The sequence below is a fragment of the Stenella coeruleoalba genome, assembly GCF_951394435.1.
Source record: "Stenella coeruleoalba genome assembly, chromosome: 11".
Lineage (NCBI taxonomy): Eukaryota > Metazoa > Chordata > Mammalia > Artiodactyla > Delphinidae > Stenella > Stenella coeruleoalba.
Genome location: NC_137157.1, coordinates 45,524,791 through 46,590,020, shown reverse-complemented (window position 1 = coordinate 46,590,020; position 1,065,230 = coordinate 45,524,791). Strand labels below are relative to the sequence as shown.

The following is a 1,065,230-nucleotide window of genomic DNA, read 5'->3' as shown; positions in this document are numbered from 1 at the left end:
TACAACAAATTTTAATTAAGGACTGAAAATTTATTTAAATTCTTACAGTATATAAACCATTTAACTGGTCTTTTCCTTTTTGCCACTGAACTGGGGACACAGTAGGTGCTTGGTAAATACATGTTGATTGAATGGTATAAATTGATAATTTTAATTTGAAAATAAAATGCACAGATTAAAGCAGTTGGCTTTGAAATAACTTTTTTGCTGTAGTTCCATTTTCAAGAGAATCTTTTTTAAGTATTTTCAATTAATTTTCAAAACTTTCAAATTTTTCCCACTCTACCCTTTCTAACCGATCCTTCCTCTGAATCCTCCTTCATTCCAAAACCATAGATCTTCCATTCTTTGGCATCTGAGCATGGCTGCACTTACTTTAACTTAAATTTGGTTAATAGCATCAATTTTGCAAAAAAGTTGCTGAAAACCTAAATGTGCATGTGTGTAAAGAAAGGGAATGTCTGTCTTTAACGTTCTCTCTTAACCATGGTTTGTGTAGTTAACAAAGAAGATATAGGAATGCTTAGTAACTGGTTCTGTTAAAACAAGTCTCTGGAAAAATAAGATAAGCCAGACATAATTGTCTTTAAAACCTAGATCCTAATGGCATGTCACAAGGTTTTCTCCTTGCTGCTAGTGTTACCGATGAATTATATCATACCATGAATAAATGACAGATCTAGGAGATGAAGCAAATAAACACATTAAAAGTCAAAATTGGAATCTAAATCTAACCCAGTAATTTTTTTTTTTAAGTTACATCAAATAGGACATATTGCACCAGGATAATTACTTAGTTTTACACTTCGTTTTCTTAAAGGATGGTGGAATATACCATGGCTTAAGAGTGGTTCATATGTAGATCAATGTAAATTGTGATTTTATTGCCAAAAATACTGAAGTAATCTTCAACTACATTAACAAAAGTAGTGCTCAGAACAAGGTAGGAAGTCTGCTGTGTTTTAAGAGCTGCCATGACTGGGGAAGGCAGAAGAGAATGTGGGATGCCTTCTAGCTACCAAGCAACATACTAAGTGTTTCACATGCATTAATACATCTGTCTTCAGCATAGCATCATGAGGTAGGTTTTTGAGTATCCCCAAAATATCATTAAAAAAAAAAAAAACAGGAAGAAGGAATGTTTAGCATTAGAGAATGAACTTTGGAAACAGTATCTGTCTTCAAGTATCAAACTCAAGAGCTGTCAGTGAAAGACATATTTCATTTGTGTAACTGAAGGGCAGAACTATGACCCGTAAGAAAGATTTCAGCACAATATTAAAATGTAACTGAGGTAATTGAGATTTTGAAATGAGTTGGTTTGTAAGGCATTAAATTCAACCTCATCCAACAGCCGAGGAGAGGGGCTGGACAGTGTTCTGTATATAAGGTAAGGAGTTGAACTGGGTGACCTCAAGAGTTCCTGTCATTGATTGAAAAAATGTTTAAGTGGGATTACTGTATTTCAGCAAACCTATTTGCCAACAATTTTAAGGTACACCATTATTTTGTATATAAGGAAAAAAAGTTCAATTGAAGTACGAGAAATCACCAACTACAAAATGCATAGCAATTTCAAAGATGTCATGCATGGGAAGAATTGAGTTGATGAGATGTAGCCTTTGAAGAAGAGACAGTGGACAACTAAGGAGAGACATAACAGCTGTCTTCAAATATAAGAAGGTCTTAGATGAAGAAGAGGGCAAGTCTCAAACCAGAAGGTGGAAGTTGAGACATTTTGGTTCTCTATTTTAAGATGCTATCCCACGGTATTAAATGCTTCATGAAGTGAGGATTCCATCAACAAAAAACGTTCAAGCAGAAACTAGATGACTATCACTTGCTATTCAGAGGACTGAGAATAACGTTGGATTTGATAACTTCAGCTCTTTTAAGATGTTGATACTCTTCTTCACCTGAAGTTGAATAAGGTGTCGTCATCAGGGCTAAAAATGATATACTTAAAACACTGACCTAGTCTAAAATGTGCTCTTCTCTGAGTCATAGGTAAGGTTTACTTTAAATTACTGCAATATCTTTGGAAAGGAATTTAATCAAAAAAGAGTTATGACAACTTCCCTCAACTTTTTTTTTTTTAATTTTGGAATAGGAACATGAAACATTAAAGCACAACAAATAGTAAAGTATATGTATGTGTATATTCACCAGATTTATGTATGTAGTTTTACATTCAAAGGAGTGAAGAGAGAGTTATTAAATTTTGAGGTGAATTTCAGCCTGAAATTATACATTGCATTAGTGTGCAATCTCCTGTTTTTTGCCACAGTAGTGATCACAAAAATTAGATTAAGCAATAATCCTCTTATTCATAAAGCTGATCATTAAATTTGATTATAAAAAGCTCAGTTTGGATTTAAACCACTTCAGGAGCTCACCAGAGTCAAAGTTAGCCTCTAGTTAGGTAATTCTCAATGCATAAGAATCAACTGCAAAATATTAAAATACATATTTTAGGCCTCATGTTTACATACTCTGATTTTTGAATGTCTAGGGAGAGGCCAAGAATACAAAATTTGGTTAAGTATCACAAGTCATTTCTGAAGTTAGTGAACTACCAATTACACTTAAACTATACTTTGCCTACTGTGTAAGTATTAACTAGAATAAAATAAAATTCTGGTGAAACCCAACGAAGTTGATCTTGGGACAATGCATTCCTGTATATCGGGGGTATTTTTATTTTATTTTATTTTATTTTGCAGTACTCGGGCCTCTCACTGTTGTGGCCTCTCCCGTTGCGAAGCACAGGCTCCGGACGCGCAGGCTCAGCGGCCATGGCTCACGGGCCCAGCTGCTCCGCGGCATGTGGGATCTTCCCGGACCAGGGCACGAACCCGTGTCGCCTGCATTGGCAGGCAGACTCAACCACTGCGCCACCAGGGAAGCCCTATCGGGGACATTTTTACTTGATACTTTACTGTATCAACCAGTGTTCTAGTGCAGAAACTACATTATTACAGTAGCATTTATTAGAGCAGAATATGAGGAGAGCTAAATCCATTTCCAAGTATAACACAACAAAGATGCTTTTTTTTTCCCCCCTCAAATCTTAGCTATTTCCTAGGGATATTTTTGCTAGATTTCCACTTCAATTTGTATGCATAAGAACTGCTAAGGGCAGCTTGTGCATTATCAACTCTGTGTCCATCAACTGAAACTTTTTTTAAATCCAGTCATCCTGTTGTATAAATACTACGACCTGACAAAATTTTAATGATATGTTTATCATAAGAATTCAATATTCAGTTTAAAAAGCTAAATATTTTCAGTTGTCTGCCACAGTTTTCCCTCGGTCATTTAAATGACTTTTTTAAAAAAATTTTTTTATTTTTGGCTGCATTGGGTCTTCGTTGCTACGCGCGGGCTTTCTCTAGTTGTGTCGAGCGGGTGCTACTCTTCATTGCGGTGCGCGGCCTTCTCATTGCGGCTGCTTCTCTTGTTGCGGAGCACAGGCTCTAGGCTCACGGACTTCAGTAGTTGTGGCTCGCGGGCTCTAGAGCACAGACTCAGTAGTTGTGGTGCAGGGGCTTAGTTGCTCCGAGGCATGTGGGATCTTCCTGGACCAGGGCTTGAACCCATGTCCCCTGCATTGGCAGGCGGATTCTTAACCACTGTGCCACCAGGGAAGTCCCTAAATGAATGACTTCTTGAAAATGCACAATGATGATAGTCTTCATTGTCATAATTTCCTGTCTCTGCTGAAAACCCAAATTATTGCATAGTCTAATAGCTTATGACCACCACTTGACACTTGCCAAAATACTTTAGCTAATAACCTACTTACCTTCTCTATAGCAAAACTAAGTTTTCATTTCCAAGGCCTGATAGGCTTTTACCACACCACAAATATATTTCAACATTTTTGTTAGAGAGGGTGAAATAAAACGCCCTATGCCCCAAGTGGTAGTTCCTTTAAGCAACAATTGAGGATACTAGCTGAGGAAAACAAACAGAAATTTTCACTATGAATCAGAGCTAGTCTCATTAATTTTCATAAGCATATCCTGAAACATAATGTTCTGCTAACATGCATTTGTATTTAGCCTATGTAACGTTTTGACCACATAATTTAATTTTTAAAACTTTTAACAAGTGATGTTTTTCTTCCAAACTAATCTATTCTCTAGTATATACTGAAGATAATTTTAGGAATAACACATGAGAGTTCTTTAAACATTTTGGAAGAAATGCGTCAAATTTCAAGAGTGTTATGATGTCAACAAGTGGCTGGGTGAACTTGATTATTTCTAGGACCAGCTCAATGGATACTCATTTTTAATGAAAAAACTTTGAAATTGATGATTATTCAAAAATATACAGCTCAATGAGGAAAAAAATACATGCAGGAATGACATAAATAGTTTCATCCTTTTATAAAAATAAAGATTTGGGGCAGCCAGAATGCTTTGAAGCTACCTTTAAATCTGTTACATACTGAACATTTATTTTAAGATGTAGTTTTAATTACCATATGTAACAGTTGCATGAAAAATAGTCTGTCTTTAGAGAAAATTTGAGCTGTTAAATATTTCTCCTCTTAGGAGTCAGACATGTTTGATTTTTTATTTTCAATGTTTTAAGTAATTTATTATCTTCAAATGGTTAATATTCTTGAAATATAAAACAAGTTATGTCCCTTTATTGAGTGAAAATTATATACCTGTTTTTAAAAATTATTTTTTTCAGCTTATTCTAAATGATTTAATATTTGAATATTAAATTAGTTGACTTGCACATCACTTTTTGGAATCCCAATTCTGTCTGATAAATGTGAGCCCAAATCATTTTGCAATGGTAATGTTAATTAGTGAACAACAAAATCCACCATCCTAGAAGTGTTTGTAGACTAGATAACATGGAAAAGAAAGGTGCAGACTCTAGTTTTAGAGAATGTTTCCAACTTCAAATTGTCTATTTTTCTTAGCATTTTGGGGTAAGGATATGACCGTAGTTTTCTACACCATATCAAAAGAGAATACTGAAGAAATTTAAGATGAGCATAAGAAGAAAGGGCCTAAGGACATGACAGTTATCTTCCCACACCTGAAGTTTGTAAGGCATATTATCATTTGTAAGGCAGACTATCTTTAACCTGTGTAACACCAGAGGGCAGAATAAGGATATTTACATGGATGTTATGGCAAGGCAGATTTCAATTTACAAGAAAGTAAATTGTACATCATACATTTTTAAAAGGTCCAAAAATCAGATGAGTAGCATTAGGAGTTAATGAATTTTTCTTTCTTTTTTTTAATAAATTTATTTTTGGCTGCATTGGGTCTTCATTGCTGTACGTGGGCTTTTTCTAGTTGTGGAGAGCAGGGGCTACTCTTCCTTGCAGTGCGCGGGCTTCTCCTTGCAATGGCTTCTTTTGTTGCGGAGCACGGGCTCTAGGTGCGTGGGCTTCAGTAGTTGTGGCATGAGGGCTCAGTAGTTGTGGCTCGTGGGCTCTCGAGCACAGGCTCAGCAGTTGTGGCGCACAGGCTTGCTTGCTCCGCGGCATGTGGGATCTTCCCAGACCAGGAATCGAAGCTGTGTCCCCTGCATTGGCAGGCGGATTCTTAACCACTGCACCACCAGGGAAGTCCCAGGAGTTAATGAATTTTTCATCACTGGAAGTGTCCAAGCAAAAGCAAGGAAACTGTTATTAAAAGGATTAGGTGATTCCGTGCATTAAGAGGATGGGCTTTTCTTCTACCCTAGAACTATTTAATGACTTGTGTTAACATGTAGTTGTTCCCTGTGTTTACTTCTACTTTGAATAGCTTGAATTTCTAACAAGGCTCTCTGAAACCTAAATACTACACTTAATCTCCCTCTCCTGCATAAAACAGTACTACTTACATTTGCTATGCATCTAAAAAAGAGCTATTTTCAACACAAGTGTTTCAGAGTAAAATTAAACAGGAGGATCAGATTAAATCATCAGCTCCTTGATTCTCTACCCACTGCCCCCCCCTCATAGTCAGGTTTCACAATATGGATGTTGATCAAGCCTAACCATACTTGAATGTAAGTATATAAGCACATTTTAAATCTGCTTGTATTACCTACATTTCTTTTTATTAAATACAGAAATTCCTTAGAGATGGCATAGTACAGTAGAAAAAGAATGGGTCTTGTAATCTGCCATAGTCAATACATGCGCAGTCTCAGAAAGTTACTTAATCTTGTTCTTCATCTCACGGTAAGATTAAATTAGAGCATTTGCTTACAGTAGGTGTTCAGTAGGCGTCGGTCCATTTCTCCAAAGACAAACACTCTCCCTTTTAGTCACTGTACTAGGAGGTGCTCTCCATATTTGGGAATTATTAAAAGACTCTTTAACAGAACTAGGTGCCGTTAGAGAGTAATACCCAAGTTTTTGAAGAACATGGGAAGAACAAAATCAACTTGGAATAAAAATCATGAAATGTTAAAACTATCTTCTAGTCCAAAACCTTTTGTATGGGGAGGAGGAAACAATCTAAGAACATCAGTTATAAACTATTTACTCAATGTTGAGACCAGAATTTCTTAGCTTCTTGCTTTCCAATTTCAAAGCTGATTTCCCTTTTACTACATATGTGTATATATACCTCCCATAGAAGTTCACTTCCATTAACATGATAGACAGGTGGCAAGAATTTAGGAAATCCAGCCAGCACTTCCAGTACAGTATTATGAATTTACTAATATGAAGTGATTATCTGTGCTTTTTGTTTTTCTTTTGCAATTGCAAAGATAAAGGCTGTATGCAAACAAATTTGAACTTTGAAAAAATATTTTTTAATAATCATTCTTTACTACTTCAAACAAAATGCAAAGTCTTTGGAAGCTCTCCTGCTTAATATGTAGCTAGGTAATATTTAAGATCCCTTCCTGCTGTAATATGATTATAAATATTAGAAATAGGAAGTAGTGTCCTCAATAATTATATGCTCAATATAATAGGTAAAGTTTATGGATAAGAAAAAATAAATGTAATTAGAAAAGATAGTGGCCACATAGGAAATTTATTTCAAATGTAAAATTCTAATGCTAATAACAAATATTTAACATTCACAATGAAGCATGGCAAGAAAGTTAATATCAGCAAGCTGGAAACGATCTAGTACAACTGTAAGCATTTTTTAATTTACGACCAAATGAAAAGGAAACTTAATTTTCTGTGACAATAACAAAATCTAAAGTTATATAAGATAAATGGAAAGGATAAATTTTTTCTATATATTTTTGTTGTTGGATCACTCATGCTTTCATTCATATTTATTCTTACCTAGTTATTCTAGTTGCAAATGTCTAAAACCTATCCAGCATGTGAATTTTAATGAGAAAAGGTGATGATACAGTATTCATTTTCTCCCCTATATATTTTAGCTATCCAAGTGTACAGTAGCAGTTTGTTATTGAAAAATTTCACAATGTACCAATTTTTAAAACCATGTATAAACATTTTCCCAACATATTCCAAATTCCCTTCTATTCCTAGGATACCAAAGCCCTACTTATGATCATTCTTTTCAGAATCTTTCAATAAAAGTATATATACATATGAAATTGTATATTGCAACTTTAACATCAGTCACAGAACTTCTTGAAGAATAGTGATCATAAGAACAAACTATAAATAACAATGGTTTTAATGTCCTTGTTTAGATAGATTTTATTTTTCTTTTAAAAAGAACTTCATCAAGGCTTGGCCATGATTCTCCTGAAAACATTGTTGCAGACAATGAAGTACATCAAATAAGTCAGTCTGGTTCTAAGTATTGCAGTTTTAATCTTAATTTTAACTGGTGGACAACTATGCAAAGAAAGGACTCGCTTTTCTTTTTCTTTTTTTCCTGTGCCTCTGCCCTCCACGGGAAACAAGATGCTCAGTGACCTCAGAGCTTAGCATCTCTGACGTCCCAGGGGGTCTTACTACTATTCTAACTTAAGAGAGTCAATGGTGACCTGTTTTCAGAAACTGAGGAGCTGACATACCCAACCTTCCTTGGAAATGTGAAAAGGCAGCCTCACCTCAAATAAATGAAACTGATAACAAACCCAGTGTTCCATTAAGGATAAAACAGAAATTTGGAAAGTCTTTTGATATGTTTGACTTTCAATGAGAAACACATGAAATAATGAAAGGTTCAGAAGAGAAGCAAGCTAATTTAAAAATAGGAAATAAGAGGAGAAAAGTAAATGTTTAAAGAACAGAAGGCTAGATGGCAACAGTTTCTTCAAATACTTTTAGAATAATTATAAAGAAGGACAGTGACTAAATGCAGAACTTGAAAAAATGGATTTAAAAGCCTTTAAGAATTTAAGTTAAATTAAGACAGAATTTTCTGATGTTTGTTCTCTAGATTTACTTGGAAGACCATCTTGCTTCAGTTTTGAGGCAAAGGGTTCATTCACAGAACTCTTTGAGCTCTGGGATCATAGAAAAATGAATCATATTCATTAAATTATTTTTAGACACCCCATCCCTGTGTTTTATGAACGCTATAGGAATTAATTCTGCCTCAAGGTCAAGTTGCTCAGCATATCAGAGCTATGAGATCTTATAAGATAATAGGATCTTATTTGCTCACCACTGCCTCAGATGTTAGATTGGCTTTAGCCTTCTTGAAAAGGAAGATAATTATAACCTGCCGTAGGAAAAAGATTCACGCTGAAAATCTGTGATCTTAGGTTAAGCTGCTTCAACTATTAAACTCACTTTTCCTTTCAGGTAGTGTGTGTAACCACTAACAATGGTCTTTATGCCAACAGAAAGGGAAGAAAATAATTTAATTCCTAGGTAAAGAAGGAAAGAAATCTAGTCTCTCAAAACTTGAAAGGTATTAAAGTACAAAGTTGTCTTCTCCAAACCCTGCACCTTCTTAATTTATTCAGAAAAACACTTAGGGTCTTCCTGTAATTAAACTTGCTTTACCCCTTGCTTGGAAATACTGTTACCTGCCACATCAAGGAGTACTTCAAAGTAGCAGATCGGGACTTCAGCTGAAAAGTACTACACCAGTAAAGTAACATTTGAAATCCAAGAAAGAGAAGTCAAGAATTCCATGACTTGGTGTTTCCATATTCATCAGGAACATAACTGAATTTAATTAAGAGTATATTCATTTGGGACTTGCAAGTCAAGAAAAATATATCTTTATATATTTTGCAAAGTGAACATTCTGACTTCAAAATGTAGGTCGAAATAGTTCTCCAAGTTTCATATTTTGATAGAAGTGTGGTTTGGAGAAAGATCATCTTAACTTTTTTTTTAAAGGTCACGAAAAGTATAGAGGCTGAAGGTATGCGCGGGCGAGGTGGGGAGGTGGGTGTGGAGGGAAGAATTAAGAGAGCAGGACGCAGCTCTAGGAACGGTACCTGTCCCAAAGTGAGTCTGAACGCCGCTATCGCCTTGCACAGCGCTCCTGGAAAGCTCATCTACAAATTCCGGGATGGGCCAAGGGTGGCAAGACTCCTAAGGAGGGAGACAGAACAGAGAAGATCCTGTTCTCGGGAGGCCGGGAGCGAGGGGACGGTCCTGATGGGGAGAGTGGTGTCTCCTTCCAGGGCTGCAAGCCTCTGCACCTGTTTCCTCGGGTCCCTACCCAGTCAGCCCCAGCCGTAGGGCAAATTGAGTTGGGGTCGACCCGGCAGCCGGAGACCTAAGTTGCCGCGAGGTCCACCCAGGACCCAGGAAGCGACTTTCCCGGGTCTTGCCCGTCGCAGGTTCCTGCCCCCACGTGCGTTGCCTCCACTGCAAACTCCGTCTGACTCAGCCTGTTTGACTCCTCTCCTGCTGCCCTCCGGGCCGGGCTGGGGCCGGGGGAGCGCCGGCTGCGCCGGGGCAGTGGGCAGCGCCGGGACCCTGAGGCCCGACCGTTACAGCGCTCGCTGGCGGGGAGGGGGCGGTAGCGGGTCACGCCTCCCGCCCCGCCGCGTGCGCTCTCGCCCCAAGCGTGGCAACTGGCGCCAGGGTTTCCCCGGGGGCGCCCCCCAGCGCAAGCCGCTCGCCCGGGGGTTTCCAACCTAGTCTTGCTGGTCCCGGCGGCCCGTTTCCCCGGGAGAGCCCGCCGCCTGGCCGCTAGCTCACTCTCCCCGCTGGCTGACCAATCCCCGTTTGGAGTTCAAAATTCCCGCCGCTTCACTTGCGCTACACCCTCTCCCTCGTTTGTTTTTTTGTTTTGTGTTTTAAACTTTCACTCCGGTTAAATTATATTGACCCTAAGCTTTATCTCGGATGTCCCTCCAAAGGGATTTAACGAGAATCCCGAGCGCCAGCCGCCGCTATCCCCGGGGCTCGCCCGCCCCTCGCCCACGGGAAACGCCCCGGGGCGGGGCGGGAGGACTCAAGTCGGCGGCGGGTGGGGCCGGGCGGAGCTGCCTCCCTCGCGGGGGAGCCCCCGGGCTCGCCTCAGCCCTGCGGCTCCTGCCCTCGGGGCAGCTGCCCGGCGAGTCCGTGGAGCAGCGGCAGGCGGGCGATGGAGACTGGGAGACACTGGGCGAGAGGAGGCGGGGTGGGGGAGGCGGGGAAAGCGCGGGGGCGGAGGCTGGCAGGGGGCGCTGGAGGCAGGAGCCGCCCGAGCGCTCCGAGCGCCCGAGGGTGCAGGAGGCTTTGAAACCGGGGCAGCGCCGCGAGCCTCCGGGGCCCGGGCGGCGGCTGGGCGGGGAGGTTGGGGGGGCGCTGCCGCCGCCGGGGGCGTCGCCGGCCTCAGCCCCTTTGTTCTCGCGCGCTCCCCCTGGCCGCCCACTCCCCTGCTGTCGCGCGGCGGCGGCTCCTCCCGCCCGAGGCAGTCGGGCTCTGCGCCGGGGGCGGGAGGGGGCGGGGGGAGCGTGCCTGCCGCCGGGAGTGGGGGGCGATGGCGAAGCTCCGGGTGGCTTACGAGTACACGGAAGCCGAGGACAAGAGCATCCGGCTCGGCTTGTTTCTCATCATCTCCGGCGTCGTGTCGCTCTTTATCTTCGGTTTCTGCTGGCTCAGTCCCGCGCTGCAGGATCTGCAAGCCACGGCGGCCAACTGCACGGTGCTGTCGGTGCAGCAGATCGGCGAGGTGTTCGAGTGCACCTTCACCTGTGGCGCCGATTGCAGGGGCACCTCGCAGTACCCCTGCGTCCAGGTCTACGTGAACAACTCCGAGTCCAACTCCAGGGCGCTACTGCACAGCGACGAGCACCAGCTCCTGACCAACCCCAAGGTAAGGACGCCCCGTGAGGGATGCCTCGCTCCTGCGGAGATCTTGAGGTTTGGGGGGAGCATCAGTGTTAGACCCTTCGCGGGGTGGCTCGGAGTATGCTCGCATTACCAGGAGGCGACGAGGCTTCGCAGGCTATACTCAAACCAGGAGTAAATACATCGGGGAGCCCCGGGTCCCCCGGTCCTTCAGGCGGGTTTGTGCACGGCGACCCGTGCGTGGTGCCCGGAGGCTTTCTTTACACACCTGTTTTGCCTGGTCCCAGATTTTGAGGCCTTGGCCCAGCTTAGGTTAGGGCCCTAGAGGGTTGACTTTGGAGAAATGCAAGGAGCCGAAAGTTAACTTTTCCTCCGGTTAAAGCCAGTGCGTCGCGGGGATACACCTACTCCGGCGCATGGTCAAGGTCCGAGCTCCCACTGGCCGCGTCCAGAACTCGTCTTGGGAGGTGCAGCGAGTCTTTTAGCCCCTTGAAAGGTGTTAGAGGTTTCCTTGCCTTTTAACTCTTGACAGACGTTTTTAACTTGTGGTCCAAAGATGAACTTTCGTGGGTCGACAAACGACGTGAAATCAAACGCGAGATTCTGCGTAGATCCATTTTGGGCGGGTACGGCGGACTCCTAGTTTTCATGAAATAGATTGTCAGAAGGGTCTAGAGGCAGCCTAGTGACTCCTAGGCTCTGTGTGCCTAGAAACAATTGGGAGCCACCTGGGAAACGGTAAAACTTTCTGAAAATAGAAAACCGTCCGTGAAATGTACCGAATATTCCTTCCTTTGCAACTTTTTTAGTTCTCACAAGCAAAAACGAGAAAACCTGGTTAAGACTCGAGGGATGGAGAGCAGAGAGAGGGACGCTCAGAAAACTGTTCCCAGTGGAGAAAAAAACTTATAAAAAGCAGTGTCCTCAGTCTGTGAACTAATTGAGCTTTGTAGTGCACCTGATTTTGCAAGAAGGCTTTTCTTTCGTTTTTTCTTTCTTCTCTTGGCCTTTTTTGCTCTTCTTGTTGCTTAACTATCAAAGTAAAGATGTGTATCTTCTTTAAAGTTACCGGCATTTTCCCTCTTTGTGAGAGCAGTGCTTGAAGATCAAGCAAGAAAGCTGTCCATAAGGGAATGAGTCTTGTGTACACAGGAACAACTTTAAGTGTGACAGGATATAATTATATCAATCCAAAAAAAGAATTCTATCTCAATAGTTTACAAGTATTTAAAATAAGCTTATCATTTCTCTACAGTAAACCTCTTGTTCTTGTCTCCTAAACAGTAAAATCTTGAATTGGGGAAATTTTAAAAAGGGAATTCCTTTAAAGAAAAATATATGGCTTCTCTTAAAAAAGATGCTCTTGCTGACAAAGGAAGAGGACCTTAAAAATGAAGATAATATATAAGCAGTAAATATAGAAGTACAGAATTTAGATAGAGTATAATGTTCAAAGTCTTGAAGAAGCAATAATGTTTCAAAGACAAATGTTGTAAATTAATCTGCTCAACGCTCAGGAATTTCAAAACAAATTGCAGGGTTTTAGAAACATCACTTTTTTCAGGATTAAATCATTAATATAAAAGAAAGGTGTCAAAAAGAAATAGTGATTTAGAAATTATATGGTAGTTCATCATTTAAAAGGTGTTGTTATAATTGGTGAAACATTGCTAATTAGTTTAAGATTGTGGTTCAGGCACTAATAAATTACATACATGTTTTTCAGTCAGTGGTTAATATCTAATCAAGACATTGAGAAGGTAGAATTTACTGCATAAAGGCTGTTTCACAATTTCCAGGTAATTTTGAAGGATCTGACAAAAAAAATAAATTGGGATTTAGGACATAGATTTTTAAATCACTTGGAAGGAGTGGTAATGCTTTATATGTAATCCTAGGATTTGATATTTCTCTCTTTTTGTTGCAAATAATCAGTTTTCTTCCAGTGCCAGTTTGGATCCTGGCAACAATCGTTTTGAAGAAGTATCTGAACAAAATAAGATTTTATAAAATAAAGTATACAAGAAATGACAGAACTGCAGAAAGATATGTTAATGTTACAGAAAATGATGAACAACATCCCATTCAATTTAGTCAAGGTTTCCTCGGCCAAAGCAGTATATGTCTCTTTATCCAAATTATGATTGCATCGTACCATTTATAGAACATAAGTATGTTCTTTTGCAGTCACTTTTTGACTTTTGAGCAATGAAGTGCTCAATTTGGAAATTCTTGTAAGCAATTAGTGATGGAAAAATTCAACTCAACCAAAATATTGTGCCAGAGTCCAGTATGTAAGCAGAATGTTTCCACAGTGCCTTTGCAATTAGGCAATACCCACGGCCCGTTGCTGTTGCATCTCGGCTACCCAGACCTTAGCTTTTTATTGAAGGCCTGGGTGCCCCACCCATTCTCTTTGTAGAATGTCTAGATTCCCTACAGTGTCATGGATCCTAATCACCTTCAACTTTCTCTTCTTCATGGCCCACTACCACAAGAAGCCATTTGGGAAATCTCTTTTTAGAAAAAGAGAACAAGGACTTTCTCCCCTCCCTTGAGTTTGCTGCATTAGATACAGTAAAAAGCAGGGAAGGGGAAAGAATATTGCACATATCTAACATCTTAAGCCATAGACTACTAAAGAAGACAGTGTGAATAAATTTGACCTTTGACTAATAATTTCTTTAAAATATCTTTAAGTCCTATTCAACTTACGTTTTGAGTCATATCCTTGTTTCTAAAGCAATCACTGTATTCAGCCATGTAATATAGTACTCAAGTCAGTTATCCTAATTATCCAGTCAAGTCCTAATTATCCACAGGGCAAGGATCTGCTCTTTGAATTGACCGTAGCAAAATCTAAATTTGGGGTCAGCTTCCTCTGGCTACTGTTCTCATCACTGCCTTATCTCTTTGTGACTAGCAGGTGTGTGTGCTAAGAGGTTTTGTTCTCATCCATGGCCATACATTAGAATCACTGGGGGAACTTTAAAAAGAAATTCTGGGGGGGGGCATCCCTGGTGGCGCAGTAGTTGAGAGTCCGCCTGCCGATGCAGGGGACATGGGTTCGTGCCCAGGTCCGGGAAGATTCCACGTGCCACGGAGCGGCTAGGCCTGTGAGCCATGGCCACTGAGCCTGTGCGTCCGGAGCCTGTGCTCCGCAATGGGAGAGGCCACAACAGTGAGAGACCCGCGTACCGCAAAAATAAATAAATAAATAAATAATAAATAAATAAATTCTGGGGAGTTCCCTGGCAATCCAGTGGTTAGGACTCCATGCTTTCACTGCCGAGGGCCCGGTTCAATCCCTGGTCAGGGAACTAAGATTCCGCAAGCTGCGTGGCACGGCCAAAAAAACAAAAAAAAGATAAAAAGAAATTCTGATGCCTGGGTCCAGCCTTCACAGATTCAGACTTGGTCTTGGGTGGGTCCTGGGCATTGATGTTTTTTAAAAAGTTCTACAAGTAATTCTAGTCTGTAGACAGAGTAAAAATAAACACTGGCTTAGAAAATGTCCTCATCTGTTGTGCAAGAAAAGTAAAATAAGAACTGAAAGGGTTCATTGTGATTAATATTTGTGTGTTTGGGTTAAAAGATGTTGCTGATGCTACTGAATCTAGGGAGTTGGTGTGAAAGGGGGGACTCAAATTCTGAAGGAAAAGAAGAGAATCATTTAAAATTAGTTTAATGTAAATGAAACGAACTTACGCAGTTCCAAACATTTAAAATTGGTTTAATGTAAATGAAATGAGCTTGTGCAGTTCCAAACATTTGCTTTTGCCTCGTTGATTACATTGGATTGCAAAGAAAAGATGAATTTTTAAAAACAGCCTCTTGTATATGGAACAAGAGAGAGCAGGTGATTAGAGGCAATATGTTTTATTTTTGAGTTTTTTTCTTTCTCTGATATGAAAAACCTAGAAAGAGAGGACAAACGTCTATTTCTAAGAAACCAGTACTACTGTAAAAGTAAGAGAAACGCATTCAAGAGAATAAAAACTTAGGCAAGAACTAGAAAAGCTTCAGGCTTTAAGTATATACCCTGAAATTGGGTGTAATGAACTACAGGGAATTGTGGCTTAGTTACCTTCTTGGTATCCTACACATCCATACTAGAGTGCCTCTCCCCCCAGCACACACACACTTCCTGTGTAGATGGTGTGGTCCGCTGGGGTTCATTTATGAACTCCATCCTTGAATTAAATGTGCAATACTTTGTGCTCTAGGGAGGTCCATCACATCAAAACTAAGTAATAAAAGGCTCATCTGAATTGTGACAGCTTGTCTATAGTCTTTATTTCTTCATGAAAAAGTGGCTTACTATGGTTGTTTTTCCTCTGGTGACGATATGAAGTAATACTGGGGATGTATATAAAATTTAATTCCACAAATACTTCTTCAGCATCTATTATGATCAGAGAACTGGGCAAAAAACAGGACATACAAAGATGAGTTCATTCATTTAACAAATATTTATTAAGTGCCACTTTGTGCTGTGTGTGTGTGTGTTTCCAGGTTCTAGGACTGGAATAGAGATCAGGCTGGAACCCAGGGCACAAAGATCAGAGCCCTGGGGGTAAGACAGGAGAGTAAGTTGGGGCCAGTAATGCAAAGGTCCTTGACAGATAGGATGGGTTTGGTGGACATTGGGAAGCCATGGTAGGAAGAGTAATGCCCCCTACCAAGGATGTCCACACCCTAACCCCCAGAACCTGTGAATATCTTATGTTACACAGCAGAGGGGAATTAAGTTTGCAGATGAGTGAAGTTTGCTAATCAGCTGACCTTAAGATAGGGAGATATCCTGGTGGGCCAAGTATAATCACAAGGGTCCTTAAATGTGGAGGAGGAGGTCAGAGGGATGCAATTTGAGGAAGGCTCAACTGACTGTTGCCAGCTTTGAATACAGAAGGAGGACACAAGCCAAAGAATGCAGGCAGTCCCCTTTTCCAAGGGAGTGAGAAAAGGCAAGAAAATGGATTCTTTCTTAGAGCCTTCAGAAAGGAATATAGCCCAGCTGGTGTCTTGATATTAGTTCAGTGAGACCCATTTTGGAATTCTGACCTTCAGAATTGTAAGATAATACATTTGTGTTGTTTTGAGCCACTACATTTATGCTCTAACAGCAATAGGAAACTAATACAGAAGTCAAGGAAGGCTTTTGAGTAGGTGACTAATATGATAAGATATTTGAAAACTTGGTCAGATAATATCCACTTATATTATGGCTCTTTAGAAACAATCTAATCTGCAGGCTGCTAGGATTTTCCTGTCTGAGATTACTTATCATAATCCTTCCCTGACATCCATTTGTGGATGCTTTTATGAAGTTCCCAATTATTTGTAAGAACTCCCAAAATTATGTATCTCAAACTCTAATCAGAAACTTTTTACTTTTATAAGAGAGATTTGTGATGTTACAATATATTTCAGTCAAAGTTTGGAGGAAAAATGCATACATTTTATCACACACTTGCCTCAGAATTATAAAGATTTTTACAAGTTGTCAATTTTGTTTATCTAAAATGTTTTTGCTACTCATTTATGAATGAAGATGTCAAGTTTTATTTACCTTGGGTTTAAAATTTTTTTTCCCATCTTTAGCAGAATTTCATATTGAGTTCCTAGATAAACAGTACATTTATATTACAATTATCATAAATATTCGCAGTAAAATACTGAACAGAATGGTTTTTAATATTACATATGTTTCTTACCATTCCTCATGCTGTGCCTGTGGTATTCTCTAGGTCACATAAATCAATGTGTAAAAATTTGTACTTTCGAGTTTTAGTAATACCCTCTTTTCTTTTAAAATAAACACTTATAAAATTGAAAACTGGAATTCCCTGGTGGTCCAGTGGTTAGGACTCGGTGCTTCCACTGCAGGAGGCACAGGTTCAGTCCCTGGTCGGGGAACTAAGATCCCACAAGCCATGTGGCATGGCCAAAAGAAAAGGTGGAGGGAACTATGTGCTTATTAAATTATTTAAATTTATGATCATTTTTGTAAATACACTAATCAGACAAACTTGTTTCATGTATTTGCTTGGTTGAGTAGCAGAGTCCAGCAGATTGGGTCACTAGAAGTTCTCTGTATACCGAAGCACATGTGAAGAAATATCCATTCATCTAAATTCTTCTGTGCCATTCATCTAACTGATGCAGTAGACCAAATGGACTTTGAAACCTTATCCAATGTCCAATTTACTAGTTGTAATCTAACAATATTGCAGTAGCATATATTGACGTTGTATCTCATTAGCAGAAACTAAATCCTAGAAAATTACATTCTAAATCCTAGGAGTTTAATCCAGTTTTTCCTGTGTAATAAATATATTTATACAATTGTCTTTATCGACACAACTTTATTTAAGATAGTTCTTAAGAATGGAAAACCAGACAATAATACTGCTTAGTGAGAGTAAGATCTATTCTGATTATAATTACCTCTGTTTCCTCTGTTACAAGGAGAAAAATGGCAAAAGAAAATCATCTTTATCTCTCTAACACCAGCTTCTATTCTGGAATCTTTTGTTTCTATCAATAGTATCATTATTCTCTGGTATTAATACATTATCAATTTTCACTGCCACTATCCTGGTCAAAGATATTATCATTTGCTTTGATTATTATAGTATCTCTTTACTAATTTCCTTATATCTAGTCAATTTCTTCCTCCAAACCAATGGTTCTCAAAGTGTGAGCCGTGGAGGAGAAGCATCAGCATCATCTGTGAACTTGTTAGAAATGCACATTCTCAAGTCCCATCCTAGACCCATTGAATCAGAAATTTCACCCTAATTTCTGATTTAGTGGTTCTGTGTTGAATTCAAGAATTTATACAGTAAAAAAGTATATAACTACCAAGCTAATAAGTGGGGAAAATGAAATAATATAAAGCAAGCCATTTTTTAAAAATGCAGTAAAAGAAAGTAAAAAGAATGTAGACAGGTAGAATAAATTAAAAAAAAAAGGTAGTAGATTTAAACCCAAATTTATAATTATATTAAATATAAATGGACTAATTCTTCCAATTAAAAGGTAGAGATCATAGACTGGAAAACATACAAACATCAACCCCCCAAAAAAATGAAGAAAGAAAAGCTGGAGTACTTGTATTATATGAAATACAGTAGACTTTGAAGCAAAAAAATGTTACTAGAGATAAAAAGGGACATTTCATAATTATAAAAGTTAATTCAACAAAATATAACAATTGTATATTGGGAGGTACCTAAAAATACAACCTTGAAATACATAAAAACAAAAAAATTAAAGCAGAAATATCTCAAGGGAGAAATATACAAGTCTATCATGATGAGAGATTTTTAACACACCTCTGTTTGTAACTGATAAGCAATCAGACAAAAGCAATATCAATGCACATCCAGCAGATTTGAATAACATGTTTAACAACTGACCCAACTGACATATATAAAATAGTATATCCAGTAGCAGCAGAGTGCACATCGTTTCAAGTGCCCGCATAACATTTCCCCAAACTGATCACATTCTGGGCCATAAAGAAAGCCTTCACAAATTTCATAGCAGTGAAATAATAAAGATTTTATCCTCAGTGAAATTAAGCTAGAAATGATTAAATTTTACTGAGAGACATAGAAGATGTGGGAAATTCATTAGGGAAAGAGTGACCTTATGAATAAATGGTGCTTGAGCAATTAGCTCTACGTAAAAAAGAAATAAAATGTGATACATGGGGCTTCCCTGGTGGCGCAGTGGTTGAGAGTCCGCCTGCCGATGCAGGGGACATGAGTTCGTGCCCCGGTCTGGGAGGATCCCACATGCTGCGGAGCGGCTGGGCCCGTGAGCCATGGCCGCTGAGCCTGTGCGTCCGGAGCCTGTGCTCCGCAACAGGAGAGGCCACAACAGTGAGAGGCCCGTGTACTGCAAAAAAAAAAAAAAAAAAAATGTGATACATACTTCACACCCATAACAACAAATTCCAAACGGAATAAAACCTAAATGTGAAAAGAAAACTATAAAACTTCCAGCAGTTGGAATAGGAAAATATCTTTATGACATAGGCCTAAGAAATATTTTCTCAAATAAGGCTTAAGGAACAAATCATAAAAGGAAAAGATTGATACATTTGAACATGTTAAAACAATAATTTCCATATGACTAAAATTATTGTAAACAAAGTAAAAATGTAAACCACAGACTAGTAGAAGATAATGGTAAAACAAGTAATCAGCAAAGGACTATCTAGCATTTGTGAAAATGTCTACAAATCATTAAGAAAATGACATATGACATAATGGGAAAATCAGTGAAGGTTATGTACAGTCAATTCATGAAAAAACTCAAATGGTCAATAAATGTGAAACAATGCTGTATTCCAGTAATCTCAGGGAAATTCAAATGACAACAATAATGGAATACCATTTCACACCCATCAGATTGGCAAAACTTAATGTTTCATAAGACCAGGTGTTGGTGAGGTTTTGAGAAAATGTTAAATCCTACTGATTGCTGGAAAATTGGTTCAACCACTCAGAAAAATAATCAAACATATCAATAGTATGTGTAACTGAAGTTGTGCATACCTGACAACCACTGTGACAATCAAGTGAAGTGACAACAATTTCACTTCAAGGAGTTTACCCTAATAAAACTATAACATGTATTCAAGGAAGTATATATGAGGATTTTCATTGCAGAACTGTTTGTAGTAGTGAAAAAGTAGAAACAATCTAATTGAATTTATTCGGATATTGGATGGGGTACTTTATTTATTTTTCTTTTAAAGAGACAGCCTTTATTTTAAGGATTTTTACATTGAAGACTTCAAAAAGTGGTAGGTTTTTAGAACTTATTGACCTGTATTTAAAAGGAACTGTTGACAGAATTTTACCAGAAATAATCTGAACAAGTGGGAAAATACAGTTAATACTACTGAAACCTACTAAAATAATTCCAGGACATATGGTTTATCTGACATAACGATACCTCTAAATACTGCCACTGATATGAAACTGACTGCTTCTTACTTTTCTAAACACACAGTGGTATAATTAACAATATTCAATCACCTCTGTTCTTTCCTGAATATATAAAAATTAAAATACCAATTAAAAAACTATTCTTCTTGGACTTCCCTGGTGGCGCAGTGGTTGAGAGTCCGCCTGCCGATGCAGGGGATGCGGGTTCGTGCCCCGGTCCGGGAGGATCCCACGTGCCGCGGAGCGGCTGGGCCCGTGGGCCATGGCCGCTGAGCCTGCGCGTCCGGAGCCTGTGCTCCGCAACGGGAGAGGCCGCAGCGGTGAGAGGCCCGCGTACCAAAAAAAAAAAAACAAACTATTCTTCTCTTTAAATGTTTCTTACAGATACAATTTAAATATTTTCATTCAATAGTGGTGTGGTTTAAGAGATTTTTCATTCACAAGTCAAACAATCCACCCAAAGGGAACTGATAGTCTGTAGGTTCATTGTGCAAATAAAGAGTTTCGGAATGAAGCAACTGACTTTTCTAAAGTACAAAACATAAAATTCTTAGAAGATACATTCAATAAGCTCTACTAAGCAGCTGGCCACAGAACTAGAACATTTGATAATTTTCCTGGTGAATTCAATGGAGTTCCAGATGTTTCCAAACTCAACTTGAACTCTCATCTTCAGCTTTGTATTTTGCTTTTCCAGTTTTGCTAATAACACAAACATGATTCAAATCCCTGAAGTATTCATTATAGTCAAGGGCATATCCTACAACAAACTTGTCTGGAATTTCAAGTCTAACAAAGTCTGGTCTATATCCAACACTTCGAGGGATCCTTTTCACCAGCAAGCTTGCAACCTTGACCATCTTTGGATTATGCTGCTTGACCAAGGAAAGCAAGGTTTGCATTGTTTAGTGTCAATTATATCTTCAACAATCAAGACATTCTTTCCAGTTAAGGTTGAGAGATCATCTCCACCAATTACTTTTATGTCACCTGTTGACAGGTGACATAAAGATAAAATCTACATTTTATCTACATAAATTTTATCTACATAAATCTTTATCTACATAAAGATAAAATCTACAGTCATAGGTATAGATCTATCACTATTTCTGTTTCAGTGCTTTGATGTAATCCAGCAGATCAGCAAAGAATTTATAGCCCCCCTTGAGCACACAGAGGGCCACGATGTGAGAGCCTTCCATCTCCTTCATCACATCTTGAGCCAGCCGTTCGGTCCAGTCCATAATTAGTCCGTGAGGAATAAACACCTTTTCCAAATCCTCAGCATAATGATTAGGTATACAACATAAATCTAGGTCATAACCTGGTGCATCATCACTAATCACAACGCTGGGGCTGCGAGTCACCATAACGGAACTGGCTGGCGCGGGCTGATGGCAATCTGCTCTTTTTTTAAATTAATTTTTATTGGAGTATAGTTGATTTACAATGTTGTATTAGTTTCTGCTGTACAGCAAAGTGTGGGCTACTTTAATAGGAACCTCGTAACAGTAACCTAAACAAAGGAACTACTAGGTTTTTTTCTTTTGTAAATGTATGAGCTTGTAAGCAGTCTGTGGGGCTGTGCCATTCTGATCTGGAAGGTCATTCAAACACCCAGTTTCTTACTGTCTTGTTGCTCTAACTGTCCCTTAACATGGTTTTCCTAACTTCATCACGTCTGCCTTTTAGGCAGTGAGAAGAGTGAAAGAGAAAAATAAAAGGCAGGCAGCTTCCTTTAAAATATATATATATATTTCAAATATTGTAATATTTGCCCTTTTAACGTGTACAGGGTTTTGGTATATTCACAGAGTTGTGCAACCATCATTGCTAATTCCAGAATATTTCCATTCCTCCCAAAAGAAATCTCATGCACATTACTATGCACTCCCAATTCCTCCAGCTTGGTCATGGTATATAATCCTTTTTATATGTTCCAAGATTTAGTTTAACAGCATTTTGTTGAAGATTTTTGCATCTATATTCATAAGGTATATTGTTGTGTAGTTTTCTTGTGATATCTTTGTCTGCTTTTGGTATCATAATAACAGAATAAGCTGGGATGTATTACCTCTTCTTCTTTTTTTGGCAGAAGAGTTTATGATTTTGCACCGTGGTCAAGTGGGATTTATTTTAGGAATGCAAGGTTGGCTAAACATAATAAAATCAATGTAATACAACATATTAATAGAATAAATGACAAAAATCACATGCATGTATATGCAGGAGAAACGTTTGACAAAATCCTTCCTTGACTTAAAAAATCAACAAACTAGGGACAGAAGGGAACTTTGTCAACCTGTTAAAGGGAAACTATGAAAAACCCACAATCTATATCATACTTAATGATGAGAGACTGAAAGTTTTCCCCTAAGATCAGGAACAAGACAAGGATGTCCACTCCTGCCACTCACGTTCGATATTGTACTGTAGGTTTTAGTCAGGACAATTAGGCAAGAAAAAGAAACAAAAGACAGCCAGATTGGAAAGGAAGAAATAAAAGTATCTCTATTCACAAATCACATGATCTTGTATATAGAAACTCCTGGAGAATCCCCTAAAAAAAAAAAAAAAAAGCTATTGGACCTAGTAAATTCAGCAAGATTGCAGGATACAAAGTCAATATACAAAAATCAATTATATTTTTGTACACTAGCAATGAACAATCCAAAAGTAAAATTAAGAACACAATTCTATTTACAGTAGCATCAAAATAATCAAATACTTAGGAATACATTTGACAAATTTAACAAAAGAATGTAAGACTTGTACCCTGAAAACTACAAAACACTATTGAAAGAAATTAAAGAAAAACTAATTAAAGATAACCTTTGTTCATAGATTGGAAGACTGAATATTGTAATATGATGGCAACACTCCCCAAATTGATCTATAGATTCATTACAATTCCTATCAAAAACTCAGCTGGATTTTCTTTGTCAGAAGTTGACCAGCTAATCCTGAAATTCAGATGAAAGTACAAGGGACCCAGGATAACCAAAACAATCTTGAAAAAGGAGAACAAAATTGGAAAACTCACACTTTCCAATTTTAAAACTTACTAGAAAGCTATAGTAACCAGGACTGTGTGGTACTGGCATAAGGAATAGATTCCAAATCTATGGAGTAGAGTTGAGAGTCCAGAAATAAATGTATACATTTATAAGTAATTGATTTTGACAAGGGTGTCAAGAGCATTCAACAGAAAAAAAAAGTCATTTTAACCAGTGGTGCTGGAACAACTGTTTATACACATGCAAAGGAGTGAAGTTGGACTTCTACTTCACACCATATACAAAAATTAATTCAAATTGATGAGAGACCTAAATATAAGAGCTAAAACTATAAAGCTCTTAGAAGAGAGCATAGGTGTACATCTTTATACCTTTGAATTAGGCACAATTTCTTAACATGACACAAAAAGCATAAGTAATCAAAGGAAAAATAGGTAATTGGACATAATCAAAATTTTAAAATGTTTGTGCTTTGAAGAATACCATCAAGAAAGTGAAAAGACAAACACAGAATGAGAGGAAATATTTGCACATCTGATAAGGGTTGAATATCCAGGATATATAAAGAACCTTTACAACTCAATAACAATAATAACAAAAAGACAAATTACCCAATTTATAAATAGGCAAAAGTTGGGAACAGATATTTTTCCAAAGAAGGTATACAAACGGCCAACAAGCACATGAAAAATTTGTTCAACATCATTAGTCATTAGAGAAATGCAAATCAAAACCACAATAAGAGGGCTTCCCTGGTGGCACAGTGGTTGAGAGTCTGCCTGCCGATGCAGGGGACACGGGTTCGTGCCCCGGTCCGGGAAGATCCCACATGCTGCCGGAGCCTGTGCTCCGCAACGGGAGAGGCCACAACAGTGAGAGGCCCGCGTACCGCAAAAAAAAAAAAAAAAACCACAATAAGATACCACTTTCAACCCACTAGAAGACTATTAAAAAATAAAAGACAATAACAAGTTTTGGTGAGGGTGTGGAGAAATTAGAATCCTCATACATTGTTGGTAAGAATGTAAAAGATTTGCAGCTGCTTTGGAAAACAGTTGACTGTTCCTCAAAAAGTTAAACAGAATTACATATGACCCAGCAACTCCATTCCTAGGTATATACCCAAAAGAAATGAAAACACATGTCCACACAAAAACTTGTACATGACTATTTGTAGTAGCATTATTTATAACAACCAAAATGTGGAAATAAATCAAACGTTCATCAACTGACAAATGGACAAACAAAATGTGCTATATCCATGCAAGGAATTCTATTTGGCTATAAGAAGGAATGAAGTGTTGATACATGCTACAACATGATTGAAAACGTGCCAAGTGTGAGAAGTCAGCCACAGAAGATCACATATTATACAATTCCATTTACATGAAATGTCTAGAGTAGGGAAATCTATAGGATGATTGGGAATGATAGCTAAAGGGTACATATATGGTGTTTTCTTGGGGTGATAAAAACATTCTAAAATTGATTGTGGCGGTGGTACACCTCTGTGAATCCACTTAAAAACATTGAATTATACACTTTAAAGGGGTGAATTGAATGGCATGTCAGTTATATTTCAGTAAAGCTCTTACCAAAAAATAATGTTGATGGGAGATTTACTTTGCAAATTTGGCATTTCAAATAACTTGTAAAGAGGTTAAAACTTCCCTACTATTTGGAAAAATATGTACTTTAAAATATTAATTTTCCAAATAAAATTTATTTGCAAAATACTCAAAAATTATTTAGAAAATTTTTAGTTAAAATAAAATTATAATTTTGATGGAACACATTTTGAATGTACAAAAATAAACTATGAAAGTACTAAAAATATAGATGAATATTTACATAATTTGGGCAGTGGGCAAAGCCTTTCTAAGGCTAACAAGAGCAAAAATCATAAAAGAATACACTCATTTATTTAATGACATAGTAAGAAAAAACTTAACTTATATTTTTTAAAGAACATTAAAATTGAAAGAAAAATGACAAATTTGGGAGAATATTTGCACCATGGTAGAGCAATAATTCAAAACTCATTATGTGAAGCTGTCTTAGCAATAAATGATCATCTCTTCTGTATAAGACTAGGTGTGATGGTTAATTTTCTGTGTCAATTTGACTGGAGCTAAGGGATGCCCAGATAGCTGGTAAAACATTATTTCTGTAATGAGAGAAATCCCAGAAATGTTACTTTAAAATAAATGCTCTTTGGAGCACACAGGGCACGACTAGAGAATACAGCTGAGAGGATCAGTGTGTTGGAGATGAAGGTACCGACTTGAGAAAACCATAGTGTGTTGTACTTGTATACCTGCCTCACCCATACCAGTTTACGTTGCCACAGTACTGAAGGAATAGAAAGCCTCTTCTATGGTTCGTGTTCCAGGCACCACCTTAGGTTTCACTAATTGTGTTCATGGCAGAGGTACACACATAGCAGACCTTTAGAAGCTGCCTGGTAGAGTGGGAAAGGCTGCAGTTTTGAAATCGAGGTACCTACACCTGAATCTAGGTGTGCACCTCTGGGCCGGTCACTCAACCTTTTTTCTTAAACAATCCCTCAATTTTCTTTTTCTTTTTCTTTTTTTAAAAAATTTATTTATTTTATTTTTGGCTGCGTTGGGTCTTCGTTGCTGCGAGCGGGCTTTCTCTAGTTGCGCCGAGCAGGGGCTACTCTTCTTTGTGGTGCGCGGGCTTCTCATCGCGGTGGCTTCTCTTGTTGTGGAGCATGGGCTCTAGGCTCACGGGCTTCAGTAGTTGTGGCACGTGGGCTCAGTAGTTGTGGCTCACGGGCTTAGTTGCTCTGCGGCATGTGGGATCTTCCTGGACCAGGGCTCGAACCCATGTCCCCTGCATTGGCAGGCAGATTCCCAACCACTGCGCCACCAGGTAAGCCCCCAATCACTCAACCTCTTGATCCTCAGTTTCCTCACAGACTGAGGATTATTGATAATACAGGTTATAGATAATATATGGATAAATATGATCCAAGAAGGTATAATTGATTAATACTTGTGGAATAAATAAACCTTGGCATTTGCATTTTTAAATAATTACTGAGGCATCAAGTAGGGAAAATTTCACGGGCAAGGAAAGAGTTTAGGGACTTTGTCACAAACTTTGTAATATCGAGACAACAGCTTAGTTTCTGGTATCTCAATATTTCCAACTCTCCATTCCTTAATCTTCATAGCTGGTAGGAAAATATCTACTTGTACAAATCTTCTGCAGGTTGCATTATTTTAAAATACCTGTAGAATCATTAATTCAACAGATGTTTATGGAGGACCTGCATGTGGCAGACACACTATTCTAGGTTCTGGGGATGCAGTGGTAAAAGAAATCCCTGCTGGGTTGGAGCTTACTTTCTGTGTAGTTGTCGGAGAGCTTTACACAGTACTGGGTGTGTGTGTGTGTGTGTGAGCATGTGCATGCATTTACTGCTTAGTTCTGAGGTGACATCCACCTCCTCCATCCATTGGGCTTTCTTTCTCCCATGCCCATGTGAAGTACTGAATGTCTGTTTTCTTCTGGTTGATGTCAAGCACCTTGCCCTTCAGTGTTTTTCAACAGATACTTATTTGATTTTGCAGAGCCGCTAGGTGGAAAACTAACAACACAAATTTATGGCATTAAAATTTTGCAGAGCTTCAAAATTTCCATTGGAGGGAGTTCCCTGGTTGCCTAGTGGTTAGGATTCTGGACTTTCGCTGCCATGGCCCCAGTTCAATCCCTGGTCAGGGAGCTGAGATTGAGATCCCACAAGGCAAGCAGCATGGCAAAAAATTTAAAAAATAAATTCCCACTGGAGATTTATTGAGCATGTTCAGGGAATGCAGAATATTTTTTCAGAAAGATAAGTTCAGATATGAATACTCAGCAAGTTTAGTTACCAAAGAAATGCTCTCCAAAAACACAAAATTAGAAACAAGAATGAGGGAATAACTGTAAATATAGGAAAAGTTAAAATAATTTCAAGTGAATACTTTGATCAAATACAATGCCAGTAAATTTGAAACCATAGGACGATATGGTAATTCTCTAGGATAATACAAACTTCGAAACTAAAACAATCTAATAGTGATTAAAAAAAAAAATAGACGAATTACCATAGAGGAAATGGAGAAAGTTCTCAATAGAACTACTATTGGGACTCCTCCGTCCCAATCCCTTTTGGCATCCAGAAACAACTATATTTAACTATTTTTGTCTTCTGTTTTTCCTAGTAGTTACCACCATGTTTCTAAACAGTAAGCTCTGTGATGTATATATTTTATTTTTTTGATTTTTGTTTGTTTTTATTGGAGTATAGTTGCGTTACACTGCTGTGTCAGTTTGATATATATATTTTAGACACAATTGCCTGCCTATGATTGAATCTGAGGATTTAGCTTTCTTACACCATCCCATTCCATCTCATTTTCCCCCCTTCATCCTTTAAATATCATGATTTTTGGCTAAATTAGCATTGAGTGCTTAACTTATTTTTACTATGTATTGTTCGGGGTTTTTGGTTTGTTTTTTTGCGGTACGCGGGCCTCTCACTGTTGTGGCCTCTCCTGTTGTGGAGCACAGTCTCCGGACGTGCAGGCTCAGCGGCCATGGCTCACGGGCCCAGCCGCTCCGTGGCATGTGGGATCTTCCTGGACCGGGGCACGAACCCGTGTCCCCTGGATCGGCAGGCGGACTCTCAACCACTGCGCCACCATGGAAGCCCGTATTGTTCGTTTTTATTGCAACTTTTTATGTTCTTTGAGCTGATAATCATCCCCTTATAATATTTTCTTACTTCCTTGTATACCTTTCTCTTACTTTAACAAAATTCTCCCACAGAATTGTAAAACTCCTTTGCACACCGTTTTTCATATACTTATTCATTATACGTAACTGTTTCATTCTACTTCTTTCTCTTTTAAAAAAACTTACCTGGCATAACTTTTCTGAACTCCTTTAGCCTATTGCCGCAAACCGAACTGGTTGCACCTTAGGCCTGCTCTGTCTCTCCTCTGTTAGGTACTCTGTTTCCTTGACCCCATGCCTTCTGCTTTATACCTTTGCTTTGGTGGAGTGCATCCTCAAGTAGCTTCCTGAGAAAGGGTGCATGGGAAGTATACCTTTTGGATCTTATGTATTGTTCAGAGTTCTGTTTCTGAGGCTTTAACGTACTCTAATCTGTTTACTCAAAGTGCAATTTATTATTTGTTATCTAGTGCCCATAAATCAGTGTAGGTCTATACCTCCAACGTCATGCCTTTCAAGAGAAATAAACAATCAGGAGTTCTGCTCAAAGATATGCTCAAACTGAGCTCAAATTTTTTCATCCATCAAAACTGGTCATAGGCTTCAGGTACTCCCTAGCACACTGCAGAGTACTCCTGGAGGTATGTATGTCTTGGTATGAGAAAAACAAGCCCACATTAACAACTGCACATTAAGACAAGTTGGGGAAAGCCGCAGTACAAAAGAGAAGGTGCGTTGGGAATGCGAGCCATTTTCTCGTGAATCTTATTTGCCTGCAGGACCTGCTTTAGCCCTGAAAACCCCACCTATATGTCTCAGTGGGTCAAATAGCCCAGTATACAATGGATAACGTGGTGACTGGGTGTCGCATGTTCAGGCATTCGGTAACAAACCAAGGGTTTCTCAAAAGGAGGTTAGTGATTTGTCAAAGGAAGCATGAGTTTGATTTATGCTATCAGAGCTCTCTACAGGCTCCATCTATCCCTCCAATCTGGCACAGACACCTTGGATACCATTGGAGGCCCTGGGCCACGGAAGTCAATCAAGAGAGCTTTCTGTAGCCTGGAGTGCCTGGAGCGGGTTCTCCTGCTCTGCCTGCCACTGAAAGCTGGCAGGTAAATGGGTTACTCAGTAAGGGGTCAGAGGAGCAATCCCAAATGTGGGGAAATGTTTCCTCCAAAGTATAAAGGATCCATCAAGCATTGTGCCTCTTTTTTAGTTGTAAGGAATGAAAGGTACAGCAATCTGTCTTTCACTTTGAAGGGGATATCCAGAAATCCCCTGTGCCACTCCCACCCTCTGGCACACCTGTACTTTACCAAGGAATCTAGGGCAGTTTGTACTCCCTGATTTCTGATCAGCATGATCTCCTCGATGTACAGACGGTATGATGTTCTGTGGGAGGGCGACGGGTCAAGGTCCCTGCACACTAGAGCATGACGTCCAGAGAGAGTTGAGGTCGACCTGGGTAAGACAGTAGTCTACACCGTCTCTGCCAGAGAAAAGCAAACTCTCTCTGGTGCTCTCTGTCAAGGATGGAGAAGATAGCATTTGTCAGATCAGTCACCATAGAATAGGCTCTGGAGGTAAGTTTAATTGCTCCAATAAAGAGACTGTATCTGAAACAGCAACTGAAGGTAGTTACCACCGATTCATTTAACAATACAGTCATTCTCCAAGACTTGTATGTCTTCTTCAAGAGCCAAATAGGCAAGTTAAACATTAATGTGGTAGGAATCCCCACTCCTGTAATCTCTGTGACTTCCCTAGGGATGCAGTAGTGGTTTACTATTTGGGGAGGAAGGAGGTAGGTTCAGTCATCCACCATAATAGCCTATCTCCATGGGTAAAGGAAGTCAGGGTAGAAATTACAACCAGTGTACGACCAGACCAAGCATGTATATTGCATCTGTAGATTTAGAATATCAACCACAGGAGAGTTCATGGACTCACTGGACCCTTTTTTAAAAAAAAATTTATTTATTTAATTTATTTATTTTTGGCTGCGTTGGGACTTTATTACTGCGTGTGGACTTTCACTATTTGCAGCAAGTGGGGGCTACTCTTCGTTGCGGTGCGCAGGCTTCTCACTGCAGTGGCTTTTCTTGTTGCGGAGCACGGGCTCTAGAGGCGCGGGCTTCAGTAGTTGTGGCACACAGGCTCAGTAGTTGTGGCTCGTGGCTCTGGAGCGCAGGCTCAGTAGTTGTGGCTCACGGGCTTAGTTACTCCGCGGCATGTGAGATCTTCCTGGAGCAGGGCTTGAATCCGTGTCCCCTGCATTGGCAGGCGGATTCTTAACCACTGCGACACCGGGGAAGCCCCACTGGACCCATTGTGACATCAACTTAGGTCAAAACTCCGTTTTCCCCTGACCCCATGAGCTCACATTCCGAGCACAGTCATACTTAGTGTCCCCAGGGATTAGGATTAGCACAGAGCCAGTGTCCAATAATACTGTAAATGGCTGCCCTTTCCCCACTGCACAGCTACTCTTGTAAATGTTTGCATGTTCTCTTGGGAAAGGGTAGGAGAAGACTTTTAGTAGGCATTACTTGAGGTGCTGCCGCAGGTCTTTTTCAAGAATAAGTAGCCTTGCCTTCATTCAAGGAGCTTTAGGTCTGGGGAGTGGGTAAGGAGTCTTGTCTTACATCATGATGACTCATTGGACTCCACTTCATCAAACCTCAGGTTTTTTCTGGTATGTAGATCAAGTTGAACCTTAAAGGTTTTCCACATTTTTAGTCCTGGGGTCCTATGATCTCTTAGTCGCTGTCAAAAGTTATCATTGATGGATGAAATCATTTTTATTATGCTCACAAATTCTGTGGGTCATAAATACAGACAGGGCACTCTGGGGACCGTTTATCTCTGCCCTATGATGTCTGAGGTCGTTGTAGAATGCTCGGAGGCTGGAGGCTAGAATCATCTGAAGGCTCATTTACTCTCATATCAGAGAGTTGATGTTGGCTGTTGACGGGGGGGCCTTGGTTCCTCTCCACACAGGCCTTTCCATGTGATCTCTCTGCATGGGCTACTTTGGGCTTCCTTACAGCATAGTGTCAGAATTCCAAGGGCACACATTCCCAAGAGAGAGATTCAAGCAGAAGCTATGTCCTCTTTTCTGATTCAGCCTTAGAAGTCACATAGCATCACATACTCTGTAATCACAGTCTCATCCATGTTCTAGGGAAGGGAAACCCACACCTCTGAATAGAGGAGTGTCAATGTCACGTTGTAAGAGCATGTAAAATAGGATGGATATTGGTGCAGCCATCTTTGGAAAATACATTCTGCCACAAATAGGAAGCATCAATTTTTCATCACCCCCATCTATCAATCCTGGTTTTAGGGACTTATGGACAGGGCTTGTTGGTTTCATTCATGCGGAAATGATGTTGTAATATTTCATTAAATATATATATATATATATATATATATACACACACACATATATACACATTATGAGCCTATCTGAAGGCATGCATGAGCATTTAAGATGTTTTGTTTCATTTCTGTGTTCTGTGTGGTTGTAAGAGGATTGGCCATCTCCTCAAGGATTTTAAATTATCATCATAAGCCATTGAACAAATTTTTACATGTGCTGCCATGCTTAATAACTATTGAGCTTCTTCCAGATTAAAACTTCTAGTTTGGGTCTGACTTCTGTTCAGATTCGACCTCTATTTTGGGCAAAGACACCGTATTTTTATTTTCCAACTCTAGAGCTGAATGAACTATTTTCTCTTGAAAGTGGAATGTTGTTGCAAACTTTTCTCAGTTTTAATAATATCACCAACTTTAGCAGTCTACTTGAATCCAGAAGTTAAATGAATAATGTTACATTACAAAAGTGCAGATGTAATACCAACACATAGTAATACATTCTAACGAAAGGAGCGTTGGGGGTGGGTGGGAATACTCTGCTGGAGGTATGAGCAGCTTTTCACAGGGGCATGCAAGGACAGAGGAACAATTCTTCATGAGTAGTAGTTCAGATAATTTGGGCATTTTCCAATGCCATCTCCCATGCCCCTCTCCTTCAAGCACATTAGATGATTCAGTCTTTCTGGAACATCCATCACATTCCATTTCTTCCTCTTGGACTGTCACCTTCCCAACCCATTCTCTGAGAAGCAAACTCCTGTTCATCCGTAAGGACACGATCATGTCACCTCTTTTGTGAAGCCTTCTCTTATTCCACCCCTACCCTCCTGAAGCCGAAATGTTCGCTTCCTCTTTTGCAATCACAAAGCACTTTGTGCATATGCTACTATTACTGCACTACATGCTCCCGGGAGGGAAGGAAGAAGAGGGGTCGGGAGTAACATCTAATCTTTGTATCCTGTACTCAGCAATCGAGAATGCTTTATTGGGGCTTCCCTGGTGGCACAGTGGTTAAGAATTCACCTGCCAATGCAGAGGACATGGGTTTGAGCCCTTGTCCGGGAAGATCCCACATGCCACGGAGCAGCTAAGCCCGTGAGCCACAACTACTGAGCCTGTGTGCCTAGAGCCCGTGCTCTGCAACAAGAGAAGACACCGCAATGAGGAGCCCGCGAACCGCAACAAAGAGTAGCCCCTGCTTGCCGCAACTAGAGAAAGCCCGCGCACAGCAACGGAGAGCCAACACACAGCCAAAAATAAAATAAATAACTAAATGCAGGTTCCTAGTCCTACTGAATCAGTCTCAGGAGGGTGGGTCTTTTTGACACAGTCAGTGGTCTGTGGACCATACTTTGATGAACACTGTTTTAGTCTGGGCACCTCTCTGTACCTGCCCGGCCTGCTCTCTCTGAAGAGCTAATTTAGCATCTCCTTAGTTATTAATTTAGCATCTCCTAACTATTCTTTTTTTTTTTTGCTGTACGTGGGCCTCTCACTGCTGTGGCTTCTCCCGTTGCGGAGCACAAGCTCTGGACGCACAGGCTCAGCGGCCATGGCTCACGGGCCCAGCCGCTCCGCGGCATGCGGGACCCTCCCGGACCGGGGCACGAACCCGTGTCCCCTGAATCGGCAGGCGGACTCTCAACCACTGCACCACCAGGGAAGCCCCTAACTATTCTTAGTTAGCCTTACTTTTCACATTTTCTAAGCCATGTATTTGACCTTCAAATTCTTCCATAAGAGTATTTCCATTTAGCTTTCAGATATGGGTGTACATTCTGGAACCACCTGCCCGAGAATTTTTCAGCCGACATATAATTTCATGTTTGTTCAATTAACCTACATTCATAAGGAATGTGTGTGTGTGTGTGTGTGTGTGTGTGTGTGTGCATGCATGTTTGCACACAATTAATGAAGTCATGAGGCATGTGAAATAGTGTGTGGTTTATAAATGATTCAGTTATACTTTTTATTCCACAGTGCTTTTCTTTTTTTTCTTTTTCTTTCTTTTTGGCCATGCGGCTTGCAGGATCTTAGTTCCCCAACCAGGGATTAAATCCGGGCCCCGGCAGTGAAAGTGCCAAATCCTAACCACTAGACCCCCAGGGAACTCCCCTTTTTTCTTTTTCTTCTTTTAGTGCTTTTCTGATTGTATGTATATATTGTCAGAAATGTCATTAATATTATAAATCATAGCTGACACAGAGATGTCTTACAGGATTTCAGAAAATGGAGGATTATGGTATAAAATGTAATCAAACCTGTGTTCCAGTAGATAATGTTTTAAGAATTCATTTTCTAACCAATAATTTACTTTGGAAAGTATCGGATCCACTAAACCCATTCCAGTTTTATATCTTTCAATACTATTCTCCCTAACCAAGTCAAGTCAAGGAAGAAACTGGAATCAAAAAGTTTCTTCAGTTCTCTTTCTTAGGTAATGCCTATCATAGAATCCGGCCCCCAGTGTTTAAATAGACCACGTGTCTTGTGCAATGGTTTTTTTTAAATGACTCAGTAAAGGAAGAAAGTGAATTTTGCCTACTCTGCCCACATGATTGAAACGCAATCCTCAAGACACATCACAAAGAACCCACTCAAGAAGTGTTCTATTAAAATGTAAATTCATCGTGGTAGGCTGAAAAAGAATACTGTTACAAATCTTGATAAACCCTAAACTGAGATAATGGAAAATAAGTGATAATACATATGCAGTCAAATATTCCACATCAAGTGATGATAGTTTTTCCCTTAATAAACTCACTAGAAGTCTTTATGTTAATATACTCAGAATAGCCCACTGGATCCCCTCAACTTCCTTCATGAATGCAAAGGTCAAATTTTCTTTCTAAAAGGTAGGCACTAAACAAATATATTTTTTCACATGCTTCTTTTTCTCCTGACTTTTTAAAGAAAGTGATTTCATGCAAGTTTAGGCCGCAAATGACACAGCCTCTAGTGAAGGTTATTTGGGCGATGATGATATTAGAAGTTGGGAAATGCTGCCTTTGCAAATGAAAAAAAAGAAAGGTCAGAACTGTATGAAAAAGTTTCTCCAAGGGAATGCCCATTGTCCTCCATGACCAAACACATTGTGTCTATAAATTCACCTAAGTGAAATTACATCTGTGGCACCAAAAACCAGCCCTGAAGCCAAATTGAGACAGAAGGGAACAAGCAAGGACTTAACAATGCATTTCTCTGGGAGTATATTGGAAAAACAAAGGGCTGCAACAGACTGCCTCAGCCCACCAGTCCTCAGGAAAACGACACCAATTCCATTCCCAAAGAAACGTTATACTATTTCTCCAAGAGAAGGGTGCAGAAGTCGGGACACCTCCCTTACCTCCAAACCAGGGGGCTCCAAAGAGAGAAAACTGGGACGCCCTAAAGGGAGGTAGTGTGGTGCAGTGGTTAAGAATCCTCTGCAGTTGGAATCCCAGCTATTCCATTTGCCATTGTAACCTAAGGAAAGTTTCTTAAACCCCTCTGTCCCTCAGTTTCCCCATCTGTAAAAAGGGGGTGATTATAATATTTGCTAATTTGAATTAAATGAGATTTGGATTAATGAGATGCTTGACATATAGTGAATAAATGTTAACCACATGATGATAGTAATGATGATGATGATGATATGACATACATTGTTATTTGTGCCCCTCCCCCAAAGGAGAGAGATTCATGAAGGAGCATTTTGGTGCATGGAAAACCATCAGACTTGAACAACCTAGAAAGGAAAGTTTCTATGACTGATTTTCGAATTCTTTTTTTCTAGAACACTGCTTTGAATTTTCATTTATAGCTTATTTTAAAATTCTAACAATCTACACTGATCCACTAAGTAAAATTGAGAAGGAATCTAGGGAGAATCTGAGTTAGGCTTCACAGAAATTTTAAAGACCGACTAAACGGCCAACCATGGTATAACAAAATAAACAGTAATGATTTTTAAGAGCCTAAAGTTTAGCCTTTTAACAAGTTTCCTTTCAAAACGATGTGAGCTTTAGAAGTTGCTGGAGTATTGTAAGCTCATTTAATCTATGATACTCTTTGGAAAGAATGCAGTCCATGGAAAAAATACTTGAATTTTGATCACAGGTTATTTTCCCCAACGTGAAAGAGTACTTTGCTTCCAAAAATCCATCCATACCAGCTCAAAGTTTCCTAAAGGCAGGAAACATTTCTTTTATCCCACATAAAATCACAACATACAAATCACTAATACAAAACTTTACACACTCAGTGAAAGTTTTTGTTTGACTTTTTCAGAAACATGTAAGTGTGATTCTCCTGGTCAGATCATAGAGTGTCATTCAGTAGAGACGTTTCTTTTAAATCCATTTCTTCCTTCCACCCCCACCAAAACTGAATAGTAAAGAATTCAGGCTGAGTTAACTTGCAAAATTGTAAAATCTGCTTTAATTACATTTGGTTATTCGTTGTTATTCCCTAAAATGTCTAGTATACCTCTTGTGTTGAGTATGCCCACTGCAAAAAGAGCTCTGATGAATTTTTTGGGTTTCATACCTCACGGCTTCTGCCTCCAAATCTAGAAATTTCTCCTTTCTACAAAGAGCATAGTGATTTGCTGCCTACTCTCACTTTACAAACTAGTTGACCATGATATAGAAAAAGAATTTTTAACAGAAGGAAAGGAAGTGTCCAGCACATTATAGGAAATAAACAATAGGAAAATCAGAGGCCCCTTTTGAACATTTTCCTAATGCAAAATACAGGTCCCCAAGTAAAGACCTGCTACACTTGTCCTTCTTGCTGGCTGGAATGGTGGCTTCATCAATCTTCCCAGCCATCTCTCCAGTGGGCAGGATCTCTTTCGGGAAAAACACTGCAACAGTGTTTGTAGTCCTGCCTTCTTCTGGGTCCTTTCTTGCTTGTATCTCCAAGAAGAGAATCATAGAGATGTAGAGATCGAAATTATTTTGGAGATTTAACAGATTAGAAAAAATGAAATCCAGAAAAAGAAAGTGATTTACTCAAGTCTAAACATGTAACAAATAATAGGACTGGAGCCCTATCTAATGGTCTCCATTGCTTCTAAGCCTAACTATTGCTTTGAAGAACTCAGAATTCATAATTTCACAGAACTTTTTAGCTTTATACTGTTGTTATTAGTAGAAGTGAAACTATATATGCAGAAGATAATGTGCAGTGATTCAAGCATTGAGACGATATTTGCATAACATGTTGTGAGTTCGTTACATATAACAAAAATAAACAAATTTACTAAAATTTAAAATGTTCATATATATTTTTTTAAATGTTTAACCACTGAAAATAGTCTCACCGTCTTGAATAAGATGTATCTAAGTGTGTTATTATTTTTATTTATTTATTTATTTTTTGCGGTACGCGGGCCCCTCACTGTTGTGGCCTCTCCCGTTGCGGAGCACAGGCCCCGGACGCGCAGGCTCAGAGGCCATGGCTCACGGGCCTAGCTTCTCTGCGGCATGTGGGATCTTCCCCGACCGGGGCACGAGCACGTGTCCGCTGCATCGGCAGGCGGACTCTCAACCACTGCGCCACCAGGGAAACCCCTAAGTGTGTTATTATTAATTAATTTTACCAACATTTTTGAAATTTCACTGTAATCAAGTATAGTCCTAAGTTTAAAGACAGAAGAGAAAAAAATAGCCCTTGTCCCAACGTGCCAACAAATTGAAGAGGCTGACATAAAACAGACGAGTATGATACTGTGTGATTCCATGTGGCAGATTTGGGAGCAAGCGCTTCTGTATGTCTGCATCCCAGGCTCAAGTGAGGACGAGGACAGGGCAGGGACCTGATGGAGAGCTTTATACATCGTACTAAAAAGTTTGTATTTTACTAGAAAATAGTGATAAGGCATTGACAAATTATATGCTCTAAAATAATGCAACTCAAATTATACTCTAGAGCTAATGGATTTTTTCCTGCTTCTTAATAATGAACACCTTTGTAAAAACATCTGAGAGTAAAATGGGATGAATCACCAGACTCTAGTTCTAGCTGTAGAGCTAACAGAAATCTCAGTTTCCTCATCTGTAGGTTGGGCATCAGTAGAGGATTGTTGTAGGAAGTACAGGAAGTCAGGCCTCTTAAGCACTTATTACAGTGTCTTGCATAGTAAACACTCAACAACTGTAAACTGACATCATCTTCATCTTGATCATCATCATGATGAAAAACTGAAATGGAGAAAATGGATTAGAACGCTAAGGGTTAATTTTAACATCTAAGGTTAAGAGCAATTTTCTAATTCTGCTGAGTCTATATTGCTTAGAGTAATAAAGTCCCTTCTGAGAGAACTACTTTGTCAGAGGCATGGCTAGAAAAGGACATCAGTTAGCAAAATGCATTGATCCTATGCTTGAGAGGAAATTTTCTGTTGATTTTGTTGTCCAAGAAAATGTAAGAAAAGAAAACTGGAGTTTCAGCAGTTGAGAGCAGTATCTGTGGAGAGCTATGTGCTTGATTTGTTAGTTAAAAGTGGAAGAAGAAAATATCAAGGTCTATTAGAGATTGGGGATAAAAATTAAGTTTTGTGTTCCCCCCCTTTGTTGATTGGCAGGCCCTCAAAGACAGAGTATGTTATGCTTTAAATTCACTAATAAATTGTAACTAATTGTTTATAAAGTATCTTTATACTGTAATGACTGAAAGTTATTTTTGGCTGTACTTTTGTTATCGGAATACTTTCTGTAATTGCGCCAAATTCAAAACTTGAAATATAGTTTCGGAATTTCAGTTTGGTTAAATTAACAATTAAATAGGTCAGAATTAGATTTACCATCAGCATAATGCCATCTGTCTATTAAAAAGGACTATATTTCAATATTCTATAGAATAATAGGTTTACTTTCTGTGTTCTGTTTTGTTAGTGCTCCTATATCCCTCCCTGTAAGAGAGAAAATCAGAAGAACTTGGAAAGTGTCATGAATTGGCAACAGTACTGGAAAGATGAGATTGGTTCCCAGCCATTTACTTGCTATTTTAATCAATTTCAAAGGTAAGCCAATATTTACATGTGCATATTAAAGTTGTTTGTAGCCTCTGTAGTTTATTATATTAGTAAATCATAGAGTGGGCTCATTTGGCAAAATATACAACGTGGAGATAGTCTCAACTCTTTCTAGCATGTAGCTAGGGAAGCCCCTTCTTATTCTACAGGTTGGGTGGCATGTAAAGAATCTGCCAGCCAAAAAAAAGAGAGAACCTGTATCATAGAGTTTACCCTCTGCATACACTAAGAAAGTGCCTTTAGGTAGGAACGTTGTATACTAGGAATGTTCCCTGAGAATTATAGATTAATGCACACAAACTGAACAATGTGCAGCTGTATCAGCATTTTGGGCTACATCAAATCTGATCTTTCTTTTTCCTTTCCGTTCTGACCAAGTATCCATAAAATGAGTTCACACCATTATAACTTTACTTGTCTTAGAGAGAACTCAACTTATGCCGTATAGCAATGAATACTTCAGTTCCCGACCAGATTAACCACAGTAATTTGCTCATCAAACATTTATTGCGTATTGAGTATTCTCAACTCCTTGCTGTACATCTCCACTTGGGAGTTCCAAAGTTAGGTCAGACTTTCTCTTCCTCCCATAGTTCCCTCTCTTAGTGAATGGCACGATCGTCCCCTCGTTTGCAGAGTCCAGAAACTTTGAGTAATTCTTAACTCATTTTCTCCTTTACACTCTATAACCTGTATTCACCATCCTGTTGATTTTACCCCTATATTAACTCTTCTCTGCCTTCCCTCTGCCACTGTTTTAGTTCAGATTCATATTATTTCTCAGCCCTATTAACACAATAGTCTTCTAACCAGTCCTTCTACCTCTGCCCTGCACCCCCCTCCAAGACATTCTCCACGTTGCTGCCAAGGTGATCTTTCTAAAACATGAGTCTGATCAGGTTACTCCTCATAGTTTTCAGAGTAAAGTCCAAACACCTTGGCATGGCCTATGTATGTATCTGTTGTTGTGTAACAAGCCACCCCAAATCTAGTGGCCTACTGCGACGGTGATTTATTATTTCTTAGATCCTGTGGGTTGGCTGGGAAGTTCATCTGCTGGTTCTTCACATGATGGCTGGACTAGCTGCGTGGTCCACGAGGGCACGGACCCTCCCTCACATGCCCAGCACTTGGTGCTGGCTCAGCTGAGGCATCTCTGTTCTCCACCTGGCCTCTCATCTGCCACCAGGCTAGATTGCCTTCCTTCCAATATGGCAGCCTCAGGACAGTGTTTAAAGAGAGCCAGGCCTTGGCTCTGGAACTCACGTCACATCCCTTTTGACATGTTCTATTGGTCGAAGCAAGTCATGAAGCCAGCCAGATTCATGGGGATTGAAATAGACTCTGCTTCTTTTTTTTTTTTTTTTTTTTTTTGCGGTACGCGGGCCTCTCACTGTTGTGGCCTCTCCCATTGCGGAGCACAGGCTCCGGACGCGCAGGCTCAGCGGCCATGGCTCACGGGCCCAGCCACTCCACAGCACGTGGGATCTTCCCGGACCGGGGCACGAACCCATGTCCCCTGCATCGGCAGGCGGACTCTCAACCACTGTGCCACCAGGGAAGCCCAGACTCTGCTTCTTGATAGAAGAAGTGGCAACGGTTTTGTGGCCATATTTAATCTAGTTCACAGCATACAGGCCTCCTCAAGTTCTTGCCCCAGACTCCCTCCTCTCCAGCTTCATCTCCATACTCGTATTATTTGCAGTAGCCATTCTGAACTATAGGAAGTTCTATGAATATCTTACGCTTTTATATCTATGCCTATTTATTTGTCTCTCCTGCTTCTTGACTGCCTTGCTGAAGACTCTCCTCTGATTATCACCTTCTCTGGACTGCTTTCCTTGATCTTCAAGTTTGGTTTATTTGTATATCAGTTAGGATACCATCTGCTTCAGGTCAACAGAAAACTGACTCAAAATAGCACAAACAGTTAGGAAATTTATTATTTCACACATCCAAAAATGCACAGGTGGACCAATAGTAGGGTAGTTTGATACAATGACTTGACAGTGTCATCAAGAATGCCGCTCCTTTCTAGATCTCAGTTTTACCTCCCGGTGGCTCCCCTCATGGTTACAGTATGGTTGCTGTGGTTCCAGATGTCACAGCCAGGCACAGCAGTGTCCAAAGGCAGAAAGAAACCTATCTCTCCTGGTATATTTTTCTTAAGATTAGGAAACCTTTTCCCAACTTCCCACAACCAGCCTCCCCTCAGGTGTCCTTGCCTACACCTAAACCAATCACAAGAAAGAGCAATTAGAATCTACCTCTGAGATGGGGATAAGGCAGTGTCTCCTAAATCATGTGGAGGAAGGTTGTACAGAAGGGGGCAGAATTTGTGGAACGACCAAAAGTGCCAGCTATAAGGTGTATCTCCCATGTTGTGTATAGAGCTCTTTCTCAGAGGTTTGCAACCCTCACTATCGTAACTATACCAGAAGAGCTTTTAAAAAAACGCATCGCAGACCAATTAAATTAGAATTCTTGGTGGTTGAACCTAGGCATTAGCATTCTTTTAAATTGATTAAAAAATTGATTCCAGGGATTCTAATATACGACCAGGATCGAGAGCCACTGCTCTATCCTCTCACCTGTCACCCTCTACTGGAATTTTTTGTATGCCCATCTTCCCAACCAGACTGTCTACTGGTTAATGGTGTGGGCTATATCTTCTTTGGCTTTGAATCCCTAGCACTTCACACAGTGCCTGGTTCTCAGTTTAAAAATGTTTGGTGAATGAATGTATCAATGAATGCAATGTGTCAGAATAATAAGGCAGGTTCTTTGCTTCCAAGGAATTAGACTTATTGGGAGAAACAGATGCTTATGCAAATATAAGTATGACTTCGTCAGCTAGAAATGAAAGGGAGGAAGACCTTGAAGATGGGGTGGCTGCGATAAAGAAACCAAGCTTGACAATGTAAGGTACATTAGGTAATAGGTTATATAATAAGGAGTGGTGAATCTGTAAGCTGGAAAGGTAGCTTGGGGTTAGATTTCTAAAGGGTCAAAAATGCCAAACTAAGGAGATGGTCTTTGTCATATGGGCAATGAAAATTTGTGAAAAGTTTTTTTTTTTTTTTTTGAACCAAAGACTGACATGAATAGATCTCTGATTTAGAAAGTAATTGGTGTGAGAGTTGAATGTGTACTGGAGAGGAGAGATGGGCTAAAGGCAGGAGCTCCAGCTCAGAGATGGGAGGAAATAAGGAGAGTACTGAGCGCAAAACATAACATTTTTGAGTGGCTACCGTGGGCCAACCATTGTGAATAACATTTTGGTTAGATCACCAAATTTCTTATAATAGTTCTAAATTCTGGCCCCACTTGACAAGTGAGAAAACTGAGTCTTAAAGACTCCATCTGAAGTCTTTAAGTGAAAAAAACCCAGAATCCAGCTAGTCTGATTCCCAAAGCTCCTTCTATTAACCATCTTCTTGTCCCGTTAAAGCAGTTTGAGGGCCTAGGCGAGAGTAGGGGTAATGGAAGTAGCTCACGGAGGGGTACATCAGAAAGACATTTGGAATTACAATCACCAGAACTTGATGACCACGTGATGAGGAAAAGGGAGGTACCACATTTGACTGAGCGTGAGGAGAGTCTAGCTCTGACGGTTGAATTTGGGGCTCTTGTAAGATATCCAAAAGAAAGAGGTAGAAGTACCTCTTTTAGTTCAGAAGCAAGAGGTCAGGGTCAGTGTTATGCGAGTCTGGGAATCACTGGCACACAAGCTGTAGCTGAAGCAAGGAGAAAGAATGCATACTGGAGTGAGGAGAGAAATGCTGACAGGATCGTGGGATCCTCTGTGTTGACGGTATGAGGGGAAGAGATGGAGAAAGAGTGGCCAGATGTGGAGAGGAAAGTGAAAAGACTTGGAAGGGGGAGTGTTTTAAGGGGAAAGGGGTAATCAAGACAGACTACTGGGAAGTCATCAGCTGTGGCAATTAGGAGCGTGTGCGTGATCTTTGTGAACACGGTTTAGGTACTGTCTTAAAGCACAGGGTTTGAAATCATTTTGTATTAGCCTGAGGTGAGACTGTGAAGGCTTTACGAAGTGCAGACTCCTTTTTCAAGAAGTTTGCCATGACTGGAAAAAGAATTTGGGGGAGGAGATGAGTAACTGAGAGGGAAACAGGAATGGATACAGAGAAATGAGACAGGTATGGACTAAAACTGCTGAGGAAGAAGGAAACATTGACCACAGATAGTAAATAAGGCAAAAAGGGAGCCCTGAAGAAAACAAGATAAGAGGAAATAAAAAGGTTAAGCGGGGATATGTTTTTCTGTGAGGTGGGAGCACAGCAACAGGAAATAGGCACCAGCAGTCAAGACAGTTTGATACTGAACCCATCACTGTCTGAACCAGGTGAACCTTTAAGCTTCCAAGCGCTGGACCAGAAGCTGGTTTCCGAGCATCCGTGACCTTAGCTTGCAGGTGGAAGCAGACAGGTGCCCCCTCCCATGGGCTGTCCTGCCCTGCCCAGCTGCTGGTCATTTCTTAACTTCCCCTCACTCCCCACTCAGGCACCGAGTTCTCTAAAGGCTGGCAACCCCATTTGGCCTCCTGTTAGGGCGTGAGCTCTGACTACCTTCAGAGCCCAACCAAGCAGGACCATTCCCTGGAATAGTGAGAACTCTCTGAAAAGAGCTCACCCTGCATGATGTATCAATTGTATTAACTTTAGTAGCAGTACATTTAACCCCCCATTCCTCGTTCAGAACGGATAGCCATTCCTTATCCATCATCTATCCATCATTCCTTATCCATCAGTCCCGTTTGCAGACTGTCGGGGTGTAGATAGAAGTGGGGGTGGTCTGTCACAACTCAGAAGCACTCAAGACATAATTTTTAAGTGACTTTGGGAAAACAGAACTTTGGAGTTTTGGCTCTTTCACTGTGACATTTGCAAGAGGAAACAAGCATGCTGGTTGTAGGTGTGAAAAATGGCAGCTCCTTGGTGCCATCTACTCTTAGTACACTTTTTACTACTGCTAAATATGAAATAAAAATAGACTTACTGTAGAGACTCCCAGATGCTCTTGATCAGATGGACTTTATATTTAAAGTAACCTTTAGATTTCACTCAAATTCGGGAAATTAGGGAGAAGAGGTACCAAGAAGTTTCCATTTTCAAGAAAAGGGTGTTATTTTAAAAATCTAAGACAAAGACGATGGAAGTCTTAGCTTTCCATTGTTGAAGCCTTATTTAGGTGAGGTATACTCAGGACTAGAATCTGCGGTGGCCAGAGCAGCCACCAGCAGCCATGCCTGCCATGGCAGGACAGTCCCCATGCAGTCGCTCCCTCCTTCTGCACCAAGGAGCACCAAGGAGGTGCTGCTGGCGTGACGTCACGTCCAGGGCTCAGTGGAAGCTGTCCCGGCTGTTCATGATCTTCCCCTACAACCTTTGGGCTCGTCTCCTTCAACCTCGAGGCTCACAATCTCCATACAAAGTGTAGATTTTTATTTTACACTTTTTGCTAAGGTCACACGTTAGGTAAGGCCACACTTACCCTCCCTATACCATTCTTTTCTCTTCTTAGCCTTTTCTTGGCTTATCCTTCCTCAGCAAAACCTGTGTGATGCCCCCTTACCAAGTTTGTTTTGAAAGCCCCATTCCATTGCTAGAAAGTGTCTCTGTAGTCTCAGTCTGTCCATACAATTCTCCTCCCTCATCTTTGCCTTCACCAGCTTCCCCTTGAAGAGGGTGTGTCCCTGGAAAATGGTTACTCATTCCTTGGGTATGTTACTCTGACCTACCTATGCCTCCATTCCCTTTGTAGAGGGAGAAATAATAAGGTTACTGTGAGGTTATCAATGAGATGACATGTGCTTACCTGTACTAATTCCTATAAAAGTTTTTGCTATTATTATTTTTATTACTCTTTTTTTAAACATCTTTATTGGAGTATAATTGCTGTACATTGTTGTGTTAGTTTCTGCTGTATAACAAAGTGAATCAGCTACACATATATCCCCATACCCCTCCCTCTTGCATCTCCCTCCCACCCTCCCTATCCCACCCGTCTAGGTGGTCACAAAGCACCAATCTGATCTCCCTGTGCTATGCAGCTGCTTCCCACTAGCTATCAATTTTACATTTGGTAGTGTATATATGTCCATGCCACTCTCTCACTTCGTCCCAGCTTACCCTTCCCCCTCCCCCGTCCTCAAGTCCATTCTCTATGTCTGCATCGTTATTTCTGTCCTACCCCTAGGTTCATCAAACCATATTTTCTTTTTTTTCCTTAATTCCATATATATGTGTTAGCATACGGTATTTGTTTTTCTCTTTCTGACTTACTTCACTCTGTATGACAGACTCTAGGTCCATCCACCTCACTACAAATAACTCAGTTTCGTTTCTTTTTATGGCCGAGTAATATTCCATTGTATATATGTGCCACATCTTCTTTATCCATTCATCTGTCAATGGACACTTAGGTTGCTTCCATGTCCTGGCTATTGTAAATAGTGCTGCAATGAACATTGTGGTACATGACTCTTTTTGAGTTATGGTTTTCTCAGGGTATATGCTCAGTAGTGGGATTGCTGGGTCATATGGTAGTTCTGTTGTTAGTTTTTTAAGGAACCTCCATACTGTTCTCCATAGTGGCTGTATCAATTTACATTCCCACCAACAGTGTAGGAGGGTTCCCTTTTCTCCACATCCTCTACAGCATTTATTGTTTGTAGATTTTTTTTTTTTTTTTTTTTTTTTTGCGGTACGCGGGCCTCTCACTGTTGTGGCCTCTCCCATTGCAGAGCACAGGCTCTGGACACGCAGGCTCAGCAGCCATGGCTCATGGGCCCAGCCGCTCTGCAGCACGTGGGATCTTCCCAGACCAGGGCACGAACCCGTGTCCCTTGCATCGGCAGGCGGACTCTCAACAACTGCGCCACCAGGGAAGCCCTGTTTGTAGATTTTTTGATGCTGGCCATTCTGACCGGTGTGAGGTGATACCTCATTGTAGTTTTGATTTGCATTTCTCTAAAGATTAGTGATGTTGAGCATTCTTTCATGTGTCTGTTGGCGATCTCTATGTCTTCTTTGGAGAAATGTCTCTTTAGGTCTTCTACCCATTTTTGCATTGGGTTGTTTGTTTTCTTGATATTGAGCTGCTTGAGCGGCTTGTATATTTTGGAGATTAATCCTTTGTCAGTTGCTTCATTTGCAAATATTTCCTCCCATTCTGAGGGTTGTCTTTTCGCCTTATGTTTTCCTTTGCTGTGCAAAAGCTTTTAAGTTTCATTGGGTCCCATTTGTTTATTTTTATTTCCATTTCTCTAGGAGATGGGCCAAAAAGGATCTTGCTGTGATTTATGTCATAGAGTGTTCTGCCTATGTTTTCCTCTAAGAGTGTTATAGTTTCTGGCCTTACATTTAGGACTTTAATCCATTATGAGTTTATTTTTGTGTATGGTGTTAGGGAGTGTTCTAATTTCATTCTTTTCCACCTAGCTGTCCCGTTTTCCCAGCACCACGTATTGAAGAGGCTGTCTTTTCTCCATTGTATATTCTTGCCTCCTTTATCAAAGATAGGGTGACCATATGTGCATGGGTTTATTTCTGGGCTTTCTATCCTGTTCCATTAATCTGTATTTCTGTTTTTCTGCCAGTACCATACTGTCTGGATCCTGTAGCTTTGTAGTGTAGTCTGAAGTCAGGGACCCTGATTCCTCCAGCTCCGTTTTTCTTTCTCAAGATTGCTTTGGCTATTCGGGATCTTTTGTGTTTCCATACAAATTGTGAAATTTTTTGTTCTAGTTCTGTGAAAAATGCCATTGGTAGTTTGATAGGGATTGCACTGAATCTGTAGATTGCTTTGGGTAGTAGAGTCATTTTCACAATGTTTATTATTCCATTCCAAGAACATGGTATATCTCTCCATCTGTTTGTATCATCTTTAATTTCTTTCATCAGTGTCTTATAGTTTTCTGCATGCAGGTCTTTTGTCTCCTTAGGTAGGTTTATTCCTAGGTATTTTATTCTTTTTGTTTCAGTGGTAAATGGGAGTGTTTCCTTCATTTCTCTTTCAGATTTTTCATCATTAGTGTATATGCATGATTTCTGTGCATTAATTTTGTACCTGCTACTTTACCAAATTCATTGATTAGCTCTAGTAGTTTTCTGGTAGCATCTTTAGGATTCTCTATGTATAGTATCATGTCATCTGCAAACAGTGACAGTTTTACTTCTTCTTTTCCAATTTGTATTTCTTTTTCTTCTCTGATTGCTGTTGCTAAAACTTCCAAAACTATGTTGAATAATAGGGGTGAATGTGGTGAACTTTGTCTTATTCCTGATCTTAGTGGAAATGGTTTCAGTTTTTCACCATTGAGAACGATGTTGGCTGTGGGTTTGTTGTATATGGCCTTTATTATGTTGAGGTAAATTCCCTCTATGCCTACTTTCTGGAGAGATTTTATCATAAATGGGTGTTGAATTTTGTCAAAAGCTTTTTCTGCATCTATTGAGATGATCATATGGTTTTTATCCTTCAATTTGTTAATGTGGTGTTTCACTTTGATTGATTTGCGTATATTGAAAACTCCTTGCATTCCTGGGATAAACCCCACTTGATCATGGTGTATGATCCTTTTAATGTGCTGTTGGATTCTGTTTGCTAGTATTTTGTTTAGGATTTTTGCATCTATGTTCATCAGTGATATTGGCCTATAGTTTTCTTTCTTTGTGACATCTTTTCTGGTTTTGTTATCAGGGCAATGGAAGCCTCATAGAATGAGTTTGGGAGTGTTCCTCCCTCTGCTATATTTTGGAAGAGTTTGAGAAGGATAGGTGTTAGCTCCTCTCTAACTGTTTGATAGAATTCTCCTGTGAAGCCATCTGGCCCTGGGCTTTTGTTTGTTGGAAGATTTTTAATCACAGTTTAAATTTCAGTGCTTGTGATTGGTCTGTTTATATTTTCTATTTCTTCCTGGTTCAGTCTCAGAAGGTTGTGCATTTCTAAGAATTTGTCCATTTCTTCCAGGTTGTCCATTTTATTGGCATATAGTTGCTAGTAGTAATCGCTCATGACCCTTTGTATTTCTGCTGTGTCAGTTGTTACTTCTCCTTTTTCATTTCTAGTTCTATTGATTTGAGTCTTCTCCCTTTTTTTCTTGATGAGTCTGGCTAATGGTTTATCAATTTTGTTTATCTTCTCAAAGAACCAGCTTTTAGTTTTATTGATGTTTGCTGTCATTTCCTTCATTTCTTTTTCATTTATTTCTGATCTTTATGATTTCTTTCCTTCTGCTAACTTTGAGGTTTTTTTGTTCTTCTTTCTCTAATTGCTTTAGGTGTAAGGTTAGGTTGTTTATTTGAGATGTTTCTTGTTTCTTGAGGTAGGATTGTACTGCTATAAACTTCCCTCTTAGAACTGCTTTTGCTGCATCCCATAGGTTTTGGGTCGTCGCGTTTTCATTGTCATTTGTTTCCAGGTATTTTTTGATTTCCTCTTTGATTTCTTCACTGACCTCTTGGTTATTTAGTAGCATATTGTTTAGCCTACATGTATTTGTATTTTTTACAGTTTTTTTTTCCTGTAATTGATATCTAGTCTCATAGCGTTGTGGTCGGAAAAGATACTTGATATGATTTCAATTTTCTTAAATTTACCAAGGCTTGATTTGTGACCCAAGATATGATCTATCCTGGAGAATGTTTCATGAGCACTTGAGAAGAAAGGGTATTCTGTTGTTTTTGGATGGAATGTCCTATAAATATCAATTAAATCCATCTTGTTTAATGTGTCATTTAAAGCTTGTGTTTCCTTATTTACTTTCATTTTGGTTGATCTATCCATTGATGAAAGTGGGGTGTTAAAGTCCCCTACTATGATTGTGTTACTGTCTATTTCCCCTTTTATGGCTGTTAGCATTTGCCTTATGTATTGAGGTGCTCGTATGTTGGGTGCATAAGTATTTACAATTGTTATATCTTCTTCTTGGCTTGATCCCTTGATCATTATGTAGTGTCCTTCTTTGTTTCTTGTAATAGTCTTTATTTTAAAGTCTATTTTGTCTGATATGAGAATTGCTACTCCAGCTTTCTTTTGATTTCCATTTGCATGGAATATCTTTTCCATCCCCTCACTTTCAGTCTGTATGTGTCCCTAGGTCTGAAGTGGGTCTCTTGTAGACAGCATATATACAGGTCTTGTTTTTGTGTCCATTCAGCCAGTCTATGTCTTTTGGTTGGAGCATTTAATCCATTTACATTTAAGGTAATTATCGATTTGTATGTTCCTATTACCATTTTCTTAATTGTTTTGGGTTTGTTATTGTAGGTCTTTTCCTTCTCTTGTGTTTCCTGCCTAGAGAAGTTCCTTTAGCATTTGTTGTAAAGCTGGTTTGCTTGTGCTGAATTCTCTTAGCTTTTGCTTGTCTGTAAACGTTTTAATTTCTCCGTCAGATCTGAATGAGATCCTTGCTGGGTAGAGTAATCTTGGTTGTAGGTTTTTCCCTTTCATCACTTTAAATATGTCCTGCCACTCCCTTCTGGCTTGCAGAGTTTCTGCTGAAAGATCAGCTGTTAACCTTATGGGGATTACCTTGTTTGTTATTTGTTGCTTTTCCCTTGCTGCTTTCAATATTTTTTCTTTGTATTTAATATTTGATAGTTTGAGTAATATGTGTCTTGATGCGTTTCTCCTTGGATTTATCCTGTATGGGACTGTCTGTGCTTCCTGGACTTTCCCATGTTAGGGAAGTTTTCCACTATAATCTCTTCAGATATTTTCTCAGTCCCTTTCTTTTTCTCTTCTTCTTCTGGGACCCCTATAATTCGAATGTTGGTGCATTTAATGTTGTCCCAGAGGCCTCTGTGACTGTCCTCAATTCCTTTCATTCTTTTTTCTTTATTCTGCTCTGTGGTAGTTATTTCCACAGTTTTATCTTCCAGGTCACTTATCCGTTCTTCTGCCTCAGTTATTCTGCTATTGATTCCTTCTAGAGAATTTTTAATTTCATCTGTTGTGTTGTTCATCATTGTATGTTTGCTCTTTAGTTCTTCTAGGTCCTTGTTAAACATTTCTTGTATTTTCTCCATTCTATTCCCAAGATTTTGGATCATCTTTACTATCATTACTCTGAATTCTTTTTCAGGTAGACTGCCTATTTCCTCTTCATTTGTTTGGCCTGGTGAGTTTTTACCTTGCTCCTTCATCTGCTATGTATTTTTCTGTCTTTTCATTTTGCTTAACTTACTGTGTTTGGGGTCTCCTTTTCTCAGGCTGCACGTTCGTAGTTCCCGTTGTCTTTGGTGTCTGCCCTCAGTGGGTACGGTTGGTTCAGTGGGTTGTGTAGGCTTCGTGGTGGAGGGGACTGTGTTCTGGTGGATGAGGCTGGCTCTTGTCTTTCTGTTGGGCAGGACCATGTCCGGTGGTGTGTTTTGGGGTGTTTGTGAACTTATTATGATTTTTGGCAGCCTCTCTGCTAATGGGTGGGGTTGTGTTTCTGTCTTGCTAGTTTTTTGGCACTGGGTGTCCAGCACTAGTGCTTGCTGGTTGTTGAGTGGATCTGGGTCTTAGCGTTGAGATGGAGCTCTCTGGGAGAGCTCTTACTGATTGATATTATGTGGGGCTGGGAGGTCTCTGGTGGACCAGTGTCCTCAACTTGGCTCTCCCACCTCGGAGACTCATGCCTGACATCAGGCCAGAGCAGCAAGACCCTGTCAGCCACACGGCCAGGTACGTGGGGAATTTCTTGCCTTTTGGGAAGTCTGAGGTCTTCTGCCAGCATTCAGTAGGTGTTCTGTAGGAGTTGTTGCACATGTAGATGTATCTCCGATGTATTTGTGGGGAGGAAGGTGATCTCCACATATTACTCCTCTGTCATCTTGAAGGTCTGTCTAGGAGTAATTTTAATAGTAAGACTTGTAAAGCATCTGTAGGTTGAACTCTTACCTGAAGATGAGCAAGACGTCCTGATATCACAGCTTCTGATGTCAATGGAGATCCCTTCCATGTTTCCCTTAATCTATTCCAAACCACATAGCTGGCAAGATGTCTTTCCGATTCAATTTCCCCTTGATAAATGGATTATTTCACTGGAAAAAATGAGTTGTTGTGATCCTGCTTGCCTGATGCCAACAGAGTGTCTCGCTCAACCCGCCGCGTCCCTGGTGGCTGAGGAGGGAGGGACAGGGACGCGCACCAGAGACACGGGTGGGGTCCACGCAGGGTGGTGGGCTCTGGGCTCCAGGCTCCAGGGTGGAGGCGGGGACGGGGGTGACAGCAGCACCTCCTCCACTCAGATGTCTGCCTATTTTTATTACTGTTAATAAGATTTGCCTCAAAGGCCACTGTGTAACCTCTCACCTTTTCAGGTATAATCAGTCACTTCCTCTTCTGAGCTCCTACAGGGCTAGGGTTGCTTTTTTCACACTGTTGTAGAGTTGGTTGAATATGTATCTTTCTCCTTTTATAGATTATGAATTCCTTAATGCAGCAACTATGTGGCAGTAGGCATCTGTGTTTACATCTACCACTTACTAACTATGTGACCTAGGGGAAATTGTGGAACTTCTTGCTCTTGGTTTCCTCATCTATACGATGAGGATAATGTTATCTGTCTTAAGGGTTTTGTTTGTTTGTTTGTTTTGTTTTGGAAAGGATCATATCTGCATAAGAATGAGTACTTAGTAAATGTATGTGCTTTTCTTTCCTTGCTCTGTAAATTTCTAACAACTGGGGTAGAAAAACTAATCAATGAATAGCCCTGTTATTCACTGATTGGAGGCTGAATAAATAATAGAGATTTGATTGATGAGCAAAGCAGTGGAACACACAAAAATAACAAAAAAGAATGGATTCTATTGTGAAATAAAATAAATACATTGTACTTCTGACACTGAACAGTTATATCCTAATTTTTAAGTTCCTTCAGAGTATGTGGGTCCTATAGTATATATTTTCAACTTAAATTTGCCCTTAGCATTTTAGAGAAAGATGAACATAATGGCCCCAGCTAAAGCTGAGTAGAATGCTCTTTAGAACACAGTTTGAAAGCCATTAAAATAGAAGGTTAAAAGCAATCAATCAGAAAAGGAACTCTCACTTACTTAGGGCTTAGTTTTCATATCTACAAAATTTGATAGATTGATAGATTAAATGATCTCTAAGGGTCCTCTAAGTTCTCAAGTTTTACGATTTTGTGATTCCCTGATTCTGAAGGCTTGTACAATTACAACAGCTTAAGACACTAGATCAAATCCTAATGTTGAGAGAGAAAGAAGATTAGCAAAGAACCAAATGGTTAACAGTCTGGAGCCATTTAGTGGAGGAGCAGACAGTCCTCCTACCTCAACAGTAACTGAGTTTCATAATGATGACACTGAGTCATCAAAAAAGTTAAATTTGGTTCAATGTACTCTCCTTAAAAGGCAAGGAAATGTGTAATGCATTTTTAGAAAGATGTTGCCAATTATATTTTAATATTTGTATTAGTTTTTATTCAACTTGAAAGGTTAAACTTCAGTTATTTGGAAAATTCACTTATGTGAATACCTAGCTCCTCTCCTTGAAATAAATAATACTGTTTTAGGGGCTGCAGAAGCTTCCTACCACAAATATATTATCAGTCTTCTGTCATGTGTTATCCTTTTCAGTGTCCTAGATTTCATCCATAAAATTACCACCATTTCAGTCATTTACTCTTTCATTTATTCAACAAGCATTTATTAATCACCTGTCTTATACCAAACAACAGTGATCAAAGATCAAAGATAATAAGACTTGGTTTCTGTCTTCAAGGAACTCACTGACTACTATGAAAGACCAACATGTAAATAAACAATTGGAATGTAACTTAGTAAGTGCCATAATTACACACACACACACACACACACACACACACACACACACACACACAGTATAGTGCCTGGACCTACTTGAATGGAGATAAGGAGTGGAGAGAGAAAAGCCTTGATAGAGAAAAGTTTGAGCTGTTGTTGTTGCTTTGTTTTGTTTTGTTTTAATGAGTAGGAATTTCCCAGATAAATGAAGGCTAGGGAAGGGGATTTCAGGGAAAATAAGGCATTAATATTTGGAATGTTATAGGCAACTGAAAGAAATGTAAGGAGCTACGTATTCTTGGAGAGTGCATTTAGGGGAAAAGTGATAGATGAACCGGCAGAGGTTGAATGAGATAATACTGTGCTCTTATGGCATGCTAAGGTTTTAGACTTTATTCAGTGTGCACTGGAGTAGCAAGTCACATTTGTACTTGAGGGAGACCAATCTTGTGGCTGCATGGAAGACAGACTGGATATAAGCCAAAAATTGAGGAAGGTTAAACAGATTGAAAAGTATCACATCAGTCTAAACAAGGGATGAAAAGAGCTTGGGCAAAGGCAGAATTAGTGGAGAAGGGAAGGAGGGAATGGACATGAGATTGTACAGAAGTGAGATTAAGCATGTAAGTGAGATTGTACTTACATGTTTATATACATGTCTCTGAATATATTTGTAACCAATACAGTGAAAAATGGTCAATTGTAATTGATTTTGGCTATGTCTTTGCATTTGTTTTCGACTTATGAAGCTCTAAAACCAGATATCTTTTAATATACTTATAGGTTGAATTTAATTGTTCCATTGGCTTCTAAGCTTTACTTTTTTTTTTTTTTTTTTTCTTTTTGGCGGTACGCGGGCCTCTCACTGTTGTGGCCTCTCCCGTTGCGGAGCACAGGCTCCGGACGCGCAGGCTCAGTGGCCATGGCTCACGGGCCCAGCCGCTCCGCGGCATGTGGGATCTTCCCGGACCGGGGCACGAACCCGTGTCCCCTGCATCAGCAGGCGGACTCTCAACCACTGCGCCACCAGGGAAGCCCTAAGCTTTCCTTTTATTTTTTTATAAGACAAATTACTAAAGAAAAAAACCTCATCTTTACTTGCAGACCTCTTAGGATACAAATGGAGGAAAATGTGCATATAAATATGGGAAGTTATATTTTGAATAAATTCCATAGGGAAATTTTATTGACCTTTGAATGAATTACTAAATACTAGACTTGTTATTTGATAAAAATTTAAGTTTTAATAGAGCTTATTACTTTTGTTTTCTGTTTACTCTGAAAAATATTTCTTATAATCTTTCATTAAATAAGAGACTGGTTCTATAGTTGATTTTTAAAGGAATATATTGGTTTTCTTTTTAGGCATTAAGTCCAATGATATATCTTGAGTCTTAAAAAAGAAAACAGTGAATCTGGAATCTTACCAAAATTGAGTCTTTTCTGTATACATTTGTGTCTGGTTCCATATTAAGAGAGATTACATCAGAATTGAAAGCTCTCGCTGGTCTCAAAACCTGTACTTTAAAAAAAAAAAAAAAAAAAAGCAGCGATGGCTGTGCCCTCTCCAGTATGCTATAGAATATGTGTGGAATTCACTTCAGTGTTCTTTCAAAGTCTGACACCAAAATGGCTGTACATTACTTAGGATGTAAATTTGAGAGTCTGTTTTCTGATGGTTATTCAAAGTGTTTTTATGCTTGCAAATTCACCTTCTAACAGCTTTCATCATTGTGGCAGTAAAGTTAAGAATTTGATGTTATTAAATCACTTTTCACTTAGGATAGTTTATGTAGCTATTAAACAAAGCTGCGAGGGTATTTGGGAGGAAAACTACAGGAGCTGTAGGACAAGTAGGTCACAGAGTGCAGCACCGTCAGATGGTGGAATGCAGGACAGGGCTGTGCGTCAGGAGACTTGAGTTCTATCCATAGCTCTCTTCCTGACTTGGTGTATGACCTTGGTCTACTTTCTGAAGAGCTCTTGCCTCAGTTTCATCTTGGATAAAATGGGGCCAGAATTAGCCTCTAACACATGTAGAGGGTATCAAATCTGGGAGACATCTTCTAGTCATTTATTCCAACCTGAAGTGAATCCCTGCCACTTTTTTTTTTAATAAATTTATTTATTTTATTTATTTATTTTTGGCTGCGTTGGGTCTTCGTTGCTGCTCGTGGGCTTTCTCTAGTTGCGGCGAGCGGGGGCTACTCTTCATTGCAGTGCGCGGGCTTCTCATTGCGGTGGCTTCTCTTGTTGTGGAGCACGGTCTCTAGGCACGTGGGCTCAGTAGTTGTGGCTTGTGGGCTCTAGAGCGCAGCCTCAGTAGTTGTGGTGCACGGGCTTAGTTGCTCCGCGGCATGTGAGATCTTCCCAGCAGGGCTCGAACCCGTGTCCCCTGCATTGGCAGGCGGATTCTTAACCACTGCACCACCAGGGAAATCCCCTGCCACTTTTTTTTTTTTTTTTTTTTTTTTTTTTTTGCGGTACGCGGGCCTCTCACTGTTGTGGCCTCTCCCGTTGCGGGGCACAGGCTCCGGACGCGCCGGCTCAGCGGCCATGGCTCACAGGCCCAGGCGCTCCGCGGCATGTGGGATCTTCCCGGACCGGGGCACGAACCCGTGTCTCCTGCATCGGCAGGCAGACTCTCAACCACTGCGCCACCAGGGAAGCCCTCCTGCCACGGTTTTTGAAAGTATCTTCCATCCTCTACTTTAACAACTTTGGTGACAATGGATGTCATTTCTCCTGAAGCATCCTACTCCATTTCCAAACATTTTTGGTTGTCAGTAATTCATCTGAGGAAATACCTAGAATAGGCACATTCATAGAGATGGAGGTAGATTAGAGGTTATCAGGGACTGGGGGAAGAGGGAAAGGGGAGTCATTGCTTAATGGTTACATAGCTTCCATTTGGGGTGATGGAAAAGTTTTGGAAACATAATGGTGCTGGTTGCACAACATTGTCAATTTAATTAACGCCACTAAATTGTATACTTAAAATGGCAAATTTTATTGTGTGTGTGTGTGTGTGTACATATATATATATATTTTTTTTAACCACAATAAAAATAGAAAAGCTTCATCTTGGTTAGCCCTATGGTCTCAATAGGAAGGTAGACCATATTATCTGAATTTTACAGAAGAACAAACAGCCTTTAAGGTCACATGACCAGGGAGGAGCAGAGTAAGTATCTGAACCCAAGTCCTTGACCCTCAAACCAAAGGTGTCCTCCAGTCCACTGCTGCCATTGCAGCTGGGAATAGACTTGTTCTCACTGCTTGTGATGCTCTTCTTCTTCTTTTTTTTAAATTTACTTACTTATTTTGGCTGCACCAGGTCTTAGTTGCAGCACGTGGGATCTTCGTTACAGCATGTGGACTTCTTAGTTGCGGCACGTGGACTCTTAGTTCTGGCATGTGAACTCCTCGTTGCAGCATGCATGTGGGATCTAGTTCTGAGATCAAGGGTCGAACCCGGGCCCCCTGCATTAGGAGCGTGGAGTCTTAGCCACTGGACCACCAGGGAAGTCCCTATACATGGTACTCTTGAAGTCTGCCCCTCTCCCCATTTCTAACATTTCACTGTGAGAATGATGTTCTGGATTTAAATGAAAGAATTTAAAATTTATCCCTATATAAATACATACTGTTACTTTTTTAGTGATTGTTCCATTCTCATGATTACTTTGAATCTTGATTCTGGCACGCATCATATTTGTTATTTTTTCCGTTGTATAATGTTATCCTAATTGCAAGTCAAAATGACTTTAATCTCCTTATCTAAATTATTGATAAAAATCCTGGAAAGGACTGATTCATAGGCAGAGACTTGACTGTTTCCCTGGTAATCTTCCTCTGGCCTTATCCAATAATAACCAATGCCTTCATACCATGCTTACTCTGTTCCAGAAACAGTGCTTTATACATTGAATCTCATTGAATCTGCACAATATCCTTGCAAGGCATTATTGTCATAATTCTCATTTTATACATGAGGGAATGAAGCACAGAGAGGTTAAACAAGTTGCACAGATCACACAGCTGACAAGTAGCATAAGCAGGATTCAAACCTGTGCATTCTGCCTCCATAGCCCAGGCTCTCAAGCACTCTGCTTGTACTGCTGCTGACATCAGCCAGGATTCCAGGCCGTACTGGAATCGGATAACATCAGGGACTCTATGAAATCTGATCAATGAGATTGCAGCTATAACATTCTGTAATTGTACCATTGGTGGCAAAATAATCTGAAATGACAGATGAAGGGACTTGTGCATTTGTATGTGCTATGTCTTTTCCCAAGAAACTTGGACTCTATAATCCTGTTCTTTCATGTTTGCTCAAAAGATATTTCCTTTTTATTTCCCCAGGCACACAGAAGTACTTCTCTTGTATTGCCTCTTCATTTGTACAAATGCATTTTGAAATGTATCTCAACAGTAAACAAACAACAAACATTTACAGAGCACCTGGGGCAAGTGCCTGGCATTGTGCCGGGTGATGGGAATACAAATAGGAGCAGACAGTGTTCTGCCTGCAAGCTTACCCAGCTGGCTGGTGAGAACCAACACACGAGCACCGCCCTGGTGCCTGCCACACTGTAGGTGCTGCAAGTGTTGTTGAATGGCTGAATGGAAGGGAACTGAGTACCAAGAAAGTCTTTTAAAATACTCAGATGTGCACCTGCAAACTGTTTTTGAGCTTTAGATTAAGAGAGGACTGGTTGTGACCATTTCACTTGGTGAAACTGTAGGATTCCCCACCCTATATCTGTGTGATTCAGTCAGCTTCGGCCACATTGTGCTGGGATAACAACCTGAAAATCTCAGTAGCTCATAACAATGAGAGTTTATTTCCTGCTTACCGTACCTGTCTGTCTTGGGTCATGTGCAGCTCTGCCCTGTGCCTTTATCACTGTGGGACTCTGGTTAAAGGAGTGGCCCCTCTCTGGGACATCAATATTAGTCTCGTATCAGAGGAAAACAGATTTCCCTAGGAATACTTGTGCCAAAATTTTTTTAGTGATTTTCAAACTCTTCATCATGTTTAGTCCAACAGTCTGGTGGCTATGTATGTGTATTTTCTTGAATTTTGAATATCACATGCTACCAGGGTAAAGTTAAGTTACTGGCACAGCCAAGAGAAGCTTTATGATTGACTGATGGGGTCTTTTTAATTACTCAAGTTTAAAAAATTCTATTATTGTACCATAAGTCATCACTTTCATTGTTATGCACATTTCTCTATAAAACTTTTGTTCTCCAAACATATACATATAAGCAATTTATCAGTTAGGAAAAGAGCTTGACAATTAATTTAGCTAATTTTACCGGGCTGAAGTACTTCAATATTCGCTCAGTGTACTTTTACCAAGAGAAATAACTACATTACAGACTATAACAAAACAGAACGTAAAGCTATTATTCATGTACTCTTCACTGTATAATTTAGGGGTTAGGTTGAAGGGTTCATTGCTAGCCTTGATAGAAATGCTAACCTGTTTCTATCTTCCTACATGGAGCAGCAAAATATGTATACTCTGCTAATTATTTAATTAAAAAAATAACTGCTTGGTGAGTAATACATTTTAATGAGATGCGTTTTTAACAATTGGGAAATGTCTAGAATGACAAAATTATGTTAGAAGTAGCCCTGTTTCCTTCGAGCTTTCATAATAATCAAAAAGCTATGCAATTCACTTTTTCCCCACCCAGGATACATTTTCAGATCCTCTCTTCAGAGCTGCCAAAATAATGGAGCCATGCTGATGGGAGAGGTATAGATAGGAGAAGAAATTGTGGTGACTGGCTGATTTTTCTTCATTGAGGATCTAATCACAGGGAATTGAACTTCACCTAATCAGACATTAATAGTGATTTCCTGAGATTAAGTTGTGGAACGAGCTAAGGATCTTTTTCAGAGGTCTGGAAAGACTAGAATGTCTCTCACCTGCTTGGGCACTTTGGTATTGGCTTTACCAGGTGCTGGCAGCATTTCCTAGCATGCCAGGTCCGAAACAGTGCCATGGATAGGAACAGCAGTGTTGGAAGGCTTCTCGGGGAGGTAAAGCACCCAAGCAGGGCTGGGGCAGGTGAGTCGAAGGAACAGGAACCATCAGTGGCAGTAGTTACACGCACATGGGTTGGTTGGACAGGCTAGAGATCGATTTTTAAATAACCAAGCAGGAAGGGAAGAAAAGAAATGTTGTAATGACAAAAAGCATAGTAAACACGATTGCTTTCTCTTGGAAATTATCTGAAAATAGTTGGCACAGTCGGTGAAAACACAAGCAAATACACATGACTGTTTATGCAACTGCATCTATGGTATTTACGATCCCAAACAAATACATGTGGCCCCTCAAAGAACGCCCATGAAGTCTAGGATCCTGCCCCCACTCCCACCTCCCCTGCCCCCCCAGATCTGCTTAACTGAAACTCTGTGTTTGCTGGATTTTCATTCCTTTCTTATTCCACTGACATTTACTGAGCTCTAATTTTGAGCTTAGCACAGTGTCATGCTCAACAAATCCAGGCTTTGTTGAGTTGGGCAGACCCACTGAGATCACTGTTCTTTGTGGGGGGGCATTTGCATTCGAACCATGGGTGGGTGGGTAAGCCCTCATTGCTCTGCCCCTCCTTCAATTTTGCTAGTTAAGGAACTCCTGTCATCTTGATTTTATGTAAAAAATCATGGGGGAAATGTTTCTTCACTTCCCTTTAAATGCCACATTCCAACCGTATACAATATGCCTAGCATTGTTCAGATGGTAAGAAGATACATTGACATTTGGGGGGATTCCTTACCCGCCTCATTTCCTTGAGAACCAAATTCTGAAGCTCTTGCCAGCCTTACAAATGCCCAATGGAATCCCTGCTCATATGCATATTTCGGGTGCATCAGTATGTTTGTCATCTTCTCCCTGGAAACGGTTTCTCACACCCACGTTGCAAGTGTGTGATCTGTGATTATATCTCCTGCTACTTTTCCATGTCCTCTTTGCCTGGAGGGAGGGATGAGAACATGATTCAGCTTAGGGAAATGATACAAAATGTGGCTATTAAAGTGATCTTTCAAAAGAGTCCTTTTCTATGTGTGCAGTTACTATGCTGGGTGCATCCCAGGTCTTCCTTCACCTGAAACAATGGAGTAGGTTTGAATCATGGGATCTCAGAATCACAATATTAGACAACTTGGAAGACACCAGCTCAACTGTAAGCCTGTGGCTACCATCTTATTTAATTTCAAAGGGGAACCTCTACCCTGTTTGTGGAAATTTTGAGAAAAAGGCACTTAATAACTTCTCTCAGTGATTATTTTTTTCAGGGTTTGCAGCCTTTTCTGTAAAGAGAGCTTCTCCTTCTGCTTTGGTATTGGCTTCACAAAGTGACTCAGGGACCCCATTATCTTATCTTAATCAGCAAGGGGAATATTGGGATGTCCTGGTTAATCAGTACTGTTGTTTTCCGTCCCTCCCAGCCCCTGGCTTGTTAGGAAGTTCCGTTTGCATCACTGAATTCTCAGACATGCTAGATCACAGCAAGCATCTTTTGATGTTTAAGAATTAGTTCCTCTAAGGAACTGAAAAGCCAAAGGGCATTTTGAGCATTAGCATCATAAACCAACATTTCTAATTTCTGAGGCTGTTTCTCCAGGAGTTAGCATTGCTGAGGTGGAAGACGGGCTCTGAGAGACTTCCTTTGGGAACATAATGGCCCACCCTTAAATGTCCACATTTCTGGTTAAGATCTGATTTAATATGAGATTAAATCATTAAATATGAGAGAAAGAATGGTATGGAAGCATGCACATTTGTGAATAGTAGAAGGGGTTGGATAGAAATTATAAAACTTATTTTTTTTATAAACTAGAGGTAAAAGGATCAGAAATCAACAGTATTAAAATGACACTATCAAACTATACACTTACTACCTCTGAATTTCCCTGTGTAGAAATTCTACCTCAGTTTTTAAATTTAGAGTTTTAAAAAGATTTTTGAAGGAAAGATAAAGGGGAAAACAGTTCAGGAAGGTCAAATTCATGATGTGGTGTAAGCTTGTGGTTAAAATTAATATGGAGAATTACTAGTGCCATATCGTTTTGTGAAAGATGGAGTAAAGAACAATCAAGAATCTTTGGACACATTTGATAAGGCGTAAAGTTGAAAAGGAAATAGCAAAGATGTATTACGAAGACAAAAGAAATTTTATAGAAAATAAGGAGACAGTTCCTTAGGATTAGAATGGAGGATTGTTTTAAAATTTTCGGAGTTCTGTTAATGATGTGGTTAGGAGCAGTGGGTATTGGGGGATGTGGTGGAACTCTAAGTAGGAGAAAGCACAATGTAGGAAAGTGGTGTGGATGAAGGGAAGAGAACTGTTTTGTATTACCTTCAGGCAGGTGTGTTTGTACGTAAATGCCTTTGTCATAAAAGAGCAAAAATTGAAAAAAGAATGAAAAAGTAAATATTTTTTATAACTCAAGTTAGGACATTAGAAAAGAGTTTATTTTCTAGTTTTTTGGGGGTTTTTTTAGTTGCTTTTGTTGATGATTTAATTCTGAATGACTGACTGGGGAAAGGGATAGAAAACTTGCGTTAGTAAGGAACTGATTATAGGATAGCGGCACGTGGCAGTGTGGTTGTCTAAATAATGGTTCCCAAAGATGTCCACATTCTAATCCCCATGTATTTTTAGTACCTTACCTTGTTACCTTATGTTACCTTGTATGGCAAAAAGGACTTTGCAGATGTGTTTAAGGATCTTGAGATGAAAGGCTTATCCTGGATTATCTGGGTAGGCCCTCAATGTATGGGTCTAAAGAGGGAGATAGTAGATCTGAGGAGTAGCATAAGATATGACAATGGAAGCAAGAGATTGGAATGATTCAGAGAAGGGGCCAGGAACCAAGGAATGCAGAGAACCTCTAGAAGCTGGAAAAGGCAAGGAAACAGATTCTCCCCTACAGCCTCTAATAGGAACAACCCTGCTAACACCTTCATTTTAGCACAGTGTATCAGAGTTCAGACTTCTAACCTGCACAACAATAAGAGAATAAATTTGCATTGTTTTATGCTGTTAAATTTGTTAGAGCAGCAATAGGAAACATACTGGTAGTAATTTGTAGATAGTATTAAGTGTAATTATCTTTTACAATGAATGTCTATGAGCCTTTCTTCAATTCTAAGCTTTAAAATTGCCACACATTTCTAAAGATTACAGTTCTGTGTTGTTCCGTTCTATGGATTGGCAAATTCAATTCTCCAAGTTTGGAAACGTGAATATGTACTTGGTTTGAGGCTTTAATGGAAAATCTCAGTTCAATCTCCTTCTTGTGTGTCTCCTTTATTCCTCAAACAAAACACTTCTCTTCTGGTAACCAAGTGTGTGTGGGTTTTTCCCCACACCAAGCAGTTCTCCACGATACCATCTAGGTGTCCTACAATTTAACTCAATTCTGACACTATATACCTGGAGATAGGGCTCAAGTCCACAGGTTAAGGGTTTTGTCTCATAAGATTGCTCCCACCCCACTTCAGATCCCAACTACAAGCAGTAGGTCCCCAGGTTACCCACAATTTCTGTCTGACTTGGCTACAGATGGGAGGTTCTCATGACCCCCTCCTCAGGTTTGATTTGCTGGAGTGGCTCACAGAACTCAGGGAAATACTTACTTGGGTTTACCAGGCCGTATCTCGTTGTGGTTTTGGTTTGCATTTCCCTGATGATTAGTGATATTGAGCATCTTTTCATGTGCCTGTTGGCCATCTGTGTGTCATCTTTGGAAAAATGTCTATTCAAGTCCTCTGCCCATTTTTAAATCAGGCTGTTTGTTCTTTTGATGTTGAGTTATATGAGTTCTTTGTATATTTTGGATATTAACCCCTTGTCAGATGTACTATTAACAAATATCTTCTCCCATTCAGTAGGCTGTCTTTTGTTTTGTTGTGCAAAAGCTTTTTAGTTTGACGTAGTCCCATTTGGTTAGTTTTGCTTTCGTTTCCCTTGCCTGAGTATCCAAACAAAGTACTGCTAAGGTCGATGTCAAAGAGCGTACTGCCTATGTTTTCTTCTAGGAGTTTTAAGGTTTCGGGTCTTACATTTAAGTCTTTCATACATTTTAAGTTCATTTTTGTATATGGTGTGGGAGAGTTGCCTTTTTGCCATTTTAATTACAGTGTCTCTCAGTGTGGACTTCTTTGGATTCATCTTGTTCAGGACTCTCTGTGCTTCCTGGACTTGGATATCTGTTTCCTTTGATAGGTTAAGGACGTTTTCAGCTATTATTTCTTCAAATAAGTGCTCTGCCCCTTTCTCTCTCTCTTCTCCTTCTGGGACCCCTATAATGCAAATGTTAGTATGCTTGATGTTGTCTCAGAAGTCCCTTAAACTAGCCTCATTTTTTAAAATCCTTTTTTCTTTTTTCTGTTCAGCTTGGGTGATTTTTACTACTCTGTCTTCCAGGTCACTGATCTGTTCCTCTGCATCATCTACTGCTGATTCCTTCTAGTGTATGTTTTCTTTCAGCTATTGTATTCTTCAGCTTTGTTTGGTTCTTTATGTTTTCTAACCCTTTGTTAAAACTCTCGCTGTGTTCATCCATTCTTCTCTTGAGTTTATTGATCTCATGATCATTACCTTTAACTCCTTATTTGGTAGCTTGCTTTTGCCCCTTTTTAAAGTTTTTTTTTTTCTGAGGTTATGTCTTGTTCCTGCATTTGGAACATATTCCTCTGTTGCCTCATTTTACCTAATTCTCTGTGTCTATGTCTATGCATTAGGTAGGTTAGTTGTTTCCTGATCTTGGAAAAATGGTATTATGTAAGAGACATCCTATGAGGTCCAATAGCACACTCCCCTCTTGTCACTGGAGCTGTTTACTCTATGGGTGCCCTCTATGTGGGCTGCATGCACCCTTCTGTTGTGACAGGCCAACTACTGTGGATGTACTGGTAGGTGGGCCTAGCCCCAGCACAATTGGCTGCCAGACCCTGCCTTTGTAAGATGGCTGTTAGCCTGCCCAGGAGGACCCAGGGCTTGTGCTGGCCTGCTGGTGGGCACGTACTCCCCCAGCACTAATAGGCTAGAGAGAGGACTCCAGAATGGCACTTGCCAGCACCAATGTCCTCATGGTAGAACAAACCCCCCAAAATGGCTCCTGCCAGTGTCTGTGTCCCCAGGGGGAGTCCCAGTTACCTCCTTCCTCTCCAGGAGGCTCTCCATGACCAACAAATGGGTTTTCCCAGGCTGCATTCAAATTACTGCATCTTTGTTGGCACTCAGAGCAAATGATATTTCATGTGCACCCTTTAAGCACAGAGTCTATGTTTGCTGTGTTGCACCAACTCTCCTGTACTCAAGTCCCGCTGGTCTTCAATGCGAGACATTCTGGAGGCTTGTCTTCTCAGTGCAGGACCCCCAAGCTGGGGAGCTCAATGTGGTGCTCAGACCTCTCACTCTTTGGGAAGAACCTCTGCAACTGTGATTATCTTCCTGTTTGTGGGTCATCTACCTGAGGGTAAGGATTTTGACTATACATCATCTCCATCCCTCCTACCCATCTTGTGTTTCCTTCTTTTTTTTCTTTTTAATTTTATTTATTTATTGGCTGCTTTGGGTCTTCGTTGCTGCACGTGGGCTTTCTCTAGTTGCAGCAAGCATGAGCTACTCTTCGTTGCAGTGAGCAGGCTTCTCATTGCGGTGGCTTCTTTTGTTGTGGAGCACAGGCTCTAGGCATGCGGGCTTCAGCAGTTGTGGCACACGGGCTCAGTAAGTTGTGGCTCGTGGGCTCTAGAGCGCAAGCTCAGTAGTTGTGGCCCATGGGCTTAGTTGCTCTGTGGCATGTGGGGTCTTCCCGGACTAGGAATTGAACCCGTGTCTCTTGCATTGGCAGGCGAATTCTTAACCACTGTGCCACCAGGGAAGTCCCATGGTTCCTTCTTTATATCTTTAGTTATGGAAAAAGTTTTATGCTAGTCTTTAAGTTGTTCTCATAGATTGTTGCTCTGTAAATAGTTGTAATTTTGGTGTTCTTTTGGGAGGAGGTGAGTTCAGGTTCTTCCTACTCCACCATCTTGACTACTGACACTACCTTGCTCTTCTTTTATTAAAGAAAAGAATGGAGTATCTTTTCATATGAATATTAGCTATTTGTTTTTATTTTTGCCTATGGGTCTTTGTGGAGTTTTTTGGGCTATACAAAAATGTATACATTTCTATAATTGGATCATCCATATTTTCTTAATAGTTTCTACATTTCATGTCTTAGAAATTAGGGTTGCTAAATTTAGCAAACTAAAATACAAGAAACCCAGTTAAACTTTAATTTCTGATAAACAATGAATAATTTCTTAGTATAAGTAAGTCCAGTATAATATTTGAGACATACTTATATCAAAAAAACCCATTACAGAGACCTTTTTTTTTCTCATTCCAAGGTTTTTTTTTTTTTTTTTTTTTTTTTGCGGTACGCGGGCCTCCCACTGTTGTGGCCTCTCCCTTTGCGGAGCACGGGCTCCGGACGCGCAGGCTCAACGGCCATGGCTCATGGGCCTAGCCGCTTCGCGGCATGTGGGATCTTCCCGGACCGGGGCAAGAACCCGTGTCGCCTGCATCAGCAGGCAGACTCTCAACCACTGCGCCACCAGGGAAGACCCCCAAGGTTATTTTTAAACATTCAGTTGTTCTTCTAGAACATTCACAGTTTGTTTTTTACAATTAAGTTTCTGATCCATCTGGATTTTTTCCTTTTTTTTCTTTGGTGGAAAGAATAAGATGGGGAATGAATGCTTTTCCCCCAAATGATCAGTATTGTCCCAGCACAATTTATTGAACAACGCATCTTTCCCACTGATTTAAAATGGTATTAGATTTTCACTTTAAAAACTAAGTAGGGTACACAAGGTGAGAACTATTATGGAATAATCTGTCTCAAATAGAATGTAGATGTCTTCTTTTCTCTAGTTTATTTCTGTTTAAACCTTAAATTTAAACATTTTGCCCAGAACACACTTACAACCCTATGTGAAATAAGTAACTTACCTGGTAACTCAGAGACCCACAAACCAAATTACCCTGAAGAACAGCTTTTCTTAAGAAAAACTCAGAGGAATTGCTGGGTCAAAACAGTCATCCACTTTACAAAATCCTCCTCTTCTTTGATGCCGCCAGGGAGCTGAAAGTCATGCTCTCCAGCAGTCACAGTCACGGATACAGGTGACTCTTCCTGAGCAGCTCACAGAGGTGGGTGGAAGAGGAAAGGATTTCATGCAAATTTAATGCAGTCTTAGGTCTGCCTTAGAGACTATCTAGATAGTTTAAAATTTTTTTCCATTTTTTTAATGGAACAAAAACAGGATTTATAATTATGCCAAGCCAAATCTAGGATAAAATTGTTTCATTGATCTGCCTTTTTTAAAGACAAAAAGTCATAAGCATACTCCTGGTTTTCAGGTCTTGGCAATAATCCCTCTTTTTTTCCTGAAAACTCAGGAGAGAGTTTCTCAGGCAGGGATTATCCATAATGGGCCCATTACCTCAGGGTTCTTAGACTCAGGCTGGGGAAGCAGACAGATGTATAGAAAATAATTACTACACAGTGTGGATAAGAACTTAAAAGAAGTTTTTTACTCTGGGAGCACAAAGCTGCCATGGTTTTCCCAGGCCTCTGCTTTAGAAGAGCTGGGTTGAGACAGCTGCTTGTCTGGGCTGCATCTGTAGAGACAACCGTCCTAATCAGTAGGAAAATGTTTGCTAAATAAGCCCAACCACTATAATAATTTAATGTTGTTAAATGATGGCTTGGGATAAATTTAGGGGATATTTGTGTTCCTAGCCAAGGGACTAGTGTTATTGATTTTTTTCCCTTGCTTGTCTCTATCCGAGGTGCATATGTTAGAATTGAAAGTACAGTTGACCCTTAAACAACACATGTTTGAACTGCACAGGTCCACTTATACATGGGCTTTTCTTCATTAAATACGATGGTACCATAGTATTGAGGTTGATTGAATCCATGGATGCAGAACCTGGGATACGAATGGCTAACTGTAAAGTTATATGCAGATTTTTGACTGTGTGGAGATCGGTCCGGTCCCCCTAACCCCCAGCTTGTTCGGGGGCAACTGTAATCGTTAGCTTGTTAAACCTATTCTGTTTCTTAACACTGTTACACTGTTAGCCACTGTTATGGCTACAAGGGGCAAAGGAGGCTGAGGGGAATGAGGATATCTATACCAAAAGGAACTTTAATTTGATCAAAAGAATTTCCTATCACTTCAGCCTGGCAGTCTTAGACTGAAGAAGACATTTGTAGGAGATATGTTACTGCCAACATTTTAAAATCATTTTCTGAGTTGTGAGCCCCAAATTTGTAATGACAGTCATCAACATTACCACTCCTTATGGAATATTGAATACTCACTATTAGGCAGCCATCTGCCTACACACCTCGCATGCATTATCTCATTTACTCCTCAGGAGAACCCTATAACGTAGGTATTATTATCCCCATTTTACAGATGAAAGGTTAGGACTCAGGGATTAAATACTTTTCTTTAGATCATGTAGTTAGCAAATTGTAAAGCCCATATTTAAACCCAGGTTCATCTAACTCAAGTTCATGTTCTGAAATACTGTCCTACCATTCCAAGACTTAGAACTTTCCATCAGGGTGGACTTAAAGTATAATCTTTCCTATTTATAATTAATTTAACCCTTTATTGCTCCAAATATCATACCTGCCGGTTTTGCTCAATGCAAATTTCTCTTTCTGGAAACTGCAAGTTTGGGGCTCGATTTAATTTCCTCCACGAAGAACAGGCAAGCTTGAGGAACAACTCTTATACAATTAAACATTACTACTCTGAGTTCACCTAATTGGAGAAAACAGTTAAGAAAATGTAAGGATGTTTATAACATTTATAGACCTATAATCAGCCTTTCATCCACAGATATGAGCCATCTATGGAGCAAAGCCATGGTGTTGATAGAGTACCTCCCAAGCTTTTAAAAGCCCTTATCACAATATCATTGTTGGAGTCACGTGGACAGAAATGGGCTCACCATAGAGCAAATCACCATAAAGAATACTGCAAAGGGTCTCTGTGTTCTGGTCCCTGGTTCCTGCTGTAATTTATAGAAATAACTTGATAACTAGATTAGCTGTTAGGTGCCTTCCTGTGATCCTATAAGAAGGTAAACATTCTTTTCTCCTCTCTTGGCAAGTTCTTATGATTGCTTCAAACAGCAACTAAACAGACACATTAGTTAATTACTCTCAGTAAGGACAGCTCAGTTATGCCAAAACCAAATTCAATGTTTTTATCAGCTAATCTTCAGCATCTGTCGGTAGAAGAAAAATCTTTTAAAAACCGTGACAGTAGATCCAATCAGTTTCTTCATGGGGTGCATTTTAATTCAGTCTCCTTCTAGAAAGTGCGTAGCATAGAGTCTTGCTGAAAACTTTCAAGAGCTGTCTGAAGCCCGACGCCAGGCAGACAAAATTATCTGCGTGAGGTATCATTTTGTCACTTCCACATCAGAATCTAACCTGACAGAAGACTCTCCTTTCAACAAATAACAGAGACTGCTCCTCAGTGATTTTAGTCTTGAACCATTTGCTCTTCAGTTATTGTGAAAAACTGGGCTGATACATTTGATATTTAAAAAGCATTGTTGGTAGGGTTGCGGGCATGAGTGACAGAGAGGGATTACAAGGGAGTACAAAGAAACTTTTGCGGTGATGGACATGTTTACCGTCTTCATTATGATGATGGTTTCACAAGTGTATCCATGTGTCAAACTCATCAAATGGTATACTTTAAGTGCATGCAGTTTGTTGTATATCAATTGTAGCTCAGTAAAGCTGGGAAAAAAATAAAAAGCATTGTTTAGGTCAGGTATTCCCAGATGTGAGTAATCGTCAGCCTTGCCTGAAAACTTATTTAAAACCTCAATATAACTGAGACCTTGGAATCAGTATTTGAAAACCCCTCACATGGTTTCATTAACCAGCTTTGTAAAACTGCTGTTAAGGGCCTTTAAATGTGTTATACAGATTGCTTTATGTAAACACACATACAACCTAATTTATGGCGTTTAGCCCTAGCAACAAGTTCGATCTGGTGAATTGGCATGCGTCCCGTTTTTGATATGGCAGCTGTGTAACTCATCTCTGTTCTTTTTTTCCTTGGGCACTGGGATGCTCAGAGGTAAGTTGCACTTATGCTTAAGGTAGGAGCTTTTCTTAGCCTGGGATTTCTATATTATCCCCATCCTAATTACATTGTACTTATTCTTTACCGTCAGTTTAAGGATTTTATTGTACTTAAGTTTTCTGTTTTTATTTTTATCTATTTCAGATTCTTTTTAAAAGTAGGTCATGTTACAAATAATAAACAAGATTTAGAGCAGGACTAGACAGCACCTATTCAGAAGGTTCAGAGGATGAAATCATTACCTTTTTTATGTCATTTGGCTCTACTGCTATACTAGAGGCCTGGCATATTGGACTGATATTATGCCTGCAGAATTATTTTATGATTGTGATAATGACGAGGCATTTATAGACTTTAAAATGAGATTTCATCAAAACACATAAGTGCAATTTCTGGTAATGATACAGCATATTCTTTCTCATAGAAATATGGGTAAAGCTTGACAATTAAAAAACTTTCCAGTGTTTATTGTATACCTGATGTGTAAATGTACATAATTGACACACGTCTTTTCTAAAAGTGTTTAATGAGTGCTCTAAAGATGGACAGAATTTTGCAAGATGAAATAAATTAGAAATGTGTGAAGAAAATAGACAAAGCATGAGGGGTCTGGTTGGCCCAAAAAAGTCATTATAGTCTTGCTAGAGATGGGCCAAAATTTTTACTTTCTAGCATGAAAAGGAAATTTCTCTGCTCAGATAAGAAGTACCTGTGATAATAAATCTAGAAAGATTTCTGTTTCCTATAGGATCTTTGAAGGAGATCATCTTGTCTTTTGATGGGTACAATTACCATCATGCGATACTGATAAATTATAATGCAGTTCAGATTTTTACACGAACTGGTTAAGATGAGTTTAAGAAATTTTCCAGTCCATTAAAAAAATAGGTCGCCATTTCCTCTCCCTGTTAGCCATCAGAACAAGCATTGTGAGGTAGAAGAAATCTCCTTTGGTGAGACAAAGTTAAAGGGAATCTATTTTTTATATTGAGGATGATACACACCAAATCTTTGTCTTCTTGTCTGGTATAGCTAGGTCTGCTGCTAGCCTATGGGGTGCCTTTTTACCAATTAGGACAAAGCCCCCCCCGCCGGGCAAATCTAGCATTGAGGTCTGTATTTCCACCCACTATCCCTGTTCCCATTACCAGCCCCCCTGCTGCCCTCCTGTCTTATCCCAGGGCACTTTCATGCAGTGCACATTTTTTTTAACTACTTGAATTTTTCACAGTGCTTACTAAACTTTATTATGTTTTAGAGTCACCCAAGAGCTTCTCAAAAATGCGGATTTCTGGATACCACAACCTCCAATTCTGATATAGTGAACTAGGGGTTGAAACCCAGGAGGTTGCATTACAGCAAACAGCAGAGGTGATTCAAATTTGAGAAAAGCTGGCTGAGGAGTAAATAGTACAGGTTTAAAAATCATACTCATAGGGTTTCAGATCATTATTTTAAGTTGTGTAATCTTGGGAAAACTAATCTCTCTTTGCCTCAGTTCCTTTGATTATAAAATGACAAACATTCTTCCAGCACAGGGTTATTTTAAGGATCAAGAGAGATTAAATGTCCTACCAGAGTACCTGGAGGGTGGTAAGCACTTAAAAATGCTGGCTACTGTTATCACAGTATACTTTCTTTTTTTAAAATAAATTTATTTATTTTATTTATTTATTTTTGGCTACGTTGGGTCTTCGTTGCTGTGTGCAGGGTTTCTCTAGTTGCAGCAAGCATGGGCTACTCTTCGTTGCAGTGCATAGGCTTCTCATTGCAGTGGCTTCTCTTGTTGTGGACCAGGGGCTCTAGGTGCGTGGGCTTCAGTAGTTGTGGCACGCGGGCTCAGTAGTTGTGGCTCGCAGGCTCTAGAGTGCAGGCTCAGTAGTTGTGGTGCATGGGCTTAGTTGCTCTGCGGCATGTGGGATCTTCCCGGACCAGGGGTCGAACCCGTGTCCCCAGCATTGACAGGCAGATTCTTAACCACTGCGCCACCAGGGAAGTCCACAATATACTTTCAAAGCTCAACTCAGGGTAAGTCCAACCCTTAGGAAAGTATTTTTAAGGGAACCCACAGACAGCACTTACTCTTGTTTTATGATGTTTGTACGCATCCCTCCTCAGGGCTTAAAAGTGTTTCTACACAACCCCAAGCAGATCTCTTGCTTACTTCTTTGAAGTCCTCAGATACAAAGTAATCATCCTTTTTTGTTTGTTTGTTTGTTGCTTATTGCCTACATCCTCATCACCATCCTGATTTTAATACATACTATTCAGATCTCATCAGGCCATTTATCTTAGTTTGCCAAATGCTGCAAACAGTGATTCTTTTTGTAAAAGTTTCTCTTTAGTCCCACCATTATGGAATTATGGAAAACTGCATTCTAAGTCTAAACCCCTTTGGAAATAATTTTTGCTAACGCATGTGAAATCTGTCTGGTAAAATTGCAGGAAGCTGAGGCGGAGGTGGGGTGTTCCCTTCAATTATGGCACTAAAGTCCCAGTTTGAAAGAGCCAGATTTTAATTATATCACAAGGACAATTTAGAGATTATCTCAGTAAATCCTATGACTGAATGATGGACTTAAGCATTACTCTGCAGAGAAATAAGTTTTTCCTATAGGGGAGGAAAAACTGTTTTTCCTTCTACCCCTCTTACGTTCATTGCCCTGGGCCCTGTAAATTAGATTGACAGAAGACTGATTAACAAGAGAAAAACAGAGCAGTTTATTAACATGTGCACTGTGCATACACATGAGAGCGCTCAGTGATGAGCAACTCAAAGAGGTGGTTAGAACTTGGGCTTAGGCCATCTTTTTTTTTAAAAAAAGCAATAGATTGTTAGAGAAGTGACAAGATGAAGGAAAAGGACCTTGAGTTTCTAGGGCAGCATATTGTAGGAAGGTAAATATATGCGGAACTAATGGAAGGTAAGTGCTGAGTTAATAAAGTTTGTTTTTCCTCTGGTGCCATCTCTGGGCTATTAGGGTATAGAGTTGTCGCCAGTGATTAACTTCTGTCCTTCCAGGAAGAGAAAGGAGGAGAACTATCTTTACAAATTTATGTCCTGCTTTTAGGCAAATAGGGAAAGTGTGAAGAGCTCTCTTTGAAGCTGCTTCTTCTCAGTTGCCTTCAGTTCAAACTAACCCCTATGCCAAAGTGGCATATTCTGTACCCTTCATTCCCATCGAAGGAGACTGTGGGGCATCTTAGAACCGTATGAAATGGAAACAGACACTAGTTATTTTTAAAGAAACCATGTACACTTTTATATAATATTTTTACCTCAAAGAAGGCTTTTGAAGCGATTACAAATTCAACATGGCTAACTCAAGTGAATGATGTTGTTTTGTCATTTGAAACATTAAAATCGAATTTTGCCCCAAGGGCTTTTTTGAGTGTGGAATGCTAAGCAGTTTCTAAATAAAACAAATATCTGGGTCCACCATTTTCCAGTTATTATTTTCTCTCCTCCTTTCACTCATATTCTTTTTTAGTAAATGTTCTTCGAACTGTGTTTCAGAAAATATGTATAATGGTTCCAACCACCCTCATCTGTGGCTATTTTCCTGGCTCAGTTGTACAATACGGTAGTGCCCCCTTCTCTGCAGATGGGGGATATGTTCCAAGACCCCCAGTGGATGGATGCTTCAAACCATGAATAGTACCGAACTCTATATATACTATGATTTTTCCTATACATACATACCTGTGACAAACTTTAATTTATAAATTAGGCACAGTAAGAGGATATGTGAATTGCCAGGATCACTACTCTTGTGCTTTGGGGTCAATATTAAGTAAAATAAGGGTGACTTGAACACAAGCACTGCAATATCATGACGGTGGATCTGATAACCATGACAGCTACTACGTGACTAACGGACAGGATACGCTGGACAAAGGGATGATTCACATCCTGGGTAGGACGGAGCAGACAACAACAGATTCCATCATGATGCTCAAAATGGCACACAATTTAAAACTGATGAATTGTTTACTTCTGGAATTTTCCGTTTAATATTTTCAGACCTCAGTTGACTCGAGGTAACTGAAACCACGGAAAGCAAAACCACAGATAAGGGGAGGGACTACTGTATTGTGGTAAAGGATTCAGCTTCAATAATAGTGACTGGAGAAGAAAGGTAGAAGAAGATGCTCACTGAAGCATTTTACTAGAAAATTAGCTGTAAAACACGTTAGTGTAGAAATCACATGCAAATTCATTAAAATAGTGTTAAAAATTCAAGGTCCCCTCTGCCAACCCCCCCCCTTTTTTTAAACCATTTTAACCACATATAAGTATATAGTCTGTGGTATTAAGTACATTCACATTATTGTACACTCTCACCCTTTGATGAAGAATCTAGTTCATCTTTGTACAAATCAATTCTGCAGGAGTAGAACAATCCAAGAAAGAAGGGGAGGGAGGAGAGGGGAAAGAAAAGTAAGAAGGAAGGTAGGTAGGAATAAAGGTAAGAAGGAAGGGAGGGAGGAAAGTCACGCCGAGAAGCTTTCACCTTCCCTTGCACATGTAGGTAGAGGGTCTGACAGCAGTGAGCTCTCGTAGCTGGAAAAAGAACCATGGCAGTGCTGCAGGTGGGATTTCAAAGACTGGAAAATATGACTAGAACTGTATTGTGCCCTGACTATTTTTGGACCCAGGCCTCTGCTTTTTCACATTCAAGGCTTGAAGTCTGTTGAAATTTTGCATGGCTAACAAGGCTGCAATTGGGATGGTTTCCCCTTCGCTAGTAGCAAGCCGTTACTTAGCACCATCTATGTGCAGAATAAACAGGCAATGACAAAGTCAAGGGTCTTACAGAAGCAAAGGATACGCACATTAATATATATCACAAATGAATGGTAGCACAAGTTTTGAAGACAATGTGTTGCTATAGGAATTCATAAAAAGGAGTAACTTCTGCAAGCTAGGATGATTTTTGCTTAATTGTTACAGTGACTCTGCATTCACTTAGTTCAAATTTTAACTGAAATCAAATGTCAATAAAAATCTCACTTTATGTGCAGGATTTGAAATGATATTATGCACAAAAAAGGGCAAGGATTACGTAATTTCAAAGCCAGTCTGCAAAACCGTTTTTATTAATGCTACATGATGGCTGCATTACAGGTAGAAGAGACATATCCAACATTCTTTGTCAGTCTCCTGGGAAAATAGGTCTTGAATTATGAGAGCTGTGGTTAGTGAGAGCGCCTCAGGAATGCATTCCGCTGTTAAATGCCCTGCTCTTGTACTCTAAAGCCTCTGATGTTCTTGAGGGCAATTGGACTGACTATTCCGCATTATTTTATTTTCTGGTGGAAGCATTGCTACTCTAGCATAATGGAACAGACTTTCCTGTGGCTGAAATGGAAATATCTTGCAAAATGTAAACCTCTTGTATGAAAGCTAAATTCCCAGGATCTCTCTCTAGTGGCCAAAGATGACAGATCATGGCTTGTGGAATGTATCTCATCTTCACTTCCCGTGAATGAATGAGACCAATGTTGGAATTGCAAATAGAAGCCCCACATTGATAAGATTGAGATATATTGCTAAGACTTTGCAAAATATATCAAGAAAGTGGTCAGTGGTTTAAAATGATGGCTAACCCTACCCAGAAGCATGGAAGAATGCATTAAATCCAACCATTCACTAGTCTGTTCATTATTAAAAACCTTCACAGAGTGAAGCTGAGTCGACCTGGAGACTACACCATAGGTCTTTCTGTCTAAATTCAAATAGTGACTTTAACTATTTTTGTAAATTAAGATCATTTGGCAGGTACATGAAAAAATGCTCAACGTCACTAATCATCAGGGAAATGCAAATCAAAACCGCAATGAGATATAACCTCATGCCTGTCAGAATGGCTATTATCAAAAAGACAAAAATAGTGTTGGTGAAGATGTGGAGAAAAGGGAACCTCTGTGCACTGTTGCGGGGAATGTAAATTGGTACAGCCACTATGGAAACAGTATGAAGCTTCCTCAAAAAATTAAAATTAGAATTACCATATGATCCAACAATTTCACTTCTGGGTATTTATCTGAAGAAAATGAAGACACTAATTTGAAAAGATATATGTACCCACATGTTTATTGCAGCATTACTTACAATAGCCAAGACATGACAACAACCTGTGTCCAACAATGGATGAATGGCTAAAGAAAATGTGATTTTACATATAAATTATATATTATATATATAATGGAATATTATTCAACCATAAAAAAGAACAAAATCTTGCCATTTGGGACAACATGGATGGACCTTGAGGGTATTATGCTAAGTGAAATAAGTCAGATAGAGAAAGACAAATGTCATATGATTTCACTTAGATGTGTCATATGATTTTACTTACATGTGGAATCACATATAAATATATAAATACATTTAAACAACAACAAACAACTGGGCTTATAGATACAGAGATTGGATTGGTGGTTGCCAGAAGTGGAGGGTTGGAGAAGTGGGCAGAATGGGTGAAAGGGGTAAAAAACAAAACAAAACATCATTTGGGTTTGGATTTATTTGACAGTGCCAACCCGAAAGCAATTTTCAGACTGATTCAGCAGACATTAAAAGATGCGTGAGAAAGTGGAATATGTTAAGCAACTTAGAATGGAGGAAAATAATAGTGTAAGAGATTGCTATACTTTTGACATTTTACACGTAATTCACATTATAAATAATATGCATCAATTACTTGATTCAAGACCTCAGAACTTTTCATAATGGATTTGAAGCACAAAGTACAGTATTTATAGTCAGCGTGAAGTCTTTGCTTTCAATGATGGTTATGACCTTTGGGCCAGAAAGCAAGTTGAGCTCCGCGCTGTGAAGAGTTATGTCATGCCAAGGCAGTTGACCACTCTTTCTTTCCTATTCTCCGCTGTCTTGCAGACCAGATGATGTGCTCCTGCATCGCACGCATGATGAGATTGTCCTCCTGCATTGCTTCCTCTGGCCCCTGGTGACATTTGTGGTGGGCGTTCTCATTGTGGTCCTGACCATCTGTGCCAAGAGCCTGGCAGTCAAGGCAGAAGCCATGAAGAAGCGCAAGTTCTCTTAAAGGGGAGTCGCCTTATGGGAAGCAAAGCACAGAAGCTGCACTCATCTGCACACATCTACCTGCAGAGCCTGCTTCCTGGCGCAGGAGATGGAAGGGGCTGTGAGAGGTCTCTGAGAGGCTCCCCCTCAATGATAGCAGAAACAGGCACAACCGGAAGGCTTGGAACCTCATAGATTGTTTTCCATGTGTTGTAGCGATGGCTAAAGGGTCAAGCTGAAAGGAGTATCTGTTTCAGAAAATCCAATAGAAGTTAATTTTCTTCGGGAAGTAATAGTATATAATTGTACAGTGTAGAATACAAACCATTATGATTTATGCTACTTAAAAATATTAAAAGAGAGTTGTCTGTGTTCTTTTCTATTTTCTTTTTTTATGCTTAGAACACCAGGGTTTTAAAAAAGGGTCTTACGGGTTTCATTTGATTTTGCTAGATTAAACTTTTACTTGGAGACAGGAATTCCTGCACAAGTCTTGACCTCACAATGTAATCCCCAGTTTCCACTATTAAAGAGTACCTTTTGACTCCTGCTTGAAAAAGGAAAACTGCACTGTTAACTCAGACTCCAGTCACTCCTGTGACTCTCCAGCAAGGAACCCTCAAAGATTGGGAAAACATTCTCCCCACTCGCCTTTGTTTTTCACCAGATTATTTCTTAAGAGAGGGAGATGATTCTGAACAAGGCCTGTCCTAGCTCTAAGAGGACTGTGCCTCTTTTGTTCGTCTGTTCAGGTTATTTTTCATGGATTTTATCTCTGTGCGGTAGAATGTACACGATGTGAAGGACACTTTTCAGCTTAGTTAAATGCTATTTTCATTTCTTTTTTCTTTTAGGTCAGAAAAAAAATAGTCAAAATCAGTTAAACATTTAATTATATTTTCTTTGTCCTTCCTTGGATGTTTTCAGTATTAAAACGAAAATATTGCTGCAGTTGTTTCATTTGCTTGGACACACCTGGAGATGCAAGCCAGCTCACATCACTCTGCTGATGAGCTCTCTGTGCCTTTATCAAAAATTCACTGAGGAGACCATACTTCTTTGCATCTGTTCATAAACTCAGATTGCAAATATCAATCACAGGTCTCAGTGAATATCAAACCTACCCTATTTATTTACCATGTGGAATCAAACCTTTGTTTAGATGAGATGTACATTTTTGGTCAAGGAAAAACTGACAACATAATCTCTTTTTTGCTTTCTTCTAATATCCTTCAGACATGCTTCTATTAGAATAAAGGCAAACTGGAATTTAAGGGCAAGCTTCCCTCAGTTATTTGTGCAGCATTCCAAGAAAGATACGTATTAGTGGAATGATGATTTCCTGATTTTAATCCACATACCAGTGTTTTCTTAATTCTAGAACGCAAGTAATTGAGTGAGCCATTGTCTTCTGTGGAAGACTAGGGTGTTGGGTGATATTTTTATTCCAATTCAAGTGTTACAGATTTCACTGTGAAAAAGGCCTTGAACACACTATTTATGACATCCTTTGAGGCAGCTACAGTGCCTTGACTTCAATCCCAGTTTTCTGTTGCAGCATCCCTGTTGTCTTAGCAACACAGTGAACCATTCTGAAGCACAGAGTAACACGAAACTGGGAATCAGAGAAAGTCACCTTTGCATCACAATGTGAGAGATAAAGTCTACTTTATCCATTTTTATCTTAACCCAATAATCTGTGATGAAGTGATTACAGGGAGTAGATAAAAATAGTGCATCAACGTTTGTGTTGGTAAAAAGGGAAGGTGATATATATTGATGAGTTTTTATTTACCAGTTTTTTACTTATCCATTTATATTAACTAAATGCTTCCATTTAGGCTCAAAGAGTATACCTGATTATATTCTGTAGGCTGATTTTTTGGAAAAAAGAAGAAGCATGCTGAATGACTGAGGTCACATATAGTTTTAAGGTCTTCCTTGCTTGTAGCCAGTTAAATTTGAGGTTCTTTATTATACTTATCATTAAAGATAGAATTTGAAGGAACAAGAAGACATTTTTAAGATCATAGATGGTAAAGAAGTTTAACTTCTTAATATTTTAATTTTCTTTTTTATATAAGCAAGGAAATGGTATAAGCTGCTAGAACAGAAACCCCAAAATATGATGACTCATGTAAGACAGGAGTTGATTTCTTTCTCATAGAGCAATCCAGAGGTAGTTGAGAAGTCCAGGACAGGGAGGGTAGCCTCTGTTTCATAAGGTAATCAAGGGATCCAGAATCTGTCTACCTTGTTGTCCTCTCATTACCAAATGTGTTATTCTCCCCATAGTCAAAGCTGGCTCAAAGAAACACAGCCAATTTGTAGCCTGTGAAAAGAGAGGAGTTTGGGAGCTAGCTATTTCCTTTTAAGGAAGCTCCACCCATCACTGTACTCAGAGTCCATTCGTGAATACTGACTACATAACTATACCTGGCTTCAAGGACTGCTGGAACATGTTATCTCCAGCTAGATGGACATATGTCCTACTAAAACTCTGGGGGAAAAAAAAAAAAGGAGAGAGTGAATACTACAGTAAAAGACAGGAATGATGGGCAGCTGTCCATGGCCGGTGCCATGATGAACATCTGAGCAGGGATGACAAAGATCTCTTGCCCTGGCAGGATATACAGTCCTTGGTAAGACTTTGCTCTCTGGGAGGAACTCCCTTGACCACTGCCTTCTGTGGCCTCTAATTGACTTCCAGGAAATTCTTGCTCTTCAGATCACGTAGCCACGTTCGAAACTTTTGGGAGGCGTCACAGCTTTTGCAGGCCCCTGCCTGCTGGTGGAGATTTGTAGACCTAGATTTCTTTAGAGACTGAACAAATGTAGATTTTTATAGTTTATAGGATTGTTGTTAATTGACTGTTGTACGGAGTCTGACTCCATTTTCGATGTTTGACTGATAACAGCTTTCCCTTTCTGCTCCCCATTCCCTTTCCCCTTCTGTTCCACATCTGGGCAAGCTGATTAGAGAGCCTGGGTACCCCCTGCTTTGGACTGGCTGGGAAGTTCAAACCACACAAGCCCTGGCCTGCTCGCAGGAAACCTCTCCCTGCCCCACACCCTAAGAAGAATAAAAGCCAAGCGAGTCAAGTCATTTTTGGATCTCCTCGGGAACTGCCCCACTCTCCCAGAAAGTGTCATTCATTATGTGAATAATAAACCTTTTCATACCCTCTTGATGTGTGTGTGGTTATTAGTCTCAACACCCAAACCAAATTTTGGGTAACGGGGTCCGTCTGGCCTCTGAGGGGTGCTTACAACATTGGTGATAAAATTTCATCAAAACATGGTTTTTGGTCTTTTTGCTTTCAGTTTTGTTAGTTCAGATGAAAGTATTCGCAGCCAAAGGGCTACTCTCATTATATCTGTAATTCTTAAGGTAGCAGCATCTTATTTACTGTGTCTGTGCTTGGCCTGTATCTCCAGCCCTTAATCGAGTGGCAGCCGCTTTGAAGCCTTCTAGAAAAGTGGGTTTAAGTAAGAATGCGGTGCCCTTTAGCTGGTCTTTTCTGCTCAACTGACTTCCATTGTCCAGCCAGTAGTACTTAATGGAGACTTTTGAGAAAAACTGCATAATAATCTGCTGTTTGGAGTATAGAAGCCGTAGGGCTACAGGATATAGGCCCAGCTCTTGTAACAAAGCTGAGTTACCTAGTTGTAACTAGTTTTTCTTGTTTCACTATTTTTCACGGTTCTTCACTATAAAAAACATCATAGCTCTGCTTTTCTCTAACTACTTTCCCCATAGCTACATGTCTGCCTTTCAAGTTGCTAGTGCCAGTTTTACCTAATGGTTAGTCAAAGCATAACAAGGGTCTCTAGTTTTCCATCTTGCAGTATCTATTTCCTTGCTGCCTGGCAACAATGCAAAGCCACATATTTTAGACTTTTGTTATGATGGGGATATAATTGACATTGCCTTTTTCTGAATGGTCTCATCTGATGATCTCAGCTGGTGATTCCCAGATCTATTATCTCCTGCCCTTACCTGTTTTGAGCTCTGAATGTATTTGCAATAGCTCTGATGCATTCTTTTTTTTTTTTTTAACATCTTTATTGGAGCATAATTGCCTCACAATGGTGTGCTAGTTTCTGCTCTACAACAAAGCGAATCAGTTATACATACACACATGCCCCCACATCTCTTCCCTCTTGCATCTCCCTCCCTCCCACCGTCCCTATCCCACCCCTCCAGGTGGTCACAAACCACCTAGCTGATCTCCCTGTGCTATGCGGCTACTTCCCACCAGCCATCCATTTTACGTTTGGTAGTGTATACAGTCCATGCCACCCTCCCACTCCGTCACAGCTCACCGTTTCCCCTCTCCACATCCCCAAGTCCATGCTCTAGCAGGTCTGTGTCTTCACTCCCGTCTGATGCATTTTTAGGTCTCTTTCTCAAGTGTGGTGATGGGCAGACAATGCAATGACGATAAGTAATGGGACAAAATATTACCAAACAACATGGATAAGGAACCGTTTACCTGGCTCAGATAATTTGTCCTTTTGAAAAATTACTGAAATATATCAATCCATTATAACAACATTTTCCTAATATCTCAACATTCCTGATACCTGCTGTGCAGTTCAGAGGCACTGTACTCTCCATGGTCCTGTCCCATGGCTTGGGCCTCTCCTTTCACCATATTTGTAAATCTGGTTCTTATTCATCAGGTCTGAGCTTAAATATCGACTTTTCCTAGAAGCCTTCACTAAATCCTATACAAGTAGATTTCTCCTGTCATCCTCTTCCTCTTCATCCTTCTTTCTTTCTTCCTTTGTAGTACCTACTGCTGCTTATACTTACTTGTTTACTTGTCTATTATTTATCTCTCTCATTAGATGATAAGATCCGTAAGAACAATGTTGATGGAATTTTTTCCCCACAACTGGCATAGTGCCTGACACATTAAGGTGCTAAATAAATGGATAAATTCTCCCCAGATGCATTATGTCCTTTGTACATACTGTTTCCACGTCCTTTCCAACAAGAAACTAATTGATCTTTTTATCCATAATGTCCACAATAATAATAACCCCCAATTAACTCTTATTAAGTGGTTTCCACGTGCATCTAAATGCCTTGTCAAACCGCTTTCTAAGTTCTTCACCAAAGCTGGGCAGAGTAAGACACTTAGCGTAGTACCCAGGGCATAATTAACCCTGGAAAAAATTAAAATTAATGAATAAACAAATATATATTGCAACTGTAGCCTTAAAATGAAAAAGTTATAAAACAGATAAGCTTATGTTTTTGTATTTAAATATCATATGCTATCCTTTAAACAAGTGAACCGTAGAATAATCATTCGACTGTTATCAAATTATTCTAAAAGTTAAGCAGCTTAATACAACAAACACTTATTTTCTCATATCGTTTCTGAAAGTTAGGAATCAGGAAGTAGCTTAACTGTAATTCTAAATTATTCTTGGTGAAATTTTGCCACTTAGAAAGATAAGTGCATGGGTTAGGGTTATAGTGGAATAAATGTAAGAAGCAGGGGTTCAGCAGAATGATAGTGGGGAACTTTTGATAAGACACAATTGTCCATTAGCCAGGCACCTTAGAACAAAAAGTGAGCAAAGTTCAGTTGTCTGCATTTTTTGATCAATGTGAAGAAGCTTCCAAAGAAGCTATTGGAGACTTCAGGAATAGACTTTTCAATAGCGTAGATAGCTTTCAAGAGTAGATACTGAAGCATATGTAACCCTTGCCCTTTCCTCACTTTCTGTGAATAATCTTAAGCCAGAAAAAGGGGATTTCACATGTAAACAAAGACTGAAATTGGAACTAGCCCCATTGCCAGCTCTTAACACCTCCTCAGGGAAAATTTTCAAAGAGCCCCGGAGACCTAAGACTTAGAATAAACCAGTATTCTTACATATAAAACTACTATGTGCTTCAAGGGAGGGAAACAAAGATGTCTGTAGATGTTGTAAACAGAAAAGATACTGGAAAAGCAACTGTGATAGTTAACAAGCTGAAGAAAGGAAAAATAAAGTGAGTGAATAATGAAGGTCCTCTGAGAGGGGGGAACCAAGTACCCCCTTAGCCCTTTACTCTTAAATTTCACAGGTTGAAATTTCTTTAAATATTAAATGGCAGTTATGCAAATGTTTTTTTGATAATGGACTGCAGGAGAGAAAAAAGCTTTCCTCAACACTATTAGGGTCCCTGGCTAGGTCTAAACATTAAACTGACAAAAGACAGATTAACAGGAGAAATGCATACAAATTTTTACATGTACCTGGGAGCCTTCACAGGAGAATGAAGACCTGAAGAAGTGACCAGAGCAGGAAGCTTTTATACCTTTTAGACAAAGAAACAATAAATTTGTGAAGAATTGACAAGATAAGGGGATTTGGGCTAGGGGTAGTAAATGGTAAAGAATAACTAGGAAGATAAGGGTTAGTTTAACAAGGCTGGTTGGTTCAGATTTCTCAGCCCCAAATGTCTTCCTTCTTCCTGGTACAGGGAGGGTACCTTTTACAAGGGAAATTTATCTCCTGCTTTTAGGGGACAAGGGCAAGTGAGGGGGGAGGTCATAGTGACCTTCTTGCTTCTGCTGTTTTCTCAAACTCCCTCAGCTTAAGATACTTAATATGCCAAGGTGCCATTCTGGGGGATAGCGTGTTCTGAACCCCATCAGCATGCTACAGTACCAACCTGAAACTCAGTGGGTGAGGGTATAGACTTGTTTAGGACCTCAGGATCATAAATAAAATAGCCATTCTTTACTTCCCTCCTGTGGTACTAAACCCAAATGCTATTTTATCATGGGGTTACATATTCTAGACTCATAAATCTGTGCTATGCTTTCTTTAATAGTTCCTTAGTTTAGATTGAAATGGTTAATCCCGCTCACCCTTTCCTGGAAAGCTGAGCAGTGTGCCTTGACAGTTATGCTTCAGTGATTTATTTAATGAGGTGCCCTCCTGCCTTTTTTTCATAAGACCCTGACTAAGACCTTATAGACCTTAACTTTCCTTGCAATTCTGTTCTTACCCAATATATGGATGACCTCTTGACCTTTTATTAGATTCTGAAGATGAGTTGAGCTCTCTCAATTAATTTCATTAATCTTCTCAATAGTTTTAACTCAAAAAGGACTTTAAGTTAGAAGGAATGTTATAATTTTGTCAAAATAAAATGTATCACCTATGACAAGATTTATCCCAAGGAGACCAGTCCATCACTTTGGACAGACTAAAAGCCATTCAAAAATTTTCCAGGCCAGTTATTCAGACTTAATTCAGAGTAAATTAAGAGGATTTCCTGGGTTTGATAGCTAGTGTAGGCAGTTTCCAACTGTTCTAAAATCACTAGGTCTCTTGGTGATTTAATCAAGTTATCAGTAATCAAAATCCTTCCTTGAGAACGTAAACAGGAGCTGACATTTTGTGATTTAAAATTAGCTTTTCAGATGCAAACTATTATATATAGATTGGATAAACAAGGTCTCACTGTATAGCACAGGGGACTGTATTCAATATCCTGTGATAAACCATAATGGAAAAGAATATGAAAAAGAATATATATATATATGTATAACTGAATGACTTTGCTGTACAGCAGAAATTAACACAACATTGTAAATCAACTATACTTCAATAAAATAAATTTTAAAAAATAAAATAAAACGAGCTTTTTAACATCTTTCTACTCTGGGTCAACTTAAGTATCTTAAGCCTTTCGACCGATTCATGCATAAACAATCTGGACGAACCCTCAGTGTTTTGACTCAGCTTCATGTTATTTATCAGAGAAAAGTTTGCTATGGCTTTTTTCTTGACCCTATGTTAAAAGTTCCACTTCCTGGTTGCAGGTTAATAGTCACTAAAGCTAAATTAGTGGAGGCTATTGCTAACTAGTAACTCCTTCAGACTTGCACCCTCATGATATACAGTCTTTGTTGCCTACTGAAAAGACACTCTATTTCTTAGCAGGTAGCCTTACCTCATGTAAAATTCTATTATTTTCTCCCTCACCCATTTCCTTCCCTGGTAGTAATACTTTAAATCCTGCTACTTTCCTTCTTTTACCGGAAGGAGTAACTCATGACTATCTAACCTCTGTCCAAGAACAGTCTATGCCCTGAACAAATATATTAGAAACTCATCTAGAAAACTCAGAGTTAACCTTGTTTGTTCACAGGTCATACCTTAAGATGAAAACATTAAGGGAGGTGGGATGAACTGGGAGATTGGGATTGACATATATACACTAATATGTATAAAACAGAGAACTAATAAGAACCTGCTGTATAGCACAAGGAACTCCACTTCCCTGTACAGTAGAAACTAACAACATTGTAAAACAACTATACCCCAATAAAAAAATTTTTTTAAATTAAATTACTAGGCTGGATATGTCAAAACAGGTCTCAACTTACTCCTAAAATAATGATCCTTTACTGGAGCCAAAGTCACCCAGAAGGCAGAACTCATTGTACTCACCAGGACTTGTCAACTGAGTAGACATAAAGACAGTTAATAGCAATGGTGGGAGGTGGAGAATGTTTTGGAAATAACAAAGGATCTTGATCTATATAGGAAAAAACAAACAAAAATGGTCAAAAGACTAAGAAACTCTAAAGTGTTCTAATGTTTCTTAAGGAGGTGGAATGCCATATAAAAAGGGATAATAGGAAGGTTGAAAGAAATGCCCTACCAGCTTATTATGTGAGACAGGCAACTCCTTCTAAGGATCCTGTTTCCATAATGCCCTGGAGGGCCAAACCTTTGGAGAAGTTCGAAGAATCTATTACAAAATACTAGGGATTGGCTCCAAAATCGGAAAAAAAGCTTACTTATTAAGGACAATAATCAAGATTTTTCTCATGACCTTCACCTTATTGATTCATTATCTTATGAATTTGGTTCAGTCCCAATAAATTCTGCACCTTAAAAGAGCTACCTTAAACCACTTGAATGCAGATTCCCCAATCCTACAAACACTCTTTCCTTACTTTCTCTTTTTGTGTGACTACCAAGACTTTGTCAAGGTGGTCTCCGTTGCTGCTGTAAATTTCATAAACTCACCTCTGTTTGCTCAACAGCTTTTTCTGGGATCTCCAACAAAATTCATTTTGTTGGAGTCATAAAGCATTATTTGGTTTCTTTAAAGCTTATTTACTATTATTAACCATATTGTCTAAATCTCTTTCTTGGAAGTGTGTAAAGACATTTTAAGAAGCGTATTTAGGGCTTCCCTGGTGGTGCAGTGGTTGAGAGTCCACCTGCCGATGCAGGGGACACGGGTTCGTGCCCCGGTCCGGGAAGATCCCACTTGCCGCGGAGCGGCTGGGTCCGTGAGCCATGGCCGCTGAGCCTGCGCGTCCGGAGCCTGTGCTCCACAATGGGAGAGGCCACAACAGTGAGAGGCCCACGTACCGCAAAAAAAAAAAAAAAAAAGCAGCGTATTTACTCTTCTGAGCCATTTAGTTAAGGTAATTGGTGAGCTCATGTGTGGAAGATAACATATGCAAAATGCTTCATGCTTAATAGAGTTCCTGGCCCAATATGTTCAGGTGTTCGGTGAATGTTAGCTAATTATAATCCCCTAACTCCCCAGTCCTTCCTTACCCAGATCTCCGAGCAGCCTGCAAAATTAAGCCTCCAGGTTAATTGTCTCTGATTATAGAGTTCCGATTATAGGTCATCACTGGTTTCTCTTGATTGGCAAGGATCATCTGTTCCCCCTCCCTCCCTCCCTCCCTCCCTCCCTCCCTCCTGGTGTTTTTTTTGTTTTTTTGTTTTTTGTTTTTGTTTTTTTTTTTGCAGTACGCGGGCCCCTCACTGCTGTGGCCTCTCCCGTTGCGGAGCACAGGCTCCGGACGCGCAGGCTCAGCGGCCATGGCTCACGGGCCCAGCCACTCCGCGGCATGTGGGATCCTCCCGGACCGGGGCACGAACCCGTGTCCCCTGCATCGGCAGGCGGACTCGCAACCACTGCGCCACCAGGGAAGCCCCCTCCTGGTGTTTTGACTCTGTTCCCTTTCTGACCCACCAGCGAGCTGAGGGAGGAATTCAGTTCTTTATATTTGCACTCCTTAGGCCCCCCTCAAGGTGACTTTTTCTTGGGGGGCACTGCCTGAGTGGAGGTCCTCCGTGCAGTGACATTTGATTTTAACAATGAAAAGTGAAAAATACTTTACCCCTGATATTTGAACAGATTTCCTTTTCTGCCACTTTTCCCAAATAAATGAACAAACCTAACAACTTCTCTAAAGCATTTTGGATGAGGTTGTGTCTAAACAAGGAAATCTTGATTAAGCTACAAAGTTAATGAAATTGGAATTCTAGAGGAAACCTCAGAACTTATTTTTAATTAAAGAGCTACAGTACCATGGACATAAAAGGTGATATAGGAAGGAGGATACCCGGGGAGGTTTCCATACTGTCCCATATATCAGAGACCAAGAGACACCAAAAGCACTGCAATATCCTCATTAGTTCTTTTTTTTTTTTTTCGCGGTACGCGGGCCTCTCACTGTTGTGGCCTCTCCCGTTGCAAAGCACAGGCTCCGGACGCGCAGGCTCAGCGGCCATGGCTCACGGGCCTAGCCGCTCCGCGGCATGTGGGATCCTCCTGGACCGGGGCACGAACCCGTGTCCCCTGCATCGGCAGGTGGACTCTCAACCACTGTGCCACCAGGGAAGCCCCTCATTAGTTCTTATATTTCTCCTTTCTGAGACAGCATACCCCTAAATGCCAACTCTATGTTATTATGAAATTCAAATCTACTCTGAAATTTAAAGAGGTAACAGATGAGATATAAATGTGTGAATAAAATTTCCAAGCCCCCCCAAAAAAAATGTTTAAAAGAAAAAAAGTCCTACCGAGAGGCTTACTTTGCCCTTTATAATTATTGGATGAAATGATGAGGCTGACAACTTCCCTCCCTCACGGGGTGAATGGGTTGCAATGTTTGTGTGGTTGGGCTGTAGCGTGGAAAGGTTTACTGATGGCAAGTGGCATGCTGGTAAGTGTTTGACACTCAGCCATGGCTGAGAGAGATGCCCCCATTCATAGCCGTTACAGATATCTGTGGTGTAAATCCACCCACTGTGGCTGATCGCAGAGCCATCAGTGTCACACCACTGAACTCGGAATTTGGCATAGCTGTGCAGTGGCACACCATTATAGTTTTTCACCCATACAGATCTAGTAGACAAAAATAACCTCAAGAGCAGAGATAATAGTAAAAGGTGGTAAAAGAATTAGGAAGTGATGAGTTTTGAGTATTTATTGCCTTTGTTTTTAATATGATTTATGAAGTTGCAAGTTTATGTAATTTAATTTTTAGTACTGGCTGTGTTTAACAGCTGGTTCAGAAATTGTAACATTTGGCTGTTGTGCACCACACCAAAGCACCACTGTGGGAGCTGAGTGTGTCCCTCTATCTCTGCTTTCCCAGTTGTGGTGTATTTGCAGTCCTTATTGGCCATGAGGGCTATTTCAAAGCCGAAGGCTCCGTGTTCCACCCACTTTTTCTTATAGGAGAGACTTTGTCTCTAATAAAAACATGTGGTCCCATTGAATCTCAGTTGCAGGCAACAGCTGATCTCTCTGGGTGGGGCAAAGGTGGCCAGGTGGACTTTCAAATGCACACTCTTCCAAAGGGGCATTATTACCTCCAGAATCTGAGAGTTGGCACGGGAAGGCAAGAAGGAAGCCTGAACCGTTACAGCTACAGTTAGGTGTTGGGACTATTATGGGATGATCTATGTAGGGACAGAGCAATGGCCCTTTTCTCAGAGTGATGTGGACCCGGCTGCTCAAATACATTAATGTTCCAATGCAAATGACTCATTTTGTAGGAACATTAAGTTCACAGCCAATTTGTCAATATAAGAAAACTACCACCTCATTTTTTTTTTAAACTCAAAAAGTAGTGTTTAAATTTTATGAGTTATAAATTCCATTTCGGCAAAAGACAAATTGAAACACACAAAGGTGGTATTGGAGCCTCCCTGGCACCGTGTTCAGCTTGGCCGCCATATTTTCCAGGATGGTTAGGGGACCTTAAACTGTCATCTGAGGATTGTTAAAGAAATTTTGGGTTTTCCTAGAGAAGACTAAAGGAAGACATGGTATCTACTTACAAATATTTGAAAAGCCGTCATGTAGAAGAAGAGATTAGAACTTGTTTTACAACTTATCATGGTAGGAGAAATAAGGGCTTTGTATTATAGAGACTCCAGCTTCAGTTTTGGCTTCATCACTTACTGCTTACATGACCTTGGACAAACTATATGAACTCTAAACCTCAGATCTGTTATCTGTAAAATGGGGTATATTAGTTTCCCATTGCTATTGTAACAAACTTTCATGAATTTAGTGGCTTAAAACAACCTAAATTTATTATCTTACAGTTCTGGAGGTCAGACTCCGAAATGGGTCTCACTGGGCTAAAATCAAAATGTCAGCTGGGCTGCATCCCTTCTGGAAACTCTAGGGAAGAATCCATGTTTTTTCTTTATCCAGCTTCTGGAGGCCATCCACATTCCTTGGCTTGTGGCCCTTTTCTTCCATCTTCAAAATCAGAAATGTTGCGCCGAGTTCTTCTCACACTGCTATCATCTCTCTGGTTCTGTTTCTCCTGCTTCCCACTTCCATTTATAAGAACTCTTGTGGTTACGCTGGGTCCACCCAAATAATCCAGGATAATCTCTCCATCCCAGAGTCAGCTGAGTAGCAGCTTCATTCCATCGGCAACTTTGATTCCCCTTTGCCGTGTAGCCTAACATATTCATATTCATATCTTTCCAGGTCCATTATTCTTTCTACCATATGAGGATAAAAATATCATGAGTGTGTATCTAAGATTCCATGCAGGTGAGAGATCATATGCATTTTGAGGCAAACCCAAACTAGTATCAAGTTCAAAATAAATCCAGGTTTAGGTAAGGAGAGACTTTATTTGAAAACACTACTGCAAATGATGGGTAGAGTGGAGAGGGATGGCTGTAATGGGAGAAGCAGACCGTTGCAAGAGGAGAAGTTCCATCCATCAGATTTGCAAGCATTTCCACTGTCAGGCAGCAAAAGGCTTTTCTTTTACAGAGGAATAAACAAGGTTAGAAAGAACTGTGTGTGGGGAAGTGGGCTGAGCTGGTGATGGTGTGACTAGATAGTTGATCAGGGAATGTTGTGCCCTGAGCTCAACCTGTTCTCAGGACAGCCGTTCTGGAGGGGTTGTTTGCTGGCTCAGCTATGAGTAGATTACTGATTTCTCTGAACCCATTTCCTCATTGTAAAATTGTGCAAATACAGAGCTTGTCAGCAGGCTTCTGTGAACCCAGATGGTCTCAAAATTCTGTGCTCTTCCAGAGAAAAGACCAATGATTACAAATGCAAACTCAGTCTTTACAAAGTCCGCTTTAAAGTTGAATCCTTTTAAAAAGCTGCAAATTTATTTTCTGAAATATGATTATCTATTTAATGACATGAAATCATCCTCAAAGAATTTAATGAAATAGCTTTCAAATTTTTGCTTCATTATTTTTTATAACACCAGAGCATAGTGTAAATGCTCTGATTTAGAAACTTTGTGAAGGGGACCCAGCAATCTGTGTTTTATTAATAAGTTCTCCAGGTAATTCTGATACACACCAAAGTTTGAGAACCGCTGGTAGATTGGTTGACACCCTCTCTGAAGCCAGATTGCCAGGGTTTGAATCCTGACTGCTGTTTATTGGCTGTGTTATTAGGGTTCATTTTCTCATCTCACAGGGTTTTGGAGAGGATTGAGTTAATTAAGTGTGTGAGAATGAAATGAATGATTCCCGGCACTTTGTTGAAATGTGTCTATTTCAATTATATAATTACTCCATTATTATTATTATCATCATAATATCTGGAATCAATCTCAAATTTGTTCACTTGGTGCCTTGGAGAACCTGTTCTAGGAACTATGAAGTCTCATAGAGAACACAGAACAAATTATTCCAACATAATATGGCATTATGCATGACAAATGAAAAATGTCTCTGTGGGTACAGAAGTAATGCTGGGGTGAAGCAGAGTTTGGGGAGACAAGTTAGCGAACTGGTGAGCAGTCAGATAACCAACAAGGACCTACTGTAAAAAAAATAAATTAAAAAATAAAGGGTCAATGGAGGGTCACTGCCATTTTTGAGACTTCCGGGTATAGGAAAAAAAAAGAAAAGGAAAAAAATTTGAAACATGTCTGAAGAGGGTTATAAAAATTGCTTAATTCACAAAATAATGAAAGGATTTCTTTAAAAATATTTCTTTATAAAACATTATAGGCAAATTGATCTGATAATGAGCCCGAGTTGAAAGTTATACGAAGCTTGTCTTCGTTTCTCATTCCCGTCTGCATCTCTGTGACTACATTTAACTTTACTTGTATGTAAATCAAAGGGCTATGTTTGTGACCCTTTGTGAGGGTGAAGCCTGGGCTAATGACCTTCCTGCCCCCTGTGCTGGGTCCTGGGTGTCAGAGAAGAGGTGAGAACGATTTCAGGGGGGAGAAAAAGGAATATACCAAAGCAAAAATGTACAGAACAGCAGCATATACCCTAGAAACCACAAGCGTTTGAGACAGTGAAGCATAAAGTGCAGGGAGAGGAGTGGCTACAGCTACAGCTGGGGAGGAAGGCACAGGCCAAGTCATCAAAGGCTTTCTATGGCCACCAAGGAGCCTGGACTGCATCTTGTGTATAATTGGGAGCCACTCGTCAATTTCAGGAGAGCCATGGTCAGTTTTGTATTTTAGATCAATCACTTGGGTGGCAGTGTGGAGGTGGGGGGGACTGGAGTGCCAGACAGAGGCACAGGGACCATACAGAGGACCTCTGCCTTTGCTGAGATGATGAGATGTGAACCCAGGCAGACGGTGATCTAGAGAAGGGTCGGCTAATTGAAGGTTAATAGAAACAGCAACACATACAGAAACTGCTGATGACTTCCTCTTTGGAGATATGGATGGAAAAGACAGCTCGTCCTTGAAACTTAATAAAGTCACACAGCTTTTAAGTGGGCCTAAATATACTGCTCTACCCCCAATCCTGTGGCAAGCTGTCCAGCCAAGTGTGTGCACAGCCTTGAGTGCTGAGGCCCTGGGAAGCTGCTCAGAGGTGGTGGGTCCAGGGAAACCCCAGTGGAGCCAGGAAGACCGCCCACTTCTTGGTCATTCGTCCCTTTGCTGAGCTCTGCTCATACCCTTTTGAGCATGCCATCCGTTTCCTGCTGGACCTCTGTCTGATGGACTGGTGCTATCTTTACCCAAGTGGAAGTGATGAGTGAGCGTTCTATCCCAAATTCCTTGTTCATGGCTAGGGCTTGGGGGACACAGTGGCAGTGGTACCTTTGAGGTCCTGACCTCCCTGTCCTTCATTCCGTCTCACTCTTCACAGCCTAAGTCATGCTTGCTTTCTTTGTCTTGCTTGTTCTAAACAGTGTTGCTGAGGCCCGTCCCTGTTCCTCTCCTTTCCCCGCTGGTTCAGCAGTCATCTGGGCCTGACCTTCATAGCCTCTAGTTATTAGGATCTCTGAGAGTTGGAAGCTGCCTTTTAGGGCCCATTTCTTCCACTTTATTTGGGGATTCCTCTCTGTGGTGACTTCCCTTTCTTTATGTCTCCCATCCTGTGTTGACATGCCACTTCTGCTCGGGACAACCACTGTCCCTTTCCCCTAAGAATTGACTGTCACCCTGAGAATTGTTTACCAGCATGTTTCTGGGCCCCAGAGGGAACAGATGGGATTACGTTTAGAGTAGATGACTCTGCTATCATGTTCAGTCCACAATGCTGGGGGGGACATAAACATCAAGGCTAATGGATTCATGGACCTTTTAGCAAAAGTGAACAGGGTCAGGCTGGAGGGAAGTGATTTGCAGCACATAAATGAGTCTGCAAAGCTGAACTGAAAGCTCAAAGTTGAATTTAATTCAAGCTATGGAGATTAATCAACCTTTTCTCCAACCTGTGGGATAGGAGGAAGTGGTTAAGAACACAGGCTTCAGAATTACTCTGTCCATGTTCAAAGTAAGGCTATGACATTTGCCAGCTCTATGACATTTGCCAGCTCTGTGACCTAGGGCCAGATACTCACTCTCTCTCTGTGCCTCAGTTTCTTCATTTGTAGAATGGAAATAATTATAGGCCCTGCCTTATTTAGTTTTGCAAGAATTAAATGATATAACACGGGTAAGGCTGTACAGAGTGCTACCTGGAACATAATAGTAATAGTTGCTAACATTTATTAAGTGCTTCTTATGCACTAGGGGTCAAAAATATTACACACTACTATTCCTCTTTGTCGTACGGGGTTCGACAGAGTTTCTTCTCAAAGAATTAGATTTGGCTGACAAGAAACTGCAAAGCAGAGAGGCTCCACGCAGAAAAGCATGCATCTGATCACATTGGGGGCTTGTTAAAAACACATTCCTGGGCTTCATCCCCACAGTTTCAGATTCAACAGGATTGTGAGGGTGTCAGTCTGAGAATTTGCATTTCTAACCAGGTCCCATTTGGGGACCAAACTTTGGGATACACTGGCGTAGAGGTTAAGAGGCCGCATTTTGAAGTCAGAAGGATTCAGATTGGAAACTGAGCTCTGGCATTGTATGGCCTTGGGCAAATTACTTTGTCTCTTTAGACTTCAGTTTCCTTGTCTCCAATATAAGTCTAAGAACTAGGCTGTGTGAAGAGTTAAATTAGATGATACTATAGTTAGCGCATAACATGCATTAACTATTATTCCTATTCTTCTGCTAAATTTTGGGCAATATCCTGGTCTTCTCTGTGCCTCTACTTTATTATCTATAAAGTAGAAACATTCACTAATCAGTAGTATATGGCAGATGAAGGCACTCAATAAGATAATAGCCTTGAGTCAAACTATTAGTGACCATTCTAGAGATTAAACATGCAGTCCCCTTCTGTAGCACTTTAAACAGGACTTGGAATGTCTTCCTCTTTTTTTTTTTTAATATTTATTTGTTTACTTATTTTTTGCTGTGTTGGGTCTTTGTTTTTGCGTGTGGGCTTTCTCTAGTTGTGACAACCTGGGGCTACTCTTCCCTGTGGCGCGCGGGCTTCTCATTGCGGTGGCTTCTCTTGTTGCAGAACACGGGCTCTAGGCGCGCCGGCTTCAGTAGTTGTGGCTCGTGGGCTCTAGAGCACAGGCTCAGTAGTTGTGGCGCATGAGCTTAGTTGCTCCATGGCATGTGGGACCTTCCCAGCCCAGGGATCGAACCCATGTCCCCTGCATTGGCAGGCAGATTCTTAACCACTGCGCCACCAGGGAAGTCCGGAGTGTCTTCCTCCTAAATGAGAAAATCCTCTGCTACTGCAAGGGGTCTAAGACTCCCAATAGAGCCTTCAGATTCTAGCTCTCACCTTTAATTTTACTCCCTCTTTGCCTTCTTCCTCATATTTTTCCACCAAAGCGGAATCATTCATTTTATTTCTCTTGGTCCTGGTTTGCCTTTATTTATTGCTGATGTGTTATCCTTTGCAGGTAGACAGTTGTTTCCTTCCCCAGCCATCTGTCATGAGTCGGGAAGGAACATCTACCTGAGTGAAGACTGCGTCAGGGTTCACTGGAAAGTTCTTTAGGAGTGAAATATGGCTTGAACATTTAGTTTATATCTCTTACAAATGGTATTTTCTTTTCTTTTATTTATTTATATTTTTTGCGGTATGCGGGCCTCTCACTGTTGTGGCCTCTCCCGTTGCGGAGCACAGGCTCCGGTCACGCAGGCTCAGTAGCCATGGCTCACGGGCCTAGCCGCTCCGTGGCACGTGGGATCTTTCCAGACCGGGGCACGAACCCGTGTCCCCTGCATCGGCAGGCGGACTCTCAACCACTGCGCCACCAGGGAAGCCCACAAATGGTATTTTCTCATTGAGGTTAGATTTAGGAATGTTCCCAGACTTCTGAACTTTTCCACTTTTAATGCCCTTTGTTTCTATAGTTGTATTGTCAGCTTTTTGGTTCTGATTTTTGTTCTTGTTTTTTACCTTATCTCCTCTGCAAGCCGTAAGACACAGAAACTTCTTAGCCACCAACAGCTTGCAGCAAGGTAGCAGAGACAGGAAACATATTTCATTGCTGGTTCTTTCTTAAAGACTGAAATAGATGCCAAGTTTCTTCCTGGGATCAAGAGCTCCAAAAGCAAAGAGAAAAGCAATTTAATATTAAGACACTTTACACAAAGGTTCTTGCATCATTACAATAAACCCCAGAAAAAAAGGCAAGCTTTACTTAGATCAACAATTCTTTAAAATAATAGTACAATTTTCCGTGGGAGATACTGGGTTAGGGAGATATTTTAGTGAGCATGGCCTTTGGTGAATGTTAACGCCTACACAGAACCATCCCTGCACGGTTTTTCTATGTTACTCAAGCTTGAATTTTACCAGTTAATTTTGTACACGTCTATTATGAATGCTCCTTTTATTGGCAACATTAAAAGCCTTGCCAATTCTTTCAAAATCTAGTGGCAGAACCTCTTCTGGGTTTTAGGTGTTTTGATTTAATTAGCCTTAATAAAAATGTTTTATAATAGTATTACGTTTAAAAAATCATGTTTTCTCCTTTTCTGTTCTATACTATTTCAGCTTTAAGATTGTGACGACTTTTGCTAAAGTATGGCTCTAAATTAACAGTCTGAAACTTGTTTAGCAAATGGATGTCTCCAGACATATGAGATGCAAAAAATGAAAGGAATAATCACACACAATGTTTCAAGTTCCACTGAAGGTTCTGTCTCAGTGTTGGAGATGGCTTCTGCATCCACTGGGTCTGAGAAGCTTTCTTCTTTGTCTATATTTACGTGTAGACAGGTCTTCCCTCACAAGTAATAGGAAAACAAGTTTCAATTCTAGCACTATCCTATTTTGCTGTGTCATTTTAAACTTAGGTCTTGGTTTCCATTATTGTCCATCCCTAAGGTGGCCCTTCCAGCTCTAACATTTTATGGTCGTGGAGGATGTTATCAGCAGAGTTACTAAGTGATTAGTTCATATCATAAGATTCTCTTTTTCTTTAAGAGTAAATTCCATCAAACAAACAGCTAATTTGGAAAAAAAAAAAAGGGTCACGCCTCATAGGGCAAATTATTTTGCTAACTTAATCTGAATCCAGAAACTGTTTTTCAAAAAAAAAGGATGGCTTTGATTTAATGGTTTTACATGTAAATCTATTGCACATTTTTAAAAAATAAAGATTTCTGTAAGTAAGTTGTAGAAAAATGAAATACTGGAGTTGTGAAGGACACTAATTTTTCAACTTAAATATGAAAAAGACAAAATAATAATTCTGGAAATAGACACAGCAGCTCTTAACTAAACGTCACACCACCCGCTTATATGTGAAGTGCCTCTGAAGGGCTCAGGGGACCCAGCTGTGGCAGCGCCTCTGCGAATACACCAGCACTGTTGGTGATAGATGACATTTTGGTTACTAATGAACTAAAGAACTGAAACCAAGAATTTAGTTGGAGAGAGATAACCAACTCAGCACTCACAGGAACAAAGGTTAAGACAACCATGTTCTTCATGATGATGTCCCAGAAGATTTTTCTCATTTAGAAGCAATCACTTCTGACCTTTTTCCTGAGCAGACAGATGACAGAAATGGATAAATGAGAAACAGGCAAATAGAAGACAGAACACTTTCCTTCAACAAACAGTTTTATTCCTGTACTAGTGAGAAGGTGTGTAAGACACTATATAGATTTTTTTGACCATAGTTACAAATATGAAAATATATTAAGCAAATACATAACTTAAATAGAAAGACGAAGGAAGTGCTTTCTTCAAATAGAGTTGGTTAGATGCACAATATTGTGGGGAGGTACTACCATAAGAAAAGCATAGAATCATCTACTGCCATTTTAAATAACCAGATTTGCAGAGAAAGCATACATGGTATCAAAAACGTAAAAGTGCTCTATTATAAAACATAATAAGCTCAGTTGCTAGATGTATTTACATTATTTATTTAAGCTTCACACAAATCAAGGAACAGCCAGAAGTGCCTCCATGGACAATAACGTTATTAGATATTGACTACCTAACATCCGAAGTATTGGGCCAGGTGGACATATATACACTACCAAATGTAAAACGGATGGCTAGTGGGAAGCAGCCGCATAGCACAGGGAGATCAGCTCGGTGCTTTGACCATCTGGAGGGGTGGGATAGGGAGGGTGGGAGGGAGACGCAAGAGGGAGGAGATATGGGGATATATGTATATGTATAGCTGATTCACTTTGTTATAAAGCAGAAACTAACACACCATTGTAAAGCAATTATACTCCAATAAAGATGTTAAAACAAAACAAAATAAAAAAAAACAAAGTATTGGGTCAGGAGCAATTTCCCCTCAAAAGAAGTGTATGTTGAATGTCTATGAGCTGTGCACTAATTTCTATAAGGCAGGAGTAGAAATGAGTTTAAAGACTTGGTTCTTGTCATCGCAGAGTTTATAAGCCTGATGGGTCCCACCTGGGAAACCAGAGATTAAGGACTCTTCAGGTAAGAATATTGGTGTACCTGGTTGTTAGTGTGGCTGAGATTAGGAGATTTCACGAAGGCCACTGTAGACTCTCCCAGTAGCTCACAGGGGAACACCACCCAACTCTAGGGCATACTCCTAAAGCCACAGTTGCATCTGCTCCTTTCTTGTTGGGATGCTTACCTGCTCACTCAGCTATGAAAACACAACATCTCAAACATAACAAAAAGCTTGCTCTTAGGATGAAGATAGTTTTTCTTAAAAGCAATTACTTAAGGCAGAAAGCAGCCATAACTAAACTCTCTTGTGAATATTCTAGAAGGAACATGTTACATTTGTCTGATATTATTCACCATTTTCAACAACTTATTTTGGTATCTTACATAAGATCATGTACAGTGGCATATAGGTTATAAAAATAATCTTTGGTAACTCTGTTAATAGATCTTTTTATTTCTATTACATAAACCTTTATTTTAAGAGCATTCACCAACAATTTTCTTATTTCATGAATGCAACTATATAGACAACCTTTAAAAAAATAAAATGCCTCATTTTTGTTGCATACATTTATTCCTAGGGAGCCTCCCTATAAGAAGAGTATTCTTTTAGTCAGAAATATTTCCATTGCTAGAAACATTTTTAGAACAGAACAGATTTTTGCTATTATCATGGCTGCATTAAATGTTACCCTGCATTTTAACTAAAATGGCCAAACATTTTCAAAGGCATCAGCCACTACAAGAATCTAAGCTAGTGTGTTCAGAATTCCAAACTCAGTTTCATCAAACACCTGGTCAATTCACAAAACTAAATGAATCAATTCAATTGCTTAATCAGCTAAATCATCTGGCCAGCATAGTCAAAGCGAACCACCCCCCCCCCCAAAGGATAATACGCCCTAATAGAAGCATTTGACATCTCCAAAGAACAGTCTGGACATACAGAAGGGATGGCATTTCCTCCTCCTGATGGTGTCTGCTTAGAGCCCCCTTTTCAAATATTTTTCCTTCTTTACATCATTTCACTCATTTTCTGCAGTCACGGTTTATAGATTTTTTTCCCTTGATGTGAAACAATCTTTGAATACTTGATATGATTTGAAATCTCAGGTTAAAAATACTCAGAACCTTAACAGCGCATTTGGGCTGATAACAGCCTTTTCCACTCTGTCTCTTCAGAAATGAGGTACTATTGAATCCTTGCTCACAGCCACTTTGGGGAGGATCAGCCATTCCTGCTTGCCACTGTGTCTTGATGATCAATTACTTTCATTTCTTCAGCGAAATGGAACCTGGAAAGTCCTTGAACTGCTACCTCAAACAAGCAGCTTATTACCTATTTCTTCTTCCCACCAGGGCAGGTTTGGTCTGGCTTACATGTGTGAACTAAAACTCTAGAGCACCCCAGAGTTGGGGCTCAGATTTTATCACTCACTGTCATCCAGATCTGGCAGGTTTATGATTCCAGGATTCCAACCTTAGAGACGCAGAAAGCTAAGTGAATGAGAATTTAGTATATATACGGCTGATAGCTTTCTTGCAAGAAGTAAGGAGAGTGTTTAAATACAAGAACCTAGATCCTGAGACACTAAGAGAATCAGAGTGTGAAGTACAACATGTGAAGTCTAATTTTGTATTGCTGGACATCTGCTTAGTGGTTTCATATTATTTTCACATGTCATGTTGGGCTTTCTTCCAAGATGTAATAAAATTAATTAAAGACCCTCCCAAATAAAACTGTCCCCAATATGCTGTGTGCTGTGGCCATTTTAGTGTTTAAAAGTGAAATCATCATCATCTCTTCTATAATGTGGAGCCTGAAAAGACTATGAAATACCAAAGGGTATGAGGAGATAAGATGAACAGAAAATAAAATCACCTTCTACTAGGAAAGCAAACACATTCAAAAGGGAGAAGGGGAAGAGTAGTGAAAAAGAGGGACTCAGAAGTGTTAAGGGCTGGTGAATTATTTAGGACAAGTATGTGCAGAGCCAGACAGGAAGATGAGCCTTAGAAAAATCTGATTCAAGAGCTGAAAAACTGGCTGCTATCCAGAGAAAACAGAATAATACGAAATTGATTTAATGAGTAGAGATTAAAGGAGTTAATTATAAAGAACTTGGATAAATAATTATTAAGATGCAAGACGGGACCCTTCTGACATTTGATAGCTCAATAACACTTTGAAGGCTTGATGATTAAAGTGTACCGCACAGGTGCACTGCCAGGATGCCCACCGCGACAGGAAACGGAGTGTTTACCAAGACATAACACATCATGGGATTAAATTAAAATACATCCAATTGAGCTGAATGTCAAGGAAACCTTTTTTTCCTCCTCCTAAATTTAATAAATAGATCAACTAGATTATGTATTTAGTCTTTGGTGGTGGTGGAAGGGAAGATAGTGAAATATTTGTTGCTAAGGAGATTTAAAATTAGACAGGTGGAGGGTAGGAATAAATATGTCCTGCATTAGACCAGAAGAACATACAGTTTTCCCTTGTCACGTCCATTTTTATGACTCCGATTCCACCCCAGATATGCCAGGGTATTTACTTTTACAGACGTGTAGGTTTTTTATGGTTTGAATTCTTGATTTGTTCAATTAATTGCTTTCTCTTTTTGGTCCAGCGATTTGCTAGAGAAGCAGCATCAGCTCTTGCCAGTGTGTGGTCCGCGGAAGGCTGCCGCTGCCCTGGTGCTCGGTAACCTCACTGCCTCACTGAGGCCCTCTTTCAGGCTTAACTGAAAATAGTAACAATAACCCCAGCATTATTACTGTGATGCTTTCTCTGTATTAAGTAGAAATGTGTAGTTTCTAGGACAGTGCCTAGCAAGTTGCAGGCACTAAAACTTTTCTGAATAAATGAAAAGCCAAAAATGAATTTCTTTCCATGTCTGAATGTGCTTTGTGCCCAGCGACGTTAGCTTAAAATTCTGTTTTTCTAAATTTCTTGCTTTTTCTTATTAATACAGGGAAAGTTATTCCTAACAGACACCACATCTCATAAATCTCCGACCTTTATTTTCTCCCTGGTGGTACCGCTGCCACACTCACATGTATGTTGTTCCTTTTCATTTCTAGAAGAGCCACCTGGTTTCCCGAAACAGGGTCAGAGACTAACACTGTCATTTCACAAGGGCATTGAGCACAATGATACTGTGAAAACTTGGAATCCTCTTCGCATTCATTCTTATAAAGTTTTTTCCTGTTTCTATAAACTTCAAAGAGCCCTGGAAATTTTTCCAGTTTGGGTGGAGCTTTACTTAACTATAAATAACTCTTTTAGGAATATTTAATGATTTTCCATTACTATGCCAAGGACACCCATTATATTACTTATGGGACTCTATAGTATATAGCAAAAATACACATTTTGAAAAGAAATGTACTCTTTCTGCAAATGAAGCTGTGAGATCAACAACCTTGATTTCTAATTCTTAAGTTTATTTCAGAGAAATTTGTAGTGAGAAAAAGGCAAACATTCCTGACTCATCTCTCAGGTAGCCATGAGGATAACCGTGCAGATGCCTGTCAAATTCTCTTCAGGAAGACCCTCGGAACTGGACCTTGGGGAGGGCAATGCCCACTTTCTGACTCACTGAAATTTGTTATAGTCAAAATAGGCACACACACTGAAGATCAACTTGGTAGAGTACGTAGTGCTTTTTATATTAAATGCAACTGAAGGTGTCCACCCTATATTGTGACCTCAATGATTTACTAAAAAAGGCTTTTGGAAAATTTTATACTAAGCACCACTGAATTTTTGTGTTTTTTAAATTAACGATATATGATGATTGAGGACATTTCTATAGATATTGATGTTAGGCCCTTTGATCAGGAGTATAATATGCCACCGCAATATTCTTTTAATGGGAAAACCAAGTATGACGGGTGCAATTTTGACTTTTCCAGGAATGCAGCCCCCAAGAAATGAGACAAAGACGAGCACGTGTCCCGTGGGCGACACACACATCCCAGTGTGGGATGCGGGTTCGCACAGCACACCGTGGATGCAGTGAAACAGTTTCCCATCACTATGGATGGCACTCTGCATGTTGACTAGGTTTCCAGTCAGGAGGGCAGATGGCATGCTTCTTCATATGGGGAATTCATCACTTCTGTTTGGGTCGTTCTCTCTCAGAACCCTCAGCCCTGCAGCCTGGACTTGCTCAGCAAGTTACGTGGCCCCTGAGCTGACCACGTTGGCTTGAACCTCAGGCAGGAGAAAGGGGAGAGACTAACGACCTGAGGAACAACCACCGATGTAACCTTTGGTGCTGCTTAATCGCGTCTCCCCGGTCCTTTCTTTTGATTGTTATGTTTGCCAAATCGCATTTGGATCATCTTTGGATCCCAAGATTCATGGGACGGCAGTGCAGCCAAGCCCGCTGTACTCCCTGCTCTGTCCAGCCCTGCCCTTCATCCTGTCCAGTAAGGATTAAAACGGGTAAAAACCACGGCCCCACCACAGCAAGCACCTGCGTACACTTTTTACCAGTCGTCCTGTGATACAGGTTGAATTAGTTTATGTAGAACAAGCCATGAACACTTTAGTGTGGAAAAATAGTATTATATAAAGCTTAATATTAAACATTATGAAAAAATACATATTTACAGAAGAAACTACAAAATACAACTATGTACAATAATATCTGTTACCTTTAAATTACATAAATTCTTTAAAATTCTCCAGATTAATAAATTATACATAGTATCAACAGAAATAGCTGGCACCTCTGTAGGGCATGAAGCAAGTTTTTAAAAAGAAATCACACAGTGAATAGTTTTGATCCAGGAGATCTCCGGGTGCATTCTCAATGCCTTGAATAACCCGCATCTGAAAGGAAGGACACCAGAATTAGAGGCTGTAGCAGGGTGTGTCACAGTTGTTTCTTCTGTGTATGAAAATGACAAATGGCAAAGACTCACAGAAACGACGGAAACTCAATATGGTTTAGGATGAGACCATCCCAGGTCATTGCATTCAGAACCATAGATTACTAGAATTGGAAAGGACTACTGATTGCAGTCTATCCCCTCTGGTTTTACAGGTGAGCCCACAGACCCAGAGAGGCACAGAAACTCACTCAGGGTTACACGGCTTGTGAATGCTAGTTAGTTCCAGAGCTGTTCCTGAATCCTAATTTTCAGATGCCTGAAGCGAACCATACCATAGTTAGCTTCTTTCAGGAGCACTCAGGATCACACTAAAAAAAGACTCTTAAACAAGTCAAAACAATACAAAGGAACCTCCAAGATCCTCCAGAGCCCCCTCCATCCTGGAGCTTCTTAAAGAATCTGCCATGCAAAAACCTCAGTTTACTATACAGATAAATTAGGGGGTAATTATTTACAAAACAAAAGGATTATCTGATTTACAAAGAACTCCCTTCAAGTAGCAGCCCTCTTATGTATGGGTGCTTTACAGGTTATTAACTATTTAACATACTGGCTAGATGGGTGGGTATAGAGGGTGCAGAGAACTAAATAAAACTGAAGAGCATTTAGAAATGGTGATAAAAGAGCTCTAAAATAATGTTTGTCTCCCCCCCACAAAAAATAAATCTATAGGTGGATATTGGTCCGTGTGGCAAGAAACTGAAACTTATGACAACAGCTACATGAGTGAACATCTTGAAGTGAGCACTCCAGCCCCAGTCAAGCCTTCAGATGACTGTAGCCCTGGCCAATGTCTTGACTGCAACCTCATGAGAGACCCTGGGCCAGATCCATTCAGCTAAGCCCCTCCCAAATTCCTGGTCTACAGAAACTATGAGATAATAAACATAGAGGTAAGCTGCTAAGTTTTGGTGTAATTTGTTAGCTGGTAATAAATAATACAATGTAACTTCAAATTTGCAATTAGCCAATGTGCTAAATTAGATCTTAATGATGGTCCTGAGTAGGAAAAGGCAGACCCTTCATGTGTCAATTAACTATTGTCTGATCAAAGCAGTGCCTTACAAAGTTTATACATATTTTTTACTGAATTTGTCATTTAAAAAATGTAACGTGCTTGTTCTAGGAAATTTAGAAGAAACATAAAATGGAAGAAAACTCATATATTATTTTACTGCTCAGAGAAATTTATTTAGTATTGTGGTATATTTCTTTCCAGTCTTTTCTTTTCCCCTTATGTGTTATTTTTGTTTGTTTTACGTTCTTCGTTTCTTACTTAACTTATTTATGAGAATATCTATACTATTATAATATCTTTAAAAATATCATTCTTAATGACTGCATCGTGTTCTACTCAGTGGACGCACTGTGGTGTACTTAGTCCTCCACTGTTAAACATTTAGATTTTTTCACTCAGACCTTTAACTATGAAAAGCTTCATACATAAAGCTTTTGCAGTACTTAGGGTGGCAGTAGAAATACTGGGTGAAAAGAACCTATTAAGGACCTTGATACATGTGGCCAAGTTCTTCTCCAAAGGGATTGTACAATTTGAACTCCCAGTTGCTATTTCAAAGCATCCTCCTTAGCACTGAGCCTTATCCCTTAGAAATGTTAAGCCGAGTCCTGAGTAGAGGGCACCCCAGGCCTCGGAAGAGATACCACGTGAAATCTGTGCTCCACTATGGGGGCTCTCCTCCCCACTCTGCCTCTCTTCCCTGTTGCCACTTTGTGAGGGCATTTCCCTCAAGCCTTTGGGCAGAAGAAGAGATGCGCGGTGCACGTTGGAAAAGCTTGAGGTTTTTAATGGTTTCCAGATCCACTGTATTTTGATAAATAAACATAAATTAGTGAAGTAAGCTCCTACCTCTGTGATACTCTGGATTCACATTTTCGTAGATTGGAAACAAGGGGTTTTCTTGTTCACTCCGTAGCTTCCTTGCTCTGAGAACATCTCTTACACACTGATGTAGGTATACATACTGACACTATGAAAAAGCAGAAGACATGTCAGAGGAAGGCAAATTTTCAAGCATAAGAAAGACACGGGGGGGCTTCCCTGGTGGCGCAGTGGTTAAGAATCCGCTTGCCAATGCAGGGTACATGGGTTCGAGCCCTGGTCCGGGAAAATCCCACATGCCGCGGAGCAACTAAGCCCGTGCGCCACAACTACTGAGCCTGCGTGCCTAGAGCCCATGCTCTGCAACAAGAGAAGCCACCACAATGGGAAGCCCGCGCACCACAATGAAGAGTAGCCCCCACTCACCACAACTAGAGAAAGCCCGTGTGCAGCAAGGAAGACCCAATGTAACCAAAAATAAATAAAATAAAATAAATTAAAAAAAAAAAAGTAAGACAAGGGAGTCTCACCAAACCTCAACAGTAATGGGATTCTATATGGTTAGCAAATTTCTTGATCATCCCTTCACTAATGGTCTCTAGTATGTAGAAGAGTGACTGCTTTCTATTACCACAGAGGATAGAATAATGATAATGGGTAGAGAGGTGGTGTTTATTCATGTTTTTTTCTGTACGTGCGTATTTAGAGTATGTTCTGTGAGGGCCTACAACTATGTCTGGCCACAGTAGGTCCTCCACAAATAGTTATTAAATGTACAAATGAATGCCAAAAACTGTGCAATGCATTTTACATAAATTATCTCCTTTGATTATTTTGACAGCCTCATAGAGCAGATATAATCATCCATGTGAGTGGAGACTCAGAGAAGTTAAGTAACTGCTTCAAGGTCACATAGCTGAGAAATGGGACCCTAGGATTTAATCCTGGGTGTGTGAGCCCAAACTTCATGTCTTTTTCACTACACCAGTTTTCTTAGATGAAACCTAATGTCATTGCATTGTTGAATGAGAAAATCATTTCACTGCATACTGTGCTATTTCATTCCCTTTTGAGGGGGAGTATGGTGAGAAAAAGGAGGTGTATACAATAGGTGTGTACATCTTGGTTCTCTCAGCATCTGAGTCTGACTCATGGAAGAATCTCAAATATGTTGGCTGACTGCAGAAAACCACAGAGGCTTACACAGTGAGGACAGACCCACCTGTCAGCTATCTGGAAGCTACTTTTTTTTTTTTTTTTTTGCTGTCCCTTTGGAGAAGGTTGTGCTCTCCTTTGTGCAGCTTTTCTTTATTTTGGGAAATGCTTAAATTCTTTACAAATAGAATGATATTTTTATGCATGGTCTGCCGATGATGGCTCTGCTTCAAGAGATGAGAATTCTTTTAGTTCAAATTTCTAAGGCTGCTTCGACACCTCTCCTTGGGTCAGAATTTGAGCGAAGAGTTAACCAGATGTAATGTTTAAAATGAGTTATAAAGAACAAGACAAAACTAAATTTCAGCCAAATTTTAAGCTATGAAATCTGGTCACATATCAGAGTTATTTTCATAAAAAGAGTCATGGACACTAATTCAGCACACTCTCATTTCGACCTGTATGAAAACAAGTCTATCCGGAATTTTTGAAGCAAGTATTGTAAGCAGAATCTAAATATAATTATGTGTTTGTGTGAGAAAGTGACAAATTTTGTGTTGCTTTGAAGCCTTATCAGACTCTCCTAGATTGGAAAAGCAATTTCTGTCTCCTCTGAATGTCTGTGTGGCCCATTTACCAGGGCATAGTGATATGGGTCTGGTCGTTGCTGACCTAAGTCACCACTTGGGTGCAGAAGCATCGCGCGTCTTGTCTGTGGTTTAGAAACTAACTACTTTGAAATAGAAACAAGTATAGAAGAGTCAGTGTTTTGGTGACCAAAAGGACACCACAAAGACCTCCACTGACAACAGAAGCTCAGCCATAGGCGGCCAAACTTGTGCATTGGGTCCCCTTCCTTACTACCAACCGAGCTGTCTAATAAGGGAATGAATGTCTGTGTAACCTTAGTGCTCAGCCTTGGGCTCCCTCAGTGACACAGCACTGCTCAGATGAGAGACCCTGGGCTCGCAGTCTGCCACCAGCTGGCCTAGATGGGGATCTCAGTTTCCCCATCTATAAAACGAGGAGAGCAAGGTCTCTTCTACAGCTAACATCTTTTGACTATTAATGGTTTGTATTAGACTTTGTATTGCTGTCAATTAGATGGATATTGAAAAACATTACTAGACACTATGTTTAAGGTGATCCATGTGGTCAGCTTTGGAGTATTATCAAGGTTTGAGACACAAAGGGAGACTATAAAATCTTACCTCATCAATGATCTTTAAAAGTGGACAAGTATTTATTTTTATGGGTTGACACTAGGCATTGCCCCTGGCTGCATGGTCATCTACTCATTGGACCTCATCATATAGGTCTGGTATAATCATTAGATTAGGATATTTCAAAGAAATCAATCAATCATAAGTGAGGCCTGTGTTAATATTAATAACTATTCTCTGCATTTCTGCTCAGAAACCGCGCTCACTTGTTATGAGTGTTTTATGACACCTTGATCTTGAAAATTCAAGAAGAGTACTCTCCTGAAAATGGTTTTTAGTATAGGCAATCATTTTTGTCATCTTGAAAACAATCTACCAAATTATAGACTGACACTTCCCTGTTTTCTCCCATCCAAAGTATAATTCATATTTTCAATTCTACTGGGATACTAAATGAGTTTGAGAACTTAGAGTTTGGCTGTGAATGAGCTCTCGTACCTCTATGCTACGTCTTATTAATAAATTCTTCAACAGTGATCCACCCTGGGCTTTGAAACCAGTTAAAATTCATTAATTTGCCTTGTCTTAAATATAAATTCTTCTTTTCCCTACAGAATACCCCTTTGAAAATGATTACTACTAAAACCTTCAGATTGTTAATGTGCTTCCCACTTTCTTCTTTTCTTGTGAATTCCTTTATTCCTTATTCACATTTCATCTCTCTTCTTTGTTCTTGGATCTTTAAATCTTAAAGGCAGTTACAATACTTGACCTAGTAATAATGGTAGTTCATGTTCTTCAGTCAAATACTGGGTCTATCCTACTGGTAAGGGCAATACATTGATGGTTTCTTTTGGAAAACATACAGTCAAATCGGAGTACAAGAAAGCATTAAACTTTAGAATCAAAATCTACCCTGAATTTCTCCCTGGCTTGTGCTTTATTAAAACTTTCCTTTATTATTATTATTTTTTTGTTGTGCTTCTCTCTCTCTCTCTCTTTTTTAAACATCTTTATTGGAGTATAATTGCTTTACAATGGTGTGTTAGTTTCTGCTGTACAACAAAGTGAATCAGCTATATGTATACCTATATCCCCATATCCCTTCCCTCTTGTGCCTCCCTCCCACCCTCCCTATCCCACCCCTCTAGGTGGTCACAAAGCACCGAGCTGATCTCCCTGTGCTATGCGGCTGCTTCCCACTAGCTATCTATTTTACATTTGGTAGTGTGTATATGTCCATGCCACTCTCCCACTTCGTCCCAGCTTACCTTTCCCCCTCCCCGTGTCCTCAAGTCCATTCTGTACGACTGTGTCTTTATTCCTGTTCTGCCCCTAGGTCCATAAGAACCATTTTTTTTTTAGATTCCATATATATGTGTTAGCATATAGTATTTGTTTTTCTCTTTCTGACTTACTTCACTCTGTATGACAGACTCTAGGTCCATCCACCTCACTACAAATAACTCAATTTCGTTTCTTTTTATGGCTGAGTAATATTCCATTGTATATATGTGCCACATCTTCCTTATCCATTCATCTGTCAATGGGCACTTAGGTTGCTTCCATGTCCTGACTGTTGTAAATAGTGCTGCAATGAACATTGTGGTACATGTCTCTTTTTGAATTATGGTTTTCTCAAGGTATATGCCCAGTAGTAGGATTGCTGGGTCATATGGCAGTTCTATTTTTAGTTTTTTAAGGAATCTCCATACTGTTCTCCATAGTGGCTGTATCAATTTACATTCCCACCAACAGTGCAAGAGGGTTCCCTTTTCTCCACACCCTCTCCGGCATTTATTGTTTGTAGACTTTTTGATAATGGCCATACTGACTGGTGTGAGGTGATACCTCATTGTCCCACTTTATTCTTAATGAAAAGTAGATAAAGTCTAATGTATGAACTTCACATCATAAAAGATCATTTTTCCTATGTCCAGCCAGCTGGTGAAGCCTTAGTTCCATTCAACTTCACCAATAGCTGTAGTACGAGATAATATTTATAGGATTGTACTTATAGCCTTTCATGGTCTCTGAATGCACAGTTTAGCAGAGGGGCAGGTATGTGGACAAATAACTATAGAGTGATAAACGTAAGACAGAACTGTTTATAAAGCTTCATACATGAGAAGAAGCCATCAGGTTCACTTTGGAGGGAGGAAAATATGGAGCTAGAGAGAAAAAGCGACATTTGTTAAGAATTTGAGCAAAGAAATAGGATATTCCAAATGATGTAAATAACACAAAAGTTCAAATATATTCTGAAAGCTGTGAGGAGTCTAGTGTAGTTAAAATGTAGGGTGCATAGGTCATGGGAAACTCCAGGACAATCCCCCAAATGAGCACTGAGTCCCATAACATCCCACTGTTTCCTCCTCGTGGGAAGCAGATGAGATAGATGGACAGTTACTATCACCTATTGTTCTTTAACAAGTTATTGCTCCGTCTGAGTGTCTCTCTCAGAGTCAGGCTGCAAACATGCCCCAAGCCAGGCTAAAAGAAGGAGGGACACACTCAGCAGCTAAAAGAAGGAGGGACACACTCGCAAACTCCCTGTCTAATGCCTCCTTGTTTAGAAACCTTTGCTCTTTAATATATTTATCAAAACTTGTGAAGCCCTGCACCCCTTTGTCTCTCAAATAACGTAGAATAAAGTTGAGGTTGACTCTCTCTGCGGACCCAGAAAAGTAATACAGGGGATGTCAGAATGTCCTTTTTCCTTTGCTGGAACCATCACCCACAAGGGCTCAGCTGTGGATCGCACCCCTTTGCACTCACTCTCAGAACCAAGTGAGCGGTGCCGGTTCGGAGCATCTAAGACTGTAGAAGGAGCCCACCTTCAGCAGAGCCTTCAAGCAAGACAGATAATATCTGGATATTGTTTGGGATTTTGTTTGATAAAGGAAAAGGAAAGAGAAAATTTCTATCTTATTGCAATCTTTATTCAGCATGATCAAAAGAATTGTTGATTCTGGCCCAGAGAGGGAAGCCTTCCTTAATTTTGACAGACCCTAAAACAGTGGGGATGGGTGTCGTTATGACGTGAAACTGGGGAAATAAGTTGGAACCAGGCTACGAAGAGCTTGAGCTTCATTTTAAAGCAATGAAGAGCTTTCCACGATTTTTATGCAGGGAGTTGACACAGCGAGAGAGCACTTTGGTGGTGGCAGTGGTGATGGAGCTGTTAGGGCAGAAGCTAGAGGCAGGAGAGCCACAAGGAGGCTACTGCGAAGGCCCGCTGGGAGTTAGTGAAGAGCTGGGCAAAGGCAGGGGTGAGAGACTAGAACAAGGAGAAAGATGCTTGGTAGAATGTACAGGGCTTAGTCACTGCTCGGATGTAACTATGGGAACTGCGGGAACAGAAGTCAGATCCCCAACCAGGGATCAAACCTGGGCCCCCTGCAATGGAAGCACGGAGTCCTAACCACTGGACCGCCAGGGAAGTCCCTGTTGTTTACGTTTTTAAAGAAAGATAATGAGTTCGGTTTTGAGGGTTTTGAGTTGGAGATGAGATGACTGTAAAGCTTCCTGGTGGAACTGCCCAGGAGGCAGGTACTCAGGTGAATGCTGGGGAAGGAGAATGAGATTTGGGAGATGTGAGCACCTACGTGGTTCCCAAAGCCACGGGAGTGGAGGACATCACAAAGAATGAAGATGGAGAGAAAGAAGAGCTGTGCCTTGAGGACAGACCCTTGGGAACTCGAACACTGAAAAGGCAGGCTGAAGAACAAGAACCATAGACTCCACAGAGGTTAGGAGGAGAAGGGGAAGAGAACAGGGGAAAGAGGAGTTATGTCCAAGGAGGAGGGAGAGCTTTGGCATATCGTGTTGCCCCTGCCCTGGAAGTTAGCCAGTGATATTTACAGTAGGGGGTGCCTGCTCTTTGCCAAAATGCATCTCCAGAGTTCTGAGCAGGTGTACAGAAGTGATACATGGCCCAAGAAGCTCTGACAATAACCAGGGAGCCTGAACCCCACCCCCCGCCACACACACACCCCTTGCGATTATTTATAATGTGATAATCTCCTCTTCTCCAAATTACAAATTAAGTATGGTTTGAGTTTGTGAAAATGAAAACAAATTAGTAATGGAACATTGATGCTGACTTTTTAGCAGCATAATTGTAGGATATTTGTTCATTCATTTAATAGATTAAAAAAATATTGAGGTTAGGGCAAAGGAAAACAAGTTCCTACCCTCTAGGAACTTGCAGTCTTATGGAAAAAGCTGAAGGAAAACAATTATGATATAGTGTGATATAATTCTACAACCCTTAATTAAAGAACAGAGCCAGACAGTGGTCACCAGTGGCTGCCAAAACCGTTAAGCGAAAGGCTGATGGGAAACGTTACAGTGGATGACCATTGTCATTTCATCAGCATGGAGAAGAGACACAGACAGGAACTGCCTCCTGATATGATGCAACAGGAAATACTCAGCACCACCCACGAAGCATGTGGTGGTAAAAAGGAACCCAGACTTCATGAAGTCTCTAGATCTAATGACCCACTGACAAAAATTATGGGAAATAGAGGAATACATTACCTTACGTTATGAAAAATGGAATACATTATGAGGAAGCAGTCAGTCACATTCAGAACGTGGGAAAATCTATGGAAAATGAACTGATTTCTTTAACAAATAAATGGCACAGAAAACAAATCAGAGGGAGGACTGTTATAGATGAAAAGAAATTTAAAAGAGACTTCAACCAAACGCAATGTATGGACTTTGGATTCTAACGCAAACTAAGTGTAAGAAGCAATTTTTGAGATAATTAGGGATATTTTAACACTGACTAGATATTAGATGATATTAAGGGATTATGATTAAAATTGTTAGGTGTGATAATGGTATTGTGGTCATGATTTTTAAAGAGTTCTTAACTGTAAAAAAATATATATATAACTGTAAAAATATATATGTAGTAAAAGATATAATATTATTAATAATGCATAATATATAAATATATAAAATATAAAAATATATTATATTAAATATATATGTTTTTAAATACACAGTATTAGTAGGATTTGCTTTAAAATATTCCAGTGAGGTCATGGGCTGGGGGAACAGTGTATGTGGGCTATAAATGCAAAAACAACACAGAATACTGATAACTGTAGAGACTGAGGTTGGGGTATGGACATTCATTATACTATTTTCCCTAGTTTCATGTATTTTTTAAAAATTTCATAATAAAATATTTAAAATTTTATTATGGAACTGGGGATAGAGGGTCCTGGGTGTGGGCCCTGCCTGTATGAGGCAATGACGACAGTGTTTTCCCAAACGTGTAACAGAATATGAGGATCTGCAGGATATTAATATGTGCTATACAACAAGGGGATCCAGGGGCTTCCCTGGTGGCACAGTGGTTGGGAATCTGCCTGCCAATGCAGGGGACACGGGTTCGAGCCCTGGTCCGGGAAGATCCCACATGCCACAGAGCAACTAAGCCCATGCACCACAACTACTGAGCCTGCGTTCTAGAGCCCGAGAGCCACAACTACTGAAGCCCGCGTGCCTAGACCCCATGCTCCGCAACAAGAGAGAAGCCACCGCCATGAGAAGCCCGTGCAACGCAACGAAGAGTAGCCCCTGCTCGCCGCAACTAGAGAAAGCCTGCGTGCAGCAACGAAGACCCAACGCAGCCCAAAACAAATATAAATAAATAAATAAATGAATTTATTTAAAAAAAAAAAGAACACCCCTCAAAGTGTGTCAAAGCAGTTTCAGCAATAGTGGGCTCAACCAAGCTCGAGGGGAGCCTTTGCTGCAGGACATCTCTGTTTTGTGGAGCATGGCCACCTGCACAGCTTTCATGTATCCTGCGACTCTAACAGGGGACATGGTAGCATGTAGAACTTTTCACCTTTTTGACCATAGGCAATTTTTTTTTTTTTAATAGAGGACTTTGCAGAGCTACTTGGGAAACACAAGGGCAAGAGAACTTGGGCCTGGTAAGGCAATGATACAGAGGAATGACAGGCTTGGTCTCTCTGGGGACACAGATTTGACTCTGAGGCTGTGGGGCAGGGCACGTGGGGCTTAGGGCTTGTGATTCTCTAGAACAGGGTTCAAGTCCCAGCTCAGCCACTTCATAACTGTGCAAAACCCTTTAGCCTCTCAACTTCAGTTTTCTAACCTGGAAATGGAAAATAATACTTCTCTCATCTGTTTTTTTTTTTTTTTTTTTTTTTTTGGTGAAAACTTAATGAGATAACATGTTCAGAAATGCCCTGCAAATGTCAAAGGACTGTATAAATGGAAGCATTTATCCTTCACAATTAATGTACACTCCTTGGTGTGGGGTTGCAGCTGGGGTGGGCTGAAGGAGAGAAGAGATTAGAATCTGTTTTCTCTTTACTAACTGAAGTTCTTGCGCTCAATCACCAGCCTATCTTAAAATGACCTTCATGATGAACTAGCTGACCTTTCCCCATGTTAATGCATTGATTAAGAAAAAAAAATCCATTTTTCTTCCTACCCACCTAAAGAAGATGGGCAACCAGTTCAGTAAAGATAAGAATATACATCATCCTCAAGGTCACTGAAATTTGTTTCAAAATAAAAAGTCCCAGAAAACATCAATATTCAATTCTCTTTCTTCTCCTAAAGAGTCATAGTTCTTTCCCCTTATCAGATTAAAACCCTGGACATTTTAGAGGAGGGAGACAGACAGGCTGGTCTGTGTCCTTCAGCCGAACTCTTACCTCAGTCTGGACCATGTGAACCCTGTGAAGTCTTAGGTCATGCACTGCTCCATAAATGTCCACAGAATCTTTGGAATCTAATTGCTGGAGGATTCGGTCCAATGCGATAAAGGTTCCAGTCCTACCCACACCGGCACTAGAAGAGAGCGTAAAGAAAGACTGAGCCTTTTTAATTAAACTGGCCTTTCCGGACTGCATCCAGAGACTCTAGCACCATCTTTCCTTTCCCTTCCAAGTTAGAGGAGACTATAGGAATACTTCTTTCTCTCAATGTGCTCTCTCAAAGAAATACAACCCAAGGCTCTGGCCTTCCATCTTTCCTCCTTCCTTCCTCCATCTTCCCACCCTGCCAGAGGTAAGGACTTGCTGTGTACCATTTCCATGCATGCTTTCATACTCTTCCTATATTCATGTAAATCCACACACAATATATTCTTTCAGTGTGTTTTCAAAATTTACTAAAATGGTAACATGTTTTATGTATTCTTTTGCCAACATTTCTATTGAATATATTTTTGAAATTTGTCTACATTGTTACATGTAGATCTAATTTCTTCTGTAGAGTTCATAAACCACCACTAATCCATTCCCTACTGATAGACAGTGAGATCATTTTTAGTTTTTCTCTATTACAAACTGTGTTGCAGTGAACATCATTGTGCACATGTGTGGGGATTTCTCAAGGGTTGATATGTAGAAGCAGAACTGCTGGATCACAGCAATATGAACACCTTCAGCTTTACCAGGGATTGTCACATTGCTCCCTAAAGTGATGGCGCAACCTGGGGATTTGGTGCACATATTTTAAGATAAAGAAGAACAGTTTTTCAGTGGTATTGGGTGAAAATGCCCACCATTCTTTAGAAAGCAGGAAGCTCTTGAGAACCTCACGTTCCTATTAAAAGCATCAGGGTTCCAATGACATATAAAAGCTGGGCTCCTAGGGTGCTGGGCAGATTTGGAGAAAATGAGTACATTTGACATTTCTCTTACTGTAGCAGTTCCCTGCTCTTTATTTATTAGTGCCATTCAGTTAGGGCTATCAGAGTATTTCTGCAAACATTAATTAGCTAAACACCAGGCTCCCCAGGGAGAAAGACAGTGACAGACTGCTTGTTAGCTTGATTTTATGGACGCACAGACTGAAGCAAAGACAAGTCAAGAGAGAACAGAAATTTAAGAGCAAAATTGGGTTGCCACATATGGCAAGTACCACTTGACTTGGCAGGGAGTCTAGAGCAGGGATCCTGAAGGCTGGTTAGGTTTTACACAGGTGGAGGAGAGAGAGAAGGCCATTCCAGGAGTAAGAATGGTAAGAGGCAAGGATGAGTGTGAGCTGTCTCCTCCCTGGCTACAGTGGGAGGGGAGTCTCTGGGCATTTGGTTAGGGGGGTGAGATGGGGCCTAATTATGGGGGACCTCGCAGTCACAGAAGAACTTTGCATTTGCTATAGTAGGAAAAAGAGCAAGAGGGAGAGAAAGATGGAGAGTGAGGGTGAGAGTGCAAAGGAATGAGGCTGGAGAGGAGTGGGTGGAAGAGGGTGGAAGAACATCCCCTGGGCCTCTGTAGACTGGTTGGGTAGACAAATCCTCCAGCCACTAGATTCTTCAGGCTTACACCCTTATTTCTACTCCTGGCTGCCACTTTGTTGGCTCCGGGGGGCGGAGTACCTGCAGTGCACCGCGGTGGGCCCGGCCCCCGGGGTCCTGTTGATGTAGTCCCTGACAGTTCTCACAAACTGGATCAGGGACTGGGTGGTCTCCGGGACTCCGTGGTCTGGCCACACCGTATAGTGAAAGTGGCGGATGAGTCTGTGCGCGTCCAGCTGTTCCTCCTGTAAGAGCAGAGCGACTAATAAGAGGAACGGCCCAAGGCAAACCTTCATATTTGACAACCGTGCCCATGCAGGGATTCCTATGAGCGAAACTACAGGAGGAGAAACCAGCAGACAATAGGACTGACGGGTGTTCTTCATCTGCCCAAGCTGTGTTATTAAACGAAGTCAAACAAACCAACATACGCTGCATATCCGAAACTCCCGGATGGTCCACTCGGGCAGCACAGACTCCGACAGCATCTGCAGGATGAGGTCCCCATAGTAGAGGGAATCCTGGTCCGCTGGCCAGTAATGGTCACACTTTACCTAGAGGAAGGCGGGCAGAAAAAAAAGTGAGTCCAGAAACGCGCCTCCCCCATGAACCTGTACTTTCCCTCCTCGAAATGTCTTCCTGAGTTGGAATCCAGGGTGAGCTGCTGAGGCAGTCTGACCATCTTTTTCGCATTAACCTGCTCATGGCCAGGGCTGAAGCTGGGCTGCTGCTCCAAGTGAAGGAGAGACACCGTTCAAGGAGCAACCCCCCACCCCCAACCTTCGGATTCATTTTCCTTTCAGGTTCAGTGTTCTATGGCTTTTGTTGAGTTTTTATTGAGTTCCTCAGCATTTCAATTCCACTAGCACATAAGCCATATCTTACAATTTCTCGGTTTTGTTTGTTTTTCTGAAGAAAGATCCAGTTGCGAAGAGGAAGGCATTGTCTCCCTGGCCCTTTTCTGTTTATATTTTGATATCGTTGTCCCAACCTGGGTCCAGTGCCATGTGATCTTTGAAAAGTCAGCACATTGAGCCAAGCTCACATTCACAGGTGGAGACAGGCGAAAGAAGACTGTGGACATATAATTACTGAGCACAGTTACTGGGCACTTCATGTAATCTCTCTTTCTAATCCTCAAAGTAACCATACAAAGTAGAGGATTATAAATGCCAGTACAAGAGGTTTGCTTAGTTTGCCCAGATAACTACCTTACTTTGTTTCTGCAGACACAGCCTAAAAGTCACTTCCCCTTCTTTCCTGAAAGTAGGCACAGCGCCAGTGACTCGGCCAGTTTATCTCTTCTCTCCATACAGCGGAGAATGGAGCAGACGAGAGGCCAGGTAATCCTTCTGTGTCATGGGTGCTTCTGATAATCCCAGTTGTCAAATGCAAACATCTTTGACTGAAACTTCAGACCCAGAATCAGAATTGGGCATCACCTGGGTTTACGATAGAGCCTTTTATAACCAAGTGGTTTTAATTCACTAACAGTGTTCTTACATGACCCCTACTTGGCTTTTATGGTCTATAACTTCTTTTTATTCTTTTTTTTTTTTTTTTGCTGTACGCGGGCCTCTCACTGTTGCGGCCTCTCCCGTTGCGGAGCACAGGCTACGGACACGCAGGCTCAGCGGCCATGGCTCACGGGCCCAGCCGCTCCGCGGCATGTGGGATCTTCCCGGACCAGGACACGAACCCGCGTCCCCTGCATCGGCAGGCGGACTCTCAACCACTGCGCCACCAGGGAAGCCCTGGTCTTTAACTTCTGATGGAGATGGGGAGTAGAATTACACCAGGTGGAGGAAAGCAAGGTTGGTATGTCAGGAAGACCGTTTACTCACTCGGCCCTTCTCCACACACTGGGTCACCATGACGATGTTGTGAACATTCTGTTCCCACGCCATTTTCCAGAAGTCATCCTTGGTGCCGGGAAGAGGTCCCTGAGTAGCGATGTATTCTCTCCTGAAGTTGTTGCCCTGCAATGAATTTACAATGTGGAGAGTCAGAAACAACAGGTCTCTTCACAACTCTAAACAAAGGGTTAGCTCTGTAGATTAGGTGAGATGTAAGTCTCTGCCAGGGCCCTGACTTGAGAAAAAAGATACTAACACGCGTCAAGCCTTGGAAGCAGGAAGGACAAAGGCCGGAACACTGAACTACTGTTAAGAGCCAAGTTGTTTTTTATTAGGTTGTGTTTATTCTTAAAGGCAGTGGAGGACTCAGGCAATAATTTAGATAACACTTCACCCTCAGTTATGAGTGTAAATATATATACTTGTGCGTACGTGCGCGCGCACGTGTGTGTGTGTGTGTGTGTGTGTGTGTATGGACTGTCTGAGGAACTAACATTGATCAGGCTCTTTCCCTATTTAACATAGAAGAGTTTTAGTCATTTCAGGTACTTGACTTTGGGTTGTTGGTAAGAGATACCATGCAAGGGAAACTTAAGGGAAGAGAACGCACTGTTTATTGAGCATCCACTCTATAACATGTTGTGGGTCAGGATTTTCACAGATCTTATTTAATTGTAACCACAACTCTATGAGCTAGGATATTTTCACCCACACATCCTGCACTCCAGCAGTGCGGAATTACTTGCAGATCCCAGTAAAAGCTCTTTCTCTCTTTGCCTCTCCTCAGGGCCTCTACGCTGTGTCACCTCTGCCGCCCCCATCCCCGCTCTACCCACTGCCTCTCGTCTGGTGAATCCTTATTTATCCTCCAAGTCTCAGCATGGTGCCTGCTCTGCTGAGCTTTCCTTTATCTTTCTTTCTGTTGGAGGATATTGTCCCAGAAGCTCCTGCAGCAACCTATAGCCTCTCGCTACTCAGAGAGTGGTCCTCAGACCAGTGGCACAGGGATCATCTGGGAACCTGTTAGAAATACGGAATCCCAGGTCCCACCCCTGTCCTGCTGAATCAGAAGCCGCATTTTTTTTTTTTTTTGGCCGTGACGTGCAGCATGTGGGATCTTAGTTCCCCAACCAGGGATCAAACCCGTGCCCCCTGCAGTGGAAGCACAGAGTCTTAACCACTGGACCGCCAGGGAAGTCCCGTCAGAAGCTTCATTTTAACAAGACCCGCAGATCATGTGGATATATGTTAATGTCGGAGAAGCACCATTCTAGCCTGTCAAGGGCATCGCCCACCTTGTCATTTCCTGATGCCACAACTCTGCTGAGAGTTCCCTGAGGGTTAGGATTCCATCTGACCCTCTCCTTGTACACAGCTCAGAGTCTGACTTACAGTTAGCACTTTACTATATAGTGTTTATGGAGTGAATGGAGGATTATTTGAGGTAAATATTATCCTCACTTTTTTTGGAAAAGGAAATGGAGGCCCAAAGAATTGACATAACTTGCCCGAGGTCCTAGAGTCAGCAAGGGGCAGAGATGGGATTCAAACAGGGTCTGTCTGACCTTAAAGCTTTTTTCCACCGTAGGTGCTGTAGGAAGCTGGCGAAATGCTAGCCAGAATCTGAGCCCAGAGGTTTGACACAACCTTTGAGTTGTGTCTGTGGTTTTCAAAAATCCACATAACTTTGAATCAGCTTCCCTAGCTAGGCAGCCTTAGCCGTGGAGGTCTAGCTTCCTCAGGGAGCTCTAATCTTGACTAAGGGCTGCAGAGCGAAAATGACCTTTGAAAATGCCTCCTGGGCTCATTATAATCATATGTGACTATAGCCATTTTGAAAACTGGGCCTTAGCAGTGATTGAATAGGACAGCCTGTGTTTTACGGCAATCAGACATATCTTTTTTTCTTTTTTTCTCTAAAACTGACATGTTTCCAGACCTAAGAACGGTGGGAGCATGCTGGAGGAGGGTTGTCTCCAGCATAGCCACCCGTCAAAGCTTCATCCCAGTTACCATGGCCCCGTGGTTGGTTCACTTACAGGGATGTAGCTGGCATTAATATAGTCAGAGCACGGGTCATCATCCACATGGGACAGCTTCACTCGAGAGGCATCATCTGCAAGGAAATTTATTGACAGAGATTTGTCAGCGAGTCATGGTGGTTCCCCTACTGTTTACAGAATGCTTGGTATTTGATGTGCGTGAGCTCTGACCCCCCTGACAGCCCCACAGGGGAGGTATTCTCATCTCCATTTTGCAGATGAGGCTTAGACAGGATCACTCACTTGCCTCTGGTGGCACAGGTGGCCCAGAAACACACAAGCAGACGAGCCAAATGCTCTCTGAAGCCCCCTCTGTGCTTTCCTTTGTAATACCATATCATTTGCCCGATGGAGTGGCCAGCTCCCTTTCACTGCTAGAATGAATACAATCCAGAAAAACTACCTTCTGTTGCTTCACCTAATTGGGTAAGGGTAACATATAAATATACGTACATACATAAATAAACAAACAAACAAAAATATATATAAAATTGCTAACTACAGACTTTAAGTAAACCCAGCTTGGCCCTTATTGTTAACCCTGTTACTGCTCTTAGGCCTCTATAAGGAGAAGCATTAGGACCACATGGTGAAGTGTCAACAGCATAAGAGGCCTCTCAGAGCCGGAATCTCAGCTGGTTGTTATCTCCCTGGAGGGAAGTGCAATAACATACAGGTCATTTCTTTTTAAAGACTTTCAGAGCCTCTGATCTCCCATATCCAGCTATACCATATTGCTTTGCCCCATTTTACTCGTGGAAAAGAGAAAAAATGGCTAGAGGAAGACAGTATTACAAATTTCAACACAAAACTTACAGGGCAATATATTGTTGTATCGATTTTTCCCTCTATTCTCTGGCAAGAGTGCAATGTCACATGATTGGTTTCGACCCACGTCTTTTAGGTCCTGTTAGGTCAAAAATAAGTTTGCAGGTGAAGAATGTGAGATAGAAAAGGGCAAATCAGACAGTCCCTGAGATACATAATCCTATAACCATATGTTACACTAGCTGCATTTGTGGAATGTCTCCTATCCAACCTCTGTGCATCAGCTCTGATCCCCACGAGAGCCCCACAGGAGGTAGTCTCATCTCCATTTTACAGATGAGGCTCAGACAGGATAATTCACTTGCCCCAGGTCACACAGGTGGCAAAGCTGGGAACTGAATCCAAAGCCTGGGCACTTTTCACCAAACCACATTGTCTCCCAGGCCAGCAAAAAGCCAGCTTAAATAACTGACAGCAATCTGTATAAAACAAACGCATGAAAGATGCTCAGCATCACTAATCATTAGAGAAATGCGAATCAAAACCACAATGAGGTATCAGCTCACAGCGGTCAGAATGGCCAGCATCAAAAAATCTACAAACGATAAATGCTGGAGAGGGTGTGGAGAAAAGGGAACCTCCTGCACTGTTGGTGGGAATGTAAATTGATACAGCCACTATGGAGAACAGTATGGAGGTTCTGTTCTGTTTTTTAGTTAAAAAACTAAAAATAGAATTACCATACGACCCAGCAATCCCACTACTAGGCATATACCCTGAGAAAACCATAATTCAAAAAGAGTCATGTACCACAATGTTCATTGCATCTCTATTTACAATAGCCAGACATGGAAGCAACCTAAATGCCCATCAACAGATGAATGGATAAAGAAGATGTGGCACATATATACAATGGAATATTACTCAGCCATAAAAAGAAACGAAATTGAGTTATTTGTAGTGAGGTGGATGGACCTAGAGTCTGTCATACAGAGTGAAGTAAGTCAGAAAGAGAAAAACAAATACCTACGCTAAAACGTATATATGGAATCTAAAAAAAAAAAAAGGTTCTGATGGACCTAGGGGCAGGACAGGAATAAAGACACAGATGTACAGAATGGACGTGAGGACATGGGGAGGGGGAAAGGTAAGCTGGGACGAAGTGAGAGAGTGGCATGGACACATATACACTACCAAATGTAAAATAGATAGCTAGTGGGAAGCAGCCGCATAGCACAGGGAGATCAGCTCGGTGCTTTGTGACCACCTAGAGGGGTGGGATAGGGAGGGTGGGAGGGAGGCACAAGAGGGAGGGGATATGGGGATATATGTATACATATAGCTGATTCACTTGGTTATACAGCAGAAACTAACACAACATTGTAAAGCAATTATACTCCAATAAAGATGTTAAAAAAAAAACAACTGACAGCATTGGTTTGCATTTGAAGTTTGTCAATTCTTTCTTACCATCTGGTCTGGGTAGTGCTTTGTCTGCTATACTATTCCAGAGATCAAAATGGCCTCTGAGACTAGGTGGTATATTGTGCAGGGAATGGATTCAGGCACAAAAGAATGCTCAGCTGAGACCTTAAGTGCCAACCTAACTCCTGAGCCCAATCAGCCTGTGATTCCACGGTGAAGGCTTGGAGGGAAATCCTGCTAAGGACCAGGGGTGCCAAAGCATCACTGCCTCTGAGCTGTACCTCGTATTCCTTGGATAGAAGGTAGTTGGAGTCGGCCTGCAGCTTCATGAAGTGTCCTTCAAACTGATTTACTTTTATGGGGCTATAGTTAAAAACATAATAGAAGGAAAAGAAAATTACTGAAGAACAGGGAAAATGCCATACCCAGCCCCAGTTACATTTCAAAAGCAGATAATACAGTAACTAATGAGTTCTCTCTCTTACCAAGAAGTCTTCCGGTTACTGTGAAGAAAAGCCAAAAGGAGAAAGATCTCATTAGCAAATGTCATGTAATACAGTCAACTCATCCTTCAATAAATGAAGTGAAGGAAAACGTGCTCACCCTTTCTGGCCCAGGTTCAAGTGGACAGACAGTGGTCGATCCCGACGAATACTCAGGCGGGCAGAGGGCCTTTCTCGACCATGGCTGAAACCCAAGGGAGAGGACTTATATTCTGATTATGAAATAATTTAAACAAATGTCTCCATTTATGGTAAGGCTGTGCATGTTGGTGCAAATATGGATTTTTCAGTACGTGTATACTTTACACTCAGCCAACATCCCTTTGAGGGAGGGAAAAGTGAGGGAGCACATAAAGAAGAAATAGATTTTTCCCACTCGGAAACCATCCTGCAATAGCTGGAGATTTGTCTTCTGGTTTTTGGCTACAGGTCATAATCACTTCCCACACTCTCAGTAAAGCTTTCTATAAACACACACACACACAGAGTAAACCTTAGAGGCAAGACACGACTGGAAGAGAGAGGACGTGCCAAAGAAAAGAAATTCCCTACGAGAAGAGGGCATGGCACTGGGGTCACATGCTGTTTAGTTCTTTTTCGTCCCTTCTTAAGTTAGCATGGCAGATATGAGCCACAAAATGGAGATGTCAACCATACTTTTCAGCATATTTCAGAAAAGTATTCGGGCACACAATTTGCAGACATCTCTGTCTTCGGGAGGTAACTGAACCACACACACGATTTTTTTTTCCTGTGCCAAAGGAGCTATTTCACATCCAAATGAGGCTACAGATGGCCCCTCAGTCATTTGGTGAGGGCAAGACTCAGCAGTGGTTATGTAGAGAGGCTGAAAAAAGTGAGTCATGGTTTTAGGGTTTGATTCTTGTTTTTCTGAACAAACAAAGGTGATTTAACCTGGAGAAATTAAATGATTTTCCCCTCCTTACTTTTCAGGCTAAAGAGCATTTTCAGTTGCATCTTTAAAATTGTGGACCCAATTGCCAAAGGGATCTTTGTACTCACCTGGCTTTCTGTCTGCAGATTAATAAGGCAACAACAGCTACCAGCATGCCAATTAAGAACAGACCAGCACTCACACCTTCAATAACTCCAAACAAAGGCTCTACAATAATCCAGAGGGCAACAACAAACCCAGGTGGGAAAATTAGTGTTAAAGAACCAGTAAGATAGCTATTGGAACCCTATCTCCCTAGGAACGTTATTACAGAAGGATTCAAACGATGGCCACACTAATGCATTTACTATCGAAAGGCTAGGCGGTACGCAGCTGAACAGATGAGACATTGGCTACTACCAAGTGACAGCAGGTTGGTCATTATACTTTTGGAGTCAATGGTGTTCAGCTTATAAAGGAATTTGGGACTTCATCTATGCTTGTATGTAAAGCTTTGGGGCACTTGAGATAAAGGCCAGCAGTTTGCCACCAAGGTAAAGATGCTATTTCACTTGTATGAAACGTGTTTTACAGCATCTGGGACATTGGCAAATCCAGTGAATGGCTCAGAATTATTTTAATGAAATGCCATTTTTATTATCTGGTTCGATACTGCCACTGGGAGTTTATGAACAGGTGGCCCATTTTAAAAACAGTCTATTGAAATATAATGCATATGCCATACTATTCACCAATTTAAACCGCGCAATTCAATTATTTTACATTCAATTTTATAACATTTTCATCACCCCCCTAAAAGAATCCCCAATGCCCCTTAGCAGTCATTCTTCATTCCCTCTCCCTAGACCCTGGCAACCACTAATCTACTTTGCCTTCATAGATTTGCCTATTCTGGACAATAAATTGAGTAATAAATATGTGCTTTGTTTGTGATTGGCTTCTTTCACTTAGCATGTTTTCAAGGTTCATCCATGTTGTGGCATGTATCAGTATTTCATTCCTTTTTATGCTGAATAATATTCCACTGTGTGGATATATCACATTTTGTTTATCCATTCAGCCATTGATGGACATTTGGGTTCTTTCTATTTTTTTGGTTATTATGAATAAAGCTGCTATGAATCTCCATATACGAGTTTTTATTTTAATTTCTCTTGGGTATACACTTAGGAGTGGAATTGCTGGGTCACAGGGTAACTCTAGGTTTAATATTTTGAGAAACTGCAAAACTGTTTTCCAAAGAAGTTACACCATTTTGTTGATACATTCTACAAGCAATGTATAAGGGTTCAGATTTCTCCATATCCTTACTAACGCTTGTTATTGTCTTTTTGATGATAGCCATTCTAGTGGGTGTGAAGTAGTATTTTATTGTGGTTATGATTTGCATTTCCCTAATGTCTAATGATGTTGAGCATCTTTCCATGTGCTTATCGGACATTTATGTATTGTCTTTGGCGAAATGTCTATTCACATCCTTTACCCATTTTTAAATTGTGTTGTCTTTTTATTATTGAGTTGTAAGTGTTCTGTATGTTCTGGATACTTGACCTTTATCAGATATATGATTTGCAAATAGTTTCTCCCATTCTGTGGGTTGTCTTTTCACTTTCTTTATGGTGTCCTTTGAAGCACAAGAGTTTTGAATTTTAATTAAGTCCCATTTACCTAGTTTGTTGTTGTTGCTGCTTGTGCTTTTGGTATCATAGCTAAGAAACCATTTCCTAAGTCGAGGTCACAAAGATTTACTCCTGTTTTCTTTTAAAAGTTTGATCATTTTAGCTCTTACATTTAGGTCTGTGGAGTAGTCCATTTCTGAAGTTGCATTTTAAGCCCTTGGATTTGTTTATTCAATGTGCTTTTCAAGACTTACCAAATCAACACAGTCATGTTTCTTTTACTGTGGTTAATATTCTTTTTCGGATATATGTTTACTATCTTCCTTTATTGGACTACATACAATTTTTGTTGTATAACAATAATTTAAATAGGGAAGAATTGTGTTTACAAATCCCTTACTTAACATTAAATTATAAGCAAACACATCTAAATCCTCCTGTGTTCTGATCCCTTTTTGGTTTGAAAAGTGGGAGATTATCCCTATATTTGGCATTAATAGATGGCAGTGTTTGTGAGGCTGAGTCATCTTTTGTCCTACAGCATGAGAGACTGTTTTAGCTACAAAGAAGAACTTCCTGAGACCAAGCATTGTGGAAGGCTGGGTACAGGGAAAGGCTGGGCAGATAATGGTATCAAAGAACAATGTGCAAAAAAATAAAGCCATTCTCAGCATGTTGGAAATATTCTGAATCCGAGCAGTGCAGAGGTTAAGAGGTCAGGCAGAAAGGGCCAGAATTGCAGCTCTGCTATCTTGGGCGAGTTACATAAACTCTTGGTATCTCAAATCCTCACCTTTAAAATGGGGATGATAATAGGATCTACCTCAAAAGGTGGTAGTGAGGATCAGGTATATTCTAAGCACAATGCTTAAAACTGCTACTCCACAGGATGAAAAGTAAAATTAGCGACTATTATTACTCAGGCTTTCCCTCTAACATAAATTTATGTAAAGCCAAGTTAACATTTTGTATCATGTAAAAGCAACGTATAATAAACAAAAGGAAAAAAGTCACCTGTAATCCCACTACTCTGAGATATTCATCATTAATACTCTGGTGTTTTTTCCTTCTAGTCTTTTTTTCCTATGCATTTCTATGTATATATTTCATATACACATTCCCACTAACGACTTGAAAGCCTTTTGTACCTACTTCTGTTTTGGCCTGTGCAAGCTCTTGATCTGAATGTTTTTTTAAAAAATTCATGTTTAATAGGAAAAAAAATCTGGTATTTCTTTCTACCTTCTTTACACGATTAATCCCCTTTCAGTCCATTCTGCTACAGAAGTTGTGAAATTCCTCTAATCCACATCAATCCATGATCATATAAAGATTAAAATCCAAGCAAAAATAAATGTTCCCCTTACCACCATCAGCCAAGTCCCCAGATCTCCCCACTAGAGGCTCTTGTAGGTGACATGGTGTTTGGCAGACTATGTAAAGTCGATGGAAAGGTTAGCCTTACCTGACTCAGTGGTGATGGGCAAAGAGAAAAATGTGTCTGAATAGAGTGGCTTTGTGAATTCCTTCAGGTCCTCATCAAATAGCTGGGTAAAAGCCCGAATGCTGATTCTGAAAAGAAAACCAATTTATTTAAGTACAAATTAGTGACTCACCGCAGTAGGGTCAAGGAGAAACAGGGTGGTCACCTGGTCAATATGTATGTAGGGTAGGGTATGAATTATGAAATCAGATAGCCCTGGGTTCGTGCATTCATGCATTCATTCATTTATTCATCAAATATTTATTGAGCCCCTACTGTGTGCCAGTACCTGTCCAGGAGCTGGATATACTGCAAAGAATAAGTCCCTATCACCTCGAGGTTTACATTCTTGAATGTAAAACTAAGCTTAGTAGGCTGAAGTCATAGGGCGATATGGGAACAAAAAATCACTTTCTAACATCTAGAGTATGAGCTGCCTCATAGGTAGTGAGCTTCCAGTCATTGAGGGTGTGTAAGCAGAGACTGGAGAACCAGCTCTCAGGGAATCTGTAGGACAGCAGCCCTGCACTAAGTTATAGATTGGCTTGGGTGACCTCTTCAGTATGTTCTATCCTGAAGTTTCCTAGACTATAGGTTTACTGAGAGTATGAGGATCAGTTTATATGGGAAAACTTTTTCTAGGGTTAATTTAAATTGTAGGAAAAGTAATGGACGATTCTTTTTTCCTTAAAAAAAAAATCTAGATTTGCTCAACCCAAAAGTATCTGGGCACATCCTGTAATAATGCTGAAGCAGTACCAACATTAGTACCAGCCAGGACAAATTGTTCCGACCTTTTGCCCTCTCCTTCTCACTCATGCCCAGGTCCAGGTATCATCTTCAAGCTGATACTCATCAATTTCCATCTCTAAAAAAACCTTCCAAGTCAAAAGTTGTACTTCCAGGAATAACAGACTGTTGATGGAGGTATTGTGCAATGTCCCCAAAGGGTAACAAGCAGTCAACACACATTAAGTGGGAGGGGAGGAGTTGGTGTGTGTTGCTAATGTATTATACCTTTGGACATTGAAAGGAGTCTCTCCCATGAAAAGAGTTTCTTTTACAACCCTCAGAATGGGAGAAAATATTTGCAAACGAAGGAACTGTCAAAGGATTAATCTCCAAAATGTACAAGCAGCTCATGCAGCTCAATATCAAAAAAACAAACAACCCCATCCAAAAATGGGCAGAAGACCTAAATAGACACTTCTCCAGAGAAGATATACAGATTGCCAACAAACACATGAAAGGATGCTCAACATCTCTAATCATTAGAGAAATGCAAATCAAAACTTCAGTGAGGTATCACCTCACACCAGTCTGAATGCCCATCATAAAAAAACCTACAAACAGGGCTTCCCTGGTGGTGCAGTGGTTAAGAATCCGCCTGCCAATGCAGGGGACACGGGTTTGAGCCCTGGTCCGGGAAGATCCCACGTGCCGCGGGGACTGGGCCCGTGAGCCACAACTGCTGAGCCTGCGCATCTGGAGCCTGCGCTCCGCAACGAGAGGCTGCGACGGTGAGAGGGCCGCGCACCGCGATGAAGAGTGGGCCCTGCTCGCCGCAACTAGAGAAAGCCCTCGCATAGAAACGAAGACCCAACACAGCCAAAAATAAATAAATAAATAAATAAATTTATTTAAAAAAAAAAAACAGAAAACCTACAAACAGTAAATGCTGGAGAGGGTGTGGAGAAAGGGAACCCTTTTGCACTGTTGGTGGGAATGTAAATTGATACAGCCACTATGGAGAACAGTATGGAGGTTCCTTAAAAAACTAAGAGTAGAACTACCATACGACACAGCAATCCACTACTGGGCATATACCCTGAGAAAACCATAATTCAAAAAGAGACATGTACCACAACGTTCATTGCAGCGCTATTTACAATAGCCAGGACATGGAAGCAACCTAAATGTCCATGAACAGATGAATGGATAAAGAAGATGTGGCACATATATACAATGGAATATTACTCAGCCATAAAAAGAAACGAAATTGAGTTATTTGTAGTGAGGTGGATGGACCTAGAGACTGTCCTACAGAGTGAAGTAAGTCAGAAAGAGAAAAAGAAATACTGTATGCTAACACATATATATGGAACTTAAAAAAAAAAAAGGTTCTGAAGAACCTAGGGGCAGGACAGGAATAAAGATGCAGACATAGAGAATGGACTTGAGAACACGGGGAGAGGGAATGGTAAGCTGGGACGAAGTGAGAGAGTGGCATGGACATATATACACTACCAAATGTAAAATAGATAGCTAGTGGGAAGCAGCCGCATAGCACAGGGAGATCAGCTTGGTGCTTTGTGACCACCTAGAGGGGTGGGATAGGGAGGGTGGGAGGGAGATGCAAGAGGGAGGAGATATGGGATGTATGTATATGTATAGCTGATTCACTTTGTTATGCAGCAGAATCTAACACACCATTGTAAAGCAATTATACTCCAATAAAGATGTTAAAAACAGTTTCTTTTATTTGTATAGTGATTTGTAAGTGTGAAGAACTTTTATAAATATGATTCTATTTGACCATCTCCAACCTCTCCAGTATAAGAAGGTTATGATATTATTTCACAGATTTGGAACCTGAAGCTTGGGGAGATTCCATTTCTCACTCAAGATCATAGAGAAAGCTGGTAAAAGAGAACCAAACTCAGGACTTTCTGACTCGTAGTCCAATTCTCTTTCTCTTATTTCCTCTTGGCTTAGTTTTGGTTTAACAGCAGTGACTTCTGTTGGAGGGGTGGCAAAAAGGGCCTGGGCTAGGAAGCATAGGGCTTGAGGTCTAGCTCTCACTGTCACTGATTAGGTGAATGGTCCCCAAAGTTCTTTATGCCTCAGTTTTCTCAACTGTGAAAATAAAAGCATTGGGTATAACAACCTTGACAGGTCCTGCTCTGGAATTCTGGGATTCGTAGGTGCAAACGCAAAGTACAAAATGGATGCAGATGAATAAGGTCCTTTAGGAACCCTGGAAGGAGATAATGACTTACTGTAGGCTTGGCTTAAAACTAGCAGGTCCACAGGAACTCTGCCCTTAAACCCTTCCAGTAATGGACACCACAACCACATCTCCTAACCCAGCAATTAGCACCTATTCAGAATCCTGTCCCATCCTATCTTCCTGCTTTTGTCTTCCCCACTACCCCTCTACACGACCCCCACTTTCAAATGGGAGTATTTGCTCTTCTCTAAACAATCTGTGTATTTCTGCCTCTGCACTGTGAATCTCCTCTTGCCTCTATCTCCATAGTTTCAAATTCTTCCCTACTTTTCAGCGCCCAGCCAAAATGATACCTCCTTCAAGAAGCCTTTTGAAACTTCATAGCATTTATTTACCTATACCCCTCTTATGTCCTTCAACATCTCTGCCCATATTTTACAGACATGTCTTCTGTTTATGTATATAAGATTATTTTAATGAACTGATATCTGATAGTAAGTTTTTCAACTTTAAATGTGTCCCAAATCAGAATTCTATAGCACAAAGTTACAGATCATGTGGTTCAATTTCCTTCATTTGAGGAAAATGAGGTCAAGAGAAGCTGAAACCTGATCGTGGTCACATTGCTATTCTATTTAGAATAGAAACAAAAACAGATCAGCACTTCCCCAACCACCAAACTGCTTCTCACCCATCATGATCCGCCCATTCTCCTCCCATATGGAACAACGCTAATTATATACCCGGATAGTAGGAACCCAACAATGAACGGAAACACATTATACATTCGTTGACATAATAAACTTGCGTATCAGCTAAACCTAGCATTTCTCATTTCTTTTCAGTCCTAATTTTTCTTTTTCCATGTTCCTTCCTGTCTACCTATTCTCTCTGAAGAAAAAGATGCCTGAGAGCATTGAGGGTCACCATGGTGATTATCGTCGTGAGACAGGCAGAATTCTGCCTGCACAGAGCCTGGGTTCAGCAGCTGCCACACGGGGGTCACTCAGCGTGCGGTTCTCTGTGCTCGTATCAAGCATCATCTGCCTGGCATGCTGTTCACAGGAGTGAACGAAATGTGGAGAAATAGAGGAAGCTGTGTCCTAGAAAACAAATTAGTGCGGCAGGAGGTGATTAAGCTATAATAAGAATGTGTAACCCTTCATAGAGCATCTTGGCTCATTTCCTTGTTTGTTCATAACACTTAATGGCATCTCTTTTGTGCCCGGTACTTGCCATATTGTTTTGTGACCGATGTCACGTCTGTCTCCCCTATTGGACTGTGAGCTCTTGAAGCCTAGTGAAGAGGGTAGGCTATTAAACAAAGGGCTAAAAACCACTGCTAACTGCAGGATTAGAGGGGTGTAGAGACTGGGTGCTGTGGAAATGTAGCTGAGGGCCCTACTGCCCAGCTGTGGGTTAACAGGGGTGGCGCGGGTTGGTTGCAGGTTGAGCTGGCCTTTAAAGTGTATGAAGCAATTCACCAGTCAGACGGGAGAGTGGAGGGCATCCCAAATAGAGTGAAAAGGATGTGCAAAGGCTCAGGGGTCTAAGAGAGCCAGATTTAAGGGAACTCAGAGGAACAGGGCAAGGCAAAAGGGCAGAGTGTACTTGGGGCAAATGGTGGGAGACAAAGCTGGCGGGGCAGGCAGGAGGGAGGAGGCGGGGGCTTTGTGTGCCCTGCTCTGGAATCTTCACTTGCTCCTGGAAATGAATGGGAACCACTGAAAGACCTTAATCTAGAAGGGACATGGCTAGGTTTGATCTGTCATCTACATGACTCCTCAGGACAGTCCTGTGATGTTTTGCAGATGAGGAAAGTGAGAATTAGAGACTGAAATGCCATTTACAAGGTTACACAGCTGAAAAGTGGCAGTGCTGGAACTCCACTTGCAGGGCCTCTTCCTAGGACCTTGGCTGCCGTGATGGACAGGAAGGAGTGTGCTGGGAGACTGGGGGCCTGGTCCACACGTGAACTCTCTCTAGCTTCTTGTTCTCTTTCTTTCTTTTTTTTTTTTTTTTGCAGTATGCGGGCCTCTCACTGTTGTGGCCTCTCCCGTTGTGGAGCACAGGCTCTGGACGCGCAGGCTCAGCGGCCATGGCTCACGGGCCTAGCCGCTCCGCGGCATGTGGGATCTTCCCAGACCGGGGCACGAACCCATGTCCCCTGCATCAGCAGGCGGACTCTCAACCACTGCGCCACCAGGGAAGCCCCTTGTTCTCTTTCTTAAACATAGTAATGAGTCATCTTCTCTCCTTCTCTTTCAAAAAGCAAACCAGAAAACAAACAAAAACAGCCTCAACTTTCCAACCCACAAAGAGAAAATAGCCCTTAGGAGACTTTTCCTCAAATTTCCTGGAGCCCAAGTGACCAAGGAGCTGAGGCAACTCTTGATTCTAATAGGAACTAAAGGATCCCGGCGTTCTGATCTCTTTTATATTTCTCCTTTGCTCTGTCTGAGATCTCATCTCCTCCAGGTAGGCTCCTATGGCCTTGTCCTCAAGCAAATATCACTAATAGGTTTGTGTGTGTTTACTTTGGAGGTGCCAATCTTGGCTGTGTGGCAGTAGCACTTTTGTGGTGAGTCCTGGGCAGAGGTAGCTATACAGAGTTCCTGCTCAAAGTGAGTCCTCTGTTTTAGGGCAACTGTTGGCCTGCCTTTGTTGATGCAAGGGAGGGGCTAAGAATGACATGATGCCGTGTCACTGTCTCCTTTTGGAGCTGGCAGAAAAGTTTCTGCTGAAATTCAGGGGTGATACTCAAAATATGCAAGTATTAATAAGACCTGGACACTGCCAACCAGAATGGACACTGGCCCATAGAGAACCTGACTGACTGCCATACTGGCTGGATATCAGCTCTGCCAACACCCAACAGAGAAGGCACATCCTCTGCAGAAGTATTAATCTTGGATGCCTGTGGCCTTATATCCAAGATGGAAGCCTAGGTTCTCTATCTCTTGGGGATCCTGGTTTGGGGGGCTGTGTATGCTTATACCTGCTTTCGGGGAGCATAGTGTAGATGAAGGGCACAGACAATTCCTACAGATGGAAGGGCCTGTTGGCTGTAGTAGTGCTCCCTGGGGCCAAACCAAAGAGCTGCTCCTTTTCATCTGCCATCTTACTGGGAGAAGAGGGTGCTTCCACTCATTCAGGGGCCTTTCCCTTCAAGGGTTCTATCTGGACCAAAGAGCACTTTCGTCTTTTATGCCTTAGAAGGTAAATTCCAGTCCTCACTAAAAGTGGAAGATAAAACCTCATATGTCTTGAGTCTCCCTGAACTCAATCTTTCTATTTGGACATTTTCACAATTGTTAACATGGTAAGTAAATTGTCTGATTCATACTAGAGAAGTTTTAGGAGAAAGGACAATCTATTAAGAACCTTCAATTCTTCACATAACGAATGGGAGCTTTTGCACCATGCGAAAGCCTTCTTTACACATTACCTGTGAATGCAGGCAGGAACACAACTTTTATAAATTACCTAGTAAAATGTAGAGCACTCTTGTAACGCAGGTTATTAATCTACAGGAGCTCGTGTGCATCAGAGGCCCAGATAGCTGAGCGCCCAGTGATGGAGCACGTCCCTTCTAGCAAAATGACGGTAACACATCTAACCTGTAGGCCGTGCGTGGCTTCAGCGGTCCGTCACAGAATTTTTGCTGATTGGGATCACATTTTCCACCCAGGCTCTCCATCTCTGCACCAAGCTTAATGTTAAAACTCTTAGAGTTGCTGTCAGGACTTTCCGCACATTTGCTGGCAAAATAATCAGTCTGGTACACCCGAATGGAGGCATTGTGCCTGTATTCCAGGTAGGAGGGCAGAGGGTGCTGCTGTTCTGGCTTCAGCTCATCACTGCCTGGAGGGAGAAAACCCACAGTGAAGCACTGACTTTCTTGTGACTTCAGTCATGTCTAACCAGGTTTCTGAGGTTACCTCCTCACCCACTATCTCTAGTCATCCCTGGAGTGCAGAACCTGTCATCTCAAAGGATGCTATGAAATTCTCCCAATGAAATTAATTTAATTCACTTTTTCTAAAATAAGCAAAAAATAAAAATAAATAGTGCATATACAAAATTTTATATATGCATATTCATCTACACCGACACACACACACACACACACACACACACACATCACACACACACATACACTATCATTTTTCTAGGAAAGAAAATACATGTGAACGAGAGGGTGGCTCATGTATCAAATGATAATGTGTCCGTAACTCCAGAAAGTTGGACACTCCCCACTGTGAGAGTCAAGCCACTCGAAAAGGTCTCTACCTTGCCAATAACCATTGTAGCTGAGCGAATAAGGAGATCCCTATGACCTGGGAAATGGGGAAGAGATAAGAGCAATCAGGTCTGAGGCCAGAGCAGTCGCCTCATAGGCACGCTCCCCGTGCCGTGCCCAGTCTGATAATTGCTCCGTGTCCTGCTCTGTTATCTTGAGTACAGCTTAATCCTGGCTTGAATTTGGTCCCTCATGCAGAACACTTCCCAGAACTCTTCCCCTGTCCACCCAGCCTGCTGTGTGTTTTGGCACTGCAAACTCGTTTTGATGTTGGCTGGAGGAAAGCATAATTAGGAAGGAAAATATTATAGAGATTGGATACCATTTACAGTGAACTTTAAGGAGTGGTACTGTGGGGCTTCTTTATGTCCTGGACTCAATCTCAATTTATTAAACTTTTATTGTTTAATAAAATTTGCTCAAAAATGAATGGATCTTAGAAATATTATCCTGTTGGCAGTAATTAAAAGGAAGGTTGCCTTTAGGAAGAGTATATATGCTCTAAATGACAGTTCTGTGAGATGGGTTGTTATCTTAGACCACCAGGGGGAGCACAGCCCATCTCCATGGACATCAATAATTGAAACCCACCTGGCTGGAGCACACGAGGCTGAATTCTGGGGTATTACTTTTTTTCAGCTACTGCCTTATATTCAGGTAGGAAAACACTGTCTTCAGGGCAGCCTACTTAAATTTAAAGTCTCTCTACAGTTAACCTATTTATCTCCAATTAGGATGTGTGAGGAAACTTGGAATGCAGCACTGACCCTTGAAATTATTGATTTAATTATGCATAACCAGCTCTAGTACAATTAAATAAAATGTAAAAATACACAGTGAGAACGAAATACTGTTTAGCTCCAACATTTGTCATGGCAGGTTTAAAACTTCCCACTGCCCACAAATGGGTTAAAATAGTCAAAATAGTCTGGGATGCATAAGAAACTCCAGTGCAGCACCTTAAACAATTTTGAAAAATATAAGACATGTAGAATATATTAATGTCATTCCAGACACAGACATTTGTTTTGGAGAAATAACACACAAGACCTCAGTGGCAAATACACATATGGACATGTGTGTCCCCAGATACAGCACTCCTGCAGATGATTTGATAAATGCTGATGTAATAAGCTCTAAAGATCATACCGGGTGGTTGTATGGAATGTTATTATAAGAATTACCTAGTATTTGCCTGATCCATAAGGATTGGGTAACACTGAATAATTTAGTGGACTAGATAATGAAACATATTATTGAAAATTCAGTAGAGAAAGGAGGAATGCTCTTCATGATCATTTTTTCCCCTCTTTTAAGCTTTTGAATATTTTTGTGAATTGGTGGGTGGTTTGGGAGTGTATGATTGGTGCAGGTATTGAGCCAGGAAATGGAGAAGGCAGATGAAGCATATAGCTGCTTAATGGCAGAACAAGGGAGCTGAACGGGACTGAATAAGTAGCAAAGACTGAATGAGTCAATACATGCCATGCACTTCCAACAGTGCCTGGCACATAGTACGGGCTCAAGAAATGATGGTTACTGTTATTACTGATGTAGTTGCTATTAATATTACTCACCCATTTAATAATTAAACCCAGCAGATAATAGGCTTTATTGCGGAAAGAACCTTTGAGCAGTTTTCTGTTACATCTCCCTGCATCCAGCAGAGAGAAAGTGAAATGACATAAAAATTCAGTTTTCTTCTTTTAAAAACTTGTCACAAAAGGAGCTCCCACAGTGACTTTTGGGAAAGTAATCCTGTGTCTTACAGCAGAGTTAATTCGTGATCACTTACCGTCAGCCTCTCTCACCACCACTGTGAAGTATTTCACAGCTCCATTGGTGTCGCTGAACCAGCTGCAGTTGAAAGTAAAGTTGATGGAAGATTTGCTAATTAGCACATCCTTTTTATTCACCCGAATATGTGGAGGTGGAGGAGGAGGGCCTGGAAGAAGGGTGGGGAGGGAACCAAGAAGGGTCACAACTATGCTTTTACGTATAAACTATCAGTGAAATGAAGATCTCTACTCACCTACATCAGACTGTGTGCGTGTGTGTGTAATGCTTGGAATCAAGAAAACCTCCTCCTCTCCTGAAGGGAAGCAGGCAGAGGAAGTGATTTGCCAGTAGCACATTAAACATAATGAAAGAGGCAGCTCCTCAGCAGGATTTCCTGGAGTTGTAGCATCAAACTGCTTAAAAGCTCCATTATGGCTCTAACTGTGTCAGGCAAAGAGATGTATTTAAATACTAACTCATTCAGGTTCTTTAAGATCATTTAACTTGTTTGCTGCCAGGATGCGTTACACAGAGAAGTGTTTCTACTTCCCAGAGCCTTTCAGATCCTCTTCAAGTGACAACAAGACACACTAATGTGGGTGAGCCATATGCACGTGAACAGGGGTGGTGGATACCACGGAGAAAGGCACACGCCCTGTGCCCGCCTCCGGGGACACTTACGGTCTATCATGGTGATGGTGCTGTCTTCGACCACCTCACTGCTCATGCCGGCTGACTGCACCTTGATGGACACCAGGTATCTCTTATGGGGCACTAGCATCATGATGTTAAGCAGAGATTTTTCTTTCTCCAACTTTCTGGAGAACTCAACTTCTTGAGTGTCCATTTTCCGGCACTCAATGCTGTACCCATCAAAGTCAGAATCGGGAGGGATCCAAGAACAGGCAATGGCCGTGGAGTTCTGAGGACGGCAATGCAGATTCTGTATCTTGTCTGGCTCTAAAAGAGACAGGAAGAGACACTTTTCACAACTCTGTGAGACATCCTTTTAGCTCCTTTGGCTCCAAGTAGCTCAGAGACCTAAACAAATAATTCTCAATCTTCATGTGAATTGTCTTTCATAGATGTCCAAGGGGATTTCTGCCTAGGAGACTCCACTTTGAGAAACACTAAACATTAAAATTCTGTCCCTTTAGAAAAATCACCGGGTACCATTGTGACTGGAAACACGTGGGCACTGAAATCAAGTGGCAGAAGTCAGATAGAAGGTGGGGCAGAGTAGCCGAGAGGTGCAGCTTGATCTGCCTGAATTCAAATTCTATTTGCCAGCGACCACTCGTGGGCAGGTGATTTAACATATCTGTGCCCTATCTGTAAAGTGGGGAAATGAAGAATACCTACTTCCTATGGTTACTGTAACGACTCAATGAGCTGAAACATGCACAGCCACCCAGCACAGTGGCTGGCGCGCTAACTGCTCAATAAATGTTAGTTCTTAAAATGAGGAAAGAAATGGCATTGCTGACGTTTTTACCTTCTGCATCTGGCTTCTGTCCCTGTCTTCCATTTTTCGCCTGCCCCTCCCTGCTCACACGCCATGCTCCAGGGACTGAACTGCTGTGATTCCCCACATATGCCAGACTCTTCCATCCCCCTGTTTCATCCCCCTGTGCTTATGGTCGTTCACTTTCCTCTGCCTGACAGAGTGCCTGACTCAGTAGGGACTTGAATGGCAGCTGATTTGTTCCTGTGAGTGACACAACCATGAGTCTGAAAGAAAAGCAGTCACGTGACCGTGCAAGTTAACAACCAAACCATGTAGGTTACCCCGTTATATATGCTCTTCTGGGAACTATGTGTAGACCTACTTGGCCCTCCCAGCGGCAGCACCTGTTGCTCTGGTTTGGAGCACGACCCCCCTTCCCCTGACACGTGCTTTGTTACAGGAGTCACTGTCCTCACCAAACACTCGGCATCTGCGTGCTACTGAGCGAATTCCTGTCTCATATCAAGGTCTATAAATGTAAGCTAAGTCACAGCAGGTTAGATGAGGATGATTTAGGAAAAAAAATCAAGCCGAGGATTTTTCAGGATAGAGGAAGAATTGGCCTTTGAGGCAGACAATAATTGTGTCTTTTCAAACATTAATTGCGTGTTAATCTTTTGAGCTCCCTTCAAACCAAGTCACAGCTGAGACCCAAAGACACCTCCTCTTTCAGCTTTGGAGAAATTCTTTGAAAACATCCTGCCTAATCCATAATTCTGATAATTTACACAAAGTATAATATGGAAATTTGCTTTGATCTCTTCCCTCAGTTCCTTGTCTCTCCTCCTTTTCACCTCTAAATCCTGCCTGTTTTCCAAGACTCAGGTTACATCTCCATTCACTAAGAAACAAGTACCTACTGTGTGCGATGTGCCCTTCTAGAGACTGTCAACAGTACAGAAGTGAATAAGATATTAGCTGTAACCTCTAGGAAGGGAGATGAGTCCAAACCAGTCATAATACAAGGTAGAAAAGAGAATGTACCAGAAGAAATGGGGAAGAGGATGCTGTGTGAAGTGACAGACAACTTTCTGCTTCCGGCGTTAGCGGTGGGCAGGAGTTAGCAAAGCCTTTCTCGCAGAGATGACACCTCGCCTAGATATTGGGAGAGGGGCATTTTAGGCAGAGAAAACCACGAACCTGGGCACCAAGGGTGGTGCTGGGAGGAGTGGGAAGGTGGCTGGTGGAGCAGTGCAAGCTGTTCAGCATGGCTGGAGTGTGTTTGTGAGAAATGGGGCACTGGAATGATTTTACATGAGAATTCTCAACTTCTGTTTTGTTTAATCCTCTGGTCTTCTGTTACCCACAGCCAAACCCAATCTGAACTAATGCAACCCTCACAGTTCATTCCGCCATTCCCCGTAAAACTCAGCATCGAGCCCCTCTTGGCGCCGGCTGCTTTCCTCTTGGGCACGCCCCATTTGGTAAATGCTTCTCTTAAATTCTAGCATCCAGGACCGAATACAATATTCCAGATGCGATCTGACCAGCCCAACCTCAACTGAGCTCTCGGATTCTAACACCTGTGATTCAATCACACAGCCCACAATATGCCACTGCAAACCCCTCTTGATCTGGCTATAAACTAAAACTCTTCGTTCTTTTTCACATATTTCTCTTGACACACACCTATCTGATCCCAAACTGCTCTTTGGATACAATATCCAAAGAGTTATAATTTTTGTAGCATGAATGTTTGTTGAATTAACAAAACAGCTACTGGCTTAAATTTCTAATTTTCAACTTCGTATTTTATCAATAACCAATAACTATTTGATCTGATCTCAGAAACTACATTTACTGGGTATTATTGAAAAATAAATATTTGGATTGAGGTTCCTATACCAAAAACTTCTGTTTCTTTGAGGTCTGTGGTATTTATCTCAAAATGCCTTGTGTGGGGGCTTCCCTGGTGGCGCGGTGGTTGAGAGTCCACCTGCCAATGCGGGGGACGCGGGTTCGTGCCCCCGGGAGGGTCCCACATGCCGTGGAGCGGCTGGGCCCGTGAGCCATGGCCACTGAGCTTGTGCGTCCGGAGCCTGTGCTCCGCAATGGGAGAGGCCACAACAGTGAGAGGCCTGCGTACTGCAAAAAAAAAAAAAAAAAAAAAAAAAAAAAAAAAAAAAAACCCTTGGGGAAGAAACTGATATGTACTTTATTGTTGAAGTATTTTCATCTTTAGAATTTACAGCAGTATGTCCTAACCAGTCCCTCTGTTTCTAGTTTGCCCCTTTCGATCTGTTCTCTGTTCCACCCCCATAGTGACTTTCTAAAATGCAAATTTGATTATATCTCGGCTGAAAATCCTTCAGTGGCTCCAATGGACTGAGGTTCAAAATCATCACCATGGCTCACAAGACATTGTATGACCTGTTTCTCCTAATCCTTACCTATTATCCTCTGGCCAACTAAACTCCTTTCTATTCTGCCTCCTGCCTGGTTTTGGAATCTTTTATTCTCTCTACCTGGAACATTCTTTACTTCTTTCTTCATCTCCACCCAGTGAGTCTTACTCTTTCCTTGGGTGTTTTTTTTTTTTTGCGGTACGTGGGCCTCTCACAGTCGTGGCCTCTCCCATTGCGGAGCACAGGCTCCGGACGCACAGGCCCAGTGGCCATGGCTCACGGGCCCAGCCACTCAGCGGCATGTGGGATCTTCCCGGACCGGGGCACGAACCCGTGTCCCCTGCATCGGCAGGCGGACTCTCAACCACTGTGCCACCAGGGAAGCCCTTTCCTTGGGTTTTGATTTGGATGTTTCTTCTTCTAGGAAGCTCCCTTTTATTGGGTCAGATGCCTTTACCCTGTGTTTCTCTAGTGCCAAATACTTCCTTCATCACACCCAAAATGTCTTGTTAATGATAGTACCTCCCACTCAACTGTAAGCTCCATGAGGGCAGAGATTATTTCTTGTTGTTAAAGTTGAATAAATGAACAAATCTATATAGAACTTCTGTCTGAATTCAAATCTAACCTATTTCAGGTAAAAATGTGGATTTAAACCAAGCCCCATTGGAATAAGATGTTGCAACACATACTTCCTCCCCACTTCATCTGAGAATCAAGACATGTCATACTTGTCCTCACAGATCCAAAAATTGGTTTGCTGTAGGTTTTCCAGGAATCACCACTGACAGTCTTGACACTGAACTGATAAGATCTCCCTGGACGAAGGCCATACACGATGCGTCCTTCTGATTTTCTGTTGCTGTAGGGGTTGAAGACTGTGACGGCATCTCTGGGGAACCACTGCAGCTCAAAGTCATCATAGTCTGTCCAGTCCGGTGGCCCTTTCCAGGTGATGGCCAACGATGTGTTCGCAACATCAGCAAATGACATAAGACTGGGAGGACTTGGGGCTGTATGTGTGAGCAAGTAAAAAATCATGCAATCACTTCTATGCCATAACATATATAAATAAGATAGCTGAGCGACATCAGACATACGTTTAACGTACTTCATAGGAAGAGGTAATATGATAACATAAGAACAAGAGCTTCCATTGACAGTGTTTACTACGTGTGAGACACTGTCCTCAAGTGTTTTATGTACATTTTCTTTAATTTTTATAACCAGAGAGTTTTTACCAGGGTGCTGTGGAGCATGAGCTTGCCCTGAATGGATTACAAGTATGAGAAGATATTTATTCCATCAGATTTGGGGATGTGAAGGCTAGAGTCCACAGACAGTTATATCCAATTGCAGAGAGCCTTGTTCATTGACCCCAGGGTGGTACACAGATACCAATGTTATCTGTGTGTGCCCAAGAAATAAGAAAATTTAGAAAGCACTGATCATAGTAACACAATGATGATGTATATGACTATCCCCATTTTACAGATAAGAAAGCTGAGGCTTAGAGATGCTCGGTGACTTGCCCAGCTTCACACAGGTAAGTGGTAGAGCTAAGCCAAGGACCTAGATCTTTTCACCCAAAGTCTGTCTCCTTCACCCATTCTATCACAGAGCCTTCTCAAGTTCAGGGGCTAGCACATGGTACATCATTACCGATTTTATTTCTTATTAATAAAACCGTAATTAAAACATGCCTGCGGAAGCTACTTCCCACCAACACTTGGCCATTGGCCACTGGGCTTCTTACCTGTTCTGCTCTCCCCCGTGACCTTGTTGCTGAGATCTCCACTATGAGTTATCACACACAGCGTGTATTTCCTTCCGGGAACGAGGCCATGGAAACGCCACTCCGTCAGGTCCTTGTCTTTCCAGTTTTCCTTCTTTGTGCCATTGGGGTTATAGAGAATCAGTTCATAAAAGTCGAAGTCCCCAGAGGCTGGACTCCAGCTGAACCAGAGACTGTCTGTCATGTTTCGATTGGATCCCTTGAGGTTACTCACAGAGGCTGGGACTTAAGAGAAGGACAACCTTTACTAAAAACAAGACAGATAGAAACAAAGGCATTTTGGCCCACAGGTGAAAACATGAGCTGTGTTGGGTGTACAGGTGAGTAGCGCTTATTGTAGAGTCAGATCTTGCTTCTACTTCAGGTCACTTGAGTTTAGGGGCATGTGGTCTAGAGACCTGGCACAAATTAAAATAAAACAAAGCACAAGAGGTGGTGACTTCTGTATGCTCGCTACATGTCTTCTGGTAAACATATAAAGTGAAATCTTCAGAAATGACTAAGACTGGTCAAATAGTTCATAACTTAGGATATAAAAAGCCCTGAAAGTTGTTCATAAAATGTTCCTGCCCCTTCCAGTCTGGCCCATCTCACTTGGGCCACCATCCCATAACATCCCTCTCTGGGCCTCTTTACTTCCTCTCCATCCTCTCTTAGGTTCTCAGTTCTCTCTCTCAGCCCTTTCTTCCCCCAAAATCTATACTGATGGAACCTCACTTGGGAAGTGAAGTGTTAACAGTCATTTCTACCATAGTATAAATTAGTCAGGCTGGCACTTGTCCCGTGGGTATGTAAGCTTCATGATTCTTTGGAGAGTGAAGACTGTTGCCCCTTGTTGGAGGAATTTTAAACATTAATGAGCAGATAAGGGAAGACGTGCCTAGGGCAGATGGCCCTGAAGATGGTAACATCTAGGAAATTCCACTCATGGCTTATCCACTGCTCTTTTTCATTCCCTCAGAAGACAAGCTGAGAACTCCTGCTGAGTGACTAAAATGAGCTCTTCCCATGGCTCCTCTCACCTTCGGGTCTCAGCTGAAAAGCCTTCTCTGTCTAAAGGGGTCTCTAAGTCTTGTCCTGCCGAGTCACGCTGTGTCATAACATAATGTTTATTTCCTTCAGAGGATTTAAGGCGTTCCAAAATCATCACCCTTTAAAATCTGCAGTCCCGTCCCCTCCTCCTCTCTGCTAGTGTAGAGCCCTGTGAGGTCAGGGGCCCTGTGAGTCTTGTTTACTCTCCTAGTGCAACAGTGAGCCCAGTGCCTGGCACACAAGAGCACTCAAAAACAACTGTCAATTAAGAATAAAAATTGGGGACTTCCCTAGTGGTCCAGTGGCTAAGGCTCAGCGCTCCCAATGCAGGGGGCCGGGGTTCCATCCCTGCTCAGGGGACTAGATCCCACATGCATGCTTCAACTCAAGAGATCACATGCCGCAACTAAGACCCGGCGCAGTCAAATAAATAAATAAATATTTTCAAAAAGAATAAAAATTGAATAGAAAAAATGAGATAATGGACTCAAATTATGGAGAAAGAGTAGATTCAGTTTCTTATTTGCAAAACCCAGAGATGTTTCTCTCTCTCATTTTCCTGGAACTCTTGTGTTCACTTCATCTAGTGCTGTGTTTCTGATTCACAGCAGTCTTTGCTTGTTGGCCCCATTTGTAGCTGCCCTTCTTTGGACCTGCTCTCCACTCCATCTATTTCCTGTAGAAAGCTGAAAGGCACAGCTTGAATTGAGCCCTGATGGGTTATAACCCTCGCGTAGCAGTTTGCTGGCAAGTAGAGGAGCCAGATTCATTTTTCTCACTAAACTCTATGAGGTAAGCACGTGTAGGAAACAAAGCAAAAACCAGTGCAAAAACTATTCTGATATATAATCAAAGGTCTGATTTAGGGTCAGAAATTTCATATAAAGGTCACAAATTTCATACAAAGCTACACCCTGGGTAGAACAGGAAACTAAGGACAAATCAAGGAAAAGCCAGTGAGTACTGTGACAATTTCCCTGCTATTCATTACAGCTTGGGTTCAGGTCTTACCTGTTCTACCGAATATGGAAGACTCATTAGACAGCTCCCCACTGTGAGTTACAATCACCATTTTGTACATTCGACCTTGTAGCAAGTTCTGGAAAGAGAAGCTCTGGACTTGCGGGCCAACTTGAGCTCGCTCCTGAAGAGTTCGATCTGGGTTGTACAGAAAGATGTTGTACCATTTGAGCTCCCCCTCTGAGGGGGTCCAGCTGAAGGACAGGTGTCTGGTGGCGTTCTCTGTGATCCTCAGGTTGGTGACAGCTGCTGGGACTAGAAAGGTTGAGGAGAAAGAGAATGAGACTGAGTTTTGGTACAGCCCACCCTGACCCAGCCCGGGGTTGGTGCCTAGATGGCCACACTCCCATCAAGCAGCTCAAAACACACCATCCCTGCCTTTAAGAATATTGACTACATGGAGACCCCAGAGCAAAGAAATCCGAATAATGTGAATTAGCGAGGCTGAAGCCGTTAATGTTAAAAAGCAAAACCACAAGAGAACAACAACAACAAAAAACCCCACTAATGGAAAACTATCTTTAAAGACATTTTTTGCATGTAAAATAAATGTTAGTCTGACCTGTGTGACTAAATGTTTTTCCAGTACTAGGAACTAGATCAGAGACCAGCAATCTATCTCTGAGTGCCCTCTGAGAGCTAAGAAATGACCATTGGAGGGAAGGGCAGTGGGAAGGAGAGACTAGGTATGAAAGAAAGGGAAAATCAGGCAGAAAAAGAAAACTAGATTCAGAGACATGGGAAAGAGAAGGAAGAGGAAAAGCCAAAACCATTTTTTAGAAAAGGTTTACATTAGGATTTTGGAACCTTTTTGGCCTTCCGTGCTACCTGCTGGCAAGGTGAAATGACCTGCTTCCAAACTGTTGGCACAGATGCTGTCTGATACCATGGAAGTCTTAAGATGCCAGTGGAAATAGAACAGGACATCTGTCTCCTCTCTCCTGGGTTCTCTTCTCCAAACACTTTCTCAGGCTCTTTTGCTTTTCCCCTCTCCTTACGCCAGATCCTTAAAAGTTGGTATTTCCCATGGTTTCAGCCTTTGTCTCCTTCATATTCTATAACATTAGCGAAACAGTCAGTCTCATTCACTTTATGGCTCGCTATGGCCTGCATGTTTGTGTCTCCACCCCTACCCTCCTGGAAATTCATGTTGAAGCCTAAAGGCCAAAATGATGGTTTCAGGGGGTAGCGAATGGAAGATGATTAGGCCATGAGGGTGGAGACCTCATGAGTGGGATCAGTGCCTTATAAAAGAGACCCCAGAGGGCTCTCTCATCCTTCCCACCATGTGAGGACACGGTGAGAAGATGCTCCCTGTGATCCAGAAAATGGGCCCTCACCAGACACCAAATCTGCTGGAGCCTTGACCTTGAACTTCCAGCCTCCAGAACTTCCAGCCTCCAGAAATCATGTCTGTTGTTTAAGCCACCCAGTTTACGGTATTCTCGTTATAGCATGCTGAACAGACTAAAACATGGATTTAACTAGAATTTTTGTCCAAATCTTTATCTCCAGCTCACTTTTCTGAGCTCAGGACCCCTATTATCAATAACCTATTGATCACCTCTCTCTGCAAGACATTCAGACATCACAAACTCAGTTCAGAACTGAGCCCTGTATCTTTTTCCTTGACACTCTCTCCTCCTGCTTCTCTTATCTCAGTTAATAGAATCATCTTCTGCCAGGTAGAAACTGTAGAATCTTCTTCTGTTCCTCCTTTTATACTCTACCCAGCCACCAAATGCCATCTTATCTAATGCAGGACTATTTCTTGACTATATCTACTATTCTTCATCAGGGCCCCTGCATTAGTTCTGCTTTGGACCCTTATCGTTTCTATGACTGCCATCATCTTAGGACCCCAGTTACCTCTCTGACCACCTCCCCTCACTTTGCCGTCACTCACTGTGCTCTACCAATAGTGGCCTCATTGCTGCTTCTCCAACGCCCCCAGCTCAGGTTCTTCGCCTTGCTGTTTGCTCTGCTTCGGGACGCTCTTCCCCAGATATCTACACGGTCCTCTTTCTGACTTCTTTCAGACCTTTACTCAAATGTCACCTTCTCAACAAAACCTTTCAGGACTGTACTATCTAAAATTGTTAGCGTCTAGCACTTGCTAACCCACTTCCTGCTTTAATTTTCTCCTCAGTATTTATTCCCATTTAACGTACTACATTTTTTACTTCTTTATTTTCTTCATTGCCTTTCTCCCCTACTAGAATATAGGCTTCATGACTATGAGGCTGTTTTATTCATTTCTGTGTATCCAGGATTTAGGACAGTGCCTGGCACACACCAGGTGATCAATAACAAGTTCATTTATGAGACTGTCTCCCCACCTTTGGTCTCTTCTCCATTCAATCTATCCCCCATCGCCATCTGATTTACCTTTTTTTTTTAATATTTATTTATTTTTTTAGAAGCATCCATTTTATTTATTAGCAACAACAATTATTATTTACATGCTTAGACTAGTTTATTTAGAATAATTCTGAAGTTGTGGGCCATTTTTTTTTTTAAGAAGATGTTGGGAATAGGAGTTTATTAATTAATTTATTTATTTTTGCTGTGTTGGGTCTTCGTTTCTGTGCGAGGGCTTTCTCTAGTTGTGGCAAGCGGGGGCCACTCTTCATCGCAGTGCACGGGCCTCTCACTATCGCGGCCTCTCTTGTTGCGGAGCACAGGCTCCAGATGCGCAGGCTCAGTAGTTGTGGCTCACGGGCTTAGTTGCTCCGCGGCATGTGGGATCCTCCCAGACCAGGGCTTGAACCCGTGTCCCCTGCATTAGCAGGCAGATTCTCAACCACTGCGCCACCAGGGAAGCCCCTACCTTTTTTTTTAAAAGTACAAATTTTTATTACAGAACGTTCACTCTCTGGCTGAAAAATTTTTATTGTCTCCTTTTATTTATTTTATAAGATGAAAAATAAATTCCTGAGGAAGGCACGCCAGGCACTATCTAATCTGGCCTGAACCTGCCTTTCCAGCCTCACGTCTCCACCATGTAACACACACTTCGGCCACCGCAAAATCTCCCCGCTCCTTCTCACACCTCCCTGTCTTGGCACATGGTCGTCTGTCTGCACTGGGTGTCCTTCTAGCTTTTCTCCACGTGGAGAATTGCTTCATCCTTCATGACAGTACTGAAAGGTCACTTTCAAGAAGACTTCCCAATTCCACCTGACTCCATGCTCCCCTTGATGCTGGACATCCCTCTCTCACAAACAACCCTTATCACAATGTGTTGACATTATTTGTCCATGTGTCTGTCTCCCCCAATTGTCAGTCACTTCTTCCAGGGCGAGAAGCATGCCTAACTTAGCTTTATGTCCCTATCGACATCAAACCCCTTTCAGACCTGGGTGCTTAATAAATAAATAATCAGTTAGACCAGTGGTGCTGTCTGAATAATGGCCCCCAAAGATGCCCATGTCCTAATCCCCGGAACCTGTGAATATGTTACCTTATGTGACAAAAGGGACTTTGCAGATGTGGTTAAGTTCAGGATCTTGAGATTATCCTGGATTGTCTGAATGGTGACCAGTGTGATCACAAGAGTCCTTAAAAGATGGAAGAGGGAGGCAAGAGAGCAGAGAAGGCGATATGGTGACAGACACAGCGGTTGGAGTGAGGCCACTGCTGCAAGGAATGTGAGTGGCCTCTAGAAGCTGAAAAGGGTGAGGAATGGCTTCTCCCCACGAGGTCTCTAGAAGAAACACAGTCCTTTTGCGACCTGACGCCTTGATTTTAGCCCCATAAAACCTATTTTCAGATTCTGATCTCCAGAACTATAAGATAATAAATCCGTGTTGTTTGAAGCTGCAAAGTTTGTGGCAATTTATTACAGCAGAAATAAGAAATGAATAGAGCCAGTTTTGATGCAAAATCTGAATTGGAGTGTGGTGGGCTGAAAGCTGTGTGAATAGGCCGACTGGCGGAAGTGGCAAATCACGGTGAATGTCCCTGCTGTGTCAAGAAATATATATCATCTCCCAGTGTTGCTTCATCCCTTTGGCCCTACAGTTCTTAAGGAATAGCAAGACAGGGAGGTGTTGTACGAAACAACAAGCTGTGCGAATTACCTGTCCGGCCTTCAGTCTGGGCTTCCTTGCTAAAGAGGCCTCCACTGACGGTTAGGATCTGTATCTTGTATTTCTTTCCTGGGGTTAGGTCTTCAAATTTGTGCTGCTTAGTCGTGGCTGCCTCTGATGTGTTACTTAGGAGGATCCCATTTTCACTTAGAAGCAGGATATCATATCTTTCTGCCACACCAACAGCTTTCTGCCAACTTACTATTAAGGAGTGACTGCTGTATGCATTGTCTGCAGTTATTCCCTGGACGGATGCTGGGACTGCAAAGAAAAGAGAGGCCAGTTCCATCACTTAGGGTTAAGTAACCAATTGAGAAAAACTTCCCTAAATCAACTGCAGATGGAAGATGATGCCTCATGGTTGCATCATTGACACTTTCCATGTGCCCTTAGGAGAAAGTATTTCTTGGCCTGAATTATCTGTATAACTGCTTAGATTCTCTTTTTTTTTCTTTCTCTGATTTAGACGGATCTTGAAGTCAAACAAGTAGAAAAACTAGTGGAAGTGACACTGATAAATATGCAGAGTGATGCATATCGATGTATCTAGAAAGTGGAAGAATGCTGAACAAATTTACATTCAATGAATACAGTTTGGATGACTGAATGGTGTTGCTTGTTTAGACTTTCATTCCCAAGATTAACTCAGGTCAAAGCTTTAAGCCTTGACCTAAGCAGTAGCATGTAACAGTGTTTGTGCTACAGCTCCTGATGTGAGAGGCCAGATAGTATTATTTGTTAATAATATTTTATGTCCTAAACTTATAGTTTTTCTCATTCTACATAATATCCTTAAGAGATCTCATCCACTCCCATGGTTTGAATTGTTAGCCATGTGGTGATGACTCCCAAATTTAAACTCTCAGTTCAGATCTCTCATCTATTTTTGCAAATGACATCCCTCTCTGGATGTTCCACAGACACCGCCCCCCCAACCCTCAAGATGCCCAGACTGAACTGCTCATCTCCCTCCCACCACCTCCTCATTGCCCTTTGTTGGTCCAAGTCTTGGTCCAAGTCTTGATCCAAGCCAGAAACTTGTCACACTCACCTTTCTACAGAATCAGACACGAGTCTTGTCATTCCTGTCTCCTAAATCTTACATCTCTTGGGTCTTTTCACTTCTCTCCTTCTCTTCCTCACTAGCCTAGGACACTATCATCTCTCACCCACAGTACTGCAAGTCTCTTGTTTCCTCACTTCCCACTGTTTCTAACTGTACACAGTGTCTGGCAGATTCTCATAGCATGCCATGCTGATGGCCCTTTAATCGCTATCCACAATTCTAAACCCTTTAACAAGGCATACAAGGCCCTTCGAAATTAGGTCCATCTACCTACTTGGCCACATGGCTCACATCGTTATTCTAGCATAAGTAGTGTATAGCTCCGCAAATGTGCCATGCTTTCTCTTCTGTCCAGGCCTTTGCTGTTCTGCTGGAACCAGATCAACACATACTTCACCAGGATAATTTCTTAGTATCTTTTAAAATGTTACCTCCTCCTGGAAGCCTTCCCTGACTCTTTTTGTTTGCTCCTGTAGTATCCTGACATTACTTTTATTTTAGCACTTATCATGCTATACTTTAGTTGCCTTTTACCTGACTCCACTATATCGTAAGCTTCTTTGGTCAGGGGCTCTATCTTGCTGCTGAATTCCCATTTTCTAACATAGTGCTTGACATATAGTTGAAGATATACGTATATGAAACAGACACAGAGAAGGGCACAGTACAGAGGCCCATGCCCCACAACTAAATAAGTGGTCATGAGAACGGAAGACATCTAGTACATATTGTATCACAGTAGAGAGAGCATGACGCTTGGAGCCAGACAGACCTAGATTTGAATTATAGCTCTAGGTCTTATTACATGTATCCTTGATAATGTTTTATAAACTTTCTAAGCCTTACTTTCCTCATCTATAAATTGAAGATAATGATCTCTACCTTGTAGTATGGTTAAAGATCATTTTAAATGCCTGGCATTTATAGTGGTGCTGATAGCTTATGTTTGTTTTGAAAGTACTATGTGAATAGTGATATTAATATAAATAAATAGATACATTATTAATTCATCACAAATGAAGTAGATGGCATAGGTGTGTTTTTCTTTAAAGAATTTTGAGACAGGGGTAAAACTTTGAAACACGCAGAGTTAGAGAATCAACTACTATATCCCTTAGCAAGTATAAAAATCTATTCACATGATTTCGTTTCTAATTACCTTTCATTTGTTTTTGAATCACTCTATTCAGAAACAAAAATGCAAAGAAAAAAAATATGAGAAAGGCTCTTGAAACCACATTGAATTGTACGAACTTAGTGGTTTTGAATTTGGGTATTTTCCATTTGTGAGTGGCCAAGCCCATCCATCGTCCCTTTATGGAGAACTATTTGGCCCTTCTCCAGGGGGACGCTTACCTGTACGCCCGAGCGCATCTACCTGGTTCTTCTGGGACCCGCTGACCGAGGTGATCACGATCCGGTACTGCTCCCCAGCCTCCAGCCTGTGGAACGTGTGCTCAGAGACAAGCTTGGGGACGGTCTGAGACTCAACCTTTTGATTCTGCCTGAACGCTGACACCGTGTAGGAATCCACGTCCCCTCCACCTGGAGTCCAGTTCACCGTCAGGCTATCTGTCGCCCCGTTGGGAGAAACGTGAATATTTTTGACAACACTAGGAACTAAAAAAGAGAATAAATTTAAAAACCATCACTTAGAGAATGAACTGTGGAAATTTTCAACTAAAAGTTTCGTGCTTCCTACCTTTTGGCATCTACTGAAAAAATACATATGAAAAATATTGGTATCGATCTACCATTTTTCTCTGACTTTTCTGCTTGAGCTGAAGTTGATGGGGGAAGTTTAGAGGGACATCAAGGCCAGTGAGTGGAAATGAAGAATGCCAGTTATATAGTGGGCGCTAACTAGATTGACTTGGTCCAAATCTTGGTTTTCTTATCTACTAGTTGTGGGACTATAGGCAAACTGCTTAACCCTTGTAAGTTTCAGTTTCCTTATCCGAGAAACAGCAATGATAATAATAGCGACCAGCCCACGAAATTGTTAGGACTGAACAAAATGTACATATAAAGTACTTGGCTGTGTGTCTAGTTCACAGTAAACTCTTAATAAATGTTAACTATTATAGCAACACTCCTAATAGAGTTCCAAAGAAGGACTATCCAACCAACCAATCAGGTTATTTATATTTAATCTGTAAGCCTCACAGGCAACAGCTATTTATATCAATTCAATGTTATTTTTCAGAAAGCTTTTTTTTCTCCCCCTACATCATACTTTAGTTTTGCTAAACCAGCTCGGACAACATTATTGTCACTATCAAGATAACCTTCTCCCTTCTTGCCACCCCCCAACCCCTTAGCCCTTTAAATCCTCAACCAAAACGCCTGGCTACCCAACATGCTAAATACACCACAGTATCTAGTCAGGTTCTAGAGCCAGATTTCCAATTACCTGTGAAGCCCTCAATGAAGGCTGACTGCTGTACATCTCCACTGATCGTCAAGACAAGCATTTTATACTGACGCCCTGGTGTGAGGGAGGTGAATCGATACTCAGTTGCGGTATTGACAAGGTGAAAAGGAGGAAATACTTTCATATCGTTGAAGAGCAGTTGGATCTCATACTGGTCGACGTCCCCATCAGCTCGTGTCCATGTCACCTGAAGGTCCTCAGTGCTCCTGTTGTGCAATGTGAGATCCTTAACAGCCTCCGGGACTATGAGAAGACATTTCAGGGAAGTGACTGATCAGAGTTTACTACACAATAATTTATGAATCACATTCACAGAACTGGCAAACATCTCCCTTTCCCGAATAAACCACTTCAGCTACTTCATGCATAATTAAACAAGAAAAATTGGAAGCAACTATTACAATTGTAATTTTTTTTCTGGCATAAATCTTACATGCTAAGTATTGGTAGAATATAATTGTAAAATGAGTTTTGATCTCAATCCTAGGATAAAACAAGACATCTAGAACTTTAAATGCCACAATGCAGGAGGACAGGGAAGAAAAATGAGAAACTTGGTGTTCCTGCTACCCCACTATGCTTGCTTTCATCTGCCAATAAATATTCTGTAATTACAGGCCATGGCTTGGCTGAACGATGTTGGCTCCAACTGAGACTAACTGGGAATGTAATTTACTGATCAGTAAGCAGAGAAAATTCAAGGTTCAGATAAATTATTTACTCGATGACCTTCAAGTCCCAACCAACTACCAAATTTTGCAATCTTTCCACTTACTTGTTCTTCCATTCCCTTGTTCACTGGCTTCATATTGTCCACTTTTTGTAGTAACAGTGACACTGTACAACCGTCCAGGGACTAGCTTAACAAATATACACTCGTTTTCAGACTTGGGAATGCTTTTCGTCTGAATGAAGTTGTTTTTGTTTTTAATGGTGACTTCATAGTGATCAAAGTCTCCAGTGGCATGTACCCAGGATACCTTTAAATAGTCGCTCCTGGCTGAGTTGCTGATACTAACTCCCTGGACCTTGTCAGGCACTGCAAAAGAGAACAGAAAACAGCTAGGGATTTAATGGTTCTGAGGGAGCAATTGATCACAGATGACAACACGGGACGATAAAGGAAAGTGAGTAGATTTTTACTGTGTGCATTTAAAAGAAAAATCTTAGACCTTCAGATCACAAATTTCTGGAGGGGAAAGACTGTTATCAGTTTAATCAGTTTGGACTGATTAAATGGATCTTTTTACAGACCTGATGAATTAATTCTAATCCTGTTCTTAGCCTACACAAAGTGTCATGTACAAAACGGAGCATTAAACATAATAACTGATGATTAATATGAATGATGGCAATGATATTAACAATTCCAGCATACCTTGGTGACTCAAGATATGACACTAAGTTACCAAGAAGAGTATACACAATCCAAAAGAAAAATGGAAGATGAGGAAACACATATGGTAACTAATACATGAAAAGATGTTCAACGTCGTTGGTGATCAAGGGAAATGCAAGTCAGGGCCGTGGCACAATACCATTTTACATCCATTTGGTTGGCAAAACTAAAAACTTGATAAAACCAAGTGTGAGAGAGGATGCCCATCTACAGGAGATTGGATGAATGAAATGGTATATAAACACAGTGAAATACTATACAGCAGTCACAATTTTTCTTAACTCAAAACACAAAAATATGGATTTCGCCCTTAATATCAAAACACAAAATATGGATGAATCTTATCAAGATAATACTAAGTGAAAAATCTTAGTCCCCAAAGATTACATACTGCATAAAAAATACCTTTTTTTGTATTAAAACAACTAAAATTTTAAAAATATAATTTTAGGATTACATAAATAATAAAACTGCAGGATGGAAGGCAAGAGAGAAAAATAAGAGTGAAGATGATGGTTACTTTGGGATGGACCAGTGAGGTGTGAAATACATGATCTGATATAGATTATTATCAAGTCCCTAGCTTTTATTTTGGCTAGTGGTTTCTCAAGTACATATTAAATTACTAAAAATTATTAACTAAATGTCTAAATTTCATTAAATGCCATAAAAACAAATAGCAGGGGCAACTGACGCACAGGATCCTGAACCAAGAATTATGATTAATCCAACTTTGTGCACCTGACATTCCCCATAAACATATAAACAAACGAACAAACCAATCTGTGCACCCATGGGTTTTTTCTCAGTTGATCAATCAATCAATCAGTGCTTGTTAACAGGAACACAGTAAAATAAGGCAATTCTGTATTTTGAGCATGATATTAAGCATATTCTAATTTTTCATTTGGGGCTGTATTTTAATTCAAAAGTAGGCCCTCGATTCATTACTATTTGGCTATAACTGGATTTTATAAATATTAATGAGAAGGAGCATTGAAAAGAAGTATGAACTCAATCAGATCCAGGGCCCTAAATTTCTATCTTAATACTAGCATGTTCTCTGGATTGGGTAGCCTCTGTCTGTGTCTGGTTTATGTTAAGGGATTTCTGCTCTGACCACATGCCATGCCTATGTCCAAGTTTTCTCTTCCACTTTCTTCCAAAGCATGAAATGACCCAGAAATTTCAATATTTTGGTATCTAAGCTACATTTTTCATGAAGCTTCTTAACACCTACAAGTTGCATTACTATCCTTTGTTGGCTTATGTGTGCTGGTTTTTGTACTGGAATATATCTCACCACAGATATGGAGCAAGGGCAGGTGTGCTTTTTTTCAAGATATTTATCTGGAACCAATCAGAGTGTTGCTAGAATTTAGTCATCACAGACTCGTACAGAAGAAATTCTGAAGTGACACTGTAAGTATGGGCTAAGAAAGGTCAACGATCCAGGCAATTTACTGAAGGCAAAGCAGGAAGAAAAACCAGACCGAATACCATGCTAAGTCAGTAAGGGGCTCTCCAGGTAGAACTGCGGGTAATTTGTGGGACTTGCCTTGCTGTATGGTGAGATGATGTGATACGGAATTAGAAATATTGACACTTTCACCCGAAATGTAGACGGCATTGAGACAATCAGCCAAAATCAACAAGGCAACAACTCAGACACGACTCTCCAGTTAAACTGACTTGTCAGGGGCAGTGGTTTGCCTTGATTAGTCACGTGCCAAATCCAAGTTCACGTTGGTAAAGCATCAAAAGGGTGCTTTGAATAAAGGATCACTCTTCTTGCATTTAAAATCAATCCTAGCACAAGGCCTTGCAATATGAAGGTCATGTGAATAGGAAACACTCATGAATTGACACCAAGGGGCAGCAAGGGGCTAGTGGCTGGATGACATATCCTTTAATTGCTGGCAATTTTTAGGCTCCAAATTAATCAACAGAAGACACTGACATAAGGCTGCTTTGTAAATAAAAATCAGATCTCAGTCAGTATCGCGCTTATCAGCACAATACGTAATAATTTGAGGGTAGGGACTATCTCTTTATATCCCTGACTAGTGCTTTCAGGGAGAGCATGACGTAGTGGAAACAGCCCTGGAGTTGGCTACTGCTCAACCGTGTGACCTTGGAGAAGCCACAGTTTCTCTCTGGGACTTTAACTCAAATGAGATGGGATTAGATCATTCTTTTTTTTTTTTTTTTTTGCGGTATGCGGACCTCTCACTGTTGTGGCCTCTCCCGTTGCGGAGCACAGGCTCCAGACGCGCAGGCTCAGCGGCCATGGCTCACGGGCCCAGCCACTCCGCGGCATGTGGGATCCTCCCGGACCGGGGCACGAACCCATGTTCCCTGCATTGGCAGGCGGACTCCCAACCACTGCGCCACCAGGGAAGCCCGGGATTAGATCATTCTAAGGACACTTTCAATGCTAGCATGCTGTAACAATGTAAATCAGTGGTTCTTAACTTTCTGAGGTCACAGAAACTATGAGAATCTGATAAAAGCCATTCACTCTCTTTCCAAAGAAATGCACATACCTGCCCCATCCCCAACAAGTTCACGGACAATTTGGGGGTTACTACTTTCCTAAGGTCTACCCACGAAGCACTGGGTGAAAAACCCTGATCTAGGTGATTTCTGATTATTCATTTACCAAACATTCATTACTCAATGAATGACTCTAGAGCCTACTAGGCTCCAGACCCTGTGCTGGGGCACTGGATGGTGTCAGTTGTCCCAGATTCTCATGGAAAAACTGACATTTTAAAATGCAAATATCAAACCATAGATCAGCAGGAAAGATTTGATAAAATATTAACCTCACCTTAAGCAGAAATCTCAGATGTAAACCCCAGGAAGCATAAGTATATTGGGAAAACAGTAGTTGTCTAAACTTAGCTCTTTCCAGCACATCGAAGACCAACCAGGCCTTCAAAGCCTTTGCTAAGAGTTTGCTCTTAGTCCCAGAATTATAAAGGTTCACATCTTCACCTTGTGTGAAAAAGGATGAACAGTGGTCTTGACCAACAGACATTTCAGGAAGGATTTCAGGACAGAGAGCTTTGTAGGCTCTGGAGTCATTCAGAACTGGGTTCAAATCCAGGATCTGAAGTGCACCGGCTGTTTAACAAGTTAAACAGTTGGACAAGTTACCCTGAGCCTTGGTTTTCACCCAGTGCTTCGTGGGTAGACTTTAGGAAAGCAGTAACCCCCAAATTGTCCGTGAACTTGTTGGGGATAGGGCAGGTATGTGCATTTCTTTGGAAAGAGAGTGAATGGTTTTCTCAGATTCTTATCAGAATCTGTAAAATGGGAATAATAACCACAACTACCTCAATAAGGACTTTATAAGGATTAAATAAGTGAACATCCATAGAGCCAGGGTCTAGCAACCCTAAACAGAAATACCTGTTACTGTATTTGAATATACTATGAATTCTAGCCACGAAAATGGTGTTCATCTTACTTTAAAGGTAACATCTACTCACATAAGGAACTTCTTGCGTGAAAATATGAAGACGCCATAATAATGTGATCTCAACGGTCTTTAATCCCCTCATTACAGAATTGCTGCAGATCTGTGATGCCCTGAACCACATAGCCGGCTGGCTCTCATAGAGCCTGAACCTCCTGAGATCCTCACCTGTCCGCTCTTGGCCGAAGGAGTGATTTTCATACTTGCCACTCCTCGTCGTTATGGTCACATTGTAGAGGCGACCCGGGGTGAGGGAGCTGAAGGAACATTCGCTGACAGACTTGGCAATCACGAGGGACTGAACCACCCTGCCATCGTGGGAGAGTGTCACCACGTAGTTATCCACGTCTCCAGGAGCAGGCAGCCAGGATATACTGAGGTAGTCATTGCGACCAGAGTTGTTCACCCTTACTCCACTCACACTGGAAGGGACTGGGATTTAACAGGGGGAGAAAATTTAAAAAAGAAAGGCACAGTCAAAAGTCTGAGTCATCTATTGCGGTGGGCAAAAACAGTGTGGACTCAGGAGATCTGATTACCTATGAGGTCAAGGAAGGGTGACGATTTCACTGTAGCTTCTGGAAGCTGAGAGTTCTTACATCATAAGATTAACCAAGATAAAAATCCAAGGAAGTCTTTTGGATGCCTCTTAAATACAAGGATGCTGCTACTGCATTTTTATGGTGTGGTTGTTTGTAAAGTATTTTAAGTGGAGGGTTTTTTATGTGAACGTGTCAGGAAGTCCCCTATGTAGGAAAGGGAACAGACATTAACTATCTAAATGAAAGAGCTTGAACCAAACCCATCAATAAAGAAAGGTTTTTGAGGGGAAAGGTGAAGAGTGCAATAGCTTTTCTAAAAGTCTTAGACATTGGGATAGCTTCGACCTTCTTGTGATTAATTTATTTATTCCTGGGGAGTCTAATCATTTACACAGGTGAAGGGGTTGTATTTCCCTTCGCAAAGCATTTCCTGCCCTCTAGTGGTGAGAAATAAACCTAAACGCCTATCCTGGAAGCAATAAGTCTGGAGACCGGACTTGAGGGCAGAAAGACATGCTGTGGCAATAATGGCCTTTCTGATGTCCACCATAATTATGTGCTTCTCTCAGTTGGGGTTTTAGCGTCACAAGCATTTACTAAGAACTAACTATTTTCCAAGTACACAAAAATGGAAAAGATGTGGATGACTGTAAAGAGTTCCCTGCCTAGAAGTACAGTCTGCAAATTAAGAATCATGGTATTGAATAATAGTTGTTCCATGTATTAGAAATAAATGCATGACAAATAGTACTGTCAGTAGTGAATATAAGAATAAAATATATAGTATATATGAACTGCGCTACTGTTTTCATCATTGGTTGACTGACTTCAGCTATATATTTTCATATAATTGTCAATATCCCTACATCACATATAACGGACGGGATTCGGCTAGATGACCTCTGAGAATCCTTCTCATCTAATATGCTCTGACTTTGCGGTTTAATCCCCAAAGTCTTCTGTGCATTTACAAGCACTTATCCATCACCAAAATTATAAACAGCACTCTACTAAATAATTCTGCTAATGCTGTTCCACGCATATGGACATTTCCCAGATATAACATTGAGCTTTTAGCCATTCTATTTATGTATTGATGCCTTCCGTCCTTTTTTTTCCCCTGTCCTTCTTTCGTCCATCAAACCATCTGTATATCCCTTGGTTGTTCTCAGAATAACTATGCTTGTTTTTCAAAACTGCTGGGAATATTTGCAACTATTAACATTTTATTAGAAAAGATATAATTATTAAAAGTTTCACCAAAAATATAAATTCATGTTTAAAAAAAGATATAATATTTTTTCTTTAGAATGAGCATTTTCTCAAGTTAGAATTAGATTTGTTAAGCACATCTGATATCTTCAATTTTAGATATTTTGCCACCTTATCTAAGCTGGGAGGGTTTATATATATGTTTCAACTCTGTGGAAATATAAGTGAATTATTTCAACCTTGACTAATACTTCAGTAATTTGAGTAGATGGTAATGATTATCTAGGTTTTAGCCATTGAATTTTTTTACAATCTACCATGTACAGAATTTACTAATTGAGGCACCTTTCAAAATCTCTAGTTATTGTGCTTCTATAGTAATATCCCATTTTTCTCTTTTCTCATGATAATGTCTGCACTCAATGTGTTTGAATAAAATAACTGATGTTTATATTTATTCATATCTTGTCCTCTCCTTAAGACTTTATTATCATTCTTCAAAGAATTTCTTGTCTCGTTTTTGCATACTTCTGTTATATAATGGTCAAATATTGATACCTCTGTTGTCATTAAAATATAGGTATAAAAATAATTACAAGTCCCACTTATCAAGTGATCTCAGATATCAAACTATTTTAGTATAGCACCATACGCTGGAGAGTCCTTGTGGTATTTTAAGTTGGGAATTAACCTGTGTGGCGGCATCTGATTACTTGCTCACAAAACCATTTCCTTTTCCTCTTGGACACACAGCTAGACTGTATTTCCCAGCCGCCCCTGCAGTTAGGTGTAGTCATACAACTGTGTTCCCGTTAATGGAATGTGGGTGGAAGTGATGTGTTTACTTCCAGCTTTAGTAGTCTTCCGCCTCCCCATAACCTCCATTCTCTGAAGAAATGGAGAGACCTCTGAGAACCTAGAGGAAGGAAGAACCACAGATGGTAGGAGCCTGGGTCCCTTAATTACTGCTTAGAGAAGAACCAACCAATAGAGTTGTCCCATCAGGAACACCCACATTGTACAGTTGTATAAGCAGGAAATAAGTCAGCCTAATCTGACTAATACAACTGCAAGTCACTGGGAGATGGATGCAAGATCCTTTTCAACTCCTCTCCTCAACTTGTTATTTCTCCTTCCCCACTCTGATACCCGGTGTTGGGGTGACTTACTGGGGATGGAAGAGAAAATGAAGGCTTAGATAGATAAGTGAATGGCAGAGCTAGGACCAGAATCTAGGCCTCTTGATTCCCCAACTAAGCTTTTCAGTCCCTCACCCCCAATTATGCTACATTGATGGATGGTGCCAAGAACCATTAAAAGAGAAGAAGGAAGGTATCAGGAAGAACACAGGCAACAGTATCAGTTGCCACAGAATGACAGAAATGGGCAGACATCAGTGAATTTCTACCTAGGCTATAAAATATCTTTTCAATGACTTAGTTGCTCTTTTGGGAGAATTAATGAAGTTAATGGTCCTTGGGTTCATTAAGCAGGTGAGATTCATGATTTTCAAAAGGATATATCTATGGATACCTGACGCTGATACTCAGAATCTGAGCATTGGAAATATAGAGGGAGGAGACTGACATCCAACTTAACATAATCATATGAAATTAAACGGGCAAAGTCACTGACCTGAATTCACTAATAATTATTAAAGCTTCTATTGGATTTATTTAATTGTATATCTTTCTAAGAAACTGGAACATACATTTTATATTGTTTGTTTATGTTCTTTCTTTGTGTTGTATAGAAAATTGTATTCCCTTCTCTGGTGCTGCACCTCTGCCTGACACATATGACCACATGACATTTATTTGATTACTTAGCTCTCTGCCCTATTCGACTATGAGCTCTTTAAGGTCAAGGAACATTGTTTAGGTGGCGTACAGTATTAAGCACTGTTTAATGTTGCTTGTGAAAATATATGGGATTGGGTAATTTTATTAGCTTAACTTTTTTTGTTTGTTTGTTTTTGGTTTTTTTTTGTTTTGTGGTACGCGGGCCTCTCACTGTTGTGGCCTCTCCCGTTGCGGAGCACAGGCTCCGGATGCGCAGGCTCAGTGGCCATGGCTCACGGGCCCAGCCGCTCCGCGGCATGTGGGATCTTCCCGGACCGGGGCACGAACCCGTGTCCCCTGCATCGGCAGGCAGACTCTCAACCACTGTGCCACCAGGGAAGCCCTATTAGCTTAACTTTTGACCATGGAAGTTGGAGATCATTTTTTTTTCTGTCTTGAAACCAAGAATATGAAAGAGAATGGAAGATACTTTTTTTAAAAAGTTCATGACTTGTTTACCTTAATCAGACATAAATATTTCAAAGAAAATCAGCTAGATGAAGGAATAAGCTTAGGTAGCAGATGACTATCATGTCATCGCAAAGGGTTTTCTAGGAGTTCTGACACATGTATTGGAGATTTTAGAAAATTTAGAATTCATTCTCTCCTACTCTCACCCATCATCCAATTTCCATTCCTGGGAGATCAACATGTACTGTCTGGATAGCACTGAAACTTGGCTTTTAGGAAGATCAGAGTTGGGTCTGTCTTTAGGATGTTTTAAAACACCTAGGATATACCCTGGAGGTTCCACGTGCTCAGATCGCCGTAGGTCACACTCTTCTTACCTGTCCTTCCCTCCACCACCACTTGTCGGGAAGAGATTCCTCCGCTTACTGTGGTTACCACCATGGAGTAGAGGCTGCCCGATTTGAGGGAGTGGAAGCTGTATCTGCTGGTCTCACTGGAGACACTTTCATTTTTGATGACCACGTTTTCATGGATCAGTAAGACTTGGTAGAAGTCTATGTCTCCCAATGCTTGGGTCCAGTTAGTGAAGAGACTGCTTGTTGTCCCTTGGTTGGCCACATGCAAACCGGTCACTTGGGCAGGCACTAAAACAGAGTAGACAGGGAAGAAAAAACAGATGATATTTCGTCACCCTAAGGAAGTGTAACAAAAATGAGTAAAAAATGGAGACAGTCTTGAAAATGCTAAAAAAATATATATTTTTTGATATAGACACTCAGCTTTATTTCCTGTGAAATATGGAGAACTATTCCCCTACAGAGACTCTACCATTCTGAAAAAGCTGCTTATATGGGAAATCAAAATTATTTCAGATCCAAGGATAAGATGATGCATGCCTATTACGTAGTCTTGATTTTTAAATTTTAAATAATAAAAGGCTGCTTATTATATGATATCACTTATATGTGAATTCTAAAAAAGAATACAAACGAACTTATTTACCAACAGAAACAGACTCACAGACATAGAAAGCAAACTTATGGTTACCAAAGGGGAAGGAGAGGGAGGGATAAATTAGGAGTATGGGATTGGCAGATACATAAAACGCTGCTATTTTTGAAGACTGCTTACTTAATGTTATTTTATCTGTCCCTACCCCGTGAGAACTCAAAGCCACATGATCTACTGGAGCTAATGGTTGTTATGGGGTGGTATTGGGAAATCCCTCTAACCTGATGATTAGATTGTAGTCTAGGAGACTGGTAATTCTTTATTGGCACATTCTCAAGAGGACTATTCTTACACATGAAAATGCTACAATGCTATATGTTATAGTGTTATATAATAATAATAATGGTAATGAAAATGATAACAACTGATTGCCTGTTATGTGCCAGTTATGGACTCTATGCTTTACAGATGTTATATTATTGGTTACTCATTCAAAACTCTATAGAGTTGATTTTTTAAATTCCCTTTACAGAGGAGGAAACCAAGGATCATAATGTAAGTAACTTAGCCTATACAACAGTGCGAACAAATTGTCATTCTGGCGTCCAAAGCCTGATTTGTCTCACCTGTGAGCCTGTGCCCTTTACCTAATTAACAACTACTGTGATTTTTAACCTGTCCATTGACAAATCTTTTACACAGATCTTGAAGTTGGCACTTGATCAACATACATCTCCTTTGTGCCTCTTCCCAGAATTATGATAATCAAAGGGAGTGGAACCTTGCACAACCCTTCTCAGAAATCACTGACTTGTGGATTTAGGTACAAACATACTTATTAAAATACATTACTGTACACGGATCAAAAGATTCAATTCCAATTCTAAATTTCATATGGAAAGCAAAGGAATTAATATGCCAAAACAGTTTTGAAAAAGAAGAATAAAGTTGGAGGACTAACATCATCTGATTTCAAAACTTCTAGAAAGCTACAGTAATGAAGACAGTGTGATACTGGCAAAAAAGTAGACACATAGACTGATGGAACAGACTTGAAGGTCCAGAAATAGACCAAACACATATATAATCGATTGATTTTTTTTTTTATAGAGATGCAAGGGCAATTCAGTGGAGAAGGGAGAGTCTTTTCAACAAATAGGACTGGAATTATTAGATGTGCATAAGCAAAGAAATAAACTTCCCCCCATAACTCACACATATATAAAAATTAACTCAAAATTGATTATACACCTAAATTTACAACCTAAAACTATGAAACTTCTAGGAGAAAATTTTGGTGACCTTGTGTTAGACAAAGGTTTCTTACGTATGACACCAAAAGCATGATTCATGAAAGAAAAAACTGGTAAATTGACATCAAAATTAAAAACTTATATTCTGCAAGATATACTAATAAATTAATGAAAAGACAAGCCAGGGAAGGAGATCAAGATGGTGGAGTAAGAGGACAGGGAGCTCACCTCCCTGTCACCAAAAATATATCTACATGTGGAGTAATTATCACTGAAAACTAATTGGTAACTGGCAAAAATACTCCTGTACAACCAAGACTGTAAGAAAGATACACACATAATAGGGTAGGAAGGGAACAGAAGTGATTGGGTCAGGACCTGTGCCCCTCAGAGGGGACTCAGAGGACAAGGAGATGACATTGGTGGACACTCAACCTGGGGAGTGAGCAGGTTAAACCAACTTTGGGCATCTCAGTCCTGGTGTCCTACATGAGGAGACAAGCCCCCTTAGCTGGTTGGAGAACTGCTGGGACAAAGAGAAGAGCTGAGGAAGTCTGGACTCCACTCATGAGGGGCACACACATGCTGGCTAACCCCCAAGGCAGAGCAGAGAAAGGTCTGCTCTAGTGGCTGCCGAGTTTCCCATGACCACCTGGCACACGTACCAGCCCAAGCCAAGCAAACATTCCGACCCCACTCACTTCATGCCACAATGTGGCACTGGAACTGGGGCAGCCACGGCTGGGGAAGAAACTTGACTGTGGGACCCAGAGGTGACAGGGAGCAGCTCCACCCCGGGGTGGAGGCTGGGTGGGGCAGCACGACTATACTTGGTGCTTACTCAAGCAGTGCCTCAGACTACCCAGATCTCTGACGGGGTGGCCACTCCACCACAGCTAACCTACGGATACACGTAGAGCTCACATGGGTCCCACCTGCCCTGTGGAGCATTTCCGTGACAGGGTGGGGGCAGCGGATGCAGGCAGTAGTGATCAGCTGGGAGAGACAAAGGGGACCTGCACCAGAGGCTGCACCTGAGTGGAGCCATAGACACCTACACGGGCAGCACATTGGAACTCTGTCTGCACACAGGCCCCACTTGCTTCAGCACTCCCCTCCTCTGGGGTAAAGGTCCCGGTGCTGGGAGAGGGAAAAACACACACTTAAAGTGAACAAAGTCAGCTCGAGACTGATCCTCAGGGTTTCTGCCCAGCAACTTGGGATCAGACCCCACCCCTGACAGGGCAATGATGGCCACTGAACAGACAGGAAGTCCCACCTCACACCTGGCACCAGCTCTAGCCCCTCCACCTCCAGCGCAACCTCTACCAAGGTGACAGCTGCCAGCTATCACCCTAAAACAACAACCTGAAGAAAGATGTAACTTGCATTCATGTCAAATCCAGCTCTCTCACCAAAGACACTGGGCGAACACAGCCCGTATAGGGAGGCTCCCACATAAGAACACCCCTTTAAGACCACAATAGGTAACTGTTTCACCTAAATTCATAGAGGCAGAGATAAGCAAAATGAAAAAGCAGAGGAACTACTCTTAATTGAGAGAGCAAACAAAACCCCCTAAAAAAATAAATAATGAAACAGAAATAAACAATTTACCAGGTAAAGGATTAAAAACATTGGTAATAAAAATGTTAACTGAATTAGGGAAAAGAATTTATCTAAACAGTGAACATTTTAACAAGGAACCAGAAGATATAAAAAAGATCCAATCAGAAATGAATAACTCAATAGCTGAACTAAAATAAACGTACTAGAAGGAATGAAGAGCAGACTAAGTGGTACATAAGTGATCTGGAAGATAGAATAATGTAAATCACCCAATCAGAATAGCAGAAAGAAAAACAAATTTTAAAAATGAAAGCAATTTAAGCGATCTCTGGGATAACATTAAGTGTACCACATTTGCATTATAGGGATCCCAGAGAAGAGAGAGAGAAGAGGACTGAAAATGTATTTGATGAAATTATGGCTGAAAACTTCCCAAACTTGAAGGAGGAAACAGATATCCAGGTTCAGGAAGTGCAGGGGGTCCCAAACAAGACAAACCCAAGTAAAGCCACACCACATATCATAATTAAAGTGGCAAAAGCTAAAGAGAGAATTCTAAAGGCAACAAGAGAAAAACAAAGAGTCATATACAGGGGAATCCCCATAAGGCTATCAGCTGATTTCTCTGCAGAAATATTCCAGGCCAGAAGGGAGTGGCATGATATATTCAAGTGCTGAAAGGGAAAAACCTGCAACCTAGGATACTCCACCCAGCAAGATTATCATTTAGAATAGAAGTAGAGATAAAGAACTTCTCAGACAAGTAAAAACTAAGAGTTCATCAATACTAAATCTACCCTAAAAGAAATGTTGAAGGGTCTTCTCTAAATAGAAAAGAAGTAAGAATCTAAATGAAAGGGAAAAATCTCACTAGGAAAGGCAAATATATAATAATGATGGAGGATCAACTACTTAAATAAGACAGTACATACGTTAAAAGACAAAAAATTGTAAAAACAACTATAATAACACTATACAGTTAAGGGATAAGCAGAAGATGTAAAATATGGCATCAAAACCACAAAACGTGGGGGAGGAGAGTAAAAAATGTAGGTCTTTTAGAATGTGTTTGAACTTAAATGACTACCAGTTTAAAACAAGTAGATATAATTGTAGGTCAGCATATGTGAATCCCATGATAACCACAAATCAAAAAGGATAAAATATCTAGGAATAAACTTAACCAAGGAGGTGAAGTATAAACTCTGAAAACTATAAAAACATTGATGAAATAAACTGAAGACGATACAAAGAAATGGAAAGACATTCCATGCTCTTGGATTGGAAGAATTAATATTGTTAAAATGGTCATACTACCCAAAGTAATCTATAGATTTAATCCTTATCAAAATACCCATGTCATTTTTCACAGAACTAGAACAAATAATCTTAAAATTCACATGGAATCACAAAAGACTGTGAATTGTCAAAGCAATCTTGAGAAAAAAGAACAAAGCTGGAACTATCATATGCCCAGACTTCAGATTATACTACAAAGCTACAGTAATCAAAACAGTATGATACTGACACAAAAACAGACACATAGATCAACGGAACAGGATAGAGAGCCTGGAAATAAACCCACACACCTATGGTTATTTAATCTATGGCAAAGGAGGCAAGAATACGCATTGGAGAAAAGACAGTCTTTTCAGCAAGTGGTGCGGGAAAACTGGACAGCTACATGTACAACAATGAGATTAGAACATTTCCTCACACCATATACAAAAATGAACTCAAAATTGATTAAAGACCCAAATGTAAGACTGGAAATCATAAAGCTCCTAGAACAGAACATAGGCAGAACACTCTTTGACATAAATCCTAGCAATATTGTTTTTGGATTTGTCTCCTAATGCAAAAGAAATAAAAGCAAAAATAAACAAATGAGACCTAATTAAACGTAAAAGCTTTTGCACAGCGAGGGAAATCACTGACAAAAAGCCAAACCTATAGAATGGGAAAAGATATTTGCAAACGATATGACTGACAAGGGGTTAATATCCAAAATATATAAACAGCTCGTATAACTCAGTATAAAAAACCAAACAACCCAATCAAAAAATGGGCAGAATACCTGAATTTTTTCCAAAGAAGACATACAGGGGGCTAACAGGCACATGAAAAGATTCTCAACATTGTTAGTTATTAGAGAAATGCAAATCAAAACCACAATGAGCTACCACCTCACAGCTGTCAGAATGGCTATCATCAAAAAGTCTACAGATAACAAATATTGGGAGGATGGGAAGAAAAGTGAACCCTCATGCACTGTTGGTGGGAATGTGAATTGGTGCGGCCACTATGGAAAACAGTATGGAGGTTCCTCAAAAAACTAAAAATAGGGCTTCCCTGGTGGCACAGTGGTTGAGAGTCTGCCTGCCGATGCAGGGGACACGGGTTCATGACCTGGTCTGGGAAGATCCCACATGCCGCGGAGCGGCTGGGCCCGTGGGCCATGGCCGCGGAGTCTGCGCATCCGGAGCCTGTGCTCCGCAACGGGAGAGGCCACAACGGTGAGAGGCCTGCATACCGCAAAAAAAAAAAACAAAAAAAACTAAAAATAGAACTCCCATATTACTCCCAGTAATTCCATTACTCCCAGTAATTCCACTCCTGGGTATATATCTGGAAAAAATGAAAACACTAATTTGAAAACATACATGCACCCCAATATTCATAGCAGCACTATTTACAATAGCCAAGATATGGAAGCAGCCCAAGTGCCCATCAACAGACGAATGGATAAAGAAAATGTGGTATAAGGACTTCCCTGGTGGTGCAGTGGTTAAGAATCCACCTGCCAGTGCAGGGGACACAGGTTCGATTCCTGGTCGGGGAAGATCCCGTATGCCACAGAGCAACTAAGCCCGTGCACCACAACTACTGAGCCTGCACTCTAGAGCCCACGAGCCACAACTACTGAGCCCGTGTGCTACAACTACTGAAGCTCGCACGCGTAGAGCCGTGCTCCACAACAAGAGAAGCCACCACAATGAGAAGCACATGCAGTGCAATGAAGAGTAGCTTCCACTCACTGCAACTACAGAAAGCCCAGGTGCAGCAATGAAGGCCCAAAGCAGCCAAAAATAAATAAGTAAAATAAATAAATTTATTTAAAAAATAAAAGACAATTTACCTTTGAAAATACTGTTAATGAATGCAGTCCAAGTCCATGCCATTGTTAAAAAACAACAAAAAAAAGAAAATGTGGTATATATACACAATGCAATATTACTCAGCCATGTAAAAGAATGAAATTCTGCCATTTGCAGCAATGTGGATGTACCTAGAGAATATTATGCTTAGTGAAATAAGTCAGACGGAGAAAGACAAATACTGTATGATATCACTTATATGTGGAATCTAAAAAATAATACAAATGAGTGTGTGTGCAAAACAGAAACAGACTCACAGATATAGAGGACAAACTAGTGGTTACCAAAGGGATGAGGAAAGGGTAGAGAGGTAAATTAGGGGTATGGGATTAAGAGATACAAACTACTACATATAAAATAGGTAAGCAACAAGGATATATTGTATAACATAGGGAATTATAGCCATTATCTTATAATAACTTTTAATGGAGTATATTCCATAGAAATGCTGAATCACAATGCTGTACACCTGAAACTAATATAATACTGTAAATCAACTATACTTCAATAAAATAAAAAGATAAGTCATAGACTGAGAGAAAACATTTCAACACAAATTTTTGACAAAGGACTTACTCTGGAATAAAAATTCTCAAAACTCAATGATAAGAAACAAAGAACCCTATTAAAAAATGGGCAAAACATTTGAAAATATAGAAGATAAGTGGATGGTAAATAAGCATATGAAAAAAATGCTTGAAACCATTAGTCACTGAGAAAAGGCAAATTAAAATCACATGAGATACCTCTACACATTTATTAGAATGGCTCAAACTTAAAAAACCAAACAAACTGAAAATACCAAGTGTTGCTGAGAATACGGAGGAACTGGAAATATCATACATTGCTGGTGGGAATGTAAAATTTTACAACCACTCTGGAAAGCAGCTTGGTAGTTCCTTACAAAGTTAAACGTTCACTTACCATATGACACAGCAATATGAGTGGTGGGAATAATGAAAATGATCTTAAGTCTAAAATAATGCCTTGGACTTTCATTGCTGGCACAAACCATGAAAATCCCCCCAATACACGCAACTGCACATGTTGGATAAAACATAAAAATGTAAATGCATGAATGAGTCGTCAAGAATGTAAGGAATTCTCAGAGACCTGTAAGAAAGTGACAGAGAGGTAACTGGATCACTGAAGCAGACTGTCACCATGAGGGCATCTTTCAAACATAAATTTAAGCTTTGATTTTATAGCTTTGCAAGAGCTATGAATAGGACTTTCCCAGGGTGAGGAACCTCATAGGTGACTCTGCAAAATGTTGGATCCTGAAACTTTATATTCTAAGCGTAAGTGAAATAAATATTTCCTCTCTATTCCCCATATACTGCAGCCTCCTTAATACTAGGTGGAGAAGAAAAAATTTCCACTGAGAATTCATAATGTCAGGACAACTTCAATGAGTTTGCAACCCAAATTCATAAAACCCTGGGTGATCAAAAAAACCGCAAGTTGACAATTTAGATTGAAATAGGTCTGGGTTGATAGAAATCCTGTGCACCTGAAAGAATCAAGTGAAAAGAAAATTCTTTCTGAAACCCACCTTCAAGAAAGGCCCCAAAGAATTCCCACAGAATAAAATCCCAAGGTATATGAGTTTAGAATAAAACATCACAAACATTTAAGGCAGGAAGCACCATGAGCAAAAGGCAGAAAACTCAGTAAACAACAGCACTGAACTCCTGAATATTTCAGATATTATACTGATCAGACAGAATGAAAATAAAAATCATTAATTTGCTTATAGCGATAAAGGAGGAGAATGGAAAGAGCAACAGAATACTAAACATATTTGGAAGAGAACAAAAGAATATGTTTAACAGTGAAGAACATAACAATTAAATTTTAAAACTCAGTGGGTGGATTTTAAAATAGATTAGATAGAATTAAAGAAAGATAGATTAGATAGAACTAATGAACTAAAACTAAGAGCTGAGGAAATTATCCAGACTATAGCCCAGAGATCAAATACATGGAAAACATGAAAAAAAAAATGTATACAATGCCCAGTACAGAACAGCCTTTAATGAACATTTATAAGTTGAATGTTAGACAATTCAGCAGACAGGATACTTTTAAAGCCTAAAATTTATAAAAAATGTTACCTGTTCTTCCTTTGGTTGAAGATGAATTTTTTAGGTCTCCACTAATACTGCTGACTGTAGCTATGTATTTTCGTCCAGGCACCAGGTCAGTAAAAGTGAATTCTTTGGCATCTTTGGGGAGCAACTTGTGGATGAGTAAAAGGTCTCTGTCGATTAGTGAAATGATGTATTTCTCCCATTCTGCTGCAGGGGTCTGCCACATGACACCCAGTGAGGTTTCATTAGCGTGTTTGACACGAAGCTGAAGGACGGCCAGGGGGACTGGGGAAAAAGCAATGGACATTCGGGTCATTGATCAACTTGGATACACTCCAGTATTCTTTAGAGATCTTTTCTCTTCCATCCACAGGAGTGTTCTAGTTGAGCATTTCTCTTCTGAATGCTTCTGAGCATTTAGGGAAAAAAAGCTAATCACAAAAAAACTTTGTTCGTGTAACATAACCAGAAATAAGGACCCAAAAGAATACTCTTGGAAAATACTTTACTGGGTCATTTATTTTTGATCATCGTCCAGCAGATATTAATATTTGGAAAATGAAGAGATAACTGGAAGACACAGAGGGCAAGCTAAAGATGTTTCTTGGTCCATTTCTTTGACGTTCTTCTAAGAACATTGCGTCAGTGTAGTTATTTCCTTATTATCAGGCAAGACTAAAAGAGAACATATTTGAATTTCACTCCAAGTATGCAGCATTCCATGTCACAGGGATTTTCATAGAAATGTTGAGTTTAGTAGGTCAACTCTCTTATTTGAAAGTTGAGGAAATGGACTCAGAGAGGTTGTGACTTGCCCAAGGAATTACAGTATAATGGTGACAGCAAGAATACCAAAACTCATGTCTCAGTAGCCTCCCTCTCCTCTGCCCTAGAATCTGAATATATTCCTCTCCACTTTAACAACTCTTCCTTGGTACCTGAAAATCCCCCATTAGTCAACAGTGGGTCACGGCAGTGGTTCTCTAACACTGATCACCAGCAAAATGTTATCAACTATCTACTTTGTGGGGAGGATTCTCTCAGATTGTTTCCTTCCTGTTCTTTTGGTGTTAGAAAGGTCTTTCTTTTAAAAAACAATGAACCTACTAGTGGAAGTGATTTCTAATACTCTAATTTGACAAAATTAAACATTACCAACCTATTTCAGTTTGTCAGTCTATAATGTCTCAAATACAGGGAACCCTGGGGTATGACATTGACGGTTACCTGGGTTACTTTGAAGAAGGACCGAATTAAGGTTCCATCAGTCATTAACACCTTGATATTTGCTTACCTGTCCTGCCATGGCAACGCTTAGAATTCTTCAGATTTCCGCTCTCAACAGTGACTTCGACCTCATACTGTCTTCCCGGTATGAGCCCCACATCACGTATGACGTAGTGTGTTTCCTCCTTTCCCACGGTGGTGTTGAGCAGCACCGAAGAATCATTCAAGAGCAGGATACGGTACTGCTCCCAGTCTCCAGCAGGGGGCGACCAGCTCACCACCAGGGACCTTGTAGAACCATTGCTGTTTGCCTCCAGGTCTCCAACTTCCTCTGGAACTAAACAGTGAAATGATGTCAAAAGGAGATACTAAAATCCAAAAGTAAGGATGCTCATTCACTTTTCATGGGCAACAGTAGATAAGAGACCTAATAGCTGCAATTCAAAACATTTCTATCGAATGGCCTTGAGGACGCAGGAAGGGGGAAGGGTAAGCTGGGACGAAGTGAGCGAGTGGCATGGACATATATACACTACCAAATGTAAACTAGATAGCTAGTGGGAAGCAGCCGCATAGCACAGGGAGATCAGCTCTGCTTTGTGTCCACCTAGAGGGGTGGGATAGGGAGGGAGTGAGGGAGACGCAAGAGGGAGGAGATATGGGTATATATGTATATGTATAGCTGATACACTTTGTTATACAGCAGAAACGAACACACCATTGTAAAGCAATTATACCCCAATAAAGATATTGAAAAACAAAACAAAACCCCCATTTCTATCCCCTCCTGATGTTTGTGAATTGCAAATGAGCATTCTGGAGCCATTGGACACTCGAGAAATGCATGTTAAAATCATTTTAGTAATATATCAGTAATGTGATCTTCTGTAACAGTGTTAATAACCTAGTGATACAAACGCTGTGTTTTTCTGATTGCATACCAGCCCTAGAGACAATACTGATGTTGCTTATAATGATGGTGACAGTGATGAATGTGGCATCTTTTAGAAGAGACCCTGGATGTGTGGTCACAAAACATGCCTCTCTTCCAACGGAAAAGATTAATCTTGCAATACAACTCTGATTTTATTATCCTTTGCTCAAAAACATTTAAGGTTTCTCCATTAACTACAGAATAAAACATCAAGTCCTTGGTGTGGTGTTTGTAGCCCTCCCAAATCAGACCCCATATCCTGCCAGTCTTCACTCTGACTACTCCCTGCAGCCCCCCTCCCTCGTTCCCCACTCTTGAATGCTGGCCTCCAGTTTCGCGTTCTGTAGACCTGTAAGTCTCCTGGTCTCTTCCGCCTCGGTGCCTTTGCTTGTGTTATTCCTTCCACCTCAAATGCCCTTCCCTCTTTTCCCTCTCAACTTGCCAAGAGCTTCATATTTTTAAAGTACCAGTTAAAGGCCATTTCCTCCCAGAAGTCTTTACTGATCTTCTGAAAGAGAGTTTGTTTCTCTTTTCTTTCTGACCATATATATGGCTCTTACTTGGGATCTCCAATAGCACAGACAATGGACTCTGGAATAGGACAGTCTGGTTTAAACCCCACCACTTATTGGCTGGATGACTATGGACATGTTATTTGACCTCTTCGAATTATCTATAAACTGGTGATAATATCAGGACCTCTCTTGTGATTTTGGTGAGAACTGAATGAAATAATGGTGTAAACTGTTTAGTCAGTGCCTGCTCCATGGAAATATCATTACCATTATTAAAATATAATATTTTTATTTTGTGTGTGTGTGTGTATTTTATTGTGTGTGTGTGTGTGTGTGTGTGTGTATTCTACATTTGTGTGATTAAAATGTAACTTCCTTAAAATCGAGGGTCGGCAAAGTAAATATTTCAGGCTTCTTGGGCCACATATGGTCTCTGCGTCATATTTTTCTTTCGTTTTCTTTCTTTTTTAAAAAACTCTTTAAAAATGTAAAAACCACCCTTAGTTTGGGGCTATACAAAAACAGGTCACAGGCCATATTTGGCTGAAGGGTGTAGTGTGCTGAACTCTGCCGTCTTAATAACTCTCAAAGCTCATAATATGGTAATTTACAGGAAGAAGGCACTGGATAAATGTTTGGTGACATAAATAAAATAATTTATGGGAAATATGGGTAAGTGCTAACTGGCCTTCATTATAAGAGTTGATCAGAAATGTTTTATTCATTAGTATCAATGCTAATTCATTTATGCTACTTAAGTGGTGTGACATGAAATAGCACAGGGCATCAATCCAAATACATTTGCTTAAATAATCAGACGAATGCAATTAACCCTCGCTTGACTCTGTATAGCGGGGCCTGGCCCATAGACACCCCGAGTCATGTAGACCATACTTCCCAGGTTGGGAAAGGGATTTTCCTTCTAACTTATCCTGTTCTAAGGTGGGTCAGAGAGTGATTTGAGCCAACTAAGGAATTTCTGGAGCCTTAGACTCACCTGTTCTGCCCACTGCCATCTTATGAGCAGACAATTCACCAGAGACACAGCTGATGGTGACTTGATAAAGTCGTCCAGGGGCTAAGTCTTTAAATTGAGTTTCAGTAATCTGGGGTGCTAATATTCTGGATTCTTTGATGGTCCCTTGGTGAGACAGTGTAATGTTATAGAAATCCACATTTCCAGAAGGTCTTTGCCACTTGACTTTTAAAGAGGTCAAAGTGCCATCATTTGTCACCTTCAGATTTGAGACTTCCATGGGGGCTAATTAGGAAGAAAGGGAAAGAGACTTTAACTCAGGATATCATACCACTCTTATGGCCAAATTTCGCCCTGTGTCTTAATCTCTACAAGTCACACTCCCTGCTCTGAAGAAAACAACTTCACAAGGTAAAAATAATACTGCAAAACCAAAGAAAGGTTGTCTGGCTAGTGGACAGAGGACAAACATGGCAGTCAGGAGCCTAGATTCTGCCTCAGACTTGGCCATTGGTTGGCTGGGCAACCCTGGGCAGCTCTGTCTATCTTACTAAGCCTAGGGGTCCTTACTGCCTCATGATGGCTTGATCAAAAAAAACTTAAAATGGTCTTTTCCAGTTCTGAAAATCTTTAAGTGGAATCCTCAAAGAATGTCATCTGCCTAATTTCTTCCTGTCTTTATGTATTTAATAATAGCAAGTACATAATAAATAGGTTGGTTGACTGATTGGCCATCATAAATTTTTTTGTGCTGAAAATAGTTTCTTTTTCATATTGAATCATGATAAAGTTAAAGCTTAGGAGTTGTGTCATTATTTCATCAGAGGAAAATGATTACAAAGGAGAGACACTTTGGTGAATATATTTTCTACCTTTTGCTTATGCTATAATTTTGGGCCTCACTAATGGCATAATATAAATTCACAATGTTTCATTAAAATAATGGGCGTGGCACATTGCTTTTGCATATGCCAGTTAGAAGTGCAATTTGCTCTTGATATACATAAATAATTCTTAAAATATATGGTCATTTTTGTTGGGAATATATATATATATATATATATCTTTGAGGTGTGATACGAAAGGTATGTAAATATATAGGTGTCCCCAAATATCTTTCCCACCAACCTATTATTTCAGGAACTCTCCTCCCTAGAGTAATGTCTAAGGCACTACATATTTTAGAGTTTCTCTTAAAATTACACAGCTTCCCAAAGGAGGGGATTTATTAACACATTAGACCCACCAGAAGCATTAGGATGCACTTGAATGTAAGCTCCATGAGGGGAAAGACTTTGTCTCTCTTGGACATTGTTATATCCACAATGTCTGGTATATAGTTTACACCTAATAAATATTGATTTAATGAACTAATGAATGAATAATATGTATATAAATGATTCATTAAAACTTAGCACAGATTAGTTTTCTGGCTATGTTAGGCTATGAGAACAGGTTCTATGGAATTGGGTCTCAGGAGATGTTTTGTTGGATAGAGGGTTTGGGCAATGGCTGTTTCTTTATACAAAGACCTAAGAGTAGGTCTTTGTATAGCACTGAGAAGAGTAATCCTGGTTCATTGTGAGTGATGTCACAAAGGCAGGGGATGATGCCTGTTTAAGCGAAGGAAGTAGGAATCCTTAACTAAAAAGAGAAGCTAAGATTATATCAGTGATTAACTCTGCTATTTCACAAGGTTGTCAAGGATGAGCCTAAACTTTAGAATGAAAGGGAATCCCTCTTTCTCTAAGTAGAAAAGTGGATACATATTAAGGTCTTCTACAACATATGCATTTCCATTTGTCCTATACTACCATTATCCAAATAATTTAATAAACCTTGTTTATTAAACATTTCCTTGATTTGCGTTTTATTCTTGTTCAGAATAGATAGGGAAACTTACTTGTCCTGGCTGGTTTCCATCTGTAGTTTTGCAGCCCTGCAGCCTCGGTAACAATGGTGACATTATAGAGGTGACCAGGTATCAGTCCATGAAAAGCATAGGAAGTAGTAGCTTTGTCCACGGCAAAACTATGAACTAGAATTCCTTTATCCATTAGTATCAGCTGGTATCTTTCCACGTTCCCAGAGCCACGTGACCAGGAAATCAGGAGAGAATTCGTTTTCGCTGAAATACCAATATCTTCCACTGGCGATGGCACTAGTGGGATACAATGCATTTCCAAACTGTCATTCATAATTTCCTTATAGAAGGTATAGACACATTTCATTTGAAACCACACATCCATTTATGCTTCTCTGTACATCTAACTTGTGTAATAACTAATGAAAATAGCACCCTTGAAATTTTATTGGAACCTGGATTAATGCTCTTTTCAAAGTCCACAGCCTAAAGCTACATCATAGTTTATCTGTCTCCCCCACTTAACAGGTATCAAGGTAGATTTTGTCAATGAAGTATGATGTGGCATAGCGGTAAAGGGAAAAGAGAAAGGAAAGAACTGTAGACGTTGAAAAATGGAAAGAGAGCAACAGAGCAGGAGAGAAAATAAGGGGAGAGTGAATGATAAGAAAGTAAGTTATGGAAGGAAATGGTAATGTGTCATTGATATCGGGATGTATGGGTGCAAGAAAAGACTGGTTCCAAACATAGGAATATTCAGGAAACACCATGACTTGATGTTAAGAGAAGAATATACAGGGGAGGGAAAACATTTAAAAAATAATTTTCATTTTGCACAAACTCAGAAAATGAGGCAGAAAATCCTGTTGCCTAACATTTGAGTTAGAAGGGCCATTAGGAAACATCTTCCTCATTTTGGAGAAAGTTCCAGTCCCAGAGAAGTTCCATGACTTGTTCAAAATCACCCAGCAAGCTAGCAGCACAACCCCATCTCCTTGTTTCCAGTCCAGTCTTTCCTCTGTATCAAACAGTATTTATTTGTCTCTCTGTCTATCTATCTACCGACCTACCTACCTATCTATTTATTGTTGATCTTGGGGCATTCTTACTCCCATTTCCTGAATGTAATATAATTTCAAAAGAATCATAGACTATTAAATACGCAACTATCCGTAAACAGGTCTTACCTGTTGATCCATTGGCATAAATTGTAGAGGAACGTTTATCCCCAGAAACAGCTGTGACGGCAATTTTGTATTTACTACCAGCAGTGAGGTTAAAAAATGTATATTCATTCTGTGAAGTTCTTTCTTGAATTTGGGCCCCCTGTGTCTTTTGGTTATCATCAAGTAACTGCACCTCATACCAGGTGACTTTCCCGGAAGAAGGAGCCCACCAGACATGCAAACTGGTGGAAGTACTTTTCTCTTTATTGACTTCCAACCTAGCAGGAGGTAAAGGATCTGCAGAGCAAAAAACAAAAAAGAGAAGGTGGCTTGAAGAATTTTGCAGATACACGCTTACCTTGCTGTAATCCAGATGCATTTTCCTTCAAAACTTTAAGAATCTGCAGCTCATGATACAAATGGGCATTTTATGCCACTCCTAAACTTACTATTTTACTTAAAAAAGAAATCCACCTTGGCTACTAGTCATATAAGCTCCTTTTTTTTTCTAATAAAACTTTTTTTTGTTACGACAGCTCTGAGCTTGGAAATCCAAGCAAGGTTATATTTTCTTTGGCTTGCAAGTTTTGCACTTTTCAAACATTCAAACATTGACAAACATCCAGGCTCTGCCTGGATAAATACTGAAAATCTCAACAGAAAATACAGATATTAAGAAATAATTTTAAAATGTGTATTTGTACTAAACTTTCCCCTTTTTAGGTTGTGGGGTTTGGGGGGGTTATGTATACAAAACTTTGGGCTGTTTTTAGATATCAGAAAACCACGAAAGATACAGACCTGATTATGAGCCTAGGCGAGGTGTGCTCACCAAAATGAATTCTCCCAACAACTGGGATTCCCTATGTCCCTAGATTTTCTAAACTTGAGTTCTGGGACATTTTGGAGCTGCCAGAGCTCCCAGAGCAGGTGGGTTAGTCCTGTACCTGGCTGTTTACTTAGTTTCAGTTCTCAAAGCCATGGGTCAATTTGAGAAGTCCTGTTTCCCATGTATTGAATCTTCACTGTAGAGCTTGAAATAGGATGAATAGCACGTCTCTAGGTTAGGAGCTAAATCTATAACATTTAGTGAGCAGATGATGCAGTGGGACCATCCGAGAAATAAGGCTCTCCCTACCCTGAATGTTGGGAGTAGAAACGTTGACATTTACATATGAGTAATTTTCAGAAGTCCTATGTGGTTCTTGGTCTAGAAAGTGAGATAAAGATAATGGAGACTAAATTTCAAGAGTCAGGTTAGATGTTTTAGTGACATGGCTATAGAGATCTCAGTTCTTTACCTCCTGGTAAATTATATCTTACTCATGAAAGAAATTGAGGAACTCTAGCATCTACTTAGAACAGTATATGTTTTAAGAAAGTCTTCACTTGTGACTAACATTAGTACAAATAGGAACAAGGTAATCTTATTCTATATTCAGAAGGCATAGTATAGCCAGACAGCTCAGTAGACTACGGGTCACCTATAGACTCCATACGTAGGCTAGATAAGGCCAAGCCAAGACAGAAACTTTGAGAGCCCAAAGCACAGGTGAGCTTAGAGGATCAGGTTGTGTGGTTTATATCCTAGAGCACAGGTTCACCTGAAGAGTGTAGGCTCTAGAGTCTGGTGGCCTGGGCTTGAATCCGGGTCTCCCACTTTGTAGCTGGGTAGCAATTCCTTAACCTCCTCGTGCCTCAGCAGTCTCCTCTATGCAATGCTGATAACAACGCTATCTTTTCAGTCGAATTGTTATGGAGATTAAGTTGAGTATTTTATCTAGAGCACTCAGAACAGCATCTGGCACACAGTGAGTGTTCAATGTTAGCTAGTATTAGTATTAGTATTCCGCCTATAATTGGGATGATCTTGTCATAGAGGCAGGGAGGTGAAGTGGCAGACAGCATGGGCTTTGGAGTCAGAACTCAATTCAAATTGCAGCTCCCTCATGTATCAGTAACTTGGGGAAGTTACTTAACCTTCTAAGCCTCCATTTCCCCCTCTGTCTGGGGAGTATAATAATAGTACTTATATTCTTGGATGTTTGGAGGAGTAACAAGATAGAGAGGAGACTTTACATGGTACACAGTGGGCACTCCGTCATATAAACTTATTCTGTCTACATGATCATAAAAAGAAACTTCCTCTGAATCACTGACAAAATGGAGGCAAAAATGGAATACCATTTTTTTGGAAACTAAACTGATAATAGCTTTAATTGCTTTCTTCTTCTTCTTCAAAAAAACACTTGGAAAAATCTTATCAGTTTATTCCCATGAACTAACATTCTAACCCTTAAGATAAAATAAAAAAAAAATTCCCAAGATGATTTTCATTTATGGGTTCTTGAGGAAAAACAGTACGGGTTTTTTTGTGTGTGTGTTTGTGTGTGTGTGTGTGTGTGTGCGGCAATATTATTTAAATTTTCTATCCTACATAACACTCTATAATTAAGGACGTCATCATAAAAGGAAAGGACATAATTTCCCCTCACAGCAAGTTTTCTTGTTACCATGCGATTCTAATAGCCAGAGAAACTCAAGAGCAACCTTGTCATAGCCAACTGAGGTGACACATTTTTGCGGAAGAGGCATTTTAAGGACAAGGATGAGAGGGACAGCTGCTTTCCAGTGATTGTTCAAAAGGGATCAATACTATCACTTACATGCACAACCCAGTCAGATAAAGGTTAAAGAAAATGATCTCATGATCGGTATAATCTAAACATATATAATCTGCAAAATATGATCTATAGAAAATGAATTTTAAGGTTGCGTGCCTAGAGGGTGAAGTTCAGAAATGCAGACTTTATCTAATCTCTCTGAGCCAGAAAACAAAACAGTCAATCCTTTGTACATCCGCTAGAACAAAGGAACAATGAGATTGGGAAGTGCCTGGGCTGCAAGAACCTGCACTGGAAACAAACACTTAAAACCCCATTTATGCTGTGATAAAGCCCTTTGCTGGCAGTGGTCCACTATTGCTATGCATGCGGCAGGAGTTCAGTAGTTTTCAGACTTTGTTTCAATCTAACTAAGCCCAAGGAAAACTCTGCTGTATTAAAAAAAAGTTTTCAATATTTTATTAGAAATAAATTAGATACTTCCATAAGGGTGCTATTTTCATCTAGCATCTATCTATCTATCTATTTATCTATCTACCTACCTATCTATCATCTACCTATCTAGATATCTAGATAGATATATGAAAGAGAGAGTTTTAATGCTATTTGAAAATTTAGTTATAGGTCTGTAATCTTCTGATCGTGTGACAGGTCATATGTAATTGGAAAACCCTACTTGACTTACATAATTTATGCTGACGGCTGGAGATATCAATGCACACGTGTGCATTTATAGCCTTTCTGGTTTTCCCACCCACTGCTCTCATACATACAGTAACCAGTGAAGTATTATAAGCTTTGAGAACTGTTGAAAACCATAAATCAATAATTTAATCTCAATCAATATATCAAAATTGATCATTAGCCATCAATTTAAGACCTCTTTGTTTGTATTTATTTCCAGAAGGATCTGGAATATTGAATGCCAAATGCAAAATTCCATAGCATTCAGCTGCTGTATTTCAATGAATCTACCAGTATCAGGAAGCCCCAGAATTTCATAAGTAGGTTTGCTGTCAACCCACTTTTTCTGATAAAGTTTAGCTAAATTCCTGAACCAAAATGGATTCTTCCTTTTCTCCCTTTTAAAAAAATCTGACTTAAGAAGAGGGAGACACGCATATATATAAAATGGAAGTAATTTTGCTTTAAAAATTCTTTTGTATGGTCATTAAAACATTATTATCTACTGCTATAGGAATTTGCAGAGTGTTTAGGATTCAAAATGATAGTATTTATTTTGGAAATAAACTTAGCCTTACAACAAGAGAGTAGGGAATCCATAAGTTAGTGCCAAAAACTTTTTTTGAAGTCATAATAGCACACAACATATCTGTGTAGGATCTGATCGTTTACAATGTGTTTTCTTAGTTGTAATAAGGGTCAGAGGCATTAAGTGACTCATTTACATCACATAGGTAACAAGTAATTCAGCTGAGCTTCTAACACTTGACTCCAAGTCGTGAGATCTTTTCTATCACACCTTAGTTGTCCCAGGGTGGAAAATGATGTCATGAGTCGCACAGTCAGTATAACAACAAAAAAACCAAACCAGATCTCTATGAAAAATAACAGACAAATTTACAGGACTTTCATTTGATGGTTTGGATAGTGTAGCATAGGTAAATGAATAACAACACTAATAATAGCTAAATCTAATCCTGCCGCCAGGAAAGTTCCATTGATTTTTTTAAAACGAATGTTTTTCTTCTCCGTTTCTTTTTTCCCCTTAATCTTACTGCCTTAGCCTGGTGTTCCGTCACCTTGTGTCTGGATTACTCTGAGTTTTCTGGGTGTCTGCCTTATTTTCTGTCTTTTTTCCACTATTGCCGAATAACCGCTTTGTATCGCTCCCATCTGCCATCCTCATCCCCTAGGGAGCACCAAGAACTTTTCATGAGATAAAGTCTAAGTTTCTCCATAGGAACTCAAGGTCTCCTCAACCAGGATATTATCCTCCACCCACCTCTCCAAAACACACCTTATCTTCCAGCACTAACTCCAGGACAAGAGATCAATTTTTTATGGATTACAGATTCAATTTCTGTACCTTTACAGGAATTAGGATACAATTCTAGTTAAAAGCAGGGTGGCTAGGAGACTGGAAGCTGCATTTATGTAGCACTCTCTATAAAATGGAGTGAACAGCAACTATTCCTATAAACTAATTGCTTATTTTCTCATGGAAACCAGGGTAAGGGTGGGGGAAAAGCCACAAACCATTCCTTGGTGCAGGTTTTTAAAAATGGGCAGAAGGAGAAAACAAGAAAGCAATTGCCCACAATCTGTAGTTAATTAAATAGATTTATAGAGATGTAATTTTCTTTTATTTTTGTAATTGTTGCTGTTTGACTATAGTCAGTTTTCTGACTTATAAGATGATATACTATATTATGCTAATATATCAGATTAACATGCATTTCATTTATCAACTTTATACACTTTTAAAAAGTTCAGGTAGCGAGGAACTTTCAAAGTTTTAACAGCATCGCAATTAAAGCAGCTTTGACAATCATTTGCATCATGATTAACACGAGTGAGGAATGCCATGTTATTTTATGGGTCATCATACTTGGCTTCTGAGAATCTACAGTTTACTCAGGCATTTAAGACATATGTGAAAAAGGTAAACACAAAGGTAACTTATCAGGGAGGCTGACTTTGACGTCAGACTAAACCTGGTTCAAATCTCAACACTATCACTTCAAACAGTGACTTTAGGCAAACTGCTTAACCTCCCCGAGGCTAAGTTTCCTCATCTGTAAAATGGGACTAACAATACTTACTTTACAGAGTTGTAAGTGTTAAGAGGTAATGGAGCCAAAGTGTTAAGTGCAGCCCTGGCACATGGTGGGGCCTCAGTAAATGGCAGTTGGTGTGAGTATTGCGGCTGTTCTTGCTGTTAAGGGTAACACAGGTCAGCACCAATGCTGAATATGCAAAAGGAGAATGATATCCAAGGGGAAGGTCTCAGAGGTGGGCTTGAAATGAACTTGAGCAAGTTGGAAGGTCAAGTAGGACGCAGAAATCAGCGAGAAGAGAGACCATTGCAGAATGAGAGAGCAGTTTAAGCAAAAGCACTGAAAAGCTCACTTCTGTCAAGTATCAGAGAACCACGTCAGCACGGAGGGGACAATGACAGCTGACAGAGACTTTAACACCCTCATGCCGTCATCCTTCAGCAGCCCTACTCCTCCTCTCTTTGATATTAACCATAGAGGTTTTCTTGGGAATCCCCTGGTGGTCCAGTAGTTAGGACTTGGAGTTCTCACTTATGGGGCCCTGGGTTCGATCCCTGGTCCAGGAACTAAGATCCTGCAAGTCACGTAGCGCAGCCAAACAAACAAACAAACAAGAACCACTTGAGGTTTTCTCAATATTATTTAAATGCTACATAAATGCAGTAGAAAGGGAAATCCTTTGGCCTCCTCTTCCAGACTGTTGCCTAGAAGCCGCTCTCATGTAGAAATTCATGAGTTGTCGCTTGATGTGTGCTGCCGAACCTGGACATCTAGATCCTAAGGAATTACTGTCAATGTTAGGTACGATACTGATATTGTCGTTATGTTAAAAATAATGCTTATCATTCAGAAATGCATACTGAAATATTTATAAATGAAATTAAATGATGACTTGGACTGTGTCAAAATGATATGCGGTGGGGGAGTGGGTGAGGATATAGATGAAACATGATTGTCTGTCAGTTGGTAACTGTTGAAGGTAGGTGATGAGTACATGCTCGTTCCTTATACTATTCTGTTTACTTTTTATGTATTTGAACTTTTCCATCTAGAGGAAGAAAAACAAAATCAAAACCCCAAATCCCTGGAAATCTGTATGTATACCTACCATGTTAATTTTAGTTGCATAGATTCATCTTTGTTTATACACATTCGTACATTTAGAATGGGTTTGACCTCTCCTACAAGGTCAGAAAGTCATCAGTATTATCCTTTATCCCCCAGGGGGATTCCAGGGAATTGGTGTCCAGGAATGGAAGGTGCAACAAATTTTCTTCCATTCTGTCTGGACAAATTAGATTTTATTTCTTGCTAATCTGTAGAATGCCAGGCCCACCTACAGAAGTCAGACAAATCGAAGAAGCTTCCAAACACACAAAAATTCAAGTGCAGAGAACTAGGTTGGTTGATTCCCTATACAGAGCTCAGCTTGATCTTAGAATTCCTGAAATAACTATACTGCAAATGGCTGATTCCTAAATACTGAAGTCCATCACCAGAAGTTCAACACAATCAAAATCAATATTATTTCAGCACACTAACACACATTTAATCATTATTCTACCGTTGTGTAGGCTAAGTAACTATAGATTTAAAGTATTTCATAATATATTTTTTTCTTTTTAAAAGTTGAATTGAAAAGTAACAACAAACTATCATATGTAATCTGAAAGAACAAAAACCAACTTAAAAATTATGTCCATTCTACAGAGTAGTGGAAAGAATTGGAGTTGGGGCCAGTAAATCTGGGTTCAAGGTCTAGGTCTACCATATATTATTAGCTCTATGGATTTGTGATTAGTTAATTCTTATGAATGTCAATCTCATCCCCAATCTGAAAGTAATAATAGGAAACTTACTACACACTTAGTATGTGACAAAAACTGTTCTAGAATTTATGTATGAATCAATTAAAACCTCAAAACGACCCTAGGAAGTGAGCATTCTCTTTATTATTGTCCCTATTTTATAGATTAAAAGAGGTGAGGAACTTGTTCAAGGCAACTTGGTTGGTAAGTGATGGAGGCCGCTGCTTTCAGAACTCAACTCTTAACCACCTGTGCCTTCATGATACTCCCTCCACAGGATTGCCATGTGGCTATAATTAAACAATATATGGTCAGTATAATATATATTTTATACTCTTACCTACTAAACAAGGTAGGTGAAAGTATTTTACATACTATAAAAGCACAAGACAAATATTAGAAAATATTATTTTCTTCCTGGGAAAGACAACAAATATTCCTAGGCATTACAGATTTAACCAGGCATAAAAAGGAATGGTACCAAAATCTTAATGCCAATGAATAATAGAAAAACGATGTCAACAGCTCTTAAACTTCAGTGTGCATTGATTGACTTTGATATTTGTTTAAAATCAGATACCCTAGGCTCCACTCTTTCTAAATTCATTATATATGAGGTAGAAGCCAAGAACATGCTTTTATAACAAATTCTGCAAGAGTGTTTAATGCCAGTAGCTTACAGACATTATTGAGAAATAATGGCCTGTGTTTAAAGCCATGTAAGTGTTATGGACTGAATTGCATCCCTCTAAAGTTCATATGTTGAAGCCTTAACCACCAATACTTCAAACTGTGACTGTATTTGGAGATAAGACCTCTAAAGAGGTAACTGAGTTAAAATGGGATCTTTAGGGTGGGCCCCAATCCAATATGACTGGTGTCCTAAGAAGATTAGACACAGACAACACAGATGGACGACCATGTGAGGACATAGTGAGGTGGTCATCTGCAAGCCAATCAGAGAAGCCTCAGAAGAAACATGCCGACAACTTGATCTGGGACTTCTAGCCTCCAGAATTGTGAGAAAATAAATTTGCTGTTTAAGCCACCCTATCTGTGGTGTTCTGTTACAGAAGCCCTGGTAAACTAATACAAGAAGCAACATTTTGAGGTGGAAATAATAGCTGATATGGTGATTTGGTAATTAAAGCTCTTAAAATTTTTTTAAATTAAAGACAGAGGAAGGAGCCATGTATAAAGAGCTAAATTTTTTTTTTTGCCTTTTGCTCTAGGCTGATTAATAAGTACCTGAAACTGACTAAGAAGTCATATGCCACTAAGGTATTCTTCCTGTAGGTAAAGTTCTCTATGACTAGACTTCTTCCCTGGGCTCCATAACTTACCCATAACCCAAGGAGAATAGATCGTATTTTTAAGTACATTCTCCCACTAAAATATTCATTTTATTTACTAATATTTGTCTGTTATCATCTACCTATTCATCCATAGACCCACCCATTCATCTCCCCATTCATTCATCCATCTACCCATCCAGTTAATATTTATTGAACACCTACCATGGGTTAGATGCCATTTTAGGTACTGAAAAACTACTTCTTATTGGTGGGAAGATAAAAATCCCCCCAAATTTCTAAATGAAAGCTCTACAGTTTCATTTAAACAAACTCAAATGTCCTTAGGATACATTCAGGTAAGGAAATAAAGGAAGTGGTCCAGGGGGATTCCAGTGAATTTGTATCTGAAAAGAGAGAAACCACAACTCAGCTCTAGAGAGTTCTAGGCAGCCTGGCCGAGTTTTGCCAGATCTTCCAGTATTTTAAGAGAATCCATACATCTGGTATTTATGTGAATTTTCTGCTCAATGCTGGTGAAATAATCTGAATTTTTCACAAACATTATGTGAGCCAAACAAAACACGTCTATTATTTAGACACCCAGACACCCCCAGGGGCCACTTTGCAGCCTCTGCTCTAGACTCTGAGGACACAGTGTTAACAAAAGTGTTGAGGTCTTCAATATCTGTTACCTTCATAATCTATTTCTGATGAATTCACAACTAAATAATTTGGCTTTCAATTTATTACAGTTGTTGCATTGACCATTTATGACGGAACACACCTGAGAGAGGCAGGGCAAGGTCTTCACCCAAGAAAGAAGTGGTAAAGCTCTGTCACCACTTTCATCCTGACCTTCTGTCACCTCTGTACAAGACTACAAGGGCAGAGACCATGCTTTGTTTGTCATCTTTATAAGCTCACCAATCACTGCCTGGTGTAACTCCCTGCAGTACCCATGCCTGATAAATGTTTGCTGGACTGAACTTGAATCCACATAGGTTTTTCAATTCTGATTTTAAATCTGGAGTGAAAACTGATTGGTGCTGAAATAGTTCTGATTTAGTTGAAATTTTTGATCTTTAAGGTCATGTCTACATTATGTTATTTTAGATAATTTACCAGGGTAAACAACCAGACAAATCACACTTGGAACGATACAGAATGATTACAGAGATAATCTAAGCAACTGTTGTATCTCCAGCCAAATCATGCCTTGCTCTCACTCTATTTTACTCTATACTGATAAGATAGGCATAATGGAATAAGAAAAGCACAACACATTTGAGTGACTTTTTTTGTTTGAAGTTATATCTCAGACTTAATATTATGCTACTAGTTGATCCTGCTTTAATAACAGTAAAATATGATTTCTGACACTCATCTTTGTAGCTTAGCAGTTAATATAGAGGAATACTAGTACTTTCTCTTAACTTAAAAGAAAACTCAGATATGTCCTTAAAATATAGAAAGCAAAAAAAAAAAAAAAAGTGCTGACAAAAAATAAATACCAACCAAAAATATTCTCCCTGAAACATTAAAAAAAAAATCTTAACTTAAAAAAGTTTATTTAAATAAAATTATTTTAAAAATATAGAGAGGGCTTCCCTGGTGGCGCAGTGGTTGAGAGTCCGCCTGCCGATGCAGGGGACACGGGTTCGTGCCCCGGTCCGGGAAGATCCCACATGCCGCGGAGTGGCTAGGCCCGTGAGCCATGGCCGCTGAGCCTGCGCGTCCGGAGCCTGTGCTCCGCAACGGGAGAGGCCGCAACAGTGAGAGGCCCGCGTACCGCCAAAAAAAAAAAAAAAAAAAAAAAAAAATACATATATATATATATATAGAGAGAGAGAGAGAGAGAGAGAGAGAGAGAGGGAGAGAGAAACTCAAGTAGGGTTATACCATCACACAAATAAGTATGAAAAAATTATTATTATACAAACATCACTTTTGGTCAAATTTCATTCTTCACATTTGGCATGGAGCTCATAAAATTTGTGGTGAAAAGTATATTTGTGGTACTGTAAAAAGTAACTCCTTAAGAAAAATGATAAGACACTGAACACTAACAATTGGGCATGCTAAGTCTTTTTTAAATTAAACATAGTCAATAAAATGCAAACATTTCTTACATTTCACAAATGTCTCTGGACTTGAAACACCTACATGCATAATTAAACTCAAAACATATTCTAACTAGTAACACCCACAGTGAGTCCTTTTTCATCAATGTTTTTTCCAAAAAAGTAAAACCTCTGGGTTAAATCAGTATATTCTGGCTTAATGTCTTCATCTTTTCTCCCAGAAGCTTCTGATGGCTCACCTGTTTTTAAACATCATTCTGCCCCATTCAATACAGACACCTTATCAAATGTAAAGAACACATGTGGAAGATCTATGTCATAAATTTCACATTATTAGCAATCTGAGTGTTCACATCTTCACATACCAAGAAACCAAGAACTTTATAACTAAAAACCCAGCCACTTAAACTCCTGAAAAATGTTCTAATTACGTGGTTGATTTCGGTCTCTCTTTGATTCCCTGTAAAAACACAACCACATTCTTAACAAGTGGTGTCTCTTTTCAATTCAAGTTCCTGCAAATCTCAGAAATTATCTAACATTCCTCTGAAGTAAGTCAAGTGATGTAATTGGGCATTCTTAATTAGTAAGAGAACAATTCATTGACTTATTACCAGGACCTAGTCACATTTCCTGACCTTACTGTAACTGCCCTGATAACGGACTGTTCTCTCACCTCTTCAAAGAACTATAGCTAAAGAAGTGATCTTTGTTCAGGTTGAATGTGAAAGAATAGCAAGGACGACACATTTCTAAATTTAACTTCTGGAATTTTTCAGTTAAATTTGACTTTCTCCATGAAAGTAAGGCTTCTCTATTGCAACAAATAAGTTAAAAGGAAGACTAATGAAGTCATAAAACATCGAAGTCATTAGAGAATTCCGAGCACATCTGAGGGTGGCTCTGGGGATTAATGAGGTAACATGCATTGCAGCCCCTACCTAAGTAGGCACTTGGTTGGAACCTGGACCTGAATGACCAAGTATAACACTCTCATTTTACAGATAAGAAAACTGAGGCAGGAAAGACAAACTCTTACCACATACGCATGGAAGGGTTTACCAAAAGTGAACAGAAAATGATTGACTTAAGGTGTAGAGTAACCAAAAGATGATCTGTGATATTAGCGTGGTTTTAGTTACACAAGTGATAAAAAATAACTTTCATACCCTCATCTCAAGGGACTTTTCTAATTTCCCCCTAAGAGTGACTCTATTCCTGATGACTTTATGTCCTGGTTCCAAAAATAAAACTAAGTCGAGGAAAGTCATATCCCTAATCATTGCACTTCCATTATTTATTCTAAAAACATTTACTTAAAATTATTCCAAGGCTTGACAATTTAATGCGATGGAAGCTCAAACCACATCACTTTAACAAATTCCCTCCACAGCCCACAGTTTCTCTTTGCTGCTCTCCCCGTTTAAGTGGCTAGTCCGCTGTTTTCAGCACTAAGGAAGTCTCTGAAAGTCAACCAAGCTGCTTCTGGCCAGATCTGAGGAGACTAGAAATCTTTGTCAATAGTTATCTTCACAGGTGTTTTTACCTTTATTATTATTATTATTTTGTATGCCTGGAACTCAAGTGAAACATCAGCTTGAAAAGGCAGGGCCCAGCCGGAAGTGGCCTGGCCGTCCAACCGCACCTGTCACTTTTTACCTGTTTGCAAGACCACAGTTTTCTCTTCTCCATCCAGAGACATAATACTGAAATTATAGATGGTTCCCGCTTGTAAATCCTTGGGGTTACATCCATAGGTGGTGGTGTCTATCCGCACGGGGTGGCAGCACGCGACCCCCGACGTGTCACTGCTGCAGATGAGGCTAAAGTTACAGGGTGACGCCAAAGTTCTCCACTGGAGAGACACGGACCGGCTGGAGACCCTGGACTCTGTCAGGGTGAAGTTGCATCTCACTGGCTCCCCCAGTCCAGTCTGAAAAGGAAGCAGAACAACAGCTGAAGCCCGCTGTCTAGACCTGCCCAGAGACGAGTCCGTAGCAAGCTGCCCAAACTGCTCCACTCACCCCTGGCCCCCAGCCTGAGCCCATCCATCCTTTGGCCCCCCAGCCAGAGAAGAGGCCCGCAGCCCAGGAGGGTGGCCACCTTCTCCCTAGCTGCTTTTTCTCCGGAGCAGCTGGAAAGAGAAGGTGGCTTGTTGCCTTTGACAGTGGCACGAGCTGTCAGTCTGGCTGGGGGCTCAGAAGAGGATGGCTCATTCTTCCCCAGGGAGAGGAAAAAATTCCGCCCGCGGGGACCTCTTCTCGGGCCCCTCACCTGCAGCAGGCTCAGCGCGGTCCACAGGGCCAGCCCGGCTCCATGGCTCCGCATGGCGCTCAGCGGTTCCCCCTGACTCGACCGCTGGGCTGGGACGCGGGGCGGCCCCGACGGCCTGCGGAGCGGGGACCACTTGTTGCGCGCGCTCAGCGCGCCCCGCGGGCGCAGAGCGCTGGCCTCCGGGCTGACGACGCGCGGGGGCCGCCGCCGCCGCCGCTGATGTTGCTGCCGCCCCGGGCCGGCTGCGGACGCGAGAGGCGGCGGGGGCCGGCAGCGCGCCGCCCTTCCCACGCTGCCATTCTGACCCGCGCTGCCTCGCCCCGAGCCCCGGCCGCGGACTTCCGCAATCAAAAGGCAATTTCCTCGTCTCCCGGCAAAGGAACAATGCGCCGGCGAGGGAGGGAGCCCCGAGGAGCCAACGCCTGAGGCTGCCAAGGGGGCCCGAGGCGGGCCAAGATGCCCCCGCCTCTCCCGCCGGGGGTCCCGGCCGGGTCTGCGGAGCTCTGCCTCCTTCTCCGCCTCCCCGCCCGACTTTCACTTTTTCCCAGTCCGTGGTCCTCAACACCACCGTCTCAGCCGCAATAAGACTTGCGCCCTCTCACTTTCCATCTCCGCACCCCGCCCCCTCCCTCCCTCCACACCCTGCGCCCGCCGCTCCCTATCTGCCTCATCTGCTTTCTCCAGGGCCTCTTTTCCCAGGATTAAACTTGACCACAGCAGATTTCTCTAGGTCGCCTCACTCTTTCCTGAAGCCTTTTATTAGAGTGCTTTTGCCCCTCTCACCTCAAAGCATTCATTTGTCCCAACGTGTATCCCCCTGACACCAACAAGAGAGAAAGACCCCGAAAGGATGGTGTCCATTGTCAACTTGACCTTCATTTTTTCCTGCTATTCACTTTCCCCTTTCTCTTGTGTAGAGGTCTGTGCCCTCCCTAAATCTTACGCACATGGTGCTAACCAAGAACAAGTATAATCACCACCAATCGTCCAGCCCACAAGCAAAGCAGTTTCATCACTGACCATCCAGTAGTTAAAGTCATTTCATCCATAACTGTCCAAGCAATATAAGAAAGCAATACGAGCTCTCGTTTGTGGAAAATACGCTTGACGGCTCAGCTTCCCACATATTACAAGAAAGTGAAATTCACTTAGTTTTTAGCACTAACTTTATGCTAACTTTTAGCAACTGCCTCAGTACCTGAGTGATCATGTATCTGAAAATGGATTTTAAAAGAGTTCCTGATAACCGAAGAACAAAAATGTTTAATTGGTCATAGGTGATAGTAGGAAAATATTGCAACAACCTTAATAATGTTTGACTGCTTTTCTTTGGGTGTCATCCCTGACAACTGCCGGAAGAGAGGAGATTTTTCAAAACAATATTTGAGCTACATCAATGGGAAGGATGGCATATTCTTTTCTTTTTCAAATAGATTATACATAAAGCTATATTATTGACTGTTATATCAAAGATACCTACGTGGAGGAAAAGCAGAAAAAAACGAAAAAGTGAAAATTATTTCAATTCTTTTAGAAAACTTGTGTTTTTTAAAAATTTTTTTAATGAAAAGATGAAGTTTCTACTCCTTCGAAGATTCTATGGGCTTTTAATCTGTAGCCAGACTAGAGATCTTAAATTTCTTTTTCAAGTTAGCAGACACTCAAAGAAGTTCAAACCTAAAACACGTGTGTATTTCTAGGAAAATGGAATCTTTCTTATTTCTCTGCCCAGGTCACTTGTCTTACCAAAGAACTTTTGCCCTCCATATTTTGCCCCCAACTTCAATGACTTTTCACAGCCTGGCATTCCTTCTGGCATCATCAGAGATACTCCTCTTCTCCCCCCCTTAGAGACTGCAATCCTACAGGCTGCCTCCAGCCTTTACAGGGGTCTTTTTCAGCTTTATTCCTTTTTCACATTACCGTTTTCTTTTCTGGCTATATTCAGAAGACAATGTGATTTCCTCGTCTGTAAAACTGCAATAATATCTACTCTAAATACTTCCCAGAGCTGTTATGAAGAATAAGATCACATATGTTAAAGCACCTTTGCAAACTTTAATGTGCTGTCCAATTGTCAGTTTGCCTAGTGATAGGTTGCATCCAAATCACACAGTTTGCTCTCTTTCAAATTCATCCATCACATAGGTCCCACTTACCTAACTTCTGCTGCCCATCCTTCTCTTTGTCAAAAACCAAAGAGGTTTTTACATTTTTCTCATAGATTGACCCTCAGATTTGAAACATTCCTTCCCAAATTTACTAAATATCCCTCTGTCCTTTGCAGAAATCTTCTATAAATCCTGTCTTTTTCAAGTTCTCCAAGGTTTCTCACATATTTTTTTAAACTACATGTTACCAACCTACTATACCTTGACAGTTAATTTTAAAATAGTATTTGATATCCAATACACTGTCTGACTGTAATGCAGTATACTGCCTTATAGTAGAGGCAACTGCAACAAAAAGGCAAAATGTGAAGAGGACTAATCAAACAAGGCAATAAGAAAATATGCTCATAACACTCTTCAGATGCTTCCAAATTCTGTTTTTAACAGTGACCTGCTAATAATAACCCTGGGAATAGGAATTAGAAAAAGAAGGAGCAATTTCTTCAAATACAATTATTTAATTTTTGATCTATCAGAGAGACATATACATTTAGAGTCTTGTGCTTTTTATCTATTTTGATACCAATGTATATGAAGAATTATAGCAATTTGTGAAGGAAAGGACTGGGAGTCAGAGATATTTCTTTCCCAAAGGTATATAACAGCTGGTTCTTTTTTTGGAGAATCTTAAGCCTCACAGCAAAGCTCCCAATTAATTAGTGGGTCCTAAATAACCTATAGGAATGAATATACTACGAAACAAGGAGAGAAAGTTTAAACTCAGGTTTTTACTGATTACATTTTAAAAGCTGATTTACCTTTTAAAAACACTTATATTAATATGAAAAATTAGAGAGACATGTAATAGATTCAAGGCAGTAAGAAACTGGGAAAAGCTGCCAAATAACATCTCTTCCTAGAGGAGTTTATTTGAAACTACTGTACAAAGTACAAATAAGATGATTCATTTTATTCTTTGTTCTCATCTTTGTTTGGAATTCCTCAACTTCTTTTGAACCTATTTATCCTGTGTAATGACACTACATTTGCTTTAGAAGTTACTGCATTCCAGGAATTTGGAATCAGCCTCTCTGTAACTTTTCAGGGGACAACCTCTTCTCTTTGCCACTAGGAAACCTTTCCCAGACTGCAGGGGAAGGGTGGGACTGCTTTTGGTTAGACATGAGTGCCTAATGTTAAACCGTTGGTTAAACAGCTGCCTTTTAAACAAATAGTCATAACAATTAATGAATAATTGTTCTAATTTATATATTCATTAATTATGATTTCATGGATGAAAGCATGGCTCTTATCATGTCATGAACATACATGTTGAATGATACAACCGATCATCAGGGGTTCCAGGGTCACATTTTGAGAGCTGTTACTTTACATCAGGGTTTGAGCTGGGTGCAGAGAAGGCTGGGGGCTGAAGGGAGAGTGGATTGGTAAAGTTGATTGGTTAATTCAAAATCCTCACTCATGACCTAAAACGCCTTTCATGACCTGGCCCCTGCTTACTCCATGCCTCTCTCCTGCTTGCCTCCTATGCTCCAGTGGCCTGGGTCTAATAATTCATTTACTCATTCATTCAGCAAATATTGACTGAGCACCTACCGTGTGCCAGGCCCTGGTTTAGGTTTTGGAGACACCCCCAAGAAGCTCACTCTTTCCTGCCCCAGGGCCTTTGTGCCTGCCATTTCCTTTTCTTGGACCACTCCTGCCCAGGAGGTCTGCTTATCTGTCTTTCTCCCAATCTTTAGGTCTCAGCTTAAACACATCTCCATGGGGCCAGGCCCTTTCTGACCTCATAGGGGAAAAGTGTGCTGTTATCAATCTCCATCTCAGCAACCCATTTATTTAATTCTGAACATTAGTGACACTTGGTAATAATCCAGTTATTTATATGTTTGTATACAGTCTGCCTTCCCTAGCCATATGGAGAATTCCTTTAGGTCAGAGTCTTTGTCTGTCTTGCTCTTCTTGCACAGAGTTTGGCATACAGTGGAGTTTCAACAAATATTTGTTGAGTGAGTAGATGAATGAATGAATGATTGAATGAGTGAAACTTTGTAGCTGCTCAATAAATATTATTATCTGAATAAACACTGTAAACAAGTCCTTCTAGACATATTCCTGCCAGATGCCTCAAATATCATCTTGAAAGGGAGGGAGGGATGGAGCAGAGGAATAAAAGAGGGAAGGGCAAAGGAATAAAAGAGAGGAAGAAGAGAAGATTGATTTTGAAGAGGAAGAGGTGGGAAAAGATGAATGGGAGGGAAGATGAAGGGAGGAAAAGGAGAAAGGGGAAGGAGGTAGTAACATTTAGGACAGTGGTTCTCAAAAGCTAGTATCAGCATCATCTGAGAACTTGCTAGAAACATAAAATCTAAGGGTCCTACTACAACCTGAGGAATTTGAAATGTTCTGTTGGAGCCAAATAATCTCTGTGTGTGCCTGTGTATGTGTGTGTGTGTGTGTGCGCGTGTGTGCCTGTGTATGTGTGTGTGTGTGTGTGTGTGTGTGTGTGTGTGTGTGTATTTAACAAGCCTTCCTGCTCTAGTTGGTGAAAAAGAGCTATCCAAATTCCAAACAAAAGCCTTAGATTGTCAATCCCCTACTCTAAACTCTGATCCAGTTGTCATTTTTTTTCTTTTTTTTTTTGCGGTATGCAGGCCTCTCACTGTTGTGGCCTCTCCCGTTGCGGTGCACAGGCTCCGGACGCGCAGGCTCAGCGGCCATGGCTCACGGGCCCAGCTGCTCCGCGGCATGTGGGATCTTCCCGGACCGGGGCACGAACCCGTGTCCCCTGCATCGGCAGGCGGACTCTCAACCACTGTGCCACCAGGGAAGCCCAACCCCCAGATATTTTTAAAAAGAAGAAAGCCTAGCAATTAGGGTATGTGTCAGTTAAAAACAATTACAAGATGGCAAAATCCTTTTCTCCGTTTCAATCTGAAACTGTTTCAATAATACATTACAGCAAAAGTGAATACGATTTTTAACCTGCAGCCGGTGTCATGCATTTAAAAAGAGATTTATTAAAATTTAAGGTAAGATAATTTTGATAAGCAATTTTTAAAAAAGGACTGTGACTTTTGTGTTTAGAGATACTGTTCTGGGATATGTATATTTCAAGGAATCTTTCTAGCTTCCTAGGTTGTAACCTTCCTAGGTCATAGCTCTCCTGGAAAATGGAAATCATACAGGCATTTGGGGGTGGTTTAATGAGGGGGCGGATAAAATGAGAAGGTGCATGTTATATTTATAGCACCTCCCTGGCTAAAGGATGATAGTATGTTAGATAGTATGATTATTAGTACTAATAATAGTAGATGAATAACAATAAATCATGGATTCTGAGCACCCAGCAATGCTAGAGAGAATGACAAAGTCCACGGACAAGAATGTCTTTCTGAGAACATCCAAATAATCATAAATTACCATTGCTGTCAATCCCATACTCAAGAGAAATTCCTCAAGAGATCAGCACAGAAGACATTTACCGGCTGCTCTGACTGTCGGCAGTGCCAGGATTTTTTTAAATCCTGGAAGGGAGGGGTGGGAGTGCTGGATGTGTCTCTAACAGCAGCTCCACCATCTCTCCCAGACACATCTCTAAGGTTTCTTGGTATTTTCTTTCTACATCAATTTTTTACCCTCTTCCCTTCCCCCACTTTTTTTTTTTTTTTAAATCTGGAGGAAATGAACTTTGCATAGCTCTTGTCAGAGCTTTGTAACTGTACACAGACGAATGACTTAAAACCAGATGTGACTGTAAACGAATCACTTTTTCAACCTCAAGCACTTCTGCTGCATCTTCATTCCCACTTTTCCGGTGTTACTACCCCACCCTCGGAAATGAGTCGGCCCACACACGAACGGAATCAAGGCGTTAATGCGGCCAGTGGGGCTGCCTGTATGGGCGTGACTGCTATACATTCTGGTTTCAGGAGCAAGGTCATGATTCTCGTGACTATCCAAGCCCTAGGATAGTAAATAAACAAAACATGGCTAACATTGGCTTTAAGGGAAAGGAGAGTAAAAACAAAAGAAATGATCACACATCTCATCTCCCTTAGACAGTGATGATTGGAGGGTAAAGATTCTGTCTTCTTTTTTTCTGTGTATCATGTTGTTAGAACATCATTTCACATGAATTCACTGGAGCTCGCAAACAGAGGGCTCCCTATTTGACCAGCACATACGCCTTTTCTGGCTTTTATAGTGTGATCTTAATATAGTTTTCTAAAAATGGAATAAGCAGGTAATGTTGAGAAAAACAGGAGATTTTAAAGGGGAAAAATATCTGGATTTTTCACTTTTCATTAAAAAAATTAAAAGGTGGAGGCATGCTGGGCCAGCATTCTGCCCACCTTGTCCACACAGCGCATCTCAGACTCCCCTGACTGTTGAAGCTGAGAGTGATCAAAGTGGAAGATCAAAGGATCTTACCATGTTTTTCAAAAATATAATGATAAAACCATCAGCTAGATTAGAAACCTCTTGATGGAAGGAGTCATGGCTCTTCGTTATCTCTCCCACATGTCCAGGTTGTGGAGACTCAATGTCTGTTCATCTATTGACAGTAAATATTCACAGCTCACCACTAAACAAGGACATGGCTAAGTACTGGGGAATCTTAAAAGCAATTGTATTCTTCAGTTGCTCCAATGCAGACCTGTAACCCTTAGCATCACAGAATCCAATAATACCTAGCACCTAAGCCTTAGGATAGGCTAGTGCACAAGCAGCCTCTGACTCCATGGAAGACCAAATCCTTCTAGAATAATCCAGAGGTCATTGGATTCAGGCCACCAAGGTCAAAACTCTTAGCAAAGCATCTACTGCGGTATCCTCTCCACAGCTTTGCTGTCCTGGGCTGGAAGTACAGCCTTGCACAAAGAGGAGCAAACAACAAATGTTCGCAGACACACAGATGAAGGGCAAGCACCTGGTAAAGCTACACTGGTGGTGTGTGTTCATTGGCCCAGATCTATTAGAGATCCAGATCAGAAGAGCTTTGATGAAAAAACAGGTACCTCCTGTGTACTTTCCAAATAAAAATCACCCTAGTGGTGATCTCATCTGGATTTTTTAGTAGGATTCTGTTGCCAGCTCCCCCAGAGGGTGGGAAGGATGAAAAGGATCTTCCCTTCAAAGACAGCCCCTGGAATTCATAGCATTTCCCCTTTCAGTGACTTTTCACTGTATTTCATAACTGGTTTTCAAAGCTGTTATTCTGTGAGTGGAATGAATACGTGGGCACAACCAATATGTAACTGGGGTAAATTACAGGGATTTAAAGTACTTAGCAATCTTTTCCAGAGTTTATTTATCTTATCTTCATACTTATCATCCAGCTCATTCACCAGTTCTGACCCTTGGATTTACTGCTCTTTCTTGCAAATTCATCATCATTTCTCACGGTGTTTGCTCTCCTCTCCCCCCATCCACCCCCTCTCTCCTCCTGGTCCTTGAAGAAGATGGACAGGTCTTTGTAAGTCTGAGCCACTGGTCTACCCCTAACTCAGGAGCATGCCTTGGATTCTACCCTATAAAAGCCCTCAAGCAAAATACTCTTTTTATTTTTTAAACTTTTTTGTTTGGAAATAATTTCAAACTTACAGATAAGCGGTGAAAATTATATGGAGTGCTACGACATATCCTTACCAAGACCCACTCATCTTTTTTCTTTGAGCATTCCCCCACATTTGCTTTATTATCATCTCTTTCTCCCTCTATATGATACTTTTACCTAAACCATTTCAGAGTGGGCTGCATATCTTCTGAATTAAGTTTGTAATCTCAGTAAAGATATCAAATTTAAGATATGCAAAATTGATACAATGCTTTAATCCACAATCCGTATTTCAACTTCGCCAGTTGACTCAAGCATGTCCCTTTAGCATTTTTTGTTGTTGTTGTTTTTTGTCTGTTAAGGAGCCCACCCAGGATCCTGTGTTATATTTAGTTGTCAAGTCTCTTAATCTTCCATAATCTGGAACAATTCATCAGCCTTTAAAAATGATTTTTATGACACTGACTTTTTTGAATGATACAGGTTAGTTATTTCTATGGTACGTGTTTTCCTCCATTTGCATTTGTCTGATGTTTCCTGATAATTAGATTCAAGTTATAGATACATCTCCAGCAGAACTGTTCCTCTTCTCTTGTGTTCAATGGTTTTTTCTAACAGGTTGACTATTCAATTATTCTCCAATGGATCATAAACATAATTGCACATTAGAATCAATGGGGAGATTTTTACACTCTGGTGCTGATGTCCTGTGTCAGTAAATTCTGATTCAGTAGGTCTGAGGGAGAATTTTGGAACCTGCATCTTCAAAAAGCTTCCCAGGTGATTCTGATGTATGTAAGACCAGGGCCGAGAGCCACAGACTTCCTATCTCAATTTGTACATCCTGATTTCTCCTTCGATCTCATTTCCCCTCCTTTGCTATGTTCTCTCCTCTCTGCATCAACCCTCATCTGGGCTTGACCTCATCTGCTGAGAGAAACCCATGTGCCAGAGAAATACTGGCAGGTTAAAGAGCCCATTTCAATGCACATATTCTGTTTGATGGTTGCATTTTATGGGCATATGATTTATATTGTGACAAAATATGAACCCAGTCTTTTGGTGCACAAAATGGAGCGTCAGGCAAATCCCCTATAACTAAAAGAAAATGAAAGAAAAGAAAAATCCTTGAGATTTTAAAGCCAGAGAGGGTCGAGCGAATTGTAAACCATATTATGCTGTTGGCACCTAGTAATCCATATTAGTGGGCCATCTGAGAGAACTGCAGCCCTTTGTCGGAATTAGACTTGAATGATGCTAATTATAAATTAGGGTCTTCAGGAACACATCCCTCCCGCAATATCGTTCCCGCTAGAATGGACTTCCTGTACTAGGGGCAGTCTCAGAAAAGTCTGTTTGTCTTTTATCCCATTCACTCTGGACAATCTAAGAACTACCCTTGGTCCTGAGGAATCATTAGGAGATGGTGTGGGGTGCTTTGTTTTGCTACATCTTTGTACTTCTCCTTCTAGGTGTTTGTCTCAGTGAAGGGGAATATTGTCCCATCTTTAGTTCTGGCCACAGAGCGGTGGTGGCAGAGAGACTCCCCTGTGTTTAAGTAGCACGATAAAGGGCTCTGGGGTGGGAGGAGGTGGAGGTGTTTTGCATTTGCCACCGCACTTATTTGGAGACTCACGTTGGTTTGTGATGTCTCTGAGGGCCAACTGGAAGGAAGCACAGAGCCGTTAAACTCAGACCAGCACCACAATGGCTATTCATGAACTGAGGAAATGTGGTCCGTCTCCCGGGCCCAGGCCAGGGCAGGGTGGGGAAGGGAAGAAGGGGGTGTGCCTTCAAACCAGATTGAGGGATGTTGAGTAGAATCAGAACCAGCCAGTAACATTTTTACTGCATGTTCAAGGCTTGATTCCTTTGAAAGCAGTTTCACATAATAACGCTGGTCCATCTGGTTCTTAGAACAACCCTGTGATGCAGGCAGGGTAGGGGTGATGAAACAACAACAGGAAGTTAGTATTGCTTGCGAACATTATTGAGTACTTATCGTGTATAGCCAAGGCACTAAGCACTTTTCTTAATCAGATTTTAATCCTCACAACTGTTTTATGTGGCAGATAGAGTACCTTAATTATCCTGATTTTAGAGAGGAAACAAGTATGACGAGTAACTAGTAGGTGACACCACTTGCATTTACACCAGCTTTCTTTGACGTGAGAGCCCTAGCTCTTTACCGCTTTATCAAACCGCCTCCCCCGAGGTCACATGGCTGAGAGGGGATCCAGACTGGACCTCTCTTGAGAGTCCACTGCTCAAATGATAAATGGAGGCTGCTCAGATTTTGATGCTAAACAAAATTCCAAGGCCTGGCTTCCCTCCCTTTGGAGGACACTTCTGCACATTTAACTCTTCCCCTTGTATCTCATGCTCAGGTCCCCAAAAGATTGACTTCCTGCTGCCTCCAGCCCTGACTGTCTCTCCTTGCCCATAGGGAATGGCTAATACATGCAGGGTACACTTCTCACACCTGCCTCTGGCCTGATCTACAACTGGGCTTGTGCACAAGCACACAGGATATCTCTGTGGATGTAGTATGCAGGGATGCCTGGCTGAGGGCGTGCACGGGTGCTGAAATCCAGCTGATGTTCCAATACAGAGTCTCGTGCATTCCCGGTGGAACCATGTGCCTGGAACCCCCTTTTTCTAGAACACAAAAAGCCTAGAGTCTAGCAGCAGTTCTCTATCTCCCCAGGCTCCACTCACCCACCCTGGGCCCCATTCCTTCAATGTTGTACACTCTGCAAAGTCACAGCAGGAGGCTGGAATTAGATACATTAATTTCTGCTACTTGATTATTTAGCTTTTATGTCACCACCCCCTCTTACCCCCTCATGACACATGCACAAAAGTGCCGTCAGTGGTGGGAAACTAAGGCGTTTAGAAGTCCATGGGACAGATATTGTGGGTGAAGGACAAGATTTATCTCGATCAGTGGTTCTGGAATTTAAAAGTACACCTCTGTGTGACTTAGAGGGCTTGTTAAAACACTGATTGCTGGGCCTTACAGCCAGAGTTTCTGATTCAGTTGGTCTAGGGTAGGGTCCAAGTGGTTGCATTTCTAACAAGTTCTGAATCTCGGTCCATACTTTGAGAACCACTGAGCTAGATATTTCCTGACTCATACTGTAGACAAGCTTCTTGTTCCACCAACTTTGTCCTTGTAAAGACACACACTGCCACATAATACTGTGATGGTAACAATAATAACAGTAGTAGCTAATGTTAATTAAACACTATTTTTCCAGGCAGTACTGTAGGCACATGATACATGTTGATTCATTTAATTCATGTCCAGGTTGAGAGAAGGAGAGTTTTGAAGCCATGTACTGGGTCAGGTTCACAACCTTCCAAACTGGCATAAGACAATGTGACGAAAGAGAAGGAAAAGGAAAAAGGTAGGGAAAATGCTGCTCCAAAGAGAGTCAACTTAGGACAACTTTGCAGTAGCATTAATGAGTGATGCTGGATTCCAAATCATGTCCTTTTGGCATTTACCTTCATTAATAAGAGCTCTGTGCAAGAGAACAAGGTGACTAGATGTGCAGGGTGTGTGTGTGTGTGTATGTGTACTCTCCTCCTTGCTCTGCTATTCTTTAATCATTTGACCTTGGGTGAGTCCTTGCCTCTTTAAGTTTAAACTAGGCATCTACAAAATAATAATCAATTAATAAATACTACGGTAGATTGTTTAATGACCACAGATTCCTCCCACCCAATATGTATGCCCCTTTTCAACGTGACTTTGCAGCTCTTCCCATCAAGAAGCGGGGTCTGTTTCTCCACCTTATGAATCTGGCCTGGTTCGTGATTCCGTTGACTGGTAGAATGTGGCAGAAGTAATGTGTGGTTACAGAGCCTAGGTCTCACTAGGCTTGTCGCTTCCATGTTTCCTCTCTTGCAAAGCTTTCTGAAACCATCACATAAAGAAGCTGGTATAGTCGAGTGGAGGATGAGAGGCCAGGTGGAGAACCAAGCCTGCAGCCACCATCAACTGCTAGCCATACAAGAGAGGCTACTGTGAAACTTCTAGCTCGACGCTGAATGCAACTGCAAGGGTGATCCCAGGTGAAACCAGCGGAGGAACGCCCTCGCTCCCTGCCCCAGCCAACAAAACCGTGAGAAAAATAAGCTGTCATTGTTTTAAACTACTAAGTTTTGGGGTAGTTTGTTACACAGTGATGGAAAATGCATACAAGTACCCACCTCCCAGAGTATATGAAGGTGCTTAGCATAGTTGCTGGCGCACAAATTTTAGCTATTATTTTTATCCCCTAGATTCTCTTCTTTGCAAATGGTGTATAGCATCTCTTCATGTTTCCTTCCTCATAACTCAAAAGAACTCTTGATGGAAGGGAAAACACAAATACATTCCACTTTCTCATTGAAAGTGTATTGTGATATCCCACCCTCCATTCCCAATCCTATGTTCCAATCCTAACTCACCCTTTGCTTGCGGATCGAGAACACTGCTCACCTCATAAATGTGAGCTAGTAGTAATGATATTGCCTTTCCAAGTAAAAGGTCTTAGTATTTCAGTTCTTTTTCTTTCTTCTCTCGATTTCTCTTTCAGGTCAAGTGTGCTAAATTCTACGTAGTGGCTACATATGTATGGGGACAAAAAGAATGACAGATAATCTAATAGTGTCAGTGATTAAAATAACAAGTAGGAACTAGTGTCTGTTTCTGGATGAAGACTGCATTTCAAAACATGTGTTGGAAATGTTCATCGATATATGTTCAGTATCTGTATGTGTGAGAATTATTACAGAGCTCTTATACTAAGTCTTTTATTCAGTCTTAACAGATTGCTGATCCTGTACTCAATGATTCTACGTGCTTCTGTAACGCCATCTTTATTATTTATTTTTCACATCCCCCACAATGTCTGGCAGATAGTAGGTGCTCAAAAAACAAGTATGGAATGTGTGATTGGATTGAAGTGATAAAATTCCCAAATTTCTTAAAAATACTAATTTTAGGTGAAAGTTTAAATCACTTCTAACTTTCCATCCTGTCCCATCTCAGCTCTTACACATCCCTCCCTCCCCACTCCCCCACCTCTTATTGGTTTAACTCCTATACTCCGTGAAGCTCAGTTCAGATATTCCCTCCTCCAGAAGACATTAACCTACTGCACACCTACTAAAACCTCCACACTAGTCAGGAACCTCTCTTTTGTATTGCACACAAGCCCGTGTAATCTCCATCTCCCTCAACACCTCAGCAGATGGTGAGTTCCTTCAGGGCAACAACTTGTCATTCATCTTTGTGTCCCAGTAAAAAATAGCAATAACAGCTATTCCTTCTTAAGTGCTTACTAAGGATCAGGTACTGCGGTAAGCGTTTTACAGGCATTGTCTCTCCTGGCCCTCACTACAGCCCTCAGAGTTGGAGGTTCATTTTATAGACGAGGAAACTGAGACTCGGTCACCAGCTAGTAAGAGGCGGTCAGACCTTTGACCTCAAAGCCCGAGTTCTTAACCACTCTGTTCTGACACTAGTTAAGTTGTCAGGAAATATTTGTTGGATGCATGAACATTTTCCAAAGTCACTAGACAGTCATCATTGCTTCCTTCTCCATTTTCTTTTACACTTTTTTTTTCCTTTTTGGTGGTGGGGGGCAGTTGAAGGGTGATTTAAGAGATGAAATGGGGGAAACTAGAAAGGAGAAAAAGGAACTGAATAATTAGCCCCTGAATGAAACTATATATATATATATATATATATATATATATATATATACACACACACACACACACACACACACACACACACACAGTATTAGATAATAGAAACATATTAAATACTAGATACACAACAACTTCGAATACTTAGGCAATATAAAAAAACATGGTTACTCAGCATGACCATCACACCTTAGCAGTAGATGGACATTGGCAGTAGATGTGTCATTTGTTACCCAAGTGTTCAACAGTTCCACCCACTTCTATATCACTTCAATCAACTCGATACCCTAGCACTCCATCCCATTCTCCCCATTCCATTTCACTCCCCTCTGCTTAATTTCACTCCACTCCATTCCATTCCATTTCACTCTCCAGTTCCACTCCATTTTGTTCCATTCCACTCTATACCTTTCTTTCCCTTTCCTTTCTACACACCTTTAGTAAGCATTAAGCATTATGTTCAGGTGCTGGAGCTACAAAGTTGAATAATTACAGTCCCTACCCTCCAAAAGCTCACATTCAGATTTTTCCTATCATCACCGATAACAGACCACTCCAACTCATGGCCCAACTACAGTAAGTCAATCTAAAATCCTCCCAAACCAGGAGCTAGCTGATAAAGAAAATAACTGACACACAAAGATTTTCTTTACACAAATCCAAGCGATTAAGTTGAACAATTTTATTCCTCTCTAATACTCTTCTAGGTGTTGAGGCAGAGTACCTTGCAAAATTACTTTTAAAGGACAGGGATTTTACCTCCCAAGTGACCCATTTTTACTTTTCAAAGTATTTAACTATAGCTGTTTATAACAGACTGTTAAAAAGTAAATGCTCGCACCAAATCAAATGATGATCTAGCAGGGTTGCCTCACCTAAGGCATGAGAGTCATGGAAAACTGTGGTTTTAGAAACTGCCTTTGGAAAGAGCATAGCTTTTATACATTCAGCTTCCAAGGACATAGTTAAGGTTTTGCCTGAGCTTCAAGAAAAAAATGGAACATGAGATCTTTGGCTGCAGTCATTCTGGTGCTCCATCTGGGAGCTCATGTAAACTTTAGAGTGAACTTCACTTTAGAAAAATACTAAAAATCAAAACCCAAAAATCCCTACAGAGTAGTTGCCACAGGCCAAGGCTGCAAACCCAGCTCTAGGGCTGGACCACGTGGGCTCTGTAACACGGTGCTGGGTCGGCCCCCGGGACTGGTATGCTGGCAACAGAGCTCTAGGGCTGGCTGTCCTTGACTCATTGCAGTGAGCCTGGACATGTCTGGGAGCTCTCTGTGTCTTTGTTTCACAATGGTCCGACTTGGGCAAAGATGGGGAAATATTCTTTTTGCTAAAAGACAATGCTTTAGTGTTCAGGCAGATATGTTTCTATTGTAGTTTTTATTCAGCATGTTTCTTATTTGACACAGTTTTTTTTTGTACTAGTATCTGTCTCTATGTGTATATCTGTAGGTATACTGATAAAAATTAGTACATATATACTGATATCACTACATGTATACTGGTATGTATCAGTACATATATATATATACACACACACACATCAGTACAGAAAAAATAGATATAAATTTTTTGTTTGTTTGTTTTGGCAGTACGCGGGCCTCTCACTGTTGTGGCCTCTCCTGCCGCAGAGCACAGGCTCCGGACGCGCAGGCTCAGCGGTCATGGCTCACGGGGCCCAGCCGCTCTGCGGCACGTGGGATCTTCCCGGACCGGGGCACGAACCCGTGTCCCCTGCATCGGCAGGCGGACTCTCAACCACTGTGCCACCAGGGAAGCCCTGGCTCTATTTGTTTTGTGATCAATAATGAGGTATGTGTTCACTAGTTGGGAGTCATGTGCAATATTCATTTCTGCACAATGCAAAAGAAACCAGAGCACTAAAATGCATGTCATATGCATAGTGTTGGGCTTTTACTCTCTAAATTATTTGGATTGCTTATTAGGAAACAGCTAAATATTGCCAAATGAAACCTTAGCTTCTAAAATTTGTTTTAATTACACTGTTACTGTCTAAAATGATAGCCTAAAACCCTGAGTGGAAAGCAAAACTGAAGAGATGAACATCTGAAATGGAAACACTATGTGAACAGACTCTATGGCTGTGTCATTGCTGCTTCTCAGCCATTTATCTGTCCTCTTGCGGATGCTGATGTGAAATTGCTATGAGACTCAGCTTATCCTCCTCCATGTTCACAAATCCATTATAGTGATTGCTGAATCTTCCATTGCTTTGTGACTCTCTCCCCTCCCTTATAAGCATAAACGATTGTGAAATATATCCAGGGGGACCTGCAAGGGACTGATTTCAAATTCTATTTCCTGGTTTTAGGTTATCGTAAGCCTATGAACCCTGACGTCGGTTCAGAAATGTGGCCAACCTACAGGAGTGCAGTTATAATTCTCTTCAGCTTATAAAGGTGTAGCAATTTTAATTCTATCCCAAAGATTTTCTCATTACACAGAATGCATTCATGTACAATTAGCACCCAGGACACAGAGTGCCTGATCTCCCGCTTGAGTAGCAGTATTTCCAGCAAAGCAAAACTTTTCAACCAATGGGCTTTCTGAGACCTTACCAAACCACACTCCATCCCCTCCCCTCTCCCCTTACCTCTTCAGTGGTGCTGGAGAAGGGTTGAGTAGTCCAGGGAACCCAAGATGTAGTTCCAGCCATCTGCAGATTGGGGTGTTGCCTCTGGCTGCTGTTTTGGCTGTAGTTTTCTGTAGTACTTCTGGTGAAGGTCTCTGTGGTATTACTAATAAGGTGTCCCGGGCTATATGGAAGTGCATTAAAAGTAGTGGGGATTTGGGGAGGAGTTGTGTTTCTAGTACTCCTTACTGAGACTTCTGCTCCCAGGCCAGCTGAGGTAAAGAAAGGACAGTTGCTAAAATTACCCTCATGTTTTAGGGATTCTTCACATAAAAGCAACTTTACTTAGAAAAAGACCGCTTTAACAATGGGCATGTAGATAGGCTTCAGTTATACGAAAAATAGAAGATACTTTGAGTATGACCATACTCATTTGCCCTGTCCATTTCACCCATCTATCAATTTTATCCATCTATCAATTTTACAGGGTGCAGGGAGAGTTGTGGAAACTGTGCTATCAGGGCTATAACTGTGCTATAAGCATACAAAGAGGCTCAAAATGGAAACGGTATTTTTTAACATTTAGCAAGATGTAAATATCAGCTGTTCTCTTAAATGTAAATAAAATAATCATTACCATTAAGCATCTTTTCCTTGAGATGTGGAGGGTTGTGCAGAGTACCCTGTATACAGTGTGGCCAAATTTTAGCAAATAAAAATATGTGATGCCCAGTTAAATTAGAATTTCACATGAATAACCAATAATTCAGTATATTTAATAACCTCCCCAATATACAACATTACATTATATTATATTGTATATTAGGAATATGCTTATGCAAAAAAATTGTCATTTATCTGAAATTCAAATGTAACTGAAAGTTGTATATTTTATCTGGCAATCCTACCTGCACATCTACCAGATCTAGGCTTTGATAAATGTTTAGACATTCTCCCTAGTTTCTGTTTGTTTTTATCTTCTTGAATCCTGTGCCAATATCACTTCCATTGTGCCTGGCAGACCAGATTCATTTATCCCTGGGGTGTCTTCTACGGGACAAACCCAACTGTACTATTAGCAATATGCCTTTGCAACAAATTCCAAGAAGCAGTCTTAATTCTGCAGTCTTAATTGGGTTAGGTGTTAGAATGTCCTTTTACATAGATATTGATCTATTGTTGGGATGTAAACATTTCTGTATGTGGAGATTAGTATTTTGGTCATTTTGAGCTTTGGCCAATGCCAATCCCCTGAGTTGACAGGGGATTTCAATTTTAGCTGTGACAATTTTAGCTCTCAGACCCTCAAAAAAAAAAAAAAAAAGATTTAATGATGAGGTGAGGACAGAGACAAGCTTCCAAATACCTAGCATGTAATTATATGTCTTAGCATGTCAACCTATGATTACTCTTCTTCACTAAGGAGCAGTTGGTAAGTTCTCATCCTCAGAACTATTTTTTTTTTAGTCAGCTTACAGAATTAATTCAATGGATGAAACAAGACTTCCCCCAAATTCGGTAAATGATCAAAACACTCTTGAAATTTCTTCTGCAAATAACATAGCTTATCGCCATTGCGTGTAGCTTTGGAATATCTTGTGGAAAAATTTTTACTCTTCTGTAATTGTCTTTAATTAACCTTCTAAATGTATTTTTAAAACCCTCCAAACCAAACAAGTCCATTTTCCATTTTAGGCCACCACTTTTTTTCCAAAGAAAGGACCTACAGAATATTCAGGTCCGGTACCCCTTCACTTTGTGCCTATGTTTTTAACTTTTGCTATTTAAGAAGCAGGAAGGAAACTTTAGTCTTAACATTCGATTTCCAAATTTCATGAATTTCAAAGCAGTGATCTGCAAACTTTGCTAGGCATCACATCACCTTTGGGGCTTGTTAGACAACTGAAGCCTAACCGCCCTACCACCCTCCACCCCCGAAATTGTGATTTAGTAGATCTGGTGTGGGAACCAGCGCCTGCATTTCTAATAAGTTTCTCAGGTGTAATATACATCCAAGTATATAATTTTATCCATATATACAATAAGAGGCAAAGCTGAATTCTAATCATTTCTTATGTGGACATTGAAGGATTGTAAAGTAGATGAGAGGAAAGAAAATCCATCATAGAAATATATAAGGTGATGAAAATAAGTTCATCTTTCCATTGCCTGAACTCTTTGTTGAAATGGGTGCTATGAAATTATACTAAAAATAGTAGATCTTTGGATGTTTTGGGTTCTATAATTCTTCTGATGTTCTTTGAAAAGGTATATACATTTTACAGTTCATGAAAGAACAAGATATATTTTGACAAATGCAAGGAAAAGTTCTTACACAATGGAACAATATGTTGAAGCTATTTTTAAAAAGCTTTATTGTACCATTGCCACTACATTGTTTCCACATTATACACAATTCCTCTTAGAACACAATTCAAAATAAGGCAGACCATCCTGGGTCCAATCTCAGAAGTTTTAGCACTTAATGTGTGAAAAATAAAGTTTAGCACTGATAGCTCACCTATAAGATGATTTGCAATGACTGCATCATATCAAGCCCATATTTCAAATACATTTCTTAAAAAAGCAATATGTATTTTAGTTTATTAATTCATCTATGATTGCCTCAGAAAAAATCAATAATAGAAATGGAATTTTTGTATGATGATGATAATAAAGACAAAACACAATTTGTTAGTTTCCCTCTTTTAAATGATACAAAAAACTTTCGAGCATATTGAAAGAAATAACTTGAATAAAGCTCATTTTGGAGATAGAACATTTTAACTATATTGATACTTTCCATTCTGTAGGAAGACACCAAATGTAATGTGCCCTTTAAAAATGGGAAAATAATCTGGAAAAGAGTTAGCAAATGAAACAGAAGATACCTTAGAAAAATGATGATTTGTGTATATATATCTATACATAAATATTTACATTTAATATATAAAATATTTTAAACAAGATTGGGATAGAATAAAGATAAAGTGAAAGGTCTGGGAATTATAATAGTCTAAATAATTATTAGAAATGGTAAAATGAATAATTAACATTTCAGAAAATGTAGCCAATGAAATAAAGGATACATTAAAAAATACACATGCCTAAAATTTGAAAAGGTGAGTAAGGAAGTGAAAAGTTGTTGAAAAGAGTACCAAAGATGGAGAATTTACAAACAACGGGAGACACAAAAATGAGAAGGCATACATAATCAGAGGTTAAATTTTTTTTTTTACAGACCTTAAAAAAGTTGCAAGATTAGAAAAAAGTAAAATTAATAAATGGAAATTGATACCAGGACATAGCATAGTAAAACATCAAAGCATAGCATAGTAAAAAAAGTAGGTTAAAAAAAATAAATGAAAGCTTAGCCAATCAAAGAAATACTTTTCAAAAGCCAATTACTACTCAACTACTGTACTATGGGTTGCCTTATGAAGATGTGCCTGGTTTATCCTAATGCCCCATGTTTTCTTTTGGGAAGGTACAAACACATACATTGGAAAAGGATAAGATGGTGGGGTAGAAGGATGGAGGGGGAAGAATGGCTTAAAAGTTCATGGCTACCGGCTGTGGGAGAGACATGCTGAGCCAGAGGCTACTTAAACAGGGTCAGGGCAAGGGCAGATGGAAAGTGGGTGAATAACTTGGTGTGTCCAGGGCTGGCTCATTCATTAGGCACATTGGAACATTGCCTAGGGCCCATGATTTTAGGGCCCATGAAATGATTTAATTTCTTTGAAAATAATTTTTCATAAAGAACTTTCACGGTCAAAGAAAATGTTAAAAATTTTTTTCACATATCATGAAAGAATGAGAATGTTAGGACACATGAAAATCTATTAACTTATTTTATTTTTCCCAGTGGAGAAAGGGACCCACAAAGATATAAGAGCACATATGAAAGTCATTTGTGGCCCTGGTTACAGGGCCCTGATAAGTTCATCGATGTGTCACAGGTTGAAAATCGTTGGGGGACTCTGGATACTGTGTTGATATTTTTTAATGATCGTATAAAGCATGTATTAATAATCATGACCAGATGATTTTCAATGATCATGTAAATAAATGGTTAATTGCAAGACCCATGTTGTTATAATGATGCTAGGAGAAAAACTCTAAAATGGCTGTGACAGTCAATTTGGTCAAAGTAGAATCTGTATATACAAAAGACACTTTCGGTTTTGCTTTGTTCATTTCCCATCAAGCTCCCTGTATTTACAAGCACTCCAACAATCCCTAAAGGAAATAAGTTACTAAAACCCTGTCTCCCAAGAGCATACATGATTGTTTACCTATTACAATGCTTATTCCCTCACCTGTATGAATACAATTAAACAATTACTTTAACCAACAGGTATATCAAGCCAGCCAACAGTATGATTTACTTCAGCAGTGAAATCTCTTTTAACGATTTTACTAACTCAGCTATATCAGGGATATTGAAAATATGTCTGCAAAAATTCGCCTGTCCTCAGATAAATATGAGAGCTGAATGAATGAATCTGTAGTAGACGCTGAATAAATGTTGACTGGTTGGCTGACATATACAATGTTTCTCTTCATACAATATGAAACATCTTAGTGAAAGTAACAATTTTAGACAACCATCCAGGTGTTTATACTTGTAGGGAGACTTGGCATTCCTTGGAATAGGTATCCAAAGACTAGAAGGAATTTTGTACTCTTCATCCAGAAGACCTAGAACTACATGAGCATAGTCTACCTGCCAATAGATCTGTGCTGGTGCTGTGGAAACTTTTCAAGTTTAGAATGCTTTTATTTCCCTCTCCTAAGGATTATTTGCTTAGATATGCTTGCAGATCAGTAATATCCTTTGAGTAGATTTCTCTGTTACCCATATAAAAGAGGGGGCCAATGAATGAGTTATTTTCCAGATCATGTAGGTCCATAAAACTTCAATGATTCGGCCACTGTAACCTTTGTTGTCTGCTTGTGGTGTCAAGACTATTTCCGGTTGGAATAGATGCAACTGTAACTTTTGATTTAAAAATTCTTCTTAACTTGGGAAGAAGAGAAAAGCAACAGTCATGACTTCAATAGCGGCATAAAGTAGTCCTTAGCTTTCCTTTATTGTTCCCAATAACTTTGATATTCAGCACCTTTTAGAAATTGAAACATTTACTAATTTAGACAGCATTTATTGACCAAGGGAACCAAGATTACCTTGAAAGGAGATGAAGATTTCTAAGTTATGATCCCTGTTAACAGGTTTATAGCACAGTAATTTAGTTTTTCTAACTCTTTTCCTTTTGCATCTCCTGTATATACAAAAGACTTGGTCATGGAAAAATGATCTTTTCAATTGAATTTCTAGTGAACTTTCCTAGAAATGTACAAGGACCCCCCAAACTGTAGACCAATATAATTTTCACTTTAGCTTATAAGGTTTTTGCTATGCAGGAAGCCCTTTACTTAGGAGTGCTGTGTTTTAAGAGCTTGTAAATTAGAGATTTGAGCCTCAGAATGCATTTTTACTACTAAAGTAATAATAATCCTTAAAAAAGTCAAATGTGTGATTATTTAAAATTGCTATACTGTTGAACAAAACACAATTTGGTTTTTCCTTATTGCATTATTGACCACTGCCTTGTGTGAATTTATAGAGACTGAGAAATTATACACAAAATATTTCTAAAAGTCATACTCTTAATACAGTGACTCTAAGGATGTAGCTATACAATATAACACCAAAATATAGGGAGGAAAAATTAGAATCTGTTAATCACTTGTTTTATTGACACCTTGCTAAAGGTAAGATGGTTTCCAGATAACTGGATATCTGGCAACTGATAGACAAAAGAATATATGTGGAGAATGAAATTTTGTAATTTTTAGCCAGATGTGTTGGCATTTTGGAGGCAATGCTTTTTATTATTACTCTTACTATTCAGAATAATAGCTATAAGCCTCTAATTTTTAAAAAATTGATCTTAAAAGTTTGATTTTTTATAAAAGAGTCTACCAGGTACACTTTTTTTTTTTTTTTTTTGGTCCAGGATGAAGATGTGTAGTATATTCTTTAAGGGTAAACTTGAAATTCAGAGGGAATGGCAAAAATCTCAATCCATCTTTTCTTTAATTTGGTATTCCACTATGTACTGGTGATCCTGGTTCTACACAATCTATATATTCTTTTTAATTAGATTCCCATTAATTAGGTCCCATTAAATTCTATTTGTCCATTAAAAGCTTGTTTTAAGAGGTTTTATTTATTTAGTTTTTAAGTCTTTATTGAATTTGTTACAATATTGCTTCTGTTTTATGTTTTGGTTTTTTGGCTGCAAGGCATGTGGGATCTTAGCTCCCCAACCAGGGATCGAACCTGCACCACCTGCATTGGAAGGCAAAGTGTCAACCACTGGACCACCAGGGAAGTCCCAAGGGGTTTTAAAGAAATATAAATTATATGAAAAATTTTAAATACAGGTCAATTTTACATTCTTCTCCTAATAAAAAATCATTGCAGTAGCGCTGATTATTTGAGGAAATCTGACCCTACTTAGTATAGGTCCTTCTCTCAAAAACCTTCACCTTAACTTTTGAATTGAATTTTAACCCACTTTGGAAGCCTATTCAATTCACCCTCCCTGTATAGAGGGACTCGAGTAAAGGAGAGGTAGAAGAAGAAAAAAGGTGTCTTATTGAGAATGAAGCATAGCTAAATTATGACAAAATCCAGTGGGCACTCAAAGGATTGTTTAAAAAATATCCAATTTAAGAATTATCTTTTAAATGAAAAAAAAAAAAAAACCCCACAGTTGCTTAATGTGACACACTGGCAAGAATATATATTGGAGGGAGGGGTATTTTTTTTTTTCCTACTTACACTCTATTGTAATTAATTATTTACCTATTTGCCTTCCCCATTATCCTAAGAAGCAAGACGTATTTAGTGATTCTCAACTTCGGCTGCACATTAGAATCACCTTGGAAGCATTTAAAAATTATAATGCCTGAGTTAGTTGGCCTAGAGGATGAAGCCTGGATACTAATACTGTTTCAAAGGTCCCATTGGGATTCTGATGTGAAGCTTGGGTTGAGAATCACTGGTGTAGAGTACTTCAGTTACTAGCACAAGCTCTGGCACCTAGTAGGTAATGGAGAAATATTACTTAGATACTTGAATGGCATCATGAATGTTTCCTCTATGAAACAAATATGAAATGTATGGTTCAGATTTTGACCTTCACAGGTATGCTTTTACTGAAGAACCTAATTTAAAAAATCACATCCTATGGATTAACAACATGCATATTTGTACTGCTTAAGAGTATAGTATTTAGTTATCAACTCTTTAAGAAAGGACATTTGGAATCATTCATCACAAACATCTGCATGCAATTTAATTTTTCACAATGGACTCTCTAGAAAATCAGTGAGTGTTCATGCTATGGGTCAACCAATATTCTGTGTGGATTGAGAAGAAAAATGTGTCTGTTAGCTTATAACCATGTTAAGGCAAAAGTATACATTGTACATATGCATATTCAAATATAAGATTTTTTTAAACTAGAATCATGCAAATTTTAGCTCTGCTTTTTCTAGAAGTCCATTTTTTTTCCAACACACATTATCAGGCATTTTTGGATATGGAATGTTCAGTGGTTAACTGTAACTGATATATTGTATCTACTTTCCTTTTGAAGTGAAGTCCATCACTGGGCATGTTTTGTATGAAGGTCAAAGGAGATAGTTTTTCCATGAATTATCTTCTATCTTAAATAACCCATATTTTTTCCATGAATTATCTTCTACCTTAAATAACCCATATCTACTGAATCCATATGTGCTTTTAAAAAGTTCTAATGAAAGAATATTCTTCTAAATAAGGTTTGATTAGGATTTGGGGAGGAATCTCACTTCTTGTGAGAAGAACTGAAATATTTACAATGTTTCTGTGTTGTTTAGGACAGGCCTAGTTAGATGAACTACAGGAAAGGAATTGTATGAACTGGTGCTATATGCTGTATACTCTCTGATAAAGTTGAATTTTCTAATTAACTTTTACATGTTTTTTATCTTACTCTCATATCAGAAATTTTATAAGAACAGGGACTCTTCTTGTATTGTAGAAGAGCCCATGCATTTAACTGGCACCTAATTAGATGTTTGTCTAATTTTTGAAGTGAATGAATGACAGATAACTGTTCAAAGATCAGTGTGGTGAAAAAAACTCATATAAGCCTCAAAAATCAACACCTAATAAAAAGATTTAAAGGTACAGTGGATGTTGATCCCCAGATGAGGTGAATCAAAATTATTTGGGGAACTTTTAAAAAAATATCAAGTATCATGCCCAAATATAGATTTCTTGGAATCAAATCTTGGAGATGATCACAGAGGAAGAAATGATGGCAATGATTCCCTCTACTGCGTCTCCCCACCAGATGATTCTGGATGTAGCCAATTGGGCAAGAGTCTGTGTAAGCATTTGGGAAGTACTATAAAATGGAACATGTACTGGTTGAAGACTCAAGAAACTTGGGTTCTAATCATACCTCTGCCACTTAATTATCTGGGACAAATCCCTTAACCTTGACAAATTTTAATCTTAATGAACGGCTTCATTTCTACAGAATTCCTCCAGTGACTTATACCTAATATGTAATAATTCTTTTATCCTTCATGACTTCCTAAAGCAAACCTCTAATAGAGGAGTAAATAAGCAATAAGATGATTCAATAAAATAGAAAATTAAGCCATATCCACAAATAAAAATTCCTAGTCTAGGACTGAACTGTATGTTGTACCAAAAATGTATGCACGTGTATACAAGTTTTTATATGTGTCCATCAGCTAGGTTATATCCATCAATGATCAACAAATTAGAAAACTCTGTGGCTGCACATTGGTTCTTACCATTCCAAAATATGCTATCTCCAAAAAATATCTACCCTTAAACATTAGTACAAGAGATTGTCAAAAGCATAATTTATTATCTTCCCAGTCTTAGCAAGCACCATTATGATGTTGTAATAGTTCCTCATAATCAGAGAATAGAAGTGTCTAAATCAGCAAAAATATTAATTTCCTGATCATTGGTTTTAGTCATTGCATATACATATGTACATAGAGCTACATACCCACATTTAGTAGTACTTAACCAAAGTGCTTAATGTCTGGAACAAAAGAGAAGCTCGAGAAATATTTGTTGAATTAACAAAAGAAGCAAGGAAAAAAGGAAGGAAGAATGAGAGATAGACAGAAAAAGCTGAGCTTATTTTAATGAAGATAATGAAGTTTTCCAAGTCAGTGGGTACCACGTGATCCATTTCCATTAGCTTATGAATCTTCCATAGGAATTTTGTTGGGGCATGTGGACTTCCCTTGAATGTGAAAAAACAAGACATTTAGCAGAAAAACTTTCAGAATCGATTCTGAAAGGAAGAGCTCACCTTTTTTAGAGCAGAGGCTTTCATTGACTGGTTTTCCCTCTTCGTTGACATCTATTTTCATCCAGCTGTGGAGGTACTTTCTGCCCTTCTTGACCACTACCCTGAAGCCTTGTTTCTTGAGAAAGAGAGAGGAATTTTTCACCTCAAGGAACCCTTCCGTCTCATAGCAAGTCCATCGAGGTGCCCGGGAGCAGGGGGCAAAGATGGCGGATCGGGAAGGGCCACCAGAAGAATCAGAGATGCCCAGGCACAGAGCAGATTTAACATGAAGGAGCTTTCCATCCTCAGTCCACATCCACTGCTGGTTCTGGCTGGTCCCATTGCACAAGTCCATGACCACTCTCTCATTTTTGAAAAGGCACTGTTGTTTCTGGACATGGACAATCTGAAACCCCTCTGGAAGATGAGAAGCTCATCAAGTACTACGTAGCAAATCATAAGGCCCACCAGGAAACAAAAACAACCCACCCGCAAATCAGCCAGGTCAAAATATGAGGTTTACTTATCTTTTGCAATTGCTATCATTTCAAGTGACTATTCCCAGATTCAACACATGTGATTTAAAATCCCAAAGCAGACAATGTCGAAATGTCACACTTAGCTCCCTTTCTTTTCCTTTCACATGGCTTAGGGAAGAAAATACACCCCCACTGAAATAATGAAAGGAAGCTTGGAAAAGAAACAAAACCATCCAAAGAGTATGGTGCGATATTTTAGCCCAAATAATTAAATATGTTAAAGTTATAAAAAACCCAGTTCCTGTTTTAACCATTTCACTCCTTCCACCTCACCTCCATCCCCCACTCTAAAAAAGCAACCCTTTTTCCAAACCTTAAATTACTATTGCAATAAGTGTTAGTATACAAATGGACTAGTTTGAACATAAGTTTTAAAAATTGGATATATTTATCCACAAATAAAATCTCTCATTCCTCTTAGCACACCCTCCTAGCTAATAGCAACCAAATGAAAGTATTAATTATCACAAACTAATTTTTTTATAATCCTAGGGAGAAGCATTTCTCTATTTTGTGACAGTATCTACAGTCTTCCTTCAAATGCTAATAGATTAAAAAAATCACCTCTTCTCCATGTAAGGAAACTAAATACCCAATTGTTAAACATCAGGATTAAAAAATGAGATATTCAGGCTCAAAAACCATTTTCAAGGTGCTTTTCCTTAATTTTCTCAGCTCGCCCATGAAATTATTCAGACGTTCCAAATAACAACTTCCAAATAAAACACACCACAGTTCCCCAACCCCCTTTAAATCATATTTCTTATATTTTCTTTCTTTAACACAAAGGAAACAAAACTAGAGCCTGACAGGGAAAAAGCATGGAGATGCCACAGACTGTTACATAATGATACATTCTTCCCCCCTCAGGGTTGCTTTACTCTCTGCTGTAAGGATGCCATTTCAGGAGCTGCCTGAGGCATTTGGAAGACACAAGAGAAGGCCATTTATTTTCTTTTGGAGAGAAATCTCAACTGTGTGGGCATGGCAGGCTCTTTTTATTCCCCCTCCTCATTGTCTTTGGCTAAACTGCCATGGAGACCCGGCTCCATTTCCGCCTTGTTTCAGACACTTTTCAAAGGACAGAGACTCCACTGCAGGCTGTTGGAGAAATGCCTCAGGAAACTGAGGCAGACCCACTCACCTGAGTTCCCGAAGATGAAGCAGGTAAGAATCGCCACGTAAAATTCAGCCTCCATTTTCCACTTAACGACTGTTCATGCTTCGCTTGGAGGAAAAAAAAAATCTCCCAGATAAGAGAAGCAAAGACTAGGAAGGAAATGTGCCTTCATGGTGGGGGGAAAAGTCAGTGACGAGCACTTCCTCCTATTGAATTGTTTGGGGGAAGTTTTACACCAGTTGTCCTTTTCTGTTTCCTTAGAAAGAAGGGATTATGATCGCCTCTCTTTTTTTATGTAGAAAATATTCCAGCCTTCAGGAGCAGAATAAAACTTGTAAGTTTTCTTCTACCATCCCTGTGGCACATGACTACTTAAGCTCAAGAAGGAAGAAAGGAATTGTAATCTTAGGTAACTGAATGTTCCTACATTACATCTCTTCAGGTGATGTGATTCTGCTGAACAAACAGAAATCGTGTAATTTATGAGAGTCTGCGACAAGTGATACAAAGACATAAACATGTACTGTTTGTATAGTGATAGCTGGGAGCCTATCGAGGAAAACCACATAATGATAGCACTTCTAGATCATTATCTCTCAAGTGTTGACAATACTACAGTTTGAAATAGCCATCTCCACTGGGGAGAGGCAAACTAAAATTAAACCCATCCCACTATCGACTTCAGGCTTTCCCCAAAAGATAATGGTCTCTCTTCAAATAGGAAAAAAGAAGTCCATGCCTTACTCAACATTTAGTATTAAGAGTAGTTTATTGGCAGTAGGAAACAAAGTCAACATTAAATGCATTAGCTGCATTAAAAATTCATATTTGAGCAGAACATCTAGTGTTTGCTGAGTGTAGTTTTTTTTTTTTTTAAGCTTTATTTGTCTCTTGAGGATTAAATCCTTTCAGAGATTTAAGGATATCCATGGCAGCATCCTTTTAAAGAACCTCTGGAAATGAGACAGGTTACATCATTCCCAAAGGCATCTGCCTTTTGCTGGGAGAGAGATTTCAGGTAGACAGCATATTCAAAAATTCTTTCTTAGTAAAAGAGAGACAAGTATTTAAAATTCTTAACACATCATAGTTGCTACAAATTTGTTTTTCCCTTTGAAAGTAAAATGACTCACAATGTAGAAATACAGTGGGTAGAATTCTGGAGCAGAAACCACCTCTATGCCCAATAGTAGAGAGTAAATACATATACACCCAATGACAATCATTGTGCTCTGTAATTGATTGGTACGAGGTACTGATAAATACACATTTAATAGATAATATTTTCAAGACACATTTCCATATAAAATAGTTACTGCTTCTGATTTTTTTTTTTCAAAAACAAGGACTTATTTGTTAAAAATCCATTTTCAATCACAACTTTAGCGGCAAGATTCTGGTAACTGAGAAAGGAATTAGCACTTAAAACAGGAACAGTTTAACAGCTGACAGTCCATTCACAAGACAGAGTTTTTGCAAACATAAAAGCATCTAAACACACAATAATAATTTCTTCAGCAGCTCTTCAAGTCGTCATCTGATGACATAAATTTCATACATATATTCTGTGTGGCAGGTAGTCAATACAGACAAAACAAAAGCCTCCTTAGCTGTGTGAGAAATCAATCATACCTCCATCAGCAAAGGACCTTCAAAATAATTTCGGGGATGCTTACAAATGCATTCATATACACAAGAGGCTGGCAATCTTGAATATGTTGCCATCTTCCACAATCCATGCCCCAGCTTGGCTTCACATCTTCTCTTTGCTTCCACTGCAGGAAGCTCCTTCCAGAAGCCTCAAGTGGGTAATTGACTAATCACCCCTAGAGAGCGATGGTCTGGTAAGTCTTCAGAGAATCACTGGACAGTTTCTGCCGCAAGTCTGCTCTCGTACAGGCACAGAGCGTGATGCACAAATTCATACTGCTCACTGGTTTGGACCATTCCACCCCTGCAAGGAAGAGATAATATAATAATTTATTGCTAACGTCCCACAGTCTCAAGAAACTCAGCGACCACACCCAAACGCAGGTGTTAGCCTAAAGACACACAGAACAGTTGGCCTGGTGATTCTCTTGTTACCTCTCTTACCTACGTCCAGATGACCCAACTGGTGAATTTAATATGCTAATGTATATAAAGGGATTAACACAGTGCCTAGTACACAGTAGGCATTTGATTAATTTTACCAACATATTGTCACTGGAGAGGCAGTACAGCCTCATGGTTAGGTACTTGGACTTTGGAACCAGACTGAGTTCAAATCCCTCCTATGCCAAATCTTAGTTGTGTGATCTTGGCCAAGTTCCTTAAAACCCTTTGTGTCTCAGTTCCCTCCTCTGTTAAAGTGGGAGAATAACAGCACCTGTTTCATGGGATTGTTTTGAGGGTTAAATAAATTCATGTATCTGGAGTGTTAGTATTACTTCTCGGGTGCCTTATCATTCATTTTATACAGATTTATGCACTTGGATTAAAATTGATTGATGTAGGTTTACTAAACACAACTCAACTGTGAAATGTTGCTCTTTCTACGGAGTAAAAAAACTACCTTGGAATGGTTTATTTGAGTATGTTATGTGGAAGCAACCTTTGGGGGTGGTGTGCCGAGTATCTAAACACAATAGCAGATGCTATGTATAAAATAGACAACCAATGAGAACATACTGTATAGCACGGGGAACTCTACTTAATGCACTGTGGTGACCTAAATGGGAAGGAAATCAAAAAACGAGGGGATGTATGTATACGTATAGCTGATTCACTTTGCTGTACAGTAGAAACTAACACAACATTGTAAAACAACTATATCCCAATAAAAATTAATGAAAAAAACCCACAATAGCAGGTAGGTCCTTATATGAGTTGGAAAGAGAATTGGTTCTTGCTTTATTCGCTTTGTCATTTTCATTATCATCCCTAGATACCTGATGGTTTTTTTTTTTTTTTTTGCGGTACGTGGGTCTCTCACTGTTGTGGCCTCTCCCGTTGCAGGGCACAGGCTCCAGACGCGCAGGCTCAGTGGCCAGGGATCACGGGCCCAGCCGCTCCACGGCACGTGGGATCTTCCCGGACCGGGGCACGAACCCGTGTCCCCTGCATCGGCAGGCGGACTCTAAACCACTGTGCCACCAGGGAAGCCCAATACCTTATGTTTCAGCTTAGTAGAAGGTATCTGACTTCATGAGAAGTAATGATGCTTCTCGTTATACTTTTATACATAAAATAGCTATATGGCATTTTGTTTTTTTGATAACGGTTCTTTTACGTGGCAAAGCTACTGATAGTTGTGTAAACGTTATATTTTTTCTGCTCACTGAATAACTACATCCCTATTAGTAACTATTTGAAGTCTTATCATCTTCATAACTCTACAACCAATGCTACAACCAATTTTAAACTTACGTTTTAGCTAGTTCTTCCTAGTGGCTGTTGTTACCATTCGAAATAATTATTTTGAGGCCTTTGAGCTCTTCAACTTAAAAAACGAAATATACTGCCTCACTGTAGTGTGATTTCTAGTTAATGGTAATAACTAAAACTGGGCTTGTACCTATGTTTACTTGCCCACCTCTATAAACACAAGCTCACAAGATACTAAAGCAGTAAGATTTCACCCTTTTAAACTAAGCAGTGATATTAAGTTAGTAACACTTCACCCTTCAAGACGACACTAAATTGGTCGACATAATGCCCAAATGATGTATTTGGCAAGAAATAAAAAGGTAAATATACGTTTTTTGTTGACTGCAACTTATTGGCAGAAATATTTCATCGGTCCTCTTCCCTAGAACTGCACATTTTGTTGTACTGAAGGCAACTTTCTGGCCAAAGTGTTCCTTGATCCTAAGTTGACAACAGGAATGGCCAACTGAGGATGTGGTGACTTTTCCTCTTCTTAGCTGATGACATCTGGGCACACCTAAAAACAGCAGGTGTCCGGAATATGCTGGCTTTGACTGTGAAGCTTGGGAGATCCAGCCACGGTAAATATTGAGGCGGCTCCAGGGAGCTGAGAGGTGCCTCCCTTCCTCTGGCATCCTCACAGCTCATTAGTCCCCCTCCTTGAGCTGCAGATGGTATGTGGAGCCTTATATGTGCTCCATCTCACGGACTCTGGTCTGTGAACTTCTTCCCACCATTTACTTCACACTGAGGCAAGATTTTCCCCTGATTGTATGTTCTGGTGAACACTGGTATTTACATGTCCAACGGGTGAATGAATGAAGGCACAGTCTAGGTTTTAATTACCATTTTACCCCAGATAGGTTAGCAGTGTATTTTAATGCTTGGAGGATACTTACTATGACATTCTGTTAACTAAGTCAATGTTGTTTCTGCCAGCGAAGTTGGAGAAGACGGGGAAATGAACTCATTAGTTGTAGGCTAGCAAAATTCTTGTGGGTCTCAAGGCTTAAGGAAGGTATAGGAAAAGTTAAGTTACTTCCCACTTGTTTTGAAAAATAAAAGGGAGAGCATTGACATCAGAGGGATCCTCTGAGATCATGTATTCCAACTGCCAACAAAATGTTGTCTTTCCAAAAGGGAGCAGTCTACATGGTAGATGGTCAGCTAGTTTCTGCTGGAGTGCTCAGGCTTTGCCAAGGTTGGCAGGGAAACTTCTGAAGACATCAGAACGAATCTGCCCCTCTCTAACTTTCACCCGCCCCATTGGTCCAACTGAAATAACCCCAAAAAACCTTAAGGTTCCTCTTATAGTCACACAATAGTCTCTAAATGCTGGAAAACAACCATCAAAGTCCCGTAATCTTTTCTTCTCTAGACTAAACATCCTGTGGTCACTCAATATTTCTATGCAGGCTGGTTTCCCTGTCACTCACCAATCTAGTCTCCCCTTTCTACAGGCTGTTTTTATCAAATATGACCTTCTTAGAGTGTTGTGTCTACTCCCAATGAGATCCAGTCAGTGGGAATATTTTCCCCCTTGAACTCCACGTTATAGACCAATGAGTTTGCATCTACAGGTGCCCTGGGTGGAAAGATCCCACAGTGCCTATCTAGTGCCTGGTGCTTTGCAAGCATTTTAGGATAGTAAGTGAAGCTTTGGGTTAATGAAAAAGTCCACAGGATTTTTTTGAATGTGAAAATTACAGCTCTCTTCCATCCTGTACTTATGCTACTGAGTTTTTTCAAACTAAATGCAGAACTTTTTGTTTATTCCTATTAACTTCAACTTGTTGGTTTCAGCACAAAGTTCTTATTTACTGATATCACTATTTCTACCATTCAGTATATTAGCCTCTATTTCTCACCCCCAGATTGGTGTCTCCCAGATAGTTAACAAGCATGCCTTATGTTTTTTTATCGGTCATTTATAAGGTAGTAGAGAAAGACAGGGCTAAGATAGGGTCTTTATTATAAGTAATTTGATATCGTGTGATGTACTGTCTAATCCCATTCCAAAATTATGTCTAACTAGGTTTTAGATCCTTTAAGAGCAGGCATGATGTTATAGTCTTTGCATATTTGCAAAAGTGAAAAGCACTTACTAGTCCTAAGTAAACACCTGTCAAGTAAGTTACCCAGGCCATGCTGTCTCACGTTATACGAAAACATATAAACTCCAGACTAAAAGAAGGCAAGGGACATCCCAGAATGCATTAACTGGAGGCTGACTCAAAATCAGGAACTCATTACACTCATCTTTTAAAATATTAAATTTCCAATTGAATATATTGGTATGTAGAATTCTCTGTTGATCTTTGTAAGAACTTGAATTCTAGGATTACCCTGCAGATTTTATTCTGTTATGGGACAAATACAGTCTTCTTTAGGCTGGCCAGAGTGAAAAATACTCAAGAAGCTAATATAGTGCCTATATACAAAATACATTTATGGAATAAATAAACAACGTGAGATTAATCATGAACCCTCAAGAGAGCCCTGTACTGATTCAGCCTCCAGGAGACCTCTGACTTGGACTGCAGGTACCTTTCAGGTCAGACAGGGCTCCATGAACTTGCTGAGGCCTGGATCTATAAGTTCCTAAGCAAGCTGGTCTTCGAAGGTAAGAAGCAGGGATGCTCTTTTTATTACTTTAAAAGGCATTATCCAACTCCCTTTTAAAGAGCAGGCACTAAATAGTCTTTGACCTCCAACAGCTCATAGTTTAAACTTGACCAAAGTTAAGATTTTAAAAGATTTCCATGGTGATCAAGATGCTGCTTCAGTGGAGAAAAGTTGTCATCAGTCGCTGACATCACCACCATTACCTAGTACATTATATTAAAGCATTGTCTTCTCATTGGAGAATCCTCTTTGGGCACAAGTCTTTTCCCAGGGGGTATAATGCATTAAGCTACAATATCTACTGCCAAACAGCAATCAGATTATCAAAAAAGGGTGAGGTCATATAAAAGCAGGGCAAGGCAACCCAGTTAGCTGTGAGAGTCACTGTGAGTTTAAAAAGGCACTTAGAATGCCAAAGCATCACGTTCATTACCAGTAGGGACCAAAGTGTGTTAAGAGGTTAAAAGGCACCATACACTGTTGTCAAGACAAATCCTGTCACTACCACTTACTAGCTGCTTTACCCTTATTACATAATCTTTGCAGTGCTGTTCTCTCATCTGCAACATGATGAGGTATTCAAAGAGTACCTGCCTCATAGCACTGTTGTGAACTATAAATGGAACAGTCCATTTAAACTGTTTATTAGCACATAGCTAAGCACGTGCAGGTACCATAGTGCTAACTGTTTTTATTACTATTACTCTTTGGTGCTATCTGGTCAAACAGGACTAGTTGGAAGGCTCTGGGATGAGTCCTCTGAGGACCTTGTAGAACTAAGAGCACACCTGGCAGAGGACAGCTCTGCCATATTGCTCAGGTTGGGCAAGCCAAGATGGAAAGATCCCAATATGTTTCTAAATATTAACCAGCCTAGAAGTCACCTACAGTGGAGGTAGATGACCTAGTGGCAAGAAGTGGACTTGGAGTCTGACAGAGTCAAGTTTGAATCCTTGCTTTTGAACCTATCAGCTATAGGATTTTGAACAAATCATTTGTTCCTCCCAGCTGGGTTTTCCTGACCTATAAAATGACATCAATGACAAACCTCATCAAGATTGTGAGGATTAAATGAGTCAGAGCCTATCAATGTCTAGCCAAAGGCTATTCACAGAATTCCCAGGAGCCCAGGGTTCTACAGTGGTGCCTGTAGTGGAGAAGGAGGGTGGGCCTTTAGGACTGGCTTCTAATCACAGTTTTGACCAGGGCAGCAGTTCTCCTTTTTACAGTTTTTCTTTTTCTTTCTCTCTTTCTTTCTTTCTTCCTTTCTTCCTTCCTTCTTTTCTTTTTTCTTTCTTTCTTTCTTTCTTTCTCTTTCTTTTTCTTTCTTTCTTTCTTTCTTTCTTTCTTTCTTTCTTTCTTTCTTTCTTTCTTTTTCTTTTCTTCCTTCCTTCCTTCCTTTCCTTCTTTCTTTTATTAATTATTGTTAATGGTTTTCCATATTGGTGTTTTGTAGAAGATTTTGTCTTCCCAATGTTTTGTTTCCTGTTGTTCACTAAAAAAAAGTTTAAAAACCACTGGCCTGGCAAACGGTGTTTATCTAATAAAGTTTCACTTTTTGCAAGGTTTAAATGAGATAATCCATAAAATGCTTAGCACAGTGGCATTTAGAGTACTAAATAAATGCCACGTGTTCTATTTCTTATTCTGTTGGTAAATGCTTAGTTAACATAAGCCCTTAGGGTGATCATGCATCTGGTCTGCTTGGGATAGTCCTGATTTACTCCTGTAAATGGTGTAATTTTTTTTTTTTTTTTTTTTTTTTTTGCGGTACACGGGCCTCTCACTGTTGTGGCCTCTCTTGTTGCAGAGCACAGGCTCCGGACACGCAGGTTCAGTGGCCATGGCTCACGGGCCCAGCCGCTCCGCGGCATGTGGGATCTTCCCGCACCAGGGCACGAACCCGTGTCCCCTGCATCGGCAGGTGGACTCTCAACCACTGCGCCACCAGGAAAGCCCAATGGTGTAATTATTAATAAAGCCCCATTTCACTCTCAGAAGTGTCTGGGTTTGGATGACATATTATTTGTTCACCCTAATTCTGCCCCATTTCATGCTTTGGAAGAAAGTCACTTCTTTTACTGCAGAAATGGTGTTGGGTGCAAGGCTCTGATTTCTTTGTGGCCACAGAATATGAACAGTGTGTATGGCCAGGCCAGAGAGGATTCAGATATACTGCCCTTCCAGAAATGCCAGATAGCACATGTCACCTTAGCCCCGTCGAACAAAAAAGTCAGTGTCTTCTCGGACGCTCTGCAGAAAAGCACATAGCTTTGTCAGCTGAGGGTAAACTCAGGTTACAAGAGAAAAAACTATATATTTTTTCACCTTCGCTACTGGGAGGGTGTGTTGAAAAAACCCCCTCCAGATGCCCAGGAGAGAGATTTGGTTTTTAACATGTTAAAATTGTGACCTTTTGTGACTATTAACTCACACGTACAAAGAGCAACAAGCCTTTCCTGCTGCACCGCCCAGAGCGTATCCGGTCTAATCAGTAGACAGAAGAAATGCTGCAGCGGTGACTCACTTCTGGGCTAACAATGGAACTTACGCTCCTTGGCTTTTTATTATTTTTGAATCTGGAATTCTTTTGGTAAAGTTTGGTACAGTAAATTTAGACCAAAGTTGTGGATGTTAATGTGCCTCATGGGTCTGATAGCTTGGGCATGAGTCAAACAAGGCTAACGTCTGGGGCTGAACTTGGGGTGTCTCAGACAGACATCTTCCCTGTGTCTATATACCATGTCATTTCAAGGACGAAGAACTTAAACATTTTGATTGTTTCTGACCAGGTGTTTTGAATATAGATACTTTTTTCTACAAAGTATTTGTAGGGCATAAAAGCCAACACAAGTCAAATGATAATTCAATGCACTAGCATACCTTGAGTTCCATTTTTTTTTTTTTCCTGAAAACTAGCCAATCTTCTTCTGAACACCCAGGTTAACACTCAATTGACTCCTAGCTGAGAAGAAGGAAAAGGTCGTCCTGACAACCACTTGGAAGATTCGGTTGGCATTATCTGTTTTACGAGAGGACGTCTTGTTGTGGTCTCAAGAACTGTGATGTCAAGTAAATCCAAACCAATTTCTAAGCTTTACCTTCAAGTGTTCTGAAAATAAGTAGACCAAAATGTTCAATCCCTGATCTTCAAATGAGATCGTTGAAATTCACTAATTAAGGGGATCTCTGGGATTAGTTGGGCTTGCAGAAGGATATGGCTAAATGTAAGACAAAGGTTGGTAAAAATTATACCAAGAGGTGAAAATGTTAGCTTTGGAATTATTTTAACCTAGTTTTGCTAATATGGACACATATTAGGAAACTGGTGGCATATGTATTCCTCTTCTTAGGTTGTTATAGTTAAAAAAAAAATCGTCAAACTAAAGTGATTAATCAAAACATTTAAACAATGATATGACGCACACTGGAAGCATTTTTTCTATCCTGTCTGGGAAGCCACAAGTAAGGTCTTTGGATGTCATTCCAATTTAAGGCCTCCAAGGTAAGGATGTACAAAGACAACTGCAGATTTCACTACTGACTCTCAAAAGGGTGGATTAGACAGATTGTTTCCTGTTTCTGGGGAAGGAAAAAAAAGAGGGAAAGAGGAGAAAAAAAAAGGCTTTGGGATCACAAATTATTTTATGTGTTTCACTTCCCAAATTCTGTTTTCAAGTTCTTCCAGAGTTCAGAGGTGTCGAGTGGGATGAAAAGAAATACAGTGAGGAAAAGATTGCCTGAGGTCAACCTACAATGGAACACGTTCTTTGCCTCCCTGCCTAGACGTCTTCTGGTGTCCCCACCTTGCTCCTTAGTCATTCTCCATATGCATGTGAGGCAGTCTCTGAGTATCCTGGGCCATTTTATTATTATGCATTATTATTATTACTTTTAAAGGGACAAGTGCATCTCTCAGACTCAATGTGTAAATGACCTTCATCACTATCTCACACCATGAAAACAGTATACACAAGCCTAAATGAATCTCTTGTAGCAGGCTCTAAATATGATGAAAGTGTTGGTTTAGCTTTAATAGCAACTGGAATTCTTAATTAGGTGGTATCGTCACAATAATTTAGTGATATTTAAGATGAGAAGATTTAAGCAAGCCATGGAAGGGCTAAATAATAAAACAGGATTCATTTATAAGCATTATGGGATTCAAAGTATAACCATCAGGCTGGGGTCCACGAAATATTTTACTCTTGTAAAGGGGTCCTCAGACCAGATGAGGTTGGAGGCTTCTGATATGCACCACTTCTCTTTCTCCATATGTAGACACAGAGGCTTAGAGTGACAAGTGGTCACACTGGAAATTAGGGTCAGAGCCAGGATTAGCACCAACATCCTCGACATCTGGTCCAGGAATCTCTGGCACCTCTTTCTCTAGTGGCTGCCTGCTCCCCACTCCCACCAGCTAGTGCTCTGTCCCAATTGCCTGCTACTACCTTCGTCTTTTAATTAAAAATGAATATCATGGCAATGAAGGAATGATCCATGAACACACTGCTAAATAAAACACCTGTGGGTGCCCTGCACTGAATCTGAACTCCTATTTGGAAAAAATAAATCCCATTTTAGTTCAAAATATGCTCAAAAGTATTATTAATAGGAGAATCACAGACTCATGAATCTGCAGTGAGAACTGTAGTATCTATTAATAGAAGTTGCCTGAAAGCCAATAAAAATAATGTCTTGCCAGGGAGTGAGGAATCCACTAAATGGTTCTGTCATTGTTGTTACACTGGAAACATCCATTCAGCATAACACACTCATCTCTAAACCAGACCATCTGAATTTATTGCTAAAATGCAGACTTGTGATCTGAGTACAAATTGCCCGTTTATGTTATGTTGAATAACAATGATCGAGCATTGTAATGTTTTCTTTCTTTCTTTCTTCCTTCTTTCTTTCTCTCTCTCTCTCTCTTTTTTTTTTTTTTTGATAAGGTCTTTGATCCTACTCAATGCTCAAACTGTTGATTATCAATCATGGAAGCCATTTCCAGTACCAAAACCACTTTCTTTTTCTTTGCTGTGAGCCAGGCTCTGGACTTCTCAGAGGAGGCACATAAAAGTGGTGGGGGGTAAACTATAAAAAAGATGCAATGTGCAGCCTTGGATCACTGGTGGGCAGAGGCCATTGCTAAGGAGGGTATGGGAGGATAGGAAAAATTCTATGGAGCTGGACCCTGCAGAGTACAAAATATTAGCCCTCTGATATATTGGCTCTGTCTTTTGTAGCCCTTATTATGCTCAGCTGGATGCTTCCAATTAGTCCCACCCTTTCCTTTCCCCTTTCTAATGGTCTCCACCCAGGCTCAAATTCCTATGCCATCTCTAGTCTTCTCTTTGCCACCAAACTTCTTGAAAGAATAGCTTATATTTATTATTTTACAACTTCTTTCCCTTCCTTTTAGATAGTGTCTGAGGAAAGTTTTGTGTGGTCAAATAAATGTGAAAGAGTCCTTCAAGGAAGTGTAATAGATTTCCATGCTGGGGGACACTTCAGATCCTTTAATGCTTTAATACTTTTTGTGAATATCCAAGTGGAGAGGGGTTCTAAGAAATATAGCATATAGCTTTTTCTCAAAATTAATTGAGAAGCTTTTAAATTTTATTTTATTATTATTTTTTTTTGCCTGAGTACAGGCTAAGAGAGTCTGACACTTAGCAGGTTCTCATAGTGTAATTAATCGTTAAAATGTGCCCTGAGAAACAGTCTGGAAAAATCTGTTAAGGAATCCAACTTGCTCCACCCAGGTGCCTGATGCATGTTCAGCAGTAGATGTTTAGTAAATGTTTGTTGAATGAATGACCGTATGCATGATTCAGGAGGACTGCTCTGAGCAGAGATCGTGGGTGACTGTTCCACAGGACACAGAATTCACACCCATCTACAAACATCCATCCTAAAACATCCCCCAACAGGGTCGACTGCATGGACTCGACATGCTCAGTCACACCAGCCCCATCTCCCTGTGCTGAGAAGGACCCCGTATTGGCTTCAAGCTTTGCTGTTGCCACCCTGAAACAGTTAATCATTTTTAAAAATGGGGCTCCACATTTTCGTTTTGCACTGGGCCCTGCAAATCAGGTAGCGGTCTTGCAGCTCTTCTGCCCTCACCTCCCCAATGCCCAGAGCTGTCTATCAGTCTCCTCAATGACAGGGCCTCTTCTGGAGCCCTCTCTTCAATTCCTCTTCATCAAGATCTCAGTTCTGAACGTCTTCCCGATGTGTGGAGTTACACACTCTCTAGCTAACATACCCTCTAGCTAAAATACCCTAACTGGAAAAGGATAGATCACCCTGTTTAAAGTGTTAATAGCCAGGAAGACATAAGGTATCACTCTCACCTCTCAACTGTAGGTTCAAGAAACTTGAAAAAGGAATGACTCTTTAAACCAAAGGTTGGCTCTCTAATAGTAGTCTTTTAAACATTCACTACACACAGATATTTTAGGCACCCTCCATAGATAGATATTTTGGGATGAGGCAAATTCTCCATGTTCCTCAAATTATATTTTTAAGGCAACTGCTGACAATATCACTTTATCTATTCATGAAACAGCTCTCCTTCATATTAACCATTGTTTTAAAAATTATAGTGTCATTGCATTTTTTTATTGGCAAAGAATGATCAAAGAGCTAAGTTTTTGTCTAGCAATTCTGCAATAAACATATTCCAAAAGATTTTTTACTTTTATCAAAAACAGTCGTACCTTTTGAGTTAGAAATCAGAAGTCCCAGATGCCAAAGAGGTCTATTTCACTAGTTTTCTCAGCTAGGTGACACTGGGCAAGTTACTTGCTATCTTGAATTCTTTGTTTCCTTATTTTAAAAAAGTGAGGCCAAGGAATATCTCTTTTCTGACTCTTGGGTTCATTTTGGGAGTTAAATGAGGCATGTGCTTTGAAGACCATGGTGCAGTGACCATGCTGTCAACAGTGCATTTTGGAATGTTTTGAAGACAAAATTGAAGGCAAGGACCGCCACAGAGACCAGAATTGGGTGCAAGGTTTGAAGAACTGATGAATAACAATAAGCTGCAAGAGCAGAAGGACAGGCATTTGGATTTTCTGAGGCCACTTTTCCCTTTACCGATATGAGTTAAAGCCATGGTCGACAGCAGCAGTCACCTACAAACTGGAATTCTGAAAGTGAAGTATGACAAGAAAAGAATGAAAAAATGAAGCAAGATGCAAGAAGGATGGAAAGAAGTTGGATGGAGACAAAGAAAGGAGGGAGTTTTCTGTTTTGCTTTTTATAATAACTAAGGAAGTGCACAACAGAAGGAAGAGACAAGAAAAAGAAAATCTGTTAATCCTGTGAAGGAAGGAAGGTAAAGGAAAGACTTTTCAAGGAAAGTTTCAAGGAGACGATCTGCTTCATAAACAACAGAAGCAGCAGCTCAGAATTTATGTAGAAGGGATCTTGATGAATGAATCAGTTAGAATGATATCAAGACACATATTGGCGGTAATTCAGATCCAGGGGGTAGGGAATCCATAGGCTTTAGATCAGCAGAGAAGTTGAATATGTTTTGAAAATCCTATCAGGAGTAAAAAGACAAGCCTTGTGGGAGACCTTGGTGGTGATGGAAGGCCAAGGCTAAAAATTTCTGCCCATTTGCTTTAGGAAGGAAGGAGCCGATAGAGGAGGCATTGTGATATGGTTTTAAAAATGTATTTGTAAAAAAAAAAATGTATTTGTGATTCTCTTCAAAGCTAGAGAACAATTTGGTAGACTTGACAGAGTAATGTGACCGGGAAGTGGAAACCAAGGTGGAGGTCAGGCTATAGAAGCCAGTGGGGGAGGAGGGAGATGGGAGGGTGAATAGACAAGATCTAAGAGTAACAAGAGCCCAAACAATGAGCAAACCAAGCCCCCCCTTTTTTTCAGGGTGTTGTTCCAAATAGGGTCAGAACAGGTGTTGGACATCAACTTGGAGTCTGTTTAGATCTATGTATTTGGCATTCATGGAGCTCTGGCTCTAGCTAATAGGAAAGTGGGTGCACGGACATGAACTGGAGTCCCTGGGGGATATGTGGGTCCCATGCAGGAGCCTTGTTTACGAAGCACAAAGCAGAAGAGATCAAGGTCACCACAGGAGCAACTCCAGACTGACTGGGTACTGTCCCTCACTCTCTGACATATGTCCCCTCTTCTTGGTGAAGGTAGGTCGCGGAGTCTGAAGTGAAGCAAATGGGTCCTGTTCCAGTTGGGGTGGGCAGTAGTGGATGGAAGGCAAGGGGGTTTCAGGAAACCAAGACAGCAATTATAAGAGGAGGGGGAGAGAGAATTGAAGCTGATCTTCTTATGCACAAAAAGTAGACATTTTTGGAAGTAGTTACATGAGGGGTATGGAAAGGCAGAAGTGGGGAGGGGGGTAGAGAGAGGGTAGGAAACCTAGACTAAATGTTCTACTCAGTACTCCACAGGTAGAATCTCCTCTTAATGTTACTGCAACCCTGTGGCGTATATGTTATTAGTTCCAATTTATAGATACATGTTCAGGTTCTTGCTATATTTATTGATAATAACTGTGGCTAACCTTGGTTGCATGCTTAAGCGCCAGCCACTTTACAGATTATCTCTTAATCCTTATAACAACATAAGAAGTAGATACTATTATTACTTCCATTTTCCAGATGAGAAAATCAAGGCATGGAGAAGTCTTATAATTTGCCCAAGGCCACACAACCAGGAAATGGTGGGAGCCAGGATGTAAAGCCAGGTAATAGATTTCCAGAGTCCATAATCTTAATCATCAAGGTAAACAGCTTCTAATAAGCCAAAGTTAAGAGGAAAATAGAGGGAAGATACACTGACAAAGACTTAGAAATCACTATTTAAAAGGAAACAAAGAACGATAGTGATGGGGAGGGAAAACCTCATCTGGAAAGGAGATTTGAATGTTTAGTTTTTAGAGACTGGAGAAACTTCACTGATGATTTTAATAATAATGAAGATGATAGTAACGAAGTGAACATTTATTGAAAGGCTTCCTGTGTGCCAGACTCTGTTCTGAGTGCTTTATATATATTTTCTCGTTGAATTTTCTGAACAATTCTTTTCTCTCTATTGAAATTCTAGGACCTAGTACCTAGTAGGGGCTCAACAAATATTTATTGCATGACTTAAAAATGTGACTTTTGTAGTTTTACTTTTAGGAAACTCTAGGTCACAGGGCTAAATTCCAGGAGGCTCAGATCCTGTGACTCTTGTTTTATTACCTCAGAGCATTTATCTCTGTCTGAAATTGTCCTGTTTATTTCTGTGCTGTCTATTATCTCTTCTCTTCTCTCTGTTAGCATCTAAACTCTAGGAGAGCAGAGCCACACTCATCTCTTTTAAGTACGTGCAGCATCCAGAAAAATGCCTTGCGTTTAGGAGATGATTCATAAATATTCGCTGTGCGAATGAAAGAAGAGAAACCATAGCTCAGCTCTCAGAACAACTCTTCATCCACGATAGCACAGCAAACTGCAGAGCTCATGTGCCCATATAGCATCTTCCTCTCTGTGCCTGCTCTCAATGACCACCTGTGCACGTTCTCGGTCACTGACTCAACTGTTCATTTCCCTAGGCTTAGTTGCGGAGCAAGGAAGAAAAGAAATAACTTGTTTGTTCTGTTTTCAGTGCATAAACAGACATCATCACAAAGGTGATCAAACCATCTATACATAAACATGACTCTTCCAACTCACACCCATTAGGATGGCCACTACAGAAAACAACACTAAACAAACAGAGTTGGAACCCCTGTACACTGTTGGTGGCACTGTAAATGGTGCAGCTGCTGTGGAAACCAATATGGTATTCCTTGAAAAGTTTAAAATATTACCATATGGTGCAGCCATCTCATTTCTGGGTATATACTCCAAAGAACCTCAAATAGCTATTTGTACATCCCTGTTCATAGCAGCATTATTCACAGCAGCCAAAAGGTGGCAGCAACCCAAGTGTCCATTGACACATGAATGGATAAACCAGATATGGTATATACGTACAATGGAATATTATTTAGCCTTAAAAAGGAAGGAAATTCTGACACGTGCTACGGTATGGATGAATCTTGAAGATAATTACGCTAAGTGAAAGAAGCCAGTAACACAAGGACAAATACTGCATGATTCCACTTACATGAGGCACCTAGAGTAGCCAAACTCATAGAGTGAGAAGGTGAATAGTAGTTGACAAGAAATGGGTACTTGTTGTTTAATGGGTACAGAGCTTTTCAAGATGAAAAGAGTTCTGGATTAGGTTGCAGGACAATGTGAATGTACTTAACACTCTGAACTGTACTCTTAAAAATGGTTAAGATGGTAAATTTTGTTATCTGCATTTTGTGCAATTAAAAAAGGAACAGTGGGAAAAAAAGACGATTCTTGGTATTATGACATATGCCTCCTTTTTAAGGATCAAGATCCTAAAGTGAATGGTTTACTTAAGTCACATGAAAATGCAAAGTCCCTATGGAGGAACAGAGGTGTGAGACTAAGAAGGAACAGCTACCACCATAAACAACCTGCAGCAAAGACAAGGAAGGGTTAAGCACAAGCTCTTGGCTTTGGACTCCTGAGGGTCAGTGTTGCAAATAGCAGTTTCTTCGATGGCTTTTTAATGTAATGTACATTCCTAAGCATTTTACACAAACCTCTACAGAGAGTTAGGACTTCAGAGCCTGTGGTGTTGACAAAGTCAGGCTGATCGGATTAGGTTGTGACAATGACGCTGCTCTGAAGTGTCTCTCACCCTCTGCCCCCGACACTCACCTGTCCACACGCAGCTGGCAGACGATGCTCAGCACGTCCACAACTCCTTCTTCTCTCAACTGTCGACAGCCGATGGATGTAGCAATAAAACACCCCGTCCTGCCTATCCCTGCACTGAGAAGAAAAGGTAACGCATTAAAAGGTGCAGGAAAAATAGCGAAGGTAAAATATATTCTTTTAAAAAGGTACTTTTAAAATTGGAAACAATTGCGATTAATAATAGTAATTACAGCAGCAACAGCTCTCATGTACTGAGTGTACAAACCCGGCCCTGTGCTGAGTGCTTTTTTTTTTTTTTTTTTTTTGCGGTACGTGGGCCCCTCACCGTTGCGGCGGAGCACAGGCTCCGGACGCGCAGGCTCAGCGGCCATGGCTCACGGGCCCAGCCGCTCCGCTGCACGCGGGATCCTCCCGGACCGGGGCACGAACCCGCGTCCCCCGCATCGGCAGGCGGACTCTCAACCACTGCGCCACCAGGGAAGCCCTGTGCTGAATGCTTTAACGGCAATTCTTCCCTTTAGGTCTAAGCAGTAGGATGAATGGGGTGGAGGGAGGTAGTAGGGGGGGAGAGAATAGTGAAAAAGGTACTAGTTGTTCTACAAAGAAGAATTAAGGCCTGAAATTAGGTAAGGTATGGGCAGTAGCAAGGAGGGGAAAGACTTATACACATCATAAATGTGAGTGTGGAGGAGTGGAGCTGAATGGTGAGAAAAGCAAGAAGTCCAAGGTGACTCGCCTGGAGGACTGGAAGAATGGCAGCGTTTGTCGAGAGGAAGGGGGAATTCTGGAATGAGGGCTGATTTGAGGGAGAGAGTGGGGACTTTGGTCTTGGATATACTGATGTGGAAGATGTTAGTGAATAACTGAAGATTCAATTCAGTTAAGGAGAGAGGATGTGGCTAGAAGCACATATTTCCAAGTTTTTTTTTTTTTTTTTTAATCAAGGTAACAGTTAAACAGACATACTACCTGTCATGGAAGGTTTACTCATGAATCTCCTTCAGACGGTAAGTCATCAACTTAACAAACAAGCTTTCTCTCTCGCTCTCTCTCTCTCTCAGCAATTTCAACCACAAATGTAAATTTCTCTCAGATCTACACTTAAATTCCCCAAGTTTCTCCTAAACTCTAGATTGGCATTCCACCTCCTAGCTGGCACTCTTGCTGTTGCTTTTTTACACTTGCTGCATTTCAATGTATCTAAATTCAGTGTATCTAAAACAGAATTAATTATCTTTTTCCTCAATGGCATTACCAGGCAGCCACAAGTTTTCCAGCCTAGAAATTTTGGAGCTATTTTCAACATCTCCCCCTCTCTCAACTCCCACATCCAATCTGTTACCAATTCTTATATTTTCCACCTCTGCGGAGCTGTTGTGATCCATGCTTTCCTTTCTATAAACTGTGCTCACGTTTTTGAAATCTTACTTTATGATTAGCAATGATCTCATTATGGTTTCCAAGGCTCAAGACTCTTCCTGGGCTAATTCATGATATACACAGCTGCTAGGTTCATCTTTCTAAAACAGGGACCGGATCATATTACGCGCTACTCAAAAACTGTAGATGGCTCCTAGTGGTCACAGCACAATGTCTAAGCACCCTTCCATGGTATTCAGGCCCTTACATAATATGACTGTGACGAACTTTCAAGCTTTTTGCTGTCAACTTTGTACCCTTTGCGTCATTGTTTTCATTTGAATCATTGCAAAAAACTCCTATTTTCTAATTTTTCTTTTTGTGTTAATGGATATTTCTCCAGTCAGAAATGCCCTCCCTACTACCTTTTAAAACCACAAATATTGGACCTCTTTTCAAGATCCTGTTCAACTTTATTCCAACTTTTAGAGGCTTTTTCAATCCTCATGGTTTGAATGAATAATTCCCCTCTTGGCACTCATGTAGCACTATTTCTCCTACATGGCATTTACTTCCTGTTGAATGTGGGTGCAGAGGAATTCAGAGGAGGAATGAGTCCCTTTTAGTTGAAGTGTCTATGGAGACTTTGTCTCAGTAAAGAGACAGGACTTGAACTATACCCTGTGAATGGCAGGCATTTGGGTTATCATGAAGGAGAGAGAATGTTCCATGGATGAGAATGGTAAAAGGAAAGAACTGCTGCAGAATAGAGTGACAATGAGTAGGCTAGTTTGGCTTAAAGAGAAAGTTACATTAGAGGAACAGTGGGAAATAAGACTGGGAAGGTACAGTGGAGCCTATAAGGATCTTAAATGGAAAGCTAAAAGGTTTGGACATCATCCGGTAAAAGAATGGTAGTCTTTTTTCTTCCTTTTTTTTTTTTTTAGAATTTGTTGAAAACAATGAGTTTTCACTCCCAGGAAATTCACCTAACTTCATGTATTCAAATCTGTTCAAGTCATTTCAAGTTCACTGGCCCTCATAGCTAATCCACAGATCCGAGGTTGAGAACTTCTGCTCTAGGGAATGGGAAGCCTTTGAGAAGTGTTGAGCGTAGACTCCATGTGATGAAAGAGGATTTTAGGCACCTCATCCAAGAGGAGTGCACAGAATAGGCTGTAGTAGGGGTGGAGCATGGGGAAGTGGGGTGTGTATGTGCAATTAGCCGACTTCTTCTAAAATACATGGGTGAGGTCATAAGGGCCTGAACTTGGGTGGTTGGGCAGGAAGTGATGATTACTGGAGAAGCTTTGAAGGGAAAGCCAATCTGGTGACTGATTAGATATGGAGGCTGGAATTGAGAGAAGGGCCAAAGATAACTGTCAACATTTGATGTTGAGTGCCTGGAAAAAAGATGGTCTCATTCTTAGAAATAGCAATCAGAAGGGGAGCTGGTTTCACAGGGGAAATGGTAAGTTCATTTTAGACATCCTGACTGTTTTATGATTTTGGGTGGGGGACACTTCCAGCCCTAAAGTATGGCCAGTTAGGTATTTTTCTTCAGCCCCAAGCTAAGTTTAGGATGAGGCCTAATGTTAGAAACTAGATAATGACACTTTGGATAAACAGACATGTAGTAAATTTTACCCTTAATTAAACCACAAAGGTTCAAAAGAAGGCTAAAATTATAATCTAAAATAATATATTTTATTTCTTAACAATATCAAAAACTATCTTGCAAGACTTAGGAGGGTCAATAAAGTAACACCAATTATTTGGAGAAAGTATGGAGACTAAATGGCCAGTTATATAAATAACCTTAAAATATATGCTTTAGTTTGGGCACACTAACGGGAAAACAGGGGGAAGAGGTATAATTTAAAGGAGAAGACCTTTAAGCTAGACGTTAGGGAAGGGAGCCACTGCGGACACCTGTCACTGTGTCGGCCCAGCCTCCAGTACCGCATGTTCTGGTAACAGCACTTTGTTCTCCTTTTGGCGAATTACCACTTGCCCACTTCCCATTTCATAAATTTATTTCCATCTGTTTTTCATGAGGTAACTTTTAGAATAGTTGACTGGTTTTCACCAAATTTGACATAATAATAAATGTTATCAAGATACAATCCTAGTAAAGTCCAGGGGCCATCTTGAAACAACAAAAGGCTGTTGATAATTAAAAAAACCATATGTCATTCCTAGCATACGTGAGACTGATGAGACTAATTGAATCCATCTACGTTTCAAGGTAGAGGACTGAGTGAATAAGTTCTCCTGTTCCCTGAGCTATTAATTAGAAGTGATATTTTCTCCACTGTGTGACTGTTCGCTGAAAATATGCTAATGATGTCACTTCATTTCTGTTAAGTATCATCTCGGTCAAGCCACAAGTATGAGGAAGTTAATCATTTTCAATACATATTTAATTTATCAGCCAAGTCAGAACCAGGAAGTAAAACCCAACTTCCACCTGCTCTATGACTTTACAAAGGACAGCTGCTTAGGCAGAAAGGACAGCTCATCCCTTACCTGCAGTGGACAATCACAGGCCCTCGGCCCATGGAGGCAAGTCTGTCTTCTTCCACATCCAGCATGAGCTGTAGAAGGGGCTGGGCACTGGCTGGAGTCTTGTGATCGGGCCATGAGGTGTACCAGTAATGCTTCACGTGTTGCGTGTGACTTCCTTGCTGAAAATAGGAACAGCCACCAGATGCTTCATTGTCCTGTGGAACTAAAAGTCACCCAAACCACAATACTGAATGCCTTCTATCACTCCCATCTTGCTGGCAACTGATTTCTAGGAGGAAAAAAAATCTAGGAGATTTTTGAAGAATACTCTTTCACCCTGAGAAAACTTTACTGCAACTATGCTGATGCCAAAGTTTGACAGCCTTGCTCTGTTAAATGATAAATATGTATTTAGTACATATGTTTAAGATATATTTAATATAGAAAACATACATATGCTAAATATATGTTTGTAATTTGTTATAATAAACATAATGGATGTTAGATGAAGATATAGCCAAGAAAGAATCAGGATATAGTGCATTTCCTGCTCTTTGAACATTCCTGAGACGTTATTATAAACATATTGACGAGTATAAGAACGCTTAATTCTATAGTCAGTCTCTAATAATTCTACACTCATCCCAAATTCCAGTTTTTCACAGCAGTGAGGAATTCCTGTAGTAAAGGAGCGACAAGGGGGGGTCACTAGATTAGAAATGCTTTGAGTGAGGGTCCATGCACATCACGTCAAAACCCAGTGGGGGGCCTGGTGTGGACGAGGCACTTGAGAACACTGTGTTGAACAGGTCTCAGTAAGTGCCTCGCGGCTCTGCATCTACCCTCTTCCTCTCTGCGGTGATTCTGTCCCAGTAATGAGGCTCTAGATAGAACTGGAATCTTTGGGATGATTGCTCTCCAGAAGTAAAAACAATACCATGGCAACATTCCTCAGCATCTGCTGCCCCAAATTTAAATAACTTTTCTATGACATAATGTGGTCCGGGAAAGTCCCCATAAATGACTGTGACTCCAGGTTTTGGGAGATCTCATCAACACTTCAGGCTTTTCTTGCCTCCCACAAGCGCAGATTTTCCCTTTCACAGTTTCCAGGCCTTACTTAAATCTGCTTAGACCAAAGGGACATTAAAAAAAGAAATCATGGTACAGTCTCTAGCACAAGCCTTTAGTTAAAGGCATTCAAAAGGTTAAATCAGAGACGTCATATTTATGCAGAGTAGAAGACCTGAGCCTCCCACTTAGTGAATTTCCTTAATTGCTGCTTTTATTAATTTAATAATTCCACATACTAATAGTAGCCGATAACAAAGAAATCTTAAGGGATTTGATTATAATATAATCAAGGGAGTGATTATAATTTCTCCTTGATCTTGACATTATTTAATTTATTTAAATTGAATCTGCAGTACTTATTAGGATAAATAATGTCAAAGTAGAAATGTAATCCTCCAACATTGTCTACTTTGTAGATAGCTACAGCTCCACAGTTTTACCTTTAAGACAAGATTTCGAACGGTGTAGTTATCACATTCATTTACATTGATAACCAGAACCTCGACTTTCCCATATATGCCTCTCTTTTCTGGCCAGTAAAGCACACATTTCTGGAGGAGGGGAAAGAAGAACAAATATTAAAGAAGCAAATATTAATGGTTTTCATTGGCCTTGGAGTAGTTTTTATTCAAGCATCTGAAAATTTTCTATTTAGTTAATCTAAAAAAATCAAGTATCAATTTTTACAGTTCTGTAAATGAGCTAAAACCACTGGACCATACATTTTAAATGGGTAAGTTTTACAGTATGTATAGTGTAGTATAAATTATATCTCAATGCTTTTTAAATAAAATATCAATTTTTACATATGTCTGCCCAACACTATTAATCCCACACCAAAAAATAATTAAGGCGAAATTTTCCAAATCCCCATAGAGAAATTAAGGACTAATTAAGAACTGAATTAAGAATTAGGAAACTAAGATCCAAATATTAGAGTTTATCCTGTGATGACTAGGATTAAAACGAATGTTTTCCCACAGTGACTGAGGCAAGTCACATTTCCTGCTTCATCAAAAAAAAGTCTCTAATTAGAGTATCTGTAATGTGTTAGGTGCCACAGTTTCCCTTGTATGTAAAGCAGATGTAATGACCATTAATACACCTAAGGTGTTATATTTTCTAGGACCAATGACCCTTTCGCCTACGGGATCCATTGAAATAAATGTAGAGCAAAATTATTTAAAAAATTTTTATGATGGATCCTCTTTGAAGGGTTTAATAGCAGTAATAATAATTATATGGCGAGCAATAAACTATAATGTGGTGGTTAAGGTGCAAGCTTTGGAGTCAGAGAGCCTGGGGCCAAATTTTGGTGCTACCATTTATCTGTGAACTCATAAACAGGACACTTAATCTCTCTGGACTCAGTTTCCTCAAGATTTAATACATGGAAAGCACTTGAGACAAAGCCAGGCATACAGTAGGCATTAAAAACATGATGTTATTATTATTATTGTTATTTTACAACTACTCAGTTATGGAATGGGTTTTTGATCTAAAGTGATTAGATTATTACTTAAATATGCATTAGACCATGCATTAAATACTATATTATTTTTATGATATCCAAGCTACATTATTTAAAAAACTACAAAATGATACTCAAGCATACATATAAGCTCATATTATTTATTATTTTGCCTTTTAAACAACTGCAAAAGAGCTATTAATTTCTTGCCACATATTTTAATGACTAAGAATGTAAAGTGTGAAAGTTGACATTTTATTTTCAGTGCCCAGGGAAGCAATTTAATTTTAGAAATATTGTTTAAATAGAATTCATGATTTTCTTTCAAACACACATGCATATTTATAGAGAAATTCTTTCACTTCTTGCCTTCAACAGGGACTTTGAGGTCCTCAGGACACTTGTTTCTTTACATCTATGTCAAAGGCACGTGACCAAACTTGAAAAAAATTAAGTACTTATAGATTTAAAAGAGTAGCAGCAAAAACATTACAGAATTACAGAACTAAAGGAAAAGACACATAAAGTATCAGAAACACACCTCTGGGGCTCTATCATGCTAAGTACCAAGTACTCTATGTGATAAAGCCACAAGGAAGTCACTTCACCTAGTGGAATCAGTGTTTTTCATCCACTACAATAAAAACACATTTGCATCCTCTACGTTCTGGTCCTTTTCCAAACAAAGTAAATCATTTTCACCTCTATTTACACGCCACCCCACACCCAAGACTGTCAAGCAATCAGGCTAAAGGCTTACTCTGGCTAATATAACATTAACATTAAAAAAAGAAATCTTTAGCACAGGGAACTATACTCAAAATCTTGTAATAACCTATAACGGAAAAGAATCTAAAAAAGAATTATACATATATATATGTATATATATATATGTATAACTGAATCACTTTGCTGTACACCTGAAACTAACACAGCATTGTAAATCAACTATATTTTAATAATTTTTTTAAAAAAGCAATCTTTTAAAAATACAGCAATTTCTTTCCCTCCTCATTTACAAGTTGCCAAATGTCTCAAATTCCCCCAGTTCGTTAAAGGTAATCATACTAACCAATTTGCCTGGTTTCTTTCAATGGAGCATCAATTATTTCGCTGCAAGACCCGAGCTATTTTGTGTCTTAAAACCCATGCCTCCTGGATGAATCCAAGAAGAGTGACAAAGAATCTTGAAAAAGGTACTGAACAAAGAAAGTGGCATTCAGTGGCCCAGCAGTCTGGCATACGTGGCCCCATTGTCCAAGATCACGTCTGAGGAGCAGGCCCCTCTTTGGGAAGGTGGCTCTTGAAACCGGTAAGAAAAGCTGCGAGGCAGGAGCTCTCAGCCTGCACCCTGACTCTTAACAATACAATCCAGGCTTGTGCACCTACTTGATAAATGGAAGCGCTGCTCGCTTCTCTCCCAAGCTTGCCGGGGCCCTCTTGAATGTTTTTCTTGACTCTTTACCAAAAATGAAATTGGCAGCGGGCTCCCAGTAGACAATGCAATGTGACTTGTTCATTCAAACAACCCTTAATTAGCATCCCATCTCCTTTCTGAGATACAATAGCTTATTTCTACACACCGAATACATTTTTTCCCCCTTTTAGGAGAACGTAGAAAAAGAGACCAGAGAAGTGTGGGTGCTTTTGAATATGAAGTGAGGGAGAGTGGCAAATGTAGTTGTTTCTAAGAGCACAAGTTCATGTTCAAATTATTTTTGTGAAGAGCTTTTTAGGGTTTCTTTATTGTGGTGCTAACAATGATATAAAAAAGGAAAATGCAAGGAAGGAAAATGCTCTCTTACAGATAATATTGTGAAGCCATAATAATTGTAGGTAATTCGAAATAGCACGCTATCTAGCAGTATGCAACCCCAAATCATCACTATTCTTCTGCTAGATGGGCTGATTCTTGCAGTAAAATTATCTATTAATTCCAAGAATTCATAATTTGGAGGACAAAGAGGTTTCTAGAAGGTCATGTGTCTCTTGTGCAAACAAGCAATTAGTGAATCCTAACTAAAGATTCTGGACATCAACCAATGTTTCATAATCAGTGGTTTACAGCAAAAGTAGAACGCAATGCAAAGCAAACTGATATTTTTATAATCTTTTTTCTTTGACCATCCCTCTCACACCCACATTAGGACTATTTGTGTATAAAGAAGGAACAGGTCTAGCTAGTATTTTAGTTGCCTGAAAAAAAAAATCTATTTTTAAGTTACTTTCTTTTTAAATTCCATGCACTTAAAATCAAAGAGATTTTGCTCTATGAGCTAAAGACTATCATCACATAGAAAGTGGCTCTAAATAAACAAAAAGAAGATACTCAGTTGCATTTGGATTACATTTGCATATAAGACAGAATGGGTCAGATTGTCTAAAATTATTATGGTTTTGGTTACTCTAATTCTTAGTGTTCCAATTAAATATTAGTAACATAGGTGCAGCAATTTAATATTAAATCACCTTCACCAACCTTATGTCACTGAATCCCTTCCACGATCATTTGTGTTAGGTAGAGCAGAGAGTAGATATTGTTGTTATTATTATTTTTTAATCATTTTACAGCTGAGAAAACTGAAGCTCAGGTGTTTTCATAAGGTTTTCTGGGACCATCCTCTTGGGGCTAGGACCCTCTGAGCAAATATCACTTTATACATTCAAGTTTCTGTCTTTGATTTCTGCACTAATAACCGACACTTCTTTTTACAGCAATAACCAATGCCCTCCCTTTCCCTCTATGAAATATGCTGATGCTCGTGGAACACTGAAAGCCCTCTGTCCGCTCTCTTACTAAGTCCAGCAAGTCTGTCACTATCTGCTGAGCTGTATGTTCAACAAGTGGTATTTATATCCGAACCTCTTAATGACAGTTGTACTTGTTATTAGAGCCCAGTAATTTAATGAAACTTTACATAAATCAATGAAACATGAGGGTGGAAAGAAAAAAAGAATTGTTCTATGAAATAATTGCATAAGTTAATTAGGTTTTCGCTGGGGAAAAAAAGTAAATCAGTAAAGAAAACTGTGGTCAAATCAGGTACAGGTGAGACCATCATAAAAGGGCAAAGTTTGGAAATATGGACAGGATTCTGCATTCATATTGCTTTACAAATTTTTCTATGTTCTCTCACATTTCAAAGAAACTTAAATGGGACATTTCAATGACATATAAAGGGCATGATTTACACAAACTATATGACCGAGAGCCAATATTAAAAATAAAAAAAGACAGTCCCATAATAAAATAATGAACAAATTTGAATATGAACAAATGTACCTGTTTTAAGACAAAGTAAAACATTAGAGTTTTTTTGTGTGTTTGAGTCTCCACTCTTTTTTTTTTTTTTTTTGGATTAACTGTGTCAAATAAGAAGGCTTCTAACTATAGTTAGAAGTAAAGCAGGCTACAGCAATTGAATAGAACCTAGCAGATTAAAAATTAAGGTGCCAAGTTATATTTGGAATGTAAGCATGTTTGAAAGGACAGGTGAGTAATTTTTCTTAGGGGCTGTCAGCCTCTGAATTTCTGGCTACTCTTAATTGCTTGGGTAGCATAACTGTCAAGCCCCTGGTCTTTCAGGAAATGAGCTTAGGCTGCTCGGCATTGCTGGGCAGTGCTAGGTCAGGGTGCTTCTCTAGATACCAAATATCTAATTCTGGTCCTCCAGGACGGCAGAATACCAGTCAGTGGGTCTCCACTGTCTTGCAAATTACCCTCCCTGACCTTGTTTGTACAGACACTCTGATTATGGGACTTTGCTCGTTTATTTTCATGCTTGGTACAAAATGTGAATCCTCTTGTCCACCCCACACTTCAAAGACTGACCTCTAACTTCAGCATGACTCCCCCATCACAGTTCCAATCCACACTTTCAAACTGTCCACTACTTTGTTTTTTTTTTTTTGTTTGTTTTGCTTTATTTTGGCCGTGTCGGGTCTTAGTTGCGGCATGCTGGATCTCCGTTGAGGTACGCGTGATCTTTCGCTGAGGCGCACAGACACTGCCTTGGGGTGCGCGGGCTTCTCTCTAGTTGAGGCGTGCAAGCTCAGTAGTTGTGGCTCGTGAGCTTAGTTGCCCCGCGGCACGTGAGATCTTAGTTCCCTGACCAGGGATCGAACCCACGTCCCCTGCATTGTAAGGAGGATTCTTTACCCCGGACCACCAGGGAGGTCCCCTTGTCCACTACTTTGAATGAGCAGATCTGACACTTTTTGTTTCTTTAAACCAAATCAAAATGCCTTGTTCATCTCCTCTTTCCTTCCTGGAGAGAACGGTTAGAGATTTTAATCTGGACTGTAAGCAATCCCGCACACTTTTCTCTGGCCACAATCACTGCTGGGACTGGAACTTTCTCCCTTCCCACCCTAAGTAGGGAGAAGATTTGAGGAGCGTGTATATAGTGGTGAGGAGTTGGGAGTCAGGTTGCTAGCCGTTTGCCCTTGGGCAGGTTGCTTAACCTCCCTGTGTCTCCGTGTCCTCTTTTAGTGGGATTTACAGATACGTTTATTGTAAAGATTGCTTTCTAAGCACATTGTTAGTGCTCAATAAATATTAGTTATTTGGAAGATCAAACAGCCCAGTTTCTAGACTTTCTATGTATATTTGGTGAACTTTCTAGATTATCTAACTTAAACTCTAATTTTTTTAGCTAACTTTAAATAGCTGAGAAGATGTATTTTCATTTCATTCATTTAGAATATAACATAGAATAATTAACATTTAATTACGAGTGTTTTATCAGAAAAATTTATTTTCTCTTCAAATGTACAGCTTAATGAGGTCTACTTTATTTTTAAGTATAAGTTATTTATATATTTAATAGCCAGTCATTCCCAACTGAATACCCATCAGATTTTATCATGAAACTTAAGGTCAACATGGGATATAATTAATACTTATATTGCAAAAAAACCCCCTACCTTTTCTGGATGTATTTAATTAAGTAAAGATATCTAGAGTAGCTGTGGCTTGACTCAATGAAGTCATTGCTTATCTTCTTTTGTATTCATAAAATTCTTACAGGCTGCCATTTATAAATTTTAAAATGACCTCCTTATCTCATTGCAAACTGTCTTCCATCTCTCTTACTCTACCATATGTTTGTTTTCTCCACCCCCCATAGCACCTAACATTTTGTACCTGTATACAATATTTTTAAATTTTGTTTCTTGTGTATTGTGTCTCCCCTTTTAGATTGTAACTCCATGAAAGGAGGGATCTTTGTCTGTTTTGTCAATAAAGATATAATCCAAGCACCTACACTGGTGCTTGACGGTTGACAGTTGATAAATATCTGTCAAATGAATGAATGAATGTGCACAAATACAGCATTGGATGTTTTATAAAGAGGAATGTACTGAATGTCTTCAAGGTTAGCTGGAGAATTCCAGATGCTAAAGATGTGGTACAGTTAGATATATTTCTGGAAAACATGTTTTTTCAAAAGTCCACAGCATTTAGCCAGGTCATTGGGAATACGTTTTTTCAAAAGTCCACATCATTTAGCCAGGTCATTTCACACCTAAAAATATACATTAATTAAATAATCAAAGATGTGGGTAAAAAGATTGGAAATGACTTAAATATCTCTTAATAAGGAAATGATTACATACGTTTTAGCATGCACACAATGAAATTCTAGCAGTCATTTAAAATCATGTTTTTGATGAGTTACTAATGACATGGAGAGCACTCATAATATAATGTTAAAAGCAGAATATACAATGAATACAGAACCCTCTTTTATTCTCTATATTCGTCAGCAAAATTTAACATTCCCGTCCTATCTCCCTTCACTCTCTACTGTGCCCAGACAACATCAAACGGCTCAACTCACGCACGCTATGTGGTGTTTTGTCTGCCTCTGTGTGCTGTTGCTTTGCCTGGTTTATGTTCCCTGGTGCACTTACTTACTCTGCAGCCCCTACTGAAAAACTGTAAGGCACCATATGAGCTGTATGGACAAAGAAATGTAATTAAAATAAATCCTTTCCATAATTTTACCAGAGAGAGAAAGGAAGGGAATGAAAACAGAGAATACTTAAAATACGATTTATTTATTTCACTTTCTGAGGTCAAACTGCTTGCAAAGTGTGAATAGGTCAATGGGCAAAATGGGGTTTGTAAGTATTTAAGTCACATAGCTGAATCCAGATGAAAAATGTAAATATTAAGAAAGAATACGGCTGTGTTAAATACTTGAGAGAAGTATTTTGTTAGGCCAAATGACCAAGTAATTCCCTCACTTCCTGAAGATAAATTCAGTGTCTTACTGCTCCCTGAAGCCAACAGTGGGTCCCTTGTCTTCTAATGTCTTGTACCCTTATTTGGCCCGTTTATTATGTTGGGGCAGTGATTAAGTACATGAGCTTTGGAATCAAATAAACCTGTACTAAAATTTGGACTCTATCACTCACTTACTTTGAGGCTGTAGGCAAATGGTTTAAGCTCTGAGCCTCAAGTTTCTCATCCATAATATAGGGATAGTAGATCGTGCTTTGTAGAGTTAGAGTGAAAATGCACAGAATTAACTGTGCTTACTACGTATATTTAATAAATGGCAGTCAGTAGAAAATATCTTCCACAGTATGTATACTATGACCAACATTCATACTGCTTCTCTTCTTTCCTAGGAGAAAGTCTGAGCTAGTCTGAGGACTTTGGAAATATGCAAATGATTCCTGTCCTGCTTAGATTGATCTAACTCCAGCTTTGCAGATTTTGGCCACTGTGCCTTCTCTAGTCAAGCAATAGTTCACCTTGAAAGTTTGAACACTGTGTTTCCAATGTTTTATTTCTTTCAAAAGGAATTCCCTTCTTGAGATTTATCTAAATGAAGAAATCAAATTGAAGAAATCAAATCAAATCAAATTTTATTGCTGGTAACAGCAATAAAAATCTCTTCTCCTTTCTTGCCATAGAAGATAACTGATTCTTCAGCTCTATTTTAAAACTTTTTTATTCTCATTTTATAAAGTAACTATGAGAATATTGGGATTATTGAATAAGAACTGGCAACTATTCACTTATTCCTTTATTTATGTATTAGAAAATAGAAAGGTTCATGAAAATATAAAGCCTGGGAATTTCTAAAGATAACTCCACCTTCACATATTTTTGGAGGAAATGATTTTTGTCTGTTCCAAACAATGACGCTTAACACAATTGAAAGTTGGCACATTTTTGGTAAACAGCATCTTCCTGGCAGTGTGAAGTCTACTGCCTATTTCTTTTGAGCCAGACTTCTCAGTATCATTTTGATCTGTAAAACATCAAAGTTTCCTCCATAGTATTGTATTTACATCTTTAGAGAATCTGGATGGCAAGGAATTTTTATTTTAATTTAATGGGTAATCAACAATAACAGAAGTCAAAATCTTTACTGCAATATTTGGAATTATGACTGGCCACGGGAAAGTACATGTAGCAAATTACACATAGAAAACATGTAACATAATCTATTTACTTTGATATTTCCAGAAGATATATCCCAGACATTTAAAAAGGCAAGAGGCTAAAAATGGTAAGAAAAAAATAATACCTCTTCAATTTCTGAATTATGCAGCCAAAGAGAAAAATAAAAACCTCAATCACCCTTTATGTGGCCATTATTATTATTATTACTTTTTGCGGTACGCGGGCCTCTCACTGTTGTGGCCTCTCCCGTTGCGGAGCACAGGCTCCGGACGCGCAGGCTCAGCGGCCATGGCTCATGGGCCCAGCCGCTCCCCGGCATGTGGGATCTTCCCGGACCGGGGCACGAACCCGTGTCCCCTACATCGGCAGGCGGACTCCCAACCACTGCATGTGGCCATTATTTTTTAAAAATTCTGGCTTTTCAAAAGATCTACTTGGCTCTCCTATGGAGAACGTGAATTCTGAGAATGGTACCAACAGGTTAACTCCAAGTATGATGCACTTGAAAAAGAAAGAACAAGATGGACTCTATTCCTCCGCACATTCAGAATGGAGATGTCTGAGCATCATCAGTAAATCAACTCAGTGTCACTTTGAAATACATATTTATCTCATACAGCAGTTCTTTTAGAATCACAACTTTGGTCTTGGGGACAGAAGGGAAGAATATAACTGTCTGTTGGGGCTTTGGCATATTTGCCAAGTGTTCAATCTATCTTTGTTGGACTTCTTTAAAATATGTCACATCCGACTCAACTTCTAGGGAATTCTTTCTCACTAACCATCAATCTTGGCTTCTTCTGTCCTGATGAAACCCTGATTCAAGAACAAGTTAAAGCACTATTGGTGTATTTCTGACTTTTTGTCTAAGGAAACAAATATATCACAAAATTTGAGGATTGAAATGCTCAAGACACCAAAATTATAATTTATCTTACACAGTTACTACAACCTATTTGCTAATCCTTGTTAGATATTGTTTCACATATGCTTTGCCAAATATTAATCCTTAATAAATATGTAAAAAGAAAGTAATGTTTTCTGTGGAAAATATAACTTGTTTCAAAACATTTACATACTTATATTTATGTAATTGCATACATCACAGTGCTTTTTCTATGTTGATTTTATAAGATTTTATTTTTAATAGAAGAAATAGAATTAATAAGGGTATGAATGTGCTTTGAGAAAACACATCGTGACAATCTATTCAGAAAATTGTAATTCAAACCAAAGTGGGCAGGAGTAGTACAGTCTATTCAGATCTAGGAAATGTTGCTAAATCCTGTGTGAGTTCTGGGTTGTCTGTGATTTTCTCTCGTTCCTCTGTGGGTATTATTCTACTGATTTTCGGCTATTGAGAAGTCAATTGTTAGTCACTCTGGTTGTTAAAATAGTCTCTGTAGTGTTTTTCAGTTCCACAGATGTGGCTAGTTGTGGATTTATTTTTACTTATCCAGCCTAGAATTTACTGTGCTTTTCAAATCTGAGAGCTCAAGTCTTTCACCAGTTTTGGAAAATCTTTAGCCATTATTTCCTCAAATATTACTTCTTTTTTTAATATTCTCCTTTTTCATCTTCTAAAATATCCATTAGACATATATTGGACATCTAAATACTGTCCTCTATATGTCTGAAACTCTCTTTCATATTTTTGGTCATTTTGATCTTCTAGGTAATTTCCTTAGTTCTATTTTTTAATCCAGTAATTATTTATTCAGCTGTGTCCAGCTTGCTAATAAAACTATCTCATGATGTTTCTTTTTTTCATTTTAATGTCTGTATAATATTTATTTCTAGGACTCTTTGGTTTGTTTTTAAATCTTCCTAGTCTTTTGTTGTTGTTGTTGTTTTTTTTTCTCGGTACACGGGCCTCTCACTGCTGTGGCCTCTCCCATTGCGGAGCATAGGCTCCGGATGCGCAGGCTCAGCGACCATGGCCCATGGGCCCAGCCGCTTCGCGGCATGTGGGATCTTCCCGGACCAGGGCACAAACCCGTGTCCCCTGCATCGGCAGGCGGACTCTCAACCACTGCACCACCAGGGAAGCCCTTCCTAGTCTTTTTTGATAGTAACTTGTTCTTTTGTCAAGTTTTTAAATTTTATATTTTGTGTGCTTAATTATAAAACAGCCTCTATTATTTCAATTTCTTGTGGGTCTATTTCCACTATTTGTGGCCTCTTCTGCTTTTTACTTATGTTGCTTATTTACATGTGTGTCTCAGAATTTTGACTTCTGAGCTTATGTTTGGCTGGGCTTTTTCTTTTGAAATTCTGTGTAGTGTATGCCGAGAGTACATGCATCCAGAAAGTTTTTGCCTTTGTTTTTGTAAAGTGCCACAAGAGCATTACCAATGCAGTATTACTTTTTATATTATTACTTAAATGAATATAAATTAGTTTATAAATGATTTATATAAATAAAAGAATCACTAATGTATATTAATCATTTAACACTTGGTGTTTCCGGGGTTTTGAATTCTGAATACTCAAGAGTACCTCTTTATTGATCCCACGAGAAGGCCAGACTTCGCTGGATTCATTTCCTCTTATAATCCTATTTTGGTAGGTAGGTTTATTTTTGTGGTTCACCCTTTCACTGAAGGCCTAGCCCTTGAAGGTGTTCACTTCATGGAAGGTCTCAGTTCCAAGTCCTGGTTCCTACAAGCCCAAGGCTTTGTCTCCAGTTCTTATATTGTCATTAAAACACAAGTAACCTGTAATTCTCTGGTTTTATGCCTTTTATTCAGTTTTTGACTGATTTACCTTTTTCCTCCCAAGCTCTGCTATGCATGCTGTATCATATTTCACCCAGTATGACTGGTTTTTCAGATTATGTAGTCTGCCATATTACATAAGTTCTATGTATGTATGTATGGGTGTATATACACAGACAGTACACCTTTAAAACTTGAAGAATATTTTCCTACCTTGAAGGTAAATTGTCGCAGATATTAAACAACTGTGCAGGAATTGTCAGTAGCTTATTATGTTGACAGATTGATAGTGGGTGAAACACCTGAGAATATTAGGTTATTTTTATTATGCCACCTCAGGCTTTCATATAAGATTCATAGAAATGCATTTATTTAGTAAGCATATAGTTAATGTAGTATAAAACTTCATCTACTGGCCAAAAAATGTACTTTTTTTTCAGGATAAATTTCAGAAAAAGATCCTTTATCTATTGCAGCAAAAATGGAAGAAAACAACAAACTTTAAAAAACTTTAAATTGCTGTTTGTGAGCCTGAATTTTCTTGATTAGCAGCAGAGTTATAGTATAATCAAAGGTTATAACTCACCAAAGGAGTATAAAGGAAAGTTCAGTTTTCTTAAATTCTGATTGCCCTGGTGAGGCCCTGGTATAGTAATTTTGACAAGCAAATAATCACAAATGCTGACTAAAATCAGACTGGAACTTATCTCAATAAGATGCCATGAGATGTTAAAGGAAAAAAAAAAGATGACATGAAATGTAAGCAGTGCCTAGGAAAGCACCCTTTAGGAATTACACAACTTTATTTTTATTTTATTTTATTTTTTTTTGTGGTACGTGGGCCTCTCACTGTTGTGACCTCTCCCGTTGCGGAGCACAGGCTCCGGACGCGCAGGCTCAGCGGCCATGGCTCACGGGCCCAGCCGTTCCGTGGCATGTGGGATCTTCCCGGACCAGGGCACAAACCCGTGTCCCCTGCATCGGCAGGCAGACTCCCAACCACTGCGCCACCAGGGAAGCCCTAATATGCTATATTTTTATGAAATTATGTTTTTTGTTTGTATCTCCCCAACTAGAAAGATAAAATCTACCAAGGGCAGGAATCTTTGTGTTTGTTTACTAATATATTGCCAGCAACTAAAATAGTATCTCAGTTAGTAGGTGCTCAAAAATTGTTTGGGATGTAAATGAACAATTTTTTACTTCCCTGCCTCTAAATCAGAATGATAATTCATGGCCCCTCATTTCCTTACAGAGATACATGGGTACAAATGTGATCCGTGTATGCCAAGTACATTGATTTAACTGAAAGAAAGTCGTCATTCATAGAACACCAATTACCGTTTTTTGGAAGCATTAAGTGGCCTAGCCTTTAAATGTCTTAATGTTTCCATCTTAAATCTGTTATTAAGTATACGGCAATTTTCCTTAAACAATCTCTCTTCTATAGCAACAGAAAAAATATAATGTTCCGTACTTGGGTAAAGGTCATACCTCATTTTTTTCCTTGAGTTTTGTGATCATAACAATCACAGGACTGTCTTCCTGCCAAACCATCTGCCAGAAATCATTCACGGTGTTGATCATGGGGCCCTGCGTGGCGATGAACGCTTTCTCTTTGCCACTGTAGCCCTAGTGTGAGAAAGGAGACAGAAATGTTGGCTTTGAAGTTCATGCCTTGCACTAAAAGTTTAGGTGAAAGATCTTCAAAACAAAATAGCTCTGATAATCCAAAAGCAACACAGACTTTTGCAGCTTTATTGATTCTAGCACCACAATTCTTGGGGTTGTTCTCCCAGCAAGTCAGGCACAGCATATGGTACTGAGGTTTCTAAATCTCAGTCCTCCCCAGAGCACCTCAGAGGGAGCACTATAGCCACAGACACACAGGAAAGGAAGACTTACTATAAATGACCCACTACCAAGGTTGATTATGACCAAGCAAGCAAAAAAAAGCAACAAACTTGCTAGTAACCAACTCTGAGGGAAAAAAAAAAACAACTAACAATTCTAAATAGTAAATTGACATGCTCATCAGAAAGAAATTTATTTACTTACCCTAATATAATTAGCATTAATGTAGGTGCTCAAAGAATTAGTTACATTTTTTGGTCTTAAACATACTCTGCTGAGGGGATCTAATGAAGAAAACAAGAAAGACTGTGTTAACCAGATTTACTCTTTTAAGTTTCTTAGAACATCAATAACCAGTACATAGCACACTTATATACTGACCATCTGGCATGTGTCAATGTTTTTTGTTGGTGTGGCTGTGCGTCTGTCTCTCTTTTTTTTTTTTAACATCTTTATTGGAGTATAATTGCTTTACAGTGGTGTGTTAGTTTCTGCTGTATAGTTGCAAATGAAGCAACTGACAAAGGATTAATCTCCAAAATATGTGTGTCTGTCTCTTGATCTGTTTTTATTGAGGGACATTTGAGACCATCTTTACCCCTTGTCCTGACACAGATCTCGTCCATAAGCCCAAGATGATGAGTTTCTACTTTACGCCATTTTTGGTGGGTTTCTGATTCTTGACCCCATTTCTCATTTACGCTCCTTTTCTTATTCTTTGCATTTGGAATTTGCACCATATCTCCCTACTCAAGTCTCTCTTCTGTCCTCCGCAACAGCAAACACTTGGTCCAGTCCAAATCTCCTCTCACTACTTGGAAGAAGCTGTCTTTACCATGTGTTTGTTCACTGACATCACAAATATCTGATATCGGATAGATTATTACAGTATTAAATTCTAAAATCACTTTCCATCAAGAAGAGTTGAAAGGCTCTTTGTGAACCACGGTGGTGATTTTTACCAACATTTACGTAAATAATCCCTTTGTGATTTCTTTAACCCAGTTACACTCTGAGCCTCTTGAAGGCCAGGATGGGGATTTTTCATGATCTGTGTAAGACCTGGTGTCTAGCACAGTGCTTATATATGTAATAGACATTCAGTAAATGTCTATTGCATTGATTTAAATGGCTCTTTCCAGTTTTTAAGAAGTCAGTTCTATGCATTCCTCTCTAGCAATTGTTCTGTTGCTCTTCTTCTCCCGACAGGTGAAGTCTGAGTGTGTATTTTGCCCACCTCCTCACCTACACTTCAATCCTTCTTGCGTACACTCCAATCTATCCTAACCCTAGTCTTATGCAGACACGGCTCTTGCTCTTGCCGCTGGTGACACTTTTGCTACTAAACCCAATGGTGGTATTTATTTTTTCACGTCCTCTGTGTAGAATTAAAAAACTGCAGATCATATATCTTTTTATGGAGTTTTCTCTTCCCTTGGATGCTGCGTCACAGCATTCTGGGTTTCCTGCTACCTATTCGATGGTCTCTTTTCAATCTTTTGCTTATTTCTTCTGCCTCCTTTAGTTTATTTATTTATTTATTGGCTGTGCTGCACGGCGTATGGGATCTTAGTTCCCCAACCAGGGATTGAACCCGTGCCCCCTACAGTGGAAGCGTGGAGTCCTAACCACTGGACCGCCAGGGAAGTCCCTCGTCTGCCTCCTTTAATGTTGCTGATTCTAGGATTCAACTTGACCCTCTTCTATGCTCACTTGACACTGCCTTGTTGGGTGATTGATTCAGCCCCATGATTTTGTACCCATATCCTGCAGACTCCCAAATACATATCTTACACCAGACTACTCTCCTCACTTATAGACCACATTTTACATTCTTTCATTTCCTTCTGGATGTACTACAGCTTTGTGAAACTTCACATGATCACGTGCTCCTGACAGCCCTGTGTTATTCTATGTTGCGTGGGCTACCACAGCTCCTGAGTCCATGTTTGAAAACTAGTTGGACTAGTCTCCATATTCATGTTCTGTCCATTTGGTTTTCTGAAACTCGCTAAGATTTATCTTGCCTCCCTCTTCCCAAGGCTTTCTTCTTAGGCTAGGACCTGAGCATCCCATCTGGTCTAACTGCCTTCAATCTTGTTCTTTACCCATCCATCCTTCTCATAGCTGGCAAGGCAGTCTTTGTAAAATAAAATCTGATCACATCATTCCCTTGCCTAAATGCCATCCATGGTTCCTAATTGTCCACAGCAGTATTTCCCAAACTGTTATCTGTAAATCATTTCTTTTATAACATACAGAATTAGGTCATATAACTTGTAAATTAGATCATCCTTAAAAAGGGGGTTCAGTAATCAAATAAATATGGAAAACACTGAATTCAGCAAACTTGAACAACAATCTTTTCACTGCAGAATTTCTCAGGGTCTATATTATGCTAATATACTCTGTGAATTTCCAAGAAGGTATTATTTATAAACTTATTTGCCCACTACATTCATTTTATTATGAATACTTATTGACAATTCGACAGTCCAGAGCAGCATTGCCCAATAGAACTTTCTGTGATAATGGAAATGTTCCTTATCTGTGTTGCCCAAAATTGTGACCACTAGCCATGTTGGCTATTGAGTACTTGAAATGTGGCTAGTACACACTGAGGAACTAAAGTTTTCATTTTATTTAATTTTAATTCATTTAAATTTACTTAGCCATATGTGGCTGGTGGTTGCTCTACTGGACAGTGCAGATCTAGGGGATGAAATCTCCTTAGTGGGTCCAACAAGTCTTTATCTTTTCCCACAGCCTCATCAGTAATCACTTTTCTACGTGTACATGCTCTAGTCATATGGGCCCAGGGAAATCTCTCAAATACTCCACGTTCTTGCAGAGACTATGTTTTTGCATGTATTGTTTCCCTGCCGTCTCTGCATGGTTAAAGTCTTCCTCATTTTTCAGAGAGCTCAGTTCAAGCAATACCTCCTTTCGGAAGCCCTCCCTTGTCCTCCTGGTGGAATTAGGCATTCCCTTCTTTGCTCAGGCTGCCTGAGTTTTATTTTAGAATTTAACATCTTGTATTTTAAGTGCTTAAATGTTTGCTTGCCCTCAATGGATTGTGATGAGCCCCTTGAGAGCAAGGGCTGTCTTTAATTAACGTTTGTATCCTTTGTGATTTCTATTTGGTATGTGGCTGAGAGAGTGTTTAACATTAGAATTAATTTCGATTAGAAAGAGTCAAAACAATGCTTTTTTTCAATTTTTTTCTTTTCATAGCAAAGGGGACAGGAAAACTTCCATTACTTTTCAGTATCCACTGATTATTAAAAGTTTCCACAAACGCCCTAAACCACTCAGACTTGAAAAGAGGCCCACTTCCTTCAGTTTTTATAATGCCTACGATATATATGATCTACTGGGAACTCAACCCGAAAATTGCTTAGAAGCAGGTGTCCTGTCACGCTTAATTAAGTTTATGTTGTAAATTGGTAATTTATAGTATTTCCAAGTATTCAGAGATTTCCAAATATTAAAACAAAAACAAAAACAAAAACAAGAATACAACATATGATGGAGTAGGGGAAAATAAATTTGGTTCCAACCAAAGCCTTTTTAGTGTTTTTAGTCTAATAAAAATGTCAAGGATTAAAAAAACAAAATTTTGTCATCATCAGTTATTATTTTCATCTTTATTGTTATAAGTTTATTCATGTGATACATTTTAAGTCCACATATTAGTCAAATTCACTATGATAATTTTTTTCAGAATTGGTATTTCTGAATTATATGTTAAATGCTTAGCATACCATTTATGATTCATCTGGGCAGTATCAATAATAACTACAAATATTACATTGAGCACTGATGACTTTTCCTCCCTGTCTTCTGCTCTTCCCTTTTTATTCAGTATTTCCTTCTTTCCTTCCTTTGCTTTCTTCCTCTTTCATTCCTTTTTCCCCTCCCTTTCTCCTTAGATCCCTTTCCTCCCTTCCCCCCTCCCTCCCTTCCCTTCCTCTCCTCTACCTTCTTCCCTCCTTCTTGTTTCTTTTTTCCTCTCAACAAATTATTGAACACATAAAGTTTTGGTGTATAGAACACATGAAATTTCCCCACTTTGATCTCTTTAAAATACCCTCTGGCAATCTTAAGTCTTCTTTTTAACAGACAAAATGGTACCTGGATTCTCAGTTGAAGATTTCCTCTCCAGGAGGAAATGTGTTTAAGGTTTGAAGTCAGAGAAGAAGCTATTAGATGAGGGAAAAGTGTATCACTCCCAGTGATGGGCAAAGGCAGGAATGAGAGGAATAGGATAGTTTTCAGAGATGAATTTAAGATAAGTGGGAAATGGAAGGAAAGCAGGGACTGGCCACACCTTCAAGATGATTGGGAATCATCTTCAAATTTGTTGGAAGAGAGAGAAGACTCTAGGCCTGTGTTGTCCATTATGGTAGCCACTAGCCACATGTAGGCAAATTTAAGTTAATTAAAATATAATAAAATTTAGAAGTCAGTTCCATGAGTGCACTAGCTATACTTCAAGTGCTCACTGCCACATGCAGCTAACGGCTATCACACTGGAGATACAGAATATTTCCTTCATTGTAGAGAATTTTAGTGGACAGTGCTGAATTTGGCAATGCAGTGATAGATTATGTGAAATTCACTTTTTAACATGCATGTGAACATTATAAGAGAAAACAGGGCTCTTCAATACTGTTTTTGAAACTGTAAACATTTCTCTCCAAGGTTAGTGTTCTTATTTTCTGGAATTGTTTCTGGGGTTAATGATGGATTCAGTTAGGTAGAGAAGGAAAGGAGAAACTAACATTAGCTGAGGGTTTACTATTAGTTGGAACTTTCCTAGCCATTTTTCATACATTTATTTGATTCTTTCAATAGCCTTACAGGGTAGTATCACTATTACTATTTTTAGGGACAAAGAAAGGATGGCACAGAAAGATTAAGTATCTTTCCATAAATTGTAAATGTTTTTGCCAGGATAGGAAATCAAGTCTAAACTCCAGTATTTTGCTGAGTCACACAACTCGTTGCTTTAATGAGTGGTTCACTTATTTGCATATTTACTCTGTTCTAGGCACTTTATACAGTGAAATGGAAAACATAATGTAAGTAGGAAACATTACTAGACTTTAAATTTTTAAATATAAAATGATGGTCCGAGTAAATAGGGTTTTAAATTTTGATTTATATTGTTTTATAGTTGTATTAATAAATTGGCTGCATGGAAAAAAATATACATAAAATTTCTTGTTATACTTCTTTGTTATACAAATAATTTCACATTGATATATGATCAGTTTTTTCCCATTGCTCTTGTGTTTAGGACATAGATAAATTTTTATCACAAATATTTGTTTATATTGTAAAGTAATTTGATATAAACTTGACCTAAGCACTTTAATCTACCACTTAAGAATGTTTTGAGCCAGGCTGACACTGTCCTTAGAAAAAAAGCTACAATTTAATTGGTTCTTGGCCATCCATATTTCTGCTGCAAAACATCCTCCAAATTATACAAACTCACTAATATGTACAAGCTGGAAGCTTTTAAACTTGAGAGTTTATTGTAGGCTAAAACAATAAAAACAACTGTAATATTTAAAATATTAATCATTTTAAGATTATTATTTTATGTAATGTTTCAAATTTACGCCATATTACAGTCTAAAATAAACCATAAAGAGCAGCTTTTCATATTCATTCCAGTCTTTTCTGATGATTTTCCAGCCAGTGATGTGGCTTGTCCAAGCTATATTTACTAGATTATATTCTGTGCAACAGGGGGTGGGTGGGGTATTCAGGCTATAGACATTTTCAACAGAAAATCTGTTATTTGCAACATCAGTTGTCAGCACAGGTGCCCTGGTTCAAGCGACCCACCCAGTTCTGGGAATGGAAAAGCTGACACAGGACTGTGAAGCAGTTGTCTGATAGCATCTGGCAGGAAACAGAGAAGGCTGAACTTTAAAATAGTCCTAATAATTTCCAAATCCTTCTGAGATTAGGTGGTTAAGTATAATACTTGCAATACATGTATATGCCCTAATTACTTATGGTTGGTAAATTTCAGATGAAAAGTCCTGAGAGAGAGAGTCGGGGGTGGCGGGCGGGGGTGGGGGGGGGGTGGGGGAGAGAGAGAGAGAGAGAGAGAGAGAGAGAGACCAGTTGTAACACACAGCACTTTCATCCCCTTCAGCCAATTATAGTTATAAAATATCTTTCAACAGTGACTATATCTTAGGTAAATAGGTTTAACTATACAGACCAATTAAAAATATGTTACAGTGGAGTAACTGTTACAATGTGTTTCCGAAACAACTCCAACAGAAGGGGAAGCCCAAGGACACTATTAACAGTAATTCTTGCTCTATTACTATAAATATGAAGAATTTGGTGTTTTATGAGTGAATTAATGAACTGAATTATGAATACTCTACTATTTCAATGTCAATACTCTAAAACAAATCTTCGTGGCTCCATCTTTCCAGAGCTATTGCCTTGAGATGTTTATGGATTTTTGCCCAAATCCCAGCTATATCTTTGTTTAGTGATTGACAATATTGCTTCTTCTCCAAAGTATTTTTGCCTTTCTAGGCAGAATTACTAAGTCCTCCTACACCGGTTAGGCAAGATCTCTATTCAGGCTCTTACACTGAACATAATTACTTATTTACATGTCTCTCCTCTGGTCTGTGACCTCCTTGATCTTATATGCTGCTCCTTATTCCTTACTGGTTCCGGGCATCTAGCTCACTGCTTGACATCGATAAATTTCATGGAGTTAAATTTAGTTTTAACATAGTCTAAAAGTGTTTCTCAAAGTGTGGTCCTGCTATCACCTGTATCAGAATCAGCTGGGTGTTTGCTAGAAGTACAGATTCCTGGGCCCAACAGAACCCACTTAAACAGAATCCCCAGGGTGGGGCACAGGACTGGATTTTTAACAAGGACTCTAGGTGATTGTTATGCACAATGAAGTCTTTTGGTAACAGCTTTTTTGAGATATAATTCATATACTATACAACTCACTCGTTTAAAATGTGCCATCACATAATTTATTTTTATTTGTTTAATCCACAGAGTTGTGCAACTATCAGTGGTGGAAAGCATGGGGGCAGATGTGTTTGGATTTGAATGTTGCTTCTTTACTATCTATAAGCCTCACTTTCCTCCTCTGTAAGAAAGGAACAATAATATCTTTCTGAGTTAGGATGAGAATAGCTAACATTGAGCACTTTATCATGTGCAAAGCACTGGGCTCTACAACAACCCTGTGAGGTGGCTACTACTACTCCCATTTCACAGATGAAGTTAAGACATTTACCCACGGCCATACAGGAAGTGGTGCAGCTGGATATGAACCCCAGCAGATTGGCTCTGGAGGCAGCCCTATAGCTACTAGACTCTTCTGTAAGGGTACAAGATAGTATATAGAATGTTTCTAGCAGGGATGGCATTTTAATTATCGCCCAAAAAAACTCATACCCTTTAGTAGTCATTTCTCATGCCTCTCACCACTAGGCAACAACTGTAGTTTCTATGTCTACAGATTTGCCTAACCGGACACTTCATATAAATGGCATTATGCAGTATGAGTTCATTTGTGATGGCTTCTTTAAAAAAAGAGGTACCTCATAAAAAAAAATACCTCATTACTTTAAAAAAAATTAATTAATTAATTTTATTTATTTTTTTGGCCGCATTGGGTCTTCATTGCTGCACGCGGGCTTTCTCTTGTTACGGCAACCGGGTCTACTCTTCGTTGTGGTGCACGGGCTTCTCTTTGCGGTGGCTTCTCTTGTTGTGGGGCATGGTCTCTAGGCACTCGGGCTTCAGTAGTTGTGGCACGAGGGCTCAGTATTTGTGGCTCTAGAGCACAAACTCAGTAGCTGTGGCACACGGGCTTAGTTGCTCCGCGGTATGTGGGATCTTCCCTGGACCAGGGCTCTAACCCGTGCCCGCTGCATTGGCAGGAGGATTCTTTTTTTTTTTTTTAGCATCTTTATTGGAATATAATTGCTTTACAATGGTGCGTTAGCTTCTGCTGTATAATAAAGTGAATCAGCTATACATATACATATATCCCCATATCCCCTCCTTCTTACGTCTCCCTCCCACCCCTCCTATCCTACCCCTCTTAGGTGGACACAAAGCACCGAGCTGATCTCCCTGTGCTATGCAGCTGCTTCCCGCTAGCTACCTATTTTACATTTGGTAGTGTATATATGTCCATGCCACTCTCTCACTTCGTCCCAGCTTACCCTTCCCCCTCCCCGTGTCCTCAAGTCCATTCTCTACATCTGCATCTTTATTCCCGTGGCAGGTGGATTCTTAACCACTGTGCCACCAGGGAAGTCCAGTACCTCATAACTTTTTATTGCTGAAAAATATTATGTTGTGTGAATATACTACATTTTATTTATCCATTCATCAGTTGATGGATATTGTCGTTATTTCTACTCTTTGGGCTATTACAGATAATACTGTTACAAATATTTGTGTACAGCTTTTGTGTGGATACATGTTTTTATTTCTCTTGGGCATATACCTAGGAGTAGAAAGTCTGAGTCATATAGTCAGTCTAGGTTTTACCTTTTGAGGAACTACCAGACTGTTTCCTCAGTAGTTGTACCATATTACATCCCTACCATCAAAGTATGAAGGTTCCAATTTCTCTACATCCTTGCCAACACTTTCTATTGTCTTTTAAATTATAATCATGTGGTTATGAAGTGTTATCTCACTTTGGTTTTGACTTCCCTGATGCCTAATTGTGTTGAGTATCTTTTCATATGCTCATTGGCCATTTGTATATCTTTTATGGAGAAATGTCTATTCAAGTCCCTTGCTCATTTTAAAATTGGGCTCTTTGTCTTTTTATAATTGCGTTATAAGAGTTCTTTATATATTATAGATACAAGTCTTTTATTAGATGTATAATTTATAAATATTTTCTCCCATTTTGTGTCATTATCATCTTTTTAGTTTCTTGATGGTGTCCTTCGAAGCACAAAACTTTGAAATTTTGTTCAAGTTCAATTTACCTATTTTTTTCTTTCGTTGCTTATACTTTTGGTGTCATATCTAAGAAATCATTGACTAATTCAAGGTCATGAGATTTACATCTGTTTTATGTGAAAAGTTTTATAGTTTTAGCTATTACAGTTAGGCCTCTGATCCACTTTGAATTAATTTTAGTATGCTGTGTGGGGCAGGGTCCAACTTCAGTTTTTTTTACATGTGGCTACTGAGTTGCTGCAGCATCACTTACTGAAAAGACTAGCTTTTCCCCACTGAATTGTTTGACACCCTTAGTGAAAGTCACTTGACCATAATGTGTGCCACAGTAAAGTTTTAGAACCATGTGTCTACTGAAATTATGAGCAGACCATTATTTTTTTTTTTTTTTTTTTTTTTTTTGCGATATGTGGGCCTCTCACTGTGGTGGCCTCTTCCGTTGCAGAGCACAGGCTCCGGACGCACAGGCTCAGCGGCCATGGCTCATGGGCCCAGCCGCTCCGCGGCATGTGGGATCTTCCCAGACCGGGGCACGAACCCGTGTCCCCTGCATTGGCAGGCGGACTCTCAACCACTGCGCCACCAGGGAAGCCCCCAGACCATTATTTTAAGAGTAATACAAGATAAAGTTATTAACCTTAGACCACTTTAATGATTATTAGTCTTTTTTTTTTTTTTTTGGCTGCACCACTTGCGGGATCTTAGTTCTCTGACCAGGGATTGAACCCGGGCCCTGGCAGTGAAAGCGCAGAGTCCTAACCACTGGACCGCCAGGGAATTCCACTTTAACAATTATTAGTCTTGAGATGTGTTTGCAATTCCAAATTTGGTGTGTATATGGAAGTTGTGAGGATGGGAAATGGTGAGGTAGGGGTGGATGGGGAAGGCTTGCGCTTTACAACGCAAACTATTTAATTCAAGAAACTTACTTGGCAAAATGGTCTTATAGCGGTTTTTAGTTCCATGACATGGAATGTCAATTTCTTTGGGATCCACAAAGTTCATTGGTATTTCCTGCAAAAATAAATGATATCAAATACTGTATTTAATGCTGTCACAAAGAAAATCTTCACGGGGGGCCATCTGATCCAGAGCTCTACTGGACTTCAAAGTCATTTATGAAACAACAGACTACCACCTCTGGTTGACCAACACCCTTCCCTTCATAAACACATCAGCTGCACCCTGACAAGCTGACTCCAAGAAACGGCTTTGTGTGTTAGAAAGTATTATTTGATATGTAGTTCTTAAAGAGACATAGAAAACTTTGGTTAGGTTTTAAGAATCCTGTTCTGACATAATTGCTGGAAATATATAAACAGGTAGCTGAAAAATTGCTTTTTCTTAAACAGTGTTTTCAGATTTCTTCCTATCTTTGTGTAGATTCAGTACCAAAATTTTTATTATGATAGATTCTCTTTTAACAATAATTGTGACTCTTTCAGGATTATGAAAACCTTCCTCCCCAAATGGTAAATATAAAGGGCATTTTTGCTAATTTAAGTGATGATGATATGATGCATTTTTTTGGATGAAGAAATGGTTTATAATTGTACTGTTCCATTTGTGGTTGTAAATGCAACATGTGTAGTGAAGGGCATTTAGGCACTGTCCTCTTGCACTTAACAAGAACACAAATATTTTTATTAAGTCAGAATATATGTCAAATGATGGAGGAGGGAACAATTAAAGCAGAAGTTGCTCTGTGTGTTAGAAAAGGTGGGCGTCTGATGCTGACTGGGACAAAGGAAACAAAAAGCCAACGTTTTCAAAAGGGTCTGAACAAATATTTAAGGAGTTGATTATACAAAATAGTATGTTTTCTAACTTAAAATTCTGCAAAGGATTGCTTAGATAAGGTCAATGTGCATTAAAATACCTTTTGTCCCTAGATCACATAAAATAATATTTTTGTTATCTACACTTTCTCCTACAGAAAATAGAACTTGACAGCTTAATATTCATTGAAATGAAAGAAATTATCTACAAATTTATTTAAATTGTCCTTGTTTTCAGTCAATCTGAAAATTCAAGAAAAGCCTGACTACTGTGAATTTAAGACTCGGTCCAGTGAGAGGAGTAGCTTACTTTTAAAATATTGTTTCCTAAGCTTGCATTATTTTAGGTATTTACGATATTTATTCCTACTCTCTGCTCCAACTAAATGTTGTAAGTTCTCAGTTCCAAGTTACCAAAATAAGCAAAATTGTTGAATGTTCAGTAGAAACCACATGTCATGCTTGGGAATTTCCAACAAGTTAGTCTGTTTTAGCAAAGCCGTGAATATCTTTATTCCTCCCCGATCTTTCCTGTTTTCTGACACACACTGACAATTTGTCATCTTCCAGCATTATCTCTCTCCTCGGCATTCCTTGCTGGCCTCATCTCTCAGGGAAGTAGACTGTGTTAAGGGCTTATCTCATAGAACAAAGAGCTATCTGTGGTTGTAGAAAAGAATACTAGGTGTACCCTTGGCCACTTCTGTGATCACTGACTGGTTCTTTTATTCCTCCCAGTTCTCCTTTTTTTCATACATAAAAGATGATATGCTATGAAGTCTAATTTTTAAAACAACATGCTTGTATTTTAATAATAGTTGATGAAGCTGATAGATCTAACCTATTGTTGTCTCTCATCATTAGGGTGGTTGCAAACACCTGAACTGACCCTGAAGTCGTCAACTTACTATACCCATCAGCTATGGCCTAAATGTACAACTGCTTTAAGATGCAAGGGGTTCTATAAAATGGATATTCCCCTTGGGCAACAATGAGACCTAAGAAGGTCTAGTCTGTCTCCATGCTCTCTAGATTGAAATGTGTGTTCATGCATCATCACCAGCAACACTGATGGGTCAGCATCATTTTTAGCTGAATGAAACTCACCCTCATTTTTAGCTCACATTGGGTCTTCCTCTTGTGTTCCTTATTTCATTAAATGACAATACATGCGCGCTGTTGCTCAAGTCTAAAAATGGGGGTGTCATCCCTGACTTTTCCTTGGCCGCCTTAGCCTATTAAGCCCACTTCTTGTAGGTGCCTATAGACCCTCCCAAATTTTTTTTTTTTTTTTTTTCAGTACGTGGGCCTCTCACTGTCGTGGCCTCTCCCGTTGCAGAGCACAGGTTCCGGACGCGCAGGCTCAGCGCCCATGGCTCACGGGCCCAGCCGCTCCGTGGCATGTGGGATCTTCCCAGACCAGGGCATGAACCCGTGTCCCCTGCATCGGCAGGCGGACTCTCAACCACTGCACCACCAGTGAAGCCCCCCTCCCAAATTTTCACTGCTACTATTTTAGTTTTGACCACCATCACAGCTCCACAGGATTATGTCTACAGTCTCCAAAATACCTCTTTCTAATGCTGACTCTACTGCAGATAGTGATCTTTTTAAAACACAAGATAAGTCCAAACCCTTAAATATGTATTAAGACTTGGATTTCTTTTATATCTGAAACTCATTTTCTGTCACTTCCCACCTTAATTTCAATGCTCCTGTCAAACTGCACAATTTAATTTCCTGAACAGTGACAGCAAGGCTGTTCCTTCATCCTGGAATGCTCAGCTCCTTCTTGTCACTTTGCCTGGCCAGCCCTTAAATACTCTGCTGCAATTCACATTCTAGTTTGAACACTTACCAATAGTTGATGAGATGCAGGGTGGATCTAAAATCCTTGCACTTAACCTTTTGAACTGTAACCATTTTACCGTAAGCTGCCTGAGTGGAAGACAGTGTCATTTTAGAATGTGCCTCTAGTGCCTAGTATATCAAAATACCTACTGAAGAGTGAATCATAAACAGCAGGCTCACCATGAATTCACTTTGGAGTAAATGTGAACTTGCCACGACGTCCCTGAGCTGTGACCTTGTGAGAATACGGCTGGCTGACTGCAGATACTCCATTGCTACCTTCTCCCGTGGGGTTGGTGTGGCCACAAAGGGTTCAACATTCCCCAAGCTACTCATGTCCAGGGTAAGAGATACGTTGGACCCTCGTCTACATTGGAGAAAAATGTTATTAGGTTTAAATACTGCATGAATTATTGTGAGCAGATCAGTTTGTCTTTCTGTACATACATATAATTCAGTGAGAACTATTACAGAAATAAGGACCCAATATCTTCTTTAATGGTACCATAATTGACTATAGCAACTACTCATAGTTTCTTAAGAAACGGACAGTTTTGTTGTTGGAAATAACTCTGAATTGAGAAAATGCACTATAGTTTATTAAGAGGTATAGTTGCTACAGAAATAATAACATGGCTAATAAATTAAGTGAAAAATTTAGGAAAAGTAAACACAGCATTTGAATTGAGGAATGAGATGTAACGCAAACCTACCTTATTTATCTGTATATCTGAGAGTCCAGTATATAAATTCTATATCCACCCTAATTCTTCTGATATCCATATACCATACCCATGATTTTATTGAACACAGGAAGCTCACAGGAGAAAATAATCTTTTTATTTTAGTTCAAATGATTGTCATTGAAATAGAACTTAAAAGTTTAAAATGTATATATTTTTATAACTTCTGATTTATCCCTAAAAGATAGGCTTTTCATCCTCCATTTATGTATGTATGTAATGTATATGTAGGTCTATGTGTGTAATTGCATATGCATGTATGTATTTATTTAATTCTGTGATAAACTTACCAGGGACCATAAAGACCACAGACCCTCGTACTAAATTACAATTGATTCTTCCTCTGTGATTTCCCTCCTCTTGTTGGGAGGCAAGGTGGTGTTCTTCCAACATATAAAGGCTCCTTGTGTCCTGAAAGAAGGTGTGAGTGCCTCTTACTAGTAATATTGGCTGTGTGGAACCAAGAATTAACTATAAAATAGCATATGCTGAGGGTCAAAGTCAGAAATTGTACTTAAAGAAATGTTAAATTTAAAGGGGCCTGAAGTGAGCATCAGGCGATCAAATATGGTGCCAACTGGTTGGTGTCCCAAGGTAATGGAGAACCGGCAAATACAGGTCAAAACAAATGTGAGTAGAGAGAATACAAGAAGATACCAGGCCCAGCATATTATTTCCTTGGAATGGTATTTTACATGTATGGAACACTACCTCAGGAAATACTGAAGTGGCTACAGCTTAATTTTAAGGAATGCAAAATTGTTAGAACATACAACAAAAACCCCAGTAAACAAAAACATATCAGTTCTTTCCTCCTATGAATCTGCTTCTGGTTGTAGCTTTGGTGTCATTCTATAGTTTGATATATAATGTTGTCATTTTTGTTAATTTCTAAATGGTTTGTAATTGTAGTTTTAATTCTTGCTTTAACTCAGTGGTAACTAAGTGTTTGCCCATTTATTGCCCTTATTAATGTCTAGTAAGAGTACATGGAAATCAGTGAATGGACTTCTAATTACTGGAATTTCTTGATTCTTTCTTTGAGACAAATACTATAAAAAATTTTCTAAATATTTCATACATACTTTTGCTGGCAGCTGCTTTGTTTATCTATCTATGTATCTATTGACACATATCTCTATATATCATATATAAGCACATATGTACATATATAGCACCTTATATATTATATTATGATATATCATTAAAGATATTATTCCAATTTATTTTTTTCCTTACTTTTTTCCTACTGGATTTCTCATAGCCTGAGATATGTATGTGATTCTTCCACAGTAACTGTTTTTGTTATTTTTCCTTATATTTCTAACAGCTTTTACTTTATATATTCAGCCATTACGTTATTTGATGAGATTCATAATTATATCTTCACTGTAAATTTTATCAATATCAAATACTTTCTCAATTTTATGTTTGGCCTCACATTTGACTTTTGCTTCCCAGTTTTATTGAGACCCAATTGACGTATGGCATTGTGTTAAGTTTAAGGTGTTTGACTTACATATATTATAAAATGATTATGCACTAAGTTCGGTTAACATTCATCACCTCATATAGATACCAAAAACAAAGTTTTTTCCTGTGATAAGAACTCTTAGGAACTACTCTCTTAACACTTTCAAATACTGTATACCACATAGCAGTGTTAACCACAGTCATCATGTTGTACATTACATCCGTAGTACATATTTATCTTATAACTGAAAGTTTGTACATTTTGACCACTTTCATCCAATTCATCCTCCCTCCACCCCTCACATCTGACTTAAAAAAAATTAATATTGACATTCCTGCTTTTTTTTTTCTTGGCATGTTCCTGAAAATCTTTTTCTAGTTTCTATTATTATTTTTAACTCTTTTGAATCACTGTACTAGGGATTAGGGGATAGCATTTTAGACACCCCATAAAATATCACCTACCTGATAAGAGGGACGGTTGCCCCCCACCATGTTTTCTTTTTGGTGGCTGCTGGTGGTGACCGACAGGGCTCCTTTCTTTCTGAGTAGGGGGGAAACAGCTGAGGAGGAGCAAAGGGTGGTTCTCCTTTCAGGCCAAGAATTTTAATCTTTTTTTTTTTTTTTTTTTGCGTTACGCGGACCTCTCACTGTTGTGGCCTCTCTCGTTGCGGAGCACAGGCTCCGGACGCGCAGGCTCAGCGGCCATGGCTCACGGGCCTAGCCGATCTGCGGCATGTGGGATCTTCCCGGACCAGGGCTCGAACCCGTGTCCCCTGCATCGGCAGGCGGACTCTCAACCATTGCACCACCAGGGAAGCCCTTTAATCTATTTTTAATGGGAAAGTGGTTTTTAAAGTTACTCAATCCAGTTCTTTTGGCCTTTAAATTGCAGAAATTCCTTCCTAATTCTGATAATAGTTTGCCTATTGGTCTTAGATTTTAGTGTATTTGTGAGAATTTGACTTTTGCTGGTTACCTAGATAGTTGAGTAAGGAGCTGGGAGAAGCAGCTTAGGGGACTGCTAATCAGATGCCATTTTAAACCACTATTCCATTCCGTCCTTTTTCAGCCCTAAAATACAAAAGTATGTACAAACCTGTGAACTGAGGGATACTCAGTGCTACAATGGTTTAGTAGAAAGTGAGGTCTCTTCCGTCCAGAGTGGTCAGAGCAGATGTATGAATGAGGATGAATTGAGTTGGGTCTTGAAGATAAAAGATAAATTTTGAGTAGATGGTTATTTCAGAGAGAGAGTCTGGCAGGAAAAAAAAAAAGTGTGGGAGCAGGAAATGATAAGGCATCTTTGAGAAATCTCATATCATCAGTTTGAGCTAGAGTTCAGTTGTGTAAAATGTATTTTGGAACCAGGGGGCAGGGTTATGTAGGAGAGTTGAAAGAGAAGCAAGAGTCATAGAAACAAGAGTATAAAAAGCCTCCTGAATCCAGAAAAGAGAGAATTCAGAGCATCAAGTTATATCAACCTCTGTTTTGGCTTCTCGCAGCATATTCTGCCCAAACCTGGAGGATTAAAAGCCTCTGGGATCCCTGTCTAAGGTCTTTTTGATCTTATGAGTAAATTTTCTAAGGATTCTGTGATAAACTGAGAGCCCTGGAAGCATTTTCATGCAAACTGACTTGGTCAGGAAGAACCACTTTTGTTTGTCAAGGGAAGGAAGAAGGAAACGAATATTATTTATTCAACATCTACTATTTGCCAAGCACTGTTCTAAGCACTTCCACATATGGTATCTCAATCTTCAGAGCATCCCTCTGAGGTATTATTTTCCCCCATTTCACAGGTGAAGAGATAACTAATAGGAACATGATAGCAGAATAAAGATTCAATCCAAGTTAGAACATAGAACCCAAGCTCCTTCTGCTTTGCCACCCAAAAGCAAGGGTAAGGTGGGCAGATTATGTTAGACTGTGCAGTGCCCTATGTAGAGTTGGGGTCAGTTGTTGGGGGGAAAGTTAGGATTACTGAATTATAATGTGGAGACAGTGCAGTATTCAAGGTACAAATTCAATCTTTACAGGCATACTTGTCTGGGCTCAAACCCTGCCTCTCTCATGTCATTGTGGTGGACCTTTGGTCTGGCTATTTAGCCTTGTTACATCTCAACTTCCTCCTCTTTTGTGAAATGAATAATTCAGTGTACCTACTTCAGAGGATTAGTACAAGGATTAACCAGATAGTTTAAGTAAACTGCTTTTAAATAAGATGCCTGGCTACTAATAAATTTGGGTCATAATGAATAAAGTCCTATATAACTCTCACCTTCTACTTCTCTAAGAGACCCATTTTAAGAGATCTTCACAAAAACTCGAAAATTCTTTACAATGAGATTAACGTTTTGAAATCAATGGATAGATTCTATAGCTTGTCACTAAAGAAAAACACATCCTTCTTGATAACCTCTTTCTCTTAAAATTTCTTTTTATTATGGCAAAGCCATCTTCTCTGAACCCTAAACAATTCCAGAACACTTCACCTCAATGCCTCAGACAATGTCTTAAAGTTTAATTATGGAGTCGAACTGGTACAGGCTGTTGACCTTACAGAAAACACTTTCCACAAAACAGCCCTTATCATGAGGGCTCTTTTATCCTGGCCATGAAATATTACCATATGATGTCATTAGCTTGGAAAAATCTCTGCTTTTGTTAATTCTTATTTTCAAGGAACAACCAATATCTAGGTTAACTGAAATATAGTGGAATTAGGAAACAGAATCAGTAGAATCTACTTAAAAAGGTGTACACTTCTTAGTCATGTCTTGGGTTGGAGAGAAGAGATTAAATACACATCCACATTTTTTTTTTTTTTTTTTTTTGCGGTACGCGGGCCTCTCACTGTTGTGGCCTCTCCCGTTGCAGAGCACAGGCTCCGGACACGCAGGCTCAGCAGCCATGGCTCACGGGCCCAGCCGCTCTGCGGCATGTGGGATCTTCCCGGACCGGGGCACGAACCCGCGTCCCCTGCATTGGCAGGCGGACTCTCAACCACTGCGCCACCAGGGAAGCCCCACATATATTTTAAAGTGTTAATTTTTCTGTTATAAAAGTAACACATGTTCATTGTAGAAAATTTTAAACTTAGGAGTTTCAGGGACTTCCCTGGTGGTGCAGTGGTTAAGAATCCGCCTGCCAATGCAGGGGACATGGATTCGAGCCCTGCTCAGGGACAATCCCACATGCCATGGACCAACTAAGCCCGTGCGCTACAACTACTGTGCCTGTGCTCTAGAGCCTGCGAGCCACAACTACTGAGCCTGCGTCCCACAACTACTGAAGCCCGTGCCCAGAGCCCGTGCTCCACAACAAGAGAAGCCACCGCAATGAGAAGCCCGTGCAAAGCAACGAAGAGTAGCCTCTGCTTGCTGCAACTAGAGAAAGCCTGCTCACAACAATGAAGACCCAATGCAGCCAAAAGTAAATAAATTAATTAATTAATAAAGCTTAGGAGTTTCAAAAAAGAAATTAAAACCACTCAGTCTCATAAACATCACTAACATTTAAATTGACGTTTCAAATTTGCGATTTTATAGGCAGTACTGGGAGTGATTTATTGTTTTAATTTTTATTTCTTTGGTTATAGATGAGGATAAACACTTTCAAATGACTATTGTTCATTTATTGGTCATTACCTTTGAGAACTGTCTGTTCATCCTCTTTCTTAATGTTTATATTGTGGCATTAATGTACTTATTATTGATTGCTATGATAAGTAAGATACTATTTTTCAGACCCTATTGCATATATACATCTTACTGTTACTTTAAAATACTAAGGATTTTTTTAAAGTATATTTACATTTAGTCAAACACATTAAATTCTACAAATTAAATATTAAACTAAAAAGGAAAAGGTATCAATCTTTTCTTTTGTGGTTTCTTGCATTGCTTTAAAATCCATAGAAATTCTTCTCCTGGAAGTTTAGATATTTTTTAAAAACTTAATCTTTTAATCGATTTATAATTTATTTGGGGGTATGGTAAAGGTAAGAATAACCTAGGTTTTGTTTTTTTTTTTCCCTAAATAGGTTATCCATGTTTCTAACACTATTTACTAAACAATCTAGAGAAGGGATGTGTTTTATAAATATGGGAATATTAGGTTTTTAACTAGCTATCCCTGACTAATGATCTGGAGGAGAAAAATACCACTTTACTGAACTAAGAGAACGTACTTCTTCTCCACAGTATCCATAAACCAAATGGTAAGAAGTGAGGTGAGAATCAGAAAGACATCTCAAGAAGAAGACAAAACCGATGTAAGAAATTAAGAGAAAATTTAAACTAAGGGATGGGAACAAAAAATCTAAAGGATTTAGAGAAAATAATCAACAAAAATAACAGAAGGAGATCTGGACCTTTAATAAAAATGGAATGCGGAAAACTAAGAACACAAAGTCTTATTAAAAACTTTGCTTCTTTTTTTGTTACGTAACTCTGGCAAACTGTTTAGAAATTTTTTATACCTTATGACTGCTGTTGGACAAAAGGGAACATAATGAAAAGCTTTATCACACTCCCACTGTAGCACCAATTTTTATTTATGCCAAAAAATAAATAAGAGGGAGGAAATTCAAAAGATACCAATGCAAACAATTGAAGGAAAAAGCAAATTCTTAAGGAAAGGTAAAAGGAATGCAATAAACAGCATGCTAATTACAATTAAGTAAAAAGGAAAACATGTATAAATATTATGGGCCAGGGCCACACATTCATTTCAGCAAGAGAATATAAACATCTGTTGAAATTGTTCAGTTTTTGCCTTGCTGTTCCTAATGACCAAGAGGTGAAAAGAAAATACAAGCTAAAAATACATGAACAGTTGAGTGCTGGAATATCTCAGAAACTAGGCATTTCTTTTCCTGGTAGTTGGGACAATATGCTGCAGTTCAGAAGCTGGATTTAGGCAGAAAGGCTACAGTTTCCAGCATTGTGACCATGGCTCTAATCCTCAGATATGGCTGCTTTTTGCGGTACCTTGGCCACCAAGAACAGTGAGACTTCAAGTGTGGCCCCTCATTTTGTGCCCAACAAAGAATGGAAATGGGAGTAAGAGAACAAAATGAAACTGATCCTTTTGCCTGGAGTCCAGAAAGATGTACTTCTGAAACTACTGAACTATGAAATTACATTTCAGTGGGAAAATGGTGGCAGCTGCTTATCTCGAAGTACTTGAAACGGGAATGGAAAAAGATGCATCTAAAAATTATAAGAATAATTTAGTACAGAATGAAGGTGAACAGTTCTCTGAGAGCTTTTCCAGTCTTATTTTTTTTGTTCTGTCAAAAATATGCATAATTTGTTCAGAGCTGTCTATCAGTATACACATCTAATCCTACATGATGAGAAGAAAGAAGTTTAATATTGAAGTCCTCTCTAGATCTGAAATGTTGTGAGTCTGAGACCTTCAGGCCAACAGTTCCTCCCTGTGCATTAAATCATAATGATCATGAACCTGATAATCTTGGCTTGATCGTAACGGTGTGCTTAAGACCCCTGCCCACCTACTTGATGTTTCTGAATTCGTTTTGCTCATTAAATTTGTCCACATATTAAGTTTTCTAGGAGATTTCTAATAAAGACAAAAGAAAAAGAAAAGAAAAAGAAGCTCTAACTCATTTGAATAACAAAAGAAAAAACATCGAAATACAGAGATGGAATTCCTTTACTATGCATAGATTGACTGGCCTCCACAGTTCTTTTTTTTTTTTTAAAGAATTTTTTTTCTTAATTAATTAATTTATTTAGGGCTGTGTTGGGTCTTCGTTTCTGTGCGAGGGCTTTCTCTAGTTGTGGCAAGCGGGGGCCACTCTTCATTGTGGTGCATGGGCCTCTCACTATCGCGGCCTCCCTTGTTGCAGAGCACAGGCTCCAGACGCGCAGGCTCAGTAGTTGTGGCTCACGGGCCTAGTTGCTCCGCGGCATGTGGGATTTTCCCAGACCAGGGCTTGAACCTGTGTCCCCTGCATTAGCAGGCAGATTTTCAACCACTGTGCCACCAGGGAAGCCCCTCCACAGTTCTTTGAAACTCCAGATTCTATGATTTTTACGTTCTAAGGGTAATGGAATTAATGAATGGTTTGCTGTTTCCTTCCATCTCTTTACCTTCAAATAAATTATGTATAGTGCTAACCCCTATCCTGGATCTCTTGAAAGATGAGAGGGCAAATTAAAAAAAGAGAAAAAAAAAAAAAGAGGAGGATATGGAGTGCTAAGTTAAATTGTGACAAATTCAAAGCTCTTGGAAAGTTAAATGGTGACATAAATGCAGTATTACTAATTTCTAGAAGCTGAAATAAATGAATAGGTATTGTGACCATCTATAATAAAATTTCCCAAAGGAAATCCTGTAGGGAAGACATGTATTAAGTATAAAAGATACCAGGCCCAGGCCCAGGAAGATGAAAAACAAATTTCACTCTAAAGTAAAAAGAAAAATCTTACAATGTAGAGAAAATTTTTGGTTTGATAAATGATTGATTTCCTTACTTGAAAGTACCTGTTTCACTAGGTAGAACATTCCTGACTCTTTTGAGTGATTAAATAAATATTTTTTAATTCATACAATGATATCTGACCTTTTATATATGTACAGCATGAGGTAAAATTTACTACACCCTTCTTTCATTATTTTAAAAAATAAAAATCAAAACAATCATTAAAAAAATAAATTGAACTTGTTACATTGTTCTTTGAGCATTGACCTTGGAATCTGAGTTTAAATCAATGCTCTGGGGCTTCCCTGGTGGCGCAGTGGTTGAGAGTCCACCTGCCAATGCAGGGGACACGGATTCGTGCCCTGGTCTGGGAAGATCCCACATGCCGTGGAGCGGCTGGGCCCGTGAGCCATGGCCGCGGAGCCTGTGTGTCCGGAGCCTGTGCTCTGCAACGGGAGAGGCCACAATAGCAAGAGGCCCGTGTACCGCAAAAAAAAAAAAAAAAAAAAAAAAAAAAAAAAAAAATCAATGCTCTGCACTTCACTAAGCTCTTTCAGCCTCAGACTCCTTAATCTGCAAATGGGGACAATAATAAAACTCACAGGATTTGTTCACATTTTAAAAGATAAAGAAGCAAAAATATATGCACATTTCTAGCCTAATAACTGGCATATAACATAATATGTGAATGATTATAGTAATTAATAATGATCATGTGATAATTCTTATTTCACTTCATGCACACATGGCTGTGTGGCAGCTATATGGCATATACTGATAAACATTTGAAGAAGGCAAGGTTAGGAAAGTTGGTTAGTGATGAAGAGTCAGTAGCAGTGTTACATATGCAAAGTCAGTGGTCACCTACGTTGGGACCATTTTTCATTCCTCAAGCCCTTAAAATTCTTACCTTAATAACTTTTTTCAGATTCAAAAATAATGCATAGTCACCATGAAAATTAAAAATATAGATACAAGAAAGAAAAATATCCTATAATACCAACACGAAGAGTAATTGCTAATAACATTTTAAGTGTCTGTCCTTCAAGTTTTAAACATGTATATATATGCATGACAAAAATCTAGATTTTTTAGTCTACATATTCTTTTATGGCTTGCTTTTTATTTAACTAAATATATCACAAATATATTTATTTGTGTCTTTGTGTCTTCAAATTTATTTACACACGAATTGCCAACACTATATAGCACTCCATTGGACGGATGTATCAGTCTGTATGTACCCTAGGTCTGAAGTGGGTTTCTTCTAGACAGCATATATACAGGTCTTCTTTTTGTATCCATTCAGCCAGTCTACGTCTTTTGGTTGGAGCATTTAATCCATTCACATTTAAGGTAATTATCGATATGTATGTTCCTATTACCATTTTCTTACTTGTTTTGGGTTTGTTATTGTAGGTCTTTTCCTTCTCTTGTGTTTCCTGCCTAGAGAAGTTCCTTTAGCATTTGCTGTAAAGCTGGTTTGGTGGTACTGAATTCTCTTAACTTTTGCTTGTCTGTAAAGGTTTTAATTTCTCCATCGAATCTGAATGAGATCCTTGCTGGGTAGAGTAATCTTGGTTGTAGGTTTTTCTCTTTTATCACTTTAAATATATCCTGCCACTCCCTTCTGGCTTGCAGAGTTTCTGCTGAAAGATCAGCTGTTAACTTTATGGGGATTCCCTTGTATGTTATTTGTTGTTTTTCCCTTGCTACTTTTAATATTTTTTCCTTGTACTTTATTTCTGATAGTTTGATTAATATGTGTCTTGGCGTGTTTCTCCTTGGATTTATCCTGTATGGGACTCTCTGTGCTTCCTGGACTTTACTAACTATTTCCTTACCCATATTAGCGAAGTTTTCAACTATAATCTCTTCAAATATTTTCTCAGACCCTTTCTTTTTCTCTTCTTCTTCTGGGACCCCTATAATTCGAATTTTGGTGTGTTTAATGTTGTCCCAGAGGTCTCTGAGACTGTCCTCAATTCTTTTTATTCTGTTTTCTTTATTCGGCTCTGCTGTAGTTATTTCCACTATTTTGTCTTCCAGGTCACTTATCCGTTCTTCTGCCTCAGTTTTTCTGCTACTGATTCCTTCTATAGAATTTTTAATTTCATTTATTGTGTTGTTCATGATTGTTTGTTTGCTGTTTAGTTCTTCTAGGTCCTTTTTAAACGTTTCGTGTATTTTCTCCATTCTATTTCCAAGATTTTGGATCATCTTTACTATAATTATTCTGGATTCTTTTTCAGGTAGACTGCTTATTTCCTCCTCATTTGTTATGTGTGGTGGGTTTTTACCTTGCTCCTTCATCTGCTGTGTGTTTCTCTGTCTTCTCATTTTGCTTATCTTACTGTGTTTGGGGTCTCCTTTGCACAGGCTGCACATTCATGGTTCCCGTTGTTTTTGGTGTCTGCCCTCAGTGGCTAAGGTTGGTTCAGTGGGTTGTGTAGCCTTCCTGGTGGAGGGGACTAGTGCCTGTGTTCTGGTGGATGAGGCTGGATCTTGTCTTTCTGGTGGGCAGGTCCATGTCTGGTAGTGTGTTTTGGGGTGTCTGGGACCTTATTATGATTTTAGGCAGCCTCTCTGCTAATGGGTATGGTTGTGTTGCTATCTTGCTTGTTGTTTGGCATAGGGTGTCCAGCACTGTAGCTTGCTGGTTGTTGAGTGGAGCTGGGTCTTGTCGTTGAGATGGAGATCTCTGGGAGATTTTTGCCATTTGATATTATGTGGAGCTGGGAGGTCTCTGGTGGACCAATGTCCTGAACTTGGCTGTCCGCGCTCAGAGGCACTGCCCTGACACCTGGCTGGAGCACTGAGAGCCTGTCATCCACACCACTCAGAATAAAAGGGAGAAAAAAAGAAAAAAAGAAAAAGATAAATTAAAATAAAATGAAAAAGTTATTAACATAAAAAACAAAAAATAAGTATTAAAAATTTTTTTGAATTAAAAAGAAAGAAAGAAGAGAACCACCAAACCAAAAAAAAAATCCACCAATGATAACAAGCACTGAAAACTATACTAAAACAAACAAACAAAACCGGACAGACAGAAGCCCAGGACAAATGGTAAAAGCAAAGCTATACAGACAAAATCACACACAGAAGCATATGCATACACACTCACAAAAAGAGAAAAAGGGGAAAAAAATATATATATCTTTGCTCCCAAAGTCCACCTCCTCAATTTGGGATGATTCGTTGTCTCTTCAGGTATTCCACAGATGCAGGGTACATCAAGTTGATTGTGGAGATTTAATCCGCTGCTTCTGAGGCTGCTGGGAGAGATTTCCCTTTCTCTTCTTTGTTCGCACAGCTGCTGGGATTCAGCTTTGGATTTGGCCCTGCCTCTGCATGTAGGTCGCCTGAGGGCATCTGGTCTTTGCTCAGACAGGACAGGGTTAAAGGAGCAGATGATTAGGGGGCTCTGGCTCACTCAGGCCATGGGGAGGGATGGGTACAGCAGAGGCCAGTGTGACACTGCACCAGCCTGAGGCAGGCCATGTGTTCTCCTGGGGAAGTTGTCCCTGGATCAAGGGACCCTGGCAGTGGTGGGCTGCACAGGCTCCAGGAAGGGGAGGTGTGGATAGTGACCTGTGCTCGCACACAGGCTTCTTGGTGGCTGCAGCAGCAGCCTTAGGGTCTCATGCCTGTCTCTGGGGTCTGCGCTGATAGCCACAGCTTGCACCCGTCTCTGGAGCTCCTTTAAGTGGCACCGTTAATTCCCTCTCCTTGCGCACCAGGAAACAAAGAGGCAAGAAAAAGTCTCTAGCCTGTTCGGCAGTTCCAGACTTTTCCCCGGACTCCCTCCCGGCTAGCTGTGGGGCACTAGCCTCCTTCAGGCTGTGTTCACGCAGCCAACCCCAGTCCTCTCTCTGGGATCCAACCTCCAAAGCCCGAGCCTCAGCTCCCAGCCCCAACCCATCCTGGCGGGTGAGCAGACAAGCTTCTTGGGCTGGTGAGTGCTGGTCGGCACCAATTGTCTGTGCGGGAATCTCTCCACTTTGCCCTCCGCACCTCTGTTGCTGCGCTCTCCTCTGTGGCTCCGAAGCTTCCCCCCTCCGCCACCCGCAGTCTCCGCCCACGAAGGGGCTTCCTAGTGTGTGGAAACCTTTCCTCCTTCACAGCTCTCTCCCAGTGGTGCAGGTCCTGTCCCTATTCTTTTGTCTCTGTTTTTTCTTTTTTCTTTTGCCCTACCCAGGTATGTGGGGGGTTTCTTGCCTTTTGGGAGGTCTGAGGTCTTCTGCCAGCATTCAGTAGGTGTTCAGTAGGAGTTGTTCTACATGTAGACGTATTTCTGGTGTATTTGTGGGGAGGAAGGTGATCTCTGAGTCTTACTCTTCCGCCATCTTGAAGCTCCTCCTCCACTTGCAGAGTTTCTGTTGAAAGATCAGCTGTTAACCTTATGGGGATTCCCTTGTATGTTATTTGTTGCTTTTCCCTTGCTGTTTTTAATATTTTTTCTTTGTATTTAATTTTTGATAGTTTGATTAATATGTGTCTCGGTGTGTTTCTCTTTGGGTTTATCCTGTATGGGACTCTCTGTGCTTCCTGGAGTTGATTGACTCTTTCCTTTCCCATGTTAGGGAAGTTTTTGACTATAATCTCTTCAAATATTTTCTCAGACCCTTTCTTTTTCTCTTCTTCTTCTGGGACCCCTATAATTCAAATGTTGGTGCATTTAATGTTGTCCTAGAGGTCTCTGAGGCAGAGGTCTCAATTCTTTTCATTCTTTTTTCTTTATTCTGCTCCCTGGCAAGTTATCTCCACTGTTTTATCTTCCAGCTCACTTATCCATTCTTCTGCCTCAGTAATTCTGCTATTGATTCCTTCTAGAGTATTTTTAATTTCAGTTATTGTGTTCATCACTGTTTGTTTGGTCTTTAGTTATTCTAGATACTTGTTAAATGTTTCTTGTATTTTCTCCATTCTGTTTCTGAGATTTTGGATTATCTTTACTTTATTACTCTGAGTTCTTTTTCAGGTAGGTTGCTTATTTCGTCTTCATTTATTGGTCTTGTAGGTTTTTACCTTGCTCCTTTGTCTGTAACATATTTTCTTGTCGTTTCTTTCTTTTTTTTTTTTTTTGATGGGTGGGGCTGTATTCCTGTCTTACTGGTTGTTTGTCCTGAGATGTCCAGCACTGTAATTTGCAGGCAGTTGGATAGAGCTGGGTCTTGGTGCTGAGATAAGGACCTCCAAGAGGCCTCACTCCAATTAATATTCTCTGGGGTCTGTGGTTCTCTGTTAGTCCAGCAGTTTGGACTCAGAGCTGCCACCTCAGGAGCTCAGGCCCAACCTCTGGCCTAGGAACCAAGATTCCGCAAGTGGTCTCTGGGGGTTCCTCCCATCCCCTTAGGTGTCCTTGGTCCCCCACCAGTGCCTGGTAGGTGCCCTAGTTGTGTGGAGACATGAATTCCATGTCCTCCTAGTTCGTCAACTTGACTCTGCCCTCCAATGGATGTGTCATAGTTTACTTAACTAATACCTTATTTTTGGACACTAAGTTGTTTTCAGTTTTTCACCATTATAGACAAGACTACAAATGAATATCCTTGAATCTAATGTTTGTATATTTCCATGATTATTTTTAGGTCAAGGGGTTTTAAAAACTAACTCAAAATCTCTGAGTTTGGATAAATCACTGGATACATGGAGAATGGAAGAAACATGAAGACTGACTCTTGGGGTTCACTGACATTGAATTAGCTTAGACCCTCTTCATCTCTTGTTCAGACTTTTGCAGTAGCTTCCTAGCAAACTTTCCTAACTCTAAAGTCTCCTAGTCCAACGCATTTTGTTCCAGATTTCACCAGAATGATGTTTGAGTACTGAAAAAATGATAATAAAACCCATGTATAGCTGCCCTTGGACATGAATTGCTTTCTCATCTATTCCCTATATATTTCCCCAGCCTCATCTCCTCTCACATCCTTATCTAGATCTGTGCTCCAGGCAGGCCAATCAACCTGCAACTCTGCTTTCTATGTCTGAAATGCACTTGCCCAAATGCTATGGTCTCTTCCCTCTGAATCCTCTTAACAATTTTTTTCCAAAATGTCTCTAGTAATATCATATTCACTAGAAATGATATATCTTAAAGTGTGAATTCCTTGAGGGCAAAGATTTTGACTTTAGTCTTCCCTCTGTATCTAGTCTTGAACACATGGAAAGCAACACTTTTGTCATATGCATGTATAAATAGTTGCAAATGAATTGGTTACGGTAATTCTATGTGTAATTACTGTGCTCCACTGGCTTTTCCAACCCTCTGAAAACAGGGGAAATGGGAAATCATGTTAGACAGGAGTTTGAAAATTTAAAATGGAGAGCCAAGCTTATCTAGGTACTGTAAATGTTACAGTGGGTATTTAGTTTGAGTCTTAATGAATATCAATGATGTCTGAGCATTAACATCCTAAAGTGCTATGGTGATTTCGTTTGTAAAAAAGAGAAAAAAAAGTAGTGCTTTGTCTTGTATCCAAGTATGATTAATTTTTTCTCTTTTTTTGGCATTTGGTATTGTTTTGACTGTCACTCATGGTGAGGAGGCTGTTTCCCTTTTAACAAAAGAACAAAATGACGGTAGCTCTAATTTTAGTTCCCAAGTTTACTTTTTCCAAGTTCATATGTTAAGAAAAAGATGATGCTGAGGAAACATTAATAAGTGTCAATGAATAAACCATTCTTTCTGAAATGAGAAATCTTTCTTTGAATTTTAGCTGATTTATATACAAACATACATACATACACACTCACACAATGATGTTTCCTAAGTAACACAATACAATTAATAACTCCCTGTCTCTTGAAGTAACCAATTACCAAAGAACCCTTTTAGTACTGAACATTACAACTCAATTAAATACATTCACTTACTTTCAAGACCAGAAATGACACACACGATTACAATGACCCATACAGCCCAGCTAAAATGCCAATCATCAAAAAATATACAACTTCTCAGATGCTTCAGTTTTTTTTAACAACATCTGGTGGTTCAGCCCAAGTTTTTTAAACCAAACTCTGCAATTCTTACAGAAATCTAGCTGCTTTTTAGTTTAAGACTACTTTTTAAGTTTTAACTAGCAATGAAGGCACAGTTTTATTCCTCAGTGGTACAACATGAAATATAGCTATAAAGCAACATAACTGATATTGCTAAGTCTGTATGTAAGAGAATTTAAGTGCAAAAATGTAGTAGAGCTGTAAGTATTTTCACCTCTGGCTGCAGCTAGAGTGAATGCTGATAGTACATCTCAGGAAAGAAACCTACATAGAAGATTCAAATATTTTGCTGCCTGTTACGGAATAGAATAATGACTAGGAAGTTATAGGGGTAGAGAATATTTATTTATCTTTAAGAGCACATTGCTTTATACCAAACCCTCGAAGTTCCTTTTAATCACTGGAGAAGAACATTCATAAAATTAAAATTTCACAAAGAAAAATTTCACATTTAATGGAAAGAATTAGATATTTTGAAAAAGTAATTCAATTTAATGTCTATCTGAAAGCTTCTAGAAGTCCTTCTCAGTTATTTGATGTGAGAAGCAGGTGTCTTAAGCCTTTAGCTGGAGTCCATCATGGTCTCCCTTTACCTAAAATGAACTCAGTCAAAATTATGAAAATCTACTGCCTCCAGAGCTTCCCCAGATGTTTATCCAAGAACAGTAATTTATTTAAATATACATTCCTGTGTTTGTTCAGTGTTCATTTAAAAGTGCACCACCCAGCAATGCCGTCGCGAGCCTTGGTCAGTTCAAATGCTTTAGGAATAAACCAGGATGATGGTGGCCAGCTAAAGTCATTGGCCTTTCACCTTGGAATTTCGGAGTAGGGAGTTGCTTCCTCTTGGCCAGTGAAGAGTAAATGATTTTGCTGGGTTACTTTGTGGCCATGGATTGTATCTAAAGTGCCATCAGTTCTCAGGTGGAAGGAAGGCCTCAATTACCTGGGAGAGTTGTGTTAGTGATAAACGAAGAGAGTGACACTTGATCATGAGGATTTCATTCTTGCCAATGTAAATACACAATCATGCTATCAGTCACGCCTACTACAAGGATAGATGTTTAAATATAAATTATTGAACAAAGTTGCTAATAGTTAAAACAAGCCTTCTCCCCCTCAAGTAACTGGGATTTGTTGATCTGATGCCATTCATAATAATTCATTTTTATTTCTGGGTCTTCTCTTATCCACTGTCAGATGAAATAAGTGCAAGATAACTCTGAAAATAGAATAGCCATTCACCCAAGGAGAGATATCATGCATACCAGACAAAGTAAAGAATTCTTACTTTGGATTCTGTGTTTTATTATCTATATTATGTTCAAGGAGCAGATGGACTGGTAAAAAATAAATATTTCTGGAATGCAAAATGCCATACACATTTTTAAGAGTGAACTGAAATTTGTCATGTAAAGGATACTTTTATACTTGTTGTAGGAAATACATCCCTTTCCTTTTCCATAAATAAAAATGTTCTAAATTATCACATTTCAACCAAATCAAATAAAGTGGAAAAAATGTCAGAAGCACCATCCAACTAATTTTCTAGAAATAGCCAACATTTTGCTATAAAATTAAAGTTATATATACTTCCCCCTTTGTTATTGAGGTGTAATTTACATACCATAAAGTTTTCTTTTTTAAAGTGTGCAATTCAACAGTTTTTAGTAGAGTTTATATGCTGTGTAAACAACACAATAATCAATTTTACAAGCTGACCCTTGAACAACATAGGAAAATCCATGTATTTATTGAAAAAAAAATCCATGTACAAGAGGACCTGTGCAGCTGAAATCTGTGTTGTTCAAGAGTCAACTGTATAACATTTTCCTCACCCCAAAAGGAACTCCCTACTCATTAGAGGTTACTCCCCATTCCTCCTTTTCCCAGTCCCTGGAAACCACTAATCTACTTTCTGTGTCTATGAATTTGCCTATTTTGGACATTTCATATAAATGGAACTTATGCATCTGACTTCTTTCACTTAGTTTAATGTTTTCAAGGTTCATCCATGTTGTAGTAGCTATCAGTACCTCACTCCTTTTTACGGCACAGTGTATTCTATTGTATGGCTATACCACATTTATTTATTCATTTATCAGTTGATGGACATTTGGATAGTTTCCACTTTGGGCTGTTATGAATAATGCTGCTAGGAACATTTGTGTACAAGTTTTTTTGTGTGTGGCCATGTGTTTTCATTTCTCCTGGGTATACATGTTGGAGTGGGATTGCTTGGTCATATGGTAGCTCTAGGTTTAACTTTATGAGAAACTGCGAAATGTTTTTCTAAAGTGGCTGACCATTTTACATTTCCACTAGCAATATATGAGGGCTCTAATTTCCCCACATCCTTGCCAATGCTTGCTATTGTCTATAGTTTTGATTGAGGCTATCCTAGTGGGTGTGAAGTGGTCTGTTATTTGGTTTTGATTGCATTTCCTTAATGACTAATGAGGTTGAGCATCTCCTTATGTGCTTACTGGTGACTTGTATACAGTGTCTTCTATGGAGAAATGTCTATTCAAACACTTTGCCCATTTTAAAACTGGGTTATTTGTTTTTTTTTATTTTTGAGTTGAAAAGTTATTTATACATTCTGGACGCTAGACCCTTATCAGATATAAGATTTGCCAATATTTTCTCCAATTTTGTGCATTGCCTTTTTATTTTCTTGAGCGTATCTGTGATGGTTAATTTTATATGTCAGCTTGACTGTGCCAGGGGATGGCCAGATATTTGGTCAGTCATCATTCTAGGTGTTCTGGGGTGAGACTAACATTTAAATCAGTTGACTGAGTAAAGCAGATTGCCTTCTTTCCCTCCATAATATAAGTGGGTCTCATCTAATCAGTGGAAGGCCTGAGTAAAACAAAAAGGCTGACTTCTCCTAATTAACAGAGAATTCTTCCTGCCTGACAGCCTTTGAACTAGGAAATCAATTTGTTCCTGCCTTTGGACTTGAACTGAAACACTGACTCTTCCTGGGTTGCAAATCTGCCAGCCTACACATACTGGAACCACATCAGCTCTCTGGGTCTCCAGCTTGCCTACTCACCCTACAGATCTTGGGACTTGCGAGCTTCCATAATCACGTGAGCCAATTCCTTATAATGAATCTCTTTACATACGTGTGTGTGTGTGTGTGTGTGTGTGTGTGTGTGTGTAAATACATCCTATCAGTTGTTTCTCTGGAGAACCCTGACTTACATACTCTCCTTTGAAGCACAAACATTTTTATTTTGATGAAGTCCAAGTTACCTATTTTTTCTTTGGTGGTTGTGTTTTTGGTGTCATAACTGAGAAATCATTGCCTAATCCAAGGTAATGAAGACTTACGCCTATGTTTTCTAGGAGTTTTACAGTTTTATCTCTTACATTTAGGTATTTGAGATGTAGTAAGGCAGAAAGATACATACTTTGGGGTATGATTTGTATAGAGTTTATGAAAAATTATACTATATATCGTTTATGTTTTATATATTATTTATGATATACACTATATATTATGCTATATATATGATACATATTTATCAAGTAAAAGTGTGACAATAGTTATGGGAACGATTAAACACCAAATGTAGAATAGTGATTGTCTTTGAGGGATAGGAAAGGGAATTAGATTAGTTAAAAGCAACCAGAGTTCCTATTGTATTTATAATAAAATGTTTTATTAATTAAGCTTGATGGTAGAAGCTTAGATTTCATAGTGTAATACTGTATATATTTGTAAATGAAATATATCATAATAAAAGAAGCCAGTGTAATATCAAGAATCACATGAGGGATGCTAATAAAGCTATGTCCGCGTAGCATAGATTGAAGTGTAGTTTTGTCACTGCTTGGTTATTCTTACATAGACACTCAAAGCTATATTCCTGGCCTTAAAGACTGTGTCTACTTACATTATCATTCAAATAATGTGGTTACTGTTCCACTCCCACTTCATTTTATCTTGAGTAGACATACCTATGCTATAAATATCTATTAATTCAAAGAAAGCAATAACTTATTTAATTTTTAAAACATTAACAATTATAAAATTAATATGTACTTACAGTAAAGTTTTCAAATAAAAAAATGGAAAAAAAAGTCCCTTCCCCCTTAGTTCCTCCCATCTCCTGATTTTCTGGTTCTACTTTTCAGAGCTCACCACTGTTCAGGTTCTTATGCACTCTTTCTGAAATTATCAGTGCATTTACAAAGAGAAACATGTGTATGTTTTTTAAAATATATTGGATCATAAAATTCCATACAGTTTTGCAACTATTTTTCCATTTTCCATTATATATTAGAAAGCTTATCTTATTAGAGTAGCAATGTAGATTTCATAAATAATAATATATACTGATGTACATGTGTTGATGAATATCTAATAATAGCTATTTACCTCCAATTCTTTTTGCTATTAAAAACAATGTTACAGGGCTTCCCTGGTGGCGCAGTGGTTAAGAATCTGCCTGCCAATGCAGGGGACACAGGTTCAAGCCCTGGTCTGGGAAGATCCCACATGCTGCGGAGCAACTAAGCCCATGCACCACAACTACTGAGCCAACGCTCTAGAGCCTGCGAACCACAACTACTGAGCCAATGTGCTACAACTACTGAAGCCTGCGCGCCTAGAGCCTGCACACTGCAACAAAGAGTAGCCCCTGCTCGCCACAACTAGAGAAAGCCCGTGCGCAACAGCAAAGACCCAATGCAGCCAAAAATAAATAAAATAAGTAAATTAAAAAACCCCAAAAACCAGTGAATTGTTTAAAAAAAACCCCAAAAGACAAAACAAAAAAACAATGTTACAATGGACACTCTTGAACTATATCTTTGTTTATTTGTGCAAATGTATTTGTAGGAACAATTATGAGAGATATAATTAATATAAGTTTCTGGTATATATCAAGTACAATGAAAGTAAATTATCTTTGTTACTTAAGAATTACAAAAAGCAACCTCTTTACAACTTTAATTTCCCCCTCCATCAGCTTCTAAGACTTTAAAACAGGATAGAGTCATTAGAATATTGGGATTATGGACACACTATAAAATACTTGGATTGATTTCACTATATCTGCACTCTATCTCCCATTTTCAGGTAGAATTATTAGTAATTTTCAATTTTTTCTATTGTTTACCCTTGTAAGTGAAAAAAAGTAGGTGCACATCCACTGAAGTTTATTTATTTGTAAATTATATGTGTGTGTGTGTACTGCAAATTATAAAACATTTACAAGGTTTGAAATAGGAAAGGGCAAGATAAAAACAAATTTTTTTAATACTTTTTTTACACCCCAAGGACCAGTCTGCACATTCCCTGGGGTGCACATACCCACTCTGAGGCCCTGCCTCAATTATCTAGACTTACATATGTGTGTGGTGGCTTCTTCCAACTGCTTTGGATATGTAAGAGCGTATGCACTTGAGATGCTGCAACAGAATATCTACCATATCAGCCATTATTCATGAAATAACTTTTTTTTTGGTTTATCATGGAAGCCACTTCAATCTGCCCTCTGGATAGGCAACTGGTAGTCACTAAGTTTTCACCATAAGAATTTGCCATCCAAATGACGGCTATAACTGTAAAGAAAAAATTAAGATGTTCTAAACTTAATATTTTCAGCAGCACTTCTCCAAGGCAGATGGCAGTGGAGAATATGTAAAAACAGGCTTTTAAACCACAGCTACAAGAATATTCCTTGTTTCTCTAACAAACTATTCTCCTTCAGATATTGTTTTATAAGTTAATTCATTATTTCTCTGCAACAGAGACCTCAACACAGAAATCCTAATATTTATCTAGACAACTCTTAACCTCTGAGATATTCAATAATGACATTTTAATTAGATGTCCAGGACATGTTTCTGTGAATGATGTGATAATGAACAAAGAAAATATGTATATTTATCACCTTTCAGAAAAAGGGAGAACGTAAGACTAGAATGACTTTAAATACCAACTAACTCTGTCATCTGAGCATGCTAAATGGTCCTCAGCTATACCAGTGACACTTCATTCTAAAAATGGTCATTTCTGATGATGAGTGAACTTAAGAAATATACAAATGAGTCTACTTACTAAATGACTGTTAACAAGGGATGACAAGGTGTAGGGTCACCAGATTTAGCAAATAAAAAAACACAGGGGGACTTCCCTGGTGGTGCAGTGGTTAAGAATCCACCTGCCAATGCAGGGGACATGGGTTTGAGCCCTGGTCCAGGAAGATCCCACATGCCATGGAGCAACTAAGCCCGTGCACCACAAATACTGAGACTGTGCTCTAGAGGCCGTGAGCCACAACTACTGAAGCCCACGTGCCACAACTACTGAAGCCTGCACACCTAGAGCCCGTGCTCCACAACAAGAGAAGCCACCACAATGAGAAGCCCGTGCACCGCAACGAAGAGTAGCCCCCGCTCGCTGCAACCAGAGAAAAGCCCGGGTGCAGCAATGAAGACCCAACGCAGCCAAAAATAAATAAATAAATAATAAATAAATAAAAACCTCGAGAATATTTAAAAAACAAAACACAGGATGCCCAGTTAGATTTGAAAAATAGCTCTAACTGCCACATTTTTGTAATTTAATGAAAAAAGCTGAATAGAGGACATTTAGGGTGTCCTGACAAAGTCAATACAAGACGCCAGAACAAAATCATTAAAATACAGGACATATATATATACACAGAACGCCTGCCAACACGACCAGGGTGGAACATAATCGACCTAATTTCAATTCCTTCTATGCATCTGTGCTTCTCTTCTACATGCGTCAGAGATTTGTAGACATGGAAAAGGAAATAAGAATTAAGTACCAGGAGATTTTCAAGACTGACTAGAAATAAATTGGTTCTTATATTTATCATGATGTTTTTCACTTATTCCAAAGAAAAAAAGTAGTATTTGCTTTTACTGGTGCACCAATTATAATATAAAATGTGATAATAATAACATAATACTTACAGCCTAACAATATAAAACTTTATATTCCTGTAATAATGCTTCTTGATTTCTGGTATGAATAGGGATCCATGCTAAGAAATGAAAAATAAAATCTTCTTTTAAAAAATCCCACACAGCGACAGTATTTGAAAGGTCTCTCAAATGATCTGATTCAGAACGAGTTTTAGAAAATCTGTTATTTTGATTTGAATATTATATTATTTTTATCAATAGTATTTGGAACTGCTTCTTGACTGCTGGACATTTGGAACTATAATGTACTAGAAGCCTTAACACTGGCAGTTATATTTCTAAGAAAGATTTATTTAAAAAAAAAAAAGACAAATGTCATGGTCCACTGCTTTATATACAAATATACACCCTTTTTGTGCCTTACCATTTTGGGTTGACTATCTGGTAGAATATTTTGAAAAGCTGAATGTTACATTAATTCTTTGTATTTCATGTGAAGAAAATTTATTCACTCCAAAAACAGTCTTCAACAATCTAAATATTTTGAGTTCGAATTTCAATATTATACGTAGATGAGGTGAAATATTTATAAAACATAAGAAATGCAATCATAATGGGGAATAGAAGAATACATAATTTTGTAGATTAAAACGTTTACAGCAGTTTGCATTTGTTTGAAATACTGTATAGAAACAATTTGAAGATAAGTCCTTTGAATTTTTTTTTTAAACCTTCATTTGTCTGAATTATCAATGCATGCATTTCCCACCAATAATTCTCCATGTCAGATGAGGACAGTCAGAACCGCAAATGATATAGAAATGAGACACTTAAGACAATCTGTTCCTGGAGTTCGGGTCCACACCTAACAAATTCCAAAAGTTCTTCAGACCTCAGCAAGTCAAAATACACTACGGAAATCGTTTGTGACAGGAACTCTTGGGCCAAGCTTTAAGTAATCAGTATCTGGTTAGGACAGGAATCACCCAGTATCCTGTGGAGGAAAACAGCTGACATGAGGGCCATTTCAGCTTTCCCTCTTATAATCATGCTTTCTAATGTACTGCCAATTTGCTCCTGGGCTGCCCTCGATAAGGCCTGTAGCATTACGGGAATCCAGGGTTCACGAATGCAAACTTCTCAAGGCTCCCACCCCCATCTTTTCCTGCAGATCATTTCTACAGTGAAATTGCGCTTTATCACAGAAATCCCTTTTATTTATTTATTATTTTTTTTTGCAGTACGCGGGCATCTCACTGTTGTGGCCTCTCCCGTTGCGGAGTACAGGCTCCGGACTCGCAGGCTCAGCGGCCATGGCTCACGGGCCCAGCCGCTCCGCGGCATGTGGGATCTTCCTGGACCGGGGCACGAACCCGTGTCCCCTGCATCGGCAGGCGGACTCTCAACCACTGCGCCACCAGGGAAGCCCCAGAAATCCCTTTTAAATGCAAATCCTAATGAATCTTATAAGACTCCCTGATTAAACTGCATCATTGTTTTGTTGGAGGTGGGTGGGGGGAAAGAAGGTAACACTTCCTTTCTTTTTCAAACTGAAAACTGCAAAGGCAGAAACACCCAAATTCTATTGCTTCCATATAACATAAACCTTTATCATCGCTAACAAAGAAGAAATAAAACCCCTTCTGATTAATACCAAACCAGAATCTTCTAAAGGCCATGAACATCGTAGCTGGGTAACCCTGTTGGGTACATTTGCTGTCTGAACAAATACAGGGACTGCCTTCTAAGGGTGATAAGGTACCCCTGGGAGGGAAGGCTTCTCAGACTCCCTGTGAGTTTTAGGATCGTTACGTGGTCCTCTCCTTCTTTGATTTGGCTTTAAATCTTAAAATGGCAACATATATTGTAAATCAACTATACTTCAATAAAATAAAAATGTGAAAAAAGGCAACATATTCCTCAAGCAGGATTTTTGAGGACAGAGAAACGATCTGCTTAAAGGTCCTTTGAACAAAAGCCAAGAGCTCAACCTGCTATTGACCCTGAATTTTCTTCTGTTTGTGGCACACAGGTGCCACCTAGGGGTGGAAAGCGGCACCACCGGCTCTTCTCCAAGTGGGATGGGTTTATGACCGCTAGAAGGAACAAATTATTTCGTTTTAGAATGTTTCTATTTCTCCACCGACAAAATTGAACACAGCCCAATCATGAATACAGAAAAGGCAAAAACAGAAGAATTACAGGATGCCTTGGGCATCAGGAGAGGCAGGAAACAGGGACGAGTGTGAGCTTTGGTCGTACACAGACATGGGCTCAATCCCATCTCTGCAGCTTGTGGGCTCTATGACGTTTATTGTGTCTGTGTCTCACTTAAAATTGAGACTATAAAATCTGCCTCTCTGCGATGGTTATCAGGAGCAAATGATACTACATAGTTGAAATGCATCTTGTACAGTTCCTGACACATAGCAGCTGCTCAACAAATCTTAGGTATTGGCAGAGCCATATCCAGGTTTTTCTCGTTTCTGGGACATTTTTCATATTGGTGTCGACACTAGACCATAATATTTTATCCTATATTTAAATATGCCAAATAAATGATCTCACTGCCCCCCACCCGCGTATCTTTGCCCCAGCAACTTTTTCTATCTGGGTTCAGATTAAAGTGCAGGTTGGGTTCTTCACTGTATAGGGTTTGCCTATACAGAAAGCCACCCCAGAACAGTAATGCTTTCTATTCTAAGCAAGCCAAGAGAAGTTTAGGTACTTAAAACACATGTTTTATGTAAACAAGATCATCCAGAAAAATACACTTGCCATAAGTTCCTGAAAGAAGTGCGTTTGCAGATATTTATCTATTGTTACCTCTATTGCTTGGATGCCCCACAAAAGCTCTTACTTATTCACACTACTGCCAAACGTCCTAAAGCTATCAGCTTAGTAGGTTAGAAATGATGCTAAAGAGCCAAAGGAACAGTTTTGATTACGATCAAAGTCAGTGCACATTGCACACAGGTATATTGCACACATTGCTATACCTGGACAGTCCACTGCTGTCCAGGTATAGACACTCCTCTATCCTGGCCTAACGTCTGATGAGGGGTACCCACCACTACTGTGGACAGCCACCTGCCTTGGGCACACTCCTTTCCACTGCTGATGGGGATGCAGGTGGAGAGAAGAGCAGGTGCACAGCAGATTGCTCCTGTTCAAATAGACTGTCATGCATATCAAAAGGGAACTGATATGAGCGCAAGAGGAGAGATTTGTAAGTGCTTTTCAAATGCATTTTAGGTTTGCTACAGGATTCTATTTGGGGTCACCACCAGATTTCTTATAGGGCCTTGGCAAATGCTTAAAAATACTTACTTAACGTCTTGAGTTTTCCTTCTACTTGGTTATTGGTAAAACCGGGATTATAGCTCTGCAAAATGGGTAGGATTCAAAACATTGCAAAATGCTGCTAGCCCTTCATCTTTATTTCACAGCCCTAGCCTCTCTATGGAAGATATTTTAGTGAAAAAGTACAACAAGTGGATCAAAATTCCTCCTACTAGTGCATCAAGGAAAGAAATCTTTGGGAGGGCAGTTGGATGATATTGAATTTGCAGGGTTAGCAAGGGCAGCGAACTCTCAACGAGCATGCTTACCAATTCTGTGGTGTCTCTGTGGCCTGAGTCAACCCCAATTTTAAATGTATCCAATTTTTGGTGTGGAAAATATTAGGAAAGAACAAACTAATGGAGTTTGTTCTCAAAATACAGGAGACATGGATGTATTTCCACCCTTTGGGAAACTTGCCCTGGTTATGGACCCACCACGGACACTTCCTCTCCCACCCACTTCTTTCCTGCTTCGTTACCACCACAACCCAGGGTACTTTTAGGTCTTGCGCCTAGGACTTGCAAACGCCTCGGGTGGATAAGAATGCTTTTCCTGTATAAGAACACAAGACATTTTAGGAACAGGAAAAGCCTATCCGGTCCAACATACCTGCCCTTTTTAGGTTTATCTTAATCTCACCTTCCTGCATTGTTACCTTCCTTCATCTTCCTACACAGAAAAAAAAAAGCATTTCTTGTCCATTTCTCATGATCTTTACTATCATTAGACCTGATAACATCAGACATCCATTTTAGTATCACTGTCTTTAAACTAATGATTTCTAAAAAACACTTTGCAAAGCAAGTAGAGAGGGGATAATTTTTCTTTCATAGAGTCATAAACCGTGAGTTTGAAAGAGGAGGCTGCATAGCAGCTTGGCTTCGAGGGATGGGAAGGTCATCTGGCTTGATTTTATGCTTAGCTTTTAATTTTGAGTTCTGGTACGTGTCATGTTCTGGGTACCAACATTTGCTTTCAGTGTGTTTAGTGATAAGGGGTATGTTTATGCAGAACAGGACTTACTATGGAGAAAATATGCAGGTGGCTAAAGTTAATCACAAACGGCAGAGACCTGTTAAAAAGCTTACCATTCTCTGAACCCTTCCTTGTCCCTGTTCCACATTTCATCTCTGGAATTTACAATAGGGTGAGGTAAGCCACTGACCATCATAAAAAAGGTGAAATATTTATTCAACAGATGTTTCATTACTCGAGAAAATTCACATTTTCAATTAAAAAGCCAAAAGATGGGCTTTCCACGCAAGCCCTTATAAGGGATCCTTGGCAGCATTTATTTTTAGTGCATACAAGTTTTCTGCACTGAATTTTTACTTTTTAACTGTGCAGGTCAACAAATCACTGAGAAGACACCAAAACTGTCTGCCAGATGTTGACCACTGATTAATGTGTCTTAAGGTCAGCCAAAAGGGAAGAAAATATGATGGGTGGAGCGTGAACAGCCAGCACAATCAACATCTGACCAACCAGGGTTTCCTGTCACCTTGGGAAAAAAATTGATTGGCACTGGTTTCCTGTGTACAAGTGAAAAACCAGTAGCAACTGCAGTAACAAGAATAAACTACAGATAAGAGACTTGGAAATTAAATCAAGTCATATCACCAAAACTTCAGCTTGAAACTGAGCAGAAAAGTCCTAAGATGACTTTTAAGGGCACTTTTTCCTTTGAAGTTATTTTATATTTAAAGTATATTGACTTCTAGTTTTGCCATTTCTGGCAGCCTCAAATCATTAAAAAGGACACAAGAATTATAACTTATGTTAGGGGTCATATATTTTGCCCAAGACTCAATATTTCCCATCATCCAAAAGATTACATTTTACTAGTGCACTGGAGTGAATTTTTGTTTCAGGTTTTACTCTATCTTGAATGATAGCTTTCAGGGGGCAGAGGAAATCTTTTCTACAAGGACAGTCCAAGTGTACAAGCAGATTAAATATTATGAGTATTATTTGTAATCTAACCGTTCAAAATCTGGAGTTATGGAAGGCAAAACAGAACCCAAATAGAACCAAAGCATCAACAACATTCACCTTTTTAGGTTTTTTCTTATCCCCTTTGCTCCTGTTGCCATCAGCATTAAACAGCATTCTTATTACAGTCATACGTGTTTGGTCCAGCACAGTTTTATTTGCCATCAGTGTGGGTTCTGAAATTTTATTTCTTATTTCCTTATTCATTCATTCACAAATACTTATTAAGCACAAATACTCCATATATCTAAATACACGGAGGCACATCTATAAGCTGAGGATATGACAAATTAAGCAGCATGGTTCATTTGCCTTTTATTTTTTAAGACACTGCAGTCAGAGACTCCAAAATGTTAGACAAGCATACAAAGGGATAGGGGCAAATTGTTGAGGACTAATGAAATAGGGAAGCAAAAATGTTTGCAAAATATATTATCTTTGAAAGACAGTTTAAGTTGAAAATTGTAAGAAATGGCCATTTTAGCGATGTTTTTTGGTAGTTAGTTCATATCTTCTTATTCTATTTTTCTAATTTCAGAATCACTCTCAAAATTCATTCATTCATTATATAAATATACACATATAAATTATAAAATACTCCTCATACTGTATTTTAGAATTCATGCTTCTTCTGCTATTACTACCAGGGTCGTGGTTAAGAGTGGATTATGGAACCAGACTAGCTGGGGTTCAATTTCAGGTTCTGCCCTTTAAGACTGTGTGATCTTGGGCAGTTTACTTCACTGGAATGTACATCAGTTTTCTCATCTGTAAAACGATGATACAACTAATACACTTACTTCATTAGATTATTGTGAAAATTAATTGAGATAACATACGTGAAACACTTAGAAGAGTACTTGGTACATAATAAATGCTATGTAACTCTTACCTGGCGTTTTTAATATTATTACTGCTACTACACTTCTATTGCTGTTGCTTCTGTTGCCAAGACTTTTTTCAACACAGCTGCTACAATTACCACAGCTTTCTCTGCAGTTACGGCAATTGTGGCTATGGACTCTCTTGTTATTGCTATTGCTGGCTTACCTTTGGTAGCTAACACTGCTGCTGCTACTGTTAGAACTATTGTTGCTGCTTTTTCTTGCTCCTGATGCTACCATTGCTGTCATGGTTATCAGCAATTACGAGAGGTGTGGTGTGTGTGTGTGTATGTGTATGTGTGTCTATGTAATTCTAGAGGGACATACACAAAATGTTAATGGTGGTTACCTCTGGTGGTGGGACTGACCGTGAAGTAATTTCTATATTTTTGTTTTGGCTTAAATATGCTTTCAACATTTCTGCAGGGTAAGAACATATTATTTGTATAGTTCATTAAAAATCAAAAAAAATTAATAAGGGCTAGAGATACACCGAGGTCTCATATTTACCAATATTTTATACTGCCTTATGGTCAATACTACCTTTCTGAGAAAGGAAGGGTGTCGAGGGTACTCTTCCCAGTGCACAGATGGCATCTTATATATCCTCCTATTATAACGTCAGCACGAAGAGACAGGGCTGGGAGACACGATTTATCTGCCATCTAACTACGCACTAAGATCACATAAGACATTTAGTCACTGACTTATTTTGTTATTTTTATCTCATGTCAAACCTTTCCTCATTTATCTTTATGTTTAAGAAGAGATATTTTTGATAAGAGAAGAGATCTTTTGTATATTTTAGCCTAACTGTTCCCAGGAGAATGCCCTTGGGTTGGCCCATAGCTCAGTTCTGAACAATTAACCTGACATTATCCAGAAAACAATCCCCTCAAGTTCTACTAAGAATAAATAAAGCACAATAGAGTAAAATTATCCACTAAATCTAGGAAAAGCAGCCATACTTTAGTCAGGAAATCTAAATCTTTTCTTTTCAATGAATTACATTCTTATGTTTCTGTCACTAAACCTTTAGTGGAAAAAATTCAGATTCCCCAGGTATTGATTTTGGAGCTGAATACTGGGGAAAAATGTACCAATAGCCAACTTGGGTGAGTTCGCATACACTGACAATTGTCCTTGCCGTACAGTACGAACAGTTTTAGTAGAACAGAGAAAATGGAGGAAAAGAATGGAAAAGCATTCAGAACAAGGTGACTTTTGTTTAGAATAATGACAAAGGAACACAATCTATTTACTATTTCCCTTACCAACTGTCCCGAAACTTTAAACGTCAAAGGGTTAAACATGTGACTCTGAGACAGATGAGCTGAATGATGACTTTATTTCTTGACTATTTGTCAAGTTCTAGGATGAATGGATTCACACTTCAGGACTCTAGCAAAACTCTGATTGAAGGCAAACTCAGTAAGTTTGTCTCTCTTTGCTAATGCAGGGCCTTTCTCGGGCCTAAGCCTGAATAAGAAAATCGTAGTTAAATAGTATTGCTTCCTATGTAGACTCCCATCAGAGATTGATCATTATGACAGGTGATGTTTTCAACATAACTTTTAGACACTGTCCAGGGGACCCAAGGTGAAACCCAGTAAAGAATGATGCCTCTCCCCCTCCCCTCCCCCCATCCTCCTCCTTCTTTTTTTAAGACTGCTTAATCTTTTTGTTTATATTTTAGTCAATTTAATTCAGGAATATTTCATCAAAAATTCAATTCAATGCGACAAATATCTATCATGTGCCTGTTGTAAGCAAGACATTCTCAGGCAAAAATCAGGCTTCAAATTTGGGTAGAAGTTTAATGCCCTAGAAATGTATGTACAACAGCTGACAGCTTGGGGTCTGGAGCCAGACCACCTGTATTCTTCCCATGGTTCTCAAGGCCAGCTAGGTGCTTTGAGCAAGTGACAAAACCTTTTGGGGCCATGGTTCCTGCTGTGAAACAGGGATAATAATAGTAGGATTGTTCTGTATTTGAATTATACATGTAAAGCATTTGGAACAGTGGCTGGAATGTAGGAAGTGCTCGATAAAATGTTAACTGTTATTACTATTATCATGGGATAGCTTGCATTTAAAAAGTAGGGTTCCTTCCTATTTATTTCCATTTCTTCCTTTCTATTTATTTTTTTCCAAAATTTTGGTATATATAGGGGAGAAGGTGGGGAAGAGATGGGGGTGGGGTGGGATCAGTTTTTGGTAGAAAGAATACGTATGTTAAAATTCCTACTAGTGTTAAAGATGTCACATATTATTGCTGTATATTTGATCATACATGGCTGGCTTCTGACTGCAATATAGTGGAAGAAGGAAACTTGAAATTGTCTCACAAATTCTTAAGGGCCCCATTGCTGGACGAGACTGAGTTCAGGGTCCTAGTCCTCATTTTTCCTCTCTCAAAAGATTAGAACACTCTGACACTCATTTTTGTTTGTTTGTTTTTTGCGGTACGCAGGCCTCTCACTGCTGTGGCCTCTCCCGTTGCGGAGCACAGGCTCTGGACGCGCAGGCTCAGCGGCCATGGCTCACAGGCCCAGCCGCTCTGCGGCATGTGGGATCTTTCCGGACCGGGGCACGAACCCGTGTCCCCTGCATTGGCAGGCGGACTCTCAACCACTGCGCCACCAGGGAAGCCTTCTGACACTTATTGATGTAAAAGTCCTCCGGGACAGAGATTTTTGCTGAAAATTTAAAAACGGAATTACTTTTGAGAAAAGATGATTGAAGACTTTAATTATAATGATAAGGTAAAATACCAACATTAGAATGGATTATAAGGATAAAAGAACAGAATAATTAACTTTTAAGCATAAATGATATATAACATATTAAAGTTAATCCATAAAGAATTATAAAAGAAAACTTCATAAAAGAACTTCTAAGAGAAATTATCAGACACCTTTTTTTACTGCAATCAGGTTTCCATGTGGCCAATGAAAAATGTATCTGAGAGTAAGCAACAGCTTTTCTAGGAATTATTTTTGGATTTATATTCATTGTAAACAGCCCTAGAAAAGTCTAAAAATGTCTCAGATACACTGAGGGGAATGATAGGTGGGTAGAACATAGTCTAGCCACTTCACTGCACCAGTAAAGAGGAACCAGACCCGAAGAGTCATAGAAAAGTTCTTCCAAACAGAGCAACTGGCATGAACACAAAAGTGCCAAGGTGTGAGAAAGACACATGTATCAGAACATAACGTGACCTGTGTTCACCCTCAGGTCTCTGACTCCACCTGAAGAGGTTTATCCCTATCTGAGGAAACAATTATATTGGTGGTCTTCAAACTCTTTTCAAAACTTGGGGCTCTAGGTTAAGAAAGAAAAGAAGACCTTTCCTGCAAAGCCAATATGCAGAACAAGTGTATGCAGAGCTGGGCTCACTGGGGAGCCTGAGGAGGGCCCAGGCCCCTCCAGCCCACCTCTCCACTAAGGTGCTATGGGACATAGTTGAAAACCACTGATTTAGGTCAAAATGTGGAATAACCTATAGCTAGCCACGAATCCAGCCACGATTCAATGAAGAACCCAATTCTGACAGATGGTTCCCATAGGATTTACAGCTTTTTGTGAACAAGTCATTTAACCTTGTCTCAGTTCTTTCATTAGTCAAACACTAAGGAGGGCATCTTCCGGCACCCACATCTTGTGATCCGAATAATTTTAGTAATAAATTCAGCTCCAGGAGCCCAGTGTTAAGTGAGCAGGTAAGAGCCATTGGGGGAGTGTGGGGCGAAAGTGAACTTGGGTTTAGACAATCATTGGGAAAGTTTCCAGGTTTGCAATTGATGAGATTTCAACTTCAGAGCTCTGCTTCCAATAAGGTGTGTGACCACTCTTCATGACAGAAGCTCTGCCACTAGCTGCATAATTACAGTAACATCCCCGGGATTTGGACCAGGACCGCTAAGATCGTGGTTCTCAAACGTGAGTGATTTAAATATGTAAATATATAGTAATTTAAGTATATTTGAGTATACACAGGCACTTAAATACATGTATGTAAATGTGCACATATTTGAATATATGCATTTAAATGTATATATTTTAAAATATATATGTGTGTGTTTATATTGATGTATATCTATCATGTATAGATCTATATCTATATCCATATCTGTTTCCTCAACTCTGCTCCAGAACTATTGAGGTAAAGATTTGAGTTTGACTCTAGAATATTTTCTATCTAGAAATTCTATCTAGATAGAAAAAAAAATTTTTTTTTCTATTTAGAATATTTAGAAATTTTACAAATATCTCTAGGGGAGGATGATATAAAATCAAGTTTGGGAACCCCTGCTCTAAGGTTCTTCTCAACTCTAAAATGTTGTATTTTTGAATTTTCAAGAAGCCCCTAGAGCTCTACTATACCACCACCTACTTCCAGACTGTCACCATGTCCACCACGACCACTGCCACCAACAGCAAGTGGGAATGAGGGAGGGGATTCAGTGTTTATTAAGGTCTAATGTGCCCCAGGCACCTTGATAGACAATATGAATACAAATGATGTAAGACATTATCCTTATCCCACGGAGCCTACGGTTTCATTTACTGAATTACACAGTTTAGTATTTTGAAGAATAATGTCTGGGGTCAAATAATCATGTTTAAGCCATGTTTTAATTATTTTACTTATTAATATTTTTAGGCTCTTGGCAATCTAATGCCGTTTGATTTTGTGCATACCCTCCCACCTCGGGGCTGGATGACACGTAACAAACGTATTTCAGCGAGACTCCTGACACCATATTCAAGATTTCATGAGACACCCTCCCCACCCTTGATTTCACTGGTATCACTGCAGAGGATGTACAGCCGAGCTTGGGAATTTCTGTCACACACAAGAGGAGCAGATTTTCACTTTCAGGGTATATTGTTGTTTCCGTGCTCCCCCTACAGGTCATATATGGAAGGATATTTAAATTAGAAATCTTTGGGTCACCACTTCTTAAAAAAGTATTTGCTGAGCATGTCCATCACGGCTCTCAAGGATTCAACATTTAATGCAGGAACCAAGTGCTCTAATAATATCTCTGTGCACATGCTTCCAAAATATCTACCAACCAAGCTCTTGGACTCAATCTGCCCAAATAACAAAATACATAAATTCTCCCCCAACATCTAGTATATGCATAATACTTTATTCCTTACATTCTTTGATTCTCACCCATTCAACTGGAAGGCAATTCACTCTACTCTGAACTGCTCCAGCACCTAAGCCCTTCCCTTATACAGATTTTGGCTAAAATAGGATTTTTTCCGATATATTTAACACTCCATGAATTATGAGGATGGAGTGGGCAATAGAACACTTTTATAAAGTTGAGATAATACACTGTAAAGGCTGGTTTAAAAAGTGAAATAAAACAGAGCAATGATGGCAAATCAAGCCTTTATCACCAAGGTCAAGATTATAAGGATCATCTGGAACAAGAAGGTGGCTGGAAGAGTCTTCCCTCTGCAAAATGTTCATGATTGTTTTTTTTAAAAAAAGAAGATGGATGTTTTAAAATGCCTAATAGGAAAGTAAAGGCAGGGATAAGGAGAGTCACCCATACAAAGCTCTACATAATGTTCAAAGATGAAGAAATCTTGCCTCTTCTGGAGAAACTTGAAATCTTGTTATCTGAGACCTCTGTCTAGATTTCTAAACCATTATTTTACAAATGTGGAACCATTCAGCTGCATGATGCTTCTTGCTCAAATGTCTTGATGCATATTTGTGCTGTAATAACAGGTTCAGGATAGACCCTCTTTAATTTTACAAGACTCTTCATTAACCAGGAGCAGACAGGCCTAAAAAACTTTTAAAAATTCATTGGTCACATTAAGTGGTTGGAGAAAGTAAGCACCCAGGAATGAAACAGGAAGTGAGCAGCTTCCCCTGCCCTGGGGCTTTCTAGAACTAAATGGACATTTCAGAGCTGAAACAGATGACTGAGGCTAACGTTGGATCATTTAACCAATATTTAAAGAACCCCAACAATATGTGTGGAACAAGGAAGTCAGAAAACAGATGAATGAGCTCTTAAGAGATTCAACGTGTGTGTGTGTGTGTGTGTGTGTGTGTGTGTGTGTGTGTGTGTAGGTATTCGTAGGGTCAGGAAAGGGAATTTAAGAATAGTACAGATCTGGAAAAGCTGCTTTGAGGAACGAGAAAGAGAGCTGACTGGAAAAAGACAGACTGTAAAAAGGATGCAGTATTGAGCGTCCATTAGAGACTAATGTGGCCAAGGATACACATTGGAGGTCTATTCCTTCAGGCTATACAGCAGGTCTTTGCTATACTTCTAACGTATTCACTCTCATAGATCCTTTAGCACTCAATCACTTTTACTCACATTATTGCTTAAGGTGGGTTTAAAAATTCCACTTTGTTTCTCAGAATCCTTAGGTAGACTAAGGATTCTCTCAGGAGAAGAATAGTCGCCTGGATAGAGATTTAGGAACAAGATGCTAACTTAAAATTAATTACTTTTTAAACCAGCCTTTAAAGCGTTTATCTCAACTTTAAAGGAGCCAAAATTCAACAGCAAATAAAACATAACAAGAGTAAAACTAATCAATCAGGAGACCATACTCAGAGCAGGAGAACGAAGGTTTTTAAGCTCCCCTTAGTGGCCTGTGGTGCAGCGTGCTATCGACGACAGGCAACAGGAGCAGCTCAGAGACCCTCGTGGTGGCTCGTGAGGCCAGGCAGCGCCAGAGACTTCTCTCTGTAGGGCAGTGGAGTGATGATGGGGATCATCTGCTCTTTCTTTTTTTTTTTTTTTAAAGCATTTCTTTCCATAAAATGAACCTAATTTTAAGAACTTGTTCCTTTTTTCATATTGAGACTTAACAAATATCTGTGGAACATGTACTATGTGTCAGGCATTGTGCTATAGACACCTCCTTGTGGGGAAATCAGATTCAAGAGGGAAAAGGTGGGAAATGAGAAGTGAGGCAGGCAGGCTTGGGAAAGGGAAGAATTATTGAGGCTTGTATTTAAACCTCTGACTTAGGAAAAAAATTGACTCCTAAATAAAATGATTCATATATTATAAGACATACTAGGCAATAATAATTTCATTTGACACACTGTCCTTAAAATTACTTGTGGATTTAATGAGACATGAAAGTGATTGGAAGCTAAGCAATTTTAGAAAGCACATCATATCTGAAAACGTTCACACCAATTTGTTATTTCTCAAGTTACAGCTCTTTCATCACTACGCTGAGACCTTTTTCTCTAGTATCTGCCAAAAGAGATCATGCTTCATCTGCCAGAGAGGACATTAAAGTCATTATGGATTGTTTTTTATTTTTTACAAAAACAAGAGCCAGCTTCCTCTTCCCTGTATGAGACTAGCTAATAACAGCTTCAACATGCGGTTCTCCACTAGAGGGCACTATTTCCACATAGTACTACAATTAGATGGGCTTCAACTGGGGCGGCTTCAGAACGTATGAGAACAGAGCCCTGACCTATGTTTAAATCACACCCAGATAATCATGGCTCATTGCTCAATGGAGATGACATTTTAATGTTTGTAATATACTTACAGGTGAAAACCAAACAAACCCATCAGTTGAAAAATAATTTTGCTAAAGTCACCTGCCATGGGTGATCTGTGATTTTTCAGTGTTTTGCTACAGAGTCATGTATCAACAGCTGGGAAAATCTGATGAGAACATAGTGGAGAAACAATGTTCAAGCAGTTCATTAAATGCAAAGAGTGGGACCTTGAGCTGTAGCTTCATGACACGTTTCAAATAACTCCAAAAGCGAACGTCTCTGCCTACAAGGTAAAAATCTCCTGACACAGTAACTGAGATTCAGAGCTGGTCTTTCCCCAAATAGGAAGCCAATACTCTGGGAATTGTCTGTGCCTGCCCTGATTAAAATGCTTCTACAGAAACGGCTATTCTACCTAATCCAGTCAACCTGTACATCAAGATCTGGAACATGGTCCCCTAGCAGAGACTTGAATTCTGACTTTAGAGAAAGATAAATATCATATGATATCGCTTATATGTGGCATCTAAAACAAAATGATACAAATGAACTTATTTACAGAACAGAAACAGACTCACAGACTTAGAGAAAAAACTTATGGTTACAGTGGGGGAAGGATGGTGGGGAGGGAGAGATTGGGAGTTTGAGATTGACATGTACACACTACTATATATAAAATGGATAACACAGGGAACTCTGCTCAATATTCTGTAATAACCTAAATGGGAATAGAATTTGAAAAAGAATAGATACATGTATATGTATAACTGAATCACTTTGCTATACACCTACCACAACAGTGTTAATCAACTATACTCCAATATAAAATAAAAAATTTTTAAAAAGCAGTGCATTTAGAAATCTCCACAGTAAAACTCTAATTTGATCACGGGAAGAGGAACTGGTGAACACGAACCTCAAACAATTATACCGCACAATCTCTTCTTTAGGGTGAGGACAAGAACTCTGTAGAAATGTTACCATCACGCAGCTAGGGGAAGCATATAACTCTCTCTAAAAATAGGTCATATGCTACAGAATGGCTCTAAGAGTTCCCAAAAGGTAACTGGAGTTTGCCCCTCATAGCGTGAGTGGACATGGAGACCACCTAGGAAAGCTGGAAGCCAGTGTCAGGATCAGGTTGCAAGTTCATGGATGTTGAAGGATGGGGGGCGATGGTGTGCTGAGAAGCCCTTTCTGCTTGAATCTCAGGACAAGGCAGCCTGTGTGATGGGTGGTCTGGTGGAAGATATAGTAGTAAGAGGACCCTATGGGACTTCTGTTACTCTGCCAGGGGCCACGAGTGAGAAATGAAGGAAGGTGGAGAGAGGAAAGGAGCTATTACAGTGATTGCTATTAGAGCTGCTTCCAGGTCCGCACTCTTGGGGCTTACTCACAAAGGCTCAAACATTTCAGTCTGCTTGGAGAGAAGCTAGGTCTGTGCTTGCCAATAAGTAATGACCAATTTTTACCTTTTTAGGCAGAACTTTGCTACATTTAACTCCTTAAAAATACATCTTGATTTCTGCTCTACTCTCCCTGGGTTGTATCCACTGTCATTTCTTTCATTTACCACTATTACCTTTTGTCTCATTTGCCATAAATTTTTAGGCAGATTTAAAACCTTTTGCCTCCATTTTTTCAATCCCAGTGTTTTTTTTTTAAATAATAAAAGAACCATTTAAAGTTTTTTCTAACCCTTCAGAACTCCAATCCACCTTTATAAAAATGGAATTGTGTCTATCCTACACATAAAGAAGAAAACAGCTTGGGGTACACCATTAATGCAGGGCTGGAGTATGTTTCCAATGCCTCCCCAAATCTGGACATCCCCATAAAAATATTTTATAAAGATATGATTATAAAATAAGAGAAGCTTAAAATGTTGTCATCTGTATCATCTAGGAGGAGGTAGGACAGAGTGGATATGTGCAGATTTCGGAGCCAGGCTGTCCAGATTTGAATCGTCAACTCCATCTTTATTTCTTTGTGACACTGTGCATGATATTCAATCTCTCTAGGTCTCTGTTAGCTCACCTGCAAGAAGGACATAAAAAAGGTACCTGCCTCAAGGGGTGTTGTGAAGAGTGGATGAGATAATATGTTAGCCTGGTGGTTGGCATGTGGTAGATGAGCAGTCAATTTGTTAGCTTTTATTATGTGTTCTCTCTTCCCACTCATGGGCAGCAGCTTGCTGGAGGAGCATGGACACGTGCCCTCCCTCGTCCCCTGTCCACTACACACACACAGCGACATGGGCTCAGTTATTATCCGGGCTGTTTGAACAATAGAGAGGCCTCCCTGCCACAATCCTTGAGAACAGTTTTCAACTTGAGTTTTCTGGGTTATTGCCTCATGTCTTCCTCTCCGCTTTCTTTACTATATCCATGTTTGCCGCCATCTTGGTCCTTTGTGTTGGAGTGGCACCTGGTCTCTAGAATAGGAGCAACCAGGTGCAAGAAAAGACTGAGACCAACAGTGAGCTTCTAGACTGGCCATGAAATGTTTAACTGCCTTGAGTATTTTAAAACTACCTCATAAAACTGAATTCTAGGGGAATTCCCTGGTGGTCCAGTGGTTAGGACTCCATGCTTTCACTGCCGAGGGCCCGGGTTCAATCCCTGTTTGGGGAACTAAGCTCCCACAGGACGCACAGCACAGCCAATACATACATATATACTTAAATAATAAAACTGAATTCTACTTGATTTAGAATCTGAGTGGTGGCGGTGGGATGAATTGGGAGATTGTGATTGACATATATACATTAATATGTACAAAATAGATAACTAATAAGAACCTGCTATATAAAAAAATAAATAAAATTAAATTTAAAAATTAAAAAAAAAAATCTGAAAAACATTCTGAAAGCCAAACGTGGAATTTGCTGAGAGGAATAACAGCATGACACAACATGATGTGCCTACTTACTAAACATATTGATCTGTAATGTATTTTTCACTTATTTTCCATAAAAGATGGGAATGTGCTCCCCCCCGCCCCCCAACAATATAGGACTAGTTAGGACTAGTTAGGACTAGTACAGCTTCTGGAGCCAGACTGCTTGGCTTCAAAGTCTATTTGTCAGCCTCACACCCCCGGTAATTTATTATTCTGTTATTTCAGCAATAACGTAAACTCTCTGAGCATTAGTTTCCTCACTGTAAGGAGGGGATAATAAGTCCCTTGTGAGGATTAAATGCGATAAGGCACGTAAAGGGTCACTACATCTTATTGAGTTGTTACTTTTAGTGATGTTACTTGGCGTTCAGTAGGATCGACTTCTGAATGGTTGTTTGCTACGTTATGATCCCCATACTGTCAGGCTGAGAAAACAAGCTGTGGTTGATAGACTGTGTTGCATGGTGTGGGTCATAGGTTTCGCTAGAACGAACGGTGTTTGTCTGAAGGACGCTATGTTGCAGGTGTATAACAGCCTGGAAAGATCAAGGAAACCTAGAATATAAACTTAGCTCTGTTATAACTAGTGTCGTAACCTGTGGTAAGTGTAGTAAAGCTGTTGGTGTCCCACCTAGATCACCTTTACCGGGCTGGTTCCCCTCCACTGTGGCTGGGAGTATTGGCCATGGATGGCACACAGCTGCCACTTCTCTGGAGAAATCACCCTTGGCTGTTGAGAGTGGCCTAGTCCAGAGGTGCCTGGGAAGTTATGCCTCCACCATCCCCAGGTGGCCTGACGTCAATGGCTGACTGACATGGGGTACAGATGCCCCGCCCACTGGCCACAAGGTGGAACAACTCATGCTCCATCTCTCCCTGTGTGATCAGCCTGAGGCCAGACGTCAGTAGAAATCACCTCTTTGCTTGGCTTCGTCTCCTCTGTTTTGCTTCCCTTACTTTCCTTTAGGCTTCTCCTGGAACCTTCCTCTCCAATCACTTGGGACAAGAATCCTCGTCTCAGGCTACTTTTGGGGAACCTCACCTAACACCTAAAAGAGGAGATTCTGGGTCTCAGTTTCACATGACAGAAAATGAGGGCGTTGAATCCATTTTTCACCAATGGGTCCATTTCGTGAATACAGATTTTAATTTCCCGAGTATTTTGTATGCTTTGTACCCTCATATTCAGTTGTATGCATTCTACACTCTTTCCCGTACTGATATATCCAAAGGGAGATCAGTTGAGGAACAGTTAAGTATATATCGCCTAAGTTAAAATTTTTGAGCGCTGAAATGTTTTTCTGCTAGGGAGAGCAGGGGACAGAGGTCAGGACATTGCCCCTTGCCTGGAGGAAATTACAGTAAACAGAGGCTTTGAGCTTAGGTTGCTTCCGCCACTGCAGACATCTTTCTGGCTGCGACAGAAATCTCCCAGGCTCCGCCAGGTTGAAACCCCTAAGAAAACCTTTCAACTCACATACCTGGGTGCTGTATCATCACTTGCACAGTATTTATGGACACCAAAACAAAGCATGTTATGGTACAGTGTAAAGAAAAGTTAGAGAATGATTGCTCATTGGGTACCAGCAACCCTTGGGGGCCTGGGGAGGCCTTGGTTATGATAGGAAGAAAACCTCCATTTATGCCATATTCCTCCTGGCACACTCACTGATTTCTGAGGCAAATTTAAGTCAGGAGTGAAACTGCCTTGTTATAATGAGGCCACCCCTCCTTTCTGGACGGTTCTCTAATTGTCTTTGCTTGCTTTTTACCTCCAATAAAAAATCAGATGAGAAAAATGAGGAAATAATGTGAATCCACCTGTTGATTTCCTTTCCATAAAATTGGCTATTAGTCATACAGTAGCCTAAAGGGGAAATCTGCAGAAACTCATATGTACAAGTTCTCTGTCTTCCTACGGAAGAAAATGTGTCGTTCTAGGGTCTGAATGTGATCTCTTGTTTACTGGGCATTTGGAAGCTGGCAAAAGCCAGCTATAAAAGTACAGTTCCCTTGAGAGTGACAAGTGAGGAATTTGAGGAGGACAGGAATGGGACAAAAGAACAAGGAACAGGAGCTAACTGTGGCCTCCTGCTATGCCAGCCATGTGACATTTGTTGTGTGGCTTAACTGTCACAAGAACTGTGCAGGGCATGTGCTATTCTTCTCATCACAGATGAACAAACAAGTTCCAAGTTATACATGGAGTAGGTGTGGAGCAGTCATCTGAACGTGTTTCCCAAATTCATGGACTCACTATGGGAAATAAGTTCATCTGTTAGATGAGAATAGATTTAATTTGGTATTAATAGTTATTAAATAACATTAAATGGCCCAATTTATAAACAGGCTGAGAAAACCTGTAAGTCAATTGACAGTTAAAAAATATTTATTATGTCAAATGGCAGGTTCAACTGTATCAATTCAGTTTAAAAAAAGTTTCCCTGTTCCTGAGTTCAAAAATATAACCGACCGAGTATAGGCTTGTGGAATGGAATCAGAGAATAAAAAACGAAAAGAGTACTAGATTTACGTTCCTCTTCCTTCTCAGAGGCACAATACCATTTTATATTGCTTGTTAATTCTATGGTACCCTTTGAAAAAAGGTGGAACAGATATTATCATACCTATTTTGTAGATTAGGAAAGCTATACCAAAAGGACTTAATTAACCTGTTGAGTCACTTATTTAGTAAATGTCAAGTAAGATTAGCACAGAGACTCAGCACTGTAGTTTATCATTAGGCTATTTGTTTTTATGGAATTTAAAAAAATAAATATATGAGATCCTCAGATGTAAAGGAGCATTAATGAATTAACTAACTCCATAATATTTTTCAAGTGTTTACAATGTATCAGGCTTACAGGAACCATGGAACACACAAGAATATCTTGAGCCTGTACCTGTCCTTAAGATTCTCACAAGCTGGTGAAGGGACGGGACAATCCATCAGAAACCAGTTTCAGTCCCTTTCTAAATTATTCTTTAATTAAAATCACTGCTAGAGGAGTGGTACATGTGAAAATTCAGAGGTGTTAAAAATCACCATGGGGGCTTCCCTGGTGGCGCAGTGGTTGGGAGTCCGCCTGCCGATGCAGGGAACACGGGTTCATGCCCCGGTCCGGGAAGATCCCACATGCCGCGGAGCGGCTGGAGCCGTGAGCCATGGCCGCTGAGCCTGCGTGTCCGGAGCCTGTGCTCCGCAACGGGAGAGGCCACAACAGTGAGAGGCCCGCGTACCACAAAAAAAAAAAAAAAAATTACCATGGGCTTCGGTAGGTGTCATGGACAAAGGTAGAAGGTATGTTTCGTGTTGGGATTTGGAGACTAGAGAGAGATATAAGAAGGCTGAAGAGGAACTAGGTGAACAAAGGTGTACATGTGGACAGGGACATGACACACTGAGAACAGACCGGAGGGTTTATTTGGGGGCAGAGTGGCAAACAGATTTGGAGAGAATGATCAGAGCCAGATGGTACAGGACCTCTGAGGCTCAGCAAGGTATTCTGTGCCTTATCCTATAGGCAAAGGGGAGCTATTGAGGATTTTTACACAGCAACAGAACATAATGCAAGTATTCCTATAGCGAGATAAATCTGAAGAGTGTATAGTATGAATTGAGGGAGAGAAAAGAATTAGGTCAGACAGAAAAGATGAAATAAAGTAATACATGTGAAATATCTAACACCATTAGTCCTGATGTCATTTTTATAATCATAAGACATAATAATTCAAATATAAAGCTAATGAGAGCTGGGTCCAGGGTGATGGTTACAAAGAGAGGAATTGATAATGAGAAAATCCAAGTAGCAAGAATCAGTATGACCTGGTGACTAGTTGGCAATAGGGAGAAATGAGGGGACTGCTCTGTCCCTCACCTTATAATTCTTTAATCTTCAGAACTTTCAGGGTATATCCTTTGTACTCAGTTAAGCATATGCCATAAGTCTCTATATTTTCTCTTATTTAATTTTAATTTAAAATTATGTTTTATTATCAATTATGTCAGAGTAATACATTCTCTCCATCAGGGATGACAGATTTATATGGCATGACCCAAAAGATTTTTGGGGACAAATGACTCATAATACAGCCTTTATGGTCTCATGGTGATTTTAATGAAGCCAGACTTTCATGCAATAAACAGAGGATTATTATTTCACTCCGGGATCAGGAGATGGAAGGCTGTAAAACACAAGGCTATTTTCAAAGCGCCATTAGAACATATAAACATAAATTAAGTTTTAAGGCTTAAAACTCTCAGGAAAGTTTTCTTACTATATGGAACACTGTATGTCTCTCATCTTTTATCACTCTTAAAACTCATCACTATGCCATCTTAGCAAGGGAATTATGATAGAAAAGCAGGGTGAAAATAGGGATGGTGGAATAAGCAAAGTGTTTCCCTACAACTACTGGCCGTTAACCTGAGAATTATTCACTATAACACTCATTCATTCATTTAAGCATTTATTTCCAGGAGCTCTTGCTTTTTAGGAATTATGTTCTATATGAAAGAGACAAAGAGACAATTCAATCATATATGTGCCCTAAAGAAGCTTAGAGTTTACAGGGTAAGATAGATTAATAAATGAAAATTTTACCTATACCTAAGAAGTTTATAAATACTGTATGCACACAAGGCTATGGGACTCGGGTAGAGAGGAATGGAGGAGACAGAGCTGAATCCATGTTGGTAGGTGGGCTACAGGAAGAAGGGAAGGAGGTAATGGCTTCCAAGAGAAAGTGATGCTTGAATTACCCTCTCCATATTCCTTGCCCATTGATCACTTCTACTGCTCACCCCAGGACCGCTTCTCTCCTTTCTGGGTAATCCAACCACAGCCTCTTCTTCTCTTACTACCTTTTACATGGTTGATTCCTAAAGGAGTACCTCCAGCTCAATCTACCTGTTTGCTAAAACTCTGAAGTTAAGGGGAGAAAGGAGTGTGTGTGTGTGTGCCTAAAGGTAACCACCCAAGAACCGGAAAAGTAATGTCTTGGAGGCCAAAGAAAGAGAGTTTCAAAGAGGAAGTAAGCATTAGGGTTGGATGTGAAAAGAAACAAAACGTGTGCTTTGACTTTGGTGGTTAGACCATTGATATACTTGGCAAGCATATGTGAGAGAAACAGTGGATGCAGGACTTGAAGAAGACCGATGAGGCACTAAATAAACTCTGCTCATTCAAGACACATCTGAACAAGGAAGAGAAGACAAGACCATAGGAGGAATTGGATTAAGGGAGTTTCTTTGATACCAGAGAGAACCATTTTCATGCTGAGGGTATAGCATTAGCAAAAAGGTTGCAGTTGAACATAGAGGAAGAAATTTGATGGAGTAGTCATCAGGGTTGGGAGGAAAGGACATGGAGCCCTTGTGGAAAGAAGAGCTTTTTCCTGCTCTGAGGCAGGAAGGAAGTGGGAGGTGATGGGTGGGGATGACCAGGGCATAGGGAATCCACTTAACACTGATCACACACTTACTCTCTACAGTCTCCCATGTGGACCAAAAGATGAGCAAGACACCATCCCTGTGCTCTCCTTTCTCAAACATTCACTTCATTTAAATGAATTAATGGATACTTAACCTTATGTTCCTTGTAATTCAAACATGCCCAGCAGTAGCCTATGAAGGGCAGGATGCTGGGAAGAGGTACTCCCCGAAGGACTGAACCACTGACTTTGCTCAGAATTGGTGGTGCATGATGATAATAAAAATTAGTCTGACTTTCAGTCAGTTTTATGATCATCTTTAAATCATCTGTAGAAAGTGACCCTCTTATCACTTTCATCTGAGCAGATCTTTTCTGCCACCCTGCCCTTGCTACACCACCAGTAGTCAGATGCCTGCTTCAAGGTTTCTCTTTGAAGCAAACATAAAGGCATGAAACTAATTTAGGTAACAAGAGTAAAAGAGCCTGAAGGAAGTGAAGAAGTCAAGTTTAACCCCTTCATATTACAGAAGAAGAAAAACGAGGCCCAGATAGGTGAGTGATTCATCTGAAGCCACTCAAACCAAAAATGGCAGAGCTGGGTCTGGAGTCCAGTTCTCCTGACTCCTAGTTGGCCTTAGGGAGAAAGTCCATCTTGTCTACTTTTCCAGACTGCAGCTGAGACAGCAATTTGGTGGCATCCAAGTAAGAGAATGGTCCATGTAGACTCATGGATTCATAAGGAAACCAAAAAGTCTTTTGGGGAAGGAGGTAGGAAGGATGACTTGATTGTTCTCCATTTCCCTTCCATTATGGAGTCAAAGTGTTCTCCTTTTATAGAACTTTGGAGATCACTGCAACAAATCCCTTTCTTTTCACTTCATTCATTATTCTTTGACAATACTTTCAAAGAAATTTGAATTACCCACTTGGTCTTTTGCAGTTCTTAAAGCCCCAAACTATATTTTCTGAAATGATATATGGGGTGTGCGTGTTTGTGTGTGTACGTGCATGTGATGGAAAATATAATAAAAATTTGTATACATGATCTAAAAACCTAAGGCAACAACAAGGACAGTGATAGAAAATGGAGATGCAGGAAAATAAGTGGAGAATGAACCTGGGAGAGTACCCTGAGAAGCTCTTAGTTCCCCACTACCCTGATGTGCAATGTTGGATATAATACCAATCATATTTTAAATATAAACATGAAGCTTCTTATTTTAAGACATACCATGGGAAAGCTTTGCCTAATATTTTGGGGAAGCAAAGAATTGCCCCTCATTTAAACATTTTGCATATTCTAGTTTTCCTATTTAAATTTGCTTTAAATGAGAATGTATCAGTGTAAGTACATCACAAAGGCAGGTAAGGCAACAAAGATAATGTCATGAAGCTTGAGATATTTACTGTTTGTTTTGCTCAAAGGAAGCAGAGGGAAAACTTTATAAAAATTAATTTGTGGTATATACTCCTTCTACCTTACTACAAAGAATGTGGTCTTTGGTGGGAAAGACTCTAAGTTTATTTCCAGTCTTTCTATCTACCAGAGTTTTGATGACGATTAAACAAGATTAAATGGTTATAGAAGTTGTCCTGTAGTTGATGAAGACTCGGCTTGGGTCTATACCAGCTTATGAAAATCAGATGTGACTAAAAGATTATTGATAACAGAGCAAGACTCTTTTAGGGGACAAGAAAGACTACTTCCTCCTGGTGTTTATTTGGTTAAGGTTAGGGTTCTACCCAATATGCCAATCATCTCTAGTTCTATCTTTTTCAGTTGGTGAATACTCTACAAAAAAAAAAAAAGTGAGGAGGGACCTTCAAGATGGCGGAGGAGTAGGACACGGAGATCACCTTCCTCCCTACAAATACAACAAAAATACATCTACATGTGGAACAACTCCTACAGAACACGTACTGAATGCTGGCAGAAGACCTCAGACTTCCCAAAAGGCAAGAAACTCCCCACGTACCTGAGTAGGGCAAAAGAAAAAAGAAAACACAGAGACAAAAGAATAGGGACAGGGCCTGCACCAGTGGGAGGGAGCCGTGAAGGAGGAAAGGTTTCCACACACTAGGAAGGCCCTTCACTGGTGGAGATGGGGGATGGCAGGGGGGAAGCTTTGGAGCCATGGAGGAGAGCGCAGCAACAGGGGTGCAGAGGGCAAAGAGGAGAGATTCCCGCACGGAGGATCAGTGCCGACCAGCACTCACCAGACTGAAAAGCTTGTCTGCTCACCCGCCGGGAGGAGTTGGGACTGGGAGCTGAGGCTCGGGTTTTGGAGGTCAGATCCCAGGGAGAGACCTGGGGTTGGCTGTGTGAACACAGCCTGAAGGGGGCTAGTGCACCATGGCTAGCCGGGAGGGAGTCCAGGAAAAAGTCTGGAACTGCCTAAGAGGCAAGGGACCATTGTTTCTGGGTGCGTGAGGAGAGGGGATTCAGAGCACCACCTAAATGAGCTCCAGAGACGGACATGAGCTGTGGCTATCAGCGTGGACACCAGAGACTAGCATGAGACGTTAAGGCTGCTGCTGCAGCCACCAAGAAGCCTGTGTGCAAGCACAGGTCACTATCCACACCTCCCCTCCCAGAAGCCTGTGCAGCCCACCACTGCCAGGGTCCCGTGATCCAGGGACAACTTTCCCAGGAGAACACACAGTGCACCTCAGGCTGTTGCAACATCACGCCAGCCTCTGCTGCCACAGGCTTGTTCTGCATTCTGTACACCTCCTTCTCCCCAGCTTGAGTGAGCCAGAGTCCCTGAATCAGCTGATACTTTAACCCCGTCCTGTCTTGGCGAAGAACAGACGCCCTCAGGCAACCCATGTACAGAGGTGGGGCCAAATCCAAAGCTGAACCCCAGGAGCTGTGCGAACAAAGACGAGAGGGGGAAATTTCTCCCAGCAGCCTCAGAAGCAGTGGATTAAATCTCCACAATAAACTTGATGTACCCTGCATCTGTGGAATACCTGAATAGACAACGAATTATCCCAAAATGGAGGCAGTGGACTTTGGGAGCAACTGTAGACTTGGGGTTTGTTTTCTGCATCTAATTTGTTTCTGGTTTTATGCTTGTTTTAGTTTAGTATTTAGAGCTTATTATCATTGGTAGATTTGTTTATTGATTTGGTTGCTCTCTTCCTTTTTTTAAAAACAAAATATATTTTTTCTTTTTTCTCTTTTTGTGAGTGTGTATGTTTATGCTTCTTTGTGACTTTGTCTGTATAGCTTTGCTTTTACCTTTTGTCCTAGGGTTGTATCTGCCCGTTTTGTTGTTGTTTTTTTAGTATAACTTTTAGCACTTGTTATCACTGGTGGATTTGTTTTTTGGTTTGGTTGCTCTCTTCTTTCTTTCTCTTTTTTTTATTATTTTTAACAATTAAAAATTTTTTTTGATTTTAATAACTTTCTTTTCTTTCTTTCCTTCCTCCCTTCCTCCCTCCCTCCCTCCCTCCCCCCCCCTTCTTTCTCTCTTTCTTTCTCTCTCTCCCTTTTCTTCTGAGCTGAGTGGCTGACAGGGTCTTGGTTCTCTGGCCGGGTGTCAGGCCTGAGCCTCTGAGGTGGGAGAACAGAGTTCAGGACATTGGTCCACCAGAGACCTCCCGGCCCCACGTAATATCAAACAGCAAAAGTTCTCCCAGATATCTCTGTCTCAATGCTAAGACCCAGCTCCACTGAAAAACCAGCAAGCTCCAATGCTGGACACCTCGTGCCAAACAACTAGCAAGACAGAAACACAACCCCACCCATTAGCAGAGAGGATGCCTAAAATCAAAATAAGGTCACAGACACCCCAAAACACACCACCAGACGTGGACCTGCCCACCAGAAAGACAAGATCCAGCCTCATCCACTAGAACACAGGCACCAGTCCCCTCCACCAGGAAGCCTACACAACCCACTGAACCAACCTTACCCACTAAGAGCAGACACCAAAAACAACGGGAACTAAAAAAGGTCTGAAGAACGTAAGAGCAGTAGAGGAATAAAGACACAGATGTAGAGTATGGCCTTGAGGACACCGGGAGGGGGAAAGGTAAGCTGGCATGAAGCGAGAGAGTGGCATGGACATATATACACTACCAAATGTAAAATAGATAGCTAGTGGGAAGCAGCCGCATAGCACAGGGAGATCAGCTGGGTGCTTTACGACCACCTAGAGGGGTGGGATAGGGAGGGTGGGAGGGAGGCACAAGAGGGAGGGGATATGGGGATATATGTATACGTATAGCTGATTCACTTTGTTATACAGCAGAAAATAACACACCATTATAAAGCAACTATACTCCAATAAAGATGTTAAAAAAAAAAAAAAAACATGTAGGGGGATCCCGTAAAAGCTCTTACCTCTCCTGAAGTCCTATGGGCTTCATTTTGAAAGGAGAAGGGCAGACAGAGGTGGTGGCTTTGATCTCAGGAGTGTATTGGCCTTGAGGGTCCACGACCACATTCAGTACCTTTGGAACCTGCTCAGGTTGGACCATACTGTTGGCTGTCTTGGCCTCAGACTGTGCTGGCTGTAATGCAATGGGTGATAGGTGGATCTCCTGATTTTTCTCTTTATCTTGTCTCAGGGAAAGCTGAAATTTTTCTTTTAATCTGTAAAGAATCTATAGAAGGAGATATAAAGGGTTCCTGTCACATTTTTTCATGTTCAACAACAAAGTATGATCTCCTCCATCCCAACCTAGAAGACAAACCAAAATAAGGTTTGATGATAATATAAGTAAGGAAAGCTTTCTGGGATGATTTCTCAGTTTTATGGTATTGAGGATTTTCCTCAAAAAGATATGCTATTTGTTTCTAGTTATGGAGGACAAACATATTAAATATATACCTACATGATCTACTCCTCAAATATAATTCAAAAGCAAATATGGCGAATTTTATAAAAGTGTCAGATGTCAGTTTGATCACATGTAAGCTCTTACTCAAAGTGACTGAAATGGAAAACTTATAGAAGGAATAGCCATGAAATGGGGGTTTGTGACATGTATAGAAACAGAGATTTGTATCCAGTACAACAAATACTTGAAAAAAATTAAATTTAGGATATGTGTCAAAGAATAATTTGGGCAACCAGCATTTCCTTTCTTATCCCTTGCTCCTTTAAATTTTTAATGCATGTAGAAAAACCGCAAAAGTATCATGTTCCTTCATTCTCAGAGCTCTTTCTGGAACGGCTAATTCAATCCAGAAAACTTTTAAACTTTTAAAAGAATTAGACTGACTTTGCTGGGACACTTCAGTGGACCAAGTTTGTCCTTCCTGTCCTCAGTCTTCCCTTTTTATCAGCCTTCCCCCCCCCCCCCCACACACCTTTCTCTCCTTTCTTTTAAAAATACTTATTAACTGTTATATTTTTATATATTTTTAATTTATTTTATTTTTTCAGTTTTATTAAGATATAATTGACATGTAACATTGTACACGTTTAAGATGTACCGTGTAATGATTTCATATTTTTTCTCTTTTTTTGATAATAACTCCTTTACTCCAGTTCCTACAGAGAGTAGATCTCCTTGTGTTTCTTCAAGTCTGTTCTCAGGGAGGTGATTTGATAAGTTATTCACATGAAGTGGTGACTCAACCTGTAATCTGCAATTATAGCACTGATGACAGCAGCATCGTAAAAAACCTTAGGCCAATCAAACTCCCCTGTTTAATTTCTGGAGTCCATTAGCTGAATGACTTATATTAGGGGAGAGGGCAGTCCTGGCACTTGTCAACCACATTTACTCTAACTAGACTTGAGGTTAATTTTTTCTTTCCAATTGCCTTTAAATTCTAGTCACCTCTATATTTGAAATCTATTGAAAATATATAAGATTGAAATATATATTTTTTCTTGTTAAAGGATGAACACTGATGATAATTTATTTCAGGAAAATTTTAGAAAATATTTGTCCAGTATTCTCAGAATATATTGGTAAAGAACAGTCTATTTGACAAAATATGATTATAAAAAAAAGAATCAGGATGAAATAAAAACACAACAATCTAAGATGAGAAGGTATCAGACTGAGATTAAGAAGAAAAGAATTCAAAGAACTGAAAACTCAGCAGCAGGGTGTAAATCTTCTTTTAAGCAATAAAGAACAGAGCTGACAATGCAGAAAATACAGTCAGTGGTGGATATGGCAAAGTTGAGGGACTGCCTGGAATTTATAGCAAAGGATAAACAAATGAAGATGAAAACAAGAGAAAAGACGGGATATGGATGTCAGAGAAGAGTCATGGTAAATAATAAACAAGAATAAATGAGAGGGAAGCAGGTCATTCAAAACTATTTTTCAGTGCCCACTTACGTTATGCCTTGTGTGAGGTACAGGGTATTCCGTTGTGAACAGAATAGAGTGTACCCTGTTCTTATGGAATTTAGGGATATGGAATGAAAAAAGTTCTTAGTGTTATTTTTTTTTAAGTGTGTCAATTGAAAGAGTAAATGTGAGAAGAAAATCGAGCAATTTTTGTGACTTGAGAAAAAACGAACATTACTGAGGATGCATGAACCCCGTACCTAGATAAATTGATGTTCATGTGAATAAAGCCAACAGAAAGAATTTCTCAGATACACAGCATCTCAGAAAATATATTACCTGTCTACTTTTCTTGAAAAATTTTACTCAAAATCATGAGAAATATGACTCAGAATAAAGAACTGAAGACGTAGAAATTGTAATATGAAAGGGAGCTCTGGAATTATTTAAACACAGAATGAAAATGAAATTTAATTATGTCTCAGTTCCAACATCTCAGGTTGTGGTAACAGTAAAGAAGTTTGAGGAAGGCAGAGAAATAAAAAATAGGGGTGAATGTATGTTAAGTGACTTTTTAGTTAGGGATACAGAGGGAATGGGAGTTAGAGCGGTCACTAGAGGTCCTTCTGACCTAATTATACATTAAAGAAATTGCAGTCTAGCTAAATAACGTTTAGCTGCTGGTCCAAAGTCAGCAGTTAGCCGTGGCAGAGCCAAACTCAAAGGCAGCTCTGCCTCACAGGCCTGATCACTTCCCACCCCTTAAATGCTCTCTTCGCCACACCACCCTTCTTAAAGATTGACTCTGAAATCACATTGGCTGCCGATGTGATTCTCACCACTGGGTTTCAACAGCACCAAATCTGACTATATCTTTTGTACATTGAAAGCTCTCTTTAAGGAAAAGGACTCTATGAACATATAAGGTGTAACTAGATATACATGTTAAAATATGAAGATGAATACCCTTACCCCGTGCATAATGCCTAAGGATGGGGAGGTTTTTTCCAACTTACTGCTTCTTTTCAGTTTCTATAACCCTCAAAAGGCAATTTGCCGCCATTCTGCACAAACAAAAACCACACTAGAACAATATCAATCAGATGACACATCTGTGTTAAGCTAAATACCTAATTACTAAAAAGATGAGGTAATTAGAATTTAAGGTGGGACAGCTTTTTATTTTTTTAATTGTAAGCAAGTTATTTTCCTGAATGAGAAAAACAGACATATCTGTAACTTTACAAAAATATATTTAATAGAAGATAATGCATATATTGTATATTCTAAGTTTTTCACATCTAACTATAATATGTAAATAAAACACTCACTTGCCTGTTTACATTTGGGTTTTGGAGAAGCATATTTCAAAAATGGAAATGAGAAAGCCAAGAAAATGTTGACCTTCTCCCTATTTCCGGACAGGTGACTTTTATGATGATGTTAGTGTAAAACTAGTTCAAGTCCAAAGTCCTTCTTTATCATTCGTGAGCTTATGTTCTTGATGGAGAACCTTTGCCACATATTTTACAGTCATCTGTTTACTTTATCTCTGTTTAGAGGTCAATTTTTTTTTTTTTTTTTGGGGGGTACGCGGGCCTCTCCCTGTTGTGGCCTCTCCTGTTGCGGAGCACAGGCTCCAGACGCGCAGGCTCAGTGGCCATGGCTCAGTGGCCATGGCTCCGCGGCATGTGGGATCTTCCTGGACCGGGGCACGAACCCGTGTCCCCTACATCGGCAGGGGGACTCTCAACCACTGCGCCACCAGGGAAGCCCTAGAGGTCAATTTTTAAATCTATATCTAGGTAGTACGTGTAAGAACTGATTTATACATCTTTAATTAGGGAAAAGCAGAACTTGGAGAATATACAGTGTTTCTAAGCAGAGAGATTTGGGCTGTCTGACAAAATGTGGAAAGAATTGGAGAGGTTGCTACTTGGCAATAGAGCAGTTGTCATGGAATTAAGCTCTAACCGAGTGTTTCTCAACCGGCAGGGATTTTGCCCTTCAGGGGACATTTGGCAACGTCTGGAGACCTTTTTTGGTTGTGGTACTGGGGTGTGTGCAGGGTGCTACTGGCATCTAGCGGGCAGAGGCTGGAGAAAATGCTAAGTACCCTACAATACACAGGACAGCCCCTTTCCCCCCTGACAGAATTAGCCAGTCCAAAGTGTCAGCAGTGCTGCTGTTGAGAAACTGGCATAAGGGACCTTAAAAATAATCTGGTATAATCTCTTCACTTCACATTTAAACCCAGAGCGGCTGAATAATTTATGGTAGGTTAGAAATGAAGTCTAGGATCTGGGCTTCCTGACTTATGCCCGTAACCATTCTACTCTACGGTGTCTTTTAAATCCCCACAGCTTTCTTCCCAACCTCTTTTCCAAAGCCTCTGGAAAAGTGATGTCAGAAATTTTTCTCTGCACAGATAAAGATCTGGAATATACCATATGCATGTTTCGCTATATGAATGCACTTTGTTTCCAAACTCAACCTAAAAGCTGCCATAGGAATGGCAAGTCTATATATATATATATATATATATATATTTTTTTTTTTTTTGCCGTACGCGGGCCTCTCACTGTTGTGGCCTCTCCCGCTGCGGAGCACAGGCTCCGGATGCGCAGGCTCAGCGGCCATGGCCCACGGGCCCAGCCGCTCCGCGGCATGTGGGATCTTCCCGGGTCGGGGCACGAACCCGTGTCCCCTGCATTGGCAGGCGGACTCTCAACCACTGTGCCGCCGGGGAAGCCCACAAGTCAATATTTTTGACTTTCCCTTTAAGAGCTTGTTGTTTCAATCTTGGGATGCAACAGAGTCACTTGGTAATTTGAAAAAAGAAAGAGAATGGAATATTGAATGAAAGGATCTGTAAAACTCAAAACTATAGCAGGAGAAAAAAATAATAGCAGGAAGAAGAGAACCAGAGAAACACAGTAATGAGAGGAAGCTAAAAAAAAAATCCTATAAAGTTATTTTGCAGCTTATAATTTTCATTTAAAAAATCTTATTAAGTGGTACACCTTAAATTTACACAGTGTTATATGTCAAATATATTTCAATAAAAAAACACATAGGTGGGTAACACACAAAACATCTGTTTGGATTAAAATATGTTCAAATCTCAAAATGATGCCACCAACTAACAGTCATAGCATTTGTCCTTTGCAGTAGTTTATAGTTAGTTCTGAAATAGTTCATTCATTCATTTCTTTTAGTTTAAATGTGAATCCATTGCTACTACGTTCCAGAAACAACATTGTGGATGCAAAGATAGCACACAATCCTCGCTTTTGGGAGTTCACTGGCCTCCAGAAGAGAAAGATGGGTAAAAATGATGTCCAGTACCAGATACTAGGTGCAAAAACAGAGATGTGTCAACAGCAGGTATGGTGTGGTACACACTTATCACCTCTGTCTGGGTTGAATGTCTCTGATTAACACAGGCATTCCCATTTATTCCTGGACCCCTTTGTGGCCAGAAACAGATGTTCACAAGATAGTGTGACAGGACTGGAAGAAACTAACAGTGTGACTCCTTTATACATGAGATGGCGCTAAAGAGCCCAGCCTTTTAATCCAGATAGACTTGGGTTCGAATGCCAATGCCTCCCCTCAGACACCCACACACATATACCCACCCACTGCTTGTTCTTGGTCAAGTCACTTATCTTCTCTGATTCTTGGTTTCCTCTTCAGTAAAATTAGGAAACTAAAATACATTAAGTGTTTATACATAGGGCCTATAATTAATAATACTGTATTGTATACTTAAAAGTTCGCTAAGAGGATAGATCTTACGTTACGTGCTCTTATCACAACACAAAATAATAATAATAAATAAAGAGGGCAGGAGGAAACTTTTGGAGGTGATATATATGTTCATGACATAGATTGTGGTGATGGTTTTATGGGTGTGTGCTTATCTCCAAACTCGAGTTGTTTACATTAAACATGTACAGCTTTTTGTATGTCAGTAAAGTGGTTTTAAAAATACATTGTTTAGTACCAGGCAGTAAATTTAGTACCAGTAAATGGCAGTAAATTTAGTACCAGTAAATGGCAGTAAATGGAAGAAAATAATCGTTATTATTGTTATTATTATTTTTCTTACTATCGAGAGGGTTGTATTTTGAGCTAAATGGTTTTTATTAACCAGAAAAAAATTGAAAATTAGTTTGAGACATGCCTACTTTGGTAAATGGTTCTGTAAACAAAGCGTTTCAGCTAGGAACCTAGTCCCATTTTCCTCAATCCCTAGGAATTATACATAACATATTAGAAAAGTATGGCTATTTATGTCCACCTTTGACATGCATTTTCTTTGTGATGCTTGGGCTGTAGTAGGTAGTCTGATAAAGAATTTCCTGCCTCAGCTACCAAGACCATGACTAGAGAAACTCTTTGGATGACACATGATTGGCTCTTCTATGGGTCTAACAAGCCAGAGCTTTTATTGACCCAAACGGCTTTTTTTTATGTGTTTTCTAAAATTGCTTTTCAGTAGCAATCTGGTTTATAGACAGCTCTACCTACATTCCATAAATACCTTTTCACTTGTTAATAAACCTCTAAGTGCACTGAAGATCTAATGTAGTTGATAAATGGTGTTCTTTCTATTATTTATTCCAACTTAGGGACTAATTCTTCTTAGTAATATATTCCTCCACCTAAAACAGACTGAATGGATTGGAAGTTGCCCACACATTTTTTCTTGGAAAATTGTATTTGTCTATTTGTTGCACCACCCACTCTACATTCACATTTGAGAGGTGCTAAATAAGTCACACATTTGAAAATGTCATGCATGTCTAATTTTATGCCTGGCAACACACATTTTTTCTTAAATTTTAAGGAAAGTAAATAATATGCCACATTTCAAAAAATTTGCCAAGGCTTATGTTATTGTTACAGAGCACATAATCCTCCATGACAGCAAGTCACCTATATAATTTCATAATAAAACCACATGCTTTTCATTTCTATGATATGAGAAAGGCTTGGACACAAATAATGGCATTCGATCTTTCATAAACATAATTAATGCCAGAGGGAAATTTCTGAGTGATATCTTTTCCTTTGCCATGGAATCAACAAAATTATAGGAAACAGAAACCAGAATATACTTGTTTGAAAATCACAAAAGTGATAGTATAACTATTACTGAGAGATCCAAGGAAAAACTTACTTTAAATCAAGATCAGTATCAAAAACATTTGAACAAGTACAAAGATAAGCTTATTTTAGAGAATCACATTTGACTAGTCCTTAAATGTGAACTGTTTACTTGTCAGTGGTTAAGCTGTATCAGATAAATATAACTTCATCTTAATCCTGTCTATCAGGTAGTATTTATTTTTCCATCAATATTAATTCCTTTCTGTACTACTGGTTCCCCTGTTATTTTATTTTATTTTTTTTTTGCAGTACGCGGGCCTTTCACTGTTGTGGAGCACAGGCTCCAGATGCACAGGCCCAGCGGTCGTGGCTCACGGGCCCAGCCGCTCCGCGGCATGTGGGATCTTCCCGGACCGGGGCACGAACCTGTGTCTCCTGCATCGGCAGGCAGACTCTCAAGCACTGCGCCACCAGGGAAGCCCCCCCTGTTATTTTTAAAGTGACTCTTTCACTTTAAAAAGTAAGAGAGTGTTTGAAATATATCATTCTACTACTTTTATTTATTCAAGAACTGTTGGAATACAAATCAAAATGGGTTTCTTCTCTCTCACTACTCGCCATCTCCAATGCATTCCTCTCCCAGGAAATGGAAGCACCACCCATCCAGGTAGTCAGTCAAATAATGTAGGAGTCACCCTTCATTTTTCTCTTTCTTCCTCCCAGAGAATCAGTACACAGCAAGTCCTGTCAGTTCCACCTGCAGATAAATCTCCATCCTTCACCCCTCTCCATCTACACCACCACCCTCTACTCTGGGCCGCCATCATATTTCTCATCAGGCTAATAGAGTAGCTGCCAGAAGGGTCCTCCTACTCCCACACTTCACCCCAAGCTCTGTCCCCAACCACTGGCCACCAACAGAGACCACAATCTTTTAAAATATACAAATCAGATCACATCAAAGCTCTGCCTAAAACACTCAGCTTACAGCCTTCTCCTGGAAACCAGCGAGGCCCAGCTGCCCCACCTGCCGTATCCTCTGCCAGGGAGCTCCTTCCCTACGTGTTTGTATGTCTCAGATGTCTCCGATTGCTCCACTACCTATTGCTTCAGCTCACTATCATCTCTTCATGGCCCTTAAGGCTTTTGAGTTTCTACAAAATTAATAAACTTTATTTTTTAAAAGCAGTTTTAGGTTTACAGAAAAACTGAGCAGAGAGCACAGAGTTCTCATATACCGCCTCTCCCATAGCTCCCTCAGCAGCGTTCCCTGTCATTAACGTCCTGCATTCGCATGGCGTACTTGTTACTCTTGAGCCTACACTGATATGCTATCATTAATGAAGTCTAGAATGTGGATTAGGGCTCACTCTCCGTGTTGTACATTCTATGGGTTTTGACAAATCCCTAATGTCATGCACGCACCATTACAGTATCATACAGAATAGTCTCACTGCCCTAAAAGTCCAACTATTCATCCCACAGCTTCTGGCAACCACTGATCTTTTTACTGTCTCTATAGTTTTGCCTCTGGCAGAATGTCATATACTCGGAATCACAGAATACGGTCACTACTTGATTTTTTTAAATGTTCATGTAATTACTGTCTGGGTACCCCTCTGGACTATAGGACTCATGAACACAGGGACCTCATCTGTCTTGTTCCTTCCTTTGTCCACAGGGCCAACAACAGGCTCACAGAGAGCCCTCTGCAGGAATTCCTGGATTGAATGAATGGATGAATCTACCTACCAGCCCAGTAGGGAGCGATCACCTTCACACTTCTGAAGCATTCCTTTCTCAGTCTGTTCTAGTAACTTTGGAGTAGCCTTATTTAGATTTTTGAATTTTACATGGATGTTTTGCAGACACTGGGAAAGGAAGAGTTAGTTGTTCCCTGGCCCCAGGTAGTTGAGGGTGTGGCTACTACAAGTCCTGTTACTACTTGCGATCAGTATGTCAGGCAGGAGTTCATCCAGTCATGGTGGATACAGGGGCGCTCCCTGAGCTGGAGATGCAGGATCTGGAGCATATCTAACAAGTGAACGGTTGCTCTGCTCTGTCTCTCTCAGCCCTCTAGGACTCACCAGCTGCTCCGGAATCTGCTTTCCCACTTTCCTCCTTGCCTTTGCTCTTCTGAATTGTAAGTATTTACTCCCTGAATAATCTCTATTTTTATCACTCTGTATCCCTTTCTATCCTCCCCTTCCTTCCAACGTTCCAAGCAGAAAAATACCCTAATTGTGACTTATGAGAGGGAGGACAACACTTGAGATTTCCTTTATTTAAAAAAGAAGAACCACATATTTTAAAACACAATGAACCATAACAAGGAACCACACCCTCTCTACCTAAAAAAGGCCCAGGGCTCTCTGCCAAAATTTCCATAAAACCTCCAACTTTCATTAAAATTCTTTACCCTTAATCTCCACTATTTAAGATATAAAAATCTTAAATTATTCTTTTGTTGATATTGTCACAATTTTTAGAAATCTTCTCTCTTAGTGCCTGGCCCATAGGAGATGCCTCTAAATTCATGATAATAGAAACTTCAGAGTGCATGGGAGCTTGCTACTTTCTGTATTTTAGATTCTAGGAAATATGCCCATCTTCACGCTATTCAAGGCCTTAATTGTTTTATATTCTTCAAGTTGAGACCCACTCAGCCTCTGTTTTCCAAACGGAGCCCTAACCTTTCTAACATAAACCTCTTCCAGGAGGAGGAGCAGAAATAAACAAAATCCATTAAGACACTTCGCAACACTGTTGCTTGTGGGAAGAATAATTAGCATGATGTCTTTGGGGGGGGGGGCTGTTAAAAACTAAGGAAGGAATGTTTTTAAAAATGTGCAAAATTAAAAAGAACATAGCACACAGGAAGAAAAGATATTAAAACCCATCTGCAAACTTCAAATATTTTAAGTTATATCACAGAATTTTCAAAAGAATAGGAAAATCTTATCATTCTATTAGAAAGGTAACTGTTAACTCATTCAGTACCAAAGAGCACTGCCTAGTCTAGTGTGTTTAGGTTTATTTGGGGTTCTGTGTTTTTAATATGAAATACACTTTTAAAGTCTTCATATCTATAATTTGTAATTTACAGAGCTATTTGCAGTGTATTCTTTCATACTTTTACGTTATTCATTCACCTAAAAAATTAGTTGATTAGGGATTGTTTAGCCCTTTAGCCGATAATCATCTCCTTTTCATGCCTGGAATTTCATATATTACTTTCAAGGCCCTTTAAAAATAAGAAAACCTTATTTTTACTCATTAAGAAGTAAGCTTGCCCCAAGACATATTTCTTTATAAAATTTTTCCCAAGTTGCACAAAGATAATATAAAAGAGGAAATAAAGCAAGTCCAAAGTGTACCCATGAGACTTAAATGGCTTTGAGGATTCCACTGACCTCGGTAAATCACTTTCTAAAACTTCGTTCTCAGGGTTGATCAAGTTACGAAAAGCCTCAGTGCAATTACAGCCTTATTCTGCAGGTCAGAATCCATAATTCCGTAGGTTTTCCTTTAGCTATCACTCTGCTGTCAGATGTGAAATATTTCCAACCTATCAGGGTCATAGTCTTGCTTCTGTTCTCAGTCTTTTCAACATTCTTTTGAATGGCAATATATCGAATAATATTAAGCAGTGGGCTCAGTAAAGGATAAAATATATAAAGAAGCAAACTTACCATCAAACACGTTACTATAATAACAAATATGCTGAGAAAAATGACAACAGCATAAAATCCTTCTTTGCTCCAGATTTTGTCCGCTTCATGCTGCCCTTGTAAAACATTTTTCTTTGAAAGCAAAACAGAAAGTCCGATGTTAAATGAGAGCTTGAGGAGACTGGCGTTCTTATCAGACACTAAACATATTTTTAGCTTGATTCCATTCAGTGTAGAACACACCTACATCCCCCGCTGCCAGAGCTGCTTCTCAATCTGATCTAAGACATTGGATTGCCGTTCTTATAGGTTAAGACGCTATTTTATCTCCTGTACAGGAGCAAGCATGCCCGACATGGCACATAGGGCCTTAGGCTTTGTGAGTGTCCCTCAGGGTCTCTCTTGGAAACTACCTGGTTCACAGGTGAGAGAGTTCTGTTCTTTTCTGTGCTGAGGAAATTGTTTATGAAGCTCTCCTTACTCTGCTTTCAGGCTCCTCCCATAACATCAACACCCTGCTTTATGTGCTGTAATACTGCTCTCTGCTTTTAAACAGAAGTGAAACAGGTGCAAACAAAATCTCATGATGCATCAATAAACAGAGCAACAATGTCGGCATCATTGCCTTTTTTTTGTTTTCTTTTATGAAATCTTTTTTTTTTAAATGCAGTCTATTTTGTCAAAATCTGATTAATGTACCACTTTAACCACATAAATTGTTAGGGTTTTATATTTTATTTAAAGCAACAGGGAACACCAGAATGTCCAGAATTATTTGGCACTATAAGGGAAAATAGTTTTACTTTAATTTATTTCTCTCTTTGTTTATTTACTTAGCTTACTATTTGAAGGGTGGAAGGGTAGAGAAAAAGCATGAATAACATGCGAATGAGTGGTTTAGTTTTATTTTACCCATTCTTTTTAAAAAAGCACATCTACTAAAATCACATCTTATAATAAGGCAATGAAATTTAATAATTCAGTGAAATTTATAGATTTATGGTTAAAGAAAATTGAGCTTGAAACCAAATGGTCCACAATTAGGAAAAAAATATAAAGGCTAAATCAAGTCAAATGCTCCCACTCATCTAAAATTACATTTTGTTGGAGTCTGCTTTTTCCCCTTTTGGTTGAGATGTCTCTATGATTAAGAAAGCCTTGAGAAGCATGATAGTGAATGATGAGAGGCCACATGGAGAGTGGCCCTGGAGAATGAGAGGTCGTCTTGTGCATTCCAGCGTCAGATGAATTCCCAGCTTAATGTAACCCCTGGGATGACTTCAGCCTATACTATGTGGAAAAGAAGAACCACCCAGCTGATCCTAGTCAACCTACAGCATCATGAGAAATAAACAGTAGTTGTCTCAAAAAGAAAAAAAAAAAAAGCCTTCAGCAAAACCTGTACTTGTAGGTGTCTGAACCTGGAAATCATTGTTGATTATTTTTCAAGACTTAAAAACAATAAAATGCATTCCACATTTGTAAACTAGACAAAAAGAAATATTTGCCTTGAAAAATATTTTATGAAAAGTTTTATCCTGAAACTCAAGCGAGTCTTGGTGGGGAGTTGAACAAAACAGAATGGAAAGGATCTCTGAGTTCAATTGTGGTTACAATAACTATGTGAGGAAGACTTCTATTGCTTGAAGTAGTTGAGTTTCCATTTCCTTTGCTTGTAAAATATAGATATGCTCACTGTAATATCTTGCCTTCTTTAAGACACAGACACATTTATAGATGCAAGAAATGATTTATGCATGTTTTTAAAATACATAAATGGTAAGTTGATGGAGAATCTGAAAATACTTGCTTGATGAAATGAGTAGAAACCAATATGTCCTGAAAAGGAAATCTTGGGGTCAAGTGACAACGTGTCTTTTACCCATTGACCTTAGCCAGATCATATTTTATTCCTATGTCTCTGTACACATAGCTGGAAACTAAGAGAAAACTCTTGTAGAAATCAAGTATAAATATGGAAATGAGTTTTTTTGCAGGCAAATAAATAGCATCTATTGCTTGCTATAAAAGCAAGCCACTTAAGCCTTCAAGTAGGTAGCATAAACTTGTCAAATTTAAGTGTGAGGATCTGAGCGTTAGTTCATGTAAAATTTGGATTAAAAAAGGAGTGGTTAGGTGGGTGGAAAGAGATTTTGTGTTCCTAACCTGATTTGGTTCCTTTCTTGTTTTTCCTACTATAGTTCCACACCTCCTGGAATACCAACAGGTTCCTTTCTGCTTAAGACAAATCTATTTTGTTTTCTCTTTTAACCAAAGCAGTAATGATGGAGGAATTAACCTCCCACCCCTCCATCCCCCGCCAGCACTTAGAAAGACACATGTTTTGAACTCCTAGAACTTAGCCACTGCACTTTCTTGGTAAATAGATTTCCTTCTGAGTCATGCTAGCCCTGCTGAGCACTACTATATTTGTACAGAGATCTAAAAACCTTGATAAGGGCAGGGTAATAAATGGAAAAGTTTGTGGTTAAGATCCCACAAGTCATAAGATTGTAATTCACAAGAATCTCCAATCTAACCTTTGTATAAGGTTAATGTGATGCCTTTCACATTTTTTTTCTTTTTTTTTTTTTGCGGTACGCGGGCCTCTCACTGTTGTGGCCTTTCCCGTTGTGGGGCACAGGCTCTGGACACACAGGCTCAGAGGCCATGGCTCACGGGCCCAACCGCTCCGCGGCATTTGGGATCTTCCCAGACCGGGGCACAAACCCGTGTGCCCTGCATCGGCAGGCGGACTCTCAACCACTGCGCCACCAAGGAAGCCCATTCCTTTTACATTTTGACAGGGGACTGAAGGTTCAATAATTCAGAGGCTCCATGGCTGGGTCAAACCAATGCGCTGTATCATCTTAACGTCTTATGTCACAACAATATCACTTTCCCTTTAGCTTTTTGGCAGTGAAAGAAGCTGCTGGGTTTTGTTTTGTTTGATTGTATAAAATTTGGGCAGTTTCCGGTACCGATAGCAATGGCTTCTCTATCTCCTGTTTAATAATTTGATACACTAGAGCTTTCTTTTCTTTTCTTTTTATTAAAACCAATTCTGACCCCAAATGCTGGGAGAGATGATACAGAGACTTTCAGAGCGACATCTCTTTAGAGAGATGGAGCACAAAGAATAAGAATAAAGTGGAAATGTTATAAATTAGCTGGTTAATTAATTGATTTAGGCAGATAAGTGAGTTGTATCCTACAACAATATGGTTTTGTTAGATAAATGCCAAACTTCCACTGTATCATGCACAAGGTAAACAATTCGGGCTGAGAGATCTGACCCATGTTAACATTGATTGCATTCCTCCTCGGCACTGTATGGCTAGGACTATATAATTCTTTAGACTGCTGGCTAATGTTTAAAGGAACAATCACTAAACTCGTGGATTATGATTATATTTATTTGGTATGATTTCTTTCTCTTTGTAAACATGCCATGAAAGTATCAGTCAATATATTGTCCTGTTATTTAAAGAAGGTAACTTCCTCCTTTGAAACATAAGACCTATGAAACTGTGGTAATTTGCAACTGAACAACAACAAAATCCTAAATCATTTTTTTTCCACTATCATTGCAAAATTACTGCTTCAATAGACATTTAAGTTTGTAAAAACATCTAAAAATAGAAACTAAAACAATGCATTTAATTTTATTTCCCTGAGATTTAACTTATTAGGCAAGAGGAAGTCTGGTTTTTAATTTTTAGGAGCATCTTATTATAAAATAATATTTGAGGTCCTCCAGTGTTCTAGGTACCATATATAAATATATAAAAGAAATAATGTCTTTGTCTCTCAAGAAACTTAAATTTGAAATAAAAATAGATGAATAAGTGAAAGGAAATCTCTATTTGGTAATTGTCTTTGTTTCCCAAGAGTCGTTTCTGATTTAAATAAAATCAAGCAAATAAAGAAATGGCAACAACAAAAAACACACCCTTCCCTAAAACTAATTAATAAAAGTGTAGGAAGAGATGCTTTGAGACAGCATTCACCTTGTTCTGTAATCCATGTAAAGGATGAAAACCCAAAATACCAATATTCCTTTTTTTGTTCTGGTAATAAACATGTTACCATAACAGAGCTATAATTTGGAGATAGAAATGTGAAAGAATGGGTTGAGGCATAAGCTGTTACTCCACATTTACCACAAATGATGAATAAAGAAGTGGGAAAACTCACAGAATACCTATCAGCTTAAACAACTATCAACAAATGCTTTTGCGGCGCCTCTGGGACTGTATGTGTCTGAAGCTCCCTCTGAGGGCCTGTGCACACTGCAGACGGCTCTCTCCTGTCTGCAGTTAGAGCTTCCGATCAGAGGGTACCGCTGGGCCCATTCTACAAGTGCCAGAACAAAACGCTCAAACAACACACCAGTCCCTGATGAAATGCTCCTTATATCCAATTAAAATACTTCCCAGTCTCCTGTAATATAATAGTTTCTAGATTCTAGATTGCCTAGATGTTTAGATTCCCAGAATTTTATAAGAAAATATCATATTTTGATCATCAAATACACTTTCATTATTCAAACGCAATACAGACCTATGGTCTATTGAGGGCTAATCGTTCTGTGACAGGCATTCAGGCTAAGCTCCTTGCCTTCACCAGTCTGAGGTGTGTTGGAGGACCCCCAAATACTTGAGTTGAATTAAGTTTTTGGTATGGTGAGCTTCTCTTGGTCTGCAAAGCTGGCTGACTCACTAAGCTGCCATACTCCTAAAGCCTTCAGAATGGCATTTAAACTCAGAATAAAGCAACAGGGCGAAATGCTTATTTTATTCACTGAAAGCTTATGGGAAGCAGAATAAATTAATCTAATGGTCTTTTAAAATTTTAAAGAAGAATTGTCCAGAGCAAGATGTGTGGAAGTCAGTCTGTGAGGGGCTTGAACTATGGGCATGGAGTTTGGTTTGATGTACAAAAGGGAGCCCCTTCAGAGTCACATGCAGGGAGGGCTGGGGAGGGGTCTGGGTGTTTAAGCTCATGTTGACCTTTGTCCTGGTCTCTCTGAAGCGTGAAGGGACCTCCTCTTTCTCAAAACTCCCAAGGCACAGTGCGGTTATGTTATCATAGCCCTGTATTTTCCTTATCTGCTTGTCTCTTGTTGCCTTATTAGAACTCATTGAAAGCAAAAATCTTATTTTATTTATGTGTGTGTTTGCTTATTCATTTATTTTTCTGACTTTGGACACCACCTAACCCAGCGCTTGGCTATTTGTACGCCTACTGTATGCCAGGCCCTGAATGAAGGCACTGAAGACACAGATAAAATGAAATGAAATGCTCTCAAGGAACGACGGTGCAGAGATGGACATGAAGGCCAACGTGGGGTATGGGGTTTTTGTATAAGCTCCATGAGAACACAAAGACAGCGCCCACATCTGTGGAGGTACAAGGGAAGGCTTCACTATACAGTAGACTGATCTTGAAACATGAAAGGTGCACAGATGGACCAACATACACACAGGCTTGGAGGGAAGAAATGGTGTGGGGTGTCCTGGTGCCTATTAAGTTTGGAATGGCTGAAGCATAAACTAAGAGAGTGTTGTTCAACAGTGATAAACTCAGCACACAAAGAACCATATACCACATTAAGAAATCCAGACTTGATTCTACAGGATTTAGGAAGCCAAAGAAGAGTCATGACATTAGGAGGGCATGGCCAGATTTGCTTTTAGAAAAGTTACTCTGGTGGCAAGAAAGAAAACACTGTGTGCATGTGTGGATGTGTGCATGTGCACGTGCGTGTGTGAGCTGGGGTTGGCAGCAGAGACAGCAAGGAGGGAAGCAACACTAAATGCAGGAAGACCAGTTGGAGGTTGTTATTACAGTCGTGGTTCAATGATGAAATACATTTTCATTCTGCAGTCAAATTACATTTGTTCAGTGCCTACGCTTTGTGAAGATTTCCATGTTTTTTTTTCTTTTTTTTTTTTTTTTTTGCGGTATGCGGGCCTCTCACTGTTGTGGCCTCTCCCGTTGCGGAGCACAGGCTCCAGACGCGCAGGCTCAGCAGCCATGGCTCACGCGCCCAGCCGCTCCGCGGCATGTGGGATCTTCCCGGACCGGGGCACGAACCCGTGTCCCCTGCATCGGCAGGCGGACTCCCAACCACTGCGCCACCAGGGAAGCCCTTCATGTATTTTTTTTAAATTTAAAAATTTTATTCATATTTCAAGTGTATAAGATAAGGACTCTACCCATTTTTCCTTTCCTTTCCTTTTCTTTTCCTTTCTCCCTTCCTTCTTTTTTTCCTTCCTTCCTTCCTTTCTTCCCTCCCTCCCTCCCTCCCTTACTTTTTTCCTTCCTTCCTTTCTTTTTCTATACTCATTTAGGATATGAAGAAACTGAGGCTCAGAGAGGTTGACACTATGTAAAGACAGACTTAATCTCACAGAGATTAAATCACCCAAGGTCACACACATTTTAAGTGCTGGCTTTGGGATCCAAGCTCAATCTTGTACCAAAGCTTTTTATACCATACCTGTGGCATTTGCTGTAATGAGAGGCAGTGTGCTTTACTGCAAAGGGAAATAGACTAGGAATAAGGTATCTAGATTTTAAATATTGCTTTATACCTCATTTGCTTTGTCACCTTGATGAAATCACTTAATTTCTACGGGCCTTACTTTCTGTATCTTTAAAATGTTCGCATGTGTTCCCTCAAGGTCTAATGCTTTGATTCTGTGAATTTAATTACATATGTTTGGGATGATGTTCATTCTAGCAAGTTTGGAGTGGGATGGAGTAGGTGAAGTAAAAAAGAGACTGGATTTATTCAGGAATGAGAGTATTGAAGTGGTGGGGGAAATCTGAAAAGTGCCGAATTTAGAAAGCACTATGAAGGAGATATTCATAGTTCTTAAGACTGGGTTCCTCAGCAAAAGAAAAATCACATTTCAAATTAATCCCAAGGTAGTGGAAAAAAGGGACCATTTTGACAATGAAGGCAATGAGGAGTAAACCCGTTGAGGAGGAAAGATTTGAGGGTGTTTTTGGGGACACCCAAAATTCAGTAAAATTCAGTAAAAGTAATCAATTGACAAATATACCTAAGTGGCTTTTCTTCTGGACAATTTGTTGGATAAGTCAAAATAAATTATAAGGCCATAAAGATTGGAGAAGAAAGTGTCAAAAAGGGAACTTTGACATGAAAATGAACTTCCTTAAGGAAGAAACATACGCAATGTGAAATCAGAGAATTTTGACCCTTAGGGAGATTTTTATATTATCAAATAACACACGATAAACAGCTTTCATCTCAAAGCCTCCTAGAATTGGGTCATGTCATGCTAACCGTGCAAATTTTTAAATGAAATATTCCATGAAACAGCCTACCTCGGGGGAGACTTCTGTAATTCCAAACTGGGATAAACTTTGATGCAAAACATTGATATTAAGTGAACGCAGCACTTCCTCAGACGGCAGAGCATCAGAAATTCCTGCTTTCCCGTTTATGGGAGACACAAATAGTTCAACACTGTTCTTCTTTCCCTAGTAAAAGCAGATCATTTGTATATGTTAATAGACATTTTAAACAACTTTGGGAAATATTTTTGACTTCCTTCTAGAAACATTAAAGAAAATCAGAGCTTTAGGATCCTAAAAGACATCTTGGAGATCACCTTTATTAGGTATTCCTGGTACACTTAATATTAGCAGCCCAAAGCCCGAAATCTTCAAATGGCCTTTCAATTAGTTGACACCTCTAGCTTTGTAATTTTATATTTCATTCGATGCTGGTTTATTTTCCATTCGGTATTGTAATTTTTGAGATATATTGTTCAGATGGTTCCTGAGTAATTGTGTTTAAAGAAGCCTTTTAAAATCAATTAAATGAATTAAGTAAAACCTGATGTAACAGTACAATTATTAGACATCACCACCCCATATATATATTTTTTATAACTTGTATTAATGTGAAGGCTGGACTAAGGAAGGTGATGCTGTCTTTGAAGTTGCTTCTCTGATCCTGTTCTTCACCTTAAATAAGTCACACTTTTAAGATCTATTGTTTGGTAGAAACAATGTTATGCAATGATATCATGTTACTTTCCTATTAGTATGACCTCATTACCTGAAACAGAGAGAGAGGATTTCTTACCTTAAATGGCTGATATGCCACATACCCATAAAAAACAAACACTACACAAAAATGACACTGCCTTTGATAGATTCTCTTTGACAACTTATACAAAGCACTTATAAAAGAAAATTGTTGTTAGTCTTTTCTTTTTGATACATGGAGTTCTCTCCTGCTAGAAAATTTTCTCTCTTTTTTTTTTTTTAGAAAGTTTTCTTTTAATGCAATTTATCAGAAGTTCAGCCACGTATAAAATGGAGTACTACTAGTCATCCAGGAAAAATGTTCCCGTGTTTGCAGTGAACAACAGACAATGACTAAATGTTGCATAATACTGATGTGAAACATGTTTATAATAATTTAAATAGTTTATGACCTAATAACAACAATAGTAGGAAGAGAGCACTTGTTTTGGGCTTGTCATGCTCCCATGTGCCTTAAATCTGTTATCTCCAGGACAGAGGTATTAAGTTATTTCATTTTGTAAATGAAGGGACATTAAGTAGCTTGCCTTAGGTCATAGAGCTGGGACACGGCCAAGTTGGAAATGGAGTAGAATTCTGTGTCTGTCTCCAAAGCACACGCTCTTAATCACCGTACTCTGCTGCCTCAGGTATCATCATAACTTAAACTATTATAAGAACTACTCTTAGAAATAGACATGCATAAATGCTATTAACATTCTCTGAGGATATGCATATCCCTCTCTGGGTGTGGCAAATCCCTCTTTTATCCTTTCAAAGAGCTATTATGCTCTTTAAATCTATATATGTAAAAGTATATCTAAGATATCTGAGTATATATATAAAATCTAGATCTAGATCTAAGACATCTATAATACCTCACTTCTCACTTGAGCACTGTGGATATAAATAACCTATTTCACTCTTTCATGATAATGGGAAATGCTGTATTTCTTCTATGCTATTGAGTTAAAAACTTTGTTTTTTTTGAAAGCTTATTTAGTCCCAGAAAATAGTTGACTCACAGAACAAAAGTTGTTATGGGGACGAAAACAATTCACCCTCCACACAGAAAAAAAGTGAAAAGAAACAAAAATTCTAAACCAAAATAAAAGCAAATTCTTCTCCATAGTGGGAAATGCAGGTGTTGATGCAGTATAAAACTGAACTCAAGCAGGAGCGTAAGGATTTAAGGCAAGGAGAACAAGAAGTCCTTGCTTAAGTTTCTAATGCAGGGGAAATTAAGAACAATTTTAAAACTGTTAAAATGATTCTAAAGTCCTTTTTCACGGGAACCTCGGATAATTAGCTTTTTACAAAGAGAAAGTCGTTAAGATTTGAATTTGCTTTTCTTTGCCCACACCCACCTTCAAGTGCAGATGGGAACATGTAGTTGAATGATGTCAAGGTCCCTAAATACTGAGGAGAAGGGGGAAAGAAAGGATGTGGGTGATAGATCGGTCTAAAGTGAGTCTTATACAAAAGGTCCTTTGGGCTTCCTTCATCCCCACCTCAGACACCCATCCAAGTTTTCTCTCGACTTTTTCAAGGCTATTCTTGCATTGTACTTGGACTGCTGTCCTTAAGCATGGTTCTTCTTTATTCTTTATTCAAAATCCTCTGCCTATGTGTTCACTATCCTTCATCCTGATATATATATATTTTTAAAGTTATTTATTTATTTATTTTTGGCTGCGTAGGGTCTTCGTTGCTGCGCGGGCTTTCTCTAGTTGCGGCGAGCGGGGGCTACTCTTCGTTGTGGTGTGCGGGCTTCTCATTGCGGTGGCTTCTCTTGTTGCGGAACACGGGCTCTAGGCACGCGGGCTTCAGTAGTTGTGGCGCACGGGCTTAGTTGCTCCGCAGCATGTGGGGATCTTCCTGGACAAGGGATTGAGCCCGTGTCCCCTGCATTGGCAGGCAGATTCTTAACCACTGCGCCATCAGGGAAGTCCCTCATCCTGATATACTTGAAGGGATTTTAATAGATGCTGTCTGGAGACAGTGCCTTACCTGATACAGAAGGTTTCCGTCTTAGGGAGAATATTTTGGGAGTAGTATCCGGTTGGTGAGACAAGTATTTTGGGCCCTTCTATTCATACCTACCAGGATAGCTAGTCTTGAACTACGAGAAGGTTGACAAACTTTTTCTGTAATGGGCCAGACAGCAAATATTTTAGCTTTTAATTTAGACAATCTGTTGCAACTACTCAACTCTGCCACTGTAGTGTGAAAGAAGCCTTAGACAATATGTAAACAGATAGGTGTGGTCTGTTACAATAAAACTTTCTTTACAAAAACAGGTGTCATGCCAGATTTGGCTCATGGACCATAAAACTATAGCATGGGTGTTCTTTATTATTGTTCATTATTCTTGAGTCCTGCAATAAAGATCAAAGCTTGTCATCTGGGAAAGCGAAATGTTGGCATCTTACAATGAGGCGATTGATGTGCACTTGCTGGGGCAAGAGTCCTAAAGCTGCGGCCACTCCTTGGCGGAATATCCGAAGCAAGGTTATGTTCAGCCTATTTACATCCACTTGCAGTGTCTGGAAAATAAAAAATTCAAATTATAGTAAATCTTTGATTTTGGACATTCAGTTCCTGACGGATGACTGACCACAACAATTCCTGTGACTTTGAGAAATTCACACTCATCGTGCTTTATTGCATTTTTAATGGAGATAAAAAAATTATAGGGACATTTTATGTGAAATTTTAAATGGTCTTACTTAAGAATATGGTATATTGTATAATAATGCAATTTGTCTAGTTATAATCAAGAATCACATGAATGATCAATTCATAAAGAATTTCACTGAAATGTGTGTTGGTTTATTTTGCTTTAAGTCCAGATGACAGAATGTAATATGCAGCCAAGTATATTTCAGTAATCCAAGCCAGAGGACATCTTTAATTTGTGTTCACACACAGCCACAGAGAGGAAGATGCTGTGTAAGTTCCGTAACACCAGACTTGGCAGTTTCTCTATATAGTGATTTGCTGCCAGTGCAAGGCAAAAGAATGAGCTGCAATAATGCATTTTCAAACTCTGGTAAAGAAGTCAATGGAAGTGATGATTAAATCTAAGGTAAACAATTCTTATTCCATCGCTTGGACAAACACTCTTAATTTTCAGGTTGTTTTGGAAAAGGACAAGTAAATATTTTTAAATTCCTAAAATATAAATCAAGTTATGCAATTAACACTACATCCTTAATTTAAGCCACGGGTGCTATGATTACATTTACAACATAAACTGGTTAACTATGTATTTCCAAAAATGCACCATAATCACTTGAAACAGATACTTTACAAGGTGGGGAAACCAAACCTTTATATGCATTTCTTATTTTATAATGCTTAATTTGCTAACTTGACCATAGTAGGTTATCAGTAACTGTTGGATGTCTGCAATATCATTTGTTCTATAAAGTGAGGCACACTTCTATGTACACACTTCTGTGATAAAGAGATTGGCTTACAAGTGTAACCTACTATAGTGTAAGAACTCTCAGAGGACCTTCTCCCAGTTTGCTGAAGAAGAAGAATACTCTTCCCATAATTTATAGTTTTGTTAAGAAATAATAAATCCTCTATAAAGTTGGTACAAAATAAGTGATTGGAAACTGGACCAAATACTTATTGCTACAGGAATCAGAGGGAGTTGAGGAGGTCAAAAGAGATATAATGGTTCCCAGTCAAAATGGCAGACCCAGCTAAAGCTCTAGACTGCTGCTGTACATTAGGATCTTTTAATACTTGCATAGGGGCAGGGGCCATAGAGCTTGGTCACGTTAGGCAGCTGGAACTGGACTCCTGGCAAAAAATTGAGATCCACAAAAGGGAAGAACTATTGAAAATTCTACCCAACACCCCAACTATAAGGTACAACTTGCTCCTGGGAGGGGAAGAGGAGAATTACGCTGGGAGTAGGTAGAAAAGTGACATTAACACCATCCATAATAATTTTTTTATTAACTAAAAGTCATCTAATGGTTCACAATTGTTTGCTATATAATCCTCTGTACTTTTCTCTAGTCTAAAAATGTTTCCAATATATAAAAACACATTTTCATGCAGAAAGTAAGACTTGAGCTCAATCCTGAAGGATGAGTAGGATATGGAAATGCAGGAATGAGAAAAACATTATACTTTTAAGCATGACTTATGTTTTATGGAAACATGCTTTATGGAAAATCCAAGAGATTAGAAAAACTAAATCCACCTGGTGGCTCCGAGAAACAGAGGTTTCCTTTTATGCAGCAGCTTACTTTCAGCTCTGTAAGGCTGTGGAAATTGCCAAGAGATCGGAGTTTCTTTGCAGAGATGGGTTCCTTGGTTTCTGCAAACACTGCTGAGGAACCACTGACTTCTGGCTCACCAGCAGTGTTTGTCAGGCAGGGTGAGCAGGGCAAGCACAGCCCTTGATTCCCACGGGCAGGATTTGGAGCCAATGGTCTATGCTGGGAACTGAGAGTCAAGGGGGTTGTGCACACACTTGAGAATTCAGTTCCCAGGGCCATGATTAACGAAGCTTGTAACTGTGGAAACAGTATTAAAGTCTAACTTCCTTAGATCGAAATGGTGTATGGAAGTGAAATGGGAACTCAAGATTTAAAATCACTCAAAATGGCAACTTTCCAAGAAGGTAGAACAGTGCATTTAAAACAGAAATTTAGACTCCCTAACTAAAATGAAGAAGTGAGTTGAAATAATTAGTTTAAAACTGCAATCATCTGGTTCATTGCATCAAACATTTGAATAATTTGCCTCAGTTCTCTGCTTGCCTGTGAAAAGCTGGATTGATTCCAGAGCACATACATGTATTTCTAACTATTCACCATAAAATAGTGATGCTAAAATACAGTACAAACAAAAAAATACATATTTGAGGGCCTAATACATGACAGACACTAGGTATGATCACAATTTGAGAAAAAGAAAGGATCCTAGACAAAACGAGAATTTTACTTCAGAGAAAATAAAATAAATATGACTTCCTATAATAAGAGGATATATGTTACCACCTTCCTCCTGGATAGATGCTAGAAATACATAGCTTCTTCTCATCCTATTAGATGAGATCATAACAACTATGATAGAATATAAATTTCCATGGCAATGACAGTGTCACAACTTCAAAGTTACCATATAACAGTACAAGATATATTTTAGTCTTATTCTAAACCCACTTGGTCATTTCTATTATTTAACATACAAATGACTGAAATTTTTAACTTTAAAAGGGATTATAATGCTCTTTCCAAAGGTAAATGCTAAGCCACTTCACAGTAATGAATAATGCAAATAGAGTTACTATCCAAAAACAAATGAGTATTTGTATTGATATTACAAATATATAAACACACAGAAAAAATAAACATAATGAAAATTCAAAGATTTCAGACTCCATCTGTATTTAAATTTATTGGACCTCTGCCTTGTAAAGAGATTCCTGAGTCAGTTCCTTTTATCTGGGGCCCATGTCCCCTCACCCACTTCTGCTTCCTCCCACAAAGGAAATACCACTGTGTAATATGACTTTCTTTCTTTGGTCACCAGACAGTCCACTAAAGTAGCTGAAGCCTATGAGCCTTAGATATAAATCAGCTTGAGGAAAATGATTAAAATGTAGTACTTGAATTTAGCCACCAGCATTATGTTTAAACTTTAAGTATGTGATTGGCTTTTAGCTATTTACATTTAAAGGACAGTTGAATTATTTTTGCCGGAGAGGGGGTCAGGTTTCAAATGTTAGTTACCTCTTGATGCTATAAGGTAGCCTGGTCTGTCGTCTGATCACCCCCAGTAAGAGTCAAGATCACACCCAGTGGCCCCATTAGGGAGAGGAAGGCCAAAAAGATGTCCTCAAAGTCCCTCAAAGAAGTCCAGTCTCGATTCCCCACAGCAACAAACAAACCCAGCTTCCTTCAGGACCAAGCCAGTCAGGAGGGATCCACTCATCTCCTTCTAACTTTAACGTGTGCTCATTGCTACTCGGGATCTCTAACGTTATTCTTGGCAAGGAGTCTCCCCTTTATGGCCAGCAGTTGGATTGTCAAGTGATCCCCAGGAATAAAAGCAAAAATTTCTCTGTCTCTGAACAAAGAAGAAAGCCCTGACCTATTGGAGGCATTTTACACCATCACCCAATCCCTTCTTATAACTCTCTGTGTTGTCCTCTACTATTACTTACATACTAATGATTTTTATTTCCATATTTCACGTTCCCACCTTTCTCAGAGTCCTACATCTGTTTCCCTCCACCTGAATGTTCCACTTATGCCTCAAACTCGGTATTACCCAAACTGAACTTATCTTTTTCCCCTCTCCTCATCCACAATCAAATTTACTTCTAATTCTATATTTAATATAATGTGATGAAGTACCATATTTTGAAATCATGTTGACTCACTCTTTTACCTTATCTTTCACCCTACCATCATAACATCCAATTAATTATCAAGTTCTGTCTATTCTACCCTCTAAAAATCTCTTGAATGTTGAATCCATCTTCTCTTCATCTGTATTTCCACCATCTTCGTTCAGGCCACTATCATGGCTATCTGGACTATTTGAATAGAATCTTCACGGGTTGCCAATCTTCTATGGTCTCTAATTCATTCCTCATATGGACCTGTGCAACATTCTGGCTCAATTAAGTCACTATTCTGCTTAAAATACTTTGAGGAAATCTCATTTTTTAATGAATGGTCCTAACTCCTTGGTTCACTGCCATTGTCCTGTCCTTCCAGTCTTACCTCCCAAACCTATCCACCATGTACATTATACTCCAGCTGTACCTAAGGTGTCTTAAACATGCCATGTCTTTTTGTATTGGGTCAGTGCGTATGTGGATCACTGGCTAAGCCTTCTTCCTTCTCTTTGGAGACTCAGGTCGAGCACCATTCTGTCAGATTTCCATGACCTCTCCTTCCCCCTCCTTTGCTTGCAGCTTTCAGTTCCATGTTGGACTTTACTTATTTTCTGTTTAAATTTTTATAATAAAAAATTCATATTTATTACAAAAAATATAAAGTACAGAAAGATACATAGTAGAAAAATGAAAGCATGCTTGTCTTCTCCTAACCTTTTATTCTAATCCTCAGAAACAACAAACCACAACAAACAATACTATTTCTTGTGTATTCTTCCAAATATTTTTGATGCATATAGAATGTAAAATAATATGTATTTATTATACATGTTTATTATTATTAAATACAAATAGGATTAAACTACACATGTTGTTCCATAAGTTGCTTTTTTCACTTAATATATAAGTCAGATATATTAACATATTTAATATATGAAATATATCTGAGATGCATTTCTGTATTCATAATATATACTGTTATTGAATATCATGTTTTGAGTCTCATCTAATAATTTCTTACTTTTAATAGTTTAGCTTATCCCATTGACTTTTATTATTTTAACAGATCTAAATGTGTTTTGTTATTTTATGTTATGCTATCTTTTAAAATTTGTTTTTATACCTCCTTAGTTTTCTGTCTTTTGCTAAGTGGTCTGGTGTTTTTTTGGTTGTTCTATATTTTTTTTTCTTCCTGTGCCTATAATCATAATGTTAAATATTGCATGATAATATATATTAAATCTTTATTTCTTGATATATAAACTTCAGAAAGTACTTATTAACTGCTGCTATGAAAAGTGAGAAAATGTACATCTCTTCCCACCAATTCTCATGATCACTTTCCAGTTTTTATAATTATCTTATTATTGTTGTCTTATTATATTTTATGGTGTTTATTATTATATTCTTTATAACAGAGACTACTCACCAAACCGACTGTCTCCTCCTGGAACCTTAGCCCGTTTATATCTTGGTGGAGCCATGTAATAGTGCTCACCAATTAGTGTAAATGAAAGTAAAGTGATATTTTCAGTCTGAGGTAGTCTTCTCCTCTCTCTCCTCTCTTCCCTCTGTCTGCAAGCTGGATGGTTCCAGGATGACCCTAAGCCTGTAATAAAATGGTGGCCCCATACAAAGGAAGATGCCTGGGACCCGAATCACTGCATGAAGCAGAGGCCCTGCCCAACGCTCCTCATTAAACAGTAACATGAGTTAAAAATAAACTTCTACTGCATTAAGTCACTAAACTATTAGGATCAGGTTTGCATTAGTTACACTGATGAATATATTCTGTAATTATAATTTTTAAAGTTCTATAGCATTAGTTACATATCCAAATAGTCATGATCACGATCAGCTCTTTTTTAGAAGGGTGTACCATTCCTGAATTCTTTATTTTGATGTATCCCTTATTTAGCTGGATGTCGTTATCAAAAAAGCTTCTTTCAAGCAGGGTTCGTGAGTGCTATGTTTCCTGAGGCACTTGAGAATGTATTTATGGTGGCTTTAACAATAAATGACAATAAATGACAACTTGGCTGAATATTAAATTCTTGATTCAATCTTTTTATTTTTTGCCTTTGAACTCTGCTGCTATTATTCCAATGCCTTCTGGCTTTGAAAATTGCTACAAAGAATACCCTGGCCTGAGGCTAGCCTGTCTTTTGGATAACTTGGTTTTTCTGCCTGCAATCTCACAAGAGCCTTTAAAGTTAAAAAACTTCACCAGGATATTTCCTTGGTTTGATAGTTTCTGCAATATAGTATGCTCTTGAAGTCTACATATACCAGATTCCTTATTTCAGAAGTATTTTCTCCTATTATATATTTGAATGATTTTTCTCCTAAATATTTTTTGGTTCATCTTTAAGGACACATTATGCAATTTTATATTCTTTCTCTTTAGCCACATTATGTACTTATTGTCTCTTACCACTTGTATATCTTTATTCAACTGAAATTTTCTCAGGTCTGCTCTATATCCTTGTATGTTTTCAGCAGACTCTGATCTAATTCTTTTGTTTCTAATGTGATTTTGATTCTATAATGTGTGTTTTATTATTACCTTCATTTATCTTCTGAGTTGTGCCAGTGTACTCTTTGTGATGCCCTCTTTTAACTGTTTCAGACAGGAAGTGACACAAGACTTTCGTTTATAGTTTCATGATCTTGTCTATCCATTTTAAAATCTATTTTTCCCAAAGAGTTCATCTCCCTTTCTCTTTTAACATCCTCCAATAACTTTCTATTACATTTAGAGTTAAATTCAATTACATGGCTTAGAGGGCCTTACTTTATCTGGCTTCTGTTCCTTCTGAATTTCATCTCCTATCTCCCTCTCAAGCCACTCCACACTTTTTCCAGTTCCTCAGACAAGCTGTGCTTATTTCCACCCCATGGCCTTGGCATCTGCCTGCCCGCTGGAGAGATGTTCAACACCACTGTATGGTGGGTCCTTCTGATCGTTCAGCTCTCAGTTTAAATGTCATCTCCTCAGAGAGGCCTTCCCAGCCTGGTCATTCCCTATCACATCACCCTGCTTTATTTTCCTCACATCATTTATCACTATCTAACAGTTTCTTGTTTATTTTTTTTGTTTATTGTATATCTCCCTTTACTAAAATGTGAGCTCCATTGGTGTGGCAACTTGCCATTCTGGTTCTCTGTTATATCTCCAGGACCTGGAACAATGCCTGGCATTTGGTAGGTATTGAATAAATCTTTGTGAAATGAAGGAGTACATAAATCATCATACTCAACGTTGTGTAGTTACTACATTTGACCTGTGAATGACATGTGTTTGAAAGGCGTGGGTCCATGTATACACAGATTTATTTCACTAAATATGTACTACAGCACTACCCAATGCAAGGACTGGTTGAATACAAGGATGCAGAACCTCGGATATGGAGGGCCGACTGTAAAGTTATACTCGGGTTTACGACTGCACGTGGGGTCAGCTCACCTAAGCCCCGCATTATCTGAGAGTCAAAAACTGTAATTGGAAGAATCTGAGTTCCATGATAGGGGTAGAAAGGGTTACAAAACCAGGGTTATAAGCTCTTGAGGAGGTTAATATTTGGTTAAGTAGTTCACTTGAAATGCCTAATCACTCAAAAAACATGAGTAGATTTAACACAATTTGTATTTGGCTTGTTATTAATATGCCTCTGATACTCTGACGACTACACAGTTCAGGAGGGAAAAAACAGTTTATTTCATCTAACCAATTCTTTGAAACTTGTTTCTAATAGGCAAAATCAATATAAGTTTTCTGAGTCGTGTGCTATATTGGTTGTCAACGGCACTCAAACTTAATCAGTGTAAGTGTCTATTTCTTGTGACTAATTTGAGAGTTTTAAAATTATCTTTCTAATTATAAAAATTAAATATGCTCATGATAGAAGATTTAGAAACCGCAAAGAATTAGGAAAAAGAAATAAATATTATGCATAATAGTTTATTCCGTCATCCTGAAATAAAGCTTGTGGTGCTTTTAGTGTTAGCTGTTTTCTGATATGTAGGTAATATAATGTAGAATGCATATATATATACCCATGTATATCTAATATATAGTCATACAAATATTTATCCATTTTAATGGGATGCCATAACTATCACATTTTTATGGCTTTTCTCTTTCCATGACGTTAGGAGGAAACACTTATTCCCCAACGCTGATGTTTTATTCTGTGCGGTGGCAGCTCAAATACAGTAATTGTCCTGGTGCCTTCCCTCCTCTGTCTCCTCAGGGGAGGGAAGTGACTTGTATAATTGGTGCATTTGGAATGAGATACTGGGGCATGTGTAGCTCTGTGCTTTCCTTTTGGGGTCTTCTTGCCTGTAAAGACACTAAAACCTAGTATTCTTTTTTTTTTTTTTTTTTTGCGGTACGCAGGCCTCTCACTGCTGTGGCCTCTCCCGTTGCAGAGCACAGGCTCCAGACGCGCAGGCTCAGCGGCCACGGCTCACGGGCCCAGCCGCTCTGCGGCATGTGGGATCTTCCCGGACCAGGGCACGAACCCGTGTCCCCTGCGTCGGCAGGCAGACTCTCAACCACTGCGCCACCAGGGAAGCCCAAAACCTAGTATCCTTATTGCAAGTAGTAAAGTAAGTTGCAAAGGCTCTGTCCCTTTAGGTGAGGCCACGGTTGGCCAGTACTCCTGTGACTGGTGGGTAAATTTGCCTAAGAAGGAGAGGCAGCCATAGAAGTATACTGTCATGCTCCTAAGTCACATCTCCAGCAGCTCTATCAGCAATAAAGTTATATTTCTTATCTCCCCAGGTCTGCTTCCTCTGTCTTTCTGAGTCAGGAGAAGAGGGATGCTATTTCTTATGCCCCTCAAACACCAACTCATGGTACCACAAAGTTAGACGTTACATTGCACTCTGTTGCCCAGACCCCTAAAAGGCAAAAGGCTCTAAATCTTTTCATGTTAGTTGACCTTGATTTCAGCGTGGATATTTACAGTGGCAGCAGGGTTAGAGGAAAATCAGGTGTATGGTGCCGTGGAGTCAGGAGCAGAGCTTGCAAAAGAAGTGTGTCAACAACTGCTAGATGCTGCTGAAGGTTAAGAAAAATGCAGACCAAGAAAAGGCTCTTGGATTTGTTGATGAGGACTAATTGGTGGCCTTCAAGTAGTGATTCTCAAAATGTGGTCCACAATCCACTGGAAGGCCAATTGAGTCTTTGTTGGAACTTATCTGAAAGTGTGGGATCATTGTGTGGATATACGGGTGCCTAGGGTACACTTCCACAGACTTTCTTTTGTCCCAAAGGGTCATTTAATGGGTTTTTTAGGGTTAGTACAATTTGATACTCATAAAATAAAATTAGTGTGTCATTAGTGTATATTGAGACTTTGAGGGGGTTAAGATGTGATTGTATACTGAAAAAATAGGCAGAACACCACGACCAATTTTTGCTGAGGACAAAGGAGAAAGATAAGATGGTAAGTAGATAGAAAAATCTTTTTCCCTCAGGTGGGAGGAACTTTGAGCTTTATACTATAGCAATAGTACTTCAGGTGACTTAAGCTTTCTTTTTAAGATCCTTACACTGTGATGAGCTACCCCTTTTAACACATGATATGCCGACACTAGTTTTGGTCAGAGTAATGTTTTGAGACGTTTTGAAAACAATTGCAATGCCAACTTCATGAGTTTCTCACATCCTGGGCTCTGTTGTAGTTATGGCCTGCTAAAGCAATCGATCAGCTTATCAGTTAAAACAATTTATGAAGGAGCTAAATGCATATTGGTAGTAAGTGAGAAAAAGTATCTAAATTTCTCATTTAGAAAGGAAAGACTTAGTGGACAAGGGAGATATTCAGGAGGTTCTTGAATTATGATCTCACACATTTAAAAGCTTTTGCCTACTCTGTTTTCTAATAGCTAGAGAGAATGTACATGACTTTAAATATTGTGTGTTTGGAAGTTGCAGGTAGGTGAGCAAATACCAAATAAGAAAACTTTGACACACTATAATGGTTAAGAGCATGGGTTAGTAAGACAGACTTGGATTTATCCTGGGCTGAGTGGCCTTGGTCAAATTATTAACTCTCCCTGGGCCTCAGTTTCTTTGTCTGTCAAATGGAGATGACAACTGCATCCCTTTCACAGGGATTTTGAGGATCACATAAGTTATCAGACACAAAACAGCTAAAACTGACAGATAAAAAGGGCTCCATAAACTTTGCTTAAAGATATGGATTTATCCTTCATTGATGTTAAAAACAACTAAATGATCTGCTTCTTTGGATACGCAGTACAAGGGGACATTGAGTTGCAACTTTGTTGATTAAATGAAGGTCTTATACTTATTTCCTGGAACAGTAATAATATTAATACACAAAGAAGTGGCCTGATTGGACATCCAGTGCTTACATTTACTGATTTAACAATCAAGGAGTTTTAGCCAAAAGTCAATTAGGAAATCTAGGTCAGAGGAAATGGTCAAAACAATTTGATTTTGCTAAAGTGATATAATTTTTGGAAGAATATATACCTGAGGTTTAAGTTTAAAATAGCATATTTTAAGAAGGGTTCTTTGATTCCAGAATCTCTACTTCCATTTACTCCCTACTCCATCCACCCTTTCTAACCATGGCTGTGTGAGCCATCAGATCAGATCCCAAATTGTACAGAAGACTCCTTATAGCTACTGAATCAAATTCATATTCATCATCCTTTTCTTTTTTTCTCTCTACTACAACAAATTAAATATTAATATTGAAACAGTCAAATTTAGTGACTTAGATTAGAAGCCCTATCCTACTCATTTGAAAAGCTTTTTATAAGCTATTTATTTCTTCATTTCATTAATCTCTCTTTTCTATTTTAATAGTACCTCTTAATTAGTGTTCCCTTTCACATCCTCTAATAACATTCTTGTAAGAAAATCTTTTCTTTTGCCTTTAAAGACTCCTATACTTTAGCAATTAAGTTAAGAACTTTTATACATTGTTCCGAAAACTTTAAATTCTATATAATTTTGAGTAAACCCCCATCCTTATCATTAGCTATTTTAAAAAATCATGAAATGGTTAAGGTCTTGACTTTTCCAAGTACAAATTCAATGGAGGAGATAAGGCTTCCAAAAATTAGAAAACACTTTATGTACTTTTATGATACTATCATTCCCATACTTTGTGATTTTGTATCCATTTACTCTTATAAAAATATTTTACTAAAAATATTTAATAAAATAAATATTTTAATAAACACATCTATGGATGAACTAGAGGAAAACAGAGGTTTAATATAAAGTTCTTTGGAGACAGGAGAAAATCATGATTTATCCACAAATAGATATTATCCTGAGTACAGTAAACAAATATAATAGCAAGTTACTGGCTTTTAACAGAGTTTTCAAGTCTCATTATTATATGTTCAAGTCAACAGAAATTTCCACATTCATCTCCCCTGATTATGTACTGAATATTATTTCTTCTCCATTATTCTTATTCCTGTGTTCTCTTTTGGTCTCCTCTAAATTGTTACTCTCTGCTTCCTTCAGCATCTCTCATGCTGGGGCAGACACAGTAACCAAAAGCTTGAGTGGAAAATGGCTGGAATCGAGGCCAGGCAGAAACTCTCTGGACAAAAGCCCAAAGCTCAGGCAAATGTTGCCTGAAAAACGAGGTTAGACAAATTCAGGTTTCTACAACCAGCCCTGTCAGGATGACGAAATTCTAATCACCACAGCTGTGACCGTTCCATTCATGCAGCTTTTCTGAAACGGAGGAGACATTTGACTATCGTATCCAATAAGAATTGAGACCAAACTGACTTCTAAGTGGCATTTAGGGATGCCTGGAAATAGATGTCCAAAGGCAAAATAATAATCCTTCAAGCACTTTGCTTCATAGTCAAAAAGTGATACTGTCCCAAGCCACCAAGTATATAAATACTACTTTAAAAAAATGAAGAAATTATCAATCGTTACAGGCTACTGGGTACTTTATTCCAGATGTGGGTAAAGTAGGGAGATGGCTCACTTTTATTTTCATGGGCTTGTATTCAATCAACAGGAATTTATTCTTTCGGGGAATTTTGACTTTTTCACATGCAAAATCTTGGACTGTGAGGTGGCAGGGAGACCACACAGGCTCTCAGACATCAGTCTGATCAAAAGGGTGGTTTGGAGTCTAACATCCCTGGAAGGACGTTATAAATTTACTTTCATTTCCATTCCCTCCATGATGTAGTTTATGTTTCACTTCAATGACTGTAATAGGATTCTGTTTTTCACTCTGCTGGTGAACCACCCAATTCCCCAAGAAACATGGTAAAATAAAACGAGGTTTATTGGCATGTGTTGGGGGATGCAAATAAAAACTCTATGATTTAGTGTCCTTTCAACTTTTATTCTCGGTAATCTTGATTTTTCTGTCACGGTGGGAATTAACCATTTTCTGCATAACTAAAAATGAATAGAGAGAACGTGGAATAAGTTTTAGTCAATGTTCTTGTGGTTTTTTTCATCTGCAGAATGAGATGCCAAAATAATAAGTGTATAATTTTCCACAATGTGTTATTTTTGTGATTAGCACTCCGAGAACCATCTCATTTCTGGAAAATAAAGATTCTGAGTGAGGTTGTCTGCTGCATAACTTTAATGCACAGCATGACTGTGCCGATTTCATCCTGTTATTACTTCTCGATCTTCCCAGTAATACTCTTTTTTTTCCTTTCAGCATAATTGGGGTCATGGTATTTATTAGGATTGCTATATCTCTGAGCTAATTATTAAACTGTTAAACAGAAGTACATGGATGGATCAGAAAAACAAAGGAGACTATATGAATCTTATTCCTCCTTGTTACAGCTAAATATAGAAATGGCTAATATCATATAACACAATCTAGCATCAACTATCAACTGAATAATTCACACCAGCAATTTAAAAAATAAATTTAAGACTGTGGAAGCTGTAGGGAAAGATATTTTGGTGTACAAAATTAAGAAGTCACATCTTCTTTAAGGCTTTAATTTCTATTAAATGACAGATTTAAACAGGTTAGTCCTCTTCATATTAAAAAGACATTAAAAGAAAAATCACTAAAAACTTCTTTTATTTCTCTTTAATCTAAAATCTTGCTGCTAAACCTTAAACCCCTCTTTGAAATTATTGCCAAGCCATTATTTGGCATTATTATCTCCTCATGTTTCACACTAGAGACATACAAAAAAAACCAAAAAACAAAAACCTGACAGCGCTATATTTTGTGGCAAATAGAGACTGACTTCTTGAATCCAATGATATATTTGGGGCATCTTGATGATTGTTTTCTGCAACATTGATTCAGACAGGAAGTTAATCCAATTTTATGATTAAGATGGATGGAAACACCAGATGCACTATTTTTTGACATTGTTATTCATCATCGCAGACCACAGATAAAATCAGAATAAGCCATAATTTTTTTTTTTTTTTTTTTTTTGTGGGACGCGGGCCTCTCACTGTTGTGGCCTCTCCCATTGCGGAGCACAGGCTCCAGACGCGCAGGCTCAGCGGCCATGGCTCACGGGCCCAGCCGCTCCGCGGCATGTGGGATCTTCCCGGACAGGGGCATGAACCCGTGTCCCCTGCATCGGCAGGCGGACTCTCAACCACTGCGCCACCAGGGAAGCCCATAATCCATAATTATGTACCAACACCAGAACCACTATATTATATTTAAACACTCAAACTAAATTCTTATTTTTAATGCTTGTACACCCAGAACTTCATACAATGCCTAAAACACAGTGGGAACTCAATACATATTTTTTGAAATAAACTTAAGTGAACTAAATAGTACTTTGTGAGGCTTTTCATCTGAGGATAGCACTTTCTGTACAGATTAACTAATGAATTCACACATAATTTTTAATGAGAGCCCTAATTCTTATGAGGACAGCCAAGCTTTCATAATAAGGGTCTTGGTTTACCGGTAGAAAACAACAAAGCTGAGGTCCCTGGTTGGGAATTAGATGGGGGATGTCTCCTGTCCCGCACTTACATTCATTGGTCCCCCACATACGATTACAATGGAAGATACTGACTAGTCTTTTAGTGAAGTCTACGTGCAAAGGCAGGGTCCCCAAGATGCGGTATGATAGAAAGTCTGGATTTAGTGACTAAGCCCATTGTTAGCTCCCCTTTCCTTTTCTAGTTATCATAAATGCAAGGGGTCATCTTTTCCCTAGTGTCAGTGTAGGGACTACACCAAGCAAAGCCAAGGAAATAGCTGCTCCACTCAATACCTTTTATGAAAATTTTCAGTTCTGTCCAAGTGAATGTATTTGTAATTCTATTCTCTTTAGGATGGATACAAAATTTTTTATAAGAAACTTCTTGTGATGGTGGTAAGGTCTTTACTGTTCAGAGATATTGAATAATTGCATAGCATTTAATTTTAATTTCAAACTTTGAGGCTAAAGCTGTTTCCCTGGATATCACAAAGATTCTCTGCTGACTTACACGCTCACAGGAACAGATACAGACAGAAATCGCAATATTCACCCTCTTAACCTAGCACTGTTAATGTCATGAAAGATTCTCTTACCTGTTTGGAAATTGACTGGATGTTGTGGTAAGTTCGACTTCCATTTGCTCTCCTTTTGTTATTTCCTCACCTTAGCAAGTTGGACTAATCGTAAAGCTTTCTAAGCTCACATGCTGAGATGAAGCCTCATTCAGTCACCTGGAGGTAACTGCCCGGTACTATTTCTAGAGACATTGCTGATCCCAGGCCTACTGCAGCAGCCTGTGCAGTCCCAAGAGGTACCCCAGGTGCTTGCTGTTTCAACAGTTTGTAAGAATTGAAACGCATGATTTTTTTTTTCATGGCCATTAGCAAAACAATAATATGAGCACTCTATGGGCTATAGACAAGGTGAGTTGCATGAAGAGTTTTTTTTTTTTGTCTTTTAAAAAAATATATGTTCACAAGATATTTTCATGATAAAGTTCTTCTAAAAGTTTCACTATTTCCTCCAAAATTTCCTACTCTGTGCTAGGGACTTTACAGATATCTCATTTCAACCCTCACCAGGACTTAGAGAGCAGGCATTATCATTAATCTATTAATTGATAGGGAAATTAAAGTGATTTAGGCAAAACTCAAGTAATGAATGTGGTGTTCAAATACAGGTTGGTCTGATTCCATAATTGATAATTTTTTCCACATTACACCATATGCACACCATTATGCTTTAACACAGAGGGATTTCAGATAAATGATTATTGTAATTATTATTAGTGAAATATTTGATTTAAAAAATAGGAGAGAATGAAGATAATTTCAAGATATGATCTCCGTCTTTAAGGAGCTATCAGTCTGTTAGAAAGAGCGTAGTTGAAACAGTATAGGGATTCCATAAACTATGGCCACCAAGATATGTGGCATAACATTAGCAAGGTTGGAATAAAACTTAATCATTTATACATTATGGGAGGCATGGGAAATTTTTTTTTAAGGCAATAGGGTACTGTCAAGAGTCTTAAAAATGTTCATGATCTTTGATCCAGTAATTCCCCACCTGAATATTTATCTTAAGGAAATGATTTCAATGAATAAAAAAATAAATAGGCACAAAGATTTTCTTTGCAGTATTATAGTAAAAAATCAGAAGCAACTTAAAGGAACATTGGTGCAAATGGATAAATATATTATGGTACATCAATGGCAGGTAATTATTGTATAATTCTCTCTCTCTTTCCTGCATCATTAGCTCACCCTCTCTATCATGTCTTTCTAATCTGCTTTCAAATGTGCTACAATATTTCTTATATTAAAACAAAAGTCAAACTGAAAGATCTCCTTGTCCAGCTATCACCGCTTTTCATTATTCTCCTTTCAAACAAAGGTCTAAAAAGAGTTGTCCGTATTCACTTCTTCCAGTTCCTCTATTCCACCTCCCTTCTCCCTATATTGGCTCCTGCTATATTAAACCAGGATTGTTGAATCCAGTGGTCAATTCTCAATCTCCATCTTGCTTTACCTATGAGCAGCCTTCGACACAGATAATTTGTTCTTCTTCCCTGATGTTCTTTCCTCACCTGGCTTCCAGGATGCTACATCTTCATCTTCCTGACCTCTCTATACTGGAGGGCTCAGTCCTTAATTCTTCATGTCTTCTTTTTCTTCTAAACCACAGTCTAAAATTAATCAGGACCTTGCCCTCAGAACTCAAGTCTTGTATACCCAGTTGCATACCTGACATATCCACTTAGATGGTTAACTTGAGCTTGTCGACACTGAGCTCTTGATTCCTACCCTACCCACCTCCACCCCAAATCTGTTCCTCCTTCAATTTTCTTCCTCTTCACAACTGGCAACTTCAATCTTACTTGTTAAGAAAAACAGGTGTTATTTTTGCCTCCTTTCTTTCTCTCATGCCCTACAATTGGTAACTCCAATTGAACAATATTCAGAAGACCACTTCTCACCACCTCCACCATTACCACCCTAACTCCTATCATCTCTCACTAGGGCTATGGCAATAGCCTCCTAACCAGTCTCCTTGTTTCCACTCTGACTTCTAGAGTTGATTTTCTGTGCAAAGCCAAAGTAATTTTAAACCATAAATTAGATCATGTCAGGACCTTCCTAAAACCACTCCAGACTGAAGACTCTTTTCCAGCAGAAAAGATCTTCTACATCTAAAGATATAAAGGAACCACAATGAGATGGGTAGGAAAGGTAGAGATGCGATATGGACCAATACCCGCATGGAAGTGACCCACAAAAGGAAGAAAAATCACAATTTCAGAGGCTCTCCTAAAGGATCGAGGGGTCCAAGCCCTACATCAGGCTCTCTAGCTTGGGGTTCTTGCACTGGTAAGACAAACCCCAAAATACTTGGATTTGAACACCAATGGGGCTTGCTTTCAAGACAGCTAGAGGGCTGTAGGAAACAGAGACACCATTCTTACAGGGCACACACAAAATCTCACACACTCTGAGACCCAGGACAGAAGCAGTAATTTGAAAGGAGCCTGGGTCAGACCTACTTGCTGATCTTGGAGAGCCTCCTGGAGAGGTGGGAAGCAACAGGGACTCACCCTGCAGGATAGATGCTGGCAGAAGTCATTTTGGGGAGCTCATTCCACCACAAGGACACATGCTGGCAAGCACCATTTTGGAATCCTCCCTATAGCTTATTATAGGGAGGGGGTCTGGCCCCTCCTGGGGTCTGGCCCCACCCACCAGCTGGTTGGCACCAATTCCGGCAGCCCCCAGGCAAAGGAGCTGGCCACATAGGAACACAGCCACACCCACCACCAGGTCAGCTGCCTTGGGTCCCTTTGAGCCCCCCAGTTGTCCCAGAACCCCACCTTGTCCCCCAGAGGGCCCAGGACTGGCTCCAACCACCAGCAGGTCAACACCAGCTCCAAGACCTCCACAGCTCTGCAGCCAGCTACACTGGGACCCAGTCCACCCATCAGCTGGCTGACACCAGCCCCAGTACCTCCCCCAGGCCCCGTCCCTGCCCACCAGCAGGCCAATACCAACTTCAAGATCCAGGCCCATGGCCAGCTGCTCTGTGACCAACACCACCCACGAGTGACCAGCAGCCTCTGCACAAGGCAGGGCCTGGCAACCAATCAGGCTGGGAGCCAGCATCAACTACCAGTGTGCCCACAGTAGTTGCCCTGCCACAGCAGAAGGGCCCATGCAGCCAACAGAGGGGGCACCCCAAGAACATATAGTTCTGATGACCACAATGGATTCCACTGCTGGACCCCATAGGATATCTCCTACATAAAGTCACTCATCCAAGATCAGGATATATAACTGCTTTACCTAATATATAGAAATAAACACAGAGAATTAGGCAAAATGAGGCAATAGAGGAATATGTTCCAAACGAAGGAACAAGATAAAACCCCAACAGGAAATCTAAGTAAAGTGGAGATAAGCAATCGACCCGATAAAGAGTTCAAGGTAATGATCAAAAAGATGTTCAATGAATTCAGGAGAAGAATGGATGAATGCAGTGAGAACTTTAACAAAGAGTTAGAAAATATAAAGAAGAACTAAACAGAGCTGAAAAATACAGTAACTGAAATAAAAAATACACTAGAAGGAATTAACAGTAGATTAGATGATACAGAGGTACAGATCAGGAAATGAAATCACTCAAGCTGTACAGAAAAAAGAAAAAAAGTAAAAAAAAAATGCGAACAGTTTAAGAGATCTGTGGGACAACATCAAGTACACTAACATTCACATTATAGGGGTCCCAGAAGGAGAAGAGAGAGATAAAGGGGCAGAGAACATATTTGAAGACAGTAGCTGAAAATTTCCCTTGCCTTGTAAAGGAAACCAACATCCAGGCCCAAGGAGCACTGAGAGTTCAAAACAAGATCAACCCAAAGAGGTCCACACCAAGACACATTGTAATTAACATGGCAAAAGTGAAAGATAAAGAGAGAATCTTAAAAGCAGCAAGAGAAGAGCAACTAGTAATGTACAAGGGAACTCCCATAAGGCTATCAGCTGACTTTTCAGCAGAAACTCTGCAGCCCAGAAGGGAGTGGCATGATATACTTAAAATGATGAAAGGAAAACATTTACAACCAAGAATACTGTATCTGCAAGGCTATTACTCAGATTTGAAGAAAACATAAAGAGTTTTACCAACAAGCAAAAGCTAAAAATGTTTAGCACCATGAAACCAACTTTATAAGAAACGGGACTTCTTTAAGAGGAAAAGAAAAGGCCACAAGTAGAAACATGAAACTTATAAAGGGACAAATCTCATTGCAAAAGGCAAATATATAGTAAATGTACTAGAACAACTACTTATAAAGCTAGTAGGAAGGTTAAAAGACAAAAGTAGTAAAATCATCTATATGTAAAATAAGTAGTTAAAAGGTACACAAAACAAAAATATGTAAAATATGTCAAAAACATTAAATGTGAAGTTGGGGGAGAGTAAAAAATGCAAGGTTGTTAAAATGCCTTCAAACTTAAGAGATCATCAACAAATAATCATATATAATTATAATTATTATGTTATATATAATTATATATAATATATAATTACATATAAACATCATGGTAACCACAAACCAAAAATTTATAATGATAGACACACCAAAAAGAGCAAAGAATCCAAGCATAATGCTAAAGATTGTAATCAATCACAAGGGAATAGAGCAAAAGAAGAAGAAAAGAACAAAAAAGAACTACAAAAACAATCCAAAAACAATGAACAAAATGGCAACATGTATATACCTATCAATAATTACTGTAAATGTAAATGGACTAAAGGCTCCAATCAAAAGACACAGATTTGATGAATGAATACAAAAACAAGACCCATCTGTATGCTGCCTACAAGAGACTCACTTCGATCTAAAGACACATACAGACTAAAAGTTAGGGGATAGAAAAAGTTATTCCATGCAAATGGAAATGAAAATAAAGCCAGAGTAGCAATATTTACAACAGACAAACTAGACTTTAAAACAAAGACTGTAACAAGAGACAAAGAAGGACATTACATAATGATAAAGGGATCGATCCAAGAAGATATAACAATTGTAAATATATATGTGTCCAACATAGGAGCACCTAAATACATAAAGTAAACATTAACAGACATAAAGAGACAGTAACACAATAATAGTAGGGGACTTTAACACCCCACTTACATCAATGAACAAATCATCTAGAGAGAAAATCAATAAGGAAATACTGTCCTTAAATGACACATTATAGCAGATTGCTTAGTAGACATATATAGAACATTCCATCCAAAAAGTAGCAGAACACACATTCTTCTCAAGCACATATGGAACATTCTCCAGGATAGGTCACATGCTAGGCCACAAAAAAAGTCTCAGTAAATTGAAGAAAACTGAAATCATATCAAGCATCTTTTCTGACCACAATACAATGAGACCGGAAATCAACTGCAAAAAAAAAAGTGCAAAAATGTGGAGGCTAAACAATATGCTACTAAACAATGAATCAATCACTGAAGAAATCAAAGAAGAAATTAAAAAATACCTGGGGACTAATGAAAACAAAAACACAATGATCCAAAATCTATGGATCACAAGCCTACCTCTGGAAACAAGAAAAGTCTCAAATAAGTGAAATAAAGACTAAAAAATCAATAGAAAAGATCAATGAAACTAAGAGCTAGTTCTTTGAAAAGATAAACAAAATTGATAAACCTTTGGCCAGACTCATCAAGAAAAAAAGAAAGAGGACCCAAATCAATAAAATCAGAAATGAGAAAGAAGTTACAACTGACACCACAGAAACACAAAGCATCATAAGAGATTACTATGAACAATTATATGCTAATAAAATTGACAACCTAGAAGAAATGGACAAAATCCTAGAAATATACAATCTCCCACGACTGAACTAGGAAGAAATAGAAAATATGAACAGACCAATTACCAGTAATGAAACTGAATCAGTAATAATAATAATAAAAAAACTCCCAACAAACAAAAGTCCAGGACCAGATGGCATCACTGGTGAATTCTACCAGCATTTAAAGAAGAGTTAACACCTACCCTTCTCAATCTATTAAAAAAAATATTCAGAAGAAGAAATGCTTCCAAATTCATTCTTCAAGGCCAGGATCACCCTGATACCAAAACCAGACAACAAAAAAGTAAATTATAGGCCAATATCATTGAAGAACATAGATGCAAAATTCTCAACAAAATATGAATATTACCAAACCAAATTCAACAATACATTAAAATACACTTTAATGGAAATACATTTCCCTTGATCAAGTGAAATTTATCCCAGAGATGCAAGGAGGGTTCAATATTCACATGGCAATGTGATACACCACATTAACAAACTGAAAAATAAAAGTTATATGATCATCTCAATAGATGCAGAGAAAGCATTTGACAAAATTCAACATCCATTTATGACAAAAACTCTCAACAAAATGGGTATAGAGAGAACATACCTCAGCATAATAAAGGCCATATATGACGAGTCCACAGCTAACATCATACTCAATGGTGAAAAGCTGAAATTATTTCGTCTAATATCTGGAACTAGACAATGACGTCCACTCTCACCACTTTCATTCAACATAATAGTATTGGAAGTCCTAGCCACAGCAATCAGATAAGAAAAAGAAAAAGAAATAATAATAATATATATGATAATATGTATGACAGAATATTACTCAGCCATAAAAATGAATGAAATCTTGCCATTTGTGACAACATGGACGGACATAGAGGGTATTATTCTAAATGAAGTAAGTCAGACAGAGAAAGACAAATACTGTATGTTTTACTTATATGTGGAATCTAAAAAACAAAATCAATGAACAAACACAACAAAACAGAAAGAGACTCATGTATACAGAGAACAAACAGGTGGTTGCCAGAGGGGAGGATGGTGGGGGCGATAAGAGAAATAGCTGAGGGAGATTAAGAGGTACAAACTTCCAGTTGCAAAAAGATGAGTCTCAGGTATGGAATGTACAGTGTGGGGAATGTAGTCAATAATTATACAATATATTTGTTTGGAGACAGACGGTAACTAGCCTTATCCTGGAGATCATTTTGCAATGTATAGAAATATTGAATCACCATATTGTGTACCAGGAGCTACCCTAGTGTTGTTGGTCAATTACACTTCAAAAACAAACAAACAAACCCATGGAAAAAGGGATCAAGTTTTTGGTTATCAGAGGTGGGGGCTTGGGGGAGGTAATCAAAAGGTGCAGCCAGTTATAAGTAGGTGCAGACTTCCTAGTACTTATAAATAAGTACTAGGGGTGTAATATACAACATGATAAATATAATTAACTGTGCTGTATGTTATATGAGAAAGTTGTTAAGAGTAAATCTTAGTTCTCATCACAAGGAAAACATAGTTTTTTCCAACTCTTTTATTTTGTATCTATAGGAGATGATAGATGTTCACTAAACTTGTGGTAATCATTTCATGATGTATGTGAGTCAAAAAGTCATACAGCACACCTTAAACTTATACAGTGCTGAATATCAATTACATCTCAAAAAAACTGGAAGGAAAAATTTAAAATAATAAAAAGTAAACCCCTCCAGAGTTCCTGCTTGATCTCCCTAACAGCATCCCTCCTCCCCATCCCACATCCACTTCTGACCCATCCCAGCCACCATCTTCCACTACTCTTTCTCTTATTTTACTCTTCACATCCTGATCTTCTTGCTGCTCTTCAAACACAGCAAACTCCCTCTCCCATCACAGCCTTTGCATTTACTATCTCACTGTTAGGAACCATATGCGGGGCTCACACCCTCATTTTACTCAGATCTCTACTCAAATACTACCTTTTCAAAGATGCCTTCCATAATCAGACAATTTTAAAATATCATCTTGTCTGTCACTGTCTGCCTCCTTACCCTGCCTGCTTTTTTTCCCTCAGCACTTTTCATCATTGATATATAATACTCTCTCCCTTCTAGGAAGTATTACTCAAGATAGCAGGGATATTGGCTATTTTGCTTCCTGATGATTCAGAGTCTAGACAATGACTAGCTTATGGCAGAAGCTCAATAAATATCTTTTGAATGAATGAATAAAGCAGATGCATAATTTAAGATTAGGTAAAATAAGCATAATGCAAAGTATGGTATGCTTTATAACTATATAAATATGTTAAGATTTGTAAAGTGGTACAAAGACATTAAAATAATTCTGAGTAATGGTTTTTGAATAAAATTTTACAATGTTGGGCTAATTTCCAAGATTTTTAAAATATAAAGTCACCATGTATATCTGGGAAATGATATCAGTCAACGGTTACAGAGAATGCAGTTGCTTTTTTTGAGAAATGACTAGCTTCAGCCACATATCTCAGAGGAAAATAACCACAGTGATTTCAGAGTTAATACCACTCATATACATTTGAACATTATCTCCTATTCAGTATAGCACACAAGATAAGTGCAGCAATTCAGAGTCAGAGGGTCTGGGTCTGAAGCGTAGCTCTTCCACTTAATAACTAGATGACTTTGCTGTACTTTCTTAACCACTATCAAGGTCAGTATTTTGTAAGACGATTTTTTAGAGCAGTTTTAGTTTCGTAGCAAAATTGAGTGGAAGGTACAAAGATTTCCCATATATCTCCTACAAACCCCCCCACATGCATAGCCTCCACCATTAACAACACCCCCCAGAAAGGTACACTGGTTACAACTGATGAACCTACATTACACATCATTATCATCTAAAGTCTATAGTTTACATTAGGGTTCACTCTTGGTGTTGTATATTCTATGGGTTTTGACAAATGAATAATGACATATATACACCATTACAGTATCACAGAATATTTTTACTGCTCTAAAAATCCTCTGTGCTTCATCTATTCATCCCTCCCTTATCCCTATCCCCTGGCAATCAATGAGCTTTTTACTGTCTCCATAGTTTTGCCTTTTCCAGAATGTCATATAGTTGGAATCATACAGTCTGTAGCCTTTTCAGATTGGCTTATTTCACTTAATAATATGAATTTAAATTTCCTCCGTGTCTCTTCATGGCTTGCTGGCTCATTTCTTTTTAGCACTGAGTGACACTCCATTGTCTGGATATACCCACATTTATTTATCCATTCACCTACTGAAGGATATCATGTTTGCTTCCAAGTTTTGGCAATTATGAATAAAGTTGCTATAAACATCCATATGCAGGTTTTTGTGTTCTGTGTCAGTTTTTTGTACATATCTTGGAGGTCTGCTAAGGGGATTAATTGAGATAAAGCTTCTAAGATGTTTATCATGTTGTCTGGAACCTAGTAAGCATTCACTAAATATTACCATTATTTGTTTTGCTATTTTAAAGCTCGGCAGATATTTTTGCCTTTATTTCACAGACAAGGAAACTAAAATTAAAAAAACCTAAATGACAAACAAAAAGTGGCAGAACCAGAGCTCATAACCAGGACTTCCTACTGTAACTTCAATTGTTCTGTTATGTCATGTGTCTATTCTGCAGGAAGCAAGCAGATGTAGACCCACTCTGCTTAGTATGGAAAATGATGCTTTGTCTCTTTGTGAACTTTCCTGTTATATCTCTTATTAAGATTATAATTTACCCTAGATTTTATACACCTACTAACTCCTATATCACAGGATAATCACATTTCCTTACTAATGAACTATTTAACAATGAAGAGATGAGAGAGGAGAGGGTGACTAATTCAGTGAGCTATGTTGTCTCTAGATCACTTCATAGGTACCAAAAGAAGATTCTGGAAGCATACATGGAAATTTAAAAATCCACATGTAATCACATTATTGAAAAATCTTTGTAGAAGATGTTGGTTGAGAAACTTAGTTGCCAAAAATATAGAACTAATATGAGAGGGACCACGGCTTGAAATAATGATATGTGCATCTGGGGATTCAGGAAAATCTGGCATAATTAGAAAACGGATAAGCTAGAAATAACCTTGTGTCTTTTCTATTTACATGAGAGCCTAAAAAGCTTCTTGGGGCAAAACCTCTAGTAGGGGAAATGGGGGTTGGGTCTCAAGAGAGGGATTTAAGGACAATGGACTTGGGTGAAATGGAAGAGGAGGAAAGAGGAATTTAGGTTTAGACTTGTTCCAGTACCCTGGGGAAATTAAGCCTGAAATAACAAAACATCATTTTGGGCACATACATAACCGAGGAACACACAAGAATGGCGGAAGCAAGGCAGTAGAGGAGTCCCCTTCCTTTGGTGTTACACAGAACACAGCTTCAGCCCACGGAGGGCCCATACAGTAGTCAGGTCACATGGGTCCTCAGTCAGGAGACTCGGGGCCTTGAGCATCAGCAGCAATCAGACAACAGTGTCCTTGGCACCATTATCAATGGCATTAGCATCAGTAGTGGAAGTTTCCATACAGACACAGGCAGATATCACCACTGCCAACAGCTATGGCTACTTGGAGACACAAGAGAACCCAGAGCAGGTGGCCCCAGGGAGCAAGGGCAGGAGACATCTGTTCTGAGTATGTCATGCAAAACTAGAAGAACTGTGCTTAAGAGAAAAAGGTAAATATCTTCTAGGGAGTCTCAGCAAATATGAAAGTTGAAGAAGAGAATTGAAGAAGATAGAGATGCAGTAACAGTATTTATGTGCATGAGGAGGTGGGCAGCAGGGAGAATGCCAATAATTTCTATTACAATGCAGGTCTTATCACCATGCTGGTAAGACTAGGGCAATATGGGTTGTTTTTTTTTTTAACTTTTATTGAAGTAAAGTTGATTTAAAATGCTGTGTTGACTTCTTCTGTACAGCAAAGTGACTCAGTTATACATATATACATATATATGTGTATATATATATTCTATTTCATATGTTTTCCCTTATGGTTTGTCACAGAATATTGAATATAGTTCCCTGTGCTATACAGTATGACCTTGTTGTTTATTCATCCTATATATAATAGTTTGCCTCTGCTAATCCCAAACTCCCAATCCTTCCCTCCCCTACCTGCCCCCCGCAAATATGGGTTTCTTTTGGCTTTTTTTTGGTTTGCCACATACTCCAACATTCTATTCTCTGTCACTTTTCAACTGCCTCACTCTTTTTCATCATTTGGATCTCAATTTAAATGATGCTTCCTTAGGGGTTCTTTTGTTACAATCCCCAATTTAAATTAAACTTCCTATTTCCCAAGCTGAAATTGTTTCTAAATATGATAACTATTATAAAGTACCACTCAAAGTCTCTAGAAAGTTCAAGCAAATAATCAGGATGTTGGAATAGCCTCCAACAGCATAATAAGGGGTGAGATAAATCTTCGATGATTTTCTAACAAACCATGAATGAAAATTTCATTCCAGAATAACATAAAATAAATCCACTGAATTGTGAGAATAAATTCATGTTTGTGATTAACTCATCAGAATTCTTCTGAGTATATTATTTGTCAATTTTGTATTACCATATGATAAAAATATAGCTGCATCATTTATTATCCATACACCTCATTAGAGTGTATATATCATTTATTTGTATTACATTAAACTAGAGAACTATATGAAAACCTCAAAGTTTATTATTTCCTTTACTCCAAATGCATTGACAACGTTTCATGATTTATTAACATCAGTAGAATCATTCTTGATATAAAAAGAAAACAAAAATCTGAAGTATTTCTGGTTATTAAATGTATTTTATTTGACGTACTTTCTTTACAGTGTTCAGTTTTTGAGTACTGCTGGCTGTCATGTATTTTGAGGAAGGCGATTGCTAAATAACAAATTTCCAAAAATATTTTATAGAGTCCTGTATATCCAAAATGTGTTCAGGACATTTTTAATAACAGATAATCTGTCTTTTGTTTCATTTGAACATCCTGACATAGGCACAATAAAAGTGAGTTTATTTGAACCTCACCAGAGTATACAGATTTTTTTACATGACAGTGTTCTCAGCCTTGTGAAAAAACATTGACTCTATGATTGTGAATTAGATATTATCAAGTGCCAATTTGTATCACTAAGGTAAAAATGGTATGTGATTTATAAATGTTTTGGTTTAATATAATCAGTAATTTTATCAGTGCTGAAGATAATCATAAAAACTAAGGAAAATTACGTGCAGAACAATAAATTTATTAGACTCTTGCCATGGATCTGGAAATGAATTACTGAGGCAGAAAACATGTCTCTTCCATTTGAGGATTCACACTGCTAGGGGATCATAATAGGCATTAAGTAAACTAAAAACTAAATTAGCTAAACACCACATAGGCTGGGTCTCCCCATTTTAAAAATCTAGTTTGATTTTTAAAAATGTTGACTAAGTTGTCTAATCAAGATCATAAAGAACATATAAAAATAAGCAATAACTTATCAAGGAGTATGAATACGTCAAGTCCCTCTCTTTGCTCTTTCCTACTCTTTATTTTTTCTCTGAGTCTGCTGCTTGTTTTGTTCCCCTGTCTTGGAGTGGATGTTTATTTGATTCACTCAATAAATATTTATTGAACTTCTAATATATGCCAAGCACTGGATACATTGAACATACAATGGTTATTAAGGCTCCATCTCTGCCCCCACAGTCCTTTCCTGCTCTGATCGAAGGCAAATCCCTCCACTTATGCTCCCATCCCCTGTCGTATTCTTGAGAATTTTGTTCCTCTTCTGTCTTCTGCATTATCAGTTCCTGTCTCAGTACCAGATTATTCCTATAAACATATAAATATGTACAAGCCATCTTGAAAGTTAAGCCTTCATAGAGTCCATATCTTTTTTTTTTAAGTTTTTAATACTTTTATTCAACAAACATGTAGACCTTAGTGTGGGCTGATACTGTTAGTGTTTTACAATGATCAGCCCTTTCAGTTCTTATGAGAACCTGCGACGTAGGTACTATTATTTTTCCTATTTGGCAGATGAGGGAGTTGAGGCAAACAGAGGGCACGTGATTTCTGTCCAAAGTCACAAATCTAATTAGTAAAAAATCTAGGATTCAAACCCAGGTTCCTGCTCCAGAATCCATGCTTGTGAGCCTTCTGCTTTGCTGCTTCTAGGGGACAGTTGGAATAGACATGATATAAACAAAGATTCAGTAAGGCGCCTAAGCATTATGAACCTGAATGTTTTCCTTTGAATCTTTAGCTTTTTATTAGCTAAGATGTAAAAATATCTGCAGAGCATTAAAGTCTGGCATTTGACATATTCCTATTTAAAAAGAAATTGAAACAATTTTCAATTAGTGAGGATATGCGGGAGGACTCTGCCCTCCATGTGCACTTGTTGGGACCAACCTTGCCTGGTCTGTGCACTGGGGACTGGAGACAGTCCGCTACCCACTAAGGGTCTCCAGGAGGAGCACATGCTTGGGACATGATGGGTCCTCAGGGCTGAATGAATAAACGCCACACCTTATCCTTCCATCCCACAAGGGGGGCTTGATTCAAGTACTGGGGGAAGACAGCTTAGTCCTGCTTCTAGTGGATCCCGAGATCCACCCTTCAGTCTCTCATGGGCCTTTCAACTTCAACCCTGCTTCACTGTACCCTTTCCTTCATGTGGCTTTTACCAGTTCCACCTTCCGGTTTCACCACGCCTTTATTGTCTTCTACTTTCTAATCATTTAGTTAACATATATCTTATTTAACTTATATCTATTGGGCAACTACCATGAACAGGCACTCCACTTACAGTTTCATTTTAACCCTCATAGAATTACAGAAAACTCCTAAGTCATCTCAGTTTATGTCATGTGCAAACAACTGTGTCAACCAAATATTCCACGAACTTTTATAAGAGGATTCATTAGTTTCCTATGGCTGCTATAACACATTACCACCCAGTTGGTGGCTTAAAACAACACCTCATCACCTCTCTTTCTCTTCTACTCAAATCTCCCTCAGCCTCTCTCGTTTAAGGACACTTATGATTATGCTTAAGGCCCCTCTGGATAATCCAGGATAACTTCTCCATCTCAAGATCCTTAATCTCATCTGCAAAGTTCCTTTGGTCATATAAAGGCTCATTCACAGGTTCCAGGATGCAGATATCTTTGGGGCCATTATTCAGCCTACCATAGATGCCCAAATAGACTTATTTATATTTCTAAGAGTAAGATATCCATTTTCGTGCTCAGTGGACAAACCAAAACCACAAAATGTCAACTGACGTTAAATCTACACACCCAAAAGATAAAGTCAATAACGTGTTTCCTCTTTTTAGCAAAACAGACAGTCTGAATGCAATTAAGAATCATCACAGTTGAATTATGTAAGGAGCCATTTTTTTCTTCAGTACCATTCCAAAGAAAGTTACAATATGACAGTGTGACCACAAGTCTCTATTTTTAACCTAAATTTTGGAATCATCCGAGCCATTATGAAACTTCAAACTTTCCCTCTGAAAAAAAAAAGTCTCTTGACCTTTGGTTATTTCTTAGAAAGTATGGTGGTTTTAGACATGTCCATAAACTTTAATGATCCTACCAGTAAGAGAAAACTTTTCTTCCTTTTTCTCTCCTAGAACTTCGGTGGACCTTTGTGACTACAACAACTAATGAAATACAGCAGAAGTGACATTCCATGACCTCCAAGACGAGGTAAGAAAAAGCCATGCAGATTCTGCCAGTTTTTCCTGCGAGGCTCACTTTCAAGCCCTGAGCTTTTCAGAGTGTAACTAACTGAAGCGCCACGTTTGAGGGATCTCGTGGAAAGATCACCGCACTGAAATGGAAAGAGATGCCTGAGGAGCGGCGGCATTCCCGCCCCAGCTGGCCAGTCCCCACCCCGAGCCCCAAGTCTTCACATCTTGTCTTCCAGATGTGATTCCATATCTTTCTCTACCGATTGTCCCATTTCTTTGTTCTGCATCACATAAAATACTTTCGAGGAAATCATCTGTAGTCTCTGCCTCATCCTTATCTCTGTTTCATTCTTCAAACACTCTCATCTAACACCGACCCCAACAATAGAAAGAAACCAGTCTTGTTAAGATCACCCGTGACCTCCATGTTGCCAGGTCCAATAGACATTTGTATATCCTAATCTAATTCTCAGCAGCTATTTGGCACAGTTGACTATTCTTTCCTTTCGAAACTTTCTTCTCTTATCCTCTGTGGCATCATACCCTCCCAGCTTTTCTTCGACTTCAGTTGTTTTCCTTCTCATTTCTTTTGCTGACTTTTCTTCCACCCAACTTCTAAATGCTGATGAACCTTATGGTTCCTTCCTGGACACTTTCTATTTTCTGTCTATACTCTTCCTTTAGGAAATATTATCCTGTCCCAGGCTTTGCACACTCCTTGTATGCTGATGTCTACCAAATGTCTATTTACTGCCCAGATCTTTCCCCTGAGTCCTGTAGACCCAGATATCTAACGGTTACCTGACATCTCCATCAGGGTGTCTAAAAGGAGTCTGAAATCTAATATGTATGAAATTGAGATTATGACTATTCTTAAACCTGTTATTCCTCAAACTTTCCCATTTTAGTAAATGGAACTATTAACCATCCAATTGCACAAGATAACAACCTGAAGCACCTACGAATCCTTTCTTTTCCACCACACCCACTCTATCCTCAAGATCTCTCAGTTCTGCCTCCAAATACAGAAGAAATCTTCCCATTTTGGTCTATCTCTACTGTCAGCACCAAGTTCAAACTGCCATTATCTATATCTTGGGATATGATATAACATCCCTGCTTCCATTCTTGTTCCTTTCCAATCCATTCTTCACATAATATCCAGAGATATTTTTAAAAACTGTAAATAAGATCACATATATTCCACGCAAAAACTCTTTAAGGCTTCCTTCCCATTGCTTTTAGAAGAAAGTCCTAATCTCTCACCCTGGCCTAAAAAGCCCTACATGTCTATGTCTCCAGCTCACGTCACTAACCTCATCTTCCTCTCTTTCCAATGCTCCTGCCACATTGGCATCCTTTTTCCTTTGCAAATGCTTTTACTGGCTGTTCCTTCTGCTCGTAATGTTGTTCTGCCAGATCTTGAAATTCTGCTTTACTCTCCTTCTTCAGGTCTGGCTCAAGTGTCCATCCTCATGGTGGCTACTCTCAGCATCTTATCTAAAGAAGCACCCCACTCCCACCCTCAACACAATCTCAGTAACCCGTGTGTTTCTTTCATAGGACTTATTCTGATCTCTAATGACCACAATTTTGTATTCACTCTATATATCTGTCTGAATGTTAGCAATTTGAGAAGTAAGCCACATTTGCTTTGTTCACCCCACTGCCCATCATATTTCCTGGTAAGTAGATGCTCAATAATGAGAGATGAATGAATATATAATATAATATATATCATAAAATATAAAGATTTAGGTTAAGATCCTGGATCTCTCACTAATTGTATGAGTTGGGTAGTCACTTTGTATCTCTGGAGTTCAGCTTTCTGAGGTTTAAATGGATAGAGTTGACTCTACAGTCTTAGACTGCCCATTGTGATGGTTAATTTTATGTGTCAATTTGATTGGGTCACAGAGTGCCCAGATATTTGGTTGACTGTTATCCTGGGTGTGTCTGTGAGGGTGTTTCTGGATGAGATTAACATGTGAATCAGTAGACTGGGTAAAGCAGATTGCTCTCCCCCACGTGGATGGACCTCATCCAATCCACCGAAATCCTGAATAGAACAGAAAGGCTGAGTAAGAGAGAATTTGCTCTGTCTGCTTATCTGCCTTCAAGCTGGGACATTGGTCCTCTCCTGCTTTAGGACTTGTACTTCGACTAGAACTTATACCATTGGCTTTCCTGGTTCTCAAACTCATTCTGGAACTATACCACTAACTCTTCTGGGTCTCAGCTTGCTGACTTCAGATCTTGGAACTTCCTAGCCTTCATAACCATGTGAGATAATTCCTTACAATAAATCTTTATACACACACACACACACACACCTCCTATTGATTCTGCTTTTCTGGAGAACCCAGACTAATACACCATCTAATAATACTGACATTCTATGATGAAAAACAGTTTTTTCAGATTTCTTGTGATTGAACTCTCCTTTCTCCCACATCCTCCTTGAACTTGTAGGAAGTTTTGTCTTTCATCCTATAGACATGAGGGTAAAACACAGATTGTGTAAGGGTGTAGCAGAGTAGATTGTGGTTGCCAAATTGAGAGATGATTTATCAGAAACCTGTAAGAGTCAGTTTGTTTTTAACCCACTTTGCTGAACAGAATGCTCATACAACTGAAATAACTGTCACCCTTTACTTTAGCTCTCTCGTCTGACAGCAAAGAAAAAATATTCGGTTACGTGGAATTCTCATTGAAATGAACTGAATGATAATAGTAAAACAATTATTGAATTACTCACAAAATACAAGCAGCACCAACTTAAAACAGCTGTCTTTGCAAACATAATTTGTTAAGTTGATACAATTTTATAAAGGGTAATATTTTCACAGATGTCCCTTCATGACTGATAAAATATTGTTTCATGTGCTCCATTAGGCAATGATGAGCAAATTATATTGAAGAGAGCTGTGTAGAAGAAGCCATATTTTATGAGATATTCATTGATGTATAGTTATAGGAATTAGGTATATGACCCAACGCTTAAATGGCTTTGCATACTAATGGCAATGACTGGGCAGTGAATTTGTAATTAGTTCCACATGCACTGTTATATGTTTTGCAAATATCTGTTAGATAATAGTTAAGGAGCAAGGCGTGTTTAAGTAATCGGATCTTAGAGATTATGTTGTTTTATCTCTCTCAATTTACAGATACATTTTACCAAACTCAGAGGAAAGTATTAGTTTTCCAACTGAGGTCACACAGCTATTGGGAGACCTGGAGCTCTTACCCAGGTTTTCAGATTTCCATGCCAGGAATCTTTTCTCTTTGCTTGCAACATTTGCAATTAGTGTCTATACTTTGAGATACATTTTCAATGCATGATTCTGTGAGAACATAATAAGTAACTGCTTTCAGTAATGAGTAAGTTTGTGCCAATACAGTGCCTCGGAAATTTCTTAGTTTACAAAAAAAAATTAGGCCTGAAATAGCAACATAAATGTAACTACATATGTCAAAATTACCTACTTCAACTCATGTGAATGAATGAGTATTTGGGTAAATTATTATCATGTAGATTTGGTTTATATTACATATCTACAAAGAGTAAAAGCCTAATGTAAGAAGGTTAAACTGTTAATTTTGTCTCCAAAAGCAAAATTTAGGAAGAATTATCTATCATATCTTATAAAAGTAAATTTTTGATTTGGGGTCATGCTGAAGTTTTGTCACTGAAGCACTATATGCCAAAGAGAATGGTCATGTTAATTTGCTGTCTTGTCCCTACAATTCCTCAGCACCCTGAAAATTTTATCACTTCAACACCTTCCGGCAAATGGAATTCAAGGACCTACTCTGGGCGTAGGCGGTTAGCAGCTTCAGATCACAGATATAAGAATAGTGAGGCAATAACGAAAAGAAGCATATTTTGAAGTTGTCAGGTCAATAGCAAGTCCGAATGTCCAGAATTGGATACTAAATATAAATGGAAACACCAAGAAAAAGAGTGTACGAGTTACAGTAGATAGAGGCCAACAGGCACTACTCTTCAAACATGTGAGGCTGGAAGCTCGTAGTGAGAAGATGTATGGAAGATTCACTGGACGACTAGATAGAGACTTTTAATACAATTCCTATGGACTCTAACGTGGGAATTCTGGGGTAGGCCAAGAAGACAATAATGTCCATGAAAAAACAGAATGGGAATCATGTGGAAGGAAAAAAAGGACAGGATAGTGTCTGAGTAAAGAGAGGTTTTTCTACCACTCCCTATCATCTATCAGAAGACAGAGCAGTTTCTTCTTTCTAAGTGTAATTAGGTCGTTTCTATGTATTTGACAAGGAAACATTATAGAACTGACAATCATTCTAGAGAAATATTTGTCATCCCTCTTCCCGACTGCTGATAAAACGGGTGTGTGTGTGTATACACTTACATGCATGGCAGGGACTAGGGTAAGAGGCACGTATGGTACAAAATGTAAGGAGGCTCTCACTGTCAGGGCTGAGTTGATGTCAAGCGTTTGGCGTTTTGGGGATTAGAAATGGGACTAGAATCAGAAAGTCTGCTTCATGACCCTTAGAGTGAGTGTCTCCTTACATTTTGTGCCTTCCGTGCCTCACTTCTCACTTGCCTGACCCTGGTCCTGGCCCTGTGTGTACGTGTGTGTGTATGTGTCCTAACTCCAAATTTGGGCCTTTAATCCATGGTAAGCTCTTTATAGTTAGGTGGGTTAGGGCTATTTTGTTTTAGCATTTGAAGATCGCTGATGCTAGCTACTTACAAAGCAAGTAAATTTACCTACATTTAATAACAATATTATATAACTATCTGTCTCTTTACAATGGAAGAAAGTTTACCCGAGGCCACATGGGAAGTTAACAACAGAAATGGGATTAGAATCAGTCTGCTTCTTGGTTCTTTGCTTCCACACCACCCACCACCTTCACATCCAAAGACAGACTGTTGACAGCCTTGAGGAATGTGTGAACACACTGAGAACCACAGGCCATTGCACTGGTGTTTGTAAAAACTGATGTTTCAAGATGATTGCTTTCACAAGAAGAAAGCTTTATTTTTTTTGTGTGTCATTGTGAAAAAATTAAAAATTAGTATAAAGAAAAAAATGAAGATCATTCATAGTTTCTCTAAAAGAAAGCAACTAATATTTTATAGTTCTCTCACAGGCTTATTTTCTCACACATAAACAAGATACGATATATTCTTTTTTTATTATTATTTTATATTCTTTTTAATTATAGCTCTTATGTTACCCTTTTGTTTTCACTTAATATGTCATTTTCTCAGTCAAAATATGGGTTTATTGTATCATTATATAGACTTTAAAAATGTATTTAATTAATCCTTATCGATGGACATTTATGTTGTTTCCATTTTATCCTGCAACATTCTTTGTGTGTTTCTTGAATTGCTTTCTTAGAATTGATTGAATTAAAGTAACTGGGTCAAACTCTATGATTTTTTTTGTAGGACTTCTGATAATTTTGCCAAATTGCCTTCCAGGGAAGGCACAGAATGTGCATTTCCACCAGTAGTTTACTAGTGTGGCGCTGGCTGCCTTTTCACAGTACTAATGCTTTTCTGTGTTTGAGATAAGCCCACTCATTTTAAATTTCTACTGCCACCCTGTGTCATTGGTTGTTCTTATTTCTAGAGCCATGAAACACTGAAATTGATTAATTCAGTCATTCATTCATTTTTCAAATATTTATTGTTCACATGGCAATTTTTAAATATGATAGAGGAAAATATGAATGAGATAGTCTTCACCCTCAAAAAAATATCTACATTTGACAAACAACATCAGTTAATCTGAGGCACTGGTTTAAAGAGTCATGGGCTCTTTAATCCTCAAAACAACTAAATGGGGTAGATACCATTATTGTTCCCATTGTATAGATGAGGAAACTGAGGTGCACTGCTCAAGATCACATAGCTTGTAAGTGGTGGAGTTGAGATTTCAGTTCTGGTAATTTGACTCTAGAGCCTATGCTCTTAACCACAATGTTACAACGTGTAATAGATATACATAAATAACTCTAATATTAGAAAAAATATGTAGTAAGATAGTGTGTAAGTTCTGGCCAGAAACAGAATGTGGGAATGTAATTGGGCTGAAGCAAAAAAATAACTTACATGGTAATAGATAGACCCTGATGCTGATGAGGTCCCTCCCCTAGCCAAGTGTATAAAAGACATTGAACCTGCAGTTCTGCCCTCCTCAGATCTGGTAGATTTCTTGCCCCCATAGGCTTGAATTGACCCACCAATTATACACATGAATCATGAGGGTTTAGGGAGAAACTGGGGAGCTACGTCTACTCATTTGCTTCCTAATCCTGTGTCTATCCTTGGCCCTGCTTGACTGCCTGCTTGGGAGCCATCTGAAATGAAAGCAGCTTTGAACTGAGTCTAAGTCATCATTCTTGCCAGTCTTTGCATCTGGGCTAGGAGTTTGGGTCTCTCCCACCCAATACAGGACGATAACAGTTAAAATACTATAATAGCTCAAACGAGGGACTAGATATAGTTAAGGTGATCAGAGATGATTCCACTACATCTCTTGATGGGACGGTCTTGATGGGCAGGACTTCAGTTTGGAAAGGGATGAGGAGAGCATTTCAGTAGAATCCACAGCAGGAGGCTATGGCTATAGAAAGAGAATGTTGTTTTGGGGCGGGGTGGGGGGGGTGATAAGAAACCCAGTTTGACCAAAGATATCATCATATACATAGGGTATAGTGGTAGGAAAGAATGCACTAGCAAAGCAGGTTAGGTCCAAATCATCAAGAGCCTTGACTGTCAGGCTATGCAGTTTGATTTTGTAGGTTCTGGGAAACCACTGAAAGTGAAACTATTTGGCTCAGCAATAAAAGTCCTCTCTAGGAGAATCTCAAAATCCCTTTGTAAATTCTTAGCATACTACTTCCCCACCAGCATTTATACATTCCCTTAGATCCACATATTTTTCTCAATCCCCAGACATGTCATGTCATTTTATACCCCCTCCCTTTCCTTTCCTTATTCTGTTCTGAATTGTTTTGTAGCCTACAACTCCTTTATCAAATTTTATTTATCCTAAAAGCCTCAGTCTAAGTGCTCTTTTCATGATATCCTTACCCCAAATCAGAAATTGTTCTTTTCTTCTCCTACCGCTGATTTCTTTTTGCCTTCTTTAGTTGGTCCATGTGGGGATATTACTGGGAGATTGACCCGACAGCAATTCTCAAGTCCCTTCTTTCTCCCTTGCCACTTCCCACAGGGGGATTGGTAAAACTGAGCGTTTATATCTGAGCCTTCCTTACAGCTAAGTGAGGCCAATGGCACAGCTCTGACATATAATCAGGACGCTTAGCAAGTAACCTTATGCTTCCTTATAAAAGAGTCAGGCACCAGAGGGGAGCTCTCTGTGTCTTCCTCATGCTTTGAACATTGACATGATGCTCGTAGATGGGGCAGCTATCTTGTAATCATGAGGTGGAAAGCACAAGGCCTGAGCACACGCCATGGAAGGCAAAGTGAAGGGATGGGACATTGTTGAACTACTGCATCTGATCAAGACTGCTTATCTATAGACTGCTTATCTATGTGAGAAATTAAAATGATTTCTTGCGTGAGCCTCTGTTAATCGAATTTTTTGTTTTTCGCTGCTGAAGGCATTCCTAATTGATACAGTTTACTTGTCCATCTTTACCACTAGATTATAAATTTTGGGTTCAATATATGTTAAATTCCTCAATGGAAAGTTTCAAATATCTTTATCTTTGTATTTACTTTATATTGTCCCAATCTTTAGTACAGACCCCCAGTAAGTGCTGAATTGATTGAATATGGTTTCATCTATCAATGTGATTAATTCAACTAACAGTGAGAGGGAGAAACTAAACATAATAACTAAATAAACACTGCTTAATATTGTACTTTCTTTAAAGATACTGTGAAACCCTTTTTTAGATTTTAACATTGTCCCTTATTAATATATTATTTAATCTGGGCAAAGAGGAGCTTAGAATGTTAGTGAGCCAATTTCCACCTTATTTAGATGAACTTTGGAATGGAAGGCATATTAGTAATTTGTTGTTGTAAGATATCACAAGGAAAAGATAAACAACTAGCAGCAGTCATGTAAATTCAGCTGGACTTTCCCAGTGATGTCATCACTTTTTACTGTTTATGGCTCCTTGTGTGCACTATTCCCCTATAAATACATCCAGGTAAGCATCTGCTACGTTCATTAAACCCTAAGAATCTGCTCTGAAGTTATTTTCAGATCCTGTCCCAATAAAAACATCATCTAAAATTAATAAACAATTGCTGTGGTTGCATGGGAGGATTTAAAGCACATACAGTCCCTAGAATTTATTTTGTAGCAGTTAGCAAATGTTAAGGGGTGGAACTGCCCAGTATATTTTCTAACTTTGAGTAATAATACTAAAAAAATTTAGTCATTAAGAATATAGACATAATATAATTACCATTACTTCCATAGAGGTCTTTTTCCTTATTTTCCAGGTATGTGCAAACATTAGTAGTAAAATTCATAAACGTCTTTTAGAATAATCATCTAACTTTTAAACAATTATTTGAGTATAAGTTTTAAAGGATAATCTTCTTGAATACTGACTTAGTTCAACAATGCTGCTCTTATATACAATAAATATGAAATCTATACCAAAAACTCATGCTGCCTGGAAATGCTTGCTGAGAAAACATTTCTCTGATCAATGTGTTTGGGACTTAAGTAGTTTCTCAACTAGAATGAGGATGTTGTGGGAAGACAAAGTACCTAGTATTTAAATAACAATGGAAATCTCAGTGCCATGCACGTTTTTTTCCCCTTAACAAATAGCATAATTGTGTGTCTGTCTTTCACAGAAAGACAAAAGCTCTCTGAGCCAATTAGCTTTAAGAACTTGTGGGTAAGAAAATCAAACCTAATTGAAATGCACTCCAGAAATTCTATGACTGCATATCCTGTCAGCATTAACTAGGATTATTCTCCTAAAGGGTAAAGCATGTTAGTGAATGTGCAATGAAGCATCTTACAAAAAGGCATTGTTCCCTTGAGTATCATTGTGATTTGTCAGGGACAGTGAGGACAGGGACATGAAGATTCACTGTAATAAAACCTCACGTCAATAAAAAATGAGACGAAAAGGGTGTCTTCAGTATAGATGTTAGGTATTTGCATTTGACGGACACAACTACGGTTTCGGAACCAATGCAAAACTGACAAGGAGAGGCTCTACTCTGAAATAATAATTTCATGGGACATTATTATGAACTGACAGGTGCCTACAAAATATGATATCCTCATCTTTATTTTGTTTGGATTTTATGCCAGAAGTTCAGTAAATATGTCCCCACATGTGAAATTCTTCAAGCAGCTTTAAAGGAAAAATGAAAACAGAGAGGACATATATATAGTCTGGCTGACTGAATAAGTTAAGGTATGCATTCTCTAATACACTTCTGTGGTTTTTTTTTTTGGGGGGGGGTGGAAATCTGCCTACAAAATGCTCAAAAGCAAATGTTTTGGCTGTTAAAGAAGTACCCCCAATTGAACAACATTGTTAGTTAGAGGTTGGCCTCCATGCAAAACACAGCAGAAATCTTGGCCTTTCAACCCAGGCCATCCTGTCTCCAGGCCACTTTCATTGTATATTTCCAGATAACTGAAGCAAATGTAGGTTGTGATGGATATTTCTGATTATTAATAACAACACCAGCATTTACGGAACCTTTGCATGCTCTAGTTCACTGGAATTTTCCAACACTCCTATTCAATAGGTTTCATTACCATGTCCACTCTGCCAAAGAGGAAACTGCAGAGGAAGAGCAGAGAGGCCAATGACGTGCCCAAGGTCAAATAGCTATAAACAGTGGACATTAAGGCCCAGCTCTGCTTCTAGAGCATTATCCATTATGTTGCCCTGTAGAGACTTTACCTGATTTTTCACCTGACTTGGCCTGATTCCAAAGCAGCAAATATAGCAACATTTTGATGGGTTCATTTAGCATTGACTAATATTTACATCAAGAGTTTCCTGTTTTAGACATTACTTCATTTTAGCTTTTCAGCTCACTTTATTTTAATCAGGATCCCCTTATAAGGCATGTTGTGCAGTTGGTAGGGCTCGTCAAGGTGACCTTTCTGCTATGTTTTAAGGATCGTTTAAAATTCTGCTTTTACTCTTCACCAGTTGACCTTTTTTGTCACCTTTTCTTCTATTCTTTTCCCCAATTAGGGAAGCCACAAAATCCCAAAGGTGTTACATTAGAAGAGTTAGCTCACAGTGTTGTGAAATGCTGTTCCAAATGCCAATATAATTGTACAAGAGCCCCTGGCAGTAGAGAGGGTGAAAGAAACACTCGAGTAATGCATGAAGCATTACCATGGGCACCCATGTTACCCCGCAAAAGGCAAGCTCTAGAGATGCACCAATGCAAATCATTCCAGAACACGAGATCTATCATGAAACATTAACATTGATATACTATCCCAGGCGGACTACTTGTGTAAGTGAGTGACTCTCTAAAGTGCTTCAAAGGAGAGGAGAAAGAAAAATCCATAGGCCCACTCCATTTAATCCTCCAAGGAATAGGTTTATTTTCTGCTGCCTGATCACCTCTAATAATATTGCAGCACTTTTAGAAAGGATGGATGTGATTTCCCTAACCCACATCTCCCATCCGAGAAACTGCACTAACAATTAACTATTAATGACAAGAAGAAAAGAAGCTTTCTTTCTCTTGGCAGTCTATCACATTGAGTGGGTAGCTTGAGAAGCAGTTTGGTGTGTGTATCTGTCCAAAGGATATTATCTTAGGGGTAAGAAAAGCACACTCTTCAGAAGGTGCCCTTCTCATGGGTAAAACTAGAGCTAAATGGTTTTCCCATTATTACTGCAGATGCATTTCCATTTTCATAGATGATGGACAGATTAAAAAATTCACTGAATAGAGTCAGCTATGAGAAAGTTGTACCACCTGCTTTCTGGATCTATAAAATCTATAAAATCAACACTTAATTTTTTTAAAAAATATTTTATTGAAGTATAGTTGACTTACAATGTTGTGTTAGTTTCTGCTGTACAGCAAAGGGATTCAATTATACATACATGAATCAACTCCTAGTTTAATTGCTTGATTATTTGGGTATTCTTTCTGAAAATCAATATTTGAGTACCATATTAATTTTAAATTTTAGAATCTGGGAGAAAGAATTTCAGCACACTCTCGACATAATATGCTGCACTTAAAACTTATTCAATTTATTTAAACTAAAACACACACCACACACACACACACACACACACACACAGATACACACACACAGAGTTCACCCATTTCTTCCACCCCACCTCCTGCCTCTGGCAACCTGTCTGTTCTCTGTATCTATAAGCTTAGTGTTTCTTTTCTTTTCTTCTTCTTTTTTTTTTTTTAGGTTTCATATATAAGAGAGGTTATAGAGTATTTTGTCATTCTTTGTCTGACTTATTTCACTTAGCATAATGCCCTTGAATTTCATCCATGTTGTTACAAATGGCAAGATTTCATTCTTGTTTATGGCTGAATAATATATTTGTCTATCGCAATTTCTTTACCCATGCAACCACTGATATTCACATAGGTCGTTTTCATGTCTTGGCTATTGTAAATAATGCTGCAATAAACATAGGGTGCATATATCTTTTCAAATTAGCGTTTTCGTTTTCTTTGGATAAATACTCAGAAGTGGAATTAGTGATCATATGGTAGTTCTATTTTTAATTTTTTGTGGAACCTCCATACGTATTTCATAGTGGCGGCACCAATTCGCATGAGGGTTCCCTTTTCTTCACATCCTCAGCAACACTTGTTATTTCTTGTCTTTTTGATAGCAGCCATTCTAACAGGTGTGAAGTAATATTGGGTGGGCCAAAAAGTGCCTTCGGTTTTTTAAGTAAAAAATAAAAGACACATTCTTCATTTTCACCAAGAACTTTATTGAACAACGTATTCACCCTTTTGTTCCACTACCTTCTGCCGTTTTTCAGGCAACTTCATAATTCCACCTTCCCAAAACTTTTTACCTTTTTGAGCAAACAACTGTTTCAGGTGCCTTTAACAGTCTTCCAGGAAACTGAAATATTTTCCATTAAGAGAATTTTGTAAAGACCTTAATAAATGGAAATCGAAGGTGCAATGTCTGGTGAATACGGAGGATGAATTAGAACTTCCCAGCCAAGCTGTAACAGTTTTTGCCTGGTCATCAAAGAAACATGCGGTCTTGCGTTATCCTGATAGAAGATTATCCGTTTTCTGTTGACTAATTCTGGACGCTTTCTGTCAAGTGCCTCTTTCAGTTGTTCTAAGTGGGAGCAGTACTTGTTGGAATTAATCGTTTAGTTTACTGGAAGGAGCTCATAATAGAGGACTCCCTTCCAATCCCACCATATACACAACATCACCTTCTTTGGATGAAGACCAGCCTTTGGTGTGCTTGGTGGTGGTTCATTTCACTTGCCCCACGATCTCTTCCATTCCACACTGTTGTACAGTATCCACTTTTCATTACCCATCACAATTTGTTTTAAAAACAGCACGTTTTCATTACATTTCAATAGAGAATCGCGTGAGAAAATATGGTCAAGAAGGTTTTTTTTGCTTAACTTATGTGGAACCCAAACATCAAAGCGATTCACATAACCAAGCTGGTGCAAATGATTTTCAATGCTTGATTGAGATATTTTGAGTATGTCGGCTGTCTCCTGCGTGTATAACGTTGATTGTTCTCAATTATTGTTTCGATTTGATCGCTATCAACTTCAACTCGTCTACCCAACTGTGGAGCATCGTCCAGTGAGAAATCTCCAGCACAAAACTTCAAAAACCACTTCTGACACATTCGATCAGTCACAGCACCTTCTCCATATACTGCACAAATCTTTTTGTGCGTTTCAGTTGAGTTTTTACCTTTCTTGAAATAATAAAGCATAATATGCCAAATATATTGCTTTTTTTCTTCCATCTTCAATTAAAATGTCTACACAAAAATTCACCAATTTTGATGTCTTTTTTAAAACGCACGCTGATATGACAGCTGTCACATACAATCTAACAAAATTGTTTTGAATGAAGTTAAAGACAACTCAGTGCTACTAGAGCCATCTTATGGAAAAAACTGAACCAATATTTCATTGTGGTTTTGATTTGCATTTCCCTGATGATTAATGATGTTGAGCATCTGTATGTCTTCTTTAGAAACATGTCTATTCAGATCTTCTGCACAGTTTTTAACTGGATTTTTTTTTTTTTTTTTTTTTTTTTTTGGCTATTGAGTTGTATGAGTTCTTTGTATATTGGATGTTAGGCCCTTGTCAGATATATGGTTTGTGGTTATTTCTTCCCATTCACTAGGTTGCCTCTTCGTTTTGCTGATGGTTTCCTTTGCTGTGCAGAAGCTTCTAAATTTGATGTAGTCCTACTTGTTTATTTTTGCTTTTGTTGCTTTTGCTTTTGGTGTCAGATTCAAAAAACTCATCTCCAAGACCTATGTCAAGGAGCTTACTGCCTATGTTTTCTTCTATGAGTTTAGGGTGTCAGGTCTTACAATCAAGTCTTTAATCCACTTGGAATTAATTTTTGTGTGTGGTGTAACAGTGGTCCAGTTTCATTATTTGGCATGTGGCTGTCCAATTTTCCCAACACCATTTATTGAAGAGACCATCCTTTCCCCATTGTATATTACTGGCTCCTTTGTTGTAAAATTAGTCGGTCATATATGTATGGGTTTAATTCTGGGCTCCCTATTCTATTCCACTGTGTCTGTTTTTATGCCAAGACCATGCTGTTTTAATAACTATAGTTTTGTAATATAGTTTGAAATCAGGGATTGTGATGCCTCCAGTTTGTTCTTCTTTCTCAAATTTATTTGGCTATTCAGGGTATTTTGTGGTTTCATACAAATTTTAGGATTGTTTCTTCTATTTCTGTGAAAACTATCATTGGAATTTCGATAGGGATTGCATTGAATCTGTATATTGTTTTGGGTAGTATGGACATTTTAACAATATTAATTTTTCCGATCCATGAGCATGGAGTATATTTCCATTTATTTTTGCCTTCTTCAATTTCTTTCACTAATGTCTTATAGTTTTCAATATACAGATTTTGCACCTCCTTGGTGAACTTTATTCATGGGTATTTTATGCATTTTGATGCAATTGTGAGTGGGACTGTTTTCTTAATTTCTCTTACTGATAGTTCATTACTAGTGCAAAGAAATGTAATAGATTTTTGTGTATTGATTTTGTATTCTGCAACTTTACTGAACTTGTTTACTAGTTCTAAGTTTTTTGATGGAGTCTTTAGGGTTTTCTATATATAATATCATGTCATCTGCAAATAGTGACAGTTTTACTTCTTCCTTTCCAATTTAGATGCTAGGATTTCCAATACCATATTGAATAAATGTGGTGAGAGTGGACTTCCTTGTCTTGTTTCTGATCTTAGAGATAAAGCTTTCAGCTTTCTACCATTGAGTATGATGTTATATGTGGGTTTATCATATATGACTTTTGATATGTTGAGGTGTGTTCCCTCTATACCTACCTTGTTGAGAGTTTTTATCATAAATAGATGTTGAACTTTGTCAAATGTTTTTCTGCATCTATTAAGATGATAATATTATTTCTATCCTTCATTTTCTTAATGTGGTGTATCACACTGATTGATTTGTAGATGTTGAGCAATCCTTGCGACCCTGGAATAAATCCCACTTGATTATGGTATGTGATCATTTTGGATGGTTTTCCAATCAGGGTTGAGAACCATTGCTTTTGCCAATCTCTCTTTTGCTATAATATGTGCTGCTTTAAATTTTTAAAATATGCATCAGAACTAAGCTTTTCATCTTTTTTTGCCCAAGCACAAAAATTTATCATCCTGTTTATGGCATTAGCTAATGATATACCATAACTCTGAGTCATTTTCCTTTCAGAATGCTGACATTCAAAGTATAAAACAAATCTTAGAATTAAATGAAGACTATACCCTCTTGACAAAGTCTTCTAGAATATGAAGGATAATTTCACCACTGACCTACGACAAGTCCTTTGGGAAACCTTCTGAAAACTCTGATTGTCTCAAAGCAAACATTTTACTTTCTTGCCAAAACAGAATTTAAACCTATTAGACATTTCCCTATCAAAATCCATTTCCTGTGTCATTCAACCTAACTGATTAAATTTTTAAATCCCATGGATATTTGGTTTCTTCAAATTTAAGAAGTCTGGAATTACATTTTTAGGCATCATGAAGTGACAGGGACTGATTTACCCTCTTGCCTGAAACAAATGCAGAACCGGACAAATATATGAAACGATGGTTTTCAGACACTGAACAACAGGTAGCACAGGACAGTGATCCCTGAGAGAAGAAACCACATGGGGAGAGTCTTACCAGTTCTCAGATTGCTGCCTGTAAAGACGAGAACCTGAATGAAGCCCAGAGCTGTCGCTGAGTTCAGAATTCAGGAAGGGGAAGGAGGCTAGATTTTGCAGGGTAGGGTACTAGGGAATAGAAGCTTCTGGGAAAGGAGATAGCTACCTAGAGAGGTTGTTCCAGAGATCAGTACAGGGTTCCCCTTGAATCTTCAGCTAAGTCTTGATTAGCACACAGATGGGACAAAGCTTCCTGAGGCAGAGGGAAAAACCACCAGAAAGGAATGGGAGAAATAGTCCTCAGAGCTCACACAGGGCTGGGAATAGCTCCTGTTTCCACCAGCCAGAGCATCAAAACCTTAAAATACACAGGGTACTGGTTAGAGTATTCACAATGGTGTTGCCTCAGTAGTGGGGCAAAATTAGTCCTAGGTCAAGGTCCACAAACTTTTCTTTTTTTTTTTTTTTGACATCTTTATTGGAGTATGATTGCTTTACAATGGTGTGTGAGTTTATGCTGTATAATAAAGTGAATCAGCTATACATATACATATATCCCCATATCTCCTCCCTCTTGCATCTCCCTCCCATCCTCCCTATTTCACCCCTCTAGGTCGTCACAAAGCACAGAGCTGATCTCCCTGTGCTATGTGGCTGCTTCCCACTAGCTATCTATTTTACATTTGGTAGTGTATGTATGTCCATGCCACTCTCTCACTTCATCCCAACTTACCCTTCCCCCTTTCCATGTCCTCAAGTCCATTCTCTACATCTGTGTCTTTATTCCTGTCCTGCCCCTAGGTTCTTCAGAACAATTTTGTTTTTTTTTAGATTCCATATATATGTGTTAGCATATGGTATTTATTTTTCTCTTTTTGACTTACTTCACTCTGTATGACAGATTCTAGGTCCACCATCACTACAAATAACTCAATTTTGTTTCTTTTTATGGCTGAGTAATATTCCATTGTATATATGTGCCACATCTTCTTTATCCATTCATCTGTCGATGGACACTTAGGTTGCTTCCATGTCCTGGCTATTGTAAATAGAGCTGCAATGAACATTGTGGTACATGACTCTTTTTGAATTATGGTTTTCTCAGGGTATATGCCCAGTAGTGGGATTGCTGGGTCATATGGTAGCTCTATTTTTAGTTTTTTAAGGAACCTCCATACTGTTCTCCATAGTGGCTGTAACAATTTACATTCCCACCAACAGTGCAAGAGGGTTCCCAGCTGTCACTGTTTGAAGATGTCATGATACTATACATAGAGAATCCTAAAGATGCTACCAGAAAACTACTAGAGCTAATCAATGAATTTGGTAAAGTAGCAGGATACAAAAGTAATGCACAGAAATCTCTTGCATTCCTATACACTAATGATGAAAAATCTGAAAGAGAAATTAAGGAAACACTCCCATTCACCACTTCAACAAAAAGAATAAAATACCTAGGAATAAACCTACCTAAGGAGACAAAAGAACTGTATGCAGAAAACTGTAAGACACTGATGAAAGAAATTAAAGATGATACAAACAGATGGAGAGATATACCATGTTCTTTGATTGGAAGGATCAACATTGGGGAAATGACTATACTACCCAGAGCAATCTACAGATTCAATGCAATCCCTATCAAACTACCAATGGCATTTTTCACAGAACTGGAACAAAAAATTTCACAATTTGTATGGAAACACAAAAGACCCCGAATAGCCAAAGCAATCTTGAGAAAGAAAAACGGAGCAGGAGGAATCAGGCTCCCAGACTTCAGACTATACTACAAAGCTACAGTAATCAAGACAATATGGTACTGGCAACAAAAAAAGAAATATAGATCAATGGAACAGGATAGAAAGCCCAGAGATAAATGCATTCACATATGGTCACCTTATCTTTGATAAAGGAGGCAAGAATATACAATGGAGAAAAGACAGCCTCTTCAATAAGTGGTACTGGGAAAACTGGACAGGTACATGTAAAAGAATGAAATTAGAACACTTCCTAACACCATACACAAAAATAAACTCAAAATGGATTAAAGATCTAAATATAAGGCCAGACACTATAAAACTCTTAGAGGAAAACATAGGAAGAACACTCTTTGACATAAATCACAGCAAGATCCTTTTTGACCCACCTCCTAGAGAAATGGAAATAAACACAAAAATAAACAAATGGGACCTAATGAAACTTAAAATCTTTTGCACATCAAAGGAAACCATAAACAAGACGAAAAGACAACCCTCAGAATGCGAGAAAATATTTGCAAATGAAGCAACTGACAAAGGATTAATCTCCAAAATACACAAGCAGCTCATGCAGCTCAATAACAAAAAAACAAACAACCCAATCCAAAAATGGGCAGAAGACCTAAATACACATTTCTCCAAAGAAGATAAACAGATTGCCAACAAACACATGAAAGGATGCTCAACATCACTAATCATTAGAGAAATGCAAATCAAAACTACAATGAGGTATCACCTCACACCAGTCAGAATGGCCATCATCAAAAAATCTACAAACAATAAATGCTGGAGAGGGTGTGCACAAACTTTTCTTATGAAAGTTCATATAGTAAATATTTTAGACTTTATAGACCAAGAGGCAAAAATCAAATATATTTTGTAAATATTTACATAACAAGAGAAAAAACTCCTCACCACACTCCCCCATTTGACTGAGATGGGCCATCCCATGCAGTAGGCATGTTTTATATCTAATTGCCATCTGCTGGAGACATTCTTAGGATGAAAGCACTAGCCTGAGAGGAAAGGTCAGTCTAGTGTGTAGTGTTATGGACTGAACATTTGTGCCCCTCCCCCCTCAAATTCATATGTTGAAACCTTAGCCCCCAGTGTGATAATTTTAGGAAGTGGAGCCTTTGGGAAGTAATTAGGTTTAGATATGGTCATGAAGGTGCAGTCCCCGTGAAGGAATTAGTGCCCTTATAACAAGAGATCAGAGAACTTGCTCTCTTTCTCTTGTGATGATACAGCATGAAGGCAGCCATTCTCAAAAGAATTCTCAGCAGGGACCAGGAACTGAATTGGCTGGCACCTCGATCTTGGACTTCCCAGCTTCCAGAACTGTAAGAAATAAATGTTTGTTGTTTAAACTACTCAGTCTATGGTATATTGTTATAGCAGTCCAAACTAAGACAGGTAGCCACCTTGGTCAGTTTCACTCTCTGTCCAGTGACACCCAGATACTGTTGTGCCTGGTTCTCCATGAGGCTGTCTTAACATGGGCAGCTTGCTGGAGGGGAGTGGCCTTGATAAGTTGCTGATTCCCTGACTGAGAGTCTACCACTTGATGCTTTGAGGTTGCCAACAGTGAGGCCTCCAACTTAAAAGTGGAGTCTCATGCCAGGTCTGAATAGCAGTGAGGCACGGCCACCAGCAAGGTGGCAGGCTTTGGGGGTGAAGAGGGATGTCCTAGTTTTGTCTTTGTGGTTCACAGTGTTTGAGTGGTGCCCTCAAGACATACAAAATCAGACAGTGGGCTGCATTTGGCTTGAAGATTATAGCTTGATGACTCTTGCCTTAGATTAAACATTGATCTGGTCCTACCTAACAATAAGTCTTGAAAAAATCAACAAAGTTTTGAGAGCAAGTATTGAAAGAATCAAACTTTTTATAAGTAACTTTACTACTTGGAAATTTAACAAAGAAACTTAACAAAGCTCAAAATATTTAAGAAATAAAAAATACCTAGCACCCAACAAGTTAGAAAATAGAAAATTTTCCAATAGAAAATTTGCAAAGTATGCAAAGAAGTGGGAAAATACAACCCATATTGCAGAGGAAAATTTAAAAAATAGAAAGAGATCCAGATGACACAGATGATAGAACTAGTAGACCAGGGCATTAAGAAAGTTATAACAACTATACTCCATATGCCCAATAAGGTAGAGGAAATCATGAACATTCTAAGGACAGATACTGAAGATATAAAAAAGACCCAAGTCTCACTTCTAGAGATAAAAATTACAGTGTCTAGGATAAAATATACAGAGGATGGGATTAAAAGCGGATTAGACCAGGCAGAAGAATAGATTAGTGGGTTTAAGGCCATAGCAATAGAAACTATACAAAATGCAACACACAGAGTAAAGATTGAAAAAAAATGAGTAGAGCCTCAGTTAGCTGTGCAACAAATTCAAGTGGTCTGATATTTATTTATTGGAGTCCCTGAAGGGAGGGGGCAGTCAGAAAAATATTCAAGGAAACAATGGATGAAAAATTTCCAAATTTAATGAAAATCATATAACCACATATGCAAAAAGTTCAATGAAACTAATGTAGAAGAAATGTAAGCAAAACTATAATATAGAACCTCATTCACAAAATGGTTTAAAAATGTCAGAAGCCAGATTGTCAAAACTGAGTTTGCCATGAACATAGGCATTTGAAGGAAATACAAATATATTAAACTATAGAGGGGGCAGATTTAGCATCATGAAAATTAAGACTTCAAAGAGAACATAGAACTTCTGGTAATTTGTATGTGCTAAGCAGTTCAGGTTGTTAATTCTGACCAAAATTATTGGTATTGAAGCTGGGAAAATGGTATCATTCATTAATCCACAAACATTCTTTCAACAAACACTTGAGCTCCTGTTTTTGCAGAAGCACATTAGGACACAAAAAAATGAACACTAGCCCTGACCTTAGAGATCTAATAATCTAGTTACCTTCCAAATGTTATGGCTGAAACAATTTTACAATTGTTTGACAGACACACAAGTAGATTTTAGCTGTCTCTTCCTCATTTCCTTATCATATATTGCACTGAACATGAAATTATTGCTAATTTAGAAGAAACGCTCTTTTCTCAAGTTATCTATAACTTCTTAACATGTGAAATCATTCTCTAGGTGCATGACGTGGGTGGTATTGCTTGTGATAAAAATAGTTTTCTGCTTAGTCACCTCTTTAATTTTTCATTCTTTATCTCTAGCACAAATGTTTTCTGAAGCTTCTTATCTAAAATTTTATGACAAGTAAAAATGTAATAGTCATGCCATAGAGCACAAATATTTACAAACAAGTAGAAAATGAATGAGCACACCCTAAGAAGAATGACCTTTATATGATATACAAATGTGAAAATGAATAAGCATTCCTCAAGAAAAATGACCTTTAAACAAATTTATATACTGTAGTAGTAGTCATCACCATAAAACGATAGCCAAGAATAGGTAATAAAGCAGAAAAGAGTTCAGCCTTGAAGTACTGAAAAGTATGGTACAAGGACTCACAAGGGGTCCAATGGAGTCCATTGGATCAACAAGATGATCTAATAGAGTCAAGAAAGAGATTATTAGAAATTTTATACTCATTTTTACTTGGTTTTTTAGAGTTTTCTTTTTTGGGTAAGTTGTATAATATACATAAAAAACTACTACACCAGTATATACTTATTATATAAATAAACCAGCATACATACATTAGGGAATATGATAATATTTTAAACTTATGTTTCAAAAAAATATTTGGAAACCACAGGTCTATACAAGTTATTTTTAAATATTATTAGAAACATCACCCTTTTTCATACAAATGCATATGTAAACCCCAAAAATAAAAAGGTAAGAATATACATATTTTAAAATACATTAAATTAAAAACTATTTTCCAACTTACAAGTTCTAACATTTGGTTTTTACAAAATCAATCAAGAAATCGATGAGGTTATTTGATCTGAAATGGATTATGGATAGTTGTAGCATTTTATCAGCCACAGCTTCTGGATTTATTTCTATGGATTTTGCAGAACTCATAGATAAGCAGCTATGAATGATCACAGTTTAACAGCTTATCTCATCCAGAACAGGGCTTTAGTAGATCCTCAATACTACTAGCACTGCTAAGTGGATGGATGAACAAATGAATAAATGCCAGAATGTCTTTCCGTTCAATAGAGATAGCAGGAGAAACCTTAACATCTACATAAAAATGAGTCCAGCAGGCAGCACATTTTAATGTGTTTGTGGGCTGCAATGTGTCAAAATTTAGCATATGTACTTGTCTTTTAAAATAGTTTAAAATTTCTTTTAGAAGCTTGAAGTATATGAAAAAAGCAAAAATGAAAGATTTGTAGACCTTCTGCCCTAGTTTTCCAAGGAAAGCAACAAAAAAACACTAATCTGAAGATTCCTTCCCCCTTCCTTCCTCCCTCCCTTCCTTCCTCCCATCCTTCCTTCCCTCCCTCCTTCCTTCCTTCCTTCCTTCCTTCCTTCTGTCCTCCTTACCTCCCTTCCTCCCTTCCTTTCATCTTTCTTTCTTTGCTATAAAGAACATTACAGGGCTATTTGGCAATGAATAGGATGTGTGTATTAGGTAATAGTATCAATGTTATTTTTCTGCTTTTAATAATTATTCTATGATTAAAAAAGAGAGTATTTTTGTTACTAGAGACCATATACTGAACTACTTAGGGTTAAAGAGCTCAACATGTTTGCAATATATTCTAAAATGGTTCCAAAAATTTTAATATATTTTAAGTTGATATCTACAACTTAAACTATCATGAATTACTTGCTCAAGAAATAACCATCAGACATCATTCTTCTATTATTTTGGTACACAGTGATGCTCAATAGGCTGAGAAAAGACTGAGAGGGGCTCCAAAGGAAATGCCAGTTCAGATGCCAGATTGATTTAAAGGAGGCCAGGCCTTTCATACAATACATATTCTCTAAGAAAGGAGATGGGTATATGTCAAGAGATAGATTCAAAGGATATATTTGATACACACACATATCTTGATCTATCTATCTATCTATCTAGAAAGAGAAAGGAGAGGGAAAGGGAGAGAGAAAGAGGGAGGAAAGAAAAGGAGGAGGGACAGAGAAAGAGAGAGAGAGAATGATAAAGCCAATGTAAAATGTTAACAAGAGGGGAAACTAAGTGAAAGGTATATGAGAGTACTATTCTCCTACTTTTCAGGAAATCTGAAATTATTTGTAAATAAAGTTACATTAGAAGATTGAAATTGATAACCTAGAAGGGACTGATACATAATGGGGCTGCTATGGTTTAAGATTTTGGAGTTTCTCTACTTACATCTTATAGTGATTGGAGTTATAGCTGCTTCATAGTTCTCATGTTGACCTGAAGGCCTGTTTCATTTTACCTTATGGAATACTTTACCAAGAATCTATATCGTCACCCCAAAAGTAACAGATATCAAATGAATATAAAATATTTGTATTGAAGATGTCTTCAGAAAAAAATAATAAGAAGAACAATAAAAATAATAAAAAATACCTCATTGATCCGTAAAACAAAGACCAATTTTAGATTAGTTGCCTATTTTCCACTTTTGAACGTGAGACATGATAGGGCTTTATCCAAGCTTGTAACTTGATTTAACTCTACAAACATATATTGAGAAAGATCCCATTTATGTAGTGAATACACAAGTGAAAAAGCATGAACCCTGACTTCAAGGAGATCACAGTCTTCCACAGAAAAGGAAGAATGAAACAGGATAAAGAGTAAGTAGGAAAAATTTGGCACTGGCCAACACTTCTTCCTTCCTTCCTTCTTCCCTCTCTCTCTCCCTTTCTTTTTCTTTCTTTCCTTCTCTCTCTCTCTCTCTTTCTTTCTTTCTTTTCTGTTTAGAAGAAAAGTTTCATTCTTTGACCAAAGAACAGAGAGGTGTGAGCTTAAGCTCTACAGCACAGGCTCTCTGCTCTCCCAGACAGGCTTGGGGACAGGCCATGGGCTGGGCTGCTTTATAGGGTTTTCTTCAGCAGGAAGGGGTTTGGCCACAGCTGTGCCAATAATGCTCCAGATCTGGGAGCCAGGGCAGCGTCTCTGCACACAGCCCACCTCACTGCGCCACCTTGAATCACAGTGTTGTGTGCAGTGCTTCTGCAGGCCCACGGAGCTGAGGTGTCTGCACAGCTGTTTAGCACCAGGAACTCTGGTCTCAAGGGCCAGGTGCAAGGCCTCTGAACATGGCACCTTATGAGCAAGTGAAACTGGATGTGGTTAGTAGTGTAGGCTCTGCAGTCAAAATGCCTGGATCCAAATCCTGAATCTTCAGCTTATAGCTGTGACCTGAGACCAAATCCTTAACATTTTGGGGCTTTCCCTTCTTCACCTATAAAATAGGGACACACATACTACCTACAGGTAATAGTTGTTTAGAGAATAAATGAGCTGACATATAAAAATGCTTAGAACTGGACCTGATACATAATAAATAATAGAAATTAGCTCTTATTACTAATGCATACAACAGTCTTATGAATACTACTATTATGTCCATTGGAGGACATAGAAGCTGAGGTAAGAAAAGTTGGAAAATCATCCAAGTTTAAAGAACCGATAAATGGTAGAGTTGTAATTCAATACTAGGCAGTCTTATTTATGATCTGTAATTTACTCGGCAGAGGAACTGGGTGGGGCAGCAAGGGTGCTGGAGAGAGGATTATCTAAGATAAGACAAATAAATGCTAAAGCAAAAAAAAAAAAAAAAAAAAAGGCAGATGATGTCTCGGATATTTAAAGGTCATTCTTTCCTGTCCTTACCTTCTAACTGCATTCATGACTTTCTGAAACAATCCTTTTCAACCTATGACTTTCTAAAAGAATCCTTCCTCTAGCCAAGCTGCAGATTCCTCTCACCTTCGCTGTACTGTTTTCCTTACCTGGAATGCCATTTCTGCCTGCTCCTGGATGAAGCTGGATTGACCCTATCCTGTCTTTCTTGGCCTAGCTCATACCCTCTCTCCCACATCTTCTGCCATCATATGCTCTCTGGAGCTTCCCAGAGAGAAGTACCTTGTTCTGTCAATACCATCACCACCAGCCTCATGGTCTTTGCTCTCAATGTAATTTCAAAATCCTCTCTCTGCCTAAGGAAGCTCTTACTCTTCTTCAGAGCCTAACCTAAGTGCCTTTCTCTCTGTGAAGTCGTCCAGGTCTCTGCAGGCTGAGTTAGTCAGTCCATGCTCTGTGCATCCCTTTCCTCCTGAACTTCTCTCTAGCAGCATTTATCATCAAGTTGTCACTGTCTATTTCTAGGTTTCTCTCAGCTTAGTCCTTGAGGTCAAGGATTGTGTTTCACTCATATCAGGGTCCCTAGCACCCAGCATAGGTCAGAGGTATCAGCAAGTATGTGTAGATTAGACAAGCTGAAGGAAATTGAACTGAAGTGAGCTTTGGACAATAGTTTTTGAAAAGTATTTTCAATACTTTTTGTGAAGTATTTATGGTCAGGGTCACAAGTAGAGTCACAATCCGAGTAGACGTGCCAGTGAGCTGTGATAAGAGGGGTTGCTGGAAAACTTCAATTGTTCAAAAATTTCACTTCAATTTATTTTGCATTGCCTGAGAGTCCTACTACAGAATGTAAATGTTTTGTAAGATGTAGACCTTTAAGTCATTATTCCCTGGTAGGAACCTTTAGGTCTTTTCCTCTTTATGACCGTCGAAGAGAGTCTTAAGGAAAAGGCAGTTTGAAAGGGAAGGTGCAGGTCAGTTAAGGGCATAGCGTGGAATAATTTGGTGGAGCCCTGGAGTAAACATAGTACAGAGACTTGGAGAGGAAAGGATGCTGAGAGTACACACCGCCTCTTCATGTTTTGCTTTCTGTCAGACTTGTTTGTACAGTGGCAGTAGAGTTAAATAGTCCAATAATATACATGTGTACACTCTCAACATCATAGCACTATTTAAAGCTATTCTCTGTATTCAGTCTAAACTACACCGATGAAGAGAAGCTCTCCAACTACCACAATCTAATTTTGTGAAATGTGAACAAAGAGCAACTATTTTGTAAAAACGTAAGCTAAAAGTTAGAAAAGAATGAAAAAAGGTATATTTATATGTGGAGTGAAGAATATTAGAAATAGCTTGAAATAACATGAGAGAAATAAAAAAACCACTTCTAATGAAGCAAACTGGCTGCATCTAAGACTCAGGGAGTGTATGTTTATGTATGTATCAGCAGCAATGGTTGATGTGTGCAATTAAAACACGATGCAGGACCTGCTCAACAATAACCATAAAACACCACTCTGTTCTATTGTTTTGGTGCACAGTGGTACTCAGGAGGGCAAGAACACACTGAGTGTGACTCCTGACAAAGGCTCTCTCCTTGCCTAAACTTTAGGCAGGCTCTTCTGAGCTCTTTGCACTACTAGGCCCACTCCTTGGGCCCTTCTTCAGCCTACTGAGTCCAGCAGGCTGGACCCTTGCCTCAATATCTGATCACTTTTCTCAACCCCACATTGCCCTCAGCAAGAATCCTGTTAAATAGGTTTAGCAAGAATTCCCCTACGTCTTAAATTTCCTCTTAGTAACTTTCCATCCACTGATCACTCCTTGTGCTCAATGGCCATAAATCCTCAGCTGTCTTCATTGTATTTGGAGTTGAGCCTGGTTTCCCTCCCCCACTGCAATACAATCGTCTGGCCACCTATTGCAGTAGTCCCAAATAAAGTCTTCCTTACTGCTTTAACAAGTGTCAGAAAAGTTTTTTCTTTAACACTCCAAAATAAATGTCAGTTCAAAAAGATTAAGGAAAATGCCAGGCATTATCCATATAACACTGTTTCCCCCAAGGAAGGAGATGTCCATCTTTCAAGAGATATTTCAATATTTGTCAACATTGCTCATATAAATGCAAAATATGTTGAAAGAGATCATCACTTCTTTCAGCCTTGATCCTGACACAAGAATAAGTTTGGCGTACTTACGAATCATTGCGAAGACTAGCGAGGCTGGAGCTTACTTGGTGAGGGGAGAATAGTAGGGGAAAATCTGTATATTTATTGAGTAAAATATTTGTTGACACATCTGATTTCTGTGGTTAATGTACACAATTTCAAATACTGATAGAAAAATCAATCTTAACATTCCAGGAAGCTCTCACTTATTTAATAAGCATTCATTGAGCATCACTGTATATAAGGCATGGTGCTGGGCATTGAAGGAAATACAAAGGAAAGGCTGCTTTTGACGAGGTGACAATTTAACCCAACTTGGAGAACAGAGAACCCAGAAAGTGGCATAAAACTTGAACAGACTTGAATTACCAATTGGTATCCACACAAGTGAGGGGTAAAGACAGCAAACGTTTCCCTAGAAGATGGATGGAGTTTGCAAAACATACAAACAAGAGAGTTATGCTTTGCTACATCATAGAAATAAACAATTCATGCTGCCAGGAGAAAGACAAGTGGAGATTAATGCCAGAACCTAGGTTTAATTTTCTCTCAATTAAAAAAAAATGAATTTTAATGCTCATGAAAAACATGTGTCATGCACTGTAGAGGCTGAGCCAATTCATAATTTCATGTCTCTGGTATCAGACACATGGTGGGGAAGCAGCCAAGGATAAAGCAAGAGGTGCCAGGATTCTGCATGCAATTAGACAGCAAGCGTGGTGCCTCTTTTCTCCCAGCTCACATTTATATAAATAGCTCCTCCCTCCTTCCAGAGCTGATCTGAATGAATGCAGAGGAAGGAAAGTAAATGACTTCCTCCATCAGTACCAAGGCAGGATCGCCAATAAACAGTCTCTGAAAAAAAACATTTTAAAATGCTCTTTTGGCCTTTAGAAAATTGCCACTACAGAAAAAGGCACTGTCTTCATGTGACAGTAATTGATTGAAATGTCCTCTCATCTCTTAATTCATTGGTTGATTAGAGCATAATGCCCATAAAATGCAGGTCATGGGGCTTGGATCCTTCTTAAACCAATTTTGTGAGTGTGTTTTTTATCCTTGGGTTTACTCCCTTTCCCCTATAGCCCAATTTTTAAAAACATCAAGTAAAAACATTTTGGGCTCACTTCCTTTTTTCCCTCCCTTTGCCTTTCCCCCAGCAATGCAAAGTGTGCGCTTGGGTATACATGTGCACGTGCACACACACACACACACACACACACACACACACACACACAGAGTTGGCGTTCTTCTATTTGAAATAACATGGCTGGTACTATAGGATTACCCAGAATTTAAGACTATCATTTACTTAAGCTAGAAAGACAATGGAACAGTAGAGGTATTGTTGTAATTTGCATATAACACTATGCAGTTATAACAATGAAATAAATGGATGGTAAGCTACTGAAGCACATTCTAAAACTGACCCACAGACAGGGCAGATCAGTGATGGAAACAACTATCTGGAAACCTAGACCCTGTTGTCAACTCTCACTCAAGTTAAAGCATCCAGCTTCACCGACCACAGCAGCTCAAAGAAAGCAGAGACAGTGATTAGCCAGAAAACTGCCCTGGACCTAGTTCTGACCCAGTGACAGAGTGATCAGCTCCTCCCCCTGTATTCCCACAGTGCTCTGTATTTATTTTATGTTAGTAGTAGTTTTTTTTTTTACAACTTACACTTATCACACTTCCCTCCTAGTTCTGTTTAGCTTGAAGCTTCATCTCCCTCCCTCTGGTTCCCACAGGGTGTGGTGGCAGAGGTGACGGCTGGGATCTCCAGGAGAGGGCGAGACCTGACCCCAGCTAAGGGACGTGGCAGCTGCCTGTCCAGGGCCAGGGCCTTTCCCCAGGGGATGTGAGACCATATAGAGGTCTCAGAGGGCAGCAGCAGCTGAGAGAGGGCCAACGAGGGCAGGACAAGCCAGAAAGGGGCTGCCCCTGCTGTCTTGTCAGGAGTTGGATGTGGTATTCAGCCTGGGGCCCCAGTTCAACTGGCTAGGTGCCCATGGGAGTGGGGGGCAGGGCTCTGTGAGCGGCAAGCAGTGGAGACAACGCAGCAGTGAGGGCAACTCTCCTCTACCTGCGAGGGGCAAACGTCTCCTCCCTCCAAGCATTCTCGGAGCCCTTAGCATCGATGGAGCTTCCCACCTCGGACAGAACTCCATCTGGGAAGTTGCTCCTCGCTTCGATGTCCTTCCTCTGTGTCCTCATAGCATCCTTTGCTTAGTCCTAACTCACCACTCAACATTCTCTGTTGTATTGTCTGATGAAGAGCCTTTTGAGCCAGGGGCTGTATTTTATTCACTCTTGCGTCCCAAGGCCTCACACAGTGCCTGGCATATAGTAGCCACTTAGCAAATATTTATTCAGGTTGAAGGAATACATACTTTTGAGCAATTTAAATGTTTAAAAAACGTAAGGGATGATCACGCCATAAACGTTAGTATCTCCATTGGGAAACTGATGGCTAAAAGCTACAATGAAGGGTATTAAGGAAAATTGTATTTGATTACCTCAAAAAAAGCATTATCACACAGGTGAAAGGACTCTCCCATATATGACTGAGCCTGGTTTCCACACACTGCTTGGTTCCCAGGTGGATCACTGTCTCCTTGGTCTCAGCAGTTGCCTAGCCTGGGAGAAGCCACAGGGTGGCAGTGTGGCCGGTGAGGTCAGCTGCTGAGGCTTACTGTTTGCATGTCCTCCTAGCACTAGAAAGCAGGGACATGGTTGCAAATATTTGTCTCTGTCTCCACGAGGGAGCATCTGTGTACGAGTAAAGATGAAAAAGCACCATTCCATCGGGACCAAACAAAGACGGCTCTCACATCCAGCTTTGACAGTAGGCCACTAGAATTAATACTCACTAGCATCATTCAGTGTTTATTAAGTTTCCTTGAACTATTCTAAGTGCTTTTTATACATTTACTCCTCATATGTACCAGATCCATCAAGGGCTAATTATGTACCAAATATTGTAATAAGTCCTTTCATGAAGTATATAAGGAGTTTATATGAACAGTATTATTACGCTACTTTACAGTCAGGGAAATGGAAGAGAAAGGTTAAGTTACTTGCCTAAGTTCACCTAGACAGTAAGCAAAGGAGGCAAGATTCCACTCCAGACAGCCTGGTTTGACAGCACTCACTTAAAATCACCATATTATCTTGCTGCTAACAAAACTGCACCCAATTCCAAATATACGCCTCATAATTCTACAGAGCCAGAATCAGCCACCGACCATCTAAAATGTAGGTGCGCAGGCCTTGGTTTAGTGCTAGGCCTGGGACTGCCTTAAAGCAGCAGTGAGAGGTAGTGTTATCTGGTCTCTTCTCAAATCCCTTCCCTATCAGGCCCCCGTTGGAATAAAAATCTCCCATTCATCCTCGGTTCCACCATGGAAATGCATGTCTCTGTAATAGCCCTTGTTACAGCCTCTCTGCCTGTGATCCCTTGTGGGTTCTGTGTTGCCCTGTTGGAGGGCAGGGAGTGTGTCTTTGCCTGCTTATATCTCCCTCAGCATCTCACACTGTGCCTGGCACACAAAAGGTCCTCAGTAAATGGGGGAAGAGACGATTGATATAAAATAAACATTATACTCGATACTTTAGCAATCTCAGCTCTTTTCAATCTAGAAAAGATATCACGAGTCTCTTTTTACTAAATAACAAGCTTTTACAAATATATATATATATATTCCCTGATTTAAATCTATTGATGATCAATCTTCTTTTTCAGAAATGATGTTTCTCTACCACAGTGGATTTTAAACATTTTTAGCCTGGGACTTTCTTTCTTTTTTTTTCTCTTGGTATGCGGGCCTCTCACTGTTGTGGCCTCTCCCGTTGTGGAGCACAGGCTCCGGACGCGCAGGCTCAGCGGCCATGGCTCACAGGCCCAGCCGCTCCGCGGCATGTGGGATCTTCCCGGACCAGAGCACGAACCCGTGTCCCCTGCATCGGCAGGTGGACTCTCAACCACTGCGCCACCAGGGAAGCCCAGTCTGGGACTTTCTGAAGTCCTGGGTGAACCTCTACTAGAAAAGGAGGAGTTGAGAGAGACAAGGGGAAAAGAGGGGGAAGAAAGAGGTAATAAAGGAAGGAGAGACGGAATTGGCAGGAGAGATAAATGTCAGTGGTATCAAAATCCTAGGTTATTACTAAGATAAAGGCTGAAATTTTGGTAACACCTTTCCACCAATTAATCTGGAAATGGAATAGTGCTAATAGGGTGTGGAAGAGAAGGAGTGAGGTGCAAATGGAACGGTGATAGTGGACAAGGTGAGAAGAGGGTGGGAAGGGTCGGGCACTCAGACCCCTCCCCTTACACCCAGCGATGGGGGTGGTGCTAACATTGAGAAAAACTCGTGCTAGTGGGCCCTGCTGTGTCATCTGCTCCCCAACTCCTGCCTGGGAACTCCTTGAAATGTCTGTTTAAAAACACTTGAGAAATACCTTCTATAAATCACATAGAGCTAAGAATCCAGTCTTTTTATTCCCCCTGACAAGATGCATACAGCTAGGCACAATTAGAGACAGGGTGATCATTTATCTTAAGTTTTCCCCCAGACAATTCTGATTTAAAATATTCTATCTTATTGACCCCATAAGCGCACTTAAACTTGTCAATTCATATGCTGGGATTTTTGGTTTGAGGAAAAATACACTTAACATCAATGGATCACATGAATGCTCAGAGATATGAGTGCCTGAAAAACACTTTGAGTTCATTAGCTCTTTGCTCTAGATCATGTTCAAATCTCTGCCAAAAACTCTCCAGTGACTCTCATTAGGTCCAAAAGAAAATCTTAAAATCCTTGCCACCTCTCGAGGCCCGATGGGATCTGCTCTCTACCTTCTCTACCCTTTAATCACTACCTTCCAGTCGTATTGGCCTGCTTTCTATTCTGTGAACATGCCAAGCTTATTCCTGCCTCAGGGCCTTTGCACTTGCTCTTTCCCCTGCTTAGAATGTTCTTTCTTCTATCTGAAGCTTTTCATGATGAGCTTCTCCTCATGGTTCAGACCTTGACTCAAACGTCAGCTTTTCAGGATGTCTTCCCCAATAGCCTTGCCTAAACTAGCACTACCTGCCCCACTCCAGACACCTTCTTGGGTATGGCCCTCTAATATCACCCTCGTGGCATGTATCATGGCCTATAATCATCTTATTTATATAGTTAGTTGCTGATTATCTGTTTTCCCAATAAGAATGTAAGCTACAGCAGGGCAGGGTCCGTGTCTGTCCAGCTCCTACAATAGTATCTGGTACAAAATAGGTACCTAAGAAACAAAGATACAAAGAGTCGATATCCAATAAATATGTGCATGCTAAATGACTAAATAAAGGTGTATCTCTTCTCCTTCAGTAATTAAACACATGGTAAGGTACACAGCATGCCTTAAAAACCAATGAGGAGGCATAACAGTAGCCTAGCATGTGAATATCACTAAGAAGCCCATTCCTGTCTCCACATCCTTTGCCCTTTTTCCTCCCCTTCTTCCTCTTGTCTTTACAGTTCCTCAACCTCTGAACTAATAGTGCTTTTTTAGGAAAACATTTCTTAATCCGTGTAGAGTTTGCTATACAAACTGCCGCAATATTCAAAGATTACCTCTAAGTGACTCTCTCTCGGGAACAGGATGAGAAGGAGAAGAAAATACTTTCAAATATGCTCTTTGGTTTCCTTTTTCTCTCTGCACATTTTTCTCTCTGCACAACACTCATACACCACTGGCTGTACGAAGGTAAACAGATGGCTCACATGGCCGCATTCCCATGCTCAACCTTGACCATGTCAGGGTTATTTCTTAGCCTGTAGTACTTTCTGACACCTACTGTTTGCAAAGTACTTCACAGCAATTTTTATAAGCTAGAAGAATGTAGCTAGTTTTCTGCATTTATTCAAACTCTGATCTCCTCTAAGTCTGTCAACAAATGCACAGCAGCACCTAAAGCAACATTAGTCTTGTTATAAATTTTCACACAATGAACCAGTTAATAATAGCTGTTGATAGCGCACTGTGATTAAATCCTTGATTTTTCACATTTTTGGGGGGAGAATTGAACTTGAAAGTCAGCTCTTCTAACTCCTGATATTTACTCATTGGAAAGAAATATTTATTGGATTCCTTCCGTATTTCAGGCGCCAGGCAAGGCACAGAGGATACAAAGTCTAATGAGATATGTTTCCTTCATAACTTTAAGGATCATGTAGTCCAAACCTATGACTATTGCACATGGAGACTGATGGAAACGTGGAGGGAGCTGTGGAAACACAGAACATTGGATGCCCTTGGACATGTAAGCCCCACACATGCAGGGACTTGTCTATTCTGTATCTCAGCACCTAGAACAGGGATGGGCACATTATAGTCACTCAATAAAAACTTGAGAAAGGAATTAATAGATGAATGAATCTAAATCAGATTGTGCTGTCTAGTAAGATTTCTTGGATGGAGGGTTGAGAAGGAGTCTTCTTGAGAAAGAATGATAGGAAAGAACATTCTAACTGCCCCTGCCCCTATTTTGCCCTGAGTCTTCCAGGGCCGGGGGGAAACCCTCAGGCTATTACAAACCACTGTGTGTGATGATGAAGCATCTCTAAAAACAACTTGGGTATGAATGCATTTACTTACGTACTCTTTAAATTAGAATTCTGTGTGTATTGATGGTTGGGTCTGAGCTTTTCTCCCTGACACACTGCATTTCAAAGACAATTGTAATATTATTTGGCATGAGAAAATGGGTCCCTTGAAAAACCAAGAAAAGTTGTCATCGAGTCTCTTCTTTCTGAATGGCACTTTTGGACTGAGAAGTGTTTTTTGAGTAAGGACGTATTAGATGAGGACCTTGACCTCCCACTCATAAACCAACCTTCTAAGGTGTCTCGCCTTTTGTGGTCATGCTCGTCAGTCAACTGGTGTTGTTGGCTGAGAGTTTCACGGGTTGAGGGTGGTCAGGCCTGCCCATGACTTCTTAAGAACTAAAAATTATTTTCTACATTAGCATAAAATTTTATAGTGTGCTTCTGAAGAACAAAGTTGGGGTACATTGAGCAGATATTATATTACTCCTCCTATTTTAGCAAATAAATTTGAGGCTCACATTGATTAATTGATTTGCTGAGGATCGCAAAGTTAGACAGTGGAGGAGCTGGACCTTGATCTCAGGATTTGGCTCCAGGTCTAGTGCTTATTCTCCTGCTCTGCATTCCCTCCAAGGGAACAGCAAGACTGGAAGCATCAGTGTAGCCACCAAAGACATAAAACAAACAAAAAAGTGCAGCATGAGGTCCTGAGGTTGAAAGATCGATGCAGTAGGGTATTCTGGCCATCATAGCAACCTTATGTGCCTGAGGATGATGTATTAGTTTAAACAGGATAGGTGATGCTGCAGTAACAAAGGGCTCCACATGTGCAGTAGCTGTAACAATAACGAATTATCCTCCCTCATGCACTTCATATATAAAAGATGCACCCCTGGGCTTCCCTGGTGGCGCAGTGGTTGGGAGTCCGCCTGCCGATGCAGGGGGCGTGGGTTCGTGCCCCGGCCCGGGAGGATCCCACACGCCATGGAGCGGCTGGGCTCGTGGGCCATGGCCGCTGAGCCTGCGCGTCTGGAGCCTGTGCTCCGCAAGGGGAGAGGCCACAACAGTGAGAGGCCCGCGTACCGCAAAAAAAAATAAAATAAAAAAAAAGATGCACCCCATGTACAAATGATGCTCACTGTAATATTTCAGAGACCCAAGCTGAGGGAGCCTTCATTTGACATGCTTCCATAATCTCAGAAGCAAGGAAAAGAGTATGGTTGATGGTACAATGGCTCTAAAGCTTCTGCCTAGAAGTGACAAATATCACTCGACTCCAATTTTATCGACTAAAGCAAGTCACATGGCCAAGTCTGCCATCAATACTCTCCCAGGGAAGAGCAATGAATCCTCAATAGTAGTGCAGTCTACCACAGTTGCTCTAGCAGCTTTTGTTATCTTTTAAAGCTGTTAACAGCTACGGACAGCAGCTTTGACAAACCAGCACCTCTGAGTCTAAAAGACATCACTGATCTCTCACCTGAGCAGGCTGTCAACACTCCGTGCTTCTGCCAGAGGATATCTTTGTGCAGGGATATGACCTCTTTGCCAGAGAAAAAAGGCTGCCATCAGGGGCTCTAAGGTCTCTTTTATATCCAAATGAGCTGTCTGGAGTGACAGGAATCAAAGTAGCTATGAAACATTTTACACCTAGCCAGCCACTAGTCTTAAGCTCTGTGAAAGCAGAGACCCTCTCTATTTTGTTCACCAATAGATAGTCAGTACCTAGCAGAGTGTCTGACGTATACAGTGGTGATAATAGCTAACTCATGTGCTAGCCACTTTTTAAAGACTTTGCCTGTATCAGCTCTTTGAATCCTCACAGCCCTAAGAAGAAGGTACTGTTATTATTCCCACTTTACAGATGAGAAAAAGGTGGCACAGAGAGGTTAAAAAACTTTATCAAGTTCCCTTAGCTAATGAGTAGTGATTTGAATCAAGAGAGTCCACACTTTTAACCCCACAACGCAAAGCTGAAAATGATTAATGTTGAATATAGTAATTAATTCTTCATTTTATTTGTGAATTTGGGGATAGGGGTAGATTTTAAAAGCATTTCGTTGGCAATTCACCAGAAGGCACTACCTCTCTATTTTGGACCCAACAGTCTTAATGGGCTAACAGTCATAATCATAAATCAATAGTCTAGGTAAAGGCTCAACTAAGTTCTTTCAAATATTACTTTGGCATTCTCTGTAACAAGGAGCCAGGCTGCAGAGAAAAGTGAAAGGTGATTCTTTGAGCCCACCCACGGAGAAGATGGAATCAGAGGAAGTTAGGGCTTCCCAGCCCTCCACTCAGCTATGGAATGCTCTGGCTTCATTCTGGGTGAAGTGTTCTGTTGTTACAATTGCTACAAAATAGAGCAGCCCACACAAGTGTTACCGTTTTCGTTTTGGCTGGTGTCCTGCAGAGCTGGCTCTTGGAGAACAGATGGCAAGCTGTCACTTCAGGCCTGCCTTTTGGCTCACCTGCATGTAGCCACGTGACGCTTTCTATTTCCTAAGAAAGCATTTCCTTTCTCAGGTCATATTTATAGTCCTGACACCTCATCGCTCCTCCTAGATCTCTTAAAGTCTTAACGGTCAGGAAGTCTTCCAACATAGATCTTACCACTTACACCCAACTAGGTTTCTTCTAGTAGCACCCTAATTACGTTCAAATCTGATGCTGCCTGTTCTGGTTCACCAACATGCTTAGTTTTAATGCTAACATTCTGAAACAAAATCTTTCTTGCCCAACTTTAGTGTCTCCTTCAAGACCTAAATATCAGATGCAGGCAGACCTCGGAAATATTGCGGGTTTGGTCTGAGGCCACCACAATAAAATAAGTACTGCGGTCCAGCGAGCCACATGCATTTTTTGGTTTCCCAGTGCATATAAAAGTTATGTTTATGCTATACTGTAGTCTATTAAGTGTGCAATAGCATTATGTTTTTTTAAAAAAAATGTACATACCTCAGTTAAAAAAAATACTGTATTGCTAAAAAATGCTAACCATCATGTGAACCTTCAGCAAATCGTAATCTTTTTTGCTGGTGGAGGGTTTGAAATATTGTGAGAATTACCAAAATGTGAACATAGAGACATGAAGTGAGCAAACACGGTTGGAAAACTGGTGCTGAAAGACTTGCTCAATGCAGGGTTGCCACAAACCTTCAATTTGTAAAAAACTCAGTATCTGCGAAGTATAATCAAGCAGGGTGTAATAAAACGAGGCATGCCAGCATAACCTGATCTTACCAAGCTTGTTATTCCCAATGCCTGGAATAGAATAAGAGAGCAGAATTTCTTGCTCACTACAGCAACACTTTATTTAAGTCATGGCAATGCAACTGTCCCATATGCTGGAAGCTCTCTGATTCATTGGTAAATGATTTCATAAGCTTTTGCATTTCTGTAGATCAGAGGTTGCAAATTCAAATACCAACAGTGAGAAGACAAGTAATGTAAATGAGTAAAGCCAGCAGGGCTTGAGAGTAATGGCGTGAAATAGAGTTGAGGTTCTATCTACAGGACCAGCTGTCCGGAGCTCTGGCCAATTGTTGCTGTGTGGGAAAACAGGCTCTATGCTGCCAGAGCTGATTCTTCAAGAGAAGTTCAAAATTCAGATTTTTAAAAATGTGAAAACCTCTGATTTTTAAATGTTACCTCAAATTGAACTATATTATGGAGAAAGGACATTCCAGGCAGAGAGAACTTGAGAGAATGTGGTACATTTGGAGAAACTCAAGTGGAGTTTGGGTGGAGTGCAGAGAAGGCAATAGCAGGAAATGGGGCTGGAAAGTCATGTGGATTTTATCCTGTAGGCAATGAAATTCTAATGAAGGAGATTAGCGGTTATATGGCACTGTTAGATTCACATTTATATTTGAGTGGTTCAAGAGGATGGGTCAAGGAGGAGAAAACTGGTGTCGGGACAGGAGTCAGGAGGATATCACCACAGTTCTGGGGAACATGTTGAGGACCTCACATTGACAGGGATGCAGAGGACATACGGATTTGAGGGTGGGAGGGAGGGAGATGCAAGAGGGAAGAGATATGGGGATATATGTATATGTATAGCTGATTCACTTTGTTATAAAGCAGAAACTAACACACCATTGTAAAGCAATTATACTCCAATAAAGGTGTTAAAAAAAAAAAGAGCTCATAGGAAGAGAAGAAGCAGGAAGTGGCGACAGTGAGGGGGAAGGAAGTATAGAGGCTGCCACTCAGGTTTCTAGGCTGGAAGTGAGTAGTGAGTGACTCCTGTCATTCACTGAGGTTGGAAAGATAGGGGCAGGAGTAGGCATGGTGGATTCATAGTGGGGGGAAAGTGGAGGTAAGGAGTTCAGTTTTTGACAAGTTTTGTATGATGTGCTATGAGACATCCAGGTGGGCTTGGAGATAATTTCTGGGGAGACGTCAGTGTAAAGACAGTGCCTGAAGTCCTGGGAGTGGATGGTGAGATAATAAACAGCGTGGGAACTGGAGCTGAAGCACAACAGCCCTCAAGGTGGGGAGCAGAGAATAATGACTCAGGGGTTAATGAAGACAGTACTCTCAGTTCCATCACGTATGCCCTCGGAGACCTGAATCCCACAAACAAAAAGCCTCGGTGGGCAGGCGAAAGCAACGCTTTCCTGTCCCTACACGTTGCAGTGATTTGGATATCTAAGCTGACAAGTGGCAAGCTCACGTTGCATGTGGTAGCCCAATGAAAGACACCTGATGGAACGAAGGGGTGACATCTGTAATGATCCCTGAAAAGGCCCCAAGCAGTATAGACTGACTACACTGAAGAAGCTTTTCTGGGGCTGCTCGATCCCTCCCATGCAATTCTGCTTCAAATAGCCCCTGCAGCTATGCATTTGATCACACTTGGAAAAGGGTGTACAATGAGTTTTGGCCTTGACTCCATCAGAAGGCTTTCTAGAGATTCAGGCAGCTATTGACTTTTAGGCCTGCACAGGCACATTGTGGGGGACAGAAACCTTGCCTTTTGCCATAAATATCAGCCTCATGGGGCTTGAGCTAACGTTAACTGCAAAGCACCACATGGCACTGGGGCACCAGAGGCACCCTTGCGGTTATTGTGGGACCCCGGTAGTTCCACAGTGCCTTGGTGGCCTTTAGAATATTATAACCATTTTTGAAACTTATTTCTAAAGAAAATATATTTACACTTAATCTTATGTGATCTTTTAAATTAAAAAAAATAATTTTATTAAAAAATTTGTAAAGTGTTTTCCAGGGCTGCAGGCTTTTGCTCCAGATTTATGGTGACAAACTCGAAGGCAAGGAGTTTGGGCCTTTTAAACACTAGTTACCTGGATTCCTTGCTTGGCGCCCTGTAATAAATGCTGCACTTTCCTTCACCACAACCCGGTGTCAGTAGGTTGCCCTTACTGCATGCCAGCAAGTGGACCCAAGCTTGGTTCAGTAACAATACTATATTATTTCAGGTTTATAGAATTGACTTGGAACTCATTTTTTCATGACCTTCAAAAAACATTTTGGTGTTCAATTGAGTTTTGTACTACTAAAGGGCTTTCAATCTGTGAACTTCTGAAAGTCTTAAAAGAGTTTTAAAATTCTCTTCCTACTCTTGTATATGTATATGCATAAGTTTTTGTTTCCTCTGACTTAGTATAAACTCATCTGGTATGTGGAATTTGCAGAACTGATTAGCCACATTACCAGATGATTCATTTATTTCCTTGAGCATTTTCAAAATTAAAGTAACCTTGTTAGTAAACAAAAAACAAAGGGTAAGAAGAGATAAACGGAGATGTAGCTATAAATGTAGGTCAGTCAAAAATCCAAGATACTGTGTTCTGCATTGAACATCTATACCTGGTTCCAGTTCTGGTTTTCCCAAGTAAAATTCCCCCACTTTCTTGTATGTAGCTTTCAATCAGTAAGATGAAGGATGCTGGGCTATATAATCTCTAAGTGTTCTTCTATTTCTTATATTTTACATTGCTGAGGCCATTGGCTGCCTTCACAAGCACTGATAAGTTACTTTGACAGAAAATAAATATCCCTCACTTTGGTGGAATATTATGATTTTCCCCATTACAAGTTCATTTTATATATTTCTTTTGCTGATTATTACAGGGAAAGCTATTGACCTGGAAATGTCTCTTCTTTACTTTGATCCGGAAGTCTGGACCTCATTTCTCAGCATTCCCTTCCAAAACAAACAAAAATTTCAAAATGCTAACAAAGCATCTTCAAGATATCAAGAATAAGTAATCCAATTGAGGGTGGTATCCTCAAAGGTTCATCCACATGACTGCTGCTAATCCTATATTATGACTCATGTGTTACCAGGAATGAGGTTGCATATTGACTACCTAATATAGATTTGGTCTCAAAGCAATCTAACTTGTTTAAGTAGAGTTACTAGCTATATAGCACAAGCTTTATCGACAGTAAAGGTCAATAACACTAAAACATAAAACCTGCTGATGTCATTCTTTCTTAATGCATTTTGGCAAAGGATAAAGCTCTTGGGTACTGTCGGCATAAAGATTTGTGTCACACACATCATCGGTTGAGATTACCTGGGAGTGGAAGAGAAGAACCCGGGCTATTTGGGATCTCAGATTATTTGGTTGACTAGGAAGGTGACCATTTAAATACAGACTATAGGAGTGACAGACAACCATAAACCGAAAATGATATCCCAGGAACATAGTGGAGAAAGACTGTAAACTGGTAGCAAAGGCAAGTAAAGCCACGCTGGGCAAACAGAGATACAGAGCGGGATACAAAGGAGCAAACAGGCAGCCAGAAATGGATCAAAACCAGGCACATTACAGCAGGAGTAAGGTGAGGGTACACATACAAAGGTCTGGAACAAATCTGGTTTGACTGGTAGGGATTGTTCTAGCTCTCTACACAAAGATTGCTAATTACTCCCCCACTATCCAGACTCTCCATTTCTCTTAACTAATAGAAAACTCCAAATTTTAACTGAACATGTGGCCACCTATCTACAGATTACATGTCCCAGCCTCTCTTGCAGCTTGGCTATGTAACTCAGCTCTGGCTAATGAAATGTCAGCAGAGGTAATGTGTGCACCTTTCTGCATACCTTTGAACAGAGCTGTTTGCCCTCTGTTTCTTTTCCCTATTTATGGACCAGAATGTGTATATTGTGATGCTGAGTAATGTCGTGACATTGTGATGTGAATGTGGATAGAATTATCTCCTAAAGTAGGGTGGGGCGGCAAGAAAGACACAACATGGGTCTCCGATGAACTTATAGATCAGAACTTTCCTGCCCACTTGATACACCTATCAGGTCAGATTTTTGTAGGAAAGGAAAGTAAAGCCACTGGACTGATATCCTAACTCAGTCAATCTTTTTTATTCCTCCTTATTCTGTATGTGTGGACGTATATGTCTTAAAGACATTCAATACATTATTGGTCGTTTGAACGTGACTACCACAGGTCAGATGGCTTAAATCGCTAAAGATTAAGGGGAAAAAATCTTGGGAATATATAACTGCAAAATAGGCTTCATCTGAAGCTATACAGGTTATTTTAAAACTATTATTACAACCTAGTTTAATTGTATCAATATAGATTTGGGGTATCCAAGTGAGGAGGATAAAACATTCCATGAGAAATCATTTCATGGTCTGCAAACCCCTTTCTTTTACTGGTATAAGAATACCCATAAACAGTTAGCAAGTAAAAGAAATGATTATTGGATTATCAACCTTGTGACAGGGACAAAGAACCTGGTTATGATATGGTTCTGGGCTTACCCTCTTGGTGACTGACTGGTTGCGCTCACGTGTGAGCCAGGTATAGAGTAGTGGTTGGTACTCTTATTGGTGCTAGAAGCAGATATAAACCACTGCTATTTCAAAAGCAAAGTGCCTATGCCATGCTACAATATTAATGCCCTCTTCTTGGCTTGATGCTGTCCGATAAATGTGATCCTGTCTTTGCAACATAAATTAAGTAACCATGGTCACTGGATTCTGATTTTGTGTTTTTTCCTGAATGCCACTATATTAATTTAATATTGTTGCCAAAGCAAAATTACCTCAAATCTGTTTCCTTAAATAATACGAACTTTCTTACAGTTTTGTAGAAGAAGTCTGACATGGGTTTCACTGACTAAAATCAGTGTCTATCGGACCACATTCATTTCTGCAGGTGCCAGGGCCAGGGAGAATCCATTTCTTTTGCCTTTTCCAGTTTCTGGAGGATGTCATGTACCTTGTCTTGTGGCTCCCTCCTTCCATTTTCAAAGGCAGCAATGGCACACCGAGTCCTTCTCATGCTCTATCACCCTCACATTGCCTCTCTCTTCCACTTTTAAGGACCCTGGTGATCACATTGGGCCCTGGATAATCTCCTCATATCAGGGTCAGTTTATTAGCAAACAATTCCATCTGCAACTTTATTTCCCCTTTGCCATGTAAAGTAACACATTTACAGGTTCCAGGAATTAGGACGTGGATATCTTTGGGTCATTATTCTGCCTACCATAAGCATTTCTGAATTAAATGGATTAATTTCTGAGTCTCTGATTGTAGCTGGACTACTTCTTCAACTTGACTCTTTCCAACACAGGATAGAGATTTATGTGACTCTGAACAATTAGGATGAAAGCACACGTAAGAGTTAACCATGGATCATCCCTGAAAACCAAGGGGAGCACCCACTGCAAATTCTTCTCCCTTTTAGAATGGCTGGGGCGCTGTGGGAGGGGCAGGAGTTGTCCTTGTGTCTCCATTTGAATATTCTTCACTACCTAGCATGAGATTAAGATTAAGGGAATTCCAGAATATTCTCCTCCACCAAAATCATCAGGACAGGGGTTAGATTTAACAGAGATACCATGAAGTCATCATGCATACAAGTATACTATGATCAATGTGGTCGACTATCTTTCTCTCCCTCTTGAGTTTTTACAGCTTTGTTTTTTCTTTTTAACTGGCTTTACCTCAGAAATAAGAGACCCTTGCAATGAAGTTCTTTTGTACTCTCAGTAACTAAGCCTGCTTTAGTTGGTCTTAGAGAAATTCCTGCACTGAGACTTTTCTCTGCCCCAGAAGAGCTGTTCAGTGGAAATTCCATTCCAGCGCTACTGCCGTTGGACTCAGACTCCAGTGTACCAAGATAATACCACAGTGCATAAATAGCGGCGGCCAGCCTTCACCTGAACCACCTACTGTGAACTACTGTGAATCAGCAGTAGAGTTAAGATGCAGTGCCTCAATATGCTACATGACAAGAAGATCTAATTTCAAACTTATTAATATGATATGGGTGACTCAATTTCCTATAGAGGTATCACATAGTTTTCTACATTTCTTATTTATCTCCATTTGCATCACAAACTGGATATCCCTCACTCCCTGGCTGATTCTCTCAACCCCGACTTGGGTGACCTCCCCAAAACGATTAACATCTCTAGAACAGAAGTCTCACAACTTGACTCCCTGACTCTGAGTACCAGAGTCCATAGGAAAAGCTGAAAACTGGGACATAATTGCACAATATGATGCTTAAGGTTGGGTAAAGTAAGAAAACCTTTGCCATAGAACTGAAAGTCTATTGAAAATAATGTAAGGATTGAAAGTGTACATTAATCCTGATTTACAAAAATATTTTACAAAATAATTTACAAAAATATATTAAAATATTCAACACATTCCAAATGTTTCACTTAAGCTGAATAAAAGCAAAGACAACTTTCCTCCCAATTTAATAGAGATTTCTGATATCAGATTACTATTTATTCATTTAATTGCTCATGGCATTAAGTTTCACTATGAATTCAAAATCCAATTAACATTCTATTAGTGAGAGTATATGTGTGGGCACACAGTACTTATGAAACAATTTACTAATACTTTGTGGATAAGCCTTTCTGTTAACATCCCCATGGTGCTCTATTAGTATTAGCATTGCCAATTTTCTTTATCAACACTCAGGTCTCGTATCTTCAAATTTAATTTTACATGTTTTCAAAAACCAAATACAATGTTACTACTTTCCCTGAAGGAACTCAGGACCAAATTTCCTCTCTAAAAGCCCAATATAGCAATTCCTATGGAAATGAAAATATACTGTATTTGTAACCAACTACTACCACTTTTTACATGACTTGTGAATTTTGCTTTTTCATATGAATATATCAATATTTTACCTTTTCCCCATAATTCTCTATAAGCAACATAACAGATTATAATGAACACAATCAGATCCATAAAATCATTGAATTGCTCAAATACTGTTCTTTTGGAAATCTTTGTCTAATGAAAACTCAAATATCTATTTACTCTTGGTTGTTCCCAGTATAGGGATTCGCTGACAGATGCTTACTGGTTTTACTTATGGCATATTAGTTTCCTATGGCTGTTGTAACAAGGTACCACAAACCCGGTGGCTTAAAACAACAGAAATGTATCCTTACACAGTTTTGGAGGCCAGAAGTCTGAAATCAAGGTGTTGGCCTGGCCGCCTCCCCCCTCCAAAAGCTCTAGGCAAGGATCTATTCTTTGCCCTCCTCCGGCTTCTGGCCGCTGTATGCGTTCCTTGACTTGTGGCCAGATCACTCTAATCTTTGCCTCTGTGGTCACATTGCCTTCTTCTCTTCTCTGTGTCTTCTCTTCTGTCTGTCTCGAATTTACCTGTCTTTCTCTTATAAGGACACTTGTCATTGGATTTAGGGCCTATCAGAATAGTCCAGGAGCATCTCAAGTCAAGATCCTTAACTTAATCACATCTGAAAAGACCACTTTTCTAAATAAGGTAACATTTACAGATTCCAGAGATGTGGTGTAGAGAGTTTTTGGAGGGCCATTATTTAGCCTATGACAGCATGATATTTAAAACTATTTTGCTTGAAATCTTCTAGTTTTTCTTCCTTATAATTCCATTGTTTCCTCAGTTTATTTGAAGAACTAGAGCTAATCCTAGAAAAAAATTTGCATATATACTCTACTTAAATATTTTAAGAAACTTGTTCTCATTAAGTTTGGAAAACATATTTTACTCCAGGAGTTGAAAGAAATTACCCATAAAATGAAAAAAAAACCACAGAAATACTTGTACTAAAATGTGACAATTGTCTGTATAATTGACTTTGTTACACTGAGAGCAGAGACTGGCAAAAAGTAGTTATTAAAAAAAATGCGTTGATTGTTGGATTAAGACATACAAGGAATGAACTAGACCTTTACTTGTTCTGCAGTCTCACTACTAACTGTTAGTTTTAATGCTCTTCAGTTATGGTTCTTTTATCCCAGAAATGTAGATTGCAAGCTAAACAGTCTACGAAAGTCTTTGTGAACTTAAAACATTTAAAAATATTTAACTTTCTCATGAAACTTGTGAATGGCTGATATTTATTGAGCGTTTTTTGTGTGCTAGGACTATCTGTAGGAGAACATGAATGTCTAAAATGGCAATGTGAATATTATATGCTCATAGAAGCTCTCAGTGATATCTCCATAATTAAGTGCTTTCAATGAACTCTCCAATTGCTCTGTAAAATATAGAGCAAATCTCAAGGCCTGCTGAATGCTGGTGATAAGTGGATTCACTTCTAGTAGGTCTGTGTGATTCTGCACCAACTCATTGTCTGTTCACTAAAAGTCAGTCGGGTGTGTTTCCAAATCTGTTTATGCCAATTGCATTTATTATTGTCATTGCTGTAATTTAAGAACTCTTATGTAGGATGATTAAAATAAGTACCAAAACCCAGATTGTTTTTCTTTTTAATTTTTATTTTATACTGGAGTATAGTTGATTTACAATTTTGTGTTAGTTTCAGGTGTACAGCAAAGTGATTCAGTTATACATATACATGTATCTATTCTTTTTCAAATTCTTTTCAAATTCTTTTTCAAATTCTTTTCAAATTTAGGTTATTACAGAACATTGAGCAGAGTTCCCTGTGCTATATAGTAGGTCCTTGTTGGTTATCTATTTTAAATATAGCAGTGTGTACATGTTGACATGTACACCCAGATTGTTGTTATTTCTGTGAAAACTAAGTTGAAAACTTTGAAAGATTTAAGACACATATGTAGCTAAAAAGAATCCCTGATGAATTAGGTTTAGATTAGAAAACTGTACTAGACTAGGAAAAATTACAAAATTCTAGAAGGATTCTGTACTCATATTGTATCTTTTAGGTTCTCCTTTTTTTTTTTTTTTGCAGTACGCAGGCCTCTCACTGTTGTGGCCTTTCCCGTTGTGGAGCACAGGCTCCGGACGCACAGGCTCAGTGGCCATGGCTCACGGGCCTAGCCGCTCCGCGGCATGTGGGATCTTCCCGGACCAGGGCATGAACCCGTGTCCCCTGCATCACAGGCAGACTCTCAACCACTGTGCCACCAGGGAAGCCCTGTTTATTTTTTTATTTGAGGCATAGTTGGTTTACAATGTTTCAGGTGTAGAGCAAAGTGATTCAGTTATATATATAGTCTTTTTCAGATTGTTTTCCATTATAGGCTATTACAAGATACTGAATATTGCTCCCTGGCTATACAGTAGGTCCTTGTTGTTTATCTTTTTTCTATATAGTAGTATATATAGTAATGTGTATCTGTTAATCTCAAATTCCCAGTTTATCCCTCCCCCACTTTTCCCCTTTGGTAACCACACTTTGTTTTCTGTATCTGTGAGGCTATTTCTGTTTTGTAAATAAGTTTATTTGTATCATTTTTTTTGCTTCCACATATAAGTGATATCATATGTTATTCACCTTTCTCTGTCTGGCTTACTTCACTTAGTATGATAATCTCAAGGTCCATCCATGTTGCTGCAAGTGGCATTATTTCATTCTTTTTGATGGCTGAGTAATATTCCACTGTATATATGTACCAAATATTCTTTATCCATTCATCTGTAGATGGATATTTAGGTTGCTTCCATGTCTTGGTTACTGTAAATAGTGCTGCTGTGAACATTGGGATGCATGTATCTTTTTGAATTAGAGTTTTAGTCTTTTCTGGATATATGCCCAGGAGTGGGATTGCTAGCTCATACAGTAACTCTATTTTTAGATTTAAGGAATGTCCGTACTGTTCTCCATAGTGGCTGCGCCAATTTACATTGTAAATTTACAATTTACATTTACATTCCAATGGAATGGAATGGAAATTGAAAAGGTAGGAGAGTTCCCTTTTCTCCACACCCTCTCCAGCGTTTATTTGTAGACTTTTTGATGATGGCCATTCTGACCGGTGTGAGGTGGTACCTCATTGTAGTTTTGATTTGCATTTCTCTAATGATTAGTGATGTTGAGCATCTTTTCATGTACCTGTTGGCCATCTGTGTGTCTTCTTTGGAGAAATGTCTATTTAGGTCTTCTGCCCATTTTTTTGATTGGGTTGTTTGTTTTTCTGATATTGAGCTGTATAAGCTATTTGTATATTTTGGAAATTAGGCTCCCGTTGGTCACATACTTTGCAAATATTTTCTCCCATTCTGTAAGTTGTCTTTTGGTTTTGTTTCTGGTTTCCTTTGCTGTGCAAAAGCTTTTAAGTTTAATTTGGTCCCATTTGTTTATTTTTGCTTTTGTTTCCATTACTCAAGGAGACTGATCCAAAAAAATATTGTTGTGATTTATGTCAAAGAGTATTCTGCCTACGTTTTCCTCTAGGAGTTTTATTATAGTATCCAGTCTTCTATTTAGATCTTTAATCCATTTTGAGTTTACTTTTATATATGGGGTTCCCACTCCATTTTAAAGACACTAAAAGTAGAAATTAGATATGATAAAATTTGAGCATGGTTTTTATAAGAAAGGTAACATGGTAACCTAATCAGTGCATTCATAATCAAGAGTGGTCTAAGGTTATACAATTGAAGCTAAATAAAATAAAAGAAGACTAAAAGATATATCATTTTTATTATTCCCTACTCTAACTGACTTAGTTAGTCAACCAATTATCAGTTTTGATTACATTACGTAAGAAGGCTCATACCAGATTTGGACTTGAATTATATGATAGTTTTTGCTGACTTTAAAATTAATCATTTGGATACTGTGGAAAGACTAACCAGTGGACAAATATTTATGGAAAATAAAGCATCAATACAGTTTATATGTACAATATATGCCTAGCACTGTACTAGGTATGGTATGAAAATATCAGAGAAGTATAAATCATGTTGCATGCTCTTAGGGAATTAGAAATTGGTTGAGGGTAAGACCACAACAATAACATAAAAAAGATCAATAATCAATACATAAAGGCCAAAAGTCTGAGGTACATTTTTAAAGTATAATAAAAAGAACATAAAAGGGAAGACTTTGTGGGCTACAGGAATCAGACAAAGTTTCGAAAGGGAGATTGGATCTGAATTGGACAGTGAAGAAAGAAGACTGGGGAAGTTAGGGAAGATAGCTGGAGGGAAATTGGATGAGCAAAGGCAAAGAGGTAAAAGTGAGGATAGTGAATGAAGGAGCGATAAGGGGACAGCTGATGTGAATGCAGTTGGTTCAAGCTCTCATTAAAGTTCTGAAAATCATGAAAGCAGATCATGGAGGGTGCCAGGTGCTCATTTCCTCCTTCTAGGAAGATTTCAGTGGGAGCTGAGAGTTGAAGGAATATAAAAGTGGAGGGAGGGACTCTCCTGGTGGCTCAGTGGTTAAGAACCTGCCTGCCGGTGTGGGGGACACGGGTTTGATCCCTGATCCGGGAAGATCCCACATGTTGCGGAGCAAATAAGCCCATGCGCCACAACTACTGAGCCCATGTGCCACAACTATTGAAGCCCGTGCGCCTACAGCCCGTCCTCTGTAACAAGAGAAGCCACAGCAGTAAGAAGCCCACACACCGCAAGGAAGAGTAGCCCCCGCTCGCCGCAACTAGAGAAAGCCTGCGTGCAGCAACGAAGACCCAATACAGCCAAAAAAATAAATTAAATTAAAAAAAGAAAAGTAGAGGGAGAAAGAAGCTTATAGGTGTGCACAGGAAATTTCTCCCAAAACACAAAGCTCACGATAAAAACAAGCAAGAATATTGGAAGTACTTATCTTGGTTAGAAAAATCAAAGGGGGAAAAGAAGGAAAGAAACAATACTGAGCCATAGGGATTGCACTGGACAGAATCTTAATATATGTTTACATCATCGAAGAGAGGAGACTGAAAAGTCAGAATCATGGCAGGACACATTTGGAAAGGATTTGTCTATGGGCTTAGAGCAGTGACATTTAGCATGCTTTTCCATATTCCTTTACGATGACTCCTGTGTTCTTTCTGGATTAATCATCTCTATCACACCCACGCCCACCCACACACCTACAATGCATATACTTTTTCATTAACCTAAAAAGTCGATTATTTCCTTTAAGAACCACCTGAACCACACCATGAATCCTAGGTCTTCACTGACTAAAATGCCCAAGAAAGGCTTGAAATCCAGGGCTGTGCTTTGAGCCTAGTAGTTCTATAAATGGCCACATGAATAGAGCCTAGGGAGCTAAGAGAAAACTGGAAAGTCTAGAAAGAAAAGAAAGCAATTCGCTTAATCCTGGCATCTTGCTCTGGGGAGTCATTATCACTGAAGAACTGTCTGGTGATCTATCTTTTCGATGATTTTCTGGAAAAAGCTCATGCACCTGCTTCCCTGTTCCTGCCTCCCCAAAAGATGAAATGCCAATTAATAGGATTTGTCAATAATGGACTTTAGGTCTAATTCTCCCATAACCCTAATGCTTGGAAGCAGAGAATTTTTAAATTTCAAACTCTGTGGCTTTAAGTACCAGATGGACACCTAGAGATCCCAGAAAGACTCAGCAGAACTGGGAAACTTGACTGGATTTTCATTTGAAGAAGTATTTGTTCTATTTTTTGTAAAGACCAGTTTAGAAATAGTTGGAACATGTAATTTGTGTTACTTGATTTGCATAAACATAATGATTTTCAGTGAAGATAATTTGCAGTCAGTTGATTTTGGAGTACTCCATCTTGTCACTGAGATTCTGAAGAGAAAACTATTTCATGTGGGCATGATCATAACCTATTACTACCTAGAACTAAATGTATATGGGGTCATTACGAGGAGTTATAAGAAATGCCTACTCATATTACAGATAATGGGAGAAATGCCTTTAAAATTAACAGAGCTCAGATGTTGACTCAGTATAGGCCTAAACTAACCATCAAACATCTCTTAAAAATAAAATATAATGAATTAGTGTGTAGACAGCTGTACTTGCACTCAGTAATCTCCATTTGCAATAATTATCCGGTTCTGTGATCAAATTTCCTTCTCAGTACTATTCCCTCTGGATGTTTATATGCTCATCTGTGTTCATGCAGATTAATGGATACTAAATTGTAATGATCAGATTAGAGACTTATCTGATAATTTAAGAATGGAAATGTGCTTTGAATGCTATTTAGTTACTCTTAGATTTTGAATAATGTAAAATAATCATTTACAATTCAGATTATTTACAGCTATACCAAAACACTGGGGCAGAATATGTGACAGATGCTTAGAATTATGATTTGAATCTGGGAAAATAACTCTCAAATAAATTTCTGTGTAGTTTCCATTCAACCAAATACAATTAACAAATTAAATAACCCTTAGTGGGAATTCTTAATTGGGTATTTCACAAATATTTACTGAATAAAGGTAACTTGTGACTATTTCATCTTGGTATAAGTTAAATAAAATTTTGTGATCTAGCCCACAACCCTAATCACCATTTATAATTTTGTGTTTATGTGAAAACATGCCCTTAATTCTAAACAATTGACTCATCAATGAATTTGGGGGACATAACATATTTAGCCTGGAGAAAAGAATACACAGATGGTACTTAATAGCTACTGAATTATTTAGATGACTATTACTTGGAACAAACATATTAGTAATTACTTATATAGTTTCCAAAGGTAGAAATTCCAACAGTAGCTGATAGGCATAAGAGGGAAACTTTTTTTTTTGCGGTACGTGGGCCTCTCACTGTTGTGGCCTCTCCCGTTGCGGAGCACAGGCTCCGGACGCGCAGGCTCAGCGGCCATGGCTCACGGGCCCAGCCGCTCCGCGGTATGTGGGATCCTCCCAGACCGGACACGAACCCGTGTCCCCTGCATCGGCAGGCGGACTCTCAACCACTGTGCCACCAGGGAAGCCCAGAGGGAAATTTTTGATCAAAGAAAGAATTTCCCAATAGGCAGAGCCGACCAGAGTTAGACCAGCTGCTTTGGATAGGAATAGCTCTCTCACTGAAGTAGATTTTTTTTTGCTGTTGTTCTTTTTTTCACAGGTATGTTGGCTATTTTAGGTCCTTTGCATTTCCATATACATTTTAGAATCAGTTTGTCAATTTCCACAAAAAGTCCTGCTGGGGATTTCTATTTGGATTTCATGCTGAAGTAGATTCTTAAGAAAAGGTCAGATAGCCTCTTAGCAATGATAGTGTAGAGGGAAACCCAGTCTGGAAAGATTGTTTAGACTTAGCTGCTAAGGTTTTGTCATTTTGCAGTTTGCCAAAATAAGCCTTTGGGATTGTCTGTGGATTTTATTCAATTCAGCTACCAGTTACTTTCATTAATATAGTGTGACACTTATTTGTGTAGTAACACGTCACCATGTTTGAGAAGAGGGACATCTGGTGGATGAAATAAGCAAAAGAATAGGGGTTTTGTTTTCATATTCATATTTTAAGTGTTTTTGACATTTCCATGGGAAAAAATTATAAATCTATCTATATAAATATGTTGACAAGTAGCAATAACTATTCATGATCAGGTGATTTGGGTAAGATAATTGTTTAATCTAGTCCTTTAATATTTATTGAATGAATGCCTCTTTAGTCATTTTTCTTTCATCAATTCAAACTAGGCTCTTTGAGGATGAATTTGCTTGTCCTTGTAAAACATAAGCATGTGACTTTCTTGGCTACCAATTAATATCTGTTTTTAAGCTCAATCATTTAGCAGAAGAAATGGCATACAAACAAACATAAAATACCCAATTGTCTAAACTATAAATGCAACTGTTTTATTTGCCTTTGCCGAAATATTCATCTGAGTTTTTTGCTCTCATAAATTTGAAATTAATTCAAATATTTAAGTAGAGTAATACATTTCTCTATGGGAATAAGGTACTTTTGTATCCATTCAAGAAAGAACAATACAGCAGCAGTTTAGAGCCAGCTTGCCTTGATTAATAAGATGAATCCAACTCTGTTGACTAAAATGACTACCTAACTCCTTAGTGATACTTTCCATCATTAATATCTACACATAAATAAATAATTGCTAGAAGAATCACTCTTGAGAGCAGGGCGGACATTCTATTCTCTGTATCTGGAAGAGAGTATACTGTCGGCACTTAAATATTTGGTGAGTGAATCTCTTCAAATCCATCTTAGCTGGGAGTGATTTCACCCTTCTTTGAGCACTCAGAGCTCTCTACTCTTTTTTAATTTATTTTTTATTTTTATTATATTTTTATTGGATATAGTTGCTTTACACTGCTGTGTCAGTTTCTGCTGTACAGCAAAGTGAATCAGCCATACGTATACATATATCCCCTCTTTTTTGGATTTCCTTCCCAGTTAGGTCACCACAAAGCACCAAGTAGAGTTCCCTGTGCTATACAGTAGGTTCTCATTAGTTATCTATTTTATGTATAGTAGTGTATATAAAATCAATCTCCCAATTCATCCCACCCCCCCCTTTCCCCCTTGGTATCCATACTTTTGTTCTCTATGTCTGTGTCTCTATTTCTGCTTTGCAAATAAGGTCATCTTTACCATTTTTCTAGATTCCACATATATGCATTAATATATGATATTTGTTTTTCTCTTTCTGATTTACTTCACTCTGTATGACAGACTCTAGGTCTGCCCACATCTCTGCAAATGACACAATTTTGTTCCTTTTTATGGCTGAGTAATATTCCATTGTATATATGTACCACATCTTCTTTATCCATTCCTCTGTTGATGGACATTTAGGTTGCTTCCATGTCCTGCTATAGTAAATAGTGCTGCAATGAACATTGGGGTGCATATATCTTTTTGAATCATAGTTTTCTCTGGGTATATGCCCAGTAGTGGCTCTCTACTCTTTTGGGGGATAAGAATTGGTGTACCTCTCCTTATCATTCACTCATTCATTCATTCACTCTTTCAGCGCCAGGCCCTGTGCAGAACACAAAGGCATTTTGCAAGGTATCTTCCTTCTATAGACTTTTAGTTAAAAGAAGGAAGATACTGCCCCTATGTTGCTTTGGACAAAATACAACCTCATATGTATTTTGTCAAATATACAAATAAGTTAGTAAACTGCTAACTTTTCTGAGTGTTTCTTCCTAAGATTTTTTTTTACTTATTCCTTCCCCTCTTACCTCAGTCCCATATACTGCAATTTCATAAAAAACTGTTAACATTTGTTGGGCATTCATTATGTTCAGGCACTGTCCTAAATACTTTATACATAAGTTATTTGATTTAATACTCAAAATAACTTTATAAAGTAGAATTTCTAAGAACATTAAATGCTTACTTTTTTTAAATGAGGAAACTGAGGTTAGGTAATTTGCCCAAGGTAAGAGGGCCAGTAAGTGGGCAAGCCAGTATTTGAACTCAGGTAGTTTCTGGTCCCAGAGATGCTTTTTTAAACTATTGCATTTATCCTGACTCTAATAATGACCCTTGGGAAAAATACCCAAACACAAATTAATTAATTAATTTCAAGTTACAGTAAGAATGAAAATGGATATTACAGTGATTTTATGGAAAATGGGGAAGTATTCCAAAAGACAAACCAGGAGATGGAAACAAGAAGAACAACCAAAGTCCTTATGTGGAAAAACCAGAAAAATGTAGTAGGTAGAGGTCAAGAGTGCAGCCTTGGGAAGGAGTCTGGGTTTATATGCCAGCTCTCTTACTGACTAGATGTGGAACTTAACTGCCGCTCTGCCCTTGTTCCACTAATCTGAAAAGAGGAGGGATAAGAGAACCCACTCTGGAAGTATTTGTGAGGATTAAAGAAGTTAGTATGTATCAAGTACTCAGAAGACAACCGGCCCACAATAGCCACTAATATTGCTATTGTTGTAGTTCATCATATTGAAAACACCCTCCATTATACAATGACCTATTATTTTTTGTGTTACTCTATAGAAAAAGTGCCTATTATAAATGCAAGATGCCATCAATTTGGAGATCCATCCTAATGTTAGAGATGGTGAAATGTTACAAAAAAGTATGTCTCGGAATTGATGAAAGACCATTTTATTATTATAGGCAGAATAGAGAAGAAAAAAGAAGCCATTTGGAGAATTAACTGAGTACATTAACATTTTCTTTTTTTTAATTCTATTTTTCACTTTCTCTTCATATGTTTTCAAAGATTTTGTGCCTGATCATCAGCTTTTAGTATCATTTTTGTGGGAATACTACTTATGTTTAGATGTAAAAGTTAATGGCTGTACTAAGTCCTCTGAAGAAAGGCAGAATGGTCTAAGAAGGAAGGCACACAATGTATGAGTGTGTGAATGTGAAGGGGTAGAGAGTTGAAGAATGTGTGGATACTCTAAAAGCTTTTCAAATCAGTATCCAAAACTACCTGGCAAATATGAGAATCAGAAAAATGTAAAGGGCTGAAAAGTTGAATCAAGGGTCAAAATGAGTTGTCAGACTTAAGACAAATCAATTATTCAAATTATTCATTCAACAGATATTAAGTTAACCAATGTGAATTCAATATGCTCTATGTGCTCTGTGAAGGATATAAAAAACATGGAAGACATTCTCAATTACAGGAAGAAAAAAATACCTAAGAGAAATCTGGAATTAAAAGTGTGTTTAAAAATGGCATAAGTAGGGCTTCTCTGGTGGCGCAGTGGTTGGGAGTCCGCCTGCCGATGCGGGGGACACGGGTTCGTGCCCCGGTCCGGGAAGAACCCACATGCCGTGGAGCAGCTGGGCCCGTGAGCCATGGCCGCTGAGCCTGGGCGTCCGGAGCCTGTGCTCCACAATGGGAGAGGCCACAGCAGTGAGAAGCCCGCGTATCAAAGAAAAAAAAAATGGTGTAAGTAACTGTGCCCATAACATAGTTTTCACATTGTAGCATAATGCTTTCCTGATTAATACTGTATTATTTCTTTTTGTACTCTGATTACTATCAGAAGGACTTAGCACTCATCAAGCAGAAATTGGGGAACTACTCAGGAGAGGCTCATTCCGTATTGAAGTTAATCTAAGCCCCTTCATGGAACTTAAGTCAGCCCCAGAGGAGGCTCTGGATAGACTGTGAGAATTTAGAAGAGGCAGCATTAGCATGGTGTAGTGGAATACATATTAGTCTAGGAGTCCAAGTAATTGAATTCAAGAAGCAGCCTTGTAACAAACTAGCCGTGTGATGCTGCAAATTACCTTATTTTTCTGGGCTTCTGTGCCCTTGTTCGTACAAAGCACAGACTGAATTTAAGATTTTAGATTTCCTTCAATCTCATACTCTTCAATTTTCTGATATTATGATTTACATGATGAGAAGGCAGGAAAGTGGCTGCTGTCAGATGCTGGGCTTGGAGTATATGCTTTATGCTTTATCTGATTCATTGGTAGGATCTTATGGCTCTTAAAAGAAGTTCTGACCTCATGGGATATTACCTTAGCAAACATCTCCTCTATGGACCTGATAATAATTATGACTACTATTCCGGAGCTGCTGCCTCCCTGCCTGATCTCATTTATTCCTCACTACAGCCCTCTAGGGTATGTGTTATGACTTCCATTTTATAAAGGAAGAACAGAAACACAAAAAAGATGATTAATAATGATAGTAACAATTTTTTGTGCTTACTGTCTGTAAGTGCTGTGCTAAGGGCTTTTCATACATTAACTCACTCAATCCTCACATCCACCTTATGAAGAAGGGTCTGCTGTAATTCCCAGACTCACAGCTGAAACATCCAATGATTAAATAACCCACTCATGTTGAGGCAGGCTGGCACCTGGGACCTGGGACCCTTTACTGAAGTGTTTGGACCTGAACAAACATCTCCTGGAGCAACAGAATACAAAAAAACTACAAGGGACTAAAAATAACTGCATGCATGTGCAGTTGGGGCAAAGTACGAACAATAAGATACAAAAAAGCCAAAATCCCACTGCCACTTCTCAGGTGCCAGGAGCAAAGGCAGGGTACCACGCATGATCCCTGCACAGCATCAGCAAGGGGGTGGGCAGACCACCTAAGACAACCCTCCTGCCGGACCCGTCGATCCGCCCCCACCCTCACTCCATTTAAGGGACCTGCTCACCCCCTATCAGGGAGCGAGCAAGGGCATCTGTTACTTGTTCCTGCTCCCTCGTGTGGTAGCACGAGACCCAGTAAAGCCTTGCCTGAATTTCTCATCTGGCCTCTTATCAATTTCTATTGATTAAAGAGTCCAAGAACCCAGGTCGGTAACAACGTCACATGGTTGATAGTGGAGAAACAGGATTCAAACCTCAGCAATCCAATTGCAGAATCCAATACCTAGCCACTGCACATTCTGCTTACAAATATGCACACAGTTAATAATAAGAAAAGCGGGAATCCAGATTTGACTCCAAAACACAGATTTTTAACTTATATTAAGCAATACTGCCTTGTCTCCTTGCCAGGCCACATCCCCTCCCCTCCCCAACTCCCTCCTGGATTTGTCCATGTCTCTGGCCTTCCCACCCACCTTTACTCAGTTTTGATCTCTGACCTGACTTGTGACATTGCCCTAACCCCAATTATGTTTTTGCTTCTTGTACAGGGCTCTGTGGTCCTATTGTGCTCACCCCAGGACATCCTATCTTTGGCTTCACTGCTTCTAACTTGGCATGACAGTTCTAGGGTCTCAGGCTTGCTATAGGACCCAAGTCAAGTCAGCCAGCAATGCCATAACCAAAAATAGAAAACACTGATCACATATGCTTATGAAAAAATTTACTATAGACCAACAAGTAGGAATGATAAGGAGCATAAAATTCCAAGTTTAGGAATGTTTCTGTCCTTCACTCTTTGTATATCAGAAAGTGAGATATAGCACTCTCTCTCCCTCTATATCTCCATCTCTATCTCTATCAGACTGAATCAACAACAAACCTCTGAAATTCCAGTAGTGAAAATGTCATTATTATTATTATCGGTGTTAGAGTTTTTCTATCAACTCTTAACACTTAGAAACATCTGAATCGTTTTTCTTATTTTCCATTCTAAAATTGCATACAGGTGAGAAATGATAATTATTTCGAAGCCGTATATTGGGAAGGAATTACTTACCCTCCCCTTCCTTGCCATGATCACGTATAATTCCCAGTTTGACAGACAAGGGTTTCTTGGGAATCTCATTCAACCTCTGTGTGACACTGAGTGATATTTAGGGCTTGCAAAGAGGAGTGGAATTGATAAGAAGGAAAATGCAGAGCAAAGCCGGCTGATCCTACCAATATAATCTAGTAATCTACATTTATACAAAATCAGAGTAGCACAAAGACACATACTACCTTTCGATTTGATGGGTCCACTCTATGCCATGTGCCCTTTACATCGTTTGGCTGAAGTAATAGGTGCATCTTCATTGGCCCCCAGAGGCACATGCTCATTGTTGCACATGCAGACACGGCCCTCTCAGTTCATTTATTCAAGCTCTCTAGCTCACTTTTCTTTGAGAAGGACTACTGACCAATGATTTGTTTTCTGTTTCCTTTTATGAATCTGACAAAATCTGACCTTGTATACGGGTACTTGAGTGTAGAGCTCGGCTCTGGATCCAGAGTGCCTGGTCTGAATTTCAGCTCTGCCACTTATTGACTATGTGACTGAGCAAGTTACTTAACTCTTGGTGCCTGTATCCTCTCCTTTATAAAACGGGGATGATGAGGCAGTACCTACTACCAAGAGTTATCTACCTGTTAAGAATTTGTTGTGAGAATTAAATGAGCTAATATTTGTAAAATGTTGAAAACAGTGCTTGGCACATAGATGGTACTTGATAAACGTTAGCTGTAATTTTTACCCAATGAGGTATATTAATACAGACAGGGGATGCAAACTCAGACTTCTTCTGGGACCAGAAATGTAAAATAAGTGACTTAGGATGGGGCCTAGGGAAGGGTACAGAGTCTGCTTAAAATCTTCCAAATTCTGACTTCTTTTTAAAGCACTGTGAAATCCAAACAAAACATATCTGTTGCTGAATTTAGCCTTGTGTAGAGAAATGTGGGCTCAGAAATTCTTCCCTGAGGGATGCAATAAATATTCGAGTCCTCTGCAGAATTAAAGAATTTCAGCTTATCCTTTTAAAAAAATTTGTTGCGATGGTTGTTTTACATCCAGGAAGACGGAACCATAAAACCATCAAACGCAGGACTGCAGTTTAGACACAAACCCAAGAGCAATAATCATTATGTAAGGTCAGTAAAGGGTTTTGTTGGTGTCAATAACTAGAGCTGGCGGCTCCAGCCTCAACTAGGGCAGCTGGGAAAGCTGTTGAGGAAAAGCACTTGTGAAATGAGGGAACTCCTATAACATCCACGGTTTTGACAGTGACCGGTAACCTTGGGGCCATGAGAAACAATGTAGGAATGCAAACTGAGCTGGGGAGTGACTAACAGCCCACAGCTCTGTGCCCTGCAGATAGAAACCACCAAGAAGGCAGCAAGGCTGGAGAGGAGGAATATGGGTTTAGCCTCCAGAAGTCATGCATTCCAGCTCCAGCTCCAGGAACTGTCAGCCTTGAGCAAGCCTCCTAGCCTCTCAGAGCTTCCGCTGTATATATTAAAAGATGATCATTTTTGACCTGACTACCTCACTGAGATACTTTAAATACCACATAAACTCGGGGTGTGAAAATGGTTTGGCAACTGTTAAGTACTGTACGAATATAGTTTTTCTTTTAAAGGCTTTCAGGCCAAATTCCATTTAAACAACAACAAAGCAGTGCATATGAAAACCTTCATCTAACAACGTGTTTTAAGACTCCCCCCATGTCCTACTTACACTGAGAATATTTGATACAATTGAAGCTATCACAGGTAGTTGGAGATAATCTTCTGAAGTTGCTTGTAATAGAATGAAATCTGTACACTTCAGTAAACAGAGGAAAATTTTCATCCACAATCCACAGCCTTTTTTACTCCCCAATATTTTTTCTCCTCTATCTCTTTAGGCAAGTATTTTAAAACAATTTAGGAGAAGGCATATTTTAAAAAACTTATTTTCAAGGTTCAATTCTTTGAACTTATATAGCTTTGACAATTCATTCATATGCTAACTGATATACAAATATCATGAGGCACTTAAATGCCCAGGCTGTGGGAATATATTGATTAAAAGATATAATCTCTGCATCTAATTAGTGTCATTTATGGTGGGGAGACAGACTTGCCAACAACTACAGGACAATGGTAATGGCTACAGTGAAGGCACATGAAAGAAAGTGAGAGAGTGGCATGGACATATATACACTACCAAACGTAAAATAGCTAGTGGGAAGCAGCCACATAGCACAGGGAGATCAGCTCGGTGCTTTGTGACCACCTAGAGGGGTGGGGTAGGGAGGGTGGGAGGGAGGGAGACGCAAGAGGGAAGAGATATGGGAACATATGTATATGTATAACTGATTCACTTTGTTATAAAGCAGAAACTAACACACCATTGTAAAGCAATTATACTCCAATGAGGATGTTAAAAAAAAAAAAAAAAGAATAGGAGCACAGAAGAAAGACACCAAATCTCACACCGGGGGTGTGAGAAGAGAATAGGCATTTTCCATGTTAGCAGATGCAGCTTCATAGACACAAGCGCAGGTAAGAATGAACATGGTGAATTCTCCCATGTGAGTAGTTCTGTTCAAGCAGAGCACAGGAATGTAAGTGAGACTTAGAGGGGGTGGAATTGGACACGTTTTCAGGGCCAAGATGGTGAAGGGCTACATGTGGTAGAGTAAGCAGTATTTGATGGTGAACTATTGAAGACTTTTGAGTCATATGAACAGATTTGCCTGTGAGAATAATCACTTCAGCAATAACAGAGATCAAACCTGGAGTCAGGAATGCTAGCTTGAAGGCTACAGCTGTAAAAGAGCAGGAAATTATAAGTCCCTAATTATTAACATTGCGGTTGGGATGGCAGAGAGTATATAGATTAGAATTATTTAGGGTTGGTGTTCAATTTGCTACAGTAAGTGAGACGTGGCTGGAGGGGACGAGAGAGAGAGAGAGAGAGAGAGAGAGAGAGAGAGAGAGAGAGAGAGAGAGAGAGAGAATATAGTGTCACTCTGTAGTTATGTTTCGGGAAACTGGGTGGATATTTGTTATCAAAACGTAATAATAGTCAGGAAGATGGGGGAAATACGTGGGATATGATTTTAGAATGATTACCTTTGAGGTACATGTGTAACGTCTGAAGGGAGATATTGATGAAGAGTTCGAATGATCAAATAATTGTATTAACAAATGGTGGTTGGTTCTGGAGCTGAAGAGAAGAGTCTATTGTGGAGACATACATTTGGAGAGCCATTAGCAATTAGGTATTTGATATCTTGAGTGAGAATGATATTGACTAGAGAGATACATAGAGTAAAAGAAAGGACTGCGATAGACCCCTGGGAAACAATGGCCTTTAAAGGGTGACTGGGAGGTGAGGAAGAGCAGACACAGAAGCAGTGGAAAAATCAGCAGAATAGAGTGTCATGAAGAATGGAATAGTCAACAGTATCAAAATCTCCAGTTACACAGGAGTGAACAATTATTGGCTTGGTCAGTCAGGTGACTGAGACTCTTATAAGACTGTTTCATTGGAGAAGTGAATGTGGATTCATACTGCGTGGATTAATGGAAACTGAGAAAGTGAAGGTAGACTCTTTCAAGATGACTGACTTTCAGACTGTAAAATAGAATATATAGTATTTAGTACTTATTTTATCTTGCATGAAATAAGCCAGGAAGCATAAAATATACTGTTAACATATTTGGGAGATGGATGTTGGCAGTGGTGGGAGAATAAAAATAATTTGGTTAAACTTTTGAAATCTGTACACAATGAATATGATTGGCCACTTGTGAAATTGTCTATGAATGTGTGATAGGAATTTGGGAACACATAAAAGCCTAATTAATGTGACAAGATTTAACTCAGGGAGACGGGAAAAGAATCTATGCAAAACCTGGAAAGCAAGAACATAACTCAATTATATTGTTTCTCAACAATAGACTGCAAGATAAAAGTCAGCCTGGGGGCACAGAAGAGGAACTAGTAAGACACAGAGGTTAGTGGCATTTACCTAGCTGGTGGCAGCCATGGGGTATGCTGCTCAGACCTCCCTTCAAGAGAAAACCTGTTGCTGATGGTCTCCAGCTGCTGTGCTTTCAGTCTCCACCAGAATTTCATGCTGAGGTCATACTCTCTCCTCACCATTCCAGTCAACCACTGAGCTCAGCAGGGGCACAAAAGCCAGGCCCTTCCTGCCCAATGTGCGACTCTGTTTACAGGCAATCTTTCCTATGGGCACTCGTTCCCCATCAGGCTGGCTGAGCCTTTCTCAGAGCTGCGCTTCAGTCTGAGGATCTTCTTAGCCAATCCTTCCTTATTTCCCTCTCATTTCACAGGAATGGTCCTACAAACTGCCCTGTTCTTTTACTCTAGTTTCCTAGTCAATTCTCAATCCAGTTTTCCACAGTGACTATTTCCAACCTTCTTCATTGTTCTCAAAAGCTCTCTTCCCCATATGGGAACATATGTTTATGTATGACTGATTCACTTTGTTATAAAGCAGAAACTAACACACCATTGTAAAGCAATTATACCCCAATAAAGATGTTAAAAAAAAAAAAAAAAAGCTCTCTTCCCATCAGTGATAATAAATCAGAGACAACTCCCCTGGAATTCCACTATCATACACACTGGTGTCTTGTCATCCATTTCAGGCTCTTGGTCTTTTACAGTGGTTCTAATCAAAATGATGTCCTTTCTTCTACGTGGGAACAAATCCTCTGCCTGAGAGCTCTGGCTTCTCAGAAATGCTGCTCTAGGGACTTCCCTGGTGGTGCAGTGGTTAAGAATCCGCCTGCCAATGCAGGGAACACGGGTTCGAGCCCTGGTCTGGGAAGATCCCACATGCTGCAAAGCAACTAAGCCCATGTGCCACAACTACTGAGCCTGCGCGCCACAACTACTGAGCCTGCGTGCCACAACTTCTGAAGCCCACATGCCTAGAGCCCGCGCTTTGAAACAAGCGAAGCCATCATAATGAAGAGTAGCCCCCCACTTGCCGCAACTAGAGAAAGTCCGTGCACATGCACAGCAGTGAAGACCCAATGCAGCCAAAAATAAAAGGATAAATAAATAAATTTATTAAAAAAAAAAAGAAATGCTGCTCTAGCCCCTTTCTCTCAATTCAGTCTTAATCTCTTCTTCTCTCTTGGTTGCTTTCCATTCTGTATTAGAACATTGTTGGGGGAAAAAAATTTCCTCTACATTTCTAGGTTCTTCTGGCTAGTCTAGTAATTAAATTGCCATAAGGTAGATTGATAGGGGAAATCACATTTTCATTTCATATGTAGAAATATGAGGCTCAGAGAAATGGCCAAAGCAGGCAGCTTTATACCTTTAAGGTAAAGAAACAATGTGTTTGTGAAGAACAGACAAGACAAAGAAACTTAGGCTTGGGTACTGATTAGTGAAGAATCTAAGTAGAGTTTGTTTACACAGCATCTGGACCCTGAATTCTCTATCCCTGGTGATAAGGATGTCTCTCTACCTCCTGGTGAGAAAGGGTACCTTTCAGAGGGGAGATTTATTTCCTGCTTTCAGGGGGACAAGAGGAGGGTCAGAGTGTTCACCCTGGCACGTAAAAATGCTCAACCAGTATTTGCTGAGTAAATGAAGGGCTCCTATGCAGTAGGATTTAGAGTAGGACAAGACTACAGCAAACTAACAGTGATAAGAAAGTTCCATAGAAGAAGCTCCTCTTGGCCTAGCAGGAAATGAAAGGTGAGATACCCACACGGGGAGAAAATGCCAGCTAGGAAGGAAGATTAAAAGAGATCTCACAGCACAGTCTCTAAGGGCATTTGTTAACATTATGGTTAAACCATTTCCTTGCCATGGGTTTCTGTAAAATTAATTTCACATATCGTCTTTCCCATTCCTAGAATTGATAAGTATTTAATTTTGAAACGTTTTCATATGGTGGCTTTAAAGTTGAGCTTGAGAAACTGCCTGGCAAATAGGATAAGCTTTCATAGAGGTCATCAGTCAGACTGTGGAATCTATAAAGCCGTAAGACTGGGCTGTTCTGTTCCAAATATCCTTGTGGAGATTGAATCCCAATGGCATCCGTGCAAATCTCCCAAGGCCTTGTGGAATGACTGGGATTGATCTCAGTCTGGGCTGTGTTCTGGGTTATACTGAACTCACTCAGGTCACACAGAGACCTTTGTTTAGTCTGGGCTTGGGTAAGCAGATGTGTCCATTCTCCCCACCCCAAGTTATGGTCCTTTGCCTATAGGAGTTATGACCTTGTTGAAGGACCATCAAACTCTTTCATTGTATGTGCAAACACATCACTGTGCACATAAGCAGGTGGCTTTAATTGGCTACTGCCTTCCAAATCTAGTTCTAGAGGAATAAAATTTGGATTTCAAAACCAGGCTGTAAACTTAAATTCAGAATGGAATGATCCTCAGACTGTCATGCTCTTTTAAGGAAGAATTTTAAACAGAATAACATCTGGCCGGAGGGTGAGGGCACAAGGCAAATATATCAGTATTGCTCATGATCAGACCTTTCTTTCCCACACCAATCTAGTCAGTATGACAAAGTTTATGATTAGTGGTGGAGAAAGTAGGGCGAGTGCCCACAGTCCCCAGGAAAAAGTGAAGGAGTGTGCAAAAAGTTATAAGAGCTTGAACATTCTCCAGGGCCTACTTAAAAAGAAATGTCTTCACAAGTTTAAATGTCTTCAGCTTTGCAGCCTTGGAAAAGTTACCTGTTGGTGGCATACATGAGCCTCAGTTTCCTCATCTGTAAAATGAAGATAATGATCCCTCTTTTACAGACTTATAGGTATTATAACTAGCGCTGTTAAGTGTACATAACTAGTAGACCTAATTATTTGTATTAAAGAAGGGAACTAAGATGGTTAGGGAATTCAAAGGGTAAAAACTAACGAAATTATATAAGTAACTTCAGAACAATAAAGTATACCAGCCATTCCATCTATTGTTTAATTTATCAAAAAGAAAGGAAGAAAAGATCAATTAATTTATCATTAATAATAGCATCTCATTTGGGATCTAAAAAAATGTTCAAGTTTATCATAGCAGTTGATGAGTAAGTATACATAAAAGGAAGATGGGGGCTTCCCTGGTGGCACAGTGGTTGAGAGTCCACCTGCTGATGCAGGGGACACGGGTTCGTGCCCCGGTCCAGGCAGATCCCACATGCCGCAGAGTGGCTGGGTCCGTGAGCCATGGCCGCTGAGCCTGCGCATCCGGAGCCTGTGCTCCGCAACCGGAGAGGCCACAACAGTGAGAGGCACGCGTACCACAAAAAAAAAACCCCAAAAAACAAACAAAACAAAACAAAAAAAGGAAGATGGAAACAGGATGGCATGAGGATTGGTCTAGTGTCAAGGTTGCTGTAGAATATGTCTTCTTATCAACAAATTGCCCTAATCCCTACTTGGGGCCTAACACTATTTTTTGCTTTTCTATACAATTATAGCTCACAATAACTTATGCTGTATCTGACTAGCATTGATCAGAATGAAAATAAAAGATAAACAATGTGCACTGACCAGAAGATGACTGTAATTAAATAAAGTCCCACGACTCAACATGACTGTGTAAGTATGTTTAATATACCAGGCTCTCAGCCTCCTAAAATTAATTAACTCCCTAATGAAAGTTGTCTGCTATCAGAATTACCAGTTTACTTTTTTTTCAACAATATAGCCATGACAGTTTTCAATTAAGATTCAAAAAGCCAAGTCCTGATGAGCAAGGAAACCATAAATGATTTATGAGTGTCCTACTTTTATGTAATGTGACATCTATTATTCTGATTTAATCCCCTAGCATGCTTTTTAATTCGTAAAAAATTAATGCCAAGGCTATTTTATAAAGATTATACCCACTTTGAAGGTAGTTATTCCAGGAAGCATATTCTAAAACTAAGAATGCAATCTTTACAAATTTAGCAAGCTGATTCCTCAAATGCCTAATTAAATATTAATAGTTTCTTTTTGCTTAATTTACATCCTTTTCAGTCCAATGATTCTAACGAACCAGTCGTTATCATTTCCTTTTGCTTTATAAGAGGGTGAAGTATTTCCCAGGTACTTTTATTATTTTTTCCCATTCAGAATGGAATGACTCAGGAACGGCCACTCGTTGAAAAACATTCAACACTTAAAACGGTTCAGTCCCTGTTCAGAACGACTTGCTGGGAGTATGAAGCCGTCAGAATTCTTGGTTTCCTTTGATCTTCACTTTGGCCACAATGCTATTTGACAAACTCTCTTTCATTAAATTCTCCTGTCATACTAGGATCCCAGATTAAGGCAGCATTCTGCGCGAGTGTTTTAAAGATAGCCTCTCTGAATTAAAGGCAGATGAAGCAAAATTGTAAGGATACAAAAGATAATTTCAGAGGCATCCCAAAATAGCCAAGTCTCATGTAAAACGTAACTGTGCACTGGAAAATCAGGAACTGAGATTCTCCTCCATGCCTCAGTAGCTGCGTTATTTCTGCATAATCATTTTGCATGTAGCCAGACTGGGAGTTGGTCCCTAATCCACAGCATGACCCATTTGCTCAAGCATCTGCTGCCAACTTTAGACAGACCATTTCTCTTGATTTGAGTTCTCAAAATGAAAAAACCCTCAAGGGCTAGGTTCATTTCTTGGGAGTGCTCTTTGCAACAGGCCATGTCGTAGGTTCCTGGTCAGGTTAAGGATAGAGTGTTGGCTTAGAAGTCTTTCTGTGGTCCCATCAGCTGTGGCCAGGAACAGAGAGGGTCACATGATCGATAGGGTTGCTTTTCCAGGGCCTATGGGAGGGCAAGCCCTGACAGCAAACTTGTCTCTATCAGGATTGCAATTGCTAACTCATTTAAAGATGCAACATTCATTTATAAGTAAGTTCTCATAAATGTTAGCTACTATTATGAATATGTCACTACCATCATTTATTCGTTCATTCAGTATATATTCATAAGTCATCCACTAGATGCCAGTCACTCTCTGAGACTGTGGACATAAAGAGGATGAAAGTCTTTATCTGGAATAAAGTAGATTCTAAATTTTAAGAAACTGATATACTTATGAGACAGTCTTAGGAAGAGGGAAAAGATGGTCACTTTCCCAATGACAGGTAGAAAATTTTGCCTCCAGTGCAATGGAAATATTGAACAGATGATTAGGAATGCTTGGCCCAGGTGTTGGTGGATCAAAGGCTGCAAGTCAGGCTGAAAAAAGAAATAGCCAAAGGGAAAATCCAACCAATCTGCAAATGTCAGGATGATGCTGGATGACAAGGATCATTCTCTGCTTTGCCCGGATACCCAGGGACTAACAGAAAGTTTTCTAGTACATATAGAGAAAGTTACTGTCCCTGCCTTAATTATCTGAACAAATGTTCTCTAATATGCATGTTAATGCTGTGGTTTGAGAATCATGATTGTAAACTCCGATACTTAAACTACAGGGTCCAAACAGTTAAAATAAGTGAAACAGGCCAGTGTAATTCATCATCAGACAGTGCCAGGGACTACGATGAATGGGAAAGCACAAACTCTGTCTAAAGTGGAAAAGTGGAAGCTGTTAATGCAGCCATTTGAAAACACGGCACTGTGATGCCAGATTTCCCAATTAAAAAAAAATTTTTTTTAATTTTTATTTTTTCTGGTTCTTTTTAAAAACATTTTTTATTGGAGTATAATTGATTTACAATGTTGTGTCAGTTTCAGGTGTACAGCAAAGTGAATCTGTTATACAAATACTTATATCCACTTTTTTTAGATTGCTTTCCCATATAGGCCATTACAGAGTATTGAGTAGAGTTCCCTGTGCTATACAGTAGGTCCTTATTAGTTATCTATGTTATATATAGTAGTGTATATGTGTCAATCCCAATCTTCCAATTTATCCCTCCACCCCGACTTACCCCCCAGTAACCATAAGTTTATTTTCTACATCTACAAGTCTATTTCAGTTTTGTAGATAAGTTCATTTGTAACCTTTTTTTAGAGTCCACATATAAGGGGTATCATGATATTTGTCTTTCTCTGTCTGACTTATTTCACTCAGTATGAGCATCTCTAGGTCCATCCATGTTGCTACAAATGGCATTATTTTGATCTTTTTTATGGCTGAGTAATATTCCATTGTATATATGTACCACATCTTCTTTATCCAGTCCTCTGCTGATGGACATGTAGGTTGCTTCCATGTCTTGGCTATTGTGAATAGTGCTGTAATGAACACTGGGGTGCATGTATCTTTTAGAATTATGGTTTTCTCCGGATATATGCCCAGGAATGGGATTGCTGGGTTATCCCAATTTTTAAAGAAATACTTGAAATGCCAATTTTTGTATAAAACCCCCAACTTAAGAAAAAATGCACTGAAGTGTATTCAAAATTTATCTGTGGGCTGCATCCAGATTGAGGTCTACCAAATTGAAAGTCCTGTTTGACAGCGAGAAGCACAAGTCGGCATTGCCACTCACACTCTTGCCTTGAGGAGGGACACGTGAGGGAAACTCTGAATGCGGTGTCTCAGGAGATGCTGGGGCAGTCCTGAGCTGCCCGAAGTGGGCTATCATTACCAATGGAGAAATCACCAGGATCAGCGACTGTGGTATGCTGAATAATAGGCCCCCAACGATGTCAACATCTTCCTCCTATGAATGTGACGTTACAGGGCAAGAGGGTCTCTGCAGATGTGATTAAGTTCAGTATCTTGAGATGGGAAATTATCCTGGGTTTTCCAGGTGGGCCCAGTGTCATCACAAGAGTTCTTATAAGATAAAGGCAGGAGGGTCAGAGTCAGAGAGAGTGAAGGAAATATGATGATGGATGGCTGGGTCAGAAGGAAGCCATTGCTAGAAGAAGGCCATTAGCCAAGGAATGCAGGTGGCCTCTAGAAGTTGGAAAAGGGAAGGAACCATTTCTCCCCTAGAGCCTCTGGAAGGAACCAGCCCTGTAGATTCCCTGACTTTAGCCCAGTGAGACTTATTTTAGACTTCTGACCTCCAGAATTATATGATGATACAAGTGTGTTGTTCTAAGCCATTATGTTTATGGAGATTTGCTGCAGCAGCCATAGGAAACTAATACAGCAACACGGAACTTCCCAAAGAGTCGGGCATCCTCTTCCGGTCCAGAGAGAAAGCTGTGGGAGAGTTAGAGAGGGAACTTTATCACAGACTCAGGCCATGAATTCCAGAGCTTCCTGGCACCAAGGGAACCTACTATCTATTAGAAGGCCCTTGACTTTCCTTGCACAGATAATTCTCCTCTTGCTAGAGCCCCAGGAGAACAGCTACCAATCATCTCCAGTCCTGACCAGACCTTTCCCAAAGCCCACAGATGACAGGGGATGCAGATCCATATGGTGGAAAAAACACTATCTTTAAAAATCAAACGAGCTACTTTCTGGGTGACAACCTCTGTGAGCCTCGATGTCATTATCTGTAAAATGAGAATAATAATATGACATAGAATTATGAACTAGAGGGATGAAAAGCCTCTACCATAGTGCAGTGGGAACACAATACATGGTAATTCCTTTATTGTTACCCTATATTCTCTAGATTCAACACTATCACAAGGTTGAGTTTTCTACATATCCTTAGTAAATGGGCAGCTCAATGGAAACAACAACAAAAATCTTTCATTCTGATCTTCGTACTCTATTCCCTCAAACACAGAGGGAGAACAGATGCTTCTGACACTGTGAAAATGGTACACTTACAATACAACCTCCTGTCACTAGAATGTCAGAAGAGTGAGAGGCTTCTAGAAAAGTCCACCATGCTTAAGCCATCCTGACAACCATCATGTACAATACACACAGTGTGTTACTAGAGCTTGTTAAAGAAGAGCTTAATTATCGCAGCTTCCAACTATGTGCTTATAGCATTCAGCAGCCTTTAGGCTTTGCAAAGATTCATAGTGACATTTGCACCAAGGTTTTCAAGGTTTATTGCATTAACTGATCAGAGGATATGTAAAGTGGTGTGAATTCACAGATTTGATCCTAAAAAAACAGGCAAAGGACGTGAACAAATTTTGGAATGGATTAAAAATACAGCCAACACTTGGAATATAGAGGTTCGGTGGACTTTGAAATCCAAAAACAATGTCACAAACTCAAAAGATTTCAGGAGCCAGGCAGGAAACCCAAGGAGTAAAGGAAGAAGGATGTACCACCTGCAGGGCTAGTACAGACTGAGTTGTAGGCCCTGCTTGAAGGCCTTCCCCTGGGATTTCCATCACATCCCCGGAGCCAACAGACTCATCTGTGGGCTGACTTCAGTTCACAGACCTGGAGCATATGACCCCTCTGACTAATGGATACTTTGCTAAAAAAGTCAACAGTGCCAAACTCAGCCTGAGGGAAAAGAAGGATGTAGGAGCTGTTTGTCTTCAGAGCCATCCCTACATCAAATCACCCTCACTGCCACCCCTTAGGTGTCCACACCCTGTACTTCCCACTCTGAGTCTTCAGATCTCCACTAACCCCAGGCCTGATTTAGCCCAACTTAAAGAATATTCCAGGCCTAGATCACTGTCTTTGTGGGCAAGATTATGTTATTTGAAGACTCATTTATTCCTTTAGGACAAGGCTAGGGATCTACAGCCCCTCATGTACAGCAATATACATCATCATGCCAGGATCAGTAAGGCATGCTACAGAAGTAAACAATTTGGTGGCAATATTTGGAAAATTTATATGGGGAATATCTCAGTACCTGAGTATTGCTAGATATCAAGAACTTATTCACCCCAGATATCCTGGAAATTCAGTGCCATTATTAAATTATCCTCTACTGGTGGAAATGTAGACTGTGACAGAGTATATATTTGGGGGCAGGGATCTCTCTTCACTTCGTATCACACCTTGGCCTCATTTTCATAAAGAGAATAATAATGGTCAGTGGAGAAACCTGAAAGAATTCGGAGAAGTAACAATACGAGCTTTCAGAGTGGCTCTCTTAAACTTATTTTTGAAAACATAGATTTCATCTTTCTGAACAAAAGCCCATGGAAATAAATTGAATAACCTGACTTTTTAACTTTGAACTCATATAGATTTTTCATAAAGACCATGAACAGAATTGAAGTGATATGTAATTTTTTTTTAAGTTCACTCTAGTTTTTAAAGGTCATTTAAAATGTGGATGTAAATAGACTTTTTTTTTTTTTTTTTTTTTTTGTCTGCGTTGGGTCTTCATTGCTGTGCGCGGGCTTTCTCTGGTTGCGGCGAGAGGGGCTACTCTTCGTTGCGGCATGCAGGCTTCTCATTGCGGTGGCTTCTCTTGTTGCGGAGCTCGGGCTCTAGGTGCGCGGGCTTCAGTAGTCGCGGCACACGGGCTTAGTTGCTCCGTGGCATGTGGGATCTTCACGGACCAGGGCTCGAACCCATGTCCTCTGCATTGGCAGGCGGATTCTTAACGACTGCGCCACCAGAGAAGCCCCGTAAATATAACTTTATGTTCAGAAACAGTTTTTATTTCATGTTTGTAAAAATATTTACTCTTATTTCTATAGAAGGTCATGTAGTGGCACATAAAATAGGCTTCACGAAGACAGGTGGGTTCAGTGCACAGACGCTGGAAAGGGTCTGCCTGAGTTCAAATCTTTTCTCCATGACATATTTCCCATCTTAAATGTCTTTTGAAAAAAAGATGGCAGAAACATCCTGATGCCTAACAAGTCAACTCTTCCATTCTTTTTGGGCAAGGGTAGAGGTGTGACAATAAAGATCTCTAAATGTAATAAGTTTGGTAGAGGGCTTGTTCATAGATAGTATCTCAATAAATTATAATAAATTATAATCCATCCAGAGATTCCTACTACAAGAAATACAACACTGAACTTTGAAACAATTTTATGATACCTGACATTGGTGCCTAAAACAATTATTTCAAAGTGTCTTCATATGCATTGATTCATTTGTTCCTCACCAAAATCCTTGTGAGGGAAATGGAACAGACATTAATATCCTAATTTTTCATAAGAAAAATTGAGATTCAGGTGATCTGGTTCAAGATTCTTCAGTCCCTGACGAGCTTTCAGTCTCAAGTGAGCCACCTCATATTTCTGGTCCTATCTGAAAAATAAGTGAGTTAGACAGGTAGGTGGTGTGTAAGACCACTTCCTCTACTAGTACTTGTGCAAATTTAAAGATCAAGTGGTGGGAACAGGCCAGACTTAACTGTGTGGTAAATTGATCAGGCCGCCAACTTGTGGAGCTGAGCTTTGAGACTTTACTCCTCTTGCCAGTGCCTCGATAGTGATGGAACCCTGAGAGAACGCATGCCAATCAAGATGCCTGGGAGAGCTGGGTGTCTAGTGATTTCATTTACAAAGAGAAGTGATTGCACAGGAACCAGAATTCTTTTTTTTTTTTGTTATTTGTTTTTGTTATTTTAATTTCTTGGGAACCAGAATTCTTAAAACCCATTTTCTTTGGAGTATTTTCATCCTGAAGTTAAGCTGGATGGGAGGGCTAGTCTTGAACAGAAGTCACCTTTGTTGATTCTAAAATCAAACCTAGGGGTAAGACAGGAATAAAGACGCAGACCTACTAGAGAATGGACTTGAGGATATGGGGAGGGGGAAGGGTAAGCTGTGACAAAGCGAGAGAGAGGCATGGACATATATACACTACCAAACGTAAGGTAGATAGCTAGTGGGAAGCAGCCGCATAGCACAGGGAGATCAGCTTGGTGCTTTGTGACCGCCTGGAGGGGTGGGATAGGGAGGGTGGGAGGGAGGGAGACGCAAGAGGGAAGAGATATGGGAACATATGTATATATATAACTGACTCATTTTGTTGTAAAGCAGAAACTAACACACCATTGTAAAGCAATTATACTCCAATAAAGATGTTAAAAAAATAAAATAAAATAAAAAATAAAATAAAAGCAAAAGGAATTTAAATGATCAATGAAAAAAGTCTTTAAGATAGCCGAAGGATTTTCTGACTATGCATGAAACTATGGAATCCTTTGACAAAGACTCCATTCCCTGGGAGAGTGCTGGGTGTACAGGACCACACTCGGCATGTATTCTCTCTCCTTTTGTGAGCCATCTTCGCTATCTTCTACTGGGGTCATTTGTCTAGGCTACAACTTTACCCTGAGACTATACCAGGGACATGGTCGGGGGAGGTAAGAAAGAAAATAAATGTTCCCAGACACCAACACTCAGGACAGTATAAAGACCAGAGTCTGTAAATTTCAGTGACATGGTGGCAGGATGCAGGGAGAGTGAGTGACAAACAGAGCTTGTCATTAAAGAATCTGTCAGTATGTCATGATGGAGGTGATCACCCTTTTCTAAGCTGGTGATTTGAGGTTATACATTTTTCTTGCTGTGTGATAAGTGGGTTCTGAGGCTATTAATACCCCAAGCACACTGAAAATGGTGTCCAGTGGTTATAAATAATAGACCCCAGCCTTTTAACTGCTGCTCATTAGCTAACTTTTTTGAAAACAAATTTTTCTTAAGAACTGAATAATCACTGAAGTATCAAGCTAAACTCATAAACTGTACTCTTTGGGTCTTCACTGAGAGTTTATTGGCTGATGTTTAAATGTTTAGGGCAAATGCTGTCCTCTGGTTTTAAAGTCCAAACTTTTCAAACATATCAGAGACAACCAAGCAGGTAGGGTGGAGGCAGGTACAGCCAGTGACAGAGACATTCAGAGAAGTAAGGAAACTCACAAAACTAACAGACTGCACACTGTAATAAAGGAAATCAACTGATCTGCCGTCATCCAGAAAGGGCAAGTTATTCTTGGTAGCTTCTTTAAGAAACTAGAAGTAATAATGAGATATAAATTTATACCTATCAGTCACAAAAATACTGATAACATCGCTGCTGATAGAGATGAAGGGTGGTTACTTAGTACTTATTGGTAGAAATGCAAATTACTACTGTCTTTGGGAAACAAATCCAGCTATATACTACTTCAGTCTGGCAATATCACTTTTGGGAAACTATTCTGTAGAAATAAAAGCACTAGCATGTAGCAGCATATGTACAAAGATGTTTTTATAACGTTATTCATAGGGCCAAAAATAAGGGTGGAAACAATGTGAGTTACCATGAATAGAGAAAGGGTTGAATAAATTATGGTATAACCGCATCATGAAGTAGTATGACCATTGACTAGAAAAGTTTTCCATGAGTATCAGTGGGACAGAAAGGAAAAAAGAGCAAAGAAGTATTTATAATATTATACCATTTTTGTGGAACATAAAATGACAAAAATTCCAATATAGGTATATGTATACATGTACATATATGTGTGTGATCATGCATGTATATGGATATGTATGTATGTGTGGATTATATGAGCATGAAGAAAATAAATAAAAGGATACATATTAGGTTCTTAGTATGAATGACCAGGATAATATGGGCGTTCAACAGAAGAAGATAAAGTGGATGAAGGGAAGGAGGACAGGGGAAGGAAAACACAAAACATACTAAACAAGAATGATAACAATAAAAATAAAATGATTTCTCACTTATGTAGAACTATGCATGCATAAGCTTATCCACATATAAAGAAACTAGGGAAAGCTAAATGAAAGAGTTAAATGTGCCTTGTAAAAATGACCATGATATATCGTTAAGTAGAAAAAAGAGAGACAGCCACAAAAAAGTTATTTTTAAAAGGAGGCAAATATAAACGTTTGAACACAAAACAATTAAAATTTTGTATAGCAAAATACACCATAAAAAAAGAGAAATGAGAATCTCGAAATAAATCAATGCAACCCATATGGCAGACAAAGGGATTATATCTCAATAAACAGAGATTCTACAAATTGTTAAGAAAAAGATAATTAACCTGATACACAAGTTACAAATAAGCAATTGCATGAGAGGAAATCCAAATATTCAACACACATGAGAGATGCTCAGTCTTTTCCATGGTCACGGAAATGCAAATGTAAGCAATAACGAGGTGCAGTTCTTCCCCCCACTCCCCAGATCAGCAAAAATGAAAAAGAATCAACAATCAGCTGCTGCTGGAGAGATTTTTAATCAGTCAGGTGTCTTTATACATTACTGGTCAGAGGGCGAATTGCTACAACTGTCCAGAAAATAATAATTTGGTGATATATTAAATACTCTTGGGATAAATAATCTCTCTTTTGAAAATCTCTCATTCATATATATAAAAATACATAAATGAACAATATATGCTTATGTACATACTATATGTACAAGCACATATGTGTGTAAATATATATACATACATATTATATACACACATACGTATATATGTTCTTTTTTCTCTAAGGGTGTATATTAAAGACATTTATTGCAGTTTTGTCATGGCAATTACAAAACACATAAAGAACAACCGAATGTACACTGAATCTGAGGAACAGTTTAAGAAAATGTGGTATATAAAAACTTCAAAATTTTAAATTATTTAGAATTAGTCTTCCGTTTAGAAGAAATAAGGCAAATTTATATCTAAAAGACTTCAAGGTATATCTATGACCTGTTATTATTAAGCAAAGCAAGCTGTAGAGTCTGACCCAATTTTTAAAAAACAATTGGAAACACTATATATGCATTTAAAATAAAGAAATGTGTAATATAAATTTAAAAGATTCACATCCCTACATAATTATAAAGGTAAGCTTCAATTACCTAGAGTATGTGTTTATATGTGTGGAATCCTTATTACCTGATCTTCCCTAATAAATTGGGAATAAATGATGAGGTTATTATTAGGTTATCAATAAGTTAGTCTGCATTTGGATTAATAACACCTTTAAAAAATAAAAGTCTTTTTTTGTAACAGAAACTACTGACAATACAGCAAGTGTTAAGATCCTGACGGCAATTAATACATTATTTTACTTCAGAAAATTCTAGGCAAAAAGAAGGCATTGCATCTGGGAGCGTGACAAGAGGTGAACGCGGAGCAGGTGTTAGGACATTCTGGCTGACAGAAGAGATGGTTAGGCTTTCAGCAGATAAGAATAGCAGGTGGGAGTTTCACAAGACATGGCCAATGGCAACATGAAAAGCTACCAGGAGGTACAGGTGTGGGCTGGCTGTGACATCCGAGTTGAAAGACAGAACTAGTAATAAGGCAGGTTTCCAGGCTCAGAGAAACTGAAGTGCCGGTTGGCCGAACAAAGCAGACACTCAAGAAAGGAAGGTGATGTCAAGAACCCAGGTAATTAGCAATGGAACTTAAGGAGGGTTTTAGTCAGGGCCACCACGTGTGGTTGTGTGGGCTGTGTGATGCACAGCTTCAGGGGATGCTGTTGGCTTAAGCTACAGTGTGAGAGGTACCTCCTAGGTATGTATAGCAAGGCAAGAAGCCCATTACAGTCCTGGGATTTTACCCCAAGATCAGAGTAGATCAGCAACAAAACTGACAACCTGCTGATTATCACCATCACCATCATCACCACCACCAATGACAACATGACTGTGCTGGCTGACATTATGACATGTGCTATGCTTTACAGAACACATTCACTGGTCCTAGAAAGAGCCAAAGAAGGTAGCCAGGTCAGATATTACAATTGTCATTAAAATGGAAGAACAAAGACTCAGAAATGTTCACTGACTTGCCCAAGATCTCAAAGGTAGTCAGTGGCAGAACAGGCATGTGAACTCCAGACATCTCCTTCTAAAACCATTCTGTTCCCACTGTCTTAAACTGCTCACGACGGGAATGAAGATTGGTCCATGACATTGGGACTGGGTTGAGGTTGGGGCCTGCTGAGCAGTGAGCCAAACAGATCATCATACGCATCGTAATTTTAAAATATGAATTATATTTTCTTATTTTTTCAAACCCAAGGGGTAAACAAATTCTCCTTGGAAGGGGATTTCCTGCTGTGTAGCATTCAGACTCAACTTGTCCATACTGATTTCTATTTTGTTGTAGTGACTATTTGTTTAGACAGAATATATTACACAAAGGATTTATGGCAGCTTACAAAAACACATATAATACAAAATAAAACTGAATAAAAAGTAAGGAAATGAAGAAATTGAATTAGAAGGAAAATGAGTGAAGAAAAGAAAACAACCAGCCAAGAATGAGGTTAGTTCACAAAATAAATAAGGCCCTCAATAAAGTTCTCTCTATTTGCTAGAGGTAGACCACAGATTTGGCTCTCAGCTTTTCAGCAGTCAAGAGGAAGAGGGAAACATGATTCACAGCATTTAAAAGATACAATTATAAGCCAGTGGCTCAGGAGAAATACAAGTATTCTTGGTACTAAGACTAGAAAGCTATATTTTCCATGGTTTCATATAATGCTAATAATAGCAGTCAGTTTTTATAAGGATCTTACTATGTGTCAGGCATGATGCTAAGTGCTTTGAACGCTTTATCTCATTCAATTCCCACATGAATATCATAGTATTATTAGTATCATTTTTTTTTTACAAATGAGGAAAATGAAATACAGAGATGTTAAGTAAGTCCCTGAAGGAAACACAATTAATAAGTACCTCATTTGGGATTCCAACACAGTTCCGCTGACTCCAAAGTTATGCTTCTACCACACAGCTTCCATTTGGGAGCTATACCTTGATCCAATCCCTAAGTATCCCTGAATATACAATAGAACCCCTCAATATCCAATCTAATAGAGTCCCCACCACTTCCTCTCTGCCACATAATTTCATTTCGTTTTCTTCATTGCACTTACCACCATCTGAAATATCTTCAGCTGCTCGACTTATTTTACTGTCTTTCTCCTATCAGAACGTGAACTACACAGCTGCAATGATCTTGTTTATCTTACCACTCTTGTATCACCAGAGCCTACTTTACTGCCTAAGACATAGGAGGTACTCAATGATATTTCTGAATGAATGAATGTTTCAAGGAGCAAGTCTTAGGTGTTCATCAAACCTTTTGCATGTCTGAGGATCCAGTTGCCCCTACTTATTCTCAGTTCCTTCTCCAGTCTCCATGATTTATCTATACTAGTTACTCACCAGAAATATATTGTTTTCTATAACTTGGCTATTTTTCATAATCCAGCTTGGCATAGATTTGATTTTATTCAGTTGATCTTGTAATTTTAAAAATTATGTTTAAGAATAAAGATGATACCATTACTTGTCATACATGAAGAAATTTTAAGACATTCATTTGCCCATAAAAAAATGATTGCTGATTTCTAAAAGTCTACTTTCAAAGAATTTGCATAGAGGCCTATTCCATACAGATTTTGCTATTCGCTGCCCAATAATTCCTATTTAAAAAATGGACCAGGGGCTTCCCTGGTGGCGCAGTGGTTGAGAGTCCGCCTGCCGATGCAGGGGACACGGGTTCGTGCTCCAGGTCCGGAAAGATCGCACATGCCGCGGAGCAGCTGGGCCCGTGAGCCATGGCCGCTGAGCCTGCGCATCCGGAGCCTGTGCTCCACAACGGGAGAGGCCACAACAGTGAGAGGCCCGCGTACCACAAAAAACCAAACCAAAACAACAGAAAACCCAGACCAGTTCTAAGCAACTTAATGGCTTAAAGCACAAAGAACCACATGTTAACTTGTTCTGGTTTAACACCTAATTCTAGTTGTCATGTTTTCAGGCAGGAAAAGTAGTCAAATTCTTAAACAGTGCAGCTTCACTAGGTCAATAATGCTCCCATTATTAGAAAATTAGGAGGCTTTTGAACTACAGACACACGAACACATAGAGAGCCCCAAGATATTCAGAATAAATGAACGACATTCATAAATGCAATCCAGGAAATCTGGGATTAAGACTGTTAGCCCTGATTGTCTTAAGTCGTATGCTCAGTGTTCTCTAAGTCCTTCCGGCTCTCTTGGAATCTGTATCACATGGCTGCCATTTCCAGAAAGGGGGGCAAACAAATCTCACAAACATCGCTCCCTGCAATCTTAGGAACTGTCTGAACATCTGGCCTAGCCCTCAAAAGTAGGTCTTTTTGCTTCTTGTTTCTTGAAGTTTTCTGTTGCTAACTTACTGTTTCAGTTAAATGACTAAATCATACGAAAATGTAGGCTAAATTGAAAGATATGTAAAGTTGATGATGTCCTCTTGATTTATTTTTCTGGATTCAGGTGGTCCAAATGTAGCAGACAGGTAAGGAAAGAAGCAACTTGGGCTATGAATAATGGCTGGATTATACTTTCATACTTCAAAAAGAAAATTTGGAAAATGTATGAAGTACAAGATAATGACCCATCTCCTCTATGAAAACACAATGATAAATGGCTAAGGTGCTGTGATATTGTGATTTATAATAAGAAAAAATATTTTGGTCTTCATCCACAGTTCCTGGTACCCTCATAGTTTCCTACATAAGAGCAATGGAAACATCTTTCTTAATTTAGTTTTGTTCCCAGTTCCTGAACTAACTCAAGTCATGAAGGCGAAAGGGGTATGTTTTGTTATTCATAACAAGCCCTTTCACCCACACCTGACTTTATGTTAATGAGGTGACTTTTGGACCACCCATCCCCCTAAAGATGAGGGCACGTTGCCAGGAGAAATAACCTAATGATGAGAGGGACAGAATTTTCAGTCCAATCCCCCAGCCTCTAGGGAAGGGAGAAGGGTTGGAGGTTGAATCCATTACCAATGACCAATGATTTAATCAATCGTGCCTATGTAATGAAGCCTCTATAAAAACCCAAAAGAACAGGGTTTGGAGAGATTCCAGGTTGGTGGAGGTGCTTGGAGAGTGGCTCACCCAGAGAGGGCAGGGGAGTGCTGTGTCCCGTCTCACATAACTTGCCCTTTGCATCTTTCCGTTTGCCTTTTCCCAAGTTATATTTTTTATAATAAACTGGTAATCTAGTGAGTAAACTGCTATCCTGAGCTCTGTGAGCCACTCCAGCAAATTAATTAAACCCAATAAAGGGGTCGTGGGAACTCCAGTTTATAGCCAGTTGATCAGAAACACAGGTAACAACCTGGATTTGTGATTGGCACCTGAATGGAAGCGGGGGGCAGTCTTATAGGACTGAGCCCTTAACCTGTGGAATCTGGTGCTCTCTCCAAGTAGATAGTGTCAGAACTGAATTAAATTGTGGGATACCCAGCTGGTGTCGCAGAATTGCTTGGTATGGCAATTCGCCCCCTCTTCACATTTGGTGGCCAGAAATGTCATGAGTGAAGTATTGAGAGTAATGTAGAGAGTAGAGGAGAAACACAGGAGGAATTCTTCCTTTGCTTTTTGGTGTTAGAAGTGGAATTTGCTATAACAGTTCTGGTTCATGAAAACATGTGGTTTGGGAAGAAAAAGGATGAAAGGGCAGGGGATAAGAACCTGTGATTCCTGGGTGGCCACGTGGTCAGCCGTGGTATGAAGCAGCAGCTGTGCTGTGCTCATTTACTAAAGATAAAAGTTACCAGTGAGTAAGCTTCATAACTTTGCTTAGGGAGACAACCTTCCAGAGACTTTTAGCTCCTATGTTTTCTTAAAACAAGAGAAAGGAACAAATTATTTCTACCATCTGAGTTACAGGGATCATCTTGAGAAAACGAAGTCATTTGCTGAATGGTGCCAATCCCATCCTGCACCGGCAAGGCCAGATGCCCAGAAAGCCCAGTTTAATTATCCATTGGTAGTTAGATTTTAAATACAGCATTGTGCAGTAAAAAAAAAAAAAAAAAAAAAACTAAGAATAATTTATAGGTATTTATGATTAGAGAGGAACAGAGAAAGAAGGAAAGAAAGAAAGAGGTACAAAGTCATTCACAGAGGGTGCAAGAGAACAGTTCTTAACAACTAGCAAACCAAAGGTAATTTTTGGACAAGTAAATATTTGCTCCAAAGAAAAGATATCCTCTTTGTTTATCTGCAGACTCCATTTGTTTACACATTATTGTGAAAAGTTTGGACTAAAAGAAGAGTTTTTAAGGTCTAACGTAATGAGACACAGTACTTTCCATCTTCTTCAATGAAAAGTCCTGAAATACAATATGCTCTTAACAGAACATCCTTTTTTTGTCCTGCTAATTTCTTTGGCTGCTTTAAATATTTCCCTTGCTTGAGATTTAAGGTCTATGGAACATGCATAATTTGGCCAAGTGCAAAAAAATAGATACCATATTACAATTATATAGAGAGTTCATAAAGAAAGTAGTTTCCCTTAAGATAAGCTCCCTAATTCTCTCAATATTATTAAGTAGGTAGTTGCAATGAAAAAAAATACTCTATTTGATATATTCAACATTTATTTCTCCTTCTCAGAATTAGTTGCCTTAACTTACTGAATGTGTTGGGAATATGTCAATACATAGAACTGTAAAATCTATTACACAATGGAATTTTTAGCAGCTCATAAAAGTGATGCTATATAACGATAGTTAATGACATGGAGAAGTGTCCATAATATAAACTAAGTAAAAAAAACTATAAAACCTTATGCATGCAGATTGCATATTTTTATAAAAAATGGTCTACATTCACATATATATAAAAGACCATATAGATACATATATCAAGATGAGATTGTTATCTAACAGTTAAGGATTATTTTTACTTCCTCCTTTTCCTTTGCTATATTTCTAAATATTCTGAAACTCTATGAAAATATATTCCTTTTGGAGTTAAAATAAAAACATTACTAAATATCCAATGTCCAATTAGTATGATCATTAAACCAGTTCTCTTAAGACATCAATCATCCTAATGTTGAGTCTAATTATGCAAAACAAACAGATGTACTACGTGGTCCAGTGTTGAAACTTCACACAGACATTGCCTAAGCTTGACCTCTAGCTTTCCAGAATGTGTTCCAGCATCCTCCTTGCTGCTTTAGTAGCTAGAAATGTAGAAAAGCAACAGATGGTGACAGTTGTGACTGTCAGGATGCCAAGCTCAAGAATGGAATTTCTACTTCAAGATGATTTTGCAGGGGTACAATAATATCTGGAGAATCTAAGCACAAAGTTTTCCAAAATGCAAACGTTTGGGACTTAAAAAGAAAGGTGATTATGTAAGAAGCTCTTATAGTTTAACATTAAGCCTTTAGGTTAAGAAAAGAGTAGAAAGTTAACCAGATACCTGAAGTAGATTACAGAATTTCTTCTTCTAGACTTTCTTAAAGTGAAATCTAATTTGACATTATAATTCATTTTTTATGATGATCTATAGGATGGCCATTACAGGTCTTTCACATTTTAACCTCTGGCTCCAACATGAACACCTAGCTATCGATGACTGTATGTTCAGAGCATGAGAATTTACATTATCATTAGCTTAAATAGAATATAATTCATGAAGTTAAATTTTCTGTTGGGAAAATTTATAATACTTTCCCAAAGCAAACCAAAAAATTAACTTACATTAAACATTACATTAAAAATTAACATGTTTGAGTTTTGAAGTCACACAAATCTGAATTCTGCCTCTAGCACTTTTTTTGTTTTGGATCCCCGACTCTACTAATTTTTTTTTAACATCTTTATTGGAGTATAATTGCTGTACAATGGTGTGTTAGTTGCTGCTGTATAACAAAGTGAATCAGCTATACGTAGGCATATATCCCCATACACCCTCCCTCTTGTATCTCCCTTCCACCCTCCCTATCCCATCCCTCTATGTCATCGCAAAGCACAGAGCTGATCTGCCTCTAGCACTTTTTATTAAGCAATTAACCTGGAGAAAGTTATTGATTTAGGGCCTTGATTTTTTTTGTCTGTAAATTGTCATCTAGTCATGAGGGGCCTTTTTTTTAATGCTCAAACGTTCTTTGTTGACACAATTTCTTCCACCTTTACAATATACGACGCAATTTCAGTAGCCATATGGTTTCAGCACACAGCTACCTCTCCTGAAGTTTACACGAGGTCCTTAAATCCTCATGTTCCCTGAACTTTATAGGTAGAAGTGCATAACAAGCACTTCTTGTGCTTTGAATACAAAGATTCTCCAATTTTGCTTTGAAGACTGTGACACCTAAACTCCAAGATAGTCCCCAATGATCCCTGCCTCCTGGTATTCATGCCCTCTGCAGTCCCCTCCCCATGAGTGTGGGAGAGACCTAGCAACTCATTTCTAATGAATAGAATACAGTGGAAATGATGGTGTGTGACTTGAAGACGAGGTCATACATGGCACTGTGGTGTCTCTCTCTCCTCACATATTCTGGGGGAAGCCATGTCTGAGCAGTCCTGTGGAGAGGTCCACGTGTTGAGGAACTGAAGCCTCCTGCCAATACCCATGTGAGCGAGCTTGGAAGTGAATCCTTCAGCTTAGTCAAGTCTTCAAAGACTTAGCCCTGCCTGACAGTTTGACTGCAGTTAAGCCCTGAGGCAGAACTACACAACTAATCTGCTCCCAGATTCCTGACCTTCAGAAACTATGTGAAATAATAAATAGTCCTTGTTTAGAGCTGCTAGATGTTGAGGTAATATGTTATGCAACAATAGACAACAAATACACAGACCAAATCCAAAATGATAAGGTGGTAGGGTCTACAGAAAAAAATGCCATTTTCAAGGTAGACATAACTACATTTATTTGAAAATCAAGGAAAAGAACTACACATTTGATTGTTTTAATAAAAGTACTACCATATAAAACCATGGCAGAGATTTTTCTCTCAGGCTTTTATATTCATTCCTTCCAGGAACTTGGGTCTAGTGTCCCAGGACAGCATTGGAAGGCATCAGAGTCACATCCTACACTGCAGTAGACTTGTGTCTTATATCCATGTAGTATTTTGGACTTGGTATTTACTATATGGCCCCGAATACCCTTGACACATAATAATTCATAATTTTCCCAAAGCCTGCATTTGCTTCCCATGTTCTGTGAGTTTGCCCACCACAAGCAACTCACTTAGCCTATGTACTAATGTAGCTTTTCTGGTCCCCACCACATAAGCAGTCACTATCAAGAAGTATACAGGTTACAGTGGTTTTCACAAATTTGAAACATTCTTGGGATAAAATATCCTGGGTCCAACAGATTGCCCTAAATCACAGTCCTCATAGGCAAATAGTCTGGGTGTTAGGACACAGCCCAGGTACCTTAATTTTCTCCGGTGTCAGAATGAATCTGCTGCCTTTTTGGGCCACTGTCAGAGAGTTTAGAGTATGACTTTAGTCACCCTGTTTTTGTACAAGAATCATATTCTTGAGGCCAAGTTGTAAGCTGTCATATCCTCATTATTTCTTGAAGGGGCTATCATGTCTTAGTAAAAACTACAGTCTAGATCTCTGCTTTAGCATACATTTAGCTGCTATCTGGTGTCTAGTCTGCCTTTGGTTGTTAATAGTGTCCCCATTTTTATTCAGGTAACCTCCCCTCTCATAAACAGATTATGGGTTTTTAGGGATGCTCTCGGGGTAAGGCATATGGTTTAGGTTTGAGATAATTTGCCTTATTTTACCACCTGGCCACAAACTATTCAGGGATGAAGTAAGTAATTAACTTAAATTGGTCTATAGGGATGCTCAGGATATTACTGACAGTTGTGAAAGACTCATTCTTTCCCACTGAATATGAACCTCCAAGGATAAAACTCCAGGAGTTTCAGGAAACCATGATAAGATGAAAAAGAATCAGTCTGAGAATAAAGTCACTCCATGGAAAGCAGAGATGGGAGATTGATCCTGGCCAATTATTTGAGCCCTTGATCAAACTACACCTAAAGCTAGATATACTACAGAAGTGCTGTTATTTGAACCATGAAATGTTCTTTAGTTTTGATTGGGTTCTTGTCACTTGCTACAAAATATTCTTAACCATTAAGCCTTCCCTGACATGGAAGAATTCCAGGGGTAGTTATACAGCTTAAACTCACCTTTTGGGACATTCACTATACTAATACAAAATTGTGATTAAACTAATTTGTCTATTAAAAAACAATTATTTATGCACATCACATAACACACTAAATGCTACAAAATTTATTTACTGTAGCAAAGAAATGAGAAGGCAAGACTTTCAAAGCCCTTCAAACCACATCTAGGAATTATCTGTTTACCTGCAAGATGAAACTCAAAAACTTGGTCAACAGCAGAACCAAGTTGAGGAGAGGCATAAACCAGAGCTCAGGATGTAACTGAAACACAGAGTTATCCAGAGCTTTTGGCTTTAATGGTCTTTGAAATCAACCACTTGATAAAAATCTTTGCAAAGAATGTTTTGTGTCAAAAAACAAGAGAATGTCTGTCTGGGTGATGGTCTGGGTGAGTGGTGAGCAAGACAAGAAGCTTCAGGATTCTAGGAATCTCACAGCGACCATCTCAGGCTCTTGGAGACTCCCCATCATCTTCTCATGTGCTCACAGAAGTCTTCCCACTGCCCCCAAAACTGCCACTCTATCTTCTCTTTTCTCCTCCTTTCTCCTTCTCCCTCTCTTCCCTCCTTCCCTCCCTCCATCCCTCCATTCCTTCCTCTCCTGTCCCCTTCCCTCCCCTTCCCTTCCCTTTCCCCCTTCCCTTCCCTCCCCTCCCCTCCCGTCCTTCTCCTCCCCTTTCCTTTCTCCTCCTCCTCCTCTTCTTCCACCTTTCCTCCTATTCCTTCCCTTTATTTTCCTTCCTTCAAGGAAAGGAGTAATCCATAATCTCCCCATCCTTTATATTCCAAAGCCTACCTATTCCCCAGTTCTCTCGGTTGCAGGTTTTTCTCCTTCATCACTTTAAATATGTCCTGCCAGTCCCTTCTGGCTTGCAGAGTTTCTGCTGAAAGATCAGCTGTTAACCTTATGGGGATCCCCTTGTGTGTTATTTGTTGTTTTTCCCTTGCTGCTTTTAATATGTTTTCTTTGTATTTAATTTTTGACAGTTTGATTAATATGTGTCTTGGCGTATTTCTCCTTGGATTTATCCTGTATGGGACTTTCTGTGCTTCCTGGACTTGATTAACTATTTCCTTTCCCATATTAGGGAAGTTTTCAACTATAATCTCTTCAAATATTTTCTCAGTCCCTTTCTTTTTCTCTTCTTCTTCTGGAACCCGTATAATTAGAATGTTGGTGTGTTTAATGTTGTCCCAGAGGTCTCTGAGACTGTCCTCAGTTCTTTTCATTCTTTTTTCTTTATTCTGCTCTGCAGTAGTTATTTCCACTATTTTACCTTTCAGGTCACTTATCCGTTCTGCCTCAGTTATTCTGCTATTGATCCCATCTAGAGTATTTTTAATTTCATTTATCGTGTTGTTCATCGTTGCTTGTTTGCTCTTTAGTTCTTCTAGGTCCTTGTTAAATGTTTCTTGCATTTTATCTATTCTATTTCCAAGATTTTGGATCATCGTTACTATCATTATTCTGAATTCTTTTTCAGGTAGACTGCCTATTTCCTCTTCATTTGTTAGGTCTGGTGGGTTTTTATCTTGCTCTTTCATCTGCTGTGTTTTTCTGTCTTCTCATTTTGCTTATCTTACTGTGTTTGGGGTCTCCTTTTTGCAGACTGCAGGTTCGTAGTTCCCGTTGTTTTTGGTGTCTGTCCCCAGTGGCTAAGGTTGGTTCAGTGGGTTGTGTAGGCTTCCTGGTGGAGGGGACTAGTGCCTGTGTTCTGGTGGATGAGGCTGGATCTTGTCTTTCTGGTTGGCAGGTCCATGGCTGGTGGTGTGTTTTGGGGTGTCTGTGGACTTATTATGATTTTAGGCAGCCTCTCTGCTAATGGGTGGGGTTGTGTTCCTGTCTCGCTAGTTGTTTGGCATAGGATGTCCAGCACTGTAGCTTGCTGGTCGTTGAGTGAAGCTGAGTGCTGGTATTGAGATGGAGATCTCTGGGAGATTTTCGCCTCCCCAGGTCTCTCATACTTTGCCCAAGCTAAAATGTTCTTCACCCAGCAACCTATGCTGAACTTGCTGAACTGGAAAAGCCTGCATCTGCTTCCACTCTACCATTTTCCCTCACACCCCGGGGTTCCCTCCTTCCTAAAGTGGTAGCCTTGTGGCCTGATGTATATTGATGGAATTCTCAGCACTCATTTGGTTAAAGCCATTTTTTTTTCTCCTACCACAGCCTTGACCTTGAGGACATTCATATTCCCTGTATATTGCATTTGTACAAAAATCTTAATAACAGCTTCTTAATTGAACCTCTGGAACATAATTAGAATGCTTTGGGATAAACATTCTAATTGTGCTGTCCTCTCCTTGGAATAAATAAACTGCATATTTTCCTGACTCTAAAAGAAAGAAGATAAAGGAAAAAATTCATTTGTGGACAAATGTTCTTATGAAATGCTTTGTGCCAGAAACTTGGAATCAGGAAAGGAGGAGGGATACATGCATCTTTCATGTTCCTGTTAAATTTTTAATTTTAAAACTCATGGTTTTGATGATGTCAGAAACAAGTGAGAGAGAAAGAAATAATTGATCTCTCCTCTGAGCTAGGAAGATTTAAAAGTTATGTACTTATATATTTTGGAAGTTGGGAGTGGCTTTTTACTCTGGCTAAAAGAAAATCACAATAATTTCCCCAATTCAGGAAATGAATACTCATTAATACTGCTCATTTTGGTATAAATGAAGCCACAAAATAATTCTTTGGTACCACAAGAATTCTTTTGGTACCATATATTACACACACACACACACACACACACACACACACACACACACACACACGTATGCAAACACATATCAATTACTCAACCAAATTCATTTAGCAGCTGAAATATCTCCCTTTCATCATGTACGTTCTATTCCTAAATCTCTTTTCTTAAAGCATGAACCTTCAAACCCGCTGATACTTGGTTAAATGCTGACCCTCTGCTTTTTTGAGTAAGCTGAAAATTATTGATTTATTTAAAAATAACTCCACTTCCCTGGTTTTCCTACTAAATCACCATGTGCATAAGTAATGTAAGTGGATTACAGGAAACATTAGCACTAGCAATGGTTGTTGCAAGCCACCAGCGCCATGGCACCGTTAGAGACTAGATCAAGAGAGGTTAGGGAAGGCTAAGCCGCAAAATCGCCCATTGCCTTCATGTCATCCTCACCCAAAAGAAAAAGCACAGCTTCTTCATGAATCTCCAAACCACAAATGAGCTAAAAGTGAAAGGACCTGCCAGAGTTCCTCACTGATGCCTTTTATTCTCCATAATATTAAATTAACTAGACAGTACATGACATTATAAGATAGAACAAACCTCTTGAACCGTAATTCACAGCGACTTTAGGAGTTGACGACTATGGGTGGATGATGGTCAATAGAGGAAATATCTCTCCTGAGCCTGAGCATTAGCACAGGCATATCCAGATACAGCGACATTATTAACATCATTTGTCTTCACTCAATAGACACAGTGCATGGCTTTCACCTTCAGAACATCTGTTACTCGTGTAAATGCAGAAAATTTGTTCAAGTATTTCAGGAGGCCAAATCACCCACATATTGTCTCTTAACAACAGCTCATCTTATGTTCTCTATTTATGATTTTTATTGGCTTACCAACATTTCTCCCCAGACATTTCCCAAGCAAAACTAGAGACTCCATCGCACTTGTGGATGCCCCAAATGATGGGTATTTCTAGATACCCCGAATGATGGCCAGATCATAATAAATATTGAATGGATGCTAGTTGAAAACATCAATGAATGGATCTTTGATTCTCAATACTAAGTGTCCTATATGTAGTAGATTAAAAAAATAAATAAAAGGAAAAAAGCTTATTAATTTTAATTACATTAGGTTTATAGAGAGGTTGCCAAAATGCAAACATGGTTTCATTGAATCATCTTGCCTTAAAAGTCAACATATTTGGTTATGGTTGGGGGCAGAAATGCAATTAACAACCATTTAGCTACTGACTTGTAGTTTTAATGTGGATCCTCCTATTGTAATTTTAAACTCGAGAGGGACTATAGTCCAAACAGTGTGTCAACCTTAGCATGTGTTTAAACTATGATACGTCCACAAATTGGGAACCTCTGGCCTGGTTACATACTCTAAGAATACAAAAATGGACCCATTACATCACCTTGATTAATAAAAGGTGATGCTTGTTCAGTGATATTAGGAATATTATCCATCAATTACTTCCAAACCATCTTATCTACTCCAGTTATAGAACACTCTCCTCCCTGTACATCACTCTCTCCCTTTCAGGGTCTCTTCATTTCTTGTAATTTAAGTCAAGTGACCAGAAGATCTTTAATAAGTACTATTTATTTACATAAACTGAGACTCAGGCCTATCTGCTTAGAACAGATTATCACAGAAGTCAGGAGGCTCCATAGGATATGATCCAACATAACTGTAAGGACTTCCTGAAGCCATTTTTTGTTCAAATTATTAAACACCTACTATGCACCTTGCATTGTGCTGTGTAGAGAAGATACAGACAAGGTTTCTTATTTTATGGGCTTAAGTTCAAGAGGAAGCCAACAGATAATAATCAAGTAACAAAAAAGAAATACCAGAGAATAAGAAGTGCTATGGTAAATAGTCATTGAGATCCAATGATAACTATTCACCATTAGGTTTTGTTTGTTTGTTTGTTTTAAAGTATCAACCACAGAGGAAACCATCAGATGAGCATCAGTTAAATGCAGTACTTACCACCACAATCACATTTGCTGCTGGGATTGGCAGGTTTTCCACTTCATGGTCTTGACCAGCCATGGCCAGTAGATTGAGAGATGGGTCATACGCAGGTCTAGGAAATGCTGAATTAACAATTTGGTGGCGTTTGCTTATTTGAGCTTTAGAAGAGGAATGGTAGCTATGTTTCTGTATGTTTTGTGGAGCTATATCCAGGCTCTTCTCAATGTCTTGTGAATGGTGATAAATGAAAGCTGGCTTCCCACTCTTCTTCTGATGAATTGCCAAAAAGTGATCATTATTTCTTGAAAGGCACCCTGAAAGGGGGAAGAAACAGAAACGAAAATCAAAGACCTTATTCAGTAAGTTGAATAGAATATCTGATAAAGAGAATTACCCGTTCTTAGGAAGCTTTAAGGCTTGTGAAGGATTTAGATCAGTTCATCTCCATTTTTGTCCCTGCTCCATTATCCCCGACAATGAGAACACACTTGGTGGTATGGAGTCATCTCAGAGACTTTGGGTGGACAGAAGTGGGTATAGTCGAAAAAGTTCTATTTAAAAGATACTCTAATGCCTCTTTTAGTTAGGAATTTCCTCCTTTATCTAAGCTCATGGTCGTAATACCCCCTTGAGCATCTCTTCTTGGATGTCCTAACTGTTCCTCAAATGACAACCATTTACATATCATATTCAAGCTTTCTTCCCTTTAATCAATAGCATTTCACACAATTCTTATTTTATACTTCGTTTATCCTACTTATAATCAACTATGTCCAATTTTTAAGATACTTATAGACTATTTTAAGCTGACTAAGGGCAGGAATCTGAGTATATGCATTGTGGTGGCAACTTCCAGTTGTGTAATGATATCCATTCTCTCCTTCTTACTTAGTAATATGGCCATCTAGACAAAGTAGTACATGCTCCTTTATTTCTTCTGTTAGGTAAATATCCACTGACTTGAATAACTTTTTCCTATTTGTCATTGGCCACAGGAGGAAAGAGATAACATACACATGTGAGTCAAAAGAATATCACTAGGTCAAACACCAATTAGAAAAGTAAGTTTAAGACCTTCTGTATAAGATGATAAGCAGATTGAACAGATCACAACATAGTAATGCCACCCACACTGTCCTAGCGACCCTAGGCACCACAGATTTCCCCTGGGTATGCCTATGGCAACAACCGCTGTACAAGTGCTGTCCTTAGAAGATTACTTCCTTCCTTTTATAAGAATTCTGGGGTGCCTAGAATTCTCACTGAATATTTATAGTAGAGGAATTGCTAGTTTTTACAGCTTTTTCCATCCATCAAGCCTCTGTGACCAGTATATATTTCTAGCACCTTCAGCAATCCTGTCTTACCAGTATGCTGTCAAATTTCACTTAGAGATAGGAAGACAGGTTATTTCTTCAGTCAGCTCAAGTGCTTTCATCATGATATAATAGTTTGGGAATCATTGGGTCCCAGGGACTTTAGGCTTTTACAGCATTCAGATCACAAATACATTTCACGTGAATTCTGAGCTAGTCATATTGGGTTGGCCAAAAAGTTCGTTCGGGTTTTTCCTTAAGGTGTTACAGAAAACCCGAACGAACTTTTTGGCCAACCCAAGAGAAACTAGTCCTCATGTCTTCAATCCTGAGCATGCTGAATTGACTGTAATTTTTTTTTTTTAAAAATCAAGCTACCATAATTTGCCAAAGATGATGATCGGACAGTGTTACCTTGAAATGACTGTAAACTTTGTTTCTCTGAATGAAATAAGAGTTCCTCAGATTTGGAAATGCCATTGTCATTAGGAACATTGTCATATTAGGAACATATGTAAATGAATATGGTCCTTCACTGTTAATATTCTTGCAGTTTTTGTTTGTTTTTTTGCGGTACATGGGCCTCTCACTGTTGTGGCCTCTCCCGTTGCGGAGCACAGGCTCCGGACGCGCAGGCTCAGCGGCCATGGCTCACGGGCCTAGCCGCTCTGCGGCACATGGGATCCTTCCAGACCGGGGCATGAACCCATGTCCCCTGCATCGGTAGGTGGACCCTCAACCACTGTGCCACCAGGGAAGCCCTATTGCAGTTTTATTAATGGAGACTAGTGCTAAAATATTTTTATATTAATATAAATATAAATATATATAATATATAATATATATATTATTTATATAATAATATATAAATATATATAAAAATTTATATAAATATATAAAAAATATAAAAAAATTTATATAAATATAAATATAAAATATATTAATATATTAACTTTCTGACCACAAATGTTTGTTTAGTATTTTACTAAAAGTAATTCACTAAATGATACTGTAGTGTCCTACAGCATTTCTATACTACAGGTGAAGTTTCCTCCCTCCCCTATTAAAGGACTGAGTCTGACATTGTGAAGAGCAACAATGACATGGTCACCTTGGGGTTAAGAAATAGAGCACATGTATTATTTTTATCCTAGTTGACTTTTTAAATACTCCTCATTTAAAGATGGTCTCTTGTTTCAGGAAAGGCATACTGCATACTTGAATGAATTTGGGTTTTTCACCTGAGGGATTGGCTCTTCTACCAAAAAGAAGGAATCTATAACATTCAGTAGCATGGCAACTGTATCTAACATGATAGTGCTATCGAAATAGTCATGTTAATAAAAATTAACATGCAAAAAAAGCTTGCAAGATTCAGGAAGCAAAAAAAAACCCATAGTGGGGGATGGCGAAGAATTTCACTAAGAAAGAGAAGCGGCTCAGAAGATCAGAGAATGCAGATTTATAAGGAAGGGGAAAATGAATGAAGAACTGAGAAAATTACACAGTTATCTTCAATCTTTCTTTTTATATGATCTCAGTCACAGAAAACCTTTTCAGAGCCACCTTATGTAAATAGAATAGGTGAGTCCAACTAACAGATGTTTCTTGTGCTAAAATTGGCCTACAGGGAAAGGTAAAAAAATCTAATTTTAAGTGCAGTTGAAACACAACTAACATTTCCCAGCCCTATCCAGTCGTATATGTGAAAGGACTTAGTCCTGCTTTGTCCTTGAGTAATGAGAACCAAGATGGCAGCACAATATTAGGAACCCCACCATAGCCATTAGGCAAGAAAAAGTTTTCCAAAGTGTTGTGCTTAGATCCCTACATCAGAATTACCTAGGATATTAAGATGCAGATTCCCAGATCTTAGCCTAGAACTACCATAGCAGACCTCTGGATATGTAGCCTACAAATCTGGATTTCTAATTGAAATTTTCTCACTTTCCAACCCTAAAGTTGAGGACCACCAAGCTAGTACCTGGAATAAGTTTTAGTTTCTGTCTTCAAACATTACCCCTCTATCATCACCTCCTTCACTTTGACATTATAAATATACTCAAGTAAACATTTTAGAAATGTTAAGATTGAGATGTCTGTTAGATATCAAAGTGGAGATGTTGAATTAGAAATTTAATAAATGTTTAGTTCATGGTTGGAGAGAGAGAGAGATTTGTGTCATCCAATACAGATAAAATTTAAAGTCAAGTGACTGGAGATTGATTGAGAAGAGAAGAGTATATAGGACAGAACTCCTGGTAGAATTACAATATTTAGTGTCAAGGAGCTGAATGAAATGGAGCCAGCAAAGATAAATGAGAAGGAATGGTAGTAAAGTAGGAGGAAAACCAAGAAAGAGTAGTTCATAGAAGATTAAGAAAAAAAATGTTTTAGAACCTGTATGCATTATAGGGTCTTAGACAGAAGCAACTGAAAATCAATCTTATAGTGATGTCTCTAGAAACTAGAATATAAATGGAATTTCCACGTGTTTCCATGCAAGCTAAGTCACACTGAAGACACACGCATAGACTTAAAAAATTACAAGGCACATGGTGACCATTGCCATGAGAGATGGTCAGAAGATGGAGAAGTAGGAAGATTCTTATCTAAGAAAGAATAAATAAAAGAGAAAAATAAAGGGGCCTTCAAAATAAGTTAATTAAAACATCCAAAGAGATAAAAGAGAAAAATAAGAATAAGGGATTTGAGGAAAAGAGAACAGGCATGTTTCAATCCAAGTGGAAATCGTAGAAATGAAAAATATCATAATTGATGAAATTCAATATATGGGTTAGACAGCAGACTAGACACCACTGAATAGAGAATTGGTAAGTTGGAAAAGTTTCGGTAATAATTCAGAAAGCAGCACAGAGAAATTAAGAGAGGAGATAAGAAAAAGAAGGTAAGAGTTTGTAGTGGACTCTTCAGATGGGACTCTAAGACCCGTACCTACTGGCATTCATGCCCATTGACAGTGAGCAAGATCTTGCTCTTGACTTACTTCTAACCAACAGGTGATGGGATGTCATTTAGCATTCCCGCTAAAAAAGATGTGACTTCTGTGTTGCTGGGAAACTCCAGCTGACTTTGATGAAGCAAGTTGCCACGTTGGAGAGGTCCATGTGAAGAAGGAGGCTTCTAGCCAAAATCCAGGGAAGAACTAAGGCTCTCAGTTGCAACAATGACTGAGGAACTGAATCCTGCCAGCTATCATGTAAATGAGCTTGGAAGCAAGTCTTTCCTCAGTTGAATCTTCTCCTAGGAGCCTAGTGCAGGCCAACACCTTAACTGAAGTCTTACGAGACACCTTGAAGCAGAAGTCTCAGTTAAGCCACGACCAGATTTCTGACTCACAGAAACTGAGAAATAATAAATATATATTGTTTTAATCTGATAAATTTTAGGGCAATTTGTCATGCAGCAACAGGACACTAATGCAGAAAGACTGAGTGATACTGAGGATAACATGATAGGTTGTAAAATACCTTTAAAAGCATTGAAGACATGAAGCATTAGAAAAATTGAACATTTTACAAGATTTAAGGAGGGAAGTGATATTATAAAATTTATATTTCTCAAAAATTACTCTGGCTATACAAGAAAATGGATTGGGAGGAAGCAAGACTAAGTGCAAAGGTACCAGGTAAAATATTTTAGATGACAGAATAGCCCAGACAAGGTGGCAGTAGAGGGACAAAGCAGAGACAAATTCCAGAAGTGTTAAGACATAGGAATTGACCAAAAAAAAAGGGGAATAAATTCAGTTGTTGAGTTAATGTTGTAGGAAGGAACCAACAGTAGATATTTAAGGATAATTCTATTTCTAGTCAGCAACCCAATGTATGGAGGTGCCCTTTACTGAGACAGAGAAATGTGATTCTGTGGTGCCTACAATATAAAGAAGCAGAAACATCCAGAAAGCAATTATGTTTATGTGGAACTCAGAAGAAAGTTCTGGACTAGAGATAAATACTTAAAAACCATAAGCATAGTAATGGAAAACTGAGTGCCTGAGTGATGAGACTGCCTTGTGGAATGAGAAGAATTATGAGTCTGCAGCAAAGACCCAGAGGAGACCACATTTAAGGAGCAGCTGGAGGATGAAGAAGAAAAATTAGAGATTGTGGAAGTATGGAAGCCATGGGAAGAGTATACCAAGGATCTGTGATTGTCAGTGTCCAGTGTCACTGACAGTCTGAGAGTTCAAACAAGACAACCCTGAACACTTACATAGGATTTACTGATTTAAAATTCATCAGTGGACAGCTGAGCCTGGATATTCAGAGGACCAGATTCAACACGGAAAAGGTTTGGGGACAGCATTCTAGAAGCACAAAGCAAAGCACTCTCCCTGTTGAGTCCCTGAACAAAAGTAAAATAATTTTAAAGGGTTTAAAAGGGTATGAAAGATTCTGAGTCTGGGTAAGATGGAGCAAACACACTCCGCCTTGTTGCTTACATTAAATAGAGCTATAAAACCTGGACAAAATGCATAAAACAGCTATTTGAGAACTCTAGAAAGTAAACAGTAGCAGAGGGATTGGGGATGAAGAACAGAATTCAGAATTCCACAACATCAGCAGTAAGTTTACCATCTCCCCCTGCCCCCAGTATCCTCTAGGCAAAGGTGTCCCAAAGGTCCCATAGTGGACACCAAAGTGCAGACAAAGACATCTCCAGGAGAAAATAAATACAACACCATAATTTGTGGGATGCAGTTGAAGCAGTGCTTAGAGGAAAATTTATAGCATAAATGCTTATACTAGAATTTAAGCTTCCACTTTAAGAAACGAGAAAAAAGAAGAGCAAAATAAATGTAAAGTATGCAGAGGAAAGAAAGTAAAAAGTTAAAAGCAGAAATAATTACATTGAAAATAGGAAAACAATAGAGAAAATCAATGAGACAAAAGCTGATTCTTTGAAAAACATCAATAAATTGATGAAACTCTAGCAAGATTGACAAAGAAATACAGAAGACACAAATTACCAAAATCAGATGAAAGAAAATCACTAAATACCCAGTAGACATGAAAAGGATAACAGGAGAATACTATGTACAATCCTTTGCATATACATTCAACAATTGAGATGAAATGACCAATTCCTCAAAACCCACAAACTAAAGAAACTCACCCGAGATGAAATACCTGACCTGAATTGTCCTAAAATTATAAAAGAAATTGAATTCCTACTTAAATTTGTTTTCTGAAAAAGAAATCTTCAGGATCAAATAGTTTCACTGGTAAATTTAAACATTTAAAGAAAAAATTAACTTCAATTCCCAGAAAACAGAAGAGAAGGGCACACTCCCCAAATCATTTGTGAGGCCAAAATTACTCTGATAACAAAACAAGAAAAAGTCAGTACTAAAAAAAACAAACAAACTATAGACCAATATCACTCATGAATACAGATGCAAAACTCCTCAAGAAAGTATTAGCAATTGAATGCAGAAATATAAAGGCTAATACACCATAACCAAGTAGGGCTTATTCTGGGAATGTAAGTAAGGCTGCTTCAATATTTGAAAACCAATCAATGTAATCCATCATATTGACAGTCTAACAAAGGAAAACCACATCACACCAATTGATGCAGAAAAAGCATTTGACAAAATTCACATCAACGCATAGTAAAAAAGTTAAGCAAACTAGAAATAGAAGGGAACTTCTTCAACCTTGTAAAAGGCACCTGCACAAAACCCCACAGCTAACATTAGGTTTAATGGTGAAAGACTGAATGCTTCCTTCCCTTAAGATAGAGGACAAGGCAAGTATGATATTCTTAAAACTTCTATACAATGCTGTACTGAATGAAAGTCCTAGTTACTGCCATAAAACAAAGAAAAGAAGTAAAAGGAATCCATATTGGAGAAGCAGAAACAAAATTGTACTATTTGCAGATAGCATGATTGTCTCTGTATAAAATCCTAAGGAACTCATCAAAATTTTTGTAGATCAGGTGAGTTTAGCAAGTTAATAGAATATAATGTCAACCTATGAAAATCAATGGCATTTTCTAAGCTAGCAATGTACAATTCAAAACTGAAATTTAAATAAATCTACAAAAGTTGCAAAAAATAAAATATTTAGGTATAATTCTAACAAAACATGTACAGGATATATATACTGAAAACTACAAAACGCTGAGAAAGTAAAACAAGAAGACCTGAATAAATAGACAGACATACTGTGTTCATGAATTGGAAGACTCTACATAATGAGGACGTTAATTATCCCCAATTAAAATGAAAATTCAAGCAGAATTATATATATAATATACATAATTATATACAATACATATTATATATAATTTTATATGTTCTCTGAACAAAGGCAACTTTGTTCTCTGATCATTTTGTAAAAGGACAATCATTGTTTTTCAAGGATTGCCAGCACTTTCTTCTCTAGAAAGGAGATATAAGTGGATAACATCATGAAAGTCCCTTGGGAATTTCTACATGAGAAATGACAAGGTTCTCATTTGATTTGTAAATGTCTCTCAGGCAAAGTTAAAAATACACAAGTACCAGTGGAAGTTTACTTAGAAAATGCCAATTAATAGTACTGAGAAAGGAAAGAAACATTTTTTTTTTTAAAAAGCAATGGAATAAGAGATAAGGGACCTAGATTGTTGCTTCAATACCCCCCCCTCTCATCTATGTGAACTTGAGCATGTGTCCTCAACCGCTCTAAACCTCAGTTTTCTCATCAGAAAGCAGTGAGAGGCTCGCGTACCACAAAAAACAAACAAACAAACAAACAAAACCCCACTCTTCCAGTTATTCTATAATTCTATTGGTAATGCTAACGCATGAGGTCACCACGGCACTAATCTCCAGTTAGAAGCATCCACAGTACCAACACTGAATCTTCCTGGTGAACACTATAGCCATCCCAAGATGTGACAACTGAGGTCTGTTAGAATAACCTCCCAGGTATAACTTGTGCTCACTCCTACTAATCTTAATAGCAAATTATATCAGTGTTTTGAAAGACTCCACTATGGCTCTGTCTGTATATAAAGCTAATTTTGTAAAATTCAGTTTGTGTGTCTTAGTTATGTTCTTACAACATACGTTATATGTATGTATGTATATATTTATATGTGTACACATTTGTCTTATATCCTGACACCAAACAACCAATCTGACAAAAAAAAAGTACATCTTCAGACCAGTAATTCTGTCATAAAAAGTAAAATAAAATGTGTTTCTAAAATATAACAGATACAAATTTTAATTGAATTATAATTATATTTATGAAAATTGTAAACCATCATGGGCCCTCCAAAAAAGAGCTTGTTATTGAAAGAACACCTCCCTCCAGAAATGTTTTTCCTAAAATCTAGTCTATGCACTGGTCTCTAGGATGTGTCTTCTTCTGATACTACTTAAATGCTTCACATGTTTGGCCAGTGATGTACCTAGTATATCTAAAATAAAAATAAGAAACGAACACCAAAGTAACTAGTCTCATTTTTATAGAGCTGCCTCTATTCTTCTCCAAGTAGGAAAGGCCCTGAATCCTACAAGAATAAGGAATGATTTTAATTAAGGCATCTTGTAAACTCCTCCTGCATGTTCTTTGATATAAACACTCCTTCACATTTCCTCAAATATTCCATTAGAAAATGTGGCTCCTATGCCCACTTACAGCCCACTGTAACTACTGTGGGTGACCCTCAATTCTTCCTATTTATCCCTTCCAATCAAAGTTGAGCTGCACAGTGGAGAACTCTATCTGGGAGTCACAGAATGGAAAAATGTGTGTCTGCCATGCGCTGGTGGCAAAATTACAATGAAAAGAGTTTCATGTTTCCTGGGTTTTGCCCAGCTTTAATAGCATTATATTTCATCTGATAAATGTATTACAGAGTGAAACTTAATACACTTAGGACAGCACTCTTTGGGGCAGCGTGACTAGACATAAGTCATAAAGGAGAAATGGGTGAAGACCACTGGCCTCGGACCCTGCTGAGTGAGACTTATGTTGGCTCAGACAGAAGCGCCCCAGTTCCTGAAGAACTGAGTTGGAGGATGCCTGGAGGAGAGGCTGACAGGAGTGAATGCTACTATCTCTTAAACTTCACAGCCATTAAGAGAAGACTTCTGTCAAGTATGCCCTCTGGGGAAATGCAGAAGTGGGGAAAAAACGATCATAGGGTTATAAAGCTGAGAAACACGAGCCTTTGCAGAAATCATAGGAATCGCGTTCCAAGTGCACTTACTGAACAAGGAAGCACCAAGTACATTTGTAAAATCTGATATTTATGCCTCATTGCTATGCAAACAGTTAAAATATTACTATTTATAAATAGTTACAGGAATTATAAAATATTACCATCATTTTTACAGTAGAGTTCTCCAGATGACTTAAAAGCCTGACTCCACTGCAGGACAAGGAAAAAGAAATATCTATTTTAAGAATAATTCTCGTGGTAGATTAGGAATTATATTAAAATATAGCAAAATGAATATTAGAACATATAAAAAATTACAATATTGTCATAGCAATGATACTACAGAGACATAAAGGCCCGAATATTAGGGCAAGAGGAGGGTGAGGAAGGAGGTCCACAGTAGCCACTTGAAGAGATCCCTGGCCTAGTATCCTTTGCCTGCGTTTAGGGATTTGAGGGGCACTTGGTAGGCCCTTCAGGTCAACACTGCTACTCCATCCTGCCCTAGTCCCTTCATCCATCCCTTGAAATTAATGCCACTGGTCTAAGGTACTGCTTTCTCATGGGTCTTTGGACAAAATGAACATTGGCTAGGGAAAGACCATCCAATTAACAGCTATTTTTATCAGGAGTAGATCAGTGTGTCACATCTCTTCTAAAATACAGCTAGTTGAGGAGAGACCTCTCCTGCAATGGGAAGCAAGAACTACAGACTTTAATCGGGGTGGAGAGGAAGAAGAAAGTAGGAGGTTGAGGTTCAGCCTGAGCACACGGCTCCAGAGGGTGAATGCCAAGACATCAAGGGTAGGGGTGGGCGGTTGCCAGCAGTGAGGGCTGATTTTAGGCTGAAGTATAGGAGACCGGAGGCACCTCTGCTTCAGGCACGGGGCAGGACTGGCCTGGAGGCGTGGACTCTGCACCCGCTGAGAATTTATGGTCGACTCAGCAGAATTTAACACTAGGGAAGGCAGGATGCCTGATCCCCAGAATGCACATGTGGAAACTCTGATTTCATGAAGCCTATACCCTCCCCTGCCACACACATGCCAAAGGTATGTGGACAGGGCTCTCAAAGTGGAGTTTGCAAACCCTACAATGCACAGGGTTTTCAAGGTGTCCGTGGACATGGAGAGGGTTCAGCATTAGAAGTGGGATATTTGGACTCCTGTTGGATGTTGTGAGATCAGAGTGTTTGTAGAGTGAGACAGCAGAAGGGATGATACTAGAAATCCTACCCAAACCCTAAGACTAAGAGATACTTTACCAGGAAGACGGTTGCCCATGATTGCCGTGCCTCTGGGGGCTATAGGATTTTTTTCTCTTAGATTCTCCACTTTGGAAAACAGCATTTATTTCCTCCAACACAAACTTGCTAATTATGAGCATTTTTTAATTTATAAGGCAAAGGTTCTACAAGAATTTTTTTTAAATGGAGGCATGAAAATCAGATTTTCATGGCAGGCACTCTTCACAAAAGAAGGCTTTAGGGTGATTTTCTTTTTAGTGGGCTGACAGTCAATGTGCACATTTTTTCCTTTTCAAGTATGGAACCTGAAATATAGGAACAACGAAAGTTTTCACATGCTCATATGATAATTCTTACAACTACTAGCCATTGAATGTATTCAGTGTTCCAGCCCCCATGCTGTGGGCCCTTAGGAATTAGCTCTTTAAATCCTTAAACCACCTTACGAGGTAGTTACTATGTTATTAGCCTTTTTTTTTCTGATAAGAAAAGGGACGTACAGAGAATTTAAATAGTAAACAGCAGAGATGGGATTCAAGCCCAGGCAGTCAGATTCTAGAACTTTTTAATTTTTACTATGCTACATGAGTTAGAGTGTATTTTTGCTGTTTCTGTAGTACAAGCATGTCATTTCAAACAAACTTTCCATCCTAAAGGGTGAGATGATTATCTTATATAAGGCACTTGGGATAGAGTGTAGCACATCATAGGGACTTAGGAAATAGTCCTTTGTATTTTCCTTCTTTTCTTATAAGGAAATCTATTTGTTTCTTCCCTATAAAATATAATGTTTATCTTGGTAGGAGACCCTTTTATTATATTTTCATAGCTTCAGTTAATGTCCAGATTTAGGAATTACAGAGAGATTTGTGGGGGAGGTGAACTGGGATGGGGGGAGGATGTCAAACTATTTTACTGAGGGGCTTGGTGGGGGGTATTGAGGAAGGGCTGGGAGAATGAGATCTGATGTCTTAGGCTTGGCCAGGCTCTCTCCACCCTCTCGGTGGCCAAAAGCAATAGGTGGATGTTTTGGAACTTCACAGTCCATCACAAACCTGCACACTTAGTAAGCCTCACGCCAAAGGTAGAGGAAAACTATGCAGATAAGATCAAATTGAAGAAATGATTTGAATTCAGAATCTCTCTCGGGCATGCATGCTTCTGCAGCATTGGCTCAAACACAAAAAGAATGAGAAATTGCTCCAAGATACGAGTTGACCATTTAGCATCTGACCTCTCCCACCCCTAGTCAAATAATACCTAACACTTACATGGCACTTACTAAGACAGCACAGTTTATTTTACATTACATTATCCTGTTTAACACACAACAACAACCTTATAGTTGTATAGTACCTGATCTCCATTTTAAAAAGAGGAAATTGAGACTTGGAAAGATTAAGTTGGCCTAAGTTACAGAGATAGTAAGTGATCACGCCTGGATTTGAGCTGGACCACAATATATGTGCTCTTAACTACTATCTTATTCTGCTAAAAGTCATCTAAAAATATGGCATTTACTCCTTTATTTCAATTTTCTTTTTACTTCTCTGCTTACGCCATTTCATTTTCTTCCAGGGAGAATAAAAACACCGTCTTGAATCAACAAGACCAAGAAGGTGAACTACTTTAACTTAAAACCACATCTTTATATTGACGGATTGATGGCCTTTCAAACTAACTCATCATGATGTTTGGCATACTTTGTATTCAGCATCTTTCCCAGGTAAGTGAAAGTAACCCTAGTGATGGGAGCTGACTCTGTGCAGTTATGGGCATTGCTTCATGTCCCCTCTAGTCTTCATCTGGAACTGGTTCATTACTGCAGTGAAATAGATGTAGAGCCTTATTCTATACATGTTGCTGTACAGGCCAGTAAATCACTGTGAGACACTCTTACTCTGTGCTCATTTATTGATCTTTTCCAAAGAATCAGTAGTTTAGGGCTGCCTTAAGCCATTCTGCACATTTAAGTCAGCAAATGTACATTGCTTCAGGTCTGAACTAAGATAAAAAATAATTCATATCCCCACTGAACTTGGCATCTACTTCAGTGCAATTAGACATATTGATCTAGACGTATTGCTTCACGTAAACAATTAGTTTTGTTTTGTTGTTGGTCCATGTGGTTGCAATTTTAATGGATATCAACATCTTAATAAATTGAAGTCAAATAAGATTTGATTATGAGAAGTCTAGATAGCCATTATGAATAAAAAATTTAAATGGAAAGTGCTCATATTCATAATATAAATTTGCTAATTGTCATTCTGTGGCAAGTATCATCTCAATAATAGACACAGTTATATTATTTGGTCAATAAGCATTAGGAAATTTGATCTTAAAATAACGTATTACCATTAAATTTTTTCAGGCTATTAAAATCCCTTTTGTTGGGAAACATCAGTGCTACTCTAAGTGTGTCAGCATTTGTCTAAGTACTTTGAAGATGAAGAATGCACTCATGGCCAAGTGGGATCTTTCAAAATCGTCTTTTAAAGGGAAAAATGGCTTTCTCTACCTTTTGAATCAGACTTTACAGACACCTTTTAAGAGATTTAACAATAAACTTACCATGAAACAACATCCATGTTATCATTAATACTAATGTCAATAAATGAGCCTTTGATGTGTGATCCCATCGGCTCATAAAAAGTGACTTTTTCTAATTCGTAAACCAGTCTCCATTCTTCAGGTATAAGCATGGCTCCCATAAAAATTGTTTACGGTTTTATAAAGATTTTGTCTGTATATAAAGAGACAGAAAAAATGTATAAAACCATCCAAATACTCAGAAATTTTCTGTGATCGTTTGGTTTCTGTTTGGGGGAATTAAGGGAGGGCTGGATTATTTTTGGTCTCCGTTTATTGAACCCACTGCCTCACACTCCCACCTGATTTTGAATGTGTAAGTGGTTCATGTTTGTTATTACAAGGTAGCTGATAACCAATCAGTAATCAGAGTCAGGGGTTCTGGGTCCATTCCTTAGTGCAAAACTATCACGCTATGTACCTTACCTAATTATCTGGTCTCTTTAAAATAAAGACATTCATCTCACTCCCATCCTGAAGTAGTACTAGAATATCATATAGGAATGTCTATCTATCTAGGAGGAGTTCAACAAACAACTCCACTACAATAAGCATCATGCCTATAGAACACAAACTTACCTTAAACAGACTATGTTTGAATGAAAGCTTTTCTGCCCCATTTCCACTTCTTTGTAACCAATAAATGTAAATTGGATTGAAAGAGCAGTAGTAAAGTCAATTCTACTCTTTATGATCAAAATGAGATATAATCTGTCAATATAAATTAATCATAATTTATTTTGTCTAATACATCCTGAATATGTTTAGTCATTCATTCAACATTTATTGATGGTGTACTAGATAACAAGCACAGTTCTATGTTATTGGTACATAGAGATAAAAGCTACAATTCTGCTATTGTCCTCAAATTTTTTAAATATTCATGTTCAGTGCACTAATAGAGAAATACACAGGGCCTAAAAGGAAAACCTAGGAAAGCTACTTGAATGAGGTGGGGTGTCACAGGAAGGGTTCTCAAAGTAGGCAATGACCAAGATTTGAAGTTGGAGAAAAAGTTATCTAGAAAAAGAAGCAGAGTTGGGTATTTAAGATAAATAGAACAGTATGTGAAAAGGATGAGAGGCATGGCAAACCAAAAGAAATTTGCTCTTAGTATGATAATAGTGTGCAAAGCAGAACATGATGACAGGAAAGAAAGATGGAGTTAGTAAAAGATTTTCCCAAGCTAATAAGTTTAGGTTTATTCTAAGAGAAAAGGAAATAGCTGTATTAGAGAATCTTATAAAGAAAGAATGTGATCGGGTATGCTTTTTCAAGTTTTACCTCTGATATCATTATGAAGGATGGATTTGATGGTAGGTTATTGTGAAATACTATATGAGAAATAAGGACCTAGCACAAGGCAGTGATGTGGACACGGAAAGTGGAGAACAGTTGGTGAGTAGACTTGGTGACCTTTTGGAAGAAAACAGCAAAGGTAGGGTACAAATTGCGAACTTTCAAAGACGTGAACGTGCCCCTGTATGCCAGCTGTTGTATTGTACTACTGTACTTTTCAAGGTACTGTACTGTAAAATTTTAAATGTCTTCTTTATTTTTTGTGTTTGTTTTTTATGTATTATTTGTGTGAAAAGTATTATAAACTTATTACAGGACAGTACTATAAACCTATTTCAGTACAGTACTATATAGCCGATTGTGTTAGTTGGGTACCTAGGCTAACTTTGTGGAACTTTCGAACAAATTGGACTTACTAACATGCTCTCGGAATGGAACTCGTTCATATGTAGGGGACTTACTGTATACATATACCTATGCCTCAAATGCCAAAGAAGTAGACAGGTTTGTCCTAGTGCCTTAAACCCTGCTTGTAAATTAGCTGTATGAATCCTTTCATATAACTATAGCCATTCCCATATGTACAAAGCATTTCACTAAGAAGTAAAAATATAGCCAACCAGCAAGGCATTGGGCTGTATAGCATCTGGCCATCAGTTGGAAGGACTTTGCCACTGAGTTTATAAGTAGTTCAAGCTCACCCCCAGTTGCCCTTCAATTCCCAAAGTAGCAAAGTCTGTTTGAGATGGTATGTCCCCTGGGCATGTGAGACTCCTGGGGAGCAACTTGAGTTTTGGATAAATGAGCTCTGCTGAAGTTCATGCTGGAAGTGGCTAAGCTGACAAGGTGACTTGCATGAGTGCCAAGAAGAAACTAAATGCAAAAAGAGGAGACCAGAAATATTACTGTGTTGTTTTTATTTATTCAATGTATTTATTTAATCTTTAGGAGTTTTATGCCAGGCACTACTCCCCACCCCCAGTGCTAGGCTGGGCAGAATCTGCAGTAGAAACAGCAGTAAACAAAACAGACCTCTGCCTTCAAGTTACTTATATTTTAATGGGGAGAGGGGGAACCATATTAACAATATAAATAAGTAAAATATTTGGCATGATAGATGGTGAAAGACCTCTGGTAAAAAAAAGTAAAGCAGGAGCAACACTATTTACAACAGCCAAGACATGGAAACAACCTAAATGCCCATCAACAGATGAATAGATAAAGAAGATGTGGTATATATACATATACAATGGAATATCACTCAGCCATGAAAAAGAATGATATAATGCCATTTGCAGCAACATGAATGGACCTAGAAATTACCATACTAAGTGAAGTAAGTCAGAAAGAGAAAGACAAACACCATATGATATCACTTATATGTGGAATCTTAAACATGACACAAATGAACACATCTACAAAACAGAAACAGATTCACAGACATAGAGAACAGACTGGTGGTTGCCAAGGGGGAGAGGGGCGGGGGAGGGAAGGACTGGGAGTGTGGGATGAGCAGATGTAAACTATTGTATATAGAATGGATAAACAACTAGGTCCTACTGTATAGCACAGGGAACTATGTTCAATATCCTGTGATAAACCAGAATGGAAAAGAATATGAAAAAGAATATATATGCATAATTGAGTCACTTTGCTGTACAGCAGAAATTAACACAACATTGTAAATCGACTACTCTTCATAAAATTAATTTAAAAAGTAAAGCAGGGAAGGGGTATCAGAGGGTTTTTGGGGGGTGGGATATGAAATATTAATTAGGATAGCCAGTGAGGGCTTCACTGAGAAAGTAACCCTTGAGCAAAGACCTAAAATTGAGGGATTAAGCCATGGAAATACAGAGAAAGGATAGTTCAGGCAAAGAAATAAAGAAAACTTTTTTGGGAGGTGGGCAAGTGCCTGGCATCTTCTTGGAATAGGAAGGAGACTACTGTAGCTGGAGAGAGACAAAAAAGAGGAAAGCAGTGAGAGATATCAGAGAGGTAATGGTTGGATAGAACAGAGTAGAACTTGGGCCAGTGTAAGGACTTTGTTGAGTGATTTTGAACAGGAAAAATCAATTTGGGAGTTCTAAGGGACTCTTCTTTGAGGAAAAGACATCTTAGAACATATTTTCCTATCCGTCTACCCTTTCTTTTGAGGGTGATGTTTCTGCAAATGACTTCCCTGATCCTCTTGATCCCATAGGAACTCTTCCCTCTTAAAGACTAGAGAAACTGACTATGCACTTCTCTGAGAATGAAGAGGCATCTTCAGAAGATATACTGAAGGTAGTCTCTGTGCCATCCAGAAAGGCCAATAGTAAGAACAATGTAGAAATTTGAAAGAACCTTTTCCAGAGCCTGATGAGAGAGTAATCCATTGACATCAGCTTCTATGTCTTATTAGCTATTCAATAGGAAAAAGAAAGCTTTCACATGATAATTTTCAAGATATTCACTCCTTTGCAACTACAATACTACCCAATAAATATCATCTCCTGAAACAGAATATAGTTCTTTGGGAAAAGAAAGAGAAGAAACACTGAAGAAAAGCTATCTATGGCTCTTCCACATAATATTTTTGCCATCCATATTATTGGGTAGCTTTTAGCTGCCTTCTTGTATATTCCTGAAGTGGTCTTTTCAACAGAAGTTGATACATTATGTTGGTTCACAGAAAGGTAAAGAATGGGATGGGCAGAAGACCTAAATAGACATTTCTCCAAAGAAGATATACAGATTGCCAACAAACACATGAAAGAATGCTCAACATCATTAATCATTAGAGAAATGCAAATCAAAACTACAATGAGATATCATCTCACACCAGTCAGAATGGCCACCATCAAAAAATCTAGAAACAATAAATGCTGGAGAGGGTGCGGAGAAAAGAGAACACTCTTGCACTGTTGGTGGGAATGTAAATTAATACAGACACTATGGAAAACAGTAGGGAGGTTCCTTAAAAAACTACAAATAGAATTACCATATGCCTCAGCAATCCCACTACTGGGCATATACCCTAAGAAAACCATAATTCAAAAAGAGTCATGTACCAAAATGTTCATTGCAGCTCTATTTACAATAGCCAGGACATGGAAGCAACCTAAGTGTCCCTCGACAGATGAATGGATAAAGAAGATGTGGCACATATATACAATGGAATATTACTCAGCCATAAAAAGAAACGAAACTGAGTTATTTGTAGTGAGGTGGATAGACCTAGAGTCTGTCATACAGAGTGAAGTAAGTCAGAAAGAGAAAAACAAATACTGTATGCTAACACATATATATGGAATCTAAGGGAAAAAAAGGTCATGAAGAACCTAGGGGTAAGACAGGAATAAAGACACAGACCTACTAGAGAATGGACTTGAGGATATGGGGAGGGGGAAGGGTAAGCTGTGACAAAGTGAGAGAGTGGCATGGACGTATATACACTACCAAACGTAAAATAGATAGCTAGTGGGAAGCAGCCGTATAGCACAGGGAGATCAGCTCAGTGCTTTGTGACCACCTAGAGGGGTGGGATAGGGAGGGTGGGAGGAAGGGAGATGCAAGAGGGAAGAGATATGGGAACATATGTATATGTATAACTGATTCACTTTGTTATAAAGCAGAAACTAACACACCATTGTAAAACAATTATACTCCAATAAAGATGTTAAAAAAAAAAAAAGAATGGGGACAGTTAGTGAAAAAGAATCTGGCACCACTATCTCAATGGTGGCCTCAACTGTCAGAAACAGTGTAGGATTTTATATAGTGTGCAATCACAGGCCTGGAAACATAGGTTTTTTACCCTGGCTATACTGTTAATTGGCACTTTAAAGTAATTACCAGCTATCATTTACTGGATCATAGTTTTCTCACCTGTACACTAAGCAGTTAGATGGACAATAATTAACACTTTTCTTGTTAAAGACATCTATGAAAATCAGCCGCCATAGATAAGAGTTGAGTCCAGGTTCTCTAACAAGTTCCATGCTCAGTAATTCGTTAAGGTTATCTTACCCAGAGATGTTAATTACACAGCATTGTACCCCCTCTTCCCCTTTTTGTTCCCACAGACATTACAAACAGATTCAATATTTCCACTGTTAAGGCAATCAGAACTCAGGGTTGGTCAGAATTTTTTTTTTTTAATTTTTTTTTTTTTTTTGCATAGTGACTCAGGAGATCATGACCAAATAATTAGAGATGACGCTCAAGCTGAAAACAGTTTGCTACTTATCATTAGGAGAATGACAATTGAAGTCAACAGTTCCTAGTATAGCTACAAAGAGCACTCACATCCTGGCAGCCAATTTCTCCCATCCCAAAAGGGGTGTAACCTGTCATCAGTTCCACCAGCATAAAGTAGTTGCTGGTACCCTGGACATAACCAAAATGGATCAATTAGCTTTTCAGCCAAAGAGGCCTGACTCTATAGAATTCATTTCCCTTCTTTATAAAGCTCACTTCTCTCCTGAGAGGAAAACCTTCTGCAAGAGAAGCCAAATCAGACATTCAACAAGTAGAGACAATCACTGACTTCTTGATCTTTGCCCTCCCACTTACTCATTTTCTTATTACCCAAATCTACAGGAGCTGAGATCAAGAAATCTGGTTTGTCTCAGTTCTAATGAAAAGTCCTAACAATGTTATTTAGATAACTGTGATGAATTTTAATCTGATGACAGCTTGTGACCCACAAATTGCTGTTTAAATTAAAATGCATTCAAAATGAAACTGGCAAGACAACCACAATATTAAACTTGCAATCTGCTGTGAAAAAACACCTATCAAAAGCACTACATTAAATATGAATATAATTAATTTCTATACAGCATCTTGCAATTGAAATCTGAAGATAGTCTTCAATGCATTGCCTTATTAAATTCAAATTGATTAAATAGTCTTTTTTTTTTTTTTTTGCAAATTAAGAAGTCAAAGTAGAGTTGGACTGGTTTGTCTTTGGTAATATACCCTTTTGGCAGAACTCCATGTATAATCTAGGGCTACAGATGCCTAGGTTTCTCCTTTAATGAACAAAAGTCTTCTATTTCCTCATGCCAAATATTCATCTACAATAAATTTAGAAATGTTTTCCACCTGCTTAGTTTTAAGTTTATCTATAGCTTTTATAGCTTTTAAGCTATAATTACTCAAGATATATTAAATGTTATCTTTAGAAATGTTATATATTAGCTTTAAAAATAACGACACTAAAATTTTTCATAGATCAGCTAAATCAGCTAAATTGATAGGAATTGAGGATTTTTCAGTAACAGATGTTTCTATCAGTGCTACAATAAAACAATAACGTAAATAAACCTCAACCCAATGTGTATATTTTCATCCTATATTTCAACATTAAAGAACTGTATGTGGTAATGAAAGTATTCACTATAACTGTTTGCAAATAATTTAATAACCAAGTCATAGCTATTTCTTAGTTTTCAAAAAGTGTCAAAGAACTCCTGAAAATTCCACAATATAACATCATAATTATACAATTAACATGGGTACTTAATTATAGCCAGAATGTCCCTAACCATTACTTGTTCAAGAGATTCACAATATGTTAAAATAGTATTAGCTAGAAATAAGGAAGTACCATATTTCACTCTCATTATCACCCACATAGAAAAGGACTCACCCACACTCTTTTTAAAAGATAATACAAAAATTGTAATTTTGCAACCATTATTTTTATTCATTACCCCTGGAATGTAGTACATACTCTATAAATGTTGGTTGAAAGAATGAATGAACGTCTGTGGTTGGATAACAGGCAAACTCTAGGAAAATACCTAGTCCTTGATTGCTACAGGGATACTGCATGGACAACTGCTGTCGCAGCAGGGTTCCTAAAATCTCTCTGCCATATTCTATTTTGGTTCACGTGTGTGTAAAAATGATAAAGGATTCAGTCCAGCAAGTCCTTGCATTACATAGAGGCTGCATGTATCCAAAAAGCAGGGTCTGTAGCAACATCGCATATAAAATTCCCCAGGTACTTCCTAAGGTTTGCTTCCATACAAAACCTGACACTGGTATCAAATATGTTTATATTTGGGAATTAGTCTCACTGTCACTCCTGGCTAGACCTCATCAAATCTGTCCCAGGGACAGTGCCGACCCCGGGGTTGTCAGCTTTGAAACTGTGATTGGGTTTCTGTCTAGTGCCCTCGCAATCTGACCATGATGCTGAAAGAGAAGAGAGGGTCTTATTTTAAATCTTTCGTTCCTCTCATTGGTTTAGAAAATTCGACTGACAAGAGCAGGGGCCAAAGGAGCCTGAAGCGGCATCATTAATGCGAACCATGTATTTCGATCTTTGCGGAGGAGATGTGGTCCATCAGGTTACAGCCAGCGCACCCCTGTGAGCTCTCGCTAAACCAAGAGACCTTACGGATGTAGCCGCTGCAGTAGAAAAGGTTACATTCAGTAGGATGTCTTGTCTGCCTCCTGAAAAACTGACAGTCAAGTGCAGAGCCTAGAAACAAAATCTGGGAGTCTACATGGAGGGGAGGGGTGGAGCAAGCCAACCTCTATTCGTACTGCAAATGTTCATACGAGGTAAGGAAAAATCAAGAGCTGATTTTAGCTTTAAGTTTTCGGCCGCAGTCTTCCAACAGGTGCATGACTCCCTCACCGCTTTCCTGTCAGCACTGTCCTGCTTTGCCTTCCTAAGGCTTTCTTCGCGAAGCAGGCTTTTCCTACAGCCCTCAAGCATGTGCAGTCTCCCAGCGCATCCACATCTCTGGCTCTATGCCCGGCAACCCCTTACCTGCAGCGTGAAGAAGCAGGCACAGCGCAGGGAAGCCAACCGCCCTCCGCATACTGTTTGCATTGAGAGGTGGAGGAGAAACTCAGCCACGCCGCCACTTCAGGCAAAGTGTTATTGGAAAGAGCCCCCGCCGATGGTCCTCTGGTCTCCGGGATTCATTCGCAGGTCCTCGGCTCGGGCTGGCAGAGCCGTGTGTGGCGCCCACAGAAGGAAGCACCAGCTTCGCCTCCTTAAGAGAGGAGAGGAAGAGGAGTAGGATGCGGCGGCGAGCTGGGCGGCGCAGGGCGGGGACCGACGCCCTGGGAGCCGCTACTGCTCGGCCTTCTGGAAGCTCCGCAGGCGCGGAGGGGAAGGCGCGGGGGGGCGGGGCGCACTCCCGCGCCAGCCCTGGAGCCCGGGGCCAGCGCAGCGCGAGCAGCAGCTCCGCCGCGCCGCGGCTACTGAGCATGCCCAGCGCTGGCCCTCGCGCCGCACGCACGGGAGTTTCAAAGTGAAATTCCATTTCTCCGGGTCTTAGCTGCGGCTGCGAGGGGAGCAGGCTCCACCGCGGGGCGCGGGCGGGGCGGGGAGAAGCATCTTGGGACGGTTGTCAGGGGTACAGCATCTGTCCAAAACGTGGGGGTGGGACTAGATGAAGGCCCCATCTGAGGAACCAGAGGAGAGAGCCTAAGAAAGTGTCAACCCCTACACCCACCCTGCTCCTTCCCCAAATCTCGGTTTACACGTGGACAGAGCTCATTGCTAGCAGTTGACGCTTCCTGGGCCGCAGATTGCCCAGCTTCTCCAGGCTGCCTATGGGAATAGAGTACAGGTGTCTTCCGCTAATCAGGATTGCCAGGGGGAGCGGTCATGGGGCAGCCTGCTGGGTGTAAGCAGTAAACGTGCATCCTGGGGGTGCCTTCTTTCCAACACGGTCCCTTTTCTCTTTCGCCTGTCTCCAGCGCGGTCCCTGTTTTTAAACTTTCTCAAGCTCAAAGTCAATGACCATAGTGACAGAAGAGGGATATATCCATGTAATTGAAGAGAAGAAGGCACCTTTTTGTTTTTTGGAGATAATTATCTTCAGTCTCCATTTTTACTTTCTAAGGGGAAAGATAATAGAATCACCTCTGTAACTGGTCTCCTGCCGTGCAGCTCTGCGTCTCTAGGGAGTCTGCAACAGGCTAATACAGGTGTTCCTCCCCCCTCATCTGTGACATTGGAGTGTGGAGATGCTTCTGTTACTCCAGTGGCTAATTACTCCTAGTCATGAAGTCCCTTGGCCAGACTTTCTCCATTAACTATCCCAGCAACTCTTTTCTGCCTCTGTGTCTTCATGGGATGCTATTGCCCCTTCCCCAGTTGCTCCCACTTGCTTCAGTACCACATTCAAGTTTAAAAAGGTCTAACCTTGATCTCACTTTTCCAGAAAGCCCTGGGCTAACTCCAGATTACAATATTTCTCTTCCACACTTGAATGTATAGACAACATTTGCTAAGCATTGCCTCACAACACAGCCCAAGGCTCCCTAGGAACTTCTGCATCTTTGTATTACTTAAATTGAACACAGTGGTTCTAGGTAAATAAGAGGTAGGAGTAAGTGCTTGTTGAATTGAACTGCATATCTCATTCAATGCTTTCTTCCTCCATCCTCTGTGAATTGGGACAACTAATGGGAAACATGCTACCCACAAGAGCTTAAATTAGACAGGATGTCACAGGATCAGAGCCCAGGCAGTATCATTTCCTTTATAATTTATTTTATCTCTAGCATTGAGAGGCAAGGCTAGGAATTACACTCAAATAGTTGAGAGAAGGGGGAGAATGAAATTTATTTTTAATACGTTGACAGGACTTCTATGCTGAAAATAGAGATAAATGCAGCTTTACTACTCCACCTCGTCCACTTCCCCACATGGGTGTGTCACATACCATTTCTGTGGCACTACTGTTTCGCCCAAAACCTCTCTAAGCTGTAACCTCTTTCCCTACTGTAGATTCACTTTTCCCCAGTATCCTCTCCCCACAGCATATATCAGTTTCTAACATACCAAAAGAATTACTTATTACATCTATCATTTATTATCTCTTTCCTTACCCCCCTTCCCACAATGGAATCCAACCTCTACAATGGCAGATATCTTTGACAATTTTTTTTTTTTTTTTTTTTTTTTTTTTGCGGTACGTGGGCCTCTCACTGTTGTGGCCTCTCCCGTTGCAGAGCACAGGCTCCGGACGCGCAGGCTCAGCGGCCATGGCTCACGGGCCCAGCCGCTCCGCGGCATGTGGGATCTTCCCGGACCGGGGCACGAACCCGTGTCCCCTGCATCGGCAGGGCGGACTCTCAACCACTGCGCCACCAGGGAAGCCCATCTTTGACAATTTTATTCTCTGATATATGCCAACTGACTAGAACAGTCGTGCCTCACACAAAACAGGTGCTCAAAAAAAGGAATAAATCAAAAGCAATTAGCTGATAAAATTCAATTTGACAATTATCCTGACCCTTTGGAATTCTTACTAAGTAGATATTTAGCTGTGTTTAAAAATTAGAGGAGTAGCCCTTCTCATCTAACATCAGGTACTAGAATTGCGGCAGGGCTGAGAGGTGAAGTGAAATAACTGTAGTCCACTTACAGTGGATGTGCTTCTCTTATTTTCTTCCTCCCTAAAAAAAAAAAAAAATTTACCACACTTTCATAGCTCTCCAAGAAGAAAATGCACATACGGTAAAATGAAGAAATGCTGCTATAATGCCCTGAACCCTTTGCTTTCCCACAGATAATCCCAACATTTATTTCGGGGGGGGGACATTTAAAGTTTCAAATAATATAATTTTTTGTGACTTTGCCAAAAAGCATTCAGCCAGCTATTTATTTTGCCCAGGGGTGCAGGTAGCTGAATTATTAAACTGTGCATGAAAATCCCCTTCACAGCAAAATTCCCAATTTCTAATTCAACTAGATATACTACTAGAATAGTTCAGCATGGTAAAAATAACCTCCAGATGTAATTTTGGTGACTGGATATTAATTATTAATTTACTTGTAAAAGATAAAGGAGCAAAAAAATTCATATTCCTTGGTGAGTTGACCTAATATACCCTCAATAGATTTGATCCCATGACATGTGAAGTCAATGGACAGTAAGTGAATTAGCCCATTAGTGAAAAGTCAATCTCTTATTTCTTTGAGACATATTCTCTGTGAGTCCATAGATGCTGCTTTCCCTTGACCTGTGATCTAACACTAGTGAAGGCAATTTGGTGTTTTAGAGAAGAACCTTGGTTAACAAACTGTGCCAAGGTTTTAAAAAGTTCCAATGTAAAGAAGCATGGAAATTAATATGAGAGAGCCATGCAAATTGGTACTGGCCCACAGAGCTGTGTCCTAAAGGAAATCATTTACATTTTGAAAGAGAAACAGAAAATTAGTCATGTGGACTTTTTCTCCCCACAAAATGCACAGTCTCTGTTTCTTATGAAGTGAGAGTCAGGAAGAATTTATACAGGAAAGAAGCCTTTCAGAGCCTGTCCTCAAACCAAATATAACTGCTATGAGCTTCCACATTAACATGTCTATAAATGGATGACAACCATTCATATTGGCCATCTTTCCCCAGGACACTTTAAAGAAATTGGATCCATTGACTGTTAGAGTTTCCTATTTAAGTTATTTGATTATGATGATTATTTAAATATAATGAGAGCTAACACTGTTTAGTGCTTCCTGTGTGCCAGGCTCTGCTCTAAGCATATGGATGTCCCATTTAAACTTTATAACACCCCTACAAGGAGGCATTATCATCATCTCATTTTAGAGATGAGACAATGGAGGTACAGAGAAGTAACTTGCCCCAAATCAAGTAGTAGGTAATCAACCAAAAGGTAAACTGGTAGAGTTAGGATGCGCGATCAGATAATTTGATACCAAACCACTGTGATATACTACTGCACATATAATAAACATAAATAGTGACAGTTGTAGGCAGCTCACTAGAATTAGATGAGGGCCAGAGCAGAACACTGACCCTAGACCTGGCAGTAAAGGTCTGGTGAGACACAGCCACAGGAGATGGTCTCCAGAAAGGTGAAGCACTGCTTGTGGCAGTGGACTCCGGGGTCTAGCATCTAGTGAACAAAGACACACAGCAGGTAGAATCACGCTTAGGAGAACTTAATGAGAAGGATGCTTAAAGTAATGGAGAGCAGGATAGAGGAGTTTATCTCTTTTTTTTTTAATGGCTTGACTTTATTTTTATTATTATTTTTTGGCTGTCACACAGCACAGCTTGTGGGATCTTAGTTCCCTGACCAGGGATCAAACCCGTGCCCTCGGCAATGAAAGTGCGGAGTCTTAACTACTGGACCGCAGGGGAATTCCCAGAGGAGATTATCTCTTCTTGGAGGGTGGCAGCAGAGGTGGGAATGTGTAGCAGGCAAGAAGCTGTTAGTGGAGAACAGTAAATGAGCCGAGCCCAGCGGGATGAGCAAGTTCTAACTGCTCTGCATGAAGAGAGGCTGTGGGATGGTGTGAGCTGGTGCAAGAGACGTGAGACAGTGAAATGACTTCAAGGAACTTACCAAAGTGTACAGGAGCAATAGGTGACAATGCCCAACATGTTACTGAGATCCATAATGTACTTACCCTGCACCATGCTTCACAGAGCCACTTTATCAATCACGAAGTCCCTTTCCTTTTGCCTGAGAGATATCTACAGATAAGAGGGAAAAAGAAGGGCAATAATTTATCTTTACAAATTAAAGAATTGATGTGAATTAAGCTGTATTCAGAGTAGAATGGCCCAGGATCAAACGGAATGAACTGGAAATTCACGGGGGAAGACATGTTCAGATGAGTGGCTTCACCATTAATTTTTAAAAATATTTTTCCTAACCACAAAAAAGCAGAACAATCTACTCCTCTGTATGAGCATACAGTGAAGAAAATGGTGAAATAAAAAGCGCACTAAGAATGAGGAAGAAAAGCATTACAATTTACAAAATACATATTTTCACACCAAACTCTCGCAAGAGCTCTGGGAGATGTTACTCTCCTTTTGTGATGGAGGAAGAAACTGAAACTCAATAAGGCCAGTAATTTGCCCATGGTCATCCAGCCAGTAGGTGGCGTAGCTGGGATCAGAAGTCAGGACTGGTGACTCTAGCACTATGCTTTAACAACTCTGTTGTACTGACTCCCTGATTAATGGAAGGACTTAACTTCAAGACTTAAGTGGAAAATGCAGTGTTTTCAACTCAAGAAACAGACTTCAATCAAGATGGTTAATGACAATTAAATTTTACAACCTAACACAGCTCTAGTTTTGCTAAGATTTATCTATTTGAAGTGTTTGATACACGCACACATACACAAATACATAAAGACAGCAATATGTATTCTAAGAAGAAAATTAGGTACCCCAAATAAGGTATATATTCTTCTATATACATGTGAAATATGCTGTCCTAGTAAAATACAAAATATCAAAGATAGGAAGGCTATGAGTACCTATAGATTCTTCTATTGGTTCATCATTAAAATTTTATTCAGAATGAAGCATACACTTTCCTGGGAGCTAGGCCTTGGTATCAGTGTATTGCACTGTCACCTACTCTGGCACTGCAAAGGTCAGATTCAGCCAAGATGTCGGTAACAGATTTATAAACCACTGACTCTCCTGCATTAGCTCTCTGTCCATCCCAAGACACTAATCAGGATGCACTTACCCCATGCATCATCCTCAGCAGCACACAGATGTGAGAGCCCTCAATTATGGCTTAGGCCAGCTATGTAGGGCCAGTCAAATACATTTCCTACATTGCTTGATCATTCTCTTGGATCTCCTTGAATGAGGCCGTTTTGGAACAGCTCATTCAACCAAAAGCTCAAGACACTAAGAATATCCAGGGAATGTAGCTATAGCTTGATTAGATCATTTAATGCCACTCCATTTCTGTTACATTATTTTCTCCCATAACTATAAGATGATGTGAAAGAACATGTCCCAAATATGGACCTTCATGCCTCTCACTGACTGCTCACTCTTAGAAACTAAAAGTCACGGTTCTCTCTGTCTTGTAGTTCCTTCTTTCCCTCATTCTTGCAGCTGTATGTCCACAGGAGAGAAGAGGATAATTTATCAGTCTATGCTTCAGGGATGAGAAACATTTTTAGATTAAAATATTCCTTTGTGGAAGACCTACTCCTCCACAACATGGTAGGGAGAGTTAGAAGTAACCTTACTAAAAATGACTGTAACATGACCACTGATATCCTCAAATAACTAAGCAGTCATCTGTCTGTGACCATGATTTTGACTTATTCAACAGAATCCATGTGTGCGGGAGCAACACCAGTATCTCTGTTCAGTGAATATACTAGAAAATATTATTTGAAGTCAAGTTATAGTGGGATATGCTACATCACATACATTCCAAAAACAGTGAAATAATCTGCTGACTTTTCATTGATACATCATTTGATTTCAAATGATTTAAAAAAAAACATATACTGAGTATCTGTGATGATCCAGGAAGTGTTTTTAGTTCTTGGGATGTATTATTGAAACAAAAAAGACAAAGACTCCTGCCCTCATCATGCTTGCATTCTAGGAGGAAGCGTTACACATTTAACAGTAAATATAAGAAAGAACTAAATTATATAGTACAGTGAAAGTTGATAACTGCTATGGGGAAAGGAAAACATAGATCAAAGTAAGGGAAATTAGGGGAGTGAGGATGGGGACAAAATGTGAGTATAAGGAATTTGCAGAATTAAATAGGATCTTTAAGATAAGCCATGTGGAGAAGGTAAGCAAAGAACAGAGCCTTGAAGTTGCTGAAAGAGTTATCAAAACAGACCCCTGGTTAAAGAACTTTCCAGGAGAAGGGAACAGCTAAAGGCTCTCATGAGTCCATAGATATTTTAACCAACTTGGAAAACCACTCTGTGTCAGAAAAAATTTCCAGCACGACTTTAAATATACTATGCATGTCCAGACAAATACAGTAGGAAAAATGTCAAATTAGACTAAATGAATAATTCTCCACCAGAATTTTTAAATTAATTCTAGTTCCACTGATTCCAAATTACAGTAATACAACTTTGCAAATAACAAAAATTCAGAGATTGCAACTACCCAATGGACACAATCACATGGAATTCCACTCTTTATTTCATGCTTTTAGTATAAAATAAACATCTTATTAATTTAGAAATGTGGGTGCATATGTTGATATTTTATTCGCCCGAAGAGACTTAGAGAAAAACTCTGTGAACTACCCTTATACTAAATTACCAACAAAAGAGTAGATCCAACGCATTATGGACGAGAAATCTAAGCAGGAAAAGAATGAGAAAAATACCCGAGCAAGCATTTTTGTGTTCTCAGTTTCTGGCTTGGTAAATGGCATCAAAATACGTGGGTTAGGTATTGTCCAAATGCTGGAGAATAAAGATTTTACAAATGTCCTGTTTCTTAGAGTAACTTAAAAAATAATTTTGATTTTTTGTTATTTGGGGATAGAATAGAAAGTAACCTCATTTTACATTTTAATAAAATGTCTTTTTTATTCAAGTCCATATAATAAGGGCACACCAAAATACTACTTTGTTGTTAATACAAATGGAGAAAAATATAAATCATCCCTCTTAAAAGGAGTCATCTGGACCCTCTAGTCTTAGACATACTCTGCTTTAGAAAAGAAAGTAAGTAATCTAGCCTAGATTTTGACTGCAGAACTTAAACTAAATCATATTTTATATTAGGTCTGTTCCAAAAGTGAAAGTCACAAAGATTGAAAAGTATACTCCCTTCAAAACCAAATTCAGTAACAAATGTGGAAATAAAATTAATTTAATTATTTTTGAATTAGTTGTAAACATAATTAGATAGCAGTCTAACTTTACCACACTATTTGTAGGAAGTGGGCAAAACAGACACCATATTTCTGAAATTTACCCTTTTCTAAATTAATTGTCTCCAGTCTGAGTTGAACATTCTAAATTACAAAAGTAAAAACATCCATTGAACAACAGACAATACAAAAAGAAAGAAAAAAGTGTGGCCATGAATTCCATTAACTGGTGATAAACACTGGTAGCATTTTGGTACGTCTAGTTCCCTTCTACTCCCACCCTGGGGAAATATGGGTCTGTGCATGCATGTATTTATAATTATTATTAACTTTAACTTAATTTTTACACCAATGACATCATACTATGGATTTGGAGACTGTTTCTTTACCTAATAGTATTGTGGGAACACATTTCCATGTCATTATTTTTTTTTTTTTTTTTTTGCGGTACGCGGGCCTCTCACTGTTGTGGCCTCTCCCGTTGCGGAGCACAGGCTCAGCGGCCATGGCTCACGGGCCCAGCCGCTCCGCGGCATGTGGGATCTTCCCGGATCGGTGCACGAACCCGTGTCCCCTGCATCGGCAGGCGGACTCTCAAACACTGCGCCACCAGGGAAGCCCTCCATGTCATTATTTTTAATTGTTGCATAGCATTGCACTATGGCATTCCATTTTTGACTTCTTAGTTTTTAGAGCTCTTCTTCAATTAATGTGAGCTGCTTTACAAAGCAAGAAAAGGCATTCAAATGATACTCACTTACCCTGTAAAATATTTAGAAACATGTACAGGAGAATGAATGTTCTAATATTCCTAACATAGCCATGGCAGTTCTAGTACTGGTGAAGCCATTGCCCCATTAAAAGAGGAAATTCTAAAGTGTCAAACCAAGTGTCAGGAATAGGACATCAGGGATTTTGAGTTATACCTCAACCCTTAGCCAATTAGGAAAAACGTAAATGTGTACATTCCAATCAGACTCCTGCCTTTCCTAAGAATGATGAATAAAAGCAGGAGGTGGATGAGGAGTATTTGTTCCCTTTTTTATTATCCCTGGATAACTCAGTCGACTAACGCTGAAATTATCATCACAAAAAATACTATGGGGTAAAAAGGACTGAATTGTATAAATAGGAGCTATAAGTAATTGTGTATTTCCTTTCTTTTAAAAAATTATTATTATTATTTTTGCTTCTGGTTTCTTTTTAAAACCTTAACAATACAGCTACCTTCTCATGCCTATTACCTTCCTGCTCAAATGTAATGACTCTCATGATTTTGTAGTTCCTAATCATACCTTTAAACTTTACTGTAGTATCCATAAACAATATGCAGTAGTTGTTTTATTTTAAAATTTACTAACTAGTATTATATTCTATAAAGCTAAATTGTTTCCCATATTTTCCTCTATTAAAAACGGTTTTTTGGGGACTTCCCTGGTGGTCCAGTGGTTAAGACTTTCCAATGCAGGGGGCGAGGGGTCGATCCCTGGTTGGGGAAGTAAGATCTCACATGCTGCGAGGCTCAGCCAAAAAAAAAAAAAAAGTTCCTTAAAAAAAAAAAAAAGGATGGGTTTAAAAAAATTTTTTAATACATCTTTGCACATGTTTTCCAAGCATGTTTACCATAGTTTATCTAAGGCACACACATAAAAGTTAAATTGCTCACTCATAGGCGGTCACCATCTTTACCTTCAAAGCACTAAGGTACTCTATATAGTGCTGGTAGCAATTTATTTGCATTCACAAATTTGCATTCAAAAAATTTGCATTCACACTAGCAATGTATAAAAGTATCGATTTTGCTATAGCTTCACCCACACATAAGTATCATACTTACCAATTATTTTGCCAAATCAATACATATGAAGTGGTATCTCATTTAAAAAATTTGTCTTGACTATTAGCACTGCCATTTTATTATTCATTTTTTGTTTGTCCCCCCTTTTTACGTTTCTCTGAGCCTCCTTTCCTTCCTTCTTTTGGATTATTGAACTACTTTTAGTATTCCATTTAAGCTTATCTATTGGCCTTTTGGCTAACTCTCTTCGTAACATTTCTTTAGTGGTTGCTCTGGGGAGTAAAACATACATACCTCCTGTTCACAGTCTACTTAGAGTTATTATTCTGCTGCTATTTCAAGTAAAATGTAGAAGACACACCCATATAGGTTCCTTGAACCTGCCCTTGTAATTCTCATATATATTACTTTTACATACATTGAAACCCATCATAAATGTGATAATTTTTGCTTTTAACAGTCATACATGCTTTGCAGATCTTAAAAAATACAGTCCTTTATATTTACCCAGATATACACCGTTTATCCTGCTTTATTGACGTTTAATTAGTGTACAAAAAAACTGCACACATTTAATCTTCTACGTAACGTGGGTTTTTTTTTTTCCTGCTTTCAAGATTTTTTTTCTTTGCTTTTGAATTTCAGCAGTAATGTGTCTTGGCAAAGGTTTTTTTGTTTGTTTGTTTTAGTTTATCATGTTTGGAAGTACTGAGCTTCTTGAATCTATAAATTTATAATTTTGTACAAATTTAGGAAAATTTTAGCCATTATTTAATGCAGATTTTCTGCACCCTTTTCCTCTCCTTCTGTGACTCCAATGATATGAATATCAGTCCTTTCGATGTTGACCCGCATTTCCCTGAGATTCTGCGCGTATTTTTTTCTCTCAGGTCTTTAGATTTTATACCTATATTTCTATTGTCAATTTTACTGACTCTTTCGTCATCTCAAATCTGCAATTAAGCCAATCCAGTGAATTGTTACAAATATTGCGTTTTTCAATTCTAAAATTTCCATTGGATTCTTTTTTATAGTTTCTTGGCAGAAAACGTCTATCTTTTTATTCATTTCTAGTGTGTTTAACTTTACCTCCTGGAAAACAGTTACTGCTCTGACGTCTACTGGTAACTACAATATCTGAGTCATCCTGGGATTTGATCTATTGATTATACTTTTCACTTGAAAAGTGGTCACATTTTTCTGGCTCCTGGCATATCAAGTAATTTCAGATTTTATTCTGGACATTTTGAATACTATGCTCTTAAGCCTTGGGATCCTATTAGAATCCTCTGGACAATGTAAGGTTAATGTTAGGTTCTGTTAAGACTGCAAGTTCTGCCTTGCCTTCTGGGCTTGTAGTGCTTCTGATATCAGTTCAGTAGGTGAAGTCTTTGCTAAGCTGCTTTGGGTCAAGGCCAGTGCTTTCACTGCTCAAGGAATTGTCTATGACGGGTGGTAGTTTAAATTGTAGTTCAGTGCTCAAAGCCTCTGTTATGTTGTTTTGGGCCTGTCCAGTGCACGTGGAGCTCAAGGGTAAGCATGGGCCTTTGGCAGGTTCAGAACATAGAATCAGAAAGGTCCATTCTCTTTAGCAGGAATCTGTTCTCACCCATCCATGATTTGGAAGCAGAATTTATATACATGATTAGGGCATCCTCTTTCTTTTTTTTTTTTTTTTTTTTTTGCGGTAAGCGGGCCTCTCACTGTTGTGGCCTCTCCCGTTGCGGAGCACAGGCTCCGGACGCGCAGGCTCAGCGGCCATGGCTCACGGGCCCAGCCGCTCTGCAGCATCTTCCCGGACCGGGGCACGAACCCGTGTCCCCTGCATCGGCAGGCGGACTCTCAACCACTGCGCCACCAGTGAAGCCCAACATCCTCTTTCTTGTTCTCTCTTTAATGGGGTTCTTTCTTGATTTTAAGGTAGCAGAAGTTGCCCCAAACTCCACTCACTAGTTCTTTGTTCCAGAAGAACTGCAAGCTTTTTAATGGAGTTCACGATGCCCTCTTTACTAAATGCCACAAAAGTAACTCACTCTTCGCCATTCCCTTCAAAATGCCACCTCTCCTCCACAATATACCGAGTTTTATCTTCTTTTCTGTGCTGCTAAGTTCATCTTTTTTGCATCTTTTGTTCACTGTTTATAGTTAGTATCTGCGAGAGCGTTGGTCCAGTAGCACCTAGACCAAACCAGAAGCGTTAACTCAGCATCTTTACACTTTGTACTTATGACAGTCCTTCAGGGGTTCCACGTACATGTAGAAGTATCTCACTTTTCAACTCGCTGTCTTACTCAAGTTTTATTATTTGTCTGCATTGGGAATTAAAGCGCAATTGCAAAACACGATAGAACTAATTTCCCTCTCCTCTGTGCCACCACATCCACTGCCATTCTAAACTTCTGTCTCAATGCCAAGTTGTGCTTAGTACCCTGACTTCCACTTCCCTGTTGATTTTTGTCATTTGGGGATACTTCTCTCTTTACTTTGAATTTGGCTCTACTTTAAATTTAACTGTCACAATTTATTCACCACTTCCAGGTCTTTTCTAACAGAAGGCTTATGAAGAAGTTAGTTTAGTCTACCATTTTGTCAGAATGAGAACTCTTTCTTGGCCTTCTTTATTATTTTGTTCTTCATTTCGGAACACTCTGAAGCAGAAGCATTATACATACTTGCCATAACAGGCACTGTAACTTGGTAGAAAAGACAATGATGATGATGTTAGTGATTATAACTTCTACTGAAACAAAGATCCCTATAACCACAAGAAAATGGGAGTATTTCTTTTCCTCTATCCAAATGCTGCTTTACAAAAGTGCAATGTATACGGTACAGCTTGGTGAGATCACCATGGTTTACCACTAGCTCATATTATCAGCAGGGCATTGTTACATAAGTACCGGCATGAAATCAGGTACTGTTCACTCAGTATTAGGCAGCTGAATCAGGAACACGTTTCTCTTCTTGTATTGTCCTCAAGAGCTCTTTAAATACACTGAACAGGTATATAAAAGTGAATTCAGTTACTCAGTGCCTTCTGCTTACTTAGTAGGCCTGAAATGGCTTCTAAAAATTAGTTATAACTGCAATCATAGTTTATGTCTGTTTGGCTAAAAGAGGCCAAAGACCTTTTCAAAATCTAGAGCAAATAACTGGGAATGTTTATTTGGAGGATGGAGAAGGTCAACACAAAATTGTATTTCCTCAATAACTTTATCATTTCTGCTTTATTAAAAAAAAAAGACAGAGTGAAACTCCATGCCTATAAGATGTGCCAAAATGCTGATCTCTGTTTTGGTCAATCAGGATATGGTTCTCTGATGCCCTCCGCTCAATACCTATGCTCGCCCATTTGTTTCTCTCTGTTCTATCACCACAAACACACCATTGGCTTCAGTCAGCTATTTTATAAATATGTGTGTTTCTTGTCACTGGGAGACCAAATAAGCAAGAAGATGTGGATCAACAGAATGTCACTCTATTCTCAGAAGAGAAGGACTTTTCAAAGTAGCATAATCCCCGTACATCAAAAGTATATCCAATAAGAGGTTAATATCCAAAATATACAAAGAATTCATACAGCTCAACATCAAAAAAACCAAACAATTGGATTTAAAAATGCACAGAGGACCTGAACAGACATTTTTCCAAAGAAGGCGTACAGATGGCCAACAGGCACATGAAAAGATGTTCAACCTCATTAATCATCAGAGAAACGCAAAGCAAAACCACAATGAGATATCACCTCACATCTGTCAGAATGGCTATTATCAAAAAGACAACAAATAAAAAGTGTTGGCGGGGGTGAGGAGAAAAGAGAACCCTCCTGCACTGCTGGTGGGAATGTAAATTGGTGCAGCCACTATGGAGAACAGTATGGAGATTCCTCAAAAATTAAAAATAGAACTACCATATTATCCAGCAATCCCATTCCTGGGTATTTATCCAAAGAAAAGAAAAACACTAATTCAGAAAGACACATGCATCCCAATGTTCACTGCAGCATTATTCACAATAGCCAAGTTACAGAAGCAACCTAAGTGTCCATCAACAGATGAATGGATAAAGAAGATGTGGTGTATATATACACAGTGGAATACTATTCAGCCACAAAAAGAGTGAAATCTTGCCATCTGTGATACAACATGGATGGACCTATTGTGCTAAGTGAAATAAGTCAGACAGAGAAAATCAAATACTGTATGATTTCACTTATATGTGGAATCTAAAAACAAAACAAATGAATAAACATAACAAAACAGAAACAGAATCATAGATACAGAAAACAAACAGGTATTTATCAGAGGGGCAGGGAGTAAGGGGAGAAAAGAAAGAGAGGAGGGAGATGAAGAAGTAAAAACTTCTAGTTGCAAAATAAATGAGTCACAGGTATGAAATGTACAGTGTGGGGATTATAATCAGTAAGTATATAATACCTTTATATGTTGACAGATTATAACGAGACGTATCATGTTGATCACTTTGAAATGTATTGAAATATTGAAATACTATGTTGTGTAACAGGAACTAACACAGCATTGTAGTTCAGTTGTACTTCAAAAACAAACTCACAGAAAAAGAGATCTGATTTGTGGTTACCAGAGGTGGGAGGTCGGTGTGGGGGGAGGGGGAATTGGATGAAAGCAGTGAAAAGGTACAAACTTCCAGTTATAAGATAAATAAGTGCTAGGGACATGATGCACAATGTGATAAATACGATTAGTACTGCTGTGTGTTAATACATGAAAGTTAAGAGAGTCAATCCTAAGAGTTGTCAGCACAAGGAAATTTTTTTCTAGTTCTTTAATTTTGTATCCATATGATATACTGGATGTTCACTAAACTTACTGTGATCATCATTTCATGACGTATGTAAGTCAAATCATTACACTATACCCCTTAAACTTATACAGGACTGTAGGTCAATTATATTTCAATAAGACTGGAAGAAAAAAAAGGAGCATTAGCGTTGCTCTCAAGGTTGATGTACCTGACGGTTGCGAGCCACTGCGATCTGCCATGTGTACTGCAGTAATCTGCAGGTCATTTGGGAATGCTTCACAAGTAGGCATTTGCTGCACATTATACTACACATGACTTGAGGAAGGTTTCTGAGGAAAGTTTTCTCTTGAGTGTATGGTTAAATAACTTGCTAAAAGAGGAAAAGGACCACTTTGCATTTTGATATGTGGATCAATGCTTTTGGGACCGATTTCTGAATTTCTTGAAACTGGAAATCCTCAGTGCTTTGTTAGTTTCATAGAGATTAAAATGCTATTTTCACTGATCAGATGGAAGATGAACTCATGTCGTATGATTCTTTGAGGTTTGCTGGTGCAACATCTTACCAAGTTCTAGAAAACCACAACCCAGTAGAAATCTAACCGAGAAGCAGACATACAAGTAAGTGCCGGTATTCCATCTCTGATGTGTTGGGTGTTCTCTTTCTCTCCTCATCCTATCCGAGCTATTGTCAAAGGATCATAAAGGTAATCTCTTCCTGAAACTCTCATAAATAAGACAGATTGCTGCATAAAATTTGCCAGAGACAGGCCACGGTGTTTCCCTATAATGAACTTTTAAATACTGTTTCAACTACTCTTTAAAATCATGCATGATTTTCATAGATAAATTTCATTTATGAAACCTGACTGTGAGTGAAAGGAAATAACCATAAGATAGGCAGAGCATAACAAGAAATAATTTGGGTTTTTCCCTCTTCTAGATAAAAGAGAGGAAAGGAAAATATATACTGCAATTTGATTACAATTATATACTATCTATTCTGAGCAGTTATTAATATTGTCTGATGAGTCAATTCATAGTCCACTTAACCTAACCCCTTTTTTTTTTTTTTTTTGTGGTACGCGGGCCTCTCACTGTTGTGGTCTCTCCCGTTGCGGAGCACAGGCTCTGGACGCTCAGGCTCAGCAGCCATGGCTCATGGGCCAAGCAGCTCCGCGGCATGTGGGATCTTCCCGGACCGGGGCACAAACCTGTGTCCCCTGCATCGGCAGGTGGACTCTCAACCACTGCGCCACCAGGGAAGCCCTAACCTAACCCTGAATGTCCAACTCAGTTTCCACATCCTGTATGAAATCTTTACCTGCTTCTCAGCATACACTTATCCCTCCCTTCCCTGATTCTTTTGGCCTGAACTGCATATACCATCCGTTGTGCTAGTTCTTGTATGAGCTCCTCAAATCAAGGGCAGGTGTGCTCTCTTATGCAAGTTCCTGGTGCCCAGCACAGTGCCTCATACATAAAGCTCCCATCACACTGCATTTAAGTTTGTGATCGCTCCTCGGTTTATTCCCAAACTAGACTGTAAACTCCTTGATGGTCAGGATCATGGCTTATTAGCTGTGAAATGCCTGGTATACAATAGCTAATCATAACTATATTCTGAATGTATACATATGTGCGATACTAATGTATACAAATTCACAAAGTATACACATGTACTTTATGAAACATGCAATATATGTAATTAAATAATGATTATGAAATATCTTACATCTCTGATTACACAAGTAAATTCCTTCAGATTAAGAACCATACCTTACCCTCCTCTTGTATCCTTACCCTGAAAGCATCAGAAATAAATTCACTAAACACTTTTAAAATTGAATAATAAGGTATAATTATGAGGAGCCTCAAAATTTAAGCCATGATCCACGTGTCCATAGTGATGTTCAAAACCCCTCTCAGTTCTCATCAAGAAACACTAACTGAGCACTTACTATGTGTCAGGCACTATGCTACTCATTAGGCTAGAAGAATGGAGTAAAAGAATAAAATAGGGAGGCAGCTCCTAAGGAGCTTATATTAGGGTAAGACGACACTTAATATACTGTCATAAGTAATAAATATGGATGTACACTGGATATTTTGTGAGCACAGGGGAGCACTTATTCCAACCTTGGGTTAATGTATGACTCTCAGAAGAAAATAACACCTTGAAAGACGAGTAAGCATTAGCCCAGAATAGAAAGATGGGTGTCCATCTTAAATGGATCAAAGTGAAAGAAGGCACAAAATGCTAAAGGAATATAATGTATATTTATCAGAGTATGAAATATGAAGTTAAGAGTGAGGGGGAATTAGATGTAGAGGACGACTGGATCAAGACATAAAAGGATTTATATGCCATTCTAAGGAACTTAAACTTCTTCCCATGGCCAATGGAGAGCCTCTCAGTGTCTTGAGGCCTGGAGTGGTATGCTCAGGTGTCCACTGTAGGGACACCGCTTTGGTTGTGGGAGGGATTGATTAAGGAGTTGGAGCAGACTGGAGTAAAAGAAAACACGAAGCTACTGAAATTTTACAGGAAGAGATGGAGAGGGCCTCTACTTGGTTGGCAGAAGTAGGTATAAAGAGGAACAGAAAGGGAGTACATTCTAGAAACATTCTGAATATATGATTGACATGACCTGGTGATGGATTGAAAGATGGATATGTAGGAGAGAGATGAGTCGAGAATGACTTCTGTGCTCCTGGAGAAGACTGGACCACACACCAGGAGAATCAGAGTACAGAGCAGAGATAATGAGTCCTGTCCAGTGCAGGTGTACAGCCTATATTTAGATATCTATGACTGAATCACAGGGTAGAGGCTAGAACTGAAGGCAAAAGCATATAGGCAAAAGATAAAGACATCAGACTGAATCCGATAACTGATGAGCAGTATGTGAAGACAAAAAAGCAATGCGTTTTCACAATGAAGTCCGAGTAACATCAATATTAAGGAGAAGAGAGATGATGAAGGAGACTTTACCTGGCATGAGTGTAAGAGGAGTGTCAAGTCTTGGACAACATCCAAAGGCATGAACGATTAACAGTAACCAACACTGTCGGGCAGGTATTACTCCGTTCCTCAATGCAAGCATTTTAGCAATGCTCCTCCGTGTTATACCTTGCCATCACACAGTTCCTATTTCTAGTAGATAGCTTTTTAAAGATGAGACTGTCTTTAAGGCACTAAGGATGCGCTAAATCACAATGCATCACAGAATGGAGAAGGGGTAGAAGCATTTGTTCACCACTGTGACCTTCCCAGTCATGCTGGGAGAGCAGAGCAGGCCTGTGGAGGTTCACTTACCGAAGAGTTGATGCCAGCTCAGCATTAATGGAAAGCCACAGATGGTGAGCTGTACGTGATGGGCGTACCCTCCCTGAGACACTTTTGGCAAACTGATGCTCTTGTGGATGGCTATTTTGACTATACCTTTGAAGACCTTAATACTGTGTCTTGATGTATATTCGATGTGGATTTTTAATGTATCTTAGAGTAAACTCTCTGCACAGCTATAGTCTTTTCTGAGCCCCGAAGGGATGTTATTTGTGAATCTTATTAAAAATTAACAGGAATCTATTTCCCATGCTGTGTCTGTCATAGATGAAGAATGGCATAAGCACAAGCCATTCACTGCTTTCTGGACCCTGAGGCACTGGAAAGCATCACAAATCGTGTGATGGGACTGGCAAAGCTCAATGATTTATCTAAACGATGTTCAGAATTTCACGTGTCAATAAAAGCTCCTTGGTGACTATAAATCCAGAGAACTGTATTCCTCTTTCAAAGGGAAAAATATATTATTCCATGAATTGGGTTCCAATTTATATATTCCTGACTGCACCTGCGTTTTATTCAGGCTTTGTATATTAGAACAAAACCACTCAGGTCAGCATACCACCAATGATGGTTACAGAGTTTGAGAGAGGGCACGTCAGATGAGAATTAACTGAGAAAACCTCGCTAATACTACAGAATCCTTGTTGCAACAGACCATTGTTTAAAGTATTCAAGTTCAATTCATATCCTGCTACCTTGCAAAAATGAGAAGAATGACACCCTCCCCATCAAAACTAGAAATAAAATAAAAGCTTTATGAAACACAGCCTAAAAGTTCTGAGATAATTTTTTCCATCACATGAATATCACAAAGAGATTCAGTTAGAATATCCTTCTCTGTTCATTTCAATATAATTCCCAAGATTATCTGAAATTCAGGGCAAGATAATGATGAAGAAGCTGCAGAAACTTTAAGATGCATTGGACAAGTTATTTATTCTCTATAACCTCAGTTTCCTCGTTTGCAAAATGAAAACAGAATCCTCTGGTGTTAGTGGGAGAACCACATTATATAATGTATATAAATAAAACTCTTAAGATAGTGCTTAGTACATACGGAACAGATGATTAGGGTGGGTATTTTTATTATTATCATTATGGAGATTGCATTAACACTCATTCACTACTTGTAAGTTCATTCTCTCATCTACTAGCAGGTGCCATGGAAAGAATTAAACAGTGAAGAATAATCATGAGAGAAAAACACAAAATGGACTAAATGATATTCATTAAATTTACCTATAAATTAGGAAAAATATTTCTATTATTCAATTTAATGGAGAAATATATGTCTATAGAAACACAGTTTGAAAAAGCATTTCACAAGATATAAAGTAATTAACACACTCTGAAAGATACAAACTACCTTCTATCCAGGGAGAAATTCTCTCCTGCCGTAAGTATTGAGTCTTCATAGAATTTTTTGAAATGTAGAATATTTCCATTCAATCTTTTCTACAACAAAGAAAGAAATAAGAAATAAATTACTGCGATAATTATGTCTGTTTCACCAATCTCATTCTTGTTCAAGGATATGTGCATTCGGTGTTGTGATTTTTATCTCATGTACATAGAATATAGCCATGTTTTCCGTAATTAAAATTGCTTCTCCTTTAAGTGGGCGTTCATTACATCAGCATGCATCATTTTTCCAGGCGTTCTGCCACCTGAACAAATTTGAGAAACCCCAAGCTATGGTATGAGGATGGCTAATTTCAGGAGTAAGCTGTAAATCTCCAGCAATGAAGAATTATGCTGAGTTTGAAGGACTCCAGTGGAAGGCATGATGAAGTGAGGTGGTAGGAAGACGGTATTGTCATAATAATGGGTAGTTAAACAATCAGGATACAGTGCTTGGGTACTTTGTAAAATAGTTCCCACACATAAAAATGCACTGACTGGATGAATGCTGGTATCCCACCAGAAGAGACAAACACCATGACAAGTGTTTATAACAAAGAAACATTCCCAAGCATCACGAGGGAAAAATCCAAATAATCAATATTTATTCTTAATGAAAACCTGAGAAAAGCAGGTAGTAGCAGGAGAATATGACTTAATTATAAACAGAAAAGATGAAACATTTCTGAACCTGACACTATCCCATGAAGAGTTCCAAGAATGTGACATTTAGTAGTCAAGGAGCCACTGTTACGAAGGCATTCACATACTCAATTCACACTTACCTCATCCTGGATTCAGAGGTAGACAAGATGCTGCCTAGGATGACAGATCTCTTAGTATATTTGGAAAACAGATGAGAAAGTAAAACAGTCACTGAACAGTGACTTAACTGATGTAGGGTCACAGATGAGGATCACCTCACTTGGCTTGGGGTTGCCAGAATACTTCCAAGAGGAGAAGACACTTGAGCTGGCCTTGAAGACATGAAGGAATGCCTGGAATGACAAGAAAGGATAGAAAACATTTCAGTACACAGAGACTCAGAAGTACAAGAGTAGACAAAGTAACTAGGAGGATAACAGGTAGCGTTTCATTGCAGAATATACTGTGTTGAGTAGGAGAATGTCTGTAGGAAGATAACAGGGACCCCAGTCATGAAGCCTTATATAAAAAAGTGATTCAAATATGTCTGGAGTCTAGCTTCTTCTGGAGGGCTGACTCCAGTGTTCTGTGTGTTCTGGCCCAACAGCAGAAGTCAATAGTGTCTCTTATCCATGGCTTGCAATACTTAGGCCACAAGGGCAAATACCAGAATCATCTTTGAGAGGAAATGACCAGCAAATTTTGAGCCAGGAATTTTTGTCTAAAAGTAGCAGGGGATCTTGAGCCAAGCATGAGAAGCCAAGATCTAATGCCAAATGGGAATCTGAGAACTACACAGCTGAGTGCAAAGAGCAGGAGGACAGAATGGGCCAATTGTTATCAATTGGGATAAATTCTGGAGGAAGTTGAAAATCCCACGATGGGATGTTTCAGCACTCTCGGCGGTTTGCTTATATGAGAGGTTGGTCTGACGATCCACAGTAGACGAGTTATTTGGCACACAGTAGGCTCTCTATAGGGTGTGTGATTGTGTTATACCATTTGTCTACTTAACATATGTGCCTGTATGTAATGATTCAGCTGAGAGCCAAGAATCTCTAATGGCAGGTAATCATTTAGGATATTTACTAGCCACATGAGTATCTTACCCCTTCAAAATAATTCTGTCTGTCACTGTACATCAAGTCCTATTATAGTGCCCAGAGTAGACGTTCTCTGAACTGAACTGAACTGAAAGAGCCCTCCAATGCAGCCTCCCCGCCCTGCGAGTCCCACCCCACCCATTGGAAGGTCGACCGAAATTGTGGCAGATCAGTGATTTCTACACATTCCTCAGTTTCAATTTTTAAATGGACAGATTCGTTTTTAAAGCAATAATAATACAAGCATCAGCCTTATATCAAAATTAAAATAAACAGTTTTATACAAAACAGTAAACTAAAGTTAAGAAAAACATCAGACTGTATAACAAGATATTGAAGAATGCTTTACAAAGCACTATCTTCATAACAGCAAAAAAAGATTTTTTATCATTAACAAATCATGACAAAGAATTTTTATGATTTAAAATGGGTTTTCAGTTTTACAGATTATTTGTAGATGTATAACAAAACCATGGAATTTTGAGAGCTGAAAGAAAAGAGAGAGCTTGTCTGACTCAATCCCTTGCTATTAATGAATGGAGACCCACAGAATGGTTTACTCCAAAGTTCTTTTTGTGCAACTCTTTTTTCAGTACTTGATGATACACTAAAATCAGGTACATCAGAGTCTTTATTTTCCTTAATTACACGTTTTTAAGTAAAGGCATTGTGCAAAGGTGAATATCTTGGCATCTCCATACTGCAGCACAGAGCAAGGCGTTTGATACAAAGTCAATGAATATTTGTTGGATGAATGAATAAGTGAATGTATGTAGTCTTCATGTATGTAGTCTGCCTATGTATCACACGTAGGATTGCTATCTCACTCATTAATAAGCTCACTAATGTATATCCATTCTCTGCATCGTCTATACTAGACTTCATCCTAGAACTCCTTACTTAGTGATGGATACCAGGTACCTGATTTGTTCCATGTTTCTGAATCTAGATTTCTTAAGACCGATGAGTTCATTTGGTCAAAGGTTTCCCCATCTCCTATTCCTAGAAGCTTAACACAATTATCTACCCCTAAGGATCTTACCTTTTTCAGACCAATTCTGAAGACTGGTTGATTATGGATTAATCCCAGCATTAGAATCTCAAGGGAAGCTAAATTGTTTTATACCTGATCCTTCATATTTTTATGGCAAAGATTTGAGAATTTGCTTTGAATGCATGAAATTGCCCTAAGATGAGACATGCCATCAGCACTAAAGTAAACAAAGTCTGTTTCCAGCTAATGTGAAACTGACCAAGATGGCAATCTGAGTTAACGCTTCCTTTTTTTTTTTAAACTATTTACTCAGTACCATTTATATTGACATATAACATTATAGTAGTTTCAATTGTACAACGTAATGATGCCATATTTGTATATATTACAAAATATCACCTTAATATTGTCTCTATACACAGTTACAAAAATTATTTCTTGTGGTGGGAACTTTTAAGATTAATTCTCTTAGCAACTTTCAAATATGCAATAGACCATTATTAACTACTGTCACCATGTTGTACATTACATCCCCATGACTTATTATTTTATAATGAGAAGTTTGTACTTTTTGACATGTGTGCTCAGTAACAAATTTTTACATAAAATCCAATTAACCCAGAAGGTCACTTTAATACTGGTGCTTCCTTGGGAGATTCACAGAAATATTGGGGAAACCAGTTACCCTCTTGGCCGGTATCGTTCTCTGAAAGACTTGTCTTTTTTTCAGGAACATTTGAAGTGTATCCACACACTTTATTTCCATATCAGTTTGGCTAATACCTGACATACATTGATTGGCACATATTCCAATATTGGTCCAGATAAATATTACTCCTGGGTGGGTAGAGATTTTATTTCAAGATGAAGAAAAGAAACCTGGAAAATGGAGGTGATTTTCAACACCATTTTGTATCTTTATTTCACTTATATTTTTCTAATACGCTGAAATGTGAATTAACACTTTCTTTGATTTGAATCCAGAAGAGGCCAGGTTGAACCACTAAGCCATTCAGAAAAACTGTCTAAAAGACATAATCCACTAGCCAATGTTCTTTGTAAACAGATGACCAGAGATACTGGCTTAATACTAAAAGAATAATCAATACTTTTTTTCATTAGATTTTCTTGCAGAAGATCCCTGAGGTGAGGGGTCAATAGGGTATTTATTCCTCAGAGCTCACAAATAAATCGGGTTGTGTGGGCTAAATATTATTGGGATTGTGATCTTCGGTGGGACCACTGCTTGAGACATATTCTCCTGCCAGTAAGAAGGGGAGGAAGCAGCAGTTGATAACAGTGGGAGTCTTAAGCTATGGGACAGCAAGTTATCGCCATTCCCTTGCTTTCGTATTCCATAGAATTCACTATGCAAAGCTCTGACAATGCTGTTGAATGAATGCTATAAAGAGAATTTTCAAAGAATTCTCTCTGCGGCAGAAGATACAATGGCAATTTTTTTTGATGTTTTAATTTTTGTTCTTATTTTCAATAGAAAATGGAAATTAACAATAGTACCATTCTTCTCACAATTTGGATTCCTTCCCTCTCAGTGAAACTAATTTCTGTGCCTGTTGGTTATTCATATCGTAGCAGAATAATTACAGAAAAAAATGCTCACCTGTCATTATGCAATGCTCTAGATGAAAAAACTAAGCATCTTTCTTTTAATAACAGAAACATGTAAAATATAATAGGAAGGTATCCTTTACAAGAACAGTTTATGTTTTCTCTAAGGCACCTGTTTTATTCTCCTATGAGATTGTATTCATGTTTCAAAAGTCTTATTCGTCAGGATATTGAGTAACTTGATAAGTTGCTATTATTTAGAGCATATATTAAATAAACATATTTGCAATGAGTTGACTGAAGAATTTAAATTCATTGGAGTGTTATGATGAAATAGATTTCTTTGTGCTAGTAGCTGCCCTCCACTATTGTATGTTGAATCTAACCTTCCCCTTGGGTAAAAGATCTCTTCATAATATCTTGGGTCAGATTCCAAAACTTTCCCGATATGTATTGATGTTAGAATTTTCTCATTTCAATATTTAAGCCAATATTTAAAACTATAACACCAAACTCTTTATTAAGTTTGTCTTCATCCAATGTTTCATGCTAACTAGACATGAGCTAAGCACTCTGCAGATGTTATTCCCTGACAGAACACTATAAAGTAAGTATTTTCATTATCCCCATTTTACAGATGAGGAAATTGAGGTTCACAGAGGTTAAGTTACTTGTACAATATGCATAATAATGAGCAGCAAGTAACCTTAGCTGCCTAATTCCACAGCCTGAGAAATTTCCAGTAGAATACAATAATCAATAGTAAAGGTTTCATATCACCATTTTATGACAGACCATTTTTTAAAAAGAAAGGCATTTGTAATTGTCTGTAATTGACATTCCTTAAACATGCATCTTGCTTATTTCCCATGAGGCTCCAGACGTTAAAAATCTATAAATTTATTTTCTCCCTTAAGAAAAAAGGCCCTATTTCATTTTTCTTCAAGAACCTTTGATGTGACCAATTTATAACACCCAATCATTATAAATACATCAATAGATCAGCAATGTCAATATTATTAAGTGTTTTATATGTGGACAGTATTAACTGTAAAATCAAGATTCCTTATTTACAAGTTACATAGCTGAACATAACAGAGACCCTTTGGCCTTTACTGCTTCTTTTCCATGTTATTCAAAGAGGTATAGCAGGGTTTTGTTTTGTGGGGTTTTTTTTGTTTTTGTTTTTGTTTTGACAGTCGTTCCAAAAGTACACATTTCCTATTTTGCCACATTGATTCTTTTCTTGGACCTATGTTCTCCATTTCCTTTGGTTTCTGTTTGACTTCTAAAGCATCAACAATTGTTAGACATTCACTTAGCTTGTCATTCATCCACCGTTTTTACTTCCTTGGCCAACAGTTAACCTTCAAAACCATGTTATCTGGAATTGCTGACATGTGTATTTTCAATTTTCCCCAAGTACTCCCTTAGCAGTTTTGTTGTAAAGTGAAGACCAACACGTTCCTTTTCAAAGACCAACTTAGAAGAAGCTCTGCATAATCTCCCTTTCAAAACTCTCATGATTTTTTTTCTCTTCTTTTGATAATACATTACTTTTGTTCTACTGCTCAAGTCTAATGTATATCTGAAAGCCCTTCTAAGTGTTCTTGACATTAGATCATTTACTCTGAACAATACTTGATATTAAATACTATATGACTTGGAATTCCCCAAAGAATTTAAAGAATCTTAGCAAATATGAAAAACGTTCATGTTTATCTTAACCAAAATAGATCAAGGTGTGTAATGAGATCCTTTCAACTAATGCCCATATGGTCATGCAAAGTTCAGCTTACCTTAGTAACTCAATTTTTTAGGGTAAACAAGTTTAATTGTTGCTATAACTAGGCAAGTGGGACCCTCAAATTCAACATCTATCATCTAAAATTCCAGCGCTACTACTTATTTGCCCAATAAATTATCCAGATCATTTCATTTAAATGGAACCTTTAAGGTTTTGACTGTTAATCTCTACTTCACTTTACTTTTTGACCCCCATCTGAATAATTGTCCTTTAAGCAAAGGTACACGGAAATAAACTGTAACAGACACTTTTTAATTCCATGGTTTTAAGTGTGATTGGTGTGTATAGAGTTTACCATGTGGAAGATATTGAAAAAGCAGATGGGGGGAAAAGGGAAGTTGGCCAGGTTATTGACTTTTCTTAATAGACTTTATTTATTAGAGTAGTTTTAAGTTCATAGCAAGATTGAGGGGCAGATACAGAGAGTTCCCATACACTCCCTGCCCTGATACATTCGTAGATTCCCCACCATTATCAACATCCCCTGCCAGAGTAGTACATTTGTCACAGCTGATGGGCCTATACTGACATATCATTATCACCTAACAATCATAGTTTAGATTAGGGTTCACTCTTGGTGCTGTACATTTTATGGGTTTGGATACATTTATAAAGACATGCATTCACCATTATAGTATCGTACAGAGTAGTTTCACTGTCCTAAATATCCTCTGTGTTCCACCTATTCATCCCTCCCTCTGCCCTAACCCCTGGCAACCACGGATCTTTTTATTGTCTCCATAGTTTTGCCTTTTCCAGAATGTCACATAGTTGGAAGCATAGAGCATGTGGCTTTTTCAGATTGGCTTCTTTCACTTAGTAATATGCATTTAAGTTTCCTCCATGTATTTTCATGGATTGATAGCTTATTTCTATAATACATGGAGAAGAGTAAAGTTCATCACTATGTCAATCACCAGGAGTAAAAGTCCAAACAATTCTGCCCTTTGCATCTTGGTGTCAGAGTCACCAAGGAAAACACAACACAGTCAAGCACTGGATGGAGCCACACTTTACTTAGAAAAGAGACAGAGCTAGATCAGCTTCAGCAGTGGGTATTGGTACCCCATGGCCAGAAGGTCTTTCCCCTACTCTTGCTACAGTGCAAGGAACCCCATCCATTCTTGCTTGGAGAACAGATAAAGCAGTGGGGTTGGCCAAGTGCCATATGACACACACTGTTTAAGCAAAGACAAAGAGTAGTCACTAAGCCAGAAACAAGGAAGTATATTTCCACACAAGGTGATAAGCCCAGTACAGGCTGTGTGGGCACTTTAACTCTTGGTAAGGAAGTGTTCCAGGCCCTAAGGCCAGCCTTGTGCAGACAAGTGGGGGCAGAAAGACTGAGTGCATGATACTGCCATCTCCAACAGATCGTTTGTGTTTTTATCAATGAATTTTAAGAATTCTTTGTACATTTTGAATCTGCATTTGCAGAGCAAGATTTTCAAAGGCCTTTCTATTGCATTATTTCGTATAATTTTCATGATGATTCTGTTATTCAGACAGCACAGTTATTCCTCTCATCATCAGGCAAATGGTGAGACCAAACAAAGAGAGGTTACACTGAGAACATAAACAAGAAGATGTAATTCCTTTATCTGGGACACCAGCTTACTATGGAATCCAGCTTGCTTTCCTTGAGACCACTGAAGAACTTTAATTCTCTGAGTGCTATGTAGTTAGCAACTGCATTAGGAACTGTCTCCAAGTTCATTCAAATACTTTCAGATTTCCCTGTTTTCCTATCCTTCTTTAGGCACTTTACCTGACTTACAGTGGGAAAAATAAACCTCCAAAATTGGTGGGCTTGACTCATGTGCAATGGAAAATGACTCCATTGGTTATGAGGTATGATGTGAGACATCTGCTAGAATAATTTGGCTACTACTGGCTGTATGACTCTTTTATTCTTTGTATTTTTAGTGATCATTTTATGTGACTTAATTATTTTCTCAACTATACTGTAAATGCCTCTAGGGAAGAAATGATAATTTATACTTTGTATTCTTAGCACCTACGCTTAAACATAGGTAGTCACTAAAATGAATTTTTGTTGATGATGTTTATGTCGAAAAGAGTTTGATGTATGCATGCAATATGGATCCAACTGTTTCCAAATGAATAAAAATTGCTGAATGAATAGCTTCTTTCAGGTTACTAAATGTACCATGCAACCTAGGCATGGCTCAACATCTGCTATATTGGGGCTTTTTATATTGTATCATGTTTCGTATAGGAAATGTTGCTATAATACTAACTTTATGATGTTTTTCTCCATTGCTGCATAGTATATTTTGATCTATATGAAGTTCATTCATCCAGAAAACACTTACTAATCTGCTTTTATATGCCAGACACTGGATATGAGCTCAGCACATAGGATATGCATAAAATTGGCTCAGACTTTAAGAAACTTTACATTTTGTAGTTAATTTAAAACATGCTGTGCATTCCTTATTTCTTCTATTTCCTCTTTTGCTCCTTACTTCCCATTTCTCCTCAACTTTTCTCATGTTTGTTTATATAGTTTAGCAGCAGCTGGTTAATACCAAGAAGGCTTCCATTTATTGCGTATTCAGAATACCTGTGCTAAGTGCTCTTCACACAATGCCTCACTGAATTTCATTTTAAGCCTTGGAGCAAACCTACTAGGTGGCTATTATTGTCACGTTCATTTTACAGCCTAGTAAATAAAGGTTTGGAACAGCTGGGTAATTTGCATAAGACCTATAGCTCATGTGGGAGAGCCAGGATTGAACCCAGGTCTTCTCTCTTCAAATTCCACTTGCTTACCCACTAGGCCATTACTGCCATTTAAGGATAAAGTCACTCATTTATATAATGATAGACCTTTGGTGGCATTCACCCTTTTATTTTTCTGATGTACGTGAATCGACAGAAGAACACGTAGAGACTAGGAAAGATGTAGAGAGGGGCTTAAAACAATATCCAGGAGGGCCAAAGGAAGTGACATTATTTAGGTGGAAAAAGAAAACTGACGGGATATAACAACGTTTTGTCTTTAGGGCTGTCATGTGGAAAAGGAATTTTACTTGTTGAACACTACTCCAAGGATAAGGCTAAGAGAAAGTTACATGTTAAAAAGAAACAAGTTTGGGCTCGGTATGAGGAAAGATTTTCTGATAGAATTGTTATAGAAGAAATTAATCCAGAAAGAAGAGAATGCAATTTGTGCAGAAGTTCAAACATTAGAGTGTTATGGAGGGGCCTCAGCAGGACGGGGAAGTGGAAGAGATAGTGACTGTGGTCCTGCCTCTGACTCCAAAGGCGGAAGAGCTGAATCACTGGTGGTTCTAGCCTTAGAACATCCCCCAGGATTAGCCCCACCGAGCAGTAGATGTCACTGTTTCATAGAAAGAGAAGTAAAGAGGCACCTTTCTGATTGTAAATAGGATACTTTAGAAAGATGTATTCAGATCTCCCTCTATTTTTGATGGAGAGGAGATTCTAAAAACTATTTGGGATTAATGTTGTAGCTAAGAAACATGCAATGAGAAATCCAAGACTGTACAGCATTTTGCTGAAGAACTTAGGCTTTATTTTTATTGGAAGGCTTAGCTCAACATTGTAGTGGAAGATTATGCTTGTTCCAAAGAGTCTCCATGCATAAGATGAGATATAATAAAGGACAAAAAGTCTTGTTCTGATGGTGCTGCTGGTATTAAGGGTGATATATATGTACACACACACACGCATTTTGAATCAGTGCTTTTTTTTATCTTCCTTTCTGGCTCTCTATTCTTTCTGTGCTTAACCCAAGCTCTTTAAGGAAAAGGGCGTGACATGAAGCATATTGACTAGGATTTTGCATTTCTCAGTTTGTAAGACACTCGAACTGAGATCACCATGAATCAAGTTCCAGGCAGAAGCAGCTTTTCTTGGCAGAGTTATCTGTAAAACCCGAAGGTTGGGACTGAAGTGACTTCTCAGCCTCAGAGAAAATTACAGGGTCACTGACACTGTTTAGCAATAGGAGACAGCAAAGCCCTCTGGACCACATTTCAAATGTACCCTCTTCCCTCTGCTTTATCTCTTCAGTTCAAAGATCCCTACTGGAGCACAGATCCTCATCTGACCTGTTTCCCTGAGGAGCTTTTCTCAGGGTAGAGGTTTCTTTCACTTCAAAGAGACTTCAAAGACAGCGGGAAGGAAAAGAGTAGAGGGGGTCCTTTAAACCTGCTCTCTGCATTGGCTGTGAACTACTCCAACCACGGCTTCCTAAGAACTTATAAATATATGTAACTCCTGGTTCATTTTCTTAAGAAGCTTATATTCTCAGAGGAGGGATGCAACGTAGACAAATGACATAATAAAAAGTGGAATGCACCCTAAAAGTAGAACAAAGAGCAATATGTTTTAAAATAGGAAAGTGAGCTGGAATAATCACAGGTGGTTTTTTATGGAGCATATGAAACTTTAATTATAGTGCTGAAGGACGGGCAGAATTTTGATACATAGAAAATGCAGGGGAATGACATTCCACAAAAAAAGAAATGGTCATAATGTAAGTTCAAAGGTGGAATAGAAAGGGATTTGGGGCTCCTGTTCAGATTGGTTGAAATGTAGGGTTCCGAAAAAGGAAATAAAATCAAACCAAAATCATGATCATGATATTGCTTTGTATGTGAGAACTGACACTGAATGATTTTCAGGAGAGAAATAATAGTTCTAACAGGGATGCTTTAGCGAGATTATTACAGTATTGATTTATGCTGTCACATCATTTGCTATACAATGGTGATCTTCTTCCTAACAGGAGGCCAGATAATCTGTTGAGAGTAAAGAAGGTGCAACTGGGTTCTTTAAAAGAATGTAGATTTGGGGAAGTTACTATGGCAATTTCAATCTAGCAGGAGAGAAATAAAACTTGGAATGAGGACCAAGCAGACTGAGGTCAGAGAGCACAGATTATGTAGCATGAGTTAGTAGCTGCCAACATAACACTGTAATTAGCAGTATTGGAATGGAAACCTGGAAAGCAGACGGTGGCAGCAAGTGAAGGCTAGGAACGTGCATGGTGAGTAGGGTAGAGAACAAAGAAGGAATTCTACGGTTTAGAGAGGGCAGGATTGAGAATGGCTGAATCCTAGCTTCTGTTCAGGTGGAATGGTAAATAAAGCTTATATGGATATCTACCAGTCCAAGGACCTATGTGTGCCAGGCAGTAGGTTAAACAATTAATTTTCACACACTCTGTGAATTAGATGTCGAGGTATTCATTTTACGGACAAGGAAATGAAGAGTTGGTAAAGGACTGGTACGACTGGTATGGGACAGAATTAGGATTCTAACCCAGGTCTGCCCGATGGAGACAGAAGAAAGCAGTTGGCGGTTTCCTCGAGAGTGAAGGTAGTGGAAGGAGTGGTCTCTTTTGGAGAAGTCTGGGTCAAAGCACGCCAGGGGGCTCTTAGGATGTAAAAGGAGGGTAATCCAATACATGCCGAGGGGAGCTCAGCTATGGTTCTGATAAGTATTCATTTCATATCTTAGATGCTACGATAATGGGATTCTTCAAAATTTACACAGCATGGTAAGATTGCCTCAGCCATGGTAAAAATAATAATAAATCTTAGGATCCGAGTGGCTTTCAGGAGGACCATGAGCTGACATTCCAGTGTTATTGTTGGAGTCGCTCACGATCCTGTGAAGGAAAAAGACCACTTTGACCAGCAGGAGTGACTCTGCTATAACCACAGGCCCATCGAGAGATAGCCTCACGTTGTGAGTAGGAGTACTAGAACACCTGAGAGCACGTGGCTGAGAGTGGGAGACAGCGCCAAAGCAGGAAACAAGGAGACGGAGGCACGTGCGGACCAGGTCTGGGTGGTGGTGGTGGGGGGCGGGCGGGACATCCTCCTGCTTGCCCTGTCTGCTTGGCCGGTCCCAGCCACGACAGAGGGATTTGCAAAGCAAGTCCCACGGGAGAAGGAGCGCTGAAGCTTGGTCTCCTTCTTGGCTCCCAAGGCTGCCCTGCTATAAGTGTGGTACTGCTTATAACAGACACTAGTGGTGAAGAGCATGCACTCTGCAGTCAGAACTGCTTTGGGTTCCCAGCCCTACCACTTCCTAGCAGGTAATTTTGGACATCAGCTCTCTCATTTCTATAAAAGTGGGACTAAGATATCTCTCTCTCTCATCAGCTACTTGATATTAGCCCAACAACTAAGAGTACAGTAACCGGCACTTTGCATGAATCAATAAATGGTAGTGGCTACTTGCTGCTAGTAAATGATGGAAAAAAGGAAAGAAACTGTCTAACAATAGAAGTTGGCTTTACAAATTCAGACTACTTTGTATAAAGTCACTAAATAGTATTCATGGTAGGAGGGTTGGAATAAAGTGAGAGACAGGGTGGGGATGAATTACGGATTATTCTTTTGGCTTTTTTGTGTATTTTATGTTGCTTTTGTAATAAAAAAAAAAGGAGAAAAAAGGGGTTGAAAGCAAAAGCATAGCTATAAGGAACATTTTCAGGTTTATGTTTCACACTGTTCTCTAAGTCTCAAATTCAAAATGCTCCAAAGTTTACAATATAACACTTTTGGTTCATTTAGTGTTTTCACTTCATTATAATACCATATACCTAGTGATTTCAGAAGAGATACATTTGCTCATATATACCTTTAAGGGCTCAATCTATATGACTCCAAATTTTCTCCGCTCAAAGACAACTGATTTTTTTTTCTTCTGTTTCACTTCACTTCTTGTCCATATAGAAACATATACCACATATTGTAATCATGACGAATATAGAGACTTTGTATTCCTTTTCTTTCACTTAACGCTTTTCGCGTTGCCCCATTGCCTCCATACTTAAAACTTTTCACGGCTGCTTAGTAATATTCTAACAAGAACTGTGATCTTATCTGTCCATTCCTCTGAAGTGTAACATTTCGGGTCCTCCCACATTTTTACAAGGATGAACCAATCCGGCTGCCACACACGTTTTCACAACTATAACCTTTTTCTCCTTGTGAACTGTTGCCTTAGGATAAGAATTTTCAATGGTAGGGAAATATTTTCTGGTTCTTAAAATTTACTGTCAGATTGTTTTTCAAAATGACTGTGCACATTTACAGTGCCAATCTCCTGGCAGCTGCCACAGCTGCTTCATCTTCTGGCCCAAGCTCACAGGATCCCTATTATCATTTTAATTTTCGTTTCTTTAATTACTAGCAGGTTGAAGCATTCTAATTTATATGTTTACTTTCTTATGTTTCCTCTTAGAGCTCTGATATTTATAAATAAATGTAACCTTTCGAAATGTGACTGGAGACAATAAAGTCCTTTTACTGTTGGCGTTTCTCTATTTGTGTTCAATTTAACCCAAAATATTCATTCCTCTTTTCAAGTGCCCCCCAAATGCCAAATGCCATAATTGGAGAATAAAAGTAGAAAACAAATATATAAATTGTTTTGTTTCTGTGTCATTCCACAGTCAGGAAAGAAACCGAAGGCCTCAGTAGGTCCTTTCTCAACGTTCTGAGACCTGACGTCACCCATTCAATAGTCTTCTGATGAAATTAGTTTGGGGACATTCAAAACAGTCATATTCTGGACAACAGATTGGATTACTGACCAGGATCAACCCTTAATGGGCCAGTTAGTTTGGTTGTTATAGCAACAAAATTTGATTTGACATTCAGTTATTCAATCAACGGCTCAGCAATAGACCTGCAAACAGTACATTCTGTTGAGACTGAAGGCTGCCTTCCCCTCCTTTATAAACCTTATGCCAACATCCATTTGAAAATTTTCAGAGCTTAGTATTTCATCTGAAAAATTTCAGGGCTTAGTATTTCAAATTTGAAATGTGTTCTCCACCGCTTCCTGTAAAAGGTCTGAGCTCTTCCTTGAGACATCTGTGTCACCTTAAGTCAGAAATCCTAAAAGATGTACGTGGGTGCACAACTGGATATAATACTATGCCACTCACTAGATCTGAACCTTGGGAAGCTGAGGGGATTTGATCTACTTTACTCAGTTTTATAAGAGAACCAGAGAAGATGGCTGCCCTGGAGGATCAAGTAGTTTCTCTTTCTTCTGGAGCTTCCTGAGTTTTACCCTTCCCTTCATTAATCATTCTGAAATTGACTCTTCCTCACGGCTCATTGAGTTAAATGGGATCAATCACAACATTTCAAACTGTTGTGATGTCATATATATGTCAACACAGACCTAAGAGGTTACATATACTTTTACCATTTGGGGTAAATGCATTATAGATTGGTAACCCAATATGCTAGTAACCCCTTAGGGAAGTAAATATGGTATTTAACTGTAGCTCTAAAAGTAAAACTATACCTGCATGTCTGTTTGTTCCACTTAAAAGAAGTTTTACCTTCTATCTTTAGCTAAATGTTACTTATACAACTACACAAAAAATGCATGACATTTTTCATCCAAGAACCTATTTTGAATCCAAGTTAAAACTGTACATGTATGCATTTATGAAGGCTTAGAATTAAAATAAGAAACTTAGGGGTGGGGGTGATGCTTGATTGAAGCCAACTTATGAGGTCCACCACCAGTAAAGAAGCTATAAATATTGTCTCCTGCTGCTTTTGTGGCAACATTAAAAAGTGTGTTGAACTGAATCTAATGTATCTTCCTGTGAGTTCTTCCACAAATTGTGATACACATTGTAAGTATGTATATTCTATTTAAGAAAACAATGATCTAGATACATTTTGATTTTAATTTCTGAGCTTCTTTATGAGGGGTCACTTTATTTTTGCTAATCTTTGTCCAAGAAGACAATGTCACCACCCATCAACCAATGTACAATATACATTTTGAGGGCATTTATTTGCTTTTCCAGTAGTAGGGATGGATTTGGTTTCTTACATATTATTCTACTTTCTGTTTCCAAGCAACAGTATACATGGGAGAAATGGTTAGAATTTAGAGCACAACAAAGCTAACTGACCCACAAAATGATTGAACCCAGAACACTGTCCTGTTCAGTTTGCCAAGTCAGTTTTCTGTTACATGGTAGCCTTTTGCATGGCAAGCTGGAATTGGTTACTCAACCTCATTTCTTTAAATCAAGGAAGAACTAATGGTCACTTGTAAACAAGGTTGCTTCTTTCTACTTGCTTTGCTATTGACTACATGCCTGAACAATTAAGCAAATTTCATGAAGCAGTTTTTAAAAAGAACTTTCTTCTAACCTTTTTCATAATATCAAAAAGCTGGGAGGTTGGCTGATAGCTCCTGACTTTGCTTGGATAAAGGCGTTACATTATTACACTCTCATGCAAGAACTTTGTAGCCCAGAATACCGAACCAGCTCCTAGATGGAGAGAACTTTCCTAACTATGTGTCCCTATGTTCTTTTAAAGAACACATTACTTCTATTTTTTTTTATAAACTAGTTTCAAACTGAGGTCACAGGTAGTGTTTCAAGAATCAAGGTCATGTGGCTTAGGGCTTTAATCTTTGAGGCTGACATATTCCACAGATTGATACTGATCTCTCTCTCTCTCTCTCTCTCTCTCCCCTCTCTCTCTCTCTTCCCCTCCTCCTTCTCCTCCCCTTCTTCCTCCTATTCCAATCTTTTCCCCCAAGCCCCTCTCTTAAAACTGTTTCTGGTATCAAATGTTTTCTTTTGGCTGTTCTTACTGCATTTGGAATGAAGCTAACTCCATGATTGCCTTGGGATTGCCTATGGGGATTCACACAGGCTCGGGCAACCTCCCTGAACAGGGTGATGAAAGCTCCCTCAAGCCCCTCTACTAGGGAAGGTCTCCTGGGCATCTACCCCACAAACTCCATCAAAGCACAAAATGCAGATCCCCAATCAAATACCTGACTCTTTTCTTGAAGTTACCTACCTTTGTTCATCTCTTTCTGCTCCCTAGGGTAGAAGGTAAAAATTCATTTTTGTATAAATACTCTCATGGTCATTCTTTTCAGTTCTATATCCTTTCAAAGGTCCCTTCTTTGCACCTGGACAACTCCAGAAGAGTGGTGCCAGGGCATTTGATATGTATGGTTTACACTGTGACCATTTAACCATGCTATTCAGCTACTTATGTCAGCCATTAGTCTTATCAGTTTAGCTGACATTACTTTAAAGCTTTCAAATCTCGTTCAGCTTTAGTTATAGCTAATATAAAAAGAAGATTTGAACAGATATGAAATTCAGTGCTACAGATAAATGGATTCATTTAAGAGCTGAGCAGAAGATGACTTTCCAATAAATACCCTGTCTGTCCTAAATTCTCAATGAATTGTGGTGTGACCATGTAGGCGTGCACACTCTAAAATAACAAGGGTTACCATTTTTAAAACAAATGCATATGGATAATTCAGGATCAATAATCAAACATATTCTATTTCTGATATCTCAGACCACTGTCAGGAAAAGAAAAGGTTCATTTTGGAAAGAGACCTTACTTTTTTCCCTCACACTCTGATGATGAAAAACACTTGATCTTGGCTTTCTTGCCTGGAAAAAAGAGCGCCTGTGCAGATTTGGATTTAAGTCCTGGCTCTGCCTCTAGTTGTTTTGACCTTCAGCAAGTCACAACCTCCTTGTCTGTTTCTTCAACACTGCGTGAGCAAAGTAGATTTTCATAACCCTTTCAGCGTAAAAAGTCTAGAGCTAATGCAAAACTGAAAGGATCCATCAATTCAGAAATAATTAAACCATTTTATTTTTCATTGTGCATTTGTGAAGCAGTCACACTACATGAGTTGGACTGGTATTAAGTAGAAGACCCAGCCTGAGCTGGGTCAGCTCAGCACTAGGATTAAAGGTGCATTCAGTCAACCTCCTAAGAACTCATCAACCAGGTGCTGTTCCACAAAGGCTCCTTCCAGAAACTTATCATAGGATATTGTTCTCGAGAACCCATCAGTCTACCTGGGTCCTCCTGATAACAATGGCTAAGTAATCGTCACCCTTTATAACTTATTTCTGCAGTCAAGAAAGAAAAGCTACTGCATCCAAGACATTGTTTGGGCCAGTGTGGGAGATGCATTTATGGTCTACGTTTTTAAAGATCAAACTTTGAAAGATTCTTAGCAATAAAGCAGGCTATAGTACACATGCGAAAATATATTTTTCAATGGCAGGAAAAAAATTCCGTCTTTTACAATAGCAAAAATTTTGGAATCAGAATCTTTGATTAAAATTCAAATCCCTATGAAGCTTTTCATGTTTCTTATCACTGAAAAAAATCAGCAAACATTTTTGTTCAAGAGGTACATCTCTAACTCCAATAGAACCTGCATATTTTCCCCAACAACTGTATCAAAGCAAGAGTGTTAGCTAGTCTGGGAATAAATAATACTCATTTTAAGCCTCACCATAGTCTTAAGCCAAATGATATTGCCAACAGCCCAATGAAGATTAGCTCTAATGGAGAAGAAATGACAGCCTGCAAAATTTCTTCTCAAGTTTCTTCCAATTGTCAGTGAGTCAAAACCACAGTCACTAACGCAACAGCTCAGAAAGAGAGGCGGAGTTGAAAAACTTCCAATAACTGTCAAAGAAAATTCTAGTCTTTCTTAAGTTTTTAAATTAAGTTTTACTCATGTCAACCCCATCAACAAAAAGGAATAAACTAAGACTGTGTTTATGTGACACCACAACAACTAGTCAATTAAGTGGGGAGTGAACTCAAATCTTTTGATTGACTCAATTTTATACTTTCAGTTTGCTATTTCAGTGTATTTAATTGGTCACAGTCTTAACATGGGCATATTCATTCAATAACATTCATGTGGCATTTGATCACTATTAACAACTTTCCTGGAGATCTAAGAATATATAATACAAAGGCTCTGAGTCCACTTAAGTGCATATTAATTTCTGAAAAGCATTTTTGCTTTGAGCTGTCACTGAGAAATCATGCAAATGAAACCAATGTAAAGATGGTGGTAAATATGGTATCCAAACAAATTAGGTCCAGATTAATTTAAACATTGCTAGGGTAGAAAGAACAAATCTTACTCCTTTGTTATTCAAAGATGAATATACACACATACACATGAAAAATGGTGAGTATATCAATCATATCCTGTTGTAATTATAAAACTGTACTTTGAAGAATAAACCATAATGTTTTACATTGGCACTTATAGTGATCAGAAGCAATATCTTCTTATTTACCAAACAAATTATTAGATAGGAATCATATTTCACCTATAACATTGCCTTGATGTACAATTTATATATGTGGCAGACTCTAAATATTAGCTGTATTTGGTCAAAAATAATATAATAATAAGTATTTATTTATTTCAAAGAAATTTTGTCTGGTCTAATGAAAAGAAATTTGAACATGGAATCAAAATATTTGCGGTTATTACCAGGCTTATTGCTTCCTAGCTGCTTGACCTTGGGAAGGTCATTAATCTGCCTGAACTTTGGTTTCTTAAAATGGAAGTGAAAAAAAGAAATCTGCTTCACAAGTTTGGATAAAAATTAAATAGTCAGTGGACATAAAAAATGTGTTATAGAATGATAAAGCACCATAAACTGTCATTATTATTTATAGTATGAAAGTGTAAATACTCAGTAAAAATAATTAGTAAAATGCCTACTATGTGCTACACAATATGTGAATCATTAGTCTTTATAGTTATCTTGCATAATGGGAGGTTTTAATGCACATTTTTAAGAAGTTGATAGATTAAGCAGGCAGAAACAAACCTTAAAAATATAGAAGAGAAGATGGGAACAACACAAATAACAAGTTTTATCTAATAAATGTGCGGGTGTCTAACAGTATTCAACATGGGCAGAATGCATATTTTCATCCAGAACACACCATGCATTTACAAAAGGTGACCGCACACTGGGCCATAAGACATGTCTTAACAAATGTCAAAAAAGTTTATTACGGTCATAGCATCTAACCAAGATGTGATTTAATTAGAAATCAGGGGAAAAAAGTAAGTGTGTTAGTTTTCCATTGGTGTGTAACAAATTACCACAGACTTAGCTGCTCACAACAGCACCCATGTATTATCTCATAGTTCTGTATGGCAGAAATCTGAGGAGGCTTAAATGGTTTTCTGCTCAGGATCTCCCAAGACTGTCATCTACATGTGGGCTGGGCTGGACTCTGATCTGGAGGCTCTGGGGAAGAACCTGCTTCTGTATTAGTCAGGATCCTCCAGAGAAACAGAACCAACTGGATAGAAATACAGAGATACATACAAGAGGAGATTTACTACAGAATTTAACTCACATGGCTATGGAGGCCGAGAAGTCCACAATCGTCCATCTGTAAGCTGGAGGTCCAGCAAAACTGGTGGTGTAATTACTCCAAGTCCAAAAGCCCAAAGAGCAGGGGCACCAGTGTCTACCGTTCAATAAGGTTGTGTAGATAGAAAATCTAAACAATAAATTATTAGAATTAATAGGATAGTTACCAAGTTCGGGAAATGAAAAATAAATGTAGAAAATTATTGTATTTCTACATATCAGCAACAATGGAAGAATTAGATACTGAAATTTTTTAAATGTATCACTTAGTCACAAAAACATAAAATAGCTACAAATTTAATACAGATACACAAAATCTTCTGAAGGAAATTTTTAAACTTTGAAAGACTTTAAAAAAGGCCTAAACAAATAGATAGATATCCCACATTGATGGGTTGGGAGACTCAATAAATAAAATAAATATTTCCATTATTTCCAAATCGATGTTTTATGCAATTTTAATCGAAATTTCATCAGATACTCTTTGGTAAAAGTGATATGATTCTAAAATTTATATGAAAGCAATGTATAATACCTAAGATGACACTGAAAGAGAGAAGATGTGACTACTTACTCTTCAGGTACTTAGAATAATTACAAAGCTATAATAATTAAAGCAGTGCAGTACAGAGCATAGAGAGACAAATAAACCAGTATAACAGAACAGAGTCTGTTATTTCTAAATGGACATGATATATGACAGAGGTGCAGATCAGTAAAGATGACCAGTAAATATATGGTACTGGAGCAACTGGTTATCCATATGGGGGAATAAAGTAGTGGGATTCCTACCTCGTACTGTAGACAAAAAAAAATTCCACTTTGATTAATGATCTAAATGGGACAAATATAAACCTTAATATAGAAGAATATCCTTGATTTTGAAATATGCAGGATTTCTTTGAAAAAAATAAAAAGTACAAAACAGAATGATATTTAAAAAACTGGCACATATATGAACCATGTAACAATTCCTATCTTATCCTACTATCATCATATTTTGGTCAACTTAGGGAAGAGGCATGGTGCCAGAAGCAACTTCCTAACTTCAGCCTCTTCTCCTTGGCCATGCCAGCAGCACATCAGGACCAAGCTGGAATAAAATACAGATGCTGAAGAGAGTTTTAGAAGAGACTGCAGAACATAAGAATGTGGACAAAGAGAAAGGAGAAAACTAGAAGAAAGTTCAAGGGGAGAAGCTGCCCCTCTGTTCAAGCCCCTTTTAGCCCTTTAGGAGCTCATCACGTTCCAAGGGTGGTTCACCATTGGAGGGGTCTATGTGTACATTATGGGCAATTTGAATCTAGACTAGAGGACTTCAGAAAAAGGCACTGCCCTTTCATTATTTGAAAAGGACGTCATACGAACACTGATTTTACTTCTTTTGTTTTTTTTAGATGTTGGGGGTAGGAGTTTATTAATTAATTTATTTATTTTTGCTGTGTTGGGTCTTCGTTTCTGTGCGAGGGCTTTCTCTAGTTGTGGCAAGCGGGGGCCACTCTTCATCGCGGTGCGCGGGCCTGTCACTATCGCGGCCTCTCTTGCTGCGGAGCATGGGCTCCAGACGTGCAGGCTCAGTAGTTGTGGCTCACGGGCCTAGTTGCTCTGCAGCATGTGGGATCTTCCCGGACTGGGGCTCAAACCCGTGTCCCCTGCATTGGCAGGCAGATTCTCAACCACTGCACCACCAGGGAAGCCCTGACTTTACTTCTTAATTTATGTGTTAGTCATGTGAATAAAAATCAATGCCTGAAATACTGTGTGTAAAAGTAGCACGTGAACTTTGCCAGAAACTGTACTTGTAATCTTCTACTCAACCTGGAACAACACAGGTTGATAGTTTGTATTGATAATCACAACATCCAGCACACTCCACTGAGCAAAATTTATTAATTTCTCTATGCTGGATGAGACAGATAGAAACCAATTCAAGTTTGGGGGGTTTTTTTACTAAAAAAATTTTTTTCTACTTTAGAGAGTCAACCTTTTTAAAGACACACTATAGAAATGTGCTCTCAGGGGTGATCATTAGGGATATAAAAGTAGCTAAATAACACATAAAATGATAGAAAGTAATTTGAAATGATCTCAAATATTTGAAATAAGGTTAACTGGAAAATATATAGAAGTTAAATAACTGTTATTCAGGGAAAACAAACTGCAATGGCTCTTAATTGCTACTAACATTTATTGAACAGTTTGCTTTATTAGAGGTTTCACATAGATTTTGATTTTCAAGGGTAACATCTGGAGAAATGTCATTTTGCCCAGCCTAAACTCTGTAAGCCAAAATACCAGTTCTCTCTGAAGGCAGCTCTCAAAAATCACAGTCAAAATTACCAGTAGGAAATCATTATTCTCTTGGGACTGGACTTTGTATATCTAACCACTTCAGGTACTGCAAATATCTCACCACTGCATGGATTTATAAACTAAGAAAGACATGTGCAAGACACAAAAACAGAAAGACAGAGAATTCTGACAGGTCAACTGTCCAGTCACATTTTATTTCCTTTTCTCTTATCAATGCCAAAAATCATACAACAGATACATACTCAGTACTAGTAAAATTTATCCATGGACACCATTCTCACAGAAACAACAAATGACCTCATGTTATAGAATAACATATCACCAGAAATGAAGGAAGCATGGACTGTCAGCAATTGCTTACGCCTACTGAAACATCCAAGGGTAGTATTGGATTATTGTAATATTCTGAGAATATTCTTTTTAATTAAAAGTGAAAGATTGGCTCTCCTCTTAAAATATGCATCACAGCATATTTGGAAACAATGTTATAGGAAAGTGATTCCAGATGTTCTCTGAGAAGTCATGAAAGCCCATTTGAGAAATACTGATATAGAGTGATGTATGTGTGTGTGTGAGCTAAATCTATGTGTATACATACATTCATGTATATCATATACAGACAGACACACACACACACTCATACACGATGACAAGAAAATAAACCAGAGTAAATGTGGAAATTTGGGGAAAGAAATTGATAACTCTCCATAAACAATTTGCTAAAGTAAATCACTGAACTTAATGGTTGACATGAAACACACAAGGGAGCAATTAGGTAGAGTGATGCAAAGGCAAATAAATAAGACCAAATTTCATGTAAATATAATGCATTTCAGTGTTGCTGATAAGTTTCAAGAAAAGTTAGCTTGACTAGTTAAATCTCAGGAAGGAGAAGTATTATGACCATCTTCAGAATCCAGATGGAGCTAAAAGCTCCATTTTTCTGTTCAAAAACCAAGAGTAAATATGGTGAACATGAAACAGTAGATTTAAGTAGATCCTTAGAACAAATATTAAGGATTAATGTTTTTCTAAAAGAATTAGTTAATAGAAGAAATAAAACATAACACTTTTTTTCAACAAAGTAGTAAAAGACAGTGAATTAAAATTTTAAGTTAAATATTTAATTATCTTCTTGAACATTCATTTTCCAAATCCTGAGAAACAATGCTTATTGATTTTTTTCTGACTATGAAAGGAACAACTATCTCTTTGCAGAAAATTTAGATAAATAAAAAGAAATAAAATCTCAATTCAACCCTCTGTAGGTGGAAATACCAAGGCAATAAATAAATTCTATATAAATTGGAATAAAAATAAGTTTGTAAATATATAGATTAAAGAGAAACAAAGTCATTTACCTAGAACTTTGTGAACTAGAGTTCAGTAAGGTAACCACATAGAAAATGAGCAAAGAAAAATTAGTAGCTTTCCATCCCACACAAACACACACAAGGATTAGATATTTTTAGATTTCATTTTAAAAAAGCAATAAAAACTTTATTGAATTATAAGTAAAAATTGTGCAACAAGTTATGATAATCTATAAAACACTACTGAAGGATCTAAAGAAAAACTTAAGTAGAAAGTAAACTATATTTATGGATAGGAATGCTCAATATTGTAAATATTTTAATAACCCAAATTGGTCTACAAGTTAAATAAAATCGCAACCAAAATCCTCGTGAGAATTTCTTGGAACTTGATAAAGTGATTTTAAAATTCATATGGAGGAGCAAATGCTTAAGAATAACCAGGACAATCTTAAAAAGGAAGAAAGCAATTGTGTGATGCATTCAACTAGCTATCAGAACAAAGTATGGAGCTAAAATTAAAATAGTGACAAAGCAGCATGCACGATATAGCACAAAATGGATTAATCATATATACCAGAGTGAAGTTCTGAACTTTTCATTCTGGAAATACGGAAAATCCGGAATTTTACTAAGGTACGTGTGGTAATTTAATGTATGATAAAGGCCAGCATTACAAACCAGTGGGAAATGATAATGAACTCAATGTTTTGGGTAAATGAAAAGGTATAGGAGTAGAGTCTTATCTCAAATCATTAAATAAAATAAATTTCAGCTCATCTAGAAACCTAAATGAAAATATTATTAGTCATGAATATGGTGGAGTGTTTATGGTCTGGGAGGAAAGAAGGTCTTAATTAGCAAAACACAAAAATCAAATGCCATAGAGGAAAAGATTGACAAGTTTGTCTAAATCGAAACTAAAAGTAAAGTGAAAGAGTAATCATTACCTTGGGAGCTCATATTTGCAATATGTGTAACAGATAATCGCTTAATACCCAGGAAAATGTGAGTGTATTACATAATTTATATGTATACACCCTTCAAAATCAATAAGCTAGAGACAAACAACCCAGCAGAAAAATGGGCAAGGGATATAAACAGATAACAAGAGGAAACTTAACTGACCAATAAACATGAAAATATGTTGTTTTCCTGACAGTCAGAAAAATAGAAATTAAAATAAAATGATTTATCAGTTTTTGATCTCACAGGGAGGCAAAATGTAAAATTTTAATAATATCCACTGTCAACAAGGGTGTAAGGCAACATGTGCTCTTTGCAGAGCAGATGGGAGTGTGAATCAGCACAGCCATTTGGGTGGACAACTTGGGAGGCTCTGTTAAAAGTGAAAATGTGCAAACCTTAGCTTTGTTCAGAACAAAAAGTTGGAAACAAGTTGAATGGCCATTACTAAGCAGAGGGGAACTATGGAATAAAGTAGATTTTTATATACTAGCATGACAAATGTCTTAAGTCATGCTTAAGTAAACAAAGAGAACAAAAGATCAAAATAAACAAAAAAAGAAGATTGCAAATTACTATATTACAGTACGATATTCTGGAAAAAATACAATGAAAATCAAAACTGTGTAATTTTACAAATGTAAATACAAGAAAAAGTTCTAGATATACGCCCATGAACTTCATAACAATGTTACTCCTTTGAAGGAGGAAGGGACCAGGACAGAAAAGGGCCAAATATGGACAGAGACTATATCCTGGGATGTCTGGGACAGTTCATATATATTCTTATTTTAATCACTGGTTAACTTACCTCTACTCAAATTGCTTTCCATTCACACCACCAGTCTGTATTTTGGGGGCAATGATAACAATAAATACCATTCATAAAACTGTGCCAGGCATTATTCTAAAAATGCCAGATTAATTTACGTATGTTCCATATAGACATTGTGCTTTTCAAGATGGCTACAATAAGATTTCTCATTCCACATCCCCTTCATACAATGTGACACTTACATCCATCCCATTGAGAGGTGGGATCTATGTTCCCTTCCTGTGAATCTGAGTGGGTCTATGACTACAGTGGAAGTGACACAATGTAGCTTCCAAGATTCTTGGGATATGTGCTCTTGAAATCCAGCTACCATGCTGTAAGGAAGCCCAGGTTACATGAAGAGGCCACATCTAGCAGTTCCAGGTAAAATCCCAGCTGATCTGTATCAAGTATCTATTGCTTCATGATAAATCACCCCCAAATTTAGTGGCTTACAACAATAATCATTTTATTATTATCTCTCATGATCTGAGGGAGTGACTTGGCTCAGCTGGTAGTTCTTACCCAGGATCTCTCATGCATTTGCAGTCAGAAAATGCCTGGGCTAAAGTCATCTCAAAGGCTTCCTCACTTACAGTAGCTATTGGCTGAGACCTCATCTAGGGCTGTCTGCTGGAGCACCTAAATGTTTAGGCTTCCTCATGGTTTCTGGGTTCTAAGAGTGAGCATCCCCAAAGAAAGCCAGACAGAAGCTGTATAGCTGTTTATGTCCCAGCCTTGAAAGTCACATAACTTCATTTCTGTCATACTTTATTGGCTGAGTCAGTCACAGAGTTCTTCCCAGTGTCAGGGGGAAGAGATACAGATTCCAACTCTTGAAGAGGAAGTAGCAAAATCACACTATAAGAACAGGTGAGATAAGAGATATTATTCCAGCCATCTTGGAAAAATATTGGGTTGGCCAAAATTTTCGTTCGTTTTTTTTTTTCCATAAGATCTTACAGAAAAACCTAAACGAACTTTTTGGCCAAGCCAATACAATTTGCCACAGTTCACAACAATGCTATTATCATGTCCATTTACAAATGAGAAAACAGAGGCACAAAAAAGTAAGTTAACTTGCTCACAGACACATAGATAGTATGTATGAGAGCTAAGATTTAAATCAGGCAGTCTGATTCCAGGCAGTCTAAATTTTTGACCTCTAATCTATGCCATGCTATCTCTCTCTAATACAGCACATTCTTGTGTGAGTGTGTATGAGAATTTAATTTTATCACACTTAATAAATCCTAAGATGACATAAAACATTTATAATTGGTCCTGGTACATACAGGCTTTCAATAAATATTAGTTACTTCCTAGCTGGAAGATGGGGATTCTTGCTATAACATGTATGGATGGAGAGTGAGGGGAGAAGGCATGAAGAAGAAGGGACATTCCAGGTAAAGGAGAGTAGTATTAAATTGGTTTCAAGAATAGATGAGTTTTCATCCATAAGAAAGAATGACATAATGCCATTTACAGCAACATGGATAGACACAGAGATTATCATATGAAGTGAAGTAAACCAGACAGGCAAAGAAAAATATCATATGTTATCACTTATATGTGGAATCTAAAAAAATGATACAAGTGAACTTATTTATAAAACAGAAATAGACTCACAGACATAGAAAACAAACTTATGGTTACCAAAGGGGGAAGAGGGGAGGGATAAATTAGGAGGTTGGGATTAACATATACACACTACTATATATAAAATAGATAATCAACAAGGACCTACTGTCTAGCACAGGAAACTCTACTCAATACTCTGTAATAACCTATTATATAATGGATTCCACTGGAATCTTGCTGCCAGCCCTCTGCTCAGGCCTTCCTAAAAATAGGGAACCTCTTCTTACACACCCCCAGAGAGAGGAGGGACTGTCACACTGGTGCTGAGGGACCCAGGGGCTGCTGGAGTCCTTAATCCTTTCCAGAACCATCCATCCCTAGAAAAGCACAGAACCTGAGCGCTGGGCCAAGTCCCTGGTCTCTTCTTACAGTTCACAGAAGCTTTTTAACCAATCTAAACCCAGGAAAGAAGATGCAGCAAAGCTAGAATGTGAATATAACAGTGGACCAATAATAAAATGCAAGAAGCCCAATGGTGCGAAAAGTGAATTCTCTCAACATTGCTTCCTGTTTTCTTCCTCATGGCCCTCCAGGGAAAACTACCTTATTGCTTAATTTCTGCCTTTTTCCCCTCATACATGCACTTTGGGGCCTTGTTTTTAATAGATGGAAAAAAAAATACCACCCCACAAACCTGTATTTAAAAAGAAATGGAAATGACTGTGTGAAATTTGCCTCTGTCCAAACATTTCATCCATGTCTGTGTGAAGCTGTCCATTCATCTTTCTATATGGGGTGGTTGTCTTTTCTTGGTCTGTTTTGGTCCCCTCCTTTGTGGACTTTTGCTTGGGATCAAATCTTTCTGGCCCATTATGAGTTTGAACGTTTGACTTGGACCACAAGTGAATCTTTCTCCTGATGACGCAAATAAAAATATAATTTTAAAAAATCCTATAATGGAAAAGAACCTGAATGTATGTATGTTTACTGAATTACTCTGCTGTACACCTGAAACTAACACATTATAAATCAACTGTACTTCAATAAAAAAAAAAAAGAACAGATGAGTTTTGATTCCTTCATGGAAGTTTTCAGTAGGCTGAAACTCTCCCTAGTACAGCCAGAAGCAACTTTGGGTGTATTGGTCGGGGAAAAGGAGATGGACATCTCTTAAGCACTTATGTTGTGTCAGGCACTGAGACAGCTGCTGAACATTCATCATCTATTTCAAGAGAAGAAATGGAAGGTTTCTAACTGGAAGAGATTTTGGTAGTGTATGCACAATTTAAATTCAACACAAAGAAAATCAGGGGATTTTACATTTCGTCAACACCAATAAAACTTTCTTGATCCTCCCAGCAAGAATTAATATCTTCTATAGACTTTATGGTACTTTATTTGTACCACTATAATTGTAGTGTTTTTAATATTGGCATTTATCTATAGCTTGATCACTCTCAGAGACTCACAAATAAGCTTTGTTCATCTTCCTGCTGCCTGTAGGAAGGCAACATCTTGAATATAGTTGGGGCAGGTGTAAAAGAAATTAAAAATTGAGTAAAACGCTTGGTTTCAAGCATGAACTTGCATGTTCAAATAATATATTATTTCTGGTACAGAAGACCAAGTTACCATAATTCAAAAAGAGTCATGTACCACAATGTTCATTGCAGCTCTATTTACAATAGCCAGGACATGGAAGCAACCTAAGTGTCCATCGACAGATGAATGGATAAAGAAGATGTGGCACATATATACAATGGAATATTACTCAGCCATAAAAAGAAATGAAATTGAGTTATTTGTAGTGAGGTGGATGGACCTAGAGTCTGTCGTACAGAGTGAAATAAGTCAGAAAAAGAAAAACAAAGACTGTATGCTAACACATATATATGGAATCTTAAAAAAAAAAAAAAGGTTCTGAAGAACCTAGGGACAGGACAGGAATAAAGACGCAGACGTAGAGAATGGACTTGAGGACACCGGGAGGGGGAAGGGTAAACTGGGACGAAGTGAAAGAGTGGCATTGACATATATACACTACCAAATGCAAAACAGATACCTAGTGGGAAGCAGCTGCATAGCACAGGTGCAACGACCTAGAGGGGTAGGATAGGGAAGGTGGGAGGGAGACGCAAGAGGGAGGGGGTATGGGGATATATGTATACGTATAGCTGATTCACTTTGTTACTCAGCAGAAACTAACACAACATTGTAAAGCAATTATACTCCAATAAAGATGTTAAAAATAAAATAAAATAAGTTATGTCTAATTGATTACATTGTTTTTCAAAAAAAGAAAGCAAGTTACTGACTTACATAATTGTATTCTGTCAATAACAAGCTTACTTAAGAAAACTTGACTCACAATTCATAGGACTGGCTGGAAATTTACGGCACATTCTGCACTACCAGATGTGTAAAAGTGTCATCAAGTGCTAATTTATTCAAACTACAGACACGATTCCTGACATCCTGAAGTCTTGATGATTCAGTGCTAGGTATCTTAGGTTTTCTTACCTTCTCCCTCCCTCCCTCCCTCCCTCCTTAGTATAAACTGCTACTGACAATGAGTATAAATTCTAGAAAAAAAGAAAAACAGATTGAGGTGTTGCAACAAAAGTTGACTCACGAAAAATCGTTCCATGGGATATGTATAGATACTCAGCATAGACTGAGACTCGCCTCCACACTGTGAGACCCAGTAATTGTACCATTACTAATGTAATGGCACCTCTTCCTTTGGCCTGAATTCAAACACAGTATGAAATCTAAAGATGATTTCCTCATTTCTGTTACCAATGAAATAGTATGTGGGCTATTTAAAATACATAATAGGGGCTTCCCTGGTGACACAGTGGTTAAGAATCCACCTGCCAACGCAGGGGACACAGGTTCAATCCTTGGTCCGGGAAGATCCCACATGCCACGGAGCAACTGAGCCCGTGCACCACAACTACTGAGCCTGTGCTCTAGAGCCCGCGAGCCACAACTACTGAGCCCGCATGCCACAACTACTGAAGCCCATGTGCCTAGAGCCCATGCTCCGCAACGAGAAGCCACCACAATGAGAAGCCTGTGCACAACAAAGAGTAGCCCCTGCTCGCCACAACTAGAGAAAGCCTGTGCGCAGCAACGAAGACCCAATGCAGCCCAAAATACACAAACAAATAAATAAACTTATTTAAAAAAATAAAATAAAATACATAATAGTCTTCATCTTGGTAAACTATAATTAAGTAACAAATGTGCAGAATCATCTTATTCTCCAATTAATTTTATGTGTGTATTGCTTATCTAGAATAACCAAAAGTAACGTTAACAAGCATTTCTTTAACAACTAACAGAAATGGGAGACAGTGAAAATAGCACTGTGTTGGAGATCCAGAAACTTGCCAATTCTGGTGCTACTCTACCAGCGACTCCCTATGTAGCCTCAATATGTTGCTTAGTTATGTTATTTTCCATCTCCATAGAGGAAACATTTGTTTTCACAGTTTTTAAAAACTATTTTTAATCTGTTCTATTGAGATAAAATCAAAATTCACCAATTTTAGCTGCACAAACCTGTGTTTTGACAAATGTATACAGTCTTTTAACAACCATCACAGTCAAGATATATATAACATTTCCATCACCCCCGAAAAGTTCTCTTGTGCCTCTCTGCAGTAAAACTACTCTCAGCCTCTAGCAGCCTACTTTTCATCATTATAGTTTTGCTTTTCTAGAATTTTGTACAAATTAAATCAATCGGTATGTTGTCTAATATGTCTGGTTCCTTTCAACAGCATAATTATGTTAAGATTCATTAAGATTCATTTTTAAAAGACTATCACAGCCCACACTGAATGCAGGCACCTCTGTAGAAGATCAACTGATCATATATTTTAGAGTCTGTTTCCAGACTCTCTTCTGTTCCATGGACATACATGCCTATCTTTAAGCCCATACTATGCTATTCTGATAACTATCACCCAAGTGAGTCTCGATATCAGGTATAAGTCCTCCAATTTTGCTCACCTTTTGGATTTTTTTCACTCTTATAAGTCCTTTGAATTCCCATATACATTTTAGAGTTAGCTTTTCAATTTGACAGGCAAGCCTGCTGAGATTTTCTATGGGACTATATTGAATATATAGGGGAGAACTGAGATCCTAACAATATTGAGTCTTCTGATCCATGAATATTGTGTATCTCCATGTGTTTAGTTGTTCAGTTTCTCTCAGCAATATTTTGTAGTTTTCAGTGTACAAGCATTGCACATTTTTGGTTAAATTTTCCCCAAATTACTTCTCTCTCTCTTTTTTTTTGCTATAGTAAATGGTATTTTAGAAAAATCAATTTTGTAGTCTGTAGAGCTTTTAATTTTTATGTATTAAACTTGTGTCTGTGACCTTGCTGACCTCCCTTATTAGTTCCATCAGCTACTTTTTTAGATTCCTAAGGATTTTTTTATAACATAGCTAATTACATAATCTGCAAAAAAGAGTGAGCTTTATATTTTCCCATATAATTTGTAAGCTATTCAGTTATGAGTGTGAGACAGAGATCAGGAAACTTTTCCCCCCATAGGTAAATCCAATTGACTCAGTACTATTTTTGAAAAGGTATTTTTTTTCCCTTTGCAGTGCATTGCCACTTTTGTCATCATCAGGTGACTGTATGTGTGTGTGTGTGTGTGTGTATGTATATACACATATATCTCTCACAGGATTTTGTGCTACAATTTTTTTTTAGAATTTTTTTTGCATTTATGTTCCTGAGAAATATTTGTTCATAATTTTGTTGTTTGTAATGTTCTTATCAAGTTTTTATATTTAGGCTATGCTGCTCTCAAAAGAGTTCAGCTACATTAAGTCCTTACTTGGTTTCCTTTCTTAGTTTTTTTTCTTGGATATGTTAACTGCTTTGAAATGTACTAGTTTCAATCTTTTGGGAAATGTTTCCTCTGTAAATCTCTTTTTCTTGTTTCTTTTGTTGCTCTCTAGGTGTTCTGCACAACCATCATCCTAGGGCTTTCTTCTGATCTCCGTCTTGGAATTCCCTTTGTTATTTTCTCTGGGCTAGATTCCCTGGGTCCTTGAGATTGGGAATGACATATACAAACTACTATGTATAAAATAGATAACTAATAAGGACCTATTGTATAGCACAGGGAACTCTACTCAGTACTCTATAATGGCCTATATGGGAGAAGAATCTACCGAAGAGTGGATATATGTATATGTATAACAGATTCACTTTGCTGTACAGCAGACACTAACACAACATTGTAAATCAACTATACTCCAATAAAAATTTTTTAAAAAAGAAATAATAAAATTAATTTTAAGGAAAAGTGCAAAAAAATTGCATTTATTTGAAAGACATCAAAAAGAAAATGAAAAGAAAAGCTACAGAATGGGAGATAACATTTTCAATATATATAACTGATAAAGGACTTAAAATCTGAATAGAGAACTTCTGCAAATAAGAAAAATAAAATTAAATAGGATAATGGAAGAAAAATTGTGAGCACTCATGAAAAAAATAGAAAATCCATATGACCAATAAACACATGATAGAATGTTAAATCTCCCTAACTTTCTAGAAAACATTAAGTTGAAACTAAAATGAGATACCAATTTCTGTGCATATACCCTATGCTGGAAAAAATTAAAAACTCTGAATACACCAAGTTTTTTTTTGTTATTTTTTTTGTTTCTTTTTTGCGGTACGCGGGCCTCTCACTGTTGTGGCCTCTCCCATTGCGGAGCACAGGCTCCGGACGCGCAGGCTCAGCGGCCATGGCTCACGGGCCCAGCTGCGGCATGTGGGATCTTCCCAGACCGGGGCACGAACCCGTGTCCACTGCATCCGCAGACAGACTCTCAACCACTGCGCCACCAGGGAAGCCCTATTCCAAGTATTTTTAAAAATATGGAACAACAGGACTTATTCACTGTTGGTGAGTGTGTAAATCGGTGCAAATATTTTGAAATATTGGCAATATCTTCCATTAAATTTAAACATACACATGCCTCACAACTCAGAAATTCTAATTCTGGTATATACCCTAAGGAAATATGATTATATATGTCCCAGAAGATAGGCACAAGAATATGTATGTCAGCATTGACTGGTAACAGCAACAAACTGGAAACACAAATATCCATTAACAGTAGAATGGATAAATAAACTTGTGGTAAAATTTCAATCAAATTAATAATATAAATCAAAAAATAAACTAGAGCAACATACAATAATGGGGATGGAATTAGCCAATATAATGTTAAATGAAAGTAGAAATTCTCAAAACAATGGGCAATGGATATAAAGAGGTGGGACTTCAGGGGTGCTGTTAGTGTTTACATCCCAACTTGTTTGATTATTCTATGAATGTCCACTTAATAATTACTCATTATACTATACATTCAAAAGTATTTTTCTTTATATATGCAATATTTTACATTTTTATGTTTATAAACAGTTTTAAATGAAAGGAATTCATATTATACATGTCTTTATAAAAGCACATACTGACAATAACATTATTAAACTTGACACAATAAATAAAAACTTCAAGATTCATAACAAATATATTGTGTCTAAGAATTTAGGTCTTTTGCTATTTGTAATAATATTCAATGCTTTTTAGAACAGTACACTGCCTCCTCATGACTTAAGTGATAGTAAATTTAAAACAAAATTTCTTTTTTGACCTGCACATCTTAAAAGTTAAAGCCAACAGAGTTGGTGAAACTCCAAATATATGAATAACAGTTTGTGATATCTTTTCAAGTCTCAATTACAATTGATTTAGTTCATCTATTATGATAAAAATACACATTATTATTATTTCATAAGTATAAGTTAATAAGGATAAATTATCCATTAGGGAAAGAGTGTTTTCTATGACTCAATTTTTAAAAATGGGACAGATTAATCCTATTAGTCTGAGAGGCCACTATGTAATATTGGCCATGCATTCTAGAATACTTTGTTTTGTTGGCATAGATGATTAGGAATGTACATAGAGACATCTTTACTTTTTTTTCTCAGAATTGACTTAAATGATTAGTGATCTACATGCTTTGAGATTTTGTAGTTCATTTGTGCTTTTGGGGAAAGATGAGAAGTATGGCAGGAAAAAACACAAACTTTGGAATCATGTAGAACTGTGGTTCTGGGCAAGTTACCCATTTTTCTGAGCCTTAATTTCCTTATCTATAAAAAGGGGGATAATATTAGGGACTTTTCAGGTTTCTTGTGGGCATTTACAATGAAAAAGTAATTTATGACATATGATAAACACACAATAAACATCAGTTACCCACTTTCCAGTTAGGATCTTTTCCAACCCTTTGACTGTGTATCTAATTTAAATGGAAATTTTTCTATTTAAAATTTAGTATATTTGCATCATATAAAAATATTTCACCCAACTAATTTTGGAAATACTAGAAATAGAAAATAATATTAAAAAGAAACAATGTTACAGTCAGGCATTTTTATAAATACATGCACATATGACAAACTTCAACTTGTATCCAATTCAATGGCATATATTGATTACCATTTCCTTTCTTCAAGCTATTTAGGAAAAAGGCACAAAACTATCTTGAGGAAAATCTGATGATCCTCAACCATTCTAAGGTCACCAGTGATATGCAGTAAAAAAAAAAAAAAAAAAAAAAGAAGACTGGACTAAAAATCAGACAAGGTGGTTCCTAATATTATGAATTCCACTAACTAGTTACGTGACTTTGTACAGTTCATGTGTCTTCTCTGAGTATCAGATTTCTTAACTCTAAAATGGGGCTAACAATATCTGCCTTGCCTCTTTTACAAGATTCTTATAAGGATCTAAAGAGAAAAGAGAGGACTTCTCTGGTGGTCCAGTGGTACAGAATCCACCTTACAATGCAGAGGACGCGGGTTCGATCTCTGGTCAGGGAACTAAGATCCCACATGCTGTGGGGCAACTAAGCCCATGCGCCACAACTAATGAGCTCGTGTGCCTCAACTAGAGAGCCTGCGTGCCACAGCTACAGAGCCCACCCACCCTGGAGCCTGTGCGCCATAACTAGAGAAGAGGAAAAAACCCACATGCCGCAACTAGAGAGAAGGCAGCGCGCTGCAACAAAGAGCCTGCGCACTGCAACGAAAAGTTCCGCATGCCTCCACGAAGATCCCACATGCTGTAACTAAGACCCGATGCAGCCAAAAATAAATTAAATAAATAAATAATAAAAAATAGAGAAAAGAGTGAAAAACGACATCTAATTAGGAACCTACATCCCTTTGATTTAATTAAAAAATAGAAGATATCTGGTAATATTGGACAAGAGAAAAAAAGGGAGCATTCACTTTAAATATAAAATAAATTTCCTTCTGAAAAGTCTTTTCTAAAACACAGAAAGGATTTTAAAATATAAATAAATAACCTACACTTTACATCAGCAAACCTTACAGATTTCAGAGTAGAAAATGGAGCCAAGCCCTGGGCAATTCGCAAAGTCCTCTGAAACACAGCGTTTCATCTACAAAATAAAAGGGTTAGAATAAAAATTTCTCCAAAGTTCTTTCCAACCTAAACTTTCTTACGATTTCATTTAAGGAAGAGCTTTAGGGCTTCCCTGGTGGCACAGTGGTTGAGAGTCCGCCTGCCAATGCAGGGGACACGGGTTCGTGCCCCGGTCTGGGAGGATCCCACATGCCGCGGAGCAGCTGGGCCCATGAGCCATGGCCGCTGAGCCTGTGCGTCTGGAGCCTGTGCTCCGCGGCAGGAGAGGCCACAGCAATGAGAGGTCCACGTACCGCAAAAAAAAAAAAAAAAAAAAAAAAAAAGGAAGTGCTTTAGTAATTGGAAAATGACCGACACTTTACATCAGCATAATAAAATCTCTTTGTGAACCAGAAGGCAGGATAAAATAAGTGAGTGAAACAGAACCTGAAATATTAGACTAGTTTAATCAGAATTACCAATTTTAATGGTTGCAAATCTACAAAACATCTGTACAATGCTTCTCTCTAAATGAAACAATCTAGGTGAAAGCATTTTGGAAGCCATAAGATGCTATGCGAATGTAAAGTATTATTGACATCATCATCTTCTTTACTTGAGCCCATTTCAGCTGCACCAGGCATCCAGGATGGGCATGGAGGGGAGGAAGGAAGAGGAAAGAGGAAGAGGATTTGCTTTTCTTGTGTTCTAGTTTCCCCTTGTTCCCTGAGCATGTATGTCTGTGATATAATACAAGCATTTTTTCCCCAAACATTAAAAGGTAGTTACTTCCTAATACATAAATAGACAAATAGACAGTCAGGTCTTTTTGTGTGTTTAGGCTAAAGATATAGTTACTTTAATTTCTCATTTCTTGATTTGAGACATTTTTACACAAAGCAGGTGGTAGGGTATGTATTTTACCATTGTATCCAGTATTTTCCATATACTAGCTTATTTCTTTTCTAAAATAAGCTATCATTTGAATAACTGGAAAGTGCTTTAAAATAAGAATTGCTAGTTATGAGTCACTGCAATGATAGACAGCTTGACAGTGTTATTTGCATTTGGCCATGAGAGAAACTGAGGGGATTGATAGAGGTAGAGCAAGAACTAGACCTCCCAGGCCGTCTGCAGAATGCCAAACCTCTGGGAAGGAGTAATAGAATTGTAGTTTGGAAGATGCCTGAAGATGGACAAACCTAGCTGCCTAGGCACCTAAAAATCCTCAGCAGATAAATCTGTGTCTTCATGACCTGGCTCAAGGGCTTATTGGAAGTTGCTTGTTTAAACTGAATGTTAATTTGCAAGAACCTTTTGGGAAATCATTGTGACCAATTACGAATGAGATCATTAAGAAGGAAAGCTGGGACCAACATGGATACCCCGGGAGGTCACTCTCCCCGGGCTCTGTCCTGGTGGCGTAGGGGAGCATAGGGCTCTGCCCCATGATGTACAGTCCCTTTCCACAACGTTGGAGATGAAGTCGGGCCTTGAGTCTGTGCCTGCATATTCCTACAGCTTCTCAGAGTCCTGTGGACAACGACTGAGGAGACAAACCATGCAGGAAACAGCTCTCTAGAGCAGCATATCTGAATCTAGGTTGATCCGAAGTGAATGAAAAATTTGTTTTAGTCAGTTTGGGTGTACTACTGGATTAAAGCTCTTACCTGCCTTGTTTTGAAAAAAAAAAAAAAAAAAGAAGGAAAGCTGGGCTTAGCATTTGCTTGAAGTCGTATTTTCATCAGAACTCATCTCCCTCCTAAAAGAATGACTGTTAAACAGTGCATCTTGGCCTGGGGATTGGGGTTGGAGGTGGGGATTGGAGAGAATCTTGCTTTCCTTTTTTTTTCTCCTCTAATTTCTAGCTATTATAGCCATGGCTAAGCCATTAGTCAAACTCCCTCATGGTAAAAGAGGGATAATGTCAACATTAAAAGCTCCAGAGCAAATAAATAATGTATTTATTTCCCTAAAGTTTTCCTAAAACTACCTGCTCAGCTCAGCTCAGGATAGAGGACTTGCAGCTTGAAATACAAGTCTTTTTCAAACTCAATTTGAGAATCTCTCTTGTATCCTCTGATAATTATAAAAGGAAATCAACGGGCGCCATTCAAACGTGCATAACCAAACAGTAATGTTCAGAGCTACTGTGGCCTGGAGAGGTTTGAATGGCATTACCCAGCAAGTGCCATAGTCTGACCCAAATGGGAGAAGGAAGATTAAATTGCTGAGTGGGGGAGGGAAGCTGCTTTCCATTTTAACTACAATCCAGAAAACTCTCTCCCTGCTATAAGAACATTAATCCTTCACAAACGAGAAGAGTTAACAACCAGTTATATGGTAGCACAGAGCATTACACAGTGATTCCTGGAGTAAACAAAAAAAAACCTAAGAAACATCAGTGATCAGGACTTTGAAGCAAGAGGTGGACATTCCAACAAAGACTATATATAAGAAGAAACGAGTGAATCGGGGAACCTAAGAAGTGGGCCCAGACTGAATCAAGACAATACATGATACTATCAGAAACCCCTGTATTGTTAGGATGGTTTATTGTGCTCCAACTTTACGTGTATAGTAGGGTAAAAAAATAATTAATTGTTATCTTAAGAGTGAAGTAAAGTTACTCTTAGTGAGGGAACTGCCTTTGGTAAGAAAATAACATGGTAACTCATCGTGGGTGTAGAAGGTGAAGCTTTGCAAACACTTGGAAGCAAGCAGCAAAGCAGAGTCAAACTGCTCTGCCCGAGAAGTTTAGGAATTTATGATCCTGCAAACAGTGAGTGGGTAAAGGAAAGCCTTTTAGAGCAGAGGCAGAGAAGGCTGAACTGCATGGTGGGAAACTACAAGGAAGAGGGTCCAGTGAGAAAATCCCTGCAGTGGTGCAAGGGAGATTACCAGGAGCCTTTTAAGAATAGAGATGCTAATAATTAATTCTAAGTTGTTTAAGGTTTTCCAGGCTCTGTTATCCCAAACTTTTAATACAGGGATGGGAAGCAGGGTCTAACAGGGAGCAACGCAGTGCAAAACAGTGGAAGCAGGAACTCAGAGCCAGGGGGACTGGATGAAACGTAAATACTTTCTCCCCAGCCTTCCAGCACCCCGAAGAATCTCTGGCGAGATGACGGCAGCTTCCATCTCAAGCATCTGAGTCTCTCTTCTCTGCACAGCAAGTGTGGAGAAAATGCTCCTGGGGTGCTCTTGACCATGGGGGAAGGTTAAGAGTGAGGGTGGGTGGCTCATCCCGAGAGAAAATTTTGAAGTGTGTTTCACATTGTTTCTGAAGGAGTCCCCTGTGGGACTGAGCCCTGCTTGTCCAAAGTGGTCATATGCTCATTATCATACTCTTTGGATTTTCTACTTTTCTGGTCTCACTTTCCCCACTCCTATACTTGTGCTTCCTGCCCTCACCTCTCAGGGATTACTTGCACCCGAGTTCTTAACTCAGCTTCTGCTTTGGAAGAAAACCAAACTTAGACACCCTCCCACCCTTGTCCCTGACCACACTATTCTAATCCTAGAGGCAGCCACTTATACCAGTTCCTTACCATTCAAAAGTATCCTTTGCACAGTCAAGCATTTAAGTATTATGTATGTGTGTACATTTATATATATATATATATATATAGAGAGAGAGAGAGAGAGAGAGAGAGAGAGAGCATACGCTTTTAACAATTTTCAATTATCCAAAATAGAGAGAAAAAAATCCATACCCTACACAACAGTCTAAGATAGCAATGTCTCTTTTATAAAAAGGTACATCTGAACTTGAAAGAGAATAAATCTTATAATACTGTTAATCACATTTAAAATCAGGCGGAATGCATGCCATGTAGTCTCAATTGTGTGGCCAAGGAGTGTTCGAGGGCTCACCATTCACTAGTGGCTTGCCAGCCACTATACTCATCTTCCATCCGTGCCTTCGTATTTTGTTGCACATACGCGAAATACGTAGCACACTGGACTTCCTACCAAAATTGTTCTTACATTTGAGGTAATCATTTCAAATATTTATTGTCAAAGACTGAAATTTTACATAAAATTGTCTTAAAACCAAGAAGTTTAACAAAATTGGATTTTAATGGTGCTATGTCTGAAAAGTTATTCTAACATTCAAATGGTCTGTTAGTTGTGCCGGCTATCCATGTGCTGAACCAGAAAAATTAAATTAGTTCTTTGTAGCTTACTATTCCTTCTGTTAAGACATGTGGTTTTCTCCAACATATGAATGCAACATTTACTATAACACTTAATACTTCTTATTGTTAAATTGGAAGAGACTGCTTTCTTCTGAAGCTAAATTGATCTTACTACTGCTTGCCTAAAGATAAATTTTTCTAAAGGTTTATACTATGATGAATATGCTGTGATGACTTATAAACACACACACACACACACACACACTCATGCATACTGTTTTATATGTACCATGGGAATTCAGAATGGAACGGGTACCACTAGCAATGCAAGGATAACAACTAGTGGTTTATCTTTTGTCATTAAGTTTTATAGAAACTATTTACATTCAGCACAATTATATTCAGCTGACTGAGCATCACAGGAACTACTTTGTTCACCTTATAATGAGTCAACGTATTTCAAAGGGGGATGTTCAAAATCAGCTATGTTTCCATGGTTTCTTTGCTTCTTTGAGTTCTTGTGAAATACTTTTGTATTTTCAGATGTATCTTCACGTTATTTTTAAATGCCAAGCATACATGAAATAATAGCTGCATTCAGAAACAAATATTAGGACCTCATTTTAATGTCCTGCCTATTACAGGCCAATGTTTCAAACTATGTATCATTTTTCCATCCAGATATGCTTTTTGGCCAGTTCCCTACTTAGCAATTTTAGGGGCATCCTTTCTTCACCACCCCACTAATATATGCTGTGCACTGATTTCATCCTAGCCTTCCATATCAAAACTTGCTCCTGGGAAATGTATCTGGACCTAATTCACTCCTCTATGTAACTTAGTGATATCATTTGTTTCTTGGAAAATTGGGAGCCATGGGGGAAAAATTCTTTTTTGAACATAAAAAATTTAGGGGGCTTTTCTGGTGGCGCAGTGGTTGAGAGTCCGCCTGCCGATGCAGGGGACACGGGTTCGTGCCCCGGTCCGGGAAGATCCCACATGCCGCAGAGCGGCTGGGCCCGTGAGCCATGGCCGCTGAGCCTGTGCGTCCAGAGCCTGTGCTCCGCAATGGAAGAGGCCGCAACAGTGAGAGGGCCGCGCACCAAAAAAAAAAAAAAAATTTGGAAGCTTGGGGGAAATTTTAAATATATTTATAATTTTTATTGAGTAGTCTCAACATGGGTTTATAACATGAAATGTTTTTAGTTTTCTCTAGTCACTTTTTTCAGTCATGCTCTGTCTAGTGTCAGCTCCTTACTCGTTATGGACACATCTTGGAAACGTGCCATACCTTCCACTAGAAGTCCAGGTCTGTTTAAGCCTCTCGTCGCATACGGGCTTAAATGACATTTGCTAATCTTCCCACCCACTCCTCTTCCCTCTCCCCAGTAGATCAGGCTTGTGGGTGAAAGATCTGCAGTGGGGTGAAACAATGGTCTGATTCTGGTTACTCCTTCCCTTCTGTATTTCAACAATCAGTTCCTCCGATTTGGGAGGTCGAAAGGAGAAACAGGAGAGGCAAAGATCTTCTGGAGTAACTGGTCACCTGCTCGTGGTGGAGAGGCAACCAAGGTCTTAGTCAGGCTCAGGTCCGGAATCTCTACTCTGCTGATATAACAGTCTCCATTGAGATTCTGTGCATGGCTCTCTTGGGAAAGATTTCAACTTTCTCTCAGCTTCCTCAGCCCCTGGGGCCCTCAAAGAGGGGCCGCCTGGTCTCCCTTTAGTCTCCCTCAATTAGTCCATGTACCAGTGTTCCCCAACCCTACCCCCCACCGCAGAGTGGTGCATCTCCTGACCTCCTCCCTGGGAGTCTTGGGAACTGGAATGGGTGACCCTCTCCTCTTCTAAGGCACACCACATCACCATCTATTACCGCCTCTCTGCTGCCAAGTATTCTGCCAAGTCCTCTCCTTTTCAGAAAATACACTGGCCATAAAAAGGAACAATTTTTATGTATAACCACAAACTTCAGGGAATGTGCCTCACATTCTACCAGGAACTCCCCTACCATGCTCTGTGCTGGTCCAATAGCACCAACAGGGTAGGACTGCAGTAAGAAACAAGATTCTTCTCTCCCATCTTAGATCACCTCTCACTGCACTTACAGAGCTCCATAAACCCCTCCCATAATGTCTTTGTGGTGGACAGAATTCTCAGGGCACCCCCAATATTCTTACCCCTTGTGTACATGTTTTGTGTAATGCTCTCCTCTTGAGTGGGCAGAACCTGTGAACAAGATGGGATATTACTCCTTGAATGGGTTATTAATGAGTTGACTTCAAGTTCATCAAAAGAGAGGTATCTGGGTGGACCTGATCTAATCAGATCAGCACTTAAAAGACACTGGGCCTTCCCTCCCCGAAGGCAGAGAGATCCGAGGTGTGAAAGGGCCAAGGGCAGGGACCACATGGTATGGGCCTGAGAATGACCTTTAGAAGCTGAAAGTAGTTCTAGGATGAGAACAGGTAAGCCAGTGGGGACCTCAATCCTACAAGCATACAGAAATGAATTGTGCGGACCTTCTGAGGAAGCTTGAAAGCAAACCTTTCCCTAGTTGAACCTCTAGATGAGGACATAGTCTGGCTGATGCCTTGATTTTAATCTCATGAGACTTTGAGCAGAGGACTCAACTAACCTGTACCCAGGGAAACTGTTACATAATAAATTCATGTTGTTTGACGCCATTAAGTTTGTGGCCATTAAGCCATTTGTTATGCAGTAATAGAAAACTAGTATACCCTCTCTCTTCCCTGTCTGTTCCTCTTATTTCATCTTAAGGTGGGCGTCAGTGCTGGCATGATATCTAGGAGGTAGCAGGGCCAGTTAACAATCTCAGAGCAAGCCTAGAAATATCTGGCTTAATTTCTTGACGACTCTCTTCAGAATGGAGAAATGTGGGATTATTGATACTTCTTTATCCTTAGGTAGGATCCTTACAATCCCAGAGCATCAACATATTAAATATATACAAATGTCTTGTTATATATGAACGACTGGATATTTTAGTAGCTTTCTTATACTGTCCAGTTCTAACTAGAACGTGTGTGTGTGTGTGTGTGTGTGTGTGTGTGTGTGTGTGTGTGTGTGAAAGACAGAGCGGGAGTGGGGCTTGGCTTATTCACAAAATTAGTACATGATAAACATCTTTTCCATTACAAAGTACCATACATTCAGGCATTAAAATGTGCAGCATTCACTCAACCTTTGTTGAGAACCCCCTGTGTCGTCTTTGAATTTTCCCTTAAATATCTATAACTGGTGACAAACTGAGCCTCAAGTAGCTGAAACTCAAGGCATCTATTCATTCAACAAATATATATTGAGCGTCCAGGAGATAAAACCTGGATAAGGGATAGACCTCATCTTCTAGGAGTTTAGCATCCTGGAGATGGTCAAATACATAAACAAATATTCCAAATACAATGACAGATGTGGGCACACCATCAGCGTCTGGCAGTGCAAGGATTACTTTGTAGGGGACTCTGTCTAAGCCAGGCAGGGTATGCAAAATTCTGTGTATGTGCAGTTAGGAGAAAAGAGTCCATTACTTTATATTTTTCTAACAAATCCACGTCCAGGTGTACAAAGGAGAGTGCCCTAAGCAGAGAGAATAAGATATGCAAAGACAAAGAGATGACAGTATACTGCCTGGTCCAGTACAGGTTGACATCATTACCTCACAGGGTATGGACAGGGCCTTCTGGCAATTTTTTACTGTTACTGCTCTGGGAGAAGTTCATAAATATGTAAAAACGATAAAATCCTGAGAGGAGAGCCAAGCAAAAGATTTTCTAGGCAAGGTTTTCTTTTTTCTTCTTTCTTTCTTTTGGGCGTGCTGCACGGCTTGCAGGATCTTAGTTTCCTGACCAGGGCTTGAACCAGGGCCCTGGCAGTAAAAACACTGCCAGGGAAGTCCTGCAAGGTTTTCTAAGTTTAGAATGAGCAGTATCACACAGGCAAAAAGACCACTCACTTTCAGAAAAGCAAGAGACAAAGAAAAGAAGCTTTCCTAGTACAAATTTTGCTCCATCGAACCAGGTTTTAACCATTAGAATCTTCTTTGGGTACGTCACTTTATCTTAATTTTAATTTCATTAAATTTTTAAAACTGGACTGGTGCCCAACTTGAAAGCTAATTCTTTACCTTTTCATATTTTCACTTTTTATTTGTTGATTGGATGCAAATTTTTATTGCAGAAAATAAAGGAATCTGAAACAGGAGAGGTCAAGAGGGAGGGATTCAGTCTGTTCAAATGTGTTACAAGTGTTTTGTAACATACTTGCAGAGCCCCAAACTGCATTACTGGACCAAGCCTCTGCAGACAAACGGGCATCCTACAGCAAGGTAAATTTCCACCATTCACTCCAAAAGGTGCTGCTTGTTTTACAATCCTGATGCTACAGCAATGTTATCATCAGTGATAGTTTTGCATTCGATTCCAATTACTACTTTCTAGATTCAAGTCATTTACGATAGCATGATTTTGCCTAATGAAACAGCAGTTGAAAAATTTTAAAGTTCCTCTGCTTTATTTCTAAGCCCCTTCTTCGCTTATAGTAGATATATTCCTAAGAGCCCAGTGAAAAAATCTAATATCACATATATTTCTATATTAACAACTTTCCTATTGCATAAAAATATTTGACTTCATTGGAAACAAAGACCAAAAAGCAATGTGAGCACCTTATGTTAGATTTTGATTTACCATCCTCAAAACACTGTAATTATATAATTATAAAATTATATACTATAATTATAATCAAAGAAGTTATAATTAAATAGCATAATTATATTATTAAATTACAAATTATAAATTATGCATCTAAATACATCAATATTATAATGAAAATTACTAAAATTATTAACCTTTTCAGAGATTATTTTCTTTTAATAGTGATCAGAACTTCAAAATGAAGTTAATAAATATGGAATCTGAGGCATGAGCCAACTTTTTAAAAAATCAGCCTTCTTAAAGCCCTGGAAATCCTCACTCATGTGATGCCTACTCCACGGGTGGATAAGACTATCTGCATGATCAACAGGCCAGTTTCCCGAACCTTCCCAACTGCGTGTCTGCTGCTCGTCTGCATAATCGATCAGAGAAATTCCATAAACCACGTGACTTTATATATATTTGCATGTAGATCTGAAATGAGCAACCCCAGCATAGCGCTCAGAAATGCCCCACAGCCCATAGCTACATAACCAGGATTTTCAAAGTCATGGCTCATCTCACTAGTCTGATTCTATTTCATCAAGTTTCCAGGGCTGTTTAGGACCTAACTGTGACACTACTGTCTCCTCCCAACCATCCCATTCTCACATTACAGGAGCGCTTTGAAAGGGCTGCTCTGATTCTAATGTAGTTCCCCATTCTAATATCTCATTTACTCATGTAAAGAATTCACTGATCTGGGTCAATATTATGTCAGATCTCGACCTTCTTCCACACCTCCATCTCAAGACAGTTCCCTTTCCTGTGGAGAATACTGACCTGGCTGTCCATTGGAATAAGCAGTGGTGATACAATGTTGGGCTAATTTTATACATTTCATGAAATGCCTTCAACTAGCTAGAGATTTTGCTGCTCATGGACTTAAATATCAGTGTACAGAGACATTTATCCCTTTCTCTTTCCTAAATTTTGTGCTTTTTGAACCAGAAAAACTCCTAGATATAGCATGTGAAGAAAACTTCAAATCACCAAGCCAGCCAGTTTTTATTTGCAGTATTCTGTAACTCAGAGGCCCCTGCTGTGCATCTCTCAGAACACTGCCGATCTCTATTTGAGATGAAAGGTTGTTAATGATTTTGTGTGGAGTGTCCCAAAGCACTTATTTTTATGGAAGGAGTAAGCCACACAAAGTTACTGTATTGCAGAGTTATTGTGACGATCTCATAAGATAATATATACAAAGTGCTTAACACAGTGCATGGTGTGTAGCAGGTGCTCAATAAATAGATGCTGACTAATTAAGTCTTAGCCGAGTTGGCCAGGCAAAGGTCTGTCTCATGATGTCTGTTTCCTCTGTGACAAGCTAAGGGCGTCTTAGTTCTTCATCACAGGAAGACTTCAGTATATTTTGCACACTAGTCACTCTTTCCTTACATTCAGTTTTTAAAAGCTATTGAGATACAACTGATGTACAATAAACTGCACATATTTAAAGTATAAAATTCATTTAATTTTAACATATGTATATACCTGTGAAACCATCTCCACAGTCAAGATTATGAAAAATTCATTATCTCCAAAATCATCTCTTGCCCCTTGGTGATCCACCTCTTTCTACCCTGCCTCCTTCCCTCAGTAATCATTGATCTGCTTTATGTCCCTATAAGTAATAGTTTACATTTTTTTAAGACATTTACATGAATGGTCACTAGACGCTGAGGGCCTCAGTCCTACAAAGGCAAGGAACTAAATTCTACCAAAAGTTGCAGGAGCTTGGAAGAGGACCCAAGCCTCAGATGGGATTGTAACCCTGGGCAACACCTTCATTATAGCCTGTGAGACACTGAGGAGAGAGCCCAGTGATGCTGTGCTCAGATGTCTGACCTACAGAAGTTCCGAGATAATAAATGTGTATTGTTTCAGGCTGCTAAGTTTCTGGTAGTTTGTTATGCAGCTATAGAAAACTAGTGCACTGCCACAACAGGGACTCTAGTCAGGCTACCATTTCTGAATATTTTAAACTGTTCCATTAGGTTCTAATGAGAAGTTTTCCACCAAAGGGTCTAATACCATTGTTATGGTAGCCTTCCTCAACTGCAGCTAAAAATGTTAACTGCAAATTCCATTGACGATGGCATCGGTCTGCCAAGATACTGCAGCTGCCTTTTTATTGTTCACAGGCTCTCTCCAGTGCATTTGATCATTCTGATGACTGATCACATCTCTGCATATGTTAGTCAAAGACAGATGAACTGGAAAGCATTTTTTTTGAAGGTTGGCACTAGGACTAAAAGAATGATGGGTATCAGAACTCTTTCTTTGAATCTCCTTTTCCTCTTTTGTTCCCTTACTCTTAGATCCAAATGAAGCTGAAAATACAACGCAAAGCCAAAAAGCGTCCGTAAGATACACTTGACAGTTCTAACTGACATTTCCCACTGCAGGTGAATTCGGTGTCTCTACATGCCTGCTCTTCTAGGAGAGCAAGGCCATGAACACCTGCTCTCAGGCTGGTCTAGAGAAAAATGTTCTAAGATTGTGTCATTAGTGTACATACTGCTAGAATGCAGCCATTCTGATACTTTCACATATACATTTTAAAATTCTGTACAATGTTTTGATGACAGGAAGAGGCTTTAGACACAACTGACCTGAGTTCTACTCCTGCATCTCTCAGTTCCTTGCCATACACTTCTGTGTAAGTCAGCTAACTGCTCTGAACACCAGTGTATTTATCTGTGAAACAGAGACGAGATATACCATCAATTGTAATTGTGAAGTTCAAGTGAGATCATGTATGACATGCATTTAATGATGACTGGCATAGGGCTATTAATGTTATTAATATTAATGTATTAATATATAAATATATTAATAGTGGAGAGTCTTAGACTAATTTTAAAATTTTCATATTAGTAAACTCATGTTAGTAAGTACCATTTATTAACTATCTATCTATTATTTGCAAAGTTTAGAGCAAGAGAAAGGGGAAATTCTAGGTTAGAGTAGTATTTCTCAATCATAGCTCCTTTTTAAAGAAAAATGTTCGGGTGTACCTCTGTTAATTTGAACAATTTTTATTTTAACACCACACACACACACACACACACACACACACAGCTGTACCATTTCTTATGAAGTGTGTTACAGATGATAGATTTATTGATTTGTTCATTCCTCTTGACCACAATAATAATAATTATGATTTGACTGTTAGGCACCATCCTATGCAATTTTAATGTCATCCCATTTAACCATCTACAGCCCTAGTAAGTTCAATTATTATCCCTAACTGTCCAATTAGAGATACAGGGGAAAAAAGCTCAGGAAAAAGAACAGAGTTAGAGATATATATTGAGAACTAATAGTTAAAATTAAGATCATGAATATGAAACTTGAAGAGTTAAGAAAACTGACATCTGCTCCGCCACATATAAGGGATTTACTAAGACATATATACCAGAGCACGGTTTGAACCACAGTCTCTCTGACCCCAGGATTGTACACTTTCCAATACTTTGTATTAAAATTGAATCAGAAGTCACGTCTGGTTTTATTCATAGTGGAATTAATAAGCTCCAGTGTTTGAACACCACCATTTAATCCATGCTGTGAAAAATCTGAAACAGTCTAAAGAATAGTTGGGACACCTAATGCCTGCCCTTGTTAGGTCTGGGGGAAATTACCATTGCAGTCAAGGAGATGTGAATCTAGATTTAGATGCTCTGTCCTTTTTATCTGTGTGGATTCAGTGAAAGACCATTGTAGAAAGCAAAGACAAGAAGAGGGCTGTTTCTAGAAAGCAAGTCTAGAAAGGAAGATTAAAAAAATAAATGCTTATTTGGGAGACACTCCTTTGGTTTCTGTAGTTTCCAACACTCTTGTTCACAGATGTCCTATTAGTTTTGTGGTCTACGGAAATGTTATAAAATCTTCAAGACCAAGAAATGTATGTTGATCTTTCCAGGAGGTTAATTACTTTGCCAAACAAAACAGAAGTTCTTCAAAAATGCTCTGCCACTTTGGAATCCATGAGCACCAATTAAGTTCATACTTGGTTATTTCCTTCTAAGAAGGGAAAGGAGAGAACGGTTATTGAGTGATAAAGTGAAAGTCACCCAATGTCTGTAAAGCAGATGAACAGCGACGCCAACGTCGTACAAACATTCTTAGTTGGGATCATGGCTGCTCAGTTAAAGACCTCATTCATTTTCTAGCCTTCCTTACAGTGAGGTGTGGTCATGTGATTAAGTTCTGGCTAATGTAATAGGAGCATAAGTGATACAAAACTCTCAAGTCACGTGTTTAAGAGAAAGAAGGTACTTTCCCTCTCTTAGTTCCTGCTTCGCAGCAGCTATCACATAAGCGTGATGACTAACGCTCAAGAAGTCATCTTCAACCACAAAGTGGAAGCTGTCTCAAAGCTGCCTTCCCTGCTCTGGACCGCTTTCCTCTGGCCTACCATGGAAGACAGAAATAGGCTTATCTTGTTTAAACTACTGTTATTTTGGCATTCCGTAATAGCAACTGTGTCTATAGCCTAATTAATTTAGAATTTGATACTAGAATTGGAGTTGCCACAACAGAATCTAATACATGGGACCTTGACCTTAAGAGGTAGGCAGCGGGCAGATGGGACAGAGACATTAGAAGCTGGAAAATCGGTGACTCTTACTATTTCTTGGGAATACATTTAAGAAAACTGTTACCTCCGATGCCTTGGAAGGCAGAACACATTCGAGCATGGCCTGCGAGTCTAGAAACTTGTTGCAAAAACTCAGAATGCTGGTGCATATTGGCTGCATTTTGAGACTTTCAGGAAAGACCTAGAAAAAACACCTAGAACGTTTCTAGAACACTTGCGAGCGTAGATTGAACGGAACACATTTAAGGAGGTTTTTCTCTGCATGTAAACTTCAATCTAAATGGACAAAGAGTCCAGTAATTTAGAAACGTGGATCACTGAAAAAGTTCATTACTTCTACATCCAAAACTGAAACAGAGCTAAGAAGTGGTTCTAAAGATGAAGTCTCAGCATGACCTAAGACTGTGCCTCCAGGCCCTCTCAAGCATCTCCCCATAGGTCAGTGAGTCCAGTTCACAAGCAATGATCTTGTTAATGTTAGAGGCTTCCCAATTAACCCTGTTGTTCTGGATACCCTCAAGCAGCCATTAATAACATGGGGAGAATGGGCAAAGGAACAAGTCCAGTTAATAAAAGCTCTTCAGATGTAAGTCTGACTAGAGAATATCTTTGGCTACTTGTTTGTGAAATCTGCCCGAAGCCAACAGACTATAAGCCTACTAAGATTTTGAGGAAAATATATTGCTAAAGAAGCCATACATATAATGCGAAAAAGCCTGTGTTAGCTCAACCTATAAAGCAACCCCTGAGAATATTTCCCAAGAGCAACATACGGTCTCCTGCTTACCTCAAGTTACTACGGAGGATCACAGACATGGAAGAGTGTCCCAGAGGGCAAATCCAGGGATCACGGAGCACAGAGGAGGAAGAATTTCCTCAGAGAGCAGAATAAGAGGTTTCCAAATGAACCAACCAAGGACTAACCAAGCTGCCAGACATGGAGGTTCTGCAGTGTCCTCCTCAGCAAGATTTCATGATTGCTAAAAGCCAGTGACTGCCCTAGGGTTTCCCATTCTTCCCTGCTCTGACTGAGCATTTCTACTGTGGATATCCTGTCCTTCCTCCATGATTTTTATTGAGTTTGGGTGCAGAACTCTCAAAGACAGGGCCAAGGGCTGGGCCATTCTTGACCTGGTCAAAGGGCCACACTGGCCATAACCTAGAAGGATACAGACCATACCAAGGAGCCATTATGTCTGCTCTGGGCTGCTTGCTCTTAAAGCATTCCATGAGAGAGAAATAAATTTTATATTGTTTATACCACTGGTGTTCTGGGTCTTTGTTATAATAGCTATACCTATATCCTAACTATAATGTCTTTAGGCAATATTTACTGAGATTTCACTGCCATACAATACTACACAAAGAAGGATCTGAATCTTTTCTCCTACATCTTCATCCTGGTATGTTTCTGCCATGCTTGTGGATAACTGTATTCTTCCATCCAGCTGCTTACATGTATGGTTAACATCAACTACCTGGATTTTCTTTTTAGCCTCTGCCTCTAATGTCGTTTTCTTACTGGTTAGGCCTGAACATTGTTGACAAAATGACAGGATTCCATTCAAGCTTGATCTAAACAACAGTGACAAAATCAATATGTGTCTCAAAAAACAGTAAAAAAAATAAAACCATAATCCTGGATGCTTCCTGTGGTTAGGATGCTTTTCTCACTTTTAAAACAATTTAAACACTTTTCTCTAAATATAATTTTTTCAGCACTTTGTTTAGTCTATTTATGAATGAATAGGCCAATGTATATACCTGTACTTAACACACTTCTTAGTATACATATGTTTCCAATTCCAAGCACTGGTCTTCATAGACGATGCGGATATTACAGTATCAGAATGTCATATAATTTAATTATCATCCTTTAGTGAAAATAAGTGGCACTCATTCATTCATACTTTCTTACCTAATGACTGCAGGGACCACATCCTGAAATCTTCAGACATTCATCTTCAAAAGTTTATTGATCCTAAAAGAGATCAAACCTATGGCCTTGGCCTCTCTGGACTTGAAGTAACTGAGGAAAGGGAAAGGTATTGTGTTCCTTCAACAGGTCAGACACTGTATCACATTCTTTCTTTTAATTTTCCTATTTAATAATCTAAACCACTTTGTGAGGTAAGCATAACAGATAGGGAAGTCAGACTATAAACTGGAGAGTACAAGAAACACAAATTTCTAATTCATTCATAGCTAAACCTAATTTGTACTTTAGGCCCCCATTCTGTGAAGTGAAAGCAACACAGTCTCATCCGCGTTAAGGATACTGACCTTAATTCTTCCCAGAGCTGGCATCTAAGTCGGGAAGACTTTATGAGTGTCATGGTAAGAGGGACATATTTGGGCAGCATCTAATCCTCAGTTTTCATCTTACAGCCACTCTGATATTACCTAAGACAAGTACTTTCTTCAGGCTCTAGATCTTTGTTATCCAATGTGGTACTGACCACATGAAATTGGCTGGTCAGAATTGAAATGGGTTATAAGTATGAAATATACACAGAATTTCAAAGACTTAGTACCCAAAAAAGCCCCTCGTTTATAACATGCAATTGACTGTATGTTGAAATGATAACATTTTGGATATATTCGGCTAAATAATTAAAATTAATTTCTCTTGTTTATTTTCACTTTTTAAATAAGGCTACTAAGAATTTTAAGATTGCATATGAAGACTGCATTATTTCTATTGTTCAGTGCTGCTTTGGTTAAGCAAAGTCATTTCCACTGTTACTTTGCAGACCAGTGGACCTACTGCTATGAGAAATTTAACTGAGTTTACTCTGACTCAGTTCACACAGTATTGCTTAGATATTCTCAGATACAAAGTCTTACATAAGCCTATTTCATTTTCTCTAAAAATTAAAATAATTTTCATTCGAGGGTCATCTATAAAGTGTTTTTCTACAGGGCTCTGATAGACACTCATGAACTCATACTTTGTTACTTAAAAATGAAAATCCATGCTCTGTTCCTGACCATCAGGAAAACATCAATTTGTGTCACAAATGAATAAGGACTTCCCATAAATTAAAAAAAAAATGTCTGGGGATCTCTCTGAGAGGTGTACAAATGTGACACTATTACAAGATTAGTTGCTATTTGAACTATTTAATTTTCAAAGGGAAAAATTACTCAAAGTCCCTCAAGCAGGGCTCTGTAGAAGTTTATAAAATGCTTTAAATTGCTGGCACACCTGACTCAAAAAGAAACCGAAACTGTGGTTAACAAAGTCACTAATTATTATTATTATCATCATTATTATTACTATTATTTAAGAACACTTAAAATGAGATCTACCCACTTAGGCAATTTTTATTGGTTAATAATGATGTACAATGCTGTATAATGCTGCACAGCTGATCTCTAGAACTTATTCATCTTGCACAAGTAAAATTTATACCCATTGAATAACAACTCCCCATTTCCTCCTTCTCCCAGACCCTGGCAAACACCATTCTCCTCTCTGTTTCTTTGACTATTTTATATTCTTCATATAAGTGGAAGCAGGCAGGATTTGCCCTTCTGTGACTGATTTATTTCACTTATTAGCATAATGCTCTCAAGTTGAATATGGAAAGATTTCCTTTTGTAAGGCTGAATAATATTCATTGTATGTATATACCATGTTTTCTTTATCCATTCATCTATCAGTGGGCTTTTAGGTTGTTTCCACATCTTGGCTACTGTAAATAATGATGCAATAAACATGAGAGTACAAGTATTTCTTCAAGAACCTAATTTCAATTATTTTGGATAAATACTCAGAAGTGGGATTGCTGTATCACATGTTATTTCTATTTTTAATTTTTTAAGGATTCACAAAAACCAACTCAACATTGATTAGAGACTTAAACGTAAGATCTGAAACCAAAAACTCCTAGAAGAAAACATAGGGGGGAAAGAATAATGACATTAGACTTTGCAACGATTTCCTGGATATGACCCTAAAAGCACAGATAACAAAAGCAAAAAACAGATAAGTGCGACTACGTCAAATTGAAATGTATCTGCACAGCCAAAGAAAACAATTAACAGAATGAAAAGGCAGCCTATAAAAGGGGAGAAAATAATTACAAACCATGTGTCTGATAAGGGGTTATATCCAAAACATATAAGGAATTCCTTCAACTCAATAGCAAAAACAAACAAACCAACCAAAAAAAAACAATTAAGAAATAGGCAAAGGGCCTGAAAAGACATTTCTCCAAAGAAAACATACAAATGAACAACAGGTATATGGAAAGATGAACAAAGTCATTCCTCAGGAGGGCAAAACATCCTGACAGATCAGAAAGCAGAGGAGAGGAGAAAACAGAACCAAGAGAGAATAATTTAGTCACTCTCTTTTCTTTGCAGGAAAATCTTGGAGGCTTGGAAAAGATTTGGGGGAACATTTTTGTCACTATCCTTTGAATTAGAACTTGGAAATGGGAGAAAAGTAGAGGCTGTTGAAAAAGCAATAATTAAGGTATTCCTCCCTGCTTGTTGTTATGACTTGAAAGCAGTCTCAGATAAAGAAAAGGGATAGCTGAGGTTTTAGAGAAAGCAGCTAGTTAGAGACGATGCTCACAGTGAATGCACTGAAAGGAACAGGCTCAAGACTTCTAGCAGAGGCACCACATAATTGATCAGTAAGGAAAATGTGACCGCATTGTGATGAATTCAGATGATAGGGTAAGGCTCCACAGTAGTTCTCTAGCTGTCCAAAAGAAAGTCAAATTTGTTTACCTTCGCACAGTGATACTATAATAACAAATCATTAGGAACAAAATATCTTATCCCCCGTTCTCCCCCGCCCTTTCATACAGACACAGGGTAAGAAGGGACATCAGCTGGACAGGCAATGTCACGGTGAGGGTCGTTTTCCAAAGCAGTTAAAACAGAGATGTCCAAAGGGCTGGTATAAAATACATCCAAGAGAGAACAAGTGCCAAGACCAAAAGAAGAAAAGCTGAACCGAACGTCAGATTCAACGGCAGCAATCACAAAATAGCATGCAGGAGAGAAGCCCAGATGTCCAGAAGCCAATGAAATACAGGAACGAAATCAGGAGTAAGGGGCAAGTGGGCACAAGGTAATATTCATCTAGCAAGTATAAAGCAACTACCTGTTATGTGCCAGGCACATAACATCACAGGTGCTGAGGACTCAGCACTGAGCAATACATGGTGCTTGTCCTCGAGGAACTCGTGGTCTAGTTGCAAAGGTAACAAATAAATAGGCCATTACATACAGAGTAGTATGTCTTATGGGAGCACACAAGCATGGCATTATCTAATTCAGTCTGGGGAGTCAGAGAAGATTTCCAGAGTGTACAACATCAAGGTTTATATCTAAATGATGAGTTCAACTGGGCAGGCAAGATGGTTTGTCAGGGAGGAGGGGGAAAAGGCAATGGAAGAGGCAGAGGGAGAACAGAAGGAGAGCATCGTTCCAGGCCAAGGGCAGCATATGCAAAGGCTTAGGATCAACAAAGAATACGAGAAACAAAGAAGCCAGAAACATGAAATGAGAACTGAAGGTAGAGCGGGGTAGAAATACCATGTTGAGTTTGGACTTTATCCTGGTGACAAAAGGAAGCATCTGAAGTATTTGCATTTCAGTAACACTGAAATATAGACAGCCAACTTCTGGGAGGTGAGACCGAAGGCCAAGGTGACAGTAGGGAACTTTGGCAGTGATACAGACAAGCGATGATAGTGACCAGAGCTAGGATAGTGGTAGTGGGCACGGAGAAAAGTGGATGGATTCTGAGATTTACAGGTAGAATACAGAGGACTTATTCAATGACTGGATTCAAGATTGAAGGAGCTCTTAGATTTGAAGTTGGGCAAGGGACTGAGGTTCCAGTACTTTTTCTGTGAATAAGGACAGAAGTATCTTAGTTCCAAATTCTAGGGACTTGTGTGGGCCAGCCTACTGTGTAAAGACAAAGTCTATGAGGACTCCTGGTTCTTTGAACAAAGCTTCGTTGTGTAGGGAGGGAACATCAGAGGAAGGCTGGGGCTTCTCTGTTCTGATTTGTGACAATAGCCTCTGAGAGATGAATGACAAAGGAGCAGTCACAAATATAGTCCTCTCAAAGGCAGACCAGGTCCCGGCCCAGCTGGAGGAAAGCCGTGTAAAAAGCTTGCCGTTTAAAAGGAACTCTATGGTACATCACTTTGTAATACAAAGACTATTTTTATATCTCAAGGACTATACATCAGATTAAGCTTCTAAAACCTAATAATGACAGGTAGTACAAAACTGGATGTAGCAGAGTCTAAGAGGAGAAGACTGCTTGTCAACCCCTGTACAAGCAGTGTGCAACCCCTGTACAACCCTGTACAAGTGTCTTAACGGGCTCCAGTATATTTTATGACTAGAAAACGTGAAATAACCATCTTGGAAATTGCCAACTTATCAGAAGCCTACTTACTTTAGGCAGTCTCCAGTCACGATATCCAACTGACATGATGACTTTCCATTATTTTTGTAAGATAAAAATCTAAAGAATCTTTCCCAATCATACCTGTAAATTAAATATTTTATACTGTAAAATATATATGGATTATAACAAAATATTACAGTCAATCTGATACTCGATATCTCATCCAAAGATGTTGACTTTATATATAAATATATCTAAGAATATTGGAGTGGAATAACCTTACAGATTTTGGAAAACACAATTTAAATGGAAAAGAATAACTTGGTTTTAGGAGCCACTTGGCACTACTCACTAATATTAGCAAGCTACAAAAAAACTGAGAAGCTAATGTTAATAGCACTTTTTAAAATTTGAAAATTACACTTTGATATTGGATACATTTTAAACAACTGAATTTGTTCTGAGTACTTTTGGCATGTAATTCAATCTTTCTGTAAAATACTGTTTTTCTCCCCTCCAGAACCTTATTCTTCCAAAATAGACTTTTGCTTTCTACACCTTAAGATAAATACACAAAATTCATATTCAAATAGTTTAATATATGTGCTAAAAATCATGTTCCACATTAAGCACATTAAACTGTTTATAGGATACAATCTATAATCTATACATACGCACCAATTAACTATACATTTTGATGAAACTTCCCAAACTAAAACAATTTGGATGAAGTCTAATAAGTTAACTATGTTTACATATTTTCGTATGTGAAGTCATCATTTTACAAATTACAATTTTTCATATCATCTTTAGGCTCTCTCATGGGAGAACAACCAACCAAAACTCTAATGGAAGGTTCCATAAACTTTCTATGGAAGAAATTCTTACTTCTCTAAAGCTTTGAAATGAGACTGTGAAACAAAAGTACATTCAGAAAAGACCCTGAGCACGCGGTGAGGGATAAAGGGAGCTGATCATAAGCAGTGTGGAGGGAGATGATGCCCCCCCACACACACACTGTGTTCTTGAAGAACAGAAATGCTCTCTGGGGCAGCGGGAAGATGGCAGCCCTACGCTAAATAGGTTCAGCTTTGCAATGACTGGCCCATCAGGATCAATCAGGTAGAGAACCTTGTAGAGCCAAACACTGAGTGGAGGCTTTGCATATTTAGAAGAAGCTGTTATATATCAATAAGACAATATGAATTTGAAGGCTAGAAAAAATTACATTGCTTTTGAAAGAACAAATATTTATGATGATACAAAAGCATTGAAAAAAAAATGTTGAGGCAACAAACTCAATAGAGCAAAAGGGGAGAGGGAGGTTGGTTGTCTAAACTGATTCTTCATTTACCCAGTTGCCTGAGTTAGAAAATTCCACCACTAACAAACATTTGGGAGAAAAGACAGAGCAAGATGTCAGAAACAAAGGCCAGTTGAGAAAAAGCTGAGAATGGGCAGGAAGCATGTTGGAGGAAATTAACTTGGCAGTAAGCTTGCTCTTATGAGAGCGGTCAGATAATTGAATATCCAAATGGTTTAGCAAGGCCAGAGGTAATACAGGCAAATCCTAGGACCAAGAAATACTAATTAATGTAAGCAGTGGGGGTCCATACAGCAACAATTCTGAAAGAAAATTTGGCATGGGGTAATCAAATCACAGTAGGTTCTGAACTGGGCCTGGCAGTTGAGAGACAGAACCTAACCTTCTAGGAGAGGTTACTGAGCCTTCTCAGTTGGGGTATCAGGAGCCAGCCAAGGAGCCAGGGTACATGGCGTCGTTAATAATCCATTCATGTATTCATTCAACAAATGATTCTGAATGCCCACTGTGTGCCAAGCACTCCTCTGGTGATGCAGTGGTACACCAGGCAGGCAGACCTCACACTCGAGGAGCTTATTTATGGTGGAGGAGACACACAGCTGGGGTTTTGGAAAAAAACTTTCATAACAGATAAAATCAGAGTCAGGAAATAAAAACAGGAGTCAGGAAAATCAGGGCCCTATCAGTTTTATAATATGGAAAATTGAGAAATTCTGATGTGCATACATGCCTAATTAACCACACCACAAGCAGTACAGGTGAATTAAAAACAAGATTAATCCCAAATCTCATCAGATTCTCCCATCTATCCTGAATCTCTCCCTCTCTATCACACACCTTATGATATTGCCAAGCCCTACAAATTCTACCTCTAAAATGCCTCTCAAATAAATCTCCTATTTCCCATGCCTCACTATTACTCCTCTACTTGTCTCTCATAATTTTTCATTAGCCTTAGATCTTTCCCCATTCAATCCAATTTGCACACTGATCCTAGAGTTCCTTTTCTGAACCATATATCTGACCGTGCTCCATTCCCTTGATCAAAAGCCTTCAGCAATTCCCCACTGGTAATTTTCAACATTATTTTCCACCCAACTGACAGGATAGATAAAATTGAAACCCACAATTCCAGGAATAGAGCCCAAATTTGAAAAATCTGAAAATATTTCTCAGGGAAGTGAAACAAATTTCATAGCATACTTTAGTTTGGGTAGGTTTGGGAACTCCCAAGCATTCACAAGAGCATTTTACAAGTGTTTGAGTAATAAATGGGGCCATTAACAATCCATTCATGTATTCATCCAACAAATGATTATGAATGCCTACTGTGTGCCAAGCACTCCTCTGGTGATGCAGTGGTACACCAGGCAGGCAGACCTCACACTCGAGGAGCTTATGGTGGAGGAGACACATAGGGAATGTTGAACAAATGAAGACTTATTTTTAATATAATTATTTATATTATAGTTGTTAAAAGTACTATGAAGGAGAAGGATAGCATGTGAGGACACTGCATAAAAAGGACTCCTCCTCTAACTCAGCAAAAGCGGTTGGGGGAAACTCACTTGATGAGATGATATTTTAACAGAGGTTTGAAGCAGGTGTAGGAGTTAGTCCTGGCAGATGAAAGAACTTGGGTAAGAGTTCCCAAGAAGTTTAGAATTTAGACAAGCGTGATTGCAGCCTAGTGAGTAAGAGAGAAAATGTCTTAAAATGTAAGATAGAGAGGCAGGAAGATTTCTGGAGTGAGTGGTTGAATTATGGTGTCTTATGACTGAAATAAGTAAGACTAGAAAAGGATCAGGTTTGGAGGCTGTTGGAGGACGGAAAGACATCAGTACCTGGGTTTAGTTTAGGACATACTGAGTTTCAGGAAACTGAGATATTCAAGTGGAGATGTCAAATGGGAATGGAACTCAGAAGAGACACAAAATTCCATTGTACATAGATCGTTAGGTTTCATTAGAAACAAGACGGTGTTTAAAGTCATCTTAATTTACCTAGGAAATGAACACAAAAGGAGAAGAGGGTCAATAACAGTCATAGAAATTCTAACATTAAAAGATGAAGACAGAAGGATTAGTTCCCATGTAGGACTGAAAAACTAAAGAACCGGAAGCTAACACACTATGGAAGCCAAGGGAAGTCAGTGATTCAAGACATAGGGAGTAGTTTACGGTATCAAAAGTGATGACTGGTCAAATGGGGCAAGAACTGTAATGTATCCATTGAACTGATGATCTCTCTCCTCCATAAAACTGTGACTCAAAACTATACTGTCAAGTTAAAGGTAAACCAGAGGCAAACTCAGCTGATCCCCCACTCCCAGGGGACTGCAAGGAAAATCCTTGGGGCTGAGAAGCAGCAGGGAAAAAACAGTTATTCATGGGACAGTGTGGAAATACACTGCCCTCCCCAGAAAAGGCAAAATTTCCTTATATACTTGGTTATGAAGATCATTTATAAGGACTCTTTGAAACCTACTGTAAAGGTAAATTCCTCCAGAAACAATCGCACTTGCTTTACCCCTAGGGCCTTGGGCAACTAGAATTTTAAAGTGAAACTATGACTTCAGGTTTTTGTATGTTTTTTTATTGGACAACTCAGGACTAAAAGTAGTTTCAAGGGGCAGATAAAATAAATAATATGACCTTGTATTATACCTGAAATAAACAAAAAAGAATTTATAGGAATGGAAAACATAATACTTGAAATAAATTTTTAAAAATTATTGAAGGGATTAACAGTAGATCAGATCCAGGGGAAGAGAGATTTGGTGAGCGGGAACAAAGTTCAGAATACAAGAAAGAAAAGCAAAGAAATTATGAAAAAGAGGTTAAAAATTAAAAATTTGAGAAGTTTAACATACGTACAATAGTAATTCTAGAAGGAGAGTAGAGGGATAATAAAAAAAATGCAGTATTTGAAGAGATAATACTTGATTATTTTCCAAAACTAACAAAAGGTAATAGTTCCCAGATTTAAGAAGTTCAAGCAGAATAAATTTTTAATGATCTATATCTAGAAATGGAATAATTAACATTTAGAATATTAAAGATATACAGAAGATCCTAAAAGCCACCGGATTACCTTCAGAAGACAGACATGAAGTGAAACCAAATTTTCCACAACAGTAATTAAAGCCAGAAAATTGTGTAATAATATCATCAATATACTCAAAAAACACAACTGCCAAAATGTGCTTTTGTACTCAGAGACTAAGGTACTTCTACACAAACAAAGAGAGATAGCGTGCCACTTTAAGGCCACTTACTAAGGGAAATTCTAAAGTAAGCATTTTAGGAAGAAAGTGACCCCAGACAGAAAGTTTGAGATGCAAGAAGGAATGAAAAGCACATAAGATTATAATTTTTTGAGTAAATCTAAATGAATATCAACTGTTTAAAACAATACTAATACTGTCTTGTAAAGTTAAACACCAGAATTAAATTACACAAAAACAGTAACGTATAAGAACGTGGGGTGAGGGGGATAAAGTTAAACTGTTCAAAGCCTTTTAAAATTATTATTATCCCAGAGAAAGTTAAAGTTATTGATTAAATTTAGATTTTAGTTTTCTTTAGTTTCAAAGGTAATCAGTAAGTAATAGAAACAGTATACAGCTTCTAAACTAATTGAGGGAGAAATGTAATGAGAAAAAAATTAGTTGTAAAGAAGGCAAGAACGGAGAGAGAAAAGAACCTAGAAAAAATAAGCAAATAGAATATATAAGACAGTAGATGTAAACCCAGATATATCATTAAACTAGACATACAGTCAGTGCAACTGACTAAATGATATAGTTAAGATTGTCAGAAAAAAGAGAACATCTAAAACACAGAAGAACAAAAGAAAGGAACAGTGAAATGTACCAGGCAAATTTTTTTAAGTTGCTATTTATCAAGGAAAAGATAAAAGTAAAAAGCATCACAAGATAGAGAGGATCTCTTCATCATAATAAGTGGTACAATTCACCAGGGAGATAAAATAATTTTAAGTGTGCATGCAACTAACTCCATGGCCTCAAACATATGATTAAAAAATTACAAAACACAAAAAGAAATTTAAAAATTCATGAGTATAAGACACGTGGCAATAGTACTTTCCAAAGACGGATGCAACAGTTAAATGATCCCACATCCAGGGGTGGACCCCATTTCTCCACGCCCTTGAGCCTGGGTGGGCCCTGTCCCTGCTTTGATCAACAGAATATGTGGGAGTAGTGCCAGGCCAGTTTGGGGCACAGCCCTTAACTAGCTGAGCAGTTTCCTCTTCCTTTCTCCTGAGTCTATGTGTATATGTCTCACAGAAGGAATAAAAGAGAGAGGGGAGAAAAATGAGGAGAGCAGTAAGAATGCGGAGGAAGTGTGTGCAAGCAACCTATCTGAAAGTCTGGCTATGATGGTAGCAGAAGGATGGAGCCACAACCTGAGGGAGATGAGGAGGTGGAGAGGAGGTTTTAGGTTTGTGGGATTTTTGTTTGTTTGTTTTGGTTTGTTTAAGGTGGGTGCTATTGGGTGTGTTTAAAATGTCTGAATACTGTCAGGAAGGATCCAGAATAACATCGAAGGTGGAGAGATAGGAAAAGATTTTACCGAAGAATCGACACCACTCAAGGAGGCAAAAGGAGCTGGGAGTCAGGGCACTTAAGAAGGGAGAATTCTTTCGCTGTGACTGAGAGAGCCATTAAGTTCCCCTCAGCCTGAGCAAACTTTAGACAGTTTTCTTCCTACTTATAGGCTCCTGATCTCCCTTTTCTTAGAGTATTTACTTTAGCGCAATTATGAATCCTTTCTGTGACTCTTTGAGATGTAAATTTTCTACCACCCAGGAATGTCCTTCTCAAGGACCTGGGAGCCATCCCCTTGAACTGTAATCATCAACAAGGATAGGGTCGTTATCTCCCAGTCTCAGTGGGAGGATAGGTGCCTGACTTCAATAAGTGCCAATTAGCAAACACAGATGATCTAACTGCATTGCCCAACCTCTTCCTAATGTCCTCCAGTATTTTTCCACTAGCTCACCCCAGCATTTAAAAACTCTCCCATTTTTTGTTTCAGCAGAATTGGGTTCAATCTCTCCCCCACAGTGCAAGAGTCTTGTCTAAAATCTTCCTTGCTGTTTTTAATGAGTGTCTGGTGCAATTTCTCTTTGACACCTGTAACAAGAGAGGAGAAAGGATGGGTACAGAGGCACTTGGGTTTGCAGATACAACCTCAGGAATTTGAAGGAGTTCCCTAAAATGGCCTTGATTAGCAACATATATATGAGGAAGTGTTACCTACTGAGAAGGAAAGAGTGCAAAGGTGTTCAAGGGCTTGAGGAAATTAGAGACGGTCTGCAACAGTCATTGTGGAGAAATGAGGAAGCAAACTGACCAGAGAAAGTCAGCAAGGATGCTGGAGAATATTGAAGGCCCAGTTGAGGCCAGCAGTGATGAATGTATAATGATACGACTGTGATAGCTCCCATTTTATAAGGGAGAAAACAACTAAATTTAGCTAATTGAACTTTGAATTTTGAACTTCATCACTAAATCTTTTCCTCACACTTTGCCTCTTCACAGAACATTAGGGTACTTTAGGGTAGTAAAAATACACCACATTTACCACAATACACCAAATCTTCATGTTTTGAATCCCCTCTTGCTTTTCTAAGATAGAGTCCAGTATGTCCTCAGGACCTCCCTCGCTGAATGTTCCACCGAATTCCTAAGGATGCTGCCTGTAACCCACGTGGGAGTCACTTCCTCTGAGAATTCTGGGGGATGGGGCATGGGGACTGTCTCACGTATAATCACTGCCCCTTCCAAGAGCCCCAGGTTCTGCTCCAGTGTCTGCTGCTGCTGCTACCTTTCTGTTCACCTGACTGCAGTCAGTCTTCTTCCCACAGGTAACGGTGCCGGCTGCTGACAACCTTCTCTGGTTCTTCCCGTCAGTAGGAAGGTTGCCACTTTTCATGATTAGCTTTTTCAGAGTGGCTTTCCCCCAGCAGAACAGCTGAGCCCCAGAGGACTAGTTCATTCTTTTTACCACAGCCTCTCCGTCCTAGAATATGGGGAAACTCCAGGTGTGAGGGGAGTAGCATGAGGCAGCAGAAGTCACATGCCTCCCAGGGCTGAGTTGGGTTTACTTTCTCCCTTGTGGTGACTGTCTCTCAAGGACCTCAGGGTCTCTCTTCCTCTAGTCCAGCTTCCTTAAGAGATCTTTCCCCTAGTCTGTGAGACAAGTGTGCATATATATGATCTCCAAACGTTTTGTTCATGGGCTCATGGACTTCACGCACAGGAAGGAATATAACTGATCATCTCTCCCCATGCCACTGGACAATCTAAGACAGTAAGAAGTGTCTAGAATATCACTTGCCCAAAGGTCCGTTGACTCAGCACACTGACAATCTCTGAGAGGCAGGTTTGCTTCATTTCACAGTCTCAACTCTGTCCTGTGTGCCATGGTTTGTTGGCCCCTGGTCTGTAAGTGTTATGAATGTTTGTGCCCTCCCCCCGACCCTAAATTCATATGTGGAAGCCATAACCCCCCAATGTGACTATTTGGAGACAGGGCCTGTGAGGAGGTGATAAAGATTAAATGAGGTCCTAAGGGGAGGGACCTAGTCCAATAGGGCTGGTGCCCTTGTAAGAAGAGGAAGAGGCACTAGCAACCTCTCTCCCTCTCTACCGTGTGAGGACACAGAGACACACCAACCCTGCTGGCACCTTGATCTTATATTTCCAGTCTCCAGAATTGTGAGTAAATAAATTTCTGTTGTTTAAACCACCTAATCTACGGTATTTTGCTATGGCAGCCCAAACAGACTAGGACAGTAGGATAAAACAGGATATGGAGGCTCTTTCATATGGAATTCAAGGCTGCCGGCAGCCGACTACTGCCCAACTTTGAAGTCTTTCTTATGCAAAACGTACTGTCCTGCTTATTTTTCTAACTGCCTGACTCTCTCCCCACTCCAACTTTTATTCATGTTTTAAGATCCCATTCTACTGTTACACTCTCTGAGAGACAGACGGCTGTCATGGGTTGAACTGTGTTGCCCCCAAAGATATGTTCAAGTCCTAACTCTCTGGTACCTGTGAACATGACCTTATTTAGAAACAGTCGTTGCAGACTTAATCAAGTTAAAATAAGGTCATACTGGATTAGGGAGGACCATGATGCAATGACTGGTGCCTTATAGGAAGAGGAAAATTTGGACATGACACACGGGGAGAATGCCATGTGACGATGCAGGCACAAACTGGAGTTATGCTGCCACAAACCAAGGAGCACCGAGAGCTAGCAGCAACCGCCGGAAGCTAGGAGAGGGGCATGGGACAGTCTCCTTCTACGTCCCCAAGGAAGAACAAAGCAGACACCTTGATTTCAGACTTCCAACCTCCAAAACAGTGAGAGAATAAATTTCTATTGTTTTAAGCCATCCAGTTCGTGATACTTTTTTTTTTTATGGCAGCCCTAGAAAACTAATACAATGACTGTCCTCACCCTTCCTCTAATCTCAACAAAATTAACTGCTTCCTGTACTCGTCGAATAGGGCCTTGTGATTCCTTCACTCTTAGCATAAATATTTATTGAGGGACACTGTGTACACCAAGCTCTCTGCTAGATGTTGAGAGTACAGCAGAGACCAAGATGCTGATTTCATGAAATCCAGTGGAAGAGTCAGGAAAAAAAAAATCCAGAAAACAGACAAAAATAAATGCACATTCAATAAAGGTGAAGAACAAAACAGAAATGGAGTTTAAAGTGGAGAACTCTGAGCGACCAAGAACTTTCTAAGGAGGTGACATTTAAGCCAGGGGACGTTATTTCTCGGTAGAGAAAAGAGCTAGCAGCAGAGTTCTGAGCCAGAAAAGCATTTAGCTCCTTGTGAGAAATGACAGAGACCAGACTGGGAGGGGCAGTGCTATGAGATAAGACTGGAGAGATTGGCAACGGCCTTCCCTGCAAGGCCTTATTAATGTTTTTGATTGCTCTGGTTGCTATGAATTGGATGGGGATGGCAGTGGCAGGAAAGGACATGTGAGGAGCAGACAGCAGGCTGTGGGTGGTCCAGGAGTGATAACAGCGTCTTAGACTAGGATAATGCCAACAGAGGGATGCAGATAGATTCCACGTAAACGCTGGAGTAGAAGCAGCAGGAGTTGCTGGTGGAGCAGTACATACCATTGTCACAGCAACGTCTAACATCTAGCTTTCCTTATAGACTTCAGGGTTTGGATGACAGGTATTGTCAGAATAATCCTTCAATTTCTAACACTTGGCATAAAACTCAGTGATCATTTGTTGAAATTAAAGAAAACATTTTCTGACTTTGCATCATGTAGACACAGTTTATGTCTAAGATCCAGGTAAGCCAGATGGCACAACCATAAAATTCAGGTGATCCAGGTTACTATGGGTTTATAATAGTTGTATTCTGAGATAATTGTTTCCAGGTCCTAAAGGGATGACTCTTACAATCACAGACTCTAGCAAATCACTTGAAATGAGACTGCTTTATTTGGGGGAAAGAGACAGAGGCCAAGTGGGTCTGAAAATCACTGTAAATTTCAATCATCTCTTAAGTCCTTTTCATTTTCCAGGAGCAATGGTTTGTATTATGGGGGCTTTAATTCAGCTTCTTTTTGGGTGGTCCCTTCTGGAGGGGGTTCCTCATGGTTAGCTCATCATATTGGTACCACCTCCTCGTTAAAGCAGGGTATGTGTTGAAGGGTCAATGTTAATAGAATCTGCAGCAAGATCACAGCTGGACAGCACAAAACCACATTAATTGACCAACATCTCTTTCCTCTTACTCGGTGTGCAGATCGTGTCTAACGATCAAGAATGGTCAAGACCGTGGTGCTATAGCTCTTTCATACATTCTGTGCATGTGGCATTAAACAGTCTCTAGTTCAAACCTGATTCCTTTTGAACTAAAAACAAGCCCTTAAGTCTTAAAATGTGGGCTATATGAACCACTGAGTACAGAGGTGAACTGCTGAGATGTCTTTTCCTGGGTTTGTTTCATCCGGGGCAGAAGTCACAGCAGGCAGCTCCCAGGCCAGATCCAGCCTGCTGCCATGGTTGGGTTTTTTTCCAAAAAAACCTTGAATAATCAGAATAGAATATTTTTAAATTACAAAATTGCATCTAAAAGATAGTCTGGATTTTGTGTTTCTTTTGAAAATAAAGAATGGAATCTCTAATAACGTGGGTCATGTATGTGTCCTGGTGGAGAGCTGAGTAGAAACCTCTCCTTCTGTCTGGGCTGTGCTGCCCATTCACTGCAGGCCCACTTCACTCATTTATAGCTCCTGATTGCCATCTCTGTGCTTTTTTATTTTTTTAAGTTAATTTTTATTGGAGTATAATTGCTTTACAATGTTGTGTTAGTTTCTGCTGTACAGCAAAGTGAATCAGTTATATGTATACATATATCCCCTCTTTTTTAGATTTCCTTCCCATTTAGGTCACCACAGAGCACTGAGTAGAGTTCCCTGTGCTATACAGTGGGTTCTCATTATCTACGGTAGGTTCTCATTATCTATTTTATACATAGTAGTGTATATATGTCAATCCCAATCTCCCAATTCATCCCACCCCCTCTCCCCCTTGGTATCCATGAGTTTGCTCTCTACATCTGTGTCTCTATTTCTGCTTTGCAAATAAGTTCATCTGTACCATTTTCCCAAATTCTACATATAAGTGATATTATACGATATTTGTTTTTCTCTTTCTCACTTACTTCACGCTGTATGACAGTCTTCAGGTCCAACCATGCCTCTGCAGCTGGCACTATGTTGTTCCTTTTTATGGCTGAGTAATATTCCATTATATATATGTACCACATCTTCTTTAGCCATTCCTCTGTTGATAGACATTTAAGTTGCTTCCACATCCTGGCTATTGTAAATAGTGCTGCAATGAACATTGGGGTGCATGTATCTTTTTGAATTATGGTTTTCTCTGGGTATATGCCCAGGACTGGGATTGCTGGGTCATATGGTAGTTCTATTTTTAAAGAAACCTCCATACTGTTCTCCATAGTGTTGTGCCATACACTAACAGTGAACGATCAGAAAGAGAAATCAAGGAAACAGTCCTATTTACCATTGCTTCAAAAAGAATAAAATACCTAGGAATAAACCTACCTAAGGAGGCAAAAGACCTGTACTCAGAACTAACTGTAAGATACTGATGAAAGAAACCAAAGATGACACAAACAGATGGAGAGATATACCATACCCTTGGATTGGAAGACTCAATATTGTGAAAATGATTATACTACCCAAAGCAATCTACAGATTCAATGTAATCCCTATCAAATTACCAATGGTATTTTTCACAGAATTAGAACAAAAAATTTTACAATTTGTATGGAAACACAAAAGACCCTGAATAGTCAAAGCAATCTTGAGAAAGAAAAACAAAGCTGGAGGAATCAGGTTCCCTGACTTCAGACTATACTACAAAGCTACAGTAATCAAGACAGTATGGTACTGGCACAAAAAGAGAAATATAGATCAATGGAACAGGATAGAAAGCCCAGAGATAACCCCATGCACATATGGTCACCTAATTTATGACAAAGGAGGCAAGAATATACAATGGAGAAAAGACAGCCTCTTCAATAAGTGTTGCTGGGAAAACTGGACAGCTACATGTAAAAGAATGAAATTAGAACACTCCCTAACACCATGCACAAAAATAAACTCAAAATGGATTAAAGACCTAAATGTAAGGCCAGACACTATAAAGCTCTTAGAGGAAAATATGGGACTTGTGTGCTTTTGTGTTTGTAATGCTTGCTTCTAGCATCAGTGCAACCATCAGGCACATCAAAACCTTGGTAGGAAGTGTAGGGCACCCCCCGGGTCACAGGTGAAAGACAGGGAAGGGCACCACAAAAAGCCTAAGCCAGAACACAGGACATTAAGGTTCAACGCTTCCCAAAGAGCACACTTCTTATTATTCCTGCTTGTTTCAAGGTGAAAAGCTGGGATTTACCTCCCCCTAGAGATGCCGCTTACGAAGCCTAGTCCCCTGCAGTTGTCCTGCCAGCAACTGTTTTTAAACTCACCTTCTAGCTTCTTGTTGACAATATGCTCAGAAAGGCAAAAAGATTTCCTTAACACATTTCGCAATACAATTTCAAGCACAGCATTCAGAAGCATTAGAAAAGAAGTGTTAGTCACTTTCTATAGACTCTGGAGTTTTATTTATATGTTTAATTGTTTTTTGAATAGGTAAAATAGTCACATGAGTCAGCATATCAAGACAAGAATTTGGATGAGAAAATTTCCCATGGGCACCCTTCTAAAATGAAACTTTCAGATCCTTCCTTGACAAGGTAGCTAAATAAATTCTACACGGGGTAATTTGGGAAAATGTATTCCAGGGTCAACAGATAAGCAGGTTCACTTTATAACAAAGGATTAGCACCCTTCAATTCAATTGAAATCTCCCAAGGAATTCAAAATGGTTTACAGATTAGCTCTCCTTTCCTATAGTTTCCATCTAAACTAAATGATCTCTCGTTTAAGTGGTTCTCAAAGTGAAATTTAAGAATTGCCATGACTACTACATGAGGCTTTATTTTTATAAGGCTAAAAGTGGTATAAAAATGATTTTGGTAGTATTTTTAAATCTCAATAGAGGATAGCAAATGCCCACTTCTCTCCTTTCCCATCTTTTCTCATACTTTCCCAGTGTGGGGAAAAAAAGCAACCAGACGAGCTGACAGACACAGTCAGGCAGAAAGAGAGTGACAGTGAGCAAAAGATGATTACAGAGAGAAAGACACAGCCAGGGGTATGGGAGGAGGGCCAGGAGGAAGAATACAAGAGGGAGGGAGAAAGATGTCACCAGGGAAAATCCAGGGTCAAGGAGAAACAGGAAGTGCAAGCCACCCAACGCCCACCCTCCTATGTCTGGGTTATGAGAGCAGGCTACTAGTTCTCTGGGTTGCCAAGTCTCAGTGCAATTCTAGTAGGGTTAGGCAGGGTGATTACATGGATAAATTTAGAGCATTAAATACCCCTAATCCTCCCCGCAAATTCCGTAGCCAGAACTATTAATGAGGAACTGAATTAACTAATTTTAGTTTTACTCCTACTCCCTCCTGATTAAGACTCGATCTGGGCCAATTTAGATGAGTTACTTAAAGCCAGATGTAAAGGCATTCTAGCTTGGCAGTTGTCCCGCATGGGGCAGATATATCAGACCTGGCTTTCATGGAAAAGTTCAATTTATCCAGATAATCTTTCTCCAATGATACAGGAGGATCAGTCTTTGGTCAAGGATAAACACGTAGTAGCTGGATTTTCTAGCTTGGATCTCCACATGGGTAATGCTTGAAACTAGTAAAGCCCAAATGATAGGTTCTATTCTGTTATACACCATGGAGAAAACTGTGCACAGTCTATATACTGATCACTCAGCATGTGTGATCATACACACAATGTGACATCTCTGATGGTCCCAGACATGTCACAGAGAGCCAGCTCACACGTTGAGCGCTCCTCTAGGCCATGTGTGGCACTGGGTCTTTCCCATGTTAACCAAGCACAGACAGCACCACCTCCAGAGCACCAAGTCACGGTGAGGGTTGATGGCTGATGATGGAGCAGCAATTCGCGTTGTGAATCAAGGAACAGAGCGGGTAGCATTCATCCTCTGGAAGAGAAACTCCTGTGCAAGGAAGTTGTTTCAAGCTGAGCATCAGAAAGGAGAGGATGATTGACAAACAGGAAAATATGCAGAAAGCATCCCAATTATTCACAAACTATATATAAGGTCACAAGCCCTTCTCCCAAACCTTGGGGCCAAAATGTTTTAGAATTCAGAATTGTATGTATTTCAGAAATGTACTAAAGTGTGTATATTACATAACCTCCCACCAAGGTCTGAAGTGGGACTGAGAAATCAAATGCACCAGTATTTTTGCAGCAAAATATGTGAATATTTACACTAAGTGGGATAAATAAACAACCCCAAATAGCCTCTGTCAGGTTAGGTCTGGTTTTACCCTCAAATAAGTTACAGAAAAGGCCTTCAGTTTTTTGAGCTTTTAGAGTTTTAAAAATGGATATAAAAGATTGTGGGCCTGTATGCTTTCCTTCAACATAAATTACCAGTTTGGTGATAAATATGCTACAGATTCTACCGCTGGTGCTTTTATTGCTACTCCATTTCCATGCTTTGCTTCCAAAACCACACTGCCACTCTGAGAGAACCACTGGTTGTACTACACATTAACGCACTGAGGGCACAAATTTATTCATTCAACTAGCATGGATGACTGATTTACTGAACACCTACTATGGGCCCACCTGAAACTAGGAACACACTAGGAATAGTGCCTCAGCTATTCTATTAAGTGATTCTCTGGAGCCAAAAGTCACATAGTCTTAAATTCTAGACTTCCCAGTTTACAAATGCTATTGAAAAAAAAAGGAAATACTTGGCTTTATACCTTCTACTCTAAGGATTTTGATGGTAAAATCTATTTTTAAATTTTTATTTTTGAATTATCTAAGAAAACACCACTGCTGATCGAGTTTATGTGAAATTTATCTTGAGCAGCAAGTAATACTAAAATGTCTGTTCTTGAATTATCTGGGATTTAAAAAATTCATTTAATTATTTTGATTGAGAGATAGGCTCTCTCCTTGCCACTCATTTCCTCTCTAGGAAAACATTTTATAAAACAACGAAGCACTAATCCAATATTTACTGATTATCCAAACAAATGAAAAATATAGCAAAAGATTTATTATGCCACGTAAGTTAAAACTTAGTTTAATTAATTTGAAAAATTACTATTTTATGAGGCACAGATTTAATTTGACACATTGGAACCAATGATTGCTATTTAAGAAACTGTTTTAATGTTTTTTTTTATTCCAATGCAATGCTTCCCATATTCCATCTTTGTAGAGTGGCTGTATTTTACCTTTAAGTATTAAAGTGGTCATCCAAAGGATTTTTAGCAGTCTTCCAGATTCGGAGTTCTTCTGGTTTGATAAACACAAGCCAGAGAATAATTTGAATAGGAAATTTGAAAGAGGGACAATAACACAAGATCATGTCAAAACAGAAAAAATAACACTAGTGATATAATTTGGCACTGAAGAAAGGATACGAAAACCATGGCTCTGAACTTACGGAAAATCAATCCAATATTTTTAGTTTCGTGCCAATACCTGGAACAAAGCTTTTAGCTTTGTTGGAACAAAGCTTTTAGCCATGTTGGAGTATGATTTACACCTTCATAATTTTCTGTGTCTTATGCCAGCAACCTATAGGAAAATCTAACCCGTGAGTTACAAGCAGACAATCTAGGCCTTCCATTTGATATGAGCAAATTCTATGAATAAAAGTGTTGCTAATTTTTACATTTCTTACGAATCCTATTGACCCAGGGAATGAATATTAGTGCAAAGCTTTAAGCCAGTCACCAAAGCATGTATAAGATTATAACAATCTGACATGCTTTACGTTGTAGAGAAATAGGTCAAAAATGATGCACACTAGGACAGAATTTTGTCACCATGTGAAATATTAAAATTGAATACAATTAAACTCTACCAACCATATATAGCTGGATAGAAGACTCCTGGGATGTCAGGCGCACACATTTGTTGGTCAGCATACTTACTACAATTCATATAACAGGTTCATTGGATATTTAACTATATAGGGAAGTTAAGCTCCCACAGGAAACATGTCATAATTGAAAATTCACAGTCCCTAGAAAGAGCTAAAAACCTTAGTGTTGCTCTATCACCAACGACTGAATATACAATATTTATTAAAACAGCACCTTACTGGGCTTCCCTGGTAGCGCAGTGGTTAAGAATCCACCTGCCAATGCAGGGGACAGAGGTTCGAGCCCTGGTCCGGGAAGATGCCACATGCCATGGAGCAACTAAGCCCGTGTGCCACAACTACTGAGCCTGCGCTCTAGAGCCCACAAGCCACGACTACTGAGCCAGCGTGCCACATCTATTGAAGCCTGCGTGCCTAGAGCTCGTGCTCCGCAACAAGAGAAGCCACCACAATGAGGAGCCCGCGCACCACAACGAAGAGTAGCCCCTACTCGCCGCAACTAGAGAGAGCCCATGCACAGCAACAAAGATCCAACACAGCCAAAAGTAAAACTAAATAAAATAAATAAATTTATTTTAAAAAAAACAAAAAAAACCAGCAGCTTACTTTTAAGAGATAGTTCTGCTTAAATCAGATTATCCTCATATCTCAAGCTGTATTTCAGTTATCTTTTTCCAAATGTTAGAACATTTTTTAAATTGTTTACTCAAAAATTCCATCTGCTTAGATATCGTTGTTCATTCAATATTTTTATTATTGCTAGTCATACTAGCACAATGCTTGTCAATGATGACTTTTATGTTCTGTCAACTGACAGCTTTGTTAAATATAATCATATAATGCACTTGAGATATTTCATAAAATATGTACTGAAATAATTCCTTGCTGAAGAACCTGGTCAGTCCTGTATCCTTGTGTCCCACCTATAGGATATACAGTCAAAATACTGTAGGTTCTATTCTTTGTAATTTTCAAAACTGGTCATCTTATAGACAGGTAAGATTTTATATAAAAAACCATAATGAAAGAATATATAGTTCCCTACTTCAGAATGAGGAAACTAAAAACAACTAGCTAGAATTCAATTCTTAAAGCTTTTAAGCCTCATATCCCAATTTTGTAGCAGATCATTAGGAGAGAAAGCAATATACATCCAATTTTGCTTATCTTGTTTCAGTCCTTGAACAAACTGGGCCCTTCTTGGAAGTAAAACCTGCTCAGAAGTATGATCAGAGGTCACTTGACTCTTGGGGTCCTGTTTCTTATTCCTGAGCTTAGTGGTATCCTTGGATATAGACCAAAGTGGCCCAGGTAATTTTCTTACCAAAGTCATTTCTTTCTAACTTATCACTGCTGAAATTTGTACATGTTTGGGAAGTGAACAAAAGAAATAAAGATTGAACCTCTAATTCTAGTTCAATAAGATACATTGTAAGAATTAGCCAAATAATTCGAGCAAAAATGTGGTTTCATTTTTGCATGAGTCAGCAACCAAAGAGCCAGAGTGGAAAACAGAATTCAGTCTTTCAAGTTTGAAGTTCAACACTGCTACAAATCCCAGCACTATATCCCAGCACTCTGCCTGACATTTATTACAGGGCTGAAGGAGAGATATTCTTCTTTGTGTATTTCACATCTTCTAGCCTCCTTTCTGACAATTCCAACCTAACTCTTAAAAGCACAGACTGCTTTTTGTGCACCCAATATGCTGTCTGAACTTCTTTTCCTTGAGCAGTATTGACATCCAGTGGAGATACAGAATAATTACAGGTGTGTCAAAATCCCCAAGGACTATAGCCTCAAACAGATATATGGTTTGAGATAGATATCACACAATGCAGCAACAAAAATTCATTTTCCCCACGCACACGACTGAAGTAGAATGAAAGGAACAATAGCTTAAAAAGTAGAAAAGGTGGAGGAGAAAACTTTTGTGACCTGGACGCTTAGGAAAAGAGTTCTTGGCTGTGAGAGCAAATTGAACATCAAAATTAAAACCTTCCTCTATGCAAAAGACACCATTAAAAGAATAAAAAGACAAACTATAAGTTGAGTCCACCCCGCTCTGGAGGATCAGCCGTGTGGCTGACAGGGTCCTGGTGCTTCTGCCAGGTGTCACGGCTGTGCCTCTGAGGTGGGAGAGCCGACTTCAGCACGTTGGACCACCAGAGACCTCCTGGTCCCATGTAATATCAATCGGCGAGAGCTCTCCCAGAGATCTCCATCTCAATGCTAAGACCCAGCTCCACTCAATGACCAGCAAGTTACAGTGCTGGACACCCCATGCCAAACAACTAGCAAGACAGGAACACAACCCCACCCATTAGCAGAGAGGCTGTCTAAAATCATAAGGTCACAGACACCTCAAAACACACCACTGGAAGCAGTCCTGCCCACCAGAAAGACAAGATCCAGCCTCATCCACCAGAACACAGGCACCAGTCCCCTCCACCAGGAAGCCTACACAACCCACTGAACCAACCTTAGCCACTGGGGGCAGACACCAAAAACAACGGGAACTACAAACATGCAGCCTGCGAGAAGGAGAACCCAAACACAGTAAGTTAAGCAAAATGAGAAGACAGAGAAACACACAGCAGATGAAGGAGCAAGGCAAAAACTCACCAGACCTAAGAAATGAAGAGGAAATAGACAGTCTACCTGAAAAAGAATTCAGAGTAATGCTGGTAAAGGTGATCCAAAATCTTGGAAACAGAATGGAGAAAATACAAGAAACGTTTAACAAGGACCTAGAAGAACTAAAGAGCAAACAAACAATGATGAACAACACAATAAATGAAATTAAAAATTCTCTAGAAGGAATCAATAGCAGAATAACTGAGCCAGAAGAATGGAAGTGCCCTGGAAGATAAAATAGGGGAAATAACTACTGCAGAGCAGAATAAAGAAAAAAGAAGAAAAAGAAATGACAGTCTCAGAGACCTCTGGGACAACATTAAACGCACCAACATTGGAATTATAGGGATCACAGAAGAAGAAGAGAAAGGGACTCAGAAAATATTGGAAGAGATTGTAGTTGAAACCTTCCCTAATATGGGAAAGTGAAGAGTCAATCAAGTCCAGGAAGTGCAGATAGTCCCATACAGGATAAGTCCAAGGAGAAACAGGCCAAGACACATATCAATCAAGCTATCAAAAATTAAATACAAAGAATAAATATTAAAAGCAGCAAGGGGAAAATGACAACTAACATGCATGGGAATCCCTATAAGGTTAACAGCTGATCTTTCAGCAGAAACTCTGCAAGCCAGAAGGGAGTGGCAAGACATATTTAAAGTGATGAAAGGGAAAAACCTACGACCTAGATTACTCTACCCAGCAAGTATCTCATTCAGATTCGACGGAGAAATTAAAACCTTTACAGACAAGCAAGAGCCAAGAGAATTCAGCACCACCAAACCAGCTTTACAACAAATGCTAAAGGAACCTCTCTAGGCAGGAAACACAAGAGAAGGAAAAGACCAACAATAACAAACCCAAAACAATTATGAAAATGGGAATAGGAACATACATATTGATTATTACCTTAAATGTAAATGGATTAAATGCTCCCACCAAAAGACATAGACAGGCTGAATGGATACAAAAACAAGACCTGTATATATGCTGTCTACAAGAGACTCACTTCAGACCTAGGGACACATACAAACTGAAAGTGAGGGGATGGAAAAAGATATTCCATGCAAATGAAAATCAAAAGACAGCTGGAGTAGCAATTCTCATATCAGACAAAATAGACTTTATAAAGACTGTTACAAGAGACAAAGAAGGACACTACATAATGATCAAGAGATGAATCCAAGAAGAAGATAGAACAATTGTAAGTATTTATGCACCCAACATAGGAGCACCTCAATACATAAGGCAAATGCTAACAGCCATAAAAGGGGAAATCGACAGTAACACAATCACAGTACGGGACTTAAACACCCCACTTTCAACAATGGACAGATGATCCAGAATGAAAATAAATAAATAAGAAAACACAAGATGGACTTAACTGATATTTATAGGACATTCCATCCAAAAACAACAGAATACACTTTATTCTCAAGTGCTCATGGAACATTCTCCAGGATAGATCACATCCTGGGTCACAAATCAAGCCTTGGTAAATTTAAGAAAATTGAAATCTTATCAAGTATCTTTTCCAACCACAATGCTGTGAAACTAGATATCAATTACAGGAAAAAAAAATCTGTAAAAAATACAAACACATGGAGGTTAAACAACACACTATCAAATAACCAAGAGATCACTGAAGAAATCAAAGAGGAAATCAAAAAATACCTAGAAAGAAATGACAATGAAAACACGATGACCCAAAACCTATGGGATGCAGCAAAAGCAGTTCTAAGAGGGAAGTTTATAGAAATACAATCCTACCTCAAGAAACAAGAAAAATCTGAAATAAACAACCTAACCTTACACCTAAAGCAATTAGAGAAAGAAGAACAAAGAAAACCCCACAAAGTTAGCAGAAGGAAAGAAATCATAAAGATCAGATCAGAAATAAATGAAAAAGAACTGAAAGAAACAATAGCAAAGATCAACACAACTAAAAGCTGGTTCTTTGAGAAGATAAACAAAATTGATAAACCATTAGTCAGACTCATCAAGAAAAAAAGGGACAAGACTCAAATCAATAGAATTAGAAATGAAAAAGGAGAAGTAACAATTGACACTGCAGAAATACAAAGGATCATGAGAGATTACTACAAGCAACTATCTGCCAATAAAATGGGCAACCACGAAGAAATGGAAAAATTTTTAGAAAAGCACAACCTTCCAAGACTGAACCAGGAAGAAACAGAAAATATAAACAGACCAATCACAAGCACTGAAATTGAAACTGTGATTAAAAATCTTCCAACAAACAGAAGCCCAGAACCAGATGGCTTCACAGGTGAATTCTATCAAACATTTAGAGAAGAGCTAACACCTATCCTTCTCAAACTCTTCCAAAATATAGCAGAGGGAGGAACATTCCCAAACTCATTCTACGAGGCCACCATCACCCTGATACCAAAATCAGACAAAGATGTCACAAAGAAAGAAAACTACAGGCAATATCACTGATGAACACAGATGCAAAAATCCTCAACAAAATACTAGCAAACAGAATCCAACAGCACATTAAAAGGATCATACACCATGATCAAGTGGGTTTATTCCAGGAATGCAAGGATTCTTCAATATACGCAAATCAATCAATGTGATACACCATATTAACAAACTGAAGGAGAAAAACCATATGATCATCTCAATAGATGAAGAGAAAGCTTTCAACAAAATTCAACACCCATTTATGATAAAAACCCTGCAGAAAGTAGGCATAGAGAGAACTTACCTCAACATAATAAAGGCAACATATGACAAACCCACAGCCAACACTGTTCTCAATGGTGAAAAACTGAAACCATTTCCTATAAGATCAGGAAGAAGACAAGGTTGTCCACTCTCACCATTATTATTCAACATAGTTTTGGAAGTTTTAGCCATAGCAATCAGAGAAGTAAAAGAAATAAAAGGAATCCAAATCGGAAGGGAAGAACTAAAGCTGTCACTGTTGGCAGATGACATGATACTATACATAGAGAATCCTAAAGATGCCACCAGAAAACTACTAGAGCTAATCAATGAATTTGGTAAAGTTGCAGGATACAAAAGTAATGCACAGAAATCTCTTGCATTCCTATACACTAACGATGAAAAATCTGAAAGAGAAATTAAGGAAACACTCTCATTTACCATTGCAACAAAAAGAATAAAATACCTAGGAATAAACCTACCTAAGGAGACAAAAGACCTGTAGGCAGAAAACTATAAGACACTGATGAAAGAAATTAAAGATGATATAAACGGATGGAGAGATTTACCATGTTCTTGGATTGGAAGAATCAACATTGGGAAAATGACTATACTACCCAAAGCAATCTACAGATTCAATGCAATCCCTATCAAAATACCAATGGCATTTTTTACAGAACTAGAACAAAAAATTTCACAATTTGTATGGAAACACAAAAGACCCCAAATAGCCAAAGCAATCCTGAGAAAGAAAAACTGACCTGGAGGAATCAGGCTCCTGGACTTCAGACTATGTTACAAAGCTACAGTAATCAAGACAGTATGGTATTGGCACAAAAACAGAAATATAGATCAATGGACCAGGACAGAAAGCCCAGAGATAAACCCCCACACACGTGATCACCTTATCTTTGATAAAGGAGGCAAGAATATACAATGGAGAAGAGACAGCCTCTTCAATAAGTCGTGCTGGACAGCTACATGTAAAACAATGAAATTAGAACACTCCCTAACACCATGCACAAAAATAAGCTCAAAATGGATTAAAGACCTAAATGTAAGGCCAGACACTATCAAACTCTTAGAGGAAAACATAGGCAGAATACTCTATGACATAAATCACAGCAAGATCCTTTTTGATCTACCTCCTAGAGAAATGGAAATAAAAAGAAAAATAAACAAATGGGACCTAATGAAACTTAAAAGCTTTTGCACAGCAAAGGAAACCATAAACAAGACCAAAAGACAACCCTCAGAATGGGAGAAAATATTTGCAGATGAATCAACTGATAAAGGATTAATCTCCAAAATATACAAGCATCTCATGCAGCTCTATACCAGAAAATCCAAAAACCCAATCCAAAAATGGGCAGAAGACCTAAATACACAATTCTCCAAAGAAGATATACAGATTGCCAGCAAACACATGAAAGGATATTCAACATCATTCATCATTAGAGAAATGCAAATCAAAACTAGAATGAGGTATCACCTCACACCAGTCAGAATGGCCATCATCAAAAAATCTACAAACAATAAATGCTGGAGAGGGTGTGAAGAAAAGGGAACTCTCTTGCACTGTTGGTGGCAATGTAAATTGATAGAGTCACTATGGAGAACAGTATGGAGATTCCTTAAAAAACTAAAAATAGAACTACCGTATGACACAGCAATCCCACTACTGAGCATATACCCTGAGAAAACCATAATTCAAAAAGAGTCATGTACCACACTGTTCATTGTAGCTCTATTTACAATAGCCAGGACGTGGAATCAACCTAAGTGTCCATCGACAGATGAATGGATAAAGAAGATGTGGCACATATATGCAATGGGATATTACTCAGCCATAAAAAGAAATGAAATTGAGTTATTTGTAGTGAGGTGGATGGACCTAGAGTCTGTCATACAGAGTGAAGTAAGGCAGAAAAAGAAAAATAAATACCATATGCTAACACATATATACGGAATCTAAAAAAAAAAAAAAGGTTCTGAAGAACCTAGGGGTAGGACAGGAATAAAGACACAGACATAGAGAATGGACTTGAGGACACGGGGAGGGGGAAGGGTAAGCTGGGACGAAGTGAGAGAGTGGCATGGACATATATACACTATCAAATGTAAAATAGATAGCTAGTGGGAAGCAGCCACATAGCACATGGAAATCAGCTTGGTGCTTTGTGACCACCTATAGGGGTGGGATAGGGAGGGTGGGAGGGAGACGCTAGAGGGAGGAGATATGGGGATATATGTGTATGTATAGCTGATTTACTTTGCTCTAAAGCAGAAACTAACACACCATTGTAAAGCAACTATACTCCAATAAAGATGTTTAAAAAAAAAAGACAAACTATAGATTGGGTGAAAATATTTGCAAATCACATATTTGACATAAAAAAAATTGTGTGCAGAGTATTTAAAGAACTCTCAGAACTCAGTAGTACACATCTGCTTCCACACAAGATCAAGAAACAGGCCTTGGACTTACCTTCCTGGCTAAAACAACCAAAACAGAATGGACAAAATATATGACAATGGTTTTTAAGATACTGGACATCCAGCAATAACGGACAGTGATCCCAAGAGAAAGGAAACAAGTGAGCCCTAGGATTTCCTAGCCTACCTTAGGAAAGTTTCCATTCCACAGTGCAGGGAAGGAAAACCCAGGCAGAATCCAGTGAAATTCCTCAGTTGAGGAGGGGCTGAGAGTCTGGGGAGGTAAAGGCAGCTAGATTTCACAAGACAGGATCAAAAACAGAGTCTGTCTTATTCTTATTCTTCATTGTACTACCAGCCACTCACTTGAGGACTGGCATATACTAAGCACTCAAAAGATACTGGATGGGGCTTCCCTGGTGGTGCAGTGGTTGAGAGTCTGCCTGCTGATGCAGGGGAGGCGAGTTCGTGCCCTGGTCTGGGAAAATCCCACATGCCGCGGAGCGGCTGGGCCCATGAGCCATGGCCGCTGAGCCTGCGTGTCCGGAGCCTGTGCTCCACAACGGGAGAGGCCACAACAGTAAGAGGCCCGTGTACCATGAAAAAAAAAAAAAAGATACTGGATGGATTAATGGATGGATGGATGGGTGGATGAATAGATCAATAAATAAGTGCTAAGGAAAACAGTCCCTAAGCAAGAGCAAATTTTGAAGTCAACATTTATGAATGAAATGAAGGAAGCATTCCTCCACGGTTCGAAAGACCAGGTGATGTATACTAGCTACAGAAGTCCTAATCTGATCTCCATTGGCCTGGTACTTGTAATTGTGTGTATTCCGTCACTACCCATCACATGCTGCATATCCACTCTGTTCATGTATCTTTAAAGTTCAGTGTAAAGTAGAATTGAAGTCAGGCATTGTGGAATAAAAATATGCAGTGATGCTGGAAGGCTTATTTCTCAAGTCCAAGAGGTGCTGTGGCTCAATGTTCTGTTTATGTTTCCTACAAGTCTCAGAGGTTGTCTTCACTGATCCAGGACGAAGCTAGACAGCAACATCTTAGCCCAGTGAAGCACATTCTGTTGCAAGTTTCCTTGACTCTTAACACTTCTACCCCGACACATTAGCTTTCCTAAAATTCTCTGAAAAGATATGCTTCATTTAAGTGGCACCAATGCTAGAAATTTAATACCAAAACTTTCCAGTCATCTCTCAAAGAGATTATCACATTAAGGCTTTGGAAAGTCCAAAGTGATCTAATAATTTCATTCTACTTTCTTCTGGGCACATTTCCATATCACTTAAGCTTGGGCAACTGACACTCCTGTTCACCATCTTATGCAAACAGTCTACCTCCATAATGCTAGATGTCTAAAATTAATTCTAGTCTCTTCTGAAAGTGGGTGTGGGGGAAGTATGTTTGCAGAATATTATACACAGCAATTGGGACTTACGTTTTATATTCATGTTTTTTCAGTATCTTACAAAGATATATGCCTTTAGGGTATATGCCCAGTAGTGGGATTGCTGGGTCGCACGGTAGTTCTATTTGTAGTTTTTTTTTTTTTTGCGGTACGCGGGCCTCTCACTGCTGTGGCCTCTCCTGTTGCAGAGCACAGGCTCCAGATGCGCACGCTCAGTGGCCATGGCTCACGGGCTCAGCCGCTCCACGGCATGTAGGATCTTCCCGGACCGGGACATGAACCCGTGTCCCCTGCATCGGCAGGAGGACTCTCAACCACTGCGCCACCAGGGAAGCCCTATTTGTAGTTTTTTAAGGAACCTCCATACTGTTCTCCACAGTGGCTGTATCAATTTACATTCCCACCAGCAGTGCATGAGTGTTCCCTTTTCTCCACACCCTCTCCAGCATTTATTGTTTCCAGATTTTTTGATGATGGCCATTCTGACTGGTGTGGGATGATATCTCATTGTAGTTTTGATTTGCATTTCTCTAATGATTAATGATGTTGAGCATTCTTTCATGTGTTTGTTGGCAATCTGTATATCTTCTTTGGAGAAATGTCTATTTAGGTCTTCTGCCCACTTCTGGATTGGGTTGTTTGTTTTTTTGTTATTGAGCTGCATGAGCTGCTTGTACATTTTGGAGATTAACCCTTTATCAGTTGATTCATCTGCAAATATTTTCTCCCATTCTGAGGGTTGTCTTTTGGTCTTGTTTATGGTTTCCTTTGCTGTGCGAAAGCTTTTAAGTTTCATTAGGTCCCATTTGTTTATTTTTCTTTTTATTTCCATTTCTCTAGGAAGTGGGTCAAAAAGGATCTTGCTGTGATTTATGTCATTGAGTGTTCTGCCTATGTTTTCCTCTAAGAGTTTGATAGTTTCTGGCCTTACATTTAGGTCTTTAATCCATTTTGAGCTTATTTTTGTGTATGGTGTTAGGGAGTATTCTAATCTCATACTTTTACATGTACCTGTCCAGTTTTCCCAGCACCACTTATTGAAGAGGCTGTCTTTTCTCCACTGTATATTCTTGCCTCCTTATAATTCAAAGAGTCATGTACCAAAATGTTCATTGCAGCTCTATTTACAATAGCCAGGACATGGAAGCAACCTAAGTGTCCATCAACGGATGAAAGGATAAAGAAGATGTGGCACATATATACAGTGGAATATTACTCGGCCATAAAAAGAAATGAAATTAAGTTATTTGTAGTGAGGTGGATGGACCTAGAGTCTGTCATACAGAGTGAAGTAAGTCAGAAAGAGAAAAACAAATACCATATGCTAACACATATATATGGAATCTAAAAAAAAAAAAAAAAAGGTCATGAAGAACCTAGGGGTAAGATGGGAATAAAGGCACAGACCTACTAGAGAATGGACTTGAGGATATGGGGAGGAGGAAGGGTAAGCTGGGACGAAGTGAGAGAGTGGCATGGACATATATACACTATCAAATGTAAAATAGATAGCTAGTGGGAAGCAGCCGCATAGCACAGGGAGATCGGCTCGGTGCTTTGTGACCACCTAGAGGGTGGGTGGGAGGGTGGGAGGGAGGGAGATGCAAGAGGGGAGAGATATGGGAACATATGTATATTTATAACTGATTCACTTTGTTATAAAGCAGAAACTAACACACCATTGTAAAGCAATTATACTCCAATAAAGATGTTAAAAAAAAAAGATATATGCCTTTAAATAAAATTTGGGAATTAACAGAAAATAGTCGAGTGAATCAAAGCTCCTGAGAACTCTTTCCCTTTTTTTCATTAAAATACCTGTAGAATCATCCAAAGGAGAGAAGCCACCTCATCAATTGCCAAAGCAAATGGAACTGAGCACATTCCTATTTGTGATCAATTGAGGCAATACTGGCCCCCAAACTGACCTACAAATATTGTCTCAAGAAGGATTTCTATCAGAAGCCATATGGCCCCATCCTAGTCTTCACTAACATGAGCTTCACAACAAGTATGAGGTAGGATTTTTTTTGTCTGCCCCAACTTCCCCTTCTGTCTAAATTGCCCAGTACATCATTTACTAGCTCCCTATAGTCTTAGGGATTTAAGACTCAACCCTCAGCCCTCCAATCCAAAGCCACTTACTTCGCTTTCCATCCCAGGGTTTTACACCAAGTCTTTGCCTCTCTTTCTTCACACTGCTGCCTTGTTTGGACTTTCTCCTTGGATCTTGACCCTGGCTTCGTCACTCAATGTTGCTTTTCAGATTTTTTTCTCCCCAACCTTTAACCCATGGGGCAATCTTGACCCACTTCTACGTTGCTCCTGGAACCACAGCCTAAGTCCAGCATCCTGGATACAGGAAATTATGAGTAACGCAACCACACTAAGAAAATACCCCACGACAAGAGAAAAAGAAACGTGCAGAAGAAGTCTCAAAGGAAATGCTTGAGTTAGGACTATCAGCCATTATCAACAAGATGAAAAGAAGAATGGCGAAGACAGACTAGATTGAATTCTAGAACTATTCTGCTGACAGCAGTGGCAGTAAAAAGTATAGACCTTCCTGTGAGAATCACATTCATGAAACACAGATAGTTTCTAGGAACATATGTGGGATACATAACGACAAACAATAATGTAAGAGAAGATGACAGATGTGGAAAGTAGAACAGCAATCTAAGTAAAAATTAACATGTATTTCTGAATGTAGAATCAACCCATCAGGACAGATAATTAAGGATATAACTGAAGAAAAATTTTCAGCATTAAAAAAAAGCAAAACTAAACTAAAATTGGATATTGACAGGCTTACTATTTTCTAATCAACATCAATAGCAGTAAAGTAACCAAAATCTGGTAAAATCTTTAAATTTCAATAAAAATGAAAGAATTTCCCAAACTTCCAAGTATAAAAATAAAATTGCATTAAAAGAAGCCAAAATCAGGAAATTCTCAGACTTCTTACTATAACACCCAATGCCAGAAGAGAATCAAGATAATGGGGTGATGACTTTACAGCCCTGACAAGAGTTTCTGCAGGAACACTTTATAGGCCAAGCTGCCACTCATTCATATGTGAATGTAATAGACAGATGCTCTCTGTTCTGCACACTTGAGTACCCTGCCTTCAGGAATCACTGTGGGTATTATCCACAACTCCCAGGCCCTGAATGAGAGGACAAAATGATCATCAGATTAGCTTCAGGGATAAGCAAATGAGAGAAAGGGGACAGGAATTTTCTTAAGGGAGAGAGATGATGCTAGTAAGTCAACAAAATTAAATCTCATTACCAAATTAGGACACCCATATGAAATGAGAATGCCAAACCCTTATATGAAACTGCTGAAGAGCAATGAAAGGGAGAAGAAAAATATGGTTAAAATTCCCTATAAGTTAAAGCAAAAAATTATTTGATTCGATTAAGTACATTTAAGTTCATTAGTTTAGTATTGATAGAATTTATGGAATGTCAGCAATATTATGAGCACCACTAAAAATCTGGCATTTATCTCTTATATTATACCTAAATATTCATTTTTAATCCTTGCATTAATTCAACAAGCATATACTGACATTTAGCTGTGCCAGACTGTGCTCTAGGTTTCAGGGCACACTTGAGCCTTTCTCTCTCCTCCTGACTCCAGACATAAGCAGGGGTACTCATGAGTTGGGTCAAGGTCAAGCACATCATTACTTCCTAGATTAGTTAGGTGATGCTTTTGGTGAGATGAGCCAAGATGGTCATGTTTCCTGTGTCTATGTGTTTTTAAACTGAATCTTCCTTTGAAATGTCTATTGAAACCAAAACCCATTGATAGGTAAAATGGGACTGGGACTCACTTCAATGTAGGAGGAAACCTTTGGCCTGGGAAGGACTAGCAGGACCAGAGTAGAGTCACAAAGCACGAGGCAGAAGGCCTTGGTGAGCCACTCTAAGCTTAAGGGAGAAAGGTCCTTTCACTTGGATTCTTGAACTAAGGTTGGTGTTTCCTTGCTTCTTCTCACACCAGAAGATAAGTCATCTTACCTGCACAAGGTGAGTTTAGGGAAAAAAGGCCAAGGAGGCCACATGCCTATTTTGTGTCTAGGCCACTCAGCCCTCTTTCAAAAAGCACATTGCGGTTCCTTACGATCCAGTCAAGAGGGCCAGGTATTTTACATAAAGATTGAGGTCAAAATCCTTAGAGTGGCATTTCCATAAAAGTATTCTCAAAAACAAAAAGTTTGATGATAAAAATCAGGGTTTTTCAAGCTGATTTTTTTAAAAAACCCTCTTAGAGTTTTACAGAAAAGATTAGCATATTGATGTATCCAGCAGCAAAGTTTATTTAATCTTGGTTAATTCTGCATTTCCAAACCAAAACTGACCACAGAAGTCTTTATGCGGAAGGCCTATTTACATGTGGAAAAACAGTAAAATTGTTTATTTAAAACTGTTTTAGAGTAATAGAGTAACTTTTATTTGCAGTTGTTCTCACATTGCATAAAGTAACAATAATAATTACAGCTACTACATATTGAATGCTTACTGTATGCCTGTATGCACCAGTCTAAATGCTTTATGTGTTGTCATATAATCCTCATATCATCACCATGCGATAGGTCCTATTATTATTCCTACTTATCAGATGAGGAAACTAAGAGATGACATAACTTATCCAAGAGCACTCCGTTTGTAAGGGACAGAACAAGAATTTGAACTCAGGCAGACTAACTTCAGAATCCAGCACTTGATTGCCTCCTACCCAACTATTAATGTCTCCCTATAATACAGTTAATACGTGGTTAAACAGCCAGAAAGTAACTCTAGATCCCAGCCAACTCCTCACCTCCTTCCAACTTGACGATTCCATTCATATCAGACAGTGGATAAAATGACAAATATAATTCTTATCTTTAGACGAGGGACAATCTGGGAAGAAGAACAGACAAGTTAGTCGATAAATACAACCTATCATGATCCATACGGTAATAAAGGAATATATCCAGGAGTTTTACGTTATTTCACAACAGCTGGCAAAGGCACCGACCAATTAGAATAGAAGCTAGCCATAAGGCAGGTGCAAAGTCCCAGAGGCTCCCTGCTGTACTGGCATTTCCCCTTTCCTTGCTGGATCATGGGGTGATCCAGACAGTCCTGAGGTGAGGCCAAGGTAACCAGGGTGTTGGAGCTCTGTGTGGGCTCAGAGCAATAGCTGTTTTTCAGCTTGCACAGAAGTCTTTCAATGTTTTAACAACAGATATGGCCATAAGGCAGCCATACTGTCTGCATATATCATGGGGGTTTTCCTGTCTACTGCATTCATTGTAGCCCTCAGGTTATCAACCAAAGGTAGCAAAGCTGCTCCTAAGCTGGCTAAATTCAAGACATGGGAGGAGGAGGCTGATTTTCTCCCTCCTCTATTCTCCCTATGCCTCCCCCTCCAGCCCGCAGCAGACTGGATCCTCTATCTCAGCATTTCCCAGTGTGGCATTCATGCCATTTGTAACAAAAACAATCACTTTAGGAGGTCACAATGAGCTTAAAAAATTCTAATAGCCACGTATTTAAAACTAGCAAATCAACCCATCATTATGTTGCCATTATTGCTTAGAACGAGACTACATTTTTCTTAAGCTTAAAAAGTTAAACAGATGTATACCAAAAAGGCAAAAATCATGAAGCTATTAAATAAAGGATTAGATCTGAGAAGCACTGTTCTATCTTAACCAGGATGACTTTCTTACATTTTTCTATATTATCTCTCAGTGCTGTGCTTAAATACCCTTTTTTTTTTTTTTTTTCACTTCATCCTACTATTCTAGGTCACTGTTCTCTCTGGCAGCCCAAAGCCTATCGCAATCTCTTTTTCAGGAATGAACAAAATGATTTCCATATTCATCGCAGCTTGCAGCTTTTGAAAGCCAGAGATAGAAATGCAAACTATCTAAAGCAAAGGAATACAATTTATTACCTAAGTATCCAAACCACAGAGGTGTGGATCCAACTTCAGGTATGACTGGATCCCTGGGGTAGGATATTGTCAGAACTGACACTGTTATCTGAGTGTTTGCCTCTTTCTTTCTCACAGACAGACTTTTCCACGACAGTCAACGTGGCAGCAGATAGCTCCAGGGTCGCACAATCTTACAATGTTGAGAACAATTTAAAATTTTCCGATAAGCCCACTTAGAAAAATTTCAGGGAAGGACTCTGATTGGATAGAACTAAGTCACATATTCAGTAGAAGTACATATTTAGGGTGGGAGAAAAGAATTTCCCCTAAAGAGAGAAAAGAGAAAAATGTGGCATAAAATTTTAAATTCAAAAATGTCAACTATATAAACAGCATCTTATGTAATTTTATGCCAAACTTTGGGTGTTTGAGAAGGCTTCTCTCATATTAAGGGAGCTCAGATCTTTGAAGGGCAAGAAATTCTGTAAGATTATGTAGAAAGGTGGTCCCCATACTCTATAAAGTGCTCCTAAAAGATTTTATAGATGCGGAGATGCTTGCAGGATGAGTTGGAGTTCGCTCGGTGAGCAGTAGGTAACAATCTAGGCAGAGGGAACAGTACATGAAAATTCAAAGAGGGAGAAAATAGCATAACCGGAGGGAAAACAATGTTTATCAGCTGGTTGGTTTATTTCTATTTCATCATTCCCTACAGAACTTGTGGTAGCCAGGACAAAAGTGGGAAGTTGTTGCATTCCTCAAGAGCAATAATAGAAAAAGGAATAGGAAGCAGTATTAGTCAAGATGGGCTAACTGCTGTAGAAAGTAACCTGAAGGTCTCAGGGGCTTAATGTAATACGATATGTGTCTTTTGTCTCAGTCCAGTGAAGTGAGAAGGGGGACAGGAGAAGAGTCTCTGTTTTGTGCAGTCATCCAGGGACCTATGATTCTTCCAACCTCTGGCCTTGCTATTGTCCTGAAGGGTGTTTCTCAAATTCAGAATCACCTAGAGGGCTTGTTAATACCTAGATTGCTGGGCCCCAACTCCAGAGTTGCTGATCTTGGTAGGTCTTGGGTGGGTTCCAAGAATCTGCATTTTGAACAAGTTTCCAGGTGGCATACGTGCTACTGCTCCTGGGACCCCATTTTCACAACCACTGCTGGATAAGCCTCCAGCAACTGCCTTCAGTGTTCAGCTAGTGGATGGGGAAGAAGACAGTGCTCAGAGAAGGCACACCTGCTCTTAACTGCCTTCGCTAAGAGGTGGCAAGCATTACTGTCGTTAAAAACTAGTCACCCAGACCTATCTAGATATAGGAACTCTGGGAAATGTACCCCAGCAATGCGTTGGGAAAGGAGAAAAACTCAATTTTTGTGCGCACTAACAGTTAGTGTCACAAAGCATAACTGAACTAAAAACATCAAATAAAACCTGAAAGGCCCTCCTAGGGGCAAAAAGTGATTGGATTACTGAACTATTACAGACGGAAAAAATATTGCTTTTGTAGAATTATATTCAGAGAATATTTTCACATTGCTGGGTTTTTTTTAAAAAAAGTTTTGGCCACACCCGTGGCATATGGGATCTTAGTTCCCCAACCAGGGATTGAACCCGTGTCTCCTGCAGTGGGAGCGTGAAGTCTTAACCCCTGGACCACCAGGGAAATCCCTCCATATTGTTGTTTAGCCCTCTTATTCTTTCATCCAAAAATATAAAATATCTAGAATTCTTCTGGAAAGTTTTATTAGTTTGTCCACACACACACACACACACACACACACACCATACTTTAGTTTGCCTTGTATCCTAGTTTGCTTTCTCTTTAGAGTGGAATTAGGTTGTATCAAGTCCTTTGTGGAAGCACGCATACTGTAAATTATTTTAAAAAATACATATATGCTAAAATAAAAATTGTTTTCCATTGAGGGAGGGTCAGCTAATGAGTAAGCGTCATTTCAGTCCGGGGTTCACAATTTAGTTGAAGTTTTTGCTAAAATCATCCTTGCCTTCCACTAACATGGTGACGACCTGAAAGATTAAAATATCCTCCTGCTGCTTATGATACAAATGAGCTGCTACACGTTATGTGCACCAATATGCTCCTCGTCTGGAACCTAATTCATAACGCAGTATAAATGATGGGGCAGTTACCTCCCAAGTTGCAAAGTTGCCTTCACCTGTGGTTTAATTCTTCCAGCTGCCTTTTCCTCGTTCAGTTTTCTTTCAAATACAGAAGGGCAGTAATTACGTCCTATTTTTAATTACGCATCCACTCTCAAGGGAAGAAAGGAATCTGATTGTTTCCATACAGACCAAAATTCTTCCTCCTCACTCTGGACTTGCCTTTGCTTCGACTAGTGCTGCGGTTGACAGCTGAATTTTCGGCTTGTATTAGGCTCACTTGAATTTCGGATTTTTCTGGGATTGCAGCTCCTGAGGATGACAACACGGCATTACAAAGGATTGTGAGCAATAGACTTCTCATTCTCTAATTAATTCATTGTCCTTTGCAGAGACTTTGTCAGAAGCCACAAATCACAGTGCTTGTAAAATTTTATGAACACGCAGTAAAAAGTCCTGGGAAACTTTCATCAAATTTCGGGCTCCCGAGATATATTTAACTTCTATGAGCAATTTAACATCATATTAAATCAGTATAAACTGATTGCCAAGAAAGCATAGTTTTGAGGTTTAATATTTACTCACAAAGCAAGCTAATACTGAGATATCACAGAGGCCACTTCCACTATGGGTTTATAAACTAGCAAAGTCAAGGAATGATGTGAAATCCACTACATATGTGTATATCCAGCCCCACATTTCTGCTTCCTCTCCATTCCCAGTACACAGTGCTTAGCAACTGGCCTCTGAAAGGCAGTCCCTGTAATGAAAAGAGCCAAGGGCTTTGCCATCATAAGACTCCAGGTTCAAGCACTGCCTCAGCAATTTTACTAGTTGTGGCCTTGTGTTGTTAATCTTTCTAAATTTCAATTTCATCATCTGGAAATGGGAATTAGAATATGAAAAATGGAACCTCCTTCACTGCATTACAGCTACAAATCTGGGTTGTTCCCATTGACTCAGCACTGAACCTAAGACAAACCTAAGACAAAGTAGGAGAAGTGTGATCCCCTTGCCTGAGTCCCACTTCCTTTGGCCAACAATCTCGTAATGCTAATGCCTGCCCAGTCTCACCCATCTGTTCCCCTTCTGTACTTTCACTCAGTCAATGCTCTACATCAGGCTTTGTCCCAAACTCTCCTATCTTTTGGAGACAGACTTCCAACGTGGACACTTACAGCCATGACCATTGTTTACAGAATCTCTTTTGGACAGGCAGTGGCTTTCAAAACCTTGAAATCTGTATAGTGTATACAGTGTATATACTGTATAGTGACGGATGGAAACTAAACTTTTTGTGGTAAGCACGCCATAGTATAGACAGACATCAAATTATAATGCTGTGCACATGAAACTTATATAATGTTATAAACCAATGTAACCTCAATAATAAATAAATAAATTGATAAATAAATAAATAAACCTTGAGATTACTTCAAGTACATAGTGTCTTATTTCAGCTCTCTACCATATGCAGGCCAGTCCTGGATATTAAACATTTGTTCTATCAGATGTACAAGTACCATCTCAACTTTGCAGCAGAGTGTAGAATGAAACCTGGTATAAAATAAACTAGCTTTCTTGCTAGTTTGTTTGATCTTGATCTTAGGAAAGTCACCTAGCTTTCCTGAGTCCAGTTTACCTATCTATAAATAGGGATAATATGTGCCTAAGAGCATTTTGGGAAGGATTTAATGAGGTAATAAGTAAGTAAGCTAAGAATTATTGAGCAGTTAAGTTGTTCTAAGCACTTTACCTGTAGTTTCTCAAATCATCTTCACAATAAACCCATGAGGTAGGTAAGATTATTATTCCTATTTATAGATACAATCCAAGGGGAGTAAGTAATTTGCCCAAAATTATACAATCAGTAATTGCTGGAACGGAGACAATCCCAGACCACCTGGCTCCCAAGAGCTTATCACACATATAAGGTGCTTGGTTAATCGAAGCTATAATTATCCACAGCAGGGAATATCACAGATTTACTCCTGGACAGCATGGCTTAGGAAATACACGGTGTAGTAGAAGGAGCATAAAACTCAGGACAAAAGTATTTAGATTTGAGTCCTAGATGCATCATATCACTCTATGATCTTTCGCAAGCCACTTAATTGCTCCTAGGTTGTTTCCTTGTGTGGTCAACAAGAATACTTACTCCTAAATCACCTTTTTTTTTTGAGAAAGAAATAAGATACTCTTTTAAAGAATGCCTGTTAGGTCACAGCTGAATAAAGTTGGGAGTTTCGTTTAGCAGAACGTTATTTCTGTTTCCCAATCTGCTTCTGCCCCTCTTTGTTGCAATAGTGCCCTATCTCTTTTCACATCAGGGCCCTGCAACACTCATGAAGGAAAAAGTTACTGATATAAATACCTATCAAGACATAGTCTTTGATTTTTTTTTGAAGTGTATGAAGAGAGAGGTTGGTTAATCTGAAAGAATGCCTTTGTAATAGTGGAATTTCAAGCACTGTTCCATTCATATAAGGGAGCTATTTAAGGCAAAAGAAACTTTCTCAGTGTGCTGGAAATCATAAATCAGACCATGGAGGTCACCTCCAAGTCAGAGGGTACAAACAGGCCCAACCAGTATTGTTTGCCACGCAGTCTTTTTTTTTTTTTTAAAGTGACTATAAATGACTAGAGGTGAAATATGGGCTTAAATGTTCTCGCATCAATTTAAATCCCTGAAGCTTGGCCCCTATCATAGGCTGGTGAGTTTGTCACCCTTACAGATCAGCACCTTTCTAGAGCTTTGGGGAAAGCTCAGTTGCTTAGATGAGCCACAAAGGATTGACTACCATCTGCTGTTTTCATTCATTCAATCCTGTACTTAAAGAAAAAGACCTTAGAATTTACTGTCAATGAGAAAAGTAACAGACCCCTTTGGATCTCCACCTCCAGTCAGTTTTAGCCCACCCAAAAAGTCATTAATATACTTAGACCTATTGTATGCACTGATTTATAGGGTAACGATATTTAACTAGGCTATAACTAAAGCACCTGCACCAGAGACCCACACTCTGTGAAAACTACAGTAACAGGTTTATACTCATGAGATAATCCAGATCGCTTTCCATTAACACCTTCCTTGGCATTCAAACAGCTATGTACAAAGAATCCCTTGAGTGGATCCCCACAGTAGTATTTGCTTGAACAGTTGCTCCAGAACTGACTAGTGTAAGACTGAATTGACGGGCAGGAATTTGAGGATTAAGACTAGGAGGTGAACACCTCCCTGCCAAGCGAATCTCTGGGACACTAGACAGAATTACTATCTTGAGAGACAATCTGTCTAAATAACCACAAGGAAACTGATTCTGCAGGCATCAACTATCACACCTGTTGACAACTGTTATTTATTGAACGCCATCAGCAAAGCCTTTGACTCTACGAAGCATAAAAAAAAACCCCAGTAAAATCTGTGTAATTGAGTCATACACACATACCTTGTGTTGATCTGAGTTTGTCCAAGGAAACTTAGGGGCCTTAGTGCAGGTGAAGAGATCAATGTAAATGCTTTGGGGCAAATGTACCATCCAACTTCCTCTTGTGCAGTCACATAACACTGGTCACTCGGGCCCACTCCTAGCATTCGTGGAGTCCAGAGTAACAGTGCAAACGGAGATCCAGACATCAAAAGTCAAATACCTAACAGACACTAAGCTAACACTCTATTAGGTAACACATGTTCATTTTTGCTAGCTGGACATATAAACCTTCACAGTGGTCTGGAAGCTCAGTTTGAATTTAGGTTTCTCAGACTCCTCAAAGTTCCACGCTAGAACCTGACCTCCAGCCTGCAGTGACTTATCCCACCTTTCGCGAACGCCGTGAGGGGCCCCACCTGCATGTGTGTGGACTCCCCAGCCGGTATGTGCGAACTCAGCCACCCTTTGGCCACATCTCAGCCGAGGGGGGCACACACTGGCAGCATGGGCAATCTTTGGGAGGACTGAGCAGGCAAGAACGGCAGGGGACTCTGAGGTCTGTGGTACATTCCCTTGACTGCTTCAAGGGGACAAACATAGCCAGAGGAGTACCAGTGCAGGACCCTCTAATGTAGGGGGGCCTCTAAAGTGGGGGAGGCTCAAGGTAGGGGTCCTTCTTGCCTCTTCTGCCTAGGTCTTAGGCCTAAAGGCAACACTGGGTCCACCTGGAGCCAAATCATAGTACTTGATTCATACTTTCCCCTGCAGTGTTGGGAATGACGGCACTGCATAAAGCCACAATTCTTGCTTGATCCACAGAATTCACAGAAGCCTGTGTGGTTTTAGGCCTCTCCAAGAATTTTAGATGATCTGAAATCTGAACTACTTTGCAAGAAATCTAAGGCCCATGGATGATCCTGGGCTTAAGAGACACTCTAAGCGTTTTCCCAGGAAAGTAATGTCCCTACAGCTAGTTGTCTCAGCCCAGCCCTTTCACCTTCACTCCACTTGGAGTAAGTAAACACTTGACTCAGGTGTTTCACGATCTGGGTCAGAATCAACCCAACGTCTCAGGGTGTAAACTATGCTTCTTCCCAGGATTTTGCCCCCCTTTTATTAATCAACTGAGAAGTTACAGTTATTTGTATTGATTGTGTAAGTTTTCTATTTTTCACACACACTTTCCCAGAGCCAAGTAATGTTTATTATTTTCTCCCTCACAGTGAAAAATGCAGTGCCTTTCTTAAAATATGCTATTAGAAAGGGTTAGCTCAGGGACTTCCCTGGCGGTCCAGTGGTTGAGACTCAGCCTTCCAGTGCAGGGTGTGTGGGTTCAATCCCTGGTAAGAAAGCTGGGATCCCACATGCCTTGTGGCCAAAAAACCAAGACGTGAAACAGAAGTGTGGTAAATTCAATAAAGACTTTAAAAATGGTCCACGTCAAAAAAATCTTAAAAAAAAAAAAAAAGGGTTCACTGAGTTACTTTTAAAGAATGGAATAAAATATAATTATCTAGTCTTCTTTTAAAAGCATTGCACATATCTTTATTTAAAGTATTATTTGTAGGGGAACTTGGAGATTATCAATCTAACCTTCTCACTTCACATGACAGAAACTGAGGCCCAGAGTAGTCAGAAAACCTATGTAAGGTCATGCGGCACAATTCACGGCAGAACTGAATCAAGTCCAGAGTCCTGTGTGCTTTGCTGGCCCCAGTCAATGACAATTTTAATACATCATATGACTTGACTTTAGAAGGAGGAAAAGAGAGGGATTAGGGAAATTGGCCAGGGGAGCCCTGGTCAATTTGGGTGAATAGGCCATGGATCTTGGGCTCTTGCCATTTCACCATTTTTTCCTTTTTGTCTGTACCTCCTACACGGAGGTGGTGGTAGGGAGAGGGCATCACTAGTTCTGTTCAGAAATTTGAAACTTTGGAGAAAAAAAATCACCAGCAAATGACTGAGAAACGATAACTCATTATGAGGCCAATAACTCATCATGACCGAATAAGACAGCTTATTGCTCAAATAAACAAATATTTATGTTTCAATGGCTTAACACAACAAAAGTGTATTTCTTGCTCATGTACCAGTACAGTGAGAATGTTCCTGGTTGTGGACGATGTTTAGGAACCCAGACTCCCTTCCACCTTGTGGATCCATCATTCCCAAGGGCCTCTGAGATCTCTTCAAGACTCAAAACTCATCTGCTGTCTAAAGTCTCTACCCCATATGCTCCATCAGTTCTGCTCACACTTCATTGGTGAGAACTAGTCATGAGGCCACACCTTGATATATGGAGGGGGTGAGATGGGAGGAGGCTGGCAGATGCTGTCAATGACAGGGCAGCCCTTTCCCAGGGGTAAGTCCACCATATGGAAAGGGAAGCATGTATTTTTGGTAGACGGCTAGGCATCTCTACCACATTAATAAACATCATCTTGAATAGAAAGTAGAAGGTGAAAGGTCTTCAAATAGAAAACCTTCTAATTAATGACTATGCCTTAGAGTTCTAAACGTATGGACTCATTCAAAGAATTAAGTAGCTTAGGATCTGCCATGTAGAAGGAAGTATCACTGGTCTTTGACCGAACAGTCTCCTAATATACAAGTTAAAGGAAATGTTATTGTGCTAAGGTTGTAGCTATACATATATTAAGTTTCAGATGGATTCTAGAAAGCAGTAAGACTCAAGAATGATGAAATAAACTTGAAGATAATTAGTGTCCCAAATGTTCTTGAGGACATTTAGAAAAACAGGATTCTAGAATATCTACCTTTAGTTCAGGCAATGATTTATTTTTACTTTCTCCATCCCTGAGTTTTATAGATATAAAATGGTAATAGTAATCACAACTTATGTCAAATCTTTCTAATGTCTTAACCTTGTGGTTTCAGTGTTACAGAACTTGAGATAGATGAGAAAGTTCCAAGAAGATGATGGCAGTCAATAAGATCAAATGATGCACTAAATAGAAACACGACACAGACTGAGAAAAGGTCATTGGCTTTGAATATTGAGACACCACTGGAATGCTGTGAGAAATGAGTGTTGATGGAGGAAAGAAATTGAGAATTAGCATGCAGTAAGAAAATGAATTAATATCTTATAAGAAAAAAAAATCAAAGAGTATATACCAGCAGTTCCCCAACACAGCTGCTCATGAGAATGATATGGAGAACTTTTTTCAAATAGACTCTGCTGTCCCCACCCACTAGAAAAATCTGATTATGCAGATCTGGGAAAGAAACGTGCATTTTTACCAAATACTTCAGATGACTCTGTTAGCCTCGCTAAAAACTATGACATAAGATAACAAGGCGGGAAGGAAGAATTATTTGTTAAGGAAAGTGGAAAAAGTAGAATGTTTTCAAGAGAAGGAAAGGAGCAGTGAGCAACGAGAAAGAAAATTAAACTGGAAGAAAAAGGTAAGAGACAGTGGTTTAAGGCCAAAGTCACATGCACACATGTGAAAAGGTACACCTAAAGCATGGGTGGAAAGGGTAACATTTGGAAAGGACGGCAGATCTCTATTTGAAGACATAAAATAAGGAACTTAAAGTTTCCATCACATTTTGAGGCAAAGAGAAAGTGTCTGATAGATGGCCTTGATCTTCAAGGAGAGTAAGGGATAAGCTACTGAGGAAAATCCTGGTTCAGTTGGAGTCTGGAGCTCGAGGACCATGGAGAGATTTGAAACAGCCACTGGGCAGACTGGTCTAAGGAGCCACGTAAGCCAACACGAGGGGAATAAAAAATATTTATAAACTGGGTTTGAGTTTTATGGTAAGGAAATTCTGTGCTTTAAATAGGCTTCAAGTGCTGAACTTAGATTAAAAGGAGTAAAACCGAAAAGAATCAAAGGTGACTTAAAGTCTACTAGTAGCCCTAACATAGTTAAGGAGACCTTTATAAAGAACTTCTTGTAGACTGTTTTGCTCTTCCATGCATCTTTCCACCAACATTTGCACTGAACGTTTCCTCTGCCTCAAACATTCTGCTCTCCCCAGCACCTGGGCCACCTTAGAAGGTAGGGGCCACTTTAGCAGGGTCTCGCACAAATGGTACCTTATCACAGAAACCTTCCTTGATCACCCATATAAAATAGGACCTACCCTCCTATTAGTTTCTCTCTCTCTCGTAATCTGCTTTTTGTCTATAGATTCATCATCACCTGACACATTACACATTTATCTGTTTATCCACTGTTCTTTTCCACCCCAACTAAAATATAAGTTACACGGGAGCAGAACTTGATTTGTTTTGCTCTTTGCAAAATACTCAATGCATAAAAGAATGCCCAGCACATAGGAGGTACTAACAAAAAACTTGTTAAATAAGTAAACAAAATTTTTGCAACTACTGCCAGAGCTAGCCCAGACACTTTTACGCAATAGACACTCAGGGAAATTTGATCAACGTATTAATAAATTAATGAGTAATTATGGTAGTCAGCTTTCAAGATGACTCCCAATGGATGCCCTTATGCAGTCCCCTTCATAATAAATAGGGCTCACTTGAACAACAAACAGGATTTTGTGGAAATGATGGTATGTGACTTTCAAGGCTAAGTCCTAAAAGACATTACAGCTTCCATCTTGACTTCCTGGATCATTTGCAGTGATCTCTGGGGGAAGACGGTTGCCATATATTGAGGACACTCAGCCAGCCTTAGGGAAAGGTCCACATAGTGAGGACCAGAAACCTCTTGCCAACAGCCAGCACCAATACACCAGCCATGTGGCCGCCCTGGAAATGGATCCTGCAGCCTCAGTCAGACCTTCACATGACCGTACCCTGGCCAACATCCTGACTGTGGCATCAAGAGACACCCTGAGCCAGAAACACCTGGCTCAGCTGCTCCCAAAGTTCTGAATTACCTAAACTGTGTGAGATAATGTTTACTATGATTTTAGCCACTAAGTTTTGAGATAATTTGTTATACAGCAATAGATAATTAATACAGTGCCTTAGAAACGATTTTCAAAACATGGTCCTTTCCATTTATGTTTAATGCAAGGACAGTTCCATCATTTTATAAAGTGCACATCTCCCCCCAAAAGCCAAACACCTGATGAAGCAGCAGGTTGATTTTCCAAACAATTATTTTAATGGATTTTGAAGTATATTTCATGCCCTATTACTGACAAGACTATCAGCCCCATGAAAAACCTAGTACGTGTATATAACATGAATTCTTAGCAGGATGGTCATTTAAAGTTTCTCAACACCCAGATTCTACCAATACTCTTCTAGCCCACAATCCTAGAGATTCTTACCCAAAGGAGTACTAAAGTTTTGGCTACATCATCACTTTCGACATTCGGCTTTTTGTTTGTTTGTTTTCTTTGCCAAAGGATAAGAGAAGAACAACAATGACAAAACCCCCTTGATTTTATAATTTACTATATGTTTTTTTATGAATGAATGTGCTCATTTTCCCCACAGAGAGGAATATATGAGTGTATTCCTTCGTGTGTGTTAAAAAAAAAAAGGGAAAAAAAGGTGCCTTGGCAAATGTGTTCAACATCTGACTCCGTGTGCACGTGCTATCGGGAAAAATGGTAACGCCTTCAAATGAAGGCCTGGCAGGTGTGATGCTTGAAAGCTAAGGAGATGCAGACTGTAGTTAAAATTCCAACACTCAGAATTCTAACAAGCACAGGCTATTGTCACGAGGTGGGAAGAATTACCGGGTAAGCATTACGGTGGAGAGTAGAAAATTCTGGTGCACGTGTGGACGCAGGAGCAGAAGGCATGAATCCTCGAAGCCCCCTAAGAATGAGGCCGTCATGGCTGAGAAAAGCATAAGTGAGCTGAAAATCAGAGAATCACAAATTCATAAATAATGAGAATGAAAAGAGTTTCTTAGATTGCAAGTCAGTTTGCTCTATCTTCCAAGGAAAGAGTCACATGACAATCGAATGCTTTGAGCAATTAGAAAAGGAATGTTCTACCTTTCCTTTCTAGGACCATCTACCTCCTGGTCACAAGCAACTGACAGAAAGTAAAAACAGAGCATTTACCACGGATTGGAGCGAAGACAGAGATGGGTCAGTGAAGTGTGATTCAAAGGAAAGGAGAGGAAGTACAATGATGGGACTGCATTAGGGCTGTGTACTTAGATGGCATGGAGGGTACAGTGCAGTGGAATAAAGCCAGACATGCAGGGAAAGGTCAAATTAAGGATGATTTGAGGTGAACACCCGAGCAGTTGCATTTTCATTCTCTGTGCAACTGAGAGTCACCAGAACTTTTAAAGCAATTTAAAAATTATATTTGCTGGGCTTCCCTGGTGACACAGTGGTTGAGAGTCCGCCTGCCGATGCAGGGGACGCAGGTTCGTGCCCCGGTCCTGGAAGATCCCACATGCCGCGGAGCAGCTGGGCCCGTGAGCCATGGCCGCTGAGCCTGCGTGTCCGGAGCCTGTGCTCCGCAATGGGAGAGGCCACAACAGTGAGAGGCCTGTGTATCGCGAAGAAAAACAAACAAAATTATATTTGCTAAAGTAACCTCAATTGATATAGATAAACATCCCTTTGATAACTCTAGAAGATAAAGTGTTACAAACAGAGACTGTACAAAGGGTTGAACAACCAGTTCCCTTACACTCACTCTTTAGGTTTTGTTTTATAGATAAGCTAAGAGCTCATATATCTAGACCAGAGGGAGCCAGAGCTTTAACATTAGATGAAAGAAAAGTGGGAACAGAGACACTTGTCTCTCAAAGTGAGTTTTTCCAATTGTAAACACAGTAAAATCTCAAGTGAACAGTAACAGAAAGTAGTATCTAATCTATAATACATGAATTGCAGATCAGGGGAAAAGCAGGTGGGAAGACCCTGTCCTGTTAAATAAGCCACCTCAGCCTTTGCTCCGCACGGCACCAACGTCTACAGACCACGATCCCAGTGAAGACAGAGAGCTTTGATAGCTTCGTGAAACCAGGGTCAACCATCAGTTTGGACTAGCGAGATTCCAGAGAAACAAGGTGTTCTCTTGTAAAAGAAAAGGAGAGAGGGTGGTGCAGAGAGAGAGGGAGGGAGGGAGGGAGGGTGGGAGGGAGGGAGAGAGAAAGGGAAATTGGGAAGCCAGAGGGCTTCTCTTTATTAATCTTGTTCCTTGACCTTCTCCAGGTTTCCAAGTTTAGATCATAGTTCCATCATTTTCTAGCTGCCAGATCTTGGAATGCTTACCATGCTTCATAAAGTAAAAGACTCCATTAATTGTAAAACACACTTTTATCTTATGTGACACTAAGAAAGAACAAAAATGCAGCTAACTATGACCTATATTAATTGTAAAGTGAATCTCTATTTCAGAGAAGTTAAAATGGAGGGGGAAAAAGCACCTTGGAATCAACAGAAGCATTGAGTAAACTGACAGACAATGCTGTATGATGTGAAGAACCCAGATTTCAGTGTCAGGAAAACCCAGGTTCAAATCATGGCTCAGCCACTAACTAGCTCTGTGGCTTTCAGAAGTTTTCCACTCTGAGGCTTATTTTGCTCTAGTACAAAGTGGAGATTGTAACATCAATCTTTTGGTGTTTTTATGTAGATTCAACATGATCTATATAACTATCTAGTAGCAGCAGTAACATAGGAAGGGCTCAAGACTTCTAACTATTCAGACTTTTTTATGTATTAATAAACTGAAATGAAACAAGCCATCATAAAATCATCAGAATGAACAGGTGCTTGTTTAATGCTACCAGACTGAAGACTGCCTATTCATCAGTGAGATCACAGTGAGATTTACTCCTTCCCTGAAAAGAAAACAGAATGAAACATGGAAAAACCACAGGGCAGTTCTGCTCTCTGTGAGCCTCCCCTTAGCTCCATAAAGTAAGGGCATGATAGAGCAGGCCCTGGATAAATAATTCTTTAGGGCTCTAGGCAATTAATAAGGAAAACTACTCTCATGGAAACACATTGTGCATGAGTTTTTCTCCATATTTCCAAAGGTCACTAGAACAATCCATTTGTTCTCTAGTCTATCATCCTAATAATTCATGTAAAAATTAAAACAGATATTGCTCCATCAAAGAAATGTTCTAGTTTGACACTGATATGAGTTAAATCTCCTCATCCTTAAAGTAAGAAACAGCCTTCAATTCTGTCCTAGATTTCTGTAAGATAATTGATTGGTAGTAAAATTAAGATATAATAGATGCATGGCATTTTATAGATGCAGTTTCAGGCGGTCTTAAGCTACCCCGAAGGTTTACAGTAGTTTTTTTTTTTTAATTTTGCTGAGAAATTAATGTGAATCTCATGAGTCGTAAGGCTGGTGTGCTATAGCTGGTGAGTCCAGCACAGCCAGGATCTCAACTTCTTTGACCGCTCACCCTTATTAATAAAACATTTTGAGCTTGGTGTCTCTCTCTCTCTCCCCTCCCCCTTCCCTTTCTCCTTCCATATCCCTCTTTGGAGAACACCGGTCTAGTAAACTGTCTAGTGTAACATCTCAGTGGGCCTGGATTATTCTGTATTCAAGCATTCACAAACTGGCTGCCTCTGGGGTTAATCAGCCTGCTGACATATTTTGTTTGGTTTTCGTGGCACTTAAAAATCTAGGCAAAGTTTAAAAACTGAAAGAAGTCAGATTCTTTTTAATTAAAAAAAGAAAATATTTACAGCTTCTCTTAAAAAATTCCTATGTGGCAAGAATTAGCTGGACGTGTACTCTTCAGTTTGCCACACTCCTTACTCTGTATTATTCCCAGATGAAACCAGGTTAAGTTGCCTTTTATTATTACACTTGATTCATTATGTTTCTTAAAGTAAAAGAATATTCATCTGAATTTTTTAAAATGGTTCTCTTTTTTCATTTATATCAACTGCCAGTGTTTTTCAAGCATTTAAATCTGCCTCTCCTGTTTTACTCGTCATTGTTTATTCAGCATTTCCTGAGAAGTAATAAAGTTTTGTTTCTTGGTGGAATATGGTCCTGAAAAGAAAGCCAATTGCTAGTGCTGGTAATGGTAATGAAAAAAAAGTGAATGGTTCTTGGCCAAAAATTATAAGGAAGTTTAGAACGGAATGTTTAATTAAGCTCTCAAGATGTCACATTATAGTTTTGTTATACTTTATTGAATTATACAAAAAATTAAATAATCTAGTATTTTTTGCAAATTTGAGAGTTCTTTAAGTTCTTAGGACATGCCTCTAAGTTTGCTTAAATGTCTTGGGTTACAGGTCCTGTTCCTTATACCTGAATTTTTAAATTCAATGTCTGGTCACATTAAAAACAAAGTTTATCAGTAGTCACCGAGGTTGTATAATCTATTACATTATGTCAGGGCTGGGAAAACATTCATCAATATAAAATCATGATATTAAAATTATTCCTCTCATCTACTCAGGCTCATTGTTACAGCTATTGCTCTGGTTGCCTGCTCAAAGCACTTTATCCATTCATCAAACGGAGTGAAACAAGCCATAAAGCATCCCACATAGTCATGGAGTTTTCTTAGAACAAAGACTGGCCCAATGTTTCCTATGGGAAACAACCTGTGAAAATTCTTCACAAAGTAAGGAAGCTATAATTTTCATCGCACCTCCTGATTCACAAAGATGATGTCATCAATCAACAGTTCTCTTTAGTAAACTGTTGAAATATGCTGTGGGAAACTATTCCACATCACATAATGAGCCAAAAGATTATTGAAAAAATAGTGTTTTGCTTCCAGAATTATAGGACCATCCGATTCTCTAAAATAAAGCCCCAAATCCATAACATGGCCTGTTAGGTCCTTCATGCTCTGGTGCCCTCTTATCTCCGCAGGCAAGTCATCCCTTCCATGATCACCACCACCATCTCCACCGCTACCTCCATGACAACACATACAACACCACACACACACACAGCTTTCACAAAAACACACTCCAAGATTCCACCTCACCTGTTCTCAGGCTTTACATAAAAGTCATCCTTTTGACATTTTGGAAGTACCCAACCCTAAAGATACCTCTTCTCATTTAGGGAACTCTGTTGTATTTCTGCTGTCAGGAGTTGACCTTGACTTTTCTAATTCTTGAAGGAAACCAACTGCTAATAATTCTACTGACAATGCCAGATGTGCAAACTTTTCTTTGTATCTTCTAAGTTCTCAGCTATTGGCCTACATTGCCTTCCAGGTTCTTATGTGCTATGAAAGTGAGAAGGATTTTAAAGCTTGCTTGGTAAAAAGTGCAAATTTTGCTACAGAATCCAAACCTAACACAAATCACGCATTTGTCCACTACCTTGACACTTCCTTCAAAACACAGGGAAGTTGCATGAACAACTTTGTTTCATCATCGCATGCCCATAATTTGCTGGGCCCTACTACAAAATGAAAATGTGAGACGCCTTGTTCAAAAAGCAGGGGAAAAGTACAATAAAAGCACAAAAATATACAAAAATAGAACTACCATATGATCCAGCAATTTCACTTCCAGAGAAAATGAAAACACTAATTCAAAAAGATACATGCACCCCAATGTTCATAGCAGCATTATTTACAATAGCCAAGGTACTGAAGCAACCTAAGTTTCCATCAGCAGACGAATGGATAAAGAAGATGTGGTGTATACATACAATGGAATGTTAGCCATTAAAAAAAATGAAATTCTGCCCTTTGCAACAACATGGACGGACCTAGAGGGTATTATGTTTAGTGAAATAAGTCAGACAGAGAAAGACAAATACTGTATTATTTCACTTATATGTGGAATCTAAAAAATAAAACAAATGAATAAATATGACAAAACAGAAACAGACTCACAGATACAGAGAACAAACTACTGGTTACCAGTGGGGAAAGGGATTGGGGGAGGGGCAAAATAGAGGGAGAGGATTAGAGGTACAAATTACTATGTACAAAAAATAAGATACAAGGATATATTGTACAGCACAGGGAAATATAGCATTATTTTATAATAACTTTAAATGGAATATAATTGATAAAAATACTGAATCAGTACGTTGCAACTATTATTTTTGTAAATAAACTATACTTCAATTTTAAAAAATGCACAAAAAGTTTTCTCTTAAAACTATGTTAAAAGTATGTTAATATTTATAAAACGTAACAAGGATAATAGTGATATATGAGTCCCAGCATAAACTTACAAATTGCAAAAAAATCAGTTTGGCTTATAATTTTATATGATAAAATTTAAAATAATATTTTATATTATATCTTGATTAATTGTAATCTTGGATTACAAGATTACTGAAACTTGGATTGCTGAAACTACTTTTATTAGTTCATTAAAATTATACAGTTAGCAACTTAATTTTCAATTGATATAATTGAAAGTGATGTCAGCTACTCTTGGCAAATGGAATACCACAGATTTGGTAATTTTTAATTTGGTAATTTTTAATTTAGAGAAAGATCCTTCTGCTAATGCAACTGTTAATAGAGCTGTTAAGAATATTTTATAGACTGTGACAAGAAAGAAATAAATTTTGGATAAATTATTTCAAAATATAAATTTTAGTACATCTAGAACTAATGATTCTTGTGGAGCAATTTTCCGGAAAGATTTAATTCTTCACACGTACCAGTTTCACGTAAGTCTGAATTTAGATGTAAATATAAATTTATACAACGGCATTTTAACGTTTCCTCTGACACTTCCTGTAACTTGTGGAGTTTGTACCAAAACCCGAAACTGGCTTCATGACTTTCGCATAGTTCAAAAGTGCCTCTTTATGCATTCTATCTCCAGTCACGAGGAATTTTTAAAACTGTCTTCCTCTTAATAATTGGTTCATCCAAAGTTTTATTCGAAAATAGCATTGTTTTCCAATGGCTGTGACGATCTTTAAATTTAATTTCTAAGTCTACAAATGCAGAATTTGTTTTGCAATCACAGAAGTTTTCAAAACCAGAGATTATGAAATCTTTGGAGAATTCTGGCAACTCCCTGATTATGCTTTACTGGGCTATCCATGTGAACAATTTTATTTTGTAATATTTGCTGATTAGCTTATTACCTGAGTGCCAGCAGGTCCTGTCCCAATGCTCAGGCCTGAAAGTTAATACATTTGCAGACGCCACACGAAGGAGACTGGCCACGGGAACGACAGGCAAGCAGGCCTCCCATGCTGTCGTGCCGCTGCTCCCAAGTGGAGCCCTCCTCTCTCCTGGGGTCCAGGGTGCTGCGGCGGCCACTGCTGCTGCATTCAAGGGCCCCATCAGTGCGGAGCCAGGTTCCAGCCTCAGCTGCCTCCTCTGAACCCCCGGGCGCCCGGACTGGCCCAAGGCGCATGAACGCTGGGCGTGCCTGGTCCGCCGCTCCGGGCCGCGAGGGCCTCGCCCCTCCTGTACGTACGCTGCGTTCAGTGCCACGCCTCTGCTTGTGCGCATGCTCCAGTGTCCCTTCGGACTTCGCCTACAAAACTCGAGTTCAGACACAGTGAACACTTAGATGGTGCCAGCAGAGCGTTAACCAGACACAGGGCCCCTTCTGAGAGCAGGGCCTTGTAGGACTGCCCAGGTTGCCCACCTATGAAGCCACCCTGCTAGTACGCTGTGCGTTATACCAACGCCCTTGGGTCTCAGTCCATCAGCAATTCCCAAACCATGTTCTGCAGAAGAGGGGCTCTGTGAAGAGGTGGCAATGGGAAATGCTGCTTGGGTCCCCACCCTGGGATTCCGAGTGCACATTAGTAAATTACAGGCTCTGGAAATCCTGAATTAAAGGCACAATCTCGTTTAACCCATCCTTTCTGAAACCTGTCTGGCACCAGAATCCTATTTACATAAAATACCTCTGCATATGTTGGGAGATGTCAGTAGCCCATAGAATAAAAATTTTTAAATGCTGTGCTAGGCTGTAGTCCAGTCTTCATTCAAAAAACCCTAAAGGCTCTTTTCATTTTTATCCTCTACCTCAGAATAGGCATTCTATTTAAACCACTATCTTATAAGGATAAAGTAAACTAAGTCTATCAAGGCTTAATATAATATATAAAAGTGTAAGAAAGTCTATTTTGTTTGGTAATAATAAAATTTTAATTATTTTAAAATAATGTTTTTATCCTAAAAGTCATATAGCAGTTATTGCCCCTCTAGACTAAAAATTACATGATATCAGGTTATTCTGCTCTATAGAAGGAGTTATTTTTAATCTCACACAAGTGATTTTTGTTAAACAGAGTTATATAAAGCAACTGAAAATACATTCATTAACGACAGGTCCATTGAATTTATTCCTGAGGTCAATAAAACATTCAAGCTCACAGACAATTTCATTGAAAATTTTAAAAAATGTAAATCAGGTTATATCTGTTCCTTCTTAAAATCTTCAATGGCTTCTCACTTCTAGGGAAAAGTACAAACTTCTTAAGATGGCCTACAATGCTTTGCATATTTTAAAAACACCTACCTTGCCTGCCTCACTTGTACCACTCCTCTCCTCATTTACCATATATCAGCCATACTGGCTTTCATTCATTCATTCCACAAATATTTATTGACATACTAGAGAAAATATGCCAAAGGAATAAGGACTATGTCTTCAATAAAACAAATGAATATGGAATCTCTAATACAATGTCAGGTAGAGGTAAATACTATAAAGAAAAATAAAACAGGCAAGTGGCAGCAGGGTGCTTTTTTAGTTAGGGTGCTCGGGACCTTTCTGAGGAGGAGACTTTTTAAAAGACACCTAAGTGAGGTGAAGGCACAGCCATGCACAGACCCAGGGGAACAGCATTAAAGGTAGAGCTCGGGGCATGCACTGCACCTTGTGAGGAACAAGATGAATCTTGGGGACAGATGAAGGAAGGTGAGAGTAGCATAAGATGGTAAATGAAAAGTAGGCAGGGCCAGAAAAGGTAGGACAGCATGTGAGTTGGAGTCCAAATGTCACAGGAAGTCCTTGCAGGGTTTTGAACGCGGAAGTCCCAGGATCTGATTGATGCTTAGAAGCTACGCTTTGCTCGTGCTTGCAGCATAGACTGAGGCAGTGCAAAGGTGGAGACAGAGAGAGAAGTCAGAAAGCTCTTGCTTTGGCCTGAAGGTGGTGATTTAGACCCAGGCAGCTGGAGAAGAGCTGTTGAAAAGCAGCTGTGTGCGGGGATGTTTTAAATGCATATCCATCAGAATTTGCTAAGGGAGTGAATGTGAGAGCAACAGAAGACTTAAATATCCAAGGTTTGGGGGTCTAACCAGCTAAGCAAATAGCGATGCTAAAATGCCAAACATTGGAGGAAGAGCAGGTTTTAGGAGAAAAAGTCAAGAGCTGTGTTTTGTCCTTGGTGAGTTGGAGCTGTCTATTAGACATCCAGGTGAAGATGTCACCTTGACAACTAGATAGAAGAGAGTGGATTTCATGGGAAGGTGAAGACCTGGAGTTGTAAATCTGAGAGTTATCTTCTGCCTTTTAGCCCCTCAAATGCATCATGTTCTGCCTCTAGGCTTTTGGACATGCTGGTCTCTCTGTCTGGACCTCTTCTCCTTTGCCCCTCATTTCACTGGCTTCCATTTATCTTTCAGAAATTTCGTTTAAATGTCATTTTCCCATGGAGGATGTCTTCCTGGATTCCTCAGTCCACATGAGACCCCTCTGAAAAATGATCTCCTAATACCTTGTAACTTTTCAACACAGTATGGGTCACAATATTAATGGCAAATAAGTATTTTTGAGACTAATGATTGTCTTGCCTGAGTCTCATTTCTATTATTGCAGGGATATCTATCTTATTCATTTTTAAATTACCAGCACCTAGTACAGTGTCTGTTATGTAGCAAGCACTCAATAAATGCTTGTGGAATTAATTAATGAGTTAATTAATTAATTGGTTCCAGAGGCACCTATTTCTTCATGACCACCTCATTGCCCCTCCGCCTTCTCTTGTTTCTCCAACATATGAAGACATATGTGCTTATTGCCAACCACACCTGAAGGTTACTCTCAATTATTATTTTTTAAATCCTATGAAGATGTAACTCACTGGGAGAAGAGAGACCAGATGTGCAGAATTGCTTTTAGGTCCAGAATTACATTTAAGGCCAATTTTTTGGTAATGACTGATAGGATTGTTTTTGAGAAAACAAAAGTCCTCATTGGTGCCAAGAAATAATCAGAGAGACATATTATCATGACGTGTCTTTTGTACCATAAAACTAAAGTATGAAATTGGACCTATAACAGTACAAAAGCTTTCTGACCAATGAAGTATAGATCTGTGTTTTTCTGCTTCATAACAGTGAATTACAGCTGGAAAGTTCAAAGACCAGTCGAGTAATATGTAATTTACTACGTTGCCTTAGCTCATGTTGGGGGAAGAAGTGTTCAACTGGAAAACCAAGGCATTTAAAAGTGAAGTAGACTTTTTAAAAATCTTTTCAAAAATCTTTTTCTAGCATCAAATTAGAAACGGGTCCAGAAGAAACTAACCTTATCCACCCAACTCAAATATAAGCTTATTTCAGGTAGAGTGTTTGAGTGAATTCCCCTGTCCTTCCACTTCACTTTCCCCATCTTTTACCTGAATAAGTCTTGTATTTCCTTGGAATTTCAAATAAAGCTCCAGGGAAATCTGAAAGTATCTTACAAAGTCATGGGTCATGATAAAGTTTGAACTTATCTCTCTCCTATAGTGTTTATTTCCTTATAACAAATAGTTAAAACACCCCAGTGGAAGACTACTGCAGACATTTGTCTCTTGGAAAGGACATCTCCACAAGGACTTAACTTGAGAATCTTAAACTTCCTGTTCTCCTCTTTCTAACTTAGGGCTAACACTGTTCTCAGTATTGGTCACCTAACGTGGCTGAAAGATGGATAATTTAAGGTGAAGTTGTTGCTACATGAGACGATGCAACCATCTCAAGTAGAAATAATTTTTACATATCACATTGCAACAAAGTGAATGAAACAACAGCAGCAAAATTACTACCCAGATACCAGACAACCACGTAACCATAATTGCGTGGTTTCGAATTTAACTTTTTCTAGTAACCATGTACCTGAAAAATAGATACTCTACCTATTGTTTACATTGTCTTTAATAGTTGACAGACATTTATGAGTGAACTTAAGCTGGACTGAAACTATGAGCCCAGAGCCCATAAATGCAATGTTCATGGCAATGTTTTCAAGACTTAACACAGTGCCAGGCATTCAGTACATGCTCAATAAACAGACATTATTCACACAAAGAAAAGGTGGGGAAAATATAAAGGATGGTTGTATTATAAAAGCTCATATATTTTTTTAAACCAAGTGACCTGAATTCTAATCCCAGTGTTTGTTGGATGAGATTTAAGTTACCTCTCTCAGCTTCTAGGAATGATGCTGAAGTTCTCTTTTAGATCTGCAATTCCATTGTATTAGATGCCATTTTTCTGCAAATACCTTACTTTATTTTATGGGACTAAAATATTACAAAAGCAATGCAAGTTCATCGTGTCAAATTAAATGATATAGTTACATGAAGAAAAAATTAATAATCTCCCTCTTCTCTTCTTCCTGTCCTAAGCCTTGGGGTGACAGTGCGAACGCTGGGGCATAAATCCTCCCAAATCGGCCTGTAAATTTACACATGTACTTTTCTCTGGGTCACTGCGTCTCCAGTCCAGAGCTGAAACACACAGACACCTCACAACCATTCTCCTCCTGGTTTAATTGTTACTCTTCTCTCAGATGTCACCTCCTCTGTGCGTCCCTTCATATCTCCCTGAGTAAATTCCTCTTCATATTGGGAACTGATAGCTGTTGATTAAAATCTATTCTCTCTTTCTAGGGAGGTCTTACGACGGCATAGCTAGAAAATGCCTTGTAGCTCCCGTGTTGCAGTGAGGTGTGCCCACGTGACTAAACTTTCTCACATGCAAGTTGAAGCACTGTGGAGTGTATGTCCCCTGAGTCCTCATCTCCACCCCTCATGCCCACCCACCCTTTGGAGGTCACAACTATTCCTTCATAGATCGCCATCAATTGTTTGGGATGTCTTCGAAGTCCTGTTGCTTTTATGTGCCCAGCATTCATGTCTTCTTATTCTAATAACCCTGATTTTCATTTGGAAAAGTGTTCCTCCCTCACTCTGAGTTCTGTGATTTGGACGGACCCGACTCCACCTTTTGGGGTCCAGGGAAGTGGTACATGACATAAGCCTTGCCGATAAGCCTACTCCATCTGTCTGGCAACAAAAATTAACTCATGGCTAGGCACTTTACCAAAGTTATTCCAACAAGAGGGCATTCCAAGAGTTTTGCTGAAATTCTTAAGAAGAGGTATTCTTTTGCTACTACTATTACTCAAGTGGTACGGCATGACTACAAAGCTGCCAATGGTCATCTTTGCCACAGCATGGATAGAGCCTGTCCTAAGACTGTCCCAACTCAGAGGAAGGCAGAGCCAAAATAGTGGAGAAAGACATTCCTGATAGGTCATCGGAACATCTGATCAGTCTAAATCTAGTAACACTCTACTTTGCAGTTGACTGAGCCAATAAATTCCCAGTTATGGTTTAATCCACGAATTTGAGTAGAGTTTCTCTCATTTGGTATTGGGAAGCCTGAGTTATATGCTCCCCCCTCCCTGACAGATAAGCCCCACGTCTCTTTGATTTTACCTTATTGAGGGCAGATATTATATTCCATCTTGTGTTACTCTCTTCCCCGAAGTTTTAAGTGCTGTGAGGGTAAGGATGCCTTACTTTTCTTTGGTATCTTCTAATGCCTTTGTGTACTACCTAGTACTTAATAAATTTTGAAAGACTAGATGGACAAAACAGATTCTACGGCACCCAGGAGACTGACTGAGGAAGGTGAAGACATAGCTCCTTTCCTTCAGGAGTTTATAAATTACTATTAATTATTCCCAGATGGAGGTGTATTCAGCCTAATTCATCAGCTCCAGCTATGAATTTGAGGAGCTATTAATTGTGTGTTTCTATTGGATGGCTCTACAAATATGTCTTCTATAAATGATCATAACTCCATTCACCCTTAGATTTTTCCATCACTTTATCTTTTGGGGTCTGGCTTGCCTGCTTAACTGAATCCTCTCCAGATATCCTTCCAGTCAAATGATATTAATCCATCAGTATCAGAGAAGGGCTTCAGGGGAAGGGAAAGTGAAAAGGGAGGGAGGAGAGAGGATGGGGAAAGTGAAACCACATGAAATGGGCACAGTACCAAAAACATTTTTGAAGTCTCTGGTGAAACTTTTTCTGGCATCACTACATAACAATAGCACATCATTTTCATTAACTTGAACAAACAAAACCAAACGGAGATTAAAACCAGTACAGATGTGATATAACTTTCCACTCCTAGCCTGGTCTAGGCAGCCACATGGAGCCCCTGCCCTCAATAAGGCAGGACGTGTCCTTTCAGTCCATCCCAGGACAAATAGCACATGGCACCAGGATACAGCCATAAATGCACAACTCTGGACGGGGCCACTTGTCCCCATTCTGCTCCTCCCCATGATGCTCCTTTTGGATGGCTGCTGTCATCCTGGTGCTCTCACTTCCACCCCCCACTTTTTATTCCTTTTGTTGCTGACCTTCACGACGCTTCCCGTACCTGAAACATGTCTTGTTCCTTCAGTGTCAAGCAACTTTCCCCCCTTCCTCTCCTATCAAATGCTTCCTTTAGCTGAGCTTTCCAAGGCTGATCTCATTGCAAACCATGTTTGCACACCCTGAGTAGCTTTATTGTTATCTCATGAATCATGACCATCTGAATTTCATTTCCATTTCCTTGGGGGAAAACCCTGTCTGGTGTGTGTTCCACACAGTCCCATATAAAGGGATGGCACTCAATAAATAATAAATTGTGATGATAACAATACCATGAACACACACTCCAGAAATAATACATAAAAAATGAATGACTGTTGGACCTAGCCCTTGGTCCAGGGACTGAACTCATCTGATCCTGATGGGCTTTGGTTTGAAGGTGTCTCTCATGCTGTTAGTGGCTTCCCAACTCTCAGTAGTAGCACATGGCTCTTCAGGATCCCGAGAACTACAGGGTAAACACATAACAAAACAGCTGCAAGGAATCTCAGAGATATTATTTTCCTGACAAGGATTATGAAATCCTGAGAGACTACATTGTTCTTAAATACCAGAAGATCTCAGGGATACTCTACCAGAAGATACTCATTCTAGTTCTGGTCTGACATTCACAAGGCAAGACCTGTGAACCTGGGAAGTGCTCCTGATTTTTTAAAACCTTTCTTTCATCTGAAATGAGAATAACCTGTTCTTCTTCATTCATAGGGTTGGATGAGAATCAAATAAGATAACCAATGTGGAAGAGCAACAGAAGATAGCAGCTCACACTTTATTACATAGTCATCATATGCCATGTACTATTGGTGAAAGTTTATATGAATTATCTAATTTAATCCTTACCACAACCTTAGATATTAGTTATCGTTTCATCCCACACCTTAGAGATGAAAAAACTGAAGCACAGAGAAGACAAGTAATTTTTCCAGTGTTTCACAGCTAGTAGGTGGTAGACCAGTTACTGAAGCTGGACATTTTGAATTTAGAGGCCACTCTATGATATATTATCTAACCCAGGAGCATGGTAAAGTGAAGCAATGTAGAAATGGGAAACATTGTTTAAATGACTCTGGACATATGAAGGGTTATTATTAGAACAGGTGGTGTTATAAAAATAATTCATAATAGTATAAATATAAATCAATTCTGTCTTCATCTTGTAAGAGAACACCTTACCAGGATGCATTCAAAGTAATACAAACGTGATCTGTGGGATGGCATTCTGTGTGCTTAGAACATATTCTGCTTCCACTATGTGCATATAGAAAGAAAAAGGAAAGGAATAAAAGATCTGAATACTGTATGCGATTCACCTGCCTTGCACTGAAAGAGCACAGGCTTTGCAATAGGAGACGTGGATCAGCTGCTTCTGCAACAGCCTCACCCCTAGTGAAAGCATCTCTCACACTCTGTATGACTTCAGGATTTAGAGATATATATTTTTCAGATACATGGCCCCTAAATATATGCCAATTCTTTCATCTGGTGCCCATCAAAAGAAACCATGATCTGCTCTTACCCAAAGGGAAAACTTGGCTATTGCTTGAATTTCTGAGATGTTGTCATTCTTCAATATGGAACCTTCCTGAGGATCCCTATGGTATTTCAGCTATGCACAATGGTCACATTACTCCCCGAAGCTAAAGTATAACCCCAGATGAAATGGAGGGATAAGCCAAGTACTGGAAGAAAATGTGTGTGGTGGTGGTGGTGGTGGTGATGGAGGGGTACTCTGTCCTGCTAAGAGGTGGGAATACCTAAAATATTTTTGAGTAGGAGAATGAATTTAGGAAGAATATCTTCTTTGAGTGAATGAGTGAAAGTACAAAATGCATCCCAGTTTCTTATTCTCTTCTTCCCTCACTACCTTGTGCAAGAACTGCCAGTAATCAGACAGTATTCTCCATCATGTGTATATACTGTCCTAGACATATACAGCATTTTTCATACATGAAAAAGGCAGGCAAAGTACCTGCCTGCAAGGAACTTAAATTCTCAAGGAAACAGACAGAGAAACTTGATGTAATAAACAAATAACATCATTTCAACTTCTGATAAATGCTACTAAGAAAATAAAATATTGTATTTCATCAATTTTAAAATGCATTTTGTCCCATTTCACCACTTCTGAGATCTTGAAGCATCTTACAATCTGACTGTGTATCTGAGTTGAACAGGCAGCATTTTTTTTTCCTTTGGGTATGTAAACGTATCACATTTTACAACTGATGACAACTTAGATTCAATGAAAATGATACAAAATGTGGGCACCTTTGCAGAACTATTTTTAACATCCATGATCATGTGACAAAATAATAATTTGACTATTTCCAACACTAAATAGCTAAGGTGCATCAAATAACCTTGACAATGAAAAAGCATATAAAGGGTAGGATGAAAAGGGAACATTTCAAATTTTTATAAAAAATTTTACTTCCTTTTAACCTAACTTTCAGTTTTTGACTTGATTCTTTCTAGCTTGTGCTAAATTTCCCTTAATTTAACTTTTCCTTGAAATGCCTATATTATCTCTTCCACATATATATTTATAAATAGCTGCTCTAGCCAGAAGATTGTCTTTCCTTACATTTTAGTTTTTTATCTTTAAAATTTTTCCTTTCATATTTTAGTTTACTTTTAAAAAATCTCCACCCCACTTTTTTTCTTTTCCTTTACTTCTGTTAGTTGGAGGTTACTTCCTCTAGACTTTCCTGAGTACATATCTCCCTTCCTCACAGCCTTGTACACAAATCTTACCTGTTGGTCCTCTCAATCTGCTTTTAATTCATCCCTACTCTGCACTTTCCCTCCCAGCTACCTGTGTTTACTGAGGTCTGACACCAGCTGATACTGATACTGATACTGCACGGCCTAAGTACTTCTGTGTTCTCCTGTACAGTTGTGGGTTTCCCTTCATGACTTAATAGTAAGACACGACAGCACATGCTGGGCCTTCACATTTTTCTTCAACATTTAAGTCACATTTTATTTTTGGAAACTGAAGTTATGGTTAGGGAAATCCCTTTTCCCTTCTCCTAATGTTTCTGTGGGGGAACCTCTACTCCCAGGCATGAATGGTATTGAAGTAACATGTGTAGCCCTCCTTCCCCCCTTCCCTCCTTCCTCACCAAGGAGAAGAAATGATTTATCTGACTAGCAAGTTGGGGAGAGAGGACTGAGCATGCTCAGCTCTGCCCTGCTGTCTTTCCTGGCAGATGGGGTACCTTGGGTCTGTTCCTGGGGCAGCCTCTGACCCTGTGTGGGGAAAGGGTTCCTACTGCACTTGTGACCTGGTAGTTAGCAGGTCCAACTGGCCATTGGAAATCCACATAGGCTCCGTGTCAAGCTGTTATTGCCCATCAGTTTTACCAAGGTAGCTGATGTCTTGATGTCTGTCTGACACCTGTGCCTTATTTTTCAACTGGTTCAGAAATATGGAAGATAAGAGAGGGCTTCTTTTTTGGTCCCAAACACTCCCTCTCACTGTGTGTGTCTAGAGGTTTAAGAGCACAAATGACATAATCAGAAGAAGGGATTTTAAAAAATCAGAGGTGTCCAAAAATAAAATTAGCTGCCTGAGAGTATAGTAGGCCCTCATTTCTGGAGATGTCCAAACATAGAGAAGGGAAGGGTAAGGTAAAATTTATTATGTCTCTGTTATAAGTGAGCATTTTTTTCCATTCAGTCCTTACAACTGCCCTTGGAGTTGGACGTCATTAGACAGTTTCACAGTTGACAAAACTGTGGCTCAGAGAGTTTGAGTCTTTAGATCTCACAGATGATAAAAGAAATGACATTGTATCAATCAGTTCTGGCTTCCATAACAAAATACCAGCTGAGTGGTTTAAATAACAGAAATTTTTTTTCTCACAGTTTGGAGGCTTGAAGTCCAAGATTAAGGTTCCAGCCGATTTGGTTTCTGGTGAGAGCGCTCTTCCTAGCTTGCAGATGACTGTCTTCTTGTTATATCCCCACAGGACCTTTCCTCCGTGTGTACACACAGTTGGGAGGTCTAAGGGAATGAGGAGAGAGAGAGACAGAGAGAGAGAAAGACAGAGAGAGAACACTAGCTCTCTGGTGTCTCCTCTTATAAGGACACTAATCTTATCGGATCAGGACTCCACACTTACGACCCTCAGTTAACCTTAATTACTTCCCTGGAGGCCCCATCTCCAAATACACCCACACTAGGGTCAGGGTTTTAACATATGAAGTTGGGGGGATGCAACCATTCAATTCATAAAAAAAGATTAAACCCAAATCTATCAGATTCCAAAGCTAAAGGAGAGGAAGTGATTTGAAAAAACAACTAAGTAGAAATTCCAGAAATTAAAAAATACAGCACACTAAGTGAGAGATTTGAAGATAGAAAAGGAGGGAGATGTGGAATGGTGTGAGGCAGGAGCTAGATGAGCTCCAGGCTGAGCAGCTGGAGTCTGTCCCCTGTGGACAGATACTCCAAGACAAACATAATGGCAGGGGCAGAGAGGAGATGAGCCCTGCCCAGATGAGAGATAAAGAAGTCATATATTTCTCATTCTCGAGGTCAAGGAGACCTTCCCAACTACACAGGTGCAGGAAGGCTCCTTGGGGGCCAAAAATGGAGGGGGCACCACCCCATAGTAGGTGATGTCAGCCTACCCATAGGCCTCTTTGCAAGAATCCATCTTGGCTAAGAGATGCGCACGCGCACACAGGGGAGGACCCTGAGATAAAGCAAATATAGATTCAGAGCCAGACAAAGCAAGATGATTGGCCAGAGGAAACTCAGAAGAAATGCCCCATAGAAGTGATTCAATCTCCACGAGGGCACAACTCTGTCGGAGCCCACCCGTGTGTCTATCCACACCTAGTGCACTCTTTTCCTCCTAATAAACACTTTACTTGTTTCACTACTTTCCGTCTCTATGTGGAAACTCATGTCTACAAAGCCGACGGAGCAGGGCCTTGTCACTGGCCACTGTCCCTGGTGCTTTAGTGGCTAGGATTCAGCACTCTCACTGTCACTGCCTGACTTCTGTCTCGGCCGGGGAACCGAAATCCTGCTTCAAGCCCCTGCAGGCCAAGGCCACCGGAGATCAGGTTCAGAAAATCTTGAAGGGTTCTTCCAGCTCTGAGTGTCTCTCTCTATTTTATAATAAGGAAATCCAAGGTCCAGACAAACCTGTATCTCATTAAGTGAATTCACATTTCCTAGTTCCAGGAGCCCAAGAAGATGTTTGTGTCGAATGGACTGACTATGGGTAATATGTTCGTCTGTTGACATGGTTCCTCACCCACATTTAAGTCAGTCTTGGCTCATTCACTTGGCTACCCCTTCTCTCCTCAGGCAAACTCTTAGCGTTTGAAAACAGGTAATGCCCCTAAGTGTGCAGTGGCCTAGATAGAGTCCTTTGACTTTCTGTCGGAAAAGCTCTTTTCCGAGTGAGTGTGAGTGAGTGTCAAGTGTTCCCTGGAAAGACTTCCCCACATTCAGTTACCTTCCAGGGTCATGTCTCAGACTCCAACAGGTTGAGCTCACATGCTTTCCCTGTGTGACTACTTCAAATAGCCTTTTCCCATTTTTTTAACTGAATTTGCAAGTAAGTAAATGTTCGATTCCTCTCCTCCCTATTCTAGGGAATTAACAGTTTCACTGTAAGAATTTTGCTTGTAAATTTCCTCATCCAAAAGGTATTTGTTTCGTATTTACATTTTCAAATTAAAACGTCCATAAAGCGAGGCTATTAAGGAAGTACACTGAAAGGACCAGCCGAAGGAAATGTAAAAGCTCTTTGGAAATGTCTTTTTGTCTGAGAAAGGAGGAGGCTAAGAGATGATGCTGAGGTACCAGTGCAGAACCAAATATTATTAGCAAAAACTATTGTGGGAGTAAATAAAATGGTTTAGAAACTTGGGATTAGGGAGTCTCCCACAGCCTAAAGAAGCCCATTGCCAGCTACATCTAAGTGTCATCAGCCCATCCTGAACAGATCTATGTGTGCATGTTAATTGTTGTTAGTTGCTTTCTGGTAAGAGACCTTGATTTATTATAGATCCCCTCTAGAGCGACTTTTATTTCAAACCTTTTCACCTACCTCCTTCTGCTTTAGGTAGTCTAGACAGATCTAAAAGCATCTGAGGAGAGTCTGAATTCCATTTATCCCTCTCTCCCTTGGACCAGATGCTGGCCCAGGTCTGTATGACACTAGGATCTACATGAACTCACAAAACCCTAAACATACTCAGGGGCTCCAGAGTTTTCCTAGAGCTTACAAATGCAATTAGAAGGATGTACCCCTGCAAATTCTGAAAGACCAATATTTTCTGCAGTATTTTTAAATATATTAACCTTCTGGGAAAATTTTATTTAAAGCTCCCCGTTTGACCCCTATCTTGCAAAAATGAGGAGTTCACCACTTGTCTTCAAGTCCACGTGTTTATAGCGTCTCTGGCTGAGTAAAATGGATGGAAGGGGTACCAGTAACCAACTCAACCAGTCAACATGCTTATGTTTTTAGGGGCAACAGCATGCAAGAGCATGAATTTCTTTGAAATCACTCAAACCTGGATCTTAATCCCATAGCACACTGGTAGTACCATCTGTGAGCTGTGGGACTCAGATTTTAATTGTAGTAATTGCATTATCTCACAATAATCCTTTTATTTTTATTTTATTATTATCCTCTTTTATGGATAGAAAAAAATCAGGCTCAAAAGAAACCACTCCAAAATGTTTTCATGAGGGATATAAGAACAGAGCTGTGTCTTGACTGATCAATAAAATAGAAAGAAAAGACTTGCCTAGAGTATTATGAGCCAGAGTCCAAAGACAGAACCCCAGAAAGTATGTTAGGGGCATCAGATTGCATTTGTTGGTGCATAGGGCTCATATAGAATAGGAGATGTCAGCATTTAACCTGTATAAGGATTATGTGAAGAGCTTGAGTTTCAACTTTAATAAGCATTCAGTTTTATTTTGGTACATGTGATCCGAGGACCATACTTTGAGTGATAATAGGAAATAAGAATGGAAATCTAGATTACAGAGGCTCTTGAATGTCAGACTAAGGAGTCTGAGCTTAATCCAGAAGATAAAGAGAAATTAACTAAATACGTTCCAGCACGAGAATGGCACGAGTCAGGCATTTATTTTTACGCAAGGTAACTCAGGTACCTCTGTGCTTCAGAGGAAATATTATCTGAAACCTTCTCAGCACAAAGAGAAAATCTGAAGTTAGTATTTTCTCAGATTTATGATCAAATCTAGCTTCTCTACTTCTGTGGTTACCTTAAAGCTTGCTTTTATAAAGTGCCTAAAAAGCTAGTCTTAAATTGCCTGATTAGATCTCCATGCTGTGGGCACTGTAGACAGAAGACACGATTAAAATGGTACATTTCAAATAGACTATTCCCTCATTTCTTCTTTTTAGTTTTTTTTCTAATTTGAAGAGTTATTTTTCAAATATAGTCAGTGATGGTCTTTTTGATCCATCTTGTTCATATAGTCATTATGCGCAAGGATTGAAATTCATGCCTAGACAGGCATGAGGCATGATTGGAAATAATGATATTGTTTCCACAAGCCACTCATGAATACCAATCTCATGACTTAAAGTATCCTCTTATAGTTATAAAAATATATCTGGAAAAAATATTTATGTTTATTGAGCACTCAAAGAAAAGTAACATACAATACTATAATATTGTCCTTATTTGTTTATAAAACTTAAAAAAGAGGATACTTCCGTTCCAATGCAAAAGCCTCAAATACCTGACACCTGATTTACTCATATCACTTAGAAATCATTTTCGCCCTAGTTAAATCACACAAAGTCCCCACTGATCTCTTCTATAGGATGCTCTTTGTTAATCCAGACCTCACTCCTCTTTTCTTGATTTATTTTCTTTCTATAATAAGTCCCAGAACGATAATGCTGGGTCATGTGCCTTGATCTTAAATTGATGATCATTATAGGTCAAAAGTCCACAGAAGAAAGAAAGGCAACATTTGCTGATGAAATCACATGAGTTGATGAAATCCATAAAGAGCAGCTGTTCTTCTAGTCAAGTCAACCAACATTTCCCTAAGAGTCACCCCCAACTTTTTATCCTGTGGGATTGATGGTGGCCCAAGTTTTGTGCTTTGGTGTGTATTTAGAAAGTTTCCTATGTGAACTTAGGTAAGATTTCACAGAAATGAACCTAATAAGGTACTGATTACCTGAGTGGATTCTGTGATTTCTTCAGGAAATTCTTGATTGTAGAAAAAAACATTTTTGTTCCTTCACTACTTGTTTATATGTCCTCTTATTTGCCTTTTATTATCAAGTTAAAATATCTTTCTTTCTTTTTTTTTTTTGACCTTTCCACAAACCAGTAAAAACTGCTCTGCTCCACAAGAAAGAAAAAGAGACCAAGAGTTAAGCCAGATGCACAAAGATTCAGCACACATGCACGAAACTCTCTTTGGTCTTATCTCCACAGAATACCCTTTCCTAATGCTTCAAAGACTGCCTGATACAAGCTCACACATACATTATGCCTCATATTTGATGATAATGTTCCTTTCACAGCTAAGAAAGTAATGAACAGAGTCTTCCACGGTAGTTTGTCCAAACCAAAGTTGTACAATTTGTAAAGATTTTTTTGGAAGAACGCCCAAGTGGACTAGTGAGAGTCCACTCCACTTAACTTTTTTTTTTTTTTTTTGGCTGTGCCACGTGGCTTGTGGGATCTTAGTTCCCCCACCAGGGATCGAACCCGGGCCCTGGCAGTGAAAGCACTGAGTCCTAACCACTGGACCGCTAGGGAATACCCCCACTCTACTTAACTCTTAACTACAACCTTTTTTACCCACAGAATTTATATAGTAAAATTTAAAATGACATAGAATTATTTTTTTCCTTGGGAAAGAGGAATATCATGGCCCTTAAACCCATGTGATTTTAGAAATACAAAATCATACAGCCTACAGTGTTTAGAAGAGTGCAGGGATGGATTGTATGATGTTTCCTGCCCTTTTTTTCTTAAAAATGATTTAAACTTGTGGATATTTGCACCTGGGAATGCTTTTCCCACTAATCAGCCCGAAAAGACTATGAAGTTGGTATTTCCAATTTACTGGCAGACTCTGAACTGAAGTGGCATTTCACACATAATGTAACGGTCTTCCTTGACTCAAAACCTCCAAGCAGGGCTTGGAAACAGGCCAGCACATCTGCTATATATCCCTGGATATATCATCACCATCTAAATAGAGATACATTTTGAAACTTGAACATTTTTAGAATAAGTTGTTTCTTCATTTCTTCTTTAGAGGATTTTAAATTGTTTCCTCGTCATTTTACTTCCAGATTGCCAGACTGGAACATTCACACAATTTGATTTTTTAAAATATTTTTAAATTAAATGTCAGGATAAACATCTATATTTTTGAACTTTGTTTCATGTACTATGAGACATCAGGGATTTTATAGAAAGCATTATTTTTAAAATTTCATACCAGAATTAAAATATGCTCTAAAATCTAAAGTAAATCCTTTTGGTTCTCTTCACACAACAGGTTTCCTTTCTGCTTATGTGAATTCTGGGGACTATCTCTTCTTCCTAGCGCACAACAGATTAAATATTTGTGCATATGCCACTCAAGTTTTGAAGAGGATCTTTAAACAAAATGTTGAAGTCCCTCCTATAAACCAGTAGGAAAAAGACAGAAAACTTATTAGAAAAATGGGCAAAAGACTTGAACAGATATTTCACAAGAGGATTTCCAAATGGCCAATAACTGTGAACAAATGAAAAGGTGCTTACGTTAACCATCAGAAAAAAAAACAAACAAAAAAACGTGAATTAAAACTACAATGAAATATCAGTGCACACTAACAGTACGGCTAACACAGACAATACAAGTAATGATGTGGAGCAACCAGAACTCTCACACTGTTATTAGAAAGGGAAATAGATAAAAAACACTTTATAAAATAGTTCGGCAGTTTTCTAAAGCTGAATATTTGCATTTCCTACAACCCAACAACTCCCTATTTCGGCATATGCCTAACAGAAATTCCTACATATGTTCACCAAAAGACAGGTACTGAGTCTTTTTGGCACTACTATTCGTAGCAGTCCAAAACTGCAAACTATCAAATGTTTTTCAGTAGTAGAATGGATAGATAAATTGTAGTATTGTCCTACAATGGAATTCTAGCAGGAGTGGAACAAACGATCCTCAACTATATGCCATGATATGGATGGACCTCACAAACAATGAACACTCTACGACTCCATCTGTATAAAGTACAAAAGCTGGCAAAATAGTTTATGGTCCTAGAAGTCAATGTAGTGGTTACCCTTAGCCAATGTAGTGGTTACCTTAAAGAGGAACACAAGGAGGGGTTGTGGGATTCCAGTAATATACTACTTCTGGTTCTAGATGCTGCTTTAATAAGCAGTACACTTATGGTTTGAACACTTTTTATGAGTTATCTTAAACTCCAATATAAATTTCTTTAAACGCTCTGATTGTTATTCCTACCAAGTCTCGTTCTAGGTATTCAACCTGAGGAACAATATTACAGTAAAGTTCAAATATATATCCTATCCTACAAAGATGTTCATTATGATGTTAATTTAGATTGCAAAATTGAAAAAATTCCAAATGTCAAATAGTAGGAAATTTGTTTAAAATTTTGATATATTAAAAAATGAAATACAGTTAGTTATTTAAAAATATATTTGAGATACCTATTTATTTTACATAAAAATATCTTGAAATATTAATAAATGGAAATAGGTTATATGAATACATTTGATATGTCCCAAGTATGGGTGTCAGGGCTATGAAGTGCACAACCAGTCTAATGGTACATGACCATCCTTCCAGGCACCTACCAAACGTTTAGCTTAAAAACTGAAACAGGGAATTCCCTGGAGGTCCAGTGGTTAAGACTCCATGCTTCCAATGCAGGAGGCACAGTTTCCATCCCTGGATGGGGAACTGAGATCCCACATGGCATGTGGCATGGCCAAAAAAACCGGAAACAGATTCACAGATACAGAGAACAAACTAGTGGTTACCAGTGGGGAGAGAGAAGTGGGGAGGGGTACAATAGGGGGAGGGGATTAAGAGGTACAGACTGCAATGTATAAAATAAATAAGCTATAAGGATATATTGTACAGCACAGGGGATATAACCAATATTTTATAATAACTTTAAATGGAGTGTAATCTATAAAAATGAATCACTATGTTGTATACCTAAAACTAATATAATGTTGTAAATCAACTGTATTTCAATAAAAAATTTTTTTCTTTATCTCTCTGGAGAGATTATAGACATTTTTATTTTCCTCTTTGTAAATTTTCTGTGCTTTCCAGAAATAAATTTTTGTTTCTTCTTTTTTAAATTAAAAAAGAAGTTAAAATAATTCAAATCCCAGAACACTTACTTCAAATGTTATACAAGACAGCTAGAAACTACAATTTCATTATTTATTATTTTCACCAATTATATTTATTATCAAAAGTGAAAGAAAATTTATTTTCTACCTCCTGGAACCTATGATCAAAGTCAACCTACAATAATGCAATGGATATATGGATATAAAGTAGAAACATATAGGAAAATGAACATTGGACATAGAAACCATGCTGAAAAAATATACCTTTACAAAACTCTCCCCTTTTCTTGGAACTCTCCACATTTTTCAATGGGCAGTTTAAGTCCCAGACTCCTTTATGAAGAACTTCTGGACCAAGCCACCACAAATGATCTGCTCTCCCTTCTCCAAACTCCAGTTTCATTTTTAATCACTACAACTTGTTCAGTTCTTAGAAAATTCTACCTAAGTTGTCTTCCCAATTAGAAGTTAAGCTTTTTGAAAGCAGGAAGGGCCAAGGTAAATTTTTACTTCTGAATAACTTCTTCTCTCCCCCACTTCACCTGTCATAATGCTTTGTATTACAAATAAAATATGTGTTAGTGCCCAATATTTATTAGTGGTCATTGGTGAATCTTAGTGAAGGCTTCCATTAATACTAAGTTGTTAAGGAGGACACCTATGAACTCAATAGGAAGGAAAGGATGTAAGAAGATACTCAGGATCAGCTCTCACCACTTCTCAAAAAGTGACTGCTTAACCATAACAGGACCAAGAATAGAGGTCATCCATTAATTGAATCATTTCAGAGAGAGTCCAGCTCTTCCCATGGACAAGAAGGGCCAAATACTGTGGGAAGGAGGCTTCTGGGACACCCCAAGCCCTAGCACCCAGCCTGCAGGTGGCAGAGATTAAGAGGGTGGCTTCAGATGGAGAGTACCCATCCATGGCAATTGGATTAAAAGCGCTTTTATCTGAGCCACTCTAGCCAGATTATCGTGGAGTGATAGTCCTAAAGAAGATGAAAGCGAAACTATCAAAAAAGCATGTATTCAGGAATATAAGTCTGGGTGATGTTACTAGTATTAAAAACTCTGGACATTATGGTTAACAGAGACAGGAAACAAGATGGGAACCACGAGTAGAGTCCCTTGGACAAGTGAATTTCAGGGGAGGAGTTTCAGGAAAACAAAGTCAGGTGTTTACTAGTCGAAGCAATTACATAAATAGTGGAAGCATCACATCAAGTTCTAATGCTGTAAATGGGTGCTAGGAGAAGTGAGGATGGGAAAGAGACAGAAAAGGAGTAGGGAGTTTGGAAAGGGGTCCAACATGAGGCTGGGCCACCAGATGAGAGAGTTCCCGGGACTTAAATAAAGATCTTCCAGTACCTTTTCTACCGATCCAGGCTCCAGCTCACCTGCTCTGTTTCTTTCAAGTTTCCTACATTTCTTAACAGAGGTATCAATTTGCTTGTATTGTATAAACTCAACCACTGTTGGAAATCTAAGAGAATAGAGAGGAAGCTTTTCTAATTCCATGGCTCAAGGTCACAAGCCTTGCAGCCTGCTGTGTTTAAAAAAAAAAAAAAAAGAGAGAGAGAGAGAATTTCAACATGATTATGGCTGTATTTCCTCACTGAAAAAACTGAGAATCAAAAGAAACTCATGTGTTTTTTTTTCTTTTATGGCTGTTTTATTGATCAAAGTTTAGCTCCTATTCCACTAAAAATAAAGTCAGCTGTCCTAAAACCTTCATCACTTGCAGGTTCTGCAACTGACCCATAGTGAACCAGTTAGTGAGTGCAGATGGAGAACTGGAAGAGAAGGGGTGTGGGTTTATAAAAGTTTCTCCTGGACTGTAACTAGCCTCAATAGAATGTTAATGAAAATGCATTAGAAGAAACAGGACAATAATAATTAACCACATGAAACAACATCAAATTATTTAAAACAATGCCCACCCCCCTCCACTATTACACTTGCACAGAGAGAAAAAGTCAGATGGAAAAGATCTCAAAGCTTTGCCCGAAGGTCAAGGCCCTAGGGCAAACTACAGAGGGCAAAGAATTCCAGAGGACAGGATGGAACATCTGCCTGAGGTCAGATCTGGGGAGGTTACCGGAAGCACATCCCCCTGGATGCTGTCTTCAAATCCATGTTCAGATCCCTCCTGAAGGAGAAGTGTTTGGAGGATGGTCAGAGCAACTCAGTCTCTGCTGAAGATGTAAAGAGTTTACTTGTTAGTAAACTTAACCAAAATAATAGGAGTCAGTTGATGACTATAGTTTTTCACATAAGTATACATTTCTGTGTTTATCCTCTATCCGCCACCATACTGAACCCAATACTAATTTGTCATACTTTGAGAAACAGAGTTTTGAAATCGCCTCATTTGAAGTGATGGAATGAAATGAAATGTTTTTGTAGTGCAGACAAGAAGAGTAAGGTGCTCTTTCAAATGCACTCATGCCCTGACCTGACGCGTTCACAGGCCTTAAGTCCCACAGAACTCTTCACACAACAGAGTGACATTTGTTTTCCTAACCACAGGAGAAGACACCCTAAAGATGAGAAACTGTCCCCAGGGACGCAAAGTACTTGTAAAGCAACATGGCAACATGCATAATGCAAAAAATAGGTTAAATTTAGTGATCAAACATCAAACAATTTCTAGCTCTGTTTCAATTTAGATACTTACTCAAAGCATGTCGAAATGATATAAACCTCATGAGCCTACATAATTGAGCTTAAAAACTTTTTTTCTTGAGCAGTTTTTCCTCACAACATTCTCTCTCTCTCTGTCTCTCTCCTTCTTCTTTTCTTGCCTCTCCTTGCTTCTCTGTATTTAATCTGGAATGTAAAAGTCAAGGACTACACAAATATGAAAACAAACATTAGAAAGTTTATAAAGATGGTTCTGTTTGCTGAAGTGGGATTCAATTTTCATTCAGCCACTTTTCTACACCATCATATTAAACCCGTTTTCCTCATGCCTCACAGGATGGAGAGCCAACATGACCCCAAAATCCCAACTGTCTGCCGAGGATACTTTGTGGGTAACAAGGAGATATAAGTCATTCTCTTGGATAAAATAATACCTTCCTTTCAAATTTTTGAGTTTAATTTGCTTATTTTTCTAATACTACAGTAATATATATAAGAATACATATTTATGTCCCAGTTAAGAGTAATGTAAAGGACAGAAGATTTGGAATCAGTTGGCCTCCCTGAGAGTCCAGATTTGCCACTTGGTTTCTTTACAGTAAAGTGTTCCCTTCAGTAAATTTGGAAGATGCCTTTGAAGTTAAAGTAAGAAAGTAGAAACGGTCACACCTGAAAGATCTGAAGACCGTTGTAGTGCCGTGTTTAAATATAAAGACAGAGAGACTCAAGGATTTGCCCTAGAATCAAGAATCCCCAGAAATCCTAGACAAAAGCCCCCAAACTTTTGAAGTTCTAATCCTGGCCCTCACTCAATACCAGATGCCAATGTTTTGAAATATGCCACATGAATTACTTACTGAGTATACTTCACTTACCAGAAACTATACCTATCAACAGAATCAGACCCAGAAGGAAGAAAGGGTAAGGGAAACCAAAAAGCAAGTCTCTGAACAATACAAAACCAAGATTCTAATTCCATGCACATTTCTTAAAAGAGAACCACTTAAGTTTTCTCTACAACTATTTACTCTTACTTTATATAGAAGTCTAACAACATTAATAATACGGTTTGCCAACCCAGAATAAATTAGAAAAGAAAAAAGGAACTCCTAGACACAGGCAATTTATAGAAGACATTCACTTTTTTTTTAACATCTTTATTGCAGTATAATTGCTTAATAATGGTGTGTTGGTTTCTGCTGTATAACAAAGTGAATCAGCTATACATATACATATATTCTCATATCCCCTCCCTCTTGCTTCTCCCTCCCACACTCCCTATCCCACCCCTCTAGGTGGACACAAAGCACCGAGCTGATCTCCCTGTGCTATGCGGCTGCTTCCCACTAGCTATCTATTTTACATTTGGTAGTGTATATATATCCATGCCACTCTCTCACTTCGTCCCAGCTTATCCTTCCCCTTTCCTGTGTCCTCATGTCCATTCTCTACATCTGCGTCTTTACTCCTGTCCTGCCCCTAGGTTCCTTAGAACCATTTTTTGTTTTCGTTTTTAGATTCCATATATATGTGTTAGCATATGGTATTTGTTTTTCTCTTGCTGACTTACTCCACTCTGTATGACAGACTCTAAGTCCATCCACCTCACTACAAATAACTCAATTTCATTTCTTTTTATGGCTGAGTAATATCCCATTGTATATATGTGCCACATCTTCTTTATCCATTCATCTGTCGATGATCATTTAGGTTGATTCCATGTCCTGGCTATCGTAAATAGAGCTGCAATGAACACTGTGGTACATGACTCTTTTTGAAGTATGGTTTTCTCAGGGTATATGCCCAGTAGTGGGATTGCTGGGTCATATGGTAGTCCTATTTTTAGTTTTGTAAGGAAGATCCATACTGTTCTCCATAGTGGCTGTATCAGTTTACATTCCCACCAACAGTGCAAGAGGGCTCCCTCTTCTCCACACCCTCTCCAGCATTCATTGTTTGTAGACTTTTCGATGCTGGTAATTCTGACCAGGGTGAGGTGATACCTCATTGTAGTTTTGATTTGCATTTCTCTAATGATTAGTGATGTTGAGCATTCTTTCATGTGTTTGTTGGCAACCTGTATATCTCCTTTAGAGAAATGTCTATTTAGGTCTTCTACCCATTTTTGGATTGGGTTTTTTGTTTTTTTGATATTGAGCTGCATGAGATGCTTGTATATTTTGGAGATTAATCCTTTGTCAGTTACTTCATTTGCAAATATTTTCTCCCATTCTCAGGGTTGTCTTTTCATCTTGTTTATGGTTTCCTTTGCTGTGCAAAAGCTTAGAAGCTTCATTAGGTCCCATTTGTTTATTTTTGTTTTTATTTCCATTTCTCGAGGAGGTGGGTCAAAAAGGATCTTGCTGTGATTTATGTCATAGAGTATTCTGCCTATGTTTTCCTCTAAGAGTTTTACAGTGTCTGGCCTTACATTTAGGTCTTTAATCCATTTTGAGTTAATTTTTGTGTACGGTGTTACGGAGTGTTCTAATTTCATTCTTTTACATATAGCTGTCCAGTTTTCCCAGCACCACTTATTGAAGAGGCTGTCTTTTCTCCACTGTATATTCTTGCCTCCTTTATCAAAGATAAGGTGACCATATGTGCATGGGTTTATCTCTGGGCTTTCTATCCTGTTCCATTGGTCTATATTTCTGTTTTTGTGCCAGTTACCATACTGTCTTGATTACTGTAGCTTTGTAATATAGTCTGAAGTCTGGGAGTTTGATTCCTCCAGCTCCGTTTTTCTTTCTCAAGATTGCTTTGGTTATTCAGGGTCTTTTGTGTTTCCATACAAATTGTGAAATTTTTTGTTCTAGTTCTGTGAAAAATGCCATTGGTAGTGTGATAGGGATTGCATTGAATCTGTAGATTGCTTTGGGTAGTATAGTCATTTTCCCAATGTTGATTCTTCCAATCCAAGAACATGGTAAATCTCTCCATCTGTTTGTATCATCTTTAATTTGTTTCATCAGTGTCTTATATTTTTCTGCATACAGGTCTTTTGTCTCCTTAGGTTGGTTTATTGCTAGGTATTTTATTCTTTTTGTTGCAATGGTAAATGGGAGTGTTTCCTTAATTTCTCATTCAGATTTTTCATCATTACTGTGCAGGAATGCAAGAGATTTCTGTGCATTAATTTTGTATCCTGCTACTTTACCAAATTCATTGATTAGCTCTAGTAGTTTTCTGGTAGCATCTTTAGGATTCTCTATGTATAGTATCAAGAAGACATTTACTCCTTGATGCAAATCTTTGACAGTTGGGGCAAAGCTGAGGCTCAGTTATGCTCTGCATGAATTTAGGTGATGCCATCACTGGTATCTAACAGATTTCCAAGATTTTAATTGTGCAAAACTATGTCATGGGAAGAACAAGGGCTCTATAACATAATTGGAGACTGGACATATGTCTCCATGTGAGACAGAATGAGAGAGAGATGGTCACAGAATTCAAGCTGCATGGGGCCCTTGCATGGAAAAATCGCCATTATTATAAAAGTTGGTTTAGAACAGAACATGATGTGCTGATAGTAAGCAATTTTTCTGGGATAGACCATGAGGGCGGCATCTAATTCCTCTCATTCCATCCCTGAAAGGTTATAAATATATATTCAGGAGTCCTAGCAACTCTGCTTTAGGAACACTAAAAGGTGGATGCTAGTCAAAGACAGAAAGTTAAGAGCCTGACATCCAGAGGCCCATGGACCTGCAAGGTACTTAGAGCAGTAGTAGCAGACAGAGCATCCCAAGGAGATTTATATCACCTATTTTCCACCTCCCCTGACTTGAATACTCCAGGAGAGCAGGGATTTTTGTCTGTTTTGTTTAGTGTAGCCCAAGTCTATAGAAAAGAGCCCGGCGAATAGTAGGTGCTTAATAAATGATTTAATAAATGATGATTTTGATGCATTATTCAATTAACAGACCAGTGTAGGAAGTACAGGCAATGAGTAGATCCACAGCAATAATCACAAGAGAAAGTGAGAGCAGCTGGAGCAGAGGATGAAGAAGCTGGGAGGGGTGTGAATGCTATGAAAGGCAACCCTCCCTTGAGGGAAAGAGCTGAGACCCCGTCACCTGACAAGTGGGCACTACTGATTCAGCGGACTTGGACACAATGGTTAGAATGACCTCATTTAAGATCTACTACCTTGGGCTTCCCTGGTGGCGCAGTGGTTGAGAGTCCGCCTGCCGATGCAGGGGACATGGGTTCGTGCCCTGGTCCGGGAAGATCCCACATGCCGCGGAGCAGCTGGGACCGTGAGCCATGGCCGCTGAGCCTGCGCGTCCGGAGCCTGTGGTCCCCAACGGGAGAGGCCACAACAGTGAGAGGCCCGCGTACCGCAAAAAAATAAAAAATAAAAAAAGATCTACTACCTTGTGAGATCCAGGGGACACTCACGTTATAAGTAAAAACAGCATTATGCATATCAAATGTTCTTGAGGACCTTCTTTCCTAGAAATGGAATTTTAAAAAATGTCCTTGATACTATCTTGAGATATAAAAAAGATCATGTTCATTTTGCTTTGGAAAATCCATGATATATTTTAGAACTATTTTCATCAAAAGTATCTAAAATGTAAAGATAGTGAGGCTAGGTTTATGTTATCTTCTGTCTTCTGTAAGTATCTCAACCGCGGACAATGGAGCAGTGGCAATGCAGAACCACAGAACCCGTTCTCTGCCTCAGTCACACCAGAGATGATGCCTCTTGATTCGAGATGAACAGAAGTCTGGCTCCAGAGCTGAGCATCAGCACAGGAAGTGAATACCACAATTAAGCACATTCAGGCCAGAGAGACCTAGAACGAAGTTCCCAGGAAAGAAAACATGCTTAACAATGAGTCAGTGGACCCAGGAAGGATGAGACAAGGAGAAAACTCAACTTCAAAATATTGTCAGGAAACTGTAACGGTAAAGAGAAAAAGAGCTGTAAACACTGCCTTCTAGTAGCTCCTAATGGCCAAAGCTAGAGCAATTTGAGCAATAAATAAATGATGGTGGGATTGGATAACTTGCCAAAGAATAGAACAGACATCCATAAGTCCATACTGATATAAATACATGATTGATTAAATAAATAAAAGACAACAAATATGTATTATAGAAGAATTCAAAATACTAAATGTAAAAGGAACGAGGGAAATAGGAAACCAACATTAGAACACCACGGTATAACTGCTGCAGGCAAGATCCATGGATGAATGCTAAAATTAGTGGGTGAAACTTTTAGGAGAAACAGGATGTTTGAATAGCCTCAATGTAACTCCCCCAAAATATATATTAATTACTGTGCTGGTTTTAACATATGTCCACAAATTCTTTGATACTCCTCTTTCCAGATGTGGAGCTTAATTTCTCTCCCCTTGAGTGCTGGCTGACCTTAGTGACTTGTTTTCAAAGAATAGAGTATGGACAGGAAAAAAAATAGAACCTTCACAGTGGAGAAGCCTGGCAGACACCATTTTCACAAGGTGATCAAGGTCAACATCACCAGTGATGAGTCATGTTGCCATCATGTACCCCTTGATGTGAGAAGGGCACTTCACCTCTGATATTCTTCCCTAAAATACACTACCCCAGTCTAATCATGAGAAAAACCTCGATCAGCCCCAAATTGAGGGGCATTTTACAGAATACTCTTTAAATGCATCAAGGCCATAAAAAGCAAGGAAAGATTGAGAAACTGACACAGATTAGAAGACACTAAGGAGATATGAGTAATAAATGCAATTTGATATACTGGATTGGATCCTAGAACAGAAAAAAGGATATTAGTGGAAAAACTGGTGAAATCTGAATAAAATCTATAGTTTAGTTAATAGTTTAATACCAATATTAGTTTTTTCGTTTTGATGAATGTACCGTGGTTACATAAGATGTTAACATTAGAGGAAGCTGGGTAAAGGGTATAGGGGGATTCTCTCTACTGTCTACAACTTTTATGTCATTCTAAAATTACTCCAAAATTAAATGTGTGTATATAATACAAAAAAAGAATAAAAAATAAATGCCAGGAAACAGAATAAAAAATAAAAATCATTCATGTTGAAAACATAAATTTAGACTCAGCTCTAACACTGGCAAATTGAGGTTGAGAAATCTCAGAAAGATTCTCAGGTTTTTGGCTTCTTGTTGCCAAACAGTTGATCACCGTCGTGAACAAAGGCTGGGACAGGCTACGGAGTGGGTGATAAGTTTACTAAATCTTTATTATATGCATATAAGGTTGAGAGAAGAAGTCAACATCCAATTGATGTATTGATAAAACTAGAGTGTTCACTTACCTAGCTCATTTGTCACTCGAAAGAATGGTAAAGTGAAAAGGTCACATGATTTAGAAATACAAAATTTGGGTTCAAATCTTAACTCTCAGCAAACTATTTAGTTAAGTCAATCCCTTTACTGAAACACAGTTTCCTCATCTGCAAAACATAGGTAATAATAATAAAAATAATAATATCTATCTTATCCACTTCTAAAGTTTTGGGGAAACTTAAAAGAGATTATGTAAGTCAGAGGACTTGGCAAAATTCACCAAATGTAGTCCTACAGGGCCTTCTGCGTCCTCTAAAAAGATGAAATTATAAACTGTGTACTTTTAATGATTAACAGATTCTAGGCATACTGTGGGATATGGGAAACTTTCCCATAATAAAGATATTTAGTTAACTATAAAGTCTTCCTCCTTCACGATGCTCAAAAACAGACTTTTCTAAACTGGGTTTCAAGTAGACTAGAAGAACATATAGTTACAATAAAATTTGCTTCATTTCCTGGGGTTTCATCATCTCAGTATATAACAGGGAAAATGATAAACACTCTTCATTTCCTCACCTGTAAAACGTAGAGATTGGTAGGTGATCTCCAAAAATCTTCCCAGTTCAAAAGTTTTTAGGATGTCTATATTCTTCCAAAGGAGTGATAATTCAAGACAAGGCTTTGCCTGATTACAGTTGAGGCATAGGAAAAGAAATCTATAACCTCTGTAAGTGCACTGTAGTTTTCAACACATTACATTAAAAAAAAAAAAACAGTCTTTGTGGTGAATGTCTTAACAACGAACACACCCTGAGGAGATCCTGAGCAAAATAATCTTCTTATTATAAATTGCAGTTTCCTGCTGAGATTTTTTGGGGATCTATCATTCACAGTGTTCAACCACCAACTGTCAATAATCTAACCAACAAATGAGCCAGAGTAAAAAATGTCACCGTGTTTGTTCTTGTCTCAGATGTTACAACTGAACTCAGTACATTCAAAAATTCCATTTATGTAATCGAGTGTGTGTGTGAGTGTATGTTTTCTTCATATTAAGACCTCTGAATTAAGTGAAATTCTTATTAATTGTTTTCAGGCATATAAAATTGCCCAACTGACTCCAAATAGGCAAAATCAAAGCAATCAACTCATTTTATTTTCAACTTTGACCACGTCATAGGAAAGGAACTTATAAATCTAGTCCAAATAAATCTGTTACATATCAGTCCAGAATAATTACCAAGCCCAGCTCAATCCCAGTTCAATTGACCAATCCTTTTATCTCTGTGATGTTTACATAAATCTTATCACAATCATCACTCAGGGTTTGGCTTGAAGGCTGCCCAAAGAATAATAATTTTTTTTAACGGTAAAAACTTCATATTAGCCTCCACTTTTACCAGCTCTGGAGTGCTAAAAAGAACCTTCAAGATACATGACTAGATGTTGCCTTCTATTTTCTGAATTAAGAACCATTTAACATGTGAAAACGTCTTCCTACTCTGTTCAGACTACCTCAGAGGTGTGTTTCCCTGTAAACACCCATAGCTACTGCCACATTTTGGTCTGGGAAAAATAAAAGTACCAGGTGTGGCATCTCCAATCCACCAACCCTAGAGAGCATTTTCATTCTTGTAAATTCACAAGTTTGGGCATATTCCTAACGTCAGCCAGATATACTTTGGTATTCATATTTTTCAGATTTTGGAAAGGTAATAAGGATCATACACCAAGTACCATGCAGCATCCCCAGGGAAGTCTGAGGAAACACCCAATCAGTCATAGGATCATGACTCCAGTGAAACATGAATATTCACACTCAGTAGAATAAGTAAAGATTATTAATAGCCTCAAGTCAATTCAGGACAAGTTTTGTCCTCAAATGAATTATGAAAACAAAAACTCACTTTCAAGAATTTTTTGGATTTGGAAATTGAGGCTCATGAATTGTGGACCTGTAGTGGAACAAGGATTTGAGTGTGTGAAGGGAACAAGGGAAAAAAATTCATATGATTTTAGTGTCTTCCTGTCTAAGAAAAGAAACTATTTCTCCACTTGCAACAGTTAAAAGAGTCTTTTGAGGGTTGATCCTCTCTAATTGAGACCTCAGCATCTCACCTTCAAAAGGATCCTTGCAAGTAGATAGTATGTGTATGTGCTTCCAACATATACTCTACAGTAGTTTACTGCTTCCAAACTCCACCCAGTTTCTTTTATGATGTTCACAGTTTCAGAAGACAGTTCTGCTCAGGCCTGAAATAGCAGCCCACCTGGCTCCATTTATCCCCCTTTCATATTAAGGACAACGTAACCCCAAACCTTTACCTTCAACTTTTAAAGATTTCACACAGGCCATTTGGGAAATTTATTGTCGTCTTAAAGAGACTTGTCTTTTTCATTCAGTGAACCCCACTACAAAAACCAGCTCGGTACCTGTCGGCCATCTGGTCTCTGTGTATACACCAGGCCGAAATGTCCAGATTTCCTCCTTTGAGTTTGCTCTGTAGAAGACAAATCCGATTAGGTGAAAAATAATGCTGCAAGACTTACAAGCCATTATTCTGAATGCAAATGACATTTTCTTTAATAAGTGTTCCCAGTCTAAATAAGCTTTGAACTTCAGATCTGCCTGGGCGCTGGGGTTTGTTTGCAATATTCATGTAGCCAACATGACGACACCTTTGGCTGAGACCCAGATATTTTTAATCAGCAAAGCTGTAGCGTATGAAACAGATTCAAATGGCCCTTCCTTTTCCATGTCAGAAATTTCCGGGAACATAACCTAGTGATTCTAGCACAGAGCAAACAAAATTAAACCAAGGTTTATTGTATCATAACAGCCAGTGTCTACTGGTAACTTGAAATCTAGCAGACTCTCGTAACAATAAATAGGGAAGTATTTATTTTTTGAGAATACATAGGGTTATATGACAGTGACAGGTGGCAAGAGTTTTAGGTTCTGAACAAGCCATGTTAGTAATTTACTAACAATTATCCTTTCCTCCAGATCACTGTTTCTTGTCTCTACCTGTATATCAGTATCACCCAAGAAACTCTTTAAAAAATACTAATGTTTCACTCCATAGCAGAAATTAAACCACAAACTCTAGAGGTGGGTTTCAGAGTCTTTAGATTTTACGGTTTTCTTGGTAATTCCAATGCGTAGCTGATTTTGATAACAGTTACTCTGATATTCATTCATTCACTCAATTATTCAACAAGTATGTATTGACTACCAATTATGCCCTGGGACTACTCTAAACACTGGAGATTCAGAAAAAACTATCCAGAATGGCTGGAGGATGGTCATCAAAGGTCACAACTGATGTTGGACAGAGTGCAGGAGCTGGGTCTTGCAGAACCTTGAAGGACTTTGCATTTTATTCTAGGTGCAATGAAAAGCCATGGGGTGGGAAGGGAGAGGGTTAAGCAAAGGAGTGACATGATCTGACTTATATTTTTAAAAGATTATTTTGACTGTCTCCTTGGAGAATATCATTAAAATGAAATCAAGTCCAAGGACAGAACAAACCATCAGTTTGGGGAACAAAACAATAGAAACTATTGGACACTTGCTTTTATTACTGGTTTTGTCTTAGACCAACTGAGTGGTATGCCTGCTGTTTTATAGTCATCATTCCTCTGGGCCACGTTTGGATAAATTACTGCAGCACCAGTGCACTTAGTGAGCTTCCAGTGTTCAGAGGAGACTGCATATGACTTCCTCAGCTACTAGATAGAACTCACCTTCCGAGCACAGCACACATTTCTCATCTTGATTGTGCGTGACTGACTGCTTCCCAGCCGAGGCATTCTCTCAGTAATAGGAGGATAAAAAGAATCTAAGTGATGACTCTTCCCAGCTGAGGCTTTATATGCTCATAGCCTAACATCTTCTCTTTGCCAAATACTGTTCGAATTATACGTTCATTAAATGATGTCACGGACAGCATCATCTTTCTAATCTTTGCAAAATGGAATTAAATATTTACTCCATTATATCCTTAAAAGCACTTTAAACTTTAACTATTTAAAAAAAATGTTTAAGATATGTATTATTGTGATTATAAGAAGAGTAAGCCTCCAGCCTAGCTTGGTTCTATTTTTATCCTAATTACACTTTAGAATGATAATTAAACAAGATATCTAGGCAAACTAATTTTAGTTGGCTGCCCAGTGAGGATACATTTACTTACATTTATCTACTACGTTTATTAGTCATTAACTTATGAATAAGTAAGTAGAAAGACAGTATGTTACTTAAGCAGTGTGGTCATGCCCTCCAGCCCCCAAATACCTCCTTTTAAGCATGGTGCCAAAAATACGAGACATTCATTTGCTTGGGTCTCAGTCAAGTATTCATTTCATTTTGTAGAGCCCTCAGCTTTATTTTCTAACACCTTAAGAGATAAAGAATAGCAGTCAATTAAAAGCAAAAAATGCACATGAGGCTGAAACATCAGTCATAGGCTCTAAGTGTATGGTTACAGGGTAGGAGGAGCAATGGAAAAGAGGGCATTGGAGAAAGATTTCTGAAAGAGAATGTAGAAGAGTACAAAAGAATGATATTTCTGACTTCACAGTTATGTCCAAGATGATCCCTATAGTCCTAGACTTCCATTGTGAGTCAGAGCATAATGTTTCAATTCTTAAAAATATTAGCTTTTCTTTTCATCTGCGCCACCCGTTGATAAGATTACTAAGGGAATAAATGGAATTATTCTTATTTCCTGAGCTCTTTATCCCCTCTCAAAGGGTCAAGTTCCTAGAGGATGGTAATAAATGAACCATGATAGAGCAGTTTGTGGAAATTTTTACTTGACCTGTAACTTAGCTTTATAAATAATTCTAAACAGCCATAAAATGACTATGCTTGAAAGATAATTGCTCGTTGAGGTAACAGAAAAACTCTCTCCATGCAATTCAGCAAGAATATAATATCCAGGACTTCCCTGGTGGTGCAGTGGTTAAGAATCCGCCTGCCAAGGCAGGGGACACGGGTTCAAGCCCTGGTGCAGGAAGATCCCACATGCTGCGGAGCAACTAAGCCCGTGCGCCACAACTACTAAGCCTGCGCTCTAGAGCCCACAAGCCACAACTACTGAGCCCGTGCGCCACAACTACTGAAGCCCGCGTGCCTAGAGCCCGTGCTCTGCAACAAGAGAAGCCACTGCAGTGAGAAGCTCACTCACCGCAGCGAACAGTAGCCCCTGCTCGCCGCAACTAGAGAAAGCCTGTGTGCAGCAACAAAGACCCAACGCAGACAAAAATTAATTTTTTAAAAAAGAATATCCAAAAAAAGGCTCTCATTTAAAATTATGTTTTCTAGCTATTATTTTTGTATACTTTGCTAATTATATAACTTTATTTTTAGAAAGTATACATTTCACATATTTTAAAGGAAGAGGAAAAAATACTGTTCCAGGATGTTTTTTGTTTTTTGTTTTTTTTTTTTTTTGCGGTACGCAGGCCTCTCACCATTGTGGCCTCTCCCATTGCTGACCACAGGCTCCGGACGCGCAGGCTCAGTGGCCATGGCTTACGGGCCCAGCCACTCCATGGCATGTGGGATCCTCCTGGACCGGGGCACAAACCCATGTCCCCTGCATCGGCAGGTGGACTCTCAAACAATGCGCCACCAGGGAAGCCCCATCCCATAGACTTTGGATCATCGTGTTTTCACTGTTGTTTGTTTCTAGGTAGTTTGTGATTTCCTCTTTGATTTCTTCAGTGATCTCTTGGTTATTTAGTAATGTATTGTTTAGCCTCCATGTGTTTGTATTTTTACAGATTTTTTTCTGTAATTGATATGTAGTCTCATAGTGTTGTGGTCGGAAATGATACTTGATACTATTTCAATTTTCTTAAATTTACCAAGGCTTGATTTGTGACACAAGATATGGTCTATCCTGGAGAATGTTCTACGAGCACTTGAGAAGAAAGTTTATTCTGTTGTTTTTGGATGGAATGTCCTGTAAATATCAATTAAGTCCATCTTGTTTAATGTGTCATTTAAAGCTTGTGTTTCCTTATTTATTTTCATTTTGCATGATCTGTTCATTTGTGAAAGTGAGGTGTTAAAGTCCCTTACTGTTATTGTGTTACTGTCGATTTCCCCTTTTTTAAAATAATTATTTTTTTAATTTTTGGCTGCATTGGGTCTTCACTGCAGCAGGCAGGCTTTCTCTAGTTGCAGCGAGCAGGGGCTACTCTTCGTTGCAGTGCACGGGATTCTCATTGCAGTGGCTTCTCTTGTTGCAGTGCGTGGGCTCTAGGTATGCAGGCTTCAGTAGCTGTGGCATGCGGGCTCTAGAGCACAGGCTCAGTAGTTGTGGCACACCAGCTTAGCTGCTCCGTGGCATGTGGGATCTTCCCAGACCAGGGATCGAACCCATGTCCCCTACATTGGCAGGCAGATTCTTAACCACTGCACCACCAAGGAAGTCCCTCAATTTCCCCAAATGCTGTTAGCATTTGCCTTATGTATTAAGGTGCTCCTATGTTGGGTGCATAAATATTTACAATTGTTATATCTTCTTCTTGGATTCATCCCTTGATCATTATGTAGTGTCCTTCTTTGTCTCTTGTAATAGTCTTTATTTTAAAGTCTATTTTGTCTCATATGAGAATTTCTACTCCAGCTTTCTTTTGAATTCCATTTGCACAGAATATCTTTTTCCATCCCCTCACTTTCAGTCTGTATGTGTCCCTAGGTCTGAAGTGGGTCTCTTGTAGACAGCATATGTACGGGTCTTGTTTTTGTATCCATTCATCCAGTCTATGTCTTTTGGTTGGAGCATTTAATCCATTTACATTTAAGGTAATTATCAATATGTATGTTCCTATTCCCATTTTCTTAATGGTTTTGGGCTTATTATTGTAGGTCTTTTCTTTCTCTTGTGTGTCCTTCCTGGAGAGGTTCCTTTAACATTTGTTGTAAAGCTGGTTTGGTGGTGTTGAATTCTCTTAGCTTTTGCTTGTCTGTAAAGGTTTTAATTTCTCTGTCAAATCTGAATGAGATCCTTGCTGGGTAGAGTAATCTTGGTCATAGGTTTTCCCCTTTCCTCACTTTAAATATGTCCTGCCACTCTCTTCTGGCTTGCAGAGTTTCTGCTGAAAGATCAGATGTTAACCTTATGGGGATTCCCTTGTATGCTATTTGTTGTTTTTCCTTTGCTGCTTTTAATATTTTTTCTTTGTATTTAATTTTTGATAGTTTGATTAATATGTGTCTTGGCGTGTTTCTCCTTGGATTTACCTGTTTGGGACTCTCTGTGCTTCCTGGACTTGACTGACTTTTTCCTTTCCCATATTAGGGAAGTTTTCAACTATAATCTCTTCAAATATTTCCTCAGACCCTTTCTTTTTCTCTTCTTCTTCTGGGACTCCTATAATTCGAATGTTGGTGTGTTTAATGTTACCCCAGAGGTCTCTGAGACTGTCCTCAATTCTTTTCATTCTTTATTCTGCTCTGCAGTAGTTATTTCCACTATTTTATCTTCCAGGTCACTTATCTGCTCTTCTGCCTCAGTTATTCTGCTATTGATTCCTCCTAGAGAATCTTTAATTTCATTGATTGTGTTGTTCATCATTGTATGTTTGCTCTTTAGTTCTTCTAGGTCTTTGTTAAATGTTTCTTGTATTTTCTCCATTCTATTTCCAAGATTTTGGATCCTTTACTATCATTACTCTGAATTCTTTTTCAGGTAGACTGCTTATTTCCTCTTCATTTGTTTGGTCTGGTGGGTCATTGCCTTGCTCCTTCATCTGCTGCATATTTCTCTGTCTTCTCATTTTGTTTAACTTACTGTGTTTGGGTCTCCTTTTCGCAGGCTGCACATTTGTAGTTCCCGTTGTTTCTGGTGTCTGGCCCCAGTGGGTGAGGTTGGTTCAGTGGCTTGTGTAGGCTTCCTGGTGGAGGGGACTGGTGCTTGTGTTCTGGTGAGTGGGGCTGGATCTTGTCTTTCTGGTGGGCAGGGCCATGTCCGGTGGTGTGTTTTGGGGTGTCTGTGAACTTAGTATGATTTTAGGCAGCCTCGCTGCTATGGGTGGGGTTGTGTTTCTGTCTTGGTAGTTGTTTGGCATGGGGCGTCCAGCACTGGAGCTTGGTGGCCATTGGGTGGAGCTGGGTCTTAGTGCTGAGATGGAGACCTCTGGGAGAGCTCTTACTGACTGATATTATGAGGGGCTGGGAGGTCTCTGGTCATCCAATGTCTTGAACTCAGCTCTCCCGCGTCCGAGGCTCAGGCCTAACACCAGGCCGGAGCACCAAGACCCTGTCAGCCACATGGCGCAGAAGAAAAGGGAGAAAGAAAGAAAGACAAAAAAAATTTTTAATAAATAAATAAAATTTTAAAAAATTTTAAATAATAATAATAAAAAAGAAGAGAGTAACCAAACCAATGAACAAATCCACCAATGAAAACAAGCACTAAAACCTAAACTAAGATAAACATAAAAATCAGAGGGACTTCCCTGGCGGTCCAGTGGTTGAGAGTTCGCCTTCCAATGCAGGGGGTGCGGGTTCGATCCCTGGTAGGGGAGCTAAGATCCCACATGCCTCACGGCCAAAAGAACAAAACATAAAACAGAAGCAATACTGTAACAAATTCAGTAAAGACTTAAAACAAAAAAATTCAGAAACTAATCAGTCACAGACAGCAAACCCCAAGTCTACAGTTTCTCCCAAAGTCCACCTCCTCAATTTGGGATGATTCATTGTCTATTCATGTATTCCACAGATGCAGGTACATCAAGTTGATTGTGGGGATTTAATCCGCTGCTCCTGTGGCTGCACAGAGAAATGTCCCTTTCTCTTCTTTGTTCGCACAGCTCCTGGGGTTCAGCTTTGGTTTTGGCCTCACCTCTGCGTGTAGGTCGCCCTCAGGCATCTGTTCCCGCCCAGACAGGATGGGGTTAAAGCCGTGGCTGATTAGGGTGCTCTTGCTTGTTCAGGCGTGGGGGCGTGGGGGGAGGGTATGATAGTCATAACCGGAACGCGGGGCGAGCCTGCGGAGGCAGACATTGCAACAGCCTGAGGCGCTGTGCGTTCTCCAGGGGAAGTTGTCCCCGGATCCCGGGACCCTGGCAGTGGCGGGCTGCACAGGCGCCCAGGATAGGAGGTGTGAATAGTGACCTGTGCTCGCACACAGGCTTCTTGGTGGTGGCAGCAGCAGCCTTACCATCTCATGCTCGTCTCTGGGGTCCACGCTGATAGCCACGGCTCGTGCCCGTCTCTGGAGCTCCTTTAAGCGGCGCTTTTAATCCCCTCTCCTCACACACCAGAAAACCAAGAGGCAAGAAAAAGTCTCTTGTATCTTTGGCAGCTCCAGAGTTTTTCCCGGACTCCCTCCCAGCTAGCTGTGGCACACTAACCCCTTCAGGCTGTGTTCACGCCGCCAACCCCAGTCCTCTCCCTGGGATCCGACCTCTGAAGCCCGAGCCTCAGCTCCCAGCCCCGCCCACCCCGGCGGGGGAGCAGACAAGCCTCTCGAGCTGGTGAGTGCTGGTCGGCACCGATCCCCTGTGCAGGAATCTCTCCGCTTTGCCCTCCGCACCCCTGTGGCTGCGCTCTCCTCCTCGGCTCCGAAGCTTCCCCCCTCCACCCCCCGCAGTCTCCGCCCGCAAAGGGGCTTCTAGTGAGTGGAAACCTTTCCTCCTTCACAGCTCCCTCCCACTGGTGTGGGTCCCGTCCCTATCCTTTGTCTCTGTTTTTTCTTTTGCCTTAGCCAGGTACATGGGGAGTGTCTTACCTTTTGGGAAGTCTGAGGTTTTCTGCCAGCGTTCAGTAGGTGTTCTGTAGGAGTTGTTCCACATGTAGACATATTTCTGATGTATTTGTGCCAAGGAAGGTGATCTCCACGTCTTACTCTTCCGCCATCTTGAAGGTCCCCCTATCAAATAATGCAATTTTAAAACAAATATTCTTTCAACTTATGCAGTGCTGTATGTCAATTATATCTTTAATAAAACTGGAAATAAAGAATCTAAGCCTAATAAAAATTAAAAATATTCTTTCAAATGGGCATTGTTAGGGAGCTATTCTTCCCCGTATCTGATATTTCTTCCATATTCAGGGAGCTCTGTTAGTTTAACTCTGGAAGGCTCTCTTCATGCCCTTCTCAGCCCCTCTTCAACACCAAACTATCCTAGGGGCCTCCCCTCCCGAGGGAGGTAGAGGGATTCATCTGATGGTAAATTGGAGATGAAGAAACTGGGCTTAATTCCTCCTTTTCCCCTTTGGAAGCCAGCAAGTGTCTCAGATAGCTCACTTCATAGCCGGATTTTATAGTTTGTGAAGTGTTATCTGAAGCCCAACTTTTGGTGTATGTGCTTTGACACAGAAATAAAATTGAGAGTAGAATTTATAGACCCAAATAACACATTAAGAGTATTCTTGCAGGGCTTGGATTCATGGACAATGGACTTGAATGTGTGGGGAGGGAATGACCCTCTGGCAGATCATAAAGCCTGACTTACACTGTGCCAGGAGGGGGTTTACCACGGTGTGATTGGAATTTAACTGCTGCAACTTGACCTTGGCAGGTGATTCCTACTTTTGGCAATTTTGTCCACAGGCTAGTGGCTGTTTCATACAGGCAGAACTGTGCACATGGGTGGATTCATGCAAGTCTTTGGACCATGCAGGCCTCAGCAAAGGCATGGGGGTGGGAGACCTGGGGTGGGTTGAAGAGGTGCAGTTCTCATCTCAGGGAAAATGTGTGCCATTAGCCCACCCTAAGCCAAATGCTGGAGGCTTTATAACACAGGCTGTTGCATTTTACTCCACAGGCACACCTGAGGCAGAGACTCAAGTCTAAAAGACAGTCATTCCACATTAGACAGTAGAAAAAAGAATAATGTTTGCTGCATTCAATGCAAGACTCTCGAGTCCTTTCCATGCTCCAGAACACTGGGGACATAATAGCTATGAATTATCAGAGCCAGTCTTTACGAAGGCAGAACTTGATCAGCTGCCCCAAATTCACTCTGAAATAAGGATGAGATGGAATCTATGGAAGGCCTAATATTGAATTTATGAAGTTTGTCCACAGGCTCAAGAATAGAAAATATTTAAGAATTATTGGGTGTGTTTCAAGATGATCCCATTATTGTAGGTGGCATGCAGGTGCTCTGAGGGAACATGTTTGAGAAAATTTATGAAGTTCAACACAACAGAAATAGGTACTGTGGAGCAGAAACTGGTTCTCACTGGACTCCTCTAAGTACATGGTTCGCAACTGCACAGCACATATAATCATCAATTAATTCAAAATCTCTAGGGATAGGAGCCAGGCATTGGTATTGAGATATCAACTTGGAATAAAGTATGTATAAAGTGCCTAGCCTTGAACCTGGCAAATAGCTGGCATCTTCTAGATAGATATTGGTGCCTGTCCCAATTTCCTCCTCTACACAATGTGGTCTTTCCTTTTCCTAGGATGACTGGGTAAATTACCCAAAGAATTTAAATGGTCTTAGCAACACTTTTTCACAACAGGTAATCCAACACTGCAGTTTAAATCCAGCCATCTCAGAAAAGCTTATTTGAACAGTTATTTTTCTTTGAAGACTTAGTAGTCTCATAATCCCAACGTTTTTCCTTCTTTTTCCCCTTCCCTGAACTAAAAAATACAAGTTTCTCAGTTCTTTAACCAGGACACACATCACTACCAACCATAAAGATATAGGATAATTACATATAAGAGTAATCTGAGCAGTAGGGAAATAGAATTTCTGCTTTGTATGTTTCAAATATATGCTGTTTCCAAGATATTTTTAGACATTTTATGGCTGGATTCTTCCCAGGAAAGTTGGTTCTTCCATCAGAAATTTGCTCTTTCTATCTAAGGATTTTCAGCTCTTTGGAAAGTACTTTCCAAAGTCCAGAATTTTAAACCACTGAGGGATAATTAATGAGGATAAAAAAGGTATTGGGGGTTTAGCCAGCATCGCACAAAGCCAGGCCCACAGCCTGACAGCTCCAGCTGCCAGACCCATGAGACTTTGCTTTTCCCAGGTCAACAAGGATTCACCGCACCCTAATGCTCATTATACACATTTGATATTCATTTTGTTTCTGAGTACTTATTGGGCTTAGTTTTCTTGACTTGACTGTCTCTAGGTTAAGATTTTTTTTTTTGGTTATTAGAAAAAAGAGGTCCGATTGCCAGTTATGACGGCTTCCAGTTATGAACTTATTAACGATTTCTTGCATGTTTATAACATTCCTGACCATTTCCATTTCAAATTTTGCCATGACCCTTAACCTGTTTTGCACAATCACAATTTCTGCAGAGAACAACATGTTTTGTTGGAATCACTTGAAATAATGTCACAAATTACTCTTGGAGATATCGTGAGCCAGGTGCAATGTCATGTTCGCCTCGTTTAGTTATTGCTCTTGGCTTTGCCGCAACTGATGCTCAGATTGTATTAAATAGACATGACTTATTCGGGTCTCACCTTACCGGCAAAGCTGACTGAGCTTTCTCTCCACTTGATGTGTGCTGTTTAACATCACGATGATTCCTGGATTACATCCCTTTTCATTTACTGTCTGTCATTCCATGCGGCTCACTTCCTGGCTCATTATTCCTTCTCTGTCTTTTTGTTCCATAACTTAACATGATCGCTGGATAGCAGTCTTGGAAAGAGAGTCTGAGCAGATTTATCATTCTGTGGAGGAGCTGGTGTCAAAATCCATTTCAAAAATTCAGATCTTTGAAGATGAATTCCTTGATGGCCCCAAACTTTCTTTGAAGTGTAAAGAAGCTTCATAATCAAAACCAAAACTCGATAAGTGAGTATTGAAATGCTAATGCTAGGTCAACTTATTCTTATAATGATGGTGATATTACAGCTACTAACGTTTATTATGTACTAACTGTAGTGTATGTTCTAAATATTTTGCATGCATTGATTGCCTCATTTAATCTCACAACAGCCCTATAGAGATTTCTTTTCATCCTTGGTTTTCAGATGAGGTACAGAGAAAGTAATATGTCCAAGATCACTCAATGACCAGACAGTGAAGCCATGTTTGGAACTTGAACAAATCTGATTCCAGATTCTATAGCTCTTAACCACCACCTAGTGTAACAGAAAGAGGAGATCAAAGTGGTACTAAACAAACTCTTCTCAGGAAAAAGGACAGGATATTTTCATCTTCAGGTATCTTTTGGAGTCAAGTTAATTGGTTGTAAGTCATAGGACCTGTCAACTTTCATTTATGAATATGGCAATTTTAATGTCTTTAGAAACGCAAGCACTAGTTCTTATTCTTTCATTTAATAAACATTGGTTGGATAAGCATCTGTCAGAAGGTACCATACTATGTGTGGGTAGTACATAAAGTTAAAAAAGACACATTTCTTGCCGCAATTGTTCCCCAAAAGACTAAAGCAGCAGGCATGAAAACAGAGGCTTGAAATACAGAGTGATACATGTTATGATGGGGGCGTGCACAAAGCATAAGGCTAAAGGAAAGGAGGCCACTCAAGCTGGGTTTATGGCATCATGTCAGCATACTCTGATGTTCAGGTATTACCCTCAGCAATTTAGCTCCTCTGGAAAGAATCTAAAACTGTTTCTGTAACAAATCAGCTTTTTTCCAAGAGATATACTACAGTGTTGTGTTTTAAGAATGTAAGCTGTGGAGTCGGGGTAGTTGAATTTGAATCCTGGCTCCATGAACTTTGGGCAACTTACTAAACCTCCCTGTGGCTCAGTTTCCTTATCTATAAAATGAGGATAACAATTTTAATAATGGAATTGTTGTGAGAATTGAATGAGTTAATACATGTGAATTCCTTAGAGCATTACCTGACATATAATACATATAATACTATATGTATTAAATATTTTTACTATAAATAAAAATATTGATAATCTATGAAAAATCTTTATAAACTAAGAATGGATAACTTTCTTCAAATGGACCAGGTATTATTAATGAGCCTCTAATATATTCTAGGAACCTTGCCAGGGTGTGGGGAACAAATTCAATTTAGGGGCTCAGGAATACTCCAGAAGCTTATAATAAAATGGAGGCAACAAAAAAACTAGGCAAAATACATTAGAATAAGTGATATTTAAATATAAAGTGCTATGGGAAAATGCAGATGAATGGAAAAGATTAATTCAGTCCTGATGGATCCAGAAAAGCTTCACTGACATTTGAGCCAGACCTTGAAGGAATCCAACTAAATGATTACCAAGGTCATTCCTGGCATAGGGAGCAGCATGGAAAAGATATGAAGAGATAACAGAAGAAAAGAAAGTTGAAGGCTCATGAGGTGCTACTGGAGCAGTGTCTGGAGATGAGCCGGGAAGAGGGGGATTAGTTCTTACTAAGAGCCTTGTAATCAATTCCAAACTTGTGAGCGAGTAATATAACATGATAATATCTGCATTTTAGAAATATCATTCCTCTGGCACAATGGGCAATGGATTTGAAGACAGTATAAAGTAGAAAAACTCATCAAGAGATTGTTGCAATGATCTTAGAGAGAAGTGATGATGACCTGAACCAGGGCCATGGCTAAGGGAAGAGGAAGAAAGAAGATACAATAGAAGTATCAACAAGGCAGAGTGACAAGCTAGACATGGTAGCTAAAGAGATGTACTGTAGGATGTTTAGCAGCATCCCTGGCTTCTGCCCACTAGACACCAGTACCACTTCCCCTCTGCCCCAGCTGTGACCACCCTTCAGACATTGTCAAATATCCCCTGAGGGGCAAATGGCCCCAGGTAAGAACAACTGCTCTAAAGTCCTCTCTATCTCTAAATTGCTTTGAATATTCATCAAAGCAGAAAGAATCCAGGAAACTTCATAGAATTTCACATGAAAATTTTAAATCTTAGTTATACTTTCCACAATTTTCATACCCTTTAATCAAAAAGTTCAACACCTGTGTGCTTGCTCTCTAAATCTCCAATTGCTATGGCAGTCTTCCCGGTCTGCTTAGTCCAATCCTTGCCTATCTCAGCTTTGCTTTGCATCAGAGGAAACTGCCTTTCCCAGGCTCCCTTGCTTTCTGGTGTCCAGGTGAGGTCAGCCAACGGAAGGCACTGTCAGAAGACTGGAGAGCAGAAGAAGGAAGAAACCATGGCACGTCTCCCTTTCTCTGTTCTGACAGTAGCCACTGAGTCACCTTCGTGGCTTCTATCCCTGCTAGACAGTCCTTCTTCTGCGTCCCTGCCATGGTTCCATCTTCCACCAGATGGCCTTAGATCCTGGGATCTGGTAACATTTTCTCTGTCCCTCCAGGCCTACGAGTGGTAGCAACTTCCTACTGTTGCTAATCTCTGGTTTACCTTGCCATCGCATTTGACTTCTTACTTCTTCCGTCACCTACCTGTGCAAGCAGTTGCTACAAACTAAACTGTGTCCCCCCTGCACCCCAAATTCATATGTTTGGGCCCTAACCCTCAGTGTGGCTGTATTTGGAATAAGGAAGTAATTAAGGTTAAATGAGGTCAAAGGGGGAAGCCCAGATCTGACAGGATGTCTGTACTTTTAAGATGAGACACTAGAGAGCTCACTCTCTCTCCCTGTCATGTGAGAACGAAGCAAGCAGGTGGCTGTCTGCGAGCTAGGAAGAGAGCTCTCACCAGGAACTGAATCTGCCAGGACGCTGATCTTGGACTCCCAGCCTCCAGAACTGTGAGAAGATTCATTTCTGTTGTTTAAGCCACCAGTCTGTCATATTTTGTTACAGCAGCCTGAGCTAACTGAAACAGCAGTTCCCTGTGTTATACTTCCATTATTTGTAATGGCTAGAGAGGTTTTGTTTCTCTGCCTACCCTGACTGACACAGTTCTTTACATCATTGATACCATAAAATCTTTACCACGAACGATCTTAGTATGTGCCTGACTATGCAAAAGGCATGTTCATATTCATTTCCTAATCTATTTCTTCCAAAAACTCTGTAAGGTAGGGCAAAATGATACAACATAAGGAGCACAAGTTCTGAGTCACTTGACTCAGTCACAACTCCTCTACTTACCAGCTGCATGACCCAAGAAAAGGTAGTTAATCTCATTAGACCCTGGTAGCCTCCTCTATTAAATGGGTCTAATAATAGTACTAACCTAAGAGGGTTGTTCTGGATTAAATGAGTTACTCTATGCAATGTACTTACAATATTTTTAGGCATATAGTAAGCTCTCAATAAATCTAAATATTATTTTTAGCTACAATTTATTGAGTGCCTATTATGTGCCAAGCCCTGGGATAGGTACTAGGGACATAAGGACAAATAAGAAACAATCGATGTCTTCAAGGAGTTGCAGTATAATCACAGAGGCAAACACATAAACAGGTAATCATAATAAAATATGGCTCCTTTATTAACAGACATATTCTGGGAAAGCCAAATAGAGCACGATCCACAGACAGGGTTTGAGAGGCAACTGTCAATGTCTGAATCCCAGTTCTGCCAATTACTTATGGTTTGGCTCTGGGCAAATTACCTAACTCCTCTAAGCCTCTATTTTCTCACCTACAAAATAAGGCTAGTAGTAGTATCTACGGCATATGGATGTGGTGAGAAGAAACAGATAATACAAGTAGTTTCTGGTATAGTTCCTGGAAGATGGCATGCTCAGCAAAGGATAGTTATATTTGTCATGAATAGGGAGCAGAGAATCGGGTTGCCTAACCTAGCCCAGGGCTCCCCCAAGTTCTTGCTCCCCACTGGTTCCTCTGATCTATTTCATCTACTTCCTCTTCCTCCTCAGAAGAGGCGGCTGAGTCTATCATACTTTTCTACTATGAGTATAGATTAATATAGCCACTTATAAAATTTCTCTACAGACTCTATGAAATCTAATTACAGTATATGTATACAAAGCAGTTCTACTCCTGCATGTCTACCTAGAAATGAGTACATACGTGTACCAAAAGATGCAAGCAAACCCAACGCCCATCAACAAGAGGATGGAGAAATACACTGTGATATATTCATATAGCATGGGATACTACATAGCAATGAGAATAAACTAAAGTGACGCAGAACAATACAGATGACTCTCACAGACAACATGTTGAGCAAAAGAAGCTGGAGTTCAGACTTTACTTTCTATTTAAAGAAAGTTCAAGAAGGAGTAAAATAAATCTATGGTCATAGAAATCAGAAGAAGGGTTACCTTTGGGGAGGTATTTGCTGAGAAGGGCAGTGGTGTACTGGTAAATGTTTCACAACCAGCACTCCAAAAAAAGCCCTGATTTTATAGAATTTGCCTATTTCTATGATGTAAATACTTAAATACCCCCAGTGTGGTGGATTTCAAGTTACCAACTTGATGTCACTGAGCACGAAGTTGGGAAGAGATGGATATGTATATAGTCTGCTCTGGCACGTCGGTGAGCTCCAACTCCAGCCGCCCCGGGGGGTAACATGAAGGGGTGTTCTGGTGTGCTGGAAATGCTCTATATCTTGATCTGGACAGTGCTTGCTATCCAGGTAGTGAATACTTAAGATTTGTTCACTTTATTGTGTGTATACTATACCTTGATATAAAGTAAAATGTAAAAATGCCTGTGAGAGCTACAAAGGGAAAAGCACTTAGAACTATTTCCCAGAGGAAGATTCAGAGACGTACCAGAGATTCAATGGCTGGAAAGGCAGCATTCAGATCTTCTTGTCCTCACAACAGAGAGAAAAAGAAACACTATTAGTAGACACTGGCATAAACAGGAGACAGGAGACGGTGACTCTTTTAGCTGGGCCACTCTCAACCTTCCAACACGAGGCTTAATTCGATCTTACCACCAATGGTTGATACATCACGCAAGACAGAGTGTTGCTTCTGAAAAGCCTAGACGCACTGCCTTAACTAACTATGGTCCTGTTACTTAGAGATTATTATTCCACTGGGTGGCTCCAGATGAATGCTTTAAGCACAGTACCACCTGAACACAATGATCAGACAGGAAAAAGCATCAATGTAAACAATGTTACTTTTATTTTGAGGCAAAATGCACATTCATCTAATTTCCTTGTGTCCCTGAAATCTTAAATATGTTCAACATGACTGGAAGATCTCTGTGATCTAGCTAAATGACACATTTTAATAGGACAGCTGCTCTTAACACAGCACTCATATATTTAAAGTTACAAATCCAAAACAAAATTTTAAAGGGGTTTGACCGATGATGACTTGACACATCTACAGACTTATTTCTTCCTGATCTGGCAGTACAGGACAATAGAAAGTATCAGACCAAGTACCTAGAAAATAAGAGGATTAACATGGAATTTAAAGTAAAACACTAGAGATATTATAAATAAAAAGAACATTGTATGTGAAAAGATTCTGGCTACTGACAATTCGAATGTTATTTATCTAAGTCATCTCTCTTCCTGGGAAATTAGAGACTCTAACATTGAGAAAACGCTCAGTATTTTTGTGTTTCAATCAGGGTTTTCAGCTAGCAGTCTGCCTCTAACTGGCCCTATTTGATTGTGCAGTAGCAGCTGTCACTGAAGCAACCCACCCTTCTGGAATACACACACCCTTCTGTAGGGCATGGCCATGGAACTCTGGGGAACTCAGGCCTCTGGGTCTAAAGATGCCTACTGCTTCTATGAAAAGCTTATAATCATCTGGTTTAGATCATCCACATAAAAATCAAGGAGTCTAGAATTTCTCTTGCCATATTTTTAGGCATCGCCAAGAGGAATGAAAGAAAAAGTAACCCTTTTCTTAAAAAGCTTCTAAATTGAAGGGGAATGGCATCATTCAGGAATTTCCTTTGAAGTGAAAATGTACAGCTGAAAATCTGGGGCATAATTTCCATCTCCTTAAGTGGCTCTCCCAAGAATGAGGGACCCCAGCACTTGCCCTAATTGGCTCTGAAGTTGGTGAGTGGCATGCTGCGGCTTTGATGTAGAAATGACAGAACCTGTGTGTATTGCAGATAGAAAGTTTCCTCTCCACCAGCCTCCTCTGAGGGGAGTCAGGGAGAGGATGAGATGCCATTTATGCTGAGTCATCTCCAGCGCTCCTACTATACGGAGATGTCCTGCTTACTAATTCTTTCCCGGAAATGCCTCTCAAATGAGAACTGCTGCCCAATATTTTTTCCTTCAAAAAAAAAAAAATACTGAGGGACTTCCCTGGCCATCCAGTGGTTAAGACTTTGTCTTCCAATGCAGGGGATGAGGGCTCGATCCCTGGTCGGGAGCTGAGATCCCACATGCCTCGTGGCCAAAAAACCAAAAAGAAAACAGAAGCAATATTGTAACAAATTCAATAAAGACTTTAAAAATAGTGCAAGTCAAAAACTCTTAAAAAAAAATATTGACACCAATTCTTTGCAAAAATAATGACTTTCATTCAGAATGTTCTAAAAGTCATTCTTTTTGAATGGCCGGAGAAAATGTTACAATTTAGTCTTTTGCTTTGGTCCCAAGCCTTAAGTCTGGGAGATGAGTATCAGGAAAGAATCACGAAAATGGGCAAAACAGTGGGATAAGGCAGCTATCATCTTTCACTGTCACATCTGTGAAATAGAAGCCCAGCTTGCATCAGCAGACTAGACAGTTAATACCATACTTTCTTGCATTTCACTGCCTCTGAAAAGAAAATGTATCATTGTTCGTAAAAATAGGTAATAATTAAAAGAGATTCATCCTATAGTAATGTATGCTAAGACTCAGGATAAACTTGCTAAGTAATGTACACGTGCTCCCCATATTCTGAAGCCATCTAAAAAATGTAAAATTATTTTTTCTCTCTTTTAACTGCTCCATTCCTGGGACCATTCCTGGGTCCATTCCTGGGACCTCCTGTCAGGATAACTTTTATCCTACAAAGTGGTGACTATCAGTGTCAATGGCTTTTTTTTTTTTTTTCCCTTAATTAAAGTGAGGAGAGAAAGTGCTGATCATTTTTTGTGCTTGTAAGTTGCTGTAGTCAAATAAGGAGAGATATGATCGTCTGGTTAATGCAGAATAATGAGAATTCCAGTGTCTATAGATAACATTTTCTTACAAAATAAAGCATTTTGCATAGATTTCTAGCATCCTACCTGAGAAGAATCCCTCAGGTATATGTTCTTAACAAAGCCTTGACAAAAACCATCGGCCATTCCATCAGAGCCTATGCCTAAACAGACTAACGCCAATGATGTAAACGTCAGAGGGTGGGTGTTTTCATATGATATTTTTCTATGGAGATAGTTTTAAGTGTATTTTCTGCAGGGAGATATTTGCTTTGTTTGCTTCTTAAAAATATTTATTAGAAGTGTTTTTCTGTCTATATATCTTTATGTTTTCTTGAATTTGAAGTTGGGGAAAAGAGAATGTAGATGGGCCTAAGTGTTAGGCAACCAGTATTAAGACTGTAAGACAGACTGATGGACATTTTTTGGATACGTTTTTATAGAATAGCTACCTTTGCTATAGACTATTTTCAAAGCTATTTTTTAAAGTAAAAATGAGAGGGGATACCAAATGATTTTTCTTTCTCTTCAAATCCCAGAGGGAGGGCAGATTTTCTATTGAGAGAGTGAATGAAAAAAAAATTTCAAACAGTTCTTTGAATCAACTATCATATCTACATAAAGTCTACAAATCACACTTAACTGGCATAACTTGAAATGGTTATAGTTTGTGATATTACCATGTAAATTCTATACCTAAAAATTCCTCTATGAAAGGTTTTCAGTAAGGTATTTTCATATATATATATATCTTTAGAACAACCAATAGAATATCTAAATATATAACAAATATATATATGGAGTATACCAATTTCATAAAATACTGAAATGCTATTCCTCTTGTAATCTTATTTTCCATCAGATGTCTTTAGATTCTTGGCAACGTCTTTGGCTATGATATGAGAGACATCAATCTTCCCAGCTGATTATGTCCTTTTTTCCCCAGCTTTGCTTATGAGAAGCTTCTTAAAAGCATCTGTGGGTTGTGGCCAAAGTCAATTGTCTGAATTTGAGTCTAAGATGGAATGTGACACTTATATTGACACTTACATTGAATACCTCAATTTTTTTTTAATAAATTTATTTTATTTTTGGCTGTGTTGGGGTCATCGTTGCTGCATGTGGGCTTTCTCTAGTTGCGGTGAGCAGGGGCTACTCTTGGTTGCAGTGCGCGGGCTTCTCATTGCAGTGGCTTCTCTTGTTGCGGAGCATGGACTCTAGACGCAAGGGTTTCATTAGTTGTGGCACACGGGCTCAGTAATTGTGGCTCACAGGCTCTAGAGCACAGGCTCAGTAGTTGTGGCGCACGGGCTTAGTTGCTCCGCGGCATGTGGGATCTTCCCAGACCAGGGCTCAAACCCGTGTCCCCTGCATTGGCAGGCAGATTCTTAAACACTGTGCCACCAGGGAAGCCCTGAATACCTCATTTAAAGCTGGCTCATTTAAAGTCTACTTTACCAACACATGTGTGTGTTTTAGTTTATGGATGTGTGAGTACATATGTGTGATTGCTCACTTACATCCACAGCCATTAACTCATATTTCTAAATTAGCATAAACCCAAAATTAGCATAAACCCAAAAGAGTTTATGCTCTTTGTAGAGCATAAACTCTACAAAGCAGAGAAACAAAGGACATTTTACAGTGGGTAGAACTGACAGAAACAGACCTAATGCACAGCACCATTTGACTTTGGTCATATATCAGACATAAAGGAAGACAGCCGCATCTACCAACAAAAAATTCTACATATTTGGACGTATTCGTTTGGGCTACAAGGAGGTCATGTTTAATAGCCCAATTTGCTTCTCATAGTTCCCGCCCTTTCTCTTATGGTTGGCTGAGAAATTCCACCGGTAACCTAAATGACCACTTAGGACACTAAATTGCTTCAATCTCAGCTGAAGTTACTCTCTGACAGTGATGTGGCACAAGTAAGAGGTAAAAGCTACCAGAAAACCCAAGGAGAACGTTGTACAATATTTCATGAGAGTGAAGTAAAACTCACTTAGCTGAGCAAACCAGCCCGCAGAGGCGTTAACTAGGGGAGACACCTAACATCGTTAGGATTCTTGCCAAGGCCCTGACGTGGACTGGTGAGTGAATTTGACTCACTTGATATCTAAATTAGCAAGATCTGGGATGATTACAAAAACACTTCCCTGAAATAGTTTTATTTCATCTTTTTGCCAAGAATTTCAGGCCACGTTAAAAAAAAAAAATCCTTCTGAAAACACCATGCCAGAAGAGTCTAGCAAGATAAAAATCCTATACAGCATTTTTTTTTCAAAGTCAATAATCAAATTGATGAGAGTAAATGCAGAAACCTCAAGCAGAGCATCCTTAAACACTTCTCCAAGTGAGTCCATAGTCCTTACAGTGAGAAAATCAAAGTCAACTGTCTAGTTTTTAGAACTTGTTAGATTTCTCTAGACTAGAATAGCAGGAAAACAGTTCTCCACACTCTTGAGTTCAGTTTTTATTTTCTATTTCAAAATCAGAAGGAGGGATAAAAACTTGTAAAGCTTGTGTTTTTATTTTGTTTGGTGCTTCTTCTAACTTCAGGAAACATTAACCCTTGTGCTAGTTTTCAATGGGAAAAGGATATCTGGGACTAAGAACTGTGTGGAAATTAATTCAACTTCTTCCCCCAGGAGAGAGATCATTCAGAAATAATAGCTTCTGCTCTGCCAATTTCCTAAGACGATAATCCCCTCCCCAGACCCAAGGCCAGTAGAGGCAGATGCTGGGCCTTGGGCACTTGGTACCCAGTGCTTTTCTGAAGCACCTGGTTTTTATTTGGCTCTTAGATTTGTTAGAAAAATTTGTTAGAAAAATTAATGAGCAAACAAGGGAATAAACAAAGAATTAATAATGCAAGATAATACTATACCTCAACAGCTGCCAGTCCAAACGCTAGTCCAATAACTATGGAAAGACTTCTTGAAAATAAGCATCTTATCAAAGAAAAGCATGACTGTTAAAAACATTAAAAAATTACCTTTAGTCAAATTTTGACCTTATTTTAGTACAGTACAAATATTTATTTTTTGGGCTAACTTTTTACATTGCTATCAAGGAACATACTCAACAGAAAGGAATTGGATTATTCCCGCCACTCCAAGCTCCTTCCCCGCTCCGAAAGGTTATAACTGTTGTGGTTTGTTCATACATTAGGAAGCATTTGAGGAACAAAGTTTTGCTTCAACTACCTAATTACTGAATCTAGGGCTATTTAGTTATAAATACTCATTTTATCCTAACTTCTGATTGTTCATTTTAGAGCTGTTATCACCTTGACTGTGTATTTTTTAGGTTTGTAACCTGCAGCAGAGAGTTCCCTCGTTGAGGTTTCAGCTAATTATAGTGTAGATTTTCATTTTTTTAATGATTTAAAAATTTTTTATTTATTTTTTGGCATGTTGGGTCTTCATTGCTGTTCGTGGGCTTTCTCTAGTTGCAGCGAGCAGGGGCTACTGTTCGTTGTGGTGCGCAGGCTTCTCATTGCAATGGCTTCTCGTTGCAGAGCACAGACTCTAGGCACGCGGGCTTCAGTAGTTGTGGCACACGGGCTCAGTAGTTGTGGCACACAGGCTCAGTAGTTGTGGCTCACGGACTCTAGAGTGCAGGCTCAGTAGTTGTGGTGCACAGGCTTAGTTGCTCCGTGGCATGTGGCATCTTCCTGGACCAGGGATCGAACCCATGTTCCCTGCATTGGCAGGTGGATTCTTAACCACTGAGCCACCAGGGAAGTCCCTACATTTTCATTTTTAAAACAAAGTTTTTTTCAAAAATCCCTTAATATGTGTCAGGGTTATTTTTACCTTAAAAAGGAAAAAAAATCATTATGTCCACGTTATGCTCTTACTTTAGACAAAAAGAGAATTTAGAAATTTGTCTCTCTGCCACATTTTTAAACATTTATTCAAACCAGCATGAAATTTCAAGTTTAACATATTTTAGACCAGACCTAAAAATTTCAAAAATTGTAAATTATATGAATAATTTTAAAAATGGAAAAATAATATACAATGTAATAGTGTTATTGTCTGTATTGCCAGAAAATATATCATCCCTATGATGGTCTTATATGTGCAAAGGGCTAACAAAATATTGCTATTTGTTAAATAAAATAAAAGTTCTCCATGAGGTTAAGACAGTCTCTTCCCCTTCATTCCGAATGTAATGGGTTTCTCCATTCTCATCTGATCCAAAGTGGTAAACATTAGAGGAAATTATTACATCATCTAAGATTAACTATGAGATTAATGGTATCTACTGAGTCACATTCATTATATTTTAGGGGTTTTCTCCCCCTCCCCCTCTACATAACCAGGTTATCTCGGCAAAAGGGAGGGGAAAAGAGAAATGTGAATTATGGACATTCCAGATTTCTTGTTTTTCCAGACTTCTTGCAAGTGACACAAGGCAGATGGAAGTCTTTCATGAATTTATGATCTTCCTTTTGGGAAACTGGTGCAGCTATAAGTCTATCTTCAGCTGAATTATGTATGAATTTGGAGGGAATATCTATTATTTTTCAGAATAATGCTAGGGCATTTCAAAATCTATCCTGAGGAAACACATCTTTGAGTTGAACCTTTAACAGGACACAGAGAGCAATCTACAATTTAATTTACTAATTTCCTCATTATCCTAAGTGGAAACTCCATTTGTTTACATCATAGTTATTTCCCCTCCTCCTTGTGGATATTGCGTCACTAAAATTACATAGAGAGGAGGAGAGCAGGGAGGAATATAAAAATTAATAATGAAAACTTTTAGTGATAATTACTTTGATGATGAAAAGACATGGAAGCTCTGTAATCTGGTAGATAACTTCCCCCCCATGTGTTACTTTAAATACTAGTAACAGCAATTTCCCTTCAGAACAGTCTCCTTTATTTTGATAAAATTAGTAAAAGGGATGTGATAGTCAACAGGTGAGACATTTCCCCTGAGATACTTCCTATTTCCTAATATATAATTAACCTCAGTAGCCATTACTAAACCAATGCTAGATTGAAATATTCTTTAGGGATTACAGAAATTAACTCACTGAACTATAATAGCTTTCATGTATCTCTCTCTCATCTAGCCTATAATCTCCTAGAGGGTCCACAAGCATGTCTGATTCCAGCAAGGGTCTGTCTGACACCTAGTAAGCAGTGAAGAATAACAGCAAATAAATGAAACATTAATATCAACTGTCATTTCTGTACACTTCCCTTCCAGGCAGAAGGAACAAATTATGTAAAGCCCTATGGTAAGAGACATATCATGTCCTGCAGGAAGCTGTATCTTGAACCCCAAAGACTGAGTTAAATGGGGTCCCATCATATCCTGTGCCTGGTCCTATCCAAGAAATACCAATAGTTCACTGGATTGAAGTTGCCTGCTTATCTTTCTCTCTTCCCTATTAAAGCATTCACTCTGTGAGTGCAGACATTGTGCCCTGTTTAGGAATGGATCTCCAGCAGTTGGTGAAAGGCCAGTACATAGGAAGTGGTCAATAAATATTTAATGAATTAAGGAATAATAAGAAATATAACATCCACATATTAACATTCGCAAGTGACATAAATATGTCATCTCTACAACACATGAAAGACAAACCTAAGTTTTTCTTTTCTTTTTTTTTTTTTTTTTTGGCTGCACCAAGTGGCAAGTGGGATCTTAGTTTCCAGACCAGGGACGTGCCCGCAGCAGTGGAAGCACAGAGTCGTAACCACTGGACCACCAGGGAAGTCCCCCAAGTTTTTCAATTGACTTTAAAGGCATGAGGCAACTTCTCAATTGGAGCAGTAATTAGGCAAATTGGTAGGTACACTTAACAACCAGAGCGGAAACCTCTAAAGCCCAAGTTATTTCTTTACACCCAATACAATTACTTGAGAAAGAGAAACTCTGATTGGAAAAAGAAAGCTTTACTTTGAAAATTAAAGTGAAAATATAGATTTCTAAGACCTATGTTAAAATAGAAAAATAGAGGAGGATAATGATTAAAGTCACCAAAGACAGGACAAAATAAACTTTTATCTGTTAGCTTGTACTTTGCCTCCCCTTGCAGTAGAATGTTTCTTTGATCTACTAAAGTTGAATTTAAATGATGCCAGACTCATAGAAGAAATAAAATACTTTCATTTTTATATCTACTTTTATCTTTAAATAAGGATTTTTTTTTTAATTTGGGAAATTCCTGGGACTTTTATATCATGATTCCCATTGTAATTGCTGCAATTTAATATTTTGTGGAGACTTTCATTGTGGGAAAAAAAAAACAACAGAAGCACTTACTGTGCCAAATTTGATTTGTTCTCACCTGTTTGTAAATAGTTTTTCCATCATACTTTGTACAAGAAGAATCTGATGCACTTGGACATTCACATGACTTGTAATAGTATTGAAAATTATTTCCCCAATCAGAAGCTCCATTGATCAAGCCACAACATTTTAACTGTTTGATGAAAAGTAGATATGAAAAACAGTCACGAGAGAAGACAAAAACATTGTCAATACATTGAATCACATTCTTCTGAAACCACTATTAAGATGTTTCTTATACTAGCATATCGTATAAGTCACCTCACTTAACTCCCTGAATGAAGAAACAAAAATGAAGGAATCTTCCATTTTGGCCTTCATGTTAATGAAGGAAAAAATAGAGTTTCAGATGAAAAAGTCTGAAGAACTTGGAGAGAATATAAAAAACTCACCTTCTAGTTTTTAATGAAAAAAGAGAGGGGCAGAATCAGATTTATGCTTCTTAGGTCTTAGAAAAGAAGCTTCCAGAGAGTTCATGAGAGAGTCAAGGTCTCTTTAAAGAACTTTTACTCAAAAAAGATGAGAGGTTTGAAAAGTGAAATTTCTATCTCATGACCTTTGATCACTTTTGGAGGAGAGGGGGAAAAGAATGAGAGGCATCTCAAAGGCCAAAGAAGATGCTTAGTGGACCTTCCATGAGACTGAATTTTACACGGACATCTGTAAAACAGCTAAGGGGTGAAAATGATGAATGAAACTCTTAGAATAATGTCGGGAAGGTTAAGGCTCAAAATAAACCAAAACATGGGGAAACACTAAGGAAAGTTGTGATCATGTTTGGGGAAGTAAAACAAGAAAGGGATAAGCCCAATGACTCAGAGTAATGGCACATAATATTATTAGATGAAAGAGAGAGGTCATTATCTCATCTTGCCCTATTTGCTTTAATTAGAGAGAAAACTTCTCATGCAGAAAGGTAGAAAAAAACTGAAGAAAATAGAACCAAGACTGGGTGTTTTTCTAAGGCTCAAGTGCATTGCAATGGTAGGCTATTGAAAGGACTTACACTTACTGGCTGGTGACCACGTTACCCATGTTACTTAAACCTCTCTGTGCCACAGTTTCTTCATCTGTAAAATACAGATAATAAGAGTCGCTAATGATAGTATCTAATTCATAGAGTTGTTGGAAAGATAAAAATAGAATACCCATGTGAAGATATGAACTGTTTAGCTCAATGCCTGGCTTGTAGAAAGTACTCAACACGTGTTAACTGTCATCATTGTTGTTTTTGTTTTGTGTTTATTGTTGTTGTTTCCTTTGTGCTCTAACATGAACATGATCTGTTCAACATTGATATCAGTACTTTAGATAACATTATAGAAAGTGTCTTTTCAACTCTGTAGTTGATACAGAGCTGGGAGTGATGATTAATACATTGGAGAACAAAATGGAGTTCCAAAAATAGTTCAAACAATGGACTTAAACTAACAGGTTCAACTGTGGCAGATATAAAGTCTTGTGCTTTAGGTCAAAGATTTACTTGCACAAATGTATGACTCATTAGACATTCACGTGACAAAGAGCTGGAGATTTCTGATGGTCTCAAGGTCAATCAGTATTAGCAAAGAGAGTAATCTTGAAACAACTTCCTTTCTTGTTTCCATGGTAGACATAATTAATTGCTCACTCTTTCTAATTAAATAATCTTGAATGATATTGATATAGACACTCCAGATCAAAAAGAATATGTCCCACTATATACACTCACAGATCAATCCATTTTTGGAATACAGTATTCCTTAGGGAGGTATAGAGACACACTTACAAAAGACAGAGCAGGAGGTAGAAAGGCTAAACTTGGTATAATATCTAGTCACCAGATCAGATGTGGGAGCAGCTGGGGAAGAGGTTGGTCAGGATGCATTGAAAGTGTGATAGCAGTTGGATGAACAAGGCACTGTTCAGTGAATGATACAACAACCTCTAGACAAGTAGTCATCACTAAGAATTCAAGAGAGGCACATTCCACTAGTACGTTAGCAGAGAATTTCTGTGGGAATTCCCTGAAAACCAAAAAGAAAGCCACTTAATACCTACAAATTGTCTATGTGTGATGGGGCCCCAGGTCACCTAGCCAGAGTCTGGGGTAGGATTCTTCTTCCAAAGAGGCATTACTAAAAAAAAAGAAAAGAAAATCCTTGTGGATATACATTTAAAACAAACAAACAAACAAAAAAAGAATAGACAATAAAAGAGAACCATAGTCCTGGGAACCCAAGGAGCTTCAGGCACAGAATTTGTGTACAAGAGCAGAAGTAATTCAGAATTCTGCTACATCAAACAGAACATTTAAAACCCTATGGTTGGCACTAAGCCCTTGGATACCAGGGACAACGTGCAACAAGTGTGATGCAGGACCCAACCCAGAGACCCAGTGGTTACCTGTAGTACATTTTGCCCTAGATCAGCAAGCAGGGAAGATCAAGGATGCTTGGTCCCACCCAGTGGAGAAACTGAGTTGCCTAAATTCTTCCTGCTTTTAAACTTGGATTAATCTGGACTCTAAAGTGGGAATAATCCTGGAGGAGAGAGGATCAAGGAGTACAGCTCTGGGGGAGCTAGGAAAAACACAACACAGAGGAAGTTAAACAGAGACTAACTCGTATCAGGTTTCAGCTCCTGGAAATGATGCTTTAAGCAGAATTTTTACAAGCTGGGGTCTATCCAAATAGGAACTGGGGAATGCTCTGGGAAAAAATGTCATCTGATAAATAGTTCAAGAAACAAGTTCAAAATCAAAGCTTTTAAAAGTCATATGAGAAGCCATTTTCAAAGAAAAAATTGCAATATGTAGAAGTAGATTTTTTTTTCCTCTGAAATTCCAGAAGGAAGAACTAAGACTAAATGATATAAATTCTAGGGAGGAAGATTTTGTTTCAAATTAAGAAAGAACACATTAATCATCAGACTTAGATGTAAAGGGAATGGGATGGAATGGGCAAAAATGGGCAAACTTTTAGCTCTTCAATATTTAATTAGAGGGTGTATGAACATAAACATAAAATACTTCAATTAATGAGAAGTCAGGTTAAATGTCCTGTAAAATCTAGCTCCCCTCTAAGACTAGGAGGATTTCTATGACATATGTGAAATAAATGCTACACGTAGTTAATATGATGGAAATTCTGAGTAAAGAAGGTGTGGTTGGGAGGAGTTTCACAGAGCAATACTTTAGTCAAACCTCAAAGCACATGTAGTATTTGTAAAGAAAGAAAAGTAGTAAGTACATTCCAAGGATGAGGAATGATGCAGAGGCAGGAAGGCAGATTTGTTTAAGAGATCCTGAGAAGACAAACCTGGCTGGACTAGAGTGCTTCCTTCATGGAGTAGTATTTAGTAAAGTTAAAATATTAGGTAGGATCCAGATAGTAGAATACCTTCAATACCTGCCCAAACTTTGACTTTACCCTGAAGACAGTGAAGTAGCCAAAGTAAATACATACACACATATATACTGGAAGGGCTACTGTACTGCTTAGAAAGAATTAGTGAGTCAGACAGATCTGTATTCAAATTCCAACCCCATCACTTGTTAGCTGTCAGACCTCTCGAAGTCGTAATCCCCTCATCCGTCTAATAAAGATAATGAGGATAACGATATTATCCAACTCATAGAGTTGTTGTGACAATTAAATGAGCTACTGAATGTAAATCTGGTACACACTAAGTAGCAATAAATGATAGCTGTAATTAATTTTATGAGAGAAGGGTGGGCATGGAGGCAGAGAAGGAGAGAGAGAGAAACTCCAAGCATCCCAAACACACTATCCTTCTAAATGGTAAATATTAAAATCCTTATTGATCTGGCTCAATCGAGGCTTAATCTTTCATAAACATATCTTCTTAATCTCTGTCCTATGCTGCCTCAGAACTTCGTAAGAAGGTGGGGAAAAATTAGAAATATTCCTGGATTTTTCTTATGGCATAGTGACAGAATAATCAGTCAAAATCTGCAGAAGGGAGAGACATTTTTCAATCTTTAGAGAATACACCTGTTAAAAATTAAGTAAACAGAGAACTACGTCCAACTCTCCAGATAACTTACAAACTCTAATTACCTTTTCTTGAATTTCAGAAAAGGCTTTCTGGAATAGTTTTCCATTTGGTTCACTCAAAAGATGGACATTAGTCTGGAGAGTCTCTTTAAGAGCACGTTCAGTCTGAAAATTGAAAAGTATTGTTAAATTATTCATGCCAGAAGGTAGCATGTCAATTTTTCAGACTTTTCCAAGATTATTAAGTATCATACGTGTACACACCTTAGATTTGTTAGTAGCTCCTACGATACCTGCCACCACTTGCAGAAGTAGGACCAGAATCAACCCTATGAAAAACTGAAAGAAAAGAAAAGGAATGTATATTACACCCAGTACATTCAGTAACATCTAGGGACATTTTGGCACCATGCTTCTTTCTGCAGTTGGGATCATATTACAGTTGGAGTATTAACCATGCTCTTCATTTACTCCATCCTTTGCCTCAAGAATCAAAATTGGGGTCATTACTACTCAGAAACATTCTCTCCAAAGACTGACTAAGGAAAATGGTTAAAACTAAAATCGACTGATAGGACTGTATGCATCGGTATGATGTTGAATGGAGGGAAGTTTGAAAACTTAGATGAAGTTATTTGAATATGATCTTTCTCGTCCTTCATCAAACACAAACTCAAACTTCAAGACAAACTTCAGAACTGAATACAAAACAACATCTCTACCACTATTAGAATCACCTGGGGTCTTGTTATAAATATAGAGTCCTGAAATCTGCCTCAGATCTACTGAATCCTACTTTTGGAGGATCCCACAAATTAGTATTTTTGTTAAAACAAGTTCCTCAAGTAATTAAATTCCCCAAATTGGGGCTTCCCTGGTGGTGCAGTGGTTGAGAGTCTGTCTGCCGATGCAGGGGACATGGGTTCGTGCCCCGGTCCGGGAAGATCCCACATGCCGCGGAGCGGCTGGGCCCGTGAGCCATGGCCGCTGAGCCTGCGCGTCCGGAGCCTGTGCTCCGCAACGGGAGAGGCCACAACAGTGAGAGGCCCACGTACCGCAAAAAAAAAAAAAAAAAAAAAAATTCCCCAAATTGCAAATGAAGTCTTATTAATCAAAAAGCAACCACCAGGGATGCTATTAGAGTCCCATTAAAACTCTATCTTTACCTTCCCTCATAATCAACCATCAGTTAAAAATTATTTGTTCAGGGACTAACACAATACTACTTTTATCAGAGAAACAAGTTTAGATGAGCTCTGATAAACTCATGTCAGATTTCTATCTAGTAAATACTTGATGAATTTTTCTAATATTTTTTTCTATACCCATTTATGATTTTCTACTGTATATGTGTTAAAAGTGAATATCTGTGGGTTATCCCAACCCAATCTATCCTTGAAGCTTTCTAAGGGACAAATTTGATTATCTCACACCCTTACAATTTTCTTAGCATGGACTACGATTTGACTGTAGCCCACACCCAGACCCGTCTTCCATTATTTACTGAAAGTAGCCCTTGCACTCTCTAGCCATACCCAAGGCTTTGCAGTTCCCCAAACATGCTAGCATTGTACTGCCAGGTCCTCTCCCTGGAAAGCTCTTCACACACTCACCCTTACAAACACCTTATTCACTTTTGCTTCTGGCTTGAAAGTTCCCTTCTCTATCCTTGCCCTTCTCTTCTTGGGCCACCTTCACTGTTGCTAATTGTTTACTTGTCAGTCTTCCCTAATGGGTTCTAATTGTTTTCATATCTACGTATCTTTTAGCACAGTATCTGGCACATAGCAGGTACTTAGTAATTGAATGAATGACTGAATGAATAACTAAAATTTGTCTTCTCTCACAGTATCCTCTAATCTAAGATAAATATATTAGCTTCCACAACCAAACTCTCTAAACAAAAGTGAGAGAGTTTCATCAATCTTGGCAAGTCCTTTTGACAGACAATGGGGATGGGAGATAATCCTTAAAGTCTGAAGGTTGGGTATTGGGATTTGTCAGGAAAACTCACCAAAACAAGCACGAACTGGTTTTCTTTCATGGCACCAAAGCATCCCAGGAAACCCAGAATCATGATGGTAACACCCACAACAATCAAGATATCCACAGCAATATAGGGGTTAATGGTAGCAGCCCCAGGACTGAGAATCTGAAAATGAAAAAGATCAATGAGAGAAAATCCCTTTTCTTGATGTTTTTTATTCAACAAATATCCACTGGGTAACTACTGTTGTGCCAGGCCCTGTTCTAGGACCTTGAGATACCTCAAGGATGTAAACAAGCAAAAATTCCTGCCCTCAAGGCACTTACATTCTATTCTATTGAGGTATTACTTGTCCAGATAATGTTTCCAATTTTATATTTTTTGAAGATGATATATTGGACGTTGGATGGAAGAAATGAAATAGGCTTTTAAAACATCAATTATTCTAAAAAGCTTAGAAGGACCGGTAGTTTCACCCATGATGTGATCTTTGATTTGCATATTTTGTGTTTTATACCTGACAGTAGCATCATAAAGCATGTTTTTATGGCAGTTCAATTATTTAAATTATAAAGCCTAAGTTCCTCAAACAGATAGACTCAACAATATGAGTGAATCTCAAAAACATTTCATTGAGCTAAATAAACCATATTCAAAAGAGTGATTGCTGTACGATTCCATTCATATGGCATTCAAGAATAGGTAAATCTATGCAAAAATAAACAAATTGGTCCTAATCAAACTTACAAGCTTTTGCATAACAAAGGAAACCATAAACAAAATGAAAAGACAACCTATGGAATGGAAGAAAATATTGCAGGCAATGTGGCTCACAAGGGATAAATTTCCAAAATATACAAACAGCTCATGCAACTCAACAACAAAAAAACCAAACAACCCAATCAAAAAATGGGCAGAAGAGCTAAATAGACATTTCTTCAAAGAAGACATACAGATGCCTAACAGGCACACAAAAGGATGTTCAACATTGCTAATTATTAGAGAAATGTGAATCAAAACTACAATGAGGTACCATCTCACACAGGTCAGAATGGTCATCATGAGAAAGTTTACAAAAAAACAAATGCCAGAGAGGGTATGGAGAAAAGGGAACCCTCCTACACTGTTGGGAATGTAAGTTGGTGCAGTTACTATGGTAAACAGTATGGAGGTTCCTCAAAAAACTAAAAATAGAGTTGTCATATGATCCAGCAATCCCACTCCTGGGTATATATCCAGACAAAACTACAATTCAAAAAGATATATGCACCCCTACGGTCATAGCAGCACTATTTACAATAGCCAAAACATGGAAACAACCTAAATGTCCATAGACAGATGAATGGATAAAGACGATGCAGTGTGTGTGTGTGTGTGTGTATGTGTATATATATATAATGGAATATTACTCAGCCATCAAAAAGAATGAAATAATGCTATGTGCAGCAACATGCATGGACCTAGAGATTATCATATTAAGTGAAGTAAGTCAGAAAGAGAAAGACAAATACCATATGACATAACATATGTGGAATCTAAAATATGACACAAATGAACTTTTATGAAACAGAAACAGACTCATAGAGAACAGACTTGTGGTTGCCAAGGGGGAGGGGGGTGGAGAAGGGAAGGACTGGGAATGTGGTATTAGCAGATGTAAACTATTATCTATAGAATGGATAAACCACTAGGTCCTACTGTATAGCACAGGGAACTATATTCAATATTCTGTGATAAACCAGAATGGTTTATCAGAGAAACAAGTTTAGATGAGCTCTGATAAACTCATGTCAGATTTCTATCTAGTAAATACTTGATGACTGAGTCACTTTGCTGTACAGCAGAAATTAACACAACATTGTAAATCAACTATATTTCAATTTTAAGAAGTATCCATTTGGGGAATAAATAAAAAAGAATAGGTAAATCTAAGCTATGATGATAGAAATCAGAGTAGTGCAGCCTTTGAGCAGAGTATAAAAGAAAGAAGGAACTGACTGCAACGGGATATGAAGGAACTTTTATGAGTTAATACAGATGCTTTGCATTTTGATTGTAATAGTGATTACATCGGTCTATACATTTGCCAAAACAAACAAAAATTTAAACTAAGAAAATAAAATAAGTCTAGTTTCTAATATTCCATATCAAGTCTATCTCCTTGTTCCCAGGAAGTATAGTCTATAGAGTCTTCCAGAGACTCTTTATTTTGACTGACTATTTAGTAATGGGATATTGAGGAAAATATCCTAGGGCCCATTACGATGGGTTGGGCTACCCATTCTGCATAATTTGGTTCTTCTCTGCCCCACATGTATACTCTTCATCACTTTCATAACACCTAGCCTCAATCTATCTCTTGCTCTACAGATATGTCCAGAAGTAAATCACAATTAAAAAGTGAAACCTTGTTCCTCTGTTATATTCGAGTGCTATGTGTAGCCCATCTACCTCTTATGACCTCTATCTACTGGGCTATTTCTAGGTAGAACACTAGGTCTTACACTAGCTCAGAGACTGCCTCTTGGAATCTGCTGCACAGCATGTAGACTAGCTCCTTTAACAGGAAATACCAAAATAAAAAACAAAACAAGCAAACAAACACATACTACTATTCATGATCTTTACATTTTTAAAGACTTTTTAAATCAACTCATAGCCTAGACAAAACCTTTATTTGATAATCAGGAGGAAGGAATATGCTAAAGTTGTAAGAGCACTAAAAACTAAAATCTATATTCCAGTCAGAGTCTTTATAAATAACTAAGTTTCTAACCATAGAGCAGTCAACTAACCCTACTGGGCTCCAGTTTCTCACTTATAAAGGTATCAGCCTCTGTGATACCTAAGGCTTCCTTTGTCTCTAAGAGTCTATGCTTACAGATGATGTTTCGATTTACATATTTAGAAAGCTGGGTTATGTCCTAAAGATTTTCTTTTTGTCTCTTTTTCAGGTTTTCTGTTTTTTGTTGTTGTTGGTGGTGGTGGTTTGCTTGTTAAGATTGGAGCTAAGAAATCAGTTTTGTTAATAAACAGGCATGGTAACTGAGTCAAAATAGGTAATGACCAAAAAAACCCCCAAAAAGCAGCATTAGAAACCCCATTCTATCTACTCACCATCAAAGACTGCTTCACTAGCACGTTGTGGCCAATGCAGGAAAACCCTAAGGTATCTAAGACAGTTTAAGCCTCAATGGCTGAGTTATGAAGACTTGGTTAGTCAGTCCAGATATAGAAACAGTAGGTCAAATACCTACCAGTGAGACCTGGATAGTGTGGCCAGCACTTATTTGGCAGGTAATGAGGCACTTCTCTGAGACTGATCTGGGCAGAGTGACCCACTGCCAGAGTGGCCAGAAAGCCATGTGTTGGCTACCTGAGGATCACTGCTTCAAGTCCAGCCCAACAAGTGGCTATTCTTATTCAGAAAAGAAATAGAAATCTGAGTTCAGGTATTTGTTCCAGGGGAGAGACAGCAGAGTTTTAAAAGCTGTCTTGGATGAACACTGTCTCTGTGTGTCTTAGAACAAGGGGAGAATTTCTACAGGAAGGGACATGGCTGAACTTTGAAGAAGAGGGCTGAGGGTCTTCTTTGGATTATAAAGGATTTCCTGGGACAAGGATGGTTGTGCATACGTTTTGCCTCATGCAGGGCTGAGTTCATCCTGATGGAGAACAAGGCATCCCTAAGAGACACTTTAGCACCAAGAGCTTTGCTAAAAGATGTTCATAAAGACATCCTGACATCCTTGTTTTCTGTGTTTGCACTCAGGTTTCTCCTTCTAAAACTTCTTCCTCTGTTTTTCCACTAGTAAAATTCAGTTTTCTGCACAGTCTTGATTCTTTGTCACTGACTTTGAATAAAAATAAATCAAGCCAATTTCACGTAAGTCAAGCTGGTTAAAATCGTCCTGGAAGATACTGACTTTTGTTTAGGGTTAGAGGCTGACAGAGCACAAGAGTCAAAATGTAACTAAAGATGCTGCCTAGCTCTATTAAATCATTCTTATCCCCAGATTCATAGTAACACCCTCTCAAGGACAACAGTTCTTTAATACATTCAATGTGTGTGACTTCTTAGACTAAACACCAAGTTTGTTTACCAGAAGCACTGGGGGGAAATAAAATGTTCCCATATCAAACAGAAATAAAATAAAATTTAAAAATAAAATACAGGCTGCACACACATCTCAAAAAGGCCAAAGCACCATCTAAATCAATAGCTTTTAATCTCTGTGCTTAATTATGAGTCCCAAAGTCAAACATCAGCTTCTAAATGATTCTAAGAATCTTCAAATACTCTTCTAGGACTCAAATCCCAGAGTCCAAGGGCATCAAGAAGTCACAGATATATTTATATCACTATAAAACAACAAATGAAATCCTGATGGACTAGAATGTTACCAACTATTGCCACACCTATCCCCCATTCAACTTCTTCACCATGGTAAGGCACAGAATGAAGAGGCAGCGAATTGCCACTGTGATTCTCTGGGTTCTCTAATGGTAGAAAGCAAATTTTAAGGAAAAAGAAAAGAAAAGGAAAGAGAGAAGAGAAAATAAAAGAAAGGGAAAGGGAAAAAGGAAAGGAAAGGGAAAAGAAAGAAAGAGACGGAAGGAGAGAAGGAAGGGAAAAAAGGCAGGAAGGAAGGAAAGAAAGAAGGAAAAGAAGGAGAGAAACAGTGAGACAGCAAGAAAAAAAAGTCCAAAAAAACCAATCCTTTTAAAAAGGGAATCAGAACAGATGTCAATTTGCTTTTGCTTTTAATATTTCTTTCAACTAGGCTATGCCCAATGGCATGTAACTGCACCGTGGTATAAGTTTTAATAGAAAATGCATTACCTTAATTTCTGTTTTAATAATATCTTAATAATTATTAAATAGGAATCAACATTCCTCTTAGAGAGGGAAACTTTATTTAGGCAAATACTTCGAAAGGGCCCTAGGAGTACATGTGAGCCTGAATAGTGGCAAGAGCCCAGATAACAAAGAACAAGGTAACTGCCCTGCGTGAGATAAGAATCGTAACTTGCGGGGCGGAACACCCCTGGGAAGAAGCGAGCTGGGAGAATGGAAGCAGGGGAGCCAGGAAATGGTGCCAGGCACTGTGTTAAGTGAAACTGACAGACCAACCCTCCCACATGCTCACCCTGCTCCCACCCACCACACACACAATCTTTCCACACTTGTGACACTGTGGTACAGAACACAGACAGTGTGTGTGGAATCCAAAGACCAGAGCTAGAATTAATTGTAGGAACTAAACTTCCTCCAGACCCACAGAAATCTTGGTAAGACCTTTGCCACCCATGGAACGGTGTGTGGTGGGGCACAGGGGATCATGCTAATCTTATCTTGATGTCAGGAGGCTGGACATTGCCGGTCAACTCCTGAGTTACACCGGTGACCAGCCTCTTGCTGTTACAAGGGGTTACCCTCAATACCAAGTGCCCCAAGGAATTACCAACTATCTTTGTACTTTGCTGCCTTTAAAACACAGATTCAAATTCTTCTTCTCCAAGAGAACCTCTCACCTTCTTTTCTTTTGGATCACTACCCCACCTTGGGAATCAGCCAAATTATTGTCAATACCTTGTACAAAAATTGCTCTTGGTGGGGAGGCAAGGTGGTCTATATCCTCTAGATAACTTCAGGCTGCACTTCAGCAAATAACGAAGGAGGCTAATTTCTGCTTTGGCCCCTTCCCGCCTCCTCTTTCATTCCCATCTTCCTATTAGGGGAATAACATCTTCTCCATTCTCTAGAAGGATTGATCAATGCCTAGCACAGTGCCAGGCACATAGTGGGTAATTTTGATTAATTAAATTTAATTAAATTATAAAATCACAGATCAGCACAAATGATTACATGAGGCAGTTAAGGAAATGCTATAGAAATATTTTATTATTACTGTCATTACTTTCATCATTATAAGAGAAATAAACTACTTTGGCAGTGGAGAAACTTGTATTTATTTACCTCTGGACCATCTTTGCCTGCTCGTAGCCAAATTGCTACTGCCAGGATTGAGGCACCACATAGCTTCAGAAAAAAGAAAAAAATGTTAGAGTACGCCCAAGATAAACTACAACTCTAATTCCACACACCTCTAGCCATCTGGTAAAATGGTTTATCATTAATTCTACCATTACAACCTAAAAGACATAAATGAGGCATATTTATGTGTAGATAATTGCTAAAATGTTCTGTTGTAATTGGAAAGTTTGATAAGAATAATCTGTTTTCCATCCACTACAGGGGAGGGGAAAGATGGTTTTCCATGTTTCAACTCTTAACTGCGTTTCTGCTAGATTTTAACATACAAAAGATAAGTAATAACAGTTTAAAGACAAAATATCCTTATTGGGCCTCTGGGTTTGTCTTTGAGAAGCTGTCTTAGACCATAAAGGAAGGGAATAACTGATTAATCATCAAACGTTCCTTCAAGATTCAAGAAGTCGGGATGTAGAGGGAACAGCAGACTATTTGACAACATTTGCTGTTAAGCAACAAGGGTTTACGACACTTTTTGTACCCAAATAAGCTCTTTTAAAAATAAGCTCTTTTAGGTAGTAAAGCTTACCTAGAGAAGAGGAACAATGAGGAACAGTATTTAAAGTCTTAAATTCCTTTAATGACTTTACCAGATTATTTAATTTGGACCAAAACCAACACACAAAATGTGAAACACATTTTACTTTAATGTAAGAAAAAAACCTTGTCTTTCAGCTTTGTTTTTGTTTTGTTTTGTTTTTTAAGGTATAGATGTTGTGGCCTCAAAAAATAAAAAAATCAAAGATCTATTATTATATAGAGATGTTGAGAACAAGCTTGGTAACATACCAGACACAGCAGTAGACTTTGGAGGAGTTTCTAGACTATTCTGGCCTTAGGGTTCTCTGACAGAGAAATGCCTGAGTCCTCCAAACCCCATGACTTTGTAGTATCATTGCTTTCATGTATGGTTGGGCCATATGCCCAAAACCCCCAAACAGCAGTTTCACTTAACGGCTTCTCATTACGTTTGCTTTGGGAGTAGAGTCGGGGCTTTTGTGAAAGGAATACGGAGTGCAAACAGCAGCTGAACCTATGCTCCCTAAAAGATCTCAAAATTCATCTAGGTTCAAGCCCTTTATTTCAGATTAAAGAAACTGGAATCCCAAATGATAACAACGGTCACATGGTGAAAATCCAGCAGCACTCCTAATCTAGCCCCACCCTTACTACATGCTTCAACTCCTGCAAAACAACAAATGCAATGGAAAACCAAAGCTTTTTACCAAAGAGCTCTTTGCCAAATCACCAAATCACCTATACAACTTAATTATCTTATAGGTGTGCACACGCACACACTATAAACTGCAAATCTTTGAATAAACAGCTTTAGAGCCTGAAAACTCTCCTTATTTCTTTTCCTCTTTTCCACTAAATCCTAATTTCATTTGCAGATGGAGATAAATGCTCATTTTAGTGGTTCTTTGTTAATAAATAAACCTGCAAGAATTTATATCAAATGATAATGAGACCCTCTGTGATTTTCAGTAATTTTATAACAGTTGGATTTTTTGTTTTTCCAATTTGTTCACTGATATTTTTCTTTCTCTTTTTTTCTCCTTTCATAGGTAGATTTACATTGTTTGTCTTAATAGTCACTCTGGCTTTCAGGTTTAAATGAAAATAACATTATCTGAATAGCTATTATGATTATCATTAATCTGATGTTTTTATAAAACTATCAATGAGAATATTTTAAGAAATGTATCATAATTTGCTAATTAAATTAAAGTAATTGGTTTTCTATCAAGAACAATCAGTATAGAGCCATGATTTTTTGATACTAACCTGTTTTATCCCAATTGTTATAAGATTGATCATCATAATTGTTCTTTGAGTCCTTTCTCCAGTTTGGCTTTAAGGGTTTGCCCCTGATCTTTTTATAATGTTTTAAATAATTTGGAGTATGAATTAAGAAATAAGCATCTAGGTATGTCCTTCTTTCTGTTGATAAGGTTGTAAAAGGAAATTAGCTGATGTGTTAGGCCCCCAGGTTAGCCATCAGTGGACACTGCAGAACTTACTAGGTCTACTCCCCACTACCCCTTTCTGGTTTCTCTTTGAAGAAAGTCACTGTTGTTGCCATTCAGCTCTCATGGGACATCCTTCTTTTTATGAAATTAGGATGCAGTTGCTCTGAGCCAGCATTCTAAGAAATTACGTAATTGATGTTTGCTTATGAATATGCTATGGACTGAATTATGTGCCCCTAAATTCCTATGTTGAAACCCTAATCCCCAATGTGGCTGTATTTTGAGATAAGTACCCAAAGTGGAGGCCAGACTCAGGGTGAGCATCTCCCTCCAGCCCCACAGATTCCTTGCCCCACGAGGCCAGAGGAGGATAAGAGTAGGACTAAAATACTATCACACCAGATTCCAATATTTTTAAATTAAAAATCAATACGATTGTTGGAATTGGGAAAACAGCATTAATTGAATTATTATTGTGTGTCAGTCCTTGGTCACGGGCTTTCATAAAGTATCTTAGTTAATCTTCACCATTGACCCTGCTGCGTAAAATTACCATCCTCGTTTAACAAGTGCAGAGACTGAGGCAAAGAAAAATCAAGGAACATGTTCCAGGCCACAAAGAAATGTAGATTCAGGATTTGAATCTCAGTCTGCCTGTTTCTTCAAAATCAACTTTCCAACATTCTTCTAATTTATGATAGAAAAATTTCTGTCTTATCATAATTCTTGCCATTTTATTTCTTCCTCTGTTTCAAAATCCAAATTGGAATTTATTCATCACTGCAGAGTGGTTTCATACTCCTGACTCATAAAAAAGCCTGTACAATGATGGCTGAAATGTCTGTTTCTTAAACATTTACTTAGCATTATTCTGAGTTCTTTATATGTATTAAACCATCTAAACTTCACAACAACCCATGAAGTAGATATTACTACTATCCCAATTTTACAGATAAGGAACTATAAAGCACAGAGAGGTTAACCAATTTCCCCAGGGCCACACAGCTGGTGGTGAAGGAGGTGAGGTTCAGCTCTTAGCCTCTGGGCTCCAGTGTCTTTGTCACTGTTTAAGTTCCAAGCTGACTGCATAGTGGCAGGTAACCACTGTATTTACAAAATTCACACATTTCATCCATAGTCAAGTCTATCTTGGGGGATTTCATCAATCAGAATGAAATATAATTGCACCTTATTTTTCAGTTATCCCATCTCATAGTTATGTCTGCTCTGCTTCAACTCTCTTCATTGCACTCGGCACAACCAATCTAGCGTCCCAGGTACCATATAAAATACAACGATGACATTGAAATGCTGGTTCTTGAACTCTCTCCATTCCTGACTTCCTTCTGCTCTCTTCAAAACTCTTCATGGTTGGCTTCCTTCAGTTGCTAACACCTTTGGCTTTTACAGCTTGTCTCCTTCTCACCTTCCCCCATTTGGGTTTGGTAATGTTACGTCACTCTGCTTTCCTTCATAAAGAGCCAGCCTTTCCACAGCTCTCTGCCTCTGGCAATGGTTCCACTGAATCTGTGGGCTAAAGGCCCTGTTTTCCATGCTTACCCAGACCCCTAAGACGCTCCAAGCATCCACAACACTCCCATGCCTGACTTATCTAAGAGGAGCATAAGAAAATGTGGGCAGTTTATCTGTTTTGACACAAGACTCAGAGAAATAGGTTTTGCACCTATGATTTACCTATTATCTACCGCACCTCTAATTCACTCTAATTTGCATCAAACTCTAGCATGAGTGATTAGGAATGATTTTTACTTTCTCACGTTTTTCTTCAATTACTAATTCTAACAAATAGAAATCACTGCGTATTTATGTGGCATATCTCAAGTTCTCTCACAAAAGAAACTGGTATGTTTAGCTTAAATGACCGTATGCATACTTTAGAGATATTCCAACATCTGGCCCTACTTTGCAAAGGCTTAGTTTCTCTAAAGTTACACCAGAAAGAATTCATTTGAAAACATAAGGCCATGGATGTCTACAAGAAAACCACATCAGTGGGACCGTAAAATATTTGCTTAAGTAAACATCAGAAATGTGACAAATTGCTAATTTCCTATGAAGGATTATAAAATTCCAGCTGAGAACTCTGGGCTGGGAGTAGAGGGGAGAGTAGAAATAGGAATGGTTCCCTAACCTCACAGACTCCTGCTCTAACTTTTGAATGAAAATATGGATGTCACCTGTTGGCTGAGAAGTTATCATTGGTCTTTACAACTGTTGCTCTTACTCAAGATGTCTCATATAAAGATTATAGGTCCCTTCCCATCACTATGCTGATGGGAAGAACAAGGCCTTTTAAGGGAAGTCAGAAATATCGAACTGAAATCCGTGGCATCAGAAAGACTTCATTATCAGAAAACAGAGATAACGGTAACCATAAAATAATCAGAGCTCTCCAGGAAAGCCGTAACAATGACTGGGTACAGTATTGTACAGATGTCTACAACTCACCTTGTGCTCTTATATCAAATTTATAATCCTGAGCCTATAACATACCCCTTTCCTAGACTTTTTCATTTCAGTTTAAAATTCAGATCTGTTTCAAATTCCTATTAGCTACTGAATAGCTATTCATTAGCTATTTAATGAAATACTGGCCTCTGATGTATTTAAAACAGCCACCAACACTTTGTATGCTGTTTTTATACAACATGGGTATATTTTGACTATTTCATAATTTGAGGATTGCGACTAGTTTGAAGACATTGAGAGGTTATTAAAGTAGAAGCCATGCATTTATTAGCATATTTATATTTTGGTTTGTTTAAATGGCCCATATATATTCTGCATCATAAAGAGACAATGGTTGCAGCTTTTTAGAAACAGATATCAAGACTTCTTGGAGAAATGCGGATTCCAGGTCTGGGGCAGGAAATAGGGAAGTGAGCCTGGAACATCTTATCATCCCAAATAGTGAAGAAGTTATCAAAGTTATTAAGGTCACATCAAAAGGACTCAGGAGCCAACTTGAAGACTCTCCCACTGGCCAAAAATGGAATAAATTGCACATCAACGAGTATAAGAACTGTGATGGTATTTAAATCTATTATTTCATAAGGATATTTAAAGAAATACTTGCTTATCACCGTTGTATGATACCAGAAAATAAACTCATCATTTTGAAATCTGTTGAGTAAAGAGTAAGAAACAGGGCTTCCCTGGTGGCGCAGTGGTTGAGAGTCCGCCTGCCAATGCAGGGGACATGGGTTCGTGCCCCGGTCCGGGAAGATCCCACATGCCGTGGAGCGGCTGGGCCCGTGAGCCATGGCCGCTGAGCCTGCGCGTCCGGAGCCTGTGCTCCACAACGGGAGAGGTCACAACAGTGAGAGGCCTGAGTACCACACACACACAAAAAAAAAAGAGTAAGAAACATTTATGCTGCCTTTCTCAAAAAATAAAAACTGGGCACTAATGGTAACCAATTAGTAAATGCTAAATCTCTCCTTATTGAAAGTATTCCATCTAGTAAAGGAAGAAAATGATAGAAATAGTATGTCACCAGTTTGAAACTCAGTGAACTGATGGGTTGAGGTTCTTAAGCATCAATAGCTACTAACATCACAAAAAGTGAGATGGTCAGACAGTATACACCTCTTGATGAAAGAACAAAATATCACTTATAAGCTAGTTGTGCCCCATGCCCCGAAATAATATCCTGAATCTTATCAAACTGCCAAGTGCAACTACTAAGTTAGAGGTAACACAGAAGACAAGGGAACATGTTAAACTATACCGTGGGTATGCAAATAGCAAAATCCAGATCACAGAAAATGCAATAGGACAAACCAAACACACAAGTACATAAAACTTCCAGGGTGGGGGAAAGATGAAGATGGATGGAGAACCTAAAGATGAAAGTTGACATAAAAGATATATCAACCAATCAATCACAGTCGTGGACCTTGTTTGTATTCGGATTCAAAGAGGAACACTTGTGAGGCAATTGGAAATTTGAACCCTGGATAGACACTTGATAATCAGTTTTAAAATTCTTATTAAGTTTTTAGTGTGATGACATCGTGGGTACATTTTTTCAAAAAAAGAATTATTTGTCTTTCAGAAATATACACTAAAGTATTTACAGATGAAATAGTATATCCAGGATTTGCTTCAAAATAATATGGGGTGGGGAAAGTGGATGAGAATATGGACCGGGAAAGATGGGCCATGGTTTCATGGCTTTGGGGGCTGGATGACGGGGTTGATTTTCCTTTTCTATTTTGTGAATGTTTGAGGTTCTCCACAATAAAAAGTTAAAAGCAAAACCAACCAAAGTACATAGGAATTTCTTTGTTTATATTCTAATCTCAATGTTTAACCAATTTTAAATATTTCAAGGGAAGAAATTTATCAGAACAAACTTTTAAAATCTGGCATATATTCATGAGCTTCATTTAGTATTTGCAAAAGCAGCCCATTTTTCTAAGGAAAAGAGGAAGTACGAAGAACAAACCTTTCTTATTTTATTCATTTATAGTCTCACTTACTTACTTACTTTACCAATATATATCACTTGTACTCATTAGGGCTACTGACATTGAATGGAAAGTCATTCTAGACAATAAGACTATATTCATCTATTTAAGTTTAGCTAGGTACATCATTATTTTAACAGGACAGAAATTTACCAACATGTAGATACCAGCTGCCTGTTTACTAAAGATAACCAGGTAAAAAACAAAACCAGAACTTTCTCCTGCTTATACTGCATAAGCCATTTTTTAATCCAGTACACAAAATAATTTTTTCATTTAAGTATTTTGGGCTATTTCTATTGACTTACTTTTGAACAATCTTTAATTGCATCATTTATATTACAAACGATAACATCAATTTTCCAACATCCCAACATCCAACATCCCTTAACCACTTTGCCTTTCCACATTTCATTTTTCAACTTTCCAATGTTAGATTTTGCTTATCAATTTATTTGTTATTTCTTATGTCTACAGACTTTCAAGAGAAACATAAGAGCTGGCTAAAACACAAACCCTGTTGATTAAAAGATGGGGCAATGACACATCAAAATACTAATTTTAAACTTCTGATACAAAACTAGTGCCTTAGTTTAATCTTTCCATGATTAAGTAACTTTACTGTTTCTCTTTAAAGTTTAGCATGACCATTGTTTCTTCTTTGGATCTCTGAAAATGATCCTCTTCTCACGTCTTTCTCATCACACCCCACCATTCACCTGTTTCAAACCCAGATGTAAAGGTTAGAATTTAGGAGCTAGGCTCCAAATGGAATCAAATCAGATTTTTCCCACAGGGTCCTTAAACTAGGGAGGCCTGAATGATATACAACTAAGAATTGTCTTTTAGTTAAGGGGTATTTTTTTCCCTCTGTGATTGTTTTGTAACAATATCAAAACATTTATGAAATGTTTACCCCCACAGAACCCAAAGTGCACTTTTTTGAGTCATTGGCTCATTTTCAATTACTGAAATAACCAAAGAAAGAACAAACACATCCAAACAAGTAAATGGAAAATACACTCTCCTCCTCTTCTGTTTCTCTAGTGCAGAGTCTGTTCTCATTTATGATATTTATGATATCAAGATCCCCTTTCTTGCATAAAATTGATCATTACAAGAAAAACACTCACCCAGGACACGAAGTTGAAGATAAACATAGAATATTTTATACAGACACTCACACCTGCCATGTCGGAAAAGGATCAGGAATCCAGATGCTGTGAGTTTAACCGCTCCTTCTAGGATTGTTCTGCAATGGCTCTGGAGTAATTTGCCTGCAGAGATTTCTGTGTTCACGGCCTCAGAGCAGAAATAGAAAGCAAAGAAGTTGGGGCTGGGGGGTGGAGGGTGGATAATCCAGTTATTAAAGTGGATTAAAAAAGTAACACACACAGTTAAATATCACAAGGTCTATCTCTAGGCAGGTGTGTTCTTTTGCTTGTCGTGGCCCCTAGGGTACTGGGCCAGAATATTGATGATCGTTTCTCCAAAACTGCCTTCTGTAAAGTAAACGGATACCAAGTTAAGGGAGTGGTGCTGGAGCAGGGAGAGAAGGGCACAGCCATACAGGCTGTTGATTTCAGATACCACAACCCGACTTCCCCTGCCTCTATTTCAACTACAGGGAAACAAGATTGTTTTGCCCTGAGATAAAGGGACATTGTGTCTCAACTCATTTTTGCACTGTCTTTTCTCAAGAGTGCAAAATTTCTTCTAGATACAACAAAATGCATTTAGAAATCTGCAAAGTCTGAAGGCTTAAGACACAGCAACCTTTCATCCTTAACCCCAGAATGGTGGGAACAACCATGGACCTGCCTTTCAAAGCTTCTAAATTTATTTCAAAACAGTTCCATGGAGCTGCCTTCAAGGCAGTGCAGCCGGGGGAAATGGGGAGGGAGAGGTTGCACTCTCCATCACAAGACCATTTAGTTTTTATCTTTATTTCTTTATGATGTAAAAGGGAAAAAATTCTCAGGAGTTACTCTCTGACTGTCCCTATTGTGTTCATTTTCTAACATGTAGCCATTCTGAGAGCTCAGTTTGTTTTTAAGGTGGGCCCTCTACTCTTCCTCTGACAAACTGTATCTAACAACACTCTTCTCCACTAACTCAGTTTCTGGATTCCCTGGTCCTCTTGGACAAAAAATTCAGAATAGAAGGTGGTCATAGTTCAGTGACCATAGATTGTACAATTTGTTTTTCGTGCTAATAGAAGGCAGCTGGCACAGGTAAAGGCAAAATTCCCTGACCTAATCAGGGAGGTGTAGACTGCTTTTCTGTAAACAGTTTGGGTCATGCTACTTTCCACGTCCTGCCTCTAAAAGGGAGCTCTTTTCCCCCAAATAAAAGAAACGTATACTTCAAAAATTGTTAGGGAAAATAATTCTTTAAAATCTTTGTGAAGCTCTATACAATAAGCAAGCATGGACTTCTTAAAAATTTGATTAGTTAAAAGAATATTTTTCTAATTTTCACTGACAAAGGTGTCTTTGAAACAATCCCATTACCTGACTATTAAACATAATATATTTTTAATGTACTAGTGACAATAATATCTAGTGTTAAGACCCAATTTAGGATTAGTTCAAAATAATGGCTTAATATTTAAATAATCACTAAAGAGAGATTGGTGCTCTATGCTGTTTCCTCCTAGACAATGGAAATCATTTCATGAACTTCTACTGAGACATTCATGTATATAGGATTATCCATGGCTGAAAGAAGAGAGCTTTTGCTTAAATGAAGAAACAAATGGATTTATAGACCTAGAAGTGATTATTTATAGTTTAGAGATAAAATGAAAAGAAATATATAGATTATAATGCTGTTTTGTTGACAAGAATATATTGAGTACATAGCAAAGTCCAGTTTGGAACAGATTTTTTGTAGATGCTGAATCTCCTTAAGAAGAATATAGTCTTTAGCTAAATCATCATCGAACCCTAAAACATAAAAATCGATGGATGTGCTCTCACAGCAAAATTACTCTGTGTAATGGAACACCCAGTCCAATTCAACTCTATATGAAACAGTTCACTCCTCTAAGCTCCTATCTCAGTAAATTTTATAATCACACAACATTTACCCAAGCTAAATGCTGCAGAGTCATTTTGTATTCCTCTTTCTTTGTGGCCTTATGTCCAATCACTTCCCGGAGTGTGTTGAGCTCCTACATTTCCTTCAAACCTGTTTCTTCCATCTCATCCTTTTGCTTTTCAGCTTTTTATCACCTCTTACTTGAGCCATTTCAATAGAATCATAATTAGTTTTCTTGCCAACATTTTCCCCCTCCTATCCGTCTTAGCACTCCAGAATTTTCTCTTTTCTTTCTGTAATTCCCTTTATAAAATACTTATTGATCATGTAATTCCCCTGATTAAAAACCAATCTAAGGATGGTTTCCTATTACCTAAAGGATAAATTCAGACTCCATAGAATGGCACTTAAAGCATACGGCAAACAGGCCTCTACTCATCTCCCAGAACTTTCTCCTGTTCTTCTCTCCCACTCTTCCACTCTTAGATTCCATAACCACAAAATTATTTCATAGGCCTAGAATATACCTGGGGCTTTTATGCCTCTGTGCCTGTTGTTCCTTCTTCCTGGACTATCCTTTCCCACTTTCTCTACTTAGTGAATTATTGCAACCACCCCTTGGTGCTCAGCTCAAATGGCATCTCACCTGTGGAAGCGTCCCCTTCTTTATCCACTGCCCCTACTCTGGGCAGACCTCCTTGCTTCTCAATCCTTATGCCCATTACAATTTGAACAAAGCTTTAGTCTAAAATTGCCATCCTTTACAACACTGATTTTTGTGTCCACCCTCTGATTTTTTAATACATGAAAGGCCAAGATCCTGACTTACTTATCTCTATACCCACAGCAGCTGGCATTGAAGATAAACAGATGTGTGATTACAGCCAAGATTTCTAGAAAGTTCAACTGAGATTCCCTCATGGATTCCCAAGCAACTACCAACGTGTTTCCTCTCCTCACAATAAAAGTCAGTTATTGGGTAAAGAAAACTATTTCCTTTATTTTGGGACTTGTCAGCACCTTAACTTGCAAATGTTTAAGAAGGTGACAAAGTACATAGCAATTCCCAAATGCATGTGACCCGAGAACATATTTCTGAAAGCCATCTACATGGATCAGTGCTATAGCACTTACTTATAGAAACACTGATCTAGACAAGCCCACACATTTTATACATGAGAAAAGTGTATCCCAGAGAGACTGAGTAGCCCAAGCTCACAAAGCTGGTTAGTGGCAGAGCTCTTTCTATAAATGAGGTCTCATGATGATCAGATCGGTATTCTGTCCACTTGCATCAACTATCTCTTGGGTTAAGTAGTGTGACTGTAAGATGAGTCAGTTACCACCTTAGATCATGAGAAATTGTCATATAACATAGTTAACAGTGAAGGTAAGGGGGTAGGGCAGGGCTAGAGAGTGTAAGCAATAACTCTTAGGCCCAGTAAAAAAGGCCACGTCTGGAAGGAGAGGCAATGAAGAGTGGGATATCACAAGAAACAATAACTGAAGGAAAGCGCAGAAGGTAAGTCTCAATAATTTTAGATAAAGTTTTCCTAATGCTGCCATCATGTCAATTATTATCACACACAGTGAATGCACAGGGCAGAGTAGGATGAGGATTCAAATCTGATTAATCATGAAAACTCTCCACGAGGCAGTCATATTAAACTAGGTTTTGATAGCAGTATGGGGGACCCTGGCACAGAAAAAAGACAGAGAGAGATTCTCTGTGCTCAGAGTAGAGGAAAGGGCATGAATAGAACCGTCAGATACCCTATGTAAAATATGGCATTTTCTCTAGGTCATCAAGCAAATCAGGCCCACATTTGGGGCTTGAACCAGAAAACAGGCATTGATAGGAGGTTCATACTTTTATCACTATAACATGTTTCCCTCTACAAGATATGCCCAATAATTCATTCAACAAATGTTTTGAATGCCTTCTATGTCCCGTGCATGATACTAGGAACTGGTAATACTGCAGTTAACAAAATAAGATAAAAACCCCTGCCTTCACGGAGGAGATATATATATATATATATATATCTATATATACACACATATATATTAGGTAACTAGATTTTGGAAACAAAAGTATAAAAAGGAAGTTATCTTCTCATTATAATGTGAACAAAAACAGATGTTCTTTGTTATTATTAAAAAATAAATTAGCATATTCAGATCACATGCTATTTAGTCATTCTTTCAACAAATATTTATTGATTACCTACTATATTCTGAGCCCTGGGGATATGGCAGTAAACAGCAACACAGAAATAACTCCTGATCTCTTGAAGTTTACATTCCAGAAAGGAAGATAACTTCCTCTTTGTATTTTTGCTTCGAAAATCTAGTTACCCAATATATTTGTCAGTGGAGTGTGTACTGAAAAACCAAACCATGTGTTTTAGAGAAACGATTACATTCTCTTTCATCTTATATATTCTCCCATTATCACCATCACTCTATACTAAAGGGGCTTTTTTATGGCATTGTGAATATTCAATTCATTTTCTCAAAGGCTGGTAGCAGGAGCAAGAAAAATGACGCTGAAGTTTCTCTTCCCTATGACTGTGCTTAGGTGTGGGTGTGTGGGTGCATGAGGTCATGACGTCATGCATTCTAAGCAGAGTGAAGAGAAAGTTACGGTACTCTTTAGCATTTCTCAATTTCAAAAATCTTTTTTCTTACTTTAGGAAAATTGAGGTTGCTCCTTTGTGGATTTTATGATCCCTTTTACAGGAGCAGAATCTTGGCGTTTGTCCTCCAGTCCGATTCCAGCATTCCTGAGACCAACATTCCTCTTATGCTTTCATTTGAACACAATGCTCTATGCTTCCTATCCTGTGTGCTTATGGAGCCTGGCTCATAAAAACCTTCTGCATATTCCCACTGGGAATGGGAAGCATCTGGTATGAGAATGATCCATCTCCTGCTTTGCAGGACATTTTGAAACCACCATATCTACTTGCAGTATTAATTCCAGCTCAGAAAAGAACGTGCTTGGAATTGTCATTGTGAAATAGCAATATGGTGTTTATAAAGAATGGGTACCGATATTCTTCCTCTTTTTATAGATACTTTTATTCTAAAATATACACGATTTTTACCTGGACATCAAGTTAATAACCAATAAAGGTCATATAAAGAAAAACATGAAAGTATGTATAAGAGAATAGACTCTGGATCACCAAAATCTCTTGTTAAGTGTTTATAAGTAAAGATCGAGGCAAAATGGTGCAGTAATTAAAAATGTGTATTCTGACCATGATGGATTAGAGATGCTCATGAATTCTTATTAGCCTCACTGCCATGTTTATACTCCTTGTATATTTGCAACAATTACAGCAAAATGAAAAAGTGGCCAGCTTCTGGGTGGGGTCCAGGCTCTGGTCCTTGACTTGGCAGCCCTCTAAGCTCAGCTTTGCCAGCCTTTCCTCAAGTATCTCACAGGAGCCAGAACGTCAATTTCTTAGTTTATCATGAGAAATGCACACATCAAGCCACCCAGCATAATATAAAAGCAGATCAGAAAATCCTCTACCATAAAGAAAACAGACTCATAGATATAGAGAACAAACTAGTGCTTATCAGTGGGTAAAGGGAAGGGGGAGAGGCAGTAGAGGGGTAAGGGATTAAGAAGGACAAACTACTATACATAAAATAAATAAGCTACAAGGATATATTGTACAGCACAGGGAATATAGCCAATAGTTTACAATAACTATAAATGGAATATGACTTTTAAAACTTGTGAATCACCTGAAACATATTATATTGTACATCAACTATACCTCAATTTAAAAAGTTTAAAAAATAATAATAAAAAGAAAGAAAATCCTCTTCCTATAAGAAAACAGCACTGAAGCAGAGCATACGGAGATGGTTGCTTGGTGGAGGGAGTAGATGGTAAATTCAGTAAAGGAGGTAGTAGATACATTGATAGGCTGCTGGTGAGTATAGAACCATCCCAGGAATCCACAAGCTAAACCCTCCAGAAGATGCTCTTCTCCCTCAATATGGCTGTGACACACCACCTTATTCTTTCTCCCCCAGGTTGCTTTCCCTGTACTCTCTTCAGTCCATGCCCCCTCTTGTGATCACAGTCTAACCCTAGATAAGAGGACATCAAAATTCACTAGGTATTCATTTACCAAACTGTAATTACAGTTCAGTCCTGCTTCCAAGATTGCCTTTTCATTGCATTTTAAATATTTCCAAAATACTTCACTTAAACATGACTGCTTTCTTGATGCATTCCTATAGATTTTACTAGTTGATTTCTTGGGGGTCAATCTTATTGTCCTTCTCTCCAAATTGGGATGTGTGCCCTTGTACAGACAATGATATTCAACAAGAGAATGAAGGATACAAAACAGAGCTTTGTAATCACCAGCCCAGAATCACTGGATTCTCCATTTTTGTGCTGAATATTGGCCCGGTTGTTTGCTTTTAAATGTAAAGTTTAAATGCCAACCTGCTTTCCCGTGAGTTCTTTCTGAATCAGACTTTGTTTGGTCAGCTCACAAGGTACACATTGGCTGCCAGCATGACTAGGCTCTGGGGTAACAGTGATTAAGAGGTAGGGAAGTAAGTGGAGGCCACCAACACAGAATTTAAAAAGAAAAAAAAAATAGAATAGGGTGGGGGTATTTAATGCTTGTATCGGACACCAGATTCTCATACTAAAGGAGCCAAGAAAATGTGACACAGAATCTAACACAGGCTTCTCCCATGACTGGTCAGGAAAAACACAGACATTTTACTCATAATGCTAATTAGGATCTCACAAGTGATTAATTCCAAATTATAGAGGTTTATTCAACCTCACAGAGTGGGAATGAATTGCATGGCTATTCTGGTTCCCAGGAGAAAATAAAATAACAGGAAGTCACTATAAAAGGTCATGTATCAGGAAATCCCAAACTTCCATTTTATACCTTTATAAGAAGCGACAAAATGTACCCCAAATAAGCTCAGGTAGAAAAGAACTCAGACTCTGGTTTGAATTTTTTTTAAGCACAGAGAGTCCTATTTAGATTTTCCTTGAGCACTTGGAAGGCCTCTCTTAACGCGAGAAGGCAAAAGAAACAGATATTGCAGGAAGCCTGTGGTCTAACACTTAGACCATCATTCCTGAAACAAAGAGGGTCTGGCTGCATTTCCCTCACTGTCAACCCATATGAATGCATCATCCTAATTTCAATCCATATGAAATGAAAGTACACTCTCCAGATGCAATCTTTAAAGATACAATATCCAAATGGAATTTTTCTAGAAATCGGGCACGGAATACACCATTTCTCCTAGAAATCTCCTCTAGCTCCTTTCTTCATTTATACTCAGGCATTAATGTATCCTTCCCTGAACTTCCAAGTAATTCTCTTATTTATTAACAATGTGATTGATTCAGAAAATGCTTCAGCCATAGACCAACCATGTGAGGAGGTCAGAACATTTTTAAATAAGCTACTCTTGGGGTCATCAAGTGCCTATGGGTAAAACAAAACCAAGGGATTGTTTTTCTTTACATGGAGTCATATTGACCTCTAATTTTGCCTACACTAATCATTAAACCTTCAGGAAATATTTCAAGGGAAAACATACTGATTTTTTTAAATTGTGGAAAGAACCCAAACCTTTTCTGCATGCTAATATATTTATACAAGTTCATGTTGAAGCTTCATTGAGCCAGAGAATTCCTGTAAGTGCTCTGCTCTCTTTCCTCTTCACTCTTCATGCTTTCTTGAATACATGAGTGTGAAGAGGTATTGTTAAGCCGAAAATATTGGCCTAGCCAAGTCCCCCACAAAGGAATGTGCAAATCTGGGAACACATTCCAGGATTTCTAGCTACCAGTACAGGGCCTGAAGTATAAGAAGTACCAGCCAGAAATATCAAGTTTCTCGAGAATCAGTGCGTCTCAGCCAATCCCCTGAAGAGCTTTCTGAGAAGTAAATAGTTCAAAAAGCAATTCTCCATGCAGTAAGAGATTTACTTTAAATTTAAATAATAGTAATAGATATCACTTTAATCTCTCTTTAACAGATATCTCTTTAATAGATATTTAAGAGATTTCCCAGGCTTTGAACCCTCTAATGGATTCCCATCACAATTAAAATGAAATCCAAAGCCACACAAGATGGGCCCTTGGCTGCCTCACTGACCTCATTTCCAACTACTTTCTCCCTCACTCATGCTGCTCCAGCCACAGTGGACTCCATGCCGGCCCTTGGACTTGCCAAGTGTACTCCCAGCTCAGGGGCCTTTCCATCTCCTCTCTCCCCTGTGGAATTCTCTTCATCTGCAGATGGCTTCATCCACAGAGGAGATGGCTCATCCTCTCCACTCCCTGTATTATATGTTCATTTGTCTGTTTGTCTTATTGTCAGTTTCCTTTTGGAGTGTAAACTTCAGGAGATCAGGAACAATTTCTGTATTGTTCATTACTTATCCCTGGGGCTCAGAATGTAGTAGGTGTTCGGTAAATATTTATTGAATGAATGACTAAACAGCAAGTTATCTGAATAATTAATTTGTTTTTTAATAATAACAAAGGTCATCTGTTGTGTTCACCATTACATTCTCACTGCCTAGCACAGTGACTGGCCAATTATAATCTCCACATGTGCTGGGATACAGCACTGCAAAAGAAAAATGAGGCTGCTTGTATGGACCTTATATTCCACCAAACAAACACACAAATAAATATGCAAGAAAACACCAGGGAGAGAAACATGGCAGGATCCTGTGCCACAGAGTGACCAAGGGAACTACTTATTTCACAGGAGATGGAATGCTTAAGGAGGTGACACTTAAACTGGGTCCTGCACCTGGGTCAAATCGTGAAGAAACACTGAACAAGCCCAAATCAAGGGCATTCTACAAAATAACTGGCCTAAATCAATTAAAATGTTAAGATCATGAAAGTTAGGGAGAGACTAAGGAATTAACCCCTATTCAAGAGAGGCTAGGGCTTCCCTGGTGGCGCAGTGGTTGAGAGTCCACCTGCCGATGCAGGGGACGCGGGTCCATGCCCCGGTCCGGGAAGATCCCACATGCTGCAGAGTGGCTAGGCCCGTGAGCCATGGCCGCTGAGCCTGCGCGTCCGGAGGCTGTGCTCTGCAACGGGAGAGGCCACAACGGTGAGAGGCCCGCGTACCGCAAAAAAAAAAAAAAAAAAAAAAGAGAGAAGCTAAAGAGACGTGGCAACTTGGTGAAATGCATGACCCTGAATCGGATCCTTTGCTGTATAAAAGATGCTACTGACCAAATCAGTGAATGTGAATGGGGTCTCTGAGCAAGGATGTATAGAGATTCTTGATATTGTTCTTGTAACTTTCCTGCAGGTTTGAAATTATTTAGAATAAAAATAAACGGCCTCTGTGGGGGGAAAAATTGAGGCACAGAAAAGTGAAATAACTTTCCCAAGGTCCCATAATATGTGATAAAGCCTGGATGTGAACCCAGGCAGTCTAGCTCCCAACTAGGTGTCTTCAACCATGTTGCTTCTATAAAATAGAGTATATTAGCATAATGCCTCAGGCAAAGTAAGCTCTCAAGCAATATCTATCACTATTAGAAATTAATATACTGTAAACAAACAAATAAGCTGAGTCCTGCATGATAAGAGGACACAAGCCATGCTAGGAGCTAGGGTAAGAGAATGCCAGACAAAGGTAACAGAGCGTACAAAGGCCCTAAGGTGAGCACAAACTTGGCATGTTGGAGAAAAAAGTCTGGTGTGTAGGTAGCATCAAAAGTTATGGGGAGCAGGGTTTGAGATGAGATCAGAGGCAGTTCTTCAGGTCAGACGCTGCGGAGAGTTGTAAGCCAGGAGAAAAAGAATGTAATGTATTTGCGTGTTATTGGAAGTGTAGGCAAGTTTTATGGGCTGAATTATACCCCCCCAAATGCATATGGTAAAACCCTTACCCTCATTGCCTCAGAATGTGACTATGTTAGTGACATCAGCAAGATGCCAGAGTAGGGGGCCCTGGACCATCCTTCTGCCCACAAACACACCAAATAAGCAATAGTTCACAAATTCCTTTTATGAGGCATCTAGAAACTAAGTGAAAGGCTCCTAAACACTGGGTGACCATGAAAACAGATTTATTGAAACCAGTAAAGGAGTTCAGGATATCCTCTTCCCGGAGTCCCTTCCCCTGGTGCAGTGTCACATGGTCAGAAAGAGACCTCCTGGCTCCTGACTTCTCCCCTTCTACCAGGGGAGGCGAGGGGTTGGTCTGCCTATCCTGTGCTCCTCCCCAGAAGTTTGACCTCAGTCCTGTCAGTCTTGGAGGCTAGATGGGTCTACCATAGCCTAACAGCCTGAAGGAAAATGGAAACAGCAGCGTGGGATCACAGACACATCATAGCCCTACCTCCTGCTCAGCACAGAGTGTGTGGATGAAAAAGCCCCGCCGTCAGCTTCCGCCAGGGAGGGAAAGAGTACAGCCATGTGTACAGCACCCCTACTTTTCTGAGGGGGCTCCCCTGGGGACTGACCTCTGCCCTGCCTGACTTGGAGTTATACAACTTAATAACAAAAAAACTAATAACCTAATTTAAAAATGGGCTAAGGTATGAATAGAAGAAGACATACAAATTGCGAACAAGCATACAAACAAATGCTTATGGTCACTAAGATAGGGAAATGCACATCGAAACCACAATGAGCTATCACCTCACATTTGTACGGATGGCTATTATCAAAAAAAACAGGCGCTTCCCTGGTGGCGCAGTGGTTGAGAGTCCGCCTGCCGATGCAGGGGACACGGGCTCGTGCCCCGGTCCGGGAGGATCCCACATGCCGCGGAGCGGCTGGGTCCGTGAGCCATGGCCACTGAGCCTGTGCATCCGGAGCCTGTGCTCCGCAACGGGAGAGGCCACAGCAGTGAGAGGCCCGCGTACCGCAAAAAACAAAAACAAACAAACAAAAAAAACAACAGGTGTTGGTGAGGATGTGGAGAAATTGGAACCCTTGCACACTGTAAACAGGTATGGAGAATGGTACAGCCACTATGGAAAATGGTATTGGGTTCCTCAAAAAATTAAAGATAGAACTACCATATAACCAGCAATCCCACTTCTAGGTGCATATCCAAGTGGACTGAAATCAGGATTTCACTGAGATATCTTCACTCCTATGCTCATTGGAGCACAATTCACAATAGCTAGGATGTACAAACAACCTAAATTTTGATCACCAGATGAATAAATAAAGAAAATGTGGTATAAACATAAAATGAAATACTGGTCTTAAAAAAAGAAAGAAATTGTGCAATATGGGACAACATGGATGAACTTTGAGGACATTTAGCTAAGTGAAGTAAGCTAGACAAAGGAAGACAAGTACTGCATGACTCCACTTACATGAGTTACCTAAAACAGTCACATTCATAAAATCAAAACCAGGAACTGGAGGCGGGGCGGGGAGGAGGGGATGGGGAGTTATATATTAACAGGCATAAAGTTTCAGTAAAGATAAATAAGCTATAGAGATCTGCTTTACAATATTGTACATTCATTCAATAATAAGGTATTGTACACTTAAATTTCATTAAGAGAATAGATCTCAGGTTAAGTGTTCTTACCACAATAAAACAGAAAGAAAGAAAAAGAAAGAAAGAGAGAGAGAGAGGGAGGGAGGGAAGGAGGGAGGAAGAAGGAAGGAAGGAAGGGAAAGAAAGAAGGGAAAAAAAGAAGAATGTGGCTATATTTGGTCATACCTCTTTAAAGAGGTAGTTAAGGTAAAATGAGGTCATTAAGGTGGGCCCTAATCCAATATGATTAATGTCCTAATAGGAAGAGAAAATCAGGATACAGACACACATAGGAAAGACCATGTGAAGACAAAGAGAATACCACCTACAAGCCAAGAAGAGAGGGCTCAGAAGAAATCAACCCCACCAACACCTTGAGCTTAGACTTCTAACCTCCAGAATTGTAAGAAGATTAATTTCTGTTAAATCACGCAGTCTGTGGTACTTTGGTATGGTAACCCTAGCAAATTAATATAGCAGGTTTTAAGCAGTTCAAGTGACACGATGCAGTGATCCAGGCAGAAGATGATGGTGGCTGGTCTAGGATGAGAGTATAGAGGAAGTGAAGCAACTGGATTCAAGGTACGCTCCAGAGGTGAAATCAATGTTGAGAGTGAGAGAAAGAGAAGGTCATGGATGCCACTCAGATCTTAACGTGAACAACTTGGTGGACAGTGATGCCACCAAGATGGAGAAAATGGAGAAAAACCCTGACCCCGTGACAGTTTCCCCTATTAACAGCATCTTGCTTTAGTTTGGTACATTTATTACAATTGATGTGTTAATATTAATACATTATTAATAACTAAAGTCCATAGTTCACATTAAGGTCCACTCTTTGTGTTGTACATTTGATGGGTATTGGCCAATGGATAGTGACATATATCCACCATTAAAGTATCATGCAAAATAGTTTCATTGCCCTAAAATCTCCTGTGCTCCACTGACCCATCCCTTTCCTTCACCCCCTTCAACTGCTGACAACCACTGAGTCTTTTTTTTTTTTACAGTATCTACAGTTTTGCCTTTTTTAAAGTGCTGCAGAGTTGGAACTATACAGTTTGTATCTGTGGCATAATAAGAAATATATATTTAGCCTTTGTCCCCAGCTCCTAGCAGACTTCTAAAACCGTTAGAACTTCCAGAGGATAACAGTGTCTTTTGTATGCTAATGAAAAGACTGGCGGCTGGGGAGCCCTAAATAACTTCAGGATGGTAGCTGGTTGCCAGGAAGACCAAGGCATGATTGCAACTTTCAGCCACACCCCTCTACCTCTGGGAGGTAAGAGAGGCTGGACGTTGAATTAATCATCAATAGCTAAGGATTTAATCGGTCATGCCTATCTTATGAAACCTCCACAAAAACCCCTAAATGATGGTATTCAGAGAGCTTCTGAGTTGGTGAACACATCGAGGTGCTGGGAGGGTGGCACAGCCAGAGTGGGCATGGAAGCTCTGTGCACAGCAACCCCCCGTACCTTCTCCTACGTATCGCTTCCATTTGCCTGTTCTTGAGTTGTATCCTTTATAACAAAGCAGTAATTTTAAGTTAAGTGCTTTCCTAAGTTCTGTGAGTCACTCTAGCTAATTACAGAACCTGAAGGGGGAGTGTGGGAACCTTCGAATTTAGAGCCAGTCCCTCAGAAGTGAGCAGCATCTGAAGTGGGGAGGGGGAAACATTGTGGGACTGAGCCCTTAACCCCTGGGGTGTGTGCTAACTGTGAGTAGTTAGGGTCAGGACTGAACTGAATTGTAGGACATCTAGTTGGTGTCTGGAAAGTTGGAGAACTGGTTGATATGGGGGGGAAAAAACACATATTTGGGATCAGAAGTGCTGTGAGTAAAAGCAGTTCAAAGCACCCTTTTCAGAATGGCCTCTTTCACTTATGGATGTGCATTTAAATTTCCTCCATGACTTTTCATGGCTCAATAACTCATTTCTTTTTAATACTAAATAATATTCCATTTATGGATGTACCAGTTTATTTTTACCCATTCACCCACTGAAGGACATTTTGATTGCTTCCAAATTTTGGCAGCATGAATAGAGCTGCTATAAACGTGCATGTACAAGTTTTTATATCGACAGAAGTTTTCGACTCAATTAGTTAAATACCAGGGAGCACGATTGCTGGATCATATGGTAAGAGTATGTTCAGTTTTGAAAGAAACTGCCAACTGTCCTCCAAAGTGGCTCTACCATTTTATGTTCTCACCAGCAATGACTGAGAGCTGCTGATTCTCCACATCCTTGACAGCATTTGATGTTGTCAGTATTCTGGATTTTGGCCATTCTAATAAGTGGGTAGTGGTACCTCACTATGTTTTAACGTGCAATTCTTTAATAACATATGATTTGAGTCTTTTTTCATTCTCTTATTTACCATCTGTATATCTTCTTCTGTGAGGTGTTTTTCAGATCTTTTGCCCAATTCTTAATTGGGTTGTTTGTTTTCTTACTGCTAAGTTTTTGGAAACAGTCTTTTATCAGATAATGTGTTTTGCAAATATTTTCTCCCATTCTGTGGCTTGTCTTTTCATTCTCTTAATCCCGTTTGTTTTCTAATGAGACAAGCATCATTCCATAGGAAACTGAGACTCAAAATCCATTATTATTCTTGACTAATTCTTTTTCCAGTTTACAGACACATTTTGTTAATTGCATCTCTGAAAATTTCCAGCCTCATGTCCACTGCCAATACCTTATCACATGTTATTACGTTACTACATTAACAGTCTCCTAGGACTTCAAGATTTCAGCCTGTCAAGAGCTGTGAAAGCTCTGAGATTTTACCCTACTTCCAAACTGACAAGTTAGCCTGCTGCAGTTTAATGGCTGCTGTTGGAAGACATGAAACTCCTGGGTCAGAGACAAGCGTCTTTATAACCCACAGCACAGCAAGGTCTATGAACCTCATTTGTATTGGTTCTTTTTGTTCCCCAAGTACCAAAGGAGAGATGCCCAGCAGCCCAGGTAGATGCTGAACACACAGTAAGTTTGTATCACACTGAGAAACTCTGAGGTTAGGAAGCTCCGATTTGTTAAAGGGCCTGCTTCCCCTTTAAAATCTTCCCTCTGCCACAACGGAAATACCGTAGCTTCCAAGGATATTCTTGAAAAGTTATCTGAAATGAAAGCTTTCAATGTCTGCTCAGAAGATATGCAGAAGTGTGAGTGACCCATGGAGAATTTTCCGCCCGATAGTCTTCCATCTCTCCAGTTCACGGTGGACACTCAGAATAAGGATTCAATTAAAAACTCCTTATGTGTAACAAAAATACCTTTAATAGTTCTCCATTTCCTAAACAAAATATAAATTCCTTAGCAGAGCATTCAAGGCCCTTCAACACCACTCTCCCAATCTCCCCTTTTAATATTAGTTCCTAAAATGTGGCAACGTGTACCATCCATGCCAACCAATACTGACTTTTTTGCCTTTACCAGCTCTATCTACCCTTTTATTCCCTCCATTCTTCCTGTCTCAAATGTTCTCCCCATAACAACAATCACCAATACAATCAGATCTGTTCAACTCTTAACTCAAAAGATACCTCTCACGACATGTTTTTTAAATAGATCTCTTCCTTCTCATCTCTTACAGCATTTCCCCCATAACTCAATACTTTAACCTAATGTGAGAGTAACAAAGCAAAGTCAAAAACTGCACTTTGACTTTTATTCTCTTTTTATTCCTTTTAGTCTCTTAACTAAAATCCCCTCCAACTTTCCTAGCTACCTGACACACCTTGAGTGCTTTCATGCTAGCACTACTCATCATGAAGTCAACTTGCACAGCCCAGCCCTCCCAAGAGGAAGGCAGGTTCCAACTAGGCTAACAGACAGCAGGTTGAAAACAGTGTCCATTGACATCAGAATAACACAATGTTTTCAAGAATGAAAAGTTCACAACTTTTTTTCCCAGAAACAGGAATGTCCAAGGCAGCCCAGCTTGCAGGGAAGATAAGAAGGCTCCATCAGAGAGACTGTGAGGTAAAGGGGCAAAAAAAGGGAGACCACAGCCATCCAAAGAGAAGGAGGTGCAAACCACTTGCTGTTGGCAAAAGCATGGGCTTTGCCTTCACGGAGTCCTGAGTTTGGAAAGTGAGAATCTGCTTCTTACCAACTCAGAGAACTTTGTTCTTTTGTCTATTCAACAAATATTCTAAGTACCTATAAGGTGCTAGATTCTGGGTATATGATAGTCACTAGAGCAAATATAGTCTCAGCCCTGGTAGAGTTTACAATCTAGCAGGGCATAGTTACAATGCAAATAAACAAATCAATTTTAACTTAAAAATTATGATGAGTGCCATGAAGGAAAAGGACAAGGTGTGGAGAATGTCAATGATAGTAAGAACCTATTGATACTTTGAAGGTACATCTTGGGAGGTAATATTTTAGCGGATGTGAAAAATAAGAAGCCAGTCATACTAACAGTGCGGGGGGGAAATTAGGAAGAGGAAAGGAATTTTACTTCTTTCACAGGATGGTTACGTATACAGTGTTTGGCACAAGACTGCTTTTTGTAAATTCTCAGCAAGTGTTCATTCTTGTAATTGCTATGACTGTTGACCTTATATTCTTGGTAGCCAGTCTATAAAAGCCTACAGAACACTGAGTAATCTTCTAAACCCTAATGGACACTCAAATAATAAGCATCAGCAGTTACATATTTAGATAAGAGGGAAATATATAGAACATTTTAAAAAACAGAGAAAATCTCATGAGAAATTCAGTATCCTTTCTCTCTTCTTTCCTTGATTAGTCATTCTCTGGATTCCTGTATTATGACAAAACCTCACCAATTCACATGCTGATAATTAGGGATTTTTACATTTGTTCTGTGAAGCAAATGAATAATGTAATCAAAATGGAAGGAGGCAGAATGTTTCATTTAATTAAGGAAACCTGTTGTTTCCGAACATTTTTAACCACATACATTTGCGTACAATTAATGTGTTGATTACAAATGATGGATTTTTTCATGAAAGCAAGACACGTTAAGATCTTACTCTGTAACACTTGACCTTCATAAACTTATATTTCTTGTCAAAGTTTGCCATAAATAAGGTATACCACTAACTGAGACAGATTCTTTTCTTCACTTAGTCCAAATTAGAGTTCTCTGTGTGACCAGTCCTAAATTGACCTGCTTTCCTTTAGTAGATTTTTACAATTCATACTTTGCCATTTTCCAGAAGTTAGTGGATCCAATTAAGGTGTACTCTTTTATGGTTAAATGATTTTTATAATAATTATAATTTGATAAAGATTGAAAGGATGTTCAAGATGTAATTTTCCTTCCTTTATTATTCTGCCAAATATTCCTTTCTATAATCCTCAAGACTATTCCCACATCTCTAATTCCATATGTCCAGAGCCTCATAAGGGCCCCATATGATACTCTACATACTTTTTAAAAAATTGTCTTTGTTCTCAGCCTCATGGGAGGAGATGAATTGTTAGAAAAGTTTTGCAAGTTTTAGCACCAAGATCCTGATGTCAGGCCTCTCATTAGACAAAAAGTTTTAAACTTGGCCATAAATGACTAATGTGTTGAATGATAATCTTGATGTCCTATAGGAAGGATGGTTTCAGATCACCTCTAGAGTGTGTTTTATTCAAACCATCTCATAAAATATTTTAAAATATCCAAGATAATCATTAGATAAGACAATCATCCAAGACAACTTTTGGGTACTGTTAAAGGATTTTTTTTAAAAAAAGATAAAGTCATGGTGCTCATGTAGATATCAAATAAGCATGTGTTGAAGATTGTATTTAATTAGTCATTAATGAAGGAGTTGATAAGAGGTTACAATCAGCTTAAAGAAGACTCCAAAGACAATATGTAGGTCAAGAGTATTGAAATGAATGTGCAAATGGAGGAAAAGTTAGCTGCTTTCATAGTGAGGGACAGGAATCAACTGAGTCCCTACTGTGCTGAATTTATTTGCATGCCTAAAACAAGAACTATTATTCATTGCTATCAATTATCTATAATTTACAGAATTGTAAAATAACTCAAAGGCAATAAAAGGCCCAGTGCTTTCATAAAATCAGAACTGGATAACCCAGAAAGAAATGTTCTAAACAAAGCAGAGATTTCCACTGAAGCACAAATTTTTCCCTACAGTGTGAATGGTACATATGCTTTCCACTGTCTGTCATTCCTATACTCATTCAACCCCAAATGTATATGAAAATATTCCTATATGCCAGACAGAGTGCTAATCTCTGTGGACCCAGAGGTGAATTATACATAGTCCTTGTCCTCAAATACCTTCAAATATCACAGGGAGAGACATATGTGTAAACAATTGAGGGCAAAAAAGTGCCACAGGGGTTATAATAAAGGTTTATACAGAACACTATGGGGACAGAAATAATGAGTAAACTTCAGTAAGTGCCTGGAATTGTTCTAAGTGCTTTTACATTAGTGTTTCCTTTCAAGCCTCATAGTGTCATGTGATAGATACAATTACTATCCCCATTTTACAGATGAAGAAACTGAGGCACAGAGGAATAAAAGACATGTATCCAAAATGTGACGGATCACAAGTGGTAGAATCAGAATATAGACCTAAGCAGGGCTCCAGAGCCCATACTCCAATCTCTATTCTACACAATCCACAAAGATCAGAGCACTTAATTCTACCTTGGGTAAGGGATACAGGTAAAACACTGGAGAGACAGCTGGGCTGAATTTTGAAAGATGACGGGGGTGCATCTATAGATTATAGACAGGGTCTTTCCAGAAAGAAAGAGAGGCACATGAACCAACATACCGAGATATGTATTGCTAGGAAGAGATCAGATCATGAAGAGCCTCTTAGGCCAAACTAAACCTGTTTAACTTTATCTATGGTGAATGGAGGACTGACAAAGAGTTTAAAGCTGGGGAAAGTCATGATCCGTTATGCCTTTTAGAAAGAACTATGCTCTTTATTCTTTTGATGGCAATATGGAAAATGGATTCGAGACTGGGATAATCATTAAGAAACTATGGGAACAGAGCAAACAAAAGATGATAAAGACCTAAACTAAGGCAGTAATACTGGAGAAGTAAAGGAGGAATGCACACACATACACACACACACACACACACACACACACACACACACACACAATGTAAAGGAAATAGAGTTGATATAACTTAGATATAGGGCTATTAGAGGCCAATGATTTTAAGGTAACTTATAACAAAGTTTCTATTTTAAGTTACTGGGGAGATGTTAAATCATCCATTGAGGTAGAAGGAAGGTAAGAAAAGACAGATTTGGAGGAAAGATGAACTTAGTTATGAATAGTTTGAAGCTGAGGTTAGAAACATCCAGAAGAAAGTTGTATACCAAGGACTAGAGCTCAGGAGAAAAGTCTAAGCAGTGATAGAGATTCATGAATCTCTCATCGTAAGGAGGTAGGTGAAACCATGAGAGGGAATTAAATTACCCTAGGTAGGCAGAAAAGTCAAAAGAGAAGATAAGAATGTTGGGACACTCTAACATTAAAAGTATGGACTAAGAAGGAGGACCCCATGAAGGGACTAGTAATGAGGAGAAGTAGGGGATTCAAGAGTGAGACAGCTGCAAATCCTAGAGAAAGGAATGGTTTCAAAGATGATAAAATGCTACTTATAAGACAAGTCATGCTGAGGCCTGGGTCATCAGTTTCCTTGCTGGAGAGGTTTCAGTAGTGAAAAGTGTAGTTGGAAAAGTTACTTGAAAGGTGTGTAGGAATACCTGGTTAAAGGTAGCAGATTGAAAATATTCATGTACTCTTGTTGTTTTTTGAATCCACCAAGATAAGAGTAAAGAGCTTTTGAAATCCATTAACCTGTGAAGACAAAGCCAACAAGCAAGGAGGCAACAAAAAAATGTTGGAATCTGGAAAACTGACAGATGAGTGGTAGATGATTTCATGACATCAAGAAAGCAGAATCCTAAATCAACAGTGAGGAAAGTTAAGAAGCCAACCAATTCGTACCACAAATCCCTTATCCAAATATTCTGGAAGTAGTGGCACCAGATTGTGATGCTGCTGGAAGTTTGAATGAAAGTGGGGTTAAAAAGAGAAGAATGATTTGAGAATTTGTACAGAACAGACTCCAAGATGGCAGCCCTCTCTGGCAGGTAGACTTCACCTCTTATGGAAGACTAGACATTAATAGGCTGCAGAGAGTGAAAAAGTTCTTGCACTAGAAGACACCAAGTCATTGAAGTGTGCCATATTGAATTCCGGAACAGTGGAGGTTGCAATTTAAAAACATTTTAATGCCAAATACTGAAATCTTCAGCCCTCCTCCCTAACTCTGCCCCCATAAAACTGGCAGCCGGAATTATACCTTCCAGGCAGGAGACTAAAAGAGTCTTCTCCACAGACTCTAACCAGCATAAGGGAAAAGACCTAACATACTGACATCAGGGGTTCTCTGAGGAAACAGCCAACTTCTCCTCCACCATCAAGCTCACAGTCCACAATGCAGAATGCACACTACCCCATCAGAAATTTCCATCAGCTTTTTACTTCTTCAACCTTAAACATGAACATACAGTCAAGGATCCCCAAACAACTAAAGAAAACCTCTAGGGCTTCCCTGGTGGCGCAGTGGTTGAGAGTCCGCCTGCTGATGTAGGGGATATGGGTTTGTGCCCTGGTCCAGGAAGATCCCGCATGCCACGGAGTGGCTGGGCCCATGAGCCATGGCCGCTGAGCCTGCGCATCCAGAGCCTGTGCTCTGCAACGGGAGAGGCCACAGCAGTGAGAGGCCGGCGTACCGCAAAAGAAAAAAAAAGAAAACGTGTAAAACCAAAGACAGAAAACAAAACAAGCAGCAAATAATCACCTGTGCAGGGAGGTGAAAACCTCAAAACACTGATATTTATATAGTCAGAGAAATAAGACATGTTACCCTTGAAACATGAACAGAATGCTATTGATAAGGGAACAATCAAAGAATAAGAAAGAACGCTTGGAAAAATAAAAATATGTTTGCAGAAATGAAAAACTAAAAAGGGGGTTAGAAGATAGTGAGGAAATCTAAAAAGTAGAGCAAAGTGTAACAAGAAAATAGAGAAAATAAATTGGAAAATCAACCAAAGAAGTCCAACATTCAAATAGTAGAAGTTTCAGAAAGAATGATTAGAGAAAATGGAGGAAAGGAAATCATAAAGTAACAAATTCAAGAACACTTCCTACATTGAAAGCATCCACAGAGCGCTCCCCCAAAATACAACAGATAAAACATATCCATATCAAGGCACAACCTGAGAAATTTCAGGACACTATGCACAAATGGGTGGTCCTAAAAAGTAACCGTGGAGAAAAAATAAAATGAAAAGTTAGGCAGGGGAGGTGAAGATGGCAGAGTAGGAGGACATTGAGCTCGTATCTCCCTGCGAACAGATCAAAAATATGACCACATGTGGAGCAACTCTCCTGAAAACAACCTGGAGACTGGCAGAAAGACTCTTCTACAATCAAGGTTATAAGGAAAGATCCACACAGAGTCTGGTGGGAAGCATGGAGAAGCAATCTGGTCAGGACTCACACTCCTACCAGGGCACACAGAAAAGGAAAGAAATATAATGGGCTCAGGTATCCTCCCTGGGGAGTGAGAAGTTCAAGCCACATATTAGGCACCCCAGCCCTGGAGTCCAGCACTTGAGTCCCCTTAGCTGGTTTGAAAATCAGTGGTCTGTAAGAAACTGAGACTGCTCTTGAAGAGCACGTGCGCACACTCACTTGCTGCCAGTCACAGTGCAGAGGCAGCAGATTGAAAACTGTCTGTGGCTCTGGCCCACTAGCCAGGACCAAACCAGAGCATACCTCACCCCACACCAGGTGCCTGCTCCAGCCCCTCTTGCTCTGGTGCTGCTCTCCACTAGGGCAGATGCTGCCGTTGCCAAGGAGAATGCACACACTCGGAGCAAATGCAATCAGCTCAGACCTAACCCTGCCTCTGACAAGGGCAGAGGCAGCCTTTGCCAGCTCACATGACTCTGTCCACATTTAGGAGGAGTAAAACTAGCTCCAGGTCAGAGACTGACATTGCCAGCAGGAGCCAGTCATCAACACCTCCAGCCCTGACTCAGGCTCTAACCAAGGTGTGCACAATGGGAAAAAAGTGAAACCAGCACAGAAGTGCAGCCCCAGGCCCTCAGGCCACTGACACTACCCAACCCAAGTCAGAGACTGAAATCACATACACACACACACACACGCACACACACACACACACAAACACACAGCACCCAACTCCCTCAGGGCTTCTGCTCCAACCCCTTGGACTCCGACCCCACCCCCAATAGGGCAGTGAATGTCACTTGAGCATAGGAGAAGTCTCGGCTCACACCTGGCTCTGGCTCCAGTCCCTCCATTTTCAGCCTTACTCCCACCAAGGTGTTGGCTGCCAGCACATCCCTGAGGAAGATGTGACATTTCTCACTTCAGATCCATATCTCCAACCAAAGCCAGTGGGCACACACAGACTACATAGGGATGCTCCCACACAAGGACACACCTTCAAACTGGGATAGGTAACTGTTTTACCTAATTTCATTGAGACAGAGAAAGTTAAACAAAATGAGAAGCTAGAGGATTATGCTTCAAGTGAAAGAACCAGGAAAAAAAAACAAAACTGGAAAAAAGCCCTAATGAAAGAAAGGAATAATTTACCAGATAAAGAGTTCAAAGCAATAGTAATAAGAATGCTAATTGAACTTGGAGAAGAATAGATGAACACAGTGAGAACTTTAACACAGATCCAGAAAATATAAAAAAGAACCAGTCAGAGCAGAACTGAAATGAAAAATATACTATAAGGAATTAACAGTAGACTGGGTGATACAGAAGAATACATAAGTGATCTGGAAGATAAAATAATGGAAATCACCCAATCAGAACAGCAAAAAGAAAAACAAATTTTAAAACATGAGGATAATTTAAGGGACCTCTGCAACAACATCACGTGTACTAACATTCACATTATAGGGGTGTCCCAGAAGAAGAAGAGAGAGAGAAAAGAGTAGAAAATGTATTTGATGAAATCATGGTAGAAAATTTCCCAAAGCTGAAGAAGGAAACAGATTTCCGGGTACAGGAAGCAGAGAGGGTCTCAAACAAGATGAACCCAAAGAGACCCACACCGAGACATATCATAATTAAAAAGGCAAAAGTTAAAGAGAGAATTTTAAAGGCAGCAAGAGGAAGACAAAAAATTACATACGAGAACCCCTATAAGGCTCTAAGCTGATTTTTTCTGCAGAAACTCTGCAGGCCAGAAGGGAGTGCCACAATATATTTAATATGCTGAAAGTGAAAAACCTACTACATAGGATACTCTACCCAGCAAGGTTATCATTCAGAATTGAAGGAGGGATAAAGAGCTACTCAGACAAGCAAAAACTAAAAGAGTTCACTGATTCTAAACTGACCTTACATGAAGTGTCTAAGGGTCCTCTTTAAGTGAAAAAGAAAAGGCTGCAACAAGAAATAAGAACTTTTAGGAAGGGGAAAAATCCCCCTGGTAAAGGCAAATATATGGTAAAGGCTATGGATCAACCATTTAAATAAGCTAGTATGAAGTTTAAAAGACAAAAATCATAATATCAACTATAACTACAAAAACAGTTAAGGGATAGACATGAAGATGTAAGATATAACATTAAAGACACACATAGACTAAAGGTAAGAGGATGGAAAAAGGTATTCCATGCAAATAGAAATGAAAACAAAGCTGGGGTGGCAATACTCATATCAGACAAAGTAGACTTTAAAACAGTCTATAACAATAGACAAGAAGGGTATTATATAATGATAACAGCATCAATACAAGAAGAGGATATTACATTCCTAACATATATGCATCTAATATAGGAGTAGTTAAATATATAAAGCAAATATTAATAGACATAAAGGGAGAAATTAACAAAAATAAAACAGTAGAAGGGGATTTTTAAATCCCACTTGTATCAATGGACAGATCATCCAGACAGAAAATCAATTTAAAAAAAAACAGTGGTGTTAAATGACATATTAGACCTGTTTGACTTAATAGATATCTACAGGACATTCCATCCAAAATTAAACAGAATACACATTCTTTTTAAGTGAACATGGAATGTTCTCCAGGATAGATCACATTCTAGCCCACACAGTAAGTCTCAACAAATTTAAGAGGATCAAGCATTTTTTCTAACCACAAAACTATGAAACTAGAAGTCAATTACAGGAAGAAAAATGGAAAAAACACAAAAACATGGAGAATAAACTAAATGTTACCATAAAAACCAATGCATCAATGAATAAATCAAAGAGAAAGACTGTAAATAACTTGAAACAAATGAAAATAAAAACACAACTTTCCAAAATCTATGGGACATAGCAAAAACATCTCTAAGAGGGGAGTTTAGAGCAATACAGGCCTAATTCAAGAAACAAGAAAAATATCAAATAAAAAACCTAACCTACTATGTAAAGGAATTAGAAAAAGAAGAACAAAGTCAGCAGAAGGAAGGAAATGATAAAGATCAGAGCAGAAATAAATAAAACAGAGGCCAAAAAAGCAAACAAACAATAGACAAGATCAGTGAAACTAAGACCTGGTTTTTTGAAGGGGTAAACAAAATTGATAAACCTTTGGCCCAAATAAACAAAACAAGAAATGAAAGAGGAGAAATTACAACTGATATCACAGAGATACAAAAAATCATAAAAGAATACTAAGCCAATAAAATTGGACAACCTAGAAGAAATGGATAGATTCCTAGAAACGTACAATATTCCAAAACTAAATCAGGAAGAAATACATAATCTGAACAGACTGATCTCTAGTATTGAAATTGAATCAGTAATCAAAAAACTCCCAACAAACAAAAGCCCAGGACCAGACATCTTCACAGGGAAATTCTACCAAACATATAAAGAAGAGCTAACACCTATCCTTCTCAAACTATTCCAAAAACTGAAGAGAAGGGAACACTCTCAGATTCATTCTATGAAGCCACCATTACCCTAATAGCAAAACCAAAGAAACTACAAAAAAAGAAAATTACAGGCCAATATCGCTGATGAATATAGATGCAAAAATCCTCAACAAAATATTAGCAAACCAAATTCAGCAATATACAAAAAGGATCACACACCATGATCAAGTGGGATTTAGTCCAGGGATGTAAGGACGGTTCAATATTAGCAAATCAATCAATGTGATACACCACATTAACAAAACAAAGGATAAAAATTACATGATAACCTCAACAGATGCAGAAAAAGTATTTGACAAAATTCAACATTTATTCATGCTAAAAACTCTCATCAAAGTTGGTAGAGAGGGAACATATCTCAACATAATAAAGGCAACTTATGACAAACCCACAGCTACCATCATACTCAGAGGTGAAAAGCTAAAAGCTTTTCCTCTAAAATCAAAGAATAAGACAAGGATGCCCACTCTTGCCACTTCTATTTACCATAGTATTGGAAGTTCTAGTCACAGCAACCAGACAAGAAAAAGAAATGAAAGGCATCCAAATTGGAAGAGAAGAGGTAAAACTGTCACTATATACAGATGACATGATACTATATATAGGAAACCCTAGAATCGCCACACAAAAATTATTAGAACTGATAAATGAACTCCATAAAATTATTGGATATCAGATTAACATACAGAAATCTGTTGCTTTTCTACACAATTATAATAAACTATCAGAAAGAGAAAGCAAGAAAACAATTTCATTTAAAATCACATCAAAAATAATAAAACACCTAGGAATAAACTTAATCAAAGAGATGAGAGACCTATACTTTGAAAACTATAAGACATTGATGAAGGAAACTGAAGATGATACAAAGAAATGGAAAGATATCCTGTGTTCTTGGACTGGAAGAATTAATATTGTTAAAAAGTCCATACTATCCAAAACAATCTACAGACTTAATGCAATTCCTATCAAAATACCCATGACCTTTTTCACAGAACAAGAACAAATAATCCTAAAATTTATATGGAACCACAAAAGACTTCAAATTGCCAAAGCAATCTTGAGAAAAAAAAAAAAAACTGGAGTATCACACTCCCTGACTTCAGACAATATGATAAAGTTACAGTATTCGAAACAGTATGCTACTGGCACAAAATATACACTTGGATCAATGGAATAGAATAGAGAGCCCAGAAATAAACCCACGCACTTGCAATCAATTATGACAAAGGAGGTAAAAATATACAATGGGGAAAAAAGTCTCTTTAATAAGTGGTGCTGGGAAAACTGGACAGCTATGTGTACAAGAAGGAGATTAGAACATTTTCTCACACCATATATAAAAATAAACTCAAAATGGATTAAAGAACTACATGTAAGGCAGTGCATTCTTTGACATAAGACTTAGCAATATTTTTTTGGAGCTCTCTCCTAAGGCAAAGAAAACAAAAACAAAAAGTAAACAAATGGGACCTAATTAAACTTAAAATGCTTTGGAAACCATTGATAAAACAAAAAGATAACCTACTAAATGGGAGAAAATATTTGCAACTGATATGACTGACAAGGGGTTAATATCCAAAATATATAAACAGCTCAAACAACCCAAATTAAAACTGAGCAAAAGACCTGAATAGGCATTTTTCCAAAGAAGACATACAGATAGCTAACATACACATGAAAAGATGCACAACTTCGCTAGTCATCAGGGAAATGGAAACCAAAACCACAATGAGATATCACCTCCCACCTGTCAGAATGGCTATTGTCAAAAAGACCACAAATAACAAATGGTGGCAAGAAGGTGGAGAAAAGGGAACCGTAGTACCCTTGGTGGGAATGTAAATTGGTGTAGCTCCTGTCACACTCAAAAAACTAGAAATAGAACGATGATCCAGCAATTCCACTCCTTAGTATATCTGAAGAAAACAAAAACACTAATTTGGAAAGATATATGCACCCCCAATGTTCATAGCAGCATTATTTCCAACATCCAAGATATGGTAGCAACCTAAGTGTCCATCAACAGATGAACAGATAAAGAAGATGTGAGATATACATATATATATATATAATACATATGTATATAAAATGTATATAATGAAATATTACTCAGCCATAAAAAAGAACAAAATTTTGCCATTTACAACAACATGGATGGACCTGGAGGGTATTATGTTTAGTAAAATAACAGAGAAAGACAAATACTATATGTTTTCACTTATATGTAGAATCTAAAAAATAAACAAATGAATATAACAAAACAGAAACAGACTCACAGATATAGCGAAAAACTATTGGTTACCAGTGGGGAGAGGGAAGTGGAGAGGGGCAATATAGGGTTAGGGGATTAAGAGGTACAAACTACTATATATAAAATAAATAAGATACAGGATATAATGTACAGCACAAGGAGTATATCCAATATTTTATAATAACTTTAAATGGAGTATAATCTATAAAAATATTGAAACGCTGTGCTGTATACCTGAAACTAATATTGTAAATCAACTATTCTTTAGTAAAACTAAATAAATAAGCAAAATTAAGTCACATACAAGAGATCAGGAATTAGAATGGCTTTGGATTTCTTAGCAACACAGGAACAATGGCAGAATGTTTTCAAAATTCTGATGGAAAGTGATTTCTGGCTCTCAATTCTACATGGAAACACACTACTAATTAAGTGTGATAAGACTACACACATTTTTAGACATGCAGGGAACCAAAATATTTACACACTTCCCCTATGTACCCTTTCTGCAGAAGTTATCGTGAATACCCTACCAAAATGAGGGTATGGAAACAGAGAATCCACCTCAAGGGTGAGGCAGAGGAAATCCTGAGTGATGAAGAAAGATTACAAAAGGGCAGGCATTGGTAACAACCAACCTAAACTGAAGCAGATCAGAAGGTTCAGCAAAGAAGTCTGCAAAAGGTGAAATTGATAGAATCCCTGGTGTGTTTGAACATGAGAGCGAATTTAGACAATTGAGGGATTGAATCAGTTCATAGAAAAACTAAGCAAATGAGGGAAAGAAGAATTGTTAACTCCAGGAAATACAAAGAGGTGTGCAGGAAAGGAAACATAATCATGTGATTCACCTATGAATGACATTTAAAAGTCATAGTCACGTGACAACAAAATTAGTATTTAACTATATAGGAAAGGGAGCTCTGGGAAACGTATGTGTGAAGGATGGTGTTAGCAATAGAAGAATCCTCATCTTTCATAGAAGTGGTCAATAGATATTGCCTACAATGGAAAAATCAAGGAGTAGTATGTTACATAGAGATATAAAGAGTAAAACATAAAGGAAATAAAAGTGTATTGCCTATGGGCTGCCAGAGAGGCAAAACTAGGGGTTTTGTTACAAGTTTTGGAAAACTATCTGACCTCTTAAGCTGAAATTTTAATCAAATTTTACATTTTGGTAAAAATGTAAACTAAATTTTTAAAAAAGTGAATGGGAGTTGAGGATGTTGAGATAAGCACACATGAGTTTTGGATGAATTTGGTGGGGGAGAAAAGGTAAGAGATAGGTAGGCAGGTAAAGAAAGACACGAGAAGGTTTTTAAAAATATGAGATGCTTGAGCATTATACGAGTTGCAATGTCAGAGTCAGAACATCTAAAGAAGTTACAAATATAGATGACAGAGGAAACTGTACAGGACAAGGGTCCTCCCCTTGATGGGGGTGGGGAGAACTGACTTAGAATGCACAACTTTGCAAAGAAGAGGAGAAACCGCTTCGGAAATTTGAGGTGGGGGGAAGTGTATGTGATTACAGACAGAAATGAAGTGATCTTGGCAGGGAGGAGAAATAAAAACACAACATTCTAACGACAAATTCTCCAAACTCAATGAACTATGGAATTTGAATCTTCACTAGACATTTGAGATACTCTTCCTCCTTTCCAAAATCAGTCTCCACTATTTTTGTTTTTATGTTGTTAAGTCAATGCACTCAGTGATCCCTGGCCTTTTCAAGCCACTTCTGCAACAGTAAATGTGGGCTTGTGTTCATGTACACACACACACACACACATTTGTGTGTGGCCTCGTCCGTTGCGGAGCACACAGGCTCCGGACGCGCAGGCTCAGTGGCCATGGCTCACGGGCCCAGCCGCTCCGCGGCATGTGGGATCCTCCCGGACCGGAGCACGAACCCGTGTCCCCTGCATCGGCAGGCAGACTCTCAACCACTGCGCCACCAGGGAAGCCCAACACACACACACCTCTTTTACTTACTGATAGGCACCTGCTTCCTGAGAAACTATGCCGATAGCATAGCAAAGAAGGCTTTCGTATTTTCTTATAATTAAAAGAAATCTTTTCCTTTTTGCATCTCTCAAAGAGACAGGCAGCAATGGTACCTTGTGGTGGCTACCAGCTTAACTCTACACTTAACGTAGGGACAGCAGTTCAACAACAGGTTCACCAAATTACATTTTCTATGCACTTCTAGAGCCATGTAATCTGTCATGCCACCAACAGTTGTCCTGTAAGATCACATCTTCCAAATGATAAATCATAGCCCTGGAGCAATATGTGATCAATTACCTCCATCCTCTTAGACGGTGTTAAAGTTTCATTTCAGTTTTCCCATATTAATGCACTTTGTCAAATGTCATTCCTAGTTGCATTTCAAATACAAATGACTATCATTAATAGAGAATTTACAGTGTGTCAGACACTGTCTATGTTTGGTATATTCGTGTCAGCATTTTACATTTCATTAACTTCTTTTATTCTCCTAACAGCCACCCTAGAGCAGAAGTATGATACATATTAGCCTCACTTTAAGGAATTAGAAGTGACTGAGCTATGATTCCAACCCAGGCGTGTCACCCTCCAGAGTCCTAGAATAGCAAGTGCTACTGCCTTTCTCACTCCAGGTGTAAGGGCAAAAGAATGAGGGCTTAACCCTAAACAACAGTCCGTGGAAAAGACTATTTCTCCTTTTTGCTCCACAGCACATTCGATGCAAGTCTCTAATAGAGCTGACATCCACTACAAAGCTTATATAGACCCCCCTCCTATTACAAACACTCTTCCTGAATTCTTCAGAGTTTGGAGATGACTACGTATGTGTGTGTACATGTGCTTATATGCCAGAGCTCTATGTTACTTTATCAAATTTAGCAATAACACGAGTTATACATGATTATCCATGTTTTATGGAAAAAATTGGGATTCAGATTGGCTAAGTGACATGCCCTGCTTTAAACAGCTCAGAACTGACTAAGAGTTTGGGAGAAAGTGCAGCAGTAAAACCAGCTCTGAATACTATAGCTGGGAATATAACAGTGTGTAGAGCTGAATTCCCCTTATCTGTTGCTGTTATGTATGTGGCCCAAAGGTGATAGGTAAATATTTCTCATTAATTTTTTAAAGACACTCGATGGCTTCAATTTAGGAAATTATATATGCATACTATTATATGGAGACACACAAAGTGCATCCTAATTCCCACGTAATTTAAATGCAAGAGTTGATAGGTTAAACTCAGCTCATTTTTTATGATAAAGGAACAGAACAAGGATGCTCATTGTGCATAAATATAAGATCACACAACAATTACTCCTTCATAAGTCTCACATTGTACAACACAAGGTTCAACAACCCCAAGTGGATGCTGCAAACAGATATGCCTGGTCCTTTTAAAAGACAAAGGCATTTCCCTGAACAACTTCATTTCTTTCCTGCTAAAGCAGTAGTGCTAATCATGAGTTTCTCTGTCTTGCAATATTCAAAGGACAACCTTTTCTCCCAAAGAACCAGGAAACAACACTCTGCTTTCTATGGAAAATTTGCCTCACAAAATTATCCTGACCTTGAGATTTTTTGAAGTAGAATCAATATGTAAACTGTCCTTGGGACCTCCTTTTCCAAAAAAAAAGTTTTGTGAGAAATTTCCACTACCTGAACTGTTTAATCATGGTTTTTACTTTCCTCACATCTTATTCTTTGGCTGTTGAAAGAGCCCTTGTTTGTTTATTTCAGTTGGAGCAGAGGACTGGCATAGTACAGAGCAAATTTAATAAGTCACCCTCTCAGGAGTTAGAAAAGGATAATTCAATTCTTTTAAAAATCATATAAAATTATATTTTCCTTTTAGGTTATCTTGCTGTATACTCCAAACCCAGATACACTAAGGACATCAAAAAATAGAGTATGTTTGTACATGCTATGCACACCATCTTCAGAAAGCTCTGCCTACTTTAACAGACATTTTTTTTCCACAAGGAAGTTTCTAGAAACTATCCAAGCTTACCTTGTTAGAAAATAAAGAATAAATTTGCACACCGATGCCAGCTAAACCCAGAATCGGCTTTAAAATACAAAACAGTTCCACATTCATAATTATGCAAAACATCCCAAATATGAGGCTGTCACACCCAAGGAAAACACTCAAAATTAAAAATCTCACCACTTGTGTGACTTTCAGAGATTTGTACTCTTCTCTCTTTTCAAACTACATCATATGCTACAGTTTCATCAAAGCAAACAGTTTGTTTCATTTAAAATATCTTCAATGAGCTTAGTGAGAACAGCTGCAATGCAGGTCTCTTCTCTCGCATTAATACTACTGAGTATTCCTTTTTGTTTTGTTTCCAGACTAGACTTGATTAACCAGATTTGTGCTGTCTGCCCAGCCACCTGTCTCCACGTTCAAAGTTAATTGTTGTTTCTCCCAGGTGAGTATGAGTAGATGAACAACATGAGTGTATTTTTTATAGGGAGAACAAACAAGCTTTAACAATTAAAAAGGAAGGAAGGGAGGAAGGAAGGGAAGGAAGGAAGGAAGGAAAGAAGGAGGGAGGGAGAATTTTTATTTTTTGAATTTTTGAATTGTATCTTATTTTTTTATACAGCAGGTTCTTATTAGTCATAAAATTGAGAATTTTTTATAATGGTTTGCCATGGTCCTTTTTTTTGGCATAACTAATCAACATAATAGCTGTATTATCATTAGCATAAATCAGTTACCCTGGGACAGGAGTCGGTGCTGAGACAGGAAGTATCCAGTTGCTCTGCTGGCTTCAGTATATGAAATATAGTGACGTATCTTACTCACGTTATCTATTGTGACATCATTTGGCCAATGAGCCCGCACCCTTCAGGCTGGAACCCGTAAAGCGCCACCACGCGCCCTCCTCCTGCGCGGCCCCGCCCACTCCGCCCTGCTCCACCATTATTTGAATAATCTTACTTCACTACACTATGTTTCAAATCGGTTAGGATTCAACAAACTATTTAATGCAAAAAAACAAAGACATATAGACAAAAGTCAAAGAACAAGTTAAAGAAAACATTTTAGCTGTTAAGATGAACATAAATACACTCTGCTTTAATAAACGAATCAGATGTTCCTCCATACCTTACACACAGAATCACCATCAAGAAAGCAGAACTGCCAAGACCGAATTCTGAAAATCAATTAAAGGAAATGCTGACGCTAAATTTACACACATTTTGAACGTATACCATTAATCTTTTAATTCTTTCTAATTTCACACATACGGTCCTCTTTTTTTCCTTGTGAATTTCCATATATAAAGAAATACTAGCCAAGGTCAGAAGCTTGGCATTGTTCCTCTGAAATCCCTAGGATGCAACTTTGCAAACATGCTTCTTTATTGGGGCAAAATATTCAAAAGAGTAGAGACTCAGCATCTCCAGGAGGTCTGTTTATAGTTATAAAAACCTACCAGTGCAAGAAGTACAGTGTCAAAAGCCATTGACTCTTAACTCACATTGCTACAACCACTGGTAGCAAAGTATATGTACATAGCACCCTGGATCACAGGTATATCAGCACATAAACACATCCTATATTTTAAGAGGGTCTTGTCTCTAGAAAAAAATTTAAAAATCTGTGTAGAACAGAAGTGTATGCATCTGTGATACACTGATTGGGGATGAGAATCTAGAGGCCATAGATGCATTCAGTATTAGTTCCAAGCTTCATCTAATAACAGTCTCATCCTCTCAAGTGAAATAGTTGGGAAAAAATTCCCCCAAGAATCTTTTAATTACCTACTAATGAAGCAAGTGAATAAATTAGGCCTAATTTAATTAGTTAAATGCCCGTACATTGCTTTTCCAGGGAAATGAGTAAAAAGAAGAACCTCAGTCTGAAATCTATAAGCGTATTCTACACAGTGTCGTACATACGGCAGTTCCATTAATGAGAAGCAGCATAATGCAGTGAGGTGTCAGATACCTGGTTTCTAGACCTGGTTTTCCCATTCAGTAGCTGTATGATATTAGAAAGGTTGTCTAAATTCTCTGGGCCTTCATTTGTTCATGTTTTCCAAATGAATAGGAACTATCTTTGTCTTGCTTTGTTCTGTAACCATAATGGTTTTTAAACTCAGTTACTGAAATATATACAGAACAGAAAAATTACATTGTAAAACTAATAATGTTAACTTGCAGTTATAGCTCCTTCTATTTCTACTTCATTAATCCCAGACAACTGGTAACACACAACCATTACTAGGCAACCTAGACAGCTCAGCAGCACAGGCAAATATGAGCTTCCTTGTCCAGTGTTAATATCCACTGATGCAATTAATCAAGCTGGCAGAACTTCCAGGGAAAACAAATGCCTACAAGGGGAAAATGGCACGGACCTGCTTCACAATGATTTCCAGGCAGCTCTCCTGGTAGATGCCAGATGACTGACTAAATCAGGATTCGGCAGACTTTCCCTGTAAAGGCCAGATCATAAATATTTTAAGCTTTGCAGGCCTTTGTCAAAGCTACTCAACCCTACCATTATTGTACAAAAGCAGCCACAGACTATATATACATGAAGAGTGTGGCTCTGTTCCAGTGAAACCTTATGGTCACTGACATTTAAATTTCATATAATTTTCACATATCACAAAATATTATTCTCCTTTTCTTTTCTTTTCCAACTGTTTAAAAATGTAAAAACCATTCTTAGCTCTTCAGTGTACAAAAGCAAGAGTTCTCCAGAATTTGTCTCAAGGGCCTTAGTTTGCCAATCTCTAGACAAATGTTAGGAAATTATAGAGGTTTTTCATCTGGACTCTGTTGAGATGTCTGTTTGGGTTACATTGTGTGATCATTAAACGTTCTCAGCACCGATAACCCTTGGCAAGGTACGGTAGTTGTGTCCGTGGATCAGGGACACTGCACAAAGTGAATACACTGAGGGAGGGAAAAAAACCAAAACCAAACATCTCACATGTGGCACTGAGACAAAGGCAAGCAGTAGTCTGAAGCCAGCTGGCAGGATCTCTGATCGCTGATGCTGCCCTTGCCACAGAATCACTGTGAGATGAAAGGAAAGATAAAGGCGGGAGCCCGCACACAACACAGGCAATGCCACGCTGATGTCTGCACATGAAACGCAGCGTTCTCCCAGCTAACAGAGCTTATCTAGTACCGCAGTAGTCACCCGCTCCCAAATGGGTGTAACAGGTCTTAAAGGTCCCCTGCCCCTTGTGGATAGAAAAATTCTACATGTACACTCAGTCTAACTCCCTTTGGAAATTGCAAATACTTCTCAAAAAAATAACTCGTTACGTCACCAATGTTCGTGTTGATCAGATTATTTCACTCAGAGCTTGAAGCAAACGGGGCTGGTGGGGGGCGGATCAGGCATTCAAGGAGGAGAAAAAAAGGCAACAAGGAGGAAGCACCCAAACTGTCAGTTTCATAACTCAGGCTAAGTGGATTCTTGCCATTCATTCCATAGCATTTATTGCATTTCCCCTCAATTCAAAGTTGGAAACCAGAACCTTTACGTTTGCAATGCTTATAAACACAGAAATATGATTGAGCATTCTTCCTGTGTTAATAATAGCTAACATTAAACTAAAAGGTCAACTGTAGCCTAGTAACAAAGTTAATTGGGAATTTCAGAAGTATCCATTTTCATTCAAAATACCCCATAATGAAATCTGCAGTGTAATGATACACTGAGCTGACTGCCTACCAGATCCTTTTGCTTATATATTTTTTCTCACATTTGTAACCAGAACACATTGGTTATTCAATACTAATGTAACGGTTGTAATGGTTAATCAACCATGCACAAGAAAAATACATAAAAGGAATAATCTCAATTTGAATTTGACAAGATTTCCTACCATTTGCTTCACTAATACTTTGTGGTAGGAACAAAGCTCAAGAAATTCTCTGCGGAACATTCAGCTCATTAAAATATACATTAATTACCATACTGCCACTAACAGCGTTGGAAAGGCAGATTGATTGGAAATGCCTAAAAAATAGGGGGTAACAACAGAGATGAAATAAACTCTAGAGTTGGATGGTTCCAGATCTGAGTTCCAGCTCAGCCATCTAACGGCAGTGTGACCTCAGGAAAGTGTGGTCTACTTCCCAAGACTCAGTCCTCATGTGTGAAACATGGGTAGGAATTCTTACCCATGTAGGTTTGTTGTGGGAATACCATGACATGCTGTCTAGAAGAGGGCTCAGGACAGCACCAGGCCCAGAGCAGGCTTCCAATCAGTGTCAACTTTTCTGAAGAGACCAGATTATGCTAGTCTCAATTTAAAAACCCTGCAAAGCCAGAATCCAGGGCATAATCATTGGGTTCCTGGTAAACTAAGGTTATACAACAATCTCCGGTCCCCAGTCACTGAGACCCGGATTCACTTTCCCACTTCAAGTAAGCAGGCCTGGAGGAACAGATTTAGGGGATTTTTTGGTAACTGAGGACCTAGCAGTGACTCAGTTTAGATTTGAATCTTGTCACTTATGGTGACTTTGCAAGTTTTTTTAACCCTTTCTATGCCTCAGTCCCATGTCTTTAAGGTTAGAAGAAGAATAATACCTAATTCTTAGGCTATTAGGGTTATTGCGTGGAGATATACACACACATACACACACACATATACACACATATGTATATATGTATATATATATGGAGAGAGAGCTTAATAACAGTAATTCTATGTAAGTTTGTAAGTATTAGCCATTATGATTAACATTAACATTCTGGACATTAAAGATAAGTACATATGGAAAAAAATAGTGAAGCTAAAAGACTGAGAAGGTACAGGGCGTCAGCTAAATGTATAAAGAGAGCAAGCTTTACTCATTTACAAAATCATTATTGAGTACCGTAGTGTGCCAGGCACTGCTTCTTTCTTGTTATCTTCCTTCTAGGTGATGAGAGACACATATAAGATATAGCTTCAAAATTATTTGCTTGTTTTAAAATTTTTAAATAAATCTCTTTGTAAAGTTATGCTATGGCTATTTGCCTCTTTCTCCTAAAATCTGAAGGGAGAGAAACACAATTCAATCCACTGGGATTTTTTCCGTAGTTCTGGTCCCATTATAGATGTGTGTCTTTGGTTAGGTCTGCAGCTCTATCACCTTTCAACTTGGCTTTTTAGTGGAGGTTGCACCATCTTTGCTATGTCACATGAGATGCAGCCCATTAAAGGAATCCCTGAACTTGGAAGCTGCACTTAAAGCTGCACTTTAAGCTGCACTTAAATGTACTTTCTATGAATACTGTATTTAAGGCAAGAGGTAGCTATGGGCCAAGAAGAAACTGAAATAGTTCTTACAACCTAATCCTAACTTACGATGATAGACATATGCTGGGAGTATAAACTCCAGCTGATATGAAATAACAGCAACAGGCTAAGTCTTTAAAGAAGCTGTCACTTTGGTTTTTCAGGGATGGGGAGAGGTGGAGATGAGGAGCTTTATAGTATGTGTGACTCAAATCAGTACTCAAGCCTTAAAATATCTCTTTTTTCCAGATGACTAATAAAAAGTACAATATGAAAACAAATGTTCTGGGGTCAAGAGGCTTATTGGTTTCCTAATTATAGAACCCTCTGGAGTTAGGCTTCTTTGGATGTAAGGCTCTGGGACTGCAAGAGCAGCACTCTAAGGTCCCAGTGATAAAGGACCCTTCGCCCTCCTCTGCCCTGTGGTCGCAGCTGGAGCCGAGGTCCCAGCTGTCCTACATCAGATGCTTGCTTTCTGGTGACCTGTACAGCCACTTCCCAGAGCACTGGGCCTTCCTTCACCAGATAAGTAGACAGCACCGTGCCCAACACCACCTCCTAGGAAGCTTTCCTGGATTTTGGTTTAAATAGGTCGAAATATAAAAGAGCTAGTTATACCCTTCCATCAGGAAAATGATTCATACTTTCTCACACTTATATAACTGAGGTAAACCAATGAAATGTTTTGCACAGAATGAGGAAGATCTGCTTCATTTTCTCTTCTGCAAATAACGATCAAAGTCTCTGAGGAAAAAAAAAAGTCACCTCTGCAGATCTCTGGTTAGGCATTCACTCACAACAATTAAAAGAGGCCTCCAGCTGACCTGAAAGAATTCAATTTTGGAAAATTACTAACCAAGTACTAGCTACTAAGGTCTTACCATGCATTTTAATATACTTGTTTGAAAACAAAACCAAGAAAAGCCTGTTCTTTTTGTTTGTTTGTCTATTGTTTCTCCTTGAAAATGTTACATTAAATTGGTAGGGCAACTTGATACCCATGACATCGTAACACTGAAAAAATATGGTATAGAGTCTCTCCATAAAATCCCAACAGAAACCAGGTTGTGAATATCCGCTTACGTACATGGGTCTCCATTTGGAAGTAACGGAGAAGCAGTACACGTATTTTAAACAAGTGACTGAGTAGATTGGATTGGTTTTACTATAGTAGCTAGTCAAAACTAGTAGAGAGGAAGGACTAGAGAGGGCAGTAGGAGCAGTGAACAAGGTCAGCAATTTAGAGGCTATTTCTCTGGGACCGAAAAAAAATCGGAGCAAATCTAAGAGACATTTAAGCAACAGCACCTAAAATATGCAGTTGTCATTCTAATATATAGGTCATGATTAAGAGGAAAGGAATAGGCACGCAAAGAAAACCACACTGATCCTGTTATCCAGACCTAGAACAGGGGGAAGAGAAAAATGATTGGCCTTCCTGAGTATACTCTTCAAAAGCGGCTCATATGATAGTATTATAAATCAACTGTACTTCAGTTTTTTAAAAAGGAGCCCATATGCAAGGGCAGGCAAACTGTGATGAAAAGAGAGAAAACAAAGCAGTGTCACTGAAACATTCTGCGATCACACCTTGAGTCAGGTACAGAAGGTAATCAAAGCATGGCCCCTTTTTTATGCGCTTGACTCCTTACCAACAAAGGCCCAGGCCCTGTCCCAGGTTAAAACTGTTTCCAAACTGATTTTCTCTAATATCTGAACCTATCTTGGCCCCTTTCAAGGTCATATTAATTCACCACGGTAACAAACAATTGTCCAACTATGGTCACAGCCCTGGTTTTTGGGGGGAAAATTCATGGGCTTCTCTGAAATGAATAGGAACAACCCAATTCAGTAAGAGTGAGACAGACAGATAGAGATGAGGCTTCAGAAGGGAGACGCCAGTAAGAAGGAGCTCAATTGCTATGGTTTGCCGATAACAAACCAAATGCTATCGGCACTGGATCATTTTGGATCACCAAAATGATCCTCATGTTTCCCTGACTCCATGGATTGTGGGATGTGCCACTTTAATATTGTTTTCCAAGATGGTGAAGGGCAAAGAGGCACCCTATTAAATATATATATATATATCATTTGTAAGATATTTTCTAATTTCAGAAAGTTTTTAAAACACGTATCTTAGAATGAGGAAATAAAGTAATTGCATGCATCAAAAGGGGAATTTATTCATTGGTTCATTCTCTCATTTACTGACTCTTTTGATGTGCTACGCACACGCTGTGACCTGGAATTACAAAGTTGAACAAAGCAAAAATCCTTGCCCTCAACGGAATCTCAGCCTGGAGGTGGAGATAAGCTTGGGAACACATTTTAAAAGACCATCATAAAGAACCTCTGAGAGGCAGTAGAACACAGTGGTTCACAGTCTGACCGGCTAGGTTAAGATCCTAGCTGTGCCGCTTACTAGCTGGGCTGTAGGGTGTTACTTAACCTTTCTGCCCCTGTTTCATCATGCATAATATGGAATGTTAATAACCATACTTACCTTTATTAGACAGTAGGAAGAAGTAAATTAGTTAATGAATTAAAAACGCTTAGCATGGCTTTGGACAGGTAATAAACGTTGACTCCTAATCTTGCTATGTACACACAGGACGCACAAGTATCAGGGAAGGAAGAGCCTATAACTGTGTGTGGAAAGGCGCCAGGGAAGCCTTACCAAAGGGGTGCCTGATCCCAGCATTGAGGGACTAGGAATTCATTCGGCAGATAAGAAAGACTTTTCTGAGTCTTTTATGTTTTATGAGAAAACATGAACCATTTTAGGAACCTAAGTCAGAAGATGGCATCTGGCAAACTACCTCTGGGTCAGATTACCAAAGAATTTTGTGTCAGCTCTGTTTGGTTAGCAGTTTCATCTAGTCAGGACAAACAAAGTTTTGTCAACTTAAGCCAAAGAAAACAGGGAAAAGGAGAAGACAATTTATTGAAAAGTTGCGGATAACATACAGAAGCAAAGAAAACATTGAATAAGCAGGTCTTTGAAAGAATCCAGGACAGCTAAGGGAATTCAGGTAACAGGAGCAAATGGTCAATTTTCTTAGCGTGCCTTACTCTAGAATACGTGTCAGCAACAGAATCTACAATATGTACCTGAAACAAATCGCTTCCAACTACTTTCAATCCTTCCTTCTCTGTATCCAAAATTGAAAATGTTCAGGAGAGAATTGGTCTAACTTGGCCAGGGGAGCAGAGGGCTTCTTGAATAACAGCCCTGCAAGCCTGCAGGCATTGGATCCAGGCATTTCCTGGAGTTGTACGGCTCCCAGGAAAGCTGAGGACGGATATTTCACAGGCAAAAAGAGACACACAAGAGTCTCGCATGCTCTGCCAAAGGGCTTGGACTTTGTCCATAGGCAGAGGGAAGCCCGTGGAGGTATAAAGATGGAGATGATCCACACTTCTCTTCTGGAACACGAGAGTCTACTCTGGAAACTGTAACAAATACCAGTGAGCTGGCCCTAACCCCAGGACCCAGCCTCAACCACCAGTGAGCAAGCAACAGCCCCAGGACATCCCGGGCCACGGCCCTACCCACCAGCCAGTGCACACCAGCCTTGGGACCCCCAGGTCCTATAGCTAGAGACCCCAGGACCCAATTCTGCCCACCAGTAGGCAGATACCAGTCCCAGGACCACCACAGCCCTGCTGCCTGCCATGTCAGCACCCAGCCCACTCACCAGCAGGCTAACACTTGGACCCCTCAGCCAGCCACGCCCAGATCCAGCCCCCTTCACCAGTGGGCCAGCACCAGCTTTGGGACACCCTGGATCCTGCAGCTAGCTGCGTCAGGAACTGGCCCCACCCACTAGCAGGCCAACACTAGATCCAGGAACCTCAGCCCTGTAACCACCCACCCCAAAACCAGGCTCCACCTACTAGTGGGCCAGCATTAGCCCTGGGATCACCCCATTTCCACCCTGGGCTCCACAGCCAGGCATCTCATGACCCAGTCCTGCCAGCCAGAGGCCAACAGCCTCCATACAAGGCACAGGCTGGCAACCAACCAGTCCAGGGCCAGCCACACCTGCCAGACCACCCCCAGTAGTCAGCCTGCCACAAGAGAAGGGCACGTTCAGCCCACATAGGGGGCACCCCTAGAGCATATCACTCTGGTGACCAGAGGGGAGTGTGCTGCTGAGACACACAGGATGTCTCCTACAAAAGGCCACTTCTCCAAGGTCAGGAAATGTAACCAACCTACTAAATACATAGAAATAAAATGTAACCAACCTACTAACTACATAGAAATAAAAATGAGATGACAAAGGAACGTGTTCAAAGAGAAGCAACGAGATAAAACCCCAGAAGAAGAACTAAGTAAAGAGGAGACATGCAGTCTACCCAACAAAGAGTTCAAGGTAATGATCATAAAGATGTCCGAAGAAATCAGGAGAAGATTGGACGAACAGAGTGAGAAGTTAGAATTTTTTAACAAAGAGTTAGAAAATATAAAGAAGAAACAAACAGAGATGAAGTAATACAATAACTAAAATGAAAAATACATTCGAAGGTATCAACAGTAGATTACATGATACAGAGGAACAGATCAGCAAGCTGGAAGACAGAGTAGTGGAAATCACTGAAGCTGAACAGAAAGAAGACAGAAGAAAAAAAAAGAAATGAGGACAGTTTAAGAGACCTCTGGGACAACATCAGGCGTACTAACATTTGCATTACAGGGGTCCTAGAAGGAGAAGAGCGAGAGAAAGGGGCAGAGAACACACTTGAAGACATAATAGCTGAAAACTTTCCTAACCTGGGAAGGGAAACAGACATCCAGGTCCAGGAAGCATGGAGAGTCCACAGTAGGATCAACTCAAACAGGGAGTTTAAGATGTACAAACTTCCAGTTGCTATAAATGAGTCATGGGTATGAAATGTACAGTGTAGGAAATACAGTCAAAGATATATTGGTATAGTGACATATCATAACTAAACTTATTGTGGTGATCAGTTTGAAATGTGTACAATTATCAAATCACTATGTAGTGTAACAGGAACTAATGGTGTTGTAAGTCAGTTATACTTCAAAAACAAGCAAACAAACTCATAGAAAAAGAGATCAGATTTGTGGTCATGAGAGGTGGGGAGTGGGGGGAGGCGGGATTGAATGAAGGAAGTCAAATGTGCAAACTTCCAGTTATAAGATAAATAAGTACTAGGGAGGTAACGTATGATATGATAAATATAATTAACACTGCTCTATGTTATATATGAAAGTTGTCAAAAGAGTAAATCGTAAGAGTTCTCATTACAAGATAAAAGTCTTTTCTATTTCTTTAATTTTGTATCTATATGAGATGATGGATGTTCACTAAACTTATTGTGATAATCATTTCATGATGTATGTAAGCCAAATCATTATGCTGTACTCCTTAAACTTATACAGGGCTGTATGTCAATTATATCTCAATAAAATTGGAAGAAAAAAATATTTAAACCAGAATACAGTACTCAAATTTCATTTCTATAACCTGGCAGAGAATGCTCTAATTCTGCTTGACAGCGTTTATATACAAGCACTGTACTAATTGCTGGATGAAAAAAGATATGACATTTTGCTGAAGGAGCTCATAGTATAAGTGTTTCTACCTCTTCAGAGTTCTTTAAATTTCTATATTATTACTTAGCTGAAGATTTCTCACATTGAGTAACAAATTATGAATGTGATATTCATCAGGTCCCAGATAGGACTATACTCATCTGTTAGAAACAAAAAGAGCTACATAAAAAAATACAAAGGTAGATTTTCTTACTAGAGTTAGAACAAAAAAACCTCACTTATCATTTAAATGGCAGAAGAAACAAATTTTAGATAGGGTAATAAATCCCAAGTAATTTATATTTAGCTTTTGAATATTTGAGGAGAAAGATATACTCTCTTCCTGTACGCAATTCCTCCATCCACCAGGAACTTTATACATTCTTCTGTTAGTTTAGTTATTGTATGTATTAGAGGCAGGAGAACCAAGTGGTTAAAAGCTAGGGCATCCATATAATATGTTATCCAAACCAGAGCACTTTTGGAAGTGAATAAAGTCACAACAAGTACTCTGGGATAGCAGTAGTAACCTGGGACCATCCCAGGCAAACAGAGACATACGGTCACCCTATTGAAAGCTTGTGCGCTGAGGTCAGAGTTTGTTCATGGACAGGGATAAATAACTGAAGGCTTTTGATTACTGCTAATAAACGACCAAGACTTCGGGAAGCTTAGTATAAAAGTGGGTTATGGCTGGATTGGAGCACAGACAGACTGAGGATAGGAAAGCCCATGAAGACGTTCTTATGGCTAGGAAAGAAATAATGAAAGGCCAAGCTAGGATGGTGGCAATAAAAAGAGAAAACCTATATAAAGAGATAGGGCAGCTAAAGAAGTCAGACAGGTTGTAAACTATCCCAAGTAGTTATAACTTATTGAACACCACTCAAGGGTCTTGACAGGTGAAGGTCGGGCATAGCAGAGCACCTGCCAATAGGAAAAACCAATAGGAGCTCAGATTCTAGAGCAAAAGCCTTTGCTCCCTATCCATTTTCATACTTTCTGTTCATGTCAGTACCAGGGTCATAGGTGTGTGCTTCATCCCGAGGAGAATTGAAGCCCTCCATAGACCTCTTGTTACTATGCACGGCATAGGTAAGCCAAGGGTTTCTTTCACTGGTAGGGTAATCAAACAGCACCAACAATTGCTTCAGACACCACTTGGTGGCACCAGTACCTTGAAATGATTGAATGCAACTCGCTGCTCTTGATCTTAACACTGGAAACGTTAGACTCATAATGGTCTTCAGCCAATCTTCAAGGTCAAATATTTTTTCATGATTATTTGACTTCTTCCAGAACATTTACATCCTCCTTTATCTTAATCTATGGAGATCCTGAAAACTGGAAGATAGTATATTTTATTTTGATAATGATCTCTTATTATTTCAAAAATTCTTTTGCATGTATTATACATATACTTTTGCATAAATGTGACCATAACTTTCATACCTAATTTTCTTATATCAGCCTCTTCCTTTATCTTTCTCACACGTCACCACTGCAATTCCTCCCACCCGCTTCCAGAAAACCCATCTTAACCTAGTGTGTGTCCATCCATATCCATTTCCATCACCATAGGACCTTATACAAATGAGTGTCTAGACAAATTATAGACAGATTAAACGTATACCTATAAAAGTGTTTTGATCAGTGATTTATAAAATGGGCTCGTAATATACTCGTCTATACATCTTGCTTTTCTCCCTCAGCAATATCTGGTGGTAATCCTTCTAAGCAACTAGTATTGCTCCAATTCACCTTTTTGTGAGTCTACATAATATTCCATGGTATAGGCATACCTTAATTTTTTCAACAACAGTCCCTTACTGAAGGGTATTCACATGGTTTCACTTTTTTTGTTTGTTTGTTTTGCTACAATAAATAATGCTGCTGTAGAAATCCTGGGCCTATATCTTATGTACTAGTGCTTTTGTCCCTATGAGTTAGATTCCCAAGAGGGGAATGCTGGATGGAAGGCTAAGTATGTATTTTTAGTTTTAAAAAAAATGTTGCCAGATTTATTTCCCAAAAAAAGCTGTTTAAAAATTCCCATTTCCACCAGCAATATATGAAAGTGCCCTTTTCTTCACATCTCCACTAGCAACGTTATGATTTTGCTTTTCGCTTTTTGCCAGCCTGATGGATGTAAAGGGATAACTCATCATTATTTTACTTTTTGCTTTCCTCACTGGTTGTGATTTTGAGCATCTTGCTGGGTGTTTTGGCCATTCTGATTTGATTCTTCACAGCTTCTGCCCAAAGCAAGAATATTTTAAAAGGATCTTTGTTTAGTGAAGATGCTAAAAAATACTGTTAAAATATTTTAGAAAATAGAAAAATAGCATTTATCATAGTCACCAGTATCTATATGTAATGTCTAACACTAACTAAAAGCCCTGGGGTACCAGGAAATAATCTTGTGAGTACTGTTCAATTCTGGAATGAGAGAATTGAATTCAATTCTCTCAGGGCCAAAGATGATTATTTTTTTTCCATAAGGGATCGTCTCCCTCTTAGTGCTTCTTTTCTGATTGGATGATGTATTACTGTATATGCTTAAGTAGGATTTGTTATTAAATAGAACCAGCCCCATTTATTTAAGTGTCATTCAAAATACGTGTTTTAAAAAAAGAAAAGAACAAAAATCAGTAGGGAAAGAAATTGTATTTTTAAGCTTCTAAGGAGATTTTATAAACAATGGAGCCCAGAGAACAAAAAAAAAAGTCATAAAATGACTTGACAGTGTCCTTTTAAGTGAACATATGTGAGTTTTATGCATCCATATGTGTTCACATATGCCCTACATATGCACAGCCAGCTGCTAACCAACCAGATTGTTCAATGTGTATGTTTACTGTAAAACAAGCCGAAAGTGTTTGGTCTCTTTGTTAGAGAAACAGCTCATAATTTCAAGTATACAAATATCAGTTGTTTTTCATTTCTTTGTCTTCCAAAAGCCAAATGAGTTGCTGCTGCTCCATTTGGCAGCATCCTAACTGAGGCCGACTCTTGGCCAGCCACGGAAACCTGGCCCTGAAAGTTCAGGAAATTTTTACAAGAATAAGGAGCTTTTCCTAATGGATCCCTAAACCATAGGAAGTTTCTTTAGAGCCTCAGCCAGTTCTTTCTCACTCAATATCCCAGAGGATAATCATTAACATTGCTTGAACACTAATGGATGGATTTAGGGTGTGAAATGAGGGTACTGAGTCCTCCCATATTTGACCAAATACTCTTTCAAAACGCACTATTAACAGAGAACAGCCTGGGGTGCAGAGATGATTTTTGTGATAACAACTTTATCTAGGCGCCCTCGGTATCTCATCTTTTATTTCACCCTTGATGACAGTGCCCCACAGCTTAAAATGGTTAAGTGAAGTTTGGACCAGTTTCCAATTGAGGATAAAGGCTTTGGGCCAATTATACATTGACTTCTACAATCACGGTATTAAACCCAATTACCACTAGTATTCTCTAATACTAACATTAATATTCTCTGAATAGCAGAAAGAAAAAGCATGTAAGGAAGTAGGCTGTGATGAAATGAGCTTGTGCTTGGGAGTGGGAGAGTCTGTGTTCAGTCCTATCTATTTCTGACATTCCCCGGCTGTGTGGCCTTAGGTAAGCAGCTTCATGCCTCCAACTTCAGTTTCCTCATCAGCTGGATGGGAATAGTGAGGCTGATTTCCTAAGTTTCTGATGAAGATGGAATGAAATAATCTATGTAAAAGGACAATGCACAGTACTGGGAATATAGTAAACACTCAATAAATGTGAATTTCCTTCTTCTATCGTTCCACCTTCCCTCTCTAAACGAGAGAAACATGAGAACTAGGAATGTTTCTTGGTCAAGGACCAAGTCCCCAGTCCCAGTGTTGGGAGCGGGAGAGGCTGAATTCCACAGCGAAAATTCATTTAAAATGTTAGCTTTTGATATCATTAACACAAGACTAGACTGAGAAATGTGTGTATGTATGTGTATATATGCTCATTTATAAAAAGCATACTCATTTATTTAGCACCTACTGTGTGTCTAGAATAGTGCTTGCCATGTAGTAAATGTCCATAAATATTTTTTTTTAATGAATGAAGACTAAACCCTTAAAGCACCATCATAATTTCTTCCTAGGTGCTTAGTGATGATGCCCTGCTTTCCAAGGAAGAAGTATGGGTATCTGTTATCGCTGACTTACTCACCCCTGAAAAACAACTAGAAGTGTCCTGTCTACCTTCCAGCTTGCCAACACAGGTTTCTTCTACATCTAACCACCTCTCATTCCCTCTTTCCCTCCCTCCATTAAACCTTCCTGAAGCTGTCCAGTATTTCACCACAACTGCAAAATAAAATTCCTATTGCTGCAGGTGTCCATGTGTTTGGGGCAAAATGAGCCACTGCTTGACAATTGTAAAGAAAGAGAGAACAGCTGTTTGCATCTGGATATGGGGTAAGAAAGAGAGAACAGCTGCTGGCAGCTGTGGCAGATAAGAAAGTGAGCAAGTGAGCAGCTGCTGGTAATTCAGAATCTACCAGACTGCCCAGAATAATTGAAATCCAGAGGAAGCATGCAAGACTCGACTTAACTGCTTTACTGTATCCTGCTCTTCATTAGATCCTACTTGTCCTTCGTTAGAGACATTGCCATGAGAGCCACACGGGGGCTCCCAGCAGGAATATCAACCCCCAGCTCCCCAGCCATAATAACCCTTTGGAGAATCAAAGCAAGAGAGTTAAAATGGCACAGACGTTTCTTCCAGTAAGTCCATACTCACTTTTACGAGAAGAAAAGTCTATGGTTGGCAAGGGAAAGAATACTAACCGATGATGGATCTATCACAAAGTGGTGTGAAAAGAATTCTTTCTGTATTACAAGAGGTTGTGGTCATTTTGGTGATGATCTCACATTTTAGAATTCAGTAGGCTAAAAAAAATATGCGATAACTTAAGTATAATTTATACTTCAAAAAATATATTTTAAAACCCTGTCAATAGTTTCAATGTTTCTTTTTCTGTGTATATATAATCCTATGAATGTGTATACATAGAAAACTTTCCCTCTACTTTCTTTTTTATTTTTAATAAAATGAAGAGGGTAACGTCTTTGTATCATGCATTGGGTAATAAAATGTTGAGTTTGGTTTTGTGCTTCACACTGGTTCTTCTAGTCAGCTGGGATTCTAGGATAAATTGAGTGACCCAAAAGTATATAGTCAGTCTATTTCTCACCCTCCTCAACACAGAAGAAAAGCATCTCACCACTCCAGTTTGTAGAATTTCAACCCTTTAGTTTCTGAAAGATACAATTCAAGAGAAGAAAAAAGAAGCTGCGGCACAATGTTATTCATTACTGAATTATATACAACTACATGCCCCAAGTAAAAGAATAAACAAATTATATAGCAATCTATACATATTTAAAGAAATCATTTTGAAGACAGTGATGGAGGAAATGCTTGTGATATAACATTCATGGAGAAGACTCTGCTAAGATGATTCATAAGTGGAAAGTTGAATGCAAAATGTACACTGTGATTAAAACTAAGGTATCAGGAGGGACCTTCAAGATGGCGGAGGAGCAAGACATGGAAACCAACTTCATCCCCACAGATACATCAAAAATACATCTACATGTGGAACAACTCCTACAGAACACCTACTGAACGCTGGCAGAAGACCTCAGACCTCCCAAAAGGCAAGAAACTCCCCACATACCTGGGTAGGGCAAAAGAAAATACCCAGACAAAAGCATAGGGACGGGACCTGCACCAGTGGGAGGGATCCGTGAAGGAGGAAAGGTTTCCACACACTAGGAGCCCCTTCGCGGGCAGAGACTGCGGGTGGCAGAGGGGGAAGCTTCGGAGCCGAGGAGGAGAGCGCAGCCACAGGAGTGCGGAGGGAAAAGCAGAGAGATTCCCGCACAGGGGATCGGTGCTGACCAGCACTCACCAGCCCGAGAGGCTTGTCTGCTCCCCCGCCGGGGCGGGCGGGGGCTGGGAGCTGAGGCTCGGGCTTCAATCGGACCACAGGGAGAGGACTGGGGTTGGCAGCGTGAACACAGCCTGAAGGTGTTAGTGCACCACAGCTAGCCAGGAGGGAGTCCGGGGAAAAGTCTGGACCTGCCGAAGAGGCAAGAGACTTTTTCTTGCCTCTTTGTTTCCTGGTGCGCGAGGAGAGGGGATTCAGAGCACCACCGGAATGAGCTCCAGGGACGGGCGTGAGCTACGGCTATCACTGCGGACACCAGAGACGGGCACGAAACGCTAGGGCTGCTGCTGCAGCCAACAAGAAGCCTGTGTGCAAGCACAGGCCACTATCCACACCTCCCCTCCGAGGAGCCTGTGCAGCCCGCCACTGCCAGGGTCCCGTGATCCAGGGACAAGTTCCCCGGGAGAACGCACAGCGCGCCTCGGGCTGTTGCAATGTCACGTGGGTCTCTGCCACTGCAGGCTCGCCCCACATTCCAGTTATGACTATCATACCCTCCCCACACCCCCAAACGCCGGAGCGAGCAACAGCACCCTAATCAGCCGCGGCTTTAACCCCCTCCTGTCTGGGCAGGAACAGATGCCTGAGGGCGACCTACACGCAGAAGTGGGTCCAAATCCAAAGCTGAACCCCAGGAGCTATGCAAACAAAGAAGAGAAAGGGAAATTTCTCCCAGCAGCCTCACGAGTAGCCGAGTAAATCCCTACAATCAACTTCATGTACCCTGCATCTGTGGAATACCTGAAGAGACAATGAATCATCCCAAAATTGAGGCAGTGGACTTTGGGAGAAACAGTAGAATTGGGGTTTCCTGTCTGCGACTGATAAGTTTCTGATTTTTTTTTTTTAAGTCTTTATTGAATTTGTTACAATATTGCTTCTGTTTTCTGTTTTGTTCTTTTGGCCACAAGGCATGTGGGATCTTAGCTCCCTGACCAGGGATCGAACCCACACCCGCTGCATTGGAAGGTGAACTCTCAACCACTGGACCGCCAGGGAAGTCCCTCTGATTTTTATGTTTATCTTAGTTTAGTTCTTAGCACTTGTTATTATTGGTGGATTTGTTTATTGATTTGGTTGTTCTCTTCATTTATTATTATTTTTTTATTTTAACAAAAAAAAATTTTTTTTTTTATTAAAAACAATTTTTTTCCTTTCTTTTTTTCTCCCTTTTCTTCTGAGCTGTGCAGCTGACAGGGTCTTTGTGCTTCTGCCGGGTGTCAGGCCTGAGCCTCCGAGGTGGGAGAGCCAAGTTCAGGACATTGGACCACCCAGACAGGACAGAGACCTCTGTCTATCAGGAGAGACCTCCCAGACCCTCATAATATCAATCGGCAAGAGCTCTCCCAGAGATCTCCATCTCAAAGCTAAGACCCAGCTCCACTCAACGACCAGCAAGCTCCAGTGCTGGATGCCCCATGCCAAACAACTAGCAAGACAGGAACACAACCCTACCCATTAGCAGAGAGGGTGCCTTAAATCATAATAAGTTCACAGACACCCTAAAACACACCACTGGATGTGGTCCTGTGCACCAGAAAGACAAGATCCAGCCTCATCAGCCAGAACACAGGCACCAGTCCCTTCCACCAGGAGGCCTACACAGCCCACTGAACCAACCTTACCCATTGAGGGAAGACACCAAAGATAATGGGAACTACGAACCTGCAGCCTGTGAAAAGGAGACCCCAAATACAGTAAGTTAAGCAAAATGAGAAGACAGAGAAATATGCAGCAGATGAAGGAGCAAGGTAAAAACCCACCAGACCAAACAAATGAAGAGGAAATAGGCAGTCAACCTGAAAAATAATTCAGAGTAATGATAGTAAAGATGATCCAAAATCTTGGAAATAGAATGGAGAAAATACAAGAAACGCTTAACAATGATCTAGAAGAACTAAAGAACAAACAAATAATGATGAACAACAAAATAAATGCAATTAAAAATTCTCTAGAAGGAATTAATAGCAGAATAACTGAGGCAGAAGAACGGATAAGTGACCGGGAAGATAAAATAGTGGAAATAAGTACCATAGAGCAGAAAAAAGAAAAAAGAATGAAAAGAATTGAGGACAGTCTCAGAGACCTCTTGGACAACATTAAATGCACCAACATTCCAATTATAGGGGTCCCAGAAGAAGAAGAGAAAAAGAAAAGAACTGAGAAGATATTTGAAGAGATTATAGTTGAAAACTTCCCTAATATGGGAAAGAAAATAGTCAATTAAGTCCAGGAAGCACAGAGACTCCCATGCAGGATAAATCCAAGGAGAAACACACCAAGACACATATTAATCAAACTATCAAAAATTAAATACAAAGAAAAAATATTAAAAGCAGCAAGGGAAAAACAACAAATAACACACAAGGGAATGCCCATAAGGTTAACAGCTGATCTTTCAGCAGAAACTCTGCAAGCCAGAAGGGAGTGGCAGGACATTTTGAAAGTGATGAAAGGGAAAAACCTATAACCAAGATTACTCTACCCAGCAAGGATCTCATTCAGATTTGACAGAGAAATTAAAACCTTTACAGACAAGCAAAAGCTAAGAGAATTCAGCACCACCAAACCAGCTTTACAACAAATGCTAAAGGAACTTCTCTAGGCAGGAAACACAAGAGAAGGAAAAGACCTACAATAACAAGCCCAAAACCATTAAGAAAAGGGTAATAGGAACATACATATCGATAATTGCCTTAAATGTAAATGGATTAATGTTCCAACCAAAAGACATAGACTGGCTGAATGGATACAAAAACAAGACCCGTATATATCCTATCTACAAGAGACCCACTTCAGACCTAGGGACACATACAGACTGAAAGTGAGGGGATGGAAAAAGATATTCCATGCAAATGGAAATCAAAATAAAGCTGGAGTAGCAATTCTCATATCAGACAAAATAGACTTTAAAATAAAGACTATTACAAGAGACAAAGAAGGACACTACACAATGATCAAGGGATCAATCCAAGAAGAAGATATAACAATTGTAAATATTTATGCACCCAACATAGGAGCACCTCAGTACATAAGGCAAATGCTAACAATCATAAAACGGGAAATCAACAGTAACACACTAATAGTAGGGGAATTTAACACCCCACTTTCACCAATAGACAGATCATCCAAAACGAAAATAAATAAGGAAACGCAAGCTTTAAATGACACATTAAACAAGATGGACTTAATTGATATTTATAGGATATTCCATCTAAAAACAACAGAACACATTCTTCTCAAGTGTTCATGGAACATTCTCCAGGATAGATCATATCTTGGGTCACAAATCAAGCTTAGTCAAATTTAAGAAAATTGAAATCATATCACGTTCCTTTTCTGACCGCAACGCTGTAAGACTAGATATCAATTACAGGAAAAAATCTGTACAAAACACAAACACATGGAGGCTAAACAATACATTACTAAATAACCAAGAGAGCACTGAAAAAATCAAAGAGGAAATCAAAGAATACCTAGAAACATATGACAATGAAAACACAAGGACCCAAAACCTGTGGGATGCAGCAAAAGCAGTTCTAAGAGGGAAGTTTATAGCAATACAATCCTACCTCAAGAAACAAGAAACATCTCAAATAAACAACCTAACCATACACCTAAAGCAACTAGAGAAGGAAGAACAAAAAAACCCCAAAGGTAGCCGAAGGAAAAAAATCATAAAGATCAGATCAGAATTAAATGACAAAGAAATGAAGAAAACAATAGCAAAGATCAATACACCTAAGAGCTGGTCCTTTGAGAATATAAACGAAACTGATAAACCATTAGCCAGACTCATCGAGAAAAAAAGGGAGAAGACTCAAATCAATAAAATTAAAAATGAAAAAGGAGAAGTAATACCTGACACTGCAGCAATTGAGAGATTATTACAAGCAATTATATGCCACTAAAATGGACAACAGGAAAGAAATGGACAAATTCTTAGAAAAGCACAAGCTTCCGAGACAGAGCCAGGAAGAAATAAAAAATATAAACAGACCAATCACAAGCACTGAAATTGAAACTGTGATTAAAAATCTTCCAACAAACAAATGCCGAGGACCAGATGGTTTCACAGGCAATTTTATCAAACATTTAGAGAAGAGCTAACACCTATCCTTCTCAAACTCTTCCAAAATATAGCGGAGGAAGGAACACTCCCAAACTCATTCTACGAGGCCACCATCACCCTGATATCAAAAGCAGACAAAGATGTCACAAAAAAAGAAAACTAGAGGCCAATATCATTGATGAACATAGATGCAAAAATCCTCAACAAAATACTAGCAAACAGAATCCAACAGCACATTAAAAGGATCATACACCATGATCAAGTGGGGTTTATCCCAGGAATGCAAGGATTCTTCAATATACAAAAATCAATCAATGTGATACAGCATATTAACAAACTGAAGGAGAAAAACCATATGATCATCTCAATAGATGCAGAGAAAGCTTTCAACAAAATTCAACACCCATTTATGATAAAAACCTTCCAGAAAGTAAGCATAGAGGAAACTTATCTCAACATAATAAAAGCCATATATGACAAATCCACAGCCAACATCGTTCTCAATGGTGAAAAACTGAAACCATTTCCACTAAGATCAGGAACAAGACAAGGTTGCCCACTCTCACCACTATTATTCAACATAGTTTTGGAAGTTTTAGCCATAGCAATCAGAGAAGAAAAAGAAACAAAAGGAATCCAAATCGGAAAAGAAGAAGTAAAACTATCACTGTTTGCATATGACATGATATTACACATAGAGAATCCTAAAGATGCTACCAGAAAACTATTACGGCTAATCAATGAATTTGGTAAAATAGCAGAATTCAAAATTAATGCACAGAAATCTCTTGCATTCCTATACACTTATGATGAAAAATCTGAAAGAGAAATTAAGGAAACACTCCCATTTACCATTGCAACAAAAAGAATAAAATACCTCAGTATAAACCTACCTAAGGACACAAAAGACCTGTATGTAGAAAACTGTAAGACACTGATGAAAGAAATTAAAGATGATACAAACAGATGGAGAGCTATACCATGTTCTTTGATTGGAAGAATCAACATTGTGTAAATGACTATACTACCCAAAGCAATCTACAGATTCAGTGCAATCCCTATCGAACTACCAATGGCATTTTTCACAGAACTAGAACAAAAAATTTCACCATTTGTATGGAAACACAAAAGACTCCAAATAGGCAAAGCAATTTTGAGAAAGAAAAATGGAGCTGGAGGAATCAGGCTCCCAGACTTCAGACTATACTACAAAGCCACAGTAATGAAGACAGTATGGTACTGGCACAAAAACAGGAATATAGATCAATCGAACAGAATAGAAAGCCCAAAGATAAACCCATGAACACATGGTCACCTTATCTTTGATAAAGGAGGCAAGAATATACAATGGAGAAAAGACAACCTCTTCAATAAGTGTTGCTGGGAAAACTGGACAGATACATGTAAAAGAATGAAATTAGAACACTCCCTAACACCATACACAAAAATAAGCTCAAAATGGATTAAGGATCTGAATGTAAGGCTAGATACTATAAAATTTCTTAGAGGAAAACATAGGCAGAACACTCTATGACATAAATCACAGCAAGATCCTTTTTGACCCACCTCCTAGAGGAAGGAAAATAAAAACAAAAATAAACAAATAGGACCTAATGAAACTTAAAAGATTTTGCACAGCAAAGGAAACCATAAACAAGACGAAAAGACAACCCTCAGAATGGGAGAAAATATTTGCAAACAAAGCAACTGACAAAGGATTAAACTCCAAAATATACAATCAGCTCATGCAGCTCAATATCAAAAAACCAAGCAACCCAATCGAAAAATAGGCAGAAGACCTAAAGAGACATTTCTCCAAAGAAGATATACAGATTGCCAACAAACACATGAGAGGATGCTCAACATCACTAATCATTAGAGAAATGCAAATCAAAACTACAAAGAGGTATCACCTCACACCAGTCAGGATGGCCAGCATTGAAAAGTCTACAAACAATAAATGCTGGAGAGGGTGTGGAGAAAAGGGAACCCTCTTGCACTGTTGGTGGGAATGTAAATTGATACAGCCACTATAGAGAACAGTATGGAAGTTCCTTAATAAGTTAAAAGTAGTACTACCATATGACCCAGCAATCCCACTACTGGGCATATACCCTGAGAAAACCATAATTCAAAAAGAGTCATGTACCACTATGTTCACTGCAGCACTATTTACAATAGCCAGGACATGGAAGCAACCTAAGTGTCCATCAACAGCTGAATGGATAAAGAAGATGTGGCATATGTATACAATGGAATATTACTCAGCCATAAAAAGAAACAAAATTGAGTTATTTGTAGTGAGGTGGATGGACCTAGACTCTGTCATACAGAATGAAGTAAGTCAGAAAGAGGAAAAGAAATACCATATGCTAACACATATATATGGAATCTAAAAAAAAAAAAGAAAAAAGGTTATGAAGAACCTAGGGGCAGGACAGGAATAAAGACCCAGATGTAGAGAATGGACTTGAGGGCACAGGGAGGGGGAAGGGAAAGCTGGGACGAAGTAAGAGAGTGGCATGGACATATATATATACACTACCAAATGTAAAATAGATAGCCAGTGGGAAGCAGCCACATGGCACAGGGAGATCAGCTTGGTTCTTTGTGTCCACCTAGAGAGGTGGAATAGGGAGGGTGGGAGGGAGACATTAGAGGGAGGGGATATGGGGATATATGTATACTTGTAGCTGATTCACTTTGTTATAGAGCAGAAACTAACACACCATTGTAAAGCAATTATACTCCAATAAAGATGTTAAAAAAAACAAACTTCCTTTTGTATTGTTGTCCTATGTCTACCTTTTTATTGATATCTTAGTTTTTTTTAACATCTTTATTGGAGTATAACTGCTTTACAATGGTATGTTAGTTTCTGCTTTATAACAAAGTGAATCAGTTATACATATACATATGTCCCAATATCTCTTCCCTCTTGCATCTCCCTCCCTCCCACCCTCCCTATCCCAACCCTCTAGGTGGTCACAAAGCACCGAGCTGATCTCCCTGTGCCATGCGGCTGCTTCCCACTAGCTATCTATTTTACGTTTGGTAGTGTATATATGTCCATGCCACTCTCTCACTTTGTCCTAGCTTACCCTTCCCCCTCCCTGTTTCCTCAAGTCCATTCTCTAGTATGTCTGTGTGTTTATTCCCGTCTTGCCCCTAGGTTCTTCATGACCTTTTTTTTTTTTTTAGATTCCATATATATGTGTTAGCATACGGTATTTGTTTTTCTCCTTCTGACTTACTTCACTCTGTATGACAGACTCTAGGTCCATCCACCTCACTACAAATAATTCAATTTCGTTTCTTTTTATGGCTGAGTAATACTCCATTGTATATATGTGCCCTGGCAAAAGGAAGTTTTTTAAACAGAGGAAGTCAAAAGAGAATACCCGAGAGGGAATTTTTTATTTCAGTTCAGTTATTTTTCTCTTTATGCTGATAAATTATATATAATATAAAAGATCTAAATAATAATTAAATTATTATAAAAATTACTAATAAAATCACTTAATTATAAGCTCCATAACAACCCGGTCCTTCCCTGTTTTTGATCACTTTTTATCTCCAATGCCTGCCACAGGGCCTAAACACCAATAAATATTTGTTAAGTGAAGAAGCAAATGAAATGAGTGAATCATCTACATGTTTAAACCATGGTTGTAGAAGAAAGAATGAAATCACTTCTACCAATAGCACATATGCGAGTGAGAAAAGAAGGCCTGCTCTACTCTAAGGATCAATTAGAAACATCTCAGAAGGCATGCACTCACAGTGTTTTGAAACTGGCTCTTCCTTGGTGATCTATGTGGCCCTGAGTTCCCACATTCTGAATTGGAAGAGACAGAGAAATTAGCCAGTCTCTAAATATGCCTCCAACTCTTAAGATATGATTCTGCCACCTGGATTAGGAGAAAAGTAAGAGAGAGTAACTGCCAAAGGACTGGTGTCCCAAGCACCTGGCCCCTGATTTACCAACCAAGAATGGCCTGTGACAAAGTTCCCAGATGTTTTGTGATCCAGGTAAGTAACTTTGCTCAAAACAAATTAGATTATTGTTTCTATCCACAGCTCACCTCTCAGGTCCAGGCTTTGTTCCCTGGTCTGGCACTGAAAGAAGTGCTTGAGCTTTAAACAAGGTGGAGAAAGCATGAGATGTCGTCCACTCTTGATTTTCCCGTCGTGTACTCCTGCAACAGTAGACTCCAAAGTTTAAAGACATTTTACTATGTCAAAGTTGCCTCTGAATCAGCCTCGTCTATTCAGCTGTTCCCTGGAGACACTGTGATAGGCTCATCATTGCAGTATGAGCATCTTTATACAAAGTCTATTTTCTGGATATTTTGAAACTTCCCCAAGCCCTGCTTATGTAAAGTGTGAACGTTCCATATTAACATAAGGTACTCCTGCACTCTGAGCATGGAGTAACTCAAGACCCTGACAAACTTGTATGTTTTCCAAAATATGTTTGCAGCATTTCCCTCTTGCCTATAAAATAGCATTAAAGGAAATGTCTCCCTCCATAAATATAACTGTCAAGTACTTAAGTGACTTGCACTTCATCATCATCATCACCAAAATAGTAAAGTGCTTTTTTTGTCCAGGTCTAGGATCATAGTGTACTGGGCATATTCCACAGATATTTGAGTCACGCATTGAGAAGATGCAGCCACTGGGTTTTTATCAAACTTTTCTAAAGGGACCATAACATCCAGTTGTTTTCAGATATAATTTCTATATTTTAAATGTGATGGCTAATTTTATGTGTCAACTTGACTGGACCATGGGATGCCCAGGAATCGGGTCAAACGTTATCCAGTGTTTCTGTGAGGGTGTTTCTGAATGAGATTAACATTTAAATTGGTGGACTGAGTAAAGCAGATTGCCCTCCATAATGTGAGTGTGCCTCATCCAGTCAGTTGAAGGCCTGAAGAGAATAAAAAGTCTGACTCCCGCCAAAGTGAGGATTCTTCCTGCCTGATGGCCTACATACCAGTATATTGACTTTTTCCTGCCTTTGAACTTGAACTGAAACACTGGCCCTTTCCCAGTCGTGAGCCTACTGGCCTTCAGACTGGAACTACACCTTTAGCTCTCCTGGGTCTCCAGCTTCACGCACTCACCCAGATCTTGAAACTTGCCAGCCTCCATAATTACACAAGCCAATTCCTTACAATAAGTCTCTATCTCTTTACATACACATTCTATTGGTTTTCCTTCTCTTGAGAACACTGACTAATAGAACACATAAGAATCAACATATTATTCAACATGGAAGATTCTGTCCACTGATAGAGGATTCTGGGAAGATAGTGGAGTAGGGAGCAACAGGAATCCGTCTCCCCATGCAAACAACAATTGGCAGAATCTCTCTGATGTACTTGCAACTCTGGAATCTGTTGAAGGCTTGCAATTTCTAGGGAAAGCCTCGGATGGTAAATTGCAGTTAATTTTAGTCAATTTCGGCTCTTAGCACAGTAGCAGCCCTCCATCCCCCACTCCCAGCCCCATGGCAGGCAGCTGTGCTGATGTTCCTGGAGCACCTTGAACACAGCTTGTGGGAGCCAGGGCAGGCAAAAAGGATGCTGTCCTCTAAATATTGGAAATCTATGCACTGCTCACTGATTGCTGTTTCTGATCACAGAGGTGCAGACAAAAAGGCAGGCAGCCATTGTTGCTCCTCCACACATCGTTGCAAGCCCTTCCAGCTGAAATGAATTCCAGGGAATTTAAAGGGCCAGCCTTCTGCCCCTACCCCCTTCGTTTTTCACTTTTCCCTCTTTCAGAAGCCAGACGTTAAAGATTAGGACATTCAAAAACAACTATATATATGGGGAAAATTAGAAAGTGACCATGCATGACCAGGGAAAGGCTCAGAAAAGAGCTGATAAGACCTTAAGTTTACAACTCAGCCTGACCCTCAGCATAAAGATACCTGATACAATTAAAAACAAACATACAAACAAAAACAAAACACAAGAATAATGACAAAAACCAGCAAACCCTGGGGAAGAGGGAGAATCTGACTTCCAGAGTTACCACATTATTAGATTCAAATGTCCAGTGTGCAAAAAAAGCACATGGCATACAAAGAAACAGGAAAGTACAGCTCATTTAAAGGCAAAAAATAAATCAACAGAAACTCTCTCTGTAAAGACCTAATGGCAGATCTCCAAGACAAAGACTTAAAACAACTGTCTTAAAAATGCTCAAAGAATTAAAGGAAGATATAGAAAAACTCAAGAAGATGATGTGTGATCAAAATGGAAATATTATTAAAGAGACAGAAGATCTAAAAAGAAATCATAAGGAAATTCTGGAGCTGAAAAGTACAGTAACTGAAATGAAAAAATTCACTACAGGTAAAGGCAGGTTTGAGCAATCAGAAGAAAGTATCGGCAAATTTTAAGATAGGAAAATGGAAATTATTAAGTATGAGGAACAGAAAGAAAAATGATTAAAGGAAAGCAAACGAATCTCTCTATGTTATTGCAAATGGCAAAATTTCATTCTTTTTATAGCTGAGTAGTATTCCATTGTGTACATGTACCACATCTTCTTTATCCATTCAGCTATCAATGGACATTCAGGCTGCTTCCATATCTTGGCTATTGTAAATAATGCTGCAGTGAATGTGGAGGTACAGGTAACTTTTCAAGTTAGTGTTTTCATTTTTCTTTGGATAAATACCCAGAAGTGAGTTGATGAATCCTATGGTAGTTCTATTTTTAATTTTTTGAGAAACCTCCATACTGTTCTCCATAGTGGCTGTATCAATTTACATTCCCACCAACAATGTAGGAGGGTTCCCTTTTCTCCACAGTCTCTCCAACACTTATTTCTGTACAGCACAGGGAATATAGTCAATATTTTATAATAACTTTGTATGGTGTATAATCTATAAAAATATCAAGTTACTGCATTTTACAACTGAAACAATATAATATTGTAAGTCAACTATATTTCAATAAAATAATAATAAAATAAAATTTAACCATCACCAATTAAAAGAAAACAAGTGAACAAGGCCCAAGGAACCTGTGGGACACCATAAATCTAATCCAGTAAAACTAAGATGTGCAAAAAAATATATAGAATCTTTATTTTCTTATCCTTATAACTCAATCTCTTCCAGATTAAACAATCTATGTCTGGTAAATGCTCAGTCTTTCAAACTGCCTCCCTCTTTGCTCCTACAGGAAGTGTCATCTTGGGGTACACAGGCACTGATGTGACTTCATTATGGCAAGTGTTGGGAGGATGGGGGGATCTTGGATCCCATTCACCATCTGAGTTCTTGCTGGTTCCTGCTGTGGGACTACATCTAGGTCCTGAACTGATATCTGCTGAAGTGAAAATGGACCTATCTGTCTTTGGGGCATTGTGCTGGCATTCACTGCTGAAGTCAATAAGAGCAGCCAATTATCTCTGGTCTTAAACTCTTTCATATCCCTCATTATGTTCTTTGACTAGTCCTCAGACCTCCATACAATCTAGTCCCACTCCATTACCTCTCTGGCCTCTTCCTTGTCACTCTTCCCTTTGTCTAGCCTTCCCCAAGCACATTAATCTCCTTGCTGTTCCTTAATGCACCTGGCATGTTTCTACGTCAGGGTCTTTGTACCACTGTTCCCTCTGTTTGGAAGTCATGGCTTGCTCCCTCGCTGTATTCAAGCCTTTGCTCCGATGTCATCTTCTCTTTACACATTCCTTAACCATCTTATTTAAAACTGAACATGACTCCTGAGCTCCCACACTCCCTTCTTGCTTTATTTCATCCATGACAATCAACACTATCAAATATATCATATGCTTTGCTTATTTGTTGGATTTATTATCTGTTTCCCTCCTCATGAATGTAGGTTCACTGTAGAGATTAGGGCTGATAAATAGTGCAGAGGACTCAGAATTGATATGGTATCTGCTCCATGACCTTGGGATTCAATGAAGTGCATCAATGCCTTAAGTAAGGATGAGCACTGAATGGTACAATAAACACCTCATATAATTTGGGGTGGGGATCAAGTCAGTATCAGGCCATCCCCATCCATTCATGTCCTCCACTTTTCAGATTTCCATAACTGTCCTCTTCTCAGCCTCTACTGGCTTTTATTTTAAAACTCCAAAGGTACTAACAAATGACAAAGATGTCTTATTTTTTTATCAAAAATTTATAGAGGGCATATATACTTAAATTTTTGTGTTAGTGAAGGTAATTCTAGCTGCTATAACAAAAACATTTCAACCAAATAGAACCTATTTCTCACTGAGATGATCAACCCAGGGTGGCTGGTGGGTGGGGTTTTACCCACAGAGGGATTTAAGAGCCCAGGCATGTCCCATCTTATGGCTCCACTCTCCCTGTCAGTTGCTCAGCATCCAGTTAGGAAAGGAAACAGAGGATGAAAGAGACAGAGCAGTTGCCTAACCACCTTGACCACACACATCACTTCTGCTCACATACCATTGGTTAGGACTAGATCATGGAATAACTGGAGGCAAGAAGCCATGGAAATTGCAGTCTCTGCCTGGGCAACTCTTTCCCTGTGCCAATTCTATGCCATAGAAGGAAAAGCACAGATCTTGGGCAGTTAGCTATTTCTACCATGCGTGTTACATAATATGTAAGCACTTTCACATACATTGCTTCATTAATTTTTTCAACATCTTCGTAAGTTATTAAGATCATTCCTATTATACAGAGAAGGAGACTGATACCCAGAGATAAAAACTGAGGCTTTAGAATGTGACTCCATTTTTGGAGATTTGCATTTTTAATACAGTCTTTATGGAGATATAACTCACATACCATACAATTCACTAATGTAAAATGTACAAAGCAATGGTTTTTAGTATGTTCACAGAGTTGTGCAACCATCACCATGATCAATTTTAGAATATTTTAATCAGCCCAAAAAGAAACTTTGTACTCTTTAGCATTTTCTTCCCATTTTCTCCTCAGCCCCTTCAGCCCTAAGCAACCACTAATCTACCTCCTGTCTCTACAGATTTGCATATTCTGGACATTTAATAGAAAGGAAATCATACAACGTGTGGCCTTTTGTGACTGGCTTCTTTCACTCACCTTCATGATTTCAAGGTTCATCTGTGTTGTGGCATGGATCATTCCTTTATCTCTTTCTATTGCCCCCAAATACGGCACTGTATGGATAAAGCACAAATTTGTTTATCCATTCATCACGTGATCAACACTTGGATTGTTTCCATTTTGCCTATCATGGATAATACTGCTATGAACATTTGTAAACACGTTTTTATGTGAACATATGTTTTTATTTTTCTTGGGTATATACCTAGGAACAGAATTGCTGGGTCATATGGTAATCCACGTGTAACCTTTTTGAGGAACTGCCAGACTCTTTTCCAAAGTGGCTGTGTCCTTTTACAATCTCCCTAGCAGTGTAGAGGGTTCCCATTTCTCCACATCCTCGCCCCACACTTGTTATTATTCCTCTTTTTTATAGTAGGATTTGCATTTTGAGAGATGACTACTTTGGTCAACTTCAAGACTTAGAATTATGGTTCAGTTCCCGCAGTAAGAAACTAGATAAGGAGAGAGGGGCTTAGGAAACATTTGAAAGGATTTGTCTTCTGTGCTCTTTCTCCTAGGTACACATACCTTATCCTGCCATCTGGATCCCCAGGAACCTGAAGTGGTGGCACTCCATGAATGCTTACCCTTCTTGGGTTTACCCCACGTTCCAGACTTTTCCTGACCACTCCTTTCTTGACACCCCACAATAAATAACTGGATGCAGAAAGTTTTAAGCCTTTTTCTTTTGACCTATCCATGTCGACCCTGTGGACTTTCTGCTCTGAGAATATTTTGACCCCTGTGTTTGGGAGTTTACATTAAAATTTACATAAAACTTTACATTAAAATTATGCATACATAGATTAAAATACTCATTAAGAAAGTATTTCTGGAGCCATAGTAATTTCTATTAAGCTACTATAATTCCTTGATAAAATTTTTATTCCCAGGCATTAAGATATTTCTAATTTTTTTCCATTTTAATTTTTAATTTACTGAAATTCTTTTCATTGGAATCAATTATTTTCCACATATGGTTTAAATGAAAATGTTATTCAATGTGGTTTTTCTCCTTATTGCTCATATCAAATTTTTACTGATTACAGTTTCTGCAATTGCAGCCTTTCTTTTATAGCCATTATTTGTACCAAATCCAATTGTCTCAGGTCAAATTATTCATACCTAAACTTAGTCAAAAAATGGGATTCTTCTGTCAATTTTTAGGCAATAATAAATTTTAACATGTTGTTGGCAGTTTTATTTAGTGTTGATTACTTCCGCCAAGTCTAATTTTTCCCTGTTTAACGTTTGCATGTTTCAATGTGAGCATCAAGACACGATTCTTCAGATTTTCATCTCTAACAAATTTTATCATGTACAGTTTTCACCACTGTCATTTTCTTTTGTACTGATTATTCCTGCCAATAATATTTAGTAGGAAATGGATAAAGGACTGATAGTTGGAAATTTTTTTCTTTTTAGCTAATTAATGAGAAAACTGTGAGAAGTTTCCCTCCGCTATTTCAAAGTTGTTCTGCTGTCTGGAATTTCTCTGTATTGATGACTTAATTCTTTAACGTATTTCCAGTCAAGTTGGGTATTCTGTACTAACCACTCATGTTGATGGCAGAGCAATGAGCAAATGGTGGGATTATCATATCCTTGGGTCAAACGTCCCTGGATCAGTATAATCCTGGGTCACAAAATTAATCTGTTCAATGTGTTCTATACCTGATTCATCACTGGAATCAGCTGGGGAACTTCTTTTAAACATACACGTTCCTAACCCACCTCTTCCATCCCTATCTGTCCCAAGTCAGCAAAGTCTCACTTTACATGTCTGAGATAGGCTCCCAGCAGCTATTTAATTTTTTTAAATTCCTCTAATGATTCTCATATCTATCCATGGGAGTCTTCTGGGCTAAGCCATACCCAGAAGGGGGCTGTCCACATGAGCCTATGTCAGAATACTTTTATAACTTACCGAAAAAGAGAAAAAGGACATTAAAGAGGAAAAGGAAACTGCTGGTGGTCAAGAAACAGTGGATGGGTGCGCTCACTGAAAGGTCCTGGTAAAGATATAAGAGGCATACAGGCAGTGGTCGTCAATTTGGAGGTCAAGAGAAGGAGATGGAAGTAAAGCAGCACCATTCAGAGTCTAAGTTCTCAAACCTTAGGCACTATTGAGTCTTCCCTCTTTTCTGGTCCTCGTTCTGCTTTGCTTGGCTGGGGGGAGACTTTTAAGGCTGGGCAAGATGGTGCCCTGCTCAGTGACTAAATTGTCGGTAACCTGATAGAGCAGATGTGAATCTCAGTCTACAACTTAAGAGGAAGTCTACAACTGAGAGGAAGTGGTTACGGGAACCAAGAAAGTGAGTTGTGGGGAGAAGGCCATCTGAGAGGACCTGTGGCCTTTAGTTTCTTAAGGTGGGAAAGAAATAGAAGTTCGTTTTCTGTCATTCAACTTATTTTCTATTTTTGAGATGCCCATTCATTGTAGGAAGGAAAATAAGTTCAGTCAGTTCAAGGTTTTCCTTCTCTTACCCCAAGGTGGGTCAAAAGTAGGGTAGTGGACCAGTAGTTTTAGTGCCAATGTGTTTTGAATGGAAGGCTATGTCACCTGCAGAGGCAGATGGATCCACACCCAAAGTTTGGTTCAGATGTTGCTACTGATGCTGCCACACATACACACCAAAATGGTATAAAAATGTTTATTACTTACATAATTGGTGTCTGTGTCTGGGGTGCACAGGAGAGGCTTCTTAAGCAAGTCTGAAATAAAAAAGCAAGGAAATGAGACTGGCCTGGGTTTTTACTGTGGTTAGGGTTTGGGGCTGGGCATGAGAGTCCCCATGCAGCAACGTCTTGTGGTTTGGCTGGTGCCAAAATGGGGAGCACCCGGGCTTTTTTATCAGCTTGTCCAGATGTGGGGCAGAAAGGGAAGAGGAAGAGGTAAGGCTTAGAAGGTGTCGGCAGTCAAATATCAAAATATGAAATCAGATTCTTCATTAGAAGGGCATTTGTCTTTGATTTCACTTGTCCACACAGAAATCTTCTGAAGCAACCAGCATCTTGTCTGATCCTTGGTATTTAAGAATAATTATTATTACAGTTATATTTAATGATTAATTAGAAAGTCCCAGGAACTCTGTGTCTTACACGTACATTTCATTTAATCCTGACTGCAATCTTATGAGACAAGTACTATTATTATCCCAATTACAGATGAGGAAAGTGAGGCACAGAAGTAATGGCATCTGGGACTTCCCTGGCTGTCCAGTGGTTAAGTCTCCGTGCTTCCACTGTGGGGGACGCGGGTTCGGTCCCTCGTTGGGGAACTAAGATCCCGCAAGCCGAGTGGTGTGGGCAAAATAATAATAATAATAAATAAATAAATGTTAAAAAAAAAAAAAAAGAAGATGTAATGGCATCTGCCTGCTGCTGGACTCAGGCTGTCTGGCTTCAGATTCTGTGCTCTAACCTCTGCATCATATCTCTCTTTCTTGTCTTCCTGGTCCCTCTCATCCTACCACTACATGATAAAACTGAGCTGCTTTGGTGCACAGGAAGTTCCAAGAGGCTGTCTCTACCTCTAGAGCTTCCTGCTTCCATGTGAATCTAATCCTGGAAGCAGGGCTCTAATCCCACTCTCCAGAAATGGGTCATCCAGGATCCGGGCAGAAATCAAATGGCACTTTCAAATTGGGTAATTTAAGGAGAACTCATAAAGGAACTGTTTACAAAAATGTGGGAAGAGTTTAGGAAAAGCAACAGAGAAGGGGACAGGGATCCATCACCACCCTACACCCCAGCCTGAATGAATGAGGGGAGGAAGTGGTTACGGGAACCAAGAAAGTGAGTTGTGGGGAGAAGGCCATCTGAGAGGACCTGTGGCCTTTAGTTGAGGAACACAGCTGGGAAGACGAAGGAATAAATATCCTGACCTTACTTTCCTCCTGCTCTCCAGGTCTCTTGCCAATGTCTTCTACTAGTCAAACCCAATGGAAGAATGGAAGGAAAGGAAACTGTCGATGCAGTCCATATGGACAGCCACCCAGGGCACCAGGCAGGATGAAGGATGGGAAGTGGATCTGTGGGGTAAAATGGAAAATGTCCATCATAGGCTTACCGATACCTATGCTTTTATCACTCCTCCTCCCTCTCTTCTCTCCCCAGTCTAGGTAAAAAACAAACAGACAATATATATATATATATATATATATATATATATATATATATATATATATATATATATATATATTCAGGAAGCTGGCAGGAGCAGAAAGGAAGCTCTTTTCTCTCTCTCTCTCAATTTCTCTCTCTCTCTCTCTCCATTTGCTCACCCTCTCCATTTCTTAGAAACCCATTCAACTGCCAATATTAGAGGGTCTGCCATATACTGGCTTAAACGCAAAAAGGTTTACATGGTTCACATAAGTAGTTTTATGACCCAATGAGCCATCGAGAACCCATCTTTCAGCTCTACCATCACTGACATTGTCGCTTTCATCCTCACTCTGGTTGTCTTATGGTTCTAAGATGGCTGTTACTGCTCCAAGCATCACATCGGTACATCTGTGTAGTAGGCAGAAAGAAGGATAAAGGAAAAAGAGGAAGAAAAAGACCCCCCAGAAATGCATCATTTATATCTCATTGGCCAGATTGTGTCATATAACCACCTTGAACCCTTGGACTACAAGAGAATGTGTCCAGCAATTGTCTTTAGTTGGGAGAATTCGAGTTCTCTTCAAAAGGATGGAAAGAAAATAGATTCTGGGTAGGCAGCTATTGGTGCCTGACATACTTAACATTTTATCTATATTAGAAATCTGCTCTGTTCCCATAACTCTTTAGGCCATTGGAAATCAAATCTAGGAAGAGACTTATAGACACTCAGAGAGAGAAAGAGAGAGAGAGGGAGAGGTGGATAAGTAGATGGATAGATAGATAGAGAGATAGATAGAGAGATATAAAATTGAGCACATGACTGCTCAGCTAGTACACATTTCTTAGACCTTCCTGCAGCTAGATGTGAATGTCTGTCCATCTTCTCACCAACTGAATGTGTGTATAAGAGGTATGCGCCCCTGTGTTTAGGCCTTAAGACATAGGACATGTGTTCCTATACAGCTTCTTCCCCTTCCTACAGTCTAAAAGCTACTGCCTGTGACCAGCTTCTGCTATGCTCTAGGGGATAATGGACCAACAAGACGTTATATCTCTAAATGTCTACATGGATCAGAGACATGGCCAAACCTGGACTGTTAAATCCAAGGCTGTTATGAGAAAGAGATAAGAGCTTCTTCGTTCTATAAAGCTACTTCTTTTTGAGGTCTCTGTGTCACAGCCTCAAATACCTTCTGTTCCAAACATGATTCTCCAGGATGGTTACTACCTCATGCAAAGCTGTGCCTGGGTTTATTTGTGATATTTTCCCAGGCTCCCCAGTGCAGAATTCAGATGGGAAGAAAGGGGATTATTCTTGTGGATTAGCAGCCATTCTCTGAGAAGTCTGGATGTTCTCAAGAAGGATGAAGACAAACAGGAGCTAAAGTTATGCATAAGAGGGTCACAGAGGAACAGCTAAAGGAGACCAGGACATAAGAAGGCCACAGTGGAAAATTCTCACAGTCCTTCCTCTAGGTCAGTGGGGAGACTGAGTCTCATTCAACCAAATCTTGATTTGTTCAGTTTTCTAGGTCTATATCACTTGAGGCAATTATAGTCCCAGACTCATTGTTAATGATGCCATCGGGGCTTTTCTTAACATTGTACCTCTTTTTCCTGTCTTCCTGGTAAATTTTGCCTTTGTGATTGAATTTTAATCATTTATCAAGTGAGTGGCTGAAGTATTTAAAATTCTAGAGAGAATATAGCAAATGACTGTAGAGACAAGTATTGACATGAGAATCATTAGAAGGCCTTGGACAATGCCTCTTAGACAAGATCCTGTCCCATCTGGGATTATCCAGGAAAACAAATCCCATCTCCACCCTGAGTCTATAGCGAAGGGAGGTTTGACCTAAATATGTTTGCATAATACTTGTTCATCCTCCTGCTTTATCCAGAGAAACAAAACTATGGCAAGAAAGTTTAAGAATCTCACAGATGGTTATGAAAAGGAGGAGATGAAGAAGGATGTGGTAGTTTGTTACTTTTAGGGTACAGGAAGTCTTGAACTGAAGATCTTGGATAGAAGCTATCCATTTTGAGCAGCCTGCTGCTTTGTCCAAAGATCTTGGAAAAGCTATCACATTCTTGATGTCATCTTCTGGAATATTCCAGGGGATTCTGTTTTGGATCTCCTGTTGATATAGAAGTCTAGGAAATAAATGTATGATAACTTTTTTACTGGAAACAAGGATCCAAGGGTTGATTCCCTAGAGTTTTACTGCAGTGTTTATGGCTAACAACACTTGATATGATCCTTTCCAATGAAGTCTGAGAAGAGTCTTATGCTGTTGTTGTTTCCTGTAATCCAAGACTTGAGGCTGAAGGTCATGCAGGGGTTCCTGTGCTTTATCATTGAGAGAAGCTGCTTGGACCTGTTGATTATGAACTTGAATATGCTGCATTCATTTTCTACAGTATTTGCCATGTTGGACTGTAAAAGGGCAGTCAAGAGAGGGGGTGAGAACCCTATAGGCAATGGGCATCTAGTGACAAGTTCATATGGGGACAGTCTATGAGTTCCTGTTAGACTGGCCCTAATGGCCATGAGAACTAAGGGCAAAGCCTTTGGCCTTGGCAACTCAAGTTCTTCAGATAGCTTTACAAGTCTCAGTTAGTACCTCAATCACTAGATAAATAGGTGGGTATTGCCAAGTGGAAAAAACAAGGTCTAAAAGTTTCTTTGCTACTATCAAAGGAGTTGCTTTATGGCAATGAAAGACTTCTAGAAGCCCAGGAAACACAAAACACATTAGTAAGGACATATTCATAACCACATGAAGTGAGTAACTGAATGAAGTCCGTTTGTAGACAGATTTCCAAAAGGTCCTAAAGGTTTTGGCTTGTCTTTATGCCTCAGCTTTACAATTCTCTCAAGATGGTAGGTTTGACAGATGGGAAATACATCAGAGATGTACTTTGAGATCTTATTGAAATGTCCCTACCAACGTTTATTTTTGATGGTTTTTAAATTTGCCTTTCCACAGTGGGTCACAACACTTTTTGAGAAGATTCATTTCAGCATCTTGGGACAGACCAAGAGATCATCTTGGTGCCACTATAGCTTTCTGCAAGAAGAAAACAATTTGATTTTTTTCAGTACACTTTTTCAGAATCAAATGCTTAATATTGGACTTAACTCAAGACCTGATGCCAATAGTTAGGAGTTAGTTTTGGCTTTGACTCTTGGACTTGCTGGACAGCTTGGAGGTGTTAAAGCAGCTCATTTAGTGTAGTAACCTGCTAAAGCATTACCCTTTGATCCCTGAGTCTGCTTTTTACTGTGGGGCTCAACACTAATATAGCCAATTCCTTTGGCAAAACAAGGCATCTAATAGGACTTTTATGTGACTGCCATGTTTAATTGGAAAACCAGATGCAGTTAAGAAGCCATACTGCTTCCAAGCATATCAAAATCATGAATTACTCCACACACATATTTGTTATATGTATAGATATTTGCTCTCTTATCTCTACCTAACTGGCAGGCTGCAACTGTAAGTGCTGCAATTTCAGCAACTTGTATAGATTTTGCCTCTGGGAAAAGACAATATTCACATAAGTCTGAGTGGGCTGCAATCACACACTAAGCTTGATAGCCTCTTTGTTCAGTTCTCAAATGGGCTCCTTCCAAAAATAGTTCTAAATCTGGGTTGTCTAAAAGAGTTTCGAGGAGATCAGAGTGAGGCAAGGAAAATTCCTGAATACGTGCATGACAGTGGTGAGGTTTTCCTTCTTTTGAGAGAGGGAAAAAGTTGGAGGGCTTTGGGGACTACAGCAATGGATAGAAATATGTGTGAATGAGAAGAGGAGGATTTTGTAGGTCAGTCTAGAAACAGAAAACCATTGAGTGTTTTCAATAAAGAGTAAGATCTGCATGACATGAAGGACCAAAGGTTAAGTGGAGATCTTAAGACTAAGTCAGTAGAAGCCTCAGTTAACTTTGCTGCTGTTGCCACTGAGCACAAACAAAGAGGGTAGGCTTTTGGTGTAGGGTAAAATTAGAGGCTGTTTAAGTGATGGGTGTTTGAAACCCATTGTGCTGTTGAGTTAGAACCCTCACAGCTTGTCTTTGGATCTTTTGTATACAAACAGAAAGAAAGGTCTATGGTAATTGGGGAGTAGAAGCATAGGAGTTTCTGAAAGGCATTTTTAAAGTTACACAAGGCTCTAGGTGAGTCTATCCCAGACAGGGGCTCAGGTACTGGAAAATCAATCTGTACCAACACCAAATGATTCTTCTCTTCTATAGAATTCCAGAAAGATGTGGTCCAACCACGGCACATTTAAGAGTGGCACTGCATTAGCAAAGTAGCTTTCACTCCAACAGATTCATGATATTCATTCAACAGATTCATTACCCAGAAGAGAATGCTGATTAGTGAGAGGAATATCTGAGATTCCTACCACTGAAATGTTTTGGTTACTCCAAGGAAGGAATGATGGAAAGCTGGGTTGATGGTAGAAATGTGTACATCTGGTATCAAAAAAGGAAGATCCTAGATTTTTTTCACGACTGCATGGAAATTTCTTCTTTTTGTTTTAAGGGCAATTTTAGAAAACCAGAGAATCTACTTACTCAAAGAGGAGTCATTGTGTTAGACAAAGTTGGTACTTTGTCACTTTAGAGTCTGTCTTGCAATGAAAGTTAAGGCAAAGCAAGTGTTTTTCAGTGTCCTTTTTCCTTATGATATCCACAGGTATCTTTGTCTAGACTAGCCATAGAGATGTTTTTGTTCCTGGATTTATCTAAGTGCTTAATCTGAAAAGTTATTAAGTTAATCTGTATTTTTCTTTTTTCTGAGCCAAAGTATCTTCAAAGCACTCATCAATCTCTTGTAATTCAGAGGGAAAGCAGTCTACCATCCTATATTCTGTTTTCTAACTAAATCTGTCGCATCAGGTTTAAGACCATCAACAAAGAACGTAGTTAGGGCAGTTGTGATATCTTCATTCCTATTGAGAAAAGAATATTCTAGAATGTGGTAGTTAAGCTGTTTCTGAAATCAGGGATGGATCTATTTTTCTCCCTCCTTACATAACTGGATTTTTCACCAATGAATTTTGACAGGAAATACCTCAGGAATAGCTGCTAAGAGATCTGCTCCTATTTTTATATTTTTTATATTCATTTACAGTTAAAATGTGTCCCTTTTTTTTTTTTTGGTATCATTTTGGTAATCAATCCATCCCGATTTTCAAATGAAGTTCTACCATCTCTGGTTTCCCACAAAGAGATGAACTAACTGATAGAGATCAGGGAAGCCCAGACTCTAAATTCCTAAGACAATGCTTAAAATCTTCAACTATCTTCCATTTTTCCCTAGGAGGAATCAGAAAGTCCCTTGCTACATTATGAAAATCTGATCTTGACCAAGATTTAAAGCTGCAGAATCATCTCCATCTACATTAAAAGATACTATGAGGAGATATTCTCCAGTGAGAGGACTATATTTAGGAATGGGCAGTGGAGGATAGAAAAGGGGGTTGAGAGAAGGTGCAGGAGAAGGAGGGAAGGAGCAGAGCAGGGACAGGAGGAAATTGAGATACAGGGGGCCAGGAGGAAAGCCGATCCAAAGATGGAGCAGAAGTGGAAAAAGAGAGCTTAAGTTTGGATTTTCAGATCCTTCACATTTTTATTAGATTTTCCTAAGGAGTCCTTAAGAGAAGTAATTTTATAACTTTGCTGTCTTTTAGAGGTTTTCTTGTCTTTAAAAGTCTTCTTCATACCAGTTAAAATTTTGTTGACCATTGAATATTTGGAATCTTTGAATCTTTTCATGCTAAGGTGCTATGCAAAGGCATTGTCTTACCCATATCCCAAGTTCCCCAGGGTGGCCTCTGGAGTTCTAAACTACTCCCAAAGCTTCCAATGTTTAGTGCTGTTGGTTCTATGATGTTAAACCTATATTCAAGTGGCCTGAACAAACTAACGAAACCTCCTTGGCACTGTGGCCCCACCATGACTATGAGAACCTCTATTAGTAGAATGAATCAAACCAAGAGATGTAGACCAAAGATAATAAAGCGGAAGAATAAAGGCTCAGGCAGTGCTTCAACACCAAGAGAGCTGGGCACTGGTGTGGTCCATAGAAGGACTTGCTCCTCTATGAAGTGGCCTGGGCTGAGCAGCAAAGGGACCAAACCTGCCTGAATCTCAGCAGCAAAACTGTGGAAGAAATCAACTAGAGAGCCATTAGCATAAGGCTCTGAAGGAAGGCTCCAAAGAAGCATTCTACTTGGAGAAGGACAACGGAAAATTTTGCATGGCTTTAGCAGGAGGGGGTTGGCTGAAGTTCAGCTAGACCTAGCAGGATAAGGGGTTGGCTGAAGTCCAGCTAGTTTTGGAAATGGGAATAGAGGGATTGTTCTTGCGGAATAAGAGTCATTGTTCGGGCAGGCTGGATTTTACTGAGTGAGGTAAAAAGGAAGAATTAGGGGTTAAAGTCACATGTAAGAGGGGATGGGAAGGAACAGCTGTGGGGTGAGAGTGGGGATACAAGGACTTGTAAAGGCCAAAGTGGAAAATTCTCCAGTCTCAATTTGTTTGGGTCTCTTGTATACAAAAGCAGTAAAATTTGTTTTCACGGGGGCCTTCAATGCCTTCATTCAAAGTGATTTCCAACAACGTGACCATGTCAGTGGGGACAATGTCTTGTAGCAGAACTCCCTTGACTAAGTTTCTTTAAGCTTCTGGACTAGGCTGTGGATTGGGGGATTCTGGGAAAATAAGAGGAACATTTCCTTTGATGGCCTCTTCTTTTCACAGAGGATAATTCAGATTTGTCAGGAATTTTGCAGGGTAGGATTCAAATGGAAAAAAGGTAAATCCAATAGATAAATTCCTCCACATCATTGCATATACAGATAAATGAGAAAACCTTTTAGAATTCAGCAGTGTTCTTTTACTCTGTCAAGATCCCAGAATAATGAAACATAATTTTGAGGAAGAGAATTCAAAGTACTTGGATGTTTGCTTATTTTGGTTCAGGGGAATGCTGGCACCCTTAGAAGACTAGCCCTTAAGTATGCGACATTGGAATGGAAGTCAAGTAGGAAAAAGCATTGGTTCTTCTTACATAAACTTCAGCTGAATATAACTTTCTCATGACATTTCAGCCTTTTTTTCCCCTCCCATCTTGGATAGAAATAAGTGAAAAGATAGAACCAAAAGAAGGGACAATATTAAAGAGATTTTCCAGATGTTTTAAAACCCTGGAAAGCATTCAATTCTGGTTTGATGTGGGGTATAAGTTAGTCCACTTATTTTTTTTCTCTGGATCATACAGCTGGTTCTGAACTGAATGTTCATCTGTGCCCTTGTGAACAAGTTCCACCACAGTCAGAGGTGAAAATATTGGAGAGGCTTCCACAAATCTGAATCACTGAAGGGAAATCGTGTTACTTTTGTCCTCCTCTTCATGATTAAAAAAATTGTAATAAAAGCATTGTTTTTGCCATAATTTCAAAGGAGGTCATAACATTGATGGATCTTGCCAGAAGTGGATCATTTAAGTAACTATTTATTCCAACTTTGCCACAGATGTAGAGTAACATGCTGTAGGTGTTACTTGCCTGTACTTGAGTCTCATGAAATATAAAACCCCGTTCATTATTAAAGTTGTCTTGTTTGAGGTTTATTTGAACTTGTTTTTTCAATGTGCATGGAATGTATAAAAATTTACTTTGTCCAAACCATTCATTTAATTGCTTTTGACTGCTTGGTGAGCGAACCATATACCAGGCGTTGACAGTGTTTTGTGCTAAGAAAGTGTAATTCTGAAATAGCAGAAAACCAAGGATACTGTTGTCATAGTTTAATATAAAACCCATCAGGGCCAGGACACTGATGTTCATTATTTCATTCATGTATCCCTGAAAAGTCTTAATGATGAATCATGTTGGTTCTTTCAGAATATGTATTTTCTTCTCTTCCATTTGGCGTTCAACTACTACATTCTGCTAAAGGCAGTGTTTAGAACATTTTTCAATTATTTCAAGAACATATACTGTAGATATTCTATAATTTTTAGTGCTATGCTTTAAAATTTTTCGGAGAAAGATAACTTTTTTCCTGTACCTAAAAGGAAGGGTCTGCTTAAGGAAATTCAATTTAATAAGCTTATGTCAAGTAAAGTGACTGACATTGTGGTAAATCCTATAAATATACATTTTTTCAAAGATAAGATTTGTACATTTGCCTGTGAGTACAGGGATATTTAGAAAAAAGATATACAAGAAATTAGAAAACAAAATAAAACTTTACAAGTGTTTCAAATTAGGGGTTCAGGTAAGTCTTTGGGTAAAATTGTTACATAAGTAAATTTTGTCTTCCTTTGCTCTCCTTATCCTTCTTAATGCTATTTTCTCTCAGCTGTGTATGCACTTTTTCAATCAGATGTATAAACTAATTCACACTAGAGTAATTTTGATTGAAATCTCTAAATATTTGTTCGACATCTCCCCATGGATCAAACTCTGTACTTGGGACTACAGGCGTTCTTTCTTTGATCTTCAGACTGTCTCCTAAAGCATCAGTATTACCTGTGACCCTGATAGAAATGCAGAATCTCAGACCAACTAAATTGAAACCTGCATTTTAACATAATCTCCAAGTGATTTGTAAACACATTAAAATTTGAGACAGTGGTCTAGAGCAAATGTTCTCAAACTTTAGCTTAATCACATTCATCTGGGTGGCTTGTTATGAGGTCTACATTTGAAGAACCTCTGGTTTAGAGGATATAAAAGAAATCCTTGCCTTTAAGCATTTTATAACATAGCTGGGAAGCAAATTGATCATGCATTGAATAATTAGAGAACAGCTGAGTGCTAATCTATGTGATTTTGAGTTTAATGCAGTGGAGTTTTGAGAAGGGAAAGATTAATGTGGAGTTGAGTTGTCAGGAAAAGTTCCATTGCCTGGGAAAGGTGGTAACACTGATGAAATTGAGAAAGGCAGAAAGTATGGCCAATTTGTAAGACAAGATGATATGTTTCATCACAGATATACTGAGCTAGAGGGACTGATGGACCAAAAGAAAGTTCATATCACTGACACTTGGAAATGCATGATTTTAGTGCAGCTCAAGCTAAGGATCAAAAGACCATTTGCATTGTGAGGGTAGGAACCTTCCCTTATTCTTCCATCCCCAGTGCTCGTGGTATACCTGACACACAGGAGGTGTTCAGTAGCTTTTTGCTGACTTAATGAATAAATGAATATAGATTTAGATTCCCTAAAGCCATGACCCTTCACAAATTTTCCCACTTAGATGCATTTAGTCTTTGAAAGAAGACAACAGGAATAACCAAAAAGCTTAAGCCAAAACTATAAATCTTTTTTTTTTTTTTTTTTTTTTTTTTTTTTGCGGTGTGCAGGCCTCTCACTGTTGTGGCCTCTCCCGTTGCGGAGCACAGGCTCCGGACGCTCAGGCTCAGCAGCCATGGCTCACAGGCCCAGCCGCTCCGCGGCATGTGGTATCTTCCCGGACTGGGGCACGAACCCGCGTCCCCTGAATCAGCAGGCAGACTCTCAACCACTGCGCCACCAGGGAAGCCCCAAAACTATAAATCTTTAATAGTATATTTTCCAGCCCTGAGGAAACCAGAAGAAAAATATTTTTGGTGGGAAACATTGAACTTCCTACATTACCTATGAATAAGGCTATTATATAGGGAACTCTATATACATTCATTCTATTTTTGTAAATGTTTGTCATGTGTTTTGCTAGGAGAAAACTTGTTAGCAATCTTAAACACTCTCAGAAAAGTTTTAAAATTAATTTGAACCTTATGATTTTCCCATTATCATTACTGGAAAGCATTGGGTGTTACTGCCTGCAAAATCTCGTCCGAGCCAAGAAAAACCTGCGTATTGTGAGAAGTCTTATAGAGAGAAATGTAGTTTCTAGCCAATTCTTCTATAACCATCCATCACATCTCTTGATTTCCAGTCTGTCTCCTTATATAAACAAGATTGAATTTGCTTTACTGCTACCAGGCACAACTGAAGTTGGTGTCAGGGTTGGTATGTTCCATCGCTGTTAAACTAGTTCTTTGATCTTAAGGTAATATTTACTGACTTGGGGAGCTTGGGACGTGATGTGACATTACATCCGGGTCATTCAACATGACTAAAAAATGATTAAATATGTGATCCAGCTTTCAACAGAGTAGAAAAGGGGATAGAAGAAAGAGAGAATCATAGCACCCTCTCCCCCACTGAAGCATGTTGGATGAATTGCACATACAAAGAGATAGCTTTTATGTTGAGTTTTAATCAAACGTATCATGCTTTATTATTTTATAAGCATGCTGTAGTATATAAAATACTTATGGAACAAATCAGTTAAACTTAAACCTCTTTGTAGGTGTTTCTGACTTGGTAAACAGCTTTCCCCTTTACTCTGTTATGATGTATGATGTCATACTTACATACAGCTGTCATACTTACAAACACATACCATATATTTCACCCATACATAGAAATGACTAGCCCACCCATGCCCTACCTTCTGAACCAGAATCCCCCTCAACTATTGCTTTGGAGCCATTATGAAAAAAAAATCTGTGGCTTTTAAATACCTTATGGGAAAAAGTGGAGAAAAAAATTAAATAAAACCAGCTTAGGGAAGCTGACCCTAACTGTTTTCCTCATTGGAATGACATTAATCCTAGATTCATTCAGGTTAGAAAATCACCTTCTTTTTAAACTGTAAATACCATTTTGAAGGTTACTATTTTCCAATTACATTTTAGAATGATTTGCTTGACCCAGCTGCTTTCCTCTTAATCATGGGTTGAGTGAACTGGGCTCAGGATTGGGGATAAAGGAAGGCAGATAACCATGGCATATGGAGCCATTGGTGGGGGGGAAAGGGATCAAATATTAATAGCATGTTGCAGTGGAGCACTGAGGGTAACATAGAAGTACTAAGGAATGAGACTAGATGGCAGGAAAGGACTATAGAAAGCAAGGTGAGGCAATGTCAAAATTAAATTTCATGTGCTTCAAAATTTTGTTTTGCTAATCCAAAATTAGGAAGAGAAACTGTTTTGTCCTTCTTCACATATCCCAAAGATCCTTTCTCTTGGGATCCAGAATTCTGGTTAGTATTGATTAATAAAAAGGGTTTTTGTCTTGCCTGTCTTTGGTTAGTAACCTTTTAAGTACACAAACAATCATTTCGAGTTTCTGTTTCTTGACAACACGCCTGTTTCCTACCTCAACTACCTTAAGTGCAAAAAGCTCTGTCTCCACAGTATTTACAGTTCAATTATGAAATCATATACATAAAGGTAGGAAAGATAATTGTTTGGATGCAAACACAAACTTAGAAACTTCAAACCATCAATGACATTATCACGATTCTGATTACAAAGTTGCTGAGAATAGATTGTATCATGAGTTTTCCATCACTTCCCAAAAGGTCACCAGAATAGTGTGCTGTTTTCAGTCTAAGCACTGAAATAACATAAAGAAGCAAAATTCCAAGAAAGATTAAAATCAGTTGCATTGCTAAATTAAAAACTAATTCAACAGGAGCCAATTGCACATGAGACAAGGTTCCTCCCCACCACTCCACCCTACCCCAACCCCTGAAACATAATGAACAAGTCATTTGGCTCAAGAAGTCATGGTTGGGCTTCCCTGGTGGCGCAGTGGTTGAGAGTCCGCCTGCCGATGCAGGGGACACAGGTTCGTGCCCCGGTCTGGGAGGATCCCACATACCACGGAGCGGCTGGGCCCATGAGCCATGGCCGCTGAGCCTGTGCGTCCGGAGTCTGTGCTCCGCAACGGGAGAGGCCACAACAGTGAGAGGCCTGCGTACCGCAAAAGAAGTCATGGTACTATTCACAATTGCCTTATCACCAGGGAAAAACTAGGGACAAACTTTGTTCTTCTAAAAATCAGAAGTCCGTTTTGTACCACGTTAGAAGACCTCACTATACCCCGCAGAATGGATTGCCCATGGCTTATTGCCCATTGCCTATTGAGTTGAGTTAAGCTGAAAAAACTGGGCAAACCCACTGTTGCATTATTTTACAGTTAAACAGAAAGAAAACTAAGAGCTTCAAAGAACCTTAGTGTTCAGAAAATTAGTTGCGATATAACGTATATATTATGAATATATATTCATATATATTAGGTATATATATAATATAAAGTTGTATAGTATAAATGAATATATTAAAAATCAGGTTAATAAATACAACTCAATTTCCTGTCTTTAAGACATGATTTCTGGTTTGACCATGTAGCTTTCAAACGAGACATACTAGTCACATAATTACTTTAGCCAGCCGGTAATCTGGGCTGTCCATGTGATGGAAAACAAACGCTTCGTATATAAGCCTTTTCTAGTTTTGACAGGATAGACCAAATAATTTTTTTAGAGAAATGTTTCATTGTGGGCTATGGTCAAGCAATAAGAACCCTGCCAGTCACCCACATTCACTGGCATGCTCTATACCCTTTCAAGCCATTTGTTTGCTTTTATGAAAGCAAACACAGACTGAAAACAGGCTGAATATTAAATCCAAGGAATATTAAATTATTATTTAATGAGGATGTTTGTGGGACATAAAATTAAACCATAGCAGTATTCTACAAGACTACATGATTACAGAGAGAAAGAGAGAGAGAGCGAGAGAGAGGGAGGGAGAGAGAGAGAGAGGGAGGGAGAGAAATGATGGAGCTAGTTTACCACTGTTGGAGTTTAAAGTTATCACAACCAGTTTCAGAAGCATACGGTATGCTTCAGGGTCTAGTGTACCTGAGAACATGATACTCCCAACAGGAATTTATTTAGCTTCCAAATGATCCATTAAGAAAGTTATAAAGTACAAGAAATGTTCCCAACTACTGTTTAGCAAACAAAATTTTTCGTACTTGTAGGTGAGCCCAAAAGACACTAGTGTATAACTATAATAAAAGTTTTGTGTTCCAGAACCTTTTGCCAAGATCATTTATGTCTTATTTTGTTAACCATACTTTTCAGAATTGCCCGGGGTCTTTGCTTTCTGCACTTACTTTTCCCCTCCAAAAAAAAAATGGAGAGAAACATGCCCTCCAAGAAAGAAACTTTCTCCCCTCCAACAAAGAGGCTAACATCTTATGCACACATATATTCTCTTTCACCTCATTCTAAAGATGTGTAACAATAGACCATAAACCAATTTATTTGCTAGGGGTCACTATGTTTAAAAGATAGTAAAGATGTTTCAAACTGGCAACATTTAAAATCATCTCTGTGTCATCTATTTATGTGTATCCCTTGGAGATAATAAGTAATTGTTTGTGCTTTTAAAACATCTTTCTCATGATTATCAACTAAATCTTGAAACTCACTTTAGGGCTGTTAGAATTGCATAACTAGACCCAACAGTTTCTCATCCATCTGGGGAATCCCAATGGATAACCTAACTTCTTGTTATTTAGAATGACTGAAAATTCTCTCCTAAAGCAAATCGCAAATCTCCATTTAACTAAGCCCAAAAGAAATTCAAAAATTTACTTAAAATAAAGATGGCAATGAATTAATTAGCACTACATAATAACAAATTGCCAAGAATGTTATTATATGAATATAGAGTATTTAAAAATCTATAGCTGATTCCTTCCTGCCAACTAGTTTCTGCAAAAAATGGCACCTTCACTTTAGCTACTCAAGTCAGAAGTCTGGGAATCTGCCATGTCCCTTTGCTGCCCACATCTCATTCCCAGGTCCTTTGGATTCTATCCCCTAAATATTTCTGGAATATGTTCACTGATACAATGCCCATCCAGGCCATCACTGGCCCTTATCTGTGTTATTCCACCAGGTCTGTGTCCAGGCTTGCTCTCCTTTAAGCCATTCTCCACACAGCAGCCACAATGATCTTTCTAAAATAGGTATCGTCATGTTTCTCTTCTACTGAACAACCATTAAATTACCTCCCATAGTCCTTGTAATAAAAGCCAAACTCCTTAACATGGCTTAAAACCCTCCAACTTTACCTTCTTCTGCCCTTTCCAGTCTCATCTGCTGGCTCCATTCTCCGAGTTCCACCTCTTTATCCAGCTACAATTCCTTGATCTCTCTGTTGAGTTAGACGGCCTGTAAAGAACAGCAATAGCTCCCTGTTACCTGATTCCCTAATCTAGCACATATCATATATTTTTGATAACTGCTTGTTTAATTTTCCATTATTCCTGATATGCTGTAGAAGCTACAAGATAGCACGGATTGCGTCTGCCTTTGTTTAAAATTGAATCCTCAAATTCCGGTAATGAGCCTAACAAAACCTAAGTGCCCAGTAGATGCTTATGGAGCATTAAGAATGAATAAGGCTACGGACACCAAGGGGGGAAAATGGCGGGGGAGGGGGGTGGTGATGAACTGGGAGATTGGGATTGACATATATACACTAATATGTATAAAATGGATAACTAATAAGAACCTGCTGTATAAAAAAATAAATTAAATAAAATTCAAAAAAAAAGAATGAATAAGGCAAAACACAAAGAAACAGAAAAGAAGGTACAACCAGTTGGGGGAAATATTTGATGACCGTATCATAGATCAAGAGTAATTTCTTTATTAGCTAAAGGCTCATACAAATAAGGAAAATGCTCAACGTATAAATGTGTAATAGTTCACGAAAGTGTAAATAGGGCTCAATAACAAACATATAGGCAACTATTTAACCACACTTCAGTGAAATATCCACTTTTCCATGCAAACTGACTTGGTGATTTTGTTTTCTAATATCAGCATCCTAGCAAGGGTGTGATGAAAGGAATAATCTCATACAATTTCTGTGGGAGGTATAAATTGATCCAAATGTTTTTGAAACAAAATAGTTAATGTGTAACTTTAATGAGTACACCCTTAGGAATTCATCCTAAACAATTATAAATATGAGAGATTTATAAAACTACACAAAGCAGCATTATTTTCAGCAGTAAAAAATTAGAAGCAAATTAAATATTCAATAAGATACACAATGTAAGACATGACGCATCCTCTATTTAGATTATTATATAATTTTGTGAGAATGATTAGGAAGCTTGAAAAATAGCTTATAAGTGAAAAAATAAGAAATATAAAATTTTAAGTACAGTATGATTAAGTACATAAAAACTATGTATAAGAAAAGGGCTGAAAATATTTCATTTAACTAGCAGTCATAATTATTCTGCTAATTCAGTGAAAAGAGAACTTGTGCCCTAATTAGCCTTAAATTTCCACTTTACTTTGTTCATGTGAGCTGGTCTACTAATTACATCTTTGTTAAAAAGAAATAAAAAATACTTTCCATTGGCTTTGCTTTTGCTATTTTGATGGGTGTCCTGGGAGGAATAAGAGAAAGAAATAGTCACAATGACTCGAAACCATGCCATGTATGCATGTTTCCTTTGTTTGCATGTTATCCTTATTATTCTTAGGAGGATAGTTACTCAAGTTCTTTTGAAATAGTATCATAAAAAGCATCAGATGTGTTCCTGACAAACCATTCTTATAATTCTTAAAGAAAGTATTTAACAGTTGAAAATGTCTGTATTGTTATACGGTATAAAATAGGTTATTGCTTATGCCCACGTAAATGGATACTACAGATTGATAGGGAAACTTAGCTACCAAATTACAAAACCATAGAAAAATCTCACAATGTATTCTCAAAGGGATTGTCCTTCAAAAAGGTATTGTGTAAAAGCAGATGTCAAGATGGGATTAGTTATGCAAAAGATTTAATGGAGGAAACATCTATGAGGGAAAATGATGAAGGGCTCCAGGGGAGGCTCAGAGAACTGTCAGACCATAATGCAAGTCTGACCCCTGTGAAGGAAAGAGGCAAGGATGTGGGGTTGGGTAAAAAGCATCTGAGACTGAGTGCAATTTGAAGGAAGTTCAGCGAGGTTGCTGGGAAGTCCTTGAGACAAAGTCTCCCACCAGAGGAGTCCTTTCTCTTCAAGAAATGGCCCTCTCTTAGTAATCCTACCATATTCAATCACAGACTTGAAGCAGCCCGTCGTAAGTGTGGCTTCCATGTGACAGCAGGGGGGATTTAGAGTGAGGCAGCTGGGACCATCTGTTAATTATGCCTTCTGCAGTAGGAGCTCTGAGAGGCTCTTTTTCATGGCTGCACAGGTAGTATTTAATTACACTCAAAATAGAGCATCTTATTTTATAACAGAGCATCTATTTCAGTGTTTGCTCAAAGTAGCCACCTAGTTATTTGGTGGCATTTTTTGATGTAAAATGACCATGAGTTTCTCATGACAACAGCCTGGGAGATAATTAGGAAAGCGTATATCTCTATTGTTTTGGTGGGGAAACTGAGGCATGGAGAAGCAAGAGGACTTACCAAAGTTAAAAATAAGTAACAAACCAGAACCCAAATCACTGTTATTTTAGGATAAGAAGGCCCCTTCTCTTTTATATTCATATATGTAGAAATTAATAAAAATCTCAGAATGTTAGCATAGATAACATGTAAATATCCAAGACCACATGGCTCTCTTGTTCACTGTTATATAAGAAAGCAGATTTCACAGTTAAGTACATTTATTTCAGAATGAAATCAAAGGGCTCAGTGTCTATTCATAAACTTTCCTGAGAGAAATGATTTTTCACCTATTATTTCATTTTCTGAGTCATCAAATAAGGGAGAAATATTAATATTTTCCTAAATAAGTCTTGAGAGTACATACTCAATTCTGAAATTCAACCAAAGGAAAAGAACCTAACATGTCCTTCTAGCCATTGGGCACAAAGAAATTAATTAAGGCCTTTAAAACAGCTCCTAGCTCCAAATATTCCGATCCACATAGAAAACAGGTTTCTCTTTTAATTCTATGCATGTAAAGACCCAAATTAACCTTAAAAATAAATGTTTTACTCTGCCCAACTGTTATGAGAATGGTCCCTTGTACTTTATTAAGCCAAATTTTGAAGTGAGCAAAATGAAGACGTTAGAAAGCTGAATTAAATCATTAATGCAAAATAGCTATATCTTTCTTTATGATGGTCTATTTGTCAAAAAGAATTTGTTTAGGCTCAAGGGGTACTTTATTGATGTGAGATGCTTATATCACTTCAAATCCCATAAACATCACGAAGAAAGAATTTTACTTTCCAAACATCAAGAACATATCTGTCCCAACATATGAGTCTCATCAGAACCAGCTCTAACCTTATCATCTCTATTGATGGCTGCTTTTAGTTCCAAATGTTAGGATTTAAATATTTCCCAGGATCTTCTGAATATTACGTAACAGGTTTCGGGGCAAGGAGGGGGATGTATGTTAAACTTACTAAAAACATCATTTCCAAGGCATCACTTGAATGACATCCAAGGTTTGTTTGTCTTGGATTTTTTTTCTTATCTTCAACAATCCACTAGTTTTATGAGGCAGCGAAATGGATTCAAAATGATGAGCGACATTAGTAATCTCCACTCAGGTACATTATTTTAAAAATAAAATTCATTGCCATAGATATTTTCTCTTTCCCCAGACTTTGAAAAATGAAATCCTCTGCTTAGTTAGAACAACAGTTACAGCAGTCCAAGTTTTAGGGACCATCATTGCCAGATTTTAAATTGAGCCTGAAACAGCCTACCTCAAAGACCTCTCTTGGGCAGCTTAGTAACTTTATCTTTTTCTACTCTAGCCATCTACATAGTTAAACAGAGCAAACTCACATCATTTATTTTGCACATTTGACTCCACTCCCTTGGGGCAAATTCATTCTCTGGATGAAATGGAACTGCAAAGGGTGTTAGTAACACTTGATCATTTAGAAGGAAATAGAACATACACTCCCTGGTCAATATACATTAGGTCATCGGTATTTTTGCATAATGATTTCATAAAAATATAACCATGTGCATGCCTGAAAATAAATTTAAGTTCCACTCAGTAAAAAAAAAAAAAAAAAAAAGCATTCAAGGAAGTAATTCCAAAAGTTTAAAACAATGATTTGCCTGTTTCAAGTCAAAATTACTCAAATATATTCAAATTCCAAATCAACCAGGGGTAAAATAATCAGAGAATTTTGGAGCTTGAGAGACCTAAGAGGTTGTTTTAATTCAGGTACAGCTTTACATGTGTGTAATAGAGACCCAAATTAAAATTGGCTTAAACAGATGGAAGTTAATTTTTCTCTCATGTAACACTACTGAAGTAGCGAACTGCTAATACGGATACTCTGCTCTAGAGAGTCATCTGGGGACCCAGGATTCTTCCATAATGTTGTTCTGTCATTTTTAGTGTGATATCTTTGTCCACATGGTCCTAGATTGCTCATCACCAAATTCCTATTTCAGGCACAACCTGAATTTTGTACACATCACTCTGCTCCTATCCCATTGGCTAGAAATCAGTCACATGGCCATACCTAGATGCAAAGGATGCTGGGAGCTGTAGTGTTTATTCTTAACATTCACATGCTCAGCTAAAATTCAATTACTATGGAAGAAGGACAGAAGATATTTGAGAGGATGAGCTAAAAGTCTGTGCCCCGAGGCCATTTTAGATCCTAATATATAAAACAAATAAAAACTGAACTCTGCTTAAAGGTGGTGAGAGGTTGGACCCCTGTTCCCAGCCTCTTGATTCCTCATAAGGTTCCTTTCATGACTAAGGCTCTGTAAGACACATTTAGAAACCATTGCTCTAGACAAGGGGTGGAAAACTAAAATGTCTAAAAAGGTCAGGTGGGTAAAGTAAATAAATGTAGTGAGTTGAATGGATCCAGTGGCTGGCAATGGGACAGTCTAAAGAGAACATTCCCAATTAGATCAAAAGGTGTCTGATGCACTCAGTACCAGCATATTTTTGCTCCATAAAACGGTGGGTCCTGAGTTACCAGACCTTCCAATTTTTCAAGAGAAGCCAGAAATCTATGTTTTAGTGAAATGTCCTGCTTTTTTAATATCGGTTACTAGTTAACACATATTGTGATACTGCAAAGGCCAAAAGTACATCTGCAAGCCAGATTTACCCAAGGGCCACTCAGTACAATTTATAATCATCTAAACCAATCACGTCATTTTCTTGACAGGGAAACAGAGGCTTCGAGTGCTTAAGTAACTAGCCCACGGTCACGTAGCTAACCACACCTGGTCAGGTTTTTAGTCTTTGAATTTAGTACTCCTTACACTACACCATCATAAAATGCCACAGTGAAGTTCAGAATAAGCAAATAAGAAAAAAAATGTCTTTAAAAGTAACAATTCTATGCTACAATTTAGTGTTCGGCTTTGAAATAAAATATTTGACAGCAGATCAAATGTGTGTTCTATGTCCCGTTCCCTCTCAACCCCATAATTGAAAGTAAAATCTGTTCTGTTTTCTACCTTCCTGGCCTGGGTTTGCCAGATCCCTGGCTGCCTGATCAGGAACACATGAGGCCAAGAAGCGTCAAAGGATACCACTGGCATCCACCCAGTAGCCAATCTTTCCTTTCTCCAGCATGGCCCATTTAATTGCACATTCATATCATATCAGTGGCAGATTCATTGGAAAACACATTTTTTACTTTTATGTGTATTTTTTTTTCTGTATGCTGTAAAGTTATATGGCTAAAATAGTTTTGGCTGAAAATTTTAAATATATAGAAATGGATAACATTTACCTTCTAAATGCCTGAGTGGAACTAAATTGTTCATGGATTAGTTATATGGTACTTACATAAGCTGTTTTATGAATATTTCTATTCTTTGGAAGCTTCTTGCAGAAGAATCTTATACTAAAAGTGTGTGTCAAGCATGAAAAAGTCCCTCATACATCACTTCTACGTTATGGTGGGGTCTTCTGAGTCCAAAACTTAGATGAAAGGATGTGCTTATTTTCTGCTTTTATTCCTAGAACTTTTGTTTTGGTCAATCTTTCCAACACTTAAATTAGATTTTTTTTGGTGTAGTGAGTGTTATCCTAAATGTATAACAAGAGGAAAGTTTAGAAATATAAGTAGTCTATACCCAATAATAATTCAAAAATTATTTAGTTCTCAAATTTGAATTTTCTTTAATTTAAAATCATTAGGGCTCTTTTTTTACCTGAGGTTTTTGTGGTTTCTGTGATGCTAGCAGTTGGTAAAAGTAAGGTCTATAGGGGGCCAACCTCAGAAAGTAAGAGCTAAGGACTGGGTTTGGTTTCGCTGGGAAAATACATTATTTTTCCATTCCCTATTTCTAATGTCTTAAATCATCAGATTTTATTAATAGAATAAATAGAACCACATGGAGCAATTCCAACAACTATTAGAAAAACACAGACATAAATGTACAAACAAAACTACTCTATTCCCTGGTCACTTTCTGCAGTCTTTTTTTTTTTTTTTTAATCTTCTATCTTTCTTTATTCTTCATTCTCTTTCTCTCTTCTATTTATTTGCATTAACTTCAACCTAAATATTAAAGCATTACATTTTCACTACATTTAGGGTAAAAGCTTATTTTCTTTTTTAAAAGTGGACTCTTTTGCTTCCTGTGCTAAAGAGAACAGCCTAGCTAATGTACAGGTGGCAGCTTTCATTACATTAAACGGGGAGCAAAGGTAGGAATGTGATAGATAAAATCCCAAGCAATGAGAGTCAGAGAGGAAAGCTTACGTAGCAATGAGGCGAGAGGCAAGATGATTCAAGAAGCACAGAGAACAGGCAAAAGCAGTTTTAAAGTGGTTCAGGGTGAATCACTTCATACACATGACACTGAATCAGTCATAAGTTAATGGGTTTAACTAAATCACTAATGATTGAACATTCATTAGTGAATGTTCTGGGTCTTTCCTTGCCTCAATGTCACTTACCCACCTTCTTCAATGACAAGGAGGATGTCTAAGGTAAGAAGTAAAGGAGATAAGAAGAACTTCTCAACAAGTCCACAACTTGGCAAAGACTTTTCTGGTTTGATCTCACTTGTCTTACTGCAGTACTCTTCCCTTTTTAAGAATACAAAGAAACTGAGGTAGTTATATTTAGGAGAAGGAAGCAAAGGAAAAACTATTGAGAGTAGTTGCAAGGGCAGAGTTGGGCAAAGGAAACAAAAAGTAGAACAAAGACGGGAAGTAAGCAACAGTAGGGATTTTCTCTCTCTCTCTCTCTCTCTCTCTCTCTCTCTCCCCTATCCCCCTCTCTCCCTCCCTCTTTTTTTCCCTCCCTCCCTCCCTCCCTTCCTCTCATCTTCCATTTGCTTGATCTCTTCATCTCCTTTGAAGCTACCAAGCATCTCTCCTCCACTTAATAACCTAGATCCTTAGGCTGTTCTTTTTCGTTCTTCTGCTATTTTCACACTTTATTTATGACTGAGAGTGCTTTGGAACTAAGGAAGGGGGAGATGGATGGTTTTTCAAAACCATAACGTTTCATCTAAATTCCTACAATTCCTAACTGATCTCTCCGCCACCAAGCTGGCCTCTCACTAATCTGTCTGCCACACCTCTGCCAGAAAGTTCTTCCTAAAGTGCAAATAAATCACATTGTTACTACACTGGAAGCCTTTTGAAATAATTCCTGAAGGTGTAAAGAATGCTGTCACCTTAATCAACTGAGCACGAAGACCACCCCTTCACCTCCAACTATCCCCAAATACTTATTATTCCCCAAACGTGTCATGCAGGGTTTTGTGCTGGGTGTCTTTGCACACACAGATCCCTTTGCTTCTGGTTATTCCCTACCCATCCTTAAAAATTCACCTTGAGCAGTCCTTCAGCAGGAAGTTTTCCCTTACCCACATGATTTCATTTGCTCTGCATGTATCACAGCAAATTTTATATGGAATTATAAGTGGTAGATTTATTTGTCTGTCCCCTGCTCTACAAGACCCTAAGCAAGGAAGCAAAGTATTAGCAATAAGGGAGGCGTTTGGCAGTGGGAGGTGCTCTCACATAGCTCCGATCCCATCACATACAAGTGATAAGAGATGAGTCCAGCGGTCACACCATTTACCTTCCTGAATTTCATCATCAATTTCAGCATTCATCTAAAACTGAAAAAGCCTGGCTAACAGTAAACACTCCAAAACATGATAGGGACTTCCCTGGTGGCACAGTGGTTAATACTCCGTACTCCCAATGCAGGGGACTCGGGTTCAATTCCTGGTCAGGGAACTAGATCCCACATGCATACTGAAACTAAGAGTTTGCATGCCACAACCAAGGAGCCCGCCTGCCACAACTAAGACCCGGTGCAACCAAATAATTTTTAAAAATTACAAAATATGATGATAGTTTTGAATATCTGTATCTGTTTACATCTGTAGCTACAGCTACATGTAAATCTGTGTATCTGCCTAGGGTATTAGCAGAGTCCAAACCTTGTTGTCACTCTTCCTGCAGGCGTGTCTAAAGGCTGCTCCCTCATGTAGGCTGGATTCTTTTAGAAATGTGCTCTAGAAATCAGTGTTAGACAAATGTATCAAATGCTCTTAAGACTAACTATGTTCAATGGATACATAAAATGTTACAGATTTGAAAAAGACTCCAAGTCAAACTTTTAATTTTATTCAGCCAATACACACATTACTCTTTATTTATGACTGGAGTGACCATACATCCAAGTTTGCTTGGGATGGCCCCTGTTTATGCCTCTCATTCTGGCATAATTTTTAATAGTGCCTCATTTCACCCTCCACCGTATCCTGATTTGGACAGTTAATTACATGGCCTCTCTACTTGTGGCTCATGAACCTTCTGATTGATTACAGTGTTTTTTCTAATTGGCCAGTGCCCATGCCATACCAGTTGTTAAATATTTTTAGTATCAGATATGCTTATGAGGTAATTAAAGCGTAGAACAGTGACATGATTTCTTCTCCTATAAGTCAAATTAAATACACATACATTAAGTCCCTAGAATAAGAAAAGTGAGAAGAAACACAAGACAGGAGAGCACCCAATTCACCCCCCAAGGACTGACCTAAAAAGGGAAGGAAACCTGAGCCATTCCGAGTCCCACTGGTGATGTTTTCCTCGGTTGCATTCCACCCTCTCCAACACCCCTCTCCCACCTAGACCTTCTCTCTTTCCTGTGTTTTTGGTTTTTGGTTTTTCAGTTTCAGTCACTGTTGAGAAGAAAAATTAGTTTCTTCCCTTTCTAATCCCATAAAAATTTAAGATGCTAACCTGGTCATGCCCAGTTGTCACAGACCATTTTCGTTCAAAAGTAGAAATTCTAGCTATTGTCCCTCTTTATATGAGCATCCTCCACTGATTTGCAGGTGACTTAGCTAGAAATGTCTTCTACTTGGCCATAGAATTTCTTCAAAGGGTACATTTCCTTGAAAGGCAGACTAGGGAAATTGAGTTCTGTAGTTAAGAAAGCACTATCCTTACCATATCCAGAAGGCTGACCTCATTAGACTAAAAAGATGATAAGAATCGTACCATTCGATCATTTGGCAATGAGGAAAGATTTTCTATGGCAGAATTTCTAATGGAATTAATGCCAATTCAATTCATATGGAAAGAAAAGTTGTGCATACAGTCAGAGTAAGTGGTTCCCAAGAATAATATGTTGAAAGAGAGCATTTTAACCCTCACTAGAAAGTTGAAAGAGTTATGGGATCTAGAGCAGTGAGTAGCTATTGGTGCTTATTCCATGGTTTTCTACAGATAAAGATAGAAGTATAGTGGTTCAGGTTGGGGCTTAGCTAAGTAATTTTAGCAGTAATAAAGACTGTCCTTAAAGGCTTACACAGGTCTGTCCATTTATTTCCATCCATACAAAATACATTCTGATAAACACAGTAGGATCTGGGGGATGGGGGTCAAATAGTGTTGAACTAACCCAAGTTCAAAGAAGAATAAAAGCTGCCATATATTTAGCACTTACTACATGTACTGGCAAACCATGTAATTCGATCTCCACTCTGAAACTGAAGCCGAATCTACGTGTAAAACAACTGCTTTGTGGTATGCAAAGTTTGCTGTCAGACAAATGGCATACTAAGAAGCATGTAATGAAAAGTTTTTATTTTGCTTTCAAGTAAACAAAATGTCAGACACTGCTGTGATTACAGAAGTCTGTGAAACCAAATCATGTGTAATAATTTTTCACTATCATGCTTCCAAGTGAGGTAGTTAAGGGATTCCTTAAAAGAAGATTTCTTGGGCTTCCCTGGTGGCGCAGTGGTTGAGAGTCCGCCTGCCGATGCAGGGGATGCGGGTTCGTGCCCCGGTCCGGGAAGATCCCACGTGCCGTGGAGCGGCTGGGCCTGTGAGCCATGGCCGCTGAGCCTGCGCGTCCGGAGCCTGTGCTCCTCAACGGGAGAGGCCACAACAGTGAGAGGCCCGTGTACCGCAAAAAAAAAAAAAAAAGATTTCTCAGTAGTCCCAGTCAATAATGACAGTTTTAAATTTCAAAATGGAATCAACAATTGAATAAAAGAATTTTTGTTTATCTCTTTTTGTTATCTCCCAGTGCATCTGTCTCAAAATTACACTTTGGGATGTATCTCTTAGATCGGTGCTTCTTAAGGTGGCAGTATACAAACTCTTTGCTACCAGTCCATCATGAGATAAAGAGCTTACACCGGAAAATAAATCATCATACTGCTTCATTGATTGAGAACATCTTGCAACCCCCTCAAAAAAATTAGTTGAATTGCACAGTGTGCTTAGTGAAGAAATTGGTCTATATTCTGGCGCTAGTTTCTGGCTTTATTGCCACTGCTAGCAAAGTCCAGGACTGACAGTAGCTTACACAACACAGCTCGAGTATCATGGTGTGAGATATAAAGTTTTGTGTCAGTTAGAAATTGTATTCAGCTGCTGATAAAAGAGCCAACTACAGAAACTTAAGTGAATTAAGAGATTCTTCTCTCACAGAAGAGATGTGACAGACTTTATGGGACACGCATGTCCACCACAAGCTGAGTTCTACCAGACCCACCAAAACATAAGGTTGGGTGGGCCCAGCAGCATCCCATAAGATGCAAATGGTACATTTGGGATCAGGTGTAAATAAGCTGCATAGAAGCTGCCCCAGACCCTCGTGGTATCTACCACCATCACACCAGTACCTCTCTCCCAGCTCATAGCTATGGCTCCGTGGGGAGTCCAGTATGATCAGCTAATGGAGGAGGGAAATGGCCAAGTTTGTTTCACAGCCTGATCAACTCCATATGTGAGTATAAGCCGAAAATAGACGGTTGCCGCTGTACGGCCCAATTCAGAGCAGCCCTGAAAGGAAGCGGGGAGGGAAATCCTTTCAATATGTAGGGCTTTAGGCAGTCCACCTGGTCATCCACTTTGTGTGGAAAGAGAAGGGTTTGAGTCAAGAATAAATATGGCTTAAAGAATAAATGGTAAGATTGAAGACACAAAGGTCTGGAAAGGCATATGTGGAGGCACCTGTGGGAGTGGGGAAATGTACTGCGTTTCATCCATCAGAGAACACCTATGGCAGAGAAGACAATAAACAAGAAGTAGACAGAATGACTGCCAGTGGCCATCAGCAGCCTCTGTCCCGTCTTGGCACAATGTGGACATGAACAGGACAGCCATGGTGATTCAGACGGGGGCATGCGCCTAACGGCATGGGCTCCCACTCTCCAGAGCTGATTTCAATTTTGCTTCTGCTGAACGTCCAAACCTGCCAGCAACAGAGACAAATTCTGAGCAGCCAATAAGGCACCAGCTCTCCAGACCAACTTGGTGTCAAGTTGATTACACTAGACTCTTTTCATCCTGGAAAATGCAGTAATTTATCTAGACTGAAATCCGCACAGATTCCTAATATGGGTTTGCCTTTCTTGCCTGCACTGTTCTCCACAGGCTTACAGAATCTGTGACCTACTGACTTGGGATCCCACATAACATTGAAGGGGACAAAATGACACACTTAAAGGGAAGGAAGTTAGACAGGAAGCACATGATCATGGGGTCTTTTCTCTAAATACAAAGATGCTTAAACTCTCTACTCCCCACCGGACCTATACACATCGGGGTATCAAATAGGACTTGACACATTCTCTATGAATACTCTAATTTTCGAAAGCCTTTTCTCTGACAATTTGGGCCTCAGCCAGAGCACTTTCCCCAGTGCTCTACTCTGCTTTCATTGTTCTCTTCTGAACATGGTTATGGTGTCCGTTTTCATTATTCCTCTAATCTTTTCCTATCATATCTTACTCTCATACAATCTTGCCCTTACTCTATATAATACAGTTCTTGGAATTTATGTCCCAACATAATGTTGCCAGCAGTGTTGAATTATAGCAATGTCCTTTTGGTTCTTCTAACAGCTAAAAATAAAATTGAAAAGTAAAAGCCTGTTAAGCAGATAGTACCTTCTAACAGGTTAGTGGTCACAAAATAAGAATCAGGTTGATGCGTCACACAGGGAAATTTTTTCCTATGCCTTCTGTTCTCCAATCCCTCTGAATAATTGTTTAATCAATAAAAATATTTTCTTTTTCCCTTAAGAGATCTTTTCTCTGCTTCTACAAAATACAGGCAGGATCAAATTTGGTTACCTCTAATTTTTTTCATCTTCTCTTTATCTTATGTTTTCTATTCAAATATGTTAAAAGCCTAGAAAAAATACGTTCCTCCTCAAATCAAGATTTTTTTATCTCTTCATTAAATACAACTTTCCCTGTCTGACTTGACATGTACACATTACTATATTTAAAATAGATAACCAACAAGGACCTACTGTATAGCCCAGGGAACTCTACTCAATATTCTGTAATAACCTAAATGGGAAAACAATTTGAAAAAGAATGGATACAAGTATATGTATATAACTGAATCATTTTGCTGTACACCTGAAACTGACACAACATTCTTAGTCAACTATGCTCCGATACAAAATTTAAAAAAATTTTTTAAATGCAACTTTCCCAATATTCTAACCATGTGAGCAAAAGTCAACCAACTCCTCAAAATTCACACGTTCATTTATAAGGCAGGTTCAACAGTGGTTTCATTTATCAACGTGAACTTCTCTCTGCTCCCAGAAAAAAAATTTGTACATCTGGCTTTTTCTAGCCCCCATTTCTATGCCTCCTATTCATATTTCCATTGTCATCTTCTATTTTATTCATCCAGCTTAAAACATCACAGTGCCTTTTTACCCACGCAACATTGTCTTCTCATTTCTGTAATATGCAATTTTTCTCTTTTAATAAAATCTTGGTCTGCTTAGCTGTATTCCTGGAACATCAAGCCAGAGGTTCTTGTTATTTTTTTCCAGTTATTTCTTCCAAAATATATCACACATTACTTTACTCTTGAAGCTTACATCACCTTCTTTTATCCCTAGCAAGGAATGACTACAAATATGCCTCCTGGAGTAAATCTTAGTTATTTGATAATCAAAATTCCCATAACATAATCTCCAGGCAGCCCATACTGATTTATCTTTTGAATCTTTTTCTGACAATAAACCATTACTGAAACAATTCAGTAATGCCTGTGTTTTCATGGCTTCAAACAGGTTTCCCTTTCCCATTTGGGCTTCCCCTTTCTTTACGTAGATCTCAGGAGGAATAGGAGGGATCTGAAAGAAAATAAACCCTTAAGTCCCAATAACAGATGAGCCTTAAATAGTCCAGCAATAAACCGGCTATTTTTTAAAAGACCACACATTCACAGATAAAGCATTAAGCATTTGAAAAATACTAGGCTTCTGGAGTGTAAAATATGTGTGAAATTAGCATCCAGCTAAATTGGACAGATAAAGCCTTAGTAAAAGGTGGAAAGACTATAACAAAACTAAAACTTCGAAAAAAATCTTCCATAATTCATCAATTTCGACATATTGACTTTTTGGAAATTTATTTTTAGTGAATTGTCCTGAGAAATTGTTTGGAGAAATGTCTAGCCTCAGTTGCTTACACATGCTGCTTCTATCGAGGTTCCAGGTTTGCGTATGGGCAACACAGCTGGTTTCTGATCCAAGACCTTAGTCTACACCTTAATGCTACCCTACCTGGTGTTGCTTTTTCTTGTGTCTTTCTCTCAAGATTTTAAGTTCTATGAAGGTTGGGAATATACATCACATCTCATGCCTCTTTATGTTCCTAGTACCTTGCACACATATATTTGGTAGCCAGCATGTTAGCTATGAGGTGAGACCAGGGCACCAATCCAATTACCCCACCTTTGAAGGGGTGGTTAGGGGAACCCTCAAAAGATATTCCCTCCTAACGGTGGTTCAAAAGTTTCATCTTTCTATACGAAAGATATATTATTATTACAACTAAATTGAGAGTATTCTGGAGGAGAATAAAGTTTTCCTGCCCTATTCTAACCCCATCTAACTTGACTAAAGTCTGTTCCTTTTCTTAAGTGGAAATTGGGAAAAGGAACCATATGTTATCCTACCAATTACTGTATAATTTTCATATAATAAACTTTGAATTGCAAGAGATTTCTGTTATTGAGACTTCCTTTTAGTAGGAATTTGAATTATTTTAATAACCTGTTATTTCTATTTCACAATGATGCAAAGCCTAACCAGAAAGCAGAGCTTCTCAAGCTATGAATCTGGGCTTCTGACTATTTTATTATATTAGACATGCCTCCACCATTCCCCCAGATATTATAACTGCTGTCTGACCTGCCTTCACCTCTGACCCTCAGGGAGAAAGGTCTACCCATATCTGCTCGTGAGACTCCTCTCTTATATTTCAGATGTCCTGAGCTATCCTGTAATTACCTCCTGGATGTCTCCTTGATTCTCAGCTAGGGAAGTCTCTCGTCTGGTCCAGCTTGGTGATGAAACTCATTTATTAGGTTGTTATTAAAGCCTAAATTTACCCTCTTGTGAAATCTGATTAATGCCCATTATTCTAAGGTATATCTTGTTTATATGCTACCATAGCATTTTTCATATTATATTTTAACTATACTCACATCTGACGTCTTCACTATTTTCTGAACATTCTTTTTTCCCCTTATCCTCAAACAGACAGTTCTGTCTCTCATAATATACGCTTTCATACTAGGAAGAGCCACCTTTTCTGCACATGAAATGACTAGATTCCCAAATCTCCTAGAATATAGTCTAATCAAATCCAAAACTTCTAGAACATAAGCTCCATGAGAGCAGGGAGCTTCTCTCTGTTCATCACCGTAGCCTGCTTTACCGAACACAGCCTGGCAATGGTCAGATCTAGTCTCAACAATGTTTGTGGTACAAAACAGTACTTGGTTAATATGCAACATTATGAAGGGAACCGCGTTATATCAGTTTCTTTAGATACTTGTCAATCATAAAGACTCCCATAATCCTTTCATACCCTAGAGACAGAACATTGTCTAGGATTTAAAATTTTTCCCTCACTGATATTCTACATTCTTGTGGTTTCACAAGAACACTCTTATTTCAATACTCAAATAATTGTCATTTTTTAAAGCTTTACAGGTTCTGGGTTTTCTGCTTATAAAGTGACTGCCATGTCCACCTAGAAACTCAAGCAGCTGATATGATCTTGGGTACAAAGAGCAATCCTTCAGGATGACTTGAAGAGGCAGGCCACCCCACCCCTAGATGCCTCCTGTGTGCTCCAAGCAGTTCAGACTGTTTCCTGACATGGAATGGCCAGGAACCCTACTCTGCATGGGCCCCGGAGCTCTGCAGGAAAGAATTGAAACCTGACCAGCAATTGGAGTTTGGACATGTGCCCATTATATGGTACAAGGGTTCCCTGAAAGAAACCAGACTGAAGGAAGAGAAAGTCCAGCTGAAAACAAAAACAAAAACAAAAATTGCCCAAATGGAGACAACAGCCTGACCAAGTGGGCAGACTGAACTTCAGGGAAGATGGGTTCCAGGGACTGTGTTCGATCTGGGTCCATGCCTGGGTCTGAGCCTAGCAGGAGGGGAGCAGAGCGCCTAAAGGTTAGCAGCAAATGGGCAATGAGTGCGGCAGCAGATCAGTGACTCACTGAAACCAAAGGTTCGTGGAACAGCAATGCAAAAGCAGAGGGCATCAGATGGAGAGGCCACAGCTCTTATTATGTGTGCGGCCCTGTCAGACTTCTTGGGAAAAACTCAATGAGGTGAGAAAGACTGGATTTCCTACCAAACAAGGCTCAGACCATTGTTCCCACCCCCTACCTCCAGCTAGAGGAACGAAACGTGGCATGAGTAAGAAGCATTAAGCCGAAAGGAAAGGAAAAAAACTTTTCAAAGTTTAAGTCATGTCACCAGTTCAGCTCCTAGCAGCTTTCTCGACAAAAATGTACATTCGTGTAGAAAGGAAAACAAAGCATATTTGAAAGTCTCTTGTGTCATAACACCTTGCGAAGGAAGATGAATGGATGCAGATGGTCTAGACCAGATGGAAATAGAAGTGTGGCACCAGGAAGGTGCGCTCACCATCAGACTCATTCAGCATGCGTGTGTTAAAGGGAAATACCACTGAAAGGAGCGGTGTAGCAACTCACCAGCACCTTGGCAAGAGCTGGAGTATCCAGGTTCCGAGTCGGCAGAGCGTGCAGGGGCCAGGGTGCACAATGCCCGGAGTGAGGGCACGAGGAACCTGAAATAACAAAAACAACTTACGACTGGCTGGGTATGTTCTGTGTTCTCTGTAAGTTCTCATATATTCATTTAGTCCTCAAGACAGCCCTATAAGGTAGGGACTATTCTTACACCTCCATTTTACAGATCAGGGAATTGAAGCACAGAAAGGCTGAGTAACTTGCCCAAAGTCACACAGAGGTACCAAGTAGCACAGTTGAGATTCACACCCAGACCGTCTGGTTTCTTACCCTAATGCTCCCAAGTGCTCCTCAGACAATAGTTCTCCAGCACTTACTCTGTGCCTCATTCCCTTCCAAGCACTTTGCACAGGTTAACACATTTGAGGTTGCAAGTCACGATAAAGACAGTGGAAGATAAAATTTACCTAGGGCTTCCCCTGACATGGAGTAACTTAAAAAAAGAAAATTACTGGGATTCACTAATCTTCACTACTGCAGAATGCAACCTGAGAAGGAAATGAACTAATATTAAGAAAATACAAAGGCATAGCTATAGTAAATATTCTGAATTTTAAAATCATAGGATTCTAATGTTGAAAACAGAAAGTGAAGTTGTGTCATTAAGTCATAGAATACTGTAGAACAATGAAAGTGAATGAAAAAGAGTGCTAAATGTATCACCCTGAGGAGATCCCCAAAAATAAAAATATTGAGTGAAAAAATCAAGTTGCAGAATGATACATGCAGTGTGATATCATTTCTATAGTTTTCTAACAGCTTTATTGAGGTACAATTGCTATATAAAAAGCTGCACGTGGGAGTTCCCTGGTTGCCTAGTGGTTAAGATTCCGGGCTTTGACTGCTGCAGCCTGGGGTTCAATCCCTGGTGGGGAAACTGAGATCCCACAAGCCACGTGGCAAGGCCAAAAAAAAAAAAGCTGCACATATTTAATGTGTATATTTTAATGAGTTTGGACATATGCACACACCTGTGAAACCATCACCACATCAAAGTAATAGATATGTCCCCACTTCCAAAAGTTTCCATCTGCCTTCCTTCCTTCCTTTTGTGGTAAGAAAGAACACAACACAAAATCTACCCTCTTAACAAATATTTAAGTGCACAATACCATCTTGTTAACTGTAGGTACTATGCTGTACAGGAGATCTCTAGAACTTATTCATCCTGCATAACTGAGACTATAAACCAATTCAACAATAATTCTATAAATTTTGGGGTAGGTAAAAATATATGGTAACGGGCTTCCCTGGTGGCACAGTGGTTGAGAATCTGCCTGCCAGTGCAGGGGACACGGGTTCGAGCCCTGGCTGGGAGGATCCCACATGCCGTGGAGCAACTAGGCCTGTGAGCCACAACTACTGAGCCTGCACGTATGGAGCTTGTGCTCCGCAACAAGAGAGGCCGCGACAGTGAGAGGCCCGCGCACCGCGATGAAGAGTGGCCCCAGCTTGCCACAACTAGAGAAAGCCCTTGCACAGAAACGAAGACCCAACACGGTCAAAAATAAATAAATAAATAAAATTTTAAAACATTAAAAAATATATATATGGCAACATTTCTAGACATGAATGAAAATGATAACCACACGATTCCAGATGCTGGTTACCTCTGTGGAGGTGGAAGGGAAAGTGAATGAGGAGAATACCCAAGGGGCTTCCATCTGTTTTTCTTAATGTGTTATTTATTAGGCTGGATGATAGGTATATGACTGTGCTCTCTATATAAACCTTCTTATATAGGTCTGAAATAATTCTTAAAATGAAAATATCATTAAGTAGCCTCAGAATAGGCGGCAAGGCTATAGAGAGAGATATTTCCATTCATATAAATACCCTATGTCTCTCTTTTCATGTATGTCTTTTAGAAATCCTTTCCTTCAGTGGACCAAAAGAGAAATCTTTTGAAAGAAAGCTACAGTTGTATATAATCTTCCATTCCACTCACCATATTTCTGAACCCTGCTCTGTGACTTGGGAGTCTGACCTGGACCAATGGCATCAACAGGATTTCCCCATCCTCTGGGTTCTGGTTGGGCTCAGTCAATGGTGAGCACCCAAGAAATCAAATGGAAGGGGTAAATTTAGGTCAAAATATTTATTCCTTTGCCTCCCTTCTGCTAGGCTGCCTTGAATTGGCCTGCCCATCCACCAAAGTTCATTGGTCTGCTCAACACAACTCAGGATAATTCTCTCTCCTTTGTGGTTCTTTCTAATTCCAATAACTGCTCTCTGCTTCATCTCTTTGTGCCTATGAGTGGTAAGAATTGAGCTGATATTAGCCCTTAGTCCCTGTGCTATCCCTTGTAAATAGTTCATTTTTTAAATAAACTCTCCTTGAGTTGTCTTTTATAGAAATCATTAGTTTTATTCTCCTACCCTTATTTATACCTTAACTAGTTTTCCACTCCTCAAAAACAATGAGAATCTAACTTATCTTTATATGTTCGTGCAACATTTATTTAACAAGTATTTAGAATATGCTAATAGGGTTCCTAAGGATACATAATTTTTAAAAATTGTTATTATCATTAGGCCACAGGTAATCTTCAAAGATGCCATAATAAATTAGGAAGACAAAGTCACAATCAACTAATACTTATTTATATTATCATATTATTATATATTATATTATCCTTAAATTCTATATCACAGTATATGCAAAATGATATGAAACTATAGAGAAGGGAGCACTAAATTTGAACCTTTTATTAAAGTCTTCTTGAGAAGTGCTCCTTAAAATAAGTCAATACACTGCTTCCTTCATCAGGAAAGCCTTATTACAGTAACTAGTGAATTAATTCTGTATGCTTAATGATGTACTTGATTTGCCGTCTGATGTAAGTGTCTTATCTTCTAATGGACACATAATAGTTGGTAGCCCAGGAATGGACCACTTATTTCATAAAATACAATAAAATCAAAAGTGAGACAAATGTCTGCCTTAAAAGTTTATCAATAACTTCTTATATACACACATTTACAAACTGGTTGACAATCGTTTTATACAATAATTCTAATGAGCTCCTATAATAAGACATGTGGCCACAAAAGGTAGAAATTAATATGGCTCTTAATAGTCATTTTTCTCCAAACATTATCGCCCTTCAGATAAGGGGAAAAAAGAACTCCACATTTGTGCAGTATAAAAGATTTTACCAATTGCTGGAAGTTCAATCCAAGAATGTAGTGACAGGAGAGGGGCACTGGCACACACACAGGAACAGCACGAGAAGACTGTGATTCTTTTCACTTTAGCTTTATAGTCACTTGCTTTGGCATGCGTGTAGTTGTACCATAAATATCTCCATTGCCATAAAAATTTGACACCATCCTGTCTGGGTACCATCACCTTAAGGGAAATAAGCTCTAGTTTCTGGACTAGAGAAAAACTTTCATAAACTGTATCAGTCAGTGTCCAGTCAGGATAAGAGAAACCACTCTGTGCATTTCAAACAGAGAGAATTTAATACAGGAAACCAGTCACAAAAATGCTGGAAGAGCTCCATGAGCCAGAAGAGAGAAGTTCACTCCAAAATCAGTAACCGCAGGGAGCCACTAGGACCAGAGGAGTGAAAGAGGAAATGGTATTACCAGAACCCAGAGTGTGGGCATCTCAGGCTGCCAAGAACCCCTACTAGCGATGCTCCACTGGGGCTCCTGGTGCCAGTGCCTCTTCAAACCCCCACCGTAGCTGCCATTGGAGCAAGAATTCACAGCCCATGCTGTCTAGTGACGTCTATCTACTGCCAGACGCAGCTGCCAGATGCCAGGAGGAAGAACATGGCTCCTGCCCTCTTCCCAACTCCTAATCACTTGCCAGTGTCTACCATTAGCAGAACTTAATAGGAAGGCAACTGGCCAGGGAATCCAGGGAAAGTGGTGTGCAGGCTTTCGGCCCCCAAAATGGAGAGGAGGATAGAGAAGGGCAGGGGTGGAACTGAGAGGTCAGATACTCTCAGCAACTAACTAAAGCATATTTTACATTTTCAAGAGGAGTTCAATTGCCTTCTCAGAAATGAAGAAAAGGAGCAACTAGTTCAAGACTATTGTCAATTTTTTAGGCTTTTTCTCCCAGAAATATATTTTCCGACTTTACTGAGACATAATGGACACAAAGCATTGTGTAAGTTTAAGGTGTACAACATGTTCATTGGATACATTTATAAATTGCAACATAAATTACACTTATAAATTTACAAGTTACCACCATGGTATTAACTATCACCTCCATTCTATCACATACCTCTTTTTTTTTTTTTTTGGTGAGAACATCTAAGATCTACTGTCTTAGCAACATTCGTACAGTATTATTAGCTATAATCACTATCCTGTATATTAGATCCCCAAGCTTGTTAAGCTTATAGCTGGAAGTCTGTATCCTTTAACCAAATATCTCCCCATTTTCCCCACCCCATAACCCCTGATAACCAGCACTCTACTCTCTGTTTCCAGGACTTTGTTTTTTTTGAATTCCACACATAAATGAGATCATATAGTATTTGTCTTTCTCTGTCTGACTTATTCTACTTTGCATAATGCCCTCAAAGTCCATCCATGTTGTCACAAGTGGCAGGATTTCCTTCTTATGGTTGAATAATTCCATTGTGCATGCGTGTGCATGTGTCTGTATGTATCACATTATCTTGATTTGTTCCATCTGCTGACAGACACTTAGGTTGTTTCTATATCTTGGCTATCATGAGTAACACTGCAATGAACATGGGAGTACAGATATCTCTACGAGATCCTGATTTCAATTTCGTTGGAGATATACACAGAAGTGGGATTGCTGGAACATATGGTAGGTCTGTTTTTAATCTTTCGAGGAACATCCATACTATTTTTCGTAGTGGCTATATCAATTTAGATCCCCAAGAACAGTACAAAAGTGTTCCCTTTTCTCTACACCCTCACCAACACTTGTTATCTCTTATCTTTTTGATGACAGAAATTCTAACTGGTGTGAGGTGATATCTCATTGCAGTTTTGATTTGCATTTCTCTGATGATTAGTGATGTTGAGCAATTTTTAATTACCAGTTAACATATGGTTTAGCTGAGAACTAGATTTTCTACTTTCCTCTACCTTCCACCTAATCATGGAACTAAAAAATATCAATATATGTGTATTTATCCACATATTCTCTTTTATCCAAGACTAAATCAGGGCCAGAGATAGTGTAATTTATTATCCTACTTATTACCCTGAATTCTCAAGGCCAGGCCAGAAAGTTGATGTATAGTGTCAAAATTTTTACTCTTACAAATAAATATTGCTTAAGTAATTATATGAACAACAAAGTATAAATATTTAAGAATGCTAAAGAAAATTTCCTCCAACTACGTAAATCATTAAAATAAGGTATTTCCAAATTTTAAAATCTTAGCTTTAGTAGAGACTTTTACAAATTTCTAACATTATTATTAAATGGCAGAAACTTTTTGAGACCTCTTGTTGACACTTTAATTTTTTTTATTTTTTTTTTTTTTGCAGTACGCGGGCCTCTCACTGTTGTGGCCTCTCCCGTTGCAGAGCACAGGCTCCGGACACACAGGCTCAGCAGCCATGGCTCACGGGCCCAGCCGCGCACGTGGGATCTTCCCGGTCCGGGGCACGAACCTGTGTCCCCTGCATCGGCAGGCGGACTCTCAACCACTGCGCCACCAGGGAAACCCCTGACACTTTAATTTTTTATTCAAGGGTGTTTTCATCAAGTCTGAACTGACATATGGCATTTTCTTCCTAAATAATTTTGGAAATTACATATGTTTTATTTTCTCTTTTACTTGTAGTAAAGGCCTAAACTAGCCATAATGAGGGGTAATTAAGGAGTACCTCTTCAAAGACTTAGTCCCTTGCATTGACTGCAGCCACAAAGTTGAAAAAGATAAAGATAAGGACTGAGAATTGTTAGATTTGGAAACAAATAGCCATTGGTGACCTGCCCAGTTTCAGTGGAATAGCAGATTGTGACAGTGAGAATGTAAATTCTGAGGTCAGGCTACCAGAGTTTGAAATGTCTTCAATTTTGTACAAGTTACTTGTTTCTCTGTGTCTCATTTTCCTTATGTAAAGAGATAATACTACCTAACTCAGGGTACATTAAATACAATAATACATTTAAAGTTCTTAGCACAAAATACGGCAAATAGTAAGCAGTCATTTAATGTTTACTGTCATCAGTATTAATGCAGTGGGTTACCGAATAGTCATACACTGCTGTTGGAAGTCCCAAAATAGTAACACTCAGTGGAGGTCAATTTGGCATTCACTTGTTAACTTAGTAATCCTGAGTCTGGGAATCTGTCCAACAGATAAACCTGCTCACACACAGCATGGTGTGTACAATATTGGTAATTGCCTCATTGTTTGAAAAAGATAAAGATTAAAAAAAACACAGGGGATTAATTATATGCACCAGCCTATATCACCAAAGGAATACTAAGTTACTTACAAAAAACCTGAGGAGGTCTTCAGTGTTCTGAAATAGACAATCTCCAAGATATATGATGAAGTGTAAAAAGCAAGAGGCAAACAGCCATGTATCATATGCTTCCTTTTTGTTTAATAAAAGAGAAAAGGAAAACAAAAAAAGAATCATTCTTCAAGGGGTTTGTTATCCCATCATGGAAGTCATTCGATGATAGAATAAATTCTCCCATACCAGTGTTTAGAGGGATTAAACTATAGTGACATAGGCATCTGCCTGAGACAACAGTTAATTATTCCCACCATGAACACAGCTTTCTTCTACCGGTCTCCTGTTACTCCATCAATCTTACTTCCTTCCAGGTCTCCCTTCCCTTTCCATCCTTTCCTTTTCTGTTCTCTTATTTTCCTGCTTTTTCCTTTGCCCCCCCTTGTTCTCTTATTTTCCTGTTCTCTTATTTTCCTGCTTTTCTTATTTTCTCTTATTTTCCTGTTCTCTTATTTTCTGTTCTCTTATTTTCCTGCTTTTTCCTTTGCCCCCCCTTGTTCCTCGTACCCACAGGCATTCCCAAGCCACACAGGCAGCACGCAGGACCAGATACCTAATTATCTGTACCTGAGCATCTCATCCTGTAAATATCACAACAACAAAACCCTGGTTTTAACTTTCCACATTTAATACTTTCACATCAAATCTCTAAACAACTCTTCAGCATTTTCATCTTAAAAGCCAAAACCTGGAAGATCATCTGGCCAACAGCAACACCATCTAGTTCAACATCATTTGAAGTTCAAGAACTGTGTTATAATTTTAGCTCCATTTCTTATCACCTCCAATTAGCTGAAAACTCACTAGGGAGATTAAGGGCCACAGGAAAAGGTGTTATTTGCACGTTATGCTCATTTCTATGCTGAACAGACTTCTCTGTTTCCAAAGTTGGTAGAGGAACTAGTTTCAAAGAACAGGTTTTACAGACGAAACGTAACAAATCTTGAAAGAAAAGCCACATTGCCCCTTATCATTTGCCAAAACCTGTTAGTACACCCAGGGAATAATACAAGGCACAGACAATACCAGTACCCAACAGCATTTTTCTTAGCCCAGGTCCAGATAGACATTTACCAGAAACAATATTTGCTCATCTCTATCTTATCAATTCAATTTTTCATGCTCTTTTTCTAGGGGATTATAGAAAGAATTATATTCAAATTAATGGGGAGACAGTCAAAGGTAGTGTCTGATAATATAGGTTTTGAAATCAGACTTACTGGCTGCATGATTATATGAAAGCTACATAACTTCCTTGAGATTCAGTTTCATCTCAAAATGGTGTTGAAAATGATTTTCATATCCATAGGGTTGTTGTGAAGATTATATGAAAAATGGGTCAAGTACTTGGCACAGAACCTGAGACATAGTGGACACATAAAATTAGCTATTAATACTATTACTACTTTTTACAACCCAGATTGGTGACTATGTCCTTATCACTGGTGATCTGCAATATGTACAATATTTACATGGTCCACCAAAACTCATCTCTAGGGTAGAACTGTATGCCCTGATGACTCAAAAGTGCTCATTTTACCACGGCTTACATCAGAATAGGTATCTTATTCTGTGTGCTCATCGGATGGCAAATGACTGCTAGAACCATCCAGGAAACAGAGCAGCCCTCCTCTCCAAATAAGTTTTTTTAAAAATATCAAACTTATAATATACAATTCTCATTTTAAAAAATACAATCGGGCTTCCCTGATGGCGCAGTGGTTGAGAGTCTGCCTGCCGATGCAGGGGACACGGGTTCGTGCCCCGGTCCGGGAGGATCCCGCATGCCGTGGAGCGGCTGGGCCCGTGAGCCATGGCCGCTGAGCCTGCGCGTCCGGAGCCTGTGCGCCACAACGGGAGAGGCCACAGCTGTGAGAGGCCCGCTTACCGCAAAAAATACAATCATCCCTGATGTCATCATTAAGTCTTGTTCCTCACTGTCAGACTAGCTCTTCTGTTAATATGTAAATGATAACATTGTAACAATTTTTAAAAAGAGCAAAACAAAATAGTGGGGGGGGAGGGGAAGCAAAGCCAAAGAGGACTAAAGAGCAAGAGAATGAGAACAAGAGCGTAAATCAATTTAAAATGTCAAAACTGGGAAATAAAAGGAAAAGCAGCTCTGCTGAATATAGTCCAGACCTGTAAGAGCATTATAGGAAGGAGGAAAAAGATAAACCCCTCAATCAAGCCCCAATCATGCTCTAGCCCTGGCCAGATGCTATGGTCCAGGATGTGTTTACAAGAAATGTACAAGTCTGCGTTAGTTCCTAATTAGGTTAGGATGGCTGCCAAAGAAAGTAGTAGTGTTTTTAAATGTAAGGTTATGGTTACAAATGGATATCAAAAGCCTTGACACTTAAGTGGCCATGACAATAGCCACCAACTGAATCTACATAATTGGTCCTCCAAGGTTGAGCCAGCGACTTGTGTTTCATTCTCATGGGGGCCCGTCCCTCAAAGAATCACAGCATCTAGAAAGTGGTACAATGTTGACTCATTAAATTAATTGACATTATTAACTTGGGTTAGGATAAAAGGCAAAAAGTAATTGATTTAAAATAATTGTAGGTTTGATTATGCTATTTACCTCTACCACACACCTGGTAAGAGGGTCCTTTGACAGTAGTTTCTTTAAAAATCTCTGAGGTGGATTCAGGAACAACAACAAAAAAATTAACTATTTCTATACAAAATGTGGACCATTTTTCGTTCCACACAAACCACTCTAAGACATAAAATAATTAACTGAATTCTCCAAATCAAGTTAAACTATTCTTTCAGTTTAATCTGCTTTTATTAGCCAGGGAAATAAATAATAAAAGTAGACCATTTGGAATCATCATCAGTGGCACTGTCTCCAGTGAATGGTACAGATGGAATTCTTGCAGATCACAAATCTAAATGCAATATGTCTTAGCATCTAAAAAAATGTCATCGAGAGGCTCACAGTATCCAATTTTATACTGCACTGCCAAGGAAAAAATGGGCAAAGTTCAAAGTGTCTGGAGAGCAGAGAAGTCCTGTTGAACCACTCTTGCCAATTAGCACATTTATTTTACGTGAATAATACTTTTCTGCCATCTCCTTTTCTTAGTTCAGTGTTTTACCTTTAATGAGTCCTAAAAATATTTATTGAAAACGGCATTTATTGTTAATAAAAATTTCTTCTTTCCTCCTGCAGAATTCAGTGCTGGATCAAAAGTAGCAAGTGAAATAACCTGAAAATGCAATGCGCTGTTATTCTCCACTCCAGAATTATACCAGGAAGCCCACTGGAGTGGTACCTGTGTGTCAGACAGGTACATTGTCAGCAATATGAAAACGTGAATATTATTTCTAAAGAACACACCTAATGAAATGTTACAGAGATCCACACCGCCAAAGCCAAACTCAATTTCACAGCTCTCAGGAAAGACAATGGGAACTATGTGATCCTACAGCTGAAGAAAGTGACTTTCAATCATTCTTTACCTAGAACAGTGGTTCTCAGCCAGCGACTATTTGTCTCTCAGAGGACATTTTGGCAAATGTCAGAAAACATTTTTGGTTGTCACACTGGGGGTGGGGTGCAACTGGCACCTAGTGGGTAGAGACCAGGAATTCTGGTAAACATTCTACAAGGCACACCATAGCACCAACACCCCCAAAGGAAAAAAAAGAGAAAATCATCTGGTCCGACATATCAATACTAGTTCAGAGAACGAAATCCCTGAGACAATGTTAGAAATACCCTAGAACTATCGTACTCTACTTATGGGAATCCAATAATTTCACTTTAATTTTTTCAGTTTCATCATCCAGATCTTCAAAGCATTATCTTAAGATCAACAACAAAATAGTTCACGTTTACTGAGCAGTCTCTTTATACCATGTGCCTTCCTAAGCATTTTCACATCTTGTTTAATCTTCCCGACAGCCCAATGAGCAATAAACTCTTGTCACCATTTCACGGTCAAGAAAATTGAGGCACAGGGAGGATGCGACCCACCCAGGACACACAGCTACAAAGGAATGAGATGCAAACCGAGGTCCATCTGACTCCAGAAGCAAATCCTTAATCCACAACACCCCACAAAATAGCCACAGAAATAGAAACCAGAGGAGAGAACTTAAAGACAATTCCCTGAAAGGGAAAAAAACAAGATTTTTTTTAATGAGCTGCTGGATGAAATTAAATTGTACTTAATCAGCTCTATCTCCCCCACCCACCATTACCAGCACTCAATCCAAAGGAGCCCAGCACCTCCCCGCCCTTTTTTTACACATGGGAATGACTAGAAATGGCCCAAGTTACAAATACTGAATTAGTCCAGTTTCCATCTGGGCGGTTCTCCAAATCTCTCTAGCTTCATTTTATGCTTAAAAGAAAACAAACAAAAAAAACGATTTCTAAACTAATTCAGAGCTGACTTGTATATATAAAAATAACTAATATTTTCCAGGGACTCTTGAGGCAAGGTTTTTGGCTTGAATGATGTTGAGTGGGTGGGGAGCAGGGAGCTAACTGTTCCTCTTAACTATTTTGCTTTGTGTGGGAGACCCGATTAGAAGCACTCTAAAGCTGCGTTGGCATTCTACCCCAACTTAGGTTAAACAAGACTAGAGCAACTATCATTTAAATACAAACACAAGTGTAACTGGAAATGGAAAACAGCTAATTGTTGCCATCTGTGACTAAGTGAAGTCACCTTAGTCATGGGTATAGGGCAGAATCGGGGGTGGGGGGAGCATAGATAAGTTATGTAAAAGGAAAAGGGTCAAAAATAGTCTTCACGAGAGAGCAGTAAGTGGTTGTTCTCATCTATCTGGTAAAGAGCATCCAGCCAAGATGAAGAGTTCAGTACCACACCATCGCTGGGCCTTCAGCCTAATGACCAATAAACCCACAATGGTGGTCATTTTTTAAATGTTGCATAACAGTGACGAAAAGGGTTCATAAGATTGGAACTACCTGAGACAAGTGTTTCTAAACTATGTAGGTCTACTTGACCCCAAATGGATTTTCATCATTCCATGCTTATTCTACTCAAGTCCTGATTCTACCTGTGTATTTCGTGTATCCTTCTAGTGTTGATTTGTCTGTTAATGTGTTAGTCTTCTTCCTTAGGCTGTGAGCCTCTTGATAGCAGGGATAAGCAGTTCATAATTTATCCTTAGGACATAATGTGTCATTTGGTATATCATAGGTACCTAAGAGAATATTGCCAAGTGCAGCAATGTCATCTAGAAGGGAGATCCTAGGGAAATGCACAAGTCTACTACTGTCAAATATTTTCTATTAGTGACTTGGATGAGGGTATAGAAAGCTTGGTAATATTTTTAAATGGCACAAGGATGGCAGGGTTAGCTAAATATATTGTATAACAGAAATAAAATTTAAAAATACCTCTAGAGGCATGACTATTGGGCCAAAACTAACAAGAAGCAATTTAGCAGAGATAAATGTAAAATCCTGCACTTGGGTTCAAGCACTCAATTGCACAACTACAAGCCAAATTTGTCTTAGTTTAGTAGTACTTTATGTGACAAAAAACTTCAGGGATTTCACTGACAGAATTTTTCATATGAGCCAAGTGCATGCTTTGGCGGCTAGAAAAGCTAGTACGAGTGTAGGCTGCCTTAGCAGAAGTGAGTTATTTATGATATAAGCCCATTTAATTAGGAAATAGTTTGGTGTGGCCATTAGTGAGGGTGTAACACATCAAATAAGGGAATTAGAGGGCCTGTTGCACTTAGTATGGTCATGCCACATCAGTGCCCTGTGTTCAGCTCTGAGTACCACATTTTAAGAGGGATATTGACAAACCCAAGTGTCTGAAGATGCTGCCAGTTGGAAAGGGCTCCAGAAAACAGATCCTATGCTCCAATGCTGGACAGCAGAAAAAACTCAGAATTTTTTAAGCTGGAGAAGGAAAGGCTTCCCTTGAATATTTTGATGATCGAAATGTGCCCTGTTCTCTGTCTTGCGATCTCCACAAGATCTCCACCTGGCACCATTTTTATTCACTCATTAAATACCTCTAATGTGCACTATGTGGAAACATGAATCCTGTCTCTACTAAGGGAAAACTTAAAGAAGCCTGATTTAGCAACTCACTTGTTTCAGAGTCAAGTAAAATTATTGGTGACTCCACAATGAGTTTATGCACTCTTATCCTGTGACCAAGCTATAACCCCATTCTCCATTTCAGCATCTGAGTCCTTGGTGTTCTGTATGCTTTGATCATCTTCCCGATGATGCTATCACCTGTCTGCCTCCCCACCTGGATTTCTGTGTTTGATCCATGCACACGTTCCCTGTCACTGTGCTGGGATAGACATCACCTTGAGGACATCCTCCTTATGGAACTGTTGACTCTGGAGACTGTTCCACCTGTCAGACTTGTAAACATATCTAATCCCCAAGTCCCATATGCTCCCACGATGGCTTTCCCATTGCCTTCCTCGCCGATAATCCTCGTGACTCAGAAGACTGAATAGGTCAGATGTAGAGAGAGTAAGGTGAAGATGTTTTTCATTCAATTACAAAGATGATGTTTCTAATAATCCAAGCCTTTTTCAAAACAAGTTGGGCTTCCTTTTGTGAGAGGAAGCTCGCCATCCTCAGGAACTCCCAAGAAGCCTGGAAATGATTGGAGTAATGCCATGAAAGGATTTCTGCATCGTTAGCAAACTGGGCTGGATTCATTCTAAGGTAGAGTCTCCCAAGCTTTGGTGTATTAAAAATCAGCCAAGAAGCATGTTTTTAAAAGGTAGAATTCCCAGAATCCAGCAGGTCCAGATTGGAGTCCAAGAATCAGCATTTCTGACAAACCTACCCCCCACCCCAGGTGATTTCAATACATGTGAACGTGGGTCACATTTTTAAAAACACTCTTCAAAGGAGAGTAGTCAACATTTATTGAAAATCCACTCTGTGTTAATGGCTTTGTGTGTTTTTTCTTAATTAAACCTCAACATAGTTCTCTGGGAGCTATGGCATAATTATTAAGGACTTGGTTTCAAGAACAAAGCTATTAAGATTCAAATTCTAACTTCTCCACTTCCTAAAATCTTCCCCATCTCAATTTCCTTTTCTGCAAAATGGGGTTCATATTAGTAATGACCTCATAGAGTTATAAAGATTAAATCATTCAGTTCATACGAAGTGCTTAGAACAGTGCTGGGCACATAGTAAGCACTTAACATTACGATTCCTTTGAGGTAGTATGATACTTCCCCCATTTACATATAAGGAAATTGAGACTCAAGGAAATGAAGTCAGTTGCCTCAGATCCTTCAGCTAGTAGTGACTTCAGTCTATCTGTTTTCAAAGATTATCTATTATATTGCTCCTCCCAACTCTAAGAGTCTATGATCCTACCAGCCAAAGCCAAAGACATAGGACTGGGTGGGAAACATTCTAAAGACGGCCCTATTCCTATGCAGAATAGACAGACACCTATCTTAAACTCCACCACGAATGATTTTACAAATGAAGAAACTGAGGCTAAGAGAGTGAAGTGATGTTGACAAGGGCTCACTCAAGAAAGTGGCAGAGTCTAAATCTGAACCCATGTTTCTTCTGCCACCTACCCTGTGATTCTAACCTACAGTGAGTCACTGCCTGGAAAATTCTTCTCATCCTAGTAAACACAAATGCTTTAAAAACAAAGGTAGGAAACAAAAGTGGAATTCAGGGTGAAGCTAGTTCTTGTGTAAAGACACTGCCACCCACAAACATGGAAACAGCATACTTCCAGAAAAATATTTATTTTCTATCCCATAGCCACAGCCTAGAAAACTTAGCTAAGAACTGACATCTCAAAAGTAGCCTCAAAAGACAGCACTGCAGGGAGAGAATCTGTCTTAAAAACAAGGCAAACTTAGTAAACTGGCACAGAAAGAACTGGTTCTTGGAAACACGCAACCTTGTTTGAAGCCTTGCCTCTGCCACTTACTAGCGGTTTACTTGACTTTACTGAAATTCTGTTTCCTCATTTACAAGGAGGTGATCATGCCTACCTTACAGCATGTGAGATTTCAAAAGGCATCATTTAAGCAAAGCCCCTGGCCACAAATCTGGACCTCTAAAACTGTCATGATAGGGAAGCACAGTGCTCATCTCCAGAGAGCAGGGAACTTGGGTAACCATGTGGGAAGAGAAAAGGAGGTTCAGGATGCTGGCATGGAGGGTGGAGAGAAAAGTTCACAGTCTGCACGCATTGCATCAAACCTTGGGATAGAGCTCTTCTTAGGAAAAGAATTTGGAGGACCTAAAGTTACTATAGTTCTCTGCCCAATTCGGTGTTGTTTTGTAAAAATTTTTAGTATGACTGTCTAAATAACATGCAATCGTTTCATATCATCTTCTCTAGGACAAAGAACTTGTCCTACACATCTCTCTACTCCTACTCCTGGTTCAGCATCAGTACTCAATAAAGGTTTAATTGAATGAAAGAATAAAAGAATAAATGAATGAATTAATGTCATTCAGGCTTCCACAAAAGAAACAAAACATAAACAAGTCCTCACAGCAAATACACTAAGGAATTTTCTAATCCAGAGGACAGCAAACTTTCTCTGTAAAGGACCATACCATAACTATTGTAAACTTTGATGAACATACAGTCTCTGTCATATATACTCAACTTTCCCATTGTAGCATAAAAGCAACCATAGACAATGCAAAAACAAATGGGTCTGTGTGATTTATGGATACTGGAATTTAAATTTCCTATCATTTTCATGTGTCATAACATATTCTTTTTAAAAATATTTTTCAATCAATCATTTTAAATGTAAGGACCATTCTCAGCTCGTGGTCAGTACAAAAACAGGCAGGCTGTCCTAGACTCTAGTCATTTCCACAAGCATCGGTAAATGTTTCCACGCAAAGCTGTTTCCAATTAGGAAAAAGGGGCTGAATTTAAAGCCATTTCTCCAACGTGCCTAAGTATTTTTTTATATAGGACCAAACTCAAAATACGTACAAACGGTAACTTTATTTCAGTTTTCAACCTCGAATGGTTGACCTGATATGCCTGCATCATGCTATAGACACATGAGGGTCTTTACTATAAATATACGTAGAAAAACTATACTCTGTTAAGAGTATATATTCCCTTAAATGTAAACATTTCTTCTTCTAAATGATCATTTATAGGGAAAATCAAAGGTTGTTCCATGAATATAAGGGTACCCATTAGGACCTTCTTGAGGGCCTAAGCTTCATTATATATTTTTTGTTCACTTTAAACTCATGCACAGAATCTAAATGAATTAACCATATATGTTTACAGAGTTCAGATAAGCATCCACATCGTTACTTATACTGCATTTCTGTTATCTCTGGCTCTATCTCCTCTAAAATGTCACCGCAGGAAAAACACAGGAACAGGATATCTGTGAGATTTAAATCTCTACTAATCTAGTCAGTTTATATATTGGCTATAGAAAGCAAACTGAAAACCAAAACTATGAATAATGAGACAACCTTTAGGTATTTCAAAAATCAAGCAAGTACAGTCTTATCACATGTGTTCATTTTTATGTTAAAGCAGCATTATTTATGGCTTGCTGGGGGGGAAAGGCATAATCTTACAAGGGCTTATCTTAGTACCTAAAATTCAGAAGGAGAGGGAGAATTTTATTTAAAATGATTGGGGCCCATCTCAACTTCTCCACTGACTCACCTGAACATTGGCAAGTTAGAACCTCCTGAATCACAATTTCCTCATTGTTAACTTCTCGTGATAATTATTTTGGTTAACTTATTGTGATTCAGAGAATACTTTATTTATTTTTAATAAATTAATTTATTTGCTTTTGGCTGAGTTGGATCTTCACTGCTGCACGCGGGCTTTCTCTAGTTGCGGCGAGCAGGGGCTACTCTTCGTTGTGGGGCACAGGCTTCTCATTGCGGTGGCTTCTCTTTGCTGCAGAGCACGGGCTCTAGGCATGCAGGCTTCAGTAGTTGTGGCACGTGGGCTCAGAAGTTGTGGTGCATGGGCTTAGTTGCTCCGCGGCATGTGGTATTTTCCCAGACCAGGGCTCGAACCCGTGGCCCCTGCATTGGCAGGGAGATTCTTAACCACTGCACCACGAGGGGAGTCCTCAGAGAATACTTTAAATACCATATCTGTATATGGACGGCAAAGCTGGATGAGAACCAAGAGAACCAGTGGTTGTGTTTTTGACACAAGACTCAGGACTGATAATTCCAGATCCCCACCACGAGATAAACCTCCAGCAGTCAGTCTTCAAGGTTCTTGCTTGCCTGTTGCTTGCTTTTTTATATACACTAGTTCAAGTTGGTCATGAATACACAGATGTAGGATATAATAACTAATACCTAACAACTAGTTATCTAGTGTTATAACAATGTTAGAGCTATGGTTTATAGGAAGTCCAAAAATACATAGGATTTTTATCATCTCTCTTCATTCCCTTGGTTCCTGAAACGCCTTTAGTGTACCTGTTTCGTTTGTATGATTTATTCTTTGACTTAGATTTCCTAACTTTCTAAGAGGTCTAACATCTTAAAATGCTTTACATGATCTATTTGTCTATGAATAAATATTCATTTTGATTGTCTTTTACAATTCTAACTATTTGAAGTAGTATGTGCTCATTTTAAAAAGTAAACAATAGAGAGGTAGTAAAAAGAAAAATTAATAATCTCCATTAACCGCAATCAATCTCATCTCAAGAGATTACCAATGTCATCTGTGTGGTATCTAATCTTGTCTCTATACTCATTAAGGTATATACCAACATATATATACATATATTGAATTTTGCTTACTTCATATTTTTAAAAATTCAGATTGTTCTTTATATATTACTTTGCAACTTGTTTTATTTCACTTAAAAATGTATCTTGGACATGCCTGTAGATGAATATACATATTATGTACACATATATATAATTGAGTTGACCTGCATCATATTCTACAAAGTGGATTTCTTAAATTAAATATTTTCAGTAATTCTTTAAACTGATAGACGTTCAGGGTTTGTTTCCAGGTGTTTCTACTACAAACATCCATATACAGTTGACCCTTCAACAACATAGGGTTTGGGGCACTGACCCACCTCGCAGAAGAAAATCTACATGTAACTTATAGTTGGTCCTCTATATACGTGTTTCCTCCCTATTCTCAGCCACTGGTGGATAGTGCAGTACTGTAGTATTTACTTTTTTTTTTTACTATATAATATTCTAAATTTTTTTTAAGTTTTATTTTATATTGGAGTATAGTTGATTAACAATATTGTGTTAGTTTCAGGTGTACAGCAGAGTGATTCAACTATACATATACATGTATCTATTCTTTTTCAAATTCTTTTCCCATTTAGGTTATTACAAAGCACTGAGCTGAGTTCCCCCATGTTAAAGTGGACCCGCGCAGTTCAAACCTGTAGTGTTCAAGGGTCAACTGTACATGTTTCCTTATGCAGTTGGGCAAGTATTTCTCTTGGACATAGTCCCAAAAGAGGAATTTGCTGACAAATAACTTTCCTGAAGATTAAATGAGCTCACTCCAGGTAAATATGAATATTAATGTTATCAAGCTCTTTAATGTTTTCCAATATAATGGGTGAAAATTATGTTTCATTATTGCTTTATGATGTATTTTCTTGACTACTAGTAAGTTTGATCACATTTTCAAATATTTATAGGACATTTGACTTTATTTTTTTTCTACTAGGCTTTTTGTCTTTTTGCTAATCAACGTGTAGCAATACTTTAAATGTTTGCAACAGTAACCCTTTATTTGTTATTAGTGTTGAAAACATTTTCTCCGCATTTGTCATTTGACTTTTTTAACGATGTAGTTCCACATATAGAGAAATTTGTTTTCTACAGTCATCCATCTATTTATTTCTTTGTGTTCCTTCTGTCTTAGTTTTTCTTTTCCTTTTTTTTCACTTTTATTTTCTTCCAGTTTTATTGAGATATAACTGACATACAGTACTGTATAAGTTGCAGGTGTACAGCATAATGATTTCACTTACATTCATCATGAAATGATGATCACAATAAGTTTAGTGAACATCCATCATCACATATAGATATAAAACTTTTAAAAATAGAAAAAAATTGTTTTCTTGTGATGAGAACTCTTAGGATTTATTCTCAACAACTTTCATATATAACATACAGCAGTGTTAACTATACTTATATTTTGTACATTACGTCCCTAGTACTTATTTATCTTATAACTGGAAGTTTGTACCTTTTGACTGCCTTCATTGACTGACTTATTTTAATATATGACAACAGATAAGAATCTAACTTTGTGTTTCCCAACTAAATTGTCTTTCTGCCAGCACCATTTATTAAACATATCATTTTTCCCACTGAACTGAAATGTCATCTTCATAATATATTAGGCTCTACTATACACATGTACTCTCTATTTGGCTCTACTCATCTACTCATCTACTTCTGTGCCAAACTGTACAGGTTTGATTATAGATAACAGCTTTATAATAAGCTTTGATATCTGGTAATGAAAGAATCCCACCACTAATATTGTCCCAAGAATTGTTGGCAATTCTGTAACATATATTCTTCCAGGTGAATTTAAAATTTTTTTCCTATTTTAAAAATTACATGTGAAAACTCTGATTGAACATATATAACTCGATTTTATATATTCATTTTTGAGTAACTGATAGTTTCATAATATTAACTCATCCAATTCAGGAACAGGGCGTGTCTCTTCATTTATTTAGAACCTTCAATAATGTCTTATAGTTTTGTCCACACAAATCCTTAAATGTTCTTTTAAATGCATTCCTTCCATTCTAGCTGTTTACTAATATGAAGAAGAACAATCAACTTGTTTTTACAGTAATCTTATATCCAGCCACTCTACCAAACTCTAATACCTTTAGTAGAATCACTTGAATTACATGCAATTAAGGATATATGTCTCTTTTGGGACTTCCCTGGTGGCGCAGTGGTTAAGAATCCACCTGCCATTGCAGGGGACACAGGTTCGATCCCTGGTCCAGGAAGATCTCACATGCCGCGGAGCAACTAGCCCACATGTCACAACTACTGAACCTGCACTCTAGAGCCCGCGAGCCACAACTACTGAGCCCATGCACCACAACTACTGAAGCCCACACACCACAACTACTGAAGCCTGTGTGCCCTAGAGCCTGGGCGTCACAACTACTGAGCCCACGCGCCACAATTACTGAAGCCCATGCGCTCTAGGGCCCATGTGCTGCAACTACTGAGCTCACATGCTGCAACTACTGAAGCCCACATGCCTAAAGCCTGTGCTCTGCAACAAGAGAAGCCACCGTGATGAGAAAGCTGCACACCGCAATGGAGAGTAGCCCCTGCTCACAGCAACTAGAGAAAGCCTGAGTGTAGCAATGAGGACCCAACACAGCCAGTAAATAAATAAATAAGGATGTTTGTCCCTTTTAATATTTATACCACTCCTTTGTTCTCTTGTCTCATTGCTTTATCTAGAACCTTCAAAACAGCACTTAATAGTGAGGAAAACAGAGAGTATCCTAGCATTAGTCTTACTTTAAATGAGAATAACGCTAATATTTTATTGTTTACTTTGAGGCTTGCTGTCAAACTTTTTGATAAGTGGTTTTATTGTGTTGTGATAATTTCCTCTGTCACTATTTTTCTTAGCATTATTTATTATAAATGCAGTTAATTTTAAATTTAATTTAATCCGCTTTTTAAAGACTATTGGTAGAATGATAGTGTTTTTTTTTTCTTCTTTCATATGATAATGAAATGAGTTATGTTGCTCGCCTTTTTTAATTGAACCATGTTTGCATTCCTGGAACAAAATTTACTTGATGTATTATTCTTTTAATACACTGCTAAATGTTATTTGCCTATACATTTCTAGATCTATAATTTTTATACTGTCAGTATTGAGTTTGACATTAAGGTTATGCTAGCTTTGTAAATGGTATTTGTAGTTTTTCTGTGATCCTGAATTATTGTATTATGCACGAATTATTTCTTTTCGAATGTTACTTAGAACACAGTTGTAAAACCACCTGGGCCTCATATGTTTAAAAATACTGAGTGTTCTGTAACATTTTATAACAACATTTCTAATTTCTTTTACAGCAACTAGTCTACTTAGGTTTTTTATCTTTTTTAGGGAAAAATCTGGTATTTATATTTTGCTTGTTAAATTACCTAATAAACTATGTGATAAAATTTCCAATTTATACCAGACAGTTCCATATAACATTCATAAAATTTTATTAATCTTATTAATATTTAGAGTTATATTTCCTTTACCATATTTAATATTATATAATTTTTCTTGTTTTGTTCTTAACTCAGACCTTCCATGAAATTGTCTATTTTATTTTTTAATAAACACAGCAGAAAATGACTGGGGAAATAAGTAATAACTCTCCTAAAGATGAGCTAGATAGCTTGGTGTAGTCATCAAAAATATTTGTTTCCTCACTAACAAATCAGCTCAGGCAATGAGGGCACAATAAGCCAATATAATTCCTTAATCCAATACAATAGCCTTGGATTTTCTTTATTTGTGTGTGTATTTGTTTGTTTGTTTACTTATTATTTATTTACTTTGGTCAACTAGGAGGATTCTACACCATTGTTTCCACTTCATGTTATACCTGGATTAATGTTACAGGTGAGATGGAATGATATATATTTAAGCTAAAAGAAAAAGTATTCTTTCTAAATTAGACTCCAGGAATTCTTATTTTCCTGACCAGGCCTGAGAAATCTTGAGTCATGGTTCCAGAGTGTCTTCTAGGCCCTTTTTGTAACACTTCTAGTTATACTTGTTTGTGCCACAGTTATTCAACATTTGTTATTCGTTGTCTTAAATGAGTCTGCACAGCCACCGTCCAAACAGATGATTTAACAAATAATTAAAAAATGAAAACATGTTGGTCAAAGATGAAATCTCATCTTCCTGAGAATAAACAACAGTAGTATATATCTTGGCAATCTTCCTGCAGCTTCATCTGGATAAGGACCAAAATGGGAGAGTGCAAACAAAGATACTCTCACAATCTTAGGACAGAGAATGATTGTTCTATAGCTGCGGTAGCAAGTAGCCATCAGAACCACTTTTACATTTATTCAATTGATCAATGACAATTTTGCTTCAATTAACATGCTTTTGCAAGCCAATCAATCAATAACAGGTCTTCGCTTCAAAAAGTCAGCCAATGAGAAACAAACTCACTCTAAGAAAAATGCCTCTGAATGCCAACCAATCAGCAACAATCTCACTTGAATAGTCATGCTTAAACAGATGATGTCAACCTACTTATGCCTTTCAAAGTAGGCCAATCCCTGAACCCCATGCGGTTCAAAAACCCTATATAACATCAGCAGTCTACTCTTCTCAGGGAGACTTCTCACGCATAGTTCTCCCTTATAAACAAATTCAGTGCTGTCTTTTTATTTTAAATATTAAGTAGTGATCTCACCACCCTCTGACATCAGTAAAGATTTATTTAATGCTAACTATGGGATTAAAGGAAAAGACAGTAAGGCAAGTTGGCTGCTCCTCTGTGAATTCAGAATGAAATGTACACTATTTCCAAATGTGTTAATGTCTCTAAACTTCCTGAAAAGCAGTGAGGAAAGGCATAAGAAAGATACAGAAAATTCTCTGAATTGATGCATAGCTGAAATAATTCTAGTTTACCATCCATACAAATTACTTATCGCTCATAATACCTATGATTCTAATAATGCTGACTTCTAGTACACCTTTAAATCCATTTGGGAACTAGGCATATGAGGAAGAAACGGAAGGGAGAAAGAGGACATAAAAGTGAAAAATTAGTAAAGGAGAAAGAATAAAAGGAAGAGAAAATAAGTTCTGAAAAATTATTTATAAGAAAGACAAACCTCAGTGAATCTGTGAACTGAACAAAGGGTTTCCTTTGTGCTTTCTTTCATATCCCATATCCTCACTCCTGGCTTCTGAGATACTCTCTATTTGCTCCCAGTCTTAACTGAGGACCTAACTTACTCTCACTTAGCTGTCAACTAATCCCCATAAGAAGGTAATAAAAATTCCATTTAAAAACATTTATTGGGCATTCACTGTGTGTCAGACCCAATACTGGGTGTTATTTCTCCCAGAAAGATTCTCAGTGACCCAAAGGCACTTGAAACCCAAAATAATAAATCCACTGGTGAAATTTTAAGCACTAGGATATCTCGTAGTGCTTGTATTTGGGAGCAGGGAACCACACAAAGAGCCATGATAGTATTTGTGAACTTTGGTAAATCCTGTAAGCCTTATTTTTTTTAATTTTTATTTTATATTGGAGTATAGTTGATTAACAATGTTGTGTTAGTTTCAGGTGTACAGCAAAGTGATTCACTTATATACATATACATGTATCCATTCTTTTTCAAATTCTTTTCCCATTTAGGGTATTACAGAATATTGAGTAGAGTTCCCTGTGCTATACAGTAGGCCCTTGTTGAGGATCTATTTTAAATATACCAGTGTATACATGTCAATCCCAAACTCCCAATCTACCCCTCCCCCCCTTCCCTGCTGGTAACCATAAATTCATTCTCTAAGCCTTACTAAATTTCAACTTATTTCCACCTTTCCCATCTTCAGGATGAGGCAAGTTATGCCTTTCATATTTCTGTGTCTGTATATGGAGGGAGAGGTTAGGGAGAAGGGGGGCTTTCATTTAAAAGTTTACCATAGCCATGGCAGAAAGCAATGGATTCGGTTAATCTATCTCTTGGTCACTATCAGAAACAGAAGCATAGGCAGAATGGATCTCTGTGGTCTCATGTTATTTTGTGTTTTATGACTGTCATAATTCTCAGTGTAGCAGAAGAGGTATGGCAGTTACATCCATTTTGACGTCAACTTTCTTCGCATAAAGATTTAAAAATTCATGATTATGTTAATACTGGCACAGTTTTCTAATTCTATTTGCTAAGCTACTGCTGAATTTATTATCTATATGATGGTAAAGCTTTCTTCACCATGAAAATGTCAGTTGCCATTGAATTTAGTACTAAACCAGCCCTAAAATTTGTTTATCTCTTAAACTAGAAATCATTCAAAACTGTATGGGATAGAATTAAATTTGTTTAAATGTATTTAACATCTTCCGAGTAGTTAAAATTGATCTCCTTGTTAAAAAACGTTTGTTTTCTTAGACTATATTTACTAAGTAAATGAATTTTTTATGTTTTCCCCTAATCATTCAGCAAAATAGGATGTATAATTTCTTAAAAGAGAAAGTGATCTCCTGAATTCCAAATCTTCCAGCAGTTTTGCCCCTACTTCTTAAGTTTTCATAGGCCAGAAATTAAGTTCCAAAAAGAATCTCAGGCATTGCCTGGCATCCTTTTTTTTCCCTTTAATTCTCTCCTTTTCTTTATTTTTGAAGCACTGAAAGAACGGGTATAATTTCTCCTCTTATAAAACTGAACCACAGAAAACACTTGTGTGTGTTGTTTATTTACATATTTTTATTACTATTTTTTAATGGAGATAATTTCACTGTAATGTTTATCTAAAACTAGAAGTTGCCATCTCACCAAGTAAATAAGCTGTTTACATGATGAGGTTGTTTCAAGAGGAACCAAGTTGGAGTATTTTTTGACAATTCATTATCCTGTGCTCTCATTAGTGATATGGCTCTAGGCAATCACTGAGGTTCCACTTGTCTCAAGTTTCTTCATCTGTAAAAAGGAGATAATAATTCCTCTATGCAAAGTGTAATTCTTAGGAACAAATGGGATCCAACACAACAATGTAGCAAAAGCACTTTGTAGATGTTAAAAAAAATTAAACACAAATATTCTTTTCCAGCACACATATGGCAAGCTTTGGCACAGAGAGTATATAGAAGGGGGATTAAAAAAAAAAATTTAAGACTAAATAAATGCACAGTAGCTTCTCTCCTAGGCAGCCTGGAAAATTAGCTATACAGCTACTACTTTGTGAATGGTATTAGTGAGGAAGAATTCAGACAAGAATCCTATCAACAACAATTTTCATCAGGTCAATTTGTTACTCCAGACAGATAGGCACTGAGAATTTCAGGAAATACACATCCTGTATTCTTGGATTTCTGATTAAGAGACATTATAACTCATTTTACACATCCTTCTCACCAGTAAGTATTTTCTTATTTTTACTTCATTTCACTTCTGTTTCAAATTTATCCTCATACCAAATGCACCTTTATCAAACTCTTCCTGCAAAATTCCATGATGTCTGTCTCAGCTTCCACCGCATGTTTTTACAGTTAAGTCGATGTCTACATCAGCTCTTCTACTGTGCATTTGTTTTTTAGGAGTTTAAACTCATCCATAAAAATTAACTAAGGCTGAAACTTGGCAGAGAGTTTAGAAGCACATTTTGTTTCTACCAACGTTCAAGAAAATCCATACGGCTGTTTCTAAATTCCTGTATATCAGGCTCAAATAAAATATATCCTGGCCAACACAAAACACTTATTTAAACTAATTCACATCAAAAACAGGTTTGTTTTTTTTTAATGCAACTATTCCATGCCTAGCTCTCATCTCTTCTCCAAGCCCTTCATCCAACACCCTGGATGGATGCCTGGTCACCCTGGTGGCTGGCGTGGCTGACACCTGCAGCCCAACCTTCTAATCATGAGATGCATAGTTAATGTTTCATGTTGTCATAGGACTGTTGGAAGCTGCCAACTGAACTGACACATCAGAGGTTTCCTTGGCTCAGCCCTGTTCCTCCTCTGTCCCACCCAAAGACATGCCCCTTTTAGTATTGTGGTCACATCCAAAAGTCCCAGGAGGCAGCATCTGAAAAAACTGCTTTTCACCCCTATAAGCAGAGCTGTCTCTAATCTGATGAATCAGCCCATGGCTTTGAACTGTTGGAAAAGAATTCTCCACAGGTCTCTCTTGTTTCTGCACGTCTTGCAAATGAGGCACTGAGAGCTTTTTGTTCCAGACCACCTTTTTCAGGATGTTTATATACTGAACAGCTTTGGAAGGCAGAGACAGGGTCTCCCTCTAGGGAAAAGGGCAGGCATGCTTACTTTCCAGCATAATAAAAGATAATGTCTCTCTCCAAAATAAAGGCCAGGCATGCTTACTGCCCATTATTGTGGATTCAGGCTCCTAAACTGCTAAACAGGAGCAGTCCTCTCCTGCCCTTGCAGGTATCATCTGGCCCTCTTCACATGCACCCTGCGGGAAGTGGGCTTTGAGGAACTTGCACATAAATGCTGACTCTCCAGCAACTGCTATTACTCTGAGTAATAAAATGACCTTTATCTCTGATCCAGGTGCCTCATCTCTTCTAACAGCATTCGTGAAACTCCAGCGGCTAACTTGTTAGCTTGCAAATAGGATGAAACTCAGACTCTTGCAAGGAGGATAAAACTGAGAACATATAGGTTGTCTCTGTCACTAGAATGTAAGCTCCTTCCAAGATGAGACGATGTCTACTTCACTTATCACTATCCCCAGCACTTAGTCCAGTACCTAGCAAATAGACGGTGCTGGATAAATATTTGTGGAACAAGTGTTTGGTAGAGATCTAAATTCAAAAGTGAAGGGGAGCGATCCCTGGGGACTCCTTGGTGACAAAGGTTTAATGAAGGAAGTGACATTTAAGGTGTGAACTCTGATTACTCCTCTAGTCTCTCTACTCTGCTGTGAGAATTTGAAAATATCATTCAGAGACAAAGCCCCTCCAGAAAGACTTTTGTCTTTTAGATTGCCAGTAGAAACACATCTTATAGCTTTACTTCTTTGCCTCTAGTGGGTCAAGGACTGTAGCCTCAGAGATTCTGTGTCCTCTGTGGGTTCTTTCCTCTTGAATCTCAGCTTCTTAAAAGTTTCTGCCCTCCCTCCCCAAATGGCAGAATTGGAGCAGCAAAGTGAATGACAGATCATTTACAGCTTATCTTAAAAACAGATCTGTCAAGGGACAATCAGGGTGTATCCCCTTAAAATACTGAAATTAATTTTTCCTGAATCTCTTTTGTCCCAAAATTTAAAAAAGATTCCTCCCTGTTGGTTCTTTGATCTGACTTCATGACAATGTGTAATTTTATTTTCAGAGAAAGTTTTTAAAATCCTAATAAGAACTTAGGAGGTTTGGGGCTAATTTGGAGACAATTTTAAAACTGAACGGGCCAGCATGCTTATGTTCAGGTGCAGCGGCCAAGCTGGGCAGAAACAAGAGAGGGTGGAGGGGTGGATGCCGTCCACGAAAGAAAAGAACAGAAAGTGAGGATCTGCCTGGGCTGGAGCAGGGGCCCTGGTGTGGGGCAGCAGAAAAGCAGATGAGGAAACTTTGTATCTCAAATATAAAACCTTGGAGATTCCTATTGTCATTGGATCAAGATAGTCCTTAGGATTCATGGTGCAGAAAGAGCAGAATTTGTCAGTATCTTCCCACCCTATAGCACTGATAATCCTTTGTTTCCCTTAAAGCTGTTTCAAAAGGCATGGCACAGGGAGATGGCTCGGTGCTTTGTGACCACCTAGAGGGGTGGGATAGGGAGGGTGGGAGGGAGGGAGACGCAAGAGGGAGGAGATATGGGGATATATGTGTATGTATAGCTGATTCACTTTGTTATAAAGCAGAAACTAACACACCACTGTAAAGCAATTATACTCCAATAAAGATGTTAAAAAAAAAAAGGCTTCCACTCTTCCCATTATTTTTACAGTCTCAGATGGAAAACCTTAAACACTCACACCTTACTTCCAATCCACAAAAAAAAAAAAGCGAAAAAAAACCAACTGTAACACACGAATGGCTAGGGAGTACCCTGGTGAGATAAAACCAAAATGTTTTCAAAAATAGGACCCCATGGCAGTTAACAGTTTTACTTACAATCGGTCTCAGGTTTTAACCCTTTGCCAATTCCAACTTCAGAAGAGCAAATACCTAATGAAGTGGTTTTAAGATAAAAAACAGTTTGACATGGATTTCATGTTCATGACAGAGAAGGATTAATAGCGCTTGGCCTGAAGCAAGCACACGTCCAGGCAGGTGGCAGGCAGAGCCAGCACACCTCAGCCGGGTCCTGTTTACCCAACCCCTGGCCTCCCCTTCAACAGACACTGCCAGTTGGAGCAAACCAAGCCAGATGATGTGGTGGTTTTCTAATGAGGCTAAGCAGGGAGAGAATGAACCAAGTACGTTATTTCTTGTGGCCAAAGCAAGGCTGAGTTATAAACTCAGACCTCCAGAGGTGAGAGGCTTGTGTACTCACCAGCTGCCACTTCTGCCTTTCAGACGAAGCCTCGCAGTGTGGCCATGCACGCCGTTCTCTTAAAACGGATGCCAGGAGTTCCCTTGAAAATGGCTTTTCATTCCGGGCAGTGAAGCAACCCCTGGGTGTGAAGTCACATCTGAGATTTACAAGCTATTACTGACATCGATAAAATGCAACACTTGTTATTCTCCTTTCAGTGTCCTGTAAGCTATTGGCACTCATTAAATGCTTCCTAAAAATATCATTTGGCAAACATTCTTGTTTTGTTCATAAAGGCTTATGTACATCACTGAGAGCGTCATCTTAGAAAGCTGCTGTAAAAATGCACGTGCATTCATTAAATCAAGCTTGTTTCATCTTAATTAACATGCAGAATTCTTTCTCTCTGCCCAAAAACGCAGCTTGTGTTCCAAAGAACTGCTTTTGGAGCCTCCCTGTACTTCTAGGGGACTCCGTACCTCTTTCAAATGGAGCCAAGTTTGCAGGTCTTGGTGTCAGGTTTCCTCAAATAATGTTTGAAATCATAAAGGGCAAACCATTTAAGAATTCTTCAGCAGGATGCTTCACCAATTAATGTGTCAGTTAGATGCGCTTGCCTACACATGCCCATCTGGTCTCAGGAGGCTCCAAAACTGTCTTCTCAGGGTATAAGTAGAAAATGAGAATTGACCAGACATGCTATTTCAACCAGGCTGAAAGCAAAGCTAATGACCACCTTGTTTAACTGGGGCCAAAAATACACTAAGGAACATTGCATTACAAGCCTAGGGACCCTCAAGAGAAAACATCAGTGGAATAGAAGAATTCCTCATTGCTGAGCTCTCTTTCCAGCCCTGTCCTAACCCAGACAGCCGATAGAGAGCAGAAGTAGGAATAAACAGAGAGTGAGAGTAAGAAGAAAGAAGGAGAGAAAACAGGGCAATGGGTTGAAGAACTGTTTGCAGTACGCCTGCATTGAGTGGCTGTCCCACTCCTTCCTGTGCAGCAGGGTCATATGCACCCAAGCTGCAGCAGAAAATTATGCTGTGAAGAAACGGAGCTATCTGCCTTAAAAGAATTAAGGCTTCCAAGTCAGGGACTGGAGACACATAGCAGAGCCCTCAGTATTTTGGCAAGTCTTAAGGGGTTAGGGTGGAGAATTTTGCTTTCCTGTTCCAAGCCTATACAGCCTGGATTGAGATCAACAGTCAACAAGCTGTTCACGTTACCCAAAGCTCAGTCACCTCTCTCATTCAGGAGACAGGTTAGTAAAGTCAGGTGGACAGCAAAGCACTTATCTGTATGAGTCAAACCTCACTCTTCATTCACAAATATAAACAGAAAACCGAGGTCATCAGACACATGGGGAAGACCAGCAAAGCCAAGGAAAAGGATCAAGCTGAATAAATAGAACTGACCCAAGAGGAAACAAAAATAATTCAGATCCAATCAAGAGAATTTTTAATTAATGTTGTCAATGACATCAAGGAAGGTTTTAACAACACATAAAGAAAAGGCTCAAAAAGGAGTAATAAGAAAGAAAAAGCTATTGGAAAATAATAATCTGATAGCCAAGATAAATTTTCACTAGAAATCTGGAAGAAAAAGTTAAGGTAATGCACAAGTAAAGAAAAAAGATGTAATTATTTAAAATATGAGAGGGCTTCCCTGGTGGCGCAGTGGTTGAGAGTCCGCTTGCCGATGCAGGGGACGCAGGCTCGTGCCCTGGTTCGGGAAGATCCCACATGCCGCGGAGTGGCTGGGCCCGTGAGCCATGGCCGCTGAGCCTGCACGTCCGGAGCCTGTGCTCCGCAACGGGAGAGGCCACAGCAGTGAGAGGCCCGCGTACCGCAAAATAAATAAATAAATAAATAAAAATAAAATATGAGAGAAAAATGACAAAAAGATAATCAATCAAGGATATTTAATTTCCACTTAATAAGAGTTCCAGAGACAAACATAAAATCAAGAGAAAGAAATAATAAAAGAAATAATAGAATAAAACTTGTCAGAACCAAAAACAGAAGTCTTCAAATTAAACTGTCTCACTGGAGGCAGAGCAGGATAAACGAAATCACACCCATACCTAAGGGCACACTTAAAAAACTTCAGCATAGCAAGACAAACAAAATGACCAAAAAGTATCCACAGGAAGAAAGAAGTTACCTACAAGGAAGAAAAAACAGATTAGTATCACATTTCTCATCAGACACACTGACTCTTGGAAACTAAGGAAACAATGCCTTCACAGATAAAACAGGAAATTATTTTCAACTTAGAAATCTGTACCTAGCCAAAGTTTCAATCAAACTGTAAAGAGGTTATAAAAACATTTTTGTACCTACAGATAATCAGTAGGTGTATTTCCCTTTCTGTGAAAAAAACATTACTTGAAGATACACTACAGTTAAATTAAGAAGGAAACCAAAAAAAAAGGAAGAAATAAGATCCAAGAGAACCCATAATAATGCCTCTACAGCAGGCCTAGGACACATATTGGTGTATATTAACAAATAGCGTAATTAAGAAACTGAATTATCTTAGGAATATAGTTTTTTAAGGCACAAGTTTTTTTTCTGAAAAAAACAAAAACCACAAAAGGCATTTAGAAACTAAAAAGAATTTAAAACTGTAGAAGAAATTTACGATCCAAGTAGGAAGCATATTAAAATGTCAGTTTGGGAATTTCCTGGCAGTCCAGTGGTTAGGACTCTGCATTTTCACTGCCGGGAACCTAGGTTTGATCCCTGGTTGGGGAATTAGGATCCCACAAGCCACGTGGCCAAAAAAAAAAAAAGTCATTGTTTGGGGCAATAGACATCTGAGAAAGACAATATGCTTGACTTTTATGCTTAGAGCATCTTCTTCCAAACTGTACAGATTTAGGGATGTAAGATTCTGTTTCTTTTTCTTTTTTTTTTTTTTAACCATTTATAAAATGTATTTGTATTTTTAAATTACTCAAGTAATACATGAATATAAACATTACAAGCATTCATAAACATTGCAAATACAGGGCTTCCCTGGTGGCGCAGTGGTTGAGAGTCCCCCTACCGATGCAGGGGACACGGGTTCGTGCCCCGGTCCGGGAAGATCCCACATGCCGCGGAGTGGCTGGGCCCGTGAGCCATGGCCGCTGAGCCTGCGTGTCTGGAGCCTGTGCTCCGCAACGGGAGAGGCCACAACAGTGAGAGGCCCGCGTACCGCAAAAAAAAAGAAAAAAAAAAAAATTGCAAATACAGAAATAAATATTTTTTTTAAAAAGCGATAGTGCTTCTCACCCACCACATAAATGCCACCTCTTCTGATTCTGTTTCTTTTTCCATGGATTTTTACACATGGATTTTTACAAATATTTACATAATCATCATATTTTAAATGCTTATTAGTTTCCATTTCAAATTCAATTTACAGAAATGACATGAAAGCTCTGTTTATAACAATGGCAAAGAATTCAAGCTATAAAACTTCACCATGTAAAGTACTGGTACATGTAAAGTCCTAACAGTTGGCAGATTTTGAAAAGAGAAAGAAAAGAAGAAACGGAGGAGGGGGACCAAAGGGTTCATCTTATATAATTGGAAGGAAAGAGAAGTGTCTAACAATTATCAGAAGACAATTTAAGGAGGGGGAGCGATCAGATACAAATTTAACTAAAAAGTAAACAACTAGAGGTGTAAGCATAATATGTAACATTAATACTTAATAATCAGAAAAGACAAATCCAGAAATGGTCCAAAATAGTTTTGTTGGAGAAAGTGATTCTCCAAATATAGCCCAGGACCAAGTGAGTCCACAGACCCTTTTCAGGGGATCCACGGGTCAAAACTGTTTTCCTGATAATACCAAAATGTTATTTTCCTTTTTCAATCTTACTTTGACATCACTGTACAGTGGAGTTCTCTAGAGGCTACATGATGAATAATATTACAACAGATTGAACACAGAAGCAGAGATGAGAATCGTCTTGCCTTGTATTAATCCAGACATTAAAGAGATGTACAAAAACAGACAATACTATTCTTCTCACTATCATAGAAAATCTTTTTCATTATTTTTTCCTTAAATGGCATTTTTTAATGTTAATATGCAATGGGTTTATCATTATCATTTTTAAATGGATTAATAAATAAATATTTTATAATTTTCTCAGTTTCTAATGTGATAAATATTGATAGATTAGCAAACGCTCTTTGGGGTCTTTAATAATTTCTAAGAGTCTAAAAGGGTCCTGAGATCAAAAAGTTTTCTCTGAGGAGTAAGACAAGGGTGAGGAAAGGGAAAATTTCCTGTTCCCAGGTGCACACCTCTATCCTGTTTTAACTATTTGCATGCACATACATTACTATTTTTTATCGAGATATAATTGCCATATAACATTATATGGGTTTCAGGTGTACAATATAATGATTCAAAATATGTATATATTGTGAAATGATCACTACAGTAAGTCTAGTCACTCTTTAATAGCAATTTTTAAGTGCACATGCAAATAAGACAGTTGTGTTCAGATAAGAGAGGCACAAAAATAGTAGCCTCACACCAATGATGACTAGATTTTCAGGAAATGGAAGCATTTTTCCCAGGAAAGATTATTACACATTGAGATCAACCAACAGGTTTTACCTGTGGAAAGCCTTTAGATGAACCCAGAGAAGCCATTTCCTTGTAGACCTTAAGTATATTTCTGGGCAGAGGAGAGGACTTGGCTAGACAACTCTGGGGATTCCTTAGAGATTCCAGGATACAGTGCTCCTTGGAGTGCTAACCTGATAACCTTCATGTTCAATAACGTCAATTTAATATCTCTTTCTAAATTCTTTTACAGCATATAGATAGATGCCACATAAACACATATGCAGATCATAACTCTGTGTTTGTAATGCCAGTTTTCTTTCACGAAGCTTAAACTGCCTTACAAACACCATCTCAGCCCAATTTCTTGTCCAAAAAGTATACTTGTCCAGAGCCAGAATATATACTTCTCTCATGATTACTTCTCTCTCTCTCTCTCCCTCTTTCTCTCCTTCTCTTTCTTCCTAGGTTTAAATATAGTCTTTTAGAGACTGTTAAAAAAAAATCATGATTCTTTTGGAAATGTCAAAATTTCCTAAGTAAAATCTATTATACTATTTATTGCCAAAGTCAGGGAAGCCAATTAAACTGCAATTTTACTTTTGGCTTTAAGATGCCAGAAACTGTAGCCAAGATTATATTTCAGCAATCTAAATTAATTTAGCTTTCAATGGCTGTTCAAAAGGAAAGTAAAAAGGACAATCTTGGTGACTCCAGTGTGCTATCCTTGTAATCCACATCAGGTTACAATTGTTTTGTTTTCATATCATTGATGAGCATTGTTTATGCCATGAATAATGTTTATACTTATTTGTCTTGCTTTCTCAAAAGACCATAGACAAAAGACAAGAATGACAAGAAGCATATCAAGAAATTATACCATCAAAGAGGTTGTATCATGAGACACATCTATTATTTCCGAAGACATAAAGGAGTTACATGGGAAGTGTGCTCTCCAGCTAACATTCGATATGAAGATATCTTTGGACTGGACATAACTATTTAGAAGCTTGAAATAATAAGTCGTTTTTATTGAAAACCTACTATGTGCTAGACAGTGTGCTAAGTACTTTATATTAGTATTTCATCAGTCCTAACAACCACCCTACATTAGATATTCTTATCTAATATTATTATGCCCCATTTGTATGTAAATAAATTGAAGTTTACAAGAGGTTAGTAATTTGCCCAAGGCTTCAGAACTAGTATATGGCAAAGCCAGGACTCAACCCCAGATCTGCTTCATTCTATAGCCCACATCTTAACCACTTTGCCAAACATGAAGAGCTTATGAATGGCATCCTACAAGTATGAGACAATGAATCTTCAATAGTTTATCAGCCATCACTTAGAATGGGCACTTTACTATGAGCCCAAGACATATAACAGAGGTCATCTTAAGGAACATTTATTGAATGTCTACTATAGTCAAGGCACTATACTAGAAGATGCTAAGAAGGGAATCAGAGAGACCGGTCAGGCAGCTGATCTGAATGGGGACTGCAGTCTAGTGAGGGAGAAAGCCATCCTAACACAAGGTAGAATTAAATAAATGGAGAGACATGAGCTCTCAAAGTGCAAAGGGAGGCTTCATAGTAGACGTTTAAACAGCATCTCAAAGAGTGAATGGGATTTTTTTATATGTAAAGAATCAAGGAAAGGAACATAAACTGAGACCAGGGTGCGCTTAAAGGCACAGAGGAGATAGACCTGGGGACACCCAAGGGGCACAAACGATCTAGTGTGGCTGGGTGTGTTGAGACTGAGCATGTGAAGCTAGAAAGATATTTGGGACCAGATTTCAGGAGAATTTCTACGCCTTCATAAAGAAATTGGAAATCTCTTCTGGGAAAAAAAAAAAAAAGCAAGGAGCTTGCAGGAAAGGTAAATGATGATATCAGAAGCCATGTTGGTTACTATATTAGTCAACATAGGAAATGATCAAAGTCTAAGCTTCAGAGTGACTGAGAAAAAGATGAGGAGAAAAACAAAAGACAGCAAGTGAGATGTGGGATAAGAAGTAGATAGCTCCTTAGTTGACTAGAAAATATCCATAACATGGTATAGAAAAACCGAAGGAACTTTTTGGCCAATCCAATAAAATGAGAAAAGTAGAAGAAATGATATAACATACTTGGTTTGACACATCATAATCTTGAGGTACCGAAAGGAAAATCTATGCAAAGATATCAAGTAACGGTTGGAAATTCGAGCCTGGGAACCAAAAGAAATGTTGATGCTAGAGGCATATGTTAAGGAATTATCATCAGCATGAAGATGACAGGGGTGGCTATTAGGCAGGATTTGAATGAGGGCAGAGGGCAGAATTCTAGTGAACTCCAATTTTTAAGGGGTAGACGAAGGAAGAGGAGCTGGTTAAGATAACAGGGCAGTAGACAGACATCAGGAAACTATCTTCATAGAAGGCAAGAGGTAGTGAGTGATCAGTGCCATATGCTCCTGGGTGATTAACTAAAATGAGGCTGGGAAGAGACTTAGAGCCAATATGGCCCCATAATCTTTATGCCCCTTCTCATGCTCGTTCTCATTTGCAGTCACCACCTGCTTCTTCCTTGCTGCCTATAGGTATCGTCAGAAGAGAGGCAGGTACAGTTTCACTGGTCAAAATGCATGTGTTCCTGGCGGATGATGATGCTGCTGATTGCCTGCAGAGGAAGCATATCCAGGATCTTCTTCTGATTTCGATCTTAAGAGTCATTTTTTTTCCCAGTCGGACCTTTGTTCCAATACAACTCACCATCTAGTGTCTATTATAATTTACAATTTCTCACCTTATCTTGGCATATGTTAAAGCCAGAAACAGATTCTTTGTGCTTCTTACTTGAAAAATTAGTATTTCCTCCTTACGGTAAAAGAGTTAATATATGACATTTTCTATTTTACCCTAAATCCAATCACTCATTCACCAGCAAGCATTTATCAAGCACCTGAAGTATATATGGCTGGGGGTGCAGTCATAAGCTAGACAAGCCTCCAGCCCATGTGGAACTTACATTCTAGTGGCTGAGACAGATACTAAATGAGTGAGTGAATACAGCTGTGCAGTCTCAGACTCTCTGTCATAAGTGTTCTAGTGGAAACAGTAAAGCAGATAGTGTGGTCTACAAGGCAAGGCCTCCCTGAGAAGACACTTGAGCTGAGACTGGAATGAGGAGGGTGAAAGATCCACTCTGAGATTTGGAGAAGGAGCATTCCTGGCAGAGAGAACAGCAAATGCAAAGTCTCTGAGGCTTAGCATGGGATCTTGGCAAGTTCAAAGAATAGTATTTCCTGGGCTTCCCTGGTGGCGCAGTGGTTGAGAGTCCACCTGCAGATGCAGGGAACACGGGTTCGTGCCCCGGTCCGGGAAGATCCCACTATGCCGCAGAGTGGCTGGGCCCGTGAGCCATGGCCGCTGAGCCTGCATGTCCGGAGCCTGTGCTCTGCAACGGGAGAGGCCACAACAGTGAGAGGCCCAGGTACCACACAAAAAAAAAGAATAGTATTTCCTTTGGATATGTACCCAGCAGTGGAATGGCTGGATCATATGGTAGTTCTATTTTTAGTTTTTGGAGGACCCTCCATAATGTTTTCCATAGTGACTGCGCTAATCTACATTCCCACCAATAGTGCACAAGGGTTCCCTTTTCTCCACATCCTCGCCAGCGTGTGTTATCTCTAGTCTTCTTGATGACAGCCATTCTAACAGGTGTGAGGTGATATCTCATTGTGTTTTGATTTGCATTTTCCTCATAATTAGTGATGTTGAGCACCTTTTCATCTACCAGTTGGCCATTTGTATGTCATCTTTGAAAAATACCTATACAGGTCCTTTGGCCATTTTTCAATCAAATTCTTTGGGGTTTTTTGTTTGTTTGTTTTGTTTTTGCTATTTGAGTTGTATGAGTTCCTTATATATTTTGGATATTAACCCCTTATCAGATATATGTTTTGCAAATATTTTCTCCCATTCTGTAGATGAGTGTAGTTAATAATACTGTATTGTGTATTTGGAATTTGCTAAGACAGTAGATCCTAAGAAATTTGAAATTGTGTATTTGAAATTTGTTAAGACTCTACACACACACACACGCACACAAATGGTAACTGTGGGAGTTAATGGATGTGTTAATTAACTTCACTGTGGCAATTATTTTACAGTGTATACATATATTAAATCATCACATTGTACACCTCAAAAAATCATGTTGTACAACCTAAATACATACAATTTTTATTTGCCAGAGAACAGCAGGTTCTTCTGCAACCTCAGTAAAAAGTTGAGAAGACATGAAAGACTCAGAACTTATCAGGTCCCACTTCCTCCAGCATTGCTCTCGTGGACTTCACTAGCTCTCCTTTCACCAAGATGTCAAATTCCTCAGATTTTCTTCCCCAATAGAAATTCTGAAAGACAGAGATTCCTAGAGATCTCTCATGTCTAATTCATTTATCTAAACAAAGTAAGGGAGAAAGACTCAGAATACTTTTCTTTGGGTCCCACGAGTATAGGATGGTTCATTTGCTTCAGTATTAAAGTCTGGTGAAGAACTATTACCCTTTCCTTGGAAACAGTATGCCTGACAAAAGATGCCATCAGAAGGAAATGCCATGTTTATTTACTTCCTTTTTAACCCCTCAGCTTACTTTTGCACAGCCCTGATGCCTAATTACTTCTGGCACTCTGCCCTTGTTCATGGGTACTTAGCTACACATACTGTATATTTATGACTGTCCAGAGAACAGCTAACCATTGACCACTTCAGGCTTCCTCCATGGCTCCATTTGAGAAACTGCTGACAGGGAATGAATAATTTAGTACATGTGGTTAAAGAACAATTTGCTGGAGAGGAAAACCCAGAAGATGTTCTAATTCTGAATAAAGATAATGTATGATTTACATTTCTTAGGATGTAGATAGCTTGCTATACATTGCTTAGGACTATAAGGAAGACTATTAACCATTAAAAAAAAGAATGACCTGGAAACAAAATCTTAAGGGTGGTCATTAGGGGTTAAAATTCACATTTCCTGGTTTTCCCATTACTACCCAAAGAGAGAAACACAAATTTACTCTTCAAAAGTCAAAAACAAGGGACTTCCCTGGTGGCACAGTGGTTAAGCATCTGCCTGTCAATGCAGGGGACCCGGGTTCAATCCCTGGCCCAGGAAGATCCCACATGCCACGGAGCAACTAAGCCTGTGTGCCACAACTACTGAAGCCCACGTGCCTAGAGCCTGTGCTCTGCAACAAGAGAAGCCACCGTGATGAGAACCCCGTGCACCGCAACAAAGAGTCGCGCCCACTCACCACAACTAGAGAAACCCCGCGTGCAGCAACGAAGACCCAACTCAGTCAAAAATTAATTAATTAATTTTTTAAAATAAATAATAAAAAAAAGTCAAAAACAAGTAACGTTTCTTGTGCAACTGTCAGGTAGAAATCCTGAATAGGCGACTGAATTACTGCAGTAGGAAAAGGCATCGTGAAATACTGCTGAGTTAGTATGCAGCTTTATTCCCTTACAGAAGATTACCTATCTATCTGTTTATCTATCCATCTTTCTTTCTACCTATCTATCTATATCTATTTTAGACTCAAGGAATATATCTACAGCCAGATCTGTAGGTATAAATTAGTGTCGTGAAAAGCTACTTGTGAGGTGATACTTCATTGTAGTTTTGATCTGCATTTCTCTAAGAATTAGTGATGCTGAGCATCTTTTCATATGCCTCTTGGCCATCTGTATGTCTTCTTTGGAGAAATGTCCTTTTAGCTCTTCCACCCATTTTTTGATTGGGTTGTTTGTTTTTTTGATATTGAGCTGCATGAGCTGTTTATATATTTTGGAGATTAATCCCTTGTCAGTTGCTTCGTTGGCAAATATTTTCTCCCATTCTGAGGGTTGTCTTTTGTCTTGTTTATGGTTTTCCTTGCTGTGCAAAAGCTTTTAAGTTTAATTAGGTCTCATTTGTTTATTTTTGGTTTTATTTTCATTACTCTAGGACGTGGGTCAAAAAAGATCTTGCTGTGATTTATGTCAAACAGTGTTCTGCCTATGTTTTCCTCTAAGAGTTTTATAGTGTCTAGAGTCTGTCATACAGAGTGAAATGTCAGAAAAAGAAAAACAAATGTCATATATTAATGCATATATGTGGAATCTAGAAAAAATGGTACAGATGAACCTATTTGTAGGGCAAGAAGAGAGACACAGACATAGAAAAGAGATGTGTGGACACAGAGGGGGAAGAGGGGGTGGGATAAATTGGGAGATTGGGATTGACATAAATACACTACCATGTGTAAAACAGATATCTAGTGGGAGCCTGCTGTATAGCACAGGGAGCTCAGCTCAGTTCTCTGTGGTGACCTAAATGGGTGGGATGGGGGGAGCTGAGAGGGAGGTCCAAGAGGGAGGGGATATGTGTACACATATAGCTGATTCACTTCGCTGTACAGCAGAAACTAACATAACATTGTAAAGCAATTATACACCAATTTTTTTTAAAAAGCTATTGGTGATATAATTAAAATCTGTCTTTTATCATTGGAAAAATATATAATATGAATATTAAAAATATTAAATATACTAAAAACTAAAATATTTAAAATATAATTAAATAACATTAAAATATTTAAAGTATAATTTTATATAATTATATAATTAAAATATAATTATAAAATATATATATACTGAGAGATTGATCCTACGTAGGACCTACAAAGGAAATGATACTAGTTCTTCCTGAAAGCGGGATTTCACCTGACACTAGGTATGGCATGCAGTTCAAATCTTTGCCCCTTTTTTTTTTTTTTAGTAATTATATCTCTTCCATTTTTATTGCCTTTGCACTTTTTTGTATTAGGGTCTGCTCACTGTTACAGAATGAAGAGAAGAAGACCACAGAGGGCAGCTGAGGCCTTGATCATGTGCAGTATGGCAAAACAGCCCATGAACTACAAAAGAAAGGAAAACGTGGTTACAACTAATTCTATCATGTAATACGGCCATCTCCTGACATATAATATTAGAACATCTATTTCCATAAGTTCCTAAAGAAGGGGACCTTCTATTTCCTCTCACTTTCTTTGTTGACCAAAACAAACAAAAGAAACCCACAAAAAACAAAAATAAAACAAAACAAAAACACACAGAAGCCTGCAAATAAGAAAAGAGTCTTATTTGGAGTCTTAAGAATTGCAATTTGGGAGACACGGATATGGGTAAAACTGAAAGAATGTTCTGGGGAAAAGAAAGAGTCAGATGCTTATAAAGGGAAAGCCATGAGGCTGTACTCTGACACAAGAAAAGAAATACTTGTCCTTAAGGAATAGGCTGTCATGAGTTATTTAGGGTAAGCGTTTGATAAGTATCTTGCATTTCTGGAACTTTGGACAGATGTTCTGGATGCCTATGTTAAGACAGTAAGTGGTCAAAGGTCAGATTTCATCTGGGCTGAGATGTGCATAAGTCACACTTCCTCAGTGGCCCCCTGGCCCCATTTTAGAGAGCTCTCTTAGTACCAACTCCATTTTTATTTTCCTTTCACACCTTCAGGAATGAAATGGGCATCCAACGCATTTGTCATTCCATGTCCAATCAGCAGGAATAGACGGACCAGATAGGTGTGCCCATACAATGCAACTATTAGTTATAACCAGAGTGAATTAATGAGCTTTTGTAACCTTTTATGTTCAATATTATGACCCACTTTACTCCTGCAGGTTAAAATTGATTCTTTGCAACTCTGAAAGAAGGAAAGCCCTTCAGATTAACGTTTAAGAAAGGAGAGTCTTTTTTTCTAAGATGGTTCCTCCAAGCTCAAAGTCTCCAGGAATCTGCTAGGTATTCTTTGTCTCATATTCTATGTCTCACTGAAATAAATCTTAAAATATTCAATATTTGGGATAATTCAAGCTCTTTGGAGTTTTGGATTACAGCATTTCACGAGAGGGAGCAGAGTTATCTATAAGAGAAAGCCAACACACATCAAGCCTGTTTCGCAAACCAGAGCTCTGGGAAAAGAAAAAGGAGTAAGGAGTGTTGACAAGAGATTTATTTTTCAGACATGTAAAACCTGAGTGTCTGATTCTCAGCAAAAACAGTACATGGGGAACTTCATAATTACTCTGCTCAGACTACAAAGAAGTAGAAATATGTTTAGTGACCTCTAAAAGTAAATATCTCAACACAGAAAATAAGCAACTGGAAAAGAAATTAATAAAAAATATTTCTTAATGAGGTTCTTGGTCAGTAATCTCTTATGTCTTATTGAATGAAAACTAAGAAATAATGTAAAAGGTTTACAGCAAATTCTGTATTTTTAACATAGTAAAATCTGGGCTAAATATAGGTATCTATAAATAACTAAATTTTATTTTTTTAAAAGTCAGAAATATCCAATTATCTCCTTGTTAAGATGATCAGTAATTAAATAAGTAATATTTCAAAGAATTAGTTAAATCCTAACGTCAATCCCCCCAAAAGTGAAGACCTGCTTGGCATATACATTTCACAATTAATGTTATGCTATCGAGTTAGGTATTTTTCATATAATTTTTAATGTATATTATTAATACACTAGGATGACTGTTCAAGTTTCAGAGAACTGTCCCATGTCCCAGGAAACTCCTCAGTCCTGGGCAAACAGGGATGGTTGTTCACCTATCACTAAAATCTGTATTATAGCATCTCTATATGATCTCAACAATAACTTTTATAAGGCTCCATCAGAAAACTAGGTTAAGCAAATATTTGGGGCCTGCATCCCTCTCATGGTAAATATGTAGGCTATAGCTATGATTGGATAACAGAACTAATTTAGGTTGACAGGAGTTTAAGGTAAACTAGGAGAAGAAGAAGATAGATAATGTAGACTAAGGAAAACAAATGAATTTCCACAGTAACATTCTTTCCATCAGTATTCATAAACTATACTTTAAACTGAGAAAATGTCAGTCCCAGATTCTTTAGCATGGGAATCACTAATCTTAATAATATGGAAAGAGCAATGAAAGCATGGAAATTTCCATAGGAATATCAAATTTTCCTCAATCATATTGATTTATTGAAATGCTTAACAATGGACTTCTAGAATATATTCTTACCACAGGAGATTCCCTAAAGGGAATTACTTAGAGATCAAGGTTATTCATTTTAAGTGAATTTGACAATAATAAACTGTTTAGTAGTTTTATGGTTAACATAGACAATAATTTCCAGAGAATTTTTGGACCCCCAGCTAAGAGGCATAGCCAATTTTTTGAGAAGTCTAAATAATGTGCAATTTCTTCAGTACCTGATGCCAGGGAATCTATTATTTCTCAGTTTAAAGCCTTTGTTGTATCTGCTTTTCATTTAAGCTCAGGAGAAAACATTTTGTTTCTGGAATTGTTTCTTGGAAAAGGGAGTAAGCCATTCAGTGCATTACCAAAACCTAAAGCTTTATTGCCTTCTCTTGCTTCAGCACCATATATTGCTGCCTGAAAATACCCCACACATGTGGTCCTGTCATTTGGCAATAAAAACATCGGATCCAGCAGTGACGAAAGATTCATGTTTGAAGGAAAGCAATCCAAGATAATTTCACTGCTAGCACTTAGAGAGGGTCCAAATAAACTCGACAACACATCCAATATACAAGGTACATTAACAAGGAGAATACTCAGTACCACAGGGCACATTCCAACCAAGCACATTTCAAAATGAGAAGCTTATGCCAATGAAAGTAATGAGCCCTTTCTTACACAGAACCGAAGGGAAATCAGACATTGATGGGAAGGACACTTACTCAGACACTAATCTGCTTTTGATTATTAATGTGTTGCTCCTTCTAAGGCAGATACAGCAACATTCAGAAAGGAAGAAAAAAGACTTCCAAACTTGAATTCTGTTTTTCTCAAATAAATTATCTAAAAGATTATTCATTATGTGGTTTTTAACTTTTTCTGGTCCTTCTGTTGTTCTTTATATCCTTCTTTTAAGTACTTGCTGAATGCATTTCCATGTGACTCTGTGACATGCTCAGAAAACAGGATAACTCTGGGACCTAAGCAAGGATGAGCACACAAGTTTTACTGAGGTTCAACTTCCCTCATGTTCCGAGGGGAAAAGACATATGATACAGGTTTATCACCCATATGTAATATGAAGTCTGTACTAAAGCCAAACAGTTGTGGGAAAATATATGTTTTAAATAGTCTCCTGAACTCTACACATTTAATTCCAGTAGTGGTACTAGTATCTTATGTTACAGTTTCACAAAGTGAAATAATTATTAATAATTATTTATTATTAATAATAATATATTATTTCATTCAATCATCATAGAATCTTCTTAAGTAAATGGAATAATAGTATTCTTATTTTATAAATGAGGAAAATTGAGACTCACAGATTCCATACTAGGGACACATTTTAACACTTAATTCAACATCCCTTCCACTACCCCATGCTACCCCTTTAACCAGAGTAGCATATATTTTCTGAGTGTCTACCATGCACTAGATACTGTGCCAGGAAGCTGTGAATACAGTGGTAAATAAGAAAACCTCAGACCCTGTCCTCAAAAGAATTTTAATAAAAAGTATTATTTGATAATTTACACAAAATCAGTTTTATAGTAACTAAGGTCATTGAATGGATAGAAAATTTACTGACTAGGCTGGAAAATGTAACACCAGAAAATCATTAAGATTAGAGAAGTTTCTATATAAGTATAATTTGAAACGTATTTACAAGACTCCATTAATCCCCAAATTTCAGTTTTTTAACACACTATGTTTTTCTCTCATGCATGTAAAGCCAGTCTGTAGACTAAAGAACATGGGGGAGGGAAGGCAGCTCTGTTCCATGCAGTCATTCATGAGCTGTATTGGCAGAAGTTTAGCTGTCTTCAACAGGGGGCTCCCACGGTTGCCTTGGACATTGGTATCCAACTGGCTGACTAGGAAAGAGTGGAGAAAATCAAGTGGTTTCTGTGGGTCCAGTTATCCATCTATGTTCCATTGTCCAGAATTGTGTCTCATGCCTAACTTAACTGCAAGAGAGGTTGTAAAATGTAGATCAACTGTGCCCAGGATGAAAAAGAAACTGATTTTCTCAACAGCTATCCATTACCTGTCACAACCAATCTCCAGTTGGGTAACCTAAAAGAAATTATTTAATCTCTACAGTTGCCTCTGAAAAATGGAGATACTGTATCTCATTGCATCCAAAACACCATCTTTTTTTAAGCTGTGCTATTATTTTATGTGCCACTAAGTAAAAGAAAAAACAGTACCACCAACTAAACTAGATTCGTACATACCATCAATTCCAAAAGACATTCTGACTTAGCGATATTAAAATATGAGGGGAAGGGAGGATGCAATGAATTGAGGAAATATAGTAATAATATCTGCTTCCTTGGATTATTGGGAAATTAAATAAAGCAGTGTGCCAAAAAAATAGGTCATGTTGCAGAATCACCACAGAGTTCTAAGTTATTAGCTAAAACAACAGTCACATACAACCAAATCAAACAAAACCTACACAAAAACAAATCTTGGCTTGGAAATACACAGCAGGTATTGAGGCATTCTTGCAACTGGCAAGCAGAGTCACTACAGGGCAAACCCTGAGTGCCGTCCACCCCCTTTCCAATCTTTCCTATGACCATTACTCCCTGTTGAACCTCCTAGGCTCAGAGAGAGGAAAGAAAAGCAACAGACAGAAGCAGACAGCAGTTCCCCTTCTTGGAATGTTCCCTGGTATTGATACAGATGTTTCAAAGTCTTTCTTTGAGGCAGAACAATGTAATGACTGAGACATGCTTCTCACATCAAATGATTCAGATTTGAATTGCAGATCCTCCAAATTAACTAACTTCCCTAAACCTCTGCTCTCCTCATGCATGGTATGGGGATAATGACAGTATACATCTCTGGCTGTTAAATGAGATCATCCGTGTGAAGTCCTTAGCACTGCACACGGCTTATAGTAAGTACTTAATAAGCATAGCAGTTATTTGAACCTATGATTTTTACCCTACCCTCTTGTGCCTTTTGTGAGTCATTACCCATCAGAAACTACACGAGGAGCTTGCAAGGAGCCATAAAAAAACAAAATCCTATCCTCATTTTTCTCCACTCCTTCTTCCTGAACCCAGCAACTAGAATAACAGTACTGCTTTCTCTGTAGTACTGGGTCCACCATAACTTTATACCCCTATAGCCTTTTCTCAGAACTGCTGGGAAGGAGATCCTATGTTCCTGTATTTTGTTTCATCAGCATCCTAAATCATGACAATATTGCCTCATTCCTCAGACCAAAGTAAAGACCTTGAAAATAACCACTAAGTAAAAAAATACCCTAGAAATTATAGATCAGTCACTATAATTTTTGCTTTTGTTTGTTTGTTTTCCACTTTAAAACCATTACTGACACCATTTACAAACGGAGGATACAAAGAGATCTAGATCTGGATCTAGACATAGATATGATGTCATGCAAGGTCACCACAAAGTTCTAAGCAGTCACTCAACCTAAAAAGATAAAGTCATCCATCAACTAAAATCATGCATATACATGCACATTCCATATGTATAGAGTAATAATGTACAACCTAATGATGTAGAATGAAGAAGGAACACAAGGGAATGTAGTTCTGTTGACCAATATCATCCATGTTGATCAGCAGAAACATCATTTCACAGAATATTAGTGTAGCAAGATTAGATCATTTCCCTGAGTAAATAAATTCCATCTCATAATTGTTGATGACATAAGTCATCATAAGTAGTTTACTAACTGGTTTATTAGTGCTTTTATTAGTAACTAACCTCACAAAGAAACTAATCCACCTCTTAATTAATCTAAGGTGTGAATCCTGCTTCAGGTAAGGAAAAATATTACGTGAAAATCAGGTGATCATTGCTAATTCATATCCATTTTAATGGATCAGTGTTTGATCTTATCTGACACAACCAACATAATGCTATAAGTAGACAGTCACATCCCCTGGTGAACTATCTGGATATCTTTTCTGCACAGGGCAAATTCACAAAATATTGCTGCCAGTACTTCATTACTAGTGAACCTACTACAGAAGAAGTATTTCTTTAAAACACAGTACTGTTCTATTATAAATATTCTACCTTAACTTTTCTTACTTCATTACTAGTGAACCTACCACAAAAGAAGTATTTCTTTAAAACACAGTACTGTTCTATTACAAGCATTCTATCTCAATTTTCCTGATGATTAAAGGGGATTTTAATTATACAATCAATGAGAAAACAGATAGAAACCATCTGGACATTGTTCTGTTTTCTGCCAAATAATTTTCTTTTGTTTTACATATCAATGACTTAAGCTAACAAAGGAATTTCAGTGCCAGTCATTTGTCCTTGGCAGGGCTAGATCTTTTTTATGCTATGAAAGATCTTTTAAATTTACTGATTGAGAGTCAAATTATCCCACACGGTCAGTGAATTAACCTCAACATTTTCCTACACATAAAACTAAGAACAAAGGGTATTTTTTAATTACTTGATCTTTAAAGCATACAAACTTTAAATCATTTTGTGCTTCAATGTTTTTACTAATCAGGGTGGTCAAAACTCAAAACACTTTCTCTTTTTTGAGATGCTGATGGAAAATGCTTAACCAGTAGGGTACTTAAAAAAAAAAAGTACTATTGGTTTTAAATGAAATAAAAGAATGGAGAAGGACATGGCATGAAAGAAACAGAGAGCCTTCCAAAAATTATATTGCTATAATACTGGGCGGCCAGTCTGCACCAAGTAAACCTTTAGGAAACTCTAGCAGAGAAGGCTCCTGGGGACAGACTGCCCAGGAGTCTAGCTGCAAGTATGAGGACCTAGAGGGGTGGGATAGGGAGGGTGGGAGGGAGACACAAGAGGGAGGAGATATGGGGATATAGGTATATGTATAGCTGATTCACTTTGTTATACAGCAGAAACTAACACACCATTGTAAAGCAATTATACTCCAATAAAGATGTTTAAAAAAAAAAAGAACAAAGGGGAAGGGAGTAGGGATAAATTAGGAGGTTGGGATTAACATATACATACTACTATATATAAAATAGATAATCAACAAGGACCTACTGTATAGCACAGGGAATTCTATTTAATACTCTGTAATAACCTATATGGGAAAACAACCTGAAAAAGAATAGATATATGTATGTGTATAACTGAATCACTTTGCTGTACACCTGAAACTGACACAACTTTGCAAATCAACTATACTCCAATATAAAATAAAAAATTTAAAAAAAAAAGTGAACTACCTGAAAAAGCAAATCAACTATTAGGTCAGAAACTAAAATTCACTTCTGCCATTGCTCCTAGAATGGAAGAAAAAGTGGCATGTTGGCCATGGACTTTGCCACATTTCTCTGGTAAGCACCATGATTTTGACTTTGAAAGGTGAGTTTTGTTTCTTAAATCTACTCTTTGTAGGGAATTGCACAAAACAGAAGGTAGCTCCTTCCACGGAGCAAAGAAGCAATAAGATTTTTTTCAGCATTCTCTAGAGGCATCTCTGTAATAAGCAGGATTTGTTGATTTGATAGGTGGGTATAAAAAACCAGTAGCGTCTGGGACTTGGAAATTTAGTGTCCAAAGACTACTAAAGAATTACATTACCATTTACAGTAGGGAAAAGAAGGTACTGATTTGAAAGTCTGATTCACAGCTATATATTTTAGAGATAATCTGTGGGACTAACACACAAAAGTTTTTCAAAGATATCTTAAAGATTTCTTTGGAGGAAAGGAAAGAACCGGAAATTGTTATAAGATTTATTAAACTGTCAACAGTTCTGAAAGGAAAGAATTTGACCAAGAAACATTTTTCTCCCTTGGACACCTCTTTAAAACAACAACGATGATCTGTTTGGGGTTAGGAAGTACTATGAAAATTCACAGAGAAAAAAAATCAAGGAGAGAAAATTACCTTTTATCTGTTACTAAGCTGACATTAGTTTACTATCCTCATTTTTTGAAAAAATTCACAATTTATTATAGTCAGATGAACTTCTTTGATTGTTATTACTTTCAAGAGGTGATTCTCCAAGGTGATTCTCTTAACTCCATTACTGAAAGTTAGGGGAAGACAGAATTTAATGACTCAGTATGTGAGGTCAAAAAAACTGATCCCAACCTAAAGATAAATTTTTATCGTACTGTAAGGATTTTTGATGAAAAAATTTTTAATTAAATTAGTGAGCTTCCAACAAACATAATGAAATTATTTTGTCTTCAGCTTAATATTTATAGATCCTTGATGATTACCAGACTTTAACTTGTATAACTCCCTGTAAATTAAATACAGTGTATTAAAAGGGATGATGTAGGTATTTTTAAATAAAATAAACACATTTTCAAAAAGCTACGTGGTAAGGTGTATTTTAGAGATATCTGCAGATGGAACCCGAGAAACAGTCATATTGGAAACTGTAAATGGAATGGAGATGATGGGGGCAAAGAGGAGATATAGCAGTGTTGGGGGAGGGCCATGGCCTTTGGCCATAAACTGCTTGGCATTTGAAACATGGCCCTGGCTCTGGCTACCTTTAGCAAGTTACTCTATAAACTTCAGTTTCTTCCTACTTCTTAGAACTGTTTTGAGGATTGTGCGGGAGGAGGAAATTTTCCTCTACCCTTCTAGGCTCTCCTGGCTGGTCTAAGAATTAAATTGACATGAGACAGATTAACAGGAGAAAATTAAACGAAAGTTTAATAACACATATACATGGAAGAGACCCAGGAAAACTGAATAACTCACCAAAATGGCTGAAACCTTCACTTTAAATATCACCTTCAGCTAAAGACAACAGAGGATGTTGGGACTAGTGATTTGGAACTTCGAAGGGGAGGAAAGCAATTGACACGAAGATAGAAAAGCAAATGTTTGGTAAATAAATGTTTGCTGGGCCCTGCAGAGACAGTGGGACACAGAGAGGAATTTTAACAAGCAGACTTTGCTATACTCCTCCTTGTCTACTATATCTAGTTCATACTATAGTGAACTATGGTGATACCTCCCTTTCTGGAATGGTCCTCCATTTAAATTCCTTAGGCAACTAAGGGGGAAGTAAAAAGAAAGACTTCCTGACTCTTCTGTTCCTTAAAAATAATCAACTTAGGGCTTCCCTGGTGGCGCAGTGGTTGGGAGTCCGCCTGCCGATGCAGGGGACACGGGTTTGTGCCACGGTCCGGGAAGATCCCACATGCCGCGGAGCGGCTGGGCCCGTAAACCATGGCCACTGAGCCTGTGCGTCCGGAGCCTGTGCTCCGCAACGGTAGAGGCCACAACAGTGAGAGGCCCGTGTACTGCTAAAAAAAAAAAAAAAAAAAAGGTCAACTTAATTGAAACCTCAGGCCAAAGAGACACATTTTGGGGTGGCAAATTTTGCTCCCTCACAGGGTTAAATAAGATTGCATATGTTATATGCCTTACATAACATATATGACTATATATGTGCTACATACCACCACAGTACCAAGTACACAAAAGATAGTAAACATGAATGCTCTGTCCCCTAGACTGAAGGAGTGAGGTAGGAGAAGGAAGCAGTGAAGGGACAGTGAAGGATGCAAGTGGATGGTGAGCTAACCTGGGACAACAGAGATGCTGTGGTGTGCTGCCGGAGCCCCACTTCCTACGGCCACCGACAGGGTTGCCTGCTGACAGGTCACAGCAGAGTCCCTTTCAGGGAATGGCCTGAATAGAGGTGTCTCTCCCAAAGCCATACCCCGTCCCGCAGGCAGCTGCATTCAATGGCTGGAGGAAAAGGCATCCAAAGGCTCACCTCAGGACATCCATAAAGTGCCGTCCCAGCTTCAGAGTGCCGGATGGGATACACTGGGACTTCTGCTGCAAATGCAGCACAGATCAACTTCTCCCACTGCCCAGTACAGCTTCCCTCCTCCCTTTACAGGTGCTATTCCTGCGAACACTCCCAAATAAATCTCCCGCCTGCAAATTTCCATCTCAGAGTCTATGTCCCTAGGATAAAAGGTAATATAAGTGGAGGAGAGGGTGGATTAGTTCAACGTGAAGAAGCAGGGATTTTCTGGGATTATGAATGATTAATATTATAATTATGCTAGATCATTCACATAGTTTTTCTCTTCAACTACATGTGTGGTTATCCCCATTCGACAGATTAAGAGAGGTTAAGTGATTTGCCTAATATCACAGAGCCACCAATTAATTGAAAAACTTTCAGCCCAAGTTTATCCATCACTGAAGTCTGGACTCTTTCTACTGCATCATGCTGTCCCCCAACCACATCACTTTATTTATTTATTTTTTTAATATCTTTGTTGGAGTATAATTGCTTTACAATGTTGTGTTAGTTTCTGCTGTACAACAAAGTGCATCAGCTATAAGTATACATATATCCCCATATCTCTTCCCTCTTGCGTCTCCCTCCCACCCTCCCTATCCCACCCCTCTAGGTGGTCACAAAGCACTGAGCTGATCTCCCTGTGCTATGCGGCTGCTTCCACTAGCTATCTATTTTACATTTGGTAGTGTATATATGTCCATGCCACTCTCTCACTTCGTCCCAGCTTCCCCTTTCCCCCACCATGTCCTCAAGTCCAGTCTCTACATCTGCATCTTTATTCTTGCCCTACCACTAGTTTCATCAGTACCGTTTTTTAAGATTCCATATATGTGCGTTAGCATACAGTATTTGGTTTTCTCTTTCTGACTTACTTCACTCTGTATGACAGACTCTAGGTCCATACACCTCATTACAAATAACTCAGTTTTCTTCCTTTTTGTAGCTGAATAATATGCCACTATATATATGTGCCACATCTTCTTCATCCATTTGTCTGTCGATGGACACTTAGGTTGCTTCCATGTCCTGGCTATTGTAAATAGGGCTGCAATGAACATTGGGGTGCATGTATCTTTTTGAACTATGGTTTTCTCAGGGTATATGCCCAGTAGTGGGATTGCTGGGTCATATGGTAGTTCTATTTTTAGTTTTTTAAGGAACCTCCATACTGTTCTCCATAGTGGCTGTATCCGTTTACATTCCCACCAACAGTGCAAGAGGGTTCCCTTTTCTCCAGCCACATCACTCTAAATGAGAGGTGTGTGAGATGCAGTAAGAAGGGTTGAAGGCACAGTGGTTCAGATCAATTTCCCATTCACAAATCCCAACTTTTGTTAACATGGCTCAGCCTCTGTTTTCAATTTCTTGTGCCCTGAGCTTTTGGGTTTTCCTTTAAGGCTGTTTCCCAACCCCAAAACGCCAGATATTTAGTATATGAATTTTCTCTGTGTGTGTTTCTTCCAGAAGCGATATCTAGCCTCTCTAGGTCTTTATCATCATGCCTCTTACCCGGGTCCTAGACATAATGTAAAACCCATCTTGAATGGTTAGAACATCTAAGTCATACTCTCTTTTCCTGGGAAGATGAGGGCTCCTCACTTCCCCTTTGTTCAGCCCTGATGCTCAGGACAAAGCATCCCATCACACCCAAAGGATCTGGGTCTTCTGAGGATCAGAAATTATTCCTGCTCAGAAAAATAGGCTGGATTCTCCTGAATCAAATATTTAGAATCCCATATTGAGACTTAAACCCACAAACTCTGATTTCCAGCAAGGGACACACCCCCTCAATCACAATCACTGTTTGGGTAGGGAAATGTTTGCCACATTTTATTTTGGACTTTGAAATACAATAATTAATATCTATTTAACACTTACTATGTGCCAGACACTCTGCTAAGTGTTTTTCTGCATTGTGTTATTAAGCCTCATGAGAAACCTAGTTAGTTATTATAATAATCCCAATTTTATAAAAGAAGGAAAACAGTGTCAAAGAAAGTATCCTTGCCCCTGATTCTAGGAGGAATGGAAAGCTGGGGCCACCCTAGTTATCACCTCAACCAGACTGAACAGGGAGCTGAAGGACATAAGAACTAGAGAGAACCACCAATAAGAATAAGCTTATAAGAAGAGGAAGGAGGAAAAAAAACCTTTTCATATTGTGAAAGGAAAATCCAAATGGAGCTGGTATCACTAAGAGAGCTCTCTAAAAAGGAACCTGGAGGCCATAGAGGAAGTGTGACTTATGCACATCTCAGCCTGGATGGAATCTGAATTTTTGAGCACTTATCGTCCTAACGAAGACATCCAGAACATCAGCCAGAAACCCAAGATACTTATCAGACCCTCACCCTAAAATAACTTGTGACAGCCTATCTATTATCAGACCCTTTACCTAAAACAACTCATAACAGCCTATCCCTTAAGGAGAAGTATTTCCTTCCTTGTGTCAGGGTACAGCCTTGTGGCCTTTGCCTTTATAAGCTCCTGACTCTTTCTCTTCCCCGGAACACTCTTTCAGTTTTATCCAAATCTGTGTCTCCCAAATCGCAATTCTTAAGACCCCAAATAAAGCTCTTTGTTCTTTGCAGCCTCTATATTGATTATGGTTCAACAGTGCTTATATACATCAGCTTATATTTGCACTTTTCAACTACCTATTAAGCAGCATTGATTTTACTATGGAGATACTTTCTAGGAAAGTAACTGAGTTTCCCCAAATTCCAGTTCCGTTTTGAAGTAGAAGAAAATGGAGAGAGCTATACATTTAGTCAATCTGGATGTTTGATTTTGTTAAAAACAAAAACAAAACAAAAAACCTCTGAAGACAAAGCAGAGGCAGGAAGCTAACTTAAAGTGACACAGCAAGGAATTCACTAGGCCAAGTTTAAAGGCCAAAGTGCTGAAACCAGATAGTCTGCCTAATTCACCAAGCTTGATCTTTTTAAATAAATTTACTCTGCTGGGATGTTATTCCTTTCTCTCTCTAGGGCTTCTACTGAGTATTGACTAGATTTTTCCTGGATCAAGTGAAGTCATTTGCTTGAATTTGTCACCCCTATTTACTAAAAATCAGACAATTTATATGTTTCACCAAGTTTGATATCTTAAGTCAAATTATGAACAAGTAAAGCTACTTTAATTGAAGAAAATGAGATCTTGCATTCTTTGATTGCAAGACTGCATGATTGCAAGATTTGCATGATTCAGTGAAGTTGAGTTGTTCATTATCTCACTTTCTCTCCCAACCCAAAGCATTGCATTGAGGTCATTTATCCAAGCCACTTTAAAATCAATTGTTAGGCTTTTTTTTAACATCTTTATTGAAGTATAATTGCTTTACAATGCTGTGTTAGTTTCTGCTTTATAACAAAGTGAATCAACTATACATATACATATATCCCCATATCTCTTCCCTCTTGCGTCTCCCTCCCTCCCACCCTCCCTATCCCACCCCAGGCATTCTGCATATACAGTAAGCTTAGCCTCTACCTGTGACATAAGGAAGTCAGGAATATCTTTAGCCCGAATTTCCCAGAGCTGGGAGAAGCCCAGTGTTCCTCCTCTAGTAGAGCAATGCAGCAAAAAGCTAGTCGCTTCCTCTGTACCCTTGCAGGGTTGTCAGGCTTCAATAGATGCAGTCACGGCAGCATGGAGCTGGTGATGGATTCACCTTCATAGGCAGACAAGAAATTCAGTAATGTCCGCATTCTCCCTGGTGACCCTTCTACTTTACAGCCCAAAATTAGAAGCAGGCTTTCTCCATGTGGTTCAAGGTTACAGGGGCAATACTGGAGATTCTTAAACTAGCAGTTTAGTGATACACAGGCAGCACTATGCCCCTGTCCCTTAATTTTGTCTTACAAAATGGGAATCTTGATTTTTCCCAACTAAAATATCTTCCAAGGGGATAGTGATCTGACTGTGACATCAGCCACTCCCATTGAGCAGAAAGGCTATCTTAGAAGTGCTAAGACTGGTTGCGGTCTCTTTTCTATCTGCCATTACTCTTCCTCAACACTTCCTTCTCAGTTTAACCTGCAAAGACACTATAAGCCCTTCACTGGAAAGGGATATGCTTTAAGTTATTTGTTCTGCCATGCTGGAAATTTTGCATTGATTAAGTCACACGCTTTCAACCTCTCACCCTTATAAACAGCACCATTAACGTGCAGCACAGTTCACTGGCATTGATAGTTAAGTCTGTGTTCATAGTCTAGATGGTAATACCTAGAGGGAAGATAACTGTCCCTTATGAGGATCAATAATATGGTCTTGGACTTGTTAACATGCTGTTATAGCTATTTGAGCTAGCCAGGAAAAGATATTTCTTATCCAATTAAAGACTTTTTTAGTACCTATGTACTATATGTATGGCACAGTGATTTTTAAAAAATATATAGCCCTGGTGTTTTTGTGTCTTGTCTTTACTTTCCCCATCCTAGATTTACTGCTTTAGAAAGAACCTAGTCCTGGGTCAGCAAACATTTTCTGAGAAAGTCAGATAGTAAGTATTTTAGGAAAGGACCATACAGTCCCTCTGTCACCACTACTCACTCTGCCATTGTAACGTGAAAGCAGTCCTGATCAATATGTAAACAAATGAATGTGTCTGTGTCTCAATAAAACTTTATTTACCAAAACAGGTGACAGGCCAGATGTAGCCATAGTTTGATGATCATGATCTAAACCAAAAGGTTGATGAGGGCAAGAAATGATCTTTTCTTGTGTCCCTAGCACCTAGCACACTGTGGATATTCAAATCTGTTAACTAAATGAATAAAAACAAATTTTAAAGGACCAAGAAACTATCCTAGATCAATATTAATAGCAAATGTATAGTGTTTCACACCTGTCAGTGTGGAACAAAGTAACCTGTCAGTAGAGAAACATTTGCTGAATAACTGAAACTCCATTTTATTTCGCACCCATGATTAATCTCTTTTATTCTTTTTTTTTTTTTTTTTTTGCGGTACGCGGGCATCTCACTGTTGTGGCCTCTCCTGTTGCGGAGCACAGGCTCTGGACGCACAGGCTCAGCGGCCATGAATCACGGGCCCAGCCACTCCACGGCATGTGGGATCTTCCTGGACCGGAGCACGAACCTGTGTCCCCTGCATCAGTAGGTGGACTCTCAACCATTGCGCCACCAGGGAAGCCCTGTCTTTTATTCTTGACTTATGCACTGGATTATCTTTTGGGAATTTATTCTTGGTTCAAAACATCATTAAAAGATGCATTAGGGCTTCCCTGGTGGCACAGTGGTTAAGAGTCTGCCTGCCAGTGCAGCGGACACGGGTTCGAGCCCTAGTCTGGGAAGATCCCACGTGCCACAGAGCAACTAAGCCTGTGCGCCACAACTACTGAGCCCATGCGCCTAGAGCCCGAGCTCCACAACAAGAGAAGCCAACGCAATGAGAAGCCCACGCACCACAACGAAGAGTAGCACCTGCTTGCCAGAACTAGAGAAAGCCTGTGCACAGCAACTAAGACCCAATGCAGCCAAAAATAAATAAAAATAATAAATTAATTTTTTAAAAAAAGATGCATTAAACGTGGTCTGTGGCCTTGCATATATTTGCTCCTTTAAAAAGTGCTCCAGGTAGGCTTCCCTGGTGGCACAGTTGTTGAGAGTCTGCCTGCCGATGCAGAGGATGCGGGTTGGTGCCCCGGTCTGGGAAGATCCCACATGCTGCGGAGCGGCTGGGCCCATGAGCCATGGCCGCTGAGCCCACGCATCCGGATGCTCCGCAACAGGAGAGGCCACAACAGTGAGAGGCCCGCCTACCGCAAAAAAAAAAAAAAAAAAGTGCTCCAAGTAGAAACAGACAAATTGAAGAGCTGCTTCTTTTTCGTGTGTTCCCATTCACATGTTGTTTTAATTTTTCAGCTTCATCAGGCAGGTAGGCTGCCATCGGGTTGATTCTTGACAGTTCTCAGTGGTTTTAGCTAAAACTTTGGCAGTTGATTTTTTTTTTTTTTTTGTAATGAAGGCAGCCAATGTTTTGACAAAATTCAACCCTCTGTCCCTAGAGAAATTATTCAGTTTTTAAAACTTGTTTTCAGACCAACTTTTCCCAGAAAGGCTTCGTATCTTCCTTCTCTTTCAGGAATTCTCTCTTTTTGCAGTCAACTGTCACAGTTGATAGCTTACTGGCTATAAAAAGAGTTTTTAACTTTCAGTACAAAATAAACAAGGTGACATTGCAAATAAGCCTTATGAATCAATAAGCATACTATTTTTAAGGCATTTGCACAATATCCCCTATCATAAGATGCTCAGGTGGCAAAATAAAGGAAATTAGAATTATAATCACCCAAAATAAATGATTTGTCCTCTGGTTAAATAGAGAAATGTCAGTATTAAGGTTTGTAACAAAAATTCATCATAAGAAGAGACCTGTATAGTTTCTTTTTTTTCTGCTTAGCTTTTTTTTAATGTTTTTCTTCAAGCTCTATTGAGTTAGGGTTGACAAATAAAACTTGCATATATTTAAGGTCTACAACATGATAATTTGATATATGTATACACTGTGAAATGATTACCACTATCAAGCTAATTAACATATCCATCAACTCACATAGTTGCCCTATTTTTGTGTGTGGTGAGGACCCTTAAGGCTTACTCTCAGCAAAATTCATGTATATAATACATTATTATTTAGTATAGCCACCACGCTGTACATTAGAGCTCCAGAACTTATTCTTTTTTTTTTTTTCACGGAAAGGCATTTTATTTATTTATTTATCCCAATCTATCCCTCCCCCGCCCCACTCTTCCCCACTGGTAACCATAAGTTCCTTCTCTAAGTCTGTGAGTCTATTTCTGGAGAACTTATTCATCTTATAACTGGAAGTTTGAACACTTGACCAACATCTCCCCATTTCCTCTACCCCCAGCTCCTGGTAACCACTATTCTGCTGTGTCTATGAGTTCAACATTTTTAGGTTCCACTGGCAGAGGCCTATATAGTTTCTCAACCAAAAAAAAATCTCAATATTCAGGAGAGAAAAAAAATCTACCTGACTTCCATTCCTTTTTCTGATCTATTTTTTCAAAAAAGTCTTACTATAATGTCTTTCTTTTCTCCAAAAAATTGTATCTAGAGGCTTCAGAAAATTAGCACTGGGAAAACTAGCACTGCCCTAAAAAAAAATAAAAAGTTTGTAGCTACCTTATCCTATACTGGAGCCCATATATGCCGGGTTATTGAAATTATCTGGTCAGTCTATAAAGCATACAGAGGACTGGGCCCCACTAAAGGGTCTGGCTGAGGACTCTGTTAGTTTTGATTGGGGTACTCTTCAGATGGTCCTCATGGCATTTCAGATTCGGGAACCCCTGCACCAGAAGACTCTCCCAGCAAGACTGCTGCATCTAGTCCACACTTTAATGATGATTCAAGAGGCCCCAGATTCCTTTCCTCAGCAGTGAGTACATTTTATTTTCACCCTTTTGATCTTCACCAAAAATTAGGTGCCAGCCACAAAATCCTATTTACTCTTACTGTAAGCCCAGCATCTGTCTTAACAACCACAGACCCTCTTTCATTTTGTAGCTATTCCAATCTTTGAAAACAGAGGCTGATGTTCACACACAGAAGTGTACTTTTCATAAAGCCACAAAATAAAGTGACTGTTTCTAGTTCTGACTGAAGAAAAACCATGTGTCAGTTTAAATATCTTCTGCCCTGATTACACATGTCAGTGTGTGAAAATATTTACAGAACCTAAGTATGGAATTCAATGCAACAATGTGAAATTCCACCCATCACACTTGTGAAATTCAGACACACAGCACCAATGATTAAAATAAAGAAAAACAACAACAACAAATATTTGCCGAGTGTCTATATGTGTCAGGCAATGGACAGATAAACAAAAACTTTCATTAAAAAAAATAGCGTTTTAGTGATTTCAGTGCCATGATTGATGAATTCCTTCATTAATATTTCCCAGCAAGTATTTAAGTTTCCCCAAAGAAATGATGTTTCAGCAAAGAAAATTATTTAGATGTGGTAACAATTGGTTTTTCTTTCCTGTATTGCTGAGATTTTAAAGATTATTTTTTTTGGCAGATTCAACAAAACTGTTGACTTGGGTTCATAGTGTATATAGCTGATCTTATATTCTTTTGATAGTTTGATCAAGTGTCCAAAAATGATACATTTCTTTTCTCTATGGAAAGTTTAGCATGGGCTCTTGTCTTTCAGAGCCTCCAGGCTTAGCTTATGGGAGAATTTATATATTAAGAGAGCTCAGTTAGAAACTTAATGCAACTTTTCTGAAGCAAAGTTAAGGCTGAAACTAAGACAGCAGCAGTGAAAGGGGCAGCGAGGCAGGGGAGAAAAGAAAGAGTATTAAGTGTGTCTCCAGGACTGTTTCTAGTTGGCAACCTGGAAGAATTGTGATACTATATCTACCAAGATGGGAGATACATAAGGAGCAGCTCTGGTGTGATGCAGAGGGGGAGAAATGATGACATCAATCATAAATACATTGCATGTGCAATGCCCACAGGACCAAGTACTTTCAGGTAAGCTATTGGATTGGTAGAAGAAAATAACACCCCTAGCTGAATTCTCAAGAGTAAGGGCCAAACAAGGTATGCACAATGCTCTAAAGGATTATGTACCAGCTATCTATTTGCCACAAGGATGCTGCACAACATAACAAACAACTACATAATTCAATGGCTTTAAATAATAAGCAATGATTTAGTTCTAGATTCTGCTGGTGATTGAATGGTTCTTCTGGTCCCAGCTAGACTCAGTCATGCTTTTGTAGTCAGGTACCAGCTGTCTTGGCTGGGTTTAAAGTTTTGGCTGTGACAACTGGGCTGACTCAGCACTGCCCAGCATAATCTCTCATCCTCCAACAGGCTCATTCTCAAGACAGTGGCGAGGTTCAGCCAGGGAGCATGAAAGCTTTCACAAGGCCTATTGAGGCCTGGCTCGGAACTGGGCACAGCTTCACCTCTGCACATTCTACCAGCCAGAGCAAGTCAAAGGCCAACTCAGATTCAAGGAGTAGAGAAATAGACTCTACCTTCAAACAGGAAGAAATTCAAAGTCACATGGCAATGGGTACAAATCAGGGAGGGGTGGAAAATTGGGGCCATTTCTGCAATCAATGTATCTTAGATCAGAATCAGATTTTTCTGATACAATCTGTTTCCTCACCTTAGGAAAGGAGAATCAGAGGTGTATAGAATTTTAGAGCTGAAAGGGAATTGAGTGATTATGCTCTCAAATCCTTTCATTTACTCTATGTGGAAGCACAAGGAGGTTTGCTCACTTATAATCAAATAGCTAAAGAGTTACAAAGCCAAGATAAAAAGATAGACTTTCTGGATCTGTGCCCTTCCATCGCACCATGCCCTTAGTTCCCTGGAGTGTTCAGACTCTTTAAATAATGTCGTAGTAGAAGTTTTTCATCAGGATGCACTTTTTTTTTCAGAACAATATTTGGAAATGTGTAGTGTTTTAATACAAACAGTGAAATCTTCATTTGCAGAAAATATTATGAACACAAAGCAACTTTGTACAAATGACTCTATCCATCATTATCCATCATTAAGAAATATAAACATAATAGTGATTAAATTCAATGCCTAAATACTATTGAAAGAAAATTATATAAATGGGTTTATTGTGATTTATAAGTTTGACTCTGTGCCACTTGAATTAATAATTTCTTAAAAGAGTAGAACATAAACCATGCTAATCACTTATTTAAGGTTTCTCAAAACACTTCCTGATCCATAAAAGGTATTCTCATGCTATTTGGTTTTTCCAGGTTTTTTTTCTTTACTAGTAATTAAGGAATTCTTAGTTAAGAGTAAAATGTAAGTTGATAGATGGCTGACTTCTCGTGCATAGAAAACTAACTTAAGAATATAGAATTTTAGTCTTTTCTATTTGAAGTACACTTTACTATATTTCAAAATCAGCTTTGATAAACAGGGCTTGATGTGAATGAAATACGTTTAGAGTAGCTTATTTTAAACTAAAAATGTGAAAATGACTAAATAATTAAACAGTAAATTCAGGGAAATGGTTAAATAAATTCTGGATCTTCCATACCAAAAAAAAAATCAAATCAGTGACAAGTGAAAATGCTTTAAAGATAATGTTACAATCAAAAAGAAAGAAAGAGAGAGAGAAAATGTTTTACATAGAACACAATTCCAATTTTTAAAATATGTACAATAAAAATACTGAAAAGACCTATAACAAAATATGAAGTGCTTTCTTCCTTTTGGTGAAAACACTCTAAGTGATTTATACTTTTTTCTTTATACTTTTATGTATTTTTAAATCAAATCAAAATAATTAAAAAATTACATTATTTAAAAGGTTAGTAATTGATAAACAAGAAAAGAAACTAAGCCACAAGATTAAAGTAATTGCAAATATTTAAAATGCAACCTTTTGAAGATAATATATATGAGAATAAATACTAGACAAAACATTTTAAATGAATATCATATTTTTTAATCATCCTGCATTCATAATGAGTCTTGAAACCATAAAATTAGAATGCACAGTCTAACAATCCCATCTCACAGATAAGAACTTGATTCATGCCCAGAAAGGTTAAGTGACTGATTTATCCAATAATATATAGCCAGTCCACTTTAGAATCAAGACTCACAATATAGCCATCCTCTATTTTATCATTTTACCTCTCTAAAAATACTAAAAAACTTAATAAATTAAAATGCTGAGATTTAACACATAGTGTAGTACCATGTTTTTCAAATATGTGATTTGTCTTGTTCATCTTCTCTCATTTATGAGTTCATCTCTAGAAAGAGTAGTAACTGTTTTATCTTAAAACATTCTCACATTTTCAGGTTTGCATATGGGTAAGACTTTTGATATATTTTAAATTTTTATTATTATCTTGATCTCATTTCAGATATTTCTGCTCTTGATAACAAATTACAATTTTCTTCAGTGATCTTAGTTTAGGAAGAGAAAGTAATACAGAAAGTAAAAATTGAAACATCTATTCCTTACTTACTAGTAAGTAAAAGCCAGTGAGCACCACAGGCCAAGTCTTGTCATTAGTGAATTTCTAGCCTATTGAGATAAAAAGATGCATATGACATGGTGCCTGATTTCAAAGAGCTTATAGTAGAGTAGAGACGGACAGATACACAAGCAACTAAGCAATACAGGGTTGTAGTTACCATAGAAATGTTTTTACAAGTTTAAAAGAGGGATAATTATTTCTACCTTGGGGCATATGAGGTAAGGTTGTCAGGAAATGCTCTGTAAAGTCAAACTTGAGCTGAAAATTCTTCAATAAATTTCAAGTTATTAAAAAAAAAAAAAACTAGCAACCAAGTTTAATGACTTTACCATTCAAATAACTGCCCTATGTATTAAGAAGACAGCAAGAGATATTTCGTAGAAGATGGTTTCCCTCAAAACAACGTTCAATCATCTTATCTGATATACACAATTTTATGAACATATATGCTTATGAATTGAAAAGAATGTGATCAGCCCTAGATTAAGTGTTATGGTAGGTACAGAAATTTATGAGACACATTGCCAGCCTGTGAAGGACATGCAATATTATTATAGAGTCAGTATATGAATACATGGGAATCAGACAGTGTATTAGTTAGAGGAATACTAGCATATATAATACACACAAATACCAGCAATACTATAATGAATATACCCCAAAATTCTGCTGGCCTAACCCAATAAAAGTCTATTTCGTATTCATGTAAGAGTCTATTGTGCATGTTCCTTGTTTGAAAGTGGCTTCCCTCCATTTGATGATTATATAATATCGCTGCATTGGCATATGTTTTGTGTGGCTAAGTAGCCTGTGGGGGGCCTTAAACTGCCACTTGCCCCTCCCTCAAGCACATGCATTAGATAACAGCCCATAGAGTTGCAAGTAGATGTAAGTTCCTGATATGTTCCCCCAGCCAACTTGTGATAACCGTTCTCACCCACTCTTGGTTTGAACTGACCAATCTGGTCTTAGCCAAGGAATGCCAAACTACTCTACTCAGAGACCCTAATAAAGGCATGAGTCCCAAGTTCTGCTGTCTCTCTTCCTGTACTCTTTCTTGGCCTCCCCACAAGGTCCTTGAGGCATACCATGTACCTCCTCCAGGACCTCTGAGTCACAAGCTTCTCTATTTCAATTCCCTTGTGGCCTTTTGTTGAATCAGAGCTCATCATCCAACACCCCAGACTCTATGTAACAAAGGTTAATTCTTAAAAATCACAACAACAACGATGCAGTGATACAGGCTCTTTCCACCTTGTTTCTCTGTCACTTGCTGGAAGTCTTGTAGTCCTCTGATGCTAGCTGGCAGATGGGGAAAGATAGAATAATGAAGGTACGCCACTTCTTAACCTCCTTAGTCCAGAAGTGAAATAACTCACCTTCCCTATTACCCACTGGTGGGAACAATGACACAGCCCCACCGACACCTGGAGGGCTGGCTAGGCAGCTGCTTCCCAGCAACAACTCAACACTAGAGAGGGTGGAGCATAAATCTCTGGTGGACACCTGGCCATTCCTGCCATAGATTTCATTTATGGGAGGGGAACTGGCTTTTTTTTTCCTACCACATTTAAAAAATATCTGATTGCGGATCTCATCTATGATTCTGAGTGTTAAATAAACTTGGTCTTCACAAATACTTCTCTTCAAATCTTAGATTTCCTACCAAAATGTGTATGCTTTTGAAACTAGAATCTCTTCAAGCCATCAATTCAAATAATTTATGTTTACATTTTGTTTCTTAGAACTACTTCATAGTTGACACCTCCTTGTGTGAAACCATTTTGGCACATGAATAAATTGACACTCTTTGGGGGGCTTATTCATTCATTCAACAAACATTCATGGAACATCTACCATGTTCTAGGACACACAATACTCAGGAAACAAAGACAGGAGAAGATCTCCAGGATGGCTAGAGAGAGAAGCTGAATACTGTAATTAAACTGAGATTCTAGGGAGTAACTAAAACAATATATTTTTAAAAACCTGTTGCAAATTTTTAGATTTGAGGCCCAAAACCAGGAAATTACTTAGACTATCCAACATGGACAAGCAAAAGCTGTGGGACAAAGAGGGGCAGAGGGTGAGGCTGGCCCTGGGAAAGAAAAAGGCAGACTTCACAGTCATTCCAGATGTAGATTTAACAAGATTCTATGATCAAAATGATGACTCAAAGGTATCAAGATGGAAAACTGGGTGGGTGACGGTGCTCTTAATGGAACTAGAGGAGCCCCACAAATGACAGAGTTTTAAAAGAGAATATAAGTTTCATTAGAGTGTGTTGAGTTTGAAATAACTGTAGATATCTATGTAAAAATTCATCTGGATGTGAGGGAAGTTATCCATGCACAAGCAAGTAAATGCAGTCTAAATTCAGGTCTTACTCTATTTTTTGAGGTTTCTTAAATTAGTGTGCAGGGGAAAAAAAGAAAAGAAAGAAAAGGGAAAAAGAAAAGACAAACAAAGGTAGATAATATCATTGTGTCTTTATGATATTAGATTTGGCACGATTTAGGTCTCCTTTTCAGAGGTCTTAACTGCATTTTGCAAATCAACACAATTTTTTTAATGACAAAATCACCTGGCCTGGTCTTAGTTCAAACTTTGAAGCTTCATCAGACATTTTGAAACACTTACCAAAAGCCATACTGTCTTTTAGGAACAACCTACTCTTTAAAACCAAACCAAACAAAACAAAGGTGCCAGCTTAAAGCAAACCTGGATTCATTTTAGCTTTGGTATGAAAACTGTAATGCAGGGGTTCTGCTATATTTCATCTCCTGGAATTTTCACTCTGACTTCAACTGTGCATTGTTTTCAGTTATTCAAACCCATATACCAGGATCAAAATTCAAGGTGGGGAAGGAAGTAGCCTATATTAATGACATTTTTTTAAAGAGCATAATTTAAACTTTTCTTAACGTAGGCAGTCACGTTTGCATTGGTTTATTTTGTAATCATTCATAACAGCAATAATCACCCATGTGGAGCTTACAGTGTTGGGCACTGTTCTAACGCTTCACACATATTAACTCATGGAAACTTCACAACAGCCCCTGAGGTGAGGACTCTAATAATCACCAGGTTAAAGATGAAGAAACTGAGGCACAGAAAGGTTAAGTAATTTGCAAAGCGTTCCACAGCAGGCAAGTGGCAGAGGTGGAATTTAAAGCCCGGCGGTCTGGCTCTGCAACCCCTTCTCACAACTCTTCTGCTGTATTGTCTGTCCACTTTACAAATAGTATTTCTCTTTTACCATCTCTTGTATTTGAAGATTTGCTCTGAGACCCCTGGGGCGTAGGTACAAAACCCTTTATTCACGTTGTTTGTTCATCCAAACTGCCCTTGCCAACTAATCCAGATGCCAGCCAGTGGTCTCCATGATCCCTTTCCTTTTCCAATCATCTAATTAAAAGAGAGTGACTGCTGAGAGTTAATAGAACTCTGCTGGGGAGGAAGTGTGGAAGATAATGGAGAGCAGGGAAGACTCCACCTCACAGCTGTTTCCTTCCTTCTTTCCTGTAGCGCTAAGGAGTTAATGACTGCCTGTCAGAGCAAGGTAAAGAGGAGAGGAAGGCTGGGCAGTCACCATGCTGGCAGCTTCATGCTAAGAATATATAATTATCACCCTTCACAGAGAGAAATCTGGCTCAGAGTGGATAAATAACTTGCCCACGATAAAGGAGTCAGAATTTAAACCCAGCTCTAACTCCAAAGCCCAGGCATGTTCTCTCCACACTGTGAAGAAGCAAGCTCAGATGGGAGAGGACAATTCCCCTGATGATATCTGTACATTTCACTGGGTCTTAACATTTCTTCTATAAAAATGACAGATTGAGTAATTTTCAACATTGGTTCCTGGGTTGGTATTGTAACCGAAAGTGGGGTCCGGCGGCTCGCCGCTCAAAAGCCAATATAGAGGCAAGGTTAGTGGAAAGGAAAGTTTGCTTCATTTTGTATGCCAGCAACCGGTGTGGGGCGGAGGGGGGACATCTGTCCAGAGGCTGACTCCCCCCCACTGACAGTCAGTGGGTAAGAGCTGTTATAGGTGGAGGGAGGGGCTACGTGCAGAAACGATAGTCTCTGACAGTCATCTTGAAATTGGTCATCGGTGGTCTGACCAGCGTCATCTTGATTATTTTAAGGACAGTTAATCTTCAGCTCCGGGTCGGTTTTTTCCCATTTCCTTGAGGCCAGTTCTCAGAATTGTGGCATCTTATGACAGTCTGGTCATCACGTAATTAACTTCTTCCCCCTGGTGGGGATTTCAGTGTCTGTAAGACAGCTCATAGGATATGGCTCAGAATATTACCTATAGCCCTTGAGAAGGAACTAAAGGTCCTTGATTATGCTTACTGACCAAACTATTATTGTTTTGTCCTGTTTGACTGCTTTTGTTTGCTTCTGCATTTTCTCACTTCTCTGATTAAACTTATTCTTTGGCTAAAGTTTTTCCACAGAAAAAAGGCAGACTGAGGACATGGGGGGCAAGGACCATAGGGTCCTGCTCCATTTCAGTATTACTACTAAATACTTAGTATGCATTATTGCAATTCATAGCTTGCAAAATATTGAGAAGTGGCTTTATGAAGTAATCTCTAGGGAACATAAAGTAAGCAAAAATTAGGATAGTGATATAGCAATAGTAGTCATGTTTTATTAACTGCCTATATTGATCTGGCATTCTTTTTTTTAATTGTCTCTCAATTAAATGAATCTATGTACTTGTTTGACCGATATTTTCATTTCAAATAGTTACTTAAAATTTGAAATACCTATGCTTATTTTCTCCAGATTAATATAAATGGGTCTTTCCAACTCTTTGTTGGAAACACTTCCTAAGAAAAAACAAGCAAATAAAAAGCATCAATTTTTAAATTTAGCAAAAGGTCTGCATAGGGTTGTTGTGAAAGTAAATGGAATAATATGTTTAAAGAGCACTTAGGTGATGCCTCATGGGTTGTAAACGACCAATAAGTGGTAGAGATTTTTATTAGAAAACACCACAAAATTAAAATATTAAAAAATTCAGAGCTCTACTGACCACCAGATTTATTGCTTCTTAAAATGTTTTCATAATATTTTAACCAATTTAAATTATGTTTTAACTATTTTATGTAAATAGCACACCAACAGTACTTTTCCATTTATACACAAATGCATATTTTTCAAATATTTTTATTGAATATATAAAATAAATGTTTTTTATTTGTTATTGGTACACAAAAGTGATAGCAAAAAAATCCAACTGGTCTTCTTCAGAATAATATATCCTCACTTTCTGCATTTTGAAAAAACATTTGCAGAGATTCCAAAGACATCTTTCTATTGCTTTCTCCTGTTCTCCAAGGCCATTAATATTTAGAAAATGCTGGTTTTAAAAGTAAGGTTCTGAACATATTTGTAAGCAAACTTATCCTTGTAATGCAATCATTAGAATCACAAGAATTACAGTGACCACACACATGCATCAAGACCATTGTGGTTTGTGGGCTGTCAAAATCACTCTTGAAGAGAAGAGAAGGAAACAAGATTCTGTTGCATTTGTGACCTCTAGAGGCCAACATGAATGTGATATATTTTATTCATTCAACAGTGCCTCAAAGTACAATCTTCAAGACTTTAAGATTTATAGGCTTTAGAAAATAGAGCAAATTCAAGAGAAGAGAGGTTCCATTTTAGGTGGATATATTGCCTTGAACTAACAACCACAAACCACAAATTGAAGTTTTAAATAATAATTTGAAAAAGCCTCAGACTTTTGGAGACCCTTCATGGAAAATGAAAACCTTGCCTACTTCATGGTGGAGCTGTCCAGACTAATTACTTACTGTGAGTAATCATCATATTGAGGATGAACATGGTAAAATGCACCCATTGGACTTTGGAGGCAAAACTGGATTCTAGTATTTGCTAGTTATATGATCTGGAAAAATCATTAACCTCTGAGTCTCAATGTCCTTATTTGTAAATTAAGTAGTCATAATAAAACCTGCCTTACAGTGATGCTTATAGATTAAACGAGGGAACATATATTTGGAATATATCTTGAAAACTGCCAGGTACTAAATCTGTAACACAAATTTCATCATGATTTTATCACTATTTGTTCAGATGCTTCCTTTTGTCTCTAAATGATAATACTTTTTTCACCACAGTGATAAAACCGAAACAAAATAGTAGTCTGATAAAGACTTCTTTACAGGGCTTCCCTGGTGGCACAGTGGTTAAGAATCTGCCTGCCATTGCAGGGAACACGGGTTCAAGCCCTGGTCCGGGAAGATCCCATATGCCGCGGAGCAACTAAGCCCGTGTGCCACAACTACCGAGCCTGTGCTCTACCTCCTGCGAGTCACAACCACTGAGCCCATGTGCCACAACTACTGAAGCCCGCGTGCCTAGAGCCCGTGCTCCACAGCAAGAGAAGCCACCGCAATGAAAAGCCCGTGCAGCACAACAAAAAGTAGCCCCCACTCGCCGCAACTAGAGAAAGCCCGTGCACAGCAATGAAGACCCAGCGCAGACAAAAATAAATAAATTTTTTGAAAAGACTTCTTTACATTAAAAAAAAGTTTGAAGTAGGGCTTGCTGCATTCTCCATACGTTGTGTTACTTGTACAAAAGTCCTAATAACTCTGAATAGAATTAAGCATGGAGCAGCAGTGAGTTACCTGCCCTGGTAGATTTATTTCCCTTTGTCTTAAAGATGGTAATAATGGTATAAACTATGAAACGTTAGGGCATTTCTTCACTTCTCAACATGTTCAGAAGTGGTACCCACCCATTTCCCCACACACTCTGCCGTTGTGTCCAAGAGCTTTCTTCAAGGGCCAAATCTTCCAAGCTGGTTCCTTTCACAGTTGGAGAAAAGTCTGAATTGTTGCATTTTGGCATGTTTGTGTAGTCCACCTACCATATAGAAAATGTCGAATTGACAGTAGCTAAGTCCCCTGGTCCCTTATTTATTCCCATAAAGCATAAGTCCAGTCGTTGATCCTTTACTGCGAACCTTCTTCCATCCCACAGAACACTACAAGAGGAATTCACTTGACCATTATAATTATGTAGTCTCTAATCTCAATGCCACTCCCAAACCCTTACTTATTAGCTCTCTCTCATGCCTCACAACTTTTTGTTAAATCTTCACTATCTACCTTAAACCTCAAACCTGCTCTACTAAAATCTCTCTTCTGCTGTTCTCAACAACTAATTTCTACATTTAACTTACAGAGAAAATCAGTGCCTTAAGATAGGAACTCCTAAACTTCCTACCATCTACTTAGCAGTGCATCTATATTCACAACCATTATTCCATCCTTCCCTCCCATTTCAGTGAATTAGGTTATCTTCTGCTTGAACTGAACCTAATCTTCACACCATGCTCTAGATCTATCTATGTTCAATCACAATTAAGTTCAACTACAAGGGAAGGAAATACACAAAATGTATTTCCCTTTTGTAAAAATTAAGACCTTACATAAGCAAATCAGGGCTAATATAGTATCTCCACAATCATCAGAGATAGGGTTCCTTTTGACATGTGTCTCCATTATTCTCAACACACGGCTTCCACCTCATGGTCCAAGATAACTACTGAGCTCCAGCCAATGTGTATGCATTCCAGTCAACAAACAATGCATCGGCTTCCCTCTTGTTGGCCAGAACTTAATCATAAGGCCCACATAGCGGCAAAACAAGCTAGGAAATTTATTCTTAATATGAACAATTAAGTGAACATAGCTAAAAATCAAGGGAAGCAGAGACAGGAAGAATGGATACTGAGGGAGAAGTAACAGTGTCAACCACAGTCCTCTCCTGCCTTCTCGTGTTCTTCAGTATATTCATGTTTTCTCTCTCCTGGATCTTTTCATTTTCCCTCTAGTGCATCTTCCTCTTAGCCCTTCACACATCTCTCTAAACCCTGTCTCTCTCTCTAACTACCGCTCTACTTCTCTCCTTCTCTTCACTACCAAGATTTTTGAAGATTTTATTGTCTTTACTTACTTGCAGCATTCACTTCTCAGCCCCCTGCAACCTGACTTTGGCCCCCATTGTGGGTTAATTGTGTCCCCCAAAAAAGATATGTTGAAATCCTAACCCCCCAGTACCTGTAAATATGACCTCATTTGGACATAGGGTTTTTGCAGATGAGATTAAGTTAAGATGTGGTCATACTGGATTAGAGTGGGCCCTAAATCCAATAATTGGTGTCCTTATAAGAGGCCATATGGAAGCATAGCAACACTGAGGCACACCTAAAGAACATCACGTGAGAATGGAAGCAGGGATTGGAGTGACATATCAACAAGCCAAGGAACACCAAGGATTGCTGGCAACCACCAACAGCTAGGAGGAGGCAAGGAAGGATCCTCTGCTCCAGTCTGCATGGCCCTGCTGACACTCTGATTTCAGACCTCTAGCTTCCAGATTTCTGATTTATTCTTTACAGTGAGAGAATAAAGTTCCCTTTATTTAAGTCACTTTATTTAAGTCACTGAGTTTGTGGTACTTTGTGATGGCAGCCCTAGCAAATTAATACAGCTCCCAGCCACTGCACTGAAACAATGTCATAATGGGCTCTTTGTAATCCAGAGGGCAATTTTTAAGACTTTTTAAGTTTGATGTCTCGCTATAGCATTTGGCAAAATTTTTTACTCCCTGCCATTGAAATCCTGCTCTTGACTTTTGGGCACCACTGTCTATGGGTTTCTTCATAGCTCTTAGCCTCCTCTATCTGAACCTTCCCTTCTCAATTTTCTTTGTTTCATACCCTAAATATTCCTGTTACCTACTTCCAATTTAATATGTTAACTGAGCCAAGATACATTTAATTCCCCCCATCCTGCTCCCAATGAAATGAGTAGATCAATATAACATTTAAAAAATCTATTTCATTTACGTATTCAGCAAATATCATGTTTCAAACACTGTGCCAGGATGGGAGATACAGAGATAGATGAAGAGGCAGACTAAGTATCTGACCTCACGGAGCTTTCATCCTTGTGGGGATGGATAATAAATAACCAAAGAAATACATAAGACAATTACAAGTGTGATACACAGCATAAAGGAGACAAACAGGATGATGAGATAGAGCAGGTGTAAGAGAAATTTTTCTGTTGAAGGGCCATACAGTAAATGTTTTAGGCTTTGCAGACCAAACGGCCTCTGTTGCAACGACTCAACTCTGCTGTCGCAGCACAAAAGGAGCTACAGGCGAAACATACATGAATGGGTGTGACTGTGTTCCAATAAAATGTCATTTACAAAACCAGGCAGTGTGCCAGAGTTAGCCTGTGGACTGTAGTCTGCCAACCCTTGAGAGGGAGAAAAATTGCGATAGATCATTTTTGATAAAAGGGTCAATGATGGTCTCTCTGAAGAGGTGGCATTACAATTGAAACCTGAAAGGGACAAGGCGCCAAACCTCCTTTCCTCCACCCACCAGCCTCTGAACTAGTAACGACAACAAACAAGTGTTTTATTCTTTTGTTAGCATCTAAAGGATTTGAATGGCAATCCACATAATCTACAAAATTCATAACCCCAAATGGTGGGGAAACATCAACCCCTGCATCCCCAGTGTGGGAATTTTCAAAAAAGAGAAAGACCACTCAACTTAAGATATTATTTAGTAGTTTGAAAGAGGGTTAGGGATCTGAAGCACTAGGTAAACAATTCCCTCTAAACAGCCTTTTCTGAAAGAAATGGGAGACAGCATTACAAATGTTTTACCTGTATTCCAAGCAAGAGTTGAAAATACACTGTATCTATGAAAAAGGAATAACCTAAAGTATATAAATATTGTTTTATTCAAAATCATTATTACCACAAGGTATCAATTTTTATATGAGTACTATAGAAAATTGAATCTGTAAATTTGTTTTTTTTAAAGATGCAAAAATAAGAGATATGGAGAACAAATCCACAAAGTAGAATTTGCTTATAATAGGAACTCTGTGTAGAAGTAGAACATATAAAGTAAATCATTACTTTATCATAGAGATAAGAAATTATGGAACAACTTTTCCTTATGAGAAGGTTTGTTTCTTCAGCCCAAATGGATTAATGAATGACAGGTCAAATTTACGTAGAAAGAAATAAACCTAGATATTTACTGATAAAATTAATGAATTTGAGGTCTTTAGGAAAAGAAAACTACATATACCCAGACCAGACAGGGAATGGGAGGTGAGAAGAGAAGAGAAAATACACGAAGAGAAAAACATTTAGAAACAGACATCTCCTCTACAACACTACATGCTTTGGATGCTTTTAAAGACAAAAACTGTGATCCAAGGATTCTGAATTCATTCACATCTAAGGACTAAAAGTTTTATAAAGATTCAGGAAGTATATCAGTTCTGTGAAATAATTACACTAAGAAGTATTCTAACCGAGACTTGAATCAAAGTATTTTAAGGATGGAAAAAGCATAACAAAAAAATAAATGAACAACTGTGATAAGTTTTGAAAGACAGCTGCAACATTATCTCCCTTCCCACAAACTCTTCAGTGATGTGGCTTGCTGCTCCCCGGCGATGAGGTAGAATCTATTTCTCCACAATCATACCTCTGGGTTAGACCTGTGACTGTTGTGACCAGTAGAAAGCTATAAACACGACACTATGCTCAGTCCAGACAAAGCCCTTAACTGACCTGGCAGCTTCTGCTTCCTTCCTCTCGGAGCTCTGAGCTCCCTGTAGGAAGGACCAGCAGTTCTGCTAGAGAGAGAGGCCGCATAGAGGGCCATGAAGTGCGCCAGACATCTAGCCCAGTTGAGCCTTCAAATGACTCCAATCTCAGCCTCTATCTAACTGTAAACACATGAGAGACCTCAAGCGAGAACCACCCAAATAAGCCCCATCAGCCCAGAAAACTCTGAGAGGTAATAACAAATTGCCGTTTTTTAAGACACTAACTTTTGGAGCGGTTTGTTACATAGCAATAGATCCTGAAATGGAACATAATGTATTACCTAATTGTTGTTAATATTGCCATAAAACTGTTCAAAAGTAAAAAGTATATATCTTAAAAGATACGATACAGGATGCTAAAAAACATTAGTAATAATATTCTGGATCTAAAACTCCCAGATTCTTTTGATGAAACTCTAAAGTGGGAGGAGATAGGAGAAGGAATTGAAAGTATAATACATTCCTCAACTTACATGGAGGATGAAAATAGTTACTATTTCATTCTTTACATTGTTAGAGAAATTAATACGCAATTTATTTTCAAAAGGAAAAAGGTTTATTGTGTTTCTGATTAAAAATCAGTAAATACTAGTTATAAAAGATTTACTTGATACAGAAAGGTATAAAGAAAAAAATAAACATTAGTAATCTCATTTTCCAGAGATACAAGCCATATCCATTTGGTCCATAATCTTAATTTGTATACATATATTAGCTAAGATTCTGTTTAACATGTTAGATGGTATATTTAAAAATGACTCCACAAATACTCCATTTCTATTAAAAGAAATTCTCAACTTGGTAGTATCTTTCTAAAGCATAATCATTCCCATAATTGTTACAGCTCTCAGAACTAAATGGTCTCTTCACTCTCCACCTTAGATAATCGGAGAGAGAGATGGCAAACTCTGTTACTATGTTTGAGAGTTTAGCAAACTCTCAAACTATGGTAAATTACACTTGGTATGGTTTAAATGCAGCACAAGTCTAGAGCACTTTTACTGAGTACAATTCTATTTTGTACTAAATAGATCATTTTATGCCAGACAAGCTGATCTTGTTTGATAGTGATGTAGAAATGTACTTACGCTCATTGACATTCTAATTGGGCATGACCTTAAATTTAAGAACTACTCACTAGAACCATACGGAGATTCCTTAAAAAACTAAAAATAGAACTATCATATGACCCAGCAATCCCACTACTGGGCATATACCCAGAGAAAACCATAATTCAAAAAGACACATGCACCCCAATGTTCACTGCAGCACTATTTACAACAGCCAGGACATGGAAGCAACCTAAATGTCCATCAACAGAGGAATGGATGAAAGAGATGTGGTATATATATACAATGGACTATTACTCAGCCATAAAAAGGAACAAAATTGGGTCATTTGTAGAGACATGGATGGACCTAGAGACTGTCATACAGAGTGAAGTCAGAAAGAGAAAAACAAATTAATGCATATATGTGGAATCTGAAAAAATTGGTATAGATGATCTTATTTACAAAGCAGAAATAGAGACACGGACACAGAGAACAAATGTATGGAATACCAAGGGGGAAGTGGGGGTGGGATGAATTGGGAGACTGGGATTGACATATATACACTATTGGTACTATGTATAAAATAGGTAACTAATGAGAACCTACTGTATAGCACAGGGAGCTCTACTCAATGCTCTGTGGTGACCTAAATGAGAAGGAAATCCAAAAAAGAGGGGATATAGGTATACATATATCTGATTCATTTTGCTGTACAGTATAAACTAACATAATATTGTAAAGCAGCTATACTCCAATAAAAAGTTTTTAAAAATTAAAAAAAAAAGAACTATTCACTAAAATCACTGTTTCCCTAGTGTTTGCTACAGAATTCCAGTCCAATCAGATGTTCTAAGAGTAAAAGAAGTAGGTATTCAATAAGTTTAGAAAATTCTATAACAAACAATACTGGTAAGATTATTCTCATCCATGTCTCCTTGTTCCCCTGTGCAAGATTTCCTCTGGGGGGGTATATCCAGTCACAGAAGTGTTATGGCAGTGGGTTTGTGCACATGCCATGTCCCTAAATCCTCCTTCTGTCCCTAAATCTTCAGAATGGCTGCACAAACGTATACCCATCCAGCAGTGATGAAGGGTTCTTGATTCCCACAGCCTTGGCAGTACTTGATATTATCCAACTCTCTTTATCATTGCCATTCTCGTGTGCAAAGTTTTAATTTGCAGTTATCCAATCGAGCTTCTTTTCATTTGCTTTTTAGGTATTTTAGTTTTCCCCTTCTGTGAATTGTCACTTTATATTATGTTTTAATCCTTTATTGGTTGTTCACATCCCAAACATCTTCTCCCATTGTGTCGATTGTTTCTTACACAAAACATGAAATCGTTAATTTTCATGTCATCAATTACACCATTTTTTTTATGGTCTGTGCTTTTTTTTTCACCTCATTTAAGAAATCCTTTCCCACTGTTTTTACAAAGACTTTCTCCAACATTACCTTATAATAGCTTTATAGTTTTGTCTTTTACCGTTCAATCTTTATGCCAATGAGAGATTATTTTTGTATGATGTTGTGGTATGAGTTTTGGGGCTGTTTTTTCTCCAAATATTTTGTCAGTTTTCAAAATCCTGTTTCTCCCATTTCCTCAATGATCTACCAACAACTTATCAAGTTCCCATACACACATGGATTTGTCTTAGATCATATCCTATTCTTTGTCTATTTGGCATTTCTAGAACCAGTATCACACTGAATTACCATAGCTTGATAACATGTATTAATATCTGGTAAGATATTCTCCACATTGTTCTTCTTTCTAAGAATTGGTTTGGCTATGTGTGGATTTGTATGTGCCCAATTCACTGCTGATGGGGTTTTTTATTTTTATGTGTTGTTTTTGTTTTTGTTTTTGTTTCATTGAGATACAACTGACATACAACATTAGTTTTTCCTACTCCAGTCTACTTTTGTGTCCTTTAAAAAAGTTTTAAAATATTATCCATAACAACTTTTGCATCTTTAAGTCAGTTCCTATATATTTTATTTGTTTCCTTTTGACAATTGTAAATATCATATTATGGTCTACTAATTTTGCTAACTGGCTATTGGTGTAAAAGGATTCTATTGGTTTTTGCTTATTGATTTGTGCTCAAGCAACCATGCTGAACTCTCTTTTTAGCGTTAATAGCTTGTCTGTTGATTCTCTTGAGTTTTCTATATAAATAATTAAATCATCTACACATATTGACAGTTTTGTCTCTTCCTTTCTAGTCTTAACCCTTATTTCTCTTACTTCTCATCTTTCATTGGCCAGGACATGCAGTCCTTTGTTGAACAGAAAGGGTCATAGCAGGCGTCCTTGTTTGTTACTGACCTTAAAGGGAAGGCTTCTAAGGTTTCTCTGTTAAGTGTGATGTTTGAACATTTCTACCAGATCTGCTACTTAGGCAACACAATGTCTAATGGTGCTTTTATTAATAAAGAAATCGAAAACTTTATTTTGGGAGATAGAATTTCTTGCCAATATAACACTAAGCTCCAAACTAAACTAAAAATTTGAACACATTTTCCAACTTAAAATGGTTTTAATTGTGCTTTTACCTCCTGGGTTTTCTCATTTCCCTTGGCCAAATTTTGACCATGGGGATAGAGAAACAGTATTATAGTCATCTGAAAAAGGGCTAAAATAATTTATGCTTTGAACTATAGATACACAAGTTCTATACCACTGTATACGAGGTGCGTAACTAGTGGAACTGGTTTTTACTATCATATATTAAGTTTTCACATTCATATTTTCAAGGAAGATCCACAACGACTGAGCCCACGAGCCACAACTACTGAAGCCCGCGTGCCTAGAGCCTGTGCTCCACAACGAGAAGCCACTGCAATGAGAAGCCTGTGCACCACAACAAAGAGTAGCCCCCGCTCACCGCAACTAGAGAAAGCCCACGCGTAGCAACGAAGACCCAACGCAGCCAAAAATAAATAAATTAAATAAATTAATTAAAATAAATAAATAAAAATTCTGTATACATCATTTTTAAAGAGTTTTTAACAGGTAAATAAAGATAAATAAATGTTCACAGGTGGCCTTGAGCTTACCATTTGGGGTTCAAAACTCTGTGAGCTTGGAACTTATAAACCTGGAACTCAGAATATCTTTTCCAGTTGTAATAATTTTCTGCTTTATTTTCTGGTTCCTTGCATATATATCATCTCCCACTTGAAATTATAAACCCTTAGAAATCAAGGTCCATGTCAAATTCCTTATATTTCCTCACAAGACCTAGCACACTCAACTATACTGTAAAATACAGTATATTTTATAGTTGATGTCAGGTATCAACTATAAAAATAAGTGCATAGGTGAATTAATTAATAAACTAGCAAAAGAAACTGATTAATGATGATGAGATTTCTAGCCCAGCCCAACTTAATTCCCCAGTTAAATTCAGTGAGTATTTACTGATCAACTGCTCTGAGCCAGGCAGTTAAACCTTATAAAAATACAAGACCTACAGTGTAAAACCAAATAATCTAATCAGCATTGACTATGGGTTTGTTTTTTTTTTAAATACATTTTGAGTCCCCACATCTTTGGAGTGGAAAAACATGCTTGTCAATTCCATATTTGATATTCAATATTTGCATAAAAGAAAGCAACTTTCCACATCTTCAGAACACACATCCCTCTCTCTCTCTGTCTCTCTCTGTCTCTCTGTCTCTCTGTCTCTCTCTCTCTCTCACACACACACATACACACATACACACACACACACACACAGAAAACTAAGCAAAAAGACAACAATACAAAAAGGCATCTATTGGTCAATCACACCTAAATTTTATGCTGATTAGTTCACTGCTCAGATCTTTGTTTATCTGGCCATGACTTCACTCTCAATAAATAAAAAATAGTTTCCAATCGTATTTAAAACAGGAGGGAAAGCTCTTCCAGGGAATTTAATGCCCTTTTCACCTACCTCCAAAAGCCAGTTTAAAAAAGCAGGCATTTGCCAACCAAACCAACCAGGAACTGTAACAGAGACCACAGCACCATGTGGTCAGACATCTGAAATGCTGCTGACAACTCTTCCATTAGGACAGGTTACACTGCCATCATTAGCAAGTCATCAGTCAATCTGCTGAGAGTCATTTTCTATATCATTTCCTCTCTGAAGGCATGAAGGTCATATAGCACCATTGTGTTAAACAGCTCTGGGAAATCTGAAAAATGTTTAGGATGGAGAATATGACTTGGTGTATAATTTCCCACTTACAGTTTTATGCTATCAGACTAGCACACATGGTATTCTCATCACTAGCATCAAAAGTTCCATAAACGTATCATAAGTAATATAAGGCTCTATGGTTGTGATTTGCTTACAATCACATCAAAAACAAAATTTAATGGTAGCTACCTAGTTCCAGGAGTCATTTATTCTCATTAGAAAACCAAAGCCAGCAATGATATAAGCAGAGCTGACAATCACTGCTTGGGAGAAACTCAGAACAATTGGGATGTCATTTGGCTGACTGTTAGTGGATATTGGGGTGGAAATTAGCCCAGATTTAGCTTATCCAGGTGCATCGTTTAAGTTTATTCCAGCTAAATCCTAACTTTTAGGGTGAGATTTAAAGAGAAACTCCCTACTCTCTCTAAAAGTTGAGGGATGTCTAAACACACGGCCTGTTCGTTCGTGTGGAATTACAAGACTTTTTTAAAACCTCTATTTGATGCTGTATGGATTTCAGATATTTTTCTTGGGTCTCTAGTTCTATAATCTGTTTCCTGAGAAGCTTACCACGGCCAATTTTCTCATGAGAGAAGCTCAGTTTCAGGGACTAACAAAGCCCAAGTATCAAATTGAGGTCCAAAGTAAGCAGTCACCATAAAAGAATATTGATTAATAGATCCTTAGTCATTTCAAAATTATTAGTGATAGAATTTGTTGACCACTTTTGTAATAGCCACCAGTTCCCTAGTTGTAGTCCTGGAAAAACAGTATTAATGCAGTTGTTTATAAACTTTTTAAGAACCTTAAAAGTGATTTTATGTTAAAATAAATTAAACACAAAATAAATATTTAGCATTGTTATAATGCCTCATAGGACTCTAACATGGCTTTCAGGGTAGCAATGCTACTGCTTTTCCTCTTACTTCATAGATTCCTCCTTCGCCATTACCTTTGCAGGTTCCTCCTCAACTTCCTGATCTCTTAACACTTAACTGGAATATTGAAGCACTTGTTCTTCAGTCGTCTCTCTATACATAGATCACTTCAACTTTCAGGGCTTCAAAGACCATCAAAAAGCCAGGGATGCCGAAATTTATAACACTAGTTCTAAACTCCAGACTCATACACCCAACTGCTTACTCAACATCTCCATTAGACTGAGTGCCTGACAGTTTAAACTCCCTGCCCTCCCACCCACTCCCCTCACAGTTTTCCTCATCTCTGTGAATAGCAACTTCTAGTTTCTCAGGCCAGGAACCTTGGGATCATCTTGATTCTCCTCTTTCCCTCACATCCTACATCCAATCCAACAGAAATTTTTCTTGGCTTCCCTCTCCCAAGTTAGCCAATAGAAAACTACTTGGCAATGAAAAAGGGCACACACACGCATGCACACACACACACTGCAAGCACACAGGGATGAGTTTCAAAAATATTACTTGAGCCAAAGAAGTGAGACACAAAAGAGTATATACAGTGGAGTTCATTTACGTGAAATTCAAGAACTAGCCAACCTAATCTATGGTGACAGAGATCAGAATAATCATTGCCTCTGGGAAGTTGCTGAAGGAATTGCTGAAACAACACCAAAGAATGTTAAGAAAATTAAAATGTTCTATAGTGTGATCTGGGCATTACAAGGATGCATACACATGCTAAAATCCATCAAACTGTTTACTTAGAATTTATAAGTTTTATTGAATATTAATCATACCTCAAATAAGTATTCATATGTGTGTAATATGTATTGCTATTTCCTTAGAAGGGTCAAAATGTTGGAGTATTTTGAAAAATTTAAATATGTAGTTCATAGATCCTCCCCAGCCAGCTCAACAAAAGCCAAAAGTAAGGATGGGATTATCTAGGAAAGACCTGTGGAAGAACCTCTTGTTTCACGGAATAATTTCCAACACATACATGAGAGACCCACAAGATTCTTGAGAATTTTACACAAACAGAACCAATCTGGACAAGCAGAATCAGTTTGGACAGACAGAGGATGAATGAAAGGTTTTCCACAAGCAGAAAACAGACTGACAAAACTATTCAGTTCCAAGTACATGCTACCCTTCATGAAAAAAATGACAGCTCCAGAGGTGGAGGCCCAAGCCCAGAGGGTGGAACCAGAAACCACACTGGATTGTTCCAAGGCCTTAGAACATAATGTCACCTGCCCTCCTGGATTCAAAATTGCTTGGGACTGGTGACCCCTTTTTTTCTTCCATTTTTCTCCCTTTTTGAGTGAAAAGGTCTATAACTTTTATCCCGTGCCTGTCTCACAACTGTATTTTAGCATCAGCTAATTGTTTCTTGAGTTTCACAGGTTCATAAATAGAGAGCAATTGTGCCTCAGGATGGATTAGAGATGAGCATCTCACATATCTGGTTAGATTATGAGATCTGGGACTCTGAGCTAATGAGAGTTAGATGAGATTAGATTATTTGGACTTCAAGTTGCTGCTATAATACATTGAGACTTGGGGAATGTTGGGATTGGGTGAATGAAACTCTGTGCCCATTAAACACTAACTCCCCTTCCTCACCCCTGCAGCCCCTGGGAACCACCATTCTACTTTCTGTCTCTACGTATTTGACTACTCTAGGTACCTCATATAAGTGAAGTCAAACAATGTTTATCCTTTTGTAACTGGCTTATTTCACTTAGCATAATGTCCTCAAGGTTCATCCATGTTGTCACATGTGTCAGAATTTCCCTCTTTTTTTTTTTTTTTTTTTTTGTGTGTGTGTGTGTGTGTTGCACGGGCCTCTCACTGTTGTGGCCTCTCCCGTTGCAGAGCACAGGCTCCAGACGTGCAGGCTCAGCGGCCATGGCTCACGGGCCTAGCCGCTCCGCGGCATGTGGGATCCTCCCAGACCGGGGCACGAACACATGTCCCCTGCATCGGCAGGCGGACTCTCAACCACTGCGCCACCAGGGAAGTCCTTCCCTCTCGTTTAATGCTGAATAATATTCCATGTTATGTATGTGTCCTGTTTTGCTTCTCCATTCAACCATCAGTGGCCACTCGGGTTGCTTCCACCTTTTGGCTATTGTGAATAATGCTGCTATAAAAACGGGTGTACAAATATCTGTTCCACTCTCTGCTTTCATTTCTTTTGTGTGTATACCCAGAAGTGGAATTCTAGATCATATGGTAATTCTATGTTTAATTTTTTGAGGAATTTCCGTACTGTTTTCTACAGCAGCTATACCATTTTATATTCTCACCCATAACACACAAAGGTTCTAATTTCTCCACACCCTTGTCAACACTTATTATTTCTGTTTGGTTGGTTCTTTCAATAATAGTCATCTTAATGTGTGTAAAGTGGCATTTCGCTGTGGTTTTGATTTGCATTTCCCTAGTGATTAGTGATGCTGAACATCTTTTCATGTGCTATTGGCCATTTGTATATCTTCCTTGGAGAGATGTCTATTCAAGTCCTTTGACCATTTTTTTTTTTATTACTCAAACAGAAAGTCACAAAAATTATAATCATCCTCACTTTGACCATTTTTTAATTGGGTTATTTTGCTGTTGTTGAACTGTAGAAGATCTTCGCATATTCAGGATATTAATCCCTTATCAGATATATGATTTGCAAAAATTTCTCCCATTCCAAGCATTGCCTTTTCACTCTGTTGATAATTTCCTTGGATGCACAAAACTTTTTCATTTTGATGAAGTCCAACTTATTACTTTTTCTTTCATCTCCTATGGCTTTGATGTCATATCCAAGAAACTTATTGCCAAATCCAATGTCATAAGGTTTTGCCCTATGTTTTCTTCTAAGAGTTTTAGAGTTTTAGCTCTCACATTTAGGTCCATTGATCACATTTACGTCCACTTGATCCATTTCAAGTTATTTTTATATATGGTGTAAGGTAAGGGTTCAATTTTATTATTTCACATGTGAATATACAGTTTTCCCAACATCATTTGATGAAAAGACTGTCCTTTTCCCATTGGATGGCCTTAGCATGCTATTTATGTCATTTTAATTAACTCACCTCATAATAAATTCTATTATAATTATTGAATAATAAAACTGCAGTCTATTACCTGGAATAATAAATTCACTTCTTCTTTTGAGTGGATACAGGCCATACCCACTTCTATCGACAGAGCAGAAAATCATTATACTATGCTGCTTCATGGATTTACTTTTCTAATTATTCGACTCTAAAAGGCACAATGCACTGTTATAGATCACCTATACTCAATTAAATTAGAAAAATTTTGAATATTATAATAAAATAGAACAAATGTTTAAAGAAATGTCCTTAAGTTTCATACAGGAGAAATAAAATCTACCTAAGATAGGGAGTATAAAAAGTACTACAAATCAGTTGTCTGGATTCCTAGAGGAGTTAGACTCATTTCCTCAAGGTCAGCCCAAGAGTTATCCTTATTTTGTATTTTCCTTCTTAAATTTTCCTTGCTCTACCATCCACCCCCATACTTTACCCTTACTATCCTCAGAGATCTCACTAACCTTATCAATCATAATTCAATACATTTTAGTCACTACGTTATCTAAAGGGAAGTAGAGGGCCTTATTGTGCTCATAAAAATAAAGCTATAGTGATGAAAGTAGATCCCTATTATTTGTAATTTTTAAAATCTGTATATGATTTGACCAAAAATACAGATAAAAGTAATGGTGGTAACAGAAATAGTAGTAGAAGTAGAGGAAGCTGACACCCTTTGACTTACAATGTGCTAAGAACTTAATATTAAATGTCATTTAATCCTCAAAATAACCCTATGATATAGGTACTGTTATCAACCCATTCTAGAGTTGAGGAGACCAGGTCTTAGAGAGAATTTCATGCCCACATACCCCACGGATGAAATGGAAGAGACAGTATTCAAGTCCAAAGGCTGTGCCCTTACACAATTACATCAATGTTTCACAAGCTTTTATCAGTCAGGTATGAGTTTCACGTGGTTGAAATATTTGTAGACAATGTGTATTTCTGTATTATTATTTACTTATATTTTTCTTTAAAATCAACTCTTAAAAAAAACTTTATTTTTAAAGGTTTAAAAAAGAACAAAAAGAAGTCTTTAATGCTACATAAATACCTGCAAAGACTGAGTGTGAGACCTAGTCCCCCTCTTCAAATAAGAGATTCAAAGTGTCAGATGTTGTAAGTGTGATTAATGCCAAACTAAGCCTTTCTTTTGAACTAATTAGAAGAATCGAAAGAAAACTCAAAAGGAATGATTTACTTACTATCTGTTTTTAAGTTCATTATAGCTGATGATCATATAAAACAGACTGAGGAGTCCTGTACGTGTACTTCTTCATGGTACCTGCCCCTCACCTTGGGAGACGATCCATTACCCTCTGTTGTGCTTGGATGTGCCATTATACCAGCAGCAAGTTAACTCTCCTACCAAACAACTAGTGAGGTGTTTGTAACAGGAAGCTTCTCCAAACCCTCTTGTCTACTAAAGACAACAACAGTTAAGGAAAGAGTCTGGTGGAGGAAAGAGACAAGTTGACTTGCAAAGCCATGTAATAAGTGGTGGTAAATAGGTGTAACAGAAGACCTAGGCCTTTAAAAACAAATGGAATTAAGAATTAAGGTATAATAATGTCCCACTTCATGCCTGAATTTAAAAGAAAAATATATAAGATCTATTGTAATAGGTTCCTATATATTTCATAAATTATAAATATATTAAAAATTTATACTTTTATCTCCACAAAGTATCCCAATTAATAATTTCATAGACACCATATCTTCAAGCACTCTAAGTATAAATCTATGCTACAATTTTTAACAAAGGGAAGGTAGTTCATTTTAAAAACCTAGCTCAGTACTGACATCAATAGCTGAGAATTTCCTTCCTCCAGGCTGACCCAGCTGCAAGGCTAGAAGAGCACGGCTGCTCTCCAACCTGCCCCGGGTCTCCTCACATCTTCACCCAACTGAAGTGACACAGCAGGACTTCTATTGTCACACTGTCCTCTCTACCCTATGACTGTGTGGCAAGCATATTTAAGAACCTGTAAATTAAATTGTCTATTATCCAGAAGAACTTTGTATTTCTGGTTTAAATTTGTCCTGTTGAATTTTAACTATGAATAATTCATCAACTTCATCATTTAATGGCATTTTAAGCACCCATATGTGTTGAAGACTTTGTTTTAAAAAAAAAAAGGATTTTTTACAAATTATACTAATATCGATAGGAACAAACCTAAACTCACTTATTAAAAAAAAGGAACAATAAAACAAACACTAGCCGATGCTAGAATTTTTTTTCTAATAGTTGTTATTATGATTACTCAAGAGCAGAGGAATGAGTGAAAACCATAATTCATTTTAACTAAATGTAGAACACAGGCAGTGGTTACCTGAAGCAGATGTGCCAATGGGAAGACGGGGACATTTAGCCTAACTAGAAAGTACAATATTGGAGCATTACCTGCAGAATAGGTACCTTGGGTGAAAAGGGGAAGGCCATAAAGGGCTGAGGGAGCCCATACTGAGATCTGGAAGACAACTCCGACATGCGGGCTGCCCTGAAACAAAGATAAGACCCCAACATGGCCTCTAGGAGTTTACGGCACAGAACTGGAGCAGTAGCCAGGTGTAAAAGTAGCGTCTTTTCTGAGGCCATAAAACATGGTGCTGCCTGAAGACTTAAGCTCGTAGTCTGCAAAGTGTCCTCTAGTGTCCAAAAGCTCTCACTGCATGTAAAAATAGAAACCTTTCTCCAGTCACAAGATCAAGGATCGCTCTCCCTGCCCACAGCCTGCTACTTGGTAGTCAATCTGGTGACTATTTTTCAAGGTTCCACATGGTTTTCCACTTAATCTTGATAATCAGTCAACAAAGCAAACAATGTAATTTAAAGCATCCTGATTTAACGGCCAAAAGGAGGCAACAGAGCATCTAAGAATATGGTCTGGAGTCTGACGGCCTGGAAGGGTAAAACCTTGCACTGCCACTTGCTGGCTTTGTGACCATGGATGAATGAATTAATTTTCTTGCTTTCAGCTGACACATCTGTAAAGTAGGGATAATAACATTATCACCTCATAGAATAACCATAATAATCCTAGGAGGTAATAAATATTATTAACCAAACCTGGAGCCAACCTACCTCAGAATCTTTTTCTTGTGTTATAGTAAATTTCCCCTATTCTTAAAGCTACTTTCAGTGTGTGCTTTCCACTATTATTTGCAGCTATTGCCAACCCACTGATAACACTGACTATTGTAAATGAGTATTTCAAATTACATTCTATAGTCTTCCCGTGGGCTGGATTTTAGCGCACTACAGACTGTTCAATTATATGGATCATCTAACTCACTAGTTATACAGATGAGAAAACCAAGGCCCAAAGATATTAAGTGTCTTATCCCAGGTCACACAGCTGCCAGAGCTGGGACTGTCTAAAACTCAATATGCCTGGCTCCCAGTCCAGTGCCCTTTTATCACATAATTCATTTCATTCCTCTTCTCCATCCATAAAAGTCAACACAAATCACACTCCAAATCAGAGGCAGCAGAGGAAGCAACTATTTCTGCAACACAAGATGTGACAACAACTAACCACTTTTTAAAGGCAGATAATGGATTAACATGATATTATAATGAAAAGATATCGGAAGAACTACTGTGAAAGCAAAAGATCAGTCAGCTCAATAATGTCTGAAATATCACTGATCAGACCTTGATATACAGAAAAATATAAACAAATGGAGGAACCATTTTAATGTGCTTACTTACAACCAACCCATGATACTGCCTCTACCTGCTTCCCTGCCCTCGGTCCAGCCCTGTGGTTAAACTCACTAGCCCTATTACTAGTTCTTTAATTAGAACCTGGCTATCATTCTGCCTTCCCTCCAGTTTACATCCTGCTATCTCTTCTTCTTGAGTCTGGGGGAGTGAGGAATAGAAAGATGATATTTACATTTGCTACTGCTCTGGAACTATCTTTACACAGACCTTCACATGGAAAGTTCACTGTCATTCAGGTCTCAGCTGAAATGTCACCTCCTCCTCAGATGGGTCCTTTCTCATGATAGCCTAAAGCAGCCCACTCTTATCTCCTTATCACATTACCCAGTTTTATTTTATCACAGTACTAGTTACTACCTGCTGTTTTCTTTTTTTCCATTAATTTTTGTATTTATTTCTTCTCATTTCCTCCAGCTAAAATGCGTACTATTAGATACCCTGACTGTCAGCAGCATTGTAACTCCAGGAGGTAAAGCAGTGACTGAGAATAAGTACTCAATAAATGTTAGCTGAGCATTGCCTAAGTTTACACTGTTAGTTCCAGAGCCAAGATTAAAATTCAGATGTCTAGCCACTAATTCTTTTCACTGCATTCTGACTTCTACATGACTTTATCTTGGAACATAATAAATTTTTTTAAACATCTTTATTGGAGTATAATTGCTTTACAATGCTGTATTAGTTTCTGCTTTATAACAAAGTGAATCAGCTATACATATACATATATCCCCATATCCCCTCCCTCTTGCATCTCCCTCCCACCCTCCCTATCCCACCCCTCTAGGTGGTCACAAAGCACTGAGCTGATCTCCCTGTGCTATGCGGCTGCTTCCCACTAGCTATCTATTTTACATTTGGTAGTGTATATATGTCCGTGCCACTCTCTCACTTCATCCCAGCTTACCCTTCCCCCCGCCGTGTCCTCAAGTCCATTCTCTACATCTGCATCATTATTCCTGTCCTGCCCCTAGGTTCTTCATAACCTTTTTTTTTTTAGCTTCCATATATATGTGTTAGCATACGGTATTTGTTTTTCTCTTTCTGACTTACTTCACTCTGTATGACAGACTCTAGGTCCATCCACCTCACTACAAATAACTCTATTTCATTTCTTTTTATGGCTGAGTAATATTCCGTTGTATATATGTGCCACATCTTCTTTATCCATTCATCTGTCGATGGACACTTGGTTGCTTCCATGTCCTGGCTATTGTAAATAGAGCTGCAATGAACATTGTGGTACATGACTCTTTTTGAATTATGGTTTTCTCAGGGTATATGCCCAGGAGTGGGACTGCTGGGTCGTATGGTAGTTCTATTTGTAGTATTTTAAGGAATCTCCATACTGTTCTCCATAGTGGCTGTATCAATTTACATTCCCACCGAATATAATAAATTTTAACATGTGCTACTTACTTTACCTATATTGACCTCTACCTACCACCTCCTTTAAATTAAAAGTACACTTACCTTTTAAGGCCTATTTTATTTTCACCATGGTGCTTTTTTTTTAAATCACACAATCAAATTTAATCAATCCTTTCTCAGTGTTAGTATAACATCTTTATTATATTTCATTTTGGAAACTTAACTTACCTTGTTTTTCATCTGGCTCTCCTGACTCTTAGCTTATCTTCTTTTTTATCTAGACTATAAATTGTCTGAAGATAGTGATGGTGTCTAATTCTTTTTCATTCCTCCCTATGCCTATCAGACTGTCTTAAATATAGAAGTTATTCAATAAATTCTTGCTGAATTAAATTATTTTCTCTCTACACAAAGATTTTGTTGACTTCCAGAGATGTTGGGTGGTCAAAATACAATAAAAAGCACTCAAGGAGGCAGAACAACCTGTTTGTTGACAATAATGATATTTCCAGGGAATATATCGGAACAACTAAGGTTCAAGGCAATATTCCACACATTCTAGAATGAATTCCATGGAGGAATAAATTGCATCTCACTGACTCAGAACCTATAAATATTTTTCAAGTAATATCTACACAGGATATTGAATTCCAAACAACTTTTGAAAACCACTAATCATTCACATTCTTCCCCAAATGTCACACAGTGTAAAACTGATGGATCTTTTGTGACCTGATGACATTTGTCTCCATTTCTGAAGGCATTATAATGGAAATGTGGTCTTCTATCATCCTGCTACAGTTGGTATAAATCCACTAGATACTTTTTAAAAATATTTTGGGAACACACAGTCATGCAAACCAATGTCTGCCTGTCCCAGCAGGGGATAGTAAAAGACTTTACAAACACCAGATGGGATTTAACAGCATTAGTAAAACATAAAATGCTCCAAGAGTGCTAAGTCACTTCACGAACAACTCAAAGCAAATATATTTAATTTCCATTATACATATTTTTCTTTCTTAAGAAATTCTAAAATTTTCCAATAAAAGTTTTATCATAGTCCTCTGACACTTAATTTCTCTTAAAATTAAATTATAATTATTTACCCTTTGGACACTATGCACAGATTATTATTAGTGGATATATTAACAACTTTCTAATTTTACCACAAGTATAGAACATCTGGAGTTCTAAATAAGCAGTCACCTGATTTCAATATTTAAATGCTTGCTTCACCAGAAATCCAACAGTCTAACATGCCTTTTTATTCTTGTCATATCTAACTTTAACCTTGTAACCATGCAGGAGTTGATATTTTGACAAATATTTTACAAAATAGTAATTGCAAATCATTTAACAAAATATGACCTAGAAAGACATTACTACCTAATTTTTTTTAAATATGATTTTCTTGGACTTTTCAGGGAATATAATATTGTCATAAAATGGAGTCAATTTTCTATTCAAGGCGAGCAGAAGCACAGATAACCCTCCCTACTCCAAAAGAAATTACTCATGCAATTGGATTTTATTGTGTGTTTTACTCAAATAACAAGCAGCCAGGTTGAGGGTAAGAAGAGACAGGATGTCTACAAATGTTCTTTACTATTGTTTTACTTAGATTAACATTAGAAAATGATTCTCTTTGCCTAACCACCTCTCAGAAATGGTTGCAATCCAGAAGAAAGCAGTTGAAAGTCAATCTGAGATTAAATTTTAGCTGCATATAATATAGTAAGTATATAATCCACAAACAAGGCAACTCAAGGAAAAAAAGGGGAATTCCCTGGCAGTCCAGCGGTCAGGACTCTGCGCTCTCACTGCCAGGGGCCCGGGGTTCAATCCCTGGTCGGGGAACTAAGATACCACATGCGGCACAGTCAAAAAAAAAAGAAAAAAAATGTATTCGGGCGGCCCACCCCATGGACCACAGCCATGCCTACGAGCAGAGATGCAGCCTTCCATCCTCTGAACCACCACACTTATCTCAGATAAGAAACAATTCAAAGCAATAAAATGCTATAACAGCAGTCAGAGCAGCGCGAGTCAAACACCTGCTAGCTCACTTGATGACAGTCCCCAAACCAGAGGTCAAGGTTATGAATTTGCTCAAACATGAGGTCAAGAAAGGGGCTCTGTTCACAGACAGTAACTTTTTTTTTTTTTTTTTTTTTTTTTTTGACCACACTGCGCCACACGTAGGATCTTAGTTCCCCAACCAGGGATCAAACCCATGCCTCCTGCATTGGAAGCGTGGAGTCCTAACCACTGGACCTCCAGGGAAGTCCTGACAGACAGTATCTTTAATCTCAAAGAGAATGAACTTCACAAAAAAGCAAATCTAATGATGTCAATCTCCTATTTAAAACTCTTCAACAGCTACCCTCTGACCTCAGGAGAAAGTTCGAACTCCCTAGCACACCATCCAAAGCCTTCAGGACCTGGGTCAGCTTATTTCTCTGGCTCGTCTCTCAGCCTTTCCCCTCCCTGCATCAAGGCTGCTCAGCAACAGACAATTCCCCACAAACATGCTAATCCTTCAACCTAGCACACCCTTCCCTCAGCTTCTCCTGACTTATTTCCATCCATAGCCCAGGGGTCCACTTAGAGGGCAGCTTCTCCAGGAGTCCTGCATCCCCAAAGTCTTGGGAGAGCAGAAAATCCTCCCGCAAGCTGCTCCCAGTGCTTTAATCCATATCCCATGGATCTCACTGTATTCAAATTGTAAGGCAGTTTGTTTGTCTCCACTGCTGGCCTGTGTTATTTAATCCTTCTGAAAACCAATGAGGTAGGCCTTACTGTGCCATTGTACAGATTAAGAAACAAAGACTCAGAGATAACTTACTTGAGGTCACTTATTTCATGGTGGGAGAAGAACTAAAACCCTGTACCTTCCCTTAACTATCATACTATGAGGCCACCCAGGGTAGAGCCTTAATCCAAGCATTATGAATTGTTATTAAATTAAACAAGATTGTAGAGAGAGAAAATGCTTAGCATAGGACCTGTGACATATACTATGTGCTCAATAAATATGAGCCATCATCATCGCCATCATAATCATTATTAGCATTAGCTTTATCACTGTTTGGTCAAAGTTCATCTCTTTCAACGCAAAACTCCAGGAATCCTGCCAAACCCAGGATCTTTCCAAACAATGAGATCAATCATTAAGTGATGGTTTTCTCAAACTACTTCCCCTGCTTTTCTTCCTTAGAAGTCTTTAAAACCAACCTGTATTATGCTTCTAAAAAAGACAAAAAGAGGTTGCTCTCAAATGAAATCCCTTTTCACTTCCTTCCACCAGCACTCATTCCTTGGTTATTGAGGGTTACATTAAAGAGTCTAAAAAAGTATGTGTTTCACATCTTTGGTGTCGTTATTCTATCACTGTTTTAGCGTGATATCCATCTTGATCCTTTTGGCTTGACCTAAGCCCATTATATGTGAGGCCAAGCTAGAGTGAATTTTTACAAAACTCTTTATTTCTTTAGGGATGTGAAACTGAACCTTGTCCCAATGGCAGCAGCATCTATTTAAAGACAATCTGATTTTGTAGGAACTTAGATGGAAAACAATGAAAACAGGAACTGTCTGCTATTAAATATGTTTCCTGTAACCCAAGCTCAGTAAATTGAGTCTCTTGGTTTTGCTGTTGTTCCACCTCTGGGAGTCCTGTTTAAATCAACAGGGTTTTGTGAGTACAGATCAATGGCAGGATTTTCAGTTTCACAGAGAAACAAAGCTTTCCAGGAGAAAGAATCGGCCAGTGCACAGCAAGTACAGTGTCTTAATTGAAAATGCTCTTTCAAGCTCTGAAAACTTGTGTTAGTTCATTGAATCTGGGATTTGTTCCTCCACACTGAAAGCTAAGTGCACAATTTAACATACTTGGCATTTTCTTTTTTAAGGGCGATCCAAACTTTGAAATGCCTCTTGCATTACAGGTCCAAAGAGCCCTCATGAAAAAATAAAATAAAACCTTTGGTTATCAACTTATTCACAGTAGCAGATTGGAGCTGCAGTTTATAACTTTCAATTTCCTGAGAGCAAATGTAAGATATTTAGCCAAAAATATTCCAATTTATAAGTGATCATACAACTTTTTCTATCAGCTCCCATACTGGAGATTCAGCTTCTTGATTTAGAATTCAGAGTTTTATTTTAAATTTATGGGTAAAAGAGTGAAGAGTGAAAACTTGGCCACATCTCCGGACACTAGACAGTGGATCCAACGAGAGCTCCTGGGTATAGGAAGGGTAAGTCCTGCATTGTGCACACAGGGCTGGGAACTGGGCAGGACAAAAGCAAGCAGAGAAGAATTGAGGAGGTAATAGAATGGCAGTCGAAGAGGAGGGTGGAACAGAGGAGAAATCTTGAGGTACCATCTTCATCTACCAGCATCTATGTAAAGATGAAAAAAGTGCTTCGTTCCATATCTAATCTCAACCCTATATTGCAAGTTCTAGAGATAAAGTGGGAACTTCTCAGCCATCAAGGGACGAATCCCAAAGCACTAGGCACTGTCCACCCCCTCCGTCTCTGAGAAGCTGACAGAGCTCCAAGATCTGGGAGATGATTTTGGACTATTCCCAGATCTCCAGGCCTCTGGAAACCTCAGAAGGGACCACAGAGTCCCACTCAGTGCTGCCTTCCCATCCATCCCAATGTGGAGAAAAGACATCACATTCTCCATTCTACTCTCTTACCTTCATGTACAAAATGCTCAAGGCTCTCATAACACAGCCTTAGTATCCCAGAGTTGAGCTCAAAAATCTTTACATACATGGAAGCCATGCATTTTTCTCTGAGTATCATTTTTGTCTCTATTGTACCAAGAACTTAAGATTCATAGTATCTTTCCCTAAATCCCATGAGTATAATTTTTTAAAGCATGGGCGGGAAACGGATTGACCATTTTAATGGTGTGAGCACGGGATTTACATGCATTTTTCCAGGTTTTCTGAGAAGAATGGGAATAAAATTTTTTCAAAGTAAGAAAGAATTTCAGAATGCCTAAAGGAAGCTACATAAATAAATAATCTTTTATGTCTAATGCAGCGCTTATTAACATGGACTCCTATGGCCTTCAATGCTTCAATACACGACTACCCGGAAAGTTTATGCAAATTTAGGGTGCATACACATTTTAGTATTTTATGTAGACGGGGCTCATTGCTTTTATAAAATTTTAAATATGGTAGATGGCCCCCCAAAACAAGTTTTAGAGGAGTTAAATTAACAAGAAGTGCAAATTTTCTATTTCATACTATCTTTCAGCCCTTCAATGCCACAAAATTTTTGCCACGGTTGAGCACTTTGCATCTGAAGACAGAGCTATAGATTGAAGATTCCGCTGATTGAAGACATTGATAAAATAGCAGCCGTCTTGATTGTTTATCCTGTTCTCTTCCTGCTTTCTACAGGAGCCCCAAGTTAATGAAATACCCATTCCAGGAGCAATCTCTACACCTACAGACCTATTTGTAGTTCCAGGGCCAGGTTCAGAGAGCTGAGAGTAAGATAGACTCAATAATAGCCAGTATTTACTGAGAGCTCCTGATCTATGTACCAGGCACTCTGTGAAGCATTTTTTCTCACTCGGTCTCCATAACAATCCCATTAGATTACTACTGCTAGTATTCCCATTTCACGCATGAGAGTTAGAAAATTAAGTCTTTGCCCAAGGTTATGCAATGAGAAAGCGGTAAGACCAAAAATCTAAACCCAGATGGTCTGACTCCAGAATCAACAGTCTAAGCCATTGTGATACGCTTCTCCAGAAGTTTTCCAGGAATATCACTGAGGAAGCAGGCAATCGAGACAGCACTTCCGTTTTTCATCCTGACCTAATATTTCTGAGCTGAGCAAGAATCTGGACATCGTCTCATCACCCATCTTTACAGGGGAGAAAACCAGAGAGATTTCACAGTATAATGAAGAAGAGATAGATGGAGCAGCAATAAAAAAGCAAATGGGGACAATGCAAAAATACACACGTATAATAGAAGAAAGTGTAATTGATAAAGCACATTTATTAAATGGTAGTTATCTTTATCTTAAGTACTACTTTTTTAAAATGGAAGTTATCTTTATCTGAAGTACTACTTTTTTTTTAGCGGTACGCGGGCCTCTCACTGTCGCGGCTTCTCTCGTTGCGGAGCACAGGCTTCGGACGCGCAGCCTCAGCGGCCATGGCCCACGGGCCCAGCCGCTCCGCGGCATGTAGGGATCCTTCTTGGCCGGGGTACGAACCCGTGTCCCCTGCATCAGAAGGCAGACTCTCAATCACTGCGCCACCAGGGAAGCCCTGAAGTACTACTTTTAAAATCTATCCAAGAGAGCATTGTGTAAGAAGGTAAAAAGGTACACCCATTTTGGAAAACAATTTGACAGTCCCTCAAAATGTTAAACAGATATGACCCAACAATTCTATTCAAGTATACACCCAAGAGAATTGAAAACACATGTCCACATAAAAACGTGTACACTAATGTCTAATGTTCATAGCAGCATTGTTCATATGCCAAAAAAATAGAAACAATAATCCAAATGTCCAGCAATTAATAAATAGATAAATGAAGTGTGGTATATCTATACGGTGGGAGACTATCTGCCAATAAAAAGCAATGAAACTTTGGTACGTGCTACAATACGGGTGAACCTCAAAAACATTATGCTAAGTGAAGTAAGGCAATCACAAAAGACCACATATTGTATGATCCCAGTTACACAAAATGTCCAAAATAGGTAAGTGACAGAGACAGAAAGATTAGTTAGTGGTTGCCAGGCGCTAAGGGCAGGGGAGAATGGAGTGAGAAATAAGGAATTATAGGTAATGGTTAGAAGTTTTATTTGTAGGGTGATGAAAATGTTCTATAATTAGATTATGGTGATGGTTGCACAGCTCTGTAAATATACTAAAAACTATTGAACTGTAGGGCTTCCCTGGTGGCGCAGTGGTTGAGAGTCCGCCCCCCTATGCAGGGGATGCGGGTTCGTGCCCCAGTCCAGGAAGGTCCCACATGCCGCAGAGCTGTTAGGCCCGTGAGCCATGGAGCGGTTAGGCCCATGAGCCACGGCCGCTGAGCCTGCGCGTCCGGAGCCTGTGCTCCGCAAGGGGAGACGCCGCAACAGTGAGAGGCCCGCGTACCGCAAAAGCAAACAAACAAAAAAACTATTGAACTGTAAATTTTAAGAGGGTGAACTTTATGGCATGTAAATTATATCTCAACATGGCTGTTAAAAATTGTTTTAAAATTAGCATGTGTGCTTCCTACCTTTACCATGGGGAGTGTAACAGCAACGGTAAAGTTGTTTCATCCCCACCTTTCAGCCATACTGCTTGCACTCTCTTCATCTGTCTTCCGGTAAAAGCATCACTCACGACCAGCAGGGGGAGCTCAAACGATAGCTTTATCCGGTCTCTGCTCCCAATCACAAACAGCTGTGAGGGCAGAAAGACTATTTTCAAATTTAGAGAAAATGAAAGATAGTTGAGTTTTATCCTTACCTATCCCCACCAAAAGGATTGAAAAGTTGATATGAGCATTCATCTCTTTAAAACAAACCCACATCGATCCTCTTACACATCTCAGCTTTTCAATTACATTGTATTCTCCATAACACAATATCTAGATTATAATAGGATAGACTATGATGTTTGACCGAATACTTCTGTGCTCTTTCCCTATAAATTGCTTTTAAAACAGTCAGTGAAATCCAGCAGAAGAACAAAAAGTTAGCATCTTATGTATAGAATGTCTTTATCATTACACGCTACCTAGTTGCACCTCCCATCTTTGCTCCAGCTCTGGGATCAACTGATTTGTAATATTATCACAGTGCTTAGGATTTTAGTGCAAAATAAATGTTAGCTATTTTTGTTGCATTCCAGGCTGAGAAACAGCTTTTGAAAGGGCATTTATCTATTCAAGAAAGTTTACTGAATATCTACTATAAGCTAGTCAGTGGTGGGGAAAAAACAGGTATAGAAACTGTCCTCATGGCTTGTACTCAGGTGGGGGAAAGGTGAAATTAAACAAACATATAAATAAGATGTAATCCTAAATTATAATAAGTACATTGAAGGAAAAGCACAAGGTAATTAGAGAAATGATAACAGGAGTATCTAATTTAGATTGGGCGGTCAGGGAAAGTCTCTGAGGAGTTAGCAATTACACTGACAATGGAAGACAGAATGTTCTAGGTGGAGGAAATACTACTGTGTGCATCTTGAGTCAGGAAAAGACTTCAAGAAGGCTTGGGCTGGAGCCTAATGAGGAGAGGGAACACGGTGCTAGAAGACGTTAGAGGGTAGGGTAAGTGCCAGGTCATGTAAGGCCCTGTGGGCTCTAGGAAGGGGGTTGTATTTTACTTTAAATGTAACGGGGAGCCACTGAAGAATTGTAAGCATACAAGTGGGTTGTCAGAGTTGCATTTTTATTAGACCAATCTGGTCATAAAGTGGAAACTTGATTAAAGAGTCTCAAAGCAGAAGTGGGAAGGGCATGCTAGTTGAAAGAAACCATCCATTTTGTTGTGAATGAAATGTGAGGTTCAGGGGCGGTGGGAAGTTATAAGAGTCATTCTAGAAAGACAATGACATACTCCCAGGCCCATTTCATGGCAGGCTCCAGAATCCATGGCATAATCTGTGTTTACCCTAGTTCTCTACCAACACCAATCCTAGCCACATCTTCAAAAAGAATCAGCAACTATGAAAAGCATACCCAAGCAAACAGTAATGCTGCTTTTCCCTCTCTGAAGTTATGTAGAGCCATTCTTAATACAGGGGAAAAAAATCAATGTACACACATGTTTCCCAGAGAAAACATGTTTAATTTTAAAAAGTATACATGCTTCCTAAAATTGTGACCCCTCGTTGCACCAGCTGTTAGAATTACAATGGTGCATCAAATGAGGGTAATCAATTTTACACAGATGAGGAAAGATATAATATTTCAAGCCAAGCTTTGGAATTAACTAAATTTACATGCATGTTGTAGTGGAAAGAGCATGGACTATAATTTCAGAGGACGTAGGGTCAATCCTTACTCCACCACGTACAAGTCGTATCTTTGGGCAATTTACTTGACTTCCCCAAACATCTGGTTCCGTGAGTGTAAAATGTAGATAATAATAATGTCCACCTCACGGAGAGGTCGTGAACATGAAATGAGCATGTTCAATGCTCAGTGGCTTTCCAGATCATTACTTTAAGAATGTATAAACTATTCAGTGTAAAATAAGCTACAAGGATATATTGTACAACACAGGTAATACAGGAAATATTTTATAATAACTGTAAATGGAATATAACCTTTAAAATTGTGACTCTTTATATTGTACACCTGTAGCTTATATAATATTGTATATCAACCATCCTTCAATCAAAAAAAAGAATGTACTTCCAAAAATTTAATCAAGTTCCTGAAAATAAAACTTCTGTATGAAAAATAGAAAATTACCTTCTCTTCAATAACATTTTTTGGCTTGTTTTACTTATTTTTTTTAAGTTTTTTATTGGAGTATAGTTATTTACCATGTTGTGTTAATTTCAGGTGTACAGCAAAGTGAATCAGTTATACTTATACACATATCCACTCTTTTTTTAGATTCTTTTCCCATATAGGTCTTTGATAACATTTTAACATGATTGGCCACCTCAATCAAATTCTATAAATTGAAACATTTTGACATTCAATTTTCTGCATCAAAAAAAAAATCAAACTATCAAAGAAACTGGTTATAAATTTTCAATATTGCAGAAGTGCTAGATATTGGGAAAATAAAGATACATGAAATAAATGGAATGAACAAAACGAAAGAATAATAGTTTCTAAAGAATGAGGTTGTTAGTTTCCAAAATCAATAGATATAACTTAGAAACAAAATCATTGGTCAGTTTAAGGGTATTATGAAAATATTTCCAACACCTCAGCTCTATCACTTACTCGTTACATGACTTTAGCAAAGCCCCTTAAACTTGGCAAACTTGAATTTCCTCACTTATAAAATGAAGATAATAGCACCTAATTCATAGATTTATTGTGAAAGATAAAATCGTGCCTCTAAAGCACTTTTGCGTAGTACCTGGCACGAGTAGGTTCTGAATAAATGTCCGTTGTTATTTTTTGTTTCAATATCTGAAAGCCTGTTTTAGGTCTTTTGAACATAGAATATTTTCGACTGTTTTATTTATCTCAGACATTCTCAAATAGATTAGATAACTTCTATTTCTGTTTCAAACAGGTTAAATGAATGTACTCCAAGTAGACTGACTGTTCCCATCACTCCATCAGAATTGCTCTTGCTAAGATTTATTAATGACCTGCACTACGCTAAACCCAATAGACAATTCTCCCTTTTCATCTTAAATCTGTTAGGAGCATATTTCACTGTTGATCACTCATTCCCACTTGAAGTATTTCCTTCCCATGGCCTCCAGAACACCGTTTTCTCCTGATTTTCCTCCTCCCACACTGGCCATTCTCCTTCCTAACCTTTGCTGGTAATGCTTCAGTGCCTCAACCTCTACTGTAGACTTTTTATAGGGTAGTTTCAGAGTATTTCAGGCTTGGTCTTCAGGTCTCTTCTCTTTTCTATCTGCACTCACTCCCTTAATGATCCCAGAAAGTCTTGTTGCTTTTATTCTATTTTATTTATTTATTTATTCTTTTTTTGGAAAAGGTGGTCTTTTTAATAACTGCTTTTGTCACCAGGTTAAGTCATGCAGTTATAAAGTAGTTAGAAATTTCTGAAAGGATCTTATTGTTAAAAAAAGAAAAGCTCATTTTTAATGCCTCCTGTGTTCCGACAATTATCAACTTTAAATTGCCAGCCTGGTGTTCTCCTCTGAATGCCAGACATACATATTCAACTACAAACTCAGTGTTTCCATTCAGACATACAATATGCTCTCAAAATGAACATGTCCAATTCCAACCTTCTTTTCTTTCCCCCAGACCTTTCCTTCCTGCAGTCTTCCCCATCTCAATTAATGGCAACTTCAATCCTTCCAGTTGCTCAGGTCAAAAACTTTGAATTCTTCCTTGATTCCTCCCTCCCTCTCACAAACCCCACATCCAATCCATCAGCAAATTCTGTCAGCTCTATTTTCAGAACATCTCCAGACTCTAACCCCTAAACCAGCCACTTGTCGTCACTTCCACTGCTACTACCCTGGCCCAAACCATTACCCGGATTACAGTAGCCTTGCCTTCTGTCTTCAGGGCACTCAAGCTGCACTGGTCTCCTCTCTGTCCTTCAAACATGGCAGTCCTGCCCCTGCCACTCAGAGGCCTTGCATTTGCTATTTCTTCTTCACAGAAAGGTCCTCTGCACCGACGCCTGCACGACCCACTCTCTTACTTCCTTCAGGTCTTATCCAGATGTCACCTCTCTTTGAACCCTACTCTGGTCATTCTACTTAAAACTGCAATTCACCCTCCCTACCTCCCCATTCCTGCTTTACTTTTGCTAATTATCACCTGACATTCTATGTATTTTAATTATCAGTTTGTTCATTGTGTGCCTGTCTAGAATGTACACTCACTCTGGAATGTAAAGGGCAAGAATTTGTGTCTATTTTGTTTGGTTGCTCTGTCTCCAGAACCAAGAACGCCATCTTGCCATAGCAAGTACTCAATAAATATTTGTTGAACAAGTGAAAATGATGAAGGGCTAGTTTTCCTAGGCTAAGAATACAATGTTAATTAACCTCCTAAATATAATTAAAGCCTTAAGGCTTTTGGCATTTAAGTTGATCAATTTTAAATTTTAACTTGCTTATGAAACAAATTCTATTATATAGCGTGTAAAATAGTTGGTCCCTTAACATCATCTGTTTGTGTATATACTCTGTGTGTGTGTATATATATATATATATATATATATGTATGTATATTTACTCAGAGATAAATATAAACTACAGGCAAACACATTCCTTTTATAGCACCACACTAAGTTTAGTTTATACATCAAACCAGAACTTAAACCTCAGTCATATGCTGCTCTTTTCCCTCTAAGGATTTCCATTCTTGTTTCTCTTTGGGGGTAACTACCTAATATGTGTTTTGCAAAACAGCACTTTGGGGGAATTATAGTTAATATACATAAGAATTTAAATTAGAAGTCAGGAAGCAGTTCCCCTTTTTCCTAAGAGTTTTCAATAACATGAAAAGAATCCATTTCTTCATCCTAGAACCTGGAACCTTAAGTGAAACATCCAACAGGGGAAGAAATCACAGGACATGTGAAATTCCATCACAAATTTTTGTTAACCGCATTTTTGGGGTTTTAGTGTTTGGTTTTTGTTTTTACTATCCTCTAGTATGTCAAGAAATCCTGATTCTTATAAAAAGCCATCCTAGAGCTATGGCCAGTAAATTGACATAAGAACTGAAGTTCTACCAGCCAGAGATAGTAACTAAATATTATTATTAGAATAAATGTTTTCCTTTACTATTCTAACTTTACCATCTAAGGAATTACTCTTTTTAATACTCTTCCATCATAGACTTTTTATAACTTTTTAAAATTCCCTTTGTCTTACCCACATTATGTAAAATAAACAAACACTCTACTTTTAAAGGACTTTTAGTGAAAAAGAGTTGCCTATCTTGACAGTTTCTAAAGAAAGACAATTTTAGAAATCATATTATATTTTCCATTTATACCTCAGAATAAGCTGTATTTTATTTTCAAGATGGCCTCTTCTTTTAGCTTTTCTCCATTTCCAAAGTCTGTGATATTCACTTTTTCTTTCTTTGTAACTAATACATCTCTTCCTCTGAAAAAGATTTGCCAGATTTTTGCCACATGTTCTGTCCTGGGCTATGAGTACAAGCTCAGTGTGAAGGTTGAAAAGCATTTGGAAATGAAATGAAAAGCACATTCTCAAAGGTTTTGAATTTCCTGGAAAAACAACACCTCTTCTGACATTTCATATACAGACAAACCAACGGCTCAAGCCAACGTTGGAAGTCAACATTAATGTCGATCAACAATTGACTGTCCACAGTGACTTGGCACTAAAGTGGTCACGCAAGAAATTTTTTAACACCGTAGAAAACATTGATCTCTCTTTTTAAGAGATTTCAACCGAGTATGTATCTGAGGAAGTTCAGCTACTTAGTATAGCCACCTGTCCCCTTGCTGGAGACGACACACACACCTTTACAACACTCAAAACAGCCTCAAAATTGAAGTGTTAAAACTCTCATTAATATGATTCCTCCTCCATCGTCCTCGTTTGCCTGCCACTAGCATGAACCTACAGACCAATGAGCTGCCATCACAATTATACAGTTTTACAAGCAAAGGAAAAACAGAGAGAGATATAAACAATGCCTACAGGAAAAGGGTGAATGAAAGTAAAACTGTAAAACTCAACTGAGTAAAACTCAATTACTCATATTAATTGAGAAGGATAATAATTTTATTAGTGTTCGGAATAGTGTTTACTTCATCTATCTATTAAAAGAGAGATTACTAAACAAATTAATGGTATAAACATCATTCTAGGCAATGCCACTCATTTTTGCATGTCATTTTATTTTATTCTCTCATTGGTAAATCTTGTTTCCCAAAAAGATCATTCATGGCACTCAGATCAGTTTGTAAACGAGTACTTATTTGTGGTGTGTCTGGTTTTAATCAATGTCTATCACTCCCACTAGACCAGAAGCTCCAGGAGATCAGGGACCATTTCCATTTTACTCACCATTCTAGCCTCAGTACCAAACACAGTGCCAAACCAAGTAAGTTCTCAGTAAATGTTTATTCCATAAATAAGTAAATATCCCTTTTAGGGCACTCTTTGTGCCTGGCACAGCTTAACTCTGTAATAGTGGGCAATAAATTCTTATTGAATTAAATTAAGAGGATAGCCTTAAGGAAGGTGGTTCTGGAACTACACATGTACTCATAAAACCACTGAAATAATAATTGTAAGTCACTTGTAACTTTCCTTCAGGCATGTGTTTAAGTTGACACAATTTTGTTAAACCCAATTCCAGGAGTAGTTTTCTCTTTTGTTCGTACTCTAAATTAGTAAACATATTTCTTTTCAGCAAAAAGCATATGAGCCAGACTTTTCTCTCCCTCAAATGAGTTATTCCCCCAGCTACTCAAAATTATTAGTGGGTGAGGTTATGTCAGATTTCCATTAATAAGTGATTAGTCCTGGTATTGAAAACTAAGAATATGTAAATGTAGATAGAGACCATGATCAACCAACCAGGTACCAGTTGCTTAATAACCATACTTCTTCTGCATATTCTTCCTGGCTAAGTAACTGAACAAAAACCTTGTTTCAAACCACAAAGATGCAGCCTTAGTGTTTCACTGACACCTGCTTCATACCCACAATGATGTGCCTTTCAACAGATGCGCCTATAGTGTTTGACACCGTGCCTACCCATCCTCCTGGTGACAGCCTCTCTGGGCTTCCTTCTAATGCCCTTTTGTAACTGTTCCTTTCTGGTCTCTGCTGACTCCTCTTCCTGATTTCTCCTCGAAGTGTTGAGATTTCTCAGATTTGTCTTCTCTCTCTCTTCTCCTTGGGAAGCAGAAAGGAGAGCCTGACAACACAGGTTTAGAGTCAGCCCGCTTGAGGTCAAATCCCAGATCTAACATTCTCCAGCTGTGTGATCCTGGGCCTCAGTCTCCTCGTCTATACAGTCATATCTCGTTGTATTGCACTTTGCAGATACTGCATTTTTTACAACTGAAGGTTTGTGGCAACCCTGTGTCAAGCAAGTCTATCAGCGCCATTTTTCCAACAGCATTTGCTCACTTTGTGTCTCTGTGTCACATTTTGGTAATTCTTGCAACATTTCAAACTTTCTCATTATTATTATATTTGTTACGGCGACCTTTAACTAGAGACCTTTGATGTTACTACTCTAATTGTTTTGGGTGCATGAACTGTACCCATATGAGAAGGTGAATTTAATCGATTGTTAACAAAGGATTTAGAATATTACATAAATCTAGGTGTCGAAGCAGCAGCAGGATTTGAGAAGACTGACTCCAATTTTGAAAGAAGTTCTGCTTGTAGGTAAATGCTCTCAAACAGCATTACATGCTACAGAGAAATTGTTCATGACAGGAAGAGTCAATCAATGCAGCAAACTTCACTGTTGTCTTAATTTAAAAAACGTCCACAGCCACTCCAACCCTTAGCAACCACCACCCTGAAAAGTCAGCAGCCATCAGCATCAGGGCAAGACCCTCCACTTGCAAAAAGATTATGAATCACTGAAGTTTCAAATGATGGGTACCATTTTTAGCAACAAAGTATTTTTTAAGATATGTACATCGGCTTCTTAGACATACAGCTATTGCACACTTAACAGACTACAGCATAGTATAAACATAATTTTTACATAGTGGGAAACCAAAAAATTTGTGTGGCTTGCTATATTGCAGTCGTCTGGAAGCAAACCCATATCGCTAGGTAAAATGGGGGTATCTACAAAGTGGGGAAGTAAATAGTAACTACCTCATAGGGTTGTTTTGAGGATTAAATGAGATAATACCTGCAAAATGCTTAGAACAGTGCCTGATGAATAGTCAGTAAATGTAAGATATTTATCTACAATCCCTTCCTCCACAACTCCACCAGTTCCCACACTTACATCCATCACCTCTCAATATCAGTATCAACCATGACCACCTCATCAGCTAGAATTCCCAAACATATGGACGTCTATCCCTCCCCTCTCTCTGAAGAACCAGCCTGAATATCCAGTTGAGTCCTGGGCCACCCAAACTCAACGTACCCAAATCTGGACTTTTCTTTCCCTCATCTGCTCATTTTTTAATAGCACCACCTTTCTCTCAACCAGCCAGCTTGGAAACTTTGTCTGTTGTATTGTTCTAGCTGGTATACCCAGAATATAATAGTGCCCAATAAGTATACACTGAATCAGTAGTCTTTCTGCCACCTTCTCCCTTCAATCAGCCCCAGGCCCCAATGCCAAAGTTAGGCTCCTACGACATAATTCCTTTCCTACCCATCCATCTATCTGAAATTAATTCAATCTTCTCCTAACTTTCAATTTTATAGCTTTGCACGCAAAAACTTTTTAAAAGCCCAAAAGTCAACCAAGTTTGAATTAAACACAATTTCCCAAATAGGTTCCAAGCTTTCCTGCCATCATCCCTATGTTCATACTGTTCCCTGCTCTTAAATATCTTTCTCCAATGTCAAATGACTGCCCTTGCTTTAAGACGCATCTCAGATGCAGGCTGCTCCATAAAGCCTTCCCTAATTCTACCAGCAGGACATGCTCCCTTCTGCCTCCAAGCTCCTATAACCTCTGAATTTCTCCTAACGAACTTCCCATACCCTGCATTCTAGTCTGGTCATTTCTCGCAACCTTGAATCCTCCTTGCTAAATTGAGAGGTCACATAGTGTATAGAACGGGGTCAAATCTGCTTCATACTTAGGGAAGTTTTTCAAGTTCTTTGAGCACCAATTCCCTTATCTGTGGGATAGGGAGAATAAACCATCATGAAGACATTAAAAAAAAACTGGTATTTACAAATATTATTAATGAGGGATAATATTTTCCCATTATAAGTGGAAAACTACCACAATTGGGTAAAATATATATATATATATGTACTAAGAACACTGAAATGAAATAGGTAAAATGTTAACAGCTCTTATGTTCAAGTAGAGGGGTTGCACATGATTTGAATTGTGTTCTATAATTGTTTATGTTCAATATTTCTACAACTAGCTTGTATTCGTTCCTCTTGTAACTGACTTATCAAAGAAACATTTATAAAATGCCTTCAGAAACTACATTATGGCCTGATGAAACAGAAAGATGAAGAAAAATGACAGTTTATAAGGGGAAAAAAGTTTTAATTACTTGGGTAATATCATTCATAAAAGGGGGAAAAGTCTTTTATGTCTTCAAAATGCATTAAATTTCAGCCATTACGTGACTGGAAAAAGCTCAAGTAGAATAAAGAACCTTAGAAATCACCTGCCAAAAATATTTGCCACCGTAATTGGTTAGGACATTGTCACAGCTCCTGAATTTTGGGTTTTCTGAGCCCTGCATGTGATCTACCATTGGGAGAGAGCAACACAAACACAGAGGCCATTGCATCAAGCCTGAGATCAAGAATTTATGTCTGGCTTAAATCAAAGAGTCCACAAGAAAGATTTGAAGCTGTAAAAGTCCATGTTATAGTCAGCACCCTAAGTGATTTTTGAAAACTTTTTTCAACTGCAAACTTGACGTATCCAAAGTTAAATTTATTATCTTTTTTTTCAAAGCCTGATCCTCTTCCGGGGCTTAAAAGTGTGGTTTTGGAGTCCTATTGGACCACAGATTCAATGTCAACTTCGCCACTTAATGGAAAAGAAACTTTGGAAAGTTATTTAATTTCTCTGAGCCTCACTTTCCTTATTTGTTTAAAAGAGGATAATTATATTTCCCCTACAAGTTGTTGACAGGGATAAATTTTTTAAAAGATGCATTTAAGTCACCTAGCACAGCACCTGGCACAAATAAGGACTCAAAAATGGTAACAACATTTTTCAGGAAATAATCATCATCTGCCCAGCCTCCCAGGCTAAAGGCAACAAAGACATTACAACCATTCTGTCCCTTGTAGGTATCATAGGCACGAAGTTGTGCCAATTCCATCCCTGAAATATCTCAGGAATCTAACACCTACTACCTCGCCATGTCCAGTGCTACATACTGATTGTGGTATTTCTCACCTCTTGCCCAAATATGCATATACTGAAATCAGTGATAACTCCTGACTCCTGCTCTCACAGTGCCCCATGCTGACACTAAAGTTCTCTTTTCCCAAAGATAAAATGTGACATCATTCCCCTGCTTAAAGATGCCCTGACCCCCTATTGCACCCAGGATCAAGCCCAAGCTTAGTAAGATGGCATATAACACCCTTTTCACAATCCCTCTGCCTTAGTGTATCTCTCCAGCTTCTCCTTATGCCAGTTTCCCAAGATTCACACATGTTCACCCTGAGCTAGCACCATGCTAATCATCGTCTAAAAAATTACCTTTGTCCTCATCACACTCGCAGGGATGACCTTCCACTTCTCTTCATTTAACAAACTCATGCTGAGCCTTCAAGAACTTGCTCCACATATCACCTTTTCTGTGAAGCCTTTCTCGGAGGCAGAGTTAGTTCCTCCCTCCTTTTTACCCTAGCAGCATTTTTTTATCCCTGTTATTATCCTGCATTTTAATTTTCTGTTTTTCATGTCTGTCTTCTCAACTCAGTGGTGAATTACTTGAAAGCAGGCGCCATATGTATTTATCCCCACGTTTCCAGCGCTTGGTATCTATTGAATGTGCAATATATGTCTTTGGATAGATACATTTTAATTAAAACTGGGAATTGAGGCTTTACTAAAACTGGAAACCGAGGCCTGATAAATGTAACTCAGACTGTTTCACTGGCAAATGTTCCCAACCAAGGTGATCTCAAAATTTTGTGAAACACTCTCCTTTCATGGGAAACCACAGTAAATGTTCAAAGTACCATGTCATTAGCGAAAGAAAAAAGTGAAAGGCTCTATAGAGTTCAATAGACTTTCTCAAGGAAAAAGTTCAAGAAAAGAATGGAAGGTCCTTTATTACTACCATATATTAAGTGCTAACTGCATGGAAGTCCCTGTAACACATTAAGTCTTGTTCTGCTAATGGCTCTACAAAGTTGGTACAATTGTCCTCATCGTGCACATGAGGAAATTGGGCCTCACAGATGAAGTTTCTCCAAGTCCCACAACTTGTAAATGACGGAGCAGAGATTTGAACCCTGGTCTGTGAGAACCCAAAACCTGTACTGTGCTGCTATGTTATGCTGCCCTTCTCCTGGGTGACCAAGCCAATGACCCTCACACCATTCCACCCTCTCCCAGCCATCCCCATGGGAAGTTAGGGAGAAAATGGAAGGGGGAAAAACAGAGAGAATGTGAACAAAGGAGACTGAAGGATGGGAAGAAAAGGAGAGGGATCGCCTCTTAGAAAATGTATTTAGAATATCTATATATTTTTAAAGCTGCAATGAGATTTCTTCCTACAAAATACAATCTAAAATCTCTGCAAAAGAAGAAAAATCTATGAAACGTAAAATCAAAATGTTAGTCCTTGTTAAAGAAGCATTAAAACAAACAGGCTCGCTTTATTAATCCACAAACCTAACAACACTCAACAAAAAGCTTCTGTAAATTTTAATTGCAGCAATCTGGACAATGTTTTATTATGACTCACTGACTTGAGCCACAATGTTTGCGCAATATATTTTGCCCTGCATTATGAGACTGTACTTGCAGTGAAATGCTACTATGCATACTCAATTAAAATACACCAGACTTATCAAAATAAAGCATTTGGGGAAATAGCGTGCTCTGTATTTGTTTACTTTCCTTTATAAATCCTGCATGTCCATGGAATAAAATCCATAAATTTGTTCTTCTAAGTGAGCTGTACAATTCCTTCCCCTTACTTTTACTATTACTATCTGCTCAACACCTCTTGTTTTTCTTTCATGAAATATGCTTATCAATGGTTATTTATTCTCTAGTGTTTGAGATAGAGCTCGTTCCTAACACAGAGAATGGTTTCTACTAGCTACTCTACAGATATGTCCCCAGAAGAAGAGACAGGAAGTTCTGCCCTGCACTCTGCAAAGGAGAATGTGTCCAGTGACGGCCACTCACTCACCTGAGCTGACCACTTCCTTTCTCCCCTCTCTGGGTTGTGCTTTCAAAGGTACTTCCCTCTCTTTCCTCATCCAACAAGTTCTAATGCTCCTTTTTTCTGTCTTTCTTCTGAAAATTGTTTATGAGATGAATATTCCAAAGTTTGCTAATGTTTATAGGTTCATAATCCCTTTGTCAAAAATGTCAAGGTCACAGATGCTGCAAAGGCAGAATTTTGGAGGATTTGAAAGATAGACTACATTGGGAATGATATCCCACATATTATATAAAACCCCCAGTGGAGTCTGAGGAAGCACCCTGCAATCAAACACATCAACATTTCTGTGGCAAACTGAGCGAATATTAACACGAAATGAGAAAAAGACTATAAACAGATTCATGTCCGTTCAGTTCACATTGTGCCACCAAGTTTGTTTCAGAAACCTTTCCTTTTTCAGAGCTCTTACGATTTCAGAATTGCAGTTGAGAGATTGTAGATCTGAATATACTCTAGCAATGGGCCTTGGGAGAAGCATCTCTGCCAATGGGAACCTGTTGGCCTCTCATCATTTTGGAGCAAGGTGTGTGGTCTGTCTGAACCCTGACATTTAAATATGAGCATGTGGACACGAGAGATGGTTAAAAATCCTAAAAGCGTAGTTCTAAAGAAACCATAAGAAGATCCACCACAATGGGCACATGGAACAGTTTGTCTGGATACTAAGGTGATATTTGGCAGAATTCAAAAAACATGGGAATGAGCAGGAAGATCGTTTAATTTTAAGTATTTTATTATTTTTCTTCTCATTAATCTTATTCTTAGTTTGAAAAGAAAACCTCTCCCTGCTTTACATGTGAATTTGACTGGACACATGTTCCCAGGAAGCAGGCTGCCTACCAGTAGAATCATGTTCATTATCATACATGAAATAAAACAAGATCAAAATGAGCTAAAGAATTAATAATATCATGTACCACTGTCCTTTCTTTTAGCGTGTTGTGAACATGTGGATATATTTAAAGGTTTCCTTTGTGTTGGATAATATCAAAGACAGATCCGATTGATATTACATAATAAGCTATTTCAAAGTAATGAATTAGCTGAACTAATGCTTTCTTGCTAAAAAAATAATTCTGAAAGAAAATAGATCTTTATTCTTAAATCCTCCTCCTTTCTCAATTAATTAGACTTTGTTGGTAAAAGGAAGTTAAGAAATTCAGCATAAGCCTGATTATATCATGAATGTAAAATGAGCAGGGCAAATAATGGGCTCTATACTCTTTCAAACAAGTTAAATAAGTCCGTAATAGCCCACCAGTTGTGTAAACACTATTTCACTATACTTGTAAAAGAACTATTGACTTACCTGTTAACTTAAATTATCCTGGCATGCTTCAACTAAGCTTATTAGTAATTCATGCGGTGTACACAAATGTTTTTAGTTGTGGACTTTTAGCAAAGATTAAAGAATTAGGAAAGCATCCGTTTAGCAAGCCCAGAAACACAAACTACACAAACTGTACTTTACCAGAACTGATTTTAGGAACTTGCAAAGAGTCTAAGAAGTAAAAAGGGATTTCAATCCTGGCGTGAGATATTCCCATTAACAGTCAGCTCATTAACAGGCAGATACCTTCCAAAACCATAAATAATATGAACATCTCACCCAGACATAATACCAAATGAATCTACTTTAGCCTACTAACCTTACTATCACATGTAAGGGGTGGAGTTGTTTTTCTCTGACATCTCACTGCTATGTATTCCTGTGGGTAACTGGTTGTCTAAAGAAACTAGAAATATATATATTTAAGGGGGAAAACGTTGAATATATACTTGTCCTTTCTGTCACAGGAAAAAACCACCATTCTCTGCTCCAAATGGTTCCACTGCAGTCCAAAAAGACTACACTTTTATTTTTCTTTACCAAAATATGTGAATTTCTTTCTCAATAAAACAATAGCAAACCCAAGACACTATTCAGTTTAACCCTCTGTATGTCTAGAATTCCCAAGGGATTTGGGAAAGGGTAAAGAACTTAAAGTCAAAAGACTCAGGTTAGAATTTGGTTGCATCACTGACTTGTTAGTCACCATTAGGAAAATGACTTCCATTTCTTATCCTTAAATTTGGGGTAAGAATAATGCTGACCTCATAAGGTTGGTATGAGGTGAGGACTGAGTGGGAACATGTAAATGTATAAAGAGCTGAGTCAATGCTTATGGTCCTTATCATGCAATTTGATAACTTGATCTTATAAATTAAATGTTATTTGCCATAAAACAGAGAGACCACTACTCAGAGCCCTTACTAGAGCTTGCTTTCTTTTCTTTTTTCTTTTTGTTTTTCTTTGTAGTACACAAGGAATCTGGTTTGCTGTATTTTCTTCTTTATTAGCTAAGATAAAGTAATTAACATATATGCATTCAGACAATAAAATCACTATTAGAAGAACCATTCTTATTTTCAACCCATATGATTTTCCATGTTTTAAGGTCTACAAGACCTTGAATTTCATCAGGTCTCACTCACATATTCATGCTTCCTGGACTTGCAGGTTTTTCCTGAGCATCCTTGACTGCAAGTGATCACAGATAAATCCTTCCTCATTACCTGAAGCAACAAGACAAAACAAAATTGATTGGTTCACCCAGTTGGGAAGTGATGGAGTAGAAACAGCTTTAGATCCAGATGTTTAAAAGAGGACCTTAGGATTTTGCTTTTCTCCTCACTAATGCTTATGTTCAGTTCCTGGTGAGCTCTCTCCACAAGGGAGAATGACAGCTCCCTTGAGCTCCAGGCTTCCTTGTCCTTAGAACTCACGAAGCCAGAAAAGAGCCTCTCACCCCAGAGTAAATGACAATCCCCCAGATGGATTCCGATCGCTCTGCTTGGGTTATATACTTACCCCAGGGGCAGAAAAGTGGGGCTACGTGATTGACAGCTCTACCAGAATCACCTAAGGTTTGGGAGGTAGTTTCCCAAAGGAAAAGTGTGGAGTGCTCTTACCAAAAAGAAAGAGGAGAAATGTTGGGCATGTGAAAAATAAACAAATAAATAAGTAACAGATGTTCATTACACCTGGCTTCATCCAGCATAGCTGTCTTTCTTCCTTGTAATTGAATCAGAAATCCCTCTGCTTTACATGAATTTGTGAACAAGCTTCAATTCCTGAACAGAAGAGGAAAGGCACTAACACAGGTTGAAAATTTACTCTGCTCTAAGGCAAGTTCCAGAGATTTTCACATCTAGAACTACCTAGGTAAATAATCCTCCTCCTTTACAGAGACTTAGACAGGCTCATTCTGTGCTTCTGATCAAATGCCTAAAACTGTCAGACCTAGATTCAAATCCAGTTCTGCCCGATTCATTCCACAACCAAAGTGCTATGCTCTTTTTGGAACCCTGAAATCATAGAAACTGTTGACAAAAGCCCTCTGTAAGATGATGGACACAACCATATCTGGATGCCTGTGTTGATAAATCAGTCAGTCAATAAATATTTGTTAAGTGTCCACTACCATGAGTCCATTGTATGAGTCCTACAGGTAAAGACAAGTGGCCTATTCCCTGTCTCCAAAGCTATCACAATAAAGTTGGGAAAACAAAACAGATCAGCATTCAAGAAAACTTTAGGGCTCAATTATGTGGTATTTATAACATACACTTGCATTGAGATTCCTGGGATTCCTGTGCAGAGTCTGCTCCTCTTAGATTGCAAGCTCCATGAAGAGAGGTAACTTGCCTCCCTAGGTCATTGCTGTATCATGATTGTAGCTATTCTACAAAGATTTGTTGCTTGATGATTAATTAGACTATAGTTACAGGAGGTTTTACAGAAAGAGGAAGTCTTGAACTGCTTACTTACAAAATAAGTAATCTTATTATCTAAATCTTAAATTATCTTATAATTATAAGATATTATAAGATATTATCTTATAATTATCTTAAATTATCTTATAATCTTAAATCTGGGGATAGGTTTTTTTAAAAAGGGTAGGAAAATAGGTAATCAGTAGGCATTCTATAAATGTGGAAGGAATGGCTGGGAGAAGCAAGAATAACGTGAGAATAAGCAAAGGGATGGTAATGGACGCGATGTGCAAAGGGGCAAGTGAAGGACCAGGACAGAATTAGGCACTGCACTGATATCCAGAAATCAGGGTTAACTCACAGTTTTCAGCAGCCACTGTCAAATCTTCCAAAATCTCTGGGCTGCAGGATCTTTATTTGCAAAATGAAGAGAAGGGAGTATATAAAGCTTAGCCACCTTCTCCTTCCATCCAGTCCAAAGAATCACAAGCTTGCTAATGATGGGATTCACCATAGAAAGGAGCATGTTCAGAATACTGATTTAGGTCCAGGAATCTATCTATTTTTTCAAGTTCCACAGGTGGTTAGCCAGCTTTGGGGATCACTTTTTAAATGAAGGAAAGTAAATACACGCAAAGAAAAAAATCTTCCCAACTGTAAACTTCAGAAATTTATATGGGAAACTCAGCAGGATGGAAGAAGATTAAGAGAGGCCTTAAAAGCCATAAGGGTTCTCCACCTTCATGAAGCAAGGAGACATTATGCCTGGAGTGAAAACTGTACATTTTTGTGAGTTGAAGTGGCAGGCTTGGGCCTTAACTTCTTTCAGCCACTCACTCAGGTCTGCAGACGTCGACTGGCTCCTCACCGAGGCCTTTTCTCCAAGAAAGCCCTGAGTCCTTTTCCTCCTTTCCCCTGCGGGTTCCCTGCAGGACACTTTTGAAGAGTGTGAGAACACGCATTTTGCACTGGCAATGGTTCTCACACCTGGGTGGGACTGCACTTACTTAGAAAACCCTGGGACACTTAGGATGAAAAGGCCGCCGAACAAAAGCAAACACCCATCTATCTGTCTGTCCCGCATTGCTTTACTAAAGGTGACTGACTTCCAGAGGATCCTAAATCACTTAAAAAAAACAGTCCCTTCGACTTCTTACCCCGTGGATTAGACAGAATTGGAGTGCTTGCTCACAAGCTGTATTTACTTAGCGATTAGCCCAGCGTTTCGATTTTAGGGCAAAAGCGAGCCAGACAGGGCGGCTTGAGGTAAGGATCAAAAAGGCCACCCATCCTTCGCCTGGGGACGCCTGCCTCCTTACCCTGTTAGTGTAACTGTTTTTCTGGATTGAATTGTAGTCTTTTTTTTTTTTTTAAGCACTCCATGTAGTCCCTCCATTATTTGAAGTGTTCTTAGAGGAAGCGTGCCGCATCCCTCAGCCCCTGCGCGTCTGTCTGCGTCCGTCTGAAGCAGGTCCCTTTCGGCTCTCTGATCTGGGTCGCCAGGACGCGGGAGGGAGTGGGGGTGGGGATGGGGGTCCCCTGCCCCTCCTGAGGTGCTGAGCGCCGGAATCCGCGCCCCGGAGGCAAAGCTCGAGCGCTGAGAACTCGCCTGCACCTCGCGCCGCCAGCCGCCTCCAAGCCGCGGAGTCGGGAAAGGAGGGAGGGGGTCGGAGGAGGGAAAGTGGGGCCAGGCGGGGGGTGCCTGGGAAGCCGGGCTGCGCTGACGTCACTGGGCGCGCGATTCGGGCTGGAGCGCTTTAAAAAACGAGCGTGCGAGCGGAGATGCTGCTCCACACCGAGCAGGCCGCCTGCAGCAGCAGCGCGCACGGCCCCCGCAGCGGCTGCAGCCAGGGCGCTCCCGAGGCCCGCGTGGCGGCAGGGGCACGGCCGGGCCCCGCAGCGCTTCTCCTCGGCGCCCCCGCCGGGGGCCAGGAGCGCTGCGCCCCGCGCTGTAGGCGCCCGCGGAGCCGCAGAAGCCCGCCGAGCCGCGCCTGGCGCGCCACCGTCCGCCGCAAGCCCGACGCTGCCCTCCCGCCGCGCCCCGCTCGCGGCCCCCTGCCCGGGCACCATGGACACCTCCTCGGTCGGCATGCTCCTGGCCTTGCCCGTCCTGCTCCAGCTGGCGGCCGGGGGCGGCTCGCCGAGGCCGGGCGCGCTGCTGCGGGGGTGCCCCGCGCACTGTCAGTGCGAGCCGGACGGCAGGATGCTACTCAGGGTGGACTGCTCCGACCTGGGGCTTTCGGAGCTGCCCTCCAACCTCAGTGTCTTCACCTCCTACCTGTAAGTGCGCCTCCACTCCGCTCCGGAAAGGGGACAGAGGGAGGAAAGGAGGCGGGCCCTAGGCCAGGCTGGGGGCTCCTCGGCTCCCGCCTGCTCTGGAGGGGGCGGGCGAGTTTGCAAAGGGCGTCTTGGCCAGGCGTGTTTGGGCCCCTGGGAAATGCACGTGTCTCGGGGTAGCACGCCCGCACTTTCTGGGCCCGCAGAGAAGCGTCTTCAAGTGCAACCCGGGAAAGCGCTAGTGCGCTGCAGCTTTGCGGTCCAGCTCTAGGCAGGTCGCCGCGCGAATTCCTCTGACTGGAGGCATTTGCCTGCAGTGTGGGCATTTGTGCCCCTGAGCCTGGAACCCAAGGGCAGGCTTCCCAGTTGGTCCCTGCCCCAACCTCCCCTCCTTGTCCTGTCGCGTTCCACGAAGAGATGGGCTGTAAAAATTTCCCCAAAGGAGAACTCCAACTCGTCCAGCTCCAAAGGAATTTACTCTGCATCTCTTGCACAGTCGCGTGATGTAACCTTTTTCTTTTCTTTTCTTTTCTTTTTCTTTCTCTCCCACCGCCCCCCCCCCTTTTTTTTAAATGAAGTGATTATAATGTGGCAACCACAAACCCGATAAGAGCTGCCGGAACGTTATCTTTACCTTTGGCTGCCCGAGCCGCCCTTTGAAGTGCCCGCGGCCACGGTGTAATCTTTAACCATCTCCTCCTCCGGGGGAGGAAAGGGAAGTGGGCTGAAGGCGGCGGGGCGGGTAAACAGCGGCGCAGACACCCAAGTGGAGACCTGAAGCTCTCTGTCATCCCTCGGGGATCCTCCCAGCCCGTCGTCCCCCCACCACAGACTCCAAACCCCAACTACGGAGACGAGGCAGCGGCTCATTTCATAATCTGGTCTCTGGAAAATCCAGGCCCGGAGGGTAACAGGTGGTCGGGTGGATGTGGTGACCCAGGAGGAACCCGATTCTTGGGAACCAAGGCGACAACTCTCCATCGCCCTGTGGAGAATTTGGGGCTCGCTTCCTTCGCGCAGAGAGACCAGGGGTCGGGACCACTCGGGAAAAGGGGCACTCGTGGCCACAAGGTTACACGTTTAGGTTTGAACTCGAGGCACTGCGGTGAGCCCACCCCAAACCCTGGCAATCCCAGTTTCGGCTTCTCTGATGTACCTTGGCAGGAGTGAGTTGGGATGTTTGTGAACTCGGTCTTTCCTCTGTTTAGTTGTTTTCTGGAGGGAAGAAACATGAAGAGGCTTGCACAACGCTTTACACTAGATAGTGATTCTTTTTCTAGAGACAGAGTGAGGAAGGGAAAAAAAACATTCTTTTTTACTTGCTTTGATTTTGCGTTGAAAGGGAGGGATTATCCTGCTAGATTTTAGTGTTAGTAGACGGCAGTCCCTTCCTCACCTACCATAAAACTATTTTGGCTGCTTTCCCTATCTGAAAAGTTTATAAACTTACTCTATTTCCCCACCAGGTTTCCCTTCAGTGGCACTTAATTGCATGGTGTAGTGATATTTTTACAGTGATGGAAATCTGCTCGCCTAAGTGATCATTCTCTAAGAATTCACATTTCCTCCTCCTAAACAACTATCTGTACTATGAAATGTCTGTACTATTCATCTCCAGTCTCTGGGTTTAACTGCTAAACTCAGTGTTTCAAGAATCACATATTCTCCTGTATCGTGAATTTCTGAGAGCGGATGGCAGTTGCACTTAAGAGCCTAGAACTATTCTTCCCTATCATCCTGAAGAAACTGGCCATACACGAGGGAGTTGTGCATTCCCCCCAAACATTTACCTATTTAAATAATACACTTGTTAGAAAACTTGTTTAAGGACACAGAAAATAAATGTCATGACTTCTTTTCTCTCACTCATTTGTTAGGCTTCTGTTACTAAAAGTTGGTGTAAGTAAAATACTGCTTCAAATCATTTCCCACATACCTCAAATGCAGTTAACTGCATCCTCCATGTGCTGGGGAGATCTGACTGCCACTGTTCCCTATCTATCATTATGGATAACCCCTTGGAGTTAAGATACCATTAGGAAGTTAATTGTCAGCTTTTTCTCGTGCTATTTGGTGACAGCCTGTATCCTGGCCTAAGGGGAAATGTTCTCATTGTCCTATAAAATATTAAACTCAGAGTGTCTGTGGAAAGTGTCACAGTGAAATGTCAAATACTTGCATCTAATGGTTAACATTTCAGGGAATATGAGTGCTAAGTGTAGAAATCAGTCCTGAAGTAAATAACCAAACTGATGTTCTTCGTGATGGGCAATTTCAGAATTGGTCTCCTTATAGAGTACAAAATGCCAGAGGCCATCGGATGCCCTGCCTTGGTGGGTTGAAGGGTTTGAGGTTGGGGGTTTTGTTTTGACAACCTCAGGAACTCTGTGCCGACATTAAGGGTAGATGGTGCCCTCTTTTGGTTACACCTAGAATTAAGTGACCATTTCTCCTTCACTTGTGCACTCACAACCTGAAAGAGAAATCTTTATTTACTCATATTCAAATAAATAAGCATGTGCTTTACTGGTTGTATTATTTTAAGAGATAACTTCATTTTGCTCTTAAATGGGAACACGAAGTTACAGCCCCGCTCCACTGGGGCCCAGTGGTAATTAAGCTTTGATGAGAAAGTTGCAGTGTGCAAAGACTGATGTGGGTGAAAGACCAGACTACTATCTTTTATTGTTTGTAATAAGTTGCCACCATTTCTTTGAGTGAAAATGTTATCTCTTAATCTTCCTCCTCTCCCCAGAAAAGAACAAGCATTTCATTTTCTTCAGACTGATGGTGGCAACTTCCAGCTGTACACGTTTGGCAAATACATCTGCCACAATCTGATAACGGGCTAGTCCAACTCGTAGGTAAAGAAAGTTTCTTCAGTCTCTTCATAGAAGGTTAGAGCTGTTTATGTACAGCTTTAGAATCTTTCTTCCCCAGAAAAGCTAAGTCTTAAGCCAGTCCAAACATTAACTCTCTTTTCTTACTGAACTGCATTCTCCAGTGGATCTGTAATTGGACCACTGAACATGCGTGGTATAAACACTGGAAATTTTCAATCTTAATCTCTCTCTCCCTCCCTCTCTCTCTCTCTCTCTCTCTCTCTCTCTCTCTCTCTCTCTCTGTTTCTCTCTTCCAGTGATTATGGGCTCTGATTTTACAACAGGGGCTAATAAAGCTCACTCAGCAGAAAACAAGGAACACACCAAGGTTAAGACATAAAAGCAGACAATAATTATTTCCAACGTTTAGTGCATCTCAGCCTAGCAGTAGTGATCTGTCAGAAAGAAGTAGTGCTAGCATCTAATCTTACTATAGGTAAGTTATTTTAATGCATCAAATGTGGACATTTTTGCTAATAAGTTCTTAAAAGTAAGCTCCCTATACTACTTTGATGTATCTTTCATCCAGTTAGTGTGGCATCCAAATAGAAAACTAAATCCTAATGAATATCTTACTATAGTAAATATACTCTTCTTTATTGATCTAGAACAGCCATTTTATTTTTAAACGAAAACTGAGTTTTTCCCTGCTATTGCTTAAAGACATGAACATTTCATCCACAGGCAAATTTATGTCACATAAACTAAAGGAACCAAGAGAAAGATTTTTTTTATGTAGTTTGGTTACTTTTCCATATGTAACTTTGTAACAAAATTTAATTTTACACATAACTGGTAAAACTAGTTTTAATTTAAAAAACCAATCAAAAATCTCAATTATAACTAATTAAGGATGCCCTGGTGTCATACATGTGTTCTAAGCACTTAAGATACGGTTTCAAAATTAAAGAAACTTTTCAGACTCTTCCTTGAAAATTATTTAATATATTTCTACTTCTCTTCAAGCAAAGAAAATTATTTTAAATGAAGGAAAATTTTGTACTTTAGAGATGGTTACAAAAGCCTTAATTGTTACAACAGTTTAGGTCAGTTGCAAAATTCATAGTTTGCTCTACAACCTACGTGCAAAATTCGTTAAAAATATCATAATATCAGTGACTTTTCTGCGTTTTAATGAAGTTCTTTCTTTTTCTTCAGGATGCCCGGGTTTTCTTAGTAGTGTTTTTGTTATGGGGGCAATTATTGAAACTAAGTGACTGAGTTAGTCTGAGTGATTTCTTTTTTAAGTAGTGGCTCTGATTCAAACAATTTTGTGGTGTAGATTTAGAATAAATATTTTACTGAATATGTTCAACATGTGCACGGCAGAGTTTTTGTGACAATAATGAATTTTTACATACAGTAAGCATGATCCTCAATCAGATCTTCGATCTTTTTTCCCGTTACACATTTGCTTCGAAGTAAAGGCAGAGTTCTGATCTGCAACGAAAGGTGGCAGTCACAAATGAGTTAGAAGATTGGAATAAAAAAATAACCTTTGTAATTAAATAAAATTATACTTTAATAATGAAACCATTCCCACTTGGATGTGCTTTAAAAAGTTCAGAAACACAAAACTAGTCTATAATTTCTCAGAGTTTTTAACTGAACTGTTTGTTTTTAATTTCCAAAACATGTAACTGTCAAAAGCATAGACATAATAACCAAGTAAACAATTAACTATCATAAAATTAGAGACATTGCGGAATATTTATAGTTTTACAACTGATACCTAATATCTACTTACCTTAATAAAGCATTTTATATATTTCTTGTATTGAATGTATACATTTAAGTCATTTTAGCTATAAATTTAAGTATGTTTCCAATTAAACCAAATCATATGCCATAATATAGAAATGAAAAACAGTAGTGAGTGCTGCACTGAGCAATTTTGTGAAGTAATTCTTTTGGTTTTGTTCAGTTATTTATATAAATTTAGAATAATGCTAAATGGCACATTTCCTTGTAAATACCCACAAGTGGATATTTCTGGTAAATTGAATTCTTCATGAGAAGGCAAATTCCTTCCTATGAGATTCAACCTCCTCACTCCTGGTGCAGTGTTTTCCTTTATACAGTCTCATTTTGTAGTAGAAAAATGAATCAGACTGGCGTTAGAGCCACCACTGATATATTACTTACCAAGCTGATAATTTAGTCCTATTGCTATTTTTGATGTACCTTAGGATTTCATTTGTTAAACTACCCATGAGTTCCAACCTACTACAACTCTTTTATTCCCAGATCTGTCAGCTTCGATATACAGTTTTATTCAGTCATTATAGACGCCAACTACATGCTCAGTTTCACCCATGGAACTCCTTAGCTCTGGGAAAAGGAGACATTGCATAGGCTGTGTGGTGGAATTTTTTATAAAAATTTTCATAATTCAAAATTAATTTGGTTCTCCATAGGTGATATGGTAGGAAACAGGCTCATTCTTGAAATCTCTGGCATTTTCTCCCACCTCTTCAAGTTAATTTTTTTTTTTTTTTTTACACTGATTGAGCCCAGTGGAAATGCCTTATTTGAAAGTGGTAGGTAGAAGAACGTTGATCATTTGATTTCACAATATGGAATAATGTTATCTAGTAGTAATGCTAAAAGACTGTTAACAGGGTGTTCAAATTAGTAGGTTAACTTTTTTTCCTTTTTTTAATTAAAAAATCTTTAATTTTAATTGAGATATAATTGATGTATAACATTAGTGTCAGGTGTACACATAAAGATACAATATTTGTATCGAAAATGATAGCCACGATAAGTCTAGTTAACATCCATTAACCACACATTGGGTTAACTATTTTTAAAATGCTTCGTAAGCAGGAGTACTTCCTCATACCCTCATTCTCAGTGTTTAAATCTGGGATTGAAAAAGCTGGAATTGACTTTAAAGTATGCAAAAGAACCAACCATTGTCCATGAAACCATCTTCCTTAAAAACAGATGGAATAATTCTCCGGGAGGTAATGATGGACTGTCTTTCCTTCAGGGTTTATCTTCCTCACTAGACTGTGAGCTCCGCCAGGCTAGGAAATTTTCTACTTTATTTCCCAAGTGCCCACACCAGTGCCTGGCACAGAAGAGATGTTCAGTAAATACTTGTAATGTTGAATTGAATAGAATTGGCTGAACCAGCTGCTGAAATCCCAGTGGCTAAAAGAGCCCAGAGAAAGACAGACGAGAACTACTTGTCTGCAAGTAAGAGAACAACACAAGGCTACTGGTATCCCACAATTATGGCTCAGCCCCATTGGAAATACAATTAAATTGTATTTTGCTTAAATGATGCCGTGACTTGTTTAACAAACACACCAGAATTTACATGTCTAAATTACTTTATTATTGTAATGACACTAATTATAACAGCTGACGTTTATACTGTTCTTCCTGAGTGCCAGGCATTATGCTGCTACTTTACTCAATCCCACATCCCACAACAACCTTTTGACACAGGTACTATTATCATCCCTATCTTGGGGAGCCCGTTAGCTTATTGCAAGGCTATTTCCATTGCTCAAAATGTTTGGGGGGCCTCTTTGAAATTATCTTCAGGGCCAGTTTACCAGAAACACAAGAAAACCAGCCTTCTAATGTTTAGCTATGCCTCATAGTAATTGTAATTGGTGCTGAAATACTTCTTCTTAGGAACACAGTTTATGAAGCTCTAATACCACAAATATTTCTTCGAGGAATCCTGGGAAATGCAGTTTTTAGTTTTCAGTAAAAGGAGAATAATATTATATAGCTTAGGGCCAATCTTTTAAGTTTAGTAGATACCTTTTCATATATCCATTTTCTTACTACCACAAAAACTATTTCTCTTGTCTCCAAGTCGAAGATAAATTGTGGTAGTGCCCAAGTATTATAAAGAGTGATCAGCTGACTAATAACTTCCAAGTTAAAAATGAAACTTCTTTTTTTTTCTATGACCAGATCTATGTGTCAAATAAAGTAGCCGAATTCTTTGGAACTATTTGTCAATTCAGAGAGACATGAACTTTCTTAATAGGCCAATTTTATTTAAGTTTGTATTTACCTTTAAAACTGATGAGATAAGATGAAGTGACACATCATTTATTTGATTGAGAATGGAGAATTATTTCAAAGTTTTATCTACTTATCGATCACTCTGTAAGCTCTGCACAGTTTAACAATTAAGCCAGTGATACAGACTTCTGTGTAAATAAGAAATCTGGATAAGTCAGAGAAAAGTCCCTTCCTTCAAACAAAGAAGAACTTTTCCTGAACTATCCATTTAGTTTCTTCAGTCCTTCAGTTCATTTGCTGCTGTAAACCTATGTGTTAGTCATTTATTGTATTACAAAGTCAACATGAAAAATCAATAGCTGACCAATTAATTATAAAGCATATTCAATGTAAAGAACACCTCCTCAAGGAAGAACTGATGTTTAGAAAATTTAGGTTACATTGGGATATAATCTCTAAAAGCTCTTACAACAGTACACTCAACTGTAGTTTTCTGTGAACATTAATCATTTAAAATTATAGCAGATACAAACTATTCAGTACTATATATAAAATAGATAAACAACAAGGTCCTACTGTATAGCACAGGGAATTATATTCAGTATCTTGTAATAAACCATAATGGAAAAGAATATGAAAAGGAATATATATGTAAAAAAATTATTCAGCAATCCCTAACTTTCAAGTGTCTCATTTTTAACATATGCACATTTTTTCCATGTTCATTTTGCCCTTCTTGGCTTCAGAAGGAGTTTGATTTCATCTCCTAATGAAGACTGTGATGGTCAAGGGGAAAGAAAGCCATCTCTCATGCACACACGAACACACACACAGCAACACACCAATAAGAAACAGTTTCCTTTGTGCCACTTGCTCGGTGGAAATGATACATAACATTGACAGGGCATGGCAGTGGAGAGCCAACCCTTTTAAGGGGAGACACCGAGGAACCGGCTGTGAAGGCACCTTCAGTTAGCTTCAGAAGCTGCAATGCAGAAGACAATTGTTCTGGCAATGGGAGCCCAACTCCAGCTGGGAACGCGTGCACCGAGCTGACCTTCCTCGTCAGCCTGCCAGCTGAGATTAAGCTTTCCTCAAGTGGTCCCTTGTTAGCCCAAACTTTTCCCCATTGTTGCTCATCTTTCACAACTGGAAGCCAAGTGTTTCAAACTGTTACTCAATTTGGCAGCCAAATTCCTTTATTTCCTCCTTCTACCTCCTTTTCTGCCTCTCTGTCTCTGTCTCTGTCTCTCTGTCTGTCTGTCTGTCTCTCTCTCTCTCTCACACACACACACACAAACACACACAGAGTGATGACGAACCTTACATGCACGCCTTCCTTTCCAAAGTCCACACTAAGAAGAGAATCTAAGAATTTTTATGTTTTGCTAAAAAAACTAGTAAACACTCTTGTGCTCCTTTTTTTCTTGAAACCTTGATTAAGTAGAACAGGGACCTCTACAAAAGATGTCTCTTTGCAAAAATAACCTTCCTTTGATCAAAAAAGCCACAAAAGTGTACTTCTCGGGAAAGTAGAAAACCACACATGATCTCAAGTGGAAAAAATATAAAGAATTTGCTGATTTTTTAACCTTAGCACGTAACAAAGATATTATTTTAAAGTTGGTTGGTTAATGTGGGCTGTGTTAGAACTTTCATTGTGTTGTGTTTGGGTTTACCCAATGTTATTTTAATGAGTTTATTGGTTCGACACACAAAATACCACATGGCGCTTGAAGTTTTTAGGTTATAAATTTTCTTGTGAGGCACTTATTTGAAGGAACTCTGTTACATAATCAATTGGTCTTTAAATCTATCAGCACAAAAATAACCTTTCACTTTTTGTATACATATACGGTGAAGATTATTTGATTATAAAAATTTCCATGGAAGGAGCTACATTCCTTAATCATCTATTATGTGTATATATTAAGATGTTCACAATAAACATTTATTTCACAATGTTTGTTGAATGAATCTACAGAATGAGTTTGGAGTCTTCTAGTAAAGACTGAAATAAGAAATCTTCCTCTTTATTTTCTCTTCATACTTCTTGTCCTGAAGGGACCCTTAGCAGACCTGCTTGCATTTAGCCATAGATGTACTCTATAATTAGTAGTGTTGTCTGCCCAATAGAGTAAAGCCTAGAAAAATATGGCAAGAGAGATGGAAAGGGTGTGTGGAAATCTGCCACCCAAGAAATAGCACAGGCAGAACAGAGAGACAGTGAGACCTCCGCTAGGCATTCAGCCCCGGTTGGTACATTTCTCCTGAGTCTGTCCTTATTCTTCTCCATCCCTCTCTTCCAGAGAGTATCAGAGGAGGACTGGAAGGATGCATTTTCCTTATCTCAGACACTCTACCCCCCAGGGCTTCAATCTACAAGACGAAGGGAAGTTTAGAAAGAAGAGTCTTGGGGATTAAAGTTATCAACTCTTAAACGCACTGAAATCGGGGTCTTTGGTTTTAACTTGGGGAAGCCACCATCCCTGTGGTGGGAGACCTGAACTCACTGAAGCCCCCATCCCCCAGCAGCTGTTATTCTCCGGGGCTCAGTGCAGCGGAGTACAGGAGGAAGTTCAAGATCTTTTTTCATTGAGTCTTCAAGCTCGGCTAGCAAAAGGAAATCCTAGTTAAACCAGATTCTCCCAGGGTGTAAGCCTATCTCATTTGAAGATCTCAGAAGTTTTAGCAGCATGATCAACTGAGAGCAAGGATCCACCTTCCAACTTACAGCTGCTGGCTTGACCATAAAGTCCACTGCCCCAGGGTCTTGTAATCCTGAGAAGTGTTAGGTGGATATGGTCTGGTCCTGAATGACTATTACAGAGTAATTTGAAGCCCCCTTTGCCTTAGCTGTAGAAACTCCTCAGAACATAGTTAATTGTATAATGGGAAGAGAAAGGCTAATTTTGGTAGATTTATGTTAATTACAGTAAAACCAATTCAGAGCTCGCACTAATAGCTAACTACATTTAGAGTAAGCTCTACTGTAAAGAACTAAAAGGATAATCTTTTATCCACAAATTACCAGAATGACTAAGCTGTATACCTAAGGTCACGTTACACAGTGCAAAACTGAAATTTAATCATGATTGCTAGAGCATTACCCTAATTGTGCAAATAAGTGGAATTAAAATCACTTAGATGGGTTGCAGAGGTTTTCGATGAGTCAAAAGCTATGTCTACCCATAGGCTTTAGAATAGAAAAGACCTTGGAGATGACCTAATCCAACACCTTCATTTTCACAGATGATGAAATTCATGCTTATAAGAGGTAAACAACATACCCAAAAATCACATAACTGACAAGGATGGAATTGGAACCCAAGTCTCCCAAAATCCCCGGTTGAATGCTCCTTCTTTCCACCTTTTCGCTCCAATGCCAGATACTCAAGTGAATTCTAAAACTCCCAGTTACTTTTCTAGATATTACCAAGTATCCTGTTGCTTATGCATATTATGTGTTCATATCTAGGTATGTGCCTGAATCTCGACCTGATAAGATTTTGGCCCACTGTAGATACAGATAAAGTGTCTCTGTATCACCTAAAAAATCCGTAAGGCAGAGAGAAGCAATCAGATTTCGTTTGAGGAATAAATAACTAACTTCCCAAATTTCAGTTCATAGTCTTTAAACATGTCTTTACTGTGACTTAAACTTCACTTGGGACTTTAATTTGACCAAATTCAGGTAGCCTTCTTGTCTCTTGTATCTGTTCCCTTTCTCCCCTAGCACTGAAATTGCATTAATTCTGGCTCTCCTCCCTTTTTGCCTGGATAACTGTGGCAGTCTCCTATCTTGGTTTGCATAGACCCCCAAGACACACACACTCCCTGCCACCCCACGAGTTTGTCCAAGACGAAATTCTGCTCACGTCTCCCATACATTCAATCCTTCAGTGGTTTCCTGTGGCTTTCACGGTAGCGTTTAACTCCTTAGTTTAACCCACAAAATCAACTTGTCTTGCCTCATCCCCCACTCACAAACCCTGTTGCCAATCCCCCCTCCCCAACCCCCCACGTTCTCTCCTCTCCAGCCGTATCAAACCACATCCTGCAGTTTCCATGTCTCAGGCCTCCCCAGGTGTTCACATGTGTTGGTCTCTGCTTGGAATGCCTTTCTTCTTTTTCATCTTTCCAACTTCTATGAGTCTTTCCATACTCAGTTCAAACATCACCTCCTCCAGAAAGCTTTCTGTGACCCACCATTTTCAAAACCTGTCTGATGCTCCCACATCGTCCTGAGCTCAGGCTGTCCCAGCACTCACCACCTGTGATCACCATACTTGATCTGCTTGTCTGTTTTCACTACTGGACTCTATACTCCCCTTGAATTGTAGATTTTCTTGGACCAAAGAAGAAAGGAGTCTCACTGGATTAGAACACAGAATCCCTAGGTACCAATCATGGTTTTCATTTTCTGTACTTTATGATGCTTTGCTATCTTGGGGCCTTGCTTACCCAGGAGGGACTGCCTCGCCCAGGGCTATCCCTGGAGATAGCAGCGACTCCCCCTGCAAGTGCGCCTTTCATGTGCAAACCAAGCAACCCAAAGCCCACACCCCCAACCTCCTTCTTTATCAGGCTCTTGCAGGACTCTTACACACTAGGTCAATATTTCCTGCCCTAATCACCCCAGGGCCAGGTACCAGATAACTCGGGGCAACACCTACACCCTGAGCCTGATGACATTATTCAAACTAGCCAATTCTAAGTCTGCCTGTCCCACCCATTCCTTCCCACGGAAACCACAGTAAAGGCTCCTGCCCCTGCTTTCTTCCCTCTCCTTCTTCTACCCACCATGTGGTCCTGCATGGCCGATGTGCCCCCCTGCTCTTGGCAACTGTGAATGACAAACCGCCTTTTCAGTAGCAGTCATCTTGTGCTCTATAGGCAATACTCTACCTGAATAACTTTAACACCTACATCTTCAAACACCCTTTGCCCCTGCATGCCTGTGCCTGGGCAACTTCAAAAGCCGTTACGGCCGGGGCACACCTAAGGGACAGTCAACACCATTTGCCCTCTCTAGGGGACACTCTCTGTTCCCCTAAACTCTACGTAAGGCTCGCACATCATCCACGCCTAAGATACAAGGTGCCGCCAAACGTATAACAGAGAGTGAGATAAGCTGATTGACTCTCCGGGATAATCTTATAACGTGGTGACCAAGAGGCCCTTCCCTCTGAACTTGGCGGACTGCATTCTTTGTAAACTCCCAAAACAGAAAAAAAAAAAATCAAAAAGTGCTTTTTAACAGTTTTACCCCTAATTTCTCATTTGAGTCTCATAAAGTAGTTATGAGTACCCCTACTTTCTTTTCACAAAGCTCACAGCCCTGTCTTGAATAACCTTAGCAGGTTATTCTGCATCTCGGTTTTCTCATCAGTAAAATGGCCATAATAATGACATTTACCTCGCTGGATTGTTGTGAAGATTGGTAAGATAACGTATGTAAAGAACTTTGCGTAGTACCTCATATGTGGAGCATGCATGAAATGTTAAATGTTATTGGTTTTGTCGGCCACGGTGTTACAGTCGTTATAACACTAAACCCATGTTTTTCAAATACACAGTGTTGCCTCTTGTTGTTATCCCCCCAAAATAGTTAAATCAATTGCCCTAAAGTTTTACAAGTGTAAGTGCAATTTTCATTAAACAAGATTTTTTAATGTTAAAAATGAGAGGAGAACAAGATGCCTACTGGGTACAAGAGTAGGGGAAGGAAGAAGGGGAAGTTTGAAGTGCGTAAGGCATCACCCAGTACCTGTTCAAGGAAAGTAAAATTTAGCCTTCATCTCTGATCCTCGGTACCAAACAGATAAAAGATTCTGTGTATTGAATGAAGTTCCACACTTTCACGTGTGTGTATGGCGTTGGGTAGACACTGCACGAATCTCCAGGGTGGCTGACACTGAGTGAAGGCTTTGTCACAGATTGTGGGCTGGTGGCCCAATGTTAGGAGTACAGTCCTCAGACGTGATTTCATGAATGGCCCACAATTTGTGGTCCTGGGCTTGAACTGTTTTTAGCCTCTCATTTTTCACCTTACCCATTCCCACGATTTTTCCTGACTATGTGGGGTAAATTCAGCTTGGTAACCTCTTGGGCTCTTAGAAGCTTCCGTCCCAGCAGTTGGCTTGCTATAGCAGCAGGCGAGAAATGATGGATTTAGGGGGACTAAGAGGGAGATAGGGAACCCAACCTTTCCTCAGAGCCAAAGATGCACTCAGGGAAAAAAAACAAAATTTCAGCCAAATAAAAATGTGGGGCTTCCCTGGTGGCGCAGTGGTTGGGAGTCCGCCTGCCGATGCAGGGGACACGGGTCCGTGCCCCGGTCCGGGAGGATCCCACATGCCGCGGAGCGGCTAGGCCCGTGAGCCATGGCCACTGAGCCTGTGCATCCGGAGCCTGTGGGAGAGGCCACAACACTGAGAGGCCCGCGTACCACACACACACACACAAAATGTGTTTTCTTTTTATATTAACAACTGAAAAAATAATTATACTCTAAGGAAAAAAACTGATTTAAGGAATAGGCTTATGTCTATCTGAAAATACATTCAAAAGAGTTGAACTTTCATGAGGAATTTCAGTAGCTGTTTTCAGTAAATAAGCAGTTCTATGCAATTACTGGAAGGATGTTTGCAGTCAGTGATGACAACGAGGCTAAAATTATTTCCTGGGGAATCATAGATACCAGTGACTTGAATCTGGGATTGGGGGCGGAATTCAAAGTTAAATAGGAGATCAGAGTACCACTCTGCTTATATTTAAGCACGAGGCCTCTGGAATTAGGTCCAGTGGACCCCCAGCAGAGAGGGGAGATGCATGGGTGGTTATTGGACTGGACAGTCTTTTAACTCTGCTGGATAAGCCCATGTCACCATCTCTACAGATTCTCGGCACCCCTCTGCAGGAGAAGCAAGCCACTTTACCCATGACCAACAGAATCAAGAGAGCAGGTCTGCAAAGGACAAGGGAAATCTCCCCCATAGGAACATTTTTCTCTCTTACTAAATGTGAAAAGATGATTCTGGAATTCTCAAGTGCCTACTGAATTACTAAAGTAGGAAGCTGATCTATTTTGAAGCCCTAAAGCCAGAATTCAAAGAAACTTTCAGACAGACATTATGTGTTAGCCAGCAGCACAGATTGGAGAAATGGGATCTATCAGCCTGGCTTTAGAAAGCAGTCTAAATAATCACTTAACCAAGGGGGATCGAAGGCAGCAAAAGTTGAACAACTTCAAATGAAGAGTCAGAAGAGTCTGTCTCTCAGGCAAAGCAAAGTTCTTTAGGTGGAAGGGGAGTAAGAGGAAAGCGACTCTCCCGAGGAGACTGTGACATATAAGGAAGGGATTTCAAAAGTGTCAAGAGCGACTCAAAGGTGAGGTGAACTGAAGGAGCAGAAGAAGAGTGAGGCTAGAGGACAAGCTGTCAAGTGTGGCACAGACCCTGGCTACTGTCTCTGCTGTGGGGTGGGCTCACCCAAAGGATGGAGTTCAGTCCTTCAAAGATCTACACACACACACAGGCACATCTCTGCATTTACATAATGGAAACTCCTTTTGGAAACAACCTCAAAATCCTGAAATACATGTATCTACTAGGCAACTGGCACACTGCTAAGAGTTGGGAAATCATTACTTTTATGGTGCAGCAAAACCAAAGAACACCAAGTCATGCAAAGGAGCAATGCTCTAGATTAGAAGTCTAGATCCACGGTTCTCAAGCTTGTCAGCATCTCAGCTCCATTTGAGACCTAATGTGAACCATCTCCAGGACCAGATCACACACCAAACCAACTAAATCAGAACCTCTGGGGGAAGAAGCTAGGCATCAGAATGATTTTTCACTCCCCAAGGCAAATGCAATGTGCAGTCAAGTTTTGAGAACCCCTGAACTAGGTCTAGCTACCCCACTGATATCAGCTGATACAGAGCCTCCCTGCCTGAATCTCACATCTGTAAAGTAAGAGAAGTGAGCACATGCTCCGAGATAACTCCTAAATCGATCATTCTATGAGTCCATCAGCTTGACATGTGTGGGTATTGGCCTAGGGCAGGTGTGGCAGGATTGTAAAAAATGGGAGGTTTCCACACACCCACAGTCAAACCCATTTTGTGCGGCAATTCTGGGAGCATTGTTTACCCTCCTGCAGTGAGCGTCACTTAAAATGACTTTATTTGTTTTACAGTTTAGAGGGCCTCTGTAGGTAGCCTCTGGAGCCCATTCATTTCATTAACATTAAATCAACAAGCAGACCTTCTTTCTGCCTCTCTCAAGCAGGATTAATGGATTTTGGCATGATTTGTGCATCTAGCAGCAAAACCTCGTGCTGAGAAAGCTAGCAGGCTTGACTAATTCCCAGCAGTGCTAACTTCATAAACTTACTTTAGGCTTTTAACTTTGACTGAAGATGAAAGGTAATGACTTCACGCTGTTACATTTGAATGCATGATACTCAAGATGCATTAAAGAAATGATACAAAATGACAAACTATTTGATAAATTAACATTATATGTTTGCATGTGTGTGTAGATGTATAAATATGTGGTTTATATGCTTATGAAAATACTGAATTTTGTGATGTAAAAAATGGATCCTCTAAAACACTGAGATTCACCTAATAAGTAATCATTACACTAAATATGGTATTGGCAGATGCGTATGTAAAGTGTAAGCATGAGAACCTATAGTCTGAATATTGTAAACACGCTAATAGGAGGCCCAGTGTTGTGGGAAGCTGTAACATGATGAACTGTTGAATATGAATAATTTTCTAAGAAGCAAAATGATTCTACTCTCTGAGACCAGTTAGCACCTATAAAGAATCCCCCATATGACCATGCTAGCCCTTTTTTCTTCCAGACAGTCTTAAATTAAATTCAAAATTCAGAGGAGTCTGCATGAAGAAGAGAGAGAAAAGGGAAAAATACAATATTTCCAGCCCATCTGACAAGACTAAATAAAAAGCTTTTGATCAAAGGGTCTTAAGTACACTTTACTGGTGTGACAAACAACATTTTTATCCCTTTATTAGATTTATTTTCTTCTGAAAACTGCAGTGACCAGGGTATGGTTTGTGAAAGAAAGCTGGCAGGGTTGTGTTCTTTGATTCCTAATTAACACCTTCAGTCTCAAAAGAGAACCAACAGAAATACCATAAAATGTTGCAGCTGCATTGTGATTCCGCTTGGTTGGTTTGCTAAAAGTCGGCTGGGCATTGGCAGCTGCAATAAAGAGAAAGCTCAATGGATGTTTTGTATTGTGCCCACTGAAGTGAAAGAAGGCAACCATTTTAATTTTCAAATGGGCAGCTGCAGAGGGAGGTTTAAATGGAGCTAAATACAAGATTTACTGTTAATTTATAGTAAATAAACAAAGAAAATAAAACCTAACTTTCAAGTTTTTACGGTCACGTAGAAATTTTAGTGAGAAATTATGAAGGACAATAATTTGGGAGCCCTTTAGCTACTGATTGGAGGAATTTGGCAGCAAGGAATCACATTCAGTATTAAAGTCAAAATAGGCTTTTGGAAAGAGCTGAGTAAGCCAAAGCTTTAGAAGTTGACATTTCCACTTTGAGAGGTAAAGGTCTATCTTTCCTGTCTTTGGTAATATAACTCCCTCATCCCACTTTATTGAAACCCTAAAATTCATTCAGATCAGAATTGAGTAAGATTCCCTACACACACAGCCCCACCTCACTTTTTTTAAGAGCATGGAGTTGAATTTTGCCTTGAGTAGGGGAATAAAGAAGGCATTTAACTCTGGTCAGATAAATCTCACTCACATTCAAAAATGCAATTAAGGAAATATGTAAATCTAGATGTTTCATCAAATGCTAGCTAAGGGGTGACTAGTTCTTTTCGAACACAATGACTGAACTAAAGAACTTTAGTGTGTGTGTAAGAACCATTGTCCAAGCTGCAGTCCCTGTTGGAAACAGAGTCCGGCCTGGCCGTGGGAAATACCTACATATTTGACACAGGCCTTATTTCTGAGAGAAAGGGGATGGGAGAGAAAGTATGGCGATTTTACTGTTGCATTCTAATCAGCCATGATCTGCCTAATTTGCTTTGATCAGGAAGATAAACTAATTTTTCTATGGGCTGGATAAAAGTAATTAGCAAGCCAAAGCTTTCATGTTATTTCAAAAGAGCTAAAGGAAAGAGGATCAGAAATTGTAATGGTGGGAGCTAAATACATCTTTTCGGCTCATCTGAGAGCATTGTTAGTTCAAAATAGAATACTGACACAGAAGAGGAGCTCCAGCTAAAGATAGTTTCCTGGGCTGCACAGCCATTGTAAATCCTGGGACCTACAATGCTATGTAACTAAATAGAATTACAAAGGGTGATTTATAATTGGTATCTGTCATATAGCCCTGTCCTTTTGTGGGGAGACCTTTACCTTCATGTGAAAAGGTATGATTATTGCCTCGTCCTAAAAACACTGTTGGTTTTTCCAAAAGCTCTGCATTTAAGTTGTTTAAGTGGTTGGAGTAGTTGGATGTGTTTTTTTGAATCCTGAAGCACGACTCCTCTAAAGCACACAGGCACAGCCAGCTTGGGATTCTACAATCTTAGATATACTAGAGTGAGATCTGAGATCAAACTGAAAAGGCTAATCAGGAACCTGACTCCCCAGATGCTTAAATTTCACAGGCTGGTTCACCGGTTTTTGTGCCAGTTACCAACTTCACGAATGCCACATCCTCCTCTCCTGTTTTTTTTCCTAAACACCCAAACACATGTAGTTATTAGATGAGAAGGAAAGATTTTGAAATATAGGATTTTGTTTCTTTAAAAAATCCACTATTTAGTGTACCTTTTTTTCTTGTTGATATGACCTTTGCATTACTTCCTTTTCCAAGCTGTTGTACTAGATATGGTATCTGTAACCCTACTGTAAACTTAATTGCTTTTTTGACTACTAATCTCCTTTGCTAGGGTTCTTAGTTACCAAAGTGTGCATTTCATGTCAGACTCATTGTGTCTTATAAAATAAGTAGATCTTTTAAAAGGATCTCTCCGTGAGGTTGGAGCTCACCAAGTTTCCAAGTTATATAGAAACTATTGTTGCAGAATACGGTAATTCCAAAGGAAACTAGAAAATAAGAGCGCTCTTCTACCTTGTTTTTAAAATTCCTCAAAATCATTTGATTTACTTTTTCTCATATCTTCCCCTTAGTTTGGACAACTACAGTCAACAAACATTTTAACTCTTAAAAGTTCTTAGTAATAGAAGTGTTTAAAAATGCAAATAAGTCTGTTTTCACTTCGTGACTAATTATCATAAGGTCTAGAAAAGGTGCCAACTATAAGGACCAAGAAGCCAATCTGTGGCCGTAGAGGAGATCTTAACAGTGTTCAGCTTCACGTTCTCCACATCCATTCACAAAATTTATATTCATCGATTGCCTATTTTGTGCTAGATGATAAGAGTACCGCAGTGCCCAAGATGGACACAATCCCTGCCTTTGCAGAAGAAACAGACATTAAGAAAAGGCTTATTTAAATGAATATTATTAAGATCATGAAATAGCTGTGATGGAGAGTGCGAGTGCACAAAAAGAGAACCTGCTGGTCTTGGTGGTCAGGGAAGATTTCCATTAGGAAGTGACATTTAATCTGAGACTTGGAGGACGAGTTGGAGTTGGCCAGAAGAAAGAGAGGGAAAGACCATTCTAGACAGACTTTCCTGTTTAAGTCTGAGCACTGGCTGAGTTCTTCTCTATGCTTTCTGCAACTGTAACATAAAGTATGATGCCAAGGACCAGTAAGTACCTTGTACTTCGGGAGGTCTTCACTCCTAGGGAACAGGGTCCTCCTGTGAGATCTGACCTATCATTACTAGGAACCCTCTCCTAGGAGTATATTACAAACAGCTGTATGGCAAGGGGCTCTATAGTTGTCCTCTGGTTTCATAAGTATACTTTCTGCTTTACTAGCGTTTAGTTTACTGGGCATACAAATTCATTTTCAGTCCTGCTGAAACACAATTATGAACTCATTTATTTGCACCCCTAATAATAACCTGAAGAGAGGAGGTGGTAACATGTTGAATGTTACCATATATGTGTTGCATGCAGGTGGTAACCTGTATGTTTTTCCTGGATTCAATGGGAAGCCAAGAAGTAGAAGGCAAGATTTTCCCTCTGTCCTTCTCTCATTCGCAGTAAACTCTTCCAACTTTTGTTCACAAGGGGGAACTGGTCAGACCTAAGCGTGCACATTTATTCGTTCTTTCAATTATTCATCTAACATTTACTGGGCACTTACTGTCAGGCAGTTCTAGACTAAGCCTAAGAAACAGAGATGAATTAGGGAGCAGCCGCTGCTCGCTGGAGTTTACAGTTTGCTTGAGGACGACAGACAAGTAAACCAAAGCAGTAGAGTCGTTAAGAGCCTCATTCTGGGGTCAGAGGCTCTTTGTTGGAACCCTGGCACTATCACGTATGACCTTGAGCAAATCATTCAATTCCTGCGGCTTCAGTTTCCTCATCTGTGAAACAGAACATTTCTCCTAGGGTTGTTCATGAGGGTTATTATTTGCAGAGCACTTAGAACAGTGCCTGGTAGGTAGTAAATACAAGGTAAGGTTCGTTATCAATAAATATTACAGAAGTCAGTATAAAGTCCCATGGAAACATAGAGAAGGAAACCACTCATTCCACCAGGAGTTGAAAATACTTCACAGAGAGGGTCACGTTTGCCCTGCCCTTAAAGGATGGAGAGGATTTTACCACATGGATGGGGCATGTCCTTCAGAATGTGGGAGCCCCATCAGCAGAGGCACAGGAGCGGGAAAGCACACGGAAGGACATTTTCCGGTTTGCTGGATGTGAGGCAACAGCATCTGGGATTGAGAAGAGCTTTGAAGAGAGAGAGAGAGTACAGAAAGTATCTGAGTGGCCCCAAGAAGTCGCAAGAAGAGACTGCGTGTAGCATAGAGAAACTTGGTAAAGTACAGTTCTAATCATGACTGATGCCTGCCAAGTAAAGTCTTAGGTCTACACATGACTGGGCCCTCCACAGGAGACCAGACCTCTAAGGCCTGGGGTTGTAATCTCGCCCTACAATTGATTAATCATATGACTGAGGGCTACCCTTTACCCTTTCTGATCTGTGTGTCATCTGCTAAATGAGAGAATCCATCCAGTGTCCATTTTAAGTTTATGTATAGCCTGGAATACTTGACTTGCAAATTAATGCCCCCATCCATGCACAGGCATTGCAAGTCCACAGACCCATGGAAAAGTAGAAGTGAAATAAGACTGGGGGCCTTCTCCACAGCAGCTTCTTTTCTCAGGAGTCATCCTCCTTGCTTACATAGTGGCTTTCATTCCAAGCTGCCTTAGACTCCACTTCCATTTCCAACTGTAAAAGAAGGTTAATTTTCGTCCTTCTCCACATCTTTTCCCACCCTCTGAAATAAGAATAGAGGAATGAATGATTTCTGGATGGCGCTCTCAACTCTGCTGTATCTTGAAACTCAATCCCACCCACTTCTGAGGCCATTGTTGCCTCTGCTGAAAACAGGATGATGACAGATCTGCCCCAGGAAGTGCCCCTTATCAATTCTCATTTGGGGGGCTGTAATCTCAACTCATGCAGCTTTTCTGGCCCTGAGCACTGCAGCTGGAATCCACAGTTTAGCTTTATCTAGACCTCCAGGCTTCTGGTGACCTACGAGTCCTCTGCACCCCACCTCCCTCTCCCTCATGTCTCAGAAGGGACATGTCCTGTCTCTTTTCCAAAGCTACCCCCAACTTGGATTTCCCTCTTATCTCCTGGGACCCGTGGGTTATTTACTGAGCAGACATTTATTGAGAGTGTGCCATGCCAGGTGCTTTGGGAGGACATAAAGATAAAGACAATACCAGGTCCTTTTCTTCTGGAAGCTTGAAATCGAAAAGGTTGGTCTTCGCCTGGAGGGGTGGGATAGGGAGGGTGGGAGGGAGGGAGACGCAAGAGGGAAGAGATATGGGGACATATGTATATGTATAGCTGATTCACTTTGTTATAAAGCAGAAACTAACACACCATTGTAAAGCAATTATACTCCAATAAAGATGTTAAAATAAAAGAAAAGAAAAGGTTGGTCTTATATTCCATACTATATTAAATTTGGTAACCTGGCATGTTACCCCATAGGATTTCCACTTAAAGGTAGTTATTATGATGACGTCCTCTACTGCTCCCTCTATAGGCTATTTATCATCGTGTTCCCCACGGCCTAGCACAATGCCTGGCACCTATACGTGTTCTATAAATATTTTTTCTATGGGTGGAATGAGGGGCTCCTCCCTCTGTTCTGCTATTTCCTCAAATTATTTTCCCTTCTTTCTGCTTCCTCTCACTGCCAGAATTCTTGAATGAGGAGGCTATATTCACTGCCACCATTTCATTACCACCCACTCACCCTTTCATTCCTTTTGAAATCACCCTCTTAGACACCACCACGGACCTCCTACTGCCAAATCCAAATGGTCTTCTCTCAGCCCTCCGTCTTCCCAACCACTCTGCTGGAGTGGACTCTGCCAACCATCCCCTGCTCCCTCCCTCAGCGGGGTAAGTCCTCCACGGTTCCAGCCTCCGAATGCACACACATTCTGGAATCCGCCAGGCCTGGGTTTGGCCACAGTCCAAAGCTCAGTTTCCTTATCTGTGAAATGGGGCTAATAACGCCTATTATCTATGTCTGGCCCACACACGGACAGCCTCCTAATTGTTCTCCTTACTTCCCCTCATCTCACACATGCAACTGCTGCCAAATGCATCTTCCTAAACTTCCCGGTTCAGAAAAGCTCCAGCCACACCCAGAGACTGGGAAGCTCCCGTTCCATCGCCCCCCCCCTCCCCTGCGCAAGGTCTCCGCGACCAGCTCAGATCATGCCCAGCTGTGCTCCAACAACAGCAGGCACCCTGCAGGACCGAGACTCACTGGAGAGGGGTCCCTGGTGTCACATTGGCCTCCTTCTACTGGTCATTTAATTTAATATTTCTTTGTCGCTGGTGTCTTCATTAGCAAATTGAGATATTAGATTAATTTAAAGCTAACGCTCCTCTTAGCTCTGTCATTCTATGATTTTACCTTTTCGGCCTTGATTTTCCACACTTTCCCATCATTTCCAGGCAAATTGGACCAGACCCCCTTTTCCTAACTTGCTCCTTTGCGTTCCTGCCTCTGTACTTCTGTTCATACCACTCTCTCTGGCTGGGCTGGCTGTTTTTCCATCTCCATGTGTAAAAATCCTTCCTTCAGACTCTTCTTAAGCGCCACGGCCAGTTCCACGGCCAGGAGTAATTGTCCCGCACTATGGATGCCAGTCCAGTCATTCTCTTCTATGATGCATTCGTGTTAAGTCCCGTTTGGACCGCTGCAGTTTCCTCCTCACACTTTCCCCTGCCCCACCGGCTCACCTTTGCACTTTGGCTAATCCTGTCTTCCTCTTGCCAGCTTTGGCTGTGCCACTCCTTACTTTAAAGATCCACCTTGTCTTAACATTGTCCAGTGCCTCAAACCTAACATCTTTATCCAAGGCTTCAAAACACTTCACTAAAATGTCCCAGATAACTTTAATTCTCTCATCTGTCAACCACTCTTCAGGGCAAACCTAAGCCAATGTAGCTGAGGTCGTATGTGGGGGCCAACGCGCTGTAAGGGGCTTGAATTTTTAATGTTAATTGTGTCATGGACTAGGATTATGCATTTACACATCAGTATAAAATAAGCAAATAAAACTGTACTTAAAAAGACATCAACTGTGGTGATATTCTATTAAAAATCTGGTCACAGTATTATAGTGGTAGTGCACTTAATTTAGCCACTTAACAACAGATGAGATAAAATTCCATAAATATTTGAATGTGTTTATACTCTAGTTCAATAGTTCACATCTGGGGCAAAAATTAGAATCAGTCATGGAGATTTTTTTAAGTCCACATTCCTGGTACCACCCCAGAGACTGTGATTTGGTAGATCTGGAAATGAACCTGGGCATCTTTTTTGAAAGTGCCACAGGTGATCAAAATCACTGGATCACACAACTCCGGGAATTGTGCAGTGCACGGCTGCACAGCGCTAGGCAGCAACCTAGAGTAGTTCTGACTGCATATTCTCTTAGCCTCAGTCAAGAGTTTTATCCAGACTTTAACATCAAAAACATTTAGGTTAGGGATAAATTAGGAGTTTGGGATTAACAGATACACACTACTATATATAAAATAGATAAACAACAAGGACCTACTGTATAGCACAGGGAACCGTATTCAATATCTTGTAATAACCTATAATGGAAAAGAATCTGAAAAAGAATATACATATATATTGCACACACACACACACACACACACAGACACACACACACACACCATTGTAAATCAACTATACTTCAACTAAAAGAAAGAGAGAAAAAATTTTCGGTTAAGATCTTAGCTTTGTCACTTAGATGTGTGCCTGAGCAAATTACTTTATCTCAAAACCTCAGTTTCTACATCTGTATACAATGCTGGTTGTCACTCTAGAGGAAGATAAAAAATAGACTGAGTCAACAAAGCACTCAGGACAGCACCTAACTTATGGACAGCAGTCAATAAATGTCAACTGTGATGATGACAATGATGATTTTTAAGTCTCTCTCTTCAAATCTCTAATTGGCTGGGTAGCTTCAAGACTAATTCACATCGTACTGAAGGAACTATTAACACAAGTTAATTGATTACTCAACTTGAAAAGATGACTATCTTTCTTGCATTTCTTATTATTTCTCTGTAGGTTATTAGAATACATGTTAGCATATATGAATTGTATTTTGTGTATGTAATATACACGCGTGTGTGTGTGCATGTGTATGTGTGTGTGTGTATGTAATCTCCAGTATATCATGTAACCATATAAAATGTGGGGCCTTGTCTGGCTTTTAAGCCAAAGGCGTTTGGAGGCCTTTGTTGGCATAGGTAAAAACAAAGCGCTGTGTCAGAGGTTACTTGATGGCCCTTTGATGTGTGAATCTTTGGCCAAAGTGATAGAGAAGCCTCTGCCAGGATATAGTACTATATAGCGGACTTAAATACTAGTTTTAAAAAGATTATTCGTATCATGCTTTTGTGTCAAAATATCTTATTTTGCTTCACATTTACAATTGTGATTAAATACTATTTGCATTATGATTAGTTTAACGTCTGTTTCCATGACAAATATCTCAATGTCAGACTCTAGAAAGACAGGAACTCTGTCTGCGTTGTTTACTGTAGAATCCTGTGAGCCTAGTACAGTACCTGCCACATAGAAAGTGCCAGTACGGTCTTGTTGAGTGAGAGGAAGGAAGGAAGACGGGAGAAAGGGAGAGGTGAATCTATATACTCCCGCATAGAGTGCTTATTACAGAACCAGGAGCAGTGCACGGAATAAACTTTGAACTGCTTGTGAAGTACAAAAAAAGACTAAGACAACCTCAGCCCACCAAAGTTTACAGTCTAGCTAGGGGCATCTGACATATTCAGAAATATGTACCATCCAGTACTCTTAATAAATGTTTTAGGAAGAAGATGATGAATGTCCAGAAGGGTTAACATAAATAGAGGAGAGATAGGACTCCGGAGTGAAAGAGACAGAAAAATGAACAACCAAATTAAGAAAAATCAGAATTATATCACATAAGCTACAATTATAGCCCTCAAGTAGATGGGCAGAAAATTGTCCTAAGTCCTATTAAAGTGAGTTTCAACAGGCTAGACAGCGTGAGGATATGTATGTTGTTTAAGTACATTCAATATCATAATTGTTTTGGTTTAGTCTAGTAGTGATATTTAATTTGAAATTCTCTGAGCATGAAAAATTGGCATGAGTTTTGGTTTCTTTTTTGTTTGGTTTTTTTTGGCTGCATTGTGTCTTCTTTACTGCACGCAGGCTTTCTCTAGTTGTGGCGAGCGAGGGCTACTCTTCATTGTTGTATGCGGGTTTCTCATTGCAATGGCTTCTCTTGTTGCAGAGCACGGGCTCTAAGGGCATGGGCTTCAGGAGATGTGGTGCTCGGGCTTCAGTAGTTGTGGCTCACGGGCTTCAGTCGTGTGGCTCATGGGCTTCAGTAGTTGTGGCTTGTGGGCTCTAGAGCGCAGGCTCAGTAGTTGTGGCGCACGGGCTTAGTTGCTCCGCGGCATGAGGGATCTTCCCGGATCTCCCCGGGCTCGAACGCATGTCCCCCTGCATTGGCAGGCAGATTCTTAACAACTGCACCACCAGGGAAGCCCGGCATGAGACTTTCATGTTCAGAAAACAGGAGTGTAGGTTAGAAAACAAAAGACTTCCTGGGAAGCAGCCTCAGAGTTGGAGATTTGAGTACAGAAAGTTTCCTGGGGCATGCCCTTAGGATCACACCTGCAGGGAGAGAGGGAAGTGAAGGAGGCAAGATTGGGCAGAGGAAGAAGCTGAACTGGGATGAGGTTGCAGCAAAGTCCTCAGCCAAGCCTCCAGGGAGCTCTACCATTGGGGTGGCCCTTCTGAAGTGTCCCTTCATACCTCACACTGACCAGTTATCAGATGTAGGTTTCTCCCTTCCACACCCTCCCCGCCCCCTCATCCCCCCATCCAGACTGTGACCTTGAGCAAGGAGGCTCACTTTAATTTCTCAGTAGGGCGACTCAGCTGGAGCTCTAGCTGGCTGGAGGAGCAGCTCAGTCCTGAAGGGGGCCATCTGAGAGGCATACCATAACATCCGCTACAACTGGTCAAGAAAGATTTAGTCTGGAAGAGGGAGGGAACCGGCCAGAGTGCCATGTTTCTTGGGAAAGTAATCAGAGTTGACTTACCACAGTGAGGCAGTGCCACTCTGAGAGTGACCAGACCTCAACAGGATCTTGGAAATTATTTCAGACTTTAATTCTCCTCCTCCTTCTCCATTTTCTTTCTCTTCTCTTCCACAGATTCCTTTAACTTTCTAGCGAGTTCCTTTCCTGCCTTAATCATGTGTATATATGTTTGTGAGTTTCTCCTGTCCCAAAGAATGTTTATGCTCTTTGGCTTTGTTCCACCTGTCTTTTAAACAAAACTCTGTCTCCTAGGATTCCTCGGAGAGTTAGAAAAGAGTCTCAAAATACTACCAGACTAGCCCAACTTCATCTCCCAACCAGCTGCATAAACTTCCTCTCTTCCTACATTTCTATTCTCCTGGTCCATTGGGTAAGCCTCCTGCCACTTAACACCTGACAAAAGTATGTTTCTCAGTTCCTCTATTAGAAACTTACCTCGGAACCCCCTTTTCAGGTAACATAAACTGATTAACTGGAAATGAGAAAACAAGCAGTCTCTCATTATCCACAGCACAGAGGTTATCAAATGGCCACTTCCTAACCTCTCAGAAAAATCTAAATAAAAATAATTCAGTGAAACAACAGCAGCAAAGACGTTTTGTTGGTCTTCAACTCTGAACTCTTGAAAGGCAGTAATTACACCTGTTCCGTGCTCCTTTTCATCGCACAATGTCTAGCACACTGTTAGAACTCAATAGAATGAGATAATTTTTTATCCAACACTGCACCTGGGAACGCTGGCGGGCTGCCACCAACTAGATGGCTGGTGTACTTGAGTCATTCCTACGCCTTTATGTAGAAGAAGAAAGTCATGAATTACAGTACCTAGACAGACTGCTATAAGGATTATCCATTGAACAGAACAGTTTTTTGTTTGTATTTTTTTAATGAGAACAAAATATACTGGTATAATCCTTCTTTATGAATCAAGGGGAGAATTGAAGGAGCAAGGAGGATTATGAAATTATGTTACTTCTGTATCATCAACCCTGAAAGGGCTTAACTTCGTTTATTTCATTTTAGCCACGTTTTTCTTTTATGAAATAGAGTTTTAAAAAGTTTAAGTGTTCTTACTAAGCTTGCAGTAATTCAGGACTTCTTGCTTGGTAAAGTATTAGATGGTGTGGAATTGAGGGTATCATGCAAAGAAAAAGCATCTTGCACTGACACCTTTAAAGTAAAAGGGAAGATGTAGAACTTGCTGTATAAAAAAATAAATTAATTAAATTAAAATTTAAAAATAAAAAGGGAAGATAATGAAGACATGGAAAGTAAATGTAGCAGATTAAAATTTTAAATCATCATTTGTTTTGGGGATAAAAAGAAAGTAATACAAAAGATGTTCTGCATCTATGATTCTTCATCACGATACTATTTTGCATTTGGGTTACCTGCCAAGAAAAAACAAAATAGATTCTACATATGATTAATAGTTTCCTCTCTCTGCCCTGGCCTTTTATGGGTAGTATCTGAGGAAGATTTGGCAAATGATAAGGAATTGAAAAATTAAAAGACTTTCTTGGGTATCTAAGATCTGGTTGTCATTTTCAGATTTTCCAAATTTAAGGAAACTGAGGAGTTAGGAACATAACTATGGCTCTTTGGGGAGCTATTATTCAGTGAAATTGGAAATCTGTCCTCCTTGGAATTAAGGAGAATGCAACTGAGTTTAACATTGCAGTGATAATGAGAGTTACCAAAATAGTTATTTGAGGCAGGGTCTGAATACTTGGAGGATGAGGAAAGAGAAAAGGAAAATAATGTAGACCAGATTTTTTTTTAACAAAAATAGCCACCATTTATGATATGCCAGACTGCCCATATGTTATCTTAATTACTCGTGATATTAAACCAGTGAGATTTGTTATTTCTATTCCATAAGTAAAGAAATCAAAATAGTTAAAGAATTTTCTGAGGTCACAAGCCTAATAAATAGTGGAGAGAGGGAACTTGAAAAGAAGGCTGTATGATTCCAAAGCTTATGCTTTCCCCAGGACTCCAAGAAGAATTTCCAAATATGAATTTTGCCTTAGTAAGATCATCTGTGATGAAGATTTTAACTTGCTTTCAGAAGGCTGAAGTTTTAAGTAACAAAAGTTACTTTAAAAGGTGGTGAACGTAATTGTATATTTGAGAGGGAACTGTTCAAGGTTTCACTGGTGTGACAGTACCTTTGGAGTGAGTTTGGCCTGAGGAAATGGTGGCACAATAAATGCCAGGGGACTCAGTACGGAAGATACTGTACACTCCCCATTTGCTGTCATTTTTAACATCTGCATCAGGAATGGCTAGTTGTCATTTCACATGTGTCTCCAATTATCGTGATCTTTCCTGAGGTAATCAAAGTGGTTTTGTTTGTTTGTTTGCCAGCTAATGGTGCTGTTTCCTAAGGAGAGTGTTATCTGCATGTAACTTCAGTGTAATTAGTAATATCAAAAAATATTTGGAATGACGATAGAGATCAGAGCTGATTTTTCTGTTGGACCTGAAAGAATAGAATAATTGACACTAATTTGGCAGGTTGCGTGAAAATGATGTGGACAGAAATTGTAGTTGCCCTAATTCTGAATATTGTGCCTATAAACTACTTATTCTGTTCATGCCATTTCCATGACAATGCTGTAAGTTCTAGAGATGAACCTCAGGTGAAATCCCTAATTAGGTGTACTTTAACCTCATGAAAATCCAAAGAAGTATTTTATTGTTTAAACTTGTATAGCACCACTGCATCCAAAGATCTCCCAGAGCCTTATCTGAATTCTTATTAATTCTCACAGTATTTCTATAAAACTGAGATACTTGTAAAAATATTATATAGACTAAGGGACATTATGTAATAGTAATGTGTGATAAGTAGATTAATTTTCACTAGACATTATTAATTTTTTAAAATGATAATCAAATATTGTTCATGCTTTAGCCTTCATCTATTTTAATTTGTTTCCATGTTTGCTTGCCAGAAGCTGTGCTATAAATGATGAACTCGTAAGTAAGGCAGTACCGAGACAGGTACATGAAGTTTGAGCAGGACCACGGGTGCACGTGGAAAAAAGAACAAAACGTTGTCTGTTTTAAATAGTAACAATTGTAAAGTTGTCAGTCTAAGGCTCCTATTTGAACTCATTGCACTTGATAAAAAATAACAAGCTGTGATAAACAGAAGGGCAAGATTTCAGTAATTCACTAAAGAATGTCTCTACTCAAAGCTTTGTGGCAAAAATGTCTTGTTTGGGGCACAATTGCAGAGTTGCAATAACAACGCATGAATACCCTGGAGAAATGACTATGTACCCAAGGTGAATGCTGAAGCCTTCCGTCCTGAATGAGCCTTTTAATCAAGGCATTATCTAGGCTCTGAAAAAGTCTTCAGTGGTCCCACCTAAAGATTAATGGGAAAAGCCGAAACTGAGTTGGCCTATTTGCAGAAACAATTTTAAAGATTTACTGATGGTTGACAAATGCCATTTAAGCTTTCAAAGCCAGCCATATGCTTTTGAAAAGGATTTAAAGGAAATCCTCCCACTATAGAAGACGACTTTGAAGGATCTCTGTGGTAGCCTCTGGTTTTTAGGTGTGTGGACACGCCGTTGAGTTTTCTCTTTCCTGCCTTTTTTTTTTCTACATCTTTGCTGAATTCCTACATGTGGCCCAGAAAAAGAAGACAGTAAGCCTTCCTCTAATATATTCCTGTGCTCAGAAGATACCTATATATATATTTTTTGCCAGTGAGTATTAGACAGACTCTTACCAGGCAATTGTTCATATAGAGTATCTTTCTCAGTTACCTTTCTATTAATATAGGGCCGTGAATAGCACCCCAGTATTGAAAGTTTAGTGCAACATTGTTCAAATACACAATTAAAGGTTTTGAAAAGTGTTTAGATTTTTTTTTTTTTTAGTTTTTATGTCAATATATAGATTACTTTAGACTTCTAGAATGTCACAGACACATACATATTACAAATCAGATTTTAACGAACATGGGCATCATTGTTTTTCCCACCTTCATTCTTCTGTGCATCTAGCCATTGGTTTTATGGCCCAGGTAAAGTTTATGGAGCCGAAAGAGTAACCCATTGCCGAGGAGATTATATTCAAAACGTTTCTCTACAGGGTAAAATCCTGCGTGCAATTTTAAAGTATGAGCCGGTCACAATGTGGATGAGAACTGGCCCCACTTTATACTTTGTCCTCCTTCTCGTACTCACTTCAGTGAGATCTTGAGGCGATTTCACAGGCAGGAAGGCTCCTCCTATCTTTTGACGGGTCCCCAGAGAGCTGGATGAGTCACTTTACGGCGGGGTGCGGCCGCTCGCTCTGGGGCCTCCCCGGGCGCCAGCGGGTTCAGGGGCAGCACGCTCTGGCCTTGTTTGCCCATTTCCCCAGGTCGCTGACAGTGATCTGACAGAAAGCGACACTGACACAAAGAAGCTGAGAGGGGCAGGAGATGGGGGTGAGGTCAAAGCGGAGAAACAGAAAATCCAGTGAAGTAGAAGCTGAAAGGATAAACACATGAAGGCTTAGAGCGGTTTGTCGGCTCACTTCAGTGGGCCCCGCCCGCCCCCAACCCAGGGAGAAACGCTGCCACTTAACTGCCTTGGCAACAATTAAAGGCCGAGTGCCGTGAAGGATGGGTTTGGACACATGAGCCTCAGATCCCTCCCTGCAATAGCTAGAAAGCCTAGTAGTCAGCTTCCTGCTCTTTCTTTTAAAAGCTAGAACCTAAAAAAGACTCACCCATAACCAGGGTAGCATCGCAGGACACACATACCAGCTTTTCCTGGACTCTTGGAATGGCCCCCTCTGACCTGACCGTCCTCCAATTCATTCTGTAGGCCACCACCAGAGCAATCTTTCCAGAAGTGTCATCTTAATACCATAAGTGTTTCTGCCAAAAATCCTTCAGTGACTTCCCAGGGGTATCCATACCACCAGCAGTACCTGAGTAGTGGTACTTGGTCTCATCATATAGTGGGAGAGTTACTCCCTTTTCATTCCCTTTCAACCCTTCTGGCTTCATCAACAAGAAAGTCTCAATGAGGGCTAGTTTGTCTTCAACTCCTCTCTTACACCCACTAAACTCCCATCTTATCACAGGGAAGACAGGCTTCAGGCTTAGCTTGACTTGGCAAATCTAACTAAGAATCTATCTAGGATTTAATAACCTTATTTGGTTTTCACTGTGTATACTTTAACAATGGCCTTCTATTTATGACAGGTGATACTGGTTTTCTATTTATAGGTAGTAAGAGAAATTTTTCATTTTTATTAAATTTACCTAGGTAATCTGAGTCAATATATATCTACATCTATAGGTACATCTCTATACACAAATATATACACAACATATAGATATATAAAAGAAGATTCGAAAAAATAAAATAATAGTTCAGTTACTGCCCTTATATGGCAAAATAACGCCTGCGTAGTTGGGGAGAAACACAGAGTTACGAAATAAAGCCCAAACCCCTTGTATGACCTGTAAGTCCCAATACAGTCTTACTCCCACCCCTATTTCCAGGCGGGCTTAGCTCCCTCTGCAGCCTTATGTGCGCCTAGTAACAACCATAATAAGCATGTGTAGTATGCGCTGGGCTTCCTGTAGAGCATATGCTGTCCCTGTTGCCTAGATGGTCTTCCACGCTCTTCTCCACCTAGATAATCGCTACTCACCCCTCAAGACTCAGCACTAGGCCGCCCTCCAGGAAGGCTTCCTGCACTATGATCTCACCCACCCTGCCTGTGCTCTCCTTGGTTGAACAGGTCCCTTCCACTGAGTCCCACAGCATCTTGGTTACATCTTCATTAAAACACTTAACACTTCTGTAACTCTTTAATTATTTCTCTCTCCTCTTATTCTATAAACCCCATGAGGACAGCAATTTTGTTTCAGTCCCTGATATACCCATCTGGAATAAAATATTTGTTTAATAAATGTTTTATGAATTAACAAATTCTTTTTACCTGGAAGGCAAACAAGCAGAATATCTAATAACCAAAACTTTAATAATAGTAAACAGTTTCGAAATAATGGAGCCTACCTTAACTGGTAAGAATGTGGGCTTTACTAAAAATTAGGAACAACCCAAATGTCCATCAACTGCGGGATGGATTAATACACTGTGGTATATCCATACAATGAAACAGTATTCAACAATAAACAGGAATGAAGTAGTGATAAATGACATAGCATGAATAAACCTTGTGTATGATTCCATTTATAGGAAATGTCCAGAATAGGCAAATCTATAGAGACAGAAAATAGAATGGTTAGTGACTGCTAATGGATACAGAATTTCTTTTCTAGGTGAGGAAAGTGTGCTAAAATTAGATTTTGGTGATGATTGCACAACTCTCTGGATATAATAAAACTCACTGAATTTTAGATGGGAGAATTGTATGGTATTATATCTCAACACAGTTGTGGGGTTTTTTTAAGTGAGAGCTCTAAATCAGATTGCCTAGCTTTGAATCCTTCACAATTTACCAGCTAGTGATCACGGGCAAGGTATTTAGTTTCTGTGTAACTCAGTCTCTTTTCTATCAACAGTGCGTACCACAAAAGATCATTGTGAAGACTGCATATGCCTAGCCCAGCGTCTGTGAAATAGTAGCACGCAATAAATATTAGCTACCATTATTTTTTTAAAGGAAATTTATGTATTTATTTTTTGGCCACGCCACATGCGGGATCTTAGTTCCCTGACTAGGGATTGAACCCGTGCCCCCTGCAGTGGAAGTTCAGAGTCTTAACTACTGGACCACCAGGGAAGTCCATAGCTACCATTATTGATAAAGGATTACTTAGTGGATTCTGAATCGGGGGGAAAATATGACATATGTTAATGTACTTGTAATATTAACTGTCTTAGTTCTTTCACAAATGGTGATATGCCTATAACATATATAATATTCTTGGTTGATAAGCCATCCTATGTATATTATGAACAATTCATAATAAAATGCATGCATATACACACATTATGTTGCAGTTTAATCCACAGAACAACCCTATGAGATAACCGTTATTATCCCCATTTTATAGACAAAGAAAGGGATACAGAGAGAGGGTAAGTTGCTTTTTTTTTTAAATTTTTATTAGAGTATAGTTGATCTACAATGTTTGTTGGTTTCAGGTGTACAGCAAAGTGAATCAGTTATACATATACATATATCCACTCTTTCTTAGATTCTTTTCCCATTTAGTTCATTACAGAGTATTGAGTAGAGTTCCCTGTGCTATACAGTAGGTCCTTATTAGTTATCTATTTTATATATAGTAGTGTGTATACGTCAATCCCAATCTTCCAATTTACCTCTCCCCCCTTTTCCCCTGGTAGCCATAAGTTTGTTTTCTACATCTGTGACTCTCTGTTTTGTAGATAAGTTCATTTGTACCCTTTTTGTAGATTCCACATATAAGCGATATCATATGATACTTGTCTTTCTCTGTCTGACTTACTTCGCTCAGTATGACAATCTCTAGGTCCATCCATGTTGCTGCAAATGGCATTATTTTGTTCTTTTTTATGGCTGAGGATAACTTGCTTATTAGTGGCAGAATGGGAGGCATCTGACCCCCAGGTCAGTGCCCTTTCTGGTACGCCAGGCTCTCCTGCAAGTGTGCCCACATATACATACCCCACAAGTAGGGTAATGGGCCATAGAGAGAACTGCCTGAATGGATATGACAGGCTCCACAATGCTTTCCTTATTTAAACACATCTCCCACATCAAACTGCCACAACAAGCCCTCCTGTCTTGTCTGAGATTTTACAATAAGAAATATTCTTTTGAAATGGAAAATAGGCAGAGCTTTTGTCTCAAGAATGCTGCTAAACAAATATAACCTGAGAAAGGATAGGCCTGGGGGGTCTGTACCACACAGGCGAGATCCTTGTCTCTCAACACCAGCATTATGACACTATTAAGAATACTGGCTAAACGAGTGCTTATAACATCTGACTTCAATCATTGTAGTCAGTAGCAAAAAATGTGTTACACATGGATATGCATACCGCAGCATGAGTTGATTGTATGAAGCACATCCTATGATCAAAAAGGATAATGCAAAACTAATCTTAAGTGGATAGCAGAATTCAACTTTATGACTTCGGGTTAAATTCTCTCTCTCACTGAGTATTCAACGAATCCATTGGTCGAGGCTTCAGCCCAAATATACTATATTATAAATAATTCATATGTGAGCATAATCATATTTTAGTATTTAATTCTCACTAAATCGCTGCTTTCAAAGAGATTAACAATCCAGGTGGGAAAATTTTAACAGTGTCCATGTCTTACTGCATTCCCAGCACTTTTCATGGGCCTGGCACATAAAAGGTTCTCAATAAATGTTGGTTGAGTCAATAAATGAATGCATGAGTGAATGAATTATGACTTGGGGGGAAATTACATAATGTGTTTATAAATTAACGTTTATTCAACACTTTTTTTAAATGTTCGTTATTAATTTGTTGAATGATAAATGAATGAACTTCAAATGAATTAATATGACAAGCTGAGTTTTCAGAAAAGTCAATAATGTTTCCATTAATTTCCACTGTCCTGTCTAATTCACTTTGAAATGTTTTTAATATATGATTAAAAAGAAGAGTAAATTTAGGATAATAACCTACGTCACCCTTAATTTTCAGAGTATGATGATTATTCACTTTATCAGATTACTGGTGTTATTGTATGCAACAAATGAATTATAAAATAGTTATGTATGTCTTCAGACCCCAAAGTGATACACTTTGTGTTCATCTGCACCCATTAAAGAAATCGGAGTCATACCAGCCGGAGGAATAAGGCCTCCCTTTCCCAGAGGTCAGCCTTCTAGCAACTTCAGCCTCTTAAAACAGAGCCAAGAAATGTAACTGGACTCTGAGTGTCAAATATTACTGTATAAATCCCATACACTAAAGCCTCTTTTAAAGAGGAGCCTTTGACTCTCTTTCATATCCTATTTGTTTTCTTTTACATATAATCTTGATAGACTTGATTATTTAGCTCCTGAATGCATGCTGAGTATAAATTACAATTACATAAAAGCTAAACACCAAGACATTTTCTGCTTTTCGCTGGTAACTGTAAGACTTATCAACTGATAATCCAATCAATAGCAGAAAGTAGACCCCCAAATTAGGCCCAGATTAGACCCCCAAAATAAAACCAACCTATCTGCCATCATTTGCTATCCAGACAAGGAATCCTACAGACCTCACTCGATAGTCAAAAGATATTCCAGCACAGGTACTGCCATTAAGGTGGCAACCATGAATATCAAGAAACATTTTAATTCTTCTTAAGAAGGCATTATAGAATTTAAAAAATTCAAGATTTATATGTGAAATTTTAACATTTAAAAAAGTTAGGCATTTTAAAGGGTAAGATTCAATTTAGGTGGGAAACTCACATCTATGAAATATATATTCTAGAACACATCCAGTAAGTGGGCAGAAATTGCTCGTGTTTGCATTGAAGGCTTATAAATGAGTGGTTTACTTCCAAGATCTTTTAAAATAGTGAATTAATAGAAATATTACAAAGCAACATGTTAATACACTCTTGATTATGTCCTTGACTATGCTCAGTTCTACATGACAATGTGTGGAAAAATCAATTTACTTAACTTTAAGCTTTTCTTTTAGATGATGTTAAAACTATAAACAATGTGGCAACTGACCATCTACAAGAATAAGGCTGATAAAAAGTGAATTATATAATACTTGAACTTGGAAACGGAGGAAAAATACATCATAGCATAGAGTTACTTTAAAGCTTTAATGTTGGCCAAGGGAGATTAAATTGCCTTTGGGGTGTGCAGATGCAGAAGATTCCGTTGGTGTGATTTTCAAAGCAAAGACAGATGATATTAGGAAATAAAGCATGAGGGCTTCTGCTTTAATCTGTCCATGTTAATGTTTTGATCTATGACTAATTGGAATTGCAATTAAGGTTCAAGAAGATTCTTACAGCCTGTCTGAGGCTAGCAGACATGTAAGGCTTTTAAAAATGCATCTAGGAAGATTTCTTGACCACAAAAGACAGAACGTGTGAAGAATTGTTCTAATTGAAGCCTGTTAGTGTGTCTAATTCGAAATTAATATGGAATATGCACAAAAAATGACAAAATATTCAATGCTCGCTATCAAGAAATAGAGAAAATATACTACACAATCTCTGAAAACAAAACATCACTCCCCTTTTAAAGTCTTTAAATAAAAGAAAAAGAACTACCACCCAAGAGAATTACTAAATCCAAAGATGATGTCATTCCTCCGCTTAAAATCCTGCAGTGGCTCTCAGAGCCTCCAGGATACTCTGAGCTTCTCAACATGACATAGGCGGCCGGCTTGGTCTGGTTCTGGCCCTTAACGCTTTTCAGGTCTTATGTTGAGTCATGTTGCAACACAAGCACTTCCACTCAACTATGCCAGCCTATTTGTAATTTCTGGAGAGCAGCCTGCTCTCTTATGCCGCGGTGCTTGCGTGCATGCTGTCCTCCCTGAGAACCCTCTTCCCTCTCACACTTCCCTTTATCTCAGCCAATACATCTCTCTAAGACTCAGTTTAAGTGTAGGATACCTCTTAGGATTGTGATGGTAGAAACATAATTACTTGTTTAAAGTAAGTAAAAAGAAAGTCCTTTGAGAGTTTGGTGAAGGAAGAGATTAATTCCCAACCAGTTAAGATCTGGGAGGGATTTTATGAGGAGATTGGTCTTAGATCCGTAGGACTATGAAACTTTTACCATTTTTATTTTACTTAAAAAAAAAAAAGACTTTTATTCTGTACATCTCATGTCCCCCTTGGTCATTTTACTCCTACCTTGGGACTTTGAGAGTTAGCTTGGCGATGCTTATAGGATAGAAAAAAATCACCAATATGTCGATGATTGAAACATAGAATTCCTCTATTTAGGATGGTTGTTTTCTTTGAGCAGTCAGATGGGACTCACATATTAATGAGGGAAGAATAGGACACTGTCCAGACACCCAGATCAGTAGGTGGACTGCAAAGTTACACAAACCCACCCATTGGAACTCCAACCACTCCCTCTGAATGCCCACCTTACCTTACTATTCTTCTAACACTAAAAAAAAGCTACCAAAACTTCATCTCCTTCAAGGAGCCCTCCCAACTAATGGAAAATGTGTTGACAGCTTTCTGGACAGGCAGTAAGTAAAGACATGTTCTTTAGAGGCATACAGACTTTTAAGTGGGATCACCCTGGGAAGGTTACTTAACTTGCGCTCAAGCTGTATCTATTCTGGGATTCAAGAATAACTGAGGAAGGGTTTATTTACATGGAGGACCCAAGACCCTTGTAGGAAGGATGTAAAAGGAGTTGTGCCCACCTGCAAAAGTCAAGAGCAGTGGCATCAGCGGTGGTGGTGGCACTGGTGATGATGGTACCAATAGTGCCCCATATACTTTTTAGTCTCAGGTAGAAAATGCATCTGGAGCCCAGCTGACTGATCACTGACAGCATTTTCACACATCACCATAGCAAGCCAGGGCAGAAGAAGGGGTAAACATAGATACCACACTGTGGTCAAAAGAACTAGTTCTTGTCATCGCAGCCAAGGCTGGAACTTCCAGAACGATATGGGAAGAAAATGTGTTGGGGACTAAAGTTCCTTAGTATGACTAGGAGAAAAGCCATGTATATCATGACTATTTTTAATCAGGCTGTTATGGATTGGAAAAGTAAAACATTATACCTGAAACAAGTAATATTTGAATAATTGGCATGTGGTTTCAGCTTAAGAAAAATGTCAGAAACACAAAGCAGATTAAACAGATGTTTATCTCAGTGGCAGAAAAGTAATTTAAAAAGCGTAAACCTACAAAAACTAAGAGAACAGGAGAGAAAATTATAAGAGGCAGGATGTGTTAACAAATTCGTGAAATGACTTAGCAGAGAAATGGCATGGGCTAAGTCAAGAAGCAAGCCAATTCTTGTGTAAAATCCTAGAGGAGGCTTCTTTTGAAGGTCAAGGATTATTGAAAATAGGGAGATTCACTGAAAAGTTTAATGATAAGCAGCTAAATGTCTCCTTAGCTCACACAGTCAGACAACTGTCTCCTCACCATCCAAACTCCCACCACGAACAATAACCCTGATAGAAGACTGGAAAGTTACAGTCTGAAGAGAGTGACCCTTGAGACATTCTGGAGTATGAGGTGCAAATGGTTGCCTCTGAGAAGTGGGAATCAGGGATGGAAAGGGTCACAGGGGCCTGGTGACTTTGTTTTTGTGTTTGTTTTTTCATTATAAGGCTTGTAGTTGTTTGATATACATATATGTACGTAAGTAGGTACAGATGTGTGTGTGTGTGTGTGTGTGTGTGTGTGTGTCTATAATCACTTTGACCTAAAATAAAATTTAAATTTAATTATAATTTAAAGAAGTAAAATAAAAGAATTAAAAGTATCATATTCATGAGAACACATTTAAAACTACACACTATTGTATTAATTCTTAAAATCTTTATCTTGTTACTGATCATTTATTCCACCAACAGCCCTGGGGATTCTTCTTTTTAATAATGGCCTCCTTTCATGACACTGAACCGCCAGGGACCTAGTAAGTAGGCTTGCCACACACCGTCACACAAGCTGTGTATGCCCCAACTCCAGGGCAACTGGAATTGGCAGTGTGACAACTAATGGTAAGTTTCCATCAGTGTTAGAACTCTACTTCTTACTGTTTAATTTGTAGTGAGATTTGTAAACTCACTTCCTCGTGCTTAGTACAATTCCTTACCTGTTGCTCTTTTAGCTTCATCATCAATACGCAGTCATTGAGTTCCCACATCTGACTCAGTTCCCTTAACAAGATTCATTGTAAAAATACAAGCACAGGTTTTACCTTTTTAAGGTTTCCCTGGTTTTTTTCTCTTCCATTTTTTTTCTCAGTTAATAACTGTACATTTGATATAGCTTACACTGACATTTTGAATTTCTGATTGTATATGTAGTCAGACTTGGTCTAAAAGGCTCTAAATGTTACACTTATTTTTACATTTTCTCGAGCTTTGCAACTCATTAACCAATAACAATGAATGATTACACCTTTGGTTGATTTCAAAAGTTCATCAGTGACTTATTGGCTCTTGCGGCACTTAGAAGCATATAAATGAATGTTCCATGGCAGTAGTTAAGGAAAGGCAGACAATTGCTTCTCATGACCACAGTACTTCAGAAGGTAGATAGATAAGCCAAGTTATTGGTAGCTAAAATTGTCTTATGTATTTCTCAAATTAATTCAGCCCTTGGTCTTTTCCTTGTTGAGTGTCTGAACTCTGAAAGTCTCTCTTCTCTAATTGTTGACTCTGCTCCCTCTACTGGAATCTTGGTTAAATTAAATGGAAAAACAGTTTATCTGAAAGTGAATAGTATCTCTTTAGAGTTGGTCTATCAGCCCCAGATTGAAATGAAGACAAACATTAAGCTAGGATATTACTCCCATAGCATAATTGAAAAGTTCCACTGCAACACGGAGAAACTTTTGTCTCTCATCTTTCTAATGCAAGTCAGTATTTAGGAACACCTTAGAAAAGGAATGCGTAAATCAAACTCTTGGGTAGTTTAATTTAATTCAAATATTGGAGCATTTTGGCTTTTTTGGGAATTACATTTCTGTTTTTACTAATTTGTTTTGAGTTTTAAATGCCTTAAAGCATTGCAGAAATAACAAGAGTTCATTAAATATATGATAGGCTTCAAAGGATCTCAGAATACATTTTATAAACATTGAATTCACATTCTCCATACCACTGAGGTAAGAACAGTAAAGACTGTTCCGTTTAATGGGAGAAAAAAATTTATTTTAGAGAAAAGTGTATGTGTCTATGCAGGCTCATAAAATGTTCAAAAGCAAAATAGGTATAGAATGTATGCCCGATTTGATTTTGAAATACAATCATGTTTCTACATCTTTCATATTCAACCAGAAGCTAACTCAAAAATTAGTGAGATTTATAGGGTTTCTTTTTCTTTTTTAATCTATTTTTCATCAATACGTTTTTGATAAATAGATTAGCACTTATAGTAGAGTTATTTTTTTAAAGTACACTTCAGCCAGCTGTCTAAAGGAAAAACAAGGTATTCTTTAATCTGCATGCTATGCTATCCTGAGACTCAAAACATCCTTAGTAAAAATAATCCGCCTAGAAATAAGAAAAGAAGGGAATAATGCCAGAGAATGTGACATGCATTCAGCTCATCAGTCACTCAACAAGCATGTTTATTGATTGTCAACCATGTGCCAGACACTGCGCTAAAAGCTGGTGATTTAGCAGCCCCCTGCCCTCATGGCATTCAAGAAAGGAGGACAGGAAAGTAAATACACTACCAAATGTAAAATAGATAGCTAGTGGGAAGCAGCCACATAGCACAGGGAGATCAGCTCGGTGCTTTGTGACCACCTAGAGGGGTGGGATTGGGAGGGTGGGAGGGAGACACAAGAGGGAAGAGATATGGGGATATATGTATATGTATAGCTGATTCACTTTGTTATCCAGCAGAAACTAACCATTGTAAAGCAATTCTACTCCAATAAAGATGTTAAAAAAATAAAAAACAAAGATGTGACCAAAAACTATTCTTAAGGGAAAAGAATGATGGTGGGAGGTGGCGGGGTGGGTGGGAGGGGAATAGAGGGAGGCAGGAAGAAGAGCAAGGCGATATGGGAAAGGACCTATTCTAGATTAGAAGGTCAGGAAGACTTATGTGAAAAAGCGATATTTAAGAACAAAGAGGAACAGCCTTTGGAAGGGAGGGTGAGGTGCAGATGAGTGTCATGGGAGAAGACCTGAGAAGGGAAGGCACTCGGGATCTAGGAGGAACCACCCAGGGGCAGGTATAACCTGAGTGGGTGAGTGAAGGGACGGTGAGTCGGTATGAGGATGAGGAGACCTTCTCAAGGAAGTGAATATCCAGAGATTCCTGCCCAGTTTAATACTGTTGATGGTGTAAGGGAGTAGTCAAACTATTCTCAGAAGATACTTCATAACCAGTTCTGATAATTTGGAAGAACTGTCTGTTGCTGGCAGGCTGTCTTAGCGCCAACCAGCCAGGGCACTTTGAACGAGACCTTTGTTAAAGTGGGTCCTTTTTTTTTTTTTTAAACAGGACCTTTCTGACCAAGTGGTTCACAGACTAGACCTTTCTTGTCCTCCTGGTAGATTTTTTTTGACTCAAGACTGTAGGTCTCAGGCAATGAGCCCATGCATCAGATCCTTCAGTACTTTGGTGAAAGTCTCCCAGGCTAGTAGGTTTTCTGTCTGAAAGAGTGGAATCATGTTTCCAGTGAGACAGTTTAATGACCTCATCCTTTTTTAATTTCTCATCTGCCAATTGTGCGTTGTGGATGGTTTTCAGACGCAGATGGCCGGACACAGCTTCTGCTCTTACTGACTCAGAAGCTTATCCATTTGTATCAGAGCTTGGATGCTATAGTGCTAGTGGTGATGTCACACCTACCTGCTTAGGAGATAATGAAACCAATCTTGGATGCTGTTTTTACTAGGTGTGCTGTCTCAGAGAGGAGAAATAGCGTGGGTCTTGGGTCTAAGGTCTTGGGTTCAAAGATAAGCAGCTTATGGTAGGCAGGTTCTCAAATTTCACATCCAGCTATACTGTTGTCCTTTTAAGTATCATCTGCACCCAGCTGGGATTCACAGCAGACCATCTGGGCTTCCTCAGGGTCCCCACTCATGCACTGGGCTCAGTTGAGTTTGATGGAATGTCCTCTGCTGGCCTCACATCCACAGTATGTTGGCGTGGAACTTAAACTCTGCTTGTTCTGAGGTTTCACTTCCATTTGTTTCATTGGCACAGAATGGACCTCTTAGCTGGCCACCGAAAGGTAATATCTGCATTGGTATTTTGGGTCACTCTAGAACCTTTCTTCACATTGTTTTTTACAGGACCCATGACTGATTAGCCTCTGTCTTCTATTGTAGAAGGAGTTAGGGGTAAAAAGATCTTTGTGGTAAATAAAAATTTCAAGGTGAACTTGAAACCAAAGATACTGTTACTTACAGAAAAAGGCACACTCAGTAAACTCAAATGTAAAATAATTTTTTCTTAACAGTTATGGTAAATTTATATTGTATACAAATAGACTGTTAGAATGGTTCTTAAAAATTATAAGGGAAATGCACATACAGTACAAAAATTTTATAATTGCCATACTTCTTTTGGGGGACTGGGAAATTATTTTTACGTTGTTTATAGCCAATCATTTTTGTATTTAATAATTCTAAACCTGTGGGTCTTTTATATCTCTCTCAATGTCAAATTTTGTTGTCGTCTTTTTAAATAAACCCACTTTATTGTTCACACACACACACACACAAAATGCCATGCTAAGGCATTTGGATTTAACCTAAGAGCAAACAGGAATCCACTGGGGGAATTTCAGGCCATGCCAAGGAATGAGCTAATTCGGTTTTGAAGGGCTACCTTTGGCCGCCACGTGGGGCATCTGCAGAGGAGCCAGGAGTAGAAGCAGGAAGTGCAAGAGCGCTTCGGAACGAAGACTGAGTGGGACACAGGTGGGCAGATGTGCTACAGGAGATGACGGCTGCTCCCTCAGGATGGAGCCTTGTGCCAGGCGCTTGACATGCAGCTTCTCTCGTCTGTGTGACTCCAACAGAGCCTGGGCACAGAAAGCCACAGGATAAGATGCTCCAAATCCCTTCCCTTGAACACAGGCTTCACAGGAAATATATCTTGTGTCCATCTAAAGGGTAAAACCTCAGGACACCTTGGGAGAATAAAAGGCAATCTGGTGCGACTGGAATACAGACTGTTTGGAAGAGTTTAGATGGAGGTAAACCTAATCCAGTAGATCAGGACTGGACCATGGAGAATTCAGCCAACAACCAGTAAAGCCCTTTCAAGTGCCAGATGCTGAGCTAAGGGCATGCACCTACAGTATCTCATTTAATCCTCACCATGGCAGCATGAAATACCTACTAGGAAGTTAAGACCAGAAAAGCATAAAACTGACAATAAGCAAGTTGGTGGCAGAACCATCTTTTGAGACCCTGACCTCTTTTTCAAAACTGTAACCCATTTTGCTATCCTCATACCACAGCTAGAGAACAACATGGGATCCATTTTGCAGATGATGGGCAACCAGTAAAGGCCTTTTGAACCCATGGGATGAGGTAGGACGATGGGTCAGATCTGCCTTTTTTAATAATAACTCAGAGCCTTTGTGTGTGCTTCAGGATATTAGAAGGAATGTGGATGGGAGAGAAAGATTTCGTCCTGTTGGCATGGAAAGGTCCCATGGTCACACCGTGTTAACTGCAAGATATTTCAGTGTCTTACTTATTGCACAGGGCAGGGAAAACAATGGGCATTTCTGCCTGGGTGAAATAAAATAGATCTAGCTCCTTTCATGAAAGCTTTTGGAAGATTTTCTTTGAAATATTGCCTTGGGAGTCTTTTCTGGGTAATTATTATGGAAACATTCAGTGCAGCCACAGCTCCAGAATTGTTTAAAAGACTCAATGACACAGCCTCAGAGTCACTCCTTGGGTTATACATGAACCATATCTTATAGTCTTTGGCTCTGCTCTTTGTTTTATATTTTCGTTGTTCAATAATAAAGTAACGAAATTTTCTGCTATAAGGAATTTATGATGTGAAAGAGGAGTAGGGAGGGAAGGTTTTTCTAAATTCCCTCTTTCAAAGAAAAAAGGTCATTGGAAACTTACTTTTTCTGTCATCACAAAAGGCAAAATTAATAGTTTTTTCTTGTGTGTAATTCATGTGTACTGGTTAACTGATTCTCAACCAGGGGCAATTTGACCTTAGGGGACATTTATTTGGCAATGTCTGTGCATTCGTTTCTTAGGGCTGCCGTAACAAAGTACCACAGGCTGTGGCTTAAAAAACAGAAATTTATTTTCTCATGGTTCTGGAGACTGGAAGTCCCAAGACCCAGGTGTCAGCAGGGCTGGTTTCTTCTGAGGCCTCTCTCCTTGGCTTGTTGATGGCCATCTTCTCTCTGTGTCTTCACATGGTCTTCCCTCTGTATCTGTCTACGTCCAAATTTCCTCTTCTGATAGTAACACCAATCATATCAGAATAGGGTCCACCCTAATGACCTCATTTTAACTCAGTGACCTCTTTAAAATCCCTATTTCTAAATGCAATCACATTCTGAGTTACTGAGGGTTAGGACTTCAACATAAGAATTTGGGGGGAGGGGAGAATATAATTTAGCCCATAACAGTCAAGTTCTTGGTTGTCACCACTGGGGGAGGGGTGCTCCTGGTATCTAGCGGGTACAGCCAGGGATGCTACTCAACACCCTCCAATGCACAGGACAGCCCCCCACTACAAAGTATTATCAAGCCCCAAAGGTCAATAGAGTCAAGACTGAGAAACCCTGTTCTAGTTCCAAAGCCAGTTGCTTGATTTTTTTTTCAAGCATAAAGAAAATCAATATATTCCTCAAGTGAACATTAGTATTGTGAATTATAGTACAGTCTTAGTTTGGACTCTGCAAATACTCATGTTCAAATACCTCATACAAAGACAAATTTGTGGGCATGAAAGAGCTTTGTAAACTGTACAGTTCTAGACAAATAAATGGAGTTATTGTTAAAAGAAAAAAATGAAACACAGTATAAAATATTAGCTCCTTTATCCTTCAAGGAAAAAATTCAGATAATTCCAGATGGACTGGGAAGGAGGGAAGAATGAAGGTAGAGAGGACCATTAAGATCCCATTGAAATTGCTTGAACTCCCCCGCCCCCCCGCAGATGAGTGTGAAACCCAGGGTTATGACTGGAATTCTGGGATCTGGGGATGGAAAAGAGATGGACCAGGGACTACAGACCAGGAAGCCAAGAAAGACCCAAAAGAGGGTGTACAAAGGCTAAGTGGAAGCAGAGTCGGTAGTACAGAGAGGTCTGAATAGTCACTCCAAAAGTGCTGGCCAAGAGGTAAAAGCAGCCAGAAATTCCACCAATCTGTGACCAGGTTCAGAAAAGTGCGGAGCAAACTTTCCCTGAGCTATCTCCTTACATGCGTGGTAATTCTTAAGAGTGAGAAAGGTGATGCAATGTTAGGACCAGAACTTAAGCTATGGCAGCCAAAAATTGAAATGAGAACTTGGATTCTAGTATATAGTGTAGCTGAAAAGGGCTGATCCCAAAAGCTTTGGAGTCAGACAGATCAGGTTCAGACCGTGGCTCTGCCACTTACTACCAGTGTCATCTTGGGAAAGCTAAAGTTCTGTGTGTCCCTGTTTCTTCATCTATAAAATGGGTTGTTATCTGAAGATTCATTAGACTGTGTGTGTGTATGTGTCAGCTAAATGTTAGTTATTATTCCAGAAACATTTCAGAGATATAATCAATAGGGTTAATGGCCATTTGGACGATGAATGATAGGATGACGTAAAAAAAAAACAATTAACCTGAGGTTTCCAGCTTGATTGCTTGAGAGAACAGTGATGCATTACTCAAGATGAGGAAACACAAGGAGAAAAGCTGGTCTGGGAAAAAGAGAGAAAACAGTGAGTCCAATTTGAAATGTGTTGGGCTGTAGGTGACTGGTCAATTAACCACATGGAGAAGGCCAAATATAAAACTGTTAGAAATAAATATCTGGGGCTTCCCTGGTGGCGCAGTGGTTGAGGGTCCGCCTGCCGATGCAGGGGACACGGGTTCGTGCCCCGGTCCGGGAAGATCCCACATGCCGCAGAGTGGCTAGGCCTGTGAGCCATGGCTGCTGAGCCTGCGCCTCCGGAGCCTGTGCTCCGCAACGGGAGAGGCCACAACAGTGAGAGGCCTGCGTACTGCAAAAATAAAAAAGAAAGAAAGAAAGAAAGATCTGTAGTGCAGGTGCAAGTTCAAGTCTGGAAATTGTTCACAGAGAATAGAGAGAAGTAGAAAAGATAGAACCTTAGTGTATTCTTAGATTCTTAAACTTTTCTGATGATTTTTGATGATTATTCCATCCTTTAGAACATATAAAGATCTATACTATCTTGTGGGAGGTGCAGGGAAATTGGTTCCAAATTGGGTGGGAAGCTTTTGGTATATCTAGAACTATTACACTAGATGGATAAAGATCTATGTGTTTGATGATAATGATGATGATGATTTTAGTTCTTAAATCTGCTTTCCCACATCATTGCCAACTTTGTTGAGTCTGCCTCCCATGAGTAATTTGCCACCATGGATTTCAAAACCAAACCAAACAAACAACAAGATTGCCCAAATAAAGAATACTTCCTTTCTGATTGGGACGTTTTCCTCTGAGAAAAGTACATAAACATTCACGACTGGCTCTGTGGGCTTCTTATTCTGACTGTTCAAAGAAGGTTTGGTTTGCTATTGTTATTTTTTCCTTTGTTCATTTGTTTTGTTTTGTTTTGTTGTCTGCTTGCTTCGTTTTCTATTTTGGGGTGTGTTCTGAGTACATGAGGTTTTTAGATAAATGATCTCACAAAAACTGTATCTATCTCTTCTCCTGTTATTGACAGAGCTTTGAGGCTCTGTCTTTTCAAAGCTTCCATTAAAAATTAATATTAATAAAGCAAAGGGACCAGTAGAACATAAGCCTACTGTCTCTAAACATTTTTAAAGTTATCCTGTAACTTTAAAGAGATTTTTTTCAGGATAACCATAAATATCAGTAAGCTAACATTTCTCTGCTCTTGATACATCTGTATAGGTAAGAGTTTTAATTTGTAAAAACATAAAAGAGATTCTATTTTATAATAATAATGATAGCAAATATGTAGTGCTTATAACGTGCCAGATACTGTTTTAAGTACTTTACATACATTAGCTCAATTATTTCTCACAACAATTCTATAAAGCAGATACTATTACTAAGTCCATTTCACCGATTAGGTAACTGAGGCACAGAGCTATTAAATAACTTGCTCAAGGTTACTCAGTTTAGAAATAGCAAAGCCAGGACTTGAACTAAGGCAAAATAGCTCCAGAATACATGCTCCTAACTATTACACCTCAACTATCTCAAAGAACAACTTTGAAACCTCAGAAAGAAAATACTATTAGAAGAGGAGTAAGGAGATTATTAGCTTTTTCTTTACATATCAATGTATAGCTTCACTTTTTACAACAAGTAAGTTTTAATTTGAAGGTCATCAAATAAAATATTCTTCTGGCACTTCAAGAAAAAGGGTATCCTGCTGGTCAAAGTCATATGAAAAGGCACTCAACTCTCCTAGACATGAGGGAAATGCAAATTAAAACCATAGTGAGATACCATTGGGCATACATTTAGCCAAAACAACTAAGATTTAAAGAAGAATAATATCAATTTTGGCTATAACAAATGGAAACCAGTGGAATGCTAATACACTACTGGTGGGAGTATGAATCAATATAGCCACTTTAGCAAATTATTTGGCAGGGTTTATTAAAGCTGAACATATGATACATATATACCTAGACCCAGCCATTCCACTCCTAGATATATACCCAACAGATATGCACTTATATATATGTTCAAGGAAGGGCATATTTAAGAATGTTGATAGCAGCATCATTCATAATAGCCCCAAACTGAAAAGAACTCAAATGTTCATCAATAGTTCAGCAGATAAATAAATTGTAGTATAACAACAAAATGAGACACATATTGCATTGAGAAGGAATTAACTATTGCTACGTGCAACACATGGATAAATCTCATAAATGAGGGAAAGAAGCTAGAAAAACACAAAAAGCTATTCTCTGTACTACTAAGTGAAAGAAGCCAATCTGAAAAGGCTACACACTGTATGAGTCTAACTATATGACATTCTGGAAAATGCAAAACTATGGAGACAGCAAAAAGATCAGTGATTGTGCGGGCCAGGGGTAGAGGGAAGAATAGACGGGGCGCAGAGGATTTGGGGGGCTGTGAAAATACTCTGTATGATACTATAATGCTGGATACATGTCATTATACATTTGTCCAAACCTATAGAATGTACAACACCAAGAGTGAACCCTAACGTAAACTACAGACTTTGGGTGATTATGGTGTATCAGTAGGTTCATCAGTTGTAACAAATGTACCACTCTGGTGGGGAATGATGATAAGGCAGGAGACTATACATGTGGGGAGGGGGAAGGGGTATATAGGGAATATCTGTACTTTCAATTTTGCTGTGAACCTAAAAATGCTCTTAAAAATAGTCTTTAAAAAAAAAACATGCACTTTATGATTCCATTTATAGAAAGATCAAAATCAAGCAAAATTAATAAAAATGTTAGAAGTCAGCAGACTGGTTCCTTTTGGGGGGAGCAGTGAGTTAGGAAGCTTCTGAGGTGGTAGCAGTAATCTGTGCTGGTTTACAAGGGTGAGTTCACGTTGTGAAAATTCAGTGGATTTATTAGTTAGGATTTATTCCTTTTCCCATATATGTTATACTTCAGTAAAAAGTATTTTTCAAAGATACATTGTTTTGGAGTTAAAAACAATAACATGAGAAAAGTATCCGGACATACATTGTTCATACTGTCATAAAATGCTACTCAAGCCTGCACCTTTCCTTTTGAAGTTCACAGGAGGGCTTATCTCTAGAAATGTATTTAAAAAGTGATCAATTAAAAAGTGCTGGAATGTCTCCATCCTGGATCCATTCATTGTTAACAAAGGTGTCTGGCAAAAAGCTAAATGCTATTGGATCTCCCAAGACAAATTTAACATGATTATACTTCGAAGAAATAGGAATTGCGTGGTGCTGCTAAAGAAGAAAATATTTGTCTTCAACTGTGGCAGAGATTAAAGAACCTTTGTTGTTGTTGCTTTGTTTGTTTAATAAGCACACTATAAGGAATGGCCTCTCTGTTCACTGACTCACGTATCAAGTCTCAAATAGAGACAGTATGGCCGGATTTTAAGATGGTGGACTAAATACTTACTGCAGTCAGGCCTCTCCCACAACAAATCCATAGAAATGATAAGAAGGGTAGATATTTTTGCAGGAGAGGAGGAGAAAAGGAAAAGTAGAAGGAAAGAAGAAGAGGGAAAATTGGGAGCTTGGGATTGACATATACGCACTACTATATATAAAATAGATAACTAATAAGGCCCTACTGTGTAGCACAGGGAACTCTACTCACTACTCTGTAATGACCTATATGGGAAAAGAGTCTTAAAAAGAGTGGATATATTTATATGTATAATGGATTCACTTTACTGTACACCTGAAACTAACACAACATTGTAAATCAACTACACTCCAGTAAAAAATTTTTAAAAAAAGAAGAAGAAGGGGGAAGGAGGAACAGGAATAAAAAGAAGGAGGAAGAACAGGAGGGGGGATATAGGCAGGAGCAGAAGCTTAGAAGGAGTGGGGGAGGGGAGGAGGAACATGAGCATAAATGTACTTGGGCAATGGGGGTAGAAGGGGACTTTCAATGGATGAGAATCTCTGAGGAATCCCTAGGACAGAAAACAAATAGGATTGACTGAAAAGAGAAACCACATCGCTAATTGTGAGCAAAAGCCATTGTGGAAGGTGGGCACAACACAAAGTGTGTTTTGTTCCCAAAAGTGTTTTATACCAAAAGGATTACATGCCTCACAGTTAGGATTATGTAGCCATTTGATGAGAAACCTGATTTTTTTTAATGGATTGGGTAAGATCATCTGCTCACTCATAGGACAGAGGCAGTAGAAGAGGGTTCAATTCAACATTCATTGAGTATCTTCTGTATGCAAACATGCGGCTAGATACTAGGAGTACTGTGATGAAAAAATGGCCACTGATCATGAGGAATACACCCTACTGCAGGAGACAGACACATGAACACATCATTTCAATATGATGTCATTAAAGGTATGGGGTGATACAGGAGGACGGAGAGCAAATCACTTACACAAATGTGATAAGGCTTCCTGGAGGAGATGACACCCACCCAACCCGAGTCTTGAAGGATGAATTAGAATCAATATGCCAGAGTGACAAAGGGTTGGTGTGCTCCCCAGTGGAGCTTGTATGCAATACTAACAAATGGGGATTTCATCTGGGAGGTGATAGGAATTGAAAAGTTTTAAGTAGGGTGGCTAATTCTGCATTTTTGGATAGATCACTCTAGTTGCCATTCAGAGGGTGGGCCTCAAAGGATAAGAAGCAGGAAGCTTCTGGAAGCAGGCAGCCACAGAGTTGGGAGGCAGTTTCAGATGATTGGGTCAGAGAGAGTGAGGGCAGAGTTAGGAGAGAGAAAAGGGGATAGAGAGGATAAAAAAAAAAGAAAAATAGGAAGAGTTGAATAGTATCTAAGATTTGAGCTTTTTGACAGGAAGATGGTGGTGGCATTAACTAGAAACTGGCCCCACGGAAAAAGAAATGAGTTCGGAATAGAAAATAATTATTTCCATTTTAGACACAGTGCATTCCTGCAATATTGGTAAACGGACATATCCAGAAGGAAATTAGATAAATGATTCTGAAGGAGAAACATTAAGACTAGGAATATGGCTTTGGGGGGTAATGGGCATCTAAGTGATACTTAAACCCGTGAGAGTAAGTAACAGTCACCAAGAAGAAAGGGCAGAGATTGCAGAACACTAGGCCAAGGGTAGAGCTCCAGAGAATACTGCCGTATAAGGGGTAGATAGAAGACGATCCCACAAAGAGTCTATAGAAAGTTGGGAAAGGATCCTGAGAGAATGATGCCTTGGAAACTATAAAGTATAGTGCTTCCAGAAAGAGAGTCTGGTGTAGGAGAGAGGTCCAGTAAGTCGTGTGTTCATTAGATTTGACAACATGGAGGTCATTGTTTCTATGGCAAGAGCAGTTTCATTGGCGTGTAGGGCTAGAAGCCTGTGTGTTATGGGCTGAGAAGGGAATAGGAGGTGGAGACTACAACTGGAGACTTAGAAACAACCCCAAAGGGAATGAGAAAGATTAGGTAGCAGGTAGAGGAAGACATGAGATCGTAAGATCTGGTTTTTTGTTTGTTTTACTCATGGAAAAGACTTGACTACATTTATACATTGAAAGGGAAGAGAAAGAAATTGAAAATGCAGGAAATAGAAGGAATTGTTCATGAAATCATGTGCTGTAGCATCCTGGGGGTGGGGAGATGGGACCCATGAGCAAGAGAAAACTGTGGGTATCTTAAGCAAGGGACAAAAGAGAACAAAAATTTGGCCTATGTCGTGTTTGATCTAAAGAATCCCAGTTAATTCCACGAAGTCAGAGGGAAGGTGACCATGATGGGAGTGGCTGTCCATTAAGGGGTCTGAGGCAAGCGGTGAAGGTTGATCTAAAGAATCCCAGTTAATTCCACGAAGTCAGAGGGAAGGTGACCATGATGGGAGTGGCTGTCCATTAAGGGGTCTGAGGCAAGCGGTGAAGGTTGGCAGCAGTCCCTGCAGGAGTAAACTGAGCCATAACAAATAACAGGACTGTGCAGCGGTGTAGAGAGCCCACAAAGACCATGAATTTATAGTAACTAATCTGCACATTTGTGAGTTTTTCTTTTCTAGTGGCACTCAGTCCACTGAGATAGTAAAAGAGAAGATGAATTAGGTTTTCTCCCAGAGCTGGGGTTTTGCCAGTAGTGGGAAACAAAAGACAGTTCAGGGTGCTGGTGAGATAGTGATCCAGGAGGTCGATGTATGATCTTAGGCTAAGACAAGTCTTTGATCCTGGAAGTATCCAAGGACTAGAGGTGGAAATAGAGAACAACTAAGCTGAAAAGAGAAGAGTTTGTGTCTGAAACATGGGGGTCTGTTAAGCACTGGAGTAGTCACTTGGAAATAGAGAGGATAATGCACTCTAGGGAAAGAGAATCACATGGGTAAAGACAGATGCAAAGAGGAACAGAAAGATTTTCAGTGTAACTGGAACACATGTTGCAGAGAGGAAGGTGGCGTAAGATCAAGGTGGAAACATGCTTTAGGCCAGGTTGTGAAGAGCCTACGAAGGTAGGGACATTGGTTCCTCTAAGAGGCCTGAAGTCCACCCAAGTTCTCAGGCAGGGGAGTCCCAGCTGGGTGTGGTTGTGCAGGCTGTGCCTGGTACCGGAGCTCTCCATGGGGGGCTGAACTCCAAGCCAAGCTCTCTTTGCCACCCCACTCACTCTGCTCCCTGGCTGCTTCTGCAGGAGGCAAATGACCTTTTCTTTAATTTACCACCCTCCCCTCCCAGAGGGGAAGCGCTTCTCCAAATCATCTGAGGGGATGCCTTTCTCATTGGCCAGCAATGCCTCTGAGTGGAGTGACATGATCGGATGGACTTTTCAGGGTGACCTCTCTGGCCATGGTGTAGAAGATGACCTAGAATGAGGAGGCACGGTAAACAGGAGAGTAGAACAGTTATCAACAGAGCAGGGACCTGACCAAAAGTAGCAGCCAGGAAGGAAGAAGTGAGGCCAGATGCAGGAGCAAGCTTTGTAGCAGAATTAACACTGGGTGCCTTAGGGACATAGGGACAGCAGGAAAGGGATTTCTTCTCCACTGTCTTCCTAGACCTGACCACAATTAATGCTCAATTAATATTTTGTCACATGAAGAAAAATAAATGATAGAGTTGCAAGCAACAAAGACACTTTCAAGAGAAAGATACTGTCTGCTTGTGTGGAACTCTCTGCCCAGAGGAAACAATATCTTTAGTTAGCCTCCTAAATTTTGAGTGAGTTGTAGAACTCAGAGCACCCATCTAGAAATTTACAAAGAGTTCTTCCTAAGCACTGTTCACAGCCTTCGCTGAACATTCAAATAACCTGAGAAGTTTTTTAAAATCCCAATGCCTATACCGGACCAACTGACTCAGAAACTCTGGGGATGGGACCCAGGCATCTATATTTTTTAAAGCTCCGGCAATGGTTCCAGTAGATAGTCAGCTGCTCCCATGGAACTTTGCAAATCCTATTCCAGATTTCTAGATGTGGTCATTAACACAGTGTAGACAAGAGCTGGGTCAGAGACAGGGAAGAATGGTTTAACATATTTGACCATCTTGTCACAATGAATCCTCCATTTCTGATGAAATCCTTTTACCTAGTGACCAGTTCTTCAAAATTAATTTCAACATCTTGGCAAAAGATGAAAAAACTTAAAGAAGTGCATTACATTGCTTCACTGATTTTAGGAAACTGAACCGTGGGTCAAATGTGGTGCAAAATAGGGACTTTTTTTAAATGATAGTTTAAAAAGTAAGTAATGCAAAGATTTGGAAGCTATTTTAAGATCCCTTTATTCTGCTAGAGTTATATGTGTTCCAGGGGTCAGAAAGACCAAATACTACAGAAGAAAAAAACAGAAAAGTTTAAAAAATAATTTAAGAGTGAGAATGAGGATGTTTTTATACAGAGTGGAAAATTTGTTGGAAAAAAGGAAAAGCAAAAAACCAAGGGCAAATAGAGCTCTAGGCTCCAGCCCAGGGGCTTTGCCATTAAATTCTGCACTGTGACTTGGAGACCTCTCAACTCCGTGAATATCATTTTCTTCCCTTTTAAGTGGGCGACCTCACCCTGCTGAGTGCCAGTCCTCTCTAGCAGCGAAACATTCTCATTCTATCATGTTTTACTCAAAGTTGAACTGGCTAAAAGTAATTTAAGTCTTGCCCTTCTTGACACGAAGGCAAGAACAGCATTGCTCACCAAAAGGCATGGTCTGAGGACCCCTCCCAGGCCAGGGTTATTTTTTACTAATCCACAACAGATAAGGATTTGAGAGTAAAGGTTTAGAAACTTTCACAGAAATTGAATAATCTGTCAAGTCACATAACAAAATATTGAGGCTTGTATTTTGCATATCTTTGTGTTATTTCACTTTTCTATTAATTAATTTTATAAAAATATAAGTCCACAGCAAAGTAGAACTTGTTTTTCATTGGTCTTTTACCATGGGCAGCTTGGGAAGCGCTGAGCTAGCGCTTCCATTTGAAGCGCTAGCTCAGCACTTTGCATTTGAACATCAATGCAAAAGGTGCACACAGAAAAGGTGAATGCGACTAATTTTTACCTTACCCACTTTGGATTCATGTTTTAAACGTCTATTTCATTTTACTTTAGATTGTTATTATTAAATTTTGTGCCATAGGTTTATCTGCATTGTTAGCAGCTCTTTAAAAGAAAACCGCCTTCACAACATTGTAAATTAACAACACTTCAATAAAAAAAAAAAAGAAAAAGAAAAAGAAAGTAAACAATTTATATTAGAAAACAAGTCGTAAAGGGTCGGTTTAGCAATACAGCCGTCCCTCGGTGTGACTGGGGGATTGGTCCCAGGAGCCCCCGAGCATACCAAAGTCTGAGGATGCCCAAGTCCCTTATGTAAAATGGTGTAGTTCAACGAATACAATCAGCTCTCTGAATCTGGGATGCGAAACCCACGGATATGGAGGGCCGAATGTACAAGCTCATTTTCTGGGAGGAACCACAATGTCAGGTAACAGGGAGAAGTGATTAATTTCCTGTTGGGAAAGGGAGGTACTCTCCCTTTCAAGAAGCAAATTAAGTCTCTCCCTCCTGACTGGAAACGGCTATCATAGGGTATGAAACTATTAATGTAGGACCACCCTTGTTTAAATACGAGGCAGCCTGAACAGGGAGGTCCATTTTCCCAAGATCGTGCAGCTAGCACATGAGGAGGCCAGGATTCAAACCCAAGACACTGTACACTAACAATGCCTGTATTCTTTCTGCTGCTCCACCATAAAAATGCTCCAGGGGGAACCCTGAGAGTGAATGCTGATGTCAGCTTCACTTCCAGGTGCCTGAAATCGGGTAATAAATAGTAAAATAATGTGGAGTGCTTATGAATCTCCTTAAACATAAATTTCCTTGTTCTATTTAGAGCTTTCTGCAATAGACAAGATCAGTGTTTGTCCCAGACTGATTTGCACATCACACAGGGAAATACGAGAGGAGAGGAATGTCAGTGCTATCCACACCAGCTGTCTTGAGACTGGTTTGATCTAAGTTACTAATAAACATGCTCTAGAAGCAAACCACCCGGTCCTTTTAGGAAATAAGTGGGATATCAGTTAAAAGTAAGTGAATATGCTTTAGAAATATCAGGTCTTTGCAGAGATTATGTAGACACTGTAAGGAATCCAGAGACTGTAGTGTTTAGTTTAATATATGCCTGTTCAGTGAACTAAACAACCTTGCTACTTCAGAGAAACATCTGCACAGGGAACTAAAATTGTGAATCAATTATCTGGCTCTCTTATCTAAACAGTGCCAGGAAAAAAAAATCAGATTTTGAATATCTGGACAATACAAATTTTTTTAGTCTATATTTTTAGCATTGTTTAGTTTTAGCTTGAGAATATAGCATTTTATTCAGCTACATCATTGTTTACCAACAATATTAAAATTAATAATTAAAATTAATAAATATTAAAATTAATAACTCTGGGGGTTTGCCATACTCTAAAACATTTAGCAAAATATTTTATCTTCCCTGTACATGCTCATGACTTTTTAAAGGCACAGAGTGAACGATCCCTTAGTTCTTGGCACCACTGATTAAAAGTTAATATTTGATAAAGGTATCAAGCTATCAACACTGAAATCTGCTGGTTAGGTGCAATGGTTGTGGCCACTTCAATAACAAGAATAATCCGGATTTTTTTTTAAAGCTCCTGGGTGACACAACTTGGCATATACACTGAGAAAACCATAATTCAAAAAGAGTCATGCACCACAATGTTCATTGCAGCTCTATTTACAATACAATAGCCAGGACAGGGAAGCAAACTAAGTGTCCATCGACAAACGAATGGATAAAGAAGATGTGGCACATGCATACAATGGAATATTATTCAGCCATAAAAAGAAATGAAATTGAGCTATTTGTAGTGAGGTGGACGGACCTAGAGTCTGTGATACAGAGTGAAGAAAGTCAGAAAGAGAAAAACAAATACCGTATGCTAACACATATATATGGAATCTAAAAAAAAGAAAGAAAGAAAGAAAATGGTTCTGATGAACCTAGGGGCAGGATAGGAATAAAGACGCAGACATAGAGAATGGACTTGAGGACACGGGGAGGGGGAAGGGTAAGCTGGGACGAAGTGAGAGAGTGACATGGACATATATATGCTACCAAATGCTAAATAGATAGCTAGTGGGAAGCAGCTGCATAGCACAGGGAGATCAGCTCGGTGCTTTGTGACCACCTAGAGGGGTGGGATAGGGAGGGTGGGATAGGGAGATGCAAGAGGGAGGGGATAAGGGTATATGTATATGTATGGCTGATTCACTTTGTTATACAGCAGAAACTAACACAAGAATGTAAAGCAATTATACTCCAATAAAGATGTTAAAAAAATAAAAGCTCCTGGGTGAAATTGTCACAGGTGGTCAAACGACACAAATTTCCAGTTATGCGAGAAATAAGTCTTGGGCATGTAATGTACAGCATAGTGACTGCAGTTATAATACAATATTGTATATTTGAAAGTTGCTAAAGAGAGTAAATATTAAAAATTCTCATCACAAGAAAACAAATTTTGTAACTCTGTGGTGATGAATGTCAACTAAACTTACTGTGGTAATCATTTCACAATATGTACATATATCATTATGTTGTACACCTAAAACTAATACCATGTTATATGTCAACTGAATCATTTTTTAAAAATAATAAAAATAAGCTCCTTATCTTATCTCAAGATAAATTTTAAGTATGTAGACCCGCTCTGAGATTATAATGGCATTAGCTCTGAGTCTTGGCGTTTGAGCATGTCATTTTTCAAGTCAACCTTCAGCTGACTGTTATGCGGTCTTAGTTGGTCTTGAGTAGACTCTGCCTATCATTTGGTCTTTTGGCCGCTGAGATACAGACAGCATATACCAGTGATGCTGTAGGATTATGTGGGAGACAGTAAAGAAATAGAAAATTAAAAACAATAAAATCTAATTACACGGAGTTTCGCTTAAAACAAAAATTGATTGAGTTCTGCCCAAAGTGGCTTGTTGTTTCCTGTGCCAGGAACTACTGTGCAGGCCCAGCAGGAAGTGTGCTACAGAGCAGGATCGCATTACACCCTTGTTTTATGGTTCATTTCACTTATTTAATGCAATCCGAGAACCTGCAAAAGGAACATGTTCGAAGGAGGGAATAGGCTTTTTGTCTTGTTTTGTTTTGTTTTTTTAAGTTTCTTTGAATCAAAACATTTGTTTTTACAAGGTGCTTATAGTCCCAGAGAAAGAGGACTTCCAGAATTGCATGGTGAAGACATTTCTCTTTGCCACAAAATTTAAAGCAGGACCCGACGCTGAGTTATGTCTAGGGTGGTTGAGTTATGTCTGTTCCCTTTGCTGGTCTACTCAGGTCATTTTAAACATGAAGAATTACAACCATGCCCATGAATGGTCTATCATTTTGAATTCCGTATCAGCTCCTCCTAGGGTCTCTGATTTGACTGAGAGCCCATGATGTTGGGGGGGGACATGGGAGGAAAGGAATATATTTAACGTGCAAAAGAGCGATTCATTTGTCAAGCAACACAACGAGTTCCTTTGGCTGTATTGCTTGCAAATGTGTGAACTGAACAGCTGGACTGCCTTGTGGTGGCAGACGCCACTCCTCACACACTGCCTCTCTTCCTCTCCAGAGACCTGAGTATGAACAACATCAGTCAGCTTCCCCCGAATCCTCTGCACGGTCTCCGCTTCCTGGAGGAGCTGTAAGTATCAGCGGAGTCGTGCCGCATCTAGTCAACACTGGACACGTTCTTGTATTTGTCTCTCGTCCTTACTGTGAGAACCAGATAAAACAAGGCAGGAAAGCTGTCAGCACCAACGATCTGGGCACATGAGGAAACACTTAGCTGGGAGGGGAAAAGAAAGAATCGCTTAGGATTCTGGAAATCAACTTATAAAAGGGTTTACCATGAAGCTACAACTTTCTAAGGTGAGGCTGAGCCAAACAAATTAAAAGTTTAAAACAAAAGCTGTTTAAAAGAGCTGGAGAGCTCTTTGGAAATAGTTAAGCAGCAGGATATTAGAAGTTTGAATACTGGTTCATGTTTATTAAAATTGCAAGTAAAGCCATAATCAAAACCAAAAATTGCCTCTTGGTTTGGCTTATGACGGGGAGAATTGCGTCCTCATTTCATAGCACCAAAACTTCTTGTCCTAATCACTTTTAATTACTGTTTTCCTACTTTTAAATTGAGCTTCCCTGAAGGCTTGAACTGAAAACCATGAAATCCACAGAGGACTTAAAACTGGTCTCTCCCAAACTCACTGTAAAAAAATAAAATTCAATTTTTTTAAAAAGGAGGAAGCTAAAATTAGCTAATGATACACAGAGGAATCTTGATTAAGTCTGGTAATCACTTTCCAGAAGATGAAAAAGAACTCTATAAACCAAAATCTGCATTTAAAAATTCATTTGATCCTCTTACTCTTTTGAGGGACGGGGACTTAGGGGAGGGATGCACCGTCGTCATAGGCTTCATGAAGAAGGTTTGGCACCATCAGCTAAATAAATCCTCTGACTGTTGATTAAAGGAATTGTTTAGGCAATGACCTCTTTTGAAAATACCCCTTTTGTAATTCCTAGAGTCCGGGTCCAATTTGGGGAGTAATTTAAATTGTTGATGTACCACACGATCCACCTTGGGAGGTGGAAAGAACCATCCATCACAACCAAATTACACTACACTGATCATTTTTTTTCAAGAGGATAATATTCTCAAATTTCTCCCCTTTAGAGTTGGATCTATATTTATTTTTGATGGCGTTAGCTTTCTCACAAATGTTATTATTTTACTACTGAAATCAGCTGAACATGCCCAGATTGTTATCGAGGAGTATGGTAAAAAAGCTTAGATTACTAGATTATACAGCAAGTTTTTATTATTCAAAAAATGGATTTTCACTTTGGGTTGTCCAGGCTCCTCTTCTCTTTTCTCTCTGGCCACTTCTGTTGCTAAAAATTTAACCCTCATCAGGACTGGGACCATGTCTGTCCTAGTCTTGGCTGGTGTGTAATGAATAATCAATACATTTTTGATGAATGAATGAATGAACTAAAGAGAAAGCAAAACATGTAAAAGGAGCTTCTTATACTTGTTCACCGCCTTAGAAAAAAGTAACAGATTTTGTTGACATGAGCCAATATTTTTAGATTATTTTTAGCAAATTTCAAACATCAGCATTTTTTTCTTGTTTACATTCTTCTCATCTGCCCTCTCTCACCATAATTAATATACAATACTTAGTCCTGTTTACCCCCATATTTCTAAAATATGCATTCCCACTGCCTTTCTCTTTAATTTCCTTATAATATGCAATGGCAAAAGGCTTCCATTCTCCTTCAACATACACCTCAGCTTTCGACCACAAACCAAATCAATAAATAATTCACTTCCCCAAGGACTTTGTTTAATAGAGTTCCTCCTTTGGTGACCCAATTCATTCAGAATAACTCCTCTTTCTTCACGAGGTGAATGTTAATTTTCATCCAAGACCAGTTCTTCAAAAGATAATCGAGAGAAAAAATAGGGGAAAGAAGGTGAGGGAACTACCATTTGAAAAGCCTATTTTTACAAATTACCTTATTTTTATGTCTCTGGAAACTCCATCAAGTATCTTGACCATGGAATCGTAGAATTTCAGAAGTAGATGGGACCCTTTAAAGACTATTCATTCCATTTCCTCCTTCTGTTCTGAAATTCCCTCTGCTGAGCTGGCCAACTTGCTGAATTTAAAAGCAAGACCACTTTCCCATATATGATTCTGTGCTGCATCTAACTGATGTTTTGAAGACATCATTATTCATTTAGTGTCAAAAGGGGATAATATTTATAGAACCTGGAAAAATGATCAACTCTGCTTGGTCTATTCCTTTCTTCCCAAGGCTAAATTTAGGGTGTTGTGGGTTTAAACACACACATCCACTTAGCAGAGCATTTTGATCATGCCTTTGTTATGTGCTGATTGTTTCCGTTAGACTCAGCTATGTTTAAGTCTGTATTCTCTTCTGGAGTATAAGATCTTCGAAATAATAATATAATTATACTGACAACAGTAATAGCTTACTCTGTGACAGGCACTGTTCAAAATGTTTTGCACACATTATCCCACTGAATCCTCTTAACAACCCCATAAAAGTAGATATTATTATTATTCTCACTTCAAAATTATAAAAAAAAAAAACAAAAAAAAACAAGTACAGAGAAAACAAGGAACTTACCCAATATAATGGAGTACATAAGTGTCAGAACTAAGATTCAAATTCACTTTCAAAGCCATACTCAGAAAGCAGAAGGAGGCTTTGGAATTGTTCTTCATTCATCTGTGCTTTTCTTTTCCCCGATAGTACCTAGTATAGTGGTCTGCACAGTTGAACACTTTAAACTCTTGTTAAACCGAGCTTCGTAATGATAGGTGTGTTCATCGGTCTGTGTCTGGGTATATGTGAGGGAATGAAAAAGAGTGAGACAGAAAGCAAGAAAGAGCTGTCTACCCAGCAGGGAGAGATTGGATATGCAGGTTATTTGTTCACTACCCTCATATATTGGCTCTGAGAAAAGTATCATCATAATTTTCAGGTGCAGAATTTCACATTACTCAACAGGAACAAACCTTAGTTATTATTTTTACATATGCATAAATATACTTAAGCAGCATGTTTTATATAGTATTCTATTGGGTTGGCCAAAAAACTTCGTCCAGGTTTTTCCATAAGATATTATAGTAAATAAATGACCTAATAATAAATGAACTAATAGATGACCATCCATACAGCTAGAAACAGACATTCAGATATCTGTTATTGTATGTGTTACATCTGTTGTTGTATCTGTTATTGTGTGTGTGTATCTTTTGTTATGACAAACTGTTCAAATGTTAAACTGTTCTGAAAGTATTCTTTTGCTCAGTTCACGCAGCTCATCTCTATGCTTTATTGTTTATCCATTCAGAAACTGGTACTGATATTCTCAATGATATTAATAAAATTCTCACCACAAAACTCAATTTTTAAAAAACACTATTAATAAAGCCAAGTTACCACTCTTCCCCTTAGCTCTAATTGCCCAATTATCATCTCCCTAGTTTAATCCATCTATGTCATAAGCTGTGTAGACAGTCATGATTCATCTCTCATCCATCACTGGCCCCGTATTTCAAAATCCTCTAAGAATCAATAAAGTCCTAGAGGTATCCCTAACGTATTTTTTAAATATATTGTAACCCTGGAGAAAGTGGCTATGTGGAGCAAATATTTAAGAAGAATTAAAGCCATCACGATTAATGGTCTTCTTCTCTTCCTCCTGACCTTCTGGAACACTTACTACCTGTGCCACATGTCTTGGTACATTCAAGTCTTGTTTGTTATTTGTTATTTTTGTTTTATGACTCTGCAAGGTGACCAGGCATGCACAGGCCAAACGCCCTGCTGGTGCAACGTGATATCACAAGGAAGAGAGAGAGCCTTTTTCCTAAAAAAAAAAAAAAAAAAAAATCTGAGTGTGGTTAGGCTGTGTGCTGTGTAGAGAGGAGAACACAGTACCTAGAAGCAGAAGCAAGCCCAGGACTCCTGTCCTGACTCTGCCACTTACTAGGGGATAATCCACTTGACCTCCCTGGGCCTCAGGGCATGATGGTGAAAGCCGCCCTTGCCTGTTTTGAGATTCTGAGGATCAAATGAAATGATGATGAAAGAACTTTGGTAAACTATAATTTACATATTGAGTTGTGTTAGCGAAATGAAAACACTTTCAAGAGGATTCTCACTTCCTTCTTTCCTATTTCATGAGCTTGATTTTGGAGTAATCCCAGGGATCCAGGATTTGTGAAGGAAAAACTGTTTCCAACCATGAGGTTTAACGGATATAGGCAACCAGTGCAGATAGTTTTTACCAAGTTTGAACACCCTGAGCAATAATTGCATTTCTCTCCAACAGTATCTCTCCCAGTTCTATTTCTTCAGTTCTACTAAGGACTTCATGTTGATGTTTGCTATTTGGACAAATAATAAATTCCACATTTGGTCCATCAGAGTGTGGTTCAGATGTTAGGAACTAAAAGATCGTGCCTAATGCTGACATGTACAAGTTCCTTTAAACTTAGATTGGTAGCTTGATTAAGCCAGAGGGAAAAATGAATTGTTACCATTTTAAACAGTCTAAGTTAAAGGCCTTTGTTTCCCAGTACTATTGTAAAATCTTCCCAGATTCTAATGCTATTGGAATCAAATACTCCATTTAGGAAGGAAACCTGAGATGCTCTAGGGAGGTTTGTTTTTAAGTTACTATTGTTCCCTGGAACTGTTTGCTCATATTATGGTTGGCCTTAAAGAATCTCTGTATAAATAGTAGATATCTATTATTTCAGATGAAATTAGTAATGAGAAATACCACCAAACTTCCTGAAAGTACAGTCTATGCTTGTTACTTCTACTTCCTCATCATGTTGCTAAAAATAGTGAGAGCTGTCCTGCCTGTCTTTTGAGATTTTTGTCTGAAGATCAAATGAATTGATGATGAAAGAACTTTGGTAAACTCTAATTCACCTATTGGATTGTGTTAGTGAAATGAAAACACCTTCTTGCCCATAAATAATCTTCCTGACCCTTGGCCTTGTCAGAGTGCTCAGTCTCTCCTTTTCATAGATCTGGTAATTGATTATAAATGCTGCCTCTGGGCTTCCCTGGTGGCGCAGTGGTTAAGAGTCCGCCTACCGATGCAGGGGACACGGGTTCATGCCCCGGTCCGGGAAGATCCCACATGCCGCGGAGAGGCTGGGCCCGTGAGCCATGGCCGCTGAGCCTGCGCGTCCGGAGCCTGTGCTCCGCAACGGGAGAGGCCACAACAGTGAGAGGCCCGCGTACCGCAAAAAAAAAAAAAAAAATGCTGCCTCTTTACCTTTAAAATTTGTATTAAAATTTTTTAAAGAATTAATTTAAAATATAATAAAAGAAAAAATGCTGCCTCTTTGAAACTTTTTTTTCTCTAGTGTTATTTTATGTTCTCTTCCAAATGTCTATTCATACAGCTGGATATAGAGATTTAGATATCTGTCCTTGTGTATGTATGTGTATCTACATATATGTGTGTATGTGTATATATGTGTGTGTGCATGTGTGTGTAGGTGTGTGTGTGTATATTATATATATATACATATAATATATACAATTGTAATGGCGATTAGGGCACTGTTCTTAAAGTGCCCTACCTTTCTGCCTCCTCTTTTTCTCCTTAGCCTTCTTTTCTCCTCTACCCCTAACATATAGACATTCCCTAGATTGCCTCCTTTCTCAGTTCTCTTCAGTTCATTCATTCAGCGTGTATTTATTTAGCCAGTGGGGACATAAGAATGAATATGACTTTCTACGTTTCATTCGTTCAGTCAAGAAGTCCCCACTCCAGGGAAACTTACAATCTAGACGGGGAGACAGATGATAAGCAAGGAAACAAACACGGATGATATTTGCTGATTATGACAAGAGTGATAAAGAACACAAACATGGTTAAGTAGAGAATAAATAACAAGGGATGACAAGGAGGGAAAGTGTCTCAAAGAAGGTGACATCTGAACTGAGCTCAGGAGGATGAGGGGAGTTGGTGGTCTGCAGAGCTAGGGTAGAGTGTATCTAGTAGGAGAATAGTGTGAGCAGAGGCCCTCAGGTAGGAAAGAAAGTGATATGTTTGTGGATCTGAAAGAAGATCAGGGTGGCCAGAGCAGAGTGAGAGGGAGGGGAGGTGACAGGGGATGGGGCTGGAGAGAAAGGCAGGGGCCAAATCATGCAGGAACAATCAGGCTATGTATAGAATTCAAATAAGAGCAATGGGAAGCCGTGGAGGATTGTATGCAGCTAGTGCAATAAATAGGATTATGATTTATAAAGATTTCTCTGATTTTTGTATGCAAAATAGCTTGGGGTGTTACGGAAGCAGAGAGACCTGTTAGGAGGCTACAAACTCATTAGGAGACAACTACCGTTGTCTGGTAAAGAGAGTCAAGATTTGAACGACCTCTGTTATGTAGATGACCCCCAAATCCATATTTCTAGCTGAGATCTCTTTTGTGTTTGACTGCTAGACCAGTGGTTCTCAAAGTGTGGTCCCTGGACCAGCAGCATCGGCACCACACGTGAGCTTGTGAGAAACGCAAACCCCAACCCATGTGCCCCACCCCAACCTAATGAATCAGAAACCCTGAACTCAGGACACTGCCTTTAACAAGCTCTCCTGGTGATTCTGATGCATGATGAAGTTTAAGGACTGCTACTCTAGGCCAGTTGTTCTCAAATTTTAGTGACATCAGAATCACCTACAGTGCTTGTGAAACCGCACATTGCTGGACCCTGCCACAGAGTTTCTTCAGCAGGTTGAAGGTGGAAGGGGAGGATGTCAAGAATTTGCACTTATAACAAATTCTCTGGTGATACCAATACTGCAAATCTAGGGACCACACTTTGAGAATCCTCCACTACGCAAGTGACACCTCCACCTACCCCACCAATACTTTAAAACTCAGCAAGTGCAGAACCAGATCCATTCATGAACACACAAACCATCCTCCACAACAAGATTTTACTCCTGCCTTTGCTTCTCACCATCAGCATTCTTATTATCCAAACTTATGGTCACTGTGTCTGTCACTGCCTTTGCATCTGTCATTCTTTCTCACCTCCTGTATCAGCCAGTTTCCAAGTCTTAAAGCTCATAATTCCGCATTGTCTTTCCCATTTGTTCACTCTATTTCATCACCACCTAGTTCAGGTTCTTACTGTCTCCTCTGGATAACTGTTCAAATTTGTTGACTAATCACCTCTCCCGATTCTCCCAATAATTAACAATTGAATCATTGTCTCTGGGGATGGAGACCATGAAGGTCTCTAGGTGATCTTATCAGTATGAAACCGTGAGGACTGCTTCAGAGTTTCCCACCTTGCAGAGGCATTAGAATCACCCAGAGAATTTTTAAAACTACTAATTACCACGGCCCATTTCCAGAGATTCTGATTTAATGGGTCTCAGTGGAGACCCAGACATCATTCTTTTAAAGCTCTACTGGGGGCTGGGACCCACTGGGATATATGGAAGCTTTACAGCAGAGGAAGAGAGTCAGGCACTCATCGTTGACTGGACCTAGGGACTGAAAGGAAGTCTGAAGGTGCGAGATGACTCTGAGTAAGGTTATAACATTAGGTGCTAGGAGACAGGTGAGGCACTGTCAATAGAAACAGGGCATTCAAGGGGAATAACTGATAATTTGGAGGCAAGAGGATGTCTGGTTCTGGGTTTACTAAGCGCACGGTGCCAGCAGGACATCCAAATGGGAATGTCACTAACAAAGTTGGAATGTGAGTCTGCAGTGTGATGATTCTGTTCTAGAGAGAATGATTGGAAAGTTGTTTACAAAGAGGTGATTGCGGAAGGTGCCGGAGCAGATGAGGACTTTGAGAGAGGGTAGAGGCTCTGTTTCCCAGTATGGGTCTCTATCCATATTAAACTCACCTGGGCTGCTTATTAAAATGCAGATTCCTGAGTCATTTCCCCCAGAAACTCTAAGTCACTAAACCTGAGTTGGGGCCTGCCTGGGGATCTGAATTTTTGATGACTCCTAAGACAATGGCAATGCACACTAAACTTTGAGTGCCACTAGATAAAAGGAAGAAAGACAGGTGTGAGGACAGAAACTTGAAGAACATCTATGTTTGGAGGATGAGCATTAAAAGAGGGGTGAACACAGAGAAAGACAAATATCATATAGTATCACTTATATGTGGAACCTTAAAAAAACGATACAAATGAACTTATATACAAAACAGAAATAGACTCACAGACATAGAAAACAAACTTATGGTTACCACAGGGGAAAGTGGGGAGAGGGATAAATTAGGAGTTTGGGATTAACAGATACACATTACTATATATAAAATAGATAACCAATAAGGACCTACTGTATAGCACAGGGAACTATATTCAATATTTTGTAATAACCTATAAGGGAAAAGAACCTGAAAAGAATGTATATATGATATATATGCATGTATACGTATAACTGCATCACTTTGCTGTACATCTGAAACTAACACAATATTGTAAATCAACTATACTCAAAAAAAAAAAAAAATGAGGGGCTAGAAAGAAGAGAGGGAAACAACCAGCCATAGCCATGAGAGCAGAAAGATTGTACAGGATCCGGAAGGCAAGGGGAGGACTTTGAATAAGAGGTAGGGAGCAGGGCTTCCCTGATGGCACAGTGGTTAAGGATCCACCTGCCAATGCAGGGGACACAGGTTCAAGCCCTGATCCGGGAAGATCCCACATGCCGCGGAGCAACTAAGCCCTGCACCGCAACTACTGAGCCTACGCTCTAGGGCCCGCAAGCCACACTACTGAGCCCACGTGCCACAACTACTGAAGCCTGCACACCTAGAGCCTGCGCACTGCAACGAAGAGTAGCCCCCGCTCGCTGCAACTAGAGAAAGCCCACATGCAGCAACAAAGACCCAATGCGGCCAAAAATATAAATAAATAAATAAATAAAAATAAAAAGTAGATTGTAAAATAATATTAAAAAAAAAAAGAGGCAGTGAACAACGGTTTTCTTATGGCCAGTACCTCAAGTGATGCAGTCACTTGCATCCTTGGGTTTTTCCTGTTTCAGATTGGTTGCTCCTGATCAACCCAAGCTCCAGACCAACCTACTTTTGACCAAAGTTATGTTTAAAACCTCAAATATTGGAGCCCAAATGCTATGGCTGAACCAAATTCTCTTGTGTAAACGTTTCTACGTAAGCATGAGCAAATAGGCCCAGTTTCCTTGTAAAAGGGGAATGAATAATCATGTCCCTTGTTTAATGTGATTTTTAAAATCACTAGATAACACAATGTATATAAAGTACTTTACATTGTGCCTAGAACTTGTAAGTTGTTTTACAAAAAGTACATACTATTTTTGTGACCCAAAGGACTGTACGTGGCATATTGAAAGTGCTCAAATAAATTGCTGAGTTTAAATTTGATGCATAATGAAGAAGGAATATTCTTCAGCTGTTTCTGATCTGTTTATGTAGTGGCTAGCCAGCGATCTTGCAATAGTTAGGCCAGACCTGAAGTAACTCTAGCACTATGGCCAACAGTCTTTGGAAACAAGATCAAATGATCCATCAGTACATATTAATTCAGCTCCCTGCTCTAGGCAGGCAATAAGATTCTTGACCTTAGGAGCCTATAATCAAATCAAGTAGACTACATATAAAATGGTAGAAAATGAACCTTTATAGACAGCATTGTATAGAATATAACCTACAGGAAAGTTGACTGTGGACTGAGGTAATTAGGAATACTTCACAAAGGAGTTGACAATTGAACTTCATTAGTCTGTGGTTAAAGAAACCATAGGGCCGTATAACCACTAAAGGATCTCCCTGTCGACCTGAAGAGTTCACTTATTCAGGCCAGTGGTCTTAGCCCTTAAACATTGAAATCTGATGTTTTTGATCTTATGTAATAAGGAAAACAAAATGGACAGTTCATAAATACACAGTTTAAGAGGAATGATTTGGGGCTGGACCTGACCAATTAGATATGCTTAACTTATTGGGGGAGAAAGGGTTTTTTAAAATCTCAATTTCTTGCGTATTAAGAAAGACCCTTTTTTCTACCCTGAGAAGATCCGTGGTTTGTCATAATCCTTGTATTCAAGCCTGCTGAATAGGCTTCAGGAAATCTTACCAAAGATGAATGTCAGAGGGTTAAATGCTAAGTATCTGGGACCTTCCAACTGGCACAGGCATCTTATGAAAGCAAACCTAACCATGGCGAACTTAGTCGGTTACAGTGATGATGCATTACTGCCAGTGGAGGCAAGATTAAGAGATTACATCAGACTACGAGTTTCATCCTATTTGTGTCTAACACTTCACCGACCCAGACTCTTGGCTCCTGTATGCAGGAACCCAGAGCCCAGCTTTAGTCAATCGAATTGAATTATGAATAGTCAATCTGAATGGACTAGTGTATTTGCTCGCATCACTTTGTCTTTTGAAAGTCACTGATTACAATATTAGTATGGTTTATGCTAACTTTATTTTAGGAGAATTTTTCTTCAAGTGGGAACATTTTGACATTTCAGAAATTTTATGTTTAAGTGATAGTTTAACTACAATTATTCAGGTAATTATAAATCAGAAGAGTAAAAAGAAATTCAGAAATAGGAACAGAGCCACTGAAGTTAATATTGGAAACCACGAGACAGAAAATAGTACCAGAAAACTGGAAACAGGCAGATCTTAAGAATGGGAAAAGGGGAAAAACTACTACCGTTAAGCCTGACGTTAGCCCTTACCAAATTTCTGATACAAATTAATTTAGCATGTATAGAATGTGTGCCCTGTAGATCTCATGTACTTTGCAAGAGTTGGAAAATAAAGCAGTAATTACTAGGAGCCAGCATGAAATTGCTAAGTAGTCTGAAATGTCTTCTTTTAAATCATAGGGGCTGTCATATTCAAGTTCATTTTGCTCTGATTATTTAAGTAGCACCACTGTTAGATAGCTTCCATGCTCCATAAGGAAGGACTAGATTACACTTACACGAAATCAGGAAAGAGATGATGTTTTTCATTTTACATAAAGCTTTTCTGAACTTTGGTGTCTATATCTTCAAAATATGGGCATAATAACCTCTGATCTACCTCCTGATATAAAGTATGAGAAAGTGATTTTAAAATGTTGGTGATGGGCTTCCCTGGTGGCGCAGTGGTTGAGAATCTGCCTGCTAATGCAGGGGACACGGGTTCGAGCCCTGGTCTGGGAGGATCCCACATGCCGCGGAGCAACTGGGCCCGTGAGCCACAACTACTGAGCCTGCGCATCTGGAGCCTGTGCTCCGCAACAAGAGAGGCCGCGATAGTGAGAGGCCCGCGCACTGTGATGAAGAGTGGCCCCCGCTTGCTACAACTAGAGAAAGCCCTACGCACAGAAATGAAGATCCAACACAGCAAAAATAAATAAATTAATTAATAAACTCCAACCCCCAACATCTAAAAAAAAAAAAAAGAAAGTTATAAAAAATGTTGGTGACGTGTAATAAAGAAATCTTAATAAACAAGAAGAAAAAGATGGGTGGAGGGAGGATAAGGGAGAAAAGAATGAAGGTAAGGAGGAAATCCATGTGTAACAAAAACAATTGTAGGGCAGAAAAAGACTTTAGTGGAAGAACCCTATCATTTTTTAAAAGTAAGTGAAATAAGGGAATTCCCTGGCAGTCCAGTGGTTAGGACTCAGCACCTTCACTGTGGTGGCCCGGGGTTCAATCCCTGGTTGGGGAACTAAGATCCCGCAAGCTGCACAGTGTGGCCAAAAATAATAATAATAAGTGAAATAAGGTCCAGAGAAGTTAAATGACTTGTGTGAAGTCTTGCAGCAAGTTAATAGTGAGAAAAAAGTAAGCCAAAAACGGAAAGAAAAAAAAACTGAGTGTTAAAAGACAAATGGGTTCTTGGAAGACATGACCTGGAAAGCCTATTAAAACTCACCAGGCCCTTTCACTTACCTCTGAAAATACTGCTCAGCCAAAGGGACCGATGTTGGACCATGGTTCCCTGCACAGTCATCTTCCCGAGGGTCCCAATCAGAGAACAGGGTCAAGTACCTCTTCCACTCTCAGTGCTCATCCCATTTTGTTCACTCACCTCTCTCCCTCCAGACCAATGTCCAGAGAGGAGAAATCAGGGCCCACACTTGAGTGCTTTGCTCTCATCCCACCATTTTACAAAACAAAGCTACCAAAAACAAACAAAACAACCCTTGGATTCCTTTAGAGATTCAAATTACTGTGGAGATTCAAAGAAACATACATTCTCAAAAATATTTTAGTTGGTTGTGACAACAGCCAAACCTCTGCTTATTTGATTTATCTGAAGAGGAATGTGTCTACTGTAACTTACTGATTTTTTTTTTTTTTTTACTTTTTATGGCAGTTAAGTCAGCAAAACTAACAATGATAGGACGATTTGAATCTTCTATATGGAGGGGTATCTTTAAGGATAAAAAAATTTTATGTGATATAAAAAGATATAAAAGTTTTTCCTATTAAGTTGTATCTTATTATAGAAATGAAGATGATGAAAGAGACATTTCTGTGAAATAATTTTAGAAACAGAGAGAAAAACAAAAAACAAAACCTTCCAGCCAAATGGTATGTGGGTCTCAAGGGTTGGAACGTAGTTGCCCAGAGATTTGTTAGTTCAAATCTTCACAGGAAAGATTTGTGTGCAGTTCTCACTATTTGTGTACTCATTTATATAGAAGTCTTTTTTTCCCTATAGTTTATATGTATTTAATTTTTTAACTGCTAAAACCATCCCACGTGGTAAAGAAATGAGGGGAAGGATGCAATGATTTCCTTAAATTGTGCTTTTGGACAATGAGATATATCTTCCACCAGCACAACGAATAACTAATAGCCCGTCATAAATTCCTTTGTTTTAAGACAAATTCCCCTGATAACACAGGTCAGTGGTTATACAGATTAGTTCTGAATATAGTCTGCGGCTCTCAAAGTCCTTGCCCAGAAAAGAAAAACAATTCATGTGAAGTGAGCTATGATTCAGGAAATGTAACAGAAAGGTATTTACCCTAACAATAATTTAAACTAATAAAATAAATAAATAGAACGTTTTTACTTTCTCCTTTTCATTTCCAAAGTCAGTGACCCAGAAACCATCAAGCTACTCGATCACATAGCAGCAGTAAGAGTCGATAAGCCCCGATTTTCAGGCTAGGTTTTAGAAATCAAAAAATGTACTGTTGAAATCATGACTATGAACAGGATAGTTAAGGACATTTTGGCTGAAATAACAGTCCCTGGTCAGTTTAGTCTGATCAGTTAAGCCACCTGTGATCATCAACCAAGTCTGAGTCTGTCCTAATTCAATAAGCAACTCTTATGTAGCACGGTCCTATGCAAACCATGTCCTTCAGTTTACGTATAGTACTTTGGATAACTAATCAAATGCATGTAGGTTATATAGAATATAACCATAAATATGAAATGTTGGCTACCTACGTTTCACCTTGACACAAATGATTTGCCAGGTGGGATTTTTCTTTCTTCTCCACCGTATTCCACCACTTACCTCCTCCACCACAGCTGTGTTACACGAGCAGCTCCTGTTTGAACTGCTCTAGTCGCCTCCTGTGCTTCCACTTTTGCCCCCAAAGTCTATTCCCCCTTTAAAAGGGTCCTGTCATGGACTTCCCTGGTGGCACAGTGGTTAAGAATCCGCCTGCCAACTCAGGGGACACAGATTTGAGCCCTGGTCCAGGAAGATCCCACATGCCGCGGAGCAATGAAGCTTGTGCACCACAACTACTCAGCCCGCACGCCACAACTACTGAAGCCCGTGCGCCTAGAGCCCGTGCTCCACAAGAGAAGCCACCACAATGAGAAGCCCGCGCACCACAACGAAGAGTAGCCCCTGCTCACCGTAACTAAAGAAAGCCCACGCACAGCAATGAAGACCCAACGCAGCCAAAAATAAATAAATGAATAGATAAATAAATAAATTTATTTAAAAAAAAGAAAAGGGTCCTGTCAGAAGGACCCTTTTAAAACACAGAACTGATCACATCACTCCCCTGCTCAAAGTCCCTACTGTGGCCTCCAGAGCCCTGTGTGGAGTGACTCTGGACACTGCTCCAACCTCACCTGCTGTCACTCTCCCCTTGGTCATTCCACTCCAGCCATGCTGGTCTTCTTGCAGTTTCTGGATCACGCCAGGCACACTCCCTCCTCAGGCCTTTTGTACCACTGTTCCTTTCACATAGGTCCCTGCATGGCTCAGTCCTCTGCTCAAATGCCCTCTCAGCAGAGGGGTTTCCCCGACCATCAACCGTCGTACCTGTAAATAATAGCCCATTGCCCTCACAATCACCACCCATGGCTCCCTCTCTATTCCCTTGCCTACTTTTTGTATAAAAAAAATTTTTAAAGGAGAGTTTTATTTTTTTTAATATTGGAGTATAGCTGATTTACAATGTTGTGTTAGTTTCAGGTGTATAGCAAAATGATTCAGTTATACATATACGTATATCCATTCTTTTTCAGATTCTTTTCCCCTATAGGTTATTACAGAATATTGAGTAGAGTTACCTGTGCTATATAGTAGATCCGTGTTGGTTATCTATTTCATATATAGTAGTGTGTATGTGTTAATCCCAAATTCCTCATTTATCCCTCCCCCCCACCTTTCCCTTTTGGTAACCATAAGTTTGTTTTCTATGTCTGTGAGTCTGTTTCTGTTTTGAACAGTATGGAGTTTCCTTAAAAAACTGAAAATAGAACCACCACATGATCCAGCAATTCTACTCCTTGGCATATATCCGGAGAAAACCATAATTCGAAAAGATACATGCACCCCAGTGTTCATTACAGCACTATATACAATAGCCAAGACATGGAAGCAACCTAAATGTCCATCAACAGATGAACGGATAGAGAGTTTTATATACATAGTGTAAGCTATTAAGTGATTTATTGTAAAATAGGTAATTTATTATATTTCTTCTTAGGCCCTTCTTTTGCCAGCTTTTTGATTAGAGATTTAAAGAAATTTTTTGCAAAATATAACAAAACAAGGTTCTTTAGAGTTGCTTTTGGCATTCGTGGTCTGCACATAATTGTATTGCATTTTTAACAACTAAATGAATTCCACATGAAGAGAGCTATGCTTACTCTCCCTCCTCTCCCTTGAAACCCGCAGACGTCTTGCCGGAAACGCTTTGACATACATTCCCAAGGGAGCATTTGCTGGCCTTTACAGTCTTAAAGTTCTGTAAGTAAACCGAGTATTGCTTGTTATAATTCTGATTTTAGTGTCAAGTGGATGCTAATTAACTTGTAAAGATTGAGTTCCTCCAATAAACTATTTAGAGTCATGAGATAATTCGTCTAAATTCCAGTCTGCCTTCCTTGATACCATAGAAACATGTGATACCTGGCTAGATTTGTGTGTGAAAAAACTTCATCTCTCCTTTTCTAACCTTAATGTCAAAACCTTGCCCCTAAATAACCAACTTATCAACTCAAACTTGTGAAAGCGTATTTCCCCTTCCTTTTGTGCTATGAAGTTGGGGGGAGTTTTTTGAGTCATTTTGATTCAAGTGAATAAATCACTATTATGCTGACATAATGAGATCACAGCCTCAAACCATTTGCAGAACTTGTTTCCTTGTGATGCGCTGAATAAGGCTCAGGTAAAAAAAAAAAAAATCAAGTTTATGTTCCACTTATGAATAGATGTAGAAAAGCCTAGTGCATAGTAGATACAATGAGTAGTTGTTTAATTGAGAAATGTTAGTCCATTGAGACTTGTAAAAAATGGGCTTTCTTACTATTTAATGTCCAACTTCCTAATTTTCTATCAGAAAACTCATTATCACTGATACCTCCTGCTTCTAGTACCCATTGTTTAATTTTCTTTCAGTTTATTCTTTGTAGAAAAGAAAGGGACCTTGGTAGAGAAAATAGATAACACAAGTTGAAATTCATACCAGGAAAGTTTTATCTCAGGGAAAACAACCTGATTTTATCTCCTTTGAGATAAAAGTTATAAACTCTAAAAAGGCATTTGATGTATTTCTGCTTAATAGAAATTGCATTTCATTGACCTGAGGGATACATAGGCTATTTGAAAAAGCAATTTTATTTAAATTTAATATTTTGTTAAAAGGTAAATTCAAAAGCAGAACTGTTATTTGGTCTTGGTCTACTTAGGTGATTGGGTTTGATCTCCCTACCCTTGAGTTATTTTTACTATTAGGTAGCAATATTTTTAAGTTGTCATACTTCCAAATCCTAAGGTTAATCCATTATGTGGTGAAATTCTAGGCTGTAACACCAATTCTAATGTGCCTATATTTCCACGAATCCAGCAAAATATTTGGAACCATTCAAAATGCATCACATAAATCAAGTTTAGATGAGACACCTAAGATGTTTTCCCTGTGTCGAAATAGGTACCACTAAGTATTTTGGAAACTTGTTAAATAAATTATATTGGAATGAATTATTTTAATTCATTGACAAAATGTATATTGGATACACCGAACTAGATTGTGTGTGTGTGTGTGCACGTGTGCATGTATGCACACACACCACTCAAAGTGGCATTGAACAAATTATTGCTGGAAAGACAAAGATCAATAAGTATGGCCATGCCCTTGAAGAGTTTATAATCTAGTGGTAGATTGTGGGATCAAGATACTGTGACCAAGACAGATGAACAGATCGCTCTGATTCTGTGGAACTACAGAGGTTGGGAAGGACTCTGTCCAGTCTGATGGTTCAAATTCGACTTCCTAGGAGAGATGTTTCTCCAAAGAGTTGACCTAGAAGCCAAGCCTTGAACCAACCATCCACATAAGGTAGCCGACTGAGGGGACACTATACATAGAGACACAGAGGCAGGAGGAACCTGGGAGGAACAGACAGCCCTACGCAGGTGGTACTTAAGCATTCAGGAGAAGGTATCTGGAGAAGAGCCTGGAGAGAGAGAAAAGGTCCTGGTCACCGGGATCCTGTATGGCATGTCAAAAAAGCATAGACATTATTATGTCCTAAGCATGATGAGAAGCCAAGAAAAAGATGTGAGCAAGAAAATGACACTTTCAGACTTTGCACTTCAGCTGGATCATGATCAATGTGAGGGGGATTCAAAAGGAGCAAGACCCCTGCCAGGAATAGTATTCACTCTTCTCTCTATTTTGCTGACTTAAAGACTAGTATTCAATGAGCAAATCAATTGTCAAATATTTGGAAAGTATTTAGTGTTAGAGCAATGCTTCTCAACCATGGTCATCACCCCTGCCACAGAAAGTTCTGGAAATTTGTGGAAGCATCTTTGGTTTTCCAGGTGATAGGCATGTAGTAACTTGTCCTGTGATGAGCTGCTCAGCCCAGCATAAAAAATCCCCCTGCATCCCTCTTGACTTCTGACTCTACCTCCACACCAAACTTCAATCAATAATACTTTCATACGTAATCATACTGAAAGGTTTTACATGAAGTTCTGCATACGCCTAATAATCTGTACAGGAAAAATTAAATGGTATAAATATAATCTCTCAAAATCATTGACTAGTTAACACAGATCGTGCATCCTGTGATTTCTACCCACATATTTATTTGAAAATGATATTAGTGCAGTAGAAGAATTACCTCAGAAACCACAAAACAAATTAAAGCTATGTAACTGTGAAGTTGTAAAACGTCTTCTTAAAAATAACTATCATTAAATTAGCAGAGAAACATGAAACACAGGGCTCTCCTTGAATCTCATTAACAAAGTCTGCTTTATAAATATTTCGTATATGGCCTTTTAAAATGTTGGGAGCACAATCATACAAAATCTGTGCTGAGATAACTATATAATGATTTATTTATTTGGGGGTAGCCTGTTGCATTTTTAATATTACTCTTCCACTATCCGGCAGGGTCTACCAACCAACTTCTATGCAGGTGGTATCATGACTATTTCTTTTTCCAGTTTAGCCTCAATTCCTTCTTACCTATGGCGGGGTGTGCTCCCAAGGGCCTCTTGAAGTACTGGAGAACAGATGCTCACCTCAGCGTGCAATGGATTTGAGATAGGATGGATGTTCTCTGTGGTATTTCAGTCCTATCTCGTAAAAGAGAGAGAATTATTTTGATATCACTCTTATCTATAAGGAACACTCATTTGTGAGAATGTAACACTTTCTTATTTTCTCCACTGCAACATCTATAATATGTCTTGGTATGGTATCTTTGTTTTAATAAAAGTTATTTCCTTCTTTCCTATAAAGCATTACATAAAATAAGTATAATCTGTTATATGTCTTAACTGTAGATCTTATTCTAGTATCCATTTAGACCTCTACTCTCATCTCCCTGTTCTTGCACAGAATAACTTGTGATCATGTTACTTTTCTCATACCCAACCTTATTCATTAAAAGTGGAGGCAAACATCTGACTCTTTCATAGAAATACCTCCTAAGATAGTCATATCTGAGCATCACATATATAATAATACATATAATCCCTTTATTATAAATTACTTTTATTTCTCCTTTATCATACAGTTAAGGCAGTACATTATGTTGATATTTTTTCTTTAAAATGATGTGTGTAAATGGCTATATTTTTATGAATTTTGTCTTAATATAATGGATGAAGCATTACAAAATATTTGGTATTAAAGGGAGAATTAGGTCCAATAGGGTTGAGAACCACAGTGCTATAGGTAAAATGCTGAACAAGACAGGCCTGGTCCTACCATTGTGGAAAGTGACTCAAATGTTTTATAAAGTCCAAAAGTCATTGGAAGAAAGAAATAACTGATTATATTGTAGCATGGTGAGAAAGATAATATACAAGTAATATTCATCTGGGGCCCTGATCATATAAGGAGAGTAAGAAAGGATCTGGAAAAGAAGAGAAAGATAAGAGTAATCCAATCCTAGAAGATAGGAAATGAAGATAACAACAGCCCTCCTTGGTGAGGACTGTTTTATATCAGAAATTTTGTTACTGTGAGCTCTGGAAGATCACTAAAATTTAAGATGATTATCCCTATAAATATTGGCCTCATAAAAGGTTACTGGCTTAGTATTGCAAAATACCCAGTCCCATGGAATTCTGAACCAGGCTATCCTCAACAAAGGTTCATTTTCTTGTGTAGGCCATTCAGTCGAGGAATGGCTTATCCCCTTGCCACCAGCACCAGAACCAAAGCCACATGGAGGTGATGGATAAAACTAACCATAGGAAAGTCACAACTAAAATTCTCTCCTTCCCAGAAAAGAGCCTGGATAGCTACTTGATATCTAAACATAGGACAAGTAGGCAGAAGAAATACCTAAGGATCAAGCCATTGTTACAGAGTCCTCTTTCAACGTATAATTTCCTCTCACCTGCTTCACAGTACCTGTACTTGACCTTATTTAGTCCTGTTGGCCAAAAAAAAAAAAAAAAAAAAAATTTATTGTTAAAGTAGCTTGGGGACACTGTATGTAATTGAGAATATTTTACAGTTTTAAAGCTCCTCAGGGAAAGAGATTAAGAAAATATGAAGTCATCCTTTGCCCCTAGAGATAATGTTTCATTTTCTTTTCTCACCCATATGTGAATGATAAAAATGAAGTTGTAAGTGCCTAAGCCCATATTCAGTTCGTGGTTCGTGGTACATTCTGCTTGTACTTGCTGCATTGAATAAAGGATTATTTATAAAAGAATTCTGCAACCATGTTGTGAATGCTCTGTTCTAATTGCACTCCATAGTGCTATGAATCCTTTAATTGTTTTGTTTCCCACTGGAATATCTTAAACAAAAACAGGATTTTCTAATTAACTCACTGAAGACCTATAAGGTTATAATGGAGATAATTTGCTCTTGTTTTGTCATTTGAAAGTAATTAAACAAAAGTTCTTTATTCAAGGAGAGATCAGGACTTAAGTGATTTTCTGTAATTATATTTTTGGTATTTAACTGGTAGAAGTGGTTGAAAATTAAATTGCTGGGAGGTAGCTCAGGGGTAGCTTTAAAAGGTATCATTAGTAAAGCTTGTTTAAGTTCCATTTTCTGAAGGTAGATATATAGAGCTACTGAGAAACCTTGCAACTATTCAATGAAGAAAAGCCATTTAAATATCTCTTATCCTCTACTCCAGTTTTCCAATATTCTAGAAAGACCACATTATAAGAGTTTCACTGTCTGGTTAGCAAAGCATAGGAGGACAGTTCGGTACACACTTTGAGCCAGTAATATATTACCTACAAAGTTTACACATCAATTAAGTCTATTATCTGTATCTTATCACTTAAATTTATCATACAATTAGTGAGTGACTTTGAAAACATTTCTGTCAAGTTAAAATTATATCATAAATTCAAACTGCTTGGAAAGGTATAAAATAACATATAAACGTAAACTTTTAATATTTAGGTAAATTATGCAAAATACGGCATTCAAGCTACAATTTTCCCAATTACCTAACCGGTAATTGAAGTGTGAAGTCTCTCTAAATCTTGACTTTGTTCATAAAGAACCAACATATTTTGAGACTTTTGATATATGAAATGTTAATTGAATCCAAGTTTAAAATAATGAAATTACCTGTTTAAAACTGTTGGATTGGGCTTCCCTAGTGGCGCAATGGTTGAGAGTCCGCCTGCCGATGCAGGGGACAGGGGTTCGTGCCCCGGTCCGGGAGGATCCCACATGCCGCGGAGCAGCTGGGCCCGTGAGCCATGGCCGCTGAGCCTGCGCATCCGGAGCCTGTGCTCCGCAACGGGAGGGGCCACAGCAGTGAGAGGCCCGCGTACCACAAAAAAAAAAACTGTTGGATTACAAGTGACAGAATTATGATCCTTAGAAAACAGAATCTCAGCCATGGTGAGAAGAGCATAAATTTTATGATCTCCAAATATTTTACACGTCTTATTTGATATGAGCTCATATTTGCATATATGAAAGTATAATAAATGCCTTCATATTGTAATCCGCAAACAACTTATCAATCAGATGGTATTATTCTGTTCCCATCCCACAGATAAAAGTCCAACGGTCAAGAAGGGTAAATGGTTTGCTTGCCAAGACTCAAAACTTAGACCTTATCTCCAATCTCAATGTAGCCTCAAGTTCAGGTGAAAATATTCTTAGAAATACTTAGCAGAGCATAGGGTGGTTCTCAGTGTGTGGTGCCTTGCCCAGCAGCACCAAGATCACCTGAGAGTTTGTTAAAAATGCAAATTCTCTGGCCCATACCCAGATCTACTGAACCAGGAACTTTGAGGGTGGAACACAGAAAACAGTGTTCTAACAAGCCTTCCAGTGAATTCTGATGACCCCTGAAGTTTGAGAACCACTGGCATAGAGATTTTTTTTTTGGCCAATTTTATTTTCTCATTAATTAAAATGTCACTATATCATTAGTTTTGAGAAGAGTACTTATCAATTTATACAGAAAGGGCCAACCTTTATTGAATGCTTACCAGGCAGCAGGTATTGTTCTATGTACTTTCGCTCATTAGATCATCACAATAAGCCCTGGGGGTGTATATTATTACTGATCACTGAGACCTGGAGAGATTGAATGATTTCCCTGAGGCCACGGGGCTACTGGCAGGGAAGAGGTAGTCAGATCCGAGAACCCATGCTCTTAATCATACTGTGAAAGGCGTACAACCTGAGAATTTGTACGATTATTCCTCAAGAGAATGCTGCAAGGGACAGTGGAAAAAGTACATCAAGCTTTGGAGTCAGACATACCTGGCGTTGAATCCCAGGTAGTCATCTGATGAAAAGAGACTTCAATTGTGGAGATGAGAGAACCAGGCAAATTATTTCTGAAAATCCAAGTATAAATTTGTGACCTAATAAGTAGAAATATTTATTTAAAATGTCTTTTAAAAATGCTTTCCTAAAATACTTTCCTGCCTCTGGCTTACATAGACCATGAAATACTGGCTGGGGGTTGGGCGGAGTGGCTGTGAAATTATTGCGCTATAAACATTTATGAATGAGGTAGCAAAGTATAAGAAATCTAGTGGGAATTTTTCCATACTATTTCCCACTAGCAATGATATATTTTATTTCACTGTTGCCAGGTGTCTCCATTCTGTAGTCCCCATGTTCTGATCAGAACTGTTGAACCTAGGTGAGCAAAAGTGTAATTGTTCACAAGAAGCATTACTTTATATCAAAATATGATCGTGCACAAGGAGGGAGAAGATCTTTAATATCCTCCTACTCTTATCCTTATTTCCATTTTGTCTAATCTAATTGTCATCACAGTGATCCTTTTAAAACATAAATAAGATCACATCATTCCCCCCCACTTAAACCCTTCAATAAGAGTTTATCACCACATTTAAAATAAAGCCTGCAAGTCCTTCATGAGATGTCCTTAGGTTGTCTCCCAATCTCTTGCTCTCAGTTACTCCTCCTCAGTCACAATGACCCTTTGCTCCTCCTTTAACAAGTCAAGCAAGCTCCGGCCTCGAGGCCTTTGCACTTGTTCTTCCCTCTTCCTCAGTAACTTTCCCGATGTTCCCATGTTTTGTTCCATGACGCCATTCTGGTCTCTACTCAAATATCACCTCCTAAGAGAGAGCTTCTCTGACCACCTTTAGAATAAAATTCTCACCCCTTGTTACCATCTATCCCAAATCCATGTTTTGTTTTCTGTTCATAGTACCTATCACTTGTCTCAAGTTATATATCATTTGTTAATTTTAAATTATCTGTCACTCCTCACAGGCCAAGGCTGTGCCTGATGCTCAGCTGTTTCCCTGACACCTAGAACAGTGCCTGACACTGCTATGCCAGTTATTGTTCATTATTGCTGTCTTTAATGGTTTTTTTTTCATTTGTTTCAATGTGCAGCATGCTGCAGAATAATCATCTAAGACAGGTACCCACAGAAGCTCTACAGAATTTGCGAAGCCTTCAATCACTGTAAGTATAGCTGAAATTCCAACGTGTTCTCAGTTTGGGAAGGAGCATTGAAATGTCCAAATGACCATTTTAGTAAGTTCCTTGGGTGGGGACCATACCTAAATAAGTTGCCAGTGAGAGTTTCTATTAGAGCAACAATTCTTTGCATCCTCATTAAACAGTATGTATGAGAGAGACCAGTGTTGGGGTTTGAGGTTTCAGGGCAGAGACTTAATCAGAAAACATACAATGAAAAGCCTCTTGTATATGTTGGTATCACAGGACAAAAATCCAGGATCTTGTCCTATACTCCCCTATACAGTATTTTAGCTCCTGAATTCAAATCAGGAATAATACTTTCTCCTTTTATCTAGAAAAATGATAGTCAAAATCTAGACCTCTTGGCATCTTCAGTTTCTTCTGTTTTTAGATTATCTGAGCTGCCCTGTAATGCAATTTTGCTGAGTCAAATAAAGGCTTAATTTTTTGAGTTCTGTATGTATACCAGGGGTCCTCAATTCAGGAAGCTAAGATCTAATGGTATCTCTTAAAGTCATACTGGGCAAGTCTACTAACCAGGAGCTTCCTCACCGCCACACACAGACGTACAAACATATTCACAAACAGTCCCACAGATATACACACACATACCTCAGATTCACACACCACACACAGACACACAAACACACACAGCAATGGTGTTGGTGTTCCTTTACTCTGAATCCACTACTTTTCCATCAGGAGTTTCCACCCTCCTCTGATTTAAAACCTCTGAATGAATAAAAAGTAGTTATTCCTCACACAAAGAACTTTCTCACCAGCTAGATGTTTTGGAGCTTGGGTTGTAAGCAGTGGTTCACAGTGATTATTTGGCAACACTATGCCATGAGTTCTTGATCAGTATCTGCATCTCATCAGAATGTATAAGTATATTGGAAATGTTGCATGATTTCCAGTATCCACATGTGTGATATATGTTTTCATCTTACTTACACTGGAGGTCCTCATCTGTCAAACAAAATAGTGGTTTCTGGTCTAGAATGATGAGGGAGATAAATGCATAAAAAAGACAAATAAATATTGCAGACTCGTTGAACATCATTGTAAAGAATACATCGGTTAACAATTACACATAGTTTGCTTAATGTCTTTTACTGAAGTGATACAAGAGAAGGAGGAACGTGAGATCTGGAGATGCTACTTTCTTCCTTTGATCTTTTTTCTTCTTTTTAATGAAAGCAAATCTGTACTTGAGACCATTTTAAGCTTTTTATTCCAGTCGAACAAAGTGACTTCCTAGGTTCTCACCAGCCTAGAGATAAACAAGCCCACAAGAGCCCCTTTGTGGCAGGGGGTAGGTCTGCTGCATTTTCAGGAACTCTGTAATGACATCACAGTATCACTCCCCCTTTGTGGCACAAGCCTTTTCCTGAAGGAAAAAACCAGCCAGAACAGCAAAACACCCTGGAGGTGGGTTATCTGTGTCAGAGCACGGGGTCTAATGGCTGAATTGAAAAACGAGATAATAGCAGTGGCCAATAGGATCTTTAAACAGCTGTGAGGCAGGCAGAAGATAGAAGGATAAGAGTTGGTAACCAAAAGCCACTATCAGCTGAAAGAAGATCACAAACAGAACACCCACAGAAGTGAACCCTTTGAGAAAGCGAAAACCATGAATCTTTTGTTCGCTCGAACTGGGTGGTGCCTCTCTGATCAAGGTGTTCAGATTTAGTTTCTTACCGTCTAGATATTTATTGTTCACCAGGTGTCTCTTGCATTTGGTGTCTGGTTCACAAAAACAATGACTTTTGAAACCTTATAAATATGTGTTCCCTGTGAAAAAGCCAAGGGTTAACTTTCTAGCAGGATACTTATCGCATCCAAACTGAGGCATCGAGATAGATCTTCAGCCCCCAGTGCACACCGGATTGTATCGGCCAGTTACGTAATGTTTGTCCGGGGTCCCTTCGCCCAGAGCACGGCAGACCGTGTGAGGTGCTGAATGTTGGCAGTGTGTGCAGCTATGACACTTTGTCTCACTTACATTTTTTGTGCTACTTTGGTACAAGCATGAAGATATGACTCAAAAAAACCTACACTTAACCACCAACCCCACAGAAACTGCATTGTACCAACCAAAGGAGTCCCCTACCCACTCTGGAGGTTTGGGCTACTGTGAGCCCTTTTAAAGTTTTACTGTTGTCCCAGATGCAAGGTGTTTAATAGTACTTCTCCCACTTCCTTCAAGCAGTTCCAAAAATAAAAACAGCTTTGAGTCTAATGGTCATTGCAAACGTGCATTCCTTATCCATTGTGCATTCATTCTGCATGCGTACTTCAGCCTCCGTGCTACTTTCATATCAATACAAATAACAAAGAGGGTGAAGCCTGTCTCACCCATGACACCTGGGAGGCTTCCGTTCAGCTACCTATCCGGCTCTTCTTGGACTACAGTCAACCCTTAGACCTGCACTTAGCCCTTTTTTTAATGGTTCCTCTTTTCTCTTTCTTGAATTCACTCTATTTTTCTCCACTTTATTCTTTTCCTTGTATTATTCATTCACTCTCTAAGAAGCACTCTGCATTCCCCAGGGGCTGGGAGTGCATCACCCATATGCATTCCTGGCTTTGCAACTTCTAAAGGGGGGCTTCTCAATTCCGGCTGCAAAGAAGAATCATCTGGAGAGTCCGGAAGCCTAGGCTGCACCCCAGACCAATGAAAATCAGAACCTCTGAGTAGGAGACCCAAACATCAGTGTTTTCTAACTGGTTTAATGATATAGGTAAGTGCTTCCTAAATGAAGATTGGGAAAATGAGTGTCCTAAGATGATTTGCAAATATCCTCCTGAACTCTTCAAACTTGAAATAATAGCAAAGTCCATATTTTGCATTCCAGTATAAACTAATATGAAATAAAAGTAATGGGCCTTTTATTCAAAAAGTCGCCTTGTTTGTGCTTAATTGAAATAGCTCACATCTACCTATTAGTTCTACCGACAGTCTGGGGCAGATAAAGTTAGGAGGCCACATGCTGTATTATCCTGCTATTCGAATGTGTCCATGGACCGACAACATCAACACCTCCCGAGACATGCAGAACCTTGGGCCCCATCTCTGTCTAGCTTGATCAAAAGCTTCATTTTAACAAAATCCTCAGGGGATTTCTATACATGGTGCATTTGAGAATTAAAATTTTTAGCATCTATGACATGAACAAAGCAGTCTACAAACCAGAAATGGTTGAGAACTACTGAAATAGATCATGGGTATACTTTGCCCCACCCATACAGACTTGGCTTCATTGAATAAACTTTAAGAAACTTGATTTATATTGAACTTGGTAACCTTGCTCTGAGTAAGAAACAAATTATACTTATATTTCAAGGGATGTAATTTTCATTGATTCCATGTAAACAACAAATATTTGGCTTTGTTCATAATGAAAACACATAGGTACATTTGTGTTCTTTGAACTCTCTGCTGTTGCTTACAAACGGCTCAGCTAAAGAATAAGAGGGCTTGTCCACGTGCCAGAGCCCGGTAGCCCAGAGCCTGCCCCTGTACAATATGTACGTTAGGCTTCTGACAAGGCAATGACAGCCCAGACACCAGTTGGCCTTTTGTAATGTAATCAAATATAACTTAATTTCCTTTCTGTTTTTTGGAAAGGAATAGGAAATGTAATCAGAATTCACAGTGAATTGGATTTCACCAAAAAACTTTGGGCATTATAGTCATTTACGGACTGGGATCAGATTACAGTGATTTGATGGAAACTCAAAACTTAACCCTCCCATAACCTCACACCTTTGTATTAATAGTTAAGAAATCGGGCTTCCCTGGTGGCGCAGTGGTTGAGAGTCCGCCTGGCGATGCAGGGGACACGGGTTCGTGCCCCGGTCCAGGAGGATGCCGCGGAGCGGCTGGGCCCATGAGCCATGGCCGCTGGGCCTGCGCATCCGGAGTCTGTGCTCTGCAATGGGAGAGGCCACAGCAGTGAGAGGCCCGCATACCGAAAATAATAATAATAATAGTTAAGAAATCGATCTATGAAAAAAAATCGTTGCTTCACTTATTGATTGTCATTAATGATGTTCAAGCACCTCACTGTCATTAGTGGAAGTTCAAGGTGATCAAAGAGAATGACACATTCACGTTTGTCCAGTTAACCAGGATATTACTTAATACATGTTGATTTTCATGCCAAGTCTGCACTAGCAAAACTAACTGTGGAAAATGCACAATCACAAAAATAATGAGTTGGTAAGTAGAAAATGAAGGGAGAATTAGACATGTCTTTAGCATTCTCTCTATTCTCCAATTAGCCAATAATCTTCTTTAGAGTACAAGACATTATTTTAAAAGCCGAGAAGAATATATAACTCCTGCCTGGAACAAGATCTGCCTGAGCATCTTATTGTGACGTCAGCTTAAGGGCTACAGACACCCCCCTCCTTGGACCCTGTGAAATGTCAATAACTTCACCTCAACTCTTCATAGTAGGGTTTTGCTACTAATAATCCAGAAAGAGAATAAGCAGGAAGAGGAGGTGAGAAGGAAGAGGCAGGGCTCGCAGTGCCGAGCAGAAAGTAAGGCAAGCCTGGAACCAGCAGCAGTTCTCCACTGCTAATGTCCAGGAGCCTATTGGGTTTCAGACCCAGGCTAAACAGTGGGCAGGAAGTAACAGAAGACAAGGAGCAGAAGAAAAGAAAGCAACGGGAGGTAACCGAGAGGATAAGATTAAAAGATCAAAAGGGGGGCTTCCCTGGTGGCTCAGTGGTTGAGAGTCCGCCTGCCGATGCAGGGGATACGGGTTTGTGCCCCGGTCCGGGAGGATCCCACATGCCGCGGAGCGGCTGGGCCCGTGAGCCATGGCCGCTGAGCCTGCGCGTCCGGAGCCTGTGCTCTGCAACGGGAGAGGCCACAGCAGTGAGAGGCCCATGTACCGCAAAAAAAAAAAAAAAGAAGCAGCAAAGTATAGGAACAGGACAAGGACAAAATCAAAAACACCCACAGTTATAAAAGCAGGAGCCGTCGATATTTATTAAAACTCTTACCTGCATCATCTCACTTCACCCTCGAAGAAACCTCATGAGGTGGGAGCCAAGATTATCCCTTCCTTAGTGATGAGGAAGGAGAAAACTCAGAAAGGTTCATTGACCTTCTCAAGGTCATTTGGCTTTAATAGAGTCAGGCTAGAGGTAAGTCTGGGATAAAAATTCTGGTCTTTCTGGCTCCAAAACCTGCCAGTTTTAGTACTACGCTATCGTGCTTCCCTGAGCGAATCCACTACAGAGAATGGGCACGCAACAGAATGCACTAATGTGAGGGGAAGGAACTTGACAGAAACGAATAGTACCTCTAGGTATATGGTTATGGAGGTTTACAAAAAGAAGGAAAACTAGTAATGCTTCAGAACAGAAATAAAGAAATTGAGGAAGGGACGAGAGCAATATTTATTCATGTGTTGACCAGTCAGACTTTTTTAGTGTTTCCCTATGCATTTGGTTGTCTATTCCCTCGTTACCTGGGAGATGGAACTTGTCTCCACTTTCCTGATGAGGAAACTGTAGGTGAGAAAAGGGTATCTTGTTCATATTGCAAAGGTAAGAGTTGATTAGACAAAGAGAAGAGGGAAGAACTTTCCAGACAAAGGGAACTACATGTGCAAAACCTTGCAGTGATGGTGCGGGGAGAGGGGAGCTGGTACATCAAGGATCAGAAACAAGATCAGTGTGGCCAAAGCAGGAAGCATGTGGCGGGAAAAGTGCAAGAAGAGCCTAGTGAGGCGGGTGGGGTCCAGACCCCTTGAAAGCTCTTTCGGACATGTCACGAATTTTAGTCTTTATTGTAAAAGCAGTGAGAATCCACTGGAAGATTTTGAATAGGAAAGGGCGTGATTGGATCTGTGTTACTGAAATAGTCTAGGAGAGAAAGGAGACCTTTGTCAGGATGGGGGCAGTGGAGATGGAGAATGGGAAATGGATTTGAGAAATTTTTAGATGAAATTAGCAGTATTTGGTAATGAATTGGCTACAAAGAATGAAGGAGAAAGAGGTGTGGAGGATGATTCCTAAGTTCCTGGTTTATATAATCACATATTTACTGAGACCCATCACTGAGATAAGAAATGCTGGTAGAGCATGACATTTGGGGAGATAATGAGTTTGGTCTTGAACATTTTCAAAACCAAATGTCTTGTTTAAGGAAGAACAACTCAGTAGAGATGTCACATAGGCAGTTTGAAATCCAGATCTAGATCTCAAAGAAAACTGAAACTTAGGTTAGGTCCTTCTACCATGCATTTCCTGTTACCTAACACTTCATTGTAATGATTTGACTGACTACCCTTTAGCAAACATGCTCTATAAACCATGTCTGCCTGGTTTACTGCTAGATCTCCAGCACCAGGTACTGTACCTGCAAAGAAAGCACCCAAGAAATACCTGTTGAACTGAACCAAAGCATCAAACTCTAAATGATGTTCTAAACAGCTGCTCAAGATCAGCTAATCTCCCCCGCTTTGACTGTAGCCTGCGTTCACTGATCTCCCTGGCTCCCAACTCTTATCTCTGTACCCTGGTTTTTCCTCCCTGCCCTCCCTGAGCTAAGAGTTGGGTCCCAGTGTTTCCTTGAGGGATTTTGAAGTTGATCCGTCTACAAGATTTAGCTTTCCCATTGGCTTAGCTGAGGACTCCCCACTTCAAGAGTAAGGTTGAGAGAGGAACCCTAATATTGTCTCAGGTTGATGAGATTCAGATTAGGCAGGAATGAGAGGATGTTCCTGAACACAAGGCTCAGAGATACAGTGGGAAGAAGCTACAAGAGGACTTGACTTGGTCACAGAAATAAGAGAAAAGTTTAGCTAGATAAGGTGAATGAGCTTTGAATATAAGAATGGAAAATTTGGGTTTAAAAGGAATGGTAACATGGGAGAACTGTGGATTCCTAACGGGGCGACATAGAGCCCAGTTGTAGGGAGACTCGTCTGGCAGCAGCCTGCAGGATTAATTGAAGAGATAAGAGATCAAAAGCAAAAGGACCAGCTAGAGGCTGTTGCAGTGACGCAGGTGTGAAGAGATAAGAGACTTAATAGGCAGTGGAAGTCGACACTCTTGGAGATGAAGATAAATGGAGAGACCTTGGTGCATGTTAGTCTGGACAGCAATGGAAGATGCAAAAATGACCCCCGGATTTCAAACCCTGGTGGTAGCTGGGAGACTAACGGTGCTCCTGACAAAAAGGAGGTCTTTGTTTTCTATGGAGAAAAATGAAGCTAAAAAAGTCAACGCTCATGTTACTTTGGCTGTAGATCATCTCCCTGTTAAAAAATTCACAGCCATGGTGACCTCGGAGAAACTGAGCAACGCCATGTAAATTGACTTTAAAATATATTTCTCATTGGAGTCTTGTACTTCCCAGTGATGCCAGAGGGGCAGAGGTTTGGTTCTATTAGACACTTCATCCGGCTACTAGTCGAGCCAGCTGACTAGTCTCTACATTATTTTTTTTTTTGTAACTAAATATATTTTTTAATCCTGCAAAAACTCCTGGTAATCATCCGAGAGAAAGAATAAATGATATGACTATTAGTTCTGACAGGAGCATATCTGCCCCTTCCCAAGAAAAGTTATAATTAGAACTCCAGGGTTTGTTTTTTGGTGAAAGAAGTTGACCTCAATCACCATTAGTGGATTTGTCCATCTGTAGGTAATTACAGAAACTAGAGTTGGGACTAGTCTCTAAGTTACTACACTTCAATGAACCTCTAGAGTTTCCCTCTCCCCAAGCTGCAAAGATGGAAAAAACTTTTTTATCTTTTCAGAGACAAGTCTAAAGCAATAATTTTTCTTCCTGGTTTTACATTAAGTTTACCAGTAAATAAGATGGAGAATAGAAAGATGAAAGAAAAAATTCCCATATAAGCAATCATGGTGTTTATATACTTAGTATCTTCCTAGGTTATAGATGGGAAATTTCATTAGAAGGTGGAATTCCACATTGTCATGATTTCATAAATATTAAAAAACAATACTAACAATAAAAATGACTCATATTATTAGGAAGAATTCATATAAATCAATACGAATTCAATCCGTAAGAGTTCATATAGATAAAATTCTATCCAGATAGTATTATTATAGTGATCTGACAAATTCAATTCCAATGATCCACTGGTTTCAGTGCAATAAAATTCAGTAAAATTTCACCATAACAAAGACTTTAGGGAATTGGTCAAATTGTGTTATATACAAGCTTGGAACTACATGCTTTTCATTTCATAGTAAAAATTAGATAATAATGGAAACAGTTTTCATTTCTTAAAATTTTATAAATGAACTAAATCACTGTGTTCATTTGACTCTTCAGGAATTGTTCAAAATGGTCTCATAAAATGTACAAATGTGTGTACAAGAGAGTTGATCGTTTAAAACTTATGAAGAAAAATGCTCATCCAAATATAAAATAGCTGTGTCAAATGCTGTGCTTCATAGCTCTGTTTATTGTAAGAGTCCCCATAAGCTGTATTATACCTGCAGCTGCAGCATTCTTCACACCTTTGCCTTTTTTTTCCTCCAGTAATCCATGTTAATAATTGACAATATTACAGTCATCTGAGATGGGAATTAGCCAATATCAATGGGTTATCTTTTGACTAACGCTTTCTTCTTTGTAGTTAATGGCTCATCAAAGACATTCTCAAACAAAGGTATAAGTTTGTGTGATACATTGGCAAGGTAGCATATACAAGATATACGTAAAGGGCTATTTTCTGGAGAAACAATAGCAAGAGTGACCTCATAGATTCTCTAATCCCTACTATAATGCCATCTATAAAGCAAAAGTTCCTTTCAGGAGTGTGGAGCAGGTAGGCAAAATGTTTCTTTTAAAAGAGAAAATTTGTAAAATTAAGCTTTTATGCATGAAAACATTAGGGAAAAACTTCAGAGAGAGAAGTTAAGAAAATAAGCACTTTTTTTTTTTTTTTTTTGCCTGTTACGTTCCAGCTCCTCCTCACATAAGATACACTGATATTACAGAACTGTATTCACAGTGAACATGCAGTTCTGTCTTATCTTTATTTTGTATAATACTGGGTAACGTTCATCCCTGCATGGTTCCCTCCACCCAGTTGCCCAGAACACTAAACCACCATAGCTTCTTTGTCTTCGCTTCTGGTCACATCTAGCAAATCACCATGTTTGGTCAGACCCACTTATTTAGCATCCTTCATACCAGGCCTTCCTCCACATTCCCATACTTCTATAAAGCACTCCTCCTTTCTCACCCTGATGACTGCAACTGCCTTGATCACTTCCTGTCCCCCCAGCCCCTCTTGCACACAGCTATCAGACTGACCTTTCCACAGCACATCCATTATTAGGGTGTTCACTCTGGAGACAACACGACACCCCCATCCCAGAGAAATAGTTTTATGCAGATCTTGAAGATCACTTGGGGGAAGGTGAGACGTTTCTCATAGGTTTAGTAATCCAGAAACTTTCTGGGAGTGAAGTTATTCAGACTCCAAACGCTTACCTTGGATACGCAAAGCTGTTGAAGCCTGTCAGGGTGAAATGGATGGTCCTGACCAGGTGCCAGTGGTGAGGAGAGACAACCCAGAGTCCCTGAGAAACAGCCGCCTTGGCCCAGCAGTTTGTGCGGTAGAATCCCTTTTGGCAATGGTAGAGCCCTCCGACCTCCAGGCTTCCCTCCAGAGAAGGAGTTTCAACGTATGCCCAAAAGGCATGACGAATCCATTTCTCATCACTTGTGGTCCTCTAAGTGGCACTGCAGAGGCTCATAGTTAATAAAAATTCTGTTCTTGCACTAGATGATATCATATTTTTCCTCAGCCATTTTCGCCTTTGGGGACTTTTTGGACCTTTGCTGGAGAAACACAAAAGATGTGTGCATCTCCTTTTCTCTGTGGAAGCCTTCCTATAACACCAATCAAAACATGCAGTGCTGGACATATGTATTAAGGATGTACAGTGAGTAGAAAATCAGCCATCCTGCCAGTCCATATGACCAAAAAAAAAAAAAATGGCAATCTCCGATAGATTTGAAATTACAAAGGATTAAGATGCTTCAGAGCAAACAAAAGAAACTTCAGGGCAGGGGGAATGATACTACTTCCTAAATGTGAAAATTTTTCTCCAGTAATAAGCCTATCATTTGTAGAGTGCTTTACTGTTTGCAAAACTCTTCTGCATATATTTTTCTCATTCAATTCCCATAGCAATTGTGTGACATGTTGTGATTCTGCTTTACACATATGAAAATTGACCCTCAGAGAAATTAATCAGAATGCCCCAATCTCAGAATTTAATAAGTGACAGAGTCTTGACTTAAATTTGTGTCTTAATTCTCCTAACTCAGTGCACTTTCCAGTCTACCATATGCTCATTATGTAGGTGGTTGCATGTGACATAGGAAGTAGGGTAACGTTTTATTTTATCTATCATTTTCTGTAACTTATAAGTAACATACAGAGCATAAGATGGGTGCCATTTCCTACATAGTGATTACTTTTCAGATTGCATTTCAAGATCATAGTTAAGAGGTTTGTTTGTCCAGAAGAAGGTGAGGCCACTCCCTTTGTTAAAGTGTTTCATTTTGCTACACCTAACTGCACTGCAGGCTTTATGCTGCCTCTGCCCCATTACTGATGGATACTTAAATGCCAAGATCACTGCTAGGAACTTTCTCTGAGAATATGCCATCTATCCCATGTCACCACTTCTTCTTTGCCTTCAGAGTGAAGATGTGCTCTTCAGTAATGTATCAGGAACACAACTATTTGCCCTTTGTGATACTGAGATACAGATAGATAGATAGATAGATAGGTAGATAGATAGGTAGATAGATATAGATATACACACACACACGTACGTATAATGATAATACTGAAGGCTGAAAAGTAAGGGTGTCTGATCGCAGACACCTCTTCATCATTTCTGTTATGAGGGATGAAAGAAGTAGTCTGCATGTCTCAGAACTGAAATTCACTGACAAGCTAGCACTCATGTTAACCAACTTTTGACTAAGGGAAAATTTTAATTGACTTCTTTTTTTCTGACTGGTTTTATGGTCAAAAGACAAAAATGCAAACTGTTAACCCACTTCAAGCAGTAATGATTTAAAAATCATTAAGGTGCTTTATAGTTTTCAAAGTCTTGTTGTGTTCTTTTCTTTAGTAAGATAGAGTTACCCCCAATTTACAGATGTGAACGCTGAAGTCTGTTGACTTGGCCATGGTCATACAGCTGTTATCTGATTTGGACCCCAAATTTCTCATCCCAAACCTCTGCACTGATTCACAGATTCTGAGCTGACTGCGCGCGCACACACACCTTTGTGACTTGCAGGAAATAGAAATGAAAACCAAAAAACCCTTATAAAGTGCAGCCGTATAATGTAGTTATTCTTGTTGCTCCTGATAATATTATAGAACCACATTTCTACGTGTGTTTTCATGTACTGTGTTCTCGCGTTTTACTTACACTCCAGTGCTTAACAATTGCATTTTCAAGCATATGAATAGAAAACGCCCAGCTGCCCCACCAGACCAGGTTGACATAATATGAGCTTTCTGTTTACTCACTGAATAGGCACAACTCGTGCCTTGCCAGCTGCTTTGTCCACAGTCTTAACCTTGCTCTGTAAGAACCACCTGTATGAGTGGCTGGATGATGAATTCTATACTCTGGTTTGCCTTGGGATCTTCTGTTAAGATTGACTCAGATAATACCTCTGAGCGTGAACAATATACCACTTTCTGAAATAGGTTTGGACCACTGCAGCCAGGTGGACGTGGACTTCAAAAACACCGCATTGAGAAGGAATACCATTTATGGGGAGCTTCTTGGATGAAGAAACTGTTGAGAAAGAGAAAAGCTTAATGCTGCACTCAGGATACCTGAGTACTGGGTCAGGGTGTATTAGTATTTGGAGTATTAGGACTGTGAAGAATTGCCCTGTCCTACTCATTTTAGATAGCACATTGCTCTAAGGTCACGGTGTAGAAGCCAGATTACATCCTTTTTACTGGAGGTGGGAGATGATTCATAAAAGACACCTATCCAGAGAAATGGACTTTTTAACAGTGGAAACTGATACCAGGGTCACTTTAAGATCCAGCAGAAACTTTGGTAGTAACTTGAATAGCGAAAAAGACAAGCCTGTGACTCAATGCAGAGAAAGCCTTTTCCGTACATGTAACCTGATGGCTACACTGAACCTGAATGTCAGTCCTTTTCAGGACTTAGAAGCACTTGTAGTTTCAACGCATAAGCAACTAGCAATCATCAGTACGTCAACTAAAACTCGGAACTTCATATTACTTAAATAAAATCATCATGCTTTAATCAGTGCAGTCATTAAGGAGAGTTACATATGTGCTTTACTCTTAGTCAAACAAAATCAAGCACCTCCTCATGCCCCGATGACATTATACCTTATTTGAACACAGGCCGAGCATGTTGTTGCTGGAATACGGGGAAGAGATGGTGTTGAGTTCGTCTAAACCTTTCCAGTTCCATTTGTAGACAGAACCTTGAGATATTTGGAAACTGAGTTTCTGCTGCCTGCAGTGATAGTTGTTCTACTGGAGATTTAATTGTGAGTGGGCTGTGACACCGGACTTGTTTGTTCCAAGTGACCTTATCTCAGTATCAAAACTTGGCCCAGGGCTTCCCTGGTGGCGCAGTGGTTGAGAGTACGCCTGCCGATGCAGGGGACACGGGTTCGTGCCCTGGTCCGGGAAGATCCCACATGCCGCGGAGCGGCTGCGCCCGTGAGCCATGGCTGCTGAGCCTGCGCGTCCGGAGCCTGTGCTCCACGACGGGAGAAGCCACAGCAGTGAGAGGCCCGCGTACCGCAAAAAAAAAAAAAAAAAAAAACTTGGCCCAGGACCTTGAGGGCATCCCTCCCCATTCAGTCAGGAGAAGCAGGAGCGAGGGCATGGGTGGAGTGAAATGTGTGAACAAAAGTGAGGAGCTGCTTCCCATTGAGATTAACTCCCTACCACAGAGAACTCGATTTCTAAACTGTTTAAACTTGGTCTGCAGGGGATTATTTTGTGATCCTTGTGTGCTTCCTGCATCTGTTTAGTCTTAAGTGCTTCCTAAAACATTTTTCAAAATCCACTCGTGATTTTCTAATCCTTCCTAATACATGCGCTGCTTAAAACGCAACTCTTCTCTTTCTTTAATCCCAGCTTTGAAAATGCAAACCAATGTGTGCGCCTTGAGAACAGACTGGAAAAAATGACTGAGGGCTGTTGGATGCATAGCTGAATGTTGATGGGTCTGTTCATGCACCTTACAGAAAATTTCAATTTGTGTCTGCCTGGTCACTTCAATATGAAAAGTTAAGGCATTGTCATTACAGCCATTGTTTATGTTGGATTAGGGTGAAATAAATGTATTGCACTCCCTCTGCTGGCTCTGAAGCTGTAACAGCTTATTAACTAGACCTATTTTTAGATGTATTTCCCCATTTTTTTAAAAAAAGCAGTGTGTAGAAAAAGCAAGCAAAAACTGGGAAAGCTGTTAATTTTGTTGTTCATTTAAAATGTCAAGAAAAACAAACATCTGCTCAATGTCTTTGGTTCGGATGAGCAAGAAAGCCTGCAGGTTTAGGCTTTTCAGCACAATAGTAAGAAAAGGGGGGGGGCACCTCCCTTCTCCCTGAGGCATGCCTCTGACAACCTTGTAAATATTACTTGGTCCCTTTCAAATACTGAAATAATCTTTTCCCAGAGCTAGTCAATAAGTATGTTTTGTATGTTCAAAACAGTCCAGGAAAGTAACAGCGTTTGTTTGTCTTGGGGTGGGAAGGAGGAGAGAAGGTGTCTTTCTCCTGGTGTCAGAAAGGGAAGCTAAAAGATCACGCTGAAACGTTATACCCCAGGGAAGGCCACTCCCTTGCCGGAAAGCGTGTTATCCACAAGGCTGGAAGAGAATCACGGCACTGTGGAATTTTACAGCAATGGTTCTACTCATGAGTGAGAAGAGGCTACCAGGAGAGCAGAATGCTCCAGGTGTCAGGGGGTCCTGAAGACCCCGAGCCCTGTTTCTCTCCTATGAATCAGCAGATTGAGGTTTTCCTGCAAAGGCGCGTCCTGTGCCTGGGCTCCGCTCTCTTCTTCTGCTCTTGCTTTGCTCTCTTCCCCAGGCGTCTGGATGCCAACCACATCAGCTCCGTGCCCCCCAGCTGTTTCAGTGGCCTGTATTCTCTGAGGCACCTGTGGCTGGATGACAACTCTCTGACAGAAATCCCTGTCCAGGCTTTCAGAAGTTTATCAGCGCTGCAGGCCGTGACCTTGGCCCTGAACAAAATACACCACATACCAGACTACGCCTTTAGAAACCTCTCCAGCTTGGTGGTTCTGTAAGTTTCATTGATTTTTTTCCTCTCTCTTTTAGCAGTTTCTAAATTCACTGTAACACCTCGTAATTCACTGTAAGGCCTTGACCTTAAACAGATAGCCCTTCAGACTTTGAATAGGGACATTTTAAGGGAGGGGAAACCCCCCAAAATGACTCATAAATGTTCTAATTGTGTAAAAGAATTAAACAGCATTTATCGAGCACCTGCCAAGGGCCAAGCACTGCTAGGCATTCAAAGATAACAAAGTATGACCTCTGTCTTAGGGAAACCATTGTGTATTGTACAGGTAATCACCACGCTGTATGGTTAGTCCTGCGACCGAAGTTAATAAAAAAAATCCCTTATTTCTGATAATAATTTATAATGCAGGTCAAATTGAAATATGCCCTTCTTATTATTTAATAAGAACTTCTTGACCCCCTTCCAAGGGAACAGAAGCAAGGAATGAACCCTTGACAGCGAGCTATGCATTTGTATGGCTTTTTTCCTTTGAGGTCCAGATTTCACTATTTCAAGTAAATCAAAAAGATTCTCAAGTAATAGTTTGAAAACTAATCAGTTCAAGAGTGTAGAAGGATGTCCCACGTGTATAACGATGTCGATCAATCCTGATATAGGACAACAGTAGCTGCTTGACAGCCTCTAAGAGCAGTTTGCATGGGGACTTCGTGGAAGGCGTCTTCTGCACTATTTCTGGCTTTGCTCCATGCCCCCCACCAGCCCATCGCTGTCTTCAATCACTCCACTTTTCCTGATGACACGTCAGTCTCTTGCACTGCAGTATATACTCCTTTGACGGCTGGCCAGCATCTCATCCATCTTTTTAGGCTCCCCTCAACCCTCTTTCCTCATGTGTTGCATGTAAAAAATCCTCAATAAATGTCACAAAGATGTCACATGAAACCAACATATATTTATTAGAATGAAAACCTTAGTCTGAAAGGATAGGACATGTGGGGTGATAGTAACGAATTTCTACACTGAATTTCACGTACAAAGGTGACGCTTCTATCCCACCAGAAGCTGGGTAGGTGCTTTAATTTTTCCCTCCACTAGAGGGAATGGATTTGCAGAGATCCAGCTATTCTTTTTCCCCCTGTCCTTAAGCCGATTTTCCAAAAACCCCTTTGGGACTTGGTCCGGTTTTCAGTTATGCCCACAGCTGTTCTCACTGGCCCTGACCTAACCAATTTAACCATTGAGCCAAAGATGATAATTAGAGTCATTTATACTACGTCAAGATGACTACTCTCCTTGGGCAGCCAAAACATCTGATCGCCATTCTCTGTGGCTGAGATTGTCGTTTCCTCTTAACCTGTAGCCCCACCCTGGGAATGTAGCCATGATAAGCCATCAGCTTTAATAGAAAATGTGCTTAGTACACCTAGGACCTTCCCTCCATCCTTCATTTGTCAGTGTTGGTCAGAATCTCTATTTAGTATCCTACATCCCAAAGCCACACTGAACAACCTGAATTTACTTTAATCAGTCTCGTTGCTCACTCCGTGATTATCATACACTCCATGCTATCTCAAACCCAAAAGGTAAAACTGTGACTGCCTATTAAATTCTGGGGTATAGCATCATCTGTGGTAAGAGTGAACGGGGCGGATAGCCTTTAAAACAAACAAACAAAAACGTTAAACAAAGCATTTCTTATATATAATCAGTGCATTCTTTAGCATAAGTTTCTTTGGATTTCAGCAATCAGAATGTTGTGCCTAAGCTTCAATGTGCAGTGTGCCTTCCTGACCGTCAGTAATGTTCTCCTGCAGGCATCTCCATAACAATAGAATCCACTCCCTGGGAAAGAAATGCTTTGATGGGCTCCATAGCCTGGAGACTCTGTGAGTTGACCTTTTATTTGTTTCCCTTTTTTCAGTGTTTTCAGGACTATTCTGAAGGAATCGAAATAGGCTTCAAGTCAGACTTGCTATTTGGTTTGGTTAATTGCCTGAGCTTTAAACAGATATTTACAGTGGCTTCATCTTACCCACACACACACACACACCCTACAGAGCTGAACAATAAAACAGATTTTGTTTTAATCTATCAAGAGTGATAAATGAGTTCGAATCCTTATAAGCTAAATGAGATGTCCTCTACTGAGCAGTGACTGTTTGCTTAGGAATGTGTTCTGTCAAGGATCAGTTCCATATTGTCACTCGGGCTCACTATTCATGAGTCTGGTCCAACCGCCCCCCCCCCCCCCGCCCCAATGAGAGGACGCAGAGTAGCAAATGCCAAACTCTGTCCGATCCAGAGGGAACAGGCGTCTCATTAGCAAATGGTGAAGCTTCCTGCTGAAGCAACTCGGAAGTCTACAAAGTAGTAACAGTAGTACATTTATTGAGTGTATCTCTAACCAATATTGTACTGAGCACTCAGCATACATTGTTTCAGTCACTCCTACAAGCATCCCATGAGAGCAGGTGCTACCATACCATTTTAGGCTCCAGTAAGGTTAAGTTACTTTATCAACACGACATAGCCAGTCAGTGCATAACTGGGATTTGCTTCCTTCCCTAGTTTGACTCCAAAATCCATGCTTACCACTATACCCTACTTCCAAAGAGTGGGTCAAAACCTCAGTTCTGAGTTGGTCTGTAATAAAAATACATAGAGTCCAGCCAGCTGACCACCCAGAGCCACAGCGAGAACAGTTCTTACAGCCTCCCCAGGGCTGAGCTGTTTCCTAGGGGAGGGGCTGCTCTTCATCGCCCTGTTGAGTAAGAGGCCTAATGAGGGTGCTCACAGGCAGTGAGATCACCTTGCGTGCTGGGAGAGGAAGTGGTTCCAGCTGCGCCCTCCTCACCTCCATGTTTTTCACACTCAAGTGTAATAAGCCACACAGCGCCGCTGAATCTACAACACTGGCTCTGACCAGGACTGCGGAAGGGCGTGACCAAAGACCACATCTCGTGTGGCTTTGGAGCCCTTGTTCATTTGCATACAGAGCTTAGCACTTTGTACCTGGTCAATTTAGCTTCTAACCAGATGTGGGTCCACTCATTTCCTGCGGGACCTAACAGCTGTCCTTCCAGGGTTACTTAAGTCACTCTGTGCTTCCTCTTAGAAAGGAGGAATCATCCTCATAAGGAGATGCCAAAGGTGAACTTGTCCAGGCAGGACTTTGAAGTCGACTTAAAGGCACAGGCAAGCTGTTCCCATCAGCGGCTTGGGAAAATTAGAACATCTCCCTTATTTACACAAAGGCTGGGCTGGGGAATATTAGCAATGGATAGCACCTTCCAGTCCTTTTCAACACAACAGGAACATAAAAACAAGATGGGCTTTGATAGGTATTTCCATAAATAGTCTTCCTCACCGCCCCCCCCCCCCCCCCCCCCCACCACAGGGCGCTTGAGGTAAGGACCCAGGATTGCAAATTCATGCAGTACATGCTTTCAGGGCAAATTCATGTGAGTCTCAATGTCCCCTCTTCCCTCGCCTTGCCCAGGGCTACAGAGGCTCAGTAGATTGGTTATTCCCAACCTCTTCCTTTCCCTCACTAGAAATCTAAGTAATTTATAAGGACCCAATCCTCGTTTAATCAAAACAGAGCATCTGGAGAGATTTACAAACAGGAAGAAAATTTATGTCCACAAAAGACACAAGTTTCCTGCCTGCTGTATAGCTTAAGGATGGTTTGTGCCAGACAAGTAGGAATCTTGATTCATGTTTAACTTGGTCAAATTATCTCTCTCTTAAAGTTAAATAGGAATTCTTCCCCACAGAGGAAGATCTAACCACATCTGATTGCCTGACCAAAAGGTTTTCTGCGTCATCTGGGAAATCTGCCGTTCCCAGAGACAAGGCGGAAATTACTTTTTCATATGGAGATGTAGATAAACGGTGGAGTTAAGTCTAGAAAGCGCTTGTGAGTAATGGAACTGAAAAGCCATTTGTGTCATAACAGAGAAACGAATGATTTGAGATTGTTTGGCCATTCCGTCTCTATGCAGGAAGGATGATAGAGAGCTTTGCCTCACCGACGTCACCCTTCGGATCTGAATCTTTATTTGTGACCATGTGGAAATTCTAGACCTGAGGTTCTTCCTGAGAGTATCCTGTACCACATAAGCCTCTCCAAAAGTAGGCTACCATCCTGGACCTCAGGCTGGGAGAAAGACAGGAACTGTACCAGAGCCAGGAACAAAGCCACTCTCCTAGATGTCCCCTAGGACATCTGAAAAGCAGTGGGACAAAGTCAGAGAATGGAGGAGGGGACTGGAAAGCGGATGTGGTTCAGGAGCCCCGAGGAGGGTACAGACTAGCTGGCAGCTTGGTGAGCGGGGTTCGGGTGAAGAGCTACAGCGGCCAGCCGCCAACACCTGGCCAAGCGTCCCTCCTGCTTGGACATTCACACTGCTGTATGTCCCCTCCCTTCTTTTACTGCCCAGTGCCATTGAGCCGTGACTTTTTGAAATTTCTCATGACCAGTCTAATGACCATTTTAATGCAGATACTTGTGGAATGATGGTGGTCAGACAACCAACACAATCTCTCTTCATTAAGAAGAGGAATGAGAATTGTTATCAATGATACTGGTCCATGGGAAGAGCATGTTAACGTTCCTTGTAAATGTAATATATATGAATTTTTAAGTGAAAAACTGAACATATTATTTACTTATTTTCAGAGATTTAAATTATAATAATCTTGATGAATTCCCCACTGCAATCAGGACACTGTCCAACCTTAAAGAACTGTAAGTAGGACAAATTTAGTGGGAGAACTATTCTTTGTGAATTTATATTAAAGTATGTTTGACGATTGCACCTAATACGACTTACTAGAAAAATTTAAAAGGTCATGTAAATAATGATTAACTACATCCAAAATATATTTTAATTTGCTTCTATCACCAACAAACGGCAGATAATCATTTTTTAATTTATAATGGATTTCTCTAATATATATATATATTAGAAAAAAGGATACATATTTCTTTAAGCCATACTGTTTTTCTAAGCCACATTTTCCCAACATTTATATACGTTATAGGTTTGTAGAGAACTCTATCGGAATTCAGTTATTTGCTGAGCATTTCAAAAAGACAAACTTTCCTAGGTTGCATAGGACTGGAGGAACACAATATATGTGCCTAGTGTAGTGCTAGATGCCTTCATATACATTATTTCATATTTTTTAATGTTTCATAAATCTTATTTAATTCTTAAAGAAACTCACCATTTTACTACAGTAAAGCGAACTTTCAGCTATTAGGTTGCATATATTGTCTTTTATATATTATAATTACTTTTCTTTGTACCTAAAAATGTGAATAACCTATGTAATGTTCTAACACTTGGAAAGGAAAATAAACACAGAGCCTATTCTCTTGGCAGAGAGAAATAAGACACACAGCTAAAGGAGGTAGACAGCAGGGCTTGTTTATAAGAAAAAACCTCTATGTGGTTCTGCCTCAGGAAACCCCACACGGGGCTTAGCTGGGAAGTCATCATTGTCTGGGTCAGGCAGCCCCAAGACTGCCATTCACCTCATTCAGCCACAGGCCCACATAGACCAAAGACCATTGACTCTACCCCTCTGCCAGTCAGACAACATTAGCACTGACAGATGAGAATCAATTTGTTATTACAGACTCACTGAGCTGGGGCACCTTTCTTCAGCTCAGGAAATTTTGTCCTCATAAGGAGATTACTTAACTCTCTACTTCACTGCAGCTTAAGTCAATTTTCTCTTCTCCTGGCTTTAAATGGGGTAAACAGGAGCGATCATAATCCTCTCTCCAAAGATGGTTTCCTCGGTCTCAAGTTGTTATACCATGATGCTCTATTGGATATTAACAGATGGATTTTCTTTTTATAGCATTAGGTTGTAAGTTTCCATAAAGCACAGTTATTATTTTCAGATTCTTTATTCCTCTTTCCAGATGACAGCTTGTGATATCTTTTTCTCCTAGAGAGTACGTGAGGGCACAAACATTTCAAAATGCATAGAGGAATTTAACCTTATCCTCTAGTTACTAAAATTGCTGATTATTGCCACGGGTTTGGTGAGGGGAATATTAAATGATTTTACCCCACAGGTTATTTTCTATAAATTATCTTTTCCTCTCTTTCTAGAGGATTTCATAGCAACAATATCAAGTCGATACCTGAGAAAGCCTTTGTAGGCAACCCTTCTCTTATTACAATGTAAGTAGCCATAGTTCTTTTCGATTTTTCTATCCTGCAGTATAGCATGAATTGCACTTTTAAGCATACTATATTTGCCCAAGTTTTGTCTCGGTCACTGTAGTGTATATGGAGATGTTTTGCTAAGTTTTAGCCAAATGCTGTAGCAATATTAGAGATTCTTTTTCTTAGGACCTACAATGTGCATTGCCTTATGTTTGGTATCTTCAAATGCCTTGTGTCACTGCACAATAATCTTATGAAATGCTTTTTTGCTTATTTCTATTTCCTAAGGAATAAAACTGATTTTTAGAGCATCAATGTCAAGGTCACCTAGTCATTCAGAACTTGAACCCAAGTATAGTAGAAACATAAATTATTATGTTCTCACCCCCAAAAAGATAAATATATAATAAATAGTTAATTATCTAGGTTGGGGGAATCCATTCACCACGTATACGTATATCCAACCAACACACTGTAAGCTTTAAATGTACAATTTTATATGTCAATTATACCTCAATAAAGCTGAAATAGAAATACATACATACATACATTATTATATATGATAGAGGTCCTTTACCGCAAGGAGGGGGAGATGACGAGACTACTGCTTTACGCTAAGTAGCCATTCGATACCCATTCATTCTCGAGTCCAAACACTGAGTTACATTTATACAAACTAGGATGTAATTCTGGAAAGGTGCATATGTTCTAGGAAGGTGTATATGAGGATCTGTATGCCATAATGGCATAAGGTAGAGTTACAACTTCAAAGTAGGATTAATTCTATGTTTCATAGTTAGCACAAACAGAAAATTGATCCTGTGTAGGTACATATAGGAAGGTGAAAATACGTAAGTAATAGGCTGGCTCTTAATTAAAAGACAACTGGCAGGTTTGGGACATAGTATTGGCCTAAGGTCATGGGTGGGGGGTCTGAAATATGGAGGAGAGTAAGGACGACTTCTGAAAAGGACTCTAGAGCACTTCCTGGCAGATATCCGGCATCCTGTGCCAACTTGATAGAGAGGCTTTCTGGAGCCGTGTAGCATTTGTCACAAATGCTCTGGAATCCCAATTAGCCCTGACAACTGAGAAAAAGAAATACCATTCATCATTTCTGAAACGTTCTGACAGTATGTTGGCAAACTAAGGGGGTTAAAGTTTGTTGCCAGTAAACATTAGTTCTCATTAGAGAGTATTTACATACTGAGAAGTTGGCAGATTGCATTGCCTTTCTTTGCCCCTTCTTTCCTTGAAGCCACAGGACTGGTTTTCTTAATCACCCTTTTGATATGTTAATACCCCTTGAAGAGGACTAACAGCCCCCCAATACTTATTAGCACTTCTCTCCACTCTTTGCTGGCCTTGACTGTTTTCTCCCGGAAGCTCTTCTGTCCTTGCTTCTGCCTCCATGTCTATCTCTGTCACTACCGTCCCCGCCCATACTCCCCCCAACCCAGATTTCTTTGCTTTCCTTGTCCATTGGCTACCCAGGCCTCATTTCTTCCTCTGTGGTCCCCATCCTATCCATAACTTCTTTCCATCCCCTCTGCCACCAGCCCCTCTGCTAGCCATTACCTCTAGATTTCTACCAGTCTAAGGCTCACCCCCCTGCCTCTACCACCAGCACAGTGCTCACCCTGGAAGCACAGCATCCATGTTGTCATTCTCTTGCTGTGAAACATACAGTCAGTGTTGTCTGTTTACGTTAAACGCCAACTCCTTTCCCTGACAGTCTCAGCTTTCCACATGGCCCCAGCCAACCCTCCTGACCCATTCCTCAGTTACCTTACGCCATAACCCAGACCAACTAAGCTACATTCATAGGACAGATTCCCTCCTTTATTTCCTTTGCTCCTATGATTCCGTCCCCTAACTATGCTTGTCGAAATTCTGTTTTCCAGGGTCTATTTCAAATGGCATTTTCATGAAGTTTTTCTTGACCTCATGAGAGAACTCCCTCCTGAGAACCCTATAGCTCCGCCTTGTGTTTGTGATACTTATGCCTTATGTACATAAGCATGTGTATTCATAGCTGCCCATTGTACTTACATGCACGCAGGTATATGAACCTAATGACATACAAACAAGCACATAGTGTAGATAAGGGATAATGTAATATTCTGAGGACAGCTCCATTTCTATATTGTAAGATGTATAGTCCTCCTATAATCGAAGAGAATGAAAAAAAAGAATATATGTGTATATATATATATTCCTGAACCACTTTGCTGTACACCTGAAACTAACACGACGTTGTAAATCAACTATATTTCAATAAAAATATTTTAGAAAAAGATTTATAATAAAAAGATGTACAAGAGAAAACAAACAAAAAAGACCTATAGTCCAGCTCTAGCCCTTTCTCTTACCAGTTGTCTAATCGAAGGGAAAAGAAGAAGTCAGAGGGTGGGAGTGCGGACGGGGATTTGGCATGTTGAGTGACAACTATATCCCAGGCCCTGTGCCAGATGTTACATGTGCATTAGCTCTTTTAATGTGTACACAAACCCTACTACTAAGTATTATTACCTTAGTTTAACAGATTAGAAAGTTGAAGCTCTGGGAGATAATGAGCTTACCAAAATATCTGAGCCTCAGCTTCTTCCTCCAAAAATGAGGGAAATAGTACCTAAGTGTCTATGCCGTGGATCTTATAAAGTTGGCAGGTGGATTAATTGAGCTCTAGATGTGAAAATGCTTTGTCAACCAGAGAGTCATATCCCCTTATTTGTTTGTTTTATCCCAACTGATTCCAAGCTTCTTTAGGGCAGGAACACCTTATCATTCTTATTCACATCCCCAGCATCTAGCATAATGCCAGGCACATAGTAGATAGCTAATGACAGCCTCCTTAATAAATCAGTCTTTAACGGCAAGCAGTACCTACCCTCATGCTTTGAGCATAAGAGACACCAATAAATATTTGTTGAATTTAATTGAACTGGAAGGATGTCTCAGCTAAGAACTGTTTGTGGGACTCCATTGACCAGGCGGTTCAAATACCTTTACATTGAAAACATCTGTAAAACAAAATATTTCTGAAGTTCTAATAATGTCTTACCTTTTAGAGCAATCATTGATTTTTTTAAATCTAATGTTACAAAAACCCAGAGTAGCAAATTTCCTCTCAAATAATTTGAAGGATCCTTTGTGTGTGTGTCATAAGATTTGACCAGAGGATATGACCCTCATGTGACTATATAGAACTTCATCTTTCTTTAGCTAATGATATAACCGCCAGCACCTTGAACTACCTTTTGCCACTCAATGGATAAGCCACAGATATTGGAGGCAGAGGAAGAGCTTTAACTGTAGTCAGTTCACTTGCTTTTCTCCATAGGAGCTGACATTCATATCTGCCTTGCTGTCAGAGATTTTCAATTTTATGTAGTATGGATTTCTCAGCAAAAATCTCATAATACGAATGAAAATACTTTTGAGTAATCAAAATTACTGAAACCAAGTAATCAAAATTACAAGTAATCAAGTAATCAAAATTACACAAGTACATTGAAGGCATTTGTTGAAATTCTGAACGGGTGTTCATTTGTCATTCAAGTTTTATACTAAGACGTTGGTCTTTGGATTTTTTCAGACATTTCTATGACAACCCTATCCAGGTTGTTGGGAGATCTGCTTTTCAACATTTACCTGAACTAAGAATACTGTAAGTGTTTATTTCTCTTACAGATCATTTTCCCTTTACAAGGTTGCTGTGAAGACCAAATGAACATTTCAAGTGCTTTGAAATGGCCATAAAAATGACCCCTTCCTAGAATCTTCTCCCAGTAATACTCATGTACTCCTCCTTCTAGGACTTTGAATGGTGCCTCACAAATAACTGAATTTCCTGATCTAACTGGTACCGCGAGCCTGGAGAGTCTGTAAGTACTTGAGTAGGCTCTTGACTTTGCCCAGAACTTGCACTACCCTTCGAGCCTGACCAGTCTTAACATCAGTGCATCAAAATATGTCACTGTGTGATGCCTAAATACAAGAATGATGTCTGGTTTGTGTTTCCACAGGACTTTAACTGGAGCGCAGATCTCATCTCTTCCTCAAACTGTCTGCGATCAGTTACCGAATCTCCAAGTGCTGTGCGTGTCAGTAAAGCAATAATGTTGTGTAAACGGGGGTGAAATGACCAACATTATTTCAATAATCCTTTAAAAGAGGAGAAAGTTCTTTCCTCGCAGGTTTTCAGGAGGTCAGGCCTCCTTTGCCTACTTGGGGCCAGGGAAGTGGCTCTCAGATGTGACCCTGGTAATAATGGCAACGACGTACCCCTTGTTTCCAAGTCCCAAACAGTCTCCCATTAGAGTTTCAACTAGCACACATTTCCCTTCAGAAAATGGATATGAACAAGCCAAAATAACTTCATTGCCCCCAGCCCCAAATCCTCTGCAGAGCAGGAAAAAAAAAAAAAGAAAGTCATGGATCAAAAACCCAATATGGATGCCAAAATAAAATTATCAGACCCACACAGACCTTGATAAAGGCAACCAAACATTCTTCCGGTATAGTTGCTGGTGCCATGTTCTAATGTTTCATCTAATGGCTAAACAGCTTGCATATGTTATTTCTGTTGACTTGGGGCTTTTTTCCTCTGCCCTTCCCACATTTTACAAAAAGTAGTTTATAGGAATTGGGAGAGCCTTGTTCTGACCTTCCATGTTCAGCCTCCCCCCTCAACGCCCTGTGATCACCTTCTCAAGCAGTGCTGGGATGTAGTGAAAGCACCCTTAGTCTCTCGCATGGCTCTGTTCTCACATGGCAGACTTCTGCGGCAGTCGAACGCCTGTGATTCCACCACAAGCTTTCCGGAGTAACAGAACTACAAGCAGCTCTACAAATGTCAAGTGGAAGAATGGGAACGTTCTTCAGTGATTCTGCCTTCCCCTCTCCCCAGCCCGCTACGTCACTTTCAGGCCGCAGTTGCTCAGTGATAGGAGTTGCAATAAACCACATAACAGCCTTAAAGTGAGTCGTTCATGTATAAAGGAAGGGGATTAAGAACAAGTCTCCTCTTCCTCACCTCGTATGTCCCTAGAAGGTATAGATACAGGTGAGGAAAGAGAGAATTAGGGAAGTAAAGTACATCTGTCAAAATCACACTGCAAGAAAGTAGCAGAGTTCGAATTCAAATGCAGATGGTTTGATTGAATAACTGGGAGAACAAGTATAGACACCAGGTGGTGGAAATCTCAGGAGCCGTCTTCGAATTCTGCCCACCACACCAAGAATAAGCATAATTATCCTCATTTCTTCAGGAAGCTGGCTCAGTAACATGACCAGGATTTCACATACTGTAACTAATAAATAGGGAGCCAGTATTTATATCGCATCTGTCTCCAGTATGTCACACAGCGAACGGTAAACCACCCGGGTCTAAAGCTGCACACACCGAGGCTGACTGGCGAACTGATTAAGAGCAGAAGCTCTGGGGTCTATTTTTCTGGTTCAAATCCGGCCTCTATGCTATCACAGTATCTTGAGCGAGTTATTTATCCCTTCCGGGGCTCCATTTCCCAGCCTATAAAATAAGAGATGTAGCCACTTCCTTCAGGGGATCGTCATGAGGACGCGATAAGTTACTACACGTCAGACACTTATACCAGCACCTGGAGCACTGCAAACTCTTCGACCATGTTAGCTCTTATCATCGTCTTTCTCGCTTCCTTTACACCATTATTCTTTCCTGGAATGGAAACCTAGAAAGGCCTGAAAGACAGCAACTGCATTAATGGCAGTGTCCGGCCATTTTCAAAGCACATCAACCTGTAGCGTTGATTTGCTCTTCACAACAACCCTGCAAGATCAGCAAAGCAAGTATCTTCTCATTAAAGAAGAGAATTGAAAAAGACATCAGTGCTTCATCCAGCATATCAACGAAGTAGAATTAAAGTTGATAGTAGAACCCGGGGTCATGACATTTACTCCACTCTGCTTTCTGTTCTGGAAGTACAGGTCTGAGAGCTCTCTTCCTTTGGCTGCGTCATCCACTGAGTAGCTGTTACATGAGGCAATGTCACTGTACATGACTGATTTTGCCTCCAAGTTGCTTCTTCTCCATGGGAATGACTTGACTGTGTGTGGCTTTCCCCACTTACTAGCTGGTGATCTTAGTCTTTGCTTTGTATGGGAATCAACACAAATGTTTCCTTCATAAGGTGACCACAAAGATTAAATGAAATAATTCAGGTCAAGCTGTAAACACAGTGTCTATATATAAGAAGTGCTTGATCAATGCTAGCCATGAAAATCATTAGGTAATAGGTAGGAAGGTGGTGACACTGTGTCTTTATGTAGAAGAAGGTTTCATGTACCCTCTACTAAGAATTACACAGGAAGGATTGTTCCCCTTGCTGTCTGTGGAAATGAGTGAACCAGATTATTATCAGCTTTGATAATATGTGTGTCCATTTTATCACATTCACTACTTTCCAAAAATACACACCATATTGTTAATCGGCTGTATTTGTGCATAGGTGTGGGGCATTTTTGTTTTGTTTTGGTTCGGTTTGGTTTGGTTTGGTTTGGTCTTTCAAATCTCTAGTGTAAACTACAAATTTGTGTTTGCACACAGCTTTATCTGAATTATTCATGTGTAGTAAATTGAACTGTATTTCTACTTAAGTTCTATTTATTCAATAAATGTAAGATAAAGTGATCAATTTCAAAAATAAAGTAATTTAAAACCCTCTCAGAAAACAATATGGATTTTTCAGTTGCATAGTGGTGATCTGGTTTTAAGAATTAGAATCAGGCATGAAAGTGAGTTAGCTGATTAACTGATAACTTTTAAAACATGAGGCAAGATTTTTATATATATATATATATATATATATATGTATGTATATATATATATATATATCTGTTACTTTATCTACCAGCTTTCTTTTTTTAAGCTTTCTGCAAATTACCATGGCTTGTTTCAGATTAGTTATATTATACTATAAATATGTCCAGATGTTTTTGTTATTCTGTAATTTGTTGAGTTTGGGCTGAAGACTTTCTTAGATTCTTTTTCCCCCCTTGTAATGATTGATTTCAAAGTTAGTGCTATGTTTTGAATTGTTGTTGGGATTCTTTTTCTGTTGATTAGAAAAGAACCAACAATGATTCTCTCAACTGCACAGATACAGCAGCTCTTAGAAACAGAGGCACAATTATTTAATTTAATTTGTACTCATTTCTGTAAGATAATAGCTAGAACATTGTAGATCATCACTAACAAAACATAAATAAATTCATTAAGTAAATTATTTAAATCAATTAAAGAAGTATAACAGTTACATTTCAGTTGACATCTGAATCTACTGCTTAATCTAATAATGCCTATGACTACCTGCTGCACATCAGGGCTGGGGAAAAGTTCATAGTCTGCCTTTGGGAGCTAGATCATGGTGGAGGGGAAAAGAGAGCAAAGCATGTTTCCTTACAATTAATATGTAACAGATTTTTCCCTTTTGTACCTTCTGTTTTTCAGAGATCTATCTTATAACCTGCTAGAAGATTTACCCAGTTTTTCAGTCTGCCGAAAGCTTCAGAAAATGTATGTCTGTAAGAGTCTCTAAGTCACCAAGCGCAAACCAAGAGCCAAAACTCACATTTCCAGGGGTCATTGGTTTGCTTACCCTGTGGTTCACTGGGGAGACATGTGATGCTTTCCCTTCTTACACACAGGAGCTGTGACTGTATAGGATGTCTGTAAAGTTGGGAGACATAGACGATATTATTTTACCATGCATTATACTATAAGTAAGGCATTTAGTATGTTGTGGGTTTTTTTTTTTTTCCTAACCTGGTATAGTAATGAACTGGGTTTATTTGAGCTTTGGAACTTTTTTGAACTTACACCTCCAATGAGTGGCATTATTTTTGTTTTGTTTTGTTTTTTTTCCTGAACACAAGTGAGGCTCATATGCATGGCATTACGTTTTAATATGGGGGTACTTTTGTTGGTATGTTTGCTTCACAGTAGTAACCTTCATGGGAATTCCCTGGCGGTCCAGTGGTTAGGACTTGGCACTTTCACTGCGGGGGCCCAGGTTTGATCCCTGGTCTGGGAACTAAGATCCGCCGTGCTTGCGGCCAAAAAAAAAAAAAAAATTTCCATTCTAAACCACAATAGTAAGCTTCAGAAGAGGTGCCGTATTAGTCGTATTTCAGGTGCCATTGATGCTACTTATGCATGAAGCATTTTAGAATTCCTCTCTGAAAATTGCCTCCTCCATAAAACATCAGCGTTGTTGCTTTATAGTCATGCTTTGGTTTTGGTCAAAACAATACTAACCATCTATCCTTTTCTGCTTAATTCTTCTCCGAATGCCTTTGGGCGAGGAAGGGAGGGGGAAAAAAATCCACCTTGAAAGGTAACGACTTGACACTCCTGAAGACCCTCCAAGGATATAAGAAAGACTCAGAGGGCAGAGAGAGGCATCCTCAAGGTGTTTGAATGATGTTGGCATTTGGAATATAGCTTCAGATTCACCCAAAGGGAAGAGCGGCTTTGAAGGAGAGGCAATACTTTTTTATGTGGTTACATTGCAGTGTTCTTTTTTAAACAAAAAGAAATTTTTCTCAGTGTCACTCGGTAGTCGTAGTTCATGTGTTCCTGTGACTGAGGGCAGGTGACCCCTCTGTAAAAGTTCTCTGAAGACTAATCTTTGAAACCTGTGGCTCTGAAATGAATCTTTGGAACCTGTCATTTCAGAGACCTGCGACATAATGAAATGTGTGAAATTCGAGCCAACACCTTCCAGCAGTTGTTTAGCCTCCGCTCTCTGTGAGTACTCCCTCTCGGCAGCTTCCCCAACATCGAGCACTTTTTATCTCTTTTGGGTCTTCCCCTAATATTTTCTTTTCACTGTATACTTGTACTGTTGGGCCTTTGTGCATGTATCTGCTTGGAGAAGGCAAATATTTTGCTCATGATCATTTCCAGGAACAGGTTCAAAAGCAGTAAATTTGCAATCTGCCCTCTGCCAGTCAGCAGACGTGAAACTCTGATAAAGGGGAAGGAGGCCAAGCTATTGAACTGCCTACAAAATGTGTTTCTGTTCCTAGCTGGGAATTGGCGGAGATTGTTCTGCCTGCAAAACCGGGGTGACCACACAGTTCTTCCTGCCTGTTTTTCTCTCCTGGTCAAACAGTTTTTCAATGTGAGTCTCTCTAAGTGCTTAAGAATCACCTGGAGGTGACTGTAAAAAATGCAGAGTCCAGGTTCTCACTTGCCTCATGAGTTAGACCCTCTGGAGTAGGGCCTGAGAATCGGCATTTTAACAAGTACACTAAGGTTTAAGCACAACTGTCCTGGAAAATGCTTCTGTTGCTCAGATGACTAAGATTTGTAAATATTAAATTCCATTTTATGATTGAAAATACCATATATTTGACATATATTATAGATATTAATATATTATGTAAATGTATATTTTAATATATACTATAATAGATTATTATATATATTAATATATATTGAAAATACCATAAATACCGCTCCACTCTGATGTGCTTTGCACATTCTGTGCTACAGGACTCAACAGTCAGCACTGACATCAGGTAGACCACACACTACCTGAAAATACCATATATTAACCATAAGTTTAAAAAAAACGGTAACAGGTTTTTTGTTCATGACAGATTTTTTTCCATCCCGAAACTGGATTTCAGTGTAATTTTGGTGAACGATGACAATATGTAATGTTTAAACTGCAGGATGTTGTTAAAAACCCTTTCTTTCCTAAAGTTTTTCTTAACATTTAAGAGACTATACCTTCATAAAATAATACCATTCCTCAAAACATTTTAAATTCACCTTGGAGAATCAGTTTCTCCCAGAAATTCACTTTGAAAATCATCTTGCTCTGAATTTAATTGTGTTGCCCTTTCCTTACTTTTGGTCTAAAATCGGCTTGTGAAGTTCTTTAACTTTTTAAAATAAATGTGAAACAAAGATATTGTACATTACCTACTTTTATTACCTGCCTTGTTCACCAGGTTGGAGTTCTGGCTCTTTCCAAAAGTTAGTTCTTTTTCAAATATATCAAAGGTTGATATATTTGATAACACTGTGTTGTACAATTGAAATTTGCTAAGAGAGTAGAATTTAAATATTCTTCACCAAAGACCCATGGAATCACTCTCCTAGATCACTGTCATCACCCTCCTTACCGGACTTTCCACCATCAGTCTTTACCCATTCATCTCATTCTCCAAAGAGAATTTTTCTTAAGTAGAAATTGAATCATGTTACTTCCCTGCTTCAAAAATCTTCTGTTATTCCCCTATTGTCTTCAATACCAAAACCAAACTTCCAAGCACCATCCTTCAGAATCTGATTCCAACCCCCTGGAACACCTTCATCTCTCACCCACCAGTTCCCAGTCCCTTGACACATGGACCATTGTTTCTCCTGGTCCTGTCGCCCATTGGATTCCTCCCCACTCTTAACTTGCCCCTGTCCATCCCATAAGAACAACATCTCCTGTCTCTGAGCCCTCTCCACTCTGATGTGCTTTGCACATTCTCTGCTACAGGACTCAGCACTCAGCACCGCCATCAGGTACACCACGCCCTACCTGAAAACGACAAGAATTTTTTCATCTTCTTATCCCCAGCATCTAGTGCAGATGGCAGGGCTTGCAACCCTCACTGGACACGTATTTGATGAGCAGCTCAACAGAAGACAGTCTCCTGCCCAATTCCCATTTGTAGCTTTCCCACTCCTTCCATGCCATTCCTTCCCCTCGTTAGCTGGAATTTTCTTTTGTTCTGCCATCGATGAAAGGAGAAAACTAAAAAGGCTTCCAGTTTTCCCCAGTTCAGGGGCCTTTCAAATGAGAATGTAAATGTTCTGTGAATATCACTTATCCTAAGTAACTCAGGGGGCCCAACACCATGAATAAATTACTTTTCTGTGCTAGAGAAAAGTTGACAGTGATCACTTTCAGTTTCCTCAAATGTCTACACTTTAGTTCCCTTCTGAGTTATGAATTTTAAAAATACGAATTTTAAGTTCATTGCTTTTTCTAAAATGTCAAATTTCTTATTCCTGTAAAATTATCTACATTGCATTACATATATGTCTGTGGAGGGAAGGGGTGAGTGAATTTTATTTCTCAATAAATTGTAGATTTTGTTATCAAAGGTTTTTATTTCTAACATATGCTAGCCCCTCTCTTCTTCATTTCCCAGTTAAGAATTAAATGTCCAGGGGCTTCCCTGGTGGCGCAATGGTTGAGAGTCCACCTGCTGATGCAGGGGACACGAGTTCGTGCCCCGGTGCGGGAAGATCCCACATGCCGCGGAGCTGCTGGGCCCGTGAGCCATGGCCGCCGCGCCTGCGCGTCCGGAGCCTGTGCTCCGCAACGGGAGAGGCCACAACAGTGAGAGGCCCGCCTACCGCAAAAAAAAAAAAAAAAAAAAAAAAAAAAAAAAGAATTAAATGTCCATTCTCTTCATTGGGAATTTTTTTTTAAAGTATCTCTGTGTTTCTCTTAAGGCCTGACATACATGGACAATGTACACAAATTTTTGTTGAGTTTCATTACATATCCGGGGACATTTTATAACTTAAAATTTACTTGCCTGTCAGAGGAAGAGCCTCAGAAGTTCCTGTCTCTTCCAATTCCCTGACCCCTACTCATCTTAGAAATGCCCTAATAAAATTTTACAACCATGTTAAAGTCAACTTTTTAGCAAGAAAAGAGTAAAATCTAAAGTCTCCACCTGAAGGATTTTCCTGGATTGATTTAAACAAGGTTGCTTTAAAATTCTCTCTTTCATCATTTTATACTATTAATATCTGCCTCTGAAAGATGATTTGATAAGTTAATTGCTCCTGTCCTGAATGGAAATTACATTTTGTTAGAAGAATGAATATATATGGTAAAACTTCACACAGTCTTCTTTTATATAATCCTCTCACTTGGCTTTTTTTTTTTTTTATAGGAATTTAGCTTGGAACAAAATTGCCATTATTCACCCCAATGCATTTTCCACTTTGCCATCTCTAAGAAAGCTGTGAGTATTTCATGACTTGTTTATGGCATGTCTTTTAATAATTGGGCCCCATCTGATTAATCAAAAATGTTGGTTTTGCTGAAAAAGCCCGAGTACACAGAATGCCCAGCCCTCAGTGTCTCCTGCACTGGAGCTGGATCACATCAGAAAGGAGCACCCCACTTCCCACCCCCCACCCCTCCAAGGCCATGTGCGTCCTTATGTGGATAAATGACGATCTGGGTAACAGCTGGTTCTGGTGATTGAGGTGAAATTTTCCATTTTTGCTGAGCCATCAGGTGGAATGGACTAAGTAATCAGTTCAGTTCTAAAGGTCTTTCATTTTACAGTTTGCCATCCTGACTAACAGAAAATCTTCCTGTCCATTTTTTCCCTCCCTTTCCATCTCTTGCTCTTTCCTCTCCCTCTCTCCTGTGTCTCAGAGACAAAGAAGGAACTGGTCAGACAGAAGTTATGGCGAGAAGGAAGAAAATAAACCCCCAACAATGTTTTCCCCCTCACCCCTAACTTGATCTAGTCAGCACCACTTTTCAAATTATGTGTAGCACCCTCCACTTGATTTTCGATGTCCCCATCTGGCAGAATTAAGCTGAATGTAGAAATTACAATTTGGGTGTGATTAAAACATTTTTCTCCTGCAATTCTGATGGTAAATAGAAGAGTTGTTCAGGAGCTAAAACCAAAATGGTTCCTTTTACCATTAAGAGGAAGGACCCTGCTTAGAAGTTTTTATGGAGCAGTTTAATCATCTTTAGGTTGCTTTTTTAACATAATCGTTTTATGCTAACACAGACTAAAAGCCAATTGTTGTTTGATGTTTTGCAGGGACCTATCATCCAACCGCCTGTCGTCTTTTCCTGTAACTGGGTTACATGGTTTAACTCACTTAAAATTAACAGGAAATCATGCCTTACAGAGCTTGATATCATCTGAAAACTTTCCAGAACTCAAGTGAGTTTGTCATTAAAACTAATAGGATACATTTGTGGTCATGTGAAACAATAGACGTGTTATAGTGGTTTTCAAAATTTATGGGACTCTTTTGAATTGCATTTCATGCCTTCAAGTCCCCCACCCCTGGGGCATTGTTAGGACAAGCCCTGGAGTGGGAGAACGTGTCTTCCTGACCACACTTCCTTCCTTCTTCAAAGATGCCTCCTGGAACCACAGAGTTCATGGAAAGAGTTTGAAAACCATTGATCCGTGAGATACAAACTAGGACATGTAATTAAATAACATTATAACATAATTGTACTCCTGTTGACATGTTTAAATTCGTCTTGCTTATGTATATGTTCTAATAAAATGTACTAAATTAATATTTGTTTGAGGAAGTAATGCTCTTTAAAACCTGTTACACTTATTAGCGATAAAGTCCCTTGAAAGATTTTATATATATATGTATATACACATATATATGTATATACACATATATATATTCTGTATATATATTAAACCACAGTACTTTTTACATACTTTAAAACCATAACCCCAAAAGAGAGTTTAGAAAATAAAAGAGAGGAAAAAATGTCTACAGATACCCTTAAACAAAGTTTTATGTTATTTCCTTCCAGATTTTGTTTCCAATGTATTTTTAATTGTTAGAATCACAGTACGTATACAAACTTATATCACCTTTTTGTCACTTTACGTTATGTCATACCATAAGCACTTTTTAATGGTGTTACAATTTTCCTAACAGTCATTTTTTAGTGTTTTTATTATGGAAATCTTCAAACTCAAAAGTAGAGAAAATAATATATCCATCACTCAGCCTCAGCAACTGTCAACATTTCATGGCAATAATTTTTAATAACTCCGTTGTTATGAATAGCACTGTAATCAACATCTTTATGCACATAGTTAATATTTTAGATTACTTATTAAGGCTAAGATCCACAGGCAGAATTATTAAGTGAAAGATGAGCACTGTATTTAACAATCTATTTCTTTAAGTGTGTGTTTTTGTTTGGTTTTGTTCATTCAAAGGGTTATAGAAATGCCTTATGCATATCAGTGCTGTGCATTTGGAGTATGTGAAAATGTCTATAAAATTTCTAATCAATGGAATAAAGGCGACAACAGCAGTGCAGATGACCTTCATAAGAAAGATGCTGGAATGTTTCAAGTTCAAGGTAAGAGCTGCTATGTCACTGTGATGAAATTGTGTCTGAACGGGGCTTGAAAAGTCATCGAGCAGATCATCTGAACTCCAAACAAGTCCCTATGTGATCACCCCAGCAAGTTGAGGATCAATCCCACTTTTTAAAGATTCTTAGAGAAAGAGAAAACTCCTTTAGGATTCATTCTAAAAAGTCATCTTTTCTCTAAGGGATTTCTTAATACTTATATTTACAATTAGATCCCTTTTAGCACATATTGTCCTCAGGGGTAAATATTAAAATTGATTATCAATATTTTCATAAACTTTTTTGAGGGCCTTATCCCTGTGGATAACTTTTTCAAACATGCTTCTGCGCTTTTTTCTCCAGAAAATACAATCTATTTTTATTCTTAAACCCCAGTGGGGAATGGAGGATATAGACATTTTAGATGCCTCCATATTTCAGCAGAAGGGCTTAAGAATCCAACTTCTTATCCAACTAATCCTAAAACATTCTTCCCCACCTACACCCCACAAAGGCTAGCTGTCAGGAAAGTGAAATGAAATAATGTCTGTAAAGCACTTGGCTTTCCTTGAAGCAAGACCTGACTTAAATAGACAACAATGTACCTCAAACCACACCTGTGGTAATGAGGCAGTGCTCTGGGCAGCCCCCAATTTCCTTTCCCTGCCAACCTTGCAAGTTTGCACAGAGTCTAAATAGACTGGCTTTTCTTCCTTTGGGTCTTAATGATTTGTTGATTCCCAAGCAAGTACGATTCAGTCTGTCTGCACATTATCTTAACTTTTCTTCCTGCACACAGACTTGATTAAGGAGCTGATATTATAGCCCTTGGCTTTTTTATTTTAGGCTACAGCACATGTCTTGCTCTTGTTCTTGCTTTCATTTTTGCTTTTTCTGCCTCACCCACCCTAATTTCTACTATATTTATTCAACCCTCCCCCCAAAAAAATAAACAATTAGAGTGTCTACTGTGTGCCAGGCACTGTTCTATGCCCTAGAGGCACACAATGAACGAGAGAGACAAGGTTCTTCGTGGAGTTTATTTTCAAGGACAACGATTTAAAACCCTGGTCCATATATTGTAATCACACAGAAGCTTTTAAAAAACACTGGTGCCCAAACCTCACCCCAGACCAATTAAATCAGTAAGTGTGTTAGATCACAAAACTCCTGTTTCATGGATAGCTAATCCAAGCACCAGTTACTTGATTTGTCCTCTGTTAAGCAGAATTCCCCAGAAAGATTGAAACTTACTAATTCTCCCTCTTGTACTCAGAGAACACAGCTCAGAACATTTGCACTATAGCTATCTAAGTGTTAGAAAATTGGATAAAGTGGTTCTTCCACTGAATGGAGAGGCCCACGCTCTCTCTCTAATTTAGGTCAGTGCAATTTGGGGCCATCGTGAGCTCCAGGGAACAAGAACAGAATGAGAGAGCTTCGACGTTATGACAGGGAGTCCAGGGTTACTGTCCCTTGCCCCCAGTTCTGCTGAAATTCTGTCATATAGTAGCTTGAGTAGAACATCCCAAAGCAATTTTATAATAGACTTGCAAGAAAGCCCAGGGAAAAGTGGGATGTCTGACCCTCAGTTCCCTTTGTGACATTTCATGTCTCTAGGGCAATCCAGGACTCTCCTCCCTGGAAGTCGGCCCCTGAAAAGAGAGACAGAACTAATCATTCCAGAACTTCTCATTCCTGCAGATGAGCGTGATCTTGAAGATTTCCTGCTTGATTTTGAGGAAGACCTGAAAGCCCTTCATTCGGTGCAATGCTCACCTTCCCCAGGTGAGAAAGGCATCAGAACTGCTCAACAGCAGTACCCACCCTTAATTCTGAGGCCATCAGGGACATTTGGCTACACTTCAAGGCAAAATCTGTGCCATCTTTGCAGCTCATCAATATCCCACCCCATGGGGACCTTTAAAATACAAATGTTCGTTCCCTGGAGTTGGTCTCCATTCATAAATAGGATCTTTGTAGGAGACTTTTGATTCAGATTAATGGAAATGAAAGAACCAATCTTATAGTTAGAAGTATATGTAATTTTTAAAATAATATTAGCTATTTAGTCTGGTATGCAACAGTCTTGCTTCATGTAATCACTGATTTTTGACAGTGATTTCTTGTAAGTCTTCTCTAAATAGCTATTTGGTTAAAGCAAATAATAGTTTTAGAGATAAGTAAAAACTATATATATTATTCACTTAATTGTTTGTCCCATTCCCTGAAATAGGATAGGCCAGTTGAAAAAAAAAAAAAAAAGACAGCTGGGGAGGGTTGATATTTCATTTTCAACAATTTGATGGTTCCTTGCACCTAAACGTCAAACGTCAATGTAAACCTAAGATGACATTCTCATGAAATGCACCTTCATACTTCCTCTTCTAACATCACTGAGTATTTCCCTAGGATTCTCCTTCCCTGTTTACAGAACCTTTTTTGAAGCATTCTGGACAAATATCATAAAACGCCCAGGAGGGACTTCCCTGGTGGTCCAGTGGTTAAGACTTCGCCTTCCAATGCAGGGGGTGCGGCTTCGATCCCTGGTCGGGGAGAAAAGATCCCACATGCCTCCAGACCAAAACAACAAAACAAAAAAAAACAGAAGCAATATTGTAACAAACTCAAAAAAGACTTTAAATATGGTCCACATCAAACAAACAAACAAAAAAAAAACTTTATTAAAAAAAAAACAAAAACCAGAGATCTGACTTGTTACCTGGCCCTCACACTGCTGTATTTGGGGGACCTGAATCCAGTGATTTAAACTCCCCGGCTCCATTTCTCTGGGCATAGCTTGAAAATCTGGGCACCCGGTATATTCACCTTTATATTAAATAGTGGTTTAATAAAGTGGAGTATGCCATAAGGGAACTGTGTGTTACCATGGCTGTTACTGGTCTCTATCTCTTGGTGTCCTAACAAGAGAAACAAAGAGGTAATTTGGCAAAAGTTGTGAACCCTAATTTGATACCCAGTCTTTTTCTTCCTTGGACCTCTAGGCCCTTTCAAACTCTGCGAATACCTGTTCGGTAGCTGGCTGATCCGCATTGGAGTGTGGACCATAGCAGTTTTGGCCCTGACGTGTAATGCCCTGGTGACTTCAACCGTGTTCAGAGCCCCTCTGTACATTTCCTCCGTAAAACTGTTAATTGGGTTAATAGCCGTGGTGAACATGCTCACGGGGGTCTCCAGTGCTGTGCTGGCTGGCGTGGATGCCTTTACTTTTGGCAGCTTTGCGCAGCACGGTGCGTGGTGGGAGCAGGGGGTCGGCTGCCAGGTCGTCGGGTTTTTGTCCATTTTTGCTTCGGAATCCTCGGTTTTCCTGCTTACCCTGGCAGCCCTGGAGCGTGGGTTCTCTGTGAAATGCTCTGCAAAATTCGAAACGAAAACTCCTTTTTCCAGTCTGAAAGCAATCGTTGCGCTCTGCGCCATGCTGGCGGCGACCATCGCCGCGGTTCCTCTGCTGGGCGGCAGCGAGTACAGCGCCTCCCCGCTCTGCCTGCCGCTGCCCTTTGGGGAGCCCAGCGCCACAGGCTACATGGTGGCCCTCGTCTTGCTCAATTCCCTTTGCTTCCTCGTGATGACCATTGCCTACACCAAGCTCTACTGCAATTTGGAAAAGGGAGACCTGGAGAATATTTGGGACTGTTCTATGGTGAAGCACATTGCTCTGTTGCTCTTCACCAACTGTATCCTTTACTGCCCGGTGGCTTTCTTGTCCTTCTCCTCTCTACTGAACCTCACATTCATCAGCCCTGAAGTAATTAAGTTTATCCTTCTGGTGATTGTCCCCCTTCCTGCATGTCTCAATCCCCTTCTCTACATCCTCTTCAATCCTCATTTTAAGGAGGATCTGGGGAGCCTGGGAAAGCAAACCCACTTCTGGACAAGATCGAAACACACAAGCCTGATGTCTATTAACTCTGATGATGTTGAGAAACAGTCCTGTGACTCAACTCAGGCCTTGGTAACCTTCACCAGTGCCAGCAGAGCCTATAACCTGCCTTCCAATTCTGGGTCACCACCAGCTTATCCGATGACCGAAAGCTGTCATCTTTCATCTGTGGCATTTGTCCCATGTCTCTAATTAATATGTGAGAGAAAGTTTTCAAAAATTGAAAACCCAAAAATGTGAGGTTGAGTATATCAGAGCAGTAACTAAAAAGAGCTGAGTTGAAACTTGATTTAAAAAAAAAAAAAAAAACCTCTCAGTGTCAAAAAGCTGATAATTATTGATACAAGAGAGTGAAAAATAAAATAAGTCTAAATGCTGCTTATATAACTCGTTCAAGCTATATAACTCAGTCACACTCTTCAGGTAAGCCTAAAATATATATAAATATTTTAAAAACAGATTGAAATGTTCAAAAAATTCTCCATGATTTCAATTTAATTCTTTTTCAACTCACTTGCTTACGAAAGGGGTTTTAAACCAGAAAACCCCTTCATATATGGTTGGAGGTATTAGGAAAATAAAAGTTTTTAAATGGCCTACATTACTAAGTAATGGTTGTGACCAGTAGGATTTCATTTTAATGACCATGTGGAGATGTTTTAGTACCGCATCACCTTTCCTCAGAAAGGATCCTTCCAGGTCACCAATACCCCTGTGAATGGATAACATAAGGCACTATTAATTCATTCATAGTCACATCATTTTTAGAGATGCTAGATTTTAGGTATCAGCACTAGATGGTTCCACCCTCAGTGGAATAAAACTGCTTACAAATACTTTGAAAGGAAAATGAACTCAAATTCATAAATTGCCATGAATGCAATGATGTACAGATGAGGTCTTGTCTAATTCATTTTTAACTCCTTGGTGCCCAGAGGTTCGAAGAAAACTCCATTGCCGGCAATGGACATTCGCAGAAAAGACGGTAAGCAACCTGGGATTATTTTCCCCCTGGGTGAGTGCACGTTTTTCACAGGAGGTTTTATCACTTGATTCAAACTGATGTGCATCATAAGGTAACAATCAAATGCAGACACAGCATAAACTAAATCCACTGACATAACTTCTCACAGGTACCTCTAGTAGCGTTAGCAACAATGTCTGAAACCACTTTTGACTCAACAGGAACTTGGTAATATATTATCCTGTTTATTTAGCTTGGTTTTAGCTATGTTGTCTTTGGATCAACCTACCTGATGTCAAGAACATGACTTCTCTGCTTATTCCATATTTAATACATGTGTTAGGTATTGTACAAGGCAAAATTATTAAATACTAAAGGTCAAAGGATGAATTAATAATTTCTATTATACTACATTAGCTTCACTACATCCAAACCAAAAGACTGTTAGGTAGATTTATTTTTATATAAGCATGTTTATTTTGATCAGATGTTTTAACTTGGAATTGAAAAAAATACATTTATGAGATGTTTTATAAGGTGTGTAAATATAGAACTGTATTTATTACTATAGTAAAGATTCAGTAATACTAAGGACCATGATAATAAACCATGTACAGTGGCATCTTCTTCCATATATATTGTGTTTCTCTGCCCATTTTCTTTAAATTCATTAACTGTATGTAATATATGTAAATGTATATAGTACTTGTAAATAGACTCCAAACTTGCTTTTCTATTAGGTACAAAATAAAAGAAATTTGTAATAAAATGTGTGACTATAAAACAAAATATTTTCAAGTGCTTTATTGATCCCATAGGCAAATACATGGTCTCCTAAACGTTTTTGAGTTTTGAGGTTTAAATACATTTGCTATCTAAGTATTTGCACTTCAGTATTTTAAGTATTCTGGACTTGTCTTAAGAAGTAAATCTTTCACAAGAACAAATCAAAATATCTTTACCAACTCCTAGATTGTTTTAACTATGACTGATAAGCCATTTTTGTCATGACAAATGACTTGGTGAAGTTCATTTTCCCCAGTGATAGTTTGGACTTCATAGCCAGAGTCTACTTCTTTTGCAATGTAAAAAGAAAAAAACACAATTAGAAAGAAATGCATAAATAACAAATCAACCCTAAAATCATTCAACATGAATATGAGTTTTCCATAAATTTTTCCTTTAAAGAAAACATATTTTATGACCATGTCAAGGCCAAAAGATAAATACATGCGATTCTCGGGGCACAAAGAAATACACTAGTCCCCTTTAGTTCTCATCCTCCAAAACATAAGAAATGAAATGGTTTTTCTAAACACCTAGTGCTAGACCCTCCCAGCTTCGATGATGATTCCTGCTCTGCCCGTACAAATTGTAAAATGAAACCATCAAGTAGTAGTTGAAACCTCAGCATTATTGCTAAGATGAACCCATATTGACTGAGCACCTCCAGGGTACCTGGCACTGAGTTTCCCACCCATCCATCAGACATAATCACATGCTTCAACCTAACCTACTTAACAGGCATCCAGTGGGATCCTACTATGCAGTCTACACTTTGTCTTCAGCTGAAACAAGGGCCATAACATAATCTCACTGCTCTTAATCTCATACCTCTTAGCCCAGGCAGCTGATACAAAAGTTGCCTCAGAAGCGGTGGATCTCAGTCTCTCTTCTCCACATACTTGCTTTTGGGTACCCAAAGTTAGGAACGTCCCAGCAGCCCACCCCTCCCTTTCTCTCCCACTCAAGAAAATGCAAGTCAGTGGTGTGACTTTTTTAAAGGAAAAAAAAAATCCACTCTGACTTATTTCTTTAAAAATCCACAAACTCTGGCTTCCCTGGTGGCGCAGTGGTTGAGAGTACGCCTGCCGATGCAGGGGACACGGGCTCGTGCCCCGGTCCGGGAAGATCCCACATGCCGCAGAGCGGCTGGGCCCGTGAGCCATAGCCGCTGAGCCTGTGCGTCCGGAGACTGCGCTCCGCAGCGGGAAAGGCCACAGCAATGAGAGGCCCACGTACCGCAAAAAAAAAAAAAAGATGTTGAACTCAGATTCTACACTGATTCATTCATTTCAGACACAAGTTCCAGCATGTTTGACCCTTGCAGCCTATTGAGGAGGATGATAACAAAGCTTTAGCTTGTCTGGGTTCAGAAACAGGTAGAACATACATGTTATGAGCTGGAGAAGCATTGTGGAATATTGTTCCTAACTCTAGCCACATTAGGACATCACTTCCCATTCTAGCTGGGATATATTAAGTGGGAACCTTAAAAACATGCTACTCCATGAGGACAGTGAATCTAATGATATGGGCTGGGGAAATGATAGTTCTTCAAGGAATAACTGAAAAAAAATGAGAATGTTTCACCTGGAGAAAAGGCTAAAGGAAATCATTTGAAATATTTGAATAATTGAAATTTATGAAGTACTTTCTTTCATAGCAGGCCAAAGAGTAAAATGATTAAGTCCAGGAATTTGCTGCCAGACAGAACTGTGTTCAAATCCTAGTCCTATGACTCTGTAGTAGTTGGCCAAGTTATTTAATTTTTCTCAGCCTCAACTTTCTCCTCAGTAAAATGGGAATAATACCATCAGCCTCATAGGATTAGAAGTATTAATAACTCAGTGTATAAAGTTCTCATTAATACCGAGAACATAGTAAATATTTAAGAAATGGTTACTGTTACTTTCCCAACAACCCTATGACATGAACAAAGTAGGACTTGCCATTTTGCAGTTGAAGAAACAGTGAGTCAAAGTATTTAAGTGACTCCCTAAGGTCAAAGATGAGGACCTAGTATTAAAACTTGCATTTTTATTTAATAGCACTTGAAAGGCAGTCATAGAGTAAGCTGAACTACTCTTTCAGAGAACAAGAACCAATTGGTGAGTAATTCAGGGAGACAGAGTTGGGTTTAATCTAAGTACGATTCATTTATCAGAAGTCTTGGATACCAAAGAAAATCCATTATATTGAAGGAGACGTTAGATCAAATAATGGCTAACTTTTCAATTCTCAATGTTTTAGCTGAATTCTTGTGTTAGTCTTCTTAGAAGGTGTGATATTGTGATTTATAATAAGAAATATATAGTTGGTCTTGTTACCCATTCCTGGCACATAGCTTCTAAAACTCTTGGAATTTCCTGAGGAGAGCCCTGAAGGTGTCTTTTGTTACGTTAATGAGGTGACTTTGGGGAAGTCCCTACTGATCTAAGGATGGGGGCCAGTTGCTGTGGGAACCAACCCTGAGATTAGAGAGTTGGAACTTTCAGTCCCACTCCCACCTCACCCCCAGTCACCCCCTTACCCTGTCCCCAACCTCCTGGGAAGGGAGAGAGGCTAGAGATTGAGTTCAATCACCAATGGCCAGTGATTTAATCAATCAGTCTGTGTAATGAAGCTTCCATAAAAATCCAAAAGGTTGGGGTTCAGAGAGCTTCCAGGTTGGTGAACATGTGCAGATCTGGGGAGAGGGTCTGGAGAGGGCATGCAAGCTCAGAGCCCTTTCCACATACCTTGCCCTATGCATCTCTTTCACCTGGCTGTTTCTGAGTTATAAACTTTTATAGTAAACCAGTCATCTAGTAAGTAAAATGTTTCTCTGGGTTCTGTTAGTCACTCTAGCAAATGTATTGAACTCCAGGAGGGGGTCTTTGGAACATTCCACCCATAGCCAATTTGTCAGAAGCACAGGTAACAACTTGCATATGTACCACATCTTCTTTATCCATTCATCTGTTGATGGGCTCTTAGATTGTCTCCATATCTTGGCTATTGTAATTAATGCTGCAATGAACATAAGGGTGTATATATCTTTTCAAATTAGTGTTTTTGTTTTCTTTGAATAAATACCCAGAAGTGGAATTGCTGGATTATATAGTAGTTCTATTTTTAACATTTTGAGGAACTTTCACAGTGGCTGCACCAATTTACATTCCCACCAACAGCGCATGAGTGTTCCCTTTTGTCCACATCCTCTCCAACACTTATTTCTTGTTTATTCTAAAGGTGTGATGTGATATCTCATTGTGGTTTTAATTTGCATTTCCCTGATGATTAGTGATGTTGATGATTAGTGATGTATTCAGAGTTTTTCCTCTGAATATCTCTGTAATGAAGAAGAAAAATTTAAAAGAAAAAAAATTTTTTTTTTTGGCCATGCCACATGGTATGCAGATCTTAGATCCCTGGTCGAACCCAAGCCCCTTGCAGTAGAAGCGCAAAGTCTTAACCACTGGACTGCCAGGGAAGTCCCTAAATACTTTTTATATAGGAACTGGAGGTATCTATCCCAGCCAAAATTCCATGGAGATGGGCAACAGTAGCTCTTCTACACAATCTTTTTTCAGTTTTAATAGTCTATATAGACAATGGGAGGTAAAGTGGGCTGGGTTCATCATATGCCCGGTTCAGTGTGAGAGACTGCATAAAGATGCACAGAGCTGACCAAGAAGCATATGGCATCACCTGAAGCAGAATCTGCAGGCCTGTTGATAAGAGGAGTTGCAAAAGTTTTCCCAACATTTGGTTACATTCATCATTCATTGTGGCCAACCTTTGATGTAGGAAGGTTAGTACGCGGGCAAGTATGGCCTGTTTAGAGGAGTCGGTTTGACTATTTTCAAGTAAAACATCCCTTCCCCACTTTTGAGGCAATTATGAATTAAAGAACTGCTGAGAGTGTTCTGCATCCAATTTTTTGGAATATAAAGGCAATCTCAAGTGAATAGGTGTTCTTTGCTTCCATATTCCCCTCTTTCCCCCACCAATTAGGACTAAAATCCATTTCTGCTTGGATCAGTAGCTCTTGAAGTTTAAATATGGGTATGAGATCTGCAAGCCAAACATCGTTTCAGTACCCTCCTCTCCATAGAGACTGAAGACACTCCCAGCTATACAAGCTGCACCTGGAGTAGCCAGGGTCCAAGATGGCCTATCAATGACCTCCACCTGCTGATATTCACACCCTTGTGTAATCCCCTACCATATTGTACCAAGGTTGGTCTGTGAGACCAACATATGGCAAAGGTGATGGTGTGTCATTTCCATCGTTAGATTATGAAAGGCTGCAACTTCCACTTTTAGTGCCCCCTCTCTGTCTCTTTCCGCCTGTCTCTGTCTCTCTCCCCTGGCTCACTAGCTCTGGGAAAACCAGCTGCCATTCCATGAAGCCACTCATGCAGTCTATGGATACATACATGTGGTGAGAAACTGAGGCCTGCAAACAACTATGTGAGCAAGCTTGAAAGTAGATCCTTCAGCCCTAGTTAAGCCTCAGATGACTGACTGCAGCCCCTGTCAACAGCTTGATACAGCTTCATAAGAAATTCTGAGCCAAACCACCCAGCTGAGCCACTCCTGGGTTCCTGATCCACAGAGACAGTGATAGAACAGTTTGTTGCTTTAAGCTGCTTAGCTTTGGGGTCATGTGTTATACAGCAATACATAACGAATCCAACTCTCCTTTATTCACAATAAACAAGGAGTTATCATTCACTAAAATTTCAAGACCACTTAAAAGATTTAAAACTTGGGGAGCCAGAATTACTCCTTAGCATCAGTCTTAGTGTGAAGAACACTGATAGGATGTAGATCAATGGTTAGTGCTACGTTTCTGTACTTGGTAGGCACACACCTCAAATGAGACAGAGCCTGAAGAAAACTATGCTACGTGTAGCCACTGTATTCCCAACATTTAGATGTTCCAGTGATTTGGGACCACATTCCTGCATTCTTTTGTATTTCAAACAATGAAATCCATGCGTTTTTCTCTAGCCTTGACCAGTGCTTCCCAAATTTTAATGTGCGTAAAATCATACAGGGATCTTATCAAAATGTAGTCTCCAGTTCAGTAGGTCTGGAGTGGGGCCTGAGATTCTGCATGTCTAACAAGCTTCCAGATGTTCCTGATGCTGTAGATCTAGAATCACTCTGAGGAGAAAAGGCCTAGATCACTGTAATCTCTTTAGTACATTTCCCACAGTAGGGAATTTCCAACTTTTTAAAAGCCACAGTTTCCTTTCATCTCTTTGCAAGTGCTATCCCCATCCGTCAGCACCGTTTTGTTTCCAAACCTTCAATGGAACTTTATTTGCCAAATAAATATAGGTCCAAACTAGCTTCATATTATATATATATATATATATATATATATATATATATATAATGGAGCATTACTCCACTTTCTTTGTCCCAACTTGTTCTTCAGGTCTTAATTACTCTCGGGAATTGAAAGTAATTAGACCCCCCAACCACAAGCCTTCTCTAGTTACACTGAAATGCTGCCCTAACCCACATTTCTGAAGCTTCTTCCCTCAAACTGCTTCTATAATCTCACATCTGCTACGGAAGGCTAATGTTATTGAGTATTTAGTGCTCCAGGCACTGGCCTAAGCCCTTAACCTGTATGATCATATTATCCTCACAACCTCAAATAAGATATATAAATGCTAGCTTTAATCTCCTCTTACACAAGAAATGTTGGCTTAGAGGAGTGAACTTTCCCAAGGTTATGTAGCCAGGCGTTGAACGCAAATTAAAGAGACCTTAAGCATTATTGTGATAGTTGTCTCTGAATTTTCAGTCTTCTCTTCTCAGCCCCACCCCCTACATATCTAAATATGCAACTTTCTTGCTTTCCATTCTTCCATACTTCTCAACAAGTTACTACTTAAGTTGCTTAATTCATGTGGCTCTAAGAACATACTCCATCTTCTGTCTTTAGTGTCTTAATCAGTGATGCAACTTAATGATCTTCAGACATAGGTCCATGAATTTGGTTAACTTACTGTGTTGTCAGAAGACAACTCTACTGAATCTCAGAAGCTCAATTTAAAAAAAGGTATGTGGGGCAGGTGGAGGTAGTGATGAGAATAAAAAAATTTAAATACCTGAAAAATCTAGGGGTATCTGATTTCAGACACAGTGAATCCTGCTAGCACCAGAATATCTCTTTCCCCATCTCAGTTCCGTGTTCCTCCTGGACCTCATTCTCAATGGGCTTTCACATTGCTTCTGAAGTAGTTCCAGGCTGCCACAGTTCCAGGCTTATGTTCTACTAGTTTAGTAACAACAACAAAAAAGAGCCTCCTTCTCAATAATTCCCCCAAAGGCCCCAGGATTGCTTCTCAGTGAACCAACTTGTCACTTTAGAGGTCGTAGGTTTCCAACTAAGGGCATGCACTCAGAAGTCAACTTCCCGGGTTTGTCATTTACTGTGCCTCAGTTGAGTTACTTAACCTCTTGTGACTCAGTTTATCATCTATAAAATGGGGATTTTTAACAATATCTCATAGGGCTGATATAAGAATTTAAATAAGTTAATCAACCTCAAGCACTTAGAACAGTGTCTGATATAGACTAAGGCCTCAACTAAGCATTAGTTATTAAATGCCCATCCCTGAACCTACTTTAATCAGCTAAGTCTGGGAAATGTGCTTTCTGTTTTCCTATTCCAAACTTAAGATTTATAGAGTAGGATTATAAAACTGGAAGGGATTTTAGTGGTTCACCATTAGTTTTATTTACAGATCAGAACTAGGTTCAAGCCACTAACCTCATTCTATAGTCTGTTTCATTTGATGGTGTGGGAGAGATGTTTAGCTGTCCCCAAATAGGTTTTCTATGCTTCATCCTTGAATTTTTGCTGTCCATATAGCCACCTAAATAAAGACTACATTCCCCAGCCCCCCTTGCAGTGGCCAAATGTCAGAAGAACGGGACAAAAGTGGATATGGTTATATTTAACTTCTATGAAGTACTCTTAAGAGAGAAGGTTTGTCTTTCTCCTTGTTTTTCCTTCCTGCTAAACAGAATGTGAACAGAAGGCCTGGGACTGGAAAAGCCATCTTGAACCATCAGGACCATGACACTGCTCTGTGCGATTCAGAAAAAGGCCCACCCTCCCCATAGAACTTGGGGTCCAGGTGGTCCCCTTTCGTGAATTAGAAAAAGACCCTCCTTCCTCCAGACCGACTCAACCAGTGCCCTAGGATGCCTGATAAGCTAGCTGATCATGGGCTTTGACCATGTGCAGGACATGACAAGCAGAACCATATGTGGCAGCTCTCTTGGGAATAGTGATCACACAAGACAGAAGGTGCCTAGGCCCTCTATCACCAGGGAGTGCCACACTGCCTGGATTTTTACTTAAGAAACTTTTCTTCCTTCCTTCCTTCCTCCCTCCCTTCCTTCCTGCCACATCGCCTAGATTTTTACTTGAGAAATTTTCTTCCTTCCTTTTCTCTTCCTTCCTCCCTTCCTTTCTTTCCTCATTTCTTTCTTCCTTCCTCTTTTTCTTTCCTTTTTTCTTTCTTTTTTGTATTTATAGCCAATTTTACATTTTTTTATTTTTCTGCATAATTTTATTATTTTTTAATAGTTGATTTACAATGTTGTGTTAGTTTCAGGTGTATAGCACAGTGATTCAGTTAAATATCTATACATATACATATTCTTTTTTAGATTCTTTTCCCTTATAGGTTATTACAAAATATTGAGTACAGTTCCCTATATTATACAGTAAGTAGGTCCTTGTTGGTTATCTAAGCCACTGCTATTTTCATTTGCCAGTCCTAACATAGGAGGCTCATTTACAATATATTGGAAGCCCTGGATTTTACTCTTGGCTATTTCTACTCAGACTCTCCTCTCCCACCCCCCACTAGATCACATTGCTTTTATTCAGTACTGCATTAATCAGTCACCAAAAGTCAATGCTGCCAATTACTTCCTGCTTTACGTTCTGTGATTTTTCTCTCTTTCCACCACTGGGACCAGAGCTCCCACCAGATTTGGCCTCATTACAATAAAAAGTAAAATCATAGTTAAAAATAAGGCAATTCTCTACTCTTAAGATTATGTTCCTGGAGGGCTGTCTTCCAGCTTGGGGATCATGCAAACTTTATGCAATTTCTCTTGCCTGATTAGGTCATTTTATTACTTCTGCCTGGAAGCATAAGTAAGCTTAAATTGGTCAATACTGCCATGCCCTTTATAAGCAATTCCAATAAAAAAGTATGGAAAGTGGCTTGGATTACTGGCTACTCTTTGCACTTAAACGAGCAACGAATGCTCTTTCTAGACCCATCAACAAGTGAACACTGAGTCCCGAATTAAGGAGTGGTCTTTATCCTCCATTACACCATAAAAAGAGCCCACCCAACATGCTGAGAATCCTCAGAACTGAAAAATAGTCTTCATATCGACCCTTTAGACTTAAAAGTTAAGACCATCTGCTAATGGATTGTCTTACCTGTTATTTTAGGCAATAACACCAGGAATGAACCACTGAATTTAGATGGCAGTGATCGCCGTTGTGTTTTTTAATTAGACAGCAATTAACTCATGCTTGACTATTGGTAGTCATATGCTCCAACTGATGGCAATGAAATTATGTCCAAAAAAAGCAAATTGTTATTTTATAGCATCTCTTTGCCCTCAAAATTTTGGAAAATGATCCCAAACTCAAAATATTATTTTTTTAAAGATAACTTCTATTATATGATCTCTCAACACCCCTGAGGTAAGTACTCATATTTCCATATTTTGTATATGTAGAAACAGACAAGAAGCAATGAAATGTCCTGTCATGATTACACAGCTAGTGGGAGCTAAATCTAATATCCAGATCTTTTAGATATGCTTTTCTCATTACAATGGTTCACACTCCTCTATTTCTTTGTAGCTCCATTTCAACCAGCATAAAGTGCCAAATATATCCACAGGCAGTCTCATAACTTTGACTGTAGGATGTGCCAAGCTGAGTGTTGGTTTTGGTCTTGGCAGGAGATGTCCTAATTACCTCCATTAATGCAAACAGCTCACCAACTCCTCTATCACCCTTCCTAATTGGTTCAGCTCCCTTAGGCTGCTGGCTATTCTCTTTCATAAGTCTTACATCACTAGGTAAGAACATTGCAAGACTTAATTTGCTTGACAGACCAAACAACATTGTAAACCCACCTTTGATTTTGGCTGAATTGATATTCCATCTTGAAGCTTTAAAATGACCAAGTAAAGGACAAATGCAGTACATTCTCTTTTAGAACAGCTGCGCAAATAGCTTTCATGTTTGGATTTGGGCTTTTACTTCATACATTGAAGATGCCCTTGAAGAATCGTATTTGTTTCTGTTTTGGGTGGGCTCCAAAACTTACTAAAAACTTTGCATAAAAGCAAAATATTCATAATTCTATGTGGTAGCTGTGATACAACAGACTTATATTCTTAACAGTCTATTCACTGTCTTCTATGCAGTTGTGTCTTTAAACTGGAGGAAAAAATTCAGACCCGCCAGCACTCGCCATAAAGTCACATCACTTAAGACCAATCAAATTGGCCTTGAATATTTCAGATCTTCTGCTTTCTTGTTGAAAACAGGAAGCATATATTCCTTCTAAGTTCATGCAAAATTTTTTCCTCCCCAAGTGAATTATTTTATTCCTGGCATTACTGAGTTCCACGTCAATTGAAACATTTTTGGAACTGGGCTAAAATATGTCATTTGGAAAAATCAGTTTAAAGCACTGAAGACTGGGCCATCTCCAGGTAGTTCTTCTATATAAATAGAATAATAACCATGATTCATAACAGAGCCACAGAATATACCTTATAGCCTTGGCTGGGAATGAAACAGGGCTCTGCAAGTTGCAGATACTAGTAAATGTTCAAAGTAGCATTTTATTCATACGTTACCCAAAGTTAGGGAAAAAAGAAAGGAAAACACTAGTAGCAGCAGTTGTAACTCCAATTTGACTTTCTTTGTCAAGGCTTTTTAAATTGGGCCTCATAAGACTGACTCCTACTCAATCATGCTCATATGGATTTAGAAGCACAATATGCCTCAAGAGGTCTCTCTTCTGGACCTGTGTGGCTGCTATGGAGTTTCACATGTCTTACAGTGTCATCATGTCTAACAAATTGTCAGTTGTGCATAATTAGCACAAAGCCAGAGAAGGTTTTTAGGAGAGGAGCTTCAAGATGGCAGAAGAGTAAGACATCAAGATCACCTTCCTCCCCACAAATACATTAGGTTTTTAAAAATCCACAGGTTTTTAAACAGTGCAAATCATCCTACAACATTTAGGTGTAAGTGCCACATAATTTTTGAAAATAGTATTACCTGCCTCAAGTTTTCATCCTTCTATTTTATGACTTAGCCAATAATCCACTTCTATCTGGGAAGACTTTCCCAACCTCCAACCCCAAATTTGGAGCCCCCTTGGAAATGCTTCCTTGGCATATAGTCTTCTGTTCTGTTAGACTAAGGGACCTCTATTCATCCTTGTGTTGAGAGTGTCTTAGCACAGTGCTCAAATTGATTCTGGAATGAAAAAATGCCTGACTCTCTACTATGGGGCCTCTGAAAACATGTTTTTGGGTCCCTCTTGTCAAGGTCACTGAATGAAAAGTGGAGACAAATTCAATAGCCGTTTCACCATCTATGAAAGACAGAACAGCTTCCTAATATCTACCTCAAAGATGTCAGAGAGAAAAAAATGAAAAGCTCTTTTCACATTTAATGCAGATATCTCAATCAAGTAGTACTCAAAAAGTATCACCTAACGATTACTGAGGAAGGCTATGTGAGTGGTGGTGGAAGATGGGAATGAGAGTAGGGTGGGGCCACACACCCTTAGGTGGCTGTTCACTGGCCCCTGAAACAGTGAGCACACAACTGAAGAACACCTGCAGAAAGTGAGGACATTTTTTGGTGGTATATGGAATAGAGCCCTGAAAAAATTTCTTTTAATTAAAAAAAACAAACTCTTTTTCAGCTCAGCTCTATGACCTACACTAAAAAGTACCATGACTTGGAAAGATAGAGACCCAATTGTGAAATTGTGAGGGACAAAAAAGAATATAAAAAATGTTCCTTAGAAGCCTACCTTTTCTTGAAAAGCTCTTGTTCCAAAATGCTCTGTATGATGGCTGTTAATTTGTACTGAGGGGCAATGATACATTTGCAGGCATAATCCCCAAACCTGCAAGGTCACTAAAATCATATTTCCCCATTCTTCCCTCGCACTAATGTTAACAGAGAGATATGAAAGCAGACTTAAGGAAATTATGACCTATCTGTGAAAACATGACAGCTTTCAGCAAGAATATTGGTCCTGCTTTGTATTATAGCCACATGTTCCTACTTTTTCAACAACCTTGAAAAATAAATATTTAAACTCCAATCTTCAATAAAGTCCCTCTACATTTGTTGTCAGCTTTTGCTTGTCTGCTTAGTGCCTTTAGTTCTTAGATGTTGCACCTGGAGATTCTTGCTTGCTTTATGATGTAGGTTTATATGCCCTTTAATTGAAAGCAAACCGCCTTAGATAAGCCAGTGACAACAATGTTACAAGGTCCACTTTCCGTTAAAAGGCAAATAGAAATATTAGGCTGTTCTCTAAAATGAAGAAAAACACGTAAAAATACACTGCAATCTGCCACACCACTTCCTTTATTGGAGATAAAACCCCATGGCCTAAAATGCCTCTTTTGTGTTTTTCCCCCCCTGACAGGAGTGGGAGAGTGTAAGGAACTACAGTTCTCAATGACTAATCTTTTCTCACTGTATAACATTTCTTTGCCCAAAGAAAGACTTTAGTCATAATGTTAAATATTATATTCATGTTACTATAATAACTATCAACTTTCACCCCAAGTTTTGTTTAATATTCTAATTATTACTTGTTCAAAGCACTTCATTAAAAAGAAAGTAAAAGTGAATATGGAAGGATGACAGGAACATATACCTCACTCATAAGCAGTGCTTGCTATTCTTTTGTGGAGGTTAAAGTGAGTCTGTAAAATGACAGGAAGAAAAGGTGACATTATCTTTAAGGCAATATAATTTCTATAAGATAGCTTCATGATTTTAAGTAGCAATACGACAACTGATCAAAAAGGAAACGGCTGCTTAACATATGCTAAGGCCTCTGCCTGCATGACTGTGAGCATGTGAACTGGGACCTCTGGAGTTGTCACAATGTACAGCCTGCACGGCTGGATCTTGCAGTTGCACTCTTTTTTTAAAAAAAGAGACAAACATTACTGCTGATGGAATTGTTAATGCAACAAATGGTAGGTTTTAGTTAGAATTTACAAAAATTCAGCAGTCTCCAAAAAACTATGAGACATTTCAATTAATACCAAAAATATTACACTATGGGGAGACAGACTGGAAATATTTTTCCAAGCACCTAACAGTGGTTTTCAAATAATCAGGGAAGGAAAAACTTTCAAGGTTGAATAGTTAAATGCATACAATGGGGGAATACCCCTCTGGGATTACTATCTTCCACCCAAGTTTCTTTGGTTTTAGATAGAAACCATATAGCCTCTTTTTGGTTTAATGAAAGACGCTAGACAAATGGGTTCTGTTCTTGACCTCACGAAACAGCACTTACTAGCTAAATATGCACCGTCTGGTAGGCACATTAGTAGAGCATCAAAACATGGCTTTATTTTAACTAAGCATTATAAAAATGTACAGATGTACAAATTTGCCTAGTATTTCATGGGGCTGTTGCTCTGTCTTCAACAATTAGATTGCATTGTAGCTGTAAGACCAGATTTGTGGCAGTGTGTGTCATTAACAATTTTTCTACCAAGCGCAAATAACCCACTACAGACTGAAAACAAAACAAAACAAAGCAAAACAAAAACAAAGTCACCTTTACATTTGGTCATATTGATATTCAACGTAAGACCGCATGTCACTAAGCAAATCATTCAAACTATAGTTGGGAGATACTTTCTAAACCCCGTGGTCGTAAGAACAAGAAATTGAATGATAGTGCAAGCCTATCTGTTCACTGTCCTCAAAATAGAACAGGACCCATCTTCTCGTGAATTTAAAAAGACACTGGAATGTTTTTATGGGAAAGCAGTTCAAAATAAGAAGTACTGATATAGTTATAGTGAATATCCATATCTCCTACTTCAACCGTTTCCCACCGGAATGTGAAAAGTGAATAAAGACAGCAACATTTTTCAAAAAGTTAACTTATATTAAAAATATTTTTATAAACAATTTTAATACTACAAAGTAGTATTGCAATACAAAGCAGTTCAAATATTAACTGTTCTTTAAACTGTTAAACTTTATTATAAATTAAAATTTCTTTACAAAAAAAATTGCACATAATATTTGACCACTCTTAGGTTCTGATGCACTGGCATTTGCAATAGTTTCTTTAATCTTCAAGTTAAACAGTCTCGGCAAGGAGTCCAGAACGTAGAAAGGGCAATAAACAACCCTGTTAGAGCATTCAAGTGCAACTAGCAGACTTGTGGCCATGGCAGTTACACTTTCCTTAAGATGGACTGCTTAAGTTTTAAATCCTGAAATGAAGAATCTCAAAAGGTTTAAAGAGGAAAAACTAAAAGGGACTGCCGGCTTTTTACTGTAAACACAGCCCTGGAAATTAAATCCCAAACAAGAATCTCTCAGGCATCAGAGAGTGTCAAGTGAATCAGGAATAGCACAACATAAAGGAAGGGGGAAAAGTAAAAAATAAAAACAAAAACAAAGCAAAATGAAAATAAATGTCAGTCACTTTGAGGAACTATACTTACGTACATGATGTTATGAGAATCTGGCAGGGCCTAGAAGCAGGCCAAACAGGAAGTTCATTTATCCAAGCGAAGAGGGTCATGTTCATTGCTTCCGGTTTTGAGGATAGGATATTGTAGGGGACTTGATATGATCAGTAATGCTTGTCTGCCTTACACAGACCTTAGCCAGGGATCAGCCTAATCTTGAAGGATCATTCAAATAATTTTTGGCAATTATTATAAGGACTTAGAACTGACTGCACCCAGTGTTCAGTGATTCTTGCTTTCTGTTTTGTAACTGTTTAAATTTAAGAGCTCATTTAGGCTGACTCCAATCTCTTGGCACTTGGAAACTAGTTTTCTCAGGTTATCAGTTTTACCTCCTTCTGACGCTTCAAACAAGAGTTGCTGTAAAAGACAGGGAAGCATAGAAGTAAGACTTAGCTAGATTTTGAGCATTACCACATCAATGGATATGGCACATGCAGAAAATTTATAGGAAAACTTCAAGATGAAATAAAAGATAAAAAGCATTACATCTTTCCACAGTGATGCACAAAGAGGTAACTTCTGTAAGGCTCTCTGATATAAACGGTGGACCTATAAGATAGATATATATACAATTCCATCAGGAAATGTGGTGGAAAACACCTTCATAATCCTAACTATTTGAATGGTACTTCATAATATAACAACATTCAAGACAACATGGTTATGCTGGATTTTGGAGTTTCCAAACATTTAGAGTTCTTAGGATGTTAACTTCTATGCTTTAATCCTTTTAAATTGAGAAGTCAACAAAAAGGGCAGAATAGCTATTTAAAAAAAAAAAAAAGCAACCCATCTGATAGTCAATCACGGCTTACCTCTCTTTGTCCCTTTAGAACAATCTCAGCAGCAATGGCTCTAAGAAAAAGAAAGGAATATAGAAAAGGGAAAAGAAAAATTTATATATCTTTGAACAAAATGAGATACTACCACTGGCAGAATACTGACTGTGGGAATCTGAGTACAAAACTTCCTGAAAGTAACAGGCTAAATTTCCAAGGAGGGTAACCTATAGTGAAAAGAAAAATTCAACAATTTTTATCAACTTTACAATAATAAAGCAGACCAGTGTTTTGAACATAAATAACGTTCATGAAAAATACTCATAATTACTAATTAAAAAAAATACTTGGCACTAACACCTTTAAAAGAAAGAAGACATCAGATTATAATAGGGGGAAACCCCGCATTTCAAAAGCGATAGTCTTAATATGTGTATAGCAGATCTGTTTGTTTGGTAACAGTATTGTTATCTATATGTTCTCCTTCAAGGAAAATTAAAACTATCCATTTTGCTTCTAGAGGCAATTGTTAATGAGCACGCCTTCACTCTTGGTATAAAACCTCAGCAAAAAAAAAAAAAAAAACCTCAGCAAGTGCCAAAAACAAATCTAAATTAGAAGAGAGATCTCTCCAGGGGAAAAAATAGATGTCATTTCAGATTTACCTGTCTGGAGCAAACCTTATAAATAAAAGCAATAGCTATAAAAACATGTACATGATTGTTGCATTACATTTTCCAGGTGGCCAGGCATGTTGGGATATTATATGTAAACATCTTGGCTTGAAGTTTCAGAATCTGAACATTGCTTTCTTCCCATTCATGTTGAAGTAGCCTGTAAAGTACATTCAGGAAAATGAACAAAAGCATTGCAAGTATAGGGAACTTGAGCTCTATGAGCAGAATGTTTGATGAAGCATAATTTTTGGTCAGTTAAATTCTATCGAGGCTATTCAGCAAGTATTTGTAGAATGCCTCTTACAAAACTTACCCTGGGAAAGAAACATGCAAACTAGCAAAAGGTCTAGTCAAGACCCATACCATCTTCAACAAACTAAAATAAGGCTGATGTATTCCTATAGGATACTAAAGCATTCTCTCCAAATTACACTCCACATTCTCCCTCCCCGTAAATTTTCTAAAATAATGAATTGATATATTAGTGCAATTTCTTGGTATTTTTCTTTCTTTATTAAACACAGTATACTTAATTGTGAATGTTTCTTGAGCTAAAATGTAATAAGTACAGTGACTAATTATTAAGTTCTCTATTCTGAAAAAAAAAGGACAAGGATGACCTTAAGGAAATAAGAAGTATCAAAAGTAGAACTTTACCAACAAAACCAACAATTAAACTACCTATATTCCAAAATGCCTATCATTATAGAAACTACTCAAAACATCAGCACATTTTCTATTTCACATGTTTTATCAAAGGTGATGTTTTATAATACAAATTTCTATAATTAACTTTGGCAGATTAGCATGCTTATTACTAAGAATCTTTATTATAAAACGCTATGGTGTTATTTTGTTACTCTTATCACAGTCTTAAGCCTTTGAATTTTTTTCAATCTCTTATATCATTTTCCTACATACATGCTAAGTGGAATGTAAATGCTCTAGAACACAAAGGGATATTTTATAACTATTTTAGGCACCTTATAATCCATAAAACAAGCTTAGAAACATAAGACACAACAGATGCAGTGGAAATGACAGCACAAGTAGAAGCCAAAGCTTTAGTATGCAGTGTACCTTTTTGAATCAAAAAGCACAATTCCTGAGGGTTGAAATGGGTTTTACTCTATCAGAGCAGAAAAACTACAAAGAAATGCTCTAAAAAAAATCTTGTAATTGAATGTATGAAATCCCTGGATAAGTGTTTCTCAAATGTGGTTTGAGGGCTCTAGCTCAGGAATCTGCATTTTAAATAACCATCCCAGGAGATTCTGATACATGCTAATATTTGAGAATGACTGACGTATATGAAAAGAAGTCATAGTAGGACTTCCCTGGTGGCGCCTGCCAATGCAGGGGAAACGGGTTCGAGCCCTGGTCCGGGAAGACCCCACATGCCACAGAGCAACAAAGCCCGTGCGCCACAGCTACTGAGCCTGCACTCTAGAGCCCGCGAGGCACAACTACTGAGCCCACGTGCCACAACTACTGAAGCCTGCGCACCTAGAGCCCGTGCTCCGCAACAGGAGAAGCCACCGCAATGAGAAGCCCGCACACCACAAGGAAGAGTAGCCCCCGATCGCCGCAACTAGAGAAACCCCACGCACAGCAATGACGACCCAATGCAGCCAAGAATAAATAAAAAATAAAATAAATTAATTAAAAAAAATAAGTCGAGACTTCCCTGGTGGCACAGTGGTTAAGAATCCACCTGCCAATGTAGGGGACGTGGGTTCGAGCCCTGGTCCGCGAAGATCCCACATGCGGTGGAGCAACTAAGCCCATGCGCCACAACTGTTGAGCCTGCACTCAAGAGCCCGCAAGCCACAACTACTGAGCCCGCGTGCCGCAACTACTGAAGCCCATGCGCCTAGAGCCTGTACTCCGCAACAAGAGAAGTCACCGCAATGAGAAGCCCGCGCACCGAAATTAAGAGTAGCCCCCACTCGCCGCAACTAGGGAAAGCCCGCGTGCAGCTTATCTCTTTAACACTTAAAAACCTCTTAAGTAATACTCCTTTGCTGCATAAAACATGCTTTGTGCTTATAATGCATGTACCATGGACAGATGGTATGTGCTTAGGGGACACAGGTGAACTTTACTTGAATTATATGCCCCCTTATAATCTGCAGTTTTCTGAAGTAACTAGTTCTCCACATTGACTTTTACACGAATAGTTACATATTGCTTAACAACTTTGAAATTAAAGTGGAAATGAGGCAATAGCCAAAGAGCAGACTATTAGCAAGTTTTCAAGAATAATTTTATATGAAGAGCCTATACAATTGAGCTAAGAATTTTATTTTTTCTTACCTCAGTGCAAGTCCAGAATTAGTTGGCATAATTGAGCAAAACCGTTCCAAGGTTTTGGAATGCTGGATCTTTGGAATACAGCTCAAATAAAAGAAAATAACCTGTGAAGGTTGGGGAGGTGGGGAAAGGAATACAACAAAATGTGAAATCCAGTTACCTATGTGTTTTAATGAGAAAACCAAAATGGTCTTTAAGACATGAATGTATAAATTATAACAATGTATGATGCTGTGAGTTACAGTTCCTACCATTAATTATATTAGTGACTTTCCAAATATGAATTAGGAAATATGGTCTAGTGATGAGAGCCATGGACTGAGAACACTGACAAGAAGCCAGGAGTCCGGGTTTTCATTCCTGAGTCTACCTTTACTTGCTGTATAGCTGGGCAAGTCATAGGGCTAATAATACCTGCCACATCTTGCTCATGGAATGCCCGTGTGTAAATGACTTAATGTCCATAAAGTAGTTTGAGATCCTGGGATAAAGAATGGCATAGAAGTACAAAGCATAATAATTGGTTATCCCGGTAACAACAAAACCACCCCACCAAAAAAATAAATAAATAAAACACAGAGATGTTTTAGTCTATACTGAGCTTTAGTAGCTTTTAGCTTACACGCACTGAATAAAAGGGGTCTCTGAAAATAAATCAATTTTTAAAAAACCCTTTGCTTCACTGCCTATAAGAAGATGACCTTATAAATATATCAATATCCAGACTCTACTCTTAAAATTCCAAACAGCATCTGATTTCAGCTTTCTTATGTCCTATGTATAGCTATATCTGCTTGACAAAATACTGATAAAAAGAGCAGCTATAACACGTAAGCACATTCTTACTTATTTTGAAGTTATAGAATTTTTCATTCAGTAAAATTTCCAATTACTCAAGCAAAACATTACTGACATTATTACAATTACTTCTTTTGATCTCTCTTCTTTAATACGTATTAAACCTTAACATCTCTTCACTTTTGCTTCAATGCTAAATTTTCTTAAATAGAAGATAATCAATATGCACATTTTATCTTAACTGAACTTTAAAGGGCTCTGTGCCTAGATTTTGAAGAGATAAATAGAAAACGTGGTCAAGAACAATAGTAAATGCTAGTAAAGTGGTCCTAGGAAAATCTCTCGATATTAAACAGGAGTTTTGCTATCATTTAAGTCCCCTACTTTTGTATAAATATCTAAAGAAAATAAGTTTTAAATTCTTACCCTATTATGAAATTCATAGTTGGACCAGTAATCAGCACTGCTAAAAGGAATGGGGTATCGGGCAGGGACTGTAACCAAACATCTATTCACTAAATCAGTAAAAAATCTGAATTCCTGGACTTTGTTTCTGGATCCAGCAGCTCTATTATTGGCAAAGACAAGATAACTGCCAAAAGAAAAACATCATAATTTAGAATAATTAAGCCAGTAATTCTCTAACAAGAAAGCTCATCAACCCTTCCCCAACCATATCCCCTTATTTCAAATCCCATTCTTATTAAGAGGAATTAAACTTACTCCAGCCAAATCTTCTGCACTATATCAGACTTCATGGCCACCCCTAACGCTGCCTCATATGCCTCCACTGTCTCTTTAATACTTGATTGAAGAGGATGACAAAGGCTGTTTAAAAAATGAAGGAAAACATTGTATGTCTACACCTCAATTCGATCAGGTAAAGGAATGACAAAGTATAAACATTACAGATATTATTACAATAGAATCCTTCTTTTGAGCTTTCTTTTTTTAATAACATATAAACCTTAGCATCCCTTAAATTTTGCTTCAATGACTTTAGCAACAGGTTAATTTTAACACAGTGTAATTCAGTAATAAATAACAGATGCAAGCCTAGTATGCAACATTTCTCTCCACAGTAGATAATGTCTCACCAGTATATCAGCCACAAATAAGGAACTTGGTGGTTAAACATTTCATCATCAAAATTTCCTTTACATAAACGGGCTGGAATGTCAAGTGGTCCTGGGATATTTAAGAGATACCTGAGGAAAAATATCATGTTTAAAATTATGCCTATGTACACATGGATTACTATTGCTTTTTTTTTAAAAAAAATCCTGTTTCAACTAAAACTTCCTTGTTTATACAGTAATGAGACTTTATTTTCATGTGTATACCATACCGCTTTGGTCACATCTCTAGCATCATATATTTATTATCTTATACTTACTTGAATAATTCTTCTTCTATAATGATTTTTAAAAATTTTATAGCCCAAATTAAACAAACCACCATAATCATCTAATGAAACCTAATTAAAAACAGAGAATAACAAATGAGACTACCAAGTATCTAAAATTTTCCCAAAAAATCTGTACTTTCTTGGAAAAAAAAATCTTTGAGTTATAAAACTTGATATCTGAAAACAATTTCTCTCTCACATACACACAAATACCACTCTACATTTAATTTTAGACATGATATAAAAGCGTATTCTATAACATATTGGCCCATAAGGCACTTGTCAAAAAGAGGTCTATGATCAAATAAGATTGAGAAATACTGCAAATTAAAGCCCCCTCTTAAAAAGCCACAAAACATATTAGGATATTAAAGGCTCTAAGAAGCCAATCAGTAAAAAAATCTATTTTACTTTGGTAATTCAGGTTTCCCCCCAATATATTTGAATCTGTGTGTATAACATTACTAGCATCTTCAGGAACAATGTTTTTAAAGGCAATACGTTGATTTCGACAATGACAACCTAGTATTAACTGTTCACAGTGAATTTAGCAATTATTTCAAGGAACTAAGTTTTAATGGATTAGAGAGGCTGTATGGCGGCTGGGGTGGGGGAGGTTGTGTGCTGGGGGCCGTAAGAAAGGGAAGAAATGGTACTTCTAGAAGGCAGATTATCATCCTGACTTGGCCGTAACTAGCTGTATTACCATGAGTTAATCACTTAACTTCTAAGAATATTGACTTTTCTCAACTGAAAACTGCAATAAGTAAGAAGAGATAACTTTAAATCTAATCTATATAAGACTATCCCTATGCCAACTTCAGTAAGGTGAATGAAATCCCCAAGTTAACTTTTATGGTTATCTACTAGTCTTCAAATTGATTTGAAACACACGAAAATTACTCCATCTCAATCTTTCTGTCTGTCCTTATACTAAATTTTACACATAAAATTTTCCAGTATAAAATTTATACTAAATGTTATATAGAAAGAAAAATGACAGACTCTAATTCTAAATAAATATTACAGTTCTATGTACTTTGCTTTACAATTTCTACTCAAGAAATAAAAAAGTATTTTGAACTTATGAAGAGCACTGACTTCTCCTATTAATAAGCTTCGGCTCTTTTATAAATTTTAAAAATTTCTATCAATACCAAGTTAAGTGTGGCAATGCTGAAAACTCTCTCACTTACTGCCATTCTCTTAATATTTGACTTTTGTATAAATATCTAAAAAATAGATAGGCTCTCATCTGTGCAAGCTTTCACCACATCTACCCAAAATAAGGACTTCAAATTGTCTAAATAAGCACAGGATACCTTTTCCTCATAATTCTTGGTGAATTATGAATTATAACTTTACACACAAAAAATAATAAAGCAAGATGACTTAGCAAATAATGAGAAGATTATTTGGAGTAGCCCACTTTCACATTTTTATTGTCACTTATTTATTCTGCTTCATTAAGCTGACATCAAGAAGATCTGAAGATCTTTGACCATGGCACAAACTGGCAGCATCTTCTTCAAAGCTAAAGCAATTACCTCCATGCTGAAGGGAAGATCAGAACCAGCAAGTCTTTAAAAGTCTGGTTCAGCCTTGAATTTATCCTGTGCTTAAGTCTGAGATGTTAAAGCAATCTAATTTAAACAGGGAGAAAGTCAGCATGGGGAAGCTAAACAATCTCTAAATTTCTCATACAATAGTTTAATTTTTCTCTATTAATTTGCATTTCAAATTATTCTTTTGTAATTAATTATAAGATGTTAATCTATATGTAGCAAAGCAGAAAGACTTTCAGGAAGAGTACTAACATCACTATGTCAATAAACTGGCTATCTACCGTAAGAGGACAGATGTAAAGACTCAAGTCTGGTAAAGAATGGTGACCCCAAACTTTTTGCCATATCTCAAATAAAACTGCCATGTTCACAAAATATTCTAGGGTGGATAGACCACTGACTTAACAAAATGTGGGTTATTTTTGAAAATATTTTTTTATATAACACTGCTATACTGTAGGTGGGTGCAGGGAGGGAGCACCTAAGAAAAGAAAAATATATGCAAACATTAGACTTGCATATATAAATCTAAGACTCTATCTTCACTTAGTATTTTCCACAAGAATATTTTTTTAGGAGATATCCAGCTTAGACCTATCTTCTCTCAGTTCTTCCTAACATACAATAAAAAAGTATGTCATGACAAATATCTTCCTTTTGATTTTGTTTTACTTAGGATCAGCAAACTACACCTACCTTCATAAATAAACTTTTATTGGAACACAGCCATGCCTATTCATTTATATACTGTCTATGGCTGCTTTCTTCCTACAAAAGCAAGGTTGACTAGTAGTGACAGGCCATATGGCTTGCAAGCCTAAAATATTTACTATCTGGCCCTTAAGGAAAAAAGTTCGCTGATCCCTACAGAGAGATGAGGAAGAAGGAAAGAGAACGTTAAAAGCCTCCAAAAAAACCCCACTCTTTAGGATCTGAACAAGAACTCACAGGGAAGCAAATAAAGGTAGTAAATACAGAACTCTATATAAGCTACTGAGAAAGTGATGGTTGAGAAAAGAATTCTCCAAAGTTTCTTACTCAACAACTTTCAGAAGTTAAAGCGGTTCTCTTTAGAATTTTTTTTTTAAAAAGGCATATTATTTACATTCACTTTAAAATCACCAATCCAATAAATTAAAACTCATTTTTTCGAAAATCACTGAGATTGTCTCAGGATAATTTGTTGCTACAGTATTAATTGCTAAAATTAACAATGACAGTAATTAAAAGAAGCATGAATCACCATGGTGTTAACATAAATTTAGTGTTCTTAATGCAAAGAATGCAAAACATTTTACATCTTGTGTCTATTTTTATTAAATTCTACTGCCCTTATAACAATTCTGTAAGAGGGTATTCAAGTGTCCTAAAAAAAAAAAATCAGTCTAAAGTATAATCAATCCACCAAGAAACTGGTAATCTTTCCACTGAGCTACACTATTTCTCATTCCTCTACAAATCAAGAGTTCTACAAACTTACCGAAACAGATCCAAGTTACTATACTTCTCAAACCCAGGTTTAAAGAAGGATGCGATAAATTTCCGCAAAAATGGAAGAAGATTATCTCCTCGATTCTATTTTTAAAAGAAAGAGGAGGGATACACATTAGGCTTACAATGCTTAATTAAAATCTTTCAAGGGAGGAAAAGCCCTCCCCCGCCCCCCCAACCACTGATTAGATTAGGTTTTTTGAGTAGGTGGAGGTAGAGATGACTTTTGTATTCTGATCTCCAAATTGAACTAAACATTAAACAGTTTAACACCCAATATACCACAAGCTCAAGTTTCACTCACCAATTTCACCAATTAGCCATTAAGCTCTATTTACATGTTTGGCACTGTGCTAGGTGTTGGGAGTAGGGGAGCTCTAAATCAGAATAAGACATGGTCCCTGCCCTCTGGGAGTTCTTAGAGTAGTATACAAAGTAGTTATAAGCAAAATTACAATGTAATGTAATTAAGTGCAATGGTAGAACTATGCATGAGGTATTATGGCAGAAAGAGAAGGAATACCTAACAGTATTGCAAAGGGCAAAAGGATCAGTAAAAGCATCCCAGAGAGGCTGATGCCTGAAACATCTTAAAGGATGAATAAACGTGAAACATAAAAATATCATATTTAAGAATTATGACTTTTTTTTTTTACCTGCGAGATGAAGAATTTGCACGTATGATAAAAAACCTCTGCATTCTGAAGATTTTTTTCAAATGCAGTAAGCCACACTGCCCTAGCTTTGTCGTGCTGATTTGTTTCCAAATATAAAGCAACAAGGGATTCCAACAACTGGCAGTTCATGGGACATGATTCCAATAAATATTTACAAAGCTTCACTGCAGCCTCATACCTTCACAAGAAAAACACACATTTAAACACATGAAAAAATCAATTTTTAATATGAGGTTAACTGCTTGTCAATTAAGTTTTACCTCTCAAGAAGCTGGTGCAGAACAATCATGTTTGTGTAAAGTGGAACACAAGCCTCTACTCTTTCCTCAACAGTAAGGCTCTCATCTGTGCAAGCTTTCACCGCATCTATCCAAAAACACCACAATAACATGAATCAAACATAAAATGAATTATCTGACTGTGTTATTTAAACTCTAAGGTAGCCTATTCTTTTGTTTGACTACATCTTATTCACCTTTACTAAACTCCTGGTTTTCACCCAAAGGAGGTATTTCAGGTATCTCCAAACTCCTAAAATTAAATCTTTCACCCTCACTTTCCTGTTAAGAATAAAACACCCAATATGAGCTCTTGCATCTTTGCATTTATACTAAATTCCTGAAAAATTATGTCAAAGAAATTAAAGAATGAATTATCTTTTCATCTTTCTCCGACCCACTTCAAGCCTTGCTCTGCTGATCTACAGCCATTTAAACGTCTCCCCCTAAACTTGATCTTTTCCTTACTCCTTCAAAACACTTTTCCCTTTGTAAAGAGTCCTTTACTCGATCTTGCTACTTCTTAGAGAAAAGTCCTCCACTGTTTCACTTTGCCCAACTGTCACCATTTCCTCCTTGCCCAAGGTGGTATGACTTCCCAGAACTGCTGAGTTTAAAAATGAATGTCATTCTGAAACAGCACTTTTGAAGTTCACTTATAAGGATCCTATCTAAACAAATCTATCTCTACATTCATTTTATCTGATTAGCATTTGATAATGTTCTTCCTCTTCTTTTTAATTTCTTCTTGCCTCTGCTTCCAAGAGATTGTTTATATTTTCTCTTGGTCTCATTCACTGACTCAATCTCCCTTTTACCCCTTACAGCTACACTTTAAAATCTCCATTTCCTCAAAGAAAGTATCTCATAGCTTCAGCTGGTGAATAACTTACTGGGAGTGCACATTAAAAACTGTAAAGCACTATATAATACAATAATTTCTATGTTGATAACTTTCAAATCCATTTCTCTATCCATAATTGTCCATTTAAGGTGCACTTCCTTATTTCCTTCTGCCAACAAGCATTTCCACTTGGGTGACCAATTGTCATTCATAAATACCACTCCTACTACCAAAATCAGTCTTCCCAATTCACCAGTTTTCTATTAGTACCCTTACCTTTTCCTGGTCTCAAAACCCTGAAATCATCTTTGACTATTTTTTCTCTTCTTCCCTGACATTTAATCTGTCCCTAATCTCTATATGGTAACTTAAAATGTCTCCAATAAATACTCTCTCTTTCCCAGGTTACTTTTTTTAATGCCTCAGTTATGGCTGTCAGCTTCTGGTTGGTTTTCCTACCTTTGGTATCATTTCTCTCCAGCATATTCTTTCTTTCTTAAAGAATTTCTATTGTCATCAAGCCTACCATACTTAAAAGTTCTTGAAAATCTGGTATCATTTCCACTTATCAAGCTTAATTCCTACTGTTCTCCAGCACAAAAAGTCTCACTTTGATAAGGACTCTCCCTTCTTCTAAGCTCCCTTTAAATCCATTGCACCAATTCCTATCTACTTGTTGCTTTTTGTTTACTTAGCTCCCCTAATAGGAATGTCCTTTTACTTCCTTTCTTCCCTAGTTTATTCAATGAACATTTACTAAGCGCTCAGTACACTGCCAGACATTATAGGCCCTTGAGAAATATAAAAATAAGACAAGAGTCCCATCTTTGAGGAGGAGGTCCACCATGTCAGTCACATTATAGGCAAGCTTCAAAGTCTAGCTCCAAGTCCTAATTTGTCTGTGAAGACATACTTGATCATGCCAACCTGCAATAATCTCTTTCCTTCAGGTTTATGGCCTGTACCATGTAATTCTCTAAATCACAGATCCCAGTCTCTTCTCTAAGCACAGAATTTAGACTATATACTAATAGACAGTTATGTGGCCTCATATGTTTATTAATTATGTCAGATGTATAGATTTTATCTTCTGACTAGGCTATATACTTATTAGAAGGGAACAGGCTTTATATCTTATATATGTTCCAAAGCAGATACCTCGGTTAGTACATAGAGGAATCAAACTCACTGACTGATGGAAAAAATATTAATTACTTGAAAAAATAAGATATTATCTTTTAACTTTCACCTTGATAGATTGCTTTACAAAATTTACCTGGTTCTATGATTCAATCAACTCATTAAACCTATGTAAATATGCTATATTATGTACATATTTAGCTGATATCCTTTGCCATAATCAGAAAAACGTAGCTTTCATAGATGCCAATGCCCATCTTATCTGATTCAATCCTTAATTTTTTAAGCATTTATATAATAAAGTGTAAAACTTGCAATACATAAATTTATTTCATTTAATTTTGAAGAATCATAATAAGCAATAAGTTGATGTTCTAAATAATTTATAAACATTTATACTTACCTTCAAATACTGCTAACAACATGTCAGGATTAGTCTTTACATCTTGAACTGCTTGCCACGGCATTAGAAATGGTTCTATATTAACAATTCTTGAAGGATTGGCATTAGACGGATCATAAAATTTTGAAGGGAGAACGTTGAATTCAATAAGATGTATGTAGGCCAGCCATGCCAAACATCGATCACTTGTTTTAAGGTATTCAGCTACTATTCCATCATTAGCCAATTTCAATGCATTCTAGGTAAAATGGAAAAATAATCTGAAGGTGTTTTTAAAAATATTCCTAATAAGATTCAACTGTGAAGGCAAAGAAGATTAAAAGTGTTTTATTTCTTTGGCATGGTTCTTAAATACCTAAGTCAAAATTCTGATACTCACCAATTTTTTGAATGGAGAAACTCTTTAGAGATATCAATACCAGATTAACATAATTTTTACTATGCTACGGTTTATGACATAATTAATGAAAAGGTTAAATTTATTTGTATATTTTAAGTATTTTGAGATTCAAAATCTAATAAGATAAAGAGAAAAGAGTAAAAATAAACAAAAAACCTCACCACACCCATATAGAAGATTTCCACTATGGACTAATTTTTTCCCTTTATGGTTTGAATATTGAAGTTTATTCTGGTGGGTACTCAGCAAATATTATTTTCATTTAAACCTCATAAACACTCTAAATAAGATATTATCCCTACTAAATAAGCAAAGGAGGAAACAGCTGTAAACTTACCCAAATTCACACAACTTACCAGTAAGTGGCAAAGATTCAAATCTAAAGCCTGTGTCCTTATCTTTCAACAATGCTACCTGTACTGTTTTAAACCTTTAAAAAATTCTCTACAGAATGTCATTAAATGCTATAATAAATGTTTACCTGTAAAACTGCAAGTGCACTTTGGCATCTTCCAGTAAATATGTGTAGCTGAACTCTAAACAAAAGAGCCTCTAAAAGCTGAAAGGACAGAATATCTGATGCTTCCCGCTTGGCTGCTCCCATCAGGAACTCCACCATTCTCTCACATACGTAATCCTTTTCTTCAAAGGTGCTTTCTAGGTGCAGAAACTGCCCAAATGGATTTCATATGATTACTCCTGCTTCATAAGAATATCTAAAACTACAGATTTTTCACATTTCATTAAGAAACTATCACATATTAAAAATTCAATTTCTATAAAAAGGATAATTACAAATATGTATAAACCCATTGTACAGTACTATAACCTAGATTTCCCCTTCTACCACAAGTTGGAAAGTGGAATCAGATGAAAACTAAAACAATACAGATACACTCTCAGAATTATCACTAAAGCAATTTCACGTCTCCTTTCCTTGAATCAATAAATGGCAGCAAGACCATGATGGATCTCCAAAAGCTCACGTTTATGATCACATACAATCTGAATTGCTCAGGTGTGTGACTGTATAAAAATTTTGAGAATAGCATTCATATAAGAAATATGTGACAAAATAATTAAAAGATTTAATCTTTTAAAGAAATTAAAAGGTCCTTTAAAGACCAAACAACTTAAGGAAAAACATCACACCCTATAATTTGTGGTGATCAATAGCATTAACTTTGGTACAAGGCTGCAGGTTAAAAGCCAAGCATTTTTCATTGTCTAAATCTATTCAGTGAGTTAGGAGAGTAACAAAGTGGCAAGTTCATTCATTAAGGGATACTATGTTATCCAAATCTGTCTGTTCTGAATTTCAGTTAGCCCGTAAATGACAGATCTGATAGTAACAGTTTATATGAAAGTTTATCTGAATCTAATAATTCCTGAGTTCAGCTGGTAAAAGTTCACATATTAATGAATATTTATTTTATAAGTGAATTAATCATAATTTTAAGTTTAAGCCTGGGTAAGAAACACCCCATTTTCTCAGAGAATGAGGAAAAACCCACTTTTTCACCAAATCTTTTAAACTTAGCAAGGTTCGATATTAGTATGATTTACAGATAAAGTTTTTTCCATAAGTAACAAGGGCATATAATAAAAAGACCAAATTATTTCCTAGCTTTCATGAAAATGTTATATAAGCATAAAAAGAATATTATTAAATTATTTTCAGGTGCTCAGCAAAAAATTCATTTAACTTTGCCCAAACCAAAACTGCTTAAGAATAGGTTAGTGTAAAATGTTTTAAAATGTTTGTTTCCTCATTACCAATAAAGTAAACAACAACAAAAATCACCTCTTCACTAAATACTGTCTTGTTTAGTCTAAGTTAATCCTGACCCAGAGAAGTGGCTTTGAGGTTACTGGACAGTGAAAGTAAGGTTATTATTATATCTATATGCAGACAAAACATATGATCTATTAACCTACACATCAATATTTAAGATAACCTAAAGAATTATTGATAACAAACACACACACAACTTTATCTTTTCTACTCACAGTCCAAAAACTTTGATAATCAGGAGCATATTCAACAGCTGTTTCACACATTTCCTGCACCTCCTCCTTGGTTCCTCTTTTTGAGAACAATCTGAGGTAATGACACCAAATTTCTGGATTGTCTTTGTTGTTTTCCAAAGCTCGAGCCAGAACATTTAAAGCAGAATCCAAGGACTCGGAACATAGCCTACATGTTTGAAAGAAAAAGCAGGACCATTTTTTTTAACACTTGAAGATACTTTTTAAATCAGTCTAGTTCTAGTAAGTCAACTTTTTAATTCCATTTTCTATTAGAACCTACCAAGAAGTTAGAATCACCAATGACAAAGGGAGGTAGATTAAGATTTTAAATCACATCCATCCAAAACAGGTCCCGATTTCCCACTGACCCAACAATTCCCTTTTAAGTGGATGTTCAATGCGCATTTACCAGATAAAAACACAGTGTTATAAAACCACTAGATTATCAACTTCAAATGTGCTTTATGTCCATATTCAGCAATACCTTTTATGATTTCCACTGGTCTGGGAATGGGAAAAGTTAAACAATTCTCCCTCAAGGCCAGCTACTACTAGCACAAAATAATCAAAGCTTTCAATATAATAGTTCTTTTCAACAGTCAAGGGCTCACTATCTCTTGGAGGAGAAAACTGTCTCTCATGATCCTATTCATAAAATAATGTACAGTTTTTTGGCCTTCACTCAGTAAATGAGTCAGAAAAGAAAACATTGTAACTTATCCTATCAACATGAAAATGACACACAAGGTAAGTTAAATAAGCACCATATTCAGGTATGTGTGATGTACTAGCATTCTGCAGTGCTACCTTAAAAAAGTTTTTATACCAAGTTTTAAGACAGAGCAGCCTGTTTAAAAAAAAAACAAAACACCTTACTATTGTAATTCTAAAATTACAGTAATAAATATTACTCCTGGTAATAAGAGATTATTCCTGGCAATCCTATCAACAAGTAGGAGTCAAAAAACACAATTATTTAATAGGAGCTGTCATTTTTGAGATAAATTACTATTTATCTTATTTGAATACACATAATATAACACCACACACAGAAAAAAGTCAATTCACCAGAATTTAGAGTTTCTTAGACAAGCTTTAAATCTCCAAATTAAAATTAACATAAAATTTAACCTGTTCCACTGTGTCTTTATCACAATTTTATTGAGACCATGACTACCTGACGTATTAAAAAATCCAATGATTAATTCTTGGACCACTCAGAATTTACTGTTTTAACTGACACTACTTTGAAATAAGAGCCTACTTAAGTTAAAAACTGTAGCTAATTTATTACCCATACACTAAGCCAAGCACATAACTCAAGATCTAATCTTAAACTTTTTCTAATAGCTTTAAAACAATTAAGTGCTTTTGGCTTTGTCAAAAAAACAAAGACTCCATTGATAGTAGCAAGGAAACCTGATTACCAGAGATGAAATAAACTTCAAACATAAAAATATAAATGTGCACCAGTTTACACAAAGATAGAAGGGGACGTACCCCTCATTTTGATTCAAGTACTTGTATGCAAGCTTGAGCCAAAGTTGTACATGAGAAGGATTTTCAAGCACACTTGCTTCTAAATTAGCAATGTCATCAGTCTCATTTGTAAAGTATCTGACATCATCTGGAGTGACAACTGTATCCAAAGCTGGAACATTTATTCGGTTCTCTGGCTGGAAGACTATAAGAAAAAGCACTATTAGCTTCACAATTTCTCTAAATCCACAAACCCAAGAAAAAACGATTGGCCTTATCTTTAAAATAATATAAAAATCTAAAGCTCATAGCTTTAAGGTAGAGCAATCATATAGTTTATTCTCCAAACCAGGACACTTCTAAGAGTAAAAAGGGATGTTAATACAAATTACACCAGGATGACAGGTATAAACTAGGACTCTGCTGGGCAAACCAGAAGTATGATCTCTCTACTCTAAGCGTAAATGACATCAACTGATAATTCACATTCATTAAGTTTTAAGAGAAAGTTATAATAATTTATGAAAATGATTTATTCCATATTCCACTACATCTAAATTAGAGAAAAAGTGTTAATGTAAATAAGTACAGGAGAGCATATTTGCTAATCCACAAATAGTAGGCAATTAAATTATGCAAACTTGAGAATATAATGTAAGATGTACTCGACAATAAGGCACTCATTTATACATTTCTTTGTTCACTCATTTAATTCATTCATTCTGTGAGCCTACTGCATGTCAGAAAACAAAGACTCAAAGATAAAACAAAACAGAACTCCTGCTCTCAAGAAGGACACAGGCCAGGCAGTAGTTCTCAAATGGAAGCAGCACTGCTCCCCTCTCCCCACTCAAGTAATATTTAAAGCTGTCACATTTACTAAAGGGTGATCCATGCATTTACTGGGCAGGGGTCATGAAAACAAAACATCCTGCAATATAAGGCACAGTCTTGCCCAAGGAAGAACTAATTGCCTTAAACGCCAAGCAGCATCACTTTTTTGAAAACAGAAACTTTTAAAAGGCTAGTAGATTACACCAAAAGATTAGCAAAGTGTTAGCAAAGTGTAACACGACAATTTAATGATTCTGGATCTTAAATTACTTCTTACCATACTTAATAGGTCCTGTAGACTGTTCTTCATCACTACTGAAATTATTCTCTGAAATAGGTTTTCTCCAAAACTTTGGCTTCCACTTTCTTTTATCTTTGTAGGTTGTAAATGGAGGTGCTAAAGTAGACAGGAGAAGACTGCTGGTTAACAGAACTAGTCTTTTATAGTTTTGAAGGATACCCAAATAGTACTCAAAAAGAGCTGAATTTATTCTATCATGTTACTCAGACATGGTATATATATATTTCTACATAATGCCAAAAAAATTGTTCTCATAAACTCTAAGGTCCTTTTGTGCGAGAGAAAGATACATATACTCACTATGGCCTTTACTTTCATTGACATTGCTCACAAGGAGAACAGCCATCTGGTCCATTGACATTCGATCTTTGTTTACTCCAAAAAGTTTCTCAACATATTTTTCTGAAATTAGAGCAATGCTATCTTCATAAAAAGTATAAAAAATATGGATTACAGAGATGAGGCTAATTAAAGAGTATGAAGTAAAGAATACTTTAAAAATTAAAGGTACTAGTCAAAAACACCTATGGCCTTCTAAAGGGCAGGGTCTACATTATCTTAACTACTACAGCAAATCCTACCATATCATGCACCCCAATGTGGACTGAAAAAAAGTATTTCCTAAAACAACCTAAGCAAGTGAAAATTAAAGTCCCTAATTAGGAATGACTAAATAGATTCAGTGATGTCACAATCACTCTGAGTTGTGATAATACTGAATTTAACAAACACTAATTCCCCTACTTCGAAAAGACTTGTAGTTTAAGGTTTAATATTTGGCACTCAATCTGGGGAAAAGCTTAACAACATTTATTCACAATGTCTGGCAGTAATCTATGCTTTCTACAGTGTCAAAGTGTATAAAGTCCTTTTTTATTTCATTGTAGAATCTGAAACTATAGTCACCTCAACTTCTAATCCCCCTCTATTTTTGAAAATAGTAAATTAAATAGGGTCTATTTTTAAATCACTGGTAATATTTCTATACTATGTTAACATATTCTTCTAAATAAAGTGAAATATTTAGATAAGCTCCGTCAAAAGAACTGTCTGCAATAATGGAAATGTCTTACATCTGCACTGTCTTACCGGTAAGCACTTACCAATACTGAGCTCAATAGTGCCTACTGAGCACCTGAAATGTGGCTAGTGTGACTGAGGAAGCCAAATTTTTATTTTAATTAACTTAGATTTAAATAGCAACACATGGCTAGTGACTACTGTACTGGACAGAGCAGATCTAGATAAAGTGTCATAGATGAATGTATTGAATTATTATGGCTATTTAAAGATGTCAACAACTGAATATAAAACTTTTAAATTGCCTAAATTCAATTTTCACTTGGGAAACAAGAGGTCTTTAAAACCTGCTGCAGCAGCAATTTCTTCATCAGTGCTTGTCTCTGAACAACCAATCAAAGACAGATTATATGACAGAATGTCCTGGAATAGCTGTTTTCGGCTAAGCGTATAGTCTTGTGTATGCTGCCTAAAATAAAATAACAACACAGAAAAGATAATCATGTATATATCAAAGCTACATAACCAAGACTGCCTTTTAAATTATAAAATGTTAACAAATAAAAACTACTCACCACTGACAATCATCATCATTACATGTTCCTGTTAAATCAAAACGGCAGAAACACTGATCTGGTTCGATCATATTACTATATGATACTGAGCTTAGGGGAAGTTTTTCCTTGGTTCGATAGTATGGACTAAATCTAAGAAGAGAGGTAGAGAGGCACATTACGATGCTCCATAAACATTCCTCAGAAATTTTTTCATTTTTTCTTTCTCAATTAAAGTTTCTATACTTTGAGCTTACTATTTATCTAATTACTTAATGCCAAAATTAACTCTAGAAAACAACCAGAATATCAAGTCATAGGGACAAACTACTTTTATACCCAGACATAAAATATCTGAAATAGAAAACAAAGAACAACAATATCCTGTATTCTAAACGTAGTGTTTTCCTACCACATAATAAAGTGGTGTATAACACTGGTATTTCTTCCACACATTACCAGCCAACCAAAAAACTAGAGAAAAAGTCTATACTACCTGGTAGGTGTTGTACAATTTTACGATTAAATCATACCAATTTAATAGTCTCACAGCTTCTAAAGAGTCTTTAAAAAAAAAAGAGACAACCTCCCAAAGTTAATCATTGGAAAGTGTCAAATCAATTTTATGAAAGCTAGCCAATGCATTCCTTAGAATAACAATAAAATTAAAAAGCAAAAATTTTAAATTCTCATAAGACTCCAGTTATTTTTCCTAAAATCCTTAATAGATATAGTAATTCAGAATTCTCCACAATTTCACCAGTAGCCAGAAATTAGGATTTGATAAGAATTAGTAAACCCAAGTGTGAGTTAAATCTTAATTCCTATTTGGTTCAAGTTTGACAACAAGGCACTTAAATTTTTATATTCCCTAAAAGGACAAGTTCATTTCTGAGCAGCCATGATTCAATTTTTTTTCATGGTCATCACACATTCCAGATTAAGATATCATTAAGAACAAGGAGCAATCCTGAACCTCAAGTTTACTGAATCTTTCTTCTATACCTGTAAGACTTAAAAACTAAAAGGGGACTATGGTAGGGTCTAAATGGATATGGCTTCACTTCTGTTGTTTTACTCTGTCCTGTCACGAAATCCACATCCACAGAAATCTCCTGCAAAAGAAAAGAGAAATTTCATAAAATAAAGGCTAGGGTGAATTCTAGATTTTATAAAGAATATGAAATGTTCAGTTACCTGACCATGCAAAACCTTGTCTGTAATGCCTGTGGTAGTTTTTAAAATCAGTTGTTTTAAGCTATCAGCTTTTGAATATAATTTCTGCAATTCACCAATTTTTAACCCTAGAAAAAGTTCTGGTTTCTCTACTGCATTCTTAGTAGGTTTGTTTATACATTCTTTGTTAGGTGTATCAGTGTGCTTAAGGTTAGGTTTAGTAAAAGAATTGGATTCTAAGAAGGATCTTCTTCTTTCTCTGTTTGACCCAGACAAAATCTCATCATCAACATCATTTTCCTCAGTGTCCAGACTTAATTTATCTTGAGTCAGATCGTGAAGTGAGGGTTGAGGCAAAGAAAATTCAGGTTCCTCTTCCACAAGTGGACCAATATTTTGCTGTTCCTTTGCTTTAAGGGCCCTGGCTTCTTTTAGTTTCTGAATTTTCAGGGCATATTCATATTCTAGCTTTTGCAATCGTCTTTTTTCCATAGCAATTAGTTCTGCTGAATGCTTTCTTGGACTTGATATTGGAGAATTGTCCAGTCTCATCATTTTGTTAGGCTGGGGGGAAAAAATGATATCAATATTTTATACTGCTATGACTTTATAAACAATTTTTGGTAAGATAATTGTGCTATCCCTACAATACAATGCCAACATTATAAAACTAAGTCAATAATGAGACTAAAACAGTTTTACAAAAGCCTCCAACAGATTTGCTAATCTATGAGGTACCAAAAACAAACAAAACAAGTCAAAATAAACAAACAGAAAAAAGTTTCCAAATATGTGGGTGCCATTTAAAAACAAAACTTTAATCTTGGGCTTCCCTGGTGGCGCAGTGGTTGAGAGTCCGCCTGCCGATGCAGGGGACACGGGTTCGTGCCCCGGTCCAGGAAGATCCCACGTGCCGCAGAGCAGCTGGGCCCGTGAGCCATGGCCGCGGGGCCTGCGCGTCCAGAGCCTGTGCTCCGCAACGGGAGAGGCCACAACAGTGAGAGGCCCACATACCGCAAAAAACAAAAACAAAAACAAAAACAAAACAAAACAAAAAAAACAAAACAAAAAAAACCTTTAATCTTATTCTCTTTAAATCTGCAGGGAAAAGCTTGAACTTTTTATGCATCTCTTACCCTCAAAAGAATAATTAAAACCTTCTCCTTTTCAAACATTAAATATTTCTACAAACAACTTACTCCAAGGTGATCTTGTTCCAGTTTACGTTTTCCTATTTCTTTACTAGCCACTGCTTTTGCACGAGCAAGTTCTTCTCCATACTTCAGAGTCAAAGCTTTCTTAACTGTAACACGTTGTTGAACTCTGTGAATCTGAAATATAGGGTAATTCTGAGTATGTAAATCTTAGGAGAGGAAATACCTTCTTAAACATAATTTCTTTACGGTATTCAAATGGAAATTAAAAATATGCTAATATTACATCTCAGTGGAGAACAATGTATAGGTTACACATTTTGATGGCTTTGGTTTATGGTTTTATTAAAAATTTGGCCCATAAAAACGTGTAGTAAACATGGGACTACAATATTTGAATTTAAGAAAAGAACATTACTTGTTCCTGAAGCTTCTTCAAAAACATTCTGTTGACACTGAGAATTTTCTCTGTTGCCTGAAGCTGCTCTGTAAGTTTTGTAATTTTTGTTTCAGCATTTCGAACAGATTCTTTCTTCTTAGCTTCTTGCTGTACTAGATTCTTTAAAACAGATTCATCTTTCATCAAGAGAATCCTAATTGGGAAATAACAAAAGTCTTATGAACGTTTTTCTAAACTAGTGGACTGACACCATCAGAATAAAAAACTTACGAAGTAATAGCTCATTTTTAAAAATATGTTTATGATACACAGAGGTGAATATTTAGAAGAATAAAATAAGTATTCAGATAGACACTGTTAAATTTTATGAAAGCAAATATGGGTTGGCCGTTTTTTTTTTTTTGGCAGCACCACGCGGCTTGCGGGATCTTAGTTCCCCGACCAGATACTGAACCCAGGCCCTCAGCAATGAAAGTGCAGAGTCCTAACCACTGGACCACCAGAGAATTCCCTGGGTCGGATCTTTAAAAAAACAAAACAAAACATGCGTCTGAGTAATGTGAATTACAGTTGAAAAGCTATTAATAGTAACCTTCAATGTAGCCCTAAATAACTCCTGAAAAATGAGGACTTAAGAGGGCTTCCCTGGTGGCACAGTGGTTAAGAATCCGCCTGCCAATGCAGGGGTCACAGGTTCAAGCTCTGGTCCAGGAAGATCCCAAAGGCCGTGGAGCAACCAAGCCCGTGCACCACAACTACTGAGCCTGCACTATAGAGCCCATGAGCCACAACTACTGAAGCCCATGTGCCGCAACTACTGAAGCCCACGCGCCACAATGAAGAGAAGCCCCGCTCACCGCAACTAAAGAAAGCTCGCATGCAGCAACGAAGACCCAACACCCCCCCCCGCAAAAAATTAAAAACATAAAAAAACCTCAAATAAAAAAAGAAAAATGAAGACTTAAGACAGAAAATCACTATGTTTAGTTTCATTTTTAACGCTCCTAATAATAAACACACAAATAAACATCTAATAAACATAATCAAGCACATTTAATTAATTTACAAACCTCTAACTCATTTTATCTAAAGCAAAGGAGAGAAAAAGAAATCTAATTTTTAAACAGTAGACAGATGTAAAGACTGGAACTGAGAAGTAAAAATCAGGACAAAAAGACAAATTTACAGATTTTCATCTTTTCAACTACTGAACATTATGATAAAAAAAAAAAATGAAGCATCTTTCCCAGAAAGATACCATATTTCAAACAGTCACAACACATGACATCTAGAATGAATCATAAAAACAGAGAATATGTGATAAAGAGAATGGGGAATAGAAAGACAAAGAATTTTTAAAAATCTTTTCATTTGTTATAAAAGTTATTAAAGAAATGGAATCTAAATGAATTTATTTTAATTTCTTTTAAAACATACACAGTACCATTTCTCGTTGATAATTTTGGAGATTTATGGTCACCACAATATTTCATCTATGAGTAACATTTTTCAGATCTCTAATATCAGGGTACATCTTAATGTTACTGCATATCATAGTTTTTGTAATAACACAATATTTGACCATGTGTCTTACTTAACAGACTAAGTAATGACTATTTCCAACAATCAAGTCTACCAATTTTAACAATAAAAATATGCTTCCAATAAAGGTCTTTAAAAAACATGCCAGAGGTTTTAAAGCCATACATAAATCTGAAGGGGGAAAACTTTCTTTTGAAGTCTTGATATTTTTATTTAAACATTAATACTATTACTTCACGTAAATGTATAATTCAACAAAATGATAGCCTTCTCTAGGTCTATCAAGTATGAAAGAATTGGTAATCACACAGTATACTTATTACTGACATACACCACAAAAATATATTCCTCTAATATAGGAACACTTAGATACATGCAGTATTTAATCAGATAATGAGACTCACCTATGTTTTTTAAGTTTTGCTTCTGCATCTGTAACCTGCTTAGTAACCATTGCTATCCTGCCAATCCCATCAATTTCTACATCAGAGTTTGCTGGGGATGATGAACTTGTCTTCAGCTGATCTGATTTAATCAAACGCTGTTTCTCACGACTAAAATAATCAATAAAGATTAATAAATTATACCAAAAAATAAACTGAAATTATTTTTTAAGATGTATTCTATTTCATAAAATAAAGTAAAAATATTAACTAAGTGACTAACATATTGACTAATAACAATGATGACCAATATGCATGACCCAAATTGGCATTCAGAGCTGATAGTGTAGTTCTCCTTTGTAACAGCTTTTATCTTTTTCTAAGCTGTTTATACCTCGGTGCATCACTGCCTTCAAGCTTATAGATGATCATCTGGCTCCCCCTCCTGTGCAAGTTCTAAAAACATTAACTCTTCATCTTGGATAAAAATCATCATCTTCATTTCCCAATGCCAATAAACTGTATACAGATTAAGCACCGAAAATAGTACACACCTTTAAAGCTAATTACATAAAATGCCACTTACTTGGCAATCTCTTCCTTTAACAATCTATATTCAATCTTCTTTTCTTCAGGCAAAGCTTCAGGTGTTCGCATGGGATCATTTTCTTTTTCAGATTTTGGAGGTACTTTCGGTTTTGAAGCTTGCTAGAAAACGTTTGAAGTCAACCAGATCAAAAGCTTTTATAATCCCACACTAAGATCTATATTTTACATTATCCAGTGCACATTTATATATTTAGAAATAAACATCTTCATCATTATTTTCTATTCCGTTTAAAAAAACACAGTGCTGGCCATTAACCACCAAATTAATTGTACAATCCCAGTAAGTAGTCAAGACTTATGGTTTGAAAATAATTGAACTATTTCATATCTAAGCAACTGTTGCAATTAGGAATAGGGATAAAAGTTGTATTTAGGTGATACACTTTGATAAAAACACTATTTTCTGGTAATATAACAAAATTCCAAAACAATAAATTTCCTTAGTACAGAGGACAATTATCCACACAATTTTACTATTTTGAAAAAAGTGACAGTCAACTGGAAACAAAAAAAAAGGAGTTTTTTAATAGTTAAACCTATCTAAATTTATACACACTTCATTATATAAACTCCTAATAATACAAATACTTATTTGTATTATTTATAATTTCCATAATTCTTATTTATATTTCCATAATTCGATATATTAAAAATCTAAACCTCTAAGGTCTAATTTCCAGGAAAAACAAACAAACTTTAATGATTGTCAATAAATCTTTGCATCTTTCATTACTGCACTTACCTCAGCAGTTCGTCTTGCTTCTTTAATCATGGACTCCAATCCACCAAAAACACTATTGGTTGACTTGGATGCCTCTCCATCAGATTCACTATCATCGGAATCATTTAGGGTTACAACCACTGATTTATGCTTTGGAAGCTGCAAAGACAGTATATTTGTTACTCTTGATGACAGAAGTATCTCTATCCTTTTCTTGGCTCTACCACAATTAGCTTCATGACCTTGAACAAGTCACTTTATCTGTACGAATTTAAATTCATAAAAATAATGGGTTTCAAGCAGACAGTCTATGGTTCCTCCTGTTTATATTGTATTAATTGACTTACTTTGTCCCACTCCACAGATACTGGTTATATCCAAAAACATAAAAATATTCTATTGATTATATTCTCAGTCTCTCTAGATACTACTATCATCACTTTCTTCATTAAGTTTTATTTTCTCCAACTTTCTATAAAGAACCATAATGCAATCTAAATTAACCTTTTAAAGCCAAAGAAAAAATTAATAATTCTACATTATTATTAATAAATCTTTTTGGCTTTTGTGCTTATATATGGAGAATAAGTTTACCGAACAGAGGCAAGATTTCAACTTGGCTTTGCTCCATTTATTTTACTTTAAACCCATTAGAAAACAAGGTAGAAATAAATTGTCATTTCAATCTCCTTAATAAACATTGAAAAACATCATAAGTTCTTCCATTATAGTACAGTCATTAATTGAAAAATTATGAGCCAAGATGGGAGAAATAAAAAATATATATAATTTGCTAAAACTGACTAGACAGAAAATCTAAATGGACCAAGTTATATGGAACAAAAACTGAGGAAATGGCAAAAAATACCTCTCTGAGGAAAATAATGCTTCCCAAAAAATATTATCATGAACTCTACCAGTTTACAAGTGAAGAAGCTGCTCCCATTTCACTATTAATAAATAAAAAATAATACATATATGTTTGTATATAATAAACTAGGAGTTAGGCAATAGGACAGCAAAACTGCAGACAAATTTCTCACAAGCTGTTTAAATAACAATAAGACTAATTATTTTGTTTGTTTTTACCGAGATCACAGTTCGTGGAAGACGAGGTCCTCTGTGAAACTTTGGGTTCTGTATCCTAGGCTGAGATACTGTATTAATACTGACTATCGACAGATTGCTTCTTGGCACAGGCTGTGAATTGTTCAGAACTGGAGGTGAAGGTGGGTCACTATTACTGGATGTTTCCTAAAGAAGAAAGAGACAGATATGAAGCAATTTTAAATGAAAAGAAATTTCTGTCCCTTTAAAGGTCTTGAGCAAAGTACTATCAGACTTATCCCCACTTTACTGAAAAGCCCAATGAATCCCAAACTAGCAGAGAAAAGTAGGGCTACCTAAAACTAAGCTCAATAGCACCACCTAGAGGTTCAGGTACCTAAATTACCTCTGGCTTGAAAGCTCTTTTATTCGCTAGAGATTTAAGTAGCTCTTCTCGGAGCAGCATTTCTTCCTCTTCTTCCTCATCTGCAAAAGGTGGTTTTGGAGGCTGTTCTGGATCTTCAGGTGGAAGAGGTGGTAAAGGTGGTAGAGGAGGTAGAGGTTCAAGAGAAACACACAAGCCTTCCACATAAGGCTGGCTCAAAGGTGGTATTGACTAGTTGTTTTTAAAAAAGAAGAAATAATAATTACTATGCAAATTTTACCCATTCCAAGTGTTTATCATTAGAGTAACATTAAATTAGAAAAAGGTATACAGGTTATTACTTTACTGTAAGCATAAGTGAACTAAGAATACTGGAAATCTCAAAACTAACCAAATCCAATATTCAGCCATGAAAAAGTATAATTTTTACAAAAAATCAACAATATTTGAAACATTTAATTTATAAACTTAAAAATAGAGAAATCAAACTTTACAGTGTCTATCTGCCTAGATGACTACCTGAAAACAAACAGATAACAAAAAATCAGATACAACACTTAAGTAAAAATCAAAACTTAGGAACCAAAGGGATTCTGGGTGGGCGTAGTCTAGAGTATTTCAAGAATTAATTGTAAAGAAGAGTCACCACTACCCTCATAAAATCCTTGTGAAATGGCTTCTTCGAGATTATCTATAAAGACAATTTTACCCAAATCCTTGAATTTGCACATATTTTTGCTTCAAAGACTTTCCAGTATTTCCCTTGGCATATAAAACAATTCAAGGAAGAAAGAAAAAATAAAAATGTTTCTCTCTCACTCTCTGCTCTAATATTCCCCTCATCTTCAACTTCCTAGGAGGACACCAGATATCTACCTAGGAACTGTGAAATGGCAAGGTCCCCACTAACCTATTAAGAGAGATCCAGTGTGACCTCTAGGTTCTCTCATCTGAAATAACTTCAGAAATTTTACTTTGTGATCCCCCACTTCCTTTTTTCTTCTTTCTTTTTTTTTTTTAACAGGGGACTGGCAGTTCTTTCAAAAGGTAGGGAAAAGAAATTAACTTGCATAGACAATGCTTTTCTTTTACTGAATTTTCAAATTAAAAGTAACTATTTAATCAAAAGAGGAGAAAGGAAAAAAGTTTCTAGAAGCACCTTAATGCACTTAAATCCCAATTCCCCCTAAAAAAATCCAAAACAATAGATAATTCTTACTCTGCTTCGGAATACATTTTCTGAGGAACAAAGAGGAACAAAGAGAAGAAAGAAGGAAACATACTAAGTACTGAAAGAAAGTCAACATGAGATTAAAAATTAGCTATGACCGCCTGGAGGGGTGGGAGGGAGGGAGACGCAAGAGGGAAGAGATATGGGAACATATGTATATGTATAACTGATTCACTTTGTTATAAAGCAGAAACTAACACACCATTGTAAAGCAATTATACCCCAATAAAGATGTTAAAAAAAAAAATTAGCTACGAAAAAAATCTACCAAATGGATAGTCTGCCAATAACTAATCAACTGTTTATTCCATAGATTTCATAGCTATTAATTCTGATAAGCAATTTTGATTTTACGCTCTCTTCAAACCTAACAATTAATTACAGGCCAGCTTTTCAAAACAAATTAGAAAAGACATAAGGCTACAAAATTTTCGTAGAAATCATATCAATTCTCACTTACAGAAACCTGAGGTGGTGGAGGCAAAGAAACAGATGGTGCCGGAGAAAAATACCCCAATGAACATTCAGAGAAGAATGGTGGTTGCACTGGTGAAGGAGCTGTAAAAAAAATTTTTGTAAGAGTTTAATAATAGATGTATTTCAATAGGAATAAATTAAATTTATGGTATTTTTGAAGAAATAAAATTGCATCTAAGTAGAGTACAAGTGAGATTTTATTAATCTCCAATAAAATATTTGACTTCCATGAGACCACCTCCTTATTGTCCTTATATCATTACAAAATCAGCCATCCACTTACGCTGATATTTAGTCCCTCAAAACTCTCTACTTTGCTCTACTTTTCACCTAGTGGTGGTAACAGGGAATAGAGCAGGAAAGGCTAGAAACACACTTTTTTTTTTTTTGGAAATAAACATACTTTTTAAGAAATAGTAAAACAAAAAATTCCCCTGAATCTGCCAAAGTGTCCTAACCGAAGGAAAACAGTGATGTGGTGACTCCATTCCTCCCTTCATGTGGAGAAAAGTGAAGAAATGGACTATTTAAATTGGATAGAAAGCAAACAGGACTAGGAATGAAAAGAATTACCCACTGTATTTAATTATTAAAGTGTACACTTTTTCACATTTTAATAATTCTGGGGAATTCCCTGGTGGTCCAGCGGCTAAGACTCCCAATGCAGGGGGCCCAGGTTTGGTCCCTGGTGAGGGAACTAGATCCCACATGCCACAACTAAGAGTTTGCATGCTGCAACAAGAAGATCCCACATGCTGCAACTAAGACCCTGACGCAGCCAAATAAATAAATAAATAAACATTAATAATTCTGAAATAGTTACTGATGCATCTCAGTTAAATTGTTAGCATTTCTTCCTTGGCAGCAGCTAAAAGTATTGATAATTGCACTTTTTACTGTCAGTGGTTTCTTTAGACTCACTGAAATCTGGCAGATTCAAAGACTACTCTTGCTACTCAATAACCATACAACCTTAGGGAAAACTAAAATTTCTTCTTTGTCCCCGTTGTCTCTCAAGTCAATATGGATATTAACCACATGCCTTATATGGGGCTGACCTGTGGCCCAAATGATGCCATTTGACTATACACTGACCTTTAGAACACTTTACTTCTTAAAAACATAAATATTTGTAATAAATACGGCAAAAAGTTAAAATTTACAAAACTGAGTAGAGTACATTCTCTGTATAATAATTTTTTACAAAATTCTTTTAAGAGGGTAGATCATAAAATTATTTTATAGAAAGAGTAATAATAATATTGTCAATACTTGGGAACTACAATGAATCATCTCCAAGAACCTGGAAATATGAAAATTAAAGATTGACCAAAGAGAATTAAACTATGAAATCAAAATACAAGATTATTAAATATGAACCGAAACATAGTAACCTGAAAATGAGCATTTTTATTAACATTACCAAATCATACAGATTTTGCCTTCTCTCTAGGCACACTAAAGTAGAATTCTAGTTTAATTTGGTCTCACAATATGACCACTGGAAGAAAAACACTGATCATGTGGCCTTGCAGGTAAGTATTCTAGTTCCTAGAACACCAACTGCATTTGGTTGTCTGCCTCAGTCTTATGTGTGTTAATTAGTAAGAGAACAGGTCTCTCACAGCTGATCACCACTGAATATCAACTAAAGCGAGCCTCTAGCCCGCAAGGATGGTCATACCCTAAAATGTGCAATCTAACTGAGGTACAGCCCTAACAGTTCTAACCAGCTGATCCTAAGACACCACTAGTATCACTTTCCATCTCCCTATTCCTACAGAGTATCATCAGTGGAAGGAGGAAGGAAGCCTAAAATCAAGAAAGATCCCCCCCCCGTTTTTTAACTAAAGCGAAGAATGCCTTAGATACAAAGATACTTAAGAAAGCAAAGGTTTGTTTATTTGTTTTTTAAAACAGTGTTCTCACCTTTCCCACAATATTCACTTTTTAGATCACATAGTTAACAGTAAAACACTGCCTTCTTATTAAAATGCTATATAGAAGGAAATACTTAGAAATAAAGGTTAATATTACACATTTGAGGTTTGCTCTTGAATTATTTATAACATCAAATAATGTCTATGGTTGTACAGCCCACCAGCAAATCTCACTTTCATTACACATTTCTTGCAAGGTTTTGGGTAGCTTTGTGACGATTTTCTACTTAATAATTGTGAACATGCATATGTTTTAAGGTTTAGCTCATACCTGGAGAATTGGTTTCACTATCTGTATCCATAGCAACTTCTTCATAGTTATCATATTGATAAATGCCTCCTCCACTATCAGTAGGTTGCTTATCTAAGGATCGTCTCAGGTCAGGGTCTGAGGACTAATTACACAAGATTTTTTTTTAGTTTCACAATATTTTCTGTCTTAATCTATTCTTAGGCTAGAAATTACAAAACAATTAATAGTTATATTTTATGTAGAACAGTATCAATAATCATGATGATCCAGTTAGAACTGCCTATCACATCTGATTGGGGAAATTCAACACACATGACAGGTACACTGTGGTTGACATTTTACAACTGTCAGAAAATGAAACTAGCAAGTACTATATATACAGATGAAATCTCCCAGAGTGAGCTGAGCCACTAAATAATCAGCTATTCCTCTAGAAAATAAGATGACCCTAAGCTCATAAATACTAATAGCCTCTCTCTGTAAGCTAAGAAATCAGATAAATGAATTCAAGTTTTATGTAATCAAAACTATATTTAGAATATTGCCCAAATAATCCTTAACATTTTAGTTATGAATAAACTAATGATAACTGAAGAGTAAAAACTCTTGTCATATGCTCGTATGTTTTCTTTTTTTTTTTACTTCTTAAAATGTTCCACTCGGAGACAGTTTATAACAAATTGAAAACTAGCAAAAGCTATCTGGGGCTTCCCTGGTGGTGCAGTGGTTGACAGTCCGCCTGCCGATGCAGGGGACACTGGTTCGTGCCCCGGTCCGGGAGGATCCCACATGCCGCAGAGCAGCTGGGGCCGTGAGCCATGACCGCTGAGCCTGCGCGTCCAGAGCCTGTGCTCTGCAACGGGAGAGGCCACAACAGTGAGAGGCCCGCGTACCGCAAAATTAAAAAAAAACTATCCAGATGGATATAAGAGTAACATACAACTATTAATACAATACTTCTCTAAAAAAAGATTCTATCAAAGTGCTTTCTGGAAGTTCAAAGTATGAATACTTATATATTCCTTACTTAAGCAAACCTAACTCTTGACTTGCTACAATTAAATAGCTCTTATTCTTAAATATCCCTCTATTCTTTAATAATACACCCACGAGTGTATGAGACTACACTCGTGAGTGTATTATTAAAGCTCAGAATTCTGAAATTTGTCACTGCTAATAGCAGTAGATCAGTATTAAATCTCCAGTTTACTTCCTAACACCATCCATAAAAGAAAATGACTTAGTCATTATCAATGACTTATACATAATAAAGGCTCACAAATGCTTGATAACTAAAGTCACATGCACTAACGCTATGACTATATGACGATTTAACTTTCTTTAAAATAGTCCATATCGGGCTTCCCTGGTGGCGCAGTGGTTGGGAGTCCGCCTGCTGATGCAGGGGACACGGGTTCAAGCCCTGGTCCGGGAAGATCCCACATGCCACGGAGTGGCTGGGCCCGTGAGCCATGGCCACTGAGCCTGCACGTCCGGAGCCTGTGCTCCGCGACAGGAGAGGCCTGCGTACCGCCAAAAAAAAAACAAAAAAAAGTCCATATCAATTAATCATGACACATTTCTAATTCTACATTACTAAAAAATGGAAAACTAATAGGAACAGTCATTTTAAGAATAAGTCCTCACTACAACTCAGTAATGCTACTTTCTTCTAAACAGAAAATGACAAAAAAGTCAAAAGGAAGCTTTTCTAACCATAATATTATATTAGCCTTTCATTTCTTTTATTTCTAATATCTATAACTATAAAAACGACTCATTCTCAATTATAACCTACCTTCCCTTCTTCCCAAGAGTTATTTATATAATGAGCTCTATCAAACAAAAGAATGTAATACTTTTTCTTAGTTGACTGAATTTATGAAATAAGACTATAAGGACAGTTAAATTTGAGTAATATTTTGATTTTGTATTTTTGAACTCCTTACTTTACTCCTTGATCGCCTCTTTCCACCAACCAATTTCATGAATCGATTGTATTGCTCTTCCTGATTTGAGAGATCTCGAATTTTTCTGATTTCTTCTTCTCTTTTCCTTCTCTCTTCTTCTTCAGCTTGTTTCCGTTGATCCTCTTCTTTCTGTCTTTCCTGTTCTTTTTGTTGTTGTAGTTTCTTCCATGCCTTTGTTTGCTGCTTCCTCAATGCTTGTTTAGCTTTAAATAAAAAATATAGAAACATCAGTATCTATTAGAGTTAGAATTTTCTAGAAGATAAAAGAAAATAAGAGCTTTAACATTTTTTTTCATTATTAAGTCATATATACAGCTGCTCCTCTAAGTTCATTTATATACGATTATACTTTAGTCAGAATATAATTCTCAGCTCAAAACTTTCTGAATTAAAATCTAAAAACCATACTGATATAGGAAATCAATTAAAAGAATTTAACAGAAATGATCACCTGTAGTGCTAACTTTTTTGGCCGAATGTGTTTTTGTACTGGTTTTAACTTTCTGCTGTACAGTTTTCATCTTAGTCAGCTTTTCTTTGCTTTCTTTCATCACCTGCTGTTCTTTTTGTTGCCATTTTTTACTGGCTGACTGAAGAGCCAAAAGACGAAGCTGCAATTCAGATAGCTCCTCTTCATCTTCACCAAGCTTCTTTAAAAAAAGAAACAGTTGCCATTTAAAGATTCTATTATTTGACTTTAAACATATTACCAAGTCAAATCTTTTATAAGATCAGTTAGTTAGTTTTAAGGCAAATACTTAAATGGTAAATATTAATACAAATAAAATAAGGAAACTGAATAACTTACCATAGCCCTATACTCTAATTCAGTCCCTGTAATACAAACAGAAGATCAATCTGTAGAGGGTATGTGTTTATATGTAAGTGTGAAGGGTTAGAAGGGGAGAGTACAACTGATAATGAAAAAAAAAAGTTAAGGGTTAGAGATTGGCATTTAACTGCCTCCCAAACAGGAGTAGAAATCTGATGGCAGTGAATGCAAGAAGAAATCAACCCAGGGGAGGTAAGGAATGAAGAACGAAGTGGTTCCATAATCATGTGTACTTGTACTAGCCTTACAAGTACTACACAGAACAGGCACAGTGAATGTCAAGATACAAATTTGCAAACTTTTTAAAATATATATTTTATAAATCTTTTATAAATCTTTAAATCAGTTTTTTTTTAAAGAAGACATTGATGAAGCATGGTGTTTTTTTTTTTAAGATGTTGGGGGTAGGAGTTTATCAATTAATTAATTAATTTTTGCTGTGTTGGGTCTTCGTTTCTGTGCGAGGGCTTTCTCTAGCTGTAGCAAGCAGGGGCCACTCTTCATCACGGTGCGTGGGCCTCTCACTATCGCAGCCTCTCTTGTTGCGGAGCACAGGCTCCAGACTCGCAGGCTCAGTAGTTGTGGCTCACGGGCCTAGTTGCTCCGCAGCATGTGGGATCCTCCCAGACCAGGGCGCGAACCCGTGTCCCCTGCATTAGCAGGCAGATTCTCAACCACTGCACCACCAGGGAAGCCCCCTTTAAATCAGTTTTAAAGGAAAAAATATGTAAAGATTTGCTTATATTAGAGCATTCCATGTTCTAAAGCTACAGATATTTATCTGAATATTGAAAATATTTTGAACACCCAAGACTTCTTCAGGGAAGCTAAAACAGGAAAACAGTTTAGGAACAAATGTATGAGAACTTTTTTTCAATTGAAGCAACTTCTTAATTTTTTCACTCCACTTTTTTTGAGTTAACTTTTAAAATTATTCTATTCTGTACATTTTAGCTAAAATATAACTGAAAATGTCAGGCAACCTAAGCAGAGGTTCTAAATTGGAGTCCATGAGACTTTAGTGGGAGAGAGATAAGGAGTCCTTTGGCATCCCCATTCCTTGAAGTTAAATACAAAGCTGTATGTGTTTTTCCTTTATGTGTATATATGGAAAAGGAGGGGCGACTCAAAAGAGGCTAAGACTCAAGAAGGTTAAGGCCCGCTTACCTAGTAACTTTCCCTTATAGGTGAATTGTAATTACATTTTTAAAATCCAATAAATTATTTAATTCTTAAACATAAAAAAAAACCCAGTGGATCCTACCTAGTAGTTTAACCTTATATAGACTATTATAAATCTCTAATTAAACTACCAACACATATTTCAGTACTTCAGTTTAACCAAGCCAGGATACAGTTACTCTTTCCTTTTTTGGGAAATATATGTAACAAATGAGCTTAAAAATTATCATGAGTCTTTTTTACTCCAAGTCACTTAAACATATCAAATTCTACTGCTTGGTACTGAAGACCTACAGCCATGCTATCCAAAAATGGGACCAACAAGCCATGTATGGCTATTTAAATTTAGCTAAAATTGAATAACAACTTTATTTCCGCAGCCACACTAGTCACATTCCAAGCGCTTAATAGCCACATGTAGCTAATAGCTACCATATTGGAGAGTGCAGGTATAGAACATTTCCATTATTGTAGAAAATTCTATTGGACAGTGCTAATCCAGAGCTTAAGTAAAATAAAGCTATCATTACTGTTCCACTGAGACTTAAAAGTCTTTGATTATCTTTTGCTACTAACCCTTCTGGAATGAAAGAGACCACTGATTCTGTCATTCAACTATATGCTACTTAAAGCAGCTACTTGATCAGCAAGAGCACTGAGCCTCATTCAAACTCCTTGTTCTGACGCCTAAGTCCTATGTAACTTTAGGCAAGTCACTTAATCTATGCACATGAATCTTAGTTCATCTGTAGAAGAGATGTCAACCTACCTTACAGAGTTATTCAAAACCATACACATATAAATGCACGCACGTGTATGTGCACATGCGTGTGTATCTATTATATTATCATCCTTAAATTCAGGACCCTCTCTTTCCTAAAGCTTCTGGGCTCTTTGCATCATTTCAGTTTACCCATAAAAAGCATAAAAAACTGAAATCTTAATAGAAGAAACTGCAGATATTTCAGATCTCTAATTCAACAAACAAAAGGCTTGGGCCAGTGAATACCTATTACACGTCGAACACAGTGCTTGATGCTCTTGTACTTTATCCTGCTGAACCTCACAACAACCCAGAGAACAGATGACATTAAACTCATTTTGTAGAAAAGAAAACAGAGGCAAGCAAAGGCTAAACAGCATACACAAGGATCACTCAGCTAATAAGAGGAGCTAGAATTGGATACCAGGTCAAGGTTTGTCTAACTCCAAAGCTTTCTCACACAGCATAATCCCCCAAAATTAGGAAAAGAAAATCTGTGGAGGAAAATGAGAAGTTTCAAAATCCAAAAAAGCAGGGCTTCCCTGGTGGCGCAGTGGTTGAGAGTCTGCCTGCCGATGCAGGGGACACGGGTTCGTGCCCTGGTCCGGGAAGATCCCACATGCCGCGGAGCGCCTGGGCCCGTGAGCCATGGCCGCTAAGCCTGCGTCCGGAGCCTGTGCTCTGCAACAGGAGGGGCCACAACAGTGAAAGGCCCGCATACCACCAAAAAAAAAAAAACCAAAAAAGCAAAAACATTATCTATAGATACATATAACATTTCAATTAAATTAAATGTAATCTAATTGAACCCAGTGGAGATACTCCAAGATGTCTCTCCAGATTTTCTTATCTTTAAGGCTTATATCCAAATGAAGGTATAGCAATGCTGAAAAACAAAAAATGAGTGAAAAACAAGACAGAATTTCCCTTTCAAAAGAACAGAGTAAAGCAGTGCAAGAATCAGTCTTACAGAGATATCCAATCTCACAAAGCAGTATCTTACCTTTTCAGATAGAATATCTGAGGCACTAATTCTTCTCGTTAAATTTTGTTCCTTATCTTCTAATCCTTTAAAATAAAACAGCATATTCTGAATGCTTTAAAAGGTTGCCACAATCAATTTAAAATGCTATATGATATTTACTAGTATTTATTTTAAACGGTCTCATTAAAGGGTCTCATTTTCTCAATCTCTCAACCAAAAGGAAAGAATGTTGTTAGAGAGAATGAAAATCTGAACAAACTTTCCACATCAGTCTCATTTCTGAAAGTTATAATGCAAAAACAATTCAAAATATTAAATTATAAATTAAAACTGCACTATGGTAAGAATGACTTCTGAACTAAAAATAATTATTTCAAATAAGAACAGAATTTACAAAGCAGACAGACAAGAAACAAAGCTTCATTACTGAACAGATAATACACAGAAAAGAATATGTGATGATTAATTCAGACCTCACAAGTTGAAATGAATTCAACATTTAGAGATTGTATTGGATTTATTCATTAAAGAAATGTCTTCGGGACTTGGCCAAAAAGTAGAAAAAAAAAGAAATGTTCTCTATTTATGCAGAAAAGCATCAACAGAAGTAGGTTAAGTATCAACCAAATTAAGTCCTTCCACACATTTTCCAGAATTCTAGCCTTGGGCCCAGATTTCTGATTAAGCTATTACAAAATCTTATTTATATATTATCTAATCTATGACAGCTCTACAAATTACACAGTAAAGTTACAGTACATATATAATAGTACTGAGAGAGGCACTTTCATAGCTAAAACAGATTAAGTTAAAAACTAAGAAAATCTTTTCTTAAGATGACACAAATAAATTTGCAAAGCTAGGATTCAACTAAGTCTAAACTCCAAGCCTAGTTTTTTTTTTCCATAATACCACTACCAGTATTCCAAATATCCTAATTTGATTGCTCAAGACCTACTGATAAAAGAATAGGCAACTTATTCAATACATAGAAAAATTATTATATCAAGTACCTAGAAAAAGTAAATGGAAGGCAATCACCAAACTTTGAGTTAGGTCAGTTCTGCCATAAGGCTTGTTTTGGAAATATGAATTTGTTGCAACATGATTGACATATTAGAAAATAATCTGAGGACAACACAAATTTCACATTTGCTTACGTACAATTTGCGTCCAAGAAACACTAAGAGAATGCAGAAAGCTGCACCCAGGTGATCCATGTAGGAATATACAAATCCCACGCATGGTGATCAATTTACCAGCTACTTCAGTTCACTGTATATGCACACCCATCCCCATCTGGTGTTGCAACTTACTGTCCAATTTCAAATAACCTTCCTTGTTCTACTTCACAGTAACTCATAAGCTGCAGATCTACTTCCACAAGCACATTTTAGGTCTTTTCCAAGGTAAAGTGACATATTTATTGTAGTATTTCAAGTATTTTTACCCATTTAATGTGTAAACCTGCATTACCGTTTTTATTAGATTCCAATCTTTTTTCATGTGCCACTGACAAGGTTTTTGAGTGTTGTTTTCCCTAACACCATTTGCCCCTAGCCCTGTGCCTTTTATTGTGCAATTCTGCAGTGTAGTGATTTCCAGGAATGCATGTCACCTTATAACAAAACTGACCATACTTCAAAGGATAAGAGAATAGTAATAACTATTAGACAAAAATGAACAAGGAAAAAAAATAAAGACAGACTTTCCACAATAAATGTACAAAGAACTTTTCTCCTATACTATGAGTCATTAGTCATGAGAGTTTATTAGTTGATGAGGCTCTCTTTCATCTATAAAAGATGGCAGCACCTCCCTTTAAGGGAGCATAGAGGCAACTATGCACTAAGCTGGCAGCTACCTAATGAGCACAATGTCACCTGAAAAACAAGCACAAACCGTAAATTTCAGACCATAAATCTAACTTTACACAAAGATTAATAAAAGCAGGTTATGATTTAATTGACCAAACATGTAGTTTGGTCCTTCTGTCGTACCACTATCATGGATCTCTATAAAAATATTTCTATTTCAATTCTTACTCAATACTTCCGAAATGAAAATTGGTCTTGTGCAGTCATGCAGTATTTTTAAAATTATTACCTGAAATTCTAAACCGAGCTAGAGACAGTCAGGATATAGGTGGTAGCTAAAACCATAATAACTGAGAACACCCAAGGAGAAGAGAACGGTGAGGACATCAACAGTTAAGAAGTTACATAGGAAAAGTATTTTTTTTAAAAAAAGGAAAATCAGAAAGTTGCAAGAAACTACTGATGTGTACAGTAGCATAGAAATCCCCAAATTTCAGGATTAGTGAGAAAAACATCACTGAATATAACAGATGTGTCTACTCCCTACAGGATACTCTCAACATAGCAGCAGTGATCCTTTGAGAATTTAAAACAAATTATGCCAATCCTTTGCTCAAAACCCTGCAACAGCTCCTATTTCACTCAGAATAAAAACCATCTTACAAAATACATGATCTGTCCCAACTCGTTATCTCTGACCTCTTCTCTCCCACTACTCATTCCCCATCACTCTCTCTTCTTTAGTGGCACTGGTTTCCCTGTTATTCCACAAATATGCCAGTACCCTTCTGCCTAAGGGTCATTACTCTAGTTCAGTGATTCTCAAACTTTATCAAGTATCAGAATCAACAAGAGGGCTTCTTAAATACAGATTGCTGGGCCCCATTTCCAGAGTTTCCAATTTAGTAGATCTGGGGTAGGGCCTAAGAATTTGCATTTCTATCAAGTTCCCAGGTAAAGAAGGTCCAAGGACCACAGTTAGAAAATCAATGCTCTAGCTATTTATTCTCTTTGCCTAGAAACCTATTTCCCCCATTTGGCTATTCCCCCACCGTCTTCAAAGCCTTTGTTTAAATCTCACCTTCAAATTCAGGCCTCTCCTGATCACCCATTAATACTGCAGCCTATACCCACTATCTCCATCCTAACTTACTTACTGCTATGCTTTTTCTCTCTCTACAACTGTTATTTACTCATCATATTTACTGTCTCCTCTTCTTAAAATGCAAGCCCATGAAGGCATAAATGACTGTCTATTTTCCACTGATGTACTTCCAAGAGGCTGGAATAAAGTGCTCAACTAAATTTTGAATAAATGGAAGAATGAAATAAAAAAGGAATGAAAATGAAAAATGAATTTTGCAATTAGGTCAAAGTAACTGTGCCATGAGTAGTTTCAGTATTCTGGTAGGGTCAGAAAAGCAAACTACATTGAGTTAAGAAGGAATGACAGGTGAACTGAAAGGAGTCAGCGTAGATTAGCCTTTCCGGAAGTCTAGTTGAAAAGACAGAAGTTGGGCTTCCCCGGTGACAGAGTGGTTAAGAATCCCCTGCCAATGCAGGGGACACGGGTTCGATCCCTGGTCTGGGAAGATCCCACATGCCACAGAGCAACTAAGCCCGTGCGCCACAACTACTGAGCCTGCGCTCTAGAGCCCACAAGCCACAACTACTGAGCCCGCATGCTGCAACTACTTAAGCCTGCGCGCCTAGAGCCTGTGTCCTGCAACAAGAGAAGCCACCGCAAGGAGAAGCCCGCGCACTGCAACGAAGAGTAGCCCCCTCTCGCCAACTAGAGAAAGCCTGCGCACAGCAACGAAGACCCAACGCAGCCAAAAATAAATAAATAAATTTTTAAAAATGTTTTATTAAAAAAAAAAGATTGATAGCTGACTTTTCAAAATCAACAATGGAAGCCAGAAAATATCTTCAATATACTGAGAATATAATTAACTAATCTAGAATTCTAAACCTACGAAAATTGTCTTTAAAATAGGATAAACAGAAATAAGGTTTTCATATAGCAGACACAAACTAAAGGAAATTCTTAAAAATGTGTTTTAAGCATAAGTGATTCTAGACACAGAAGGAAGAGTGAGCCAAGAAAGTGTTAAATACATGGGCAAAGGTAGGCAAATACTGGTCCTTGTATATCAGGGAAAGGGTAAATAACTTGATTAACTTTAAACACTGATAAGAATTCATGTTACAATTCCTAAAGGAATCAATGAGACCAAAAACTTTGTATCTAACTTCCAAACGAGTAAAAGAAAAAAAAAAAGTTGTATTAAAAAAAAAAGTCAAAAGAGGCAAGACAGAAAAAAAAGAAAAGGAAATAAATACAAATATCAGTAATCATGAAAAAATGTGAACTATATGTTCTTGTTAAAAGACAAAGATCGTCAGGTTAAACTACAAATGAAATCCAGCTCCATACAATGTACAAGTAACATTTGGGACATGAAGATACAGAAAGACTGAAAGGATGGAAAGTGATATACAAAGCATATATACTTAACAAGAGAAAGATGGTGTGTTTATTAACATGAGACAAAATAGTCTTTTAGGCAAAAACATTACTAGAGATAGAGATCACTACATAATAATGAGAATAATAAGTCAATTCCCCAGCCTCAAAGTATTTAAAGCAAAAACTGAAAACTAGAAATCCACTACCATACTGGCAGATTTTAGCAAGCCTCTCAGCAATTGACAGATCAAGCAGATCAAAAAATGTTCATATCTTAGAAGGAAGATGTGAACATAAAAGCTTGATCTAGGGGCTTCCCTGGCGGTGCAGTGGTTGAGAGTCCACCTGCCAATGCAGGGGACACAGGTTCGTGCCCCGGTCTGGGAAGATCCCACATGCCGCGGAACGGCTGGGCCCGTGAGCCATGGCCGCTGAGCCTGCGAGTCCGGAGCCTGTGCTCCGCAATGGGAGAGGCCACAACAGTGAGAGGCCCGCATACCTCAAAAAAAAAAAAAAAAAGCTTGATCTAACAATCCAAACATTCCTTTCAAACACACAACAGTTACGAAAATCAATCACATACTAGACAATAAAGCAAGTCTCTACAAATATTTCAAAAGATTGCTACTATATAGATCTCATTCTCTGACAATGTGATTGACTTAGAATTCAATGACAAAATATACACCTAAAAAACCTACGTGTTTTGGAACACACTTCTAAACAGCCTATAGGCCAAAGAATAACAAAAATTAGAAAACACTTAGAACTGAATGAAAAAAATTTACAAATGACAAACTGAGATGCAGCTAAAGTAGAAGTTTCATAGCCCCAAATGATGTTAATAGTAGAGAGGCTAAAAATTAATGAGTTTTAAAAGCTGTGGACTTATTTCTGGGGAAATTCTTAAAAGATGATGGGAGACACAATTAATAACTGCTGTGGATAATAAAAATGTAAGATTCTTCAGAATAACTTAGTATAAACTGTACAACTTACAGGAAACGAGCACATTACAAGAAAAATAGTTTACCTAAACTGCCTTAACCAGAAATAGAAAACATAAACAGTCAGTAGTTTAAAACCTTCCCAGAAAAAAAGCCATCCTGGCCCAGATAATTTTATCAGCAAGATCTACCAAATATCCCAGGAATGATTCCAACCTTAAAACTATCCCAGAGAACAAAGAGGAAACCACTCCCCAACTCATTCTGAGCATCATAACCTTATACTAAAACTTGTAAGGAAAAAGAAGGAACAAAACTACAGACTATGAACCTACGTGAAAAATCCTAAACAAAACATTAGCAAACCTTTATCTATGAAGGTTTTGTAACTGCCCCAAACTGGAAGAACCAAATGTCCCTGAAGTGGGAAATGGATAAACAAACTGTAGCATAGCCATACGGGGCATTCAGCAATAAAACAGAAATGAACTACTGACATAAGCAACCACATGGATCAATCTCAAATACACTATGCTAAGGGAAAGCAGCTAGGGTTAAAAGGCAATGTTCTACAAGACTCCATTTATATGACATTCTGGAAAAGGCAAAAGTATAGGGTCAGAAAACAGACCAGAGGTTACCAAGTAGGGTTGGTGGCATGAGGGAATCGGTGGGAGTTAATGAAACTGTTCTATGATAGTGATGGCTGGCAATGGTTACCCAACTGCTTGCATTTGTCAAAACTCAAAGAACTATACAGTTAAATGGGTAAATTTTTACTGTATATAAATCATACATTCATAAAAAAGAGGAAAAGAAAAAATTAACAAACCAAATCCATGATGTATAAAAATGATATATCATGAACTAACTGGATTTATCCCAATCATACAAGGATGGTTTAACACTACAAAAATCAATTAATATAATCCATTACACTAATAAATTAAAGGAGAAAAATTAGATGCTCTTCTCCATAAATGAAGAAAAAAGATTTGATAAACTTCAAAATCCATTCATGCTGAAAATTTCAAACAAGGAATGGGGGCTGGGGTGGGGGTGAACACTTCCTTTACCCAATAAAGGACTCCTACAATAAACTTAGCCAACATCATATCTAAAAGTAAATGGCAAAAGTATCCCCTGTAAGTTAGGGAACAAAGGTGCCCACTACCACTTATGTTAAAAACTGTATTATTAGTCCTGATCAGCACTTAAGGCCAAAAGTGGTGAAAGATCAGAATGAAACAAAACTTGTCATCACCCAACAATACGACTATCTACTATCTGCAAAAAGAATTCACAGATAAAACACCAGAATCATTTCAATGAAGTACACTACCAAAATAACTAGTTACCCCTTTAGAGGAAGAAGCATATCATCACTAATCGAAATTTTAAATTCCATTACCTTGACTAGATTCAGTAGTGTCAGATTTCAGGGAAAGCTGTTTTGTTCCATCTTTAACTTTTTTCAACCGGTTCTTATCTCCTGGTAAAGTCAATTTTTGCCTGAGTGGTTTTAATTCAAATGCCTGAAAAGTTTTGACCTGTGTTTTCTCCTCAGGAGCTACTTCTTTACTTGAGTCCTTTATAATACTGACATTATCAGTGCTTGTTTGGTCCTCAAAGTTCAGTGTTTTAGGATCTTCTTGCACATTCTCCTCTTTGCTACTCAAAGCTAGTTTTTCATCCTTATTGATGCACTCTAGTTCCAACTGTATTTGCTTATACTTCAAAAGTAAATCTTCAAAAGTTTCTTCCCCACAGTTTTCACTTTTTGATGAATAATTCTGTTTTCTTGATGGAGATCTTCCAAAACTTTTAGCTGAACAGCATATTAAGGAAACCAGTTTCCAAAAATTTTCCAGTTAATTTAACAAAAACACATTAGACTATAGATGAATTGTCTCCCTTTTTCATGTTTTTCAAGGAAGATGAACTGATATTTTAAAATTACTAAATGCCATTTAACACATGTGCTGCTAATGCCCACTTTCATTATGTGCCCATACTTTAAAATTAACAAGTATGCATATAAATAGTCCACTTACAAAATCACTCGTGTCACTTATTACCTGTTGTATCCACAGGTATTACACCTAGTTAGGTTATAGCATCCTTCCTTCTGCAGGTTATCAGGAAAGCCCATAATGAGCTGGATGTTAGAGATTCCTTTCTGAAGGAAGAGGGGAGAAACTGAATGGTTTGTCACAGATGTGGATAATTTACACTTCAGATAATCAGAAGAAAACGTTTCTTCTTTTTAATTAGTTTCTTGTCATGTCTCAAATTTTTAAAAAGAGATAAAAAATTAACACTGACAATAGTTAAGACTAAGTTATGAATAAGAAACACTGTATTAAAAACCTAACAGATAACAAGTACAGAGCTCATCAAGTATACTAACATCCAACATATATATAACTAAGACAATGAAGGCAGTTAAATAATAAAAAAAAAAACCTTAAGTTGTATTCAAAATGTATCTTCTAATTTTCCCCTGAAGAAAAGGATATCTAAAACCAATTACTTTTGTTTTTTTTTCTTCTCTAACATAGTGATACATAAAACTTAACTTCTTGGTTGGAAATGGCTACAAGGTTCCAAACTACAATTTTTATTCAAATTAATTCATACATATGAGAACTGTTCCACCTCACTTCTCCAGCCTAGAAATTAACAAAAGACAAGTAGTGGTTTTAATATGTCATTTATAGATCATTAAATTCGCTACGATATAACATTACAGTTCCCTAAATAGTTTCTTCTCTGTGTAACAACTTAACGGAAAAGCAATCTACAAAGATTTTTTTTTTTTTTGCGGTACGCAGGCCTCTCACTGTCGTGGCCTCTCCCGCCGCGGAGCACAGGCTCCGCGGCCACGGCTCACGGGCCCAGCCGCTCCGCGGCATGTTGGATTCTCCCGGACCGGGACACGATCCCGCGTCCCCTGCATCGGCAGGCGGACTCCCAACCACTGTGCCACCAGGGAAGCCCCCAAAATTTTTAAACTTCCCTAATGACCAATTTAAGAATGGGAATTACCACCAAATATTTTAGAAACTAAATGAGCACTACAACTGAAAATCTTTAACAGTTCTGCAGCAAAACTGTTCTAGTAAATCTGTTTTTCTGATCTCTTCAGAGCTCAGTTTCTTGAAACAATACTAGTTTCTCATTACCTGTCTTACTCCTCCACCAAATGGAATCTGGCTTCTGCTGGCTGAGTTTATCCACCCTGACTTCTCTGCAGCACTAAACACTGTAAACTACTTCTCTCTTAGCTTCCATAACTCTACTCTCCCTTTGTTTCCTTATTTTTTTTTTGCCTGTAAGTTTTCATGACTCCTTTCTCTTCCAACTACTGCAAAAATGGTGCTCGCCAGTGAGCTCTACTTAGTCTCTCTCTGTCAATTTTGAGCGTTCTAATGCACTCCCATAGTTTTGGCTGGTGATAGCCATTTAGGGTTCTATCTCCCACAAGCCATTCTCCATCCTATTGGTAGACTAATCTTTCTAGAACACAAATCTGATCAGATCTCATCCCTTGTTTTAATCTAAGAATAGAGTCCAAAATCCTTAAAATGGCATATAATGCTTTCATGATTCCTTTCCAATCTCACCTCTTCCATGTTTATCACAATTTATGCATAGCTTTGTGTCTAGGTTCTTCTGTTCTTCAAATTGACCCCAATTCAAATATCACCCACTATGTGAAGTCGGGCAATTACTTGCTCCCCCACCCCACCATTACATACTCTCTGTACATAAACTATGTAATTATCTACATTTACATCTCATTTTTCCAATGTACCTACAGTCACTTAAAAAAAAAAATATGACTAGAGTCCTTGGAAACATTCACAAAGGGAAAAGATTCAATACGCTAACAAAAAAATAAAATAACTAAAGGACAGAAAAATGAGAAGCAACTGAGCTATGACTAATTAATCTCCTTCAAGGCTAAATGAAATCTCCTACTTCTGTCTATGCAGAACAGCTACGATGATACCAGCACTTAAAAGATTTGAAATTGGTCAAGATGCAATTTCTAACTGAAACCTGGTTTAAAAAAAGAACTGCCATTCAACCTTTACAATTGCAGGTGAAAATGGAATGACTTTCTACTGATGAGACACTGGACTCATTATGTTAGCTCTGATCAGATTTGAAAGTTTACATCAGCAGCCATCCAAAGGAGATATATGCTAAGATTGATTGACAAAGTGTCTCTCACTAAGGAAAATTAAAAATGAATGAGAATGAAAATAACTACTGCAATAGAATCTATTTGGTGTATTAGATTCTGATAGAATCTAATATCTAAATAGAATATGGATCTAAGTAAAATAGAATCTAAATAGAATCTAAATAGAATAATGGTTATTCTATTTCTTTAAAACTGCATCCAGCATACCTTAATTATTACAGACAAAAAAAGTTTTAAAAAACAAAAACCCACCTGCATTCATGCTACCTCACTTCTAGATTATGGAAGTGAGTCACAGAATAATCCTTCTTTCTTAATGCAATATTTGTAAAATGTCATTATTACAATCATACAGTGGAAATATGAATTAAACTTAGTACAATCATGGTATTAAAGGAATTTGAATTAACAAAATTTTGTATTACAAATTTTGTTTGCTCACATTACACAACAGTGGCTGGGAGCTATGTTTTCCTTCACAAATTCTTATAAAGAATACCACCTCTAGGATGGATTAGTGATACTTCACAAGCAAAACAATGAGCAGAAGATCAAAACAATCATCCTTAAGTGCAGCATCTGTGAAAAGAAAAACAGCAAGAGAGCTCATTTCTGATAAGTTACTACAGAGATCAAACTGGATATTTTCCCATACTTGTTTCACAACATCATGTGCCTGTTCATTAAAAAGAACATATAAGATTAACAATTAATAAAGGTATGTGGTAGAGGTATTGAATGAATGGACAGAAAGAAGGCAAAGGCAGGAGGTAGGCAAGTCCACGTACCACTTCCTTCTCTAATATAAAATAAACTAAGAAAAAACTTTAAGCTCCCATAGTACTTTTTACATACCTGAATTTGAACCTTTTACACTGAACTATAATTATTTACATTTGCCTCTCCAACACAAATTAGAAGTTACATCTTCGTATTCTTAAAAAATTTACATATTTGTACTTAAATAGCCTTTCCATTTTTAGGCTCAGAATTGACAACTAACAAATCCCTGGTTAAAAAAATATCTTGGGCAGAGGTTTTCTAACTTTATTGAAAGAGCATTCCTCTTTTTAAAAGTTAAATACCTACATGATTTTTTTTCTGAAACAATCCTGGAGTGCTCCTAACCCAACTTTTGACTGTAGAAGTTTTTTCAGAGCAGTAGCACCAGAAGCTCCTACTTCTTACCTAAACCTACATTTCTGGTCCCCTTCCGATCCCGACATCTGGGAAAGACAGTTTGGTCCTAAGTATTCCGTGAAAAAAATGTTGAGTGTCTCCCAAACAAATGTCTTTATATGTAAGTTTCATATATAATGAATATATTAAAAAATCATTACACCATGGAAATTACAACCAGTAATAAATGTTCTAAGTAAACTATTTTTATGCAGTTATCATGGAATATGTCAAGACACAGTTCTACAAAAAATCTGAAAAAGTATATATTACATTACTACAATAAATTATAATATATATATAACTGAATCACTTTTCTGTACACTTGAAACACACGTTGTAAATTAACTATATTTCAATTAAAAAAAGTTTTTTAATACATAGTTCTACAAACACGTCTTAAAATGGCAAACCCTCAGATGAGTAAACTCAGGAATGTTTACGATAACTATGAATAAGATTAGAGGGGACAAAAAACAGATTATTTTGCTATTTTCCTTCTTAACCTCTCCATAGATTCCACCTTCCCATAAACCCCATAGTTTCCAATATATTAAAATAAAAATGCTGTTAAGTTTCATTTTCTATCTAGCCCACATTTGTCAGCAGTAAGAGTTATAAAATGTCCAAAATGTGAACATAATAGAAAAGTTAAGAAGGTAAAGTTTCCCCCAAAGATATGTGAATTTCAAACCTCTGAATTTGAGTTGGCAAAAAAGATACCAGTTCTTTTTTTTTTTTTAACTTTAAAAAAGCGGCAGTGTGTAAGAGTAAATCAAGAAAGGTAGAAACAGAATCACAAATAAAACCAGTAGGATTATGAACGATGAAACCTCACAATTTTCAATGTGACACTGCAATATGAAATAAGCAACAGTATTCCCCAAACTTTTTATGGCCAGTATCTTTTTTCTCCCTCTAACAATCTAAGGCAACTTCACGTAACAAAGTTCCTGTACTAGCAAAAACAAAGGCTAATGAAACTTGGGCTTCTGATGTAATACTGCAAATCTGATTTTACACTGTCTCAGATTCCACCAGTTTGGCCCCCATCCATAACACGTTCATGTTAAAAAGCAATACACCCAATAAAGCAATTTTAAGAAATAACGCTACAGTTTGACACATGGGTGGGGATTACCAAAGAACCGCCTACGTTAAGTATACTGACACAGTGAAAACAAGCGGTTCTGACGGTTCCGAAAAGTTACTCATCTCACAGATCTGAGAAGACGCTAAAGGGAACTTCAGTGACACACCCAGGGCAGACCGCCACGTTAAGGATACAACTCTTCCGAGGTGGAGAGGGCTCTCGCCAGCTCTGACTGCTGCCGAATCCGGATCCAGCTCCTCCTCCCAGAGGAGGTCTGCCCCCCGGCTTGCCTCCTCGCTCACCCCCTCCTCGCCCCCGACTCCAGCGACTCCCACCCCGGTAAGGCCTGCCTCGAAAACGGAAACGGTCCAAGGCGATGTGGCTCCGTTCCCAAAAGGACGGCCGGGGGCTGCTTTCGGACAGTGAGCTCGAAGGCATCCGCACGGAGGGCGGGTGAGACCGGAACGGCTCTTTGGGTCGGTAGCTGCTGTGTCCCCTGAGGTGGCCCCGCTCCGACGCGTGCCGCGAGCGTGAAAAATTCCTCAGCTGCTGCTGAGAAGAGGACGATGACGAGGAGGAGCCACCGCCTCCGCCGGATCCACCGCCCCGGGCCGGGTGAGGAGGCCTTCGCCGCGGGTACGGTAACAACCCGCCGCCACTGCTGGTGCTGCTGCTCCGGCTCCGTACCTGGCTGTTATTATCGTCGTCGCTGATCTCCCCATCTTCAAGCTCCCCTTCTTCCTTGGGCGAGAGGCCACTGGAGGCCGGGGCCGGAGTATCTGCAGTCGCCATCCCGGGAGCAGCGCGTTCCACACAACCTTAGCGCTCTGTCCGGGGATCCGCCCGTCAGCTGCCTTCCTGCTCAGTTTCCTTCTTTCTCAACGGACCCGGTCGGTGCGGCCTTACCCTACTTGCTCACCTAGCGGGCTCTGCTCCCCAACTTCCCCGCACCCCAGCTCTTTCTCGCCGGACCGTCGCAACCCACTTCCCTGCCCTAGCGCCCCCTTGCTCCTCCGCGATCTGGGCTCTTCCGCCTCGCGAGAAGAGAGCTCTGGAAGTGGCTCTGCTCGTGACGTCACTTCCTGCGGCACGCAGGAAACAAGGCTCCCAGTTCACGCGATAATAATTAGGACAACGCGATGCTCACTGGGAGTTGTAGTCTTTTTTTTTGGCTCTCGCTTAGAGTTTGTCCTTCCAGTCTGAGGCCCGTCCCCACTCCAGACGCTGCTTTGGGGTTTCTGGGTGCGTGGCGGGGTAGGCGGGCCAGTTCTTAATCTCGGCCGTGAGAGTTTCAGGGGGATGGGAGGGACACACGTCTTTTTTTTAATTGCTCGGAGGACAACTGCTGAAGAGAAGCAGTAGTCCTACTCCCTTTTGGGAGCCTGAGAGAGGACGGGGCGCGTCCGCCATGTTGGTGAAGGCAAACGAAGGGAATTAGAGCTCCAGGACTGTCGGCTCCTGTGGCTCAAGTCCGCCATATTAATAAAGAGAAAGGGAAGGCTGACACCCCCCCCCTCCCCGCACACATACGTACACCCTTTCTTCCCACCTAGCTCCCTCAGCTTAGCTGGGTGGGCCCTTCCCCAGCCTCGCTTGCCCAGTCTCTTCCCGAAGAAAGCGTAGCAGCCCGCGCCTCAGATTAGGCTTAAGACAGCGCCGAATGAGGGCGAAAGGGAAATGCCGACCAATTGCGCCGCGGCGGGTTGTGCTACTACCTACAACAAGCATATTAACATCAGCTTCCACAGGTAACCTGGGCAGGGAGTGGGGGTGACGGAAACGGGAGTTCCTAGGCTGGGTATCAATTGTGTGGAAAGAACAGGATTCTACTAATTCTTATAACTTCGCTAGCTAGCTAGCTAGTAGCAGGGACGCATCATTTTTGCCCTTTGTGTGTGTTTCTCAAATCTGTCCAATTTTTCGCTCCCTTCGGGGAAGGTTTACTCACTTTGTAAAACAGAGCCAAGTTCTCTCCGTAATTACTCCTTCTCTAGAAAGTGACAGGAGGATACCTTAATTTTCTATTCTTTTACTCCCTATGTGTTAGGCCAAGTTTTGATATTAATGACGCCATAAGAGGAAGCAAGATCTGCCTTTTCAAGTCAGCAATCACCTAAAAAGCCTGCTGTGTTCCCGTATAATTAGTCAATTCTCACTAGCTGGATTGACATGGGAAGCATTTAAATTTCAAATAGTCACGCACAGTAACTCTGCGGAAAAATTGAGTCATCATCGTAAGTAGCCGTGGAATTAAGCGATGTTAATGAAAGTGGAAAAAATAAGCTTTCTATTCTTACTAGAACAGAGTATTATAAAAAGAACCCAGGTTATGTTTTGCCTTCGTTTGCTGGAAGAGCAATCAAAATTCTTTATTTCTGTCAAATCAGAACTCTGGAAAGCGCTTTGAACCCTACATGAAACATAATAAGTACTTGGTAAATGTTTACCTTCTCTGCAAGTGCCTGCCATATGCCTGAAGAAAAGAAGCATTCAAAAAGTTAAGTACAAACAGTTCTGATTTTATATACCTCACAACTTAAGATCTTAGAATGTAGAAAATGATATCCTTGACCTTTCTCCCTACTTCATTATGACAAAGTGTACCCACTTATTAAAAGTTACCACTTAAAAAAAAAATCCTTGTGGTGTTTCTGTTTTTCATCTACTTCATGCAAATGTAGTGCTTTATTCATTCATCCATCAAATGTGTACCAAGCTCTTATTTCCCCGACATGGTGCTAGGGATCCAGAGAATTCTTAACCTTCCTGGAGTTGGAATGAGAAAGACCAACATAAATAATCGTGGTCAAGTGCCAAAGAAGAGACCTTCAGGGTCTCTAACTTAGCCTTGGAAAGTCAAAGAACACTTCTCAAAGGATGTGAAATTTCAAACGAGACCAAAAGATGACATAGATTTGGTCCTGTACGATACTTAAAGGATTTTCTATTTTATCCAATGAGTACTTGAGAAGCTATGGAGGGCTTAAAAAGAATGGCGTGATTAGATTTGTATATTAAAAAGCCCTCAGGCTGCAGTGCAGAGAATTACAGTGTTACTTAAAGAGCTGGTCAAGCATCATCAAGAGATGAATTTGACAGAAAGGAGCTTATTACAGAATGTTAATGCACCTGCTATTTCACAAGGATATCCTGCTACAGCATCAACTGAACTAAATGTACTTCTGTTGCTGGCACAATCAGCACTAGATTAGGAGAGGTGAGCGTTGATAGAGAAAAAAGTTGGGAACCTGTAGTAAAACAATGGAGAGTCCACCCAGTGGCCTAGACTACAGTGGTACTGACAGTAGAGATGGAAAGTGGACAGGCTTGAGAAATGTTTGAGGAGAAACTACCATATATCGTCATTTGATTTGGAAGATGAGGGGGAGGGAGGATTCAAGGGACCAATAATGAATGTTTAGGAGATGCACAGTGGTACCCTAATATACATACCTCCTCTCCATGTTTGACTGTTTGCTATGAAATTAACATTTTCATGTGTAACCCCATAAGTTTAGGTGTTAAAATAACATTATTTATAATAAAATTAATCCCTATTTCATAATTAACACTATTCACTCCTTTCCTAGGACATTGGTAGACTTCTTTATCCCCATGTACAGCTTATATTGCCCAAACTTACTGTCACCATTTTTCTTTTACTCAGCCCATTCCAGTCTAAGTGTTGCCAATAATAATCTTTTGAAACTGTTCTTGCTAACATAAATTGTCACTCCAGCGTCCTTTTTTCATGGCATGTGATCATTTCCTCCTTGAAATACTCTCTACTTTGAATTATTTGACACTAATTTTGTGATTTTCATCTTACTTTTTTGGCCTAACTTCAGTCTCCTCTGCCACTCCACCCCCTGACCAAGGTCTTCCCACTCTTATCAAAAGGATTGCAATGGTTCCTGTGGTCTTGGTTAACATTTACCTGTTAATGCCTCCCAAATCAATACCTCTGGTCTGACTCTCTCTAATGAGTTTTAGACCTATCGGTAAAGTGTCTCAGTTATTTCCCTGGTCTCTTCAGTTCCTCACATTCAGCGTACTAAAACTGTACTACTGAACTTGCCCTTCTCCCAAACCTACACCACTTCCCATATTCCCTTTCTCAGTAAATGGAAACACCATCCACCCAGAAACTAGGAGGTCATCCTCCCTTGACTTCTCACCATTCCCTCTCAGTTGGATTATTACAACAACCTTTTAACTGGTTCACTGCTTCCATTCATGCACTCCTAACCGCTCGTCTATAATCAATAGTGTGTTGCTAAATTTTTAACAACAGGATTTCCAGGAAAGGGGGAAAGCCCTGATTTGTAATGTTTGTCCAATTTCCATGATATAAATACTCCCACCATAACTGGTTATAAGCTACCAATATGACATCACTGATCATGGAGTTGGGAAGAAACGTGCAATACTACCCTATTCTATAGCATTTATTCCATACAGGTGTAACAGACATAAGTAACCTGAAGAGTATAGACAACAGTAAAATAATTAGGAAGTGATGGGTTTTTAGTATTTATTACCTTTGTTTTTAATTTATTTAAATGCAAACTTACATAATTTAATTTTTAATAATGGCTGTGTTTAACAACCAGCTAAAACATTTTCTGTTGACAGCTCTAAATTAGGCCTCTTAATGGCTTACCAATGCCATTTTGGATAAAGTTCAAAATTACTCTTTAACTTGGAAAGTCCTCCATCTTCGTTTCATATCATAACACTCTTCCTGTCCCCAAGGTACTCTTTAACACTCTTCACTACTACCATCCTAATTTCCCTAGCTAATTCGTACTGTCTTAAGGCTTCTTGACGAGATTAGCTCTTCCTGTTTTATGGTTCCGTGCAATCCTGTACTTAACCTTTTATAAACTCATGACACTTGTAATTACTTTTATAATAATAATAAACAGCATTTATTTAGTATTTACCACATACTATGCATTGGGCTGAGCATTTACTCACAATGTCTCATTTAATCCCTAGAACCACACTAGGTACCGTTATTACTCCACTTTATGGATGATGAAACTGAGGCCTAAAAAGATTAAACAACATCCTTAAAGTCACCCAGCTATTACACGAAGGAGCTGGGATTGATACCTGGTTTGATTACAGAGACTATTTTCAGCCACTCTTTTCTACTACATCAAGCAAGCTATTTGATTCTCTACCTTCCCCATTACAGTATACCCACATAGAAGGTAGACATCATAAAGGTAGATCAATTTTGTTTACTACTATGTCTTCAGTGCCTAGGACAGTGCTTGGAATGTAAGAGGCATTCAGCTGTTAAAGACCCAAGCAAAATAGCATTGTTAAAATACTGAGTGATTTTCCAAAACTACTAATGTTTCTGAAAGCCTGGTTCTATTATTGTGTAAACAAGAATATATCCATCTATTAACACCACGTTAATTTTTTAAAATTAATATTTACATGATTTATTATTACTTAAATTCAGTTTATGGGCTGCTTCTCCCACCCTTTGAATTTGCTGAGAAAAATCCAAACAACACGTGCAAAAACATGATTAAGGTTAATACTGTATAAAACATTATCTAAAATCAAATATAAAATTGTTGATTATTCTTATTTTATTTCAACACAGGTAATCTCAAGATTATTTAGTAATGCCAAACTAACTCCATTACTTTGTATATTCATTGATTCACTCAAAAAGTTCATTGAATGCTTACTAACAGGAAAAAGTAGTGAAAAAACAGCTCCTAACCAGGAGAAACCTGTGATCTAGTGGTGGAGATAGAAAAGTAAACAATTAGAATACAGTTATATTAGTGCTATATGATATAGGAACATCTGACCAAGTCTTCTGATCATAAAAAAACTTGTTAGGAACATAGGATTCCTAAACTGAGTCTTAAAAGAAAGAAGTAGAATTTGATCACGTTAAGGTCCAATTGGAGACATTGGTTTCATAATTTAAAACTTTCTTTTAGTTTAAAAACGAGCTAAAAGGTGAGGGGGTGAAAGGTAATATTTGAAAGAAAGTCTTCATATATCTGAAGAGTCTTATACAAATGCTAATACAATAGTGCTGATAGTACTTATTTGTGCTTGAAGTCCCAAGAAGAAGAAGTGTGCTTATAAACTAAAGCTTAATTTTTAGCTTAATCCTCAGGAAACATTTTCAGATCACTTAGATGAGAAAGTGATCAGAAAGCTTTGAGATGAGAATACATTACTATTAAGAGGTGAGGGCTAGGCCGAGTAGATAAAGTCTCCATTAGAGAGACTTGTATTTCTAGTGAAATGCAAAACAACGTACATATATGAAAACATGTGAACTGCAGAGTGACACACGAATGTTATCCCCAGGTGAGGGTGTGTTTGGGGCAGTGGGGGTGGGGACATGAGATGGCAGGGTGTCTAAGTAAGTAAGTCTGGGCCTTCACCTCTGTGGCCCTCCCTGCTGGTAATTTGAGCAAGACTAGTATATCTGACACAGCCAAAGCTGTTACCTAATGAAGCTTCAGTTGGGGGTTTTTGAGCCACATGATCTTCTAACATAAATTTAATGGTTCTTTTTAGGTACTAGTGAGTTCATAATTAATACTTCAAGGATAAGGTAGTCAAACTAAAGAAGAGTTCAAACTTATTACATGTGAATGTTGATTCCTCTATTTGCAAGTCAGTCAACACAGTTACCATTCGAATTTTTAGACAGTCCCTTATATTTTTCTCTTCCTTAACAGGTGTACACTGGGTGCATATCAGTATATTTTATATCTGAAATAAATATAAAAGGAAAAACATTCCTGCTGGGCTTGTCATCAGCATTTTACTTTTTGTAGTAATTAATTATGCCTTCTACTGTACAACATAGCTTAAGAGGTCATTTTTTAAAAACATATGCAGTTTAACTTCATGCAAGTAATATAGTGAATTATAAATTCATATATTCTGTATTTATATTAATTAAGCAAATTTTTGTTGAGTCCCAACTGTTTGCAAGGCACTACGTAAGTGTTAAAGTTAGATAAAAAGATAAAATGAGGGCTTTCCTGGTGGCGCAGTGGTTGAGAGTCCACCTGCCGATGCAGGGAACATGGGTTCGTGCTCCGGTCCGGGAAGATCCCACATGCCGCGGAGCGGCTGGGCCCGTGAGCCATGGCCGCTGAGCCTGCGCGTCCGGAGCCTGTGCTCCGCAACGGGAGAGGCCACGACAGTGAGAGGCCCGCGTACTGCAAAAAAAAAAAAAAAAAAGATAAAATGATCCATGTCCTCGAGAAACTTATAATCTTTGATTTCACTGAAAATTTATTAAAATGGAAAATTACAAAGCAATGTAGTAAGTATCATAATGAACACAGAGGAAGGAATACCAGAATCTGTCTTGATAAAATTTAATCTGTAGATGATCTGATTTGTCTTGACCACGTACATGAGCAGCAGATCAAAGCACTGTAAAATTATTCCTGCTTATAATGGATCTACATAAATTTGATCTAGATCAGTTTAGTCTTGTTTATTTTACTGCCCTTGTTAAGGACTAGTTTGGGAAGAAAGGTCTCTTTTTAAAACCCTGAAAAATTAAACCACTTAAGTTAGTTTTTTGTTAACTTTTTTACAACTTATAAAAATGAGCATGAATTGGTTTCTGTTCCAGTATCTGGATACCGGAAATTGTTAAATTTATATGTAAATGTAAGACACTTTAAATTGTTACCTTTCAAATTTTCTTTTAACCATTGAGGTACAACCAGAATTGTGATAGTTGGAATTTGAGTTGCCTTTTTTTTTTTTTTTTTAAAGGTTTCCTTTGGATCCTAAAAGAAGAAAAGAATGGGTTCGCCTGGTTAGGCGCAAAAATTTTGTGCCAGGAAAACATACTTTTCTTTGTTCAAAGCACTTTGAAGCCTCCTGTTTTGACCTAACAGGACAAACTAGACGACTTAAAATGGATGCTGTTCCAACCATTTTTGATTTTTGTACCCACATAAAGTCCATGGTAAGTAATACTACTTTTATGCCATTTTAACCATTTTTAGAATCCATCCCTTTTTGTTTGTAACATGGAACAATTAAGAATATATTGAGGGCTTCCCTGGTGGCGCAGTGGTTGAGAGACTGCCTGCCGATGCAGGGGACACGGGTTCGTGCCCCGGTCTGGGAAGATCCCACATGCCGCGGAGTGGCTAGGCCCGTGAGCCATGGCCGCTGAGCCTGCGCGTCCGGAGCCTGTGCTCCGCAACGGGAGAGGCCGCAACAGTGAGAAGAGGCCTGCGTACCGCAAAAAAAAAGAATATATTGAAATTCATATATAATGCTGTGCCTCAAGAAAACTGCAAAACTGAAGTAAAGATGCAGGCTAGAATTAGTGCTCAGCACTCCTGACTCCAATATTCTTTCCCCAACCTAAACTGTTTTATTATATTGGAATTTTACATCATTGTTTATTATTATCAATAATTGACCCATTGGTAAAACTGAGAAATGGTAATGAAACCTCCAGCATCTCTCTGCTCTGATTTTAAGATGATATGCAAATAATGTGTGTTAAGTGCTTTCAGGGCAGCACACCCAAAGAATACCAGAGTTACACCAAAGAATATAAGTTCAGAGGGAGGCATAACAGAAAACCTCATAGAGCTCAGACATTTCGGCTGGGCTTGAGCTTGGAGTTTGGAACGTAGGAGAGGGTTCTTGACTTTGCACAGCGCAGCTGCAATAGCATGATAAGAACAAAAGATAATGAGTTGAGGAGTGAATGGAAAATAAGTGTTAGCAAGTGATATTTAAAAGGAAGGAGAAATTTAAGGTATAGTATGAATGTATTAAAACAATGTTTTATCTAGTTAGGGAAGATCTGATCAGAGGGGAAAAAGCTAGCTGAGAAAGACAGCGTCACTGAAAGGTTCAGAAGGGAGGTTGTCAGAGTGGAAATTGAAAAGTGCCTTTCCCTCATGTAAGAATCCTCAAAGAAATGTCAACAAAATAAAGAGTTTAGCTTTGAAAAGGAAGATAGACATCTTTTCCTCTCAGAGAGGAAAAATCACTGCTTTTCTTGAGTTATTTTTGACAGTTAAATTTGTAAATCTACATGAGTTACTATCTGAATGGAAGAGAAGGGAGAGGAGATTGTGGTAAACCAATTATCAGAAAAGCTCCAGGAGGGCAAGCATTTCATTTCTGAATCCCCAGAACCTCAAATAGTGCCTGGTACATAGTACAAACTCATATATTTATTGAATTTGAAGTATACCTTGTTTTTGACATTTTGATCATTTATTCATTCAACAGATGTTTACTAAACTTTACATTATGTCAAAATCCAAGTTAGATGCTGGGAATATACAGATCAAAAAAGAGTCCCTGCCAATTTCCCTAGACAGAAGGAATGCCAGTTGTAGGTTTCATGAAGACAGGAACCATATTTATCTTACTTGTTCACTGTTGTGTCCCCAGGAATTCATAAATGAATTCCTATGTTTCAATAAATGTTGAATGAAAGACAAAGCTATGAAATTAATCAAATAATCTGGGAACTATAAGTGGTTTAATATTATTGGAGTAAAAATTAAGATGGTGGATGGCAGCACTTCCCTGGTGGTGCAGCGGTTAAGAATCCGCCTGCCTGCCAATGCAGGGGACACGGGTCGAGCCCTGGTCTGGGAAGAATCCACATGCTGTGGAGCAACTAAGCCCATGTGCCACAGCTACCGAGCCTGCGCTCTAGAGCCCACGCGCCACAATTACTGAAGCCTGCACGCCTTGAGCCTGTGCTCCACAACGAGAGAAGCCACCGCAATGAGAAGCCCGAGCACCGCAACAAAGAGTAGCCCCCGCTCGCCGCAACTAGAGAAAGCCCATACACAGCAATGAAGACCCAACTCAGCCAAAAGTTAATTAATTAATTTTTAAAAAGATGGTGAATGGCAGAATGGGGTGAGATCCTAAATGGTACAGTATGCCATGTAGATATTTTGGCATATAAAAAAGACATTTTTTTCTTTAAATAATAGGGAGGCAAAGAAGAATTTAGCCAGTATTAAATCATCAAATCTGTTAGAAAATTATTGTGTGGCAGAAAATAGACTAGTGAGGATCAAAATGAGCCAGAGATCAATAAAGAAGTTTTTAATATATTCAAGCCAGACATGAATGATATGGGCTTGATATGGGTAGTAGCATTAAGAATGATGGAGAGGAGGGACTTCCCTGGTGGTTCAGTGGTTAAGACACTGCGATTCCACTGCAGGGGGCGTGGATTTGATCCCAGGTCGGGGAAGATCCCACATGCTGCACAGTGTTGCAAAATAAATAAATAAAAATAAAAAAAAAAGAAATGAAGAGAGTGAAAAAAAAAGAATGATGAAGAGGCAAGGATTTGTGATACAGATATTTAGGAGATAGAATTAATAGGACCTGATGACTAATTGAATGAAAGAGATAAAGGGAAAAAAGGGTCCTCAGGTTTCTGATTTGGAAAGAAAGTTTCTAGCCAGATTTTAAAACCTTGAATGTATCAATAAGGTATAACTGTGCATAATTAATAGGTAAATCTATTCAGGAGCTTGATACTTTGGAATATGTTTGTATTAAGTAGGACCACAGGTCTGAAATATTAATCAAATTGAGAAGATAGTATTTACCTAAAAAAGAGATCAAATCAGTATCACAAATAAACCAAATGTCTAAATGCATTCTATACTGGCCTTAGAATATTGCAAAGAATCTTTTTAAGTCTCTACAGAATCATATTCAATAATTTGGAAGAGACCTAGGAAGTCCATTCTCTATTTCCAGACCAATGCTTTTATCTCTCTGGAGAGAAAAGACAAAAAGAAATAGGTGGCTGGAGTTAATTCAACCAGTTGAGAAACTTGAATCCATGACTACATGAGATAGGCTGCTAATGTTTCCTATCAAATTTTTAAAATCAGTTTTTAAAAGAGCAGTTTAAATACTGTTATCCAAAACAAAATTTACTTATTTGTGATATTCCATAATTTATGTTCAACCCTCTAATTTTATTCTGCTCAGAAACTCAAGTCAAGGAATCTTCTGAAGAAAAACAACAGTTGTACTCCAAACGGACCACCTAATTTAAAATCAAACATTAGTAGTCAGCAAGTACTACTTGAACACAGTTATGCCTTTAGGAACCCTATGGAAGCAAAAAAGAGGATAATTAAACTGGAAAAGGAAATAGCAAGTTTAAGAAGGAAAATGAAAACTTGCCTACAGAAGGAACGCAGAGCAACTCGAAGATGGATCAAAGCCACGTGCTTGGTGAAGAATCTAGAAGCAAATAATATATTACTTAAGGGCACATCAGAACACATTTTACCAACTGCCTTAAACAGTCTTCCTTTGGAAGATTTCAAGATTCTTGAACAAGATCAACAAGGTAAAACGTTACCAATTCTCTAACTGCAAACAGACTAAAAGTACCTTCAATTAGGATTTGATGCTTGAACTTCATTCTGTTCAAAGGTAAAGATATTTAAGGAAATTATTCCAAAATTGGGTATTTAATAAAGTTTTACCTGAAGTAACAACGTTACTGCATAATTTATTTATGAAGACTTGGTTGCAAAAAAAAATGGAGAACTTCTTATGAAACTTATTTGAACGAGAATGGAAGTGCCTTATGTGAGAATCATGTACTTAAAATTTTTTCTAGGAAATTGTATGTTTGTAAAGTGTTTTGTGTTTTTGTCTTTTTAAACTTCTTTTAAAGAACAGTCTATGACAAGTAATGTTTTTAAATTATATTATAAAAAAATTTTTCCTGTACCAAAGTTGGGATATTACATTCTAAGTAATTTGCCTAGTAGGAGTTAACCAACATGAAATAAAACTTTAAAACTGCTGGATTTTGTATTAATTAAATTATTATTTTTGGCACTGTGATTGGGAAAAATTTTAGGAAAAAACCTGAAGTACAGGGCAAGTTCTTTTATTTAAACTTTTCATATCTTTTTATCAGTAAAACTGAGCTAATCATGGCCTCCCTCATAACAAAATTAGCTTTTGCAATAGCTTGTAAAATATTTTGAAAATAGTATTTTCAAATGTGAAGTACCTTTGCATCATCCAGGTAACTCAGACTACTAAAAACAGGTAGCTGATTATATTCACCTTCTAAGAAAGTATGTTATGAAATAACAGAGATTGAGATCTAGCTTTTACTTTAAACAAAAAGATAAATGTATACCACATTTATTCTCATAATAAAAATATTACATATTCTATGTCAAAACTGATACGTTAATAGGCAAACATGCTACACAGTTCCATGTTAGGAATACTCCCTCTGTCCCCATGTGTGTTGATACCAAAATTCTTAAGCTTTCTTTTTTTTCCATAAACCCACAATAGAATTGAATTATAGAAAAGTACTTACCATATTATATCTTTACAACTTATAACCTAAAATGAAGTCAATTTATCTTACACATCAGCTTGATTTTTGTCTCCTCTTTTAGTGAGAGTCAAATAGAGCAACCATACTGCATAACAAATAGAATGTAGATCTTTTTAAAAATACATGTGTCTCTGATAAAGCTATGCAAGTGCTAATTATTTTACAAAATAGAATATCAGAACTATTCTTATAGTTTCCATTTGAACAATTAAAGGGTTTGCCTTATTTTACCAGATAAATGTTTAATAAGAACCCTTTCCTTCAAACAGCTTTGGTCAAATCATGTAAAAATTTATTAATGTACAATCAGGTTACCCAGGCCTGATTTGAGCTTCTGACACCGCCATATGAAAGTAGCATATACATAATCACATATTACTGTAAATCCTTCCCATAAGGTAATGGCTACTTGGTGATAAAAATTTTTTTATAACATTTGCTGAGATCCTAGCAAAAAGTCTTTTTATATTATTAGCACCCTTTCTTTTAATAAGGAATGCCTCCCAAGCAACTAGATGCACAAAGGCAGGAAACGTCTCTTTTAGTTATCATCAGGCACTTAAAATAAATATTTATGAAAATTCTTTTGTGTATAATGTAAACCTTGTTAGTCATGTTATCCTTTTCTTTTTAAGTCATGTTATCTTTAATATTGGAT

The 1,065,230-nt window shown here is 38.9% G+C and overlaps 7 protein-coding genes, 1 long non-coding RNA gene and 1 pseudogene across 26 annotated transcripts; 3 read left to right on the top strand and 6 right to left on the bottom strand.

The window, feature by feature from the left end:
• The first annotated feature begins 10,610 nt into the window (after window positions 1–10,610).
• On the top strand, window positions 10,611–78,455 carry KCNMB4 (potassium calcium-activated channel subfamily M regulatory beta subunit 4). Of its 3 annotated transcripts, none has more exons than XM_079937465.1 (3): window positions 10,611–11,186; window positions 38,153–38,280; window positions 78,337–78,455. In XM_079937465.1, exons 1-3 carry the CDS (start codon window positions 10,851–10,853, stop codon window positions 78,431–78,433), a joined length of 561 nt encoding a protein of 186 aa, XP_079793591.1. In that variant the 5' UTR covers window positions 10,611–10,850; the 3' UTR covers window positions 78,434–78,455. The 3 variants fall into 3 exon arrangements, with proteins under 3 accessions (XP_079793591.1, XP_079793590.1, XP_079793592.1); XM_079937464.1 differs by lacking the exon at window positions 78,337–78,455 and adding an exon at window positions 75,210–77,455; XM_079937466.1 differs by lacking the exon at window positions 78,337–78,455 and adding an exon at window positions 39,319–39,371.
• On the bottom strand, window positions 20,721–21,497 carry LOC307194812 (hypoxanthine-guanine phosphoribosyltransferase-like; annotated as a pseudogene). The gene is made up of 2 exons: window positions 21,194–21,497; window positions 20,721–21,145 (listed from the first exon to the last, which is right to left on the bottom strand). The product of its transcript is annotated as a hypoxanthine-guanine phosphoribosyltransferase-like (transcript).
• A 20,233-nt stretch (window positions 78,456–98,688) lies between the features above and the next one.
• Window positions 98,689–212,811, bottom strand: PTPRB (protein tyrosine phosphatase receptor type B). 4 transcript variants are annotated; one of them, XM_079936692.1, is made up of 34 exons: window positions 212,672–212,811; window positions 211,010–211,405; window positions 201,609–201,859; window positions 184,976–185,249; window positions 172,789–173,064; window positions 171,641–171,898; window positions 169,759–170,022; window positions 167,380–167,649; window positions 166,110–166,370; window positions 157,439–157,705; window positions 153,224–153,487; window positions 148,948–149,211; window positions 148,152–148,415; window positions 147,095–147,358; window positions 144,664–144,933; window positions 140,573–140,836; window positions 138,491–138,754; window positions 137,466–137,747; window positions 133,564–133,842; window positions 132,899–133,048; window positions 130,421–130,664; window positions 123,833–123,939; window positions 120,856–120,955; window positions 119,933–120,016; window positions 119,815–119,832; window positions 119,611–119,692; window positions 117,953–118,043; window positions 117,134–117,210; window positions 115,083–115,217; window positions 113,670–113,792; window positions 113,320–113,483; window positions 111,650–111,785; window positions 102,643–102,763; window positions 98,689–100,713 (listed from the first exon to the last, which is right to left on the bottom strand). In XM_079936692.1, the coding sequence occupies exons 1-34, from the start codon at window positions 212,724–212,726 to the stop codon at window positions 100,691–100,693; spliced, it is 6,642 nt and encodes a 2,213-aa protein (XP_079792818.1). In that variant the 5' UTR covers window positions 212,727–212,811; the 3' UTR covers window positions 98,689–100,690. The 4 variants fall into 4 exon arrangements, with proteins under 4 accessions (XP_079792818.1, XP_079792820.1, XP_079792819.1 ...); XM_079936694.1 differs by having other exon boundaries at window positions 211,010–211,124; window positions 212,672–212,711; XM_079936693.1 differs by lacking the exon at window positions 169,759–170,022.
• A 545-nt stretch (window positions 212,812–213,356) lies between these two features.
• Window positions 213,357–591,967, bottom strand: PTPRR (protein tyrosine phosphatase receptor type R). The gene is made up of 26 exons (XM_079937947.1): window positions 590,989–591,967; window positions 575,593–575,874; window positions 572,334–572,416; window positions 542,422–542,514; window positions 537,904–537,966; window positions 533,992–534,076; window positions 507,030–507,176; window positions 488,603–488,680; window positions 488,468–488,501; window positions 487,648–487,736; window positions 473,138–473,204; window positions 471,129–471,159; window positions 468,512–468,740; window positions 447,115–447,413; window positions 330,715–330,828; window positions 327,575–327,730; window positions 320,237–320,347; window positions 309,514–309,776; window positions 260,674–260,860; window positions 257,794–257,878; window positions 248,072–248,151; window positions 247,508–247,645; window positions 234,843–234,953; window positions 233,350–233,507; window positions 229,462–229,575; window positions 213,357–214,601 (listed from the first exon to the last, which is right to left on the bottom strand). The coding sequence occupies exons 13-26, from the start codon at window positions 468,561–468,563 to the stop codon at window positions 214,508–214,510; spliced, it is 1,962 nt and encodes a 653-aa protein (XP_079794073.1). The 5' UTR covers window positions 468,564–468,740; window positions 471,129–471,159; window positions 473,138–473,204; window positions 487,648–487,736; window positions 488,468–488,501; window positions 488,603–488,680; window positions 507,030–507,176; window positions 533,992–534,076; window positions 537,904–537,966; window positions 542,422–542,514; window positions 572,334–572,416; window positions 575,593–575,874; window positions 590,989–591,967; the 3' UTR covers window positions 213,357–214,507.
• A 7,932-nt stretch (window positions 591,968–599,899) lies between these two features.
• Window positions 599,900–611,893, bottom strand: LOC307194811. The gene is made up of 3 exons (XR_013830635.1): window positions 611,590–611,893; window positions 611,011–611,107; window positions 599,900–601,540 (listed from the first exon to the last, which is right to left on the bottom strand). It is a non-coding gene; the product is annotated as an uncharacterized lncRNA (long non-coding RNA).
• Window positions 611,894–619,785: 7,892 nt separating this feature from the next.
• Window positions 619,786–870,138, bottom strand: TSPAN8 (tetraspanin 8). 9 transcript variants are annotated; one of them, XR_013830424.1, is made up of 19 exons: window positions 870,099–870,138; window positions 866,540–866,620; window positions 851,578–851,744; window positions 758,962–759,056; window positions 742,576–742,675; window positions 728,348–728,494; window positions 727,126–727,175; window positions 724,434–724,510; window positions 650,110–650,247; window positions 648,360–648,434; window positions 648,159–648,260; window positions 644,096–644,230; window positions 640,667–640,750; window positions 635,430–636,058; window positions 627,572–627,712; window positions 627,002–627,092; window positions 622,117–622,219; window positions 621,567–621,633; window positions 619,786–620,320 (listed from the first exon to the last, which is right to left on the bottom strand). XR_013830424.1 is itself a non-coding variant. In XM_079936326.1 (8 exons), exons 1-8 carry the CDS (start codon window positions 663,794–663,796, stop codon window positions 636,005–636,007), a joined length of 711 nt encoding a protein of 236 aa, XP_079792452.1. In that variant the 5' UTR covers window positions 663,797–664,356; the 3' UTR covers window positions 635,246–636,004. The 9 variants fall into 9 exon arrangements, 2 of the variants coding, with proteins under 2 accessions (XP_079792452.1, XP_079792453.1); XR_013830427.1 differs by lacking the exon at window positions 870,099–870,138 and adding an exon at window positions 869,140–869,243; XR_013830425.1 differs by lacking the exon at window positions 742,576–742,675.
• LGR5 (leucine rich repeat containing G protein-coupled receptor 5) lies at window positions 869,661–989,332 on the top strand. 3 transcript variants are annotated; one of them, XM_079936323.1, is made up of 18 exons: window positions 869,661–870,100; window positions 927,389–927,460; window positions 942,508–942,579; window positions 950,171–950,242; window positions 964,404–964,619; window positions 966,395–966,466; window positions 969,262–969,330; window positions 970,712–970,783; window positions 974,367–974,438; window positions 974,587–974,655; window positions 974,797–974,868; window positions 978,261–978,326; window positions 979,488–979,559; window positions 982,727–982,798; window positions 983,624–983,749; window positions 984,788–984,933; window positions 986,632–986,715; window positions 987,933–989,332. In XM_079936323.1, the coding sequence occupies exons 1-18, from the start codon at window positions 869,889–869,891 to the stop codon at window positions 989,018–989,020; spliced, it is 2,724 nt and encodes a 907-aa protein (XP_079792449.1). In that variant the 5' UTR covers window positions 869,661–869,888; the 3' UTR covers window positions 989,021–989,332. The 3 variants fall into 3 exon arrangements, with proteins under 3 accessions (XP_079792449.1, XP_079792451.1, XP_079792450.1); XM_079936325.1 differs by lacking the exon at window positions 964,404–964,619; XM_079936324.1 differs by lacking the exon at window positions 970,712–970,783.
• Window positions 989,333–1,003,938: 14,606 nt separating this feature from the next.
• On the bottom strand, window positions 1,003,939–1,053,167 carry ZFC3H1 (zinc finger C3H1-type containing). 3 transcript variants are annotated; one of them, XM_079938184.1, is made up of 35 exons: window positions 1,052,358–1,053,167; window positions 1,047,090–1,047,506; window positions 1,040,463–1,040,527; window positions 1,037,134–1,037,332; window positions 1,036,662–1,036,885; window positions 1,034,731–1,034,854; window positions 1,032,503–1,032,600; window positions 1,030,833–1,031,042; window positions 1,030,469–1,030,633; window positions 1,029,401–1,029,538; window positions 1,028,636–1,028,757; window positions 1,028,071–1,028,220; window positions 1,026,143–1,026,317; window positions 1,025,770–1,025,901; window positions 1,024,592–1,025,134; window positions 1,024,400–1,024,509; window positions 1,023,416–1,023,547; window positions 1,023,188–1,023,309; window positions 1,022,121–1,022,222; window positions 1,021,797–1,021,916; window positions 1,020,707–1,020,890; window positions 1,019,186–1,019,372; window positions 1,017,657–1,017,845; window positions 1,016,776–1,017,013; window positions 1,014,371–1,014,476; window positions 1,014,090–1,014,288; window positions 1,013,423–1,013,517; window positions 1,010,067–1,010,177; window positions 1,009,693–1,009,797; window positions 1,009,396–1,009,561; window positions 1,008,175–1,008,275; window positions 1,005,914–1,006,015; window positions 1,005,218–1,005,257; window positions 1,004,889–1,004,951; window positions 1,003,939–1,004,759 (listed from the first exon to the last, which is right to left on the bottom strand). In XM_079938184.1, exons 1-35 carry the CDS (start codon window positions 1,052,953–1,052,955, stop codon window positions 1,004,622–1,004,624), a joined length of 5,970 nt encoding a protein of 1,989 aa, XP_079794310.1. In that variant the 5' UTR covers window positions 1,052,956–1,053,167; the 3' UTR covers window positions 1,003,939–1,004,621. The 3 variants fall into 3 exon arrangements, with proteins under 3 accessions (XP_079794310.1, XP_079794311.1, XP_079794312.1); XM_079938185.1 differs by having other exon boundaries at window positions 1,037,134–1,037,329; XM_079938186.1 differs by lacking the exons at window positions 1,047,090–1,047,506; window positions 1,052,358–1,053,167 and adding an exon at window positions 1,037,491–1,037,516 and having other exon boundaries at window positions 1,040,463–1,040,479.
• Window positions 1,053,168–1,053,374: 207 nt separating this feature from the next.
• On the top strand, window positions 1,053,375–1,064,021 carry THAP2 (THAP domain containing 2). Its single transcript, XM_079938284.1, has 3 exons — window positions 1,053,375–1,053,911; window positions 1,059,955–1,060,150; window positions 1,063,186–1,064,021. The coding sequence occupies exons 1-3, from the start codon at window positions 1,053,841–1,053,843 to the stop codon at window positions 1,063,573–1,063,575; spliced, it is 657 nt and encodes a 218-aa protein (XP_079794410.1). The 5' UTR covers window positions 1,053,375–1,053,840; the 3' UTR covers window positions 1,063,576–1,064,021.
• The last annotated feature ends 1,209 nt before the right edge of the window (window positions 1,064,022–1,065,230 follow it).

Bases quoted from the DNA above. Each gene is read 5' to 3' on its own strand.
- KCNMB4 (XM_079937464.1), top strand. From the start codon at position 10,851: ATGGCGAAGCTCCGGGTGGCTTACGAGTACACGGAAGCCGAGGACAAG. The intron at 11,187-38,152 runs GTAAGGACGCCC...CTGTTTTGTTAG, and splicing joins AGCTCCTGACCAACCCCAAG to TGCTCCTATATCCCTCCCTG. The intron at 38,281-75,209 runs GTAAGCCAATAT...GCTGTCTTGCAG, and splicing joins TATTTTAATCAATTTCAAAG to ACCAGATGATGTGCTCCTGC.
- PTPRB (XM_079936692.1), bottom strand. From the start codon at position 212,726: ATGGAGGCTGAATTTTACGTGGCGATTCTTACCTGCTTCATCTTCGGG. The intron at 140,837-144,663 runs GTAATTCGCACA...CAACCTTTCTAG, and splicing joins CCAGACTGAAGGCCGGACAG to TCCCAGCAGCTGTCACCAAC. The intron at 113,793-115,082 runs GTGAGTAAACGG...GCCTTCCTCTAG, and splicing joins AGTGTGTGGAGAAGGGCCGA to GTAAAGTGTGACCATTACTG.
- PTPRR (XM_079937947.1), bottom strand. From the start codon at position 468,563: ATGCGGAGGGCGGTTGGCTTCCCTGCGCTGTGCCTGCTTCTTCACGCT. The intron at 309,777-320,236 runs GTAAGTTTGCTT...CTCCTTCTATAG, and splicing joins TTATAGTAACGTGTTTGATG to ATTCTTTACAGATTAAAAGA. The intron at 257,879-260,673 runs GTGAGCCTGCTG...TTATTTTTGCAG, and splicing joins TACTCCAAAGTGAATTCATG to GAAATACCAATGAACTTTGT.
- TSPAN8 (XM_079936326.1), bottom strand. From the start codon at position 663,796: ATGGCAGGTGTGAGTGTCTGTATAAAATATTCTATGTTTATCTTCAAC. The intron at 648,261-648,359 runs GTGTGTACACGT...TTCAATTTTCAG, and splicing joins GAGCTACTAACAAATCTAAG to ACTGAACGTGCTCTTAAAGA. The intron at 640,751-644,095 runs GTGAGAACAAAT...TGTTTTTAACAG, and splicing joins GAAAAACTATTTACAAACAG to TCATGCTTTTCTTTGATAAG.
- LGR5 (XM_079936323.1), top strand. From the start codon at position 869,889: ATGGACACCTCCTCGGTCGGCATGCTCCTGGCCTTGCCCGTCCTGCTC. The intron at 964,620-966,394 runs GTAAGTTTCATT...GTTCTCCTGCAG, and splicing joins CTCTCCAGCTTGGTGGTTCT to GCATCTCCATAACAATAGAA. The intron at 978,327-979,487 runs GTATGTCTGTAA...CTGTCATTTCAG, and splicing joins TGCCGAAAGCTTCAGAAAAT to AGACCTGCGACATAATGAAA.
- ZFC3H1 (XM_079938184.1), bottom strand. From the start codon at position 1,052,955: ATGGCGACTGCAGATACTCCGGCCCCGGCCTCCAGTGGCCTCTCGCCC. The intron at 1,006,016-1,008,174 runs GTAAGAAAAAAT...TGTACTTTACAG, and splicing joins AATTCTGGACTTGCACTGAG to GCTACTTCAACATGAATGGG. The intron at 1,004,760-1,004,888 runs GTAATGCTTTTT...TGTCTTTTACAG, and splicing joins GTGCATCACTGTGGAAAGAT to CAACTCTTGTTTGAAGCGTC.
- THAP2 (XM_079938284.1), top strand. From the start codon at position 1,053,841: ATGCCGACCAATTGCGCCGCGGCGGGTTGTGCTACTACCTACAACAAG. The intron at 1,053,912-1,059,954 runs GTAACCTGGGCA...TTTTTTTTAAAG, and splicing joins ATTAACATCAGCTTCCACAG to GTTTCCTTTGGATCCTAAAA. The intron at 1,060,151-1,063,185 runs GTAAGTAATACT...TATTCTGCTCAG, and splicing joins GTACCCACATAAAGTCCATG to AAACTCAAGTCAAGGAATCT.